The sequence below is a fragment of the Phascolarctos cinereus genome, unplaced genomic scaffold (genome assembly GCF_003287225.1).
Source record: "Phascolarctos cinereus isolate Bilbo 61053 unplaced genomic scaffold, phaCin_HiC Scaffold_4;HRSCAF=312, whole genome shotgun sequence".
Lineage (NCBI taxonomy): Eukaryota > Metazoa > Chordata > Mammalia > Diprotodontia > Phascolarctidae > Phascolarctos > Phascolarctos cinereus.
Window position 1 is genome coordinate 373,656,534 of NW_027555847.1, and position 979,942 is coordinate 374,636,475.

The following is a 979,942-nucleotide window of genomic DNA, read 5'->3' on the forward strand; positions in this document are numbered from 1 at the left end:
GATTACATTAATTTGAAAAGTTTTTGCACAAACAAAGTCAATGCAATCAAGATTAGGAAGGAAGTAGAAAACTGGGAAAGAATTTTTACAACCAGTATCTCTGATAAAGGCCTCATTTCTAAAATATATAGAGAATTAAGTCAAATTTATAAGAATACAAGTCATTCTCCAATTGGTAAATGGTCAAAGGATATGAACAGGCAGTTCTGAGATGAAGAAATTAAAGCCATCTATAGTCATATGAAAAAATGCTCTAGATCATTATCAATTAGAGAAATGCAAATTAAAACAACTCTGAGGTACCACATCACACCTATCAGATTGGCCAACATAACAAAACAGGAAAATGACAAATGTTGGAGAAGATGTGGGAAAATTGGAACACTAATGCATTATTGGTGGAGTTGTGAAATGATTCAACCATTTTGGAGAGCAATTTGGCTCAAAAGGCTATAAAAATGTGCATACCTTTTGAGCCAGCAATAACACTTCTAGGGCAGTATCCTAAAGAGATCATAAAAATGGCAAAGGGACCCACATGTACAAAAATATTTACAACAGCTCTTTTTGTGGTGGCAAAGAATTGGAAACCGAGGGGATACCCATCAATTGGGGAATGACTGAGCAAGTTGTTGTATGAACGTAATGGAATACTATTGTGCTATAAGAAATTGTGCTTATGCAGGTGGATTTCAGAAAAACCTGGAAAGATTTGTATGGACTGATGCTGAATGAAGTGAACAGAACCCGGAGAACATTGCACACAGTAATAGCCACATTGTGTGATGACTAAGGTTGATAGAATTAGCCCTTCTCAGTAACGCAAGGATCTAAGACATCTCCAAAGGTCTCATGATGGAAAATGCTATCCACATCCAAAGAAAGAACTATGGAGTTTGAATGCAGATTGAGGCATACTATTTATTATTTCTTTTCTTTTGTTGTGTTTTGTTTCCTCTTTTTGGTGGTTCCTCTTATTGGTTCTAATTCTTCCTTAAAACATCACTAATGTGAAAATATACTTAATAGGAATGTATATGTACAGCCTATATCAGATTGCATGCCATCTTGGGAGGAAGGCAAGGAGGGAGAGGGATAAAAATTTAAAGCTCAAAAGCTTATGGAAGCGATTGTTGATAAATAAAAATAAATTAATTTTAAAAAAAGAAAAAAAAAGAAAACCAAGAGAGAGAGATGGATGGGGAGGGCATTTCAAGTATGGGGGACAGCCAGTGAAATGGCACTGAGTCACCTTTCAGTTGAAGGAGATGCACTGCAATGTTCTACTCTGTATTTGCTGCTCTGCCTGGTTTCAACTTCATGGAACAAGATGCCCCTCCCAGGTTCAGCTCATCATTTCTAACTTCATCACCATACCTCTAATTCAAGACTTGATTGAAACCACATACCTCAGCCACTCTCCCCTCTGATTGAAGTTAATGTACCAAACTCTTTCCAATGCCTTCTTTTATAGAGGGCATAAACTGTACTTTCTGTCTCACTTCACTCTGCATCTGTTTCTCCGCCATGGAATAAGATATTCCCTGATATCCCCCAACCCTGCTTTCCTGCCTCCTTTATGTATTGTCTCCCTCCCCCCATTAGACTGTAAGTTCCTTGAAGGCAGGGACTTTCTTTCCTTTTATTAATTGAATCCTCTACACTTAGCACAGTGCTTGGCATGTGGTAGGTACTTAATAAATGTTTGTTGGATTGTATTGATCATGTTCAAGGCACAGAAAGACCAATCTAGCTAGATCAGTGTTGAGAGGAGCAAAGTGTAAGAATGCTATAAAGGTAGGAGGAGTCCCCATTTTAAAGGGCTTTAGACACTAAACAAAGCACCTTATATTTGATTTTGGAAATAATAAAGAGCCGCTGAAGTTTATTAAAGGGGGGGGTGACATAGTGAGACTTATGTTTTGGCAGATGAGAAGAGGATGGATTGGAATGGGGACATACTTGGAGCAGGAAGACCAACCAGCAGGCTATTACAATAGTCTAGGTTTGAGATGATGAGGGCCAGGGTGGAAGCTCCGTGAGTGGGGAAAAGGGAATTTAAATAAGATATTGTGAAGGTAGAAATAACAAGATATGACAATAGACTAGCTATGTGGGGCAAGTGCAAGTGAGATGTTTAGAATGAAAACAAGTGAACAGATAATGAACTGAGGAACAAAATATGAGCTCAGTACAAGAACCAGAAGAGGTAAAGGAAGCGCATCACCGCTGTCATTTTTGGCAGATAGGGTCAGCTAGTCTCTTCCCAGAGTCTAGGACCTGATGAGGATAGCAGGACTAGTAAAGGCACAAAGCACTCTCCCACTGTGGCTCTGTTCTCTTTTCATTCACTTTTTCTGGTTCCATGCATGTTCCCTGAGCCTCTTTCACCTCTCTCCTTATGGCACCATCTCCCAGAGGTACTAATAAACACCCCTCAGCATTGTTGAACACATTTCTCAACTCTCACAAGATTTCAGTTCTCCCCTCCACTGCAGGTCTCGGAAGAGGCCATGTGATCTATCAGGCTCATGAGTCCTAGAGCCCTGGGTGGGCAAGGTGCCAGAAGTCTCTGTCCTCCAGCACCTCCAGATAATGTCTCCAGAGTCCTGTCATAGCACATATAAGTTTACTTCACCATAGATTATCCAAGAAACCCCCCAAATTGTAATATTGAAACAGATGGTACAGCACTGTCTCTAAAGTGGTAATGTCCTCCCAGGGCTGCTGATTCTCATCTAAAGTTTATTTATTTATTTTGGTAGCAAAGAAACCCAATTAACCAAGTCAATAACAAAACAGAAATCAGAGGAAAAGTCTGTAGGAGAATAAATATCAGACAGTACAGAGTGAAGCACCTTTTCCACTGGGAATGAGGTATCAGCTCAACCAAGAGAGAGTTCCAGATCTCACAAAGAGAAAATTCCCTGAAGTCTCTAGTATAGCAAGCTGGGGATAGGGACATGTTTGAGACTGCCTGCTCCTCTTATGTGGCCTCTTCTCAGAGCCTTATTTTCCCTTCAGCAACTTGAAGTGGGGTTGGCCTCATCCATCTTCTTTCTCAAGCTGGAAGCCAGAAATTCTAGCAGGCTACTACAATGAACTGGGGCCCTATATCTGCCCCCTTTGACCATCCATCTAGACTGCGCATAGGCTTACAAAAAAGATGGAGGCAAGAGATTCCAATGAGTAAAACAGGAGCCCTAACTCTTCATCCCCTGAGTTGGATCCTGAGGTATTTGACTTTGGGGACTCTCCCATACCACAAAAGTAGGGGCATCTAAGTGGTACGGTGGATAGAATGCCAGATGTGAAGTCAGGAAGACCCTCAGATACTTACTAGCTGTGTGACCCTGGGCAAGTCACTTAATCCTATTTGTCTTAGTTTACTCACCAGTAAAACGAGCTAGAACAGGAAATGGCAAACCATTCCATTATCTTTGCCAAGAAAATCCCAAATGGGGTCACAAAGACTCAGACATGACTGAAAGGAATGAACAACAGTATCACAAGAATAGAAGAATAGGTCAAAACTGGAACTCAGCAAGAGAACAGGCTTGTTCTTACAGCATGCGTAAGATGGGGAATGTGCTAGAGGTGCTACCCACAGAGACTACCTCACCAATTCCTGATCATTCAAAGAAAGATCATGTGAAGTTTATATTTCTGCACAATGACTACTGGACAATGGTAAAAAATAGATTCAACAATCCATCGAGATCACTAATGATCTATCTCGTAGGAACAAGGAGAAATCTTACTCTGGCACATGTTCAGGCTCCCCAGATGTCGAGGATCAGAGTATGTTTTGTTCCGGTCTTTGGGTTGTGTTTGCTTCAAGACAGAAGGAAAGTCTCTCACCATGTGAATCCCAGTTAGCTAGCTGACTCTTTGATATATTCCCAAAGCAGCCTCTTTAGGGGCCATTTTGACTTCCGGAGGGATGGTGGAATCACTTCCTTCCCAGAATTCTTTTCCCTGTCCATTGCAGTAATTTGGAGTCTTAAAGGAGATTTCACAAAAGAATCACACTGGCCAATGAGGGCCATAAACACTCACACACCCACGAACAGGAAGTAGGAGGGACAAGGGCAAAAAAGAAAGAACCAGGGCAAACAGGGACACTATCAGCTTGCTCAGAGATAATCTGCCTTGTGTTGGGGGCCAAAGGTTTTATAGGGTTGGGGGCAGGTTCTTCCTCAGGCACAACTGATTGGTTTCCCATCTGCTGTCACAGGTAGGAAGGAGGGGAGAATTGACTGTCAAGGTCACAGGCATGAGTCAGAGAAGTTTGCAGGTATATGATTCCAGAAAAAGGCAAGGAAGGTGTAGAAAAGGGACATCCAGACTAGAAGTAGGCTTGCCACAAAAGAGGCTAAGCCCTCTGCTTAGCCCTATCATGGTCCTTGAAAGTAAAATTGTACACCTGGCCAGGATAATTTCGTTTCGTAGGGCTTTTTTTTTTTCTGTACTGGATATTAGTGAAAGCAGGCAAGCAAACAATGGGATTTCAACATGACTCCCCTCAGTTGTGAAATACTAATAGCTCATATTCAGATAGCACTTTACAAGGCACTTTCCACATAACAACCATTGGCTATGTTATGCAAGATTGATTATCCTCATTTCCTCCATGAAAAAATTACAGGGATTTGACCAAGTTTATACAGCTAGTAAGTAGAAGAGCCTGGTGGTTAGCCTGAGGTCTTCCACCTCCAAGTCCAATGCTCTCTCCACTGTGTTACACTGTAAAACTCCCCTGAAATCACTGAAGGATATGACCACAGGAACCCCTAAAGACTGTAAAACCTTACATTTCATGAGCATACTTCCCTAATATTGCAGCAGCTCCAGAGAAAATATGGAGATACATATTCATCAGAAATTGGCATTAGTTTAAAGTCTGGACTGATAGAAGCTAACATTTATAAGATAACCCTAAAATAGGCTACATAGTCAATTGCCTCCTCCATATGTGCCTAAGAATGACCATAACCTTGTATCACCTTTTAGTTTATGCAGGATAATCAGAGGGGTCTTTGACATAGTGTCATGATGTATTACTTCCTACCCTAGTCCCTACCCAGCTTCAACAATATGACTTTCTCTAGCACTTTTCAGTTGTCAAGAGCAAGAGTGGAGAACTTCCCACTTTAAAACATCTTTCAAATATATATTATTTAAACTTCATTAGGCCAAAAATGTTCCCCTTAGGACTGAGGGGTGGGGTGCCAAAATTGTCATCTTTACATAATACACAACAGTTATTTGTTGATTGAATCAATCAATCAATCAATGAGTATGGTTTACTCCAGAAAGGTGTATTTTCAGAATGAGAAAGGAAAGAGTGTTGCATATTTTCTATAACACTAAGTTCAAATACAGGGGGGTGGCCAATTTGTTTTTTTTTTTAAAAAGCAACTTATAATAGCCAAAAAAATGAAAACCACCTGTAGGTCTCTTGATGAGTGAATGACTGAATAAATTGATGACTTTTGTGCTCCTCCAGAGCATTCCCTTCCATCCCTTACTACCATCCCTCCTCCAGTAACTCCCTATTCATCTGCTGTGGGGGTAAGGTGGTTTGTAGAAGCTGTCTAGTCAGCCTACACTATTTGGCAAGCACATCTTGCTTCTGGGGACTAATCCAGTCACAACCATGAGCTTCCAAATTAGATTCTCATCAGTTTGTTTATGTCCAATGCTGCCTCTCTCCTGGTCTCCGTTAACCCTCTTTTGTCTAAACATCCATTGCAGCTGCCCAAGCCTGGTACCCAGCCACAGAGGAAGGCAGCCAGGATTCTCTCTGAGCCAAGTGTTGAACTGACAAATAAGAATCCTAGAAAAATTAGAGCAGCCACCTCCCAGAGCTACCAGACAGGTCTTGTGTTTACACAACACCAATGGGGTGTGTAATGAATTCTCTCCACCCCAGAAGCCTCCTTGTGGGAGATCTCTCCAGTGTGATTATGCAGCCTTCTGTGTATCTATGCTAAATGACTGTGGAATATGATAAAAGACAACAGCTAATTGGTGACAGTTATAAGGGAAAAAAGCAGAAATGGCTCCATCCCAGAGGGAGACAGATTTGATCTGGAGGTCAGAGAACAATGGATCAAAGCAGAACACAGACCCCACTGCAGAAGGCAGAGGACAATTGGAGAAGGGAAGAGTTCAACGGGAATTGGGGACCAGAAAAGATCAGTTGCCTGGGCTCCCTGAAGGAACTCAGGGGGAATTCAGTAGGAACTCAGCCTAGCTTTGTAGTTAGAATTAGGAACCAAGGAAGATTTCATTCGTTAACATTTTCATTCCCCTGCTATTTGAGCATCTACTCAGTGCCAGCCCTGTACTAGGCACTCAGGGAGGAATAAGTATGTACACAAGATGGTTGTCTGACCTTAAAGAAATAGAGAAGTCTAGAGGAGGAGAAGACTTTCCTGCTATTTAAATCAATCCAACAAATATTTTTGAGTTACTCTGCTAGACAGAAAGCGGGAAGGTGTAGCCATTCTGGGTGGCCTGTGGGTAGCCAGATTCTACATTAATAAGCCAGAATAGTTTTTGTCTAAACCAGGAGTGAGGAACCTGAAGCCTCAAGGCCACATATGGCCTTCTAGGTACTCAATGCAGACCTTTAACTGAATCCAAACTTGACAGAACAAATCCCCTTAATAAAAGGATTTGTTCTGTAAAACCTGGACTTAGTCAAAAGGCCGCACCCAAGGACCTAGAAGGTCACATGTGGCCTCAAGGCCACAGGTTCCCTGCTTTTCTCAAAAGAATTCTGAAGTAGGTAGTGAATGTATTATTACCTCATTCTACAAAAGATGAAACCAAGATTTAGAGTAGTAAAGCAACTTATTCGAAGTCACACAGTCAGATGAATGGAAGAAGCAAGCCTAGAATCTAGATCTCCTGAATCTTAGAACTGTGCTCTTTTCACTTCACCAAATTATTTTTCTAATGAAATTATAAATAAAACATAGGCCCCGTCCCCATGGAGCTTACAATGTAGTGAAGATGATGACTTTGGTCTTAAGTTATGACCCAAGCTCCAAAGCCCATTGGATGGGACGCTTTCCTCATTGGTGGAGATCAGTGGGCTGAGCCTACATGAGGGGCAGGACAGAGATGTCCAGAGCAAGAGAGAAGAGATATCCTGTCTCTTCAGTCTCTGTGGGCTCTCCAGTCTCTTTGCATGCTTTAGTCTTTTCTTGGCTCTTTTGGCTTCTGCCATGTAAATAGAAGATGTGTGAGATTCTAATTCGTTTCAGGGCCACAAAAGGAAAAACATTCTGGGAAGAAACCAACATGTACAATGCCGATCATGTCCTTATTGCCAGATTTTGGTTACACCCTACATTCTCCCTATCCCCCACCCCATTCATGATCTCCAACCCAATGATACTGCCCTTCTTGCTATTCTTTGAAGAAGGTACTCCCATCTCCCAACTCCAGGCATTTTCACTGGTTGTCCCTCAAGCCTGGAATGATTTCTTTTCTTATCTTTGCCTCCTGGCTTCCTTTAAGTCCCAGTTAAAATCTTACCTTCCAGTGAGCAGAACCAGGAGAACATTGTACACAGTAACAGTGACCAACTTTGATAGACTTAACTCTTCTCAACAATACAAGGATCTAAGACAATTCCAAAAGACTCATGCATGATGGAAAATGCTACCCACATCCAGAAAAAGAGCTATGGAGTCTGAATGCAGACAGAAGAATACCATTTTCTCTTTTTGTTGTTGTTGTTTTGTTCTTCTTTCTCATGGTTTTTCCCTTTGGTTCTAATTCTTCATTACAACATGACTAATGTGGAAATGTGTTTAATCCGATTGTGCATGTAAAGCCTATATCAGATTGCATGCTGTCTTGGGGAGAAGGGAGTAGAAGGAGAGGGAGAAAATTTAGAACTCAAAATCTTATAGAAGTGAATGTTGAAAACAAAATACAAATAAATAATTTTTTAAAAATCCTACCTTCCACATGAGCCTTTCCCTATCCCCCTTAATTCTATCTGCCTTCTACCGATTATTTCCAGTATCTCCTGTATATAGCCTGTTTGTACATAGTTGTTTGCCTGTTGTCTCCTCTGTTAGAGTGTGAGCTCCTTGAGGGTAGGGACTGCCTTTTGTTTTTCTCTGTATCCTCAGTTCTTAGCACAGTGCTGGGTACATAGTTAGCATTTAACAAATGCTTATTGACTCACTGACTGACTGACTGATTCTTACAACAACCTTGTGAGGTAGATGCTATTTTAAATCTCCATTTTAATGATATGGTTGTTGGTTGTCCTTAGTTCTCAAAGAGAGCCATGACATCAGGAAGGTGATGCCATGATTTGCAAGTGCATTGGATTGAAGTGAGAGAGAGCTGTACAAAGTCACCAGCCTCACTCTCTCCTCTGGAGCTATCTGGGCCCAATGGCAAGATATAGATCAGGAAGACTAGAGATAGACCCCAATGCAGTGAGAGAGCATGGCCTTTTTAAGCTAAATTGTTTCCCAGGTCTCAGTTTGACTGAGGCAACAGCCCATTCAGTGATTAAGGCTAGGTAAGAAATGAGGCAAAGAATGGCCTCTTTTGTCTAGTTAAAAAAAACTGTCTGGGAAGGAAAGACCCTCAGGGTTTGTGGACAAAACAGAAACAATTGCTATTTACACTCATTCGGAGCCATCATGATCCAAACAATGATCAAGTGAGGCTTGGGCTGGGACTTATTGTTGGCCAATCAATGAGAGCCAGAGTGATTTGAGTTTAAGGCATGGTCCTTAGGAAAGAAACCTAGCCTGCAAACCCCAGGATATCTTTTGAGGTTTCAGATATCAAAATTTACATTCCTTTGGGCAAAGCACCCACAAGTAAGGGTATGATACCCTATGTGGACAGAGGGGGAGGAAGGAGGAGAAAAGAAGAAGAGACAGGTGAGGAGGAAAGGAAAGTTACAAGCTCAGGTTTCTTGGCTCTATGTTGTACTTTTATCCACTCCACCACCTAGCTGCCATAGATTCATGATCCTATGAATTTGTAGATATCCTAAGAAATATGATTTTCTTTAAAAATAGTAATAAGTTGCAATGGTGCCTTTTGTTTTTACAGCAACCATTTCTGAATATACCTCCTACCCTCATCCCTACCCAGCTCCAATAACATGACTTTCTCTTTCAATGTTCAGTTACCAGGAGTAAGAGTGGAGGACTTGGGGGTGGGGGTGGGGCAGAACCAAGATGGCAGAGTAAAAGCAGGGATTGGCTTGAGCTCTTCTCCAAACCCCTACAAATACCTATAAAAAATGACTCTAAACAAATTCTAAAGCAACAGAACCTACAAAAAGAGATAGTGAAAAAAAGTTTCCGGCCCAAGACAACCTCAATGGTTGACAGGAAAGGGCTGTTGTAATGGCTAGAAGAGGAACATAGTCTAGTGCAGGCCATACAAGAACAGACTGGAACAGGCCTCAGGGGACAGAATCACTGGCAGCTGTGGTAGTTTCTAGACTTTTCAACCCACAAATGTCAAAGACAACTTAGAAGGTCAGTAGAATGTCAAACCTGGGTGAGAGAGGAGTGCAGGCCACACCCAGCCCCAGAGCAGCCCCAGGATGGCGGCCAAGGTAGTGGCAGTGGCTGTTTCCAGAGATCTCAGCCCGTAGACGGTAAAGGGATTGAACAATTGATCAAAAGGAGATTACAGGGACCTCTTTGCTGACACTGAGGCAGGATTCTGTTGCTTTGCCCATAATTGGATCAGGGTCACAGTCCTGGTTGGCAGTCTTGGGGTAAGGAGGAGCACTGGCATACCAGAGCTTGTGGCAGCAGTGGAGAGGGCAGTTCCAGGGCAAAAAAAGAGTGCTTGTGGTCACTCACAAACCAGAGCACAGGCCAAGAGAGGAGTAAACACCTCTCCTTAGATCATACCACCTTAGAAGAACTGAAAACTTACAGGTCCCTAGAAGTATCTCTGAAAACAACTACACAAAACGCCTGAAGCTTGGGACAGTACACCCTCTACACTGGAAATAGACCTCTGCCTTAGCAAAGAGTTAAAAAGTCAAGTAATTGGCTGGGAACATGAGGAAATATTGGGGGGGGGAGAAACCTCAGACTATAGAATCTTACTTTGTTGAAAAGGAAAATCAAAGCATACACTCAGAAGAAGACAACAAAGTCAAAGCTGCTACATCCAAAGTCTCCAAGAAAAATATGAATTGGTCTTAGGCCAGGGAAGAGCTCAAAATGGATTTTGAAAATCAAGTACGAGAAGTAGAGGAAAAATTGGGAAGAGAAATGAGAGCTATGCAAGAAAATCATGAAAAATGAGTCAACAGCTTGCTAAGGAGACCCCAAAAAAAATACTGAAGAAAATAACACCTTAAAAAGTAGCCTAACCCAAATGGCAAAAGAGGTCCAAAAAGCCAATGAGGAGAAGAATGCCTTAAAAAGCAGAATTGGCCAAATGGAAAAGGAAGCCCAAAAAATTACTGAAGAAAATAATTCCTTAAAAATTAGAATGGAGCAAATGGAAGCTAATGACTCTATGAGAAATCAAGAAATTATAAAACAAAACCAAAAGAATGAAAACCATAGAAGACAATGTGAAATATCTCATTAGAAAAAAACAACTGACCTGGAAAACAGATCCAGGAGGGATAGTTTTAAAAATATCAGACTACCTCAAAGCCATGATCAAAAAAAGAGCCTAGACATCATCTTTCAAGAAATTATGAAGGAAAATTGCCCTGATATTCTAGAACCAGAAGGTAAAATAGAAATTGAAAGAATCCACCAATCTCTTCCTGAAAGAGATCCCAGAAGGAAAACTCCAAGGAATATTATAGCCAAATTCCAGAGTTCCCAGGTCAAGAAGAAAATATTGCAAGCATCCAGAAAGAAACAATTCAAGTACTATGGAAACAATCAGGATAACAAAGATCTAGCACTTCTACATTAAGGGATCAGAGGGCTTGGAATATGATGTTCTGGAAGTCAAAGGAGCTAGGATTAAAACCAAGAATCACCTATCCAGCAAAACTGAGTGTAATCAATGTGGGGGGGGAGGGGAGAGGTTAATTGATGTTCAATGAGGTAGAGGAATTTAAAGCATACTTGAGAAGCCAGAGCTAAATAGAAACATTGAATTTCAAATACAAGATTCAAGAGAAGCATGAAAAGAGAAATGGGAAAGAGAAATCACAAGGGACTTATTAAAGTTCAACTGTTTACATTCTAACATGAAAAGATGATATTTATAACTCATGAGACCTTTCTAATTATTAGGTTAGTTGGAGGTATATATAGTTGATATATAGACAGAGAGCACAGGTGAGCTGGATATGAAGGGATGAGATCTAAAAAATAAAATTAAGTGAGAGAAGAATGTACTGGGAGAAAGAGGAATGGAGAGGTATAATGGAGTAAATTATCTCACATAAAAGAGGCAAGAAAAAGCTTTTACAGTGGAGAGGAAGAGGAGGGAGGTGAGAGGGAATGAATGAACCTTACTCTCATCAGATTTGGCTTATGGAGGGAATAACGTACACACTCAATTGGGTATGGAAATCTGTTTTACTCTATAGGAAAGTAGGGGGGAAGGGAATAAGAGGGGGATGACAGAAAGAAGGGCAGATTGGGGGAGGAGGTATTCGAAGCAAACACTTTTGAGGAGGGACAGGGTCAAAGGTGAGAAAAGAATAAAGGGGAGCAGGATAGAATGGGGGGAATATAGTTAGTCTTTCACACCATGACTATAATGGAAGTGTTTTGCATAACTATACATGTATAACCTATATCAATTTGATTTCCTTCTCAATGAGGGTGGGTAGGGAGGGATGAAGGGAGAGAATTTGTAACTCAAAGTTTTAAAAAATGAATATTAAAAATTGTTTTTACATGCAACTAAGAAATAAGATATACAGGCAATGGGGTATAGAAATTTATCTTACCCTATAGGGAAATAGAAGGGGAAGGGGTTAAGGGAATGCAGGGGAAGGTGATAGAAAAGAGGGAGGATTAAGGAAGGGGATAATCAGATTGCATGCTGTCATGGGGTGAGAGGAGGGGAGAGATGGGGAGAAAATTTGGAACTCAAAATCCCGTGGAAGTGAATGTTGAAAGCTAAAAATAAATAAATTTTAAAAAGAAAAAAAAGAGTGGAGGACTTCTTACTTAAAAACACCTTTCAAATATATTTTCTTAAAATTTCATAAGGTACTCTTTCAGATCAGCCATCAACACATGGACCCAGTGCCACGATGCAGATTTTTGTGAAGACTTTGACAGGGAAGACCATCACCCTTGAGGTCGAACCATCCAATACTATTGAAAATGTCAAGGCCAAGATACAAGATAAGAAAGGTATTCCCCCTGATCAACAAAGATTGATTTTTGCGGACAAGCAATTGAAAGATGGATGAACTTTGTCTGACTATAACATTCAGAAGGAGTCTACCCTTCACCTTGTTCTGAGGCTTAGTGGTGGTGCCAAGAAGAGAAAAAAGAAGTCTTACACCATTCCCAAAAAGAACAAGCATGAGAGAAAGAAGGTTAAGCTTGCCGTTCTGAAGTACTATAAGGTTGATGAGAATGGCAAGACTAGCGGCCTTTGACAAGAGTGCCCTTCTGATAAATGTGGTGGTGGGGTCTTTATGGCTAGCCATTTTGACAGACATTATTGTGGCAAGTGTTGTCTAACCTACTGCTTCAACAAGCCAGAAGACAAGTAAATGTGTATGTGTTAATAAAAAAAAAATCAACTATTAAAAAAAATTCATAAGGCAAAAATGTCCTCCTTAGGGCTGAGAGGTGGGGTACAAAAATTGTCATCTTTATATAACTTCATGAAGCATGTAATGCCTCCATTGTCATCACTATGACGAGTACACACTTTAATTAAACCAAATTTCATTTCTGGGTCATTGACACAGAATGAAAGAGACCAATGGAGCATCTATTCACATGCCAATATATAGGACATTGAATAGCAGCCACGAAGCCACAGAGCACCTCACTGCTACACTAAGTAGTGCCACCTATTGGCTTCCTAAGTCATGTCCACCATCCCACTACTATAACTTGTAGTCATATAATAGGATTAGAGCTGGAAGTCACCTTAAGAGTTGTCAAGTCCAAGTGACTTGGCCAAGGTCACACAGGTAGTAAATGACAGAAATATAATTCAAGCCCACATCTTCTGATTCCAAACCCTTTACTCCAATGTGCCAGCTTTGCCTCCAGTTTTTCCAGATAGACATTTCAAAAGAGTATTGGGGACATATGCACTATTAAACCTTGGAGGAAGAGGAAGAAGAGGAGGAGGAAGAAGAAGAGAATACTCAAAGGAGGCTTTTCCTTTCTTTTTTTCACATTTATTTAATTTTTAATTTATGAAATAAAACAATAAGTATAATAAGAAAGATGATTGCATGTGAAATGGCAAATCTATTATGATTATGTACAACTTGCTATTCTTTTTAAATATATAATAGACTTATCATGTGAATTTCTCTTTTTTTCTTTTTGTTTCCTTCCCTCCACCCTCCCCCCACTCTAGAGATGGCTACCAATAGAAACAAATTGGTATATAAGTAAAATTATACAGTACTCAAGGTGGGGAGGGAGAGAAGTAATCTAGGGAGGAATTAAGTAGTGATTACTATTCTTGAAATTAACCACAAATTGTATTTTAACAAATTATGATATTTTTCCTGTCCCTATAAATGTTACCTTGAATCATCTTGGTCTACAGATGTCCAAGAACAACGATTTGGACATTTCTCTCTCTCAAGCTAGAATGGCCTGGATTTAGGAGGGAAAAAAACCATTAAATTAAATGAAATTGTTTCTGGCAGACTTGTGCCTAAAATGCAGAGTACAGTATTGATATTTTTTTTTCTTCAACACAAAGAATTTGAGACCAAGGAATGCCTAACCAAATTTGAGGTGATAAAAGCCACTGGAGGGGCATACTGTTGTGGCTCTATGAATTGATTAAACCATTCTGGACAGTCATTTGGAACTATGCCCAAGAAGTCACTAAACCATGCATACTCTTTGACCCATTAATACCAGTATTAGGCCTTTACCCTAAAAAGATCAAAGAAAGAAAAAAGAAAGAGACTCATATGTAGAAAAATATTCATAGCAGCGCTTTCAGTGGTGGCAAAAAACTGGAACTAAAGGAAATGCCCATCAATTGAGGAATGGCCAAAAAAAATCATGGTTTAAAAATGTAATGGAATATTATTGCACCATAAAAAAATAATAAAAATGGATGGCTTCAGAGAAGCTTGAGAAGCCTTATAGGAACTGAATCAGTAAAGTGAGCAGAACCAGGAGAATAATTAATACAGTAACAATGACATAGCAAAGAAAAACAATTTGGAAATATTTCAGAATGCTTATCAATGCAATGATAACCACATCTCTAGAGGACTGATGATGACAGTAATACCCACAAATTGACAGAAAGATAATGGTCTCAAGATGCAAACTCAGACGTGGTAAATGTACAGATTTGTTTTCCTTGACTGAATTTATTTGTCATAAGGATTGTTTTGTTTTATTTTGTTTTAATTTAGGGGGCTTAGGAAGGAGAGGAGAGCTAATGATAAAGTTGCTAAAAAAAAAACTTGGAAAACCTGTATGAACTGATGCAAAATGAAGTGATTACAATCAGGAGAAAGATCATATAACAATGTTATAAAGAAAAATAACTTTGAAAGACTTATAAGCTCTAGTTGCAACAATAAACCATGATTTCACAGGACCAATGATGAAGCATGCTACCACTTCCTAAAAGGAAAGTGATGGACTTAAGACACAAAATAAGACATACATTTTTGGACATAACCAATAAAGGAATTTGCTTTGCTTCACTATGCGTATTTGTTACAAGGGTTTTCTTTCTCTTTTCTTTTCTTTTTTTTTTTTTTGATTGAGGAAGGGAGAGAGGAATGTTTTTAATGGAAAAATGGTAAAATTTAATTTTTTAAAAATAACATTGCCAAAGAAAAGAAGGTCATTAAAGTATTTTTTAGATGTATAGAAGAGAACAGAAAGACATTCAGAAGGAAAAACAGGCAAGTAGGATAGCTTTGAAAGTATTTTCAAAAATTTGTTGAATTTATATATATATATATATATATATTATATATATAATACATATATATATACATATATATAGCAAGCTGTATATAATAGTTTCATATGCTGTTCACTTTTTCTATTCTACTTTGTACATGGAAATGTTAATTCTTTTGTTGATGTTTGTAAAGTACATAAAAAAATTTTATTTTGTTTTAAAAGATGTAATGTTCTGAGGACAGGCACTATTTCACTATTGTTTTTGTATCCCCAAAACTTAGCACAGTTCCTGACACAGTGAACATCTAATAATTTGTTGACTAACCAAAAACAAAAAGGTCACAGGAGTGAGAATATTGGCTCCCTAGGTATGAAGGAAGGGGGAATGAGTTACTAAGGAATCTCTATCTACAATATGAAGGGAGGGAAGAAAGTTCCTGGACACGCTTGCTCAGACATTTAGCATAGGAAAGGATTAACCACTCAGCCTGTTTTGCTTTCCAGTGACACCCAATGGTTACCAATAGAAGAGGACAATGAGACCCAGGGAGGTTGTGACTTGCTCAGTCATTTTCAAGTCATGATCAACTCTTTGTGACCCCATTTGGGGTTTTCTTGACAAAGATACATCTTACATATGAGGAAACTAAGGCAAACTAAGGTTAAGTGACTTGCCCAGGGTCAGACAGCTAGTGAGTGTCTGAAGCGGAATCTGAACTCATGAAGATGAGTCTTCCTGATTCCAAATCCAGTGCTGTATCTATTACCTAGCTGCCCCTGTGACTTGCCCAAGGTCACACAGGTAGTATGCCTCAGATGTGTGGTTTGAATACATATCCTCTGACTACAGAGCCAGTGTTTTCTCTAGTGCATCACGTTACCTCCATTGTGCTTCCCAAATCCAAGCAAATCAAATCCAAGCAACTTCTTCTAAAGTTTTGCAAACCACCAAGTTCCACACCAATCATACTAATAAAACTCCCTAAATATAAGTTTACCCAATAGGGCACCCCACAAATTCTCACTAGAAAGCTTAAATCTCTGTCTTCCATACCAAAACCCAGGGGATAACTTCAAACATGCCTGCTCCTCCATGTAACAGACTTAGAAGAATATCCGAGGTAATCAATCTCCCATGGGTAGCTAGAAGCCTTTCTGCCTCAGTTCCCTTCAAGTTGAGCCTCCCCAGAGACTAACAGAATATTGCTTCCGTCTATCCGTGTACATAGAAAGGTCATATCATATGAAATTAGCTGAATAATGTGTCCCTTTTTTTGAGCAAATGAAGTGATAATATTATTACATTTCTGCCTCATGTCTAGAGAAGTCTGCAGATAAGTAACCCCCTGCACTGTCTTAGAAAGCTTGAGGTCATAATGGGTCATGGAGTTGGCATGTGTCATTTACTTTTTTTAATCCAGGTTTCCTTTTTATTATGAGCTTAACAAACAACAAACATAAACATCTCAATATACAAAGAACAGAAAAGAGAGTTGTATGTGAAATTATGAACTTTTACATGCAGTTTGGCATTTTAAGCATACAATAAATTTAACAGGATAATAATAAAACTGCCTTGCTTATCTATGTCCCCTTCAGTACTTCTTTCTCCTTTTTTCTCTCTATTTTCTTAATGTTTCATTTATGTTCTTTTCATTTCTTCTTTTTTTTGTATCATCACCACCCACCAACTTGTCCCCCCCTCCCCTAGAAACCCACCCTTGTAATCTATAAGGAAAAGCAACCAGAACAAATCAACACAAGTGGCCTGTATTTATAAGAGTATGCCTCTTTCTGTGCCTCTTTACCAAGAAGTAAGATGTATGCTGCCATCATCACTCTTCTGAATCCATGGTTGCTTACCATCCATCATTTTCAACTCCTGCAGAACATAAAATAAGTGTATCATCATACCAGTTTCTTCTAGTCTCTTGCTTCTTCTTGTGGCACCTCATATAACACTGTCCCCCAAAATGAGATGAGAACACTGCCAATATTTTCAATGACTCCCTCTTTTGGAGGACGAAAATATCTCCTTTGAGGGCAGCAATAGGCTGACTCGGTACGGGACATGTTTTGCCCAACAGTATCTTGCCTGTCACTACACATGTCTGATATTAGTATGACCCATAAAATGCATCAGGGCGTAGGAAGCTAGACTTCAGGACTGGCTATGCTGAATTGGGACTATAACTTCAAGTTTAGTGACAAAAGTTCTTTTATCTGTTTATTTCTACATAGACTTATATATCCTTCAATAAATATCTCTTGCTTTGGAACTACTCCCCCCAACTTTCACTAACATTCACAAGTTGGGTCCCCAGAGGTTGGCTGCTACCTTGAGGTTCTAGGATGATTACTTATGGATGATTACTCTTAAAACTACAGTGAGTGAGACCCCATTGGTGCTCTTCCCATTAAAAATCAGCCAACAGACACAATTAGCTTTTAGCAAAGGTCAAGATGTCAAAGAAAAAAAAAAAAGAAAACAAATAAAATAATATAAAATCAATAGCAGCAAACTATTCCCCTCATTGCTGGGACACACTGTCTTACAAGTATATCGCTATCCATGGAAAGAGTGGGCACAAGATACAGCGGCAGTGAGACACTCACATAGGAACATGGATGGACAAGGAAACTCACAACTTCAGTATTACAGGGCCCTGAAGACTTTTCTTCACAGAGTCCTGACAAAGTCCCCCTCTGGGTGAAGCTATTCAGCAAGGCAGCCTGGGCCAGCTTCTCTCCACAACATGACTCCCTATTGTCAAGCCTGGGGCTCTCATATCCACAGCAGTCTCCTTTCTTTGCAGCCAGAGATCTTCCTTCTGGAAGTTGCTTCCTCTTTTAACTGACTGCTTCTCTGTATCTGTGTCTTATCTACAGTGTATGTCTCTGCTTCCAACTGGATGCAGTGTCTACTACTGGTCAAGTAGTTCTTCAAAGCTGTATGGTCTTTATTGGTGGGGAAGGATAAAGAATCCAGCTCCCTTCCCCCAAGATTTGCTTTTAGAGGCTGGGGTCTCTCTCTCTACTGCTGGACTTGAACTGGCAAAATGAAAAATTAATTCAAGCCTCAGTTGGTTAAAGCCATGCAAAGGTATGTCCAATTTTTGCTCCTCCAATGAGCTTGCTCCCTTTAATTATGTTAGAGAAAGGTGTTCACACTTCGTAAAGGGATCATCAGATAGTAATACCTGGTTAACATATTGACATTTCATTATCTCTCCTCTACTCTTTGCTTTCTGTAACTATATCAACTATTGGGAAAGGAAGAATCCCCAATTCCCTTATACCTGTAATTCAAATCTAAGCCCTGATCAGCTGATCTGCCAGGCTAATTAATGCAGTTCCCTTCTCTACAAATAGGAAATCAGGAGCTTAGTCACATGTCAGTTCTATAGTGGATGTGACCACAACTTGTATCACTGTTCACTTTAGAACTATTCCCAAATGGGAAAAACAACTTCAACAGGTAGTAGATACTCTCTCACTGGAGTTCTTCCAGCAAAGTCTAGATGACTTTGTCACCCAGGTATGTTGCGGAGGGGATTATGGTTCAGATTGGTTAAGGTGGCCACTGGCCCCCTCCAACTCTGAGATTCTGTGATTCTGCTCATCACTATATGTCAGCCCATCTTGATATGAGGTATTCAGTCTCCATCCTATGGTAAAGCTCCCCTAAATGCTGTTGGAAGCAGCAAATCAATTGGCCATGCACTAACATACAATGCAAGTCGCTGGTACACTTCACCTACACCCTCTGTTTCAGCTTCTCCCATTTTAAAAGTATCTATATAGTACTTAACCAATACATATTTCCTCTAGAGGTTTTTTCACATGATCATTACTCTCCACCTTTGGCTACATATTATCTGGATGATATACACATTCTCTATCATTTTAATGTGGCTCTGGAGGCATATGTAATGGGTTTATTTTGTCAGTATATAGAATATAGAATGGAAGAGAAAGAGAACTATAAAAAGAGAAGGGTACCTATTGTTTTAACACAATGTTATTGAGAACCCAAGTTCAGATGTTTACTAAATAGTTTAGAAGAATGACCTCCTGAATTTTACAATCATTTAAAACACACTGAACCACAACATCAAATAATGCAGCAATGATATTAATAAGCCCTTGACTGTTTGGGACGAAGTAAAGGTGCCATAAGAATTTGCCAAAGAAAAAGATCACTCTGAGATGGAATACATTTAAGAAGGCTTCATGAAGATAGGTCTAAATCATACTGCTGGAAAGATTTGTGTTGGCAAAAGCAAAGGGCTGAGCATCTTGGGGATGGGGTACGCAAAAGAGATGAATTAAAGTGCAATAGAAGGAATGAAAATGACATACCAGGGAGTCAGTGAGTAGCCTGACCTGGTTAGAGCAGAGAACATATGCTAAAGAGTAGTGGAACTCAATTTGCTCCTTAAAAAAGGTCACATAGTGATTTTTGTTACATCTTATTTGTTTGGTGAACTCCAAATGATGAAAGCATTTAAATGAATGAGGATATAGGGGAAGGGCACCACAAATCTTTTGTTCTACATCATATCTTTAAACACTCTGCACAAAGTAAGACTTGCCATTCAAATAGTGTCTTGTATATCTGGAGGAGGAATTCAAAATTAACATGGTAGGTAATAGAAAGCCTTTGAAATATGATGAAAGTAGCATTTGAAGAATTGTCGATGGGATTACACAGAGATTGGGCTTTTACATGTTGTTTCAGATATTCTAAACTGAGTTCTAATTTCATGGCATACAGAGCAGGTTGGTTAAAAAGAGAAACTCTAACCTAGTAAATCAGGAGAAAAAGTCAGAGTGATAAGGACCTCACATGGAAAGAAAGGAGCCAATTTAAGGGGCCCATTCTGACCACCCCTATCCACAGTGATTCCATCTTTCTCTGAACTTCTAGAGCACTTATTATCCACTCAATTTGGCCTTACAGAGTTGCTTTTTTAAAAAAAAAAATTGTAGAAATCATATCCTCCTAATTATATTAAGCTTCTGGAGTTCAAAGATTTGAGTTTTGAATTTCTTTTTTATTTCCTTTACTACCTAGTAGAATGTCTTACACTTAACAAGGACCTCTTGAATGAACAAATGCATTAATGAATGAATCAATCAGTCTTTCAAAGGTTGCTTTGATGTTTCATATTCTTCTTAAGTTAATTTCATAGTGGCCCTGGATTTGGAAAACTGACCTAGTTTTCAGGGCTTGGGAAATTGATACCATTTGCTCATGTGATGTGACATATGATATGTTTAAAATCATATCAAGCACCTGATATGTTTGGAGCATTGTCCAGACACAAGAATAGAGCCCATCAAAAAAAAGTAGGAGATCCCATCCCAGGGGCCAGTCTGAAAGTTCATTGCTCAACCTCAGCCCGAATATGATTGGCACCACATTTTGCCCCTTGTTCTCCACCCCCAAGATCAGGTTAAAAATAAGCAGAAGTAAGTATTCTTTAGCATCATGTTTCAGTTTTTAACTTGGAAAATGTTGAGGCCTGCAAATTTGTCACGTACGAGTTTTTATTGCAGCTTATAACTGGAGTTACTGCCGAATGATTGTTCCATTTGGGCAGAGGGTACCTAGATACAGTTGAAGCCTATGTTATACATGGAGAATTAAATAGCTTACCATTGCCATGATAGGATAACCAATATAGAGACTCAGATTTCATGCACTGGTTCATATGCTCTAAACCTGGTTCCAGTTTCATGGCTATAAAATTGCCTCTGATCCTGAACTTTCCATAAGAGTTATTCCCAAAAGTCTCCCAAAGATGTCTAATGGTGAAGGAGTTGCTTTCTCTAAGCACTTGCTAACATCTTGAATCTATCCTTAGTCACTTACTAGCTCTGTGACCCTTTGCCTCTCTCAGCCTCAGATTCCTCATCTGTAAAATGGGGATAATTACAGTAACTAGCTCATAGGCTGGTTGTGAGGATCAAATGAGATAAAGCTTTGCAAAACAACAATCACTTACATAAATGTAACATATAGTTGTTGATGCTTTTATGTCTTTATATATGGAGACTCTATGCCCAGTTTAGAAATGAGGCACAGAGCTCTAGGAAATAATGAGCATGAAACATGAGAAGATTTAGCTGAATCGATATAGAGTGAAGTACAGTCAGGAAAACAATACACACAATGTAAACACAAAGAGTGAAAACAGATGATACAGTGCTCTGTAGTTATAATGGCCAAGCTTGACCTTAAAGAAGAGTTGGGAAATTTAACTTCCCTCTCCTTCATGCAGAGGTGGGGGAATCTGGGTGTGAAATATTGCCCATACAGTCAGACACCATTGATGTCTTGATTAGTTTTGCTAAATAGTCTTTTGGGGGATTTATATGTGCAAAATAAAATAAAATAAAAGGGCAGCTAGGTGGCACAATGGATAGAGTGCTGGGCCTAGAGTCAGGAAGACTCATCTTCTTGAATTCAAATCTCTCAGATACTTACTAGCTGTGTGACCCTGGGCAAGTCACTTTACCCCGTTTGCCTCAGTTTCCTCATCTATAAAATGAGCTGGAGAAGGAAATGGCAAACCATTCCAGTATCTTTGCCAAGAAACCCCAAATGGGGTCATGCCATGACTGAAAAACTCCTGACCAATTCCAACAAATGTGAAAAACATTCATAACACTTAGTAGTCAAAAATTGGAAACTAAGGTGGGACAACTAAACAAATTGTCATCTAGAAAGGTAATGGAATATTTTTGTTCCAGTTTCAGAGGAAAGTGGAAAGTAGATGGGGTGACACAGAGCACAGTGGACAGAATTAGTAGAACAATTTATACATGCATAACAATAACATAGAAAAAACAACTTTGAGAGACTTTAGAACTCTGATCAGTACAATGATAAGCCACAAGTCCAGAAGAATGAAGATGAAATATGCTTCCCACCTCGTAAAAGAGAGGTGAAGAACTTAAAAAGCAGAAAAAGAAATATATTCTCAGACATGACTAATGTGGGTGTGTGTCCCATGTATCTCTGAGGAGTGAGAACATCAGCACAGGCACTTTGAAGAATATTAAGGTCAAGATACACAGATCTCCAAGGTTGGCCCTGATCCATGTAAATCACACACACACACACACACACACACACACACACACAAAATTAGATGCCTGTGGAACATTAGAAAAACTACAATCAGGCCAATTCAGTGACTAGATATTTTAGAAATTTTGCAGACAAATCACAAAAACATCACCATAGATATTTACACGGGCTGGACCAATTAATGGTGTCAAGAACTGGGATGGCAAGAACTTTCTTTTCCGGGTCTTCAGTAAATGTGGTTCTAGCCCTACAGGAGCACTTGCCAGGTGCATCTCCATGGGCATGTTCCCTGGGGTGATGTCTGAGAGCACTGGACCAGATGCATTACTACTGGAAAAGATTTTGGGTTCAAGGTCCTGAGCCTTCTCTGTCAGGAACTGAGGGGAGATTGCGGCCAAAGAGGTGCTAGTGGTTTGACTTGTCTGGCAAAAGCTACCTGCCTTTTGTCCCCCAGGGAGACACTGCTTCAGTGAAGCTGGTTTGCCTGTCCTCTGTGTGGCATCTGGTTTGCAGTTGTGAGGAAGGCTGGCCCCTTCTCCACAAGAGTTACTATTTTGAGGGCATTGTACTTCATTATAACTGCATTTCAATATCATTGCATTGTATTATATTGTATTTCCATGTAATTGGTGTACTGTATAATCTTATGTATTTTGTTCTACGTATTTTTAAATATTATTTTGATAGGGCATCCACAGGCTTCATCAGATTGACAAAGGAGTCCAGGACATAAAAGAAGTTTAAGAACCCTTTACTTTGTAGTAAAAATGATAATCATCCTCAGGGTATTTGCAGAACTGCCATGTGAAAGAATGAGTCTCATTCTGCTTACCCCCCAGGAGGCAAAACTCAGAGCAATAAGTGAGAGCTATAAAGAGTCTGGTTAAAGCTTAAAAAATATCTTAACACTTAGAGTGTCCAAAAGTGGAGCAGTCTACGCCAGGCCTCCCACGAGAGGTCTTCTGGGAAAGACTGGATGGCCACTTGTTGGGAACATCATCAAGGATATTCTTCATTATGCATGGGTTGCAATAGATGGCTTCTGAGGTTCACAGTTAATCAGTCAATAAGTATTTATTAAGGGCCCACTATGGGTCAATCACTGTCCTAGGCACTGGGGATGCAAGTATTAAGAATGAAATAATCCCTACTCATAAGGAGCTTCCATTCTAATGAGGAAGACAATAAGAAAATGCATAAAGCATAAATACAAAGTTAATATATACAAATATATACAATATAGTTAAATAAAAGGTGGTTTGGGAGAGAGAACCATGGCATTTAGAAAGGCTTCATGCAAAAGATGATGCCTGAGATGCAGCTAAAAGGAAGAGAAAGATTCTATGAGGAACAATTGGTGGAGGGTTGGGGAGGTATTCAAGGCATAGATCAGAAGTTTTCAATCTGGAAGGGGCCCCACAGAGATGATCTAGTCTGACTCTCATTTTAGAAACAATAAAATGAAGACCTAGAAAGGTAATGGGTCAGCTAAGTGGTACAGTAAATAGAATACTGGGCCTGGAGTCAGGAAGACTCATCTTTCTGAGTTCAAATCCAGCCTCAGACACTTACTATCTGTGAGACATTTAACCCTGCTAGCCTCAGTTTCCTCATCTGTAAAATGAGCTGGAGAAGACAATGGCAAACTACTCCAATATCTTTGCCAAGAAAACCCCAAATGGTGTCACAAAGAGTTGGACACGACTGAAGACAACTAAACAACAAAACAGAAAGGTTATGATATTTGCCACAAGGCCATATAGGTATGTGAATGGCAGAACCAGAACCTGAGATGATTTTGAAGTCAAATTGGATGAGGTCATTGCTCACCTTGCACATAAGAAGACACTCTAGCAAAAGAAATTGGGTTTGGATAAGAAATGTTGGAACCAACTGAATTAGATAAAGGCTATCTTAGATGATATAAGGACAGAAAATAACAATGTGCATTTGTCTCTAGGAATGACTAATAACAAAGTAACAGGATTTCAGAGATTTCACAAGAAAATACAGAAAATGTAGTTTTAAGGCTGGAGGTTAAAAAAAATTTTTTTGACTCAGACTTCCCCTCCCCCTCAACATTATACATATATCTCTGTTAATCTAAAGATTTGAAAAAGATTATAGTATCTCAGGAAAAGAAAGAGAATGAATACCAACTGGAAGGGAAGAAGGGGAGACAGTCCCTAAAACTGTCCTATAAAAGTGGTGAAAGGGAAAAAGAGCAGACTAAAGAACTGATTAGGAGGAGGACATTCCAAGGTTTTAGATATCACAGGATCTGGAAAAGTAACCACTGCTGAAAGGTATTTGACAGAAAGGAGAAAAAATGAACGAAGAGCTATAAATCAACAAAAATAATCTCAGTCTGGATGTGGCTAATAAAATAACAGTTACAAACACACACACACACACACACACACACAGACACACACACTCAGGGAGCATATTGACTCTACAGGGAAACTATCAAAGATTAGAGAGAGAGAGAGAGAGAGAGAGAGAGAGAGAGAGAGAGAGAGACTTGAAGAAGAAAAGAACAAATGGAAAGTCAAGAGAGCAACCATAAAAGAAGAGGTAGAAAGAAGAAGCACCATCAATTCTGGTTTGAGGGGCCAGCTAAGAATATCCAGTCCTAACTGGAAATCTGTGGACAAGAAAATGAGGAGACAAAAAGGGGCAAGGCAGGCAAATTGGGGAAGAAGAAAGACACCTACATTCAGAATGAACATTTGGTTCTTTCTGGATAATTAAGGGTTTAGGTTTGGAGAGATGTCCTAGAGGAAACTCCAATTAGGGCAGTTTTTGAAGAGCCTTCTCTAAACACTCATGGCAAGAAGACTGGTATAAAAGCAGATGTAATACCTTCCATAAAGTTCCCAAGTATACTGGTCTCAAGAATCCCAAGAAAAGAACTCAGACAACGTAGCATACTGTTTTCAGCCTTGAAAAAAGGAAAAAGTAAACATAGTCATAGCCCAGAAATTAAGGGCTGGGACTGCTTGGGTATAAGGATAGGGACTGGCAAATCACTCTTACCAATGTGGAGCAGCAGGCTGATAAAAGAGACTAGAGGAGGTGGCTGTGGTCATAGTTTATCTAATCTAGGTTCAGAGCAAGACAGTGGGAGTCTGAAAACCAAGGGGGAAGGAATCTGGACGTATTGCAAGGACAGAATTAAAGGACTTGTTCAAAGACGTTCAGGATATGTGCTAGCAGTCATCCTCACCGATGACCTGGGGGTTTATTATTATTTGATTTTTGTTGTTGATGAGTCATTTTTCAGTCATGTCTAACTCTTCATGACCCCTTTTGGGATTTTCTTGGCAAGAGACTGGAATGGTTTGCCATTTCTTTCTAAGGCTCATTTTACAGATGAGGAAACGAGGCAAACAGTAACTTGCCCAGGATCACATGGCTAGTAAATGTTTGAGCCCAGATTTGAACTCAGGAAGAGGAGTCTTCTTGACTCCAGCCCCACCACTCTATCCACTGCACCACCTAGCTGCCCTATATACCTTGATTACAAGGTTCTAAATTTTGCTGGTAAACAAGAATGTTTTTTTAAATATATCTTTTCATTAAATATTTCCCAATTACGTGCAAAATTTTTTTTCAACAATCAGTTTTTAAAATTTTCAGTTCCAAATTCTCCACCTCCTATCCTACCTTCCTCCTTGAGAGGGCAAGCAATTTGATATTGATTATACATATAAAGTCATGCAAAACACATTTCCATATTAGCCATGTTGCAAAAGAAAACACAGACAAAAGTATAAAATAAGAAAAATAAAGTTTTTTTTTAAAGTATGTTTCAATCTGCATTCAAGGTTCTTCAGTTCTCTCTTTGGAAATAGCATTTTCCATCATGGATCCTTTGGAATTGTCTGGGATCATTGTCTTTCACAGTTGATCATCCTTACAATATTGCCATTACAGTGTATGATGTTCTAGTTCTGCTCATTACACTTTGTATGAGTGATAAGAATGTTTTAGCTGCCATTTTCCTAAAAAGAAGATGCTTTTTTGAGATGGTGGACTAACTTTCCCAGATGTGAGATCTCATATAATATTAATACAGAGATTTTCTCCAAATCTAAGTTTATATTCATAGGTGTTGCAACGGACTAGTGCATATCTGGAGTAAACATAAGATGTCTATTATTTCTCAATACATACGTGTATTTCATGCTCTGGATATGTTTTTAATAACTAAAAGGATTTGTTAATGGCTAGTTTGATTCCAAAATCATCCCATCTGGTAACAATTTTGACTAGAAGAGTGACCACTATACAGAGAAATAAGTATGCAACACTCAAAAATTCTGAGATAAGAATACCACAAGTCTCTGGAAAGTGACTCAGATAATAACAATTGCGGATGTCTGAAATATAGAAATATCAAATGTAAGACTGGTCTGTGTCTGGGAATGTGACTGGAATCAGCACTAAAACTAAGCTGTAGCTGTGGATTGTCCAACTTGGTGACCAGAAGAAAAGCTTGGTGTTCAGCAAACCTTCCATGCACTATGATCCAGGATCTGGAATGAGGGTGGTCTCTGCGATTTTTATTTCTCTGAAATCTAGACTCTGTGTGGAGGATACATTAGCCTCGGAAGTCTGTGATTGATCACAGCAAGTGCCAGAAGCAGGATTTGAAACCAAGTTTCAGTGATGCCAAGTTCATCATTCTTTCTCTTCTTCCTCCAACCCCATACTACCCTGTCTAGCTATTTTTCTATATATTTTTCTCTTTCTTCTAAGCTTCCAGAACAAGTTCTCCATAAATACTTGTTGCTTCATTAATTCATCATAAAAAGATATCCAAGAAAGAGAAAAAGGACCCATATATACAAAAATACTTGTAGCAACTCTTTTTTTTATTATAGCAAGAATTGAAAACTAAGAGGGTGCCCAACATTTGAAGAATCATTAAACGAATTGTGGTATATGAATGTAATGGAACATTACTGTATCATAACAGATGATGAAAGGGATGGTTTCAGAGCAACTTGGGAAGACATATATGAACTGACACAGAGTTCAGTTCTCTGAACCAGAACCAGAAGAACAATTTCTATAATAACAACAATACTGTAAAGAAAAAAGCAACTTTGAAAGACTCAAGGTGTAGAATGAGACATACATTTTCAGATACGGCCAGTGTGGACATTTATTTTGCTTGACTTCATATTTTTTACAAAGGTTTTGCTTTTTTTTCTCTCTTTTTTAATTGTGTGGGAGGTGGAAAGGAGAGGGGAACTATCAATAGGGTCGCCAAAAAGAAAAAGAAAAGAAAACAATTCATTGAGACATTTTAAAACAATAAAGAGAAGAGAACAAAAGGAATGCCAGAAGGAAACACAGACAAGCAGGGCAGCTTTGAAATGTTAAATTAATTATTTACTTGGAAGGAAAGGAAAGCTATGCATAATAGGGATTTGTGTTTTCATGTTCAATTATCTTGTTCTGTTCTACTTTTTATGTGGAAATGTTAAAAAAAAATTAATTAGTTGAATACTTTCAAGCTCTTGCCTAAAACAGATTTTAAAATGAAAGGGAGTTCAAAGGTCATCCCGTCCAACCTCCTGATTTTATGGATGAGAAAACTGAGGCTCAGAGAAGCTGCTCTCCATCAAAAAGTCTCCCAATTCTTGTAGCTTTAACTAGAACATTTATATTGATAACTTTCAAATCTAGACTATATCTGTAGTCTTTTCCCCAGTCCTGTATCTCCAAGTGCCTGCAAAGCCTTTCTATTTTACTGTCTGATTATCATCTCAAACTGAACATGGTGGGGCAGCTAGGTGGCACGGTGGATAGAGCACCAGGCCTGAAGTCAGGAGGACCTGAGTTCAAATCTGCCCTCAGACCCAATATTTGACACTTACTGGCTGTGTGACCCTGGTCAAGTCACTTAATCCCAATTGCCTAAAAAAATTTTTTTTAAAAACTTAACATCTTTAAGACCAAACTCATGACCTTCTTCCTCAAACTGTCCTGCTAATGGTACTTCAATGTTTTTAATTCATCTGAGCTTGAAACTCCGAAGCCTTTGGCTCATCCCTCTCTATCAACCTCCATTTCTAGTTACTCATAAAGTCTTATTCATTTTTCCCTTGAAATGTTGCTCATATCATGTGATTCTATCTTTCAGTCATTTCTCCACAACTATTTCCACCACTCTGAAAAAGCCCTCATTGCTTCATCACATTATTTCAACAACTTTACATCTTAAATCTGACTCTCTGCAACTCCCCTCACTTCTCAGTGTTTCTAGTTTTGTCTTCTAGAGCCAAACAGAAGATATCCCCATAACAGGAAATCCATAATCACTCAAAATTCAAACTAACTACCCACACAAGAGAAAAAAGTTAATGTTACCTAGATTACGACATTCAAGTAGCTCTATTAATAAGCATATCATTGGGGAGATCAATCAGTCAGAAAACATTTATTATGCACTTACTATGTATCAGACCCTATGCTAGTTGCTGGGGATACAAACACAATCAAACAGTCTTTGTCTTCAGGATGCTTACATTCTAACAGGAAATACAATACATACAACATATAAGTATGCATGAAGTGAACACAAGGTAGTTTTAGGAGGGAATGCACTAACAGCTGAGGAGTCAGAATAGGTTTCTTGTAGAAAGTGGTGCTCAAGCTGAGTCTTAAAGGGAACAAGGGATTCTAAGAGATGGAGGTGAGGAAGGAGTGCGTTCTAGGCATGGAGGACAGCATTAAAAAAAGAATGGATACAGGAAAAGGAGCAAGTATGTGTGGGACATTAAGCAGGCCAATATGGCTGGATCCAGGAATAGGTGGTGAAAGGAGGGAAGGCTTAGGTTGTGTAGAAATTTAAATGACAGACAGAGAAAAGTTTGTATTTGATCCAAGACTTAGAAAAATACAAATCTCCTAGAGATTGTTGAGTAGGTATATGACTTGTGCTTTTCTTTTTCCCAAAAAATTACTTTGGCATCTGTGTGGAGAATGAATTGGAGTGGGAAATGGCTTGAGGTAAAAAGTCCATTTAGTAGTCCAGGCATGAGGTGATGAGGGGCTGAATTAGGGTGATATTCATATGAATAGAAAGAAAGGGACAAAAACAAGAAAAGATATTGTGGAGAGAAAATTGTCAAGACTTTGCAACTGACTGGATATGTGAGGTAAACAGGAGTTAAGGACAAAACTAAGAATGTGGACCTACATATATGTTGACGTCCTCCATAGTAATAGGGAAGTTTGAATGGAATGGGTTTGTGGAAAAAATAATGAGTTCTGGTTTTATACATGTTGAGTTCAAGGTGCCTACAGGATATCCACTTCTAAATTTCTAATTAGCCTTTGATGACGTAGAATTACAGCTCAGAAGAGTTTGCGTCTCGAAGAGGACCAAAATGACATCACTATGCTAGAGTCAAGTTACACTGTGTCTGACTGTGACTGATCAGAACAATACAAGCTCAGAATGTTCTACCAGAGATCGAACACAAAATGTGAACATTTGGGGTGGATTCTCTACATTTGCTTTTTTTTTGTGTATGTTTCTACTGCAGGGTGAGATCCTGACCCAGTAATCAGGCCAGGGTTGGGTAAGCAGACAATTTTTAGGGCACCTTTTCTAGCCCCTTCCTCACATCAAGAGGCAAGAAGTGTGATCCTTATAAGGCTGCTCAGACACCCAGGGTGCTGCCAAATCCCACTGCTGCTTCCATTGTGAAGATGATCCTATGGCCTGGGCTACCTGTGTGCAGGATTGTGACTACAATTCTCATTGCATCCACACTTGCTAATTTGTCACTTGCCTGTCGCCACAGGACTTTGAGATAGGTAAAAACGGTAAAATGGTATGGGTGACATCACAGCTTAGAAGAGAGATGCTTACTGGATATACAGATGTTAACAGTCATATCCACAGAGATTATAACCAATGGGAAATGATGAGGTCACCAAGTGAGAGAATATGAAGAAATAAGAGGACTCAGGATAGAGCCTTGGGAGGCATACACGGTTAGTAAAGAAGCCATCTCTAGGGCTAGGGGTGAGGGGAGGGAAGAAAAAAAAAGAAAAAAAGATATTTGCATGATAAATGTATTATATACTTAAAAGGAATAGCAAGTTGTACATAACAGATTTGCAGCTTCGTGTTCAATCAGCTTTTTATTATTCTACTATGTTATGGAAATTCTTGTTTTATTTCATAAATTAAAAATAAAATGAATAAAAAAAATTTTAAAGGAGATTAAGAAGAAGCAATTGGAGAATGAGGAGATAACAGAATCATGGAAAGCCAAGAAGAAAGAATATTTAAGAAGAGATAGTAGTCAGTAGTGTCAAATGCTACAGAGAAGTCAAGAACGGTGAAGACTGGGAAGAGGTCATTGGATTTAGCAATTAAGAAATCACTGATAACTTTGGAGAGAACAGCTTCAACTGAGTGGTGATACTAGAAACCAAACTGGAGTGGATTAAGAAGAAAGCAAGAGAAAAGTAAATGGAGACACTTAATATAGACGGGGTTTGCTTTTCCTCTTTTTTTGGAGAGGCAATTGGGGTTAAGTGACTTGCCTAGGGTCACACAGCTAGTAAACATCAAGTATCTGAGGTCAGATTTGAACTCAGGTCCTCCTGACTCAAAGGCCAGAGCTCTACACACTTCGCCATCTAGCTGCCCCCTTTCAAGAAGGGTGGCTGAGAAAAAGAGACGAGATTAAGAATGACTGAAGCAATGATAAGGTGTGGTGAAGTTTCCTTAAGGATGGAGGGAGACAAAAAGCTATTAAACTGTGCATATTCTTTGACCCAACAATTCCACTACCAGGTTTATGCTCTCAAAGATATCAAAGAAAGAGAGAAAGGACCCACATGTGTAAAAATATTTATAGCAGCTCTTTTTCTTCTATTTTTTAGTGGCAAAGAAATAGAAACTGATAGGATATCCATCAACTGAGGAATGGCCGAAGAATTTATGGTATCTAAATGTGATGGAATAACCTTGTATCATAAGATATGATGAAGGAGATGGTTTCAGAAAAACCTGGAAAGACTTGTATGAACTGATGCAAAGTGAAATGAACAAAATGAGAACGAATTATACAATAACATTATTATAAAAACAAACTTTGAAAGAGTTAAGAACTGATCAGCACAATGACCAGCCATAATTCCAAAGGACTCATGAAGAAACTTGCTATTGACCTCTAGATAAAAAGCTGATGGACTCAAAGTAAAAACTAAAGAATATTTTCTTCTCTTTCTTTTTCATTTTTTTGGGGGGTGAACATAGCTAATGCAACAATTTATTTTGCATGACTATACATATTTGTAATAAGTTTTGTTTTTCTTGTCTCTCTGAAGGAGGGGTGAAAGAATTCAGAACTGAAAATAATATAAAATTAATTTTAAAAAAAGGATGAGGGAGACTTGGGAACATTTGTAGGCAGTAGAGGAGAAACCAGACGGGCAAAAAACTGGGTCCAAATCTGAATAGGAGGAAGAAAGTGGGCCAAATTGCAGCTGAGAAATTGTACAATGCTTTTCATGACTCCACTGCATAATTTCCTGAAACAGAGGCTTATCTTTTTTTAACACTATTATTCTTTAGTAAAAAGCAACATAATATGTTGGATAGAGAGCTAGCCGTAAGTAAGAAAGACCAGGGTTCAAATGCTACCTCTGATATATACTGGCTGTGAGACTCTGGGCCAATCATTTAAGTCTAGGCTGTCTCCAGACTCCTCCTTCAGGCCTCCTAGTAGGATTCCTTCCTCCTCACCCCCTTTTTCATTTTTTTTGTTATGTGTTGTCTTCCCCCTTTAGAATGTAAGCTCCTTGAGGGCAGGAATTGTCTTTCTTTTTGCTTGTATTTATATTCTAAAGCTATACTTTTTGAGTAACCATAGGACTGTTGCAGTCATTTTCAGATAATTTTCATATAATTTCTGAAGCAATCACATTAAATCGTGAAGAAGGCTTAATACTCTTATTCCCTTTATGGACACCCAGAGAGCAGCAAGTGGCGATGGAGCTAAAAAGCAGCCTAGGAAAGGTGGGCAGGGCCTGTTTAAAAATAGACTTGGACAAAGAGTACCATACCAAATAGGGATGGACAGACAGAGTTAGTTGTGAGATACTCAGAAAATCAAAAATAAATGTTGTGGTCTGGCAAATCACTGACTCCCACAAATACGGCTGGGGGCAGGGTGATGGGAAGGGAGTGAAGGAGAAAAAGAAAAGAAATGTAATCACTTTTTAAATTGGGTTATTTAGTTTGGATCTGAATAAGCCTGGGTAAGTTTCTCCCCATTTTAAGTCCTTACCCAGGACATAGCATAACCAATCATTCTTGTCCTTATCTAGAAGGACCAGGAATTTTAAAAGAAATTGCGTGTGAAGTTGGCTTCTGCACAGACCTTGGCACCTTCTGTTGAGAGTATGACTCCGAAAGTTATTACAGCCTATAATAGACTTTTGTAAAATGTTATGGTTTTGTTAAATATTTGACAAATATTTTTATGTGCTGTCTTACTTGTTGGACATCATTTGGAATTGTCCCCATTATGGTACATAGTAAAAGCTTAATAAATACTTGTTGATGATGATTCTCTTTGAAGCTCACTGATGTATAAGAATTTACCAATCTATGATCTCTAGGGTTGGGAGAACAGAGAGAGTTGGAGAGATCATTATCCCAGGAGTTTTCCAAGGCCGGTGAAAATTACATGATGACCTCATCTTGCTAATCCTTCCTCTCTCCCCCACCACACACAAATTTGTCACAGAATTTCAGAGCTGGAAGAAACCCCAGAGTCATCTAGTCCAGCAGTCTCCAAACTGGAGGCAAGCAGGGCCAGGGCTTCAAGTGGCATATGATTAAAGAACGTAGGAGGGTGGGAATATGGGTGTCATCTTACTCTTCCTACGATAGTCAGTTGTAGGGCTCCTCACCAACACAACCACCCTAAACTTTATTCCCATCCCACCCCCACCAACAACAACATTAGCCCACTCTTCCTCTCTGTCTGCTGTATAAGCTCCCAATCTATCCCTTTCTGAGTCAGGTGTTGGCCATAAGGCAATTATAATCTAATAGGATTATATATATATATAAATATATAATCCTGTATCTGCATATATGTGTGTGTCTGTGTATATATATATATATACATATATATACATACATATATATGTATGTATGTGTATATATACATACATACATATATATGTATGTATGTGTATGTGTATATATATATATATATATATATATATATATACATATATATACATACATATATATGTATGTATGTGTATATATACATACATACATACATATATATGTATGTATGTGTATGTGTATATATATATATATATATATATATATATATATACACATACACACACACACACACATAATCCTGTATCCTATATCTGCATTCAGACTCCAAAGTTCTTTCTGTGGATATGGATAGCATTTTCCCATCATGAGTCTTTTGAAGTTGTCTTAAATCCTTGCATTGCTGAGAAGAGCTAAATCTATCAAAGTCAGTCATCGTACAATATGGCTGCTACTGTGTACGTTGTTCTCCTGGTTCTGCTCATTTCACTCAGCATCAGTTCATGTAAGTCTTTCCAGGTTTTTCTGAAGTCCACGTAGCACATTTTCTTTAGTCACAGACAAAATAGCAAATCAGCCTCTCCCACTACTCTCAGACATCAATCCCAGAAAGAAGAGATTATGTTATCCATGTCATCATGAAAACTGAGGCTTTTTTTTTCCCTAAAAGGAAAAAAAAAACTAATGAAGGGAATTACTGTGATAAATATAAAAGGGTGCATGGATGAGACATACAGATTGTACAATGCCCCATGAAGAGCTAAATTCTCTATCAAGAGATTGTCTTTCCTGTGTAGGACAGGATGAAGGGAAATATATTTAGTTTTTCATGACATGACTACTATGGAAGTGTTTTGCATGACCGCACATCTATAACCTGTATCAAGGTGCTTGCCTTTTCAAAGAGGGTGGGTGGGGAGGGAGGAAGGGAGAAAATTCGTAAACTAAACTTTTAAAAACACATGTTAAAAAAATTTTTTTAATAAATAAAAATTAAAAAAAGAGATTGTCTTTATTGTCCTTATTCCTTGGATAACCAGAAGCTAGCCTCACTCACTGAAGAAAATGCTGGTTGCATAAAGGTTGGGGACAGAAAAATTGAGCAGGAGAAGAGATTAAGGAAAGGGACAGCTAAAACAAAATCTTATGGAAGTGAATATTGAAAACTAAAAATAACTAAATTATTTTTTAGAAAAAGAAAGCTAAGAGGAAAAACTATAATGAATATTCATCCAAAAATCTCAACAGAAATGTCATGTCTGGGGCAGTCAGACTAATCCACATATGTTAACTGATTTACACAGCATAATACCACTATGGCAGTTCAGGTAGACAAGTGCTTTCCTGAAAGGGATTTATAACCTCAACTGAAAACCTTTGTTTGGACAGAGTATTTAATTCCTGCAGAGGTTGTCCTCGACTTCTATGATTGTCTGGGAGAAACACTGAAGCTTTCAGAAAGGTAGAGCCTCACAATTTTTTTTAATTGTTCCCTGGAGATACACAAAGTGAGTGAAGCCTGAGTGGTCACCATTACAGAGTACAAAATAGTTGTGTGTAAATCATGTTTTTATAAATCAAATCTTATTTTAAATGCACCAGGGAGCTTTGCTATTTCATTTCTATTGCCATCACCCCCAGTCCAGACCATCCTTATCCAGGCCTGGATTATTGCAACAATCTCCTAGTTTATTTCTCTCTGCCTCTTGTCTCTTGTTCCTCCAACATATTCTGCCTGCCTGCCAGAAAATCCTTCTAAAATTTCACGTTTGTCATGTCTATTACAGTGGGCCCTACAAAGTAGTAGATCCAGGAGATGGGGTTAGAAACTAAGAAAAGCTTTTGACCCAGCAATAGCACTTCTAGGTCTGTATCCCAAAGGGATCATAAAAGAGGGGAAAGGACCCATATGTACAAAAATATTCATAGCAGCTCTTTTTGTGGTGGCACAGAACTGGAAATTGAGGGGATGCCCATCAGTTGGGGAATGGCTAAGCAAGTTGTGGTATATGAAGGTAATGGAATACTATTGTGCTATAAAAAATGATGAGCAGGCAGATTTCAGAAAAACCTGGAAAGAATTACATGAACTGATGAAGAGTGAAATGAGAAAAACCAGAACAGTGTACACAGTAACAGCCAGATTGTGCAATGACTGACTTTGACAGACTTAGCTCTTCTCAGCAATGCAAGGATTTAAGACAACTTCAAAAGACTCATGATGGAAAATGCTATCCATATCCACAGAGAGAACTGTGGAGTCTGAATGCAGATGGAAGCATGCTATTTGTGCTTCTTTTCTTTTGTTGTTTTGTTTTATTTCTTCTTTCTTGTGTTTCCTCCCATTAGTTCTCATTCCTGCTTAATATAAATGTATAAGTAGAGCCTATATCAGATTGCATGCTGTCTTGGGGAGGGGGAAGGACAGGGAAGAGGAGAAAATTTAAAACTCAAAATCTTATGGAAGTGAATGTTGAAAACTAAAAATAAATAAATTGTTTTTTTAAAAAAGAAACTAAGAACGGAGGTAGTCAAGAAAATTCTAGGGAATAAGGTGTGGGGGCAAAGCAAATCAAGGTTAGTGCTCAGGGAGTTTTTAGAAATCACAGATCAAGCTCGAGCTATAACTCAAAATTGAGTAAGCAGAAATCCAAGGTAAAAAGGGAACAAAGGACAGGAGCCTGGAATCATGTAGAAACCAGAGGTGGAAACAGAGCAGGGGGTCGGAGCCAAGCAAGCAGTCAGGAGAACAGAAGCAGATACCAAATTATAAAGAAGACAAAAACCACACTTGCAGGTAGAAGACAGAAAACATCCCAGCAGATATGGAGTAGTAGACTTGGCATCAGGGAATTTGAGTGTTAAGAGGGGCTTGTGGCTGAGAGGCCACACAGCATGAGAAAAGTAGGGCCAAGCCTGTAGAGATGGGTAATCAGGACAAAGACTGTTCAATGGGGTAAAAAGCGTACGGTCTGCTCTTTGAGGCAGCCCGTGTCCCTGTCCACAGTAGGCATAGGGGATGGCCACAACTAAGTAGGAGTGGACTTTTCTGCAGTCCCCCATCCCCAAATTAACATACTTGGCTGTGAAGGTCAGCAACTAAGAGTCATCTACTTTCCCCTCCCTCCATCTGTTCAGGGGGAACTTTAAAAAGGGACAAACAAAAACCAGCCTGTCCTATTCAGGGGTGTGCCGGAGCCAGCTTGAATTGCTTGGTGAGAACCATTGCTAAATTCTCAGTATAAGCATTTACACCTTGAAAACCGACAAACCTACAAATCAGGGCTTGCTTGATATTTTGTTGATTACAGACTTAGGAAAGTAATGGGGGAGATGTGAATAATGTAGATCAAACTTAAAAGAGGATCCTGCCATACATTTTTAGAAAGCTGGTTGTTAATTTACCAGCATACTCTTGCTAATCCCCCTCTACTGTTGATGGTAGTTAGTAAGATTGACTCATTTTTTTATAAATGAATTTGATCCCTTTGTCTGTGGGCATGCCATTACTTGAGATCAAAGTGTAGGCTGGGGAAGTTGCCCTGAGGGATCCTACACTAGGACTCTGCAATTCTTGCACAATATAAGGCCTCCTTATCAGTTATCAGCTACAGTTTCATTTTACAAATAATCCTAAACATTAAACTTGAGCCTCACTTAGATTTCCCCCAGAAAAATGAATCTAGTGGAAACGTGGGACAGCTAAATGGTGCACTGGATAGAGTGCTAGGCCTACAGTCAGGAAGCTGTCCTTGTGAGTTCAAATCCAGCCTCAGACAATTACTAGCTGTGGATCCTGAGTCATTTAGCCCTTTTTACCTCAGTTTCCTCATCTGGAGAAAGAAATGGAAAACCATTTCAGTATCTCTACCAAGAAAACCCTCAATGGGGTCACAAAGAGTCGGACACAACTGAAAAATAACTCAATAACAACAAAACTGGAGGCATGGCACCACTAAGGGTATGTGCACTACTTCTAAAAGCTAAAACATACTTCTTTTGGGTGGGGGAGTGAAGGAATTAGAGGAGAAAGTCCTGCTTCGAGGCAACTTAATAGATGTGGTCTGGGGTGATATTGTTATTACTCCACCCATTTCTAGTGATGGGGGAACTGGGAGCACAGATCCTGCCAGCTCCACAGAGGACATCTAGTGTTTACATGTACATATAACTATATGTATATATGTAACATATATACTACATATACATACATATATAGCATACATATGTTTTGTTGAATCCTTCGTCTTTATATCAGTCTTTCTCATTACAGATTAAACCCTGTCTTAGGACAAAACATCCAATTGGAATTGGAAAGTAAAACATTTAACACAGAGACATTTTCTGACAATGCATACAGTACTATGTTCCAGTAGTCCTCTACCTCTCTGCTTTGAGGGAAGAGATAAGATTCATCATCTTTTCTCCAAATTCTTCATTAGCTTTCCATTACTCCAAGTTCAAGTTCCTTTTACATTGACATTATTGTAGTCATTCTGTATTCTGTTCTCTTAGTTTTGTTTGTTTTACTCGGCAATAGTTTATATAAATCTTCCCATGGTTTTCTGAATTCCACATATTCATCATTTATTACTTCATGCCATCATATTATATATATATATGGGGGAGGGGCCATCCCGATGTGTGGCTCTAATCCATTCTCCACTCAGCCACTAAAGTGATTTTCCTAAAACACAGGTCCAATCATGCTACCCCTCTACTCAGTAAATTTCCGTGGCTCTCTCTTACCTCAAGAAGAAAATACAAAATGCTCTGTTTGGTATTCAAAGCCCTTTGTAACCTAGCCCCATCCTATTTTTCCAATCTTTTTACACCTTACTTCCCACCACGTATTCTTTGATACAGTGACACTGACCTCTTGGTTGTTCCATGATCAAGACACTCCATCTCTTGGCTCTGGACATTCTCTCTGGCTGTCCCTCGTGCCTAGAATGCTCTCCCTCCTCTGCTCCAACTACTGACCTCCCTGGCTTCTTTTAAGTCCCAACTAAAATCCAACCATCTACAGGAAACTTTCCTTAACTCTTCTTAATTCCAGTTCTTTGTTCAGTTGTTTTAGTCATATCTGACTCTTCATAACACCATTTGGAAGTTTTCTTGGCAAAGATACTGGAGTGGTTTGTTATTTCCTTCTCCAGTTCATTTTACAGATGAGTAAATTGAGGCAAATAGGGCTAAGTGACTTGCCCAGGGTCACACAGCCAGCAAATGTCTGCAGCTGGATTTGAATTCAGGTCTTCCTGACCAGGCCTAGCACTGTATCCACTGAGCCACCTACCTTAATTCCAGCGTTTCCCTCTTGTAATTAATTCTTATTAATCCTATTTATAGTATTTTCTCTATAGTTTTGCATATATTCGTTTCTATGTTGTCTCCCCCTTTAGATTGTAAGCTCCTTAATGGCAGGAGCTGTCTTTTGCTTCTTTTTGTATCCCCAGGGCTTAGCACAATGCCTGGCACTTGATAGACACTTAATAAATGCTTATTGATTGATTGAGTGATTGATTGAATAGCTAGCTACATCTCTAGTGGCTCCTCCCATCACCTTTCTCCAAGGGCTCCAAGGTACTACAAAAAGAGCAGAAGGCCACTCTGTTCTCCTTAAAGAAAGGGGCTACTGAGCTAGAATTATATTTATCTGCCCCCTTAAATATTATTAGTCAAGGGGATATAATTTTTAGGTTCAAGCTAAACTTTTTATGACTGTTTCTTGATGACAAAATTCTATATCCAAGTCTTGACTTCCCACAAAATACTAGTTACACAATGAACACATATAGCAAATAGCAAAAAATGTATTTATTCAAGTCAACAGCAAAACAGAAATCAGAGAAAAAAATATATATATATACATACACATATAATATATATGCACATAGCTATAAAGTATATATGTATATACATTTATAGATGTGAACATGTATATATAATATACATATATGACAGAACATATATCTGACAACACAGATTGCAGGAGCTCTCCTATTGGCAACCCAACTAGAACAGTAATGGTTTTATCCCAGATTCCAAACGACCCAGGGAGCCAGCGGTTATTACCAGAGTCAGCAGAGGGCAGCAGAGAGCTATTTGGAAACCCAAGGTGTTTTCCATTGAGTGTGGGCAAGACACCAAAACATAATTTCCCCAGATCAGAAGTCAGACATTCTGAGAGTGAGCAGGTTCAAAGAGAGAAGAATGCAGCAATGGCCAAAAAGGCCAGTCAAGGTCTAACGGGAGGAATGTGCAGAAGGGAGGTCCAGAAAAGCCCTGGATATTTTCAACTTTCAAGATCTGGGTTACATAATATAAAAGCAATTATAACTAAGAGGTACTCCCCAAGTGAAACAAATTTGAGTATTTTTTTATTTAAAATGGCATATCTAACCTTATTCTGTGTAAATACACTAATGGTGGAAGCATATTTTATTTTTTGGATAATAGCATCATTGATATTTAACATGATAAAAACATTCAAACACTCTTACCACATAGTCAAATGACCCTCCTCCCCACCTCCCACCGCCGTCACCAGTGACCCTCTTGCCTTTCCACTTATCCATTTGGCCCTAAACCAGAGAGCTGATGAGGTTTCAGCATAGAACTGCCAAAAGCCATGGTGATCAAGTTTCAAGAGGGCCATAAATACAGGTGGTTCTGTATTATATAACTATAAACCTTTCCCTGAATTTAGAAATATAAAATTAATGTGAACATAAAAATTGCCTCCATTTACTTATATCTTTATTTTTTATTCTCATTCAGATCCATGAAGCTAATAACTGAATCACTGAAAACATCACCTTGTAATTATTGCCTCAGCTTGCTGTCCAGCATGTTTTGCTTTACCTTCGATGTCTCTAATAATCTTATTTATCTATTTCTCCATCTCCTTTGACCTTTCTCTCACCAACATACACAGTTAAGCACACCTTTCAAAACCTTCCGTCTGTCCTCCAGTCTTCAGCAGTACTCTGATAATATTCTTTCACTTCACCCTGTTCCAGAAAAGTTTTCCTTAGCTTGTCCTCCTCATTATTACTCTTTCATTCTAATCCATTCTGAATTCTCCTTGCCAATTCATGACCTATATAAATATATATCCGTACTTGTTTCTTCTTTATTCTCTCTGTATCCCTCACAAAAGCAGATTCTAAAGAACCAAATGTGAATTCCCCCCTCTATCTCATGGGTACATTTTTATATCTGTGGACTTTACCTTCGTTCCCTCTAATTTCTGCTATCTCTAACATTTAGAAATATAAGTTCACCAGGCCTGAATCCTCAGATGTCCAAGGAAGATGACTGGTTGTGATAAACAGCACAGAAAACCAATTTAAAAAAAAAAAGGCAGCCTGGCTAACAATCTAGGGTTGTCCTAGGAGCCTGGCCTAGACCCACTGAGAACCCAGGTCAGGTCATTCTGAGAGTGAAGGCTTGAAGCCATGTACCTCCAGCTATATGACTGCACAAAGAAATAGTCAGCAAAAACATAAAGGGGAGTTGTGGGAAGATGGCAGCATATAGAGGATCACAGATCTGCAAAAACTCCATTGGGACTGAGAGATGAAACCCTTTAGTCAGAAATAGAATCACCTCTAGACTCCTCCATCCAACCCAAGAATCCACAAATGGATCCCCAGAGTACTTCAGAGATGCTGGGGTAGACAAACTAGAACAGGTTGAGGGTATAGCCCTGAGGGTAAAGTGCAGCCAACCCCTATATACTGCTTGTAGGAACCTTCTAGGCAGAGCCTTCCCTGAAGCTGAGTCACTGTGAGTGGAGGTCTCTGGCATGCTCTGAATTAAGCTAAACAGGGCCTGACCCTGGCCTGAATCCTCAGAAATCTGCAGAATCCTAAAATTGAAGGAAAGGTGTGAGGAGTCATCAATGCCCACTTCACAATTGTGTTATAGGCTGGTTCTGACTATAAAAAGGCTGCTATTTTGTTGGTAGTGGTGGGGTGGTGAGACAATCAGGATTAAGTGACTTGCCAGGGTCTCACAGCTAGTAAGTAAAGATTGCTATTGTTAGTAACAACAGTAATAATAGCTAAAGAAGCATCCTGGAATAATGGATAGAGAGCTGGAGTCAGGAAGACCTAGGTTCAAGTCCTTCCTCTGACTGTGGACAAGCCAGTTAATCTCTCTGTACTCCCAGTAATTCTCTAAGACCATAAATTGCAGACTAGGCACCAAATCCATTTTAAAGATGATGAAAGTGGGGCTCATAAAGATTACATACATGTAAGCCCAGGTCTCTCCTTATTTCAAGTGAGCATTAAAAGTAGCACTTTCTACTATACCACAATTTTTAAATTGATGTTTTCTGTTTGTACATTATGTTCATTTCTGAATATATTCCACCCCCTCCTCTATCCAGAAGGCCTTCCCTTGTATCAAAGATTTAAAAAGAAAAAAAGCAGCTCAGCAAAACGAAACTAATTCATCCATCACATTTGAAAGCAAATGCTATATTCAACACCCAGTGTCCCCCATCTCTGAAATGAAAGTGATGAGGTGCTTGAGTGCTTGTGCTTATACTTGGACCCCAATTTCTCCCTAGTGTCACAAACACTGTCTCTGACAACCACTCCCCAGCCCAAGGACACTGAGTCTAGCAGTTATTCATGTATGGACCTCAGCAGACCCTTATCTTTCTCCTAGTCCCGCTACACAAAGCTGGGTGAGAGAGTGCTGGGCTGCTCATGTCTTTGGAAGCCTCCCAATTCCTTAGTAAGTTCCTGTCTTGTGAGAAAGCTTTCCCTTGTTGCAGAGCATTCTCTCATCAAGACAGAGGGAAAGGGGTTTCTTGCCCAGCCCAAGGAGTTTTATCCTAGACCAGCCCAAGGGCTCTTCCTCCTGCTAGACTCCCAAGATCCATACCTCTGTCATCTCCCTCCCTGGCCAGTATACTCCCTGTACTTTCTCCCAAAGGCACCTGAACCTTTAGATTACCTCATCAGTGTCCCTGGCATTCCTTTCCCATGTCCTTTTCCATATAAACCCTAGCTCCATCCTCAGTCTCTCGCAGGTTCCTTAAGAATCCTTGCCCGCTGAAAATCATAACAATAAATCTTTGCCACCTTAACTTGAAGAATGCTTGAGTCTGTGAATTCATTCCAGAGGATCCAGCCTGTACTCTAGTCTTTGAGGGGTTTCAATCTCTCAGACCTCAACAAAAGGAGCCAAATGCACTTTCTCATCTCTTTCTCCAAGGCCAAACTCAACCATCATAATTACACAGCTTTCAGTTATCTTTTATTATACTTTCTTTTCACACAGTCACTCCGCATTTTGTTTTCCTGGTTTGGCTTACTTCATTCTGCATCAAATGATCTGTGTATTCACATGCTTCTCTGAAGTCTTCACATTTCCTTCTGGTGAAGAAGCAATATTCCATTACCTTCATGCAACACAGTTTTTTGTTTTGGGGGGGTTTTTTAGCCATTCAACCATCCAACTACACTATCCTTTAAAAAAAAACAAAATTTAACACTATTTAGTTGTAAAGATGTTATTTCATTTGCTCTAGTCCTCTCTTTTAGTCTGTGATGAATACTTGGGTGTGGCAACTCCCTCTACCCGTAGTTAGCGAAAATCAGGATTTAATAGTTTCAGAATGGGGTAGTAGTCAAGCCACAAGTATGTGCCAGTTGTAGAACCTGAACCCAGATCTTCCAGACTTCAATATCCCCTCTCAATGCCAAGCTGCCTCTTCAAAGCAAAGTCCCCCAGAATAGAGGTTCTTAATCTTTTTGTTTCATGGATACCTTTCTCGTTCTGGTAAAGCTTATGGACCCCTACTTGGAATAATTTAATTCAATAAACCTAATTTATTCAATGCCTACTGTGTGCCTGCACTGTGCTTAGCACTGGATGATGATGTTTTTAAATGCATAAAATAAAATGAAAAGGGTTACAAAGGAAGCCAAAGGTTATTGAAAATAAAAGGGTAGGTTTTTTAATTTTCTTATCTAAATTCATTGCTTCTTCCCCATCCCTCTCGAAATCTACCAGGTCATGAACCCATGGTGAAGAATCTCAGCCCTAGAAAAACATGCTTAATCGTTTTTTCAACTTCCTACTTATAAAAAATTTATATTTTTAAGGAAAGTTGGCCCTCTTTCCGACCAGAATTAAAAAAAAAAAGACATCAATACCAACCAACAACACACACCCCTCCCTTTAGCTTCTTGGTTTTATGTTGGGAGTTTTTTTTGTTTTTTGTCGCTTTTTTTTTTAAGGATAATTTTGAGATACTCCCTTCTGACTACTCTAGGTCCCAAGACTTTTAAAACATTCTCCACCTCCCTTTCCTTTCCCCCTCTTCTCCCCGCCTCCGCCCTCTCGTCCCGGGAACTAGAACTCTCGCGAGATAGCCGAGTTTTCATCAAGTCTCCCGAAAGCCTTTGCTCTTCCTCTTCCCTTGACCGGTCCTAGGTGAGTGAAACGCGGCTTTTGGGCCACGTCTCCAATCCGCCGGGCATCGCCCCCATCGGCCCCTCAGTTTGGCCGAACTGAAGGCCTCCGTGAGGGGCAAACCCGAGGCTTCCTTCGGGGCCGCGCATTTATCTCCCGATGGCTTTGGTTCCGGTGCGGGGAGTTGAGAGAAGCCTTGGCCTCCCGTTTGCCTCCGGCGGCGGACGGACGGACGGGGTGGGGGGGGAGGAGCTGAGCGCGCGCTCGGTCACCCCCTTCCCGTGCCCCGGCCTCCGTCCCTGTCCCCGCCTTCGGTGTCCCCGCGAACGCCGGAGCCTCCCGGAAGCGGCCGATGTCCCCGGCCGGGCACCGGGACCCCGCAGGTCTCCGCGTCCTTGCCGCGTGGAGAAGGCAAGGCTGCGTTCTCTGCTGTCGGGTGGGACGCGGAGGGAGATTAAGGAAGGAGGCGGGTAAAGGCGACCCTTGCTGGGTTTACTGTACCTTGCCAACGTTGTGGGGAGAACCTTTCAGAGCAGGGCAGGCTGGGATAATGAAATTGATGTTTCGGTGGGCCCCAGTTTTCCTTATAAAAGGAACGGGTTGGAGCAATGTGACTGACTGTAAAACCTTTGGATAGGTGGACCAAAATTATTCAATTTTTTCAGTCGTGTCTAACTTTTTGTGACCTCATTTTGGGGATTTTTTGGGCAAAGATACTGGAGTAGCTTGCCATTTCCTTCCCCAGCTTATTTTACAGATGAGAAAACTGAGACAAACAGGGTCAATTGACTTGCTGAGGGTCACACAGCTAGTAAGTGTCTGAGTCCAAGTTTGAATTCAGGAAGAGGAGTTTTTCTGACTCCAGGCCCAGGGCTCTATCCAGTATGCCTCTTAGCTGCCCTAATTACTCCGATTGTAAAATCTGAGAGCATGTCTAAATTTGTCATACAGGTGGTATTTATTGGGAGTGTGCCCAACACTGTTGAGTATTAGGGGAATTTTAGAACTTGAAGAAATGCATAGCTGAGTAAAGGAAAATTAAGACATTTATTGTGTTTTTTCTACTTTGGAATAAGTGGCTGCAATGATGACTATTCTTAGGACACCTTTGGATTAACCATGAAAACAATGACATTCTGAGCAGCTGCTTCATTTAGATTCATGTTGGGATTTTCAGTTTGTGTTTCCACAAATTGTTTTGACTATTTAGATGTCCGTGTAATTCTTCCCCCTACCCCCAGTATATCTACCAAGTGCTAATTTGTGAATCTTGTGAAATGTATGTATAAGAAAAAATAATGAATTGTTGCTTTTTTTCCTAGGTAATCATTTAAAATGGTGAGGTATTCTCTTGATCCGGAGAACCCCACAAAATGTAAGTGAACATGGGATACTTTAACTTAGTGTTTTGTTTTTATTGATTTATTTGGCTTTTACATTGCATTCAAACATTAAAAATCAATAATGCATCCTGCAGATAAAAATGCTTTTATAATTTATAAGGCACAGTAAAATGTCCCTCTCTACTAATCTGAACAATTTTTTAATCTTCCAGCATGCAAGTCAAGGGGTTCGAATCTCCGGGTCCACTTCAAGGTACGTGACAATAATTCATGATTAGGTTCTAAAGTGGTTTTTCATCTTGCATATATTTCTTGGAATCAGGACTGTGTATTTGAAGCTGCAATGATGATGTTTCTTAGGACACCTTTGGATTAGCTATGAAAATAAAACTCAATACTGAGCAGCCACTATTGTTTGTTTAGTGAGTTCTCCAGGGTTTTATACTAGTGCTACATCTTAACCAAAATATTGAAAGCCAGTGAGATAAGAAATAAGTGGGAAGTGTAAACTCTGGGTTAATTTGTGCTACATAAATGCAATTATTACAATAGTTTAATGAGAGGGAAATCTACAAAAATCGATAATGCATTACAACCAGATGTTAGATTAGCCACATTGATGTATCACTGTAGGAATGTATCATAAATATGATCTGAACAATCATGGGTAGAAAATTTTGGGTCACATGTATGCATTAAATATCAATTATTGTGGTTGACAGTATATCCAGTCAATCAGTAAACATTTATCAACTGCGTAGGTGCCAAACACTATTCTAAATGCCAGGGGTACAAAAAGAGACAAAAGACTGGTCTCTGCCCTCAAAGAATCTTGTATGCAAACAAATATATACAAAGCAAGCTACATACAGGATGAAACCACTGGAATTAAGGGGCTAGGAGAGGCTTCCTGTAGAAGGTGGGATTTTACTTGGGACATAAAAGGAAGCTAGGGAGGAATAGAATTGGAGCAGAGGAAGATCAGTTCTAGGCATGGGAAACAGCCAGAGAAAATGCCCAGAGCTGAGAGGTGGAATGTCTTGTTAATGACACAACCAGGAAGCCAGTGTTGTTGGATCAAAGAATGTTAGGGAGTAATAATCCTTTTTCAAAACTGCCTCTTTTGACTCACTTGTTAAATATGACTTTTTACAGAACACCCGTGAAACAGCCCAAGCTATCAAGGGCATGCATATCCGAAAAGCTACCAAGTATTTGAAGGATGTCACATTGAAGAAACAGTGTGTTCCCTTCAGGCGATATAATGGTGGAGTTGGCAGGTGTGCCCAGGTCAGAATTCTTTATTTATTTGTGGAAATATGTTAAATGTCTTTCTAAAAACACTTTTAAACAATCAGCTTGGTAGAATAAGTTTAAATGATAAGGTTTACTTCCTTAGGCATTCCTTTGTTGCTGTGATGACAATCTTAGGACACCTTTGGATTAATCATGAAAAGAAAAATGTTCTGAGCAACTTACAAACCAAATTTTCTGAGAAATGGGCAAATTTGAATTTCCAGGGAAATGTGCTAAATAGAATGGCAATGGTCTTTTTTCTTTTTCCCCAGGCTAAGCAGTGGGGTTGGACACAGGGTCGTTGGCCCAAAAAGAGTGCTGAATTCTTGCTGCATATGCTTAAAAATGCAGAGAGTAACGCAGAACTGAAGGTAGGCTAAAACCGTCACATGTCCATACCAAATGAACGTTATTTTGAAATAATGCCAGCTGTTAAGACTCAACTTAATATTGGTTACTCCAGTACCTAAGGCAGAAATGGATTTGATGGCAGTGATGACTCTCTTAGGACACCTTTGGATTAAACAATGAAAATAATCACTCTCTGAGCCATCAAGTGACATGGTAGCCTGAGTTTGTGGAAGTGATCGGTCTAGTCCAGGGCCCCTCGTTTTACAAATGGGGAAACCAAGTCCTTAAGGTTAAATAATGTCTTCTATAATACAAGTAGAAGCAACTTGGTCAGATGACCTGATTATGAATCACATCTCCTGTGGATAGTTTGATCTCAAGCATCTCTTTGTCCCTGGGGCTAATTTCATGTTTAATTCAATTTTAACTCAAGGTATTAACCTTATTTCTTAATTTTCTACACACACACACAGGGTTTGGATGTGGATTCTCTTGTCATTGAGCATATCCAGGTTAACAAGGCTCCCAAAATGCGACGGCGTACTTACAGAGCTCACGGTCGGATCAACCCATACATGAGTTCTCCTTGCCATATTGAGATGATACTTACTGAAAAGGAACAGATTGTTCCTAAACCAGAAGAGGAGGTTGCTCAAAAGAAAAAGGTGAAAAAAATTTGGATTTTTATATCACTGTGAGATTTCTGGTTGCCATGATGACAATCTTAGGACACCTTTGGAATAACCATGAAAAAAACTTGTATTCTGAGCAACCCTGTTTTCATTCTTGAACTTTCCAATGCATTGAAATGTCGATTAGTTTCTTTTTTATAGTGAAAAACAAGTGTTTTTGAGAGTTGCCTTTTTAAAAGTCTTTTTCTCCCCCCCCAGATATCCCAGAAGAAACTGAAGAAACAAAAGCTTATGGCACGGGAGTAAATATGACATTAGAAACCAAATAAAAGTGAAATGAAAACATTTGTTACAGTAAATATTTGTAAAGTATTTATTTTCTTTTAAAAGTTTATCCTTACCTCAATGTTGAGCATGTGTTCTGTTGCTTTTGTTGTTTGTTTGTTTGTTACTCAGTTTTAATGACTAGATGTTTGTGGTAGCAAGAGCTCAACCTGAGGTTGAGCCTTGGCCCTACTGTTTTTAACCATATGTAGGGTAGCATTGGCAAATCATTCATGTCCCTGAGTGTGCTCATTTGGTAACTGATATAGTAGAAAAAACATGACATTAGGGATTGATAGACATAGTTCTTGTCTTTTTTACTATAAATAGCTAGGGATAGTCTCTGGGTTTTGGATTAATTAAAAATTTAAATGAGTAGCCAATGTAGGTCATCAGTGTAGTCAGTATAAGAGTTCTGAAAAGGTACTGGCTGCTGTGTGTAGTCTTCCTTTGCTATGGATTATAGAAATAAGTGACATGGGAATGAGTGCTGGGCTTGGTATGAAGTGGGGATTATGTTTGCACAGGCAATGTCAAAATTGGGTAGACAAATTACCATGTGCATTTGCCACAAAGCACTATATAAACATTCGACTATTTCACCAGTAATATGAATTTTGTGAAATGCATTCCTTCATTGGAGATGAAAGTCTTGTTTTTAAGTCCTATAACAACTAGTCTATCTCCAGTCTCATTTCCTCTGTAAAACTGAAAACTGAAGTATGATTTTGTCATCTTTTCCTCCAACTTCTCTTAAACTTTCATAACCTGGAAATATTTTTTTATACTATTTTTCAGTTCTATCTGCCTTTAAAACCATATTTCACTCTGTGATTTGCACTGTGGTGCTTTTCAATTATTTTGTCCTTACAAGGGACTCAGTAGTGAGAAGCCTTTTCCCTTCAAATCTTTCTTCCTGTGGTAATTTCTTTTCTCCCTTTTGACTGGCTGCTAACTCCATATTGGGATGTATGGCCAGTTCAGGAGGGACTAGGAACTCTACTGTGAGGCATTGCAGAGCCATCTTTGGTGTCATTCTGGTACCTGTGGTTCCAAGAAGCTGTCACAGAAAGAGTGGCCACACACACCCCAGTAAAACTGCAGAAGGGCTAAATTAGGTTAAGGGTAACTGACAGACCTGAAACCCTTTGGGTTAGTGGAGTGTGTCTGCCCCAAGCATATGAAAACTCCAGTAGGATAGGCTGTTCAGAAGTCAAGACGACTAAGGGCATGTACTGCAACCCCAGGCCATCATCAGTTCTCTTGAATTGTCTTGCTTGGATTTCCATTACTGGAGGAGACAGTGACGCTGACAACTTTGCTCTATTCTATCTCACTTGCAATTCTTGCAGTCGGCAAGATATTCCCCCAGTGATGGATGTCATTGGTTCTCTTAGAAAACAACAACCCTCTATCTCCCAGAAATCCCCTGGAATGCTGTTCTCCATTGTGGTAGGCCAGGCCAAGGACCTTCAGACTCCTGCTGAGGAGGTCACTCACCGGATTTGAGCAGATTGCTAATGGAATTTTCTGTGGCCTAGTTGCCAATTTGTATAATTACCTGTTAGGAATTAGAAGAGATTGTTTCCTGGAGAAGCCTTAAATATCAGCCATCCATAAGTGCTGTTTGGCTAAGTGTTGAGATAACAGTTTCATAAACATTTGTGATTGTAAGGCTCTAACTTTATTGCTTTGTCCCATCTCTGATTCTGCGATACATATTTAATGGTGGGTTACAATATAGAAGTAATAGCACATAATTTGAGAAATTAATACCTTAAGCCAAAAACTAGGTGTTGCAGGTCACCAGAAACTTAAAAACATTGTTTTTAAAGACCCTTAAATACATGTCTTCAACAAACTAAACACTAATGTTTTATGTTTTTGTAAAATTTCTAATTATGTAGTCCCTTCCATCCTTCAGAGCTTAGTTCCAGCCTTTCCTTTCCACTCAAAGTGGAGGCGAACTGGCCTTACTCTTAGAATACATCTCCAATTTCCAGGCCTCTTGCCCTGAAATGCACCCCCTTCTCAAAAAATTTGCTGGGGCAGCCGGGTGGTGCGGTAGATAGAGTTCGGGCCTTGGAATCAGGAGGACTTGAGTTCAAACGTGTTTAGACACTTGACACTACCTGTGTGACCCTGGGCGAGTCACTTAACCTCGATTGCCTCACCAAAAAAGTTTACTTAACATGTTTGTCAGTAGAACAAATGCGTGAATGAAAAGGGGTGGGAGGGAGAGACACAAATGCAGGAAGCAGAGGAGGGGTCCTTAAGCTCTACCCTTAGGCACCATCCAGGAACTATCAATTGCAAAGGGGGAAAAGGGAGATGCATTCGTGGGTTCCGGTGCCAGCGAGGAGGCTGGCCTTCGCTGATGCGGAGGCCAGACAAAGGCAGTCACCGAACAGGGAAGCCAGGCGTGGCCGAGAAGTGCCAAACTAACTAATGTCCAATCTAAGAAGAGGGAAAGTATTGAGGTTCCGTTCAGCCCTAATCTACGATTCTCATAATTCCGTGAAAAGGAACGTAAAAGAAAGCACTAGTGCTAGAGTCCAAGAAAGAAAAAGGGAGTGAGGCAGAATTTTGGGGGGAACGAGGAAGCCCAACAGCGCGCAATCGTAGAAACCGTTCAGCTCTTCGGCCCGCCCATCTCACGTGTCCTAGACTGCCCCGCCCTTTGCACCCTGCTACGTCTCCCGAACTCAGGCAATGGACGTCCTGAGGGGCCGGAGCATTCTGGGCATTTGGGTTCCCGGAACGTCACCAAGACAACGGAGACTCGACGTTCTCAGCTCACGTGATAGGAGCGGGGCGGGCTCCACGGGCTGACAGAGTTCTTCCTCCCGGCCCCCCATTGGCCTCGCTGTGGTCCCGGAAGCGGGGACGCTTCCGTTCCGGTTTTGCTGTCGCTTGGGTGAACGGGCTGGGGCAGCGGTTCAGTCGGTCTGTCGGTGGGTCCGTGGGCTGGTGCGTGAGGGGCCGGGGTCGGGGGATGTTGTGGGTCCCGCAGGGTGGGAGAGGAGAGAAGTAGCGCCAGTCCTAGAGACTGACGGCGGCGCCTGGGAGCGGGCGGGCCTCGGCTTCAGCCGTTGTCAGGGCCCGGGCACCTTCCTCGGTGGGTTCGAAGGACCCCGGGGGATGGGGAGCAGCCATCTCCGCTTGCCTGATAGTCACCCCCCCCAGCCTGGCTGTCATCTTGGCCTTTTCACCCCACTTCTTCCCGTTCCCTCGCCCCCGATATCCATGTCATCCCTATCGTCCCTCTTGTCCCTGCCAAGCCGGGCACTTGTCTTCCTACCCTTGGGTTTTTGTCTCATCTTCCTCCGTTATCCACCCTTATCACCTTTTCCCACCCATTGCCTTGCTCTGCATCTTTTACCATTTCGTCTTCCCTCTTCATCTCTCATGGCCCCCCTAATTGTCTTCCTGAACCCTACTACTTCAGCTATCCACCCCAACACTTTCTGTGACTCTCTGCTTTTCACCATCTCCCTTCATCTTCATCAACTCTCCCCAGTCTACTCTCATTGTCTCTCACCAGCTCCTCATCTTTCATTCTGTCTCTAATAGTAATAACAGTTTACATTTTAATAGACTTTATGGTTTTTAAAGTGTTTTCCTCACAACAATCCTTTGGAGTGGGTAGTGCAAGTATTAGTTCCATTCTCTAGGTAAGGATATTACTGAAGATCAGAGAATAGCCTATAATCACTTGGCAAAGGCTGAACTCAAAGATCTTATGGACAGCCATCTTTTTTCTCCACCAGGACAGGGTGTCTATGAGAATAAATGTCAGTTTTTTAAAAAAGAATGTGTGCAAACCCGGTGTAAAACATCAGACTTTTATTTTTAAGTTTTACAGAATTATCACCAACACCTTTAACATATTCTTTAACAAAAATAAAAGGATCCTGCATATAAAGTTTCTGTAATTTTGAATGCAATTTAACTAATATTCGGGCTTTTTTTAAACAGCAAAATTAAAATCTTTCATGTCAGTTTTCGTATAGCCCTGTATTTCCTATTCCAATATATTACCTGTAAGATATAAAGATTTAAAGACTTAAGGTGCTAGAGAAAAGTAATTTTTAAATAATAAAAATGGCTGATTTTTTTCTAGCACTTTGTATTTAGTCCTGTGAAGACCCTTGAAAGGGTAGATGCTACAGTTCTTATTCCCACTTTACAGATGTGACTGAGGTACAATGAAATTAAATGACTTGCTCAAGGTCTAGTACATCTAGTAAGTGTCAGAAGTAGTATTCAGATCTATGTATTCTGACTCCGATTCAGGATTCTTTCCATTAGACCACACCTGTCTATACAGTTGAACCTTACACATAGTTTTTCATCTAGTATAACCACCTCATTTTACAGGTTTGGAAACTAAGACCAGAAAAATGTCTCTGAATCCAGCACTCTTTCCACTATGCCATGATGTCATTGTAGTATGTTTAAAACTTAGATTTAGAGTCCTGACCTTAGAAAAATTTTTTAACTCATTAAGATTTTATGAAATTATAGGTATAGACCAGAAGGAAAGATTTCATTCAGCCCCAGACCATTGTTGTCTTTCTTTCATCTCTTTTTTTTGAGTGATCTTTGGCCCTATACCAGGGAGATAAGCAGGATGTTTCCTTAGCTTTTTGACAAGAACATAGTTTTTCTCTTCTTATTTTGTCCTGTTGGAAAGATTGAGGTGTGAGGTTGGGGTGCTGAACAAAGTACTTTTTTCCAAAGTTTAGAAATATCCCATCTATTTAGGATTCTGTCTGTCTTGTCACATAAGAGAAATCTGTTTTAAGTATGATTTTGACCAAAGACACTTAGAAGTAAATTTCCTTTCTCTAACTGTGTCTCCTAAATAGTATTATTTGTATATTTTCTGGAAACATAAATTCAAATTCTAGAGATTGTGGTAGAAAACAAAATCATATAGTTTTTATCATCTATTATGCAAATTATAAAGTACTTTATTTAAAATCCTCCACTACTTCTCTCTACCCCTGCCCCTAGTCGAGGGTTTGAGGTTTAATATCCTTCCTTTCCAGCCCTGCTGCTCCCAGATAGAGCAAGAAGCCTCCTTATTTGACAAAACATAAAGCCAGATTTTTTTCAGTCCTCTTGCTCTGCCTAACTAAACAGTTTCAAAAATTTATACAAAAATATTACATACAACTACAATTTTACCTTGTTCATGAGCTTTTCCATCTTAAAAAAATACACTTCTGCTACCTTAAAAAAATTTATAGCTCTTTGTCTATGTGTGTATGTATATACATATATACAATATGTGTGTGTATATACATTTATACATATATGCGTATATATACATATTTGTGTATATATATATATATGTATGTATACACACACACACATGTATCACCTTTTTAAAATATATTCCTCTGCCCTCTGTCCAGAGAGGTATTCTTCGCGAAAAAGAAAAAGAGAACAGTTAAGCAAAGCCATCGAACATACCCGCTAAGTCTGGCAGCACATGGAGTATTCTGCACCCATAGTGAGAGCCCTGATTTTTCTGGGCCCCAGTTTCCTCGCTGTGAAATGAAAGGGTTGGACTTAATAGCCTCTAAGGTTCCTTTCAGACCTAGACTCTTGTCTTTGGTGAAGAGCTCTATGGACCCTTCCAAATAACCAGTAACTTGCTATTTCTACTTGATATTAATCTTTCTGAAGCAGCTCTTAGTAAGTTCCATTTACCATACCCAAATTCTCCTGTTGCATAGTCAGTTCTACTTTTTCATAAAAATTTTGGTTTTCATTCTTCACCTCTCTCTATTCTCACCTCTCCTCCCCCACTTCCCTAGCACAGGCCTGTAAACATACAGGACTGAAAGATTTGAGGCAGCCTGTGGAAAAATATAGGGTTGCCATTGTACACTCTTGTCACATGGCCCGAGGCCCGAAGGAAGTTTATTCTATTTTAATTTTGGTCCCTACCTACTGCAAAGTTGTACAGATCTGATCTAGCGTATTATGGGAACCCATATTAAGTTAAGTACTAGCCTAACTACAGCATAGGATTTTCAATTGAGTCATGGGTTTAGACTTGAAAAGAGACTTCGAGTCTATTTCCCCTATTTTACAGATGAGGAAACTGAGGCACCGAGAGGTTAAGACTACTTTGCCAAGGTCTCACAGGTAATAATTGTTGGAGTTGGGCCTCTGACTCTATATCCAGGACTCTTTCCACTAAACTTTGCTACCTATTTGAATTACCTGTATAGTTAAAGGACACATCCCTTCATTCTCTTAATCAATATGCTCATTTTTTAGGGAAAGAAAATAGTTAATTATATTTATTAAAGTATTATATTCCTGCTTCTTAATATTTTATGTCCACACAAAAACTAAATTAAGTTTTTAATTTTTTTATTTCCATGTGAAGTTCATTTTTTTTCATGTGGGTTCTTGGCACTCATAGATAAAAATGTTGCAGAACCCTTACTTATAGAAAGATGCTGTTTTTAGATTCTAAAAAATCTTTCTTATGTTTTAAGTAAATAAAAAATTGAAATGTAATCATATCTTTACATAATGCTTAGAGAAGAGCCACACTGTAGTGTTTTCTACTAACACTAATTTCCAACTACACATTTTGTTTTAAGAAACTTTGTTAAAAAGAGGCAGAAATAATTGCAGGCATTGCCAGACTAGGGTATTTCAGGCAAATCAAGGAACCTTAGAGATCATCTACTCTAACCCCCTCATTTTACAGATGAGGAAACTGAGAATTAGAGAGATTCAATGACTTTCTGAAGGTTACACAATTAATAAGTAGCAATCAAGTAGGATTTAATGAGGAAGATAAGTGTGCTGAAGAAAGAAATCATACACAGGTATATTCCTCTAAAATTATGTGTAAATTGAACTATCGGAAATTGCTAAGGGAATTTGCTATTTAAAAATAATTCTCTTGTGAATTCTTTTGTAAAGAGACCAGTACTTTTTATAGTTAGTAATCACTCCCTAATTTTTTTTTCCAGAAACCCAAATATTTATGTATTGGGTTTGGTTTAGATTTGACTGTAATATTTTTTTCCCAAAGCCTCAAGTCAGCTTGTATGTGCAATCAGTTGTTGATTATATAGTTATAGTATTATTGCATTTGCTGTTTGTGTTATGCAGTATTAAAAATGAAATAAATGTTTGATATTTAGCATTTAATGCTTTCTTTTTTTGTTTTGTTTTTTGTTTTGGGGCAATTGGGGTTAAGTGACTTGCCCAGGGTCACACAGCTAGTAAGTGTCAAGTGTTTGCTCTGAGGCCAGATTTGAACTCAGGTCCTCCTGACTTCAGGGCCGGTGCTCTATCCACTGTGCCACCTAGCTGCCCCCATTTAATGCTTTCTTAGCCAGTTTTGAAATTTAAAAAATCTTGGCAGGACTTCCCAACTCTTATCTAAGGGACTGAAATATCCCCAGGAAGCTAAAAATTTCTTAGTAAAAAAAGTCCTTTCAAATGCATTGATGATCCCTAGGCATTCTGAGATGATACAGTAGTTTCCCAATTCATTCCTCAGTCTCAGGTCTCTCTCCTTATCAATACATCCTCTTATAGCTGCCAAATTGATTTTCCTAAATCAGAAGTCTGATTATATCACTCTGCTTTTCAAGAAACTCCCTCTTGACTCAAAGATTAAATGCAAACTCCTCTGGTTTTTAAAACCCTTCAGAATCTGGCTCCAGCCTGCCTTTCCAGGCTTATTTTCCTTCATGCACTATTCATTCCAGACAAATTTTCCTTCTTACTGTTGTTCTCTCAACACATCCCATCTTCCATTTCTGTGTCTTTGCACAGCCCATCCCCCATTCCTTGAATGTCCTCCCTTCCCCTCTACCTTATAGAATCTGTAGCTTCTTGCAAAGCTCACCTCAAGTGCCACCTCCTCCAGGAAGCCTAGCTTGATCCCTCCCCTCCCAACCCTCAACCCCCCTACCTCCCAGACAGTGTTTGCTAATACCCTTCCCCTGGAGTTATTCTATACCAATTTTGGATTTAGTTTTCTTTGTATATGTGATCTTCAATAGAATAACTTCTCGAGGAGAGGAGATAGTTTTCATTTTTGTCTTTGTATTCACAGTACCAGGAATATAATATGCACTTAATAAATGCTTGTTGAACCAAGTGTTGCCATCTGAATCAGCAAAACATAAAATTTTGTTAATGATGTTTGATTTTATTCACATGTATAAAAAATGAATAATTCATCAATCTCTTTGGACTTCAGTTCCTCAGCTTGGCAAAGTAGGTAGTGTGTTAGATTTGGAGTCAGTAAGACACGGGTTTAAAGCTTAACTCTTTATTTTTTAAAAAAAATTTTAACATTTGTTTTTAAAACTTTGAGTTCCAATTTCTCCCTCCTCACCCTTCCCTTCCTTCCCCCCCCCATTGAGAAGGCAAGCAGTTCCATATACGTTATATGTGTGTAGTCATGCAAAACGATACATAAAGCTAAACTCTTGCTACCCATGTGACCATGGTCAGGTCTTTAACTTCTTTGAATCTTAGTTTCTTCATCTGTAAAATAGAGATTGCATTATGTAATCTCATAAGGTCTCTTCATAGCATTAATATTATCTGCTTCTATATATGGTGTATTTATGGTAATTGATTAACCAAAACTTAACCATTCCAAGTAACAGTGTACTATATTCAGTTGGCACCCTGAGTTCTTGGTTTTAGCCAAATTGATTTTTAGATTTATCTAGTTTCTTTCCTCCAAAAGTAATATTATACTCTAAAAAGTACAAATCTAGAAATTTAATCATGTCATTACTTCATTACAGACTATATCATCTGCACTTTTTTTTTATCTACAGTTCAGAACAGTCAAGCCTGAGGCAATGGTGTGCATTCCTTGTATCGTCATTCCTGTCCTTCTTTGGGTGTACAAAAAATTCCTGGAGCCATATGTATATCATCTAATCTCACCTTTTGTTAGTCGTCTGTGGCCTAAAAAAGCTCTAAAAGAAAGCTCTGTTGAGAAACAAAGCAAAGGAAACTATAAGGTAAAAATATAATAATATACAAATGACGGGTAGAGCAAATAGCTAAAAACAAATGGCTTTTGACCCTTGTTTTAGGGCCAGATTTGGAAATTTTCTCCAACAACCCAAAGCTTCAATAATGTTTTGAATTTAGTTCTTTTCCTTTGTAAAATATCTACCAGAAAGTGTAGATTGGGCATTAAAAATACTTAGCATTTCCTTATTCAAGAGTTGTTCTTTGAAAGATGGATAACTTTTGAATAAACTATGCATATTTTTGGTTTTTTTCATCAGTTTTCTGCTGATTTACATAGAAAAGCCATACACAGATGGAGAGTTAGTTACATTTATCCCTAGTTGGTTGGTGCAAAGTAAAAGAGGTGATACTAAAATTAGTCAAATTTTCTATGTGGTAATGTGCTGAGTGAGTTGAGGTATAGAAAGATAAAGATAAAAAAAATTTTTTTCTGAATTGAAATGATTAAATTATTTCTGGATCTTATATTTTATGTCTCATGAATGCATGTATGCTTACAATTAATAATCATACATTGGCATGTATGATTTTAAGTTGGTTGTGCTGTTCTAAATCATTTTTAGCTTTTCATGTAAGTGATTGGAAGTAAAACTTTGTTCAGATTTACTGCTCTAACTTATTTTAAGGGAACCTCCTGTACAAGTGTTGGTGCTATAATAAATTCATACCACTGTTTCTTACAGATTGCAGACACAAATGGAATCTCTACACCAGAACCAACAGAAAGCTGCAGCAAAAAGATAGATTAAAGCATTTTGTCCAAAGGATGTCTTTGCTTTAAAAATGGAACTGATAATATGCAGCAACTACTCTGATATTGTCTTTCACACTTTTCTCTGAGACCAGATATGGGGTAGATATTTTAGAGATCTCCCTAATATATATAGTATTTCTATTTAAAATGTTTAAATTATATTTAATTACCTCATTCCTGTTCTTTATCCTTACCGAAATAGTTTTCATCTCTATTATTGCAAATAACCTAAAGTTTCTATTTTAGGTTAACTTGTTTTAACAATACAAATAAATAGAAATTCACTTTAATAATACTTTGCATTTCTCTTTCAGTATTTATAAATCCTCAAACCCATTGCATTCATGTGAATTTAACCACAACCCTATCCTACTACTAATTTTAGCTTCAGTAGGATTCTCTTGAAATATAGTTTGAAGTAATTTAGATGATAAAAGGTTTTATTATGAAACTGCACCTGAGGCATATGCTGGTTTTTTCTATGAACTACAACAATGACATGAAAAAATTTGCTAATAAAAAATAAGAAAGGAATTATTGCCCAGCTTACGTGTGAAGAGAGTAGTGAGATGCATAGTACTTGATTGAGCATTTTCCTACTTTGAGAGGAAAGAGATGATGTGGGTGAATGAGAGACTGCTTTAAGAAGGGACACATTTCTTACATTCAGATGGATCTGTGATCTCACTGATGTGGCTGTTGCTTCCAGTGGTGCATATTGAACCCATCCATGCCTCCCTATCCTTTGTGACTCCTTTTCAGGTAAGTTCCCTGAGGGCAGTCTGTCTGGTGTGTTAGGGACCTTCCTCACTTTCACCTGACATCATGAGGGAACCAGCAGAGCACATGGGCAGTTTGCTTGTTATACCTCATTATCACCACACAACTAGCCCATCTCCTTTCTCGATCATAGCATTTCCTAATGACATGCTTTATACCAGTTCTTCCAAGTTACTTGTTAATGCGTTTGAGCCTCCTCCCTCCCAACGTGTATTTTTCTATTGCTGTCTGACTTATATTAATTTTTGATTCTGGGAGGAGTTTGAGGACATTAAAGAAGCTTTGCAATTTCCCAGAGGAAATGAAGCCATCTCTCCTCCTTCTCATTTTGGGCTTTACTTACCCGTGACACTTGTTCATTTATGCGTGTGTGTATTTGTGTTTGTTACACACATACAAAAGGACAGGTGCCACACGGTTTTCCATTTGACTAAATGTTATAGTCTGAACAAGAGATATTCTTCATCTACTTGGGTTTTCCCATGTGGATGGTTAAGGCTGAACACTTTTGAATGGTTATAAATCTCTTTAAGGAAATTCTAAAATGCAGAGACATCTCATGTATAAACATCCAGTATGAATTATAAAATTCTACTTCTGTTTCATAGTTGCATCTCCCAGAAATTTAATAGACATTCTCATTGTACCGTATAGCTTACACTTCTCTTTTCCGATGGAGTTTGTTTAGATACTTGTAAAATGAAAAATTTTCTCACATCATATAGCAGAGTTTGAATGAATATTTTTCTTTATTATCTAATGACAGTCACTAAATCCACTTGCAGCCTTCTAGATTACCTGCAAAGCAGCAACCTGTCAATTTGCCTTGACTAATTACAGAGAAGGAAATAATCCTTATGAGAATCTTTACTTAATATTCCTAAGGAAGAAAAGGGAAAGTAATAGAATAGCAATAAACTTCCTTTAGAAAAAAAACAAAGATTACCTACAGAGCATATATAAATAAAGAACAAGTTCTCTAGTTATAGAGTATCTGTTTATCTTTCAACTATTCCAAATTTATTGATGTATACAACTCTCAGAAGCAGAGAGCTACCAGTTTTGCAAATAAACTAATCAGTTCAACAAAATTCAACAAACATAATATAGACTACTATTTGCAATATAGACATTTAATGAAAATTTAAATTTTCAACTAAAATAGCAAACTTTGTTTAAGAATCCAGTTTTTGATGTCAAAGAAGAAATAGTTGCCAAGGAGGAAATGTTTGGAACCTTGGGAGAACGTGACTGACCACTCCATCTTAGAATTTGTGATAGAGGACAGGAAAGTCTAGAGCAGTCTGATGTGTATCCTAAATGGGAGAAAAGATTTTGAAGAGTTCAGAAAAAAGATAGGACCCCTTGGAGTAATATTCTTAGGAGGGGAGTCAGCCTAAGAGGGATAGGAAGCTTTCAAGAATGAAATTCCAAAGATATGAAGAGAACTAATTCTATTCATAAGGAAAAAGGAGTTGTATGAACAAAATGACAGTGCAAAGGGAAACTTACCAATTAACTTATATTTCTTAAAGTATGTACAGAAGAAGGCTTGCTCCCTGTACAGCATCTCTGTTGGACTAGGTTCTGTTGCTTGGTCATAGTCTCCACCATTTCTGTCTTTCGAGTTGGAATCCTTGGCAAGAGCATTGCTGGGCTGCATCAGGAAGAAAGAGAACACGTACGCTAGGACTAGGAAGAAACCCAGAATTCCGTTCTGTCCTTGACTTACCAGCACCCTTCTGTCATCTGTCCCCTTATTGTAAACTCTCACAGACTATCCACTACCCAAAGACAAGTCCGTTGTCCGTGTTGGCTGAGTCACGTCTTTTAGAAGCTGAAAATAGATTATTGTAAGTTCACACCCCTGTGATTGGTTTTTTTTTTAAATCGACTTACATTGAGGAGATGTGGCTAGGCAACAGTTTGAAAAAAATTGAGACTTTTAGTGGATTGCAAATTGAATATGAGTTAGCACAATCCTTGGCTGCATTAAGAAAAGCAAAACATAAAAACAATAGCTCCACTAGGTTTTGGCAATCACATCTGGACTCTGATGTCTAGTTCTGAGTACTACATTTTAGAAAGAGCAATGAAAAGCTAAAGAGCTTCTAGAGAAAATCAACTAGGATGATGGAGAGCCTCACATTTATACCATTGTAGGTTAAACAGATCACAGGTGCAGTTAGGAGCATTGTGGGTTAAAGAGATTATGGTTGTAATTAGGAGCAATAAATTCATAAATATTCTTGCTAGGTCACAAATGATGTGTGGCTAGCAGCCAACTCCATCTTGATTGAACATTTATGTGTCCTGCTGCTTCCATCACTGATAGACTTTGTATATCCTGCATGTTTCACTCAACTCTCTCTTTAGTCAGTTTAGTTAGGTAAAAACACCTAAATAGCTAGAAAAAAGTCCCTGCATGGACTTGTGCCCTGCTGTCCATGACAAGGTGGTACTGCTTTGGGTCTATAAGTAAATCCCCAAATAAAGTTTGGGCTGATCTCCCTGCATTTTTCCTGTCTTTCCTTGGAATTCCTGCATCGCAAGAGGGTACAATAGGGTATTCTCATGTCCTGGTCCGCAACAACCATAAGGAACTAAAGGTATTTAACCTGGAGAGAAGACTAAGTGGGTACTGTTGAATATTTCCAAGTGTTCTTGTGAACAAAAGAATAAATTTGTTCTGCTTAACCCCTGGTAGAAGAAGTACTAGCAATGAGCAGAAGTTGTGAAGATCCAAAATCAAGTTGGGCATAAGGAAAAATTTCCTAATAATTAAAGTGATCACAAAGTGGAATGGATTACCCTGAGGGAGGGTAGGTTTTTCCTCAATACTAAGGGCTAGATGTCTACTTGTCAGGAATGATTTAGAGGAGATTGTGGATGGGGTTTGGGTTAGACTACATGCCCTCTGAATTCCCTTCCGACTCTCAGATTCTGTGATGTACTCTTCATCAGAAACTTATCTATAAACCATTAATTCCAGATATCAAATTTTTACTCATTTTATCATAGTATACCTTTGATCCAGAATAAATCTCTTCCAAAGACTGCCATTAAAATAGCTCTGGCTGTCTCCAACTTAAGAACAGGTCGACAACATATGTATTTAGTGTCAGGATGACATTTTTCAGGGAACAAAATCATACATTATTCACTGTCTTTAGAACAGTAGTTCACTCTCTCCCCTCAAAAGCTAATGCAATTTGAGGCAGCCTAGCTGACCTAAATAACCAGAAAGAAGATTAGGGGCATCCTGCAACAATACTTTCAATGAACTGGAAGAAGATAGGAAGACAAGCTCTCATGGCCCTTAATAGTCCTGTCCTATGCCCTCTCGTAGTATGCCTTAGAGCAAAGGATTCCTACCGCCAAGCAGCTCTACTGCCAATCATTCTTCTCTTCAGAAATCTCTCTTAAATATAAACATTCATAGGAGTGGCCATACCAGCATTATTGTTACATTGCCTCTATCTTGGCAGAGACTGAACAACATCTCTTGTCTCTCCTTTTCTAGGTCTTAAAACTCCTTAATGAAAACTGGGACAGAATATATTGTTGGTGGAGTTGTGAGTGATCCAACTACTCTGGAGAGCAATTTGGAACTATGCCCAAAAGGCTATAAAACTGTGCATACCCTTTGATCCAGCAATGGCACTGCTAGATCTATATCACAAAGACATCCAAAAAAGGGGAAAGGACCTATCTGTACAAAAATATTTATAGCAGCTTTTTTTTTGTGGTGGCTAAGAATTGGAATGGCTAAAGAAGCTATGGTACATGATTGTAATGGAATATTTTTATGCTATAAGAAATGACAGGATAGGGGCAGCTAGATGGTGCAGTGGATAGAGCACTGGCCCTGGAATCAGGAGGACCTGAGTTCAAATCCTGCCTCAGATACATGATACTCACTAGCTGTGTGACCCTGGGCAAGTCATTTAACCCCAATTGCCTTACCAAAAAAAAAAAAAAGAAAGAAAGAAAGAAAAAGAAATGGCAGGATGATTTCAGAAAAGACTTACATGAACTGATACATAGTGAAGTGAACAGAACCAGGAGAACATATACACAGAAAAATTGTTCGATGAATTGTGAATGACTTAGCTATTCTCAGCAATATAATGATCCAAGACAATCCCAAAAGACTAATGATGAAGCATACTATCCACCTCCATAGAAAGAACTGATATTGTTTGAATACAGGCTGAAGCATGCTATTTTTCACTTTCATTTTTTTCTTTTGAGTCATCTTGTATAAAATTACTAATATGGAAATGTTCTACATAATTGCACATGTATAACCTATATCTGATTGCCTATCATCTCGGGGAGGGGGAAGGGGAGGGAAGGACTGAATTTGGAACTCAAAACTTTAAATAAAAATGTTTAAAAATTTTTTTAAAATATATTTTTAAAACCCTTCATAATTCCTCACTCCTCTTTTCCAACAGTTTTTGTTAATGAGGTGGCTCTTCTTGCTAACGTCAACCCTTTTCCATATGCCTTTGATCTCATACCCTCCCATCCTCTACAGATTACTCCCTTATGAATATGAAGTAGAGATGATGAGTAGGTTTAAGGGATGAGATTGGGTAGAGGACCTGAAGAACTATGAGCAGAGGTTCACAATATAGTACAGGAGGCAGCAACAAAAAACATTCCAAAGAAAAAGAAGAGCAAGGAAGAAAAATGGCTGTCTGGAAAGAAGGAAATTAAAAGGTTAAAGGAGAAAGGGAAAGACCTACCCAACTGAATGCAAAATTCCAGAGAATAGCAAGGAGAGAAAAGGAGGTTTTCTTAAATGAGCAATGCAAAGAAATAGAAGAAAACAATAGAATGGGAAAGACAAGAGACTAGGAAGTTCATAGCTAATGACCTCAATTTTCTCTGTAAAGCAAGAAGTTAGTGCTCAGAGGAAGAGGTTTGGGAGGCTTGTGGAGGGATGGAAAGATTTGTGATAGCTTCTGAGGGAAGTGGGAGAATTCTTCAACTGGGGAGAAAGAAAAGGATTACCCTATTAGAATCAGAGGGCAAATTGTTTGTTTTGGGTTTTTTGGGTTTTGGGGGTTTTTTGGCTAGGCAATGGGGTTAAGTGGCTTGCCCAGGGTCACACAGCTAGTAAGTGTTATGTGTCTGAGGCCGGATTTGAACTCAGGTCTTCCTGAATCCAGGGCCGGTGCTCTATCCACTGCCAGAGGGCAAATTGAAAATAGAAAAGATCTATTGTTCACCTTCTGATATCCCAAAATGAAAACTCTCAGGAATATTATAGTCAAAATTTAGAGCAGACAGACCAAAGAAAACAATAGAAGAAAAATAGGAATGAGGGGGGAATGGCACATCTAGACATCAAACTATATATCAGTTATCATCAAAACTATGTGATAATCATTAAAAAATAGAAAAGAAAAAAGATTGGTGGAACACAGTAGATAGGTAAGGACCAGAAAAATGTGAGCTCAGCAACCCACATTAATAAACCTAAAAATGTAAACAATTTGGAAATACTGTATCTGGGGGCAGCTAGGTGGCACTGTGGATAGAGAACCAGCCCTGGAGTCAGAAGGACCTGAGTTCAAATGCGGCCTCAGACCACACACTTGACACTTACTGGTTGTGTGATCCTGGGCAAGTCACTTAACCCCAACTGCCAAAAAAAAAAAAGTGATGAAAACAGCTAGGAAAACAATTTGACAAATTAAGTTTAGACCAATATTTTACACATGCAGCATAAATATAACAGATTAAGACCATAAAAATGGGGGTTAGGAGAAGAATTCTTAGACAAACAAGTTATGGAAGAGATTGATTACATGAAATTGAAATGTTTGTCCAAGGTCACAGAGGTCATGTAGGTAACACCAAGATTGAAATCAAAGTCCTCTGACCATAAATCAAATTATAAAATCATATGAAGTTATTCCTTCCACACCACGGGGGCTAGGAGTAGGGTACTGCCCCCTCCCTCCCTCCCTTCCCTTCCCCCCCCCATCTGGAAAATCCACATGAAATGTTTTGGTCCTCCTTTCATACCAGAGAAGAATTCTGAATTATTAGGGTATTAAAAGATAAAATATGTTGATATTTGGTAATACTATACACATAATTTATGCATTTCTGAGTTTCTAAACTTTTTTGTGTCATTTGCTGGCCTTTGTGTGTCATCTGCAGCTTCCACAAAACTCCCCCCCAAATCCCGTTTACTTTCTTTTTGCTGTTGTTGTGGTTGGGTTTTTTTGTTTGGTTGGTTGGTTTTGGTTTGCTTTTTGGCTAGGCAGTGGGGTTAAGTGACTTGCCCAGGGTCACACAGCTAGTAAGTGTCAAGTGTCTGAGGCCGCATTTGAACTCAGGTCCTCCTGACTCCAGGACCAGTGCTGTGTCCACTGAGCCACCTAGCTGCCCCTCCCCTTTACTTTCTTATGCAGACTGGCAATCTATCAAAACCATGATGGGGAAGTTGTAATGTGGAAGGGATAACTGTAGTCTCAAAGTTGTAAGGGACCAAAAATAATACCCAAACATACTTGACCAGTAGTCATCTGTCCTTTGCTTAAAGACCTCAGTGTTCTTGCCTCCAAAACACACTTCATCTCAATTTCACTGGTGCTACAGATGCATTTTTAGTAACTTTTTTTTTTTGGTGACACAATTGGGGTTAAATAACTTGACCAGAGTCACACAGCTAGTGAGTGTTATGTGTTGGAGGCCAGATTTGAACTCAGGTCCTCCTGACTCCAGGGCCTGTGCCCTATTCACTGTTCCACCTAGCTACCCCTACAGATGGATTTTTTTGTTTTTGTTTTATTTTGTTTTGTTTGTTTTTATTTTTTGGCAATTTGGGGTTAAGTGACTTGCCCAGGGTTATACGGCTAGTAAGTGTCAAGTGTTTGGTCTGAGGCCGCATTTGAGCTCAGGTCCTCCTGACTTCAGGGCCGGTGTTTTATCCACTGCATGCAGATAGATTTTTGAAAAGCAAACTGAATATTGTTCAAGTACAATGAGTAGATTGTAAAGTATTTGAAGCATCTTTGAGTAAGGTGATGTTAAAGCTCTCCACAATCAGTTTAAAGCGATTTTCTGTTTCTCAGGCAAGAGTTTTCTGGGTGTCATATATACATGGATCTTGCAGCTTTAAAAATTCATAGCTGGTTTGGCAAAATGTTTTTGTGAGAATGGAATGAACTTGTTCCCAGAGCACTTAATGCCTTAGAGAAGACTTCCAAGGTAGCAGTTAGTTGACTAAAAAATGTTATGGAAAAAGCAGTTTTCAAGTAGAAATTACATACAGATTAGGGGATTGGCAGGAGCTCCCCCTGGGACCTTCCCATCATGTTGGGTCAATGGTTTCATAGATGGTATATTTTTTTTCTTTCTTGAGAATTGTTTCCAGGATTTATCTGAGGTTTCTAATGAAATTGCCCATTCACCTATTTTTGAGTCTTAATTTTGCTGACCTCAGAAAACCACCAATGCTAACAAACTCTTATTTTGCTTTGCTCATATTTTCTGTAATGGAGTTCTGTCTTGGTGAATTGTAAGGACATTTTGGGTCCTTTTTGCTGATTAAGCTATGATGAGAGAGATCCATTTTCCCAGGTAATTAGTTGATGTTTGCATGATATATTCCCAGTGCTTCGTCAAGTCTCCTAGCTCATTAAGAAGTCCTTGGCCGGTTCCTCTCCTTCCTTTCCCCAAACCTAGATGAGTCAGCACCTTTGGAAAATTATTAGTCCCTTTGAGGGGAAGTTGCTCCGAGGCTAGATTGAAAAGAACTGGCTCCATTGATGTTAAGCCTTCCTGGATTCCCTGGAGCTAGAATTCCTGGGTTCTCAGACACAGACCATGCCAACCTGCATAAGCTACTGTATATGTAGGTGGCTGGAAGATTCTGTACCCTCCTACTCATTTCTTCTTTTCTTCTTTATATATGACCACTTTGTTATTTTTGGTTTTATATTGTTTATTTTATTTAGTTAGGGGCAGCTTGCACAGTAGATTGAGCACTGGATCCGGAGTAAGGAAACCAGTTCAGATTTGGCATCAGACATTTTGTGAGTTTCCCTGGGCAAGTCATTTAACCTCTTTCTGTTTCAGTTTCCTCATCTGTAAAATGAAAACAATAATAGCACCTAGGTCCTGGGGTTATTGTGAGGGGGAAATGAGGTATATTTGTAAAGTGCTACATAAATGTTAACTATTACTATTATTATTATTATTATCATTATTCTTTTATTATGAATTTAAATACAGACACAAAAGAATATTTACAAGCACATAATAGAAAAAAGAGAATTCTTTATGAAACTATGAGTCTTCATTTAATACACCTTGTCTTTTAAATATATATGTTAAATTCTACATATTATTTTCAAAACAGCCCTCGTCTGTACTTCCTTCTGAAATTATTTCTGTTCTCTTTCATATATTTTAAATATTGCAATGGCATCCTTTTTTTTGCATCATTATTGCTAACTGCCTGTACCTCATCCCTCCAAACAAAAACAGAAACCATTGTAACAAATAAACACAGTCAAGCAAAATGAATTCACACAGTGGCTATGTCCAAAGGAGTATGTCATCGAATCTCAGGAGGTAGGTAATGTGATTGATTCCTCAAAGGTCTTCTAGAGACATGGCCGGTTATTGTGTTAATCAAACTTCTTAAGTCTTTCAAAGTTGTTTTTCTTTACTAGGTTGCTGTCCTTATATAAATTGTTCTCCTGGTTCTGCTCACTTCTGTCTGCAACAGTTCATACTACCCAGGATTCTCTGAAATGGTCCCTTTTGCCATTTCTTTTTTTTTTCTATTTTTTTTTAAATTCTAAGCAAATTTATTAAAAATACATGGTATGTAGCAGTATGCTTCAAACCAGAAAGCTAACAAGTATTGTGTTTAGTAATATCTGCTCAGATTAAAACAGAGCAATGACTTAATAGGGTCCATATGGAGTAAGGAGATTTGCTTCACAAAAATTGTACAATGAAATATGGGTTTAGGGGAGAGCAGGGGAGCTCCTAAAGGTGATATCATGCACTTATTTACCATATTTAAGCAATAACTTGGAACTTATTTATATTTTTATTCTAAGATGTGGTTTTTAAAGAGATACATAAATGCTTAGTAAATTGCTAATTATTTTTCTTTTGCCATTTCTTTTTTTTTATCATTTGCATATCATATAATTTTATTAATCTCATTTGATTTTTAATGTTTGACAACAACCCTGGGAGGCTATTGCTATTATTGTTATTATTGCTATTATTATCATCCCTGTATTATAGATGAGGAAGCTGGAGCAAACAGGGTTAAGTGACTTGCCCAGGGTCCCAAAGCTGGTAAGTGTCTCAGGCCAGAGGCACAGAGACATAATATTCAGACACAAAGAAGGGAGGCTATTGCCATGAGTTAGTGGCAAAACATGGATGGATACTGATGGATACAGCCCTTGAGAGACAAGATTGAGTCCTAGAAATGACTTTGAAAGTCCCAAGTTATTCCTTCTCAGTTGTATTAAGTGAAGCTTTATTTTCCATGAATAAGACTTGACATATTCCTGGCTTTTGCCATTTCTTAAGGCACAATAATATTCCTGTAACAGGTTTGGAGCATGCCCAGACCACCTAAAATGATGCCATCCACATGAAAGGTATGAATTACCAGCTTCTGGGAGAAAAGAGAGCAGGTGCGTGTGCGGAAATGTTGTGTAAGCCAATTATGAGGTTGGGAGCATCCCCTTTTTCTGTGGCTAAGAATCTAGAATTGACTGTGTCTTTAAAACCACATGACTGACCAGTTTCTTTCTTCCCAGCATTTGCACTGGAGGGTCTAAGAAGAATACTTTATTATTTCTCTTTTATTGATATTGTTTGAACCTAGCTTTACATGGCTAGAAATTGTCTAACCCAAAGCTTACAGTAGAGGTCAGGCTTACCAACCTCAGAGACCCAGAAAGCTGGATGGCTGCAGAGAATACTTAGATCTCACCCAGGTCTTGTTTCAGGTTCACCCAAAGCCTGTGTTCTGGATTTCTCAAATTTGATTTTTTATGTTTATTTGCTAATATACATCTCAAATTGTACTTCTCTGGAAATTACCTAATGCCTACCTATGGCCAATGACATTACTTTTGTCCTTGTCTGAACTCCATATAATGTAACCCCACAAAGACTGAGAAGGGAACCACACCTTTTTCCAGCTCTCTCCTTTCCCAAATGACCTAATAAGGGGGCAGCTAGGTGGTGCAGTGGATAGAGCACTGGCCCTGGATTCAGGAGGACCTGAATTCAAATCCGGTCTCAGACACATAACACTTACTAGCTGTGTGACTCTGGGCAAGTCACTTAACCCTATTGCCTAGCCAAAAAAAAACCTAAAACCTATTGCCAAAAACAAAAACTAAATGACCTAAATAAAATTCTTTCTAAAGCTGTTTCAAATTTTAGGATTTGTTCTCAAGACTAACAATAATGGTGGCAGCAATGGGATTCCCTGGTGGTTGCCTTGAGTAAACCCAAAGGCTCCCCAATTCCTTGGAGGCTCAAGGCTCTGTGATTTTAGGATTGAGCATGGGCAGGACCTGACCAACACAGGATCCAACCAGACGTGATGGAAACTTAATGAATTCCCTGAGGTTCTTTCTCTTTCTCTCTTTCTCTCTCTCCTTGTATTTCTCCTCAGCGCTCCCATGATACCTGGTCTGTGATTGCCTCATCCTAGTGAACATGATGTTATGATTCAGGTCTGACACTTAAGGGACCAGAACCACTTCATCACATATCTGTGCCTTGTCTGCCCTGGTGAGTGGACTGAGTAACTCAGTTCTACCCTTATTCACTTAAGATGACCCTAAATTAGTGAGAGAAACTCAAATTTGGTAGACAGTGAGGTGGGATTGGACCAGGGCTTCCCCTTCCAAAGACGTTTCCTAGTTCAAATAAGGTCATGTTGACTTTGGAGAATTTTGAAGGGCAATGCCAGGCACCCATAAAGACTGCTGTAAAAGTACAGAAAAGTGGGGAAGATGAATGAAATCTCAGACCTAAAACAGTTCTCCCAACTATCTCTAACATTAAGCAGCAACTTACTTGCACGGACTCTTTGATTAGACTTTCAGTGGGAGAAAAGGGGGAAAAACTGCAAGATGCCTTCTTTTTCTCTGCCTTAACCACCTTGGCCAGGTTGGAGACTGCAGAGATAAAAAACAGAAAAGAAAAGAAAGGAAATCCTTTTCTTGATTTGTAGAAATTTATAGCATTAGAAACTAGAGACTGTAATTGTAACTGAAATGTAATACCTTTACTGTAAATTTCTGCATTATGATTTAAAAGTTGTTGTAACTACTAAAATATCTTAGTGGATTTTGGGGAGGTTTGAGATTACAAGAAATTAACATGGGTCTCTTTTACTCTCTCCCCTACCTGGAGGGTGATAGATGTATTGGTTTAGGAGGTAATTTCACTGGCTAGAAAATGAGCCAAACTGAAGCTAGTATGAAATACCTCAATGAAATTTAATTGTTTAGGTAAATTAGTAGTAAAGTTGATGAGGAATAACCCTTGCCTTTTTCCCAAATGAATTTGGGTGCCTATTTCCTGACGGGGAGATGAGATTCAAACAGAGTGGTCAATGAAAAGCCCATTATTTCAAGTACCATTTAAAGCCACTTTAAGAGATAATAAGATTCAAGTAGGCTGGTCAATGAAATATGGAAACTAACTGGGGCATCTGCCCCTCTGCTCTGTGCTGAACAATGGCATAATGATGTGCCTAGATATACTCTAAACTCTGAACCACCCACCCCTGCCCTTGCCTACTCGTCCCTGGTTACCTCATTTCCCTGCCCAGGCAGGTTTTCCTTTCTAGGAAACCCTGGCTTCTCCTGGCTAGTGGGAGTCTCCCTGAAGCACCCAACTCCCTCAGGGTGGGTGCCCTCTCCCTTGGGGGCAGGCTGTCTCCTGGAGGGGGGGGGCAGCTGTCTCCATTAAGGAGTGGCTTTCTCCCTTAAAGAGCTGGCCACCCAAGCTGCTGTCCCTTTTCCATATGAGATTTAGCATCACCATGAACAGGCAGTTTTCGGATGAAGAAATTAAAGCTCTCTATAGTCATTTGAAAAAATGCTCTAAATCACTATTGATTAGAGAAACGCAAATCAAAACAACACTGAGGTACCACATTACACCTATCAGATTGGCCAACATGACAAAACAGGAAAATGATAAATGTTGGAGAAGATGTGGGAAAATTGGAACACTAATGCATTGTTGGTGGAGTTGTGAAATGATCCAACAATTTTGGAGAACAATTTGGAACTATGCCCAAAGGACTATAAAAATGTGCATACCCTTTGAGCCAGCAATAGCACCTAGAAGTCTCTGTCCCAAAGAGATCACAAAAATGGGAAAAGGACCCACATGTACAAAAATATTTATAGCAGCTCTTTTTGTGGTGGCAAAGAATTGGAAATTGAGGGGATGCCCATCAATTGGGGAATGGCTGAACAAGTTGTGGTACATGAATGTAATGGAATACTATTGTGCTATAAGAAATGATGAGCAAGTAGACTTCAGAGAAACCTGGAAAGACTTGTATGAACTGATGTTGAGTGAAGTGAGCAGAACCAGGACAACATTGTACACAGTAACAGCCACATTGTTCAATGACTAACTTTGATAGACTTAGCTCTTCTCAACAATGCAAGGATCCAAGACATCTCCAAGAGTTTCATGATGGAAAATGCTATCCCCATATGTGGTCTTTTTTTTTCTCTTCTGTTTTGTTTCTTCTTTCTTGTGGTTCCTCCAATTGGTTCTAATTCTTCTTTACAACATGACTAACATGAACATGAAAACATGTTTAATAGGAATGTATATGTAGAGCCTATATCAGATTGTACGCCATCTTGGGGAAGGAGGAGGAGAAAATTTAAAACTCAAAAGCTTATGTAAGTAAATGTTGAAAACTAAAAATGAATTATTTTTCAAAAAAGATTTATCATCACCCCTTTAAGTCGCAAGTTCCCCAAGGAATTTTGTCCACTTTTTTGGCATTACAATAAACTTTTCCACTTGACTGGAAGACAGTTTGAGTTCCTGGCAACCCTAAACTGTGTCAGCACTCCTAAACCACATCAAAGTCACCTAAATTGAAACAGACTATGTAACTCAGTAAGTAAGAGTTTAGCAATGAATTGATAATTGTATAAGGAAATCTGTCTAGGAGAGATTCAGTGGAAAATTGTTGGAAAAAGATGAGACAGGCTTAAGAAAAGTAGCATGGATAAAGTGAAGTAAAAAAAAAAAGATGCAATTTTGAAGTCTGTAGGGCTTTAAAGTCCAAGGGAGGTTTACTCAAGTAGAGAAGAGGGGAATGGCAAACCTAAAAGAAAGGGGGAGTCCCTGTGCACTAGTGATATGAATGGAGGCTAACATGAAGTAAGGGTTTGGAGCTTTAGAAAAATAGGTTGGAAAGGTTTTGTATGTCATTGAGAAAAGGATATGAGAGATTTTTTACAGAAATTGTTATTTGGTTATTTCAGTTGTGTCCAAGACCAAGTTAATGTGTAGGGGGTTGATTATGCCCCAAGATGTTGGGGAAATGTGTATGTTTGTTTTTGCTATACTTTTGGAGTAAATATTCCTTTGTAAAGGGGAGTCTGATGTTAAGTGATTAAATGGAACTAGGGTACTAGTAAGTGGGCTCCCCAAAAGAGGGACAGGGCAACTAGGTGGCACCGTGGATAGAATGCTGGATCTGAAGTCAGGAAGACTCATCTTCCCTTGTTCAAATCTGGCCTCAGACACTTACTAGCTGTATGACCTTGAGCAAGTCACTTAACCCTGTTTGCCTCAGTTCCTCTTCTGTAAAATGGGCTGGAGAAGGAAAGCACTCTAGTATCTTTGCCAAGAAAACCCTAAATGGGGTTAGGAAGAATCAGACACAACTGAAAAAGGATTGAACAAAAAAAAGGGGGGGGAACAATTAATGAGGGCTTGAGCCAATGGAAGAGAAGAGAGACCACAAATCCCCTCAGGGTAACTTCTTTTGGGTGTGGGAGTTAGCTTGGGCTTGTACTGGGCTCCCTGGGTTCCTGTGCTGACCTCAGCCTCCCAGGGTTAAGTCTTCCTGGATCTTTAAAGTTCAAAGCCTTGGCTCTTAAGGGCCCTTTCTGCCATCTCAGGACAGAGGGTTAGCAGTCTTAGAACCCTGGTCTGAGTACCTCTGTGCCAAACTGGTGGCTGACCACTGTCACCACTTAGGAATACTTCCAAGGTCCCCACCCTGGAGCTTTCTGACTACTCTGAGACTTTCTCAGAGAAATCTGCTTTTGCTGCCTTCAGACAGTCTTGCAGGCATACATGCCTTCCAATTCCAGGATTTTTACTAGCTGTCCCTTGAGCCTGGAGTGCTCACCTTCCTCATCTCAGCCTCCTGGCTTCCTTCAAGTCCTAGTTAAAATTCCACCTTCTGGCTTATTGTAGAGCCCCTTCCTACTGCCCTTAAGATTCCAGTTAGCAGTTATGGTATGAAAGAAATTTCTTACTATATTTTCTCATTAGATTTCTTTTTTTTCCTCCAAAAAGGTTTATTTTAAAGGATCAAAAATAAATATAACATTATGCATATGAGGAAAACCCACCATTAGTTGTATTCTTCAACGCACAATTTTAGTAGATGACATATTTGTATTGTTTAGAAAATAAATTATTATTGCCCCATAACTGGTATGAGCAGTCTGTGATTCTGGCAAATAACCAAGAGCCCGATCTATATAATAAAATTGGATTCCTAATTACTCTGAGAGCTGTGAAGAACTGGTTCTGCCTGCCCAGATCCTACCAGGGGATCTTGGAGCAGTGGTACTTGATGAAGAGGAAGCAGCTAGTGTGGAAAACATGGTAGTTGGCTCCCTGCAAGGCTGAGCTGGTCAGACATGATATTGTAGAGGATGGGGAAGTATGTCTCAGTGGGGTAGGGCTGCTGCACCTCTAAACCAGCTGTTGTCTCAGGGTGGCCTCAGGAAACTGCCTCTGCAGTTGCATAGATGTCCCTTCCCCAGGAAAGAAACTCCCAGTGGGGAGGGAGCTACTCACAAGTGCCTCCAACTTGCCCTCTTCAGATTTCTTGATCATTATTTTCTCTGGTTTAAACTCCATAGTTTTGTGGGAGCACCTGCTGCCTCCTCAGGTGAGAAGACCTCAGCCCGTGGGTGTGCTAGCCACTCTCAGTCTTCCATCTACTGCTCAGCTCAGCTTGTCCCTTGGGGAAAGGTTGCTTGAGGCCAGGCTGGGCATTTCCCATCTACCTCCAAACAAATCACTTCCATTTGTACCAGCACAAGGCATCTTCCGCTTCCTTCTGCTACCTCAATGTCCCAACTAGGTTGTGGAAAAACACCAGTGCAAAGAAAGGCAACCCTCCCTTCAACCTCAGGCCTCCCATCTTTCTGCGCCCATTCTTTGAAGGTACAAATATGGTGCCTTATACTCAGTGATAAACGTTTTCAAACCCTTCACATCCCAGTGACTCTGAATTCCTATAGTTCATCATCCAAATCCCATTCTACATTCTCATCCTTCTCAACCTTCCCACCCCAAAGTCTCATCCTAACTCCATCCAACCCTTCCATTGTGCCCTCTGAAATGCCCATTCCATAGGCAACAAACTTCCTTACATTTTAAATCTATTCCTCTCCCACTCATTCCATCTATTAACTCTTACTGAAACCAGCTTCTCCCTGGTGACATAGCCTCCCTGGCCACTCTTTCCAATACTGGCTATACCTTCATTCATTTTCTTCAGCTCACTGGCTGAGGCAGAGGTGTTGGAATGACCTCCATTGACCTCCTTAATTTCCATTGCCACTTCCAGCTTCTCTCTCTTTCTTTGTCACTCAGTGACCCCTCTTGTTTTGAGGTTCATGCTATTCACATCTACCATTCAATCAAAATCCTGGTAGCTATTGTCTACAGACTCCCAGGTTACTCTCCTTCTTCCCTCAATGAGTTTGAGATACGGCTTACAGTTTTTCTCCCCTCCCCAACTCCTGCCCTCATATTAGGGAACTTTTATATATATATATATATATATATTGATTCTCCCTCAAATACCCTAACCACTCAGTTCCTCAACCTGTTCTTCCATGAGCTGCTCACCTCAGTCACACACAAATGTGATTATAACCTTGAGCTTGCTATTTATTACCCACACATTTAAAGTTGGAGAGGCTGAACACATTTGTCCTTTTTGGCTATGTCTCTTTTCCTCCATCTTTTCAGCTGTACTCTTTTGGGTGACTCCTATCTGCTAGTGTAGATACCATGAATTCAACTGATTACAGTTAGATACAGTTGGATTTCAGAATTCTTGAACATGAAGGTGGTAAATGTGTGGGCGTACTTAAAATATGCCCAGAGAAGCCTGGGCTATATTCATAATAATATTGGATAGAAACCCCATCACCATTGTGAACTTTTGTGAGAACATGACAAAAGAACTGCCCAGGCTGGGCAGGCATGGATGGTGTGCAATCACATCATTGGATGAAACTTAAGAATCTGTGAGATCACACATACATTTGAGTAAGAAATTCTTGCTTTATGTATATTTGCACTAAGCACATTCAACTTTACATTAGGAATTCTGAAAGAAATCTGCATTCCAAAAAAACACCTATGTTAATTTTACTGCATAGTACTGTGTTCTCTCTCTTTGCTCCTGTCCCTGGGCATCCCAGGTTTCCCCCCCCCAAAAAAAAAACCCTTCAAGTGAAAGCAGAAGAAAGGACACCTGAGGAAGTAGACTTTCGCCACACTCCATCCATCTCCTGACTACCCCGTGTCTCTATCCCACCATGTGTTCTTCCTCCAGATTCAGGCCAGGTTCCCATGAGTTGCTGGCCCAGCCCCACATGTTCCTCCTGCTCTCGATTCTCTGTCTCCAAATGGAGGGGGGATTCCCAATAATGAAACTCCCTCCACAAATTTAGGCTAATACCCACTCTTGAATTAAAATCTTAGAGAGTTGTGTGAGGCTCTCAGAGAAGTGACTTTCCAAGGCTCATAGGATGAATCAACAAACATTTGTTAAATGCCTACCATATGTCAGGCACAATGATACAGATACAGCTCCTAAGAAGCTTGCATTCTAAAGGAGATGATAATTTATACTATAGAGTGGGAGCAAGCCCTCTTTCTTAGCTCTCCTTACAAGCTTCCCCAAGGGAATGACTTTTCTCTTAGTGAACATCTCTCTCTGCTGCTCAGTAGAGAAAGGGTGGAACCTGCTGCAGGGTAGAAGACAATAAAGGGAAATTTGCCTGAGGCCACAGCCCTAGAACAGGCTTTTCCAGCTAGTTAACCTCTCTAACCAGAAAACTGCTGACTCATTTTGTGCTGGGGAATCTAGGATAGTCTGAAGTAGTTTAATATTTTCTTTGTGAATTCCAAACTAATCAATTAATTAATTAAGGGAATGGAACAACAAAGGGGTCCCTTTAGGTAGAGTGGGGGCAGGCATACCAGGTTCTTTGGATGCTTGCAAGGAAAGACCATGATAGCAGCAAATTTAGATTAATGCTTCAATCACACTTTAATGAGATACCAAAACAAACATTGCATGGGGGTGATACAGAGGCAGAAGATATAGGGACAGGCATGAGGTGGTAGTGGGAGTCAGGCAGTGAGGGGAGGAGAATTGGGAGAGGGGGAGGCACAGAGAGTCATTTATGTAATCATGGATTAGTTTGGGACCACTTGGGCAGCGTGGACCTGACGGGATGCTTGGGTGCTTGTGTTTGGGTGCTTGTGCTTGGACCCCAATTTCTCCCTAGCTTCAGAAACACTATTCCTGACAGTTTCTCCCCAGTCAAGGATACTGTGCTTAGCAATTACTCATGAGTGGGCCCCAGCAAGACCCTTATCTCTTTCCCTGGTGCAGTTACAAACAACACCTGAAGGAATTATTAGTTTGAACTGGTTTTGCACTGGGTCATAAAGACATTCTTACCCAGTACTATACTATACTACCACCCTACCTCATTATCTACATCCTGGGCTCCTCATTAACTGTATTCTAGACTTAAGACATATGTATACTCCCTACATCTATCTTGTCAAACAAGACATTGATTGGTGGCAGACTGCACAACTCTCAGTTACCCTGAACTCGTTAACTTAGTGACGTAGCAGGCCTAAAACCGCACCTCCATGTGGCCCCCGTTCCTAGTGAACTCTGGGTAAAACGCCTGCGCAGTAGGTACAAGAAGTGCATGTTCTTTTAAGAACTGACCGCTCCTTAACCACTCCTTAATCCCACCCTGAATTATCTAGTTAGTATATTTGGCTCATGTTTTATTGTATTTTATCATATATAAACTTTAACCGTACCCCTTTAAGATTGCAGGGGCCTTAAGAATCCTTGCCTGCTGAAAAGCGTTAACAATAAACTTTTTGCCACCTTGACTTAAAGAATGCTTGAGTATGTGAATTCATTCCAGACAACCCTGTCATATACTTCAGTCTTTGAGGGGTCACAACCTCTCAACCTCTTAGACGGAAACAGAATGGGTCATATAATTTTTGGATACGGCCAATGCAGGAATTAGTTTTATTTGACTATATGTATTTGTTATAAGGGCTTTATTTTTCTTTCTTTTTCAATGTAGAGAGAGAGAGACGGTCAGACCTAGGAAAGAGAGAAGGTAAATTTTTGTTAGTTAAATAAATTTAATTTGATTTAAAAAGAAAACACATGGTAAATATAGAAAGAAAGCAGACTCTTAATGAAGTGAATGAAAAACCATTTGTTAAGAACTACATGTCAAGCATTATGCTAGGAATTGGGGATATGAAGAGAGAAAGCAGTCTAGCTTACAAGGAGCTCATATTGTAATTGGAGAAGTCAATAAAAAAAAAAGAAAATTTATCTGTGGTACAGATCAAAAGTCCATGGGGCAGCTAGGTGGTACAGTGGACAGAGCTCTGGCCTTGGAATTAGGAAGACCTGAATTCAAATCCAGCCTCAGACACTTGACACTTACTAGCTGTGTGACCCTAGACAAGTCACTTAACTCCAACACTGCCTCACAAAAAAAGAAAAAGAAAAGGTAGAAGTCCTAAGGGTAAAATGATGGGTTAGATAGGAAAGATCCTTAGGTTAGATAAAATGGGTTTGGGAATGGTATGGTACCAGGGCTCAGGGAGAAGAGGAAGGTAAGTAGAGAAGTCTCCCTTGGTACTGGTGATTCTTTGTGATGTCCTGATCCTGAGGAAGATATGCAGTGTAGAAGTAGCAGTGTCTTAATTGTTATTTTCATGAAACAGAGAAAGTCTCTTTGCATCACTGCATTCCTGGTCAGGGTTTCAACAGCAGCAGCAACGATAACTCTCCTGTTTTCTCCACTCCTTCTCACTGCTTGTACTTCTGGAGTTTCTTCCTCAGTTCTATCATGGAGGACCTCATGATCAGCCATCCTACTTTTTTGCTTCTTGTGAGATTTTCACTCTTCCCTTCAGGACAAGGGAAGACTCCATCATTTCAGATGAAGTCACAACCATGATGGTCTCTGGATCGGATTACATTAATGACTTCAGTGCCATCCTTCAGGAAGCCATTTCAGTTATATTTGAACTCTTTGGGTAAAGGTATGTTACATTCCTTCTTGGGGTCAAGAATTTTTCAACCCCTTGAAAAATTAGCTGTTTACATTTGACACATGTGCATCACAACATCAAAATAATACACTCAACAGAACAAAAATGATTAAACTAGCTTTCCAGGTAATCATTTCAGGGTGCCATTCATAGCAAATATATGTCAGTTATACATACAACAGACACAACACATTGTAAAACATCACTTGACAAGTTTGCTTCAGTGGCTATTTGTTTAAATTAAATGCACATTACATATGTAGCTACTATTCTTTATACACTATCCCAGAGTCAGGTCACTACATTTCCCCCTCAAGGTTCTAGGGAGTACCCCTGAGGAGTTGTGGTTTCTCTTCTTTAATGCTCAACCTCCCATCTGAGGTATGTTTCCTGCAATGTTAAACACCAATGCCTCAGTGGCATCCTCTCCCCTATACCACCTTATTCTCTGGGTAGAGGAGGTTCAGACCTAACACAGTTTCTTGATAGTATTGTTCCAATCACATTAGGGGCAAAGGTGACATCATTGCTAAGCCTTAAAGCACTGCTAAAATGTTAGCAATTATCATTACTATTACTTAATTTGTCTGAGGCCTCATGAGGTAGCTGTGTGGTGCAGTTGATAGCGCACAGACCAGAGTTTAAATCTGACCTCAGACGTGTATTAGCTGTGTGACCCTGGGCAAGTCACTTCTGTTTGTCTTATTTTTCTTAACTGTAAAATGGGGATAATAGCAGCACCCACTCTGCCTACTATTGTCCAGGCCTGGGACATAGTAGGCACTATGTAAATGCTGTTCCCTTCTCTTGTTGGCAAAATGCAAGAAGTACTATTAGTAATGCCTACCTCAGACATATGGAAGAAAAACTCAGTTTTCTGCCGTTTAGGCTCAAGTTTGTCGAAGACAAATTTATAAATTACATTCTAGGTAGTTTCACTTTTAGAGAGAGCCAAAGTAGAGAGTTTCTTCTTCCTTGTTGGAATTCTAACTGACCCAACCCATTTCTCTTTACAATTTATAGTGTTCAGGAAACAAAAGGCAAATTCCATAGATGAATGAAAACAAGGGTACAAAGTTCCATTTCAGAGTTTGATTTACCAAATAGAACTATGTTGGCATTGGGAGGTGTATCCTTGGAAATGAAGTCTGGAAAAACCAGGTTCAGGTGTAACATAAAGGTCACCTCCCTCAAGTTAGTCTAGGACAAAACAAAGGACAATCTCCATTGCTTAACAAAAGGACTCCACCTTCTTAGGGACCCCCTTTCACTCTAGGCTGAGATATGTACACTCCTAGTTTGGCCACCATAAAGAAGACCAATGTTTCCTCAGTTTAAGGGAGAGCTCTTTCTGAATTTGAGTCTTCTATTAAAAGAACTGTTCAGGTCTTTGATGAGAGTTCTAGTCAGGGCTTTAGACTAGTGCATTATCTTCCTTGGAATTTGGCTAAATACATATAAGACTTGGGTTCAAAATTTTAGACAAAGATACCTTAATAAAATTATTTTAAAAATATTTTCCAAAGAGGAAAAGGGGCAGGGGATGAGGGGAATATGGCTCAGTTTACTTCCATGTGGGATTATTTTGGGGATCAAATAAGATAACCCACGAAAGTCTTTCTAATCATCAACATAATATATTAAACATGAGAGGTAACCTGATGTAGTACAAAAAAGAGAAGGCCTGAGACAAGAAGACAAGATTTCATGCCCTGTTTTTGTACTATCTGGGGGAAAATAGTTTATAAACCTCAAAGGACTGTATAAATGGGAGACTTCCCAACAAGTTCAGTTCTCAAGAGCAGGCACAAGATACTGCCAATACAATTCCCCATCTGGAATAGGCTAGGGAGCCTGCTTCCAAGAATCATGGGAGCTTAACAAAAACTTGTCATAGAAGGAATTTAATAAAAGCCTTTTGACTGATTGGTAAGGGAAGTCATGGAGAGATTTTGGAGCATGCATAGATGTTGTGTATAGCTGCTAGCCACGTGATGAACGGCAGCTTCTTTGCATGGTAACAGATGTGATACAGGGCCTGGAGGAGGTTTCAAAAGGCCTCACTCAGCCTTGATTTCTCATTGTTGGTTACACTTCTTTTCTTGGTTTGATTCTTCTCTGACAGCATACCAGGAGAGCCACTGCTTCAGGCCTTTTCTCCATCCAAGAACAAAAGGGGCTTCTGTTGTTTGCCTTGGTGTTTTGTTTTGTTTTTCAGAAGAAGGGGATTAATCCTGAACTCATGAATTTGAGAGCTTTAAAAAGGTGAGAAGAGTGCAAGAATGGGGCCACCAGCAGTTTGAGAGCTCTGGAGTCCGGTCCACGGGGCATTTTGCAGACAGTCCAGCATCAGTGTGTAGGGAACCAGGGATGACCTTTCAGCTCAAGCCCAAAGTACCCAAGGTGAGGATTCATCCTGCATCAATACCACATTTTGACACAAATGTGGTGAGACTAGTATGAGTCACCTTGGCCACATGTGGTCCCTGTGCATGTGCTTCTTTATAAGTAAAGTCTACTTGTATGCCTACCCTACCCACTGACAGTGAGTAGTTGTGGGAACACATGTCCCAAACTTGTGGGGAGCATATTTTTTCATTGCTGTTCATGCTATGATCTCTTATTAAATGCTTTTGCTTTTAGCTAATTGTATCTACTTACTCACACTTAAAATGAGGCACATTGGTGGGGGATGGTGAGCTATAGTTTTAGAAGTGTGGACCCTAGAGAAACTTGAACCTGAGGTAACTGCCCCTTGGGACCCAACCTTCAAGTGCTAATTGGGAGTTTGCATATAGAGTAGGCACTACATTAATGAACTAAAAACTCAGGGGGTACCAATATTAAAGATCAAGGCAAAGTTTGGAGTAGATTTGAACTGAATTTCCACCGTTCACTTTATTATTGAATACCTACTTTGTAATGGGCACTATTGAGGGGGCTGTAGAGATAAAGACAAAAAGATAAAGTATCTGTCCTCAAATACTTTGTAAATTTCTACTCCACATTGAAACTTAGGGGTGATGGTAGAGATACATATATATATGTATATATACGTGTGTGTGTATGTGTATGTGAGTGCATATATACATATATATGTGTGTGTATATACATATATATATATATGTATATATACTTACATACATATACACATATGCACAAGAAGGTTCCTCATCACTTCTATCCTAGACTACCGTAATAGTTTCCCTTCTTCAGTCTCTACCCTAAGAGGAAATAAGGCCTTTCTGTTTAGGTACAGAATGATTCTGTGAGAATTTTAAGGGTGAGAGGATAAAGAAAAAAGATAAGGTCAAGAATAGAGGCTTGGGGGATGATTATGCTTATATGAGACTAGGAAGTAGAGGGATCACAGGAGATACAGAAAGTAGAACAGGAACAGGTAGAAGGGAAGTTATAATACTAGGAGAGATCAGTGGCAAGGAAAGCAATGGATGAGAGTGTATCAAGAAGGTTGGGCTGCTTCACAGTGTTAAATGATGCAAAAATGGCACAGAAAATGAGGTCATTGGATTTGTCAATTTGGAGGTCACTTGTTACTTTGGAGAAAGTTTTAATATAGCAGTGAGGATGAAGGACAACTATATTTCAACAAAAATTAAGTATAAACTATGTGCACAGCACTTGAGCTAGGTGCTAGAGAAATAAGTTTGGATAAGATGGAGATTACAACTCATGGAGACTTCATGGAGATTACAATTGAATAAGATAATAGGATACCAACCCAGATAGTTATAGTACACAGTTTAGTACCAGGTTGCAAGAGACTGAAGAGTGGCTGGTGAAGAATTAGAGAAGGGAGGTGAGGAGCCAGCCCTCATGATTGATCTTTTTGACCTGGTCCATCTATGGAATGACTTGCCAAGATACCACACTTCAAAAGCAAGTGAATGATTCACCCATGGGCCACGGGTGAAGAACCTGTGCCCTTGAGGCCACATGTGGCCCTCTAGGTCCTCAAGTGTGGCCCTTTGACTGAATACAAACTTAACAGAACAAATTCCCTTAATAAAAGGATTTGTTCTGTAAAAGTTAGACTCAGTCAAAAGGCTGCACCCAAGGATGTGGAAGGTCACATGTAGCCTCAAGGCCACACCTGCTATGCTGAACCCAGAGAGGAACTTTGTAGTAGGAATGACCACTATAAGTTTGAGCTAACTCTCCCTAGGGACTGATGCACAGAAGAGAGATTGTGCCCTGATTCTGGCGGGTTTTCAACAAACATCCCTTTGTAAAAGTTAATTGATGGTAAATGATAATCAATGTTTTCAAGGAGATATCAATTGGTCAAATTTATGCCGGGGTATAAGTTACAGGTCAGATGACATTGAAGAGATAGTAACTGGTATTGGTCAATTGATTTTGGGGAAAAACACAAGATGGGAACTTGTGATTGATAGTAGAGTAAGACATCCCCTGCCCTCAGGGATACCCCTAGATGCCAGAGAGGAAGAAGTAGCCTTGCTTTTGGGATCAGACCTGCCAGTATGAGTGGAAGCTGGAAGAGTGAATTCAGAGCCTGTAAATGTTACATTTACGTATGTATGTATTGTCTCTCCTGTTAAAAGTAAGTTCTTTGAGGGTGGAGATTGTTTTACTATTGTTTTTGTATCCCAATCACTTAGACAGTATCTGGTATTGGAGGGGCTTAATAAATACTTGTCAATTGATTGGTAGGGGAGACCTGCCAATGTTTGTGGGTGGAGGGGCAGCAGCTAGGAGATGCAGAGATGATGAAGATGGGAAAGAGTGGAGATGATCAAGAAAGGGTTAGCGGAGGCAGCTAGGTGGTGCAGTGGATAGAACACTGGCCCTGAAGTCAGGAGGACCTGAGTTCAAATCCGGCCTCAGACCAAACACTTGACAGTAGCTGTGTGACCCTGGGCAAGTCACTTAACCCCAATTGCTTCACCAAAAAAAAAAAAAGACAAAAACAAATCAAGTATGAAAAATACTATCTGTAAAATGGGAGGTTTGTCACAAATTGGCCAAGATGACAAAACACAGAAATTGTTAGGGTTGGTTGGGCTGTAGGAAGAAAACACATTGGTGCACTGTTGGTGGATCTATGAATTGATTCAACCACTTGGAAAGCAAGTTGGAATTATGTGAGAAAAATCACCAAAACTGTTCACAGCCTCTGATCCTCTGGATCCCATTGATGACCATATACCCTAAGGAAGTCAAAGAGACCAAAAAAGGGCCTTATATATTTCAAGATATTCATAGCAGTACTTTTTGTGGTAATGTAAGGCCCCTTGATCTATAGCTACCTCTTCCCTTGCTTTGAGGAGCACTGGGGTCTCTGGGGCTGGTAGGAGGATAGAGTAGAAGAGTTGTGAAGCAGAACTGGAGAAGTTGTTGAAAGTTAGGAGAAGCAACAAAAGAGAAATGGAGGCCCTGCACCTTGCTCAGACTGGCTACTGATTTGACTAAATCCTTCTCCAAGATGACATAGCTGGGTCCAGATGAAACCAAAGGTTCTCATTTAATAGCTGAGTGACCTAATAACTGGGGAGGCTGAGTACTAGTGTCATTGCACCACTCCCAACAGAGTTAGAAATTCTTTGTGGCTCCCTGTTTAATTCCCCATTGCTAAATTTCCAGCTTGAGAGTCAGCCTCAGTTCTAGTCTTGCTTTTGATGTGGAACACTAGCAAACTTCCTTGGCCCACAAGCCTGGAAGGCCAGGTAGGCTGCATTTTTCCTCCCTCCAGGGTTCTCCAGCGGCCTTAAGGAGCTGAGGGGGCATTTAGGCTCTCTACCAATGACTCTTGCCCTGGTAGATAGCATTCCCTTAATTATAGGGGGTGAGTTTCCTGAACCCCAATTCCATTTAGCCATTAAACAGTTGGATTAACCTTTACAAAGAAAAATTTACTTCAAAGTTATAATCACAAATAGATAAATTTACTTCTGTAACATGTGGGAGCGGGGAGGGAGGCTGCTCTCTTCTTGCATTAACTCATATTCTGGGAATGTGAAGGGGATTAGGTTCATAGCTTAACTCAGTTCCTATACATCACAGTCCCGTCCAACAGCCCCCACCTCCACCCCACCGTTGGGCTAAATGCCAGGCACCCCAGAGTCTCAGGACTTCCCTGCTGGGCTAGATGGCTATACCATCTTGTCTGAAGCCCTGCCTCCAAAGTCAACATGGTTTGAATTCTTGGTCTAGTAGAGGTCTCTGGCATCTGAAACTTTAAAGAACAAATGAAACAAAACAGAAACAAACACCTCCAGACCCATTTCTCCAAGCCAGGGTAAAAGAGATGGAGCAGAGGAAGGAAGTCCAGTACATGGTGCCCATGCTGTTGGTGAATGTGAGCCAGAAACAGATGTGAGAAAAGGCTACAGTCTTAGTTTCTCCAGTTTTAAAGATGCAGCTTGTTCTGTTAGGCAGTCAAATAAAGGAGGGTACACACACACACACACGACAGGAGACAGAATTCCTGCATCTTAAGAGAGGACATGCTCAGTACAAGCCCCTTAGGATATCTCTATGTTAGGCAATCTGAGTATGTTCCAAAGGCACAGTCCCATTACAGACACATACTGTCAGCATGATCCCGGATAAATTATTTAACCTCCCCAGTTCCATATGGGACAGTTGTTGATCTTCATTAGTAGAGGGAGTTTTGGTCCAGAAAACAATAACACAAAAACTTTATCAGTCAGCATCACTTTGGACGCTGCCCTTCCAGTAAATTGTCCTGGATGCTCTGGTTTTGAGGGGCTCTCGGGTTTCTTAACCCCAACACTCTCTTGCAAATAAATGGCAGGAAAAGGAGACAGTGGAACATAATTAGGCTCAGACTGTTATTGTTTTCCTCCAGTATAATTGTATTATTGCCTTTATTATGTACTGTATGTGTACAACAAGCTGCCTCATATTTTGGAAATGAATATTATTTTTAATGCCAGAGAATACTACACAAATGGCACAAAATTCATTTTTTGATATTAGGTTATCACTATCACAATGAAGTCTCAAAGTTTTTGGTGGGTTATAAAACTGGGAAAGAGGAAAGTGTTTGTAATTTTCACCTGGAAAGATTTACATGAAGTGATTCAAAATGAAATGAGCAGAACCAGGAAAACATTGTATATAATAACTGCAATAATGTATGATAATCAACTGTGAAGGACTTAGCTATTCCCAGCAATGCAATGATCCCAGACAATTCTGAAGGACTTATGATGAAAAATGTTATCCATCTCTGAAGAAAGAACTGATGGAATATGAATTCAGATCGAAGCATATTTTTTCTTTATTTTTCTTGGGGTTTTTTTGCATGTGTTTTCTTTCATAACATGACTAACATGGAAATATGTTTTACATGACTGCACATGTATAACCTATGCAAAATTGATTGCTTTCTCAATGAGAGGGGAAGGAAGGGGAGTGAGGAAGGGAGAAAATCTGGAACTCAAAAAATTTTTAAAAGAATGTTAAAAAGTGCTTTTACATGTAATTGGGGGGGAAATGAAATATTAAATCAAAAATGTTTGTAATTTTCACACCTTGCCTAAGTAGTGCAGGCTCTTCACTCTAGCCTCTTAGAGATCAGATCATGGCTTATAGGGTTAGAGCTGAAACTGCACCTTAAGATCACCATCTAGCTATTTCTACTTTTCCCTTTTAAGCTCATATAGTCATCTCTTCACGTTCCCTCTCTCCTCTATAATGGCTGGGTGGAAATCATTTCACTTTTGATTTAGGGCAGGAGATCAGAGCTACAGAGCATGGGGCAAGTCAGAGAAGGAGTGCAGTAGTCTAGTGCCTGGTGCCCCTGCCTCAAGTCTCTCCCTACTCCAGTCTATTTTCCAATAAACTGTCAAATTGCTATTCCTAAAATGTAGGCCTGACCATGGCACAACTGTACCCAATAAACTCCAAAGGTTTCCTACTACCTCCAACCTCAAATGAAAAGCTTTTTGTTAGGAATTCAGAACTCTTCAAAACATGGCCCCTTCCTACTTTATTCTCCTTCTTCACGCACTCTACATTCTAGCTGTTTAGCTATTAGTTTTAATACTAGCTATACTCCACCTCCTGTCTTCATGTCTTTGAAATGGTGTCCCTTTCCAAGCCCCATTCATGCCTCCCAGCTCCCAATGCTCTCCCACTTTACCTATTACTCATAGCTTCTTTGTTTTCAGCACAAATCTCATCTTCTGCAGGAGAGTCCTCTGCTCTCCCCTCCAGCTTTTGGTGCTTTTCCTCTAAGATTACCTTCTATCTACTTTTTATGTATCAGGTATGTACTTCGTTATTTACATGTTATCTCCCCCATTAGAGTGGGAGCTCCTTGAGTGAAGAGGCAGAGAGATTGTCTGTCTTTGCATTCCTAGAATTTAATGCAGCACCCACTACACAGTTGTTATTCATCATTTGTTTTTTGAGGAGGACTAATGATATCACAAGGTGCTATCTTGATCTGCCTATGAATTGGATTTAAGTGAGGCCATCAGCCTCACTCTCTCTTCCAGAGGCATCAAAGACCAGTGGCAAGACAAAAGTTGAGATGAGTGGAGATGGCCCAGGATACAGGGGATGACCTTGGCGTCTTAGATGCCTGACCAAGCTAAGCGATCCCACAGTGCATTCTTCAGTGGCTTTCATTGGAATAAATTGTTCTTATATGCCTGTTCTGCTGGGGAGTCTTCACATGCTTGAGGTCAATGCTCAACTTAACTCACCACTGGATTTGAGGCCTGTTGGTTGTTCTCAACCTCGTTTAGCCCGTCTGCCAAGATGGTTTTACTGGGGTGTGGCAGCTGTGCATGCTACAGCTTCTTGGAGCCACAGATGAGAGTTGGGTGAAGGTGGACACCAAAGGTGGATGAGTAGCCCTGAAAAGGGCTTGGCAAGCCCTCATACCAGAGGTACCAGTCCTCCCTGAACACCCCATACACTCACATAGTAATCCCCTGACAAAAACTTTCTGATGCATTGATTTTTAATATTTCATAGGTACTGGTCTTGGGTGTTTTACAGTTTATAAAAGGCTTGCTTCACAGAGGTAAAATGACTAATTAGCAGAATTGTCAAACAATACTTGGATGAGAAATATCTAACTAGCCTTCTAATAGGTTGTAATAGTAGTTATAAAAAACCAAATTCTATTCTAATCAATCTATAATGCATAATTTTTATGCTAAGTATTTCTTTTTCTATCTTAGAATAAATGATCTGTTTCATATATTGTCCACGTTTGTATGTTGGACCTTTTCATCCTTCCCTTCTTAGAATCCCCTTAGATTTTGTGCCCTATTAATAGAGCAGAGTTAACTACTTTCCCTGGGTAGCAAGGTGGAGATGATAAGCCAAAGAATGAGAGAATGAGGAATCAGTTCCCCTATTGAGAAGTCAGGATTCCTCTAGCAAAGAGCATGATATATAACCACATTACTGGTTACAGAAACGAATGGTACAGGGAGCCAGTCACATGAGTCCCAGTCAACTGACTGCTTCTAGTCATTATGCTGGTCTTGATACAAATAAATTGTTGTTCAGTTGCTTTTCAGTTGTATCCAACTGTTCATAACCCCAGTTGGGGTTTTCTTGGCAAAGATACTGGAAGAGTTTTGCCATTTCCCCCTCTAGTTCATTTTACAGATGAGGAACTGAGGCAAATGAAGTTAAGTGACTTGCCCCGGGTCACATATCTAGTAAATAAATGTCTGAGGCTAGATTTGACCTCAGAAAGAGGAGTCTTCCTGACTTCAGGCCAAGCACTCTATCCACTGCACCACCAACTGACCTAACAAATAAGTATAATCAAGCAAAACAAACCAACACATTGTCCATGACTTAAATATGTGCCTTATTCCACACCTGCTTCTACTACTACTTTGTTGATAGATTGGAGGACTGATTTACCAAGAAGTCACTTCTCTGAAGGCAGCTTTCAGCTGGTTATAAGGACAAACTTCCTAACCACTAGAAAGCTACAAAAGTGGCATGGACGGCCTTGGAAGCACTACTATTGGAACTGTAATGCAGGAAAGAAGGTGTGAGCTGCCTTTGCCAGGATCTTTTATTTGCTTCTCAGGTCTGGTTCAACAACCAATCAAAAAGGCCCCTCTTTAGTACAAGGTGAGTGGACAGAATACCTACCTGCACATGCTTTGAATTGGGGAACTTGGATTTTCTATTACATATCATCACATCATTCTGGAAACATGCTTCCCTGCCTCTTCTTCCATGTGGATTGGCAGCATTAAGAGCTCACTGTGCAAGCTATGGGGATGGGGCTTCCACTGTCTGGTCTCCCTGTTACATATTTAAAAGTGCTTTTAAAATATAAAGTGCTATATAAATGTGAATTATTACTACTAAGTAGACTCTATTAGAATGATAAGTAATGGAATAGCCCCATTCTGTAACTTGCTGTGTGTTTTTTTTAATCCCTTCCAAGTTTGATAAATGTGTTGAGATTTATTGGCCAGTTGTTGGATCTTTCCAAAGGACAAAAAGTCAAAGTGACACTTAACCCAGCACGTGGACACTATAGGTGGCAACTCTGCCAATTCTTGGATGCCAGAAGAAATTTCAGTTTTATGAAATGCAGTCATATTATGTTAGATGCTGATACAAATTCTGATCAAGATAGTCTCCAGTAGGTTAATTCTCACCATTTATCATTGGAAATCTCCTCCCTTTGGGGCTTGATGCCAGGCTCCTTTGCTTAAGGAAGGTTTCAGGATGAGCCAAATGGATAGATTCAAGCAGAGCCAAAATCTAACTTTGCAATCTGATTCTCATTTGAGCTATTTCTGGGTCAATACCCCAAGGTAAAGAGAAGAGTGAAGTTCAGCAGGTTTAGGCACAATAAACCCTCAGTAATCTGTACTGGAGCACTGTGGGATAAAAGGCTTTAGAAGTGGAAGGGACTTTATAAGTTATATTGTTCAACCCCCTCGTTTTACAGATGAGAAAATGGAGTTCCTTTCTCTAGAGGTAAAGCAACTTACAATGGTCACAGAGTTAAAGCTGGAAGGGACCTCTTGTATTAAAGATAAGGAAACCGAGAGGTTAAATGATCTGTCAAGGTCACATCGGTATTAAATGGAAGGGCCAGGATTCTGAGTCAGGATTCTAGCCTATATCATCTGACACCAAATTGAGTCCTGATGCCATGGCTATACAAATAGTAAGTAGCAGAGCCTAGAACCTACTACCCCAAGCATGTGAATGCTATAGAATGGGTAGATGAGCCACGAAGGCAGCTTAGTGCTTAGTCAGGCATCAAGGACAACAAAGGCATCCACTGCATCCTGGACAACTGCCAGTCATCTTGATTTGTGTCTTGCCATTGGACGTTGATGACAGTGGAAGGGAGCATGAGGCTGATGACTTGGTGCAATTCTGCTTCAATTAAATCCATTTCACACGGAAGATATTACTCCTTGATGTCATTGGTCCTCTTTGAAAATGGAGGATGAGGCTCAGATTTTTGCAATCTAGCCAGCAGTTCATAGATGCTCAGATTCCTTAAGAGTCTAGCTAATATGGCGGATCTTCAATAAACTTTGACTGAAAAAAAAAAAGAAAATGAAGGATGAACAACAACAGCATCAGCAGCAGTGCCAAGATTTGAACCCATGTCCACTGACTCTAAATGCTTTGCTCTTTAAACCATACCATGCTGGTTGGTTTGATGAACAGCCAGGTTTTCATCTTTGGCTGGCTTCATATTATAATAGTAAGTTAAATGAGGAGGAGCTGATTCTGCTCCTGCAAAGCCTTTGGCTTCTTCCTATCCAAAGTACTGTCCGCTCCATGTTCCATTTCCCCAACCCAATTGCTCACTGTCCTTTCTTTTCTTTAAACATTTTTTATTTTATTTTTAATGTATGGAATAAAACGGGCATTTCCATAACATAGTATAATAGAAAAAGATGATTGCACATGAAACAGCAAATCTATCATGAGCTGTGCTGGAGGTGGCTCAAAATGGCTCAAGCCAGGAGTGTTCAGTGGAAGCATTTACACCTTGGAATTAAGCAAATGCTACAAAATCAATGCAAGATTTGCTGTTTTGTTGTTAGTCTGGACTTAGGAAAGTGATGGAGAAAATGTTAATAATGCAGATTAAATTTAAACGTGTTTCAAGAGCATATTTCCCCCATTTTCCCCCCACCCCCACCCCCAGCTGGTTGTTACACACTTATCTGCATGCTACTGCCTATGACCCAGCACTTTCTTGACTGCCTTCCACTATAATCAGTTATGTGTGTTCAGGGAATGTAAACTAATTTTAAAATTAGCCATCTAAAAGTATCACAGGGCTTTAAAATAAAATATAACTATTATTGGATTGCTTATGCCGATGTTCCTTTCCTCTTGAGTAGCATGTGTAACTATGTTAACTGTATTTTAAATGTTTAGGGGAAACAAGGAGCTATTTGAAAAACTCTTAATGGCTTGTCTGTTAGTGATCAAATATGTATCATTTTAATGGGGAGATCCCCCACATGCAACATTGAGCAGGGGGTTGCCCACTTCAGGACTATAAGGAACAAATAGATTTGTGTCTTATCCAAGTGTCATTGTAAGTCAGGGGTGAGGGGAAACTTAGGGATCCTTCCCAACAAAGGGTCACAATTCTGACCTTCTTCAGGTTACAGGACTGTGCTCTTACTGATGGGGAAGTAATAATATCCCCCTAGATAGGTGATTATCCCCTTCTTGGGCTTGGCATACTTTTGCCTCAAGAGCTTATTGTTATTAGGTCTAGAGATGTGTAAATGCATGTACATACATACACACATATGTACACACACATATTGTTGTGGGTATATGTATACACATGTGTATATATGTATATATATATACATATGTGTGAATACACACATGTATATTTATATTTTTCTCTGTTTATAGGCTATCCCGTTTATGGAAACATGTTCTTGCTTAGGTATGTGATTTTACTATGCCTCCCCCATATTTAAGACTTCCAAATGAAATCAGTGCCAGTTCTTCCTCCCTCCCCTTGTGCTTCTGCTATGCTAGAGGGGATGTTTCTGCTGTCCTTCTGTAGAGATTGCCTCATATCTACCCATGACAGCATTAATCACACCAAACAAGGATTTAGAGGTTACCGGATTTTTTTTTTCTATAAAGGGGAATAAAGCAAAGATTTGAAAGGACGATGAGTAAATAAGTCATTTTGACTATTATAAATACCCAAATTAACTACAAAGGACATATGAAAGAAGATATTATCTACATCTAGAGAAAGAACTGACAAATAGAAACATACATAGAATGATTTTATATATGTGTGTGTATGTGTGTATTATATATAGATATAGACATGTTTATAATGGTAGCCATCTCTGGGGGGCTGAAGGGGAGAAAAAAGGAAAAAAAGAAATTTACATGATAATTTTATTATATATTTAAAAGCAATAGTAAATTGTACATAATAGATTTGCAGTTTCACGTGCAATCATCCTTTTCTGTTATACTATGTTATGGAAATGCCTGTTTTATTCCATGCATTAAAAATAAAATAAATAATTTTTTTTAAAAAGAAAAGAACAGTGAACAATTGGGGTGGGGCAATGGAACATACGGTAGACAATACTTTGGATAGGAAGAAGCCAAAGGCTTTGCAGGAGCAGAATCAGCTTCTCCTTATTTAACTCCTTTCCCTAGTGGGAATGGAGGGGACAACTTGAATGAGTTTGGCAGCTAATGAGATGTTGCTCCCTCACCTGGAGTGGAGACAGGGCCATAGGGAGTTTACCATTTCCTGCTACTACCTCCTGGCTGGTTTCTCAGGTGAGAAGAGGGGCTAAGGATTCCTGTGACTGCATGCCTTCTGACTTCCATCTCCTGCTAGGCTCTTCCCATCCTCTGAGGCTGCAAGGGGCTAAACGAGGTGTTTTCCATCTTCCCCAAAGGACTTTCTTCTGTTCTACAGCAATGACTTCCATCTATGCCAGCACAAGGCAGCTTCTGCCACCTCCTGTTGCCAGCCAAATCTCCCATCTGGGCAATGGAGAGGCTCTGGTATAAAAAAAAGCAACCTGCTCTTTGACTTTAGGCCTTCCATCTCTCTCTCTCTCTCTCTCTCTCTCTCTCTCTCTCTCTCTCTCTCTTTCTCTCTCTCTCTTTCTCTTTTTGGCTAGGCAATGGAGTTAAGCGACTTGCCCAGGGTCACACAGCTAGTAAGTGTAATGTGTCTGAGGCTGGATTTGAACTCACGTCCTCTTGAATCCAAGGCTGGTACTCTATCCACTGCATCTTCCTTCCATCTCTTGCTGTTTCTGTCTTTTGAGGGAAGAGGAAACAGAAAGTTGGTGGGGAATGGGACTTCTTTCTCCTATTGTGCAGGTTAGACCCCCATCTTCTGCTGTACTTTTTTCCTGTCTTATCTTCACTATTTGTAGGGAAGAGGAGTAGTGCATCAGGGCCTTTTGTCTAACCATCTGGCCATGTCTCATGCTGCACTTGGCTCCAGCCTGATCTCCAGCCTTTGTTGGAAAGCGTGGTGACACGCCCTTAACAGCCCAGTGATTCTGAGCCCCTGTAGACCCTCTTCCATTCCTCAGTCTCCATCACTCAGTCCTTTGTTCCCATCCCTCTCAACCTTCTCACCTTAAAGTTTCCACCGAAAATCATCCAGCCTGTCCACTGTGTTTTCTGGATTAACTGCTCCATAGACAACACGTTTCCTGTTATCCTTAACCTTTTCCTCTGCTACTCTATCCATCTGCTAGCTATTAGTGAAACAGGGCTCCTCTCAGAGGACACAGCTTCCCTGACTGTCCTTTCTAGTACTGCCTGCGCCTTCACTCATTCTCCTCACTGGTTGAGGCAGGGGAGTTGAAATACTCTTTGCCCCCATTGACACTTCTAGTTTCTCCCCTACCTCCATCACTCAGTAACCTTTTTTCCTTTGAGATTCATTAGTCATAGCTATCCCCCAATTAAAACCTAGTAGCTCTTGTCTATGGACTCCCAGGTCACTCCCTTCCTTAACGAGTTCAATTAGAAAGCTCACAATTTTTCTCTCCTTTCTAAATCCTGCCCTTATACTAGGAGACTTCAACATACATACTGGCTCTCCCTTGAACTCCCTAGCTACTCAGCTCACTTCCCATGAGCGACTCCTCTATCTCACCTCAGACACACACAAAGATGATCACACCCTTGATCATAGCATTGCCCACAAATGTTTCACCTTCATGTTCAAGAATTCCAAAATTTCCTTATCTAATCATAATCTTGACTTTTCACCTCTCCCTATTCTTTCCCTTGCAAAATTCTACTCTTCATTCACACCATAACCTCTTATACCCTGACTCCCTCAATTCTCTCCCAGGCCACCTCCCCTAGTACTAGCCACTCTCTCTTTTTCTCATCTTGATCCCTTGGTGAACCAAGTTAACTCTGTCCTGTCCTCCTCTCTTGAATCACTAGCCACTTTATCACATCACTGATTACACTTAGTCAAGTCTCAGCCTTAGATTGCTTCCACCATTCACCACCTTTACTGAACAAAAGTAGAGGAAATCATGCAACTGTTATGACTGGGTTACCTACAAATTTATAATATACAACATCAGCTAGGCCCTTACTGCTGCTAGGCAATCCTACTATAACCCTCCATTATCAACTCACTATCCCACTCACCACAGCAGCTCTTCTTAACCTTTTCATTTCTCCTCAAACCTCCTAGGGCTCCCCCTCTCCCCACCCACTCAGCTGGGAACCTTTCCTTATGAGTTACAGAAAAAATTGAGGTCATCCAATGTAAACTCCTTCTTCTCCTCTTTCTCATCTCCTACCATGCAGGTGCCCTCTACCACTATCTCTTCCTTTACCCCAGTCTCACCTGTGGAAGTGATCTTATTCCTCACCAAGGCTAACCCCTCTATCACTTCCATCTCATATATATCACTTATTTTAAATCTCTCTCTGTCTACTGGCTCATTCCCTACTGCCCACTTGATTTTTTAATACCCACTAACTCCCATCCTATATCTCTTCTACTCTTTGTAGCTAAACTCCTTGAAAAGGCTGTCTAGGTGCAGGTAGTTGGTGCAGTGTATAGAGCCCCGGGTGTAGAGTCAGGAAGATCTGAGTTCAAATCTTGCTTCAGACACTTAGTATCTCTATGACCCTTGGCAAGTCACTTAATTGTGATTGCCTTAGTTTCCTTGCCTGTAAAGAGAATTGGGGTAGAAAATGGCAAACCACTCCAGTATCTTTGCCAAGAAAACCCCGAATGGGATCACAAAGAGTCAGACATGATTGAAAAATGACTAAGCATAATCATCACAATAGGTATCTCCACTTTTTCCTCTCGCTCTCTTCTTACCCCCTTACATTCTGGCTTCTGACCCTATCATTCCACTGAAATGGCTCTCTCTGAAGTTACCAATGAAAAGCTCGAGTGATGGAATTTCTGGGTAATTAACAATCATTGTATTAATTAGGCTAGCAAATAATAAATTGCTGATCAGTGGTTTCTCTCTGTAACCAAAGACAAAAGACCATGGAGATCATCAAATGCTTAAATACCTTTGCAAGAGTGGGCACGCTTGACAGATCAACCCTGATTGGTGAACAATCAAAGACGGGGTAGGCATGTTAATGAGGAACTGGGCCAATAAGTGTTCAGCTCCTCCTGCTGAGAACTTGACTAGATCATGAGACTTAGCCTCCAGCTTAAATATTTGTTGAAGTTGAAGCTGAGTGTAGAAAGGCTGTCTTCATTCTTGACTCTAGCATCCAGCAGAGTGCCTTGCTCATAGTTGGCACAAAGGTTGGGAGGGTGTGTGTGTGTGTGTGTGTGTGTGTGTGTGTGTGTGTGTGTGTGTGTGTGTGTGAGAGAGAGAGAGAGAGAGAGAGAGAGAGAGAGAGAGAGAGAGAGAGAGAGAGAGAGAGAGAGCTAGTACTAAATCCTATTGAAAGGATCTTTGTAAAGAGAGCAGTTGCCCCTTTGCCTCGGTAAGCTAATCCATAAAAGATGCTTAGCACTGATACTTTGTCAACTCAGTATGGGGCAAAATTATGAGGCAGAGTGACATTGTTTTGAGGACATACAATTCTTTAGCCTTTCCAGGAAGGCACTGTGCTTCCTGATTCTACATATTGCTAAACTATACCTTAAGGCCTTCCTTTCACGGGTCCTACTTCATCCCAATCCCACAGTCTTCAGTCCCAATTATTCAAGGCCCTACTGGATAACTTGCTAGATTATTTTATTAAATAATTAGAGCTAAGTTGTTATGGGTGATAACAGCTTCACATGTTATACTTCCTTAGCAGCCCCTGCCCCTGGCACCTCTCCCTCCCTCTGATTAACAAGGTGGAGAGTGGACATTGGAGAACTCCTCCTAGATCCTCTATTTAAGGTGAGGGCCCAGGGCAGCCAACTCTTTATTTCCTATCTGGCAGCAGGACTTTATCATGTTCCTATGTCAAATGCCTTCCCTCTCCCTACCTGCCCCAGCTTTTTACCTTCTTTTTATGTGTTTTCTTCCTCTCTGTTAGATTGGGAGCTCCTTGAGGGCAAGGACTGTCTTTTGTTTTTCTTTGGATCCCCAGCATTTAGCACAATGTCTGTCACACAGTAGGAGCTTAATAAATGCTTACTGATGGACCCATCTGTTACTCTTAGTCTTAGCAATACAGTTGCATATTGACTAGGGCTTTAAATGCTTTAAGCCAAAGGAATGGCTAATAGGAATTCTAACCATAGCATGTGGGGAGTGAAAGTTTGGGAATTGTGCTTGATACTTTGGTTCTCTTCAAATTGCTCCTAGCAGGACAGAACTACAACCAAGAATCTCCTACCCAGCAAAACTGAGTATAATCCTTCAGGGGGAAAAATGGTCATTCAGTGAAATAGAGGACTTTCAAGCATTCCTGATGAAAAGCCCAGAGCCAAAGAGAAAATTTGACTTTCAAATACAGGACTCCAGTGGAACATGAAGAGGTAAATAGGAAAGAGAAATCATAAGAGACTTATTAAGATTAAACTGTTTACATTCCTGCATGGAAAGATGATATTTGTAACTCATGAGACCTTTGTCAGTATTAGAGTAGTGGGAGGGGAAAAAATTATATGTATGTATGGATAGATAGATAGATAGATAGATAGATAGATAGATAGATGGCACAGGGTGAGTTGAAGATGAAGGGGTGATATCTGGAGAATAAAATTAAGGGGTGAGAGAGGATTATACTGGGAGAAGGAGAAAGGGAGAGGTAGAATGGGGCATATTATCTAGCACAAAACAGACAAGAAAAGGTTCTTACAGTGGAGGGGAAATGGGGGAAGGAGAGAGGAAATGAGGGAATCTTATTCTCATAGGATTTGGCTTAAGGAGGGAATAACATACACACTCAATTGGGTATGGAAATCTGTCTTACCCTACAGGAAAATAGGGGAGGAAGGGGACAAGAGAGCAGGGGGATGATAGAGAGAAGGGCAGATTGGGAAAGGGGTAATCAGAAGGAGGTACTTCTGAGGAGGGACAGGGTCAAAAGAAAGAATAGAATAAATCGGGGGGACAGGATAGGATTAAGGGAAATAGAGTTAGTTTTTCACAACATATCTGCTATGGAAGTTTTGCATAGCTGCACGTGTATGGCCTGTATTGAATTGCTTGCCTTTTCAGTGAGGGTGGGTGGGGTGGGAGGAAGGGAGAAAATTTGGAACCCAAAGTTTTAAAAACACATGTTTAAAAAAAATGTTTCCACATGCAACTGGGAAATAAGAAATACAGGAAATGAGGTACAGAAATCTATCCTGCCCTACAGGAAAACAGAAGGGGAAGGGGATAAGAGAAGGAAGGGAGAGACAGAAAAGAGGGCTGACTAGGGGAAGGGGTATTCAGAATGCATGCCATCTTGGGGGGGGGAGGGGCAAGATGGGGTGAAAATTTGGAATTCAAAATCTTGTGGAGGTAAATGTTGAAAACTAAAAATAAATAAATTTATACAAGTTGCTCCTAGCAAGTAACTCTATTCTAGTTCCAGCTCTGATAGGAACTTCCTGGATGAAGTATTTTGGGTACTCTGGCCTTCACTTGGACTAGATAATCTCTAAACTTCCTTCCAGTGCACAATAAGGCTTTGAGTCCATTAGAAGGAATGGAATCACAGGATAGAGAGTTGTTACAGACTTTATAGATCATCTATTCCAATCCCCTCATTTCACAGATGAGGAAACTAGGTGAATATGAGATGACTTCCCAATCATAATTCTTACTAGTAGAGCTTTGATCCCAAATCATGTTCTCCCAATCCAGTAGACTTTGTTTTGTTCCAGAGGGCATGACTAGAAACAATGTATAGAATTTAAAAGGAGGGGACAGGGGCAGCTAGGTGGCTCAGTGGATAGAGCACCAGCCCTGAAGTCAGGAGGACCTGAGTTCAAATCCAGCCTCAGACCAAACACTTGACACTTACTAGCTGTGTGACCGTGGGCAAGTCACTTAGCCCCAATCACCTAAAATAAAATAAAATAAAATAAAAGGAGGGGACAGATTCCAACCCAATATAAGCGAGAACTAAGACAAATAACACTGATCAACATCGGAATGGACCTGCTCTGCTTGTCAGGTAGAGAGCTACCTGTCATTGAAAGTATTCAGGCAGAGAATGCATGACCATCTCAGAAATCATGTATATAATCCTGTATATCCATGTATATAATCATGGATATACAGGAAAATAGGAGGGGAAGAGGATAAGAGAAGGGGGGGAGGGTGATAGAAGGGAGGGCAGATCAGGGGAAGGGATATTCAGAATGCTGGAAGTCTGGGGGGGAGGGGAGAGATGGGGAGAAATATTGGAACTCAAAATCTTGGGGAAATTAATGTTGAAAACTAAAAATAAATAAATTAACTAAAAAAAGAAATGATATATATATATTCTACAAAAGGTGGCAGGATGGATTTTCCAATTATATCTCAGATTTCCTGATTCGATGTCAGTGCAGAATCTCCAGACAGAACAGCAAGCAAACAAAGAGGAATCCCAGCCAAGGAGCAGTTGGGAAGAGTGCTGAATTTGGAGTCAAAGGCTGTGAGCTCAAAACTCTGACCTGCTTTTCTGGGAGTTTGGAGAATGATAATAATGGCTTATATTTGTATAGTACTCTAAGATTTGCAAGCACTTCACATTTTTGATCTTATTTGATTCTCACAATAATTCGATGAAGTAGACACTACTACCTTCATTTCATAGATGAGGAAACAGGCTAGGAGAGTGTGATCCTGTGCCAAACAACAATTAGGAATCTGAGTGGAATTTTTAGAAAGTATATTTTTTTACTACCAAGCATTTACTTTTTCTTCCACCTATTTCAGAGAGAAGACTTTCTTTCAAGTAAAGCAAAACAAATTCCCCTAAAATGTGTGATTCACTTGCGCATTATATCCACCACCTGTCTGTCACAAGGTGGCTAGCATTCCTCATTATTGTCTGAATCCAAATCTTCCTCCCTCCAGATCTAGCACCCTCTCCACCCTACCGAAGTCTCTTGGTGCCAGGAAAGTCACTTAGCCTTTCTGGAACCGGTCCCAGCTGGCTTCTAGGGGGCCTTGCACCCAGTGGTGCACCGGAGCCTGATCCTGCCAGCTCCAACCCATGGTAAAGTTTCCAGGATGAGCATTCACACCATGGAAATCGGCAAACGCTACAAATCAGGGCTTTATTTATTGCTTTGTTGACCGTCTAGACTTAAGAAAGGGATAGGGAAAATGTTAATAATGTAGATGAAACGGAAAAGTGTGTCGTGAGTACGTCCTCCGCCCAGAACCGGATGGTAAATATTTACCAGAGCGCAGCCGCTTGCCTGGGCCATCTGGGATCCTGGGATTCTATGACAGGCGCCACGCACACGTGGATGTCTTCTAAAGCGGACTCCATTTCCCAGCATCCTTCAGGGCGCAGAAAGCGGAGCTCGGCGCCTCGTCCACGTGACTCAACATGCCGCGTCTCCACAAGCCCCGCCTCCCCGCGCCTCCCCGGCAGTTTGTGCGCGTCGGCACCTCCCTCGGCCCACCCCCTTACCCCTCCGCACAGGCACGGAGACCTGGAGAGGGAGAGCGGACGGGTGGACGCAGGCTGGCGGGCTGCGAGAGGGAGCCGGGCGACGTGGAAAGATGGAGGACTGAGCAGGCGCGCGCCTCCTCGGGCCGGCGGCGGCGGCCTCTCTGCCCCAACTACCCTCCTCGGAGCCCGCGGTGCGGGAGTCGGGACTCACCCGAGTCAGGTGAGGAGGGAGGGCGGCGGCGCGGCGGAGCTGTCCCTTCCCGCGGAGCCCCTACCGGAACCGGGACCCAGGGAGCTGTCAGACCGCCGGGGGAGGGGGTCCGGGGAACCTCTGCCGAGCTGGGGCTGGGGGGGGGTTGTGAGCCAGTGTCCAGATGTGGGGGAGGGGCTGTCCCGAGGATGCAGAGGCGGAAGGGGGCTCTCAGGAGGCAGACGTGGAGGGCAGGGTCCTAAGGAGGTAGATGCGGGGGAAGGAGGGCCCCGAGTGGTTAAATGTGGATGGAGGAGGTCCCCAAGTAGGCAGATGTGGAGGGAAGGAGGGGTCCCGAGCAGGCAGATATAGAGAAGGGAGGGTTCCAGTGGGCCGGTGTGGAGGGAGGGAGGGGTCGAAGGTGATGGAGTGATACGAGTGAGACTGGATGGAGTGAAAAGACAGGAATTTGGCTTCAGGGGTCATGAGGTGAGGCGAGCTGTAAAGGAGTAGGGAAGTAGGGAGCTGAATTAGTGGTTTAGGGACAATGATAAGTGGGTGCATGAGGATGGTTTGGAGGACACCTCAGATGGGGCGTCAGATAGGGAAGTGGGAGAGGGAAGGAAGAAAGTTATGGGAGAAGAGTAGGTAGGGTGGTTGCTGGTACTGATGTGAGTAGGAAAGTGGTGATAGGAGTTTATAAGGCATTGTTGACAACGTGAGAGTGAGGAGCGGAGCATTGAAGGACTGATTGAAGGGTGATGAAAGGAGAGGTTGTGAGGTGCAAGAGAATTCAGTCAAGGAGAGGAGTGGGGTTCGTAAGGGGTAAGGAGGGACAGTCTTTAGGAATTGAAGTTGACTTTAGATGTAAATGGAGAAAATAATTGATGTGGTTTGAATTAAGGGGAAGGTGAAGTAGTTAACCAGAAGTATGGGAAATATATGTGCCAAATGGAATTGAGGGAAACTGTAAAACAGTAATCTAAGTGCAATGGGGAGATTGTGAGAATTGTTGAGGCTTGGAAGCTGATTTGGATGCAGAGAATTAATCTAGTTGGGCTGGGACGAGAACAGAAAATAAATTATGAGCTGTATTAAAAAATAGATGTATTTAAATTGTTGAGGAAAAGACGTCTTAGAATGTGTGATCCATTGAGTATTAGGCAAGTAGAGAATATAAATACTCTTGTTTAACAGAAGAAAAAAAAATTCATCTAATTATTTCCTGGTTTTTCTAGTTGGTCCTGCTAACTTCATTGTTTCATTTACTTTGTTTACGTAGGCTTATACTTCTGTAAGATGAGGGCAAGAACTTTGGATCACTTTTTTTTCTTAGGTATGAAGGAAAAGCACTGGAGTGAAAGCAAACTGGCACATATTGTGATGTAATATAGTACCTTAAATAGTTGGACACTTTGGTTGTTCCTTTCTATCTTAGATGGTAATGGTCAGCAGGCTAATGCATATGTTGTTTATGTCTGTTTCTCTACAGTTGTGTCTGGAGATAAATATTGTGGATGATTTCTTTCACCGCTGTTTTGTAATGAAAGTGTCTTCTTTTAATTTGAGTAATAGATAATGAGAATTGCCAAAGCTAGTAAAGACAATTTCATTTTTTGATACATTTTATAGAAAAGGAATGAGGAAAACTCTTGAATTTACAGATTTTGAATGTATACAGCATTGCTACATATTATACATTCTTGTAGTTATATATACTGAAATTCCTTGTAAACTGTTAGCTGGGTTGCCTTATGTCTTTGTGGCAGAATGTTTGACACATGTGGCCTGGCCCCTGTATAGAACATGACATTGCAAGATAGATGACCACTTGGGAAATAGTATAGCCCCTATACTAGAGATGAGATAGGAATGATAAGATAACTTGTATAGTTAAAGTAAGAATATACTTTCAAGTAGAGTAAATAAGAGACATCAGCCCCAAGTTATTCTTAACTTCTTCAAGTCTCCTTACCTGACCTGAGTTAGTATAGTTGAGAATTGCTTTGGTTCTGAAAAACCAAGTAGAAAGATAGGCATCAGCTTCTCTTTGCTTTTTTGGCAGGGAGAGGATTCACTGACTCCTAAAGGTGAAAAGATCCTTAAAAAATCATCCAGTTCAGTGCTTTGCTTCCTGATAGGACTGTACTTTCTTTTAGTGTCACCTGTCTATTTTACTCTTAAAAAACCCCCATAGTTTCAGTAGTCAATTTCAATGCTCCTCTTCTTATCGGGGAGTTTTTTTCATTGAGTTTTGTCTGAATGTTTGCTGCTTCTAATTCTTCCTTTAAAACATCTTTCACCTCTATGCCTTCCTCTTTATTCTTCTTGCAGGTAAGGTATCACCACAATCTCTTCCTCTCTCTAGCCCATCATAAGTAGAGCCATCAGGCTAACCTTCCTAAAACATCAGTTTCATCACATGGCTGTCTTGAAGCCAATGGAGACTTCTGAGTCAAGAAAAAGTGTCAAAATTCAAATGTGACTTTCAAGGATCTTTGTGCTCTGGACTCTCCCTACCTACCTTATCTTGTCTTTAACTGGTTCTCAATATAAATTTTCTATATAAACCAGATACTTTTCATAGACCTTCTAACCCATCATCCTCATGTGATAATCTAAGATTTTGCTCATGTTCTTTCTTTCTTTTAGGCAGAGCTGTAAGTATGAATTCTGGCCCCTTAGGTAGGCATAGGTTGGTTGGGGAAGAAGGCTTTAGGAAGAGACCTTGGAGAGGTGCCAGGAGGGCCCTCTTGGAGGAAAGAGCAGAGAGAATCTAGGGTGGGGAAGAAGTCTGAAAGAGTTCTGGAAGATGTTGGGATGCCATCTCTACTACATGGTAGCCTTTACTTTCATTGTGATATATATGAGTTTTTTTTGTGAGCCATTTACCTTCATTTTTGTGAACAATTTAGGTTAGAGTCACGTCAGGGGAATGGTGACCTGTCATTCAGTCTCGCACCCACCAGCCAATACCCCATCCATGTTCCCCTCATCTCCAGACTCCAGAGGGACATGGAAATGGGAGAGGCTGCAGGTAGGAGATAAAGTTGTGAGTAAAGTATTCATCCTAGGATGAATGGAGAACATAAGGCTATTGAGGCAGTGAGGTGTCATGGTCTTGGTTGTGGATAGTGTCCAAGATGATGTAGATGCCAGGAACTATGCCATGGGACTGGTAGAAGGCCACCAGGCATGGGGGCCACATAAAAATTGCCTGGAGAGGAGCGGTGTTCTTCTAAATTTTGGCACTCTGGGACAATGTCTGGACTGTCTTCCTTGCCTAGAGGCAGGGTAGCACAGTGGATAAAGTGCTGAGTTTGGAATCAAGAAGGCTGAATTCAAATCTAGCCTCAGACACTTCCTGTGTGACCTTGGGCAAGTCAGTTAACCAATGTTTGCTTTAGTTTTCTCAGCTGTAAAATGGAGGAAATAAAGCACCTACCTCCCAGGGTTGTTGTGAAGATCAAATGAGATAATGTTTGTAAAGTACTTAGCACAGTGTCTGGCACTTAGTAGGCACTTTATAAATACTTATTACCTTCTATTCCTTCTCTCTCTTAATAGTGTTCTTCTGTCTTCCAAAGCCGATCTATTATTTCAAAAGGCAACTTATGACCTAATTTTTTCCGTAAAGCCATTAGACTGCTCGTGCCATAGTGAACAACCCCACCCTCTGAACTTATTGTTGGTATCCTTTTTTTAACCTTTATTTGTATAGGATATTTTCATTTATTTATTTACTCATAAAGGATGTTCCAAAAACCTTAGTGAATTTTTGAGCATTACTTTTTTAAGCTTTATTTAGCTTATTTATATTTGTAAATAATATGTATTATTTATAAGTTTATTTAAGCTTTAATAAGTAAGTTTTAAAATTTCAGTAAGAATTTTGGAATGCTGTTTTTATACTGCTTTTCATGATTTCATAGTATATATATTTTATATTTCCTTTGTCTCTCCCCACCCCCCAAGTTAGTGCTGTGCAAATAGGAGGCACTAAATAATTTCTTGTTGTGAATAAATGAACTCTGTTGTACACAGCTAGTTTACTCGGCTACAGAGCCTATCTAGGATCTAGGATTTCCCAATCACCTGAAGAATCAAGACCAGCTTGATCTTTCACTCCGAGCATGCATTGATGAGGTGGGAGAAAAGATGGCAGCAACTCCGTTTATTTTTAGCAAAGCACTTACTTATATAGTAAAATAACAGGAACTCTTTCTCAAGTTACAATGATGTATATAACCCATGCTGTGCTCAAGGACAGTGCACATACAGTCCGTGCACATATCTACCACCAATCACAAATACACTGTTAATGACTAATGAGTAACTAGGGAAGTTAGAGATGCATAGAATGGAGCACTGAACTAGGCAATCTTGCTCATAGATCAGTCACCCGAGAGGGGCCTCCACCCATCAGTGAGACCTCATGAACAGCCTGTGGTCCTCTACATCCTTACAGATCCCCAACAACTCCCCCTTTTTGTTTTTGCTGGAGACGGAGCATATGAAGCTCAGTCCCAAGGTCCTTTATCTGATTCGCATTGCACCTGAGCAAACACAGTCCAGAACACAGCATGGCCAGCAATAGCAAACATAATAGCAGTAAAGAAGATAATAAAGACATAAGCCAATGTCCAAGGTTATCAGAAGGGTTACGGAGTTCATCTAGCCAATCAAGTATATGTTGGGCAGTGTTATCTGGCATCAGTAAAGACATTAATTCCGTCTACGGGTTCACCGGATGTATGTGTAGGTTGAATCCAAAGCCAGTTCTCAAAGACTGCATGATATTTAAGGGGTTTTCCATACACAAGCTTCAAATTGATATTCACTTGCCAGTTGGGCATTGTTTGTATTGCCATTCCAATTATTTGTTGAGAAAATGGAAGGTATATGACTTCCGGATGCATGCCACATAATTTTAAACATCTGTTATCAATTTTGTGTATTAAGTCCCCTATCAGGACCATATAATTACTTAAAGTGTTTTTTGACTGAGATGGTAAATATACCCATTCTAAAAGCCTTTGTTTCTGATGTATTACTGCTGTTGAAGAATTTGGGGTGTTAAATATAGAGGTTTCCATGCTTTCATGCCTATCAATCCTGTTTGTGTGTGCTCCAACTACTTGTTCCTGAATGTACAACAATATTTGCTTTGCCTCAGGGGTCAGTATCCAGGGTGAATCTAATTGAGGATCACCTTTAAGGCAATCATACAAGGGTATCAATTTATAATTTGGAATGCCAACCTGTGACTGAAGCCACTGTATATCTCCTATAATTTTCTGAAAATCATTAAGTATTTTCAATTTTTGTAGGTCTATTGTTGGTGGATGTAAAACTATTTTCTCTTGAAGTATTTGATGGCCTAAATATTGAAATGGTGGATGTTTTTTAATCTTTTCTGGGGCTATTTGAAGCCCATGACTTTGCAACAATTCTTGTGTTTTTTGTAAAATTTCTTCTAACACTTCAAGATTAGGATGAGCACATAAAACATCATCCATGTAATGTATCATTTTTAGTTTTTTGTAATGGAATAGTAAAAAAGCAATCTTTTAAATCAATAACTATCAAAGGCTGGAAAGTCATAAAGCATTGTTAATTTTCCTGACTACTTTGCAATAACAAAAACAGATGAATTTTAAGGAACCCAAACAAGTTCATTAGATTTCATTTTGTATTTTTTCAGTTTTATGGATAGAAAAAGCACAAACAGTGGGCTGGAGAAAATAACAGCTCTCAGTAAATGTAAAATATCGTGCCCACAAATTAAGGGGAAATGAATTGAGTTTTAGCTATCTGTTATCCTAGTAGTTTAATTCATCTTAAAATAATTGATTAGTGGTGATTTATTAGACAAGCTAAAAGTAATTAATATCCATAAAAACTGTATGAAACTTATTAAAAATTATCAAGGAATCTTGATTAATTTGTAACATTTTGGTGGTATGCTTGTAGACTGTAGAACAATATACCTAAAGTAAGCAAATGGTGATACCTTTTGTACCTTGTCGGGGTAATTATAAATCTATGAGACTGAAAGGCTTGTTAAAACTTGGGCATTAATAAGGAGAGTTTGGTAGTAGTAGGACAACTGCAAAGTTTATCATCCATATAATAAATTATTTTTGTCTGGGAATATTTCTGACTAACAAGTTTAATAGTGTTATGAACAAAATTTTTGCACATGGCAAGAAACATTTCTCCTTAAAGGATCATAATAGGGAAAATGGGAAATACTGATTTAATGAGACAACCATACCCAAATTCAAACTCAAAACAAAGTTAATTATAGTTCTAAGAGTCTTTTACCTCAAGCAGTAAGTTTCACTGATTATGGCTTAAAGCCAGATACAGTTAATTATTTTCATAGAAATGCAATAAGCAATAAATTTACTAGGTCTACAACATAAGAAATTTTACTTAACATCCTTTCTTTCCCACATTTAAACTTGTCTTGGTGAGAAAGCCAATTATTAGAAATTATTTATATAAAGTTACAATTTCTCAGTAAGCTAAATGAATTGTTTAGGAACTCAATAACATAAACAAATTCTTTTCTCAGAGCAGATGACCTTGGCACACAGCTGGTAGGAGCTTTTGTCAAGCTTACAAAGTTAAGGGAATTGCCTTGTGCCCCTCCTTTTCTCTCAGAAGTAATTAAAAATTCTAGGTCTTAACTTTAAAACAGTAACTTCAAATAACTTAGTTAACAATTTGGTAATTTTCATGAGTGATAGTTAAATTGTTTTAGCTCTAAGCTGTTCTTTAATCATAAAGACAGAAATACCTGATTTTCTAAATGACAGTTATAAAAAATCATAGAACAAGATTAACCGGACCTGATAAAATAATTTAGCTGAATTTACACAGTTATCTCACTACCTTTCAGTTTCTTTTAGTTCACATTTTAATAACATCTAAATTATTAAAAATTGCTTGACATAACACATAAAAGTGTACCAATTTGTAATGAGACTAGATTTTTAAAACTTGAAACATGCATATTACTAATATGAATGAATTAAATTATCTTTAGATTGTGTTCCAATACTTAAAAACTTTTCTTTTTGATCTGAAGAGGAAACTTCTTCTTATCTTTTCCCTCTTTCTCCCCAATCCCAACCTGGCCAGGGTTGGAATTCGAGAGAAAGGAAGAGAATATTTTTCAACGTAATCTTTCAATCTTATACCCAAAGCTTTGGCCAGAGCCCTAGAATGCAAAAAAGAAAGAGAATTTTTTCTCCAAAAGTTTCCAAATCTTTTACTCTCAAATCATCTATTCCTGCTATTCATGCAAACAGATTATATTATTCTTTCAGTCCATACTTTTCTTTATTCCTGTATGCTTAAACTTTCTTGTCTTTTGTCAAATTATATAACCTAAATAATGAAGTACTTTTTCTCCCATTCTCTCCCCCATCCACCCGCTCCCGGGAATGCGGCTGGTATTAGGGAGGAGGAAGGGGAGAAAGTCACTATCAGCATTTCAGAATCCAGTTGCAGCCCTTGGCTGCCTGGCAGTGAAAGATCAAATAAATTATAAACATTAATCACAGACCATCATTCACACAGACACAGACAAACAGAACAAAATGACAGGGAGAATCCAAAAGCGAGAAACTTGTCAGAAATTCCCTACACAAATGAAATAATACTATTCTTATTTTATTTTATCTTTTCTTTCCATGGTATTCTAAAACCAGGCAAAATCTTTTGTAAGGTTTTGGTTTTATAAAAGGCAAAACAATCCGTAGTTGTATAGGGACCTCTCATAATGCTGCTTGAGTCTATCTAACAGCTCAGGGTATGGAGAGTGTGGAGGGAGTTTTGAAGCTTCAGCTAAGTCAGGATGTAACCTATAAGTCTTAGGTCTGTTCTCTCTCTCAGGAGAGCTTGCTCTACTATTGTTAGTTGAGCACAACGAAGAAGTTTGAGTACAGGCAGGGAATTTTCTCTTCTCACCCTGTATGTCAGCTTGCGAGCCCATTTTTATAAGATTGTATATAGTGAAAGTGCCCAGGGGAACTGATTTTAGGCCTTTGGTATTATAAAATTCTGTCAATTGTTCCCCCACTATCTTCTATGGTTCTAAATCTAAACTCCCTTCCCTTGGAAGCCATGGAGATGTTATATCAATAATGTCTAGAAACTCTTATTTTCTTGGGAGTTACCGAGCACCCCTGTTCCATGATCACTTGATATATTACTCTAATATTCTGTTCCTTATCTGAGAGTTTACCTAAACTTTGCCCCATGGCAAGAAATTCTCTTACTACTCTGTATCTTGCAACGGGATGTGATTCGGAGACCTCTCACAAGGAGGCTGCCTGGCTCCAACATACCTTGGTGTCTTGATGTGGGTGGCGCGTCTTCTTGGTCCAGACGTTTCCTGACTGTTTCATGCAGCTGTCTTACTCTCCATATCTTCAGTGCAGCTTCATGGCAGCAGTGCAGCCCCACGTTGGGCGCCAGTTTGTTGTGCACAGCTAGTTCACTTGGTTACAGAGCCTACCTAGGAGCTAGGATTTCCCAATCACCTGAAGAATCAAGACCAGCTTGATCTTTCACTCCGAGCACGCATTGATGAGGCGGGAGAAAAGATGGCAGCAACTCCGTTTATTTTTAGCAAAGCACTTACTTATATAGTAAAATAACAGGAACTCTTTCTCAAGTTACAATGATGTATATAACCCATGCTGTGCTCAAGGACAGTGCACGCACAGTCCGTGCACATATCTACCACCAATCACAAATACACTGTTAATGACTAATGAGTAACTAGGGAAGTTAGAGATGCATAGAATGGAGCACTGAACTAGGCAATCTTGCTCATAGATCAATCACCCGAGAGGGGCCTCCACCCATCAGTGAGACCTCATGAACAGCCTGTGGTCCTCTACATCCTTACAGATCCCCAACAGAACCTTAATGTCATGGTTGGTCCACTAAATTATTCTCATTTCCTGCTCCCCCCCCATGCCCCAAAGACTTTTTCTGTTGATTCATGCCTATCCCTATCTCTAATACTAAAAAACAGTACAAACAAACAAAAAAAAACTACTCTTGCATGATCACTATAGAATGTCAGTCTACTTTTGTTAAGGTCATCTTGAATTCTGTTCCTGTCTCCTAAGATGTTAATAACTCTTCTCAATTTGGTGCCACTTATGTACTTGAAAGTATGGTCACTTCCATCTTCTAGGTAAAAGAAGAAAATATCTCCCTGGGTGTGTGTGGGGGGCACCTCTTGATATGTATACCCTGATTTGAAGCATTAGTCATGACTCTATGGATTACTTATTGTCTGGATTGTGAGATCCAGCTTATGTGTCACTCATTTGTGGATTGGAAGTGTCAAGTCAGACAAAAGAAAAAAAACTTACTCTACATGTTTACAAATTGGATTATTTTAGTACCTCTACAATTGGTTACACTCATGCCCCTTTAAAAAGATTAAAAAATTGACCTTCTTTTGGTCTCCAGCCACTCTTGATTCTTGAATTGTCATCAGTCAACTCTAGGATACAATGAATTGGGCTAATTGCCTTAAGTGCAGAACAGTGAAGGGTTTCCCTAAGCTGCTGGAAGTTGGTCCATGACTCAGGGAGGTAATGGGTGAGGAAAATAAGTCAGTGAACCCCCTAGTATCACACAGACAACTCCATGGAGATGGGACTTTTCTTCCCAACTTGTAAACATCTGGGACTGTTCTTTTGGGACTTCTTTTTTCTTTTATGGATGCCTTTGACCATTTTAATTTTATTTCACCTGGATAAAAATGTCAGCAAGAGGTATAGAGGAGAGAATAGTCCGTAGTGTGACTTGTGTAGGAAATAAGTTTGCTGCAGTGACGTTCTAGTTCAGCAACATATCTTTTACATCTTTTTCTTATGTGTATGTCTTTGATGGAATGGAATTCAATAATTATGTGCCTTTCAAATCCACGTAAATACTTCTGGTTTAGGGACTTTTAAAAAATCTTGGGATAAGTCATTAGATGCATGGTAGAAAGCAATAAGCTACTACTGTTACATGCACTTATTAAGTAATAATAAGAGCTAATATTTATATAGGGTTTTTAGGTTTGCAAAGAGCTTTACAAACATTTTAGTTATTTAGGTACTTCATCAATTCAATTAACAGATTTTAATGAGCATCTATTAAGTATATAACATTTAAGTTCTGTGGGAGATACAAAAGACTAATTTTTGTTCTCTATCTTATGGAGCTTATAACCTAATTGGAGAAGGAATACATAAGCATAAAATTATGTAAAAATAAGCCTTTAAAATACAATAATATAAGGACTATCCCGAGTATAAGCGTTAGGCAAAAAGTGCTATAGGAGTTGAGAGGAAAAGAGATCCTAGTGAACTAGAATGATCAGGAAAGGCTTTGTGGTGGTGGTAGGACTGGAATTGGTCCTTAAAGGAGAGGAAGAATATTTTTAAGTAAACATTTTTAAAATAAAAAAATAATCAATAAAAACAAATACTCAAAGAAAAATGAAACTCATACCTAGAAACAGAAATCTATAACCTCCAAAATACTATTTGTTAAAAAATAAGTATTAACAGAATAATAACAAAAATGGCCTTTTTGATTTTGACTCTTGACCACCTCCTTTTCCTGAATATTGTTTCTCTCTTCCCTTTGCTTTTTCCTAGTTTTTTATCTGTCCATTTGACTGCTTTTTTAACTTTTTCCTTAAAATATTTTTTGATATCTTTTTTCCTTGTGTCATTTCATTTCCTGCCCCCTCTATTGATTGATTCTTCCTGTTCGACTAAGCAAAAACATTTGTGAGAGACCATGTCTAGACAACATATAGATAGAGATGTAACTATAGTATTTGATCCTAATAGTCTTCTACTTTTCCAAATTGATCAGTTTGATTTCATTTTAGTGATCTTTTCTTGTACTGACTGCTTCTTTTTAGGCTCCTTTATTATAGCATCATCAGTCTTCTACCCCTAAACTATGGTTGTCCTCCAAAGTCTTTCTTCTGTGTTGATCTATCTCATATCTGTTCTGTCAGTCAGCCAAAGAGGCATGGGAGAGACAACATGCAGATAAACATGTACATCCAAGGTACACACATATACACACATATTGTAAATGGAAAGTGGGAAGGCTTTAGAAGTGGGAGGAAAGGGGAATAGGAAAGACTTATTCCAGAAGGTGACACTTGAGCTGAGTCCACAAAGAGAGCAGGGAGTGCATTCTGGGCTTGGGGAATAGCCCATGAAAAGGCCCAGAGTCTGAAGATGGAGTAGAAAGAGTGAGTAGGCCACTGTCACTGCATCTTTCAGTATGTGGAGGGACTTAAAGTCTAAGAAGATAGGAAACATAGGGAAGAACCAAAGTGTAGGGAAGAGCCAAATTGTGAAGGATTTCAGATGCCATACTGAAGATTTTATATTTGATCCTGGAAGTAATAAGGAGGCCTCTGGAGTTTTTTGAGTATGTGTGTAGGAATATGACCTTAGTTTTAGAAAATACACTTTTATCAATTGAGTGGAGAATGGACTGGAGTGGGGAGAGACTTGAGGCAGGGAGACCAAGCAGTAGGCTGTTGCAGTAATCTAGGCATGAGGTGATGAGGGCCTGCAGCAGGGTGGCAGCTATGTGAATGGAGAGAAGGGCATATATAAGAAATTTTGTGAAAGCTGAAACAATAAGGTTGGACAACAGATTGCACATGTAGAGTGAGTGGGACTGAGAAGTAAAGGATTTCACTGAAGTTAGTTATCTGTGGGACTGAGAGGATGGTGGTGACCTTAACAGTACTAGGAAAAATGGAAAGAGGAGAGGGTTTGGGGGAAAAGACAATTCTGCTTTTGGTATGTTGAGTTTGAGCTGCTTATGGGTCATGTAGTTCAAGATGTGCCAAAGGGTAGCTGATGGGTAATTCCAGTCTGGAGTTCAGGAGAAAATGAGAGCATCTCTATGCATGGGACCTCTATGTTCAGTTTTAGTTTCTATCCCAGAATTCAGTTCTACATCATCAACTGCCTGTTATATATATCTCTTTCTGGATATCCTAATCACATTTCTTCCTCCTTCCTTCTAAATCAACCCCTCCTGAAAACTTCCCTAATTCTTTTACTGGTACTGTTCTCTTTCTAGTCACTTAGATTTGAAACTTCCCTGTCATCACTGTACTTGAAGTCAGGAGAGGGACCTGGATTTGAATCTGTCATCCAATAGTGTTAGCTGTATGCCTCTAGGCAAATCACTTAAGATTTCTGAGCCCCAGTTTCCTTATCTCTAAAAAAGGAGTAATACCTGTAGCAGCATGCCCCACAGGATTAAGATCCAATAATTTGATAAAGTGCTTTTTAAAGCTTAAAACATTAGACATCAGCTTTATTATTGTTGTTTTAATTATGGCTGTCGTCTGGTCTTTCTCACCTTCCATGTATAATCATTGATCAATTCTTATTGGTTCTATCTCCACAATATGTCTCATATCCATCACTTTCTCTGCAGTCTTTGCCAGCATGTTTGTGCAGTTCCTCATTTCCACTCACCTGGGACTATTGCAATAGCCTCTTAATTGGTCCCTTGCCTCAAGGCTTTCTCCTCTTCAGTCTATTCTACATATAATTCATGCAGTGCAAATACTCTTAAGTCTGATTGTGTTACAGATCTGATTATATCATTTGTGTTAGTGTCCTGGATGCATCAGTGTACCAGTGCCTAGCATAATTCTGGTAGATAGTAGGTACTTAATAAGTACTACTGATTGAGTCATTCTCAGCTCTTCATTTTTCTTCCACTCTCCCTCTCTCCTTCAGTATCCAGTCATTTGCCAAGTCTTGTCAGTATTGACTCCAGAACATCTCTCATATCTATCTCCTTCTCCCTGTTGAGATTATCACCATCCCATATAGGCCCTTATCACCTCTTGCTTCTATTGTGATAGACCCCGATAGGTCTCTCTGCTATCAGTCTCTCTTAAATCCACCCTCCACACCAAAATTATCTTCTAAAGTGACCACATCACTCTCTAACTCAACAAGTGTTAGTGCCTCCCCATTGCCTGCAAGATAAAATATGAACTCCTTAGCTTGGCATTTAAAGCCTAACATAGTCTGGCTATAGCCTGCCTTTCTACATTTATTTCACTTTACTATTTATGCAATCTCTATGATATCCAAACTGGCCAAGTTGCTGTTTCCTGAACTTTGCTTTGCATTTGCCACATGAAGGCCTTTGCACAGGTTGTCTCTAAGGCCTGGAATTCATTTCCTCTGCATTAGAATCCTTAGCTTCTTTCATGGCTCAGCTCAGGTGACTCTTACTATAGAAACCTTTTCCTAATCACTTTAGTTGCAAAGGTGCTTTTCCTCTTCAAGTTATACACTGTGTTTTAAAATTTGTTTTAAACCATTGTATTCCTCAGTAGGACAGAATAATTCTTTATATCTTCACCGTTTAACACAGTGTCTTGGATGTAGTAGGCATATAATAAGGGCTGACTGAATTGAATGGCACTCCCTGTTTAAGCATCTTCAGTGGTTATTTACTATGTCTTGGATAAAATAAATTCCTTAGGTTGTCAATTAAGACCCTTCACAAATTCTTTTCTAATTTTTCATTAATCACTTTCGTGTACTCTGAGCCCTATCACACGGATCTGCTAGGTACCTCCTAGGGTCTACATTTCATTTCCTATCTCAGTGCCTCTGCACAGATTATCCCTCACATCCACATTGCAATTCCTCCTTCCTTATGCCTCAAAGAATGTTTCAGTCTGTTACTAGTTAGTGCAATCTTTCTCTTCAGATTATCTTCATTTTATTTATCTTATGTACAAGAGATGTGGTCAGCTAGGTGGCACAGTGGGTAGAGCGCTGGGCCTGACATCAGGAAGACTTTCTGAGTTCAAATCTGACTAGCATTGTGACCCTGGGCATGTCACTTAACCCTGTTTGCCTCAGTTTCCTCATCTGTAAAATGAGCTGGAGAAGTAAATGGGGTCAGGAAGAATAGGACACAGCTGAACAACAACACTGACAGCATGAGATACCAACCAATAGCATGCCAGCTCCTTGAGGGCAAGGACATTTTTAGTTTTTGTATTTGTATCCCCAATATCTAGCATAAGTCTATAGGTATTAGGAGGCATGGGATAGATGTTTGGAAAATTGCATTGAATTGCTTCCTTGGCATGGGAAGGATTAAGATAGGAGTAGAGAGAATATAAGAGATAAGAGGCACTGTATGAGCAAAGGTAAGAGGGGAAATAAATCTGATATATTTGGGGGATAATAAGTAGTTGTTGTTGAATTGTCTTGTCCAAGTCTTTGTGATCCCATTTAGGGTTTTCTTGGCAGAGATGTTGGAGTGGTTTGCTATTTTCTTCTCTAGCTCATTTTACAGATGAGGAAACTGAGGCAAACAGGATTAAGTGACTTGCCCAGGGTCACACAGCTAGTAAGTGTTTGAGGCCAGATTTGAACTCAGGTCCTCCTGACCCCAGGGCTGATGCTCTATCTACTGCAACACTTAGCTGCCCTGATAGTAAGTAGACCAGTTGTTTAAATTAAAATGGTTGAAGGATCATAGTGGGAGTTAGGTTGGAAAGTTAGGTGGTGGGTCTTGAATAAAGAATTTGGGTTTTATCTTATAAGGCAAAGAGCCATTGAAGGTTTTTTAGCAGAAGGGAGAAGTGTTAGAATGGGGAGTTTTAGGAAGGTCAACCACATAGTTGTGTCCAAGTATGAGAAATTAGAGGTCAAAAATGCTATTAGAAGACCATTGCAGGGGCAGCTAGGTGGCACAGTGGATAGAGCACTGGTCCTGGAGTCAGGAGGACCTGAGTTCAAACCCTGGGCTCAGACACTTGACACTTACTAGCTGTGTGACCCTGGGCAAGTCACTTAACCCCATTTCTTAGTCAAAAAAAAAAAAAGACGACCACCATTTCAGCAATCCAGGTATGAGACAAGGGAGTAGAGTAGTTTAGAGTAGGATAGTACTAGTGGGAATTAAAAGAACAGGTGGCTTCAAGAGACAGTTTGCAGGATGACTCAGTTCATTGGATTTGCTGATTGGCTGTGGGAGCCCCAGAGAGGGAAGGAATAATAATTCAGGATAATTCTAAAATTTAAGCCTAGATGACTGGGAGAATGATGGTACTATTGCCATAAATAGAGATATCTTGACAATGTTTTGTTTGTTGTTTGGGGCAGAGGATTATGGGTAGTGTTTTAGAGATGTTTGATTTTGAAGTGAAGTAACAGTTCCAGTAGCAAGTTGAAGTCATTTATGACTGGAGCTGGGGAGAGAGATCAGGACTGGAGATAAAGTTTTCTTCGAGTCATCAAGTAGAAGTGATTGTTGAAGCCATGAGAGCAGAGCTCCTTGGAAGACCAAACTTTTATTCAGTTCATCCTACCTTTTATTGCATTTTGACTCCTCAGCAGTATCATGTTGTAGAGAGGCTTCTGTATAATTCACTTGTGAGCTATAAAATAAAGGTCAGAAAAATGGAAATTAAAATGGATTTCAATCTTGGCTTTCAAGGTGAGTTCTGTAGTTATCTCTATTTGCAGTCTGCTAAGAGTGGTTGGAAATGCTTAGAAGATGCCACTATATAAAGTAAAATGCAAGTAGATAAGCCAAAATTTACAAATAAAGACAAGACTGAGATGTGCTTTTTGAGCGTACAGATAAGTCTCTTTCTGTGTTGGAGAAGATATTCAAGTTCAGTGCTTTGTGGAAAGTAGACTGCAGAAAATGGAATTAACATTTCCATTTCAGCGTTAAAAAGCCCCTAAATTTCCTTAAAGGATTCTCTTGAAAGTTGAGAGATCCTGTCAACCTGATACAGGCACATGATGAAGTCAAACTTCTTTTTACAAATTATTTTTGGACTAATTTTAATGCATTTTAAGTTGAACCTTACAGAAAAAGGAATGGATCAGTAAAAATCACTCTAACCTTGTTGTACTGTTTGACTTTAAGCTAAAGAATAATAATAATTTTTATAATATATCATGTAGAAATAAGTAGATACGTCTTTGGAGACTTCTGTCTTTAAATACATTTTATGTTCTTGATCTACTTTATGTTGCTGTTCAGTTGAAGTTTCAGAGTGGTGCTGAACTGAACAGTTATTTCCATTCCCTATTTCCTCTGTGTTTTTCTCTGGTAGTTAGGAAAGTGAAACTTAAAATGTTTGACTGGCAGGATCTGTTAAAGTTGTTTCTTAGTGCTGCTGTTCACTGAAGCATGAGTTATTCCAGAGGCGAAAAAAATCAGTGAACTGAAAGTCTGTATTCACTTGCCTACACTCTTGAGGCTATGCTGTATTTAGACTGATAGCTTTTTATGTTCACTGGGCTCATGGAAAAGGTAAAAGAGTGACCTACTTAACTCCTGAAGAACAAATTACTCAGATTCTCACATTTTGCTCTCTGGTATTAGTTGTATTTTTGAGGTACAGAGAGGGTGAATATAAGTCCATGGCAGAGGTAGGAATTAAACTTTGGTCTCCTGAGAGAGTCCTGCTGATCTAACAAAAATACTACTTTCAACTAATAAAATATAATAAGCATTTTTTTCATCTATGTGTTTAACAGATGAACTCTAGCTATTCTGGCCTTGATGTGTTTGTTTAGCAGGGCTAGTCATTTCTTTTTCTTTTTTTTTTCTTTGTTTTCAAGCAGTTGCGGTTAAGTGACTTGCCTAGGGTCACACAGCTAGTAAGTGTCAAATGTTTGGTCTGAGGTTGTATTTGAATTCAGATCCTCCTGACTTCAGGGCCGGTGCTCTATTCACTGGGCTACTCATTTCTTCATGAGATTGACAAGAGTTTTAGAAACCTCTTAATCATTTTTTTTAAATGTTTGACTGTAGGTATTTCAGTGACACTGAAATTCTGGGATCAATGAACTAGCCATTTGTAAGATTTTGTAAAAGTGAAATAGTGTACTCAAATATGTGAAGGGCAGAAGTTGCCATGTTCCTCAGATTTGGGGAAGGATGTAAAAAGGGACCCTTTTTTTTTTTTTTGAGTAAATAATGAAACATGTTACTCACCTTCTAATAGTGAGATGAGAGACTTATATTCCAGAATGAAATATATACATATACATACTTATGTGTATATGTATATGTAGGTTTTATGCTTAACTGTAGTTATTAGAGATGTATGTATATATGCACACATATATATGTATATGTATGTTTCATTATGGACTCTTGAGTTTCTCACCTTACTATCAGGAGATAGGTAGCATGTTTCATCATTAGTCCTCTGGAATTATGGTTGATCCTTACCAGAGTTCCTGAGTTTTTCAAAGCTATGTGTCTGCTGTCTTTGCTCTTTTACTTACACAAGTTTCACTAAATAAATTATAAATATTTTAATTATAAATTAAAATACATTTAATTATAAAGTTAATTAAAATTATAATTAATTGTAAGTTTAATTATGGATTATAAATAATTTTATTCATATAATTATTGTAAATAATGGTCCAACATTAAGCCTATACTTCTTTACCTTTCAGAAATAGAATATAATTGTTATATTTTTTGTTTTAGAAACAATCTTTTTCTCCAACATTTATCCCCCCCCAAAAAAAGATCCCTTTTTACATCCTTCCTCAAATCTGAGGAATACAGCAGCTTTTGTCCTTTATGTATTTTAGTCCACTGCTATTTTATTTTTACAAAAATACTTTGTTATGAACTTATGATAATGCATGAATACGAACAATAGTTGAACCAAACTCTTTAATATCTCTATGGAAGAATTGTAGTTTATATGAATTTCATTTCTTTTCTGACAAGACTTGATTATTGCCTTGTTAGTAACTTTATACAATGAGAAATACTTTGTAACTTGCATTTTAAAAATATGCCAATAACTTTGTTAAAGATTGAGGGTTGTCAAACTGTCTATTTAATTTACCGTGATTCACTTTCAAAATGTATTTTTTTTTAAAGGCAATTGGGATTAAGTGACTTGCTCGGGGTCACACAGCTAATAAGTGTCAGGTGTTTAGTCTGAGGCCACATTTAAAGTCAGGTCCTCCTGACCTCAGAGCCGGTGCTGTATCCACTGGGCCACCTAGCTGCCCCTCAAAATGTATTTTAAAGGTGATAAAAAGCAGACAATTCAGTCTTAAATTTCATTAATAGGATTACAACTATCTAGATGAAGGGAAGAGATAGTCTGATTCTGCTTTGCATTGCATTGTAACAACCACATCTGTAGGATATTTTATCTGACTGGTCAGTGTAACTTATGAGGGATGTTGACAGATTTGTAGACTACCAGGATAAGACTGATCAGAATGGTGAGTAGTATGGAAATTAGATTGCATGAGGAGTAGCTGAAGGAACTAGGCACCTAGCCTAGTGTAGACTCAGGAGAGACTCAGAATTTGAAAGGCTAGCATGTGGGATTTAGAGGCTAGGTGTTAGTATAAAGAAGAACTTGCTGATGGCGTCAGTTTAACATGTTGCCCTTCAAAGTGGGGATATCTTCCTGAAAATCTTGTTGCATGTTTCTTTTTTAAAAATTACATTTTATTTTTCAGTTAGCAAAAATCTGCTCTCTGTCCCTTCAGTCCAGTTGGGAAGGAAAAATAAAACAAAACAAAACTCCTGTTACAAATATATAGCCAAACAGATTTCCATGTTGGCCATGTCTAAAAAAAAATTTGCATTTACTTATATACACATACATATATATATGTGCACGCACACACACACACACACACACACACATATATATATATATATATATATATATATATATATATATATATATATATATATATATATAAATTATTTAAGACTAATGATGAACCATGTTACCTCCTAATAGTGAAGTGAGAGGCTTAGAGTCCAAATGACATATATATGTATTTCATTTTGGATTCTGAGTCTTGCCTCACTATCAGGAGATGGGTAGCATGTTTCATTAGAAATTACATATCATCTATAGAATTATGGTTGGTGCTGAGTTTCTGAGTTTTTCAAAGCTGTGTGTCTCTACTACATTGTTGTATAAATTGTTCAATCAAATATAACATTTTGTTGAGAGTTATACATTTAACTTTGGAAGGTCACCCACCTCTGGAAAGAATGAATGAAGGTGTTATTCTCACATCATGGCACTAAGTTTTGATTTTTTTTTTCTATTTACATTGTCGTAGTCATTATATGTATTGCATTCCTCTTTTTGCTCACTTAACTTTGTATTGGTTAACATGAGTCTTCTATAGCTTTTTTGTCTTCATCATATTCATTTATTTCTTACAATGCAGTAATATTCCATTACCTTCACGTACGAAGATTTGTTTAGCCATTCCACGGGTGATGAGCATCTACATTGTTTCTAGCTGTTTCCTACTTAAAAAAAAGTCTACTATACATATTTTGGTATATACAATTACTTTGGTTTTTGTCACTGACCTTCTTGGGTGTAATGGGATCTAATGGGATTTTTGTGTCAAAGGATTTGAACATTTTAGTCATGTCCTTGGCATAATTCCAAATTGCTTTTCAGAATGGTTGGATCAGTTCACAACTCCAGACAACTCAAAGGATAAATCAACAGGATTACTGAATGAATGTGAAGGCAGAGAGAAAAATAAAAGATTGGTTTGGAATTCTGAATCTGGGTGACTTGGAGAATAGTTGTCCCATTAACAGAAATAATAAACTAAGTATTAAATATGTGCCAGGGACTATGCTAGACTGGGGATAGAAAGACAAAAATGAAACATTCTCTTACCTCAAAATTCTGTCAGGGGCTTGAGGAGGAAGAATAGTATGTGTGATGTAATTAGTATTGTCCAGTTGGAAAAGAAGGTGGAGTGGCAGGCTATGCTGGTGCCCATCGAATTTTAAAAGGCATCCAATAAGGATGCCTTTTAGCAAGGCTTCCAGTGCTTTAGGTACAACTTCTTTGAAGGTTCAGGTTAATTGGTGGATGTGGACATGAATTACCTAGTTTGAGAAGGTTTGAATAGGAGGAAAGATCATGGATCCATAAAGTATTTATCTGGAAACTGCTTCAGTGCAAATATTTGATATTTGAAATTTCCAAAGTAGGTGTGGCTAGGGTGGTAAAATACATTTAACTATCTCAGGATAGAGCCTCCAAGTGAAGTAAGTCAATAGCTTTTACAGACAGGAGTAAGAGAAACTGAGAAGTAAGATTGTTATATGCCACTTAAGATAGGAGATTGAGTCTAGTGCTTCCAGTTTTTAGTTTATTTGAAAAAAATTATAATAAAGCCTTGTAATTGTATGGCACCTTATAGTTTGTACATTTCTCATTTGATTTTTAAAAACTTTTTTTTACTTAAAGTTGCTTTCCCTTCCACTCCACCCCACTGAAGAAAAAAAAAACCTCAAAGCTTTTGTGACAAAAACACACAGTCAAGCAAAACAAATTCACCCATTGTCCATGTCCAAAAAAGATTTTTCTCAGACAGCACTTTAAGTTTATCACCTCTGTCAGGAAGTGGGCTGGGTAGCTTGCTTTTTCATCAGTGCTTTCAAATCATGGTTGGTCATTGCTTTGATCAGAGTTCTTAAGTCTTTCATGGTAAACATTCCTTACTTATAATTGATAAACTGAAGCCCAGATAAGTTGTGACTTGTTTGTGGTCACACACACCCCTTGATTGTAGTGAGTGGCAGAGCTGGGCCCCCGAGTTCTGTCTTTTAAGTCTAATGTTTCTCTGTTGGCCACTAATGTTTTTCCTTCTCTGATGGTCACAAGTCAGATGAAGTTACTTATAAGTCACTGTATTTGGGAGGTGTCTTAAATGACTTGATGGTATCTCCTTGCTTCCCTTCCCCTTCCCCCTTTGAATCAGGGTATAGTTGGAAGGTTTAGTATAATGTGAGCATGCTTTTTAGGTTTAATCCTTCAGGTCAGAGTTATCACAACAAAGATGATCATGGATAAGTTTTCTCATGTGTAAAATAAGGAGGATTGGACTAGATATTTAAGGTTCTGTTCAGATCTGAGCTTCTGTGATTCTTGTATTTAGTGTAACAGAGTACACCTTGCTGTCATAGTCATTGGCACACAGAGGAAAAACTAATCTCTCTCATTCCTTTGCCATTTACTTCTATGTTTGATTACTTTAGGGTATTGAAATTGTTCATTTTGCCCTAACCTTGCTAAGGATGCTTTGCTGAACTACAACCTTTCTGTTTGCATGTCTTCAATTTTATATATAGGTAGTCTCTGCTTATAATAATAACTAACATTTATATGGGGCAGCTAGGTAGCACACTGGATAGAGTGCTAAGTGTCAAGTCAGGAATTTTGAGTTCAGATCTGGCCTCAAACACTTCCTAGCTGTGTGACCCTGGGCAGATCACTTCACCCTGTTTGTCTCAGTTCCTTATCTGTAAAATGAGCTGGAGAAGGAAATGGCAAACCACTGTACTATCTCTGCCAAGCAAACCCCAAATGGGGTCGCAAGGAGTTGGAAATGACTGAAATGACTAAACAGCAACACTTCTGTAGTGCTTACTATGTGCCCGAACTGTGCTGAACACTTAACAATTATTATCTCATTCTGATTATCTGATCTTCACAATAGCCCTGGGAAGTAGGAGCTATTACCTTCTACCAACAAGGAAACTGAGGTAGGCAGAGATTTAAGTGAATTGCCCAGGGTCACAGAGCTAGTAAGTGTCTGAGATTGGATTTGAGTTCAGATCTGCCTGACTTAAGTCCCTGACCACCTGGCACTGCTGAAACTTCATTGTAAAATGGGTCATATTTTCCCAAGAAACAGTGTTATAATTTAGGATTGTGTTCTTGATCAGTGATATAAATGAGGCTAGTAATATGTTATAAATGCTAAGGTATACAAGCTATAAATAATTTAAGTAGTAAAATTATCTTCCTATAGAAGGGATAGAAATGTACTGCCTTGCTTATTATAAGAGGCTTTGAGGCACTATGGAGTGTACATATAGCACACAAAACAATTCTTTTATTGTATTATATATTTGAGGTGATAGTTACCTGGAGTCTGAAGTGTAGCATAGTGTATAGAGGACTCAGCCTTAGAGTTAGAACGACTCAGGCTCAGGTCCTGCCTCTGACACATAAGCTTTGTGATTATGGACCTATTGCTTACTTTTTCAGTGCCTTAGGCCAGTGATCCCCATAGGGGCTGTGGCCTGATCATAATCGATGCGTGATCAGGACCCTTCCTTCAATAACCAAGCATGAGCTTGTCTCCAATAGAGTTACCACCCCCTTCACTAATCTTTACTCAACACTGCTCCATACCACCACAGACCTCTCTCCTGTGCTCAGCAGTCAGCCCTCCAAGGAAGTTATAATCTAACCATGACTCAGGCATTCTCTCAACAGCTGTGCCGACAAAATTACTCCTGCTCTCCTCTTTATAGTTTTTGGTGGGACAGTAAATCTGTAGCTCTTCCCCTAACTTTGCCTCTCTTCTCAATTTATGACTGTCCGGGGCACCACCATCCTTTCTTTGTCACTCAGGTATGCAACTTCATTGTCATCTTAGGCTCTCTGTCACTTTCCCAGCATGTCTAATCAGTTGCTAATTATTATTAATTTTTTCTCTATGGTATCTCTCACATCTGCTTTCTTCTTGCTACTCACAAGGAACTACTTTAGTTCAGGATCTTATTTCATAACTCTTTCCTACTGCAATATCTTATTAATTGGTCTCTCTACCTCAGGTTTCTCCTGTTTCCAATTCATCATCCACATTGCCAACAAGTAACTTTCCTAAAGTACACAGATCTGAGCCTGTGATTTCCTCCCTACCTCTTTCAGAAAACTCCAAGGGCTCCTTGTAACTACTCCAGCATCCTCTGGCATTTAAAGCTCTTCACAATCTGCCCCTTCCTGATTTTTCAGTTGTAAACATTACTCCCCTTCTCGCACTCCATGTTACCCTGACTGGCCTTCTTGCTTGATGCCATCCTCAACTCTTCTCTCACCCCACATATCCAATCAGTTACTGATTTTTTTCATTTCTCTCTGACCTTCTCTTATATACTTTCCCTTCTTTACACTTACACATATACCACCCTAGTGCAGTCCCCTATCTCTTTTTGCCTGGACTTTTACCATAGCCTTTTTTTAAAAAATGAGTTTTTATTGGTATCTTCTGTTTCTTGTATCATTACAATTACCACAAGTATCCCTCCCATGAATCATCCCTTAAAACCAATAGTATTTTTTTTAGAGAAGAAAAAAATCATCGAAACTGATTGATACATTGAAAAAGTCTGAAAACATGTGCAATGGATAACATATATGAACCTTAATGAAGGAGTGGGTTGGGGGTATCCTCTCATTTTTTCATTTGAGTCCGGCTTGATCTTTATTTTTTTATATTCACTTTTCTTTTTTGGTATAGTGGTTCCTTCGATTTACATTGTTGTAGTTACTGTGTATATTGTTTTCTTTGCTCTGCTTACTTCACTCAATATCAGTTTATATAGATCTTTCCATGCTTCTCTGTATTTATCACATTCATCATTGCTTACCCAATTTGTTTACCAATTCCCTAATTGATGGGCATTCTACTTTATTTCCATTTCTTTGCTATTACAAAAAAATGCTGCTATAAATAGTTTGGTGTATATGGGGACTTCTCATTCCTGGCTTAGTATAAGCTCAGTAATGGAGAATCTGGTTCAAAGGGTATAGCCATTTTAGTCACTTTATTTGCATAATTCCAAATTGCTTTCCAAAATGGTTATACTATTTCAGAGCTCCACTAACAATGTATTAATGTGCCTATCATTCCACAATCTCTCCAACATTGACTGTTGCCATTTTTTTTGTCATTTTGGCAGATTTACAGGGTGAAACTTTAGTGTTGTTTTGATTTGCATTTCTCTTATTAATGAATTAAAGCATTCTTTCATTTGATTGTGTCTCTAAAACCTTCTAATTAGTTTCCATGCCTCAAGTCTCTCCTCACTCTAATCATTCTTCATATAGCTGCCAGTGATTTTCTTTAATTTTTAGATGAGGTAATTGGGGTTAAGTGACTTGCCCAGGGTCACACAGCAAGTAACTTTAGTTAAGTGTCTGAGGCCGGATTTGAACTCAGGTACTCCTGACTCCAGGGCCGGTGCTCTATCCACTGTGCCACCTAGCTGCCCCAGCGATTATCTGAAAGTACAGGTTCTGATTATGTAATTTTTTCCTACTCAGTAAATTCTGATGGCTTCCTATTGACTCTAAGATCAAATATTATTTCATCTTTGTTTCAGTCTTTTAAAATTTATATTTTTGTATTCTGTAAAATCTATATAATTATTTGTACAGTAGTACATATATATAATTTATAAATATATAATTACTGGAGGTGCATGTTCAAAAGGGGCACAAGATTTAGACATTTCTGGTGATATTATAAGTCTACTAGGTGCGTATAGAAAAAATTACCTGTCAGATCTATTGAAAGGGGAAGTGTTCAGTGGAAGGGAAGTGATCAGTTTGTGGGAGGTAAAATAGATAATTTTATTACATAAAATTGTCCCACTGTTTGTTTTGCACAAAGTGAAGGCAGTCAGAATAAGAGGAAAAGCAGGAAATTGGAAAAAAATTTGCGAGTTTCTCAGATAAACATCTCATTTTAAAAATATTTAGAGGGATCTGAGACAAATTTATAAAAAATAAGAATCATTCCTCAATTAATAAAGGGTCAAGGAATATGAATAGGCAATTTTCAGAGGAAGAAATCAAAGCTATCAAGAGTTATATGAAAAAATGCTCAAAGTCATTAATAATTCATGAAATGCAAATTAAAACAACTCTGAGGTACCACCTCACACTATCAGATTGACCAAGATGACAGTAAAGGAAAATGACATGCTGTAGGTAATGTGGGAAAATAAATACCCTGATGCACTGTTGGTAGAGTTGTGAACTAGTTTGACTATTCTGGAGAATGGTTTGGAACTATGCCCCCAAAGCTAAAAAGCTGCATACCATTTGACCCAACAATACCACTAACTCGGTCTATATCCCAAAGAGATCAAAGAAAAAGGAAAAGGACCCATTAGTACCAAAATATTTATTTTTTTGTCAGTATTGTCCTTTATTTATATATATTTAAGTTTTTAAATTGCAAGTTCATCTTGCTCATCTTCTCATGTAAGGTCTATTAAGAGACTACTTGGGCACACCAGCAGTATTCATGTAGCTGTGATGGGAGGGGCCAGTGTACATCATGTTCCCATGAGGGGCTGCTGGGTATAGGCCTGGTTCCCCATCATTCCCATGTGCATCTGCACAGGATACCTTACCATCTGGTTCATGTAGGTACTAAAATATTTATAGTAGCTCTTTTTCTGGCGACAAAGAATTGGAAACTGAGGGGATGCCCTTCAGTTGGGGAATGGCTGAACAAGTTATGGGATATGAATGTGATAGAACAGTATTATGCTGTAAGATATGATGAAGGAGATGGTTTCAGATGAACGTGGGAAGACTCATATGAACTGAGGAAAAGTGAAATGGGCAGGACCAGGAGGACAATTTACACAGTTAACAGAAATATTATGATGTTAAATCAACTGTGAAAGACTTTGTAACTATGATCAACACAGTGGCCCACCATAGTTCCAAAGGACTCATGATGAGAAATGATGTCCACCTCCCAATAGAAAACCGATGGACTCAAGAGAACAGATTAAAGCATATTTTTTCTCTTTCTTTTTCTTTTTTGGAACATGGCTAATATGGAAATATGTTTTGCTGCCTTCATATGTACAATAAGTATTGTATTTCTTGTCTTTTGAATAGATGAGGGAGGGGATGGAGAAAGAGAATTTGAAAATTGAAACAAAATTGAATGAAGAAAATTACCAGATGGGTGAAATAATTTCTGGCATCATAAAAAGGTTAAAATATTTTTATTCATATTAGAAATTGAGAGGTACTTGAAAAATGTTTGAATACAAGATCAATGTGTCCTAAAATGAAATTGGAAAAAGAAGTGACAAAAAATGGAGACTGATTTATTACAGGAACTGATATTTACTTGAATCTGACAAGTTTGTCCAAAAACCTTCTGAGAGATTAACTTATTCTTGGTATGTATTACCTGGATTTGGAGTCAGAAAACCTTGGTTTGGATTCCCTATAATCCCTTTTTAGGAGATGTTTGGTGAATGGAGACATCTGATTATTTTAAGAGTAAAATACATCAGTTTGACTTAGTCAAATTTATGATGTCATTTATAATACGGACTGCAAGAAGCTTCATATAGATGTGAGGGAATAGAGATTCATTCATTGTTTTGGAGCAGGGAAGTGACATAAACCAGAATTCTGAGTCAAGATCAGTCTGTCAGTATTTTGTATCACAGCTTGGCAGAGTGCAGAGGTTGAAGACCAGGTAGGAATCTTATTATGGTAGAGCTAGGTAGGTGGTAATGAGTGCCTAAACAATGGTGGTAGCATTGAGACTACATAGAAAAGGAATGAAAAATGAATCAAGTGTGGTAGATTGGTTATGTGACACTATGGTTCCTTGAAGTTCAAACTTATGTGATCATATATTTATGGAAGGTGTGCTTCCAAATGTATATAGGACCTAGTGTTCTTTATCAGCTGAGAACACAGCTTTACTTAAACCAAGCAACTTATAAGCATTTATTAAGCACTTACCATATATCAAGTATCATTCTCGGTTCTGGGGGGTCAGTTACAAAGAATGAAATAGTCCCTTGTCTGAGGGAGCTTACATTCTATAGGAGGAAACAAGAAGTATTTATATGAGTGCGTAGAGAATAAATACAAGGTAGTTTGGAAGGGAGGGCACTAAGCAAGCAGTTGGGAGGATCATGAAAATATCACAATAAACACAGATAGTAGTTTGAGCTGTATCTTAAAGGAATAGAGTAAATTTGTGAAGAAGAGGTAATGAATGGGGATGGCCAGTAATAAAGCATAGAAAAGAGAAGATTGAGTGCTGTGTGTGGGAAAGGCCAGTTTGGCTGGACCTCAAGAATCTGGCAGGGGAATAATGTACAATGAAGTTGATTGATGATGATATTGGAATAATTTTATGTCATATTTCTCATAAATTTATTGTTATTATTAATGAGAAAATTTCTGATCAAGTCCATATAAAATATGATTTTTAACTTCTGTAAAAAGGATTTGTTGATCAGAATAATTCAGTGGCCACCTTAATTAAGTTTACTAGTTTGCCCTCTGCTGGCCAAGAATAGTAAACACTGAGGAGCCCAGCTAATTCTACTGTGTGAAAATAACCATTTATTGGTGTGAAAAGTGTTTTGTAATTGTGTTCATATAGTTCCTGTGTTTCTTTTGGCACGTAGATTTCCAAATATTTTCTAATGTGTACAGTAAATTTAAATGGAATTTCTCTTTTTATCTCTTGCTGTTGGGCTTTGTTAGTAATGTATAGAAATGCCGATGATTTATGTGGTTTATTTTATATCCTACAACTTTGCTAAAGTTGTTTATTATTTCAAGTAGTTTTTTATTTGGTTCTCTAAGATTCTCTTAAGTATATCATCGTATAATCTACAAAGAGCGATAGCTTTGTTTCTTCTTTGCCTGTTCTAATTCCTTCAATTTCTTTTTCTTCTCTTATTGCTAAAGCTAACATTTCTAGTACTATATTTTAAAAAAACATAATTGATTTATTTTTAGTTTTCTTTATTCACTTTCATAAAATTTTGAGTTTTAAATTTTCTCCCTCTCCCCTCTCCTTCCCACTCCATAAGACGGCATACAATCTGATATAGGCTCTACTTATACATTCATATTAAGCATATTTTCACATTAGTCATGGTGTAAGGAAGAATTAGAACTAATGGGAGGAACCGCGAGAAAGAAGAAACAAAACAGCAAAAGAAAAGGACAGCAAATAGTATGCTTCCATCTGCATTCAGACTCCATAATTCTTTCTCTGGATGTGGATAGCATTTTCCATTGTGAATCTTTTGAGTTATCTTAGATCGTTGCATTGCTGAGAAGGGCTAAGTCTATCAAAGTCAGTCATCCTACATTGTAGCTGTTACAGTGTACAGTGTTCTCCTGGTGCTGCTCACTTCACTCAGTGTCAGTTCATGTAAATCTTTCCAGGTTTTTAAATTAATTTAAGTAGAATTGTCATTTTTATTATATTAGCTTGCCTTATGAGCCAAGCCATTATCCCATGAACAAGGGATATTTTTCCAATTATTTAGATCTGACTTTATTTGTGTGAAAAGTGTTTTGTAATTATGTTCATATAGTTCCCGAGTTTGTTTTGGCGGGTAGACTCCCAAATATATTTTTTATTTTTTTCTAATTTTTCATTCTTTTGGATTTGTTTTACAGTGTCTTGATTTCTCATAAAGTCACTGTCTTCCAATTGCTCTATTCTAATTTTTAAGGAAGTATTTTTTTCAGTAATCTTTTGGACTTCCTTTTCCATTTGGCCAATTTTGCTTTTTAGGGCATTTTTCTCCTCATTGGCTTTTTGGATCTCTTTTGCCATTTGGGTTAGGCTGCTTTTTAAGGTGTTATTTTCTTCAGTATTTTTTTGGGTCTCCTTTAGCAAGCTTTTGACTTGTTTTTCATGATTTTCTTGCATCACTCTCATTTCTCTTCCCAGTTTTTCCTCTACTTCCCTTACTTGCTTCTCAAAACCCCTTTTGAGCTCTTCCAAGGCCTGGGACTGATTCATATTTTTCTTGGAGGCTTTGGATGTAGGAGCTTTGACTTTGTTGTCTTCTTCTGGTTGTATATTTTGATCTTCTTTGTCACCAAAGTAAGATAATATAGTCTGACTCTTTTTTAAAAAAAATTTTTATTAAAAAAAATTTTTTTCCATATGCTTTTGAGTTGAAAATTTTTCTCCCTTTCTCCCCCCCACCCTCCCCAAGACGGCACACAATCTGACATAGGCTTTACATTTACATACCCATTAAACATATTTTCACATTAGTGAAGTTGTAAGTAAAAATTAAAACCAATAGGAGGAACCATCAGAAAGATGAAACAAAACTCAACAGAAGGTAAAAATAAGTGACAGCGATTCGACTTCCATAGTTCTTTCTTTGGATGTGGACAGCATTTTCCATCCCGAGGTCTCTGGAGATGTCTTAGATCCTCGTAATGCTGAGAAGGGTTCAGTTTAACATTCTTAGTCATTGCATAACGTGGCTGCTATTGTGTACAAAGTCCTCTTGGTTCTGCTCACTTCACTCAGCATCAGACTATGTAAGTCTTCCCAGGTTTTTCTGAATTCAGCTCGCTCACCATTTCTTACAGCACAGTAGTATTCCATTACATTCATGTACCACAACTTGCTCAGCCATTCCCCAATTGATGGGCATCCTCTCAATTTCCAATTCTTTGCCACCACAAAAAGAGCTGCTATGAATATTTTTGTACATGTGGGTCCTTTTCCCATTTGTATGATCTCTTTGGAATATAGCCCTAGAAGTGCTATTGCTGGATCAAAGGGTATACACATTTTTGTAGCCCTTTGGGCATAGTTCCAAATAGTCTGACTCTTTTTGTGCTGCTTGCCCACGATCCCAGACAATTACTTGAGTTTTAAACTCTTCGTTAAGGTAAGAGTCTGCTTCCAATGTGGAGAGTGTACTGTGTCCCAAGCTTCGGGGGTTTGTACAGCTGTTTTCAGGGATACTTGTTGGGACCTGTAAATTTTCAGTTCTTCCAAGGAGGTATGATAAGGGGCGAGGTGTTTACTCCTTTCCTGGCCTGTGACCACAAGTATTCCTTTCTGTCCTGTAACTGTGAGGAGGGGTTCCTCTCCACAGCCACTCCAAGCTCCACCACGCCAGCGTTCCTCCTCACCCCAGCACCGCCACCCAGAACTGTGGCACAGATCCAACACGGGCAAAGCAAGATATTCCTGCCTCAGCACTGGCAAAGAGATCCCTGCAGTCCCTCTCTGATCAGCCACTGGATTCCCCCTCAGTCTGTGGGCCAGAAGCTCGGGAAGCAGCTCCCCCCCCCCTCCCCGGGCCACGCTCTTGGGGAATGGAGCTGAAACCCCGCCTTCCTCGCTGACCACCGACAGAAACAGACTTTTCCCACTGACCTTCTAATTTGTCTTTGGCATTGGTGGATTGAGGAGTCAGGAAACCTCCACAGCTGCCCGAGATTCAGTCCTCTGAGGCCTGCTGCAGGTTCGCTGAGGCCTGCGCGCCCACGCCGCGCTGCGCTGCGCTTCCAGCCCGGCGCGATACACCTTTCTGATCAATCATCCAGGTTGTCTTGGGCTGGAAATTTGTTTCACTCTGTCTTTTTGTGGGTTCTGCTGCTTCAGAATTTGTTTAGAGCCATTTTTTATGAGTATTTGGAGGCGTTTGGGGGAGAGCTCAAGCAAGTCACTGCTCTCACTCTGCCATCTTGGCTCCGCCCCCCGACTCCCAAATATTTTATAATGTCTACAGTAACTTTAAATGGATTTTTTTCTTTCTTCTCTTGCTGTTGGGTTTTATTAGTAATATATAGAAATGCTGATGATTTATTTGGATTTATTTTATATCCTGCAAGTTGGCTGAATTTGTTTATTATTTGCTAAAGCTAACATTTCTATTACAATATTAAATAACAATGGTGATAATGAACATCCTTGTTTCACTCCGGATCTTTTTAGAAATGCTTCTAGCTTATCCCTGTTACATATAATGCTTGCTGATGATTTTAGGTAGATGCTACTTATCATTTTAAGGAAGACTCCATTTATTCCTATGATTTCTAGTGTTTTTAATAGGAATGGGTGTTATATTTTGTCAAAACCTTTTTCTGCATCTGTTGAGATTATCATATGGTTTCTGTTAGTTTTATTGTCGATATGGTCAATTATGCTGATAGTTTTCCTAATATTGAACCAGCCCTGCATTCCTGGTATAAATCCTACTTGGTCATAGTGTATTATTCTTGTAATAAGCTGCTGTGATCTTTTTCCTAATATTTTATTTAAAATTTTGCATCTATATTCATTAGGGAGATTGGTCTATAATTTTTTTTCCCTGTTGTAACTCTTACCAGTTTAGGTATCAGTACCGTATTTGTATCATAAAAAAATTTGGTAGCACTTTTTCTTTGCCTATTTTCCCACATAGTCTATATAGTATTGGAATTAATTGTTCTTTAAATGTGTGATAGAATTCACTTGTAAATCCATCTGGCCCTGGAGATTTTTTTTCCTAGGGAGTTCATCGATGGCTTGTTCAGTTTCTTTTTCTGAAATGAGATTATTTAAGTATTTTATTTCCTCTTCTGTAAATCTGGGCAATTCATATTTTTGTAAATATTCGTCTATTTCACTAAGATTGTCAAATTTAGGGGCAGCTAGGTGGCGCAGTGGATTGAGCACTGGCCCTGAAGTCAGGAGGACCTGAGTTCAAATGCGGCCTCAGACCAAACACTTGACATTTACTAGCTGTGTGACCCTGGGCAAGTCACTTAACCCCAATTGCCTTAAAAAAAAAAAGATTGTCAAATTTATTGGCAGACAGTACAGTTGGGTCAAATAGCTCCTAATTATTGTTGTAATTTCTTTTTATTGGTGATGAATTCATCCTTCTCATTTTTGGTACTGGTAATTTGGTTTTCTTTCTTTTTTTTTGAAATCAAATTAACCAAAGGTTTATCTATTTTCTTGTTTTTTTCTCACAAAACCAGCTCAGTTTTATTTATTAGTTCAATGTTTTTCTAAATTTCAAGCTTATTAATCTCTCCTTTGGTTTTCATTATTTCTAATTTGGTATTTAATTAGGGATTTTTAATTTGTTCTTTTTCTAGCTTTTTTAGTTGCATGCCCAATTCATCTATTTCTTCTTTCTTCATTTTATTCATGTAAGCATTGAGAAATAAAACTTCCCCTAAGAACCACTTTTGCTGCATCCCATAAGTTTTGGTATGTTGTCTCATTATTGTCATTCTCTTGTATGAAGTTATTAATTGTTTCTACGCTTTGTTGTTTGACCCACTCGTTCTTTAGGATTACATTGTTTAGTTTCCAATTAATTTTTAGTCTGTCTTTCCATGGCCCTTTATTGCATGTAATTTTTATTGCATCATGATCTGAAAAGATGCATTTAATATTGCTGCTGTTCTGCATTGGATAGTGAGGTTTTTATGCGCTAGTACATGCAGCACTTTTGTGTAAGTGCTATGTACTGCTGAGAAGAAGGTATATTCTTTTCTATCCTCATTCAGTTTTCTCTAGAGGTCTACCGTATCTAACTGTTCTAAAATTCTATGTACTTCCTTAACTTCTTTCTTGTTTATTTTGTGGTTAGATTTATCTAGTTCAGAGAAGGGGAGGTTGAAGTCCCCCACTAGTATAGTTTTGCTGTGTATTTCTTCCTGTAACTCCCTTAACTTCTCCTCTAGGAATTTGGATGCTATACCACTTGGTGCATATATATTTGGTAATGATATTACTTCATTGTTTATGGTGCCTTTTAGCAGGTGGTTTCCTTCCTTATCTCTTTTAATTAGATTGAAAATAAGTATCATTTAGGGGCAGCTAGGTGGTGCAGTGGATAGAGCACTGACCCTGGAGTCAGGAGGACCTGAGTTGAAATCCAGCCTCAGACACATAACACTTAGTAGCTGTGTAATCCTAGACAAGTCACTTAACCCCATTGCCTAACCAAAAAAAAAAAAAAAGAAAGTAAGTATCATTTAAATGCCACTTGTGGAAAGTGTCTTCTGTATGCTTCTCCATGAACTGTGAATTTGGCTTGCAAGGAATAGAATCATGGATTTACTCTTGTTTTATATACATTTAAAAAAGCCAAGTTGGAAAATATGATGAACACATTTTAATGTGACAGTGTCTGAAAATACAAATTAATAAACTGACGTCCATGTAGACACAAAAGCAAGTAAGCATGAAAAGAATAACGGAAGGATTCTATATTCTCAAAAAGTATGAAACACTTTTTTATAATTCCGATATATAAAAAAACCACTTTGTCTCTAGTGACACTTGGACAACCGTGTAACTTTTGTTGGGCTCATTTATTTCAACTGTAAAAGAAGAGGGTCTGAATAGATGAATTCTAAAATCTTTCCTAGGTCTAATCTGCGATTTTATGATAATGTGATTAATTCCAATCGTCAACTTAGTTTTTATTAAGTTGATGTGGCTCCTCCACCAATCCAGTTTACAACACATCTGTAACTTAATAGTTTTGGAGAGTTGCTATGACCATAACATTTAGCACCATGTGGTTAATTTAGTGGTGAGCTGTCCTGAATTTAGTTGGGTTGCTCCTTAGATAATCGACATCCATTTTATCACCTGGAATACGCTGGAAACCTTTTCAGCTTGGTGTGAGACCTGCCCCAGTGTTTATACTTTGCTAACATAGCCTTTGAGAACCCCAGAATCACCTCCATATTATGAACAATTATACATTTATCTACAGTGTTACCTAGACATAGTAAGTTGGTTCATTAATCTAAGTAGATGAAAATTCCTTAGCAAGTTTGTTTGAAGGAAGATGACTCTTATCGCTTTGGGAAGATCACATTCCTTCTCTCTTATCTTGTCTCATGTGCCAACTTAATGTGGGTATCCAATAGCAGCCTGCAACTTCTATCTTGAAAGTCAGAATCAAAGAAATGATGGTGATTGCTAAGTTCCATCTTCTTATTTGGTAAATAACTAGAGTGCTCTGATTGTCTTTGATCTGTACCAAAAGGGGATCTTATTCTGAGGTCTGTGAACTTAGAACAATTTTATAAGTATTCCAATGTTAATTGATTTTTTTGGTAATCTTATATATTTTGTTTTATGCATTTAAAAGCTTATTCTGAGAAGGGGTCCATAGACAGCCAAATCTGGGTCTTTGACACAAAAAAAGAACTAGATCCTCAAACCTTGGATCATCTTTGGGAAGCCCTGTGGCTATGAAGCTAAAACAAGGGGCATCTGATTGTTGAAATATCTCCTTTTTTGGGAACAGAAGGGAGTTGGTGCATGGCATTTTTGATTAGGAGTACTTCCTCTATTTCTGTCCTGTGTAGAGCCTCATCAGTGGAATAATGGAATTAACTTTTTGCCTTTGGTCATATCTGTAAATAGATGGGGTAATGGTATAGTTTCAGTTATTCCTTTGGTATATACAATTACAGGGCTAGCCACAGAATCATCAGAATATTTCAGTGATGTGTGAAAAAATTCAGCATTACTTCTATTTTTTGTGGGTCATACTATATCTAAAGTATACATAGTTATTGCACGATATTACTTATTTATAATTAATAAGTGGATGCATTCTATTGACACTATACAACATTCTAGGAGGTAAGAGAAGGGGAATTATGGTGTGAATATGTAATTAAGTGGAAATTAAAATATAGATGTGACAAATAAAAAGACCAAGACCTCAACATTGATAACCTCTTCCACATTTGCTTCCTTTTATGGCTTCTTTTTATGTAGAATGTAGTAATAATTTCTGATTGAATAGCAAAGTTGAAGCATATCATTTATCCTTTAACTCAATCTTAGTTCTAGTCTCCTAACACTTTAGAATAGAGTGAAATCCCTGATCAGGTACCAATGGCCAGTTGTACAAACCCTATTATTTGATTTTCCAGTAACTATGTGGTCCACCAACGTCCTTTGATCTCCTTGAAAAGGAAAAATTCTGTCCAATTCAATTAGCATTTTTATGTGCCTTTAGGTGAGGCAAGCTCAACCTTCTTGAGAAAGAGAAGGAGAAAGGAGGTGCATATGAGGGAGGAGAGAAGGAAAAGAGAGTGAAAAGAATGACAATGAGTGTGAGAGGGGCAGCTATGTGGCATAGTAGATAGAGCTCTGGCCTTGGAGTCAGGAGGACCTGAGTTCAAATGTGGCCTCAGACACTTGACACTTACTAGCTGTGTGACCCTGGGCAAGTCACTTAACCCCAATTGCCTCACCAAAAAAAAAAAAAGAAAAGAAAATGAGTGAGAGGGAAGTGCCATCCACTTTCTTTATTGAAAGATGAAGGGAGCTGAGGCTTTAGGGAGTCATCTTACTCCTTGTTGGGCCAGGCCCTCATTCAGCCAGCTGGTGAATGGTTTCTCACAACAGATACTGTATGTTTTCTTCCTTTATTCTCTTTGTACTTAGATTTCCTACATTCTGTGTGTTATGAAGGTTTTTTTTTGTTTCAAAACATGGTTGACTTTATTACAAAGCATTTTTTTTCATAGAGGAGTCATTAGTTGGTATGCATGAATTTGTTTTCAAGAGGCTGCTGTATAGAAACTATTCTTTGGACAATGAAATTCTACCTGCAGTGCATGCAGCATCACTCTGATCACTGTTCCTGATTCCTCGTTGCTATTGGTTAGGAAAGGTTTTAAAATTTTAATATCTGATCTCTTATTTTATCTGTCTTATCAAAGAGATAGATTTTAATTTTACTTTTGAAATTTTAATGTATTTTCTGAGTAAGTTAATTATGATAGTTTTTTTGAATAGGTTTAAAATCTCTTTTCTAAATTTGTAGGTTTTCTTGAAGAAATGAAGGTTTAAGAGATATTTATCTATCAAATCAAAATATGGGAGCAAACAGCAGCAGCATTAGTGACCTTTCGGAAAATGAATATCTAAAAAGGTTGTCTGGAGCAGAATCTATCTCTGAGAATGACCCATTCTGGAATCAACTTCTTTCTTTTTCTTTTACTACACCAACTAACAGGTAAGATATTTCCTAATGTTTTGCAGACTTAGATCAATGGGCCACATTTTCTTTGGTTATCTATGGAATAGTGTCAATAGATCGTGAACATTACAATTTGAAATAATTTCATTTGGGCTTGTGAAGGTTTCTGTGAACATTAAAGTACATTGTTCATGTATAATTATTTTAACTTAAATTGTATTTTTGCTATTTGTTTTGTATGTGAAAATAAACAAAATAGGTAAAACTGGTTCTTGGATTTCTCACATTTTTTATGGTCATTTGTACTTTTCTGTGTGGGATCTACTTTGATAAGAAGAGACTTCATTATGGTGAGGAAAAAGGAGAGTTGCTTTAGTATTACTTCGACTTGATAGGGTTGAAAGAAAAGAAGTGATCAATCTGTTCTCTCCATGTTTGCTATGATTTAGTAGCAGATACTGCCTGAATTAGGGCTTTTGACTGCTGAATTAAGGCTGTCATGAGTTGTTAAATCAGAAAGAGACTTGATTAGTTTCTCCTCCCCATTTCCTACATTTGACAGCAATGGCTTCTCCAATTCACTGTACATGCTAGGAAAAGAAGGGAAAAACTCATGTGTAAGTGTTAAGTGTCCAAAAGAATTTTATTGAAACATATTCTCTGTGACCAGCAAAGACTTTAGGAAGACTGATGAGGGGAGGTTGAGGGTGACAGTGGTCATGCAAATTAGTGTCCAACTTGAGTATGGCAGCTCTAGAGAGAGCTTCCCAGCTTTCCTTTCTTATACATAAAAAAGTCTTGTCTGATATCTGTTAGGCGGGGTGTTCCCTTCTTTTCCAGGGTTCCAGCATGGTGATTGGAAGGGAGCAAAGTGTTATCAGTTACCTTCCATTCCACATTTACACTTTGAGGTTTTTGAATACTGAAATTGGTTGAGGGGATAAGAATCATAGGAGTGGAATACTCCTATCTCTCCCTTCTCCCATTCAAGTCAGGCTAATAAGGGGGATGTGGTGTGTCTATTCAATGAACCCAGTTACCGTGGGGCTGTTTGGGAGCAGTTGGACACTTATCTGTGAAGCTATAATTGGGAAGACAAAGGAGACCTTCCTTTCTGGTTTTAGATATCAAAGCAAAAGAAAGCAGGAAACACAACCACACAGATATACAGATTCGTAACTAATTAATATGGGCATGAGCCTTCCTATATTGGAGAGAGAACCTCTAAATTGCTTGGCCATTGCCAGGATGATGCTAGTTTGTTTTCTCAAATTAGGATCAAAAATATGGTGCAGTTGCTTATAGAATTTTCCTTTGGAATTTTACATATGAATGCTAATTCATATTCTATAGGGGAGCAGAGAATGAAATTCCAATATAGAAATGCAGCATAGGGAAAGTGACCTCATTTATAGTGGTATTTTTTTTGTATGTGAATATAAATTAATTCAAATTCCCCAAAGGGAAGGATGACACTTTCAGTTATAGAATTTGAAGAAGCAAACATATTCATATACATATCATAAGAAGGATCATAAGGACCATAAACCAAGCACTATGGAATAACTCATGTCTGTTATAGTTTAATGGTCTCTATAACCCTGCTAAAAGAATGATTTTGTTTTTTGCTTGTATGATAAATCAGTGTTCGAAGCTGGGAAGGGAAAAAAGAGCTCCCATATAAACCTTACCTATCCAAATGAGATGTATTGAAAGAGATTCTTTATTTATTGAGGCCTCAGGAGGACTGGATTTGGGGCATATTGCAGGTCTTCAGGCCTGTCAGTTGAGGTGGGCCTCTGGTAGATAGCTCATGGGCACTTGTGATGTCAGAAGAGCTTATGGGGAAGCTGCGACATAGATGGCTTATCAGTTTTCCCTTTTATGCAGAAAAGGGCTTGCTATGTATCAGTGATGATTTGCCAGATTTCTTCGAGTTCTAGGATTTATGAACATTGTAATTGGTTTAGGGAAGAAATAAATAGTTTAGCATCCATCATGGTTAACTTTATAAATACAGGGTGTCTCAAAAGTCTGTGCAGTTTTAAACTACTAAAGCTTAGAGGTTAAAAAAAAGTTTTGCTCATAAGTTATTAATGCTTAAAACTGTACAACAGTTTTGGGAACACTGTGTATATTAGACTGATTCTCATGGCCTTGTCTGGATTTGGCGAAACATTTATCTGGAATCTTTCTGGAGATCAGACTTACTGTCAGTCAAGCAGTTGAGTACTACAGTATATCTAGAAATCGTGGCCCCTAAATTTTTTTGGATGATGTCTACCAGAAAAGGACAGATTGTCAGAGTTGGGTAGCTAAGGGGTTCTGGAGAGGTCCTTCCCATGTAATAAAGAAAAATATTTAAGCAAAACTGCTCACACAATGACTGTGTCCAACAGAGTGTATACAGCATTCCATACTTTTAGTCCTGTTTCTGCTGAGAAGAAAGTTTATTTTTTATTTTTTGTTTTCTGTAATCTTACCCTAAGATTGATCATTTCATTTAGTCTGATTGACCTCAGATTTTTAAAAGACACGTATAGAGAAGTTTTGTAGATCCCTGAAGATAACACCCTTTCAAATATTTAAGCATTATTCATTTTAATGGAGATATTTCTAAAATGTATTATATATCTTCTTTATTATATACTTTCTTAAGTAGAAGATACTAAACCAGGGGTGGGGAACATGCAGCCTTAAGGAGCATGTGGCCCTCTAAGTCCTCGATCTTTGACTGAATCCAAACTTCAGAAAACAAAGATTCAGTCAAAAGGTCACACTTGAGGACCTAGAGGGCCACATGTTACCTCTAGGCCACAGGTTCCCCACCCTTGTACTAAACCATTTAAATATTTCTTAATTAAGTATTAAGAGGCAGCAGGGTTAGGACTGGCCCTGAAGTCAGGAGGACCTGAGTTCAAATTCGGCCTCAGACCAAACATTTGCCACTTACTAGCAATTGCCTAAAAATTAAAAAAAAAAAGAAAAGAAACCGAGAAGAGTTGGATTCTTGCTTCTGGCCTGTCCTAGCTGGATGATCCTGGTCAGTTTATTCAGTTTGCTTCTCAGTGTGTTCAGTACCTCTCTAAAGCTATAAATTGCTGAGTAGGTGCTGACTGACCCACACTGGTAGTTCGTATGCCAATGAAATCACAGGTCCAGGCCCAAATCCCAATTTTAGTTTACAAAACAAAGGCAATACTGATGATAAGTACAGAGTAATGACAGAGACTGAGAGAAGGTGGAACTATTTTATCTGTGGTTTCTCTACCAAGGAGAATGATTTTCAAACTGAAAAGTAAAGGACAAAAGTGGTTAACAGGAAATTGGAACTCAGGATGACCAAACATATGGTAAGAGAACTTCTAGAGACCCTCAACAAGTTCAGGTTGTCTGACCTGGACACAACACTACAGGATCGTGAAGGAAATTTTGGATGTGATTGCCGCTGAGCTGTGGGAAGATGGGTAAACATTATCCTGATTTTCCAAAAAAGGAAGAAGATAGATTCTTTAAACAGTATGATGTTGAGCTTGACTTTGATTCATGGTAAAGACCTATACCACATTTATTCAAAGAAAGATTTGTCAGCATTTGGAAAGAGAAGTGGGAATCACTGCAAGCCCACTTTGATTCATGAAGAACAAGCCAAGCTCATTTCCCTTTTAAGATAGGATTATTAGATTGAATATTGAAGAATTCTATAAGTCTAATATGCCTGAATTTTAGTTAAGTATTTGACAAAGTGGCTCTAATATGGATGAGGTAAAGAAATATGGAAGGGATGGTAGTAATAATAGCTAATAATAGGCCTTAAAGTTTGCAAAATGCTTTACAGATATCTCAAAGAGATCATAAAAAAGGGAAAAGGACCTGTATATGCAAAAATAATTATAGCAGCCCTGTTCATGGTGGTAAAATATTGGAAATTGAGGGGCTGCCCATCGATTGGGGAATGGCTGAACAAGCTGTGGTATATGAATGTATTTTTTGTTTTTGTTTTTGTTTTGTTTTGTTTTGTTTTTAAGGCAATTGGGGTTAAGTGACTTGCCCAGGGTCACACAGCTAGTAAGTGTTCAGTGTTTGGTCTGAGACCGGATTTGAACTCAGGTTCTCCTGACTTCAAGGCCGGTGCTCTATCCACTGTGCCACTTAGGTGCCCCTGTGGTATATGAATGTAATGGAATATTATTGTGCTGCAAGAAATGATAAACAGGCAAATTTAGAAAAACCTGAAAAGACTTGTATGAACTGATGGAAAGTGAAATGAGCAGAACTAAGAAATATTGTGTGCAGTATCAGCAATGTCATGTGATGATCAGCTATGAATGACTCAGCTCTAATCAGTGATACAATGATCAAGAAAAGTACAAAGGATTCTCCAAGGAAAATGCTGTCTATATCCACATAAAGAACTGATGGACTCTGAATGCAGATCGAAAGCACATTTTTTCACTTACTTTATTCATTCTCGTGTTTTTTTTTCCTTTTGATTTGTTTCTTCTTCCACAAATATGGAAATATGTTTTATACAATAACACATATATAAACTATATCAAACTGCCTAACATTTTCAGAAGAGGGGAGGGGAGGGAGGGAGAAAAATTTGGAACTTAAAAAATTTTTTAAATGAATGCTAAAATTTTCTTGATGTATAATTGGGGGAAAAACACTATAAAGAAAAAGACAATAATACTGAAAAAAGTGCTTTACAAATATTATCTCCTTTGGTAATAGTCAGACAGGTAGTAAGTGGCAAAAGCAGCTATATGGATACTGAGCTGGTTGAATGACGGGTCCAGATGAGTTGCCTAATATGAATGAATTGTTGTCCACCTAAAGGGAGATTAGAGATCGCTAGTAGAGAAGTTCAAGATAATGTCATTAACTCTGTTCTGTTCAGCATTTTTATCAGCAGCTTGAAGCAAGGCATAATATATATTACATTTTCAGTTGGAAGGTAACTGGAATCTAGGAGGGATGAACAGAATCAGAGTCCAAAGAGACCTCAGATTATAGAACAATGGGGATAAATATAAAGTGGAATTGAATAGGGATAGGAATGAAATTCTGCATGTAGGTTTTAAGTCTGCACAAGAGAAGTATGGGAGAATATGTGGCTAGATATCAGTGCATGTGAAAGGAATCTGAAGGTTTTAGTAAATTGTAAGTCCAGTATTAATGAATGCAGTTACCTGGCTGCTGCAATACTTAAGATGATCTTCAATCAAATGACTAGAAATGTAGTTCCCAGAATGGGGAAGATGATAACCCTGTCTGTGTATCATCCTATAGTTGAACTGTCTGGAATTTTGTCCCATCAATTCTAGGAACCTGAATTAAACATTTCAGAATGGAAATTGACAAGGTGGAATTTATCCCCTAAAGGTAACAATGATGGTGAATTAACTTGGAACCAAACCATGTAAAGATTACTTGAAAGAACTGGAGGTGTTTAATTGGTAAAAGAGAAAATTTAGAGTGAATATGATAGCTTGGCTTCAGATTTTGAAAGCCAATTGTGTAGGAGGTTTATTAGATTTATTTTGCTTGGCCCCAGGAGTTAGAATTAGTACCAATAGCTGGAAGTTAAAGAGAGGCAGATTTTTGGCTCAGGATAAGGAAAAACTCCATAATGTTTATTGCTGACGAAATGTAGATTGGGTTGCCTTAGTAATCAATCAGTAAATCAACAAGTATTTATTAAGTGCCTACTGTGTATCAGGCTCTGAGTTAGGCCAAAACTGAAAGCCCCCTAGCTCTTAAGGATTAGAGGAGACAATATTTACATATGTGAGTATGTTCAGAATAAATGTGTATTTACAGTAGAGATAGAAAAATCATATAAGGTAAATACAAAATAGTTGGGGAGGGAGGGCATTAGCAGTTGAGGAATCTGAAAGGACTTTCTGAGAAGGTGGTGCTTGATCTTAGGCTTGAAGAAATGTGGGATCTTGGGGCTGAGGTGAGGAGGGAATGTATTTCAGGTATGGAGGAGAGTCAGCAGAAGGGCACAGAGAAGAAAGGGAGTACTCTGTTAGGAATAGAGAGAAAGCCAGTTTGGCTGGCTTATGATCCAGGGTAAACATGTGAGAAGAGAAGTAATGTATAATGATTTTGTAAAGATTGGCTGAAACTGGATTCTGAAGGGCCTTTATAACCCAGTAGAGAAATTTATATTTTATCCTAGAGGCAATAGGGAGCCACTGGAGTTTATTAAGCGCATGTTCTTTTGTCATATCTTCATTTATTTCGTGAAGATCATATCATTCTCCTTGTTAGAGAAAACATATAGAATTTTTCTTTCTAACATAATTAGACTTTTGCCTAAGGAAACTCACTTTGGCAGCTATGTGGAAGATGGATTGGAGTGGAGGGAGGAGGCAAGTCAGGGAGACCAATTAGGAGGCCATTATGTTAGTCTGGTCAAGAGGAGATGAGGGCTTGAACTAATGTGGTGGCTGCATGAGTGGCAAGAAGGAGACAGATATGAAAGATAATGTTGCAGGAAGAATTGAGGAAATGGCTGGCTTTGTGAACCCAAGAGACTGGAAGAATGGTGGTGTCTTTTGTAAAAATAAGGAAGTTTGGTAGAGTAGGTTTCTGGGGAAAGATAAAAAAGTTCTTTTTAGGACATAATGAGTTTGAATTGTCCTTGGGTATGTAGTGAAGTCCCAGCTACTGGAAATCTTTAAATAGAAGCTGTATGATCTATTTTTCTTGACATTTTAGAAGTTATTAATATTAATATTTGAGTGTGGCTTGGGCTAGGTGACCTTGGAGACCCTTCCAGCTCATAGAATCTGCTTTTAAGTTCTTAGAATTGGGTAACTTTTCTTTATTCCCAGGAAACTGCATGATCATATACACTTAGAAGGCATTGTAGAAGGATCATCTAGCCAAAACCCCCTTAGTTTATGATCAGGAACCTGAGGGTTAGTGAGGTAAAAGGTTTGCCCAGTGTTCCACAGGTAGTAAAGGAAGGATTCAAAACCAGGTTCTCAGATTCAAAATCTAAGACTGTTTTCCATGAGAATAAATACTTAACACTACTGTTTGTTTTATAACTGTTCTTGATTTTGTTCAGGATTTTTTAGTTTTGTGAGTAGACTATAATGAGCTGAAAAGCTGCAGATATCCAAGGAAGTTATCTTCAGTGCTTATAGATACCATCTCTTTATTATTCTTCTACTTGTAGTAATGCTTTTTATTAGTCACATCATTGGCTTATTGCAGCTGCCTACAATTTTAGTTATCCTTCTGTATTGACACTTTGTTTATCCTATCTGTGATAAAATTGTTTTAGAGTCCCCAGACATGTAGATATCATGGATAAGGTAATAAAAATATAATTTAGATTCACTCTTATATTGTTGTACCTATTGCTTTTGAATGGAAATTCTTCAGCCACATTTTGAATATATTGTTCTAATAGCGTATTGACTAGAAAATAGTTTTGTTTTCTCTTATTGCATTTGTTCTTCATTGATTTCCATCACCGTTATATAATTCCATGTCTGGGTTGAGTTAGTCAACAGGCACATATTAAGGGATTACTATGTGCCAGCCTCTGTGCTAAGTCCTGGGGATACAAAAAGAGACAGAACCCTCAAGGACTCACATTTTTACGGTGAAATAATAGATAGATAACTGGTTGTATATACTATATTTATAGAGTAGATGAGGACAATGTGAAAGACATTAACAGCTGGGAGTATTACAGAGGATTCTAGTAGATTTAGGCTGAGTCTAGAAGGAAGCCAGGAAAACTAAGAGGTATGGGGGCAGAGCATTACAGGTGTGGGAAACAGTCAGTGTGATGGCTTAGAGATGGAGAGAAGAGTGTCATGTTTGATCATTTGCAGGTAGGCCAATGTAGCGAGAGTATGTGGGAGAGAGTAAAGTGTAAAACTAAAAAGGGGTCAGGTGATGAAGAGCTAAAGTGCTGAACAGAGGAATTTATATTTGATTCTGGTGGTAATAGGGAATTCCTGGAGCTCTTTGAGTGGGGGGGGGTTACTTGGTTAGACCTACACTTGAGAAAAATCACCTTGGTAGTTGAGTAGAGGATGGAATGGAGGCATAGGAAGAGTTTATCTAGAAAATAATTACCAGGGAGGAGCCAGGATGATTAATTGGGGGCAGCCATCCAGCTGAGCTCTCCCAACATTCCCCTCTAAACAACTTTAAAATAATGCCTCAAATGGAAGTTTGGAGTGGCAAAGTCAACAAAAGGTCAGGGTGAGACATTTTTCCAGTGTAAGAAAATTTAAGAAATTGGCAGGAGAAGTCTTTGGCATTGGAGTGGAGGCCTGTCTGGAGTGTACACATGTGATGGCAGCAACAGCAGTAGCAGCAGCTTTGGGAGCTCTCAGCCTAGACAGGAAAGAGCACCAGAAAATTGCTCAGAAAAAGATTACAGGGGACCCTTTGTTGGCACTGGGTACAGCTGGTGCTGATTGGCAACTCTGTTGCCCATACTCAATTCTGGGTCACAGTTCTAGGGTGGAGAGTAGTGCTAGTGGTCAGTCACAAAGGAGTAGGGGCCCTGGTTACAATTCCAAGGCAAAGTGTATCACTAGCATGTGCAGTTACAGGACATCAGGGGGTCCTTTCTGGACAAAGACCATGCAGTGCCTACATCTCTCTCCAGATCACACCACCCTGGAAGCACCAAAAACTTGCAGACCCTCAGAATGAGCTCTGAAAATGTCAGCAAGAAGAAACCTGAAGGTTGGGACAGTGCTTCCCCACCCCAAGGTGGGAAGAGCCCAACTTTAACATAAAGTTCAAAGTCAAGAAATATGCTAGAAAAATGAGCAAACAACAACAAAAGGAAGTTGGCCATAAAAAGTTACTAGGTGGCAGAGAAGACCAAGACATAAATTCAGAAGACAGCAGTTTGAAAACAGCTACCAAAAAAAGCTTCAAAGAAAAATGCTAATTGGACCTAAACCAAAAGAGAGTTCCTAGAAGAATTAAAGAAAGGCATAAGATTGGTAGAGGAAAAACTGGGGGAAAAAAATGAGAGTGATGCAAGAAAATTATGAAAAGAGAATTAACAGCTTGATAAAAGAGACACCAAAATATACGGAAGAAAATAGCACTTTAAAAAAGAGAATTGGCCAAAGGGTAAAAGAAGCACAAAAATCAAAGAGAAGAACTCTTTAAAAAAGCAGAATTGGCCAAATGGAAAAAGAGGGACAAAATCTCACTGGAGAAAAGAATTCCTTAAAAATTAGAATGAAGCAAGTGGAAGCTAATGACTCCATGAGACATCAAGAAACAAAAAACAAAATCAAAAGAATGAAAAAAATAGAAGAAAATATGAAACATCTCTTGAAAAAACAACTGACCTGGAAAATAGATTGAGGAGAGATAATTTAAGAATTATTTGACTACCTCAAAGTTATTATCAAAGAAAGAGCCTAGGCATAGTATTTCAAGAAATTATGAAGGAAAACTACTCTGATATTTTAGATACAGAGGGTGAGATTAAAAGAATATACCAATCACTTTCTGAAAGAGATCCCAAGCAATTCCAGAGCTTCCAGATGAAAGAGAAAATACTTCAAGCAGCCAGAAAGAAACAATTTTTAATACTGCAGAGTCACAGTCAGGAGGATTTAGTGGCTTCCTTGTTAAAGGAGTGTAGGGCTTAGAATATGGTATTCTGGAAAGCAAAGGAGCTAGGATTACAATCAAAAATCACCTACCCAGCAAAACTAAGTGTAAGCTTTTAGGAGAAAAAAATGGATATTTAATGAAATTAAAAACTTTTAAGCATTCCTGATGGAAAGACTGGAGCTGAATAGAAAATTTGACTTTCAAACATAAAATTCAAGAGAAGTTTAAAAAGATCAACATGAAAGAATAATCATAAGGGACTCAATAGAATTAAACTGTTTACAGTCCTATATGGGAAGATGATACATGTGACTTCAAAGAACTTTGTCATTATTAGGACAGTTAAAAAGTCTGCGTAGACAGAGGGCACAAGTGTGAGTTGATTATGTTGTAATGATCTCCAAAAAAAAAAAAATGGAGTGAGAAAGAGGGATGCAGATGGAGAAGGGGTAAGGAAGAAGTAGAATGAAGAAAATTTTCTCACATAAAAGAGGCACATAATGAAGAGCTTTAACAATGGAAAGGAAAATGGGAGCAGTGGTGGTACATGGTAGGCAATACTTGAACGTCACTCACTCTTGTCAGAATTTGTTCAAAGAGTGAAGAATATTTATTCACACTCAGCTGAGAATAGAAATATAATTTATCCAATAGAGAAATAAGAGAAGGGGATAAGAGAAAAGAGGAGGGTGGGAATGATAAAAGGGAGGGCGGATTAAGAGACACAGTGATTAGAAGCAAAATAGATTTTTGAAGAGGGACAGGATAAAAAGAGAGGGAGGATAAACAGAAGAAAATGGGATGGAGGGAAATACAAAGTGAGTAATCATAATTGAATGTGAATGGATGAGCTCACAAATAAAACAGAAGCAGTTAGCAGAGTGAATCTGAAACTAGAATCCAACAATATGTTGTTTACCAGGACACATTTGGAACAGACTTAAAAAGAGTTAAAATAAAGGACTGGAGCATAATCTAATATGCTTCAGCTGAAGTAAAAAAGGCAGAGGTAGCAGTCATGATCTCTCAGACAAAGCAGAAAGCAAAAGTAGACCTAATTAAAAGGGATAATCAGGGAAACTACATTGTGCTAAAAGGTACACCATAGACAATGAAGTAATATCAAAAAAATTTTACAGCAAATTTCTCTGATAAAAGCCTTATTTCTCAAATATATCCTGAGTATAGAACTGAGTCAAATTTATAAAAAATAAGAGCCATTCCTTAATTGTTAAGTGACCAGAGGATATAAACAGGCAGTTTCAAAGCTATCTGTAGTCATATGAAAAAGTGCTCTAAATCACAATTGATCAGAAAAATGCAAATTAAAACAATTCTGAGGTACCATCTCACACCTATCAGAATGGTAATATGACAAAAAAGTGAAATGATAGATGTTGGAGAAGATGTAGGAAAACTGGGACACTAATGCATTGTTGGTGGAGTTGTGAACTGATCCAACCATTCTGGAGAACAATTTAGAACTGTGCCCAAAGGGCTATAAAACAGTACATACCCTTTGATCAAACAATATCACTGCTAGGTCTATTTCCCAAAGACATCCCAAAAAAGGGGGAAAGGATCTATTTGTACAAAAATATTTATAGCAGCTAAGAATTGGAAATTGGAAGGAAGTGTATCAAATGGGAAATGACTATAAACAAGCTGTGGTATATGATTGTAATGGAATATTATTGTGCTGTAAGAAATGACAAGCAAGATAATTTTGGAAAAATCTGGAAAAAGTTACATAAACTGATGCAGTGAAATGAGCAGAACCAGAGCATTGTACACAGTTAACAGCAGTGTTGTTTGATGAAGAATTATGAATGACTTAGCTATTAGCAGAACAATGATACAAGACTATCTTGAAGGAGTAATGATGAAGCATACTGTCTACCTCTAAAGAAATAACTGATATTTTTTGAATACAGACTGAGTCAAGCTATTTTTCACTTTCATTTTTTCCTTTTTATTTGAGTCTTCTTGTGCAAAAATGACCAATATGGAAATGTTTTACATGATTGCACATGTATAACCTATATCTTAATCTGATTGCTGACCACCTTGGTGAGGGGGAGGGATAGAATTTGGAACTCAAAACTTTAAAGAAAAAATAAATGTTAAAAATTGTTTTAAAATGTAATTGGAGGAAAATAAAATACATATGTACATGTGTATGTGTGTGTGTATATATATGCATATATATGTAAATATATCAATGTAAAGGAATTACAGATGCTGGAAGGGATAAGGGAAAAATAGATACAATAATGAACTGCTTTACCATTGTGGAGAACAATTTGGAAGTATGGCCAAAGGGCTTTCAAACTGTGCATGCCTTTTGACCCAGCAGTACATATCATTACTAGGTCTGTATGCTAAAGAAATCAAAGAAAAAAAGGAAAAGGACCTATATGTCCATTTTCATTTATAGCAGCTCTTTTTGTAGTGGGGAAGAACTGGAAATTGAGGGGATGATCATCAACTGAGGAATGGCTGAACAAGTTGTAGCATATGATTGTGATGGAGTACTATTGTGCTATAAGAAATGATGACTGGAGTAATTTCAGAAAAACATAAGATATTTTTGAACTGATGCAAAATGAAGTGAAAACAACCAGGAACTCATTGTGCCCAGTAATGGCAATGTTGTAATGATAATTGATTGTGAAAGACCTGGTCACTTTTTTTTCTTTTTTGAAAAAAATTTCATTTATTTATTGTTTTCAACATTCACTTTTATAGGATTTTGAGTTGCAAATTTTTTCTCTCTCTCCCTTCTCCCCTCCCCAAGACAGCAAATAATATGATTGGCTATATATGTATACTTATATTAAACATTTTTCTACATTAGTCATGTTGTGAAAGAAAAATCAGAACAAAAGGGAGAAAGAAAAAACAAAACAAAAAAGTGAAATTAGTATGCTTTGATCCGGATTCAGACTCCATAGTTCTTTCTCTGGATATGGATAGCATTTTTCATCATGAATCTTTTTGAATTGTCTTAGATCACTATATTACTGCAAAGAGCCAAAGACTTGGCAACTCTGATTAATACAGTGATCCAAGACAGTCCCAAAGCACTCTTGATGAAAAAACACTGTCTACCTCTAGAGAGAGAACTGATGAACTTTCAATGCAAATTAGAGGATAATTTTCTCACTTCCTTTATTTTTTTTAGTTTTTTTAAAAAATATGGATAATGTGGAAATATTTCACATGATTTCACATGTATAATTAATGTCATATTGCTTGCCTTCTCATTGAGTGGGGAGGGGTGGGAAGGAGGGAGAGAATGTAGAACTCAGAATTTAAAAAGAATAGAATGCTAAAAATAAATAAGTAAAAAAAATTAATTGCCTCAGTAATACTATTTTTTATTTTTTGTTTTTGGAGGCAACTGGGGTCAAGTGATTTGCCCAGGGTCCCACAGCTAGGAAATATCTGAGGTTGGATTTGAATTCAAATCCTCCTGATTCCAGGGCCAGTGCTCTATCCATTGTGCCATCTAGCTGCCCTGTAATATTCTTTTAAGGGCAACTAGATGGCACAGTGAATTGAGTGCTGTTGCTGGAGTTAGGAGGACCTGAGTTCAAATCCACATTTACTAGCTGTGGGATCTTGGGCAAGTCACTTAACCCTGTTTGTCTCATTTCTTCTTCTGTAAAATGAGATGGAGAAGGAAATGGCAAACCACTGTAGTAACTTTGCCAAGAAAACCCCAGATAGGGTCACAGAGAGTTGAACAGGACTGAAACAACTCAACAACAGCAGTGTTCTTTTTGGTAGGTTTGAGAAACTGTTAAGAGCTATCAAAAATTGACTTGCTTGTTAATGAAGTTTGCTTTATTTGACCAATTGGAATCCTTTCAGATGTTCAAATAGGATTGTGTTTTAAGCATCTCTAGATTTACTAATAATTGGCCCAAGTTAATTTTAATCATCTATATTAACCTTTAAATTAATGCCTTCAGTTTTAAAAATTTTCTTACCCTTCATTCTTTGTTTCTATAAAATTTTCTAATATTTGATTAATCATTATTCCTACATAAATGCCAACCAATTGGTAGTATAGCACTAAGGGAAATCTTTTGTTAGAATTTTAAAAAATAATTTATCGTTGCTGTTTGCTTTACATCACAATCATTTCCTACCTATCCTCTAGATTGAACTCTGCCTTGTGTCGAGAAAAACAAACAGAAATCCCAAGACAGAGACCATATTTGACAGCGTATACATTATTTTTTTACCTTGTAGTTCTTCATCCTCTCTATCTTATCTGTTCTCTGTTACCTTCATTGGTTTTTTGGTTACTCAGAACTCAGTTTCCTTTTAGTGATATTTTATTTACATTGTTATAGTTATTTTGTTTGTTTCAAACAGAAATCCCAAGACAGAGACCATATTTGACAGCGTATACATTATTTTTTTTCCTTGTAGTTCTTCATCCTCTCTATCTTATCTGTTCTCTGTTACCTTCATTGGTTTTTTGGTTACTCAGAACTCAATTTCCTTTTAGTGATATTTTATTTACATTGTTATAGTTATTTTGTTTGTTTGTATATTGTTTTCTTGTTTGTTTCCCTTGGCAGCAGTTTGTACAAATCTTCCCATACTTCTTTGAGTTTTTCTACATTTTTTATTTATTATTATGCAGTAATAGTCCATAATATTCCATTACATTTATATGCCACTTTTCGTTAAATCGTTCCTCAATTGATGAGTTGATATTTCTAGTTTGTTGCTACCACAAAAAGTGTTATAGTGAACACTTGGCCATTGTAACATTGGACGCCCCCCCCCCCATTTTGACTTCCTTAAAGTATGTACCCAGTAGTGGGATCACTGAGTTGAAGGGTATGGATGGGTTAGTCAGTTTGTTGGTGTAATTCCAAGTTGTCGTAAGTGGAGATCTTCATAACTCTACCAACTCTACATCAATTTGCATACCTTTTCATAGCTCTTTCCAACATTGAGTCTTCCCCTCTTTTATTATTTGTTCCAATTCACAAAGTGTGGGGTAAGTCATTTTAATGTGTATTTCTTTTACTGTTAGTGATTTGCAACAAGTTTTCATGTGTGTTTTTGGGAAAATTTTGTTCGTGTTCTTTGACCATTTATCTTTTGCATTTATGTATTTGTGTTTCAAACATCTCTTTATTATTGAACATCCATCTTTGTCATTTATGATGAAGCTCAGATTTGTTTTTTTCCCCCCCGAATTTTTTTTTAATTTATCAACAATCACTTCCATATGCTTTTGAGTTGAAAATTTTTCTCCCTTTTTCCCCCCCCACCCTCCCCAAGATGGCGCACAATCTGACATAGGCTTTACATTTACATACCCATTAAACATATTTTCACATTAGTGAAGTTGTAAGTAAAAATTAAAACCAATAGGAGGAACCATCAGAAAGATGAAACAAAATTCAACAGAAGGTAAAAATAAGTGACAGCGATTCGACTTCCATAGTTCTTTCTTTGGATGTGGACAGCATTTTCCATCCCGAGGCCTCTGGAGATGTCTTAGATCCTCGTAATGCTGAGAAGGGTTCAGTTTAACAATCTTAATCATTGCATAACGTGGCTGTTATTGTGTACAAAGTCCTCTTGGTTCTGCTCACTTCACTCAGTTCAGACCATATAAGTCTTTCCAGGTTTTTCTGAAGTCAGCCTGTTCATCATTTCTTATAGCACAATAGTATTCCATTACATTCATATACCACAACTTGCTCAGCCATTCCCCAATTGATGGGCATCCTCTCAATTTCCAATTCTTTGCCACCACAAAAAGAGGTGCTATGAGTATTTTTGTACATGTAGGTCCTTTTCCCATTTGTTTGATCTCTTTGGGATATAGCCCTAGAAGTGCTATTGCCTGCACATTTTTGTATCCCTTTGGGCATAGTTCCAAATTGTTCTCCAAAATGGGTGGATCATTTCACAACTCCACCAACAATGTATTAGTGTTCCAATTTTCCCACATCTTCTCCAACATTTATCATTTTCCTGTTTTGTCATGTTGGCCAATCTGATAGATGTGATGTGGTACCTCAGAGTTGTTTTGATTTGCATTTCTCTATTCAATAATGATTTAGAGCATTTTTTCATATGACTATAGATGGCTTTAATTTCTTCATCTGAGAACTGGATGAAGCTCAGATTTGCAGGGTGCATAACCCTCGACTGCCTTCGGAGATGCATTGCTCTTCAGAACACATTATTTCATTTTGTCCCAAGTTTTCTAGTGGTTGTAGAATAGTCTTGTGTTATTCAAATTTCCTTTGCTTTGTATTTCCAGATCTTTCTCCTGATCTCTTGCAGAACTTGTTTCTGAATTGAATTGTTAAATTTAACCACTATGGTCTCAGAGCTTGCAGCTGTGGAGTTTTTTTCTGGAGGCAATCTATGAACTCTCTCAATTGGTATTTCATTCACTATGTTTAGAAGTTCTGGGTAATTCTCTTCTATTATTTATTGAATTATGTTAAGAATTTTTTTTGTCCTGTCATGTTCTTCTGGTGGACCTGTAATCTTTAGATTGTCTCTATACGTCCTGTCTTCAATATCAGTATGTTTTGCTTGTGTAGTGAGCATATTTTCTTTTAATATTAATGGTTTTTTTTCCCTCTTCTTTTAGATTGCCTCTGACTTTTATGTATTTGTATTCCTAATTATCATTTCTTCTTTTGTTTCTTTGGTGAGACTTGCCATGAGATTCTAGTTTTTTCTATTCTGCCCATAATTTTTGTGGTATAGGCCATAAATTCTGCTCTTAAAATTCTTATTTCTCCTTTGAACCACTCAGGAACAGTGTGTCATGGTTCCATATTCTCCTCAAATTCTACAAGGTCCTCTGTCTCATCAAGTTTTGCATCATTTTCCTTTGTTTTGTAGTATTTATAAATAGATGCCTGAAGTTGCTTACTAGATCTGGAGGTCATAGTTCTTTCTGCTGTTAATATTTTCCCTGTTGAGTTTTCTGCTTATCTTCAAGGTCTTTGAGTTATCTTGTTCCTGAGATCTGTGGTAATTTGTCTTATTCTGCCCCCCCCCCGGCCTTATTTTCCCCTCTTTCTCACTTTCTGACTCTGGCCCCTCTGATGGTGGTTTCCTTGGGTGCTGGATCTTGGAGCTTCTCAGCTTCCTCCCATGCTGGGCAATTCATGGTTCACCAGCCTAGGACTCTCCTCCATGTGACTTCTGAGGGGACAGAACTGGCTCCATCTGGATGCTGAGCCCTTTCTCATAGGCTTAGTGGCATGCTAGTCAATTGTTTCCCCATTCTCTCCCTGCCTCTGCCTCACCCCTGCCCCTGCCTCCTGCTACTGCTGTGACCTTTTCCAGGTCCTTCCCTGCTCCTTCTGTTTCTCAGTTCTCTGGCCTGTATTTCAGAGCTTTGCCATGCTGACGGTACAAGGTTGATTTGTGTAGTTTGGGTCTCTCAGGCGCTGGAAATAGTGGGTGGGAATGGGATGTGGTGTTGAGTTTTGCTTCCAGCCTAGACATGTTACTGCCCCTTTCTCTTTGTTGGCTCTTACAGAGATCTTTAGCAGCACAGACCATTGCCTGTTGTGGTGGTACTGGCTTTGTGGGTCTAGAGGCTTCTATAGTCTGGAGCGTTGCAGAAGTGGGCTGGCCATCTGTCCTGGCCTGCTCAGACTTCCACAGCCTGCAGCCTGGCTCTCCAAGGCACTGGAAAGAGGGAGGAGACATGGGAGTGTGGGATTGGGTTTCATTGTGAACTTGTGTTGGTCTTGGGTAGGGTGCTGAATGAGCTCAGTGTAGATGTCAGTTCATTTTTTTTTTAACCTTTTGGATTCTGGGTGTTGTAAATCATGGAGACCCCTGAAGGTTCTTTGTCTTTGATGCATGATTTCTGTTTTAGAGAAGTTTGAAAACTGGGGGGAATCAGAGAAACTATCTTGTTTATTATGTGGCCCAGAACTCTAATCTTCTTATTCCTCATTCCCACCCACATTCTTCGATCCAGTGGCATTGGTCTCCTGGTAGTTCCACAAACAAGACACTTTGTCTCCTGGCTCTGGGCATTTTCTCTGGCTATCCCCCATTTCTGAAATCCTCTTCCTCCTCATCTTTGCCTCCTGGTTTCCCTGGATTTCTTTAAGTCTGAACTAAAATCTGATATACTGGAGCCTTTCGCTAACCCTTCTGAATTCCAGTGCCTTCCCTCTTTTATTTCCTATTTTTCCTGTTTAGTTTGTTCATATTTCTTTATTTTGTCCCCTATTAGATTGTGAACTCAAAGGACTGTTTTTTTGCCTTTATTTATTTTTTGGTATTCTTCCCCCCCCCCCAGTATTTAATACAGTGCTTGGCATTTATGTATGTATGCATGTAAAATTGTAGAAGAGTAATACCAAAAAGGGAATAACAGCATGTGGAACAAACTTTCTGAACCTCAAGGAGGGTAGTCAAAGGGAGAAAGAAAGGACATTTACTACATCTTTTGGACAGTTGGGGAATAAATTGTAGTAAATGAATATAATGGAACATTATTTCATCTTGAGAAGTGAAAAAAGAGATGGTTTCCAATAAACCTGGGTAGTATGAACTGATGCAGAGTCAGGTGACCAGAGCCAGGGGACTGTTTTATACAAAAACAGCAATATTGTAAAAAAAAAAAAGTTTTGAAAGCCTTAAGCACTCTCATCAGCACAATGATCAGAATGAACATTTTTGTTAATTTTTTCCCACTTAATAGTATTTTATCTTTTTCTATTACATGTAAAGATAGTTTTCAACATTTGTGTTTATAAGATTTTGAGTTTCAAATTTTTTCTCCCTCCTTCCCTCCCCTTTCCCCTCACCAAGATGGTGAACAATCTAATATAGGTTATATATGTACAATCATATTAAACATATTTCCCTGTTAGTCATGTTGTGAAAGAAGAATCAGAACAAAAGGAAAAGACCACGTAAAGAAAGAACAACAAAAAAGTGACAATAACATGCTTTGATCTGCATTCACACTCCATAGTTCTTTCTCTGGATGTGGATAGTATTTTCTATCATGAGACTTTTGGAATTGTCTTGGATTGTTGTATTGCTGAGAAAAGCTAAGTCTGTCATAGTTTATCATCACAGAATGTTGCTGTTACTGTGTACAATGTTCTCCTGGTTCTGCTCACTTTATGTTCATGTAAGCATCAGTTCAGGTAAGTCTTTCCAAGTTTTTCTAAAATCTGCCTGCCCATCATTTCTTATAGCACAATAATATTCCAGAATGAACATTTTTGCCATTTTGTGGATTCGTTTTGATTGACTATGCTTATTTATAATGGGTTTTTTCTTCTTATTTCTTATTTCATTGAGGGGCAAAGGAGTTAGGAATAGTGTTGCTAAAAAAAAAAAAAGATGGCCATTGAAATATTTTTTAACATGTATAGAAGAAAACAAAAGGATGTTCAGAAAGAAGCATAGATGATTAGGTAGGACAATTTTGAAAGTAATGTGTAGTTTATTATATATTTAAAAAAAGATAAGTGTGAAATGGAGATTCATGGTTTCATCCTGTTGTTCTACTATGTATCATCCTTTTAAAAACATTTATTTACAATGAAAAAGAAAATAAAATCCCTAAATGTAGAATAGCATTCTTCCATGTGGAGTGTCTTATAGTGTTGTGGAGAGAACCATTTGGCAGAGTTATGAGACCAAGGTTCTAGTCCTGGCTCAGCTGAGCTAGTTGAATGACCTTGGCAAGCCACTTAATTTCTTCTTAGCCAAAGTATCCATAGCTACAAAATTAAGAGTTGTTATAGTGTCTGAAATTCCATTTAGCTTTAACATTTTATCATTTTTACAGTGGTTGAAATGTAAATGCATGGTCTGTGACAGGATTCAGAAAATAAAATGTCTCTTACAAACAGGTTGTAATATGATTTAATTTATTGAACACTAGGTGGTGCTGTTGTAAGGCAAGAAGGCACATTTTGAGTCATTTTAAAAAAAACAAAGCCAGAGTTGGATGGAAATGAATAACAATATATAATTTATCAGGTAAATTACATACTACAATGTTAAATATTCACTGTTTCCCCCAAATTACCATCCACTATTACTGAATAATTTTAGACTTTTAGGTTCCTTAAAATGTCTTCCATTTGTATCTGTCATTAGTACTTTCTAGTTGTTATAGTTAAATTTTTTTACCTAGTATTTTAAAAATTATCCCAATGTTTTCAAGCTGTTCTTATATATCACAAAGAGGGGAGGCTTTCATATGAGCCAACTCAGAGACAGAGTCTCAAGGTGCAAGTTATATCTTTTTAGGTGTTTGGAAAAGAATTGTGGATTACGCATTTATTATTTCATTCATGTAATGAACCACAGGTGATGACAGCATTCTTGGTAGCATCATCTTTGTGTGCCCGGGCTGATGATAAATATGTACAGACTGGGAAAAAATTGTTTAGTATTTTAATCTCTGCTTAATGAACACCTTATATGGCTTAATTTTTTTTTTTAAATCTAGTTTGCTTGTTATTAGAAATCCATTTCATGGCTTTATTTAACATAGAACTATGATGAAGATTTTTGTTGAATTATTTTACTCTTTAAAAATATTATTGAATAAATGTAAGACTATATTGTCTTTTGTTTGCATAGGAAAATGTTGATAGTACCTCACATTTATATAAATGCTTTATTTGCAGTTACAAAATGCTGTCCATATATTTTCCTATTTAATTCTTAGAATAATCCTATGAGGTAGGTAGTTTAAATGCTACAATCTTCACTTTATAGATAAGGAAACTCAGTTTCAGAGGGGTTGGTCACACAGCCTAGTCACACAGCTGGAAAGTGGTCGTCAGGACTTGAATGCAAGACTTTTGTCCAGTCATATTCTCTTGCTACTGTGGTCTGTAGGAAGTTACATTCATACAGTATTTTGCACTAGGGGAATCCACTTCCCTTTGAGGCAAATCATTGTACTTTTGGGTAGTTCTTATTATTAAGAAGTTTGTTCTTTGCATCAAATCTAAATTTGCTTCTTTGCAAGTCACAGCCAAGGCTCATATTTCTGTCCTCCCTGGGCCAAACGGAATACTTCCATTCTCTTTTTCCTGTGATAGGGATAGGGATTAGATCTGTGATGTCACTGGTATAGGGAACTCCTTCCTGCAATACAAGTGGTCACCTTCTCTGCCACTTAGAGGTGCAGTGAGTTCTTTGGAACATTGAATGGGTTAGAGCCTTCATGAAGATTGCACAGCCTGCACGTGTAGCAGGGTAACTAGGGCATCCTGGTTTGGAGTCTAGCTTTTTTTCTGTGCGTGTATCATACTGCCTCTTCCTTGTGATAATCTTGCAGATACTGAAGATCCTAAGAGCTGGGACCTCAGGAGCCAGCCAAGTGGTACAGTAGATAAGAGTGTTTGATTGGAAATTAGGAAGACCTGAGTTTGAATCCTCCCTTGTATGGTTTACTATAGGCCTGCATGACCTGTGGGCGGCTTATGGCCCTTGGGTTGCCTGCGTGGTGCCAGAGGATTTCCTCTACATACAAAGGATGTTGTCCTCTATCACTGCCCGAAATCCTTGTTGTACAACCTTGTTTACTAGCTCTGTGACCCCGAGCAGCCTCAGGGTTTCAGCCTCTGTTTCTTCATCTTTAGAATGAGAATCATAGCATCTGCTGTAAAGTGTGGTGAACATCAATGCGAGAACATATGTAAAGTGCTCTGCAAATCTACAGTGCTGTATGATTGTTATTGTTGTTGTTCTTGTCTTACTGTTATTTAACTGTCTAGACCAACCCTTTACCTTAAAACAACTATTACATTTTCTAGGTGACTTCTCTGAAGTAAACATCCCACTGAGCATCCTTGTACCGATGTTCATAGCACACAATGTCTAGGCTTTTCAGAATTTTACTTGCCTTTCCCTGGACACCCTCCAGCTTTTCGCTGTTTAGCTAAAATGTGGCCTGACCAGGGGCCCAATTCAGAGGGGCTATTAGCTCCATAGTCATAGATTCTGTGCAGCCCTAAAATCTCTTTAGCTTTTTTGGCTGTTGTATCATATTATGTTCTAGCTAATTCTCCCTTCAAGCCTCACTTGTTGATTTTTCGAACCTGTGTATGATATTACATTTATCTTGATTAAATATCAACTTATTAGATTTGGCCCCATGTTCCAGCCTGGCAAGAGCTTTTGGGATTCTGAACTTGTTATGTGTTAGTTCTTTTCCCTAGCTATATGTTATCTGTTACTTTGAATGAAAATAAATATTATCTAAGTAACTGGTAAAAATGTTAAGCAGCATAGGGCCAGGTACAGAGCCTTAGATACATCCTTCCTTAATGACTACTTTGTAGGTCTAACCATTCAGCCAATTCGAATTTTAACTAATTGATCCTATGATCTAGCCTACTTCTTTCCATCTTATCTGTCAGAGTACAAGAGACTCAGACAAATGCTTTGCTGCTATCTGGATAAACTATGTCTGCATCTTAGTAATCCTACTCAAAGGGAAGGGAAATTCTGTTTATGCTTATTTATTTTGTTCCTGTTGGCATAAATATATTTATATACAGATTTTATGTGTTGTAACTACATGTAAAATCCTCCCAAATGCTTTCCAGAACAGGGGTTAACCCTCTTTTAGTTCTTTTATTGTGGGCTTTTTTTGAATTAGTGACTAGTAAAAGTATGATGATTATTTCATTTGAGAAAGTAAATAGCCTGAGCCATTCTTTTGTTATAATCTTTTTTTCAAATTAAGTAGTAAAGTCTTTCTTTTGTCTCTTATGTTTTAATCTTATTTTTGAGGATTTCTGATGAAGTTGATTATTTATGTTACTTCATATAAAAATCTGGAGGACTGCTGTTGTAGATTAAATAATTTTTTTTCTACTATCATTAGTATTAGGTAGAAAGAATATTTACTAAGTGAATTTCATAGTTGTAACTGCCTTTTTCAACTTCTTTATTGTGTTGATTTGGGAAGTATCACTCCTGAAATAAGGTTATATTATCTATATTTCCTCAGATTTTAGTAGTTGCATGACAGCTCATGCAATTGTCTAACTTAAAGATACAAATAGGGATACTTTCTAGGTTCTGCTCTGGCATATTTACATTGCTACAATTAATTTTACGTGGCTTTTATCCTTTCCGTTTTTTCTTATGAATAGCCCTCTTTAAAAAAAAAAAAGCCAACATTCCGCAGCTTAACGACTGAATGGGCTGATTCTTCTCGCTTTTGTGAATGACTGTTATAATGCCTTCATTACTTAGTTAAGAAGTAAAAGTTGCTAGGAAAGCTATATTTTTCTGAGGTTATTTGATTTATACAAATTAGGTTTTATATGGGTAATATTTATCAGTTGAATTGCCAGAGTATATGTACAATATGAATGTGATTACTAAGGATGTCACCATATTGTTTTGTGAGCTGCTGTGCAAGTAATCACTTCTTGAATGCAAAGTGTTAATAGTATGTTTTCACTCATTGGCATCGTTTTGAAATCTTCATGTGTCCGAAAATTTTCTTAAAGAGGTGATATATTTGTTATGATTTAATATCAACCATTTGAGGTATGCTATATTTACTGATAGTCTCTAATGATAGTAGATATTTCCACTGTTTGGGAAATTTATGTGTTTTTTTAAAGTCTACTTACTTCAGTATTTAGAGTCTCTGGTTCTATTAGTGTGAGTGGGTACTTACTCCTACTGAAGCCCCTGACATCTTATTAGTCTTATTAGACTATTCTCATGAAATACTATGTTGAAAAAGTCTGTGTCACTTAGTGTTCCAGCTTTCAGTGACAAGCTCCTTCTAGCTCAACTGGGCTTATCTTTAGAGAGTAGATGTACGTACAGCTTAGTCACTAAGCCTTTTCAACTTTCTAAGGCCTACTGCAGCTTACTCTCTGCTGACAAAGCATTTGAGGACCCAGGGTCACTTCCATCTCACTATTGGGTATCAAAGGACAACTTTGGTCATTTGTCCATACTGTCTGTATATTGAATTGAACACTCCTAATGATAAAGAATTTTATTCTCAACACCTAATTTAAGCTGAAATCTACCTCTCTGTAGGTACTATGCATTAATCCAATTTCTTCCTTCTCTAACCATACAGAATAAATCTAATTGTTCTTTCAAATAGCAGCCTTTTAAATATTTAAGAATAGCTGTTATATCCTCATTAAGGCTTCTCTTTTCTAGAATAAGCTTCTCTAATTTTTTCAGCCATTTTTAATATGATTGAGCTTTGAGTCCCCACACCATTTTGATTGCCTTTTTTTTTTCTGGATGGATGCTAGTTCCTTAATGTTATACTTAAAATGTGTTGTTAACCTTTTCCCAAACCTATTTCTCAAGAACTTCTCTGTTACTATCTTTTAAAATTTTATTTTATTTTTCAGTTAGCAGGCTTTTGTTTTCTCTTCCTTCCACTTATACCCATTGATAAGGGAAAAAAAAAGAACAACAAAATCCTTATAAAAAGTATGCATAGCCAAGCAGAAAAAAATTCTCACATTGTACATATCCAAAGATATATATATCTCATTTTGTGTCATGAATCCATCACCTCTCTGTCAGGATCTGGGTCTAATACTTTATCATAGTTGCCATGGAATCTTTCCCTATTACTGCCATAGGCCTCATAATCTTTCTAGTCACCCAGATTTACAACCTTGATGTCATCCTTACTCATATTTAGCTAGTTGCCAAAGTCTTGTCCTTTCATTCTCTACATCATCTTTGGGATATATGCCCTTCTTTCCACTTATATAGAGCCTCATCACTTCTTTCTTGCCTGGCTTGAGTAACCACCTAATTGGTGGCTTCTTCTTGCCTCAAGTTTCTTTGCACTTGAATACAGCTTCCACACAGTTCACAAAGTGAGTGTAAATAGCAATTAGTATCTTTTGCCTCATTTCTTACCTAGTAATTACTGAATGGGTGTTGCCTCAGACAAACTGAGACCTGGGAAAGACCTAGCTTAAAAAGGCCAAGGTGTCCCACTGCCTCCTGGGCCATTGCCAGTTGTCCTGACCTGTGTTTTGCCAATGGACTTTAGTGACTGTAGAGGAGAGAGTGAGGCTGATGACTTTGCATGGCTCTGGGTCACTTAAATACGATTCACTTGCCAGTCAAGACATCGCCCTCCTAGTGTTGCTGGTCCTCTTCAAGATCGAAAAATGAGCAACAACAAACTGTAAAAGGGGAAAGTGACATATACCATCAGTTATAACTACTTTAAGTTGTTGTACTTAACTGTTTTTAGGGACTGTACTTTGTGAATGTTATTTGGGTGTTTCGAATAGATCTGCTGTGCCAAAAAAGGTATCAATTAAAAAAAAAAGATGAGAACAGTGCCCTGAATTTTGACATTAGAAAACATTGGCAATAGATTGACACTGTTCTTTTAATCTGTACTCATTGATGGTTCAGCCAGCATCTAATGCTACCATCTAGGTGACATTTCTTCATCTTTCTGCTGTTGAAAGAGTATTGTTTTTGGAGTTAAAGGGCCTGGGTTTGATTCCTAGATTTCCATTTGCCATCTGTTTGACCTTGGTCAAGTCATATCTCTTTTCTGGTCTTCATTTTCTTATTTGTATAATGATAGTATTGGAACAGATGAGTTCTTAGCTCTTTTTAAGACTTATGTCTATGCTTCTGTGATGTCATGAGAGATTTTGCCAAATGCTTTGTTCATGTTTAGGTACTAATTTTTTTTGGAGGGGAAGGAGCCAGTACAGATTAAAGTCTTTCATATCTTGAGAAAAGATTTTGGCATTAGAGTCAGCTTGAATTACTGAAAAGTTTGAATTAATAAAGTATTTACAGTGATTAAAATTTTATTAGGCTACTTCAATATTTCAATGAAATTTTAGTCTCATTTATTTGATTCCTCCTTCCATTGATGCAGGTCTTAACCTATCTATACTTTCTCATCCTATTTAGGCATTTTTAAAGTGTCTGCTATGTACGAGGGACTGAAGAAAGCCAAAAGACAGTCCCTCCCCTCAAGGACTTCACAATCTAATTCTGTGCAGTTCTTGTCCCTGTTTTCCTACCAGTCCTTCGCGGAGAGTCTATCCCACATAGAGGCCTTGTTCTAGGGTTTTTTTATGTTTCATGGGTACTAATGTAGCACTCATCAGATATCTTTCTCCATCACATATCTCACACTCAGTACTTGATTGACTTACATCTTTTGCCTCTGTTCACATATTTTATTGATAAGAAATTGGGAAAGTTTTGATACATTTGAGTATATGCAGTAACTGTACTCAATTTCTGTCTAAGAAGAGGTTTTGTATTTTTTTTCCTTGATTCAAATTTCATTGATTTTGAATAGTGGAAAGAGTACTCCTGGCCAATAAGTCAGAAAACTTTAGTTCTGTTTCTGACTGTCATTAGTTTCTGTATAACTATGGACAGATTATTTGGCTTCTTTGTCACAGTTTTGTCATTTGTAAAAAGTAGGTAATAACACCTTTTCTCTCAGCGCACAGGATTCTTGTTAACACCAAATGAAACAATAGAGATGAAAGACCCTTGAAAAATGAGGACTTGATTTGCATGCATAAAATTGCTATCTTGACTCCTTAAACATTGCTATCTTAAGTAAATTAATATATCTAGTTAAATAAAACTCCAAAATATTTTTATTCTAATTTTTATAGTAAGGCCTTCTTTTTATTAAAAGTAATTGTAAATTTCAGACTAAACCTAGCCACATTACCACAAATGCTCAGTGATACTTTGCTACATATATACTTTGAAGGTAGCATGGTTATTTTTCATTTTTCTGTGAGTCATTCAACTTAGTGGTTTAGCAAAAAAGAAAGCAAGCAAGCTATTTTGGCACCTTAAATCCTTCCAAATTCAGAGAAAACAAGACATTTTTTCCTAGTCTTCAGAATTGCTTCATAAGCATTTGGTAAGCTGTAACCCATTATAGCATGAGTAGAGTCCTTCTGTCTCAAAGTTGTAATTCAGATCCACAGTCACTTTGGCTCCAACAGTGGAACTAAGTGGTTTGTAAGGATGCCATTGTGTGTATCACTTTGAAAAATAAGGTAATAGCAAGCAGATCAGGGGGAAAGAGAGAGGATAAAGAAGGATAGAATGGATAGAGAGAAAAGGAAAGCAAGAATAAGGAAGAGATACATGTGATGGGAAATGGTTGAGTGCCCTAGCAATCACCTCCAGTGTCAGTGATTGGCATTAGTGACATAGATTGCCTACAACTGATTTTGGGTATTACTTTAGGGAATTACTTCTCTAAGTAAAAATAGTAGTTTTCTAACCAACAATATAGCCTTTTGTATGATTCTTCTACTAGTTGAGCTGCTGGAGAAGTTAATAAAGATGTAAAATAAATTCCTCACATTTCGTTTGTGGCAATAATCTGAAATAGTTTATTGGTTGATTTATTTTGGTTGTGGAAACTAGAATTCTTCAACTACAGTTCAGTTGATAAATTAATTAGCTTTTCTCCTTAGTAAATGTTCCTTTTTGTTTGTGAGTTTTGAATAACTGCTTGAAGTCTAACACTGGTACACTGTTAATTAATGAAAGGATACATGTTTAATATTAATACCAAGTTACAGTTTTTACATGCATGCATTCAAATGACTTTTCTCTGTAGGGTTGTGGTGCAAGGCAGATCTGATAGTGCCAGTGTTATTGCTGCTCTCCTGTCACCTCATGAATCTTGATCAGTGACATATAGCAGCATTCTCTGAATAAGTGTTTGATGTAGTCCATCCTCTGTCCTTATAACAGAAAAAACATTCAGGATTTTTTTTCTATATCATTTGCTTATTTTTTTTTTCTTTTCTACTTGGACTTAACTGATATTTTTGCCTACATGTCAGTTTCTTAGCATATACTGTATTTTATTGTTTATAGGTTGCTTTTCAAAGTTCCATCCCTGAGTAGTTTGATCAGAATTTTAAAATACAGAAATTAATTCTATTATCTATCAATTCAATCAACAAGCATTTATTAAGTGTTTACTATGTGCCAGACACTGTACTTAAACACAGGGGATACAAAGAAAGACAAAAATCACAGTGCCAGCCCTCAAAGAGCTTACATTCTAATGAGGGAGGTGACATATAAATAGGCACATAAAGGGTAAATACAGAAGAAATACATACAGGTAACCTTAGAGGGGTCTGCCCTAACAGTTGCATGGCTGGGAAAGGCTTCCTGCAAAAAGTGATGTTTGAATTCAGTCTGAAGAAAGCCAGAGATTTTAAGAGGCTGAGGTGAAGAGGAAGATGATTCTGGGGAAGGGAGACAGCCAGTGTGAAGGTATGAAGATAGAAGATGAAATGTTATGTGTAAAGAATAACAAAATAAGGTAAAATGGCTGATTTTATAAGTATATTATTTTATAAGTATAATGAAAAGGTAGGAAGGGAACAGATTATGGGGAAAAACCCCCGACTGTAACAAAAATCTCCTTACAAAAATTTTTGTTGTGCCTTTTTTCAAACAGTATTTGATTAAAAAAAAAAACCCAATTAGTACAACAAAATAATCAGCCCTTTGGATTTTAATGGGATTTCCAAATTGTGTTTTTCTTTGTTAATCTTTTGTCCAACATTCATAAATCACTCATTGGCCAGGTATTATGATAGGTGCTGGAGATGAGTTACAAATATTAAAAATGAAACTATCTCTATTTTCAGGGAGCTCACATTCTAATGAAGGGAATAGTGAATACAGGGAGTAGTATGTACAGGATACATTAAAAAGTGAATAAATAGAAGTAAATAAAAAGTATTGAAATGCAAGGGAATTTGGAGGCCTTCCAAAGGAGGAGATCAGGAAGAGCTTCACGCAGAAGAGGCTGTGTCTTACAGGAAAAGAAGGGACCATCTGAAAGAGTAGTAAGGAAGGAGTATCATCCAGGCATGGGGCAGGTAGAGTTAAGACCATAGTCTTTTCACTTCTCCTGAAGAGGTGAGAATTATGATCCACTTAAGTGCAGCACATTTGCCCCTTTTCCCGAAGGGATCAGAGGTAGGAAGTCCTTTTGATTAATTCAGCAAAGGTTTCAGGGTAGTAATGAGGGATCTTGGGGGAATGATTCTCTAGATGATTTCAAGAAAGATTAAATATTGTTCTGTTAGTTGGAACAGAATGTTAAACAAAACTGTGCTTTGTTATATTGTCATATTTTCCTTGTTCATAATTCCTTTAAATGTTATTTCAAAATGCCTTGCCTTAGAGAGATGTTCTAGGACTTAAGTGGACTTTGTCAGTTTGAATATTTCTCTGTCTCTGTCGGTCTGTCTGTTTCTTCTCTCTGCTTGGATTGGAATAGTGATAAATTAATAAAAATTGTTTTTGGCAGACTTAAACATAACATTCAGAGCACAGTATTTATATATTTTTCTTATATACATTTTCTAATATATCTAATTGGGAAAGCTTTCAGTGGCTGTCCAAAAGAAGTAATGCTAGTTCTTAGTTTTATTGTATTTAGGAAAAAGTTTTATTGATGTTTTTTGTTTTTATATCACAGTCTGACTCTTGGTTTTAGATAACTACTTTTGATCATATTCAGGAAAAGCTTTTCTGTCCTTCCATCTACCCCCCAACATAATACATCAACCAGCATTTATGAAGCATCTGCTATGTGACAGACACTGTGGCTGGGTACTTGAGATGGAAAAAAAAATCCCAAAGTGAAAGAATAGAAAAAAAGGAAACATGTGAGTTTTATTATTTAAATTATTAATTATGCTAATTTTTCTTGTTTGAACCATCCTCAAATTCCTGGCATAAATCCAATTGTTTATAATTAGTCCTTTAAAAAATACATTGCTTTTAGTCTTTTTGCAGAAATTATATTTAAAATTTTTGCAACAAGTCAATAAACATATATTAAATACTCACTATGTGGCAGGCACTGTGTTAAGTGCTGGGACCAGCAAGGAACAACTTTACTAATTTTTAAAAAAATTTTTTTTAACTTTAGTAATTTTAACTAGGTTAATTTCTGCTGAGAAATATTTCTTTCACAAGTTGTTTTGTAGTTAAATTGATAGAGTTACCAAACAATATACAAAATTCCACAATCATGATTCAGCAAGGGTTTAGAGTTCAGGTAACATATTAGTTAACAGCTTGCTTTAATAACTATTCATTCCATTTAAGGATTCTCCTTTATATCTGGTCCAAGGTGAACTTCTATTACCTGAATTAATAGGACTTCTTTGTTTTCTTAACTGATCACTATCATAGTCTGGTCTAAGCAATGTGAAAAGAGGGTGCTACTCTGATCTACAGCAGTCAAAGGCCTCTTAGCCTTGTCTTGTCACCTTTTTAATTCTGTGAAAAGGGAGACCAGAATTCTTCCCTGAACTTTTTACTGTTTCCTTAAGGAAAGTGGTTAGGCCTTTCTTTCATAAGGGGAAAAGATTTAGTCCAGTTCATTGTTTAGCTAAAAAGACCAGATTTCTCTTTATGATTATTCCAAAGGCTTCAGAAAAATGCTTACATAATATTCCTAGAAGAGAAAAAGAGAGGTAGGAATAATTTTAGTGTGTTTCTACTTTAACTAATGGTTTATTAATTTTGTTAGTTTTCAAAAAACGGATCTTTATTTTAATCAGTTCAATAGTCTTTGTTTCCAATTTTATTTTTCCTTTCATTTTTAAATTTTCTTTTATGCTTTCTGGATTTATGAAAAAATATGTCTTCAGAGATACAAATTTTCTTTTCAAACTGCTTTTGCTACTTCTTCAAAATTTTGATATGTTGTCTCACTGTAAACTTTCTGTTTAGCATAATTATTTATCATTGCACTTATTCAGAACATCATTACTAAGTTTCCATTTGTTTATATCTCATGTTCATATTTCCTTTACTGAATGCTTTTAAAAAATTGTGTTAGGGCCTGCAAAAGGAAGCTTAAAATTTCTGCCTTTCTACATTTATTTATGAGTTCTTTGTACTCAGTACGGATCACTTTTTGTAAAAAAAAAAAAAGTGAAAAATTGAAAAGAAATATTCTTGATATCCCCATTTAGTATTTACTGTCAAATCTAATTTGTCCAGTAGTCTTTTCAGAGCTATGATTTTCACCTTGTATATTTTTCTTTAAGAAATTTGTATTACAGCTAGAATTTTTAAAAAGTACTTAGGCTTTTTCCCCCCATTTGATGCACTTAAATTTATATTTTACATACATTTATAGTTTGTTGTTACTTCATTGAGTAGTAACCTGGGTCAGTAGTGAGCAGAGAGCTAGCCTTGGAGTCAAGAAAACCTGGATTCAATTTTTGCTTGCCTCTTTACCAACTACAGTTTCAATATCTGAAGCTTTAGTTAGATTCCAACTATTTAGTCATTTCAGTTGAAATGTTTGTTTCTTAAAATTCTTACTTGAGAGTTCTGATTTTCATCTTTTTAAAAAAAATTATGAACTTAATAAACTTTGACAAACATGAGCAATTTGATATATAAAGAAAAAAAGGATTGTTTGTGAAACTCTGCTTTTTCTATGTAGTTTTTTCCCCATTATGAGCATCTTGGAATTTTGTGTGTGTGTGTGTGTGTGTGTGTGTGTGTGTGTGTAATATAGATTTCACATGGTAGTTCCAGCATTGTCCTGATTGTTTCCCCTTGGGAAACTTCTTTCTGCCTTCTCCCCTTTTAATGATTAATTGTTGCTCTTTTCTTTTTTTTTTTAAAGTAACTTTGTTACTACTTCTTAATGTCCCCAATTTTCCCTCTCCTCAAAAGAAGAAAAATAAAGGCCTCTCTTACAACAAATAAATATATAGACATCCAAAACAATTTCACACATTGGTTGTGTCTGAAAATGTATGTCTCATTTGCACATTGAGTCACCTCTCTGCCAAGAGGTGGAAAGCATTATGTTGATTATGGTTATTAAGTCTTTTCATCGTTGCTCTTTTTTTTTAAAGCATATTTTACTTGTATTAATTGTTTTCCTGTTTCTATTCTCTTCATTCTGTGTCAGTTCATACAGATCTCCCCAAGGTTCTCTGAACCCTTCCTTTTTATTATTAATGCAAAAATAATATTTATATCCATAGTGGAGCAGCACCTATTTTGTTCCCGGTTCTGTGCTGTAATAAAAAATGCTGCTGTTGTTTTTTGCATGGAGGTACATGGGTCCTTAATATGTTTCTTTGATGTCTTTCAGGTACAGACTTAGCAGTTGTAGATACAGGCCAAAGTGGCTGTATCTACTATCTGATGGAAGAAAACAAGCACTTATTAAGTGCTTATTAAGTTTTGTACCAAGCACTCTGCTAAGTATTTTACAAATATTATCTCATGTGATCCAAAACAACAACGGGGGGGGGGGAGTAGGTGCTATTATTATCTCCTTTTTTTAGTTGAGGAAACTGAGGCAGATTGAGGATAAGTAACTTGGCCAGGGTCACACAGCTATGAAGTGACTGAGTTCACATTTGAACATAGGTCTTTCTGACTCCAGGCCTAGCACTGTGCCACCCAGTTGCCTGTAGTTCCAAATTGTTTTCAAGAATGGTTGAACAACCTCATCATTGGTGTATTAGTGTACCAGTCCCTCTCCACAACCCATCCAGCAATTATTATTTTCCTTCCTTTTTATCTTTGTCTATTTGATGGGTGTGAGGTAGAAAGTCAGAGCTGTTTTAATTTGCATTTCTCTAATATACCTGGGGTCCATGAAGGGTCTGTGAATATGTTTCATGGAGGGTCTGTGAATGAATTTCAGGGGGTCTGTGAACTTAGGGAAAAATAAATACATGCATACATACACACACACATATAATCTTTATTTTCACTGACCTCTGTGATAGGGCTTGGCAACTATGGTCTTTGAGCCAAATCTTGGTACCACATGTTTTCTTATGGCCCACAAGCCAAGAATTATTTTTACATTTTTTGCGTTTAAAAATATTTGTATTTCAAGGAAGGGTAGACTATTCACACAGGCTGGTCATACAAAAACAGTTGTTACGTGAGTTTGAGCTATAGCTTGCTGGCCCCTGCTTTCTGATATGATCTTTTGTAACTAGGTCTCATATCCATTTAGAGTCTCTTGTGATATATGATGTTTGAATACAAATATTATTCAGATTAAATAGTTGTACTGGAAAGCATGGTGATGATGGGAAGTGGGGTGGGAGGGTAGGAGAGACAAGAGGCAATAGTTTAAAAGCTATGTTCTTATCTAGATAGAAAGAAGGAAGGGTTAAAGGGGTCAAATGAATAATTAAAAATAAAGACAAACTAACAGTTTAAATAAATTCAAGTAACCTGGGATAGGGCAGGTAGAAGCAGATCCATATATATACTTCACAGAGGCTGTAGAAGAAGACTCGTATCAAATTAGTGTTAGCAAAATTAATCACAGGGATTAATCATCATAGTGCCTAGAACATGTAGCAGATCCTTTAAAAATACTTGTTGACTTGTCTTAAAGGAGCAATAGGAATAAATAATACAAAAGAAGTATACAGACAAATGCAAACTTAACAGTTATAATCCTACATGTGATTAATCTAAACTCCCCAGTGAAACAAAACCAAATATCAGAATGGATAAGAAGACAAAGCAAGCAATTTGGTGCATAAAGAACACTGAAAAAATAAAGATATGTGCAGTAGGAAAATGAGAGACTGGAATAACATTTTTTATATGTAAATTCCAAAATAGTAGAGTTGCAAACTTACTCTCAGACAAGGCAAATTTAAGATTTACATTGTTAAAGGAGAGAAACAAGACAACTATATTATCCTTAAAGAGAACAGTCAATGAAATTGTATCATTATTAGGTGTCTATTCACTAAATGGCATGTCATCTAACTTCATAAAGGCAAAACTAACAGAAATGCACAAGGACAGATAACAACACAATAATTGACTTTAATAGACTGACTCAATGCATCAATCTAAAAGGAAGATAAACAAAAAGGAAAACATAGAAAGAAACAAACTTAGATTTGAAAAGTTACATTTGAAAGACTATGTTTTGAATGGGCACATAAAAGAATATATACATATTTCTCCTCAGCATCATATAGACCTTTTACAAAAATTGGCTATGGGCTAGAGTAGACTACAGAAAAATGTCAAATTAGCTTTAAAGGACAAAAACAATAAACATGCTTTGTAGACCATATTCAAAATTCTCAAATGGACCTGTGGTCTCATCAGTTTGGAAGTTCCTTTCAGTGATATAGATCGCAACCCCATCTGTGCCTGACCATTCTCTGTGACTCTTGTCTATATGCTCAAAAATGTTTACCTCAGGGGGTTCACTCAACAAACTGAAAGCTTTTCTTTCTTTCTCCCTACATTGATGGCATCCTTTGCTTTTGTGTGACATACTCATCTTCTCTTCCTGTCATTTGATCTTTTTTGCTGTTATTCTATGGAGTTACTCATTGGTTTTACGGCCTATTCACTTTCATCACGTGCCTCTCCATTGTCCTGTATGTGATACTCATCTTTAGATTTTTGGACATAGTAGTGTTCAGTGATTCACTGCCATATAGCAACACTAGTAAAATGGTAATTTTGAGAAGATGGGTCTTTGTTTTCATGGAAAGCTTGAGAAAAGAGTTTCAGTTTACAGAAAGCAATCAGCTACATTTTCATAATTAACAAACATGAAACATAATGACATCTTAGATTCTCTGCTTCTTTCAGGTAACTAGTCAGTCAATTAATGTTTATTAAGGGCATACTGTGTGCTAAGCCTGATGCTAAGCATTGGAGATGGTGATGGGATGCTATTTGGAAGATAGTAATGATGTGGTCCATTGTCAAATATTGGTTGCAAAAACTTGCTTGTTCTTTACTGCTTGTGGTTGAGGATGCCTTCAATTCATGGAGAGATGTGTCTGATAAGGAGGAGGTAGTAGGCATATGGGTCAGTGATTTTTGATCGCTTGGTCCTCTTTTTCAGTGTTAAAAGAGTCTGAGATCTTTTTCTTTTTCAAATGCCTTGTATATTGGTCTTTTATGCCCTCACAGTTGTACTGTCTCCAGCATGAATCTCCTTTATACATTTTAGTCTAGTTTACCTGTTTTTCCTGTATTTATTTTCTCTAGTGCTATTTCTACCCCCTGTATAAGTTTCTCAGGGATTGTCATATCAGGGTCCAGTGTGATAGTTATCTTGTTCTTAATGGAGAAAAATTTTTGTTGAAATGCTTTCCACAGATTTCTTCCTTTTTTTTGGGTAGTCAGTCTTCTTTGCATTTCCATCCTTGAATGCCTGAGGGATGGCTTTGCTTAGATGAGTATTTTGCCAAGCTTTCTTTAAATTGATTTTAACTTTCACTGTTTGCTTTATGAGTTGTTCATAACCACCCATCATTCTTTGTAAGATTTTGCAGAAGTTTATATTCTAATCTAGGTAAGCAATTTCACCTTCCCTTCTCTTCCCTCCTTTTCCTTCCCTCTTCCCCACCCCAACCCCTTTTATCTCTCATCTTTGCTTATTCTCTTAGCTCTGATGGGTCAGTTATCTGACTGTACGCAAACAGGTAACTTAAGGATAACTCCTTATAATATAATCAATTTCATTCTTCATGGTGTTATTTGATGCTTTAGTGCTTACCAATTCTTTTTTCTGAAAAAAAAATTATACTCTAGAGGTATGAAGCTTCAGTATAATCTACAGGTCTTTGTTATCTCTCATTTCTTTCTCAGGAATTATACTTTCCAGTGTATTTCTCCCCACCCTCGCTTTTCCCCTCCTTTGCATTGAAGTCACCAGGTACCCGAGTACATGTTGATTTGATATGGAAGGACTTATGATATTTTTCATAGATTATTTCAACCATTTCATTCTCAGTAAATTATACTGATTCATAAATTACAATTATTTTTATAGTGGTCTTTTTGCAAATGCTTATATAGACTACGTACAATAAAATGCAGTAATTAATTCAGGAGTATAAGCCTTAATGGAGATATAAAAATGACATCTTGAACCAGTCATTCAGCAAGCATTTATTAAACACCTACTGTGTGTCAGGTACCATGATAATAAGTACTAGGGATACAAATGCAAAGAATGAAAAAATTATTATGTGAAGAGTTTACATTCCAATGGAAGAGACAGAAAGTACATATATGAGTATACATTGTATAGATATTAAGTGAGAAATAAATGCATAATAGTAAAGGGGAGCACTAGCAGTTAGTTGGAATGCTTCATGAAGATGTGTCTTAAAGGAAGAGAGGAACTCTGAATCAGAGGTAATAAGGGAACACATTGTAAACATGTGGGATGGCCAGTGAAAAGACATTGTGTGTAGGGAGCAGAGATAAGGCCAGTTTGACTGCGTTGCACCGGATTGACAGGAATGTTGAATAAGAATAAAAGATTAGAAATTAAAAGTTGAGAACCAGGTCGTGAAGCTAAACGCAGGAGTTTTTATTTTATCCTTGAGATGATAGATAGGAAGTCATTGGAGTTGATTGAGAGCAGGAAAGTGACATTCAGATCTGCATTTAAGGAGAATTACTTTGGCATCATTGTATAGTATGGAATGAAACGATGAGGAATTTGTCAGGGAGACCAGTTAGGAAGCTGTTGCAAATATCCATGCAAGAGGTGATGAGGGCCTGACTTAAAGTGATAACTGTCTGGATAGAGAGAAGGTATTGGATGTGTATTTTGGAAGTAGAATCAGCAAGATATGCAAATGATTGGATATGTGTGAGGGATTAAGGAGTTGGGAATAATGCCAAGGATATAAATCTTATCACCTAAAATAATGATGCCTTTGACAGAAAAAGTGAAGTTTGGAAAAGGAGAAGTAAAAATAATGAGTTTTGATTTGGACATTTTGAGTTGTAGATATCTCTGGGACATTCTGTTTGAAATTTCTGCCATTCACAATGTGGGACTGGAGATCAGGAAAGAATATGGGGCTTCATAAGTATATTTGAGAGTCATTTGTATAGAGATGATAGTTAAATCCACATGATCCTATCAGCAGATGCACAAAGTTTTGGGGAAAATTATAATAAAACTTTAAAAAGCATAGAGATAGAAGGGACTTTGTAAATTATGATAAAATAGAATGTATCTAAACCCCAAAGCTTGCTTTTTCCTAATAAATTTAGGGTAGAACAAGCTTGTCAAATAAAAGTGGGGAGAAGTGACAACCTTGCTTTACCTCAGATTTATTAGGAAAGCATGCAGCCTATTTCCATTACAAATATTGCTAGCTTTGGGGTTTAGGTACATAGCAATTCACATTCAAAGACTCATAGAAATATTATTTTAAAACATTTTTTTTCTAGAAGGAAGGCAAAACATTGGAGGAATAAAGTGTTTATGGATGGCCATAGCAATATAGAAGTGATTGGGACTAAACCATTTTTGATTCAGGAAATTCCCAGATAAGGAAACTCCCCCCCCTCTTTTTTTTTTGGGCAGTTGGGGTTAAGTGACTTGCCCAGGGTCACACAGCTAGTAAGTGTTAAGTATTTGGTCTGAGGATGGATTTGAACTCAGGTCTTCCTGACTTCAGGGTCGGTGCTTTATCCACTGTGCCACCTGGCTGCCCCCAGGAAACTCCTTCTGTCAGTGCAAGTTGGCACCTTCTCTGCAACTTATGATTTTAAGGAGTTACCAAGAGTACTGAAGGGACAAGTGACTTTTCTCAGGTCGCACAGCCAGCTTGTGTCAGAGGTAAGGCTTAAGCCTTGGTCTTAGAAAACAGCTCTCTAAACCATGCCACATTAATAAAACAAAGATGACCATACTACAAAATTTAATTTACAGATTTCCAGGCACATATAACTATATGGTAGGTTCACAGATTTAGAGCAGGAGGGGAGTTTGGTCATCAAATCCTACCTTACCATATTGCAGACAAGGAATTAAAGCCCAGGACATAAAGCAACTTTCTCCAAGGTTGGGTAGTAGTGACAGCTGAGATTTGAACCCAGGACTTCTGACTCCAAATCCAGTGTTCTTTTCACTATGCTTCTCTATACTTTTTATTTATGGATTAAATTTTTTTGAGTAGATGAATGAAACAGATCAATGGAGCAAGAAACAAAAATGCTGCAACTCTGTATCCCAGGGTTTGGTCAGCCCACTAACATAAACAATTGAGGGAAGGATTCCTTATCTCTCAGGAACCTATGGGTTATCTATAAAGTAGTTTGGTAGAAAATAAATTTAAATGACCGTGTTGCATTGTATGGTATAATAAGTTCCATATGGATACATGCCCTAACTATAAAAAAAATTAGAGGATAATAAAAGGAAGAACCTTTCATATTTATGGCTAGTGGGAGAATTTTTAGTGAAACAAGGAAGAGAAATGATAGTGTGGAGATGGTGATGATAATAACAATAATGATGTTATACTCCTGAGCACAGAATTTGAAGAACTTGGATTTAAATCTGCCTTCTACTTCTCTGATAAAATCTGATATCTGATGTCTGATTTTTAGGGGATTAATACAGATATATAAAACCAAGAGCCTTCCCCGATAGGTAAGATGTGAGTAGTTTTCAAAAGAATTGCGAACACTCAGCAACTATATGAAAGATTGTGCTTAATCTCTTATAATGAGAGAAATGTGAACTAAAACAGCTCTGACATTTCACCTCATGCAACAATTTGGGAAAAAATTGATAAAAAGTGGAACATAGTGTTCAAAGGATTGTGGGAAAACAGACACAGTAGTGGAACTATAAATTGGTCAGTCAGTAAGTCAGTGAACATTTATGAAGCACCTACTGTGTGCTAGGCATTGTATTAAGCTATGAGGACACAAAAAGAAGAAAAGACAGCTCCCAGCCTCAAGGAGATCTACTATTCTGGAAATAAATTTAGAATTATGTAAGCAGTATCACTAAATTGTTGACCCAGAAATCCAACTACTGTTTGGTAGGTTCACAGATTTAGAGCTGGAAGGGAGTTTGGTCATCAAGTCCAACCTTGTTATGTGGACTTGTTATACACACATAAGTATGTATATCCTAAAGATCTCAAAGAGAGAAGCAGTGCCATATATACTCAAATATTTATAGTAAAACATTTTATGGTAGCAAAAAACTGGCAACAAATTGGGTACCTGTTGATTGAGAGGATAGCTGAACAAGTTGTGGTATGTGAAATGTCTCAGAATATTGTTGTGGTATAATATTTGATGAACTGATAAAGACTGGAATGAGTGGAATCAGAACAACATTATATACATTGATTATAATAATGTAAATGAAAGAACTGTAAAATGAAGCTAATTGTTGAGTGATTGTAATGACCAGTTTGGACCTGAGAGAAGAGATAAGGAAATGTACCTCTCTTCTTTTAGTAGAGATCATAGTCTCTGGGAATAGAATGTTCAGAACAGGATCAGATAGTCTTTTTTTTCTTCTTACAAGTTGGAGCTTATTGGGATGGAATGGGTTATGATATGCAGAAAAGACTGATATAGACACAGAAGTCATCAGTAAAAAGAATAGGAGCTTTTACTCAGTGTCAGAGTATAAGAGGATATCATCCCTGAAATTATAATGTAAATCTCTGCAAAAATAAGATTTTATTTAATTTAAATTTTCTGGAATAACATATATTTAGGAACACTCCATTTCTTGCCCCTTGGACTTTATACTGATTTCTTCCCACTTTCACCTTTAGTTTCCCTGGCTTCCTTCAAGATTCAGATCAGTTCCTACCTTTTGCACGAATTCTTTCTTTCTCTCCCCTACTGTTTCTACTGTTTCCCCTCAAAGATTACCTTCTAGCTACTCTGTGTGTGTATCTAGTTATTTATATGTCCTCTCTCTCTGCCTTCCTCACCCCCATATGACCTTTTTTTCTTCCCTTCCTTCCTTCCCCTTCCCCTTCCTCCCCTTGTTTCCATCTTTCCCTTTCCTTCCTTTTTCTAGTAAAAGATGATTAACCCGTATGTGATTAGAAATACACAGACCAGTTAACAAAGTAGTGGTTTGCATTATGATCTTACTGATATTGGAGAACTTCCTGTTTATTGTAAGACCATCTGTTCATGATGTGAAAGTGGTGCTTATCATAGTGCTGTACACATAGTGATTATTTAATCAATATTTGTTATTGATGAATGGTGTCTTTAAGTTAAAATATTAAGCATGCTTTTGTCTGGGTATTATGTTTGTTCTAGTTCTAATTCCATATTGTGAAATAATTTTGAAATATTTATGTTCCAGTGAAATGATAAGCTTTTTAAAAAAATTGAGTATTGAAAAAAGTCCCTCAAATATTTTGTATACCTATTATGCTCCAACGAAGCACTTTCCTCTTCTTTCCTTCCCAGTGCTGAACTGAAGCTCTTAGAGGAAGCCACTGTCTCAGTCTGCAAGTCTTTAGGTAAGAGAATTAATATTGGCTGATGAACAGGTCTTCTTTTATGATAATCTATAGTTTTAGCATGCAGCATTCCTCAAATATGGATTAAACACTCATTTATAAGATAATCTTGTTTCTCAAGAAGTTAGTTCACTAGCCCATATTTTTGTAAACAACTTAACAGTTTTGATTTGGTTCTTTTAAGCAGTCAAGGTTTAAAGCTGAATTGGTTAACAAGGTGTTTAATGAATGTTCTTTTTTAAAAAAGCACTCCACTCTTCTAAAATCCTTTAGGAGGAAAGCACATTATAGAAAAATTGTATATTAATATGATTCAGCTGCTTCCTTGAACTATGGTGGCAATATTGACTGTGAGAATTCTGTGTATATTGGAATGTGCTTAAGAGGGACAACAGCATTTTGCAGCTAAGAGTTCATGGTGTAATGAGTATGATATGGGGGTAGTTAAAGTTAGCTTCTTGGAAAGAGGTGAACACAGGACTAGATTTGGATGGAAGGGATGGGCATGAATTGGTAGAAAAAGAGGATTGGGGACATTACAGGCGGGGCACATGGCATGAGGAAAGGCAGGGGAGCAGGAAAGAGTGTGTAGCAAGTAGCACCATGTTCTTTCTACTATGCCGTATTTTGTCATTAGAATGGAAGAACAGGAGCTATATATAGAAGGTTAGATTTGGACTTTAGTAGGCTTTAGATGAAGAAATTAATCAATCGATAAGCATTTATTAAGTGCCTAGTATGCTTCTTCAGTCAGTCAACAACAAGCATTTATTAAGTGCCTGCTGTGTGCCAGGTACAGTGCTAACCACTGGAGATGCAAAAAAAAAAATAGTCCTTGCTGTCAGGGAGCTCACAGTGATATGGAGGTGACAACATGAAAACAGCTATGTACAAACAAAATATATACAGGATGAATTGGAGGTAGTTTTAGAGGAGGCACTAGTATTAAGGGAGATGGTCAGGAAAGGTTTCTTGTAGAAAGTGGAATTTTTAGCTGAGCCTTGAAGAAATCCAGGGAAGCCAGAAGACCAGGCCAGAAGACAGATTAGGAAGAGGAGAATTTCAGGCATGGGGAGAGCCATTGAAAATGTCTGTAGTCTTGTGTTATCAGGAAGAATCCAGATTTTAGTGAGTTCAAAAAGATGCAGCGAGAGGGAAAGGAAAAGGCTTAAGATGAAAGCAAGTTTATTATCTATGGAGCAGGCATTTCAAGAGTGCTGGGGTTACAGATTCACTGGAATGATTTTTTTTTAAATTATAAAAACTTCCTCTTTATTCAAGGGATTTAAACAGAACAGACATTTCTTGAATAAAATGGAAAGTTTCCAACAAATCAAAATATAAATCCATTAAGCCACCTTGTACACAACCTGGTGGGAAAAGATACAAACAGCAACAATTATACATGCCCCACAACTAAAGCAGTGATGAGTCTTCAGTCACTCTTGGTGCTTTGTCCATCTACCCAATGTGTTGGTTTGTCTACACACCCAATGTGTAAGATTGGGTGAGAGTTTGTTAAATTGGTCAGATAGTCAGTCAGTAAGCATTTATTAAGTGCCTACTATGTGTCAGGTACTATGCTAAGTATTGGGGGTACAAAAAGAGCCAAAAGACAGTTCTTGGCCCTCAAGGAACTCACACTCTAATGAGTTCAGTAGGTTATCAACATCCCCAGGGAGAATTTGGCCTTAGACAAAAAGACAGGAAATAAGCATTTATTAATCACTTACTATATTCCAGGCACTGTACTAAGTGCTGGAGATAAAAATGCCAGCAAAAACAGAGTCCTTCCTCTCAGGGACCTTACATTCTCAAAGAGGGAATGGATAGGGGAGGGAAATGAAGGTACCTGGCCAGGGGCTGTGGTTTTGAAGTCTGGAAGTCAGAAATGGGACCAGGAAGGATGTGAATCCTCAGGGAGTTAGGCAGCAGGGTGTAACTGGAAAAGAAGGAGAGGGGGCATTTTGCTAGGTTTTTGGGATACAAAGAGAAATGTTTCCTGTTCTTGCATTCAAGGAGCTTACGTTCTGTGTAGGGAAGGCAGTGTGTACATTTACATATATATGTACATATGTGTGTGTGTGTGTGTGTGTGTGTGTGTGTATACACACATAAGATGATTTGGGAGAAGAGGGTTCTAGTAGCTGGGAAGATTGGGATTGCAGAGACCTTGGCATGTTTGTAGGCAATGGGAAGAAGACATGGAGGATTGTGATTAAGGTTACAGATAGAAAGGTTGGCCTTGGTAAGGAGAAGGACCGTCTCTTCATCAGAGACAGGAATAAAAGGAGAGAAGGGACCATGATGTCATGGGGTTGTGAGATATAGAGAAGAGGAGCCTCATGGCTTTTATTTTCTTAACTAAGTATGAGGCCAGGTCCTCTGTGGAGCCAGTAGGCGTAGGGGTTGTGTGGGAAACTGAGGGGGGAAATTGGTTTGGAATAGCCACTGTGGAAAGTATGATACAGAATCATTTTATGGAGGGGATAAAAGGATTGCCTTATTTCAGTGATGACCTAATTGAGATTAAATAAGAAAGGCTGTTAGGTGGTTCAGTGGATAGCGTGTTGGCTGTGGAGTCAGGAAAGCCCAAGTTCAAAGCCAGCCTCAGACACTTAACTAACTTTATGACCCCTGGGCAAGTCATTTAATATCTGTTTGCCTTAATCCATTGGAAAAGGAAATGGAAAACTACTCTAGTATCTTTGCCAAAAAACCCTGTAGATGGCGTTGATGTGCTTTGGTCCATGAGGTAACAAAGAGTTAGGATTGAAAAGCAACAACAACAACAACAATGAAATTTGTAGTGGACCTACTATGTATGATGGATTGCATGATTTCCTCTAGCACCATTCAGTATATATATATGTACATATTGTCTTCATTGATAAAATACATGCTTCTTGAGGGCAGGAATTGTTTTACTTTTCTTTGTGGCACTAATGCCTGGCATATAATAGGTACTTAATGAATGAAAAAGAACTTAAGCACTTATGTGCAAAGCACTGTGCTTTAATAAATTTAATGAATAATTGCTGATTTATTATATTTCACCTTGTTTTATAAATTACTTTCTTCACAATAATCCATGTAGGTAGTACAATTGTAAAGAGCCTTTGAGATCTTTTAATCTGACCTAGAGCAAGAATCTTTTCTATGCTATGGCTGCCGTATGGGCATTCAGCCTATGCTCAAATGCTTCCAGTGATTTTCCAGTGATAAAACACTTGAAAGTTTTTTGTTCTTCTTGTTGTTAGGTTGAGCTGAAATCTCCCACCTTGAAATTTCCACCCATTGATCCTAGTTTTACTTTCTACACAAAACAAGTCAATTCTTTAGCAGCCTGACAGCTTTCCAAATATTTTAGAACAGTTATATACCCCTTACTCATCATCATAATCAACATTGTCAGTTCCGGACCCCTTAATATTTCATATTCACTCCTTTAGTTGAAACCATTTTGTCAGCTTCCTCCTAAATTGTGGTACTAAGAATTGAATATTATTTCGGATATGGTCTGACCAGCATAGAGGCCAAAGGTACCATCATTTCCCTTTTTGTTATGATACTGTATTCATGAAAGGCAAGGTTCCATTGTGATTTTTGTTTGCCATATCACAGAGTTGACTTATGAACTTGAAGTGAAATGGAAACCTCAGTCACATGAATGGCTGTTAAATCACATCTCTTCCATCTTACATTTGTTCATTTGGCTTTCTGAAGCCATATGCAGAAGTTTATATTTATCTGTTAATCAGTATCCTTTGGGGACAGTCATTTAACTAGTTACGTGTAAGAAAAGCAGTGTGATTCAGTGGAAAGAGTGCTGAATTTTGAGTCAGAATTGATTTTGAATTCCAATTTTGTCACTTAATACTTTTGTAATCTTGGGTAAGTTACTTAACAACCTCTTTGGGCCTTAGTTCCCTGATCTCTAAAATGATAGGATTGAACTAGATGGCCTGTAAGGTCCCTTCCTCTTCTAAAAATTATGATCCAATGAAAACACAAGGCTCATTTCTCCATATTGTCTATAAGGATAGTATGAGGGACTTTGTCAAATTGTGTCTGTGATCTGCTTTTATAATAAATTCATTAAAAAAGGAAATTTGATTATTGTAATTTGTCACTTAAATTGTCATGATATCTAATCATCACAATTTCTGTTTTTTAACATACGTTATATCAAAGTACTTTGATGACTCCAAAGCACCAAATGCTTATAAACCTATACTATGATTAAGGACCAAGAAATCTCATGTTTAATAATATGTTCTAAATTTTGCTTCCTAGTCCATACTTTTCCAAATCCATGCTTTTCTCTGTTTTGAAATTGGGACAGTATTTGCCTGTTTTCAGTCTACTGGTACCTCTCTCATTCTTTAGGATTTGTCAAAGATGATTGACAGCTGTTCAGTCAGTGATCATATCTTTAGGTTTTTTCATTGTTCTACCATAGAGTTCATCAGAGCCAAGAAATGAGAAGTCATTTCTCAAATGCTTTCCTTTCCCATCTTAAGATTTGATTCACACTTATCTATGTTTATTCTATTCTTTCTAGCTTCAGGATAATTTCTTTTTTTCATATGTTGACAGTGTTTCATTTATCCTGAGCTTCTGCCTCTTTGTTGTTCTTGCTCCTTGCATACCTTTCTTTCCCCTCTGCCTTCTCAACCATCCTCCACTCTCAGCAAACAAACCAACAAACAAAGCCCCATTTATTGTCATAACATTTTTTAGAGCTTCTCCTTGGCTTTAGTCATTCTGACATTTATATGGGTTAGTGCCACGTTTTAAAATTTTTTTCTTTATTTATCTGCTTTCCTTTCATCTATTCTATTTATCCTTTTAATCTGTGGATTCACTTGGAGAAACAATCCAGTCATTCTGGTTTCTTTAAAAGTTCTCTCTTTTTTTCCCATCATTGAGACATTTATTATTGTGTTGCGGGATTCCATTTTTTAGAGCCCTTCTTCCCTCTTTATCCAGCTTTCATTTTTGGAGTCTGTTGTTTCATAGTTCTAATCAGTTTTTCCTTGTTGGCTAGAATTATGTCTAGACCAGCAGTTTCCTTTGTTGTTCCCTCCAACTTCTGGGTGTTGAAATTATTTATCAGTAAGGCACACCAAGAACATAGAGATTCTCAGATTTGAGGTGAACAAGGTTTCTAGCAGACAGCTTGACAGCTGAAGCTCTTTTTGCTATATCTAATTGGCTCTGTGCTAGTTTTGTAATTTAGCAGCATGCCATAGTGGATAGAGAACTGGCTTTGGAAAGATATGGGTTCAAGTTTCTCTGCTGTCACATAGTCACAGAGCAAGTCACTTAAACCTTTCAGAGTGCTTTTAGGCTCTAAGACTGTAAGTTGTAGAGAAGGTGCCAACCTGCATTAGGAGAGGGAGTTTCCACAGCTGAGAATTTTATACCAATGAAATCACATATCCAGTCCTTAATCTGAATTCTACACTAATGTGATTATAATAAATGGTTTTTGACTCTTAAAACTTCATTTTTTTCCCCTTGCAGTTGAAAATAATCCTCGAACAGGCAACCTTGGAGCACTTATAAAGGTCTTCCTTTCTAGAACCAAAGAATTAAAGATTTCAGCAGAATGTCAAAAGTAAGTTGCATGATGAAATTCTAATGCCTTTATATTTAATGTAATGCCATGAAGGTTTTGACTGTTCATTTACTGGTTGAAGTGGACTGCAGTTGTTTCTTTGTTAGCCCATCTGGTGGCATTATGCCATTTTTATGAGGATAATAAAGCACAAGAAGAAAGATTATAATCAATTGACATAAACAGCAAAATAAATGGAGTGGATGTAATTTTTGGAATATTTGAGCTTCCAAGCTCAAATGTGTGTATAGATGTGTATATAATGTGTATAGATGTACACACACACACACACACACACACACACACACACACACACACGTGCTATTTAGGTAGTAGATTTAATAGTAACATTTATGACATTTGGAGTTTTTTAATTTGCCATTGTCATAACTGGATTGATTTTCTTTCAATAATATTCAAAATTGGATAGTAACTCACAAATCTGCTTCCATGTTGTCTTTCACGTTGGATTATTTATGTTTTCTGTATTTACATTTTCTGTCGAATTTAAAAGGTTAAGGAAGGTGCTTCCTATATTTAAGAAGACAAACCAAATGGTCTTGCAGCAGCATCATTTTAAAATTATTAAGTAAACCCATTTGTATTCTGTCAGATACCACATAAAGACAACTGTGCCCTGGAAGGTTCAGAAACTGAGCATTTCCAGGGCATTGTCATTGATTGTTCTGTGTGAGCAAATTATAAGAAAATTACTGAAATTATGGATGGTCTTGCTAATTAAGGAACTCATAAAAATTAGGCTATCTTTTGGAGAGTGTTAAGGCCTCAGGTATACCTTGTTTTCATAAAATAAGCATTTTTGTCAGTGGTCTAATTTATTGATTTGTGTTTAGCATACTTATTTTAAAAATTATGTGGGAGTACTTCTTCTGTTTAATTTGATGTATACTCCCAAGTATATAAATCCTGTAAAATATAAAGTCTGACAGAACTTCTTAATGGACATAGAAGGAAATTCTTTAAAGTAGTAATACACTTTTCATACTAAATAATGAGACCTTATTCATGATAATCCCTCAGTTACCTTGTACTGTGAAGAAATGAAATAGTCCAGACAAGTGAATATTTAATATAACTGAAATTTAACCCTTTCCTTAGAAATTGATATTTTAACTATTTTTGAAGGAAATACTTTAAAAATAATATGATTCCCTTGTTTCTTATAGATGTTTTAATGACAGAGGGTTATCATAGTAAAAATCAGTTTGTTAGCTACTTTGTAGTTATAGTTATGCTAATTAAGGTGATGTGGGACCTTGGTTTTTAGGTTCTGATACCAAGAAGGTACTGGATAACCAGTTTTATTAAAAAAAAAATCCCTAATGTCTTGTCATATTTTTGGTTATTTGCCTTTTTCTTTAATTTTTTTTTCTTTTTTGGCAATTGGGGTTAAGTGATTTGCCCAGGGTCACACAGCTAGTAAGTGTCAAGTGGGTCTGAGGCCAGATTTGAATTCAGGTCCTTCTGACTTCAGGGCCAGTGCTCTATGCACTATCCATCTAGCTGCCCTGTATTTGCCTTTTTCTTGAAAAGCTGAAATGAAGCATACGTAGTTGCATGCTTTCTAACTAGTTTTCTCTAAAATTCATTGTTCACCTAAAGACCAATACAGCTTCTCCCAAGTGGTCATCTTGCCTTCCCAGAAAACCTTTTCCTTTCCTATTACTATCAATATTTTTGACTTATTGTTACTTAAAAGATGACCTATTATTTCTGACTCCCTAACAAATTGGAAACTGGCACCTCTTTTTCTGTTTGTATTCACTCCTCTGCCTCACACTATTTGTTGCTAGAATGAGAAAGTGGGGAGTATTAGTTACTGTTTCAAGAATTTGTGCTTGAGTGGTTTGGGGAACATTTACTCCAAAGCTTTCAAATTCACAGAATTCACAGAGCAGAAAATACTTCTGCCAGCTTGACTTCCAGGTACAGTTTTTTTCCTTATCTTTCCTGAATGTTTAGTTTTTGCCAGAATTCCAGGTAAAGTCAACATTAAAAATTATACGTTTAGTGTTATAGCAACCATGAAAGTCTTGCAAGATGCCACCATAATGGATCAGTTTTCTCATGAAATCTCTTCTGTGTTAACATTTCATGTTTTGAACGCCCACGTTAGATCAATGGTGTAACATTGGCAGGAAAGAAAATGGTAAAAATATTACCAGACACTAACCTTTCATCAGAATGAGATCTATAATTATTTAATATTAGAATTCTAGGATGATGAAAATTTCTCATCACTTCCATTTCATAGAAATATGCAGCATTAATTCATGTAGGAATAGTCTGTTATTCCCTTTAAATGTAGGAGGACTTGATTTACTGTTACCTGCAGAGTAGAAGTTGGCAGTTATTGCCATTGTAGACCAGTTTTGTCAGCATTATAAAACTCCTGTGTGGATAGACCATGTCCGGAAATGAGTCCTCTGAAAAAGATGCAGTATTCATTAGCACAACACTGCAATTTGCTGATTATTTTCAGCAGCTATAGTTAGAATTCTAATGCTCTGCCTCATTTTCAAAAATAAAAGCTAACTGAAAATATAGACTGCTTAGTCAGCTGCATTTTTTTCTTTTTAAATGTTTTATTGATTTTTTTCTTCTTTTATTTTTTTTATATATTGTCACTTTACAGTGACTGCCTCCCCCTCATTCCTTCCTCCCTCCCCTATCTTCCTTTGTAACAAATAAATAGTCAAGCAAAACAAATCAACATCTGCATTATCCTGCATCTGTAGTATACTGTCTCTTTGCTGAGGGGTGAGAGACATGTTTCACCAACAGTCTTCTGAAGTCATGATTAGACATTTTATTAATCATGGTTCAGAAGTCTTTCAGTGTTGTTTTCCTTTATGTTATTGTGGTCATTTTATAAATTGTTTTTTTGGTTCTGCTAATTTGCTTAATATCAATTCATACAAGTCTTCTTTAATCTCTTCATAGAGATTCACTCTTATAAAGCACTGTTCAGGAGTCCTGGTTGAACTGGGGACCTGATATGTGGTGATGTTCAATGTCTTTAGTTGATGCATAATCTGCAAAGAATTGGAGCATCCTGAAACTTGGTAACATATGAACATGTTGTAGCTATCATCATTTTCCTATGTTTAGCTTTTCAAGTTGTAGACAGAATTCTTTTTTTCTCAAGATTAAGACAATTTTTTTCTTCCTTTTTTCCTATTTTTTTTTCTTTTGCGTTTCATTTGAAATCTATCATGGAATGACTGCCACCTGCTTCTTTTTTGTTCACATATTCAGTGTTGTACATATAAGAGTCTTCTTCTGTATTGGAACTTCATTTATCATTAGACTGAGCCCCTCTGGAAGCTGTGCTGTCCTGGTTTCTGTGCGTTAAGTGTGCTGCTGCTTGAATGTATTGATGCTGTACAAGATTACAGAAATGAAAACCCTATCTTTTAAAAAAAATCAACCTTCCCACCCCAAAAGACTGCAAAGGGTTGGGTGGCTGATGACCATTTATAGCACAGTGATGTCTTCTGAAATTGCTGACATTTATATTTACTGAATATCTACCTACTGGGAGAAAGGCATATGCAAATGATTTCAATACCAGGCAGAAAGTGATACATCTATAAGAGCAGAAAAAAGCAGTGAGCTAAGGAATTCAAAGGAGGAAGAGAGAGTTTGCAACTAGAGGTAAACAGATTTTCATAAAGAATCTAAAAGTAGAATTTCAGTAAGTGGAGAGAGAAGAGCTGGGAAGAGAGATCTAAATGTGCTTGAGGAGGTGCCCTGTTTATAATTTTACATTCTTTATGGCTGTTGAGACCTAGATGGCTGTTTGTGTGTGTATGTGCTCACATGTGTGTGCACATGAATGTATATGTGCATACCTCCCACCTTCCAACCTGTTGTTTTTTCCCCCCACTGGTTTTTTAAAAAAATTATTATCTCTTTTTCTCTACTGACAAAGTTCTGCTGCTTGCCAGCCTTCTCTTAGTTTCTAATCTCTGCTGCTACAATTACTGCCTCTTCTGTGTATTGTTGCTTCTTCTGTTCTCTCTGTTGTTGGCTATGTTCTTCTCTTCACTTTTCCCTATTGTTCTCTCCTCTGCATTCTTTTTTTTATTTCTTGGCTTTTGTGCTAAGAACCTTCCTTTTTCTGATTGATTAATTGTCTGATCACAGCATCTCAGATGTAATCTTTAGGCCTTGGACTCTAATCAACTGTTTCTGCTGTTACTGACTGTTTAGGTACTTTTTCACTGACACTTAAAAACAAACAAACAAAACACCCAAACTTCTGAGTTTGCAGAAATATGACTTCAGTAACTGTATTAATATTCTTAGTCTAGAATTTTGTTTTGATGCAGGAGCTATCTTTATAATGTGATCATTTTTGAACGCTCTCGGGTTTTTATTATATGTGTTCACTTGTTAATTGCCTTTGCTGAAAAGTTGTACATTGTGGAACAATTAAAGAATCAAAAACAAAAGTGCAAGCTTTCTCCCAGGGGTCACCAAAGACTGATCTGACTTTGAATCATTTTTGAAAACTCATATCACTTCATGTCAGTTGCAAAATTATGATTCTACATAATAGGTATCTTTGGCCTTATAATTAATGCATATAATGTAATTAACAGGGGCATGTGTGTCCCAAAACATCAATAGAGCAGGCAAAGTGCTTGACAGGAGGAGAAGAATTTAGGGGATAGACGTAAGATGTTTTTGTTCATGAATTAAGCATTGATTCTTGTGGGTTTTTTCTCTTTTTCTTTGTAGCCACCTCTTTATTTGGCAGGCCCACAACGCTTTGTTTCTTATTTCTTGTTTGCTGAAAGTGTTCATCAGTCAGATGCCTGAGGAGGAAATGCAGCTTCATTTTACTTATGAAGAAAAATCTCCAGTCACTTATCGTAAGTATTCCCTTGTAAGGGATAGAAAGCACATGGATAAACAAGACATCTGTGAAAAAGGAAAGCATAAGATTAGAGGGGGTGGCAAGTTAAAGGTTTCCTCATATCCATTCAGTCCTGCATATACTCTGTATTCCTTTCCCCCATGACATCTGAATTTTATACTTTTCCCTCCTTTTACGATCTCAGCATTGCTAAACTTTCTTTAGGACTTACTAATAGTGATTGTATTTATTTTGCTTATTAGGGTGTACCTTATCACAGTAAGTCCTCATCTTTTTGTGAGTAGGATGTACAGTTTTGTTTTTCCTTCCTGAAACTTAAATATATTTGGTAGGGAGAGGAGGGAGAGATTGTAGGTGGATGATGTTTGTATAATGAAATCCTTGAATGGGGAGGGTGATTGATTGTTATCAAGCCAAGGGGAGCTTGAATTTCTGGTCAGTTGTGGATTGTAGGGTTTGCTATTAGTATCAAGCCATGCCCTCCTCTTTACTGGAAATCCCAGAAGGGCATTGGGCTTGGCAGCATCGTCTTCTCTAATGACCACCAGAACTAAGAGAGAGAGAGAGAGAGAGAGAGAGAGAGAGAGTGTGTGTGTGTGTGTGTGTGTGTGTGTGTGTGTACATATGTATATATTCATGTTTATAGATGCCTAGTTTTAATATTGAAATAGAAGCTTTCATGCCTATGTACAAAGCCCCAGCAACAAGAAAAAGAGAAGGAAATATTTTTTCTCTTTTGTTGAAATGAAAGCCAGTTGCCTGAGAGCAGATTAGGGACTTGCTTTCCCTCCTTTTCAATATTCTGTTGCTTTTCCTTCCATTTCCCATCTTTATCCCAAGGAGTAAGAGATACTGCTTGATATTGCAAGTAGGTTTTGCTGGGAAATAATTCTTTTATAGTCTGAAAATATGGAACTCAATATTTGACAGCAAAAGCTACAATTAAAAATCACTTTAGGAATCTGCCTAATGTTAGTTTAATTTTTAAGTTGTTAATAATAGACTACTACTATTGAGTAGTTACATCACTTTAAAGTGATATTAGATTTTTAAAGGTATTAGATTTTAAAACAAGGTAGAAATATGAGTCTAAAGTATAGAGGTTTGTATTTCTAGCACTTCTCCCAAACATTTATTTAAAAGGAATCCAAATGTTGGCAGATCTTACCGAGAGAGAGGCTTCAGTGAAGTATGAGTATGAGCCAGGTTTTTGCCTTCAGATGATCCTAGCTAAGTCCCGTGTGTCATCACTATCAAATTGGGGGTGAAGAACATATATACTAAGGCACAGAGAATTTTCAATCTGATGTTGAAGGGAATGTCTACAATAATGAAGTCATGGGTGTTTGAAGTGTTGAAATAAGTATAAGTAATGGGAAGTTTTAGATGCTCAGTAAATACTTTTTGGATTTATTTGACTTGAGAGTCAGTGTCATGTAGTGGCTAGAGTATTTGGGTTCAAAAACTACTCAGACAATAGTTATATGACCCTGTAGTTTAGATGCCTCAGTTTTGTCATTTAAAAAACAAAACAAAATGCTCTATCCCCATCCATCTGTCCACCACTGTAGTTCTGGTGCTCAGAGTCTCCTAATTTGTCTCCCTTCCTCCAGTCTCTCACTGTTTCTGTCACTCCTTGCTCAAGAAACCCCAGTGGCTCCTTCTTGCCTGAAGGGTAAAGACTTTAGTTTGGCCTCCAAAGCATTTTACAGTCAGCCTCCACCTTACGTTATGTCCTCTCCTTCATGTATCATGCATCGCAACTTGGCTTCCTGGCTTGCTGCTCTCCATACACAAACTTTCAAATCTGTCTCATTGCGTTTTTATAAGTTGTCATTCATGCCTAGAATGAAATTTTTCCTCACATCTACCTCTTTGAATCCCTAACTTCCTCTAAAGTGTAGCTCAAGTACAACTAATGCCATTAGTGCCCAGTTGATGGAAATTGCTTTTTATCTATTTTGCATTTTTTTTATATATTATCTAATGTAAATGTCTTGATGGCAGACTTTTTTTTTTAATAAATGCTTATGAAATGAGTGAATGAATTACATGGGCATAATAATTACACCTTTCTCAAAAGAATTGTTGTTAGGCTTAAATGAGATAATGTAAATAAAATGCTTTGCAAAACTTAAATTGCTATACAGATATAAACTATTATTAATTAACATTAGGAAATTTTTTAAATCATTTTTAGGGATAGTAAAATTCAGATTCTTCTTTCTGATGCTAAAATACTGACTCTAGAATTCTGTGATTACAAAATATGGAGAGAATTAGCATGACCATTGTAGTTAAATGAATAGTATGCTTAGAATGTAAGACATATTTTTATTAATATAATAATAACGACAACTATTTTTATTAATCTCATCACTAGATGGTCATCAACTCATTAAACCATCTTCTAAGGTATGAGGGACTGGTACTTGAAGATTTCTGACAAGGGGCAGGTCATTCCACTTTTGGAATGTCTTGATTGTTAGGAACCTTTTTTTTCCCCCAGTCAAGTTGAAATCTGACAGTCTTCAGCTTTTACCCATTGCTCCTAGTTCTGCTATATGGGGTCAGAAAGCACTTATGAAATATTATCTGTGAGACACTGTCCTAAGCTCTCAGGCAGGACAAACTTAATCTATTTTCACACGACATGTTGCCCTTCATGTACTTGAAAGCGACTATTGATGTTTCTTAAGACTTTTCATTTTCAGGCTAACATACCCAGTTCCTTCAGCGAGCTCTCATATGGCATGGTCTCCAGCCCTTTCATAATCTGGTCATTTTCTTCTGGATGCTTTCAAATGGATCAAAATCCATCTTCATATATCACATTCAGGAATGAAGACACTATTCCATATGTAGTCTGCTATGGTAGAGGTCAGCAGATCCAGTGCTTTTTTTTCCCCCCGTTATCCTACACTACAACAAAAATAGGTGTTACAAAGTCTATATACCTTAATCATAGGAGACACCATCATTTATTGTTTATTTACTCTTATTGTAGCCATAATTCAAACAATCTTGGTTTTTGGTTTCCTAGTCTGTAGCAGATTTGAAGTAGCAAATTAGAAGTAGGCTGGAAGACTACAAGAGGAAAACACGCTCCATAAACATTTATTAAGTGCCTACTGTGTGTCAAGTGCTGTATTAAGTGCTAGACACTGACATTCTCCACCAGTGCAGATCATAGCTCTTTATTGCCTAAATAAATGGTCTTCATGAATTGCAGTAGCCACACACACAAAAAAAAGGTCCTGGTGATCAACCTTTTGATTATAAACTTTTCTACACTGAGCTAAGGTGGTCCTCTGGGATGTATCCACAGCACTGAGTCTTTTGAGTTTAGTAGGATTTGTCAGTACTCATAGTCCTCTGACATAGCTTTAAGAAATGGTCATGTCGACACCAGTGTTAGAATAGGAGTGTTAGAATAGGATTTTAGTGGAGGAAGCATGTAAATAATGAAAAGCATGCAGTAACAGTAAAAGCACAATAGTTCCTGGCTATTTAGTGTAGATCTCAACTGTCCACCATTTTGCAGCAGCCCTTCAGGACATCTCTTTATATTCAGTAAAAGAAAAGAAAAATTATAATGATGACTCTATCATTGGAGAAAGGTTAAATTGGGCTCATCATACTCTTAAGAAGCCAAGGAAATTTTTTTTAAAGTGGAATTTTATTGTTTTCTTTTGTTTTACATCATCTATATTTCCTAGTGTATCATTTCCCCATACCTTCCCAGAGAACCATCTCTTATAACAAAGAACAAATAAGAGGAGAAGAAAAGTTAAGCAAAATTAAGAAATCAAGAATAAGTTGACATTATATGCAGTGTTATACACCTATACTCCCTAAACTCTATAAAGAGGGGGAAGGTATGTTCTATTTCTGATTGGTTGCTTTTGCAGGCAGTATGGTTAGCCTCTTCTTTGACTCACTTTCAGAGGGAAATTTTCTATAGATTTCTATCTCAAGTGTAAAAGCTAATAAAAAAGATGGATATGTGTAAAACTTTAATGATTGGGAAATTCACTTATGCTCAACTCCTCATTTTTTATTCTGGATAAATGAGGCATTTAATGTACATAGTTTACCATGTAAGTATTTTCTTTTTAAAAATTTGCTCTTGTTAAGACTGTTAACTATGTCTCAGTTTCTTTTTTTTCCATTTTTTTTTTTTTTGGCGAGGCAGTGAGGTGAAGTGACCAGGGTCACACAGCTAGTTAAGTGTCTGAGGCCAAATTTGGACTCAGGTTTCAGCCTTTTTTTAAAAAAAGTTATTTATTTTTAGTTTTCAACATTCATTTTCATAAGATTTTGAGTTCCAAATTTTCTCCCCATCTATCCCCTCCCCTCACTTCAAGATGGCATGCAGTTTGATATAAGTTCTATACATATACATTCATATTGAACCTATTTTCACATTAGTCATGTTGTAAAGAAGAATTAGAGCCAATGGGAGAAACCATGAGAAATAAAGGACAAACAACAAAAAAAGAAAAAAAAAGAGAGAGAGAGCAAATAATATGCTTCAATCTGCACTCAGATTCCATAGTTCTTTTTTTGGATGTGGACAGAATTTTTCATCATGAGTCCTTTGGAGTTGTCTTGGATCATTGCATTGCTGGAAGAGACAAGTCTATCAAAGTTAGTCATCACACATTGTGACTGTTGCTGTGTACAATGTTCTCCTGGTTCTGTTCAGTTCATATAAGTCTCTCCAGGTTTTTCTGAAGTCTGCTTGCTTATCATTTCTTATAGCACAGTAGTATTCCATTACATTCATGTACCACAACTTGTTCACCATTCCCTAAATGATGGGCATCCCCTCAATTTCCAATTCTTTGCCATCACAAAAAGAGCTGCTATAAATATTTTTGTACACGTGGGTCCTTTTCCTATTTGTTAATTATCTCTTTCAGATATAGATCTAGAAGTAGTATTGCTGAGGAAAGGGAAATGTGCTGGGAAAATAGCACATTTTTATAGCCCTTCGGGCATAGTTCCAAATTATTCTCCAGAATAGTTGGATAAGTTCACAACTCTACCAACAGTGCATTAGTGTTCCAATTTTTCCATATCTTCTCTAGCATTTATCATTTTCCTGTTTTGTCATGTTAGCCAATATGATAGGTGTGATGTAGTACTTCAGAGTTGTTTTGATTGGCATTTCTCTAGTTAGTAGTGACTTGGAGCATTTTTTCATATGAATATAGACAGCTTTAATTTCCTCATCTGAAAACTGCCTGTTCATATCCTTTGACCATTTATCAATTGGGAAATGACCTGTATTCTTATATTAAATTTGACTCAGTTTTCTATATATTTTATTTTATTTTATTTTAATATAAATTTGTTTATTTTTAGTTTTCAACATTCACTTCCAAAAGTTTTTGAGTTCCAAATTTTCACCCCATCTCCCCCTCCCCCACCCAAGATGTCATGCATTCTGAATATCCCTTCCCCTAGTCTGTCCTCTCTTCTATCTCTCCCCTTCTCTTATCCCCTTCCCCTTCTATTTTCCTGTAGGGCAGGATAGACTTCTGTACCCCATTTCCTGTATTTCTTATTTCCCAGTAGCATGTGAAAACATTTTTTTAAACATATGTTTTTAAAACTTTAGGTTTCAAATTTTCTGTCTTCCTCCCTCCCACCCACCCTCATTGAAAAGGCAAGCAACTCAGTATAGGTTGTACATGTGCAGTTATGCAAAACATGTGCATAGTAGACATGTTGTGAAAAACTAACTCTATTTCCCTTAATCCTATCCTGCCCTCCCATTTATTCTTTCTTTTGACCCTGTCCCTCCTCAGAAGTATTTGCTTCTGATTACCCCCTTTCCCAATCTGCCCTCCTCTCTATCATCCCCCTGCTCTCTTGTCCCCTTCTCCCCCTATTTTCCTGTATAAGACAGATTTCCATACCCAATTGAATGTGTATGTTATTCCCTCCTTAAGCCAAATCCTATGAGAATAAGATTCACTCATTCCCTCTCACCTTCCCCTGTTTCCCCTCCACTGTAAGAGACTTTTCTTTTCTGTTTTTTTTGTGAGATAATTTACCCCATTCTACCTCTCCCTTTCTTCTTCTCTGAGTATCATCCTCTCTCATCCCTTAATTTTATTTCCAGATATGACCCCTTAATCTTCAACTCACCCTGTGCCCTATCTATCTATCTATCTACATATACATACACATAATTTTTTTCCTCCAACTACCCTGATACTGACAAAGGTCTCCTGAGTTATAAATATCATCTTTCCATGCAGGAATGTAAACAGTTCAATCTTAATAAGTCTCTTATGATTTCTCTTTCCTGTTTACCTCTTCATGTTCCACTTGAGTCCTGTATTTGAAAGTCAAATTTTCTATTCAGCTCTGGTCTTTTCATCAGGAATGCTTGAAAGTCCTCTATTTCACTGAATGACCATTTTTCCCCCTGAAGGATTATACTCAGTTTTGCTGGGTAGGTGATTCTTGGTTGTAATCCTATCTCCTTTGCCCTCCGGAATATTATATTCCATGCCCTGTGGTCCTTTAGTGTAGAAGCTGCTAAATTTTGTGTTATCCTAATTGTGTTTCCACAGTACTTGAACTGTTTCCTTCTGGCAGCTTGTAATATTTTCTCCTTGACCTGGGAACTCTGGAATTTGGCTACAATATTCCTAGGAGTTTTCCTTTGGGGATCTCTTTCAGGAGGAAATTGATTGACTCCTTCAATTTCTATTTTGCCCTTTGGTTCTACTATATCAGGGCAGTTTTCCTTGATAATTTCTTGAAAGATGATGTCTAGGGTCTTTTATTGATCATGGCTTTCAGACAGTCCAATAATTTTTAAATGCTCTTTCCTGGATCTATTTTCCAGGTCAGTTGTTTTTCCAATGAGATATTTCACATTGTTTTCTAATTTTTCATTCTTTTGGATTTGTTCTACTGTGTCATGATTTCTCATAAAGTCACTAGCTTCCAATTGCTCTATTCTAATTTTTAAGGAAGTATTTTCTTCAGTTATCTTTTGGACTTCTTTTTCTATTTGGCCAATTTTTCTTTTTAGGGCATTTTTCTCCTCATTGGCTTTTTGGACCTCTTTTTCCATTTGGGTTAGGCTGTTTTTTAAGGTGTTATTTTCTTCAGTATTTTTTTGGGTCTCCTTTAGCAAGCTTTTGACTTGTTTTTCATGATTTTCTTGCATCACTCTCATTTCTCTTCCCAGTTTTTCCTCTACTTCCCTTACTTGCTTCTCAAAATCCCTTTTGAGCTCTTCCAAGGCCTGGGACTGATTCATATTTTTCTTAGAGGCTTTGGTTGTGGGAGCTTTGATTTTGTTGTCTTCTTCTGGTTGTATATTTTGATCTTCTTTTTCACCAAAGTAAGATAATATAGTCTGAGTCTTTTTGCACTGCTTGCTCATGAACCCGGCCAATTACTTGAGTTTTAAACTCTTTGTTAAGGTAAGAGTCTGCTTCCAATGTGGAGAATGTACTGTCCCAAGCATTGGGGGTTTGTATAGCTGTTTTCAGAGATACTTGTAGGGCCCTCTAAATTTTCAGTTCTTGCAAGGTGGTATGATAAGGGGCGAGGTGTTTACTCCTTTCCTGGCCTGCGATTACAAGTGTTCCTTTCTGTCCTGTAACTGTGAGGAGGGGTTCCTCTTCACAGCCACTACAAGCTCCTCCACACCAGTGCGCCTCCTCATCCCAGCACCGCCGCCCAGAACTGTGACCCAGATCCAAGCATGGGCAAAGCAAGAGATTCCTGCCTCAGCCCTGGCAAAGAGATCCCTGTGATCCCTCTCTGATCAGCCACTGGATTCCCCCTCAGTCTGTGGGCCGGAAGCTCGGGAAGCAGCTGCCCCCCCAGCACCACGCTCTTGGGGAATGGAGCTGAAACCCCACCTTCCTTTCTCAGCACCGACAGAAACAGACTTTTCCCACTGACCTTCTAAGTTGTCTTTGGCATTGGTGGATTGAGGAGTCTGGAAACCTCCACAGCTGCCTGCGATTCAGTCCTTTGAGGCCTGTTCCAGGTTCGCGGCAGCCTGCGCGCCCATGCCACGCTGCGTTGTGTTCCCAGCCCGGCGTGATACACCTTTCTGGTCAATCATCCAGGTTGTCTTGGGCTGGAAATTTGTTTCACTCTGTCTTTTGGTGGGTTCTGCTGCTTCAGAATTTGTTTAGAGCCATGTTTTATGAGTATTTGCAGGGGTTTGGAGGAGAGCTCAAGCAAGTCACTGCTTTCACTCTGCCATCTTGGCTCCGCCTCCCCCAGTTCTCTATATATTTTAGAAATGAGACACTGGTTGTAGAAATTCTTTCCCAGTTTTCTGCTTCCCTCCTAATCTTGGTTGCATTGGCCTTGTTTGTGCAAAATCTTTTCAATTTAATGTAATCAAAATTATCTATTTTGCATTTCATGATGTTCTCTATCTCTTGTTTGGTCATAAATTCTGCCATTCTCCATAAATCTGACAAGTAAACTATTCCTTGCTCTCTCAGTTTGCCTCTTTCAGTTTCCAAATTTCTCTGATGAAGATGGATATTTGCATAGGTAGCATATCATAATTTTAAAATAATCATTCAACAAACATTTATTAAAGGCCTACTTTTTGCTAAGAACTGTTTAGGCAGTGGGAATATAGAGACAGAAGCAAAACAGTCTTTTCCCTCAGGTCTTTTACATTTGTTGGATGAGATACACATGTACATACAGCCCCATATGCCCCAAATATCTCTAGAATAGATATAAGGTAATGGAGGAAGGCTTTAACATTTGGAAGCATTAGGAAAGGCTTTGAGTAGAAGATGGCACTTGAGTCTTGAGAGAGAACTGGGTATTCTTTTTTTTTTTTTGAGGTAATTGGGGATTGCCCTGGGTCACACAGCTAGTAAGTGTCAAGTGTTTGGTCTGAGGCTGGATTTGAATTCAGGTCCTCCTGACTTCAGGGCTGGTGCTGTATCCACTGTGCCACCTAGCTGCCCCTAGAGAACTGGCTATTCTAAGAGATGAAGATGAGGAGGAAATACATTCTGGGCATAGTGGACTACCAGGCCAAAGGGGCAGAGGAAGAAAATGAGTGCTATCTAGGAAGAGATTTCATCGTCAAACTGAGGAGTTTCTGTTTGGTCTTAGGGGTGATAGAGAGTCCCTAGAGGTTGTTGAGTAAGGGGGTGACATAGTCAGACCTCCACTTAAGGAAAATCACTTTGGCATCTGTGTGGAGTATGGATTGAAATGGGGACTTAGAGCAAGGGGACGAATTAGTAGGCTATTGCAGTATTGCCAAGGTGAGAGCTAATGGGTCTGGAATTAGAATGGTAGCTTATACAAGTGGAGAGAAAGGGAATGATGTTGTGGAGATAGGACTAACAACTGATTTAGTATGTGGGGTAAGAAGTTGAGGATGACACTGAAGTTGTGAACTTAGGTAACTAGAAGTATGGCTCTCTCTTAGTAGACACGGGGAAGTCCAGAAGGCAAGGGTGGAATGGAGGTGGGGTTGGGATTGGGAAAGATAATGAGTTCTGTATTACAGATATTGAATTTGAGATGTCTATGGGACATCCAGTTCCAAATGTTCAATAGGAAATTGGTGATGCAGTAATGGAGCTCAGAAAGAGATCTCCTTGAATATAGTTTAGGTTTCTGTTATTTAATGATATACTTCCTTAGGTAGCTACAGTAGCAGTTCAGGGAATAGCATCATAATTTGTATATCTTGTTCAGATATTTATCGAAGAGTGGCTATATAGATTTGGGGATCATTCGCAAGAAAATAATACTTAAACCCATGAGATCACCAAGTAAAAGAGTAAAAGAGACAAGGTAAACCTTGGTTAAAAGTGTGGTAGAAATTTAGCCAAGAAGGCTGAGAAGGAATGATCAGTTGCGTTCAAGAGGAGAGCCCAGAGGGAACAGTGTCACGCAAACAGGAAAAAACAAACAAACCGGAAAGTGTTCAATTGCCTTTTATCCATATTATGTCTGAGTAGTGGTGATTGTAACCTCATTAGTCCTAGTGAATAGGAATGTTAGAATTTGCAAGGTGCTGTACAGATAGATCAGCTAAACAGACTCCATTTTTACTGACGAAGAAACTGAGGCTCAGGGAGGTCGAGTGATTTGCCCTTGTTTGCCCAACTGCTTAGTAGTTTATTTAAAAAAAATTAACTTAGTAGTTTGAAAATGTAGAAAAGTATTGCGAGGAGTTATGAACAATTGTGAAGTTTCTTATCTCTTTGTCAGGATAAATGGAGCTAGTAAATGGTACTGTTTGTTAACTGGTTCTCCAAAAATGTGACATTAGGTGAAACAACATTAGAGAGGGTGGTTAGTTTGTAAGAATGTTATAAAGGGGATGGGAACAAAAAAGACTGACGTACAGGGAGGTTAATGCACTTGCAACTAGCTTGCATTGTTGCATTTGTTGTAAAGGAAATTATTCAAATACCGGTTGGAGTGAATGGCCATTGGGGTTCTTTTTTTTAATCTCAGATTCTTTGATTATCACTGTTTGTTAAAATATTAAGCCAAATTAGTATATTCATTCAAAAAAATTTTTTTTGATTGTCTTTGTTATTCTTTAGAAAATCCTTTTTTTCTTGTGGAATTTTGAGTGGTATAATACCAGATTTGGACTCCAGGGCCAAGAGTTTTAGTGGAGAAAAGAATGTTGTATGGATATTAAAAATTATTTACCTAATAAATTGTGGCAATGTCAGATGACTCTTTTAGTTTCAAAGCATATCATCTGAGAATTTATTGTCAATACATTTTTAGAGTTCTTCTACAAGTAGTTAAAAAAAACCCCCAACATAGGGTAGGTGTTAGTTAATAGATTGAAAAGGAACTTTAAGTATGATTGGGTGTGTATAGTGTTTTTCCCCTTCTCATTTACAATGGTGAGATCCCCAGGTATCTGGAGGGTGTTCTATGTGTATTTCCTGTGATGAAAATGTTTACAGGGGACTTTTGCTTCCCAAGGGAAGTGACTTTGCAGTTCCATTGTGGGCCAAGAATTCCTTCCTATTATTCCATCCTGTCTACTTTTGAGCGGCTCCTTTTGCATCGTGTAGATTCTGGCATTGAGAAGGTACCCAGCCAAATTCAATCAGGGTCAACTTAAAGCCACCCTGGAAGTGAAGAGGTCATATGAAGCAAAAATCAGGTGTCCTCCTCAAACGGTGAGAGCATTGGTTTGTCCATAGTCATAGTATAATAGTAGATATTATTTCTCTAATGGTTAACAATTCAAAAGCCTTTTCTTGGTCCCAGATACATTCATTGTTTTAACTGGAACCAAAAATATATTAGATTTGGGTCTCTCTCTCTCTCCCCCCCTAATCTGTCCTTAAGAAAAAAGGGAACTTTTTTCTTATCTTTTCTTTCTACCCACTTAAAAAAGGACCTACTCAGCCTTTTTCTCTTTTCCTCCTCTCAAAAAGAATCCAACAAAACCCCGAGGTAGGGGAGTTGAGATCCTCTAAAATATCCCCGAATATAGCTCAGTTTTCTGCTGTTAATAATATACTTCCTTAGGTAGCTACGGTAGCAATTCAGAGAATAGCATTTTGATTTGCACATTTTATTTATGTATGTATCCAAGGCATTTGGGTCCAATGACCAAGTTCGCCAAGAAATTCTTCAAAAAGTTCAGCTCTTCAAGGAGTTTTATAAGCCTTATCTCATTGCTAGTGATAATTATGGAGAGAGTTATGCAGTGTGCACTGAAATTGAAGTCAGGAGATGTGGTTTGAGTCATAGTTGTGATGTATAGAGACTGTGTGACTGTAGGCAAACTCCAGTTTCCCGATCTGTAAAATGGTGGTAACTATATTGCTTGCCTCATTGTGGAGAAAGTACTTTGTAAATCTTAACTATATAATTATTACATGGAAGAGATACATCAACTGTGTTGATATATTCAAACTAGACTGCATTCTTATGCCATCATTATTTATTAGCTTTTTTAAAGCGGTATTTTCCAATGATTGTGATGTAAGTACTAACTTTGAATTTAAGTTGGGAGAATGTATATAATTTTTGATGCTTTGATTACAAAAGGAGAGTGTAGTATATTGGCAAATGACATTTTTGTGACCTGGATAATGTTTGACAGTTGAACCCTCTGTGTTTGAAAATTATATCCCCTGGATATTTGTTCCACCACAACCTTCTTTGCAAAAACATATGACTCATCTCCAAATAACTCTCCTCCTGTCACGCAGATTAGAATTTTCTAGCATTCAAAATGTGTGATTTTTATATAAAAGCTAATATTAGAAAATGTTTCTTATTTATCCTCCTTGAATACCATCCCCATCCATGTTTCACTGTAGTTGACTTCAAATGACTATTTAACATATTCCAAATGCCAGTTTCATATGTTTAACTCATAATCAACTTGCTGCATTGCAATTTATATTGATTTATTAAAGCTACATTTTGCTTTGGTCTGATTATGAATGCCAAAGAAATAGTAGCTCTCCTGTTTTCCAAAATAGCATTATTATAAGGAACAGCACAAAGCAGATGACTGTGTGGTAACTCCAAGTGCTTTGTGGGTCCAGATTTACATTTTTGTTACGTTGTTAGAGACATCTATGAGAATTGCCTATGAGTGCATCAGTCCATTTGTGCAACTGAGCAAATTAATCTGCTCCAGGTATCAGGTAGGTTGGTAATACAGTATGCCTAGTAAATGCGTATGATGTACTTTATCCCTAATCAATCCAAAATCCATTATCCATAATTGTGTTATAATTGCCTTGGATATTAGTATTTGATGAAATATTGCTGGTATTTCTAGTGGAACAGATATTGATGTAAGAATGACATGACTTTCAAGGAACTATGAACATATAACCAAAACCCAGAATACAGTTGGTTGAAATTTGACCACTAGAATCTGTACAACAAAACCCTTTAAAATAATTTTTTAAAATACTACTCATGATTTCACGTACCATAAGGCTGATTAGAAAACAAACAAGCAAGTAACCAGACCAAAAAAATCCTTTAGTACTCCAGGTGTCTATTATTTCATCTTTATGAGTTCTTTTTGTATTCACTAGATCATCAAAACCTTCCATACCCTATCAGGTTTAATGAGGCCTTGTTCCCCTATAGGCCTTATTCTTCACTTCATGATCTTTGAACAGACAATTTGTTAACATTTCCATAATTCAAGTTTATTAGGATTTATCGAAGCTTGTACTCCACTGATAGAACCTTACAAAACCCAGGATTATCTGTCTCTATACCACAGTTTACCACTGGGCTTAAAAACAAAACTGTATTGAATGTTAGAGCACTTTTGACCTGCTTACAAAACAGAACAAGTCCCAGAAGAATGTACTTTTTTTATTTCCTCTAAACTTTTCTTTTTCTTTTCAAAGTCTTTGAATGGGACACAAGAAAGGGATTTTCTATGAATCATGCTTTTTTTTTCCTTTCTTTTTTTTTCCTTCCCAGCCATACTCTCCTGATACCAGTGGGAGAGAAGGATGGGGATTCATAGCTCATTGTGACAGTTGACCCCATTAGTGTCAAATTGAAGGGGAATAAATAGACCAATCCTGTCTCCTAGGGTCTACTGTAGTATACTGATGTCAACTGAAAATAGATCAGTTGGTAAACATATATGAAACATCTGTTTGCCTGGCACTGTATTAATTGCTAAAATACAAAAATGAAACAGCCCCTAGCCTCAAGGGGCTTACATTCTCTTTGGGTAAACATATACATATATACAATGTATACAAGCTAAATTCAATTTAATTTTGGAAGTGGTGTTAGGTTAAAAAGGCTGTGGGAATCAAGAAGTACCTTATGTAGAAATTGGCACTTGAACTGAGCGTTGAATGAAGCTAGGGGTTCTAAGAAGTGGAGGTGAGGGAGGGACTGCTTTCTAGGTATAAGGGAGAGCTAGTGTGGAGTCATGGAGATAGGAGATGGAGTGCTGTGTTGCAGGAACACACAGAAGACCAGTTTGGCTGAGCTGTAGGATGCAGGAAGGGGAGTAATTCGTAATAATTAGCCTGGAAAGATAAGGTGGAGCCAGATTGTGAAGGGCTTTAAATGCCAAATGGAAGAGTTTATGTTTTATCTTAGAGGAAATAGGGATCCAGTGGAGTATGTTGAGTATGGGAGGGATGTGTTTAGTCCTGTCATTAGGAAAATTACCTTGGCAGTTGTGTGGAGCTTGCATCGGAGTAGAAAGAGACCTGAGACAGGGGGACCAATTAGGATGCCAATGTAGTAGTCTAGGTGAAAGGTATTAAGGCCTGAACTAAATGGTAGCTATATGAATAGAGAGAAGAGATCAAATGTGAGACATGTGTTAGAAATAGAAGCCACAAAATCTGACAACAGCCCGAATCATGTAAAACATTCCTATATTAGTCATTTTGTACTAGAAGACTCAAATAAAAGAAAAAGAATGAAAGAAAAAAAGTGAAAAATATCATGCTTCAGTCTGTATTCAAACAATATCAATTCTTTCTCTGGAGGCAGATGGCATAATTCATCATTAGGAATTGCCTTGGATCATTATATGGCTAAGAATGGCTAAGTCCTTCCCTGTTCTTCATTGAACAATATTACTGTTACTGTGTACAACATTCTCCTGGTTCTGTTCAATTCACTTTGCATCAGTTCATGTAGGTTTTTCCAGATTTTTTTGAAATCATCCTGCTTGTCATTTCTTATAGCACAATAATATTCCATTACAATCATATACCATAGATTGTTTAGCCATTACCCACTTGATGGGCAGCCTCTTGTTTTCTGATTCTTAGCCACCACAAAAAGAACTGCTATAAATATTTTTGTCCAAATAGGTCCTTTCCCCTCCTTTTTTGGATATCTTTGGGATATAGACTTACCAGTGGTATTGCTGGATTAAAGGGTATGCACAGTTTTATAGCCCTTTGGGCATAGTTCCAAATTAGTCCTGAGTATCTTGAGGATTTTTCTTTACATTAACCATCTGTACATTTTGTGGTGAACAGTAAAGGTAGACTAAGGGAAAATTAGCGTGCCATTCTTCATATTTATTGGAAGCTATTTGAACTTTGTTGTGACTAATTCTAATAGATAATTGATGATTTGTTTTAATACTAATTAGATCCTGAGACTATGGTTTGGACTCCTAAGTATTTCTTAATCTTCCCTGAAGATCAATGTTGAGTCCCTGAGTAGTGGGAAATGGGATCTTAAATATAATCTGCAGGTAGATTAAGAAGAAGATAGCCCTAATTTCCTCCTCTTCTTTTTTCATATCCAATACCAGCACCCACACTGTTATTACTAATGTCTCTTATCTGTTATCATTATTATTAGTGTATTAATGCTAGGTTTGATTTTAATCACTTGGAAATTGTGTAGAAGGAGGTAGTGTTTCTCCTGATGTTTAATGTTGGCTGCAAGTACTCTAAACAGTTCAATTTAGCATCAGTACTCTAACTAGCAAAAGGGATCAAGACTCTCATCGTGGTTAAGTGACCATTCAATATGAAGGGTTGTCATGTGGCACAGTTACAAAAAAACAGTGCCTGGCAGGGACCTTCCTTACTTCTAATACCTTTCCCAGGCTGGTCTCTGACAGTAACGTTTGAGAAGACTTTGGGAAACAGTGTCACTTCATATGGGCCGGCAATATGCTTGGCCATTACTTTCCTGGTGTCATAGAAGCTTCAGGAAAGTTGATGATAGAATGAATTTTTTGAGTTCTGAATTTCAAGAATATGAAGATATAACAAACAGTTTCCTTTCATAGCTGACATTCAGAGCACTCACGATAGACTGTCATATCTCTTAAATTTTTCAAATGTTGCATATTTAGTCCAGTGGGATAGTTGAGGAATAGTTTTACCTTATGATTTATAAAGGAACTTTTATCTTATGATTTTAAAGGAGTTCCATTGACTTGATTCTCTAGAGCAAAAAAGTTTTTTTGGAGATACTTTTGCCTTCTTTTCCCCAGCTTCTCCTGCCCAGTGTAGTACTTACTTCAGGCTTTTCACACCTTAGAAAATACCAAACTTTAGTCATATGTGAGAAGCTAGAACTTGGTGAAAATGGACTCACACTCTGGCGTTTATAGTAGCAGTTACTATATTATTATGCTTTTGCTGAGCCTTTGTGATCCTGGTTAAATGTGTTTTAGTGAATTTATGCTGTTCATACAAAACTTAAAAGGGAACTGGTCCTTTTATTTTGACTTAGCCCAGAGAATAGAGTGTTAAATCCTAAGGGTCAGACACACTGCCCCTTTTTAGGAAGTTTGTTAAAAAAAAAATCAGTCTTATGAATATAGGACCATAGATTTAGAACTACAGGAAAGTTTAGAGGTTTTATATAAAATGAGATAATCTTTGTAGAAAGCACTTTGTACAGTGCCTGGCACATAGTAGGTGGTATATAAATGCTTATTCCCTTTCCTTCTATATGTAGTTCTACTTTTGCATTTTACGGAAGGGGGAACTGAGGCCAAGGGAGGGTGACTTAATTGACTTGGCCAAGGTCACACACGTAATAAACCTCAGAAGTAGGATTTGACTTGAGCTAGAGCTTTTTCCATTGTGTTGCATCTCCTTTGTTAAATACTTTGGGTATCATGGAATTTTGTGTAAGGTATGTCTTTGAAACCTTATCAAAGAAAAGTTAATACTGAAAGTAGTAGAAAGACCTTGGTATAGTATTCTCACCTATATAACTATCCTTTGGTATATATCCAAGGATAATATTTAAATCATGTTCTAGTATAACCTTCCTTTCAACACTAGTTTTTATTTCAGGTATTTAAAATTATTACGTGTATTGAAATATTAATCGTTGCTAGGTCAGCAGTGATGTGACATAGATCTTAAAATAACCAAAACCGAAAAACAATACCCCTACCACTACCTAGTGAAAATCTTAATTTGCTTGAGTCCTTAAATTTTTAAATAGGAATTTTAAGATGATTCTATATACTAGAATGGATGCTGGATGACACAATGGAGAGCATGTTGGACCCGGAATCAGGAAGACTCATCTTCCTGTGTTCAAATCCAATCTCATACACTTTCTAGTTGTGTGACCCTGAGCAAGTCACTTAACCCTGTTTGCCTTAGTTTCCTCATCTGTAAAATGAGCTGGAGAAGGAAATGGCAAACCACACTTCAGTATCTTTGCCAGCCCTCCCCCCCCAAAAAAAAACCCAAACAGTGTCATGAAGAGTCAGACGTGACTGAAAAATATATGAACAACAACAACACATACTAGGTGATCCTAGATTTTTAGTGTTGTGTCACCAACATCGCTATTTGGTAATGGAAGCAGCCGGAGATGAGGGGCTCAGGGACTTATGGGATAAGGGAAAAGGAACAGAGTGAGAGTTGTTGGAGGCAGAGAAGACAATAAATAGTATGGCCAATAAATAGTGTGTGTCCAAGAAGACTTGATTTTGAAGTCTAACATCCAGTCATCCTAGGTACTAAGCATTCCTGCTGTGACTGGTCAAGTTCCAAGGATACTATTTTTATTTTGAGCATAAGCTGGGAAGGTAAGTATGAAACAATATAGATATAGGATTAGTAGCACATTATTAGAAGCACTTTCATTTTTCTTTCACAAAGTTTATGAGAAATGGGATTACTTATATTCTTCTGTAAAATGACAGTAGACTCCGGTGCGTCTCTTATCACAGAGACTGTTAGTATTGTATTGGCTGCTTTTTCTTTGAGGGGCATTGGCCTTTTGTAATGTATGTGCACATGTTGATATAATAATGAATTTTTGGTTCATCTTGTAAAATGGCAGATAAGTGTGGAGGTCCTAGGGACTGAAAGCATTTATATAGCATCTTCCATGTGCTAGGCATTGTTAAGTACTTTTTACAAATATAATTTCATTTGATCCTCATAACAATCCAATGAGGTAGATGCTATTATTATCTCCATTTTGTAGTTGAGGAAAGAGATCAACAGAGGTTAACACAGTCACACAGCTGGTAAGTGTCTGAGGCTGTATTTGGACTCAGGTCTTCTTGATTCTAGGCCCAACTGTTTATCCACTGCACTACTAGCTGCCTCTATTTATGCTACTTTTACTTTGAGGCTGCAATGAGTGCCACTTTTTCTTTAGTTATGTTCCTGGTGACATTCCTGTGGGGAAGATAATGAGCTGAGTAGTACACTATAAAGAAAGAATAGAATTTTTAAAAAAAACTCTATAGATTTTATGTAGGAAAAGGCACCAAAGAAGAAAAAGTAACAAATTAGAGAAGTTGAATCCTTTATTATTAATGTTGATTTCCTGTTACTTATATTCTTTTTTCACCAAAAGAAAACCAGCAATCCAGGAATATTGCCAGCATCTGAGAAAATAAGTTGGCCTTTAGTGATGCTATGAATGAAACATTAGAGGAGTAGAGGGGGATATAGTTCCTGCTTCCTAAGGCCATTTTATGCTGTTACTTTCTGCCTGTTCTAGCTCTGTTCTCCAGTGAACCCCAGTAGCCTGATGTTGATTGTGGTAGTACTGCAGCTTGCTAGTCAGTTTCTGCTCTGTTGAGCACAAGATGAGGACTGTGAAAATGGCTAGTCAGGAAGCAGCAGTGAAAGATAGAAAGTTTGATAGATTTGTTACCATTCTTGAGATTTTAAAGAGCTGGAGAAAAGACAAAGATTAAATGAAACAGGGTCCCTCACCTCATGAAACTTATAGCTTAGTAGGAGAATATGACATACAAATATTAACAAAATAATTTCACAAGAGTGGTGCAAACTAAATGCTATGTATCACTTGTTTCCTTAAACTCATTACCGTCTAAGATAAAGGATCAAGGAAGTCTTCATGGAAATGGCATTTCAGTTGGACTTTAAAGGATCAACAGGAATTCAGCAGGTTGGAAGTAGAGTTGGGTAGGGTACTCTGGGTGCTGGGAACAATGTAAGCAAAGGCATGGAGGTAGGAAGAGATATTGATGGTAGAAGGAACGGATAGTTGTTTAGTTTGGCTGGAACGTAAATTATAGAGGGTGGAATAGTATGAGATGAGGCTGGACAGTCAGGGTGGCACAGTTATGAATCCTTGAATGCCAGGTGAAGGAGTTCAAAATTTAATTTATAGACAATAAGGGACCATTGGAGGGTTTTGTATGTAGAAGTAACATGAACATACCTATGTATAGGAATATTGATGTGACAGTTATATTCAGATTGAAGGGAAAGTGGTTGCTATACTTGCAAGATTAGTTTGGAAGCTGTGTGAAGAATGATTTGGAAGGGGAGAGAAAACCTTTTCAGAGGGTATTGTCTTAGCAGAGGTGGATAATATTAAGGGCCTTATATATAGTGGGAGAGAACTGGACAGAGAGATAACATGTAGGTAGAATCAGCAGGACCCACTAACTATTTGGATACAGGAGATTAGGGAGAGAATAGGGAACAGTAAGTAAATAGTGATGCCACTGACAAATGATGGAGTCAAAAGGAGGAGTGGGGTTAGGGAGAAATATAGTAGACTTGGTTTGAAAAGTTGAGTTTGAGGCATTTATGACATTTAGATGGAGATAATAGAGATTTGGTTCTGGAACTCAAGTCAGGGTTGGAGGTATATTTGGGGGAGTAATTTTCATGGAAGTGATAGTTCATGAAAGTGACAGATTCTTGAAGACAATCCATATTGGAAAGCAAATGAGGAATCAAGGAAGGTGCAATTCAAATAGTAGGAGGAGAACCAGGGGAGTGTGTGGCATCTTGGAAGTTAAGAGAGAGTGTATCCAGAATGAATGAAAGTCAAATACTTCAGAGAAGTCATGGAAGATGAAAAGGGAGAAAAAAAGACTTTTGAAATTCGCCATTAAGGGTCATTTGTTGACTTTGGGTGGAGCAATTTCCAAAGTTAAGTGGTGATGATAGAAACCAGATTGCAAGTGGTTGAGGGTAAATAGATGAGAGAAAGTGGAAACACTGGATGTGGACTGCTTTTTCAAGAAGTTTGACATTGAAGAGAAAGTGAAAAATGAGATGATAGCTTGAGAGTTTTTAATGGGCTTGGAGAAAGGCAATATTTTGCCTTTGTTTGGCTGCTTGTTTTAAATGTCTGTATTGAAAAAGTTCACAAAATAATTAATGAAGATATAAATTTAGAGTTATTGTGAGTGATATAATTCAATTCATTTCAACAATAATTTATTAATTGTTCATATAATCAGCACATAATTATTTCCCATTTCTCCCATTTCCTTTCTATTTTCCCCCTTTTTTCCTCTCACCTTTTTTGGTAATCTTTGCTTCCTTGCCCAATGAAAAGTCTTCGTAGAAATGTAGAATCATAGATTTAGAGCTGGAAGGGACCTTAGATACAATCTAGCTGAAAGCACTATTATTGCGCAGTGTAGGCAGGAAAGATACAAAAATATCACTTGAAAAATAACTGTAAGCTGTGAACTGGTCCAGCTATACCAAAGAAATCAATGAAAGAGGAAAAGGTCCCATATGTACAAAAAATATTTCTAGCTGCTTGTTTTGTAGTAGCAAAGTATTGGAAACCAAAGGAATGCCTATCAATTCAGGAAAGGCTGAACAATTTATGGTATATGAATATAATGGAATACTATTATACAGTAAGAAATGATGAAGGAGATGGTTTCAGAAAAACCTGGGAGGACTTGTATGAACTGATGCAAAGTGATGTGAGCAAAACCTGGAGAACAATTTCTAAGATAACAATAAACTTATAATAAACTGTAAAGATAAATTTTGAAATACTTAGTTTTTTGATCAATACAGTGGCCAACCACAGTTCAATGGCCTCTTGATGAAACATGCTATCTGATGGAGTTGGCGCATAGATTGAACCAACCAACCAGTCAACCAACTTTCCTTCCTTCCTTCCTTCCTTCCTTCCTTCCTTCCTTCCTTCCTTCCTTCCTTCCTTCCTTCCTTCCTTCCTTCCTTCCTTCCTTCCTTCCTTCCTTCCTTCCTTCTTTCCTTCCTTTTTCCCTCCCTCCCTTTGAATTTGCTTTGCATGAATACGTATTTTAAATTGATTTTGCATTCCTTACATTTACAATGAATGGGGGAGGGGAAAAAGGAGAGAATTTAGAACTGAAGATAAAATAAATTTGAATTAAAACAAATTTTTAAAACTTTATATATATATGTATTTTAAAGAAAATAGCTCCATAGTATAATCAGTCTGTCTTATGAAATCAGTTCCCCTATGTGAGACTAATGGGATTTTGGTTAAAATGTAGTCGACTGTAACATTTAAATCATGGATCACTTTTTCCAAAACAACAACAAAAGTAGTTAAACTTGGTTTTGCAGTTAGGGTAGTATTTTTTGTGTTGTCATAGAATGCAGGTCTTTAGATCAAATAAATTTTATTTCCAGAGGTAGTTTAAAATATGGTGTAACTTTCAAAGAATAATTTGTATATGTATTTTGGACAAAAATTAACTTAAAATTAAAAGTTTTAAAATAACTTAGATATTCTTAACTTTACTATTAAAATTGGCAATAACACAGTACATAGTAACATGATTTTCTGAATACAGGTTTATAGTGAACATCAGCCAGCTATCTGTTTGGTTTTAATTTCAAGAAAATTAAGTTATGCTCTGAGCTTGTCAGGCACTCTATTAACATTTTTTTGGAATATAGTTCTGTCATTTCTTGGTGTGTTTTTTAGTACTTACACTTGGCACTATATAGTAATGGGCAATAGTGAGTAACTGGCAGTTTGACTTTGTGAATGCAAATTTAAAGAAAATAACAATTAGCTCATTCTCTTTTAATGCCCTTTTTAATTACTGCATGTAGCCTGACTTAAATCATCACATACTTGTTTCCTCTGGCTGCTTTTCTCATTTTCTTTTTCTTCTTGACTTCTCACCTTTTTGGTGGTTCCTGCTTCTCTGCCCAAGGTTATCATAGGATTATATGTAGAATCGTTAAGTTTTGAACTAAAAGGGAGCTTAGAGACAGCCTAACTTGGGAGTCCTTCATCTTTTTCATTTCTTGGGCCCCTCTGGCAGTTTAGTGAGCCATAAAGACCCCTTCTCAGAATAGAGTATTTGAATAATTGAAGGATATGTTAAGTTTCAGTTAGAGATTAATGAAAATAAAGATAAAATTTTTTTTAGCATCTAGGTTCATGGAGCTCCTGAAATCTATCCCCACCTACTTGTTTTACAGATGAGAAAGCTGATGCCTAGAGAGGTGAAGTAATGCTCTATCTACTTCACTGTGCTGCTTCGCAGAGCTAGGGTTTGAACCCACCTCTTTTGATTCAAGAGCAGAAACTCTTGCCGTTGTATCATACTGATATTTTGCATGTTTGGCTACTTACCCAGTTAGAGTAGGAACTGGGAAGGTGCTTGTGGTGATGGACTTGTGAGGGAAGAGAAGGGGAGAGATGTTATTTTGTAGAGGCAGAAATGACAATGCTTGCAACTACTGATTGAATATGCTGGGTAAGAGAAAGCAAAAGATTGAGGATGATTATGAGGTTGTGAACATTGATGACTAGAAGCACAGTTGTGCCCTTGATGAAAATAGGGAAGTTTGGAAGAGGAGTGGGTTAATGGGGAAAGATTATGACTATGTTTAGGACACATTGAGCTTGAGTTCAGTTTGCACTGAACTTACAAGTAAGCATATCCAGTGAATGTGGATTGAATAGTTTCAGTAATTTAATCTTGCTTAAGTATTGCGAAACCATAACCATCTGTTCTTTGAGGAATTAGATCATAGGTTCAGCTCTTGATATTGGTTCGATTTTCCTTTGTGAAAGTAAAAATCGACTATCCTTCAGATGTAATGATAATGCTAAGTTGTGTCCTTTGGTTTCCTTTTTCTGATAGTGTCTATGAGTTTGCCCTGAGTCATCCATATCCTTTTAGCCAACAGCATGCCTTCTGAGACAGATGGGTTAGGTTGGGAGCATTTTGGCTTTAGAATCATTTTCTCTTGTGAAGCTAATTGTTCTGTTGTCTTATGAAAACCCAACCTTGGCCCCCCTAGAGCTGTGTACTGACCAGATGAACTGAGTGCTTACTTACCCTGCATATTCAGATGGATTGAGTCAAGTGTATGAAAAGTGAAAAAGTCCAAGAGGACCCTTCTGCCCCTCCTACCTGAACTATTGCGGGTCTGCCCAAATTAAGTGATTTTCTCAAGCATCTTTCAGCTAGTAACTGTTTGAGGCAAGACTTGAGCCTTGGTTTTCCCTACTCCAAGTCCAGTGCTCTATCCACTGTACCGTATTGTCTTCCTTAGAACTGAGGAAGATATATATTTGGCCTTGTGTGAAAGCTTTGAAAGTTCCTTTGAAAATAATAGTATTTTGCATGTCACTTGTGTTCCCTGTAAATCCAAGAAACATTCAAAATTGAAGATCTTTACATAGAAATTGGAACTCTACTACTTATCTGCCCCCAAATAAGAAAAACTTGGATGTGGCCTTTTGAAGGAATGTTCCTTTAGCACATGTAAGCCTTTAATAATTTCATTTGGAAAATGCTCATTCTTGACATGAACTGCTGTTATACTTTTGGCCTTGAAATGCCACATTTCATTTGCACTAAATCTATTTTTCATCATCATCATCATTTTTTTTTAAAGTGGCAATAAAGCTGTGGTTGCATTGCTTAATTGACTCAGCTGTAAACTTTGTTCATGAGGAGGTGAAGTCATGCTTTAGAGTGATGCTTGGAATACAGAGTAGGGAATCCTTGCCACCATTTTTATGTTTAAAATCAGGATTTTTTCCCTTTTGGGAGAAAAGACTTAATCAGGCAAAGTCTTTGGATTTCCAGAGTCTGTTCTTTCACCTTTGGTGATAAACAAGCTGTTCTGGCTGCTTTGCTGACTAGTGGGATGTTATTAAACTGGCTAAGTTATTTGGTTTGAAATCCTCTTTAGGGACTCAGTGAGTGATTTTTAAATGTTACTACTCAGATCTGGGTCACTGCATTTGGGAGGGTGAGCCAGAGGGTGACATTTATAACAAATCAACTTAGGAGTAGGTTGTTAACTCGTGGTTTAAATTGGGCAGCTTTGGTAAAGAGAGACTTTTCTGTCAAAAATCTGTTTATCAACAACTTTTCCTGTCATTGTAGGAGTAGATGTTACTTATCTTCTTTTTTGTCTGCTGAATTAAATTAGGTCTTCCTCTTTCTTTGACTCAGCTTTTGTACAGCATAATTCTTACCATGCACCCCTCTTAGTCATTTTCTTCTCAGAAGACTACTTTCCAAGTGCTATTCATGGTGAGGCAGAGTGCAATTAAAAACAAAATCTATGTATATTTAGATGTGTCCATCGAGAAAAAAAAAGTTGCTAAAAGTTTTAGAGAATCCAGGTGGTTTGATTTATGACACTGAATTCCGGTACCAGGGATTGATCACCACAGGTCTTAACTAGGTTCATAATTTGTGTTTCATTAAAGGATGAACACATTTCTGGCAATAATAGCTCTTATTTTGTATTTGAATGAAGAGTAATCTGACTTTGGGATGAGAGATGCCTGTATTCTGTTTTCTGATGAACCTTTGATGTATCTTACCAGAAGCTGACTCTGAAGATCTCATAGAAGAACTGCTCTGCTGCTTAATCAAGTTAATCATTGACATCCCACTCTTGTAAGTTCTGATCATCAGGATTTGTTTATGTTTTCTTTGTATTCTCAAAATGATGAGTTTGTTAGCATTTTATAGTTCATAAAACTAGATATAGTACTTTTATTTTGTCTCTTTCAAAGCCATATATCCACAGTATCTTCTTTTTTGTGTTGGCCCAATAGCATTCTAATTGTGTCTATACAATGTACAAACAGTTGGTCAACCCAGCCAAAAGATTAGACTGTTCAGTGGACTTAAAAAAAAAAGTTAAACTAATTTCTGGACCAAATTTGGCATATGATTTTCACTCAGTGTTTATTCATTTAAGTCATTACTTGTCCTGTTTACCCAGTGTCTATTGTCCTTTGTAGAGAAAGAGCTGTGGAGAGAATAGATTATTTGAAGATTAAAAATTAGATACTTTGCCATAATAATTCTGGTCCTAATCATTGCTAAATTGCCTTGCTTTTTTTTTTTTAAGTAATTTCCTTTTGGGTGAGGACAACTTAATCATCCGTGACTGAATATTATTGTTTGATGATAGTCCAGAAATATTTATACTACTGTGCATTCTGTCTCTGTCTTCTTTGAACACATTGAAGCAGCTAGGTTAGTTTATTGTCTAGGCTTCTCTGGATGCTCTTTTTAAAAATTTTAACTTTTTAATTTTTTTATTAATTTATTTTTATTTATCAACAATCACTTCCATAAGCTTTTGAGTTTTAAATTTTTCTCTCCCCTCCATCCCCCCTCTCTCCCCAAGACAGTGAGCAGTGTGATATAGGGTTACATATACATTCCTATTAAACATATTTTCACATTAGTCATGTTGTAAGGAAGAATTAGAACCAATAAGAAGAACCACCAGAAGAAGAAACAAAACAAAACAGAAGAAAAAAATAGAAATAGTATGCTTTAATCTGCATTCAAACTCTATCTTTGGATGTGGATAGCATTTTTCTGGATGCCCTTTTGATCGTATCAGAGGATAGTAGAGTTAGAGGTTTTGTGAATCATTTCTAGCCATGGAGATGCTGGGTAGCCTTGGGTAGACCTTAAAACTAAAGGAAATTTATCAATTAACAAGTATAAATTTTGAGTAATAACATTGTGTTATATTTATCTTTGTTGACAAAGGGAATTGTTCATTAATAAAACGTTTTCAGATAATACCATCAATAGATTTTAAAACTTTCTCAGTACATGAAATATTTTTTTTTCTTTCGTATCTCCCATAGTGTCTAAGAGTTTGCTTTTTATACTGTGAATGTCCAATTAAAATGGGTAAACTAATTGGCATTTCAATTCATTTCCAGAATAATTTTATTTTAGGTCTTTTAATTTATAAAAATCTCTTTTCTCTCCCTCCTAGAAAAAGCAAACAACAACAAACAAAAGCAAAAGTCTAAAACCCTTGTAACAAATATGCATAGGCAAGAAAAGCAAATTCCCCCAAAGACCATGTTCAAGAATATATGTGTCTCTTTCTCTCCCCTGTGTCATCACCTCTTTGTCAGGAGGTGGTTGGCGTGCTTCATCATGGGTACTCTGGAATTGTGGGTGGTCATTACATTGATCAGATTGATTGTTTTTCTTTTAAAGTTATTTGTCTTTACAACGTTCTTATAGAGATTTTTCTCCTGGTTTTGTGTATTTCGCACTGCATCAGTTCATACAAGCCTCCCCAGGTCTCTGAATTTGTCCTTTTCATCATTTCTTATAGTACAGTGTATTTTTACATGCATATACTATAATTTGTTTAGCCATTCCCCAACTGATGGACACCTTCTTAATTTCCAATTCTTTGCCAGAACAACATGAGCTGCTACAAATGGTTCTGTACGTAAGAGTCCTTTCCCCTTTTTTTTGATCTCTTTGGTGGTATCACTAGGTCAAAGGATATGTATAGCTTAGTACCTTTTGCAGAATGGGTGTATCACTTCCCAGCTCCACCAACAGTGCATTAATCTGCCTGTTTTCTCACAGGTCACTCAACATGTTATATTTTTGTCAACTTTGTTACTCTAATTGGTGCAAGGTGGAACCTCAGAGTTGCTTTAATGTGCATTTCTTAAATTATTAGTGTTTTGGAACAATTTTCATATGGATATTGATGGACTGGATTTCTTCCTTTGGAAACAGCTTGTTCATGTCCTTTGGCCATTTGGAGAATAGCTCTTATTGGTTGGAATCAGTTCCTTATAGATCTTGGAAATTAGATGTTTATCAGAGAAACTCATTACAAAGATTTTCCTCCCCATTCTTCACATTTATAATTTTGATTATTAATTGGGTATTTCCCTCCATCTTATTCTCCTAAACATTTTCTTTTTTGCTTATTGCCCTTCTTTACAAAGAACAGGATGGTAAACAAGAAAGAATGTGCTTAGCTTTTCCTCCTCTTCCTTCTCTCCTGTTTTCCTGTTGACTAAATTTATTTCTATCCCCGATTTTGTGTGTGCTTGTGCATCCACGCACATGTGTATGCATGTGCTCTACCCTCTTTTGACCAATTCAGATGCAAATGAGTTTGTTGTTGCCCAGTCGTTCACCTCTTCCTCCTTGTTTGAATAGCCTTTGACTTGAACATACCAGTTATGTGAGAAAATTTTTTATATGCTTTCTCTCCTGCCTTCTTCTCTGATTTGTTCCCTTCTTCCTCCCTTTCCATTCTTCTTTTAAGATCATCAAAACACAATGAAGCCACTTCTAGGCCCTCTGTCTTATTTAACTCCTTCCATGACCCTTGATGATATTTTAGGGTTCTGAGCAGATACTTGTGTTATCTTTCTTATTTGAATGTAATCATTTCGCCCTGGTTTGTTGTGTCCAACTCTTTGTGATCCCAGGAAGCATCCCATTCATGAGGTTTTCTTGGCAAAGATCCTGGAACCTTTTGCCATTTTCTCTTCCAGTAGATTAAGGCAAATAGAGGTTAAGTGACTTGCCCAGGTCACACAGCTTGTGAGTGTCTGAAGCTGGATTTAAACTTAGGTCTTCCTGGTTTCAGGCCCAGCTCTTTATCCCTGGGCGATCTAGTTGCCTTCTCACCCTTGTTTAATCTTTTCTTATAGCTTGCTAGTATTTACCTTTTTATATTTTTTGACTCCTGTGTTTGAATTTCAAAGTTTGTACTCAGCTCAGCTCTTTTCATCAGGAAAGCTTGGAAGTTCTTTATTTCATATAAAGTTTATTTCTCCCCTTGTAGAGATTATATTTAATTTTTTTGGGAGAAGTTATTGGTTTTAAACTGCTTTCTTTTGCATTTTTCTGACTATGCCTCCTTTGTTGTGCCTTTTTTTTTTCTGGCTTCATTCAGTACTTTTTCTTTGACCAGGAAGATCTTGATTTTTACAATGTCATTCTTAGGAATTTTCCTTTAGGAAAATTTCAGGAAGTGATTGGTAGATTTTTCTGTTTTCACTTTGTCCTTTATTTCTAAGAGATCTGGCCCATTTTCTTTTATTATTTCTTGAAGTGTGATTTTTGTTTTTGTTTGTCGTATGTTTTCAGGTAATACAGTGATTCTTAAATTTTCTCTTCTTGACTTTTCATTTCATTTGTTCCTGTCATGAGATAAGATGTTTTCTTCAGCTTTTTTCAGTCTTTTTGATTTGGTTTTAATGTTTTTCATTGTCGCATAGAGTCATTTACTTCTATTTGATCCATTTTAATTTTCATAGAGTCTTATTGCTTGTCTAAGGTTTTGTACCTCTTGTACTGTTATAGTTCTCTAAGTCTGTAGTGCATTGCCCTCATTTCTTTTCCAGTTCTTTCTAGCTCTTTCATTTTACTTACAAAATCATTTTTAACTTTTTCTTTTTAAATTCTTCATTTCTTCCAGGAATTCTGGGGGAATTGTGTCCAAGCCTTGCTTTTCTTTTAGGCATTACTTATAGATATTTTGGAGTCATTTTATTCTTTTGGATTTGTGTCTTGGGTATCTCGTGGCACCATAATCGCTTGTTATGGTGGGATTCTTTTTTTCTTTACTCATTCCTCCACATTTATTTAACAAATTGAAAATTTGTTGTAGGGCCAATCTCTGTGTCCTTCTGGAGAAGGAGCATCTGAGCCTTGCTTGTATCTTTGTTGCATTCTCTTGGGTCCTACTTTCCTGGGGATATTGAGTGCTGTGTTCTTCAGGAATTTTAGGGGTGGCCTAGGCTGTGGACCTGCAAATATTCAGCATACTCAGAGTTATCTGAGCCAAGGATGATTGTAGCCCTTCTGGTTTCAGTTTTATAAGCTCCTGACCCCAGTTTTGATCTTGACAAAACAACTGTGAGACTGCCTCTGGTTGGAGCTCTAGTAAACTATCACTGTCAACTAGCTGGGAAGTTCTGCAGGTCCAGAGGGATGGACTTCTTCCCTGATTATTCCAATGAAGGTATCAGACTGTGCTTAGGGCTGCATCTGAGACTCGACCTCTCCAGGATCAGAGCTATACAGTTGCTCCTCATTTTTGTTCTTGATCTTTGCCCAGTACACTGAAACCTCAGGTCCTGTGACTGCTCCATGCCCTGGACACCACCCACAACCCCTATCCCCCCCAACACCCATGCAGCCCTGGTACTCAGCCTTATTGCAATGACGGAGCTTCCTGTTGCTGCTTTTTCCTACTCCCTGAACAATGTTAGATTCAATGCTGAATTCTATACCTCTTCTTGCCTCAGTGCACATGTGCAGGTTCCAGTTCAGTCTTTGTGCCTCAGGCTTTGCATGGGAATCCCAGCTGGCCCTGTTTTCCTTGTCAGCAGGCCACTTTTGTGTGTGTGTGTGAGGCATTTGGGGTTAAATGACTTGCCCAGGGTCACACAGCTAGTAAGTTTCAAGTGTCTGAGGCTGGATTTGAACCCAGGTCCTCCTGACTCCAAGGCTGAGCTCTATCTACTGCACCACCTAGCTTCCCCCAGGCCACTTTCTTCTAGGCCTGTTTGGGATAGAAATGGCAGTAGATCATTTCCCCTTGTATTCCCAAGCAGAATTTGACCCAGTGTCCTTGTTAAGTCTTTGTGGAGTAGTTATGGGAGACAGTGGACTCTGTTGCAGAGCCATTTTGTCTGGTCACTTGATTGTAGTGGCTACATCATTGCCCTAGGGTGTGCCATTTATTGCCTACCTACTTTACTTCCCTAAATCAGTGGTAACTCCTCTAAGCATGGTATTTTGGAAACTGCCTTCAATTTGGAATTGGACAGATTTGAGTTCACCTTTATTTAGGATCTGTGTGGTCCTGGGCAACCCACTTAATATGTCTGGACTGTTTACTTTTCTGTAAATGGAGGAGGTTGGATTAGGTGGTCTCTAAGGTCCCTTCTGGTTCTAAATTCAGTGAAAATTATATCTTCTAGAAATACATCAAGCTTTTCTCTTTATATATATAGGAAAGAAAATAGATTTCATATCTTCACATTGTAGGAAGTGGTAGTATAAAGAAACAATAACACTTAGCATGTTTTCTTGCATGTATAAATGTCTTAAATTTCTTTTAATAAGATAACCCAATAGTGAATAGATAAAGAAATTATAATATCGTATTTATGCTCATGAGGAGATAGATATGACATTTTTTGGTTTGGGCCTGTGATTTCATTGATTTAAATAGTTCCCTCATGAGAAAACTCCTACTGTTGCTGATCAGTACTTTCTTGGCAACTATACGGTCTTAGAGAGTTGTTTGGGACATTGACATTTGCTCAGCATTGTATAGCCAGTGTTTATCAGAGATAATGTTTCATCCCAGGTCATCCTGAGTTCTAGGGTACATCTCTCTACACCACATATGATGTCTTATATGAATACATAATTTAGTTTAAAATGTACATATAATTAAAAATTAATTTACAATCACATACAATAGATTTGTGATATGTTTATATATAATTTATATAATATACAAATAATATGAGTATAAATATGTTCTATATAAATAGACATTTAATTATATGTATTATGTATATACATATATAATGAATTCGGTTCTAGGCATGCTGAGTTTAAGATGTCTATGAGACATACAGTTTGAATTGTCCAGTAAACAGTTGGAGATTCTAGACTGAGGTGGGAAGAGAGTTTAGGGCTTTGACAAATAAGTCTGAGAATCATCTGCATAGATGTAGCGGTTGAAACCATGGGATCTGATGAGATCACTGAGTAAAATAGTAGGGAGGGACAAGAGAAGAAGACCCAGCACACAGTCTTGGTGATTAGTGGGTGTGATCTCAGTGAAAATCTAGCCAAGGAGACTGATAAAGAATTGTCAGACAGATAAGAGGAGAACCAGGAGAGAGTAATATCATGAAAATCTAGAGAGAAGAGAGTGTTAAGGAGAAAAGAGTGATCAGCAGCATCAAAGGTTGCAGAGAGGTCAAAGATGAGGTCTGAGAAAAGGCCATTAGTTGGGACTTAAGAGATCATTGGTAACTTTGGAGTGAGCAATTTCACACTTGAATGATAAAGTTGGAACTCATACTCCAGAGAGTTAAGAAGAGAGTGAGAGGAAAGAAGTGGAAGCATCTATTTAGATATCTTCTCAAAGAGTTTAACTGAAAAAGGGAGAAGAAAAGTCAGGCAAGCAGCTTGCAGGAATGGAATAGATCAAGGGAGGGTTTTAAAGATAGGGGAGACGTAGGTATGTTTGTAGGCAGTAGGGAAGCATCTAGTAGATAGAGAGAGATTGAAGATAAGTCAGAGTGGGGATGAGTGATCTGCTGGAGCAGACAGAATGGAATGGAATTGCTTGTGCATGTGGAGGGGTTGGCCTTGGCAAGGAGAAGAGTCAACTTTTCACTTTAGTGATATATGATGAAGAAGAGAGAACTCTTAGTGAAAGGATGAGGGACAGGGAGCCATGGGCTTATTATTAGAATTGAATTGAGAAATTAGACCTTAATTACAGTATTGAAATAATTTTTTGAAAATCTTGATTAAAGTATAAGATTCTACTCCAAACAAAGACAACAAAAATGAGCTTCATTGCATCCTTAAGAATGAATTTGTTTCTTCTGTATTCTCATTATTTATCTATCATGTTGTGAACACTGGATAAATGTTTAGGCCTTTTAAAAAATGTCATGTCTTGAAGAGTAATTTATTTCTTTTACATATGCCTCTAGGCTTGTGTTCACTTTTCCTAAGCTTTTTAGTGAAAGCGAGTTCGTAACTTGTTCTCTGTGTATCACAAGCTAACAATGACGAAGAATGCCAGTATGCCATTTGAAAAGATGGAGCAATGGTTAAAAAAAAAAAAAAGGATATTTCAGACTCATTGAGCTTGTAGGCCATTAAAACTGACACATCTTTTTTCACATGAACTGTCATCTAGTGAAACCTTTTTCTTTCCTGTACTTATGAGATTGATTTTTTGAACATAAGTATAGAACTTTACATTTATCTTTGAAATTTAATTCTATTCGATTTGGTGCATAATTCTCACTGGTCAAGATTTTTTTTTTTTTGGTATCAGAACTGTCTTTTAGTGTGTTAGCTATCTCCCAGTTTCATGTCATCTGCACTTTTGATAAGCCACTTTTATGGATTCTGCCTTTACTTATTAAGTCATGTGTGGGATCAAACTTATAGAACTCAGTAAAGAAACCCCTTCGTTAGAAGAATAATGTTTAATCAGGAAAAAATGCAAAAGACTTAGAATTAGATGGTTATGGGGACACACAGGAAGAAATGTTGAAGAAATCATAGACTACAGCTGTGTCAGGGGAGTTGATGAGTACAAGTTCTTTTAAAGAACATGGAATATTAGCCTGACATATTGAACACATTAAATAATTTACAAGCCTAAAGTGCTGTTTGTAACTACTCTCTTATAATTTTGTAATGTGCCAGCATGATGTCTAAGGCCTTGCTGGCTGACTGGAAAAGTTTTAGAACTCAGTTACCAACTTGTGATCCTTACGATGTTAGGCTTTTTTTGTGGAGCTGAAGAATAAAATAGTAGTTCTCATATTGTTCTTTTTTGTCTAATATCCATGTGCCATGTTTGTGTGGTATTCCTTCATCTTTGCAACAGAAATTTAAATTCTTTGAAAATAATTTCCAATTAAAAAATTAGTGTTGAGTGGCATTGGTTTGACATTTTGTGGTTTGTTTCTGTGGATATTCTCTCCAATTAATGAAAGGTTCAATTTCTTTTCCCCACAATACTATATCTAGAGCTTTCATGGCAGGCAGAATGGGGCAGTGTTAGTAATAGTGGGGTAAAATCTTTGCTCTGCCACTTATTAGTGATGTGACCCCATGCAGGTCAGTTAATCTCTCTTGGACTCAATTTCCTAATCTGTTTTTGGACTGACCCTTCCTAACATATTTATGAAGTAAAAACTGAAGTGTGGGTTACATTAGCATTCTTGTTCTCCATTTGAGTTGTAATTCTTCACTTTCCTCTGCTACCTTTAATAAGGCAGGGAGCTGTCTTATTCCAAAAAAGGCATTGAAGTTTGATTTTCCTTTCCTTCCTTTCCCTGGGTAGGTGCAGTGCATCTCTAGTATCTGGGTCTGAAATTAAACATAATGAAGATACTGTTTGATGCCCATTTATCCTCATTTTAAGAGATGTAACTCATTTTGAGACTGATTGGTTTGTTTTTAAACATATGAAGATCTGTTTGTCTGAGACATTCATTGTATTGCTCAAAACCGTATCCACTAAAATTAAAAGCTAATGCTTTACCTCTTGAATAAGAAACATTTTTTGTTCTGTTTTAAAAGCTTAAATCATCTTTTAGTTACCTTGTGTGTGAAATTGTGTATTATAGTTTTAATTGCTTTTCTTTTGATTAGTGAATAGAGGAAAATCTAAGGGTGGTATTACATTCTATTTCAAAAATGACATTAACTTTACATTTTTATAGGATGAATAGATTTTGTAATAACTCAGGAAATAATTGCCAGCATTATTATCTAAGTTGTAAGGATCCGACTTAAATAGAATTAAATAACTAGACCAAATTTAAGGAAAACATCTGTTCTTAGACACTCAGTCTAAGATCCTAGTTCTTTGATTCAAAGTCCTTCGTTCAGACTGCTAAGTCTTTCTCTTTTTGTCTTTTAATGCCTTTGAATTGGTTCTGGTCATTTACACGTGATATCCATCATCAACCTGTTTTATCTTGTCAAGGTGGGATCTCTTTTGTTCCATTGAAAAGGGGAGGGGGTTCCAGAAGCTCATAGGATTTGGGCGAAGAGACCTTAGACCTTAGACAAGGACTGTATCTAACTTCCTTACTTACAGAGAGAGGCCTTGAGAGGTGAAGCCACTTATCCAGGTAAGTCACACAGATAGTAAGTCACAAAGACAGGATTTGAACACAGATCATCTGATTTTCAGTGTAATGTTTTTTCCACCACATCTTTATTATGTGGCTTTACCTATTTAGGGGTTTCTAAGTGATGAAATTGGAGGATTTATAGCAAGATATAATTCATTTTGGCCTTTTGGAATATTTATTTGATTTTTAAAAAATCCTTTGCTTCTAGATTTGTCTGTATTGTCTATGAGGGAAATTAAAGAAAAAGGCAGTCAGTTTTAGAAAGTTTTTCTTACATGTGATCCGCCAATTATTCTTTATGTCTGCTTAAAATGTGTATTGACCATAGTTATATGTTGGTGTATGTAACTGCATTGTAGAAGGAAGCATAATGCATGAAAAGCAACAGAAGAGTTAAATTTAATAAAACTTTAAAAAATAAAGCTGTATATAATAGAGATTCACAGTTCTATAAGTGTTCTTTTTCTGTTCTTTATATGTGAAAATGTTTATATTAAAATCATAATAAAGCATTTTAAAATGGAAAGAGATAGGAATTGATGCTATGTAGTTCTGTGTAAACAGTTTTTTTTTTTAATGGGGGGTAAGGGATAGGAGAAAGAGACGTTTGGAAAGCCCACTTTGCTTCCAGTTTTCTGCGTTGCTCACATTCCCACATTATGTTGGGTGAGGTAAATAGGATTGTGGGGTGATGGGGGAGGCAAAATGGATGAAGGCCTGAATCTCTTTTTCAAATAGGTTATTTGTGGAGGGATTAAGTGATTAGATAGAGGAAGGGGGCAAGACTTAAAAACTGTGTCAGTGAAGCTAGTATCTCTTATGTTCTAGTTCATGCTCAGTGAGAGTCCCTTTCATCTGGAGACCAGTTAATTTGCTAATAAACACAGGAGATGGGGCCACTTTCTGGAAATTTTTGCTCTTGAGACCTAGAATTTAAATTTATGCTCTTTGGTTACTGAAATGTGATTAGTTCTGAAAGACCATTGCAGTAGAATTGTTGTTGTTTTTTTAAAGTTAATTTAAAATTTTTTATTTCTTACGTTATGGCTGCTTGTATTTCATTTTCTAACTTACCGGGGTTTTCCTAGCACTGCAGACTGCCACATAAGTTAGAAAGTTGTCTAATGTGTTATATCATTAAGAAGCACCACTGTTTTTGAAATGATAATCATGTTAAAGGTAAAACCATTTACATAATAGTTTATAGTCATATAATTAATTACTAATACAATTTGACATTGTTGCAGTTTGCAAGCAAAGAAGCTTAAGTGGGATAATGGTTCCTTGAAAAACAGATGAGAGTGAAGGTAAAGGTGAAAGGCTGAAATATTTAAATATATTTATTTTCTTGGAAGGCATCATGGCACTTTAGTGGTCAGTACCATATGTTTAAGAAATTGGTTCACAAAATCTATGCATGTCCATTCTGTAAAAATAAGTGATTATCTTAACTATTTTTTTGGACTTTTGGAACCAATTTGTATTTTTCTTTTTTCAAGAGTGCTCTGGTTTTGAATGTGAACAGCTGTTCAAAGTCTCATCTACATAAACAGCAATAAAAAATTTTGGTTTTTAGATGAAGTGGTAGAAACTTACATACTTTCCAAAATATTTGACTCTCGTAAAAAAGTGCTCTCTTGCTTGCTCTCTCTTGCTGTCTCTCATTCTCTCTCTCTCTCTCTCTCTCTCTCTCTCTCTCTCTCTCTCTCTCTCTCTCTCTCTCCCTCTCTCTGTCTGTCTCATTCTCTCTCTGCATTAGCATTTATGTATTTATTTTAAAATGCTTCTTAAACACAAAGACATTACTGGCTTTAGTCTGTGGGTCAGAGATTGGCCAGGAGAGAAAGGATCCATGTCTTGTGACCCTTCTCCCTGAGAAATCTTTGGCATTACCCTTCTCCTATTCTTTACTGCCCCCAAAAGGGGAAAAACAGAAGTGAATTGACGTGAAAATATCTGATAACAAAAGGGAGTACTCCCATTTGAAAAATTATCTTTTTAAGAATTTATTTAGTTGGTCCACCTCGTGAATGTTTTTTCACTTTCATTAGTTGCAGATCATATGATTTCATCATCTGGATTTCTGAAACTATAAGGATATTTTGTGGGAAAATGGCATTTTGTGATACATAGAAAAATATGAATGCTAGTTTTAAAATTGATTTATCTAGAAGGACTTGCAATCCTTTGAAAAAGACAACAGGAACAACATTTGCCACACAACTAAGCATTTAATCTCTGTGTGTAGAGCACTGTACAAAAATACTGTATCACCTTAGCCTTTTGTCTTCTCAAGAATATTTTAAACTCCCTAAGGACAGAGAATATAGTCTAACATTTATTTCTTTTGTTTTTGTATTCTTCATGACCCCATTTGGGGTTTTCTTGGCAGAGATACTGGAGTGGTTTTCCATTTTCTTCTCCAGATCATTTTATAGATGAGGAAACTGAGGCGAAAGGGGTTAAGTGACTTGCCCAGGGTCACACAGTTAGTAAGTGTCTAAGGCCAGATTTGAACTTAGGGAGATGATTCTTTCTAGGCACAGCACTCTATCCACTGTGTCACCTAGTGCCCTCTGTTTCTTTTGCATCCTCTCTAACTTCTAGAATAGTAGTAGTCTCAATAGACTTAATGCCAGATCTGACTGGTAGATACTTGATAAATGATGAGGAAATGAATATGGTACGGATACCTGCCCCTCCTCCCAAGGTTCTTGGACTCCCACAGGCTTATGATCAAGTTGAGTGGAAGTCTGCTCCACTTTTCACTGCTGTTGTAGGAGGGCTTGCCATGATTGCTTTTTGATTATTATTTACTAATATAATAACCTCCTAACTAATATGCTCACCTTTGGTCCCTCATTTTTCCAGTCTGTCCTAAATATAACTGATAGAATAGTATACAGGTCTACAGAGTCATTTTGTTGACCTCATTGTTGTATGCCTGTGAAACCTGAACAGTCTGTCAGTATCATGCCAGAAAACTGAGCTGCTTCCACTTGAATTTTCTTAGGAAGCTTTTGAAGATTACCAGACATTATAAGGTACCAGACATAGAGGTCCTCTCTTGAGCTGAACTGCCAAGCATTCAAACTCTATTGCATGGAGCATAACTCTGATGGGTTGGCCACATAACCAAAATGGTAAACCCACGTTTACCCAAAAGACTTATTTTACTGAGAATACGCACAAGCTAAGCACTCACACAGTGGTCAAAAGAAGCGGTACAAGGACACTCTCAAGGTCTCTGTGAAGAACTTTAGTATCAGTTGTGAGATATGGGAGACTCAGCCTAGGGTACCAACATCAAAGAAGGCTCTGTACTCCTGAGTAAAGCAGAATCGCGGTAGCACAAATCCAGACACGTCTCCATTTCGATTCTAACAAACTACTTGTGCCTAGCCTGTTGTCGAGCTTTCTAAACTTATATTGGACTGATCAGCCATAGCCAAGTACACAGTACCCTGATCCCAATGTTGTGATATCATTGGTCCTCTTCAAAAACAAAAGACGAACAACAGTCCTAGAATCAGAGTTCTGAACACATTAGAATGTATTTCAGAGTCATTATCATGATATTTGTGACCTTCTATGACCTGGCCCTACCTTTTCCTTCTTTTTTTCACATTTCTTTAGCCAAAATAGAATACTTATTGTCCCTCTAGGGATTTTGTATTTTTATATAGTGTCTGAGTCTGAGCAAGTCATTTATCTTCTGCCTCAGTTTCTTCAACTATAAAAAGAGGGTCATGATAGTACTTACCTCCCAGGGTTGTTGTGAGGATCAAATGAAATAATTGAATGAAATGATATTGTAAGGCTCTTAGCACAGGCCTGACACATAGCAGGTGCTTAATAAATGTTTATTCCCTTCCCTTTCCCACCTGTATCCACATATTTTGCTTATTTTGTTCTATCCCACTTAGACGGCCCTTCCTCCTTATCTTTTCCTGTTAGTTTTACCTTCAAGACTTAGCTCAAATGCTTCCTTTTCCATGGAGCTTTCCTGACCCCTGCAACCTTTTTTTCCCCTTTTTGGTGAGGCAGTTGGGGTTAAGTGACTTGCCCAGGGTCACACAGCCAATAAGTGTCATGTGTCTGAGACTGTATTTGAACTCAGGTCCTCCTGACTCCAAGGCTGTAGCTCTATCCACTGTGCCACCTAGCTGCCCCCTCCCCCTTGCAATTTTTACCAGAAGTAATCTTTCCCTGTTCTTTACTTGCATAGCACTTTGTACATTCTTTTATGGCACTTGGCTCTTGGGTACATTATATATTATTTGTATAAATCTTCTCTTCCTTCTTAGATTGTAAATTCTATTAGGCAGACATGGGGTTTTATTCATCTTTGTAATTCACTACCATATCTAACACAGCACCATGTACTTCCCTCCTTCATTAGAGAGGTTGGGGAGGAGGGAAGAGTTCTCTTTGTTGACAGACACAGTTGCTTCTTTGATTTTGGTTGGCTGTTTTTCTTTGTTATGAGGGAGGGTTCAGTGAGGCAGTGATAATACCAAGAAATGACTGTAGAAAAGAAGGCATCAATTTTTTTTTATTTAAAGAGAAGCTAGCTACCAAAAACCTTTACTACAAAGTAGATATTCTTGTTCAGGTGGTTAGAAGTTGTTCTGGCTGAGCTGATGGACACCCCCTCAGGGCTGGGGCAACTGTGGCTTTGGGACGGTGAGGAGGCGCCCACCCATACCCCTTTACTCCCCCTTCCCTACACCTTGTGCCCCTTGATGCTGCCCTGGCTGGAACAATGGTGAAGTATTTCCTGGGGCAGAGTGTGCTCCTGGGCTCCTGCCAAGTGTTTGCTGCCTTCTGGCAAGCCTTCGTTAGCCCAACCCCTACAGCAGGCATGTGCTGAGGGGAGGATATTGTGCAGCAGGAGGTGACTCCTGATCCAGGCGGCTTCTAACAAAGACCACCAGGATGCCCTGCTGGGCGGAGCGCCTCTTTGCTGCTAATATAGCCCACTTGGTGCATATCCTCGAGGACTGTATTGTGGACCCACAGAACCAGACTGTGGACCACTTTCGCCTGGAATATCAGCCATGCCTGGCTGATGGTGGTGGAGGAAAGATGTGTTTACTGTGTGAACCATGAAAACAGTGTCTGGACTGAAATCCTAGGGGAGGCCTGGGTCTCTTCCAGTTTGTTTGGGGTCTCCAGAGCTGTACAGGAGTTTGGCCTAGCTAGATTCAAAAGTAATATGACCAAGACCATCAAAGGCTTTGAGTACATCTTAGCCAAAGACAGTTGTTGAAACAGTTAAGGAAGCAACTGAGAAAGAGAAGGAAACTGCTCTGGCAGCTACTGAGAAGGCCAGTGACCTGGCCAGCAAGGCAGCCACCAAGAAGCAGCAGCAACAACAGCAGCTCTATTTAAAGGAGTCACCCCACTGCTTCTCCTGCAACACAGAGGCCCTGCTGCCTTCCCAGATTGCCAGTCCCCAAGGCTGAGAAGAATTTCGGCCAAGACCTGCCATTGGGCCGGGTGCCCCAGCGCCTGAGCAGACCAACAGCACAGTGTAAGCCCACGGACAATCCAGCTCTTGTCCCATTACTTGCCCTGTGTCCGAGTTGTAATATAATCATTAAAAATCAATTTTCAGTGCTGTCAAAAAAAAAAAGTTGTTGTTCAGTCATTTGTTTAGTCATGTCTGACTCTTTGTGACCCCTTTTGGGGTTTTCCTGGCAAAGATAACTGGAGTGATTTGCCATTTCTTTCTCCAGCTCATTTTGTAAATAAGGAAACTGAGGCAAACAGGGCTAAGTGGCTTGCCCAGCATCACATAGCTGTTGTCTGAGGCCAGAACTAAGCCCTGGAAGATGAGTCTTCCCGACTCCAGGCCTGGCATTCTTTGCCACCTACCTGCTGGTTGGAAGTAGATATTGTAAAGTAATGTGAGACAGTAAAAAAAGCAACATGAAAACTGTCCAGAATAGCATAAGGAATAAGAAAGTTGCTAGAAGGACTTCTTGAAAGAATTAAAATTTAAACTATATCTTCTTTTTGAAATTTAATTTTTTCAATTGGCAAAAATCTGCCTTATTTTTTTGCCCCGTCCCTGCTTGAAAACAGTGCCCCTATTGCATGTTTAATCAAGCAAAATAAGTTTCCATATTGGCAATTTCTTTTACATATATATATATATATATATCTATATATATAGATATATATATATATGTATGTATGTATGTATGTATGTATGTATGTATGTATGTATGTATGTTTGTATACATTCCCCCCCCCCCACACCTACCTCATTTTGCACTGAAAGTCCTACACATCTTTTATCAGGACATGGGAAGCAAATTTTATCATTAGTCTTCTGGAATTAAAATTGATCATTATTCTGATCAAAGTTCCGAAGTCTTTCAAAGTTGTTGATCTTTACTATATTGTTGTCATTACGTAAATTATTTTCCTGGCTTTGCTTATTTTACTCTGCATCAGTTCATAAAAATCTTTCCAGGTTTCTCTGAAACCATTCCCTTTTATCTTACAGCACAATAATATGCCATCACGTTTCTATACCATAACTTGTTGAGCAATTCTTCATTGATGGACACCCCCTCAGATTCTCATTCATTGCTATAAAGAGCTATAAATATTTTTGTACATGCTTATTTAGTATTTCTTTTGTATGGGAAGATTCCCTCCTTTAATATCCCCATCTTCTCAGTCTCCTATCCCACTTATTCCCTTTTCTTCCTGTTTCCATGTTCAGTGAAATGTATTTCTGTACCCAATTGTATGCGTGTATATTCTTTGCTTCTTTGATGAGTTCAGGTAAGATTGAGATTTGTGTCACCCTTTTACCCCCTCATCACCCTAGAATTCTATCTCTTTGTAGAGCTCTCCTCCTCAGTCTTCCCTGGATCTATGATCTCAAACTGGGTAGTGAGCAGTAGAGTTGGTACTTGTTCTTGCACCCTGCATATGTTTAGTTCTGTCCACACTGGATATGGGACCTCTGCTTTCTCTGGTGCATAGCCATTTGCAGAAATACTCTGTCCTCTTAACCAGACCTCATAATTGTATCCACAGACCTCTCTTGTCTGTTTCTATATGCCAGCCTCAGTTGGAAGAATTACTTACAGTGATTCTTTCTCCTTGGATTTCCTGATTAGGAATCAGATTGGTGTATTTTTGAGATTGTTTGGAAGGGTTTTTTTGGAGGGAGCAATTCACTGTGCTTCTTTCTGCTACTCCATCATCTTGGCTCCTCCTAGAATTATTGTTTTGAAGGAGATTATGTATATTGTTTGGATGATTGCTATTTTATCATCATGGGAGACCTCAAAGACAATTGTTGTCATTATTATTTAAAAGTTATTTTATATTTGCAATGTTGGTAATTTAATGTTATTTTTGGATCTTGAAGTTGATATTGATAAAGAGTATCATTTAAATCTAGTATATAAATCACTAAATTAAATGTATGTTACTAATAACAATTTTGCTTTTATACGAATAGAATGAATTAACACAAAATCACAAGAAATGCTTTCTCTCACAGTTTGCTCTCACTGCCCATTAAGTGGGATATTTATATTTCAGAAACAATTGTTCGCACACATTTGTTAAATAGTGTGAATTTGTTTTGGGAAGCTGAGAATGGGAGAGTGAGGTGAGGAGGTTTACCTTTTGGTTGCTTCAGGTATCAGACCTTTTCTGTTTTTCCTTTTATATTGCATTTGCATTTAAGGTATGGATCGATCAGCATTACTTCATATGCTATTGTAATGGATGGGCCACATAAAGAGTAGCTATGTTTCATGCAGCAACAGTTACCAGGACAAATCTTATTATATAAAGGGGTTCCAAGAATGCTAAATCCCAAGAACCTTTTTTTCCAACAGCTGGTTAAAGCTGAGTATATGTAATAGAAGACATCTGGCTGTCTGAGAATTTTTAGCTCATTTTAAAAGTGTAAACACATTAGAAACTGAGTTATTTAATTTATTGTAACATTATCAAGTAATTCCTTGTTAGTATCTAAGTTGACTAACATTTCATCATTGTCAGGCCTCTTCAACTGATATACAGATTTGCTCTCAGTCCCACTCAATATCAGCAGGACTTTTAGGAGGTCATTTTGGAATGAAAAAAATGAAGAAAAAGTTATGTGTATGCTGTGTTCCTGGAATTTCTACAAAGTTCTACTCTGATGCCTAATTATGTTGTGGAAGAGTATCTTAAAAATTATATCAGTAGAGGGAATAAACTCTTGCATGCTGAAAATATGTCCATTTTATGGTCCTGGTGACAGATAGCTTGCTGTCCAGAGATCAGCTTAGTTAAATAAGGAGATCATCTTCACCAGTAGGCAAGAAGGAAAGGGTTGTGACAGTACTAGATATCAAAGAAATAATCATAAATACAAATCAGTAAGTAGTCCTTGCTCTCAAGCATAGTGTCTTCCCCCAGTAGATTATGGTCTCCTTGAGAGCAAGGACTATTTATTGCCTTTCTTAATCTCCAGTGTTTAGCACAATTCCTGATGCATAGTAGCCATTTAATAAATGCTAGTTGACTAATTTGACTAACTAAGAGATATAGAGGATCACAGCAATTAAAATGTATAATTTTGATTACAGCAAATTAATACATTTTTCTATAAACAAAATGAATGCCGTTAAAATTAGAAGGGAAACACTTAACTAGGAAAACATTTTTTTTTTGCAGTAAATTCTGATAAACATCTGATATCTAGGATGTATTTGGAGTTGATTCAAATGTTTAAAAATAAGAGCTATTCCTCAATAGATAAATGGTCAAAGGATACAAATAGGAGGTTTTAAAAAGATATTAATAACCATGAGAAAAAAATAGTTCAAATAGCAAATAACAAGGAAAATGCTAATTAAAACAACAGTAATTAAAATTGTACCTCACACTCATTAGATTGGCAGAGATGACAAAAAATAGAATTTTAATTGGTAGAGGAACTCTGGCAAGACTGAATCACTAATGCCCTGTTGATCGAGCCATGAAATAGCTAACCATCTAGAAAGGCAATTTTGGAACTGTATCTAAAAAGTCATTGAACTATGTATATTATGTCTGACCTAGCAATGCTAGTATTAGGTATATAGCCCCAAAGAGATCAAAGAAAGAAGCAAAGGATAATTTTTATAGCAGCACTTTTTATTAGAGCAAAGAACTGAAAAAAAAAGTGGGCTTCCATCAGTTGATAATGGATGAAAAAATTATGGCCTATGATTGTAATGGAATATTATTGTACCCTAAAAATGATGAAAAGGTTGGGTTCAGAGAAGAAAGACTTGTAGAACAATTATAGAGTGAACTGAGCAAAGCCGAGAGAGAAATTCATAGTGTGACAACTACATTCTGAGGAAAGTAGCTGAAAGACTTAAGGACTATCATCAATGCAATGTCCACTCGCAATTCCAGAAAGCATTCTTTCCCTGACTTGGCAGAGATTTGGGAACGGAGGCCACAGACAATACCTCGTCTCCTCACTAGTTAAAGAAATTAGCAAATCTGAGGCAAGATCAAGAAATAGGAAAAACTTTTGGAAATATCAGCCCATGTGAAAACCTGTGGCAACTGTGGCAGCAGTGATAGTAGGTGGTGATGATATAACTGCTGACGTTTATATAGCATTTTTAGATTGCAGGAATAATCTACGTGTATTACCTCATGTGCCCTTTATAATAAATATGTGACATTGGTCCCATTATCATCTCAATTTTATCTGTGAGAAAACTGAGATTCAGAGAATTAAGCGACTTGCCTAGGGTCACTTAACCCAAGACCCAATCCCCTATGCCATGTCACCTCTCCATGCTTCTTTACCTGTGGGAGCTCCAGGAGCTTCTCTTTTTTGGTTACTGCTTTCTTTCTTGGACTATGTTCAAGTTGTTGACATTTACACTAGTGGTATTAGCAGCGGGACTGAAACCAGAGATGCCTGCAGGTTTATTAAGTCATATCTCACATGATTTCAATCATTGAGTTGCTATATCTTGCGTTAAGACTAGGACTCTGCACTCCAAGTTTCATCTTAGGGAATTTGGTTTGAGATTTATTAGTTTTGTGCATAAGCTATTTTTTCTGGTGTTTTTGTCGACTTTTATCCCCTGTTGTACATTTAGGAAACATCTGTTGCTAAATTGTGGAGGAAATGGATGGGGAAAAGCACCTCACTTGACTCCCAATAAGCCCCACTGAAATCACTCAGTACATCCTATTGTCCTAAAGGTGGTGGCGTATGGTACAATCACTGTATTCTTGCTTCATAGGTGGAAAGTCTTAATTGTTACTTATTTTGCTATGCTTTTGATTAAATGTCTTTTACTTCGAACTCAGTCCTCTGGTTGCCTAGTAGTCATCCTTGAGGGGCTCATGAATCATGGTGTTGGGTGAATGCCAATTGACAGTGTGCCCTGTACCTGGAGTAGCATTCTCGAATCCATGTGTGAAAGGGCTGTAGACACTATATTCAGTTGAATGCAAAACCTACAAATCATTAGATTATTTTAGGTGAATACCACATACAGACAGTGAGCTGCACCCAATATGAATAGGAGGAGGAGAGTTGGCTAGATTGTATTAGCTGAAAAATTACACATTTCTTTTAATGACTCCAGCCTTCTCCATGAAACATGTTCCATCTTTTTAGTATCAGGCTTCTTTAAGTGATGTGGTATGACTGTCTATCAAGTACTACCACTGATTCTGAATAATTAAAATTGGGATTTATGCTAAGGGATATAGAGAAGTACATGAAAAGCCTGAGTAGGATTACTAATCATTGTGTATTTTAGATGACAGACTTTGTATCAGAGATACTTGATGCAAATATTTTTCCCCAATTGGTAACTTTTCTTTTTATTCTAATTGCATTGACTAAAAACAGTTTTGATGATTCCTTTTGTTTTTCCACTGTCAATTATGGATATATTCTCCTCCCTCTGAATTGAATATTACTTTTTAAAAAAGGAAAGCAGTGAAGCAAAAATAACTAGCACAAAAATCACATCTGAAAATGAAGCCGTATTCTGCTCTTGTCATTAATTTCCTGCTTCTCTGCCAAGAGAAGAGGGAGAAAGGTTTTATTATCAATTTTCTGGGAATATTATTGGATTTTCAGTTACTTAGAGTTAGGTGCCCTTTTAGGATCTTTTCATTTACATAAAATGAAAACTGTCCTCATTTGTTGCCTCCTGTTTTTCTCCTCACACATACTTCTCAGCTGCTTTTAAAACTGATTTCCTTCTCTACCACTGAACAGAGATTGCTGCCTCCAAGGTCGTCATTGCTGTCTTTATTGCTGAATCCAAAGACGTTTTCTCAGAATTTGTACTTCTTGACCTCCGTCTGTGTTTAATACTGTTGATCCCACTTCCCATGTCCTCTCTTCTCCCTTAGTATTTCTAACACTGCTCTGTCATGGTTCTCTTCCTGTTTGTTGGTCACATTGCTCCTTCTTGGTCTCCTTTGCCTAGGTGTCAGAGTCAATAGAGCACTGGTCCTGGAGTCAGGAAGATCTGAGTTCAGATTCAACCTCAGATACTAATTAGCTCTGTGAACCTGGGCAAGACTCTTAATCCCAATTTCCTCTGCTGTAAAATGGGGATGATAATAGCACTTACCTCCCAGGGTTGTTGTGAAGATCAATGAGATATTTGTAAAGCGCTTAGAATAGTGCCAGACACATGGTAAATACTTATATAAATGCTGTGATGATGATGATGATGATGATGATGATGATGATGTGTATTATCCAGGGTCTGCTTCCTAAGTATGAGTGTACCCCAGGTTTATGCCCTAGCCTTCCTTTCTTTTCTTTCTGGGATTTCTAGGTGATTTTATCAGTTTCCATGGATTCAACTTTCATCTTTTAAAAAATATGTATTTTATTTTTCCCCAATTACATATAAAAACAATTTTAACATTAATTTTTAAATTGTGAGTTCCAAATTTTCTTCCTTCTCTCCTCCCCCCTTCCTGAGACAGTAAGCAATTTGATATAGGTTATACATATACAATCATGCAAGACATTTCCATATTTCAACTATCATCTTTATGTTGTTTAGTTCAAAATCAATGTCTTCAGCTTTCATCTTTCTCCAGAGGTGTCTAGGTGGCTCAGTGGATAGAACCAAAGACCAATGGGCCTTTAGTCAGGAAGCCCTTAATTCAAACACGACCTCAGATACTTAATAGCTATAAGTGTCCTAATCAAGTCACTTAACTTTTGTCTGCCTCGGTTTCCTAAACTGTAAAATGAGGATCATAATAGCACCAACCTCATATGATTATTGTGAAGATCAAATGCCATTATATTTATAAAGCATTTAGCAGTGCCTTGCACTTAATAAATGCTTGTTCACTTCTCCTCTTTGGGCGCTCTAGTCTTGCATCTTCCCATAAGCATGTTAAGCCCTTCATATTCAAAACAGGTCTCATTATCTTTCCTCTTAAATACACTCTACCTTCTAAGTTTTCTATTTTCATCAAGGGCAACATCATTTTTCCATTTACGGTGGTTTACAAACTATATGTCATCTCTATGTCCAGTCATTACCAGGTTTTGTTGGTCCCACCTAGTGTTCTGATTCTGCTTGTTTTACTCCAAAAAGTTTATATGTTTATATGTTTCATGAAACTCCTGAAATTTATATTATTCACTTATTATTCACTAGGGCATCTAGGTGCTTCAGTGGATAGTGCTGGGCCTGGAGTCAAGAAGACTCATTTTCATGAGTTCAAATCTGACCTCATCAAGTCACTTAACCTTGTTGGCCTAGTTTACTAATCTGTAAAATAAGCTGAAGAAGGAAATGGCAAACCACTCCAGTATCTTTGCTAAGAAAACGCCAAATGAGGTCACAAAGAGTTAGACATGACTAAAAAATGACTAAACAAAACCGTTCATTAATATGCAGTTACATTATATGCTTAGTTTGTTGAGCCATTCCCCAATTGATGGATGTCCATTTTTTTTTACTGTCACAAAGAATACTGAATTAATTTTGTTCATGTTTAATTTCATATAATCAGAGTTAACTTTTTTTTGTTCTATCTTTTCTCAGATTTTGAATTCTTCACCAACCATTAAATCTCTTATGATTTGTTATGATGTGACTTTTTATGTTTAGAGTACTTTGCCATTGATCATTTTGCTATGTGGCATATGATTCTTGTTTAAACCTTTTTTCCAACAAAGTACTTTACATTTTCCCAATATTTATTATTGATTAAGTGGTCCTTCCATTATTTTTCCATTATAAAGAATACCAGATCTTTTTTTATATTTAAAAAAAATCATAGCAAGGTTCTTCCATGGTTAAGCTTATTTTAATCTTTTAAATGGATATTGTATTATATTAATTACTTTAAAAAACTTTAAACATTCATCAGTAATATTCTGTGGTCTTTGTCATTTATATGATTAATTATGATGATAGATTTTCTAATTTTGAACCATCTTTGTATTGTTACTGTTAATCCAGTTTGTTCATTATTAATATTTTTTGACATACATGTATTAGTTTAGTAGATTTAAAATTTATTAACATATTTCTACCAGTATTCATTAGTTAAATTGACTTTCTTCACTATAATTTGACAAATATCTCTCAGTTGCTTATTATGTGCAAGGCATTGTGCTAAACATTGAGAATAAAATGACAGAAATGTAATAGTTCCTGTCTGAAGGAGGTTATGTTTAGCAGTTCTTCATTCTTTGTTTTGCGTACCAAGACTGTTTGTCTCATAAAAAAGTTAGATACAGGCCTTTCTTTTATATTATTGAGAGCAGTTTTTGGAATATAGGTATTAATTATTCCCTTCCTGTGTGATAGAACTATCTGTAAATTCATCTGGATGTTTTTTTCTTTGGTAGTTCAAATTACTTTTGGATATTTGATTGTATATTATATTCAGTTCTTGTTTTAATAATTTGCACTTATAACTTTTGTAGTTTCTTTAATTTTATTTGAATTCTTTTTTTGCTGATGTATGGTATACCATTTCTTGTAATTCTCTATGTTGTGACTTTATCTTGTTCCTTTTTGATTTACACAATTTGACTTTCTTCTCTTTTTTGTTATTAACATTAACTAGAAGTTTATTGTTTTTGGTAAGTTTTTTGAAAAACTTTCATTTTTCACTTTTATTGTCCTTTTTGTTTTTAATTTTTTCTATCTTTTAACTTTCCAAATTTCTTTTTTAATGGTTATTTTGGATTAGTGCCAGGATCAAAAGTTTTCTATTTTATTCCTAGATTATTACTAAGCCATTGAAGCCACTGAAGAATTTTGGGTAGTAGAATGTTGGGATCATAGTAATTCATTAAGGAGATTTTTCTGGTACCAACATGAAAGATGGATTGGAGGGAGTAAGAGGAAGGAAGGAAGGAAGGAAGACTTATAATTTTAATTCCTTGTATATTATTCCATGATTCATAACAAGATAGCATTATTTGGATAAAATTGACATTAAAGGAATGAACTTTTGTGACATTGAGCAGTTTTGGATTATTGAAAGCAATGCACAGATTCCCAAAGGGAATCCAGGACAATTTCACCCCCCTCCTCAGTTTTGGGGCCATCTCGTTGTTTGGCTGTACTCTATGTCCTAGTCTGAACATTATATTTTGTATTCTTATTTTTCAAGTGTGTAGGGTTAGACCTAGCATTTCTATGGACATTTCTTAGGAGGCTTTTTATTATATTAAGATCGTTGCAGTTAGTGCCACTTTATCTGTGAATTTGGAGAAATTTGACTTCTAAGATACAGATTTTTTTTTTCTGTCCAGAATAGATTTGCAGAGCACCGAGTGGTCACTTCAGGTGTAAGTCTACCTCTTTTCTGTTTCTTTTTCTCTCGACATTTCATAATGTATTGACTGTCACAATTCATTTTCCCATCTGAATTCACTTTAAAATCTCCCATATTACTAATGTAGTAAATTCTGAATTGGACAAGTATGGCTGACTTGAGAGTTTCTGTAGGTTGGGTAATAGTGGAGGTAAGACTGGAGTGGTTATGAAAAGATTTAAAGATTCAGGCATCCTTTCTTGGATCCTCTCAGAGCCAGCACTGGTCACTTTGCCTTTGCCTCAGGGGCTCTTTTACGTTGTATTCCTTCCTAAACTTTACTGATTCTTGAATTTTAGCCATTTATACTTTCCTGGCCCCTTTACTTAGATCTCCCTTACTTATCTCCTGTTTCTTTTTCCTAATACAAATTTGCATCTTTTCCCCTTTCACCTGCAGCTTCCCATCCCATTCCATTAGAGTTCGTTGTATAGGGTTTGTTTACAAGGGCAAAGAGAAAATATAAATTCAAAAATCATTGGCAAAGTAATTAGAAAAAATTAATCTACCTCAGTCCAAACTAGGGTGACCTCTGCCACTTCTTTAAGCTTTCTTATGCTAATGTTTCCCCAGACCCAGCCTAACCATCCTCATTCCCTCTAAGTCAAGTGGCCTTCTGCTATTCTTCTCATGGTAACTTCAAATAAGAATGTCACCTTCTCAGAACACACACATAACAGATGAATTTGGGAACTGTCCAGCTAATTGACCATTTTTCCAATCTCTGGTTCATTCTCAGCTACTCAGCAAATCTCCTAATATCCTGTCTTTTGGCAGTCTCCCAAATTATAGTACAGTCACTTAGCTTTTTAGTCACCTCTCCTACCAAGTCACTACCGAGGTAAAATTTAACAGTTCTACTCACTTCACAATCAGAATTCAACCTGATATATGAGTTACTCCCACCATTCATAAATGGCAACTTTATTTCTAACAGACGTAGATTCTTGATTTTGGTTTTGAATGCTAGACTCTCATAGGCAGTAAGGAAATTCATTATATGCAAAGCGACCTTTTAGGAAGGTTAATTTGGCAGCAGTAAGTGGTAAATGGAGTTGAGGCACTGAGGTGATTTAGAAAGTTAAAAGTTGAATTTTGTTCAATATTTTCAAAGACAGAAAAGCATATTACATTTTGGGATGATTTTTACTGAGCATGATTAAAATAAATTTGATTTGGAAATGAAAGGAATCATTTACTTTTATCTGAACAATCCACTTAAAATTTCCACCTTGTTTTCTGACAGTGTAGGCTAAATATCATGTAACTGCATATGAATATGTGTATTTAAAAACACTTGCATTCTTTACTATTAGAAAAGATGCACTACAGTCTTCTTTAGGCAGTGAACTCTTCAGGCAGGGCCATCTCCGGTTGTCCAGATCTATAGCTGTTTGACTTTTTTTTTTTTTTTGGCTAGGCAGTGGGGTTAAGTGACTTGCCTAGGGTCTCACAGCTAGTAAATGTTATGTGTCTGAGGCCAGATTTGAACTCAGGTCCTTCTGAATCCAGGGCCAGTGCTCTATCCTCTGTGCCACCTAGCTGCCCCACCTGATCTATATCTGGCCACTGGCCCCAGCTGGCTCTGGAGGAAAAAGTGAGGCTGGTGACTTTGCACAGCCCTGCCTCACTTAAATCCAATTCACTTGTAAGTCATGGCATCACCTTCCTGATGTCATGGTCCTCTTTGAGAATAAGGGACAAACAACAATGAACTCCTCAGGCAGAGTTAAAATATTCTATCTATAGAGATTCGATTTATACATGTTTAATCATTTAAAAATGTGAAGTATGTACCTCTTCCTTAGTCTGTTAGTCAAGTGGTCTCAACTTACGTACTTTGCTTAAATGTTATAAGTGGAGTATTCTGAAAATATATTTGTTGCTGATTTGTAGTGCTTGCTAGCTCTGAGTTTGGAGGAGGATCAGGAACTGTAAGAGTCATAAACAATTTGTACATGAAGACCTCAAGCTGTTGGAAGAGACTGAAGATGTTGGCACAAACCCGTCATTAGCAATGAGTTTTACCACACTACTTATTGATACTTAATAAATCTCCAGTTGGATTTAGCCTCAAGAGAGATTTGTAGCTGAAGCAGGAGAGAATGTGGCCTGTATGTAGATGGATCATCTTTGTAATTGATAAACACCAAGTGCTAACCTTGTGCCTGTCACAATTTCCAGATAAATGTGATATTCTGGATACAGCATGGTATTGAAAATTGTAGCCCTTTCAAGTACACAGATGAGGCAAATTCATACATTGATTAGCAATAATCGCCTATGGCTTATTGACTTAAAAACTGAGGGATCTTAGAAGTCATTCAGCCTAAAATCCCCCTGCCCTACCTTACACATGAGAAAGTTGAGGCCCAGTGAGTCTGAGTGACCTGTCTAGTAGGACAAGACCAGTAAGGTTCTGAGCTAGGATTTGGACCAAAGTCTTCTTGATGCTAAGTCCTCTACCTGATCCACTTACCACAATGCTGCCTCTCTCTAGCGTAATTCTTTTGTTCTATTATAATTAAGTTTAATTCTGTTTTCAGATAATAGATGTTTATCTCATTTAATAATTTTTGTAGCCAGTAGTACTAATGGAGTGAAATGAAACTCTGAGATGTATCTTATCAGCCTATGTATATTACTATCCTCCACACTGAAAAATTATTTAAACATTCAAATCTTTATGGTAACAAAAATTGCTTTTGAACCCTACAGTTTTCAAGTACTTAATCTCAAGATTGTAACTGATTACAGCATTAATTTTTAATAATTATAACTGTCAAATTATTTTTTCTAAATGGAGAGTTCCGAGCAATTAAATGCAATTTTACTACAGTTTTAAACAGGTATATTGTTTCTACTTGAATTCTAATAAAATTAGATTCTTATGTTTTAATGTGGATTTATATATATAGCCCAGCATGTACATGGTCATTTATAAACAGAATGATAGCATATTTTTCCTTGTAAAAATAGGAAAGGTTAAAACTTCATATCTTTCTTAATCTATTCATGCTTGTATGTGCTATCATTATTAACTAAAATGTGATTTAGATCATGACTTTTAAAATGTTTTCTCTTCAATTTCATTCAAGAAGGTCTGTATTTTGTGATTTATATTTGTACAGATAATAGAGTTGAAATCATAGGACCATAACTTGTCAGACTGGAGAGATGCCTTAATGATTATTTTATAGACTCCCAGAATGTTGTGGCTGGAAAGGAAACTTGGAGGTCATCTAATACTTTCTTTGCATTTTACAGATGAGAAAAGTGAAGCCCAGAGAAATTGGGTCTCACACTTAAGCCTTATATATAGGTAGTTCGTTATAAAACCAGGTCTTCTGACTTCCAGTCCAAATCTTTTTTAGTGCCATGCAACTTCAAATTAAGGAATATTGTAAGGCATATACATTTACTCTTTGTCCCTTTCCATCTTATTCTTTTGTTTGACAATAGAGATTAGATGACTTGTCCTTTGTGGTACAATGTGGGCTTGATAATGACAGAATTGGGACTCCTGACTTCCACCATTGTTCTGTCTTACACTGTTTTGTCTCTTAGAAATAAGGAGCATCTTCTTGACTTGTCAGGTTTTCTTTGGGCACATAGTGAGACTATATGTATTTTGTAAAGGGTAGCTTAGAAAGATCATCTTTGTCAAATATTTGACTGTTTATTAAGTCTCCTCCACTAAATTCCCCTCTATCTCATCTTACATCACTCAGACATCTGCTCCCATTATCTTTCTTGACTTCTGTCTTAGCTCAAGAGGTATTCCTTCTTCTTGCTAAATCCAATCCCTCTACTGCAGCTTTGATCTCATTTCATTTTGTGTTTTTCAGTAGATTGCCCCACTATCATCTCGCTTTTTCTAGTGTTCAGTCCCTCCCTATTTGCTACCTTCTTTCCTGCTGCCTTCAAACATGCCCATGCCTCCTTAATCCTTAAAAAATCCTCACTTGATCTGACACTCCTGCTAATTCTTGTCTTATATCTCCCTTCCCCTTCTTGTCTAATCACTTTGAAAAAGTCTTCTACGCTAGCTGCCTCCACTTCTTTTAGTCCCAGTGGGGACTAAATCCTTTGTGAGCTGTCTTTTGACCACATCATTCAACTAAATCCAGTCACTCCAAAATTGCCAGTGATCTCTTAATTACCAAGTCTAATGACCTTTTCTCAGTCCTTACCCTTTTTTATGTTTCTGCAGCATTTGATGCGATGGATCATCTTATCTTCTTTGACACCTTTTACTTTTTTGTGTATTCATGACACTCTTCTCTGCTGGTACAGAGAATTGTACCCATCTGACTGTTTCTTTTTCTTGATATTAATCCAGCACTGACCTTGAGTATCCTCCAAGTCTCTGCTTTGGATCCTCAATACTGTCTTGCTTGGAGACCTCATCACCTCTCATGATTTCAATTATCATCTCTATGAGGATGGTTTTTTGCACATCTGCTTAGTCATTTTAGTCCTATATTCCTTTTCAGACATCTTGGAATAGATATTCCATAGACATCTCAAACTTAATATGTGTGAAAAAACTTATTATCTTTTCCTCAGAACCCTCTGTTCTTCTTAATTTTTCCATTGTTGTCAAAGCACCACTATCTATCTTCCGGGTCACCCAGGCGCAATCTTAATTTTGTGTTGTTTCTGCCATCATATCTATCGTATAGGACTCCTCTTATTCACACAGCTATTAACCTAGTTCAGCTCCTCATCACTTCTCACCTGGACTACTAAAGTACCTTTCTGATTGGTCTTCCTGTCCCTTATGACTCCATACTCTAATTCATCCTCCATGTTAACTGTCAAAGGGATTTTCCTCAAGTGTAGGCCTGACTGTAGGGGCAGCTAGGTGGCACAGTGGATATAGCTCTGGACTTGGAATCAGGAAGACTTATCTTCCTGAGTTCAAATCTGCCTTTAGAAGCGACCCTGGGCAAGTAAGTCACTTAACTCTGCTTGCCTCAGTTGCATCATCTGTAAAGTGAGCTGGAGAAGGAAATGGCAAAACATTCCAGTATCTTTGTCAAGAAAATCTCAACATGAAGTCATGGAGAGTCAGACACCACTGAAATGACTGAACAAAGTCCTGACTATGTTACCTTCTCTATTCAGTAAATTCTAGTAGGTTCCCTGTTACTTCCAAATAGAATATCCTGTTTGGCATTTAAAGATATTCATAACCTGATTCCTTCCTACCTTTCCAATCTTTCTACATTTTACTCTCTTCCATGCCCTCTATGACTCACCTATATTGGCCCATTTTTTGTTCCCTGAGTTTATATAACACTACCATCTTGAGTCTACAACCCCTTGTACTGGCTGTCCCCTATGCCCAGAACTCTCTTCCCTCACTTCTGCCTGTTATTTTCCCTGGCTTTCTTCAGGATTGAGTTCAGATACCACCTCCTTAAGAAGGCCTTTCCCAGTCCATCCAGCCTAATAGTTCCTTCCTCAAATTACCTTCTATTCACATTGTGTGTATATGTGTTTCAGTATTTATGTGTTTTTATTTTTGCCTCTACCATTAGAAAATGAGCTATATGTATAGTGCTGCTTATATTTCCTGGCACATAGTAGGTATTATGTAAATCCTTATTCCCTTCCCTTCCCTTTCCAATGGTGTATTGTTATCTGATTATCAACCTGAGTAAATTCAGTAAGATAGTCTTACAAGGCTGCCCCCTGGACTGTGATTTTTTTTTTTTGCCATAGCTGTTCATAAAGACTGCTAGGGTATGGAGAGGTTATGATTTGCCTCTGCCAGAGGAAGCATTCTTACCAATGAAATCACTGGTCTTTTGAAACTTTCAAGTACAGCTAATTTTATTTTGTATTTACTTAATACCTTTGTGTTGGCATAGCATTGTTGTCTCTAAAATTTGGTCATAATCTTTGAAATTAAACAGTCCTTTTATTTAATTTACATTCCATTTAGAATTGGGTTGCTAATGCAGTGGCATGTCAAAGGAGGATGTTTTCTCCTCCAAAGGAGTTGAATCCTTTCTTAGCCAACACTAACACCAGTTTCATGAAAGCTTTTGTCCTTGTCCAAGTGTTCCATTCTGCCTTAGCAGGCAGCAGTATAAGGTCACAATGACTGTCTTTTTTTCTTCACATGAGATTAATAACTTTGCTCCAGAGGTAGTAAGTATATCCTAGAGTATTTCCAGACCAGATGGTGGAAAGTTCCTTGGATAATATGGCAGCCAAGGTAAAATAGGCCTTTTTAAAGTTCACTTTATTTTGGGGCTTGTGGTGAAATGAAAATCTGAAGATTTTACATGATATAAAAAAGAAATTATTGACTTAAATTTTATATTTTAAACCCATCATACTTGTAATGATTGAAAGTTGGCATTTTTTAAAAGTAATGTTTGATCTTGGGCATTAGTTCTTTTATTAGTTAGCACATATGTAAGTCCAATTATTATATTTTGAATTAAAAAAAATTTTTTTATAGGGGTGCTAGGCAGTGGAGTTAAGTGACTTGCCCAGGGTCACATGGTTAGTGTTAGGTGTCTGAGGCCAGATTTGAACTCAGGTCCTCCTGACTTCAGGGCTGGTACTCTATCCACTGCACCACCTAGCTGCCCCATCATACTTTGAATTTGATCATCCTGAATCAACAGGAACCTAATGTGTGGGGCAACTGAAAGTTTCTCATATAAAATGAAAGCAATGCTCCAAAAATGTAGTAAGGCATGTAGTAGCATGAGCTGGGCCTAAGTTTCACTTTCCTGTAAATCTTATGTTTTTGGAGAAATAAAGTCCTACACCAGCTGCCTACCCCCTCCCTTGTTTTGTAACCACTACCCCAGCCTTATCTTCACCAAATGAGGCAATCTGCTAGCTTACAAGGTTGTTTTGTGTAAAATGTACCTCTTAGTTCCTGGGTAAAGTTGTTTGTCTCTTACATCAGCCAATGGGGATAAAGAGATTCAGGTAAACAAGTGTGTGTGGGGGGGTTTCTTAGAGTTGTTTGTCTAAGGGTGTATAACTGCTTGTTTGCTGCTTGGATCCTGCCTCCCTACTCCAGTCCACCCTGGGTAGGTGATGCCCAAGTCTCACGTGAGATTTGCTAGAATAAAACTTACGTTTTCTACTGAGAGAAACCTCTGAATTTTTATTTGGTCAGGTGGTCTCAATCCCACTCACTAACATTCAATGACGTATTTTACACATTTTCACTAAAAATAGAATTTTAGACCTATCAGGACCCTAAGTAACTTCACTTCTATTTCCTAGATAAGAAAACTAATGCCTAGATAGGTAAAATGGCCAATGTCATATGTCTAATTTAGTGAATGAGAATTGACTCCCATGCCTGGGTACATTATTTTACAGCACTCTAAATTTATTCGTGTGGTTTAAATTTTTCTTTATTTCCTTTAGGTTGATTTCTCATTTGTCCTTAATTGGCAGTCTTAGTTTTAACTTTGCTTGTGGTGCTATTAAGAAATCAGTATTTTGGTCCCAAAGATATCTAGGGAGGTTTTAAAGATGTTCAGTCAATCATGAGGCTTTTGTCCATAAGTTTCCCTAAAGAGCTATTTGAAGCAGCTATTTTGATGAAATGCTTTATGGAGCAAATGGCATAACCTATTGTTAACATCTATATATAGTAGTTAATTTTTGTCTAAATAATTTACTTGGAACCAATATAAAGCCAGGCTTAGACTTGTGTCCCTACCTGGTTCTTCCCTCTATGTCACGGATACGGCTTACTCTTAACACTCTGCTTGCGATAATAATGGTTTGACAGAAAAGTATGACTCCCTGCTTCATGGATATTGTAATGTAAGCTGCTTATGTAATTCAAGCTAGTTATTCCCTGTCTATCAATGTTAATGTTTCAGGGTACCAGATTTGATCTTTGGGTATATAAACATTTCATGCCTGTTTACCTTTTTTGGGGGCTGTATGTAAATGGCTTAAAAAAAGAAATAGAAGAAGGAGAAGAGTACAAGAATTTCAGTTGATCAGAGACCTTCAGTGGCTCCTTCAGAGTAAATTTTACTCCTTGGCCTGACATTCAAGGACTTACTACAATATATCTGCAACCAACCTTCCTAACCATAGCTCCCATCACATTCCAGTAAAAACTCTAGAGTCCAGTCTGTGTGGGGCTATTCTGTGTTCCCTTTTCCACACACTGTGCCTTATTGTATCCCTCTGCCCTTAAATCCTGCATATTCTTTGTTTTTTTGAAATAGGTTTTCTTGCTGCCTTTTATTTTTACATCATAGTTATTTCTGGATATAATTACTACCATCACCACCTCTTGCCCCCAACAAAGTGCAACAAAGAAAAACAGTTAAACAAAACCTATCAACATAATGATCCCTGACATTTGTAACATTGTCCACTTGTATTCCACCATTTGTACTGGTCAGCATGGAATACATTTGTGATTTGACCTGGGCAGAGAATAGCAGGATTATCACCTCCTTATTCCTGGAAGCTATATCTCTTACAATGTAGCCCAAGATCATCAGTTTTTTGGCTTCCCTGTCACTCTTGACTCACATCGAGCTTGAAGTACACTAGAATGATCAGGTCCTTTTCACTTGAATTGCTGTTATCATTGCCTTCCTCATCTTGTACTTGTGAAATTGATTTTTGGAACACAGTATAAGACTTTAAATTTTATTGTTAAATTTCTTTTTATTTGATTGAATCCGGTGTTTTTGTCTAATCGTTTTTGAATCCTGATCTGTTAGCTATTTCTATCAGCTTTGCATCTACAAATTTAACAAATGTACCGTCTGTGTCTTTATCAATTTCATTGATAAAAAATGTTAAAGAGCAAAAATCCATTAATTCTATATTACCATTAGTTAATGACTATCGATTTTTGTCAGTATTTGATGACCAATGGGATTTTCACGTGGGGTGTGTGTGTGTATACCTTCAGAATTCAGAACAGGTAACTTTTAGGCTATTATTTTAGAGACCTTTCAGTTTAAATAAATGTCATCCAGATGGGTAGAAACTGAGCTTAATTATTTGGTTATGTGGTTGATCCTGCTTATAAACTGAATTTAACTGGGTGTAATCGGCATTGTCTTAGTTTAAGTCTTGTAGATAATTGCTTTTTGCTGTGCTGCTAGGTCTGTAGATTTCAATGAGAAATTGAATTGCCCAGTCAGAATGAGAACTCAGAAAGACCTTACCTTAAAAAGGTCAAGTTCTTCCATTGCATCGGGGCCATCTCCAGTCATCATGATCTATCTCTTGCCACTGGACCCAGATGGCTCTGGAGGAGAACGTGAAGCTGGTGACTTTACACAGTCCTCCCTTACTTAAATCTAATTTACTTGCAAGTCATGGCATCATCTATCTGACGTCATGGTCCTCTTTGAGAAATGAAGGATGAACCATAACCACATGACTAATTACAAAATGATTGAGGCGAAGAGTGTCAGAGCTTTTGGCCTTATCAGAGCTGAGAATGGATGTGATATGAAGATCATCCTATATCTCATGTGATTATGGCTATTGATAGTTCTCCTTATTCAGTTCAACAGGGTGTGTAGATGTGATGGGAAAAATCCAGTATCTGATGAATGTTTCTTTAACTCCTGTGCAGGAAGAGAAAACTTCCTCTAGTTTACTCACCAGATTCGAGGTTTTCCTTATGTCTGCACAAAAAGGCATTATTTGTTGTTTATCAAGTTGTTCTTTATGTTGTTGCTTTTTTCTGAAGTTGGGCTTGAACGTATTCTCAAAGCACTTCTTCCATCCAATCTGAAGTTTAACTAGTCGTGCCACTTAATGTTAAATATAATTAATAACAGATAGTAGTCAAAGTGTTAAAGGTGTTGGGTATGATATCTTAAGTTTGAACTTCATAGACACCAAATAAAATGAGCCATTTCCAAATACGTAGTAGAACTGGGAAAAAAAAATTTTAGAATTATAGCTATAGCTTTCTTGGATGTTTCTAAAAATTTCACCATGGAATCCCTACCCTGGATCTTTGAGATTCAGAGTACTGGATCTTCAGGGCCCTCTATGGCATCTCAGGACAGTGTATTAGGGAACTCAGAGCTGTGAGGGGCCTGGAGCCATGACCTCTCCCCCAGGCTTCTAAGGCCCTCTCCATACCTCTCTGGAGGCTGGGCTTGTTTGCCTGGGCTGTCACTGGCTTTGCTGGTGGTTCCCTTTTCTACTGTCTGTGAACTGGGTGACTTTTTTTTGTGCAATATTGGAATTGTCAATAATTTCTCATTGTATTTCTTGATTATTATTAGGTATTAGATTTTCGGGATTTTGCTGGAGTAGTTAGGTAGAAAGAAAGAAAAGATATATATGCATATATATACATATGTGTGTTTACATATATATATATATATATATATATATATATATATATATATATATATATATATATGTGGAGAGGGAGAGGGAGAGAGTGAGAATGAGAATATGAATATGCATATTTGTTAAGTACTCCTTGGGTTCCAGGCACTTTACTGCAGTTTGGCCTCTTATTCAGGGTATCCCATCTTGGTTAAAAGTCCTTTCCTTTTCATCGTAACTGCATTGATTTAGTTTGTCTAGGAACTTTTCAGTTTTGCGTTATCAAAATTGTCCATTTTCTCGAACACAAGGCTACTGTGTTTGATTGCTTCTAGACCTTGTGTACCTTATCTGTTCTACTGATTGATGGATCTACTTTTTAACCAGTACCAAATAGTTTTAATGAATACTCTTTTGTGAAATAGTTTGAGATCTACTACTCCCTGCCTTTTTCCTTGCTACTTTTTTCCCCATCATTTTCCTTAAGATTTGTGACCTTTTGTTCCTCCAGATGAATTTTCCTCCCTAGTTCTATTAAATAATCTTCTGGTTGATTTGTCTGGCACTTATCTGCGAATTAATTTCAGTAGTAGTATCATTTTTATTATATTGGCATAGCCTAAACTTGAGCAATTAATATCTCCAATTACTTAAGTATTTTTTTTTGTAAAGAGTGCTTTTCAGTTGTATTTATATAATTTCTTTTTGTATTTTGCTAGCTAGACTCCCAGTTATGTTATACTTGTTATGCTTATTTTGAAAGGATTTTTTAAAAAAAAATCTCTATCTGCCACATCTTTTTGGTAATATACTGAAAGACTGATTGTTTTGTTGGTGTAATAATAAAAATAATAATTGTGTTTATTGTATATCCCGCTACTTCATTGAAGTAAGATTTCAGTGAATTTTAATTGAATATCTAGAGCTAAGTAAGACATTATATATCATCTTTAAAAAATAATGACCTTGTTTCCTATTTGCTTGTGTTCATTTCCTCAATTTATTTTTGTTTTGTTATAGATATAGCCAGCATTTCTAGAACTATATAAAAAATAGTGATGATAATGGACAGCCTTCTTCATTCCTCATCTTATGGAAAGGCCGTTTTCATTTCTCCATTACAAATAATGTTAGCTCTTGGTTTTAGATAGATACTGTCTAATGTATTAGAGAATGCTCCATTTGTTCATATGCTTTATATATTTTTTTAACATCAGTAGATATATCTTTGAACAGCTTTTTTTTTATGTGTGGATATAATTATATAATGCTTTGATCTTTGAGCTCAGTGATTTCATTACTGTGTCCTTCCTCCCCTGATGTAGATTTAAATCCTCCCATATCTTCTTCCTGTGTGATTCCTGTGTGTCTTCTAATTCTTCATAGAGGATCCATCCAGTGAACTGGAGGCTTTCATCTGGTTATTTTGATATTTTAGTAGTGCCAAAGACTTGTTGTTTGATAGTACTGTCTTTTTGTTGAGTTTCTTTCTTGTTACATCATTGGCACACCTCCTTTTCTAATCATACATGTCTTTAATGTTGGCTTTTATGACATTTCTGGTTCACAAGTCATTGCTGAATGTAGGCTCAGTCAACTTACACCCTCTGTATTTTTTTCTAGTGCACTTTGGGTACTTCATTTCATAGTTCAATTAACATTTATTTAAGCATCTGCTTTACGAAAGGCACCATTTTAGGCTTGGAATTAAAATTCTCTTATATTAAATACCTGATTGACTTTGATCAAGTCTTTTTATTTCTTTGAACCTCAGTTTCCATATCTGTAACATGAGGGAGTTAGACTAGATGACCCCTTAGATTTTTAGAGCATGAAATATGATTCTATTAGACTAAATATATATATAATTTGAAGAGAGAGAGCGCATTACCAGCTAATGGTTGGTGGCTAGGAAAGGCTTTCTCTAAGTGTTAGTGCAGGAACTGTACCTTGAAGGAAGCTAGGGATTCTAGGAGATGGATAATGGGAGAGAGTACCTTTCAGGTCAGCCTAAGGCACAGAGGTAGAGATGGGAGACGGAATGTTGAGTAGGCCAGTTTGTGTAGAAGGCAGAGAGTATAACATACAGTAATAACATATAGTAAGCCTAGAGAGGTTAGCCCAACTCAGTTGTTGAAGGGCTTTAAATGTCAAACTGAAGAATTTGGATTTTATTTTCAAGGTAATAGATAACCTGTGAAGGTTCTTGAGCAGAAGAAGAACATAGTCGTAGTTGTACTTTAGTACAGTTATTTTGGTCACTGTGCAGAGGATGTTTTAGAGAGGGGAGAGATTGGTAGCCTGGAGTCTAGTGAGGATTCTATGGCAATAGTCCAGGTGACAGGTGATGGACACCTGAACTAAGGTGGAGGCCACGTGAGTATTAAGAGAAGATTATAGTTGAGATAGGTTGTAGACGTAGAAATTTCAAGATTTGGCAACTGATTGGATATGGGGGGATGAGAGAAATTGTGGAATGACTCTGTGGTTGCAAGCCTGGTTGACTAGGAAGATAGTTTTGTGCTCAACAGAAACGGGGAAGTTTGCAATAGGGGCATTATAATAGTTCTCTTTTGTATATCTTGAGTTTGAGATTCTGGTGGCATATCCAACTAGAGTTGTCTAACAGGTGATACAGAAAGGGAGCTCAAAAGAGAAATAAAGGCTGGATAGGTAGATTTGGGGGTTATCTGTGTGAAGATAATTGAACCCATGGGAGATGACGTGATTTTTAAGATGGAGGATGTAGAGGGAGAGAAGAAGGCCTGGTACAGAGACTTTGAAACACCCATGGCTAACGATCAATAAGTTACACGAATGGTAATATAGCAAAGAAAACTGAGCAGAAACATTCAAAAAGGCAGGAGAATTGGAGATCAGTGTTAGGAAAGCTGAAGGAGGAGAAAATACATATAGCAGATGATGTCAAAAAATTGAGGTGAGTGAAATTGCCTTTACCATGTAATTTTAGGTTATATGGTCTCATCCTATAGATTTCCTCAAAAATTATTAAATTTATAGTTGTTGGCAATTATCTTTAAAACTCTCCCACTTTCACTACCAAAAAAGATCATTGGATGCACTTTAAAAAACAAAGTGTTTCAAGGATGATTTTAAAAAATAATATCATAATCACATAATAATTTAGTAAGACTCAATTGCCTAACATGTTCATATGCTTTTATCTTGGACGTAAAAAGTAATAGCTAAGATGACATTTGCTTTATATCATTCTTGATCTGAGCTTTGAAAGAAAAATGGGATTCTGAAAGACTGAGGGAGGAGGGGAGTGCATGGGGGCCAGCCTGGGCAAAGGCATGGAAGTATAGTGTCATGTCATGAACTACAATGTGATGATGAAAAGGGCAATTTGACTGGATCATAGACAGCATGAAGGAGAGTCATGTATCATAAGACTAAAAATAGGTTGGAGCCAAGTTGTGTCAATTATATCAGATCCTAGAGGTAATTAGTAGGGAGCCACTGATGCTGATTGAGCAGTGGGAGGCAGAGATAGATTTGCACTTAAAGAACGTTCTTTTGGTGGCTTTGTGGAGGACATATTGAAGAGGGGAACAGGCAAGACAGAAAAACCCAGTAAGAGACTATTGTAGTAGCCTAGAGAGTTAGTAGACTGTGAGTAGAGAGAGGGATGCAAGAGATGTTGTAAAGGAAGAAATGAAAAGGTTTGGTAACTGATTGGATATTTGGGGTAGTGGAAGTGAGGAGTCAAGGTTAATGGCAATTTGTGGACTTGAATGACTGAATGAATCCTGATGTCATTGAAAAAAGATAGGAATGTTTTTGGTGAAGGAGGGGTTTACACAAACAAAAATGTTAGCCAAACGCTAGCTTTACTGTTGGACAAACTGTAAAAATCAAGGGTGACGTGGTGTCTTCTCAGGTGTATCTGGCAACTTATCTGATGGTGTTGACTACAGAAGTTTTTTTAAATACCAGAAAACTTAAACTTGACAAAGACCAAAAGTTTTTTTTCTTTGATTTAATCAACAAATATTTATTAAGAACTTACTGTGGTGTGTAAGGCACTATGCTGTATTGTGGGGATATAAAGACAAAAATGAAGCAGTCCTTGCCCTCAAGGAGCTTATATTCTTTTGGTGAGCAAACATGTAGAGGTTATGTGTCACAGGTGGGTCTTGAACCTGGTTCTGACATTTCTGGATGCTGCCTCTCTACTTGCCATGCCCACACTGCACTAAGACTTTTGGGACACCCTGCATATAAAGTTTCAGCAAAGGAGCCTGAGGAACAGTATGAAGAGACATAGGAAAGATAATCAACAGAGTGATATCACAGAAATCCAGAGAGGAAGAAGCGTCCAAGGAGAGTGGGCAATCAGTAGTGTCAGAGGCTGCAGAAAAGTCAAGAAGGATGAGGATTGAGAAAAGGCCATTAAATTTGTCATTTAGAAGGTCATTGGTTTCAGTTGAGTCATGAAATTGGAAGCTAGATTATAGAGAGTTAAGGAGTGAGTAAGAGAAGAGGAAGTGGCAGCAAGGGGTTTAGGCAGCTTCCCCGCCCCTGCCCTAGGAATTTGGCAATAAAAGGGAGGAAAGATAGAATGTGATAGTTTTAGGATCTAGTGAGAGTTGTTGTTGTTGTTTTAGGATGGGGTAAATTGGGGAAAGTGGCATTTTTGTAGATTGCAATGAAGCCATTAGATAGTGAGAGTTGAATATTAGACAGAAGAAGGGATGGGATTACTGTTGGTGTAGTTTGCTAGAAATAAAAGTGTGGAATCAAGGGTTAAACGTTAGTAGGAGGCAGTCAATCCGAGGTGCTTTCTAGCCCTAAAATGCTGTTATACTAGTCTGAGATGTAGAAACCGAGGGGAAAAAGATTAGTAAAATTAAGCATTGTGATATTGATACCATGAATTGAAGGGCATCTAGGTGGTACAGTAGATAGAGTGCTGGGCCTGGAGTCAGGAAGACACATCCTCTTGAGTTCAAATCTGGCCTCAGACACTAGCTGTGTGATCTGGACAATTCACTTCACCCTGTTTGCCTCAGTTCCTCGTCTGTAAAATGAGCTGAAGAAGGAAATGGCAAACCACTCCAGTATCTTTGCCATGAAAACCCCAAATGGGGGGTCACAAAGAGTCAGACATTACTGAAAACCACTGAGCAACAAAATTATGCAGAATCCATGTCAAATTAGATATGCCTTATATACAGGGAATTCTATTTGTCTCAGTGCAGTTTTAAGCTGTTAAACCTAAGAATCACTTCTTGAGGACTCCACAATGAAAGAAGTAGTTAAAATTAAAATGAAAGTGGTTTCCTAACCTAAAGATTATCTGCTCTTATAGAATATTTGTATCAGATTGACATTATGTTTTATAGTAATATAAAGTATGAATTATGGATCTCTTTTCAAAAGCAGTAATACCTCTGAATATTTAGCATACAGAAACACACTAAAATTCTTCTACTTTTTCATAATAGAACCTCAAAATGGGGCCACAGGAAATAATAGATGTAAGAAATAACCACTAATCCAGAAATCCAGTAGTTTAAATCTAGTCAGCAATTCACTTTGAGTGCAATCAAAATTAAATAGGAATTTCTCATTAGCTCTGCATTTGAAGGCTGGAAAACTAAGAATGGGCTATAGGCAGGCCCTCATCAATGACTTTAAATCACATTTTCTCTCTTCACTTATCTATTTTAAGAAACTTTCTGAAAATTTAGTTTAAACATCAGAATACTGTTAGAGGTTAAATAACAATATGAATAGCTATAAATTAAAATTTCACTTCTTGAGGGAACATTTAATTTCTCAGAGTAGAAAACTTAGCACTTTCATTAAGATTACAATAATGGATAAAGATAAGATTTATGTCCATTGGAAGGACTAATTGAAAGAGCTTTTTGGGTAAAGGAATGTTGATAATAGGATATGTTGCTTGAACAGAGGTGTCCTGATTAAAATGTAATTGGGAAATATTTAACAAAGTAAATTAAAAACACAGTGCAACAGAGATAATGTTTATTTGTGGTTTTGTAAGTCCTCAGGTGGCCAGCAGGGTGCTGATTCCATTTGAGTTTGACGCCATTTAAACTAGAGGATGTATAGTGACATTTGTGTGGCTTCATGCTCCAGATTAAGTTGAAGGTCTTCAGCAGATTAGCCATGTCTGTTTCTTATATAAATCAGTCAGTCAGTAAACATTTTGTGACAGTACAAATTTGGTGTGAGCACAGGTACTGTGCTAAGTGCTAAGGATACAAGGAAAGGCAAAAGATAGTTCTTGCTCTCAAAAAGCTCACAATGTAATGGGGGAGACAACATGCAAGTAGATGTGTAAAATAGCAGAGTGCAAGATAGATTGGAAATAATCAATGGAGGGAAGACACTAGAATTAAGGGAGCTAGGGAAAGTCTTTCTGTAGCAGGAGAGATTTTAGTTGAGACTTGAACAATGCCAGGGAAGCCAGGAGGCAGAAATGAAGAGGAAGAGCATTCCATACATTCCATCTAGTGAAAATGCCTGGAATTGGGAGATGGAATGTCTTGTTCTAGGAAAAGGTAGACCAGTGTCAACAGATTGAAGTGTACTTGGGGGTGAGGGTTAGGGGTGGAGGACTGTAAGGGAAAAGGCAGGAATACCTCGGACCATGTGCATGCTTGCACCTTGAGCCTTTCATCTCCTTCTGGGCTCAGCATGTCCCTGAGGGAAGGACTGGACATTTTCCATCTGCCCCAAAGCAACCACTTCCATTTTCTAGTACAGGACATCTTCCTTCCCCTACTGCCAGCCAACCTCCCATCTGGGATGTGGAGAACCTCTAGTGCAGAGAAGAGCAACGCCACCTTTGCCTTTCGTCTTCCCATCTCTTGCTACACTTTTCCTTAGAGACTAGAGGAATGGTGTCCTCCACTCAGAGATGAACATTCTCACACCTGGTCATATTCTCCATAACCCAGTGACTGAGAACTCTTGTAGATCATCATCCAATCCCCATTCTTTAGCCCCTGTCACTTGATCCCACATTCCCATATGTCTCAACCATCTCACCTTAAAGTTTCATCCAAACTCCACCCAGCCTTTCCACTGTCCCCTCTGAATACCTGTTCTATGAGCAACGAATTTCCCTTCATCTTAAATCTTTTCTTCTCCCGTTACTTCCATCTACTAGCTATTACTGAAACACGGCTTCCCTCTGATCACCCTTTCCCGTGCTGGCTGTGACCTTTACTCCTCCTTGGCTCAATAATTGAGGCAGGGGAGTTGTATTACTACTTGTTTCTCATTGCCGCTTCCAGGTTCTCCCCCTTTCTCTGTCATTCAGTAGTCTCTCTTTTTTGGTGTTCATGCTATTCATATCTACCACCCTGCAAAATCTTGGTAGCTGTTGTCTTAGTGACCCTTAGGTCACTCTCCTTCTCTCCTCAATGAGTTTGATACCTGGCTTGCAATTTTTCTCTCCTCCCCAACTCATACCCTTATACCAGCGGACTCTCCTTCAAATACCCAAACCACTGACTTCCTCAACTTACTTTTCTCTCGTGACCCACTCTTCTACCTCAACCCAGCCCACATATAAAGTTATAACCCTGATCTTACTATTACCCACAAATGTACCACTTTTGTCTTCCAGAATTCTGAAATTCCCTTATCTGACCATAATCTTTGGCTTTTCACTTCTCCCTCTGCCTCCTCTTATGTAATAATCCTACTCTTCATCCATATTGTGACTTTCAATCCCTTGATCCCCCCATTCTCTCCCTGGATGTCTCTCCTGAACTAATCATTCTTTTCACTTCTCCCCATTTTGACTCCTTAGTAAACCAATTCAGGTGTACACTGTCCTCTCTTTTGAATCCCTATCCTTCTTTTCATATGAGCCTCAGCCCAGCATTTATCACCTACACAGGAGATGCTGAATGAAGATAGAGAAAATCACAGAAACGTTCTGAGTCCGCTATAAATTTATATCATATAGCCTCAATTGGATCCCAACTGTTGCTAGGCAATCTTACTATACCTTTCATTCTCCACAGTGGCTCTTCTAAAGCTTTTCATCTGTCCTCAGACCGCACCTAGCTCATTCTCCTCCATTCTTTGAACTGAGAACCACACCTAATATTTTACAGAAAAAATCAAAACCATTCAATATGAAATTCCTCTTCTCCCCACTTCCTCATCTCTTATCACTCAGATGCTTTCTGCCACTCTCTCCTCCTTCATCCCTGTTTTACATGGTGAAATGACCTTTCTCCTTATCAAGGCCAACCCCTCTACCTGTTCAGGAGATCCCATTCCATCCTATTTGTGCCTACAAACATGCCTATGTTTCTTTCATCTTAAAAATCTTTCACTTGATCTTTCCATCCCCACTAACTCTTATCCTATTTCTCCTCTGTTCTTTGTAGCTAAGCTTCTCCAAAAGGCTGTCTACAATAGGTGCCTCCACTTTCTGCTTAACCCTTTACAATCTGGCTTTTGACCTTATCATTCCACTGAAACTGCTCTCTCCAAAATTGCTAACAATCTTTTAGTTGCCAAACCCAATGGCATTTTCTCAGTTCTAATTCTCCGTGGTCTCTTTGCGTCCTTTGACATTGTTGATCACTGTCTCCTCCTTGACACCGTCTTCTCTCTAGGTTTTCAGAGCAGTACTCTCCCTGGTTCTCCTTCTACCTGTCTGACTGCTCCTTCTCTGTCTCCTTTGCTGGATCTTCCTCTAGATCATGCCTTCTAACATAGGTATACTGAAAGGTTCTTTCTGCCCCCTCTTTTCCCTCTGTACTACTTTACTCGGTGATCTCGTAAGCTCCTGTGGATTTAATTATCACCTCTATGCTGATGAATTTCAAATCTGCCTCTCCTGTCCCAATCCCTCTGCTGACCTCCAATCTCACAGCTCCAACTGCCTTTTAGATATTCCAAGCTGGATTCCAGTAGATCTTGAATTCAGTATGTCCAAAAATGAGCTAATTTTCCTTTCTAAATCCTCCTTCCTTCCCTCCTACCTTTCCTTTTATGATAGAGGGCAACACTATCTTCCAGTCTCTCAGACTCATAACCTAAGAGTCATCCTGGATTCCTCATTATCTCTCACTCCTTCTATCCAGGGTTTGCATTGTTGATCATCGTTCAGTTGTGTCCGACTCTTCTGGACCCTGTGCCATACCAGGCCCTTCTATCCTCCACTGTCTCTTGAAATTTGTCCAAGTTCATACTTGGACAACTGTTACTATAGCCTATTATTTTCACCTTTGCAACAGTTCTCCAGTATGCCCCTGTCTATCCTCTAACACTGCTACCTCTCTGGGGCAGACCCTTATTATTTCACCCCTGGATTATTGCAATATTCTGGTGGTGCCTCAAGTCTTTCCCCACTCTAATTCAACCATTAAAACATTTTTTCTAAAGCACAAATCTGACCATGTCACCCTTTCCTTCTCTACCCAATAAATTCATTGGCTTCCTATTGCCTCCAGGAGCAAATACAAGATGCTCTGTTTGGCATTCATAGCCCTTCATAAACTAGCTCCCTCTTAACCATTCCAGTCTTCTTATACTTTACTCCCCAACATATTCATTGATTCAGTGACACTGGCCTCCTGACTGTTCCGTGAACAAGACACTTCATCTCTTGGCTTTTCTCTGGGTGTCCCCCTTGCCTGGCATTGTCTCCCTCCTCTGCTCTGATCATTGACCTTCCTGGATTCCTTTAAGCTTCTACTAAAAGTCTGCCTTCTACAGGAAGTCCTCTGAACTACTCTTATTTCCAATGTGTTCCTTCCATTAATTATTTCCTATTTTATATATATATGTGTGTGTGTGTGTATGTATGTGTGTGTATATATACACACACACACATATATATCTGTATACATACTTGCTTTATATAGATTTGTTTCCTTGTCTCTCTCATTAGACTGTGAACTCCTGAGGGCAGGGATTGTCTTTTGCTGGCACATAGTAGGGTGTTTAATATATATATTTATTATTTGATTGAAAAGAAGTTCCTATTGGAAAGGTTGGGGAGGGGCAGGTTATGAAGGGTTTTGAATGCCAAAATAGATTTTTATTTGATTCTGGAGGTGAAACTTGGACAGAAAATACTGTAACTAATTTCTTGAACAGTTTCATCAAAGCCTTAATGATTGGGAGACACAGTAAAGTAGCTTCCAATCCAGGGTAGTTTTTGTAACATGTACCCAGGGAATGAGGACATTGAAGTATTTTGTCATTCAGAGTTGGTTGATAACGTGGATGTCAGAGGTGTTGAGAAGTGGATTTATTTAAGTAATTATCATGTTAAAAACATTGTTTTTTCTATAAAATTTTTTGACTTTTGAGTTCTATTTATTTTTGGGTTTAAAGTAGCAAAAGTAAAATAGAGGGCAGACTTTCTAGAAATACTAGAATGAATTCTCAAAGCAAAATATTACTAATAACTATAGATAAGGGAATTTTTAACCTGTGAAGTAATGAAATGATGAGATAATTGATACGCATGTAAAAGTTAAAATCTGGAAAAGATTTTTGCCTTTTTTCTTTGTTGATTTTCAGACATCCCCTAGGAAAACATTTTAAATTTGACATTGTTATTTCTTTCAGTTTTTGTTATGTACAGTTCATTTTAGAAATCTGAAATAGAGCTTAATCCTTCAAAATGATAAATATTCTTTTATCTCTTCTCTCCACAGAGATATAACGTATGGAATATCGCTAGAGGCTGTGTCAACACTGGTTGTTTTCCTTTCCTGTCAGCTCTTCCATAAGGAAATTTTGAGACAGAGCATAAGCCACAAGTACCTGATGCATGGACGATGGTGTGTTTCAGTATTGAAGAACTTGTCTTAGATTTTTTTAGCTTTCTGTTGTGTAAATCATTTTGTTTTGTATCTGCAGATCCCTGGTATACATTTTTGCTTGGGTCTCTCACTCTCACCTCAAACTTGTCAAACTCAAAGCCAAATTGATCTTCCTCTTTAAACGAGGTCTTCTTTCTACCTTTACTATCTTTGTCAGTGGTGCCACTGTATTCTCTAATCGTTCATACTCCAAATCTTTGAATATCTTTTGACTCATACACACACACACACACACACACACACACATTCTAGTTATCATTTCCCCTGCTTGAAGACACACCCTCTTCATCTCCCCTCATATAATCCCTTTATTACTTCAGTATTCAGCTTAAGTATCACCTTCTACGTGAAGCTTTTCTTGATCCTTCTACCCCTCAAACTCTTTGTATTTATCTATATATTTTAATTCTATAAACACTTATATATGTTCATGTTTTCTCCTCCAATAGACTGTAAAGGTCATATGAGCAAGGATTGTTTCATTTTTGTCTTTGTCTAGGATCATATTAGATAATATTTGTAAAACACTTTGCCTGACATATAATAGACACTTAAGTGTATATTTCTTCCATCCCCTTTTGTCTATGTATCTTCGGCTCATAGCAGAATGCTGCAGATTATAGCTGCTTAATAAATACACATTGAATGATTTACTGATTATTTAAATAGTTGAGAGAGGTTGTTGCTTGGAGCACCCTATCTTCTCTGGTGGTCCTCTGATTTTAGTTAATTGGCTACTTACTACACTGTTGGCCATGTCTGCCTCCTAGAATTTAGGCCTGATCTTAAATTTTGTGTTCTGATGCCATCCCCTTTGGATTTCTGGACTACAGATGTCAGACTAGAAGTCAGAATTAATTTACTAATTGGAGATTTGGAAAAGGTAAGGAGAGACTTTCTCTGTTTTTTTTTTGTTTGTTTTTTGTTTTTAAGCATTTTAATTCTTAAGAAGCCCTACGAAGTGATTTTGCACAGGACAATGTGCCATATACGTTTGTGATCCCCAAATGATCTTCATTGTTAGTGAATTTCATGTGAAGGAAGACTGGAAGCTGATTCTGAGAACCCATTCTGGGTCTGCTTGCTTTTGAACTGGCTCTTCTCTAAGTATAGATCCTGGGGCCTGGGGACTGCTTTCATCCTGGAATGCCATCCTCGGGCTCAGTTTCTGTCTTCCCTACATCTGTGACCTTGAACCTGCTTAGTAGGTGAAAAGCTGCCAGATAAAAGCAGTTCTTGTCATAGTGCCCCTTGTGGGTCTGTAACTTTCTCTTGCCCTTGTGCACAGCCTCTCTCTGGGAGCTGGAGTGCTCCACGCAGGGCTCCTGGGGATGGATCAACACCACCCCCTGCCCATCCTCAGTGTCTGCAGGCCTCTCTATCTCTTTCTCTCTGCTGACTTGGACTTGAAAAATGACTCATAGTAACTTTTGATTAGTTTTGTGTTCATTTGGCAAGTATATTTTTAGGAAAAAAGTTAATTTTAAAGAGCCAGATTGCTTGTTGGCTTTTAAGTCTTTAGGGCCAAAATAATTAATCTTTGAACTTCGTAGTACTCCTCTCCGCATACACTGTGTTATAGCCAAACTGAACTACACATTGTGTAGTGGTCATGTTCTGCCACCTTTTGTCTTGGCATCTTTTTTCATTCATGGACATGAATTATTTTCCCTTTGCTCCATGTATTCTCTTGAAGTTTTTTCTTTCAGTCAATGCCCAACTCAGAACCTTTTCCATCTATAAAATCTTCGCTGATCATTGGACTTTATCTCTTTTCCCTTGGCTTCAATAGACCTTTCTTTTGCCTTTATTTCCTGTTTTACATTCTAGTAGATATCTAGTAGATTTATGTAGATTATCTTTTACTCCCCAGATTGTAAACTACTTTAGGCCGTGTATTTTATCTGACTTCATCTTTTTGTCTCTGCCTTGTAACATAGTGTCTTATTTATATATAAGTCATTACTTCATAGGATCAAAGATTTAGAATATTACAATATTAACTAGCCTACCCATGAGAAACTGATATTTTTCCAGTTATTTAGATCTGACTTTATTTGTGTGAAAAGTGTTTTGTAATTGTGTTCATATAGTTCCTGGTTTTGTTTTGGCAAGTAGACTCCCAAATATTTTGTAATGCCTACAGTAACTTTAAATGGAATTTCTCTATCTCTTACTGTTGAGTTTTATTAGTAATATATAGAAATGCCAATGATTTGTATGGGTTTATTTTATATCCCGCAACTTTGCTAAATTTGTTTGTTATTTCAAGTAATTTTTTACTTGATTTTCTAGGATTCTCTAAATATACTATCACATCATCTGCAAAGAGTGATAGCTGTGTTTCTTCTTTGCCTATTCTAATTGATTCAATTTCTTTTTCTTCTCTAATTGCTTCAGCTAACATATCCAGCACAATATTGAACAACAGTGTTGTGATAATGGACATCCTTGTTTCACCCCCAGTCTTATTGGAAATGCTTCTAGCTTATCCTCATTACATGTAATATTTGCTTATGGATTTTGATAGATACTGTCTGTCATTTTAAGAAATAAGATATTCATATGCTCTCCAGTGTTTTTAATAGGAATGGGTATTGTATTTTGTCAAATGCTTTTTCTGCATCTGTTGAGATAATCGTATGATTTCTCTTAGTTTTGTTGTTGATATGGTCAATTATGCTAATAGTTTTCCTAATATTGAACCAGCTCTGCATTCCTGGTATAAATCCTATCTGGTCATAGTGTATTATCCTCGAGATAAGTTGTTGTAATCTCTTGCTAATATTTTATTTAAGATTTTTGCATCTGTGTTCATTAGGGAAATTGGTGTATAATTTTCTTTCTCTGTTTTGGCTCTTCTGGTTTATTTATATCATAAAAACAATTTGGTAGGAGATTTAGAGCATTACTTTAAAGATTATCTAGCCTAGTAGTTCTCAGAGTGTGGTCTGTGGATGTCTTGGGGTCCCCATGACTCTTTAAGGGAGTCTGCAAAGTCAAAACTATTTTCATCATAATAATTACACCTTATTTGTCTGTTAAAATATTCTTCCCATTTCCAACTACTTATCTGTGTGAGGTCAAATTTTCTTTATAGGTTTTTAACTGTAAAAACAGAATTCAATAGATTGAGTGCAGAAGCACATATAAGAATACAATGGACTTTTTTTAAGCCAGACATTGAAGATATATAAAAAATGCCACTCTTTTCACTAAATTTTTTTGTTTTGGAAAGTATAGTTATTTTCATAAAAACTTATTTATTTTCATATGTAATGAATTTATTATTTTTAAATGAATTAATGAATATTTTAAAATTTTATCAGTTTAAATTTCTAATATTGTAAATCTTTCTCTCCCCTTCCTCTTTCTTATCCCTCTCCCTCTGTTCCTCCCCCCCACATATGTGTGTGTATACAATACAAATGCATGCTTAAGTATGTATATATCCATTCCACATAAACAAAAGCTCTTTGGGTTCCTCATTAGTTTTTAATAGTATAAAGAAGTCTTGAGACTGAAAAGTTTGAGAGCCACCAATCTTCTCTAACCCTCTCATTTACTTAGGAGCAAACTGAGGCCCAGAGAGGTTAAGCAACTTGCCCTGCAGTGAGTGGCGTAGTTGGCTTTGAACATAGCTGTTCTGACTCCAGATCGATCATCCTTCCCACTGTATTTCATAGATTCCTGATCTCATCAGTGTGAATACTTTCTCAGCTAGTCCAGGTTGCAACCTGTACATGCCTTCTCATCCTACAGGATTCTCTTTTATGTTCTCCCATGTATATTCTATAGAGAACTTCCTGAACTCAGTGTAGGAGTTCCTTTAGATCTTTTAACATTCTTTGGAGTCTAGTGTAATATTATTGTTAGTAGCTCACCTCCTTTTCTGAGCATAAGTTTCTTGGTTGATATTTTTTGCATCATTTCTTAGTTGCAAGTCATCATTTGTAATGTGCTGCTACAGACTTCTGAAGCTTCTCTATGCATCTCTGTATTGATGTATTGATACAATTTTGATTGTCTTTCTCTGCATTGCAACTTGTATCAGCAGGGTATGCATGATATTTGGGGAAGCTAAAACAGACAAAATGCACATTGAAGAAATCCATGCTAGAGATGGTATAATCTTGAAAGCATTTTCAGATTAATTTGTAAGGTATTGATTTCAAGATTATGACAGGTAATCTTAAGAAAATAGATTAAAGTAATTGAAGGATAGTACTTTAACCCTATAGTGTTTGTAGCAGAGGGAGTGGGAATCTTAACTTAAAAAAAAATATTAGAAGCAGATGGAGGAAATATAAACCTAACTTTTATAACCTTAAATGTGAAGAGATTAAACAGTCCAATAAAACCAAAAAGAATGACAGACTGGAGAAGAAAACAAAACCCTACAATCTGTTGCTTATAAGAATAACATTTTAAAAACTAAGATATGCAAAATAAAACTGAGGGGATAGAAAAAAATTTATCATGCATCAAGTGAATTTTTAAAAAACGGGAATTGTAGTCATGCTATCTGACAAAGAAAAAACAAACAAAAAATTTGTTGAAGTGCTCACTATAAGGCAGGCTGTACGCTAAGCATTGGGGATACAAAGAAAGGCAGAGTATTAATGGGAACCAGGAAAGACTTCTTATTTATCTATTTATTTATTTATTTATTTAATTTTGATTTTCAACATTTACTTCCATAAAGTTTTGAATTCCAAATTTTCTCCCCATCTCTGCCCTCTCTCCACCCCAAGATGGCATGCAATTTGATGGAGGCTCTATATATTCATTCGTATTGAATCTATTTTTACATTAGTTATGTTGAAAAGAAGAATTAGAACCAATGGGAGAAACCACAAGAAAGAAAAAACAAAAAAGAGAAAAAAAGAGAGAGAGAGAGAGAGCGAATAATATGCTTCAATCTGCATTCAGACTCTATAGTTCTTTTTCTGGATGTGAACAGCATTTTCCATCATGAGCCTTTGGAGCTGTCTTGGATCCTTGCATTGCTAAGAGATAAGTCTATCGAAGTTAGTTATCACACATTGTGACTGTTACTGTGTACAATGTTTTCCTGGTTCTGCTCACTTCACTCAGCATTAGTTCATTCAAGTCTCCAGGAAAGACTTCTTAAAGAAGATGGGATTTTAGGTGGAACCTGAAGAAATCCAAGGAAACCAGGAGTTATTGAGGAAGGGGAAGAATTCAAGGCATGGTGGACAGCCAGTGACAATGTAGAGTCAGGAGACAGAGAATCGTGTTCAGCAAACAACAAGGAGACCAGTGTCACTGGATCAGCAAGTACATGGAAGGAAGTAAAGTAGAAGAAGACTAGGAAGGCAAGAAGGGTCCAGGTTATGAAAGGCTTTAAAAGCCGCAAAAGACGATTACATATTCTGGTCTTGAAGGTAATGGGGAGCCACTACAATGGATGAAAGGAGAAGTGACATGGTCAGATCTGTACTATAGGAAGATCACTTTGATAGGTGAGTAGAGGATAGATTGGAGTGGGAAGAGACTTCAGGCATCTCCTCCCTGGCTTCATGCCCTCCCAATCCCTCAGCTGCTAGTTGCCCCAGTGATTCCAGTTCCCCCTCTCCGACATAGGACAAGTAGATTCTTCAACCAACGAATTCCTCAGGCCACACACAGTGTAAAGTCTCCATCTTCTTTCACAGATCATCTCTCTTCACATATGTGAGCATTTATCAGTAGAACCCCCTCTCCCACTACCAAAGTAAGTCCTCCTTCCTCTCCATCCCTCATTTTAAATTTTCTCTCCTCCTTTTTACCTTGTCCTCATTGCTAGTCCTTAATTTGACCTGGGCACATCACAAATTCCTATCTCCCTTTTCTCCCTCCGCTTTCATGTACTCTCCAGGGCACAGTGCAGTCCCACAAAACAACACTGATTCACCTGTTTTCGGGGTGTCACCGGCTTCTGTCTACATTGACCTCTGTCCACCTCTTCACTGTTACCTCCACCTGATATCGGTCTTTACCCCTTCTCCTTGTGTACATTTAGAAAGAAGTCTCATTGGTCGCTCTGCTGCCACTCTCTTGCTTTTGCTGTCCTTGGCTGACGTCTTTTTTCATTCTTCCTGCATTTTTGTTGGAAGAGAAGTAAGCATGGATGCCTTGCATGGTTTATGAAATGGTGGTCCTGGGCAGGAGGTCACCACACAGAGCAGGGGGCCATAGGATAAGAGGCATCTCTAGGGTAAAAAGGCACTGACAAAGTGGTAGAAAGGTCTAGCAGGGGTGGGGAACCTGTGACCTCAAGGCCACATGTGACCCTCTAAGCCTTCAAGTGCAGCCCTTTGACTGAATCCAAACTTCATAAAAGAATTTGTTCTTTAAAACTTGGACTCAGTCAAAAGGCCACACCCAAGGACCTAGAAGGCTGCATGTGGCCTCTGCCTGCGATGTTAGGTGAATTCTACAAAATTTCCATAAAATTGGCATACAGTTATAAAAGTGACACATTCTAAAGAACTTAAGTAGAAAGGAATTGACATTCTTGGGTCTGGGAGAAGGCGAAGAATGTTGTATGGGTGATGTTTTGTAAATGTGAGGGTATTGTTTTTTCACTTCTTTAAAACTATGAAGGGCAGAGAAGGTACCAGTCCATACTGGCAGAGGAAGTCCTCACTAGGAACTCTGAGAAAATCCAGGTCTAGTTTAGAAAGAAAAATATTGTTTACCCCTGCAGCCTGTGGTCCAGCCAAACTGGCCTTCTTGGTGTTCCTTGTAAGTAATAATGATAATAATAATAACAATAATAACAATGATAGTAAGAGTTCCTTATCTCATAATAATTATTATAATCAGCTTTTTCTAGCACTTTGAGGCTTGCAAAGTACCTTACAAATATTGGCTTATTTTATCTTCACAGTAACTCTGTGAGGTAGGTGCTATTAATACTCCCTATTTTACAGGTGAGAAAACTGAGGTGACCATGGTTAACTGACTTTCTTGAAAGTGTCTCAAGCTGAATTAGAGCTCTGGTATTCCTGACTCCAGGTCCAAGGCTCTTTCTGCTGTTGTACCTAATTGCCTCATTCATTCCTCACTCACAACACTCCTTTTCCTGTCTCTACACCTTTGTAATGTCTAGACTGCACATCTCCTCCTGCCTCGTCTCTACCTCTTAAAATTCCTATTTCCCTCAAAATTCTTCTCAGGTAGTGCCTTTTACTTGAATCCTTTCCTGATTATTCCAGGTACATGTTTCTTCCCCTCAGTCCCATTATACTTGGAATTCACTTTTTGTATATTTTATTTATAGAGTACTGTATTTGTATATATGTCTTCCTTAGTAGAGGGTAAAGTCTTGGATGACAGGGACTCTTTAAATTTTTTCCCCATCACCTTGCACATTACCTGGCACATTGTTGTTGTTTAATCATTCAGTAATGTCAATTTATTCGGTCTTTATGATCCCTTGGATTATACTGTTCATGGAGTTTTCTTGGCAAAGATATTGGAGTGGTTTGCCATTTCTTTCTACAGTCGACTAAGGCATACAGTCGATTAAGTGACTTGCCCAGGGTCACACAGCTAGTAAGAGTCTGAGGCCAGATTTGAATTCAGTTCTTCCTGACTCCAGGCTCAGTGCTGTATCCACGGAGCCACCCAGCTGCTTCCTAGGCAAACAGAGGTTAAGTGACTTGTCCAAGGTCACACAGCTAGTGAGTGTCTGAGGCTGGATTTGAATTCAGGTCTTCCTGACTTCAGGCCCAGCACTCTATCTGCTGAGCCTAGTTGCCTGACCTGGAATATCAGGCATCTAATAAATAAATGTGAATTCATTAATTGATTAATATTAGCAGCTGATTCTTCATTTTCACCAAATATGAGACAGAAATACATAAATTTAAGTTGTAGTTTGGGGAATTTAGCTTAGATATTAATAAGATTTTCCATTATATAATAGATATAAACTCTAACATGTTATTAAAAAAATAGTAGCATCTCATTCCTTGTATACTTTTCACAAGTAGAGGATAGGAAGATATAGTTTCAGATTTGATAGAAGACACTTAGATGGACTTCATGTTTTTCATAATTGATTTTGAGCCTAGCTTTAAGGAGTTTTAAAATTCTATTATCATTGCCTTCTGAAATGTTGAGATTCACTTTATTATCTATTTCTTGTATTTAGTGAGTTTTCTTCCTTTGTCAACTCATTTTACAATCTCATTGTTTAAGGATATGTGAGCCATGCCTCTTTTTATAATTAACTAATTTGGGGGTCTATACTTTGATCCTATATTTGAAAAAATCCTTTTGGACTCCTAGAATTCCAGAAACTATGCCTGGCTTGCAGGAGTTAGTTGAATATCAGTTTGGGGGTATTTTTATTATACTTTTTTATTTTCACTCCCTAAAAGTGAATGTAACATCCCTCTAAGAGTTACATGACAACTGTCACTCATGGGTTGGGTCCCTTTGAGGGCAACTATTATATCAAGGTTTTACGGTACTTGGGTGTCCACTTAAAACTATTGCTCATAAGTCCCCACTGGTGAGCTTGCCTTTCAATAGATAGTAAACACAGTTCAGCTAATTCACTGATATGGCAGAGTAAAATGAGTGGTTACAAAATATCCTTCCTCCCCTCCCTGTAATCCTAGGGTATACTCTTTCACAAATACACACTAGGTCAATGGGAAAAGTTGGCAAACTTAAGAGTACAGTAGTAGCAAGGCATACACAAAAAATACATATGGCCAAGACAATTACCTGGTCCTCCATTCTTTTCTTGTGGACTCCTCACAGTGTTTGTTCTTGGGCTCAGCATTTCTGCTTAGGTGGGTCACTCAGGTGGGCTTTAAAACAATATGCACCAACCCTTTATATTGTGTGATTGTTAATGACATTAAGTTATTCATCTCTATTTCATTATCACAAACCGTCCGAATTGGATAAATGTTGAAATGTTCTTTTTTTACAGTCTTCCCTATACCAGCAGACTTGTAAAGACCTTATTGTATAACTTCATCAGACAAGAAAAGAGACCTCCCCCTGGGACCCACATCTTTGAGCAGCAATCAGATGGTGGAGGATTGCTTTATGGCCTTGCATCAGGAGTAGCAAGTAAGTCCTTGCTAAGACTTATTGAATACTGAGATAAATGTACATCCTCTTTTCTGGTGTTTTCTCTAGATATAAGAATATTCTTTTGGAAAGCTTTCTTTGTAGCTATATAATATATATTCAGTCTGAGGCTGACTGAATATAAAGTACTCAAAATAAGTATAATTTTTTTGTTCTAAATTATTTAGATTCTAGCTAAATCTGTCAAAGTAACAAATAGGTTATTTACCTATAGTTAATACAGTGTTTCAAGAAGACCATTCACAAATAAATTTGCCTCTTTTGTGCATTTAGATACCTAATAGGGGCTGGTAAGTGGTACAGTGGATAGAACGCCAGACCTGGAATCAGAAAGACTAGAACTCTAAACCTGCCTTAGACACTTCTAGCTGTGTGATCCTGGCTAACTCGCCTGTCCTCTCCCAGCCTCAGTTGTTTTCATTTGTAAAAGAGAGATAATAATAGCACCTACTTTCCAGTGTTATTGTGGAGATCAAATGTGTTAACAAATACAAAGCATTCTGTGAACTTTAATGTACTGTGTAAATGCTAGACATTACTATTATTGTAATAAAAATCAAATTTGTCTTTCAAAACAAAGTTTAGTGTTTATATTCAGATAACTGCATGGACAGCTACTCATTTCTGAAACCTGAATTGTTCACTAAAGAGTGGGTCTTATGTGACTTCCAGGTGAAAAGTCCCTTCTTATTTCTGAGTATTTAGGTTCCTCAGATAGATACCAGCTTAAACTGAGGGCGTTTTTACTGAACTCTGAATATCAGCAAACTTGGGCTTTACCAGTCAATCAGTTAGTCAGTAGAAAATGATTAAGCACCTGTTATGTACCACGTCCTGTGCTAAGTGCTGGGGATGTAAAGAATGGCAAAAGACAATCCCTGCACTCAGGGATTCAGAGTCTACTGGGTGAGACAACTTGCAAACAACTATATACAGACAAGATATGGAAAGTATAAATTGGAGGTACTCAATAGAGGAAGGTACTAGATTTAAGGGGGATCAGTAAAGACCTCCTTATAGAAGATGAGGCTTTAGCTGAGACTTGAAGTAGGCTAGGGAAGCCAAAAGGCAGTGATGAAGATGGGAATTCTAGTTATGGGAGACAGTAAAAATGCCGGGATTTGGGAGGTGGAGCATCTTGGTTGGGGAACAGCAAGAAGGCTAGTGTCAAGGAATTGAAGAATATGTTGGGGGTAGGGGGTGTACAGTTTGTTTTAACTGGAATTGTGGAGGAGAGGCTAGGTTATGAAAGTCTCTGAACATCAAACAGAAGATTTTATATTTGATCTTGGAGGTGATGGGAAGCCACTGGAGTTTATTGAGTAGGGGATTGTGATGTGATTAGAATTGCACTTTAGCAACTCTGAGGTACCACATCACACCTATCAGATTGGCTAACTTGACAAAACAGGAAAATGATAAATGCTAGAGAAGATGTGGGAAAATTAGAACACTAATGCACTGGTGGAATTGTGAACTGATCCAGCCATTCTGGAGAGCAGTTTGGAACTATGCACAAAAGGCTGTAAAACTGCATACTCTTTGACCCAGCAAAACCACTTCTAGGTCTGTATTCCAACGAGATCATGCAAACGGGAAAAGGACCCGCATGTACAAAAATATTTATAGTGGCTCTTTTTGTGGTGGCCAAGAATTGGAAATTGAGGGGATTCTGATCATTTGGGGAATGGCCAGATAAGTTGTGGTATATGAATGCAATGGAATACTATTGTGCTAAAAGAAATGATGAGCAGGCAGATTTCAGAAAAAACCTGGAAAGACTTATATGAACTGATACTAAGTGAAGTGAGCACAGCCAGAAGAACATTGTACACATTAACAGTCACGTTATGTGATGTGACTTTGATAGACTTTGATAGACTTATCTCTTCTTAGCAATGCAAGGATCTAAGACAGCTCCAAAAGACTCATGTTGGAAAATGCTATCCATGTCCAAAAAAAGAATTATGGAGTCTGAATGCAGATTGAAATATATTATTTGCTTGCGCTCTCTCTCTCTCTCTCTCTCTCTCTCTCTCTCTCTTCTCTCTCTCTCTCACTCTCTTTTTTGTTTCTTCTTTCTTGTGATTTCTCCAGTTGGTTCTAATTCTTCTTTACATGACTAACGTGAAAATAGGTTTAATATGAATGTATATGTTGAGCCTATATCAAATTGCATGCCATCTTGGGGTGGAGGAAGGGGAGAGGTGGGGAGAAAATTTGGAACTCAAAATCTTATGAAAGTGAATGTTGAAAACTAAAAATAAATACATTTATTTTTTAAAAAAGAGACGCACTTTAGGAATATCACTTTGACAGTTGAATGGACTGGAGTTGGAAAAGACTGGTGATAGAAGAGCAACCAACAGGCTTTAGTCCAGGTGTGAGATGATGAGGACTTGCATCAGGTGGTGCCAGGGTCAGAGGAGAGAAATGGGGCATATACAAGAGATATTATAAAGGTAAAATTGACCTGCTTTATCAACAGATTGGAAATGGAGTGAGAGAGAGTGAGGAGTCTGGGATAAACCGGGGTTGCAAACCTGGGAGACTGGAATGATGGTGGTGTCCTCTACAGTAATAGGAAAATTTGGAAGAAGGCCAAGTTTTGGGAAAAAGACATTGAGTTCAGTTTTGGACTTGTTGAGTTTGAGATGTCTACAGGACATCCACTTTGAGATGTCTAATAGGCAGTTAGAGATATGAAACTGGGGGTCAGCTGAGAGGTTAGAAATGGGTAATTAGTTTTGAGAGTTATCAACGTAGATATGAGAATTGAATCTGTAACAGCAGATGTGATCACCAGCTGAAGTAGTACGGAAGGAGAAGAGAAGAGTGCCTAGGACAGAGCCCCATTAGACTTCTAAAGTGAGTGGGCATATTAAGAGTGAATTTCACAACGAAATCCTTCTCAGGCAATGTTTTGTTTCTGTTTTTGAAACATTTGTCTCTAAAGATTCTTTCATTAGAAGTGCCTTCCATCTTATCAGCATGGTTCTTAAGGAAAGTGGCAAGAGTCAGTCATATGTGGTTTTGTAAACTGAAATTTCTACTTGTTGCTGTATCTGGAAGAAAAAAAAATGTCTGCTGAGGTGTTTGGATACTTATGATGTTGTGCCTTAAATCAGCTTTCACTAGTGAACTGTGTCTATTTAATGAAATAACTTTTATAGAAGTCTTTAGGAGTACCTTAACCTGGGGACATTTTTCTGTTGCCATACGTAGATTATGGGTTTAACATGTATAGCATCTAAAATGAAAGGAAGATCTTCTTCTCACATGTTCATAAATAGAAAAAGATTCTGTGAATTAATTTCATAAGTAGTGTTCCTGGAAGTAAATGTAAAATAAACCCTAAAGACATAGACTTTCAAAGTAAAATATAGATCCACTCAATACATTTTAGTAGTGATTGTATGGGCCCATGAGCCCCTCTGAATATTTTCGTTACTTGTTTTCATATCATCTAATATATATTTAATATTAATCATACCATTTTCATTAGTAGAGAATGGAGAATTATAAATGATAGAAGAACTGGAAGGGACCTCAAAGATCCCATTAGATTCCAGCGCTGTGAATTTTTATTTGGAAAAACCGAACCCCAGAAAAGTTGAGTGACATGGTATGTAGTAGCAGTTAGGACAAGAACTCAGGCCTGTTGACTTCCGGTTTTGACTACATTGTGTTTGCTTACATATTTCCTCTGGGTCATTCATGTGAAATACATAGTTTTGTTTCTCTACAACTTTTTATGTTCTAAATCATTGGATCTACTTTGTACAGCTGATTATGATACTTACTTTGAGAACTTCTTTTATCAGTTAGACATGTAGATTTCCTTCGGTATAATAACTGTAAATAGTTTGAAATCTAATCAGGCAGTATTTGAGTCAGATTATGACAAGTTGTTTTACAAAGCTTAAAATTGTACATCAGTCTTTACAATCGTACATCATGATGAAATAAGCATAGTTTTGTTATTTTGCAATTTTAATTAAACGATTTTGAAACAAAGCAAACCCATTCCCCCCAAGTACTACTGTTAGGGTGCTAAGTTAAGATGTTAGAAAGTAGCTATTGTGAATTTTTAACATTTTGCATACCAAGAGCAATCCACTTCCAAAAGAAAGTCTGATTTAATAATAGTGAGCTCTCAATCATGTTGGTGTGAAATTTTCAAGATCTATCAAGATAGATATTTAAGCCTAGAGTATCTCTGCCTCTTCCCGGGTAGTAAGCTTCTACATCATTTTCCACCTTCATCAGTTGCTTTGCATTTAATTATTATAAGATAACTTTTATGTTGGGCTAGGTAAAACATATTAGATGATCTGATGATTAAAATGATATAGTACAAAGCAAAATATAAATTTTAAAATTATTTTCTGCCTTAGGTTAATGGGATACGAACATCTGTCCCTCATGTTTTTTTTTTTTCTGGAAAGGCTTTTGTTTTTGAACTTGATTCCATTCCTTTAAACAGTATTATGCCTTGAGGTCAGCCTAGTTTAGTTACAAATTTCACGTAATCAATCAAGAGGCATTTTTTAAAATATCCATTACGTGTCAGGCTCTTTGTTTGGTGTTGGGGATACAAGTACAAAAGTGATATAGCCCCTGTTCTCAAGGAACAGATATTTTTTTAGGGGTAATAGGATATATTTATATATAAGTAAATAGAGGAGAGGTACGAAATGAATGCATAATTGCTGGGATAATTTCAAACAAAAAAATTACCCAATTTTCATTAATTTTTGTGGGAATCTTAATTTCCAGAATAGAATTTGGACCCCTTACTATAGTAGTCCTTAGTCATACTGATGGACGGGAGAGGATACCGATGTAATCTCTGTATTAGTTCTCTATATTGGTTTTGGAATATGTTTTGGTCTAGTATTTGTATATGAACATGGATAAGTCTGGTTTTTTTGGACCTTTAAGCCAAATATGGAGTCCAATATGACACAGGAAGAACTTGGAATCTATCTTCTTTTTCCCTTTCACCTTCCTGGTATCCTACTTGTAGGTTTCTCCCCAGTGGACAGAACAGGCTTTCTTTTGGATATATGTAAGACTTATTTTTCTCTCAGAGCTATTTTGGAACAGGGAAGGTTATATTCTATTTAAGGTAAATTCAGTCAGTAGTGAGATCAGCAAAGTTATCATTTGAAAGATTAAATTGTAACTTCCAATAGTAAGGTGTAACAAAAAAAGGCAAATGTAGGAACGTGTGAGTTATTTAGTGCTTAGTTTTCTAGCAGTCTCAATCCTTTCAAAACACATTGCCAGCTTTATATTAGAAGTAAGCAAAAAGTCCTCCGATTGTCTGAAAAAAGCCTGCACTAAACCAATGCACTTTACTTCTGAGCGTTATGAATTTATAACCAATTTAGTTATCTGGGTTCTCATCCTTGCAAGATTAATGACTATAGTATAGAAGAAGGGAGACTGTTAGAAGCAGGTAGAATGGTGGGAAAAGTAACAGCTAATAATCTTATATTCAAAATGGAAAGAAGAAAGCTATAGCACCTTATTATATTAATAATGTGCTCTATAACTTCTGTTTGTCCTATATAGGTTATATAGTTATAAAAGTTATAATTATAAAAAGATCCCTTTGAAAGGGATTAACTTCAATTATGTGGAAGATTTGCATATGTCCTTATGAAATACCTAATTCTTAAGATTATATATAAATGAGATAGATGAGATGCTACTATAATTAGAATAGTGTCATAGCCAATAAATTTCAATCAATCAATAAACATTTATTAAGTACCTACTATTTTTGAGGTACTGTGCTGAGTGCCCTCAAGGAGTTCACAATCTAATAGGGGAAGAAAACACACGAAAGGACACTGAGAAGGTGGGGGAGGGGAGGCTGAAGGAAGTGCCTAATGTGAGGACGTGGTACAAAAGTCAGAGAAGTCTCAAAGTAGGGTGGCAGGATGAGAAAGGAGTTGTTATGAGCTGAGCTCCCTCCTTAAGTGGAAGTTTGGGAGTTCATGGCTTCACCCTCCAATCAGAGATACAGTGGGTGGTGATGAGGTAGAGTACAAAGCTGACAGGATCATTCAGGATGATGAAGTTTTCCAAATAATGAGTTTCCTGGAGTACAGTGGAAAAGTTAGAGAGGTCTCAAAGCAGTACATCAAGGTAAAAAATGAGATGTTAAGATGTTCAGTTTTGAAAACAAACCGTGTTTGAAACTTACATGTTAACTATAATGTATTAAATATTAATCACATCTATTAATAATTAATAGTTAACTATTTGCAAACATAATGTGCCACAGAAATGCTTAATGATATTCAAAATTATCCTTAACAATATTTGAAATGATTAATGTTAAGCATGTTTGTAATTGTTAATCAAGGTATTAAACTCTACTTAAGATTATGTGTTAATTCTCTTTATATATTCCCTAGAGTCAGTCATAGTGCTTTGAGTACATAGGAGGTGCTTAATAAATGTTCTCTCTATGAATCAGTGTTGAATTAGTTTTATGTTCTAACTCTTTAGGAATTAAAAATGAGAATATCATTTTGTATCAATGTAATTGAGAAAGAAAGTTGCGTCTTAGAAGTACCTACTTTTTCTCAGTCTGTTTTTGGTGAAGAAGAATGTGGTGGGGATTGCATGTTTTTCGTGTAGAGCATTGTAATGTATTACAGTGGCATCTCTTCCTTTTAAATTCTAAAATTGAGTAGGCACTAATCTCTTTAGAATGATGAACTTAAAATTTCTTCTAGCTGTAATATTCTATAATATTAAATGTAGCTCTGCTTGGTTATTAGTTAGGGGTTGAGTTAGAAGGAAGGATGGAAATAAATGAACTAGATAATGTAAGGCTCCTTCCAGGCTCATTAATTTAATGATAAGGTACTTCATATTCATGGGAAACCAAGCAAAAAGATTCTGGAAGAAAGGAACAGTTGAAGCAGGTGATTTGTCCCTTTGATAAAACAAGAATACACACACACACACACACACACACACACACACACACACACACACACACACACACACACACACATGTTAGCCACTGTCCTTCAAAGGATGTCATACTTGGAGTCAAATGGAATTGGAATTCCGTATAAATCATGAAGTTCTTCAGATCCTCTTGTTTGAAGATGACATGCTGCTGATTTCAACAAGCCTCTCTGTGATAGCCACAATTACTCAAAGCAGACCCTACTAATTGTCCATATTGGAAAACCAAAATGAATGAAAAAACCTACTGTCCAGACCTGGCTATTGTCCAGATGGGGAGGGGGCAACAGCCCATTCAATCAGTTTATCAGTATACAAAATATTAGCACTACAGATGAACAATAAATTGGAACTAGAATTGAATACAAGGGGAAAACTAAACTGCTTTATTTTCTTTTTTTTTCTTTTTCGTAGGTTTTTTTTAACATTACCGTTTTCTCTTAGTATCCCTCCTTTTACCTCCCAGAAAGCTATCCCATATAAAAAATAGTGTATGAAAAAAATCAATGTAACTCACTGATTAACACATGGAAAATGTCTCAGAAATGTGTATGGGGTGTACAGCACTTTCAGTGAACCTTCCACTTCTGCAGAGAGGGAGGGAATCTTCTCATCTCCTTTCTACTTGTGCTGCTTCATTATAATTTTGCAGCATTTACTTAGATTTTTTTTCTTGTGTTTCTTTCGGTTTACATTTTCTTGTAATTGTCTATATTGTTTTCTTGGCTTTGCTTACTTTTACTCTGTATCAGTTCATGTTGCTCTTTCTGTTCTCTGTAGCTATCATATTTGCCTGTTATTATAGCACAGTAATATTCTGTTATGGTCATGTGCCAGAATTTGTTTATCCATTTCCCAACTGATGGGCATCTACTTGGTTTTTAATTCTTTGCTATCACTAAAAGTGTTACTATAAGTATTTTGGTGTGTATGGGGACTTTCTCATCATCAATGGCCTCCTTGGAGTATTAAGCTCAGTAATGAAATCTTTGGGTGAGAAGGTATGGAAATTTTGGTCACTTTATTTATAAAATAGTAAATTGCTTTCCAAAATGGTTATACTGATTCACACCTCCACCAGCAATGCACTAATATCCCCATCTTCCCACAACCCCCCAACATTAACTATTGCCATCTTCATCTTTGCCAATTTGCAGGGTATAAGGTGAAACATCAGTATTATTTTGAATTGCAGTTCTCTTAGTGATTTGGAGCATTCTTTTATATAAAAAAATAATTAATGTAATATAATGTAATATGTAATATATAACATAATATATAATATAATAGCTTGTAATCCTTCTTTTAAGAACTATTCATATCCTTCGACCACCTGTCTATTTGGGATTGGCTTTTGTTCTTATATGTATAGATATTGCCATATCTATCTATTTATATATGTTACTTATTTATAGATCTTAGACATAATCCCTCATGTGAGAAATTTAATTTAAATTTTTTTTCCCATTCAGCCACTTCCCTTTGTATTCTAAGCGCATTAATTTTATTTGTGCAGAAATTCTTCCACTCCATGTAATCATATTTATCTATTTTAACTTTTGTAATTATTTCTATCCCTTGTTGGGTTAGGAATATGTTTCCTGTCATCGCTTTGAGAAGTATATGATCCACTTCTCTTTTAATTTTTTATTGGTATGATCTTTAATTATAATTTTAATTCCTTCCCTCCCTTAATTATTTATTACTTATTATGAATATGGCTTATTTTGTATATATTTGTTTGCATGTTGTCTCCTCCATTAGATTGTAAGCTCCTTGAGGGCAGAAACTGTCTTTTGCCTATTTGTATCCTCAACCCTTAGCATAGTACTTCACACATAGTTATGCTTAATAAATGTTTATTGATTGATGCATGAGTATTCTCATGAATTTTTATGTGAACAAATACTTAAACATCTGATATATTATACTCAGATGCTCATGGATGAACTGATAAGACTAAGTACTGTAAGTCTCACACTAATAAAAATTGTTAGGCGAAGAGGTTGTTGGATGTTGGTAGAGAAGGGATGGGAAGGATGGCATTTACTAAAATTCTTGTTAAATCCTAGCCTCAGTGTTTTGGGCTTGCAGCTTCTTTGTGTATTCTCAAGGTCTTTAAAGTCCTCTAATACTTAAGAAGTTTTAATGGTAAAAGAAGGATATGATAAAAGGTTTAACTAATATTTCTTGTTTTTCTTAATTTAAGACAAAAGTGAAATGTGAGTAAACTCTGGATATTTTAATTTTTTAAGAGAGCCAAACTTAATGAAGTGTGTTCTGCCAAACTATGACTTCTATCACTAATACTAAGGTTTTACATAGTTGTAAGTCATACTATAGTTCTACTACTAGTACCCAGGAATAAGGTTGTACATAATAATCTCTGATATGGGATTCTCCTTCCCCAATTTAAACAGGCCATCCAAAACATTTTTCTCTGGTGCTGCTATGATGAGTATCCCAGCCCAATTATAAGGCCAAAATAGTGATTCTTTGTTTTAGACAAGTAACAGTATAAGAATTCTTAGCAATTAAAGATTAAGCTTCTCATTGACATAAGTTGAGGAAATTATTAAATTGTCACTGTGGTTATGATATATGGTAATAGTCACTTATCTTATACAATAGTTGTTTTGCTTGTCAGATTTAGTATATTCAAGGGTGACTACTTGGTAAAAGAAAAACTACAGTAAAAGAACAAGAATGTGGTATTCAGTAATTATACATACTCATGAAAAGAATAGGTTTGTGGTTCAAACCCTGAATTTTCAAATGAGTACTTTATTACCATTCATTTCAGTCTCACCATTTAATAGTTTTCTTAATATTAGCTCTTCTTTAGCAAAGGGTGACTTTCTACTCCTGAATATTTTTCATTTTGTATGGATTTAGACAGGATTTGCTGAGAAGATAAAATGAGAAAAAAAGATGTTTAACCTTTTCTTTCTTATGAGAAGTCCCCAATATCTAACTCATAGGGATATTTTGGGAATTCCTTAGCTGAAGTTCAAAGCAGTTGCTTGTCTTAGAATAAAGGGACAAAGTGATTGTTATTTTGAAGGTATTTTGTTATAAGAATAAGAACTAATTTCTAAAACTGTTGTATTTTATTTGATGCAGCTAGATGGCACAGTAGATAAAGTACTTGACTTGGAGATAAGACGATCAAAGTTCAAATCCTGCCTCTGACATTTACTGACTATATGACCCATGGCAAATCATTTTCCCTTTGTCAGCCTTAGTTTCCTTATCTGTATAATGGGGATAATAATAACAACATCTACCTAAAGGGTTATTGTGAAGATCAAATGGTATTATATACATTTACACACATATATAGTAGTTTGTAAACCATAGAGTGTAACATAAATGCTAGTTTTAGTAGTAGTAGTAGTAGCAGCAGCAGCGGCAATAGTAGTAAGAGAATGAGTTTTTTGTTTTTGGTTGCCCATTGACTAAAATATTAAGTTTTTTGGTAATTTTAAAATGGTGGTTATTAAATACATAGTCATTTAAATTAAGGGTTGGCAAACAAATCTAATAAAGTTTTATTGTATTTACATAAAAACCATTGTTACTTTGTGAGCTATACAAAAAATAAGCAGTGGTCTGATTTGGCCCAAGTTGCCAATGCTTGATTTAAAATACTTTATTCATAGAAGATGGTCTAGGATTGTTCTTTACCACAAAGAGATTTTCAGGAATGTCATTGAAAACTAAAACTCTCCCTGCTTCACTTCATCACAGTCAAAATTTTTGTTATACCTAGCTTTCAGGCAAAATAAAGAATTGCATAGGGCACATTTTTTTGTATTATGATCAACTTGCTTTTTCTTAAATAAGTGGTGAAGAGATTCATTAACATTGACTGCTAAAATAAATAATGAGCTAATCAGTTCATTCTCAAATTCTCAAATAAGGAATTGAAGGAAATATCTGTTTAGTCTTTTGAATAAAGTGCTATTCTTTGAATATCAGTATTGGCTTGCTTCTAAGGGTTTTGTCTAAAACCTCTTCAGTGAAATGGTTTATTTAAATAAGAGACTTTTATTATTTTTAAAAATAAGATAGAATCATGGGATCTTAGCGTTAAGAGGAAATTCACCTGCCATCTAGTGCAACATGTACCCAAAGAAGAATTTCTTCTTTTTGTGTTTCAAAAAGGGGTCATCTGGTTTATGCATGGAGATCTCAAGTATGCAGGAATCTGTTCCCTCCTGAGGGAGCCTGCCATACTTTGGTGTAGTTGCATTAGGAAACCTTTCCTTATGCTAAGCCTAAATGTGCTGTAACTTCCTAACCATTTCTTTTTGTTTTACTCTCTGAGGCCTAGGAAAAGTCAGTCATCAAGCCTTTATTAAGTGATTAATATGTTTGGGGCTGTGCAGAATACGAGGATGCAAAGAATGGCAGAGTCCCCCTCCCCTCAAGGAGCTCACATTCTATGCAAATAATTATGTCCGTACTAGATGTATAGGCTAGAGATGGAAGGTAGAGGGACAGACACTAGCAGACCAGGGGACTGGGAAAAGCTTGCTGCAGAAGGTGGACTTTAGAGGGAGAGGGAACAGGGAGTCTGGAAATGGAGTATCCTGTGAGAGAAACAGCAAGTAACATGATTGGATTGTATGGTGGGTAGGGGAGATTAAATTGTAGGAAGACTGGGAATGAAGGAAGGTGTTAACATTTTGAAATGCTTTAAATGCCAAATTGAATGTTTTATATTTGATCCTAGAGGGATCTATTGTCATTTACTAAGAAGGGGAGTGACATGGTCAGACCTATGCTTTAGGAAAATCACTTTGAAAGCTTATATTATAGGATGAACTGGAGTTGAGGACAGCAAAGAAAGTAATTAGGAAACTACTGCCATAGTCCAGGAGAGGAGTGATACAGTTAGCAAATTTACAGATAACACAACGCTAGGAGGAATAGTTAACATGTTAGATGACAGAAGCAGGATTCAAAAAGTATCCAGAAAAGGAGACTGAGGAGTAGTTGGATAGATGGAAGGAAAACCAGGAGAGAGCATATTATGGAAACTTAGAGGGAAGGAAATATCCAGCAGGAGAGTGTTTTCAGGGGTGTCAAAAGCTGAAGAGAGATCGAGAGGGATGAGGAAAGGCTATTGGATTTGGCAACTTAAAGTCATTGATAATTCTGAATGGCGTGGCTTTGATGTTCTTGTGACAGATTTTTAGATCAGAGATTCGTAAAACAATGGCCTGAGAGCCAAATCTAGTCTGACTGCATGTTTTTGTATAGCCTATGAGCTCAGAATGGGTTTTACATTTTTAAATGCAATAAAATTTTATTCTAAAATGTAAAACCCATTCTTAGCTCATAGGCTATTTAAAAAAAAAAAGGACCATGGTTTAAGGCATGTGGTCTATAGTTTGTCAGCCCCTGTTTTAGGTGCTTGAAGACTGTTTTTGTCTTCCCTTAATTCTTCTCTTCTCCAAGTTAAACATTTTCAGTCCTTCAGAAGATTCCCTTATGGCCTAGTCTTGAGATCCCTCACCATCTTGATTCCATTCCCTAGCTTGTCTATGCCCTTCTTAAAATGTGGAGCCCAGAATTCAACATAGTACCCTTTTCATATGTGCTTTGACCAGAAGTTAGTTCAGTGAAATGATCATTTCCTACATTCTGGACACCATTCTTCCTTTAGTGAAGCCTAAGATTATATTAGCTTTTTTGACTACCATGCCATACTCTTGACTTGATATACAGGACTTGGACACTTAGCTGTGTGGACCTGGGCAAGTCATTTAACCTCATTCAAGCATTTTTTTCCTCACCTGTAAAATGGGGATAATAATAGTACCTATTTCACAGAGTTGTGCTGAGAATCAAAAGAGATCAAATGGTATAAGCAAAGCATTTTGCAAACTTTCAGGCACTATATAAATACTAGTATTAAATTTATTGACTCATTTTGCTTACAATTCCGTAAAAGCCTTCTATTCTTTTACCATAGTTATTATGTAATCATGCCGTTCCCATTTTGTGCTTGTGAAGTTGATTTTTTAAAAAACTAATGTAGAACTTTACATTCATTTCTGTAAATTTAAATTTATCAAATTCTAGTTTATTAAGATCTTTTTGGATCCTGTCATCTCATCTTACCTATCCCTCCTTGCCTTGTGTTGTCCTAATATTTGTTATGCATATTGTTTATGCCTTCTATGTTATTAATATGTGTTGGAAAACATAGAATCAGACAAAGGCGTCTACTAGAGACCACCCTCTGAATTTATATTAAGCCATTAATACGACTTCTTGAATCTAGCCATTCAACAAGAACAAATAAAGAATATTGTCTATGAAATTATTAATCTCAGAGTTTTTATGTATATACTAAATTCAACACTTTAATTCCAAAAACTGTCTTTGTACCCTCTTTTTTAACACTTTAATTCCAAAAACTGTCTTTGTACCCTCTTTTTTTGGGGGGGGGTGAGGCAATTGGGGTTAAGTGACTTGCCCAGGGTCACACAGCTAATGAGTGTCAAGTGTCTGAGGCCAGAGTCGAACTCAGGTCCTCCTGACTCCAGGGCCAGTACTCTATCCACTGCACCACCCAGCTGCCCCCTGCCCCCTCTTTACTGCATTTTAAAGTCCTTCATTGATGTTCTTTTCTTTTTTTTTTTTTTTAACATTGTCGTTAATTCCTATCCCCTTTCCCACAAAAACCAAACCATCTTTTATCAATTTAGTATAATATACAAAACAGATCCACATATTGGAAATTTCTGAAAATATATGTCTCATTCTGTACTTTTAGTTCACCTTTCTCTTTAAGACATAGGGAATATACATACTCCTCAATCCTCTGGAGCCATGGCATGTCATTTTATTGATAATAATTCTTCTTTAGTTTTTTGAGGGTTTTTTTATAGTAATACTATAGCCATCATATAACTTTTTTCCTGGTACGGCTTATTTTATTCTATATACAAGTCTTTATAGGTTTCTTTGAATCTGTCCCTTTCTTCATTTCTTATGATGTAATAATATTCCTTTACACTCATATACCGTACTTTGTCCAGCCAGTCTCTAATTGATGAACACTTTTAATTTTTAGCTTTTTTGTAATGAAAATTTATTTATTTTTAGTTTTCAACATTTACTTCCACAAGATTTTGAATTCCAAAGTTTCACCCCATCTTGCCTCTCCCCCCAACCCCAAGATGGCATGCATTCTGAATACCCCTTCCCCTATTCTGCCCTCCCTTCTATCTCTCCCCCCATTCTCTTTATCCCCTTCCCCTTCTGTTTTCCTGTAGGGCAGGATAGATTTCTGTACCTCATTTCCTGTATTTCTTATTTCCCAGTTGCATGTGGAAACATTTTTTTTAAACATGTGTTTTTAAAACTTTGGGTTCCAAATTTTCTCCCTTCCTCCCACCCCACCCACCCTCATTGAAAAGGCAAGCAAATCAATACAGGCCATACATGTGCAGTTAAGCAAAATACTTCCGTAATAGACATGTTGTGAAAAACTAACTCTATTTCCCTTAATCCTGTCCTGCCCCCTCCCCCGTTTATTCTATTCTTTCTTTTGACCCTGTCCCTCCTGAGAAGTACTTCCCTCTGATTACCCCTTTGCCAGTCTGCCCTTCGCTCTATCATCCCCCTGCTCTCTTGTCCCCTTCCTCCCCTATTTTCCTGTAGGGTAAGACAGATTTCCATACCCATTTGAGAGTGTGTGTTATTCCCTCCTTAAGCCAAATCCTATGAGAATAAGATTCCCTCATTTCCTCTCACCTTCCCCTGTTTCCCCTCCACTGTAAGAACCTTTTCTTGTGTGTTTTGTGCAAGATAAATGTACCCCATTCTACCTCTCCCTTTCTCCTTCACCTAGTATAATCTTCTCTCACCCCTTAATTATATTCTCCAGATATCACCTGTTCATCTTCAACTCACCCTGTGCCATCTGTCTGTCTGTCTGTCTATCTATCTATCCATACATACATATAATTTTTCCCCTCCCACTACCCTAATACTGACAAAGGTCTCATGAGTTATAAATATCATCTTTCCATGCAGGAATGTAAACAGTTCAGTCTTAATAAGTCTCTTATGATTTCTCTTTCCTGTTTACCTCTTCATGTTCCACTTGAGTCTTGTATTTGAAAGTCAAATTTTCTATTCAGCTCTGGTCTTTTCATCAAGAATGCTTGAAAGTCCTCTATTTCACTGAATGACCATTTTTTCCCCTGAAGGATTATACTCAGTTTTGCTGGGTAGGTGATTCTTGGTTGTAATCCTATCTCCTTTGCCCTCCGGAATATTATATTCCATGCCCTGTGGTCCTTTAATGTAGAAGCTGCTAAATCTTGTGTTATCCTGATTGTGTTTCCACCATACTTGAATTTTTCTTTCTGGCTGCTTGCAATATTTTCTCCTTGACCTGGGAACTCTGGAATTTGGCTACAATATTCCTAGGAGTTTTCCTTTGGGGATCTCTTTCAGGGGAGATCTGTGGATTCTTTCAATTTCTATTTTGCCCTCTGGTTCTAAAATATCAGGGCAGTTTTCCTTGATAATTTCTTGAAAGATGATGTCTAGGCTCTTTTTTTGATCATGGCTTTCAGATAGTCCAATAATTTTTAAATGCTCTTTCCTGGATCTATTTTCCAGGTCAGTTGTTTTTCCAGTGAGATATTTCACATTGTTTTCTAATTTTTCATTCTTTTGGATTTGTTCTACTGTGCTGTGATTTCTCATAAAGTCACTAGCTTCCAGTTGCTCTATTCTAATTTTTAAGGAAGTGTTTTCTTCAGTCATCTTTTGGACTTCCTTTTCCATTTGGCCAGTTTTTCTTTTTAGGGCATTCTTCTCCTCATTGGCATTTTGGACCTCTTTTGCCATTTGGGTTAGGCTATTTTTTAAGGTGTTATTTTCTTCAGTATTTTTTTGGGTCTCCTTTAGCAAGCTTTTGACTTGTTTTTCATGATTTTCTTGCATCACTTTCATTTCTCTTCCCAGTTTTTCCTGTATTTCTCTTACTTGCTTCTCAAAATCCCTTTTGAGCTCTTCCAGGGCCTGGAATGGATTCATATTTTTCTTGGAGGCTTTGGATGTGGAAGCTTTGACTTTGTTGTCTTCTGGTTGTATATTTTGATCTTCTTTGTCACCAAAGTAAGATAATATAGTCTGACTCTTTTGTGAGGTTTGCTCATGATCCCAGCCAACTACTTGAGTTTTAAACTCTTTGTTAAGGTAAAAGTCTGCTTCCAATGTGAAGAATGTACTGTCCCAAGCATCAGGGGTTTGTATAGGTGTTTTCAGAGATACTTCTAGGGACCTGCAAATTTTCAGTTCTTGCAAGGTGGTATGATAAGGGTCGAGGTGTTTACTCATTTCCTGGCCTGAGCTCTGGTCTTTGAGTGACCGGCTGCAAGCAGTCCTTTCTCTCTTGGAACTGTGAGGAGGGTTTCCTCTCTACTGCCACTACAAACTCCACCTCACCAGCGCTCCTCCTCACCCCAGGACCGCCACCCAGAACTGTGACCCAGATCCAAGCACAGGCAAAGCAAGAGATTTCTGCCTCAGCACTGGCAAAGAGATCCCTGCAGTCCCCCTCTGATCAGCCACTTGATTCCCCCTCAGTCAGTGGGCCGGTAGCTCAGGACGCAGCTATCACCCCGGCACCCATGCTCTGCGCTCTGGAACTGGCTGTGACCTAGCTCCTCTCTCACTGCAAAAACAGACTTTTCCCACTGACCTAAGTTGTCTTTGGCTTTGTGGACTGAGGAGTCTGGAAACTGCCCCAGCTGCCTGTGATTCAGTCCTTTGAGGCCTGCTCCAGGTTCGCTGGGGCCTGCGCGCCCATGCCGAACTGAGCTCCTCTACCAGCCCAGAGTGATATACCTTTCTGATCAATCATCCAGGTTGTCTTGGGCTGGAAATTTGTTTTACTCTGTCTTTTTGTGGGTTCTGCTGCTTTAGAATTTGTTTAGAGCCATTTTTTACGGGTATTTGAAGGGGTTTGGGGGAAAGCTCAAACAAGTCACTGCTTTCACTTCGCCATCTTGGCTGCGCCCTTTAGGAATACCCAATTTTTAGCTCTTTGCTACAAGCTAAGAGACTACTACGAATATTTTCATACATATGACCTTGTTCCTCTTTATATCTTTGGGGTATATGCCTAGTAGTAATATCTCTAGGTGAAAGGGCATATACGATTTTAGTGATACTAAGGATATATTCCAAATTGCTTTCCAGAATGGTTGTGCAAATTCACATCTCCATTCACAGTGGATTGGTGTGTTTGTGCTTTACCCAGGCCTATCTTGACTTATTTCATAGGTACATGTGTAACTAGATGAGATGGATGCCTTTCTGGATTAAGGGAATACTAGTCACATGGTCTGGAAGGCTTGTAAAACCAAGGCGTACCTTGGTCCCCTCAGTAATATACCCTTTCCAATAATATACCCTTTCTTTTTCTTTCCTTTGCTTGTCCTTGTGTCTACCTTAATGTGCTTAGAAATACTCGAGTTGATTAAGAATGTATCCTGATATAACTAATACATGTTACAGTTTAATAATTATGATTAAATACTTTGGGGAATCTGCCATCGTTATCAATGTGGTAGCCCTTCCAATTAATTGTACAGATTGCAAACCCTCTGTCCTTTCGTATACTGTCGTTTCTTGTATGCCCTCCCAGTAAATTCTCCAAAGTGCATCTGCTAAGGAACTGGAGGTCTTTCTCTGGATACCAATGCAGCACTTGGGTTGTCCATTTATTATCTGTTGCTGTCACTGCATGACCAGTGTCTGTCTGTCTGTCTGTCTGTCTCTCTCTCTCTCTCTCTCTCTCTCTCTCTGTCTAATCATAAATTTCCTGGATGATGTCTTTTATGCCACTTCTTACATGCAAGTCATCATTGATAATTTAGTGTAACCTGCTTATGTTTATCAGACATTTCCTGTGTGCTTTGTGTCACCTCAGATTTTGATCCTCACAGAATATAGTTTTCCATGATTTGTAACTCTTGTTAAAAGGATGGTTTTTTGGATCAGGGAGCAACTTGGAATTGTTGAAAATACTGCATGATTTTGTGAATGAATGCAGTTCACTCTGTTCTCTTCTTCCTGTTGCTTCTAGACCCAGTTCATTGTTCATCTTCAATGCTTGTCTACTACAGATGTACTGATGGGCTAATTCAATGGACTGCCAATGCAACTGCATGTTATATTCTGGGCTATAAGCATACTTGATCCATTTTTTCCTCGTATAGGTTGTTAGAATAATCTCCTTTGAATGAATTTATTTGAAGAATTCATATAGTGTTCATCTTGATGGAAGTCATCACAGTAGCATCCACAAATAGGAAATTCAAAATCTGTAGGTAATCTTTCTTCCATGTAAACTTAATGAAGGACATCTTCTATGACACAGGTATAATCACCAAGGTTTATCACTCTTCTGATATTGTTAGAAGATTGCATCGTATGGGGTAGGAAGAGAGTGGAGAATCTTGTATCACATATACTTCACATATACTTGAGTGGCACCCTTTGTTGGAGGAGAGCTTTTAGGTTGCATTTTAGCATACATAGTCAAATTTTAAAAAATCAAATAGTAAATGTAGTGAAATCTGCTATTCTCTAATTGTCAATCAGTTATATGATTGTGAAAAGAAAGACTGTAAAACATTGTTTATAAAAATATCTTTATTTCTTATGTGCATTTTCATTAACTTATTGTCATGAAGATTTCAAAAGATAAAACAATAGGCATAAGAATGGGAAATTGTTGTTGTCCTCTCAGTTTCCTTTTTGGGGTACTACAATAGTCTGTGATTCTTCCCTCTTCTCCCTCCCCAGTTTTTTGGTATCTTTCTAGACTTAATAACTCAATGCTTCCAAACTTGTTTTGCTAAATTAAAACAACTCTAAGGTACCACTCCATATTTATCAGATTGGCTAACATGACACAAAAGGAAAATGATAAATGCTGGAGGGGATATAGAAAAATAGAGACGCTAATGCATTATTGGTGGAGTTTTGAACTAGTCCAGCCGTTCTGAAGAACACTTTGGAACTGTGCCCAAAGGCTTATAAAACTGTGCATGCCCTTTGACTCAGCAATATCATTATTAGGTCTGTATGCCAAAGAGAGGAAAGAAATAGGAAAAGGACCTATTTATACAAAAATATTTATAGCACTTCTTTTTGTGGTGACAAAGAATTGGAAATTGAAGGGACGCCCATCAATTAGGGAACAAGTTATGATATATGATTGTGATGGAATACTATTGTGCTACAAGGGGGTGGTTTCAGGAAAACCTGAGAATGCTTATATGAATTGATACGAAGTGAAATGAGCAGGACCAGGAAAACATGGTACTGGTAACAGCAATATTGTGATAATGATCAGCTGTGAAAGACTTAGTCCCTCTGATCAGTATAATGATCCAAGACAGTTCCAAAGGACCGAAGATGAAAAATGCTATCCACCTCCAGAGAGAGGACTGATGAACTCTCAGTACAGATTGAAGCATACTTTTTTCACTTTCTTTATGTTTCCTGCTTTTTATTGTTTTTTCTTCTTTTTTTGCTTCATGCTAATATGGAAATATGTTTTGCATGACTTCACATATATAATTGATATTCTGTTGCTTGTCTTCTCAATTGGTGGAGGAAGGGTGGAAGGGAGGACAAGAATTTGTAACTTAAAAATTTTTAAAATCTGAATGCTAAAAATAAATATTGAAAAATAAAATAATAAAATAAAATTGCTTGCAGCACAGAATTCTTCTTTGAGTACTTGGTCTGGTCTAGCTGTTTTTTTCTTATGTGCCATTTCCCATTTAACAAATATTGAATTAAATAATAAACATTTAAGTACCTACTATATGTGTGTAAAGCAGTGGATTTTTCCACTTTGTGAAATGAATACTGTCAAGAACTGCTGTAGGTGGTCAAAGGAATGACAGACCATTTTAGGTTGGGGTGGTCAGAGAAGCACAGAGTCCAAGCTCCTGTTACTAATTTGCACTGGTGCCCACTAATTTACGTTAGTCTTTCCTGTTATTGATTTTTTCTCATTCTTTTCTTTTCATACTTTGTATTTTGGATAATTTCCCAAAAATCTTGGTTTTTAGTTGTTCTCAGCTTTCTTCTTCTTCTTAAGCTTTCAGGCCAATATATTCAGTTTCTCCGCTCTTACTGGTTTCAGCATAATCTGTAAAATTAAGGTGATATTTATTCCCTTTTCCAGATCATTAAAAAAGATGTTAAAATAAGTTCAGATCCAACATTGGCCTCTGTAGAACCCTTCAGCATAACTTCAGCCAGTTGGATGTCTTGCCAGCTATCATTACTGTTTTCAGTTCATTTGACTGTTTTCTTATCCATGCCAAATTGAGCTAATTTTGCAGTTAAAAATTTCATAAGAAGCTGAATCACATGTTTTCTTACATTTGAACATGTACTGCATTCTCTGTAGTCCATTATTTTAATGTGCTTGATTTAAAAAAACACAAAACAAAACATTTGCTCATAATGCTTCCTATGTACTTTAGATGTTGTTTTTTTTTAACATTGGTTGCCTGTTTTAGTAGTCCTTCCAAAATTTACAGATGTTAGCTTTCATGACAGAGCTTATTTTAAATATTTTGTATTTTTAATATTTATACTATTGACTTTAAGAATTTAAATATTGTACAATGTGTTTGAAGACTTCATGTATTAAAATTGTTCAGAAGAAAATGTTATCTAGGTATTTCAAAATGTGGATAGTTTGAAAAATTCCCTGAATAACTAATTCTCCTTGTTCCTGTCCCCTCTCCCCACTTACCATTCTTGGCTTTTAGCAGTCAGAATCCCACACACCTGGTTGCTGGTGCTTCTGGCCCTAGTCAATGCTGCTCGCTTTAACAGCAGGCTAGGGCTGGTGCAGTAGTTCACCCTAGAGTTGGCACACACTGAGACTTTGAGTTTGGTGGTAAAGTTCTGGACCAGCCTGAAAACAATTAAGCATCTTTGCCTCAAGCTGGGTCAGGATCTGTGGTGGCATGTTGTGATTGGGAGCAATGAGTGGGGAAGGAATGGAGAATGGAAATTAGGATAAGAACAGGTTGAAGTGAAAATGGAGAACAAGCTGCTTTTTCACATTCAGCTGCCTCTCTTCTGGTCTGGGCCTTTTCCCCTTGCTCATGTTTTCAGAAAAAAAGTGATATACTTAAATTAGAGAACTAGATGAGTGAGATGTGAACAGGCAGGCTTTCGCTGCATGTTGTCTAAGAGTTGTTTAAAATGTGAATTTATAAGTTGTTTAAAGAAACTAATTTTATTATAAACACATCATGATTACTCATATTTCAACAACTTTGCACTACATTTTCTGATGGATTTGTCTGCTAGCTTGATGTGAGTCCAGTGAAATACTTTGTCTCCTTGTCTTGTGTGTATTTGCTGTTCTTTCTCATAATGTAGCATCATTACTGCTCTCTTCCTTCCTGAAACTCTGTACACTGCTTCATCTGAAAACATCCTCTCCCAAAATTTTAATGAGATGGCAATTAATTTTTGCAGTGGAAAGTTCCCCTCCACTTTTTTTTTTTTGGTTTAAAAATGAACTCAACCACATGATATTGCTTTGAAAGCCAGGCTCATAGGACCGTGGCGTTAGATTTGGAAGGAACTTAAGAAGTCCTCTAGTCTAACCTTCTCATTTTACCCATAGAAAGCTGAGACCTCAGAGAAATCAAGGACTTGCCTAGGGCTGCACAGCTAACGAATAGCAGAACTGGGATTTAAATCTTTGTCTTCTGACTCCAGTTCCTTTGATGTTTTGAGCATAAATTTTACTGAAGATACATAATGTTACAAAATTATAGCTGTACCACTTTACATGGTAGTCACAAATGTCTGTTTTTATTGCCCCATGTTGCCAGATTCCTTAGCTGGAATCAGACACATCCATAACTAGGTTGGGCCAACTAGACTTTATCAGGCTAGGGAATTAAGGCTGGGAAAGTCTGCCATAGGGTGGAGAATTGGAACCTCAGATTGTACTGGGTTCCATGTGAATCTGTGATAAAAGTCATAGACTGGAAGGAGACAGCACAGTTGAAACCAGGCTGCTGCTGGGATTTTTGGAATAGAAGTCTTAAGCTTTGGTTCTCCTTAGCGCTGAGGAAGGAGGGCTGGTTCTAGTCTTGAGAGCTAAACCCTCACCCAGGGAGTAAGTCCCTCTCATGGTCAACAAATGTGAGAGAAGGATGTTTGTGGACCAGAATTAGTCTGTGAAGGGCCCCTTCTCCATCCTTGATTGGATTGTATGAGGGGGGACTCTTTAGGGAAGATTGGGGAGTAAGGAAGGGAAATAGGACTTTGCCTCTGTTGGTAGTCTGTTCCTTTCTGGAAATACCTCTGTCTCTTCTATACTGGGAAACTTTTATTTCTCATCATGTTTTGTCCACCGTATTTTAAAAATTTCTGTAGTCTGAGGCCTAGAGCACAATGTCTGTGAAGGAAGACCAAGTTGAAGGTGTTGGTAGGTTGCATTAAGAAAGGTGAAAGGAGGAGTCTTTCTAGCATCTCAGTCTTGCAAGAGTTAGGTTGCCCTAAGTAGGTGAAAAATTCTTCCCCAGGGCTAAGAGTTCTCTGCCACCTTTAAGCAGGATATGCCCAGAGAGAGAGGCAGTTGTGAAGTGGGGACACTTTAGCCAGGGCAAGATAGAGGAAAGAGCCAGTTCCTCAGACCCAGCTGAAGGACCATGCCTTCTTAAGGAATAATTGCCTAAGCTTCTTCTGTCCCAGGGACTTTTCTTTTCCTGAAGGTTTTATCTTCCCCTTAATATTCCTTGTTTTAGTCCAGAACTGGGGATTGTAGAGGTAGGTAGGGTGAGTTTGGAGCCAGGATTCACCAAGGACTGAAAAGTTTCTCTCTCTACTCATCTTTGTTTTGGAAAATTTAGTCCCACCATTTTCCAGGTAGATGTTGCAGCCTATAATGTTGAGTTCAAATTCTGCCTCCGAAAATGACTTAGCTGTATGACCTTAGGCAAATCATTTAGCATTTCTTAGTCTCATTTTCCTTGTCTGTAAAATGGCTGTAATAATATCACCTACTTCACAGGGTGGTTTGTAAAGATAAAATTAATTAACATGTGTAAAGTCCTTTGCAAACTTAAAGTACTATATAAATACTATTATCACCTGGATTCATACTTGGAATCTTTTGGGAGTTTGTGAAGGACTCGACAGAACTTGAGTTGTGCCTTTATGAGTCATTGATGTTGGATTTTAGTGAAATACTTGTAATTAATATGATGGTTTCTAGAAAGATTGCTTTTATTTTATTGCTTCTATAAAATTGACATATTTGTAGTTCATACAAATATGTAGCCTTTCATAGCTTGATAAATTAAATTTTTGCTTATGTGAATTTACTAATGCTTTAATTATATGCCAACTTTCAAAAATTGTACACAACATGAAATATAATTGTTGCTTTAAATGAGTGATATGTTCTAGATTCTAGTAAATTTTACTTTTATGTAACTAAAAGAAAAATGTAATATAAAGTATATCAGATAATACAGAACCAAAGAAGAAAGTCCCAAAATTTTGATAATTTTTAGTATTTAATAGAAATGAAGTTAGAATATTCAATGAACATGACTTTTGAAAAAGATTTAATGTTAAAAAATCAATGTTGAAAATATGGAACAATGCTTTCAATAGAGTAGTTAGTTGGGTTTTCTTTAAACATATGGCACAGTGCCCAGTAATTACTTAATTTACATTTTTGGTTGAAAAATGTTTCAAAATGTTGTCTTCATGCTTGAAGATTTTTTCCCCTGTTGTTAAACTTTTCAGAATTTCTATTGTAAATTGAATTAGAGAAAACTTGCCTTGGCTTCCAAGGCCTTATCTCAGAAGCTGAGCTTTTCTTTCTTAAAGTAATTTAGAAAAAAAAATCTATTTAGTTGTGTTTACATAGTGGGACAGCAAAATAATTGGTTTCAGATGCTTCTAATGCTCTTTAAAATTCAAGAAATGCTTTTTATTCTATAAAATTGAATTTTGTATATTAATAGTAATGTACTTTGGAAAAATGCTTTAAATGACTGACTTTCTAACATTATTCATTTGTACATGACTGAATTTTGTTTTCTTTTAGCTCTGTCTTTATATTGTTATAATAATTGTATATATTATTATTTAGACTTTGTTATCTTTACTATGTCTTTATGTAAGTCTTCTCATCTTATTTTGAATTCTTCCTATTCATGTTTTTTATGGATCTGATAGTATTGCATTATATTCACATACCACAATTTCTTTAGCCATTCTCCAGTTATTGGGCACATATTTCATTTTTAATTTGTTGCTGTTACAAAAAGAGCTGCAATTAATTTATATGTGTGTTGTGTGTTTGTGTATATACATAAATCTACAAAGGACTACTTCATTGTGATATGAAGATTTCCCTATGTTCTTGAAGGGCGTGTCAGGGAACTATACACTTTTCTAGGTTCTACCATGATTAAAAACATCCTTTTTGAGGATCAGTCTAATTAAATATGATTCTTATCACTAGCACATTGGCCACTTGGTGATGAATTCTTGTCCACTATGGGACCTCATGAAACAAAAATACATAATTACCCTTTGTATTTGTACACTTTTTCAAGGATAATGGTACAATACATAAATAATAACTTAGCTCTTGGTACTCTACATGTGGGAATCTTTTCTTGTGATCAAGGAGTAAACATACTATTAGAGAAACTGACTTACATGAATTTTTAAGTCCTCACTAGGTCAAGGATTCTTAGCCTGGAGCTTTTGAATTTATATGTGTGTTTTAAGTATTTTGATAACTTTATATCAATATAATTGGTTTCCTTTGTAATAAATTTTATTTTATATATTTAAAAACACTGTTCTGAGAAAGGAGTCTTTAGACTTCATCAGACTGATACAGGAGTCTGTGACAGTTTAAGAAAGCCCTTCTGTAGATGAAAGCAGATTACAAAAGGAAGTTACAGTCAAATGGCTCATTTACTGCTGCAAAATGAATAAGAACACAAAAGATTTCCCATTAGAGTTTGATGTATGTTTCCCACCTCAGTTTTTCTAACAAAGAAACCAAAAGTAAAATTAAATAGTAATGTTAATCTATATATAAAAATCATACAATTAGAATAAGTTTTTTTAAGAATAAGTTTTAAAGAAACAAATATCCAGATAGAATTTGACACATTGCTTATAATTCTTAAATGCTATTAGTGACTTTTTAATGAAACCCTAGTTTCTCTTCCTCTAGCTTGAATAGACCTTATTTTTCAAAGCCAGATATAATCTAATTTTGAGATTTCAACTTAGTTCTTTGAACATTTATTAAGTACCTACTATGTGGAAGGTGGCCAGCTAGGTGGCACAGTGGGATAGAGTGGTGGACCTGGAGTCAGGAAGACTCATTTTCCTGAGGTCAAACCTGGCTTCAGACACTTACTAGCTGTGTGACCCTGGGCAAGTCATTTAATTCTGTTTGCCTCAGTTTCCTCATCTATAAAATAAACTGGAGAATGGAATGGCAAACCACTCCAGTATCTTTGCCATGAAAACCACTAATGGGGTCATAAAGAGTTAGATCTGATTGAAAAATGACTGAACAAGATAGTAGTCCTTCCTCCTAAGCATGAGTTAGGTTCATTGGAGTAAAAGAGAGAGACACAAATTGTGCAGAGATCAGTGAAAACAAAATAGCTTGAGGAAAGAGAGAACCAAAATGCTATCTGGAAAGAGACACATCAGGATAGGCTTTGTTCAGGACAACGTGGTGCCAAAAGCCTCCATACATTTTCCCCAGATGCCTCATCTTTTCTGTGTTACAGTTTCCCTTTGGTATATTTATCTAGTTAATTTGGTATATTATCTGGTATATTTAACTAGTTAATGGAATGCCTAACTTTTCTTTCTTTTGCAGCCACAGACAATCACTTTTCTCAGCCCGAAAGGTTTTCACATCTCATTCCACCTTCTCTGTTCATCATTCATTCAAAAAGCATTTACTGGGCACATAATACATAAAATACTATGATAACCCATTTTCCCCTCCCCATCTGTCCACTCTTTTAATCTATTCCTTTCATACATAAATCCCAAGTGTCCTACCCCACATCTAATCCGTCCCTTGTCCTTTTTAGTTTGCTTTCTGGGCAGGCTTACTTCCTTCTTAAACCTTTTCTTTTCTCACTTCTTCCATTTTCTGGTGCATATTAGCACCTGGCTTTCTCCTCATGACACTGCAGCCTAGGCTTCCCTTTCCAGTGTTGCTTGCACTTTCAATACTACCTTGCCAACCTTCCATTGGTCACCCTTACCATTTCAGGCTTTCTTTCTACTATTATTCTGCAACCTTTCCTCCTTTAATGCCTCTTATTCAAATTTATTACCTATGTAGATCCTAGTGGTCATTATCTGTTGATCTCTAGGGCATTTTGCTTTGTTCTTCCGTGACTTCAGTGCTTGACTCAGTCTTTCCACCACAAGTCCTGCCCTTATTCTAAGGAATTTAAACACACATGTTGATGGCCTCGAGGTAGCTTTATTTCCCAGTTCCTGTCTACTTAATTCTTATGAGCTATTCTTCCACTCTACCTCAGTTTCACACAGTTTTATGGTTATGCCCTTGATCTTGCTATCCCTCAGAAAGGTTCCACTTCTCTGAACTCTGAAATTCCTTTATCTGATCATAATCTTTTATCTCTCCATCTTTCCCTATGCCTTACTATCCACCACCTTGTTTTTATCTTCTCTGTGACCTCCAATCCTCCAATTCTTCCATTTTTTCATAGGCTATCACCCTGTCTAGGTGTGGGAAACCTGTGGCTTCCAGGCCACGTGTGGCCCTCTCAGTCCTCAAGTGCAGCCCTTTGACTGAATCCAAATTTCACAAAACACACCCCCTTAATAAAAGGATTTGTTCTGTAAAACTTGAATTCAGTCAAAAGGCTGGGTACCTAGAAGGCCACATATGGCCTTGAGGCTGCTGGTTCCCCACTCCTGCCTCTGTTCCCTTTCCCTTCGTGAGCCATTTCAATTCTACACTATTCTCTTCTCTCATGTCCCTTATCCTATTGCCATTCTTACCCTACCAAATCCCAGCCTTGAATTATGCCCACCATTTATTGCATCCTTCCATATTCATCAGCTTTAAACATAACTTGAGCATCACAAAATTGCTAACTGGTTCCATTACAAATTTTTATTATATAATCTCAGTCATAATAGCTGTTCAGAGCATTCTACCCTCTCCTTCAGTTCCCCAGACCCCATCCTACTCCCCTAAGCTTCTCCTCATCTCACATCACATCTTTCCCTACTATCTACTCCTTCAGCCATCTCGAACGAAGAGTTGGTTCTTCTTGCCAAGGCAGATATTTCAATCTATACCCTTAGTTCCATTCTCTCCCATTTTCTCCAGCACCTTCTCTCATCCCATCTGTAATATTCATTATCTCCTTATCAACTAACTCCTTTTCTTTTTTTCTATTTTTTTTTTTGGCTAGGCAATAGGATTAAGTGACTTGCCCAGGGTCACACAGCTATTAAGTGTTATGTGTCTGAGGCTGGATTTGAACTCAGGTCCTCCTGAATTCAGCGCCACCTAGCTGCCCCCACTAACTCCTTTTGTAATGCCAACAAATATGCCCCTTTCTTCCCCATCATTAAAAACCTTCACTTGATTCCACTGTATCTACTAGCAAATATCCTATATCTCTCCTCCCCTTCTTAGCTAAACATTTTGAGAAAGCTGTCTGTAATTAGTGCTTCCATTTTTCCTCCTGTCCCTTGTTCCACAATCCTCTGCAATTTGGCTTGCAACCTCATCATTCAACTGAAACTTCTCCCTTCGGAGTCACCAATGATCTCTTCATTGCTAAAGCTGATGGTTTTTTCCCAATCATCATCACTGAGGGCATCAGTTGCCTTTGATTGCCTTTTCCTGGTTACATTCTTCTTTCTATATTTTTGTGATAGTACTCACTCCTGGTTGTCTTCCTACCTGTTTCCTCCTTGGTTATCTTTACCAGATCTTCATCTCTGTCATTGTTACTAAGCATGGGTATCTCCAAAGGACCTGTCCTCAGCCCTTTTCTCTTCTCCCCTCTACTGTTTTACTAGGCGATCTCTTCAGCTCTTGTAGGTTGATTTGTCACCTCTATGCAGATGATTCCCAGATTTATATACTTAGATATAATCTCCCTTTTCAGCTTCAGTTTCAGATCACAAGTTGGCTTTTTGACCTCTTAAATTGAATGTCCATTAAGCATCTCAAATTCAACCTATCCAAAACAAAACTCGTCTCTTCATTCCAAATCATCTCCTTCTTAAAAACTTCTATATTACTGCTAAAGGTTCAAAACCAGTATTTAATCCTTGATTCCTCTATCACATTGACTCTACACATCTAGTGTTTTGCTCTATTCCTGTCAAAGGCTTGCAACCTCAATGTCATCCTTGATTTTTCACTTGCATTCACAATACAAATCCAGTCTGTTACCAAGTCTTTTCATTTCTACCTTCATAACAGCTGTACTGTGTATCCCCTTCTCTTCATGTACATAACCACTGCCCTGATACAGGCCCTCATCACCTGGTGCCTTCACTATTCAGTGACCTCTGCTTGATCTCCTTGTTTCAAATCTCTATCTTTTAGCCCCCTGCCAAAGTGATTTTCTTAAAGCACAGGTCTGTCCATGTTATCTCCTTACTCAAAAAACTCCAGTGACTCACTATTACCTCCAGGATCAAATTTGAAATGCTGTGTTTGGCATTTCAAGCCTTTCACCACTTGGCCCCTTCCTATGCCCTACCCAGGCCTAGCCTCTCAACCTTGAGACTGACATCTCCAACTGCCTATTGCACATATACACCTAGATGTCCTGTAGACATTTTAAGCTCAGCATTTCCAAAACTGAACTCATTATCTTTTCCTCTCGAACCCTCTTGTCTCCAACTTTCCTGTTAGTATTAAGGGTACCACGGTCTTTCCAGGCTTACAGCTGAGGTGTTGTTTTTGACTCTTCACTTTTTTCACTTCCCTTATTAAATCTGTTGTCAAGGCCTGTCAGTTTTACCTTTGTAATATCTCTGCTATGTGCCTCCTTCTCTCCTCTGACACTGCCGCCACCTTGCTACAATTCCCTATCATCTCACGCCTGGACTATTGCAATAGCCTGCTAGTGGGTCTGTCTGCCTCAAGTCTCTTTCTACTCCTGTTCATCTTTCACTGTATTGTTAAAGTGATTTTTCTAAAGTGTAGATCTGAGTGTATCAAAATGGAGAGAACAATATAGTGAACCCAAGGCTAAGTATAATGACCAGTCTTTATCCTCACGAAGAGTTAGAGAAATGCTCTCTTTTACCATTTACCAAAATAATCTCCAAATGCATGTAGGGATTCTTTTCACATATGGGCTGGAATCCCCATATAGGGTCGTAACCCACAGTTTAAGAAGTGCTGAAGGGGTTGCAAGTGGAAAAAGTTTAAGAAGCTCTGGACTAGATCACTGCTGAGGTATCTTCGAGTATGAAAACAATTCTAATGGGATATTATTGCATGGTGAGAGGCAAAACAAGAAAAAAAGATGAGGCATTTGGAGAAACTTGGGGAAGACTTATTTGAACTATTATAGAGCACAGTAAACAGAACCAAGAACACTGTATACACTGACTTCAATAGTATAAGTGAAAACAGCATTAAAATGTAGCTGAACTCTAGTTAATTGCAATGAATAACCTTTTTCATTTTATTTTATTTTCAGTTCCAAATTCTCATCCACCCCTTCACCCATTGAGAAGGCAAGAAATATGATACCCATTATGCATATGAAGTCATACAAAACATATTTCCACATCAGCCACACTGTGGAGGAAAAAAAAAGCAGGAAGTGAAAAAAATGCTTTAATTTGCACTCAGAGTCTTATCAATTCTCTCTCTAGTTAGTGGTGGATAGCTATTTTTATTGTGAGTCTTTTGGAATTGTTATGGATCATTGTATTGATCAGAGTAGCTAAGTCTTACGCAGTTGATTATCATTACAAAATTGCTGTTCCTGTGTACAGTATTCTTCTAGTTCTACTCATTTCACATTGTATTAGCTCATATGAGATGAATAATCTCTTGATGGGAGAGGTGTAGGCTATGGGTCTGCCATGAGGCATGTGTTATATCACACATGATTGTATGGCTGTTCATTTTGTTTAACTGTACTTTGTTACAAAGGAGGGTTCTACTGAGGTGTTGAGGAGTTATTTATTGAGAAATGACTGTGATGGGAAAAAGAAACCAGAAAATATTATAAAGAGAATGAAGGGTATTTTTTTATTGAGCTGATTGGTCAGGAGCATTGGAAGGGTGGAAAATAGAGAAATGTTCTAATGTGGAAAGGATGGAACTTGAAGGAACTGGCAACTAATAGCCTCAGTGTTCTTTGGAAAGCAGAAATTGAGATAATCTGCAGAGAATGAAGGGGCCCATGGTAGGGAATGAAAAAAGAAATATGTTGGAATAGTTGCTCTGGGTAATGGAATTGGGAGTGCATAAAACTGAATCTGTTTGGATAGCCAAAGCAGCACTGGTAGCTTAGTTTTTTGTTTTTTCTTTTTTTTTTCTCAATGTACAGGCTTCTGAAGCATAAATATTGACTAGTATTACTAATCAGTATATGAAAGCAATAGAGTTATATTAAGGCACAATGTTTTATGTATACTTGTCATTCATATAATATTTATTTAATGCCATATTGATATGTTTTTGTTGCATATGCTATTGTTTGTGGTTGTTTGTCCTATCTCCTTCAATAAGAGTCTAATTTATTTGATAAAATACCTCGATTATTTAAAAAAATTTTTTTTCACAGTGACAGGAGAATTACATATGAAATGTGATATGTGGCTAAAGGTATGCTGAGGTATTGCTGCCTGTCTCCTGTATGTGTGTATGCTTTTTGTTTTCAAGTATTTCCCCAGTTGTTCTTATGCGTTTTTTTTGAAGTTAATGGATACTTATTTGATTTTATAATTAACAAAATGTAGCATTTCAAGGAAGATTTGAAATTAATACCTTACAGACTGGACCAAATTGACAGAATGATGAACTAGATAAATTATACAATTGAATCTCATCATTCTGGTACTTGCAAGCATATTTTATTAGAAGATTTCTGAAGGAAAAAAAAACCAGACAAACAACAAAATGGTGGTAACAGTTAAAAATTACTTGAATTGTGTTTTTTCCATAGTATGTTTGTTGTACTTATGAATAGGAGTTGCAATAAATATGTCTTGAATTGAGAAGGAAATAATCTCATATGTTTGAAATCCCAGATGTTTCTGGCTGGAATTGAACATGGGCCACGATCCACAAATTATAACCATGGGTGTGTATGGGAATCTTTATTCCCAAACTGTCATCTCTCTGTTTCAGAAGTGTAGGTGACCAAAAAAAGCATAAGGTATGATAGTTAATATGCTAAAATTGTCTGGTCATAGTACCTCAGAAGGTGTAATCTTTCTCATTTACATCTGTGCAGTAGATTGAATGCTATTTTCCCTCAAAACTGACTAAACTGTTGTATGAAACTTTCAGGCATGTGAAAGAACATCTTATATTAAAGCATTTTGATTCATCATTAATTCATTGTCAGGATGAATTGCTATGCTTCTGGACTTCCTTTCACATTTAAAGTGATTTCGTTACGTATGATGACTGATTCTTTTTTTCCTTAAGTCCTAACTGTCTATTGGTTGGAAATCTGATGACCTAATAAATCAACTCCCAGAAACGCATCAAGTTATAGTGATTTTAAAGGGAAAATATTACCATCCCCTCTCTTCACCCCCACTGCTTGTGTGAATAGTATCATTTTATGAATTCAAGATCAGCAGAGGAATATTTGCTAGCACTTTGCATGTTAGAGTTTTACTCTATCTTAAAATTTTCTTTGGTAAATCTAATCAATTGATATCTTGGTCTCCAAGTTAAACTAACCGCAGTATAATTTAATTGAGTCTGTTGGAAGTGAGATTCTTTTGTTCAGTATATTAAATTGTCAGATTCATGGTAATTTTACTGAAACATAATGCCTGGTATGTCTGTCCATTGTGTGCCTTTCCTGAATAATTTTTAAGAGAAAGAAGCATACTTTGGTGTGCCAGAGGATCCCCCACCCCATAGTATTGGAAAACGTATACAATGGCTTTTCTTTTTGGAGTGAAAGAAGTCAACCAGCATATTTTACTGGCTTGTATATTTGAAACAAACAAACAAACAAATGCTGATTATACACGGAGAAAATAATGCTGGAAAAAGTTTGACGTTCTGGTTTAGGTGGGGCAGTAGATAAGAGCACTGAACCAGAAGTCAGGAACCTGAGTTCAAATTCAGCCTCAATCACTTACTAGCTGGGTGGCCCTTAGCCAGTCACTTAACCTGTTTGCCCTTCCTCATCTGCAAAAGAAAGTAAATGCTAGCACCTGCCTCCCAGGATTGCTGTGAAGATGAAATGAGATAATATTTATAGAGTATTTTGCAAACATTAGAGCACTATATAAATGCTAGCTGTTAATGATAATAATAATGATAATAATAAATGACATCTACAGAGTCAACATTAATTAAGCATCTTTGAGTGGAGGTGAACTTTCTGAAGCCCATGGGTGGTCCACGTGGAGGAAATGGTCTATAATGATGATAGCCCTGAGAACAGAAGATGGAGTGAGCAGTGTCAGGAATGTGGATTCTGCTTCTGTTCCTTAGCCTCTTGTAGTCTTGCTTTTGTCCCCACTGCTGTGATGAAATGATACGCATCAAGGTTATTAATAATTTTATTTCCAAAAGCTTAAGTGTTTTGTAGGGGGAAAAAACCTTCATCTTTTTTTGATCTCTTTGCAGCATTTATACTGCTTGAGAATCTCTTCTTTGTTGATTATCTCTTGGCTTCTGTAATAACTGAGCACTGAAATTCTCTTATCTCTCTGGCTGTTCTAACTGCTTTTTGGACATCTAGAATTGGTTGTCCTATAGACGTGTAAAACGAAAATCACTAACTTTCCCTTCAAACTCACCTCTCTTACTAACTTCTCTATTACTCCCTAGGGTTCAACCATCTTCCCAGTTGCTCGGGCTCATAACCTAAGTACCATCTCTACTTCTCAGGCTCTCTTTCCTTTCTCCCCTCATCCATAGTTTTTGATATAAATCACATGTAGATCACAGTTATAATGTAAAAATAGATATTTGTTAATTCACCCTGAGATTTTACCAAATAATTAATCTGTTGTTTGAATAATTATAGGAAGTGAAGCATGCTGATGAATTTCTTTTACTTTTTTTTACTTTCTTAAGAAATTACATTATATATACATAATGTGGTTAAAATTACTCCCCAAAGCTTTCAGAAGGCAAATATTATTTGCTTCACTTTTTCATTTTATCATATCGATACATCATTAAATGGTGTTATATCAAAACATGATTGAGATCAATGTCAATTCACAGGGAACTCCAACTAACTTGGTATTTTAAAAAGTGATGTAGGGGGCAGCTAGGTGGCACAGTGGATAGAGCACTGGCCCTGAAGTCAGGAGGAGCTGAGTTCACATGCGGCCTCAGACCAAACACTTGACATTTACTAGCTGTGTGACCCTGGGCGAGTCACTTAACCCCAATTGCCTTTAAAAAAAAAGCGATGTAGAGAAGATGGAAACAAGGTAACAGGATAAATACAAAAGTCTGCTATGGTGATGTAATGTCAGGTTTGCTAAAGCTTAGAATGACCTTAGCCTGGTGAAGGTAGCTAAGCATATCACCAACGTTTCTAAGGTGCCCTGGTCCTCTGTACTCCTAAAACTAGCTCATTAATTCCATCAGTTGACTTCTCATGGCAGTCTTTCTAGAGACACAGGTAAGTCAAGGCAAAGACGTTTATTAAGATGACATAGTGATAACAGTAGTTTCAAAACATTCCTTTCTAAACATGTATACTCCTCCACAAATGCAGACACCATTCCTGGGGTGATTTGGGATGGTCAGGCAAGTGCTTGGGGTATGTATGTGGCCAAGGCAACTCATAACTCTGGTGCTGCTGGACCTTTGAAGTTTTTCCTCTCCTTGTGGAGAAGCTCTCCACAGCTTAACTCTCAATTGTCAGGCCTCATTCTTCCTTCAAAATTCTTCCTCTCTTCTCTCATGCCAGGGGGCTCTTTGAGGCTGCCTCTGCATTTCAGTGACTGCGTCTTGCATCCATGTCTTTCTGGAGAGAGTGTCTTGATGCTGCTTGTGAGCATCTTTGTATTCATGTCTTTTTGGAGAGTGTATCTGCTCCCTCTGCTGTGCCTTGAACTCTCTCAGACTGACTTAACTCTTGAACTGCTGGTTGGCGTGTCTCTCATCTGCTACTGGGTTAATACCTCTGCTGGTAAATGGCATGGCTAATGGGGGAAGAGAGGAAAAAGAGAGAAGTCCCCCCCTTCCCCTTCCATTCACTAACCTCTCTCCTCTCCCCTTTCCATTTAGTGATTCAGGCTCAGGATTAGAAAGCAACAAGACAGTTGTGGACTGTTAAGTGCAGTGACAATTATTGATAAGAAGAGATTAAAATATACAATATCTAAGGTTAAAAAGAGTGATTTTGTTCAATGCACAGGGCATGCACAATTTCCCTTGTTGACCCAGGCAACACACAAGATGTTCCAAATAGAAGTCAGAGCTCATACCTCACTCCTTCATCTCCCCATTCCCCCTTACAAGGATTAGCAGGCCAACTTAAAAAAAAAAATCAAACTCATAAAAGTCCAAGAGTAGTGGTGTAGGACTCTCAAAAAGAAATTATGCATTTAGGGTTCATTGTTTGGGATTTTTAAGCCAACAGACAAACTATGTTCTATGGATTTGTAATCCATAAGGATCTCTGACAAGCTTCCTAATAGATGTCATTAGATGATATACAGTAACATGATAGATGTTCCTATTTAAACATTTAACCATGCAGAAGTTATCTCTTTTTTTTTTTATTGGCTAGGCAGTGGGGTTAAGTGACTTGCCCAGAGTCACACGGCTAGTAAGTGTTATGTGTCTGAAGCCGGATTTGAACTCAGATCCTCCTGAATCCAGGGCCGGTGCTCTATCCACTGCGCCCCCTAGCTGCCCCTTAGAAGTTATCTCAAAGTAAGTTATTTCTTATAAAGGAAACACACTGGAAAATTGATCAATTTTAGTTTAAGACAAAAAAGGAGTAAATCAGTAGTAACTCATGACAGAAAGAAGCCAGAGCTGTTTGGTTTTTATTTTACTACTCTTTTCTTTGAGGAAAGTGACTTTTGGACTGGAAAGAACAGAACAAAAATGGGTAATAGGGAGCTGATGCCCAAGACAAGTAGGGAGCACTAGCCATCTTAATGAATTCAGATTGTCTGACCCAGATACCTATTTCCTCAGTTACTTGAAGGTCTAGCAAGTGTGACTGCTGAGCCATTGTCAGTGACAGTTAAAAGGTTGAAGAGAATAGATGAGGTACTCCAGGCCTGAAGGATAATTTTCAAAAAGGACAAGGGTATGAAATTTGCAGTTTGTAGACCAGAGCTTGACTTTAGTTCCTGACAAGATTTTAGAATGTATTATATTATTTTTCTGTTTTTTGGTTTTTTTCCTTTGCTAATTTTTCTATTTATTTTTTCTTTTAAACATATCACATTATTAAAAGGAAGGTTAGTGAATATATGGAAAATCAAAGTGATCCCAAAAAGCTGTCATGGCTTCATCAATAATAGGTCATGCCAGATTAACATTATTTTCTGTTTTTGATAGAATTAATAACCTAGAATACCAAGAGATTCTGTAAATATAGTTTACCTAGATTCTAGCAAAGCTTTTGATAAAATTTCTCATGTTCTTGTTGTCAAAAAGAGGCATGTAGGTTGCTTAGGACTGCTTGAGTGGTAGACCAAAGATGCCCCTTAATACCAGTGCCTTCCTCTCATGATTATCTCCAGTTTATCCTGTCTGTGGCTCATTTGTACATAGTAGTTTTTGTTTTCTCCCCCACTGGTCTGTGAGCTCCTTGAGAGCAAGATTTTTCTTTTGCGTTTCTTTTTATCTGAAGTACTCAAAATGGTAGTGGCGCATAGAAGGTATTTAATTAATGCTTCTTGACTGACTCACTGGAAGGTTGCCTCTAGTGAAGTTCCTCAGGGATCTAGGCTTTGCCCAGTGCTACTTTTATCAATGATTTGGATTGAGGCAGAGGGGCTTGCTTATCAGAATTACAAATGACACAAAGTTAAGAACAATCACTAGCACACTGATTATTAGATCAGAATCCAAAAAAGTCTTGACAGCCTTGAGTACTGGAACAAACATAATGAGATGAAATTTGATAGGGGTAAATGTGAAGTCTTACACAGAAGTTATTTTAATTGCAAGGTGGGGAAAGAGTGGTTAGATAGCAGTTTCTCTGAAAAAGATCTAGGGGTTTTAGTGAACTCCGCATGAGTCAACTATGTAATATGGTAGAAGAGAAGATTAATGCAAATTCAGGCTATGTTAAGAGAGGCAGAACTTCTAGGAAATAAGGAGGTGGTACCTCCTCCGGCTGTATTCAGCTATGCTCAGTTCTGAGTAGGCATATTTAAGGAAGAACGTTGATGAACTTGATCATGGCCACAAAAAGGAGGCCAGGATGGTGATAGGCCTGGCATTCATGCTATAGAAGTATCACTTGAAGGAATTAGAGATATTTTGCTCAGAGAAAGAAGATTTACATGATACATGAATATTATAAAATATACAATCACTGTCTTCAAGTACTTGGAGGCCTGTCACAGAAGGGTGATTTGGCTTTTCTGCTTGACCCCAGAGGGCAAGGGTAGGAGCAAATATACTTGGTATGAGGTAGAATATACTTGATATGAGGAAAACCTTCTTAGCTATGAGAGTGAGTCTTCAAGCAAAGATTAAGTGAATACTTTTTAGGTGTATTTTAGAGGGATTTCCATGTCACATAGGAGTGGGTCTCAATGGCCTCTCTAATTCTGTGAATTGCATTAACAGTGTTAACATAATCTTACAGTCTTTAAAATTATATAGCTTTTCTTATTTTGCTTCCTGAGGGAAAGATGGAATTAAAAATAGAATGTGTCCCCCCCCCCGATCAATTGAAATCCATAAAATGTGCTTCTTTGAGGCATACTAGTGTAATGATAGGATAGAAACTGGGGTCAGATTCTTTCTTTCTTTTTTGGTGGGGAGGGGGCTAGGTAACAGGGTTAAGTGACTTGCCCAGGGTCACACAGTTAGTAAATGTTATGTGTCAGAGGCCAGATTTGAACTCAAGTCCTCCTGAATCCAGGGCCAGTGCTCTATCCACTGTGCCACCTAGCTACCCCTGGGGTCAGATTCTTGATGTCAAATCATGTAACCTGACTCTGACAGTGGCCCTTAGGAACATCTTATCAGAGACATAGTTCTTTTTTATGACACCAGTTTCAGAAGTTTGGAAGAGTCTATCCCAAACATCTTCAGCTTTTCTCAGTAACCTTTATGAATTTAATCTAAACTCTTTTGTAACCTATTTATATTTTCCCACTTATCTTGAATGTATTCATAAGGTAAAATAATTTTACATGCAAATATTTGAGATCAGTATTGCAATAAAGAAATATTTGGCTAACTTAGCTTTGAAAACTTTGGGAAAAGAAATAGACGCTTGGAACTTTATGTTCCTATCTATATCTCTTGAAGATTACTCACTAGTTACTGTACTCACTTAGTCTGGCTGAGAATTTTGGTGAAAGAAAGAAAGTAATTTATGTTTCCTAGAAAACAGCAGGATTTTAGAACTAAGCTATATCTGGCACCAAGGGAAGGAGTACCTTTATGTACTCAGCAGCAAGAAATCTGAAAGCATAAAAAGTCTCCCACAGATATATTGTCCTTTAGCAGACTTAGTGTGTTAGGCAAGGAAAAATGAACATTTAAGAACAAAGTGTAGTAAGTACAAGGCCTGAAACATTATCTCCAGTGACTTTTTTTTAAACTTAACTGACAACATTGCAAATTGCAATTTTGATATCTATAAACATTTGTGCCACAACCACAGATGATATTTTAAAGGAATTTGTCACAAAATTAATTGTCTCAGACTTTTGTGGAAGTACCTTAGAAAATATTTCTGAAGTGAACCATTAAAATAACAATTTGTTTTCTGGTACTTGTAATTCATCAGTTCAGTAACCATTAATTAAATACCTGCTGTGTGGAAAGCACTGTGTTGGTTCTAGAAAAGATTGGTAAGATATGGTCTCTGCTCTGGTAGAGTTTACAGTCTTATGGGGAGAACAGAATATATACCAAGCTATATAACATCACAGCAATTGTGTGATATGCAGGATATATTAAGAGTGCAAGAGAGGTACAAAGTGTTATATGAGGTCTAAGGAAGGAAAGAGTTCTGACTTTAGGGGACGGAGAGATTTGGAAAGGCTTGATGGAGGATATAGCATTTTACTTGAATGTTAAATAATTTTTTATTAATAGTATTTTATCTTTTCCAATTACACATAAAGACAGTGTTAATTTTTAAATTTACGAAAGTGAAGACACCAGGTGAGAAGATATTCTAGACATAGAGAAAGATGTTAGTAAAGGCACAGAGATCAGAAAGTGTTAAATATGTATAAGGACATCCAGTAGAGGTGTAGTGCTGAGATTTGGAAAGTAAGACTAGTATGGCCAAGAGACGCCAGGTTGAGAGGAACCTTGAAAATCAGGTTAAAGAGTTTGGGTCTTTATTCCGTAGGCAATAAAGGGCCTTTGAAAAGTTTTAAGTAGATTAGTGATGAGATCATATCTGTGTATACTGTAGAGTAACCTGGTGGTACTGTGACTAAATGTACCTCCTCTTAAAGATATTGGTCACTTGAAAAACATTTTGTCTTTGTCACAGAAATTTTTAATGACTTTACTCCTCTTCTATAGACACTTGCCTCCTTTCTCATTGAATTTCAGGCTTTTGGAATAGATATATTGCTCTTGAGTGTATGGTCCTATATTGGGGCAGATAGATGGCTCTGTGGATAGAGTGCTGGGTCTGGAGTCAGGAAGATGAGTGCAAAAAATCCATTTTCAGATACTTACTAGTCATGTGTGACCCTGGACAAGTCACTTAACCCTGTTTGCCTCAGTTTCCTCATCTGTAAAATAAGCTAGAGAAAGAAATGGTGAACCACTCCAGTATTTTTGTCAAGAAAGTCCCAGAAGGGGTCATGAAGAGATGGACATCCATGAAGACATGTAAACAACAACAAATATGGTCCTAATGTAAGAGGCATATTTATTTAAGTTTTATTTTTATTGATTTATTTTGTATTTGTAGCATTTCATTTCTAAATATATTATTCCCCTCTCTCCTACTCAGCAAAACATCCTTTGGAATAAAGATTGTAAAAGAAAGAGAAAAAATGTGTTTCAGCAAAATCAACCAACGCATGAAGTGTATCCGAAAGTATATGTGATATTTTACACCCATAGCACCCACCCTTGCAAATAAGGAGGGAAGGAGGTCCATTTTCTCAACTTTTCTCTAGACGAAGTTTGGTCGTTATGTGTGTATCTATATATACATATATATGCATATGTGTTTTTGGAATTATGTTGTGGTTTTCATGTATATTGTTTTCCTGGTTCTGGTTTACTCGGCAACAGTTTAAGCTCCATATTTATCATTTCTTGTGGGACAGTAATATTCTATTACATTTATTAACTACAGTTTGCTTAGCTATTTCTTAGCTAATGGACATTTAGTTTGTTGACAGCCTTTTACTACTAAAAATTATTGCTATGAATATTTTTGTTTTCTATGAAACCTTTCATGGTTTTTTAATTCCTTTGGGCATTTGCCAAGAAGTGGGATCCCTGGGTCAAAGGGTGTTAACATTTTAGTCAACTTTTTAACATAATTTCAAATTGATTTCCAGAATGGGTGGATTGATTCATAGCCCCACTAATTGGATATTAGTATGCCTGTCTTTCTCCAGCCCCCAGGAGGCAAATTTTTAAGGAGTAGTTTTAATTCTTTCTCACCCTCCCCCTTTTGTGTTTTTCCATTTTACAAATCTAGTTATCTCATTGGGTGGTCTTAATGAAGTATTTTTTATTTTAGTATGTTTACATACTTATTACTTTTTAATGTGCTTTTCCATTTGTTCTTAACAGCCACCAGCCATCACTAGGGAGAGAGAAGAGAAGGAAAACATTTATTAAGCACCTAATATGTGCCATGGACTATGCTAAGTTGTTTACAAATATTATTCCACATGATTCTTACAACCCTGGGAGTTAGATGTGTTACTGTTATCCTCATTTTGCTGTTGAGGAAACTGAGACAGACAGAGGTTAAGTGACTTGCCCAGGGTATAAAGCTGGTAAAGTGTCTGAGGTTGGATTTGAACTCAGGTCTTCCTGACTCTAGACCCAGTTCTTTATCCATTGTGCCACCTAGCTGCCTGTAAGGAACTAGTGACCCCGAGAACTGTGGGAATAATAGTCTGGCTCAAACCACCAAGCCTCCTACTATTATGTGTAGAGGGGCACATCTTGTGGAGATGCTGTCGTTTGCCTCTCCAGGTGTTTCCTTGCCGTGAAGATCTAGGAAAGAAAGTCCTTGGCACTATTAAATGGTCCACATCAGAAATTGAAGTGGTTTTACTCATGGAAATTACATTAGGAAGAGAAATTACCACGTATTTATTTTGCCACTGCATCCTAAGGACCATTGGCTCTTTCCATATGCCTTGACTGCTGAAACCCTCAGATTTTCAGTGGAATATTTTTCCCCTCATTAAAAAATATACTTTTCATTACTATGAACTTTATAAACATCAATACACATAAACATTTTCTTTTACAAAGAGGACTCTCCGCTATGTAGAACTTCGTAGTTTTTGTATATTTAAGTTTTAATATTGTAGTTCAAACATAGCCCTGCTTGCCTGAAAACCTTTCTCAAATTTCTTTTAATCTTTTCTATAGTGATATCACTATTATTGACCCTTTCCTCTATCTTCCCTTAATTTAAACAAAAACTATCTCTCTTAACAAATATGTGTAATCTAACAAAACAAATCCGCGCATTGGCTGTATCTGAAATAGATATTTTATTCTGGATCTCTGATCTGTCACTTCTTTGCCAAAAGTAGGAAACATGATTCATTATCAGTCTTTTAGACTCTTGACCAATCATTATATTGGTGATAGTTCTTAAGTCTTTTATAGTTGTTTTCTTTTATAATGCTGTAATCATTGTGTAATTTTCTTGATTTTGCTCACTTTGCATTACATCAGTTCAAAACTGGTGAAGATTCAGAAATAATATTTCATGTGGCCTTAACATTCCTCATTTGGTCATCCATTTCTGGACACTGCAGCTTGTTAATGTTCTTACTAAGATATGGCACCCAGAAATGGAAATAATATTCCAGATGTGGTCTGCACAGATAAGAGTGTAGCATAGTTATTAGCTCTTAAGTTCTAGGCATTCTGGCTCTTTTAATGTAGCTTAAAACATCTGTGTGAGAGAGCCTGCCTGCCTACTTCCTTCCTAAGCATTCATCAGGATGCCTCTGATATAGCTGCTGATTATTTCTGTAACAAATTTGTAGTGATATAATAGATGAATGAAAAATTATTGATATTTTCTTGGTTGCCTTTTTTTGGGAATGAGAATGATCTGTGCTTTTTTTTCCCCCTAAGTGTTTAGTATTCTTCCCACTTTGGAATATCTTTTGAATCTCTCTCAGTGTGCTCAAAATTGTGTCTTCTCCAGCACCTATGTCCTCTCTTTATACTTGGCCCAGTACAGCTGTTTTTCCCATCCTTCTTTCCTTTAGTGCTATTTTTGCTTCTTCATTCAGTGTATCCAGGACTCTGACGTTAAATCCAAATGTGGTTGCTCCAATCTTATTAATAGAGAAAACAATTTGTAATAGAAATCTTTACAATTCTCTTCCATTTTTATCTTGTTTGTTGTCCCCCTTGCAGTTTCAGCCTTAAATCCTCTTAAGATGATTTAGCTTTGTTTGGTCTCCTGCCAAGCTTTCTGTAAACTTGTTTTTCTCTACACTGCTTCTCACTGTGTTGTGAAGGTTCTTGAAAGCATTTCAAAGGATTTTACAAAGAATAATTGGGGTAGCAAATAAGTACATATCTGTCCATTTAGATGCTCTATGTGAGCATTTGATTGCTGTCATGATCATTAGATGGTAGATGAAATTGATAAACTTAACGAAAATGACTTACTCTTCTTGATTCAGTTATTAAAACACTTTATCAGTTGATTGTCATTATATTTTGGAAGCGTCAACATAAAATAGTCAAGTGTTCATATGATTGTTTTTTAGCTATAGATGTTTATGTATCAGTGTTTATCATGCGTAACATCAAATGGAGAAGTTTGAAGAGATGAGAAGTGTTAATAGTTAGAACTGACAGTAAAACAAGTCATAATTAAACTATTAATTCTCAATTACAGAAAGAATATAAATATCATTATCTACAGTCTCAGTTTGTTTCTATATTCCTGATTCAAAGTGAGAAAGATTTTACTAAATTAAAAAAAATACTTCTATTGATCTAGAAAATTTCTAAAAAAAAATTATTTTAACATTCTTTTCTTTTTAAATTTTGAGTTCCAGATTCTCTCCCTCCCTCTTACCCCCACCAAAAAGGAAGCAAAATAATATCAAGTAATATGTGTGAAATCATGTAAAACATATTTCCATCATAGCAATATCACAAAAAAAATAAAGTGAGAATATTATGCTCCAGTTTGCATTCAGAGTTCATTAGTTCTCTCTCTGGAGGTGGATAGCGTTTTTTCATCTTGTTGTTCAGTAGTTTCAATTGTGTTCTACTGTTTCTCACCCCATTTTGAGATTTTGTCAAAGATTGGCCAAAAGTGGTTTGCCATTTCATTTTCCAGCTTATTTTTTGCAGATTAGGAACTGAGGCAGACAAGGTTAAGTGACTTGCACAGAGTTACACAACTAGTAAATGTCTTGCTATTGGCAAAGTCAACCAAAGAGGAATGGCTGATGTTTATGAATGAAATTCTGGAGGCAGTCCTCTATAATTGATTCTCTATTTGTTCTCTCCTTGATTTGTTCCAGTCCTTGTTTTTTCTTAACCCTTCAACAGCCCCTTCCCCTGCCATGTTCTTTTTGTCATTCTTTATATCCCCCAGGATTAGCACATAGTAAATGCTATTGGCTGACTTACTACCTGAGACCTGTACCCTATACTGTATTTTGCTGAATAATTGAGACTACTTACCAGACCTCCCTCTTTTCTTCTCCTCCTCACCTGATAATGCTTCGTTTTCTTACAACCCCTTGAAATCATTCCCCACCATTTCCTCCTTTACTCTTCAGTCTCTAATGAAGATTTAGCCCTTCTCTTCACCAAGGATAACCTCTCTGCATGCAGCCTTGATCCCATCCCTTCCCATCCTCTGCAGCTTATCTTCCCCATTATTATGCCTATTCTATAATCTTCACTCCCTTTCTATCTTCTAGTTCCCTCCCTGTTTTCTACAAGTATACTTGAATCTCTCCTATCCTTAAAAATTCTCACTAGAGTCCAACAGTCCGACTATCATCTTCTAAATACTCTCATTTTTCTCAACCAAATGCCTTGAATATGCAATCTATATTTAGTACCTCTACTTGCTTCCATCTCACTATGTGTGTTGTTTGGATCTCAAGCTCATTACTCAACTGAAACATGTCTCTCCAAAGTTACTAGTTATCTCTTTATCTCCAAATATAATGAATGAAAGAGCTCTTCTTAATCTTCATCCTCCTTGACCTCCCTGCAGCATTTGACATTCTCTCCTCCCTTTTGTGACACTTACGTATCTTGGTTCTTCTCTTAATTGTCCAAGCCCCCTTTTCTGTCTCATTTGCTGATTCATCATCTATGTCATACCCACTAATTAGGTGGATTCTTTTCTCTCTCTGTAGTCTCTCTTGTTTGCCTCATCAGCTTCTCTGGTTTCAGTTACTATCTGTGAACACAAGACTCTCAGATCTATACATGAAGCTGTAGTCCCTTTCTTCTGGACTAGAGTACTGCATTATCACCTGCCTGTTCTACCTTTTCAACTATATCCTATACGCATCATAAATGAAACATGTCCAAAACAGAACCCATTATCTTTCCTCCAAAACCAATCATTTTTCAGACTTTCCTGTTAATTTTGGAAAATACCACCATACTATAAGTCACCCTAATTCACAACCTTGTTATCATCTTTGACTACTCACTATCCCTCACACCATTTCAATGAATTTATGTATTAAAATGTTAGTTGCCATAGAACTTCATTTGCCAAGTCTACCAGTTCCATTCTTATACTTTTATCAAGGAAAACTTTGTTGATTCAGTAGATCATTCCTATAAAGATTTTGGTAGAGGTGGCAAACTAGTTATAAAATGCTCTTAATCAGTTTTTTAAAAAATAACAAGACCCAAGCCAACCCCCCCTCCCCCCGGTCCAGTCCAGCTGTTCTTCAGTTTCCTCATGTTGCACACTGTCACATGAGAGTCCAAATGCTATAGCTTCATAACTCTGTAGTTCAGGTTAAATGTAGTATATGTATTTAAGAGTAACATTCAGGGGAGTGAATAGAATCATGGATTTTTTGGACAGCTTTCTTTTAGCTTTATGCTTAGTAGTTTTCCATTTGGCTGAAGATTTTACTGCTTCCATAGTTCTTAGCTGATTGAATTAGTTATTATTTAAATGAATCTAAATATGAATAAGTCATAAAGCTTCCCAGTTTCTCATAGTTTTAACTTCCTAATCACCTCACTTTTCCAATTTGTAGATATTTTTATTAGTTGCTACCTATGTATTTCATTGTTGTCAAATGAAATTTATAAAATATGAGGACTAAAACATAAATGTTAAGTAGGTTATCTTCATTGTGATAAAGCTGAATTTGTACCACAATTCTCTGCAGATGTTACCTAGATGTGGAGCAAAATTTCTTAAATATTACTGAATACTTGAATGGGTCTGTAATCTCACTAATGCATGACTATTCCCTTTAGTGCTGCAGAGAGAAACTCATCCACATCTACTTAGCCTATGTAACTCTTGTCCATGTCATCTCATTAATCTTTCACGTGGGATCTGACAATGTGCCTTGCACTAGCTTTTTTTTCAGTGACATACATTGAGACCTCTTCTAAGTTTATTTGCCTGGAGAAGGTTTCAGTTCATAGCTCTAGGAAACTTAGAATGGGTACTTTTTAACCTTTAACTTTAGTTTTAGGCTATATGAGGTCATGAAGGTCTCTTTAAATTCCTTTCAAAAAGTATAGTGAAATTATTTAAATATGGACTGTAATTATCCCAAAAGTTTTAAGGAACCACTTTTCTTCTCTATTATATACAGTGACTTTTTAGCTTCTCTTAGGCTTTGATTGGGAGGGGAGGATTGGTGTCATGTAGTAGAAAGAACCACAAATTGGTCTTTATAAGACACGGGTTCTAGTCCTCCTTCTGCCACTCCCCCCTCTCTGTGCCTCACTGTTTTCATCTGTAAAATGAGGGTTGGACTAGATCTATTGATTCAAGTCTGGAGGAGACTTAGAGGTTAGTCCCCTCATTTTGCAGTCAGAAAAACTGAGAGTCAGCAAAGTTAATTGATTTTTTTCTAAGATCATACAAGGTGATAGCATTCAGGTTAGCTGGAACTCAAACCAGAGATGATCTGTAAGTTTTCTTCTAACTCTAAAATTCTTTGATTTTATGACTCTATAGTTGAGTTAGGGCAGACTATCCTGCCCTAATTATGCCAATTGAAGGGTAGCATATCCTTTGAGAGAATACTGAGATACCAAAGAGGGGTACATACCAGCTTGGTTATTAATAGGTTTTGTTTAAGGGACGCTAGGTTGATTGGGTTAAGTGAGTTTCCTCACAAGAGGCCAATTGTCTTGGGGGTGGGGCGCAGCAGGGCAAAGTAACACTGTGCATCCCTGCTTCAATTCCAGGTTAGCTTGGGTATAATATAGATTGTCGTTTGTCCTTCATCCTCAAAGACGACCATGATATTGGGAAGGTGATGTCATATATGGAAACGGAACAAAGAAGGAGAGCACCAGCATGGTGAAGGGCTTTGAGTTTATGGCTTGGGAATTACTTGAAGGGACTGGGGATGTTTAGTCTGGAGAAGAAAAGACTTCATGAGGGACATGGTCACTGGTTTTATTTAAAGACTGTTTTGTAGATGAGGGGTTAGAATGTTCTGTTTGGCCTCATAGGACAGAACTAGAAACAATGGATAGATGCTAAAAGGAAGCAAATTTTGACTTCGTGTATGGGAAAAACTTAATAGCAGGAGCTATCTAGAATAGAATGGGCTTCCTTGGGAAGCAGTGAGCTTCATCTCATTGGGAGTCCTCAAGCAAAGGCCAAAGAACCACTTGCTATGTACATGGTGGTAGTGATTATTTGGGGGTTGTGGGTTGAACTAGATTATCCTTTCCCTTCTGAAATTATGTGATTTTGTTATTACTTTTGGCTTTACTATATCTGGCAGTGGCAGTCAAATCTGGATGACCATTTATTGACAGTCTTATAGAATTGCTCCTTTTCCTTTTATAGGTTTGACTGAGTGATCTCAGGTAGGGCCTTTCTAACTACTGTGACTAATTTTTTACTTCATACTCAATTTTCTCGTAGTGCTTCATAATTTAATAACTGTTCAAAAACTTTACGAATCACCCAGTCTTTGAAGTAAAAATTTGATAGTCTTTTTTATTGATTCTTTCTTCTCTTTCTTCTTATGTTTACCTCTCATTCCTAGACCCTCCTAATTCACTTTTTTACTCTCTTTATTCTCCAACTTCTTTCCTGTATTTCTTCAAATTCTTCACCCATCTGTTGGCTCTGGTATGGATTCTTAAACTAAACTGAAAGACAATTCCCCATGACTTTTCCTTCTGTATCACCAAAAACAAAAAACGAAACCAAAGCCCAGCCTTTTCTGTTTCCCCATCTGTCATCCTCTGGGTCTTTGCTGTTAACTCTGTCAGCATTAGCGTTTGTTTATCTTGCTTGGTGGAGGGTGTTTCCATACTGGGAGTGTCCTATACCATTGAACTCACAGATCTGGTCCAAAACAGAAAATACCACATTAACTCTTACCAAGTTTAGTGCTGGCTGAAACCTGATATAGGCAATGGTGGTCACTTCAAGGTGTATAGGTGCTTTTCTTTTAGCCTGCTGATGATTTCCACTGGAGCAATAAAGTGAGTATATTCTTGTTCCCTCAGTTTGGACAAACAGGAACTTGTATTTGCTCCATGGCAGAATTTCTAGAACATTAAACCAGTTCCCAGCTTGGCTGGCTTCCCCAAGAGGGAGGCTGTGCTTGGGTTCAGAAAGAGCAACTGCTGATTGGCCTGCCGCCAGAGGCCTGTGCCAAGGAGGCCATCCTCTCTTCATTTCTCCCTAGCAGATTTCATCAAGGCACTTTGATTGAGAAGTTCTTAGTCTTTTCCCCTCAGTCCTTCAGGCTGGTAGTGTGAAGTTCTTTTGCCCATTATCAAAGACTTAAAGAAACCATAAAAAAGTTTCCATTTGCTGTCTAATTCTTTCAAAGACTAACTGATGTAATAAGCCTAGAAGGCTCAGCAGAATTACTCACAAATAGAAAATTGATGTTAAAAATTATCTTCCTTTGTATCAAGGCCTTTTAGTTTAGCCAAATCACTTAGTTTAAGGATTGAGGTGTAAAGTTTGTTAGTTTACAGTTATCTTCAGTGTCCTGTGAAAAGGTCTTTACTATCATTATGTCTTTGGACAATTAAAAAAAAAAAGAAACATGGACCATTTATACTGAATTTTAAGACAACAGTAATTTTTAGTTTTTTTATGCCCTTTTCAAACCTCATATATTAACTAATCAAACTATTAAGATTTGCTGATTTTAACATTTGGCTAGCTATTTCAGAATTGGACTTTGAGACAAATATAATTAATCTGTATACTATACCTACATTAATTTATTTTTCTGTACTATTCACTGAACATGCTATTTGGATAATATTCTTTAAGAGAAGCAGTAGTGTAACTACGAGGATTACCTACACTAAAGTAGACATTACTTTGTTTTTTGACAACATAGGAGGCTCTGTCTTTCACATCTCTACTTTTGTCATAGCCTTGTAACTCATGTTCTTGTCTTGAAATCTTTTCTGTGCCCTCCCACCAAATTAATCTTAAAAGGAAACATGGTGTAATAGATCATGTGATTGACTTGGAGTCAGACAGACCTAGATTCAAATTCTGCCTTTACCATTTACCAGCTGTTGTGCTCTTGAGCTTGTCTCATAACCTCTGAGCCTATTCCTCATCTGTAAAATGGGGATTGCTAAGTTCAAGAGAAGTAATTATGTAAAGTCACACTGAGCTCCACTTCTCACTTCTTGGACTTTTCCACCTGCTCACCTATTACCTGGAGATGCCTCTACTCTGTACTCTGTCTTCTGATTGGTGAGTTTTTAACATAGACCACTATTCCATGAAGTCCCCAAACCATATTCACTTTAATCTTGGCTCCACTCCCTACTTTCCAGACTTCCTCATCTCTTCCCCAGCAGCCTTGCCTCTGTCCTGCCCTCCAGCTTCCTTTTATGTGTTTTCTCCCATTAGAATATAAACTCCTTTGTGGAGGATTATCTTATTTTTTCCTTTATATTTGTATCTTCAGCACTTAGTATTGAGGCAGCCAGGTCCTCAATGGATAGATACTAGAGTCAGGAAGACCTGAGCTCATCTCTGGTCCCAGATACTTCCTAGTTATGTGACCTTGAACAAGTCACTTACTCTTTGTTTATCTCACTCTCCTCAACTATAAAATGGGATAATAACAGCACCTGCCTTACAGGTTTGTCATGAAATCAAATGAAATAATATTTGTAAAGCACTTAGAATAGTGCCTGACACCTATTAAGCACTTAACAAGTCATTATTTACCCATCTCATCTCTTTCTGGCTTCTCTCTGTCTCTCTCTTCTCTCTCTGCAAATTTTAAATGCAATTTGATATATAACTTTACCTGTCATCAGATCATCATTATTGTTGCTATTCTTATCATCATCTCAGAGTACAGCTTTCCCTTCATTCTGCTCTGGAACCTTAAAGAACTTTCTATTATCTCCCTAATAAATTTTCAACTACTTAGCCTAGAATTTGAGGCTTTTTTGATCTGATTCCGACTTTTCTTTCTAGTCTTATCTAATAACAATAACATTAATAAGAACAATAATAGCTAATGTGTATATAGAACCTACTATGGGCCAAGCATTTTACAAATACTATATCATTTGATGCTTACAATAACCTTGGGAGGTAGGTGCTGCCATTATCCCTATTTTACAGATGAGGAAACTGAGGAGGAAAAAACAAAACTAACTTGCCTAAAACAATGCAGACAATAAGTGGCAGAGTTGGACTGGGAAGTCAAGCCAGTGAATCCAGTCCTCCTCCTGTACCACTCTCAGCCATATTGGGGAGTAGCACAGGCTCTACAAAGACAATCGTAGAGCACAGGAGTCATATTTAATGACATTTCCAGAAAGGCTTGTCACGTTTGCACACCCCAAACTCTGAGCCTTATGAACAGAATTACCACTTGAAGTACTGCTTGTTCCCTTATTATCCTTCCCTCTCCTTTCCCTGTACACAACCACTCTCCCTTTAGTATCCATCTTCCCTTCTGCCTTCTCTCTCCTTTCTCCACCCCCCCATGAGTGACTTGCCAACACAATAGGCAGTGTAGGCAAACGTCTCCCAATGTGTCAAGACCTTCTTGTCACTTGGCAACTAGAGGAAATTTTGTTCTTTCCTCCAAGCAATCCTGTGAACTGTAACCTTGCTTTCACTTAGCTAGAAAAAATCTTTAAGTAAACCATCAGCTTCCCAGTTCCTAACCTGTTTATGGTGGGAGATAACCTTGTTTGTCTTGAGTACCCTGTAGCTGCCAACACCCCAGAATCTTCTGTCATTGAACAATTCCGTGGCCAGAAGGCTCTTCTTTCTTTCTAAACTTTATACCTCCTTTAACATATCTTTTCTCCTTATACATTCTTATAGTTCTTTTTATTTGTCTGAAATTTAAGGCCTTCCCCAGTCTGGCTCTGGTCTGCTTTTTCAGCCTTATTTCATATACTTTCCTTGACACACTTGCTATTTTCAGCTGGACTGGAATATCTGCTCTTCCCTGAAGTCAGTAGGCCATTTCCTTCCTCCTTGCACTTGCCAAGATGCCTCCTGCCTGAATGCACTGCCGTACCATCCGGTGTCACCTCTTCTGGCAGCCTTCCCCCAATCCCTGCCAGGAATACTGTTCTTTCCCTCTTCAAAAGTTCTTAGAGGACTTTGGTCTTTGTTTAGTGTCATCACATTGTAACTTGTTCTTCTGGTTCTCCTCACTTGTCTTTGCTTTGATTCATATGTCCAGGATTCTGTGTTTTGTCATCTCTTATGGCACGATAATATTCCATTACATTCATGTATCACAATTTGTTTAGCCATTCACCAGTTGTCTTAGAAACAATCTAAGACATCCCGTTAGATTCTAATGCTTTTCTTTTTTCCTTTTTACCTTTCAGGATCAGGAAATTTATTTTGCTTGCAACTATTTCCTTCTCTTTTTTTCCTCCCTCTTAATATCCACTCCCTTTCTCCCTGTTTTTCCTAGTGAAGTTTGATGTATTTTAAAGAATGAGGTTCATCTGATACCCTATCCCCCATTGCTTCCTTCCCCAATGCCCATTTTACTACTGCTCCTTTCTACACTTATTCTTCCTTTTGCCTTCCATTCTCTTTCCCTTTTAAATGCTCAGAACAGAGACATATGGTACTAAGCACTGGAACAGAACCAATCTCCTCGCAGGACCTCGATTTATCTTATTTAACTCCCTCAACATCCTTTGAAGTCATTATGGTCCTGAAGGGGCACTTGTTTCCACTTCTCCTGTTAGTTTGTTTTCATATAACTCCTTTCAATTTGCTCAAATAAATCTTTCTAGATTTCTCATCTCCTGTGTTTGTATTTTCAAGTTTCTATTCAGCTCTGGTCTTCTCATAAGAAATACTTAAAATTCTTTATTCCATCAAAGATCCACTCCCCCCCGCCATAGGACGATACATTGTTATTCTAGGTTCTAAACCCATCTTTTTGTCTTTTGGAATATTGTGTTCTAAATTTTCTTGTCTGTAGTAGACTGTAGAGTAGGTCTTATGTGATTATGATTGAGATACTTTGCTACCCGAACTGCATCTTTCTGTATATTTGCAGTATATTTTTCTTTGATATGGGAGCTTTGAATTTTGTCTATGATACCTATCCCTAGAACTTTTCCTTTTGGAATTTTTTTCAAGAGATGATGGATGGATTTTTTCCCCCCTATTTTTACTCTTCCTTCTGGTTCTAATAGAGTGGAGTAGTTTTTTTTTATGATTTCTTGAGATATATTAATTTAGATCTTTTTTCCATCATGACTTATAGAGAGTCAAATGATTCTTAAATTATTTATCCTTACCTTGCTTTCTAGATCAGTTGTTTTTGAAATCACATATCTTGTATATTCTCTTTTTCAGTCTTTTTATTTTTTTCTAGTATTTCTTGCTTCTCATGGAGTCATTGATTTCAGTTGGGCCTGTTCTAGTTTTTAGGGAGTTTATTACTTGGGTAAGGTTACCACTTTCTTTTCTAAACTATTGATTCTCATTCCATTTTTCTTTCCTAGTACTTCCAAGGTCCCCACCATGTGTATTTCTAACCATGCTGGGGCTTTCTCAGGTCTTGCTCAGGTTTCTCTGCTCTTGGTTTCTTCAGACAGAGCCTTTCAGGCTACACTTGTTCCTAGACTACCTCTATTGGCACTGGGAGGCTACCCTGCGCTGATGTTGTCTTTGCTGGTGGCACACCTTCATGTTTTTCTTGGATTTCTGGATGACCTCTTATGCAAGTCTAGGATAGAAGAAATCAGTGTACTTTCTCATTAGATTTCTTGGTCATTATTCATTCTGATGTGAACTTCAGGGTTTGCTGGAATAGATTCATGGTAGCTTAATGGGTTGTCTCTAGTTTAGATAGCCTTCTTAGCCAGAAGGGACACTTTGAACTTTGTAGAGGAATCTTAAAGTAGTTTAAGCTATAAAGTTTAGCGAGGAACAGTCACGATACATAAACATTTTCCTTTTTGGTCACAGAGAACTAGAAACAAAGCAGATGCCAATTGATTGAGAAATGGTCAAAGAAACTATGGTATATGAATGTATTAATAAATATGTACTACTTTGTGCCAAATACTGTTCTAGGCACTGGGAGTACAAGTTCAAAGAAAGAAACAATTTCAGCTCACAGTGAGCTTATAATAGCAGAGACAAATACATATAAAATATATAAAAATAAATACAAAGAGAATAAATAAAATATATACAAAGTACTTCAGTACAAGGTGCTTTGGGAAGGCATGTCTTAGCAGTTGGGGGAAGAAAGATTTCATGCAGAAAATGATACCTGAACTCTTTTTTAAAGGAAGAGAAATATATCTATGAGGTGGCAGTAAAGGGAGAATGCATTTCAGGCACAGGATATGGCTTAAACAAAGCATGGGGATGGGAGATATAGTGTCAAGTGTGAAGTACAGAGAGAAGGCCATTTTAGTTGGATCTGAGATTGTGGGATGGTAAATAATGTGTGATGAGATTAAAAAGACAGGTTGGCCTATGGTTGTGTATGGTTTTAAAAACTGTCAACCTGAAGTAAAGAATATTGCCAAAGTAGCAAAAACTAGGATCTTTAAAGGAAGCCAGGGACTGCAATCCTGGGCCAACACATAGCACCAAAGTACTGGAGTGCCCAAGAGGGCAGAAGGGAACAGGATTAATACACTTCACCAGGGAGGGAATCCCATTGGAAACACCCTTGGGAAGCTGCCATTCAAGTTGTTTTGCATAACAACAGAAAGTCCATAGTGAAGCCTAGGGGAGGTTGGGGAGTGGTAACATCTGGTCAGAAGTGGGGGGAAGGAGAGACTTCTTTCTATCTTTTTTTTTACCTGGTTTGGACAGTTCTCCTTTCTACTGGTTTTGATTGCCCTCAGTCATTTGCAGCTATGGGATCAGGAAAGGTCAGTACATAGTTAGCTGCATTCAACAAAAAAACTAAAGAGAGCTTATATTTGATCTTAGGTCAGTAGGAAGCCATTGAATTTGCTTGAGCAGCAGAAGCACATGGTCAGACTTGTGTTTAGGAGAAATTATTTTTTTTTTATTTTTAGGCAATTGGGAGGAGAAATTATTTTGATAGAGTATAGGATAGACTCTAATGTGGAAGACTTGAGGCAGAGAGACCAATTAGGAAGCTATTGAAATAATCTAGTTGAGAGGTGATAAGGTAAAAGAAAGTGAGAAGTCTGAGATAATGCTAAGGTTGTAAACTTGAGATACTGGAAAGATTATGATGTCTTTGACAAAAATAGGGACATTTAGAAAGGAGAGTTTTAGGGGAAAAGATAATGAGTTCAGTTTTGGAAGTAATATTAACAGCAGAAATAATAATAGCTAGCATTTATATAGCACTTAGTATGTGCCACGCACTGTGCTAAGCAGTTTAGAAATATTATCTCATTTGATCTTTGCAGTAGCACTGTGAGGTAAATGTGAGGTAAATCCCTATATTACAGCTGAGGAAACTGAAGAAAACTGATTAAATGGCTTGCCAAAGTCACACAGCTAGTAAGTGTTTGAAGCTGGATTTGAACTCAGGTCTTTTTGAATCCAAGCCCAGTAGTCCTATCTACTGTACTACCTAACTGCCTTAAAGGCTTCTTGACATCCAGTTTGAAATGTCCAATAGGCAATTGGTGATGGGTAACTGAAGTTCAGGGGAGAGACTGGAGCTGGATCTATAGATCTGACGGTCATCTGCATAGAGAAGATAGTTAAACCCAGGGGAGTTCATGAGGTGATTTAGACAGACTATAGAGGGAAAACAGAGGTGGGCCCAGGACGGAACCTTGAGGAACAACCACACTTACGTGATGAAGATGGTGAGTAAGGAAAGAAGACAAAGGAACAGTGGTCAGACAGGTACGAGACAGAGCAGAAGAATAGTTTCAAGTAAACCCAGAAGGGAGAGAGTATCCAGAAGAGAGGAGAATAGTCAAGAGTGATACAGGTTGACAGGGATTAGAATAGAGAAAAGACCATCAATTTGGACTGCTAAGAGATCATCAGTAACTTTGGAGAGATCAGTTTCAGATGATAGATCAAATTGGAAGCCAGATTTCAAAGGGCCAGTGACTAAATGAGAAGAGAGGAAGTAGAGACATTGAGTATAAGTAACTTTTTCAAAGAATGTGACTGAGAAGGGGACAGTGAACACATTGAATACAAAGAGGCATGTAAAGACTTACTTTAATGATTCAGCAGTTAGTTAGTCAACATAAGAAAACTTTGCACGAAGACTATAACAACATAAATGTAAAAAACCACAAGCACAAAACCATCTAAATGGAAAATTGTGAAATAATAAAGAGCAAGTTTGCCCCCAAAGACAATATCTCCCCCACCTCCTTCACAGAGCTGTGTGTAACATCAGATTTTTTTTGATGTGTTCAGCAGTTCTATTTTTTTTCTTCCTGTTTTAAGTTTTTTTTTTTTAAATAATTTTATAAGGGATGGGGTAGAGGGAAATCATAGTGGGAATTTAGATAATGTAAAAATGAAACATACCAATATATAAATATTTTAAAAACACAACTAAAAGTACATAACTATATTGTTGTCAAGACATGTTTTTGTATCCCCAGCCTTATCACAGTGGCTTGTTCCTACTTGCTACTTAATAAATGTCTGTTGAACTGGGTGGCATATGTGACTGATTTTCCTTCCTTTTAAAAATTTATAAAGGAATAGAAAATTAAGTGGTGAAATACATGATTAAATATTAAGATTTTTTTTCTTGCCTAACTTAAGCGATGATGATGATGATAATAATTATTGATCTACTGTCACTAGGGAATAGGTTTTGTTTTTTTCCTATGGACTGATGGGTTTATTATAAACTATCCATATTTTTTTTACATAGTTCCACCTCTGCCTGTGGAAATCTTACTCTTATTTGAATTTTTATCACTTCTTGTGTATTTTGTTAACTTGAAAATTAGTTATTTTCTGATTTGTGAATGTAAGATTCACAATTTGAAATACTGTATGCTGTGACAACTTGTTGTAAGTTCAGTTAGACTCTGTCATCCCACTCACAGACTGGCAATCTCCTTTTGCTTCCTAATGACCATCAGACTAGACCACAGGAGAGGGGAGCTAGTAGCCTCAAAGCCACATGTGGCCTTCTAGGTCCTCGGATGCTGCCTTTTGACTGAATCCATGTTTTACAGAGCAAATCACTTCATTAAGGGCAGTTGTTCTGTGAAGTTTGGATTCAGTCAAAGGGCTGCACTTGAGGACCTAGAAGACCACATGTGGCCTCAAGGCCACAGTTTCCCTACCCCAGCTTTACTAGAACATATCCTTCTCAGTGAAAGAAAGACTAGAAGCTCTCTTTTGTTGAAGACAATCAGAAACTACAAATGCAATGTATTCAAAGACATGTTAAAAGTAGAGTAGTATCTAATTAAAACTTCATCAGTGATATAACCTGCAGAATTGGAAGAACATTGAACTTGAGAAAATAGCCCCACTTAGTTACCCTGGAGTTTCTTTTGACCTTGACCAGACAGATAGAGTACTGTTGATCCTACAAGAGACACACTCTTAACCCTCAGAGAAGTGATGATTGAGCCCCATATCCAGATTTGAATATTAAAAAGTCCCCAGTACAGTACAGGGGCTTTTGAGACCCTCCAAAATGTGACTGTTACCTAGTTTTCCATCCTTACTACTTAATACTTCTATATATACACTTTACTTTTCTACTCAGTTCAATACAATAAACATTTATTAAGCATCTAATAAGTTCAAAACATTGTGCTGGGGGTTAAAATACAAAAGTAAAACAACCCCTGCCCTTTTGGAACATATGTTCTTTTGGTAGGGGGTGAGAGGAAAGTGGGGGACAACAAGTATCTAGAAAATTCAATATAAAATATACATAAAGTAATTTCAAGAGGAAAGGTTATTATCAACTGTCCCTTCCAAGTTGCACTCTGAAGGCAGCAAGGGATTATAGAGGTGTGGTGAGTGAAAGATGAAATTACTGAGGAAACAAAGGTTCAAGCTTCCAGGCACATTGATTTATTAAGCAATGCATACCAATCGTTCAACAAACTGAGATCAGGCCCCCTCAGCTTTGGCACTAGGAGAGACAGATTTTTATGCATTAAATACAATCAAATGAGACCAATTAATTAAAAAGAAACCATTAATCAGGTTACAACATTAGGTAATCAGATTTGTAACTGGAGGAAAGATGAGGTACTTTCCAAGTTGGGAGAAGAGCAAATAGGTACAGTTTCCTGAAATCAGAAAAAGAGATGTTCCACTCCCCCCAAGTAAGGATCAATAATCAAAAGAATGTGGAAATAATAACTGATTGATTAGTACAGGGCCAGTTTTCATATGAGACAAATGGGTTGCTTGAAATGTATAATTGTGAGAAAATTCCTTGCATTTATCTGTCTTTGGCTCTTACCTGGTTTCTGGTCAGCATAACCTAGGTCCTTAGTTAAAAGTCCTTAAGTAGCAGCTAGTGGATAGGCTGCTGGGCTTGGAATCAGGAAGACCTGAGTTCAAATCCAGCCTCAGACATTTACTATCTCTGTGACCTGTTTGCCTCAGTTTCCTCATCTTTAAAATGACCTGGAGAAGGAAATGGCAAACCAATCACTTCAATATCTTTGCCAAGAAAACCCCAAATGTGGGTTGCAAAGAGTCAGACATGATTGAAAAATGACTGAACAAAAAGCAGCAGGTACCTTCCCAGCCACACGGGGCTAGGTTCAAATAATGCATTAAATATTTTTTTCACAATTCCCATAATTGAATAAAATTTTCTCACAAGACAGAAATTGAACTAGATCCATAATTGAATAGAAAGGGAACTGAGCTATATCAAGAACTGCACCACAAGATGGAGTCTCTGTGTTTTCTCAGTTCCCACTACCAGTTAGTGTTCAAATCCCCTCAATTCCCTCAGAGGTAGAGGTAAGGAAGTGCATTCTAGGCATAGCTGATAGCCTAGGCAAAGGCACAGACTTGGCGGACAAAATATCACTGAGACAGAGCTGCCAGTAGGCCAATGTGGCTGACATGTAGAGGGTGCAGAGGAGAGGAATAGACTGGGACCTGGAGAAGCTTCAGATGCTAGGCTGATGAGTCTGAATTTTATCTGAAGGTAAGAGGTATTTCTTGGGCAAGGGAATATCATGGTTAGACCTAAAGAAAAGAAAGACTAGAGACAGGGAGAGCAATTAGGAGGCTATCACAGTAGCCCAGGAAAAAAGGTCATAAAGCCCTGAACTAAGGTCTTCCATAGCATTTGTCTTCTACTAGTAAAAAAAAGTAGATTGTGAAGCTCCCAATTTCCTTTTATCTGTGTGATAACTTACATGATGAAATGGATAGTAAAAAGCACATGATTTATTGAAATTACTTGTTTGCATATTCAGTTCATGGCATGTTCCAAATGCAAAAAGAATGTAGCAGGTAGGAGTTGGAGCTGGTTGGGATAAAGAAATATGTAGACACACATGAAGATGGCAAACTGTGTTGTTATGACTGCCCTTCTCTTGTAGGATCACAATAACCTCAGGAGATTAAGGGTATAAAGAAGTAGAAAATATCCACATACTGACAACACTCATTCTCCGTATAGTTTTGCTTTTTTTCAGATTTATTTTATCTGTTTATTTTAAACTGTTTTGGTTTTTTTGTATGAATGTGCTTACTGAGTACATTAAAATAAGCTCATGTTACATACATGAAATCTAGAATCTCAGGGTGACCTGTAGCTTGCTTTTTGAGTAAATATTAAGAGGGAAAAATCTTCTTTTTGAAATGCCTGTCAGGACTATCAACACTTTTTAGATGAATAAAAATTTATTAAAATGTGAGGAAGCATTTTAATTAATTTAATTAAATCAATACATTTAATTAACTCAATATGTCCTTTAACACCTGGTGGACTGAGTGCAGAGCTAAGAAATAGGGGAAGGTGGTAAAAAATATGTTGGGAAATGAGGTTCAAGAATGAAAAATCCAAGAGACCAAAGGCTTCTTGACTAAACAAAGTCAGTGAGTAATTGAATATTTATTATTTATTGTTAATGGTACAGTTGTTATTAGTGGCGCATCTACATATGCCAGGAACTATGCTAAGCACTGCAGATGCAAAGAAAGACAAAAACCAATCTTTGTCCTCAAGGAGCTCCCAATCTAATAGGGGAGACAACATGCAGACAACCAAGTAACAAACAAGGCATATAGAAGATAAATTGGAGATAATCTACAGATAATCCACTAGAATTAAAGGGGATTGAGAAGATCTTCCTGCAGAATTTGGGCTTTTAGCTGTGATTTGAAGGAAGCTAGGAGGTGGAGATGAGGAGGGAGAGCATTCCAGGCCTGGGGGACTAATAGTGAAAATGCCCAGACCTGGGTGATGGAGTTTCTTGTTCAAGGAACAGAAAGACCAGTATCACTGGATCATAGACTACATGGGCGTATAGGATAAGGAGTAAATTCTAAGAAAACTAGAAAGGTGGCATCATGACATCTTATGGAGGACTTGGAACGTAGAGGATTTCATATTTGATCCTGGACATGATAGGGAACCACTGGAGTTTATTCATGAAGTTATGGGGAGGGTCGTGCGGTCAGATGTATTCATTGGGATGATCACTCTTACAGCTGAGTGGAGGATGGATTCCTATGAGGAGAGATTTGTGGTGGGGAGACTAACCAATAAACTCTTGCAGTTGTCCAGGTGTGAGGTGATGAGGATCACTATCAAAAGAGAGAAGAGGATGTATGCTGGAGACAAAATTGACAGGCCTTGGCAAGAGATAGAGTACAAAGAACTCATGCCTCTATATCATTAATATTTTCCACAAGTAGAAAGTTGGGAGGCACTGGTCCTAGATAGCACCAAATAACATTAAAAATAAAATTGATTATATTTTGACAGACTGGAAATCACTTCTTGCCATTGTGGAAGCCATTTCCAAAATAGCTGTCATCCCATCAACTTATTAGAGCAATGATCAAGATTAAAAGAAAGCATAAAAGTGAGAAGGTAAAGTATTGAGGCAACTCCAGCCTGATGTACTTAAAGAAGCTGAGAAATTAGGAAATGGATAAATGAATAGGCATTAATGCAGATTGTGATCATTTTCTAAATTTAACCAATATAAATCAGTTGCCACGATGAGAAGACTAAAAGAGCCACCTCAGCCAGGAAAAACTTGATATTCTTGCTAACGAAGCTAATATGGCTTCCAAAGGCAACAGTGCTTGAGCCTATAAACTTGTTTATAATATATTATTGAAGAGAATAGTGGAATATTATGAGCAGTATCATGTCATAAAACAGCAAGAAAGCAGTGGAGGAAAAATACAAGTTTAGAGAAAATTTGGCAAGAGACTTAAGCCAGATCATCCTGTACATGCCTAAAGCTGAAGCTTAGAAGCCATCAGAAAGTTCCATAATAAAATCTCTTCTTGTAGACTCACAGTTGTAGAGTTACAAGGATCCCCCTTATTTTATAGATGAGGAGACCCAGGCCTGGAGAGCTTAATTAAGTGACTTACCCTGGGCCACACAGATAGAAGTGACAGAGAATCCAGGTCCTCTGATTCTAAATCCTTGTCCTTTTTTTTTTTTTTTACTGTTCCTTGCTGTCTCTTGATGATAGCAGAACCACCGTTTTTGTAGTTTAACCTAAAACTTCCTAGTGTCCTTCATAAGAAAGTAGATGTGGCAGGAGAGAAAATATGGAAAGAACAGCTGAACTAAATCAAGGGTACACAAATGAGGTTCGTGCTGGATGCAGTGCAATTTTTGAGGCTGGTGATGGTGAGTGGATTCATTTTTAAGGTATTTGAAAGAGGGAAAGATATCATAAACCCTGAAGAAAAATGGATTTTATTCTCACCAAAACAAGGTGACTAGGAAAATATCATTAACTACAAACTCATAAATCTGCTTTCCTATCTTTAAAAATTCTTGATACAACTCAACAAACTCAGTTCAATAATGTTTAAGTTCTGAAGATGGTAAGTTAGGTGTTTTTTTTTTTTTTAGTAAGGTGAGGAGAAGGGGGAAGAATGCTGTGGTCCGATCTGTATTTTAAAAATATCACATTGCAAGCTATGTAAAAAATGAATTGCAAAGGGGAAAGACTAGAGGCAGCTAAATCACTTAGGAAGCGATTGCAATAGCTAAGATAAGAGATGATGGGGATCTCAGGATAGAGACTGAGTGGGCGTGTTTGACAGGTAGGAGTAAGAGGACTTGACAGCAGATTTCCTATGGGGAGTTAAAGGAGAAAGAAGCATGATGGTGCAGTCAAGAGGAAGAGAAAAGTACTAAGAAGAGAGAGGTTTGGGAAGGAAACATTAATTCTGTTTTGTAGATAATGAAAGTGAGATATCCCAGAGACATCAAGATGGAGATATCCAGCAGCCAGTTAGTGATAGGAGACTAGAGTTCAGGGTAAAGATAAGTTCTTGATATATAGATTCTGGTGTCATCTGGTGTTATCAGGAGTCATAACTGAAGCCACTTATGAAATTAATCTATATGTGTGTTGAGTACATCCTTGAACTTTGAACCTTGATAGATGTAACATCAAAGGTTACTTTGTTTTTCATCCTTCTGATTTATTACTATCAAGAGAAGAATTGATCCAGGGAGAGTATTGCTTTCCAAAAAGTCAGTCATTCAGTAAACATTTATTAAACACCTGCTATGTGCCAAGCACTTTGCTAAGGTCTTGAGGTGTTTGCAGCTAGGATATCTAGTGTAGAATCCAAAAGGAAATGTTTGTCTATACATACATACTTTAGTCTTCCAGGTATTCCCACTTGTATGTAGATTACATTGGCCTGATTGCCTCAAACCCTGGAAACTTGTACCATCACCTAAATGAGAATCATAATAAATCAGTAAGCCTTTATTAAGTACCTGTTTTGTGCCAGATACTATGCCTATGCCTGAGGATACAAATATGAAAAAAGAAAGACAGCCTCTGCCCTCTCTGAGCTTACAATCTAACAGGGGAAGACAAAACACAGAAGAAAGCTAAAAACAACACACTGGGGCAGCTAGCTGGAGCAGTGGATGTAGCACCGGCCTTGGAGTCAGGAGGACCTGAGTTCAAATCTGGCCTCAGACCAAACGCTTGACACTTACTAGCTGTGTGACCCTGGGCAAGTCAGTTAACCCCAGTTGCCTAAAAATAAAAAAATAAAAACCACACACCAAAGAAAACTGAAAAGCTGGGGGTTGGGGAAGGTGAGGGAAGAAGTAGGAGAAGGAACCTGACATGAGAGCATAGTGAAAAATCATTGAAATCTCAAGGTAGTGTATCCAGGTAAGAAATGAGATAGTCTTCCTCCTTACATGGAGATTTTGAAGTTCTTGACTCCACACTCCAATCAAAAGGATAAAGTGTGGTGATGAGTAGAATACCAAGGCTGATGATAATCTTTCAGGATGATGAAGTTTTCCCAGTAATGAGCTTCGTAGGACACAGTAGAGAAGTCAGTCAAAGAAGTCCCAAAGTAGCATAGTGAAGTGAGAAATGATTAAGTAAAATATCCATGCTATCTGTATCTGTAGGAAAAACTAAGTGAGTTATTTTTTGAATATTGTCACATTCCATTATTTACAGCCATACGGGGAGGTAACAGCTATTGGTGTTTAAAAAAAAGAAAGAGAAAAGATTGATTTGAATATACATGAGCAATTTGGAATTGCTGATATATGCAGTTTCCCAGATAGACTGTAGTCATTTGTAAATATTTTATGTTAAAAACAATTTTAACCAATCTAGGAAGTTTCCTTTTTTTATGACATGGCTTTCTTTTATGATTGTTGGAAGTCTGGGCAAGCGTGCTTTTAGTTCATTTTCATTTATGATATTTACTAGGTGATCAATCCACCAAACAAACAAAACTAGACATAAAACATCATTGCAAGAGATAAAACAGGGAGTGATAAAAACAGAACTGCTGAGTTTTTACTCTTGAAGAACTTCAAACATTTTATAATGCTCAGACTTTTGGGACACCCTGTGTAGTATCTCTTTAATTCCATCACTTCTTCCATTCTCCATGTCCTTACTTCATAAATTGTTTCTTCTTTCATTTTTATTATCACTCTATTTCTCAGTTCCTTCCTTTCTATCTATAAATATGAAACCTCTCTGAACCCTACTACCCACCTAAGCTGTTACTTCTTTTCTCTGCCAAATTTAAGGAAGTATCCTGTATTTTTTTTTATTATTCTTTAGCTCCTTTAAGTTGTACATGCTGGAGGCAATTGGTGGCTTAAGGGATAGAGCAGTGGGCCTGGAGTCAGGAAGATCTGAGTTCCAATCTAGCCTCAGACACTTCCTAGCTGTGTGACCCTGGGCAAGTCACTTAACCTTTGATTGCCTGATAAAATCAATCCATTGGATTCACTGGAGAAGGCAATGGCAAACCACTCCAGTATCTTTGACAAGAAAACCTAGATAGGCTCATGAAGGGTTTTATACGACTGAAACAACTGAACAAGTCTTACTTCCACCTCTACCACAACCAAAACTTACCCTTTCAAAGGTCACCATTGACTCTCTGAATCATCAGATCATTTTCTCATTTTTCATTCCCCTTGATCTCTTTCCTGCAGGGGAAGTGACTTACCTAGCATTACATTGCTAGTAAGTTACAGGGCCAGAATGAGAGATACCTTCAAGTATTTGAAGGACTGCCCTGGAAGAGGGATTATGGTTGTTCTGCTTGGCTCCCCATGGCAGAACCAGCAGCAATGGGTGGAAGTTTCAGAGAGGCATACTTAGGTTGGGGAAGAGAAAACCTTCATAAAATTAATGTTATCCCAAAATGGAACAGGGTATTTTTAGAGGCACTAGGTTTACCCTCATTGAAGGTCTTCAAATAAAGGTCAGATATTGGGGGATGTTGCAGTTGTTCTAGAGAGGATTCTTATTTAGGTACTGATTGGACTAAATGACCTCTGCGATTCTGTGTTAACTACCACAGTGTGGTGGGCTTGAATGGAGAAACATGACAGGTACTTTCAAAGGGGAAAAGAGAAATGAGCTTAGTTACATAAGCTCCACCTGGGTGACAGAGTTGGTAGTAAGATGACAGAGAGCAAACAAGGATAGACCACAGGTACAGTAGTAGATTTAGGAAAAAGAAGGGTCTGACCCTCACCCCACTCTCCCAGGAAGTTTTGTGGGAGCAGAATCCACAAGAGGAGTGCCATGCTTATGGAAACATGGGATGTTGTGTCCTAATAATGGGGGTAAGACGGACACTTATATACAGTGGTCAGGGAGTGGTCGATAGCTTGGGTGACTGGGAGGTAACAGAAGAGGGCCCAGAGCCGCAATGCAAGGAATTGGGAAAAGCCAGTGCTCCAGGGAAATGCCAGGGACCTAGGCCACGTGGGACAGTCCAGGGCCATTTAGGGGTACATCATTAGCACCCCATCATTAAGGAAAGCAGTTTTGCCACATGATGGTGTGGAGTCAAAATGGACCACTAGATGAAGTGCAAGGGTGACATTTGCCACAGTTACTGTCAGTCAGCTACTCCAAAAAAGGAAGGCGTCCCCAACATGCGTCTTAGCTTCATGCTAGTTACTTTTTTGCCTGCTTCCTATTCCAAGAATTCCTTTCCTGTAGAGCCTTGTTTAAATGCCACTCCTTCTATAAAACCTTTTTGTGATTTCCCACAACTTGAAGAGATTTCTGTACTCTAATTCCAATAGCATTTTGTATTCTGATTACTGACATTTCACATTCTATTTTATATTATACTATTTATATATGTTTTTGGTTTTTTGCTTTTTGCTAGGCAATTGGGGTTAAGTGACTGCCAGGGTCACACAGCTAGTATATGTTGTGTGTCTGAGACCGGATTTGAACTTAGGTCCTCCTGACTTCAAGGCCAGAGCTCTATCCACTGCGCTACCTAGCTACTCCTATTTATATATGTTTTATCTTCCTTGCTATATGACAAGCTCCATGTTGATAGGACTGTCTTGTCCATCTTCATGTCTTTCAGAATACATAGCATGATTTCCTATAAAATCAAAGTTGCTGAATGTTATATGAGTGCATGAACAAAATCTGTCTTGGTTTGACTGTTGGCATACTTAATAATGCTTTAATAGGGTAATCATTTGATTAATTATGTATATACAGTTAAAATATTCTTATAAGTCTTGCTAATGTGCTCTTGATAACTTTGTTTTTGTGTTTTCAGAATGCGTTTTTGATGATAGATTTCCATTTGCATTCAGTAATCATTGTCTCATTAGATTTGTATTTTGTCATTCTTACAAATTATCCTTCCATTTTCTTTCCCAAGGTTAAATGTCTTTAAATTATTTTATTTTTTAGCCCTTAGTCAACATTGGATTAACCTTTTTCATTCTTTCACTTCTGAAATTCCAAATTTACTTTAATTTGAAGGATTATTTTTATTCCAAGAACATAAGAGATACTACTTTAAATTTTCTTGGCTGAAAACTAAAAATCCTTGGAATAGAAGGAAATACTGTAACTTTTCCTCAGGAAAATGTAGTTCTAGTAGAATTCTTGGGTAAGAGATCAGAGACTTGGATCACATGAAGACATGAACTTTTTTTTTTTTTGAAGAATTCTAGCTGCATGTATAGGCTGGCTTATGCTGTGACATGGACAGTAAATGGCAGGTTGCCAAGTTTTCCCCTACAGTGAAAGGAGATGGCTCAGTTACATTTGCCAGAAAAAGCAAGAAGGGGAATTTCAAATAAAATGCACAGAAAACAGGCTGATTCAATGCACTGTAGAAAAACTAATAAACATACCAAGATTCAAATGAATTTTTAAAAAAAGAAAAAAACCTAATAAGTCAAAATTAATTTAAATTAAGTTCTTTCAGCCAAATTTTTCCAGCAATATATAGTCAGTTCTTACTTAGTCACACTAATAAAGGTGAGCAGTGTTGGCAAATTTTTCAAAAAAAATTTATATTTGCTTTGGGAAGCAAAATTTAATTCCCTGATTGTTTAGTGGGAGGGGAAAAGAGCATATAGCCAAGGAACTTGCTGGATAAACCAACCTTCCTTCCTTCCTTCCTTCCTTCCTTCCTTCCTTCCTTCCTTCCTTCCTTCCTTCCTTCCTTCCTTCTTTCCTTCCTTCTTCCCTCCCTCCCTCCCCTCCTCTTCTCTCCTTACCTCTCCTTCTTCTCATATTTATTAGCATCCTTTTGTGCCCAAGATACTATGCTGTTCTCTTAAAATGCAAATATCAAAAATATAGTTCATGCTTGCAAGGAAATTGTAATGTAGGATCTAGATCTAAGAAAATGGGCCTAGTACTTACATATTATAAAATAAGTATAATATAAGTTAGAAAATTATTAACTGTATGGAGGACTGAGAATTTTAAGGTTGCAGGAATCACTTCTATATAGAGGGTTCAGAATTTTTCAGTTAGTAAATAAACAGTGGCCTTGAAGAATATGGTTCCAGTTCTTTCTACCTTTACTTCATATTAATCCTATTTGTTCAATTTATACTCTAGCCAAACCAGACTTCTCCATCTTTCATCATATCTTACCTTGCCCTCTCTTATCTCCACGTTTTTGTGTATACCTCCTACCATGACTGGGAACGACTCTATACCTCTCCCCATTTCTGACTATTGATAGTTTTATCTTTCTCATTCTTCAAGGCCACTGTTTAGTTGCCAACTGTGAGAAATTTTATATTGACAAAATAAATGCAGAAGTCATCTCACTAGAGGTATTAATTGATATAAGAGTAGATGGTATTGTGAATGAAAAAAGTATACAGAGGGAAGAGGACCAAGGACAGAACTTTGAATGATGCCAAAAAGGAAGAAAAGAAATCTTTGAAAGGGCTCAGAAGGAGTGGTCAGAGAAGTAGGAAGTCATCCTGGGAGAAGCAGTGTTAGAAGAGCCAAGAGAAGAGAGACTATCAAGAAGTTGGATGTAGTCAGATGTGCCTAATGCTGCCTCAAATTCAAAGGGTATAAAGAGTAAAACTAATAGAGTTAATAATTGGTCATCAATAACCTAGCAGAGAGCAGTTATGGTAGAGGGACAAGGAACAGAGACCAAATTGCAGGGTACTTATGGAACTGATGAGTGATGAGGAAGAATAACTTTCGAGAGTTATACTTCTAAAAAAAATGCTCTTTCTTCAAGTTTTAACAGTGAATGGGAGGAAAAATCAGATGATATTACAGTGAGTTGTGGTGCAAAAAGAAGATTTGGGGTGGTGGCAGGATTTGAAGGAGAAAAATATTTGGCTCATACTAAGCATTTAAGAAATGCTTGTTGATAGAGTATCTGTAGTTAAAGAGGAGAAGACTGAAGATCAGAGACTGAATGATCTATGGAACAAGGTGCTAGATGAGATAATAGATTATGGGATGTGGGAGACAGATAAGAAAGGTTTAGCCTTGGCAAGGGGGATAGCAATATAGTCTTAGGACAGAGAAGAGCGTAGTTGAATACAGTGAAGTTTTGAGATGTAGAGAAAATAAAGGAGCTTAAATCTAATTGGCTTCAGTTTTCCCAGCAATAGTGGGTTTGGAGTCAGAGTCCTGGTTCTGATCCACTCTGGTTGAGTTACCATGAGAGGATCATTTAACTACTCTGAGTTTTGTTTTTCTTATGTGGGAAAAAAGGAATATCATTACAATATTACATACTTCATAGGGTTATGAAGAACTCTTCTTAAATCTCACAGAGATATATCAATGTGAGATATTATAATAATAGCATAGGAGATGAGGTTATCTTTTTAATTTTTAAATTTTTGTTTTCAGTTTCAAATTCTCTCCCTCCTTTCCACCAAACCTCATCGAGAAGGCAAGAAATATGATGCCCATTATACATATGAAGTCATGCAAAACATTTCCACATTAGCCATGATGGGTGTGGGGGAGAGGCAAGAAAAATAACGTGAAAAAAGATATCCTTCGATCAGTACTCAAGATCAGTTCTCTCTTTGGAAGTGGTTAGCATTTTTTCATCATGAGTCCTTTGGAATCAGCAAGGATTATTGTATTGTAGCTAAATCTTTCACAGTTGATCATTGTACAATATTGCTGTTATTGTGTACAGCAATCTCTTAGTTCTGCTCACTTTACTTTGTATCAGTTCATGTAAGTTTTACCAGGTTTTTTCAGAAAGCATCCCCTTTGTCATTCCTTATGTCATAATAGTATTCCATCACAATCACAAATGTTTTTGTACGTATAGGTCCTTTTCCTTTTTCTTTGAACTCTTTGGGATACAGGCCTAGCAGTGGTATTGCTGGGTCGGAGTCACAGTTTTATGGCCCTTTGGGCATAGTTCCAAATTGTTCTCTAGAATAATTGGACTAGTTCACAGCCCCACCAACAATGTCCCTATTTTCCTGCATTCCCTCCACCATTTATCATTTTCTTTTTCTGTGGTATTAGCCAGTCTGGTGGATGTGAAGTGATACCGCAGAGCTGTTTTAATTTGCATTCCCTTAATTATTAGTGAAGAGCATATCTTTGAAAGAGATGGCAGACTTCTAGTCAAGCATCTTGAAGACAGAACAAAAAGCTTTTAACAGGCACTACACAGTGTAATTAGTAGTCAGTAAGAAGTAAATTAAAGGGTTATAGTATAGCCATGAGAGTCCTGTTAGCTAACCTGTTGCTTTGTATTATTAACAAATATTCCATATGTTTAAGAAGTCCCAAACGTACACATAGCCACAAAAATTGTGAATAGAAATTCGTCTGCAAATCTATCATATAGAACTTGTAACATTTCTCTATAGAAACAGTTATAAATGGCAGTTAAGTGCCTAATGCAACAATTACTGTTGTATTAATTCCACTCCTTATATAATCGAAACATTATTAATTTGTAAAGAAAATCATCAAGCACTTCCTATGTACAAAGCACCATGAATACAAATGGGCAAGCAAGTTTCTTTCTGCTCTCAAAAACTCACATTCCAATAGGAATCAAACATATAGAAGGAGGTTTCAACTGCAAGATGGATAGAGAAGCCCAGTGGTCCTTTGAGTTAGTGCAGAGAAGATGATAAGGCCCAGTAATATACATTCCTCTTAGCTGGAATATAGAAATGAGAAAAGTCTGTGGTAAATCTTCTTTGGTTGGTTGGCTGTTTTACTTCATTCTTGGCTAGGACCAAAATGACATCACTATGTTGGAGTCAACTATGGCTGAACAAACCAATATGAGCTCTGAAGACTCTACCACAGTTCAGGCACAAATAGTCCATCTGGACATTTGGAGTAGAGATGTCTCTAAATTTGTGCATGGCACATTTCTTTTGAGCTGCTGCAATTTTACTTTCACTCTTAGAGCACAGTGCCTTCTTTGATACAGGCACAGCATGCTAGGCAGTCTTTTGCCTCCTGTGTCACACAATCAGTTCCAAAATCCTTCAGAGAAACCTTGAAAGTGTCCTTGCATCATTTCTTCTAACCACCATGTGAACACTTGCTTTGTGTGAGTTCTTCGTAAGATGGTCTATTAGGCAAATACGTTTGGCATTTGAACAGCGTAGCCAGCCCATTGGAGTTGGATTCTCTGCAGTAAGGTTTGAATGCTTGACAATTTATCTCAAGAAAGGACCTAAGTGTCCAGTACCTTATTTTGCCAGATGATGTTCAGAATCTTCCTAAGACAATTCAAATGGAAGCGATTTGGTTTCCTTGCTTAGCACTGGTATACTGTCCAGGTTTCACAGGCATGCGACAATGAGGTTAGCACAACAGCTCTGTAGACCTTCAGTTTGGTAGTCAGTCTAATACCTCTTCTCTTCCACACTTTCTTTTGGAGCCTCTCAAAACACTGAACTAGCTCTGGCAATGCGTGCCAACCTTATCATCTATGCTGGAACGTATACTGCCAATGTAAGTGAACTTATCCACAGTATTCAGAACTTCTCTATTTGCTGTAACCAGTGATTCCATGTATGGATTGTGTGGTTCTGGCTGCTAGAGAACCTGTGTTTTCTTGATTTTAATAGGCCAAAATTACACAAGCAGCAGAGAATCAATCCATACTTTGTTGCATCTCAACTTCAGAGGCTGCACTGAGTGCATAATCATCTGCGAACAAAATTCTTACTCCACTTTAGTTTTGGCTTGTAGCCTTTTCAGGGTGAAGAGTTTACCATCAGTACAGCAGCTGATGCTGATGCCATTTTTGTCCTAGTTGAAGGCATGTGACAACATTGCTAAAAACATCATGCTAAAAAGTGTGGGAATAAGCACACAGCTTTGTTTCGTTCCGTTGGTGACTGGAAAAGTATAAGAGCGTTGTCCCTTATCTAGAACCAGAACAAGCATGCCATCGTGAAATTGATGTACAATACTGATGAACTTCTCTGGGTAACCAAATTTTGACATAATTTTCCACAAGCCCTCATGACTGACAGTATCAAAGGCCTTGGTCAGATTGACAAGTGTTATGTGCAGATCTCTGTTCTGCTCTTGACATTTCTCCTGGAGTTGTTGGGCAGCAAACACCATACCAGCCATCCGTCAGCCCTTTTTGAAGCCACACTGGCTCTCAGATAGATGACCAGCTCCCAGGTGAAGGATCAGCCTATTAAGGAGGACTGTGGCAAGAATCTTGCTAGCAAATAACTAAGAGAGAGACCCCCTTGTGATTGTCACTGGAAATCTATTTCCTTTACTGTTACAGTGATGGACAGTGGAGGCATACTTGAACTCCTAGGGGATAACCTCCTCTTGCCATATAACCTAGTAAATTTTGGCCAGGTTTTGTGTGAGCAGTGGACCTCCCACCTGGAATAGAGTCAGCACCAGGCACTTTGTCACGTGAGAGGAGCCTGATGGCTTTCTCAGTCTCTTCTTCAGTTGGAAATTTAGCTAGAAAGCGATTGACTTCAACCTGAGGTATATGGTTAATGGCTTCAGCATTGCTTGATGACAGTCTGTTGAGAATACCGTGGAAGTGTTCTGTGCATCTCTCTAGGTTAATGTCCTTATCACTAATCAATGTGGCTCCATCAGCACTGAGTAGTTGAGATGCACCATAGGTCTTTGGCCTATAAATAGCTTTCAGGGCATCATAAAAGCACTTTGGATTGTTACTATCAGCATAAAACTGAATTTCTTCTGCCTTCTTACTGAGCCAAGAATCCTGCATCTCTCTAAACTTTGCTTGCACTTTACTGCAATGGAATTAAATGCTGCCTTCTTAGAAATGGATGAACTACTCTACTGATAAAACTTGTGGAACTCTTGTTTTTCATTTAGCAGCTTCTGAATTTCCCCATTATTTTCATCAAACCAATCTTGCTATTTGTGAGTGTTCTGACCCAGATGAGTAAATGTAGTGCACCAGATCTCTGAAAGCTGCTCACTCCTTTTCTGCTCCACTGTTGTCACCTGTGTGTTGGCTTAGCTTTCCCTCCAAGTGAGCAACTAACTGTTCTTGCTCATAGAAGAGCTCTCATCTGTTGCATTAAGTCTTCTGGCAGTTCGTCTTGCCTTGGGGACACTGCTTTTGTTAAATGTGAATATTTAGCTTGGAGGATAAGCATATGATCAGTCCAGCGCCCTGTGCCGTATGTTGCCTTTGTCACTCTCACATCCTGTCTGTCTCTTCTCCTGATAATCACGTGGTCTGTTAAATACCAAGGTTTGCTCCAAGAGTGCATCCACAAAGTTTTATTACATTTAGTTAAATAAAATACAGTATTGGTGATGAGAAGGTCATAAGACACACAAATCTTCAGTAGTAATTGACTGTTGCTTTTGCTGTTTCTGACTCCATTCCTCCCAAACCCTCCCTGCCATGTCTGGTAGTCTGTGCCTACTTTTGCATTGAAGTCACTTAAGATTATAACTTTGTCCTCTTTTGGCACATTGATGATGAGGGTCTCCAGGTCTTCATAAAGTTTTTCTTTGGACCTCATCAGGGTTTGTCATGGGGGGGAGCATGATAATGGTGTCATGGTGTTTTCCTGCAAATGGCATTCTCATTGTCATGAGTCTCTTGTTCACTCCTTTAGTAGGCATACACGCTTATTGACTAGATTAGTTTTTTTGAAAAATCTATACCAGCTTCATAGCACTCCCATTCACTGAGACGACTCCAGAAAAATGTGTATCCAGTTTTGGCTTCAGTAAGCTGGCTTTCATTTGCCAGCCTTATTTCACTTAGGACAGCTATTTGGATGTGATACCTGCTGAGTTCTCGTACAAGAGCTGCTTGTCTTTCAGGTCTGCTGGATTTCATGTTGTCCATATATGTGCACACATTCCATGAACCTATGATGAGTGGAATCATCCTTACAATAGTTTTTGTACATTTTTTTTGTGTTTTGACTGCAGGTTGGGATCCCTGCCTGTTACAGTAAGCAGGCCAGGGTTGAGTGAAGCTGAAAATTTTTAGGGCACTTTTTCTAGCCCCTTCCTTACGCCAGGAGGTCGGCAGTGCAGTCCTTCAAAAAGGCTGCTCAGACACACAGGAGGCTGCCAAATCTCACTTCTGCCTCCAGTGATGTGGTCTGGGCCGTCTGTGTTCCTGGTTGTCACTACAGCTCCCAGTGTATCTGCTCCTGCTGTTTCATCACTTGCTTCCCATCACAGAACTTTGAGATAGGTAAAAATGGTAAAATGGTATGGGTGATATCTTTTGATTTGCACATAAATTGGATGTAAATGAGGCAGAGTTGTATGAAGTCATTGGCCTCACTCTCTCTTCCAGAGTTATCAAAGTCCAGTGGCGAGACAAAGTCAAGATGACTGGTGATAGTTCAGAATGCAGTGGATGATCTTGGTGTCTTTGAGGTCTAACCAAGCTCTAAGGCTCCACAGTGCATGCTTTAACTGCCTTCATAGTCTTTTGAACAAATTGTTCTCATCTACTCACTCTGCCAGGGGAAGTCTTCACATGCTCAGGCTAGACAACCTTCTAACTCACTGAAGGGTTTGAGACCCCTCATTTACCCTCAGCCTGGTATGGCCCATCTGCCAAAATGGTTTACCAGGTTGTGGCTCCTATGCGTACTACAGTTTCTTGAAGACACAGGTGAGAGTTGGGTGATAGGTGGACACCAGAGGTGGATGAGCAGCCTTGAAAAGGGTTTGACAGCTCTCATGCCAGAGGTACTATTCTTCCCTGAACACACTCTACTTCTCATCTTCTTCAGTATCGTTTCTATTGATACACCATATCTATTTCTGATCTTGAAGTGTTTATCATGATGAAGGAGTTTGGTGATAAGAACTTTCTTTTCTAGGTCTTTAATAGCTGTGTCTCTTGAGAAGGTAGTGGCTGTAGCACCAGCAGAGGAGGTGCCTGGCTGAATTTCTACAGGGCTTGCTGGCAGTGTGGCTCCTTTTTAAATATGATAATGTGCTATGACAGTTTTTTATTGTGCTCCTAAATTTTTGAATAAGGTAATAGATTTTTAAATTTTGTGCATAAACCAGAAGCTGTTGGATGTGGTGTTCTTTTTTTTTTTAAGTCCAAACATTAAATAGAAGAGGGAAGTTATAAATCTTAATGTAGTAAAGTAGATCAGTATCTACTTTAGATAGAATCACTTGTGCCTAATTTCTAAAACTGGAACTTGAAGTAATTTAAAACGGAATGCTTATGGTGTCCCAAAATTATCTCTGCATTTTAAGAGAAACTTTCATTATTAGCTTACTTGGTTTAAAAAGAGAAACTGATGAAAAGTGAATATAAAAAGCTCATAACCTGTACCCCTTTACTGGAATTTACAGTAAATTCTAGACAAAGGCGATGCATAAAATGCCAGGCAATGTATTCTTATCAGGAATAATGAGAGAGAAGTCATTAAACTATGCTTCCATTTAATTATTCAGTTTGGGCCGTATTTTTTTATTTAGATGACCGTAGAAGGATTATCATTATCATAATAAGAAATTACTGAGAAGAATTCTTAAAACCATTTTATCCAAGAAATTTGACTTTTGTTTGTGTTCAGAACATAGTTGTATGGTCTTAACTTGTCAGAACTTTCAGACCTTTTGAAATTTTATTATAGTTTTCAGACTTAATACAAGTAACAACCTCAATAAAACTAAAAGTCAGATAACAATACAGATTTTAAGGTAACAGAAGACATAGGTTGTGCAATTAACATTTTAGTGTTGGTTGGTGGGGGGTGCATTATAGCTGTTTAGTTTTAGTGATCAAAATAGGAAAAAAGAGATAAAAATAAAAATTTTCTAATACAGTTAAAAATATTCATTGCTTTGTCTCATCAACTTAATTTTATTTAATTCAGTGTTAACAAGTTATACTCCGAGAAAATGCGTGTCAAGAACATTATCTATTTTTATTTCCAAATATCTTTGGATTATAGTGTGCTTTCATATGAAAGTTTTTCCTATTAAAAATTGATCTAGCTTTTAAAAATCAATATTTTTTGATGTTAGTGATCCTTATTAAAGTTAGTATCTCTAACAACTGCCTTTTAAAAATTGATTTCATTTGGAAGGAACCAATTTCTTAGGAGAAATTTAAGTGAGATATAGGGAAGGACTTTTTCATCTCTAGGAGCTTGTTTAATCTCAAGGTGTCAAACATGCACTTTGTGGACCACATTGCTTGCAACACTCATGAGTGTGGCTGAAACAGATGAAAATGTAGTTGGGAAATATTTAACAAAATAAATAAAGATACAGTAGAACATAGACAATGTTAATATGTGGGGTTCTAAGTCAATTTGTGCCCCACAGGGATCCTTACGTACAGTTTAGTGGCCTTTATATTGGAGTTTGACACCCCTGCTTCTAGTACTTTGGTTTAAAATTTGTTCAGTTGTATTCCTGAGGCTCTGGGTCTCTTTTTTTTTTGGGGAGGGATCTCTTTTTCTTTTTGACCACTTCAGCACTGCAATTTAGGATCCTGTCTTCCCCTGTTGATTTAAGCATTGTACTTCATCAAAGAGACAGAACTACTAAATCTAGATCTTCAGATATCCTAACTAAATTGAATTGTTTATTGGTTGTCTTTTCATTGTTCAGAAAAAGCGGAGTGGAATGATACAAAAATATTGTGAAGTCAAATTCCCTAAATTAAAAAAAAAATTCTGATTATAAAATTGTTGCATGGCATAATGTTTGTGTTCTTCAATAAGGTATGACTTAAAACACCACCTTTTCCTTTTTAGCTGGGCTTTGGACAGTCTTCACACTGGGTGGAGTAGGAAGTAAACCAGCACCTCATCAGGAACAGTCTTCACCTCTCGCCAGTCAGAGCCTTCTGCTGCTGCTTGTGCTGGCCAATCTCACCGATGCCCCTGATACACCAAACCCCTACCGACAAGCCATTATGTCTTTTAAGAACACACAAGGTTTGTAATGCTTTTCTATTAATTTTGTTTTGTTCTCCATCATCTTTACTTCTGGTACTGGTGATTTAACTCTGCAATTCAATCATAATAATGAGAAATCTTAAAAACTACTAAATTAAATCTCCTCTATTGATGTAGTAACATGAACCTGATTTGAGGACTGTCGTTCTTTCAATTCACTTTAAATATTTTGAATTACTCTTGTACCTTGTTGAGTAATAGTAAAATTGAAGACAACATTCTGTGTAATAGTAAAATTAAGTCAGCTTTGGATATATCCACTAGTAAAGTAGATCTGTGAATAGTACAGAATAGCAGTAACATTCACACTTTAGGTTATGTCATTTTATTGTTGTATTTAATATTTGATTAATATGTGATCTGGACCCATAAGTTTCTCATTTCAATATGAAATTTAGGGTCTTAACAGTTTTCCCTTCAAACATAGAACAAACAGTGGCACTTCAAATGTATTAGAATTTTCTTGCTAAGCTGTTTTATCCCATACTGCCTTCTTATCTTGTGGGAAAAGATACATACCCATATTGACTTCATCTGGTCTAGTGTATTCATAAGAATGATTGTGAACCTAAGCAAAAGGGTTCCATGCTGTAGTAGTAAGCTGTGCTTTGTTAGGATGAACCCTTTAAAAAATATTACTATAAGAAAGACTGGCTTAAATTGCTGTTTTTATTGCAGTGCATTAAAAATATGTATTCTAAAACCTACAGGAATTCTTTGTTGATGTGTTGCTTTCAAATAATTTCTAATATATGGTTGCTTCATGTTTCCTGCTTAATTTTTGCTCTGTGTGGTTTTTCACCACACAGTTTCTCTTTTTCTGAGGGCAGCTGGGTACCATGGTGGTTTAGTGGAGAGAGCTTCAGATGAGCTGTCCGTATACAGAGGTTCTGACTCTGGCTTTCCACAAACTAGTTGTGTGACCTTTGGCAGGTCACTTCTTGTCTTGCAGCCTCTTGGTTTCCTTATTCATAAAATGAAGTGGTTTCAAATACATGACTGGGGTTCCTTTCTTCTGGTTGTAATACAAAGTGTATGATTTGGGCTTTCATATTTATCTTGTATGAAAATTTGGTTTTTATATTGTGTAGTGAAATGCCTAAAGTTCCTAGAGTAACAGAAACACATAATATGCTAATAGAGGTATTAGCTTTTCCCTCTAAACATTGTAAAAATAGCTTTTACCTGGCATCTATAAATATAAGCATAGTTTTCTAGCTTTCTTGAAAAAAGTTCAAGAGTACTACTGAATATTTTTTCACCTTGACTCATTTTTGTGCAGTTGGCTTATAAAGTTACAACTAATTAATCTAAATTTCCAGGACAGATTATGGTCTGGTTCTTGCTAGGATTTTAGATTTTAAACAGTGCTTTTCTCAGTTTTTCATGATTTTTGATGACAGCTAGTTTTTATTATGCCAGTTAATATTGAAGCAATTATGAACCAACATGGAACTTTGCAACATTAGAAAATATTGTCTAAGTAAGATTTAAGGAATAATCAATCCATATTTACAATGAAATTAATTCAAGTTCTGTTTCTGCCAGAATGATTTTTCTGTAGTCCCATAACCAGAAAAATGCTAGCTTGAATCAGTCTTCATACGATAAAGGTTTTTCTTACCCTTTGAGCTTTCAGTTCCATCCAAGTAAATTAAGTTCATTTCTCCACCAGTAATCCTAATTTATAAATAGAATGCTAAACAGGATGGGGACCTTACAGACTATGTACTCCCTTTCTCCTATTTTAGACATAAGAAAACTGAGACCCGAGAGGTCAAGTACCTTCCCATTTGTAACCAGATGTGTGTATGCAGGGTGGGAGAATTGAAGGAGTAGAGGAGGTGCAGTAGAGAGATGATAGAGATGTTCAGATCCTCATCTCTATTACCTGTGTCTACCACAAGATAATGAAGTGTGCCAACAGATGGAATCATGGTAATTGGCCTATGTGGATGAGAACTTTCATCCCACCCCACACCTTTTCAAGGAATCATGAAGTAGCCTGTAGTAGCCTCCTTTGAGTACTCATAAAATGTAATCCACCTACGTCTTCATCTCTTAAGGTTTAAAGCCAGATAGTCACACGAAGTAGTGATTGTAAGTGGTAAAAATTCTGTATGAAGATTGGGGAAGATGTCCCTTGTTTTAAGTTGTAAAGGAAAAGGTAGGGGAAATGAATAAAGAATGGAATAAGGGAAGTTTTCAGTATGCTTTCCACATACATCTAAAAGTTAGAAGGAAGAACTTGAGAGGCATAGGACTGCTCTGTGGAAGATTAAATTTGTTTTGGCTCACATATCTTTATCAGAAGACATAGTGAAAATGTTAAAGCATTCTTTCTATTCTTTGTAGTGGTCCCATATTTTATGTCCTTTAAAAATATCTCTTGGTGTTTTGAAAAGTAACAGAAATTATGATCAAAATAAGTAGATAGCAATAAATAAATGGTAAATAGTAATAAGTAATACATAAAGTAATGTTATTGTCAGGCAAGATCATGACTTTTTGTCAATCAAGTGCATCCAGCCATCCATTCTGACTCCTTAATTAACCAACTTGGATTTCTAAGATAAATCAATTAATTATTAAGTAGAGAGTCATTTATCACTGTTGGAATTATAGGAATCATCTTAAATGGGCTGTGATATATGTTTAAGCATCTTTATGTATAGAATGTTTAGGTAGTTTTCTCAGAAAACATGAGGAGTAGCTCTTTGAAGTTAATGAAATTTTCTTGCATAAAACAATGAGGAATTTTCTAAGCTTCTAGGCTTAGGACAAATTGTTACTGTCATACGACCCAAAGATAGACGTATCCATTTCAATCTAATTTTTAATGCCAGCTATACTGTTTTTAAAAAACTTAATATTCTAGCCATTATCTTCATGAATGGCTTAAAGAGAATAATGAAAACCAGAAAGGTAATTTCAGGCATTTTAAAAATCAGGTTTTCCTTCCCATGTATTCTTTCCTATATTTCAAGAATAAATACTTTTTAGATTAACTAACCCTCAGAGTCATTGGCTACATGAAAACCTTTACATTCTGTACTTGTTTATGTTTATGTTTGGTTCTGATGGTGACTTTTTAGAATAACTTCAAAATCTAATTTAACAGTTAAGTTAGGATAATTAGCTCACATTTTAAAAGAGTTTTGCCATTTATAAAGCATTTTCCTTACAAAAAGAAATGCCTGCTTGAAGTAGGCAGTACAGGAGTGTTTCCTAAAGTTGTGTAGATAAGAAAACTGAAAGTTAGAATGGGTAAACTCAAGAAATGTGGCCAGAGTCACATATCTAATAAATGGCATAATCTAGATCCAAGCCCAGGGCTTTCCTTTTTTGCTTTGAGAGGATTGCCAAGATGATATTTTTTTCCCCATAGCATATGCATTTGGGCCGATCTATATAGAAAGAACAAAATCACTATGTGCCAATGTAATGAATTTTTTTCTCAGACCAAAATATACTTAAACATTATTATAAACATTCCACAGAAAGCTGTTGCATTATTACTTTATACAATGTGGTTTTTTCTCTATTTCAGATAACACTGCTTTTCCCTCTTCAAATCCACATGCTTTCCAGATTAACTTTAATAGTTTGTATACAGCCCTGTGTGAGCAGCAGAAGTCTGATCAAGCAACTCTTCTTTTGTATATGTTACTGCATCAAAATAGTAATGTGAGGACATACATGTTGGCTCGCACAGATATGGAAAATCTTGTAAGTATCATACTTCATGTTTCAACTTTATATTTTTAAAGTATTTTGAATTATAATTTTTCAATAAAAGAGGAGTATTATTATTTTAAAGCACTATTATTGAACATAGCTTAAATATAACAAAGATATTTCATAATGGTAAACAGGTGCTTTTATTACCATTTTTGACTCTTAGGTATGGTAAGAGACTATATGGTCTCAAATATATTATGCTTGGGATCAAATAAGTTCCATGACATGATATAGATAAATTTTTTTTTTGCCAAAATATTTCAACTTTTAAAATAATAAAATAGATACAACTAGGATAAGAAAGAAAACAGTAGATTGGGGGAAAATCTTGGTATCCTATATCTTTGGTGAGGTGTATTGAAAATTAATAAGGAACTGATACAAATGTGGAAGATCAAAAGCCATTCTCTAATGGATAAGTTGTCAAAGTACATAAAACAACAGTTCTCAGAAGAATTGAAAATTATTATCAATCACATGAACAGTTGCTCGAAATTATTAGTAATAAGAAAAACAACTCAGAATAACTGTGAAGTATCATTTTGCATCCAGAAATTAGTAATAATGACAAAAGATTGAAATATTCAAAATTGGAGGAGTTTTGGAAAAACAGGCACCTTCATATACTCTGGTGTAGCTGTGGTTCGTGTAGCAATTCTGGAAAGCAATTTGGAATTATGGTAAAAAAGAAAAATGAATAAAATGTCCTTTCCCTTTGACCCAGAGTTTCTGCTGCTAGCCATATGTCCCAACAAGATAAAGGATAGAAAAAAAGTTACAGTATGCACCAGAGTACTTGTCAAACTATTTTTATTTATAATAATTTTTTTGTTTCCTCTTTATCTTATGCTTTTCTAGTTTTAAGAGAAATAGATTTTTATTGACCTATTTTATTTTTCTTTCTCTTGGATTTTCCCTTGTATCTTGCCCTCTTCCCTATTACCAAGAACCATTCCTTATAACAAAGACTTCTTTGAAAAGGAAAAAGGAGAAAATTCAAATCAAAACAAATAAATACATTTTTTAAAAGTCTGATTCTATATTCACTATTAGCACGTTAATGGAATCCTTGCTAACTCCCTCCAGCTTTACAAGAGTGTAGGAGTAAGTGTCTTCTCATAGCTGTCTCTTCTTTGGGGCCAAGCTTGTTCTTTATAATTTTGCGACATTCTTTTTGAACTGTTTTGTGATGGTTATTCTTTTCATATGTATTGTTGTAGTTATTGAATATATTGTTTTCCTGTCTGCTTACTTCACTTGGCATTGGTTAAATGTAAATGTTATCATGCTTCTCTGTATTCATCATATTAATAATTTCCTACAGTATAGTAATATTCCATTCCATTCAGGTACCACAATTTGTTGTGCAAATCTGCCTTGTTTCCAGTTTTTTGCTGCCACAAGAAGTATATCATCACTTTTAGTAGTAGAAAAAATTGCAAGCATATTGATGTCCACTGGTTAAGGAATAGTTAGACAAACAATGCTTCATATGAATATAATGGAATATCACTACAATATTAGAACAAATGTCACAACCAGGAAGACCTTATATTATGTTATAATGACCAAGCTTGGTCCTAAATAAGAATAAAATGAGTTTAGCATATATTATTGGAGTTGATTGATTTATTGGTTAGTCTTTCTCACCTACTATTTTTCTTTTTTCTCTTTCAGTTTAATTCTCTGTTCTAGGGATGGCCCTCTGGGTTGGAGAGGGGAAATAAATATATTGAGAAATAAAGGTGATCTGAAAACAAAAGTTGGGTTGTTTCAGTAGAAAGAAACTTATACACATAATAGATTGCATTAATAAGAAAAATCACACAATTATGTGAATAGATGTTGGAAAAGCTTTTGACAAAATCTAACAGCCATCGTTGTTAAAAACACTAGAAAGCATTGGAATAAATAGACCTTTTCTCAGTAGGATAATATTGATAATATGATAATACATGTATTATATAATTATAATATAATATGTATCATATAATTATAATATGATAATATCAATATGACAGTATAATAGAGATAGACTATAGAAGGATTTCCATTAAGATCAGGGGTAAAGCAGTGATGCTCATTGTTGTCATTATTTAATAAAGTAGGTCTAAAAAAGCTAGCTATAGCAATAGAACAAGAATAGCAAATTGAAAAAATAAGCATAGGAAAAGAAGAAACAAAATTTTAGTAGATGATAGGATAATCTGTGTAGAGCAATGGTGTCAAATACGCAGTCTAACACCTAGTGGGGAACTGGATTAAAAAGTGATGGGGAAATATTTAACAAAATAAAATCTAAAAAAACAATATAATGGTAATTTGTGGTTTTCTAAGTCAATATGCATCTCTAGAGAGTATCTGTTTGAGTTTGGCACCACTAATGCACAAAGGAGACACATAAAACGCAATTGAAACAATAACTTGAACAGCATTGTAGAGCATAAGAGAAATTCACATAAATCATCAGTATTTTTGTATATTATCACTAAAATCCATATTTCTGATTTTTAGATTTTTCTGGATTTTTGGAGAAGTAGAAAAATTCTCAAAATAACTGGAAGTATACAAAATATTTCAGAGTCTTTTTCCTTGGATACCACAGGGACAATGTCAATATAACCATAAAACATTCTTTTCAGAAATAAAGTCAGATCTAAATAATCAGGTAAATAAATAATAAAATGTAATAAAAATGACAATAGAGCCTGAATTAATTTACGTATTCAGTACTGTAACAATCAAACTACCAAAGGATTACTTTATAGAAGTAGTGTCAAATTCAAATAGAATTATATAATCCACCTTCTACATATTGACTTAGAAAACTACAAATTAGTATTATTTTTGTTTTATTTTTTAATTTATTTTGCTAAACACTTGTTAATTACATTTTGATCTAGGTTCCCCCTTGTCTTCCCTAGGCTTCCAGGAATTTAACCCATATGCTTCATGGCAGTACAAAAACAATAATGATAATGATAACAACAAAAACATAAAAACAACAACAACAATAATCTTGGGGATGGGGAGGAACGAGCATCTTAAGAGAGAAAAAATTTTTTAAATGTAGGAAGGAGCTACAAGTACCAGGTCTCAAACTATAAGGCTGAAGAACAAGAGCCTTTCCCCAAAAGATAAGTGGCCAAATGATATGAATGAACTGTTTTCAATGTTATTAACAACTTCAGGAGAAAATGATCAGAATAACTAATAAAGAAACACACATTAAAGAAGTTCTAACTCACTCTCACCAGACTAGCAAAAATAACAAAAAGAACACTGACTAATAATGTTGGAGGGAATGTGGGGAAATAGGCAGATTGATGCCTTGGTAAGGCTGTGAATTAGTCCAGCCATTCTGGAAACCATTTTCGAACTATACCCCAAAATCATGAAACTATTCATACCCTTTGGCCCCAGAACACTATTAGTAGACCTTTACTAGAAGAAAAAGACCCATATGTGCAAATATATTTCTCGTTGCACTTTTTGTAATAGAAAAGAACTGGAAAATGAGGGCATACCTATAAGATGAGGAATAACTAAATAAATTGTGGTATATGACTATATCGGAACATTGTTGTGTGGTAAGATAAGGCTAAAGAGAAGCTTTAGAGAAACCTGGGAAGACTTGTTTGAACTGATAAAGAGTGAATTGAACAGAACCAAGAGAATTACTTGTGAAATAACAACATTGCAAAAACAAACACCTTTGAAAGACCAGGAATCCTGATCAGTGCAATCACCAACCATGATCCCAGAGAACTGATGATAAAACATTTGATCTACCTCCTGAAGATGAACTCAAGATGCGGAATTAGATGTATATTTTCAGATATGGCCAGTGTGAGAATTTGTTTTGTTTGACCATGCATCCCAGTAGGATGGGAGAATTATAGAGATAGGAGGGAGAGAAAAACGAGGGTTTCCATTCCCCCACCCTCAGTAGAAGGAAAATCACTGACTAATGTGTTCAATATTTTGTTGGTATTTATTTCATTGTTCTTTCTTTATACTACGAAGGGAATGATTGACATTTTATTTAAAATAATTGCTTATTTAAAAATAATAATTTTATGTTCTTTAAACTTCCATTAGCTTAAACAGTCCTCTGTGTCTTAGTTCACACTATTGTTTGGCATGAATTTGATATATTTAATCCCATCTGATTTACAAAGAATTGCTTTATTTTATGTTTGGTGATCTAAGGCTATCTCATATCTGTAATTGATATCTGTTGGAATAAGAACAAAACTAATACGACTACTCAGATTCATTTTGGTCCTCATTAATTAAATGCTAGTTATTTCACCTTGAATATTGTGTAGCCAAGTCATAGTTTTCTGTTTACTTCCATTAGTTTCCTGGGGGGCAAGTAGGATAGAACATAATGTAGGATGCTAGGTCTGGAATCAGAAAGACTTGAGTTCATTCAGACACTTACTAGCTGTGTGTCCCTGGGCAAATCACTTAATTGTCTATCATAGTTTCCTCATGATCAAAAGAGATACTATTTTTAAAGGGTTTAACACAGTACATGGCACATAGTAAGTACTTAATAAATGCTTCTTCCCTTCCTCTTCCCATTCCTTGTTTTATAATTTCAGAATTCACAGAAGTAAACTTTGGCTCCAAGATATCATTTTACAAATAATACATACATTTATTTTTAAACCATAAAAAGAATTATATTTTTGTCATTGTGCCACTTTAGACCATTTCTCTTCCATAAAATTCTTTTGATAAAATGGCAACCAAATTGAATGGCCGTCCATGTTATTCTTGTACAGTTTTAAAAATTAAATTGTTTAAATCAGCAAAATTCTGCTTTCTCTCCTACCCTCCCCCTCAGAAAAATTGAGAAAGAAAAACAAAACCCTGGTTACAAACATGTATAATCAAGCAAAACAAGTTTCCTCATTCACCATGTCCATAAAAACAATGTATCTTACACTGTAGTTGGAGTCTTTATCAAGAGGTGGGTAGCATATTTCACTATTAGTCCTCTAGAATCATGGTTGGTCATTATGTTCATCAGAGTTCGTATGTCTTTCAGAGTAGTTTGTCTTTTCATTAATGTTGTCATTGAATAAATGGTTCTCCTGATTCTGTTTACTACACTCTGCATCAGTTCATGTAAGAGCACCCAAGTTTCTCTGAAATTATCTTCTTCATCATTTTCTTTAACAACAGAATTGTATTCCGTCACATATTCCATCACATAACTTGTTCATTTATTCCCCAGCTCGTGGGCACTCCCTCAGTTTTCAATTCTTTGCCACTTCAAAAGGCTCTATAAATATTTTTGTACAACTTTAGTTACAATTGGTTTTACTTAGGACTGCTATCTCCCTGAATCTGCTGTCCCTTTAATTCCCCCATCTCCCTTCTCTTTCCCCCGTTTCTCTGTTCAATGAAATATATTTTTGTATTAAAATCTGTATGTGTATATATATATATATATATATATATGTATGTGTGTGTGTGTGTATATATATATAATAATATATGTATATGTGTGTGTGTGTATATATATATAATAATATATGTGTGTGTGTGTGTAGTCTTCCCTCATTTGTCCAGTTCATATAGCATGAAGTTCAAGTGTCAGCTGCTTCTGCTACACTTTCATTCTTGTTTGTATAGACTTCTACTTGTCTACTCAAATTATGTGAGATAATTTCCCCTAACTTTCCTCTCTGTTCCCATACTAGTGTATTTCTTTTCCCCTCTCTATTATTCTTTTAAAATCATCAAATCAAAATAGAACCACTCCCAGGCCTTGTTAAATTAGACTTTCTCTCTGACCTCTGAAGACGATATGGTTCAGAGGGGGCATGTGTATCATCTCCCCATATCTAGAATGTAGACAGTTTATCCTTATTCAGTCCTTTGTTGTTGTTCATTCATGTTTATATTTTATATTTCTCTTAACTCTTTTGTCTGAACTTCAACGTTTTTATGCAGCTCTAGTCATTTCAATCAGGAAGCTTGGAAGTTTTCTATTTCATCAAAGGTCCATATTTCCCCTGTAGGATAATATGTACTCAGTTTTTCTGAGGAAGTAATTCTTGGTTATAAGCCTATATATTTTGCTTTGTGGACTATAGTATTCAAGCCCTATGCTCCTTTGTTGTCATGGTTACTAATTCATGTGTGGTCCTTATCATGACTCCTCAGTAATTGAATTCTTTCTTTTTCACTGCTTGCAGTATTTTTTTTTCTTTGACCTAGAAGCTCTGGCTTTTGACTGTAATGTTCCTAGGAGTTTTTGTTTTTGCTGTTTCTTTTCGGGAAGTGACTGGTGGATTTTTTCTATTTCTGCTTTGCCCCAAGACATCTGGAGTTTTCTTTTATGATTTCTTGAAGTCTCACGTGTAGGCTTTGTTTTTGGTCTAGCTTTCAGGTGCTTCTTAAATTTTCTCTCCTTTATTTTTTAGGTCAGATTTTGTTGTTGTTGTTTTTACTTGAGATTCCTTGTTTTTTTTCTTTTTTTCAATCTTTTGACTGTATTTTAATATTTTGACTTTGTTTTAATATTTTTTGTTGTCATGGAGTCAATAACCTGTGTTTGATCCATTCTAATTTTCATTCTGCTACTTGAATTAGGTTTTGCAGTTTTTGTCCCAAGCTGTTTTCAGTCTTTCTTTCATATCTCTCTTTTCTTTTCCAGTTTTTCCCCTTGCTCTCTAATTTGTTTCCTATAATCTATTCATTTTAATTTATAAAATCATTTTGAGCTCTCCTTAAAATGTTGTACTTCATCTCTTCCAGAATTTTTTGTTGTTGTTGAACTTGTGCCCAAAACATGTTTTTTCTTTGAGGCTTTGCTTGTAGTTGTTTTGGTGTTGTCCTTTTCATTTGGGTTTGTGTTTTGTGTGTCCCTGTTACCATAACAGCTGTTTGTGGTGGAATTATTTTTTTTTTAATGTTTCCTCATTCTTCCATCTATTTCCTGATTTCATGCTTTCTGTTAAGTCTGCGTTTTGCACGCTTCTGAGTGAGTATCTGGAATGGTTCTGCTGCTTTCTTGGAGTATTGAGTATTGTGTTATTTGAAGATCTCTGGGACAGCTCAAGCTGGATTCCTCCAGAAGATTTCCATTTTCGTAAAATGATCCTGGGCAAAATCTAGTGGCTCCCCATATCTGAGCTCTGCTAGTTCCTGACCTGTGTTTGTATCTGAGCAACAGGCCTGTGGGTGGGTTTTCTCTGTTGGAGTTTTGATAGACAGCTTTTGGACTCAACCACCATCAGTCAGCTCAGAAGTCCTGCTGGTTCAGAATAACAGAACTGTAGGAGGCCCTTTGTTCTGGAGTATCAGCCCTTATTCTCCTGTAGTTTTTAGACTGAGCTGGAGGCTGGAACAAAGACCCTGTTTGTATGTTGGGTTTTGAGCCATACAGCTTCTGCTTGCTTCAGATCTTGCTCTTTGCTCAGTGCACAACCTAGGGCAAGTTATTTATGTTCATCCTCAATAGCCACCCGTAAGTGCTGGTCCCCTCTTCCATCTTCCTTGTACCAGTGACCCAGAACTTGGTAATGAGCAACAAAGCTGCCCATTGGCACCTGTTCCTGAACCCCATATAAGTTTAGTTCCCTTTGTGCTGAATCAGGATCTTCTTTTACCATGGTATATTACCTCTCCCTGAGCTAGAATCTTCTTCACAGCTTGCTCCTAGGTAGACCTCATCCCCAGGTTTGCAGACCTTTCTGTTTATTCCCCCATGCTGCCCTGGCCTTGAAAAATGACTTATGATTATTTCTTGGATTTCATGATCAAGATTTGCTCTGGTGCATTTTAAAGATCTTTTTACAGGAGATTTTTGTTTTGCTTTGTTTTGTTTTTTGATGGGGGAAAGAGTTGGGAGGGAGTTCAATGTATTTCTTTCTACTCTGCCAATCTTGTCTCCCATTGTTGTACACTATTAAAAGTATGTATGTGTGTACACAAATATCATATAGTCAGTTGCCACTCTCTTAATTAATCCTCACTCAGTCAACCTCTATGTTTAACTACTCTGGTTATGCCTTTACTTCAGGTTGCCGTATCAGTGTTCATTCATCAAACATTTGCTTAAACACCTGTTATTTGCAGAACAAGATAAACTATCCATTGGCCTTTTTCAGAAAGAACTGGAACAATACAAGCCAACTATTTTGCACTGATATTTATGAATGCTCTTTTATATTTTACAAGGTACTAATTAATATCATAGGATCATAGATTCAGAAATGGAAAGGTCTTTAGAAGTCATCTTGTCCAATCCTCTCATTTTACAGGTGAAGAAACTGAGAGTCAGAGAGGTTGAGTTTTCCCAAAATCGCCAAGATGCTAAGTAGAGCTGGGATTCATATTCAGGTTTTGTGTCTCCAGTTAGTGTTGTTTCCACTGGACAAAGCTTACTCTGTCAGTTAAATTTCTTTTTAACCCTTTCACTGTTTGTTATAGTAATGACTAACATTTATGTAACTCTTATTATGTGCCAGGTACTATGCTAAACAATTTACATTGATTATCTGATTTAATCCTCACAACAACCTTGAGAGACAGGTGCTATTATTATCTCCATTTTACAGATGAAGAAGCTGAGGCAAACAGAGATTAAGTGAATTTCCAGGGTCACATAGCTAGTAAGGTTTTGAGGCTATATTTGAACTCAGGTCTTCCTGATTCCAGGCCTGGCATTCTATTTAAGTACTTTTAAATTTATATAAGAGTTTTGGGCAGTTATCTCTCATTCTGGCACCTGTCTTTTTGTTCCATCCTTTGCCTATGCAATTACTTTCAGATACTTGAATTACAAAATGCTTAAAATCCAGATTGTATTTAATGACCATGAGAAAAATATGATTTTATTATATAATGCTCTGCATCCAACATACTTTGAATAGTATCAATTAAATTGGATAATGATTTTTAGATCTTCTTCCCAATTTCATTAGAGACCTACATTCCTTGATTGTTTGGTTTCGGTTTTGAATTAACAAGGAAAAAAATATATTTGAATCTTGTAATCATTAAAATAACTGAAGTATCTGATCATTCTAATTTATGAGCTATAGTACCAGAATATGGTACATTTTATCATGCAAACTAAAAAAACTATGTGGATCTCAATATGACCTTGTCTTTGGATGGGCAGACCCAAATCAGTCATCTGTATTGGACATTTCAATTCAGATTCTGAAGGACACAATAGTTAGTTTACAGATATGTGTGTGTGTGCACACATGCACTATATATACACATATATATGTGTATATATATATGTATATACACATATAAAATGATATATATAACCTAACAATAGTTAGGTTATAGATGAGGAAAATAAATTGTTTATCATGCTAACTGAGAAGTCAAAGAATAATTTTTTTTCTGGTCTACTATACTGAGAAGTTAGTGACCTTGACTGATCCTCTATCTGCTAGTTTTACATTTTTAGAAAGCTAGAATTTTAGGTGGGCAGGTCAATCAAAGTCAGTTCAATATGTCAACAGACACTTTATAAGCACCTACCATGTATCAGGCACTAGCAATAAAAAGAAAGGGCAAGAGCAGCCCTTGGCTTTGAGGACCCCCATATTCTAATGGGGGAACCAACACATATAAATCATTACATATGAGATAAATACAGAAGAGATGGAAAGTAGCCTTAGAGGAGAAGGCAGTAGCAGCTGTGAGGACTGGAAAAGGACTCCTAGAGAAGATGCTATTTGAGCTGAATCTAAAAGGAAGCTCACCAGTGTTTTCCTTCAGGGAGTTTACATTCTTTTAGGGAAGACAGCAATAATGCATACACACACACACACACACACACACACACACACACACACACAGAGTGGTAATTTTTGTGAAGGTCTTTAAAAGCCACAGAAGAGTTTTTATTTGCTCCTCAAGGCAACTGTGAGCCATTGGATTTTATTGGGTTGGAAAGTGATATAGGCAGGTCTATACTTTGGGAAAATCTCTTTGCAATCTCTGTGACTGATGCATTGAATTGGGAAGAGATGACGTGGGAATACTAATTAGGAGGCTATTACAATAGACCTAGTAAGAAATAATGTGGATTTGAACAAAGATGTTTGTACGAGTAGAGAGAAGGGGACATACCTGAAATAAGGTAGAAACACTAAGATTTGGCAACTGACTTTGGATACATGGAGTATGGATGAGTGTGGAGTTGAAGATGGCTAAAGTTGTAAACCTGGGTCACTGAAAGGATCTTGGTGCCTTTGACAAAAATTGAGAAATTTGAAACAGGACTAAGTTTTGGGTGAAAGATAAGGAGTACTGTTTTGGACATGTTGAATTTGAGATGCCTCTGAGACATCTGGTTTGTGATTCCCAGTAGGCATAGTTTGTGGCTTGGAGTTAAAATCAAATTGCAGATACTGATAGAAAGGAAAGTTATTTGACTCCATTTTAGGGTTCTTGTAAGGAATTGTCATCGTTTCAAAACCAGTTATCTGGAACTTGATATGGGAGAGGCAATACTGTATTTTAAATTAGTATGAGTCTCACACTAAATTATAATTTATTTTCATTAGCACCTCCACCAAAAAATGTTCCACTTGAAATCCTTGACGAATAAACAAACTAGAAAACTACAGAAAAGGAAAAAATTATAAAATGGAGTTTTAGGTCCATGTATACTTTATGAAAATCGTAATTCCTAGTGCAGAGAAGTGGGTGATTCTTCTTTACTTGTGTTTTGGGGGTACCTTATTTTAACTTTTTTGTGAATGCTTTCCCCCAACTTCAAAAGTTTCACCTAGTTTATTTATTACATCATGGATTGCATATTTCCACCCTCTTTTTCTCACCCCTTCTTTGCCTGGGAATCATAATTGGCAGCTTTTATATGTGATTTCCTTGCTTTTAAGAATGATTTTTTTTTTGGCCTAAGCCTTCATGTACTCATAGCTGTTTTTTAGTTGAAATTTTTAAATTATTTCAGTATGTTTTAAACTGGAGTGTAGCCTAACTCTTTTTCAAATGGAAGTGTATGTAAGTACCTATACCACAATATAGCCTGTCTCAAGTAACAGTGTTTCTATATTAGAAACAAGTGAATTATACTTGTATTACATTAAAGCTGTCAGCTGTTACTGATTTTTTTGCATAGTACTTTAGTTTAAAACCACAGTGCATCATTTTTTTTCAATTGATTACTAAGTGGAACTGATCAGTCAAAAATAATCGTAACACTCTCTAGAATTTGTTTGTGTAGACACACAAGCCTCTCTTGATATGATCTCCTCAGATATTCTGAATTTTAGAGACTCATAGCTCGATGGCAGTAGCATTGGAGACTTCCACAAATTCCTGAAGAAAACAGTCACATTGATTATAGTAAATGCCAGTTGATCCAGAAATGAGTTAGTGCACCAGGGTGAAGATAGGGCATCTTGAACAAATAATTTAACACCTGCACACCTGTTTTAATCTCTGTATCCTAAAATACCTAAGATACCTAAAAAACATTTGTCAAGGAGATGCCTTGTTTACGAAAGTGTTTTTCCCAGAATGAAGTTTATTCGTGTACTCCAGCTATACTGGTCCCATTGATTTATCCAAATACAATGAGAAGCAGTGAGGTAGAAGGCCCAGAGAGCTGACCTGGGTTTCAAGGCTTGCCTGTGACACACTGACCACATAGCCCTGTGAAAGTTACTTAACTTCTCAGGTTTTAGGCAGTTCTACTGCATTGACAATAAGATGTTGATCTGAATTGGTTTCAGAGGGGAAATTTCCTCACAAGAAGATTCTCACATTCATGAAATCGTAGGGATGAAGCTCCCCAGTCCACACAAATACCCTCAGATGAGCATTTGTGAAATGGGGATTCCTCCTCTCTCTCTCCACCCCTCCCCACCCACCACCCCCAACACACACACACATATGCCTCATTGGAATATTATGAGCCTCATTTAGCTAATGTCTGGAAAATAGAATTTTTCTTCTTTTGGGAAAATGCTGTGGATAAAGACCTTTTATTGATGCCATATCTGTTAAATTCAAATTGGCTAATTACAATATTCCTATTTAGATTTCCCCCTGCCATCTGAATTGAATACTGTATTCTTTACTTTGGACATGAGATCTTTCCCAATGACACTGCCTAACTTGGAACACACTCACACAGTTGCCTCCTTAGGAGACTTGGATCTAACTAAATCCTGAGATGTCTGGATCTGAATTGGGCCAGAATGTTAGCCTTCATTTAGGGTGACCCTGAGGTCACTCTATATCACATATATCCTGGATTCAGTTCTTTGTAATCTGCAAAAAGCTGATTGAATACTCCATCCAGTCCAGGGGTTTGGTTGCGTCTTTGTAGGTCCTGATTACCTTGAGATCACTATGACCCTTAACTTGAATCTAAACTCTCTGATCATCCTGGAATCAACTTAAAATCAATTCACTTTCACAAATATTGTTGAACCCCCTGCTCTGTGTGGAGCTGAGCAGGAAATGTTAGGGGAGATAAAAGGGCATGGTATTTATCATCATAGAGCTTGCAGTTTAGTGGGGAAGATATGATATTTATGAGAAAACTGTAATATCTTCGTGTACTTTGAATTAGAGACCATGATTCCTTCATTTGTGGTCTTGTTATCTGAGTGACTATACTTGATATTCTGTTTGTTTAATCAAAAGTATGTAAACTTGATAGAGGCCAGTTGTACATAGAGTATAATTATCAGATTAAACCATGGTATTTAACCTAACAAAACTACATGTTTAATTCATGTATAAGTGAATTAAAATTATCTGTATGTATAATCATAAATATATGTGCATATATATTTGTGATATTTAAAAATTACCACCAGTAACTTGCTTTGTGGAATCAATGAATTATAATGGAATATGCAAACTAGTATTATTTATTGGCTTGTGATTGAGTGATTTTTTTATCTTATTTTAATAAAACAGAATAGTATTCATGTGTATGGGTGATACCGACATAATTTGGAGCTGGTGCTGGTCTGCTCCTTACCCCAACTTAAGGGTATGAGTCATTGGATGTTTATAGGAAGCAACAGGATGGGATTTTATGTTATGGAACTGCCTTGGATACATGAGACAATCCCTTGCTGCAAGGTTGATTCATATTTTAGTTCAACTTTATGTCATGTTCTCTATTCATCTATATGTCGTATATATATATATATATATATATATATATATATATATATATATATATATATATATATAATATATATATATAATATATATATATATATATATATATATAATATATATATTATATGAAGATATTAAGAACATTATAATATATTCAAAAATAAACTTATACTCAACTTTTAAGGACACACATTCCTGGTATGAAAATTAGCAAGATTGTAGCACTAGAGAAGAGACCTCAGAGGCCATCTAGCCAATTTGTTCCCGACCAAGAATCCTCTCTAAAGCACGCTCAGCAAGTGGTCATCTACCTTTGCATCAAGATGTCCCTTGAGGGAAAAGCCCATTCATCCTCTTGTGCAGCCCCAGCTGTTAGGATGCTTTCCCTTACATCAGGACTAGCTCTGCTTCACTTCATTTTTGCTCCTTGTTTCTAGTTCTTCACTCAGGGATCAAGCAGAATAATTCTCATTCTCTTCTGCATGACAGCCTTTCACATATTTGCAGACAGCTGTCATGTTGTTCCCCCTCCCCCCTATTCTCTCCTCCAATATGAATACTGATTTTTCCTTCAACTGATACTCATATGGCACAGTCCCTTTATCCATCCAGCCGCATTCCTCTGGAAGGAGCTCATTTTTGAGCTTATCGACGTCCTTTTTAAACTGCAGTGCCCAGAATGGAATCCAGTTTTCCAGATGTGGTCTGAGCTCCCTCATCCTTCTCCACAGGGCTTGAACAGTCCTTGACAGTTGACCTCCTTTCCCACATGATAGTTTGTCACCCCTTTGTTTTGAAACCGTTGTTCAGAAATCCAGATTCTCCCGAATCTGCAGCCACATGTAGGCATTCTGTAGAAATGTGCTGTTAGATGTATTTTTGGTATATTTTTCACCTGAGCTGTCAACATTTTATAGATATAAATTAATTGAAAATATTTCTTTTTTTAGATTGAGCTCTTGAGGTAACAAGACCTCTTGGTCTGCATTACAGATAGGGCCATTGGCAACACAGAGTACAGAACCCAAGCTGCCAGTGTTCCATCACAGTTTTCATGTTTTCTCTCATAGGATATACTGATATAATACTGGCCTCTTAAGTGAAGTCTTCAAGACTTCAAGTCTTCAAGAATTCTTACTGTAGTTAGTAAGTATACTATAGTAAGAATTGCCAAGAGTATTATTATAATGCCATGTTGCTGAGAATTTGATCCCTTCACGAAACTAATAGTCAGTTTGGTGCTTAATTATTAAAAATTCTACAAAATTGAAAAAAAAATTCCAACACTTTATACTTTAATAATTCAGTACACTCAGTGGATTTATGGAAATTTTCCTCATTGCCTGGTATCATTTTGAAACCAAGAAGCAAATGAAACATTTTTAAACTGCTTTAAGTTGTATAAAGAGTTTGCCATCTCTTATAGTTCATGGCAGTTTGAGTATTAGGAAATGACTTGGGCTCTGAGGATGTTTAGCATAAAGCAGTTTCAAATAAGGTTGTTTTAGTTGGATGTAATTGGAGCAGTTCTGGGCTGATGTAGTATGGTTCACACTTTATAGGGAGCTTCAGCTAGAACTTGTAAAAGAAAAAAACCCCCTAGGGCCACATTTTTAAAGGCTCATGCAATAGGGTGCCACAAAAAACTCACATGCACCCGTTGTACAGGCAGCAGCCTGTTTATATGGCTAAGCATGGGATTTGGCCTGTGTTAGAAGACTGTGCGCTCTGAAGTTCATTCAGAATTGAAGGAGAAGCTTAACCTATAAAATTCTTTCATTTAGAGTATGACTGTGCTTTTCTGCATGTTATAATTTAACACGTTCATTTAGTTGTTTATAGGTGGAGGTGGCTGTATAGACCAAATGATTCATGTCAATGACATTTTTTGACTTTTGGCAAAGGTGTTTACCAGACTAAAATTTTTAGGAAAAATACTTAGTTCCTAAAATGAACATCTATATATGAAATACTTCTAAAACTTTAAAAATTAATATATAATATATATATACACATATTTCTAGTAATTTTTGATTGTAGATTTCTCTCAATATCACCATTGAAATATACTTGAAATTGAAAATTGTATTTTATTTTATCTGCCCATGACAAACTGAGTTAACAAATTAGTTTTAAGGTGCATCTTTATTCCCTAACAGTGTGAAATTTCATCACTATTCATTTATTACAGAAGATAATCATATTAGAAAACTTATTCACTATCTTGTATGAGTGGCAAGGTAAACTGCAAGTCGTGTTTTATGCATACCTTGCTGCAAACTTTGTCTAAATCAATCAACTTTAGAAATTGTAAGAGTGAACAAATAGAATCTCTGCAGTAGGGTAGAGTTGAAATGGATAATTCTTTATTCCACTAACTAATAACCTTTGTGCTTTAGAACAGGATATTATTCCCATTTAAGAGATGTAGAAATTGACCCAAAATAAGCTTAATGTTTTGCCCAAGACAATACAGAAAGTAGATAAAACAGTAGGAGTGAGACTTGAAAACCTCAATGACCTGTGACTTACTTAACCATACTACCTCTGTTAAGAAATTCATTGCACACCTTCTGTCTGTGGGAGTACAGACCCTGACTTGGGGAGTTCTCATTGATTCTGAGCCAGAAAAATAGGGTCTTGGACTTGTGGTTGGTGCAAAATGGAGGTGTATATTGTGTCATTTTCATTGGTTAGGGCTAATGTTCTTTTTCCAGGCCCCCAATCCTCAGGGTAAAGACATTTTAAGTATTTTCAAAACCGCAGTGACCAGATGTGGGAAACAATTTGCATTTCTAATAGCAGCACCAAAGAGTCTTTTGTTGTTTTGTATCCCTGTATATCTGCATTTGTCAAATGATATTTTGTTATAAAATGCTTCCTAAAATGTGGATGTTGTGGTCCTGTTACTTCTATGGTGTTAATAAAACCATAAATTTTATTTGAAAACTTGTGAAAATGGTCTTCTATACATTCAGCCAAAACAAGCCCTCTTAGAACTAAGTGAGTTCAGTGGAACGTTTCTGGCTATTTAAAAAAAAAGTCAAACATGTGATCCTTTTGAACTCCTGGCATTGTTTCAGAAGACTGTCCTGGCTTTCATCTTCCATATTCAGTTATGTTTTCAAAAAATAGAAACAGATTTTTAGTACTATTGAAAACTTTATATGAAATTTATGCTTTTTCTATATTTTCTAAGCCAAAAACCAAACACACATAAACTCATGCCTTGGCATTTGATTTTGGTTGCTTGGTGATTATGTAAAAGGTTGAGAGCTGTTATAATTGAGTAAGCTAGGATACCTTGTAGTAGAATCTAAAATTCTGCCATAAAAAGGCAGTTTCTTAGATTTTGATACCTCTTTGGTAGACTAAGGTTATCCAGCAATACTGTAATTGACTGAGAAAGAAAATAGAATTAAATAGGTCGGCTTGCCCTTAGGAAAAGTGGCAGACAGTTTGAGGCTAATGTTGTTTCTGTCAGAGCCTGGACATACCCGAATGTCTACAGAATGGTGCCCATCCAGTCATCAGTATAGCTAAGTCATCTTATCTATACCTATTATCACAGTTGATATAGACTGTTTTAATCAGTTTCACTAGTCGTACAGAGGGGCCACATCTTTATAACATTACTGAGATTCTAAACTTTAGCCACCAGTCTACCAAGACAGGGTGGAAGACAAAGTTCTCCCATAGGTAGAATGTGTAGAGTTACCTCACTAACGCAGTTGTGAATTGAACTGAGGTAGGATGACTACTGGAAATTGTTGTTCAGTCTTTGCCATTTTTTATGATCCCATTTGGGGTTTTCTTGGCAAACATATTGGAATGGTTTGCCATTTCCTTCTTCACCTCATTTTATAGATGAGGAAACTGAGGCAAACGGGCTTAAATGACTTGCCCAGAGTCATACAGCTGGTAAGTGTCTGAGGCCAAATTTCAACTCAGGGAGTTGAGTCTTCTTAACTCCAGGAGACCGTCTTTAGGATCCAGGATCCTAACTCCAGGATCCACTGGGCCCTCTAGCTGCCCCGGCTACAGGAGGGGCTTGGGGTTGGGGGAGTGAAACACTTAAAGTACGTAATGCAATACTGCTTGTTGACATAGCCATAGACTTCTAGGACACAATGTTGGCAGGCAAACCAGCCTTGGCTTACCACCAGTGAGAGTAGGATAAACTCTCCTTAAGCAGAAGCTTGAACCAAATGCATGATCCTAAGGGACACAGTTGCAAATAGCACCAAGTTGTACATAGTGACTACAAGCAAAGAATCCAATCTGTGTACATGGTGTATATGGGAAACTCTTCAGACATGCTTGAATGGAGATAGTCCATAAATTATATCTGAGTACAAAGGAAAATAATTTATAGACAGATGGAAAATGGTTCCGGGTTCTTGAGTATTTTGGTTTGTTTTTGTGGCTTTTCTCCAAGAAAAAATGATTTTGTGATGTTAAAGGAGAAAGTAAAGAAAGAAGGCTTATTCTAATAGGCTTATGTCATTGAAATAATAATATGATCATTTTTCTTCCCCACAGGTTGTACCAATTCTTGAGATTCTATATCATGTTGAAGAAAGGAATTCACACCATGTGTACATGGCTCTTATTATCTTGTTGATCCTGACAGAAGATGATGGCTTCAATCGATCCATTCATGAAGTGGTGAGGCATGGTAGCTTTGGGTACATTTACAGAATCTGACGGTTTTTATTTTCTATACCAATCACATAGCCCTTTACTTATATTCCCTTTCGTTGCCAGTTATCTTCCTATTCATACTTGTTTCTCTGGCTAGACTGGAAGTTACTAGAGGGCAGAATTCTTATTGTATTAATCTTTTATTCTTGATGGCATGATATTTTGCATATATTAGGCATTCAGTAAATATTTATTGAATTAATGAATGTAAAAATGTGTCACTATAAAATTAACTGCCACAGTAGCTTTTGTTCTGTTTTCCCTCCTTCTTGGTAGATGTTTTTTAGGGGACCTGGCTTGGAAATGCAGTATGTTTCTCTAGATTTATGAGGTGCTATTCTCCTTAGGCATAGTTATTAACCACTGGTATAAATTTTTTCAAAAGTGTTTCTTTAGTGATATGTGCAAATGTTTTCCCTGCCACTAGGTTCACTTTTCTTCTGAAGTTCATTTCCTCTTTCCAGTTGAAGTTGGAAATAGTCAGGCAGGTTGACTCACGTATGCTAGGTGAGCCAGGAAAAGGAGATTGAGGAGGAGAGAGGAAGATCAACAGTTACCTGTTTTATACCATTGTAGTATCCTTAAATGATTTCCATAGGGTCACACATATTTCAATTTAACGTTCTTTATGAGCATTCCTGTTCGTCAACTAAATACTGCTTCATCCTTGGCATAACCTTTATTCTTCTCTACTAGATTAATTTAAACCTCTTTTATGCCAGCTATACAAGGAGACCCACATTTCAACTAGGTAGAATGGATCTTAGCCCTCTGTGTTAGAGGACAACAAGCACAAACATCTATGGCTCTCCTTTTTGGTAAAGTTATCACAAGGTAGAAATTATTTCCATTAATTTGTTCTTCTTTGCTTAGAGTTTATGTTGTTTTATATGAAAAGCAGAAAACATGTCATTTTGAAAAAAGATGTAAAATTGTTTTGGGATTAGTAAATGAAATAGTTATTTCCTGACTGGTCAATTCCCAAGAGCCAAGCTATTGTGTATATATTCACTATTAACTGCTTTTTAATATTCAGAACCTTAGGTCATAAAACACTGTGACCTAGTTAAGATATTCAAGAAGAATTTAACCCCAAATTTATGGGAGTGAAAACTAGTTTTAGGACTGAAAATTTAAACTTTACAAATCAACATTTAATGCTACATATGTTTTATCTCTCTATAAATTTTATTTATCAATAAGTAACAATATAACAAGTATAACTGTTTAACTTAGAAAACTGGGTTATCTGTGTCCAATTTCTTAAATCTGTAAGAGAAATTCACTTTGTACAAAGAAATCACTTTCTTGAATGTTAGGCCTGGAATGGACCTTAGAGGTCATCTGTTCCCAATCATATCATTTTACAGATTAGGAAATTGAGGCCATTTTGACTTGCCGAAGGACACAAGTCATTTAGTGATATAACCAAGATCAAAATCCAGATCAAAATGACTTCTGTCAACAAACAGTAAGCCCATATTATGTGCCAAATTATGATTAGTTCCGGGGATACAAATAAAATATAAAAAAGCAATCCCTATACTCTAGGAGCTTATGTTCTACAGGGAGAAACAACATAAAAAGTTCTATACAAGATAGATACAAAGTAGTTGAAAGGTAGTTTTAGATGAGAAGGCCCTTATATGAGGAGAGCTGAGGAAAAGCCTCCTGTGGAAAATGGAATTTGAGCTGAGGCCTGAAAGAAGCCAGAGATTCTAAGGGGTGAGGTGAGGAAGAACATCGTTCCAAGTATAGAGAATAACCCTTCCAAAGGCATAGAGATTATAGACGGTGTTGTCTCTGCAAGGAGCATCAAGTGGGGGACAGCATGACGAGTCAGTGGAATGGGTGGAAGGGAGTAAAGTATAAGGAGAGTGGAAAGGGAAGCATGGGGAACTATCAGTGCCAAATTTATTTGGTCCTATAAGAAATAGGAAGCTACTGGAATTTATTGGGACAAGACGGCAGTGTTTGCCTGCTTCCTTAAAGATGAACTAGAGTGGGGTGAGACTTGAGTCAGGAAGCTCTATTAGAAGGGTATTACATAAGACCAAGAAAGAGGCAATGGGAGCCTGAAATAGAGTAGTGGGCTATGTTAATAGTAGTGAAAGAGACAAATGGGGATGGGTTGAAGAAACAATTATTTGAAGAAATAATTGTCATGCAAAGTAACTGACTGCCTAATCTTCTTGAACTGCTAATCCCTAGTAGTACCTCATTTTACCTAAAGAATAATTACAATTTGGATAAAACTGAATAACCTTTGACCCAGTGATACTACTACCAGGCTTATACACCATAGAGATCAAAGAAAGAGGAAAAGAATGATATACACAAAAATATTCTAACAGCTCTTTTTGTAATGTCAGAAGAACTACATACTAAGGGAAGATGCTCATCCATTTTGAAATGGCTGAACAAATTATGGTATGCTAATATAATGGGGTACTATTGTGCCATAAGAAATGATTGAATACATAGTTTCATAGAAACCTGGGAAGATTTATTTCAACTGATGTGGAGTGATGGGAACAAAAGTACAATATATACAAGAACGACAGTACTATAAGGGCCAATAACTTTGAAAGACTAAAGAATTTTGATCAACACAATGATCAGCCATGGTTCCTGAAGACCGATAATGAATGCATGCTTACCAACTTCCTGACAGGTGAAGGATTCAGAATGTGACATGTATCTTTTGGATGTGATCAAAGCAGGAATTTGTTTTGCGTAACTCTGCATATTTGTTAAAAATTTATTTTGTTTTTAGTTAATTGAAAAAATTTAATTTTTAAAAATATTTCCAACCCCTGATCAGTTGAAACACCCACAGTTCATAAAATAAAATTTCACAGTGTAAGGGGCAGGCAATAGAAACAATAATATGGTAAGGTATTTATCCCATTTCTACATCAAAAGGGTAAAGCTCTTGCACATTTTGAGTGGATCATTTTGTACCTTGTAAAGTATGAGAACTTAAAGGGTTCAGACACTCAGTGACCTATTTGTAGATTGTAAAGGGTGAGAAATTGCGAGTAATCTAATCACAGCTTATAAAGGAAGTATAAAGATGTGTTTATACTTTTTTAGGAGGTATGAAAAAGTTCCTCCATCAGTTTGATGACATTTTAGGGCATGTAACCATTGACTAGTTAAACAATCAACCACACACCTGGTAACCTTTAAAAAACCATTTGGTTGTAGACATGGCAAGCACTATCTAAGATAGGGGTTCTTACTCTTGGGTGTGTCATAGATTCCTTTGGCAGTCTGGTAAAGCCTATGGATTTCTTAAATTAAGGTTTTTAAATTCATAAAATAAAAGATAAAGGATTACAAAGAAAGGAAATTATATTGAAATACAGTTCTCACAATATTTAAAAAAAAAAGTTCACCCGACGCTAAAGAACCCTCACTCTAAGAAATCGGTTGAGTTAGAAGGACCTCAGTTAATTGAGTTAATCAATCAATCAACAAACATTTATTATGAGCAAAGAGGGAAAAGATATCTCCCTGCCCTGAAAGAGCTCACAGTCTAATAGAGGAGATTAATTACCAAATATATGTACACACACACACACACACACACACACACACACACACACACACACACAAGCTTTTGATTGGGACTTAAAAGAAGCCAAGGGATCAAGTAGACAAATGATGAAGGAGTGCATTCCAGACATGAGGGACAATCAGATAAAATGTCCAGAGCCGAGAGATAGAGCATTTTGCTTGTGTGATCACAAGCAGGACAAGAGTGGAGTGGTGGAGAGGAACCCAGTGGAGCAGCCTACCCAGTAGTAATATTGTGCCCAGGGGGAGCATCATGGGGACACTATGAAAAGAAAAAGGATGTTGGGTGTGAGTTACCTTGGCAATCTTTCTTCCCATACATGTGTAATTTTCTATTACAGTATTGTTTGTTCTTTCCACTGATCCTTTGATGCTTCCCAGATTTGAGGTGGGGGTGTGTGTGGTAGTTGTTTGTTTTGTAATTGTTCTTGCCTTTTGGTGTTTGGGTTTTTTTACTTATTGTGTCCTTATGATTCAGTTGTCTCTCTGCATATTGTCTTCAAGACTGATATGTTTTACTTGTATAGATATCATGTTTTCTTTAAATGATATTGCTTTTTGCTTCTCTACTGAAGATTGTCCTTTGTGTGCACACACACACACGTGCACATATTCCCAGTTATTCTCTCTTTTGTCTCTTTGGTGACAGTATCACCTGTAGGATCAAATACAAAATCCATTTGGCATTCAAAGCCCTTATAACCTACCTTCCTATCCACTATACTTCATTCACCACCTTTCCAGTTTTCTTATGCTTTAATCTTCACCACATACTCATCCAGTGACATTGGCCTCCTTGTTGTTTCACAAATAAGACATTCTCTAAGCTCCAGGCATTTTCTCTGGCTTTCTCCCATACTTAGAATGCTCTCCTTCTTCATCTCTACCTACTGGCTGCCCTGCCTTCCTTGAAATTCTAACTAAAATCTCATCTTCTACAGGAAGCCTTTTACAACCCCTCTTAATTCTAGTGCCTTCACTCTCTTAATTATTTCCTGTTTATACTCCATATAGGTTATTTGTATGTATTTGATTTCTTGCTGTCTCCCCCATTAGATTGTGACCTTGAAGGCCAGGGCTGTCTTTTACTTCTTTTTGTTTCCCCAGCACTTAGCACAGTGCCTGGTACTTAGTAGGAGTTTAATAAATGTTTATTTTTGACTAGATTGTGAGCTCCTTGAGGGCAGAGACTCTCTTTTGCTTCTTTTTGTATCCCTAGCACTTAGCATAATGCCTGACACATAGTTGATGCTTGTTGAATGCTTATTAACTGACTGACTGACTGATGAGACTTGCCACCATGGATTCACATTTTTCAATTCTGCCATTTCTTTCTTTTTTTAAAAAAAACATATCTTTTAAAACAATTCTTCTCCCTTCCTCCTTCCCCAACCACCCTCATTGAAAAGGCAAGCAACTCAATATAGGTTATACATGTGCACTTATGCAAAACACTTCCGTAGTAGACATGTTGTGAAAAACTAACTCTATTTCCCTTAATCCTATCCTGCCCTCCCATTTATTCTCTTCTTTCTTTTGACCCTGTCCCTCCTCAGAAGTATTTGCTTCTGATTACCCTCTTTCCCAGTCTGCCCTCCTCTCTATCATCCCCCTGCTCTCTTGTCTCCTTCTCCACCTATTTTCCCATAGGGTAAGACAGATTTCTTTACCCAATTGAATGTGTATGTTATTCCCTTCTTAAGCCAAATCCTATGACAATAAGATTCACTCATTCCCTCTCACCTTCCCCCATTTCCACTCCACTGTAAGAGCATTTTCTTTTCTGTTTGTTTTTTCGTGAGATAATTTACCCCATTCTACCTCTTCCCTTTCTTCTTCTCTAAATATAATCCTCTCTCATCCCTTAATTTTATTCTCCAGATATGACCCCTTAATCTTCAACTCACCCTGTACCCTCTATCTATCTATCTATCTATCTATCTATCTATCTATCTATCTATCTATCTATCTATCTACCTACCTGTCTGTCTGTCTGTCTGTCTATCTATCTATCTATCTATCTACCTACCTACCTACCTACCTACCTATGCATATATATAATTTTTTTCCTCCAACTACCCTAATACTGACAAAGGTCTCATGAGTTATAAATATCATCTTTCCATGCAGGAATGTAAACAGTTCAACCTTAATAAGTCTCTTTTGATTTCTCTTTCTTATTTACCTCTTCATGTTCCACTTGAGTCCTGTATTTGAAAGTCAGATTTTCTATTCAGCTCTGGTCTTTTCATCAAGAATGCTTGAAAGTCCTCTATTTCACTGAATGACCATTTTCCCCCCTGAAGAATTATACTCAGTTTTGCTGGGTAGGAGATTCTTGGTTGCAGTCCTATCTCCTTTGTCCTCTGGAATATTATATTCCATGCCCTGCGGTCCTTTAATGTAGAAGCTGCTAAATCTTGTGTTATCCTGATTGTGTTTCCACAGTATTTGAATTGTTTCTTACTGGCAGCTTGTAATATATTCTCCTTGACCTGGGAACTCTGGAATTTGTCTGCCAATTTTTTCTGCTGTGTAAGCCATAAATTCTGCTTTCTCAGTTCTTATTTGTCTTTTAAGCCATTCAGGAATATCCTGCTACGGTTCCATGCTCATCCACAGGGTCCTTAGCTTCCTCAGATGTTAATTTATTTTCCTTTGTTTTACATGGTTTGTTCATAGATATTGGGGCTTATTCATCTGATCTAGAAGCCTTATTCTTTTTTTGTCATTAACATTTTTCCTGTTAAACTTATATTTGAGCTCTTTAACTGAATTTTCTTCCTCTTGAGATCTGTGGTAATTTCAGTCTCTTTTTTTCCTTATATTCTCTTATTGTTTACTTTCTGACTCCTTCCCCTTTTGTTAAGGTTTCCTCAGAGACAGGACCTCAAAGCCATCCCAGCTTCCTCTCATGCTGGGCATTTTATGCTTCACAGGCCTTATTCTTTGCCTTTAGTAAATTCTAGGGGGACAAAACTGTCACCTGCTAGATGGTAGGCCCTTTATTTTATACAGCCTGGTGGATCCACATACATTCTGGAATCCCTCCTCTGTTCCTCAGTTCTCTACTTGAGTACTGTTGTGGCACAGAGTACTGCAGTCCAAGCCAGAGAAAGTCTTTTGGTTTTCCATAGCACTGGGAGGAGGAAAGGAATAGAGGTGAGTTCTGTTGAAAACTGATTATGTAGCCTTGAAGCTAGAGCCTGGTGGGTGGTGGTGGAAGGGTAGCTGAGTAAGCATTGTAAGAATTAGAGATTAACTTTCTCTGCATTTATTTAATTGAGTTTTTACCTCACTTGGCTACTTGGTGTCTTAGAATGTGCTGAAATTGCTTTATATCTTGAATATACTTCCTTTTTTGGATGTCACTTGAACCTGAGAAAATGTCTAGTCTTCCATCTTCTTGACTGCGTCTAGTATTAAATTACATTGCTTCAGAGAGCACCTCTTTTCTCTATCTCTTTCAGTTCAATAAGACATTTTGACATATTTCAGGATATTCAAATTATTTGTTAGCATTTTCTCAGATCAGCCTAATTTGATTTATTTTGTCTCACCTCTTCTGTTGTGTTTCATCTATTACAGATTGTTCCTATAGCTCAGCAAATAAAAGAGAATAATATTTTAGGACTTTTTTTTATAGCCTTTTATTAGATTTCATCTGCATTTGGCAGGTTACTGATGTCTGAACGTGTATATTAGTCCCACCTAATAGTGAGTTTCTGTTTAGAAAGTTTTTAAAAAAACCTTCTTTTAAAGACATATTAGATCTCTTCAGGGCTGTCAAAGTCTAGACTTTAATGTGTAGTGAAATTCAATGAGCACTGGACTAACTTAGAATCTTGGAAACTTGAGGTCAACTCCAAGTTCTGTCACTAACTGTGTGACCTTGATAAAGTCATTTTCCCGCTCTGGACCACAATTTCCTTATCAGTTTCAGGATGGAGTTGGGTTTGGATTAGATGATGTCTAAGATGCCTTCTAGATCTATTGATTTAGTCTAGGTAAACAGAGTATTGACATCAATGTTGTTTTGTTTGTTTTTTGGTTTTGGTTTTGGTTTTTTTAAGGCAATTGGGATTTGGTGACTTGCCCAGGGTCACACAGCTAGTAAGTGTCAAGAGTTTGGTCTGAGGCTAGATTTGAACTCAGGTCCTCCTGACTTCAGGGCCAGTGCTCTATCCACTGTACCACCTAGCTGCCCCAACATCAGTGTTGTTGAAAAGCACCATAACATAGTAGAAAGAGCACTGGCTTCCAGTCAGAAGACAACTGAGTCCCAAAGCCACCTTTGCCATTGTAATCCACATTGTATGTGGATTAAACTTTGATCATAATAGAAGGTAGAAGGAACTATGGTAGGGAAGTACTAGGAACATTATAACATTATGTTAAATGGAGAATGAGACTCATTTCCTTAACTAATTCAGACATGGCATAGTAGAAAAGGAGGTGGTGGTCAAACATTAGTTTGACTATAGTTAATGCAATATTGCTGTAGATTGACTTTTTCCATGTTTCCCATTAAATTATTCTTAATTTAGAAGTACTCATATACATGTGACTCACCTCATCACTTCATCTCTCTTACCTTTTCTTTGTTGTCATCCTTCTTAACAACATTTGACACACTGCTCTACTGGGTACTCTGTCCTTTCTAGGTTTTCTGGATGCTGCTCAATCCTGGTTACCCTTTTACCTATATAACCTTTCCCCAGTCTCTTTTGTAGGCTCCAAGTGATATTTATTCCCCAGGGTTTTTCCTGAGCCCTCTTTTATTCTGTCACTTTACTATCTTATTTGATAATTTCATCAGTTTTTATGGGTTCAGTTATCATGTCTATGCAAATGGTTCCTATCTGCACATATATATAATAGATATGTTCTTATGTTACCATCCTACCTGTTAAACTCTAGTGGTTCCCTGTTACTGCCAGGATCAAATATAAAGTCATCTGTTTGGCATTTAAAGAATTTCACAACCTGACCCCTTCCTTTAATTTAGAAATATTTTCTGGCTTTCTGAGACTTTATTCCCTTCCATACATTCTGTGACTCAGCTCCGCTTTCTTCCTTGTTCTGCCCATAACAATTCTCCATCTCCATTCTCCATGACTTTGCATTAGCTGTCCATGGGGCTTAGAATGCTCTCTTTTTTTATCTCTACCTTCTGGCTTCCTTGGTTTTCTTTAAGAACTCAATTCCAGCCTTCTATAGAAAGACTTTTACTTTCCTCAGAACTGCTGATACCTTCCTTCTGATACTGCTTTCTATTTACAATAGTATATATCTTTTGTGTACCTAGTTACTTGCATGTTGTCTCTTCCAATAGAAGATGGAGGGCAGGGACCATATTTTTACCTTTCTTTACATCCCTATGAACTTAGCATAGTGCCTTGTATATAGTTAGCCATTAATTTTTGTTAACTAACTTATTTTATTTCTCTTATCTGTGAATTGAGGAGATTGGAGCAGATGATCTATATTCCTTCCAGTTCTTACATTCTATGATCTTGCGGTATTTTTCCCCTAAAGAGCCAGACTTTCTTGTTGAGTATCTTGTCTGCCTTCCTGATTCCTTCTTCAAGTTTGCAGAGGAAGTAGGAAAAGGAAGAAAAATCTGTACATGACACACATACATATGATAGTTCAGTCGGTAGGGGGCCAGCATGTCCTGGGTTAATGTGTAAATAGGAAGAAGAACTAGGATCAAGAGATTCTGTGACCTCACAAGCCTCTGTTTTCTCAGAAATCAAATGGTACAACTCTCTCAGGTGTTTATCAGCTCTAAACTTTTATAATTTAATTTTGATTATTCTAAAACATAAAATTGTTCCATTAACATTCTTCAATATGTCTAGCTCTTAAAACTTCAAAATGTAGCAGACAACATGAGGATAGAGAAGAAAGACTGGGAATGGAAGAATCATGTGGACTAGGTTATTACATGTGATACTGTTCAAGATGAATTCCCAAGGTTTACTAATGTAAGGCACCCAGAAAAAGTTTTAAGTAGAGACTATTTCCAGAAAATTTGTGAATCATCTGATATATACAATTTGGTTTATTACTAACATGCTATAGTTTAAAGAAAAATGTTTCAGATTTTAATAATTATTTTTAACATCTTGATAAATTAAATATCAATTGTTTAAAAATAGTTCCCCAAAGGCTGTGTATAAACAGAATTTTGGTACCTCAAATTATGTTTTATATCATTAATATTATAATTAATCTAATGTAATTCAGTCTTTAAAGAACTTATTAAACCTTTGTAAATATTGCAAATCTTTGCAAACAATCCTTAATCTTTCCTGCATTTTGAGATGCCGTGGAGTACACAATGAATAATGTACATTCCAACTCCAAGATTATAGGATTCTGTTTTGTAATTTGAATTTGTATACTGAGAAAACAGAGACTTGGAGAGGTCACAGAATCACAGAAATGAAATCACAGAAATGAATGAATCTGAGAGTTAGGGAGAATCACAGAGGCCATCTGGTTCAATCTGTATCTGGGCAAGAATTCCCTTTACAATACCTATGACAAATAGTAATCTAGATTTTTCTTAAAGTCTTCTTGTGAGGAAGAAACAACTGTCTGGGAAAGTTAATTCTCCTTTAAAATAATTCCACATTTTAGGATGCTTTTCCTTACAGCGAGCCTAAATTCCTCCATTTCTGACTTCCCTCTTTTGATCCTAATTGTGCCCTCTGGGCCAAAGAGACCCAGTCTAAGCCCTCTTCATTCCGATCATGCCTGCTTCCAATTGGTTCCCTCTGTCCTTGGTCGTCCTCTTCTCTTTTCCCTCTGTACTATTTCACTTGGTGATCTCCTCAGTTTGAATGGTTTCAGTTAGTTATCTTTGTAGATGACTCTCAGATCTACTTGCCTGGTCCTAACCTGTCTTCTGACCTCCATTCTCAAATCTCCAACCACATCAAACTTGATATCCCGTAGACATCTTAAATTCAGATGTCCATTATCTGCCCTCCTCTCCCCGCATCCCCCCCCCAAAAAAAATCATCTCCTCTGCCTATCTTTCCTGTTATTGGCAAGGTAACCACTGTCCCTCTAATTACCCCAAGTTCCCAACATAAGTGTCATCCACTTTCTCTCACCTCTCCTCCTTCAAGCCCTTAAGTCCTGTTGTTTCTGCCTTAGTAACATCTCTTGTATATGCCCCCTTCTCTTCTCTGACACTGCCACAATCCTAGTGTAGGCTCACATTACCTTCTGCTTGGATTATTGCAATAACTTTTTGGTTGGTCTGTGCTTCAGATCTTCCTTCCCACTCCTTTCCATCTTCCTCTCAGCTGGCAAATCATTACATATAAGTATGACCTTGTGGTCACCCCTCTTTTTTGATCAACTCCAGTGGCTCTCTATCACCTACAAAATCACATATAAAATCATCTTTTTATCTTTTTAAAGCCCTCCATAACCTGAGTCCCTCCTGCCTTTCAAGTGTTCTTTACATCTTAATCTCCTGAGCTTACTCTGTAATCTAGTGACACTGGTCTCCTGTCTTTCAGTCTAATAAAACAGACCATCTCCCAGCTCTGGACATTTTCACTGGTTGACTTACCTGGATTTCTCTCCTTCGTCATCCCTTCTGCCTGGATTTCTTGGCTTTCTTCAATTCTCAGCTAACGTCTCTCCTTATTTCTCTTGCTATTGGTTACTCCGACACTTAGACTTCAGTGTTCACAGATAAAATATCTGAGTGCTCACAATTATTTGCAGCCAGTAATATAAATCCTTTCTAGCATGTCGTTTTTTGAGAAAGACTAAAAAGGCACTAAGTTAAATTTATAGCTACTTTTATTTATGAGAGTTCTTTATAGAGAGGCATAAATGTTTAAATTTGTGATCTGATGAGAATATTATATTGATACTATTTTTCTTCATTGTAGTTCCTTGGTAAGGAAGTCTTGGCAGGGGCTCAACCTAAGTTCTTTATTAATTCCAGCTATTAGAAAATTCATTGCATTGGTATGCATGGTCTCTCTTCTCTTTTTCTCTCTTTTTCCTTCTTCTCCCTCCCTCCTCCCCCACTCCTCTCTAGCTCTGTCTCTTTCTCCCTACCACCACAATGATGTAGGCATGTTTTCACAAGTTAAGATGTCAGAAATATTTAATTAATGAAACTTTTTGTTCATGGCCAGGTACAAATATTTAGATTTTACTTGCTTGCATTATACTTAAGTATGGGTATTGTATATTCTCTGTTTTTATGAGAGATGGAGCACCTCTAGTCTTTTCCATGATTTTATCAAGCTCAAAGACTAAAAGAGATAGTAGCTTAATGAGAAGGAATCTGGAAGGACCTTAGAGAAGATCTAGTTTAACCTGGTTAATTTACAAAGAAGAGAACTGAGGTTAAATGAGAGCTCTATAGGCTGCATAGCATTTTGAGCATTCATATAAATTATCTGTAAAAATGGATTATTCCATAGGGGATAGAGGAATTAGTAGTCTATGAAAAACAACAGCAAAAAATATTTAGTAGATATCAGTTTCATGAACCATAATTAATAATTGTCCAGGGAACTGAGAATGCCAAAATCTGATGCTTCTATTTTATGCCTCTGCTTGAGAAATTGTAACATGGCTTTAAATATTTTGGCAGTCATATTACAGCTCTCTTGGTATAGAAGAAGTATCGGCATTAGTGAATCTCTGACTGACTCTGCATGAGTAGTATGTCTATAATTGTCTCTATTTACCCCATCACCTTTTCTTTCTTTGTTTTAACTCTATATCTGTTTCCCCTACCCCTTAATCCTATTCTTTTACTCATGTCCCCACGCTTTTACCATTTACCTAGTCATATTATAAACCTAAAGTATATCAAGCATTTTCTTCCAATTATTGAATGTCTAGTTGTTTTTCAGTTGTGTCTCACTCTGTGATCCTTTTTAGTGTTTTCTTGGCAAGATACTGGATTGGTTTACTATTTTCTTCCAGCTCATTTTACAGATGAGAAAATGGAGGCAAACAGTGCTAAGTGACTTGTCTAGGGTCACATGGCTAGAAAGTGTCTGAAGCTGGATTTGAACTCAGGAAGATAAGTATTCCTGACTCCAGACCTGGTACTCTATCCTCTGCCCCACCTAGCTGCCTTAATTATTAAAAAGGGTCTTATATTCTTTTTTATTGCTTTTAAAAGGGTATGGAAGGCATGGGGTCCCTACTGAGTTCATGATTTCATTAACCCAGGGAGCTCCTCATGAGTAACTTCATCTACTAATACAAATTAAGAATTTCTTCATCCCTTAGAGAGCTGCCTGGAGTGCCGAGAGCTGAGGTGACTTGTCCAGAGTCCCACAGCCAAGATGTGTCAGAGGTAGGACCAGAACCTAAGTCTTCTTGGCCTCAATGTCAGCTAGCTATCTACTCTGCTGCCTATTTTTTAAGTTCTTATAATGATTCCAATCTTTTGCTTGAAACAAAGGATTCTTTTCCACAGTGGTATTCTTTTGCCAGTGGTCTTGTATGGTTGCAAAGATTGAAATTATGTTTTAGACCAACATTGGAGACCATATATATGTCCATAAGTTCAAAATGAGCTAAATGTGAAAGGTCTCATCATTAAAAAAAAAAAATTAGAGGAAAATGGGAAGAACTCTTTCAACTGGGCTTTGTGAGACAATTTTCAACCAACCAAAAAAAAAAAGAGAGAGAGGAAATCATAAGCTTAAAAATAAATAAATAATAAATATACTGGCATATAATTATAACAAATGCCCAAATAAAATCAGTAAGGGTTGATTTAAGAAAACTGTGAAGTAGGAAAAATGTTTTTATCATGTATCAATGATAAAAGCCTGACATCCCACATACATAGATCATTTACATAAATATATAATGCTAAAAACCGTAACCCAAGTGTCTAATTATCTATTAGGAAAATAAAATACACAGAACATTTTTCAAAAGAAAAATCACAAAATATAAACAGTTCAGGTCATTAATAGTAAGAGAAATTCAAAAGAGAACAACTCAAGTTTCATATCAGAGCCTGCAAATTGGCAAAGTGATTCTCCCTCCTCCCTTAAAATGGTCAAAAGACAGGCTCACAAACACATTGTTGGTGAAGTTCTAAATTGGGCCAGCCGATGTGAAATCAATTTGAGATTATGCAAGAAAAGTGACTAAACTATCCTAATCCTTTAACCCAGTTTCCCCATCTGCCCCTAAAAGGTCAAAAACAGAAGTCAGATATACCAAAATGTTCATAGCACCTTTTCTGGCAGCAAAAAATTGGAAACAAAATGGATGCCTATTGATTGAGGAATGATGTAAAAATATTTGCCATGTGAATATGACAATATTGTTGTGCAGTAAGAGATGATGAATATGAGGAATTCAGAGAAACATAGGGAGATTTGTATGAATCTATGCAGAGTAAAATTGATAGTCCCCAAACAGCAGTAAGCATGAAGATTACCACAGTATCCCAGAAATATGCCTCCTTCTTCATGACTAAGAGGCAGAGATATTGTAGGGCAAGACATTGTGTACTTTGTCAGATGCAGTCACTGTATTTGATAGTTTTCTTTGTTACAAAGGAAGGTTCAGTCTGCCTTGAGTAGTTTTGTTTTGTTTTGTTTCTTTTTTCTTTGAAGGACTGTGATGGAAAGGCATCAATAAAGTATATTTTTAAAGATAAAAGAAAGTTACTTCCTTGAGGGTAGGATTTCCTTTTTTTTATCTTTGTTCCCTTAGTTCCTAGTATAGTACCTTATCCATCAGGTATTTAATAAATGTTTGGGAGGATTGAAATTGGAGATGGTGAGAAGGGCAATAGAGAAGCAAATGGTAGATTTGAACAGGCTATAACAAATTGTAAATTAGTTGTTCCAAGGGAGAAGTGATGTGACAGATGTCATCAAAGAAATACATGAGTGAAAAAGAAGAGGGGGATAAGGATAACTAGCAGATAGCCTGAGTGTTCTATTGTTAACCTCATACTGTTAAATGAACTTGAGTAAGGGCAAAAATCACATGGGCAGTTATGGGTGGATTGCAGTCTACATTGCTAGAGGGAATGCCACATTAATGAGAGCACTGATCCCTTGGAATTTTTGAGTACTGTATGTTAAAGGATTCTTGTTTCTCACAGAACCAAGTATATATACACACACACATACATATACATATACATATGCATTAAAATATAAAATTAGGAAATTTGAACTTGACACTGTATGGGAAGCCACATAAGATACTTTAGGAGGGGAATGAAGTATGCATTTATAGTCTTAAATATCTGCCTCTCTTAAACCTACCTTCAATTCATATTGTATGATTTTTTTTCACTTCTCGATTAATCATCTTAAAATATGTTTTCATCATATCATTCCTATCTAAAATATGGCTTCCCATACAGTATCAGATCCAAATTTCCTGTTTTGCATTCTAATTCCTCTCTAATCTGGACTTAACCTGGTTTTCCATTTTCATTTTCTTTAAATCAATTTACACTGTTGTAAATGAAACCTTTGGTTTCAGCCAAAGTAATTTTCTCTCCATCCTTTTAATATGCCTTATAGTTCCCTTTACACTTTTACTTATCTACTTCTCCCAGGAAAGTCTCTAACTACCATGCCTTCTACTCCTGTAAGACTCTACTAACAACCATAAATAAAAGTGTATACACATGTGCTCTCTTCTTTCTGTCCCAGTGTCTGTCTGACTGGCTGGCTGGCTCTCCCTCCCCCCTCCCATTCTCTTCTTTTCCTCTCTGTCTTTCACCAATCTCCTTCCTGAATTCCTTGGTAGTATTTGTTCTCTTCCCTACTCATATGAGGCTAACACATACCACTTTCTTTCATATATTTTTGTATGTGCATCTTATTTTCCCAACTAGATTCCAAGTCCCTGGAGTGTATTGGCTCTTGCCTTGTATGAATATTTGTCATGTATTCCAATTACATGGTTGGCTTTAAGTTTCACTTCTGAGAAGCTAAGATCTAGACCAGAAATTCCTTCATATCTGTAGTTGCAAAATGTTTTTTGACTCACAAATATCTTTTTGTTTGGAGTCCATAGGTGAATTAAGATTGATTCCTTTCCAAAGAAGAGAAATTACATGAAAACAGCATAGTCAGCCTTCCCTTCTTGGTGACCCCACAAACACCAGAGGGCAGGCCAGGCTTGTGAAAAGCATCTTCTACCTCCATTATACATTATGGTCTCTTTCAGACTTCCGTGTTGTTTAAAGGTCTGGTTCTTATTAAAAATACTTGAAATTTGTTATGTATTCTTTCTTGAATTGTTTTCAAGGTGTTTTTGTTTCCCCTGTGCAGTATACAAACATGTGCACATGCCTGAGTTCACCTGTATTGTTTTCTGCAATAAAATTTTCAAGTGATAATGGGTCACTATCTCATATTTTGAAAATGTTTCTAAGTATCTAATTCTTATGACTAGACCTTTTGTGTTTGGAAAAATATCTTACATTTGAAAATATGTTAATGTGGACAACAACAGTAATGCTCTAGAGGTTTATGTAATGACTCTTCCTACAAGACTTGAAAACACTTTTACATGTACTATCATACTCCTCTACCCAGCATCTGTGTTTGGTGGGCAGGGGAAGATATTTTACAGACTTGGACTATAAACATACACCACGTTCTTGACCACAGTCATGTAGCATCATAATTGAATTGTTTTTCAAGCTTTCTGATTCTGTATTTATTGATTCTTCTAATACTTAAACACTTCTTCAGTATTTCAAAGATCTGTCATTTAATCAATGTTTACCCCCTCCATGGATAATAATTGAAGTCCTCCATCTACTTAGTTAATTATCTTTGAAGTCTGCTACAGCCAAGAAATTCACTGCTCAATAGCCAAGTTTGAGGTGAACATTTTCAAAATTAGCTAAGTTGATCCCCAAGAAGCAGACATAGCATAGCGGTTTCAGTGAATGTTCTTATCCAGGGTCTTTTGCTGTATGTTTCTAACTAATAAGAGGAAAGTCGGAAGGTTTATGTACCAGACACTTGATGTATAATGTGGAAAACTAAGAATCCTAACATCTTAGGAACTTTAGAAATAGTCTTGTCTGATGCTTGCATCTTGCAAATGAGGAAAATAAGGTATAGTGAAGATAAGTCATTTTCCTAAGGTCACATGGTAACAAATGCTGGATGAGAATGCAGATCTCTTGGCTCTTACTATGGCATTCTTTCTACTACTACCTGCTTCCTTTTACATTCTTCCAAGAAAATAGTATTTGGCCATATTTTTCATGGCTTTTGAAAATGTTTGTTTTTCCCAAGAAAAACAAATTCTTTGAAGCCTTGCAAATATATTCTCAGTTAAAGAAATAAACAGTTTGTGCAGGATAAGTACACTAGAATGAGGATTTTTCTAGTTTTTCTTCTCATTGTTACTTTGATTAGTAAATGATGGCTACATATAGGGGAGGATTGTTTTCAGAAAAGACTATACAGGTATATGCATGTATTTATGTGTCTATTTATGTAGATAGAGTGATTGATATCTGTGTCACTAAAATACCCTGCATATTACTTTGTAAGGTTACTTTATTGAGTTAAGGTCTCATAACTTTAAAATGAAGAACCTCTTTGGATATAAGCAATGATACTTTTCCAAAAAGGAAAACTTTCTTCTCTTTTCCTTTCTTTTTTTTCCTTTAAAATTTTTCATAATTTCTCACTTATAAAACTTGTGAATTTGATTAATAATTCTTTAGTGGGTAATGCAATGTCACTGTGTCATCCTGAAACATTTCTAAGTCTTTATGAAATACAGTGAGACTGTACTTTACTATGGGTGAAACATTATGGCTTAGTAGATAGAATGGGTCAGGAGGTATATCAGGAACATCTGGGTTTAAATCCTGTCTCAGACACTCAGGTATGTGAAATTCTCCTTTCTATGCTCCAGACAACACTTTGAGACTATAAATTTCTGAGGATTTTGTATTCTGCATTGGTGAAGGGAATTTCCACACCTAGAATTCTCCACACTAATGAAATCTCAGGTCTGTCAGTCTGTCAGCAAGAATTTATTAAACACTTACTATGTACCAGGTATTATGCTACGTGCTAAAGACAGAAAGAATGGCAAAAATAATCCCTGCTCTAAAGGAGCTTACATTCTAATAGGGGATACAGCCTGCAAATAATTCTGTACTGTGGAGATGGAAGGTCAAGAGAAAGGGAAAGTGCTAAGCAGGGAGAGGAAGGCTGGGAAAGGCTTCTGCAGAAGGTGGGAATAGAGCAATTTTCTTACACCTTTACAAATAAAGGAATTCCACTAATTTCAGGACCTTAGAGCCCATACAGAAACCCTTTAATTAAAGGCACGTCAACTCTCTTAGAACTGCTGTGGTCAGGTACTTGATTTTTCACTACTAGTTATAAGAAGGATTTGATAACAATTGAAATTAGAATGCTGAGTCAAATACAATTAATTATGCTATTTTTAAACTACATAAAGAACTAGCATCTCCTCCATTTTCATGTTTATGAAAATCTAACTTCTTAGTTAATTCCTCTCCACCAACCTCCCCACCAAAAATACAGGTATTGTATCATCAAATCCTATCATTGTTATCTTATTACTGTTCTACTATTTTCCCTTTTCCTCTCTAGGTAAATAAACCCTTCTGAGAAGTCAAGACTTGAGGGCCACATTTATGCCGGCAAGTTCTCTATAATAAGTCTGCTGGTCTCATTGGGTTCTTTAGCCATACACACATGCCATATGTATAATATACACACATTCGTATACATTTATTATTTTTGCCTATAATGCCATTCATTCTACTTTACTGTCTATTCTAGTCTCCAAATGGTAGTGATTTGAAGATGTTAAACTTATATCTTTCCTTTGGACTTATTTTGCTCAGCCCCAGTACTGGTCTTCTAGGCTGTACAGCTTTTCGATGGCTCCTTCCTACCACTTTCTTAGCCTTGGCTAGACTTCTAACAACATTCTAATTTCCTCTGGTCTCTTGCCTTTTTCTTTTCCAGCACTTTTAGTGCGAATTATTGCCAGAAAAGTTCATACTTCACTGCCTCCCGAGTGACAACACCCTTTTGCTAGGGCTGCACCTCTGTGAAACATATTGTGATGTAAAATGGTTGTCCACAACGTAGTCAGCAACAATCTGAGCCTCAAAGGGTGTTGACAGAAAACTGACTGCTTTAGAGGGTTGTTTTATTCTCCTTGTTTTTCTTATTCTAATGTACTGATCTTAAATGTTTTTCTCTGAATTCAACTCCCACCCTAACTTGCTGATGTCTGTATCATGCTGATATTTAAACTTTAAGAATTTCTTTCATTTTCCTATTTACAAACCATTTTTTTCCATAATCAGTTTCCAGTTGAGAAAGTAAAGACAGCGTACCCTGTTGTACTTTCCAATTTGGTTTTATAAATCTTTTCTCTAAATTTAATTATGCCTCTAACAGTTTAGGCATTGGAAGACCTATATCTAAAATATTATGGGTAGGGACAGAAGATGTCCATAAAGCTTCAAACTTTAAAATATCTGTACCATGATCATAAAGATTCAAACTTGTAAATTGGGGGTTGGGTTGAGAGGAAGGGCTAGGATAGATTGGATGTACAAGGTACATATCAAGATTAAATTTTCATATATAGAGCCAGTCTTGTTATTTAGCCATGCTTCATACACTGTTAATAACTTACTGTACCATTTTTGCTAACCATATATTCTTACCCTTTTTAAGCTTGCCCAAATCCACTATTTGAAAGTAAATAGACACAGTATTGATTTTTTCATGCAATTGGTTTTGAAAATATATCACACCAGGTTTACTTCTTACTTTTTCTTGAAGATGGAATTCTGTTTTTGATTAATGTTTCTATCAAAAGTGTGGTTTATAAATTTTGATTTTCATATATTTTAAAACATTTGTCTCCTTGCTGAATATTATAAGACATTTGAAATCTTATAATTTTTAATAAAGATTAAGGCTGTACATTATTAACCATCTAAAAATCTTTACTTGTAAAAATCAGGTACTCAGCTAATACATTGACTTAAATCTAAAGCAATAGTAAACAAGATCATTTTTATATTCTCTGTTATCTGAAGTTCATTTTTAATGCAAATTATTTGCCTCAGATTAGTTTAGTGTTAGCAGGGAGTCTGATCTCATGGTCCCCACAAATTATGTCATTTCTGTTCTCCACTCTGTGATTAAATCTTAAACTCTGTAGATATCCAAGGCCACATCAGCAGGGCACAGACTCCCTAGCTAGGCCTGCTGTCAGACAAGCTGTTCCTTGGCTTTGAGCTATGATTCAGGCTCCTTTCTTTGTCCTGCACTGGGCTAACTCATGACCCTCTTAAAACTGCTTGAAATCAGATGACTCAGTTTCCAAATCTTCATTCAGTCCCCAACATCCCCAAAGCTATTAAATTTTACTTTTTCATTGCCAGGATGGTAAACAGTTTTATTTTATATAGGAAAAAGAGTGCCAAAGAAATAAAAATGCATGAAGAGACAGGTGCGATCATGGCTTACCTATTTGCACCTTCCTTCAGCTATTTGAGAATAGGCTTTATTATCTCCATTTTACAGATGAAGAAGCTAGAATCCAGAGTACAGAACTTAAATCATAAGTCTATTATGGTCAGGGGTCCTCCAGACCTTAGCTATGTACCCTACCTCTAGTCCCTCTAGATCGCTGGCACTGTCCTTTGACTTACTGATATAACCTGTGGGAACTTGTGTAAACTACTTAACTACGGACCTCAGTGTCTTCATTTATAAAATGACCAGATGGTCTTTACAATCACAACTCTTAATCTATGATCCTATGGCCTTAAAAATGGGAATAATAACATTGCAGTATATTTCATAAGTAGCATTTTATAAACCTTAAAATCCTTATAAATGTGAACTATTATCCTATAAGTCTGTAGTTATTAAGAAAACTAATAGACCATTTTTCTTGGGTAGTATTGACGACAGATATTACCAAATCCAAGGATAGAAAAGCAAAGACAGAGACCTATAGTCCAATATCACTAATGAACTTTAAAGTTTTAAATATAAAATTCTAAATAAAAAAAAGAGTACAACAATATATTCAAAACTGTATTCATTATGACCAACTTAGATTTAGACCAGTGATTCAAGGATGGTTCATCATTAGGAATATTGTTTGTCATGTTAAAAACAAAAGCACTCCAAACCACATGATTATAGATGTTAATAGATGAGGGAAAAGCCTTTGGTAAAATACAATCATTATTTATGTTTAAAGTACTGCATAGCATAGGTGGATCATTTTTATATTATTAAAAATATATCTAAGCTCAAATTATTTGAAATGGGTAAATATCAGAAGCTTTCCATAAATATAGGATGAAAGGAAAGATATCCCCTTTCCCACTATTATTTGATACAGTTATAGGAATGTAAGCAATAGCAGGAAGAAGAGGAAAAAATTGAAGCATGAACACTGAGAAAATAAAGAAAAAGTGTTCCTATTTGCTGGTGACATGATAGTTAAAAATTTCAGAAATAAGCAAAGAAACTAATTGAGACATTTAATAATAATAATCAGTAAAGTAGCAGAATATAAAATAATTCACAACATTACTAACATTTCTATACAGCAGTAACAGAATACAGGAAAAGTATAATGGCAAAGAAAGTCCCATTCAAAATGACATCTATGAATCTGTCTACTGAGGCACACTCAAAACTTACATAAATACATTCACCAAACATTCTTTAAAGAAATAAAGAACAATTTAAACAATGCATGAGCTATTATTCATTGGCCCATGATTGGGTTCTGCTAATATAATAAAAGTGATGATACTACCTTGATTAATTTATAGATTTAATATTACACCTATCAAACTACCAAAAGCTAATTTCACAAAGCTAGATGTAACAAATTTCAGAATTCACTTGGAGGAACAGAAAATGTAGAAATATCAAGAGAAATAATGAGTAAAATAGAAATGAAGGCAAAATAGCAGTTTCCCCTTTCATCATTTCCCCTCAGTATGTTCTCCTGAACTTATCCATGGTTTCCAGAAAATTGCCATCTTACAAGATCACATCAGCTCTGAAACTCCTAGAACTTCCTAGTACCCTCTGCCAATGGGGCCCCTCACCCTCTGACTAGAGAGGGTGATTGCTGGACGTTGGACGTTGGACGGGTTCTTCCAGATGCTCTTTTTAAGGAGAGTGCTTAGGTCAGCCAATTCATCATTTCCCACCTGGCTACAGGACTTCATCATGCCCCTGAACAAAGTACCTTCCCATCCTCTGCACTCTTCCCACTTCCTTCAGCTTCTTTTTATGTGTTGTCTCCTCCCATTAGGTGGTGAGCTTCTTGAAAGCAGGGACTTCCTTTTGCTTTTCCTTGTATTTCCAGTGCTTAGCATAGTGCCTGACACATAATAGATACTTAATACATGTTTATTGACTGACGAATTGCAGACTTCAGATTATGCTATAAATCAATAATCATAAAAGTTGGTACTGGTTAAAAAATGGAAAAGTTAGTGTAATAATTTAGAATAGCAAGTGTAAGAATCATCTGAACTCAGTAAGCCATTATTCAGTCAGCATGAGAACATAAATTACTTAGGGAAGAAATCTCCGTCCAGAACTAATGGGAAAATTAGCAAGCAGTTTGGCAGAAGTTAGGTTTAAGCCAATACCATAATCATATGAAATGGATATGCAAACTGCATATTAAAGATCACACTATGAAGGATATTAGAAGAGATCCTGATTAATATCTTTCATAGCTGTGGCTAAGGGAAAAATTCTTAAACAAGATTGAGAAGATCACAAAAAATAAATGACAATTTTCTTTCCATGAATTTGAACAGTTTTTGTAGAAACAAAATCAGTATAGTGGGTTTAAGAAGAGAAACTTTCAACAAGGGGAAAATAACTTGCATCACTTATTTCTAATAAGAGTCTGATATTTAATATATAAGAAACTAACACAAATACACAATACTATTCCCCAGTGGTCAAAACATGTGAACAAACATATGTAAAGAAGAACTCTAAACTACTTACAGCCTTATGAAAAATTACTCAAAATCATTAATTAAAGAAATACAAATAAAATAACAGATTTTACCTCACACCCCAGAAAATGCACAGATGATGTGAAAGGGAAATAGTCAGATAGAAGGGCCACGAGAAAACAGAGACTCTACTATACTATTCGTGGAATCCTGAATTGGTCCAACCATGCTAGAAATCAATTTGGAATTATGCTCAGAAAGTGAATAAAATATTCATATGCTTTGGCTCAGAGATCTCACTGATAGGCATATATTCCAGGGCCCTTACATCCTGCAAATATTTGTAGTATCCTTTTTTTGTAGTAAAAAGAGCTGGAAACAATTTTGATGCTCGTTGAATAGAGAATGACAAAACAAATTGTCACACGTGAGTATCGTGCTGCCACAAGAAATTATGATTATGAAAAATTCAGAGAACTGTGGGAAGACGTATAAACTGCTGCAGTGTGAAGTAAGACGAGATGTCCACTGACTGCAAGAATGTAAATGGAAAGAAGATAGAAAAATGAAACTGATTGCTCTGAAATTACAATTATCAAGGTTGGCCCTGGGAAAGAGAAAAGAAAATGTACCTCCTTGCCTTCTTTGTAGAGGTGGCTTACTATGGGTATAGAACATTGCATGTACTATCAGATTCTTTTGATGGCGTTGCTTAGTTTTACTGAACTCTGGTTTCTTTTTTCCTTTTCGTGAAGATAAAGTTCATGCACTACCTTTTCCGGTATGATCCCTTTCCTTATCTCTCCAACTGCTAGTGCTCTCCTGTCCAAGCTACTTTATATTTAATGACTTTGTATGTTTTGCATGGGCTATAGATGTGCCTATTGTCTCCGCCTTTATAATATATGATCCTTGTGAGTAGAAGATTACTTAGTTCTTTCTATTTGTGTTCCTAGCAACTAGCACATTTCTTGGCACATAGTAAGTACTTAATAAATGCTATTGATTGACCAATTTGATTTTAGAATTAAATATCAGAAACTTGCAGTCTTTCTTGGACTGACATCCAAATCCTTGCACTATAAATACAGTCTTCAAAATGTCCTGGAGAATTCAAACTATTCTGGAACTCTGCTATCATCACAGACCAAAGTGTGACCCACAATTGCCTGGATAGATCCCTGATTTAGAAAATTTTTAAAAAACAATGGGTTTATTAGATATCACCCCATCCCTAATACTCATAATCTTCAAGGTACGAGAAACTATCAGATTATAGAGACTGGCCAATGAAATGCATATCATGTGAGAAGAGAATGAAGTGTCCTGTCTGTGACTGGAACTGTGCCAAGGATGGTCTCAGTGAGCATACAAAGGATCAACTTCCATCCTAACACTTTGATTTGGTTCAAAAAAGTAGTTATTTTATCCTCCTGTGTACAATACTCTACAGAATGCTGATGAATATAAAGGAATAAACAACAGTATAGCATCCTTCCTTTTCTCAATCGAAAAAGTTGATAATAGTAGTATTGCTGGATAAAAAAATAGTAATAATCAGAGCTACCGTCCATGTAGTACTTTTAATATTTCAAAACCTCTATATATTCTATTTGAAATCTTTATTCCAGAAGTCTAGATAGAGTCATTGTTGCTATCTCTTAATAATACTTTATACTAAAAGATTATGGTTTTACAACTTTAAGAAACTATTTCTTACTCTCACTTTATATTACCTGATCCCAGTTTGAGCCTGAATTTGGAACAAAACTTTACTTTTCTTCTTTGAATTAGCAAAGTAATGAGAACAAAGGGGTGAGAGAAGAAGGTAGTTGAGTATGTAATTTTAATTTTCTTAATGTAGAGATTTTGAGTCACACAGAATCCCCAAGATGCTGTAGATTTCTCCTAGGGATATAATTTCTGAGCCCTAGAATTCCTGTTCGCTTGCCTTCAATCTGTGGTGTTTGTGATTTAAAAGGATCATTGCTCCAAGACATGGTCCTTGTTTTCCATACAATATTGCAAATTGTAACTACATTGAAAATACATTGATCATTTCAATCCCTCCAGTGAGTTCAACGGAAAAGTTTAAAGGGAATGAATGACAACCAGGATGAAGGGTACCACAATTGGGGGAAAAAAATATTCACCACCACCAAAACAAATAAAACTCATATGAGAACAAGGCTTTTGTAGTAAGTCCTATTTTCTCTGTGATCTGTGCTATGACGAACACTGTGGGTTCCCACTCAGTGCTCTGGTCCAGCACAATGAGCTAAAAGAAGAGATGACTCCGCCTTCATAGCTCTTTCAGAGCACAGGATTTCTTTTGAGTTGGAAAACAAAGATTTTTTTTTTTTTGGTGAGGTAGTCAGGGTCGTGACTTGCCCAGGGTCACACAGCTAGTAAGTGTCAAGTGTCTGAGGCCAGATTTGAATGCAGGTCCTCCTGACTCCAAGCCTGCAGCTATATCCACTGCACCTAGCTGCCCCCCAAAACAAAGATTTTTATGATCCTTGATGCTAGTTCTTAATCCCAGCAAAAGTAGATGTAGCTATAGAGTGTTCTGGGAAGCTTAGAAATGAAATCCTGATAGAAAATTTCAAAAATCTAAGAACAGACTTATTGTGATACTGTTAGCCTGAGAGAGAGTAAAAATAAGCTAACTAGGATATTAAGGGCATCTAAACTTGGTCTGCCCAAATAGAAAAAGACAAAAACAAAGCTCAAATCCTTTAGGGGAAAAAAAATCACAATAGCATTAATGCAGTTTACTTAACAAAAATCCTTAGCTCTTATTGAATTTGATAGACTCTATTCTTGGCATTTGGGCCATACTTACTAATGAATATGCATGCAAATTATCTTGAGTGATTGATAAATAATTTCTTTAGGTCAGTCATTACATCAGGAAATAGATCTTTTCATTCAACCATCAGCAGACTTGTACACACACACATGTGTATATATGTACACATACATATATGTGTGTATATACATGCATGCATGCATACATTTTTTTTTTGAGGGGGAGGATGAGGCAATTGGTATTAAGTGACTTGCCCAGAGTCACACAGCTAGTGTTATGTGTCTGAGGCTGGATTTGAACTCAGGTCCTGACTCCAAAGCCAGTGAACTATCCACTGAATCACCTGGCTGCCCCTAGTTTTATATTATTACAAGTGGATTTTAGTTTGAACACACATAGGAAAATGTATAGGTGTTATTGGAGTTTCCCAAGAAAAAATTGAAAACATTGCCACTACTTAAAACTTTTGAAGAATAAGAAGATACAAAAGAAAGTGTTACATAGTTGGCACTCCGTAACTATTAAATGACTGCCTGAAGAAGGAGTATTTTCTACAAAAATGTTCATTTTTCTCTTAAAGAGGCTGAATAGGCACAATTAGGAAGCCAAGAAAAGAGAAGTCCACACTCCTATTAGTAAAATGCTAAGAACACTTGAAATAAAAAATGTAATTAACTTTCACTGTTTGGGTTGTCCACAGTTATTTTTTGATTCCTCTTGACTTCCGAATACTGGTCTTGGAGTCAGATGACCTGGATTCTAGCTCTTTCTCTGCCATTAATTATTAATTTAGCCACTTCTCTTCTCTAGGTTTGCTTCCAAATCTGAAAAATAAGGGTTTTAGACTAAGTGATACCTAAGATCCCCGCTAAACTCTATAACAATCTGCTACCCAACTGGTAGTTGTTTGTTGGTATTAACTTAGGGAATGTAAATTAATTTTTAATATTAGACTAAGTAAATCATAATTTAGAAAGTAAATTCATTACAAAATATATCATACAGTATGTTCCAAAGGTAAATTTAAATTCCTGTTCCATCATCTGCCTTTTTAGATAAAAAGTGATATATACTAAGGTAATAGTTATTATAAGAAATAAAGTAACCTAGTAGTTTTCAGAAGAACTAATTGATTTAAGACCTGGAATACCTCTGAAGTACTAGTTGATATGAAAGAAAATGACATGTATTTAATCTATATTGAGTGTACATATACCAGTTTAAATCTTAGACACATCTCATTAGATATATCTTTTTTGTTTATATCCCCATCTAGGGTCTCTCCTAGGAATAAAATAAATCAATTCAGTTCATGTCTAGGTCTCCACTAAAAAAAGGGGGGGGGGAAGGGGGAGGGTTGAGGTACCTCAACTCTCAGCCAAACACTTAACTAACAAAACATTAAATATAGAATAAGCTTTATTTAACTTAATTCCCCAAAATGCAGGTAGGTCACTCTTAAGACCATAAATAGTCAAAACAATATAATTTCGTCTCTAGTAAACCCAGACACCTATAGAATTTTTCAGCCTTATAGTATTTCCTTTGGTGAGTTCCCTTCCTCCCCTTCCTAGTAAGAGGAAAGCACTTAGGATTTCTAGGGTCAACCAACCTTCCCATCTGGTAAGCCTCACTTCCTAGGGACATATTTGATATTCAGGTTTCAAAGAAATACCCTGTATCCTGAACCCCACCCCCCAAAAAAGGGCAGGGGGGGACAGATTGATAATTAACTTTCTCACTTGCCCTTGATTTGTTAGTCTCCATAAATCTCAGAACCATAGAAGGCCAAGGTCAAGGTTTGCTCATTGCCGACCTGGTTCTCTCACTGTTTCTCAGGCTTTGGTATAGTTTAAGAACTCATTGTGGACTAAGCATTCCCCAGCTGGACTTGGGAGAGTTGATACCAGAACTCCAACCTCACTCAGCAGTTCTCCTCACTCTGTTAACTCAAATTCTTGCGCAACACTTAGCTCATCCCAGGAATTTCTCACTGCTCCTCTGTTGATGACACCAGATTGCCTTGCTGCTGGAATTCATGGTTCTCTTGAGGATCTACATGGCTACATCGGATTGGTTTCTGTCCAAATCTTCAGTGTTTTGATTTCTTTTTAAGAGACAGGCCCTAAGCGTATAGCTCAAGTATGTGAACTAGCAAAAACTCCTCAATTATCAGGAAATTTTGTAATGAAAAGATTGCTTTCCAGTTTTGTGTGGCTGTGGGAAAGTCACTTAACTTTTCAAAGCCTCACTTTTTTCATCTGCACAATGTGAAAATAATGATTTTCACTTGATAAGATCATAGCTTTAGAGCTGGAAGGAGCTGTCTCATATTACAAATCACAGTGTTCCTGTAAGGATTAAACAAGGATTTTTGTGAAGTACTTTGCAAACCCTAAAAGCCTCACATAAATATCAGTTGTGATGATAATGATGGTGGTGATGATGATGAATCAAAACGTAAAGCATACCCAAGGCCTTATCTTGCCAGTTTCCACACCATGCTGCCACAAGTTGACCCTCCATCATCTGCTAGCTACCCTTTATGTCTTGTCCTCCCTCCTTCAAATGTAAGTTATTGAAGGGAAAGACTGTCTTGCTTTGTGGTGTTAGCCTTCTAGTGCTTATCACTGTACCTGGACACATATAAATGCTTTATCATTGACTCATTCATCATTTATATGAATTAACACCTTATCAAGAATTTAACCTTTTGAAGAGAATTTCACACCAAATTCACATCAACGTCAGAAGAGAGGTTCATAGAAATAGGTAAACAAGGTTCGAGGACAATGCTTAGTCATATTATATACATATATATACATATACACACACACATACACACATACACACATGTGTGTGTGTGTATATATATATATATATATATATATATATATATATATATATATATATATATATATATATATATATCTCAACATAATATGTAGCAATATATTGTGCACTCCCCTCCCCACCCCTTTTTCTCTCTCTCATCTTTAGTCTCTCCTATCTTCTGGTTCCTTACCTGTCCCCTACAGATAAATTCACATTTCTTATTCTTAGAAAACCCTCACCGATTCTACCATGTCCACTTGCCATCCTCCTATGTGTCTCTGCCCCTTCTTAAATAAACTCCTTCAAAAAGCTTCTTCTGTTTGGTGTTTCTACTTTCTTCATTCTCACTTTTAACTAAACCCTCTATAATCTTATATCTGACCTTACTACTCAATTGAAACTATTTATTCCAAATTGCCAATGATAGCTCAATTCCTGAATCTAATGGCCTTTTCTCAGTTATCATATTACTTTACTTCTCTACAGCATTTGACACCAGTGACCTCTCTCACTTTAGATTCTCCATCGTTTCTGGATTTTTGTGACACTGCGCTCTTGGTTACTCTACTACCTGTTCAACCATTCCTTCTCTGTCTGCTTTGCAGAATCTTCATCCTTATTTTGCCTCCTAGCTATTGAAATACCTCAAGCCTCTGTTTTGGACTCTCTTATTTCCTTTTTTCTCTATGCTTTCTTACATGGTGATCACATCAGCTCCCATGGGTTCAAATATCCCTCCACAGATTATTTCCCTTATCTATAAATCTAGCCTTAGTTTCTCTCCTGTGCCACTTTACCAACTACCTACTGTATATTTTGAACTAAATATCTCATAGTTATCTCAGACTCCACATGTCTAAAACAGTATTCATTATCTTTGCCCCAAAATCCATACTTTTTAAAATATTCCCTAATACACTAAGATGCTTCCAGGCAACAGGTTTTCAACATTGACATCATCTTCAAATCTTCACTTTCACCCCACTTATCCAAATAGTTGCAAATCTTGTTTGCTTCTTCACACAATTTCTCATTTATGTACTTCCCATTCAGTTACATAGCTCTTACCCCATGTTCAGGTCCTCATTGCCTCTCTCTTTTCCTGATTGATTTCCCTCCTTCAGGAGTCTTCATACTCCAATCTGCCCACTGCACAGATTCTGGAATGGATTTCCTAAAGCATATATTCAACCATGTCACTCTTTACTCAGTAAACTCCAAGGGCTTCCTATTACCTTCAGGATCAAAGACAAATTCCCTTTTTGGCATTTAAAAGCCTTCACAACGTGCCCCTCCTTTTTTTTTGGACAATTGGGGTTAAGTGACTTGCCCAGGGTCACACAGCTAGTAAGTGTCAAGTGTTTGATCTGAGGTCAGATTTGAACTCAGGTCCTCCTGACTTCAGGGCCAGTGCTCAATCCACTGCGCCACCTAGCTGCCCCCTCAATGTGGCCCTTTTCTACCTTTTCAGTCATTTTACACATTATTTTCCTTCCTCACTAGCCTTCCTCAGACATAATACTCCCCTTATCTCCTTGTCTTTCACTTGCTATCTCCCAGACCTTGAGTGCCCACTTTCTTCATCTCCTGAGCTCTCTGGATCTTTTAAGATTCAGCTCAGGCTTCTCCTTTCTGTGTTCTCCCATATGCCTATGCCTTCTCTCCTCAGGTTACCTTGTATTTACTTTGTATGTAACTTGTGCTTACATGTATCCATACACGTCTCACTACTAGAATGGATGAATGAAAAGTCATTTATTATGTGTTTGAGCAAAGCACGAGCTATGTCCTGGGGATACAAATAAAAAAGCAGAGACAGCCCGTGCTCACAAGTATTTCATTTTCTAAAGAGAAAGACAGCTCATATAGATGTTTTTAGCTGCTTGAATGTAAGGTCCCTGAAAGAGCTTTTTTTCTTTTGTACCCCCAAAGCTTAGCACTGTGCCTGATGTATAGTAGGTATTTAATAAACATTATTTATTTAATGAACATGATCGATTTACTATGGAACAGTACCCCATTGGAAATAATGTGGCCCTATTACTTGTTAGCTAAAATTGAACTGAATAAAGTAGATCAAAATACTCTGAAAAAGTACTTCTGTATTTGTAGTGGAATAAGGTTTTTCTAAAATTCAAATTATACTGATTCATAATTTCCATAGTAAGACTATAAGAACAAGTTGATTTAAAACGTTTGCTCCTTTCCTGTTACATATTCAGAGGGCACAAAAGTAGAAAGCGGTGATGAATGTGCTGAAATATAAATGAGGATCAATCCCATTATTTTGTTATTCATAACACATTTAATAATGTCCCCTTTTACCCACATTACTGAGCATGATTGTGCTTGTTTCTATTTCTTGTAGAATACTTCCAAAGTATTAATACAAAATAAATTAATCCAAGATGGCTTGATTAGGTTGTGAGATGAAGAAAATGTATAAGAATGGGACCAATCAAATTGATAAATTGACTCTGAATGCCAACTTGAATTGTTGGAGCTTGATTTCATCAGCAGGAATATAGTAAGCTGTTGTGGGGGAATGCTAAAAACCACGGCTTTTTCCTGCTTGTAATTGACTGCCCTTTCCTAAAAGTGTCAACATGGAAAAAAAAATTAGTTGAGGAATCAGGAACCCTGGGTTCTGGCCCCAGTTCTAAAACATGGAGCAGGTTACTTAATTTGTCTGGGACTCACTTCAGGTTCCCCAAATACAAAATTAACAGGTTGGAATTCATGCAATATAAGATTCTTTTGAGTTCTAAACTCTAATATTCTTAAATATCATCCAGTCTTGAATCAGTGAATAGTAGACTGATAAATTTCAATTACTTTTGCACTAAATTCAGTATATTCTTATTTCTTTATGCAAAATATTCTACTGAATGAAAATTTGTTAATTTTTTTTGCTTTTTACATTTCCCAAGGGCTATGCAAATTCATATATGCAAAATCACATAGAATTTTAGAATTGGAAAGAACCTCAGAGATCCAAATCTCATTTTTTATAGATGACGAAATAGAGGTTCATAGAATTTATATGGCTTCCTTAATATCACATAATTAGCTAGTGGCAGAGATGAGACTAAATCTAGATTTCACACCTACAGTGTTCTTTTCTTCCTTGGGCAGGGCTGCCTACACTAAGCTGACTCCCAAAGATTGAAAAGGCTGGAAAGTGGTAGCTTAGAATGAAGATCATAGAGATCCTAGAGTTTTGGGACTAGCAGGCAGTCATTGAAGGTTTTTGAATTGGCAATTGAATGCATGACATCAGTGTTTTGGGAAAATTAATCTTGTTTTCAATGAATATAAGGTTAAAGCAAGTATGTTCTCTCTGTTATATAACATAGTTTTGGAAATGTTAGTGGTAGCAATAATACGAGAAATAAACTAAAAGCATAATAAGATTATTAGTGAGGAGATAAAGTTATCTCTATCATATTACATGATGATTTACCAAAAAAACCCCTCAAATCAGCACAGAAACTAAATAGATGCCATTAATAGCTTCATTTAAGCAATGAGATATAAAATGAATTTACAAAAAAAAAACAGAAATTATCGACATTTTATGTAGCCATAACAAAAACTAGAAGGGTATTATAGAAATCTCATTCAAAATAATTTTAAAATATCTGGAAATTACTCAACCTTTAAATATAGAAGCCAACAATTAGATAGTGCCTATTATGTGCCAGGCACTGTGCTAAGTGCTTTACAATTATTATTTCATTTAATCCTCTCAAACACCATGTGAGATAGGTACTATTATTATCCCCATTTTGTAGATGAGAAAACTGAGGCAAACAGAGGTGAATGACTTGCCCAGGGATACACAGCTAGGAAGTATCTGAGGTAGCATTTGAACTCAAGTCCAAGTAGCTCCAGGCCCAGTGCTCTGGGCTCTATGGTGCCATCTAGCTGTCTGGTTAGTCTCCCAAGCTAGTCTGCCAGTCCACGCTCAAGAATTAAATAGTGTAGGTTGCAAGATGGTGATACATTAGGACCCAGATGAGCCTATGTCCCCCACAAACACCCTAATAAGAATATAAAAAGATCCCCAAAGGGGCAGTGATATGGAAAATCAAAGTGAAACACTTGGAAATTTTGTCTGGTCCAGGACTACAGAAAAAAAGACTTTTAGAATCTAATGGAAGCTCTGAAGGGTAGAAGACAAAGCACACTTAGATCCAAAGTAAGAGGTAGGTGTAGGCTATACCCAGGCAATTCTCAGACAGAACTGTTTGAGCCCCATCAGGAGGCAGATGCTGAGCAGCAGAGGCAGAGAACATTCCCACACACAGAGATGAAAAACAAGCTGAGACAGAGCACCAGGACAGGAAGCACCAGAACGGAAAGAAATCTCAAGGAATCCCTGAAGTAGCACTGAATGCAGGAACGAGTGCCACCTAATGGCTCTCTTGCTACCCATTTTCAGGTCACAGATCCAGGGCATAAAGGAGGGGTCATGAGCCAACCAAGTGTGGACCTTAGCCCTAACTGTGTACTAAGCAAGGAACAAATTCTGAAAACCTAGCTGTGTGGCTCTGAGTGCAGAAGCAGAGCAGTGACTCTGCTTTAACCCAGCACATAAGCCTGCAGTGGAACGACCAGGCCAAGAGTGCCAGATCAAAGGGGATCCAGCAGTTCAGTAGCTAACTGCAGTGCAGCAGGGTAGAGTGACTTGAGTCCAGCAGGGGTCTATTGAAATTCAACCGCGCACAAGCAAAGAGACCCAAACCTGGGTCAGGAACTTGCAGAGCTCAGTGAAAGAGGGCAGTGAGTAGACTTTTCCCCAGGTCACACCATTTTGGAAACACTGAAAGCTTTCAGTCCACCAGACTGAGCTGTGAAAGCAGCAGAAGGGTCTAAAAGGACAGAAGCTCAAGTCAGACATCCCTTCCATTAGAGTGCAGAGCCTAACACTAACATAAACTGCAAAGTCAAGAAGTAAGTGGAAAGAATGAACAAACAACAAAATGAACCAGACATAAACAACTACTATGGAGACAGGGAAGCTGAAGATGCAAATACAGAAAGAGAGAATGACTTTAAAATATCTACAAGGAAAGCCTTAAAGAAAAATTGCAGATTGGCCACAAGCCCAACAAAATTCCTGAAAGAGTTGAAGGTTAAAAAAAAAGAGCAAAAAAATTATTTTAAAGCCATGTAAGAGCTATGGAAGAAAGATGTGAAAAGAGAATTAATAGCTTGGTTGGAAATAAAAAAGGTCCATGGAGAAGGAAATGGCAAACCACTCTAGTATCTTTGCCAAGAAAACCCAAATGGGGTCACGAAGAGTTGGAAACCACTGAACAACAAAAAAGAGGTGCAGAACATTAGTGAAAAAAATAACTCCATGAAAATTAGAATTGACTAAATGGAAGATGATGACTTCATGAGACATCAAGAAATAAAACAAAATCAACAGACAAAAAAAAAAAAGAAGAAAATGTGAAATATCTCGTAGGAAAAATAGTTAACCTGGAAAACAGATCAAGGAGAGATAATTTAAGAATCACGATACTGAATGAAAGTCATGAGCCAAAGTATTATATTTCAAGAAATCATGAAGTGGCCCAGATATCTTAGAATCAAAGGGCAAAATGGAAATTGAAAAATTCCCTGGTTACCTCCTTAAAAAACAAAACAAACAAACAAAAAACCCTTCAAATTGAAAATTCCCAGGAATATAGAGGCAAAATACAGAGAATTTTGTATTTGATCCCAAAGGTGATAGGGAGCCATTGGAGTTTATTGAGTATGAGGGTGCCATGATTGGAGCTGTGCTTTAAGAAAATCACTTTGGCAGCTGAATGGAAGATAGATTGGAGTCGGGGAAAGACTTGTATCAGTCAGACCCACCAGCAGACTATGCAATAATCCAAACATGAGTTGATGAGGGCCTGTACTTCATGAGGGGAGTGGTAGGAGAGAAGGTATATAGGAGAGATGAAACCAATATGCCTCGGCATTTGTAACATTGAATATGAGGATGAGAGCGAGAAGTTGAGGGTGATACTTAGGTTTTAAGGCTGGGGAACTAGGAGAGAGGTTTTCTCCTTGACAATAATAGGGAAATTTGGAAAGGGGGAGAATTTAGGGGGAAAGATAATGAAAAAGTTGAAGATTTTATAGAAAAGGGGGATAATTGCAAATGAAATCCACTAGAGAAGATGGGAGAGGATTTCATTACATGTATATGTAGAAGAACTGACCTTAGCAAAAAGAGCCACCTCTTTGTTAGAGCCTGAGAGAAAGGATGAAAAGGTGGAAAATTATGTCAAGGGGGTTTTGAGATAAAGAACGTGGAAGAGAGCTCGAGTCAGATGGCCTCAGATTTCTCCGAAAAGTATGAGCTGAAGTCCTCAGCTGAGGTGGAAGTATGGGAAGTTTGATGAAGGGAGAGAAAATTTGGAATATCCTCCAAGGAAAGTGAGATAGGGAATTAATTAGGGAGTTATAAAAGACTGGACTACCTTGCTCCATTTGAGGTTGGATAACATGATTTTGTAGTGTTCCCCATGAACACTGTTGTGAGACTTCAGTTGTATTCATCAGCTTGTAAGTTCAATTGGAGGTTGTGGATGTTAGGAGTAGACCAGGACTGAGGTTTGGCAAGAGAATAACAGCAATAGGACGAAGAGAAAGAGAGACAAAAGCAAATGACCCTGTAGATCTGAAGTGGATTTCTGTTGGTTTGAGGTTGGAAAAGGAGGAAAGGGATGGTGTCAGGACAGAGGAAGTAGAGTTTCATTGAGGACCAAGAACAGGTTTGGGGAGTGGTGAAGCATAAGGAGAGATGGAATGTTAGGAGGTTCTAATTAGGAAAGTGAAACACATGTGGCTAATAAAGTATTGGCAAGATCAAATGTGTGAACATGCATATAAGTGAATGAGGTGGAGTGAAGGTCATGGGATTTAAGGAGGCTTAGGAATTAGAGGTTGAGGAGTTTCAGGGAAGAAGCCCTCTAGTATAAGGGGAGGTGTTGGGAAGAATGGGAAAATGGTGAGCCAGATACTGAACTCTTTAAGAAAGGAGAGAGGATGACCTGGGGGGTCAATCTGCTGTAGCTACTATAATTTGAATTGAGTGGAAAATTTTGTTTGAGTGGCCTTCACTGCAAAGGCAGAGGGATATTCCTACATTTCCTGAAAGAACATTTTGTCCACTGCTATGAGAGAAGATATAGCCCAGTGAAAGCCAGTGATGCAGTGTCATTAGATGGGAGCTAGGTCTCAGCAAAGACTAAATAGATTGAAGGAATATGAGAGAAAAGAGGTCGAAGATAAAGAGAAATGAGAATTTCAGAGAGTATAGAGAAAGAGATGGTCAGTGTTGCATTGGGATAAGTGTGAAATAGGGCAGAGACTGTGCAGATTAGAAATCTGAAGGAGGAAGACAGTTTTCTACCACTGATAGGGCAGTTATTGGTAAGTTCCAGGATAGGGGAGAAGTCAAAGGAGTATTAATGATAGATGAGTAGAGAAGCTCATACTCTTTAAGGAACATTACAGACGAAAATGGATCTGCATCTTCCCCTAGGGGGTGGGGGTCAGGTTAGTGCTTTTGCTAGTATCATTGTGAGCATGATGGACAAAGACCATGTTTTTTTCATTTCCATTCAAATAAAAGTCATGTATACAAGTTAATTCCTTATATTGCGAATGGAGGAATGTATAATGATGATCAAAGGATTTTGCCAGTGTATTTTATTCCTCTATATATCCGTGCTAATTTTAAAGTGTTTTTGTCTAGAGAAAATATTTTGAAGCAATATTTTAAGAAAAACACTTTGTTAATATGTCATAAACCTGTTCCTACAACTGAGAACCTATTTTAATGTGACTTAACTATCATTCTTTTCCCCATTTTCTTCCCAGAACTTTTCTATTAAAGGAGTCTTCATAATTAAGAAGAGTGTCCAGGCATGCTCTGCCTGACATTGTTAATTGGTTCCATGAAAGCACAATACCTTTAGGTGAAATGATGTTGCATGGGACTGTCAGTTCTGTAGAAATGTCATAAATGAGTGATTGACTGCATGACTTTATGATGGGGCTTGGGTTTAATGCGTCAGTTATAACATAGATTGGGGCAGTGTTATCTTTGATGTGCCTGTATACGATTGTGGAGCAGAAAAACAACTTAAGAAATCATATTAAGCTATATAGCGCCAGTCGATGGGAAAGACAACATATTTAATTTTAAATTCAGTCCAAACTAGGCTATCTTAATATGTTCATTTGCAATGTCCTCTTATTTTCAGCTTTTTATTTCACTTATTTGAGTAGGAGCAAGAAAGAAAAACTGTCAAAAATCTTAAATTGTGCAATACCACCCTAATTCTCTTTAATCCTGGAATACAAACTTACTTTTAAACACAAATATTGTTCATATATTTATTAACCTCTTGAGTAAAGCCATAGCCAGTGGAAAGTTAGGCATTAAAAATCCTCCCTTTCTTAATCTCATTTTATTTAACTCTTTTTTTTCCCCTCCTTTTCAGATACTCAAAAATATTACCTGGTATTCAGAACGGGTTTTAACAGAGATTTCACTGGGTAGTCTTCTGATATTGGTGGTAATAAGAACCATTCAGTACAACATGACAAGAACAAGGGTATGCATTTTACAATGTTTTCCTTTGAAATAATTTGTTTATCCTTTTGCATCTCCAAGTAAAGCTGGATTTTCAAAAATGGGAATACTTTCATGAAATAGAATATGAAAAAGTAAGATTGTCTCATGACCATTGTATTTCATGATTCTTTGCTTTCCTGGGGGTAATGGCTGTAAATAGTGCCTTTATTCAACAGCTGTCTTCAGTATCTTTAATCAATAATACTTGATCAAAAGGATCTAACACAAGAGTTGGGGTGAAGCATTAATTTTAATCTTAGAGAAAAGAATGTAGCTTGTCATTTAAATGTTTGTAAAGAATGGTGAGAGACTATCCCCCTTTCTACTTGGTGTAGGATATCACTGGTGAACTGAGAAAAGAAATTTACCTTTATCAAGTGTCAGCAGTAAAATTCCCCAAGAAAAAAATACTAATGGGTGAAAGTGGAGTGGGAGGAGGATAGGAAATTTCTAGAAGAAAAGGAAAATTTGTACCTTAAACTAGCTATGTATACAGTAGTCCTCAAGATAGCTTTAAGTGCTCAGCAGAAATGCTCTTGTGAACAAGATGCCCAGCAATGAGAAAATGAGCACAGCTGATGAATTCAGAGTTATTTCCCTAATGTAGACAGGTGTAAAATGTGATCATGGTTGGACTCACCTCTCCCATAATTCACTTTTTATAAAATATAACTAAGTACATCTTTCGTTTCTGTTTTCTGACAGGACAAATACCTTCACACAAATTGTTTAGCAGCTTTAGCAAATATGTCAGCACAATTTCGTTCACTCCATCAATATGCTGCCCAGAGAATTATCAGGTAAATAAGCTTTTGTTAAAGTGTAGAATTTCATCTTAAAACTGAGGCTTCTTTTAAACTAATGTCATCTGTAACTTTACATTTTCTCAGTCTTGTTTGTTTGGATTTTTGGTTTAGTTTGAAACTTCATCTTTATGTTCACCTCTGGTTTTCCCCCCAAAAATAAGAGAATTAAATTTCAGCCCCGGTATAAAATCTTTTGATAATTTCCCCCCCTTTTTATCTATGTAATGGTTTTTATTAATTTTGCATTTCTCAATGGCAATCTGAGTTAAACTTGTCATTATCTGTGTTGTACATTAACTTTATACAGCACTTGAAGTGTTTACCTGTGTTTATTTCAAAGAAGATAATCTGTTTAAGGGTTTTTTCTCCCCTCAAACCTACATTGACAAGTTAACAGGTTATCAAGTAAATTATAAATCTCAGTTTCAGGGATTTTCAAGCATTGCATTGAGATAATTCATAACTACTGCCTTTCCCTTTCTCCCAGGAAATACTCAGTATAATTTTAACATTTTTCAAGTTAAACACATTTTATAATTCAGTTAAGTAAGATTAGACGTATGTGCATAGGATATATATCTTGCTTTGAGAGAATTGTGATTTCCCCCCCAAAAAAAACCCCACCAACTAAACATTTGTTAAACCCCTATTATGTGCCAGGAACTATGCTAAGTGCTGGGGATACAAAAAGAGGCAAAAGATGGTCCCTGCCCTCAAGGGGCTTACAGTCTAATGGAGGAGCTTACAATCTCATGGTCCTTAACCCCTCACCTCTGTGTTTCTGGCTATTGTAGGTGATCAGCAGGACACTGTCCTTTACCCAATACAAATCTCACCTTTAGCCCTTTGATTAGGAACTTACATTAATTTGGAGTTATTTTGGCAATTGCTCTAATTCATTCTAAATCTTAAACATTTATGAATCTATCTGCCATACCTCCTGGGTAAATTTAGACACATGAAAAATATAAAATATGATATAATTTTTTACTGTAATTCTCTTACCTAACTTTGTGTCTTCAGTCCATAAAACACACCAATTAATGATTACATGCTAGTTTATTCATTATAATGTAGATAGATTTCTTGTTTTTATGACTTGAGAGCATCCTTCTTTATTTCATTTCTTTCTATTCCATACTGTCCTCATCTCCTCCTTTTCCCTTAAAAAAATTAACAATGAATTTTCATCATTTATCAACCATCTAGAACCCTATTTAGAAGGCAAATTTATTTCTTGATTTTCTTTGAACTCTGTTATTACCTAGTCTTAGATTTGGAAATTCTTGTGAGTTTCAAACTAGTTTGAGGGATAGTATAGTTGAATGATTTTATTTTAACCCACATTTAGAGATTTTAAAAATACCTAACAGTCCATTTATGTATTTAGAGACTTGTAGTTAATTGGGTAGCTAGGTGGTGCAGTGGATAGAGTGCTGAGTGTGGAGGCAGGAAGACCTGAGTTCAAATCCAGTGTCAGATGCTTTCTAACTGTGTGACCCTGGGCAAGTCACTTAACCTCTCTATGCCTCAGTTTCCTGAATTGCAAAAAGGGATAATAATAGCATTTACCTCCCAGGGTTGTTGTATGGATCAAATGAGATAATTTGTTTAAAAAAAAAGACTTAGTACATTGCCTTTCACATAGTAGGTGCTATATTAATGTTTCCTTCCTTTCCTAGGGGTTCTTAGCCTTTCTGTGTCATAGAACTTCATTGATCTAGTGGATCCTATCGATCCCTTCTCAAAGTAATGTTTTTAAATGCCTAAAATAAAATATATAGGATTGTACAGAAAGCCAGTTGTATTGAAATACAGTCAGTAGATGAGAAGGTTGCAACCATATATGACTTAGGAGGTCTAATAACTATAGTAATTTTTAAGTAGTGATGAGCATAAATAGTATCTTGAGATATATCTAGCAACTGTGATATGTTATGAAAATATCTGTGATTTCTCTTGCTGGCAGAGTCACTGTGGTTTATTGCCTCCACTCATAACAAAAGGAAATACTACATTTCATTTAGAGTTTGGTGAAAATAAAGATGCAATTTTTTTCCATCCAAGTTCGTGGACTCCTTAAATCCCTGGACCCTAGGACTCTTATCTTAGTGAAAGAATGATGTTGCTTACAAAACTTAGTCATTTGAGGGCCTAAAGAATCACAATTTGGGCAGGTATGTGGCACAGTGGAGTCAGGAAGACCTGAGTTCAAATCTGGCCTCAGTCACATAATACTTTTCTAGCTGTGTGACTCTGGGCAAGTCACTTAACCCCAATTGCCTCGTAAAAAAAACCAAACAATCAAAATTACCTTGTTTTCCAGTAGTTCAGTTGTGTCTGACTCTTTGTTGACCCCATATGGGGTTTTCTTGGAAAGGGTACTATAGTAGTTTGACATTTCCTTCTCTAGTAAATTGGGGCAGCTAGGTGGTGCAGTGACTAGAGTGCCTGACCTGGAGTCATAAAGACTCATCTTCCTGAATTCAAATCTGGCCTCAGACATTTACTAGCTGTGTGATCCTGGACAAGTCACTTAACACTTTGCTTCAGTTTCCTCATCTGTAAGATGAGCTGGAGAAGAAATGGCAAGCTACTCCGGTCTCTGCCAAGAAAACCCCAAATGAAATCATAAAAAGCTGGATGAGACCGAACAACAGCAGCATCTCCAGTGGATTAATGCAAACAGAGGTAAAGTGACTTGCACAAGATGATACATTTAGTGGGTCTGAGGATGAATTTGAACTGAGGTCTTCCCTACTCCTTTCTTCCTTACTCCAGGCCCAGGTTTAAAATCATTGCTTAGTGATTGAAGAATTTAAAATTAAAATGATCCTAAGTTAATCGTAAGGGATATGGTTATCCTGAACAAAAGGTACATCCTAAACAAAAAAGAAAATATTAAAGTAGTAAGTGTCATTGATTTACTTTGCATGGTTCATAAGTAGCTAGATAGCACAACAGATAGAGCACTACTCCTTGAGTCAGGGAGACCAGGGGACAAATCCATCCTCACATATTTACTAGCTGTGTGACCTAAGCAAGTCACTTAACCTGTTTGCCTCAGTTTCTTCATCTGTAGGATGGAGATAATAACAGCACTTATTATCCAGCATTGCTGTGAGAATCAAATGAGATCATATTTACAAAATGCTTAGCACCATGCCTGGCACATACTAGATGCCATATAAATACTTATTCCCTTCCCCATATTTGCCAAAAAAACCCCTCCAAAAACTGCAAATGGGAAGTTCTTCTTTATAGTATAGAAGAAAGAATACTGATGACATACTGGCTTCATCGATTACCATGTGACCTTGGGCAGTCAGTTTGCTTTAGTTTCGCCATTCACAAAAATGAATTCAGTAATCCTGGCACTACTGATTACACCAGGTTGTTGTGAGAAAAAAAATTGTAAATTGCCAAGCACTCCATAAATATGAGCTGCCATTTTCATTTTCCATATTAAATTCTTCCTTCCTGCTCATTTGTTGGAGCTAGCTCTGTAAGTCTGTGGGCTACTTAGTTCTCCCTGGGCCTCCGCTTCCTCTTATATAAAATGAGAGGGTTGGACCAGAGAATTTCTAAGTCCTTTTAAATTTTAAAAAGCTGTAAATTGGAACAGCTAGGTGGCACAATAGATAGTGAACACCTTGGAAAGGTGCTGTAGTAGTTTGCCATTTCCTGAAGTCAGGAGGACCTGAGTTCAAATCCAGGCTCAGACACTTAACTAGCTGGGTGACCCTGGGCAAGTCACTTAATCCCAATTGCCACTAAAAAATGCTATGAGTCCTTCATGAGTCTCTGGTTTGTTCATTTAAAAAGGAAGACAGATAAACCCTGGGTAGTAGTTTCTACTTGCATTTCTGCTTGACAACTTATTTATTGCTCTTTATCTTCTTTATCCTGCTTCACTCTCTTGTTCTTCTGTCATCTCACCTAGATTATGAATGCAGTATATGTGTGTGGGGGTGGGGGTTAAGTCCTAGAAGGAGATTTTTTTAAACCACACAAGAACTCTAAACAGTGAACAAGCACTTATTAAGCACTTGCTGTATGCCAGGCACTACAGATATGAAGACAAAAATAAAATATTATCTGTCCCCACAGAGCTCATGTTCCCTCAGGGAAGGCAGTGTGTGTGTGTGTGTGTGTGTGTGTGTGTGTGTGTGTGTGTGTGTGTGTGTGTGAGTGTGTGTGTGTGTGTGTGTGTTTATTAATGGAAGGTAATTTTTTTTCTTTGCTGATGGGGAGGACACTAGTTTTCTGTTCATCTCAGGAAACTTCCCTTCTGGATGTAAGCCTGGCCTGATGCTAGCTAATTAGCCAGTTCTAGGCTCCCCTTCTCTCTCCTTCCACCCCATGGTAGATTCCGCTAATCTCTCGGGCCCCAGGCTGTTATGATCTTTGAGCCGTGGTGAAATGCCTCAGACGGTACTTTGCCCACAATCATCACATGTGCAAACATCTTATGTGCTTTATCTCATTGGATCCTCACCAATACTGTAAAGTAATTGCTTTGAGGATTTTTTACATCTAAGGAAACTAAGACTGCTCATTTAGGTGATTCCATGAATCAGCTCAAGAATTTGTTCAGCTCTCTTAACACATGCCAGACCAAGGTCAATACAAACATAAAAATGAACAATGTCTTGCCCTCAAGAAGCTTACATTGTAGTAGGAAAGACAGTCTGTTCCTAAATAAGAATATATGAAATATGTGCAAAAACAATTTGGCAGGGAGGGCACCAGCTCCTGGAGAGTGGCTCTGTATAGGAAAAGGTGTGCAGACTGACTTTTAAAGGAAGCAAGGGTTGATTTTGTTTTTCTTTTTGTTTTGGTTTGGTTTTGTTTCTCTTGCTGTTGTTGTTGTTGGTTTTGTGGGGGGGGTTGAGGGGTTTTTTTGCATTTTACTAGGCAAGTGAAGTTAAGTGACTTGCCCAGGATAACACAGCTAGTGTTGTGTGTTGTGTGTCTGAGACTGGATTTGAACTCAGGTCCTCTTGGCTTCAAGGCCAGAGCTCTATCCACTGCACTACCTAGCTACCGCAAGGGTTGATTTTAGGAGGAGAGATGAGGAGAGAGTGCATTCTAGATAAGAGGAGCAGGGGTGAGGAGGGGGTCATAGCTGTGCAAAGGCACAAGGAGAGGAGACATGAGGTATTATTTGTAGGCAGAAGTATAAAGGCCAATTTGCCTTGGACTATAAATAATATAATAAGGCTGGAAAAAGGTAGGTTGGGTCCAAGGTATAAAATGTTTTAAATGACAAGAAGTTTATGTTTCATCCTAAAGACAATAAAGAGCTAACAGAGCTCACTGAGCAGAGAAATGACACGATTAGACTTATACTTCACTTTGGTAGCTATGTGCAGGTTGGATTGGATAGGGGAGATTTAAGACAGGGAAACCAATCCAGGTGAGAGAAGATAAGGCTGGTGGCCCTGGGGTAGAGAAAAAGCGATTCACGTGAGAAAATTGTGGATGTAGGAACAACACAACTTATGAGGTGAGTTAGCATTATGAGTCACAGATAACCTGGGCTTCATGGCAAAATTCAAATCTAACTCTTCCTGACTCTCTAAGTCCAATGCTCTTGCCATTAAGCCACACTGCTTCTGATAATCATAGCCAGCATTGATCAATTAATGAAGAGGAGATGAAAGTGGCATCCTGGATTTTTATGTAGAATATATAACCATATTTTCTGTATGATTAGAGCAAGTAGCTTAAATTCTTTTCTGTACTTGCCCCTCAATAAGAGAATATTGTAAAAGTTCATCTCTCATACCCTTACGCTTCTTTGAACCTCTTGAAATAAGATACATAATGTGAGATATTCGTTTTATGTATCTAGACATAGGGGGAGCTTAGAAGGCCTAGACTAGACTAGAAGACATCTAGTCCAACTACTCATTTTATAGATGAAGAGACTAAAGCCTAGAGAAATGGTATAATTTCTCTGTGGTCACATAGGTAGTAAATGGCAAAGGCAGGATTTGGGCCTAGTCCTGACTCCAGCACTGCACTGCACTGCACTGTCTTTATTAGGCTGATCATCACATGTCTTCATATAGACACATATAATTCATGGTATGTTTTTAATCAAATTTTAACAAAAGGAATATCTCAGTCCTTTGTAAAATTAGTTCAGTAAGAAATTTAACTTTAAATTTTGATGCCATGATTTGTACTTGTTATCTTTCCCAGTACTTGATGATAATCAGTAATAAACTGGTAATCTTCAGACTTTATCAAGATTCACCATTATTTTCTCTGTATACATTCTCAAGCTGATGGTGTATAAGCATTGATTTTTATCATTATATTCATATATAATATGTCTTATTCAGTCAGCATATTTTTTGGTAGAAAGGGGAAATATGTCAAGAAATTACTCAGGGTGATGAATTTTTCAATTCTGATTGTATAAAATCATTTGAGAATAGAAAAGCAGCATGATATAGTAGGTAGACTTTGAAATTAAGATGACCTTTGACTTTAGGAATCTAGATGACTCTGTGCTTAACCTTACAGTCCCCCAAACACCTACACCTACAAATTACAGAGAAGTTGCTATGCTTTGCTGTGAAGGGAGTTCTCACATCATGCATTCCCTCTATTAATGAAATCCTAGTTCATTTTAGATTCAGAACTTGATAGAATTTTAGAAGCCATCATTTTACAGATGAAGAAGCTGAGGCTCAGAATGGTTGAGTGATTTGCCCAATGACACATGTAGTAAATGGCGTAGCCAGATTCAAACCCACATATTCTGACCCTACATACAGTCTCCTTTTTTGCTACTGTACCACGCTACTGGACAGCCTCCTCCTGCCCTCAATTCAGAATGACCTATAGAAAATAAAAGTTTGTATTACATCATGCCTTCTAGAATTTATTTTACTTCTCATATTAATTTTTCAGGATTTCCTTTCCCTACCTTCCCCACTCCCCCAATTAGTATAGTTTGAAGCTAGAAAAAAAATAAAAGGAGTTGGGTTTGCTTTTTTTTTTTTTAGGCAGCCAAATTTACGTGAGCATCTAACTGTAATTATCAGATTCTTTTTACCTACTTATAGTATTTTGGCAGTCTTGGCATTGTTTTTTTTTTTTAAACTAGCTTTGTGATGATTTTGCAAGAAATATCTGAGATGATATGGGGTCTCTTTAATACCTTCATACTAATTCTTTTGATCAGTTTCTCATCAAGGCTTATTACAGAGTGAATACGACTAAATAACAAGACAGTCGGCATCATGAGCTGTTGGAACTGTCCCTTTATTGCCTTGCCTCTCCTCTTCCCTCTCACCAGGGAAAGGAAAGATTTATGGTACCTAATGACACAGATGTGCCGGCAGCATACAGAAGACAATACAACCACAGCATGGGTGGTAAAAATTACTTCTGGAAGTAGTTCACCAAGCATATTGCTGTGAATCTCAATTCTAGAGGTTTGCTCTGAGGTAGGCTGTATCTCTGGGGTCCTGGCCAGGGTCAACAATTCCTATTAACTCATTTCTACCTTTCTTCTCACTGCTCTCATCTGCCACTTAATGTGAGTACATCACCTAAAGCTATGGTGGCAGAAATAGCAAGCTGATTTTATTGACATTTCTTAGAAGTAGACGAGTGAAATAAAGTGGAGCTCTCAGATCACACTTGTCAATCAGTCATTCAACTAGCATTTATTGAGTGCCTATTTTGTGCAAGTATGAGTACTAGCCAGGGATACAAAGAAAGGCAAAAAAAAAAGTTTTGTTCTCAAGTTGCGCACAGTCCAATGGGGAAGACATTGTGCAGACAGCTATGTACAAACATGACATTTATATGATAAATTACAAATAGTAATTTCAGAAAGAAGGCCTTAAGATTAAGGAGGCTGGGGAAATGTTTCTTGCAGAAAGAACTTGAAGAAAGCCAGGGAACCTTGGAGGGAGAGCATTTCAAGTATGAAGGAGAACCAGTGAAAGTGCTTGGAATCTGGAGATGGAATGTCAGATGGAAAGAAGAGCAAGGAGGCTAATGTCACTGTATTGCAGTACATATGGGATCGGGGGCGGGGGGGAGGGAAAGGAGGGTATAGGGTGTAAGACGCCTAGAAAAGTAGAGGGAGGAAGAATATTTATGTTCAAGGCCCCTACTATGAAGGCAGGATTTTGAGAGGAAAGAAAGACTGTGAGCAAGGCAATGAACTTAATGAGGAAGGAAGAAGAGTGTTCTGGAGGTCTGTAGACAATAAGCAACCAGAATCTTAATTAGGTGATAAATAGGGATTGGATGTGGCAATAGAAACAAAGAGTAATCCAACTCCCCCACCACAACTAGTGAATAAGGGGTAATGCGTGAAAATGCTGGAAAAGGCAGCCACAGCAGCTGTGTAATCAGGAGGGAACCAGGTCTCAGTGAGTGTAAGAAGATGGAGGGAGCAAGAAAGGAAAGGATAAAATAGAAGTATACTTTCTATTTAAATATATTAAAATCAAATTGTAAAATAAAAAATGAAATCTAGATTCTTACCTTTGGGGCAGACATTCCAGAAAGCAGTTATACAGTATATAGTTTTTGTTTTAACAGTGTTAATTGTATTTCTGAAAATACAGCATTAGGTATAGCAGTACTACAGGGGACTACCATATCATCATCCATCATCTAATATGGGTCTTGGTTATCAACTAAGTTTTATTAAATTATAATAAGATTTGGCTACTGATATATAAATGAAATAGTTCAATATTGTTGGTTGGGGGCATTATTATACAGGGGATTCCTTTAGCTTAACAATCTTATATCTTCTTCTCTATAATCTCCATAATAACAAATTTTAAGGGAAATTCAATATGCCAGTTATATGCTTATCACTATTGTAGTCTGTCTTTAAGTTGATACCCATAGTATTTTCATTTTAAAGTAAGTTAATGCCACTGGTCATATCCGGAGTTGAATTGTTAATTATAAATCTTGTTATTTTCTTAAATTGCAAATTTGAATTGTCCTCAGAATTAACCTTAAGAGTTAAGGAGTGAAGTGGTTTTTCATTTAGAGAAAATAAGAATCTGATTATATAAGGTCTAGGAAATTGATTCATGAACGTTGTTTCCCTATTGTTCTGAACATTTAAATTCTTTTCTCCATCTCTACACTAAAAGATAATACTTGCTTCGTGAACTTTGTGAGAGTTAATGAGTCTTGTGAAAGAATGTTTACATTCATTAATGAATTATTCTAGTATTTCTCTAGTGTTTTATGATTTTTTAAATAAAATTTTATTGATATATTTAGTTTTTACATCATCTGTATTTCCCACTCCATTACTTCCCTCATCCTAGAAGCTATCCCTTAAATAAAGTGTGACAGAAGACAGAAAGAAAAAGAAAGTTCAGCAAAATTAAACTCTGTTAAAAATGTCTGATGTTCTATCCAGTATCCCACACTCCCAGACCTCCATTTCTTCAAAGGATCAGGGGAAAGGATCTTCTTATCTTTTCTTTGGGACAAAACTTAGTCTTTACATTTCCATGACATTCAGTTTCAATTGTTTTGTTGCTGTTGCTGTAAATGGGAACATTTATATTGTTGTAGTCATGGTGTATGTTATTTTCCTGGCTCTGTTGATTGCACTTTGCATCAGTTGCTACAAATCTATCCATGCTTCTCTGTAATCCTTATGTTTATCATTTCTTATAGTAGAGAAATATTCCATCATATTCATGTCCCATTTCATTTTGTAACTTTTAAATTGTCTATATAATGTACCTGTAAAAGGAATCAGTGCCATAAGAGATGCAGAAAGCAGATGAGGAGATGAAAGTTTAGATGAGCTAGTACCTACAGTTCTTCATTGCTTATCTTGGGGTTATCTGACCACCTCTGTTTCTAGCTATTTCAGTAAGGACACCTGAGAGGACTTCGTATGATGTAGAAGGCAAGATTTAATAATAGTACGTTTTATCTTAGATTGGTGAGGAGGTATTCTGAGCAATGGCTTTGCAATGTAACTACTTCTTTTGAACTTGTGACTCATTTTTTTAAAGTCAGAATTAACTTACTGTTGCTCAATGCCCAGGCAATAAAGGGGTTCCAGCTTCTCTGCTTTTTTTGGTCTTTGATGATCCCTGTTTGATGTTGGCATAGCAGTGGGCTGGCCAGCCAGGGAAGTAGTAGTGTTTTGCCTTCAAAAATTTGGCTTCCTGTGCTTCCTGAAGCCAGTGGTACTTTAAAGGCAGCTAAATTTTGAAGTTTCAGCTCTACCGTCATTTAAAGGTGTCTAACTTGCTTTCCATATTAGCCACATTTACACAGCTGTTGAATTATGATCAATTTAAAACTTTCTCAATTTTCAGAAATGCATAGTACTGCAGAGCAGGCCTCCGTAGCCGAAATGATAGGGAACTTAACAACTAGAAAAATCAGTTTAATTTCAGGTGTTTTTCACTGCTAACTTTTTATTCAAAAACTTTTTAGGATAATGTATTTTAGAGGCATTGTTCTTTAACTGAATTTTTATTTCATATTTTAGAGTAAAAAATATTTTACATGGTTGTTTCAGTAGTTGTAGTTAAAATATTTGCATAGAGCTTTTTAGAATATCAGTGACTAGTAATGTGGTGTGAGTTGGAGAGAGATAATACACACTTTGTGCTTCAAACCATGAATTATTAATCCTCTACCTCAGCTCTGTTAGGCTACACATATGGTAACTATATCCAGTTGTAAACATGTCAAACTGCTACTTCTTAAGGTAGCTAGTTGCTAATGCACTAAATTTTTATAATATGAAGTAGTAAATTAGATGGTTTCATCAGTGTCAACACTATGTATCTAGTGCATAAGAATCAATGACAAGAACACTTGAAACCTTATAAATGCTATTGCAACATACTCATTAAGTTTGAAATTTCAAAAATAGGTAATAGGATCCTGTGCTTTTAAGGAACCTTAGGGATCATCATGTCTAACTTCTTTATTTCACAGATGAAAAAATGGAGGCCCAAAGAAGTGAAATAATTTACCAAATATAAAATACAGCTGTTTGATAGCAAAGCTAGGACTGTAGCCTATCTTCTGACTTCTGCTACAGTGTTCTTTCTATTACACCACACTGCCTCCCTACGTATTTGACATATATCTGGATGGTTATATGAGCAAGTATCTGATTCATATCTTTAATATTTTTTCAGTACTTCAAAGATCTGTTATTTTATCAATATAAATATCAACAAGCCAGGTCACAGCTCCATAGAAATTTGGAGAGAGGCTTTAAGAGTCATTATGACTGAAAAATTCATCCTCTTGGTGACCAACATGGGGGTGAAGTAAGCTAAGCCAGGCCAGTGCTTTGATGATAGGTATATATAATATAGTCCATCATGGAACCCATGCTTCAATGGCTTCTATTGTCATTGACTTGAGAATACTAAGTCATCTCCCTGCCACACTGAGAAACCTGATTTAGGACCATCAGGACAGATATAATACTGAGAAATACTAGTCTTAATAAAACACTCGTGGAATATTCAGTATTATTTTCAGACATTTATTTTATCTATATGTCTATGAATGAGGGAGACATTTATCTCAATACTTGTCAAGGGAAAATAGTAGTCAGATTTTCTTAACATCAGTATTTTAAGGAGCTTTAACTAAAATAATGTCTTGTACATCCTGGGTACCAAGTAAATAATTGTTGAAGGATTTAAAGGAAGAAAGGAACTGAGGAAGGAATCTCCTGCCTTTTTGCTGTGGATCATCTGTAAATCATTTGCCTCTCTGGAGTGTTCCTTCAGGGATATACCCATTTCAGAGGCGCTAAATATGGGATTTATTTAGTATAGCAAGCAGTTGCAAGGCCTGAGCAAACCTAAGGGAAAAAATGAATCATAGGATCTCAGAGCTGTAAGGAATTTATTCATCTAGTCAGGCCTATACCTGGAGGATGCATCCCATCAAAGTATCCCTGAGAAGGATCTATCCTTATCTGCTTCCTCACCTCTAGCTCATGAGGAACTTACTCCCTCTTGAGGTAGCCTATTTTATTGTTGTATAGTTCTAACTGCCAAGAAATTCTTCCTAATGTGCAACTGAAGCCTCCCTGGAACTTCCACCAATTAGTCTTTTCTCCATCTGCTGTAGCAAAAAAGAAAAATCTGCTCCCTCTTTCACAAGACAGTCCTTGTAAATATTTGTCCTTTCAAAGTCTTGTTTTCTTCCTTAGTATCTTCATCTTATTTTCCAGTATCAGTATCAGTAATTGAGTTTTCCAAAGACAGTTGCACAGAAAAGTTGGTTTTGCTATACTTTATTTATTTCTAAGATTACCCATATCTCAATTTACTAAATTCAGTTGATCCATTTGGCACTGATTAACTGAAGACAGTTGATTGAAGTTTGAAATCCTCTGTGTTGTTCCGGTAAGAAATGCTCACCAAAATTAACAGACATTCAGCACAGTTGTAGTTTTAATGATCTTTTCTTCTACCTCCTACTTCAGCTTTTTGGCTGTCCAGTCTAATACTGAAGAAACTAGCTGATAATTCTTTTCAAAAAATGTATCTTTTCCCTAGAAAATTTTCAAGTCAGAATTATCATCATCTTCCAATTAGGGAGGCGGCACTATATAATCAGTTAATCAGTAAGCATTTTAAAAACACTATGCTATGCTATGGGTACTATGCTAAGTCCTGAGGATACCAAAAAGTCAAAAACACAGTCTTTGCCCTCAGGGTTTTGACATTCTGATAGGGGAAATAACGTTTAAAATTTTTTCATAAAGGCTTTTATTATTTGATGGAGTGAGCCCTTAATTTGAAAGACCTCCTTTCAAGTCCCAATCTTATCCATTATTAGCTGTTCAGTGCTTGGCAAATCGTAGAAGTGTTCTGAGACATACTTTTATTACCTGTAAAATGAAGATGATAACACTTATACTAATGGTTGTCTTGAGGAAGGCACTTTATAAACTGGAAAGTATTATAAATATTCATTATTATTGTTACTGTTGCTCCTTGAACAAAACATTTTTCAACACTAAATTTGTTTTAAACACTAGATTTGTAGGTTTGAAAATGTCATGTATTTGTCATAACTTAAGTATAGATCTTTCTGTGAAAGAGCAAACTTTCTTTGAAAATTTGATCTATTTTGGAATGGATCCTTTAAAATGACCACCTCTGAACTCTGGTAAACTTTTTTATAATTATGTGGTGACATGATGGAATTCTTATTCTCTTTCCTCACCTAGAAAATGAGGAAGTCTCTAAGACTCATTTTAGTTCTGTGATCCAATGAGTTAATATATATTGCTCAGAGAAATCCTTTCTTTAAATCAAATATAGCAGAAATATAGAAACTGAAATACAGACGTTTTGATTATCTCACCTATGATACACACCTATGCTTGAACACCACAAATCAGGCTCTGATCTATTTTTTGGTTTCTGTGGTATTTGTATTGCTTCTTTTCTGTGTTATTCCAGAAATTTCCAGAGGACTATCTCATAGAATCATAGATCTGGAGCCAGAAGGGATTTTCTAAGTCATCTCGTCCCATCCCCTCATTTTATAGATAAGGAAACCAAGGCACAGAGATATAAAAGTAATTAGTCTAAGGTAACACAGTTAATAAATCACTGAGCTAGGAATCAAACTTAGGTCCTTTGATTCCAGATCTTTCTGCTGTACCTTATTGGCCATCATCATAAAAATAGCTGACCAGGTGGTGACAATGAAAAAAGACCTAGCCTTTGAGATAGGGCTATACACTACATAGTTGTGGCTCGTTGCCTATTTATTAAACACCTATTTTAAACAATTGGTCTAGGCTCTGACAGTGCAGAAATAATCCTGGCCCTCTGGGAGCTTTGTTGGTGGTGCGATAGAAAGGCAGGAGTGCACAGGGGGCCTACAATATCCATAAGTAAGTCCAAAAAAAGAAGAGTGAAGAGCACAAAACAGAAATAGTGTGCTCCAGATTTACTTAAAGAGAAGTGCTTTCAAGAGGCAGGAACAGAGAACATTTCTTGATCAGGAAGGAGATTGCACCCGAGCTGAGCTTTTGAAGGTAAGGAATCCCACAGATGAGAAAGCAGTGTTATCAGAGGCATGGGGGACAGTTTACACAAAGTAACAGAGACAAGAATGGCTGGTCCAGTTCTGAGGACGTCTAGTGGTCCAGCTTGGCTCAAATGTATGTTGCATGAAGGGAAAATAATATGAAATAAGCCTGGAAATATAGACTGTAACAAAATGTGGAAGTCTCGAATGCCAGGCTGAGGAGTTTGTATTTAATTATAGAGGCAATAGAGAATCACAGGAAGTTTTTGATCAGAGATGTGGCATTATGGGGATATAGGTCTTTAGTTCTGGATGGAAATTAGGTTGGGATTAATAGATTTAGCAGTCACCATCCCTGGGAATATCCATGTCATAGTGACTATTTCTAGGTGCTCTGGACTTGGAGTCAGAAAGCTGACATGTGAGTCTTGCCTCCACCATATGCTATAGGATCCTGGATTAATCACCAAGCCTCCTTATAACCTAGATGTCCTCATCTGTAAAATGACAATAATAATGCTTGTACTCCCTAGCTCACTGAATTAGTGTGATGTGAGGGGATAGGACTCAAGACTGAGATAACTATGCTTTCTTTGGTTTAAGGAGATCTCAAATGAAGGAACACTCTGAGAAGGCAGTTTGACCTCTTCTCAGCATTTGAGGTCTTATACAGTCGCCTTGAGCACTGAGGAGTTAAGTGGATTTGCCTCAAACTAGTGTTTGTTTGAGGCTAAGCTTGAACTTACTCTGAGGACAATGCTTACTCTATTATACTGCCTCCCCTTGTGAGGAAATTGCTTTGTAAAAATTACAAAACACTGTGTAAATGTGAATTATTATTTTTTGCCTCCTTTCCATATCTACAAAAGAAAAATCATGATTTTCCTATCAGTATTTGCACCAGTATATCCCCAAGTCTTGGTTATTGAAACCAGTAGCTATTGCAAAAATAGATTTGAGGAGGAGATTCTACATAAAGAAGGTGGGGGAGGAAGGATACCTTTTACCTTCCTTATACTTGTGAGAGGCATAGGGTTAAATTCTAGAACTTTGGGGGCATTTTTCTGTGAAGAACAAAACATGCTTTTGTGTTGTGTTTTATATTAGGCAGTTGCATTAATTAGTTTGCAGATGTCAGTTAACCTTTCTTTGCAACTAAAATCTTGGATTTAACTTGTTCTTTTGGAGAGGAGAGAGGGGAAAACCTGTGCAAGTTCAAGGTTCCCACCCGCCCACGGATGCACCCTAATTGTCTCATCATTCCTTTATTTATTCTTAACTAGGGAAGAGTTGGTGTGATGGTAGGAGGCCATCTTCTGGATCAGTGTAGGTGGCCGATTCAAATGAAAGGAAATGTCTTTAAATCAAATGAATTTGTCAGACCCAGCAGCCTCTTTTCTTTTTCCTTCTTTGGTTTTAAACTACTCATCATCAAATCTTTCTTATGTGGTCAGTGATGATTTTTTTTTTTTGGCTTAAAATATAAGTTCTTGTGGGAAAGGGGTTGTCTTGTGTGTATTTTAACACATTGTAGAGGTTCAATCAATATTATAACGAACTGATAATCTTTTGTTTTCCTTTTCTTGGGAAGACTTTGATATGAAGGCCAAGGAAGATGCTGCTAAAAGTATTCTTGAGTCTTCCCTTTGAGCGATCAAGCTCAAATCAGTTTTCAATTATTTATTAATTTACAAACTGCCTCTGGTTAAAATATTATCATCCCAATTGTTCAAATGAAAATAGAGGTATAGATTGCTGTAGATCTGGTATCCATCCAGTGACAAAGCTGGAATTGCAACTCAGAATTCATTTACCATGACCTCGGGTAACTGGGATGTGATTTCCAGGTATAGTCAGTTTTAATCTATATAGAACATTGTGTGGAAAGAGCAGTGAGGATAACTGAGTTCTGGCCCTGGCTCACTGTGTGTGACCTTGGATAATAATAGTAGAAAAACTAACATTTGTATAGCATTTTAAATTTGGCAGAATACTTGTGAAATCACCTCTTTTTTCCCTCACTTTCTCCATATGTAAAATGGGAGGATTTATATTAGATGGTCTTTAAGGTCCTTCCTAGTCCTAAAATCCCCTGGTACTATAGAAATTAGTGATGAAATCAAGTTTGAGATTTTACATTTTCCAGAAAAAGTAAGATTCTTCCATCTACTTTGTTGCTGACTCTGTCCCAATTTCCTGATTGTAATAATGGAAACAATGGTGGCATGTCTTACTATATACAATAGTAGTATAAATTGTGCAGTAGTTGAATTCATAAAATATTTGTACATTGAATTTTTGAAAAACAAATAATATTTGAAATGTACCAAGAAATCTTGATTTAAAAAAAATCCTTTATTCTCATAGGATTTGGCTTAAGGACAGAATAACATACACATTCAATTGGGTATGGAAATCTGTCTTACCCTACAGGAAAATAAGGGAGGAAGGGGACAAGAGACCAGGGGGATGATAGAGAGGAGGGCAGATTGGGAAAGAGGTTAATCAGAAGCAAATACTTCTGAGGAGGGACAGGGTCAAAAGAAAGAATAGAATAAATGGGGGGGCAGGATAGGATTAAGGGAAATAGAGTTAGTTTTTCACAACATGTCTTCTAAGGAAGTGTTTTGCATAACTGCACATGTACAACCTATATTGAGTTGCTTGCCTTTTCAATGAGGGTGGGTGGGGAGGGAGGAAGGGAGAAAATTTGGAACTCAAAGTTTTAAAAACACGTATTAAAAAAAATGTTTTCACATGCAACTGGGAAATAAGAAGTATAGGAAATGGGGGTACAGAAGTCTATCCTGCTCTACAGGAAAATAGAAGGGGAAGGGGATAAGAGAAGGGAGGGGGGAGAGATAGAAGAGAAGGCAGACCAGGGGAAGGGGTATTCAGAATGCATGCCATCTTGGGGTGGGGGGAGGGGTGAGAAATTTGGAACTCAAAAACTTGTGGAAGTGAATATTGAAAACTAAAAATAAATAAATTTATATTAAAAAAACAAAAAAATAAATTAAAAAAATAAAAAAGAGAAAAAAATAAACAAAAAACGTTTTAATTAAAAAAAATAAAAATTAAAAAAATCCTGTTGTGAATAGTTTTATAAGGAAAAAATTAACTCTGTTTTATGAATCTAGCCTTTTCACATTGGGTTTACATAAATTACAGGATAACTAAAGAAAAGCACTATCAGCCAGGTCCCAGCTAATACAAGTAATAAATCCTATGAAGTGGCCCCGTGTTTTTGAATTCTCACTATTTGAAGTTATAATTATGATCGTTCGTTCTATTCTGAAAATGCTTTTGGGGTTTCCTACTAAGCAATCATTCTCAAACCTTGTTTGACCCAATGGACCGGTGGGATGGAAAAAGAGGAGGATTAACAAATCAGATTTTTTTTCCATTTCCTTATATAGAACTAAAATATGTCTGAAATAAATGGTCATCTTCATGTCTTATCATTCTCTAATAGGTAAGCACTTTAACAATTTAGCCTCTGTTTCCCTCTTTTCCCCCTTCCTTTCTCCCTCTCTTTCCAACTCTCCTCCTTTTCTTCTTCCTTCAGTTATGTTTTTTGAAAGTTCGGATTATTCATATTTTGATTTACATTAAGTGGGACATACCATTACTGAACTGCCTTTAATATTGTTCTAAGAAAGAAATTAATGAAAGTGAGATTAGGTTTATATTCACTTACATATGTGTAAATATTCAACAATGAACACAGAGACATGACCTCTCCAGACAAAAGGAAATCTAGAACTTTTTTGGAGCAAGTTTTAGTAAACTTTAACCTTTTTTTTCCTTATTATTAGGAGATTGACAAGTTGAGATATATAAAAAAGGAAGCCCTTCCACATGGTTCATCAAAATACTGTATCAAAATGGCAGTTACTATATTTGTGCAAGTTACATTACTTGCACAAGTAGAAATTCTGTTTTCTTGTGTGTAAAAGTTCCTTTTGTAAATAGACTTCTATCAAAATAGTTTTAATGAAGTTTTATCTACAGTGTACCCCTTGGAGGTTAAGTAGCAAGTATGAACCAAAATCGTCATTGTAGCACTTTTTGTGATAGCAAGAAGGAAATAAAGTTGATATCCGTGGGGACCAAACATAGTATATGAATATAATGGAATATTAATGTACTCTTATAAATAACAAATATGAGGAATTCAGAGAAGCACAGAAACACTTGTATAAACTGATACAAAGTAAAGAAAACAGAAGCGAAGAAATAATAGGAAAACTGAAGCAATATAAATTAGAACATCGCTAAGTGGTAGCCAAAATCAGTTTAACTACAATGAACATTAGTAGTTTTAAAGAATAGATGACGAAACATTTTCCCCTTCTTTTACAAGAAGCACAGCAAGCTGCAGATTTTGAATATTGTCATCATAGTATTATGTGGTTCTACTTAACTGTCTTATAAAAGAGGGTTCTTGTGGGTGACAGTAGGAGTATATTGGAAATGACTATGATGTAAAAAAACCAACAACAAAGGTAATTAGTAAAAAAAACATTTTAAAAGCTTATGTCTGTAAAAGTCTGGTCTTCAGATGAATAATTATTAACTATTACACATAAATGATCATTTTTTCCAATGAAAAATCCAAGAGGAATTATTGAAAAGAAAAACATTAGCACCCAGACATGGTGTCCCAAATCATTCTGAATAAAGAAAATTCATTTAAACTTCTATTCATACATCTTCAGAAAGAATTTTTGAGAGAAAAATCAATAGTACACAATTAACATTCCTATGCCTTTATTATTTGCCTAAGAGAATAAATGGCTTGAGCAAGTAATGTTTTTATGATTTTGCACTTTCTTCACCTCCTTTTAGATGGGTCCTGCAGGGTGTTTATCTGCCTGGGGCCCCTTGCAATGCTGCCTCCCTTGTTTCTGGTAATGCACTAGGAGATTCCTTTGTGGTAGAGGGCCGAGGTACTTGGTGGTTTTCTGAGCTGGTTTCCACCGGTTCCCCCACCCTCACTGATGCACTCAGAGGTCCAGGTGTTGGTGTTTGCCTGCTCTACCACCTGGCCTTCAGGATCTCCTCCTGGTTGACAGTTTGAGGCTGTAGAGTTCTGACAGCTTACCTGGTGTTGGGTTGGAATCAGCAAGGCTGGGACTTTAGGAAGACTCTAGGTTGCTTTCTTCAGCTCCTTTCAGATGAATGCTGCAGGGTGCTTATCCTTCTGGGGCCCTTTGTAGTGCTGCTTCCCTCATTTTTTCTGAGGCACTGGGAGACCTGTTTGCTGGGCTGCTGCACTGCTGTTCCCCGTCTTTCTTCTAGTTCAGCCGTTCCAGGCTTTTTTTTTTTCCTGGGGTGATATTTTCTGGGTTTTCAGAGGTTGATAGGAGAGGATGAGAGTGACTACCTTCCGCCATCGTGGCTCCTGGAAGCAGAAGTCATTATTAAATAATTTTTAAATGAGTAAGTTCACACACCTGAGGTTAAGAATCTCTACTATAGACAGTAAGCTTTTCAAGGTGCTCCTGTTTCTAGATCACATCACAATCATATTGTGAACTTCTTGAGGACAGGAACTATTTGGGCCTCTCTTTGTACCTTTCACTTACCATAGTGACTGGCACATAATAAGTGCTTCTTGACTTGATTTGACATTTTGTAGACTGCGTCAAGCCTTAAAGCATTATAAAGCCTCTAAGTTGTCATTTGAATGGGCAACCTATAAAATTGGTCCATCAATATGTACATTTTGGACAGACATTAAAAATGAGCCCAGAATTGTATCACAGTTAAAAAGCACTTTAGGCTGTAAAATGGGGAGTGGGCTGGGCTGTTAAATAAACCCAAGTTTCTCCATGAAACAAATGATTATCTTTTTTTTTAAATATTGCTGTTTTTTTTTTCAGTGTTTCTGTATGACCATGAGTCATAGAACACTACAGATTCTAAAGAACTAAGCTGAGGATTGTCTAAAGGGCAGTGGAGAGAAGCATGGTGGGACGAAGGCCTTTAGGGGGTGAAATAGATAGAAACGCAGGGATTGAAGTCAAGGAGACCTAAGCTCAAGTCCTGCCTCTGATGTGTACTAATTAAGTGTGTGATCCTCAGCAAGTCATTTTCATTTCTGTCAGTATCAAGTTCCTCATTTGTAAAATGAAGGGGAGGCTCAATAATTTCCAAATTCCCTTCCCACTTTAAACATATGATCCCTTGTATACAAGGAATTATTCAGAGGTGAAGAACATCAGGGATATGTGTGATCTAAAGAGAAGTTGGGCTTGCAGTAGGAAGCGATAACCCATGGATAACCCATGAATAGTTTGTATGCTCCATCAGTTTCCTGATTATGTCAGCAGAAGTGGAAGGAGATCTCTACTATTTTGACCCTTGTGACAAACTGATGAGATAATAGGGACAAGATTCACATAAGATAGGGAGGCATTGATGGCTTTCATGCTGCATTCTTTGAGGAAATATCTATATCAAAATCCGAGAGCCATTTTGATATTGAAGTCCTCTGTATAATCTTAAATTATTTCCATCGATAATATTTAATAATGTCTTCTGTTCAGATCTTGCCTTACTACTTGTGTGACCCTGAGCCACTGTTTGCCTCAGTATCCTCATCTGTAAAATGGGGATCATAATAGCAACTACCTCCTATCATTGTGATTCTTGTGTGGATAAAATGAGGTAGTATTTCTAAAGTGTTTTGTGACACCTTAAAGTTTATGTAAATACTAGTTGTTGTTATTATTATTTATAAGACGAGAAAGGCAAATAGGCAGGATATGTAGGGCTTTGAATACCAAACAAAAGATTTTTTTATTTTCTCCTGGAGGAGATAGGTGATAGGTATTTATTGAGGTGGTGTCATAGTTAGACCTACAATTTAAGAAGATCCTTTTGGCAACTGAGTGAAAATTGGAAGGGAGTTGAGATAGACTTGTGGCAGGAAGACCATATTGCAGTACTCCAGGTGTGACGTAATGAAGGAGTACATCAAGATGATTGCAGTGTCAGAGGATAGAAGGGAGTTGTAATTGTAATATATGTACAATCAACAGGTCTTCACAACAAATTGTATATGGAAGGTGAGAGAGATTGAAGAATTGAGAATGAAGCTTAGGTTGCAAGCCTAGATGACTAGGAGGATTGTGGTACCCTTCACAGTAAAAGGGACATTAGAAAGAAAGGGAGGGTTTGGGAAGAAATATAATGTGTTCAGGTTTTGGACATATTGATTTTGAGATGTCTAAAGATACACATTTTGAGTTGTTCAGTAGGACATGTGGGTCTCGTCAGCAGAAAGGATACTGGATAAGTTGATTTGAGAATCATAAGTGTAGATATGATAATTAAATCCATGGGAGCTGTTGAGATCAGTAAATAAAGTAGAGGAAGGAAAAATGGGGCCCAGGACAGAGTCCTGTGGGACGCCCACTTTTAGTGAGAGTTATGTGAATGAAGGTCTACCAAAGGAGACTGAGGAGCAGTCAGGAAGAGAACCAGGAGAGGTTGGTGTCCCAAAAACCTAGAGAGAAGAGAATATCAAGGGAAAGAGAATGATACAGGCTGCAGTGAAGTCAAGAGGGCTGAGGGCTAAGATAAGGCCATTTATTTGACAATATGGAGATGGTTAGTAACTTTGAAGAAAGCAATTTTAGTTGAATGGTAAAGACTGTAGATCCCAGATGTGGTTGTAGGCAGTAGGAAAGGAGCCAGTGGACAGGAAGAGATTGAAGATAAGTGAGAGAGTGGAGATGACAAAGGAGCCAATCTCTTTGAGAAGATGAGATGAAATGAGATCCCTTGGGCATGGAAAAGGCTTTGCTTTGGCAAAGAGAGGGACTATTTCATTATGTGAAATGGGTAAAAGCAAAGATTAGCAGAAGACATCTTGAGAGATATGAGTTGAAGTGTGACATCTGAATTATATTTATGACAGATAGGGTATAGATGAAGATCTAATTTAACTTCATGAACTTTTTTAAAGACTGTCCAAGTATCCAGTTAAATATATACATAAAGAATGTGTTCTTAGCTGTTTGAAATCATATTTATCTGTTATTCTTCACCTGTGAACACAGGTAATGTGGTGATGTTGAAAGGTTTGTGCTATTGCCAAAATTGTCATCAGGAGAGAAGAGACTAGAGGGAGAATCCATAGCACAGCTGGTAGATGAAAGAGAGAGGGAAGTAATTATCTACAGGAGAAAATAATGCATAGGTAATAAGGAGCAAAATTAAGAGAAATCCTTGAATGAGCACTGTGCCCTGGACCCTGGGAGTAGCAGCTTCTTCTCTGAGGGCTTTACTTCACCTCTAGTGCTCTCTGACTCCAATGTGCTAGTGACACTTGTCTCAAAAAAATAAAAACAGTGATACTGCATAGAAGTTGCTTTTGCACTTGTAGATTTTCAGAGATGAAAAAGAACTCAGAGGTCATATAGTCCAACCAATACCTGAACAGAAATCCCTTATATTACATCCAAGGCAAGAGTTCATTAAGCCTTTACCAAAGACATCCAGTCTCCCTGCCTCCTGAGGCAGCCCAGTCCACTTTGGGAGAGCTGGAGTCATCAGGAAGTTGTTTTTTTTTTTCCCCCTGGTTACAGAAACCTTCATTGGCCTCTTCAGCATCTTCCCACTGTTGCAATTTTTGCCCTCTTAAACCAAGCAAAACAAGCCTGATCCCTCTTCCACATAACAGCCTTTTGACTACTTGAAGATAGCTATCATGTCTTCCCTGGAACCTGCAAAGATAATCTCAAATTGGGGGGGACACATTCTATACTAGCTGCCTGTAACAGAGATTTGTACTACGCTTTTATTGTACAAGTACATGCTGAACTATACCCTCTCATTCTGTAAGAAGCATTTTAAATGTGTAGAGTCTGTGAGATAGCAGTTTAGTTGATAAAGTCTGGCCAGCTTTTCTGTTGCTGAATTACTGTGCGGTGCTTGTACAAGGTATTTAACCTTGTTACGTCTCCAGTTCTCAGCTTGTGAAATGGAAACAGTTATACAGATTAAAAAAATAAAAATCATGATGACTGCTTTCAGATATTTGAAGGTCTGCCATGTATAAACTGAAATTCTTCCATAGGACAGAACTAGAACCAAGAGGTGAAAATTATAAGGAGGTAGAAATTTTAGTTTATTACAGAATAGCACTAGAACAACTAGCCCCTCCAAAACAGGAGTGGGCTTCTTTGCTAAAGAGTGAGGTCACTGTCAGCAGAGAATGTGTGATCTGTCACCCATCTGGAATGGTGCATAGGAGATCAGAGATCCTTATATATTGTATGAGAGAGTTAAACTGAAGGACTAAAATTCCTCTTAAATTTTGACAGTCTGTGATTCTAATACTTGTGCCTCTTTGCTGCAGTAATTCAACAATAGACATTTATTAAGTAACTGCTCTATGTCAGGTATCATGCAGGGTACTAGAAGGGCTAAAAATATTCTTAAAAATCACAAAACCTTACCCTAAAAAGACTGCAGTTTAGATGAGAGGAAGAAGTAGCAAAGATGTGAGTCATATACTCTTTGATACTTTAATGGACCTGTCATCTCATTGTGTATTCTTCAAGTATTACCAGTCATAACTATTCTACTCGTCCTTTGTGACTCTTGTCCATGACTTCCCATAAACACTGCCCAAAGGTTTCACAGCATGTACTGGGGGCCTTCCCTAACTCTCTTTCCATGGTATTTTCACACAGGCTTCCCAGTGCTAGTGCCTCACTCTGAATGCATGACTGGCCTACCTCCTCTTCCAATCACACGTTTCTCTGATAAAGCGCACTGCTTCTCCTGTACAATTACTTTTTGTTAATAGTACTGCAGCCTACTGGTCCCAATCATGTAGCTCTCCATTGCTCTTTAGGTAACTTGTCATCTAAATTCTTTGTAAATTGTTCTGCTAGCCATATAACAATCTAAAAAAGATTGGTATTCAAAATGTAGGCCTTCATTTCAGGGAGAATCCTGGGGTCATTAAAAGTATCATATAATTTACCAGATGTAATTCATCCTGCTTTACTTTTCCTATTCAATTTTGGGCCCTGGTCATTGTCCAGCTGCACTGTTTGCCAGTCTGTGTAGGGAAATAAATAATGTATGCACAGACATGCACTCACACACACAAACATGTACAGATAGATGAAGTCTGTGGTCTATCCATCTAAATGTATATCATCATCTTTATTTGGGTTTTCCAGAGTAGACAGACTGCATTCTTTTGAGTGTTTATGGATCTCACTTTAAAAGTGTCATTGTTCTGACACTTGGCACAATTAGTTCAATGTAATTTGTCCAGGGAGCAGCTAAGTGGTACAGTGTATAGAGCGCTGGGCCTAGAGTCAGAAAGACTGATCTTCATGAGTTCAAATCTGGCCTCGGACACTTACTAGCTGGGTGACCCAGGGGAAGTCACTTAACCTTATTTTCCTCAGTTCCTCATCTGTAAAATGTTGGAGAAGGCAATGGCAAACTACCGTAGTGTCTTTGCCAAGAAAACCTAAATGGGGTCCCGAAGAGTGAGACGTGACTGAAGAGATGCAGCAACAAAAACTTTGTCCAAAGCAGAGGAGCCTCTGCAGGACCTCCCATCCATAGGGAATATCACTTTCATTTGGATCTTGCATTAGACACATCTTTCATGATGATGACAAGTGGCTTCGGCAAGTATAGGTCTCCCTTTTTATGCTTTACTTGGTATTTATAATCAATGAGTCATCAAACAAAGTTAAATATTTTGTGTATTTCAAGGAATACACTATCATTTTAATATATACATGGGAAACAGCTTGTTGAGCAGGGTCTTTAAGGATTTATTCTACGAGATAAAATGTTTTTTGAGTCAATAACTAATGAGTCTCTGCATATTTCAGTCAACTGTGTGACTATAATAAATATGTCTCCAGTAAAATATTGGTTTCAAAAGTCTGCCTGTTCCCGTCTCATACTTTCCTCAAGGATACTCTCAACATATAAATAAGTTATTCTCATAAAGATTTTTTTTTAGAGATGGAAAAGTAGGCATGTGGGTCAGTAGTTAATATTAGTTTCTTGATAATTTTTTCAGTAGTAATAATGCTTATGAAAGGGGGCATGATATAGTGGTCTCAGACTCAGGAAGATCCAACTTCAAGTCTCTCCTCTGACATCTCCTGGCTAGACTATATAATCCTGGAAAAGTCTTTTCCCCTGTCAGTGCCCCAGGCTATTCTCTAAGATTGTAATTTGCAGGGAAAGTATCCATTTGTTTTAGGAAAGGAAGCTTTTCTCTAGGAAAAGCCGATGAAATCATATATGAAATAATAATGGAATCACCAATCCAGTCCAAAAAATAATTGTGATATTTTCCAACTATTTAATATCTTTCTTTCAACTATTGATATCTCAATTCCCTCAAAATTGTGGCCCTTACCACATGGGCTTCCTGTGTGTGTACTCCACATACCTAGTCCATGTATTCTTGTTTTCTTAATGCTATTTCTACTTCCTTAAGAATCACTTTAGAAGGGGCAGCAAAATGGCGCAGTGGATAGAGCACCAGGCCTGAAGTCAGGAGGACCTGAGTTCAAATCCAGCTTCAGACCAAACACTTGACACTTACTAGCTGTGTGACCCTGGCAGGTCACTTAACCCCAATTGCCTTAAAAAAAAATGTAAAAAAAAAAAGAATAACATTAGGAACTGTCCTATTGAACTCTAAACGTGGTGACACCAGAAAAGATTTTCTCATAGTAATTTATATTTATTTATATTATATTATATTATATCATATTATATTATATTATATTATATTATATTATATTATATTATATTATATTATATTATATTATATTATATTATATTATATTATATTATATTATATTTATTGTATTGCATTGTATTGCATTGTATTGCATTGTATTGCATTATATTATATTATATTATATTATATTATATTATATTATATTATATTATATTTAATATATATTATATTACATATATTTATATATTATATTTATTTACATTTATAAATCTCATATTTATTTACATTTGTCTTCTGTTTCTTGTCCTCCTTTCATTTTCTTTAAGTATTTTCAGGATTATTTGGTTCAACTAGGTCTCTTGGTAAGCTTTCTGTAAACTTATTTTTTCTTCTGTTAATTTCTCTAAGCCAATATGATTCATAGTCTCCAGCCTCTTTCATAAGGTTTTACCAATGAGTTTATATTCTAAATCAGTATTGCCCCTCAAGTGCTATTTTTCTCTATTTAGCAGAGACAGGTATTTGTGGCCGAGGTAGTGATAGACTCTTTTGCTCTAATTATGGTGATTGATTTATATGGCTTAAACTTCCTTAGGATATAGCTTCTGTTTAGTATGTAAACCTTTGGCTTCTTTCATCTCTTACTTTCCTTACTCTTTTTTTTGAAGATGCAGAGAAGAGACTGAGTCTCCCTCTTTTGCCCAGGCTGAAAAAGCAGGGGCTACTCATGGGCTCGCCCCACTGTTGGTTGATGCAGAAGCTTTGTTTTCCATTTCCAACCTAGGCTGGTTTGCTCCTCAGGGTAGCCTATCTACAAGGGCTCATGAATTTGTTGGCAGACTTAGTATGGACGAGACTTAGTGTGGACGCCTGATTGGCTTTAGCCTCAATGAAATAATGAATAAAGCATTTTTAAAGCACTTTACTACATACAAAACAGGGCAACCAGGCAGCATGGTGGATAGAGCACTGGGCTTAGATTTAGGAAGATTCATCTTCATGAGTTCAAATTCAGCCTCAGACACTTACTAGCTGGGTGACAAGTCAGGCAGTCGAGAAGCTCACATTCTAAAGGGAAGACAATACACATGGAAAGTTCCAGCTACAAGTCAGATAGAAATGACTTATGGTCCTTGGGGTATAGCTGCAAAGCCAGTAATGTCTCCTCTTTTTAATGTCATTTCCACTGATAAAGTCATATTAGTTTCTGTTATCGAACTCCTTGGCAGTGCCAAGGAGTTTGATAACAAGAACTTTCTTTTCTGTGTGTTAAGTATATGTGGTCATAGTTCCTTCAGGGAAAGTCTCCAGGCTGCAGCTCCACAGAGGTTGCTTCCCCAGATGATGACTGTAGGGTTTGGGCTTTGGAAACATTGCTATTTCAGAAGCTCTAGGAATCAGAGTCCTGGGCTTTCTCCATCAGTTTGAGAGGACATGGTGGTCAAGGTGGTGGTGGTGGTTTAACTTATCTAGCATATAAAGAAAGAAGAAAATATGGATGAGAACAAAGGTTTAGGAATACCCATTCTTAAGAGATAGAAAGCTGAGGAAAAACCAGAGAACAGATTATTAATAAGGGAAAGGGGTCAGATATGTAATAAGGAGAGAACAATGTCATGAAAGCCGAGAAAGAAGAGAATATTAAGGAGTTGGGAAAATGATTAACAGATTGAGTTGTTGAAGAAAAATTTAAGGAAAATGAAGTCTGAGAAAAAATTGTTGGAGCATTTAGGAGATCAGTGGTGACTTTGGAGAATTTCAGTAGAATACTGAAGAAAGAAATCAGATTTCAGGCACTTCAGGACAGTAGGTATATAATGCTGTGTGTGTGTGTGAGAGAGAGAGAGAGATTGTTTAAACATCTTTGGCTCTATTAATAAGACATCATTTTGTTCTTATTCTAATATTGAAAACATTAAAAACTCCCTTCTATAGAATTTCACCTCTTGGCAGATATGTCATGAATTCTTACAGAGAAATTATTTTATTAATTATGAAGCATGTGTTTCAAGGTACCAAAGAGAATACATTGAGTGTTTTGATTAAATATTTAGTACTTCATTGACCATTTCCTCTCTGACTTCCAGTAAGAACCTCTAGAAGTAATTCTTCTCTGATAAGTCTTTTGTTTGCTTTGGGCCAATCTACAGACCAATGTAGAATGAGCCACTGGCATAGTATTTAGGGTGTGGTAATCTTTTCTCAGTAACTTGTCTGACTGCAGTACAAGTAATTTCTTTTTGAGACGTTAACAGTTTCTGTCATGGCAGGAAACGCTGTGGAAATATTTGGTTTTGTTCCCAGATCTCTGACATAAGTTCTGTTTTGAAGTAACAAATTATAAGAGTTTTCTGAACGCTCAGATGAAAAATGAGAGAATTTCTGGTGAAAATTAAGAGGTTTGATGCTGTGAATCTTAGGCAAAATTTCCTTGCTTGAGCAGGGAACTAAGCAGAGCAGAACTAAATCCATGTGTTGTGACACCAAGTCAAGGCTTAGCATGTGTAAGGATGTGAGCTTATCATCCACACCACCTCTGTCAGTTACCTTTAAAGATGCCACAGGTGTATACAGGAGAAAACATGGTGAATTAGAAAAGAATTCATGTGGGTGAGAGCTTTTCTTTTCTTTTTTAAGTTGTGGTGGGGTGATGTGCATTGGTTTTTTGATTGCCATTTAAAAAAAAATCCTTATCCTCATAGTGTGAGACTGAATCATGAAACAAGTGAAATCAAATTAGAAATAGTAGAGCCATCTTCATTATTCTCCATGCCAATGAAATTACAAGTCTGGACCAAAAATAAACAGAAAGAAAAAGCACTGAAAACACTTAGAATCAATAGAAGGTGTGGGGTGTGTGTGTGTGTGTGGTGGCACCATATTTTATGTTCTATGCAGTGTTGATACATGCTCCATGCTGGTATAAATACTAAATCAATTGAGCAAAAGAAATGAATTCTGGAAGTTTGTAGTTTAATCCTGAAAATGCTTGTAGAGAGTCATATTTGGGGTAGATATTTCCGATTCCCTGAGGTTATTTTTTTTTTTTGCACTGAACAATCTGTGAAGATGGGGACCATAGATACATGGTGCTATTTAATGGGTTCTGTATCTTGTGTATCAGAGCCCTATAGGTACACATGAACATACATTTGTCCTTTTTTTTTTTTAATTAGGCAATTGGGGTTAAGTGACTTGCCCAAGGCCACACAGCTAATAAGTGTTTGGTCTGACGTTGGATTTGAACTCGGGTCCTCCTGACTTCAAGGCCAGTGCTCTATCCACTGTGCCACCTAGCTGCCCCCATGAACATATATTTGGAGATGCAGAAGAGGAACCTGCTTTGATTTCTTGACTTGTGATGTTTGATTTCTGCCAAGATTGTGAGGTTCATATTTATCATACATTCCTACACCTGGAGCATGTCATGCTAAGAAGTCTGTCCAGTGTCCCCTAACCTGCAGCCACCGGAGAACAAGCAACCTAAAGTCAAAGAGTCAACCGGATTTGCTGCTGACCAGCTCAATATCTTTAAACAGGCACTTTAATCTCTCTGTCCTTCCATTCAGTTTCCTCATCTATAAAACAAGAGGTTGGGCTAGATTCCTTAATTCACAATGGTCACAGAAATTGAAATGAACAAGAGAAAAAGCCCAGAATGTTCATTCCAGCATCTCCCTATTATTGTTTCACTCCAGTTGCCAGTCAACCCCTTTCCCACCCCATTGGGGCGCCCCCTCCCCTCCCACCGGTTCTTTTACTGTAATCAGTCCTGAGGCAGAAGCATGCTGGTTTAGAAGATACTATAATTATTGACTTTTTCCACCTCCATCACTACTTTTTTTCCTAATCATGAAGTCTGGCAGCTTGATACTCCTTTCTTCTCTCTACTCCCACTCCCATTTCTTTCTAGTCCTTTCTTTTAGGCAGCTAGGTGGTACAACGCATAGAAGACTGGGCCTGGAGTCAGGAAGACTTGAATTCAAATCCAGCCTCATACACTTACTAGCTTTATGACCCTGGCCAAGTCACTTAACTTTTGTTTACCTCAGTTTCCACAATTGTAAAACAGAGATAATAATAGTACCTACCTCCCTGTTAGAATCAAATTAGATAATATTTGTTAAGCCCTTAACATACCTTTTCCCTGTCCCTCTCTTCTTCTGCCTCTTTCCAGCCCATCCTCTCCTCTGAATTCATAACTCTTTTTACCTATATCACTTACTCTTATTCATTAATTCAACTAGTATTTATTAAGCATTTACTCTCTGACGGGCAGGCAGTGTGCTAGGCACTGGAGAGACAAAGATGAAGCACTTATTGGACAAGCAGTCATATATTGCCCTGTGACATCTCTGGTATTGTTATTAAATTTTCAAGTGTTTTTTATTTCTCTCCAGTTTTAGATTTTTAAAGCCCTTGGAGGGCAGCTAGGTGACACAGTAGAGACAGGAAGACTCATCTTCCTGAGTTCCAATCTGGTGTCAGACACTTACTAGCTGTGTGACCCTGGGCAAGTCACTTAACTCTGTTTGCCTCAGTTTCCTCATCTGTAAAATGAGCTGGAGAGGGAAATGGCAAATCATTCCAGTATTTTTGCCAAGAAAACCCCAAATGGGGTCACAAAGAGTTGGATATGACTGAAAAACAACTGAATAACAAAGTCCTTGGAAACAGCAATTTGTTGCCCAAAACCCTAGCACTGTAATATATCCATAAGAGGCATTCAGTAATTACAATCAAATCTTTCATAACTAGCAGAAGCAAAGAATTGGTCAGTTAAGGAAATGCTCTGATTATCATAGCATTTCCTTAACCAACTAGTTCTTTGCTCTTTATGTTTCAAAAGAACTTGGAATTGAAACAAAAAATAAATTTTTTTAAAAATTGCTAAATTTTATTCAAATTGATGCAAATTAACATAGCTACTTGTGAGGTGTAGGGGTCTCTGTACAGCAATGAAAGGATAAGAAATTTTGAGTAATTCTTTATTGGAAAACTAAAGCAGCTGTATCTTTATAGGTATTGAAGGAAGTCAAGATCATTGTTTAAGGAAAGAATTTGAAGAGAACTTAGAATTAGACTTTAAATGATATCAATGAAGAAGAAGTAACAAATTGCAAAAATGGTTATTAAAAATGAGGAAGTGAAGGGGGCAGCGAGGTGGCACAGTGGATAGAGCACTGTCCCTGAAGTCGAATCCAGACTCAGACCAAACACTTGACACTTACTAGCTGTGTGACCCTGGGCAAGTCTCTTAACCCCAATTGCCTTAAAAAAAAAATGAGGAAGTGAGACAGTGACCCTTATTGATACTTCCTTCCACAGAGCTGTTTAAGTGACTTCTTTTTTTTGTATCCAGGATTGTTGAAGTCATCTTTAGGTGATGAACTATGAATCTAAAGCCTCCCTAAATTTGATTATCTGCATGTAATGATAAGGTAATAGATGTTAACATGGAATCCTAGAAACATGATAACATACAAGCCCTTCAGGCCTTAGCACATACAACACTATTGTGATACCCTTTTCCAGGGAATATGAATTTATATGACAATTTCCATGGTGGTTGTATGGCATTCCAACTAGGTTGGGTGGAGCATTCTGATGTTAATGAGGCCAAAATCACAAGTCCCATTCCTGTACATGCTAATTAACAGCTAAGAAAATCTCCAGCCATGATTACATGCTACAGTGGGGCTATTTTGGTAAACTTAGCCAGCTCTTACCACTGTGGATTACTCTTCTTAAATTCATAATCACTATAAAAGCAGAAACAAACAAACAAACAAAAACCAGCCCAAAGTAGATGTTTTGCTAAGGATAGGTTGGTAACATCAACTAGTCTTCATTGATGGAGAGCAGTTATTTTTTAATGACCCTAAAAGTGTTCTAACTCTGCAAGCCATTTTATCTAGTATGTGGTTTTCTAACTCTGTTACAGATGTAATATGAAGTAAATATTTAAATCATACTTAGTAGCATTGGCCTTTTTTTTTAATGGCTCTACCTGATTTACCTTCTCTAACTTAATATGTATGGAATATATATCTTCAAGAATTGAAGCTCAGAACTTAACTTTTCCTGAATAATTTTATTACTGCTCTAAATCTGCATGCATTTTTGTTAAAGAGGAATTTCCAAAATATAACTTTACAATTTAGTTTTTTTGGTGAACATTTGTTTATGGCTATTCGTTGATGAATGTAAACTTTTAGAATCCCTCATGTTTTGCTATTTCTATTTCAGTTTTTTCTATGCAAGCTAAGTTATATCACTTGAAATAATATAGTATTAAAATCATTTTAACTTTTTTCAGAAGATTAGATTTAAGTAAAGTATATTTTATTTTTTTAAATCATGTTTTAGAATAAGTGAAGTTAAAAGTTAGACTGAGTTTTCTTGCCTTCCAAAGCTGGTTATTTTAGAAATGAGAATGTATTCAATTCTTTTAATTATTTAAAAAAATTAACTCCACCCTATACCCTAGAAATAATTGTTTTTGTTTTTGTTTTTGTTTGTTTTTTGGTGAGGCAGTTGAGGTTAAGTGATTTGCCTAGGGTCACGCAGCTAGTATCATTTTTCTGAGGCTGGATTTGAACTCAGTTCCTCCTGATTCCAGGGCCTGTGCTCTATCCACTTTGCCACCTAGCTGCCCTGAAACAATTTTGTATTAGGAGTTACTTAATGCAAGGTTTGTCATATACTCCATCACTCTCCAAAGGATATTCTTTATGTGCATTCAATGAAAAAAGGGCTCTTTACTATTAGTTTAACTTCTCAGCCAATACTGTATGCATAGAAGACAGGACTATTAGGATCATTGTATTTAAACTAAAAGACAGCGTTAGAGAAAGGAGATGCAGTTCTTATCTGCATACCACCATTATTTATCAACCTAGTTAAATATATTTATCCATTTTTTTCATCTAGATTCATGACAACTTACAAAATTAATTTGCGGTAGTATATTTCTGAGTATTTTGTCCTAGTTATTCTGGAAATGTTGAACACATAAGATTTTTCCCAACCTACTTTGATATATACTGATGATTCACAAAAGGCAGCAGTTACATAGACATATGTGTACTTGAGCCTAGCAAAGGGAGATATTCTGCTTCAGGAATTTATTAAACAACCTGAAAGACAAATACTACATCTATAATAATATACATTTTTACACTATCTAGTCAGGTTTATCTGGATTTCATTGAATATTGCAAAATTGGGTTTTGTATAAGCCAAAAATAATTTGATAAGATAGCATTAGGTTCATAGCTTAGCTAAAATATTTGTTCTCATTTAAAAATTGTATGAAACAGTTACCTTCTTTGTCTTTTGTGATTTGATGCAGAATATTCCAAAATTTAATGACTGGGTTAGGATGATATTGCTATGTAATCTTATGCCACAGGTTTGATTGAGGTTCAAATTGGTGTGATACCCTGTATTTTAGTTGATTTTTTTTCACAGTTATGGTCAAAATGAATTCATATTGAACTGCTTTTTGAAATTGAGATGATTAAGATCATGAAGATATATGATCACATATGTTACATTATTCATGATGAGTTCTTATTGGGATTTTGTTTGTTTGCTTGTTTGCTTGAATTGCGGTTTCTTTTTTGTTGGGGTTTTTTTTGTTGTTGTTCCACAATGTCCATAGATTTTTTTTTTAAAGACCTGGCAGTGATGTATTAGGTCATCTCATCACCATTGGACCAATGATGGATAAGTTTTCCAGTGCCTGGACCAGTCCAATAGTAATCCTTGTATGCTGGTGATTCCCAGGGTGTTCATTGTTGGCAATGAATTTTGCTCCAGGAAAATGACTTCTGCTGCCAAGGAGTTAAATGACTCAAATGATGGAGGTTCCACCACTGTTAGGACAACTTTCCTGATATTCATCCCAGATTTGCTTTGCTTAATTTTATCATAGCATTCTAGTTTTACTGGCATGTTATTGAAAGCCCATATGATAAGAAATTTTATATCTGAGAAGACTTCTTACAAATTTTCAGTTTTCCAAGAATCTTCCCTTGTAACTTTGAACTTAATTAGAATGAAATACTTAGAGAAATTATAGAAAAAAACATATAAGAGCTTCTTTATTTGCATTTATAATGATCATGGCTATTTAAATATATTACTTTTTAGTGTTTAGATTTTAAGTATTTAGATATTTTAGTATCTCATTACTTTTTAGTGTTTTATGATAATGACACTAATAATAATGACAGAAACTCTGTTTGTCATGATTATGTTAGAAGGACTTTGAAGTGGAAAGTTATACTTTAAAACCTGAAGTTTAGATATATAAGTAACTAGGCAATGTCATGCTTCGAGGACATTGAATTGGATTAGAAAGCATGTTTTAAGATTAGTGGACTAGGCTTTAGAGGGTAACTATAGGGACAATCAGATTTTGTTTTTGTTGCCCATAAAAGTAACCATCTAGCATTCTTCCTAGTAGAAACTACCAGTCTGAACATAATTATGACCAGTGGAAAAAAAATTGGTCAGATATGTGGAAATACTGAGAAAAAATGGCAATCAATCAGAAAGCATTTCTCAAGGGCCTACTGTGTTCTAGGCGTGATGCTGTGTGCTCTGGATACAAATACAAAGAATTCAATAATCACTACTATCAAGGTACTTATTCCAGTGGTGGAGACAAGAAGTCTCAAGACAAGACACATTAGAGTGTGGAGCTTGGAGCCAAAAAGACCTAAATTCAAATCCTGTTCCAAATACTAGCTCTGTAACCCTTGGCAAGTTACTTCTCCTCTCTCTCAGTCACAGATTCCTCAGTTATAATAATAAGAGAGGTTGGGTGTTCCCCAAGGCTTTTGTTCTGTGCCCTCTTCTGTGCTCCTTCTATATAATTTCTCTTGATAATATTGCTCACATCCATGAAATCCATTGTCATCTCTTTGCAGATGATTCACAGATCATTTTAACCAGCCATCTCTCTGCAAATGATTCTTAGATCTATTTATCTAGCTCTAACCTTTCTGCTCACCTCTGGACTCTTATCTCCAACTGCCAGTGGTACATCTCAGACTGTGTGTTCTGTAGACGCCTCAAAATCAACATACCCAAAACTGAACTAGTTACCTTTCCTCATCCAGTATTGAGGGGCAGAGCCAAGAAGGTGGAGTAAAGCTAGGGACTGTCCTCCACTCTCCCAAATTTCCCTTCAAACAACTTTAAAATAATGCCTCAAAATAAATTCTAGAGCATCACAATCCACCAAGGGACAAGATGAAACAATTTCCCAGGCCAAGACAACTTAGAAGATCAGTAGGAAAGATCTGTTTCACTGGGGTGAGAGTGGAGCACATTGCAGACAAGCTGTGCCCTGGCAGCCAGCAGTAGGCCTTGAGAGTGTGTCCATCTAAGATAACAGAGGTAGCAGCTTGTGGAAATGTCAGCCCTCAGATGATAAGGGAGTCAAACAATTGATCAGAAGAAGATTTTAGGAAAACCTTTGCTGCCACTGGGTGCAGGAATCTGTTGTATTGCCCAGAAAATATAACCTGGATCATAGTCCCAGGACAAAGAGGAGCCCTGGTGCACTAGTGCTTATGGCCCCAGGGTATCAGGGACCTTCATCACAGTTCCAAAGTTTGAAAAAGAGCACTTGTAGTCATTCACTGACCAGAGCAACAGTAACCACACCTTTCCTTAAATCATACTGCCATGGAAGATTTGAAAACTTACACAGCAATCCCCCTATTTCTCCCCCCCCAAAAAAAACTAGCTCAGAAAACACTAGCACAAGAACCTGAAACTTGAAACACTGCTTCCTCCATCCCAGTAGCAGGGCCCAACTGTAACAGAAAGTTAAAAGTCAAGAAATAAACTGAGAAAATGAGCAAACAACAGGAAAAAAGAACCTGACCATAGAAAGTTACTACAGTAACCACAAAAATCAAACCACAAACCCAGAATAGGCCAACAAAATCAAAGCAGCTGCTTGCAGAGCCCCACGGAAAAATATGATTTGGTCACAGGCTGAAAAAGAATTCCCAGAAGAGCTCAAAAAAGGATTTAAAAAATCAAATTAGAGAGGTAGAGGGAAAATTGGGAAAAGAAATGAAAGTGGTGCAAAGAAATCATGAAAAAAGAGTGAACAGCTTGGTAAAAGAGGAAAAGAACTCTCTAAAAAATAACACTGACTGAATAGAAAAGGGATCAAAACCCTGCTGAAGAAAATAATTCCTGGGGAAGCTATGTGGTGCAGTGGATAGAGCTCTGGCTTTGGAATCAGGAGAGCCTAAGTTCAAATCAGGCCTCAGAAACTTGACACTTACTAGGTGTGTGACCTTGAGCAAGTCACTTAACCCTGATTGCCTCACCAAAAAGCAAAAAAAAAAAATCCTTAAAAATTAGAATTGGGCAAGTAGAAACTAGTGGCTCCAGAAGACATTAAAAAAAAAATCAAAAGAATGAAAAAACAGAAGAAAATATGAAATATCTCATTGCAACTGACCTGGAAAATAGATCAAGGAGAGATAATCTAAGAATTATTAGACTATCTGAAAGTTATGATCCAAAAAAGAGCGTAAGCATAATCTTTCAGTAAATTATCAAGGAAAACTGTTGTGATATCCTAGAACCAGAGGGTAAAATAGAAATTGAAAAAATCCACTGGTCACCTCCTGAAAGAGATCCCCAAATAAACACTCCCAAGAATATTATAGCCGAATTCCAGAGTTCCCAGGTCAAGGAGAAAATATTGCAAGCAGCCAGAAAGAAACAATTCAAATATCATGAAGCCAAAGTCAGGATAACCCAAGATTTAGCAACTTCTACATTGAAGAATCAAATGACTTGGAATATGATATTCTGGAGGGCAAAGAAGTGAGGATTACAACCAAGAATCACCTGCCCAGCAAAACTGAGTATAGTCCTTCAGGAAGGAAAAGGATATTTAATGAAATGGAAGATTTTCATGCATTCCTGATGAAAAGACCAGAGCTGAAGAGAAAATTTGACTTTCAAATACAAGATTCAAGAGAAGCATAAAAAGGTTAACAGGAAAGAGAAATCATAAGGGATTCAATAAGATTAAACTCTTTACATTCCTAAATGGAAAGATGATACTTGTAATTCCTAAGAACTTTATAATGATTAGGGCAGTTAAAAGTGGGTATGCATAAACAGAAGACATGGGTGTGGGTTGACAATGATGGGATGATTTAAAAAAAAAGTAGGAGATGCATTTGGAGAAGGGGAAAGGAAGAGGTAGAATGGGAGTAAATTATCTCACATAAAGGAAGCACGAAAGGAGGAGTATTACAGTGGCGGGAAAGATGCGGGGCGGAGGATATGGTGAGCAACATTTGAACCTTGTTCTGATTCAAATTGGCTCAAAGAGGGAATAACATACACACTCAGTTGGATGTAGAAATCTATCTTGCCCTATAGGGAAGTAGGAGGGGAAGGGGATAACAGAAGTGGTCAGCTGATAGAAGGGAGGGCAGGTTGGGGGAGGCAGTAGACAGAAGCAAAACATTTTTCAGGAGGGATAAAGTGAAAGGAGAGAGAGAAGGATAAAAGGAGAATAGGATGGAGGGAAATAAACAGTAATCAACTGTGAATGGGCTGAACTCCCCCATGAAAGAAGCAAATGGTACAGTAGATTAAAAACTGTAATCTGGCGATATAGTGTTTACAAGAAACACACTTGAAGCAGAGACATACACAGAGTAGAAGAGGCTAGAGTAGAATCTATTATGTCCAAGCTGAAGTAAAAAAAAAAGCAGGAATAGTAATCATGATCTCAGACACAGCAAAAGCAAAACTAGATTTAATTAAAAGAGGTAAGCATGGAAACTATATTTTGCTAAAAGATACCATAGATGATAAAGTAACATATAGATTTTTATACACACATACATACTTAATGTACATACACTAAATGGTATAGCATCCAAATACTTAAAGGAAAGTTAAATGAGTTATAGGAAGAAATAGTGAAACTATACTACTGGGGACCTCAACTTTCCCCTCTGAGAACTAGAGAAATCTAAACACAAAATAAACAACAAATAAGTTAAGGAGGAAAATAGAATTTTTTAAAAGTTAGATATGATAAACCTCTGCAGAAAATTGAATTGGATAAAAAGAAATATAACTTTTTCTCAGTTTTATCTGGCACCTACACAAAAATTGACCATGTTTTAGGGCACAGAAACCTCACAATCAAATGCAAAAAGGCAGAAATATTAAATGCATCCTTTTCGTGCAATAAAAAATATATTTAATTAAGGGCCATGGGGAAGATAAATAAAAATTAATTGGAAACTAAACAGTCTAATCCTAAAGAATGAGTGTGTCAAAGAACAAATCATAGAAACAATCAGTAATTTCATCAAAGAGAATGAGACCACATACCAAAATTTATAGGATGAAGCCAAAGTAGAACTTAGGAGAAAATTTATCTCTCTAAATGCTTGCATCAGTAAAATAAAGAACAGATCAATGAATTTGACATGCAACTAAAAAAACTTTTATAAGCACAAATTGCAAATCCTCAATTAAATATCAAATTGGAAAACCTGCAAATCAAAGGAGAGATTAATAAAATTGAAAGTAGGAAAACCGTTTAACAAATAAAAGTAGGAACTGGTTTTATGAAAAATCCAATAAAATGGATAAGCCATTGGTTAATTTGATTTAAAAAAATAAAGAAGAAAACCAAATTACCAGTATCAAAAGTGAAAAGAGTGAATTCACCGCCAACTAAGATGAAATTAAAGAAGTTATTAGGAGTTATTTTTGCCCATTTATTTGCCAACAATTTGACAATCTCAGTGAAATGAATGAAGTTACAAAAATATAAATTGACCAGATTAATAGAAGAGGAAATAGAATACTTAAATAACCCCCATTTAGGAAAAGAAATTTAGCAAGCCATAAATGAGCTCCTTAAGAAAAAAATCATCAGGACCAGATGGATTCACAAGTTAATTCTACCAAATATTTAAAGAAAAATTAGTTCCAATACCATATAAACTATTTGGAAAAATATGCAAAGAAGAAGTGCTGTGAAATGCCTTTTATGACACAAGTATGCTGCTATATCTAAACCAGGAACAGCAAAAACAAGAGAAATAAAGCTATGGACTAATTTCCCTGATCAATATTGATGCAAAATTTTTAAATAAAAATCTTACAAGGAGATTACAGCAACATATCACAAAGATCATACACCATGACCAGATGGTATTAATACCAGGAATATAATATCAGTATTAGGAAAACGATCAACATAATTGACTCTATTAACAAAAATCATATTATTACCTCAATAGATGAAGAAAAAAAGCTTTTTTCAAAATCCAGCACTCATTCCTACAAATAACACTAAACATCAGAGGAATAAATGGAGCTTTCCTTAAAATGATAAGTGGTATCTATCTAAAACCATCAACAGGCATTATATGTAACAGAGATAAGCTAGAAGCCTTCCTGTTAGGATGAGTGGTAAAGCAAGGATACCTATTCTCAACACTGTTATTCAGTATTGTACTAGAGTTGCTAGCTATAGTAATAAGAGAAGAAAAAGAAATTGAAGGAATTAGAATAGGCAATGAGAAAACAAAAACTATCCCTCTTTTCAGATGATACGATGGTATACTTAGAGAATCCTAAGGATCATTAAAAAAAAAAACTAGTTGAAATAATTAACAACCACATAACCACATAACAAGACAAATATGGGGCAGTAATGTAAGGAAGGCTAAAGTTCACATTTATTAAATTACCTGTTATTTGAAGAGCACTGTGCCAAGCTTTGAAGAAGATATAAAAATAAACACAGCACAATCCTCTTTTTGAGGGGATGTAACATATACACAAGTAACATACAAAATAGACTATGATAAGTGAACAAGGAGAATACAAAGTGTTATGTGAGTTGTTGGAAAAAAGATCATTTCTGCTTGGCAGAATTATGGAAGCTTTCTTGAAGAAGATTTTTATTTGAGTTTTGACGGTTGGGTTGTATTTCAGCAGGTAAAGGTGTAGGGTTTAAAGAATGTTTGAGCAAAAGCATAAGATGTATATAGAACTGGAAAATCATGAATAGATAGTTGGTTTAAAGGAAGCATTAGAGTACCTGGAAGGCAGTAATATGTATGAGGTGATTATGGAAATGTTGGCAGACACCATTTCATGGAAGGCCTTAATTGCTAGACTAAGAACTTTGAATGTTATTTTGTAGACAATGTAACAGTTGACAGAAGGAAGGCAGAATCACTCAGCTCTTATTTTGCTTTCTTCTCTTAAAGGAGAAGTCTTCAAGTTGAAAGGGATTTTCAACAGGCTTAAGAGGATTGAAGCCCACAATAGGTGAGGATATAGAAAAAGAGCACCTAGGTGCTTTAAATCAGTTCAAGTATCCAAGCCCAGTTGAATGACATCCTAGAATATTGAAAGAACTTGAAGATGTGATCACAGAACCACTGTTAATAATCTTTATGAAAGAAAGGAAATGATGTTAGAACTTTAGAAATAGGTTGTCCCAATTTCCAAAAAGGAAACCGTCTAGGTCTTGAGAGCTGCCAATCATAAGCTTGTCACCAGTTCAAAAATTATTAAACTGATACATGTGTATACTTTTTCAAAAAGAGAGAAAGCATAAGTACACATGAGTTTACTAATAACAAACCCACAAAACGGAATTTTTCTTTTGGACAGCATTACTTGAGAGGTAGATTAGGGGAAGACCATTGGCATTGTGTGTATGTGTGTGTGTACATACACATACATATATATGTATGTGTATGTATGCACACAGAAAAAGACAGAGAGGAGATGGAAGGAAGGATGGAGAGGAATGGGGGGAGACCACATTGAATATTGGTCAGAGTTAGTGACTTGCAATTGATACAACTGGATTGGAAGCCTTCCACAGATACTTTTAGCTGTGGAATCACGGGCATGTCATTTAATCTCTCAGCACCTCAATTTCCTCATCTAAGCTTGAGACAGTAAATAAGAGTTGGCATCGTTCTATCGTCTTAAAGGTCACAAAGCACTTTACATACATTTTATTTTTTCATATTGGCCTCCAAAAAGCCTGTGAGGAAGGTAATTCTCTGATATTTTGTTGGACCCAGGGATCTTGGCATTTTGGGTAATCCCAGTAATGATGCAAATGGCAAACAATCAGTTTGTCAATTTAACCATCAATGGCTGTCCTCTCTGTGTTTATCCTCATAGTGTGCCAAGAGCAGTGGCTTTTGAGCACAGCGCATATTAGGTGAATTTGGCAAGTGATCAATTTCTGTGCCAGAGGGTGCCCAACCCTAGCTATTTTATTCTGTTCTCTCTGTTTTACTATTTGTAAGAGTTCTAGAAAAGGAAAATAAGTAGTCTGAATTCCATTTCCTTTTTACCCTCTACTGTGTCTCATGTTTATCAGAGGTGTCAATTAGCAGTGATTTGCCAGAATGTGAACTTCAAAAAAGAGATTGAAGAAGAAAATAATGAAGTCAAGGGAAAACTATTCACTGGAAAATAAGAAATAGTTTTCAACTACAAAATGTGCCAATCCAGAATGGATATATATTCATGGAACTACCGTCTATCTCACTCAGATGTGTAGAATAAATGTGGCAACTCTTTATGTCTACTACCCACCAATGAAATGAAAAAAAAAAGGAAGCCAGCTGAAGGGAAATGTAAGAAGAAATAAAGAGGTCTTTGCATAATTCTTAACCTGAATATGATCTTGAGTTTAGATACTTTCTAATCCAGACCCTTCATTTTACAAATGAGGGAGTGAAGCAAGCATAAGTACTTGAAGTGGCTTGCCCAAAGTCACACACAAATAAGTAGCAGGCCCAAGGTTGAAACCTAAACTGGACTGACATCAAGTCCTGTGCCCTTTCTACTATATACTATAGTAGTACTATCCTGTTGTTTGTCCTTGCTTTTTGAAGAGGACCAGTTACATCACAGATGATGACTTATCCATGAATTGGATTAAAGTGAGACAAATAAGTAGCAGGCCCAAGGTTGAAACCTAAACTGGACTGACATCAAGTCCTGTGCCCTTTCTACTATATACTATAGTAGTACTATCCTGTTGTTTGTCCTTGCTTTTTGAAGAGGACCAGTTACATCACAGATGATGACTTATCCATGAATTGGATTAAAGTGAGACAGAGTTGCCAAAGTCATCACCTCACTCTCTTTTTCTGTCATCGAAATCCAGTGGCAGGACAAAAGTCAGATGACTGATGTTGGTCTGGGATGCAGAGGATGACCTTGGTGTCTTCAGTGACTGCCAAGGTCTAAGTGCTGCACAGCACCTGCTTCAGCCATCTTTATGACCATTGAAACACATTGTTCTCATCCACACATTCCACTGGGGAAAGTCTTCATTGACACATTTAAGGTAGACATCTCTGGAACTCCCCAGCAAGATTGAGGCCTGTTGGTTACCCGCAACCTGGTTTAGCCCATCTGCCAAGACAGTTTTAACAGGGTGTGGCCACTGTGCATGTTCTTGGAGCCACAGGGAAGATATCAGAGGTGGACGAGCAGCCCTGAAAAGGGCTCAGTAAGCCCTCACACCAGAGATGCTAGTCCTCCTGAACACCCCATACATCTCATATGGTAGTATACTACTGTGCATACATATTACATATAAATCCACACCTTCTGAGTAACTGATCCTTAATTGTGGTTTTGAGGTTTTTAGAGAGAAAAAAAAAATTATTTAGATGCATATTACTTTTATTGCTCTAATAACTTTTTAAAGTCTGCTTGTGATTTCTTCAGTATGAAGACCTCCTTCTCCCTGTGTTAATTCTGTAACTTACACTGATAAGAGCATAACAGTATAATGGCTAGAGTGAGGAAGCTTGTAATTCAAATCCTGCCACAGACATTTCTTAGTTGTTTGAGCCTCAGCAAGAAATCTTACCTCTCCTAGCCTTTGTTTCCTCATCTTTAAAAAAGGGGTAATCATAGCTCTAACCTCACAGGGGTGGTATGAGAATAAACTGAGAAAATATATGTAAAACATTTTGCAAACCTTGAAGTGCTATCACATGCTAATGGTTGCTATTATTGATATTATTTTAAAGCTTTGCCTTAAGCAGTGGTGTCAAACTCAAATAGAAATGGGGGCCACTAAACTGTATGTGAAGATCCCTGTGGGCTGAATATTGGATTTAGTTTTCAAATGTAATGTCATCAATGTTTTACTGTATTTTAATTTATTTTGTTAAATATTTCCCAATTACATTTTAATCTGGTTTGGGCCACAGGCTGCATGTTTTGACACCTCTGGCCTAGGGTACTGGGTGGTTAAGTGACTTGCTGGTGTTCGCACAGCTGGTATGAATTAGAACCAGTAGAAATTAGATCTTCCTGATTGTATCCACTACACCACACATCCACTGCATTTTAGTATAAAATAAAAATTACAAAATGTTTTATTTAAATAACTTATACTAGGATCCTTCTTAGGCAATGCTTTCAAGTTGTTTGTGGTATTTTTTCTAATGTTCTTGAGCATTGTTTTAAGAGGATATGTTTTCATAACTTGATTTAGTTAGGAATGACAAGATTTAAAAACATTTCAGATCTATACATTACATAATCTTGAAAATTTTGTTCAGGAAAAAGACATGAAGGAGATTTAGTTTTTTTCTTTTAAAGACAATCTCATTCTTAAGAAATAGCAAATGTTTTTAATGGGATAACTCCAGACCACATTTACTGATTTCCCAGGCTCTAATTTTCCTGATTTTCCAGACATTAACTGTAAAGGTCACATTGACATCTTAGAGCTTTAGTATTGCATCTCACTATATTAAGATTCATGTTGTTTTGTTTATCAGAAGGAAACTTTGACTAGTATCTGCTTTCTCTATTTTTAATAAAGAATGAAATTTAGGCCATAACTTTTTTTCTTTAAAGCATTGATTCACTTTTTAAAGTACAGTTTCTATTGTTTAAGTATCCTTGCTTTCCTTTGGTAGGCTTAGTGCCCAACACGTTATTAGTGCCAAAAAAAAAGGAACTGCTTTAAAAGAGAACAGGGGAGGTATGGGGGAAGGGGTTGCTAAGTTTATTTTCACCAGCCTTTTCTGCTTCCTAAGCATTTTCCTGATGAAATTGAACCTGAAGTTTCCTTCAGATAACAAAAGAATTGCCACAGAAAATTGGACCGTTGTTTAGTTCTTACCTATGAGTTCAATTTTTCCTTTTCCTAAGCATGGCAAGGTATCTTTAATAAATATAATAGCATTAATCTGAAAGTCTGTTATCACTGATTAACAGGTTTCTTTGAGCAAGAAACATAATCTCTTTTCACAGTTCTCCATCTATAAAATGGGAATGATTATTCTCAATAGTATCTAATTCATGGAAATTTTGTGAGGACAAAGTAAGATAAAAGGGTACTTGATATAAAAGCATTCAACAGTCTTCCATGATTTGCTTGTGGATAAGGGGGTAAAATGTGAACTGAGTTGTAGTGCTGTTATGTGGATTTGTAGCTCATTAAATAACTGTATTCAAAAGCATTTGTTGACAGCTTTGACAGTCTACAGGGCAACTAGGTGGCACAGTGGACAGAATGCTGGTCCTGGAGTCAGGAAGACTCATCTTCCTGAGTTCCAATCTGGTGTCAGACACTTACTAGCTGTGTGACCCTTGGCAAATCACTTAACCCTGTTTGCCTTAGTTTCCCCATCTGTAAATTGAGCTGTAGAAGAAAACGGCAAAATGCTCTAGTATCCTTGTCAAGAAAACCTCAAATGAGGTCACAAAGAGTTAGACACAGCTGAACAAACAAAGATGACAACCTACAGAGCACCATTCACATAGGAGGCCTCAAGGTTTGTTAAATTTAATCCAAAGTGAGATTTCCAGTATGTGCTAAATAGTATTCAATCCTTGGCCCTGCCTAGTTTAACATTTGCATTAAAGACTTAGATATATTTGTCAAAACTTTTATAAAGACATACTTAAAGTATTTGAAGATCTTCATAAAGCTAGAAGAGATAATTTATTATGAAAATGACAGAATACTTAAGTGAATCTGAGGTCTCATTATGAAAAGCTACTCCTTCTAAGGATGTAAATCACAACTTGTATGTGTAACTGTATCATCTCATCCTAATCATCTTTTGTCGTGTGCTGTCATAATCTCTCCACATGGAGTTCACAAACTAAGGATTAGAAAAGGATTGAAAGGACTGGAATGCTGGAGCCAACCCAACAAGATGAAATGTAATGCTTAATGGCTTATATTGGTCTAGAATTCAACAGTTTTCTTACTGATTTCTCATACTATACTATACTCTACTCAATATTCACAAAACTCTCAAAAGGACAACCAGGTAGGCAGTGTTATTCCCTTTTTATAGAAGTGGAAATTGAGGATGAAAGAAAGTAACAAACTTGACTCTTAATTTACTCATATGACTAGTTAATTAGTCGTTTGACTAACAAGTAGCACAGCCTACATATTAGTGCTTAGAGCTTCTGACAACTAATTTGATGTGCTTTATACTTATAGCATGCTACCAAGTCCTGGATTTGAGTTAAAGAAGATAAATCATACAATACAGCATTGGCAGAATTTCATGATAAAAAGATCTTAGGGTTTTAGGTGACCAATGCACAATATAATCAAAGTGTGGAATGCAGTTACTAAGCAGCTAACGTAGTCTTAGGCTGCATTAAGAGAAGCATAATGTCTAAATAATGGGAGGTAATAATGCCATTGGCTCAGCATACCCATTAGACTTGAGGTATTATGTTCATTTCCAAGTGCCACATTTTAAGAGAAATATTAACTAACTAGAAAAAATTCTTAACAAGTATGATGAGAGGTCTAGAAACTACCTTATAAGACAAATGATTGAATGAGCCCAAATATGTTTCTTTAAGCTAGAGAAAAGAAGACTAAAGGAAAACCTGGCAGATTAACTGGTGAATTGTCAAATAGAGAATGAAGTAGGCTTGTTTTGTGTTGTCCTGGAGAGTGGACCTGAGACCAGTAGTATGAGAAAGCAAGAAGAGTCAGTTCTACATGGATAGAGGGGAGGGGGTAACAGAAGACTGGCCAAAGAGTTATGAAGTCAAGTCAGCAAGCATTTATTAAGTGCTTAATATATGACAGGCATGGTGATAAGTTCTGGGAATGCAGATACCACAGAAAACAAAACAGTCTCTACTTTCAGTGAACTTATATTTTGATCGAGGAAAACAACATTTTCAAGGAAGCTGAAAAGTGGGGAAGAGAGAGAGAAGGTAGTTGGGAGTTTGGGGGTAGAGGATGGGAAGAGACACGGTAGAGAATATCTGCAGAGTCAGAAGTGGATCCTAGAGAGAAATGAAGACATGTTGGCCTGGGAGCATTTTCCTTAAAATGGAGATTCTGGGAAGAACTAACCAAGAAAGAGAAAGGGGCTGCAGGCATAATCAACTTCCAGGAAGATCTGGCTTCAAGTCCTGACCCTAGTAATTATTAGTAATGTGACCCTAGACCAGCACTGGGGAACCTGCTGCCTCAATGCTACATGTTGCCCTCTTGGTCCTCAAGTGCAGCCTTTTGAATGAGTCCAAGTTTTACAGAACAAATCCTTTTATTAAGGGGATTTGTTCTGTGAAGTTTGGATTCAGTCAAAAGGCTGCACCCAGGGACTTAGAAGGCCACATGTCACCTAAAGGCTGCAGGTTCTCCACCTCTGCCAAATCATTTAATTTTGAGGCTCCAGACAACTTGCTAAGATCCTAAATTTCAGATAAATTGACAATCTACATTGGCAGAGGGAGCTGCAGCAACCAAAGTTCCTCATACAAAATAGAAAACCACAGGAGATAGGAATATATGAACTTTTAAACAACTAGAGGTATCCAGAATGGAACAGACTGCTTTCCTTTCAGTGGATATATTCAGGTTGATTCTGGATGACTGTCTTTTAGGAATGTTACACAAAGGGCTTTTTTGTACTTGATATTTTGGGATATTATCTGGCATCACCACTTTCCAGTTTTGTTGAGATGCTAGAGTTTCAGGCACTTCCCTTGATGTAGATGTTCTTTTGCTCATTATATTCATGGTAATTCAACTTGCTGTTGCATATTGATCCGGTTTCCTTTTTTTTTTTTTTCTTTGACCACATAGACAACCAAAAATATTTCAAGTCCTCACCATCCAGGGATTCTTTCTATCCTCTAATTCCTTTGCTTTACAAGTCTCTGTAGTGTAGTTTTTGATTGATGCTGACTTTTTTACTGTTGAAGTTAGACTAAACTTTAGCAATTCCTTCCAGTCCTAAAATTCTATAATTCAACTGTGTTTAGTGAGAACAAAGGCAGTATGACACTGCTATCTCTAATTTTATAATTATACCTTAAATATATTTGAAAATATGGATAATTTTGCCCAACTACTTTTTTTCTCATTTTTTAAAAATTCTTTTTCTTGAGGAATAGCTCTGTGGAGATGGGAGGGAGGTAGAGGGGTATTTTTGAAAATGAAGATAATAGATAAAGAAAAGATTAATTTAAAAAACTTTAAAGGAAAAAAGAAAATATTATATTGATTTAAAGTGGGTCCTTTAAAAAAATTCTTAATTAAAGCCTTACTGAAAACATGTATTAGCTGAGAATGTTCTGTGAGCCTAGTAGACGCTTATAAGTATCATTTGGTAATGAAAATATTGTATCAAAAGCTAATTTTCAATGCCATAGACTATTATATTAAGGAATTCCAATTGATTTATGAGATGAATTCAGAATGGCCATTTCAGAATGGCCATTTCAGTTTCTATTTGCCTGACTTAGTGATTGAGCCAACTTCACCAGTGTTGCAATAAATATGTAAAGATCAAAAGAAATCTTCATAATGAATTACATACCATTTTCGTCAACGATATTAGTTCCATAGTATCATAAAAACATAGATTTGGAGCTGAAAGGAACCTTGGAGGTCATCTTGTTCAATATCCTCATTTCTTGAAATAATAAAAAGTGCAATTAATATTAAATTAAAATGAATCAGCCTTTAAGCATATTATTTTATATTTTTTATTTAAGAAAAACACTTGGGAGTGTTTAGAAGTTTAATAGATACTTGCTTAAATATAGTTGAAATGTGCCAGATTGAGCCATTAAAAAAAATGCAATGTATTTAAACTTTTTTATTTGAGAAATAATTATCGACTAGTTAAGTTGGCCTATTGGGCATCTAGGTGGCATAGTGGATAGAGTGCTGGTCCTCGGGTAAGGAAGATCTGAGTTCAGAATTGGCCTCAAACCCTTAACTAGCTGGGTAATCCTGGGCAAATCACTTCACCCTGTGTGCCTCAGTTTCCTCATCTGTAAAATGAGGTGGAAAAGGAAATGACAAACCACTCCAGTATCTCTGCCAAGAAAACCCCAAATGGGTCCACAAAGAGTTAGATATAATTGAAGTGATCGAACAACAGCAACAAGTTGGTCTAGAGATGAAAAAAAAACCAAACCTATTGCACCTATTTCAGGGCACTTTTTTTCTTTTATATGAGGAAGTAGATATTGTAGTGGAAAGAACACTGGGTTTGAGATCAGATGACCTAGATTCAAAACTCAGGACTGCCATTTACCTCAGTGACTGTGACCTTGAGCAAATCACTTAATCTGTGAGCCTCAGTTTCTTCTTCTACAAAATGAAGTCCAATAAGATCTCAAGTTCTTTTGATAGCTTATTCCTATGACATATAATACTGGTTTTATGGTGTGCAAAAATATAAAATACTTTCCTAATGTGAAGTTCTTTTTACCGTATCTTAAGAAAGGTAGAAAAACATGTAATACATTTTCTGAAGATCTCTGTCATCTTTATGATTCTGTTTTTCCAGGTTATTATTTTCATAAGGGAAAGAATTATGGGGCAGTAAGTATTTAAAGTATCCTAGAAAGATTCTCTAGAGAAATCCTGGGGTAGACAGTTCATATGATTAAAAAGCTGCTCAAGCTGAACTATAGACATATTTCAAATAAAAATGCTGTTCAACAATTTATTAGGGATGAGTATATCTCAATAACTAGAGAGATATGCTAAAATTTGTTTCTAATACCAGAACTGTACAGGGTTAAGCACAGAGAAATATGTACAAATAATTAAATTAGATTGAAAAGTAGTTTAAAAAAAGCAAATTATAATATTTCTTCAAGTTTTGTAATGCAAGTTGGAACCAAACTGATTTTTAATGAATCAGGAGAAGCCATTCTGTCTCTCCTCTGCCTGTTAACTGCCTGGGCCATTTAGAATCTTAATCCCAGTCCAAAGGAACAATTCAGGAAGCACTTTATTTACGTAGCCCTGAGAATATTAAACCAGGAAGGAGGCAAGACAAATGAGTTGAACTGTAGCTCAATGTTAAAGAGGTAATTAATGCTGCATAATCTCATCTTGTTTTAAAGGATTTTTAATTGACCAGTCAGCATTTAAAAATTTTTTTATCTAATATTTCCCTTTATACTTGTTTAAATGATTGATACATACAATCAAATTAATTTAAATGCATAAATATTGTCCATATATGGGAACTTGCCTATTTGCAGATTCCAGAACTGTTTGGACAGTTATCTCCTTTGAGATAAACAGATTTTAAAAATTATGCCCATGTAGAAATGAGTTCTACTGCCTTTCATAATTATCAAAGCAAGGTTCTCAAAGATTGAATGTCTCAAGAGGATCATCTAATATGTTCGTTGTTTGTTTGTTCTGCTTGTCAGCCAGACAGCACATTTGAATTGCTAACATAGACCTATTTCAAAATGTAGTTGGTTTTGAATGCCCTGAAATGGTTCTTGTACCAGGAGTTGATCTGAATAAAATAGTATTTCTAATATCTCATGTGTATTTATGTATTACGTATGTATGCAGAGAGAGAAAGAAAGAGACAGACAGCACTAAAAACTTTGACAAACATTTCATTTGATCCTTACAGTGGCCCCATGTAGCAGTCTGGATGATGTGTATAATCCCCATTTTATAGACTATGAAACTGAAGCTGAAAGTATTTAAATGCCTTGCTTCCAAAGCCTGAACCAGAACCCAGATTTTCAGATTTGTTCACATCCAGTGTTATTTCCTGTCCCAGTGGGCCAGTTTCCCCACATGGAAAACTTATCTTCAGAGAGAGATAGTGGCTTCAGTAATTTTGTTCAGAAGTTCACGTGTTTAACAACAGCACCAACATATCCTTTTTTTCTTTGCCATTTTAACTGTTTCATTTTTTTAAACTACTCATTTGTTCTTTTTCCCTTCATCCACTGGTGACAGAAAAACTTTCTAGATGTAAAACATTAATTAGTTTCTGAAAGGCAATATCCTCTCTTTCTGTTTTTCTCCCTTCACCCTTGTCTTTCAGTTATACCTGCCGCCACTTGCGGAGATATGTTTCTGTCCTGGACAAACTGTATTTCCCCCACTCTCACTGCTCTACGCTGCAGCATTGCTTCTCGACCCTCAGTGACAATGGAGAGGAACTCCTGTCTTTAACTTGCTCTCACATTCTCAGATCCTATGCTTCCAGGTTATTAACCTCTGCTGTCCATTGACTGCATGCTGCATGTTCTGTGGGAAGGATCTTTGCATGCTTTTTAAGGGAACAGAGGGGGAGATTTGTAAATTAATTCTAGCTGATAACTTCTTTAATAGTTATGAATAATGACCGGATTTTGCATCCTTAGAAATGTAGCACTGAGTACTTCATACTGTGCTTCACATTACAGAGAAAAACATTTAATCTCGGCATATTATACATATATATGACATATATATGTATAATATGGTGGCATTTATACGTATATATGTATGCACAGATATGTTTCCCAGAATTTAATTGCCATGATACCATTTGGAAAGTCCTTTGATTATGCTTCTGAGAACAGAAATGCCCCTACCTATCTGCATTTTAAATGGACTTTACAACTAATAGCAATTACAGTCTAATTTTGAATTATGTACCTGGCCTAGAGAGCATGCCTGTTAACTAATAGCAAGGCTCCATTCCCTGATGGAAGCTAATAAGGTTGAACAGATTTGAATGGAATGAAGAAATGGTCATTTTGGTTTCTTGCATTTCATTTTCATTTTATTTTCAAACAGATCACTTATAAAGGGCAATGGCTTGGCTATGTCATGGAAGAATTTAGATCAGGAGTAATGATGGTAGGAAACGAACAAATATGAGACAAGCCACCAAACTCAAATACCAGAGAAAATCAGCACCTACAGTGTAGTGTTTTATGTGCCAGAAGAGAACAGCACCATGGCATTAATGCATTGTCCTTTGTAGATAACATTTTAATGAGCATTTGTTATAAATCAAAAGAGAAATTATACCCACCCTATACTATTAACTGGATAGATGATTTAATATAATATCCACCTTGCCAATGTTTTAGAGACTGGAGGAAAAAATTGCATGATACACTTAACTAGAGCATGGAAGACCTCCAAAATAAAAAGACAGCTTTCCAGCAAAAAAAAAAGAAAAGAAAAGAAAAAAAAGAAGCATACAATAGCAACAGACCACAGAATAAATCTAAGTAAAAACAGCTTAGTGGTCAGGAAGAGACAACTGAGTGACATACAGAAGGACAGAATTTTCGATTTATAAGAAAGAAGAGTTATGGTACTCCACAGTAATGTTAATCAGTTTTCTGAAGAGACAAATGATTATAAGCTGATGAAAAACTAATTAGTGAGAAAAAACTGGCTAATAAGAAATCTAGAAACATACCAAACTCTGAAATATGTATTTTTTTAAAAACCACGTTGAGTTAAGCAAACAACACATTTTCTTCTAGTTGACCTTTTGTGCAGTCACCAAATTTTCAGAGAAGCCAGTAAAGGAGTGCGGAGTTGAGGTAGAACTGGTGGCTGTATATATAGGAGGAGGGATGAAGAGAAAAACACGGCTTTAAAGGCACTAAACTGGGTACAGTAATTAGCCTGAGTATACAGCCTCTTCCAGATTGTGCTAACAATTTCAGATTTCTTTGTTAGCCAAGTGTGACAGTGTAGCAGAGGAGCGAACAGAGGTGCATAAAATTTGAAAGAATCCAAGGAAAATGAGAAGAGGAAAACAAGGCAGAGACAAGAGTAGAGGAAAGAAGGAAGGAGAAGCCCACACCAACGACAGCGTAGCTGGCCTCTGTTTCTTGCCCAGGGTGCTAGGTAGTGCTCTCTTTGTCCTGCCTCAACCTTGACTTCTTTCCTTCTCTGCTGAACCCTGTTCACTGAGTCCTGGCAGCCAGGGCTAACCTAGGGGAAAAATAAATGGCATTTATATAGCTCTGTAAGGTTTGCAAAGCACTTTGCATATATTATTTCATTTGATCTTCAGATTTTAAGGTGAATGTAGTTTGTGTTTCCTACCCTGTCACTTTCCCTTTTAGCACTGCTTTTCCCACTCTTGGCATCCCTTCATCTTCCTGTGCCCCTTCCCCAAATAGAGACCTATTTTACCCTTAAGTAATTGTCAACCAACTCGTTAAGTTATTCTATGAAAATGCGTGTAAGAATTACTTCCCTCAATAATATTTACAATCCAGTAGAAAACTCTTTACAAAGTAAAAATCATGAGGCAGCTAGGTAGCACAGTTGATAGAGCACCGACCCTGAAACCAGGAGGACCTGAGTTCAAATCCAGCCTCAGACCAAACACTTGACACTAGCTGTGTGACCCTGGGCAAGTCACTTAACCCCAATTGCCTTAAAAAAAGAAGAAGAAGAAGAAGTAAAAATCAGGCCCTGACACATATATGGGGAACCTTTTTTATTAGTCAGCCCTCAAGGATAGTCCTGCCAGCTTCCCATTCCTCTCCCACTTCATTCTAACAACTCCATGTTGGTGTTCCAGTTCCTGGCCTCTTCCCTGCCGCCCTGCTAAGCTTCTCTCACAATCGTTTTGTCTTTTGCTCATGCTGAGCCCTATTCTGACCCCAGTCAAACCTGTCCCTTGTCATCTGTTCCCAAGTTCCCCATCCCTCTACTTCTCCCTGCTCACTTATCTTCTAGAGTCAGGGACTTCTAAACTTTTTCCACTTGTGACCCCTTCAGCACTTCTTAAACTATGGGTTTGGTCACAACTGCAAAGGGCTGCTCATAGAATTCGGAATTGAGGGAGATGTGACCTTACATTCCTTGAGATTCCCTGTCTTCTGCACTTAGACTATATTAGTTACCTCTCTTTAGTCTACTTTGTCTTTTGTTAGTCTTCATGTCCTCTTGGATATGGAGGAGGTTTGGGAATGGAGCTGTAGTGGAGTAGAAAATAGGGTAATATAGTAAAACTGGACCAGAAATTGAGAGACCTGTATTTTCATATCAGCCCTGCCAATAACTAGATGTGTGAGTTTAGACAAGTCACTTAATCGCTCTGAGGGACCTCAATTTTCTTATCTAATAAAATATGAAGGGGCAAACTAAATGTTGTCAGTTTCCATCTAAGAAATTATGATTCTCTAAAGAATTACACCCCTTGCCATGCTTGTATTAAAGACAATTTATTGGACACCCAGCTGGAATGTGGGTGTGCTCTGACTAAAACAAGACATTAGTATTCATTTGCAAGTGACTAACATCCTGTATGCACAGTGATGCTTAGGTGTAACATGGTCTCTGAAATTGAGAAATATTCTAATAATGGCTATAAAAAAGAACAAAACCAGTCCAATATCTGAATGAAGCAATCACGTGCTCACTTTATTGACTCTAAAATCAAAATGTAAAAGCCTTTTGGTTATTATTAAGAGTATTCTGAAAGAAAAAAAAAACAAAAGATATCAATGTAATTTATTTTTTAAAGAGTATTATGAAAGACCAACAGTCACTATTCCTGAAAGTAGGACTCATAGATTTCATACATTTGGAATGGTTAGAACTTAGAACGGTCATCTCATCCTAGTTTTCCAATCAATGTAGTCACTTCTACAACATCCCTGAAAGGTGCTCACCCAGCAACTTCTTAAACATCTCCATTGGCAGAGTAAGCCCACTCCATTGCACAATAGCGCTCATGTGATATTTTCAACTGCAGTTTACCTATTGCTCATAATCTTGTTCCCTAGAGCAATACAAAACAAATTTGTTCCTTATATATGACAACCCTTCAGATATTTGAAGATGGCTATCATCTCTCACCTTAAATTTTCTTTTCTAGGCTAAATGTTTCCAGCTGGTTCATATGAGATGGCTTCCAAACCCCCCCACTATGAGGGCCACTATCCTCTGAACATTGTGTAGTTTGTCAGTCTTTATTTTAAAATACGGTATCCAGAATTAAATGTTGTCCCCCAGATGTGTTCTGGAGACCTGTGAACAGTAGAATTATTGCTTGTGATAAACATATTATGCTTCTTTTTAAATGGCCTTAGATTATGTTTTGTTTTTAAACAGCTGAATGAATACTCTTTGTTCATATTCAGATACATTGACCAAACTCTCCTATTCCCTATCTCTTTTGGATGAACTGGTACCAGGCCAGGCAACTTGTAGTAAAAGTGTGCTTATGTTTGGACTTTTTAAAAACTTAAATGCAGTACTTTACATTCATTTCTGTTAAGCTTTTTGAATGTCTGTTTGGGCCCAGCATTTCTGTATTCTGATTGTTATACATTAAAAGCAGTATGCTTTTCAGACCCACATAATCATGTTCAGCCTCTAGTTTCTTGCTTTAGATTTGGTTGAGAGTAGGACTGAGCAGGCGCATGCCGAAGCCAGCTCCTACCAGCTAGAAAGAGCTGCTTGTTAAATTTTCTGTGTAAGCATTAGCACCTTGGAAATTGGCAGATGTTACAAATCGGGGTTTGATTTATTGATTTGTTGATTGTCTAGACTTAATATAGTGATAGAGAAAATTTTAATAATCCAAGTTAAACTTAAAAGTGTGCTGTGCTCTCCAGCCAGCTCCCCCAAAAGCTATGGATTTTAGAGAGCTCATTTTAAAATATTTACTAGCACACCGCTGGGACTAAGAATCTGAATTAATAGATTTAATTTGTTGTAAATAGAATTAAAGCCTTGGGCACGTGGTTAATAAGAATGAGATGTGCTTCAAGGGTACAGCACAAAGTTTGTAACTTCACTGATTAGAAATCAGTTTGGAGTTCGTAGTTATTATAGAGATCAATTAGCTTATGTTTCATTTGGTTCATTGTTGCTGACTCTTTCTAGCTCAGTATGAAAAGGGTTTTCTATCCAAAACTTATTCATTTGGTTTGGTCAGTAATAATTATTCCTTCAACTTTCTTTTTTAAAATTTCATTCTCCTTTTTATTCTACCCTAACTTCATCACCATTTTTCATCCAATCCACAAAGTTGTCCTCTGACTCCACTGCTTTTGGAGTATTTCAATAGAGTTATGTAGGTACTGACCAAAAATTCAACATAACTCTTTGGCAAACCTTGAAGGTAACTAACTATGCTCCAAGTTGGGAAGCCTTAGCATAAATGATCCAGTCATCACATATTTATTGAGTGCCTGTTATACACAAGGTGAAAGCTTGGTAGAGTTGAAAAAGCTTTGTATTTAAAGACAGATAACTTGAGGTTGAGTCCTGGTCTTACCACTTACTTGCCATGTGCCTCTGTGCAATTAATGTCACTACCTTTACCCTCAGTGATAATTCCATTGCCTCCTTCACAGGACTGTTATAAGGAAAGTGCATCGTAAGAGTTTTAGTACTATGTGACTATGAGTTTTTAGACTACATCATTTAAAAAAAAATCTTTGTGTCTCCAGTTTCTTGCATGTGCCTGCTACATGCTTAATAAGTATTTGCTATTAAAAAATGACTAGCACTGTTCTAGATACTAATGGAGGTACTAAAAAGCATAATGAGTGAAATATGCCCTTAAAAACTAATAACGTGGACATAGAGATAAGATAAATAGACTTGAAAAGCTAATGTGCTGTACAGACAATGGGTGTTTTAGGAGCTAGAGAAAGTCACTTCATGTTAGGATGTCAGGGAAGGCCTCATAGAGGTGAGATTTGAGCTTAATCTTAAAGACTTTTGTAGGAAATCTAAGGCATAAGGGCCTTCTAGGTGAAGGTCTTAGACATCAGGTGAATAGAGATAGGAAAGAACAAATTTTGGTCTTGGGACTATAAGAAAGTTGTTTTGGCCAAGTAGAGAGAATCCATGGGTAAGGCTATTGAAAAATCTGTTAAGGTCAGATTGTAGATTGCCTGCATTGCTAAACCAGAGAGTTTGAACTTCATTCCTTTGTCAGTTTTGAATTATTTAATATTTTTTAAAGAGGATAGTGACATGATCAAAATACTTTCTAGAAAAAAAAGAGGGGGCAGTGGATAGAGCACCAGCCCTGAAGTCAGGAGGACCTGAGTTCAAATGTGACCTCAGATCAAACACATGGCACTTAGTAGCTGTGTGACCCTGGGCAAGTCACTTCACTCCAATTGCCTAAAAAAAGAAAAAAAAAGAAATAGATGCATATGATATATTAAGAGAATAGACACTAATTGGGAACTTGGGTATGAAGGCCAAAGGAGAGTGAGCAGTCAAAGGTGACTGAAGTGAGGAAGCATCATAGTACCATTTACAGAAATTAGGAAATGTGAAACTAATTGCACTAGATGTCTATAAAGAGCCCTTACAGAGACAGCTAGATGGCTCAGTGAATAGAGCTCCTGCCTTGGAGTCAGAAGGACCTAATTTCAAATCCAGCCTCAGACACTTGACACTTACTAGCTATGTGACCATGAGCAAGTCATTTAATCCTGATTGCCTCACCAAAATTTAAAAAAAAAAAAGAGCCCTTACAGTTCTAAGAGCCTGTGGGACACTGTTTTGAGGGATAAAATAAGTTTGTTTTTGATATGTTCAGATTTTAGTGACAGTGGAATATACATGAACATTTATGAAAATGCAAAATGGGAATTCAGAAGGGCAATTTGATTGGTGGAATCAAAGATCTGAAATTGGAAAGCATATTAGAGATCGTCTAGTCCTACTTCCTTGTTTTACAGAGAAGACAGTGGAGATTTGCACCCTATCTAGTTGAACCCTCGTTGTTCTTTTGATTTCAGATCGTCATCAGACTAATCATGTAATCTCTCTGAGATGACCTCAATAGTCCCTTTCCAGCCCCAAATCTATGATCTGTTGACTTGGTATCTGATTTAAAAGAGTTTATTCTGTATTGAGGAAACAAGTCCAACATGCTGTATACTGTTAGAATAATTGCTTATAGAAATGTGCTTGTATATTATCATTAAGGTTGTGTATATTCTTATCCATCAATAAGCAAGTATTTATGAAGTGACTGCACATATCTAGACCTCTGTTAGGTTCTGTAGCATAACTGGAGGTTTGCATTCTTGTCAATAAATAATGTAAAATGCTTTGCAATGTGTTTGGATAAAAGATTAAATTTGCTCCTAGGATAATTTTTTAAATTTAAATTAAATAATTATTGAATCATTGAAAGAAATTATTCTAAAATAACATGATTTTCTAATAACTGGGTTGTATGTGTTCAAAAAGGGAAAGTAGAAAAGAATGTAATTTTGATGACTTATAGTAAAATAGAATATATCAAACTACCTTTTAGATAATATTTTGAAGAAAAAGGTCATCCTTGTTACCAAGAAACTACCCTTTAGGTAAACTGTAACTATCTCAAAACAAAATATTCTCACTGATCTTTAAAAAAAAATAAAAATGCCACATTTGTTCATGTTTGCCCAATGGGTAACTGAATGCTTTGGGATAAAAAAGCTTTGAAATGTGTTCTTTGCTCCTCATCCCAGGAAGGCTCTATTAAAATGAAAGGAAAGAGAACAGAAAAGGTTTAATATTCTGTTTTTGCTTCTGAACATTTTGTTTTTCTTTCTTTCATTTCTTAAGAGTCAGCTAAGTGAAAAACACTGTCCCTTGGCAACAAGAGGCAGAGAGAGGGCCTGGGCCTGTGATCCTTGATGTAGGGCACTCCTGGGTGAGGAAACTCCCTCTGCCCAGGCACTGCATCTTAGACTGCAATTTACCTAGAGCTCTGAGAGGTTAAATGCACAAGGTGTCAACAGCCATTTATGTGTCAGAGGCAGGACTTGAATATAGGGTTCCATGGTAATGCAGGTAGCTCACTAGCCACTGCACAATGAAGATATAAGTAAGGTAGAGTGCCTGCTATCAACAAATGTTATTTTCACATTTTGAAATTACAGTAATTCAAAACTATAAAAATTTAAGGGGTTTTTTGTGTGTTTTTTTTAAATAACACAGTGCTATCCTTAAGGATCCTTACATTTTACTAAGTTTGGAGAGTAGGAATGTGGGGATATATACATATAGATATACATATCACATTCACCATTAAATATAATCCTAGGTAAGGGGAAATGTGGAACACAGGAGGAATCCAAACAAAATTATCTGGGAGACATTTGAGAAAGAAGAGCATACTTTCATCTGGAGGGTCATCAAAAAAAAGTCTTCACTGAGGAGGTGGCATCTGAATTAAATAAGCCTCAAATGAAGTGAAGGATTCTGAAAAAAAGGGATGAGGAAGGATGGGCATTCCAGGCATGGAGAAGAGTTTTTATGAAGTCTTGAGGAGAGGAGATAGCACATCACATTTGGGGAACAGCTAATAATTTGTTTTGACAAGAATGTTAATGTTTGTAGAAATAAGGCTGGCAAAGGGAAATAGGAGCCAAAACATGGAAGTCCTTAAATGCCAGACCTTAAAACAGGTGTTCTTAAAATTTTTTGTGAAATTAACTACTTTGGCAGCCTGTTGAAGCCTGTAGACCCTTCTCAAAATAATACAAAATAAAATAAAATACATAGGATTACAGAGGAAACTAATTGTATTGAAACACAGTTAGGGCAAGCCAGGTGGTGCAGTGGATAAGGAAGTAAGGAAGACCTGAAGTAAGAAAGATCTGAGTTCAAATGTGACCTCAGACACTAGCTATGTGACCCTGGGCAAGTCATTAAACCCTATTGGCCTCAGTTTCTTTATCTGTAAAATGAGCTGGAGAAGGAAATGGCAAACCACTCCAGTATCCTTGCCAATAAAACCTCAAATAAGGTCACAAAGAGTCAGACACAACTGAACAAGTTATCAAAAAAAAAAATAAGTGAATAGACCCCGGGTTAAGAACCCTGCCATATAAGTAGATTATAATATGTTAGAAACAACAGGGAGCCAGTGACAGAGGGTATCTGTACAGAGAAGTAACAGTCCTTGCCACAAAAATTATTCAGTCAGGCATATAAAATGATGGCTTGACAAGGGAAAGGGCTGAGTAAAAGCCTACCAGTTAGGGGTGGTGAAGGTCTAGGGTGGTAGCAGTCTAAATGGAGAGGAGATATTAATGAGAGATGAAATGAGGAAGTTGGGATTGATGACCTCTAAAGTCCCTTCCATCTGGAAATGTGTAAACCTATGAAGACTTAGCAAATAATTAGAGGAAAGGAACAGGAAGAGTCAAAGATAATTCTGAGGTTCCAAACCAGTTAGGAAGTTGGGAGAAGGAATACATTTAGGGAGGAAGATTAGGACTTTAGTTTTGTGTGTGTTGAATTTGAGGTTCCTGATATATAACAGGTAGTTCTAAATCCAAGACAGGGATTTAGAGGAGAGATGGGGGAAGGGGAGGCCAGGGAGGGTGTGCATACCACTTGTGCCTATTCACAACCTAATATGTCTAAAGAAAGTAGCTTACATTTCCATTTAAGTGTATAATGAGCTCTTTTAATGTCTCAATTGCTGTGTTGTGCAATAAGCACCAAATTGTATAATGTGGATGTTATAAAAATGTATAGAAGCATTCATTTGTAGCATGCATTCCTATAATTGCAGTGTCACATTACCATTAGTCTTCCCATTCTTCTCCAATTACTGTTCTCAAAAATTCTTTGGCCTATATAAGGGGCTACACTATGTGTGCCAGTACTGCATAATATGTCATCTTCCCCCACTACTTTGCTATTGAAATAACATAGTAAGTCTTTGGATTTACATTTTATTTCAGTCATATGATACCCTCTTTTAATTAAGAAACACAGAGTGGTGCATTATTAAGAAAAAGAACTGAAAAACTGAATGATAATGAGTGTGCTAATAGCAAACCACTACAAAAATCTCCTCTCAGAATATTTTATATACGTTATGTAATGTTATCCTGTCAATAATGTCTTACTGTATTCTCATTATTATAACCAAACCCTCTACTTTCCAAAACCAAACACTGTTCTTCATTCATACCAATCCCTTGATCGCTCAGTTCTCTTCCAGGACATGGCCCCTTCACTGGTCACACACTAATTTTTTCCCTATCTTGACCCTTTGTTAAACACTTCAGTTCTGCATTGTTCTCTTTTCTTGTGTCCTTTCTTTTTTATCATTTCACCAGCTGTGCCCTGCCAAGTTACTGATCACTCCCACCATCCACTGCTTTTTGCTTCTACGTGTGTCCTGCTGCATGAAAATGGAGAAAATCACGAAACCCTGCTGATACAGTCCATTATGAATTTATGTTACAGTAACCTTAACTTGGCCCTCAGTGCTAGAAGGAACTCCTTTTACACCTCCCTAATTAATTCATCGCACCATTCACTGTAGTGGCTCTTTTAAATCTTTTCATCCCTCCTCAGACCTTCTATGGCTCCCTCTTCCCCCACTCCCCTCAGCTAATAACTTTGCCCCATAGTTTACTGAAAAAAATTGAGGGCATTCACCGAGAGCTTCCTTTTCTCCCTTCCTCCTTCTCACCTTATATCACCCAGATACCTTCTGCCACTATCTCCTCCTTTATTCCATCTCACATGATGAAATGGTCCTTCTCCTTGCTATGGCAAACCCTGATAGCTGCACGAGCAGTCCTTTTGTATCCCATTTCTTTCAACAGATTGCCTCCTCTGTCATCCCTGTTGTCATTTATCTTCCATCTTTCTCTGTCTCCTGGTTCCTTCCCTACTTCCTACAAACATGCCTGTATGTCCCCCATTCTCAAAAAAATCCTCATTTGATCCTGCCATCCCTGTCTTCTGCCGTTTGTGGCCACACTCCTTGAGAAGTCCATCTACCATAAACACTTCTGCTTTCTCTTCTCTCACTCTCTTCTTAACTCTCTACAGTCTGGTTTCTGACCTCCTATCAGGAGTCCCTTTTTCATCTGGAAGATTGGGAAAGTAATACTTTTAATATTTTCCTCACAGGATTGTTATGAGGAAAGTACTTTGTAAACTTTTAAGTATCATGTAAATGTTAATTGTTATGACTGAGGGTAGTGACTATAATATTGAGTGTCCAAGGCCTTTCTTTGTTAGGCTCCTTGTAAAAGGATTAATGCATAACTATAAAAAGTAGGAAAAGAAATAGCAACCATGGGCAATTTTGATTCTCATTCCAAAGTTGACTATATAAGTAAAGCCATAAATGTACTTATTGTTTAAAATTAAGACTTTAAGTAGTCCATTTTCAGCTTACAAAAGGCTGAGATTTTGAGAGGTCCCTTTTGCATATTGGCAGATACAGTTGACTTATTCCTGGGCATAAGTATCCTTAAAACTGGGAATATAACCATACGTTTCTTTTTGGCAGAGAAAGAACTCAGTTCCATGAATGTTGGGCAGTGTAGAAACAATCAGCACTCAATCCCAGCAAAGTTGTCTGTTGTCTGTTCTCTTTTGCCTCTTTATTTGTGCTTCCTTCTTAACCTCCACTGTGCTGGGGTTGTAGGACTTTTGGACTCTCATATACTTTTACTTATTATTTAGTTGCCAGGAATGTACTAAGGTTGTAACAGTTACCTTCTCCCTGGAACAAAGAAAGTTGAATCAAAGGTGTGAAACTTGAAAGGAAAACATCTTAAATATTATTTCTACTTTTCGGTTATTTATAGATTGCCTTCTTCTCATGCAAAGAAACCTAGCTTAAAGCTGAATTGCTGAAGGAAGAAAAAAATATTTGGAGCTCTAGATTTCAGTTAGCTTTGCTACTTATTGTTGGGAGAGTTACTTTTCTGAAAAAGTAAACGGAAGTGAAAATTTCTGAGTTTAATGTAGTCTGCCCAGAGTAGCGAGTGACCCAGTACTGAGGTGTTGGCTTCATTACATTTCTTCTTCACCAAGCCCGCTCCATTCTAGTTAAAACAAAATCATGGGATGAAGAGGGAGGTTGGAAGAGAAGAAATTGAACAACTATAAGATTTAAAATAGTAAAGAATCTTAGAGATCTTTTTATCCAGCTCCTTCATTTGACAGATGATGAAAAGAAGACCAAGACAGATTAAATGACTTAGCCAAGTTTACATAGGTAGTAAAAAGCAAAACGAGGATTTGAGGCTAGGTCTTCTGACTCCAGACCCTCAGCTTTTTCATTGTATCACTTTTTCACTTAATCACAGTGAAAATGAATATAATTCTTGCTTTGGAAATTATATCAAGCTATCTTAAGGAAGAGGGGCTATGGAGGTTTTAAATGAAGTCCAACAAATGAAAAAGTTGGGCATGATGAAAAGAAAGTTGCTTGAAAAATGAGTTAAAATGTTCATATATCTCTTAGCAAATTTTTCCTCGGTTCATTTAGAACGTCTAATACATATCTGTTGATCTTCCTCTCCATAGAACCTGAGTTAATGTGTTAGATTAATATATAAATTTAACATTAGGATATGAAAATGTTTTTATTCCTTATTGCAGTAGGTTTGCTCATTTTATACAACATATGGATACACACACGTGAAAACATGTTTAGTGCTTTCAAGAGAATGATGTTTCAACCTAATTCTAAAAAAAGAATGTTCGGATAAATTTTCTTGAATGATTGTTTTTAAAATTGGTGATAAGCCCTTTATTCCTAAATCAGTAATGCATACATATTTGAAACCATAGTAATAATTTTCCACTCATTTGATGCTGTCTTAATAATTCTGTTGTGGCTATGAGACTTATTGATTTCAGGGTCACTTCTAAGGCATAAAATGAAATGTATCATCCCACTTAAACCATTATGGTTTCCCTTTGAATTACATATTCCCTGGGTGATGTAGCTATCAAGTTTCTTTTTTTTCCCAAAAAAATTCCCACTGCTTTGCTTAACCTTAATAATTTGCTTCTTGTTGGTCGTAGTATAAGGTAAAATAGAATAGTCAGAGTTATTTAGAAGGTAGATTCGTGTAGAAATAAAGTAAAGGATAGAAATAAAGTCATTCTGAATTGATATGAAAACATTTTTCATAGATCTTATAAAGTCACTAGTTCACAAAAATTGTAGGCATAAATTGGTGTTGTGTTCTTTTAGAAGAGCAATAAAATTTTATTTGATAGTTCCTTGGTTGTTTTTTGGTATTTTCAATTCAGTAAGGATTAATGGGAGTAATAATAGCTAATAGATAACATTTATTTATTGTTTACTATCTACCAGGCACTGTGTTAAGCATTATTAACTCATTTTTATTTTATTATTTATTATCTATTTATCATCGTCACTTATTATCTCATTTGATCTTCACAACAATCTAGGGAGATAGATGCTGTTATTATCGCTATATTACAGTTGAGGAAACTGAGGCATACAGAGATTAAGTGATTTGCCAAGGTCACACAGCTAGAGTGTCTGAGGGTGTATTTGAAGTCAGGTCTTCCTGACTCCAGGCCCTGTGCTTTATCCACTGTACCACCTGGCTGCCCCAAACTAAGCTCTAAGTAGACCTTTATTTGGTAAATCCTTCTTCCATGCTATCCTGGACCAGCAATGGATAGATGATTTAATCCTGTCATATTGTCTGTCTTTTTTTTTATCTTCTTATACTTTTAAAATAATGGTCAAATACTTGCAGAACTAATTTCTTGACCAGTAACACTTTATTTAGTTAACTAGTATAATTAACCTAGATTTTCCTCACTTCCATAATTACTATCTCTGGCCAGGATAAGGGCACCCTTAGAGAGAACTTAGCTCCCACAGTCTTATTGATTACAATCTTAAATAGTTATTTTTAGAAATGTAGCACTTTATATAGTGACCTCAGATTCAGCATGCTTTCATGTAGAAAACTCAGGAAATCTCTGAGAAATTACAGGTATTTCTTTCCAAAATGAGGTTTGATTAGAATATAAGATAGTAGTTTTGAAGAGTAATGTAAAGAAGTAACCTCAAACTAATACTGTATGTTTTAGCTAATAGAATATCTAAACCAAAATTCCAACTGTTCTACATTGCATTCTACATTGTTCTCCCCTCCTCCTTTTCAGATCATAGCTACAAAGCCAAATCTTTATAAATTCTGAAGAAATCTGTCTAACTGATGTATTACCCTACTTGCTATGGATATGACCAAGATTGAAAAGTTTCCTATCTTGGCTTTTGGTCTTGATGAATCTTCTAAAGCCTTTCTCTTTATTTTGAAGCCTTCTCACAGTACTTATGAATGTAGGTCTTTTGAAAGGTGACTATATTTCCCAACTCAGAATATGCTAGTGAAATATCCACCTTAGGAGCCCCCAAGTGCTCCAGCAGAATTCAATATCAGAAGTATAGGTGAAAAGTAGCAAAACAAATATGAATCAACCCTGTTATTAAAAATTCAGATTTTATACTAACCCTTTTGCAAAAAAAGTCATATTACCTAATAATGGGCCATTCTGGTTTATTGTATCATGTACTATTTGAAAGTTTCAGAAGTATTTGTGTAAAGTAACTCATTTATTTATCAGAAAATCAGGAAATTCTGCAGTTACTGTAGACAACCAGAAAAAACCAAAAACAAAACAAAAACACCAAAAAGTAAACAGTATCATGCTTTTAGCCTGCTGTGGAAATCTACACAGAGAGCACACAAAATCATGTTATTCTATTTATCTTTGAAAAGGAAACAGTAAAAATAAAATCTATAAACAAAATGAAAAGATATTACCAAACAAATTGTTATTTTAATCTATGAGCAGAGTTTCACCAGATTGTTGGCACATAGATGTGAAGACCAAAGAACTGATACAATCTAATGAAAGAAGAACATGAAATCTGAGTCTGAGCAATAAGCATATATTCCAGGTTGGCCATAGGTTGTGTTAGTAAGAAAAGGCCCCAGATTATTTTAATGTCTGCACGTCAGGGTTCCCAGAGGTGAGCAGTGTAAATAACAAAAATAAAAATTTCCCATGAAATTCAGACTGCCATTATAGGGAATTTTTGGTGGGCAGAGAAGAATTCTCTAAGTTGGATTTAGCCATTCCCCTGAGGCTGCCATTTGCAAGGAATTCTGTACACATATATCAGACGTGCAGACTTGCATAACTACTTATTATAGAAATATTCTTGGTTTCCAAATGTCTAGCAGGCTTATACATGCAAGGATTTCCTGTATATGGGAAAATGTCTTCCCACCCACTCTCCATGCCTTGCCATGTAAGTTTGCAGGCCCTTACACAATGATTTGATTTCTATAACTTAAAGATTGAATGCTGTAAACTAAATCAGAAGCCAGTATTCCATTTTCTAATGTTGAGCAACCAAATTACCATTCAGGTAAATCTGATGTATGATGCCATTCACCTTTGACTACAGAATCAAAGTTGTTCTTATGCTATAAGCCAAAGTGATTGAAAAATCATTTATGTTCACTTGACCAAAAAATGGGATGTTGGGCTAGAGAGAAATTAAATGGCTGACTAGCGTCACATGTCAAATAAGAAATAGAGTCCTTGTATGTGAAGTGTAGACTGATCAGGGTGTCGGATTTTTTAATGTTATCTTATGAAATAAGATAAATATCTCTTGAAATAGACTGTTCAGGACTTTATTCTTTAAAGTAGTCTTTCTGTTCTGCTAAAAAGCTAAAACTTCATAATGACAGACTATTCTTCCTGAAATTTGAACCTGACTGATAAATTTACAGACCCTATGGGTATACTTGCAAAAGTGCTGGACTTGGAATCTGAATTCTGGTTTCAGATCTACCTCCTGCCACTTCCTGTGTGACATTGAACAGTTCTATACTCTCTCTCTTTTCTTTTGCTTGGCAGTGGGGTTAAGTGACTTGGCCAGGGTCAGTCAGCTAGTGAGTGTTTTGTGTCTGAGGCTGGATTTGAACTTAGGTCCTCCTGAGTCCAGGGCTGGTGCTCTACCCACTGTGCCACCTAGCTGCCACCTAGCTTCCCCAGTTCTATACTCTTTTCACCTCAGTTTCCTCAACCATGAAGTAGATATAAATCATACCTGTAGTAATCATAGGTATTGTAAGTATTAAATCAAATAATGTATGTAAAGTTCTTCCTAAACTTAAAGGTGCTATGTAAATGTCAACTGGTATTATTTTTAAGTTAAAAAATAATTCTCCCCTTTAGTGATTCATATTTTCTGGATGGGTAAAAGTAGATTCGCCGAAGGGTTGGTTTGGTTGTGCTTTTTTTGTTTGTTTGTTTAAATCCAGTCACAAATCCTCAGTCATGCAATTTTAAAATCTCTGTATTGCAAATCTGAGCTGAGATTATCATTTAAGAGTTACTGGCTTTCAGTCTTAATATTGATCTTAAACTATCAACTATCCACCAAGAGGTCCCATGCCAGTTTGCATGACTGAACTAATCAAATTAGATACCTATAAAAGTCAGTTGATTAAAAATTAATTTTAAAGATGCACTGTGAACTTTAAAGATATTTTATGGAAGTTATTTTTAAAGGCTTCTTATTAAAGGGTACAAATATGAAAGAGTTTTCTTTGCAAAATCTTTTGATGATAAGATTTCATTTATCTTTGCATTTATATCACATCTTTGAGCTCTATAGAAGACTGATATTATTGACTGGTAGTCATTAATTTCTCATTGTCTTAGTATTAGTCTACTTAAATGAGCACCATTCAATATTGGTGACATTAGAAGAAACTTAAAAGATGAACAGTTGGAAGAGACCTCTACACCTCTCCCCTGCACAGGAATTACTCTAGTCTAAATTTGATACTTTTCCATTCAGTTGATCTTCCACTATAAATGCCTATAGTTTCTGCAACCTCCCCATGGACATTGCTAGTCCTTAGAAAACTGCTTATTGATGTTACAGCTGAAATCTTTGAATAGGTTTGAATTTTGGGTGGAGGGTCTGGCCGCCTTATGTTGTTGTAGTCACATTTCTTTTCTTGAAGTCGTTAGTGAGTATAGGTTATTTCCACCTATGCCCATTTGTATCCAGATTTCTCATGAAACCCTAAGGAAACCAATGGGCTGCTCTTTTACTTATCATTGTGTAGAAAGAAGAAGTGGGAGAGACAAAGAAGATTAACTACCCATAATATGTAATGGTGACTAACAATGTCATAGGTTCCTTGTCTTTCCTTAATTCTAGTGATTAGCGATTATGCCTTCCTTCTGAAATTTAAAAAAAAATGCCTTCTGAGGTATCATTTTAGCTAGAAATATTGTTCTTTTTCAAGATATTTAGTTTTATGTAAATAAAATAATTTGGATTTGAGCTTTTAAAAAATGCCCTGCTTTTCATGCCCTACATATGACTTTTCCTGTTGAATTCTTTTTCAAGTAGCTTACACTATAAGCCAATAGATAGTTGGCAGTGTCTGTTTTTACCTAAAGGAGATTTTTATATATAATTCATATTTTCTTCCTCCTAAGCTATTGTGTACAGCCTGGTACTTTGAATCTGTATAGAAGGATTGATTGGTTTGTGTTTGGTGGAGGCAGGCTCACTTTTTAGTTAAGAAAAAGACATTGCAGAAGTCTCAGGACTTCCCTAGTTCTAAATTTCCAGATTAACTTATAAATGGGCAATGATAATCACATAAAATATCGGCAGTTGAAAATCTTTCTGGTCATATACAAACTACAAAAGAAAAAGTGATTAAACCATAAAGCAATGAGCAAAAACTTTACATCATCTTATATATACTCATTTAATAAGTTTGCCATTTTATGTTGAACAGAATATAATTTTGTAATTTTTAAAGATGTGGTCAGTTATATTAATAGCATTAAAGTTCTACTGTGAAGTCTCAAAGTACTAGATTGTGATCTCCTCAAGGGCAGGGACTTCCTGTTGCTTTTCATTTTATCCTCAGCTCTTAAAACACAGTTCCTTGAACATAGTTGGTACTTAATAAATGCTTATTAACTGAACAACTGAAAGCATAGTCCATATGGGTAAGATATATCTTGGTGGATAATACTGTAAAAATTATCTGAGACAGGAATATCTGTACTTCCCTTATAACCTTCTAGTCTTTCACAGACAATACTAGAATCAACAAACTTTTGATCTAATGGGTTCTGGGACAAGAAGTCATGCCACTTCCCATTATTTCCTAAGTAACCCTTTCCAAGAGCACGGATAGCACCTTGGCATTTTGAGTCAACTACAAATGATATCTGGACTACCAGACTTCGCATAATAGATGGCCTGACAATTGCACAAGTTTTTGGTGTTTGCCCTTATCAAGGATGTTTCCCATCTGTCTTTCTCCAACCTTCCTTTTGCCAGTATATCAGTCAAAATAATACTTCGAAAATACATTGTGCCTTTCTATGCTAACAATTTGTGGTTCCACTAAAAATGGCCAGCTTATCTCACATTTGACGTAGATAAATGAAGAGGCATTGTCTTTTGTGTGAAGTTTTTGGTCAGCAGATAAGTAAATGAGATCAGTAAATATAAAATATATAGAAAGTAATTTCCTGGATATGTGGAAGGGTACTAACAACTCGGTGGGAGGCAAGGGGGTGGGGAGAAGGGGGAAATAGGGGAGTGAATTTAAAAAGATGCTTGAGCTGAGCCTCAAAAGGAAGTAGGGATTCCAAAGGATGGAGGTCAGGAAAGAATGTGTTCCAGATATGGGAGACACCATGGGCCAAAAACCCCAACAAAAACAAAAACAGAGATGGGCTATGGAATGTCAAGAGTCTGTAGAACAGCAAGGAGACCAGTATTGCATAGTTTGGAACCAGATTTCAACAGGTTTTATATGTCAAATGGAGGAGTTTGTATTTTATCCAAAAGGCAACAGGAGGCCACTAAAGATGTTTCGGAACAGGAGTAACATGGTTAAGACCTGTGCTTTTGTAAGTGGTGTGCTCCAGTGCCACTGGCCTCCTGGCTGTTCCACAAACAAAACACTCCATCTCTCAGGTCTGGACATTTTCACTGGCTACCCCTCCCTTCTCCCCCTCAGGGCTCAAATGCTCTCCCTCTTCATCGCTACCTCCTGGCTTCCCTAGCTTCAAGTCCCAGCTAAAATCTCACCTTCTTCCCCAATCCCTGTTCATTCTAGTGCTTTCCATCTGCTAATTATTTCCTATGTATCCTGTATATCATTTATTTGTACATATTTGTTTGCTTGTCATCACCCCCACTAGATTGTGAGCTCCTTGAGAGCGAAGACTATTTTTTGTATCCCCAATGCTAGCCCAGTTTCTAGAACATAGTTAGCACTTAATAAATACTTATTTACTATTTGACTGGTGTGGCAGACGGAAGAAAGAAGCAGTGAGGTTTTTAGGGATAGGTCTGATGCCAGCATTGTGTTCGCTCAGGTTCAACTTTGGGGGAAAATGAGGCACTTGTAAATCACTAAACAGTTAACAAAAGGAGATTTACTCAACCCTAATATAACAAGGATATGTAACAAGGGAATAGTAGTACTTCCCTTCTATAGGTTACTCCCTCCCAACCCCACTTCACCTTTCCACCCCTCCCACCCCTATTTCAGTATGAAAATACATCTGGTCAGGTGCAGCAGGGTGTGATGACTGTAGTGTCTTCAGATACCCACCAAGTCGGGGGGAACCTAACATCATGTGGGTGGGACTTTTTGTGCTTTTAGGTGACCAGGAAACTGTGTCAAGGGAGGCGGGGTCCAATCAGGTCCCAAGAACAATTTTGTTGCCTGTTAGGGAAAAACTGATCCTACTGGCTGAGGAGGGAAGGGAACCCTGATAGATGGTGGTTCTATAACAGAGACCTATTACAAGACTATTACAATTTGACTTCAGCTTCCAGAAGCCAAGATGGCAGAGTAAAAAAAGGTAGTCACTCTCACCCTCCCCTATCAACTTCTGAAAACCAAGAAAATATCACTCCAGAAAAAAAATAAAACCTGCAACAGCTGAACTAGAAGAAAGACTGGGAACAGCAGTGCAGCAGCCCAGCAAACGGGTCTCCTGGTGCCTCAGCAAAAATAAGGGAAGTGGCACTACAAAGGGCCCAGAAGGATAAGCACCCTGCAGCATTCATCTGAAAGGAGCTGAAGAAAGCAACCTAGAGTCTTCCTAAAGTCCCAGCCTTGCTGATTCCAACCCAACACCAGGTAAGCTGTCAGAACCTTACAGCCTCAAACTGTTAACCAGGAGGAGATCCTGAAGGCCAGGTGGTAGAGCAGGCAAACACCAATACCTGGACGTCTGAGTGCCTCAGTAAGGGTGGGGGAACTGGTGGAAACCAGCTCAGAAAACCACCAGGTTCCTCGGCACTCTACCACAAAGGAATCTCCCAGTGCATTAGCAGAAACAAGGGAGGCAGCATTGCAAGGGGCCCCAGGCAGGTAAACACCCTGCAGGACCCATCTAAAAGAAGCTGAAGAAAGCTAAAGGAAAGGAAAAGCAGGCAACCTAGAATTGCCTGAAAGTTCCAGCCTTGCTGATTCCAGCCCAACACGAGGTAAGCTGCCAAAACCCTACAGCTATAATTGCCAACATAAGACGCCCCAGCACACAAAGCCAGTGACCAAGACCTAGGCTCCCCACACAAGAAGCTTGGGTCAGTGCCCTCTGTTCCCCATCAGGAGAGCTCAATCTCTTTAAAGGCCAGGGAATAAAGAAACCATGAATAAAAAGAAATGCACCATAGATTCATATTATGAGAAGAGTGAAGATCAAGACAGAAATTCTGAAGAGGACAGCATTGTCAACAAACCCACATCTGCAACATCAAAAGGGAATATGAACTGGTCTGAAGCCCAAAAAGCCTTTCTAGAAGAGCTCAAGAAGGATTTTAAAAGTGTAACGAGAGAGGTAGAAGAGTCCTTAAAAAATGCAATTGGCCAATTGGGAAAAAAAATACACTGAAGAAAACAAGTCCCTAAAAAACACAAATTGGCAAACTGGAAAAAAGTACACTGAAGAGAACAAATCCCTTAAAAATACAATTGGCCAATTGGAGAAGGAAGTACAAAAACTAACAGAAGAAAACAATCTGTTAAAAACTAGCTTTGGACAAATGGAAACTAATGACTCTATGAGAGAGCAAGAATCAGTCAAACAGAAACAAAAAATTAAAAAATAGATGAAAATGTAAAATACCTCATCGGTAAAACAACTGACCTGGAAAATCGATCCAGAAGAGACAGTTTAAAAATCACTAGACTACCTGAAAAACATGATGGAAAAAAGAGCCTGAACAGTATCTTTCAGGAAGTCATAAAGGAAAACTGCCCGGAAGTCCTAGAACCAGAAGGTAAAATAACCATAGAATGAATACACTGCTCACCACCTGAAAGAGATCTCAAATTGACAACGCCAAGGAATATAATAGCAAAATTCCAAAATTACCAGATGAAAGAGAAGGTGCTGCAAGCAGCCAGAAAGAAACAATTTAAATATCATGGAACCACAGTAAGGATTACATGGGACCTTGCAGCTTCTACATTAAAAGATCGCAGGGCATGGAACATGATATTCCCTAAGGCAAAGGAGCTTGCATTGCAGCCAAGGATCAACTACCTTGCAAAAATGAGCATGATTTTTCAAGGGAAGAGATGGATATTCAAGGAAATAGGGGACTTCCAAACCTTCCTGGTAAAAAGACCAGAGCTCAACAAAAAATTTGATCTTCAAGTACAAGATTCAAGAAAGACATAAAAAGGTAAATGGGACAGAAAGATGCAAAATGTTGTTAATAAGAATGGACTCTTTACATCCCTACAAGGGAAGATGACACTTGCAACTCTTGAGAACTGTATTGTTATTACATCATGTTAAAGGAGTATACATAAATGGGGTGGACATTAGTTGACTGATGTAGTGATAAAAAAAAAATCTAATCAAGTGGGTTAGTCAGTCAACAAGTATTTTTGACACACCTGTTTTGTGCCAGGTACTGTGCTAAGCTCTGTAGATACAAAAAAAAAACCCAAATGAATGAATGAATAAACAAACAAACAAACAAACAAAAAAAATAAAAATGAATGAATAAATAAATAAATAAATAAAAGAGAGGGAGCAAAATAAATCAGTCTCTGCTTCCAAGAAGTTGACAGTCTAATGAGGCAGATCTTCCCTAGAAATAGGGAAACTTGGAAGAGGGTAAAGTTTGGTGGGGAAGATAATGAGTTCAGACTGAGACATGTTGAGTTTTCAGATTCTCTATTGTATGGTTCTTTTGTTTAATCTTTGAACTCAAGATATTAATTTCAAACAAGCAGTGATCCTCAACAATTATCTTGATATCTAGGACTGGCTAACTTCTGCTTTACCTGATTAATGCAGTTTTAAAGTATTATTTCAATGGATGTTCTCACTCAGAACAACCACCACCATGTAGTAATTTTATATTTAGTAATTTTTCTGAAAAGATAGCTTCACATCAACTGCTTTATTTATTCTATTGGAATTATTATGTGGCAGATAGCTGGCAGGATAGTGTTATCTGGAAAGGTGTAATAGTAGAAATCCATTTGGACTCAAAGAACCTAGGTTCTAGCTCTATAATTTAACATTGTGACCTTAGACAAGTCATTAACCTCTATACTTCTGTGTCCTAATTGGTAGAATGAGAGAATTGGACTATATGATCTTAAAAAATATGATCTTATCCCAGTTCCAAACCTTCTAATCCTTATTTTACATATGAAGAAACTGAGGCATAGAGAAATAAGCAGTTTTGAAAGGGTTGTGGAATTAGTTTGGGAATGACTGAATTAGATGAGGCACCTAATCCAGTGGTTTCTAGCGTTACTATCTCACCTTTCCCCTCCATTTTTCTTGCCTTTTCCATCCTAATAGAGTGATAGACCGCACCCTGCCAACAAATCTCATCCTTTATATGACAGTGAGGAACATATTTCTCAACTCCTTTTCTTTACATCCTTTTAAACATGCCGTAGCTAACATTCTCTGGGAGATCATGCCTAATTTCAGCCTTGCTTTATCAACATACTTTTTTTCAATAGACCTAGAAGTTTTGTTATTTTAAAGTTATCTGTAGTAATATCTCTGCTGTGAATTAAAATATGTCAAAGTTCATAACACTCTTCTTGGGCTCCCAATTTTTTAAATTATTAAATCTGAAAAATTCAGTCCATAAATAAATAAAAAGGCTAGAGTGTCAGATGGAAGGTAAGTCAGGTAGGCTGCACTGGGGGAAAAAAAAAGTGACTTTTAAAAGTGATTTGAGGATAATTTGGTGGATTTGGTAGGCTGTTCCAAGCATGGGGGTGGCTTGAAAGAAGACTTAGGCAAGAGTGGGCGAGAGACAAAGACTGCATTTAGAAGAAAAGAATGGGGAGCAGGACAGGGTGTAGGAGGAACTGAGATCAGACACATAAATTAGAGTACAATTGTGCAGCCATTTAAAGAAGAGAAAGAAGTTTGAACTTTCTGCCATGAAAGAGCCAGTACTCTAATTAGAGAGAAAATATGGCAAACACATGAAAACAAAGAAAGAATGCTGGTAGGCATCTTTATGAGGGAACAGGTGAAGGGCAGAAGTGGTGATCCAGAGGGGTGGCACAAAAATGCTAATAATCTATTATGGAGTATTATCTACAGCATACTGGTAAAGTAAGAGGAAGGAATGACAGACGATTCTTCTAGGAGAAAAAAATCCCTTAAAAAAACTTCAAATAATTAAATATGTTTCTGGGTCATACTGGGTCATACATTTCCTAAAGGTAATGTAGAGATGTTGGTATTCTCATTGCACTAACTCATGTTGTTTTGTGCCTTTGAGAATTAATTCCATTTAAGCTTCTTACAGATGCTGAGGGTAACCATCTGCCCTAGATTTCAAGGGGAAATTCTGAAAATGAGAAAATATTCCCATAGTATGAAATATTTTTTTTCTCATCCCATTTTGATATTTCATTTTTCCCAGTATAGGTTCTCTTCCTCTAGATTTGTTCTCACATTCCAGAGGTAGATACTTTCCCTTCTACATTTGGGAGCCATTTATCATCCTTACTTCACAGACTGGAAAAAAGAAGTATTTGAGCTGGAATTTCCAGTTTGAGATTTCTTGAATCCCATCCCTGTCCTCTTTCCAGTAGAGCCTTCCTTCTACATGTTAACATCATGGTAGACAAAATGTTAGAGTATGTTCAAACTGAAGAACAATCCTTTCATTTCTGTTTGATATAGAGAAAATGAAGATCTGAGTGAAGTTTTTGCAGAAGAAAAAAACTTAAAGCAATGTAGCAAAAATAGGATGTACTATTAAGTATTAAATGATCATTTCAAAAGAATTATAAGATCATCATTGGTAATTCAGTTTATAGTAGCCTGCCTAAGTTTTGTTCTAATTTACTTTTGGAGGCTTGTAAAAATTTACAAACTGATTTTAATAAAGTGTGTTAATATGGATATAAATACTCCCGCTGTGGAATATTTTTTCATTGTTAATATTAAAAGTATATTTGCAATAGCATCACCTTTTTCTCTGCAGTTCTGAGACTGCATTTCCTACATTGTAAATACCTTGTGTATCAAATCCTTTCTGAATGAAAAAAAGAAAACATCTTTTTTTTTTTCCAGAACAAAGTGAGCCTCCATTTGGATGGTATCAGTAGTTAAGGAGGAGAGAGCAATGGTCATGGCTGAGAATAGGCCTCTCCAGAACAGAGCAGCTTTATCCAAGCTAAGAAGGCCTCATTCTTGGGGCCTCATGACTTGACAGTGTAGAAGGCAAATAGGACACTGCTTCATGCAGTTAGTTACCTCAGCATTAGACTAAGAAAGACCTGAATTCACATCTGGCCTCAGGTACTTACTAGCTGTGTGACCCTGGGCAAGTCACTTAACCTCTCTTGTCTCTCAGTTTTCTAGTATTTAAAATGAAGATGATAATAGCACATACATCACAGAGTTATTGTGAGGATTAAATGAGTTAACATAGAAAAAGCACTTTGAAAACCTTAAAGCCATATATAAATACTAGCTAAAATAATGATGATGGCCAAAACAAGCACCACTGAAATGTTCATGGATTTAATTTGTGAAAAGTTGTATTAAAAGATGTACCTAATCCTGTGGTTTCTAGAAGACTTCATTACTTTCTTACTTTTTCCCTCTACCCTACCAATAAATTTTAGTTCTTATATGACAGTGAGGAATCTATTTTTCCACATCCTCATAAATATGCCGTATCTAAGATTCTTTAGGAGATCATGCCTAATTTCAGCCTTTCTTTAAGTCAGCATGCTTTTTTCAAGAGACCTGAAAGTTTTGTTATTGTAAAGTTATTGGTATTAATATTCTCTGATGTGAATTAATTTGAAATTGTTAACTCCAAAGTTTTCAAACCTTAAAGGGACTGAGGAATGTCAGGTAGGAGACAATTAGGTGTGGCAGTGGATAGATCTCTGGGACTGGAATCAAGAAGACGAATTCAGATCTGGCCTCAGACACTAGATGTGCAACTTCAGCAAGTTTCTGCCTCAAATGTAAAATGGGAATAACAAAAGCATCAACCTCCAAGTGTTGTTGTGAGGCTCAGATGAGATACTATTTGTAAAGGGCTTAGCACAGTGCCTGGCATATACTAGGTGCTTAATAAATGCTTGTTTTCCTCCTTCCAATACAGAAATAATTTTCTTTGCCCTGAAATCCTCTTCTTTTCCAAAGTTCCAATACTATACTTCCATTCACTAGATTTATGATCTTAATGTCATCCTCCACTCCTCAACAGCACTAACAGCACTTATCCAAACTAATGCTGTGTTGTCATTTCTGCCTTAGCAACATCTCTCACATGAATCCCCTTCTCTCTGCTTATGCAGCTGCCATCCTGCTGCTGGCCCTCATCTCCTCCTGCCTGGACTATGGCATTTGCCATCCTAATTGCTCTCCATGCCTCAAGCCTTTGCCCACACAAATCCCATTTTCCATTCAGCCAGCAAAGTGATCTTTTTCTAAAGCATGACTCACGGGCATGCGCACGCGCGTGCCCCCCCCCCATCATCCCCCAGCTTAATTAGTTCCAGCTGCTACCTATTATCTCCAGAGTCAAAGCTCTTCAAAACCTGGCACCTTCCTACTTCTCCCCATCTTATACTTGACCCCCTCCACACCCTCTGGGATTGATCTACCTTGGCATACTTGCTCTTTCTCAAACACTGTACGCCATATTCCAGTACTCCTCCTCACCTCTACCTCTTAGGTTCCTTGGCTTCCATCAAGACTCTGCTTACCAGCTTACCTTCTGTAGGAGACCTGCTCTACTACAGTGTCTTTCCAGATACCGCTCCACATGTACCTCTCTCACACCTAGTCGTTTACATGTTGTCTCCATGAGAAGACTGGCTCCTTCACAGCAGGAACTTCTGCACCCTTGTGTGTGTCTCCAGCATTTAATACAGTGTCTGGCCCACAGTAAGCACTTACTGAATGCTCGTTCACTGTCTGACTGAAACACACCTGCTTTTCTGAATTTCTTGCCCAGATTTGCATTTCAAAATTTCTATTCAGCTTTTGGCTTTTCAGTAGGAATCCTTGAAAGACCTCTAGTTCAGTAAAAGTCAACCCCCTCCCCATCCCATAATATTACACTAGTTTTTTGTAGGGGAAATTGTTCTTGTTGTATAACCTTTTATCCCTTTTGGAATGCTATATTCTGAGATTTTCTCTGCTTTATAGCTGTGCCAAGTTTTGTGTTAACCTGTTTCCTTGGTGCTTGATCTCTTTCTTTCTGGCTGCTTATGATAGTTTTTCTCTCACATAGAATCTCTGGGCTTGGTCTGTGGCATTCCTAGAAGTTTTCATTTTGAGGTTTTAGGATGTGAAAGTGAATTATTTTTATTTCACCTTGCCCTCTAGTTCTAACAGATCTGGATGGTTTTCATTTATGATTTTTTTGAAATATGATAGTCAGGTTTTTGGTTTGGTTACAGTTTTCAGGGAAACTAATGATTCTTAGTTGATCTCTCATTAAACTATTTTAAAGTTCAGTTGTTTTTTATAGCAACTATTTTAAATTTTCTGTTATCCTCTTAATATTTTGATTTTGTTCTAATTTTTTTGTTGTCTCAGGAAGTCCACAAGTTCTTTTGGCATCATTCTTATTCTCAAGGATTTCGTTGCTTTAGATGAGGTTTTCTGTTAGGCTCTGTTAAGATAAGCTCTGTTCAGAACTCTTTTTCCTCCTTCCAGTTTTTCCCTTTGGAGCTCTTTATTTTACTTATAATTTAACATTTTATCTTTTGCTTTTTTCTTCAGATATTCATGTATCAAGCCATTTATTTTTCTCTGTGACTCTGTTTTGGGGTTTCACTTGATTGGAACCATAATATTTCTTTAATATGTTTGTTTTCTTCTGTTTATTCATATCGGTAGCCTCATTTTCTGGTTTGGGATTTTTTGCCATAGCCAGGCTCTACCTCTTCCAGCACTCTTGGAGAGAGTGATCAGGCCTTCTTTGCTCCTGACCACTGTTTCCTGAGCTCCTTTCTCTGGTTTCCATCTCATCTCAGAGCACTGGAAAGGTTCAAGTTCCCCTGGATCACTTGGAGTCTTTTTTATCTCCTGGGAACATAGCACTACGAGCCTCAGGTACCTCTGAAGCATCTCTGATCAGAATTTTGACAGTCTTTTGAAATCCTTTTCTCAATACCCTCAGGCTTCTGGCTGTCTTTTTGTTCAGTCTGTCCTGGGCTAGATAAAGTTGTTTACTATTTTTTCTCTGTGGATTTCTTGATTGTTGCTCAAACTGGTACCCTTTATAGAGCTTTGCTATAATATATTTGGGAAAGCCTAGTCCTTTACAACCCTTCAGTTCACCATCTTAACTAGAACTCAGTAGCTACAAATCCTTGCTGTCTTCTGCTTTCATTAATAACATATCAGCATATATGTAGTTTACTTTGCCCTGCGCTGTATCAGTTCATTGTTCTCATTATCCAATACCAGAGACCTCACTTTTATAGTACCAGTAGTTAATATTTGTAGATGGCCTAAAAGAGTGATTCATAGCTCAGTCTTGCCCCTTTTCCACTACTTTTCCACTATCACTACAGATTGTGTTCTTCACATGTCTGCTAAATTATTTTCCTAAGGCACAGATCTAACCTTGTCACAACTTGTCTAACAATATCCTTCAGTGGTTCCCTACTACCTATACAGTAAAATATGGATCCCTCAGCCTGACGTTGAAGGCCCTCCATCTGATGAAGATTTTCCAGCCTTACTTCACCTTGCTTTCTTTCCTTCACACTCCTACATTCAGTTCATACTGTACTACCTGATATATTCCTGTCCTCTTTTGCTTCTGTGTATTCACACAGACCACCTCTCATGCCTGGAACATCCCCTCTTCACCTCTCCACCTGTTTAAATTGTTTTCCTTCAAGGTCAAACAAAGGTGTATCTCCATTAAGCCTTCTTTAGAATCTCCTGATTGAAAATTATCTATCCCTCCTCATCTTTCTTATTGTACTTTGTCTTGACCTCTAAAGCATTTTCTCTCTTATATCCTGAGTATTTCAGGCAGCTAGGTGGCACAGTGGATAGAGTGCCAGGCCTGGAGTCAGGAAGACTTATCTTCCTGTGTTCCAGCCTGTCCCTAGGTACTTTCTAACTGTGTGACCCTGGACAAGTCACTTAACCCTGTTGGCCTCAGTTCCTCATGTGTAAAATGAGCTGGAGGAGAAATAGCAAACCACTGCAGTATGTTTGCCAAGAAAACACAAAATGGATTCATGAAGAGTCAGACGTGACTGATAAAGGACTGAACGACAACAGTCCTGAGTATGATGACCTATTCCTGTCATCCCTGCTACTGAAGAGGCTGAGGCTAGTGAATTGATTAAGTTTGAGAGTTCTGAGTTTAGAGTTAAAGCTGATTGATTGGTGCCTGCACGAAGTCTGGAGTCAATATAGTGAGCCCATGGCAGTAGAGGACCACCAAGCTATGTAAGGAAGGGTGAACTTGCTAGGTCCAAAAAGGGGGAAAAAAAAAGAGCATTAATGCTTTTGTGCCAGTCCATATTGGCATCAGGCCTGTGAGTGGCTGTGTGAGAGAGATCCCAGTCTCACCTCCCCCCAGAAATTCCCTCTTGTGTCATAGTAATTTGCATACATACTGTAGACTCTCCCCCTCATTAGGGTATAACTTTCTCAAGGGCAGCATCAGTGCTTTATTTCAACTTTGTACTCCTAGTATCTAACAGATAGTCTTGCACATTACAGATGTTTAATACATATTCATTCGACTGAATTTAATTTAATTAAATAAGCTATAGTGATAAATGTGTTAAATGTGGAATCTAAGGCTGTAAGGTAGAAGACACTTAATGTTTGCAGATTGTGACTGAAGACAAATAGGTTGATCTTTTTGACCACGGTAGATTTCATTAGTATTGCTGAACCGCCCTTCTCCCTTTTTCTAAGGTTAACTAATAGTTGATGGGTTTTGTACGCTTTTCAGGGTTAAACTAAGACTGTATTCCATTTGTTTTTATTAGTTTGGAAGGTGGCAACAGAGACATATGATGACGAAAGTATAATAGATCTGTCTGGCTACAGTTTCAGTAAAGTATTCATTCTGTGTTAAACAACATGTAATTGTTTAAAAGTGGGCTGATCCAAGCGTGCTGTGCATTCTTTCCAGGGAAAATGAAATGATTTAAATATAACTTCCATGTAATCAGATATATAATTTCTGGCAAATACTAGAATATTTTCCTTTGAGAATAATATTTCAAGTGAAGATGTTGTTAAAGCTTTTTTTATCTTGTTTGTTCTGACTCTTATTAGGTCTAGTTTTACAGAAATCAGAGGAGAGAGGAAAAGAAAAGTCTGAGACAATGTTTAATAATTTGTGGGAAAATGAAAGATAGTATTAATTTATAGACTAGAAGCAAATCTAATGATATCAGTCCTCTACCCAAAACTTTCAGACTAAGCAACAAAATTTAAAGCTTGGCTCTATCCTATTTGTCCAAACTTTTCTCACAGTTTTTTCCTTTTACATTCTCTATATTCCAGCAGAACTGGACTACTCATCATCCTCCGTTCTCATCCCACCTTCTCCTGTCCCTTGGTCTTTCTCTAGAACAGTAGGATCAAAGTCATAGAGCAGTGGGGTCAAATGGAGGCCACTAAACCCTACCAAAGGATCCCTGCAGCCTGGTGTTTACTTAGAAGACCACAAATTAACATTATCTATGTTCTATTTTATTTTTATTTCTTTTGTTAAATATTTCCCAATTACATTTTTAACTGGTTCAGGTTGTGAGAGTGTTTGACACTTCTGGTCTAGAGCAGGCCTTCTTAAACTTAACTCATGACCCCTTCAGCACTTGTTAAACTGTGGGTCATCACCCAATATGGGTCCAGGGGTGAGAAATCTCCAGCCTCAAGGTCGCGTGCGGCCCTGTATGTCCTCAGGTATAGCCCTTTGAATCCAAACTTCACAGAACAAATCTCCTCGATAAAAGGATTTGTTCTGTAAAACTTGGACTCAGGCAACAGGCTGCACTCAAGGACCTAGAAGGCCACATGTGGCCTCAAGGCCGCAGATTCCCCACCCCTGGTATAGACTCTAGAGAGCAAGCAAACCTCTCTTTGTTGAAGTCCCTCCCTGAAAATCCATATTTGAATGTCATTACTACCTTGACAAAGTCTTCCGCGATGCCCCTCTTAGGAGTTCTGCATCTTTTTTGTATATCTGGGACCCTTTGGCAGTCTGGTGAAGCCTGTGGACCCCATCCTAGAATTTTTTTGTTCTTTTGTTTTTGTTTTTGAAAGGCAATTGGGGTTAAGTGACTTTCCCAGAGTCACACAACTAGTAAGTGTTATGTGTCTAAGGCCAGATTTGAACTCAGGTCCTCCTGACTCCAATGTCAGTGCTCTATCCACTGCACCACCTAGCTGCCCCCCAGAATAATGTTTTTAAAAGAATAAAATGAAATGCATAGGATAGCAAAGGAAATCAGCTGCATTGATATAGTAATCAAAATTTTAAAAAATCGCAGACGCCTTGAAATCTGTCTTTGGAGCCCAGATTAAGAATCCCTCTGCCTTCCAAAAATAATCCCTTCTGCCTCAAAATTCTTAGAGCACCTTGTCTGGATCTCTGCTTTACACTCATGAAGTTCTATTTTGTATCAACTATTTCTATGAATAGTTTTTTAACTCCATTTTGTTATAAATTTATTTTTAAGAATTTGTGTTTTATTTTAATTTTCTAAGGCCGGTACCTTGCACATAATTGGGATGTTTGCTGGCTTTAAGTAAAATGCTTTGGAATTTGAACCTTCTATGTTATCAGAATGATAATAGCTAGCATTTATATAGCACTTTAATGCTGTTGGACCTCAGTGATCTGCCTTAGGAGCCTCAGATGTGCTATCTCATGCTGAATAAGAGTGATAAAGACCTTCAGTTTGGAATTGGAGTTCCAATTTATATTTTATTTTAGTGCTGTTTTGTTAAATGTTTGATCATTTAAGTGTCAATAAAAATTACAAATTTCTTCTTCTCTGAATCTCAATGTTACAGTATTGTTAGGTTGGAATTCCTTAATACCAGTAATGTGTTATTTATAAGTCACTTCTAGAATAACCTATAATATAAGTTACTTGCAGTATAGAAAATTGCCTAAAAGTGTTCAGGAAAAAAATGTAAAATTACAAAAGTTTAGAGTTAAATGTCATTGTCTAGTCCAGGCCCTTCATTTTATAGGGGGAAAAAAAACCCTGAAATCTAGAGATTAAATGACTTTCATGGTTTTACATACCTAATTAACATAGCCAAAATTAGGCCCAAGATCTCTAGATTTCCTGCCTGACAATCTTTCCATTCCAGTATACTAAAGCTCTGACAGAAGAGCTAAAGAAAATATGGAAACTGAGTAACATTGGTTTATAATTGTCATCAATTCAAATCAGATTCCTTCAGCCTACCTGTAACCTTAAGACATAATCTCATTTCTGAGCTGTTGAAGTCATTTGTTTGGTCATGTTGTCTCTGGAGCTAAAATGAGTTTTCTTTCCTAATTAATAGAGGAAAACATTTTAAACACTGATATTTTTCCTATTGAACATTTTTTTGACATCCTTCTTATTTATGATGTAGCTTCTTAGAGAAATAGCTTAATGCAAAAAGAGAACTGCTCTTAGAGGAAGAAGACCAGGTCTGGTTTAAGTCCTAGATTCATCATTAACTAGCAATATGACCTTGAGCAAGTCACTTAACTTCCCTAACTTCATCAGGAGTTGTAGGAGTAATAATACTTGCATTATCTACTTCTGTGGTTACTGGGAGGATCAGATGTGCTTATGTGAAGCAATTTATAAGCATTAAAGTGCTATATGCATAGTATTAACTGTTAAGCTGTAAGGGAGATATTGTTAGTGGGTGAGTCTCACTGAAATGAGCAGTGAATGCCTTTCGAGCCTTCGGAGTCTGTGTTTTCAGAAGGATAAAAGAGTCTAAACAATCATACTTTGTTTGGAAATTGCTCGTGATCCAGATAACTGTCTACATCTTTTACTGAAAAATAAATGCCTCTTCCCTTGAAAATGGGACCTGTATATTCTAGCTTAATAAATATTTACTTGTTATTTAATCAGATCAGATTCTTGGGTTCCATGTTCTGTCCAGATTGCTGGTTTCCATTTAAATAATACTGTTGTCACTCCATAGCTATAACGTTTTCAGTTTCTTTCTCATCAGACTAATTAAAGACATATTTGAAACTGAAATAATTAGGATAGGATCATTCCATCTTCATTATTGCTGTCATGTTGTGGAACTATTACTATGATGATATGTTTATTCATATTTATGAAGTAGCTAGTGTCAGACACTATACAGACAAAAGAAAAACATCCCTACCCACAATGAGCTTAAATATGAGAGGAAGAGATGACTACAGAATCAGACATAAAGGCATTTAGTGCAACGCTTTTCAAGAAGAATGGGAGAAAATTATTTATTGACTAGATGGCATGCTAACGTCTCATTGGATCTCTATTCCAGTATAATTAAACTTAATGTGGGGGGAAAAAACTTTAATTTTAAACTGAAAGTGTTTATCCTTGTACAATAATAATAAGTCACATTTCTATAATATATTATACTCTAGAAATCCTTTTTCTCAAAATATCTTTCTAAGTGCTATATGTATTATTAAGGAAGCTGAGGCCCAGAGAGAATAATGACTTGCTTGCATCACATGATTAGCAAGTATTAGAGATGCAGTTCACATGCTGACTCCAGATCAGAACGTTAGCCATAACGTGACCCTGCCACTCAGAGATGTCAAGACGTGGTTCTTGACTCAGCTAGTTCAAACCAGGTACATCACTGTGATAGTCTTTTTTTTTAATTTACTATTTTATTTTTCCCAATTAAATGTAAAAATAATTTTTAATTGGTCTAATTTTGAGTTCCAGATTCTTTCTCTTCCTTTCCTCCCTGTTTCCTAACACAGAAAGCAATTTACTAGCGTTTATATGTGTGCAGTCAGGCAAAACATTTTCCGTATTAGTCATGTTATGAAAGAAAACACAGACAAAAAAACAAAGAAGCAAGAAAAATGAAGTTTTAAAAAATATGCTTTGAAGACTTCATTAGTTTTTTCTCTGGATGTGGATAGCATTTTTCCTTATGAGTCCTTCAGAATTGTCTTAGATCATTGTATTGCTGAGATTAAGTCATTCACAATTGAACATTTTACAGTATTGGTGTTACTGTGTACAGTGTTCTCCTGGTTCTGCTCATTTCATTTTGTATCAATTCATGTAAGTCCAGGTTTTCTGAGAGCATCTTGCTTGTCATTTCTTATAGCACAATAGCATTTCATCACAATCACATACAACAACTTGTTCAGCCGTTCCCCAATTGATAGGCATCCCCTCGATTTCCAATTTTTTGCCACCACAAACAGAGCTGCTATAAATATTTTTTGTACATGTAGGTCCTTTTCCCTTTTTTATGATCTCTTTGGCATACAGACCTAGTAGTGGTATTGCTGGGACAAAGGGTGTGCATGGTTTTATTGTCCTTTGGGCACAGTTCCAAAATGCTCTCCAGAATTGTTGCATCAGTTCACAACTCCATCAACAATGCATTAATGTCTCAATTTTCCCATATCCCCTCCAGCATTTATAATTTTCCTGTTCTGTCATATTAGCCAATCTGATGGGTATGACGTAGTACCTCAAGAGTTGTTTTAATTTTCATTTCTCTAATCAGTAGTGATTTAGAGCATCTTTACATATGACTATAGATAGCTTTGATTACTTCTTCTGAAAACTACCTGTTCATATTCTTTGACCATTTATCAGTTGGGGAATGACTTGTACTCTTATAAATTTGGCTTAGTTCTCTATATATTTGAGAAATGAGGCCTTTATTGGAGAAGCTTGCTGTAAAAATTTTCGCCATTATAACTACTGTATATTTTCCTCCATCCTATTTTTCCCTTTGTTTATGCTACTCTCTTTCTCTCTCCTTCCTCAAAAGTGTTTTGCTTCTAACCACCATCTCCACCAATCTGCCTTCCCTTCTCTTATCCTCTTGTCTTCCTAATTCCCTGTAGGGTAAAATTTCTGTACCCAATCAAGCATGTTTGTTATTCCCCGTTTGAGCTAGTTCTGATGAGAGTAAGCTTCAAGCACTGCCTTCCACCTCCGTCATCTTCCCCTCCACTGTAAAAGCTCTTTCATACCCCTTTTATGTGAGATAATTTATGCTGTTCTACCTCTTCCTTCTCCCATTCTACCTCTTCCTTTTCCCGTTCTGCCTCTTCCTTCTCCTAATACATTCCTCTTTCTCACCCCTTAATTTAATTTTTTAGATATCATTTTATCATATTCAATTCACACCCATGTTCTTTGTCTATATATACTCCTTCTAACTGCCCTAATAATAATAAAGTTCTTAGGAGTTACAAGTATCATCTTCTCATGTAGGAATGTAAACAGTTTAACCTTATTAAATCCCTTATGATTTCTTTTTCTTGTTTACCTTTTTATGCTTCTCTTGAATCTTGTATTTGAAAGTCATATTTTCTCTTCAGCTCTGGTCTTTTCATCAAGAATCCTTGAAAATCCTCTTTTTCATTAAATGGCCATTTTTCCCCCTGAAGGAAAATACTCAGTTTTGCTGGATAAGGTGATTCTTGGTTGTAATCTTAGCTCCTTTGCCTTCTGGAATATCATTTTCCAAGCCTTCTGATCCTTTAATGTAGAAGTTGCTAAATCTTGGGTTATCCTGACTGTGGCTCCGTGATATATGAATTGTTTCTTTCTGGCTGCTTGCAGTATTTTCTGCTTGACCTGGGAGTTCTGGAAATTGGCTATAATGTTCCTGGTAGTTATCCTTTTGGGATTTCTTTCAGAAGATGATCAATAGATTCTTTCCATTTCTATTTTAACCTCTGATTCTAGAATATCAGGGGAGTTTTCCTGGATAATTTCTTGAAAGATGATGTCTAGGCTCTTTTTTTGATTGTGGCTTTCAGCTAGTCCAATAACTCTTAGATTATCTCTCCTTGATCTGTTTTCTAGGTGAGTTTTTTTTTCCAGTGAGGTCTTTCACATTTTCTTCTATTTTTTCATTCTTTTGGTTTTGTTTTTTTGTTTGTTTGTTTGTTTGTTTCTTGATATCTTGTGGAGTCATTAGCTTCCCACTTGCCCAATTCTAATTTTTAAGGAATTATTTTTAAAAATAAAAATTAAATTAAAAAAAGGAACTATTTTCTTTAGTGAGCTTTTGTATCTCCTTTTCCATCTGACAGATTTCAATTTTTAAGGAGTTCTTTTCATCAGTAAAGTTTTGTACCTCTTTTTCTATGTAACCAACACTGATTTTTAACAAATTCTTCTCTTCAGTGGATTTTTGTGCCTCTTTTATTGTTTGACCTATTTCGTTTTTTAAGGTGTTATTTTCTTCGGTATTTTTGTGCTTCTTTTCCCAAGCTATTGACTCTTTTTTCATGATTTTCTTACATCACTCTCTTTTCCCAAGTTTTCCTCTACCTCTCTTATTTGATTATTAAAATCCTTTTTGAGCTCTTCCAAGAGTCCTTTTAGGGTCTGAGACCAATTCAGATTTTTCTTTGAGGCTTTGGATGTAGCATTTTTGACTTTGTTGACTTCTTCTGAATTTGTTTGATCTTTCATGTCACCATAGTAAATTTCTGTGATCAAGTTGTGTGTGTGTGTGTGTGTGTGTGTGTGTGTATGTGTATGTGTGTGTTCGTGTGTGTATGTTTTGCTCATTTTTTCATCAGCCTATTTCTTGACTTTTAACTTTATGTTAAAGTTGGGCTGTGCTCTCAAGGCTGAGGAGGCACTGTCCTAAGCTTCAGGTTTTTTGTACAGTTGTTTTCAGGGCTAGTTCTGAGGGTCTGTAAGTTTTCAGTTCTTCCAAGGTGGTATAATCTAAGGAGAGGTTTGTTTACTACCCTTCTGGCCTGTGCTCTGATCTGTGAGTGACCACAAGCACTCTTTTCTGCCCTGGAACTGGGACCAGGGTTCCTTCTCCACCCCAGCCACAAGCTCTTTGTTCCACTCTCACCCGGTTTGGCAGACCTTTTCTACCAAGCTTTTAAGTAGTCTTGGGCTGGAAAATTGTTTCACCCTGTGGTTTTGTGGGTTATGCTGCTCTAGAATTCATTTGGTGCATTATTTGAAAGTTGTTTGGAGAGGAATTTGGGAGATCTCAAGCTAATCCCTGCCTTTTCTCTGCCATCTTGGCTCTGTTTCATCACATCAGTATTCTAATTAAAGAGGATATTTAGAATAGGAAGCAGTGTGAGATTGAAATCAAGAGTCCTGGGTTCTACTCCTACTCCTCTTGAAACTACTTTGGCAAGTTATTTAACTTCTCTGACCTTCAGTCAATCCCTAAGTTTGTTGTAATGGAGTTTTGCAGGTACAATAGACTTCTGTGATGAGAATGAGATTTAATTTAACTATGAAGACAGTAGAGGGAGCACAAAGAATAGATTTTTTTTATGAAGGTGCTTTGTACAATTGGGCATTTTATATAGTCATAGTTAAGAAATAACCAAAGTTATTAAATATTTACACAGAGGATATTCCCCACACATTATACTAATCTTAAATTGACTTATAATTTAGGCTTGAAATAATTGACATTGTGCAACTAAAGTCAGGGTGCTAAACGTATTTGGTAGTTATAATGCCTAGCTATGTCCCTGATAGCCATTTAATCCTCATTAATAAGGAATATCATAATTTATGTTCTGACATATTTGTATTTTGTTCACTGAAACATTTAATTTTTTTGGAAATATTTCATTTCAAAAAAATACCAAAACTATTAGGTTTAGTTTTAGAATAATTTCAGTATTTAGAATTTGTTGAAAACAGTAAAAAGAGTTTAGTAGCTTTATGGAATCATTTTGGTACAGTCAAAGAATCCTGGAGCTAGAAGAGACCTTGAGGGATCAACTTGCTGAACTTTGTTCTTTTATAGATGAGAGAGTTAAGAAACAAACAAATTTAAGTGATTTACTCAAGTCCTGCCATTTGGATCTTGTACTTCAAGATTGGGTGCAGCCTGAAACAAATATATTCTTCCCTCCCATCCTAAAGGTTTGAATTAAAAGAGAAACCACATGTCACTCAAACTCATCCAGATGCTATGGATTTAAAAGAGTTTCAGTCTTTGCACAGTATCTACATAGTTTATGAAAGGTAGGTTTTCTGTATCCTCACTTTTAATTTTGACATTTTGGGAAAAAATATAACTGTACTGAAGGTGCACCTTTTTAAAAGCACCTGTCTCCTTGGGTAAGAAACAGAGTATTTAAAACCATGATTGAATCCCTTATGTGTCCTCAACTACTATCGAACTTAGAATAGATTTAGATGCCTTCTTTATCCAAAATCAATGTGAAAAGAGATAATTTCACATAAGCTAATTTTCAAGATAATTGAAACTTACCCCTTCCAGTACCAAAACTATTATTTTGTTCATTTTTTCCTGCATATCTCTCAAAAATACATTACCTTATTCCATGCTTTCTTAAGTAGTCTGCTAAACATAATTTAATCTTCTCTTGATGATTTGAAACCAAAATTACAAACATCTGCTTCTCTTTCATTTTCAGTCTTATCAGTTTTATCTCTTGCCTCACACTCATAGAACCTACCCCTAAAAGTCTTACTACTCCATCCACTGCTCCTTTTTCCCTAACTCATTGTATAGTCCACTGCTTTTAATTTTCTGTGTACTGAGAAGTCAAAAATTCAAGCTTTTATATATCCTCACTACTTGATTGAAACTCCGTCCACCATGTTTATTAACGATATCTTAACTGCCAAATCGGATGACCTTTTCTTCTCTTCTTTTCCTTTTATATAAATCCAGTTTTTGATAATGTTGATTAATACCTCCCCACTCTCTGGCCTAGATACTGTTTCCTCCCTTGGTTCTGGTGACACTGGCTTTACCTAGTTTTCCCCTATGTTAGAAGCAATGTCCTATGGTCCTGTCCCACCCATAAGTGGCTATTTCAGAAAAAGAAAATCATTATAAAAAATATACATTGTCAAGCAAAACAAATCCAAATTGGCCATGTGAAAGTGTACATTTCATTCTGCACTTTGAGACTTTGCACTTTGTGGATTTTTATGTGGATGCTTTGTAAAATTCTGGAATTGAGGGTGGTCCATTGCATTGATCTGAGTTCATTTGTCTTTGGAGTGTCTTTATTGTGTAAATTTTCCTCCTGGTTCTGTTTGCTTCACTTTACATTGGTTCATATGAGGTTTTCCAGATTTTCCCTGGAACCATCTCTTTCTTCATTTTTTCTGGTACAGTGATAATCCATTAGTTTCATACAGGATGTCCAAAAAGTCTCCGTCCAATTTTAGGCTTTAATGACTTCAGAAGTACAAATGTTACAGATATACAAAAATGTATCATTTTATTAATATTGAATAATAAACTTTTAATTTTAACAATATAAGATTATGTCATTATTCATCAAATGTGCAGCAATTTCTAGATAACACCTTCTCAGATCTCAGACAAGATTCTCTTACTTGGCCATTTTGGTTACCTGATGTCCATTAGAAATTTCTTTATGAGGTCATGTCAAAACTGTTACATATGTATTGGATGATCTGAAGCTAGGATTACAAATGCATTCCTTTCAATCACTGGATAGCAAGTTGAAAGTTTTTACAAAGTTTAAAAATTGGCTAGAGCAATAAAAGCACAAGATGGTGGTCATGTTAAATTTGAGTAAAAAATATCAATATTTTAGATTTTCAAATAATCTTTCAAACATTTTTATGTTTGTCACATTTATACATCTGAAGTTATTAAAGCTTAAAACTGTACTAAGACTTTTGGAACACCCTTTATACCATAGTTTAACCCTTCCTCAATTCATGAACACCTCCATTTCAAATGCTTTGACTCTACAAAAAATACTGGTATAAATATTTTTGTACATATCAGTTCTTTTCTTTTTCTTTGATGTGTTCTAATATAGGCATAGTAGCTTTATCATTTGACCTAAGGGTATATGCATAGTTTATTACCACTGGGAGCATAATTCCAAATTGCTTTCCAGAATGGCCGGACCAATTCATATCATTATCAGTAATGCATTATTGTGCCTATTCTACTATAGACTCTCAAACTGCATTTTTTCTTTATTAAGTTTGTCATTCTGAGAGGTGCAAGGTGAAATCTCATAGTTGATTTATTGTATTTCTCTAATTATTAGTGATTTGGAGCATTTTTACATGGCTATTGATAGCTGGGATTTCTTCCTTTGAAAACTGCCTGTTCATATTCTTTGATCATTTATGAATTGAGCAATGGCTTTTATTCTTATAAATTTTAATCTGTTCCTTATATACCTTAGAAATGAGACTTTTATCAGATAAACATGCTGCAAAGATTTTTTTTCTCTCTGTTTCCCTTCTAATCTTACCTACATTCAATTTATACATTTAAAAATAACTTAATTTGGGGGCAACTAGGTAGTTCAGTGGATAGAGTACCAGCCCTGGAGTCAGGAGGACCTGAGTTCAAATTTGACCTCAGACACATAACACTTAACTACCTGTGTGACCCTGGGCAAGTCACTTAACCCCAATTGCCTCACCAAAAAAAAAAAACCAAACCCTTAACTTTTTCCAGTTGATGAAAATCTACTTTAGAATTATTGTTCACTGACTTCTTCCCCTTTAAATGGTGATTTCTCTGGAGGCTGGATCTCAAAGCCATTTCAGCCTCCTCCCACACTGAGCAATTCAAGTTTCACAGACCTTAATCTTTGCTTGAAGTGACTTTTAGGAAGACAGAACTGGCCCTCACTGGATGCTGGGCTCTTTCCCTCACATTTAGTGAGGTGCTTCCCATGAGATACATGGGAAGAAGGGATAGAGAAAGTTCTGCTATAAGCTTGTGGATTCATTTATATAAACCTGCTGCCAGATCATGGTGTATGGGGAGGAGTGAATGCCAAGTGAACATCTTAAAAATGGTGGATCAACCTTCTTTACCATCAGTTCACTGAATTGTTTCATTAGGGTTTTTTATGTTCTAGACTGTGAAGACAGCTGAAATTACTTTATCTCGTGCACATAATTCCTACTGTGGAGAGCTCTCCATTGTCTCTAGAATATTACAAAGTCATCAGCTTGCCATTTAAAGCCCTGCACAGTCTTTCCAGGCTTTATTTTCCTTCACATACTCTGAATTCAAACAAAATGGTGTATGTGTACTTCCCTAAATATTGTCTTTCATCTCCTACCTTCTTCCCTCTTTACAGACTGACCCCATGTGCTGTAACTTCCCATCCCCAACCTCCACTTCATTTAAGTTTAGTTTATATGCCACCTTCCATAGGAAAGCTTTCTTGATCCACCCTGTTAGTCCTCTCTTTCTCCACAAATTATTATGCATACTTACCTGTTTACGTGCTATAAACAATCAGACAGAAGTTCCTTAAGGTCAGGTACTGTTTTTAATTTTCTGTCTGTATCGCAAATGCCTTGCACATAGACATTTAATATGTGCTTATTGGATTGGGTTGGAAAATGCTTTTCAGCTGTCTAATCACAGTAAAATCCTGTAGTCTTTACACCTTTCCATTAATTGTGTTGCTGTGAAGATGTTGTCTGTTGTAGAAAATCATTTGTGAAAATCCACCTGTTCCCTTTTCATATTTTCATCAAAGAATGGCTTTGATACCGTTCTAGATTATTCTCATAAAAATTTTTTGGTTATTAAAAGATAATGTCTTTTATAATTGATGTCCTCATTTGCCTTTTTTAGTAACTAAACCAGCTGTGATTTTTCAGTCTTTTGGTATTTATTTCTCCCTCCCCCCCTAGATATCTTAAAAATTTATCCCTCAATATTTTCAAAAGTGTTGCTTTTCCCCTATAGCTCTTCTCTGTGTACTTGGTTTGGCTAGCTGTTTTTCCAGACTTTATTTTCTTACATGCCATTTCCACTTCCTCCCATAGCACATCAGGGATTGAGGTCCAGGTGTGAACATTCCATATCATCAGTGGCAAAATTAGATATCTGCAAATATGTTGGCAGTTTTATTCCATTTTTCATTCATTTGTTGTTCCTCCGTTTTCACCTATAAGTGCTCTTGGTATGAGCTAGCTTAGTTGTGCCTCACACCAGTTTCTACAGGTTCATTTTCCCTTCTGTAGCTCTTTACTATTTTTATGAGGCATCATTCTCCATAATGTTTTCCAAATGAGTTTCTATTCTAAGCCAATGTTGCTACTTGGCAAAGAGATTAAGTATTTGCTGCCTGAGGCAGTTTTTTGGCTCTTTTGAGTTCCCCCTTTTGGCAATTGCTTCTCATCAATTAAACTTCTGGAGGAAATGGTGATAATCAGAGTCAATGTTTTCTTCTTTATCCATTTGCCATTAAGAACTTATTTGAATAGGTCAGATTAGAGCTATTATAATTGCATATAACATCATTTTAATCCTTATTTCAAGCTGGATAGTGATTTTGACCTTTATTCTAACTACTAATTGATCTGACTATGTACATATATATGTTAAAGAAATGATTCCCACATTGGTATCTAAGTGTTTCCTGATTCCAATTTTTAAAAATAATTTCAGTTCGTCCTTCAATAATGTAGCACCTTCTTGTATCAGGAAAGTACTCGTAATTTAGAGACATAAAAGTTCAGGCTTTGGCCTCTTTCACTTCTTAATCCAGAGCCATGTTTTCCAACATATTTTTCACCATCTTCCTCTATTAACCACCTTTTCATTGATATCGCTAGCATCATGGTACATATTGACTTATTTTGAAGGATCTTGTTAAAAGTCCTGAAAAGGTAGAGAAATTCATTTGTCTGTAATAGGTATTATTACGTAAACTGCTGTTTTCTTCATGATGTCTTTTTTTTATATGCTCTTCATATGCACCACAAGTTTAGAAGACAGTGTCCTGTGGAGTGAGGTTCTTTGTTGCCTGTGTGCACATAATGAAACCAACTATGTCTACTCCTTTGTTTCAATCAATCAGTAAACATTTAAGTGCCAGGCACTGTGCTAAACCTCAACAATGAAATGAGGATCTCAGAGCCATCCTATCCTGTAAGAAAATGCAGTGGGACAGAGTGGGTAGAGTTATGGGTTTAGAATCAGGAAGACCTAGATTTGTTGCCAATTACAACTGTAGCTAATGGAAGCCAAGTATAGTTAACCAACTTTATGACCATGAACAATAATTTAATTTCTCTGTTTTTTATTTTCCTCATCTTTAAAAAAGGGATAATATTTTTAGTGCCTGTCTCACAGGATTGTTCTGAGGCAAATAAGATAATATATGTGAAGTGTTTTGGAAATCTTAAAGCATTGTTATTCTATATGACTGTTCTTATTGTTTCCTGCAACTTATATCTTATAGTTTCACATATAGCAAGAATGTCAATAATGTTATGGTCAATCCATTCACAAAGGTCACATTCTGATGATTGACCATCATGTGGAAATGACTCTGGGTACTACAGATCTTTGCCAGCAGCACAAACTCAAGCAGGTTCTGCCAAGCTCTGCATACGGTCTGGATTACGTTTTCTGATGGTTCATCACCAGTAGACTGCTCACTAGGGAATAAATTCTTGGGACATAGCAACCTATGAAAAAAAGAAAAATACTAAATGGACTAGGTCATATATGATCTGCTTCCGCTTTTGCAGTGACTGTGGTGAAGTAATGGAAAAGGGATACAGTAAACATTAGTTTTATACTTTGTACTATCAATGTGAGATCCTTGCCTAGTACCCAGAAAGTTGGCATATTGCTCAAGCAATCTTAATAGTTACTTTGCTATAATTTACTTTGTAGATTAGCTGGCCATTTTGTTTCTGCTTTGGAAAAGTAATTTATTAAAAATAATAATTTATTGCCCAAAAGTAAGGAGAAGAATAGGAGATGAAGCTCAAATCAAGGCAATTTTACCTTATTCTTACTGCTGTAGTTGCAGAGGTTTTAGGGAAGAATATTGAAACAGTTTACTAAAATCATTTTTAAAAAATATGAATTTCAAGGCAGCTAGGTGGCTCAGTGGATAGAGCACTGGCCCTGAAGTCAGGAGGACCTGAGTTCAAATGTGGCCTCAGACACTTGACACTTACTAGCTGTGTGACCCTGGGCAAGTCACTTAACCCCAATTGCCTCACCAAAAAATAAATAAATAAACAAATTAAAAATATGAATTTCAATTATCCCTGTGAAAGTTGGGCTATAATTAGTAAGGTTGTTTGACCGTATTTAACACCATTTTAGATTTGCTTATCCAGTCATGGCACAAACAGCCTGTTAAATTACTACTTCACACAATTAGACTTAGTGTCTAAATGTAAGAGGAAGTTTAGCAAGCATCCAATATTTCCTGTCTTTAGGCTGTCACTTATACCTAGAATGAACACCTCCTTCACCTCTCCCTCTTAGGTGCCAGCTTCCTTCAGAGCTTGACTCTAGAGCAACTTTCTACACAAGGCCTTTCCTGATCCGTCAGGCTGGTGCCTTCTCTGCAAATTATGTTACACTTACTTTACATATATTTTATATCGACTTTAAATATGTTTATTATTTCCTTTGTAAAATGTCAGTTCCTCAAGGACAAGAATTGTTTCTTTTCTGTTTTTGCCTTGTGTCCCCAACACCTAGCACAGCGCATACATTGTAGAAGTTATCTACAGACAGGTAGAACTGTATTCGTTTGTTGTTGTTGCCCAGATCTAAAAAGAGCTCTGTCCTCCTGGCTCTATAATTCTAAAAATTGTCAGTAAAGTTACTAATGTTCTAATTAAAAAGACCATTGCTTCTTTATTTTGCAGCTTGCGAAATTCTTTAAGTAAAACTGTGTATTCAGGAGTTTAGCTTTGTTGTGTGTTTGAAACCTCTTTTTAAAGAAAGAGGGTGATTCCAGTTGTGCCACAGAAACCACAAAAGATATATTGAACTATCCTGTGTGGCAAAAATTTGTTTCTCTTACCTATGATTGTGTACTTTTCTGATATCAAAGCACATATACACAGAAAATAAAAGCAACTAACAGTTTTTTTCCACTCATATCTTGTATATGTCAAACTTTATTTTTCAGTTTATATACTGGAAATTTTATTGCAGATGTTATTTTAATATTTGACATAGGAAAATTATCACACAAGGGCTACTAAATATAAATATACTGACATATGAAAGATAAATGGAGAGGAATAGTTCAAATCTGTAGCCCCTCCTTCTGTGAGGGAAGTTGACCTTTATTTGACATCTCAGAAGACATGGAAGATAATTCACCTACGATGTCAGATGACAGTTGTGGTGTAGTAGAAAAAATTCTGGATTTGGAGTTAAGATTTACCAGCTTACTGGCTCTGTGACCTTGGGCAAGTCGCTTAGTCCTTCAAAGCCTTAGTTTTTGTGTCTATAGGAAATAATCAGAAGTTAAAATTAGCTCTTCTGACTCCAAATTTTTTTTCTTTTTTAATAGTATTTTATTTTTTCCAATTAAAAAGACAATTTAGCATTCTTTTTTTAATATTATGAGTTCCAAAATTTTCTCCCTCCCTTTCTTCCCCCCTCCATGAAAGAGTATGAAATTCGAAATAGGTTATATATATACAGTCATGTAAAGCATATTTCCATATCCATCATGTTGTTAAAGAACAAACAGACCAAAAGGAAAAAAAAACACAAAAAATAAAGTAAAAATAGTATGCTTCTTTATGCATTCAGACTCTATCAGTTCTTTCTCTGAATGTGGATAGCATTTTTCATCATGAGTCCTTCAGAATTGTCTTAGATCATTGTATTGCTGAGATTAACTAAGTCATTCACAATTGAACATTTTACAATATTGGTGTTACTGTGTACAGTGTTCTCCTGGTTCTGCTCATTTCATTTTGTATCAGTTCATGTAAGTCCAGGTTTTCTGAGAGCATCTTACTTGTCATTTCTTATAGCATAGTAGTATTCCATCGCAATCATATACAACAACTTGTTCAGCCATTCCACAATTGATGGACATCCCCTCAATTTCCAGTTCTTTGTCACTACAAACAGAGCTTCTATAAATATTTTTGTACATGTAGGTCCTTTTCCCTTTTTTATAATTTTTTTTGGCATACAGACCTAGTAGTGGTACTGCTGGATCAAAGGATATACACAGTTTGATTGCCCTTTGGGCATAGTTCCAAATTGCTCTCCAAAATAGTTGGATCAGTTCACAACTCCACCAACAATGCATTAGGGTCTCAATTTTCCTACATCTTCTCCAGCATTTATAATTTTCCTTTTCTGTCATATTAGCAATCTGCTAGGTATGAAGTGAGTTGTTTTAATTTGCATTTCTGTAATCAATAGTGATTTAGAGCATCTTTTCATATGACTGTAGATAGCTTTGACTTATTACCTGAAAACTGTTTTTTAATATCCTTTGACCATGGGGAATGACTTGTATTCTTATAAATTTGCCTCAGTTTTCTATATATTTGGGAAATGAGGCCTTTACCAGAGATACCTGCTATAAAAATTATTTCCCCCAAATTTCTTTCTTGTTTGTTGTAGTGTAGTAAGGAAGCTATATTTATGACCATGGATTCTGTGCCTTTCCCACAATTGTCCCAGAATCATAGCATCATAAAACCAAAGAATGTTGGAACTAGAAGGCAGTTTAAAGATTTTCTAAATCAACTCTTTTGTTTTACGTGTGAGAGGGAAAGTAACCAGTATACAAGTTAACGAGGAGTTAGTGGCAGATTTTAACTTGAACCCAGCCTGACTCACAGTACAATGTTTTGTCTACTATGCAGTTTGAGAATGTTCTGTTCCCAAATTGGATCAGCCTAGGGAAAGATACTAATAATATAGTAAAATGGAAAAAAAAAACACTAGACGTGGAGCAAAAATACCTAAATAAATCATTCAGACTCTTACTTGCTATGTGACACTGAACAAATCAATCTCAATTTACTCATCTTTAAAATGAAATTCCTGAAAATATTTGCGTTACCTACTTTGAAGTTTTATTTATGGTAAAGTGCTTTATAAATGTCACACAGATACGCATATGTATATTCATTCATTCAACAAATTTATTTTAAGCACTTATTGAATACCTGATAGTCAAAGTATGTTTTAGAAAAACTAGAAGTAGTTTCTTTCCTTTCTGAGGAAGAGCATAGATAATCATGGATTTAAAGATCATTTATGTTAGCAAAGGCTTTAAAAGCAGAGAAAGTAGGAGAGGGGCCTTTGTGGGGCCCAAGACAGGACCTTGGGAAACCTCAATTACATGTAGTGGGAAGACAATTACCAGTATCATTTGAAACCACTGTTTGCTATTAAGGGTCTAAGGGGGGAGCTAGATGAGTATAAGATACTGTTCTATCCCTCAAGGATGACAAGGTGATACATAACACATTTTTAAAAAAATAACTAACAACTCAAGGCAGTAAATAAATGCCAGATGAACACTTGGATTTTTAAGGAGCCTTTATTAATTATTAATAATGCTAACCACAGTTGACATTTTATGTAACATTTAAAGATTTACAAAGTGCTTTACATATCAATAAATTAAAAAAATTTATTAAATACCTACAGTGTTCTAATCACTGTATTGAAGCGCTGGGAGTAAAGTAAAAAATGAAAATAGCCTCTGCCCTCAAGAAGCTTGCATTTTAACTGGGAGAGTATTTGTGTATATATGTAAATACAAAATAAATATAAAGTGATTTTTGTGGATGAGGCACTAGCAGCTGGAGGGATAAGGAAAGGTCTCATGAAGAAGCTAGTATTTGAACTAAGTTTTAAAGGAAATTGGATTCTGAGAGATGGAGTTGAAGAAAGAGTATGTTCCAGGCTTGTTGGGACAAACAAAACAAAAGGCATGGAAGTGGTAGATGGAGGAAGACTAGCAAGAAGGCCAGTGTAGCTGTGCCACAGTGTGGGTTCAGAGAAGTAACATTATCACATTGCATCCTCAAAACAATATATAGAGACTCTCACAGGTAGATTTATCCCCATTTTACAGATGAGGAAAATAAGGTTCAAAGAGCTAGTTTACAAAACTAGTAAATATTGGAGTGAAAATTCAAACTCAGATCTTTTCTGAGTCAAGTCTAGAGAAAAACTGGCTTCATCATTAATTGGTCAATTGCAATTGACCAGTTAGTGACTCTTATAGTATACAACGTCCAAGGTCTTTTCTAGCTCTTAAGTTTTTTTGTTGATTTGACTTATTGACTTATATAACTTAATTAATCTGTTAGAACGTTTCCAGACCATTCTTCTTGGTAGAAAAAACAGAAGCAAAATGGGAGAATAGTTCTGCCTTCTTTCTGTCTGTTATCGTAATCCCATCTGTCCTCCCCCCCCCCAAAAAAAGAGGCTCTTTTAGCAATGTTAGAAAAAGAAGTAGCTCTAAGAAGAGACTGCTACTTGGGGTAGAAGGCTAATTATAAAGGGTGATAGAGAGCATGAAGAACTACCTAATTCCTACCTTGTTCATTTTGTCTACCAAAGATAACGATCTTCAAACTGGGGAAGATGGAAAAAAAAATATTAATAGAGAATTGAAAACCAAAAATAAGTGAAGCAATGGTAAAATAGTTCCTATGACGTCTCACTGAGTTCGGGTAGTAAGAATCAGAGAACCTTGTCACAGCATACTAAAAATTACCAGATGTATTTGCTGAGCACTGTCAGTTATCTTTGAAAATTTGTAGAGAGCTAGAGAGGTACAAGAACAGAGATGACAGCATGTGGTCCCATCTTTCAAAAAGGAGAATGGTGGAGTCCTGCAATTATAATCCCATGGCCTTTACACTGATTCTTGATAAAATTCTAGAGTATATAATTGAAGGGATGATTTATATGCATTTAGAATTGTAGATAAGTAAAGATTATATAATAGCATATTCATATATATTAAGAACTGGTGAGGGAACTGAAGCTCAGAGAGATTAGGCAAGTTTGTACATGGTTACATAGCTAATAAGTTTTGGAGATGGGATTTGAATAGGTTCACTGAATCTTCCAGTGTTCTTTCCTCCATAACAGGCTGTCTCCAGGGAACTGATAACTTCAGTGTGGAAGGAAAAGCAAACTATGAATATTGACTGATGGGTCATTTGTCAGTCTGGAGCATAGTCTTTATTGGTTTGCCACAGGGCTCTGTTCTTGACTCTATTTTGTTTAATATTTTATCATTGTCCTTAAACAAAGATATAAATGATAGTGTACTTATCAAAATTACAAATTACAAGAAGCCAGATTAATACAATAATGATAGAATCAGGATTTTTAAAAAAACATCAAATGTTTAGAGTGATGGGCTGCATTTGGATAAAATGAAATTTCATAATAATAAATCCAAAGCCATAGAGGTTGTTTCAAATAGTTATCTGCTTAAAGAGTGAAAGTTGTGTGACTAGACAACAGTCAATTTGAAAGACAGTAACTTAATAAAATGTCAGTTCAGTGAGTTGGTAGCAGAACAGGCAAAAGCACTGAAGTATATTAACAAAAAATTGTAGTGTCCAAAAAAGGGGAGGTTATAGTCCCACTGTACCTCACCATGGTATTCTGTTCACTTCAGAAATTCACATTTTACAAAGGACATTGAAGCTGGAACATGTTCAGAAAAGAGTGGGTAGTTTGATGAAAAGATCAGAAATATGCCCTATGAGTACCCACTAAAAAAAAAAAAGACTAAGAATGTTTAGTCTGGATAATGGAAGACTTAGGAACATGGGATCTGTTTTCAGGTATTTGAAGGGCTGTCATGTGGAAGAGTTCAAATTTATTTTACCTGGCTCCAGATGGCAGAATTGCGATAAATGGATAGATGTCCTAGTAAGGGAATATTTGGCATGATGCGGTGGAAATTTCGTAAGTAGAGTAATACAAAAGTACAATAGTCTGTTTGGTGAGGTGGTAAAATGTCCCTCTTTTTGAAAGTCTTTGAGAAAATATTGGATGGCCACTTGCCAGAGATGTGGTAGAAGAAATTCCTGCTCATGTGTGTGATCACCTTATATGATCTCTGAAGTTCTTACTCAGATTCTGTGATTCTATATAATTGGAAATGTTCAGCCTCAGAGTTGGAGCCAAGGTGGTCCAGCGCGCTACCCCTCTACAGACACAAACCTGCCCCTCATCCAAAGAGCACACCAGACCAAATCTTGACAGTGAAATCCAAGAAAAGTGACAGTGAATTATTTTTTTCTTGTCCAGGTCAGTGAAGGGAGATAGAAAGACCTGTGGACACTGAAGATGGGGTCTAGCCAGGAATATGGGGCCACAGAGCACTCCAACACCTAGGGAGAGTCAAAAAAGGGTCCCATATCCATGGAATGATGAGAATAGGGACCATATGGCAACTTTGTCAACCATTACCCAGTTTCAGATCACAGATCCAGGCCTGACTGAAGAGGAGTCCTATATCCTGGAGTGGCCTTCTGGGATAGGGAGCACTGCAGTCCGTAGGCAAGTGAAGTAGCAGTGTTTCTCTGACCCTAGAAGCAAAGCAGGCAGTCAGTTTCAGCTTCTAGCCCAATGAGAAGCCTTCAGGAGAATAACCAGGACAGGAATCCTTGTAGTTCAGTCACTCTAAACCAGCAGAGCTTTCTAGCTGGTTGGCAGGGGCTAAGTCTAGTGGCATCTTCTATTGCTCAGACCCCAACCCAAGTCAGGAACTTGCAGGGCAGAAATCAGATTTTGGCACTGAACCAGACCTTTTTGAGAGCACTAAAATCTTACAGGTTCCTAGGTCGAGCTGTCCCTAAGATCCTGAATAGCACATTTGGTGTGTGTAGGCCAGTCTTAACATCAAGTTCAAAGTCAAGAAGTAGACTGGAAAAATGAGCAAACAAAAATCCCACCATGAAGAGCTATCTTGAATGACACTCAAAACGCAAATCCAGAAGAAAATAACTAAAACATCTACAAGCAAAGCCTCAAAGTAAAACACAGCTTGAGCACAATTTCAACTAGAATTCCTGAAAGAGAATAAGTAAAGAGGGATTTTTTAAAAAGAGCTTAAAATATTTTGATAAATGAAGTAAGAGTGCTTGAGGAGAAAAAAAATGGATAAGAAATGAAAGTTTATAAAAGAATGAATTGGAAAGGAAATAAAAAACTTGGCATAAGACTTACAAAACTTTGCCCAAAGAAGGAACTCCTTGAAAATTAGAATTTACCAAATAGAAACCAATGCCTCTGTGAGACAATAAGAACCTTTAAAACAAAGTCAAAAGACTTAAAAAGAAAATATGTTTCATAGCAAAAACAACTGACCTGGAAAACAAATAGAAAACAAAAAAATTTAAGAATCATCACATCACCTGAAAACCATGAACAAAAAAAATCCTAGATATCATATTTTAAGAATCTTTAAAGAAAACTGCCCTGATCTCTTTGAACTAAAGGGCAGGGTAGAAATAGAAGGAATATACTTATCACTTCCTTAAAAGAAACTCTGAATGAAAACTCTGAGGAACATTATAGCCAAAATCAGGGCTTCGAAAGGAAAAATACTGCGAGCAGCCTGAAAGAATTCCAAGTAACAAAGAACCACAGTCAGGATCATATATAATCTAACAGCCAACACTGCAAAGGAGTAGAGATCTTAGAATATAGATTGGATATTCCAGAAGGCAAAGGATACAGGCTTACAACCAAGAATAACTTACCCAGCAAAACTGAGTACAATCCTGCTGGAGCAAAATTGGACCTGAATGAAAAAGAGGATTTCTGAGCATTCCTGCTGAAAAGACCAGAACTGAGTAGACATACATACAAATACAGGAGTCGAGAGAAGCATTAAAAAAAGTAAACATGAGCAAGCAGTCATGAGGGATTAACCAAAGTTAAATTTTTTAATATCTTATATGGGGAGATAATACACATTTCCACTCAGAACTATGTTACCATCAGGGGTCATAGAAAGAAAATCTATTTAGATGCGGCTGAGGAATTAGTGAACCCAAGTTCAAATCCCATCTCCAAAACTTGTTAACTGTATAATCATATAAAATAAAATGCTGTTTAAAATGTTTAAATAAAATATCAATAATAGCTGACATTTATCTGGTGCTTTCAGGTTTGCAAAACACTTTACATAATACAACACAGTTGGGTAGGTAGTAGTAATACAGGAATTATTATTCTCATTTTACAGGTGAGGAAACTAAGGCTTAGGGAGGTTAAGTAACTTGTCCTATAACCACTGGGAGCATGGGAGTTGGAATTTGACTTCTTTACTTCAACTTCAATAATCCATCCACTTATGCAATGCCATTTCCAATAAGAACGTAGTTGGTACACAATGTATATTTTCTTTGTTTCTCTAGTGCTTAGCACAGTGACTGGCAGATGGCAAGTAATTAATAGATGCTTGTTGACTTGGCTTATTAGTCCATTAACAGAAAGAGATAAATCTGAACAAATAAGTCCTGTGATCTTGCTTTCCATTAAATCAATTAAATATGCTCAAGACCTACTACTTCACTTTATTTTTTCCTACTTTCACCTCAGCCACATCTACTTTTTTATTTATTTTATTTAGCCCCCTTTTTCGCTTGTGTCATTACTGATTCTAAATCTTCTCCCAAGCTATGCTTCATGCCTGTGAGGCCCTCAAAAACTCATCCCCATTAGTCAAGATACTCCTGAAATTCCATCCATTCCAGGATACATTGCAGTTAGGACAGTGCCTTCACATAGCAAGCTCAAATGTTTGTTGAGTTATATTGCACTGATAAATTGAAAAAGTGATAGTCATTTCCCTTGTTAAGTAGTTATAGTTGCTCTTCTTCATTCAGCAAACTTGCCCTTTTGCTTTTATTTCATGTAAATAAAATATGTTGGCTACATTTCTGTATATGAAGTGTATAAACTTCATATCCATCCTTTTTCCCCTCTTAGCTCCTGATTTATGACATCCTCCCCAGTCTGCTCATTTTCTTTTGCACAGAGCATGCCTATTCTTAACTTATTTTCATGCTACTCCTTCTTGCAATGCCTTTCTTGGTCCCCTTATCTAAACCTTGCTTAATAGCAATAGATAGCATTGTAAGGTTTTTCAAAGTGCTTTACATTGTCTCACCTCTTCACAACCACCCAGGAAGGTAGGTATTATAGTTATTTCCAGTTTTATAGATGAGAAAACTGAGGCTGACCAGAAGTTAGCTGACTTGCCCAGGGTCTCACACAGCTAGTAAGTGTCTGAGAACAGGTTTGAGCTCAGGTCTGATAAACAGGTAAAGTGCTCTGTGCACTATTGTGCCACCTACCTGCACCTTCTCTTTCAAGGTCCAGCTCAAGTCTAAACTTCATAAAAATTTTCCTACCTATTCCAGCTCACACTGATCTCTACCATAGTGAAAAGAGTACTGATTGTAGAATCAGAAGACGTAGATTTGGTGGTGTCTCTGCCATCTACTAGTGACCTTGGGCAAATAGGTGTACTTTTCTGGGCCTCCATTTTCTTACCTGTAAAATGAGAGCATAGGACTAGATCAGAGGTGTCAAACTTGGAGTGCACCCCAACCAGATTAAAATATAATTGGAAATATTTAACAAAATAAAAATACAATACAACATAGGTGATGTTAATTTGTGGTTTTCTAAGTCAATATGAGGTCTACTTGGGATTATTTCTATTTGAATTTGACCCTACTGTATTAGTTGACCTTTAAGGTCCCTTCCAATTCTGTATCTGAGATCTTGTGAGTCTATATTTTCCTGCTTTTATAATCTGGCCTCTTCCTTTTTTCATGTGTGTTATTTCTGTCTCTTTAGTTAATTATAAGTTCTTTCAGGGCAGAAAGCATGTCTTATACTTATTCTCAGTGCTCCAGAGTTCCTGGATACATAATTGGTATCCAGTATGTATTTGTTGGTATACTTACTATATGACTTAAAATCTGTGGTTCATACTTATTTGTTTTTAAGTTTTCAATTTTTAGAGCAATGTGTTTGTTTTGCTTTTGTTTATGTAGCATCTCACATAACATCACATATGAAGGCTATTTCTGAGGATAGTCATAAGCCTAGAAAGGATCATTCATTGCTAGCTCTGTGCTACCTGTAATTATTCCAATTAGCTGGGAATTTATACTAAATTCAGATTTAAAATGAAGCCCCAGTAGCATTTTGAAGGAAGATGTCAAGAAGTAATAAATATTTTTTAATTAAAGGAAAAATATGTGCTTAAATGAAAACATGAGAATAATTAAATGGATTTTTTAACTTATTTTTTAAGATTCTGTAGGTGAGCATACCTACACCTGTCTTCAGTTTAGACCCTACACATTTACTAGAAAAGTAATCATATGGAATCAGGGCTATTCTGGCTATTAAACTACCATCATATTTAAGCCAAAAGGAAAGTTGTTTTTATTAACTAAATTATTGTAGCTTTTAAAATATCATTATAGAGTTTTGATGCATATTTTAAGTAGGTAGATTTTGAAACACAAACATAAAACAATAACCTTTTAACCCTCTGGTGATAAAGTATTTTCCCAAATGTGCAGCAGAATTTGTAACCTCTCAAACTTTTCCCCCATTGTCATTGTGCCCTTATAATTTAAACATATGTCTAGTTTCTAATTACATAAGAAAATATTAACATGCAGCTAACAGAAACCTGAAGAATACACAAAAACATTTTAAAAGCTTACCATATGAAGAAGTGATATAATTTTGTCTCAAAGCTAGATGATTTGAACTTTCGTTTTCTTAATATAATCTTTTTTTTTTTGCTTTGTTTCTTTAGTTTGTTTTCTTTGCTATCTAAAAAGCACAACAAAGTTCTGGAACAAGCCACACAGTCCCTAAGAGGTTCCCTGAGTTCTGATGATGTTCCTCTGCCAGATTATGTAAGTATTTACCTTACTGTGTTAAATTATTTTCATTTAAACATCAAACTAACAAATGGCAACATCTCCTTTCCTCTAAAAAAATGTTTGAAATTGTGATGACCCAGCAACCACCAATAGCCAAATAAAGGAACTTCTAAGGAGTGATATCATGTCTGAAACTGGAGGAAAAAAAGTGAAAAATGCATGTACAAGTGGGGGGGGACCCAACACCACCCAACAACCCTAAACCAACAACGCTTCATAACTAGAAACCTTCTGGGGCTTCATTCAGTAACTTCATAGTTTTCAAATGACATTGTTAGAAAAATATGTGACTTTCATAGGTTTCACAGGGTTATGAGCTTAGAGAATGTTTTCTGTCCAACCCCTTCATTTGAAAGTTGACAGTACTGAGGCTTTGGTGTGTTACTAGGTAGCACATAGTGATGTATTTATTAGTTGGATTATCATATGACCTTAATATCTCTGGCTCATATTTCTTTGCTTCTAAGTTATCAGTTTCTGGAGCAATATGTCTGTTTTGCTTTTTTTTTTAATATAGCATCTAGCTTAGCATTACATATAAAGGCTTTTTATGAGGATAGTGAAAGGCCTAAAAAGGATCATTCATTGCCAGCTCTGTGCCACCTGTAATTATTGCAACCCATCTATTAAACATACTCTTTTTTATATCATGCCACAGAAATTAAAACATACAGCAGGCCAAAATTCATGTTTCCAGTGTACCTTTGAACCTTTTTTGTCATTGTTATTGTTTTTATAGATTTTTAAGATAAGAAAAATCAAAATAACAAGTGGCTTATCCGTGTTTTTAGATTGGATCATAGCATAGAATCTAAGTTTTCTGACTTGCTGAGCATTATGCTAGGTGTCTCACCTTCCTTCCCTATATCTCTTTTAGCATACAGGCATCAGAATTGATCTTGACCATGCACAAATCATTGTCCAAATGACTTATTTGGTAACAGAAATATTGGTGACCTGAATAGCATAGTATCTTATCTATAGTTTATTCAACCAGTTTTTTCTTCAGTTCACTAAAGGAGGCCATAGTACACTGACAGAATATTCAAATTTAGACCAAATTCTTGACATGTTAATAGTTTATAATTTAAACCAAAAAGTTAAGCCACTTACCATTATAAATTCGAAAACCAGTACCTATAAAATCATCTCAAAAATCATATGCAGATTAATAGAAAGCATTAATCACCACAAAGTAGAAACATTACCTAGAGAGAGAAAGGATTTTCTTTACTGCTTTAATTGTATGGTCCTCATTTTTTTTTTCTACTACATCATACAAACAGTCTTCTTGGCCTCCATCAAAAAAGGAAGGAAAGGAACTTACGACCTTGTGCTTTTGAAAAGGTGAAAGCAATGCTAACATATTGCATTTTCCTCATTTTGGGAAATAAAGAAATTAAACAGCTCTTAGAGCTAGAGTGAACTGACCCTAGGCAGTGCACACTCCAAGCAATGCCAAGCAGTGTCTTAGTGCTTCATTGTGTCATCTTTATGGGTCCTGGACATGAAATCAGCATCTGAAATGGATGAATTTTAGTCATTGCTTTTTCCTCTTCTCTGTCCTGCTCTTTAATGGAGGTGTTAATAAGCTAAGAAGTAACAAGTAGGCAAAGCAGGAGTCATGGTCACCCATTCACAGATGGATTTATCCATTCCTTACCATCTAAATCAGAGATTCTTCATGAATTTTTAAATATATATGTATGTATATATTTACAACTGTATTTCTGTATAACTGATTTCCTTGATAATACTGTATATTTCATTTAATGTTTTTAAAAGCATCATTCTGATTCATAGGCTTCCTCAGCCTGCCAGATTGATTCTTGGAACAGAAAAAGTTAAGAACCCCTAGTTTAAGTTGATCGTATTTTCTCGTAATAATAAAACTGCTACTTGTGTCCTATCTTACTTATTTTAGGTCCAGCTTAATTTCTTTTGGACTGTGAAATATATATTTATTTGCAAGGTTGAAATGCTAATCTTATATACCAGATGCCTTAAACTTGGTATAACAGTCAATCAACAACCACTTAAGTGCCTCTCAGCACTGTGCTGAGCACTGGGGACACAGGAAAAGGCAAAAGCAGCCCCTGCTCTCAAGGAGCCATGTGGATGCAAGATGGCGGGAGGGGATAGGGGCAAAGGCCCCTTAGAGAGGAGGGGATTTGCACTGAGCCTTGAAGGAAGCCAGGTGTCTAAGGAGAGGAGGGAGAACCTTCTAGGCATGGGGGACAAACAGTGAGCAGGCAGAGTCAGGAGTTGGAATGTCCTCAGTAAGAACAGGAAGGCCAGAGTATGTAGAGGGGAGTAACACATCAGAACACTGGGAAGGTTGGAAGGGGCCTTAAAAAACCAAACAGAGGATTTTATATTTGATCCTGAAGGTAATCAGGAGCTGCTAAAGGCTATTGGGGGGGGGGGAAGTGGTTAGACTTGTATTTTGGGAAGATCATATTGACAAGCCAACTGGAAAATGGATCAGAGTGGGGAGAGACTGATAAGGTACCACTGGAGTTTATTAAGTAGGGAGGTATGGAAAGTATGACAGAGTGGGAGTATGCTAAGCATTGAGGATTCAGTTCAGGCACATTATCAGTGATCTAGTGAGGGAGACAGGCAATTAAACCATTGCCCTCCCTCATTGTCCATCCTTATGACAGTCAGTCACAACAGTCAGGAGCTAGTAAAGGATCACCTTGGAAAAGTTCAGATGAGGCAGGAATAGACTATTGAAATTGGGTCTGATCTGGGGACATGCTCTGGGGAAAGCCCCTGGGACAAAGACAGAGGCCAAGAGGCCTTATGCTTGCATCCAGGAATAATACAGGGATTTCTTGGAAGTCTCAAGAGCAAGAAGACCACAAGTAGGTGGGCTATGTCTGTGGCTGATACAAGGGTCCCTGGAAATTTCTCTAGAAACTTCAAATATAATTATCTTTTATTTGAGAAGGTGTATATTTCCATTTAAAATAATTTAGTTGATAATAGAAAATATAATCATTAAACCCTTTTTTCTTGAGCAAAATACACGTATGAATGCTCCTTTTATTGTTTTTCATAGCTATCTAAGCAAAGACATTCTGACTATTTTTGTTGACCAAAAGTTGACATGGCAAGGGGCCCTTGGTGAAAAGAAAAGGAGATTATGCATCCAAAGGATGATGGATTAAAGGGATGGGTGAAGGCAAGACAACCCAATGTCTCAGAGATTCACTTAAGGATAAGAAAGATAATACCTGTAAAATAGTCAAAAGATCTTATTGGTTGGAGAAGGAAATGGCAAACCACTCCAGTATCTTTGCTAAGAAAACCTGAAATGGAGTCACAAAGAGTCAGACATAACTTGAAACTACTGAACAACAAAAACCTATTGGTTGAAGACAGCAAAATTGTTTAGAGGGCATTAAAGGAGCTTAAAACAAAATTAAGTTAAAGATGAAGAAGAATTAAACATAAACAGAACTTTAGGGATGATAGTAGGAGACCTACAGTAGGCAAAAGTTGAGGTCCTATACCCAAGATCTAATTGCCTCCTTAGAGCCTTGTTTATATGAGGGAATTTAGGTTTAGCCTGGAACTCATGAAAGATTCTCACAAAAAGGGGGTAAATCTTTTTCTGTCCTTGGTTCTAACTCTGATAAGGGAGGATTTTTAAAATCCAGCATCCAGGAATGTCCTGCAGACAAAGCCCGTCATATTCTGTTGGAAACTAACGATCAGAAAACGCTAAAAAGACAACTCAAAACTGGCTGCTTGTTAGTAACTTTGTAAGACAGATGTGTAGAGTCTTCATTTGAAAGGCTTATGCATACTAGGCAATGTGATGGTTATTTTGCCCATTTCCTGTGGTTTATATTGTATTTCTGGGTCTTAGGGCAGTCCTGATATGAGACTGTGGGAACAACGCTCAGTCCGGATACTGGCTGCTGATAAACAAAGTTTGCTATGTACATCTATGACCTGACTAGATCCAGTTTTCCTTTGTTTTTTATTTTGGTAATAGTGTGTCACCCCATTGAGATGTTATGTTTATGGTTCCAATGTGTCTCCTTTCTCCTATGAATCATGGAAACTTTTTTTGAGGTTTTCTGTAGGAATTTAGCAATTGCATCACATATACTAAGCTGTTCTTTCAGACCAATGTAATCTCTCAGTTCATTCTGTACCTGCATTGACTTGGTTATAAGACAGATCTTCATAACCCTATTCTGGCTAGCTACAGACTCTTGGTGCAGATAAGGGAGTGGGGCTGGAAAAAAAGTATCGAGTTGGAATTCGTCATTTATTTGCCTGATAGTGTTGTGTTTGCTGTCTTTTCACTTAGAGTTATTTGGATCATCCTAGAGTTCCTGTGTTTCACAGATAAATACCAGACGTTATCCATTTCTGCCTTTAATGCTTTTGTTTAATTCTTGAGTAAACTAAAATCCTGACGGTTCATCATCAGCATTCATTATCCTTTCCGGGAGCCATGAAACCCCTTGGTTTCTCTAAGTCAACCAAGAACTGGGTGCTTGTAAGACTGAGAACTCCAAAGGTAATTATTAATAGAAGGACAGAAGGTTAAGTTGAATTTCTGGCAGATGCTTGAATTAAATAACATAATTTTACCATATTTTGAGTTACTTTAAACTGATTGCTTTCTCTGGGTCAAAAACAAAAGAACAAAATTTTCGTGATGTGTGAATGGGAGTCTTAGAGTATCTGCTTTCTGGAGATAATATTTAAAATTCCATTCTGAATCAGCCATTAAAATTCCGCCTTTTGATAGTAGTGGACAGAAGACACATTGTAAATGGGAGATGCTTCAGACTGTGAACTTGAATTCTGCACATCTCTTTAAAGAGGGAAGTCATCAACGTTAGCTCAGGACTAGCAACAGTCTCTAGGAAGCATCACTAAGAATCACTTCCATGTTTCTCTGATCCAAAAGATGACAAAGGGAAACATTAACCATCTCAGAGGAAACCCGGCACTTAAAAAGCACTGAAATTTTGGCTTTTTCAGTGATAATGAAGTGTTTTATTGATAAATCCCAGTACTCAAAGACTGCATAAGGGGATTTCATTTTTGAACCCACATTCTCATCATTCTCTTTTTAAAAACTGGATGAGATAAGCTATTTTTCCCTCAGAGTTCTTACGAGAAAGTATCCAATTTACTCTTTTCTTAGTATTAATCCTCTAACTCATTTTTTTGTGTTGTCTTGTTTTTCTTTATATGGAAAAGAAAATGAAAGGGTCTTCAATTAAGGTTTAGGTTCTTGAGTGCATACTTTTTGCACCAGGAGTGAATGAAGTATATTAGGAAAGAGTTTAAATAAGTGCTTAAAAATAAGTATATGTTTTCATTCTCACTGTAGTATGTAAAGTACTTTCACACTACTTAAAGATTTTTTAATTTTTTTTTAAGGAAATGTTTGTCCCCATTACACTGTCCCCATTCACAAGTTGGTTGAATAACAATCCGGAAAGCAGGTAGCAAGTTGCAAAACCATTAGTATTAGCACTTTAGCACAGCTATGTTTGTCTGAGTATCTCAGGGGACATCAGAAACTGTCATCTCAACTGGGCCTTGGATAATGAGAAAACTAGCTTAGTGAGGGCAAAAATTAGAATTCCACACTAGACCCCTCTCCACATGGAGCAAGGAAGAGAGGTTAGGAAAGCAATTTCTTTTAGTATATCCCCTGGGAACATAACCAAATTTTGGTTAACTTGAATATACTTGGTTGCTTGTGAGATTGCTTTCAATTCAGGAATGGTTGAAAGAGGTGTTTTCTGTGGTATTAATAGTAATACGCAGAGGCCTCATCCTAGAATGTGAGCAACCCCGAGTTCTCACAGGCATGCCAGCAAAGTATAGGCTCTGGTAGGCTTTACCCACCTAGGAAAGCTTCCAGTAGAGACCTAATGACAGTTTTGTTTGTTGGTCTTCTGAAGACCAGCCTGACTAAAGTTGGAAGTAGTGACATATTTGGGGACTACAGCAACTCCCAAAGATTCTTCACCAAGTTGTAGAAGAGTCACCACATACATCAGTCAAAGGAGTGTCCACACAGACTCAATCATAGCCCCTTGAAGTCAGATCACCTTACACTTAGAATTGCTTTAGAGTTTACAAATCATTTTCACATGTATTATCTTAGTCTCCTTACCTCACAGCAGTTCTGTGAGGAAAATGCATCGTAAATCTTGAAAAAAAAAAACTCTGAAGGAGAGGAATAGCACAGGACATGGAGTCAAAAGCCTGGGGTTGGAATCTGAACTGTGACATTTGTTAGCTCTGCAGTCGGGAGCAAGTCACAAGACCATAGATTGAGAGCTGAAAGGGACCTCAGAGACCATCGAGTCTGACCCATTCATTTTGGAGGTGAACTGAAACCTAGAGAGGCTAACTGACTTGCCCGAGGGAGTAAGGAAGAGAGCCAGGATTCAAATCTAGAACTTCTAACTTCAGAGCCAGGACTCTCTACCATATGTCACCAAGTACGTGCTCTTCTCTCTCTCTCTCTCTCCCTCCCTCTCTCTCTCTCTCTCTCTCTCTCTCTCTCTCTCTCTCTCTCTCTCTCACTGTTTTCTCATTTTTAAAAATGGCTACAATGATATTAGCTCTAACTCCCTCCTAAGTTTATTGCAAGTACTATCTAAACCTTTAAAGTACTGAATAATGTGTCCAAAAGTCTTAGTGCATTACAGATATGAGTTATTATCCTGTATAAATGTGTTATCACTAACCTTAGAGAAATGTGAACTATTTGGTCATGTAATATATAGAATTTTTACTTTGAATATTACATAATTATGACACATATACCTCACACCTTAGGATCTCAGTTCTTGTGATTTTATTAATAATTTATTTTATTATAAATCAGTAATATACCTTTCCTCAACCAGTTCCAACAGGTCTCATAACAAATATGTGAAGTAAGAAGATGAGCATTATCACCCTATATCATGTGAAAACATAAAGAGCCAAACAAATACTGCTCTTTGTATTACTCCAGAGACCCTTGGTGCTTTCTATTCCAGTAAGGAAAAAAAGTAAATCAATCTGGCCCAAATAGGTTCAGTAACTAGATCTGAGTCACCTAACATTAATAGAAGAAATGAAAATAGTATGCAAGAATCCCCAAACTACTACTGACTCTCAGTCTACTACTGACTTAAATACTGGCTCCTGACCTTTTCAAGTAAATATGATGCTACTAACCCATCACTAGTCCTGGGACTTTGAGTTATTTTCTTAGTAATGATAATGTATTTATCTTAAACCTCCAAGCTAACTTGGTAGGTTCTCTTTGTGATTAATGCCAAGAGTTTGTCAGAGGCTGGCTAAGATTAGTAGTACAGTCTGTCATCTTAGAGGAAACTTTTTCTGAAAGTAAAACTCAGCTACAATGAGCTTCATTTGTACTGTGCTCTACTTCTAACTTTTAAAAAACTTACACAAGATGATTTTGCAAGTTACAAATTATTCCTTCCCCAGTTATAATAAGAAATTCCCACAGTTAATGATCCTCATCCCAGTAAATACTTTACCTTCCTGTCTGTATCTAATGAATTTACTTTTGACCAGGTTCTTGACCCAGTTTGTCACCAGTCCCATATTTTGAGGCACATGACCACCTTGGGCATGACTCAGCAGAGCCTGTGTTTCATGGCTGACATAGCCACCTCCATACCCTGATGAGATATCGAAAGGGCCTTCAGTGGAGGAACAACATAGTGGTGATAGAAGACATGTTCACATGACCCAGGTCTGGGAAAGGATCTTATGAAGAGTGTGTATATTAGGTGCCCAGGTTTATTTGCCTAAGCAATTCTTCCTTATTGACCAAAGGTCAGTTTCAGTAATTAGTAATCAGGAAAGGTCTAAGACAAAGTAATAAGGTGCTTCTTAAAACAATCTATGTGTGGTTATAAGTCAGCAAACATTTATTAAGTACCTACTATGCGCCAGGCACTGTGCTAAGTGCTGGGGATACAAAGAAAGGACAAAATCAGTCCCTGCTGTCAAGGAGCTCACAGTCTAACGGGGAAAACAGCATGTAAACAACCATATAAAAACAAGATACATACAGGGTAAACTGGAGATAATCACATAAAGGCAGGAGCATTAGAAATTATTGAGAAAAGCTTCTTGAAAGAGGTAAGATTTTGGTAAGTTATAGAAATCGTGCCAAACTGCATTGGTATATGGTATTTCCCTCTACCAATGAAAATCACAAGTCTAGTTTCTAATGTTGCCTTAAGGATCTTTTACAGAAAGGTGTATCCCCTTTCATATGTCAAGGTCATTCAGGATCCCTTGGAAGATATAACAACAGAAGATGTAATAATAGAAATAACACTGAGAATAAAACATTACATGAGGCATAAAAGAAGATGTATGTTCACCAAAGGCATTCGCCACCATAATGGAGGTCATCCTCTTCAATAAATACAGAAATGAGGGTCATTTCTCAGTTTAATAAAAAGAAATCAATGCGATCTGCATATTGAAGAGGAAATATGTACCTTACAAGGTAATCTAGTTCACCCAGCTATGCAGCTCCAGCTCTAGAGAGGAGCAAAGAAAGGAAAATCGAGTCCCCAAAAGAACAATCCCTGAGTCCAGAGCTATTGTAGTTTCTGGCCATGGAAAGTTACTTATGTTGTGACCTCCAATAGATTCTTATGGAATGTACCTCTGTCACACCTTAATTTTTCTAAATTCCTTCCCCAGTAGAATTTAGACTAAATTAAGAACAACACTACTTCTTCTATATTCAGTATCAGTGTGAAAAATTTTTTGGTCCAGTACATGGAGAAACTGCTCAGTTTGTGGTTGAAAAGTTTAAAAGTGTTACTTTTGACTGTAAAGTTCCAAAAGAGCAGGAACCAAACCTTTAAAACTCTATATGGTACAAAATATGATTCCATATGAAAAGATAATTATGAACTAAGTTAATGCTAATTCCAGAGAATATCCTTTAAAACCCAGTATTCAAAGGTATTTGCTATCTTACTGATTTGAGTATTTCTTCAAGAGACGCCCATCACAACCTATCTATGTGTGCCCTTCATGTGATAGCCATGACTTCCTGGCATTTTAGAAGCCTCCCTTGAATCCTCTGAGCATGGCTTGGATACCAGTGGAGCATTCTCCTGCACACCTGTCATCCTTTGCTCTTTCCACATGACCGTCACATTTTCTCTTCCTGTTACACATTTCCTTCGTGATATCTTTGACTCCTGTTCTTGAGAATTCTTCGTTGGCTGTATGTTGTAATGTACTCACATTTATTGTGTTTCCCTCCATTGTACTCTGTGGGATGCTTATCTTTAGTTCTTTGGGGGAAGTAATATTCCACAATAATGCTGCCATAAAGCAGTAAAAGGTTAATAGTAAAAAGATAGACCTTTGTTATTATGGGAATCTTGGGATCAGTAAAAGAGCTTTGCACTTCCCTGAAGGCAATCCAATCTGCTCTTCTCCTCCTCTTCTTCTGTTCTGGGCAGAACTTACTGTCAATATCTACTATCCCTAAAGTAGATACTATAGGATGGGTTCTACCCAAATGCATATTGAAATGTGCATAATAGATCATTCTTCATCCACTTGGTGTTTCCTGTGTGGACTAACAGACTAAATTCCTTTGTGGCATTACACATTTCTTTCAGGGAACTCATCCACAAAAAGGAGCATTAAATAGGCCTCACCATCCATGGAGAATCCCTCTTCCCTGAATTCTGTACTGGATCATCTCCATTATGGTCGCAAATGCTTTTGGGGCACATACGTGTTCCTGTTTTATGCCTCACCTACTGTTTATTCTCAGCATTGAACAGGGGCTATTTCTATTGTTACATCTTTCAAGGGATCCTAAATGACCTTGAGGTATGAATGGGGATACATTTTGCTTTAAAAGATTCTATATCGCAGCATTTTTTCCTACCCAGTTAAATGCTTTTTCTTAATCAATAAACAATAAGCGTGATGGGATCTTACACTGTCTGCATCTTTTAGGGAATTATAAAATGTTAAAGATGTGGTCCTTTCTTAATTTGTTGTTGCTTTTGTTCAGTCATTTCAGTCATGTCCAATTCTTTGTGACCTCATTTGGGGTTTTCATGGCAAAGATACTGGAGTGGTTTGCCATTCTCTTCTCCAGCTCATTTTCCAGATGGGAAAACCAAGGCAAACAGGGTTAAATGGCTTGCCCAGGTCACATAACTTGATAAGTGTCTGAGACCAGATTTGAACTCAGTAAGATTAGTCTGCCTGACTCCAGGCTCTGTCATTTATATAATACATTAAGGTTTTTAAAAAATGGGTTTTTTAAAAATTCATTTATTTTTAACATTCATTTTTTTCAGTTTTGAGTTCTGAATTCTCTCCCTCTCTCTAGTCTGTCCTCCACCCTTGAGAAGGCAAATGATATGCTATCAATTATATGTGTGAAATCATACAAAACATAAAGAAAGCAAAAAAAATTATACTTTAATGTGCACTTAATTTATCAGTTCTCTCTCTGGAGGTGGCTAACATTTTTCATCATGAGCCCTTTGGAATGATCTTGGATCATTATATTGATTAGAGTAGCTAAGTTGTTTACACAGTTGATTATCATTATAATACTACTGTTACTGTGTATAGTGTTCTCCTGCTTCTACTCACTTTACTTTGCATCAGTTCATATAAATCTACCCAGGTTTTTCTGAGAGCATCATGCTCATCATCTCGTATAGCACAAGAATATCCATATACCACAACTTGTTCAACCATTTCCCAGTTGGTGGGTATCCCCATAATATCCTATGCTTTGTCACCACAAACAGAGCTGCTATAAGTATTTTTGTACAAATAGGCCCTTTTCCTTTTTCTTTGATCTTTTTGGGATACAGACCTAGTAGTGGTACTGCTGGAACAAAGGGTACACACAGTTTGGTTGCCCTTTGGGCATAGTTCCAAATTAATATCCAGAATGACTGAACCAGTTCATAACTCCACCACTAACCAGTGTATTAGTGTCCCAATTTTTCCATATCCCTTCTAACATTTGTCTGTAATGGTGTCTGAAACCTAATTCAGATTTTTCCTACTACAAGTCTAGCACTTTCTATCCATTACACTATCCAAATGCCTATCTAATGTGCTTATTTTATTTTTTTGATCTCATGACAATTAATTTACATTGATTAAACTTCTGGATGGAATAATTATAGTTAGTATTGATAAAATTTCTAGTATTCATTTCCTATTTTTTAAATTTTCAATAATTTGTATAAATAATTCACAGTTAAATCAATTTAATTTAACATCATATCTTTATCTCATTATTATCCTTTTTTTTTTACAATCTTAGCTTTCGTGACTGTACACAGACAGCTGACTCAGAAATAACACATCAATAACAAGTCTTTTCCTGTCAAAATGAAGTCAGTTTTGTTTTCTTTTGTTTTCTGTATCCAGCAGCTATTAATTCCTTTTTTTGAAGAAAGTGTTCATGGATATAGAGGTGGGGAGTTCCTGTTTAATCTACAGGTGTTTGATGTCTTTCTTCTGAACCATACTTTCCCATATATCTTTTTTCCATGTTCATTTTTTCCTACCTTTACATTGAAGTCACTAAGTATCAAAGTATATGTTGATTTGATCTGGAGGGTCTTATCAAGTTCTACATAGAATTTCTCTGTCACTTTATTCTCAGCAACCACTGTTGGTAAATAAGCTCCAATTCTTTTCATGATAATCTTTTTGCCAATATTTATTCTTAATACAGTGGTCCAGCACCTCTTACAAATATGTCTACTAGTCCACTGAACTAGCATCTCAGTTTTAGAGTACCTGTAGTCAAATAGAAACTTATCGATCGACTAAAAGTGGTATTGATTCTTAATATCCTTTGGCCCCTTTCCCATCATTCTGTCACCATCCCTGTAGAAGCTAAAGAGGGCCGTACAAGACTGACATCCATTTTTAGATTTTTCTTTGTTTTATGGGTTACAATAGCCAAAAATATTTCATCACTGGTAGGCCAGTCCCCTAGCAATGTGTCTCTCCATAATTAGCTTGTTAGTACTCAGAAAACAGACTCATTCTTTCACCTGGGCCACAGCAGAATCTGCCAGAACTGGTGTTCCACTGCCATCACTCACCATGGAGAACCCAAGGTTATGTCCACGCCATAATGAAGCATTGCAGTAGGACTTTGAATATTCTTTTTTTCCTACTAGGTTTTTCCTGTTAGTAGCCTCTTAATTCCCCATTATTATTATAACACTTTTGCCTTCTTCAGCCTAATCCTATCAAAAAAAAGGTGTTTAACTTCCTTCACCTTTTATTCATTGACTCCCACTTTTTTCCCCTCCTTGATGAAATTGATGAACTTTCTTAATCCTTGAGGCTCATCCATGAAAGTCTCTTGTAAATACTCTATAATTTAAATTTATTTTTGTTTTTTCTCAGGGTGAACAGAGGTCTTCAGAAAATTCCTCTGGTTATTTGTTTCTTATAATCACTTCCTTTTTAGTTAGCATTAAAATAAATAACTAGACCTCCACACACATCATTACTTTTTTATCTTTCTCAGTTTAATTCTTTAATGGGACTGCCATTTGAAGGTTGATCTAAACATCTTTAAAGTCTTAACAGTGAATTAGCAGAAGTCTAATTCATCTTTTGAAATATATAAAACAAAAATATAATAATCACATATGTGTTTTTAGACATGTTTACTTAACTATATAGTATACATTGAACTTAATGTTGTCTCCATCAAAGCAATTACCGTCAGGTAACGTATTTATTCCAGAGGGGCTATCTTGACTTAAAATTTTATTTTAAATAATTTATCTTTTGGAATTATTGGCAGAGCTTGTTCCTTTTTTAATACTTTTAAGATACCCTCAGTTAAATCAGCAAATGTATTGTGCATTTAAGGAGGAGTAATGAATAAGACATAATCCCTGCCCTCAAGGAGTATACAATCTAATAGGAGGAGGTAAAACAAATGGGTAAATATGGTACGGTGTTGAATGTGATGAATACAAAGAATCTGGTCTGAGCCTTTTATTTCATTGGGATAGGGAATTCCTGCTGAGGAAACTTCCTCTAACAATTAAGATCAGCAGCTTCTTTGCAATGAGTCACACAGCCAGTATATGTTCAGAAGTAGATCTTGCATACAGGTCTTCCTGATCCCAAGGATGACTGTCTACCCAATATGCCATGCTGCTTCTACATACAGGCAAGATAAATGGTAGTTTAAAGGAAAGAGTCTGAAAGTATTGAGTCTTCATGGAGAAAACAGCTCTTCACCTGGACCTTGAAGAGTTTTGACACCTGGACATTATGGGGAGGGCATTCTGGATAAAGGGATCAGCAGCAGTAAAGGTACAAAAGTGGGAAAACAGAAAGTACACTAGGGGAAAAATGGTTAACCTAATTCAACTGAAGCACAAGACACAACATGAAAAAGAAGTAATGAGAGACATTACTACAGATTCAGGGCCTAATTACAAATTTTAAAGATTGTATATCTTCAGTGGTGGCAAAGTTTTGTCCTTTGAGTGAATTTTATTTTTTTTTTAAAGCTAGAAGCAACATGGATCCAAATCTAAGATGGATAAGTTGGGATAGGTGCCAAAAATAAAATGTATCTGTGAAACTAATTTTATTGGTTTACTTGTAAACTGACATTGAAGACTAAGTATATAAAGTACTAATTTGGAGACAAACACATGTGTTAGTACATTTGTTTAAAACATTTATCTTATTACTTAAACATTTTATACAATGTAAGGTCAGGAAAAATAATTTCCTTCTCTTTCCTACCTCGGCTGAAAGTTGGCCAGTCCTACCAACTACAGAGATGACTTAGACCCCTCTCTTCAAGATTTTTCTTTTTAATTATCTTTAAAAATGCTGAAAGAACTTTTATGTTCTTTCCTCCAGCTTATAAAAGGAAATAGGATGTTTCTGCATTGAAGTCTGGCAATGATTAATTAACTTTCCAAGTCAAGTTTAAAGAATACAGACAAAATAAGCCATGCATATTAAATTCAGTAGCAATGTGTGATGGATTTGTGAGAAACACTGATCAGAAGCTTATTTTTCTTGGCTTCTTACTCTTACAGTGAAAAATGTCTTACCTGCTGTGCAGAGCTAATGTCGTTTGAAAACTTCATGTCCTACAGTGTCACCAAATTGCCTTCCCTTTAATGAAATGCTATTTTTGCTAGTACCTTGATGAAGTTTTTCTCCCCTTTTTTTCCCTTTCTGCTTCAGTTTGTATTCCATCATAGGAGCAAATCAAGTCCACAATTTAGAGTTTTCTTTGATATGTCCTTGATTTATATGGTAAATAGAAAGCAGCTGTCTATGTAAGCATCTAATTCTTGAAACCATAGCCCCTCGAGCATCATCTGGAAATAATGTAACTTGTAAAACAAAGCTAAGAAGAAAAAGCAATGTTTGTTTTATGTGGGATGAATGATTTCAGTTGGGGTCCTTTAATTCGGCCATTATGAGGGTTATTAAAAAGCAGTATTACAAAAGTGGTTTAAACAAAAAGAGGTTTTTTTTGTAGCTAGTATCTTATTATTATAGTTGATTATAGTCAATGCTGCAAATACTTTATAAATGGTCCTTCATTTTAGTTCCCCCAACTGAGATACAAAGGACTAGTAATCTTTCCCTTTACTATATGATTAGAAATTTTACTTTTTTAATTAATTTCTATAAACAAATTGTATTTGAGAATTCAATTCTGCATTTTTAAAATGAAAATTCCATGGAGCACTGAATAATGTCTGAAAGAAAATTCAGAACAAGCATACTTGTGGGTCAGCTTATGAACACAAAGAAACAACCTAAAGAATTTCAAGACCTCTAACATGTACATATGTATGTGTGTGTGTGTGTGCGTGTGTGTGTATATACACACACACGCACACACACTTATACATGCATATACTTATACATGCATATACTTATACACATGTATGTGTGCTATATGCATGTAATCACTGACAGAATAGCTGGTGATTCATTAAAGTTAAATGAAGGGGTGTTTTATGGCAATAAATGAAATTGACATACAGAAGTATAGGGAATTGTATATAGTATAGAATTCTAAATTTAACATCTTGGTATTATTTTTGACTCTACCTTCTCTCACTTCTCACAACACATTTGACCACCAAGTGGTATGGATTCAACTTATGTAGTTTCCCTTCGTTGGAGTCACTTCCTCTCTAGTCCTCTGGACTATTTGTTGCAAATTTCCTACTGGATAGTCCATTCTCCTCACCTTCCCTGTTCTAATCCATATTCTATACCATTGTCAGATTAATCACAAAAATGCTGTCTCCCTACTTCCTAGCAACTGAACTTCAGACTCCTTTTTCTATATTCAATACCTTCCTCAATTTCACAGCACCCTACCTTTCTTTCCAGCCTTATAACCATATACACACACAACACGTATCCAGTCACTTGCCAAATATTATTAATTCTACCTTTGCAGCACTTCTCTGTCTGACTCTTTCTTTCTCCTCACACACCCGTCACTCTAGTGCTGACCCTCATCTCCTCTCACTGGACCATTGCAGCAGCTTTCTAACAGGTCTCCTTACCTCAAGTGCCTCCCTTTTCTAATCTGTCCTTCACAAGGCTGCCAATGATATTCCTAAAACATAGGCCCAACCCTGTCACTCCCTTGCTCAAAGAATTCCAGATACTCCCTTTGTTATATATCTAAAGCCCTCTGCAACTTGGCTCCAAGCCCATCTCTCTTGCCTTAGTAACATTATTCCCGTCAACATCCTGGGACTAACAAAATGGTACCGTTCTATACCCCATGCAACATTGCATCTCCTCTCTCCATGCCTTTGCACAGGCTGTTCCCCCAAGCCTGGCACACATGCCCTCTTCACTTCTGCCTCTTAGAAATTCTAGTTTCCTTTAAAGCTCAACCAGATCATCTATAGGGGTCCTCTTCTCATTCTCCCAGAGGCAAATCCCTTACCCAAAAAATTACCTTGTATTTATTTTACATTTTTACACATATTTATGTGCATTTTATTTTCCTCTAATAGAATTTAAACTCCTTGAGAACAAGAAACTATTTAATTTTTTTTTTCTTTGTATTTATCTCCATTGCCTAGCTCATAGTGGGCATTTATTACAATCTTCATGGATTACTCAAACCAAGCTGGACAACTCATTGTCCCCCAAATATTGCCTGTGTTTTCTCATTTCCGTAGATTTATTCTTAACATCCATCATGCCCAATACTCTCTCTCCCCCACTTCACCTCTTAATTTTCCACTCATTCTTTAAAATTCAACTCAAATGCTCTCTTATCCAAGTTCACGTTCCCTGATCCCACCAGTGGGTTATGACCTTTTCCCTCCTCTGGCCTCACAAAACAATATATTTGCACCCCTCTTACATATTTGTGATAAATTATTTTAGCCTGACATCATTTTATTTTTCTGTTCAATTTTATTTTACTTTCTTTTCCAAATTCTCTCCTTCATCCTCTGCTATCCATTGAGAAGTTAAGAAAAACAAAACCCATTACAGATATGTATAGTCATGCTTCACATGTATAATGGGCATCATATTGCTTGCCTTTTCAGTGGGCAGGGGAGGGGAGAGAATTTGGAGCTGAAAATTAACAAATGAATGTTAAAACATAAATAAATATAATAATTTTTAAAAAGAAAGAAAAAAGGAAAGAAATGATTTACCCAGTGTTTCACTTATATGGTCTTGTGATGAAAAATTAAAGAGTATATGTCAAAATCTTGTGAATTCAATATCAAATTTTGTAAAATAAGTGATTGTACCAGAAACAGCACATTGCATATTAATAGCTTTTTAAGATATAAACAGATAAAAACAATAACCAAAAAACAACCCCATATAATCATGCAAAACAAATTCCCCTGCAAGCCTATAATTATTTTATTTGGTGGTTATTTGAATGTGTATCATATCCCCCCCCTTCCTTGAGGTCAGGAATGGTATCTTATCTGAATTTTTTATTTCCTGTAGAGCTTGGCACAGTAACTATGGATTGAATTCTTTTTTTTTTTTTAGAGAAGTACAGTCTAGAAAAGGATCGTAAGAAGAGCTCTCGTGCTTTGACAATACTCAGGGAATACCCCAGAGATTGAGTCATTGTGTTGTTTTCCCAACCTCTTTGTCAAGGAGTTGCATTTTGGACATTTGGCCTTTAAGAACTAAGTATGCAGTTCATGGTTTTCAACTATACCCTCACTAAAACAAGACAATCCTTTTTTACCTAAATTGTTTTTTTAATTCCCCTGACCATAATAGCTATTCCAAATCTTTTCATCCTTCCAGAAGTTTCCCTTGCCGCTCCCTCTCCCCACTCTCTCAACTGAGGACCTCATTATCACATTAAAATTTAGATCATTTACTGAAAGCTCCCATCTCCTCTCCTTCTCACATCACTCACGTGTTTTCCCCTGATATCTTCACTTTGATCACTGTCACATATAAGAGATGGCCTTTCACAAAGGCAACACCATCAACACACACCCTTGATCTCATCCATCCTATCTTCTTTAGCAGATTGCCTTCTTTCTGATGCTCTCTTTCCCTCTCTTTCTCCCTCTCCCTTTCTTTCTCCCTCTCCCTTTCTCTCATCTTCAAACTCCCTATCTACTTTCTTTTTTTCTACAACCTATAAAAATTCCCATTTTCCCCTCCCTTGATCTGATCATCCTCAATAACTATATCATCGGGTATTTCTCCTTTCCTTTTTTGCTAACTTTCTTTAAAAAGTCACCTACACTAGGTGTGCTTCCCCTCCTCTCTCACTGTCTTCTAAACCATCTGCAGTCTGGGTTCTGACTTCATCATTCAAATTAAACTACTTTCTCCAAAGTTACCGATGATCATTTAATTGTCCTTTTTTTCAGTCTTTATCCTTCTTGACTTCTGTGTGCTGCCTAAGATGATGTTAATCACCTTCTTCTTCTGGGTATGACCTCCCCTAGGTGTTTGTGATATTGATTTCTCCCGGTTCTCATCCTACCTGTATAACTGCTCCTTGTCAGTCTCTTTTGCTTGATTTTCATCAGGACCAAGCCCACGAAGAGTAGGTACCTCCCAAGACTCTGTCATGGGTCCTCTTCTCTTCTTTTCTCTCTCCCATCTAATTAGTGATCTCATTATCTCCTGTGAGTTCACTCATCACCTCTACATAGATGACTCACAGATCTATACATGTAGCCCTCATCTTTCTCCTGTTTTACACTCTTGTACCATCAGCTGCCTTCTGGACATATTAAGTGAGTATCCCATAGACATCTCAAACTGAATTCATTATATTTCCCAAAACCTTCTCCTCTTCCCAGCTTTCCTTTTTGTTATTTTTTGTTTAGTCATTTTAATCATGTCTGACTCTTCCTGACTCCATTTAGGGTTTCCAGTGATTTGCCATTTCCTTTTCTAGTTCCTTTTATAGATGAGGAAACTGAGGCAAACAGGGTTAAGTGACTTGCCTAGGGTCACACAGCTAGTAAGTGTATGAGGCCAGATTTGAACTCAGCAAAATGAGTCTTCCTGACTTCAAGCCCAGCATTTTCCTTTTACTTTTGAGGAAATCACCATCCAGTCACCAAAGCTCACAGTCTTGATCCTAATGCTCAACTTCTAACTCATATTTAGACCCCACAGCCAGTCTGCTGTCAAATCTTGTCATTTCTAACTTCATATCTCCCATACACATCCTCTCCCCCCCGCCCCCCCACCACACACGTGCGAGGCTACCACCCCCGTGCAGCCCTCCACTCTCTAGTCAGGTGCCACAGTGGTTTTTCTAAAGTGTTGGTCTGATCTTGTCACCTCCTCTACTCACTAAGCTCCAGTGGCTCCCTGTCACTTCTGGGGCCAAATGTAAAATGCTCTTTGGCTTTTAAAGCCCTTCACAACCTGACCCCTTCCTATCTTTCCATTTTTCTTATACTTTTTATCCCTCCACATACTCTGTAATCCAAAGACAATGCTGTTCTTGCTGTTCTTCACCCACAGCTTTCCATCTCTCTGCCCCTGAAACTCGCTGGCTATCCCACATGCCTGGAACATTCTCCCTCCTCACCTTAACTTCCAGGCTTTTCTGGCTCCTTTCAAGGCTTAGCAACAATCTGGTCCTCTGCAGGAGGCCCCCTCACCACCCCGCATGTGCCTCCCCTGTGATATTAGCTCCCATTTATATTATATGTCTTGTACAGAACTAGTCGTTCACATGTTGATTCTCCCATTAACATTTCAGCTTCATGAAGGCAGGGACTATGTTTTTGCTTTTCTTTGTATCCCTAGCACTTAGCACAGTATCTAGAACATAGGAAGGACTTAATAAATGCTTACTGACCGTCTGAATGGAAGTTCATGCCCTCAGGGACCTTGCATTTACCTGGAGGATACAACTCATAAAATCAGACCTATTTTGAGGATGGAAAAGAACATTAATAAGTCAGTACTTGCTGACTAATAACAAATGAGAACAGGAAAGGCTTGTCACCTGTCAGAGATGATGCCTCAGTTGAGCTTTGAAAGATATTAATGATTCTAGAAAACAAAGGTAAAGAAGTGTCCTAGATTTAGAACGGCAAGGGACCTGACAGGCTCAGTAAAAGCTCCTTGTTTTATAGAAAAGGTGACTGAAGCCCAGATAGGTTAAGTGAGTTGCACAGGGTCATACAGCTAGAATGTCTTTGAAGTGAGATTCAAACCTAGGCTTTCCTGGCCTATGCAGTGACCCAGAGGCAGGATTTGAGGAAATAACAAGTAGGCTAGTTTGACTGTAATCTAGAATATCCTTGAAGAGAAATAATGTGAAATAAATCTAAAAATGTAGGCTTGGACCAGATTGTACAGGGCTTTAAAAGCCAAGCTGAGAAGTTCATGGGGAGCCACTGAAGATGCTTGAGCAGAAAGATGGGCAGCATCATGTAGTGGAAAGAATTCCGGATTTGAAGTGAAAGGATCTGCTCCGAATCCTCGCTCTGCCATTTACTACTTGTGCAACCTTGGACAAATTTCCTAACCCCTCTAGACCTTGGCTTGCAATAAGTAGATTGGATTGGATGACCCCTAAGGTCCCTTCCAGCTATAAATCTACGATCTCATGATATGACCTCTGCTTTAGGAAGACTGCCTTGGCAGCTGGGTGAAGAATGGTTTGGAAAAGGGAGAGACTGGAAGTTGGGAGGCCGTGTAGGTAGGTAATGTCATAATCTAGAAAGAGAAGATGAGGGCATGAGCTAGGGTGTTGGTTGCATGAGTGCAAAAACAAAAAGTAGATTGAGAAATATTGTTGAGGTAAAATTGGCCACACCTTACAACTTATTGGATATCATGAGTGAGAGACAAAAACATATTTGAGAATGACTCTGAGGTTATGAACCTGGGTGATTAAAAGAATAGTGATGTTCTCCATTCAAAATTGGGAGTGGTGAAGAGAGAATGATGCCAAGTACCATTTTGAATGTATTGCTTTTGAGATGCCAGCATAACATCCAGATGGAGATGTACAGGAGGCAAATTATTGCTAATATAGAGTTTGAGGTCAAGATTAGGGCCTAATATAGAGTTGTGGTACTCATCAGCATTGCACTGAATTTTGAAACCAGGGGAGCTGATGACATAATCGAGAGAAGGTGTAAAAACTCAAAAGCTTATAGAAGTGAATATTGAAAACTAAAAATTAATTAATTAATTAAAAAATTTTAAAAAGAGAGAGAGGAGGTAGAAACAGAAGAGGGCCCAGGATAGATCTAGGGTATCCAGGATATCCTGTCCAGGACAGGGTAGATAGACACCTATCATTAGGGGAGTGGGACAGGGATGATGATGCAGCAAAGGAGACTGAGATCAGGTGATCAAAGGTAAGAGAATAAAAAGGAGATGATAAAGCCGAAGAAGTCATGGGAAGAGAGAATATACAGATGACAGAAGTGGGTGACTATGACAGAGGCTAAAGAGAGGTCAAGAAAGAAGGATTGGGAAAAGTCCAATTAAGATATAGTAACCTTAAAAAGAGCATTTTCATAGGATCATAGACACTGAATTGGAAAGTCTTCATCTCCTCAGGTTCCTTCATTTTAGAGGAAAAGCAACTGAGACCCAAAGAACTTAACTCGCTTAAGGTCACATAAGAAATAGGTGACAAAACAGGTCATAGGACTCCAAATTCAGCATGCTTTCCACTACACCACAGTGCCTCTTTTTCCAGTCAAGGGGTGGGGTCAAAAGCTGGATGGCAAGAAGTCGAGTAGTAAAGAAATAGAAGCAACAAGTATAGACAGCTTCTTATAAGAATTTGGTTACATAATGGAAGAGAAACCTTGACTCTGTTTTAGGCTAGCTTCTGCTGCATGGACTTTTAGGAGTCTGTTGTTTTGTTTTGTTTTGTTTTTTTCAATCAGCCTGTTTTATATTGGTCAATAAACATATATTGAAATGAGTGTTTGTTTTGCTACCTACCAGTTAAAAAACCTGTGGGAAAACTCATAAACTAGTTCTGAATTGCTCCCTAGTTATCAAAATATCATGCAGTTATTAATGCTTTCTAGAACCATAGGGAGTAACTGTTTTTGGAGAGGGAAATGGAACTGTGATTTCATTAGCGTGAAGAACTCCTTCTGTGAAAATGCCTTTCACTGGTGACTCTGCAACTTACAACGTTTGCTTGTTGCCGCCTCACTGAGAGGTCAGTTGACTTGCCTATGATAACACAGCTAGTATGTGTCAGAGGCATGAATATTAGATGTTATTATAAATATATAAATATATATATATATATATATATATATATATATATATATATATATATATCCATTTCCAAAGATATTGTGGAGCTGTTAGTTTTCAACCAAATCTTTCAAAGTAAAAGGACCTCCACCTAAAAGACAAGGAGAAAAGTCCTTTTTTTCTCTCATAAATATAAACTATGATTTGTTGAAAATTACTAAAAGCACATCAATTAATATCTGTACCAACTATATTCAGAAAGGGTAGGAAAGAGTAATAATAAAGCCTTCAAGGTCAAAATAGATAAAAACACTTAGCTTTTCAGTGCAGTTGAACTTTTCAAACATTTTTCTGCTCCTTAATTATGAATCTCAATTATGAAACTTTGTACTTTCTATATCCTTATTACAGTAAATTTATTTGAATGATGATACTCAGTGCATTTTGATTTGTTAACTAGCTTTAGGGAATATACTATACTCCTAAACAGCGAAGATTTTTTGTTAATGTGTAAAGTTGTATTGATTTAGGTTTTTGTTTTTCAACTTCTTCTGGTTTTGATTTAACAAAATAATTTTTATTTCAATTTTTAAAGGATAAAAATAATATACCCTGTGTCATTAGTGCCCCACCCTTCCTATCCCCATCCTTTTTCAGATGGCATACATAAATCAGACAACAGAAAAGGAGACCGCTATATAGTAGGTACAAAGACATAAAGTAACCCTTCCCCCCATGTCCCATCACTTTGTTCTGAACAATGGAAGGATTCAGCATATCTCACCCATAGTTGTTAGTAAAATTTTCATCATCATTATTTATTGAGTATGCACAAGTTTCCTGGTACTTGATGGGTGTTATAAAGTTTATATAATTTTGGTAGGCATGGTCCTTATCCTCAAAGAACATACAGTCCAATGGTAGCAAAATATGACAACACTGATTTGATTAAAAGAAATATGTAGATTAAGAAAAGTCTGTACAGAATTAATCAGTAATATAGACACATTGACTAGCATAGAGTTTCTTTACTTGGGGTCTGTAGACTCTTTTGTTTCCATAACTATATCTCAATGTAATTGATTTCGTTTATAATCCCATGTCTTTTATTTAACTACTTTCTTGTGAAAAGGGCTTCCCAGATGCCCACAAAAGGTGGAGAAAGAGCTGTTGTTCTCATGGGATAAGTACTTTATTAGGACCTTGGCTCTAGTTTGAATTCTAGAAGCTTTAATCAAGTCAGTTAACCTCTCTTCCTTTCACTTCCTCCATCTACAATATGTAGATATTTTATTCACATCACCTTGGCAACTGTAAGAAAAAGATGAGATAATAGATGTGAAAACACTTTGGAAGTAAAATCACTTATGTGAATTTTGTCCTTTGTGCTCAAAGAGGAACAAAATGACATCATGATGTCGGGGTCAGTGTACAGTGTGTCTGGCCATGACTGATCCTACCAATATGAGCTCAAAGGCTCTACCACAAGTTGGGCACAAATAGTCCATATGATCATTTGGGAGAGAAATGTCTCTAAATTTGCACATCTCACATTTCTTTTGTTCTACCGCAATTCTGCTTTATTCATAGAGCACCTTCTTTGTTCCATACGTGGATACTGGTTACAGCACATGGAGAAATTTTGAATGCTCTGGATAAGTTCTCTTACTTTGGCAGTATTGTTTTCTGGGAATGTACACATAGATGATGAGGTTGATGCACAAATTGCCGAAGATAGCTCAGCATTTGGGAGACTCTGAAAGAATGTGTGGGAAAGAAGTATTAGGCTGCCTACCAGACTGAAGGTCTACAGAGCCATTGTGCTGACCTCATTGCTGTATGGCTATGAAACCTGGACAGTCTACCAGTACCATGATTCAAAATTGAGCCGCTTCCATTTGAATTATCACAGAAGATTTTGAAGATCACCTGGCAAGATAAGGTACCAGACATAGAGGTCCTATCGTGAGCTGAACTGCCAAGCGTTCAGGTTTTGCTGCAGCAAGCACAACTCTGATGGGCTGGCCACATTGTTCAAGTGCCAAACATACATTTGCCTAAAAGACTGTTTTATGTAGAACTCACTCAAGGGAAGTGCTGACATGGAGATCAGGAGAAGTGATACAGGGACATTCTCAAAGAACCTTGGAGATGCTGGCAGAGGACTGTCCAGCATGGTGTGCCTGCAGTCATGTATATACATTTGGGTAGTCAGTCAACAAGCATTTGTTAAGTGCTTACTCTATCCGGGACGCATTGCTAAGTGCCAGAGAGACCAAAAACAAAGAAACAGGGCTTTTGCAATCAAGGAGCTCATATTCTCACGGGGGAGACAACATGTAAATTACTTGGTACCTGCAAGATATATACAGTGTAAATGGAAGGTAATCACAGTGAAAAGGCAGGGAGAATGTGGGGATACCAGTGAGGCCTCCTACAGAAAGTGGTATTTGAGCTAGGAATTAAAGGAAGCCAAGGGGTAGAGGCGAGAGGGTGAACATTCCAGGCATGGGAGCTCAGCCATTGAAAAGGCAGTCAGGAGATGGAATGTCATGTGTGAGGAACAGCAGGTTGGTCAGTATGTGGATCACAGAGTAAAATGTTCAAACTGGAAAGGTAGGAAACAACTATGTTGTGAAGGACTTTAAATGGCAGGCATATCATTTTCTATCTGGTCTTATAGGTAATAAGGATCTGCTGTCATTTACTGAGAAGGAGAATGACATGGTCAGACATGTGCTTTGAGGGGGAAAAAAACCATTTTGACAGTTCAGTGGAAAATGGATTGGACTGGGGGAGAACAACCAGAAGGCTGATTCAGTATTCCAGGCATGTAGTGGTGAAGGCCTGCGTCAGGGTGGCACTTAGGTAAATGGAGAGAAGTCAGGGTATTGGAAAGGTGCAATGAAGGTAGAAACAACAAGAATTTGCAACAGATTGAATATGTGGAAGGAGAGCAAGTGTGGAGGAGTCAGGGATGACACTGAAGTTATGAGCCTAAAGTGGAAATATTTTGGAAGGTTTGAGGCAGCTGGTAGCAGTAAATTAAACCAGATGTTGAATTTTGAGTTGGTTTCTTGTCTGAGAGAAACATGGAGTAAATTTTGTTTTTCACTTTACATGGTACTTTTCTTTACTGCATAACATCTCTTTGGCTCTGTTTCTTCATAACCAACTTCACGGAATCCCTATGAGAAATGATGATGGATAAACTCTTTGAAAATGCAAATGCTTGTTATTGCTAATCATAATAGATTTCTTAACTGAACACTTCAATTCATTTAAGCCTATATAAGCAGTTCAAATTTTAAATGAGAGTATGCTGACAAAGCCAAGTGAAAACGACCAAGATAAAAGTATGCTGCAACTGTTCATGTTGTAGGAAGCCTCAATCTGTCTCATCGTTCTTGGTATTTGTAGCAATGGTGGGGGAAAAAAAACAACCTGACAGCACATGACAGTTTGTCCTGTTCCATGTGTCTTGAGACATGGAGATTGCATTGTATATTTTAGAATCTCTGTCACATTATGTATTAAACTGGAGCTAAGCAGTCATAATGCCATGCATGGTTCAAAGGAAATTCTCCTTGAAAGCATCCATAAATATGTTTTCACTTTACAAATGTTTGTTATTTTTCCCCCTCAAAATACATTGAGGAGGAGGTTTTGAGAACTGAACACAAATGAGGGAAATGAGTACTGTGCAACAAAGGGTGACTGCTACTCTGTGTGTGTGTGTGTGTGTGTGTGTGTGTGTTTTCAGGCTTTAGAAAAAGCTTTAAATGTGTTTTTTTTTCTTTTTAATCTTTTATCTCAGTATCGTTAGTGTTATTATTACTTATGTAGAACTTTCTGACTCTTGAGTTCAAAGTTCTTACAAACATCAGGTCATTTCTTTCTTAGAGTTATTGAATGTATGCCCATTGTCCAAAAGCCTCTGGGCATAAGTACAATGTTATAAAAGCACACAAATTAAATGTAATAGCACAGGAGCAAGATAGAAAGCCAGCAGGATGGCTGTGTCTATTGGGGAATGCCAGACAAAAAAAAATGGGCCTTGCACCATACTCTGAAGGATAAAAAAATGAGGACTGTGGTTAAAGGGAAAAATAACTGGGTAAAGGCAAAGGAGGGATATTTAAATTTAAAGACCAAAAACATTCCCTAGGAAATTTCCTGCTTCTGGTTCATTCAAATTCTAATCTAGAAACTTTAATCCAGAGAGTGTAGTGATAATGAACTCAAAATTCAGTTTCTGTAAAGTGATACTGTTCCCTTTTTGCAAATGAGAATCAGTACAAAGAAGTTCATTGACTTTCCAAGGTTACCAAATACCTTGGTGAAATCAAGAATATAATCTTTATTCCCAATCTCCCTGTCCAATATTTTAAGTAATTGTATCGTCTTGCTGCAATAATTTCATAAGAGAGATCATCCATACCTTATTTTTCAGTTGTCTGCTTTAAGCAATGATTTGCCAATCAATAAAGGGTAGAATGAATACAAATTCTTAACATTAAGAAATCACTATAACAAACCTAACATGTGTTAAATAATTTGGAATGCCAGAAAAAGAAAGAAGACTTATAGAAAATTTCTTTAGAAATTCATGCCTTGTAGAGTTATGTTGGTGATGGTGTGAAATTTGACAAGTTATTTGTATGGATGTGTTCATTTGAATACCCATAAGAGTAGAAAATGGAAAGCATGCAATCTCTTCTTGGAAGTTTGTCATTCAGAATGATCAAACAAAAGATATCCTAGTATATAATTTTAGAGGTTTTTTTCCCAATATTTACTCTTATTATTTCTGGACTACTGAAAAAAGGTCATGCATTGTTTTTTAACTTGGAGACCAGAGAATTCTTAATCTTTCTAAGTCAACTTCAGTATGCTTTCTGGAATAAATGGGATTTCAGTTAGATTTTATGTGGAGGAACAAATAGGGACATCAGTTGGAAGGTGTAAAATAAAGACATGTTTGGAGAATAAAAAAACTTAAGTGTAAACGAAAGGAGGGAATTAAAGTTTTCATGTGCAATAAAGATATTTGGAGGGATTTTTAAAATTTAGTTTAAAGCTATGGTCTCTCAATTTTAAAAATGTTTTAGACAATTGTTACAGAGTTCTCTGTCACAAAGTTACTATTTATAACCAGGTCATGAAATTATCAGATCAGTTATTTCCCATGTTTCCTTTTGCATTTGAAATTGGCCAATCAGCATTAATCAGTTATTAAACTCCTGAAAGTATTATAAGCTGTCAGTATGAACAAGCCACTTGTCCCCATGGCTAGGATTCGCTTTGAATAAAGGTTATCTCTAGGGACATTGTGTTAGACAATTTATATATATTGAGTGGATAAATAAAATTACCTCATGTACCATATTAGTCTGAAAAAAATAGAATATTACAGTTGGGAAGGCTTTAGAAGTAATCTAGTTCAGCACCACCTCCTAACTTGATATAAGCTCTACACCATTCCAGGTGTTATCCAGTCACTCTCTGTTTGAATATCTATAATAATGGAAAGCTCTGCACCTCATAAGGCAGCTCATTCAATTTTTTTTAAATAGCTTCAATTGTTAGCAAGATTTTCCTTACACTGTATTGAACCACAATCTGCCTCCCTGTGACTTCCACCCTTCTTTGTTCGTACTTCTACCCTCTGAAACCATATGATAAACCTAATCCCTCTATCATATGGCAACAACCCTTCAGCAATTTGAAGAGAACTTCTGCAGTTGTCTCAGCTACTTTTTTTTTTCAGTCACATAGTTTTCAGACTCTTCACTATCCTAGTTGCTGTTCTTTGTACTCTCTGTGTTGTCTCACCTCATTAGAACTTGAGCTTCTTGAGGGCAGGGACTTTCTTACTCTTCTCTTTGTATCCCTGTGCTCAGCACAGAATGCTCTTCCATTCAGTGGCATTTATCAATGTCTTCCTAAAGTGTGGGCTGTCCGGATCTGGACACAGTACTCTTGAGGTGGGCAGGCCAACACAGAGATAACAGTGAAAATGGTAGAAATATTGTCTCGTGTGTTTGGATACCACATTTCCATTAATTACAGCTCAAGATCATATCATGTTTTTTGGCAACCACCTTATACTTTTGACTCATACTGAGCTTCGGTTAACTAAAGCGTCAGCCCCTTTTCACATCAAAGGCTCTATCATCTCCTGTTTTCCATAATTCTTAAAAATCAATTGTATCTGCAAATTATTTCAGCTACTCTTCTAAAACATCAAAGAGGCTCAGAAGTGATCAGACAATACTTAGAGATCCATTTCTGGATACCACCTTTTAAAACGGACAGTGACAAGCTGGAGCATTTCCAGAAGAGGAGACAACCAACATATTGAAAAAACTTGAAACTCTATTACACAAGGAATTGTTGAGGGGCAGCTAGGTAGCACAGTGGATAGAGCACCGGCCTTGTATTCAGGAGGACCTGAGTTCAAATCCGGCCTCAGACATATAACACTTACTAGCTGTGTGACCCTGGGCAAGTCACTTAACCCCATTGCCTAGCCAAAAAAAAAAAAACCACAGGGAATTGTTGAGAGAACTGGCACATTTACCCTATAAAGGAGAGGTAGCATAATAACAAAATTCAAGTATTTGAAGGATTTTTATGTGAGAGGCACATTATTTGTGCTCTGGTTGGCACAGTGGACAAGACTAATACAACGGATAGATATTTTGGGGAGACAGATTTCAGCTCAGCATAAGGAAAACTTCCTAACAATCAGTCTTGGGAGATGTTTAAGCAAAAGCTGGATGACCATTTCTTGAGTGTTGTAGATGGGGTGCATGATGTATGTAGGGACTGAAATAGATTATTTTTAAAGTCCTTTCTACCTCAGACTTTCTATGATTCTGTTATTATAATCATTCCTTTATTTGAATTATTGACATAACTCTAGAAATATAGGTTAGCCAGAATATTGGGTAATAAGCTAAACTAAATATATAGACAGAGAAAAGTTGCTTTTTAAAAAGTCTGTTCTTTTTCATGCTACCATTTTCATATACTTTGGAGAACAGTTGATTCTTTGCAAAAAATCAAACAATAAGCAATCATTTATTAAAGACCTATTATATGTTATGCTGTAATAGGCTCTGGGGATACAGAAACAAAAGTGAACAATTCCCTGCATTCTATCAGAGGAAAGAGTATGTATATAAGTAGCTATATATAAGACACATACAAAGCAGGTAGAAGTTCCTTAGGTGAGAAGCTCTATCAGCTGAGGGACCTAGGAAAGGTGAGGAAGGAGAGCATTCCAGCCATGGGAGAAGTCAAGAGAAGCTAAGTTATGAAGGGTTTTAAATGACAAACAGGAATTTATATTTAATCCTAGAAGTACTTGGGAGCCACCAGAATTTAGAGAGTGGGGTATATACGGTGGGGGGTTGGTGGAAGGTGTGATATGGATGGACTTGTGCCATAGAAAAATCACATCAGTGGCTCTGAGGAGGATGGATCAGAGGGAGGAAAATCTTGAAGCAGGGAAACCATTAAAAGACTGTTGCAATAGTTCAGGCAAGAGGTGACAAGGGCCTGCATTAGGGTGGTGGCAGTATGAGTAGAGCTGAATCAAGATTAGAAAGGCTTTCCCTAAATTTAGGGTTTAGTATAGTTTTTTCCAGAAGTGATTTTGCCATAAAAGTCAAGCTGAAGTTATATGAGCTATGTAGGCTGCTTATGAAACAAATGACCCCCGCGATAAAAAAAAAAAAGCCCCTTGCTCTTCTGTAATGTAGTACATACAGTCTATTCCATGTAAGCCTGTCCATGTATATTTATAGTGTCAAACACCCAATCTTAGAGAGAGCTTGTTTTCTCTATTAAGAAAAACTAAAGTTCCCTGCTTCTTCTTTTAAAAATTAAAAAACAAAACGAAAAAAGTTATACCACTAACATTTCATCTTCAAATCAATATATTTTTTACGTTCATGAAAATGTAGTTGCTTTAGAACAAATCCTTAAGTGTGAATAATAAAGAATCATGGAATATCAAAACTAGAATTGACTTTGGGGATCAGCTAGTGCAGCCCCCTTATTTTACAGACAAAGGAACTGGAGCCTGGAGAAGAGATCAAGGCAGTTTCTAACCAAGATTCTAACCCAGATACTCTGATTTTTTTGGCGGGGAGGGGAGGATGCTCTGCTTTCTACTACTTTCTCCTAGGTTTATTCCTTCTTTGTCACTCCCTTAACACTCTTTGACGGCGGGTCCTAGTTTCTGTTTTAACTTTGTCTCCTTAAACTATGAGCTTCCTGAAAACAGACTCTGTGGGACTGGTGAGCCTGTTGCCTACAAGGCTCTTCATTTTTAGTGTAAATTTTCCTAAGAGTTAAAATCAGTGAAGTTAAATAGCTAAACGGTTTAGAAAGTATGCCTTTTGAATTAATGTACATAATCTAAATGGTTCTCCAGACAATTCATACCAATACTGACTTGATAAGAGTGGATTGAATTTTCTAGAAAAATTTGGGAGGATTTGAAATAGGAATGACAACTTCAGTATCAAGGACCACAATAATGAATAGAACTGCTGCTTGTGGGAGAGTAGTACAAACAAAAAAGTAAAAATATAATCATCTTAAATATTGTTTGTGTAACAAGTATGGTCATCCATTCTTAGGATGTCATATGGCGAGGGAAGTAGCAAGATCATCATGGAGCTGAGCCAGATTAGTTGGATTCTAAATGGTTTGGGTACAGGGAGGTAGAATAGATAGATGAACTTTGGTGATTCTTCTCAGGACTGTATCAAACTGACCTAGAACACTAGTTCTCTGACTCTTCAGCCAGCCTCAGAACCTATCTACAACCTTCCTTTTATTCTTCAACTAGCTATAACCACTGAACTTATCACATCTTCAGGGCCAGGTCAGCCCATATCTTCATGACACAAAACTCTTCCTATGTAAAAAGTGAACATGGAACTCCAAGATCGGACATCCTTCACCTTCCATTTCCATATCAGTTTCACATTCTTGTGTTCTTTGATGCCTTAATTTAAATGACTCACAGTCTAGACTTTTGACATCTTAATGCCCCACTGCCCCTCCCAACTTTGCCTGAATAAATAAACTCCTGATCTCGTATCTCTTCCTCAGTTCTAGTAACTGCAAACTACTTATCCCTCAGCTTTTGCCTGCAAGTCTGGACTCCTGATTGGTTCTCCTAGTCCTGACTCCCAGCTTTTTTTAAATCCCTACCCAACTGTTTACCCTGGCATGACAACATGATCTTTTGGAAAGAATCCCAGTTGACCTTCTATCTACAATTTTAAAAACTTCAAAGCACTTGAATGTGTCCCCTACATGGAATCCCACACAAACACAAGTATATGCCACCGATGAAGAAGAGGCAGAATTGCACCAACTGTCATCACCAGTTACTCAGCTTGGAAACACTATAAACATAACCTATTGACCAAACCCAAAGCCTTGACTTTCCCAAAGTCCCATAGTGCTTTCATCTTTCTATATTCTTGAATGACAGGCAAACTCATGTAACACTGCCCAGAGAAAAAGCCTCATTGGGATTTGTATCTTTTAAAACCCAAAGTTTGAACATGGTACAATATGTCATCCTCTACTCCCCACGCAATGTCATCCACTCAGCTGTTCTAAGTGATCTGCTTAAAGGACAGGTCTGACCATGGCACCCACATCCTCCTAGACTCCTTATCACCTCCTCAATCAAATTTAAAATCCGCTGTTCAGTGTTCAGAGCCCTTGCTAGCCTTCCACACACCCATACCACCTTTCCAGTCTTCTTATACCTTATTCCACAAAGCCATGACATTGGCCTCCTTGCCGTTCCTTGAACAAGCCACTCAATTTCTTGGTGCTGGGTATTGTCTCTAGCTATCCTCCATGCCTGGAATGTCCCCCTCCTGCCTCATATCTGCCTCTTGACTTTCCTGACTTCCTTCAAATTCTAACTAAAATCTCATCTTCTACAGGAAGCCTTTCCCAATCCCACTTAGTTCTGGTGCCTTCTCTCTGTTGGTTATTTCCAATTTATGCTGTATGTATCGTGTTTGCATGTAGCTTTTTTTTCCCCATGTTTTCTCCCCAGTTAGCCTGTAAGCTGCTTGAGAGCAGAGACTGCCTTTCTTTGAATCTCCAGCATTTAGTACAGTGCCTGGCACAAAGTAGGCTCTTAATAAATGTTTATTGACAGGGCAGCTAGGTGGTGCAGTGGATAGAGTACCGGCCCTGGAGTCAGGAGAACCTGAGTTCAAATCTGGCCTTAGACACATAACACTTAACTAGCTGTGTGACTCTGGTCAAGTCCTCCACCCACATTACCTCACTGAAAAAAAAATGTTTATTCACTGACTTTTTCTGTTTTCTAAATCAATTTTTGCTGTGAGATACCTTACATTTTCTTCTCTTTTTTTTTCAGTCGTTTGATCTTATTTTAATATTTCTTGTTGACTCATGGAGTCATCTTCTATTTGGTCTATTATAATTTTCAGGAAGTTGTTACTTAGGTTAGGTTTTGTATCTCTTGTGTTAATTTTCTTTCCAATTCTTTCTTCTATAGCTCTCATTAATTTTCTATTTATTTCCTCTAGCACTTTCACTTATCAAAACATTTTAACTCTTTTTTAAAAAAATTTCTTCATTTTTTCCAAGATTCTAGTTAAACTTGTTCCTAAGCTATGTTTTTCTTTTCTTTGAGGCTTTTCTTACACATTTTTTTTTGAGTCATTTTCTTCTGGGTTTGTGTCTTGATTGTCCCTATCATCATAATAGCTTTGTATGGTGACATTCTTTTTGTTTGTTTGTTTGCTCATTCTTCCAGCCTACTTCCTGATTTGAGATTTTATGTTAAGTCCAAAGTCTATGCATTTCTAGGCTGAACTTGTATCCTTTAGGGTCCTGCTACTGCTTTCTTACGTTCTTGAGTATTATGTTAGTCCAGTCTCATAGGTTCAGTTCAAGATGGGGACCTACCAGCTTTGAGTGCTTACAAAATGGTCTTATCTAAGGCAGGGTCTGATTGCTACCCTCCTAGTCTGGACTCCGCTAATTCTTGACCTGGGTTTTGGTTTGAATGACATACCTATAGGCTTGCCTCTGGCTCAAATTCCAGTAGACTACTGCTGGTCTCAGCCACTCAGCCAGCTGGAAAGCTCTGCCGTTTCAAAGTAAACCGAACTACTTATTCTCTTTTTATTCAGGATTCTTTCCCTAGTTATTCCTATACAGACTTCAAATTGGTCTTGAGGCTAGAACTTAGTCCCTGTTCTGCTTCTAGGATCCAAGACATATAGCTGCTCCTTGCTTGTGAACTTGTTCCTTGCTCAGTACACAGCCTAGAACTGTGTACTGCTCCTCACTTTGACCTACTGTCCCTAAATGCAGGTCCCCTGCTTGGCCCACTCTGGATCTGTGACCTGGAACTGGCTAATAAGCAACAGAACTGCCAGTTGGCCCCTCTTACTATATCCTATACAAGAACATGTATCTCTGTGGGGGATCTGGCAACTCTTCTTGCCCTCATCCACATCAGTGCCCTGAGCTGGCTTTGGAATGTTCCATGTGGCATTTCCCCATCCCCAGTGTCCACAGACCCCTCTATCTGTTTCCCTATTCTGAAGTAGGCTAGGAAAATGACTCCTGTAATTCTTTTCTTGGATTTCCCAATCAGGGCTTGATCTGGTGCATTTTATTTGTCTTTGTTGAGGAGTTGTGGGGGAGATGTTAGTTGTACCTCTTTCTTTTATCCTGCCTTCTTGGGTCTACCTCCAAGACTTTATTAGAAAAAAAAACAAACTTGTGAATTATGGTCTTTACTAGATTGCTGTAAGAAAATGCTAAAAATAAATTCTTTGTAATTAAGATTAAATTTGAAACATCTCTTGCAAAATGGGATAGCAGTTTGACAGAAATTAGACTAATACCTCATGCCATATGCCAAGATAAACTCCAAGTGGTTACATGTCCTAGATATAAAAGGTTACATCATAAACAAATTAGAGGAATAAGAAAGAAATTATCTTTCAGATCCACGGATAGGAAAGAGTTCATGACTAAATAAGCAATAGAAAAGATCACACAAGACAAAAAGGACAATTTTGATTACATAAATTTAAGGTTTTTTTTAAACAGACAAATCTAATATAGTTAAAATTAGAAGAAAAATAGGCAAATGGGGAAAATATTTGCAGCAAGTTTCTCTGATAAAGGTCTCATATCCAAGATGTTTAAGAAATAGCCATTCTCCAATAGATAAATGGTCAAAGGCTATAAACAGGCAGTTTTTGAAGGAAGGAATCTAAACTGTCAATAACTATATTGAAAGTTATCTAAATTGCTAATGATTGGAATGTAAATTAAAGCAACTTTGAGGTTCTTGACTAGCAAAGAGGGCAAAAGAGGAAAATGAAAAATGTTGAAAGGTCTTTGGGAAGGCAGCCACACTAGTGCACTGGTAGAGCTCTGAATTGTTTCAGGCATTCTGGAAAGCAAGTTGGAACTGTTCCCAAAAAGTCACAAAAATATGCATGCCCTTTGACCTAGCTATGCCACTAGTAAGCTTATATCCCCAAGAGATCAAAGAAAAAGAAAAAGGATCCATATTTCCAAATATATATGTATATACACACACATATGCATACACACACACATCAACTCTTTTCAAAGTAACCAAAAATTGGAAACTAAGGAGCTATTCTCTACTTGGGAATGACTAAATAAATTACAATATATGAATTTAATAAAATTATTACTATACCATAAGAAATGATGAGATGGATAGTTTCAGAGGAAACAGACTAAATAAAGTAATGCAAAGTGAAGTTAGTAAAACTAAGAATATAGTATGACAGTATTACAGAGGAAAACAAATTTGAAGGAATTTAGACTCTGACCAATGCAATGATAAACCATGAATCTAGAAGACTGAAGATAAAGCCTGCATATAGAGGTGATGAACTTAAAACACAGAAAGGTACATACATTTTGGGGCATGGCCAATGTGGGAATTTATTTTGCTGGACTCTGCATGTTTATGCTGAGGGTTTTAATTTCCCTTTTTTTTTTCAATAGAGAAGAGCAGTGGGAGGGACAAGTTATAAATACATGTAAAAATAAATTTTGAAAGAAAAAAATAAACATATCCAGTATCCTCAGTTATCTGTTGGACATTTCAAACTGCATATTCCATAAACATCTTAAACTCAAAAAATCCAAAAGAGAACTCTCTATCTTTTCCCCCAAACTTCCCATTCTTCCAAATTTCCCCATTACAGCTGATCTCACCATCCTTCCAGGCTCCCAAGTTCACAACCTGTGCCCTCTTCCATGTTTCAGTCTCATCCCACGTACCCAGTCTGTTGCCAGATTTGTCACTTCTCCCTTCACAACATCTCTCATGTACATATCTTTCTTTCAATTCACAGGCACCACCTCAATGCAGCCCCTCACCACCTCTCACCCAGACTATTGCAGTGGTAGAAGGGAAACTTCTATTTGGTCTCCCTGCCTCCACTCTCTCCACTCTAATCCATCCATCACCCAGCTGCCAAAGTTATTTTTCTAAGGTGTAGGTCTGACCCTTCTCCCACTCACCCCTCCCCACATATACTCCAGTGACTCCCTGTTATCGCCAGGATTAAATATAAAGTCCTCCATTTGGCATTTAAAGCTCTTCAAAACCAGGCCTATTCCTGCCTTTCCAGTCTTCTCACATTTTACTCTCCTTCATGTATTTTATGGTCTGTTGATTGACACTGGCCTACTTGCCATTCCTCACACAGCACTCCTCTTATCTCTGTGCCTTTGCATCGTCTGTCCTCCATGCCTGGAATGTTCTCCCTTCTCACCTCTGCCTCTTGACATCCCTGGCTTCTTTCAAGACTCAGCTCAGATGCCCCACTCTGCAGGAGGCCTTTCCTGACACCCCCACCTGCTTCATAAGGCTTCTTTTCTTCTAATCTGTGTGTATCTTGTATGTACCTATTCATTCCATGTTGTTTCCTCCATTAGCTTATAAGGTCCTTCAAGGTAAGGATTGTTTTTTATTTATTTATTTATTTATTTTTATTAATTTATTTTGATTTATCAACAGTCACTTCCATATGTTTTTCAGTTTAAAATTTTTCTCCCCCTTCCTCCCCACCACCTCCCGAGACAGCACACAATCTGATATAGGCTATATATACTTATATATATATAATGTGTGTGTGTGTGTGTGTGTATGTGTGTGTGTGTGTGTGTGTATACATTCTTATTAAACATATTTTCAGATTAGTGATGTTGTAAGTAAGAATTAGAACCAATAGGAGGAACCACCAGAAAGAGGAAACAAAACTCAACAGAAGAGGAAAAAAAACAGCAAATAGTATGCTTCAATCTGCATTCAAATTCCATAGCTCTTTCTTTGGATATGGATAGCATTTTCCATCATGAGGCCTTTGAAGATGTCTTAGATCCTTGTATTGCTGGGAAGAGTTAAGTTTATCAATATTAGTCATCGCACAACGTGGCTGTTATTGTGTGCAATGTTCTCTTGGTTCTGCTCACTTCGTTCAGCATCAGGCTGTAGAAGTCTTTCCAGGTTTTTCTGGAGTCAGCCTGTTCATCATTTCTTATAGCACAAGTCAATAGTATTCCATTACATTCATATACCACAACTTGTTCGGCCACTCCCCAATTGATAGGCGTTCCCTTAATTTCCAGTTCTTTGCCACCACAAAAAGAGCTGCTATGAATATTTTTGTACATGTGGGGCAAGAATTGTTTTTATGGCTTTTTTCCCCTTCATTGTATCCCCAGTACTTACTATACTTCCTGGCACAAAGTAAATGCTTCATAAGTCTTACTGATTTATTGATATTAATCATTTTAGTTGGATGTGGGGGAAAGTTATCTGTCTTTTGCTCTTTGGCTTTTGATTGATATGTGTTATTAACCCATTCAAAAGTAACAAACATTCATTCCTCTTCATATTATGGTTATCTTGTGCTTGAGAGAGGATGGTAAAATGTCAGATTAGCAATATTTAATTAAAAATGTGCCCCCTTCATTCACTTTATTGTCAGTTATTCTCAGAAAGCTGTTTCTAGTATCTTTCCTGTTTTTGCTTTGTGATCTACAGTGAGAGATTGGAATTTGTCCATCTTTTGTTGTTGTTTTTCAAACCAGTCTCAGGCTGGGATGATTTAAAAAAAAAAAAGAGAGAGAGTAATTAAGCCAAGGCTGTGCTTGAAGAGGTGAAAAGGTTTTAGTAAAGAAATAAAACCACATCAGCAGCCCTTTACAAGGATATACCTGTAGGCATTTTGCATTTGTAGCCACTTCAAAAGACTTCAGTTTGACTTCTTAATAAGGTACATTGCTAATGTTCAAGTCTAGTCCAACAATTTTCTAAATTGCTAATAACACTTGAGAAGAAGGGTTAGTTTGGGTAGAATGCGTGGGCCAACTTCTCTCTGAAAATACACAATTCTGAATTCACTTTGGAAGATTCGGTTTACTGGCCACACTGGAATAAAACCACTTGTAATGTAAAGTAACTGGAAAACAACTGACTTCTGATTCAGCAAATCTAATATGTGGGTAGGTGTCAGTAGAGAAGCTCTAGGCACCTCCCTGAGTCACAGAGAGGCCAAGTGACATGTCCAGAGTGTGGAGGCAAGAGTCAAGTTTTATTGACTCCAAAGCTAGCATTAATACACTGTGCTGTAGTGTTACTTTGTGGCTATGGTTATTCCCTTGGAGTAGCCTGCATTCATCCTCTTTCTACATTTGTCAAGGGTAGTTTCTAAATAGAGAAGAGCTGTATGTTGCCCTCCTAGCTTCAGGTCACCCTTCCACATTTTATGGCCAACTACTGCCGTCTGCCCTATGTCCCCATCCAACTTCTGGGCCCCCAAAGAAGCAATATTTTACATCAAAATCAGCATTTAGGTCTACTTTAATCAATTGGTCAACCAAGAATAATTTATTAAGCACCTCTATGTTCCAAGCACTGAAGATGCAAATACAAATAATGAAATAGTCTGTACTCTGGCTATTATCTGAGACCTGAGACTATCAGCTTCTTAAGGAGCAGGGCAATTTAACTCTCATCTTACAACAGGTAGCAGAGCCCAGCATGAACTAGTCACTTAGTGAATTTCTTCTTAGCATGATAGGTTTAAGGGAGGAAAAGATTTTAGACATCATCAAGTCTAACCCTCTCATTTCGTGACTTGCCCAGAATCATATAGCTAATAAGTGTTTGGGACAGGATTTGAACACAAGTCTTTCCAACTCCAAGTCCAGCATTCTGTCCCTTAAAAGGATGTTGCAGCCTACTAGGGAATAGTTAGGGAACGTCTGTCAATATTATTCAGGTTGGATTGAGAGAGTGAAAGCCTAGAGTCAGAGAAGGTAGTTAATCAATAAACATTTATTGTGCCTACTATGTGCTAGGCACTGCACTAAGCACTGGGAATACATAAAGAGGCAAAAGCCAATCCTTGGTCTCCAGGAGCTCAGTGTCTAATGGGGGAGCCTACAGGCCAGTAAGTGTCCCAGCAAGCTATAGACAGGATAAATGGAAGAAAATCAGCAGTGAAGCACTAACATGAAGAAGAATCAAGAAAAAATGTTTGTAGAAGGTGGAACTTGAAGGGAGCCAGGAAGCTTTCCAGTCAGGAAACATTATACCTCTACAGGTATAGGGTGATAAAGCCTGGAACGTAATGAGAGCAGCAGAAGTGGTGCTGGATGTTTGTATGTGGGGGTGAAGGAAAAGAATGAGAAAAACATAACTCTGTGTCTCAAGTTGGAGTGACATGGGGAGCAGTGACAGCAGTAATCATTGGAATTTTCAGAGGAGGAACCAAATGTGGGAGGAAAGTCAAGTTTGTTTTTAAACAGCTGATTTTGGAGTGATTATTATCTATCATCCCTCATTCTTTCTTCTTTTGCTCCAGTCTCAGGGGAAATGGTGATACTTCTTGAAAACCCTATCCCCTCTACTTGAGCCCTCGATTCTATCCCCTCCAGTCTTCTAAGAATGCCTCTTCAATCATTCCTTCACTGTTTCTAGTGTTCAGTTCCCCCTTATTCTATGATTCATGCTGTGCTGCTGCATCCACACATCTCCCACCTACCAAAAAAACTTCACTTAATCCTACCATCCTATCTAGTTATCATCTTCCTCCCTTTCTCAGTCAAACTCTCAGAAAAAAAAATTGTTTATATTTATTGTCTCTGTTCTCTCACCTCCCGCTCATTTTTCACCCCTCTGCAACTTGGTGTCGGACCTCATCATTCAGCTGAAAATCCTCTCTAAGGTTATCAGTGATCTTTAAATTGGCAAGTCCTATAACCTTTCCTCAGTCATGATACTTCTTGACCTCTCTGCAGTGTGTGAGACTTTTGGCTGTGCCCTCTGCCTAAATAGTACCTTGTCCCTTTTTCATGACATTACTTTTCCCTCATTCTGCTCCTACCTGTCTGGCTTCCCCTTGCTATATTTTGTTGGGTCACTGTCCGTGCCACACTCCTTAGCCCAGCTGTAACTTCTAACTGTTCTCTCTCTGTAGTCTAGGTGATCACGTCACCTTCCAGGGTTTTAGCTATCATCTCTTTGCAAAGTACTCTCAGATCTGTGTATCCAGCCCTGATGTCCCTGGAGCTCTAATCCTACATCATCAAAAAGGGACATATTGACAGATTGAATTAAATGCTGCACAGGTATCTCAGTCTCAACATATCTAGCTCCATCCCCTACAAGAGGCATTTCTTTTACCATCCCAATTACTAGTACATTCCTTCCAGAAATTATTTTGTATTCACTTTGTATGTGTTGTTTCAACTTCAATAAAATGTAATCTCCTTGAAGGCAAGAACTATTTTATTTTTGTCTTTGTACCCCCAAAACTTGGAACAGTGAATAGCATATGATAGGTACTTAATAAGTTATTAATGAATTCAATTAAGATCAGGGACTTAGGTAAAAGGACCAAAATAGAGGAATAAATTTGAAAGTTATGAGACTAAAAATGGAAGTTGGAATCATGAGAGTCACAACAATTGATGAGTACCACTAATTGAGTCTTGGAAAATGGTTACTAGTGGAAGTTAAGGGAGGTACATCTATGTGCTTCTCAAGTCTGTGCAGGAGATTTTTTCACCCTATTTGGCAGTTTTTTTGAAGTGTGAGAGATGGAGGACAAAACTGGAAAACCCTTGGAAAAACCCAAGAATTATCAAGTTACTTGATTCAGATGCTGTTGTTGTTTAACCTTATATGTGTGCATAGACTAAAACCATGGAAGTGCTTTCTTGTCACTGGTTTCCTTACTAATGATTGTGGTTTGTCAAGTAAAATAGCCATTTAGATGAAAATTAATTATAAATTTGCTAGTGCTTTGAACAGTTCTTGGGTCTCTGAGGTTGATTGGTCATGATCTTTGGATCACATCCATGTTCAACTACAACAGATTATCTTCACATCAAGATTGTTCCTGGGCACTTTTCTGCAGAAAAAAGTGTCAAGAAAATAAAAAATTGGGCCTCTGCTGTTAGCTAAGAAATTGGCAGGAAAATATATAGTGAATGAAGTATAAACAGAGGGATAAGTGAGAGATTGATTGTTTAGGGGAGCAAGGAGATAAAAGAAGACAACTACCAAGTCTTTTCTATTATGCTTCCATGTCAGCTTTGACAAATGATAAACAAAATTAAAATAAAATAGTTAATAAAATAAAAATAAATGTGAGACAAAATTAGTCATCTGGAACTCTGTATTCCAAACTAGACTACTAATTCATTGTCTTGAGTCAGGAAGATCTGAGTTCAAATCCATCCTCAAACACTTACTAGTTGTGTGATACTGGGTAGGTCTTAACCCTTGTTTGCCTTAGTTCCCACTTCTGTGAAATGAAGATAATAATAGCACCTACCTTTCAAGGTTCTTGTGAGAATCAATTGAGATAATAGTTGTAAAGCCCAGAGCCTAGCACATAGTAAGCACTACAAAGTGTTCGTTATTGTTGTTGTTGTTGTTGTTGTTAAAGTAATCCATGCTTCCATTAATTTGCACAAGTCATTCCCCATCCCTGGAATGCTCTTCCACCTTATTTCTGCCTCTCAGAATCCTTATCTTTCTTCAAGGCTGAACTCCCCTGCTACATTCTCTATGAGGCCTTCTCTCCTGCTCCAAGTTGGTAGTGGTCTCTCCTCAATTTTTCTTTCCCTCTACTTATTCATGTGCGTGTTATTATTACCATAATGGAATACAGCTAAAAAAGACAACAACTTAAATGTTCACTGCCTTCAAAAAGCTTGCATTCTACTGGGGATATAACATGTACACAGATTAATCAAAGTAATTTCAGGTGAGGGAAAGAATTTGGTTCAAGTTAACAAGATGGCTGAGGAAGGAAGATAATCTCACCACATCAGTTCACCTCTGAAAAGCAGAGGTAAGAAAGGATTATGTTACAGGCATGAGGCAAAGACCCAAAGGTAGGCCATGGCTTTTCAGATTCAGAGAATTGTTAGTAAGCATTAGCTGGAACATAGAGTGCATGGAAAGGAATCATATAGAATGAGACTGGAAAAGTAATGCCTGATCGTGGAATACTTCAAATGCCAAATGGAGAAGTTTGCATTTTGTCCTAGAGTAGGAAGCCTGTGGAGGCATGGCATAAAGATGGTCAGAGTACATTGTGGTGGATCTGGGGATAAACTTTCACCAGTGAAGAGTGTATAGGGCCCCAGGGTCAGAGGTAGGAGGCAGAGGGCAGAGTGCCCAGCATGGCAGGAAGATGGTCAGCATGCTGATATTCATGAACAAAAAAGCATAGTTGAAAAACTAAATCCTAACCAATATTAAGCCAATTATATGTAAGTAAATGATTGTAAGTATCTCCAATATCTACTAATTTTTGTCATATGAAATAAAAATGTAAGGCTATAGTGTCTTAATCTTTTTAAACTTTCCATCATTATTTTTGTAGAGCCCCCTGAGCAACTTCGAAGGAAGCATGGAGTTTCAGAGAGCTATTAAAAGACATCTCACTAGACATTTCTCTTATTGTGGAGAGGAGACAGCAAATGCAGAAAGGCTGTTAGACACTGCAGAGCATGATATTGTTTCCTTCATCCAGAGTTTTGGAAAAGAAAAAAAACAGTAGAAAGAAATAGGATAAATAGCATGATTCAGTAGAAAAGGTGTTGGATTTGGAATTGTGCCAACCACTAAAGGTGTGGTTCTATCCTGAGCCTGCAAAGTCATAAACTGTCAGTCCTAACCAGGACATTAGGAACCAGTGAGGCTAGCCTCCTTATTTGACAGAAACAGAAACTGCAGATCAGAGAAGTTAAATAACCTACCACAGGTAACCCAGTTCAGTTGTGGCAGAACTGAGAACAGAACCCAGTTCTCTCAGAACTACACTGCCCTACACTGCACATTAAATATTTTTACTTGCCTTTGCAATTTTTAAATTCTGTACATAATTCCAAGTACCATGTCAGTCCTCTTTTCTCTAAGAGGTTCAACACTCATTCATTCATTTAATAAACTATTTTTAAACACCCACTATGTGCCAAGCATTATGTTAGGAATAGCATAGTATACCTAGCTATAAATGTGTAGCTTTTGTATACTTCTGTAGGTTAAAAAAAGTTGGGTTTTTAGGAGAAAACAAAACATATACCAACAATTAACTTCAATTTGTCTACCATCTGTCTCTCTATCAAATCTATGTATACAGCGTGTTGCAAAAGTTTTAGCACAGTCTTAAGCTATTAAAGCTTAACTAAACTAAAGCCAACACTATTAAATACAAAGTAACTTTTTTTGGGAGAAGGTACTTGGGGAGGGGGGGTGGCTAGAGGTGAGGGTAAAGATAGGCCTCTTGAGGAAGTTAGTTCCTGAGCTCACCCTTGAAGGAGTCTGGGTGTTACACCCAAGCCTTATTCGGGCTGGTCATCTGGTGCTTCAGTTTGGAACTGGAACAAAATGAAACATCCGAAAGTTCACAAAAAGATAGGCTACTTAGGAAGAACACAGCATCGATTCACTTGGGCCCTTCCACTGTGCTGTCCACACTGAGCCATCACTCAAAAGCCTGAGGGAGCTCCTTTCATTCTTCTGCTCCTTTGCCTTTTGTAGTTAGGCTACTAGGAAGCTTGGCTGGTGGTTTAAGCCTTATTCTCCTAGGTTAGTTGAGTCTTTAAAATGGTTTTCATCTTTTAAGGAAAAACTAACCTGTACTGTTTTTCTTAGGAAAAAACTAGAGGAAGGACAGAATTCCACAAGGTGGAGGTGAGGAGGGCATTGTTACAAGAAAGCTTGTGTGAAGGTACAGGGCTATAGGCCATGGGACCTTGCTCACATCTCATGTCCAGTCAGCTGCCAGATCATTTCAGGTGCAGCTCATCAATGTTAACATCTGTTCCTTTCTCTCCATTCACATAGCTACTTCCCCAGTTCAGACCTTCATCACCCATTGCCTAGACCATGCCAATAGCTTCCTAATTCATCTTGTAACCAGTCTCTACTTTCTCAAATGAATCCTCTACACAGCTACCAAAGTGATATCCCTAAAGCACAGATCTGAGGTCTGACCATGTCACTTTCTTGCTCAAGAAGCTCCAGGGCTCTATTGCCTCACAGTCAAACAAAGAAAACAGTTTGAAGTCTGGCTCCAGCTACATTTCCAAGATTCCTGAACATTCTTCTCCTTTACTCACTGTGTTCCACCCAAAGTGGTGTTGTTCTCTGTCATGAAGGGGAAGGAAGAGTTATAGTATAGTGAAGAAGGCAATATGGTGCAATGGATTTGAAGTTCAGAAGGGGCCTGAGTTCAAATCCTAGGTCTGCCACTTCCTACCCATGTGACCAAGAGCAAGTCATTTAACCTTCCTTGGGCTCTGTTTCCTCATCTATAAAATTGGGGTGGGGAGGGCAAAAATTCACTATTCAACAAAAAGTTCTGGTAAAAAGAAAGAAGAAACTAAGTATAATTCAACATCTCACACCATATACCAAGCTCTAAATGGGTATATGATTTAGCCATAAAGCATATAATAAACAAATGGGCAACTGGGTGGCACAGTAGATAGAATGCCAGGCCTAGAGTCAGGAAGATTCATCTTCCTGACTTCAAATCTGGCTTCAGACACTGTTTGCCTCAGTTTCCTCATCTGTAAAATGAACTGGAGAAGGAAATGGCAAACCACTTCAGTATCTTTGCCCAGAAAGCCCCAAATAGGGTTACAAGAGTCAGACCCAAATGAGAACAAGTGAACAAAAACGGAAGAAATTATCTGTCAGATAGGGGAAGAGCTCATGACCTGACAAGAGATTAAAAAGGCTAATAGGAGGTAAAGTGAACAATTTTTATTATATAAAAATTAGAGATATTTGACAAAAAATGCTCTAAAATTAAATAAGCAGAAAGTTGAGAAAAATCTTTGCAGCAAGTTTCTCTGATAAAGTTCTCACTTCCAAGTGTTTAGGGAACTGATTCAAATTTATAAGAATAAGAAGCATTCCCCAGTTGATAAGTGGTCAAAAGGACATGAATGGGAAGTTTTCAGAGGAAAAAAATCCAAACTATCAATAGCTATGAGGAAAAAAATGCACACTGGCCTTGGAGTCAGGAGAACCCAAGTTCAAATGTGGCCTCAGATACTTACTAGCTGTGTGACCCTGGGCAAGTCACTTAAGGCCAATTGTCTCAAAAAAAAAAGCTCTAAATCATTACTAATTAAATACAAATTAAAACAACTCAGAGGCACTACTTCATACCCATCAAATTGGCAAAGTTGACAAAATAAAACTGGTAAATGAAAGCTGGAGGGGCTGTGAGAAAGCACGTACATTAATACACTGTTGGTGGGACTGTGAACCAATCCAGCCATTCTGAAAAGCAATTTGAAACTATGCTCCAAAAGCTATTACACTGTACATATATTTTCACCCAGCAATATAGCTATTCAGTCTATACCTCAACAAGATTAAAGAAAAGGACCCATATATACAAAAATATTTGTAGCTGGTCTTTTCATGGTGGCAAAGAGTTGGAAACTGAGGGGATGCTCTTCAATTGGGTGATGACTAAACAAGTTGTGGTATATTAACATGATGGAATACTATTATGCTGTAAGAAGTTATGAAGGAGATGGTTTCAGGGAAACCTGGGAAGACTTGTACGAACTGATACAAAGTGAAATGTTATACTATAACAACAATGCCATATATATACTATATACTATAACAACAATGTTATAAAGACAACAACTTTGAAAGGCTGAAGAGCTCAGATCAACATAAAGACTAACCACCATTCCAGAGGACTCCTGATGAAACATACTACACACCTTCAGACAGAGAGGGGTGGACTCAGAATGCAAATTGAAATTTTTTTACATGAATAACACAAGAATATGCTTTACTTGACTATACATGCTTTTAATGGATTTTGCTTTTCATCCTTTCTCACTGGGAAGAGGGGAAGGAGGTAAGAGGGAAAGAATTTGGAACTGAAAATAAAACTGGATTTTTTTTAAAAAGAGGTTAGGCTAAATGATCTCTAAGTTCCTTTCTGGATCTGCATCTATGGTCCTGTATTTCTGAGGTAAATCTGAGTGACTGGAAAAATCATGGTACCCTCTACAGAAATAGGAATGTTATGATAATGATAATAATTAGTATTTATAGTTTGCAAAGTACTTTGTTAAAATTATTTCATTTGATCTTCACAACCACCCTGGTTGGTGGGTGCTATTATTATCCCCAATTTACAGACGGGAAAACTGAGACAGATAGTGATTAAGTGACTTGTCCAGGTCACATTTGTTTAAAGTGTCTGAGTCCAGATTTGGACTTAAGGTCTTCCTGACTCCAGATCTGCTACTGTAATACCAAAAGAGGAGAGGTGGTGCTGAAGGAAAGGGGGAACAATGAGTTCTGTTTGGAGCATGCCCACTTGAGATGACTGTTAGAGCCCATTTGAGATCTAAATACAGTAGGCATTTTTTGATTTAGTGCTAAGCTTCAGAAGATAGATTGGGGTTATCATAGTTGAACCTGTGGTAACTAATAAACTCACCAGGAGAGAAAAGAGAGAACAAGGTCTAGTACAGAACCCTAGTGTACTCTTGAGGTGAAATGTGGACAGTGATTCAGTTTAAAAAACAAAACAAAACTGAGAAGGAGCAACCAGATGGGTGGGAGGACAGTCAGAACAGAAAAGCGTCATGAAAGCCCAAAGAGGAGAGCATCTAGTAGGAGAGTGTGAGCAACAATGCAAAGATGGCAAGTTGAAGAACTGACTAATGGTTTGAAGATAGATTGCAAGGGTTTGAAAACTGAAAATTGGAAGTGAAAAAGAAGGAATGAGTGTAAGACACCTTTTTCAATGCAACTTTAATTTCTCCTCAATTTTACTCTTGAATTTCTTTACAAGTCTTTAGTTATTTAATAAATTAATTTATTATTTATTTGTTTTGTTTATTTTTCTCAATTTTATTATTTGTTTAATTGTTTGATTAAATTAAGTGATTTGATCGTTGTTTATCTAGTATTAGTGATACATATACATGGAGGGAGCATGGTATAATGCAGAGAGAACTTGATTTGGAGGTAAGGGTCATAGCCTAGAACTGTAGCACTTAATAGCCTCATGGTTTGGAGTAATTTATGTATTCTCTGAGCCTTAGTTTGCTTAAGTGTAAAAAGGTGGATAATTCCTGTAATATCTATCTCACAGAGTTGTGAGGGTCAGACAATAATATATGGGAAGCACTTTGAAAATCTTAATGTATTATAGAAATATATACAATTATTTTGCCTTATATGTTGATTAGATTCATGATGTAATATGAATTTACAATTATTTAACTTCACAACTCAAATCTTCACAGCAAGTAAAAGATGGTTTGGAAGTAGGAGTTCCCAGTAACATCTTCCTTGGACCAAAGTGTCTAAAAAAGACAAGCAAAAATTCAGTCTCTTCACTATGTCCTATAAATTCATGATCTATATCTTGCCACTGGACCCACATGTCCCTAGAGAACAGAGTGAGGCTGGTGACTTTGCACAGCCCTTCCTCACCTAAATCCAATTCACTTGCAAGTTATGGCCTCACCTTCCTGATGTCATGGTCCTCTTAGAGAATGAAGGACAAACAACTAAAACCTTTTGCATACGTGACACTCAGGCATTCTCTAATTTTCAAGCTTATTTCTCACTTTGCATGAATTTAAACAACTTTTATTATTGGCTTTGGAGTTCCATTGCTAATGTTCCATTAATTTAATGTGGATGTGTTCAAATTGCAGTTTACGTGTGATGCTTCTCCTAGATGGTGAGGGATATTTTCACCATTTCTCCTATAGGAAGATTCTGTTACACTTTTATTTTCATCCTTCATTATTCGCCCTTTTATCAATCTTCCAGACCATTTCCTTATTATTTTTTTTATTCTGAACTAAAATACCGAAAAAAAGAGTAGTATTTCCATGTACACAGCAGAACACAAAAGAGCTTTCTGTAGGAAACAATGAATCTCTATTTTGCACTGCTTGCGTTTTTTTTTTTAAAGAATGAATTATACATGTTACTTGGTTAATGAGTTCTCTCTGCATTTGCACTGGTCTCTTAAAACAACTTACCTTTTTACATTCTTGTGAACTTCCCATCCCTCCTGGGCAGACTTCTCCTATAGAATGTTAGTGTGTGGCATCTACCTGAGTTGAAGAATGGTTCTTTTTATCTTCTTTTCTAAAAGATTCATCCTTTCAAAATACACATCTATATCTTTTGTGAACATGAGCAATAAGAGGATTTGTTCATACATGTCTGTAAATGCGGTTTGGTTTTTCCTTGTTTCTCATTGGGAGAATGGGAGATAGGAGGAAAAGAAGGTAGATTTTTCATTGATTATAAAATAAAATTTCAATTTAAACATGCATTCAGGAGGTGCCTTCTGTGTGAATTCTCTGAGGTTTTCTGAAGATTGAGAAGAAACTGCAGTTTTCCCACATTAATTGCAGTAATACTTTCTGTTGCGAATTATTTGATACTTTATAACATTTGAGTGCTAAGAGAATACTTTATCATATGTTTTACATTTATGGGATCTGTCTCTTATAAATTCTTTCTTGTTTTGTTAATTTAGTTTTTTTATTCTTAACCAACACCAAATAAGATGAGCATTTCTGTATACAAAGCAGAACAGAAAAAGAGGATTGCACAGGTAGCTGCAAATACTATAATTTCTTCAATGTCAAAATCTGAACTATTTTAGAAAGACTATCCCATGGTCTTCAGGATCTTTTCTCAAACATGAATTATCTAACTTAGCTCCTTGGATAAAAAATGTTTGTACATTTCTTTACAGAATCAAGATTTGGAACTGGAAGGAACCTTAGACTCATCTTCCTGAGTTCAAATATGACCTCACATACTTATTAGCTGTGTGACCCTGGGCAAATCACTTACCCCTGTTTTCCTCAAATGGGAAACCACTCCAGTATCTTTGCCAAGAAAACCTCAAATGGGGTCATGGAGAGTCAGATGTGACTGAAAACAACTGAACCACCACAAATCTCCTCACCAACTTTCTTGAGAGGAATATGAGATATTTAAAACTTAAAATAAGTTAGCCAGGCCGTGAGTAGTTTGCCTCCTTGTAATGAAATAGCATCTCCTATGACAGACTTTCTTTCTCAGGGTTCTCATTTAGTCTGGTGAGCCACAAACAGAATGATACAAAGGGAGGGAGAAACAGAAAAGATTTTCGATTCTTTCCACAAGTGGATATTTTATGGCACAAGAAATATGGTAGCAGAGGGAGAGATTAATAAAATCAGAAGACTATCTGTCTGATGTAGTTCCCTTTCCTATACACATTTTTCAGGCAACCTTCATTATCTCAATTAGGTGATGAGGTTCATTCTTCAAATGTGACATTGCATGAAATATAAAGCAACCTCTTCCTAACAGAAGCTCAGTCTCATGGCTGACATCTAGGCCTGTGTTGGAGTAAGACGGCCACAGACCAGTGTAGCTTACGTGACAGCAAATTAGTAACCCACAGATAACAGAGCTCTAGCACCAAATGCTTGGCTTTGGTGGCCATTTGTGCATTAACTTTAAAAGGGGCTTTCTTGTGCATTTCCTCCTCCTTTTTTCCCCCTTCTTGGCAAAGTCCCATTAATTTTGTTGAAGATTTTATTTTCTGCTGAAAATGCAGGAAATTTAGACAACTCTCTTGGAATTCTCCCAAAACTAATACAAACAAGATACATATGCTTCTCTTAAAGTACCTAAAAATAAATGATTTGAAGCCATTTAACTATATCAATTCCCTCTAAAGAGGAAAAGGAAGTTTAGATAATGAGAAGAGCAATTGTGAATGCTGTTAACAAGGTAAAGTATTCCTGCAAGTGCCAACTTGTCTATTTGAAATTAAATTACAGGTTAGTATAGAACGTGTGGGGTTTGCATTGCCAACATGTAAAGAAGGGCCATCAGTAACATCTGAAAATGTGATCATTTTGTCCTGGGTCTTTATTTTTTTGGCTAGTAAAAGCAGCTGAAAGGAAAAAGGGAAGTGAATTCGTTGAGAAGGCTGTTTGATCTGAGATTCATACATACTGTGGAAGTCCTAAGTACTGAAAAGGGAATATTCTGAAGGATACAATGAAGGCACAATACCTTATGCAGTTTGGCAAATCTAAATATTAATGAGTTGCTGTATTTTATTTGTCTAAGTATCTCTGGCAAGAACCAACTTTTATATGGGTTTTCCTACTGAACCAAAATCTTCTAGCACTTAAATTACTCCTCAGGAAGTTAATTTTTTTGTGTACATTTACTGACACTGAAGTGACAATTGACCAAGGTCACTAAGTCTTATTAATGTTGCTACACAAGTACCCAACTTACAGGAAGTAACTTATGCAGCAAGAGTTCTGACTACCCATTAAATGAATGATAACTTAACATTTAGCATTTAATTAATAACTGCTGGCTCTTTGAATAATAGCACTGAATTAGTTGTGGTGATTTTTAAATATAGAAATGTACCTTCATTCATCTTAGCCAGCCAAGTAATAAGGATTTATTAAGGGTCTACTATATGCCAGTTACTGTACTAGGCACTGAGGATACAAATATAAAGAATGAAGTAATCCCTACTTACATTGAGCTTATATTCTAATGAGAGACAAGTACATATAAAAATACATACAGCATAAATATAAAATTAGTAAATACAAAATAGTTAAGCGCAAGGTAGTTTGGTAGAGAGAGCTACATCAGAGAAAGAGAGGGACTCTAGAAGGTGGCAGTAAGGAGGAAATGCATCCCAGTCATGAGGAATATTTAATACAAAGACATGGAGATGGGAAATGAGAGTTGAGGAGTCTTATATTCAGTGGAAGGAAGCCCATTTTGGCTGGAGCATAGAGTTCAAAAGGGAGAATAATGTTCCACGTGCCCGTAAAGATAGGTTAGGGGAAATGGTCTAGAGCTTTCAAAATTAAACAGAAGAGTTTATATTTGATCCTAAAGGCAATAAAAATATCACTAGAATTGATTGAATAGGGGAGTCACATGATCAGATCTGCCCATAAGGAAAATTACTTTGGCAACTGTGTATAAGATGGACTGATAGCAGGGAGACCAATTAGGAGGCTGTTGCAATCATCTAGGCAAGAAATAATGAAGGGTGAACTAAGGTGGAATGAGTGTGAATGGAAAGAAGAGATTGCATGCAGTAGATGTTGTGAAGATAGAAACAGCAAGATCTTAATAGAAATGGATTCTATTCAGCAGTTAGTAATTAAGCACTTACTGTATGCTGATTACCTACTTGGGGTGCTAAGAAGGATAAATGTTTCTCACTTCCAAGGATCTTACAAACGGTTGAGAATTTGTACCTGAAATAATGATTGAGATTGAATTCTGGACGAAGATGCTGAGTTCCAACTAAGTAGATGGGGACTGAATTCTTCAGTATTCTAGATTTAGATACTTATTAAGCGTATAAATATAGAATTATTTCTCTCAGCTTGGATAAAACTGTATGCTTCATTCTGTGAAATCCATATCTTTCATAGCAGATAGATATAGGTAATAACCAGAAAACATTAAAATCTTGTAGAAGAAGGACTGTTGTGTTGTAACTTCAGGGTGTACACCTGGTGATCTAAATTTGCATATCAAGTACTCACCAATTAAAAGTGTCATGGACAGAGTACTAAATTCTGCTACTGTCCAATTTTAAATTTTTATAAGTTCTGTTTTTTTTTCTAAATAACTTTTCAAGAATAACATAAGGGAGTTGCTATCCAACATTCGGTACAAAACTGGTATCTTATAAAATGTCTTTAGTTTGGATTCTAACCACATCATTTTCAGTAATGAGCAACACCACAGACCTGGTATTGCTTCTATACTGTTTTTAAAAAAAAACACATCTAAAAAGTGACTAGGAAAAACATCCAGAATAGAGTTTAATTGTCACAAGAGCGATTTGTGGGTCTAACTGTAAGAGTATTTAGATCAAAATCCTACATTCCCTAAAAATGTAGGCTAAATGATATAATTTTTTTTTTAATTTATGGGCAGTTGGGGTTAAGTGACTTGCCCAGAGTCACACAGCTAGTAAATGTCAAGTGTTTGGTCTGAGGCCAAATTTGAACTCAGGTTCTCCTGACTTCAGGACGGGTGCTCTATCCACTGTGCCACCTAGTTGCCTCTAGATGATATAATTCTTAAAGATGCATCAGTTATAGTAATGAGTGCTAAGACAAAGTAGAATTATGTCTATGAGATTTCATATTTATGCCAGAGAAATGAGGAATCAATATTTTGATTTCAAAAGATTATCTTTCATGTGCTTGTAGGAGGAAAGATCCTGTTGATGTAAACAAATTTATTAAAAAGATTAAATATGTATGTGTTCCTTAATTGGTGTTGCATCAGTTAAGATATCTCACAAAATTTTCTTAAATGCCTACCAGGAGAATTATAAAGCCCATCATCTTGGCCATAATTGAATGTATAATTTCCTTTACTAACAAGTACTACAAATGATAACATGGGGCAGAAATGTAGTTAAACATTGGCTTTCACTGAAATTTACTGATTTGAGGTTTCATTTCTTATATACAAAATCCTCACCTGCAAGTTGGACCTTTTTTTTTTCATCACTATTTCAACCAAAGAATTAATTTCATTCATTGGCTGACAGCTTTTAACAGTAATTTTACTCTCATACATGACTAAAAACAACTTTCATCTCTGGTGACCGAAAATGATCTAGTATAAAATTAAATTAACTTAGTAAGATGGGAACTGAAAAACAGTGACATTTCTCAATTCCTATCAGTCCTATTTGTCCATAAAATCAGGTCAGTAAGTATTCTAGCAAATAACATATAGCTATTTTTAAGGAATAAGATGTGGAAACCAGTGCATTTGTGGCAGTAACGGTATATGCCATTAGATGTATCAAAACTGAGGGACAAATTATATTTATAATGTCATTTTATTACTTCAGTAATATAAACAGAAAAGAAAGCTGTGGTATTTTAGGTAAAAAGGTCTCATTTCCCATATAAGAGTGTGCTTGTACACACATATATATGCACACATACATACATACATACATACATACACACACACACTCACATGCATACATACATACATACACTCATACACATACGTTGATGTCAACAGAATGTCATAAATATGTATATATGCATTATATATACATATATATGCTACCAAATATGGTAACATATTTTCCTGTGAGAGGTTATCTAGCCAACTTTCTCCTCATCTTTCAACTTCCTCCCAACCTTCTGCCATGTAAGTTCTGACAATTTGTATTTTCTTAGACTATAGTCCCATCAGATCTCCTAAGCTACCATGATGGCTTAGGGGAGCCCGTTTGTGGCTTCTGCTCTACCAGTTCAGCAGTGAACCTAATACAGTAGATACTGGGCAGTCAGCCTGCCATTTCTGAGACTTGCAGGTGCTCATTTTGCATTTCTGTAGGTATTAGAATGAACATAGCTAAGGTGGCATACTTATCTTTTCCATTATTACTTGTAGTTCTTTGCCCAAGTATACAATAGAATGACACAGAGATGTATTATATGACTTTAATATCTCTCTTCCATGAATGAGAGGGAATGCAAAAAAGAAGAGATGGTCAAATATATAGGTCTTCCAGCTGATCTAAAGCTATGGCTTTCCTTCTTATTTAGTTTTAATAGCCTAAATAGGGAGAATAAAGTTGATGTAGCTCTGAGATGGGAAAACAACCTGAAAAGCATTTTACCTGCCAAACTGGGCTAAAGTCCCAGAGCCATCCTGGGAAGAGGCCAACTCCAATTTAAGAATTCATAATGAGTTAAAGGAGAGTTCCATCCATGGCTTAAACCAGGAATAAATCAAGCACAAATTAATAACAGCTAAGGATTATCAAGAAAGCTATTAACATGTTCCTTATCAGTCTGAATATGGGTCACACTTTTCCCACAAATTTCCACCTACTAATATAGTATATATTTAATTCTTATGCTCTTTATATATCATCTTTAAATACAGTATACTTATTATTATCGACTATTAGCATCTCTACCACCACCACCATCACTCCAAACCTCCAATGAAACATAAGTTTCTTGAAGGAAAGGAATGTCATGTGTGTGTCTGTGTCTGTCTGTCTGTCTCCAGTAAGTACTTAATAGTGCTAATGTTAGGTACTTAATAATACTAAGTAGTTAATAAACACTTCTTGAATAATATTCTTTAAGGTTCCTATGTTTAATTTAGAGTTATTGAAAATTAACTTCAAAAAGTAGACTAACAAATAGAAAAAAAGTATGACTATCTATTCATTATGCTTTTAGCTGAAGCCTGTTGATTCCCTCCCCCAACTCATACGCCCGTAATGAAGAGACTGTTCCTCACTTGGTGACACTGCAGACAAATTTTACAGATTGTATCTACATAATTACAAAGAGTAACCAATAGGACATAAAAGCTTCTTGAATGTTGACTAGGGTTGCTACCTTGTAGAAAGAGAAATGGACTGGAATTCAGGAGAGGCATCATGTATAGGAGCTGTCACATGTAAAAGGGGTTGGATGGACTGGTTCTGTTTGACCTCCAGAGGGCAAAATAAGGAGCAGTGGGTAGAAGGTAGAAAGAGGTAAAGTAAGGTTTGATTTCAAGAAATGATCCCTAACAACTGTTGTCCAAAAGTAGAATAGATTGCGTTAAGAGATGGTGAATTTCCCTGCCCACACGCCTTGGAAGTCTTCAAAGAGAGACTGGATGACAAGTTGTCCCATATGTCATAATGAATATTCCTTTGGGGGAGTAGTTGAATTATGTGATTCTTTCCCAATACAGTTTCATTGGCACTTGCATAGAGATTTAAACAACCTTAAATACTCAAATGAATCTGTGATCTCACTGATTCAAGAGTTCTTCCCAGTGATGTAGTTCACAACTTATCTATGCTTGCTCAGACCGAGGGGTGCTGATGAACAATTCTCCCCCAAACTCATTTAAGCTTGTTCTGCAGTATGAGTTCATGGGTGCAACACAAAAGCATGAAGTTCTTAACATAATATGACAGTTCTTTGATTTAATTTTTATTGATAGTTGTCAATTAGCTGGATGTGCTATATTCTTACAACCTGCCAATATTTGTGTTGTTCCCCCCCATACTTTAATCTTTTAGAACTATTTAAGGAAGTGTTTATAAGGGGGGGGCAGTTCTTTATCATTGTGTGACATTTGTATGTTCTAATTTAAAATTGAGAAATTTGACATTATCTTCACTTTTGGGGGGGAGGGCAACTGAAGTTAAGTGACTTGCCCAGGGTCACACAGCTAGTAAGTGTCAGGTGTTTGGTCTGAGGTCAGATTTGAACTCAGGCCCTCCTGACTTCAGGGCCAGTACTCTATCCACTGTGTCATCTAGCTGCCCCAGTCTTCACTCTTACTATAAAACACTCTGGGTAATAATTCTTAGGGGGACAAAACAATTGAAGAAGTCCAAAATACCATTTTTACAGATTGGTGGTTGTTAGTATGTTTTAAAAGAAGGATAACAAAATTCATACTTTCAGTCCTTGATTTTACCAAAAGCATTGTGCTTTTTTAAATGTGTCAGTTCGATGGTAATATAAATTTGTATTGCAAATTATGCACCTACATAAATGTATGTCCTTAATACCATATTAAAATATAAAATTGCCTAGACTAGATAGAAATGAATCAAAGTAATAAAATTAATAAAGTAGCAGTTCCAACAATGTCTTTCTTCTCCTTAACTTTAGGCCTTGTTTTATTTATATCTTAGCTGCTATTTGCAGGGAAATATGATTATTGCACTAATTTTGTCTTTATAAAAACAGTGTAAATAATTTCACCTGGGTTTAGAAAGAGCAGGTCAAATTTGAAAAGCTATGTCTGACTCTGTTTTTACCAACTTTAATAAAAATACACCCAAGTTATAATAAAAAGGGTCACTGTTTAGTGTACTTTTCTAAAAAGTTATGTCAGATGTTTCTTTTTTTCCTCCCTTCTTCTTTCCCTTTCTCCTCCATCTCCCAGGTATTATTTTAACCAAGAGATTTGTTGGCGTTTTCTGTGAGTAAATAGATAGATAGATAGATAATATGTATGTGTATGGAAGTACCAACAGTTTTTCACTGAAACTGGGAATTTTTTTTTTAAAGATAGGTTTTGGTTTTTTGTTTGTTTGTTTGTTTGTTTTAAATAAGACTGAATTAGATGTATTTGGTGGGAAATGCCTCCCTACTGTAGATCTGTATATCAGGCAGGAGTGCATAGGCACCATTCTTCTGCTTAGGGTGGGTTATATCAGGGTAGAGATTTTAAGCCCTGTCATTCATGTCTCTGTAAATCTGATATGAACTGAAGGTGTAAGAACAAGTTTTAGAGTGTTCATCCTTTTCCCCCTATTCAATAAAAACTTTTTTTTTACCATTCATGCACTTCTCAGTTTTATACCGCTTGCAATCTAAAACTTTTCATAGTTCGCCTATAATTTAGGAAATAGTTATTCCACAAGTTGATGAAAACCCTTTCCCTTAGGGTCACTTGGTAGACCTTAATATATGTCAGAGATTGAATAAGATCTAGTGGCCAAATTAAAAACATTGGTCGCCACAACTATTAGTAAAGAATTTCAATTTACTTTTAAATAGTTTTAAACATATTTAAAAGGTTTTTCCTCAATAAGTCAGCAATGCCTTTTTTTATTACAGTGAAACTTCCTAAGAAATTCTTCTACACAAACATCCCAGTGTGTGTGACAGCAAAACAAAATCAAAGAGTTAAAGCCAGATTAAAAATAAAGATGTTTAAGGAATCTGCCTGTTGAGCCAGAAGCCGGATTAATAGTAGTAGTTGTAGTAGTAATAGTAGCTGTAGTTTTTTAAAAAGACTAATTGTTGTGACTTATTCCCGTATGATAATTAACAGTTCTATTTAGCATCATAAATTGTTATACTCTTCTCAACTCAATATATCCAAAGTACAATTAATTCTCTTTCCCCAAAAATCTATCCTTCCCCACTTCCTAATTGCTTTATTTCTATTGAAACCACCAGTGTCCTCCCCAGCACCCACATTCACCTCCTTGTCTCTGCAGACCCCTTTAAATCCTCTGTGCAGACAGCTGTTGTTGATTTTGTCTCCACATATCTCTCTCTATTTACACCCTTGTTCAGGCCCCCTCACCTCTTACTAGGAGTCTTGTAATACTGTCCTAATTGGTCTCCTTGCCTCAAGTCTTTTCCCTTTCCAATCCATCCTTCACACAGCTACCTAAGTAATATTTATAAAACACAGATCTGAACATGTCATCTTTCTGCTCAAAAAGCTCCAGTGGCTCCTTAGTTTTAAAAGTGGATCCATATTTGGTCTACACAGAACAGTGATTCTGAACCCCTATAGGTCATCATCTTCTGTTTGACAACTACAGCCCTTTACAATCTGATTCCATCCCTACCTTTCTAGGTCTCTTAGACATTATTCCCCTTCATGCTGTCCTAGCAGTCTCATAGCTCAACTGACCTGCTTCCTGTTGCTCATACAGAAAAACACAGATCCTGTCTCCTTCACTTTGCACAAACCGTCCCCTGCCTGAAATGTATTACCTCCCCCCCTCTGTGTTGTAGAACAAGCACTACCTGTCTTTGAGGCTTTTCCTCTTTTCTCCAGCTACTTGTGTTTCTGCCCCCAATGTAAAAAGTATTACCATTCATTTATTTTGCATATATGTTGTATTTATTTCTGTTGCTACACATTGTTTCCCTATTGTAATGTTAGCTTCTCAAGGGCAAAGGACAGGATGGTGTATACTATAGTATAGCTTAGGGAATATTTGTTGATTGACTCATTGAATTGTAGAATTTTTAAGCTAAAAGAGATTTTAGAAATAATGTAACTGAATCCCTTTATTTTACAGATGAGAAAAGTGAGGCCTAGAGGTTCAGTGATCTAATTAAGGTCATGCAACTAGAAAATGGCAGAAGCAGGACTAAACCTCAGTTCTTCTGACTTCTCATTGAATGTTCCTGCCTCTGACTCTGTGCCTTGTGCCTTCTTGCTGGACACAACGTGCCCCCTAAGGGAAGGGTCTTGGCGTTTCAGTCTGCCCCAAAGCAACAGCTTCCATCTGTGCCAGCACAAGGCAATTTCCACCTTTTGTTACTTTCCCAATCTCTTGATCGGTATATGGAAAACCTTCTGGGCAAAGAGGAGCATCCTTCCCTTTGACCTCAGATCTTCTATCTCTTGCCTTACCTGTCCCTTGAGGGAAGAAGAAGATGAAAGTTGGTGGAGAATGGGACTTCTTTCTCTTGTGGTGTGGATTTGATTTTCATCTTCTGCTACACCCTATCCTGCCTAATCTCCACTTTGGAGGGAAGAGGAGTAGTGAAATGGGACGTCCCAACTGATCACCTGACTGTGTGTCTCCCCTCTCATACTGTACTTGCCTTCAGCCCAATCTTTTGGGAAGTGGAGTGGTACTCCTCACTCAATGGTTTTCACATCTGATCATACCCTTTATATCCCAGTGATTCTGAACTCCTATGAGTCATCATCCAAACCTCATTCCCCACCTCACCTCCCAATTCCTTATTCCCATTCCTTTAAACCTTTCCAACCCAAAGTTTCAACCAAACACCATGCAGCCCCTCCAGTGTTACCTATGGAATGCCTGTTCCATAAGCAACCAACTTCCCTCCTTCCTTAAAGTTTTTCTTTCTTATTTCTTCTGTTATAGCTATTACTGAACCCTGGCTTCCTTCCAATGACGCAGCCTCACTAGCTACCCTTTCCAGTGTTAACTACACCTTCACTCATTCCCCTTGGCTCAGTGGTCGAGAAGGGGTAATTGAAATATTTCTGGCTACCTGTTGCTACTTTCAGGTTCTCCCCCTAAGCTCCATCACTCAGGAACTTTTCCTCTTTTCAGGCTCATGCTATTCATATCTATGACCCAAACAATCCCAGTAGCAGGAATTTAGGGTTAGGGTTACAAAACTCCAGGTCACTCTCCTTTCTTCCTCAATAAGTCCGGTACATGACTTACAATTTTTCTGTCCTCCCCAACTCTTGTCCACATGCTAGGGGACATCAACATATATATTGACTCTCCTTCAAACACTCTGACCATTCAGTTCCTTAACTTACTTCCTGTGACCTACCACTCCTCTACTCCATTTCAGCCACATGCAAAAATGGTCATACCCTTATCCTTGCCATCACCTTCACACTTGCACCACCTCCATGTTCAAGAATTCTAAAACTCCTTTATCTGACCATAATCTATTGGCTTTTTACCTCTTTCTCTGCCTTCGCTTACAAAATTTTACTCTGTCCACACCATGATCTCTAATCCCATGACCCTTTAGGTCTCTCCCAAGCTATCTCTCCTCTTGACCCCTTGGTGAATCAATTTAACTGAACGCTGTCCTCCTCTCTTGAATCTCTAGTTCCCTTATCACTTGTCTGATTATGCCCTGCCAAACCTCAGCCTTGGACCACTCCTACTATTTTCCATCTTTGCTTCAACACAGATGCTGCTAAATGAAGGTGGAGAAAAATCACACAACCATTCTGACTGGATCCACTACAAATTTATGTTACACAACCTCAACTGAGCCCTCACTGCTGCTAGACAGTCTTACCTTGTCAACTCACTGCCCTGTTCTCCACAGAGGCCATTTTTTCATCCTTCCTCACACCTTTTCATCCCTCCTCTTGTAACTCCCCCCTGTGAGCTGAGTACCTTGCTTCATATTTTACAAAAAAAAAAAATTGAAGCCATTTACCATGAGCTTCCTCTTCTCCCTTCTTCTTTATTTCTTGTCATTCATATGCCTTCTGCCCTGATCACCTTCCCTTCTGTCTTGATGAGGTGGCCTTACTGGCCTCACTTTTTACCAAGGCTAACCTTTCTACCTATTCAAGCGATCCCATTCCTTCCCATCTTCTCCAACAGATTGCCCCCTCTGTCATTCCCAGTTTTATCACTTATTTTCAATCGGTCCCTGTCTACTTCCTCATTCCTACTGCCTACAAATATGTCCATGTCTCCCTCATCCTGAAAAAACCCTCACTAGATCCTTCCATCCCCACTATCCATTGTCTATATCTCTTCTGCCATTTGTGGCTAAGCTATAGCCACAGTGCAATGGGTGCCTCCACTTTCTGTCCTCTCATTCTCTTCTTAAGCCCTTACAATCCAGCTTCCAGCTTTATTGTACCACCAAAGATTTGGAAATTTGCTGTCTCCAAAGTTACCAGTGATCTCTTAGTTGCCAAATCCAATGGCCTTTTCTCAGTCTTCATTCTCCCCAACATTTCTGTAGCCTTTGACACTCTTGATCACCCTCTTAACCTTGATACTCTTTTCTCTCTAAGTTTTTTGTACTGTACTCTCTCCTTTTCTCCTGCTACTATGTGATCTCCTTTGTTGGATCCTCTGCCAGGTCATGCCAGATCATTCCCTCCAACCATAGGTATCCCTCAGGGTTCTGTCCTCAGCCCTCTTCCTTACCCCCTCTATACTGCTGTATTTGTTACTCTCATGGATTTAATTACCATCTCTGTGTATGATGGTGATTCTCAAATCTACGTATTCTGTTACATCCTTTCTGCTGACCTATGATCTTACATCTCTAACTACCTTTTAGACATCTGGAACTGGATATCCAGTAGACATCTTAAACTTAACTTGTCCAGAATGGAACTTGTTATCTTTCCCTTAACAACGCGCCGCCCCAACCCCTTCTATATTAATGTAGTAGGCAACACCATCTTTTCAGTCCCTCAGGCTCACAGTCTAGAAGTCATCCTTAACTCATAACTATCTCTAACCACTAACCCCCTTCCCCCCACTCCTAAGCTGTTGCCAAGGCTTGTTGATTCCATCTGTGCAATATCTATTTAACATACCCCCTTTTCTCTTCTGACACTGCTACCACTCTAATGCAGACTCTTATCACCTCATGCCTGGATAATTGCAATAGCCTGCTAGTGGATCTGACTGCCTCAAGGCTCTCACCACTCCAATCTGTCCTCCATTCAGCCACCAAAGTGATTTTCCAGTCCCAACTATCCCTCCCTAATCATTAAACTCCACTGGCTCCCTGTTACCTTTGGGATCAAATACAAAATCCTCTGCTTACCATTCAAAGCCCTTCATAACCTAGCCCCCTCCTATTTTTTCAGTCTGCTTACATTTTACTCCCTACCACATACTGTTTGATTCAGTGACGTTAACCTTCAGGCTGTTCCACAAACAAGACTCCATCTCTCATCTCTGGCCATTTTCTCTGATTGTCCCCCATGCCTAAATTGCTCCCCCTCTACATCTCCATCTCCTGGCTTTCTTTAAGTCCCAACTAAAATCCCATGTTCTACAGGAAGTCTTTCCCAAACCCTCTTCATTCTAGTGCAGGCCTGTACAACCTGCAGCTTACGGCCCAGGTTGCTTGCAGCATGCCAAAGGATTTCCTCTACATACAAAGGATGTTTTCCTCTATATTTTGTGCCAGCTGGGGAAATCCTTTGGCATGCCGTAAGTGACCTAGGGGCCACAGATTGTACAGGCCTGTTCTAGTGCCTTCCTTCTTTTAAGTGTTTCTTACTTATCCTCTACATAGCTTGTTTGTACATATTTGTTTTCTTCTTGTCTCCCCCATTAGATTGTAAGCTCCTTGAAGTCAAGGAATGTCTTGTCTCTTTATATCCCCAGTGCTTAGCACAGTACCTGGAACATAGTAGGTGCTTAATAAATATTTATTGATTGGGTGCTTGATGTTCTTTCTACTATAGTAAGGTATTTATCCTTACATGAGTAGAGACTTAAGTTTACTTGGGGGGGGGAAGGGAGTGAGTTTATAATTGTTTCATGTGAAAATGTCTTTCTCTATTTTACCCATCGATGAATATTAATTCCTTCTACATGTAAGGGACTTAACTCTTTCAGAGTAATGCAGAGCATTTCTCTAGGAGGCAGAAGATCTGGGTCTTAGTCTAATGACTCCACCGCTACCTAGTAGTATGACTTTAAACAAGTCACTTAACCTCTCTGGAACTCAGTTTCCCAAAACAAGGGAAAACTAGATGATCTGTATGTTTCCTCACAACTCTGTGATTCTTTTTATTATTTCTGTGATATCCCTAGTTATTTCTACTCTGAGTTCGAGTGAAACAAGTCTATTTTTTTCAGCCAAAACTGACAACCCTAATTACTGAGTTTATTGAAAAAATTACTTGAAATCACTAAGCTCTTCTCCTAAATGATCTTTCTAGTGCTGTTACATATAAAAACGTTGTTCTCATTCTTTCTAATTCTTTTTTATTTTAAAGACTACTTCACTTAATCTGTAATATTTTCCTTTTGTTTTCAAAGGCACAGGACCTGAATGTGATTGAGGAAGTAATTCGAATGATGTTAGAGATCATCAATTCCTGCCTGACAAATTCTCTCCACCACAATCCAAACCTGGTATATGCATTGCTTTACAAACGGGACCTCTTTGAACAGTTTCGAACTCACCCTTCATTTCAGGATATAATGCAAAACATAGACCTGGTAAGTATGAACAGAGTTCGCAGTCATTTACAAGACATTATTTTTAAAAGTGGAGACATATTCAGACTACAGAGAAAGTTTGGGTTAGCAAGCCTTGATCAGAACTACAGCAATGACATTCCATCCACTCTTTTCAATCCTAGAAAAACAAGAATGATTTAAATTTCGCCACAGTAGTATTTTACCCTTTATTTGTGAGAAATGTCTTTTCTTATACCACTTTAGCCCAATAAGTAGAATCAAGTAGAATCATGGTTTCCAGACTTTTTTTTCTTCTGGCTAAGAGTCTTGGCATCTATCCCATCTGCCTTGGACAAATTCACCCCTCTGTTTTTTTCCTTTTTCCTGTATGTGAATTTCTTATTCTTCTACCCTACCCAACCCTTCCACAACATGCAAATTACTGTGTTTACGTTACTCTGCTCCATTGGTCCTCTTCCTTGTAGCATGTTCTGATGTTGTTTATCGCCATATGAGCCACAGAAGAATCCCCAGCTCCCACTTGGAAAGTGCTGAGTTAGATAATACAGAACTTTAATAAAGGCTATAGAAAGAACATATTCTCCACCAAGGGCTTCTGTTAGATTTGCCATTGTACCAAGGGACTTGTGAACCAAATATGTTTTATACTCTATGGTAGTAAGTGAATCTTTTTTCCCTTTTAGTCCATTAGGTATTAAACTAGGCCCTTGACCTGTAATAATGAGAAAATTGTGCGGTTACCAAACAGCAGATTTAATAAAAGTAAATAACAAATGAAATGAACCATAAAGGAAGAAGTGCATTAAACATGTAACAGCTTTACAACAAAGACAGTTGTTGTTTACCAAAATCCTTGAAATATAAATTAATATGTTTACCTAAAAACATGCTATCCCAAGAAGTGTTCTTTGGATTTGAAAGTAATTTGATGCCCAGTTAAAATTTTCCCAGTTTTTAGAGACTCATTTTTTATGGTATTTCTCTCACCTGATGTTTAGGTGGGCATCTGATTTATTTTGAATTGCTACTTTTCCTCACAGAAATGATCCTAAGACTGTTAAGGTACTTGCTACCTTCATGGATTGAAGAAATTAGCAGTATTCAGGACTTTGAAGTGGGGCTCTAGTGCATTTGGATAAGTGCTAAATAGTGTATTCTAGCCAAGGTCGCCTATTCTTCCTCTGCACCATAAAGTACTGTTATTTACCTTGACTTGCCAAGAATCTTAAATACTCTGTCTTTTGGATGATGTCTTGTGCTAAGAGTCAACACAGGAACCATGCTGATGATCTTTCACTTTCATGAGTCCCATTTTCTGTCTCTAAAATATGGATAATCACATTTCCATATTAAAGGATTTCAAGATCCTGATATGAAACACAATAAGGAAGCCCAAATGAAAGGTCCAGCTTTCCATGAGAAGCTTTTCACTCCAAGCTACATTAACATAAAAGAGGGAAATGTATGCATCATTTTAAGAAATGGCATGGTTTGGACAATTCAAGAATAGATTTTTCTCTCTCAGCATGCCGATGGGAAAGAAAAAGTGTGTTATTTCCCCTTCCATAAATACTATACTCAGATTTCCCATCAGTATTTCTTAAAAACCAGAAACTAAGTTATATTTGTTTACTTTCCTTTCGTAATTCATTTGCACATAACTGTTACTTATGCCAACTCCTTGGACTTTATCTTATGCTTTCAAAATATGTTATCATTCCTCTGTTAATAGTGAATTCTTTTATCTATACTAAAATTTGTTTAAGGTCCTGGATACACTAAATGTGTATTATGTTTTCCCCATTTAATTATATAGGATTAACTACTGGCAAAATACCAGCCTGTCTTATGTAGTTTATGACATTTAATGTAACAAAAGAATTATCTTTTAAGTGAAGTATTCTGATTCTAGATCATAAATTTAATTCTGTCATGAATATGTTTATCAGATGAATGATCTCTTAATTCCACCCACACTTTACTTTATTGACGTTAAGAAGTAAATTCTACTGCTCATATTAACTAACCCTCTTATTTTAAAATTAGTCATTAACTATTCATACTGTTTCTAAAGCTCACATAAATCTAAATAAATACATTATCTTGAATACTTTTATCATTTGAATGATCTCTTAATTTCACCCACATTTTGTTCTTTATTAAAGTAGAAAGTGAATCATATAGGAAACAAGCATTTGTTAAGCACACCTACTATGTGTCAGGTACTGTGCCAAGTTCTTTATAAATATTATATCGTTTGAACCTTACAATACCCCTGTGAGATAGGAGCTATTATTATCCCCATTTTACAGTCAAGGGAACGGAGGCAGAAAGAGATTAAATGATTTTTCCAGGATCATAGAGCTGGTAAGTATCTGAGGCTAGATTTTAATTTAGGCTTTCCTAACTTTGGGCCCAGCACTCTATCCACTGTGCCACCTAGCTTCTGCTCATTAAGGACTAACCTTTGATTTTATTGGCTTTCTGTTGAGAAACTTGTCCATCACTGAAGATCAGCACTCTCTCTGGAACTTATAGACTTATCTATAATTAATTGAAAAATTAAGTGACTTGCCTAGGGGTTACACAGCTGGTATGTGTCAGAGGCCAGGTAGGAACCCAGGTCTCCTGGCTCTGAGGTCAGCTCTCTGTCCACTGCACCAGGCTGCTGTTCTTCATTTCTCAATTAATCATTAAGCATTCATTCTATTTCAGCTGTTTTGAAATGTGTATATATATATATATATATGTATTTATGTGTGTGTGTGTGTGTGTGTGTGTGTGTGTGTGTGTGTGTACCAAATTGTGGATATGTATATTGGCTATAAACAGTCAGAAAGATTAACATTATAACAAATTAATATTTTGCTCAAGGAAGCTAAATCCAATGTAATAGTGCAGGTACTGTTTGCTTTTTTATGCCCTTGCACTAGTTCAAATCAGTCTTGGGTTATAAACTAGCCTCTTATTCTAGACTTTAACATTAATGATGTATTTGCTGCAGAAAATTATTTCCTACGTAGTGCATAAAACTAGCTGTAGTTTTTACAATGTTATATGCAATTTTCCTGTATCAAAACTGTTTCATAATTAATGCTATCTTTCTTTGGAAAAGTAAACTAAAATTAAAACTCCAAATCTTTGCTATCAACCAAACTTGTATTTTCTGAAGCAGCTGGTGATACAGTGAATAGAGAGAACTGAGCCTAGAGTCAAGAAAACCTGAGTTCAAATTGAACTTGCTAGCTATATAACTGCCTCAGTTTCCTCATCCTTAAAATGGAGGTAATAATGGTAGCTACCTCCCAGGATTGTTGTAAGAATAAAGTGTTATAATACTTATAAGGCACTTTGTGAACCTTGAAGTGCTATATAAATGCTTGTTGTTGTTGATTCATTTTCATGCGTAAAGAACCACCAGAACCAAAAAAGTGTTATATAACCCCCTCTTTGTTCTCCCAGTCTCTCTGTCCTATGCATGTATTGTTAACTGATTTGAGATAAGCTGGCCACCTTAATAATAAGGCAAAAATAAAGCAGAACTAAGTATACAAAAACATTTAAATATTTCATAGGAGGATTAGAATGGACATAGAGTTTTTCAGTATGCTTATAATTCTGTCTTGACCTTTATGAACAAAAAAATGCCATACAGTTGATAAATGGTATTTGAGCAATATGACTGTAAAAGGGTAAATGTTTAGATTTTCAAAATGCAAAAGAGAATAGAATCTACATGACTCGTGAGCTGAACTTGATTGAAATTCCTGGGAATATTATAGAATGATCATTAAAGAGATGGTTAGTAAAAGTCTAGAAAGGAAAGCATTGATTACAAAGAGTCAGAATGGTTTCATGAAGAACAGATCATGGAAGAATAACCTTATTTCAGTTTTTGGAGTGCTGTTAAACTAGTAGATCATAAGAATACTGTAAATGGAATCTACCTAGATTTTAGTAAAGCAGCTGCTACAGTAATTCCATTCCATTCTTATATAAAAGATAGAGATATTTTGGCCAGAAGGTAATACAGTTAGATGCATTCACAAATGGTTGAATGGCCTGATTCAAAGAATAGTCATAAATAGTTCAATGTCACCATAGCAGGAGGTCTCCATTAGAGTTCTTCAGGGATCTGTTCCTGGCCTCATTCATGATAAGCGGAGATAGATAGATAGATAGATAGATAGATAGATAGATAGATAGATAGATAGATAGATAGATAGATAGATAGATAGATAGTAGATAGAACTTATTAAGTGCTTACTGTGTTTATCTAAATTATAGGTTACACAATGCTAAAAAGGATGGCCAACACACTATATGATACAGTCAGGATCCAAAAAGATCTTGATAGACCAAAACAGAGGGTTGGATAAGATCAAATTTAACAGAGTAAAATGTAAGGTCCCATAGTTAGATTGCAATGTATCAACTTTACAAGCATAAGATGGGAAAGTGTGGTTGGACAACAGCTTGTCTGAAAAAAAATTGAGGGTTTTTAGAGGACTTCACGTTTAATAGGAATTAGACATATGATGTGGGAGCCAAAAGCTCTAATGAAGCCTTGGGCTATGTCAAGAGACGGAGCTTTGAAGAACAAGATGATGGTCCCAGTGAACTTTGCCCTGGTTGACCACATCTAGAATTTTTGTTCAGTTCTGAGAGCCACAGTTTAGGAAGGACATTGATAAGCTAGAGAGTCATTAGGGGGAGGCATCTGGGATAGTGAAGGGCCTTAAGACTGTGTCATAAAAGGATCAGGTGAAGGAACTGAGAATGTTTAGAGTGAAGAGAACACTCGGGGAGGGGGGAGGACAACACAAAACACGATAGTTATCTCCACATACATGAAGGGCTAACATGTGCAAGAGAAATATTTGGCCCCAGAGGATAAAATTGATGGATGAAAGTTGCAAATAGGCAAATTTAGTCTTGAAGGCAGGAACCTTCCTTACAGTTAGAGCTGTTCAGAAATGGAATGAGCTGCCTCAGGGCCTTCTCACTGGAGGTCATTAAGCAGAGCTGGATGAATACGTGTCAGTTCTGTTATAAAGAGGATGCCCTTGAGGTGTGATTCGGACTAGATGGTCACTGAGGTTCCTTCCAGTTCTATGAGGCTGTGTATGGAAAACCATTGAGGCTTCTTTTCAAATGTCTAATCATCTCCACCCCTCTGCTCTTATTTTTTTTTTATCACTATGTGAATTTGTCTTTCTTAGAGTTTAATTGTTATTATTTTTTAAGTGACATCAAGAAATCACATCCAAGGATTGTGAAATGTAAATAAATGGCATACATCATGGTCGTACATCTTTAGGTAGATGACATCCTTTGATGACTCCATAGATCCCACTTTCATGGGAGTGTGGTGTTAATTCCATGCTTTTGTAGAAAAAAGGAACACCTCAAGACAAAAATATGAGGAATCCTTACTCCCTTCTATGCAGAGAAGTCTCAAATATTCCCTCATGGTAGCAGAGAATCATGGTTTCCTCTTTCGTTCCTAGACAAGTGATCATTAGCATTAGCATTGCTAGTAATTGTATTAAACTCATGGTTGATGCAGCCCATTTCCTTTTGCCAGCCATAACCATAAGTAAGAGGAAGTATCAGCCTTAAAAGTTAAACATAGTCCACAATAGTTTCAAGTACAGATGTGTCATCATTTTATATGATGTTTTCTGATACTTGTTTTGTTCTCAACATTTTGTTGCCTGTTTTAGCCCTCGTAGCATATTAGGCCAACAAATAACGATGCCTGTATACTTTCCCTGTGCCCTGAGCTCCTTATTCATTCAATCCAGTTATTCAGTAAACACTTGAAGCACTATGCAAAGCAGTTTCTTAGATACAAGAGAGACACAAATTTGAGATAAGATGGGCTTTCTGTCCTTATGGAGATGTCTAAATGTTGCTGTTTTGTGAATGACATCGTGATAGTTGCATCAAACTGCACAATAATACAGAAGAGATTCATAACCAGTTTGGTCTGACCATCCACATAGATAAAAACAAGTGGATGAAGAATGTCCAATGCCTAGATCATGAAATGCACTTAGATGGACAGCCTCCAGAACTTGCCCATCAAATATGTATATCTGAGGTAGTTTAAATGGGCAAAGTCTAGAATTAAAAAGGAGGAAAGAAAGCAGGTCAGATTGCCTTCAGGAAATTGACCCCAAATGTTTCCCACAAATATAGCCTTATCTTCTCAGTATTAGTATTCAGCCTATACTATTATATGTCTGTGAGATGACAACTCAACAATATTTGAAGAATTGAAAATAGGTGTGACAGAAGGCAGTGAAGAAACACATTGTTGGTATGAGCTGGCAGCAACATAAAATAAATGAGAAATTTCAAAGTAAAAGAGGAATTAAAAATGTCATCAGGGAAATATATGATTAAAAAAAACACACAACTGGTTACACGTTGAATACAAGAAATAATAGATGACCACCTAAGTGATTTCCTTAAATGTCCAAAGGAACAAGACCTCTAGCATGTTTAAGTGGAATATGGGGGGAGCAAAATAGACAGGCATGACCTGCATTGTAGGAGGAAAGAACCAGATCCATGGGCTAGAAAGAGCTGAGAAATAAACACTGTAAAATACATGATTTGGCAGTTCATTAGGCTGTTAACAAAACAAAGTACTATGTGAATTCCAAGAAGAAAAGTTGTTATTGACCTGGAAGGGGGAAGTGGAAGGCAGGAATCATGGAAGGTGGTACTAGGAGAGAAAGCTGGAAAGGTAAGGTAGTACCAGATTGTGGAGGGTGTTAAACACCAAGGATCTGTGCTGGTTTACATTCTTATCCATGATTTCTATAAAGGGACCAAATGTATAATGCTCATTGGATTTGTAGATGACGCGCGCGCCGCCCCCCCCCCCGGGAGAGATGGCCAACACAGACGGCACTAGCCTGGAAAAGGCAGACTGTTGGCCGATTGTGAAGGATTTTCAGTACCAAACAGTTTTTATTTTATCATAGAGGCAATAGAGAGCCACTGGAGCTTTTCGAGCAGAGGACTGACATAGTCATGAAGTCAAGGATGACTTTGAGTTGTGAACTTAGATAACCAGAAGGAATAATTATCAGTCAACTAGCATTTATTGAGGACCTGTTCTGTGCCAGGCACTGTGTTAGGCACTGGATATACAAAGTATGAAGCAATCCCTGATCATAAAGAGTTTTATATTCTAACAGAGGAGACAAGTACGTATGTTAGCGTATAGAGAATAAATATAAATTAGTTAAATTAAGGTAGTTTGAGAGGGAGGGCTCAAGCAGCTGAAGAAATCAAGAAAGGTCTCACATAGAAGGTGGTGTTGAGGTAGTGGTGCCTTTGACAGAAATTGGGAAGTTAGGAAGAGGAGTGAGTTTGGGAGAAGAAATCTGAATTCTGTTTTGGACATGCTGAGTTCGAGATTCCTGAAGGACGGCCATTTGAAAATATGCAATAGCTAGTTACTGATATTGGCCTGGAGTTCTTAGGAACTCCAAAAATCTTAAGAAGGGAGGGAGAGGATTTTGAACTCAAAATTTGAAGAAGAAAAAAAGGATGTTGTTTTTACATATAATTGGGAGAAAAATAAAATAGAATAGAAAAAAAGAGGGAGAGAATATGGAACTAAAGGTAAATAAAATGAATGCTAAAAAAAAGAAACAGTCTTCAATTCAGAATAACGTATAGAGGACTGAAACTATAATTCACTTTTTTACTGAGCTCCATATGTAACTAGATGCTTAATTACATTTTTAATGCTATGTGGAAGAAACCTGGCTTAAGTTAAGAGTGTGCAGTCTAGTGCAGCAGGGTTGGGTTTGTTTTGTTTGTTTATCTCAAGTTCAGCATGAGCCAACAACCAATATGGCTGCCCAGAAGACTAATGCAGTCTTATGCTGTTTGTAGTAATATGCTGTTCCAAATTACATAGATACTAGTTCCAATGTGCTCTGCATTGCACAGTACACATTTCAACAAACATTTATTAAATACCATTCCACTGTCTTCAATGGCTGCTCACTCCTCAAGGCCTCCTCACACACACATTGCTTCCAAGTAAACGTCTTCACCTACTGGTTGCCGATGTGGGGATATCAGTCCTGGAGAAGAGAAGAGTTAGGGGGCACATGATGACTGTCTTTGAGTATCTAAATGGTTGTAATATGTAAAAGAATTAGACTTGTGCATCTTGGCTCCACAGGGCAAAACACGACCCAATGAACGAAAGTTGCAGAGGCAGCTCTAGGCTTGATGTCAGGAAATTCTTGTAACAATTAGCAAGCCAACGTGGAATGAGCTGCCTCAGGAGGGAGTAGGTTCCCCTGCAGTGGAGACCTTTTGTCAAAAGCTGGATTACTACTTGTTGCTTATTTCTCTAATAGTAGATTGTTGATGTACAGTTTAAACTAGATGGTTCGTGAGGTACCCTCCAACTATTGAGATGCTGTGATTCTGAGAAAAATAGAAGCTGTCCACTAGGAGTCCTCCTACTTTATACCTTCAGATCCTGTCTTCTCCCTTTTCTTCTGTCTCTGAGGAAGAGTGGCCCTTCTTGCCAAGGTCAGCACTTCTCCTTTTGTCCTCAATCCTATCCTCATCTGGTATATTCCAGACTCTGTCCTCAATAATCTGAATTCTTATCCCATCATTCAGTTGAAACTGCTCACTCAAAAGTTAACAGCAGTCTACAGACTGAAAAATCTAAAGGCTTTTCTTGGTCCTTATTTTCCTTGATCTCTCTGAAATCCTTAATGTTGTTGAGCATCCCTTCCTCCTAGACATTCTCCTCTCTTGTCTTCTGTCGCATTTCTCTTGGTTCTCTCCCTGCCTTTTCTCGCCACTCCTCAGTCACCTTTCCTGGGACCCTCTTCTCCTTTCTCTTCTTGGGGATCTCATTAGCTTCTATGGGTTTAAGCATCATCTCTATGCAAGTAATTCCAAAATTTCTGTGTTTAGATATGACTTCTCCTAAACTCAAGTTCCATGTGGTTAACTCCCTGCTGGATTTCGCTTTCTGGATACTCCATTAGTACCTTAAACACAAGAAAAGAACACTTGTTCTCCTCTTTCCACTCCAAAACCTGCCCCTTCTCCAGATTCCTGTTTCTGTTGAGAGTAGCACTGTCTTCTCATTTACTCAAATTTATAAACCCAGAATCATTTTTTACCCTTTCCCACCCTTCCTTTTCCTTATCTAATCTGGTTTTGTTTTATTTTGTTTTGTTTTGTTTTTTGGGGAGGCAGTTGGGGTAAGTGACTTGCCCAGAATCAACACAGCTAGTAAATGTTATGTGTCTGAGGCGGGATTTCAACTCAGGTCCTCCTGACTCCAGACCCCGGTGCTCTATCCACCGTGCCACCTAGCTGCCCCTTAACTAATCTATTGTCAGGATTTGTAAAGTCTACCTCTAACCTCAGTTCCCTTCTCTTTACTCAAGCAATATCACCCTAACTTCTCACCTCCTCAGTTTAAACCTGAAATTATAATAGCCTCTTATTTAGATTGCCTGCCTCTAGAACTTACCGCCTCCAGTTCATCCTGCCAAAACAGTCTCCCCAAGGCATAGGTTTGACCATGCCACAGTTCTTTTCAAAAACCCTTGCTGTTTGATTTTCCACTGCCTAAAAGATAAAATTCAAAGGCCTCTATAATCTGACTCTTCTCCAACTTTCCAGTCTTTTTTCATACTACTCCACATCACAAATTTTACCTTCCAGCCAAATTGGCCTACTGATTGTTTCTCAAACATGATCCTCCATTTCCCAGCTCCACACATTCATCCAAACCATTCTCTCTGCTCCTGGAATGAATTCCTGCTTCATCTCCACTTCTCAAGAATGCTTACCTTCTTTTAAAGCTCAACTCAGATGCCGTTTCCTACCCAAAGCCTTCCATGATCCCTGACATCTTTTTCTTACCCCCCTCAGTCCATAAGTACTCATTGACTGACTGACCTGTTATATCCCCTCAGTAGAATGGAAGCCCCAAGGTACAAGAAGGGATTCTGGGGAACCTAGCAAAGACTAACTTGTGCCTGCTGCCGGTACTTTTGTCAGGTCCCAAACTACAGTGTGCTAGAGAGGGAGTGATCTATAGCCGTTCTTGGCTTTGAGGGGGGAGAGGTCTGCAGAGGAGTCACAGATACTAAAGATGATACTGAGCAGAATTGCCACCTCACCAGAGCTTGTGGGAGGTCACCACCTCTTACTGTCTCACAGAGCAAAATCATGATTGTACACATGTCCCTGTCAGTCCAGAGAGGAAATGGGAAGGCCTCATTCATCAAAGGGGGCAGGGGGTAGAAGGCTAGCCTCTAGCTCCTCCCCAAAGACCTACCAACATAAATTGAATTCTCTAGTTCCAATGTGAGGGAAAGGAATCATGAGCATTATTGCTGAGGTACCACTGGGCCCACCATTTAAAAGGTCAAGGCTCAACTTATATGTCACTTCTTACATAAAACCATCTCTGATCCAGGACTCTTCCTCCTCAGTTTTCTTTAGCTTATACTCACTTGTATATATGATACTTCTTTATATTACATTATAACAAGCATAAATGCTTGTTAACTGACAGACATATGTCCCCTCAGTGGAATGAACACTCCTTAAGGATTCAGACCATCTTTTCTGTCTTTGTATCACCAACCCCTAACAGTACTTTATACAAAATAGACACTTTATGTAGCATTGTTGAATTAAGAGTTTGGGCAAGTAAGATATATAAGACTTGACAAATAATTGGTGATAGAGGTCAGGGGAAAGGGGAAAAAAATCAAAGATGACACTAAGGTTTCAAGTCTGGTTGACTAGGAAATGACAATACCATCATCAGACATAGAAATGGTAGGGAGAGGGACAGATTTTGGGGAAATCTTGATTAATTCAGTTTTGAACATATTGGGTTCAGGATATCATAAATATGTAAAAGTAGAGATATCTAACAGACCTTTGGAACTATTGGAATGACCGACAAGAGGGAGAAGGGAAGGGAACAAGCACTGATTATAAGTACCTGCTGTGTGCCAAGCACTATATTAAGCACTTTACAAATATCTCATTTGATCCTCAGAGCAACTCCGTGAGGTCGGGGCTACTGTGATCCCCATTTTACAGCTGAGGAAACTGAAGGGCAGACAGAGGTTAAGCGACTTGCCCACCCCACAGTCATACAGCTAATGTCTGAGGCAGGGTTTGAATTCAGGTCTTTCTGATTCCAGGCCCAATTCACTATCCACTGTGCCACCTAGCAGCCAAGAGAATAGTGTTCCATCAGTAGAACTGGAAGGATTAGGGGCAGGACAGGTTTAGACAGGAGGAAAGACTGAAGATAGAAATATTGATTTGTTATTCCACCACACACAAGTGATCGTTGAAGCCATAGTTTTCCCAGGATGAGGATGAAGAAGTGTCATATAAAAGAAGGACTGGGATGTAGCTTCTGTGAGCAAAACTAGGACCAATGCCTGGATAGAGACCTTTTCTCAATATAAACAAGAACTTTCTGACTCTCAGAGCTATCCAAAAAATGTAACGCACTGCCTTATCTAACTAACCCCATCACTCATAGTGGAGAAGATGGCCACTGCTCAGGGAAATCTGCAATTGCATGGGAAGCTGAACTAGCTAACCTGCATTCTTCCCAAGCTGACAAGTCCATGGGTCTTTGATTAACTCCATTACCGTGTCTCTGTGAAGTTGTAAGACCTTTGAAATGGGTCTTTAAACATGGGTAGAACTTCAACAGGAATAAGTAACGGGCATGAGCAAAGCAGAAGAGTATAGCAAATGATCATAGAATGATCAAGTTTTGCTAATAAAAAGTAAGGCTCCTACTTTTATCAGTCAGCCTCCTTCTTTTCCAAACTTCATGTTGTATTCTGTGCTCCAGCCCCAGTGAGACTCTTTACCATTCCCCACCACATCTCTCTTTTGGCTGCTTCTCTTCTGTCAAGGTTCAGCTCATCTGGTGCCTCCCAAACTTTGTGCTGGCCAGAAATCCTCTCTCCCTCTTATAGACATTTGATGCTTCATGCCTGTCTTATGTGTGTATTATATTTTAATAGTATAATCATTACAGTTTGTGGGCATTATAGTCTCCTTACTAAAATGAAAACTTGTTGAAGTCAGGAACATCTTATTTCTCTCCAAGAGGAGGTAAGAGCTGGAAATGGAGCTCTGAGTATTATCTCCATGGAGATAGTTGAAGCCTTTGGAGTAGATGAGATCCTCAACAAAGAGACTTTAAAGGAGCCAGAGATCAGAAGATTGAACCTTGAAGATAATGATATTGAAGAGACAGGAAAAAGTAGATCCAATTAAAGAAACAGAAGAAATAACGGAACTAGAACCATGTAGAGTCACAGAAACCCCAGAAGATGAGTCTCAAGCAGGGAAGGAGAGTTCACTCTGTGAAGTACTGCAGAGAATAGAAAATAGAGAATCATAAGATTTAGGGTTGGAAGGGACCTCAGGGGTTGTCTGTTCCAACCTCTTTATTTTAAAAGTAAGTATGCAGAGCTACAGAAGTGAAGTGGTTTGCCTAACATCAAGCAGTTAATAAGAAAACTAGGATTTGATCCCAGTTATTTTGACTCCAAATCCAAGACTTTAATGGGAACTAAATAGATATGTGTAATAATGTATAATTAGTGTATAATAATGTGTATTATGATAGTAATGTGTATAATACACATGTAGAATAATCCAGTCCAAAATTTTAGCAGTGAACAACACTGAGCTTACTAATCTGTAGTGTGCAAAGTACTTTTTCTCTTTTGTGAAAATCGGAAGAAAAAAAAGAGAGAGAAAAAAAAAATACCGGGGGCAACCAGGTGGTGCAGTGGATAGAGACCGACCCTGCATTCAGGAGGATCTGAGTTCAAATGCGGCCTCAGACACATCACACTTATTAGCTGTGTGACCTTGGGCAAGTCACTTAACCTCCATTCCCCCCCAAAAAAGAAAAAAAGAAAATCAAGACCTTTGCCTGTCTTCCACCTCTCCCATTCTCCATGAATTCTCAAAGATTTCCAGTGATAGTCCTGAGATAACAGCTCACACTTCTGTAGCATTTTATGGTTTATACAGTGTGTTTTTTCCCAAAAAAATAAACCAGAGAAATAGGCAATACAGTATTATCTCCATTTTACAAATAGGAAGTAGTCCTAAGGAAGCAAAATGATTTGCCCTGCTAGTAAGAGGCAGCTTAAGCCCAGTTCTTCTTACTCCAAGTCCTGCATTCTTTCTACTACATCATGGCTCAGATCACATCCACAAATTCCTTTAACAACTGGGATATATAATTCATTTGAAGCAGGTAAGTGCACTCGGTGTCTTCTCACCTATCTTGAGCCACAATGTTGGTTGTATTCTCTCAGATCTGAGTGTCATTCTTCTTAATGGAGAAGACTGAAAGAAAATGGAAGTTGAGCAGTTTTGCCTACTCTGTCATTTCTAAACATTATTCTGTCTTCTCCAAACACTTGTGATCCTTTCCTTGATCTTGGCTTGAACATAACTAAAGAAAAAAAAAGAAAGAAAACCCTTTTTATTGCCTCTAGCATTTTGTGAGCCTCAGATTTAGGGCTTCTGCCTTCCTGGCAGTTCTTCCAGATTCATGCTTCTCTTTTCTATTCATCTTGATTTGGGGGCCCCTCCTTCTGCCTTTTGTACATGTGCTTAAAGAGTCTGAGCTCATCAGAGAGCTCTCTGCAACAATACAGACATGAAATGACTGGAGAACAGTTGCAATATAGAAAAACGTTGCAGTTTACAGATAAATGTTAGGAGGATGCCAAGTGTGGGAAAGATCTGTGCAGTATGGGCCTAGTCAGGCAAAGGCTCTCTGAGGGCAGTGCATCTCTGGTTCCATATTTTTATTCCCACATTCCCTCTCATTCTTCTTGATGTGCTCAGTAGCAAGTTGGTGATGTAAAACTTAACTTTTCAGCTCCAGTTTTTTAGGGTAGATAACTCTCAAGCAGATATCCTCTCATTCATATTAACAAAGCATGAACAACCTCATTTGTTGTTTGTTTGAGATGATCAGAAAATTTCCTTACTGAGACATTAAGGTTGTGTTTCAAGCCAGTACAGTTGTGGTCTGTAGTAAAAACAAGTTAACCTCTACCTTTTTGGCCTCCCTCCAGATGAAAAACCACTGTTTTTGTAATTTGCCAAGTCTCTCAGAAACAGTTTTTTTTGCTTTACCAATCAAAACCATTCTCTTACTTCCATATTACCATGCCAAATTCTCTTCTCATAGCTCCTGACTGAGAAAGGTCAAGGTAAAACGATAAGCCATGACCTTTAACCTTCTTCTTCAGATTGTTTTAAGCTGCAAAAAGTTCAGGTCTTTTGAATTTCCATAGTTTGGTTAGCTTGCATTTTCCACATTTTCTTTTGACTACAAATAGTTGACTGTTCTTATGTATGTTGGAGATTTTTCCATTTTCACAAAATATTCTTTAGATTTAATGATCATTTTAACAATGCTCAACCTTTTCATAAATTAATGCACATTAGCAACTATTTGGTCATTGAGTCAAATGAATTTTATTAAATTGAAAATGGTTTCACACTGGGCTGTCATGCTAATAATAAAGCTAACAAAGCAGATCAATAATTTGTTTAATTTTTTGCCATTTTAAAACTCACTTCCAATAAACTAATAACTATTCTCAGTTTGTATATTGTGCCTTGTCTCTAAGGATTTCAAAACAATTTTTGTCCTTTTTAAAATAAAGTAGGACAAATGGGTGAAAAAAATTGCAGCTTCTTTTAGAATTAAGAACTCTGACATTTTTTATAATAGGACTTAAGCATTACTTACAACACGTCAACTTCAAGGAAGGTTAGTGTATTTTAAATTAATAGGCTAAGTCACAAAGTGTTATCCTAGTAATGAGTCTGATCCTTTTCCATTTGGCCCTTTGAAGTGTTAGACAATAGCAGGCACATTATTTATTATTGTTATGTTGGAAAGAGCAATGATCTTGGACTCAGGGTGGCCTAGGTTGGAATCCCAGCTCCGCCACTTACTAACTGCGTTTAATCCTGAGAAGTCCTTGCTGTGCCTAGACAAGGAGTTAGGAGAGCTGGGTTCTAATTCTGACTTTACCAGCTAATCAGTTATAGAGTGGCTTTGGACAAGTTGCTTCACTTCTTCATTGGAAATATGAGTGAATTGATCATCTCTGAAGTCACTTGGGCTAAATAACTTCAATGATTCTTGTACCTGCTGATACGTAAGAAGAGTTATCTAAACTTGAGCTGGTCTGCAGAGGGAAGTTGTCTCTGACAGTCTTTAAAAATAGACTTGATAGGGGCAGCTAGGTTGCACAGTGGATAGAGCACCAGCCCTGAAGTTAGGAGGACTGAGTTCAAATCCGGCCTCAGACCAAACAGTTGACACTTACTAGCTGTGTGACCCTGGGCAAGTCACTTAATCCCAGTTGCCTCACCAAAAAAAAAAAAAAAGTAGACTTGATAAATTTGTCCCTAAGAAAGATATGAGAAAACACAATTTCCTGCCTTCTGTGGAAGATTATGGGTGTGGAATATTGCATATAGTATTGTTGAATTGCCTGATATGTTGGTTAGTTTTTCTGAACTGCTTTTTTTCCATTCTTTTTAAAAATTCTTTGTTACAAGGGATAATTCACAGGGGAAGGAAGGAAGAGGGCTCTATTTGGAAATAAAGGTGATATAAAAACAAAAGATAACAAAATTTTTTAATTTAAAAAAGTAATCTGGCGTCTCCTTTTCCTCATCAATTTATTATGATAAAATAAAAACTCTGGTTTTTAAAATATGCTCTCATGGGTATAATGATGCTCGCACTACTTAGGTATCAGGGTTATTGTGAAGAAAGTACACTGTAAACCTTACTCAAATGGATCTGTGATCTCATTGATGTGGATATTAATGATGATGATGATGGTGGTGGTGGTGGTGGTGGTGGTGTTGGTGTCAGTGTCCAAACCAAGCAGAACAGCTGGTGGCAGAGGAAGAGATGGCTGAGATTCTAAGCCCTCTGTAAAGAGAGGCTCTGCGAGGAGTTTTTTGCTCTGCCCTCCGATCAGAAGGGAAGAATTGAGGGTACTGATGAGATGTGAATACCAAGGATGACTCAATCTCCATGATGAGTTTATCTTGGGATGATGATGGTGATGGAGTTGAAAGCAAGCAGAGTAGCTGGTGGCAAGTGCCCATCCTATATCACTTGTTGTCACATGTGAACAACTTATTTTATATATACATACACACACACACACACACACACACACACACACATACATACATATATATATTTCTTTGATGGCATCCTTTAGACCACTTCTCCACATAATTCCTCATTCATTATGTGTTATAGCCTGATCATACCCCCCAGGCACCTCTTCATTGCCCTTTGGGTGCTCCTCAACTTCCACTCATAGTGGTCTTTTTGCAGATATTCAGAATGAGGCCTGCAATATGCAATTACCATACATTCCACAAAATGTGGTGTTTCCTATTACTTTTGGTCGTGCAATAAAATCAATTTTGCCAATGCCTTTATTTGCTTCTCTGAGAAGAACTTGTGAGCATCCTTCCCCTTAGCTGCAACTTCCTTTAGTTTTCTGATTTATTGAAATTGAGAATGTCAGAATTGATGCAGTTCAATTACTTCGTTTGTATGCTAAGAGTTGTGGAGGTGTATACAGGTATAGAGGGCAGCTAGGTGACGCAGTGGACAGAGCACCGGCCTTGGAATCAGGAGGACCTGAGTGCAAATCCAGCCTCAGACATTTGACACTTACTAGCTGTGTGATCCTGGGCAAGTAACTTAACCCTGATTGCCTCACCAAAAAAAAAAAAGAAGAAGAAGAAGAAGACCTGAATTCAAATCCGGCCTCAGACACTTACTAGCTGTGTAACCCTGAGCAAATAACTTAACCTCTGTTTTCCTTGGTTTCTTCATCTGTAAAATGGACATAATAGTACCTATTCATAGGGTTGTTGTGAAGATCAGATAACATAACATTTGTAAAGCACTTTACAAACCTTAAAGCGCCATATAAATTATTATTATTATTACTATCATGTCCAGTCACTGGTCATTGGACCAGGATCTCACATTTATGGTACCAATAGCTAAGTTACTGCTAAAAGCAAATCTAAAAACTATGCTCCTTAGCACCCTCTGCCACAAATTCTGCATAAGGAGAGAGGGATAAAGAAGAACGAAGGCCATTCTGTACTTTTCCTTGTTTTGTGAGTTGACAGGGCCAAATAGTTCATCACCAAATGACCAGCCTCCTTCTCATGAGCCTCTCCATACTGAGCTAGACTGGTCTTTAGAAAGCAGATGGGGTCTGTGGTGGGACATACTGTACACCTGGAAAGAAGCTCCCGGAGCTTCTTGGTCTTCAAAAAGCCAGAATCATATCCGCACTACAATGAAACCTCAGAAAGAACTATAAAAATTCTGTGCTTGTAAGATAAAGATAGTGAGTTGAGAGGTCAGAGTTGAAATAAAGGAAAAGAAAGTAGAAAGCATTTATTAAGCACCTACTATGTGCCAGGCATTTTACAGATATCTCATTTGATCCTCACAATAACCGTGGGAGGTAGGTACTATTGAGATCTCCATTTTATAGTTGAGGAAATTGAGGTGGACAGAGGGTAAGTGACTTGCCCAAGGTCACACAACTAGTAAGTGTCTGAGGCAGTATTTTAACTGAAGTCTTTCTGACTTCAGGCCCAGGATTTCATCCCCTAGAGATGTACACAGTTGGTGTACTTCTGATCATAAACATACTGTTCTGTTTTTCTGTCTATCATTTTCATCCATGCATCTCTATGCTTATTGTATATGATGATTAGTTCTTCCAAATCTCTCATGGAATAGGTTCATAATAACAACAGATAAGATCTATAGAGTGTTGTAAAGTTTGCAAAGTACTTTATTTGTATTATTTCATGTTAGACCATAATGCCAGCTTAACGGTATAGGGAGAATCCTGTCATTTTCCAAGTCTCTGTGAAGCTTTCACATTCTTGATATTTGCAGATGTCTTACGTAGTCATATAAAAAGCTTCTTTACTTGGTCTGCCCTGAAGACTACCATTTTAAAACTATATATATATATATATATATATATATATATATATATATGGGTTTTTTCCTGTGCTCTTAGCAATCAGAAATTAAAAATTATTCACTGTACTCCCTCTGTGACAGCCAAAGCTTTTGAAGTATCACCTTCTTTCTTTATACTTCAGGTTATATTCTTTTCTTCATTTCTGTCAGTTCTACCTGTATCTCCCACTTATATCCTAACACCATTTGTTCTCCACATATCCAACTTTTTCTTGCTTAAGATAATTCAGAAGAATTCGTCCTTGTCTTCATCCATTCTGCCTAATTTTTGGTTAAGTTGTTATAACCCTGGCCAATAAGTTCTTGTATATTTTATTAGGTATTGCTAACAAAAAGTGATAATTTTGGGGAAAGTCAATAAACCAACTGCCTTAGGTTCTTTTAAAATTCAGCAATCACTTCTAGATGCCTAAGACAGATAAGCAAGTGTGTGTGGCATCCAGTACACTAAAATTCCTGGTTTTCCAGTCACTTTTTTTCTTTCTCATCCTTCATCTTCCTTATTTTCTTCTACCTTAAAATGACCCTGAAATGTTTGCTTATGTTCCCCCTGGCTATTTTCTTCCTCCACAGACCTAACCTTGAAAAGTGTGGGTAGAGGAGGAGGCCATAAGTCTTCCGTTATTTTTAGCTGACTGCAAGTTGGGAGTTGATGTTGCTAGTTAAGACATTCAGTAATGCTGAGCTAACCTTAGAGTCCTTTTAATTCCTCTTGAAGGAGTCAGACATGAAAAATCTGCATTTATTTTCTAACTAACCTTGACTCCAACTTTCTCTTTTGCCATTCTTGGTGTCCAGCCTTTAACAGTGCCGTTCCACAGAATGATTAGGAGTTGCGAGTTATCACCAATAAAGGCTATGGGATAAGAACCAGGTCTTACCCTGTTCAGTACACTGCACACAATGGCTGTTCAATAAATGTTTGATGGTGGCCAGTATGTTGCTAATAGACAGTTTTTATCTCTTTCCTGTCTGTCTGAGGATGGGAAATTTGAGAGATTATCTCAATACCTAACTGAATTCTGAAGCAAGATTGAAGGGAAATTGAGGCAGAACATACTACGTGATATCTTATTAACTGAAGATAATGGGCAGATCGTGCAATATGAATTATAAGAAATCCCACGTGCATAATATTTTTAAAGATAAGGGGTTTACTACTTTTAAACATTGCATATATCATAAACTATTAAGAAAGTTAATTTTCCAAGTTGTTTTATTAAAAGTCTACCTTACAAAGTAATATTTAATAAATATTAAAGTCCTACAACAGATGGTACATTAATTAATTGTTCAGCCTATGAGTTAGAGTGTCCCCATCCACATAAGGCCTTTTCTGATTCTTTCAGCAGCTAGTGCTTTCCCCTATAAAATTATTTTGTATTTATGTATGTACTTGGTATAAACTTACATGTGTACATATATCTCTTGCCAAATAGAATGTAAGAAACAAGGACAGTTTTTTTTGTCTTTTGCCCTCCTAGTACCTAGCTTAGGACCTACCACACAATAGTCATTTAATAAATATTTGTTGATTGCTTGAGTGATAAATGATTTTTGGATGGATGAGTGGTGGCAGTAGTATTAGTGCTCACATTGCACGTTTTCCTTGGTACTTGCACTAGTTAGTTGGTTCTAGGTGAAATTAGTATTGTTAGATTACAGCTCCAGAGCTAGAAGGGATCTTAGAGACCATCTACTCTCTAATTCTCTAATCTTTCAGATGAGAAAAGTAGAGCCCAGAGAAGTGAGGTAATTTAACCCAGGCTCACATGGGTTTCGAACCCAGGCCCTCTGACTCCAAATCCATCACTCAATCCATTGCGCCAATTCTGGGTTTTGTGTTTAATCCATGAAACATGGAGTGATTTTCCATTTCTGCTACCAAAAAAAAAATGAATTTCCATTTTAACCCTGTTGAAATCTTGTCCTCTCCCAAATTGGTTCTTAAGGGAACCTTATGTAGAATAATTTCTTTAAAGTACTCTTAATTTACAAACCTGTAGGGGACAGGGACTATTTCTTTTCTACTCTACATGAAGTTCCCATTTGTGCCATGATAAAAATAGACATTCCATAAGTTCTAGCCTCAGGTAAAGAAAATAAGTAGAATATAAAATAACCTATTAGCTTAATTTAGGCTAGTGGACAAAAATTTAGGGAGGGAGATTAAACTAAAGTTTAAAGCATGTTCAGTATGGTGACATTGAAATTCATTGCCATTTTGAACAATATAAATAACAGAAATTTTGTGCAAACTTTAGTGTTTTTTAAAAATAAGGAATTTGTGCCTGGCATTCATTAGTATATTGAGCCAATAAATACCATTAGCATATTGAGCCAGTAAATATTCAGTTTTTATCTGCCATCTTTTCATGAGTTTCCTCTGAATAGAATCCCAATTGTAATGTGTGTAAAATTAAATCACCCTTATTACCAAACTCATTTCTTTCAACTCTAGCTCTTAGTGCTTCAGTTTGTAAAGGTGTGTATCAGCGTGTTCAGCTGTTATCTGTTATGCATGTTACTTTGTGTTTCATCATTTTCGTTTTTGTGCAGAGTTCTGTGTCCCATCCCTCTCCCCAACACCACCACCACCCTGTGCTCCCACCCCCATACCATAGATGGTAGTAGTTTCCTTGAGCACAGGAACTGTCTTTTACCACCTTTGGAATTCCACATACCAGTCCAGTGGCTACAACTGAGTTGGTGCTCAATGTTTCTGTTGAGTGAAATTTGAGAACTTCAGAAGAAAAAAAATAGTGATACAACTCATAAGTGTTGCATTTTTTGTTAACCCCACTACCATTGTTTAAAATAAATACCCAACCCTCTCTTGGGAGAATAACCTTTTACCAGCCAGGAGGGAAGGCTTACCTGGCATGTACTAACTCCCTTATATACTCATTCCCCAGAAAAGCACAAAGCGTCACATTTCTGTAAATCTGTGATCTGGTGAACGTCATCCACAGGTTTCACGACAGGGGGTTAAACGTGACTTTGACATTACTCGAAAGGTCCAACTAACTAATCAGAACATGACATTGGACAATTACTGTTCAAAGCCAAGAGGATAATTGAAGGTAATGTACTGTACTTAGGTTTCATGAGTTGCAGCCAAGGTCTGCTCTGAAATATGGTAGGCAGAGGAAGGTTGTAAAACACCCACTGTGGAAAAGTATGTTCCTTTGAAATGTTGGCTTTGACTTAGACTAACAAAGCATTCATTTTTATTTTAGCCATAGATTTTGCTTTAAATTTTTTCTTATTTTGGCTAAAGCTTTTGCAAATATTGGAGGGGGTGGGGATTAGGGGTAAGGGGTGTTGATCTCCTTTAACAGTTTTGATGATTGCTATGGCAAATGATAATAGCTGGAGCACTGTTATCATCACTAAAATTACTGTTGTCTACAATATCTAGTTTGGTTGGGGAAAATAGGCTGAAGACCTTGAATGAATGGGATTGCAAGATACATATAACCTGATCTTATAGTTTTACTCCATCTGAAATGGTTTGGCTAAGCTAAAAAAGCTAAAACACTTTAAACCTTGTTCAGTAAGAAAATGTTTATTATAATCTATTTTGCTGCATATTTCATGTCAGTTAAATCAATCAGAATTTGACCTTTTGAAAAATACACGTAAAAGATGTTTAAAAAGAGGAATGTTTATAGTATCTTATTTAAGACTATCACTACATTTGAGTAAATTGATCTACCCTGCAATAGCTCTAATAGGAATGAGATTTCCTTGTGGTGTAGAGCCAATAATCTTTTAACCCAATAAAATCAAAATTGTCAAAAATGTAATTTAATGTTCTTCCATTTGATTTTAGTCATTGCTGTCTACATATGCATTCCACAATAAACCTATCTTGAGTTATTCCAATTTTATTGCCTAAATATTTTAAAAAGTCCAAGAACATTCTGTAAAAAGTTGAAGTGATTAAAAATCAAATTAGTCATACTTGTTTGCTGCAACTGAAATGAAAATATCGAATTCTTACAAAGCAGATACTAAAAAAGTAGAGATTAAATGTGTGAGCCTCGAATGTAAAGAAACATTTAAAATATAGAAGTTAACTTTTAAGATGTGTATTTGACAAGCATATTGCTCACGTTTCAATCTCTGTATTCAAATAGAATAGTTTTGGAGCAGCTAGGTGGCACAGTGGATAGAGCACCAGCTCTGAAGTGAGGAGGACCTGAGTTCAAATCCAGCCTCAGATCGGTTTTGTCAAGACATTTGACACTTAGTAGCTGTGTGACCCTGGGCAAGTCATTTAACCCCAATTGCCTAAAAAAAAAAAAAAGGAATAGTTTTGAGCAGAGGTGTGGTTTTTTTTTCCTCCATAGAGAAACTAATCTGTTCATTTACCCTCATCCTACACTCTTCTCTCCTATAATCCATCTGGGCCCACAAGCTCCTCTCAGGTTCTTTTATTTTTTATTTATTTATTCATTTATTTTTGGTGAGGCAGTTGGGATTAAGTGACTTGCCCAGAGCCACACAGCTAGTGTCAAATGTCTAAGGCCATATTTGAACTCAGGTGCTCCTGACTCCAAGGCCAGAGCTCTATGCCTGCACCACCTAGCCGCCCCATATCCATTCATTTAAAAGCAATGATTAATTCCATGTTAAGTGTATTCTCCTTTAAAATATCAAAAATTAAATGCGAAATAAACTTATAACACTAATTATTAAAATCTTGCTTTTAAGAGGATTAAGAAATCCTAGATATTTAAAAGACACCATTTTGAAAGTGTTTTTATTGTTACATTGTCTTCCATTTATATTATGCTTCTGTTTTCAATTATAATCATAAACAATTTGCCAACCACCTCTTATTTCAAGACATAGCCCTAGAAACCGTGGACGTGAATCCTAGACCCAGATCATACTCAAAGGATCTTATTGTAAATGGAGGAAAACAGTAATGACTGGCACACATTGAAAGACCAGCACTGTGTGGACAAAACAAACAACTCTCCCACGTTACAGAGGAGCTGGTGCTAGCAAATTGCTTCAGATAAAAGAATGACTTATTGGAATCAAAAGTAATCAAGCCATCGGCTGCCTTTGTTTTCACTAACTGCAGAGGAGTTGTGAGGCATAATTATGTTAATGGTCCCTGGCTCCAGCTGGGTCTCTTGGCTTTCCAGAACAAAAGCAGTTCAGCAGAGTTTATGGAATGCAGTTCACTTGTTCCATTAGAATGGCATTGGGGAAAAATTATTGGTGAACCATTAATATTCAGAACAGAATAACTTTTTTAACTTTTAAAAAGAAAACATATGCAAGAAATTATGTATATCCTTTGGCATGTGTTTATATGAAAAACTAAAATATTGCTGCTACTTTTTTAAAATAAACTTTCAACTTGAAACAGCACAAATAAATTTGTTTACGCATAAACACACACGTTGGAATCTAGTGTTTCCTAATAGAGCAGTACTTCTAAGTCTTTGATTTCCCCCTGAACAAAAGTTGATGTCCAAGATGTAATTATGACATTGAAATTGTTGTTTTCAAAGACTTTTGTTTAAAAATTATTTCATTGTCTTAGGTTACATATTGGAAAACGTCAGAGAGAGTTATTGTTGCCTAGAGGATGCTACTGTGTTAGTATCTTCTGGCAAGGTTTTGCTTCATGCTGGAAGTAGACTGCCAGAATTCTGAATTAACTCTAGTAGTCATGTAAGTGGATGATGGAGATAAATAAAATTAAATTCAGAGCCAGTTCTGAAAACACGATTGTAGCCATTAGGTCCCTTTGCTTCTTTTCTTGGCATTACTGTTAAACCACTAAACTGACTCATTTGTTTGTTAGCTTCTCTTTCTACCTTCTGGGGAAAATGACATGGAGAAAACCAAACAAATGAGGACAGAAAGAAGAGCAGAAACCAGAGTTATAGGCACTTAATAGATGTTGATTGATTGATCAATTGTTGGAATAATCTGGAGGCCTAGGGTGCAGTCATTAGCCCTGTAGGCAAAGAGGTGTACTTTTAGGGTTATGAGCCAAAGATCACTTTCCTTTAAACATGTAGCTGTGTTTGCTGAAGTGATGTTTCCTACATCAGCTTGTTTAAACAATATTGCTTTCTGTTCCAGGTGATCACCTTCTTTAGTTCACGACTTCAACAGGCTGGAGCCGAGCTGTCAGTGGAACGAGTCCTGGAAATCATCAAGCAAGGAGCTGTTGCATTGCCCAAAGACAGGCTGAGGGTAAGGGCTTTCAAAGAAAAAAGTCAATTAGAACATGGTCCAGATCCATTTATGCAAATATTTGTGTTTGAGCAGTTAGTCTGTCAATCAGCAGGCATTTATTAAGATCTTACTGTGGGCCAGGCACTGTGATCAGTGCTGGGGATACAAAGAAAGGCAAAAACAGTCCCTGCCCTCAGGGAGCTCACAGTTTAATAGGGGAGACAGCAGGCACACAACTGTGTACATACAACAAAGTACAAATAGGAGGTTATCTCAGAGGGAAGGCATTGGGAAAGGGAGGAGAGGGAAGGGCCTTTTCCAGAAGGTGGGATTTGATCTAAGTCTTGCAAGAAGGCAGGAGTTAGAGTCAAGAAGGGAGAGAATTCCAGGTATAGGAGATAGTCAGTGAAAATGCATAATCCAGAGTTGGAATATTGCAACTGCAAGGAACAACAGGAAAGCAGTATACAAATATAAAGATATAGAGGCAAGGGATAGAGAACCATATGTGAAGAACAGAGTGAGTTCAGTTCAGTTGGACATAGAGGACAAAAAAAGGAGTAATATATAAAGAGGCTGGAAAAATAGGTTAGGACCAGGTTATGAAGAGTTCTAAAAGCCAAACAAAGGCATTTCTATTTTATCTTAGAAGGAATAGGTAGCCACAGGCTTTTGTTAAGTAAGGCAGAGACCTGGTCAGATCTTTGCCTGAGGAAAATCGTTTGGGCAGCTGTGTGGATGGTGGATTGGAGCAAGGAAAGATTTGAAGGTAGCAGGACAATCAGGAGACCATTGCAGTATTGTAGGCCAGAGATGGTAAGGCCTGATTCAAGATGGCATCTGTGATAGTAGAAAGAAGTGGTTGGATGCAAGAGATATGTGAAGGTAGAAATGACTGCATTTGGCAAATGATTGGATTCTTGTGGTGATGGAGTCAGAAAGGGGGAATAACATCATAGTTACGAACCTGAGAGAGTGAAAGAATGGGTGGCATCTTTGATAGAAATAGGGAAGTTTGGAAACTGGTGTGGATTTGGAAGGAAAGGTGAGTTCAGTTTTGCACACTTTGAGTTTGAGCTCTCTCCCACATACAATTTAAAATGTCTGTTAGACAGTCAGTGATGCCAGACTGAAGCTTAGGGGAGAGACTGAGGCTAATTGTATAGATATGGGAGTTACCTGCATAGAACAGATACAGGAGAGAGAGGAGAGAAGAGGACCCAGGACAAAGCCTTGGGAAACACCTATGGTTAGGTGACAAGATATTGACGAGCCAGCAAAAGAGACTGGAAATATCAGTATAGTACGTGTTCATATGCCCTGAATCATCCTCCCCTCCAAGTTTATCAAACACCTCCACTTCCATGACCTTTCATTCCACCTCAGCAAAGATGATCATACCTTTAATCTCACCATTGCCCATAAATGTATTACTTCCAAGTTCAGTAACTTTGAAATTCTTCCATATAACCATAACTTCCTATCCTTCCATCTCCCTGGGCTTCACTCTTCTTCAGCTTATTCTTTGACATTATGATGGTTTCCAGTTTCTCCATCCCTCAGTGTTCCCCCAGTCATCACCCACATTCTGCCTTCACTTCACTTCTTCCCTGTTCTTGAACCAGTTCAATGTTATGTTGTCCTCTACCGTCAGTTGCCTTGCACCCCTGTCCTGTCACTACTCATATCTTGCCAAGCTGCTACCATAGATGACTTTCATCATTTCAATTCTTGCAAGCTGCTGCATGCCATTGGAAGAAGTCAGACAGCCACGCTGACTGGATCCATTACAAATGTATCTCACTTAATACTTTTACACTTTTCACACTCCTTCCTAGCTACTATTTCAAACTCTCCTCTGTCCCAGGCTCCCATGCCACAGTTTTCTGTCTTTTGCCCTATTCTTTACTGAGAAAACAGAACAATTTGCTATAGACACCTTTTCCCCATTATTTATCTCAGAACCTCTTGACATCGTCCCCTATTCTTTTCTCCTATTCCCCTCTATTTATGCCCTTTAATCTCATTCCCTGCTTGTCTTCTCCTTCAGCTTGTTCTCACATTCATCCTTTGTCTCTTGCTATCTACTGGCTTCTTTCCTGCCATCTTCAGTCATGGCCAAATCTTCCTCATCCTTTAAAAAGAACTTACTTTACCCCAACAGTCCCTTGAGATATCATCCTGTATTCTCTCTTCTCTTTTCAGAACGTTACCAGAAAAAGCAATATTCTTTGCCTCCAATCCTTTCCTTTCTCTCCCTTCTTAGTCCCTTGCAGTCTGGTTTCTGATCTTACCATTAACCAAAACAAAAAAAAAATTATTCTCCCCAAGATGCCCTATGATCTTTCATTTGCCAAATCTAGTGACCTTTCTCATTCCTCATTTTTATTGACCTCACTTTAACATTTGACACTATTAACCATGCGCCTCCTCCTAGATAGATAGAGTGCATTTATTAGGCATTCACTATTTGCCAGGCATTATATTAAGAGCTGAGAATACAAATGCAAACAAAAATAATAGTCTCCACCCACAAGGAGTTCACATTCTGTTGGGAGAAAACAACACATAAAGGGGTAGAGGGAAAGGACATGAGGTTGCTAAGCAGGAGATAGAAACACAGAGGATCAGGAATTAAGAGCAGATCTGAGAGAGAAGTGAGTTCCTGTGGCCTGGGCATTTCATGAAATGGCAGTCCTCGCCAGGGACTCAAAAATCAGAGAGGGCCAGAGGATCCAAGAAAGCATCTCCAGGCTAACAGGGCTGTGGGTGTGGGTGGATGTTGCAAAGACCCAAGAGTCAGATGTGGAACTGGAAGAGAAGCTCTCCTTCCTGCATTCTCATTTTACCTCCCTCTCTGGGCTCTTCTGCCTGTCTATTCTTTCTTCAGTCTCCTCTGTTAACACAGTGCCTAGCACATAGTATATGAATAAAAGTGTACTGTAACTGAAAATGCCCCTGCCTACAACTCAGAAAACCTGAGCTCTGCTACTAGCCATATCAGCTACTAACTGTGTGCTGTGGGCGTCATTTTGAGTAAGACATTTCACTTGTCTGGGCCTATAAAAATGAAGAGTGTGGACCTCTGAGGTCCTTTCTAGTTCTAATATTGGCTGTGAGATTTAAATCCAAGTCTCTGCTGTATCCAAACCAGTACTCTTCCCACTGTTCCATGTTGCTGTTAATAGTATTCCCATATATTAACAACTTAATCTTTTTGATAAATAACTAAAACATATCAGTAAAAAGAGATTATAGAGTATATTGTAGCAACTTTATATGTAAGATCAACATAAAAGAGAGGTAACTTCAAAATGGAAATGCTTGTTTAATGGCTACATTTGAAAGTTTGGAATACGGTATGGCTTGTTGATTTATTCTTTCTTAGATTATAAATTAAACATGGAAAATTTCAAAGTTATTTCCAACCACAATTTGGGTTTCTGGGACGATTATACTTGCCCCTTACACATGAGAAATGGGTATACTGGTGGGAACTGGTATTTGATTTGCCAAAACTTTTAAAATGCCATTTGGATTGGAGAATTGGAAGCCACATTTGTGGAAGAATCATTCTTCCAACTTGAGACAGATAAACCAAAAGATTTGGAGGACCCTGTCATAGTAATTGACTTTCAACCAAATAAAATATTTTTCAATCAAATGTTATTTGACATAGTCCTGTAAAATATTTATATAATTTCCTGTGTAGTAACATATACTCTTTGGATAAGTCCATCTATACAGTTAAACAACTTGGCTGTTCAGAATAAATAGAATTAACATCATTTTAAACATTTTCCTCTTACTGCTATATTGTAAAGGCCAGGACGGGCAAATCTAGGTAGTTTTTTCAGACTCTTCTGCATAAACAGAGACATAAAGAGCAGGCACTGAAATCATAAGTTGCTTATTTCTCCTTTAGTCTGTGGAAGGAAATAGATGAAGCTAATGGGCTTTCCTGGTACTGATGTAGAAGCTGCAGCTCAAAGATATCATTGTTTTTATTATAGACAAGCAGTGTATAATCCAGGCTCCTGTTATGCTTGTTAACAGCAATTTAAAGATTACTATGATATGTGAAAATTGGTCCCTAGTATTCACTGATTCTTCTTTACCACCATCCTCACCTCCCTTTTTAGTCAACTTCTTTAGTCAGTGGTCTTTCACTTTCTTCCTTTTAGTGAATTATCTATTTAGTTTGAGGATTAGGAATGTGAGAAAGGTGCTCTGGTGTCTGGGAATTAACTTCTGATTTTCAATGACACGTAGCTAGGAGAATAATCCCTTTTGCATTAAGTAGGAAAACTTGGTAGGAACATAACTGATTATCAGAAATGAATTATTTCAGTTCAGAGACCAAATGAACTCATCATTTTCAGAAAAATTGGGTAGCCAATTTCATACGAAATCATTTTTATGCTTCAGAGGACTTTAAGTTTTAATTCTACAAAGCAAACACAAAAGTTAGCTAAGGAGAAATTTCAAGCATTTTTAAAACTCGTATTTTTTATTGGTTCTCAGAATTTCTTTATTGCCCTTTTTTTGAAGGAGTGGGAAGTCTCTCTTCTTATGCTTCATGATATTGTCCATCTAATCTTGGTTCCCAGTGCCATCCTCAGCTGTTCATCTAGTGTCTTTTATTCCCCTTCATCTGAAACATTAATATCTCTTCTATTCTCCAGCCTTCAATATCTGCCACTCAAAGTTGTGCTGCATCAGAATGCAATGGGAAAATTTTCAACCTATTTCATAATTTCAGTGATCTAAGCAGAGTTCATCTCTATATAAAATTGACAATTCTTTTAGCATCAGTTACTCATTTGTAGCCCAAGTAACTGAATGAATGATGGCAGGATGGGGCTCTACCACCTCTTCCCTTTTCTCTACATGCTGCAGTTCATTTCCCTTGAATCCCAACTAGTTCCACTATTCCTTGCTTCCCCAAATCCTTCACATCAAAGACCATCCACTCATCCTTCATTCTGGATTAATTTCTTTCTCATATGTAATAAAATATGGTATAATGGAAACAGCACTGTATCTGGTCCTAGAAGAACTAGATTTGAATCCCAGCTCTATTGCTTTCTACCTTTGTGATTTGGGCAAGACATTTCTTATCTTTTAATATTAGCTTCCTTAGCCACAAAATGAAAGAGTTGAACTAGAAGTGGCATCCAGGGAATCCCAAAGACCCTTTCAGGGAGTCCTCAAGGTCAAAAGTGTTTTCATAATCATACTAAGATGTTTTACTTTCTAATATGGTAAATACTGAAAGATAGAAGCCACATAAACAAAAGTCTTTGAGGGGATCCCCCCAATCATTTTTAAGAGTGTAAAGGGATCCTAAGATCAAAACATTGAAAACTACTGGACTAGCTTCTAAGTTCTGTGAACTTATACAATCAGCTGTTAAATGTTGTTAAATGCTATTTTCCTGAAGGAAAAAAAAATGAACAGATATTATTGAGTGTCTGTTCTTTTCACAGTACTATGTCAGGCATATGCCAGAAATGCCAAGTATAAGATATAGTCACTACCATCAAAAAGCTTCTGGTCTAATTGGGGAGACAAATCACATACTCATTAAAAATGAACCAACAATGCGAGATAACTTGAGATGAGTGCCAAATGAGTGATACAGGTGAGATAGAAGTACAGTATAAGAGTTCAGAGGGGAAAATGAGGTCCCCAAGGGTTCAGGAGAATGGATAGAATTTAGATGAGTGGAAAAGAAAAAGAGTGATGAAGTATGGGAGCTAAGGTGAGTTAGTGAGTAGTGATGAAGATGCAAAAGAAGAAGAAAAAATAATATCAATAAAACATTAAAAATACACAAAAGAAAACCAGAAAGTTCAAAGGGAAATTTGGGGGGGGGGTTTAGGCAGTAGGATTAAGTGACTTGCACAGGGTTACACAGCTAGTAAGTGTTACATGTTTGAGGTCGGATTTGAACTCAGGTCCACCTGACTCCAGGGCCAGTGCTGTATCCACTGTGCCACCTAGCTGCCCCCAGAGGGAAATTTTTGATACTACTTTGTTAAATTTGACATACATTTTAAAAAATACCTACATAACACGACTTCACATATAGCTCTCCTTTTCTTCTTTTTCTGTCAAAATGTTTGTGTTTTTGTTGATGATTAAGTCCACAGTAGCAAAATTAACTTTTTTTAAAAGAAAGTAAAAAAAAAATTCAGAGAAGCAAAGAAAGACATGTAAACTGATGCAGCAGAAAGGAAGCAGAACCTAGACAACAATGTACATAGTGACCCCAGCATTGTAAAGGGAAAGAATAATAAAACAAAACAGCCATGTGGCTAGGAAAAGAGCTGAGAGAATCCACCTCCCTCCCTTCTTTTCAAAGGAGCAGGACTCTGGGAGTGTGATTTAGCATACGCTATCCAATGCCATCATATGTTGGTTAGTTCTGTGGAAGTGGCTTTTCCCCTTTTCTTTTCAAATCTTTCTTACTGGGAGAGACTTATCGGCTATGAAAGGGAGATGGATATATCCATTTTTTTAAAACTATGAACAAAAGAGAGAGGAATCTGGATGAAGGTAACATCATGTGCAAAAGTACAGGAGTGGAAGTAGCAAAATATCTTCAGTTCTCTGTTAAATTTACACTCACATACAGCTTCCCTTTGCCCAAGATTAAGGCCTTTTTTCAGCTCTTCATGGGTTTAACTGTCACACCTGTACAGATGACTACAAGATCAACATATCCAGCCTCAGAATGTGAGTCACCCATCACAGTTATCTACTGGACATTTCACACTGGATATCCAGAAGGCATCTTGAAGTCACCATGTCCAAAACTGAACTCTGACTCTCCTCTCTTCTTCCAAACATCCTCTCAGTCTCTGAGTTTTGTAACCTCAGCATTAAACTTGACTATTCATTCCCCCTCACCCCACATATCCAATCATTTGCTGGATTTTGCCATTTCTACCTTCATAACATCTCTCCCACATAGACCCGTTCTTTCCACTACCATAGCTGCCCCCTGAGTTCAGACCCTTATCACCTCCTCCCTAGATTATTGCAATAGCCTCCTAATCTCTCTCTCTCTCTCTCTCTCTCTCTCTCTCTCTCTCTCTCTCTCTCTCTCTCTCTCTCAAGTCTCTCACCACACCAGTCTGTCCTGTGCACTGCAGCTAAAGTAATTTTCCTTAAGCAGAGCTCAGACCATGTGACTTTACTACTAAACCAAATCTAGTGGCTTCTTATTTCCCATAAGATAAAAGAAACTCCCTTTTGGCTTTTAAAGTCCTATGCAATAACTTGGCCCCAACCGATGTTTCCAGCTTCATTAAACATTACTCCCCCTCCTATACTTGCATTCCAGCCAATGGCCTGTGTTCCTCACACACAATACTCCATCTCCTATCCCTGTGCCTTTGTCCTGGCCATCCCACACACCTCTAGTGCCGTCCCTCCTTATCTCCACCTCATAGAGTCTCTCCCTTCCTTCAAGATGCAATGTACCATTTTTTGTGTGAAGCCTTTCCTGATCCCCCAAACTGTTATTGACCTTCCTCCCCAAACATTGCATATTTAACCACTTTGCATAAAATCACTTCATATTACATTACCACATGAGAATTGACAGTGCTAATTTGTTACCGTTTCCCTGGGGTTTACTCTTTTTCTAGCATGCCTTCAAGCATTCCATCATCATTAAGGAAAAGTAAAATATGATTTGCTCTCCTGTAAATAAAAATTTTCTAATTATATTTCTGTTACTAGACCACCAACTTTCAAGTAGAAAAAGTCTGTCACGTGCAAACTAAGTATAAGATATACAAGAGAATGTCAAAGCTTGTGGGGGAGGGGGTTTCTTTTAATAAAGTAGGCAGATTTATGGCATAAATAAATAAATTCTGTAACATATAAAGATGTTACAGGTGCATTTGATGCACTTCTTAGCTTGCCTTTAAAGTCTATGTCATAGACCTCCAGAAAAGGAGTACTTGTACAGAGAAGTACAAGTGCAAATTGTTACTGATTGTATGGCCTACAACATTCACCCTCAATAAGTGTTTGCAAAAACAAAGAGAGGGTGAGGGAAACAGAGAAAGAGAAAGAGTACAAGGATCAAAGTCCTTTTGTACAGATTAATTCAGTACATCCCATTTGTGAGAAGAGTCTATCAACTTTTCTTTCACATCTGGAATTTAATATTGGTTTTTCTATTTTGTCTGTCCTAAAAAAAAACAAACAAACATTAATTAGGTAAATTTTTTTAAAGCTAAAGAACTTTTACTATTTCTGATCACATCTATACTGATATTTCCTCCAGTGATACAGATGCTCAACCATTGCATGTTATTTTCATCCATTTTTTTCTGTCCCTAAGTTTGACTTGAAGGGTACACCAGTCATACTTAGTGCCTTTCACTCGTTGTCTTACCGTTAGACAAACAACGAGACATCTTATTTGTTATCCCTTGCTTTTGCTATGTGATGGCCTCATCTTTTTTCTAGTCCTACGTTTATTCAGTGAAATTCCTTGTACCACTTCTTCTGCATAATTTGTTATTTCATATGTGTTGCAGCCTGCTCATATTCACTATATGTCTCTCTATTCTCCTTTGGGTGTCCCTTAATTACAATTCTCCATAGACCCTACAAGACTTGCACCAGAAGATTATTATTTCTTTTTTAAAAATAGATGAGCCTTTGCTTCATGGAGAATCATATCGTTAAAGAACTTAACATTTTTCTAAAATTAATCCAGCCCACTTTCTCCTATTCAATTCTAGACCTAACTCACTAACCATCCAACTGCATGCCATAATCAGGATTGGCATTTTTCATCTACTTAGTTTTTCCTGTGTGTATAGTTCAAATTCTTTTGAGCAATCATGGGTCTCATTTTGAGATGCCACATTCTAGCAATTGATTGTCAACACAGTATCTTATACAGAGGAAGACCTGGAGCAACTCACCATCTATACAGAATGCTTTGGGGCTAGTACTCTGTGCTAGACTTCCTTCATGACAGTGACAAGCATATTTTATACCCTATTGGGTATTAATAATCAGAGGATCATTTAACAAAGTTACCTCTTTCAAAGAATCTTCTATAATTTTTATATATGCATAGGAGGAATCTTGTTGGAGGAGAGCCCTTAGAGCTATCTTTTGCACTACTAAATAAATTCTTTTTTACAATTAAAAAAAAAGTACAGTCAATTCTTTGATGGTGAATCTGTGCTCTCTTATGGAATATTGGCCTCCAAAAGCCTACCTATTCCCTTCTGATGTCCTCAGCAAGGATACTCTTAATGAACTGTAGATTATTCTCACAAAAATTTTGCATACAATAGAAAATAAACATTTGGATCTATAGTTAATGCTATTTTCTTGGATACCTTATTTTCATAATAATAAGATCTTACATTTTTCTATACTTTTGGTATTTCTGTCTCTTTTAGATATTTTGAGAATTGGCCCCTCAACCACTTCACAGTATATCACCAACAGGAATTTGCTGTGTGTAGATTTGGTCTAATCAAGATGCTTTTTGAGATAACCAGATAGCCCATAAAATTATGTTTCTTCATGAAATAAAAAAAAAAATCTCCACCAACTGTTTTATTTGCCTCACCAAGAAAAGCTGATAACTGCCTTACAACTTCCTTTTATCTTTTGGCTTACTTTAGAGCAAGTGTCAATATTGCTAAGATTCACTTCCTTTAATAGTATGTCCACTAACTGATCATTAAATAGCTGACCTCACACTTAGAATACCAACGGCCACATTTTTTGCAAACTGTATGAAGATAGTGATTTTTAGCACTCTCTGCATACTTTTCCATAACTTTGCTACCATCATTATAAAGTTAGAAGGAGACCACATAGAAATAAAGATCAATTTTGCATTTTCCTTTGTTTCATGTGTTCCCATGACCAAAGAACTAAGTGCTCCCTACTAATGGTAAGTCTCTTCATGCTTAGTACCTAAGTAGGCTGGTCCTTGGAAAGAAGACTCAATATGTTACTGGAACAATGCTCCAAACCCTTCCAGCATGGTGGAACCTGCCAGAGTATAAGTATATGCTCCACTGGTATACCTTTTGAAAACTCAGTCTTACCTCCATGCTACAAGGAAGCGCTGAAATAAGTCCTTGTGAAGAAATTCAAATGAAGGTGACTGAAGTTTCTGAAATTTAGATCAACTACATCTGCTACAACATGTTTTAAATTGATATTTGAAGTATTAAACAACCAAATCTAATTCAATACTGTGCATGGTTTGTTTCTTTTGAGAGAAGAATTTGAGCCTTCCTTTGTGCATACCCTTTGAAGTTGTGCTAAATAATACAGTAGCATTATGTCGTATTCACTTTAACAAGCATTGATAAAAAATATATTTGTAATATCCACCCTAGTACATTCATTTTCAATGTCTTATATTCATTCTGTGTGTCAGTATTAGTCATTTTTCTAAAATAGCCTATATACAGATTTTCTTTCATCTGGAGAAAATAAAGGAAAAACTAATCCAACTCCTTAGTTTTTGTTTATGACAGGTGCAAATAAAAATCTTTTTCTAAATTTTAGTGTATTTGTAAAAAGAGAAAATACTCATTATATTTTAAAAGTTTTGATATAATGTAATGATTTGTGTATTTATCTAAGTAACAAAGTAATTCTCAGCCCAAGTTTTTAGCCCATGGGCACAAATTAGAGAAAAAAGTCCTTTATGAATATATATTTTGAAAGAAATCTACCCTTTAACCCTAGCTCCCCATAGAAACAGAGGTCAGAATTTTCCCTTCTGGAAGTTGGTGACAGTTTCTTCAGATCTAAAAGGTGGTAGTTCCTTCAGATTTGGAAGAAGATGGTTCCTTCAGATCTAGAAGTATAACATGTTATATTAATCTGTAATTTTTTTGGTTGATATCCAGTGTCTCAGTGTTTTGTTGCACTTTTTCGTTCAGGGTAAGCAATGTTCTTAGCATCCATAGGGTAAAAGATTTAGAACTAGACAGGCCTTCGAGGCCACCTAACCCCACAAAGTTCCCGCCTCCTGCAGGTTTTGATGGGGGTGTTCTTAACCAAACACACTTCCCCAAAGCTTCCAGAAACTTACCAGAGCATGTCAAACTTTGAAGGAAACTCAAGTCTGGTACCTAAAATACAGATGTGCTCTTTACACACAGCAAAACTGGTCTTTGGGGGGAATATATAAAAATGAGCTCACAGAGGGAAAATGTGTACATGACTGCTTTCTTTGTACCAGGTTTCATTTCTGGGGCAGCTGGGAAAATGTGGAATGAATAATCATACCAAAGATGCCCTTAAGCATCCGGCTCTGTCAGTTACAAGTTTCTTGGCACCAAATTTGTTAGTTTTTTAAGATCTGAAGCCCTGAAAGCATAGGCTGGCTCTACAGACACAGTATAAATGCTGTTGATGCCTGGAAGTGAGTTTTAGATAATTAATTAACATAATTTCCTTTTTCCTGGCAGTGGGGACTGTGCAGGTACTATACAGCATTTCTAAAGACTGAACGCTTTTAAGGAAAATGAAAGGTATCAATGGCCACTATATAATCTATTATGCTAAAATTCACAGAAACCTAATCTATTTTGAAAAGTTAGTGACAAATTCTTTAGCCTAAATCTAACTTAAAATAGTAATTTGAACATATGTTTTAGGGGATTTTCTAATTCTTGGATGACATCGTATGTTATTTTTAAAAAATCATTGTGAGTGTGTCACTTTTAAATATGTACAAAGATTTGAGCTTATGAAGCAAATTAGGCAGTAATTATTTATGTCACAAATCAGCTTGCCAAAACTATTTGCCACAGATTCCATTAAATAGTAAACTCCCCTGCTATGTTAAAAAATTAAATTTAAAAAAAAAACACAAAACACTATCACACTTATCTTTTCTAAACCAGTCCTTTTATATTGTGGTTCTGATTGCCTCATGTTGCAAGTATGCAAGTACCTCTTATCCAGAAATTCTAGGGTTCTGTTTTTATAGAAAAGGAAGGGAACAGAGTTTAGCTCTTTTATCTAGAGAGGTAAATCAAGTTACTGGTGACCTAAGTCCAGGGCACAGTAATGACTTGAAATTTGTCTCTAGATTCTTAACCCAGAACATATTATATTTTCCTCAACATTTTTGAATAACACTGACCTCTGCTTTCTCTTCCACTCTTTGCTTATTCATGCCCTGTGCTGCAGCCAAACTGGGAGGCTCCGACATTGCTCACCATTCTCTCTATGTTGCCTCACTTCCATGCTTTTGCTAATACTTTTGCCTCCTCCTAGAATATTGGCCCCATCCCTGCCTGGTCCGAAACTCTGCTGAAAATCTACCCTTCCTTTGAGACCTCACTCACATATCCAATGTCACTTCCTCCTTGAAGCATCCTCTCATCCCCTGGGCAAAAGTAAGCCCAACTTAACTCCCAAAGCCCTTCGCTCATATCTCTTATGACACTTGTCACATGCTTCCCTACTTAATTTTTAACTTCTTGAGGGATCTTGCTCACCTGGAAAGGACCTCAGAGATTATCTATTCCAACCTCTTCCTTTTACCAGAGAGAAAAGTAAGGTCCAGAGAGAAGTTATGTGACTTGCTTAAGGTCACATGAATGTCACATAGCACTGGGAACCCAAATCCTCCAACTCCAAATCCCATGACCTTTTGCTATTCTTTAGCTCTTTGTAGAATAAAGAGAGGGATGGAGGGAGGGAGGAAATAGATAGGATTTGGTTTTTTTTTAAGTCACTTTGGCTATCTGCACCTAACAAGTGTCCTCAACTTCAATTTGGAAATTGAAGTGGTAATGAGAGAGACTACAGAGGAGGAAGCTTACATTTGTAGGGCTTCCCAAATGGGCAGAAAGAGGTTGTTTTCACTACTTAAAAAGCCAGTTTGCATGATCAGATTTTGAGAAGCTGAGATTTTTTTTGAAAAGGGAATTATACAAGCCAAGTTTGTGGAAAGGATTTAAGAGTATTCTTCTTTGTCTCTTCTCAGACACTCTAATAATATGTCATGAACCAGAAATTAAGAGTCACATCATACCCAATCAACTCACTTCCTTCTCTCTTCCCCAATAATTGAGCTTCTTTAGGTGGTGGTACCAAAACATGTCCTTTTCATTCTAGCATATTATCTTTTCTCAAAAGCCAGCCCAGTCTAAAAGTGGTATATCCTGTGGCATCTACCACCTCTCTGTACAGCTCCCAAAGAGAATTCATGTTGTAACTGATACCATATTTATGAATTGCCCAAGAAGCTTTTAAAAGTGGGATGTACAATCCAGTTCTCCTCAGGTATTTTTTAGGATATGAGTATCATACAGTTGATATTGTTATTACATTCCATTTTCAGAAGGCAGTTCTTCCCATGACAAATTAAGATGGCTTCCCAAAACTCCTAAGCTGTAGTCTCAATAATCTGAACAGCATTGGGTTTGCTTTTGGTACTATAGCCACCATTTGCTTGTGGAATCAAAATAGGATTTTCAATGAAACATGTTTTAAGAGTTTCCTTCTGGCATATTTTTCATAGCAGGGGGAAGGGGGAAGGAGACATAAAGAGAATCAGGGAGGAATTTACAGTGATATCTAACAGTGAAAGGAAAAAGCACTTTTCATTTTATGTGTCTTCCTGGCACGAAGTTAAAAACATACTAATGCTTTTCTGACACCTCCCTATCAAAACAGAGTCTAAACATTACTACAGCACTAACAGAGGAAAATATTCGTTAGCAAGCTCTAGAGTGTCTGAAGTTTAAACTCTTCCCATGTAATATCATATTCTTACTGTAAACTAGCCAGAATGTTTCTCAAAATAATAATTATGTCTTCAACTGGAAAGAGCACTTCATCAAAGTTTTTCTTTACAGAAGAAAGTAAACAGTCTCTCAACCCTTTCCTCCACCCCCACCTCAAAACTTAGACTGCTCTTCCTTGTTTCCCAGATTCACAGTAGTACAGGGTTTGCATTTACTACATTGTAGAAATTCCTACATTTCATAGCACTGTTTCCCTCAGAATGAGGATGAAATTGCATGCAAATTATTTAGCTCATCATAACCATTGCTATGAGGGCCAGTTTCCAGTGGTTAGGCCCAGGAAATCTTTTCTCTTTTGGCTCTCCTGTTAACTCACTGTTTAACGTTAAGAAAATCACTTAATCTTTCTATGCCTCCACTTTTTCATAAGGAAAATTGAGATAATATGTTTTTGTTTGTTTTTGGTAGTGTGTTTGCCTTCTCCGATGAAAGTTTCTAGAAAGGTATAAATTGGGATTGAGGTGAGAAGGTGAGGGGAAAAAGCAGTATTTGGACCTAATATACCTTATGCCAAGCCAGCAATACTCTTGTCCTGTAAAAGCAATGTGATTCACCCTTGCCAGGGGAACTGTTGTGACTCACATTGATCAACAAGAATTTGGCTGAATGATTAAAGAGCCTCTGTGGAGCCAAGGAAAGGCATACTTCAAGAGGGAATTTCCCTAGGTCCTCCCCTCTGTAACTATCTCCAATGTCTAATGGTCCAGCCCCTTAAGATCATAGGTCCTGATCCATTGTCCATTTATAATTTGTTTAAACCCTCTGTTCTCCTGCCACCTCTAGAAGGGAGACTAATGTTCAAGCCTGGCCTGCAGTTGCCTGGAATTTTAGTTGATGTGCATCAAAGGGAAATTCTGTCTCGTTTACCTTGGCCTCCTCCCCTCACAGACAAAAATGGCATCTCTTATCAGAGCTCTGAGTCCAGTAACGTCAGTCCTTTTCATAAGCACCTTAAGTAATCACTCTTTAAAGCAACCCTCTCTACCTCTTCGCTACAGCACTCCTCTTTCCCCTACCCTCACTCTAGTACAGAGTCCCTAGAGAGTCACTAAAAAGGACCAGTGCTAAAGAGAAAGCAGGGAAAATTTTATTTGTGTTGAAGGTAATCATATATGAAATCCTTGTACTTTGCAGGATATTTACATAACTCTTGAGATTAGTAAAAGGCCTCAGATTTTCTTTTGGCTATTTATATGGGTTGTCATTTGTAGCCATGTGTGTTACAAAGCAATGAAGATGATCTTTTAAATACACCAGTTTTTACTGAATGAATAAGACTGATTTACATTAGCAGCATATTATTCTCCTATCATGGGTAATGATCCTTGGTTTTTCAATTAAATCTTACAATTTTTCCATCACTTGAAAATTTTCTGAATTTAAAGAGACTACATGTATGTATTTATATATTATGAATGATTAAAATACATTATAGTTCACAATCATGATATCCATAAACCTATTTTTCACTCCTTTCTTATGAGATGGGGACAGAAGACAAGCCCTTGTTGCCAAAGCGGTTACCTCTTTTTTTTTTATTCATGTGCCTAGCTACAATCATAGTTAAGATGATTTTAACATAATCTAGGAAATTCCCTCTCCCTTCTATATGTTTTCTTTGTGTTTGTCAAATTATTTAGTTTAATGAAGCAAGCTTCATTTTAATCACCTTCTCCCCTACCTCTAACACACACACTCTCACACTCATCTTCCCCAGTCTAGGCCTGGAAACAAAACATTCATTTACCATCAGCAAAGAATTCAAAAATTGAAGCAAAGAAAAATTTATCTTATAGTCACAGAACCATAGAAGGAAAAAAAATGGATTCAGATTCTTAGTTAAATAGGAAACATAAGAGTTCACTGGTTTGCCTCCCTTCTTTCTTTTAAACATTATTTTTGGAGGATGAAATTCGTGTTCTCCTTCCCTGTAAATCCTAGAACCTGCAGCATTTTTCTCACTGTTGCTGTGACATCTGTTTGTAAGAGTGTAGCTAATCAACTGCAGATTCCTTCCTTGCTAATCTAAGCCTGCAAACCACTTGAAAAGCTCACTGGTTTAGGGTTGTTTTTTTTTTTTTAAATAATGAAGAGCCTGGAGCTATTATTCAAGATTATTTTTTTCCCTTTTTCCTTCCCTTGAGGGGTCATATGACTTTCTGTGTTTTGACCTGTTTTCTTTTTTAACAAATTGAAATCTTGAATTTTAAATCTTAAACTTTTATTGATTTTTATCTCAAAAAAAGATTTGAAATCTGAACCAAGTAGGAGTGATAGCCTATAAAAGAGATTTAATTTTAAAAGAAAACTACAAAAGAAACTATACATAAGGTTCTTTATGGAAGAAGAAATGAGGACTGTTGTGAGAACCTGATGTGTTAACCTCCCATAAAGATGAAAGTCCTAAACATTTTCTTGAGCCAGTAGATGTATAGTTCATAACTTATCTTAGAGTGGTAAAATTATCTCACCAATTAATTAGTCTATTAAAGTTTCAAGTAGACATTTTCACTACTTTTCAATTTTGAATTACTAAATAAAAATCCTCTTGGAAATAATATGTTGACTTTCCGTGAACAGTACTGGCCACTCAAGTTGACGTTCTCCCTTTGGTTCTCTTTTATCTAGGTATCTCATTTATTTTTGTTCAGCACATTTTCCAACCTGAAAAAAAAATGCCTAAATCAAGGCAGAGTTTTTATAGTTTTAAGTTTAAATGATGAAGACTGTTATATATTTTTTTCTAAATATAGCTTTAACAGCCATGTGTTTCTGGCTCTACTAGTTGAAGTATATAATAGAAGGGGTATACTAGAGAAGTTTCCTTTTTTAAAGAGATACCACATGTTTGTGAAGTACTGTCACGTTGTGCTTCAGGAAAAGCTGTAAATGGAATCTGGCAGTTCCACTGTTTGCATGGTGCTATTTGGCTCAGCAGTGATAAGCAAGAGACAGGCTGGCTCCTTCAAGGAGTCTTTCAGTAATGTCTAAGCACTCGACAGTTCCGAAACCCGCTGGCTGACTTTCCCCTGTGGACCATTCATTTATCAGGAAATGAAATTGGTTACAGGATTTCTCACGTTGCCAAACCTCACTGACGAAATATGGTTTGTTCTAAATTCAGGAGTAGCAAGGACACGTTAACCCTTTACTGCTGCTCATCTCATCATGTCTTTGACAATGGACTCCTGTGTTTTTTATAGGGTCCTAGGCAGTAGGAGAATAGAGGAAGGGTTACTTCCAAAGAACAACTTTGGGGATTTTTTTTTATCTCGGTCTCATATAATTTTATCTCTTAAAAGTTTCAATTGATTTTACTTGTATAAAAACTAAAACCTTTGGTACAAAGTAAGCCAACCTATTGTCAGAATAACCTTGAAATTTATACCATTGATCATTGTTTAAGTTATGCTGAAAGTAAAAGGAACAGAAATGAAGAGCAGAAGCATGTAGTTGAATAACACAGAAAATGTTTGGGTATGGGAAGGTTAAATTATTACAAAGTATATAATCTAGTTCATATGTTTAAGGAACAGAACTGGGCTAAATTATCTAAAATATTCTGACATACTGAATCATTTCATTTTGTAAAACAGAATATGACAGGAGAGTATTTCTGTTCTAGATCTCCGTGTTCAGTACAATCTGTAGCTGCAAGCTCCTATGTTTGGAATTAACAAGCCCAGAGGTAACCCAGGCTGCATGTGGCAGCTATTAGAAGTGTGGAAGTGGTGGCCACATTAATTGATAACAGTAGCAACTAGAAACAGCCTTATTTAATTTTCATTAGTTTTCATGACAAGATGCTGTAAAAAGGATCCTTTGTAATCTTACAATTATTGTTCTTTCTCTCCTTTTCATTAATTATGAGGTATCTGATGAGCAGGATTAAAAATGCTTAGGAGTAGATTTCTTGGACTATTGTTTGCAAGAAATTCTCCTTTTTCTGTAACTTTTTAGACCTTACATTTGGGGCTCCTTAGTTCTTAAGGACTAATTCCATTTGAATGTCATGTTTCCTATTTGCTTTAAAAAAAAAAAAAAGAGAGAGATCTTTATAATCACAAAACCAACCTTTAGCCTGTGACAGCCACTGGCCTTGCTCCCAGTCTGGGCCCTGAAGAGACAAACTGGTCTCATAAAGGATAGACGAATGAATCATTCCCACCATTCATCACTGGGAGATAAGCTTTTATGATTTTCAGTTGCAGTTGGAGAATTGGGTCTGTGATTTCCATTGTATCCCAGAATGTTACACCGATTGAAGTGGGTAACTGTTTTCTGTTGAGGTGCTCTCATTTTCTTCCATTCACCTTTAGTGTATTTGTAGCAAAAGAACACATTCCTGGAAATGAAATCAGGGTCTTTAAAAAATGGTCAGGAGAGATATTTCACTAATGAAAGTATTCAGACAGACTGCTTTATCCTTTCTTTTCATTTGTTTGCAACAAATATTTCCATTAAGTAAATATAGGTCTTATCAACACTGTGCATTCAACATTCTTCCTGTTATTAGACATGAGAAATAATAGTACAGAGGTCCTCTAAAAGATATGCCTTCATCTCCACTGGCCTGCTTCCCAACCCTGACCCTACATGACACATGAAAATGAAGTCTGCAGACTTCAACGCCAGCCTTCTACATTTATTTCCCCGTATTCCACCATACGCTGTGGCATGATTAACAGCCACATTGAAGAAAATCCAACAAATACAATACTGAGAGTGCTGCTTCTCAGGACACAATGGGTTATGTTAGGAAAGAGTGTGGGCTTATAATCCACTTTATTTATTTACAGCGTTCCCGTTGCCCTTGGACATCTGAACATTGTGAATAAATTATTTCAATATTTTAACCAAATCCAGGCACTAACACTCCTCATTTAAAAAAAAAACCACGTATTTGCAAGCTAGATTTCTTTGCCATTCGTTCAGCAGGTGTTTAGTAATATTTGCTAGGTGCTAAATGGTGAGATTTAAAGATCCTTTCTGTTTTGTAGGGGACACCTTATGAAATACCTTCCCAAAAACATCCTTCCTCTATTTCCCTTCAAATTTTGCTTATGGGTAACTTTAAGAGAGCTGTGACTGATTCTAACTGGCATCACGATACACAGTGAGAATTGGGATTGAGCCGATGATAGAGAGGGCTTTGAAGCACCTTGGGGAAATAGCAAATGATTACGTAGAAAATATGCTTCACACAACCAGCATCCTAAAGCCCACAAATTGCGGCATTTCATACCAGTCTTTAAGATAGCCTCTGGCAGAACTGATGACAATAGTCTAATTTTAGCATATTAGATTATTTCCCAAAGGTTTAAAGCATTGTGGATAGTTCCATATTAGATTAAAGAATTTCTTTCCTTAGTAAATAACAAGTGTAATAATGTACTATATATTAATACCTGTTTGGAATTCACCTTTTCCAGAACACAACCAAAAGTGAGAAAGAAAGTGAAAAACATCCAGAACAGGTGTCACAAAATCAATTCAGTAAAATTCATGTACTGTAGAACATCCCTCAGTTCATACTGAGTCTTGTTTTATGCACAATCCTAATAACTTCTAATAAGCTTGATCTTCTAACATCTTCAGATTAAAAGAAGTAAAGAAGTTGCTACCTACAGCAAAACACACTAACATCAGGAAGAAATGATAGTTGATTATCTGATAGTGATGAAAGAGACTAAAATCTATAAAAGATGAACCCCCACAGTAAAAAAATCTCAACAGTCTGGGACCATTTGGAACAGAGAAAAACAAAACTCTGCTCACTTAAATAGACTCTGAGGACATCACCAGATCATGTAAAAATAGATGCTTATAAATGTTGACCCTATACCATGAAGAAAATATTATGTATGGTCTGTTGAAGAAAGGAAGAAAGTGTATAATGCATTTGAAAAGATCCCACCTAAAATTATTAAAATAAAATAAAATTGTTTAAAATGAAAAGTTTCTGGCTTAATTAGCCAAAAAAAAAAATCAACTATCTAGAGCAATTCATTTCTCTGTGGTTCTGGATAGTTGAGGTTTAATTGGAATAGTAATGTTATTTATCACACATCCATGCAATAGGCACTGTTATGTATACGTGCCTGTTGGAACCCCTGATCTCCCCAGCCTTTGTGAAGCTTATAGTTCAGAGGAGTCAAAAGTACCAAAACAAATAAATACACACATACTCAGTATGGAAGTTAGCAGGCATGTTTGGAGTTACTGGCAAACCCCACTCTCCTGGATGTGTAATTCCATTTTGATATTTATCATATATGCTAATTAGATGCTAATTTGACTACTCTTTCCCCCCTCAACCGTCTAGCAGTGTTTATAGAGAATTTTTCCCCTTAGCTATGTGTTTTGAACATTTGATTTTCTAATGTGAGTGTGTAATCATCTTGAAACAAACACTAAGTAGAAGCTCATTTTCACATACAGACACAAAATTCATTTTCTAGCTAAGCCTCCAACCACATAGGTGAATACTCAGATACCAAAATGGATCTGTCATCTAACTACTTGGGATAGTCCCTTCAACGATGCACATCCCAACCTGTGCAAATGCACTAGTTCCCCCCTTAAGTTCACTTCAAGGAGTCTACCCAATGGGATAGAGGCCTTCTTCACTTTCTCTTGACGTGAGGATACCAATGTTAATGTCATTTTTCTAATATCTGTGAACACATGCTCACAGTTGGAATTAGTGAACAGTCTTGATTTAGTCCAATTCTCTGATCCTCAGTTTGGATAATGGTATGACATCATTTATGTGGATGAAGACTTAGGTTGGGGGAAGAGTATTCAAGTGGCTCATGTATGTAGGGGCTTTTATTTTTCACAGGATATATCATTTTATCCTATCTTTTTAATTAGCTTTAATTCAATTCCACAAACTCACTAAGCACCTGCTATCTGTAGTATGCTAGGTGCTTAACATACAAAGATGAAAGATGAGATAGTCCCTCAAAGAACTTACAGACAAATAAGGGGATAAAGCTTGAACATAGATAACCAGAACACAAGGCAGAATGTGATAAATGCCTAGGAAAGCTTGTGAAACAGATGAGATAGTGAGTGGGCAGGGAAGAATCCCTTCTGACTGGGGAAATTAAGTAAGGCATTGTCAAGGAGGTGGCACCTGAACTCTCCCTGGAAAGAGAAGGATTTCAGTAGGTGATGTGGAAGGAGGCCGTTCTGGACAAAACAGACTATACAAATTCACAAAGGTACCAGAGGATGTGATAAAATCAAAGAACAACTAAGCAGCCCAATTTGGCTGAAACACTAAATGAATAAAAATTACTTAAAATAAAATAACCTTAAAAAAGTAGTTTGGAGGCAAGTCATGGGGCCCAGGGATACTGCTGAAGGGATTTTTGTTTAGAAACAGGTGGGACTAGATGAACTCTGAAGTCCCTTCCTATTTGGAGGGTCTGTGATTCTATAAATGCCTGCATAAGAAGTTTGGGTTTCATTGGGTAGGCAGGGAGGAGTCACTAAAAGATTTCTAAAAGGGGAGCAAAACAAATAAATCTACACAGTAAGAGATTATTTTTTAGTTGTGTGAAGGATGGTTTAGAGAAGGTAGAGACTGAAAGCAATAAGGAGACTGCTATGATTGTCTAGATGAGAAATAATGAGGGGCTTGAATTCAAAGGGGGCTGGGGAGAGGAGGGAGTCCTTGGAAGGACTCTGGGAATAGAAAGGAGGAAGGAGAAAGATAAAAGATACTAAGGAGATAAACCTTAGCAACTGGAGGTAAGGAAGAGGGATAAGTTGAAGATGGCTCCAAGATCTTGAGTCAAGGTTAGTGAAGCCATGATTGTATTCATCAACCAAGTCAGGAAAATTAGGAAGAGGAGCAGACAGAAAGAAAAATGAGGCCTGCTGTGTTTGAGCAGGGTTTAGAGGGAAAGGACCTTAAAGATCATCCAAGCCAGCCTGTTCATTTCATTGCTAAGGAAGTTGAGGCCCAGAGAGGCTAAATCATTTGCTCAAGATAACACAGGCAATAAGGAATAGGTGGCTTCCAACTCCAAATTCATTGTTTTTTATGAAAGTGATATCCCCATTTTAGGAAAGACCAATTAATTTATATTTTTATTACCAACTTTAATTATTTGAATTAAAGTCTTCTATCTACAACACAATGTAATTAGTGTCTGTTAGTAATTGATAATGCTGAATTCTCACGAGTATTTTGGAATTTCACCTCTTGCATTTAAAGAGAAAATAAGGTTCAGTAAATGTTTGTTCATTCTAATTCCTATATTTGGTTGTACTGTAGCTTAAATTATATTCTTCTTCCTTCAAGCACCCTATATGCCATACTTCTCATCATACTAAGGAAAACTGATAACATGCATATTTCATTTTGTTATCCAATATCCAGTGTAATAATGAAATTCTGTAGTATTTGTAGTACTGAGAAGTCTTGGAAATCTCAATACATATTTAGTTAAATTGCCATTTAAGTCAATCCATGACATTTTTTTCTTTTCTTTTTTTGTTAGTTTCTTCAATGACAAAATGAAGTGGGATGAAAATTAAGTCCTCCCTCCCTCAAATCCCCAATGTGTTTTCCATGTTTCCATTAGGGTTAAAACAGTAATAATAGCAATTTATAGTTACATGGTGCTTTCTTAACAACCCTAGTGAAACTGAGCAGTCATTATTCTCATTTTTCTAGTTGGGGAATAGAGGCCCAGAGAGACAAAGTGTGAGTGACATTAGTTGTTGTGGCTTTGGTTTTTCCGCTGTACCACATTTCTCTTCATTCACAGTGGGTACAATAACTTTTTAATCATAAGATCATCACTTTTGAGCTCAGAGGGACCTCGTAGGTCATCTAAGACAAATTACAAATGAGGAAAATGGGAACCAGGAAAGTGAAGTAACTTGCCCAAGGTTACATAGGGAGGGAGTGAGTGGCAGAGCTAGAATTCCAACTTGGGTCCTCGGCCTTCAAATCCAGTGTTCTTACCATAACATCACGTGGTATCATGTCAATTATGCGTCTGTTTGTAGAGTTAGATTCTTTTCTGAAGAATTTTTTTGGCATTTGAAGTTATACAAATTAAAATAAGCTATCAATCATTAAATATTATTATTAAGGTATTTATTTCAAATGGGTTATAGCTTGAGCTTTTCTACAGAAAAGAAAACAAGAATTGTAGTATTGACACCCACAAAAATTCACATACATTGCAACATTCAGAAAACGCTGTCCACTTTCTATGTGCTGCCTGTGTCCTTGGTAGCAATCCTTCCTTATTTCCCACAGGATCAAATTCAAATTCATATCTGACATTCAAGGCCCTTTGCTATCTAAATCATACCTTCCTCTCCACCTGTATTCTCCTAGTGTTTCCTTACACAAACCTCCAAAAAAAACTAGTCTCCTTATTATTCCTTTTTAAATTTTTTTAAAAAATAACAAGAATTTATTTTCTCTCCCATCCCCTAACCACCTCCCCCCACCCCCATCACCACCACTGGGAAAAAGAAAAAAAAAACAACAACCAAAATCCTTATAACAGATATGTATAGTCTAGCAAAATAAATTCCCTCATTGTCTATGTCCAAAAATTTGTGTCTCATTCTATGTATTGAGTCCACCACCTCTCTGTTATGAGGTATGTAACATTATTCATTATCAGTACTCTGTAATCATGACTAGTCATTGCATTGATCAGAGTTGTCAGGCTTTACAGCATTGTTACTGTACAAATTGTTCTGGTTCCTGCTCCTGCTCATTGTTTCACACACACGTCATGTGCTTTTGACCTTCCTGGAATGTCTTCACTACCTTTTTTTTTTTTCAAAATCTAAACCTTACCTTTCAAGACTCAGTTTGAGTTCCAGCTCTTCCTTGTGGCCTTCCTCAATCACCCATTCATCTTGTTGATGTTAGTGATCACTTCTAAACTTCTGTAGTAATTGCTATCTCTACCACTGATTGGGCATTTAACATATGCTACTTGTATTCATATTGTAGCATATGTGTGTTTGTACATCTATATTCGAACATGTACCTACTCTGTCTTCCCAACTAGATTGTAAGCCCCTTAAAGACAGCAACTGTATGCCTTTTGCTTGTATCCCTAATGCCTGCCACAATATTAGACACTCAATAAATCTTTGATGATAGTGAAGACTGACTAGAATTCAAGGGGCTGTAGTGACTTAAGCCACAAGATACTCTGACTAGTGACTTAAGTTTTTCATAGAAGTTATAGGATCATAAACTTAGGGATGAAAGGGACTTCAGAGGACATCATGTCCAATCCTCTCATTTTACATCAGCTCATAGAGGCAAAATGCCTTATTCAGATTCGTACAAGTTATGAAGAGCAGCTCCAAGACATGAACGTAGATTCTCTGACTTTTTTCCTCTTCACATTTGCTTCAAGTACCACACGTGACATACTGGAGAGTTGCAGGTGATCCCAGGGTCTCCAGAAGTCTACCTGTGATCTCTTAAAGATTATTTCCTCCTCTTCCATAAAGCCTTTCTTCATTCTTCCATACAAAAGTGGTCTCTCCTTTTTCTGTGCCCCCTTTGCATGGATAAACATTGAAAGAACAGCAGAAAAACAGATGATTAAGTACTATCAAAATAAAACTCCATAAGAAAGCATTCCTAGAGAAAATTGAAAAAGAGAGTAAAACTTAGGTCTAGAGTCTGGACCATCATCTTCTACCCCAATAAGGACCAAATGGGTACTCAACATAAAAAGCTACATTCTTTTTTTAATGGGAGGGAAATGGTTAGAAGTATCTTTTACAGCTGTTGCTAGGAAGAGAATTCTTAACCAAACCAGAGACAAGGGAAAGCACTTAAGACAAAATAGGTCATTTAAATTTCATGAAATTGGAAGACTTTTGCAAGAACAGAATTAACACAGCTAGATTAAAAAAGGGAAATTCAGTTGTGTAAAAATCTTTACATCCGCTATCTCCAATAAGAGGTCAATATCCAGGATATATAAAGAATAAATATATAAGGCCAAAAGCCATGATTAAGTGGGCAAAGGAGATGAATAAATACTCCTCAAAAGAATTTTCGGGGGCAGCTAGGTAGCGCAGTGGATAGAGCTCCAGCCTTGAAGTCAGGAGGTCCTGAGTTCAAATCCAGCCCCTGACACTTAACTAGCTATGTGACCTTGGGCAAGTCACTTAACCCTAATTGCCTCACTGAAAAGCAAAAAAAAAAAAAAAGATTTAGCAGCCGTATGAAAGAATGCTCTAAATCACTAATGATAAGAGAAATACAAACCTAATCAACCCTGACATTTCACCTTACACCCAGCAAATTGGCAAGATGACAAAAAGTAGAAATAGTCATTGTTGGGGGAGTTTTGGAAGACAGGCACTAATGCACTATTGAAGTTGTGAATTGGCCCAACTGTTCTGGGAAACAATTTGGAATTATGCTTTTTTAAAAAGTGACTAAAATGTCTGATGTTAGAAGTGATAGAAATTTGAATGAATGGAATTTCTGTGTGAAGAATCACTCCTCCATAAAACAGAAATGTGAATTCTTATTGTCTGAGATTCTCCTTGCCTCCTCCCCTTCCACATCCTACATAAAAAGCACCTTATTTTGTCTCTTTAAATTTTTTCAATGTAATTACAAATGTTAACCATAATGCTAAGGGAGAGAACATCACAATGAATGAAAAGTTAGCAAATGATGCTTTGAAATGGAGTGTATGGGAAAGAAAAGATAAAGCAGCCTTCTGTTTTTAGTAAACTGTATAAATATTGTAGACTAGTCTTTGGATTATATTTCAGTGATGTGCTGAAAAAGAATTATCAAGTTTTGAGTTCCAGTTTCTATCCCTTTCTCTCTCTCATCCCTCCTCCCTGAAACATTAAGCAATCCGATATGTTATACATGTGCAATCATGTAAAACACATGAAAAAGCATCATCTTAAAATGACCAAGATGGAAGAAAAAATTTTATGCAAAATTTGTTTTTTTTTAACCCCATCAATCTACCTCATCTGGCATTGATTTGTCTAACTTGCACACTATTTTCAGTGTACCTTAAACTATTCAGTACTTTCAAACAGGAACATAGCCAGTCTTGTACTATACAGGTACAATAAAAACACAGCAAGATTAAGAAAACTCTCATTTTCTACAGATAATACAGACATGCATCACAACCCCTAATGATACCTGTTTTTGTTGTGTTTCAATCTTTGGTCATAAGTTGACTTAAGGAAAAATTAATAGCTGCCAGAAGACATTGTGAGAACTACGTAGAGAATATGAGTAGTAAAAATGTGTTTATAGGTAAAGAGACCAGAGAAACAGTTTTGGTCATTTCAGAAAGGCTGCCTAAAAACATTAAAGTAATTTCATTTCAAAAGTGAACTTTGCACATCTGAAAATTTCATCCAAATTTTGGCCCACTATCCAGATTTCTTAATGGACTTTAACTTTACTTTTTACTTAGAATTTTAAATATTTGTTTGGGCTCTTCATAATATAATGGCACAATAGAGGCTAAAAATCCATTTGCATCTGTTGTCAGAGTTTTTTCTTTTTTTTTTCTTTTTCTTTTTTTAGGCAATTGGGGTTAAGTGACTTGCCCAGGGTCACACAGCTAGTAAGTATCAAGTGTTTGGTCTAAGGCCACATTTGAACTCAGATCCTCCTGACTTCAGGGCCAGTGCTCTATCCACTGCACCACCTAGCTGCCCCTATTATTTTTAAATTTTAAAATTTTAAGTAGGATTTGAAGTACTGGAAAGTAAACTGGCCCTAATTCCTACATTGATCCTCAGAATGAAGATTATGAAAAAATTTTCTGATTTTTCCTCCTCTATGGTGTCCTTACCCTTAGGAATATAAAATCACAATAAACAGTTTAACAAAGAGAAAATTGGCTTTAAAAATTATTTGAGTCACACATTTATTTTCATAAGCATTTTGGTGTTGTGCAACAAATAACTGATCCAAGGCTAGTTTTTCTGTAATTTTCATCTCATTCCTCAAAGTAAAAATGCCTCGTGAAGGGTTCCAGTTACTCAAGGTAACATGGTGCAAGGTAAGGAGTGATAGGTTTGGAGTCACAGGACCTAAGTTTAAATTCCAACTCTGTCTATTTTTACCCTTGAGACCTTGAGAAATTCGTGTCACCATTCTGAGTCTCAGCTTCCTCATCTGTGAAATGAGAGGGTTAGAGTATATAACCTCTGATATCCCTAGCGGTTCTAAATCTGTGCCCCAGGGATCTTAGCATTTTCCCTCTGCTTGGTAGAGCAATCAGAACTAAATAATCATCCATTACAGATCAGAAGAATGTAGGCAAAGACTGTTTTGATTTTGGTTTTGTAGGCCCAGGATCTAGCTGGTGTAGCATGCAAGCTGTCTAAGTATTTGTTGTTTACTGAAGTATACTTCAGGCTTGGGGCAACCCTCCTCGTCTCTGTAACCTGAAGGGGCAAGCTGACTGAGTTCATATTTTCTAATAAATAGTAATTATTAGCCCCAGAACACTCTTTTCCTTTCCAAAAAGTTAACACCTGGTACAGATGACAACAAAGTGCACACCCCTTGGTGTGTGTTTTTATGTACAGGATTCATGGGCAGTTGAGACTTTGTTTTTGACACCAATCATCTGCAGTACAATACCAGTTAATTTTTGCATCTTGCATTTTAATGAGCAGCTAGTCATCCCTGACCACAAGGTTCATCATTTATTGAGATTATATCATCATTTCAGGGGGACTGAAAAAAAGTACGTCAGTCACTGTGTGCATTTCCCAGTTCTCAAAGATTACCGAGCCAAAAGTCCAGAGACTGAATAGGGGCATTATTTGGCATGTCCTGAACTGAACAGAGATAAGAGTTCATTTCCTAGGCTTTCTGATCAAAAAGTTAACAATTGGTGACAGTAAGTCTGTCTCTTTTTCTAGGTCATTGTTGTTATTTTCTAATACTTACCAGATTGGCAATCCAAGACTGAAATGTTCACATTGAAGTAATACATCTTACTTTGCAATTATGCAAACTTTCTCTTAGGCTCTTTTTCTAATTCTTTTGCATTTTGGGAGGTGGGGGCAAGAGAAATGTGAATTTGGTAAGCCACTTAGGCAATATGCTTAATCTGGAGATGGGAGGATATCAGAACAGGCAGCTGCTCTCAGCAGCAACTACTACTAAAATGAACATAAAGGTCATATGAAGTCAGCTAAACAGAGCCCCTTTCCCAGAGGCCAACCAGCTGGAGGAAAACCTATCAGAAAGATGGAGACCCATTAGAATGGAGTCAATAGGAGGAAGAGAGAATAGAGCAAGACCTTTAGTACTCAGTTACTGGTGGAAAAGGAAAAATTAAATAAATGACAGGTGGACGCTTGGATACTCATCTTTCTAAGCATGACAGTCAATAGCTGAGACTTCCACCTTGATGATACACTTCAAAAATTAACATGTCATTTCAATGCTATAATTTCCCTATGCAGCCTTCTTTCTGTTAAGTATGCCCTATGCATACACATATATATTTCCTTGACCTCTTCCTTCACTCTCTATCATAATGAAAATACAATTACCATAGAAATTTCACAGCCTTGGTCATTTTGTCCATTGGTAAAAGAAGAAATAGGTCAAGGTCCTCTGTCCTGGACTAGTTTCCTTTTAATAACTTGAATCTTTTGATTTTAAAAATATTCATGGGGGCAGCTAGGTGGCGCAGTGGATAGAGCTCTGGCCTTGGAGTCAGGAGTACATGAGTTCAAATCCAGTCTCAGACACATGTCACTTACTAGCTGTGTGACCCTGGGCAAGTCACTTAACCCCGATTGCCTCACCAAAAAAAAAAATAAGCACTTGCTGTGTGTGAAGGGCTGTGTAGAAATACAAAAACAGAATCAAAACAATCTTACAGCCTGCCTGGGGCAGGTAACACATATACAAAATAGATACGGGATCATTTTGAGAGGAAGGCACTAGCAGCTAGGGGAATAAGGAATGGCTTCATGTAGAAGGTGGCCCTTGAAATTGGTCTTTCCCTAGAAACTCTGGAGGTAGGAAAGATCTCAAGAGATCAGGGAGCTTAGTCTCTATTCTAGAATGAAGGGCAATCCAAAAGAGAATCATTTTCATTAAGAATTACTCTCAATATGTGTGTAAACCAGTGTCATAAGGTTTTGTGAAGGTGAAAAAGTGGATATTCCAGTCAATGATTGCTGATATTTTCTCAGGCACCTTAGTTTGGGGGACCATGATCAGTGATTTTTTTTTCTATTCTTGTCTTTGAGATATCTTGAAAACTGATCTCTCATTATCCTCAAAATTCACTTACTTCCAGCATAAATTTGTTCTGTGCATATTTGGTCAGATATATCTTTTCTCCCCAGCCTCATCCCTTATAAGTATAATTTCTACTTTCTCCTATCACTAGGTGCTGAGATATTAACATTCAAATGTGGTAGTTCCCCTGTGATAAATTTTGAGATTAGGGTGCTGTAGAAATGGAGGCAAGCCTGTTTCATTGTTGCTTCAATTCAGCCAACCTTTATTAAGCATTACTATGTGCAAGACACTGCATTAGGCACTGTATGCAGATAAGTAATTCAAGTAGTGAGGTAGCACTAATAATCAGAAGAGTCAACTTCGTGTAGAAAGTGGTGTTCTCTGTTGGACACTGATTTCTACTGATCTCACATAACATTTCTTCTCTTAAGTGTCATGACTATGCTGCTCCCCCACTGACTGTAGAACCTCTTCCACATGTCACTCTACTGGTCTCCTGATTCACACTGGATATTATTTTCTGCTACCAGCTTACGTACTTCATTTCCTTAGGAGGACCTTTGGCTCTCTTCTGCTAGGGTGCTATGACTATAAAGCCTCCCCTCGGTAAGCCCAAGCTTAAGCTCTTGAGTCACAACCAGAGACTATAAGTCACCAAACCTAGCTAAGAAGGAGCTGGAACAAAAGCCAGGCAGAGTACTTCCTGTCTTTATATGCATATCTCTCAGCAACTCTAACTTTAAGCTGTAGTTTAGCCATTTAAAAGCCTTGCTATTTCCCTATATTCTTCCTCCAGTAAAGAATGTATGGCCCCAACAAATTTACATAGGGTCAGTCAGTCAACAAGCATTTATGAAGCCCTTACCATGTGCTAAGTACTGTTTGTATCCTCAAAGAGCTTATATTCTAATAAGGAAAGACAACACACAAAATAGAACTTGAAATGAAGGTGTTGAAGGGAGTAGGGACTGAAACATGGTTGCAGGATAGAGCAAATCCATAGTTCAGCCTTGCCATAAATAGACAAGGCTGGCCTAGGTACCCTACTTAAATGGAGAGAGGTGCTGTCCAATCAGAGAGGGGCTGTAGGGGCAGAAGGTACTTCCAATGTGTGAAATCCAGGTTTGGAGTAAGCTTCCAGGGGGACAGGTTTCTGAGGGCACGGCAGAGAAAATCCAGATTGCAGCCTGGAATAGAATGAGGGGTACACTTGAACATTTATGAACATAGAACCTGAACCACATAAATTGACAAATTACATGCTGCTACATAGTACAATGTATATACTTAATATACAAAAACTACATGAAATTAGCTTTAGCGTGTGTGACAATTTATAGCACAAAATAGTATGTGTAACAACATGAAATATATTGAAGGACCCAAATTTCAGTATGTTGCTAAAATACATAGCATCATATAACAGAGTTGTGTACAGTAACCAAATACATATCTCCCACGTACAAGCATATTATCCAGATCTGACCATCTTTCTTCAAAAGCTCTGATAAATCAGCTCTTCTTTTTAGACTCTACATAGCTAACTCTCCAGTATTCCTCCCCTCCTCACCATGGAGTCCAACTGACTCACCAATAAGTTGCAGTTTGTTTACTTTTCAGGGCCCCAGCTGTTTTCTAGGGCTCTCATAAGCCTGGCAAGTTGCTAAGTCTTTCAACTACATGATACTACCTGATACGGAATGTCTTTACATTAATATCTACTATCTTGTCTTGTGTATTCAATAACACCTTATTAAAAATCTTGACAGTGAATTTGAGCATCATAACATTGTTTGTTTCTGTCAGAGCTTTTTTGAGCTGATGTCAAAACTAACCAGTAAGCCTCTTTCAGCTGAAAGACATACTGGTTGTGAGTCTGTGTCCTCTGTCTTTTGAGAATCCAAAGTACAATCTGTGGGTAAAGGTGGCTCTCACCCAAACTTGAGCAGTTACAAAGTGAAGTCTGTAGCATCGTTCTTGGTACCATTGTAGGTCAGCACTAGAAATGACATGTTGAGACCTCAAGAGCCTATTGTTCAGACTTCATTTCCTTGATCCCTTCTTGAACAGTGTACAATTGAAACACTCATACTGTGGTTTGGGTCTTTCTGAGAGTGGTAAGATGAAGTTCTAGACTTCTTAGTTCCTACCAAAACCTACACCTCCTTAAGTAGTCCGCTTCCAAAGTCTATCCATGGTCCACATCGATCCTGGTAAGGAAATCATATACAAAGAAATACTTGTCCTATAATGCCTTAGAAAGCATCCTGAGTAGGTATATTCATATATACTAGATGAAATGATGAGTCACCACAAGTAAATTGCTTACATTTTCCCTTTGTCCTTTTATTTTTTTATTTTTTAATATAAATTTATTTATTTTTAGTTTTCAACATTTACTTCCATAAGATTTTGAGTTCCAAATTTTCACCCCATCTCATCCCTCCCCCCACCCCAAGATGGCATGCATTCTGAATACTCCTTCCCCGAGTCAGCCCTCTCTTCTGTCTCTCCCTTCCTTCTCTTATCCCCTTCCCCTTCTATTTTCCTGTAGGGCAGGATAGATTTCTGCACCCCATTTCCTATATTTCTTATTTCCCAGTTGCATGTGAAAACATTTTTTTAAACATTTGTTTTTAAAACTTTGGGTTCCAAATTTTCTCCCTTTCTCCCTCCCCACCAACTCTCATTGAAAAGGCAAGCAACTCAATATAGATTATACATGTGCAGTTATGCAAAACACTTCCATAGTAGACATGTTGTGAAAAACTAACTCTTATTTCCCTTAATCCTATCCTGCCCCCCCCATTTATTTGATTCTTTCTTTTGACCCTGTCTCTCCTCAGAAGTATTTCCTTCTGATTACCTTTCCCAATCTGCCCTCCTCTCTATCGTCCCCCTGCTCTCTTGTCCCCTTCTCCCTCTATTTTCCTGTAGAGTAAGAGATATTTCCATACCCAATTGAGTGTGTATGTTATTCCCTCCTTAAGCCAAATCCTATGAGAATAAGATTCACTCATTCCCTCTCACCTTCCCTCATTTCCCCTCCACTGTAAGAGCCTTTTCTTTTCTGTTTTTTTGTGAGATAATTTACCCCGTTCTACCTCTCCCTTTCTTTTCCTAGTATAATCCTCTCTATCCCTTAATTTTATTCTCCAGATATGACCCCTTAATCTTCAACTCACCCTGTGCCCTCTATCTATCTATCTATCTATCTATCTATCTCTGTGTCTATTATCTATCTGTCTATCTATCACACACACACATACATATAATTTTTTCCCTCCAACTACCCTAATACTGACAAAGGTCTCATGAGTTATAAATATCATCTTTCCATGCAGGAATGTAAACAGTTCAACCTTAATAAGTCTCTTATGATTTCTCTTTCCTGTTTACCTCTTCATGTTCCACTTGAGTCTATTTGAAAGTCAAATTTTCTATTCAGCTCTGGTCTTTTCATCAAGAATGCTTGAAAGTCCTCTATTTCACTGAATGACCATTTTTTCCCCTGAAGGATTATACTCAGTTTTGCTGGGTGATTCTTGGTTGTAATCCTATCTCCTTTGCCCTCCAGAATATTATATTCCATGCCCTGCTTCCTTTAATGTAGAAGCTGCTACTTCTTGTGTTATCCTGATTGTGTTTCCACAATACTAGAATTGTTTCTTTCTGGCTGCTTGTAATATTTTCTCTTTGTCCTGGGAACTCTGGAATTTGGCTACAATATTCCTAGTTTTCCTTTGGGATCTCTTTCAGGAGGAGATTGTGGATTCTTTCAATTTTTTTGCCCTCTGGTTCTAAATATCAGGGCAGTTTTCCTTGATAATTTCTTGAAAGATGATGTCTAGGCTTTTTTTTAATCATGGCTTTCAGATAGTCCAATAATTTTTAAACTCTCTCTCCTGGATCTGTTTTCCAGGTCAGTTGTTTTTCCAGTGATATGTTTCACATTGTTTTCTAATTTTTCATTCTTTTGGATTTGTTTTACAGTGTCTTGATTTCTCATAAAGTCACTAGCTTCCAATTTTTCTATTCTAATTTTTAAGGAAGTATTTTCTTCAGTCATCTTTTGGACTTCCTTTTCCATTTGGCCAGTTTTGCTTTTTAGGGCATTCTTCTTCTCATTGGCTTTTTGGACCTCTTTTGCCATTTGGGTTAGGCAATTTCTTAAGATGTTATTTTCTTCAGCATTTTTTGGGTTTCCCTTAGCAAACTGTTGATTTGTTTTTCACGATTTTCTTGCATCACTCTCATTTCTCTTCCCAGTTTTTCCTCTATTTCTTTTACTTGCTTCTCAAAACTCCTTTTGAGCTCTTCCAAGACCTGGGACTGATTCATATTTTTCTTGGAGGCTTTGGATGTAGGAGCTTTGACTTTGTTGTCTTCTTCTGGTTGTATGTTTTGATCTTCTTTGTCACCAAAGTAAGATAATATAGTCTGGCTCTTTTTGTGAGGTTTGCTCACGATCTCAGCCAATTACTTGAGTTTTAAACTTTTTGTTGAGGTAGGAGTCTGCTTCCATTGTGGAGAATGTACTGTCCCAAACTTCAGGGGTTTGTACAGCCGTTTTCAGAGATACTTCTAGGGACCTGTAAATTTTCATTTCTTCCAAGGTGGTATGATGAGGGGCAAGGTGTTTACTCCTTTCCTGGCCTGTGCTCTGCTCTATGAGTGACCGCAAGCAGTCTTTTCTGTCTTGGAACTGTGAGGAGATTTCCTCTCCCCAGGCACTACAAGCTCCACCATGCCAGTGCTTCTCACCCCAGGATTGCCACCCAGAACTGTGACTGAGATCCAAGCACGGGCAAAGCAAAAGATTCCTGCTTCAGCACTGGCAAAGAGATCCCTGCAGTCCCTCTCTGATCAGCCACTGAATTCCCCTTCAGGAGGCAGCAGCCGACCTGGGGGCCACGCTCAGAAAGGGAGGTGGGGGGTGCTGAAACCTAGCTTCTCTCTCACCACAGAGACAGACTTTTCCCACTGACCTTCTAAGTTGTCTTTGGCATTCCTGCCTTGAGAAGTCTGGAAACCGCCACAGCTGCCCGCGATTCAGTCCTTTGAGGCCCACGCCGCGTTGTGCTGCACTCCCAGCCCGGCGCGATACACCTTTCTGATCAATCTTGGGCTGGAAATTTGTCTCACTCTGTCTTTTTGTGGGTTCTGCTGCTTCAGAATTTGTTTAGAGCTATTTTTTATGAGTGTTTGGAGGGGTTTGGGGGAGAGCTCAAGCAAGTCACTACTTACATTCCACCATCTTGGCTCTGCCCCCTCTCAAATACTCAGTTCTTGATCCAGTAAAGTTCCCTAGATACTAGACAACTGTATTCATTTACTTCTGTATATCTATATATTGTGTAACACCATCTTGGCTCTGCCTCCCTATGTCCTTTTAAAGAGAAAAAGTCCATACCCACAAGCATCAATAGCTTACAAATACTTATATTCAAATATATAGCATGAGCTGTAGCCCTTTCCTTCAAACAAATCTACATAAATAAATCTTGTACTTGTTGTGAATATATGTTGTCATTTGGAACCAGCAAAAATCTTTTCCTTACTAGCTCTAATATTTTCTGCCCTGAATGTCCAGAATCACCATGTAGCGTTTCTCATGGTCATAGAACAAAATGTTTTGAATAGAACCAATACCTAGCTTCCTGAAACTATGTACAAGATGAATTAGAGTCCAGCATAGCACTCCGTTGCCTGGCCCCAACTTCTACTATTGCTTTAACAGTAAGGCACCCTTTAAGGAACAAAGCTTGAGTTCCTAAAAGTCAGAAGTTTCTTGGCATACATCATTTCTCATACCCCTTTATGACATGCACTCTTGGCCAATATTCCAAAGATGACTGAGGCAAAAAGATTGGTTCAGTGCCATAAAGTTCACAAACCTGATGGCACATTCTTTGGTAGAAATCCCAGACTTTCAGATTGCACTTCCTTGTGACAAAGGTCACAAATCACTCTTTCCATGAATATCACCCACCTTTAGATCCACATAGCCTATGGGACAGGACCTCTGTATGTGCTTTTGTCTTCCCAGGGTGATTTTGCACACTAGACTTGTCAATTACTGCTGCTATCTCTGTCTGGCAGACAGCATCCGACTTAGTGCAGGTAAAAATTCCAGTGGATTATTGTCTATTAAAATTGAATTCTACACATAGAACTTATCAGTGATAGCCAGTTTCTAAGCCAAGAACTCAAATTTATGTGTGGGATAATCCGTCTCACCATCAATAAGTCCTCAAATGGGAAGTGCAATAGATTTCTGGTAACCGTCTTTCTCATTCTCTTGATCAGTCTACAGTAGCTTCTCCAGCCTTAACACAAAATTGTAGACCTTCTCTGCCTCCTGTGAGGCAATCAGAAACTTTGTATTGGTGATGTCAGTTGTACTTTTTGTACTACATGTAATTGGCTGTCCAGCATCTGGACAAACATCCAACTGTCACATCCTCAGAATGTTTCTCTTTCAACGTGTGTACATCATAAGCAAATCCACTGAAACTCTCCAATAATCTCACCTCTTCCTCTATCTCAGTCTGATACCACTCCTGTATCACATCTGCAACATGTCTGATAGGACTAAAAGGATTCCACATTGGTTAAATGAGGTTGTCTCACTGAAAAAGGACAATGGTGTACTTTCTGTATTGAGTGTCCAAAAATAAATAGCCTGAACTCCGTCCTTAACCATCACTTTACATCTGGAATTATTGTACCATGGTTTGATAAAATTAAACATCTATGGTTTAATGAAATTAAACATGAGGTGTTCCAGGTGATGCTCTGTCTGCTGATACACTTCTCATTTAGTCTTCATTCTCTCCCTTACTCATCAAGAAGGCTTCAAAGTCCTAGCCATCATCATCATAAGGGGTTTTTTTTCTAAATTATTCCAAAATGGTTGCATTATCAGTTATCTTTGGGCATGCCAGAAATGATCATTTCGAGCAGTATGTGTAATATCATTACATTAATCCCCTTCACATACTCTAGAATACACTCAAGCCAGCCTTCTTATTGTTTCTCAGACACAAGACTCCCATTTCCCATTTTCATATCTTTGCATTTGCTGTGGCCATACCTGGAGTTCTCTCCCTCCTCATCTCTCTTAAAATCCTTAGTTTCTTTCAAGATTCAGTAAGGTCCCCTTTCTGCATGAAGTCTTTATCTCTCTCCCCAAGCTGCTACTGCTCTAGCTCCCAAAATCACCTTGTGTCTCTTCTGTTTTTTTAATTTTTAGGCAATTGGGGTTAAGTGACTTGCCCAGTGTCACACAGCTAGTAAGTGTTAACCTTGTATCTCTTTTGAAAATATGTACACATTATCTTCCTTGGTGACATATTAGCTCTTGGAGGATAGGAACTCTTTCACTTTTACCTCTGTATCCTAATTGTCTAGCAAAGTGCTTTGTGCATAGCAGACGTTTAATGAATGTTTGTTGATTGCTTGATGGTTTTCTGTCCTTGTATTCCTTGGCCCACACTTCATACTTCCCCAGTTTGTTTTTAGTACAGTGTTAGAGCCCACACAGTGTCGTCACCAACACAGTTAACAGTTACTCTTACAATCACTAGTCCTTGGAGCAGGTCAGTTCCGGTCAAAGAACACCAAGCTTGTCATGCCTGAATACCCATGGCAAAACTAAAACTGATGCTCAGTCACAGTGTTCCCAACAATTCAGTAATGTTGATAAACAAAACACTTTAGTGCATTTTTTATGACGTTTTATCTCTTCTCAATTCTGCCTCTTTTCCTCTCTCTTCTGCCATTTTATCAGATACTTAATTGGTGAATATCTCAATTTCATAGTAAATTGGTGGCTTTTCCATCTGTAATTGTCTGGTCTCTTCACCTAGACTCTAAATTTCTCAAAGGTAAGAATTATGTTTACCTGCTCACTTCAGTACTCTGCTCATTGTAGGATTTAAATGGATTTTTTGTTTTATTTTAAATCGCCACTATCCTCAACAGAGGGACAGCTAGGTGGCACAGTGGATAGAGTACCAGGCTTGGAATCAGGAAGACTCATGTGTATTATCTTTCATTATAGAGACTGATTGTTCCTAACCTTGAACTAAAGTTTGAGGGTATATCTTAATTTGGAGGTTTGTTTCCCCTATACCTTTTTAGCATGTGACCTTCATATGGGTTTTTCCCCTTCCCCCTACCTTTTTTTTATTTTATTTTTTTTACTTTAATAGTATTTTATTTTTTTCCCAATTACACATCAAGACAATTTTTAGCATTCATTTTTACAAGATTTTGAATTCCAAATTTTTCTCCGTTCCTCCCCTCCCCTCTTCCTAAAATGGTATGCAATTTGATATAGGTTATGCATGTGCTATCATGTAAAACATATTTCTATATTAGTCACAGTTGTGAAAGAAAAAAACAGATCAAAAGGGGAAAAAAACATGAAAAAGAAAAAAGTAAGTGAAAAAAGTATGTTTCAATCTGCATTCAGAGTCCATCAGTTCTTTATCTGGATGCAAAAAGTGTTTTCCTTCATGAGGCCTTGTTCTTTTCTTGAGTCATTGTGTTGCTGAGAAGAGCTGAGTCATTCATAGTAGATCATTTACACAGTGTTGATAATACTGTGTACAATGGTTTCCTAGTTCTGCTCATTTCACTTTGCATCAGTTTGTACAAGTCTTTCCAAGTTTTTCTGAAATCTGCCTTTTCATCATTTCTTATTGCACAGTAGTATTCCATTACATTCATATACCACAGCTTGTTCAGTCATTCCCCAATTGATGGGCATCCCCTCAATTTCCAATATTTTGCCAGCATGAAAAGAGCTGTAATAAATATTTTTGCATACGTAGGTCCTTTTCCCTTTTTTATGACCTCTTTGGCATACAGACCTAGTAATGGTATTGCTGGATCAAAGAGTATGTATGCACAGTTTGGTTGCCCTTTGGGCATAGTTCCAAATTGCTCTCCAGAATGATTGAATCAGTTCACAACTCTACCAACAGTACATTAGTATTCCAATTTTCCCACGTCCTCTCCAAGATTCTCATTTTCCTTTTTTTGTCATATTAGCCAATCTGCTAGGTGTGAGATGGTACCTCAGAGTTGTTTTTATTTACATTTCTCTAATCAGAAGTGATTTAGAGCAGTTCTTCATGTGCCTATTGATAGCTTTGATTTCTTTATCTGAAAACTGCGAGTTCATATTCTTTGACCCTTTATCAACTGGGGAATGGCTTGTATTCTTATAAATTTGACTGAGTTCTCTATATATTTGAGAAATGAATCCTTTATCAGAGACACTTGTTTCCCAGCTTTCTGCTTTCTTTCTAATCTTGCATTGGTTTTGTTTATTCAAAAGCTTTTCAAATTTAATATAATCAAAATTATCTATTTTACATTTCATAATGCTCTTTATCTCGTTTGGTGATGAATCTGTAGCTCACTTAACTTCTTTAAGAATTTGGATGCTATGCCACTTTGTGCATGTATGTTTAGTATTGATATTATTTCATTGTCTATTGTACCTTTTAGCAAGATGTAGTTATCCTGTTATCTCTTTTAATTAGGCCTATTTTTGCTTTTGCTTTGTCTGAGATCAATATTGCTACCCCTGCTTTTTTTTTTTACTTCAGCTAGAGCATAATAGATTCTGTTCCAGCCCCTTAATTTTATTCTGTGTGTCTTTCTGCTTCAAGTATGTTTCTCATAAACGTCATGTTGTAGGATTCTGGTTTTTGATCCACTCTGCTATCCATTTCTTTTTTATGGAAGATTTCATCCCATTCACATTCACAGTTATGCTTACTAACTGTGTATTTCCCCTCCATCCTATTTTTCCTCTTGTTTCTCTTCTTTCACCCTTTCCCTCCTCAACAGTGTTTTGCTTCTCTCTACCACCTTTCCTGGTCTGCCCTCTCATCTGTCAGTTCCCCTTCCACCTCCCCACCTTTACTTGATCTCCTCCTTTCCTACTTTCCTGTCCAGTTAGATAGATTTCTGTATTCAACTTACTGTATATATCATTCCCTCTTTGAGCCAATACTGATGAGAGTAAGGTTCGAACGATGCCTATTATCCACCTTCCCATCTTTCCCTCCACTGTAATAGGTCTTTCATGCCTCTTCATGTGAAATAATTCACCTCATTCTGCCTCTCCCTTCCTTCTACACCCAGTGTACTCCTCTTTCTTATCCTTTAATTATTTTTGTCACTCCCTCAAATTCAACTTATACCCATACCCTCTGTGTATGTATATTCCTTCTAGCTATATTATTAGTGGTACGATTTTTAAGAATTACAAGTATCATCTTCCCATGTCATGATTTAAACCGTTCAGCTCCATTGAATCACTTATTATTTACTTTTCTCTTTTTACCTTTTTAGGCTTCTCGTGGGTCTCGATATTGGAGGTCAAATTTTTTTGCTCAATTCTAGTCTTCTCTTTATGAAAGCTTGAAATCCTTCTATTTCATTAAATGACCTTTTTTTCCCCTGGAGTATTATGTTTAATATTGCTGGGTAGGTGATTCTTGGTTGTAGTCCTAGCTCCTTTGCCTTCTGAAATATGCTCCGTGACTTCTGCTCCTTTAATATTATAGCTGCTAAGTCCTGTGTAATCCTGATTGTGGCTTCCCAATATTTGAATTGTTTCTTTCTGGTCACGTGCAGTATTTTTTCCTTGACCTGACAGTTCCGTAATTTGACTATAATGTTCCTCAGGGTTTTTCTTTGGGGATCTCTTTTCTGAGGTGATCAGTAGATTCTTTCAGTGCCTATTTTGCCCTCTGGTTCCAGGATATCAGGGCAGTTTTCCTTGATAATTTCTTCAGAGATGCTGTTCAGGTCCTCCTTTTGATTGTGTCTTTCAGGTAGTCCAGCGATTCTGACATTGTCTCTCCTGAATCTGTTTTCTAGGTTAGTTGTTTTTCCAGTGAGGGATTTTACGTTTTCTTCCGTTTTTTCATTCTTTTGAATTTGTTTGATTGATTTTTGATGTCTCTCAGAGTCATTAGCTTCCACTTCCCCAATTCTAACTTTTAAAGAGTTGTTTTTCCCAGTTAGTTTTTGAACTTCCTTTTCCATTTGGTCAATTGTACTTTTTAGGGAGCATGTCAGTGCATTTTATATAAAATAGCACAATGCTGATTTTACAATAGCTAGTCTGATTTGCAAATACATCTGTGCACATGCCCATGAGCACACACATCAGGAAGCCCTGCTGTCTAATCACAGCCCAAAGAAAAAGGAAAAAAATTCCCCAAATAATTCCTTCAGTAAGTATTAGAACATCCAAAATGGATATCCAAAATGTAGTCCATATGATGTTCTGTTCTCAAACATAGGACCCCAGAAAAGCTATCATAGTTTCAAAAATTTTCACCCAACCTTATAGTTCCCTAGCCTCTATGAGGCTATTGATTTTTACTAGTCAGTATGAGGCTACCATTACTTCAAAGCAAAAGCATTTCATGAAATAATATAGTAAGAAAAGCAGTAATCAAACATTCCTTCCCCTCCTACCCACCCACACCATACTCCCCCCCAAAAATCTGGAACACATTCTTCCAAAAATATACACACAGTTCATTGGGAAGATTGGGCATGTACAAATCATACAGGAGCATAATTGTGAAGAGTATATGCAAAGGGGCACAGATATAGGAAATATATGGCCAGGGCACATGCATGAAAGGGTAACTCATGGCTCTAGTGCTGCAGGGCCACTGTTGTGTCTTCTGGTAATTTCATCACACTGTTCTCACTAGTCTTTCCCCTGGACATCACAGTATCTCTGCTGATTCCTATTGGGTGTCACTATTGCTTCCTGTGTGGATACATCACTCTGTTGGTCTTTGCTCACTGCTATTAACTTCTAGGCTTATCTCTTCAGGGGTACATACTAGCTAGCTGGCTCTATTTCCCTAGGGTACAATGACTAGAAAGGTAGTTTCTGATAAGGTGAGACTGAGAGTGCTTTAGTCATATCTAGAAGCCATAAGATTGCTACAAAAAAAATCTTATAAAATGCTTCCAGACTATGAATAGATTTTTTTTTAATCTCCTGTGTCTAGGGCACCCAGTACTTTATCCCAGACAAGCATCTGACACAGGCTTAGAAATTCCTAAGACCCTCACAGGATACAAAGGAATTTGCAGCAGAGCAAAATATGGTGAAGAGAGGCCAGTTCATTGTTCTCTACTACCTAGCCTACATTGCTGCCCTTATTAAGTGTGCATATGTATCTGTTTGTGTATGCACATGCAGTTAGATTGGCTTGTATTATTAGGTTTAAGTAAAAAAAAAAATACCTTCTTTCTGTATTTCATGATTTCTTTTCTCTCTAGTGAGATTTGAAGCCTGTTGAGGTCAGGGACCATGTCTTATGCTTCTTTGTAAACTCCATGAGTTGCCTAGCATAGTACGTTGTGCATCATAAATGCTCGAGAAATATTTGTTGACATTTAGTTGATTCTTTGGAAAAGTAAGAATCAGTCCTGTATGATGGATAAGTCATTTATCTTTTTAAAGAAAGGAATGTTTTGAGGGGAGGAGGTTTGGCCAACCTAACAGGAATATTATGAAGATAAATCAGTTGATATGTGGAAATCACTGCCATACCAAATTTTTCTTTCTTATAGGTGAAACTCACTTTTATATAACTGTTCTGGGGAAGTTGTCTACAAACTAGAGGTTTTTTAAATGAATTGTGTTTTAAATGTCAAATGGCAACTTACTACTTAAAGAGATTTTGTCTATTACCCCTGATTTCATTGCTTTTCAAATATCTCAAGTTACCTCCAACATGAAACACACCAGGCATACCAGATAGGTGTATAGTTTATAATTATCAGAAATTTAGTTCCTTGACTCCGTATCACCATATCAAATCCACATTCCCAGGGGCAGCTAAGTGGTACAGTGGATAGAGCATCAGCCCTGTATTCAGGAGGACCTGAGTTCAAATGCAGCCTCAGACCAAACATGCTTGACACTTACTAGCTGTGTGACCCTGGGCAAATCACTTAACCCCAATTGCCTAAAAAAGAAGAAGAAGGGAGGACACATGAATAAGCAGCTCAGCTTACAATAGAGATGTTCGAGAGTTTGCTCTTTTATTCCTTCATTTTGTCAATGAAATACATTTATTTTAAAAACCTATTCTATGTATAGATATATATGACATGAGGTGAGGTTCTGAAGGAGATTACAAATATAAATAAAACGCAATATAAAGCCCCTACCCTAAGTTTACAGATAATAGGGAAGATACAAAAATACAAATAGAATATATGGTGTGTGTGTATGTGTATAACAAAGTAGAATATAATTATAAATAGAGAAGAGACAGAAGCTATCAGAATTCAGAGGATGGAGTAATCGCTACTGACTTGGGGAGTGAGAATCAGGAAAAGAGCTTCCTACAGCAGGATCTGAACAAAAGGATATGAAAGCAAGAGCACTAAACATTATGCACAGTGATTTGGTTTATTTACTTCAGCACCAGGCCTGGGTAAAGACATAAGAAGATATCTGCTTAAGAGGACACAGTTTTCATCATAAATTACATGAAGGGGAGTAGTTTAAAACAAAACTGAAGAAAGAAGGTTGCAACCAGACTGTGGAGGACTTCCAATATAAAACTAAGTAGTTTGGACCTTGTAATTTTAATTTTTTCATCTGTGAGTGTTTTGTATTTTCCCCAGAATGGAATAACCATCGAAAATGGTTACGTAAAGTATTTCTGCAGCAAGCAACCTTCCCTACCTTCTCTACCTTTCTCTTCTAAAAGCGTTATCTGTCTAAAAGTAATCTTAATTCTAAAAGTTGTATTTAAAATGACTTAGAGCTCAGATATTATCCTTCCTTTCATGTTGATCATATAAATTAACTCTTTAGGTATAAAAGGCCTATTTTTAAATTTTCTTTATTTTTTAATAATTAATGTATTTATTTTTAGTTTTCAATATTCACTTCCATAAGATTTTGAGTTTTAAATTTTCTTCCCCTCCCTCTCTTCCTGTCTCCCCAAGATAGCATGCAGTCTGATATAGGCTCTACTTATACATTCATATTAAGCATATTTTCACATTAGTCATGATGTAAAGAAGAATTAGAACTAATGGGAGGAACCACTAGAAAGAAGAAACAAAACAACAAAAGAAAAGGAGAACATCTGCATTCAGACGCTATAGTTCTTTCTCTGGATGTGGATAGCGTTTTCCATTGTTAGTCTTTAAAAGCCTTTAGATGAGGCTTGTAATATTCTATTTGTTTTCTTCTTTACACCAACTTGTGGGTGATTTGTTTTTTGGTTTGGTTTTCTTTTTTAAGAAAAGGCATGTATACCATATCCTCTAATTCTGAATAAATACCTATGTATGGAATGCATTCATTATTCAAATATTTCCTATACCCAGATCCTAGACTATAGTGAGGTATTTATATTTCCATTTGAAAAGCCTTTTTAACATGCTTCGTAAAATTTTCAGGGTAAATTTAGATTTTGTTTAATTTTCATGCTTATGGTGTGTGATAAATTGAGTTATCTTTTATGACTGGATGAGTCTTCTGAAAAATTGAACAGATTATTAAATATAAATGTATATGCCCTTTGTTATTTTTTCATTTTAAATCCATATAAAGAAATTTATAGTATAGTGTATGAGGCATGTACTTCTGGAGCACTCAAGTTTTTTTGCAGGTGACCCTAGGTCTTCAAATGATGTCAACTAGCAGATGTTTTGTTCCGGTTCTGATGCTTAGAATTGAAAAAACAGCAACATATCTTTTGGGGGAAGAAGAAGGGAGTAGGATTTATCCTACTTATTATTTCTTGCTAATGATAGCCTTCTGTCAGTTGTGAGGCACAAAATGGGCTCTTTTTCATGACCTACCGGTGATACAGCTTAGATAAGGCACTGACAACATACTGACCGTGGATTGCTAATGGCCTACCAGTCTCTTTGCCATACCTACTATCCATCCTCCCCTTTGTGTGAGTCAGTTAAATATTGTCAGGTTTCCAACACAATGGTTTTATACCCACAGAAGTCACCTCATCATTACCAACAAATGGTTTTTGAATATCTCTATTACGTGCCCTCTATGTATAGGACACAGACCCTATCCTCAAGGACCTAAAAATTCAGTTGTGAGACAAACTACGTGTCTAAGTAATAATACGGATTTTGCCACATCAGTGCTAAATGAGTAGAATAGCCAAAAAGTACTGTAAGTTCATATGCCTGCCTTCTCTAGTCCTAAATCCAAAGGGGAAAATTTTATCCAGGTTCCCAAAATGGTAATTATATTACATGTTCTCCCCCTTGCTCCCTTAGCAAGCAGAGCCCCTGCTTGTCTGAGGGAACAGCAAGTATGACCCCAGATCTTCTTACCTGGCCTCTTCTGAACCCTGGACCTCTGTGTTCTTTGGTTTCCCAGGCCACGTTCAGATTTGTATCTATTGTTTTGCCTGACCCATTATATAGAGAGTGCTAGAGGGAAGTGATGGATGGGTGGGTGGGTGGATGGGTGGAACAGGAATAACTAGGAGAGCCTTCACAACATTTAATTTTGCTTCTTTTCTGTGGCATCCTGGTCTTAAAACAGTACAGTACAGCTCCTCATCTTTTAACTGATTTTATTTTGACCTGGTTCTAATGTTCCAATTTATTTGTAAAATTGCCAGACTTGTTAAAGTATCATTTACCAAAAAGAAAAAAAAAATTAAACCAACTGAATTTAAATCAGTATAGTTAAATTTCTCCTGTTTCTATTTAGTTCAGGAAACATTTATTAGGCACCCACCATGCTGAGGATACAAAAACCAAAACAAAATAGTCCCTGACCTCAGCAAGGAGCTTCCATTTTACTAGGTGGGAACAGCATATCCAGAGACAAGTCAATACGAATACATACAATATGATTTCAGGAGGAAGGAGGAGCAACTAAGGAGATGAGGAAACATCTCCCAGAGGGCATTGCACTTGAGTTGAGTGAGTCTTAGAGGGAGCCGAGGATTCTGAGAGGTTGAAGTTAGAAGGGAGGATATTCCAGGCATAGAAGATGGATTCTCCAAATCAGCAGCATTAATGGGCACATCAGAGTGCAAAAACCTGATGTGATGCTACAGATAACAAAAGTTGGTTTGAGGCACTTGTTGTTAAGATGAGCCAATATAAATGAAAACATACTTACACTCATAGGTAGGTCTTCCAGCCCTACATAATCTGCAATAAGGGAATGAATCTTTCCTGGAGAGCCCTTATTAAGGATTTACCTAAGGCTTGGACTTCTAAATTGAGTTTTAGAAGAGACTGATTCTGAATCTCTAAAATATAATAAATAATGAAATGTAAAAGTTCTGTCTTTCTGTACATGGAGGCATTGAGAAGAGAAATAATCTTGCCTATGGAAATCTGAGATACTGAAATGTATATTCATAAACTTGAGCAGTGTGATGTCCTCAAAATCAGGAAAACCTGGGACAAGTCTTCCTGGGACGCCCACTGACTGTGTGACTCTGAGCATGTTGTCTAACCTCTCAGTGCTCTAGGCAATTCTCCAAGGCAAAAAGGTTCAGAGAAGTTGCCTAGCTACACTGGTAAAGGGAGTTTCTTCACATGGGACAGCCGTGTAGCGGTGAAATCACCAGTCCGTTCCTTATCCCATTTTCATAAACTTAGCATTGTTAAAGCTGGAAGAGAATGTTAAGGTTATCCAGTTAAACCTTCTCATTTTACAGAAGAAACTGAGGCTCAAAAAGATGGTGATTTATCCAGTGTCGCAGACAGTGACAGCACTTTAAAACCTAATCCAGTATCATCTCCACTATGCCACACTGCTTTGTCACCATTCAGTCCATTTGAACTTGTATGTAGCATCTACTCTGCAGCAGGCACTGGGCTAGGTTCTGGAGATGCCAAAATGAAAATGAAAATCTTTACCCTCAAGGAGCTTATGTTATATTGCCTTGTCATAGATGCTGACATCTTCTTCATGAGCTTCATTATTCATCTCCCAACCTTCTCACCTTGCCTGTTCTGACCTGGCCCTAAGTATTGATTTTCCAACCATTGAGTATGTGTCTGCTTTTATAGGGGGAAAGAGGAAGGGAATCAGGATTTATATAGTGCCTACCACATGCCTGCAAGGTGTGTACTACTGTTATCCCCATTTTACAGTTAAGGAAACTGAGGCAAACAGAAGTTAAATTATTTGCCCAGGGCCACACAGCTAGTAAGTATCTGAGGCCTGACCTGAAGTCAGATCTTTCTGACTCCAGGCCCAGCACTCTATCCACTGCACCATGTAGCTACCTCATAATAATAGCTAGAATTTATGTAGCACTCCCTATGTGCCAGGCACTGTGCTGAGTACCTTACAAATTTTATCTCATTTGATCATCACAACAACCCTGGAAGGATGCTGTTATTAATCCCTATTTTACAGTTGAGGAAATTGAAGCAAACAGTGGTTAAATAACTTGTCCAAGGTCACACAGCTATTAAGTGTCTGAGACGGGATTTGAATTCAGGTCTTTCTGACTCTGGGCCCACTTCTATCCATGGGGCCACCTAGCTACCTATTCTACTGATTCGGCATTGTGAAAAGGAGATAGATAAATGAGGTTGGAGCAGCTACTGCTTTTGGAACATACGGTTTTGTCTCTGTCCAGTCTCTTCACAGCCATACTTGAGTTAAGGACTCACCCTGTTTCATAGGAGCTTGGGTTTTGTCTTGCTTGCTTTTGTAGCCCCACCTCAGCTTCTGGAAAGTGGGAGCAGTAAATCACCAGTTAAGGGTTATTGTTTTAAAGCCAGCAGAATGATTTTGTCATTCTCTGTTCTTCCTCCCAACCTCCAAACCCCTACACAAACACCCCATAATTTTCCTAACTCACATTAGGCATTGAGTCAGTTTCAGCTTCTGGAAGGCGCAGCAACCGGCAAGGTCAGTGATTAGTACCAACTGAGCCATTTTTAATCATTTAGTCAGCTGCTTTGCTGCTTGTTTATTCGTTGTGTATAAAACCCTTCCAGGAGCTGTTTCTCAGGACTCCAGAGGGAAACCCTTCTTCCACCAGCTTGCAGTCCACTCCATCAGAAGCATCACAATTGTAATACCTTCCCACTGTCTTTAGTAGATGGACGTTTTATCTAAGGGTGAGAATGGAAATTATTTCCCTTGAGATCCTCAAATATGCTACTCCAATGGATTACATCAATGTAAAATAATTTGCTTTTTTTCTGCCACATTGTGGCACAGATGTGTACTGCTGGGAAAACAATGGCAGCAGATAAACCATCCTGACATTCAGCTATAATAAATGGCAAAATGGGGGAAAGCTGTCTTTGAGCAAAGTAAAAAACAATTGCAGGCTTTTCTAAAACCAGTTGGAGCCCGAAACCAAAGAGCATTCTGAATGCAGGCACAGTATAGAAAGGAGTCTTAATTGCATACATTAAGGTTGTGGTCACCAACATCATCTTTGAAAATGTATGGTAATTTTCATTCTGGTGAATCAGGAAAGGTTCTCCTCACCCCCTTTAACCCATCAGAACTAGGCTTAGATGGTTTCTTCTCTATGATAGGCCACAGTACATGTTACAGTCATCACCACTAAACATTATTTCCATTTCTAGTTGTCACTTATGCGGTTATGAACAAGTCAATTCACCAAGTGTTTATTGTGCACTCTTATTTGCCAACATTCCGCTGCGTATTCTGGGAAGCACAAAAAAAGAAAAAATCATGTTATCCTAAATGTTCAGTAGTTTTTGCCAAGTTCATTAGTAGTAAAAAGAGATCAGTGTGTGCTAAAGCACTATAGGCAGCCTTGGTGAAGAAAGGGGAACTTGATCTGGGCCTTCTTTTAGGTGGTCAGAGAGGACATTTCAATTGAGGAGAATAAAATGGACCAAAAAATTGTGGCAGAAGAATGAGCTTAGTGTGTAGAGGAGACAGTCTCACAAGCAGACATTTCATGCTGGGCAGTAATGGGAGATAAAGTTGACAGGACATAGTAAAGACATTATAAAGAGCCCAGAATACCAGAATGAGGAGTTCAGAATGGTCCTGATTAGCGATAGGAAGCTTTTTGAGTAGGGGATGTGATATGATGAAAATTGTATTTTAGAAAGATTGGTCTGGTATTTTGTGGTATGAAAATCATATATTCATGCTATCCAATTCTGTGCTCTTGCCACTGATCACAAATCCTTCTATTCTTTATTCTTTGATTTCCTAGTATATTCCCCATAGCAGCTGTTATACACATTTTCCTCTCTCCTCAAATCCCATTCCTTCATCTTAACTCTCATACTTATTCTCAGCAAATGACCTTGCCTTCTCCATTACAGGAGGAAAAAAAAGACATTCAGGATGAGCTCTTTTATCTACCTGTCTCTTAACCCTCAGCATATCCAATTCATTGCAGCTCTGCAAACCTTTAAGTGCCTACTTTGTGCAGGGTGTATCATTTAATCTCTGTACCTATCCTCTCCTTCTTCACAGTCCAAAAGAAAAAGATACCCCACTACTCAAATGGTTGGGGACTTGCATCTTGTGCCCTAAATTTTTTGTGTTAGGGTGGGAAAAAAAACAATGAGATTCAAGTCCTGTGTTTATTTCAAACAAGTCAAGTGACCTTGAGCAAGTCATTTTATTTTTCTTGACCTCAGTCTCCTTGGTTAAAAGAAAAAATGAGCTAGAGCTAGACTAGCTGCCCTTTAGGGTACTTTCTAGCTCTTTTTTTTTTGTTAAAGTATTCCTATGAAATTCCTATAAAATTCTAAGATTTCATTACTTCCGTATTCCTGAGGATACAGACTTTTTTATTTAATCAGTCAATCTATAAATATTTATTAAGTGCCTACTGTGTACCAGGCATTGTGCTAAGTGCTGGGGATACAAAAAGAGGCAAAAGACAGTCTCTACCCTCAAGGAGCTTATAGTAATGGGAGAGACAACATGCAGACAAATATATACAAAACAAGCATACAGGTTAAATAGGAAATAATTAACAGAGGAAAGGCACTGGAATCAGGAGTGGTTGAGAAAAGAGAAAAGGACTTATTTTTACAAACGTATTTATAGCAGCTCTTTCTGTGGTGGTTAAGAATTGGAAATTGAGAGGATGCCCATCAATTGGGGAATGGCTAAACAAGCTGTGGTATATAATTATGATGGAATATTATTGTGCTATAAGAAATGACGAGCAGGATCATTTCAGAAAATCCTGGAAAGACTAATATGAACTGATGCAAAATGAAGTGAGCAGAACCAGGAGAATGCTGTACATAGTAACAGCAGTACTGTACAATGAAGAACTGTGAATGACTTAGCTATTCTCAGCAATACAATGATCCAGGGGAATCCAAGGAGGGAAGAAGGGGTAGAATTTAGAACTCAAAACTTTAAAAAAAAAAAAGTTTAAAAATTGTTTTAACATTTAAATGGGGGGGGAATAAAATATATTAAAAAATAAAGAGATAGTGGTTGGGGAAGGCTTCCTGTAGAAGATCTGATTTTAGTTGGGATTTAAAAGAAGCCAGAGGAGTCACTAGTCAGAGCAGAGGAGGGATAGCATTCCAGGCATGGGGGACAGCCAGAGAGAATGCCCAGAGCCAAGAGATGGAGTGTCTTGTTCTTGTAAAAACCAGAAAGCCAATATCACTGGATCTAAGAGTATGTTTTGAAAAGTAAGTGTAAGAAGACCAGAAAGGTAGGAGGGGGCTAAGTTATGAAGGGCTTTGAATGCCAAACAGAGATTTTGTATTTGCTCCTGGAGGCACTAGAGAGCCACTGGAGTTTATTGAGTTGGTGGGAGGAAAGTGTGTGAGTGAGAGATAGTGAGGAATCCAGAATGACTCCTAGATTGCAAACCTGAGGGACTGGGAAGATGGCGTTGCCCTCCCACAGTAGTAGGGAAAGTCGGTAGGGGAGAGGGTTCCAGGGGAAAGATAAAGAGTTCTGTTTTGGACATGTTTAGTTTAAGATGTCTTCTGGACATCCAGTTTAAGTTGCCTGAAAGGCAGAAATGTGAGATTAGAGGTCAGCTGAGAGAGTTGGGGCAGGAAAGGTAGATCTGAGAACCATAAGTATAAGGTGGTAATTAAATCAATGGGAGCTGATGAGCGCACCAAGTAAAGTAGTATAGAGAGAGAAGAGAAGAGGCTCGGACAGAACCATGAGGGACACCTATGCTTAGAGGGTGTGATGCGGAGGAGGATCCAGCAAAGGAGACAGAGAAGGAGCAATCAGATGGGAGGAAAACCAGGAGAGAGTGGGATTTGGAAAACCTAGAGAGAAGAAAGTTATCAAGGAAGAAACCCTTCAATCATACCCACATCTTCTTTCTTTGAAAAAACCTTCTTTTGTCTCTGATCCGTCCTTTAGCCACCATCCTATTTCTCTCAGCCATTTTATTTTGAAACTTCTCAAGCTGATCCATACCCAAGACTAAACTAGAAGTACTTGGAGTTGCTCCCCAGACTCTGTACCCCTCCACCACTGTCCACAGTGATAGTGAGCAAGAAACCCTCCTCCTAGTTGCCCCTCTCCCCACTATACTCTCCCTCTACCTGCCAGGCACTCTTCTTTTGAATCAGAAACCTAGAAGCAAGCTGAGCTGCCCATGATTCAGATTAAGTTATACTAGGCAATCAATCAACAAATATTTCTTGAGTATCTATTATGTTTCAGGCACTGTGCTAAGCACTGGAAATACAAAGACAAAAATCTGATCTTTCAGTTTTATCATTGCACACTTCATGCTGGTATGCCTTGCGTTGAGACTGAATAGTAACCAGGCCATACACCCACATCACAGTATCACACAAGGCAAAGAGCCCCATGGCAAGGTCTGAGGTACTGAGAGTTTCCATTCTCTGTACTTTTCACCTTCACCTGTCAGGACACCACCCAACTGTGTGCTCATGACCCTACCAAGTCTCCTGCTCACCCTCAGCTATAATACCATCCATACATCCAAGACACCTATACATTAGGCACTACCTCTCCTTCTATGCTATCCTGTTCACAGCTCCCAGTGCAGCCTCCAACCATCAGAAAGTCCTATACTCCAGTTCTCTGCCTACTTTATCATCAGATGCCTTCCAACCACCCCCTTTGGAGCTACCTCTGCCTTAGGGAGAGTTAAGCAGGACATCTTCCTGCCTAGTGGGGAATACCTTCAGCCATCCTTCCCCTCTCAGATGCTTAGCATCCCAAGCTCTTATCACTTAGGTTCGTTGTCCTCCCACCTCAAGATTCAGTCCTCCATGCTCTCTTTTTTTCTCTTTCTCTTCTTACTTTTTGAAATATTCCGTCTTCAGATATTGCATATTTTCATTACTTCAGATAACACCAAAATTTATACTCCAGTCCTGGATCTCAGACCTGTCTACTGTTCATTTCTACTTAAATGTTTTCTTCACTGTCCCCTCATCACACTGTATTCTTTCTTGCTTCCATACTTCTACTTAAAAAGACCTACCCTTTCCTCTCTGATTCTAAACTTGACTCAATCTTCACAGCTCAGCTTAAAAAAGCTCCATGAAGCTTTCCAGTCTACAATCATCTGTCCTATCATCAACCTCTCATATTGTCCTTAGTGTCTTTACAGCTCATCTTGTTTATAAATTTAGCTCTGATTAATGAAATATTGCTGTACTATTTAAATGTTTCATGTTTGTATTTCTTGTCTCTTCAACTAAATTATCATCTCCCTTGAAAACTATGCTACACGTAACTTTGTATCCCCTGCTTCGATATTGATCCCCATATAAAATTGGAGGGAAAGCAGTATGGTGTAAAAGAAAGAGCTCTGAAATCTAGAGTTGAGAATACCAGGGCTCCGATCCTGGCTCTCTTTCACTTGCTAGTCGTATGGCCTTCAGAGGCAGCTAGATAGTGCAGTGGATAGAGCATAGGCCTGGAGTCTCAGTGCAGATCCAGCCTTAGACTTTTATTATCTATGTGAGTCTGGCCAAGTCGCTTAACCTCTGCTTCAGTTTCCTGAACTATGGGAAGATAACAACACCTACTTCACAGGGTTGTTGTGAAGATCAAATGAGATAGTACTTGTAAAGCACTTATCATAGTACTTTATCATGTAATAAGTGCTGTACAAATTTTATTCCCTTCCCTTCCCCTTTAGCTTTAATTAACTTACTAACATAACTCTTCTGAGTACCTCAGTTTTGTCATCTATAAAATGGGGATGATACTGTGAGAAAAGCACTTTGCAAATTTGAAAACACATAAGAGGTTCCAATAAATTATTTTTAAATGAATGAATGAGTGAATGACTGGATGGGGGGAGAAGTGAGAGGCAAGAAGACCAGTTAGAAGATCATTTCAGTCGGCCAGGTGTCAAGTGATAAAAGCTTAGACTCATTTGAGAGCATAGAGAAGCAAAAAAATTAAAGATGACTCCAAGGTATGGTGACTATGCCAGAAATTAAAAAAAAAAGTTGTGAGGTTGGCTAGTTGGGGGTGGGGACGAATATGATTAAGTTCACTTAAGTTTTGAGGTACCTCAGTGAGTGGAACATTCCAATGGAAAGTATCCTGGAAGCAACTGGACATATATGACCAAAGCTAAAAGGAGTTAAAAATCATCTTATCATAAATGTGACTGATGAGAATTTTTTTGACCTGATACAGAACTTCAGATTATGTTCCCCAGGGTATTAATTTCATACTCCATTCCTAAATATAAAAATCAAGGCTTCTTCAGTCATATATCTCTTAGATGATGATTTAGGGAGGATTTGACAATTACACCTTGAGTATTTCATAATTAGTAGAAGTATTGTGTAGGACACAAATATGTGTACCCCATTATGTGAATGTTATATTGCCTGTTTAGCCTTAAACCAAGTCCCTACTTGGTGATGCAGTAGGTTGAATGCTCCTTGAAAGCTGGAACTGTGCTTTACTATCTATGTGTATCTTAATAGCATCAGACACTGTAAGTTGAACAGGATAAATGTTCCTTGAATCAATAAGAAAGATTTGTACTAAAAAAATAAATAAATAAATGAAATGTAAGTTAAAGCATTTCCCCAAACCAAGTCTAACACAGCTGCATTCCAGCCATGTTTTGTTTTGTTTTGTTTCATTTATTCCTGTCTCTTTTCTCTGTTATACTCTACCATTTTCCTCTTCCTTCTTTGATTTTCCATTTCTTTCTCTGCTATCCTCTGAGATGGACAAATTGCCTTTTGCTCAGTCCTAACTGAACCATACTGTATGTTGCCCCGTACTGAGCCCTTCAAGCAGTTGAACCTTTCACAATTGATATCTATTTTGTAAGCCTGAAGAGCCCATCACGGTAATAGCAAACAGATGTTATACATACCATAAAAGCACCTCCAGGATCAGTTTAACAAAATAGACTTGCTGGAATCAAAAAGAAAACAATGTAACAGCTTATTTATTGCCGACAAAACCTTCTTGGAAAGAGTATTATCTGCCCTTCCCAAAGAGAGCTGACTGATCTGTGATTTAACGAAATATTTGGCTGAGGTCATTTAAGTTCCATTTACTAATACAGTTTCTGTACCAGGAAGGTTTGAAAAGAAAACCATAGAAGCTTGGTAATCTTATGTGTATTCCAACAAATTGGTAGACCTGTTAGCTTTTGCTTTTGTTTTACTTTTTAAATTAAATGAATCCTGATTACTACCGAAAAGATAGCTTGGGGCCAGATGCCCCCCAAAAAGCAATGTGGAATTATCTAGTTCCATACTGGAGCATCACTGTCTCTGAGATCTGCTGTGATAACACCTCACAGGTAAAATTGCCATGCAGTAGTTGTTTTGGTACTTCAGGAATCAGTGCTCTTGATTAGGTTCAAGTTGGACCCTACTCCATATCAAATTTCCATTCTTTAACAAATAGTACCAAAGCAAAAAAGAAAAGTGCCTTGTAAACCTGTAAGTTCTGTAAATATGAATAGTTATTTGGGGTGTGGTTCAGGTTCCTTGCCTCCAAATTTCTTAGCTATGTTTCTGAACCCAGAAAGGGACATTCAAATACTCAAAATGGTTCTGAGATTGCACAGATTTTGATATTCCCTAAAATGATGCAGATGATATAGCATCCGTGCCTACCCATCTTGCGTACCCTGGTCCACATCTGCCCACAGGTTTGCTACAGAAGGTATACTCAGTGTGCTAAGGACTTCTTTCCTTTCTCTTGATACCACAAGAATATCAGAGATGCACTGGGACTGTCTACCTGTTATCTCTGTCAGGTGGCTGTCCCATCTTCCATTTTGCTATACATGTCCCTGACAGCCCTGAGTCCTGTTCTTCTTAGCTCCTTATTTGTCATATTTTGCAGCCTACTCATGCCCATGCTGTGCCTTTCCATTACTCTCTGTATGATACTGACTTCAATTCTTCACAGACTAAGGTGTTTCATGTCTCACAGCCCTTTAGCTCTGTAAAATCTTGGTATTAAAAAGTTGTACCTTTGTTTTTAGGAGAAGTTTCAGACCATTAAAGGACCTTTGCAATTTCTTAAAGCAATCCAACCTGCTCTGCTCCTCCTATGTAATTCTGTTTCCAATTCACTATACAGTTGTACTGTCTGTGAAAGATTTCTATAGTGAGCTTTATAAGTTATCTATCCAACTGCAAGTCAGTCTCAGCAACATTTTGAGTTCCAAATTTTTTTGTATCCCTCTCTCCCCTCCCCCCTTTCCAAGACAGCAAGCAATCTTATATAAGCTATACATGTATAATCATATTAAACATTTCCACATTAGTCACATTGTGAAAGAAGAATCAAAACAAAAGGGGAAAACCATAAGAAGAAAAAACAACAAAAAAAGTGAATTAGTAGGCTTTGATCTGCATTCAGACTCCATAGTTCTTTCTCTGGATATGAATAGCATTTTCTGTCATGAGCCTTGGAATTGTCTTAGATCATTGTATCACTCAGAAGAGCTAAGTCTATCAAAGTTGATCATCACACTAGAGCCAGGGATTTTTATCCTGAGGTCCATGAACTTGGATAGGGGAAAAAGTATCTTTTTCATTAACCCCTGACTGAAATTTATCATTTCTTTCAGTTTAAAAAAAAACAAACATTATTTGGAGAAGTGGTCCATAGTTTCATCAGGCTGTCAGAGGGACACACCTTCCCCTTTCTCTCTCTTCCTTTTTCCCTCCCTCCCTCTGCCCCCCTGTCTCTCTCCCTCTTTCTCTCTTTCACACACACACACACACACACACACACACACACACACACAAAGAACCTCTGATCTAGAGCATCTCACCATCCACGGGAATCCTCCTTCAACTTGGTCTTTGCATTAGATCTGTCTTTGTACCCCCAGTACTTAGTATAGTACAGAGTAAGCACTTAATAAATGTATGTCGATTGATTAATCCCTTCTACCACAGTGGCAAAAGCCCTTGGTGATCATATGTCTCTCTTTTATGCCTCACTTGATGTTTTTGATCAGAAAGTCATTAAGCAAGGTTACCTCTGTTGTATCTCTAAGGAGTCAGTGATTTTGATGAAAAATGAGAGCATCTTGGTGGAAATAAGTCTTCAAGGGAGCATTTTATTCTACCTCATCAACCAATACAGTGGATCCAATATTCTCTACTTTCAGTCAGTTGCAGGATTGTAAAATGTGATCTACTAGAGAAGTTCTCTTGCAAAAGTCTGCCTGTTCTCTACTAATACCTTCACTGATGATGCCTTCAATGTATGTGAAATAGTTCATATAAAAACTTTATGTAGATGGGGAAAGTAGGCATATATGCTGGTAGTGGTTATTCTCTTAGCCACATTTTTTTTCAGTATTAATAACATGAGATTTTTTCCACAATTTTGGTATCTTCCTCTTCTCCAGATATGTTGCAAATCAATACTTGAGTGTCCTCATAATCATATCACCTCCAACATAGATCTCCTCTTTGTATGCTTGACCTGCTCCAGCTATTGAGGAGATGATCTTCATCTTTGTTCTCTTTAGTGTCATTTCTACCTTTCCAGGATGGTGATGTTAGATTTCCAGTTGTGGCTCAACTGTCCTTGATGGTTCAAGGAAAACATTTCATTATTAAAATTCTCGTAGATCGTTTCTATTTTTCTCCTTTTTGCTATCATTCCTTTTTCTTCTTTAAATGTCATTGGGCTGCTGGCTAACTTTCTTTCAACTAGTTTTACCCTCCACTGCTTTTCTCTGTGCTTTTTGAAGCAATACTACTCAAAATCTTCCAGCATCCTTTTCCATAAGATTTTGCAAATGAGTTTATGTCGTAAAGTGGTCTCTCCACTTGACAAATAAGTCAAGTATTTGCTGACTAACACCCTTTTAGTTTCTTTTTATTTCTGTTATTGCTATTAACTTAAATTGGTTAAACTTCAATGCGAAATTATTGTAATCAGTGTCAATATCTTTTCTACCATCTGTTACTCATTTTTCATCTTCAGTACCTCATTTGAATAGGTCAGGATTGAATTGTTTCAATTGCATGACATCTGTTTCTCATTTTTATTCTTCTTTGTGATCATATTTATCCTTAACACAAATAATCTGATTGCCAAATTAATAACAAGTTGTTTCTTTGCTGTTAAAATTTAATGAGTTCTTTTGTGTATGATATTATTTAGAGCTAACTATGTTAACACTCTCAATTCTCTTCTCTTTAGCTCAGAACCTCTGGATTTTGACTGTAATGTTAATAGGAGTTTTCTTTTGGGGTTTCTTTCGGGAGATGATTGGTGGATTCTTTCTATTTCCATTTTGACCTCTGGTTCTAAAAAAAAAATGTGTGTAGTTTTCTTTTAAAATTTAAATTTAAAAAGTATAATGTCTATGTTCTTTTTTTTTTGTCATGATGTTCAAATAGTTCAATGATTCTTAAATTTTTTCTCTCTTCGATCTGTCTTCCAGGTCAGTTGTTTTTGCTACAAGATACCTCATTTTTTTTTCAATTTTTTTCAATCTTCTCACTTTGTTTTACCTTTTTGGTTGTCTCCTGGAGCCATTGATTTCTATTTGGTCCATTAAAATTGTCAGGGAATTTGTTGCTTGAGCAAGGATTTGTACCTGTTATGCCAAGCTGTTAATTCCTTTTCTAATTCTTTCTTCTGTAATTCTCATTTCTTTTCCAATTTTTCCCTCTAGTGTTGTAATTTCATTGACAAAAAAAAATTTTTAACTGTTTTTTTAATGCTTCATCTCTTCTAAGAATTATAGTTGAATTTGTTCCTAAGCTGTATTTTTTCTTTGAGACTTTGCTTGTAGATGTTTTGGAGTCATTCTCTTCTTCCTGGCTTTGTGTTCAAGCATCCCTGTCACCATAATAGCTTTTTATGGTGGGATTCTGTTTTTGTTTGCTCCGTCTTCCAGTGTACTTTTTGACTTTAGGCTTGATGTTCAGGGCCAGGCTTTGCCCAGTTCTAGACAGAAGCTCTAGACTTGTTCTATTCTGCTTTCTTGGTGATATTGAGTGTTTGGTTTTTTCCAGGATCTCAGATACACCAGAGGCTTATGAGGAGACCTAAAAGCTTTCAGTGCTCCCAAGACGGTCTGATCCAGAGCAGAGTCTGATTGCTGCCCCCTTGTCTGAGCCTTGCAGGTTCCTGGCCTGGGATTGTATCTGAGCAACAGGAGATGCTACTGGACTCAGCCAATTCCCTGTAAAACTCTGCTGATTTTGAGCAGCAGAACTACAGGCTCCTGTTTGGTCTGAGATTCCTGTCCTTGTAATTTCTCTTCAGGCTGCAGACTGGGCTAGAAGCTGGATCCAGAGCAGCTAGATGGTGCTCTGCTTCTGGTGTCTGAGCAACACAGCTGCTGCTTACTTCTGAACATCTTCCTTGCTGACGCACAACCCAGCACCCAGGACCTGATCCTTATTCCAGAACACTACCCCTACATGTAGCTTCCCTCCTGGATCTGTGACCTGGAACTGGGTAGTGGGTAACGAATCTGCCAGATGGCACCCATCCTATCATGGTGTCTGGTGAGGAGCCTGAGACCTCCTCTTACCCTGGTACACAACATCTTTCTCAGCTCTGGAGTGCTCAGGCAGCCAGACCCCATCCCCGGTGTCCACAGACCTTTCTGTGTGTCTCCCTGTGCTGACCTGGGCTTGAAAAATGATTCCCTGTGACTTTTTCTTGGCTGTCCCCATCACAATTTGGTCTAGTGCATGTTCTAGATCTGTTTGGAAGAATTGGGGGAAACAGAGGGAAGAGCTCACTGTCCTGTTTTCTGTTCTTCTACTATCTATCTTGGCTCCACTCTCTCAATTCTCTTCTGAAGAAAAGTATTCATGATATAAAGGTAAGAGGCTTCTGTGTGGTCTAAAATTCTTTGGCCTATCTGATTCCTTTTTTTTTTTAATTCTTTTTTACTGCTAGACTCCTATTCGTGTGAATAATGAATCCCCTGAAGTGGTCACATGTATTTGAATTTGCAGTATTCAAATTATAATTATATAAAATATGATAGTTGATTCCATTACAATGGAAATATACAGTGGGAATTCAAATAATGGGGCCACTTCAGGGGGAATTCATTATTCATACAAATCATAGTGTGTACTTAATAACCAGCTACAAACACAAACATTCCAAATACAAAGAACAATAAAAAAAACTTGTTTAAAAAACTGTGAGCTTCTGTTATATATAGTTTGTTTTTAAGTGTATATGTGTGTGCATGTACATATGTATATACATAGATATTTAAGTTAAATTTAACAGAGTAGTGACGAAATTACTTTATTTTTGTCCCCTTCTGTATTTTCATTTTCTTCTGTACATTTAAAAAAAAATCGATATTCTATTTTTGGTGTATGCATCACTACCATTAACCTGTCACCCCATCTCCCTAAGAAGTACTCATTTGTCACAAGTATGTATAGTTCTATAAAACAAATTAGCATATCACTCCTTATTCATGACATCTATCTCCCGATATATTTCTTTCTGTTCATAACTGTTCAACCTTTTCATTGAAGTCACCAGGTATCAATGCATATGTTGATTTAATTTTGAAGGTTTTAATAGCATTCTGCATAGTTCTTCATAGAATTTCTCTACCTCTTTATCCTCTGTAACCAATTGCATTGAGTACTCTGTAGTTATTTTGCAAATGGTAGCACTGAAGTACAAGATGACAAAATTTCCCTTGAAATAACGTTTCTTGTTGCCTTTCGGCATGTGATAAAAATCAACCCTGCAAAATCCTTTATTTGCTTCTCCAAAGAGTACCTATGAACCAGTTAGCTGGAACTTTCTACTGATTTCAAGATGAATCTGATTAAGCTTCTTCTGTAGCATATCCAATTATTGATCATTGGACAAAAGCCTCTCATTTCAAGTGAGACAGCAGCAGAGTAAATGTATGTAAATAGTCTAAAAACCGAAATTTTTATCACTCTCTGCCCCCTTTTCTATGACTCTGCCACTATTAGAGGCAACTAAATTGTGCAATGGATAGGATGTTGGGCTTGGAATCATAAGGACTTGAGTTCAAATATGGCCTCAGACTTCTATCTGTATGACCCTGGGCAAGTTAGTTAACGTCTGTTTGTCTTAATTTCCTCAACTATGAAATGGAAATAATAATAGCACCTACCTTAATAGGTTGTTGTGGGGGTCGAATAAGATAACATGCCTGGCACATAGTAGGTGCTTAATAATTGCTTCTTCCCTCCCTCCCCCCTTCTCATCACTGCAAAGTAGATGGAGGCTAGATAGACTGATGGTCATATGTACTTTTATTTGTTTTATGAGGTGCAATAGCCCTTAGAGGTTAAGTGACTCGCACAAGTTCTCACAACTACTAAGTGGCAAAGTCAGGACTAAACCCCAGGATTTCTGACGCTACGTTCATTGCTCATTTCATTACATCACCCTGCTTTCCTCTGTGCCTTCTCTAATCAGAAAAGAAGGCCAAACATAATGGCTCTACTGGAATGTTCATGTAAGAGGTTAGTTATTATTATTCAACAAGGAATAACCAAGCTCTGACATTTGCCAAGATTGGTTGCTGCTCCCTGCATACTTGAATCACTATCAAGCCGAATTAAGAAAAATGCTAGAAGATGAGGGCTTTCAGGAAAGCAAAGACTTCCTTATCATCAGAACTGCCTCAGTTGGAGTTCTCTCCCCATACATTCCTTGACATTCTATTAGTACAGACAGAGGTTCCCACCTGATAAAGTCGTCCAGGACTCTCCTTGCACTCAGTGGAATGCCAGCCCTTAGAAAAAGATGAAGAGTCTCAGTGGAGACGCTGGGACAGCTCTCCTCTTCCATATGTACTTCTAGATTTCGTTCCATACATAATTCCCATTACAACATGACTGATATGATTAAAACACATAGTTTCCATAATTAGTCTGAATGCAAACCAGAATATCTGCCACCACAATGTCTCCCACTCTTGAACTTTGTAAAAATTAAACCAAAGAAGAGAATATCCTAGATGCTCGCACTCACTAGTTAAGGTTTAACTGTTATTGTAAAGTGTTCTGGTCATAAGCCATTTTCTCTTCTATACAGTAGCCATGGCAAAACTTAAAAGTAAAGAACTAAAGATAAATACTAAAAAATAACTTATTTTACAATCTGTACATCAGTCTGATCCATAAAGTGATGGTCCAAAACTGCCCATTATTCATATTCATTATATGAATTTCTCCCAGCATTATTTGGTTCATCAATCAAAATTAGTGAAATTCAGAATATCATTGGCACTATCTACATCTAGTACCAACATAAAAGGAAAACATTTTAAGCAAATGAACTAGCTCTTCCCCACGCCTTTTATAATTGTATATTAGTGTAAATCTGGCCCGCACAATATATGGCCTGCAGGTGGCTTGTAGCCCACCAAAGCAGCCCAGGGCAGTATGTTGTGTAGGCCTGCCCTAAGGGCACTTCGCATAGTCAGTTTTGCTGATGGATTTGTAGAAAGCAGGCCTGCACAACATACTACCCATGAGCCACTTTGGTGGGCTGCAAGTGGCTTGCAGGCCATATGTTGTGCAGGCCTAGTATAAATCTTGCTGTAGCGTTCTAAAAGAATAAGTTTGTCCACCTCCTAATATCTTATTTTATAAATATCTTTGGAGCTTTTTTTTAATATCTTTGTCACTTACTAATAACCTCAGAGCCTAGTTTTAGTACAAAGTCATTCTACCATGGCTCAGAACCCAAGGCATTCATCCATTCTAATCTTTCATTTCATATTTCTGGATTTTGCCACAGGCTACGAATTTATCTCTTTACCACTACCTGGACTTCTGGTATGTTACACACACACACACACACACACACACACACACACCTGATCAGTTATTTAGATCGTTGTTTTCCCATCCACAATGTGTGCCATGTGAAAATCCTAGTTTTTCACAGTCTTCCAGCTCTGGCTCTTCTTCTACACAAATTGCTAGTAGAGAAAGGTCTCACCTTTAATTTATACTCTTTCTCACTTTCCCATTTCTGGGAATGAAAATGTTCCTCACACCAGTATCTTAAATTGGACCTAGGTTTGCCTTACATATAGATAATATGAATCTTCTCATCTCAGACTCTTCTATCTACATTTGGCCTAGTAACAATCAAGAATCCATTGCCCTTTTTAGAATAATAGAATTTCAGAATTATAAGGGACCTCAGAGATTATCTAATCTAGGAGTTCTTAACCTAGGATTCATAAACTTGTTTTTTAAAATATTTTTATAATAGTATTTCTATATGATTGACTTCCTTTGTAATCTTATGTATTTTTTATGCATTTAAGAAACATTATTCTGAGCTGAGCATGGTAGTACACATCTGAAATCTCTGCTACTGGGGAGGCTGAGGCTGGTTGATTGCTTGAGCTTGGGAGTTCTGTGCTACAGTATGGCCAAAGTACTAAGTCTGTACTAAGCCTGGCACCAACATGGTGAGCCCCTGGAGCAGGGAGTCAGAAACAGAGTGGCTCAGAGCCCCCATTCCAATCAGAAGTAGGACTGGGCCTATAAATGGCCACTGTACTTCCAGCCTGGATAAGATAGGAAGATCTAGTCTAAAAATAAAGTAAAATATTATATTAAAATATTATTCTGAGCAGTCCATTGACTTCACCAGACTGCCAAAGGCTTGCATGACACAAAAAAGGTTAAGAACCCCTAATCTATTCCAACCTCCACCCAAATCTTAAATTCTAATCTAAAATTTCCATCATCTTTCTTCCTTTTTTTCCTTTTTATTAACTGCAGTGGCAGAGAATTCATTGTCTCCTCAATACAACCTGTTCCATTTTTAGATGGGTTTAATTGTTTTTTTAAGATTTTTCCTTATGTTGAACAAAAATCTGCCTTCCTGAATCTTCCACATATGGATCCTAGTTCTGCCTTCCAGAACTATGCAGATTGTGTAATCCTGCTTCTATTTAACAATCCTTCAAACAACTGAAGACAGCTGTCCTGTCCCCCTGATTTATGTAAAGCATTCTGCAGACTTTAAAGTGCTATAAAAATAACTTTATTATCATCATTATTATTATTATCACTGCTATAGTATTCATTTTTATAAGCTAGAAACAGGTCATTTTGTTACTCTTATATTTAATACTGCATACTATTGCCAGATGAACAAAATGACTACAAAATTGTTTAATTGTAGGAAGCTAAATGGCTCAGTGAATAGAGTGCCAGACCTAGAGTCAGGCGTACCTGAATTCAAATTTGGCCATAGACACTTACTAGCTGTGTGACCCTGAGCAAGTCACTTCACTGCTGTCTGCCTCAGTTTCCTTATGTGTAAAATGGGGATGAGAATAGAACCTACTTCCCAGAGTTGTTGTGAGGATCAAATGAAATGATATATGTAAAGCACTTTGCAAAATTTAGAATACTATATAAATACTAGCTATTATTATTTATGTGTCACGTCACTTTTGTCCATTGGTTCAATTTGACTTCTAAATTCAAGCTCGAAAGCCTTTAGTTTCTTCATTCCTTGGCCTATATTAAGAATTTTACACTTTTTTAGTTCAAGTGACATTTTGGTATTGTTGGAGAAAGATTCCATAAGATGAAGAAGCTATTTAAGGGCTTTTCCAATGGACCCATTTTTAGCTTGATGTCATTTATGTATATCATGGTTTATAAGATGTTTTGGTTCAACTACCTCTTTAACTTGCAGACCATATTTAGCTACATTTAAGAGAGGTAGTAATGAATTTAATGCTTGACATAACCATAATGGGGTAGCTAGGTGGCACAGTGGATAGAGTGCCAGGCCTGGAGTCAGGAAGACTCTTCCTGAGTTCAAATCTGGCCTCAGACACTTACTAGCTGTGTGACCCTGGGCAAATCACTTAACCCTCTCTGCCTCAGTTCCTCATCTGTAAAATGAGCTGAAGAAGGAAATAGCAAACCACTCTAATATCTTTGCCAAGAAATCTCCAAAAGGGGTCACAAAGTCAGACACTGAAACAACTGAACAACAACAGTAATCATAATGGATTTAAATAGAGAACAGTTTTCTATATGGACATCAAATTTTGTAGCATTCCCAGTATCTACACATCTGTTTTGCATATTTGCGGTGCTTGAACAAGCCATGTTTGTGGAACTGAGTCAGAGGCTTAGATTAGGGCAGTATAAATGTTATGACACTTTCTTGTTCAATAATTCCCAAGCTGGTTGCTCTTTATACCTATCAGAATTTTTAACATACCGTTTTTGCTTCTCAGCTAGTCATATTATTTTATTTTAAAAGTTTATATTTCTTATGATCCAAGTTGTGACTGCCTTGTGATAAAGTACACATATTATTGTCCCATAATTGTTTTTTCTTTTTGTTTTTTAAATTAAAGTTTATTTTTCTAAATAAAAAATCTACCTTTTCTCCCTCCTACAGCACCCCCCCCACACTGAAAAGGAAAGAAAAATAAAACCTCTGCTATAAATATGTATAGTCAAGCAAAACAGCAAAAGGATGTGAAATTCTCAAGGATGAAATTCTGCAGGCACAAAAGGAAATAATTTCAACAAAGATGAATAAAAAAGAGTAAGCTGCAGAAACTAATGTGGAGGCACAACTCACCAGCTAACTTAAATTTTTTAAATGTTTATTGGGAAGGTGGAAACAAAGACAGGTGTCAGAGGGTGAACATAAGAGTATGGCATGGCCCTGTAAGAATGGTGTTCAGCATGCTAACGCCCAGAATGAGCTCAGCTGGGAGAGGAAAGCTGAGACAGCAAAGAGTGGGGGTTTGATTATCTGAAGGGAATGAGAAGGATTAAAGAAGGGAAAAGACCATTGCTCAGAGTGGAAGGGACAGTGATAATTGACAGCTGAGAGAGGATAGAACTGTTCAGTTCAGAGTCATAGAACCATTGACACTAAGAACTTAGACATCACCTAGTCCTCACACCTTCATTGTGCAAGTGAAGAACTGAGGCCCAGAGCAGTTAAGTGACTTGCTTATAGCTTTCAGTGGCAAAGCCAGGCTTTAAGTCTCTAACTCTAAATCCTTAGCAATTTTTTTTTTGCTTCTCTGCCAAGGAAAATGAACTTTAGGCTGGAAATGATGAAATAAAAATGACTAACAGACAGTTGATACCCAAGATAATTAAGGAGGTTATAAGAGAGCAGCGCTTAGTTGCTGTTGTTTCCATCAGAACCTGGCCCAAATAAACAACGTCCTCAAATACTGAAAGAATTGACAGAGATAACGGCTAAGCTCCTGCAAGAGGCCTTTTGCAGCCCCTTCCTCTCCTCCCAACTCCTCATCCTCCCACTCCTCTGCCAGAGCCTTTCTTCTGAAATAACTTTCCATCTGCATTATATTACATGTTGTGTCTTCCATTACAGCGTGAGTTCCTTGAAGTCATTAACTGTGTTTTTGCCTTTCTTTGTATCTCCAGCACTTAGCACAGTGCCTAGCCATTAATAAATGTTTATTGACTGACTGACTGACTAAGCTACTGTCAGTGATATCTGAAAGATTACAGAGAGCAGAAGAAGTAGCACAGGATTGGAAAAAGTCAGATAACCAATTTTCAAAAAGGGGTAGGGGGTAGGGGAGGAGAAGAAAATAGAATCTGCAAACTATAATCAGTAAGCTTGAATTCAGTTCCTTGGGGAATTTTCAGTAGCCTTATTAAAAAATAGTAAAGATGTCAAGAAAGAAGCTCTCATGGTAAAGTGCCAGCATAGCTTCATCAAGAACAGGTCATGTTACACTAACCCTTTTTCCTTTTTTGACCATTTTACTAAAGTAGTAGGTCAGGGAAATACTGTCAATGTAGTTTACCTAGATTTTAGCAAAGTATTTGATGAAGTATTTCATACTATCCTTGTGGAAAAGTTAGAGAAATGTAGAACAGACAATAGTGCTATTAGATGAATTCAGAACCATTTGGATTGTTGTTGTTCAGTCATTTCAGTCTTGTCTGACTCTTCATGACCTCATTTGGAGTTTTCTTGGCAAAGATATTGGAATGGTTTACCATTTCCTTCTTTAGCTCGTTTGATATATGAGAAAACTGAGACAAGCAGACATTATGTAACTTCCCAGGGTCACATAGCTAGTAAATATCCAAGGCTGGATTTGAACTCAGGTCTTCCTGACTTCAGGCCCTGACTCTATCCACTGAGCCACCTAACTGCTGCTATTTGGATAACTAGATTCAAAGAAATCTTTTAGTTAATTCAGTGTCAGTTTGCCAGGAGGTCTACAGTGGATGGAGTCAAGTCCCCTTGGGATCTGTAGATAATTTCACATATAACATACTTATCAAATTTGCAGATGACACAAGCTAAGAAGAATACAACTAATACACTAAGTGACTGAGTCAGAATCCAAAAAACTCTTGAGACAGTAGAGTATTGGGCTAACTGTAATAAGATAAAATTCAATAGGAATGAATGTAAAGTCTTACACATGGGCTCAAAAAGTCTACTTCCCATGTACAAAATGAGGCAGTTAGAGAGCAGTTTATCTAGGGGAAGGGGGAAGATCTGTGGTCTTAGTGGTCTGCAAGTTCACAATGAGTCAGCGCCATGATGTGGCAACCAAAAAAGCTGCTCTGTTCTTGGGCAACACCAAGAGAGGCAGAGGTTACAAGAATAAGGAGGAGAGTAGTCCCTCTCTACACTTCCCTGATTATAACAGATCTTGAGTACTGTGTTCTATTATGGCTACCATGACTGAAGAAAGAGCAATAATCTGGATGTTCAGAAGAAGGAAAAGAAGCTACTCATGGAACTTGAATCTGTCACCAGGAGCATCAGTTGAAAGAACTTTTACCCTAGACAATAACAGATTTAGGGGGATAGATAACTCTTTTCAGGTATCTGAAAGTCTGTCATGTGGAAGAGGGGTTCACTTCCCCAGAAGACAGCGAATAGAAGTGGCAAAGACTCAAATGATTTGATATCGGGAAAAAATTTTCTAATAATTTGAATCTAGTGGTAAAATGGGTTGCCTGGAAAACTGCTGGGTTCTTTATCACTATAAGTCTTCAAGCAGAAGTTGAAATATCATTCATGGGGCAGCTAGATGGTGCAGCAGATAGAGCACTGGCCCTGGAGTCAAGAGAACTTGAGTTCAAATCTGGCCTCAAGCACTTGATACTTACTAGCTGTGTGACCCTGGACAAGTCACTTAACCCCGATTGCCTCGCCAAAAAAAAAAAAAGAGAGAGAGAGAGAGAGAAAGAAATATCATTTGCCAAGAATTTTATGGAAGGAATGCTAACTTTGGAATCGGGGGCTAGAATTTGATTCTTGGGTCTATAGAACATAGAGCAAGTCATTTAACTTCTCTTGGCCTCTATTTTTTCATCTATATGATAAGGAATTTGGACTACATGATCTCAGATTTCCCTTCCCAGCTCTGAATTTGTGATCCAGTGATCCTAGTAGGGAGTCTGTTTCAGTTACAGTATGAACTAGATGGTTGCTGAGGTCTCACAGAATTTGAAAGTTGGAAGGAACTTAGTGGTAATCTAACCCAACTGATACCCAAAAGAAATCCCCTTCATAACCTACCCAACAGGTAGGCATCCAGCCTTTTCTTGAAGACATCCAAAGCAGAGGAGCCAGACACCTTTATAGGTAGTCGATTCTACTTTCTAGCGACTCTAACGTTCTCCAGTGGATGTCCAAATAACTGAAATCTTCCTCCCTCCGTGTCAACTTTGTGGTTTGTGTCAGGATTTCATCATCTATTTCCTCCAGCTGGCCTGAAGGCCTATAGTATATACCCACAGCAGTGTATAACCCCTGTATCTTCCTCCTTTGATACTCGCCCCCAGTGCTTTGATCTTCACCTCTGTGTGTCCCCAACTGAAGTCCATGGATTTCTACACAAGAAAATAATTGTGATGCAGTCTGTTCCTTTTCAACAATGTGTACCTTTTCCCGGTATGTTCTTGTCATGTCCCATCAAGCCTCAGCAATACTTGTGAGATTACCTTTATCTCCTTGAGTATCTAGCTCTATTACCCATGCTCTAGGTATTGGGGGAGTGTATACACACACTGTGTGTGAGTAGCTATAAATATGATTCCTTTCCCCTCTTTTCTATCATTGTCTCATCTTTGCTATGCTTTCTGTGTCATACCTACGAGTTTTGTTTCTTTAGGTATTTTTCTCCCTTCCTTTTCAGTTTATAGCCTTTTTAACAAAATTGGCCAATCTTCTCAGCTTTGTTTAAATGTACCCCATCCCTGACCCAGAGTCCATCATTGCTTATTCTACAGTGTGGTCCAGAATCCCAATTCCCATTCTCTAATACTGTCTTCCTAGCCAGCCACTCACAGACCATAGACTACATTCCCTTTGAGGTCCTTGCCTTTCATTGGCATCAGTGATGAAAACAGTACCTTTACTCCTTCAGTTGCTTGCCCAGGTCTTCATAATCCCAACAGATTCTTTCCAAATTCCTTCTGACAGTGTCATTGGTCAGGACATGAATCCCAGTGGATCATGGTACTAAGATTTAATAAGTCTCAAAACGCTCTCTGCCACATCCTAAATTTACGTACTTAAGACAACAAGCACACTTTCCAGTTGTTCATATGAACAACATGGTCCTCTACCACCACAATCTGTCTTTTGTTCCCGAAGTTGGTAAAAGACAACCTTACTTTCTAGGTTGTACCTATGCCCACGATATATGAGAAGCTGTGTCTTTCTCAGAAGTAAATACCCCAAATTATCTTCTCTGGGAAGAAACATATACTGTGTGCCCAGGCCTATATTCTGTGCTTCCTCCTCTGTGGCACATTCATCTAACTGGTAACCTCTTGATCCTCCTGATCCTGATTTGGATTCTTCTTTCTTGTTAGAACCTTTTTTCTTCTCTATTTCCTCCTTGAGTCTTCTCTTCTCTCCAATCTGGGAACACTTCATCTTCCTTGATAAGCTTCAGAGTATAGATGTTCTCCTTTACTACTTAATACCCACATACTTATTGAAGACTCCTCTCCTCATTCCCACTTTCATTTTCTTAGCCAAATCTTTTCAAAAACCTATCAACCCTTCAGGCAGGCCAGAGTAAATTTAGAAATATATTGGTCTATGTGATCAAACATGCCACCCACTATGTATCTCCTGACAGAGAGACAATGAACTCAGGGTGCAGAATAAGACCTTTTTTTCTGGACATAACCAATGACAGAATTTCTTTTTCTTGTTACAAGCATTTTGTTTTTTTTTCCCCAATGGGGGAAAGAGAGGTGAGAGGGAGAGAAAATAAACTTTGAAATTGAAAAAAATTATTTAAAATAAATAGCTAAGAATTTTTTGATGTATTGGGAATAAAAAAAAAATTGACAAGTACCACTCACATAACTACTCCTCTCACCATCACCACTGAGATTCCAGTTGCCCTGCCTTTTTGACTAGTATTATGTGTCCCCCAAAAGATGTTCACCAATATATTTTATTTCCAGATGTCACTGGTGATTGAACTGGTCCAGAGGTTAGAGAAATTCTCCCATTTTGTAAACAGAAGTTCGTCATTTGTAACTAAGTCTCGGCATTTGGGTAGTACTAACGTGGATAGAATTTGATAGTCCAAAAACCTTCCTTTTCAGCAGTTTGTTTTGACCTTCATGACCTCCTCCCTCCAGAGGCCCAGCCTTCTCCATTAGGCATCCTAGCAATCATCTGAGGAACCCAAAGGGAGTGTTTGACAGAACAGGTCTCTGAATAACCAGGAATTAGCTGTATCTTAATACTTGCCTTGTCATCTTTCTGACAGTACCTTTCGACTGTTAAACTTTTCATCTAAGCAAGTACCTACATACATATTGTAAGACTCCCCTCATGCAAGTTACAGTAATTTACTTAGTCAATCCTAAACAGTACCATCTGCCATTAGTTATGTGGATTGGCTAACCACAGAGGATCACCCATCAACATGTCAATAAGAGGTCTTAATCTGGTCTTTAATTTTTTTTTAAATGTGCGACATAGCTGTATGATTTTAAATTGCATTAAACTTTCTGGAGGTATGCCAGGTGCTTGCTAGAATTTCCAGTGCTATCTGTATAATCTTTAGATGGAAGGAGAAAAAACTCCATTGAACTTTTGTGGTAATAAAGTTATTGCAGTTTAGCTCCCCATCTGTTCATTGAACTTCCTGTGGGTTTTCATCAGATCACATGATTGACAGCACAGACAGCTTTTAAAGCCTTTGGTCTGTCTCGTAATACCCGAGTCCCAACCACTAAATCAGACCTTTGCTTTGTCTATGAGACAGGAGTCAGGATGTCCCACTGTGGTAGGTTGATTCACTGAGGCTAATAAAATGTTCTGGCCTAAGCTTGAGATTCTAGCATTACCTCTGGCTCCAAAAATCAGAATAACAAGATTGCTGTAAATAGCTTTGGTTTGAGACCAAATACAGGGAATGGGTTATCTCTCCTCATTGAGATGAGTGATGGAGCGACTGCCCCCCACTGAAGAGAGGCAGAGGCTGGCTGGGGAGGGCTGGGGCAAGCTTCCTCAGCGTAGAAGGGAACCACACACGCATGCGCACGCTGGGTTTCCCACATTGGTTACAGAAAGGATTCTTTAGAAGTGGCAACTCAGAAGTCCCCAGTCCCCCCAACCCCCACCCCAGGCTGCCTTCCTTCCCATCTCCCGACACCCCAGCCCTCTAACACTCATGTAAAACCAGTAGTCAAGAGGTAAGAAGGTTAAATGATACAGTCTTCCCTGGATGTGTTTCATTATTCTTAACTGAGCTAAAGGACAGAATAAGGAAAGAATGGCTTTTCTCAAGTGTTGATTTGGTCAGTGTAGTATAGTATAAAATGCTGGACTTGGAATCAGAAGACCTGGTTCAAATCCTGGCTCTGCTACTTAGATGTGTGACCTTAGCAAGTAATCTTTCTGAACTTCAGTTTCTTCATCTTTAAAACGAGAGGAGGCAGAATATGGAACTAGAGGATCTCTAAAGCCATGATTTTATGATCAGATAAAGGGATTTCTTGGGAAACACAATGATAAGACATGTCTAAGTGCTTTTGTTTTTTATTTTCCCCCGAGCATTTCAGCCCCCTGGGACACATGAAAAACCTTGACATATTTTCCCCAATTCTTATTTAATCCTGTAATTTTATGAAGGATGCTTTTATTTATCAGTGTAAATATCATCTCCCTAGCTCCCTTCAAAGCTCAGCTCAAGTGTCACCTCCCATAAGGGGCTTTTTTCTGGTTCCCCTGAATTGTTAGTGCTTTTGCCACAGCCACACCAACCCTCCCCCCCAATTACTTTGTGTTTATTTGTACATAATTTGCATTTATTTATTTCCGTGTATGTGTGTGTGTGTGTGTCTGAGAGAGAGAGAGAGAGAGAGAGAGAGAGGGAGGGAGGGAGAGAGAGAGAGAGGGAGGGAGGGAGGGAGGGAGGGAGGGAGAGAGAGAGAGAGAGAGATTATCCAGTGGAATGTAAGGTCCTGGTAGGCAGATTCTATTTCATTTTGTCTTTGTATTCCCAACACCAAGCACATACAAAACACTTAGTAAATGCTGGTTGAATTGAATTAAATTCGCATTTGCATTTAATCAGATTGGCTAAAGAGTATTTTTTTCAATCACAAATAGTTTACATCTACTTTTTAAAAGCATACAGCACACTGTTTTGAGAAATCCTTTGTTGCAAGAGGGAAAAAAAATGGGCAAACTCATCACCTAGTGCCTTCAGATGTTGGGTGACCGACCCCAAGAGCATGTTGGGGTCTTTTTTTTTTCCTTGCTATTTTGGCTTTTTCCTAACGGTTTGAAGTGTTCATGAAAAGTACCTGACAAAAAGCCCAGGAAAGAGCAGCTTTTCCTGGCACACTAGGACACCTCCAGGGCAGCAGGTATAGCCTGGTGGCCTAAACAATACCCAAGGCACAGACTCCAAGTTGCTTTTCTGGATGGAGGATGAATCTTTGCTACTCCAGTCTCATAACTGTCATTCAAGTCAGTCGTGATACCTACTTGGAAGACATGCTTAAAAGTAGCAGAGAACAATCCAAAGCTGATTAGTATACGCAGGGATTAAACTTGTGATTTTGGCCTTGTTAGTTCTCTAAACAATTAAGCTTAACAAGCTACAGTCCATCTAAACCAAAGCTATAGAATTGTAGAATTTTGAGCTAGAAGAGACCTTGAAGGTCACCTATGCCGTCTCCCCCTCATTTCATAGATAAGGAAGCTTTATCTTTTTTTCAAGTTTTGAAAAACAGATTTTTTTTTTTAAAGTTTGTGAGGGCAGTGAGATGGTGAAGTGGATAGAGCTCCGGCCTTGGAATCAGAAAGACCTGAGTTCAAATCCAACCTCAGACACTGACACTTACTAGCTATATGACCCTGGGCAAGTCACTTAACCTCAATTGCCTCACCAAAAAAGGCCAAAAAAAAAAAGTTTGTGGCCAATTAATTCATACAACAACTGTGTATACATAGAACAACTATGTAATTGTAACAACTATGTAATCTGTGCAACTTGCCCACCTGATTGACATTGCCACTTTAAGGTTGAACAAATATAAATATAAGTAATTAATTTTTCAAAAAAATTTTTTTAATTTAAAAAAAGCAAAAGAAAACAAGCATGGGGCAGCTAGGTGGCACAGTGGATAGAACACCAGCCCTGGAGTCAGGAGGACCTGAGTTCAAATCTGACCTCAGGCACATAATACTTACTAGCTGTGTGACTCTGGGCAAGTCACTTAACCCCAATTGCCTCGCCAAAAAAAAAAAATACATAAATAATAAATTAAAACATAAATTAAATAATAAATAAATTTTAAAATGAGTTATCCTGAGACCAGAGTTGTAAAGGAGAGTGGGTTTAAGTGAAAGCTAGTGAACTAGTGGGGTTTTTTTCTTTTTAAATGTTTTATTCATACCCTTTCTTCGGTGGTATTTCCCAGTGCTCACTTTCATTGACAATAGAACCCTCCCTTGTAATATTTTTTTGTAAGTTTAGTAAAGCAGAACAAATCATTGCATTAGCCATATCTGAAAATGTAGATATTCCATTCCCTACCTATAGTCTACCACCTCTCTGCCAGGAGGCCAGAAGGATGCTCCAGGGTTTTTCAGTCTGTCTTCTAAAGTCACAGTTAGTTACTGATCAACATTATGGAGTCTTTCATTGTTTTCCTTTACATTATTATGGTCATCATGTAAATTATTCTGACTTTGCGTATTTCACTGTGCATCTGTTCATATACATCTTCTTAAGTTTCTCTGAATTCCTCATATTCATATTTTCTTAGGGCACAGCAAAATTTCATCACGTTCATATATTACAGTTTGTTCAACCATTTTCTAACAGATGGCCATCCGTTTTCTGTTCAGTTTTGTTTTTGATACCACAATAAGTGTTCCATTGTTTCTGACTTGAGCTCTTCATTCTGCAGATAAAGAGGTTGATGCCCAGAAAAGTCAAGTTATTTGGCCCAGGGACTTGAAGAAAGCTTCAGGGAATGTTGACAGTAAATGGGAAATAGGCAAATCATATTGAAATCCTAAACAAACATATCATGTCTTTGCTTTTTTAAATAATACCATTTAGAGAGAATCATAAAAGATAAAATGAGAAAGTCTTATTGTATAAAACAAAGAGCTTTGCATGAACAAAACCAATATAGTTAAAATTAGAAGGGAAAACATATAACTGGGGGGGGGGAAATCTTTTCAACAAGTTTATCAAAAGTCTCTTATCCAGGGTTTCTAAGGAACTCATTCAGATATATAAGAATAAGAACCATGATGTGAATATGCAGTTTTCAAAGGAAAAAATCCAAGCAATCAACAATCATATGAGGAAAATGCTCCAATTTACTAATAATTAGAAAAATGCAAATTGAAGCAACTCTGTCTGGGTCCATCTCACACTCATTAGATTGGCAAATATGGCACAAGAGGAAAATGACAGATGTTTAAAGGGTTTCAGAAAACAGGCACACTAACGCACTGTTGGTGAAGCTGTAAATTGGTCCAGCCATTCTGGAAAATAATTTGTTGCTGAGCCCCAAAAGCCACTATATTCTTTGACCCAGCAATACCAATACTGAGCCTAGACCCCAAAGAGATCAAAGAAAGAGGGACAAGACCCAAATTTCACTTATCTTTTCTATTGAAATTTGTAATACCTGGAAGAGGGGAGGGCAGTAACCTTTTGGAAAATGTTACCTGTCTGAAATAGTCTTATCCTTTCTAAGGTGTTTGTATAAATGACTCTATTCTTTTAAACTTCCTCAGTACAATTTGAAACTATGCCCAAAGGGCTATAAAACTGTTTATACCCTTTGACCCAGCAATACCACTACTAGGTCTATATCCCAAAAGATCAAAGAAAAGGGAAAAAGGACCTACGTGTACAAAAATATTTACAGCAGCTCTTTTTTGTGGCGGCAAAGAATTGGAAACTGAGGAGATGCCTGTTAATTAGGGAATGGCTGAACGAGTTGTATATGATTGTAATGGAATACTGTTGTGCTATAAGAAATGACAAGCAGGATGGTTTCAGAAAAACCTGGAAAGACTTAAATGAACTGATGCAAAGTAAACAGAGCCAGGAGAACATTGCACATAGCAACAGCAATTTTGTAACAATGATCAAAGACTTAGCTACTCTGATCAATACAATGATCTAAGACAATTTGCAAGGACCAATGATGAAAAATACTCTTCACCTCCGGAGAGAGAACCAGTAAATTCTGAGTGTAAATTGAAGCATACTTTTTTCACTTACTTTATGTTTCTTGATTTTTTTTTTTCAAAACATGGCTAATATGGAAATAGGTTTTGCATGACTTCACACATATAATTAATATCATATTGCTTGCCTTCCCAATGCATGGGGGATGGTAGGAAGTAGAGAATTTGGAAATCAAATTTTTTTAAATGAATGTAAAAAAGGAAGGAAGCAAATGAACAAAACAGATAAACTTCTTAAATACTTATTTCTGAGTTTTCAGTCAGGAAGTTTCTAGATTCATGGCCATCATTTTTTCTTTTATTCATGGGTACACAAATGAGGCTGCCAAATGGAATAATGCACCTTTGACTGCCATGAAAAGTATTAGGAAACTTAATACCTTATGTTTTAGACTACTCTGGTACAATTTTTTGGCAACCCAATACAACCATTAAATTTGACTACTTCTCATAGGATCATAAAGTTAAAGAGGACCTTGGAGATTATAGTTTTGTAATAAGATTTAGAACTTAGAGATCATCTAGTTTAACTGCTTCATTTTACAGATGAGGAAACTGAGACTTACTAATGATTGTGACTTACCAAAGATTGTATTCAAACCCAGATCTGCTCACCTCAAACCCAGCACTTTTTTCACTGTACTAGCCCTTCATATGTAAATAATATTTTACAGTTTTCCAACTATGTTCACGTATGTGATCTCACTTGATCCTCACAAAAACTGTCAATTAGACAGATAGATGTTATCCTTTTTTTTACAGAAGAGGAAAATCATGATTCTTTAAGGTTCAGAGTGACTTCACCTAAGTGATATAGCTAGTAAGAGTTGAGACTTGACCCCACATTTTCTGATTCTGCTTCACTATTCTTTCCACAGTCACTAAATTGATTATTAAATTACCACTGAAAAGCTTCAGTAGACATCATCACTGATCAGTGTCAACACTTAGTAATAAAATCAACATAAGATGGTTATTGGCGGATAAACTGAATGAACACTAGGATATCCTTGTCTTTTTAAAGTAATGTGGAGAATGACTAATATGAAGGAAAGTCAGCGAACCCTGCCACTTTGGCTACTGCCCAACACAAAAGATTTTTGAGAAAACTAAACTATTGAAAAAACTATAGTAGTTATTTACAAGTCAATGTGAAGTGTGTAATATACTTTTCAGATTAGTGTAACAACAGTCATTAAGTCGTTCTTGCTGCTGCTAAGAAGCGTCCTGTGCCTTTGTGGACACATTTCACCTGTGGATGGTAAAATGATTATTATTTCAAATATAACCAAAGCCAAAGTAAAGCATGAGGCAGTCTTACCCCCTTGTTCACCATATTACTGGGGAAATCAACTATTTGGAAGGTGAAGTTATTTTCAGAGGTGCTCCATCTTTAGTGATCCAGAAAGTGTTTCACTCATACCCACTTTTATTTAACATTTTCTGATTAGCTAGTCATCAGGGTTTCCCCCAATGTCATAAAGCAGTGTGAACAGTTTTCCATGTCAAACCATTGAATATTTCCTGCCCAGCTAGCATACTTTCATTGAAAGTTATTTCTGTGTAAGCAGTTTCAATTTGTTTGTTTTGGGTTCCCCACTTTACACCTCTTGGAGACTATTGCAGCAGTCTTAGATGTATTTTCCCACATCCTTGAATAAGACCTTGAGAGGAAACCACCTCCCCCCAAATATGTTGCTGGATAGAAAAGATCTTTCATTTTCTTGAGCCATTTCATTTCAAAAAACACCTTTGCTTCCACAGTCACTATCATAGGAACAGTGAAAGTGTGATGTAGAGAAAAATTCTTGGGCCATTATTTATGAATTTTAGAATGCTGATATTCTAAGTGAAAAAGGAAAACGATTTAATAGAATTTAGTAGAAGTCTTTTTCTTACACATGTTACCTGTCAAAATCACTGGCTGTTCCCCCGAAGAACTAAGGTACAGGGGAAAAAGTGAAGAATTTATTAACCTTTCTTCTTATAACAGGAAAATAACTTTCCCTCTCCATATACAGGATCCCCCAAGATTTTTTATTGGTTTCACTATTGTGGTTATATCAGCTATTATTTTATTCAGAATTTGGTAATAACTGGTAATAGTTCAGCATTTGGTAATAATTTTTTTTGACCCTAAAGAAGTTATCCTCACTTGAAAAGTCTAGGGAACCAGTGAACATCTAAGGGTTTCTTCCTCTGTAACTTGTTAATCCAGGGTGTGAATGGGGACTTCAATAAAGAGGCCATGCTGCTACCACAATTGGTGAGAGGCACCAGATCTCTATCACTCAGTAAGCAAACTGGAAACAAGGCAGAATCCCTGAACAAATCCAGTTTTATTGGATAGGTGGCCCAGTTAAAGAAACAGTATAGACTGTGATCCTTAACTTAGAATTTTGAATGTTGGCTTAACTTTCATAATAAAGAAATAAGCTATAACCTTGTTTGATTGAGGTAAAGAAAGCCCAGAATCTTGCAAATATTGATGTTAAAAAAGGGGAATGGAGGTGGCGGCAGAGAGAATGCTTGGCTGAGGGCCACCTTTAAAATCTTAACAGAATACTCTCCAAGCTCATACCCCAGATCGTCTAGGTTTGGTTTTAATTGTAGTTGTATAGGTAGGTGCTATTTGTGTTAAGCTAATGTGTTAAATTAACATGGATGACTGCACAAAGGAAGTGTCTGAATACTTCCATGTTTTTGTTGCTCCCTCAGGCCCAAACAAGCACTAGGAATCAATGTAAAAATGAACCTGAATACCAGGTGGCCAACCAGTCAAGCACAGGAGCGTGCGCTGTTGGCCCAGCAGAGAGCTACCTGAATACTGAGCTAGAGGGGAGCCGGGAGGAGCTGCTTTTGTCGTTCACAGTCAGAGCCAGTCCTCAGCTTTTCCTCGGCTAACCCCATGTCACAAATGGTAGTTTATTCCTCGTCTTGGCCATAGCCTTATAGATAATGAAATGGCTCCGGTTTTATTGTGGCTTTGAGTTCTTTCTCTGCCAAACAGTTGGAACAGGTTGGAACTTCTCGATAGCAGTAGACTTTATAAGGTAGGGGCAGTAGGTAGGATAGCAGAGAGTCCTGACTGTTTGTTTTTGCATCTGTTTTTTCTCACCTCCCAGTCCTGATTTTCCTAGAAGTACAGCCAGTGACCACTCGCTTCCTACTATGTAGCTGATCCACTTACACTATTGATAATATGGTTTGAGAACTGGCCTAGAGTACCCCTGAGCCCATGGCACAGACAAGGGCTGGGCAGAGCATCCTGTGGCTGGGCAGAGCAGCCCGCTTCTATCTGTTACTCTTAGCAGAGGATGCTCTTGCAGGACGTACGGGACTTAACAATCTGAAGGGTCCCCTACATACATGTGTCTTGCTACTTGGTAGGATCAAGTCACAATGCATCCAACTAGGTAATCCTCTTTACCCAGGCCTTTTCTCTCACTTGGAATACCCCCTTCTCTGGCAACCTGTGGCCACTTCCTTTAAGATCTTACTCAAAACTCAGCTTCCTGTAAAAGCCTTCCCTGACCAACTGTTCTGCACGCTAATGGCAGCTACGTGCTATGGTAGATAGAGCTCCTGAAGTCAGGAAGATCTAAGTTCAAGTACGGCCTCAGACAATAACTAGCTGTGTGACCCTGGACAAGTCACTTAACCTCTATTTGTTTCAGTTTCCTCATCTATAATATAAGGATAATATAATATAATAATAGTACCCTACTTTCTAGGATTATTGTGAGGATCAGGTGAGATAATCATTGTAAAAGTGCTAAGCAAATGCCTGACACATAGCCCTGTATAAATGTTAGCTATTGTTTTTCTTGTTATTCTGCATAGTGTAGTCTGGGTGCCCACTATGCTTAGGTAGATGATTGATATCATTTTATCTTATATTAATTACTCTGAATGGTTCTGAATTAGTTTTGTATTCATTTATCTTCCCTCACAAGACTGTAAACACCTCCAAGGAAGAGACCATATTCCTGTCATTTATGTCATCCCTGACCCATCCAAAGGGCCTATATGGTCCTTTGTACTCTTGAGGCACACAACAAACATTTCTTGAATGGAGGATTAAAATTGATTAGGAGCGCGAAGAAGCAGGAAGGTCTCTGTATCACATAGGCAGCTGATGGCACAGTGGATAGTGCTGGGCCTGGAGTCAAGTAGAGGTGAGTTCAAATCCAGCCTCCAACATTTACTAGCTATGTGACCCTGGGCATATAGCTCTTTGCCTCAGTTTCCTCAACCATCAAATGAGAATAAGAGCAGAACCTACCTCCTAAGGGTGTTGTGAGGATCAAATGAAATAATATTTGTGAAGGCATTTAGTGGCACAGTGCCTGGCACATAGTAGGCACTATATAAATGCTTATATCCTCCACACACACACACACTTCCCCCTTTCTGTATCTAGGGCAGTATTAAAAAATCAGGTATTCTCCACAGAGTTAAATGGAGTAAGATCTGGCCCACACCTTGGACTGAGTTATCCAATAGCTACCTACGCAAACACCCACAACAGTCTGAGCTGCACCACCTTTCGGGGCCTGGAACAGGATTAAGTGACCTGGGCTATTTCTCCCCTCATCTGGAACTCCTCCACGGCCCTCCTCCCTCAACTTGGTCCTCCAGATACTTAGGCAAAGGCCAGGGTGCTTGGGTGGACGGCAGCCTCCACACGAGACAATTGAGAAAAGCCCCACGTTCTCCAGGCCTGGGAAGCCAGCTGCTCTAGTTTGCACTCAGCAGAAGTAGGTTAGCAGTAAAAATAGAAAATCAAAAGCCCCAAATCATGATCAGGTGCTAAAATCTAAGGGCCACCTTGGGACTGCTGTACCTCGCACATTCTCACTTGTCAGACAATTGGAACTGAAGGATGCAGATTTTTTCACATGGAAATTGCCTGGCAGAAAAATGAGGACATCAGTTATCTTTGAGCTCTACTGCCAGCTCCAGCCCTTCCAGCCATCTAGCTGGCCAGCAGTGTCATCGCCACCTCCCCACCTGAAAAAGCAGAGGTCACTGCAGTCCTCCTGCACAGCCACCCAGAACTGTAGCAGCAAGTGCGCCTCTGACCCACATGGGTGCTAGGTGATACAGTGAGACCCTGTCAGCCTTCCAGCCTACTGCCACATTTACACTAACTTTATCTTGAGCATTTTAGTTCCTGTTTCGTCTCAGCTTCATTCAAGTCTAAGAAAGCCTGCCAACTCCAGGCCAACTGCACCCTGAATAACATGTCTACCAGGTAGAGCCAGATCTAAATTGTGGAGTCGATGATGTTTACTTGAGCTTTCACCTGCTTCCCCTTCTTGGCCTTTCCCTGCCTCCTCCTGATGCCCCCATCCTCGTAGGTACCTGTCCTGTGCCTCGCTTGTTCCCATGGGCTCTTGCTTTCAGCTAGCTAATCCCTTTTGTTGTTGTTGTTCAGTCATTTCACTCGTGTCTGACTCTTCGTGATCCCATTTGGGGTTTTCTTCGCAAAGATACTGGAGTAACCAGTTTCCTTGCCATTTCCTTCTCCGGCTCATTTGACAGATGATGAAACTGAGGCAAACAGGGTTAAGTGACTTGCCTAGGGTCACATACAGCTAGTAAGTGTCTGAAGCCAGATTTGAACTCGGGACTTCATGATTTCAGGCCCTTTTACCATGTACAAACTAGTAAAGTATGATTGAACCCCTCCAGAGGTATTTACATTTTCACTAGGAATGCTTGAAAACCAAAATGCCTACAGGATCCTAAGGAACAATTCTCTAATGGTAGAGGAGACATTTTTAGGTAGAGAATCCTGCCCACAAATCACACCACGCAGGCAACAGCCTCCTCTGCCTACATACAATGATATTTCTTATCACTTTTGTCCTTGTGCAGTGGAAGAGTGGGAGAGGGCACATTGGCTGATGGTGAGAACGTGTTACAGATTTGGCATTTACTCCATTTAAGTTGTTTAGGGGTTGGGGGTGGGGGCAACAGAAAGTTTTCAAGTGTAACAGGGAATTACATTTATCTCATTCCATTTTCAGAAATTTCCAGAGCTGAAGTTCAAGTATGTGGAAGAGGAGCAGCCTGAGGAATTCTTCATCCCCTATGTCTGGTCTCTTGTGTACAACTCAGCAGTCGCCCTATACTGGAACCCACAGGACATCCAGTTATTCACAATGGATTCAGGCTGAGGGCCCGCACCTGCCTTCTCCACTCCCTGCCCCACCCCACCCCATGCAAAGCAACTCTTCTAGTTACCTATTCCTGGAAGAGACAGACCTATGTGTACTCTAGAGCTGAGGCTTACAGAGAATGGAGCTTTCTAACCTTGTATAGTTTTTGACTTTAAAATTTCATACCAGACAGCAGGAGAGCGCCAAGTATAGAATGTGGCACAAAAAAGAAAAGGACAAAAAAAAATAAGAATAAAAGTCTGATATGTGACCTTTAATTTGATTTCTCAACAGAAAACCTAGAGCTTATCCAGAGAATTGATGCTTTATGAACTTGGCATAATACTGCTTACTCCTTGTTCAAGTGTTCAGAGGGACTTTTTTGAGGAGCGGGGAGAAGAGATTGTTTGGGGTTTTCTGTTTGGGTTTGTTGTTTTGTTTTGTTTTTGCTAAGAATGGGTAAATGAGAAAAAGCCAAGTGAACAAGCTGACTGAACAGGTATTCAGGGAAATGAAACTTAAAAGCATATAAATCTGGTTACCTTTTAAGGAGGCCTCCTTTTATTTAACCAGCTTTGTGTATTTATTTTCCTTTGCTTCTACGCAAATCATCCTCCCCAAGAAGGAAGAGGATTCCTTGCTCTAAAACTGCCCCTGCTTTCTGAGCTGGAAGTAAAATAGAGGCCAGGGGGTGCCCGTGAATTGATTGACTGTGTAATGGTCATTGGGGAAGAGGTTAATTTTGAAAGCAACTTATTTTGTTGCTTTCAGGGAGTCAGGAGGAAGGGGGGAAAGATCAATTCAATCCATTCAGTGAACATTGATTAAACTCTAGGTTAGGTACTCTGCTAAGGCAAGGGTTACAGCAATCCCTACCACCACAACCCCCTCCTCCTAGGGATCAAGCCTAATGGGGGAAACAGCCGTACACACAACTGAATCAGGGTGGGATAAGGTCAAAGCAGAGAGCTGAACAAAGGCCTGTGAGAAGTTTAAGGAAGACTGTTGTAGCTGGGGTGGGATTAGAGAGGCCTTCGAGTTGGAGGTGGCCCTAATAGCCAAATCCCTGTGAAGACAAAAAGCACGTGTTTCTCTTCCCATTGGATGAGAAAGCCTTCCTGTTTGCATCTCTGCACTGAGCCACTGATTCAGCCAGAGAGGGGATGTTCAGGAAGGAGCTTCCTTGAAGGAAGCACTGGGGACAGCAGGGGCATCTCGGCCACCATCTGACTTCAGCCTCCACCATCTGCAGCTTGTTCATCTCAGAAGCTGCAGAAATGAATGTGGCTCCATCGTAACTTGGGAGAACAGGGGGGAGATATCCAAACCAGTGCCACTTTTTTAAGATGCTTAAGCTTGCTGTGTTCTTTTCAACCAAGAAATCCAAGTGCCAGGCAGGCAATGTTAGATATGAGTCTCTTTTTTCAGACCTAATATCATTTGGTGTCTTTCTGGGAGCAACATCTCCTTGCTCCAGTATGAGAGGTCCAGAGTGACTTTGGGCTGACTGGCTTTTTCAGATGACCCTCTGACCAGCTTTTCTCACTCAGTCCTTCCCCACTCTAAAAAAAGGTCAGATTATGAGAATTGACATTCATATAGAGCTTTATGCTGTCAAAGCCCCTTTTCTCTCTTACCCAATTTGAGCCTCCCAGCAGCCACAGGATTAGAGCAGATGGTATCTTCTTTTGAGCCCGTCATCCAGAGGCCATGACCTAGTTAGTGGCATCGCCAGGACCTGGGCTCAGTGCTCCCTAGTCAGTCAGTATCCCTCCCCCAGGGCATACGGCTCCTTTCCTGCTCCTACCGAAACTGTCTTTTAGGTAAGCATGCATAGTAATGGTGTATGTAAGACATAAAAACACTCAATATAGCATACCCAGAATAATATTCTTAGCTACTTTCCCCTTAGATCTCTGGCTTTGGGAAGGAAGCCATCTGAAAACTGAAACAGCAGACCTCTCATTGTAAAAAGAGGAAATCATTTGATTGTCAACTAAATGTAAAAGTTGCATTTAGGTTGGGCTTAGAAAACAGTTCACAGCTTTGAAAGCGATGAGCAGAACCACTATGTGTGGCGGTTTGATCCTTGTCCTTTCCCCATGAGGCACCAAGAAGTGAAGTTTGGCAAGGCCGCCATACCTTTCCCCCACCCCCCAAGACTCAGAGCCTGGGTGGGACTGTTGGACCCTTAGTAAAGTATAGGAAAAGAGTTACTTAAGGGCTTCAGCAGGAAGAAAGCACAGCTCTGGAGTTCAGCAGCCTAAGGAGTCAAGGGAGGCAGCAGACACAGCCAGGCTGCCAAGCTTTCTTCCTCCCCCTACCATCGGGCCTTGCTGAGCTGATGTTCTCCTGAGCCGAAGAGGAGCAAGTTGGTGCCCCAACAAATCATTTTCTTTCTGTCTCTCTTTTTTAATTAACCACACAGTGGAGGGATTCAGCGGGCCAGCCACACAGCTGGGGGGCCAAAGCCTCCAACTATTGCTGGAGAGAGGGACAATTACCAGAACTACATTGCCAGCCTGAGGGGTGGTGGAGGCTGGGAGCCAAGATGCATGAGTCGGCCTGGCTCCTCACCCAGGCTCACCCCTGCACCACTGTCTCTCACTCGGCTCTGGAAAACCGGCCGCCTAGACTCCCTTCCTCCCATACTCTGTGTGACAGACTTACTGTCTCGTAATAATAATCAAAAAAAAAAAAAAAGGAGGCAAATAACTCAGATTAGTCCTGTATTCATTTTGCATGCCAATTTACTTTCAGGGGATGATGGGGAGGAGAGAAGCAGTCAAAATCTAGTTATTTTACGTGTAGTAGGAGATAATAAAATCGTGCTGTTTTTGCTGGGCAGGGCTCTTGTGCTCAGGTGGAAATTATTTACCTCTTACTTTGGCCAAGAGAATGAAGTGGTGATGGAGCATGGTTTTTGTTCCCACGCAGCACTCTGGCACAATATTTATTTTTATGCCTTTTCTTCCCCTTTCAGCAGCTCATTCCCTATCAAGAGTTCAAGGCATTTTTGTTTGCTTTTTAAGAGAAGATCAAAATTTCTCTCTGACCAACTCACCTCCCCAGCCTGATGTGATTAATAATATTTTGCTTATTAAATGGAATTCGCTTCACAGGTCAGAAGTTTGCTGGGATGTATGTAGTCCCCTCTTCTTCCTCTGAACCCATAGTACATGTTGCTGAGGAAGGATGATGAAGCCAGCCAGCACTGAGGATTCCTAAGGAGCCTGGACTGGCAGGAGAGTCAGAGGCAGGAGGCTAGGGACTCAAAGGTAAGGATGGAGAACTAGGAAGAAGATCCCAAAAGGTGAAATGAGGGAGGAAGCTCAGGGCAAAGAGGGAATTGCACCACCCCCTTCCCTCACCCCCTTCAGAAGCTTTGGGAAAGAAGGAACACAAAGTGCAGGATTTAAGCTAGATCTGTCATTTTTCAAGGCTCATGTCAATAACCCAGGCAGTTTAGGGGAGGTTTGTGATTCATTATGTCCCTTTGAGACTGGGTGACTTCTGTACCTAATTACCAAGTTGTAAAACTTGCTCTCTAACAGTGGATAGAGTGCTGGGCCTGGAGGCAGGACACGGAGTTCAAATCCTGCATCAGACACTTCCTAGCTGTGTCACCCTGGGCAAGTCACTTAACTGAAAATAATAATAGCACCCACCTGCCAGGGTTGTTGTGAGGATCAAATGAGATAGTTGTGAAGGGCTTAGCACAGGCTGGACACAGGTAAGTGCTATATAAATGTTAGCTGTTTTTATTATCTACTCTGACCCCCAGCTGAAAAGGCATCCCACTCTACAACTTTACTAACAGGCAGGCGTCCTCAGATCTGTAACTAGCCGTCTGAGCACCCAGCGCAAGAGGTGTGAGACACGCTCAATGCTGAGAGGAGAGAACTGGGCATTTACAGGCCCAAGAAGGACTCATTTGGGCTTTGGCCACCTGTCCACTAGCCAGCAGTTGCCTGTTTTAATTATCCTTATTAAGTAGATGTTAGGTCAGTCAGTGAATATTTATTAAGGCTATGCCCCAGGCCCTGTGCTAAGTGCTGGGTATACAGAGTCAAGTGACCTTATTTTAACCTACTAAAGGACTTCTAATGTCAGCCTTTCCAGATTTCAGCACGCTGGGACTGTCCTGCCCTAGTTACTGTTCTGATCTAGACTCTCTTTGAGGGCCAGGTAGGTGGCATAGTAAAAGGGCCTGCAATCAGGAAGACCTGAGTTCAGATGCAGCATCAAACATGTACTAGGTATGTGACCCTGGGCAAGTCACTTCACCCTGTTTGCCTCAATTTCCTCATGTGTCAAATGATCTGGAGAAGGAAATGCAAACCACTCCAGTATCTTTGCCAAGAAAACCCCAAATTGGGTCACAAGGAGTCGGACATGACTGAACGACAAAAGACTTCCTTGAAGATGGCAAATGAAGGGAAATCCATTACCTCCCTAGACAGCTGGTTTTACCTCCTCCCTAATATCTCTGTTTTTTTCTTTCTGAGTTTTTCTTTACACTGAGCTTAAATCTGCTTCTTTGCAACTTCTGCTCACTGCCCCTTATTCTAACTTCTTGGGGTCAGGCTAAGGAAGTTTTAATTCCTTTTCCATATGAGAGCCCTTCAAGCATTGAAGAGACCTGAGCCTTTTCTAGATGAAACATCCTTAATTCCTTTGATGTTCCCATCTTCTTACCAAATTCATTATTTCCTCAGAATGGGCTTCCAAATATTAGTGACTTGACTGCAATGCTCCATTTGTGGGTTCCGTCAAAGTAGAGGACATTGGGACTGTCGCCTCTCTTGGGTATTTGATGCTATCCATGCCTCTGTGCTTCGGTAATCGAGGCAACCTGAGGCTCCCTTTTTGATTGCCATGTCACCCCCCCCCCAACTCATTCAGTTGCAATCGACTAAATCCTTCCCCCCAGGTTTGTTTTGTTTTTATGTTATCTACCCTTTTCTTCCCCATTCTGTATTTGCACAGTTGATTTTGTTTAATGCCAGAGTAGGACTTTAGCTTTATCTATGTTTAATTTTATCTTCCAATCAACCCCTGATTACCACTTGTTGGACTTTTGGGAGGGATCCTGACTGTCATCAAGTGTGTTCCCTGCCTCTACCAGTTTTGGTATCATTTGCAGAATCAGTAAGCATGCCATCTAAGCTTCATCCAAATCATTGCTAAAAGTGGCAATAGAACAGGTCTAAGAACAAATTCCTGGGACACTCAACTCCCTATCCCCCGCCGGGGTTCTGTGGCCACCCTTTGAAGGCTCTTTCCTCCTAGACACCACCCACAGCCTAGGAGGAGCCAACTAGTGGAGCCTATATTATGATTCATGCTCATGACAATCAAGGTGGACAACTGAGAGCGTGAATAGAGAACTTGATCTGCTTAGCTATGCTTTCTTATATGAAAATCTATTAAAAACCAAAATCCCAACAAACAGCAGGTATACTTAGAAGTCTATTGCATTTGGAATCTTCGAGCCTTTGAGGTAAATACAAGGTATATTTTGTCAGCTCTTGTTTAGGCCTCTGGGAACCTGCTGGCCCTTCCAGGAAGGGCAAATAAATGATGGCGGTGTCCCAGTTGTAGGCACTACCAGTTGTTTTTCCCTCATACAGATGTGATTCCCTGACATCACAATCAGAACCTACCCTATTTCATCCCTCATTACTGCACACCAAGAGCCCTCTACTCCATCCTGAATAGTCCATGGGAATTGTTCCTGAATCTGTGACTTTTGTTACTTAACCAATCAATAAACATGTAGGTGAAACCAGTCAATAAACATGTAGGTGACTGCTATGTGCCAGGCATTGTACTAAGCACCGAGAATACAAAAAGAAGCAAAAGACAGTCCTTGCTCTTAAAGAGACAACATGCAAATAAATGTATGCAAAGTGAACTACGTACAGGATAAACGGGAAATAGTAAGAGAGAGAAGGCACTAGAATTGAGAGGTTGGGGAAGGTTTCTGTAAAAGGTGGAATTTGGGTTGGGACATGGAAGCCAAGGAGGTCAGTAGTCAAAGGGAAGAAAAGAGTGTTCCAGTCATGGTGGGACAGCCAGAAAAAAAAATGCCCTGAGTAAAGAGATGGAGTGTCTTCTCTGTGAAACATCCAGGAGGCCAGTGTCACTGGATTCAAGAGGATATCTCAGAGAGTAAGACAGAAATGTAGGAGGGGGCTGGGTTATGAAGGGCTTAAAATGCCAAGCAGGACATTTTGTATTTGATCCTGGAGGCAATAGGGAGTCCTGGAATACCCTCTCCATCACTCCATTTCCTACCCATTTCTTGCCTTCTCTACAAAGCCTTCTCTGGAGACTTCAGAGAACAGAGCCAAGATGGCAAAGTTGAGGAAGTAGCTGAGCTTTCCCAACATTCCACTCCAAATCGCTTTAAAATAATGCCTCAAATCAAATATTGAAGCATCTGAACCAAGAAAAGTTCAAGGTGAGACATTTTTCCAACCCAACACAACCTGGGAAGTCAAAAGGAGAGGTCTGTGATGCTGAATTGGGATCTGGCACAGAGCCCACCCAGCAGCCGCAGCAGCTGTGGGCCTTGGAGGCAGCAGCAATAGCAGCTTTGGGAGCTCTCGAGCCAGGGACAGTAAGTGGATCTGGCAACTGGTGAGAAAAAGCTTACAGGGGATGCCCATGCTAGCACTAAATGTAGGACAAGGCCCTGTTTGGCAACTCCATTGACCATACCCACTTCCAGGTCACAGTTCTAGGGAAACAAAAGTAATATTTTCAGTCCCAAAGGAGCAGGGACCCTAAGGAGTAGTGGGAGCAGGAGCTTGTGACTGCAAGGGATCAGGGTCCCTTCCTAGGTAAAGACCAGGGCACAGATCAAGAGAGCAGTGACCACACCTTTCCCAGGATAACACCACCTTGGAAGCACTGAAAATATCCAACCATCCAGAACTAGCTCTAAAAACAGCAGTGCAAAAAAGCCTGAAGCATGGGACAGTGTGCTCCCACCCCTCCCTCTGCCACCTCAACCCCAGGAACAGAGCCCAACTTTAGCTTAAAGTTCAAAGTCAAGAAATAGACTGGAATAGAATGAGAAAAAAAAACCTGAAAAAAATAAAATTTTAAAAATTAAAAAAAAAAAGAACCTGGCTATAGAAAGCTACTGTGGTGACAGGGAAAATCAAAACACAAACTCAGAAGGAGACAATGACACCAAAAGAGCCATGAACAAAACCTCACAGAAAAAATGTTAATTATATACAAGCCCAACAAGAATTCCTAGAAAAGCTTTAAAAATTAATTTTCAAAATCAAATTTTAAAATCTGGTCGAAGAAATTAAAGCAGTACAAGAAAATGATGGGAAGTCAATTCACAGCTTGGTGAAAGAGGCACAAAAAAAATTGGAAAAAATAACACCTTAAAAAAGAGAATTGGCCAAATGGCAAAAGAGATACAAAATTTCACCGATGAAAACAACTCCTTCAAAAGTAGAATTGGAGGGGCAGCTAGGTGGTGCAGTGGAAAGAGCACTGGCCCTGAAGTCAGGAGGACCTGAGTTCAAATCCAGCCTCAGACCAAACACTTGACACTAGCTGTGTGTGACCCTGGGCAAGTGACTTAGCCCCAATTGCCTAAAAAAAAAAAAAAGTAGAATTGGCCAGATAGGAAAAAAGATACAAAAGCTCACTGAAGAAAATTCCTTAAAAATTAAAATTGGGCAACTGGAAGCCAATGTCTTCATGTGACATCAAGAAACAATAAAACAAAGTCAAAAGCATGAAAAAATAAAAGAAAATGTGAAATATCTCCTTAGAAAAACAATTGACGTGGGTAATAGACCAGAGAGATAATTTTAGGATTATTGGGCTGCCTGAAAACCATAGTCAAAGAAAGAGCCTGGACATTATATTTCAAGAAATTATCAAACTGTCCTGATATCCTAAAACCACAAGGTAAAATGGAAATTGAAAAAAATCCACCAATCACCTCCTGAAAGGGATCCCAAAATGAAAACTTCCAGGAATATGATGGCCAAATTCCAGAGCTCCCAGGTCAAGGAGGAAATATTACAAACAGCCAGAAAGAAATAATTCAGATATTATGGAATCACAGGATCACACAAGATTTAGCAGCTTCCATGTTAAAGGAGTGGAGGGCTTGGAATATGATATTCTGAAAGGCAAAGGAACTAGGATTACAACCAAAAATAACCTACACAGCAAAATTGAGTATAATCCTTTGGGGGGGAGGGGGGCAGAATAGACATTTAATGAAATAGCTTTCATGCATTCTTGATGAAAAAAACAAAATAGAAAATTTGGCTTTCAAATCCAAGACTCAAGAGAAACATAAAAAGGTAAACATGAAAGAGAAATCATTAGGAACTTCATAAGGTCAAACTGTTAACATTCTTATATGGGAAGATGATCTATGTAATTCCTAAGAACTTTATCATTGTTAGGGCAATTAGAGGGACTCTACATAGACACAAGGCATGGAAGTGAGTCAATTATGTTAGGATGATCTAAAAAAAATGGATGAGTGAGAAAGAAAAATGCCCTGAAAGAGGGGTAAAGGGAAAGAGAAAAACTGGGAGAAATTATCTTGCATGAGGAAAATGGTCAGGGCACAGACAACATTTGAACCTCACTGTCATCTGAAATGGTTCAAAGAGGAAAGAGTGTATGTGTGCATGAATGTGTGCCTGCATGTGTGTGTGTGTGTGTGTGTGTGTATCTATACACACATAGAAATCTATTTTACCCAACAGAGAAATAGGAGGGGAGGGAATAATAGAAAGGAGGGGTTGATAAAAGGGAGGGAAGATTAAGGGAAGCAATGGTCAGAAGCAAAACAGACTTTAGAGGAAGGACAGGGTAAAAAGAGAGAAGGATAAATCAAAGAAAATAGGACAGAGGGATGGGATGAATTAACCCACAAAATGTAAGTGTATAGTAGAATGAATTAGAAACTGGAATCCAGCAATATGTTTTTTACATTAAAGGGGTGGGGAACCTGTGGTCTTGAGGCTACCTGTGGCCCCCTAAGTCCTCAAGTGTGACCTTTTGACTAAATCCAAACTTCACAGGACAAATGCCCTTAAAAAAAGGATTTATTCTGTAAAACTTGGACTCAGTCAAAAAGCCACACCTGAGGACCTAGAAGGCCATATGTGGCCTTGAAGCCCCAGATTCCCCACCCCTGGTTTAGAAGAAAGGAACTTGAAACAGAGAGATACGCAGAGTTAAAATAAGATGCTGAAGCAGAATTTATTATGCTTCAGCTGAAGTTTAAAAAAAAAAGGCAGGGGCAATAATCATGATCTCAGACAAAACAAAAACAAAAATAGACAGAATTAAAAAAGATAAGTAGAAAAACTGTATCTTCCTAAAAGGCACCATAGACAATGAAGTAATATCCATATTAAACATAGATGCACCAAATGGCGCAGCATCCAGATTCTTAAAGGAAAAGCTGAATGAGTTACAGGGGGAAATAGTAAAACTATACTAGAGGGGACCTCAACTTTTGCCTCTTAGAACTAGAAAAATCTAACCATAAAATAAATAAGAAGTCAAGGAAATGAATAGAAATTTAGAAAAATTAGATATGATACACCTCTGGAGAAAATTGAATGGGCATAGAAAATAGTATATATTTTTCTCAGCTACTTGTGGCATCTTCACAAAAATTGATCATGTATTAAGGCATAAAAACCTCACAAACAAATGCAGAAAATTGCCATAATGCAATAAAAGCAATATTTAATAAAGAGCCATGGAAGCACAGCTTAAAAATTAATTAGAACCTAAATAATCTAATCCTAAAAACTAAGTGGATCAAAGAACAAATCATAGAAACAATAATTTCAATAAAGAGAATGACAACAATGAAACAACATACCAAAATCTGTGGGATGCAACCAAAGCATTGCTCGGGGAGCAAGTTCTATCTCTAAAATCAACTCATTAAAAAATATATCAATACACCAATAAAATAGAGAAAGATCAGATCAATGAAATGGAAATGCAACTTTAAAAAAAAAACTAGAAAAAGAACAAATTAAAAACCCTTAATTAAATGCCTAAATGGAAATACTGAAAATCAAACGACAGATTAATAACTTGAAAATTTTTTTAAATCATTGAACTGAGGAAAAGGCTGAATGCAACATCAATGAAGTTGAAATGAAAGCAATTGTTAGGATTTATTTTGCCCAATTATATGCTAGTAAAACTGACAATCTAAGTGAGATGGATGAATATTTAGGAAAATAAATACAAATATATTTACAAAAATACAAACTGCCTAGATTAACAGAAGAGGAAATAGAATAGTTAAATAACCCTTAGAAAAAGAAATTGAGCAAGCCATCAATGAGCTTCCTAAGAAAAGATCCCCAGGATCAGATGGATTTACAAATGAATTCTACCAAACATTTAAGGAACAAGTGAATCCCAATTCTATATAAACTATTTGAAAATATAGGTAGAGAAGGAGTCCGACCAAATTCCATTTATGACACAAATATGGTTTTGATACCTAAACCAGGGAGAGCAAAAAAGAGAAAGAAAACTATAGGCCAATTTCCCTAATGAACATTGTTGCAAAAATTTTTAAATAAAATACTAGCAAAGAGATTGCAGCAATATGTAACAAAGGTCCTACACTATGACCAGGTGGGATTTATACCAGGAATTCAGGACTGGTTCAATATTATAGACATAATCGACCACATCAATTTTTAAAAAACAACAAAAATCTTGAGATTATATACAAAGCCTTCTCTGACCACTTCAGCCTGGTCACCTTCCCCTTCTCAGAACCCAGAGCACTACTGTCGCTGCCCACTTTTGACCCAATTTCATAAATCACATAGGGACATTTACATTTTTTTAAATTGCCATTCAACTCTTCTGTTGCTTTATAACTTTTCACAGGTACGTATCATCTCCCCAACTAGAGAATAAACTCCTTTTTTTTCAATTACTAAGCATTTTTCCCTCTCACCTCCCCAAGGGGAAGGAAATACAAAATTTTGTAACATATTGACATAATGAAGCAAAACAAATTCCCACATTGGCCACACCCAAAAATGTTTGTCTCATTTTCCATGTTTAGTCCATCACCTAATCTGTAAGGAAGTAAGTAGCCTTCCTCATCAGTGGTCCTTTGGAATCATGGTTGATCAGAATTCTTAAGTCTTCCAGAATTGCTTTTACAATATTATTATAGTATAAATTGTTCTGGATCATTTCTCTCTCCATCAATTCATATAAGTCTTCCAAGGTTTCTCTGAGACCAGCTCTTCACTTCTGATAGCATTTGGGGGAAGGGACCAGATCTCGTGCTTCTTTATTTACACCAGTTGCTTATACATAGTACATCCTCAGTAAACATGTATTGATTGAATGAAAAATACAATGAATGAATCGTCTCATGCAGAATATGTCGAAATCTCATTACAACAGATAAACAGGTATTTCCCTCAAGATGAGGGAAAAAATGGATCTACCTGTAAACCATATAACTGGTTAACAAGGAGCCACATCTCCCTTGAATCTCATTTCTTCCTCTGCTCCCTTGCATTTGTCATCGGGTGCTATTTAGGAAGAAACAGCAGGTTCTGGATCCACAAGCCGCGTCTAAGGGCAGCAGCGCCTGGGTTGGGAGCTCACATTGTGAACTGGCAGTTCCTTCTTTGGAAGTGTACCACCAATGTTCCTCTGCACTGTCAGAGCTCCTCCAAGGCTCTGTGCACTGTCTGCTTAATGAGAAAGTTGTTCTGGAAATCCAGCTGTTTCCCTGGGATGAAAACGAACTTGTAAACTCTCAAATAGGAAATTTTATAAAGCATCTGGCAGCCACTGGCCTAGTTTATGACTGGAAATGAAAAGGGATTTACATGCACTGCTGGTCCTGCAAGCCATGCCTGACCCTGATGGATAGATATGGGTCCCTAGCTAAAGGTCAGGACCATGGGCAGACAAACCACTGAACATTTGAACCAGGAATTCCATGCTTTTGCTGATGTCTTTTGCCATGGCCTAAGGGGAGGCAAACCCCACCACTGCCAGGTTTAGACGGTGAATTGCATAGCTTGTCTCTGATGCTGTCTATGTGACAACCAAATTAGTCTTTGGACTAAAGTAGTCTCTTCTGGACAGATGAGATGTCATCTGTAAAATGGAGACACCTACCTGCTCCCTCTACCTTATGGAGAGTGTTGGGTAGATCAAATGGATGGTGGATAAAAGTATACTTTCAGAAGAAGAAAGCTAAAATAAATGAGTAAAGTATCAAGCTGTCTATAAATACAAGAAAATGCAAGGATTTCTCCCTTGGTTTAAAGCCCATTTCCCATGGCACAGAGACCTCTGTCAGGAAGAACTGGCTTTGACCCTTCCCCACCTCAACTCAGACAGCTTTGAGAAATAGCTGGAGATGATTCACATGATCCAGTAGTCCTCCTAGAGTAGAAAAGAGGAATTAGAGCGTCCCTGTGAACCGTATGTCTCAGGCAGAGCCATAACTAGGAAGTTTGTGCCCAGGGGAACAGTTTATATATATATATATATGTGTGTGTGTGTGTGTGTGTGTGTGTGTGTGTGTATACACATGTATATATGTGTGTGTGTGTGTGTGTGTGTGTATATACATATATATACTATATACTCTATGTATACTCTTAGTGTGTGGGTAGGAGAGGACATCATCCAATGGTGGAAGAGAGACAAAGAGACCTCAGGACATAGCCACTGGTGCTGGGGAGGTTGGGATGGGGTTGTCAAAGCTTTCCTGGGGCGAGAGAGGAGTTGACCCCAGCCTGCCACCCAATGTCTTATTTTAGCTGCTCTTGCTAACTAGCTGTTATTTCTTCTGAGAAACAGCAAGCTCCATCAGGACCCTTTAAATTCTGTGCCCTCTGAATTCAGCACCTTGGGGCAACACCCTGATCACCCTGCCCTAGCTCTGGATCTGGTTAGGAGGTGCTAACGCAAGCATGGAACAGACCAGAACACTGGGACAGGGAGGTGAGGAACCACCATGGATTCACCACTGTAAGTCATTCTGGAGTGGTGTCTGAGAGCCACTGTATGATCCGCAAGAGAGAAGGTCATAGACCCTTTGTGTGGAGGGTGGGGTTGGGAAACTCAGGTGTGAAAAATGAAAGGCAGAAGGAGCCAGGAGACATTGAACAGGCCTGGCAGAGGAGATGGACCAAAGAACAAAGTGGTTCAGAGCTATCAGAAGAGAGTAATGCTGGCCCCCTGCCTTTTCTAGGGCCCAGCCCGGGTTAACTCTGTAAGTCACTGAAACAATATACATCATTGGGTGTGGGAAGTGGTCCAGTACACTGCTCTGTACTACCTGGCTGCCATTAGAATTAGGTCAAGAGAGAGCGAGGAGTCAAGGATAACTCCTAGATTGGCAAGGAAAAGGGCCATCTCATTATGTGAGACAGGCAAAGGTGGATGTGGGGGCAGAAAGCATATGGGAAACATGAGGCAAAGAGGAAGGAAGAAGAGGGAGCTCTCGGGCAGAACAATGGTGCCCTCAGCAGTTGCAGGGAAGTTTGGAAGGGGAAGATAATGAGGTTGGGGTTGGACAAACTGAGTTTGAAATATCTATGTTACATCCATTTGGAGATTCGAGACTAGAGGTCAGCAGAGACCTCCAGAGTTAGGGCCGGATAAATAAATTTCAGAGAAATCAGAATAGTCATCGGGTAATTAAATCCAGGGAGCAGATGAAATCACCAAGAGAAACAGTTTAGAGGGAAAAGAGAAGAGGGCTCAGGTTAGAGCCCTGTGGGATGCCCGTGGTTGGCAGTCATGACCTGGAGAAAAATCCAGCAAAGAAGACTGAGGAGTGGTCAGATAGGTAGGAAAAGAACAAGGAGAGAGCAGCATCACAAAAACCTAGGGCAGGAGAGAGTATTACTACCACCCACTATAGGCATAAGCCACTTCCCTCAACAGAAACAAGCCCAAAGAACATGAGCTCACTTCATTATTGACCCCGGGAAAATGTAATTCTTCTCCAGGGAGAGGCACTCTAATGCACTTGACCTGGCAATGCAACGTTAATGTATTTGGGGAAAGCTTCCTGATATCACTGTGGATCATAGGATTTAGAGTGGAAAGGGACCTTCGAGATCATCCGGTCCAGTACCTACAACTCTTAGATGAGGAAACTGAGGCCTAGAGAAGTGGCATCACCTGCCCAAAGGCGCAAGGCTTAAGAGTCAGGACTGAGAGTGTCTGAGACTGAGACAGCATTTAGAAACAAATTAATATTCCCATAGTATGGGCCGGGGGACACTACTCCAGCATATATTGACATGAGTTGCTGATATGGAATTGATTAGGGATGAACTCTGAACTGTTCCTGCCACTGGAGATCACTTCCCCCTGAGATGCTGATGTAGTAAATGAGTATATGTGAGATCATCATCATCATCATCACCACCATCACCACCATCATCTGCCCCAACCTCAGGCCCAGATGGGATAGCACAGAACTCGGGAGCACAACTGATGTACTCCCTAACTTTGACACTCTTGTTCTCTACTAGGTAGAAAAGACAGATGTGTAAGGAATAGAAATAATTAAGCGGGAAGAATGAAGTACGCTTAAGAGCTGAGGACTGGTCAGATATTCTACTGGACAGAAAACCAGGAAACCTGGGTTCCAATCCCCATTTGGCTACTACTAAACCATGTGACCTTGGACAAGTCATTGAAATTCAGTTTTCTCGTTTGTAAAATGAAGGCAACCCCCACCCTGCCGTGTCTCATGGAGGCATTGCAAAGATGTGAAAGTGTTTTCAAAAGAAAGGGGGGGAGGGGAGGGGAAAGGTTATGTACACATGGCAAGAGATTATTAATTATTAGTATTATTGCTTTGACTTTCCCTGGGGTGGCTGCTGAGGTAAGTGTCTGTAGGCAGCTGCCTCTTTGGTGAAGAGCCCCAGCTCTCCCTTGGGTCTGGCCATGGTCTTTGCTTCCAGAGCCATGGGCAAGGGGCCTCTGCGGGTGATGGGAGCCCCCATACTGTTCTGGGACCCAGGCCCATGATGCATAACTCTGGGAGCAGTTCCTTGGAACCAGCGAGACAGTCAGAGCCTGCGATCCAAGGAAGAGCAGGCCAACTGACTGGCTGATCCGTTCCCCCTCAAGTCATCAAAATGGGGCTTTTTTTTTTAATTAATCACCAAAAAGAAAAGAAAACAACACACACACACACACAACACCCAGCCTTGGCAGGGACCTTTAGATTCCATGTCTGTGAGCAGCCCTGACAATTCCTCCTGGCTCAGAAATGACTAGCTTAGCTCAGCATGTTTCCACCAAGGGGACCCACCCAGCACCCCACCAGGCCCACGCCTTGCTGTGGACACCCTCTGTCCAGGTCACTGGCCGGTCAGCCTCCTTGCCAGATGAGGAGGGCTCAGCCATGTCCCAGAGAGCCTTTCTCTGCTGATTGCTTCCCTAACCTCTCCATTCTCTTTCTTCTTCCCCTTTGCCTCCCCTCTCTCTCTCTCTCTCTCCCCCAGGTGGTTCTCTTATCATCCCCTTCATCATCCCCCATCATCTCCCTCATTGCCATTATTGCTTCTCCTTCATTACTCTTTTTCACTGAAGTTTTCTCTCTCTCTCTCTCCCCTCTCTCTCTCTCTCCTCTCCCTTTCCTTCTCCTTCCCTCTTCTCTCTCTCTCTCTCTCTCCCTCCCCTTTCCTTCTCCTTCCCCATCTTTCCTTCTTTCTGCCCTTGTTCATATCCTCACTCCTTCACTCCTCTGTCTCTACTCTCATCTCCTCCCAAGTTCTTTCTTCTCCTTTCATAAGACATACAGCTGGGAAGGACCTCAGAAGCCCCCTAATTCAACCCCCACAACCCACAAAGAAGGTAAGTGAACGGTCTCAGGTCACATAGGTAATAAGAAGTAGAACCAGGATTAAAACAAATACAGTTCTCCTTCCACAACACCACATTGCCTCTCCATCTCTCTTTCATTCTCCATTTTCCTCTCCAATTATCTCTTTTCATTTCACCCTCCCTCTTCATTCTTTCTTCATCTTCTCTCTTGTTTATGTTTCCCTCTTTCATTTTACTTTTTCATCCTCTCCTCTCCTCTTCCTCTCATATGCTTTTCCCTACTTTCTTTTTCTTCTCTTAACTCCTGTCTCTCATACATACCCCTCTCTCACAACTTTCTCCCCTACTCTCATTTCTCCCCCTCTCTCCTTCACCAACTCAGTCTCTTCCCTCCACTCTTTACCTAGGCAGTCAAGTGGTACAGTGGCTAGGGTACCAGATCTGGAGAAAGGAAGACCTGACTTCAAATCCTGCCTCAGACACTAAGTAGTGATGTGACCTTGTACAAGGCACTTAGTGCTTCAACTTCCTCCTCATTAAAATGGAAAGAATAATTGTGCCTACCACAATTAAGAATCAAAAGAAATAATGTATGGAAAGTGCTTAGTGAACCTTAAAGCTCTATATGGAAGCTAATTGTTATTATTACTAATATTACTATTCTATCATATCCCAATTCTTTCCCTCTGATTTATGCCTTGATTTTGCTATTTTTGGCTTCCATCTTTCTAGACAGGTGACTTGTATATAGAAACCTGAAGATGGTCTATGTCCAGGAAAGCAACAGGAGTGGAGACTCTAGGGGAGCAGTAAAAGGATAAGAAAGGAGAGGCAGCCAGGTAGTAGCACCAGATAGAGCACCAGCCCTGGAATCAGGAGGACCTGAGTTCAAATTCGGCCTCAGACACTTGACACTTACTAGCTGTGTGACCCTGGGCAAGTCAGTTCACCCCGATTGCCTCACCAAAAAGCAAAAAAGAAAAAAAAATTATTCAGGTAGGGCATAAGTAGGACAATGCTAATAAATGTTTAGCACCCAGATCTCCCGAGGGTTAAAAAATGTACACAGGACATACTCTTAAGTTTAATCTGCATTATTAACTTTCTCTCCATCACTTTCTTAAGTCTAAACAATCAGTAAAACAAATCAACACCTGATTTGTAGTGTTTGCCAGTTTCCAAGGTGTGAATGCTCACAGTGAAATACAAAGATCAGTTCCCACTCTGGCTGGCTGGTTCAAGCCGGCTCCAGCACACCACTGGGATAAGCTGCACAAGGAAAAGAACCATGTAACCTTGTGTCCTCCCCAGAAGCTAGCACAGTGATAGGCTCAGAGGAGGTGCTTAGTAAATGCTTGTGGAATGATAGGTTCAGTTCTGTCTTCCAAAGTTTAATCTTCAGACCTCTAAATTAGAGGGTTTTGTTTTTCTTTTAAAAAAAAAACACACTAGGAAAAGGCGGTATAGAATAGCGGATACTGAGCTGGCTCCTGAGTCAAGGAAACCTGGGTTCAAATCCTACCTCTGCCTTATAAGGGTTATGTGATCCTGGGCAAATGACTTCATTTCTCTATTCCTTAGGAAAGTCTTTAAGTTTCAAATTTTTCTGATCTGCAGTGGTAGACAGATACCTCACTGGGAGTTCCCTAGACCAATGAAATCTCAGATACACACACACACACACACACACACACACACACACACACACACACACACACATCCCACCACCAACAACAACTAGGAAGTGGGGGCAGGTATTGGTTGGCTGAAAAAACTTTGGCATAAGAATTCATTGGAAAATTATTGTGCCATCAGATGACAAAGTCAGAGAATTCAGAAAAGCACTGGACATTTTGTAAAAACTGATGCAAAGCAATATAAAAACCCAGAGAACGAACATGTAGACTTTGTACTGTTCAGTCATGTCTGACTCTTCATGGCCCCATTTGGGGTTTTCTTGGCAGAGATAGTGGAGTGGTTTGTCGTTTCCTTCTCCACCTCATTTTACAGATAGGGAAACTGAGGCAAACAGGGTTAAGAGATTGCCCAGGGTCACACAGCTAGTGAGTGTCTAAGGCCAGATTTGAACTCGGGAAGATGAGTCTTCCTGACTCCAGGACAGGTGTTCTATCAGCTGCTGCCCCCAAAACTACAGCAATGTAAATGGATTACTGAAAGGAATTCAAACTCTGAATAACTGAAAAACCAATGGTCAGTGACACCCCTATTAGACATATACCCCAAGAAGACAGAAGGAAAGGTCCCAGTTATGCAAAAATATTTATAATCACACTTTTTATAGTAACAAAGAACTAATGAACAGAAGGATCCCCCTCAGTTATGGAAGGTCTGAACAAACTATGGTGTGTGAATGGAATGGAATGTAACAATATTATAAGAAAGGAGAGGCAGCACAGCAGATAGAGTGTCAGACCTGAACTCAGGAGGACTCACCTTCCTGAATTCAAATCCAGCCTCAGACACTTACTAGCTATGTGACCCTGGACAAGTCCCTTAACCCTGTTTGCCTCAGTTTCGTCATCTGTAAAAAGAGCTAGAGAAGGAAATGGCAAACCATTCTAGGATCTCTGCCAAGAAAAACCCAAATGGGGGTCATGAAGAGTCAGACACTACCGAAAACAACTGAACAAGAGGCATCCATATACCAATTTTCCTACGTATACAAAATATTAGAATAATCTACACATATGCAAAAGGCATCACTGATGAAGAGAAATAGTAAGCAAATGATCTCCTCGAGTAGAGGTTCTTTACCTTTTGTGTGTCATGGACCCATACACTTTGACAGGCTAGTGAAGCTGATGGACTCTTCAGAATAGTGCTTTTGAATGCATAAAATAAAATATGTAGAATTGCAAAGAAAACCAATTGCATTGAAATACAATTTCAAAAAGAAAATCTTTTTTGAAGTTCATGAAACCCAGATTAAGAACACTTGTTCCAGAGTCAGTGTGGTATAGTGGATAGACAGGCCCAGAATTCCTGGGTTCAAGTACTTCCTGGGATGTATACTGGTTTTGTGACCTTAGACAGTCACTTCACCACTCAGTGCTCAACACCAATTGTTCTCAGACTTTTTTGCAGTGGTAGAACCCTTCAGTTTAAACAAATTCTGGCAGAATTTTTGTAGTAATATCCTCTAAAATTATGATTTCAATGCCTATTAAGAAACAACATATAGTTCATTTTAGTTTTTTTAATGAGATGTTTCTGTGGTGGCAAAGAATTGGAAATTGAGGGGATGCGCATCAAGTGGGGAATGGCTGAACAAGTTGTGGTATGTGAATGTCACGGAATACTATTGTGCTATAAGAAATGATGAGCAGGCAGACTTCAGAAAAACCTGAAAAATGTAATGGAATACTATTGTTCTATAAGAAATAATGAACAGGCTGACTTCAGAAAAACCTGGAAAGACTTATATGGTCTGATGCTGAGTGAAGTGAGCAGAACCAAGAGGACTTTGTATACAATAGCAGCCACGTTATGCAATGACTAAGAATGTTAAACTGAACCCTTCTCAGCATTACGAGGACCTAAGACATCCCCGGAGGCCTCGTGATGGAAAATGCTATCCACATCCAAAGAAAGAACTATGGAAGTCGAATCGCTCTCACTTATTTTTACCTTAAGTTGAATTTTGTTTCATCTTTCTGATGGTTCCTCCTATTGGTTTTAATTTTTACTTACAACTTCACTAATGTGAAAATATGTTTAATGGGTATGTAAATGTAAAGCCTATGTCAGATTGTGCGCTGTCTTGGGGAGGGTGGGGGGGGGAGAAAAAGGGAGAAAAAATTTTCAACTCAAAAGCATATGGAAAAAAAAATTTTTTAAAAAGAAAATTAAATTTAAAAAAAAGAAAAAGAAAAAAAGAAAGAAAAACCTGAAAAGACTTGTATGTTCTGATGCTGAGTGAAGTGAGCAGGACCAGGAGAAAGTTGTATGCAGTAACAGCCACGTTGTGTGATGACTAATTTTGATAGACTTAGCTCTTCTCAGCAATGTGAGGATCTAAGACACCTCTAAAAGTCTCATGATGGAAAATGCTATCCACATCCAGGGAAAGAATTATGGAGTCTGAATGCAGATCAAAGCATATTATTTACTCTTTTTTTTCTTCTGTTTTGTTTTGTTTTCTTTTTCTTGTGGTTCCTCCTATTGGTTCTAATTCTTCTTTACAACATGACTAACATGAAAATGTGTTTAATAGGAATATATATGTAGAGCACACCATCTTGGAGAGGGAGGAGGAGAAAATTTAAAACTCGAAAGCTTATGGAAGTGAATGTTGAAAACTAAAATAAATTAATTTTAAAAATTAAATTTAATAAAAAATAAAAAAACAAAAGGGGGTATTTCAGGGTTCCTAGCTGCACAAGTTAGGGAAGTCTGCCCTACACCAGTGATGTCAAACTCAAATAAAAACGGGGCCCACTAAATCCTACATGAGGATCCCTGTGGGCTTTATATTGACTTAGAAAAGCACATGTGTTTCTATATTTCTTTTTTCGCTAATAGATAAACACATTAAAATCAGAGAGAAATGACATTATATTCTGGTTCAGGCCACAGGCAGGAGAGTTGTGGGCCACAAGCAGCCTATGGATTTGCTCCATCTGCTCTAAGACCAGCCAACTATCGGGCAGAGAAGGTGCTAACCTGTTTTGGTAAACTAGAGGGAGCTACCTCATCTGGGAGTTCCCTAAGCCAGTGAAATCACGGATCTAGTTAGTTCCTTTCCCATTTTATAGTAGAGCAAGTCTTTACAATTAAATAATTTCTTTAAAAGGCAGAGAATAAAAGATCTCACTCTGCTTATTATTTGTTGACATGTGCTATCCCTCACCCATCATCTCCAAGATGTTGCCAGGACCTGTTGATTTCACCTTTGCCACATCTCTCCATTGCACCCCCTTCTCTGCAGTGACATTGCCACGACCCTGGTGCAGACCCTCATCACCTCAAGCCTGGGCTATTGCAATGAGCAGCCTGCTGGTGGGTCTGCTTGCCTCAAGCCTCTCCCCACTCCAATCCATCCTCCATTTAGCCCCCAAAATGACTCTCCTAAAACTTAAGTGTGATCATGCCACACCCACACCCACACTCAGTAAATTCTAGTGTCTCACTGTTGCCTGCAGGATCAAATACAAAATGCCCTGTTTGGCACCAAAGCCCTTCATAACCTGGCCCCCTCCTACCTTTCCAGTCACCTTACGCCTTATTTCCCCACCACACACTCTTTGATCCAGTGACACAGGCCTCCTGGCTGCTGCACGAACAAGACACTCCATCTCTTGGCTCTGGGCATTCTCTCTAGGCGTCCCCCACGCCTGGAATCTCTCCCTCCTCTGACTACTGACCTCACTGGCTTCTTTTTAAGTCCCAGCTAAAATCCCACTTTCTAACAGGAAGCCTTCTCCAACCCCTCTTAATTCTAGGGTCTTCCCTCTGTTAATTATTTCCTATTTCTCATGTACAATGCTAATTTTGTAAATATTTGTTTGCATGCTGTCTCCTCCATTAGATCATAAACTGCTTGAGGGCAGAGACTATCTTTTGCCTCTTTTTGTATCCCCAGAGCTTAGCACAGTGCCGGGTACATAGAAAGCACTTAAAAATGTTTATTGATTTATTTTTTTTAAATTTGATTCAGTAAAACAAAACACCATTTTAAAGGCTCTCCAAGGTATCCCCCATGAACATGTTCAGTTAAATTCAATAAACCTTTATTAAGCACCTTGCGAGGGGTAGGTAGGTGGCACAGTGGATAGAAAACCGGCCCTATAGTCAGGAGGACCTGAGTTCAAATACGGCCTCAGACCAAACACTTGACACTTCCTAGCTGTGTGACCCTGGGCAAGTCACTCAACCCCAATTGCCTTAAAAAAAAAAAAAAGAAATAAGAGAGAGGAAGCAACTTGCCCTAGGGTATACAAGTAGTAGTTGTTGTAGTAGTATCAAGAAGGTCTGGGATTTGAACTCAGGTGTTCAGACTTTCCAATGCTGGTTTTTCTCTACCAATCTACCTCACTAATCATATTGTCTTCCAGCACCTTCTGCCGCATTAGTTTCTTGTTTTGTTTTGTTTTGTCATCACTTAGGTGGAGAGAGATCACTGGGGGTGTTAGATAAGGCAGGCTGGCTGGTAGAGGAGGAAAAGGCTACTCAGAAGTGGTTTCCGTTCATGTGCCATCTTCTGTTAGAATCATAGGATATCATAGACTCACAGTTGACAGGGACTTCAGAAGTCAGTTAGCCAGCCTCATTTTACAGATGAGAGAACTGAGGTCCAGAACTGTGCAAAGCAACAGAACTGTGACTCGATCCCAGGTTGACTCCAAAGTTGCACACTCTTTCTACTGTACCAAGATTGTTTCATGGGTATGTATGCTGTCTTCCCAAATAGACTCTGAATCCAGTGAGAGCAAAAGCCATCCTTGCATTCTGGCCAGGAGCCCAGAGCCGCTGAAGATGGGAGGAGGGACCCAAATGGCACCAGTCTCAACTCCCTAGTGGCCTAAATTGTAATCTCCTACAGAAACAGGTGCTCTCTCCTCTCATCTTCTCCCCAGCCCTAAGCTGGGCACACGGTAAGTGTGCTATAAATGCTTAATGATGATAGATAATGCTGAGGACTAGGTAGTCCCAGCTGCACTTGAAGTCAAGGGGGCTGGGGACTGTCCCCCTGCTCTATACGATCCGCTGCGGGGACCTCCAAGTCCTGAGCCCTGGGCTCCAAGTCGGGAAAGAGAAAACTGAAATCTTATTTCTCATCATTTATTCTAAAGACCCCCGTCTCTTGCAAGTGCAACTGGGAATGGGTAGGCCTCAACTTTAGTTAGCATCATTAAGCATTTATAGTACATTTACTGTGTGCCCAGCTCAGGACTGGGGAGAAGAGGAGAGGAGGGAGAGAAGTCTCCTCCAGCTTTGGCCAAAGGCTAGTGATGGAAGAGCGTTGTTCTCTAGTGTTGTAGCTAGAGAAGCAGAAGAGACTAATGTTCCAGGAAGAGGTGGGCCCAGACTAGTCACTTCAGGTTTTTTCCCCCAAGCCGGAAGTCCTGCCCCACAGCATCTGCTCTTACTTGAGCTCAGGACTTCTTTCTGCCCTGCAGCAATCTGCCAGTGGTGGGGTTAGATGTGTTTCAAGAAAAAAAGAGCATGGGATGGCCAGCGTGGACATGCGGGAGCCTAAATCGGGGTGGGGATGGAAGTCTGGGGGATGTCTCGGTGCCCCACTCCCTTCCCCCACCACTGACAGAAAACAATTAGGGACCCCAAAGCACAGCCTTAACCACACAGCAGGGAAACTAGGAAACCAGATGTGGGCCATGGTCATTCCTGAATTGTACACATCTTCAAAGGCAGATTATATTCCATGTTCCTTTGGGCAATTTTAGAACAAGTTTGTAAAACTGGAATTTTAATGGATGACATGTTGGGAGTGTGTGTGTGTGTGTGTGTGTGTGTGTGTGTGTGTGTGTGTGTGTGTGTGTGTTGCTGGGGATTTCTTGTTTGCTGGGGCTTTGGTTGCTGTGGCCTCAGCTGGAGGTAGGGGGCCTGGAGGGAGGAGAGGGGGAGAAAAGGGTTGGAATGTGACTCAAGACTTTGAAGTCAGTTGTTTTTTTTCTGGAACTGAAAAGAAATGGCTAAAGGGTGGAAGGGCTAAAGGAAAACACACCCGAATAGCCAGGAGGCCACAGTCTGGGGTGGGGTGGGGCGGGGAGGACCTGAGGATGCCTCCTGCGAGGCTGGTGGGAGTACGAGTGTGGGACACGACGACATGGGGGGTGCACTGCCTGAGCCAGCCTCTGCCCATTTAACTCCCACGCACCCTTTCATCTCTCCCAGATCCAGGGTCCCTTTCAGCTCTTTCTAAAATTGTGAAATCTGTCTTCGGTGCCCTCCAAGCAGCCATCGGAATGCCTTACTCCCTGACCCCTCCCCCCATCTCCTGCCCCAAAGGCACTCCAAGCTGTTGGCCGATCCATCGGTCCCCAGGCAGCCATCCTCCCAGCATCCCGCCAAAACGAAATTCTCCCTTCCTCTCATCTCACCATAAACACTCCCCAGGCGAGACTGTAGGTCTGAAGCCCTGGGATGTTGTTAAAAGACCTGAGTTGGAGCAGCCTCTCTGGATGGTTTTGGGACCTCCTCCAAGAATGTTTGGTAACTGAGGAATGGGGAAAAGAGCAGGGGAGAGGCAGGCTTAAGGCCAGACAGGGCCAAAAGAGCACAAGGTGAGTGAAGGTGGCAGAGGACCCTAGAGGGGCAGCAGGCTGAACCTATTAGCTCCTCTGGGCCTCCTCTCACATCTCAAGGAATTATTCATCATTTTCCACTAACTCTATTCCTTGCCCCCTCCTTAAGGGTGGATCTCTTTAATATGGACCAGTAAAAGCTGAGACTGGGGAGTGTAAGTGAAGTCATTTCCAGTTCAACTACCCTCCAGACCCTCTCTATCTCCTGGATAGCAGCAGCCTTCACCCCTTTCAGATGCCTCCACCCCAGGGCCTGCTGTTCTTCTGATTGGGGAGTCCCTATCCAGGGCAGCTCCATCCATTCCCTCTCCACACTTCACCTCCTCACCAGCAACCTTTCCCCACCATCCAGCGCCTCTTCTGGTGTTTATAAGTCTTCCTGTATTTGAACATAAGATCTGAGGGTAGGAGCAGTCTCCTTTACTGGTATATGTATCCCCAATGCTTGACATAGTGTCTGATACATCTACTTAATATATACTCGTTCAATCCAGCTAGCCAGCTATCCTTAGGGATTCTGTCATTAGCTATCATAGAATAATGAAGGAATAAATTGAATAATTATCATCATCCTATCACTTAAAGCCACTTCCTCACAAGCCTGTGAATTAAGTGCTTACAAGTGTCATGCAGCCTAGACGATTTCTTCTCATTTCTCTCATAAGCCTACCTCTTAAGACTGTCTTTTAAACTACACACCCTCGAAAACACGCCTGCCCAGAGTCCATGATGATGACCCCACCATACTACAAAGCCTATACCAAGCATCCTAGCTATGTAGTCCAAAGAGGATTGACTCCAATGACTAAGCCTTTCTTGGTCCCAAGCATTTTGGGAACACGAGGTCCATACATGGTCACCCTTCTTCCCTGACAATTACTATATCAATTTTAGAGATGAGAAAACCAGTTCAGAGAAATTAAATGACTCTGATAAAGTTCTGATATCCAAAATATAGAAAGAATTGACATAAATATTTAAGAGGGAAAGCCACTCTACAATGAATAAGTAGTCAAAGGATATGATTGAGTAGTTCTCAAAAACATGAATGTTCCAAATTGCTGGTAATTATAGAAATTTGCATTAAAGCAATGCTTTTGCCTCAAATCTATCAATTTGGTATGTTGTTGTTCAGTCACGTCTGACTCTTCATGACCTCATTTGGGGTTTTCTTAACAATGATACTGGACTGGTTTGCCATTTCCTTCTCCAGCTTGTTTTATAGATGAGGAAACTGAGGCAAACAGGGTTAAGTGACTTGCTCAGGGTGCATCTGAAGCTGAATTTGAACTCAGGAAGATGAGTCTTCCTGACTTCAGACCTGGCACTCTGTGCACTATGGCACCACCTAACCGCCCCATCAAATTGGCATGACGAAATGTCAAATGCTGGGAAGATTGTCACACAGTAATGAGTTACTGGTAGAGCTGCTAATTAGTCAAACAATTTTAAATTATACTTTAAGAGTCACTCAACTATACATACCCTTTGCTTTTATTTCATTTTTATTGTGAACTTAATTACCAAAGAAAGAGCATTTCTGTATACGCTGAACACAAAAGGAGGCTCTTACATGAAACTGTGAATCTTCATTTGCTTTTTAAAAACATATGATAAAAAAATTAAAAAGTGTAAAAATATATAATAAATCCCACATGTTATTTGCAAAACTGTCTTACTTGTCTGTACTTTCTTCTGTTCTGTGCATTGTTTAAAATGTTTCACTGGTCCTGTTTTTTGGCATCACTAATGCTAACCCCTCTCCTTTCTAACACCCCTAATTAAAAACTGAAAGTAAATAACAAAACAAAACAAAAATACCTTTGTAACAAATAAGTGATAGTCAGACAAACAAACACCCACAATGGCTAGGTCAAAAAATGTATATCCTGTTCTATACCTTGAATGTATCAGGAGGTAGGTAACATGTTTCATCATAGGTCCTCTGGAGATACGGTTATTGTACTGATCAGATGACTTAAATCTCAGTCATTTTGCTTTACAAAATTGATGTCCTCAGTAACAGCCACGTTGTGCGATGACTAATGGTGACAGACCTAGCCCTTCTCAGCAATGCAAGGATCTAAGACATCTCCAAAAGTCTCATGATAGAAAATGCTATCCAAATCCAGAGAAAGAACTATGAGTCTGAATGCAGATCGAAGCATACTATTTGCTCTTTTTTTCTTCAGTTTTGTTTTGTTTCTTCTTTCTCGTGGTTCCTCCTATTGGTTCTAATTCTTCCTTACAACATGACTAATGTGAAAATATGTTTAATGGGAATGTATATGTAGAGCCTATATCAGATTGCACACCATCTTGGGAATGGAAGGGGGGAGGGAGGGGGAGAAAAATTTTAAACTCAAAAGCTTATGGAAGTGATTGATGAAAACTAAAAATAAGTTAATTTAAAAAATTGATGTCCTTATATAAATATTCTCCTGATTCTGCTCACTTTACTCTGCATCAGGTTGTGCTACCCAAGATTGTCTAAAGATATCTCTTTCCAAGTTTTTTTCAGACTGGATCTCCATATCTTGCCCAGACTGGAAGTGGTGGCCATTCCCAGTCTTTTCTCACCACTGATTTACTACACAGGAGCTCTTGCTCCGTTTCCCATCTGGGACAATTTCCTCCTCCCTAGCAGCCTGGTGGCTTTGCAGTATTGGTGAGTTTACCATATTGGCACTAGCCCTACTTTAGCTCAAAACTCCTGAGCCCAAAGCAATCCACTAGCCTCACCCTCCCCAGTGACAGGAATGACAGGGGTATGCCACCACACTCAGCTCTTTTGTAACTTCTTACAACAGGAAAATATTACATTACATTCATATACCATAATATGTTCAGTCATTCCCCAGTAGATGGGCACCACCCTTCTGCCTTAGATTCTAGTTCTTTTCTCCATTTTATACCTCTCCATGTCCTCCTTCAAGATCAGAAAGTTCATTTTCCTTGCAACTATTCCTTCCCTAGTTTCAGCTGCCTTTTTTTTAATCAATTTTTAAACTAACAAGTATTTATTTTCTCTCCCTCCCACCTTCCCCCTCTCCCATTGAAAAATAAAAGAAATAAAGACATTTTAACAAATATACATTGTCAAGCAAAACAAATTCCTAAATTGCCCATAAGTGGTCTTGTTCTGCACGTTTTAGTCCATCAGCTTTTTTGCAGGAGGAGTTGAGGTGTCTCGATCACAGCTCCTCTAGACTTGTGCTGCCTCGTTACACTGATCAGATTTCTTCAGTCTCTCAAAGTTCTTCTTTTTACTATGTTGTTGTCATAGTATACATTGTCCTCCTGCTTCTGTTCACTCTTCCACAGTCCTTCTGTCTTCGTAAGCTTCTCTAAAACCATCCCCTTCATCAGTGCTTATAGCACAATAGTATTTCATTGCATGAATATACCATAATTCGTTCAGCCACTCCCCAACCAAAGGCATTCCCTTAGTTTCTAGTTTTTTGCCACAGCAAAAAAAAAAAAAGACTGCTCTAAATAGTTTATACCTACGAGTCTTTTTCTCTCTTTGCTTGATATCTTTGGGGGTATAGGTCTAGTTGTGGTCATGAATTCTTCTCCTGTCCATATAGCTAAAGGTAATTTCTTCCTTGTTCTTTAAATCTGTAAATGATGTCACCCTTTATGTCTAAGTCAAGTATCCACTTGGAGTTTATCTTAGCATATATTATAAGATTTTGGCCCCTACCTAATTTCTGCTCAACTACTTTCCTGTTTTCCAGTTTTTGTCAAATAGTGAGTTCTCTCCCCAGTAGCTTGAGTCTTTGGGTTTATCAAACCCTAAACTACTGTGTTTATTTGTTTCTGGATTTTGTGTGCTTAATCTGTTCCAGTGATTGATTTCTATGGTTTTTTTTAATCAGCACCAAATCATTTTGATGATTACCACTTTGGAATATCATTTGAGCTCTAGTCCTCCTAAGCCCCTTCTTTCCTACTCTTTTTCATTACCTGAAGAGTCTTAATCTGGAAATTAAAGGGATGACTATTAATTTGGGAGTAACTGAACAAATTAGGGTGTATTCATGCAATGAAATACCATGGGACCAGAAGAAATGATGAAGGGATGGTTTCCGAGAAGCCCGGGAAGACTTGGATAAATTGGTGCAGAGTGAAGGGATCAGAACCAGGAGAACAATGTACATAATAGTAGTATTTCAAACTTTAAACAACTTTAAGAAACTTCTTAAGAACTACAATGAATGCAATGGTCAGCTACGACTCTAGACCTACCTCCTGACATAGGTAATAACTTAATAGGGTACTGATTGAGAAAATTCTTTTGGACATGCCCAATATGGGAATTTGTTTTGTTTGACTATGTATATTTCTGAAAAGGGTTTGGTTTTCCCCTTTTTTTCTTATTGGAGAGGGAGAGCTAGGAGAGAGAAAATATTTTTTCATTGAAAAAATAAATTAAAATTTCAAAATAAATGAATAAACTGAATGAATGAATGCATAGATAGGCAGATAGATAGAATGAATAGAAGAGAACACAAAAAAAGCCAGACGGAATTATAGACAAGGACAGCTTTGAAAATGACATGTTGAAATGTATTATATATTTTTAAAGAAAAGCAGGCTGTATGTAATAGAGATTTATAGGTTCATGAACAACTTTCTTTTTCTGTCCTACTAATCAATTAGTCAGTACTTATTAAACACCTGTACTATAATAACCAAAAAAAGCATCAATAAAACTTTAAAATATATATTTTTAAAAATCAGCTATAATATATCCAGCACTGTACTAAGTGCTGGGAATACAAAGAAAGGCAAAAGACAGTCCCTGCCCTAAGAAGTCCACAATCTACTACTGTAAACTACATGCAAATGATCATTACATTTTGGTGTTTCTTAAGTTTAGAATTTCTAAAATGTAGAATTTTTTTTTTTAAAAAAAGCATGATGTGCGGGGCAGCGAGGTGGTGCAGTGGATAGAGCACCAGCCCTGAAGTCAGGAGGACTTGAGTTCAAATCCAGCCTCAGACACATAACACTCACTAGCTGTGTGACCCTGGGCAAGTCACTTAACCCCAATTGCCTCACTAAAAAAAAAAAAGCATGATGTAGAAGAAAAGTGACCAGGCTCTAAGAATGACTTGATGTGACCTTGGACAAGGGACTTGGCTTCTCGGGGTCTCAGTTTCCTTGTCTGTAAAATGAAGGAGCTAGCTTATGGATCACAGGAATTTAGAGATGAAATTTAGAATGCTTGCAATCTCATATTTGAAACCTTGGCTTTATCCCTACCTCCTCACTTTCGCTCATTCCATCCAACCAATGCAATGCCAGATCTTGTCCCTTCCATCTTTTCATTTCTAATATCTGTATGTCTCCTATTCAGGGCAGCAAGGTTGCTCATTGGATAGAGCAGGAAGATTCATCATCCTGAGTTCAAATCTGGCCTCAGATACTTACTAGCTGTGGGACTTCAGCCAAGTCGTTTAACTCTGTTTGACTCAGTTTCCTCATCTATCAAATGAGCTGGAGACGGAAATGCCAAAGCAGAAAACCCCAATGGGGTCATGAAGAGCTGGCCACAACCGAAACAACAGAAAGACAACAAAAACATGGTTGTTTATGAGTTGTCTCCTCTATTAGACCTTGAGCTCCTTAAGAACAGGGACTTTTTTTTTTGCCACTGAGTAAGTACTAGTTGACTGACTGAATGGACTATTACAATAACAATCTCCCCGCCTTGAGTCTCTCTCCATTCAGCTGTCAAAGTTGTTTTCCTATCACTGAGCTAGATAGACTCAAGATGGAGGAGACACTTTTTTTGGACGTGGCCATTCAGAAATTTGCTTTGCTTAACTGTGTATATTTATTATAAGCAGCTATTGAAATGTGGTTGGTTTTTTTCCCCCAGTGGGATGGGGAGATTGGAAGAGGAGAGAAAATAAAAATTTTTGTTCAATAAAAAAAAAATGGAAAGCATTTTTTAAAAATACAAGTCATTTTGATAGCTGTGAGGAAAACGAATCGAAGTGAGGAGATCCTTGAGAAAGAAACACCAGAAAGGAGGCTTCCACAATTCTCCAGTAAGAAGTGATGAGATCCTAAGCTAGGGTTGTAGCTGTGAGAATAAGGGAAGGGATGGAGCCAGCTAGGTGGCCCAGTGGATAGAGCACCAGCCCTGGATTCAGGAGGCACGGAGTTCAAATCCTGCCTCAGACACATAAGAAGACTTACTTAACTGTGTGACCCTGGGCAAGACATTTAACCCCATTACCTAGCCAAATAAATAAAAAAGGGGAGGGGAGATGCAGATGTAAGAGATGTTGTGAAGACACAATTGATGGGATTTGGTAAATGACATAAAAAAAAACATACTCTGCCTTTTATTATTAGATATGTGCCAAAAGAGTTGAGACATTAGGTGTCTAGGCTGGGTGTTGAAGGCATACTGCACTGGGATCATACTCAAATAGAAACTGGGTCACTAAATCACACATATTAACTTAGAAAATCACACGTTAACATTATCTATTTTCATTGTGTTTTACTTTATTTCATTAAATATTTCCCAATTGTGTTTCAATCTGGTTTAGGCAGCACCCAGGAGCCAGAGGCCTGCTTGATACCTCTGGTTCAGTGGTTAGAACACTACAATCTAGGGGCAGTTAGGTAGGTGATGCAGTAGAGAGAATGCTGAACCTAAAGTCAGGAAGACTTGAGTTCAGATCCTACCCTAGATACTACGTGTATGACCCTGAGCAAATCATTTAACACCTCTCAGCAATAATTTCCTCCTCTGTTAAAAAAAAAAGAAAAGAAAAGAAAAAAAGTGATAATAGCACCTTCCTTATGGGATTGTTGTAAGGATTAAATAAAATATATTATACACTTCAAAAACCTTAAAGTGCTTTATTTCTATTATTTACAGTTCTGAGACGAGAGATCTTTGCTGGCCTGGAGTGGTCAAAAAACCTTTCGATGAAGTAATAGCACACCAGGCTCCTAGACTGACCCAGAGAATACTAGTGTCACTGAGGCTGCCCCGCCACAGATAGGACTCTGCTCTGGGTGGGTGGGCCTTCAACGCAGGGGCTTGGCCAGGGGGGCGGGGGATGGGAGAGCTGACTTGGCAGGGGTGTGGCAAAGGGAAGCCCACAGCCCTGAGCTAGGGACCTGGGAAAGGTTCTTACCCTGTTCAGGGAACTGGGAGGGAGAGGCCTGGTCTGCCCAGCCCCACGGGTCCATGCACCCCATTCTTGCTCCAGGAAAGACAGTCACAAAGGGGCGAGGGGGTGTTTTCCCTTTCCCTTTCTTCCCTAGCAGCCCAGCCCAAGGCGTTGAGCTCCTAGGAAGCTGGTATTTATAGCTAGGGAATGCAGACAAGTTGGACCAGCTCAGGGCCAGGCAGGGGAGGGGCTCTGCTGAGTCGCTCCTCCACCCCTGCCCCCAGCTTGCGGGGTCCAGGAGGGCACCTTGGCTGCCATTGTCTGCCTGCCTGGCTCCCACCAGCCAGGGCCCCAGGCCTGTCTCTAGCCCATGCAGCCTGCTCAGGCCTGGTTCTCCCCTGCTCTGCTCTGCAATCCCAGGGCAGGTCTGCACACACACGTGGGGAAAGGGTGGGTGTGGGCTTAGGAGGAGGGAGCAGGGGAGCCGGTCCAGCTTTCCTTCGAGTCCCACCCCTTCTCTGAAGGCTTCATGTGCAAGGCCAACCCACAGGGATCTCTCCCTGCCTGACTCATCCTAATTCTTTATTCTCCTTGCCCTGGATCTTGGCCCTGATCCAGAGCTCCCAGAAGGGGAGAACTGGAAGGGACCTTGGAGCTCATCTGCTCCAATCCCCTGACTTTATGGGAGGCCCAGAATGGGGACACAATGGTCTGGTGGCAGCGTAGGGTCTAGAGCCCAGCTCTCTTCCCCTCATGGTTTCAATTGGGCAGGTCTTGTCTTACTACCATCTAGACTGTGGGTCCCTGAAGGACAGGATCCATGCTTTTGCCCTGTCTTATAATGTCCTTGAGCACCTCAGCCACGGTGTGGTCAGTGCTCAGAGAACTTGTCCTTATTCCCGAGGCAGGCACCCATCCATAGGACTTAACCTAGTGTCTGAGCTGGAAAGCTCAAAGGCTCCCAAAGGACCTCGGTGGCAGAACTAGCCACTGTGCTCTATGTCTCTCCCTTTCCCTAGCTCAGCCAAGCCAGGCCTTTCACCATCCTACTGGCAGGACTGGATTCCCAAGGGCTTAAATAACTCATTGGTAGAACATCATTTTTCTTTTTAATTTAAGGGTCTAGGATCTAATTCCCTGTGCAAGCACTTCTCTTTTTAGAGGCAGCTAGATGGCAGAGTAGATAGAGCAATGGGCCTATGGTCAATAAAATCTGAGTTCAAATCCAGCCTCAAACTGTGTGACCCTGGGCAGGTCACTTAATCTCTGCCTCAGTTTCCTTTACCATAAAATGGAGAGAGGGGAGGAGAAAAACAGTACTTACCTCCTGCGGTTGTTGTGAGGATCAAATAAGATAATATTTGTAAAGTGCTTAGAGCCCTCCTCAGTCTCAAGTACTCAGCCTTCTCATTACCATTTTCTTCACCCTTACCTTGGCAGCTAGGAGTAAAGTTCTGATGGAGAGTACTAAAGAAATCTTGGCTGACTTTAAAGAAACTTTCCAGCCCCAGAGCTGCCCACTCTGTCCTCTTATACATAGCATACAGCCAGGCTAGCATGTTGGGAGAACAGGAGAGAGACAACATGGAACGTTGTGTGGGGTAGTAAGTAGGGGACCATTCCATCATCTTTTGTCAGATAGCTCATTGTATAATACTCTGGAAAAGAGAACCCTATACCCATGCAAGAATGTGATGAGGCCTAAGACAGTTTTGTGTGAGTCTGTGGGCTTCACCCCACACCTCCCACCATGTATACTAACACTTGGGTCCCTAGAACTGCGAGGTCAGACAATTAACAAGCATTTATTAAAGGCAGCCAGGTGACTCAGTGGCTAGAGTGCTGGGTCTAAAGTCCAGAAGACTCTTCTTCCTGAGTTCAAATCTGGCTCAGACACTCACTAGTTATGTGACCCTGGGTAAGTCATTTAACCCTATTTGCCTCAGTTTCCTTGTCTGAAAAGTGAGCTGGAGAAAGAAATGCCAAACCACTCTAGTATCTTTGCCAAGAAAACCCTAAGATGATATGTAAATAAGGAGGTATGTGTAACATACATACATACACACATGAGGATAGATAGAAAGTAGTCTCAGAGAGGCTCCAGCTCGGCCACATGGCCAAAATGTCTCAGCAGAGATAATGAGTGTGCCTAAAGCTGCTGTCCAAAAGGTGTGGTAACCAGGTGCTCTTTGTTGGAGAGACCTTTTCAATGCTCAATTCTTTTCCCTCCTCACTACCGCACCCCACCCTCTCCCTACTCCTCTGCTTACCATTCCCCTTTACTGTGGTCATAACATTCTTCCCCCTTTCCTTGGCATCATGATCAAGGACCAGACCTCTTCCTGAATTCCTCCAAGGCTGGGACCAGTACTTTTATTTCTCTTGACCCCCCCCTTCTAACTCTACCCCTTCCCAATGCCTAGAACAGGATTAGGCACACCATTGGTGTTCAGTCCTGATGTTAATTCGGGTTTCTTTATTTTGGCTCGACGAAATTAAGGGGTGAGGAGGCACTCAGGCATCAGGGGAAGAAGAGATTATGCTTGTCAGTAGGAGGAAGAGGCCTTTAGGATAGGACTCAGCAACTCTGAACTTTCAATGGACAAGGGCCTTCTTGTGGCTTTTTCTCCCTACCTGATCTTTCCTGAATACAAGGGATGAGAAGAGGAGGACCTCAGACTATCTACTCTGCTCCCAACCCCCTTTTACCTACAGAGACTTTAATCCAGTTTGACCCAGATATATTAGTGTCTATTGGACAAACCCTTTCCCCCTCTCTGGACCTCAGTTTCCTCCTCTAGAAAATTGGGCTGCTCCACCCCTTTTGCCTCAGGGGCCAGTGCGAAGAGCAGTGAGGTCATGTCTGGGGATGACTGGGAACTGCTCACCAGGAAGACGCTCTATAAATACATCATCATCCTCATTATTATCATTAGGGCCCAGGGAGAGCCCAGGCTTGACTGAGGGATTCAGAGACTTCAGCATGAGTCGCTCTAAAAGAATGAATGGGAGGCTGGACTTCCAAGGACCAGAGAAAACCTAAGGATGGAGCCTGAAGTGTAAAAAGCATGGGAACTGGAAAGGACTGGCTGAACTAGGCACCCTATCTCCCCAGTCTCCATTCCTCTTAGTCCCCACCACGGTTCCTCTGCTCCAGCCCCACAAGCATGCTCACTCCTCTGCCCCCACCACCATCACCCCTCTCCCACCCAGGACCACTCACTATTTCTGACCTCCAGATCTCTATCTGGAATGCCTCTCCTCTTCCCTACCTCCTCACCCCCTAATCATACCATCCATCTCTCTTGCCTCTTTCTAAATCTGGCTCAAAACTCACCACTCTATTCCACTCAGAATTTTACTAGGGGCTCAATAAATGTTGGTTTATGGGGCTAACAAGGGAGACCTAGAGATGGACCAGTGCAAACCTATCCCCACTCCTGGATCTTAAGACAATAGATTTATAGTTGGAAGGGACCTCAGAGACCATCTAATATGATTCCCTTGTCTTACAGATAGGGGACCATGACCCTTCAGGGTTGTTACTTGCCTAATGTCACAGCAGGAGTAAGTGACAAAGGCAAGATTCTAAATCCAGTCTTCTGATTCCAGAGCCAGCGTGCTTTGGCCACCATGCTACCCCCTCGATTCTCTGGAGAACTCAACCAAACCAGCAAACACATCTTAAAAACATCTATTATATCCAAGGTACGACGCTGGGCGTTGGGTATTCAAAGATAGGTACAACACAGACCCTGTCCTCAAGGAGTGTACAATCTAATAGGAGGGGAAAGGCAAGCACCCAAATGCTGTGATCCAGAGGAGAAAGAGATCAGTGCTAAGGAGAGATCTCAGCAGAGTGCTAAGAGAAATAAATGTAAGGAATGCTAATCAATTCAATTCATCAAACATAAATATCCATTCTGTACAGGGCTCTGAAGTCCTACTCCTCACTGGTGTCAATGTGACTCTGGGGTCCTCGAAGGCTAAACAGGTAGAGTAGCTCAAAACAATCGACTCATCAATCAATGGCCAAGCATTTCTTATATACCTACTACAGTGACAAACGTTGCACAAGCGAAAGTGAAACAGAACCTGCCTTCTAGGAGCTTACATTCCAATAGAGGAGATTCAGATTATGAGATGGAGAGGGCACTGGACTTGGAGGAAAACCCAAGTTCAAACTTTGTCTCCAACACTTAACTAGCTATAGAATCTTGGGCTCTCTCAGCCTCGGTTTCCTTATTTGTAAAATGGAGGGGTTGGAATCAGTGGTTCTTTCCAGATCTAAATCTATCCTCTGTACATAAATATATATATGTATATGAGATATATACAAGGAAAGAAAGGGAAAGATATAAATCTGGGGGGACCAAGAAAGCTTTCTTTGGGATGGAGTGGTTGAGCTGAATCTGGAAGGAAACCATGGATTTCATGAGGCAGAAGTGAGGGGAGGGAGAGCATGCCAAGAGTGAGACAGTCAATACAAAGGCACAAAGGTGAGAGATGGAGCCTTGTGTCTAAGGAAGAGCAGTGAGGCCAGGGTGACTGGATCATAGAGCGTATGGAGGGTACTAATATCCAAGAAGAGTAGAAAGGAAGAAAGGGGCCAGGATGTACAGTTATCCCTTCCACACCACAACTTTCCCCATCGCAGTTTTGATGTATCACCCGTAGGCATAAAAAATTAAATGGGAATTTTTTGGAGAGTTTTGCAGAAGCCACAGACATGTCAATATGGGAAAGCCAGCAGTAAACACAGAAAAAGTTTAGAAACTCAGAAATGTATAATATAGATACAGTATTGTATAATATCAACACATTTTATCTTTTATACTGTAAATACCCCATAAAAGAAAAAGAAAAAATTCAGACTTCTTCTCTGGTACAGAGGTAGGGCCAAAAAATTCTATATGGATTTTCCAAATCATGAGGGGAGTTGCATCCCTAACCTTGGCAGTGTGGAAGAGATAGTTTTGAATGCCAAACAGAGGACTTCATATTTGATCCTGGGAGCAATTGGTAGCCATTACAGCTTACTGAGTAGGGGAGAGACATGGTCAGACCTGATTGAGAAAAATAGACCTGTGGCTGTGTGGAAAAGGATGGATTGGAGTAGAAGAGGCTAGAGGCAAGGAGGCTATTATGACATTACAGTGAAGAGGTAACAGGGCCTGAACTAAGAGGCTGGCTGTGTGAGTAGAGACAAGGGGACGCGTGTGAGAAAAGTTGTGGAGGTAGGGGGAAAGGAAAGAAATAAGCATTTATGTAGCACCTACAACATGCCAGGCACTATACTTAGACAGCCTGGAACAAATATGCCCAAAAAGTATACCAAATGTGACATTACAGATATTATTAATTTTATAATTAATAATAATTAATAATTATTATAATTAATAATAATTAATCCTCACAAAAACCCCTGCAAGGTAGGTGCTGTTATTATATGCATCCTACGTTGGAGGAAAATGAGGTTAAATGACTTGTCCAGGATCACATAGCTAGTAAGTGTCTGAGTCTAGATTCTAATTCAGGTTTTCCAGACCCATGTTCTATCCACTGGGCCACCAGCTGCTTAGCATTTAACAATAGATTAGAAATGTGAAGTGAGTAAGAGGAAGGGGTCAGGGATAACAGAAGTTTGGGATCTGGGTGAATAGAAAGATGGTGGTAACAGTAACAGGGAAATCTGGAGGAAGGGAAGGTTTGAAGAAAACAGTAATGGATTCTATTTGGGGCATATTGAATTTGAGGTAGCTATAGGACATCCGGTTGAAAATATCCCAAAGACAGGTGATGATTCAGAAGTGGAGCTGAGGAGAGAGACTAGGGCTGGACACATACATCTGGAAATCACTTAGAAAGATTTCCAGGGGCCCTAGAGGCAGACTTTCTATTGTCCAATGACAATATAATAATAAATTATAAATAATTTATAAATAAATGAATAATAGCTACTCTCCAAAAGGTAAATGACTAGGTTGACTGCAGAATAACAAATTTTGGACCACAGTAACTCTCAAAGGACTTCAGTTGCCTTTTTAAAAAATTATTTATTTATTTTTAGTTTTCAACATTCACTTCCACAAGATTTTGAGCTCCAAGTTTTCTCCCCATTCCTCCTCTCTCCCCACCCAAAGACAGCAGGCAATTTGATATAGGCTCTGCATACACATTCATATCAAACCTATTTTCACATTAGTCATATTGTAAAGAAGAATTAGAACCAATGGGAGAAACCACAAGAAAGAGGGGTCAAAAAGGAGAAGAGCAAATTGTATGCTTTGATCTGCATTCAGACTCCACAGTTCTTCTTCTGGATGCACACAGTATTTTCCATCATGAGTCCTTTGGAGTTATCTCAGATAAAGGACTCCAGTCTTAAAAACCTCCCTGTTGAGTGTAAGCTCCTCGAGGACGAAGACTATATTTCCCTTTCTCTTTATATTCCCTGCAGCCCAATGCTTGGCACCAATAGATGCTTAATAAATACTCGCTGCATTAGATCCTACCACATCGTAGAAGAGTTACCATCTGTATCTGCAAAGAGAGCGCCCACAGCAATGAATGTGAAGATCTTTGAAGATTATGTCCGGGGCACTGTGCTAGTTTCTGGGCATACAAAGATAGATAGGACAGGGGCCCTGCCTTCAAGGAGCTTACAAACAAGGGGTGTTTCCTATATGCAAAGAGGCCAGATGGTGGAAATGTAAAGGATAGGTGCAAAGGTCTATGAAAAATGTGAAAGAGGAGTGGTCACTTTTAGCTGGGATGAACCTAGTGAAGGTTGAGGTGAAGAGAGGCAAGAAATGGAAGGAGAGTTCCACAGTGAGGAAAACCCATTCACTCATTCCCATGAATCAAAAGTGATCATTTACATTAAAGTGCTTGGAAAGCCTTAAAGTACCTTAGAAATGTTAGCTATTCTTCATATTCCCATTATATTATTACTCCTACCTCAACAATTAGTCCTTCTGTCTATCAGCTAGTGATGTTTCTTCTTTCCATTCCCAAAATGTTGTTGTTTTTCAAGATCCATCTGCTCTTTTTTTAACTTCCCTCACTTTCAGCTTCAAGAGCTAAATCTTTACTCGGGACTCAACTCTCCCAACTTCTTTTCCTTCCCCTCCTTTTCCTCCTCACCAACCTGGATGTGCCACTATGGAGAATGCTCTACCCTAATGACCCAATGGGTGACTGTGTGCTCAGAACACTAGGTCCAGAGGGGCCTGTCTCAGGCTTCACTTCACTCAGGGTTCAATTCTCTGGCCTTCTTTTCCTCTTTCTCATCCTCCCTGACTACTACCTTCTCTCCTCTTCTCCCCTACCTCTGCTTTTCATCTTTGCTTTGTGAATTCTCCCCTGTTAGAAAACTCCTCTGGGGCAGGGACTATATTACTAGCTTGAATTTGCATCTTAAGCTTTTAGCACTGAGCCAGATACTTAATAAATGCTCTATCTATCTATCTATCCATCTAGCTCTCTATCCATTTATCTATCATCTATTTCTGCCTATCTATCCATCTATCTCTCTATCCAGCTATATCTCTATCCATCTATCTGTCTATTTATCTATCTCTATCATCTATCTACCTATCCAACTCTGTCTATCCATCTCTCTCTCTCTCTCTCTCTCTCTCTCTCTCTCTCTCTCTCTCTCTATCTATCTATCTGTCTGATGTGACATTAAGCAACATTAAGAGAGGCATAGTGGCCAGGGCTAAGAAGATCTTATGACATTTGGCTGTGGGCAGACCATGTCTGGGGCACAATCAGTTCTGGGCACCACATTTTTAGGCCTCCCCATTGCCTGTAGAAGAAGCCTAAACTCCTCAACCTGAATTCAATGCCTTCCACAATCAGACACCCCATCCTACCTTTGCAATCTAATGTTTACAAATCTATCCCCACAGTATTCAGTATTTCAATCTCCCCATGCTTCTGTAATTATCTTTTTTTTTAAGCCTGTAATATTTAATCTGACTCCAAACTGTTCCTCATACTGTGGCCCTCCTCTCCTTTCGCCTCTTCCTTCAGCCAATTCAAACCTTACTTAGATTTCAGGCTTCTCCAGCTTTCAAGATACAGCTTAAGCTCTGCTTCCTCCAGGTGGCTTTCCCAATCCCCTCCCCTAGCTCTCAGTGACCTCTCCCTCCAGTGACCCTGCCCCTATTCCACTTGTCATACATGCCAAGCACTGTTATCTTTTCTGTGCCTGGCTATCTTCTTTCCCCAACTAAACTTTAAATTCCCCTAAGGCCAAGGGCCATGGGAAGGTATTTCTTTGTGTACTCCGCTTACAACCTAGCATCCTACTTGGTAGGTACTCAAGGAATATATGTTACACAGACACCATCCTCGTTCTGAACTCCTCACCTCTGGCCTGGACTACTTGGAAACAACTTCCTAATTGACCTCCCTGCTTAGTCTCATCCTACTTCAATCCTCCTCGACACGGTTGCCAAAGTGATATTTCGAAGCACAGATGTGATTGTGCCACTGCCCTGCTAAAGTAGCTTCAATGGCTCCCCATTGCCTTTTCATCCTGGCCCCTCCGCTCAACTTGGAATCTGTAGCTCTTCTGATGGCTCAAATTCAAATTCAGTGTCCCTTCCCATAAAAGGCTTCACTGATGCTCCCAAAGTAGCCAATACTTTCTCCCCCCTGAAATTATTTATATGTAAAGATGGAATTTATCTATCCCCCCGTATATGAACTACTTGAGAGCACAGTCTTGAGTACATAGTAGTCATTTGATACTCTATCCAGATTCATTCCTCAAAAGTTCACACACTCCCACCCCCTTATACTCTCCCCATTTCACTAGTTCTGAACCCCTACAGAGGCCAAGGTACAAACTCCATTCCCCAGGCCCAACTACCCACTCTTTACTCCCATTCGTCTCAATCCTATCCTCTTAATGTCCCACTTCATACCTTCCCATCCCTTCCAGTGTGCTCTCTGGAATGCTTTTTTCCATAAGGGGTAAACTTCCTTTCATCTTAAATCTTAAATCTCTTGCTTTCTCACTCCTATCTCTGGCACTCATGGAGACCTGGCTCTCTCCTGATAAGATTGCTTACCTCAACATCATTTCTTTCATGCTTTTCCTTCTCTTACCCCCTCCCTACCTCACTGGAGAGAGGGAGATGTCAGAATACTCCTGGCTTTCCATCACCACTTCCAGACTCGACTTTTTCTGCCATCCTCTGCTCCTTTGAGGTTCACACCATCCAAATTCATTGAATGAAACCTTGTATCAGAATTTGTCATATAGCCCTTTGTCACAGAGATTCAGATGCTTTCCCCAAGATTCAGTTGGCTACTGAGGTCATGACTGTGTGAACATTTCTGGGATGGTTCATGGAAGAAACACTAGAATAAGAAGGAAGAGAAAGCAGAGACGTTGGAGTGGAAGATGAGGTCGCCTCCATCCTGAGGCCATCTGAACTTGACAGGGTCAGGCACTTAGCATCAGATTTATATTTCTCTGCTATCTTCTTCAAAGACTCTGAAAACTCTGAAAGACTGAGGAGCTCTGATCATGCAATGATTAACTCCAAATCCAAAGGGCTGATGATAACATGAGCTACCCACTTCTTAACAGAGAGATGATTGACTAAGGGCATAAAATGAGACACACTCTTTTTTTTGGACATGGTTTTCGTGAGAATTTGTTTTGCTCAACTATGCATGTTATGTTTTCTTTTTTTTTTCCAGTGGGGAGGGAGACATCGGGAAAGAGAAAAAATAAGTTCCTGTTAATAAAATAATTCCTTTTTAAAATGCAAAGACTCTGAAAGAAGAGTGTGTACCCTCAGCCACCCCATTTAACAATGCAGTTGAGGCAGGGTAAGAAGGGCTGTGACCAGTGAGGGCTGAGGCTACTGACTAGATTAGGCGAGATGACCCCACTGAAGACAAATGGCTCTGAGCTTGGGAAAAGGCAGCTGCTGTTAATTACAACTCTCCTCTGGGGTTTGTGCTTCACTTCTCTGTGAGAAGAAGGATTTAATGCAGGAAAATCCAGGTTCCTGGAGCAGCAGGCTGTACCCAGTCAGTCTAAACCCAGAGCAATTCTTCCTTTTCCGCAGGCTTTGGTTTGATCTTCTGTAGAGATTGGGCAGTTATGCTGCCTGGAGAAAGCAGAAGACCCATCCATCCATCACCCACTGTGAGGACGGAAGATGGGCAGGCAATTGAGCAATGGAGACTCCCAGGAGATCAGTCCTGCTTGGCAGCATGCAACAGCCTTCTAAGCCAGACCAAGGTGGCTTAGCGATAAGCCGCTTGAGAGGACAAGGTGATAAGCAGGAGAAATAAAAGCAGAGAGAGATTTTTATCTGAAGCTTCATTGCTCTAGACCACACACACACACACACACACACACACACACACACACACACTCACACACTCTATATATACAATATTTTAGCAAATCCAAATGCCAAGGAAGGCAGTGAAGAGGGTTGCCCCACATGGGCCTTTCCTGAGTTCCTCTGTCTCTAGCACCAGAGCCTATTTTACTAATGGTGACTTCACCCATCAAAAGGCTGCACACCCAATACAGATGTTGGTGGGTATCTGTAGACCTCCAGGACTTCTTTCCTCAGGGACCTTGGATTTTTGAGTCATAATGTCAATTGAGCACAAGGCTCAGAAAGTCCTAAGTTAGAAGGGCTTTAAATGTGAGGCACTGGAGGTTAGACATCATTTCATATTTGCTCGTGTCCCCCATATCAATCTGTCCAAAGCAGAACTCATTGATTTTCCCCTTAAATCCTCCCGTCTTCCAAACTTTCCTTTTACTGTCGAGGACGTTTGCCATTTTCCTTCTCACCCAGGTTCCGAACCTCAGTGTCGTCCTCCACTCTTCCCTCTCTCCCCACATTGCCAAGTCTTGCTGTTTCTACCTTCCCAGTATTTCTCATCTACAACCTCTCCCCTCCCCTTACATGGTCCCTCCCCTCACACGGTCCCTCCCCTCACACGGTCCCTCCCCTAATGCAGGTCTTCATCACCTGTTGCCTAGGCTCCTGCACTAAAGTTCTAACTGGAATCCCTGCCAAGTCTTTTCCCAGTCCAATCCATCCTCCACTCATTTACTACAGTGATTTTCCTTTAGGAAGGATAAGTGGGACCATAAACTCCAGTAACTCCACCAGGATCAATTATATAGTCTTCTATTTATCATTTAGGGGGCAGCTAGGCAGCAAGGTACACAGAGTGCTAGGCCTAAAGTCAGGAAGACTCATCTTCCTGGGTTCAAATCGGGTCTCAGACACTTACTAACTGTGTGACTCTGGGCAAGTCACTTAACCTTCTTTGCCTCAGTTTCCTCATCTGTCAAATGAGCTGGAGAAGGAAATGGCAAACCACTCCAGCATCTCTGTCAAGAAAACCCCAAATAGGGTCACGAAGAGTCAAACATGACTAAAATGACTGAACAACATTTATCATTGATAGCTCTTCCAGTCTTCCTACGTGTTATGCCCCTACATGAATTCTACGATGTAGCTATGCTGGCTTGCTACCCACTCCTTGCACATGACACTCCATCTCCTGTCTTACCCCACGCCTGGAACAACTTCTCTCCTTAGCCCCTGAATCTCATCTTTCCTGTCCTCTTTCAAGACTTGAGGCACGTAGACCCACCATCAGGCTATTGCAATAGTCCAGAAGTGAGATGATGAGGGCTATCAGTGGTCTTTGTCTCCTCAAATACTCCTAATTCACTTTATTCATCTCTGCTCTCTACCTTTCTCTACCTAATATTATATGTACCCATACACCCTCAGTAGAATGTAAGCTTCTTGGCTCAGATTCTTGTAATCTAGCCAGTAGTTTATTAATGTTCAGACTCCTTAAGAGTCTGCCCAATATGAGGGATGTTCTAATACACCTTGTCTTTGGCTGAAAAAACAAAACAAAACAAAACAAAAAAAGTCTTCTTTAGCACCACAATTTAAAAAAAAAAGATTCTGGAGTACTCAGCTTTCCTTATAATCCAACTTTCACAGCTACTGGGAAAAATAAAAACAAAAACAAAAAGAATGTAAGCTTCTTGAGGGCAGGACTAATGAGGGCAATGACATAAATGTAGGCTCCTTGAAGACATTTTAGTCTTTGTAACCCTAGGGCCTAATACCTAGTAGGCATTTAATAAATGTTGGTTAAAATTGAACTTTACAATACCACTTCTAGGTCTGTACCCCAAAGACATCATAAAAATGGGAAAAGGACCCATGTACAAAAGGACACATGTACAAAAATATTTATAGCAGCTCTTTTTGTGGTGGCAAAGAATTGTAAATGAGGGGATGCCCATCAATTTGGGAATGGCTGAACAAGGTGTGGTATATGAATGTAATAGAATACTATCGTGCTATAAGAAATTGATGAACAGACGAACTTCAGGAAAACCTGGAAACACTTATATGAACTGATACACAGTGAAATGAGCTGAACCAGGAGAACATTGTACCAGTAACAGCCAGATTGTACGATGACTGACTTTGATAGACTTAGCTCTTCTCAGCAATGCAAGGATCTAAGATATCTCCAAAAGACTCAGGATAGAAAATGCCATCCACATCCAGAGAAAGAACTATGGAGTCTGAATGCAGATGGAAGCATACTATTTTCTCTCCTCTCCTTTTCTTTTGTTGTTTTGTTTTGTTTCTTCTTTCTCATGGTTCCTCCCATTAGTTCTAATTTTTCTTTACACCATGACTAATATGAAAATATATTTAACATGAATGTGTAAGTACAGCCTATATCAGATTTCATGCCATCTTGGGGGAGGGCCAAGGGGAGAGAAGGGGAGAAAATGAAAAACTCAAAAGCTTATGGAAGTGAATGTTGAAAACTGAAAATAAATAAATTTAAATAAAAATAAAATTGAGCTTTAGTATAGGAACATTGTATGTTATTGTTGGAAAATGCTAGATCTGGAATAGGAGAATCTAGATTCTACATGTCACCTTCAATGCCAACAATCTATGTAATTTAGGGCAAGTTGCTTAACTATTTTGAGCCTCAGTTTCCTTAGCTGTAAAATGGGAATAATATTTGCCCTAACAACCTGGTGAGATCCTCATGAGTAAAATGTTTTGTAAGCCTTTTGACTATGAATCATAATTATTATTATTATTATCTCATTCTTCTCATCTTTTTCAATGAGGTTCAGATAGAAATAGACCAAGAAAGTCAGGTAGGTGGGCCAGTGGATAGAGTTCCTGCCTTGGAGTTAGGAGGACCTGAGTTCAAATGCAGTCTCAGACACTTGACACTTACTAGTTGTGTGACCCTGGGCAAATCACTTAACCCCAACTGCCTCCCCCCAAAAATGAAAAAAGAAATAGACCAAGAACAAGTCTCTATCCTGCTGTCACTCTTTCGTATTTAATATCCTGTCAACTGTTGAGCAGATGGATAAAGTTATGGCTTTCTGTAATTGGATGAAAGTATTGGCAGAAAGGCTTATTCTCTGGAGATTCACTGCAAGCCTCCTTGGGATACCATGAGGAGCAGGGAGCATGTACCTGGTTGGGTCCCTAGCTAGTTTTGATTTCTTCTGCTAGGTTTTATATTTTGAGGGTTTTTTAATTCTTTGTAGTTTGGAGATTGTAAGTGTTTGATCTGTGACTGTTAGAAAATGTTCTTAAAGATTTATAATTAATAGTATGTGTGACTTTAGGCAACAGATTTTTTGTTTTTTGTTTTTTTCTGTGATGATACCACCCAGTTCCAAGCCTAGTGTATCTGTTGAATTCTGAAGTATATTTTGGGGTCTGTATTTGTAATACAAGGCAGCTAGGTGGCGCCACAGTGCACAGAGCACCAGACTTGGAGTCAGGAAGACTCATTTTCCTGAGTTCAAATCTAGCCTCAGACATTCACTAGCTGTGTGACCCTGGGCAAGTCACTTTACCCTGTTTACCTCGGTTTCCTCATCTGTCAAATGAGCTGGAGAAGGAAACGGTAATCCACCGCAGTATCGTTGGCAAGAAAGCTCCAAAGAGAGTCACAAAGAGTCAGACAGGACTGAATAACAACAAATTTGTAATATAAGATTTGATGTCTGTAAGCTTTTGAAAGAGAACAAGATTCTGGTTGTGTTTTTAGCTATTTGGTAGGTGCTAAATTTTTACAGCCTGCAGTCATAGATTGCTCATTTTCTATTGTTTCCTTGAAGAATCTGCATTGATCAAATCTATCATTATTTTTCTTATTATTATACAAGAAATAAAACTGAAGGTGATGAAGGCTGTTTGAGAGTTCTCAGCATAGAAATTATTGTCACCAAGTCAGTAAGAAGCTACTGGTGTAGATTTCTCTTGAATGTGACTTTAAGCTCCCTGAGGGCAGGCTCTGGGGTTAGTCTTCCCTTCAAGTCTCACCTTAACATAGGGTCTTACACATAGTAAGCTCTTGGTACAAGTCTGATGGGTGAATGAATGAATGAATGAATGAATGAATAAATGAATGAATGCATTTGATAAGGAGAAATCTCTAATAACGACAAAGTAATAACATCCATTTCTTGCTCAGGCAGAGTGATGGACAATTTACAAAGCACTTTCACAGATGTTAGCATATTTGGTCTTTAAAACTGCCCGGGGAATGACACCTGAGAGGAAAGCAGACCTCAGTGACCAGAGGGGGCAGTGTTGTATAGGGGAAATGATGCTGAACTTGGAGTCAGACCCAAGATCTGGGTCTAGCTTTACTTCTGCTACTGACTTGCTGTGTGACTTTAAAGAAGTGGATTCAGCTCTCTGGGCTTCTGTTTCCTCATATGTAAAACAGTGATGCATCCCTTTGCCTTTTTCACTAGTTTGTTTGAGGTTCAAAAAGGATAATTAGTGAGGACATATTTTTAAAGATTAAATAAAATTTTTTTAACCTAATTGCATTACTAACAGAGGCAGCATAATAGATGGAGAACTAGTCTTAGACTCAGGAAGATCTGGGTTCAAATCCTACCTCTGACACTAGCTTTTGTAACGTTGAGCAACTCAAAGGGCCCCACTTAACTCTTGAAGACTTATCTACTGTGTAGATCCTTCACCCTTCCTATATTGCTACTTAATGTCTCAGCCAGAGACATTCAAGGCCCCCCATACTCTGGCACCAACTGACGTTTGGAGGCTGTGCTGTAACTGATCCTTTGTACAATCTCTGCAGCCTCTGACAGTGGTTTACTCATGTTCTCCAAACACGTCTTATTCCCTGCCTTTTCCCACTTGCAAGTCTTTGTGCTGCTCTCTCTGCCTTTGCCCAAAGGCCGCCTCAGGGTCCTACCTCTCCTATGAAGTCTTCTCAGATGGTTCCAGAGTACCACTTAGGGAGGTCTTCAAATATATTTTTGTTGTTGTTCAGTCACGTCTGACTGTTTGTGACCCCATTTGGGTTTTCTTAGCAAAGATACTGCAGTGGTTTGCCATTTCCTTCTCCTGCTCATTTCAAAAATAGGGAAACTGAGGCAAACAGTGTTAAGTGACTTGCCCAAGGTCACACAGCTAGTGAGGGTCTGAGGCTGGATTTGAACTCAGGAAGATGAGTCTTCCTGACTTTAGGCCCTGCAACCCTAACCACTGTGCCCTAGTTGTTATTCATTATTATTTGTGTAATGTCTAGACGCCCCATCCCCACCTCATTGCCAAACCAGACTATAAACTCCCTGTGGGCAAGGAGAGTATCTCAGAGTGATTGTGTGTCTTTCAACCACCAGACCCAGTAGCAGACTGGTTGTCTCCAAGCTGATTGAAATGGATTGCAAGTGAGCTCCAGTTTGTATTAAGGAAGAAACTTCATTCTTCTACCAGGAAGCTGCACAGAAATGCTGATGTGGATTCAGACCCCAGACAAGTTCCCAGGTTGGAATGACAATAATCCTTCCCTTGTGAATAGCTGGGGAGCAACTCATTTTATCTTGTCTGAGCCTCATAACTCTTCTGTTAGTCAAGTTAGAAATTATCATTCCCATTTTGCAGATGAGACCACTGAGGTCTGGAGGGAGTGAAGTGGTTTACATGCCTTAGGGTATCCTAGCTTCTATTCCCCTATGCTGATCATTACACCACATGGCCTCTCTGTGTGGTCTTTAGCACCATACTCACCCAGAGCAAAAAATGCTTATAAATTCTCTGATCCGCCTCTTGGTTCAATGGAAAGACCACTAAACAGGACATCGGAAGAGCTACAACTGTCCATGTGACTTGGGCAAGTCATTTCCCCTTTAAGGGCCTTAGTTTCCTCCCCTATGCATAGGTAGGCTAGATTTAATGTCTAAGGCCCCCTTCTGCTCCAGGATTCACTCCATCTCTTTCATTCTTGTCTCTCTCTGTCCATCTCCCTCTATCTTTCTCTGTTTCTCTGTCTCTGTCTCTGTCTGTCTCTCTTTCTCCCTCCCAGCTTCCTTAACTCTCCCTCCTTTTTACTCTCTAAGATTTGCAGCCCTTCTTTTTCTCCCCATAGGTTTGTTTCCCTTTGTCCACCTGTCTTTCTCCCTTTCCCCTACGCCCACCTCCCAGGATCTGGCCAGCTTAGCAGTAGGTATGGAATGTGCAGGCCCCTACCCCTCCCAGGCCTGCTAATTGTAACTTGTCTAGCCTTTCCCCTCCCTTCTCTTACCCACTTGTAAAACAACAAAATGGGGGGGGTGGAGATGGAGGGCAGGGCAGGGCAGGGCAGGTCGGAAGCCTCCCTCCTGCAACACTGACCCAAGACACTTTCGTTCTAGACATTTGGGCAAGGATTATCCCCTGGGGCTAGGGTGGCTTTGGGGGATGATGGAAAGGGCTCAGCTGCGAGGGAACTCTAGTGAAACCAGGCAAAGCCAGTCAGACTAAACTAAACAGGGACACCAGCTCTCAGGTATTAACTCCTTAACAGAACCAACATCCTGCTCTATCAGGTTGGGGGTTCATGCTGCAGTTGAGCAAAGAGGAGGTGCCTGGTGAATATGCATTAATAATTTGACTTCAGGACTTCTGAAGCATGTTTAAAATCTGGAGCAGCAACGTTTGTAGATGTTCCCTTTCCTCCAGTCCATACCCCAAAATCTGGCCTCATCATGCCCCATAGGGGAGTTGGGGGAGGTTGTTTATTTAGTGGTTTTCAACTCTTCAGTGACCCCATTTGGGGTTTTCTTGGCAAAGTGATTTACCATTTCCTTCTCCATTTTACAGATGAGGAAACTGAGGCAAACAGGGTTACGTGACTTGCCCAGGATCACACAGCTAGTAAGTGTCTGAGGCCACATTTGAACTCAAGTCTTCCTGACTTCAGGGCCAGCGCTCTATCCACTGCACTACCTAGCTGCACTATAGGGAGTTAGAGGGAAGGTATAACCATAAGTCCCCATACCATCAAAGGCCACTTTTTTGGTGGCCACAGATATACTTCTACAAAGCCTCTCTACCTAGAATCAACCTTGGGATGGGCACATACAGAGTTATACTCCTTAGACTTCTCTTTTCCACTTTCCCTTCCTTCCTGCCCTCCCCTCCCCCCTCCATCTAGCTCTTCTTTGGGTCCAAAGATCATAGATTTAGAGCTGAAAGACCTTAAAGGTCATTGAATCCAACCCCTTATTTTTCAATTGGAGAAACTGAAGCACAGAGAAATTATTTGTCTTGTCTCGGCTTACACACGTGTCTGAGGCAGGATTTGAACCCAAGTCTTCCTGACTCTTCCCCATCACTCTACCACTCATAGGCACTAGATGCTCAACAAAACCTGGCTGGGTGGTTGGCTGATAAATCGTGATCCCAATATAATCATTACTCACATTAGCCCAGAAGGGCAGGCTAGGTTAGAGGACCTCCTTTTGTTCTAGGACTTTGAGCGTCATTTCCTAGAAGTAAAGACTGCCAGAGGTCAGTACACACACACCCTCATCCCCCAAAGCATCTGAGATCTCATTATGCTGATATTCCTTCCAACTTTGAGGTCACAGTCCAACCAGTGCCCCAGTTTACAAATATCATAAAATAGTATTTATAATGTGCTTTGTACAGTGCCTGGGTTCGAGTGTCAGACCTGGAGTTAGGAAAATCCTTCTTCCTGAGTTTAAATCTGGCCTCACACACTTACTAACTGTGTGACCCTGGGCAAGTCACTTAACCTTGTTTGCCTCAGTTTCCTCATCTAGAAATGGCAAACCACTCCAATGTCTCTGTCTGCCAAGAAAAACTCCTAATAGGGTCACAGAGAGTCAGACAACTGAAAAATGCCTGCATAACAATGAAATAGCACAGTGCCTGGCGTGTAGTAGGTGCTTAATAAAAAACTTGTTCCCTTTTCTTTCTTCCCTTTTCCCTTTTCCTCCAGAGAATTCATTAGATGGGCTGAAGGTCTTCCTTGAGTTCTCTTTGGTAACCAAGACTCTGGGGGAGCCCCCCCAGGCTCTCTAGGGATTATCCCCTGCTTCTAGCACAGGGACGCCCTTATTCTTCTCTCATAACTTTCATTGGTGGTATCCTTTACACCACTTAGCCCTTGTAATTCCTTCTTTGGAATGTGTTTTAGCCTATTCACCGTCCTACACCCACCATGGACCTGTCCATTGAGTGATCTTCAACTTTAATAGTTCAGAGACTGTAGTATTCAATGACTCAGCCATCCATCATCACTGCAAGAATCCTGGCGTTAAAAAGGTGGGCCGTTTTCTCAAGCACAAGCTTCGTAATGATGGCTTTACTCTCATACTGCTAAAAGGTAATACTAACTGCTACAGGATCTTAACATGCTTTCCTCACCACATCCCATGAAATAGGGCAAGTACTATTAGCCTAATTTACAGATAAGGAAACTGATGCTGCAGCTGCCTCAGGGGGCAAAGCTAGTTACATTTTCAGGGTGAGCATTTACACCTCAGAAATCAGCAAAAGCCCTAAACCAGGAGTTGATTTATTGTTTTCTTGACAATCTACCATAGGTTCCCAAAATGGGCAATATGGTCCCCTGGGGGATGCTGGAACAATCCAGGGAGGTGATTCTAGCCTCGGGAACAATTGGGGAGAATTGAATAAAAGATAAGGGTTAAGCTAACCTAACCCCAGGGGGCACTGAGTAATTTTTTTTAAGGGGGTGGTAAGCCAGATAAGTTTGGGAACCTCTAGTAGACTTAAGAAAGTGCTGGAGAAAAATGCTAATAATGCAAATTAAATTGAAAAGTGTATGTTGGGCACATTTTCACCCCAGGGGACTGGTTGTTGCTAAACTTTTACGCACACCCCTGGTTGCACCTTTGCCCAGTAGCTCTCCTATTTTGAATCACTCCTTTGGACACTATGCCCCATTTGAGCCTCCTCTCACTCCATACTTCCTTCTTACAAACGTAGGAACTCAGCTCCTTCTTTGCCCATCACCCCCTTGTTTGTCTCTTAAGGTTATACATACTTTACACCTCCCTTCTTCTCTTCTCTTACTGCCTCTCTCTTTCCAGACTCCCCAATTGCCTGTCTTCCACTTTTGCCCTGAGTCTCCCCACCCCAACACTTGCTCATCCCATCTCTCATCCTCAACTCTCCGTCATCCTCAATCCATGATTCGGGAGGTAGGAGAGGGAGAGCTACCCACAAGTGGAATGAAGTGCCTCCTGAAGCAGTGAATGCCCCATCAGTGGAGGCCTCCAAGTGAACAACAGCTGGCCGTGGATGCTATAGAAAAGAGCCTTCTCTCTCTTGTGTAAGTGGTCTTAGAGATTCCTTCCAAGGCTGAGATTCCATGATTCAGTTCGCTGCCCTCATCACGCACCCCCAGGAAGAAAGGGAAGGCCTAGTAAATTGGTAGGCCAAACCGACACAAGAACCACTGCGTGGGAAAAGTGACCTCAAGTCCCAAGTGACCTTGGGTGTCTAAGGTCCCAAAGAAGTAGTGGAGGGAACTCAAGGCACTTGTCCATCTAGCCTTCTGGGCCAAGCAGTCTCCCTCTCCCCAAGAAGAGGCTTCCAGAATAAGAGTGGAAGAAAACATTTTTAATAAACTTTGTACCTCCCTCTCCATATCCCACCCCCAGCTCCAAATTCTTAATTAATCAGTCAATCAACAAACATTTACTACAGGTGATAAAGACAAAAGTGAAACAGTCCCTTGCCTTCAAGGAGCTCACATTCTAAAGTAATTCTAAAGTTTGTGGAATTGAGCAAATCCCCTCACAAAAGCTGTCTGGAGTCTGGCCCCTCAGGAGACCCTACCCCAGGCTAGCCTTCTAAGAAAGACTATTAGCATGTCTCCTCTATTCATAGTCTAAGGACCCAGCCCAAAGGGAGATGGAGGAGAGACAATCTTAGAAGCCACCCTAGACCTTTTAACTCCAGACAGATCTCTTCCCTTCTATTCTATATCTAATGTGTAAATGGAAGATCTTTATCCCCAACCCCCCCCCCCACGGCCCCCCCTGCCCCCGGGGAAGAACAATTCTCCCCAAAAGGAGATGCTGAAATGTCACTCTTCAATCTCTAAATTGGGAGTTTGGTTGTGGGGCTATATGTCAGGGCTCTGTCCTAGGCCCACTTCTCTCTCTATGCCCTACTGTGGTGATTTCCTTAACTTCCATGGCCTTAAGTTACCTCTCTCCAGTGACCTTTTCTTCATCCTCATCCTTCTTGGCTTCTCTGAAGCATTGGATGCTGTCTGAGCGCCCTCCTCTTCCTGAATAGTCTTCATTCTAGGTATTCATGACAGACATTGTCTCCTTCCAATCTTCTTCCAATCAGAGCACTCTTCAGTCTTCTTAGCTAGATCATCTTCCATATCCCACAACCATGGCTGTAGCCCAAGGCTTTGGCTTCTCTCTGTGCCTCTTTCTCATGGTGGTTCCATCAGACTCCATGGATTTGGTTACCCATACACAGGTACCTCACAAATCTATGTATCCAGACCTCAACAGCCTGCTAACTTCTCCAGCTGTGTCCCATAGGTATCTAAAATACGTCTTGAACAGAACTCATTATCCTAAAAAAACAACAACCCAACTTCTCCCCTTCTCCCTAATTTCACTGTCTTTTAAGGGGACCATCATCCTTCCAGGGACTAAGGTTTATTATAATCTAAATGTCATCCTTATCTCTTCTTTCTACCTCACTTCCATATCCATTTGGTTTCCAAGTCCTACGAATTCTACCTTCACATCTCTTGCATCTTATTGTTGTTCAGCTGTGTCCAATTCTTTGTGACCCCAAGGACCATACTGTCCATGAGATTTTCTTGGCAAAGATACCGGAGTGGTTTGTCATTTCCTTCTACAGTGGATTAAGGCAAAGAGGGTTAATTGATTTGCCCAAGAAGAGGCTTCCAGGATAAGATTGGAAGAAAGCATTCTTAATAAACTTTGTACCTCCCTCTCCATCCCACCCCCAGCTCCAAGTTCTGAATCAAGCAGTCAATCAACAGACATTTACTATTAGATATGGAAATACTAATTTTTTTTTTTTGGCTAGGCAATGGGGTTAAGTGACTTGCTCAGGGTCACACAGCTAGTAAGTGTTATATGTCTGAGTTCGGATTTGAACTCAGGTCCTCCTGAATCTAGAGCCGGTGCTGTATCCATTGTGCCACCTAGCTGCCCCTGGAAACACTTTTCTAGTTCAGGTAATAGGTCACGCGGGGTCACACAGCTTAAGTGAGGGTCTGAGGCTGGATTTGAACTCAGGTCTTCCTGACTGCAGGCCCAGCGCTCTATGCACTGAGCCATCTAGCAGTCCCCCTTGCATCTGTACCCTTCTCTTTACTGGAACAGTCATCACTCTAGTTCAGACCTTCCTCACTTCTTGCCTGGAGGACTAGAATAGCCTCCTAATTGATCTCCCTGTCTCTAGTCTCTCTCCTCTCCAATTCATTCTCCACATTGCTGCCAAAATGATTTTCCTAAAACATAGGTCCACCCATGTCACTCCCTTGCTCAAGAAGCTCCTGTGGCTCCCGATTACTGGCTTCCTTTAAATCCCAACTACAATCCCCCCTTCTGCAGGAAGCCTTCCATCACCCTTCTTCATTCTAGAGCTTTCTGTCTTTTAATCATTTCCTACTTGTCCTCTTTAAAGCTTGCTTTTTTGCGTATTTGTTTATATGTTGTCTTCCATCTTAGATTGAGTTTGACAATACTGGACTCCCTCCCAATTCTAGTGCTATACTCCTACATCTAGAAGGATCTGGTGCTATAAGGAATGGAATGAGGAATGGTTTCCAGTGAGGAAATTCCCTCCACCATTGTTAATTTACAATCTTAAAGAGTTGCCTAAGGCACTAAGAGATTAAATACCTGGCCAATAGTCATACAGCCACTACTCATCAGATTTTGTTGTTCAGTCATTTTGAACTTTTCTTGACCCCATTTTGGGGTTTCCATGGCAAAGATACTGGAGTAGTGTGCCATTTCCTTCTCCAGATCATTTTACAAATGAGGAAACTAAGGTAAACAGGGTTAAGGGACCTGCCTAGAATCACACAGCTAGTAAGTATCTGAGGCTGAATTTGAACTCAGGAAAATGGGTCTTCCTGACTCCAAGCCCTGCACTCTATCCATTATGCCACCTAAAATCCCTGGCTTTCTTTGAATTACAACTCAGGTCCTACTTCCTACACACAGCTTTCTGTATCTTCCCCATTGTTTATACTTTCATCGCCTCCCTTTACACCCTTCCCCAAAACATTACTTTGTATTTACTCTGTATTATGCATTTAATTACTATGGTTGTTCCCCCTTCCTCAATAGAAAGTAAACCCCGATGCTTTGTATCCCTAGTGCCTAGAATTGAGTGGGAAGGCAGCTTGTTCAGGGCACTGAGGCAAGAGATTGAGTATGGAGTTTGGGAAACATCTCCTAAGATCGCCTGGCTTCTACTGGGTGCTTAGGAAACCAGATAACAAAAGGCTTTACATGCCAGGCCAAGGACTTTTAATTTTCTTTTTTTTTCTTTTTTTTTCCATTGGAGCATTTTTATTTGTATGTATGTTTTACACCCTTAGAAAAAGAATCCCAGGATTTTTCCTCCTGTGTGTTTTTGTCTTGCTTCCTCATGGTCCATGATGCCCGCTGAGGTCGTAAGCACAATGAACCCAAACTGAAGGGATGGTAGCGGATTATTCTGCCACTTTTCCAGATCTTTCAATTGAACATCAAATCTGGGGCTGATTACACCACACTTGTTTAATCTGCCTGTGAGGTTCACAACAATTTTTCCTGCTCTGTGATCATCAGTGATCTCAAATTCACCAATGTAACCATGCTTCATCAACACAGTTAAGAACCAGACAATTACTTTAGAGCGTGACCTAATGAGAACCTGGTGTTTTCCTTGCTTCTCTGCATTGTTGGTGCTTTTGAGAGCATCTGTCAGGATGTTCATACGCACCATGGTGGCAGCGCTGCAAGATGGCAGAAAGAGCTAATTTTCTCCTATAGGTAGCAAGCAGTCACTGAAGTTTTTTGATCAGGGATAGGCGGACCTGTGATATAGAAAGGTTATCTATCAGCTATGTGGTGGATGGGAAGGCAAAGATTGGAAGCAGAGAGATCCCTGATCCCAGGTTCTCTCCCTTCCCCAACTCTCTCTTGCTATTATCCTTCCCTCCTTCTCTCTCCCTCAATCATTGAATAAAACAAAAAGTCTCTGGCCTAGATTTTAAGATTTCCCCCTTCTTTAATCAGGACCACCACCTCTGCCCCCCTACCAAACCATCATCAACTACTTAACTTGGTGTTGCAGTACTGGACCTTAAGTCAGGAAGACTTGAGTTCTAATCTAGCCTCAAACACTTATGAGTGGTATGATCCTGGGCAAGTCACTTAACCTCTGTTTGCTTCAGTTTCCTCATCTATAAAATAGGAATAAGTATATCTCCTTATAACTATCTCCCAGGAATGTTGTAAGGATCAAATGAGATAAGATTTGTAAAGTGCTTAACCCAGGTCCTGTCATATAGTAGGAGCTTAATAAATGCTTTATTCCATTCTAACATCATTACTACAGGTTTCTCTCTATACTTGAATTTTCACAATACTCACAGAATCTTCACTCAATGCTGTACAAACACCTTCCTTATTCCTGCCTCTCAGTATTAAGTCTTGTTTCTCCCTTGGAATTCCTCCCCTTTCCCCTGTGTCTATACATTATTTAAGGCCTAACTTAAAGCCCCATCTCCTTCCTCCATGAAGTCCTTCCTGATTACTCCTACCCTCTTCATTCTCCTGTTTCTCCAAACAAATGAAATGGCTATGTTCTGTTCTGTTATTTTGTGTCTATATCCAAATTCCCTAATTAAATTGTATCAATGATAAAAAACTGACATCTTCTTTTAATTAAATTTTTTTATGAACAAAAATCAATTTCCTTTCCCTTCCAACAACTCTCCATAGAAAAAAAAAAGAGAGAGAAACCAAAGCCTTGTAACAAATATGCAAAATGACGCAAATTAAATTTCTGCTTTGTCCATGTCCAAAAACTAGAGGCCTCGACGTGCACCCTGAGTCCATCATGTTTCTGTCCGAAGGTGAGCAGTGTGCCTGCTCCATCATTGCTTGTCTGGAACCGTGGCTGGCTACACACTGATTAATGTTCTTAAGAGTTTCAAAGGTTTTTGTTTTTTCAATGTTGTTAAGTGACTGACATTTCCATAGTGCTTTATTTAAAGTTTATAAAGCATTTTACATATATGATCTCATTCTGAGCCTTGGAAAAACCTTGTGAAGTCAGTAACACACATATTTTCATCTGGCTAGGCAGCATAGTACATAGAGCACCTGACCCAGGGTCAAGGAGACCTAAATTCAAATCTGTCATCAGATACTTCTATCAGTGTGAACACTGAATAAGTCACTTAACCACTCTCTGCCTCAGTTTCCTCATCTGTAAAATGGGGATAATAATAGTTCCTACCACCCAAGTTTGTTGTGAGAATAACAATGTTTGTAAAGCAGTTTGCAATTATCCCAATTTTATAGATGGGGAAATTGAGACTTGGTGAGATGAAGAATCTTGCTAGGGTCATGCAGCTATAATTGTCTAAGATAAGATTTGAATCTAGATCTACCAGTCCATGTCTAACACTCTGTCCCTATTAAATTTCTTGAGGGCAGAGTCTGGGTCTTGATACCTCCAGGTATCATTCAATGAGTTCCTAGGATGGGCTGGGCCAGGTGAGTCCTCAACAAATACTTGATTGATTTGGGTAGATTTCAAGTGTGGGGCCTCAATTTGGAGGGTCAGGAAAAAGAAATGGGGAAGAAGGGAGGGAGGTTCAGTGGAGTACAGAAAAGTAAAGAGGTGAATGATGAAGGTATCAGGCTCATTGGTTCCAGTTTCCCCCTGTGCCACTGAGAGTCATCTGCTTGGCCTGAGCTGGTCAACGGTTTGAATGTGTTATGACAGGTCGCACTCAGAAGATAGTGTCATTATTTTCAGTAAAGATTTTCTTAATGTATCGTTACTATATCATTTCTCCCCTTCCCTCCTGCTTTCCCCCTCACTGATGGATGATGCTGTTGCTTAGAGACTGAGTGAGAGGGTAACATCACATAAAGAGCTGGGAGCACCTTTGTCTAATATAGAGTCAGATATGGTTCTCAGCACCCACCCCTACCCACACAAACATACATACACACTAGAGATGACTTGGCTTGTGTTGAGTTTTATCCCTGCTAGGTTCTCTCTCATTTATGCAGGCCAGTAATTTTGTCCATTATCATCTCCACCATCATGCTGATAAGAAAGTATGTTCCACTAGCATTTCTTAAGTGCTTACTCTGGGCTCGGCACTGACTACACACAAACACAATTAAGATACAGACCCTGCCCTCAAGGAACATACATTCTTCTGGGAGGAGGGGCAGGTGATGGGGAATGTCAGAGGAGTAAGAGATCATAATCTTGGAAGGGACTTATGTCACCTTCCCTTCACAGAGCGCTCCAGTGTGCTGCTAGGTGCTGGTGGTTTTCAGATGTTTTGTGGCTTTTTTGAAGGATTATTAGATTTGTGGTGGTTTGGAGTTCTGGGGGGGGAGGAGTGCAGGGAAGTATTTTTTCTTGCTGTTTTAAAATCTATAAGAGGCATTTAATTGCCAAAATTTCTCTCTACAAGTCCTGAAATAATAGAAAGAGCCCTGGGCTAGTCTAGGAATTCAAAGATCTTTTTTCTAGTCTTTAGCTCTTCAGTTGTGTCCAATTCTTCTTGACCGCATTTGGGGTTTTCTTGGCAAAGATACTGGAGTGGTTTGCCATTTCCTTCTCCAGCTCATTTTACAGATAAGGAACGGAGGTTAAATGAGTGACTTGCCCAGAGTCACACAACTAATAAGTGTCTAAGGCTAGATTTGAACTCAGAAAGATGGGTCTTCCTGACTCCAGGCCATGCACTCTATCTATTCACTGTACTGATGAGGATGGGATCTAGACCTCAAAAAGGAAAACCCTGGACTTTCCCACAAGGCCAAATCTCTGCCGTTCTCCTGAGGCTATAATTCCATACCTCCCTGTGGCCCCAGGTCATTTCCTAGCCTTAATCCTATCTAGGCTACCCCTAGAGTTCTATTACCTCATAGACTACTTGGCCACTCCTAGATCCCTTCCATAGTCTTTCTGTATATAAGGTCCATCTTGTCTCCATTAAAATGCTCAGATTCTTATAATCTAGCCAGTAGCTTACTAACGTTCAGACTCCTTAAGAGTCTGCCCAATATGATGGATGCTCTAATAAATCTTGTCTTTGGCTGAAAGAAGGCTTGGGTCAAATTCTTTTGGGCAGGACCCACATGTTGTGATTTTGTGGTCCTATCACCCCTAAATCGCATCAGTACCCTCTAGCTTCCCAGTCTCTGGCTCTAACACTAATTACATATATGCTCTTGAGCAAATCACTTTTCCTTGCTGTGCCTCAATTTTATTATTATCTGTAAAATTTGGAAAGGAGAGGTAAGTTGGACTAGGTCAGTGGTTTCAAACTTTTTTCTTTTTTAAAAAATAGATGTTCACTATTGAATAAAGAAATGCAAATCAAAACAGCTCTGAGGTACTGCATCACACCTATCAGATTGGCTAACGTGACAAAACAGGAAAATGATAAATGTTGGAGAAGATGTGGGAAAATTGGAACGTTAATGCATTGTTGATGGAGTTGTGAAATGATCCAACCATTTTAGAGAGCAATTTGAAACTATGCCCAAAGGGCTATAAAAATGTGCATACCCTTTGACCCAGCAATAGCATTTCTAGGGCTATATCCCAAAGAGATCATACAAATGGGAAAAGGACCCACATGTACAAAAATATTTATAGAAGCTCTGTTTGTGGTGGCCAAGAATTGGAAATTATGGGGATGTCCATCAATTGGGGAATGGCTGAACAAGTTGTGGTATATCAATATAATGGAATACTATTGTGCTATAAGAAATGATGGGGGCAGCTAGGTGGCGCAGTGGATACAGCATCGGCCCTGAAGTCAGGAGCACCTGAGTTCAAATCCGGCCTCAGACCAAACACTTGACATTTACTAGTTGTGTGACCCTGGGCAAGTCACTTAACCCCAATTGCCAAAAAAAAAAAAAAAGAAAAGAAATGATCAGCAGGCTGACTTCAGAAAAACCTGAAAAGACTTGTATGGACTGATGCTGAGTGAAGTGAGCGGAACCAGGAGAACGTTGTACACGGTAACAGCCACTTGGTGTGATAACTAACTTTGATAGACTTAGCTCTTCTCAGCAATGCAAGGATCTAAGACAACTCCAAAAACCTCCAAACTCATGATGGAAAATGCTATCCATATCCAGAGAAAGAATTTTGGAGTCTGAATGCAGATGGAAGCGTACTATTTCCTCTCTGTTTTTGTTGTTTTGTTTTGTTTTGTTTCTTTCTTGTGGTTCTTCCTATTGGTTATAAGTCTTCTTTACAACATGATTAATATGAAAATGCTTAATATGAATTTATATGTAGAGTCTATATCAGATTTCACAGTCTCAGGGAGGAGGGAGGAGAGGGAAGAAGAGAAAATTTAAAACTCAAAATCTTATGGAAGTGGATGTTGAAAACTAAAACTAAATTAATTTAAAAATTTAAAAATAGATTTTTCTTAATATCTTTTGGTGTTTTGCCACCTACATTTCCCCAGTATGTTTTCTCTCCTTCTTCCAGAGAGCCATCTTTAAAAATAAGAAGAAAAAAAAATGAACAAACTGTATTATATGTAATGTTCCACATATGAGCACCCCAACCTCTACAAAAGGAATAGGGAGGGGAAGAGGAGAAAGGTATCTTCTCATAACTTTTCTTGGGTGCCAAGCCAGTTCTTCATAATTCTGCAACATTGTTTTCAGTTGGTTTGTAGTTATTGTTTTTTCTTTTTACATTTTGTAGACATTGTATATATTGTTTTCCTGGCTTCATTGTATCAGTTAATGGAAGTCTTCCCATCCTTCTCTGTATTCAGCATGTTCCCAAATTTTTCAATTATCTGGAACCCATTTTTAACATAAAATCATTTTATGGCCCCTCCATATGATAGGAATTGTACTATTAGTATACATAAAGAAAACACAGAATCACTCATTCAGCAAGTATTTATTTAGGAATTACTAAATATTAAACACTGTGCTAATCTCTGAGAATACAGAGATAAAAATGATGCAATCTCTGCCCTCAAGAGCTTACATTCTAGCTTGAAGCAACACTTGTACATATAAATAAATACAAAGTATACACAAAGTAAATACAAAGTCATCTCCACGAGCAGCTGGGGAGAACAGGAAAGGCCTCACGCAAGAACCTGTAGGAATAGCTGCCTCTCTATGTCATGAATTCAGTAATACTTTTAATAAAATTGGCACTACATTCAACCCAACAGCATCTACATAAATTTGAAAAATAGTAGTACACATTTCATACACAATCCTCTTTTTTTCTGGTTTTCTTTTTATGTTAAAATGCGTGTGGATTGTTTTTGAATGCCCTATTTACAAGAAACAAGAAAATGGAAATGGAAAAAAAATCAGAATAGTTGCATAAATACATGTGAGACATTGTTATTTAATCAATCAATACAAAGTATGTTCACTCATCATGCTGCACATTGCATTGGGACCAAATGAAGACCAACATAACAATGCCTGAAGAGCAGATGGATTCATCTCTCCCAATAACTCTACAGCCTGCCAGGGGTCACTGTCCATAGCCTGGGAATCACGGGACTCCATGGTGTCCAAGGCCCCTTTCAACTCTGATATTCTATAACTCCATCAGCATGGAGCCTCCTTTTGAACAACACACTGATGAAAATTAAGTCAGAATACCTGTTCAGGGACGCTGGCCTGAACTCTATACTGAGCTATCAGGAGCTCTTGCCCTCTGGGAAGTTACATTTTAAGAGAGCAGGCTTTGATATAATCCACTGACTTGTTAACTCACTTCAGAGTCCCTGTTAAACCTCAGACAAATTATTTACTCTGTACCAGATCAATTCATTCATTTATAGGCTCATGGGATTCATTAATGGAAAAAAAATCATTTAGCTCAACTCCTTATCTTGCAGGTGAGGAAACTGAGGCCCAGAGAGGTGAAGGCCAGCAATTTTGTCCAGATCTTCTGACCACCTGGTGAGATCTAAGGTCATAAGGTGGCACGGATTTGAGCTGGAATTAAAGTCAGAGGCCCCATATTCAAATTCGAACTGAACCATTTACCAGCTGTGTGACTTGGGGCAAATCATCTATTGTTCAGGCATTTCGGTCCTGTCTGACTCTGTGATTCCATTTGAGGTTTTCTTGGCAAAGATAGTGGAGTGGTTTGCCATTTCCTTCTCAGCTCATTTTTTAAGTGAGGAAATTGAGGCAAACTGGGATTAAGTGACTTGCCCAGAGTAAGTGTCTGAGGTCAGACTGTAACTCAAGTCTTCTTGACTCCAGGCCCAGCACTCTAACCACAGAGCCACCTAACCGCTCCCCAATCATTTAACCTCTCTGGAAAATGTGAGAATTAAAATTGATGACCACCAAGCTTCCTTCCAGCTCTAAACCTATAACCTTTGCCCAAACAAAATTTGAACCCAGGTCCTTGACTCTAAATCCAGTCACTATTCTTTCCATTACCATATTAACTCAACAAGTATTTATTAAGGACCTACTATAATTAAATGAATGAATAGAACATTTATTGAGCATTTCCAATAAGCACTTAATGTGCTAAGCCCTGGTGACAGAAATGGTTAGTCTTGGCTCTCAAGAAACTCACATTTTCATCAAGAAGACAACACATAAGGAAGGTTTCAGCTGCAAGTCTAGCAGATGTAATTAATCTTCAATGTCATTTCTACTGATAACATCATATCTGTTTTTTTCTTCTGATTATTTTTTGACATATCTGACATTTCTACTGATAACATCATAGTTTCTCATGATGAGCTATTTGACAGTGACAAAGACTTTGGTGACAAGGACTCTCTTTTCTAGAGCTTTAATAGATGTTACCATAGCACCTGTAGGAGAAGCAGTTGCCAGGCTGCATCTCCGCAGGATATGGCCCATATTCCTAAGATGATGCCTGAGGGCACTGGGCTAGAAGCATAGCTATTCCCAAAACTGTTGGGTTCAGCCCTGGGGGAGAAAATGGTGATCAAAGAACACCCCCAATGGTTTAGCCAGGCTGGCTTGCCTGCCCTGTGAGTGGCAGCTGGTTTGTAGTTGATGGCCATCTCTACAGGAGCCATCTTCTTGGCTGGATGATGGCTGAAGGAGGGCCTGGGCTGGAGGCAGGACCACTGGTCTGGGGTGGGGGGGAGGATTCTGCCAATCGCAGGGCTTTTGGGCTTATCTGCCTGGCAATGGCAATTGGTCAGCAGCTATTGCTAATGGTGATAAAGTAGGTAGGCCCCTTCCCCACAACGATTTCTCCTCTCACATTATTTAGATGGTGCTTTTATACTATACAAAGAACTTTCTTTTTTGAAAAATAAGTTTTTATTGATGTCTTTTTTTATATATCACCAAAATTTCTCCCAATATCTCCCCCTCCCCTCTCAGAGAGCCATCCCATATAAATAAATAACATTTTTTAAAGAGAAAAAAATCAGCAAAATTGATCAATACATGAAAAATATCTGAAAACATGTGCGCCCCTCACCTCTGCCAAAGAAGAGCATGGGGATGTCCTCTCATTTCTCTTCTGTGGAGCTTGGCTGGTTCTTGCAAAGCATTTTCAGTTTTTTTTTTAATTTTATTAATTTATTTTGATTTATCAACAATCACTTCCATAAGCTTTTGAGTTTAAAATTTTTCTCCCCCTTCCTCCCCTCCACCCTCCCTAAGATGGCATACAATCTCATATAGGCGTTACGTTTACATTCTTATTAAACATATTTTCATATTAGTGAAGTTGTAAGTAAAAATTAAAACCAACAGGAGGAACCACCAGAAAGAGGAAACAAAACACAACAGAAGAGAAAAAAAAGATGATAGCAACTCAACTTCCATAGTTCTTTCTTTGGATGTGAATAGCATTTTCCATCACAAAGCCTCTGGAGATGTCTTAGATCCCTGTATTGCTGGGAAGAGTTAAGTTTATCAATATTAGTCATCTCACAACGCAGCTGTTACTGTGTACAACGTTCTCTTGGTTCTGCTCACTTCACTCCATATCAGACCATACAAGTCTTTCCAGGTTTTTCTAAAGTCAGCCTGTTCATCATTTCTTATAACATAATAGTATTCCATTACATTCATATACCACAACTTGCTCAGCCATTCCCCAATTGATGGGTATCCTCTCAATTTCCAATTCTTTGCCACCACAAAAAGAGCTGCTATGAATATTTTTGTACATGTGGGTCCTTTTCCCATTTGTTTGATCTCTTTGGGATATAGCCCTAGAAGTGCTATTGCTGGGTCAAAGGGTATGCACATTTTTATAGCCCTTTGGCTTGCAAAGCATTTTCAACAGCATTATGTCACTTCACACTCAGAATGATTTGGTGAGATGGGCTGGGTAGTGAGAGTATCTGCTACCTCCCTGTGTTCAGGCTGCAGTGCAGACAATACATTTCCCAGATAAATACTTGAATTGTGCTCCCTTTAGACTCTTCCCTCAGTGTAGAGATAGGGATATATGCAAAAACCTGACATCTGTGCATTTCCATTTGAATCTGTCTGGGTAGAGACAGACCAGAGACAAAGAAATTCCAAAAAGGGATTTGGGTGTGGGAATGGGAGTGGACCAGGAATATGAAAATTCTCATTCTTGTTACCCTTGGAAAGGTAGGAATGAGTAAGAAAGAGGAAATGTCAACACATTATGGTCCCTGGGCCAGGAGAGGTCCAGAGGGACCAAGTAGACTGAACTGGAGACTATTGTCCATGGCCAAAAGCCTCTTGTTGTCTTTCCTCAGTCATGTATAAGAATAATAACATTTCTATAGTCCTCTAAGATTTACATAGAACTTCCCTGACAGTTGAGTACATAGTGCTATTACATTATGTACTATTTTACAGATAAGGCAACTGAGGCTCTGGGCAGTATATCTATGTGATATCAGACATTTACCTCTCTGAGCCTCAATTGCTTCATCTGTAAAATGAAGGTGTTGGACTAGAAGACATCTCAGGTTCTTTCTAGCTCTATGTCTACAATCCTAAGAAGAGATTGACTCAGCTGCCTGAGTGCAGTGAATAGAGTTCTGGCCTTGGAGTCAGGAGGACCTGAGTTCAAATCCAGCCTCAGATACTTACTAGCTGTGTGACCCTGGGCACGTCACTTATCAAAAAGCAAAAAAAAAAAAAGAAAGAAAGAAAAGAAGAGATTGACTCACCGAAGGTCACACAGTATGGGCGGCAGGACTCAAAACCCAGGGCTTCAGACTCTTTTTACTACATGTTATTACCCTTCCCTCTTCTTTCCTAGCCCATGAAAGATTTCCTGAATTCATGTTGAATGAATACCCCACAATATATTATTAATGAGGATTAGTGTACAAAAAGCCAATTTAAACTTGATATCAGGAAAGCTTCTTAATGATTAGAGCTGTCAAAAAGGGGAATGGGCTGCCTCCCAAGGTGGGGAGCCCCCCACCATTAGACATCTTCAAGCAGAGACTGGATGATGACCAATTGTTAGGTACATTCCTTAGGTAAGGATTAAATAGGTTAAGGATTCCTTTGGGGGTCTGGTTGGTCTAGCTAACTGCTTAGATCCCTTCTGGATTTCAAATTCTATGCTTCTGTTGAATTCTGTAATAATATGTCATATTCATATATTTCTTTAAGGTTTGAAAAATGCTTTGCATATATTATCTCATTTAGTCCATGAAACAAGCCTGTGAGGTAGGTGCCATTATTATCAACACCACTTTTTTTTTTCCCAAACAAATTAGTAAATTGAGAGTCAAGAAGTGTTGTGATTTGCCCATGTTGGCAAGGCAATCCCATCAGAGGTGGGAGTCGAACCAAGTCTTCCTAACTCCAAGTTCATTGCTCAATCCACTATGCCACCCTGCTTCTCCTAGAGCAGCATTGTAATATGGTACCAAGGACATTAGTGGCTGTTGGTATGCCTGATTCTATGACTGGCAAATGGCACCTTGGAAAGAAAGCTGGATTTGGAATCTCAGAGGATCAAAATTTGAGTGCTGGCTCAGTTATTCACTACCAATGTGACCCCTTGGACAGGCCCCTTCACTTCACTGAGCATCAGATTCTTCATCAGTAAAATTCAATAAAATGAGAGAGTGGATTAGTTGACCTCTAAGGAAAGAGGAAGAAGAAGCACTTATTAAGTGCCTACTGTATACCAGGTTCTATGTTACGTGCTTTACAATATTATCTCATTTGATTCTCATAACAACCCTGTGGGGTAGGTGCTATTATGATCCCTATTTTACAGTTGGGTAAACTGAGGCAGATGGGAGGTTAAGTGACTTGCACAGGGTCACACAGCTAGTAAGTATCTGAGGTCAGATTTGAACTCAGGGCTTCCTGACTCCGAGCCCCAGACTCTATCCACTTCACCACCTAGCTGGCTCTAAGGTCCCTCCTAGTTTTAAATATATGATCCTTCTAAGTGAAAAGTACAAAGGATAACAGATATCCTGCCTTCATGCTGCGCTAGTATCCAGAAATGGTAAAGGATGGAATGGAACCTCAGCAGAGATTCACAGAAAGACTCCATTTAACAAAGATGCTAAAAGCAGGGATGTGACTTAATCAAGGCCATGCAGCTGCTCAGTGGCTTCACTCAGACCCTTCCCTCCCACCATCTCCATTCAGTTGCCAAACTCTGTTCATTCTACTAGAAGACATCTCTTGCATCAGGCTCCTTTTCTCCATTCACACAGCCACTATCTATTTCAGGCCCTTGCCTGAGCTACAGTAATAGCCTCCTAATTGGGTCTCCCCTTCTTCCAGTCTCTCCTTCGCCAAACCATCCTCTGAACAGCTGCAAGTCTCTGTAAGACACAGGTCTGACCTTGTTGCTCCTGTCTCAGCTTCAAAGCCTTCACTGGTTTGGTGGAACTGTGAACTGGTCCATCCCTTATAATAATAATAACAAATGGTAATAATGATATGAATAATTAGCATTAACATGCATTAAAAACACTTTCCAAAGTGAAGTAGGAAGAGCCAGGATGACTATAATAAAGCAAACAAGCCAAACTCCCAAATTACTCATCAGTCAGTCAATAAGCATCTATTAAATACTTACTATGTGCTAGGAACTGTGTTAAGTACCAGGGATACAAAGAAAGGCCAAAACAGAAATCACTGGGCCCGCCTTCAGAGAGCTCTCATTCTAATGGACCATTCTTGGTCCTAGGAGGATGGTGGATGTCACTCATTTGGGAAATAACAAGGTTAGTGGAGACGAAGGTCTAGAGATAAAAAAGTCAAGGGGCAAAGAATTGGAAATTGAAGGAATGCTCATCAACTGGGGAATGGCTGAACAAGTTGTGGTATATGAATACAATGGAACACTATTGTTCCATAAAAAATGATGAGCAGGCAGACTTCAGAAAAACCTGGAAAGACTTATGTGAACTGATGCTGAGTGAAATCAGCAGAACCAGAAGAACATTGTACACAGTAACATTGTGTGATGATCAACTTTGATAGACTTAACTCTTCTAAATACAATGATCTAAGACAATTCCAAAAGACTAATGATGGAAAATGCTATCCACATCCAGAGGAAGAACTTCGGGGTCTCAAGGCATATGGAAGCATACTGTTATCTCCCTTTTTGTTTTGTTTTTTCTTTCTCATAGTTTTTCTCTTTTGCTCTGATTCTTCTTTCACAACAAGACTAATGTGGAAATATGTTTAATATAATTATACATAAACAGCTTTTTTGCCATCTTGGGGAAGGGGGAGGGAAGGGAGGGAGAAAACAATTTGGAACTCAAAATCTTATAAAAGTGAATGTTGAAAACTAACTAACTAAATAAAAGTACACAACAGAGAATAAACGAAAACTTAGAAGGAAGCACAGAAAATCTGGATAGCTTTGAAAACAATGTGTAGTGTTTATTACATAGGTTTTTTTAAAAAGTAAACCATTTAAAATGGGGGGGGGAAAGAATCAAGGTTGGGGCTAATGACTGTAAGGAAGCCAAGGCTGGGGGGTAGTGCTGCAATGGGCTAAAAAACCAGGGATGGATCAAAGGAGTCAAGGCCAAGGTGTAGGCCAACAATAGTGACAGGGAGTGAGATTATGGGGGAGGTGGGAGGACAGGAGATCAGTGGAGAACATTTAGTAATTTAGAAGTGAAACATTTTCAAGTCATGATGAAGTATAAGGGATGACCAATCTTGTATCTGAGATTGAGAAGAGATGGAGACAATAGGAATTTAGAAAGGCCAGAGTTGGCCAACATGACAAAACAGGAAAATGATAAATGTTGGAGAAGATGTGGGAAAATTGGAACACTCATGCATTGTTGGTGGAGTTGTGAAATGATCCCAACAATTTGGAACTATGCACAAAGGGCTATAAAGCTGTGCATACCCTTTGACCTAGCAATACCGCTTCTAGGTCTATATCCCAAAGAGATCATACAAATGGGGAAAGGGCCCACATGTACAAAAATATTCATAGCATCTCTTTTTGTGGTGGCAAAGAATTAGAAATTGAGAGGATGCCCATCAATTGGGGAATGGCTGAGCAAGTTGTGGTATATGAATGTCATGGAATACTATTGTGCCACAAGAAATGATGAACAGGCTGACTTCAGAAAAACCTGGAAAGACTTGTATGGTCTGATGCGGAGTGAAATGAGCAGAACCAGGAGAACTTGTACACAGTAACAGCCGCATTGTGTAATGACTGATTTTGATAGACTTACTCTTCTCAGCAATGCAAGGATCTAAGACAGCTCCAAAAGACTCACAATAGAAAATGCTATCCATATCCAGAGAAAAGAACTGTGGAGTCTGAATGTAGATCAAAGCATGCTATTTGCTCTGTCTCTCAATTTTTTTTTGTTTCTTCTTTCTCATGGTCCCTCCCATTGGTCCTAATTCTTCTTTACAACATGACTAGCATGAAAATATGTTTAGTAAGAATGTCTATGTGGAGCCTATATCAGATTGCACCCCATTTTGGGGAGGGGAGAGAGGAGAGTGGCAGAGAAAATTTGAAACTCTAAAGTCTATGGAAGTGAATGTTGAAAACTAAAACTAACTAACTAAATAAATTTAAAAATTAAAAAGAAAAGAAGCAGAGGCCCCTAATGAATATATAAGGATCCTGGTAGGTACCTACTGACTTCATTTTTAAAATGTAGTGTTATCTTTGTTTTATTGTATTTTATTAAAGATTTCCCAATTCCATTTTAATCAGGTTCAGGCTGAAGTTGGGAGGTTTGCAGGCCCTGTGTGGACACTCAGAGTCATACAGCAAATATCCAAACTGGGATTTTAATCTTTTTTTTCCAAATGTTTTATTAATTTATTTTGAATTATCAGCAATCACTTCCATAAGCTTTTGAGTTTTAAATTTTTCTCCCCCTCCCTCCTTACCTCCCTCTCCAAGAGGCAATCTAATATTGGCTATACATATACATTCCTATTAAACATATTTTCACATTAGTGATGTTGTAAGTAAGAATTAGAACTAATTGGAGGAACCACCAGAAAGAAGAAACAAAACACAACAGAAGGAAAAAAAATAGCAAATAGTATGCTTCAGTCTGCATTCAAACGCCATAGTTCTTTCTTTGGATGTGGATAGCATTTTCCATCACGAGGCTTTTTCCTGGTTCTGCTCTCTTCACTCAAACGAAGCATCAAACCATACCAGTCTTTCCAGGTTTATCTGAAGTCTGCCTGTTCATCATTTCTTATAGCACAATAGTATTCTATTACATTCATATATCACATTCACAATTATGATTACTATCTGTGTCTTTCTTTCTATCCTTCCCCCTCTCCTGTTTATGCTTTTCTTTCTCTTTTCTCCTTTCCCCTCCTCACTAATGTTTTACTTTTGACTACCACCTCCCTCAGTCTCACCTTCCTTCTATTAGCCCCCTCCCTTTTCTTTCCCCTTTTCCCTCCTACTGCCTATAAGGCATGTTAGATTTCTATACCTAACTGATTATGTTATTCCCTTCTTGAGCCAAATCTGATGAGAGTAAGGTTCAAACAACACTCATCTCCCTCCCTTCTTTCCCTCTGCTGTAATAGGTTTTTGTGCCTTTTCCTGCAATGTAATTTACCCTTGTCTGCCTCCTCCTTTCCTTTTCTCCCAGTACATTTTCTTAGATCAGATTAATTCACTTACTTGGATCCATTTAACCCACTTGATTAGATTTTTTTCATCATTACATCAAAGTCAATTTATACCCACCCCCTTTATGTATACCTGTTTAACATGGTGTAATAACAATACAACTCTCAAGAGTTACAGGGTGTCATCTTCCCATGTAGGGATGTAAACAGTTTGCCCTTATTAATAACATGTTGTTTCTTTCTGTCCCATTTACCTTTTTATGTCTCTCTTGAGTCTTGTATTTGAAGATCAAATTTTCTGTTGAGCTCTGGTCTTTTTATCAGGAAGGTATGGAAGTCCTCTATTTCATTGAATATCCATCTCCTCCCCTGAAAGATCATGCTCGTTTTCACTGGGTAATTGATCCTTGGTTGTAATCCAAGCTCCTTTGCCTTATGGAATATCATATTCCCCTCCCTACGGTCTTTTAATGTAGAAGCTGCAAGGTCCTGTGTAATCCTGACTGTGATTCCACAATATTTAAATTGTTTCTTTCTGGCTGCTTCCAGTATTTTCTCTTTGACCTAGTAATTTTGGAATTTGGCTACTATATTCCTTGGTGTTTTCAATTTGGGATCTCTTTCAGGAGGTGATTGGTGGATCCTTTCTACGGCTATTTTACTCTCTGGTTCTAGGACCTCAGGGCAGTTTTCCTTTATGATTTTTCTGAAAGATACTGTCTAGGTTCTTTTTTTCATCATGATTTTCAGGTAGACCAGTAATTTTAAAATTGTCTCTCCTCGATCGATTTTCCAGGTCAGTTGTTTTACCAGTGAGATATTTTACATTTTCATCTATTTTTTCATTCTTTTGTTTTTGTTTGACTGATTCTTGCTCTCTCATAGAGTCATTAGTTTCCATTTGCTCAATTCTAATTTTTAACAAATTGTTTTCTTCTATTAGATTTTGTACCTCCTTCCCCATTTGGCCAATTGTATTTTTTAGGGACTTGTTTTCTTCAGCGTACTTTTTTCCCAGTTGGCCAATTGTATTTTTTAGAGACTTGTTTAATTCGGCCTACTTTTTTTTTTCTAGTTGGCCAATTGTATTTTTTAAGGACTTGTTTTCTACAGTTAATTTTTGTCCTTCATTTTCCAAACAATTGACTTTTCTCTTGCATACCTCTCATTTCTTTTCCCATACTTTTTCTTCTACCTCTCTCATTTGACTTTTAAAATCTTTCTTGAGCTCTTCTAAGAAGGCTTTTTGGGCTTCAGAACAGTTCATATTCCTTTTTGAGATTCCAGATGTGGGTTTGTTGACAATGTTGTCCTCTTTAGAATTTCTGCTTGATCTTCACTCTTCCCATAATAAGAATCTATCATACATTTCTTTTTGCTCATGGTGCTTGCTTATTTCCTGGCCTTTAAGGAAATTGGGCTCTCCTGCTGGGGAGCAGAAGGCACTGACCCAAGCTTCTTGTGTTGGGAGCTGAGGGCCTGGTCGATGGCTTTGTGTGCTGGGGCCTCCAAAATTGGCAGTTGGAGGTTGTAGGATTCTGGCAGCTTACCTGGTATTGGGCTGGAATCAGCAACACTGGAACTCTTGGGGTAGGATTGGGTAGTGTGGCTCCTGGAGATTTCCTGCTCACCCAGGACTTTCCTTCCTTTTACTTTCTTCAGCTCCTTTCAGATGGATGCTGTGGGGTGATTACATGGCTAGAGCCCCTTGGAGGGCTGCTTTCCTTAGTTTTGCTGAGGCACTGGGAGAGCCGGCTGATGTAGAATGCCGAGGTTTTCTGAGTTGTTTCTACCAGTTCCCCCACCCTCAATGAGGCACTTGGGGGTCCAAGTTTTGGTGTTTGCCTGCTCCACCATCTGGGCTTTATGATCTCCTCCTGGTATGCTGAGATGGGGCTTTCTGCTAGCTTGCTGGGATGCCTCCCATTCTGTACTGCTCCCCTTCCCCCAGGGTAACAGGGGCCTTTCCAGTTAATCCTTCAAGCTACCTAGGCTACTGGACTGCTGTGCCCCATCTTTCTTCTGGTTCAGCTGTTCCAAGGTTTTTCCTGGGGTGATATTTTCTGGGCTTTCAGGGGTTAATAAGGGAGGGTAAGAGAGACTTACCTCTTACTTTGCCTTGGGATTTGAATCTTAAGTCTCCTATCTTTCAGTCCCTTGCTTTTCCCACTGTGCCTCAGGTATCTTCTAATCTAGACAATATTAAATATATATATATATATATATATATATATATATATATATATATATATACATACATAATCTAGATGATATTAAATGAACAGGCAATCAATTTGAGGCAATCAGTGCAGCACAGGAGCCTTCTCACTGACTTCCTGCACTCCACTGGGCACCAGTAGACTTGGCTGCCTCAGGGTGGCCCCTGAGACCTCGTGGTCTGTCTGTACAGAGGGAGGGAGGGCCAGAGGTGCTCAAGGAGGGAGGAGCACATGGGAGGTAACCCTAGCTCAATTCCTCTCCACGGCAGCCTGAAGCCACTGGGGTATTGGACAAAATCTTTTTTGGCATGGCTTCGAGTGCTGGGCTCTTTACTATCTTTTGCCATTGTTCAGATGAGGGAGGATAGAGGGACAGAGATAGAAAGAGAAGGGAAGAGGGCTGATTCTGTATGTATGTATGGAGCTGTCTGCATCTCTGTGTATAGCATGTGGTATGTATGTAGATTTTGTAGGTGCTGTGGGACTGTGATGGAATGGGGTTGATGTGTGGGGAATGTGTGCGTGTATGTGGTATGTGTATTTCTGTGTCTTGTGTTTACGCATATGGTGATGGGAGTGGGTTACAGAAAGAGCAACAGACAGATAGCCACATCATGGCAGGAAGAACAGATTTGTTCCCTCTTTCCCACTCTATGTCTCTAAGTTCCCAGGTGTATCGTGCACTGCAGCTGCTTGAAGGACTGGGTTAAGGCCCCATCCTCTGCCTGGGGAGAAGAGGAAAGGGAGAGGTTATCCTGGGTTAAGCTGGAGGAGCCTCAGCATCTGTGTAAAGGGTCAAATAAACTTTGGTCTGGTTATTGGGAGCAGAAGATCCCAAGGGCTGCCGGAGGTCACTCACCATGGACCTTACACAGTTTGGCTGATCAGTGAGCCCCTGAAGGAACTGACCCATAAGCTCCACTGAGACTGTAGCTGCACAGCCTGCCCCTAAGCCCACCCCCCTGCACCTCTTGGGGTGGAATCTGTACAATGGAGATTTAATTACTTGCCATAACACTTTATGGCTCAGGAATAACTGAATTATCTGGAGAGTTCAAGTTCAGGAAGTCCAGGCAACTCCCTCTCTCCTTCCATCCTCCTCTTTCCCTATTCTTCTTTTTCCCGAATGGCAATCCTTGTCATTTATCTACTTCATCTACTTTGTTTTTGCTAATCAGAATCTAACTCTGATGTCTCCTTGTGACACAGAGGCAACCCTGGGGGCTCAGAGGCTATGCCAGTGGAACCAAGCTCTAACAAGTTCTACCAAGTGAGACAGACTTCCAGAGGGGATGCAGTGATAGAGGCTTCTGTTTGCTCTCTAGAAACTAGCTTAGTACTGGAAGCGTCTCACCAACAGGTCAGTCATTTGGGAATGAACCCATTGGCCATGGCATCCCACCAAATGGGCAAAAAATTGGAAATGGTGCTCAGTTCTATGTAGTCCCTTTCCACTAGGATGGTGGTCATGGAGTGGTAAAACAAACAAAACAAAACAAAACAAAACAAAAAAACCAGGAAGGCAGCTGGTTATCTTCCCCATACTGGAGACCTGAACAGCTAGGTAGCAGTTTCTACAGCAGAAGCAGACAGAGATAAAGAGAGGAAGGAAGGAAGGTGGGGGAAGAGAGAGAGAGAGAGAGAAGGGAGAGAGTGAAGGAGGAAGAGAGAAGGAAAGGGAAAAAGAGGGGGAAAAGAAAAGGAGGAGGGAGGAGAGGGAAAGAGAAAGAGAGGAGGGAGAGAAAGAGAAGCAAAGGGAAATAGAGAAAAATAGGAGAGGAAGAAAAGAAAGAGAAAGGGAGACAGAAAAAGAGGAGAAGGAAAAAGAAAAAAGGAGACAGAAATAAGGAGAGAGAAGAAGGGAGTGAGAGATAAAGAGAAAGAAAGAAAAAGAGAGGAGAGATAGGGAGGGAGAAAGAGAGGGAAAGAAGAGATAAAGAGGAAAAAGAGGGAGGGGAGAGAGAAAAAGAGAGAAGAAAAGAGAAAAAGAGGGAGAAAGGGAAAGAAGGGATAAAAAAAGAAAAAGGGAGAGGGAAAGAGGGAGAGATAGAGAGAAAAAGGAGAGGAGGAGGGAGAGAGAGACAAAGAGAGACCACCCAAAAGAAAGAGATCGCTTGGTACCGTTCCCATTGTGGTCAAGGAAAATGAAATGTGAACTGGATAATTAGCAGCCTTACAAAGAAATCAGGTCCCAACGAGGCTTGAATAGGAGCCTCTCTATGGATTGTACTTGTAGTGCTAAGTTACTGGATTCTGTTGTTGCTTGACATTCCCCTTTCAAAGTAGAATTAAACTACTGGTTCCATGCCTGGGGGGGAAGAGGGGAATCCAAAATTTATTTTTTGAAGTGGCTTAATGGCTTTTTAAACGCAGAGTCAAATGATGGCAAGCCAGGACTTAGCAATGGGCTTTGCAACAGATATAAAAATCCACTTAGCCAGGGCTTCATTTCCCAAGGGCTGCTTCTTGGGTATAGGAAATATTTCATCATCCGAAGAGAGGGAAATCCTAGGGAAGAGGAAAGGAAGTGGAGTGAACCTAAAGGGAGCTACATGGAGATGACTAGATATGACTCCTGGAGAGTGCTGACCTGCTGAGGGCAAAGAGGGCAAGCAGAGGACAGGCACGGGTGGATTTCCGGACAGGATGCCTGCTTGCTGACGTCAGGCAGCAGGTAAAAGACAGACCATGGTGGGGGGGAACCTGAGGCCTGCAGGCCATGTGTGGCCCTCTAGGTCCTCGAGTGTGGCTCTTTGACTGACTCCAAACTTCCCCACCGCTGCTAGACTCTCTAGTACCACTAAGAGAGCTGCAGCCGGAGGGCAGAATGATGACCAAAGAGCGGAGCTCACAGCTCCCAAGGTAGCACACTGCTTCCTTCAGTTTGCAGGTGGAGACCTGGATGGGAATGGAGGAAGAGGGCAGAACATCCTCGCCAGACTCTTCTCAGGAAGAGGAGAATGGGAATGAGTGCGCTCACTTAGAAAATGGAAGCTGAGAAGGTTTCTAGTTTTTTTTTTTTAAGAGAAGGATAGCAGGCCTTCACAGGTGGCTTTCTTGAACAGACCATATCTTAACCAATACACTGTACAGAGCAATGTAGGAACCACGAACCACAGAGCCAGAGGCCACCAACTCTGACTTTCACCTGAGTAAGAATCTGCTCAGCAACATCCCTAATGAGGCCATCCAGCTTTCAAGTGGGGCTCAAGGAAGGGGGGAACCCACTTTCTCCTTAAGCAACCCATACCGTTTTTGAATGGCTCTAGTTATTGGGAAGCTTTTTCTTTATGTGAAGCTAAAATCTGATTTCCTGTAATTCCCACCCATTGCATCTGCCCTCTGTGGCCAAGCAGAAAACTTCTAATTCCTCTTCCGTGTCATATAGCCCTTTGGATATTTGAGTTCCCCAAAGCTTCTCTTTCCCAGGCTAAGCATCCCTCATTCTTTCAAACACTCCTTTTAAGGCATCGTCTTAAACTCCCTCACCACATTTGTAAAGGCTTTGATTTGATTTGATTTCAGTTAACAAGTATTTGTTTTCTCTCCCTCCTTTCTTCCTTTCCCTATCCACGAGAAAAAGAAAAGTAAAATGCTTTAAATAAATAAGTATAAACAAGTCAATGAAGTCAACAAGCATTTATCTATGTGCCAGTAACTGTGCAAAAACAGATTCCCCATATTTGTCATATTTCAAAAATGCATGTCTCCTCCTATACCCAGAACCTATCCTTTTTCTTTCAGGAGGTGAAATGCACGTCTCAGCCTCAGTCCTCCAGAATAGGGTTGGTCATTGCACAGATCAAAGTTCTTAAATTTTCCAAAGTTCATTGTCTTGCTGTCATATATATTGTTCTCCTGGTTTTCTACTTACTTCCCTCTGCATCAGCTCATATTTCTTCCCAAGTTTCTCTGAAACTATTTCTTTATATCTTATGGCGCAACAGTACGCCACATTCATATACCACAATTTGTTTAGCCATTCCCCAATTGATGGGCAGTTTCCAATTTCTTGCTACCATGAAAATAACCACTATAAATATTTTTTACATATAGAACATTTTCCTACTTCTTAGATCTCTTTGGGGGTACAGACCTAGTAGTGGTATTGCTGGGTCAGGGGGCATGCACTACATAGTACTTTTTTGTGTATAATTCACCAACTATTCTTTGAGTCCTGCCATTTGACCAATTCTGAATCCAGCGGAGTGTAGGATTGCCTAATCTATATCTTTCCACTTTCTTCACAATAACAGTATGAGATACTTGGTCAAAAGCTTTGCTAAAATCTAAGTAAACTATATCCACAGTATCCTCTTCATCTACTAGTTTAGTAATCCTGTCAAGAAAGAAAATGAGATTGCTCTAGCATGACCTGCCCTTGATGAAGTCACACTGGCTCTTGGTTTTGACCCCTTTCCTATCTAAATGTTTGCTAACCATCTCTTTAATGTCCTGTTGTAGAATTTTCCCAGTTGAAATCATTTGTGCTACACTCAAAAGGGGCTTTTGGAATTCTACTCAAAAACAGTCATCTCCTTTTCAAGGTTATTTGAGAATATTGGTGCTATTTTGTCATCTATTTTGTTATTAGGTATAATTTCTGGAGTTTGCATGACATAAAGATTGTCAGGAATCTCAGGTCTTCAACCTTTTCCTCTTCAGATTTCCTCAGTTTCATCTCTGATTTTGTCTAATCCTGTTTTGGGGATGAAGTTTTTGTTTTGTTTTGTTGTTTCTAAATCATTGCCCTGTACTGAGTGCTGGGAGTATATATTGGTATATGACTTGGAGCTAAGGGTGCTACCGCCAAAAAGCAGTATGGAGCCCTTGCTCGTTAGTGACAAGAAATGGTGCTTATTTTGTTATGATACAATAATGGTTCACAATGAAAGTGGTCATGCCTTCGGTCCATTTCATGCACACTTGTTGTCTGCTCACCTTAGTAGTCGGTCTTAATTGCGCTAAAACACTTTCAGCAAATATGGCATTAGCATTTATGATCTGTCCTAAAGTGTTTTGACTTCTTGTGGTACCACAATACAAAGAAGTGCCATTCACTCCACTCTCCTCAAGGCCAAGCTGCTGGTCACTGTAATGGTTTCAGAGTAGCCTGTAACCTGATCAATCCTCTCTGTATTTTAGCTACAGAGAAGCAGTTTCACCCTATTGGATAGGGATGCTAACCCAATGAGCAGAATTGCCACAGCCACCCGGTCACTTTCCCAGGGTTTTTGCCAAGCCTTTACAACTACCATAGTTGTCTCAGGGCACTCACAGTCCCTGCTATACAGCACCTTGGATGAAATTATCTCACTCAGTTTTTGTCCAACCCTACCTCCTCACAACTTGGATTGGCCTTCAAGGAGAGGAAGATGATGATGATGTTGATGATCTTTTTTTCTGGGAATTCCTGTAACATGTATGCTTGGTGCCCTACAATTTCATCCTCAATCAGACACCGTCTCCTATTGTCTTCTGGTTATTTCATTTTTATACCTCTTCAAGCAGAATCTCTGCTCCTTATGGAAGGGAATTATTTTTTCTATCTCTTGTGCCACAGGAGTTGGGCACATGTCAGATGTTTAAAAAGAAAAAGCTAGGGCTAATTGTGAAGAGGACTTAAGACCCAAAAGGAAGGTAGGGACCAAAAACCAGATACAAAGTGAACCCAGCTGGTAGGAGGGGTTGCCTCTTATCAGAATCTCCATAAAGCAAAAGAACAACCAAGTGGGGAATTAGGAAGTTTAGATGGACAGTGATACCCAGAGAGGGTGAATTCATCAGAGAAGGCTACAGGGGAGAGGCAAGTCTATTGATGATTGAGTGTGGGGAACATTTTCTCTGCTTTGTATTTCTCATGATGCTTAGGACGCTGATTTGAACACAGTAGGTGCTTATGAATGATGACTGATTGACTGAGCAGGGAGGGAAAGGGCCTTCATTAGCAATGGTATCTGGTAAAAATGTGTGTGGGTTGGAATATCTGAGTCACTTGTTTCCAAGGTCCCCTAGTCTAGCCAGACTCTCTGATCCCAGAGATTCTGAATCCAAATCCAACTCTCCAAGGCACCTGAACTTGGCCTTGCACTTCCTGGCACCAGGAACCCCTCCTGCCTAAAATTCCAAGACTATGACAAGTTCTCCCCCCTCACCCCCCCCAGGCAGTGGGTATTACATCATTCTGATGTCACCATCACCAAGAATGTCTCAGGTGATGGGCAGAGAAGGGAAGTACCATTCTGGGAAGCAGAGAGATGTGAGCACTTGGCCTCCATCCTTACTCTCTCCGAGCAACCCTGTAAACAGGGGTGGGCGCTATTTTAGGGAAATAAGATCAAATGTGGATATCAATTCCCTTAGCTACTTTTGACTGTGTACTTCTATCTATTTTGGTGAATGCCGATGATGGTAACACTACACATTACTAAGCACTCTGGGTCTGAAATTCAATCATGAGTCTGGCACTAGAAGAATGATTGTGAATTCCTATAGGATAGATGGTTGCCTAGCAACCAGAGTTTGAAGGCAAACACAGTATCAGACAGGGCACTATATACAAGGAAATAAATCACAGTTTGGTTAAGTTTGAAAAGTGTCAACTCCAGAATCCTGTGAAGGTTTCAAGGGTCCCTCACTCTCCGAATATTTATAAGTGTCAAGGAACATGGCAGGTACAAAGTATGGCTTTTAATTACAGAAAAAAATGCTCCCCGATAGGGATAGTTGTGTTACTCAAATTCCACAATGATAAATACCTTTATAAAGGAAATTCTGTGTAATAAAAAGATTTCCAAACCTCTGCTAACAATAGGTATGCCCACTGAAAGCAGTATCTTAATGGGGGAGTGGGGGAGTAGGGGGTAGGAAACATTCAAATAGGGCCCTAGAGCTGGTGGGAGTAGAAATCGTTCTCAACTTAATCTGGATATTGTGTTGTGGGAGAAACATGGAGCTTGAGGTATGGAGGGGTTTTTTTAATTGTTGTGATGTCATAATTTTGCTGTGCTTATCTGTATACACATCTCCCCACCCAAAACAACAGAGACAACTTAAAAGAGGAAAGCCCTGGAATGAACTGTTTGTTTCAATGGTTGCTTAGCAAGGAAAGGTCTGATCTCCAGATTCTAAAATTATTGGCCAGCAAAGACCTTCAAAAAGTACCTAGGTCAGAGCCCAGGCACCTGGTTAGTCCCAAGGGTCCCCCAACAGTGCTAAGTTGGGTGCCTAAGGACCGTTGGCAAGAATGAGGTGGAGAAACAAATGTGACAGGAGAAAGAAGGGAGCGGGGAATCTCTGGAGCAATAGAGAGGAGCTCTTCCCAGGAAGAGCTCGGTTTAGGTTAGCATCTTATTTACAAGATGAGGTAAAAAAAGATTAAAGAATGGCTTAATAGTCTGGAGTCTAGGTTATAGCCTGGAAGATACATTCCTCTACTAGGGAGTAAATATTCTCAAGGACCCCACACTTTGTGGGGCTCTGGGGATACTCCCTTGAGAGTCTCTGAACTATCCTCGACCTGGGTATTGGTTAGTCCATGATCCCATAGGATGAAGGATTTATTCAAAGCCATTTCAGACCTCCTGGGCTATATTTGGACTAGGCTTTTAAAAGGCAAGAGGAGACAGCCAGAGAGAAACAGGTTGGATATACACAGATCCAGGTGGGAACCATGTGGCCTCAGCAGAGGAGAGAACATCATGGCCCTAGAACCAGCTAGGAATAGAGGCAGCTGTGAAGTGAGGAGGAGCTGATGTAAGATAATAAATAGATTTAGAGCTGGAAGGGACTTAGAAGGCCATCAAGTCTACTTCCCTCCTTTTACAGACAAAAAGAGGTCAAGTGACTCACACAATAGGATTCTGAGCCAGGATTTGAACCCAGATCTTGCTGATTGCAGGTCTAGTGCCCTATCAATGACACAGACAAAATGGGACCAGTAGCAGTTGGTCTGCTCTGAAATTATAAGAGCCAGGAGTAGTGTATGCAGTCATTGTTGGGTGGAGGTGGAGGAGGGAGACACACCTATGTAGAACAGACCACCTTCTCACCAGCTTCCCTTAATTCAATGAGTAACTATTGGAAAGCCCAGCATGGATTGAGTTTGTGTCTCCTAGATGCCTCCATCTTACCTACCAGCTACCAGTCAAAGATGCAATGCTACCTCAGGGCATCAAGCTGACATGTGGCACGGAGTATGATGCCCAGGCAGCTTCTCTGTTCTTAAGAGGAGGAGGGGAAGAAAGGGAGTATCTACAGTCAGTCTAGAGGTGATCTAAAGGTCTAGGGCAAGAGATCCTCTTAAGAAATGATGGTAGCAGGAAAAACCTAGCAGACTGGGCAAAAGGGATCCCAGCCAAGGGTAACTTCAGGGTTTGTCTCTCCTTCCTGGGTTCCCTCTCCAGCTTCCAGATTGCGCCTCCAGTCACCCTTCAAAGAATCCTCCACTCTCAGACCTAAAAGGGACTTTAGAGAACTAGGCCAACTCCTTTGTTTTGCAGGAGAGGAAACTGAGATGAAGAAGATAAAGAGACTTGCTCATGGTCACACAGCCAATTAGTTAGTGGCTAATCTAAGGTTGGAACCAGGGTTTCCTGACTTCTATTCCAATGCCTAGCTGTGCCACCTCTGAGGCTTCCATTCCCCGAGGTCACTCTCTTCCCCTAGCCCGTCCCGTGTTCCAGAACCTTCCCGACTCCTTTATGTCCCCATCAAAATTTATCTTTTAAGAAAGAATGAAACATTATTTAAACATTGAAACTTAAAAATAACAACAACAATGAAACATTTTAAAAATAGAAGAAAGTTCAGAAGAGGAAGCAGGCAAGCAAGGCAATCTTGGTACTATAGTGTTCATATGTGTGTGCGTATACACAGTGCCCACATATGTAAACTATACACATACATATGTACATATATGTGTGCATATACACAAACATACTAATACATAAATATATAAATTATATAGATATGAATATAGAAACAATATAGATTATACAGACATAAATATATAATTAGTGTCTATTTTTAAAGCTGTAATAGATTCATGCTTTCATATATAATCCCTATTTCAGATCTTTGTACATGGACAAGTTCACATTTGTTGATGTTCTAGTTCATAATAATTTTTTTTTAAAACTTCAATATGACCAAATAAAATGATCTGACCTATGTCCCAGTCCTTTAGGCATGTTGAGGTTGGGGGTGGGAAGTAAGGCAAGATTTGTGATTTCATTTGTGAAGGGAATTCCTGGTGCCGAAATTCCTTCTACTAAGAGATATTTTGCCATCATGTCACAACAGCTGCTATCTACTCCTCCTATGGTAAAATCAGCCCTGGAGGAATGTCTTTTTCTTCCATTCTGTCAAATGCCATTGTATAAAACATGTTGCTTTTCAGGTAGAGCAAGTCCAGAGTCTTTTTTCCATACAATTCAATATAACATGGAAAGACTTTGGCCTCTGCTCAAGGCAATGGTCAGTGATGGTTTCAGAAGACCACTGCCTCCTACCATTCATTAGAAAAGTGCAGAATGAGGTATACGTTGTCAGACGTGGTTAACATATAGGTTTGTTTGACTTAACTGTGTTTCTTTGTCACAAGGGAAGGTTCTTTTTGAGGGAGGAGGTAGGAATTATTGGGAAGTGACAACAATGTGAAAATAAAAGTATCAAAAATGTTTCAAGTGATTCAATTAAGCAAAATGCTTATTCAGCACCTGCCATTTGCAAGGCATAAAGTTGGACTCCGTATATAAAGATGAAATTAGATACAGTACCTGCCCTCTAAAGTTTACAATCTAATAGGCCAAGTATATAAATAGCTATAATACACAGCAGAGGTTTGATAAGTGCAAAGGAGAAATCCAGGGTGAGGAGGGGAAATGCTATTAAATTTTTGAGAAGGGGGGGCAGCTAGGTGGAGCAGTGGATAGAGCACCAGCCCTGAAGTCAGGAGGACCTGAGTTCAAATCTGTCCTCAGACCAAACACTTGACACTCACTAGCTGTGTGACCCCGGGTAAGTCATTTAACCCCAACTGCCTAAAAACAAAAAAAAATTTGAGGAGGGAGAGATAACACCTAGCTATTGGGATCAGAGAATAAAGACTCCAACCAATGTAATAGGGGAACCCAATTCCAGCACAGAGAGACAATATGAGCAAAGAGACAGAGATGGAAGGAGACGGGGTGAGAACAGAAGACAGAATTAGAAAATCAGAACATCACAGAAGATGAGAGCTTAAAGGGATCTCAGAGGTCATCTAGTTCAACACCTTCATTTTACAGATGAGGAAACTGAGGCCTAAAGATGAGAAGTAACTTGACCAAGGTCATATAGTTAATGGCACAATTGGGATTTGATTCCTTCTGAATCCTTGTCTACTGCTCTCTGATCTGGGTTGTTTAAAAGGTTAAATATGTGAAGTGGTATGAAAATAGGCTATAGAGATACACTGAAGCCAGATTGTGGAAGCCCTTGAATGTCACATGCCTAATTTATTTGGCAATATGGAGCCACCAAATACTTCCGAGCAGTGATATGATACATTCAGAGCAGTGCACTGGGAAGATTCCGTAAGGTGTGATATGAAGGATGGGTTGGTGAGAGTAGAACCTGGAAGCAGGCTATACCAATGATGCAAAGGAGAGGTGATGGGAACCTAAACAAGGGTGGGAGGAATGGAAATGAAAAGGAGAGGTAGGATGCAAGAACCATCAAGGAAGTAAAATGGGTAGTACTTGACAAGTGATTGAATAGGGGGTGGGCTGAGGGACAGGGAAGAGCCAAAGGCAGCTGAGGTTTCCAGCCTTGGTGACTGAGAGGTTGGCGATACCATCCACAGAAATAGAGAAACTAGGGAGAGAGTCAGAAGGTATTGCTAGAGGTTCTAGGTGGAACTCAGGAGGTGGAGATATAATGTTGAGGGCCACATGCATTGAAGTGATCATGGAAGCCCCAAGAATGGATGAGGTCTCCGACAAAGAATTTGGGGAGAGAGGAAAATAGAGGGAAGGATGGAGCCTTGGCAGAACTTGTACAGTTCCACATTTAAATGACCATTGCTTTTATCTGTGCGAGTACTGCATTTATGAAGGCAGATTGAGAACTCTCTGTAATTTCAACAGATAGTCTTTGAGGGTTGCTAAGGCTGAAGAATTCATCAATCCCCAGGCCAATCTGGTGAGGCGCTTCTCCAGGTTTCACTTGGCGGACTGGATCCAGGTGACACTGGCCAAGACACAAAACCTTTGCAGACAGAATCCGTCAGAGCTCGCACTCTTTAAGAAGGCCAGGTCACCTCCACACTACAATGAGGCATCCATGGTGGTAGGACTCGCTGGAGTGGACACACTGGTTTGAAGAAAGGCAAGAGAATGAGAACAGAGAAGGCACACAAAGGTATACTTCTGATCATGCAAGGTCTCAGGAGTTAAAGGAGTAGAGTGTGGAGAAAGAAAGGACATTTAATGGCATAAAATGAGCAAAAAGGTCAAGGAGGTTGAGGTTTGAAGGACAGGCTATTATTGGGTAATGGGAAAATCACTAGAGTCAGTCAGCTAGCATTTAGCAAGCACCCACTAAGTGAGAGGCACTGTGAAGACAGCTAGGGATACAAAGGAAGGCAAAAGAAAGTCTATTTTCAAGGAGTTTCCACTCTAATGGATGAAGCAACATGCCAACAATTGTACATAAACAAGATATAAATATAGGATAAATTAGGGGAAATAGAGGGAAGGCATTAAGATGGAAGATGACCGGGAAAACCTTCTAGAAGAAGATGGGGACTTTAGCTGAGAACTGAAGGATGCCAGGGAAGCTAGGAGGCAGAGAAAAGGAAGGACAGAGTTCCAAGTCTAGAGGACAGACAGGGAAAATGTTGGCATCAAAGATGGAGAGTCTTTTGCAAGAAACATTAAAGCAAGCCAGTGCTGATGGAGCATAGAGTATGTGGGGGAAGGTAGGAAAGGAACAGGTTATGAAAGGGTTTAAAAGCCAAAAAGAGAATTTTATATTTGATCCTGAAGGTAATAGGGAGCCACTGGAGTTTACCGAGTAGAGGAGGGTGTGTGTGTGTGTGTGTGTGTGTGTGTGTGTGTGTGTGTGTGTGTGTGTGTGTGTGTGTGTGTGTGTGTAAGAGAGATGACAGCTTCAGGGAAGAGTAAAATCCTGGGGAAATTCTTTTAAGATAAAGGAAACCAGAACCAGACTCTGGGCCAAAGAGGCAGGTGAGAGGGAGAGATTAAAGATGAATGGGACAGAACTGAGGGCAATGGTGCAGGTTTGCAAAGCACCTTGCATAAGTGATGGGCAGCTAAATGGCCCAGTTGAGTGCTGGGCCTGGAGTCAGAAAGACTCATCTTCCTGAGCTCAAATTTGACTTCGGACACTTCCTAGCTGGGTGACCCTGGGCAAATTACTTAACTCTGTTTGCCTCAGTTTCCTCATCTGTAAAATGAACTGGAGAAGGAAAAGTCAAACCACTCCTGTAGCTTTGCCTGAAAAATCCCAAATAGGGTCATGAAGAGTCCAACATGACTGAAAAACAACAATAAATTACATTTCTTAACTCATTTGATAGAGCCCACAAATGAGGAGGTTGTGGTTGAAAGTGAGGGGCAGGGATTAGAGTTGAGGGTCTGAGGATAGAGGATAGGACTTGGAAAAGAAAATCCTTGCCCCTTCCCCTGTGACCCTAAGCCCCTCAGTAACCCAGGGAAGAAGGGGTGCAAATGGAGAGTGAACAAATAGGAAAACAGTAAGGGTAGAAAGAGCTCTGGATTCAGAGCCAGAACACTTGGCTTTGAATTCTAGCTCTACTATTCATGACTTGCATGGCCTTGGGCAAGTCATTTAATCACAAGGAAACTTGTAAAATAAAGGGATTAGACTAGGATCTTCTGCGTTCCTCCTTCCTATGTTATAAATTCTACAATGAATTACTTTGACAACAAGGTCTCTCTTCTTAAGGAACCTTCAAAGTAGTTAAAATGATAACCATGTTTCTACATAGCCGTGATCCCATCCATCACCATGAAAATCTCTATCACAAAAAATTTTAGAACCCACTTTTTTTTAAATAGCCATTGCTGACCACTAAACTCCAGTCCAACAGAAGAATTCAGTCAATCCCACAGGGTTTGGTCAAAACTGGACTTGCCCTATAAGAACTGTAGTTTTGTGGGGTGGAGAAAGAGAAGCTCCTGGGATGGTATTTTTATTCAAGTTAAGTTACTATTTTAGTTTTATTGTTGGGTAGGAAGCTAAGTGCCAATTAAAATTTTTCACTGAAGAGAAAACACTTTTGTTAGATTTCTTAATCCCTATACTCAGCCCATTGGTAGCAATCTATCTGCCCTTTGCTGTCTATTGCAGGGTGTGCTGTGAACATGTGTGCTCACAATGAAATGTTATAGAAGCACATTCATGTACACACATGTATCTGAACATGTTACATGTTACATGTATACATACACATGCTTCCAAATGTGAAAAAAAACTTGCTTTTTTAAACTATCTCAGTTTGAAACTACTGGATTTGGTATTTTTATCATGAAATGGTAGAAGGCGATGGTGATGCATGTCCCCTTGACATGCCATTTCCCACGAGGACTAAAAAGCTCATCACATTTTATTTTATGATCAACAAGTCATTCATCTCGATCTGCTTTTTAAAGCCCCCTTGGACATTTTGCCAATCACTAATAGAAACTAAATAAACACAGCCAAACAGTGTCATCTATCTGTGGCTGAGTAATTATGAGGAATTCCTCCTTAAATAGATGTTTAAGTAAATATAGAAATATCATTTTACAGAGGGCGGCTCAGGAAGAAGGGGTATGTAGACTGTGGGGGGAGGACAGTGAAGGCAATTAAGGGACCCCTCACATGCAAGTGTGGATGTAAAAGCTAAGGCTGGGTAAGCAGTGAACAGGCAGGGGGATTTGGTCTTTAAAAGACCACTTCTTTGTGGAAGCATCAATCAGGAGCTTGTCTCATGGCTGTCCTCTTCTTATTGGCCGTTTCAAATTTCAGCAGCTTCATTCATAAAAGTGATTTCTTTAGACTCCCATTCCAGGCTAAGTCCTGGAGTCCAAGTAATAGAAGAATCACAGGGTTGGGAAGGGAGATCTGAGAGGAAGAACCAACCAATCACAAATCACATTTTATAGTTTATATAACATAGCTCCTTCCCACCTGTTTCCCTCACAGCAGTCCTGGGTGTGAGTATTATTATCTCTATTTTACAGATGAGGAAAATGGGACTCAGAAATAAAGGGATTTACCCACGATCAAAGTGCTGGTAAAGGTCAGAATCAGAATTCAAATCCATAGTAGGGTACTTAATAAATACTTTTTGATTGATAAATTGATTCTGACTCCAAGACCAGTTTTTTCCATCATGCTTTGGTTGACTCTTAAATCAATTGCCAAATATTAATTTTTTTGTACGTGTGTGAGGCAACTGGGGTTAAGTGACTGGCTCAGAGTCACACAGCTGGTGAGTGTTTATGTGTCTGAGGCTGGATTTAAACTCAGGCTCTCCTGACTCCAGGGCCAACGCTCTATCCATTTTGCAGCCTAACTGACCCTCTCTCCCCTCTTTTTTTTGTGTGTGGCAAATATTAATTGAGCACCTATTATGTGCAGGGCACTCACCATGTTAAAAGTTGGGAGGAGGAGATGGATAGACACAAAAAGACATAAGACATGGCTCCTACCCATATAAAGCTTGTTGTCATTTTCAGTCATGTCCAATTCTTCATGACCCCATTTGGGGTTTTCTTGGCAGTGGTTTGCCATTTCCTTCCCCAGCTCATTTTATAGATGAGCAAACTGAAGCAAAGAGGATAAAGTGACTTGCCCAGGGTCACACAGCTAGTAAGTTTCTGAGGCTGGATTTGAACTCAGGCTTTCCACCTAGCTTACTGGGGAGTCAAAAGACCTAGGTTCTAGTCAGCTTTGCCTATGACTGTGTAACCTTAAACAAATCATTGACCTTTTCTGGGCATCAGTCTCCTTATCTAAGAAGGGAAGGAGTACAGCTGATTTTTCCAGTTGTTCTTCCCAGAAGCTTGGGGTTAGAGGGAGGCTATACTTCTTTACTTTCTTAGATTTTATCCCCATTGGGCCAGGCCTATAGGCCCATGATCCTAGCTCTGGGGCATCCAGCCCTTCAAGCTGAAATCAGATAAAATCTGTTTTGCTGTTAAGCAAAAGCCAATTCTCCAGTCCCTGGTGCTGAGTACCCCCACCCAGAGATCTGTAATCCGGCTGAATTGGCCCTCCTGAGCACTCAATTGAGCAATTTGTATGCAAAAGAACTACTCCTAGTCAAATCTGTAATCTAACAGACAATAATAAAGCTGATAATGATAACAATAACCAACATTTATATAGTGTTTTAAGGTTTGCAAATGCACTTAACAAGTATTACTTCATTTTTTACTCATAACAACCCTGGGACAACTATTATTATCCCCATTTTACAGATGAGGAAACTGATGAAGATAGAGGTTAAAAGATTTGCCCAGAGTCACAACAACTAGTAAGTATCTGATATCAGAATTGAATTCAGGTCTTTCTACCTCCAAGTCCAGAGCTCAATATGCACAGTGTCATTTAGCTAACACCTTTAAACACTGCCTTTATCAGAATGAAATTTCTGGCAGAATCCCAGAGGGTTGAAGCCCCCAACCACTACTCTATTTTACTTCCGTGTAACTTTGGCCAAGATGCTTCTCAACTCTGGACCTCGTTTTCCTCATTTATAAAATAAGGGGGAATGACGTCTCCCTTGTTCTGCAGCTCTTTCTTCGTTGAGATTTCAAGTTAGAAAGTGACACTCCTTTATGTTTTTTTGATTGTTGGTGTTCAGTCATGTCTGGCTCATCATGACCCTATTGGAGTATTCTAGGCAAAGATACTAGAGTGGTTTGCTATATCCTTCTGCAGCTCATTTGACAGATGAGGAAACTGAGGCAAACAGGGTTAAGTAACTTGCCCAGGATCACCCAGCTAGAAGTGTCTGAAGCCAAATTTAAGCTTAGGAAGATGAGTGTTGCTGAATCCAGTCCCAGCACTCTATCCACTGCACCACCTAGCTGCCCCATATAGGGGAATAGAGGGGAATAATGCTGAAGAGCTAGTGCCTTGAACATCAACCTAGTTTTCAGCCTAAGAATTCATCACAAAGCCCAGTTTGTCTAACCAGTCCAAAAGATTTTCATCAGCCCTACCTTTGCTAGCAGCAATTATTTTAAATCTCCCACCCTCAACAAATGTCTCTATCTTACTTAGGGGCAGGATTTACTTATTGACCTCTGCCCTCCCTCTGGCTACAACTTTCAATAGTCACAGTACTCTAAAACAGGCTAAATTTGCTTAGGATCCTAGCCTGCCTAGTGGTCCATCAGCTGATTTTCCTGAACTTTACTGCTTGCCTGCCTGAAACAATTCCACCAACCCAGACACCCGGCTTGACTATTCGTCTTGGCCAGCCCCGGTACTGTGACCATCCTCCTGTGGCCACCCATTCAATTTATGTCACAGAGCACATTTTGAACAAAAGTCCAAGTTCCTAACCCTAACTCTGAGCCATCACCATCCCTAGAAGTCCAGCAGCTAGAATCTCCCCCAACTTATGCCACCCCCTCTCTTCTATAGATTAACAAAATCCCCCAAAACACGATGACTAGATGGTTTAAAAGGATTCACCCGCAGAAAATCATAGCCCAGCTGAGAACTCTTAGACCAAGACCAGTGAGCCAGATGACTCTTAGAAGTGCCCTGTCTTCTGTATTTGTCTCAGATTTTGAGCCCATGATGAATGAAAAGGTGTGAAAAGCACTTGTGGGGACCAGGATAGATAAATCATCTAAAACTTGTATTCTCCACTCCTACCTTCAGAGCCTAGCACAGGGTTCTACACCCAGTGCACACTTAATGCATGTTTACTGAAAACAACAGAATGATATTGGCTATGGGATTGATTGAAAGATTCTGACTCCTTTAGAAGGTCATGGTCAGCCCATGGGGACCGGGAGATGTGAATTGGTCCAGCCACTCTGGAAAGCAATTTGGAACTATGCCCCAAAAGTTACTAAACCGTACATAACCTTTGACCCAGCAATATACCACTTTTAAGCCCATATCCCAAAGAGATCAAAGAAAGAGGAAAAGAACTCATGTGTACAAAAATATTTATAGCAGATCTCTTTGTGGTAGCAAAGAACTGGGAACTAAGGGGAGGCCTATCAATTTGGGAACAGCTGACTAGCTTATATGATGGAATAATATTATGCTGCGAGAATTGATGAAGGGGACAGTTTCTGAGAAACCTGGGCAGACTTGTATGAACTGATGAAGAGTGATATGAATAGAACCAGGAGAGCAATCTCTATAATAAATATATAATACATGATAAACATGTTACATAATATAATTAATAAAATAATAAATCTATATAATACAACATTACAATGGCAAACAACTTTGAAAGACTTAAGAATTCTGATCACCCAATGACCAAAAACAAGCCTGGAGAATTCATGATAAAATATTCTACTCATATCCTAGTTGAGAGGAGATGGATTTGGGATGAAGAATAAATATTTATTGAACAATGCCAATGTGAGAATTTGCTTTACCTGACTAGGCATATTTGTTACAAGGATTTTGTTTTTCTTTTTTTTAACAGGGGAAAGAGGATGACAGGAGGATGATAAAGTGGATTGTGAATTGAATTTCAATTAAATTGAAAAAAATCAATTCAATTAATTGAATTTCAATTAAATTATTCTATTCAATTAATTGAATTTCATTAAATTATTCAAATAATTGAATTGCAATTAAAATGAAAAAAATTCATTTTTTTAAAAAAGTTAAGGAAAGATTCTAGCAGTAGGATCATCTACAGCTAGGCCAGACCTATCCTAGGGGTAATCTAGTTAATTAATCAGTCAATGAGCAAACAGACTGAACATCTAGTATGTACAAAAAAAGGCCCTCCAGTATTGGCCAGTGAACCAGATGGACTGTACCCTTACATACTTGTCTCAGAGAGAACATAAACATGAAAAGATAACTCAAAACATAAGGCAATGAGGGCTACAGGAAATTAGAAGAGGCAGAGATCAGTGTGATCCGCAATAGTCATAAAGGAAGGGCTACAGCTAAATCTTGAATGATAGGATTTGAATAGGTGAAGGGGGCTCTACAGGTAGGGGGCACAGTAGGAAACTATAAGACTTTAGGGACTGGTTTCACAGCATGGTTTTTGGCTCCCTTTCCCTAAATATATAGGGATATTATAAAGAATAAGAATAAGAATAAATAATAAGAGGAGTTAGGGACTCTTCCTGAGTCTATCTCTTGCCCAACTGAGGCTGAGCTTGTAAAGAACTTTGGCTGACAAAAGCTCTTCTGGGCTGGATAAGTGTCTCTTTGATCACCTCTAAGTAAAGTTTGGGCAGCTAGGTAGTGCAGTGGACAGAGCCCTAGGTCTGGAGTCAGGAAGACTCATCTTCAAATCCAGCCTCAGATACCTACTAGCTGTATGACCTGGGGCAAATCAATTTACCCTGTTTGCCTCAGTTTCTTCATCTACAAAATGAGCTGAAGAAGAAAATGGCAAACTGTTCTAGTATCTTTGCCAAGAAAACCCCAAATGGGTCACGAAGAGTCAGACACAACTATAATAATGAAAGTAAAGTCTGCTTGCTGCTCCTGTTCCAACTCTCTTTGCTTTCCAACTCTTAATTAAAGTTATAAAGACAGAGAAAAACAGAGCAGAGAAGGAAAGTTTGTGATAGGGAAATGAAAGGCACCACGGAGTGGAGGCTGAGTGTTGGGGTGTCAAGATTTTGGAGAGAAACTAAGCCTCACTGATTCTCAACTCTTCCTCAGGCCTGGAGTCTATGGAAGGAATTTGAGACATAATCTTATCCATTCTGCTCTGAGGAATTTATCCCTGTGGGCAAAAGAGGAAACAAGCCACATACAGGGACACACAGTCTATCTCAAACACCCATGACCAAGAGGCCCTCCCTCTGTGATATAAACAGTAACAACGTGAAACTCCCTGATAAGCCGAGTCCCCTAGAAACGGGAGAGCTCTTCAAGGAACCTGAAAACCCAGAGTTCAGGCAAGTGGACACCCATTTTTCACCCTATTAATAAGTCACTAGATTTAGACAGTATGCCTGAATACCACATACATTTCATATTGCTTTGGTTCTCCCAGCAAAGCCTCCTTCTGGGATTTGTCTCCTCACTATCCCCCGGAGATGGATGGTTTATTTCCTGCCTCCACATTTCTGCTTAAACTGTTCTTCCCACCTGAGATTCTCTCTCCTTTCCTCCTGGTTCAGAGGAATAGGAAGATTTGTAGGAACTGATAAGAGAGTAGAAAAGCAGAAACAGCAGGACAATGTACCTAGTGACTCTAACAAAAAGCAACTAAAAGGAAGTTGAACTTTGAGTCTTGGAAAAAAGATGAGGAAACTTCCCTGCCTCCTCTTGGCAGAGGTGGAAGACTCAGAGGCCGAATGCTGCATACATTGGCACAGCAGATCACTGAATTAAATGCTCACTGCTTTGCTGTTTTTTCTGTGTTACGATGTAGCATTCAATTTGGAATGGGGTGGGAGCTGGAGCCCGACTAGTAAATACAGAAATAAACAAATGGCCTGTGAGAAGCAGCACAACACATTTCAAAGAACAATGCCTTTGGAGGCCAAGGGCCTGGATTCAAACCCTCATTCTGCTACTTTCTACATGTGTGTGACCTCATGCAATTTATCTGAAGGTCCTCATGATATTAATAGTAGGTAATTTTTAATATAGCTCTTCAAGGTTCGCAAAGCACTTTACAAGTATTATCTCATTTTTATCCTCACAACACCCCTAAGTGCTGTGGAAACTCTGAGGAAGAAGAAATCACTGTGGACTTCAGTGATCAAGGAAGGCTGCACTGAGTAGGTGTCAGACTGATTCTTGAAAGACAGGTAGAAGTGATTTATTTTTAAAATGTTATGGTGTAGCGAGGTGGAGCAGTGGATAGAGCACCAGCCCTGGATTCAGGAGGACTTGAGTTCAAATCTGGCCTCAGATACATAACACTTACCAGCTGTGTGACCCTGGGCAAGTCACTTAATCCCATTGCCTAACCAAAACCCCAAAAATGTTATCTTCAATTATTGATTTATAGCTAGAAGGAAGCTAAAAGGCTGTCTAGTCCAATCTCCTATTTTTACAGCTGAGGCAAGTGGCACAATAGTTAGAGCTTTGGGCCTCATATCAGGAAGATCTGAGTTCAAATTCGACCTCACACAGTTAAAGCTATGTGATATTGGGCAAGTCACTAAACTTTTGCCTGCCTCTATTTCCTCATCTGTAAAATGGGGATCATAACAGCACTTAGTATTGCTATTAGCACTTAATTAGTATGTGCTATTAGTTATTACAAATTCTTGCCAGTGTGGCATGGTCTTGGACTCAGGAAACTTGAATTTGAATCATGGCATTGCCACTTAGTAATTGTTGGATCTTGGGCAAACCTTTGAATCACTCTATGCCTCAGTCTCCTCATTTGTAAAATGGTCACAAAGCTACCCGAACTCTCCACTTCACACAGTCTTTGCAAAGAAATCACTTTGTGAACCTTAAAGCACTGCATAAAGGAGTTCTTATCTTTGGTTCTATCTCCCTCTAGTAGATTGTAAACCACTCGAAGGCAGGAACTATGTCTTACATATTTATGTATCTTCTTTGCCCCACTCAAATATTTGAATCAAAAGCTCTCAGGACTTGAAAAATAGAAGATTGGAAGAAACCCCTCATTTTCAGGGAAGAAACGGAAACCCAGAAACGAGCAGCGAGTGGGTGTGAGGTCATTCACCTTGCTAATTAGAGCCTTAGTTAGAAACAGAACCCAAGTTTCTAGACTTTCGGTCCATCTAGCAGTCTTTCTTGTGTGCTCTCCATTAATTGACTGCTTAATTGATTGACTGAGAGACCACCTTACTAGGCCAGATCCACTCCACCCCTGATTAAAAGTCACCTTAAAAGGTAGGGGTGGGGGGGGTGCTATGAGAACAATGAAGCGCTCAAGTGGGCACTCCTAGTCAGGGCCCTGTGCTTTGGACAGTGATGAGGTAGGGCTGGTAATTAAGGATCTGAGCCTGACTAAGATTACTCAATATAAAAGTACACCCTGACTTAAATGCCTCTGGCTCCAGACAGACTTCCTGGATGCCTCCTAGTTTTCCCCCACTTACCTGCCTTCAGACAGCTAGGTGGTACAGAGCTCTGGACCTGGAGTCAGGATGACTTGAGTTCAAATTAGATGTCAGACACTTATCGGCTGTGTGACTTTGGGTGAGTAATTTAACCTGTCTACTTCAGTTTGTTCAACTCTAAAATAGGGATCACGATAGCACCTCCCTCCAAGGGTTGTTGTGAGATCAAATGAGATAACATTTGTATTGAGCGCAGTACCTGGCACATGGAAGGGACTTAATAATGCTTGTTCCCTCCCCTTTCACATAGCACTTGATTTACATTTTCCTTACGTGCTTATCATATTAGAGTTATCTAATCTAATCTAATACCTAATATCTAATCTAATCTGATATCATACATATGAGAGTTATCTGTGTATACCATCTTCCCCACTAAACAGGCTATAGGCTCCTCAAGGGCAGAAATCATCAGATTAACAGTTTATGGTTAACACCACGACTTAGCAGAGTGCTAAGCACGTAGAAAGTCACTTCCTACTTCTGTAATGAGAAGAATTAGCTTCTTATGGGGCAGCTAGGTAGAGCGCTGGCCCTGGAGTCAGGAGGACCTGAGTTCAAATCTGGCCTCAGACACATAACACTCATTAGCTGTGTGACTCTGGACAAGTCACTTAATCCCAAATGCCTCATATTAAAAAAAAAAAGAATATAATTTTAAAAAATATATAATTAAGAATTAAATGAGACATTACTTTTCTCTTCCCTCTGAACTTCAGCTTCCTCCTGAGTTGATCCCTGTTCAAGGACAGGGTCCAGGACTTTCTTATTCACAGCTCTAATCCATAAACTTTCAGAAAGTAGGCAATCAATTCATCTTCGCTGAAAGAAGATCCTTGTGTTACCATGTGCTCTCTGGCTGGACAACTCCTTTTATTCTCTAAGGTCCTTTCCCAGTTCTGAGGTTCTGGGAGTATGTGAGAGCTAGAAGGAGGCAAGGTTGCCTCATTACCTCAAAGCGATCTTCCTGGAAGGCTGGGACCACATCTTCTGCAAAGGGCATCCCAGGGCCCCAGCCTGGATTTGTTGGGGAGAGCGTGGCGGCACCCTATCCATAGTTCATTACATCACATTTGCCAGAGAGAATTTTTGGACTCTGGTTCCATGGTAGAGCTGGCCTGGGTAGACATGTGGGGCTTTTTTCAGAAAAAAATACACGACTCTCTTCCTCAGTACAAGCAAAATTCTGGAAAACTTTAAAACACGGAAACCACCATGGGGAGGGACAGAGAAGGGGGAAGAGGGTGAGGCCAGGAGACCTGGGAGATTGCAGCTTTTTTTTTTCTGAGAACTTATTTCTCCCTGAGTAGCAAGTCCTAATCCCACAGTTTTAGGGCCAGATTCAATAAAAACTCTGTCTGCAGAGGGCTGCTCAAAGCCACAGAAAATAAATATTTCATGACTCGTCCAGCCTGCTGCAACATGAAGCCCAGTGAGAGGTTCTATTGCCTTTTGGCCTGAGTGGGATATGGACACAGTTTGGAATTCACTGCCCAGCCAATCAACTTCCTACCACCAGTTAAAACCATTTAAAATCCTTAAGTAGAGGTTCCGGTTTGGAGGGGGAAAAGCAGAGGGAGAGAGGAAGAGAAAAAGAACCTCAGAAAGGCCAATTTATTTTAGGTCAAGGCCAGAAGCTGTTGGGTCGTCTTGTTTGTTTAAAATACCATTTGGGGTTAGGTCCTTACCCTTGCTTTCACAGTTTTACCTCATCTCTCCTCTGAAAAGTGCCACTCACTTCAGTGGAAATATTCTAGTCATTGGAGAATACAGCAGGCTTAGTAAACTCTATTATCTATGTCTTCCGATCTCTTAGCTCTTCTGGGGAAGAAGAACCATGGTTTTGTACTTCAACGTGGTGAGGAAAAAAATATCAGTTCCTCACAGTTTCACAGATTTAATAACAGTTGCAATATCTATCATTTCTATAGGGCTTTAGGACTGGCAAATCACTTTGCATAGGTGATTTCTTTTGATTTAGATCTAAAGGACACTTCAAGAGTCATTTAATCCCATCCTCACATTTTCCAACTGAGGATTCTGAGGCTTGATGGTTTAAATGACTTATCTAAAGAAGCAGGTAGATGGCACAATGGATAGCATGCTGGGCCTATAGTCAGGATAGACCTGAGTTTAAATCCAACCTCAGACACTTCATAACTCTGGCCAATTTACTTCACTTTTGTCTCATTTTCCCAAATTGTAAAATGAGCTAATAATAATATCTACCTTATAGGGTTACTTTGAAGATCAAATGAGATAATATTTGTAAAGTACTTAGCACAGTGCCTGGCACAGAGTAGGTGCTTAATAAATGCTTGTTTTATTCCTCCCTTTTCCCTAAAGACACATAGGTAGTAAATAGTAGAGCTGAGACTTGAACCAAAGTCTGCTGGCTCCAAACCCAAGACTTTTATACAGTGTACCATACTGCCCTGTTTCAGGGTCTTACAAACTGGTTGCTGAGGTAATTAAATATATATTATATTTACACATATACAGATACACACACGTGTATGTATGTGGAAATAAAATTTTAAAAATATTTTTCAAATGTGAGGGATTAGGAAACTTCACATTAGAAAAACATCCAAAGTCACATAGATTCAATTTCATACCTAGAGTGGGAAGTGAGGGATATATAGACACTAGCAATGAAAAGTATAGGTAGATTAGAAAGGCATGGCTGAAAAACTGTGGAATTAGGATAATGTAGTGAAATATTAAAATACAGTAAGAAATAATAAACATGAGGAACTCCGAAACATGGAAAGATTTATATGAATCAAAGCAGAGAGCAAACAGGCAAAATCAAAAGAATACCATGACAGTAGTAATAATGGTAATAGTAGCTTTTGGGGGCATCAGACAGTGGGAGTGATCAAAGGTAGGAGTTTGTCAAGGCAAGGTCTTTGATAGGAAAAAGGGGAAAGAGGCTTGAGAGATGAGGACAGTGTACAACTGAACTGGTTCACCAAGGTGCCAAGCTGGGGAAAGGAAGAGAATGTAGCCATCACAGGGGTGATAGCCTAGGAAAAAACTAAGGGGTGATGAGATTATATGTCTTAATGAGCACAAAGACTATAGTTTGGAGTTGCAAGGCAGAGAGTGAGACGGAATGACAACAGCTTATGGTCAGACATAAATGAGTTTCAGAGTTTGTGAACATGGATTTGGAATACTTGTGAGTAGAGCAAAGATATGACCATCTCATGGCTGTGGGGGACTAGAAGGTCATGGGAAATGACCCTTGCTTTCCTATCTTTTACCTACACAAGATTATCATTTTGTTTTATTATTATTTGTGTATGTGCACTAAATCGCATGCTCCATGGGGGCATGGACCCTCTGTATAACCTTTATATATTCCCTAATACCTAGAATAGTTCTCTTTGCACAGCAGACAACTAAGAAATGTCTGTTGAAATTGTTGAAATTCCCAGAAATTAAAACTGCTTCAATTTTCAGTTTTTTGTAGACACTTACTGTGGACCTCACCTATTTGGGACACAGCCAAGAAGCTACAATAAAGCAGGAGAGGCCTCTGAATAGCCCAAAATGAGACATAAATTCCCATGCATTTTACTCACAGGAAACTTTGCAAGGCCCTCAGCCAGACCCTGTATAATGCTACTCTTATTCTAGTTATTTTTTAAAATTATATTTTATTTTTTCAATCAGCAAAAATTCTCCTTCTTTCCCACCCACCCCAAGCACCATTCCCTCCCCACATTGAGAATGAAAGAAAAACAAAATCTTTGCCACAAGTATATATAGTCAAGCAAAACTAATTTTTGTATTGGCTACGTCCAAAAAAAAAATGTATGTCTCATTCTGCATTTTGAGTCCTTCACCTCCGTATCAGGAGGTAGGAGTAGGTTTTGTCACGTGTCCTCTGAAACTGCGGGTCAGTCATTACACAGATCAGAGTTCCTCACTTTTTCAGAGTTGTTTGTTATGACCATATTGTTGTTTTCCTATAAATTGTTCTCCTGGTTCTGTTCATGCACTCTGTAACATTTCATATAAGTGTTCCCAGGTTTTTCTGAAACCATTCCTTTCATCATTTCTTATAGCACAATAATAGTATTCCATCATATTTATATACCATAGCTTGTTCATCTATTCTTTAATTTGTGGGTACCCCCTCAGATTCTTGTTCTTTGCTACCTCAAAAAGGCCTACAAGTATTTTTGTACATGCTTATGTTTTTATTTTACTTAGAACTAATCCTTCTCTTAATCTACCCTCCCTCTAATTTCCCTTTCTCCCTTCTCCCCTTTGCCTCAGATTTCCCAGTTGAGTGGAAGGGATGGATTTCTGTACCCAATTGCTTGTATATATTCTCTTTGACCAATTCAGATGCAAAATGAGATTTAAGTGCCTGCCACTCCCCCTCCCCCCTCCTTCCTCTCTGTATAAACTTCTGTTTGTTTATGTGTGATATGCTCCTACTGTATATGAACCATAACTTTCCCTTTCTTTTTCCTTTTGCCTCTGGTGTATTCCTCTTCTCTTCCTTTTCCATTTTTCTCTTCAGATCCTCAAGACATAACAAAACCCTTTCCAGGTCTCTTCTAATTAGACTTCCTCTATGACTCTTGATGATGCTAGGGGTCAGAGGGAACACATGTATCATCTCCTCACATTAGCATGTAATAGTTTTTCCTTGTTTGGTCCTTTATCATTGTTCATATTTACCTTTTTATGTTTCCCTTAACTCCTGTGTTAGAACTTCAAAGTTTCTGCACATCTCTGATCCTTTCAACAGGAATGCTTAGAAGTTCTCTACTTTGTTAGAGGTCCTGGGCTAGGGGAGAAAAAGAAGGCTTGCTATAGATTTGCCCATCAAGATTTGTTCAGACTCATTTTCTAGATCTGTTTGGAGGAGCTGAGGGTTAGGGGCCAGGCTTGCTGCACTCTCTCCTGCTGCTCCACCATCTCTGCTCTGGTCTCCACCATCTGGTCTCCAAGGCAACCAAACAGGAGCAGAAGAAGATGGCAAAAGACAATCAGGACGGAACATCTGGAAGTAATGAGAGAGCTGGAGATCTCATAGACAGCAGCAGAAGAGTTTGTGAGAACACAGGGGCCTTTTGTAGACTGTCTTATTACCCTTAGCAACTGACTCTTGATTCCAAGGGCATACCTGGAAGGGTTTACTTATTGGAATAAAGTTTTTATTTCTCCTCAAAATTAAAAAATCACATAAATATTTATAAAATATGAAATTTAGAAATAAATTATATAATATGTAATAGTTTATAAAATTATTAAATATTTTATAAGTATTTTTAAAATATAGAATGTTAGGGTGCAAAGGAACTGGAGATATCACCTAGTACAAATCTCTTCCTTTTTTTCCCCCTTTTTCTTTTTTTGTTTTTGCTAGGCAATTGGGATTAAGTGACTTGCCCAAGGTCACACAGCTAGTAAGTGTCAAGTGTCTGAGGCCGTATTCGAACTCAGGTCCTCCTGACTCCAAGGCTGGACCTTTATCTACTGCGCCACCTAGCGGCCCAAATCTCTTCCTTTTACAGATAAGGAAACTGAGGCTCATTAGTGCAGGGGACTCTACATATCTTAAAATGCCTAGAAGTCATCACTATATTATGTCATATGTTACATGTTCATGATGATTAGTCTGAGTCATCAAAGAAGGGTTAAAGTATGCCCAGTGGTACATTCTGTTCAAGAAGTCAAGGAAATATATAATATATTTTAAAAGAGTTTCAGTGAAAATTAAAAATTAAATGGTATATAGCAGTACAAACCCTTGGTAATCCAGCACAATTAGTCATGGAGAAGAAACAGCTCAATATAGCAGAAAGCAAGCTAGATTTGGAATCAGAAGACAGGTTAGAATTCCAGCTCTGTTACTCCCAATCAGTGTGACCTGGAGCTATTCACCTCTCCCATCTGGTCCTTAGTTTCTTATTTATAAAAGGAAGGCACTGGACTAGGAGATCTCTGAAGCCTTTTGAGTTTGAAAAAAGCCTACACATTTTTCAGTCTAAGTCCTGAATTTATACTTTTCTCTGTGCCCTGACTAGTTGTTCTGCCCAGTTTGACATTTAGACAGTAATTAGAATAATAACAAATGATAATGATAACAATAATAACAACATAACTAGCATTTATATAGTGCTTTAAGGTTTGCAAAGAACATTTACAAATATTATCTCTCCTCACAATATGTAGGTACAATTTACAGATTCTTATTACAGGTTCGCAATTTAAAATATCGCAGGCTTGGGGTGATGAAAGCCTGCCTCAGGGTGGCAGCTGTGTGAATGGAGAGAAAGGGCCATATGGAAAGATGTCGTGAAGGTAGAAATGACAAGTCTTGGCAACAGATTGGACTTACGTGGATGTAAGGAGTGGAGGGTGGTAGAGATTTTGAAAATGAATGATGAGGAGGATAGCGGTTCCCTTGATAGTAGTAAGCAAGTTTAGAAGAGGGGAGGATTTGGGGGGAAAAATGAGTTCTTCTTCAGACATACTGAGTTGGACATGATTTAGATATGTTAATGAATTAACCGCAAGGCAGCACAGATGAGTTAGTCTGTTCCCCTATAAAAATGAGACCTCAAACTACTGCCCCTTCCCCAGCATTCTTCCATCTCCATTGGGTGTGTGAGGCTTAGTGCTCTCAACTCTAATCCATAGCTAGGAAGTGATTATCTGTGCACCACACCATCCCTGACCCGACACTGTCTGCCTATGTACCCTCCTTTTCCTACTTATCTCTGTATTTTCTTTGACTGTTTGTCCCTACACCCTCCGGATCTTATTAAAGTGTGATTGCAGCCTTATCCTCTGCTGCCATCATGGTCTTTCCCGGTGAGTACTGGAGAAGTCATTTTATAATTCTTGAGGTTGTTCAGAACCAAATAGGGATTTCTTATCCCCACTGTTTCCTGAAGTGATGGGGTGCCATTCTCTAGTCCAATGTGCCCCTCAACAATACCCTTGAATGCTAAGCAGGCAGCAGCTTGTGTTTTGGGATATGCCAGAGGGAGATGACAAGGTGAGATCAAAAAATACTTCCTACCTTCCCTTAGTTTAAGCAATAACAATAAATCCACAGAAACTCATTGGGTACCTAATCCATGCCTAGCAATGTCCTTTATCATGTGGGCAATGAATCAGTAATGCCAGAACCATAATCCATGTCTTTTTTCCCAAGTAGGAGCCTTGAGAACATGGACCACTGCCCTTTGGTCCAAGAGAAAAGATCTTCCTTTTGGGGACAACAATAAGTGGTAGACTTCTTCATACACTTGATATACTCTGTTTTCTGTGGTTATGCTCATCTCTTTTAAAGTCTCTCAGTTTCATCTATTAGACAATGGGGTAGCTAGATGGCACAGTGAATAGAGTGCTGGGCCTGGAGTCAGGAAGACCTCTTTATGAGTTCAAATCTGATCTCAGACACTTACTAGCTGTGTGACCCTGGACAACAAGTCACTTAACCCTGTTGGCCTCAGTTTCCTCATCTGTAAAATGATCTAGAAAAGGAAATGATAAACCACTCCAGTCTCTGCCAAGAAAACCCAAAATGGGGTCACAAGGAGTCAGACACAACTGAAAACAACTAAATGACAACAATAACATTAGACAATGCAGTACTGTGAGGCTTGGTTGGGTTTCTTTTTCTTTATGTGGTACCTCAGGTACTGAGATGTGTGAGTCCAAATGTTGTATGTCACTGTCATTGATAGGGCATGCTTCTCTGTCTTTCTGTGTGATTTCTCTCTTCAGAGAAATTTTGTTTGTTTGCAAAAGACATTTTCCAACAAAACAGGAGGGAGGCTCATGATAGTGATGCCAAAAACAAAATAGGGGAGGAAGGTCATCAAGCATTTTTTTTAGGCAATTGGGGTTAAATGACTTACCCAGGGTCCCACAGCTAGTGAGTGTCAAATGTTTGGTCTGAGGTCACATTTGAACTCAGGTCCTCCTGACTTCAGGGCCAGTGCTGTGCCCCATCAAGCATTTTTTAATGAAGAAAATAACAGATAGATGGACAATTAGAATAGATCTAAAAGTTATATAATAAAGTTATTATACTGTTGGAAGTAAAAAGCAAGCTATAGGTAGTAGGTATTTGCAGTTTGGTGTGATTGATCTATGCAAGGAAATATTTGTTTTAAATATTTGTCAATGTCATGATTTTTTTTTAAGTTTAAGTTCTTTGAAAAGAGTTTAAAAAAATAATGAGCTACAGAGGCCGAGGTACAATAGTGAACCAAGGATGAGTGTGTTCAGCATCAACCTTTTAATTTATCAGAGCAGGCAGTGACCTATATGATGATTGAGTAGATACTGAAAAAGTCAGTAAAAAAAAAAGAAAAGGCATTTATTAGGCCTACTGTGTGCCAGCCAGTGTTCTAAGCTTGGGGAATACAAAGGAAGGCAAAAGACGGTCTCTACTCCAAAGAAGCCACGACGTAATGGAGGAGACAACTTGCAGACAACTAAATGCAAACAAGATATGTACAAGATAAATTGGAGATTACCAGAGCACCAGCATTAAGGAGGAAAGGGAAAGCCTTCTTGCAGAGGATGGGATTTTAGCTGGGGCTTGAAGGAAGCCAGGGAAGCCTGGAGGCAGAGATGAGGAGTGGGAGCATTCCAGGTGTGGGGGGACAGCTGATGGATGTGCACCTGATCAGGAAGGCCTCCTTGGGCCTCAATTATCTCTCCACTACCAATTGAGCCTCCACACCAGCTCCAGCACCCTAACCTGGGAGGATTTAACCCTTTTATGCCTGGAACCTCAGCCCTGAGGGCCCTCACTGAGCTGATTGGGGATTGCCTCAGTTGCCCACCACATTTAGCTACATTTCACCTCCACTCCTAGGAACTCTCTTCACTAGCCTTCCTTGTCATTCTCTCCCTTTTTCCCTCCCCTCCCCTCCCCCACCTTCAGTTATGGGACCAAAATCAAATCAATAGTCCTTGCTCCAGAAAAGGTATGTCAATTCCATTCCCCTGAGATTCTACTATCCATTGCCTTATTTTTCCAAACCAAAATATCCCTCCCTAGACACCACTCCAGTCACTGTTTGGTACTCCCCAGTTAGAATGTAATTACCTTGAGGGCAGGGGCTATCTTCCTTCCTTCCTTCCTTCCTTCCTTCCTTCCTTCCTTCCTTCCTTCCTTCCTTCCTTCCTTCCTTCCTTCCTTCCTTCCTTCCTTCCTATGTTTAGGTCTATTAGGCTTAAAAGTCTCCTCTTAAATACACAGAGGTCAGGAAGTCAAAGGCCCGAATGCGTTTATCTTTTAATTCTTAAGGGCCTTAGTTGATCAAATTACTTCCATTCTTGGACAACTGGAAGTGAGAGTGAAATCTTGGCCCTCAGTCTAGGCACTTTAGAGGGCCAAGGGAAAAGCCATGGAACCTGAAAGCGAGAGAAGGGCTTTGAAAAGTGTATTTTTGTATATGTCACAGTTTCATGGCCCATACAGTTGAAAGTAAGCCACTTGAGGGGAGGGATCTTTTCATTTTTGTTTCTGTATATTCCACTTAGTAAAAGCTTATCGAATTGAATCAAATTAAATGTTGTTGAATGTGGTAGGGTAACTTCAGATTAGTTCAGTTTAACTGAGCTGGTCTTCAGCCAGGACTAAAAAAAGAGAATTTATGCAAGTTCAATTTGTTTTAGGAAACACATAGGTTTGCAACGTTTTACATCTACCACAAAAGGTCAGAGTTGATACATAGCCCGGATAGGAAAGGTTGGACCACAAAGATTTAGAAGGACAAGATCAGATACCTTCCTAGGGTTCCGTATAGAGTTCTTTCTTAACCAAACAAGGGACAGAGGTAATTACAAAAGAATAAAGTAATCAGAGCTAGGAAAGCAAGCATGAAAATTTAGAGAACAAACAAACAGAAAAAGAGAACCTGGGTTCAAGGTGCCTCTGATACATACTGGCTATGTGATTTTGTGCAAGCAGCAACCTCTCCATGCCTCAGGACGTTCTCTAAAACTGTAAATTACAGAGCAGGTGCTAATCCGCGTCAGTAGAATTTTCTCACTGGAAATTCTTTATACTAGTTAATACGAATTTGCTAATCACCTACAACGTGCTAGGCACTGCACTAAGCACTGGAGATATAAAAAGAGGCCAAACAGCCCCTGCCCTCAATGAGCTTACAATCAAACAGAGGATCTTAAAATCTAATAAAACAATAAATAAAAATATATTAATACCATCCTTCCCCCTTCCCTTTTAAAAGGAAAATACATATGATGATCCCAGAAAACAGATAATGCACTACTTTCTTTGGGAGAAGAAGGGTAGAATGCTGCTGCATTTGTTATCAGATACGTTCATTGCCTCAGTTATTTTTACTTACCACTTTTTTTTTATTAGAAGGGAGGACATTTCTTTTTTCTTTTTCTTTTCTTTTAAATTTTTTATTTATTTTCAACTTAAATATGTAAAGACAAAAAAAGAATATTTCCATGTATGCAAGAAAAAGAGGATTAACTATAAAACTGTGAACTTACATTTCACGCTATTTACTTTAAAAAACTATTTAAGTATTATTTGTCATTTTCAAAGCTATTGTTTTCTATGCTTCCTTCTTCATTTTTTTTATTCTCTGCTGTGCATTTTTTATATTCCCCTCTCCCATGGCTACCATTGGACACAAATATATGTGTATACAAACACACAAATATACATATATAATATATAAATACATATGTCATGCCATACTATACATACTTCTGTTTATCAGTTCTTTCTCTGGCAGAAGATGTTGTCTTTCTTCATAAGTCCTTTGTAGTTAATTTGGGTACGAAGGGCACAGTTCTAAAGTAGAAGAAAGGGAGGAGTACATTGAGAAAAAAACTAATAAAAAACCAAAAAGAACCAAGAAAGATCATTTTATTTCTAAAATAGAAATAATACAGAGATATATAGACTTTTAAGGCTTCATCCTGCTTCACATCATCTCATTTCATCCTCATGATAACCTGGCAAGATAGGTGCTATTATTGTCTCCTTTTACAGATAAGGAGACTGAGGCTCAGAGAGGTTAAAAGACTTGCCCAGGGTCACACAGTTAGCAAGTTTCTGAGGTGGAATTTGAACCTAGACAGCCCAAGTCTTCCTGGGTTCAAAAATTTTAGATTCAATTCTGGTTTACATGACTTCATTGGGTGCTTTTGAGAAAACTCTTTGACTCAGTTCATGAGTCAGAAAAAATAATAATATTTGGATGTGGGCTTCAGCGCATTAGTAAGACTGGTTTAAGTTTTTGGTTCACTAATTCAGTTCAAGTCCCTGGCTCAGACATGTTCCCTATGTACCCTTGGAGAATCTGTAATCTAGCTTGGAACAAGGAGACAACTTTGGGGGAGAGAAGAGATAGTGAGACAGGAGTCAGCTGCTATGAAGCATTTGGGTGGGGAAGCAATCAGGATCAGGGAAATCCAGGTCAATGGTGGATCCTTCAGAGATGGAAGAGAAAGGCCAATAGAGATGACCTGTGTTCTCAGAGACTCGGGTAGGACATCTCACATATTCTCACCCCAGAGAGACAGCTGCCACCGCCACCTGTAACTTGTTACAATAAATCCTCCGGATTTAGGAGGTTTGTTTTGCTTTTTTTCCCCCTGAAACCAAGTACCATATAAGAAGACACAAATAAATAGTCTAAATTTGCTGATGTCATGAATGCGGGCAAGCTGAAGGAATTGGAATCTATACTCTTTAGTGGTACAATCCAAACATATACCACTTCAGGAGAGATCAGTATCATTCTTATCCTACCATGAGTAGTGTCAGATAAACAGAGATAGGCACTGAGCCACCACCCTGGGATGCGTGCCTATCACCCCATCAGGCCAAAGTTCCTTCAGATGGCACCACCAGGGCCTCTCTGATAGCCAAGGGAAGGCCTTGGGGTTAAAAAGAAAAGACTTGAGATTGAATACAGAGAATACTTCACTGACTCCTTTGATGCCACTCAGGATTTCAGAAGTCAGAAGGTGGCTGGAATAGTCCAGAAAGGCTTTATGACAAAAGTAGGAAAGGTATAATAACAATGATCACTGACATTTATGTACAGACAGGATGTCCCAAAAGTCTTAGTGAAGTTTTTTTTTTTGGCTGGGCAATGGGGTTAAGTGACTTGCCCAGGGTCACACATCTAGCAAGTGTCAAGTGTCTGAGGTCAGATTTGAACTCAGGTCCTCTCAACTCCAGAGTCAGTGCTCTATCCACTGCACCACCTAGCTACCCCACGAAGTTTTAATCTCTTGGAACTTAGAACTGCACTAAGATTTTTGGGACACCTTGTAGCTTGCTGGGAGGTTTACAGAGCACTCTACAAACATTATTTCACTGGATCCTCACAACAACGACAGTGTGAAATGTGTGCTACTGGTATTATTTTTCCCAATTTATAGTTGAAGAAACTGTTTCAAAGTAGTTAAGTGACTTGCCCACAGCCATGTAGCCAAGAGGCATTGTAAAAGACTTTAGGTCTCTTCTAAGCAAGTTTATCACTTCCCTCTCACCATCCCTGGCTTCTGGACCTTGGGCTGGACATATAACCTTAGGTAAGTTGTTTAACCTTTCAGTCTCCATGTGAGAAGGTAAGAGTAGATAACCACTAACATCTAAAATTATAATCCTATGATATATCAATACCAAATGGGATCCTGAAAGGATGAGGAGTAAAGTCACAAACATTTGTCAAGTGCCTACTATGTGCCGGCACACAGTGCTAAATGCTGCAGATACAAAGACAAAAGACAGTCCTTGTTCTCAAGGAGCTCACAGTCTAATGGGTGAGTTAAGTAACTATGTAAAAACAAGACATATAGAGGAAAAAGTGGAGATAATCTCACAGGAAAAGCACTAGCTGAAGGGGTTTGGAGAACCAGGAAAGGCTTCTCATAGAAGGCAGGATTTTAGCTGAGAGTTGAAGGTAGCCATGATTAGCTAGGTAGCACAGTGGGCAGAGTGCCAGGCCTAGAGTCAGGAAGACCTGAGTTCAAATCCAGCCTCAGACACTTACTAGCTGTGTGACCCTGAGCAAGTCACTTAACAACCTTAATGGCCTCAGTTTCCTCTTCTGCAAAATGAGCTGGTATCTTTGCCAAGAAAACCCCAAATGGGGTCATGAAGAATGTGACTGAAAACGACTGACCAACAACAAAAATGAAGCCAGGAGGCAGAGAGAGATGAGGTAGGGAATTCCAAGAGTGAGGGACAGCCAGCAAAAAGAAGAAACAGATAAAAACATTATTACTTGTTACTTATTATTGTATGAATTGGGTGCCCGAGAGGTGGAGGTTCTATTGGTTGCTTTGTGGCTGAATTAAATTGGAATGTAGGAAAGTGTGGAGTTAAGGAAGTTTAAAATTAACACTGCCCAGGACCAGAGTGATAACAGATACAATCAATCCCTAAGTATTTATTAAGTGTCTACTATATGCCAGACACTGTGCTAGGCACTAAGAGACAGAAACAATTAGGGGCCATGGCAGTTTAATAAGAATTCTTTTAGAAAGAAGCCTTGGAGGATGGGCAAGTCACTTAACCACTCTGAAACTGTTTCCTCATCTGTACACTGGGGATAATAATACCTGTAGCACATACTTCACAGTGTTGTTAGGCTCAAGCGAAATAATGTTTGGAACGTGCTTTGTAAATCTTCCAGCAAGCCACAGAGTGTCCTAAAAATCTTAGACTAGTTCTAAGTTTCTGTCCCTAAGGATATTCATCTTGATACCCAGGAAGTATGAACATCAAGGGCTTTTTTCCAAAGACCTAGAGGGATATATGTTATATTTGTCTTCCTCCGTGAGTTGGTCACACATTATATGGGCAACAGGTGCCAGCTGATCTCTCATCTAGAGAGGAAGGCCTTAAGGAATGTCTCTTCCTTCCGCTTTTAGAGAAAATGAAGAATTCTTAGATTCAGTGAAGGAAATAATTCAGGAAGGAAGTCAGGAAGAAAAACTCTCTGAGGAGTTGGAGGCAAACCCAAGCTACCGTCAAAGGAGTTGTTAGAGTGGAAGAATGGGACACAGAGAACAAATATGATAGTCTGCCCCAGAGAGGAAATTCACGTATCCAGAAGAAGTTAAGGCAACCAAATTCAGTAAAGATACCAAGGATACAAAGGCACTAGCAAGCTAAAATAATCCTATTAACACAATGACAGAAAAAAGCCTGGGCAAGAGGGTCGATGACCTTTCCCCTCCCTCTGTCCCTAAGGATACAGAGGTATCCATATGAGGCCGTGAAATGGGTAATTAAGAGTAGATTCCTTTTTCTAAAGCCTTTATCAGAGTCATGGTAGAAAAATCCTGAACTAGGTGGAAAGTGAGGGCCCCAATCTAGTCTACCTCATCCTCCATTTTTTTTTTAATCTTTCTTCTCTTCTCCCACTCAATTCCCATGATTACTTTGTCTTTCACTTCCCTTTTTTGGTCTAGACCTGTGCATTCACAGGCAGAGGGAGTTCCCAGATGAGGAAGCTTTCCTTACCAATGCAGATGGTAACTAGTACAATTCATCATCTTAAGGAGTTTCCTGGAGAGCAGCTTGGGATCATGTGACTAGTATGTATCAGAGGCCAAATGAGGCAGAATCTCTTAATTAACAAGGCTGATGATGGGATTTTCTTTAGTTGTCCTTCATGCCTAGAATACCCTCCTTCATTTTCGTCTACTAGATTTCCTGGCTTCTTTCAAGTTCCAATTTAAATCCCACCTTTCCCAAAGCCTCTTAATTCTAGTGCCTTTCCTCAGTTGATTATTTTTATATATTCTGTACATAATTTGTACATAATTGTTTTCAAGTTGGCTCCCCCATTAGACTGTGAACTCCTCGAAGGCAGGTCCTATCTTTTGACTTTATTTGTGTCCTTAGCTCTTAGCACAGTGCCTGAAACATAGTGCTTATTGACTGACTGATGATGGTAATAATGATAACTATAATAATATCTTACTTATTTAACTTATATGTAGAGTATATCATGTGAAATAACAGGTTGGGATGAATCAAAAGCCAGAATTAAGATTGTTGGGAGAAATATCAATAATTTCAGATATGCAGATGATACCACTCTTAAGGCAGATGGTGAAGGAGAATCAAGGAGCCTCTTGGTGAGGGTGAAAGAGGAAAGTATAAAAGCTGGCTCGAAGCTTAACATTAAAAAAACCAAAAAAAACCAAAATGCAACTAAAATTATGGTACTGGTATCATGACTTTTTGGCAAATAGAGGGAGAAGAAATGGAAGCAATGTCAGATTTTACATTCCTGGGCTCAAAGATCACTGCAGACGGCAACTGCAGCCTTTGAAAGAAAAGACAGTTAGTTCCTTTGAAGGAAAGCTATGGCAAATCTGGACAGCATACTAAAAAGCAGAGATATCACCTTGCCAATAAAGGTCTATATAGTCAGAGCTATGGTTTTTCCAGTAGTAATGTATGCCTATGAGAGTTGGATTATAAGGCAAGTTGAGTACTGCAGAATTGATGCTTTCAAAATGTGGTGCTAGAGAAGATTTTGGAGAGTCCTTTAGACAGGAGGGAAATCAAATCAGTTAATCTTTAGAGCAATTAATTCAGAATGTTCATTGAAAGGACAAATACTGAAGCTAAAGCTTAAATACGTTAGCCATAAAATGAGAATACAGGACTCATTGGAAAATACTTTGGTGTTGGGAAAGATTGATTGAAGGCAAGAGGAAAAGAGGATGAGATGGATAGACAGTGTCATGGAAGCAACCAACACGAACTTGGAACAGACTTTGGGAGATAATGGAGGATAGAAGTGCCTGGCATGCTATGGTCTATGGGCTTATGAAGAATGGACATGACTGAACAACTCAACAACAACAAAAATTTCCCGATTTGATTTTTCAAATGAAAGGATTAATCACTAAGTGGGTTGAATGAACAAATAAATGAGTTAAAAGTCTGTATTAAACTTTTACTGTGCTCAAAACACTGCGGATACAAATGGAGGAGTGGAGACAGTTTCCTGCTTTCAGGGAGTTCATATTTTAATGAGTGAGATAAACTGTATAGGAGGTTTCAGGAAAGTGACAGGAAAAGTCCCATAGTTCAAAAAAGTCCCAAAGTTCCCAAAGGTGCAGCAGTAAAAGAAAGGGTAATACATCTTTTTAAAAATTTTTTCTTTAGTAATACATCTTTAATTTCATTTCCACTGATAAAACCATATCCCTTTCTGATGTTTGGAATTCTGAGTGGAGATAGAAGCATACTCTTTTCACTTTATTTTTCTTGTCTTTTTTTTTTTTTTTTGCTATGTGACTAGTACAGGAAAAATGTTTTGAAGGACTTCACATGTATAATTGATATTATATAGCTTCTCAAGAGAGAATAGGGGTTGGAGGGAGGAAGAGAGAATTTGAAACTTAAAATTGTTAAATGAATGTTTATGTATAAATATATATATATATATACATACATACATACATAAAAAATTGTTTTAAAAAATAATAAACCATCCCAAAGTAACCTAATTTTCTTTTTTCCCCCCTTAGGCTAAGTAGACAGATAGATTAGATGAATGCCTTTCACATAAGGTACTTTGATTTCAGTAATTTGTAAGTAATTCGACCAAGTCATTCACCATTGCCTTCTGCACCAGATGAAGAAATGCTAACTGGCTGTTGGTACTATTAATCGTAGTCCCAGCTAGCTGAACAACTGCAACCAATGAGTTTTGTTTAATCCTTCAATATCAACTTGAAGGGGGATCTCTAATAGCTTGCCCCAAGCCTCTGTCCTTGACCTGACCTAATCAATTTAACAAGGACTTGAAGACAGAAAGGGCTCGCTCATTGAGCCTCTATGTAAGACATGAAACCTGGGTGGATATCTAATATATTGGATGATAAAATCACAATCTTTAAAGATCTCAAAATGTAGAAGGGATTTAATTATCAGTGAGACGAAAATTCATAAGGATAAATACAAATTTCTGCACTTAAGTTCAGAAAATCACTTGCAGGTGACAGGGCTGAAAAGTTTGTGTGTGTGTGTGTGTGTGTGTGTGTGTGTGTGTGTGTGCGCGCGCGCGCGCGTGCATGTGGGAAACCAAACCTCTAGGGACATTGGTTGTCTACAAGCCTAATACGGATTGAACAGGTGTTTGATAGTAGCCAAAATAGATGATTTCATCTCAGGTCGAATATTTAGTAAGGCAGCTAGCACTGGGCCTGGAGTCAGGAAGATTCATCTACAGGAACTCAAATCTAGCCTTAGGCACTTACTAGCTGTGTGACCTAACCCTGTTGGCCTCAGTTTCCTCCTCTGTAAAATGACTTGGAGAAAGAAATGCCAAACCACTCCAGTATCTTTGGCAAGAAAACTTCAAATGGGGTCAAGGAAAGTCAGATACAATTAAACAACTTAACAACAACAAAGCATTCATAATAGCAAAGTTAATAATAAATTAGTTATTTAGGGTTTGTAACAAGAAGTTTATAGTTCCATGAAACTCTTTTCAATTCAATTTAATTCTTAAGCATCCACTATGTGGAAGGCATTGTGCTAGGTCCTCATAATACAAGGATAAAATAGAAATAACCCCATCTTTGAGGAACTTACGCTCTCCTGAGGAATATGTCATGTACAGTATCACATAGATACAGATGAATATGAAGTATATGCAAAGTAATAGGAATAAATATAAATCTCAAGAAAGGGAGAGTTAATGACTATGAGGTTTCTGGGAAAGGCTAGCAGGCCATTTTTACTTTAACAGGGAATATGTAAAGGGGTATTTTTTTTTGATCAATTAGTTGTGTCTGTTTGTGACCCCATTTGGAGTTTTCTTGCCAGAAATACTGAATAGTTTGCCGTTTCCTTCTCATTTTACAGATGAAGAAACTGAGGCAAAGAGTTAAGCAGCTTGCCTGGGATCACATAGCTGGGGCCAGATTTAACTCATGAAGAGGAGTCTTTCTGACTCCAGGCCCTGCGCTCAATCCACTGCACCATCTAGCTGCCCTATAAAGCAGTATAATAAGAAATAAAGCTCTTGAGATGGCTGGATTATGAAGGCCAATAAATGTTGAGATGAGAATTTTATATCTTGCCCCAATGGCCATAAGGAGCCACTAAGGATTTTTGAGTAGAAGAGTAACACAGCAATATCTGTTTTAAGGATATCAATTTAGCATCAGTGCAGAGGATGGATTGAAGAAAGGAAGGACCAGAATGAAAGAGATCCAATAGGTTCTTGTAATAGTTCAAACAAGAAGGCCTGAACCATGGTGGTAACTGTGTGAGTGGACAGGAAGTCACAAATGTCAAAAATGTGGAGATAGAATCAACAAGACTCAGCAACTCCTCAGTAAGCCAGTTAATTTGCACTTATTAAGCAGCTACTATGTGCCAAGCACTCTACATAGCTCTGGGGAAAGAAGCAAAAAATAATCCCTAATCTCAAGGAGCCCACAGTCTAATGGGAGGAGACAACACTGGAAAACCTATTACAAAGACAATATATACACAATAAATTGGAGATAATCAACAGAGATTGGATATGGAGGGGTGAGGACAAAGAGTTGAGGGTGACTGTATTGGTTGGGAACCTGGGTGATTGGCAGGAGGGTGGTGCTCTCCACAAAACTGGGAAGTTTGGAGGAGATAGGTTAGGGAGGAAATATAGAGTGGCTTTTGTAGACATGGAGTTTGAGATTCCTAGGATAGCCAGGATGAGATGCCTAGCAAAGATTTGGTAACAGAGGGCTGGAATTCAGGAAACAATCTTAGCGATAAGTTATATAGGTTTGGAAGTAGTCTGCATAGAAATGATAAGCAAGCCCTTGGCACCTTACTGTCAGACCATATCTGGAAATATTTTGCTCCCTGGCAAGCTGGAGCAAGTGGGGGGAGGGAGGGGTGACCAGAGCAGAGGTGATTTGACATTCGGCATAGAAGGTAAGTCACACTTGAACTCGACTCCACTGTTCTTTCCATTACAACACTCTGTCTTTCCTAAGGTCACAGTCTTCTATTAGAAAAAATGAAAAATAACCTACAGCCAATGCTCCATGCTTAGGGGCCGTGGAGGCCTCAATTGCCTGATTTCGCTTTCTTCTCCCTAGAGACTGAAGGTTTTGGGATCATTTGGTAAATATAATAGGAGAAGCTGTAAATTAGTCAAAACCTCCTTGAATCTCAGTTTCTTTATCCACAAAATGAAGACAGTAATATCTGTCCTGGTTACTTCCCAAGTTTGTTGTAAGGATTAAATGAAATAATAACGTATGTGAATCTTTGGAAATTGTAAAGCACTTTAATATAACATGATTTTAGTACATTACATATGCATTTACATGATATATAAATATTACATAAAAATAAAACATACCATGAGCTACTCCATCGCTCTTTGAAACGTTCTGCCAGATTTAAGTGAAAGGGGTAAAACTCAAATCTGGTTAGGTGAGATTAGAGGTTTAAACCGACCTCCCCTTCAAAAACAAACAAAACAAATCAAACTCCAAGATTTGAGGATTATCTCCCTGGATAAGAGATCCAAGGTGGATCTCTCTCCCTATGTTTAATTGAAAAGATTCCCTCCAGTGCCCCAAGAAAGGGATCGGGGATGTAGTGTGAATGCACTCTGGGTGAAGAAAGTGGTTACAGCTGTCCTCTTTGTTCATCAGCTGGGGAAACTGAGGCCTGAGGGCGGTAGGGAGGGAGCGGAGGTGACTCGAGGCTGGGTCACCGGGTGAGTCAGTGGTGGAGCCAGGCAAGATTGCAGTCATTAACATTTACTGGCCCGCCGCCGCCGCCACCGCCGCCGCCGCCGCGACTCGGGGGCCCCCGCCCAGGCACTGACACTCCGAACCCAGAAGTGTCCTGGAGTCCCAGTCCGACTCATTCTCCTTCCTAAGTCCTTAGGTCACCAGGCGAAGGGTGTCACCGGGTGCAGTTCACTGGGGCCCGCACTGCACGGCCGCGGACGGGTGGGGACCCTTGCTCTCGGTCTCCAGTTTGCTCCACCTCCATCCTCCTTGTCCCCTCCGTCGCGCCCGGGGAGGCTTGGCCCCTGGCCAGGCTCGCCCGCAGCTGGCGCGGGATGCTTGCACCACCGCCCGCAGCGCCCGGAGCCCGGCTAGGGCGCGCGGGAGGGCGCGGACACCGGCTCCGCAGGGAGCCCGGCCCGGCCCCGCCCCTCCTGACTGCCACCTCCCTCCTCCCTCCCTTCCCCCTGCAGCCCCAGCCTCCCCTGCCCCGCAGCTACGCTTCCCCGGCTGCCGCGAGCGCGAGCGCGAGCTCGCGCATTGAGAAAGCTCTGCGGCAGCTGACTAATTGCAGCCAAGCCGCCGCCGCCGCCGAGACCCGGGGCCCGCGAAGCTGCTGCCGCCACGGAGCTGAGTCACAGACAGACTGCCGCCGGGGATGTGGCATTTGGGACTGCGCGCGCACACAGGCACACGCGCGCGCGTCCCCTCACACACAAACACACACACACACACACACACACACACACACACACTCTCTCACACGCATGCACGTGATCCTCGGTGCAGGGCGAAGGAGAAACCCTTGCACACACAGGAACATGCACATAGACCCCGAGCCAACTGAAGGGTTAAGGCCTATGCTCTCTTCCTTCCCCCACCTTCTCCCGGCAGTGTGGCTGCCAGAGTCTGCTTTTCTGGATACTTTATAGAGTTGAGAGTGGAGAAGGAAAGTCAGCTCCTGCAGAGACTCATGCATCTCTATCCCTCCTCTCCCGTGCCCGTTACCCTCCTTCTTTCCACCCCGACCCTTTCTTCCCACCCTGACCCTGCGGGAGCCCGGTAAATAGCACAGTCCAGCCATCCCCCCCTCCACCCACCTGCAACTCACCGCCAGCTTCTCCAACATCTCCCTCCCCTCCCCTCGGGAACTAACTTTAGTGTTTTGGTTTATGTCTGAATTCTGAAATCAATGCATTCCCATCCCAAATGTCCTCCTCCAATACCCCTTGGGTTATGGGGGTGGGGGGAAGGGCGGAGGGTAGAGTGGTTCTGAAGAGCCACTGGGAGATGGCAAAGGATATCCCATCCCTAGGGCTTAAGTCTACCCCTGTAATCAGACTGGCTGGTGCCGCCTGGTGTGTTGGGAGCCAGGGTCACCCAGAGGAGACTGGAGTAGAAGAAAGGGAAGGCTCTTTGAGCACCCCCTCGGGAAGGGAAGTGAGCTGTCAAGACTTCACACTGGTGTAGACAGAAGGCTGGGTCCCTGTGGCCAAGGGTGCCTGGGGGTGGCCGGCAGTGGTGTTGTCAGCAGTCTTTGGAGGATGGTAGAAGTAGTACTTAAAAACTTAAAAATAGTCCTGCCGTATGGAGAACACTGGGACCTTTAACTCAGATCTTCATAGCACCAGGGGAACTTAGTCTGAGCTGGTCTAGACCAAGTCCAAAGTAATGTCAAACATACTTATTAAGAAATTATTACTTTTCTTGAACTAATTTACTGAAAATTTCCCGTTTCTTTTCTTGGATAGTGGCAATGGTGGTCCAATGGAAATCCTGAAAATAATCTTTAATAAAGAAAAGCCTTCTCTTTTGGAAGGTATCCGAGTTTGTCTGGGGGTTGAGTACTGGATTCTAGTGCTGACTGGTCTATTAAGCAGCTGTTCGATCCTAGGCCAGCTGCTTAACCTCGTTGGGCTAGCTGCATGATTCATGAAAAACCAGACACTCGTACAGAAAATAAACAGGTACTCCAAAGCTACGCCTGGAGACAGGGACACTTTAAGAGCTCATAGGTACGTTTATGTCTCTGTCCTCCCTCCCACTCCCCTTGAAGTTCCGGTGGATACAAAAGGGAAATACAGTGCAGATGACAGAAAATTAAAAGCTGTTTGCTTTTCTGAATTGTATGGTATACTCTGTAAGAAGGCACAGACGCTGTATTTATAACTCGTATGAGGTCATGATAACCTTCTCATTCTGTTTAGTTCCATCAATTATTTCTGTTAACACCTATGAACATTGGGAAAAGACCGTTCTGCTGATAAGCCTTCTTGTTTCCCAAATCGCCTTAAACTCTTCAGATCTTCCTACTAAGTAAGTCTCATCGAAATGAACCATGACAATCCCAAAATGGAAGAGGAACTGTGAGAAAGACTTTTTTTTTTAAATGGAGAGAGAGAGAAGAATGAAGACCAAGAGGTGATGTCAACTAAGTATGTCATAGTTGTGGAGTGCCATAAAGGTTTTATTGCCCTCTCTCAGGGAGGGCCTGCCTGCCTAACTCACCTGCATGGCTCCACTGTGGGTGAGTAATGTGGACATCCCAAGTGAGTGCCAGGAAATAAACTTTTTACTGCATCCTCAGGAACTCTTCTCCTCCTGTTCTCCCTCTCCCTAAGCACCTCCCTCCCCCATGAGGCAGGAGAGAACAGCCTCAATGTATTGCCCCAGACCTGGCCTGTGGTGGTTTCTCAGAAGAGGTAATAGGAATGAGCATTTCTGTCATGGGTGGTGAAGGAATAAGTTTAACTTGAGTAAGGAAGGGGAGAGGGAGAGATAGTTGAGGCAAATGAAAGAGGCTATTAGAGCTAAACTTTCAAAGAAGTCAAAGGAATAATTTATTTAAAAGGTTTTAATTGGTCCTGTTCTGGAGAACTCACTCCTCCTTTGCTAAAATCCCTGTGCTTTCCAGGCTAGCTCAGACCTGCATTACAGGATTACTTGAACCTACCTCCCTTTTTTTTAAAACTTCTCTTTGAACACTGTAAGAGTGAGTATATGTCTTTCTCACTCCCTCCGCCTTGTTCTCACTCTTAGCATGTGAGTTTTGTATGTGTGTGTGCAGTTTTGTACATCTACCTATTGATCTAACTCTATCTTTCTTTATCTGTGTTCTCTACCCGATAGATCAGACGACCGACCTTAGGCCTCGCCTGTTGGTTTTCCCAGCCCCACTGACTGATTCACTGACTCATTTGGGGCGGGTCTGCAGTACAACCAAAGCACCAAATGGAATAGGCACAAATTCAGAATCATTTGGGGGAGGAGAGGGTGTGAGGACATAGCTTTTCCCAACTGAAAAACAAAAGAGAAGCTGCAGCGTACATTTATTTCCAAGCTCTGCTCCCTTCCACGAGGTCTGTGGATCGGTTAACCTGGCCTGTATGTTGTTTCTCATATACAATATTCATACACAATCCCTTCTCAACCCTGTTTCCTTTGACAGCTCAGCTCATACACCTGCAAAAGATTTTTTCTGATCTCCTCAGCTATTAGTATTCCTCAACCCCCAAATGGTTTTTTATTTACTTTGTATATGTTTTATGTGTGCATGTTAGCTCTGCTAATAAAAGTGTAAACTCTTTGAGGGTAGGGACTGTTCCATTTTTTGGGTTTTTTTGTCTGTATTGCCAATGCCTGGCACGTAGTAGGTAATTAATAAATGCTTGCTGTCAACTGGGTTATTTGATGACAAGTCCTTTACGAATGTCTCCTAAGCATCAGATGAGACCTGGGGTGGTTCCCCAGATTGTTTCTTGGTGGAAAGGAAGTCAAATTCTGGATCATCCCTTCATCAGTCTTAGCTCCGTGAACCTGCAGAAATTTAGAGCTGCAAAGACTCTAAGAGACAGGAAAAAAGGAATGAGGAGCAAGGGGTAGACACAAGGAGATAGACCAAGTTGATTGGAACTTCTTATGGATTGTAATTATGCGGTTTTCTATCACTTTGTTATCCTTCTCAAAGTGAATTGAAGCACTACAACTTGAGATGAGTTTATATTTTAAAAAAATTTTTTTTATAGCAAATGTTATAGACAGAGAAGACCTTAAAAACAAATCCAACTCCATCACTTGCAGGTTGGGAAAAAGACAAAAAGATATGAAATAAATGGCCCAACATCACATAGTTAAAAGAAAAGGCTAAGACTGAATGTCCAATTCTCCTGCCTCTCAGTTTAATGTTTCTTCTACTATGCCAGGTTGCTTTTCAATTTCTTTTGGGTTCAGAACTGTTACAATTCCAAGAAAGGAAATGCTTCTACCAGGGCAGATCCATAGTCTAGGAGAGTTACCTGTACCACTTAAAAGTGAAATGACCTGCCCGACATCACGAAACCAGTAGTTCTCAGAGACAGGACTATTGCAATAGCCTACTGTTTGGTCTCCCTGCCTCAAGTCTCCCCCTTCTCTAATTCATCCTCCACTCAGGGGCCAAAGCACAGGTCTTAACATATCACTCCTTTATTTGGTAAACTCCAATGGTTTGAGAATGAAGGATGAACAACAATTACTTCAGCATCAAGTGTAAAATGCTTTCTTTGGAATTTAAAGCCTTCACAGCCTGGCCCTTTGCCTTTCCAGTCTTTATTCTGCTTCATTCTCTCCAGTGACACTGGCCTCCTTGTTCCTTGCACAAGACAGTCTGTCACCTGACTCTGGCTTTTTACTGACTGTAAACTATGCCTGGAACACTCTCCCTCCTCACCTGTGCGTCCTGGATGCCCTGGCCTCCCTTCAGATTTAGCTCACATCCCACCTTCTGGAGGATGCCTTTCCTGGTCCTTGATTCCTTCACCCCAGCTTGTCTTTTCTCCAAGATTACCTTCTATTTACACTGTACATATCTTGTATGTAGGTAAAAGTATTGGCAGTTTGTTTCTCCTGTTACAATGTGAGCTCCTTGAGATCAGGGGCCATTTTTTGCCTTTCTTTGTATCCCTGTGCTTATCATAGTGCCTGTCAGAAATTAAGTTCTTAATATATGTTTGTTGACTGACATGTTAACTAAACCCAGGTTGTTCTGACTCTGAGGCTGGTACTCTTTTGACTAGGTCATGCTGCCTTTTAATATACCAGGAAAAATCATTTTACCTGCCAAGAGACTTAAATGATGAGACTTTTTGGTTCATTCATCCTATATGACCCTTAGACAATCCATTGAGCAGACAGTACCTCAGTTTATCCCATTGAAAGAGACTTAGACGGTTATTGGCTGGTAAAATTAGTGTCTGTAAAGAAGCTATAAAAAACACAGCCCCATCATTACTGCAGAGATCCAGTCTGTCAGAGTCCAGGTGGCATTGCTTTCTGTGTGCACTCAAGCTCATACTTCAAAAATGCATGATTTCATCAGTGTAGGTACATCTCATACTGCAACCTCTTCATGAGTGGTTGTGGCTGAAAAAATTTTGTCACCTGGTGGGCCAATGCACTGATGACAAACTACTTTGAATTTAGCTAGCCTGGCCTTCAGGACACAGATACAGAGAATATCACTGGCCTCACTGGAAGCTTTTCCAGCTTGGTAGAACCATGCTTGGGCTCAGTTAGCAAACCTCTCTGAGCCTCAGTTTCATCATTTGTAAAACAAAAGGGTTGTTGGAGATGGTGTCTGACCTCATTTCCAGCTTCAAATCTATGATCCCATGATGCCTATGATCTCCATGGCCCTGATGAGTCATTGAAAAAGAACTTTTGTCTTTGTAGCTCAAGGACTTAGCCCAGTGCTTGGCACATTGTAGGTGCTACCAAATGCTTATTAACTGACATATAGATGTATGTGTATATGTGTGTGTGTGTGCATATATGTATATAAATGGTATATATGTATATATACATATATGTGTGTGTGTGTGTATGTGTGTCTACCTATCCACACCTATCTCTCTATTAGCATGGGATGGTAGGTAGAAAGCTAACCTCAGAGTCAGGAAGACCTAGTTCAGGTCCCGAGTCTGACACATACTGGCTGTGTAACCGTGAACAAATTTCCTGGCTTCTCCACGCTCCCCTGGCAACTGTCTAAAACCATAAGTTGCAGAATTGTAGTTATTTGCTGATCTGCATAAGAGGGACTTCCCTTCAGAGATGAAATCACAGATCTGGACTATTGTATATGTTACACATGCGTGTGTAAATAATATATGTATGTGCATGTACATAAGCATGTATTCATGTGTATGCATCATGAAAACCATCCACAAAGATGGAGAGGAGTAAGATGTACCACTGGACACCAGAGCACCCACATTGATGAAACCACAAATCTTGTAAAGTGTTCAGTAGGTGTGCCCATGCAGATATCTAATTGTGGGGTGTAGTGAAAATAGAACTGGACTAAAGGGGCCAGTCAAGGGCAAAAGGCAAGGCTCCTTCAAGGTCTAGAATTTTATGATTCTATGAATCATACCTATCCTTAAAACCCCAGCTCAAATGCCGAGCCCTCTGTCACTCTTCACTGGTAACAACCATTTCCCTCACACCTCACACAACACTCTGTTTTGAATCTCTCTATTCATGTAATATTGTGTGTTATGTCATGTATGAGAGGCATTTCTATGTATTACCAACAAAGCCCCAACAGCAAGAGATAGAAAGAGAAACTTACTGTAGACATTAGAAAATATTTAGGAGTCTACCTCCCAAAACAAACCCAGGAACTATATGAACACAATTACAAAACACTTTTCACACAAATAAAGTCAGATCTAAATAATTGGAAAAACATCAGTTGCTCATGGGTAGGCCAAGCTAATATAATAAAAATGACAATTCTACCTAAGCTAATTTACTTATTCAGTGCCATACCAATCAAACTACCAAAAAATTATTTTATAGAGTTAGAAAAAATAATAACAAGATTCATTTGGAAGAACAAAAGGTCCAGAATATCAAGGGAACTAATGAAAAGAAATGCAGGGGAAGGTGGCCTAGCAATTCCAGATCTTAAATTGTATTATAAAGCAGCAATCATCAAAACTGCTTGGTACTGGCTAAGAAATAGAGTGGTGGATCAGTGGAATAGGTTAAGTATGCAAGACACAGTAGTCAATGACTATAGTAATCTATTATTTGATAAACCCAAAGACCCCAGCTTCTGGGATAAGAACCCACTCTTTGAAAAAAGCTGGAAAAGAGTATGGCAGAAACTAGGCATTGACCAAAAATCTCACACCATATACCAAAATAAAGTCAAAATGGGTTCATGATTTAGATATAAAGGCTGATACTATAAGCAAACTGGAGAGCAAGGAATAGTTTACCTATCAGATCTATGGAGAACAGAAGAATTCATGACCAAAACAGGAGATAGAGAACATTATGAAAAGCAAAATGGTAACTCTGATTACATTAATTGAAAAGTTTTTGCACAAACAAAGCCAATGCAACTAAGATTAGAAGGAAGGTAGAAAATTGGGAAAGAATTTTTACAACCAGTGTCTCTGATAAGGGCCTCATTTCTAAAATATATAGAGAATTAAGTCAAATTTATAAGAATACAACTCATTCCCCAATTGATAAATGGTCAAAGGATATGAACAGGCAGTTCTCAGATGAAGAAATTAAAGCCATCTATAGTCATATGAAAAAATGCTCTAAATCACTATTGATTAGAGAAATGCAAATCAAAACAACTCTGAGGTACCATATCACACCTATCAGATTGGCCAAGATGACAAAACAAGAAAATGATAAATGTTGGAGAAGATGTGGGAAAATTGGAACACTAATGCATTGTTGGTGGAGTTGTGAAATGATCCAACCATTTTGGAGAGCAATTTGGAACTATGCCCAAAGGGCTATAAAATGTGCATACCCTTTGACCCAGCAATAGCACTTCTAGGGCTATATCCCAAAGAGATCATACAAATGGGAAAAGGACCCACATGTACAAAAATATTTATAGCAGCTCTTTTTGTGGTGGCAAAGAATTGGAAATTGAGAGGATGCCCATCAATTGGGGAATGGCTGAACAAGTTGTGGTATATGAATGTAATGGAATACTATTGTGCTATAAGAAATGATGAACAGGCTGACTTCAGAAAAACCTGGAAAGACCCGTATGGACTGATGCTGAGTGAAGTAAGCAGAACCAAGAGAATGTTGTACACAATAACAGCCACATTGTACAATGACTAATATTGATAAACTTAGCCCTTCCCAGCAATACAAGGATCTAAGACATCTCCAAAGGCCTCGTGATGGAAAATGCTATCCACATCCAAAGAAAGAACTATGGAATTTGAATGCAGATCAAAGCATACTATTTGCTATTTTTTTCTCTTCTGTTGAGTTTTGTTTCCTCTTTCTGGTGGTTCCTCCTATTATTTCTAATTCTTACCTACAACATCACTAATGTGAAAATGTTTAATAGGAATGTATATGTATAGCCTATATCAGATTTCATGCTGTCTTGGGGAGGGTGCTGGGGAGGAAGGGGGAGAAAAAATTTAAACTCAAAAGCATTTGGAAGTGATTGTTGATAAATCAAAATAAATTAATAAAAAAAGAGGAAAAAAAGATTATAAGCTGCAGAGAAGATGCCAGCCTTCTTAGCACAATGCTGCCATATTGAACTTAATAAGTTCATAATCAGTACTAGTTGAATGATACCCAGAATTGGTAGATTACCTAAGAGTTCTCTATTACAATGAAATGACAGGTCCAGTCCCCTGTTCCTACACCTATAACTATGTACCTGTGTCTCATTCCCACTCCTGGACACTGCCCTTCCATCATCAAATGAGCTAATGGATGTAAAGCATTTTTTTTTAAGCTTCATAGTACAGTGCTTTACACATAGTTGGAGTGCTTAATGTATATTTTTAATCAAATTAAAGCATTATATAAATGTCAACAGTCATTATTTTCATCTTATTTCCACCTTTTCCAGTGGGGTTCAGAGCAGATGGCTAGCTCCATGGTAAATGACCTAGTTCAGAAAATCAGAGACTTTCCCTGATAATTCTTACAAAAAGATAAAGGGAATCTTGAATCTTTCTGAAATTTGGACTGTCTGGTATCTAAACTTATACCATTGGACACAAGTGGAGACATATACACTTCTGAGGTTTCTATGATCCACACTTCCTTGACCTGATTATAATTTGCACCAAATATTATAAAGTCTGATCCAAGTGTGGCCCTTTGATGGAATCCAACTCAAGGACTTCCTCAAGGAATCCAACTTGAGGACCTAGAGGGCTACATGTGGCCTGGAGGCCTCAGGTTCCCCACCCCTAGTCTGATCCCTTTCTGAGATGGAATAGCTTCTTTGTGGGTCAGAGAAAAGGACAATTTCATCGGGTTTCTGTATTTGGGGAAAACACTTAGGATGTGTATAAATAACACTTTGTATTTTTCAAAAGGCTCTAATATCTTTCTCCTCTTCCCATTTTACAAAGAAACTTAGACCTAGAGAGATGCTCTGAAATCACACAATTACTTCATGAAAGAGTCAGTTCTGGAAACCAGGTCTTCTGATTCCTAGACTTGTGCCCTTTATAGAAAAGACCTACTTCCCATATGGGAAATCTTGTTTTTTTTTTTAATCTTGTGTCTCATAGTCAAAGTATGCCAGTGAAGTCAACAATTCAGCAAGCATTTCTTCAGGGTTTACTACATGCTGGGCACTGTGCTAAACATTGAGGTTACAAAGAAAGGCAGAACTAATAATAACTTTTATATTCTAAGCTCACATTCTAACAGGGGACACAATAAAATAACTAGATACATAGAAAATATAAACAGAGTAGTGAGAAGGCACCAATGGCAGGGATGGTGGAGGAGGGGAGGCCTCTTGCAGAAGTTGGGATACAAACAGAGTTTTGAAGCGGCCAGGAAAGGAGGTAGAGGGAGAGTATTTCAAACATGGGGGATAGCCAATGCAAAGTCATGGATTTGGAATATAGCGAGTGAGAAAATGAGGAAACAGAAAGTGGACTAGAATTAAGGATGCAGGCTAGAGAGCAGAGGATATGCCTAGTTTGAGAGATGAATGGACTTCTTTGTGATATCCTTTCCCATGCATTTTACACACTGATTCCTGGGCAGGCAGCAGGGACACCAAATTAACAGTTGCAGGCTGGCCAAAAAGTTCCCTTTGGTTGTTGTACAATCATTTCAGTCGTGTCAGATTCTTTGTTGACCCCATTTAGGGTTTTCTTGGCAGAGATACTGGAGTGGTTTGCCATTTCCTTCTGCAGCTCATTTTACAGATGAGGAAACTGAGGCAAATAGGGTTAAGTAACTTGCTCAGGATCACACGGCTAGTAAGTGAACTTAGGTCTTCTTACTACAGGCCAAACACTCTATCCACCCCACCACTTAGCTGCCTATGTCAATTTTAATTCAATTCAATTCCACAAACATTGTCTAAGCTTATAACATGCAAGAAATTGTGTCAGGTGCTAAAGATATAAAAATGAAACAGTTCTAACCTGAAGGAGCTTATGTCTACTGGGGTGAGATAACCCAACACTGTGCCAGGCACTGTGCTAAGCATTGAGGTTACAAAGAAAGGTAGAACTAATAATAACCTTTACATACATACATACATGATAGAGGATGGGGAGTAAAAGAAAGCAAAGAGAAATTAGACAAATTAATTTGAGGAGGGAGGGGACACTAACAGCTTGGATAAGGCTTCACTTGGGTGGTACCAGAGCTGGGCTATGAAGGAAGATCAAGATTCTGAAAGGCACAAGTGAGAAGAGGATGCCAGGCATGGGGAGTGGTGGGAGGGGTGGCCAAGCTTGTGTGAATGTCCCCGAGGTCACTGGTGGGTTTTTGTTGTTGTTCAGGGAAGTGCTAGTAGCTTCTTTTGGCTGGAATGTAGAGTCCATGAAAGGAAGAAGTAGATTTGGAGTCAGAAGAAATCTAGCTTTGCAATTTACTACCTGTGTGACCTTGGTTCCTGTGGCCCGAGAGGTTACTTAAACCTCTCAGAGCTTCTGTATCCTCACCTGTCATCACTCCCCTCTGTGAACTCTTCAGTCCAATTACATTTGTCTCCTTTCTGGTCCTCCCACAGGATACTCCATGCCACTTACTAGCTTGTTTAACCTGGAGTCATAGAATGTGAGAGGAGAACCTTAAAGACCATCTCTAGTCCAACCCTCTCATCTTGCAAATAAGGAAACTGAGACCCAAAGAGGTTTTGGGATTTGTCCAAGATCAAACCCCAAGTTAGTGGGAGAGTCAAGGACTAGAACCCACAGTTCCAGATTCTCCCTAGAACCCTGGCTTCTGGATTGGCAAGGCTAGGGCCCATTCTTTTCAAAGTGCTTTCCCAAACATTTTCTTCAAAGCCTTCCAACAGTTTAAGGATGTAAACATGCAGATACTATTATTCAAATTTGAACTAAAGGAAATTGAGGGAGAAAATGAGGAGCTTGGACCAGGAGGACTCCAAGGTCCCTTCCTCAAGCCTGTGATCCTTTGATATCATGAGCAATGTGAAATAAAGATGAAAAGGTAGATTGGGGCCAGCCTGTGAATGGAACCAAGAGGACTTAGTGTCGGCTGGCACTTGCAGTTGCAGAAAAGGGCTAATTAAACAGAGAGCAAAGAGAATGGACAGGGTGTTTCCCCTTAACAGAGCCCAGAGTGTTTAGTTTGCATCTTTGCATCCCTAGCCCTGGAACGCAGGTCCTGATACATCATAGACAAGTCAGAGTCTAATCAACAAACATTTATGAAGGACCTACTCTATGCCAGATGCCGTGCATAGGACCTGGGGAGGTGTAGAGAGGCAAAAAATAGTCCTTGCCCTCAAAGGAATCCACAGTCTAAGGGGAGAGGCAACATATAAACAGCTACATACAAAAAAGATATATACAGGATGAACTGGAGGTAGTCTCAGTGGGAAGGCACTAGCCTTAAGGGGAACTGGGAAAAACTTCATGTAGATGGTGCAATTGTAGCTGAGACTTGAAGGAAGCCAGGAGTTAGAGAGAGGAGAGAGAACATTTCAGGGAAAATATTCAGAGTTGGGAGACAGTGTCTCGTCGGAAGAACAGTAAGGATGCCAGTGTCCCTGTATCTAGTAGAGGAAAGTAATGTGTAAGAAGATTGGACAAGTAGGAAGGGGCCAGGTTATAAAGGTGTGAATGTGTGGAGGTAGAGGATGAACCAATCAACAAGCCAAATGAAGATTTTATATTTACTCCCTAACATAATATTGAATAGAGGGGTGGTGTGGTGAGATGTGCACTTTATAGGAAAATGACTTTGATGGCTGAGTTGAAGACAGATTGGAGTGGGAAGACTCACCAGCAGGCTACTGCAATGGTCCAGGCATGAGGTGATGAGAGCCTGCCCCGGAGGGCTGACAGTTTCAGAGAAGAGAAGAGGGCATATACAGGAGGTGTTGTGTTGGGAAGGTAGGGTCAACAGGCAGTGGGCACAGATTGGATATGGGGGGAGGGAAGGAAGGTGTGAGAGAGTAAAGACCTGAGGCTAACAAGTAAATTGTGAGCTTGGCTGACTGGGAGGATGGTGGTGCCCTCAATAGTGACAGGGAATTTAGGAAGAAGGGAATGTTTGGTTTCGGGGCTGGGAGAGATGAGTTCAGTCTGGGACATGTTGAGTTTAAAATGCTTACAGGATATCCAGCTCAAGATGTCCAATGGGCATTTAGAGATGTGAGACTAGGGGTGGGGAGAGAGATTAGAGTTGGGTAAGTAGATCGGAGAATCTTCTGCATAAATATTCAGTGAATCCTTGTTGATTGAATGACTCTTGACTCTAAAGATGAGAAAATGAGACTCCTGACCCACCATCTCTCTGTAGGACATGGGCTGGCCAGGATCTGTCTGTGACTGTGGGATAGAACAAGTCTCACTGGGAAGCTGTGTGGATAGGACAAAGAGAATGGGCCTTGTAGACAGGTGACCTGGATTCAAATTCCAGCTCTGCCATTTACTAGTCATGTGCCCTTGGGCTAGAAATGACTTCATCTCACCTCCATTCACTTATATGTAAAATGAAACTATCAGACCTTTCGACTGTTGATTCCATGGAATTTGTGGATCTCAAATTCCCGACTTTGCCCTCTAGGCCATGGTGCCAGCAGAAATGACCTGGAAAAAGAGGGATCCTCTCGCCTACTTCTTTATTTTTTCAGGCCTCTACTGGCACCACACACTGGCACCATTAGAGGTCTCGTGAGCCAGGAGAAGACTGCCCAGGTGGACTATAGTAATTACTGGTGTCCAGCATACTGCTTCTGAGCACAAAGTAGCTTCCATCTAAATGACTCTTAAAGTCCCATATTTATATTGTCTCATGACAACCCTGCAAGGGAGTGCAACTGTTATTATCCCCACTTTACAGGTGAGGAAACAGGCTGAAAGAAGTTAGGTGACTAGCCCAGGGCTACATACATAGCTAGTCAATACTGGAACTGGGACTCCTAGTCTTCCAGCTCCAAATCTGATGCTCTTTTCAGGTAGGGCCTACAGGCATGGAATTAGGAAGAGGCAAGGCGGAGAGCTCGGTAACAGTAACAGTCAAAGTGGGGGAAGATAAAGGCTTGGGTGGGGAAGGGTTTCAGCCAGGCGGAGCCAAGGTAGTGGCAGACTGGGGCAAAGCTACAAAGGTAAAGATAGGCAAATTTGCAGACAAGTGGAGATAAGGGAGGAGGAGTGATGTACCAAGCCTGCAGTCTGTCGGGGCCTCAGACAGCTAAAGAAAGTCAGAGTCTCGGCGGAGGGGAGGAAGAGAGGAGAGGAGATTGGTATCAAGCCCAGCCTCAAGGCTCCAAGTCTCTTTTTTGAATAAGGACCTTTTAGATGCAAAAGTAAATATGTGCATTCTAACTGATGGCTCTGTCCATTACCTCCTGTTTTCTGTGGAAGGCCCAAACGAAGGAAGTTATTTAAATTTGTTCTATATCCTTGCACAGACTGTACTTGGTACTGAGTAGTTTTTCTTTATTTTTATAATAAGGCCCTGAGGTTCTTTTTGGGTGGAATTTCGAACCTTTTCAATCTTCATAAAAAAGAGAAAGGGAAACAATAGGAGTGTAAATCATTAAATGATTAAATCATTAAATTAAAGGTGGAAGGCAGTTTAGAGAAACCCCAAGTGCTTTAGCTTAATGCATGGGGAAACTGAAGCCCAGAGAGGGGAAGAGAATTGACTGAAGGGAAACAGCCAGGAAGGAGCAGAGTCAGGATTTAAACCTAACCCTTCTGACTCCATGACACACATATGAGCATCCTGCAGCACTCTCCCATTTATACCATAAAATAGCCAAATACCAGGGTAGGAGAGCAGAGACCACTTCATTTATTTTCCTGTTGAGAATTTGGAATTGTGCGTTCTAGTCCTTGACTCACTCACAAACTTGGGGTTTGACCTCGTACAAAAAACCTAAAACCAATTTGAATCTCAGTTTCCTCATTTGCAAGATGAGATGGTTGTACCAGGTGGTCTTTAAGGTCCAAGTGTCACATTCTATGACTCCAGGTTCAACAGCTTGTAGGTGACCTACCTTAGACCAGAACCCTGGCCTCTGGATTTGCAAGGCTATGGCCAATTCTTTTCAAAGTGCTTTCCCCAACATTCTATTCGGAGCCTCCCTACAGTTTAGGGAAGTAAACATGCAGATATTATTATTCACATTAGACCTAAAGGAAATTGATGCTCAAAGAGATGGTGGATAAGGTAGGGAGGAGGAGGAATGGAAGGTTGAGGATTGGGGGATGGGAATAGAAGAATTAAGAGTATTCATAGTCTGTGAACTCTTTAGTCTTCCACTGGGCTGCTAGCTTCAACACTTCCTTAGCTATGTGACCACGGGCACAAGACTTTCATCACAGACCCTCACAGGGTTGTTGTGAAAAGAACATTCTGTAACTCTTAAAAACTCTTAAAAAAAGGGTCAGGCTATTAAGGAGGTTCAGAAATGACTGAGAATTTTTGTGAGTTACCTGGAATCATCATGGAGACTTTATCTCAAAAATTTTGGCCAGGCCTCTCTGGAATTTGGTGGCCTTCCTGGACTCAACCCACTGAACACTGATCATTTCTTCAGAGGCAGCTTTGTAGACACAATAATCATCTGCTTCCCTGAGAATGACTTATTAACTGGACTCTAGTCGGTCAATAAATCTTTATTAAGTGTTTAATCAATTCCAGAACTATGTTAAGCACAGAGGGTTCCTGCCCTCAAGAAGCTCACCTTGTAAGGGAGACAACAACCCAAAATTTGTGGATATGTAAATAACTAGGTCAGGGGTGGTGAACCTTCGGCCTTGAGGCCACAGGTTTTCCACCCCTGAACTAGGTAAATATAAGATACCTACTGAATAGATGGAAGACAATCTCAAAGGGGAAGGCACTGGTAGCTGGGGATCAGGTAAGCCCTCTTACAGGTGAGATTTGAACTTAGTTTTGAAGGAAGCCAGGGAAACTAAAAGCCATAGGTGAAAAGCGACAACATTCTAGGTTGGGGTGCAGTCAGTGCAAAAACACCAACATAGAATGTGGAGTATCCAGTGGGAGAATCAGAAAGTAGGTAGTGTAATTGGACCATGAAGTTCATGGAGGGAAGTAAAATAAAATGAGACTGGAAAAGTAGGAAAGGCCAGGTTGTGAAGAGCTTTGAAATGGCAAACAGAGGACTGCCTAATTGGTTCTAGAGGTAGTAGGGAGCCACAGAGTTCATTAGTGGGAAGGAAGGGAACAAGCATTTATTGAGCCCTTGCTATGTTTCAGACATTGTGCTAAGTGCTAGAGACACAAACACAAGCAAAAAGACATTCCCTGCCCTAGAGGAGTTTATTATCTCGTGAGGGAAAGCAATATGTAAAAGGAAAGGGGAGGGGGTGAAGACCAGACCTGGGGACCTGGTTTGAAGTCCAAAAGCCAGGAACAGAGCCCTGAGGGGAATGAAGGCTGACTCAGCCTAAGTCCCTTGACAAAATGGAGGCCAGAGGAGGATGGGAGAATCTGGCAGGTCTTCCAGGAGAAAATTCCAAGATGAGAGGGTCTTGGGAATATTCAGACACATGTCTTAGGAAAATCACTTTGGCCCTTTAGTGGAACATAAATGGTAGCGGGTAGAAACTTTGGGGATGGGGTGGCAATTAGAAGGCTGTTACAGCTTTCTAGGCAAGAAAGTCTGAACTAAGGTTCTGTCTATGTAAGTAGAAAGAAGTAGACTTACATAAGAGCTGTTGGGAAGACAGAAACAACAAAATTGGCGACAAATTGGATAGATGAGGTGAGTGAGAGTGAGGAGTCCAGGATCTCTGTTTTCATTCTGTGGATTGTTCCCTCTCTCTTTGTCTTTACTTATCTATTTTCTCTTCTACATCTATCCATTTTTTCAATGCCCCAATTCAACTCCTGTTGCTGTTCACTCATTTCAGTAGTGTCTGACTCTTCATGACCTCTTTTGAAATTTTCTCAGCAAAGATACTGGAGTGGTTCCCCATTTGCTTTTCCAGCTCATTTTATAGATGAGAAGTGACTTGCCCAGAGTCCCACAGCTAGTAAGTGTCTGTTTCCCAAACTAGATTATAAACCCTTGAGAATAGGGATCTGTGTTCTATGATTTTCTCCCACCCCTAATCCTATTCCTATGGAAATGGAGATGTTTCATGGGTAATTGTGTGTGGGGGAGGCGCTGATAGAGAGAGAGAAGAGAGACAAATTGCAACATATCTAAAGGAGGACTACCGGATGGTGAGAGGGCTAAAGACCACAGCATTCAGGAAATAGTTGAAAGAACTAGGATAGGATTTTCAACTCAGAGAAGAGAAATTTAGGCCAGTGTAATTGTCTTCAAGTATTTGAATAGCTATAATTTAGAATGATGGAAGCTGCAGAAAGGAAGATTGGGGCTTGATGCGAGGAAAAACTTCCTAGTAATCAGAGCCAACCAAAAATGGAATGGCTTGCTTTGGGAAATAGTAGGTTCCCCCTCACCTGAAGGTCTTCGGGCAAAACCTAAATGATCACATGTCAGTTATGCAATAGAGAGAATTCTTGTTCAGGTACAGGTTGGACTAGGTGGTTTCTGAGGTCCCTTCCAACTCTGAGATTCTGTGAGTCTGTGAGGAGGCAAAAAGGGAAAAATAACTGTGAGCCCACACTGCTAAAACTATAGCTCATGAGGCTCCAGTGGTAAGCCAGTCAGTCAGTTAATAAACATTTATTAAGTGCCTACTATGATGCTAGGCACTGTGGTAAGCACTGGAGATACGAAAGAAAGAAAAGAAAAAGACAGAGACAGACAGGCAGACAGAGATGGGGGGAGAGACAGAGAGAGACAGAGACAGAGAGACAGAGAGAGAGAGAGAAGACAGATACATAGATAAACACAGGAACACAACATACAAAAAGAAGCTGAAAAGTCAGAGGTAACTTATCTAGTCACCCTGGGGTGGGGTGGGGGGGAAGAGGGAGAGGATGGTGGCAAAGTCCAGAGAGAAATGAAGCAGTGACTGGCCTGACTGCCTGCTTAAATGAAAGTTCTTGGAAGAGCTCTCCATTTCCACCTTCTCCAATCAGAAGGAGGGACACTGTTGAGTGTTAGTTCCAGGTTTGAAGCTTACCTTTAATAGTGACAATGAGCTCAATGCAAAGGCAACAAAACATTCTCTCCCTTAAATGTGGGATGTACTCTTCACACATAGTACCCATGGGAAGAGTGAGCACAAACTTAGAGTACCATGGTGTGAGAGACACATATAAAGAACACATGCACGTGGCCAAGGGAGGAAACCACATCTCCCACTATATAGGGGATTGAATGCCTTTCTCCTGTTACGTAATCTTCATGTTGCTCTCCATAGGCACAGAATCTTTTACTCAGCTAGGATCCCTGGATCTATTCCTCTCCACAGCTCTCCTCTTAATTGCCAGAGCCAGTTCTCCCTTGAATCCATAATTGACTCTTTTTGCTGCAAGGGATCATGCTTCTTGAAGGTGTTTCCTGCCCCTGACTCTGTGTCTTTGTGTTTCCCTCTGCTCCCTGCTGTTTCCTACTGAGCAAATGGCTGAGCTGCAAGACTCCATAGCCTCTGGGCTTGGGATAGGGGCATTGAGGTGGAGAAGAGAAGAGAAAAAATCCCCTTCCCTCTCCTCCCCTACTGCTTTCTAGTAGAGAAACAAGGGACACACTCCACACTGTTGTTCTTTGCCTCAGTCCCGGAGACGTGTGACTCCCATGATGACATATACCCCTGGCCATCCTTTCATTGGAAATACTGATTGTATTTTCTCTTATACCTCATGACTCCACGGTTAGTCTCAGTAGGGGAGTCAGAATACTCCTTGCTCCCCACAAGCACTTGCAGGCTTTTCTTCTATCATCATCATTTCTCCTTTGAGGCTCTCTCCATCTAAATTTATTACCTAATCCAGATCTTGGTGTCCATTATCTACTGATCTCCAGGATATTCTTTCTCATTTTCAATGAGTTTAGTGCCTCTTCATCACATCACTTGCCCTCATACTAATGGACTTCTATGTATATGTTGATGTTCTCTATCAAATACCCTAATTTCCCAGTTCCTCAATCTACTGAACTCCTATTACCTACTCTACTCTACCTCAATTACATATAGATGGTCATATCTTGCCATCACCCATAAATATTCCATTTCAATGTTCAAGATATTCGAAACTCCTTTTCCTTTTCTCCCTATTCCTTAACTGTTCCGAAACTTAGATTTTATCCTCACCATGACTTTCCAATCCCTCTACATTTAAGTTTATTTTTTCCCAGGTCATTAATCTTTCTTTGGATATACTCTTCTCCTTTACCAGTTTAACTGATTGGTGAACCATTTCGACTCCATACTATCCTCTACTCTCAAACCCCTTGCTCTGTGTGGTTTTATTGCTGATCACACCTTGGCAACCTCCCACCTTGGATTACTCCTACTATCTATCTCTTTTTCTCCTACTCATGTATTGCTGAACAGAGTTGGAAGTAGACACAAAATTATGCTGACTGGTTCCATTACAAATTTATGCTATTTAGTCTCAATGGTGCCTGCGCTGCACTAAGCCAATCCTTCTACTCCTCCCTAATTGATTTTCTATCCTACTCACCACATTAGCTTTTCTAAACTTTCTCTTTTCTCCTTAAGCCTGGCATAGCACTTCTTCCCTAACCCTCTCAGCTTCCCTGAAAAAGTCCTCTAATCTCAAGATCCTTCTCTTCTCCTTTTCTTCACCTCACATCCCTTTGACATCCTCAATTACTGTCATGTTTAGTCATTTTTCAGTCGTGTCCAACTCTTCATGACTCCTTTTGGTGTTTTCTTGGCAAATAATACTGTAGTGGTTTGCCATTTCCTTCTCTGGCCCATTTTACAGATGAGGAAACTGAAACAAACAGGGTTAATTGACTTGCCAAGGATCATACAACTAGTAAGAATCTGAGGCCATCATGATGGAAAATGCTATCCACATCCAAAGAAAGAGCTATGGAGTTTGAATGCAGATGGAAGCATACTATTTGCTATTTTTTTCTCTTCTGTTGAGTTTTGTTTCCTCTTTCTGGTGGTTCCTCCTATTGCTTCTAATTCTTACCTACAACATCACTAATGTGAAAATATGTTTAATAGGAATGTATATGTAGAGCCTATATTGGATTGCAAGCCATCTTGGGGAGGGTGGTGGGGAAGAGGAGGGAGAAAAATTTTAAATTCAAAAGCATGTGGAAGTGATTGTTGATAAATCAAAATAAATTAATAAAAAAAAAAAGAATCTGAGGCTAGATTTGAATTCAGGAAGATGATCTTCCTGACTCCAGGCCCAGTGCTCTTATCCACTTCACCGCCTAGTGGTCCTCTGTCATCCACTCCAGTCTCGGATGGAAAGGGAGCCCTTCTCGCCAAGACCAAGCTCTTATCTTCTCTACCTCTCTCTAATATACACACACTCTTATCTTCCCTGATGCCTACAAACATACCTTTGTCTCCCCCACATTTTAAAAACCCTCATGAAATCTTCCCCTCTAGCCATTGTCCATTCTCTCTCTTTTCAGCAAAATTCCTTTAAGAAGCTATCTACACACCATGCTTTCTCTTAATTTCTTCTCATTCTCTTTTAAACCCTAGGCAATCTGTCTTCTAATCTCATCATTCAACTGAAATGAAAGTTATCAATGATCTCTTAATTGCTAAATTTAATAATCTTTTCTCAACCCTCACTTTCTTTGAGCTCTCCTCATCATTTGGCACGTTGATTCCCCCTTTCTAATATTCTTTCCTCCCAAGGTTTTTCATAGCTTTCAACCTATTTGATGGCTCCTCTTCCTACTTATTTGATTAATCCTCCATCTCTCTAAAACGTTCAAATTGGACCTCAAAGCTGCCATGTCCTAAAGACAGTGAAAATAAATAAATAAATAAATAAATAAGCAAGCAAATAAATAAATAAATAAATGAAAATTAAAAAAAAACTTAGAAAAAGAAAGCTCTTTAGGCCTCCTCTATAGCCTCAATTTTTTCTCTGCACAGAAAATACCATACAAGCAGATTTGATTTTCAAATCAAGAGCTGAAGAGATATTTATTTGTAACTGAAAGGGTAAGAGGCCTCTTTCTGGAAGGTTTTCTTTCTGTGCTAATTACTCCTCTCTTCAAAAGCACCAAGAAGATCTTTAAGCTGAGGAAACCAACAGCATCAGACAGATTGATTAGAAAGTGCTGTTCTAAGACCTTTATCTGGGTTCATCCAATCATTTATTAAACATCTACTTACGGCTCAACTAAGTGTACACTTCAATTCCTCTTGGTAAAGTGCAAATAGATCATTATTTGCAAAGAACATTGGCCTTGGAATCAGAGGACTTGAGTTCGAATTCTGACTTTGCCATCTTACTAACCTCTGTGAGCCTGGGCAAGCCATTTAAACTCTAACTTGTCTCCTTAGACTAGAGACCCTCTGAAGTCTCTTCCGGCTCTAAATCTATAATACTATGATTCAGTCCTTCCATGTCCCCTCTACTCCCCCCCCATCCCCCACTTTAACCCCTGCTTTTTTTTTTTAAGGCAATTGAGGTTAAGTGACTTGCCCAGGGGTCACACAACTAGTAAGTGTCAGGTGTTCGGTCTGATGCTGCATTTGAACTCAGGTCCTGACTTCAAGGCCAGTGCTCTATCCACTGTGCCAGCTAACTGCCCCTATGCCCTGCTCTTAAAGCCTCTCACGATGTCATTCCTTCCTAGATTTTCAGTTTCTTTACACTTTCCTCCCCTCCATGTACTTTCCTATCCAGCAACACTGGCTTTCTCGATGTTCCTCTTACATGACCATGTACCTCCTGACCCCTTGTCTTTTCACTAATTGTCCCTCGTTCCCAGAACGCTCTCCATCTTGACATCTTGACTTCGGTCTGATGACTTCCCTGGCTTTCTCCAAGACTCAGCTCAAGACCCCACCTTCTAAAGAAAGCCTTTCTTGGTCCTTCTCCACTCTCCCCCCTCCAACTCCCCCCCCCATCTCCAATGCTTGGAGATTTAGGAAGCACTTAATAAATGCTTGTTGATTGAGAAAAAATAAGGAGGGTAACAGTACCAACCTCATAGTATTGTAGTAACACTTAAATGAAATAATGAAAGCATTTATGAAGCAATTTTTATGTATCAAGCACTGTACTAACTGCTGTACAAAAACAGTCACTATCCTTATTGAGCTTACATTCTAATACAGAAAGACAACACACATAGCAGTATGGTGGCCAGGAAGGGGCACTTTGGCCTAGGAAATTTCAGGGATGGTGAATAGGGCAATAGAGAAGATGTCTTTCCAGGAGTCAAAGCAGAGTTAGTTTGATCAGGATTTCAGAAATGGAGGGAAAGTAAAGGGCAGCTGGTGAGAAGACAAGGTTAGACAGGATTAGTGAAGTCTGTCAATAAACATTTATTAAGTGCCTACTATGTGCCAGGCATTCACTGTGCTACAAGCTGGAGACTAAACCAGAGACAAAAGACAGTACCTGCTCTCAAGGAGTTCACAATCTAACAGGAGAGACAACAAGCAAACAAAGAAATATAAACAAGCTATATACAGGATAAACAGGAAGTAATTAACAGAGGGAAGGCACTAGAAGTAAGAGAAGTTGGGAATGTAGAAGGTAAAATTTTAGAGACTTGGAGGAAGCCAGGGAAACCAGTAGATAGAGATGAGGGAGAGCATTCCAGCATGGGGGACAACCAGAGAAAATGCCTGGAGCCCAGAGATGAAGTATCTTCTTTGTGGAACAGCTGAGAGGTCAGTATCACTGGATCATCAAATACATGGAAAAGAGTAAGGTATAAGAAGATTGGAAACCAGGTGGTAGGGAAATTGACAGGTCTTGGCAATAGCTTGGATATGAGGGATGAGAGATAGTGAGGAATCCAGGATGACTCCTAAGTTGGGAGTCCCCCTAAGAGGGAGGGGGAAGATGGTGATGCTCTCTATAGTAATAGGGAAGGTAGGGGAAGAGGAGGGTTTAGAGTGAATGAGAAATGAGCTCTGTTTTGGTCAAATTGAGTTTAAGATATCTACTGGGAATCCAATGTGAGATATCTGAAAAGTGGCTGAAGATGCAACACAGGAGGTCAGTGGAGAGGTTAGGGGAGGATAGGTAGATTTGAGAATTATTAGCATAGAGAGGATAATTAAACCTATGGGAGATGATGAGGTCACCAAAAGAAGTAGTATAAAGGGAGAAGAGTGGACAGGACAGAGTCCTGTGGGACACCTACAGTTAAAGGCAAGATCTGAATGAGGATATAGCAAAGGAGACAGAGGAGTGGCCAGATAGGGGAAGAACCAGGAGAGAATGATATATCAAAAACTAAAGAGAAGTGAAGAGAAAGTGATCAACAGTGTCAAAGGCTGCAGAGAGGTCAAGAAGAATGAGAACTGAAAAGGGCCATTGGATTTTGCAATAAAAGAACACTGGTAACTTTGGAGAGAGCAGTTTCAGTGGAATGATAAGATCAGAAGTCATATTGAAAATGGTGGAGAAAAGAGTGAGAGGAGAGAAAATGGAGGCACCTACTGTAGATAGCCTTCTCAAGGAGTTTAGTCACAAAAGGTAGAAGAGATATATGGAAGGGTCAAGTGAGGGTTTTTTGAAGATGAAGAAGACATGGGTATGTTTGTAAGCAATAGGGAAGAAGTCAGTAGACAAGGAGAGATTGAAAAGAAATGTTAGAGTAGGGATGACAGAGGGGACAATTTGCTGGAGTAGGCAGGATGGAATGGGTTCACTTGTGCAGTTAGCATGGTTAGCCTTCATCATGTGAGACAGGAGTAAAGGAGATCGTGACAGATGGCATCTGTGTGATGGGAAGAGGAGAGAAGATGGAGTTCATGGTGAATTACCTCAATTTTTTTCTCTAAAATATGAAGCAAGGTTCTCAGTTGAGAAAGTGGGGGAAGGTGAGCCATGGGAGGTTTGAGGAGGGATGAAAAAGTTTGAAAACTGCTGTGGAGAGTGGAATAGTGAGTTGATAAGGGAGGTATAGTAGGATTGCCTAGCAGCAGTGAGAGCCCAGTTGAAGTTGTATAACTAATTTGTAGTGGACCTAGTCAGAACAATCAAATAGTTTTCTCCACCTTTGTTCAGCAGCACATGTGTAGGATCAAAGGCAGCAAATGGTGAGAGTGATCCAAGGCTGAGGTTTTGCAATTAATCTAATGTATCTATTAATTAATAGTTAGACAGAAAGATAGATCTCAAATACAAAATCGTCTGGTATTTAGTGTCCTTTACAACCAACTCCCCCATCACTCCCTACTTCTCTAGTCTTATACTTTATTTCCCTCCACATATGGTGTGATCCAGGGACACTGACCTCCTTACTGTTCCACAAACAAAATGCTTTATCTCTCAGCTCTGGGCATTTTCTCTGGCTGTTCCTCATTCCTGGAGTACTCTTCTTTCTCATCTCCACCTACTGGCTTCCCTCAAGTCCCAATCAAAATCCCATCTTTTATAGGAAGCTTTTCCCAACCCCTCTTAATTCTATTGCCTTCCCTTTGTTTCCTACTTATCCTGTATATAGTTTGTTTCTACATATTTGTTTGCTTGTCTCTTCCATTAGATCATGAGCTTCTTTTTTTAAAAATAATATTTTACTTTTTCTCAATTATATATAAAGACAATTTTTAACATTCAATTTTAAAAAAATATTGAGTTCCAAATTTCCTCCCTCCCTCCCTAAGATGGTAAGCAATTTGATCTGTTATGTATGTGCAATCATGTAAAACATATTTCCATATTAGTCATGTGAAAGAAGAAACAGACCAAAAGAAAAAAAACCATGAAAAAATAAAGAAAGTGCAAAGTAGCATGCTTCAATCTGTATTCAGACTCTATCATTTTTCATCATGAATCCCTTGGGATTGTCTTGGATCATTGTATTGCTGAGAATAGCTAAGTCATGCCACAGTTGGTCATCATACAGTATTGCTGTTGCTATGTACAATGTTCTCCTGGTTCTGCTCACTTCACTTTGTATCAGTTCATGTAAGTCTTTCCAGGTTTTTCTGAAATCAGCTTGCTTGTCATTTCTTATAACACAATAGTATTCCATGAGTATCATATACCACAACTTGGTTAGCCATTCCCCAATTGATTGGCATCTCAATTTTCAATTCTTTGCCACCACAAAAAGAGCTGCTATAAATATTTTTGTACAAAAAGGTCCTTCCTTCTTCTTCTTCTTCTTCTTCTTCTTCTTCTTCTTCTTCTTCTTCTTCTCTTCTTCTTCTTCTCTTCTTCTTCTTCTTCTTCTTCTTCTCCTTCTACTTCTTCTTCTTCTTCTCTCTCTTTCTCTCTCAGAAACAGACCTAGTAGTGTTTTTGCTGGATGAAAGGTATGCAGTTTGATTGCCCCTTTGGGCATAGCTCCAAATTCTTCTCCAGAATGGTTGGATCAGTTCACAATTCCACCAACAGTGAGGTTTTCCCTTTTCTGTCATATTAGCCAATCTGATAGGTGTGAGGTTGTAACTCAGAGTTGTTTTAATTTGCATTTCAATATGGATTAATATTGATTTAGAGCATTTTTATATGACTATGGATAGCTTTGATTTCTTCATCTGAAAATTGCTTATTCATATCCTTTGACAGATTGTGAGTTTCTTAAAGACAGACACTATCTTTTGCCTCTTTTTGTAACCCCAGCACTTAGCACAGCACCCGGCACACAGTAGGCACTTAATAAATATTTATTGACTATTTACTATAATAGAAATTAAAATATCTTAGTAGTATTATGAGAATGGTTTTGATCTCAATGACCCGTTGAAAATGTCTCAGCAATCATCAGGGATCACTGGACCACACTTTGAGAACCACTGGAAAAAACAATTTCTAAGATCTCCTTCAGGTTAAGTCTATGATTTTATGCTCTCTGAGGTTGTTTCCCATTCTGTCAAAAGACATCTTTGGACTCGATGATCTTTAAGGTCCCTGACAGCTCTAGGTCCTAGATACTGGAAGTCTTGAAAATAAATATTTCTAAGAGGAGGAGGGTTTTAAGCACAGATCTAGGTCAGCCTTCCAGTCAGCTTGAAGCTTTAGCTTCTCCTCCTTGGTGTGTAAAGAAGTAACTCGTGATATTTATGAGACACAGCAAAATATTTATTATTGATACTGCCTAGAAAAGAACTTGAAATAGACAGAATAATCATTTATCACACACATACAACCCTCCCTTTTACTCTCCATTCTCTCAGGAATTTAGGTAAAAGCTTAGCTTCTCTTATTTATGAGACTCATCTCTGGTGTGCCTGACTTATTTGCTAGCAAAACACTTTACTTAGTGCCAGGGCTCCAACTGCCTGTCCAGCTTTGAATTGCAGTGCAAATCACCCAGCTTTTATCATTTAACTTTCCAATTCATGGGATCTTCAGATCATAGATTTGGAGCTAGAAATGACTTTCAAAGTCATCTAGTCCAATCAACCAATCATACATACATACATACATACATGTGTACACACACACACACACACACACACACACACACACACACAGAGTTGAGGCAACTGAAATTCAGGGAAGTTAAATGAAGCACCTACTAACATAAGTAGAAAGTGTCAGAGCCAGGTTCCGAGCCTACTTCCACTGACTCCAGATCCAATACTCTTTCCATAGTATCATAATTCCTCCAAAAAGAGATTCAAGGGGTTCTTTGCTCTGTTAAAAATTCAAGGACAATTTTTTTCTTATGCAGATGGCTATTATTATTATTATGGTAAAGGCAGATGCATTATTCTAACTGCTTATACTTATCATGAGGCAGCTGGTGACTCAGTGAATAGAACACTGGGCCTGGAGTCAGGAAAACCTGAGTTCAAATCCAGTCTCAGACACTTCCTAGCTGTGTGACTCTGGACAAGTCACCTAACCCCTGATTGCCTAACAAAATGGATCCACTGGAGCCAATGGAGAAGGAAATAGCAAACTACTCCAGTATCTTTGGCAAGATAACCCCAAATGGGGTCATGAAGGGTGGTAGGATGGGACTGAACAACAACAATAACAACACCATTGTAAACAATTATGGTATAGGCAGATAGATTATTCTGTCTCTGCCTATATTATTAAAAAAAGGAATTTTCTTCCTTTTTTGTTTGGAGGCAATAGGAGTTAAGTGACTTGCCCAGGGCCACATAGCTAGTAAGTGTTTGAGGCAAGATTTGAACTCAAGTCCTCTGTACTCCAGAGCCAGTACTCTACCTACTGCATGGCCTAGCCAACCTTCCCAAAGGAATTTTCATTATTTTTATTTACTTATGATTTACTTATGATTCATATTCAAATTCCAAAAATAAATTTGAAGGGCAACATTTTTTTCATTCAATTTTATTTCATTTTCAGTTCCAAATTCTCATCCTCCCTCCACCCTTCCCTTACCCATTGAGAAAGCAAGAAATATAAAACCCATTACAAATATGAAGTCATGAAAAAAAATTTCCACATTATTCATGTTCTTAAAAAAAAAGGAAAAATAAAAGAAAGAAAGAAAGAGGGAAAAAAAATTCAGTCTGTACTCTGAGCCCATCAGTTGTCTATCTGGAGGTGGAGAGCATTTTTCATCATGAATCCTTTGGAACTGTGTGGATTATTGTGTTGATCAGTTACTAGTTGATTATCTTTATAATATTGCTGTTACTGTGTACATGATCCTCCTGGTTCTGCTCACTGCACTTTGCATCAGTTCACATGAGTCATCCCAGGTTTTACTGAGACCATGCCCTTCATCATAGGACAAATAATCCAAATAACCTCACCACCAAAGTATCAAAGCTAATCTCACAACTTCAAATTTTGATTCATTTTTCTCTACTAGTATTCAAACTCTCATTACTTTCATAATAGCTGTGTGATCATGGGGAAATAATTTAAACTCTTTGAGTCTCAGTTTCTTCATTGGTATGATGGGGATAATAATACTGGTAACATCTACTGCTTGAAATTATGATGATTAAATGAGATAAAGTAAGTCAAATGTGTTATAAGTATCCGCCTCACTGTGGTCCAGTCACACAAAATTCCATCTTTTCTTTCCATGTCTTTCTTTGCAAAGGTTTTCCTCTGTGCCTAGGATGCAGTCTCTCCTCACCTCAGCTTTTTAGAATTCTTAGCTTCTTCAAAGCTTGATCTGAGAATGCTACTTCTTACATGATCCTTCTAGCTGCTAATAACTCCCTCAGCCAAATAAGCTCCTGGCTATTTTGTATATAGTTTGACCTCACACATATGTTGTTTCTCCAAAGAATAGAATGTAAGCTCTTTGAGAGTAGGGATTGCTTTGGTTTTGTCTCTGTATCCCCAGAATCTAGTAGAGTGCTGGGCTAGCATATATTTAATAAATGTCAATTCAGTAGTCAACAAAATACTCAATAAACATTTATTAAGTGTCCACTGTGTGCCAGACCTTGCCTTAAGTGCTGGGGATAAAACTATGGAAAAATCAGGGCAGCTACATGGCACAATGGATAGAGCACTGTCCCTGAAGTCAGGAGGACCTGAGTTCAAATCCGGCCTCAGACCAAACACTTGACACTAGCTGTGTGACTCTGGGCAAGTCACTTAACCCCAACTGCCTTTAAAAAAACCCCCAAACTATGGAAAATCAGTCTTTGCCCTCAAGAAGCTTACAATCTAATAGAGAAAAAGAATATACAAAGCTGAAAAGTATGTGGGGGTAAGGGGGGGGCCAGGTCAAGGTATGGTGGAGAACTCAGAGAAGTCCCAAAGTAGTGTAGCCAGGTGAGAAATGAGAAAATGATTCACTTTATTACAATTATTGATAATATTTATAACAATAATACTAATTATATGTGTGTATGTATATGTATAGATACACACACACACACACACACACACACACACACACATATATAATTACAAACTTTGTTTTGGTGGTGATGGCGGTAGCTCTTCCAATAGAATGTAAATTCTATGAGGGCAATTTGTTTCAACTTCATATTTATTCTCCAGGGCCTGGCATAGTGCCTGTCACGTAGTAGGCATTGAAAAAATGGTTGTTGAATAGAATATAATGGAGTTTGGGGGAAGCAATGGGCTTTTTTTTTTTTAGTAATGGGCTTTTAAACAATTATTGATTAAAAGCAAATTTAGCCTCATTTTTTTGTGAACAGAAAATAGTCTCATGGTGGCTACTATCAGGGCAACCCCTCCCCACCAAGAAAAACTTGCTTTCACTGAATTGACAGTCATGGATTTATAACTTCAGGGGTCTAGAGGCCTGACCTACAGAAACCTATTGCTCATAAGCTCCCTGCTTTAGTTAGGGGATCACACACCTTTCCAGAGTCCAGTATGTTTTCTATTCCTGGTTGGCAGGAAGATCAAAGGTTTGTGTTTTTCCCCCCTTTTTAAGTCATTTGCTACCGTAGACATCACAGAACACTATTTTGTTTCAAAAGCCAAGCCAAACTATCTGCTTGATGAAGGGGGCAGGCTCCTTCTTGACGGGGCCATCTTTAAGATCTGAATCTTATTAAACTGTATTTCTAGGGCTGCTTGACCCATCTCTTTGGTGAACTTTGATTATTAAACAAGATTGTTGGGTCTTGGAACTACGAAGACAAGGCTACCTCACGTCCTTGTTGTCCTTCTGGAGACGGTGGCCTATGATGTAATCAGTTTTCCCATATTAACTGGCCCAGAAAAACAGAAGAGGCCTCTGTGTGATGGGAGCCTGCAGCCTAGCCTTCCTCCAACCAGCAGTTTGCTTGTATTTCTCCCGGGACACCTGATGACTCCAGTGAGAAAAGCAAGGATGACTTTTTTTTTTAATTAGGATAGCGATTTTCCCACTTTTGCATTAAAAACCAAGCCAAACAAAAATTTCAGCTAAAAGAATTAAAAATCACAAGGAGGTACTGAATTTACCAGAGAACTAAAAGAGATCTTAGAGATGGATGGGTCATTCTAGCTCAAGTGCCTCATTTTATAGGTGAACAAATTTCAATGAAATGAGATTATCTGCCCAAGTCACTCCCATTCCAGACTTCTCCCTCACTTTTCTTCTTCTGTTGAGGGCATCATCATCCTTCTAGTCACCCAAGTTAGCCAACTTGAAGAATGTTCCCCTCTTTATTCTTCCATACCCCTTGGCACAGTATATCCACTGGGCCTGGAATCAGGAAGATCTGAGTTCAATTCTGGCCTCAGACACTTACTGGTTGTGTGACCCTGGGCAAGTCACTTAACCCTGCTTGTCTCAGTTTCCTCATTAGTAAAATGAGATGGAGAAGGAAATGGTAAACCATTATAGTGTCTTTGCCAGAAAAACTCCAAATGGGGTCATGAAGAGTCAGACATGACTGAAAAACAACTAAACAACAACCACCACCCCTCATATCCAATTATTTTCAAGTCTTGTAAACGCTACTTCCATATTTCCCTCATCTTCCCCATTCTCTGCATTCACAAAATCATTATCCTCTACTCTAGAGATGTCAAACATGCTTTCTATGCCATGCAGTAGCCAACAACACTCCCCAATTCAGCCGGAACCATATGAAAATGTAACTGAGCAATATTTAATAAAATAAAAAAAATACAATAGGACACAGATAATGTTAACATGTGGTTTTCAAAGTAAAAATGCAATTGGTAGGCATCCTTATTATGGTTTCATGCCCATCCCCTTCCCCCTTTCTATTTGAGTTTGACAGCACTATGCTACCCCATTAACTGTTTCCTGAACTACTGAAATTGCCTCTTAATTGGGCCCCCTGTTTCAGGGCTTTTTCTTCTTCAGTCTATCCTCCACACAGTTACCAAAGGGAGAGTTCCATTGCACAAAGCTCTTACTATGTCATTCTCTCTCTGGCTTTCTCCCTTTTGACAGGAATCCTGTGTTTAGTATTTAAAGCCTTTCACAACCTGGTTCCAACTGACCTTTTCAGGCTTATTAAACATTATTCCCCTCTGTGTACTCTGTGGCCCAGTCAGACTTGGCTTCTTACTGTTCTTCATATACAACATTACATTTCATACATCTGTGTGTCTTTGTCTAGGCCCCTTGGTTGAAGTACATTCTCTCCTCACCTTCTGCCTTTTAGAATCTAGAATTCTTTTCAAAACTCAGCTCAAGAGCCATCCTATATTCCTACTTGCCCTTGCATCTCCCTCTAACCTCACCTCTAGAGTTGCCGTACATTTACTTTTGTATTTATATGTGTATGAGTTGTTTCCTTGATAGGACCTAAGCTCTTTGAGGTCATTTTGTTTTCTTTGAAGACCCTGAGTCAAGCTTAGAGTTTGAGTTAAATAACTGCTTGTTGATTGATTGAAAGTGCATAGTCACACAAATAATAAGTAGGAGAGCCTCCAGCAAACTCAGGTCTCCTAACTCTCAGTCCAATGTTCTTTCCCCAACATCAATCAATCTATCAAAATAACAAGCATTTATTGAATGCCTACTATTTGCTAGGTGCTAAATACAAAAGCAGAAATAATCTTTGTTCTCTAGGAACTTATATTCTATCATGGTTGCTTCCCTAGGACTCGTATCAACTATTCAATCAATTAATCCACAAGTATATACCAAGACCTTACTATGTCAGGTACTGGGCTTATCTCTGGGGCATGAAGAAAAAGAGCAAAACCAGTCCCTGCCCTCAAGGAGTTTATATTCTAATGGGGGCAACAACATGTATATAATTATATCTCTACAAGACATATACGGAGTATAGGTGAAAGCTTACCTTGGAGAAGACACTATCAGCTGGGGTCATCCTGCAGCAACCAGAAAAGACCCCACGAAGAAAGTGGCATTTAAGCTGAGTATTGAGAGCACTTAAGGCATAAGGGGTGAGGGTGGGCAGCAAGTACACAGGATAGAGATGTTATATGTCAGGAACAAGCTGGTTTGGAGGACAAGCTAGGTAGAGGGAAGTTACAAATAAAGGCAGGAAGACAGGAAAGATGGAAAGGAGCCAGGATGTCAACAACTTTAAATGCCAAACAGACGAGTTTATACTTGATCTTAGACATGAGTTCAAATTGGAGTTTGTTGAGTATGGGGGGATGACATGTTCAAAGCTATGGCTGAAAAGAATTTGCTTTGGCAGTTATGTGCAAGATGGACTTGAGTGAGAAGAAACTTAAGGCAGGGAGACCAATTGGAAGGCGATTGCAGTGGTGAAGCAAGAGGTGATAAAGGCCTAAAGGAGGTCCAGGATTCTGTGACTAGAGAGAAAGGAGATTTAATGAAGATAAAATAAAATAATGTTTGTAAAGTGCTTAGCACACCCAACACAGAGTAAGAGCTATAAAAATTATAGTTATCATTATTATTTTTATTATTATAATTCATGGAAGAGATGCTATGGAGAAAGAAATAACAAGCTTTGATGACTGATTAGATATATAGGATGAGTGAGAAGGAGGAATTGAAGATGCCACTGAAATTCCTAACTTGGGTCACTAGAAACATTTCTATGTTTTTGACAGTAACATGGAAGTTTGGAAGAGAAGTAGGTTTTGGGGAAAATATAATGAGTTCTGTTTTGGATATATCTAGTTTGGGTGACTATAGAACATCCAGTTTGAGATGATGCATTGATGTTGGACTGGTGTTCCAGAGAGAGATTAGGATTAGATATACGGACCTGTGAATCATTTGTCTAAAGATGATAATTGAACCCATGGGAGCTGATAAGGTCAACTTTCTCCCCAGAAAAAAGGATTTCTTGATACCAAAATCCATGCCACTTTCAAATGGTTCGTCATCATAAACAAACATGGCATTATCAATGGAAATGACATTAAACAAAACTAACTCCCCAATCAAAGGCTACTCCCTCCCTTTCTGGTTCTAAGATGACTGTCAACTGAGTTTTGCTCAGTCTGAGCAAACTGTGGAATATGAAGGTAATGGAATAATATTGTGACCTAAGAAATTACAAAAGAGACAATTTCAGAAAATCTTGGATAATAATGAACAAGAACAGTTTATAAGGGACAACAACTTTACAAAGAAAAACAAGTTTGAAAGATTTAAAAACTCTAATCAAAATAATGACAAAACAGGACTCCAGAGGACTGATAGTAAAGTATGCTATTCTTCTCTAGACAGGAAGAAGATGGATTCAGGGTATATGCTGTGACATACGTGTGTGTGTGTGTGTGTGTATGTGTGTGTGTGTGTGTACACATGACCACAGAGGGGATTTGTTTTGCTTAATTGTGCATATTTGTCACAAGTGTTTTGTTTTTCTTCATTTTTTTTCCTGAATGGAGGTAGAAAGGATAGAAAAAATATATTTTTTGTTAATTGACAAAATTAAGTTACCAAAAAAAAAAAAGACTTAAGAACTCTGATCAATGTAATGACTAACCAGTGTCTCTAGAGAAGCTGTTATGAAGCATATTATCTACCTCCTGACAGAGAACTGATGGACTCAACATGCAGAGACATTCATTTTTGGACATGGACGTTGTATGGATCCATTTTGCTTGACTCTGCTTATTTTTTTAAATGAGTTTCTTTTTCTTTCTCTCTGTTTTTTTAGAGGGGGAAGGTGTTTGAGGAGTATGGGCATTAGTAACATAATGACCAAGGGAAAAAAGGCTTTTGAAACATTTTTAAAAAAATGTACAGGGGAGAACAGAAGCAAATTCAGAAGGAAGTACAGACAAGCAGGACAGTTTTGAAAATAATTAGAATGCATTACATACTTCAAAAATAAATCCAAGTGGCATAAAAAGTAGATTTATGGTTTCCCATATAACCCTCTTTTTTGTGTTCTGCTGTATATATAGGAAGGTGCTTAAGTTCAAAATTTAAAAAAAAATTTAAATAAAGAAAATGTATTATTACCATCTGTTTTGCCACTCCACCTTAAGAATTATGGGACCTTTCCATTTGATTTGTAATACCTGTTGTCACCCCACCCCAATTAGAGTTTGAGCTACTTGAGAGTAGAGAGTGTTTCCAACTTTCTATTATGTATCCAGTGCTTAGCATAGTTCCTAATAAATGCTTTCCCCCCCATTCATTCATTCAGCCATTTGTTCATTCAGTTATAGATCTCAATGACTTTGCACTAGCTATCCCCGCATCTGAAGATGGTTCTCCTTTACCTCTGATGGCTAGAATCTCTGGCTTCCTCCCCCAAGACTTAGCTTGCCTCCTTCATATGGCCTGTAACAATTTATTTTCTTTCTCCCAATTGCTAGAGCCTTCTCCTCTAAGGTGATGCAGTGGACAGAGTGCTGGGCCTGAAGTTAGGAAGACTGATCTTCCTGAGTTCAAATCTAGCCCCAGATACTTACTAGCTGTGTGACCTTGGACAAGTCACTTAACCCTGTTGCCTCAGTTTCCTCATCTATAAAATGAGCTGGAGAAGGAAATGGCAAACCACTCCAGCATCATTGCCAAAAAAGCCCTAAAAGAAGTCACCAAGAGTTGGACATGACTGAAAAACGAGTCAAAAACAAGAACAATACCGTATAAGCATCTTGTATATAATAGAATATAAGCTCTTGGTAGTGGGACCGCAGGGACTGTTTTTGACTTTTCAGTACGTGGCATATATTAAGTACTTAATAAATGCTTGTGAATAGATGGATAGATTGTGTTGAATTTTCTCTTTTTCGAGTATATTTTTCTGGTTCCCTCCATTAGGAGAGGAGCTGCTAGCTGACTAATTCACAAAGCAAATTTTGTTACCGCTTTGTCACCCTCATATCCTTGGCACATTCCCAAGTGCCTAGGACAGTGCTCTGGTCAACAGGGCTCAACTGTGGTTATTGACTTACTCTATGCCTGCAGTACAAAAGTATTTGATGACTCTGGGTTCCAAATGTTTTTCTTTGATTGTGAATTAGATATATTTTTCATTCACTTTCAGTTCTTATTTAGCAGACAGCCAAATGAGTGCTGAGAGACATACTGGTCTCAGTAATGCTGTCTTCCTTTCTGAAATAATTTCTTTCATCTGTATTATTGCCAGATTCAAATGGCTTAGTGTTCACTCACACATTTTCAATGAATGATTGTGCAAGAAATGTTGATTTTTTTTTAATAACACTTTTTTTGGCCCATTTAAACTTTAAAAAAATTTAACCTCCTTAAACCTTTAAGTGAAGAATTTTTTTTCTCCCCCTTTTCTTTGTTGCTGATACCACCCCTAAACCTGACCTTTCACTCTCAGTTATTTATTGCAAAGCAAGCAGAACAGAAATTCTAATGCCTAGTCTTTGTTATTAAAATTTTATTTTCAGCTTCTGTTTAGGATTTTTCTATTTTTTTTTTTGTAAAAGGTTCTTTTCCATCTATCCAGACCCTGAAGTCTCAATTCCTTCTTATTTGTCCCATCTCTGTACCCTCCTTACTCTTTCTTTGTGAGTGTTAGAGTTAGGAAAGACTGATTAAAATTCTGCCTCTGACATTCAGTAGTTCTGTGACCATGACATGGTAAGAGCATTGGACTTGGAGTCAAGGAAGAACTGCCTTCAAATTATATTTGACCCTCACTAGCTATGTGATCTTGGGTAAATATCAGCCTCTCTGATCCTCAGTTTCCTCATCTGCAAAATGGTGATAATTCCAATAGCATCTACCTCAAAGAGATCAAGTGAGATAATATATGTAAAATGTTTTGCCACATAACACATCACTTGTCATTATATTTCCTCCACTGTTTTTCAGGGTCCCATTTTCTCCCCCTTTTTGCTTCCGGGGCACTCTCTTGAAATCTCCAGGTAGGGTTGGGGGCAGGATTTTAAGGGTCAGAGGCCTGCTGCTGTTAAAGGGGAGGATTTGGGGGAGACTCCGTTGCCAGACATAGCTGCTCCCTTTTCCCTCTCAAAAACCAGGAGCTTGCTAGCCCACGAATGCTGGGATGGGACATTTGCCCAAATTCTTCCTAGGTTAGTCCGAGACTCTTCAACTATAGGAAATTAAATAGCCAGTTTCTTTAGATGACTCCATCCTTGTTTGTCATAACTCTGCTGCTAGTTATTTTGGTCTCCGTGACTTGTGGCTGTACCATGATTAGTGTTTGATTACTATCACCAAAGTGACTAAAAGATGAAAATAGAAGCCGCAACAGGAAATAAACAACTGCAAATGAGATATTTTATTCCATATTCCCTGCCAGCAACTGATTAGAATCAAATTCATTCATAATAGTTGGGGGGGATTTCTAAACTTTTTTTTAAGGCCCAGAGGAAGCAGGAAAGGTACAGATGTCCCTCACATTTATATTTGTGAAACAGAATGGAAAGGAAATTTTCCATGGACTAGCCATGGACCCTTCTCTGCAGTAGGGACCCATCCTACCCAGTAGTTGAAGACTCAAATTGCTTGTTTGTTTAAAGTTTAATACCACTAATCTATTCACAGGACTATCTAAATCTTTGTTTGCCTTTACAAAGATTTGTTAATCCAGTTATTTAGTCTCTTATTCAAAGGGCTACAGAATATGGGGGGAGGGGGAGACCATAAGTAGCCCAAAGTTCTGGTTTGAGATTCTTGTCTCATCTTGGCAATTTCTTCAAAAGGAACCATGAAGGAGAGGGAAGAAAGGGAGAATTAGAAAAGGTTTGCTATTAATACCAAAATGAGGGGTCATTGATGTAAAAAGAGTGGATAATTCATAACGATGGATGCTTGCCCCTATAATTCAACTCCTTTGGAAAGTTTTGGTTCAGTGAGTTCAATGGAAAGGGAGAAGCAATGACCAGGATGAAATACCCATCTAAAGTCTGGATTCAAACACAGTATAAATGAGAAAGAAAGGTGGTGTGACATAGGTGACCAAAAAATGACCTCTTAGGAAGAACTGCCTTCAAGTTCCACCTCTGATGTGTGATGATGCATACTGACTATGTGACCCCAGGGAAGCTACTTATCCTCTTGGTCCCCCAGACAACTCTCTAAAACAAGACATTTTAGGGCAGGTGCCCATTTGCTTTGGTTGTGGAAATTTCTTCATCAGGAGTTTCTTACGGCAGGGAAATAAAATTCCCTTCCTCGCCCCCCCCCCCCCCCCCCCCAGAACAACAACTACAAACCCCATGAGAATAGGACATAAATGGCACATATGCCTGTGTGCTATCTAGCCATGCCCTTGACATAATAATACAGCATTTGATCCTCACTACAACCCTAAGAAATAGGTGCTATTATCATACCCATTTTGTAGATGAGTAAATTGAGGCTGAGAGAGATTAAATGACTAGCCCAGGGTCACACCGCTGGTAAATATTCAGGATAAAATTTGAACCCAGGTGTTTCTGAATCCAATGCTAGCACTCTCCACTCTGCCACTTCGATGATGAATAGGAGAAAAGTTAACACTATTTTCCAAAATTTTTGAAATGAGGAAACATTTTTTGTTAAGATTCTCAAGTTAGCTAAGAAATAAATATGTTAGAGCTAGGGCATTTGTTTTCTATTTATTAGATTCCATCCTAACATCTGATGGCCAGTCTCACAAAATGTTAGAACTGGGAAAAGACCTCAGAAATAAGTTAGTCCAATGTCTTAATTTTATAGATGAGAAAACCAAGGACCAAATAGGTGAACTGATTTGCCCAAGTTATAGCTAATTAGTAACGAATGTAGACTCCAAATGTAGTGTTCTTTCCCATAGTGGGCTTCCTTTGGAAGGTGAACTGGCCTTATTTTTTTTTTCTGAACCCTCAAGAATTGTATTCCAGTCTTCTTGACAAATCTGAATTGTCAAGGGCCAGATTCTTCCTTCCCATCTCCATTTCCTGTGTGTGTAACTTAGCTAGCTTTCTGATTAAAACTCATACATACTTTGTTGTTGTTTAATGACTTTTTGTGGCCCCATTTGGGGTGGCAAAGACACTGGAGTACCATTTCCTTTCCTAGCTTGTTTTATAGATGAGGAAACTGAGGCAAACAGGGTTAAGTGACTTGCCCAGGGTCACACAGCTTCTAAGTGTCTGAGGTCAGATTTGAACTCAGGAAGATGAGTCTTCCTGACTGCAGGTCCAGTACTCTTAATTAACTGCACCACCTAGCTGCCCCAGACATGCCAATGTATTTCATTAGACCTTACAGTTGGAAGGAACCTTAGGGATTTACAGATAGGGAAAATATGACTCAAAGAAGAAATGACTTGTGCAAAGTGACACAAACCTGAGATTCAAATTCAGGTCTTTTGACTCCAAATCCAGGGTTATTTCCACAATGAGAGGGTCCCTTTCCTATTTTCAATAAAAAGTTTAATCAAAGTACATAGTTTAGAGAAACATGTTCTCTATCAGCATCTAGGCATTCTATAGCTATTCAGTTTCCCAGTTTTTGAACCCATCCTTCAGAAATGTGTTTAATGATATCTGTTAGAAGTTGATCACACAACCTAAAAGGATAATGTGCTTTGGCTTATTTAGTTTTTTCACTCACACCTTATTCAGTCACCCACCCTTCTACGTTGCAGGTAATTTGAAGTTACTAAAATATCTGAGAGAATCTCTTAATCTCAAGTAGTTAACAGTCTAGCAAGGGAGATATAAAATTCCTGCTTTCTAATAACAGCTTAAAGTTCACATTTCTTGTCCAGTTAGATGAAATTCTCTCACTTTGAATGTTCACTTTTTAAAAACTCATATTGCTATTTGCTGCCTGTCCATGTCTAGAGGGCAGCTAGGTGGCGCAGTGGATAAAGCACTGGGTTTAGATTCAGGAAGGCTCATCTTTATGAGTTCAAATCTGGTACTTACCAGTTGGGTGACCCTGGACAAGTCACTTAACCCTGTTGGCCTCAGTTCCTCATCTGTAAAATGGGCTGGAAAAGGAAATGGCAAACCACTCTAGCATCTCTGCCAGGAAAACCCCAAACAGGGTCACAAAGTCAGACACATATGTCAAGCATGCTAGTTTTTTTAAATCAATAAATACTAGGCATTAATATGTTTGTATATGAATTTGAAAATATCAACTTAACTGTCACCTCCCCAAAAGGATCTTTTCTGATCCCCTTCCCCAAGCTTTCTGCAGACCTTCACACCCTGACATTCCTTTGTATCTAATATATATTTATTATTTACTTATCTGTGTTATTATTTTTCCCCTCTAGAATATATGTCCATTGAGGGTAGAAAATATTGTAATGTTTGTCTTTGTATCCTAAAGAGCCCCTCCAAACTGCACTCGGAGCAAACGTTTGTGGGCATGAATAGAACATTTGTCTTGTATAAACATTTTATTAAGATTCTCTGAATTCCGTGTGACCCAGGGCAAGTCGCTTAACCTTCACTGCCCCAGGCAACTTTCTAAATTGCACAGAAGGTGCTGATCTGTGTTGGAAGCAGGAGCTCCTTCCAGGAAGCTCTCTACCCAGATACGATCAAAGGTCCAGTTCAAAAAGGGGGGAAAAAATCATCTGAATGTTCAGTTCCTCACTCTTATCGCCAATTTACATTTATTAGGGCTGGCTGCCTAGATAGTCGAGGAGTAAATAGCACTTCATGTTTTCGGTGTCTGCAACACTTGGCATCGTGTCTGGCATATCGTAGGCGCTTAATAAATGCTGCGAGTTGACTTACTGAAGAAATATGGGCAAGATAAAATTCCTGATCCTCAACATTATAATATCTAAGAGAAGCCATCATCATCCATGTCACTAAGGGCATATGTTGCTATATCCATTTCTTCTACAAGAGCCATACATTTCAAGGCAACCGATTCAACCTTTGGTTAAGTTGTGTTCGTGAGAGTTGAATGTTGCGTCTACATATTTACTTACGAAATAAGAAATCTGCAGGTCACTACCTCCAGCACTGCCTCCCTCCTTCCCTCCATTCACCCACCTCTTCGTGTTGGGAGTTGCCAAGATCCGGTACGAGCCCCACTCTACACATCACAACCCTAAACACATTCCAGAGCTGTTCACAATACAGACTTCCCATGTAATCACCGAAACGAGAGCGTGGAGGGGAGCGAGAAAGGACTGAGGTCACATTCTCGCCCGGCTCCCCACCCCTTGGCCAGAGCTCTGCCCGTTCCCCTCCAGTATAGACTTCCTGGGGCTCCAGTCCAGTCTAGTTTTAAATGTCTTCTTAAAAGAGGACAGAGCTCCCCCCTCCTCCCTCGGGAGGCTGCTTCGCAACAAGCCCAATAGATCTCACGGTCAGGACTCTCGATCTCTTTAAATGAATGAACTGGGGTGAGGGGAAGCGGAGAGGAAAGATTGTGGGGGGGATGCGCAAATCCTGTATTGCACAGGGGCAATCAACACCCAGAGTAGTCTGCTGATACAACCCCCATTCTTGACTTTTTGTTTTTGGTTTTGCTTTTAAGATTTTCTCTTTGCTGTAACTCTTCCAGCCGACCTCATTTTATATATAGTATATAGATGATAGATAGATAGATAGATAGATAGATAGATAGATAGATAGATAGATAGATACCTATACGCACGCACACAAGCACACACATATATAGGGAATCTGGCTTTTTTCTCTCCACCTTCTCTTTTCTTCCTTTCTTTCTCTTCCTTCTCCTCAGTTTCTCTTTCTCTCTCTCTCTCTCCCCAGAATTCAGGAGGAGGGAGTAGGAAAGGAAAGCGGGGAGGAGGGGGTTTGGTAAGGAGAAGAAAAAGAAATAGCTTTTAGAAACCCGATCTGTTGTTTGCGAAACACAATCGCTTTTTTTTTTAAAGCGACAGGGTGTCTAGACGGTCACGTGTCCAGGCCGGAGCCGGGCGCGCCACTGCGCAGTGGAACCAGCGAAGCAGAGAGAGCCAGGGAGAAGTGGGAGGGGGGTGTGGGGGAAGGAGGAGGAGGAGGAGGGCGGGGAGGAGGAGGAGGAAGAGAAGAAGGGGGGGTGAGAGGGAGGGAGAGAGAGTGTGTGCAGGAGGCGGCGAGCTTCAGACACACATACATACACACATACGCGCATACACGGGAGCTAGGTCCGCGACTAGAGCGAGGTGAGAGCCAATACAGGCTGGAGGCAGGAGCTGTTCGGATCCTTCACTGCCCCCCTCGACCTCCCGGAGTCTTTACCCTGCCCTCGGGATTGCAAAGCACCGGAGCCCGGCTCCAGAAGCCAAAGGCAAAGACTAAGAAGAAGGACACCCCACATTAAAAAAAAAAATTCCCCTCTGCCTCCTCCGCAAGGCAAAGCCTGCTGGTCCCCTCCCTCCCCAGAAGAAGGAGGAAAAAAAAGAAAAGGGAGGAGAAAATAGGAGAGAAGAAGGGAACCCAAGCTTTTTTTTCTTGCTGCTTGCTGCCCGGCGCATTGGGAGGAAAATAAAAGTCGGAGAGGCCAAAGGAGAAGAGAAGGAGGCGGAAAGTAAGCAGCCACCCTCGAGGGAGCCCCGAGCCCAGACAAGCGACTGCCTGCCGTGCTTTTTTTTTTTGATCTTTCCTCCTCCTCCTCCTCCTCCTTCTCCTTCTCCTCCTCCTCCTCCTGCTTGCTTGCGTGTCTGCAGCCGAGGCGAGGAGCCTGGGCGAGGAGCAACCCCGAGAGGAGGAAGACACCGCTGCAGTAGCGTTTGCTAGAGAGAGCCAGCCAGCCTGCGAGCTAGAGAGCGAAGCCGACGCCAGTCTCACCTCTTGTCAGCCTCGGCATCACCCCCTCTCAGATCTGTTTTTTCTCTCGTCTCCCTCCTGCCAGCCGTGGGGCCTGGAGGAAGTGGGGACGGGGTCACGGAGGGGGAAGCAGGGCTATCTCTCGGAGATCCACCTCGGAAAAACCAGGAGAGCCAGTGAAGGCTGGTGTATTTTTTTTTGGAGGGGGGAGTGGGTGGCTCTTTGTTTTTTTTTTTTCTTCTTTCGCTGGGGTGGTGTAGGAGGGAAGAAAGACGAGAGACTCACTTAAAATAATAATCAGATGAGCATGGTGGGAGAAGCCGATTCAAAGCTTTCTTTGGATTAAAAAAAGATACATATACACATATGTGTATATCTTTGGCAGAAGAAAAGGAGAGGAAGACGAACAGAGCTCCTAGAAGAAAAAAAAAGGATGTTAACTCGTGGATACATTTTTTTCCACCAAATTTTTTTTTGTGATACTTTGTAAACCTTTTTTTCGCCCTTCCTTTTTTTTAAACTCCAATACAACCAGACGTCCCCAGGGCTGCGCCTTGCAGTGGTGATTGTTTTAAATTTTTATTTAGAATATTTGGGCTTCCCCTCTTTTAATTGAAAAATAATTCTTTAGCCAGGCACCTCATGCGGGGTGAAATTCACTTTCTTCCCCTCCCCCTAACCTTCGTGTGGATGGAATTCGTGGAGATCCGGTTACTAAGGATATAGTGCAAAAAAAAAAATTAAATCGCGTGCCTGCCTTTTTTTCTAATTGCCAGCTTCTCACCCCCAAATTAAGTTGCTTAGAGAAGGAGAAAAGAACGTTTTCTCCTGATTCAATCAACGAAACAAAACCTTAAATTTTCCTTTTCCTGAGGTTCTTAGCCTCAGTAAGGAGCTGAGGCTGGAGGTGTTGACATTCAATAGCTACTTCTCTTCGTTCTGCATTTGGGGGGCAGTGAGGAGAGAAGGGAGAACTAGCCCTCCTGAATCCCCGTTTTTTCTCCCTTTTCCTTTGTATCTTCCCTTGGTCAGCCCGGTCTGTTTCCTTTGCGGGGCTGGGAGAGACGACCTGAATCGGGTGCCAGTGGAGCGGGGTGGGGAAGCCGGAGAGGAGCGGTCCCTCCCCTGCCAGGCCCCCCCAAACCCCCCCACTCCCTCCGGGCTCCGAGAGACTGGCGCATGTTACGGAGCGTCCCTCCTGCCGCTGCCGCTCCTGCCCGGGCTCCTGCTGCTGCTGCTGCTGCTGCTGCTGCTGCTGCCGCTGCCGCCTGCGACTGCTGCCCCAACTCGGCGCCCAAATTCTTCATGGTGTGCGGAGGTCATGTTCGCTCCTTAGCCGGGAAACGACTTTTCTCCTCGCCTCCTCGTCCCGCATGTTCAGGACCAAACGATCGGTGCTCGTCCGGCGTCTCTGGAGGAGCCGTGCGCCCGGCGGGGAGGACGAGGAGGAGGGCGCAAGAGGAGGCGGAGGCGGAGGAGGAGGAGGGGAGCCGAGGGGGGAAGGGGCGACGGACAGCCGGGCGCATGGGGCTGGAGGCGGAGGCGCTGGTAGGGGTGGCTGTTGCCTGGGCAAGTCGGTCAAAGGTGCCAAAGGTCACCACCACCACCATCACCACCACCCCTCCTTGGGCGCCGGCGCTGCCGGGGGCTCGGAGGCGGAATTGAAGGCGCTAACCCACTCGGTATTGAAGAAACTGAAGGAGCGGCAGCTGGAGTTGTTGCTGCAGGCGGTGGAGTCCCGCGGGGGCACCCGCACCGCTTGCCTCCTCCTGCCAGGCAGAGTGGACTCCAGGCTGGCGCTGGGGCAGGGGCCGCCCGCGTCCCCTCTCCAGACTCAGCCTACCCAGCCTCAGCCGCCGCCGTCGTCCTACTCGCTTCCCTTGTTGTTGTGCAAAGTGTTCAGGTGGCCAGATCTCAGGCATTCCTCGGAAGTCAAGAGGTTGTGTTGCTGTGAATCTTACGGGAAGAACAACCCGGAGCTGGTCTGCTGCAACCCTCACCACCTTAGTAGACTCTGCGAACTAGGTAAGGAGTTTCCACTTACTTCAAGTATAGCTTCTCTCCTCCCCCGTGATGGAGCAAACAGTATTGGGGTATGAACTTTTTATAGCTGTGTGATTGCATTCTTTTCACCCTGCATAGTTAGTGGGGAAAACTGCTTATAGTGAGGATGCGTTGTGAGGGGGGAACCCCGGGGGAGGTCTTGGACTGAGGTGTACTGTGCCTTCTTCCTTTTCTCCACTCTTCAAGCCCCTGAGTATGATTTGGCGAGAATATTATTCATGCAAACCGTACATGTTGTTCAAAATTAGAGACCGAAAAAGGGGGAGGTGCAAAAAAAGTGTCTTTGCTCCCTCTTGCCCCCACTCAGAGAAAGGAGTAGGAGATGTCTTAGGATGCAGACTAATTGATTCCAAGAGAAGTGGAAGTGCTCCGAGTGACGTGAATCCCCTATCCTTTGGTAAATAGGGAAAGTCAAGTATGATCTGTGGGACTGGGCTACTGAGATTGCAAAGGCAGTTTGAAAAAAGCTGTCTACATAGAAAGCCTGCTATAGATTTCCACCTGGATTGAAGAACAAGAAGTCACTGGGACATTGGGATTCCAATTTTTTCCCCTCCTCCGGAAGAAAGGGAGAGTCCATACGATTACAGGGTCTGGTATTTATCAATGACATGTTGTTGCCCCTTTACAGAGCTCTAGTCCAAAAGGTTTCTCCTTAAAGCGCTATATAATAAACGTAAGCTGTCATTCACTCCCACCCCCCCCCCGCGCCAGTAACACACACACACACACACACACACACACACACACTCTCTCTCTCTCTCTCTCTCTCTCTCTCTCTCTCTCTCTCTCTCTCTCTCTCTCTCTCTCTCCCCCTTGTTTTTGGTGAACCGGGGGCATATTGATTTTGGAGTATTTTTTAATTTAGAACTCCGTTCCCATTGAAGCAGCCCCAGAGTTTCGCGCAGCTCCTAGAAACTTAGAAACTTTCTTGAGTTCTTGGGTGGTTGGGTTATGAAATGGAAATCAGCTGATGGCAGGCAGGTCGATAGGACTTTTCCTCTTTTTTCTTTATATTTGGGTGTGTGGATAGGGGACGAGATGAGTGTGGAGTTATGGGGAGGGTTGGGAGTGAAGGGGGGAATTTTCTTTCTTTCCCTCTTTTCTGTGAAATGTTCTACGTGCTGCTCGGGAGGATTATCCAGCAGCCTGAATCCGTGGTGATTTCCAGAGCTGGAGTGTTTCAGCTCAGCCAGGGAGGCCGGTTCAGACAGTCAGAGTAGCAGATAGCAGTGAGTCTGGCGCCAGGCGGCCTCTTTTGTTTATCTGACAGCAAAATATCAAGGCAATCACCGCCTCCCGGCCCTGCCTCCAACCCCCAGAGCTAAGACAAACAGTTTTGCTAAAAGAATGCCACTGTTATCATAAGTTTCTATCTCTCTTTCTCATGGCTCTGCCTTATTTTCTCTTTACTTTTTTAATTCCAGAGTCTCCCCCTCCTCCCTACTCCAGATACCCAATGGATTTTCTCAAACCAACTGGTAAGTAGATGATTTTAAAGTACATCTAGTGTCTTTAGAAATGGAATGGTTAAGCCGGGTGTGTAGTAAGGGCAGCGGGGAGTCGTTATGCTATTGAATATAGAATGTGCTCCTCATTTTTGGAGGTTTGGGTTTTTCCCAGCAACTTTGTTAGGGCTAAGGGACTTTTTTTTCCCTCCAGGCTTATATTAGAAATGCTTTAAAATATTTTGTTCCTTTGAAGTGTTTTTGTACTCCATGACCTACAGTTTTAAGATGCATAGGCTGTGATATGCATTAGAAAGTGTCAAGGGAGTCAAGAGATAACAGGTTTTTAGAAGAATTCAAAAATTTCTAAAGTGCCAGTGCCCAAAGAGCAAGGGGGGGGAAAATTTCACAAACTCTAACAATTTTCATTTTGATGGATATAGGTTGGTAACCAGGTGGGCAGAGAGAATGTTATTTTCTAAGGCTGCAAAAGGTGATTTGCAGTACAGTTGAGGATAACAGCAACAGCAACAAAATCCTTGCCCTTTTCCCTATGTTACTTCCTATCCCTAGTCACCTGTAAGTCAGCCTTTTCCCATGTTACCTTAAGAATTTTTGGTGGGGGCCACAAAAGTTTCTCAGCCTTGCTCTGCATGCCTGTTGCTTTATAATTGAGTGGCAGGATGCCAGGGCAGAAGCCCATTTGAGGCTGGCACCGGCTCTGTTGCGGTTGTCTGCATAAACTTCTGGTTGGCAGCAGGCTTGGCCTTGTGTTGATAAGTAGGACTGGCATTGTAGAAGGAGAGAAGTGCAGGGGAAATAAGAATGGTGGATAACATCAGGGAGGAGTCCCAGTTTCATGGAGCCACTTCGTATCTCTCTGAAGATTAATTGGCTAAAAGTATTGATTGTAGCACAATTGTCTTTGTGCCTGTGTCCCAGTGTTGGAATTTTTCAAGCTTTTACTTACTAAACGTGTGTGTGTGTGTGTGTGTGTGTGTGTGTGTGTGTGTGTGTGTGTGTGTGTGAGAGAGAGAGAGAGAGAGAGAGGAATGTTAGTCCTGAAGAGGGGCAGAGGCAGCGGAGGTGGGTAAGCAAGCCCCCCCACCCCCCCAGTTCTCCCAAGTGTCCTCTGAGCATCGTTTAACCTTCTGGAATTAAAACAGCTCCAGCACATCATGCCTTTTGTCTGATGGAACTTCTCCTAATTAAAAGTTTTGCTGAGGTGGAGTCATGAATGAAAATACTTTAATGAACAGTGTTCCTGAAGCCCAGATTCCACAGCATGGGCCTCCTCCTCCCCATCTCCCTCAAGTTAGAGAGGCAGTTCCTCCCCTCTAATAAATGGCCTACAAAGCATGTGATATTTTGCTTTCGATTTGCAAAATACCAGATAAATGGTCATTAATGAGGAGATAACTTAGAGCACTGTATTCTTAGAGTGTTAACTGGAATTTACCAGTCTCTGGCTTTCCAAAGAAAGTTACCTGACTGCTGTATAAGTGCTCAAGAAAAAGGGGCAGTGTGATATAATGGGGAAAGTTTTGAATTTCTGTTAACAAACTAAGCTTCTCCCAGGCCCTGTACTTGATATGTGACCTTGCGCTAGTGACTTCACCCTCTGAGCCTCAGTCTCCTCATCTGTCAAAAGAGGACTAGATCATTAGATCAGTGATTCTTTATCTGGAGGCCAATGAACTTTTTAAAAAAAATAATTCTAAGTGTACTTCAATGGAATTGGAGTTGACTTCCATTGTTAGCTTATGTATTTTATGTCTTTAAAAGCATTTTTAAAAGGAATTTCTGAGCTTCCAAAGACTGCCGAAGGGGTCCTTGAAACAAAAACATAAAGAATCCTCCTGATAGGTGCTGTCTCTAAGGTTCCTTCTAGCTCAGATTATTATTTCCTTCTTAGTATTGGGTTTATGGATACTTTGCTAATTTATCCCACTCCTACTTTTTTGGGGGGTTATGAGGTCTGCTGTTTTTTAATTAATAAAATTTAGCATCACCCCTTGACCCTACTGTGTCTCCCTCCCATTTTGTAAAAGGGCAGACTAACATCTTGAAGCTTCTAAGGAAGGCAGGCCAGCTGCCAGCATAAACTTTTAGGAAAGGGGAGCTATTGCCTGCCTGTATGTGGACGTTCTGCAAAGAGACTAGGATAAATCTATTAAGAGGATTTAAGCGTCCAATTTGTTATGCCAGTACCTCATTTTCAGTTAGTGGAGTGATACATTTATTCATTAGCAAGTGTTGACATTAGGTAGCAAAATGTGTGTAAACAGACAAGCCACAAGAGCATGAATGGGCTACTTCGAAAGGGGGAAAAGCTTCTCTACATCAGCCAATAGGAAATAATCAACCCTGCCAATCAGAAACTCAAGAACAACTGGTTACTCACCCAAAAAGTTTTGTTCAGAAAAAGGGAAAACGTGTGTGTGTGTGTGTTGTGTGTGTGTGTGTGTGTGTGTGTGTGTGTGTGTGAGAGAGAGAGAGAGAGAGAGAGAGAGAGAGAGAGAGAGAGAGAGAGAGAGGAGAGAGAGAGCGAGAGAGAAGCGTGCTCGCGCGAGAGCACGAGAGCTAGAGAGGGCACTTGTTCCTTAAGAACTTGGGGGCAGTGACAATGAGGAGAGGAAGCCCCAGATGAAAGGGTCTGTCATTATGAATGGCCATTAGAGAGGCATACAGGTCTGGGACTGCACTGACCTTTTTCTGACAGCTCTTGGGGAGTGAGTGAAGGGACACAGAGACAGAAGGGAAGGGGAATTGGCCTGTTCTGTGCTGTCCCCGAATTTCATCAACACCTTGTATATTTCTGAGTCTCTTTGACCTGGGAATTTCATTCTCCCACATTCTTAAGTTTCTAAGCCCTAGGTTGAATTTGTTTGTCTTAGGTTACTAGGTGAGAATGAGGAACATGGTTTTACAATGGAAAACTGTTAAAAATCATAACCAGTTTAACAACTAAGAGAGTCCCTACCCTGGAGACTCAGGCTTGGGAAGAGGATGTTGGAGGTGGGGGGAGGGTTGGGGCCCTGGGTAAGGCAGGCAGACAGGCATTTCTTTGGAAGAACTATAGGCATTAAAGCTGGGGAAAGCCATTTTATTGCTATAGTTAAAAAATAATCAACTGCAGTTCACAAATGCTAGAGCACAGGGCAGCTTCTGTCGGTGCCTAGTTTTCTGGTCTGTGTTAGGGCATCATCACTGGCCCGTGATCACCACTAGCTTTTATATAGCACTTTAAAGTTTATACCATGTCTGATCCTTACCATAACCCTGTGAGGCAAGGTGCAATGAAGAAACTGAGTCTGAGAGAGAGGTTAAGTAATTTACCTAAGGTCACACAGCTAGTTAAGCATCTGAAGCAGGATTTGAACATAGGTGGCTGCCAGTCTGTCGTGTAAGGAGTGTTGGCCATGTTCATCTACAGAGAACTGAGTTAATAGGCTGCTTCAGCTGCTAAGCATGACTAAGTTTATGAGATGGGACTAAGGGTCACAGGTGTGTGTCCTGTATCTAGAAAAGTCAAGTTGTCTCTTGCCTTTTGCTTCACCTCTCACAGAATTCTGAAGGACTGAAAGGATGGGATTGGGGGTGGAGGTAGAGGCATGTCAGGTAAGTATTGATGGGGTGAGGTTTTTGTTTCAGTGGAGACATTAGCACGCTTTCCTTTGCCCTCGTTGCTAATCCCTGGTTTGTAGGGAAATGAGCTTCAAATTTGTGGCAGAGGATGGAAAGAATAAGTCTCATGGATAGAGATCCTGGCTTAGATAGGGGGTTTGGGTCCTCCTTCTGATACTTAGTGGCTGTGTAACTGTGTAAGCAAGTAATCACTTAACCTCTCTGTTTTAGCAAAGTCTCTCAGAATAAGTTTGGGAAGAGTTGTTCATCTGCCCTGGTAGAATATGTTGTCAGGGTTCTCCCCAGGCACGGCCCCTCCCCCTCAAAGTGGAACTGATGATTGCTTAGGCTACCTTCAATTCTGATGCTGTGGGGTATCCTCTCTGATGAGAAGAATGCTATCACGGAGGAGGCAGGGAAGAGCTCACAGGATACATCGCTTCCCTCTCTGGATCGTCCTGCTTAGCTAGGTTGGGTCCATGCTGCATAGATCTGTAGGCAGCTTGAGGATTTCTGTTCCCAGCGGTGCTTTAGACTTTCCCTTCAGGCCTTCCAGAAAATTTTGTGAGAGAAACTCTCCTGACCTCTGCTTCTGTCATTAGTATTTTGAAAGTCTATTGAAAAGACATCATTGTCTACCTTGATATCCGTTGGGGGGAGGGGGCCTAGTTAGTGGACTCCTTCAACTCAAATCTGTTTTCCTTTGTGACCTGTTAGCTTCCAGAGAAAGACCTCTGGCCTGAGAGGTCAGGGCATTTCCAAAGATCTATTGAGGCACATGGAAGGAAATGACTTCTGTTTTCCTCACAGCCTCTTGTACACATTAGTTGCTTGATAAATATTGATTGTTTTGAAGGTAGGAGTGACATAGACCTTCACTGTGCTTTGGAGGCCATGGTCCTCAGCTGAGTAATAGGTCAAGTCGGTGCTTTCCTTTGAAGACTTGCCTTTGAGGACCCCAAGGTATGAGTTCCATTTTGAATGGATTTTAGAGGCAGCTCCTCCAGACACCTTCTAACATACAGCTCTGTGGTAGAATGACTGATCCGGGGTCAGAATCCTGCAAGGTGGGCAAATGACTTAACTTCCCTGGGGCTTATTTTACTTATCTGTAAAATGGAGAGAGGTAGGGGAAGACTTTAGATGGCTCCGTAGATGGAATGCTGGGCCTGGAGTTGGGAAGACTAGGTTCAAATCCAGCTCAAACACTCACTAGCAGTGTGACCCTGGGCAAGTCACTTAACTTCTGTTTGCCTTAATCCACTGGAGAAGGAAATGGCAAAGCACCCCAGTATCTTTACCAAGAAAACTCATACTGGGTCAGAAAGCGATGGATGTGACTGAACAATTGAACAAGGAGAAGGCTAGATATAGATAGCCCCTGAGGTCTGTGATCCTTTCATATATAAGGAAGGAGTTTGGTTTGATTAGCCAGAGGAAGAGAGCCATGGGGTGGGAAGTCTGGATAGCTGAGATGTAGCCCTGACTCACTGGGTGGCCCTTTGGACTAGTCGCTGCGGCCTCAGTTTACTTCAGGGTGTGTGTCAAACCTGGTATACTTGGCTATTTCACAGGGTGGTAGGGAGAACTAATTAACGTTTGTAAATCTCTTCCTGAGATCAAAGGTGCTGCCTAAGTGCAAATACTATTTCATAAAAACCCTTGTGGTTTGCCAGTGCAGGGCCAAGTTACCTTTGATCTGAGACATGGTTGACACCCTAGAGGGTACCACTTCTTCCCTGAAGTGCTTGGGGGTCCAGGTTTGTCTGTAGTACACATGGTACCAGTTGTAAGAAAAAACTATATGAATGGGGAATTTGCTCAGTTTCTGGGCATGATTTTGGGGACAGTCTGCAGTGGAGGGGTGGGTCTGTAGAGGAAAGGGTTAAAGAGCCTGTGTCTTTGGAACATAGTAAACTCTCCACCAAAGGCATTTAGAAAGTGTAGGGTATACAGTATTTCATAAGTAACTTCATTTCCTGTCTCCTCTATTGTTTTCCATTTGATTAAGTGTATCCTGTTAAACTGTATATTCCTGTTACGAGTTATACTTTACCCTGATAAAATGAGAGTACACACACATTCCCCCCACTCCCCCTGCTTTTTAGGAGAGAACTCTTGAAAAGGAACTTTGTCATGGGCTAAGGAGGAGACTGCTACAGTCCTGTGATAGCCCTGGATAGTAGAGGGGAGGGAGGGGGGAGAGAGAGGAAGGAGGGTGTAGCCTTCCTAGTCTGGAGGTGGTTTAAACTCAAGACACTATACTTAACAAAAATGCCAGCCTTAGGAAAGCCCAGTTCCTAGTATGGAGGAGCCTCTGTTAGCCTTGCTAAGGAAGCAAGGCACTCCCAGCCCTAGGGCAGAGCTTGGAGGTTGGCTTTTGCTTGTTCTTAACCATAGTTGTTAGCCAGAGGTCTGTACTACAAGTTGGGAATGTCATCGTGCCTTAAACAGGAGTGGGTGAATTTTTTGGAGGCCAGGCCTGTTTTATCCAGCAGGCACCTAATACCCCTGTGAACTTGTAGCATTTCTCTGGAGTCAGTGTTGCTATTGAGATTGGCCCCATTTTAGGGAGCAAGAAATGAATTATGAGTTGGCTGGGGCTGGGTACTGTCATTGACTTGCACTTTGTTACATGTGGTTACCTTTTTTTTTGTTTTCTGGGGGTAGGGTGGGGTGGGGTGGAGGGGACAGTTGCTTGAGGTCTGTGATTGTCTAGTTTTTGCATTTGTGTCTCCAGTCTCTAACTTTGTGTTTTTAGCTCATATGGTAGGCATTTACTAATGAATGTTTGCTGCTTTGAAGGTAGGGGAATCTTTGCCTGAGATCCCCTGAAGCTTTGGCATCATCAATAACACAGAAGGTTTATTGAATGTGTTAGTGTTGGGCACTTGGGATCCAAAGAAGCACGGAAGGTTTACAATCTAGCTGGGAAGATGGCTATTTAGCCAAGACACAATCTGATAAAAGTTATGAGGCTGAAAAGGAAAGGGAGAGGACTGGTGTCACCAAGGAAGCCTTCACCAAGAAGATTAGATGGATGTGAGTTGGGTTTTGCAGTATGCCTAGTATGGAGCCTTTTGGAAATAAGCCTTTTTTCTCTATTTCTTTATTTGTCAATAAGGCATTGAGAAAAGTTGAGTCCATCTACTTGGCCAGCCTACTGAATTTTTTTCTCCCAGGTTATCCAAAGCTACTTTCTTATCTAAAGCTCTGATGGGATATATATGCCCATTCAATAGATATTGTAAACTGAGGCCCCAGGTAGGTAGAAGGAAGATGGATTAAACAGCAAAGCTGGTCAGCAAGAAGCTCCAACCTAGCAAGCTTTGAGTTCTGTGAAAAACTTTGGGCAAAGGAGTAGTGACCAACTCTGTACAGTAGCCTAGTGTTTTCCCTTGGAAAATTCTTAATATTTGGACATAGTTTGGAAATGGTTTGGGTAGCAGTATACACTCAGAGTTTAAGTAGTGGGGAAGCAGTCTAAACTGCCTTTGACCTTGGCCCCGAAAGGAAAGATGGCCGACTTGATTTCTTCAATGGAGAACTTGTAATAAAAGAGATTCCAGCCAGTCTGTAATTTTGCATGACTCGACTAATGATTAACTGGGTAGCACGGAGCCCAGACAGGGCTGACAAACTAATGTGGTCCGTCTCATCGTGTACAGCAATCCTGGAGCGGACAATTAGTGATAAGCATCATTTCCTGGAGTAAACAGCTTGGAATGTATGGTCTCTCTTTAATACTGCTTGAGAATGTACTAAAAAAAATAACAATCTCTCTCTTTTTTTCTTTTTACAACTCTTCTACTACTCGTGATGCAGCAGAGTGTCCAGATGCTGTGCCTTCCTCCACTGAAACAGGGGGAACTAATTATCTGGCCCCTGGGGGGCTTTCAGGTAAGACCTGTTACCTTATTTACCCAGCTATTTCCTGACCCACTTGAAAAAAATTAGACAAATGGACTAGTCTTTCGGTTCCTACTCTGACTTGTGGTTATTTTATATTTAAGTGTGTTAATTGGATGGATGGATACCCAGGAGCAGTTTATGCCCTCTGTTGCTAGAGCAGTGATGAGCATTTTTATCATTAAGGCATTGGGCCAATTCTATAGATAGTGTAAACTGAGGCCTCAACTTTGGGTTCTTCAGTGATTCTCATTAAGTGTTGGTTTGTTTGGAAGCTAGCTATTAGAGATTTGTATCTCCCCCTCCCCCACCACCACCATAGGTGTTCCCTACCCTACCAAATTGAGGGTCAGTGATTATTACTGTGGTACTTCAGAGGTCTGGTGAAGCCAAAATTCGTGGTTTTCTGTAGGCTACTCCCATTGCTGTGCTGAGTGAAAGGAACAAGAGGAGAAAAATTCTGAAATTCAGGTCCAGAAAAGATGGCTGGGCAAGGGACTTGCCCAGTATTCTTGGCAAATAGGCTAGAGAGGCTGGTGGTCCCTTTGAAATATTTTGCCTGGTGATCTGGAATTTGGAGTGTTTAACCCAATAGGGTAATGGGGGGGGGTGTTGGACTAGTGCCCTCTTGAAGGCTACTGGAATGGAAATAGCTGCTGTGTTGCCTGGCCCCAAGTAAATGAGTGACAGTGGGAGAGATAGAGAGAGATCTCTAGCTCCATATTTCTATATATATTGATGAAGAGAATCTCAATAGCAGGCCCTGGATGTGTAGTACCAATTTCTTTAGCTATTTCTATAGGTCATTTTTAGGTATATCTCTCTCTCTGAGATTCTTTTAAAAAAATAACATTAAATGAAGAGGACAATAATAGGTCATTAGCTGGTTATCTTAAGAGCTACCAAGTGCCAAGTAACCAGCCTTTCTATTCTGAGAGCCCTTTCTCCTTCTTAAGTGAATTGCAGCTACTCAAAATCCAAGTGTGGAAAGTTAAAATCCACTTAGTGTATCCTGAAGGCCCCTTTCCCTTTAAAGTCAGCCTGTCTTTCTGACCAGGATTTGTTGCATGATTATCCTCCATTTATTGCCCTAGGGCAGGATTGTGGGATGAGGGTGTCTACTTAGCTCACTCCCCCAACACCTCTTCCACTCTGCCAAAGTCCCCTTTTCAGGAATTGCTGTTGGTGTGGCTGTCTTTCAGGAGACCCTTGTTTGTTTTTATTTCCCTGTAATATATATCCTGACTGATTTGAGAGGGGAGTGTATTGTTTACTCAACGGCCCTAATGAGAATTGAGATTTAAAAAGGGGGGAAAAGGGGATCAGAGAGTGCAGGTTATTTAGGGATTGAGAGAATGAAGGAAAATCCAACTTGTGGATCTTCTCTGCTTTTTAAGGCAGGAGGGGGACCCCAGAGACAAAAACGAGGCTAACAAGGGAGAAAGAACCAAGATTAAAAAGAAAAAAGGCAGCATAGTAAGGATGTTGTTAGATAATTTTGTTTTCTAAATCATGAAAAATGCAGGGAGGAGGCCCTGTTCCTTAGGACCACATGAAATAAGCAAAGGAAATAAGTAGTAGCTTTTGAAAGGGGGCTCTTGGAGAGGTTTGTGTTATTGATAACATCTTGTCTGTCTAGTCTGCTGAAGGAAAGGGTGGGGGTAGGGGGAGGAGGGGGCCCCTGGCTACAGGAAATGACACAACTGGCTGGTTGAGTGCCTTCTTAATAAGGGGGCTCTCTAGGGTTGCTTAACCTTAAAAAAGTGGCAGCAAATATTTTCCATCTCTTCTCCCCTCTCCCCCACCCTTCCCTATGGCAATCCCAGTTCTCTGAGGGTTTGGTGCTCTTTTTGTTCCCAAAGGATTTCTCCAACCCCGAAAAGAAACTTTTTTTTTTAAACAATCATTAACCACTTTTTTTCCCTTCTCAGAGTAGGTAATTGCAGCCATTTAGTTTAATGAGGAGCTGATACCAGAGTTGTGGGTTTCAGAAGGGGGATGGGCCAGGGGCTTGGGGGATTCTAAAGCAAAGGCAAAAGCTGAGGGCTTCCACATGAAAGAGCACTTGTTTTGAATTTTAGGTCTTGATTGACTAATTCCCAAGGCTTCAAAGTCCCAACTCAGATCCACCTTTCTTCTTTACTTAGGGAGATAGAGCAGTAATTAGGTGCATTGTCAGGACAACTGCAAGTGTAACCTCTCAGCTTTGGAGGGAGGAAAATTACCCTGGTAGTGGGGATGCAGAAACTGCTTTCTGGATGGGTCTTATTGGGTTAAAAGGGGGGAGGGGGAGGTGAGGAAAGCTCAGCTTCCCAAACTGTAGTAGTCAGAACTCATCAAAAAAATTGTTTGAATGGCCCATCTCCAGGGCTTTGAGTGCTTTCAAATAGAAAAACCCCAAACCTCTCCTCCTTTTAAGAAGTTTGTCTTTCCATTCCAACTGGGCTGGGTGTGGCTTCTCAGCAGATGATGAGGAAAGTAGCCTGGTTATAATGTCTCTTAGGATCTTAAGGATTCGGGGTGGGGGTAGAAAGGGGTGTTTTAATGGAGAAGTTGACTGCTTTGTAGGGAGGGGAGGGCAGTAAAAAGTTGTCTGTAAGTGTTCTTCTCCACCTCTCTCACCCTTGAAATAACCAATCTGACTGTCTCTTTCACATGCCTTGTGCTCTGTTTTCCTTCCTGGCCTAGGCGTGAGCAGGCTTAATGAATGGGGCTCAGTTCAGGGTGGGAGGAAGGTCGGCGAGGCCGGAGCCAGGGCCTTGATTCTTTTGGCAAGGGAAGAAGGAGAAGAAGAGGGTGGGTGGGAGGGGTGTGGAGAGCTGAATGTGAAAATGAAATGCCTTTGGGAGGTCTTCACAAAGGAACAGCCCCATGCCCACGTTGACCTGCCAGTCAATGCTTTTGCCATCTCATTCTGTATGAATGTGATTCTTTAAAAAGGTAATGCTCCCAGGAGAAGGTCTTCTGTCTGTTGTATTTCAGCTATCCAGATAACTTTAAAGAACCATAACATTTATTACTAAGGTCCTTCCTACACATAGAGCCTCATTCAGTTCAGCCCTCATGATGGTTCTCTTAGAAAATAATGATTATCTTGAGATTCCTCAAAAGAAAATCCTCTTCTTTTTTCTTACCTTGAGTTTTTTTTTCTTTCATTTCCCAAATTACAGTCATCAGCAAACCCATTATTGCAAAAAGGGAAGAGCAAATTACCAGTAGGGGAAAAGGGGACCTTTTCTTTTTTTTTTTTTAATGCATTAGTCCATTCTGGAAATTGGTTTTAATTTTTCACAGATTTTTTAGGTAGATTGTTTGGCTTATGCAGGTACATATCAGGGATGCAAACACATGACACTTGCTACCCCCCCCAAAAAAAAAATAATAGGTTCATCAGAGTAGTCTGGGTTATCCCTCCTCTTCGAATGAGATGAGTGATGAGTAGATTGTTATAGAAGGGTCAGTTTCTGTTCTAAGATTCTTAAACTTTAAAGGGATTTTTTAAAAGGGGGGAGGTGTGGGATTTTAGTCCTAAAATTTGCTGTATTGGTGTGAGCTAATCTGTGTAGGTAGGTTTCATCTCTCAGTGGGGATGGGTCATCTTTCAAAAAGTCAGGAAACTTCAGAGAACATTCTCCTTATTCACTGGGAAAGTTAGGAGTTTGGCTCAGCTATAGAAGCCTCATCTTATGAGGGAGGGCCTTGGAGTCCACGGGAAGCTGCTTCGTTAAATTCGGTGGTCAGGGAATGAAAAGACTCTTCTCTGGGAGCCCTCACTTGTATCACTGTTTAATTAAGGCACAATGTTCAAAATAGACTTGTCTTTATCCACCTGTGTCAGAAGGGACTTAAGTTCCCATGCTAACATTAGGTTAGCCTATGTCCATAGGGATGTTAGGAAGAAAGGACTTTTTGTAACCCCTTAAAATGATATATAAATACAAACAATTAATTTACTGTCCTTTGATCTGGGGATGGTAAAATGGGGACCTCTTACTTGAAGAATTCTGAGTATCTTCCTCAATTCAGCTTTGGAAGGTGGTATGACCCCTATTCAAATCTTCAAGATTCTGAGGCTAGCCAGTAATCAGTAACCTTTGTTTCTACTTGGGTATCACTTTACTGTTAAATTTATAAAAATTGTAGATCTCGGTTAGCTGGATGACAACTTCCTGATGGATTTTTAAAGGAGGATATAAAAGGGATAGATAGCAAGGACCTCTCAAATTTTGAATATTGACATATTATTGGTGGGTTGTGTTGAGGACTTCAGCAATCAGTTTTCATCACACTCTAGGCAAAATATTCTGACTTCTTAATGGAACATATACATTTCCCCTTGATTCATCTTTTGGAACAAAAGTTCCAAAGTCTGGCTGACTTGGCATTTCATTAATAGTATAAGTGATGGGAAATGTATCATTAGGCCTTTGAAGCCTACTCTTTTCTGTGTCAACCCATGAGGAGCACCTTTAAGATAGATGTGTGTATACACATATACGTGTGGTTTGTGTGTGCATATATATGTGAAAATACACATTTTTTTTCCATATGTATGGAAAATATACACACATAGAGCTGAAAATGGTTCACAAGGAAGGTACTCTCTGTCCTGGCTCCATTAACCCTAGGAACCTGTGGCTTAAACAGAAATACTTAGGGAGCTTAGGGAGAAGGATTGTTTGAAAATCCTGTTTTATATCTCAGGCCCCTTTCTGCTTTCTTACATCCTATCCCCTCTAATCACGGGAAATTTTAAACTATGTGAAAATACAATTTGATATGGAGTTGACCTAGACAACTGAGATGCAGCCAGTTCTTCATCATTGTACATATTTTTTTGGGGGGAGGGTTAGAGACAACACCAACCAGTGGGTTGTAATTTCACAGAGGATAAATTGTACACAGACAGACTTTTGGGGTGAGAGTAGCTGAGTTAGTGCATTTCAGGGTTCTAATTATAAATTTAGAACTGGAAGGGACCTGAGAGGTCTACTTGGCTAGACCCCCCTCCTTTGAACAGATAAAGAAAATCAGGCAAGAGGGGACATCCTTTGGCCTTTTCTTTATTAACTTATTGAAGCATAGATTATGTTTGGCTCTTTCTCCTGGTATGGGCTTGCCTATTAGACTATCCCCTAGTTGTACCTTCAGAAGGGTAGGACTTTCAGGGGTTAACAGCCATATGACAGCATCTGAAGAGTTGAGAGCAAACCCAGCTGCCAGGCCAGACTAGAGGCATCACAGTTCTCCTCACAGATCATCTGACTGAGGCAGAATGTAGCCAGGCCAGTGAAGTGGGGGAGATACTGGGCCGGAGCCAGGTTTCTGTGTAGCTTTTGGCCTCTGACACTTCATTCTAACTCCTCCTCCTCCTCCTCACAGGCCTTTTTCTTGGCAGAGTTCTTTCGGAGGCAGGGTGGGCTTCTTAAAGAGCAGTCTCTGAAAACAGCCAGAATCCCAGAATTCACCAGCACCGTTGAGGAAGGGGGAAAGAAGGAAAATGGAAATGCTGGAATGGGTGGGGTTTTTGGTAGTGTTTCTGTGCTGGGATAATTCTTTTAAAAATCATTAAGTATGATCATTTAACCCCAGTGGAGAGAACGTGAACAGCAAAAGTCTTTCAAAGGAGATTCGTTAACCTGCCCTTTTGGGGGAGGGGTGAGGTGAGGAAGACATAAAATGATTTCTTTGTTAGATTTCCTTAGAGTGGCTTCTTAATGCAGGAGCAGGATGGTTATGTGTTCTTAGGGGATTTCAGATATATGCGTAGCAGACATTGGAAGTAGGAAAGTTCTCTTGGATTTATTTTTCTAACCTAACTTTTTTGCCAGGGGAAGTTCACCAGATTTTGTTCTGTTCTCTGTTATTTCCCTCCCCCCGGCTCTGTCCAGTCTGGTTTTTAAGGTCACTGCTGTCCCAGCCCATGCTGCAGTGACGATGGCCCTCCATTGACCATTAACTAAGGTTAATAGAAGGGTTATCTTCAAAAGTCCCAGAGTCAGGGTGACTCCCAAATTGTGTGATATCACCTCCTCCTTCTTTTTGGACAGAGCAGGGGGCCAGGGGTCAATGCTAACATCTCTTGGGGGCTGAAGGGCTTCAAAAGATGAACCTCTGGTCCCCGCCTTCACCTCCTTACCTTGTGACCTGTGTTGGCTGGGTGAATACTATTAATGTAACAGGCTGCTAGGAGGTCATCTCTGGCAGGACCATCTTTCCCTTTCTCCTTTCTTTCTGGATTGAATGACCAACACAGTAGTCTGGCTGCCTGCCTACTGTCACAAAGTAGCTTCCTTTCTAGCTTATTTTCAGCTTGAAGATATTATTAACAACTGAGGCACAGCTCTCAATTTAGTTAACACACCGAAGAAGTTAAAAAAAAGTGTTTTTGGCTATTTCATTTCTACCTAAATCTTGGGTTATTTTTTCTCCCACTTCTAACCTATTCTGTTTTCCCATTGGGAGTATGTGAGCCAGTAGCAGAACATTCCTGGGACAGTGATTAGTAGTTAGTAGTAAAGGCTTTTTTTTTTTTTGCCTGCTGCATAGTTGTCTGGTATAAACAGGAATAGGTGTTTTTAACCACCCTCTTGTTAGAAATCTAACAAATGGTCTCAGACCTCATTGGGGGTGGGATGGGGGAGGAGTTATGGGGGGGTGTCTGTGCTGGGCACATAGGTGGGGAAAGGGACTTTCTATTGCATTTAGGACAGTGGTTTAATATAGGGTGATAACTTTCACCTTGTAAGTTAACAGGAAACATTGGGACAAGACAGGAAATTGCATCATTCCTTTTATGAGAAAAGACCTTAAAAAAAAGGCAGCTATTTGAGAAAGGTAGTCTCAGAGAGAAAGCAAGGCTTTCTGTTTCCCTCTCCCCCTCCCCTTCACTCCCACGAGAACTTTCAGGTCATTTTCTTTAAGAAAGAGGCTGTTTGAGGACTTTATGTTATTTTTATTATTTTAAAAAATATTTTCCTAGAAGGGTCACCTTCAGTTGAAACGTTCCTGCAGCCTTATTTCTTAGTTTACTAAAGAATCTTTCATGACTTTTCCAGCTTCCTTCCCCGAATGGTGAGGCCAAGCCAGCTCTTGGCTGGGAGCTAATTTTGGTTTGGCTGCTCAGCCCTCAAAATTGGTCCCCCACCCAGTGTCATTATCTTGGTTTTAACTTGCAGAAATGATTTGGGGGGTGGGGGAGAGTGGAAGGCAAGAGTTTGCACTCATGCCCTTACCTTTTTCACCTCCAAGCTGTCCTTCAATGCTGGCTCCTCATTGTTTTCCATGTTTGCATTTGTATTTTTTTTTAAGCATTGCTTCTTTCCTGCTAACTTCCATCTGTTTCTTCCAGTAGTTCCTTGATATTCCCTGAGACTCTTTCCAGGGCACCAAGCAGAGCTGGAGTACAGCTGAAAAGGAAACTTGAGTGTTTTTAGAGTTCCCCTGGAAGTGTTGTGTTCTAGCTTGGGCTCCTAGGGGAGTGAATGACCAGGGTGCACCAAGGGTTTGGGGAGCCATTCCGAGTGGCAGTGTCCACCTAATGGCCTGGAAAGTAGGAATTGTAGCATCAGGCTATTTGCAGTTAACTGAGTCCTCATCATTAGATGTGATGCAGGGAGAAAGAATTTACACATCACTGGGTATGAGATTCCAGTTGTTTTCTGCTTTGGTGTAGGAGCTTAGTTTCCATAAGTCTTCTTTCTGGTGGCACCTTTGCTCTTTATTCTCATGCACAGAGCAGTCACTAAACTTATGATCAGCTTTGGGGTCCCCCACCTTTCGCTTTTCATTTACACAGCCCAAATTGAGCCTTAAGATATCTGTACGTAAAAGCATTGTTGAACATCTGATAAGGGTGAGAGAATAGAAGGTGGGTCTAAGCAAAAAGAAGACTTTTGGGAAAGTCGAACAGTGGAGAAGATGACAAAATAGAACTCAGAAATACTTTGCATCCATCATCATTCCCACTCCCCACACCGAGTGGTGTGAGCACCAACTGGGGTAGTTGGACTTCATTATCTCTCTGGGAAGTTGCCCCAATCAGGTATAGTCTTTGCTTTCTATGATAATAGCTAACATTTCTATTAGGGCTTTAAAGTTTGCAAAATGTTTACATTGCATGTATTGTTTGATCCTCGTAACAGTCCTGTGAGGTGGGTGCTCTTATTAACCCTGTTGTACAGATGAAGAAACTGTGGTTGGGAGAGATTGAGTGACTTGTTGAGGGTCACATGGCGAGTAAGTCCACTCTGGCATGAGGACCATTTGTCTAGTGCCTGTGGTACGGTCAAAAGAGCATGGGATTTGGGTTCAAATCCTGGCTCCTTGTTACTTCCTGTGAGTTTGAGCAAGCCACTTCCTGTCTCTTGTCTCTCAGTTTCTTTCTTTGTTAAATAAGAGGGTTGGACTGGATTAGCTCTGAGGTCCCATCCTGCTCTAGTTCCTAGGGGGATGGCAGAAGAAGTCAGTAGGTCCTCAGCTGTTCTTGTATCCTGATGGAATTAAGAGTCACAAGGAAACATGGCACTTGGGACTCCAAGGAGGTCTTAGAGGTTAATTTGTCCAACCTCATCATTCAAGGTTGTGAGAATTAATGTGAAGAAATAGGCCTGTAGGGCCAACTTTTTTGTCAGCTTTGGTCTATGCCATGGCTCGGTCTGAAAGCTGGTATTGGGTGGCCCCAATGAAGTAGAGGCTGGCAATAAAAGGGACAGTTGGACAAATGGCATTTTTGCCATTAAGGCTTGGGCTGTGCTTTTGCGCAGCATTTGGAGGAGGGTCATGAGAATGACAATGGTTCAGCATCCCAAACCTTGAGCTGAAAGTAGTAAATCTGGGAGGGCACATAGGTAATAGGATTTTAGGGCAAGAAAGGACGCATGCAGGAGGGGAATGTTGGGCCCCTCTGCACTTCCAGGGCAGAGCAGGTCTCTTAATCTGCTTGGTGTGGTACTCATGGTGATGGAGTTGTTTAACCCTAGGATTCCTGCCTTGAATTGAGAGGTTCACTAACAGATCCTATTGGTTTTCAGTATTTAAGGCAAAGTAAAGGGATGAGTAGATAGAGGTCTGCCCTTAGTTTTGCCTCTTGATTCTTTCCTTTCTTTTCTCTCAATTTTTGATTATCAGGTGACTGCAGATAGGTACAATTATTTTTAAAAGAACTAGTCCCAAATGCTGAGTAGTGAGTATTTGTGTACATCTGCGGAACTCTGATGAACTAAGCCCCACCCTAGTAAATGTACAGCCCGGTGGCAGTCATGGGGCACAGTTGGATATTCATTAACATCTGGAACAATATTATTTAATGCCTCGATAGTGCAGACATGAGAGGAGGGAAAGGAACTGGGAAGCCCATATGTGTTCAACTCTGGTTCAAGTCCCTTTGGGTGATGAAATTTGTGCTTTAAAATTTATGGGTCTCCATGGCAAGAACCTTTTTTTTCTGAAAGTTACTATTAAACCTGTAAGCCCCTCCCCAACCTGTTCCAAGTTGGATATTACAAAAAATCATCCAATAACCACAGCTAGGTATTTCATTTTTGTGCCCACTCCATACTGTCCCTTTGCAAATGTCCCAGCAGATTCCTAAGTTCTCTTATTTCGTGGCACCCAGTGAATACTCAGCCAGTAACCCTCTGAAATCCTCATGGGGAGTCAAGGACAGGAAGTTGGAGTTAGAGGGAGGATTCCAGCCCAGTTCTGTGTGGTAGTTGCTAGCTGAGAATTTCTTTCTCAAGACAACTCGGGCATCAAGACCTGTGGATTGCTGGTGGCTTCATAGGATCATAGAGTTAGAGTTGGAAGGTCCCATGGAGCTGATCTAACAAAACCTCATTTTAGAAATGAGGAAACTGGCTCAGAAAGATAATACATACAGGTGATTCGAGTGGATATTTGAACCCAGACCCCCAACTTCAAATCATATCATTCTTTTACATTGCTTAGTCCTGCCTTTTCATATTTTTATGATAAAGATTAAGAGTACTTTGTGTTCATGTGAGTGCTAAAAACTTAACCCCTTCCAGTGATTTCAACCTAGCTCCCGCTCCGCTCCTCCCCCCCAAAGTCTTTCCATCGTTAGATCATTGAAATCATTCAGAAGAACTCCTTGAAATGGGAATTGGTCAAGAAAATTTGTTTAAAGTAAAGACTCCACTCCCCATGGAACCCTCTGAAAATACCAATAACAGAGATGCTGCTTAGTTCGAGTTACTCTACAGCATCACGAGGGAGGTGAAAGTCAAAGTTTCCATCATATTCTGTAAGTAACTTGAGTCTTCTGTCTATCAAGGAGGATTATGGAAGTCAGAGGGCCATATTTGGGAGGAGTCTTTGCAGCTGGGACAGATCTATAAGGCTACCTTGCTACTCTTGGATTTTGCAGGAAGGGGCAGTTCTGGGCAAAGCATTGCAGCTGGAGCCACTAAACAGGCTACAATCTATAACTAAGGCACCCAGGGAGCTTGTCCCATGGTAGAAATGGGTATTATGCCTTCATTTTTGTTCAGATCACAGAGACTGCTCAGTTCCTTCTGATTATGAGTTTGTTTTTTGTTTGAGTGGGTGGGCCACAAACCAGTGGAACCATGTGTGTGACCCTTGAAGTAATTTCTGCCTCTTGTGGGCCTCAGTTTCCTCATTTGTAAAACTTGGTTCTAGGACTAGCTCTCTGAGTCTATATACATTGGGGAAGAGGACTACTCAGTTGTTGGGTGAGTTTCGGAGGATAAGTTGAACTGACATTAAATTTTGTTCAAAATTCATTAGGAATTGAGGTCCTTAGACAGAGGCAATCTATACCATAGCCTTCTGGGGACAGGCCAGCATGCCATCAGAGAGCATGTAATACAGTGTGTGTGACTTAATTTCCAAAGTTATTGTATGTGTCCGTGTATACATAGGAATAGAGATCAGTAAATGGATTTTGAATCCCAGATAAAGCTTAATTTTGGACTGAACTGAATTTGAGAGGGTTTGAAGATACACTGAAGTGAAGCTCTTATTTGTGTCAGGATAAGAGAAACAACTGACATAGAGCAAATAGTGGCTTAGAACAAAATAGTGACATAGAGCAAAAAGTATGTTAGAAAAGGGAACAGAAGCAAGAAATCCACATGTACAGTTAGCCCCAGCCCCTAGATCTTTTTTTTTCCCTCATTGGGACATGGTAGCACAAGGGACCAGGGCAGGTGGACTCTGGTGCGCGCGCTCACGGAGTGTGTGTGTGTGTGTGTGTGTGTGTGTGTGTGAGAGAGAGAGAGAGAGAGAGAGAGAGAGAGAGAGAGAGAGAGAGAGAGAGAGAGAGAGAGAGACCTTAATCCCCAACAGTGGTATTAGTTCATTAGTCATTCATTTGGGGTCATGGGCGTTTTGGGCTAGGGGAGTGGGAGTGGGTAGAGGGAGTCTGGTCCTAGGAGGTCATGGGTACTTTTAGGGGTGGAGGGGTGGAGGGGTGAGAGGGCCCAACTGGCTGGACAGCTTGGGTTTAGGAATAGAAGTGATTAGATTATGAAGGCAGACAGAAGTAATGATTAACTTTCTCAGTCTGCATACTGTCTCCAGTCTGGCGTTCTGTTGTTTTTCCCTGTAAGTACAGCCCTGGCCTCCAGTCGACAGGGTATTAGGTTGTAAAGAAAGACAGAAGGAATGAAAGCAGGGAGTGAGCAGAGGGAGGAGGGAAAGAGAGAGGAGAGAGAGAGAGAAGAAAGGAGGAAAGGAAGAGAGGGAGGGAAGGAGGGAAGAAAAAGAGGAGGGGGGACCGCCTTTTCCATCAGATTCAGGAATGGAATTTATTGGCTGGAATGCAGTAAATGTTCAAAATGCCATCCCATCCAAACAGTTTTCATAATTGTTAGGGAACAAGGGGAGCCGGGGGAGGGGAGAGATGAAAAGGACTTTTGTTTCTCACTGTATTTTTCCACATCTTCGAATGGTTTCCCTATCCTCTAGAAAAAATAGTATTGAATTGGAGCTGTGCTCTCTTTTCAGGAATGTAGGGGGGATAGGAGTGGGGGTAGGGCACTGTCTATTTTTTGGACTTGCAATAACTTTCAGAGAACTGTAGGTCAATGCAGTGCAGGGCTTTATTAAAAAGACCCACAGCGAAAGAACAGCTATATGGAAAGCATTTAGGTATATAGGAAAAAATTGTCCTGTGCACTTGGACTTCTGTCTACTTGGAATACTGGCTTATGATACATCAGTTTTTATTGAGATTTTTTACAAGGCTTAATATGTAGCCAGCATACCTGTAAGTTGTCTGTTTTTTTCAAAAGAGAAGAGAAAGACTTACATATAGAAGGGTTGGGATTTTTTTTGTCTGGAATGCATTTGAAAATTTATTTTTAAAACAGTTATAGAATTTAGCAGTCCTTTTCTTTAGCAGGGACGGTGAGGTGGGAACTAAGAAGACAGTGGGTGAGTGGATAGGTGGGGGGAAGGAGAATGTCTGGCTTGGAAGACAGAATCAAGAAGACATTGGCTTTCCATGAGCTTGTCTCTACAGCATGGGGATGTTATTTTCTTGGGAGGAGAGGAAGAGATAGGGAGCCAAGACTATGTCCACTTCAGAAAGCCAGATAAATAAATTCAGTGCACATCCAGGGAGGGAAGGCAGAGAGGAGGGTGTGTGTGTAAAGGTGGAGCCCTTTTTCTGAAGAGGTCTGAGGCGTTTCTCTTTGGGAGGACTCAGGTAGGAAAGTTGAGGGAGAGAGAGGGTGGGCTTGGCCTTGGTAGGACCCGGAAGATTCTTGAAATTCAGACTTCAAAAAATAATTAAGCTGGATGCATATAAAGCAACAGCCAGAGAGGCCCATTTACTGTAAATATTATGAATGGATTTGGCTGACTTGGGAGTCCCCACCCTTCCTTTAAGGCTTTCTCTGAGCTAAGTCAGAATTCGGCCTTCAGACAGCAGCCAGTACACTCTATAATTTGCATGGCTGATGAGGGCTGAATGCTGGGACAGAGGAAGCAGGAGTCAGCTCAACCACTGGAGACAGACAGGCGGTTTTGATTTGTACCCCTCCCCCCTTTTTTCCCCTCTAAATTGTATTCTTTGACTCCAAAGCACTATTTTGTATTGTATTTTTAAAGGGGGAGGGGAAGCAAGGGTTTGGTTGGTGGTTATGGGACATTACCTCTTGAGCTGAACATTTAAGAAGTTTTGAGGGGTGGGGGAGGACATGGCAAGAGTTGTTAGCCCTTATAATTGATTATTCACCACTTTTTAGTTGTGATGTCACATTTATGGATTAATCTTGCTGTCAGGATCATAGATTTCATTGCTAGCTACTTGGGCTGTACTTAAGAAAGTTTAGGGGTGAAAGATCTGGCAGATGAAAAGGATGATCTGATGGGGGGAAATGTTGAGGGGGATAGGGTAATGACTTGGGAGAAAGGAATTCTTCATAGCACCCTCTCTTGGGGAATGATGAATGACAAGGAAGAGAAACATGTTTGTAGCTGTTTGTTGTTTTTTTTTTTAAAGTTAAGACACAGTAAAGCCACATGTCTGACTTGCCTGGGGGATGGCTATCCATTTCCAGTCCCTTCTTCCCCCTCTCCCCCACTTTGGTAAGTGATTGTAAGAACTCTACTAGCTCTAATAACTTTTTTTTTAATAGCTAGTTAACTAACCTTCCTTTCCTTCCCTCTCCTTCACCAAGGTAGTAAAATAAATGAAATCAGCCTTCTTTATTACAAATCTAGCACAAATCAGAATCATGTAATGTTAATGCAGGAAGAAGGGGGAAGTCTTCGAGATCATCTAGACAAGTTCCTTTATTTTATAGACCAGAAAACCTGAGTCCCAGAGATAGAAAGTGACTTCCCTCAAGTCACAAGCTATTATAGTATCACATCTTGGCCAAGTTAATTAATTTCTATTACCTGTCCTGAGCTAGTGACTTCCTGAAAGGTTAACAGGGGCCTAGGAAGAGAAGCCAGAAGCATTTCTACTGATTCTGTTCTTGGCAAAGAAAACAAGTAAATGAAGGCTAGTCCAAGGTTTGATTATTGCATTGGGCCGTCACCTTTAAAGGCCTCAAATATTAAGTATTGTCTGTTCACCCAGTACTGTGGTTGGCATTATAGGGGCATACAAAAAGGCATAGGAAGGAAACATTTTTCTGATTTTTTTGGAACCATCTAAAACATGGATCTACTTTCCAGCCTTGGTAAGTAGAGTGTACTAATAAACATCGTAGAATCTGGTGATTGAGGACCTTGGAGACATCCCTTGCAAGTACCAGTCATTGGTACATTGATCATTGACAACTACAGAGTGTGTGGAGATTGGGCTGATTTCAGGTTAGCCCAGGATAGACCCCAAGTAGTTTTATTTTGTTATAGTTACATTTTTGCAGAGTGGAAAGGGGAAAAGATTGATTTTGGCAGTAGACAGTGGAGGGTCATTTCCTTCTTTGATTCCAAAAATCGTACTTACTTGGGTTGAACTTTTACAGTATAAACTGACATTCTTATAAACATAACCTGCTCTGGTCCTCAGATTCTGCCCCTGTAAAAGAAAAGGGGGTTGAGTTATATGATCTCTCTTCTAAGATTCCATATAAGAAAACAAACCTCACAACATGCCTTCCCACTTAGGGGCTTTCCCTGGACTCGTATACAATTCAACCCTGCCTGGGTTCTCCCCTCACACAGTAGTACTGAAGTATAGTGATAATTGGTGGTGATGACTCTTAATAGGGTCACAGCAAGATCAAAAGTGACATCTGAGTCCTTAAAGATTTCTGCCACATTTGGGCTAATTTTTGCATTGAGTTTATTTTATGGTAATATGGTGTAATGGAAAGAACCTATCTTCAGGAGAGGACCTGGATTTGAATCCTTGTTCTGATAGTTACCAGTTGGGTGATCTGATGACAAGTCACTTCACTTCAGGGCCTCACTTAATTTCTCCATTGTGGAATATGGACATCTATCGTAAAGGATTATTGGGGGGGGTGCATTTTGCAAGCTTTTAAAGTGCTATGAAAATAGGAATTATTATTATTCCTCTTTGGAAGTTGGTAGTTCTAATACAGGATAATAGGACTGTTTACATTTCATCTTGTCCAAATGTTCATTTTATAGATGTGCAGACTGAGATCAGAAGTGACATCTCAGAACTAGAATTTAGATCCCCTGAATCCAAATCCTATGCTCTTTACACTCTAATAAGCTTCCAACACCTTCTAATCCCCTCCCTGGTAAACATCATTCTTCCTTGGTGTAGTGTAATCCATAGGCACTGTCCTACCTGACTGGAAGCTTCTTGAGGGAAGGAGCCTTGTTGAATTCATTTTTGTGTTTTCCACCTTGAACTTAGTCACGTAGTGCTTTTCAGTGAAAGTTTAAAAGTAAAACATTCTAAATGTTTTTGGTTGGTTGGATGGCTGAGTGAATTTTTTTTTTTGGATGAAACAGAACAGCTCATTCCTAGACCATGTTAGATAACTCTTTGGAGGGAGCGGGGAGATACTAATCTTTGAGGTTTTATATGTGGTGCGGGTATTAAAGTAAGGGCAGAATAGTCACTAACTTAAGTGATTCCTGTGCATGTATGGTTAGGGAAACCCTGGAGCTGCTGTATTTCAGCATCAACTTGCAGGGTTGCATACAGCCTTGAAACTTTTTTTCATGCTTTTATACACTAATTGCCAAATTGGGGTGAGGGGTTGGAGTCTAATCTGACCCTTACAGTTACTCTTCCTGACTAAATGTTTCCTCTTTAACCTTCTATACCCTTTGGGGGGAATAGGACTTCTAAAGAAATATGGTGGTGATCATTATAATAAGGAAGGATTGCTGACTTGACTTTAGAGTTTTACATACACTGTCTCATAAGCAATTTAGTGGTCCTCTCACTCTCACACACTGCTCCATCCATTCTTGTTTCTCCTCTAGCCTGTCTCAGGTATTATCTTATATTCCTCCTCTCCCCTGATTTTGCATAATTTAACTCTTTCTAAAGCAGGAGTTCTTAACCTGGGGTCCATAGACACCAGCAAATACCATGGATAGATTGGGGGAGGCAGTTAAAAAAAACAACAACATTAATTTAAATTTATTTAAGCATCCATTTCAATTCCTCGTCTTACCTCCTACCACATAGAGAAAAAATACAGAGCCCCTGTATCACGTAAGTTCAGTCAAGCAAAATGTGTATTTTAATATAATTGGTTTCATTTGTAATCTTATATATTTTATTTTATGTATTTTAAAATCAATATTGTGAGGAAGAGTCCACCTACTTCATCAGAGTAACAAAGGAGACAGTGACACATTAAAGGGTTAAGAAACCCTGGTCTTTCAGTAGGCTGCATCTACTGCCCTTGAGGAGCAAAAGTATATACAGAGTGGACGATGAGGGGTAACAGAGGCCTGTGAACCCACACTTCCCCCCCCCATAGCCCTTTCCCATGCCCCCATGCCTTGGCATGAGGAGAGAGAACTCTGCCTGGACAACTTGGAGGATTTCCCTGCCTGACATCCCAGCTTCCATCTCACTGGCCCCTCTAGAGGAAGTTTGGTGGTGGGAGGGGCTGCTTTGCTAGCCTCATCCTCCTCCCCATCTTCCCCTCCTTACACCATCAAATAGAAAGGAAAAATTCCTCCCTTGCCTAAAATGTGGCCTTGAGGTCTGGTCACCCCATGTCATTGAACAGCCCCCAAGTGAGATTCATTCATGAACTTTTGGTCTTCTATAAAGGTCTGTTCATTCATGACCAGGGCAATTAAATAACTCTTTGTAAGTGGCAGCAAGAGACTTGCTACTTGTTAAGTGGTTGTTACTAATGCTAGTGCAAACACAGGTAAAATAGCCTTCCCCCTTCCCCCCTTCTTCCTTTCCTTGTAAAGGGGGATTTTATGTTTTAAGGGGGAGGGGGGAGGAGAGGAAAAACACCTTAAAGGAATTTCAGTCAGATTCAGCATTTTCCTGGGGTTGTTCCAAAAATTCCCTAAACCATAGTAAAATGAAAAATTGTTAGCAGGCATCTGATTGCTTTTTACAGCCCAGCTATTCTTTCCTGGTTTTAAAACAAACAAGTACAGTTTTAAAAACACCGCCACCACCACTTCTTTTATGGTAGGGAAAGGCCTAAGTTGAAAGAAATAATCAAATTGATCAGTTTGCCCTACTCTAAGTATCTAAAAGAGTAATAAAGGTAGTTTGTTGAATGGGGGTGAAGTGGTTGGCATTCCAGGTTACCAACCTGGTGCATTCTCCAGGGATGGATTACTGAAGCCCCCTCAGCAGATGCCCAGGGTGCATCTCATGACTTATGTATGAATCCTTAATTTGGGGGCACTCTCTGAAAGACAGTGCCAAGCATTTTATTTACACCTTCTCTGGGATCCTGCTTTTCAGGGCTGTTCGAACACTATGTTAATTCAACTATCAAGCGTGACTGAGAATCAAGCAAATTGTGGGAAATGCCATTCTAGCTAGAGGATTCACTACATGGGATCTGTATTGCATTTCCCCAAAGTTGTAAATTGTGGGAGAAATGTCAGTGCTGATACAAATAAGGGATTTTAGTGCCTAGAGTTCTTCACAGAGAAGCACATTTGGGCAGCACTGGGGAACATAGGAGTATAGGGCTGTATGGGATAGTCAAGTCACATTTGCTTCATTTGGATTTTTCCTGGGGGTGGGGAGAGGTTAGAGAAGAGAACCTTCTTTATCAAAATCCTGCTTTAATAGGTGAGAAGGAAGCACACTGCAGACAAAACCCCACTCCCCATTTTTTTTGCATGAAGGAGTAAGCTTTAAAGGCCTTTTGACTCAGCACACAGATAACCCACACTCTGCAGTTTATTTGGGCTAGGCTATTAACATAATCGGGAAACTTCCCTTTCCTGGGGTATGTCTGGCTGAAAATTGCAGGGTGGACCGGCTGGTCTACAAAGAAAATTCAGACTAAGATTGCAAGACTTCTCTCTGTCTCTGTCTCTTACTCATACACACACTCTTAAGTGGGAGGCAGAAAGTGTAATAGGCCATATAGAACTTTAGATAAAGGGTACCTGACAGACTGTTGGTGGAATGTAGTTGTTGGTCCCCTTCCCCTTTTAAAAATGGAAGCTGGTTTTCCTTTTTGGTGCACATCTTTCCCTCCCACCCCCCAACTCCCTAAACTTCCCTTGAGGTGGTTTCGGAGGACTAGGTTGGAGGTAATTTGATCCCTGGCTCTCCGTTCAGCCTGCCCCTCCACCTTCCTTGCCTTTCCCCCTTCTCCCTCCCTAGGCTTTTTACTTCCCTGCTGTTTATTTGGTGCCAGGTTTCAGTGGGACAGAAGTGTATGAAACAAAGTATTGTGGGGCTCAGAAAAGGGGAGGTTTCAAAGCGAACAACCTAAAAGGAGGCAGAATTCACCCTTCAAAAGGGGAAAACCGTTTTCTTCTGCATGCTGGCTATGTATTCTCTCCTAGTCACTTCTTCTCCACTCCTTTTCTAGTCTTCTCTCAATTTCCAGGCCTACGATTTAGGATTCCATCATTTTCACCCTCCAACTTTCTCTCTCTCTCTCACATCCTTTCTACTTCTCTCCAGAACTACCATGGATGGGCCCCAGTTCCCAGTCAGTGTCAGAGCTGGTTTTCTGAGGTGAAGTTCTTACATTTCAGAAGGCACCCCGCCCCACCCCAACCAGGGCTTCCAAGGGAAAACTAGTGTATGAATGTACAAGCTAGCAATATTTTTACTTATAACAGTTATTATCTGCTGCACAAGTGAATTCTGAGAATTCAGTAGTGGTTGATGTTTACTATCCTATTTGCCAGCCAGTGGATGCTCTTCAGGAATAAGTTAGTGTCCTGAGAATTCAGATACTGTGCTTATCCTTTTGTTGGGGGTGACTTGAGAGAGAGAGAGAGATACAGACAGACAGACCGACCATCCATATTTCCCTTTTGAGGTCTAGTGGAGTATATAAGCTAGCCTACCAACTTATTCATAAGGGACTGAAATCTAAGGCTAAATGTTGGTGCCTTTTTTTTTTTAAGTTCATAGACCTGAATAGTTCCCAGGTCTTAACATGTCTGTAAAAGTTGGAAGGAGGTGACTGGGCTGAACTGTGCTCCGATCTTTACCCTGCCGACAGCCGTCCTTTTCAAGGGGGGGAGTGGGCACCAGAACCCGCTCCCTTCTTTCCTTTCCCCCTGTCTGGTCTGGCTGATGATCAGTTGATCTCTCCCCCAGTTGCTTGAAAAGGCTGTAGGGAGGAGGGAGGGTTAAAGGAACAACCATTTCCCCCCTACTCTACACTTCTCCCCCCTCTTTCCCAATTTTTGTTAACAAATACAAAACTTCCGGTCCCCACCCTGCCTCCAAAAACCACAGCTATTCCTGCAGCTCAGGCAGATTTATAGTTTTCTGTCTGAACCTTACATTTATTACTTCAGCTCCAGGCATGAGGAGGAGAGGTAAATTACAGCTGTAGCCACCCCGGACGATTCCCCCCTTTTAATGTGCACAAACATCTATTTAAAGAAACATACACCCCAAACACCAAAAACCCTCCTGGACGGTTTGCTTTCTTAAAGAGGTCCAGGAAACTTTCTTCATGTCAGACCATGGGGCGGGACTTAGAGGAGGTGGAGGAAAGGAGCAAGGCATGGAGGGAGAGCAACCTATCACACTGTAATGTGGAAATGCTCCTCTTCTGGACCTTCCCATCATTCTCCCTACATAGGGGGATTTGTAGGACTTGAAGGCTAGTTTCTATGGCACATTCTTTCTTTGTGAGATGTAGGCTGGGCCTCGTGGACCGCAGGATACTATATTTCAGTCTCAATTAGTCCAGATTTAATTTAAAAAAAAATTTCCAGGATAGTTCTAGTGCCGTCTTTTGTGAACAACCACTGGTTTTCCACTTAGCATAGGATGTATATCTTAAGTTGTTTCTTTACTTGTGGGGCTAGATTTGTACTGGGCTGGCCACATACCATCATCTAACTCTTATGACTAAAGCATGCTCCTTGGTGAAACAGACATAGATGGCCAGTGCAGGGATACTGAAGAGTCAGTCAGTATGCTGTAGTGAATTAAGCACTAGATTGACTTACAAGACCTAGGTTCTAGTCTCGCATCTGACATTAACTTATTATCTATGTGTGATTCTGGAATAGGTGATTTCTTCTCTCTGAGTCTTAGCTCCCTTATTGGTAAGTCGAGGAGATTGTACTAGATGAATTCTAATATCCTAGCTCTTCTACTTCTTAGCTATGTGACCTTGAGCAAATTACTTAGCTTCTCTATACTTTGCCTCAGTTTCCTTATTTGTAAAGTGGACTAGATAACCTCTGTGGTTCTATCTGTGCCTGAGATTCAGTTAGATTAAAACAAAAAGTCCCTTGTGGCTGAATTTTGCAAACGATACCTCTTGGTCTCATTAGCACTGTGTCCTGACCAGCCATATAGTTATATGATTAGGCTGCTGGGCAATCTCCTGGCTTATATTTGGGTTTAGACCCAGATATTACTATATCTCTTGAAGGAATTAGAATGTACCCAAGGTTGTATGCCTGTCCAGGGCTCAAGTGATGCCCCTTTATTGGCTGGGGTGGGGGGAGGCTGTGTGAATTGATGCCTCAGCAAGACCCTACGTGTAAAGGGTAGGGACATTCAAAGGTTGGATTGCATTCTGCTCATCAGTCCTAAGAGTCTGAGATCAGTTGGGGGGGGGACTTGTCTCCCACCCATCTGGAGGTTTCTACTGGGGATGTTTGTGTCTAGCTTTCTCCCCAGGGATCTGGAGTCAACTTTTGGAGGTCTTCATCAGGAAAAGGATGGAGACTGACTTAGATGAGCTGCTGTTGCTTCCTTTTCCATGACTGAGTATAGTCTCACAAGGAACTAGGGAGAAATGAGGTAGATAGCAAGGAGTGAATGAGTTACTTTTGTGTACATGTATCTCAAAGTCCTTGAGGGTTTCCCTATTAAAGAAGGTCATCCCATGAAGAATATAAGCTTCCTGAAGGCAGGGACCATTTTTTTCTTTCGTGTTTACAGTGTCAGTCATGATGAGTAACACTGCTCAGCAATAGAGATATAAAGGCAAAAACACTGGCCCTAGCCCCTCAAGGAGCTCACATCCTAATGGGGGAAATACCCTGCCCACTCAAAAAAAAAAGTACATATAGCTCACATACAGCGTGAGCATCAGGCACTTAATTCAGTAATTGCTTATCGAATCCAAGTCAGCTGAGTCGGATCATGAAAAAGTGTCAGAGCTAAATGCTCAGTCAAGAATGATTTGGAGAAACTGTTGCCCATGGATTATCCTGAGATATAAAGTCACAGTTAAATGTTTGTGCTTTTGATTTGAAAAGGCCCAAAGCTAGCCACTTCTGACAGTTCTGATTCTTTTTTCCTTATCTAGATTCCCAACTTCTTCAGGAGCCTGGGGATCAGTCACACTGGTGCGTGGTAGCATATTGGGAGGAGAAAACAAGAGTGGGTCGGCTCTACTCTGTCCAAGAGCCCTCCTTGGACATCTTCTACGATCTACCTCAGGGGAATGGCTTTTGCCTCGGACAGCTCAATTCGGACAACAAGAGTCAGCTGGTACAGAAAGTCCGTAGCAAAATTGGCTGCGGCATCCAGTTGACTAGAGAAGTAGACGGCGTATGGGTGTATAACCGTAGTAGTTACCCCATCTTTATCAAGTCGGCCACACTGGATAACCCCGACTCCAGGACGTTGTTGGTGCACAAGGTGTTCCCGGGTTTTTCCATCAAGGCATTTGACTATGAGAAAGCATACAGTTTGCAGCGGCCCAACGACCATGAGTTCATGCAGCAGCCATGGACGGGCTTCACCGTGCAGATCAGCTTCGTGAAAGGCTGGGGCCAGTGTTACACAAGGCAGTTTATCAGCAGCTGCCCATGCTGGTTGGAGGTCATATTCAACAACCGATAACGCAACAGGAACCGGAGGGGACTAGATGATGTTTAAAACTACTTTGCTGCTAATATTTTCCTTCTGAGTGCTTGCTTTTCATGTAAACTCTTTGGTTGTTTTATTTTTTAATTGTTGTTTATGGTTTTCTGTTTGTTTTGTTCTCGAGAAATAGCTTATGGAAAGAATTATTTGGTTTTGGCGGGGAGGGAAATAGGATGGGGAGGGCTACCTGGTAAGTTGAGAATTTAAAAGCGGAGTAAAAACCAACAGCACCAAATGAAATGACCAATGAGTCAGAAGAGAAGAGGGGAGTCACTTTCCCTGTCCCAAGTCACCATTTCACTTGTCCAGTCTATATGGCCAAGAGGGGGACAATTATGCCAGGGGAGAACATGGACACTTTGTGATACAGATGGAGGGTATTTCTCTTAAGAATGAGCTTCAGTAAGAAGCCTATAGCCACAATAGCTCTTTAGCCCTTTGGAAATGCTTGAGGGGTCGGGATGTTAGTGCCCTATTAGGTTCTATTGGTTGGTTAGGTGTTCCCATATAATAAGGCCACCTCCATGATAGAGCCCCCTTGACCTGGCCCCTCCCCAGGTACTTTTCCCCCCTTTATTATTAAGCTTGGAATAGAAGGCCAAGGGCCCACGCACACACAGGTCTCTTGGAAACAAACAGCAAGATTCTGAACGAGAACCAAGACTCTCACCCTGGTCATCCCAACCTTTTGCCACCCTCACTGCTGCCATAATTGTTTTTTTTCTTTTTTTTCCCCTCTTTTTTGGACATCTTGGTTTTTCGGTGAGTTTGACTTCCCTGAAATATTGCTTATAAAGTGCCCGCTTTCCCAAGGCTGCTGTTCCTACCACAGGAAAAAACTGACTTGGCCTCTCTCCTCCTCAAAACCACACTGTTTAGACCAGTGAGTTGGGGAGGAGAGGGAAAGAGAAGCTTCCTAAGTGGGAAGGAATGGAATGGAAGCTATACCCCCTGCTTCACCACACCCTCTCCCCTTCCACTATCTCCTTGATGGTCCATCTTAACCCAAAGCCGGTTATCAAGGTACCACTTGTGTCCCAGAATACTGTGTTTTCATTTCTTCTACAACTCATACACTTGTATGATACTTTTACACTGTTCTTAGCTCAATGAGCATGTTTAGACCTTAACATAAGCTATTTTTCTAACTACAAAGGTTTAAATGAACAAGAGAAGCATTCTCATTGGAACTTTAGCATTGTAGTGCTTGGTGAGAGAGAAAGGACTCCTGAAAAAAACTGAGATTTATTAAAGAAAAAATGTATTTTATGTTATATATAAATATATTATTACTTGTAAATACAAAGACGTTTTATAAGCATCATTATTTATGTATTGTGCAATGTGTATAAACAAGAAAAATAAAGAAAGATGCACTTTGCTTTAATATAAATGCAAATAACAAATGCCAAATTAAAAAAAGATAAACACGAGATTGGTGTTTTTTCTATGGGTGTTATCACCTAGCTGAATGTTTTTCTAAAGGAGTTTATGTTCCATTAAACAATTTTTAAAATGTACACTTGACTTGCTGTTGTGCACCAGCTTCTCTTTCGTTGATTAGGGTTAAGGTGGATCAGAGGCTCCAAACTGGGTAGCATGGAGGACCAGAGAGGGGTGGGGCATTAAAACCGCTTGGAGCAGGGCACGGTGGGGTGGGGTGGCTCATCCTCCAAAGGCTGAGGAATACAGTTCTTGACCTTCTCAGGTAAAGTAGAAAGCTATGCGCAACAGACCTATTTAAAGCACCAAGCCCATCAGATATCTAGGCATAGAAATAAGCAGCTTGAAATTCTAACCTGGGCCAAATTTGTGGAAATCCCCTGTTATGTGACAAACTGAGGTGATTTGTGGAATAATTAATGAGCTGGAGGGAAAAGATATTTAAATCTACCCTATGAATTAATGGGGGAGGATGATGTGTGATTTCATTTGATTTGGGTTAAATCCCTGAAGCTGATATAGCTGTTTCGTTGTTGCTACCCTAGCTTTTCTGACCCCTAACTAGATGTCCCCATGAGACTGTCCTTGGCACTCTTCTCCATCCACTCATTGCATAATTTAATTGGCTTTGATGATCTCTTCAGATGACTCTCAGATTCATCATTTCCAACCCTAGTACTCTTTCTCAGACCTGAGATCCCTAGCTGCCTGCTGGGTATGTCTGCCAGTCTGTCTTACTGGCAAGTCCAACTCACATGCCTAAAACCAGACTCATCTCCCACTATAGTTCTCTCCCCTAGTGTGCTTTGCTATTGGTAGGTATCATCCTATTCAGTCACTTCAGCTTGAAAAAATCACAGTTGCCTCCTTTCACCTTCAGGTGTAATCACTTGCAAATCCTGTCATTTCAAGTACTGCTATGTCTCTCCCATTCTTCCTTCTACTCAAACAGCCTCCTGAAAGTTTCTTGTCTGGTCTTCCCAAGTCTGAGCAAAACATTTGATGATTTCCTATTGCCTTTAGGATAAAGTACTGTCATTTAAGGTTCTCCACCATCTGGCTCTCCCCGGCTTTATTTCCCATTACTCTCCTTCACACAGTTAAATCCCCAGCCAAACTGGAACACTGACCATAACCTTTATGTCAGGTACAGCTATCCGAAGACTGTAGGAAGAGTGGGAAGGGACTCATACCCGAACAAGAATTCTCTCGATATGCCTGACAAGTTGTCTAATTGTTACTTGATGACTGGGAAGATCTTGGAGCACAATGTGGGGATGTAAAAAGCATTCTATATTTGGAGTCCTGGATCCTGAGTTCCTGTTTCCACTTCTCGTCTTTCTAATGGGCAGATCATTTGAGTTCTCTTGGCCTCAGTTTCACCATTCAGAGTGAAGAGGATAGACTGGATGGCCTCTCAGGATCTTTTCTACTCTAGAACTATCAACCTATGAACTCCTGAAAGGGGTAGCTTGCTTCTTTACCAGTCAACCCTTTCTACTTTTGGATAGCCAATTGTTGGAAAAGGTCTCCTTGTATCAAACCATCCACATATTTTGTTCCTAATCTGGCTAACTGGGACCCAACAGAACAATTTAAACCTTCCACTTGACAGACCTTCAAGTACTAGAAGATGGCCATCATTTCTCACCCTCACCCCCAAATAAGTCTTCTTTTCTAGGCTAAAAATCCTCAGTTCCTTTAACTGACATGAACTCAAATCCCTTCACCATCCTAACTTGTCAATGTCCTTAAAACGTAGGGAGTTCTTTGAACTTAACATAATACTCCAGATGTGGAATCACCAGGGCAAAGGTCAGGGGCAATATCACCTCCCAGGCCTGGTTACCATGCTTCTCTTCAGTAGTATAGGCCAAGGTCTCCCACTGCATCTGGGGCCATCTCCAGTCATCCTGATCTATGTCTTGCTGCTGGACCCAGATGGCTCTGGAGAAAAGAGTGAGGCTGGTGACTTTGCATAGCCCCCCTACCTCACTTAAATCCAGTTCACTTCCAAGTCAAGACATCACCTTCCTGATGTTAGTGGTCCTCTTTGATTCAGAATGGAGGACAAACAATAATACTGGTATTGAAGATTGCATTAGCTTTCTACCTATTCCACTGTTGACTCAAATTGAGTTTGTAATCCACTAAAACCCCAGGGTTTTTTTTTGTCAAGACAAAGTGTACCAATGTCTTCTCTTATGGCACATGTGTAGTTTACTTTTTGAGCCTAACCCCCGTGTCTAGCTTTTAGGTGAGATCTTTCTGAATCCTGCCCTCTGGAGTGCTCCTCCCCCCCTCCCCCAGCTGCAAATTTGATAAGCAGGCCACCTTATACCTTTATCTAAGGGATTACAAATAAAGGGAAGAGAGGTTATTAGGTAGAGGAAAAGAGAAACAAAAAGGAGGAAGGAAAAAGAGAGAAAAGTTTGCTGAGTGAGGTCAAATAGAAGTATATATTTAAGGCACAGAATCGGATTGTTGCTTGGAAAAAAGCTGATTTGGATTTAACCTGCTGTTTCCTTTGATACCCATGATGATTAGGTCTAAGATGCCTAATTTTTTTCTATTGATACTTATATAGTGCTACAGGAAAGATCAGAGAGAGCAGATAGGATTTTACATCCTGAAAGGGCTGCCTTTAGAGAAGCAGTATGATGTGGCAGGTAGAGTGTTGGATTTGGAGTTAGGAATACCAGATTTCAAATCCTGTCTTAAACACTAGCTGTGTGACCTTGGGTAAATCACTTAAACTTTCTGAACCTCAGTTTCTTCATCTGTAAAAAGAGGCTAATGACATCACCTACCTTCATTCCACATTCAATAAACATTTGTTAAGCACCTATGATGTTCTAGGTGCTACATCGTGTCAGGAACTAGAGATACAAAATTTAAAAATGAAACAACCTTCAAAGAGCTTAATTTCCGTGGACAGGGAAGAATGTGTAACACAAAGTAACCACACAATAGATCCAGAACCAGTCATTCTTGAGAGACAGGGCACTAGCAACCAGGGAAAAGAATAGACTTCCTGTAGGTGGTGGAACTTGAGGGTTAAAAGGAGTCAGAGATTCTGACACTATGGCAGGATCAGGAACGTATATACCTCAGAGGGATGCTGCAAAGAGCAAATGAAATTTTATAAGTATGAATACAAAGGGCTTTTTATATGTGTGTATTTTGTATATAGATAATGTGTATGTGTGCATATGCACGTGTATGTGTACGAATAGATGTATGTGTATATGTATATGTGTATATATGCAGATGTTAATATATATGCACATATGGGTATGTGTGTGTGTGTGTGTGTGTGTGTGTGTGTATAGCTTTGCAAAGCTTAAAGGATTCTATGAATGTCAATTGTTATTAGGGAATAAAGGGATACTTAAAGCTTTCTATTAGGGGAGAAGGTTGGAACATCAGCCTAAAAGGTATTCTGGTTGTAGGGCATAAGGAGACAAGGAGAAGCACATGTAAAAGCAGAATCAGAAGAACCATGAAATGCAGAAGGTGCAAGGAATCTGTGGTCCACAGCTAGAAACCAGTTTTCTGATCTGTTAACTGCAAAAGGCATACAGCACAGTCACACAGTATCTTAGCCTATGTTGAAAAGAAAAGAAGTTTTACTGAAGAATCTCAGTTCCCTGATCCTTAGAAACAGGCTCATTTTAGGGTATGATGCTGATCCAGGCTAGACTTACTGAGAACTCTCAAGGTTGGAGGGAGGGACACTTTGGGGCACTCTATCTACAGGGCTGGAGCTGGAATTAGAGGACCTGCATTCAAGTCCTGGCTCTGTTATTTACGCCTGTGTGACTTTAGACAATTCACTTAACATCTATGGACTTTGATTTCTTATTTTTCAAATGGGGGTCAATTTGTATAATCTGTCTCTATTTTATGCTGTTGCTTAGTCATTTCAGTCGTATCCAACTCTTCATTACCCCATTTGGGGTTTTCTTGGCAAAGATACTGAAGTGGTTTCCATTTCCTTTTACAGATGAGGAAACTGAGGCAAACAGATGTAAGTGATTTGCCCAGGGTCACACAGCTAGTGAGTGTCTGAGTCCAGATTTGAACTTACAAAGATGAGTCTTCCTGACTCTTGGCCAGGCATTCAATTCACTATGCCCATCTAGCTGCTCCAAAATTAAAAGTAGGAATCCACCTAGCTGCCCCCTGTATTTTATAGTCTTAGAAATTTGCCTGGAGACACTGAGAATGTTAAGGGAGTCAGGATCTGAACCCAGGGCTCTCTGACTGTCCACTCAATTCCACTTCTTCTCTGTGCCTATTTTCATTATCTGCAAATTGGGAGTAATTATATTTTTATTACCTATCTCAATGATGAGGAGAAAATGCTTAAAAGACGTTAAAGCACCATGTGAATGTGAATATTTGTGCCTTCAAGTCTCAGCCCAGGTTGTCAACACTTTATAAAACTTGGTTTGGTCCCCAAAGCTGCTAATCTCTCCTTCCTCAAAAGTTCTTAGAGGAAGAGCGCTCCTATCACATTCTAACTTTAATCACCTTTGATTTGTATAGACATCGTATTCCCTGTTCCCCCCCCCCCAGTAAATTGTAAGCTTTTCCAGGGCAGCCGCAGCAACATTCCTTTTTTTTTTTTCATTTTTGTATATTTAGCACTCAGCAGGGTGCTTTGCATATAGTAATAACTCATATTTCTATAACACTTTTATCATTACAAAGCATTTTCCTCACAACAACCTTGTGAAATTGGTAGTTTAGCTATTATTATCCCCATTTTGCAATCAAGGAGCCTGACTTGAAAGACTAAGTGATTTGTTGAAGATCGTGAAACCAATAATTGCCAGAGCTTGGCTTTGAACCCAACCCTTGGATCTCTTCTGGATCCAAGCCAATAGACTTTCTTATTTCTCAAAATTTTATTCCTTAATTATAAAGCATCATCATTATTTTAACCAATAAGTAATAATCAGAGTAAAAGTACTTTTCTTTTTTTTTACTTTATCTTTTTGTTTTTTTAAAAAATTTTAATTTTTTTAGTTTTTTTCCATATGCTTTTGAGTTGAAAATTTTTCTCCCTTTTTCTCCCCCCACCCTCCCCAAGATGGCGCACAATCTGACATAGGCTTTACATTTACATACCCATTAAACATATTTACACATTAGTGAAGTTGTCAGTAAAAATTAAAACCAATAGGAGGAACCATCAGGAAGATGAAACAAAACTCAACAGAAGGTAAAAATAAGTGATAGCGATTCGACTTCCATAGCTCTTTCTTTGGATGTGGACAGCATTTTCCATCCCGAGGCCTCTGGACATGTCTTAGATCCTCCTAAAGCTGAGAAGGGTTCAGTTTAACAGTCTTAGTCATTGCATAATGTGGCTGCTATTGTGTACAAAGTCCTCTTGGTTCTGCTCACTTCACTCAGCATCAGACCATATAAGTCTTTCCAGGTTTTTCTGAAGTCAGCCTGTTCATCATTTCTTATAGCACAATAGTATTCCATTACATTCATATACCACAACTTGCTCAGCCATTCCCCAATTGATGGGCATCCTCTCAATTTCCAATTCTTTGCCACCACAAAAAGAGCTGCTATGTATATTTTTGTACATGTGGGTCCTTTTCCCATTTGTTTGATCTCTTTGGGATATAGCCCTAGAAGTGCTATTGCTGGATCAAGGGGTATGCACATTTTTGTAGCCCTTTGGGCATAGTTCCAAATTGTTCTCCAAAATGGTTGGATCATTTCACAACTCCACCAACAATGTATTAGCGTTCCAATTTTCCCACATCTTCTCCAACATTTATCATTTTCCTGTTTTGTCATGTTGGCCAATCTGATAGGTGTGATGTGGTCCCTCAGAGTTGTTTTGATTTGCATTTCTCTAATCAATAACGATTTAGAGCACTTTTTCATATGAAAAGTCATTTTCTTTTTAAAAAAATCAATCAACAAACATTTATTATTAAGTACCTGTGATACTCCAGGAACTGGCTAAGAGACTTTTAATAAATCCTTTTTGATTCCTTCCAATTTAAATGGAATACTAAAGGACTGAAGGCCATTAGTCAATGTTTATTGATTAATTGTTTATTGACTGATTGATCAGGGAAGAAAAACTTCAGGTTTGGAGACAAGGGTATCAGAAAGCATGAATAATATGACTTAGACTGATTGCTAAGGAGTTCACAGTGGGATGGATGATGAGAGACCTGAATCTAAATCTAAATGTTCTAGTAATGGCAAAGAATCTTCTAAAGGGTCGGAAGGGACCCAAGAGGCCATTTTGTTTAGCCCTTCTAATGCAAGAATCCTCTCTACAATACTAGAACAGTCCTCTACTTGAACATTTCTAGTGATAGAGAGCTTCTGACCTTGTGAGGCAGCTGATACCATTGTTGGGCAGCTCCAATTGTTATCAAATTTACCAAACCAAAATCTACCTGCCATTAGCCTTGGTTACTCCTTAGTCGAATCCTATTTTGGCTCTTTGGACATTTTGCAAACATAATAAAAAATTCTGTGTCTCAATTTGCCTCAAGCAGTAAGGTCTCAGGGAAGGTGTCCCCAACTCTGATTTGGAAAATATCTTTAATAATCCATCTCCTTTTATAGAGTGGACTCTGGTGGACGGGGGGGGGCTTGAGCGTGTGTGTGTGTGTGTGTGTGTGTGTGTGTGTGTGTAAAAAGAGAGAAAGATAGACCTATGATTTCACTAGCTACATGATATAGTGGACAATGGACAGGCCATAGAGTCAGGGAGACCTGAATTCTGGTCTTCCTTCTGACCCAAAGTAGCTATGTAGACAAATGACTTAACTTCTTGGAACCTTAGGCAATTCTCTAACACAAGTCACAGAAAATTTGCTGATCTGAATCGGTAGAAGGAGTTTCCATACCAAGAGATCCCCACACCTATGAAATCACAGCAATATCAATAAGACAAGAAAAAGAAATTAGTAAGCATTGGTAAAGAGGAACAAACATGACCTATTTACAGATGCAATGGTTTATTTAGAAAATGCTAGATAATGACCAAAAAAATAACTTATACAATTAATGACTTTGGTAAAGTAGTAAGATACAAAACAAATATACCAAAATAATTAGGAGGGATAGAAAGCAATTTACCATTTTAAAAAGCAAGAAAATATATTAATTATATTGGAGTTAATTTAGTAAGATACACAGAGGTCTTACTAGAATAGAATAGAATAGAAGCTCTTTGAAAGCAGATACTGTTTTGTTTCTTTCTATAATCATTCAGAACATAAATAAATGAACAGAAGCAATCACAATATCAATTGATTAGAGAAATGAAAGATGATTTTAAAAAGTCTACTGATATTCAATGTTTGTGATACCATTCCAATATAATAATAATAATTTCATCCAGATTTATCAGTTTTACAAATTTAACACTATACTAAACAATTTTTTTTCAAGGGAGTTGTTTGTATATCAAACAGACATGAGATCTCATCAATATGGAATTTTTCTCTGATGGTGTAGATTAAAGCCCACCCATGCATGACCATTCTGTGGAACTCTGGCTTGTATCCTTTGGTATGCTCACTGGAAGGCCTCTAGTACTTCCTCCATTTCACCTGACGTCATTTGAGTACCAGTGCAACAGATAATAATAAAATTAATTTAGAGGAATTTAAAGATATCAGGAATCAACGATATCTAGGGGAATTGAAAAAATAGGAATAAGTACATTGTGGTGTCATCAGATCTCAAATTATAGTAGAAATCTATAATTATAAAATAATATAAAATAGATTAGGTAAAAAAACAAACTTAAAGACAAATGACTACATGCAGCCTAGATCTCACTTAGCTCGAGGACCTGAAGAACTAGTGGAAAATTCTTTCTTCAGCAATAATTATTGATTAGAGAGATGCAAATTGAAACAACCTTGAGATATCATTTTACACCTATCAGATTGGCTAAAATGATTGAAAGGGGCAGTGATGAATTATGAAGGGGATGTGGAAAAATTGGGATACGAATTCATTGTTGGTGGAATTGGTAGAATTGATCAAGCCATTTTGGAGAGCAATACGGAATTATGTCCAAAGAGTTATCAAGCTGCCTATCTTTGATTCAGCAATGCTACTACTAGGTCTATTTCCAAAGATGATTAGGGAAAAAGGAAAAGGGCCTATATGTTCTAAAATGTTTGTAGCAGCTCTCTTTGTGGTGGCAAAGAACTGGAAATTGCAGGGATGCCCATCAGTTGAGGAATGAACCAAGTGGTATAAGATTGTGATGAATACTACTGGGCTATAAGAAATGATGAGTTTGATGATCTTAGTAAAATACGGATAGACTTGCACAAAATAATGAAGAGCAAAATGAGCAGGACCAAGTGAACAGTGTATACAGTAACAGCAATATTCTTTTAAGAAGAACTTTGAGCAAATAAGCCATTTTGACTATTATAACTATCCAAATTAACTACAAAGGACTTATGAAGGAAAATGTTATCTGTATCCAGAGGAAGAACTGACAAATGGAAGTATGTATAGAATGATTTTACATATATATATATATATATATATATATATATATATATAGTTTAATGGTAGCCATCTCTGGGGTGAAGGTGAGGGAATGGAAGAAAAAAAGAAATTTATATGATAATTTTAATATATATTTAAGAGGAATAGCAAGCTATACACAATAGATTTGCAGTTTTATGTGCAATCATCTTTTTATTACAATATGCTGTGGAAATACTGGCTTTATTCCATAAATTAAAAATAAAATAAACAAAAATTTTTTAAAATTGCTGGGGAATCTGCATTACAGTTTGACAGAAAAGAAATTTAAATCAGCAGCTTAACTATATCATGTGCCGTAATAATAAACTCCAAATATTTAAACAAGCGCTTACACATGAAAAGTTCTACCCTGAAAAACTTAGAAGAGAATGGAATGCTATAATTCTCATAACTTTGAATAGAGGATGAATTTGTAACCAGTCATGACATAAAGAATATTATAAAAGACAACACTGATTGCTATTATTAAAAGCAAAAACAAAAACCTTTTGGACAAATACAGCTAGAATATGAAGAAAAGATACAGACTAGGAGAAAAAGACTTTGTATAAAATATCCCTATTAATGTGTGACGTGCAAAATCTATAGGGAAATGACATTCATTTGTAAGATTAAGAGCCATTACCCAACAGATAAGTAGTCAAATGATATGAACTAACATTTATCAAAAGAAAAAACACAGATTTTAAAAATGTCCTTATTAATTTATTTTGATTTATCAACAATCACTTTCATAAGCTTTTGAGTTTAAAATTTTCCTCCCCTTTCCTTCCCTCCTCTTTCCCCAAGATGGTGCGCAATCTGACATAGGCTTTACATATAGATTCCTGTTAAACATATTTTCATATTAGTCATGTTGTAAAAAGAATTAGAACCAATAGGAGGAACCACAAGAAAGAGAAAACAAAACAAAACAGAAGGAAAAAAAAGAGCAAATAGTACTTCCTCTGGATGTGGACAGCATTTTCCATCGAGACTTTTGGAGATGTCTTGGATCCTTGCCTTGCTGAGAAGGGCTAAGTCTATCAAAGTTAGTCATCACACAATGTGGCCATTACTGAAAAACACAGATTTTTAACAGCTATCTTAAAAAGTACTCCAAATTGCTAATTATCAGAGAAATGCAAATGAAAATAACTCTAAAGTATCTTTTCATAGTCATCAAATTGCTGAAGGTGTAAAAACTCTAATATGGCAAAATAGATACAAGATTGCATGGGTGACAAAGATTGTTTGTGCTCTTTTACCTAGTAATTCCGGTACTGGCTTTCTTTATTAAGGAGATAAATAACAACAAGAAACCTATTCTGTGAAAATACTGATAGCAGCATTATTTGTAACAGCTAGGAATTTGAAGGAAAACATGTATCAAAGGATTGGGAAATGGCTGACCAAATTGTGGTATAGGAAAAAAATGTTATATTATTGTGCAATGACAAATGCTGAATATAAAGAATTCAAAGAAATATGAGAATATGCAAATGAATACACATCTGAATAGATGTAGAGTAAACAAAGTAGAACTAAAAGAACAATTTATATAATTACTATAACTATATAAATGAAAATAACTTTAAATGGCAACCAAATAGATAAAAAACATTGGTATTAATGTTTAAGGCACACATCCACTCTTTCTTTTCTTTTCTTTTTCCTCCTGGGAATGTTTTTAAAAATACATCTTATTGAAGTCTTTTATCTTTATATCATAATTTTTGCCCACTCTCTCCAAACCTGATTGAATCCTCCCTTTAAACTAAGGGAATCAATTCAGCAAAAAACATCACAAGTAGAAACCTTGCCTCACAATACATGTAATATTCTGTTCTAGTAGTCCCTTCATTTCTCTGCTATGAAGAAGGAAATATGTTTCATTTTGCCTTCTCTGGAACTTCCAGAGTTCAACTTCTTTTCAGTGATTTTTTTTCTGATTATGTTTATGATCATTGTGTATGCTGATTGTTTTGTTTCTGCATACTTTGTTTTGTATCAGTTCATATAAATCTCCCTATGTTTCTCTGAATTCCTTAGTCATCATTTCTTACTATATAATAAAACTCCATTACATTCATATTGCATATTTTTTCAGCCATTTCCTAATCAATGAACTACTTTGTTTCTTTTTGTTTTTTTTTTACTACCTTCAGAGTGCTGCTATGAATATTTTGATATAGATTAGAGCTTCCTTTCTGTCTTTGATTTCTTTAAGATAAGTATGTAGTAGTGGTATGACTGGGTCAAATGTGATGTACTATTTGAGTCACTTCTCTCTTCCCTTTCTTTTAGTAAATGGAAAACCACTAAAGTGTAAGGTTCTTAGGATCACAGATTTAAAGCTGGTTTCGCTCTGTGGAAGGGATCTCAAATGTCCAAACCCTTAATTTGATGTCTGAGCAGTCTGAGAATCAGGGAAGTTAAATGAATAAAGTAAACAAACATTTATTAAATGCTTACTATGTGCCAGGCACTGTGGTAAGCAAGTACAAAGGTAGTGATTGGTAGTCAGTTTCCAAATCTAGGTCCCCAACCCAAAATATAACACTCTTCCCACCCTGCCATGAATGTACTGTCACTACAAATCACTCTTTTATGTTGTTAAAGATAACTGGGGGATTTCATATTGTGGGAATTTAATCATGAGTATTTGGACGCTTTGTATGATATGTTTGAACAAAATTTATCAACCTAAAAAAATTAGATAGAAAAGATTTGGGGGTAACTTAGGTGCTATGGATGGCTGAAGGAAAATTTTCTTCAAGGAAAGCTATCTTTCAAACTATGGTTTGGCTATACCCATCTCTTTGCTCTCATTGTATATGGGAAAGAATGCTAGATTTGGAGGCAAAAAGACCTGGGTTAAAAGCGTTGTCATTAGGGTCACAGATAATTAATGTTGAGCGTCAGGAAGAGGAGAAAAGAGGCAAGTAATTAGAGTAACTGGCTAAATCCTCCTATGCCATTATGTTTCTGCTCAAGACCACCTCAAAGAGGACAGAAAGCAGAGGCCAATTTCTGTTTGCATTAGGGCTTTATAGGAATCTATTAATTGCCTATCAAAGGCAGCTGAGCAAACTAGCATTCATATGAGAACAGGCAATTCAGCCAAGGGAACTATCCATACAAATCAAAGAGCTCTAAGGTTCTTGGTTACTACAAGTATGGAGGGCAAGGAGAATTTTGTAGTGACCTGCAGGGAAGTGTAATGTGTTTGTGTTTCTGTCAGTATCAAGTACCAAGGAGTGCTTGCACATGGAGTAGGTTGGTCTTCCTCCTAGAGAAGAAGCTGAAAGGGCCAAATAGATGTGTATCTCCTTTGTAGGTTATCAGGCAGAATGAAGTGTTCCTTGAAAGAGTGAAGGAAATGCTTTAAGAGGAAAAGAAAAGAAAAAGGATCTGAAAAGGCAGATAAACCTAATCTATATGAGGAGGTTGGAGGGTGGAAGAAGGTGACACAAAGAATATGATCACAGATGGAAGTAGAGCTGGGAGAGACCTTAAATTTAAAGGCCATTGAGCCCAACTCCCTTAGTTTACAGATGAGAAAACTGAGACCCGGATAAGGTTACATGACTTGCCCAGGGTCACACAGATAGTTATCTAAAGGAAGAGAAAAATAAAGAGTCATTGAACATTTAGAGGCAATGGATATGAGAGTCTTCCTCAGGAGGGAGCAGGAGTGTTGTTTCCAGGAGTGATGATGTGGCTGTAGAGATGCCATCTAGAAAGACATCATGCTGGAGATGACGAAGAGCATATGGAGAAGAGCGAAGTAGCGATGGCTGATGACTTTTTTCTCAGGCTGATGTTTGTCTTCCTAACATAAACAAAGACAGAAGTCTTCGGTCTTCTCAGGGCACACACACACACACACACACACACACAGAGGGTGAGGGAAAGCCTCCCAACAATTATTGAACCTGCTGACCACTACCCACTGCTGGTGATTGTTGCAGGGACAAAGAATACTTCCTGAAGGGCTTAGAAAGACTTGAGAATGCTAGGGGTATAGGTATTATTTTTATCTTTGTTGCTGATTGGATGGAGGGATTTTAGAAGAAAAAGACAAACTTGGGAAGTGAATAGCTAATTCAGAAGTTGTTTGAGAATGAAATTTGAATTTTTGAACCATAGCAAGCTTAAACTATAGAAATTATAGACTCTTGACCAGGGATAGTGTGTGCTTAATTAGGGACAGTTTAAAACACACACATATACACTCACTCACTCACTCACATTTACATATCTATTTGTCTGGATACTTGAGAAAATGATTGAGAGGGATTAAAATTGTAAAGTGGCAGTGAACACAAGAAGAATCATATGCACATATTTCATGGGTGTGATGCCTACCCAGATGCCATAGAGAGTAGTAGATATAACAAAGGAAGAAGAATAGTGGTAATGAGAAGCCATAATACATAGGAGATGATATCCAAGAAGAGAGTAAATGATACAACCCCAAGCATCAATATCTGTATACAAATGTATTGTTCGGTCTTTCAGTTGTGTCTGACTCTTCCTGACCCCAAGTGGGATTTTCTTGGCAAACTTCCTGGAATGGTTTGCCATTTTCCTCTCCTGTGGATTGAGGCAAACAGAGGTTAAGTGACTTGCCCAGGGTCACACAGCTAGTAAGTGAAGCCAGATTTGAACTCAGGTCTTCCTGACTCCACGCCCAGTGCTCTATCTGCTGCGCCACCTAGCTGCCTCCTTCAAATGTATTAGGATTTCAATTTCATCTTGTTTTCTTACTAATTTTTGCATTTATGGACAAGATAGAAAGATATGGCTTAGATGGTAGTACAGTGGGGTGAATAAAAAATAGGTTGCATGAGTCAACCAAAAAATCATCATTAATGGGCCCATGTAGGGAAGTGGAATGTCCTAGGATTTTGACCTTGGCCTTGGACTGTTCAAAAAAAAATTTTTTTTTTTAACCAGTGACGGATGATGAAGGAACAGATAGCATGCTAGTCACATTCGCAGATAGCATGAAGCTGGGAGGGATGGCTTGTCGTCAGAATCCAAAGACCTTGACAACCTAGAACATAGTTCTAATAAGTTGACATTTAATAGAGATAAATGTCAAATCCTACTCTTTGATTTTTAAAAAGTCAGTTTCACACAAAAGACAGGAGATGTGTCACTAGACAAAGAAAGTTTTAAAAAAAATTTATCAAAGCATTTTATTTGTCAATTTTCTTTCTTTTACTTTGAACTTAATAAATGCATACATTTCTACAAAGAGGATTGATTGTATATGAGACCACGAATCTTTATTGCAAGAAGCTCAACTTTTTAATAAATGTTTCAAAATTAACATATTATGGGGCAGCTAGGTGGCACAGTGGATAGAGCACCGGCCCTGAAGTCAGGAGGACCTGAGTTCAAATGTGACCTCAGACCAAACGTTTGACGCTTACTAGCTGTGTGACCCTGGGCAAGTCACTTAACCCCAATTGCCTAAAAACAAAAAACAAAAACAAATTAACATGTTAGTATCAACACTACCCTGTCTGACATTAGTTTGTGTGGGAGAAGATCTAAGTATCTTGCTGGACGGGAAGTTTAATGTGAAACAACAGCCCCACATGACAGACAGCATGTTTGATGTAATTTTGGGCTGCATGAAAAGAAGGCATGGTATCCAGGACTATGGAGATAATAATAACAATAACATTGATGTAGTGCCTACTACCTGCCAAGTTCTATGCTCAGCACTTTACAAATATTATCTCATTTGATCTTCACAACAACCCTATGAAGAAGGTGCTATTATTATCTCTGTTTTACAGTTGAGAAAACTGAGGCAGACAGAAGTTAAGTGACTTGCTCAAAGTCACACAGCTAGCAAGTGTCTGAGGCCAGATTTGAACTGAGGTTTTCCTAACTCCAGGCCCAGCACTCCATCCACTATATCACCTAGCTGCCTGTGACAGTGATTCTGTACTCTGCCCTTGATAACCTCCTTTGTGAATATGGTTTTAAGTTCTGGGCACCATATTTTAGGAAAAGCTTTCACAAATTGAATGCATTCAGTGGAGGGCAATGAGAATGCTGAGGCTGTTGGAAATGATGCCATATGAGGACTGAGTGAAGGAACCAGGAATATGTAGTTACGGGAAAAGAAGACTTAGGGGAACACAATAGCTGCGCTCAGGTATTTGAAGTATCTGAGGGACCATCATGTGAAAAGGGGATGACACTTGTTCTGATTGGGTCCAAAGAGCGGAACAAAGTAACGGGTGGAAGTTGAAGAAAGACAGATTTCTTCTTTAGAAAAAACGTCCTCACTGTTAGAGCTACCCCAAAGTGGAATGGCCTGAAGAAATGAGGGATATGAGGAATTCAGAGAAATATGGGAAGATTTGTATGAATTCATGCAGAGCAAAATAAGAAAGAGCAATGACTACAATCACATAGAAGAAAAGATTCCTGAAAAGAGGTTGAACTCTGACATGGAAAAGCCAATGAAGGTCCGAGAGAAGGAGTAACAAAACATACTTTCCCCTTCCCTAAAGAGACATGAGGGAACATGAGGACAGAATGTTGTGTGCAGCATCAGACAAACTTCCTATAGTTGATATTTTGCTTAATTTTTTTAAACTTTGTCACAGGGGAAGATCTAGTCTGGAGGGGGGTTGGAAGTGCCTGTGATAAAATAGATATACAAACCCAAAGCAGAGTGGGGTATATCAGGTTTCCCTTCATAGCTGATCAATCAACAGGTATTTATTAAGTAATAATTATGTATCAGTGATGGAGCTAAGAGGAGTTTTGGAAGGGGGCATACAGCCAAATGAAAATTAGGCAGTACTGGATTCAGACCTGGGTTTGAAACTGTTCTGTTCCTTATTACTCATGTAACTTTGGGCAACCATTCTCTCCTGTTATCTCTCTAGGCTTCTATCGTCATACCTATAAAATGAAGGACTTAGACTGACTCAAGTAGAAATGGGGACACTAAACCATACATAAGGATCCTTGTGACTGCTAGTGACTAAGAAAACCACATATTAACATTACCCATGTTCAATTGTATTTTTATTTATTTTGCTCAGTATTTTCCAGTTACATTTTAATTTGGTTCTGCTGTGTTGGGGAGTGCTGATGCCATGTTTGACACCTCTGGATTAGATGATCTTCAAGGTTACTTCTAGCTCCAGATGGATAATCCAGTTATCCCCAAATCTATATACAGACAATCCTTGCTTTTTTAAATTCACATTATGCAAATTCAGCTTTATGGTGAAGAAAATTAAATTAATACTACTTTGATTCCTAAAGTTACCTTTCCGTGTCCTTGAGTTGAGCTCAGGAATTTATTTTTCCCTCTGAGTTAAAGTTATAATTAAAAGAAAAGTTGTTATCTCTCATACTGGTAGCCCCTGTAATACTTCCAGGATATGTTTGCTGTCTTTAAGCCTCACAAGTTAACTTGGTACCATCCCCAAAACATATAACGTCTGTTCTTGTAAAATTATGGAAATTTTTGTTTCTTCCAAGGAGAGAGCACCTCTGATAGTTTTGATCTCTTAGCAAAGATGACAAGATGTGATTTGTTCCATAAAACAACGAATATTCCTTAATTCATAGAGGGGCAGTGATCAGCTTCATGTGAATGACAGACCACCTTTCTTAGTATAGCCACTGATAATGTTCCTGCCCCAACCCTACAATCTATCTCTTTTTCTCCATGTCTACAAAGACCCTTCCTTGTTGTGTGTCAATAAGGAGGGTCTTCTGCTGGCTTTGCTGAGGTTGCCAGTCTGACCTACTTTGTTAAGTTATATGCATCACTGCTAATAAACTGATTTTTCTTGGAGCTCTGTACCTCAGTTTGCCTTTATTAGTTTCCTTTGCCACAACCTGAAGACATTTTTTCTTATATTGAAAAAAATGGATCCAAATCCTTCAATATTTTTAAAAGTTCAAAGACTAGTTGAGAATAATATTGCCTGCTGTCATCATACATACAAGGAAAAAAAAGAGAGCCATTATCCAAACATCTCTCAGTAGCTTCGTAGAAAAAAAAAGTTGCACAGCCTAACCCCAGTGATAAAGCCTAGGTGCAGTAGGTAGGGAAGGGCCAACGTACCACACACTTCTGTTAACCTTATTGTACAGTACTGTGCATACGTTACCATTCACTTTATCTTTCATTTCATAATTCTGTTTATCATCATAGTACAGTATTTAATATGTCTGCATTTTAGTATATTTTATGACTTTATGCATAAAGATATTATTTTGTGTATGCCTTTGTTACATAAGCTAAGTGACGTGAGTCGGTAGGGACAAATTGCCATTACATAAAAATCACTTTACATGGAGGTCTGGGGAATGATCTGCTTAGGTAAATTAAGAAGTGTCTGTAGTCCCTTCCAGTTCTAAATTTTTGGTCTTCAAATACTTTGCCATCATCTCAGGTCTGTCCATGGCCTCAGGGTCATAGATCGAGGTCTCTCTAGGTTCCCAGATAAAAAGGGGCTTCAGAATTAGAATATCCAGATCCTCATCTCACAGGAATAAAGATAAAAGTTTTGTATGGAAGGGAGTGGATGATAGCAAAATATCTGTATAATGGGTTTAAGAATAGCATCTCCCTCCCGGGGTTGTTGTGACGATCAAATAAGATAATAATTGTAAAGCGCTTAGCACAGTGCCTGACACATAGTAGCTGCTTAATAAATGTTAGCTATATGATTGTACGTGTATAACCTATATTAAATTGCTCGCTGTCTCAGGGATGAGGGAGGGAGGGAGTTTGGAACTCAATATTTTAAAAAATGAATATTAAAGATTATTTTATGTATAACTATAACAAAATAAAATATTTTAAAATGTTAACTATTAAATACATATACATGCTAGAAGAGAGAGGGGGCCATCTCCAGTCATTTTGATCTGTCTTGCCATTGGACACAGATGACTCCAGAGGAGAGAGTGAGGCTGGTGACTTTGCACAGCCCTCCCTCACTTAAATCCAATTCACTTGCATGTCGTGGCATCACCTTCCTGATGTCATGGTCCTCTTTGAGAGCAAAGGACAAACAACAACAGAAGCAGTATAATGCAGAAGATGAAGAGCTGGCTTCAGAGTCAGGAAGTCTAGGCTCGAGTCCTGGCTATGACACATGCTGGTTGTGTGACCCTGATAGAGTCACTTAATCTATTAGTGCCCCTGGGAATGCTCATAGAATAAAAGTTACAGAACATCGGTCCATCACCAACATAGGAAAGAGTTCCACCAATTAAATCATAGGTCTGGTTAAAACTTATATGTACATGCATGTATTTACTAATTTGTGCACATGATGCTTCCGTTTAAGAGAACGTAAGCTCCTTTTTTCTCTTTTGTGTGTATCATCTGCCCTTAGAATAATTTGGGGTGCATAAAACCCCTGTTGTAATACTATATTAGAAAGGCTTTATTGAGTTCACATAGAACAAAAGTCTCAGTGATATGACCTTTGCCCTCATGGAACTTCTAATTAGTAAGAGAAAAGGAAACAAACATAGGCAAGTGTCATATGCCACATCACCTGCTGAATGTATTAAAGAGATTTTAGTGAGGACGGGACTCCTATCTGGACCTTGTTTAAGGACATCAGTTCCACACAAGGGAGGAGAGTTCCTAGCAAGAGAGGCAACCAATTCCTTCTCTCCTGGAGACCTGCTTATGTTTGAGGTAAGTCAGCAAGCATTATTCAGCACTGGGAATGCCAACACAAGCAGAAAGAGACAGTCCCTGCCCTCAGGGAGCTCACATTCAATCTAAGCTTACATGGTAAGGAGAAAACAACACATTAAAAGAAAGCAGAAGAGGGGGAGGGAGGTAAGGAAGAGAAGAGGCTGCAAAGGCCCAGGATTAAGCTCAGTGCCAATTTTGTTACTACCTTGTTAAATTTAATATGTACTTAACCCCTTTCCCCCATCAAACCATACCTAAGAGAATTTCATGGGTTTGTGGATTTTTCTTTGCGTATTGAAAGGTTTGTGTTTGTTGGGGACCATTAAGTTCATAATAAAAAAGAACATACACATATATGCATATATGTGTGTATATATTCACATATATACATACAGAATACACACATACACATATATGCATACGCATAAATATATTCAGGAGATATGCCATAGGCTGGCACGTAATGAGTTCCCAGTGGGGCAGAGAGAGGGCAAGCTATGTTTAGGAAGGTGTCAAACCAGCTTTCTTGACACAGGCAAGCTGTCTGACACTCCCCTGCCTCTTATTCACCTCCCATCTGTAGGGGTTAATAATAGAGCATATGGTATGTGCTCAAAAAAATATTTGATGATTGACTGATCAAGCAACCGTTCTGGAATATAGCAGCTCCCCATATCACATAAATATAGATATAGCATGGGCATGCTCAGCCTTACACATAGATGGAGTAGGCAGCTGCCTACACAGTATGATTTAACAGACATAGGAAGGTCCTCCTGCCTTCATGAATCATTCCTTTGGGTTCAGCGTTGCCTTCTGTGTAGTCTAGGGTTTTTTTTTTGTTTGAGAATACAAATCTCCCAGCAGGAGTATATAAGTTTCTAACACTTTGGTGTGGTGTAAATGAATTTATCAGTCACTTTCACTCTGGAGGGACCCAGGCCAAGGAAGAGAATCCTGAGAGCCTAAAGGGTGTGTGTGTGTGTGTGTGTGTGTGTGTGTGTGTGTGTGTGTGTGTGTGTGCGCGCGCGCGCACGCGTGCTGTGAAATAATGCTCCTGTCAGCCCTGCCCCCTAGTCCTAGCAGAGGGAGGGGAACCTGTTGTCCAAGATGAGAAAGACTAATTTACTGCAGAGCTTCCTCACTGGGTTAGAGACAGCCAGAGATGCCAGCTCAGCAATTTACCCCCAAGCCAAAGAGCCCCCTCTTCAAAGTAATGATTTTCTAAAAATTGATTTTTCCCCCTGCCCAATGCTGTAATTAATTCACCTAGAACAAATTGGTCACTGGAGAAAGCCCCAGACCAGTTAGGACTAGAGCAGACACTCTGATTAATTCCATGAAAATCTGCTGACAACCAGCAGCAGGGGTTAGGGGTGACCCTTGGATTGGGTGAGTCGGACTCCAGAGCAAGAGGGGAATGGGGCTCTGCTGGGCAGAAAATTGCAGTCTAATTAGAGGCAGTTAGATCAGACTAAGGCTTGTACTCACAGACAGTGCATTCACACAGCCAACTGTGTCTCTCTTTAAGCAAATGCAGCACAGGAACATACCCAGACTCATAGCCTTTACATCTGGAAGTACCCTTAGAGATCATCCAGTCCAGCTCCCTCTTTTTACAGCTGAGGAGACCAAGGGCCAGAGAGGCAAGTGGCTTGTCTAATATCGCATAGCTAATTGTTGGTTGAGCTGGGAGTTGACTTAGGTCTCCTGACATTGAATATGGATTTTCACTATATGATGATCCTTCCCCAACCAAAACAGTTAAATTAAGAAGTGCTGATTTACTCTGTAAACATTTCTTTAAGAGAGGTTTCACTTCAAGTTTCCCTTAAATAATTAGTTTCTCTATTGCATTTACAATAGGAATATATTATAGCAATATATTATTTTAGACCTTTATAGGGATAAGGACTGGATCTGTGATTTCATTGTTAGAGAGAATTCCTGGATAAACAAACTTCCATATACCCATGCAGGTAGATACCTTCTCTGCAACCTTCAGGCTTAGAGAGTTGCCTAAGCAGAGGTGTCAAACATATCAGCTGCTGGCCACATGTGGCCCATAACACTCCTGAGTGCTGCTAGAACCAGATTACAATGTGATTGAGAACTTTTTAACAAAATAAATCAAAATATAACAAAACATAGATAATATCACATCTTAAAACTAAGTCAATATGCAGCTCTCATGAGTACGGCTTGGTGGCCCTCAGTTTCTGTTTGAGTTGGATATCACTGGCCTAGAGCCCTGAGAAGTTAAGTGACTTTCTTAGGGTCACGCAACCAGCATGTGTCAGAAGTGGTACTTGAACCCAGATCTTTTTGGTTCTACTGTAGGTTCTCTATTCTACTACCTCATATTGCCTCTCATTACTTTCACAGAATCAAAAAATATTAGAAGTTATGGAGACTGATTCCATACCTCCCCCCATTTTCACAGAAGAAACATTCCAAAATGTTTTCCAGAATGGTGGGACCAGTTTATAGCACCACCAGCGATTGATGCACCAATGTGCCTCTTGTCCTGCCCATTCCAACGTTTCTTTTCTTTTTTCTTTTTTTTCTTTTGTTCAACTTTCTCAGTCTGATGGTATGGAGTGTAATCTCAAAATTGCTTTAATTTGTGATTCTTTTATTAGTGATTTGGAGCATTTTAACACGGCAATTGATAGCTTGGATTCTTTCCTTTGAGAACTACCTGTTTATATCCTTTGACCACTTAGCAATTGGGGAGTGGCTCTTATTCCTATAAATTTGAATTGGTTCTTTAGATATTTGGGAAATGAAAACCTTATCAGAGGAACTTGCTGCAAAGATTCCCCACCCCCACCCCAGTTATCTTTTTCTCTTCTGATCCTACCTACATTGGATTTGTTTGTGCAAAACCTTTTTAAATTTATGCAATCAAAATTATCAATTTGCTCTTCTCTATCCCTTGTTTGGTCATGAACTTTTCCCTTATGCAAAGATCTGATGGGCAATTTCTTCCTCGCTCCTCTAATTTGCTTATGATGTCACCCTTTATATTTAGGTCATGTATCCATTTGGAGTTTATCTTTGGATGTGGTGTGAAGTGCTGATCTATACCTATTTCTGCCAGTTTTCCTTGAAGTATTTGTTAAAAAGTGAGTCTATCCCAGTACCTGAGGACTTTGGAACCTAGATTTTTTTGACTCTCAGCACAGTTCTATTTGAAGTTTAAGTGAGCACCTCACTAGTATCTATTTTTTTTTCAGCCAAAAGCTTTGACCATTTATTTTTGTCTTTTTTTTACAAAATGTGTGTGTGTGTGTGTGTGTGTGAGCAATGAAGTAGGTGTGTTGACTAACCTGCCAGCTCTTTTATCCAAAGTACTCTGTCACCTAATGTACTCTAATGTGAAGAGCACTTTTCCCATATAAAACCTTTTGCCTATATCCAGACCCATCTCAATTCCTGACTCCTCACAGAATCATAGAATCTTAAAATTGGAAAGGATCTCAGGTTATCCATTCTAATTGCTACCTTAATTGGAATCCATTCTATGACATTCCAGAAAGTGGTCATTCAGTCTGCTTGAAGGCCTTCAGCAATTAAGAGCACAATGCTTGAATAAGGCCATTCATTCCCATTTCTGGATAGCTCTGATTATTAGGAAATTTTTCCTTAATCACAGATATCTGCCCTCCTATAGCCTCCACCCATTTCTCCTAACTCTGCCCTCTGGCTCAAGTCCTCCTTCCCATGAAGAGAGTTCCAGCCCACGTTGATGGCTCCCATCCTGACCCTCCCACAGCCATTATTATCTGTCCTGCACATTTTGTCACTTGGTTACATCCTGTCTTGTATTGTTCTTTGTTCCATGAGTTTAAGTCTTGTTAACCCCTATCTTGTTGTCTGTAATACCCTTAATGGAGGATTGTGCAGACTTCGAGTAGATGGCCCACAAGAATCTGACAGCTGGAAAGGACTTCAGAAGTAGGATGACATGTCACTTATGACATTTAGACCTGGAAGGACCTTTAGACACCATCTAATCTGATCCCCTGCTTTTACAGATGGAGAAACTGAAGCCAGGAGAGCTGAAAGGAAAGATGTAGATCAAACAGTGAGTTAGTGAATGGCTGGGTGTCAAGTACAGAAAATTTGAAGTTAGAGGACCAGGGTACAAATCTTGCTTGTGACCCAGTTTGTTCAGTCATTTTCTCAGTTGTGTCCAACTCTTCATGACCTCGTTTGGGGTTTTCTTGGCAAAGATACTGAAAAGGTTTGACATTTCCTTCTCCAGCTCATTTTGCAGATGAGCAAACAGTGTTAAGTGACTTGTCCAGGGTCACATAGCTAGTAAGTGTCTGAGGCTGGTTTTGAACTTAGGAAGATGAATCTTTCTGACTCCAGGCCTAGCACTCAATCTACTGTGCCACCTAGCTACCCTTTGGGCTCAGTCTCCCCACCTACAAAATGAGGGGTATTATTCTAGATGATCTCAAAGATCCATTCTAGATCTATGATCCTATGGATTTAAGTTCCATCCCTGCTCTTCATCAGTGATCCTGAAGTTCAGTGGTGGGAGTTTTATTCCAGTCAGTGTTCTTTCCCAATACTTGCATTAAATTGAGTGGAAGTGAGTTGACATTAATTAAATGGAATTGGATTGAATTGCAATAAAAAAGATAGCTATAAAGATGTCTCTAGATGTCAGAGCCAAAGAACGAAGAACAAGAGTGACACCCTGACAAGCCTTTCTTTGGGAATCCTCAGAGCCAGAGTGGTCCCTTGGGAAAGCCCCATCGGTATTCCAAGTAGGGCCAGGGTGGGAGCCCCCTGGGCTTGGCTAGAATCCTACTGGGGTAATTGCCATGTGCCCTGCCTAGATTCCTCCAGCGACTGCTGACTGAATGTGGCATTGTTCACTTCCTGTCTCGACCTGCCAGCCGGTGGTGCCGAGCAGGCCTTCCCCAGCCCCGACGTGGGCGTGCCTTCCTCCAGGAGGCTGCCCCAGGGGAGAGAGGACAGCTTCCAGAATGTGCTGGAGCCTGACTGTGCCTGGGGACAGAGGGCTCCACTGGGCACGGGACAGAACAGGGGGGTGGGGCCAGGCAGGGAAGCTCTGAGCCCTTTATAACTCAAAGCTCTTTTGTTGGCTTTGCCTCCCCCCCCCCTTCTGTCCCCTGGATGTGTATGTACCCTTTTGTGCTTCTGGGAAAGGAAAGTTTCACTGCTGAGAACCAGACCAAGAAGATGCCTCAGTTATTTGACCACTCAAGTCTTAGTTTTCTCCTCTGTAAAATGGGGTTAGTAAGATGCCCCAAACTCCCTTCGATATAGAATTTAGAGATCGAAGAGGCTTAGGAGATCATATCAGCCAATCTTTCCATTATACAGATTAGTAAACTGAAACCCACAGAAGGGAAGTGATTTACCCAAACCCAAGATTCAAACCCTGGTCTTCTGACTCCAAATCCATTGTTCTTTCCATCATTTCACTGCTCTACAAGCCCTAAAATGCTCTCTCTAAATGAATCATCATGATCATCATTGCCATCACAAAGCAGTTAGCAACAGTTGTATAGCCTGCCTCAAAGGGTTGTTGGAATGTTTGGAAACCTTGAAGGGTTATGGAAGTGTGTGCATTATTATCATTTCGTAACAAAATCATTCTGGGGATTGCCTACTCTGGAGCAGCTTGTGACCCATAGGAGGACCAATATTCATTCATCAAACATTTACTAAATGCCCACCATGAGAGAGGCCACATGCTGGCATTGAGGTTACAAAGACAAAATGAAAAATAGCCTTTTACTCAAGGAGCTCAAATTCTGTGGAAATCCCCTCTCCTAAGTAGTCCTGGGTAGCTTCTCTTCAATGTCTTTCCTTCTGCCTCTCCTCTTTTTTCTCTTTCTCTACTTCTCTTTCTCTCTCTCCTGTCTCTCTCTCCCTTCTTTCTTTTTCTTTATTTCTTTCCTTTCTTTCTCTTTCTCCTTCCCTCCATCCCTCTCTTCTTTCTTTCTCTCCTTCCTTTCTCTCTCCTTCACTTTCTTCCTCCTTTCCTTTCTCTCTTTTCTCTCTTTCTATCTCCTGTTCCTCTATTTCTTTTCTTTCTTTCCTTTTTTTTTTTTTACAGTTTCTGTCTTTCTTGGATACTGATGGTTTTTTATTATTTTGAAGACAGGTGGGAAAGGAGGAGAAGTTATACTATTTCAATATCCAGTGTCCCCAAAGACACTCCGTGGAGGGCCTTCAGACTGATTTCTCTAGGCTTCTTAAACCTAGACATAGCATCTTTCTGCCTAGCCCTTAGTGAATTCCTTGGGATAATATCGCATAATAATTGTGATTGCTTCTTATTACCTCATTGCTTTTGTTCCCATCTATGGTGGAAAGTTGGGAGGTTAAGCCCTACAGCTACAATAAATAAAAGTTGTGACAAGTCACTTCTCTTGTCTAAGTCCCAGTTTCCCCATCTGTACAATGAATACATTGAAATTCAAGGGTCTTTTCCAACTCTATGCTTCCATGATTATTTCTTCCACTCTATTTAATCAGCTATCAGCTAAGAAATCTGGAACTCCCATTACAAATATTTAAAACAGCAATAGTCCTGCAGATGGGTATTGGTTGCACTCTGGTCTTCTGGGAATGAAGGGAATGGACCAGCAGAGGACTAGAGGAGGTAAGGTCAGAGCCCCTGGGAGTCCCAACATTCCTGAGTCAAAGAACTGTCTCATGGCTCTCCTAGAAAACAGCATCACATCACCCTTTTCCTGTTGCGACCTATAATCTTTGTTTTGTTGGGGACTCCCATGTTCTCTAAACGTTCTACACCCTGCTGTGCAGGATGTAATAAAATAAGGGCCAACGCAGAATTTTTTTTGCTTCAGAGTCACAAGTAGGAAATGCTCAAACCAATGGCCTTAGAGCAGGGAGAATGCAGGCTGCATTAAAGTGGTTTTTATTTACAACTGTGGATACTCAGAAGGAAAGGGACTTTTTCCCTGACCCCTGAAAGGGACAGAATGAATATTGCCTCCTCCAATCTTTCAGGCTACTCTGCTTGGCTTCTCTTGGCTTCTCCTCAAGGGTCATAGGATTTAGAGTAAGTAGTAAGGGACCTTAGAGACCATCTATTCTAACCCTCTCACTTAAATTAAAAAAAAATAACCAATGATTTTTGTTTTTCTATCACCCTCCTTTCTTTCTTTTTTTAAATATTAAAATATAAATGGTATTTTTTTCAATTACATGTAAAGACAGTTTTCAGCATTCATTTTTTATAAAATTTTGAGTTCCAAATTTTTCTCCTTCCTCTTCCCTCTCCCCAAGATGGCAAGCAATCTGATATAGATTATACATGTATCATTTCTGAACACATTTTCCCCCTGCTATGGAGTAACAAAGATTTAAAGAAAAGAAAAAGAAACCAGTTCAGCAAAACCAACCCAAGCATCATCAATGTGTCTCACAGTATATGTAACATTCCACACCCATAGCCCCCATCTATGAAAGGAGGGAGGTGTATTTTCTCAACTCTTCCGCGGAGACAAGCTTCAACCTGCTCATTTAAATTTTAAAAAAAGTTTTTATTGATGCTTTTTGTTTTTACAACACAGTCATTTCTAGATATCCCACTCCTTCCCTCCCTTGAACCCTCCCTGGTAACAAAGAAAAGCAGTTAAAGGAAAAGAACACGGCGGTCATGTGTGGTCTGACAATGCATGGCATGCATCATTCTACCATAATAGAACTCCAGTAGAATCCCATATAGAACTACCTCTCCCAGGAAGGGGGAAATGTCTATCTTATTTTCTCTTTTCTAGAATCATTATTGGTTTTTCATGTACTCAGATTCATTTTCCATCATCTTTTCATGTACGTGGTTAGAGTGACTGTCTATAATAGTGTTCTCAAACCCTTCATTTTACATCCGAAAGAACTGAGGCCCTGGAGAGGAATTCACATGCCAAAGGCAGTAGAACCAGGATTTGAACCTGTCTTTTTTTTTTAATTTGTAAATACTATTTTATTTTTTTCAATTACATATAAAGATAGCTTTCAAAATTCATTTTTATAAGATATTGAGTTCCAAATTCTTTCTCCCTCCCATCCCCCCTCCCCAAGATGGCAAGCAATCTGATATAGGTTACACATGTGCAATCATGTAAATGTATTTGCACATTAGTTAAAGAAAAAAAAACAGAACAAAACAGAAAAGCCACAAAAAAAGAAAATAATATTCTTTGATCTGCATTCAGATTCCTTAGTTCTTTCTTTGGATGTGGATAGCATTTTCCATCATGAGACCTTTGGAGATGTCTTAGATCCTTGCATTGCTGAGAAGGGCTAAGTCTATCAAAGTCAGTCATCACAGAATGTGGCTGTTACTGTGTACAATGTTCTCCTGGTTCTGCTCACTTCACTCAGCATCAGTCCATACAAGTCCTTCCAGGTTTTTCTGAAGTCTGCCTGCTCATCATTTCTTATAGCATTTGTTCCCATCTGTGGCGGAAAGTTGGGAGTTTAAGTAATCCATTACATTCATATACCGTAACTTGGAACCCAAGTCTTTTAATCACACCTAAACTTGTGTCACAGTTATCTGTGCACCTGTCTCATCCTTCCTACTAGATTGTAAACTCAACAAAGGCAGACACTATCTTGTGTCATCTTTATATCACCAGCATCTAACTAACTAGAACAGAATTCAATGAAAGATCGAAGAAACTTATCTTGGTTAGTTTATGTGTCTCTAGGGTATGATTTCAGGGGCACTGGGAAGATTCTGAACTCCAGTCCATACAACAGAAAGAAGATGGGCTCAGCTGCCTCTTTCACTTACTACCTACATGAGCTTGGGTCAATGGATTAACCTCTCTGGGCCTCAGTTTCCTCATCTATAAAGTGAAGGGGTTTAGCCAGATGGCTTCTCAGGTCCCTTCTAGCTCTAAGATCCATCTCCTGTCTATTTTATCTCTACGCTAAAGCCAGAAATGTCATTATTTTATCCTTTTAGTTTTAGGCTGTAATGGTTTTTGTTTGTTTGTTTTGTTTGTTTTTATGCAAATATCCTGGAAGAGTCCTAAGTGGTTGTCTGTCCTGGTGCTCCTGACCCCTCAGTCTTTGGAGAAGGAGGAATCTAGTATTTTCTTGTGTTTGGTAGCTGGGCTATGACTCAAGAGGTGGGAGAGGGGCTGGGAAGAAGGGGATGGTTGCTCCTATTGGGTAGATTAGCATCCCCTCATGTAGTAGCACCCAGTCCCTTGACTTAGGATACAGAGCAACTTATTTCTATCATACTACACAACTTATTTCATGAATTGATATGTCTAAAAATGAACCTTACAGAATAAGATCACTTAAGAATAGAACAAAACAAAACAAAAGATGAGGAAAGAAGGGGTAGATGAGATCTGTAATTGCTAATATTCGATAGAGGAAGGAGCAAATCTTTTGTCTTCTGGAAGCCCTCCCTTATATGAAGGACTTAGAATGAGAAAGAACACATAAGAAGTTATCCTATGAATGGAAGAAAGGTTTCAGAATAGTCTACATGGGAAAAAATAAGGAGGAATATTAGGTAAATGAGCACTTCTTAAAAATGAGACCATAAACAAATGTTACCTAAGTTAAGAGGATGGATGGATGTGGGATTCTGAACCATGCTTTTTTTTGGGGGGGGGCAGGGAGAGGGAAAGGTTAAAAGAAAAATAAATTAAAAGAAAGGAGATTAATAATTTAATTGAAATCAAGAACCTGGAATAAGACAGAGAAAAGAGAAGTAGGGAGGGGGAGGATTCATGGGAGAAGAGAAGGCTGGGATCAAATTAATGTAAGCACAATTGATCACAAGGATAAAGGGCTGACTTTAAAAAAAGGAGGGAATGAATTAAAATAATTAAATGGAAGAAAACACAAACTGAACAATTATAACACCAGATATGCCTGGATTAAAAACCTAAATAAAAGAAAAGAGAAAGACAAAATCAACAAGAAAACAAATACTAGCATTTGCTGCCTACAAGAAATACATTTTATCAATAAAGATGCATAAAAAATTAAAATGAAGAAACGGAACAAAAATGTGCCATACAGCAGACAATTCCAGGACTTTCAGTCATGATTTCAAACAAAGCAACAATAATACCAAAATAATGTTAAGAGAGTTAAACAGGGTGCATTAGGCTTAAAAGCACTAGATGATGAAGCAATATTATAATAAAAAAATATACCTACCAAATGACACAGCATCTAATTTACAAAGTAATTCCCTCCTCACCCCTCATCAATTAAATCAGTCAGGTAAAAGGGTGGAACTGCTTTTTCCAATCTTCATGTTACCCTTGACATTAATTTTTATTTGATTTCACCTGGGTAAGATTGTTGGACAGTGTGGCTTTTGGGGCTTGTACCCTCTAAGGATGGTCTTGCTCTCCTTTCATGTCTCCAAACCCTGGGAGTAGTACCTTTTAAAACAGTTGTCAATCATTTATACCTCAGTGTGAATAGAACTGAGAAATGGAGAAAAAAGAGAAGAGAGAGAGGGAGAAAGAGAGAGAGAGAGAGAGGGAAGGAGGGAGAAAGGCAGAGAGGGAGGGAGGGAGAGAGAGACAGAGAGAAGAAGGGAGGGAGAAAGGGAGAGAGTGGGAGGGAGGGTGAGAGAGAGAGAAAGACGGGGGGGAGAGAGAGAGAGAGAGAGAGAGAGAGAGAGAGAGAGAGAGAGAGAGAGAGAGAGAGAGAGAGAGAGAGAGAGAGAGAGAGAAACTCACCAGACAATGATTTCTGGGGAGCATGGAAAATGGGCCCAGAGCTAGGAGACTGGAACTGAAAGAAAAAGTCCAGCTACTTCAAAAATTTGTCTAAAGCCTGGACCTGGGACAGAGGAATGAGTGTTATAATTAAGTATGTGGGTTGGGGTTGGTAGTAGAGTGGGAAGAGTAGTGGGGAGAATTGGCTGAGTCACTCCAATGAACATTTCAGGACTGGTTGGATTAAGATTAGCTTTGTTGACCAAACCCAGGGAACAACCCAGGGACAGACTTCATCTTTACACTGTGACCTGAGGCCACACACGAAACTCCCTTCATTCTCTGTCTTGGTTTCCCCACACTTCCCTGGAGTGTTGTATGAACCAATTCACCAGTTCTGCAAAAATGAAGTAGATTATCTGCTTGTCTGTTGTTAGAGGAGTCCTTAAGATGTTATCAGAATGGCATTTTACAGGCCCTTCTTGTACCCAAAGGTGGAATGTAGAGGACACAAGCCAGACCAGACTTGGTGGTCTTGGTGGTGAGAATACCTGCAGTGGTGAAGATGCACCGTGTTAATGATCTGTTTTCCAGTTTCTGGTTGTAAGGGAAGACCGGAATGGTTTTAATCGCAAATGGGAGTTTGTAATTACTAGACTAGCTGTTTAATAGCTTGCTTCAGGCAAAATTGTTGTTGGACAATTTGCTCACAGTGTCTCCTCCTGGATGCCTCTCCTTCAGCCTCCTCTTTCTCTCCAGTGCCTCTTGGCCTCTCAGGAGTGAGCTAAAATGCTAATTCACACTAAGGTGTTAATGACTTAATACTTTATCTCCTCTAAACTCTCTCTTGCCTCTGGGACACTATACTAAATCCTGGTTCTCTTCATTCTCTGCTACTCTCTCTCTCTCTCTTTTTGGTAAGGCAATTGGGGTAAAGTGACTTACCCAGAGTCACACAGCTAGTAAGTGTTATATTGCTACTCTCTCTTTCACTGGCTCTCCTTCTACCTCTTCTTTCCTGGTTTAAATCCTGATTCTTTACTTTAGGCAACTAAATTCTCCTCTGGAGGCTTTCATCATGAAGGGGTTGTATTAAAAAAAATAGTGGAAAAAATCCACAGAGGGCCTCCAGTTGGAAGACAATTGAATATACTGTGGTATAATGACATAAGGGAATATTATTGTGCCATAAGTAACAAATACAAAACCTGGGAAATGGGAGTGGGGGGAGTGATTTCAGAATTGCTTGCTGCTATTTGTCTTTTGTTCTCAAAAAGGACCATGACATCAGGGAGGTGATGCCATGACATGCAAGTGAACTGGATTTAAGTGAGGGAGGGCTGTGCAAAATCTCCAGCCTCACTTTCTCATCTGGGTCCAGTGGCCAGATGTGGTCAGTAGGACTGCAGATAGCCCTGGATGCAGTGGGACACTTTGGTCTTTTCAAGCTAAAGTCTTTAACAGATCTCAGTTTGACTGAGGTAGCGCCCATTCAGTGATTAAGGTTTAATTAAAAAAAAAATGAGGCAAAGATTGGCCTCTTAAAAATAATTGATCTGGGAGAGGAAGACCCTTAGGGTTTCTGGCCAAAACAGAAATAGTTGTTACTTATGTTCATTCTTAGCCAATCAGGGCCCAAGCAGTAATCAAATTGCATGACTATATATATACACCAACTCTGACAGTAGGAAAAAAAAATTAAAACAGCAACAAATTTTTCCCCAAAATATAGGAATAAAAGATTAAATGTGGACACAGAAGGAAGGAACTTGGGTTATTATTTTGTTAGAGTTGCTGTACTCTAAGGAGCTTTGATTTTTTTTCAGTGTGGGGAACTCCTTCCTCCAGTGCAGATGGACAACCTATCTATGACTTAGCCTCAAGTACATCGAGGTCAAGTGACACGGCCAGGGTTAGACCCCTGGTTAAAAGCAAGAGATTTAGTTAGTATGGGGAAGACTTGAGTTCAAATCCCTCCTGAGACACTTAGTAGCTATGACACTGGCAAGGCAGTTAACTCTCTGTCTGCCTTGTCCATAAGATGAAAATAACAATAGCTTCTGCCATAGAGGATTGTTGTTGTGAGGAGCAAATGAAATAACATAGGCAAAGAGCTTTGTAAATGCTAGCTATTATTATTTTAGCCCTGAAGATGACTCCCAAATCTCCACATCTTTTGCCCTGAACTCTTTCCTACATAGTGGTATCCTTATTTCCAACTGCACACAAGACATCTCCACTAATACGCACCTTAAATTTAACATGCAAGGCAAGGCAGAAAGCATTTATTAACTTCTAGGTACAATTTCTGCCCTCAAGGAGCTTACATTACATTCTGGGGGACGACAAATTAAAAGGGAGTGTAAAAGGGAGTAGGGGAAGTAACTGCAAAAGGAAATGGTGATAAAGTCCAGGAGGTTACTAGTAGACTCAGGAGGAGAATAAAGGTTAGACAATCCTCCCTGAAATAGAGGCCCCACCTCATTTCTAAAATATATAGAGATTTAAGTCAAATTTATAAGAATATAAGTCATTCCCCAGTTGATCAGTGGTCAAAGGATATGAACAGGCAGTTCTCAATGAAGAAATTAAAGCCATCTATAGTCATATGAAAAAATGCTCTAAATCACTACTGATTAGAGAAATGCAAATCAAAACAACTCTGAGGTGCCAAATCACACCTATCAGATTGGCCAATATGGCAAATCAGGAAAATGATAAATGTTGGAGAAGACGTGGGAAAATTGGAACACTAATACATTGTTGGTGGAGTTGTGAACTGATCCAACCATTTTGGAGAGCAATTCGGAACTATGCCCAAAGGGCTAAAAAAATGTACATCCCCTTTGACCCAGCAATAGCACTTCTAGGGCTGTATCCCAAAGAGAGCATAAAAATATTAATATGTACAAAAATATGTACAAAATATTACAAAAATGTTAATAGCAGCTCTTTCTGTGGTGGCAAAGAATTGGAAATTGAGGGGATGCCCATCAATTGGGGAATGGCTGAGCAAGTTGTGGTATATGAATGTAATAGAATACTATTGTGCTATAAGAAATGGTGAGCTAGCAGACTTCAGAAAAATCTGGAAAGACTTGTATGGACTGATGCTGAGTGAAGTGAGCAGATCCAGGAGAATGCTGTACACAGTAATAGTCATGTTCTGTGATGACTAATATTGATAAACTTAACCCTTCCCAGCAATGCAAGGATCTAAGATATCTCCAAAATGTCTTGTGATGGAAAATGCTATCCACATCCAGAGAAAGAACTGTGGAGTTTGAATGCAGATTGAAGCATATTGTTTGCTACTTTTTTTTCCCTTCTGTTGTGTTTTGTTTCCTCTTTCTTGTGGTTCCTTCTGTTGGTTCTAATTCTTCCTTACAATAAGTGTGAAAATATGTTTAATAGGAATGTATATGTATATCAGATTGCGCTCAGTCTTGGGGGGGGGAGGTGAAGAGGGAGGGGGAGAAAAATTTAAAACTGAAAAGCTTATGGAAATGATTGTTGATAAATCAAAATAAATTAATAATAATAATAATAAAAAAGAAATAGAGGCACCAGATGGAACTCAACAATGGAAGAAAGGGTACAACACAGAGGAGGAATGTTTCATAAAGAGGAGGCCCCAGAAATTTAGGAAAGCTCCAACATCAAGTGACAGCTAAGGCTTTGTGGCAAAGTCCAAAAAGTCAGAAGCAGAGCTGGGAGGGGAATATCTAAAACATGTCCAAAACTTTTGTTTTCCCAGAAAAAAAAAAGAAAAAGCTCTTCCTCACTTTTTCCTGTGTCAATTGATAATCACACACTCTCTCATCTCCCAGATTGGAAACCATAGAGCTATCTTTCAATTCAATGCACTGCAACAAACATTAAATCCTTGTTATAAATAGAAAAGGCACTGAGGCACCATGGGGCCATAGATCTGAAGTTGGAAAGGATCTTAGGGGCCATCTAGTCCAACCCTTCCATTTTACAGATGAAGAAACTGAGGCCCCCAGAGATTAAGGGACTCCTTCAATATTATACAAGTAGTAAGTAGCAGATCTAGAATTTGAATTCAGGCTCTCTGACTCTAAATACAATGCTCTTTTATCATACTACAAGGCATGGGCCCTGCCCTCATAGAATTTATAATCTAGCTTAAAAATATATATATATATATATATAATATCTTATATCATATATGTATATATGTATGTTCATATATGTGTATATGTACACACATACACACATACACGTATATCAGATCACTGCATGCAACAAGCATTATGGTATGGTGGAAATTAGAATATAGGAATTCTTCCACTAGATGCGTGATCTTTAGCAAGTCTCCTGTCTTCTCTAAACCTGAGATTCCTCATCTGTAAAATGGAGATAATAAAACCTGTACTCCTTTTTTCACAGTGAGGTTGAGAGAACGGTATTTTATAAAACATAAAGCAACATATAAATTTAACAAATTTAAAATTAAACATTTTGATTGCATAAGAAAGGCACAAAGTGCCATATGAGAAGAAAATATCTAAGATCTTATATTTATATAACACTTTATTGTTTGTGAAGCACTCTTTTTCACAAGTCAGTGAGGTAGGTGATATATATAGTATCTCTCCCCATTTTAGGGATGTGAAAACTGAGGCCCTGAATGACTTGATCAAGATCACTCAGTTAATGTGACAAAGCCAGGGTTTTAATTCTTTGAATTAAAAATACAATTTTGGGTACGTGTGGTCTCTCCCCCATTAAAAGCAAGGTCTGTCTTACTTTTTTTCACTTGTATCCCTAATGCTTATCACAGTGCCTAGCATATAGTAGGTTCTTAAAAGATTTTTTTTATTCATTCATAAAACATAATGTACCATGATTTGAAGCTATATTATATATAATATAATAGAAGAATATTGGTATTAACAACAATGAAGAAGCACATTGTGAGCATGAACAGGTTATAATATTTTATGAACAAGAAATTATAAATGAATGAATCAATCAATAAGCATTTATTGAGCACCTACTATATGCCGGGCACTGTGCTATAGTATGAGGAAGTATTTTAATGAATGGCATCCAAGAAAATATAAGCAAAAGAATAATAATAATAAGATGGTATTAGGGCTAGGGTCAGAGTTGGTGGTCTCTCCCACCCTCTACTTTACACAGGTGAAATTTTATCTTTAATTATTTATTTAATAATTTTACTTTCCCCAATTACATGTAAAAACAACTTTTAATATTTGTTTTTTTTTTAATTTTGAGTTCCAAAATCTCTCTCTCCATCCCCTCTCCCCTCATTGAGAAGGAAAGCAATTTGATATAGGTTTACATGTGCAGTTGTGCAAAACATATTTCCATGTTGGAGTTGGTGGTCTTTAAGGTCTTTTAAGGCAGGATTTGAACACATATCTTCCTGATCACAAGTCTAGTGCTTTATCCATTATATTACAATGCTAGATGACCAGCCTTAACCCTAGGACATTGAAGCTTCTTCTTTGAATTCCCATGGTGAACAAGGAAGGGATCTTGGCACATTGGACCATGGCTTAGAATTGGAGGATGAATTCTTGTCTGGTTTTTCAGACTACATCTTCTCTTTTCTTGTTTTTTTTTTGTGTTTGTTTTTTCCAATCTGGATCTGTGATTTCGTTGATATAATTAATATGTAATTAATTGATAAAAGCAGATCAGCAATGTTCTGTCAGTCAGTCAAACAGGCTTTTAAATTTTTAAAAATTTTTTTAATTAATTAATTAATTTTTAGTTTTCAACAGTCACTTCCATAAGCTTTTGAATTTTTAATTTTCTCCCCTTCCCTCTCCGCTTCCCTCCCCAAGAGGAAGTGCAATCTGATATAGGCTCCACATATACATTCCCACTAAACATATTTTCACATTAGTCATGTTGTAAAGAAGAATTAGAACCAATAGGAGGAACTACAAGAAAGAAGAAACAGAACACAACGGAAGAAAAAAAAGAGCAAATAGTATGCTTCAGTTTGCATTCGAACTCCATAATTCTTTTTCTGGACGTGGATAGCATTTTCCATCATGAGATTTTTGGAGATGTCTTAGATCCTTGCATTGCTGGGAAGAGCTAAGTCCATCAAAGTTAGACATCACACAATGTAACAACGTTCTCCTAGTCCTGTTCACTTCACTTAGCATCAGTCCATACAAATCTTTCCAGGTTTTTCTGAAGTCCACTTGCTCATCATTTAAAAAAATTTCTTTTTAAAAAAAACTTACTTATTTATTTATTTTGATTTATCAACAATCACTTCCATAAGCTTTTGAGTTTTAAATTTTTCTCCCCCTCCCTCCCCAAGACAGCACACAATCTGATACAGGCTATACATATGCATTCCTATTAAACATATTTTCACATTAGTGATGTTATAAGGAAGAATTAGAACCAATATGAGGAACCACCAGAAATAGGAAACAAAACAAAACAGAAGAAAAATAGTATGCTTCAATTTGCATTCAAACTCCATAGTTCTTTCTTTGGATGTGGATAGCATTTTCCATTATGAGACTTTTGGAGGTGTCTTAGATCCTTGCATTGCTAAGAAGGGCTAAGTCTATCAAAGTTAGTCATCACACAACATGGCTGTTACTGTGTACAGCATTCTCCTGGTTTTGCTCACTTCACTCAGCATCAGTCCATACAAGTCTTTCCAGGTTTTTCTGAAGTCAGCCTGTTCATCATTTCTTATAGCACAATAGTATTCCATTACATTTGTTCAGCCATTCCCCAATTGATGGGCATCCTCTCAATTTCCAATTCTTTGCCACCACAAAAAGAGCTGCTATAAATATTTTTGTACATGTGGGTCCTTTTCCCAAAAAATGAAATCATACTTTTGCTACCTATCTTATGGAGTCGTCGTGAAGAAAATGCTTTGTAAACCTTCAAAGATTATAAATGTGAATTGTATTTCTATGATGTAAGTCACTTGTGTATTAAGCAGAAAATGCTATAGTACCTCAGGAATAATGTAGCCCTCTCTGGTAAACCCTGAAACAAGACAGCATATAAATGGGAGTTATGATTGCTTTTGTATTAACAGAAACACACCCAGAGAGTCTATAACAAAATTAGCATTCACATTTCTGTAGTGTTTTAAGTTTTCCAAAGTGTTTTCTTCATAACCACCCTATGAAGTAGTTAATATATTATTATCCCCATTTTACAGATAAGAAATAGTCCCATAGAAGTCTAGTGACTTTTCTGCAATCACACAGCTAGTAAGTAACAATATATGTACCTACACACACTCACAGATACTAAAGTATACACAGAGAGATGCACACACATAAATATACAGAAACCCATAGACTGGAAAACCCACAGACCCAAACATACTACCCCATACTCACATAAATGTACATAGAGACACAAATAGATCCCTACTCATTCCCTGGTATATCCAAACCCAGACATCTTTTCCAAAGGCAAGTTCCATTATCATTATCCCACGGGAGGGCCAGTGTGTCAAAAAGGGATATATATTATTTATCATCATCATCATTATTATCATTGTTAGAAAAGGCAAGACTTTGCACAAAAAACATCAAACATCAGGTAGTAGTACCCTTTGATAGCAGGTGATGGGGCATTGTGGTACCCTTCCAGTGTGGACCTGCCTTCCTTTTTGCTAAAATGACTTATTAATCCGAGATTGAAACTGTAAGAGCCTTGTCAACAAGCTGGAACATGGAGAGGGCTTTCAGGGATGTTTGAAAATGTAAGCTGACTCTTCCCTATGACCACAAGACATCTCCCCCATTTCATCAGGGTAGGGGGGCTGTGGCTTCCTTTTCTCATATAGGTTCTGTGTCTTCTCTTTGTCTCTGTCTCGATTTCTCTCCCCTCTCTTTTTCTTCCTTTGTCTCTCTCTGTCTTTCCCCCCTTTTTAAGAGAGAGATATCTTTGAAGCAGGATACAGAGCTCCCACCATGCAGGCCCCATGAATAAGGGGCCCAATTCCTAACAAAGAGTATTCATCAGACAAACTACATCCATCATGAAGCAGTCACATGAACCCCCCCCCAAGGCATCACTCCAGAAGTCAAGGGCAGCAGGGTAGCCTTTATAGCCAAGAAAATGGCTAGCTTGGGTAGAAGAAATCTTCCCTGTGCTCCCTCTCCATCTTTCCTTATAGGCTGCTTGTTCCCAGCTCGCAAATGACACAGATACAACCATCAGCAACTCCGTCATGCTATAAAAAGCAACAGATCTGAAGACTTCAAAGAACTTGGGAAACCCTGGGAGAAGTAACAAGAGGTGAACAAAACTCATGCAGAGGATCATTGTACACAATGGCGGTGACTACAAAATAAAAGAAGACCGATTTAGGCAGGAAGCAAACACAGGACAAAAACATTGGACAATTCTGGGACTAACTTATAAAGCCCACACCCATCTTTTATATGGATAACTACTAATGTGCTCCTACTATCAGTCACAACCCCAGTTGCTTTACTCTTTTTAGGGACTGTATAACGTATGGGATTTATGTGGGAATCTGTGGGATCTTGTATGATGTTGAAGCAAAAATTTACCAATAAAAACAAAGATTTGCCTTTGAAAGAAGCCTCTCTAGAGTGGGAATGGTGGAGAGAGGAGTGTCGCCAGGATCAGTTTGTGGAAAGTGGTTGCTTTCCCTGACCAGGCTTTCTCTCTTGCTGTCGCTCCCTTAATGTTCCCCACACTGCAGCCAAACTGGACCCCAGACTATTTCCTGAAAACACCCTTCTTCCTGTTCTCATCTTTGAGGCTTTGCTCCCGTCATTCATTCTTCTCTGGATGCCCCAGACTTCTTTTCTCCATTTATCATAATTCTGCCCACCCAAGTCTCACTTCCACTTCCTTGACCATCTATTCTACAACAATTACTCCTTCCTCTGAACCAAAGCCCTTAAGTGCCTGGGGCTCTTCCGTGTCTGTCAGCTTATACTGTGTGGTTAGATATTTGTGAGCATTCCTTCCTCTTTTCCAAGTAGGAAAAAAGTTCCTTGCGTGCAAAGACCCTGCCTTAACCTTCTTGTATTTCACAGACAGCTTACTTAATATAAACATCTTACATAGAATATCAATATTACATATATAATAATCAGTATTACATGTAAGCTACTTAAGATAAGTAACTTACATACCATATCAGTATTATACACATATCAATATTACATGTAAGCTACTTAATATTAGTAACTTACATACAATATCAGTATTATATACATAATATCAATATTGTATGTAAGCTACTTAATGTAAGTAGCTTATATACAATATCAATACTATATATAATATCAATATTACATGTAAGCTACTTAATGTAAGTAGCTTACATACAACATCAATAGCTATTGAATAAATGAATGAATAAAAAAAAGAATGAATTCTATTCATAGGATCATAGAGAGCTAAAATGGGCTTTAGAGGTCTTCTGGTACAGTGCTCTTATTTTGCAGATGAGGAAACTGAGACTTTACCAACCCAACTACTCCTTTCCTCAATAACTAGTTACAGAACCATCAGCCACGAAATTGTTAATTAGTGTCTCTGAGTGGACAGCGAAGGTGGTAGGAGTAAAATGGTGACTGCAGATTACACTAGGAAATCTTCCACACTTTCCTAGCCAAACTCTCTTCTCTCCCTTCCTTGAGGTAAGAGAAAGAACCCTGCTACTACCTAAGTGTGACCTTGAGCAAAAATCTCCAGGTGAAATGATTTGCCTAAAGTCACACAAGTAGTAAACATCAGAGCTGGGATTTGAACCCAGGTCCTCTGACTCTAGAATAAGCATTTTTTCCACTCTTAGGGTAGACAGCCTTCTAGATTCCATCTATGTCAATGATCCTATGATTTCCTCTTCCCCCAGGTCCACCTAGCTGTTCAAAAGACATGCCTGGGACTTGGGAATCATTGTCTAAAGGGATATGTCTTGATCACATCATAGATTTAAAGCTGGAAGTGACCTCAAAGGCCATCTAGAGCAACCCTCACATTGATAGATGAGGAAACCAAAACCAAACTCATTGGAAAAGCTACAATTTAAACTTAGTTCCTCGGATTCCAGATCCCCCTGCCTCCTTCCACTGAACCACCATTTAGCTGGGCTCCAAATCAAGCAAATCTGATAAGCAGTTGTGGCTGCTGGTGGCATAGATAACAGATTCTAATCCTGTTTGGTGTGGAAGAGGGAGAATGTGGAGGAGGAAGAGAGAATGAGGGATGACAAGGACAGTGCTGACTTACTAGATTTAAAAGGCAGATAACAGAACCCCAACTCCAGGACACTTCAATCTCTCCCATGAATCCTGAGAACAAATAAGGTGAGGTCAACAAAAGGATGTTCTGTTGTAGACAGGGGTTTATTTCAACACCCAGATTCCCTACTTTGTTTCAACTAGGATTCAACCTACTAGTGAGACAAAGGGGAGTGAAGGAATATAGTGGAAAGGGTATTGGCTAAAATAAATAAGTAAATAAATAATTTAAAAAATAAAAAAGAAAGAGAATTGGCCTCAGAGTCACAAAGGCCTGGGGTCAAATCTTGATTCTGAAATTTATGAGTTATTTGACCTTGGGCAATACTTCCTTTGTGGTCTACCAGGGGTCTTTTTTTAGGGCAGGTAGGTGGTACAGTGCATAGAGAACAGGCCTGGAATCAGAAAGATTCACCTTCCTGTGTTCAAATCCAGCCTCAGATACTTACTAGTTGTGTGACCTGGGCAAGTCACTTAACCCTGTTGGTCTCAGTTTTCTCATCTGTAAAAGGAGCTGGAGAAGGAAATGACAAACCACTCTAGTATCTATGCCAAGAAAACCCAAATGGGGTTACAAAAAGTCACACAGGACTGAAAAAATGACTGAACGACAACCCCTCCCTAGTCCTTTATTTCCCCATCCTTAGAATGAAGATTCTGGACTAAATAACCTCTCAGGTTTCCTCCAGCTCTAACATTCTATGGTCCTATGAGAAAGAAGGTGAAAGAGAGGAAGAATTATACCACATAGTGGATAGAGAGATGGCCTCAAAGTCAGAAAGATACTGATTGTGGGTTCAAGTCTAGTCTCTGACATACATTGACTGAGTCTGTGTAACTCTGGGCAAATCACTCGTCCTTTCAGTACCCCAGGCTACTCTCCTAGGCTATAAATTATAGAGCTTAAGAAGTCTCATAGATAAAATTCATTATTCTTCCTCTTTATACCCTCAATGTTTCCAAATTTCCCTATTCCTATGGAAGGCACTGCCATCCCCTCCATCCTCATGCTCACTTACACCACATATCTAGCCCACTGCCAAATCTTGTCATTTCTTTTTTTTCCCTTTTTTAAAAATTAATTTATTTTTAGTTTTCAACATTCACTTCCACAAGATTTTGAGTTCCAAATTCTCCCCCCATCTCATCCCTCCCCCCACCCAAGATGGCATGCATTCTGAATATCCCTTTCCCTAATCTGCCCTCCCTTCTATCTCTCCCCCCCTTCTCTTATTCCCTTTCCCTTTAGTTTTCCTGTAGGGCAGGATAGACCAAATCTTGTCATTTCTACCTTCCCCATATCTCTTACATATATATCTCCTCTCCATTCACAAGGCCATCACTCCTGGTTTCCAAAAAACCTGGGAAGACTTAAACAAATTGATCAAAGTGAAGTGAGTAGAAGCAGAACATTGTACATAGTAACAACAATATTATAATGATGATCAACTGTGAAAGACTTAGCTACTGTGATCGATATAGTGATCCAAGACAATTCCAAAAGACCTGTGATGAAAAATGCTACCCACCATCTTCAGAGAGAGACCTGATGAACTCTGAGTACAAATTGAAGTGTATTATTTTTCACTTTATTTTTCTTGCTTTTTTTGGGGGGGGGAGGCAATATAGCTAAAGTGGAAATGTTTTGCATAACTTCACATGTATAATGAGTATCATATTGCTTGTCTTCTCAATGGGTAGAGGAGGGGCTGGAAGGAGGGAGGGAATTTAGAATTTAAAACTTTTTAAAAATTAATATTAAAAATAAATAGCTTGCAGAAGGAAAAAAAAACCAAAGCCATTTCCCCATCACCCTAGTTCAGTCTCTATCTATTTCTCTTCAGGACTATTGCAATAGCCTTTTAAAAAGTCCCTTTGCTTCAAGTTTCTCCCCACTCCAAGCCACCCTCCATACAGGTGCCAAGGTAATTTTTTTTATTAATTTATTTTGATTTATCAACAATCACTTCCATATGCTTTTGAGTTGAAAATTTTTCTCCCCCTTCTTCCCCCCCACCCTTCCCAAGACGGCACACAATCTGATGTAGGCTTTACATTTACATACCCGTTAAACATATTTTCACATTAGCGAAGTTGTAAGTAAAAATTAAAACCAATAGGAGGAACCATCAGGAAGATGAAACAAAACTCAACAGAAGGTAAAAATAAGTGATAGCGATTCGACTTCCATAGCTCTTTCTTTGGATGTGGACAGCATTTTCCATCCCGAGGCCTCTGGCATGTCTTAGATCCTCGTAAAGCTGAGAAGGGTTCAGTTTAACAGTCTTAGTCATTGCATAATGTGGCTATTATTGTGTACAAAGTCCTCTTGGTTCTGCTCACTTCACTCAGCATCAGACCATATAAGTCTTCCCGGGTTTTTCTGAAGTCAGCCTGTTCATCATTTCTTGTAGCACAATAGTATTCCATTACATTCATATACCACAACTTGCTCAGCCATTCCCCAATTGATGGGCATCCTCTCAATTTCCAATTCTTTGCCACCACAAAAAGAGCTGCTATGAATATTTTTGTACATGTGGGTCCTTTTCCCATTTGTTTGATCTCTTTGGGATATAGCCCTAGAAGTGCTATTGCTGGATCAAAGGGTATGCACATTTTTGTAGCCCTTTGGGCATAGTTCCAAATTGTTCTCCAAAATGGTTGGATCATTTCACAACTCCACCAACAATATTAGTGTTCCAATTTTCCCACATCTTCTCCAACATTTATCATTTTCCTGTTTTGTCATGTTGGCCAATCTGATAGGTGTGATGTGGTACCTCAGAGTTGTTTTGATTTGCATTTCTCTAATCAATAGTGATTTAGAGCATTTTTTCATATGACTATAGATGGCTTTAATTTCTTCATCTGAGAACTGTCTGTTCATATCCTTTGACCATTTATCAATTGGGGAATGGCTTGTGTTCTTATAAATTTGTCTTAATTCTCTATATATTCTAGAAATGAGGCCTTTGTCAGAGAGACTGGTTGTAAAAATTCTTTCCCAATTTTCTACCTTCCTTCTAATCTTAGTTGCATTGGCTTGATTTGTGCAAAAACCTTTCAATTTAATGTAATCAAAATGTTCCATTTTGCTTTTCATAATGTTCTCTATCTCCTGTTTGGTCATGAATTCTTCTGTTCTCCATAGATCTGATAGGTAAACTATTCCTTGTTCTCTCAGTTTACGTATGGTATCAGCCTTTATATCTAAGTCATGAACCCATTTTGACTTTATTTTGGTATATGGTGTGAGATTTGGGTCTATGCCTAGTTTCTGCCATATTCTTTTCCATTTTTCCCAGCAGTTTTTTTCAAAGTGTGGGTTCTTATCCCAGAAGCTGGGGTCTTTGGGTTTATCAAATAATAGATTACTATAGTCATTGCCTACTGTGTCTTGCATATTTAATCTATTCCACTGATCCACCTCCCTATTTCTAAGCCAGTACCAAGCAGTTTTGATGATTGCTGCTTTATAATACAATTTAAGATCTGGAATTGCTAGGCCACCTTCCCCTGCATTTCTTTTCATTAGTTCAAGGTAATTTTTCTAACGTGTGAGTCTGACCATGTCAGCCTCAGTTCAATGTGTTCTAGTGGCTCCCTATTACCTCCAAGATTAAACGTAAGTCCCTGCTTGACATTTAAAGCCCTTCATAACCTGGGCTCTTCCTACCTTTCCCATCTTTTTGTACCTTTCTTCCCTCCACACACCTTTCAATCCATTGACACTGCCCTACTCTCAGTTACTTAGACACAATATTCCATCTTTCATCTCTGGGCCTTTATACAAGCTGTACCCCATGCCTGGAATGCTTTCCCCTGTCACCTGTACCTCTTAGCTTCCTTAGCTTCCTTCAGGAGTCAGCTTAAATCCCACCTTCTACATGAAGCTTTTCCTGGCTCTCCCCCACCATTCCAGCCCCTGACTTCTTGCTCTTTCAGATTACCTTCAGTCTAAGTTGATTACATATTAAATAACTCCCCCATTAGACTCTGAGCTCCTTAAAGGCAAACACTAGATTTTTTTGCCTTCTTTTATATCCCCAGCGCTTAGCATAGTGACTGGTACATAGTAAACCCTTAACAAATTCCTGTTTGCAGTTTTCAGATGAAGAAATTAAAGCTATCTATAGTCATGTGAAAAATGCTGTAAGTCACTATTGATTAGAGAAATGCAAATCAAAACAACTCTGAGGTACCACATCACACCTATCAGATTGGCCAACGTGACAAAACAGGAAAATGATAAATGTTGGAGAAGATGTGGGAAAATTGGACCATTAATACATTGTTGGTGGAGTTGTGAAATGATCCAACCATTTTGGAGAGCAATTTGGAACTCTGCCCAAAGGGCTATAAAACTGTACATACCCTTTGACCCAGCAATAGCACTTCTAGGGCTGTATCCAAAGAGATCACAAAAATGGGAAAAGGACCCACATGTGCAAGAATATACATAGCAGCTCTTTTTGTGGTGGCAAAGAATTGGAAATTGAGAGGATGCCCATCAATTGGGGAATGGCTGAGCAAGTTGTGGTATATGAATGTAATGGAATAGTATTGTGCTATAAGAAATGATGAGCAAGCAGACTTCAGAAAAACCTGGAAAGACTTGTATGGACTGATGCTGAGTGAAGTGAGCAGAACCAGGAGAACACTGTATACAGTAACAGCCATGTTCTGTGATGACTAGCATTGATAGACTTAGCCCTTTTCAGCAATGCAAGAATCTAAGACATCTCCAATGGTCTCGTGATGGAAAATGCTATCCACATTCAAAAAAAGAACTATGGAGTTTGAATACAGATTGAAGCATACTATTTGCTATTTTTTTCTTCTGTTTTGTTTTGTTTCCTCTTTCTAACGTGAAAATATGTTTAATAGGAATGTATATGTGTAGCCTATATCAGATTTTGAACCATCTTGGGGAGGGAGGGGGAGAAAAATTTAAAACTCAAAAGCTTATGGAAGTGATTGTTGATAAATCAAAATAAATTAATAAAAAATTAAAAAATTATTTTTAATTAACAAAAATCTATTTTTTATCTCTCACCTCCCATTGACTTTTTTAAAAATTAAATTAATTTTTAAATTAAATTTTTTTGAATTAACAAAAAGAAAAATTGTAATAATATGCATAGTCAAGCAAAACTAATTTCCACATTGGTCATATCTCAAAAATATATATCTTGTTTTGCACCCTGAGTCCATTGTTTCTCTGACTGAAGGTGGGGAACATGTTTTATGGGTCCTTTGGAGACACTGCTTTGTCATTGCACACTTTTCAATTTTTTTTCAATTTTTTCTTTGATTCTCTCAGCAATCCTAGGAGGGAAAGAGGGCAGATATTATTATCTCCATCTTTTAAACATTTATTTTTATTTACATATGTTATAATTAACCTGGGAAACACTGATTCAACATAAGCATTTCCATAGAGAAAGAACAGAAAGAAGATTGCATATGGAAACCTGCATCTCCATTGTATTATACCTAATCGAAAACTGAAGAAACTGAGGCCAGAGAGCCAACTTACTACACACACAAATAAATCATAGTGGACTTATTTGTGCTAGAACTCAGCCCTTTGGACTCCATGTGGGCTTTCTTTCTTTTTTTTTTTTTCATATGGGCTTTCTAAAACTGATAGAGGGAAAGGGGCAGGAGTTTTTCATTCTAGACTCTCAATATTTGCCATTGTTTGGCCCCTGGGGAACAGGCTTTTCTGGTTTTCTGAATTCCATTTGGCATTAGAAAAGCATTATGAACTGGGAGGCTGATTCTCCAAATGGAAAGAGTATTGGAATTGAAGGGATGCCCTCAATTGGCGAATGGCTGAACAAGTTGTGGCACATGATTGTGATGGAATATGATGAGAGGATAGTTTCAGAAAAACCTGGCAAGACTTATATGAACTGATGCAGAGTGAAGTGAACAGAGCCAGGAGAACATTGCATGTAGTAACAGCAATATTTTAATAACTGTGAAAGACTTAGTTACTCTGATCAAGAGAATTCCAAAGGACCCACAGTGAAAAGAGCTATCCACCTCCAGAGAGGGAACTGATAAATTCTGAGGGCAGATCGAGAGATTCTTCTTTTTTTTTCATTTTATATTGTGTGTGTGTGTGTGTGTGTGTGTGTGTTCTTCTGCAACATGGCTAATATGGAAATGTGTTTTGTATGACTTCACATGTATAATTAATATCATATTACTTGCTTTCTCAAGGGATGGGGCTGGACTATTTCCAGTCATCCTGATCTATACCTGGCCACTGGACCCAGATGGCTCTGGAGGAGAAAGTGAGGCTGGTGACTTTGCATAGCCCTCCCTCACTTAAATCCAACTCACTGGCATGTCATGGCATCATCTTCCTGATGTCGCGGGCCTCTTCAAGAACAAAGAACAAACCACATTCCACAAGGGGTGGTGGAGGGGCAGGGGAATTTGAAACTCAAAATTTTAAAAAATGAATGTTAAAAGGCAGCTAGGTGGCAGAGTGGATAGAGTACCAGCCCTGGAGTCAGAAAGACCTGAGTTCAAATCCAAACTCTGATACTGCTTATTACCTGTGTGACCCTGGGCAAATCATTTAACCCTGATTGCCTCAAAAACAAAAAGAATGTTAAGAATTTTTTGAACATAATTGGAAAATATTTAATGAAATTTTTTTTTAATTTAAAAGAAAGAGTACTGGACCTAGAGTCAAGACATCTGGGTTTTGGTACAAGTTTTACTATTAGCCTGCCAACTGGCCTTGTGACCTTGGGCAACCCATTAGCATCTTTCTATGTCTTGTTTGTAAGATAAGTCACTGGGGGGCAGCTAGGTGGCTGAGTGGATAGAGCACTGGCCCTGGAATCAGGAGGACCCCTCAGACACATAATACTTCCAAGCTGTGTGACTCTGGGCAAGTCACTTAACCTCAATTGCCTCACTGAAAAAAACCAAAAGATGATCTCTAAGGTCCTTCCTGACTGACATTTTATGATACCATATTTTCAGGCCATCCTCTGGTACTCAGGCTCCAGCTTTAAGTAATTGCTTACCCCTTGTTAGGGGCAGTTAGATCAATAGGGAGTTGGCAAAATGCTATGTTCTCAGGACCCAACACGGGACGTCCTGGGGGTTCTGGAGGCTCTGAGACCCACCCTGCCATGGGAGAGCTCCTCAGGTGTGCTTGTTGCCCAGCATGCCAACCTCTGGCTTCCCCTTTGTGGGTACCCTACAGGCAACTTCGGGCACTCTGCTCTTTGACAACACCATGGGTGTGGTGCCTGATCCCTTGGACAGCTGCCAAGCCCTGGCTCACACAGGGAAAACCATGGAGACCCAAGATCAGGGAAAGAGGTGGGTAGAGAATAAGGGGTGTTTGCGTGGAACAAGGTCTTCCTGGCTGACATCACTCAGATCTGATGTTGGTTTAATGTTTCATTTTGGTGGCTTTTTTTTTTTTGGCCAAGAGAGATACTGGAGACTCTTAGCCCAGTGTTATTGTTTGTGGGGTTGTCATACTGGGTGTTAACTTTATTACAAGATGGGGTGTCATGCTGTTGTTCTTTCTACCCACTAAGTGGCCCGTCTTCCATGAAGTTCAAAGTGAACAGCATATAACATCTAATTACACCTGGGAAGGGTCCTCTTGTGGTCAGGTGGGATTAGGGACTGTCCCCATTTCCCAGCTGGGAAGACTGAGGTGGAGCAATTTGCCCAAGGCCAGAGGATGAATCAGGAGAAATGCTGTGAGTGGGATGGTGTTATTGGCTCCTCAAGATTCTGCTAAATCGTGCAGTCATTCATTTGTTCAGCCATTCATTCACCAACCATCTACTCAGTGTCTTCTCTGTATCCAGCCCTATGTCTTGGTGGGGATATAAAAAGGTAAAACACATGGTCCCTACCTCCCCCAACCCCCACCAGGGGCTTCCCATATCCTTGGACGGCAGGTATACTGTAGATTATAGGTTTAGAAATGGAAGGGACCTTAGAGCTCATCTGGCCTGACCCACTTATTTCATAGAGGAGGAACTTGAGTCCAAGGAAGGTTTAGTGACCTTCTTCATTGGATCACACTGTGATCAACATTAGAGTCAGAATCTGAACCCAGGTTCTGAGACTCCAGTTCGATCATTCTTTCTGCTGTCACAGACAGCTTTTGAGGGAGGGCTCCATTTAGTAAAGCTGTCCCACAGAATTGCAACAGGGCCAAATACTCATTTATTCCCAGGCCAAAAGTTCATTAATGGCTCTCCCATCAATTATCTATGTGACCTTGTACTAGAATAAATCACCTTTCTCTAGACTTCAGAGTTACAAAGAACTCTCATGTCCATTACTGAGTTTGACTTCATCATTCCCATTTTACAGATAAGGAATCTAAGACTCAGAGATTAACCTGAGTATCCAAGGTGACCATAAATGACAGAATAAGAACCCCAAGTCTCCTGACTCCTAGGCCAGTGCAATTTCCTTTTAGCTCACAGCCTCCTGTCGTGGTTGTCACAATCTCTAGAATGGAATTATCTTCTTTAGAGAAATATGCAAAAAAGTGGAGACTAATAGGGGAAGGGAAAGGAATACACATTTATATAGTGCCTACTACGAGCAGGGACTGTGCTAAGTGCTTGTACAACATTTGATTCTCACAACCACCCTGAGAGTTAGGTACTGTTATTATCCCCATTTGACAATTGAGGAAATTGAGGCAAACAGAGGTTATACAACTTGCCCAGGATCACACAGCCAAGAAGCGTCTGAGGACAGTTTGGAACTCAGGGCTCCCTGACTCCAGGCCCAGTGCTCCATTCACTATGCCACCAGCTGCCTCATCTTCCCTGAGCAGAAGTTGGACAGTTAATGGACAGGACCGAAATGCAGGAGACCTTGAGGAGAGTCTGGGAAGGATATGAGACTGTCTTGGTAGAAAGTAATCAAATGCAATAGTAAACAGACTAGGAAGGGTATAAGTCACAAAGAAGTAGATGGTGTAGTAGGGAGAGTACTGGGCTTGAAGTCAGGAAGATCTGGGTTCAAATCCTGCCTCAGACACCTCCTAGCTGTGATTCTAGGCAAGTCACTTAATCTCTCTCTGCCTTGGATTTCTCATCTGTGAAATGAGGATTTTACATAGCACCCACCTCACAAAGTTGTAATGATCCAATGCGACAACATATGTAAAACACCTGGTAAACCTGAACGTGCTATGTAAATGCTAGCCCTTATGAGGGAGGCCACCCATTTGCCTTTCCTGACCTTTTCCAGATCCACTTCTCTTCCTCAGCCGTTTATTTTTTTTTTTGAGGGGAAAGTAGACATTGTACAATCTAATCAAGGACCCATCTGGACCTAAACATGGCCACCAATATATAAGAAAGCAAGGGGGAGTGAAAAAGGGAAGAGTCATCCATCCAGGACTAACAAGGCAGAACCCTTGAGACTTGCCTACCAGAGGATCAGACTGGTATGTGGGAGTGTCCAGTATGCAAATGGAAGCCAAGACAGAATGCAGCATCCGAGGCTGCTCATTACGGGACTCCTGGTGGTGTCTGAGAAGGTCACTGTAGGGGGATGAACCTGGAGGAAGGCAAGGCCACCAGGGCCATGCTTACCAATGCAGGCTAGTGGAGTGAGTGGGTGACAATAGAAACAGATGGGGTGGGAACCAGACTGCTGAAGGGGCAGGAAGGACAAAGATACTCGATGATGAGCAGCAGCCACGGAGACCTCTCCAAGGGGCATGCATTGTGCTGATGGAGTCACTGGGAAACCCGGGACCTGGGAAAGGCAATGTCTTTCAGTAACTGTTCTTCAGGCCTGTTCTTTCCTGGAGTCAAACTCCTCTTTTCAGAAATTATAGGGGCAGCTAGGTGGCACGGTGGATAGAGCACCGGCCCTGAAGTAAGGAGAACCTGAGTTCAAATCTGGCCTCAGACCAAACACTTGACACTTAATAGCTGTGTGATCCTGGGCAAGTCACTTAACCCCAACTGCCTAAAAAAAAAAAAGAAAGAAAAGCAAAAATTATGAAAAAAAATTTTCCCTATTTAAAAAATTCTGAACTGGGTAACTATCAACAAAAACAAACCTTTCCATATCCACGGTACAACAGAGAGGATCGTACGTGCACATATGTCATAAATTCAATGCATTGCTTTCAAAACTGTCCTGCCTGCCTGATTCCCTTTGGCCTTTCTTCTGTTCTCTTCTGTGCATTTCAAAAACATCTTTTTCAATGAGCTTCTCTTCTTCCTTTTCTTTCTCTTCCTTGGTCTGGGCTCCTCAGAAGTCAGAGCTTCACTAACACAAGGCTTTCATTTTCTTTGCTAAAGACTCTTTTGATTCTGAAGGTAAAGGCTCCAGAGCCAGGTCAGATGAATTCTGGCCTTTGTGGGCCCTATAGAAGATATTCTAGCCCTAGTGACTCCTCAGGGCCCAACCCTTTTGGGGCAAGACCCGGGGACCTTTGGTGGAGGCACTGGGCCAAGACTGGGGCACGTGGAGAAGGCGCAAAGGAAGCTGTGAGCAAGGCAGATGATCACCTGAATCCAGAGCCCCTACATGTGAACAAGGTGGGGATAAACATGGTTAAGTAAGGGGAGATAAAAGAGCCATAGATTCTTAGAGTACAGTAAACCGTCTAATCTGAACTCCTACCAAAAGCAGGAATGTTCCTTTTTTTTGTCTTTGTATCCTTAATGCCTAGCACAGTGATTGGTTGATATTGGGCACTTCATATTTTATTTTAAATAAAAAAAATTTTTATTCTTGATTAACAGATAAATGACCCATACAATGGAACTCTGATACATGCTTACCACTTAATATTTTAAAAAATTAATTATTGGTCCTTGCTCTCACCTGCCCACCTGATGATCACCTGGCCTCTGGTGAGCGTTTCCAGTAACCCAGAACTGCCGCTGTCCCCAGCTCCTGGGGGGAGCATTTGGGTGGAGGCTGGATGACAGTTCTCTCCAGAAGGGATGCTAGAGAGGAGATCCCCACATTGCAGGGCAGGTTGGATTTGGTAAAGTCTAGTCCTACCAGAATGGGATGTTCCTCCCACCCCAAGAGGCTATCACTACATAATACCAAGAATGGGCACCCAGTAGGCTCTTAATAAAGACACTTCAAAATGGATGGAACTGAGCTTTAAAAGGTCCCGGGCAGGAAACATTGCTTTTTGTCTGGCAGGGAGCCCATGAGGGGAATTACCAATGTTGGCTTTGCCCTAGCAACTCACATTCCAGGTCTGTAAGTATATTCCTATGGGAGGGGCAGTGGAAGGATGAAGACATTTGGGGCTTTGGCAGCTCATGCCAGCTGCCCCCTCTTAGACCTGGAGTTAGGCCCCAGTTGTCTGGATGGGACATTATCCCCGAACTTGGATGTTGCTTTTGGCTAGGAGGGGAGCGTGGCCCGGATAAGGGTGGATGGACTGGGGAGGTGTGTCGTAGAGACCCAGAGATGTCTTCTTCACCTGCATTCAGTCAGTGACCAGCTTGAATGGCAGGCTGGAGGGTATATTTGCCTTGGCCTCCAGCCAGGGCCGCCTCGCCAGTGAGTAATGCACAAGGACTGCTTGGCTTCAGTTCAAGGGAAATGGGCTGGAGACGGGGCCTCCTCGGCCTGCTGGGGCTCAGTTCCGGGGGGGGGGGAGGGAGGGGGAAGGGTGGCTTCCCAGAAAGTTGTTTCTGTTGCTGCTGCTGCTGACAAGGCCACCTCCACCTCCTCTCCTTTCAGAAGGGCAGAGGAGGTCAGCCTGGGTCCCAGGGAGGAGGCCCTGAGCACAGCCCAGAATGGAAGGTGGGAGGCCCCAAGGAGACTGTGGAAGCACAGTTAAAGAGCTTTCTTAGAAACCAAGAATATGAACCTTGGAAGAGGCCTTGACATTCACCGAAGTCCAATCCTCTCCTCTTAGAGAGGAAAAGACTGAGGCCCAGAGTGGGGCAGCCACTTACTCAAGGTTGAACAGGGAGGGAAGGACAAAGCCAGGAGCAAGGACTAGGCCTTCTGACTTCCCAGGTCTCTTTCCAGCTCACCATTCTGCCTTCAATTCTCTATGTTACGGGTTTCAGGGCTTTATTAGTTTCTTTTTCTTGGTTATTGACCCTGGCAAAATTTAAGTCCTACCTGCACCTACTGCTATCTCCTCCCTCTTCCCTGCACTATTCCCCCATCAGAATAAACAAAGAGAATGAAAACTTATACTAATATTCAACTAGATTAGAGTCAGAAAAGTGAATGTTTCCCTTTTCCTCTTCCCCAACCCCCAAACTAATTAGAAATAATTTAGATTAACTGCTGCTAAAAGGGGGCAGCTAAGTGTTGAAGTGGATAGAGTGCTGGATGTAGAAGGAGCAGGACCTGAGTTCGAAATCTGCCTTGGACACCTACTTAGCTCTTTGGGCAAGTGACTTAACCTCCTTCAGCCTCGGTTTCCCCATCTGTAAAATGGAGAGAATATAACATCTACCTCTTAGTTTTGTAGTAAAGATCAAAGGAGATAACATGAAAACAGCTTTGTACAACTTAGAGCATGATTATAAATGTGGCTGTTGTCCTCCTCCTCCTCTTCATCCTCTCAAATTTTTTTAGAGCACTTTGTCTGAATGTCTGCTTTATATTACGCTGATTTCTGTACTAGTATGTCCTCTGTTGAGGCTCCTTGAGGTTGTCCTGTCTTGAGTTTCCCTCAGCTCCTAGCACAACGTCTGACTCACTGCTGCGTGGGGACATTTTGGTATATAGCTACAGCATTGACCCTGGAGTCAGGAAAACCTGAATTCAAATCCTGCCTCACACAGTTACAAGCTATGTGCTCCTGTGCCAGTCATTTAATCTCTGTTTGCCTTAGTTTCCTCATCTGCTAAATAGTACCTAATGGCTGTAAGGCTCAAATAAAGTAATATATGTCAAATATCAGATAAATATTAGCTATAATAATAATAATTAATTATTATTCTCCAGCACCCACTATTTTCCATGTCCTGTGCTAGGCAATGGGGGTAAAAAGACAAAGAGGGGACAGTGTGGTACAAGACAAAGAGGATTTTAATCAGAGGACCTGGGTTCATATCCTACCTATGTGACCTTTCACATGTCACAGCCTCTCTGGGCCTTAATTTTCTCACCTCTAAACTAAAGATATTGAACTGGATGACCTCTGGGGTCCTTTCTACCTCCAATATTCTGTAATTTCTCTCTAGGCCTCAGTTTCCACATCTGTAAAATGGCCTTTGAAATAATTTTCAGCTCTATGTCTATGATCTGGGATGGAAACTCTGAATCAAATAACACTTGCCTGCAATTGCATATGAATTGTACTGTATTCTACCTTTCACTCTGGGGGAGCCAAAAATACTTTTCTTTTTAAATATGAAAGTTAAACTCATACCTACCCATAATTCTTTCCACTGCTGAGGAGGCCAATAAGGAACAACAATATTAATACTGAAAATCCCATCATTTGTATGTCCTAATAGCATCACTGACCCACCTCAGTAAGGCATGAGCTTTGATTTGTCTCCCTGGGGTGAGGATGGGTTTCCACTGGGTAGCAAGGCCCCAGGAATGCTTCCCTTGCCTGTGATCAGAGCTCACTCTGCACAGTGGGTGTATTTGTCTTCTCTACCTAGCAACTGGCAGTATGTGAGGGCCCCATCTGTCTCCACCCTCTTGCCCTTGGACTAAGAGGAAGGCCAAGTAGCCATTCTATCATCACCAAGAGCATACATTAAAAAAAAAATTAATTATTTTTTCAATGAACAAAAATTGTTTTTCTTTCCCTCCACTTGGGACCATTTTGGAGGGGGGGGAGAGGAAAGAAAGGAGAAAGAATGCCTTTGAAACAAATATGCACAGTCAGACAAAATAAATTCCCGCCTTGGCAAGGGCATGTACGTGTGAGATGATTGACTAGAGGTAGGGGCACAGTCTGAGGCTTTGTGACAGAGTATAGCTAACTAGTCTGCCTGGGCTTATGAGCCTGAGTTATCACAGGATTTAGGGCATTCCAGATTATGGATTCTACATCTGGATCTAGAAGAGGCCCTAGTCCAAGACCTTCACTTTATATAGGAATCAACTAAGGCCCAGAAAAATGCAATAATTTCTCTAATTCATACAGGTAGCAAAGAGCAGATTCAGGATTTGAACCCAGATGTTTGTGATCCAAGATCCAATGTCCTTCCTATGACACCACCTGGTTCCACTTAATCACCTTCTATGCTCTTGTGACTACTTGTTTGAGTATGTGGTGGGGATGATGGCACCTGGGAACAAGAAGGTGATATGGACAGCTGTAGTGGGGGCAGAAATGTGTTCTCAATTTTAGAAAGGTACTGAAGAAAGCACTAGAATTGTCCCCTAGAGATGACAGAGGATACCTTATCCACGGTCTACTTATTCCTCAAAGGCTCTGCTCATGGCAAAATTGGGAAACCAGCAAAGTTTGTCTTGGAATAGAAGCGGCAAAGGGGAAGAGATAACGAGTTTCCTCTTCCTGTACTTTCTCTTTATCTGACACCCTCTCTCCCTCTCCAAAGTGGTTTCCTAGTGCCTTTTTTTTTTTTGGCTAGGCAATGGGGTTAAGTGACTTGCTTAGGATCACACAGCTAGTAAGTGTTATGTGTCTGAGGTCGGATTTGAACTCAGGTCCTCCTGAAACCAGGGCCTATACTCTATCCACTGCACCACATAGCTGCCCCCCTAGTGCCTTCTTGTCTTTTGTCTGTGCGACACTAGCAAACTCTATCTGGACAAAAATGTCAATAATTGTCATTTATACTTCGAATTGCTCTATACTAATTTTTTAAGGAAGTATTTTCTTCAGTAAGCTTTTGGACTTCCTTTTCCATCTGGCCAATTTTGCTTTTTAGGGCATTTTTCTCCTCATTGGCTTTTTGGACCTCTTTTGCCATTTGGGTTAGGCTATTTTTTAAGGTGTTATTTTCTTCAGTATTTTTTGGGTCTCCTTTAGCAAGCTGTTGATTTGTTTTTCATGATTTTCTTGTATCACTCTCATTTTTCTTCCCAGTTTTTCCTCTGCTTCTCTAACTTGCTTCTCAAAATCGTTTTTTGAGCTCTTCCATGGCCTGGGACCAATTCATATTTTTCTTGGAGGCTTTGGATGTAGGGGCTTTGACTTTGTTGTCTTCTTCTGGTTGTATATTTTGGTCTTCTTTTTCACCAAAGTAAGATAATATAGTCTGACTCTTTTTGCCCTGCTTGATCATTATCCCGGCCAATTACTTGAGTTTTAAACTCTTTGTTAAGGTACGAATCTGCTTCCAATGTGGAGAATGTACTGTCCCAAGCTTCGGGGGTTTGTACAGCTGTTTTCAGAGATACTTGTAGGGACCTGTAAATTTTCAGTTCTTCCAAGGTGGTATGATAAGGGGCAAGGTGTTTACTCCTTTCCTGGCCTGCGACTACAAGTACTCCTTTCTGTCCTGTAACTGTGAGGAGGGGCTTCTCTCCGCAATCACTACAAGCTCCACCAAGCCAGCACTCCTCCTCACCCCAGCACCGCTGCCCAGAACTGTGGCCCAGATCCAAACATGGGCAAAGGAAGAGATCCCTGCCTCAGCCCTGGCAAAGAGATCCCTGCAATCCCTCTCTGATCAGCCACTGGATTCCCCCTCAGTCTATGGGCTGGAAGCTCGGGAAGCAGCTGCCCCCCCACAGGGCCACACTCTTGGGGAATGGAGCTGAAACCCTATACTTCGAAATAAATGTAAGTCATTATGAAAAAGAAAAAGAAAGAGGTGGGAGTTAGGCCAGACAACCTCTCAGTTCCTTGCCTGTGATTGTACTGTAACTGGAGAAACTTGAGGCAAACTAGTTCCCAAAATACCACCTTTCACCTGGTAGTAGCTGGAGGAGGCATGGTAGGTAAGAAGAATCAATCAATAAGTCATTATCTGAACTCCAGCTAGGAGTTGTTCCTAGAAGAAGTCATTCTGGGTGCCGACAGAGATATAATAAGATATAGGATGAAATCACTACCCTCAAGGAGCTTAATGTCTGTCATCCATGCACTTACAGATATATCTATGTATGACCTAGTCTTAATCACTGAATGGGTGTTACCTCAATCAAACTGAGACCTGAGAAAGACCTTAGCTTAAAGAAGCCAAGGTCTCCCACTGTGTCTGGTGGCATCTCCAGTCATTGTGATCTATATCTTGTCACTGGATACAGATGGCTCCAGAGGAGAAAGTGATGCACAACCTCACTTTGCACAGCCCTCTGACACTTAAATCCAATTCATTTGCAAGTTATGGCATTACCTTCCTGATGTTATAGTCCTTTTTGAGAATGAAGGACAAATAACAACAACAACAACAACAACAACAGATGTATAGAATTTTGGAACTGGACCTTGAAGATCATCTCCAATCCAATTCAACTCAACCTAATTCCATTAATATTTATCAAGCACCTACTTTGTGCCAGCTACCTGGGCTTAAGTGCTGAGGATACAAAAAAAGGCAAAAGATAGCCCCTGCCCTCAAGGAGTTTACAATCTGATGAAGGACCATGTAGACCCATATATAGAAAACTAGCTATGTATAGGATCAATAGAAAATAACAGAGGGAAGGCACTGGAATTAAGAGGGGTCAGGGAAGGCTTCCTGTAGAAGGTAGGATTTTAGTTAGGATTTAAAGGAAGCCAGAGAGATCCAGAGTCAAGGAGGAGGTGGTGGCAGAGTTTCCTCGGCATGAGGGACAGAAAATGAGTGTATCTATCCATTTATCAATCTTATAGTTATGCTTTTATATGTACTTTTTGTTTCCTCCTTTAAAATGTAAGTTTCTTACAAATAGAGACTATTGCATTCTTTCTCCCTGTGTCCTCACAGCCTAGCAGTGCTTGGTACGTAGTAGAAGCTTAATAAATACTTATTGATTGATTGCTTCATAGGCTTCTACTTAAATCAAAAAAAGAGGAGAAGGACCCAGGTATTTACCAAAGTATTTGTAGTAGCTCTTTTTTTGTATTGACAAAGAACTGAAAATGAAAGTGGTGCCCATAAATTCAGGAATGATTAAGCAAATTATTGTGCATAAATATAATGGAATATTATTGTCCTATAAGAAATGAAGGAAGGGATGGTTTCTGAGAAACCTTTAAAGACTGATGAACAAAGAACAAAATGAGCAGAATCATAAGCACAATTCATACAATCACAACATTGTAAAGAAAAATGTCTTCAAAAGACTTAAGAACTCTGATCAATGAAATGTTCCATCATAAATCTGTAGGATAGGAGGAAGCATGTCACTCACTTCCTGACAGAAAGGTCATGATGGGCTCAAAGTGCAGGAGACATATGTTTTGGACATATCCCCAACTTGGGGATATGTATTCATAGACTATGCATATTTACAAATCTGTTATGAGGGTTTTGTTCTAATTTTTTCAAATGAGGAGGTGAGGTGAGAGGAAGACAGGGTATTTTTAACTCCCTAAAACAAGAAGAAAAAAAAAGAAATGGGGAGAGGCATTGAAGTATTTTTTTTAAATGCACAGCAGAGAACGGAAGGAAGACTAGAAAGAAACTCAAACTGAACAGCTTTTGAAAGTTACATGCTGAATTTATTATAAACTTAAAAGGAAAAGTGAGTTATATGTAATAGAGATTCACAGTTTCAAGGACAATTGTATTTTTCTACTTTGTACTTTGTATTTGGAAATGTTCATTTTATTTGATGCTTGTTAAGCTCAGAATTTAAAAAAAACACATTTTTTCAAAAGAAAAAAAGTCTCACAGCTTGAAAGTTGATTATATTTTTTAATTAATGTTTTACTGATGCTCTTTTTTTTATATATTTCTGTCAGAGATGACTTCTCTGAAACCCCCAAATTGAATCCTTTCATAAAAAGTGTGTAGTGAAGCAAAATAAATCACCACAATGGCCATGCCTGAGAATATGGACCTCTACTAGTATTTCTAAGCTCTATGGATTGGCTCTGCAGCATTGGAGTCTCTACTGCTTAGTTTCTAGGCAGGAAACGTATTGCTTCTAACTCCAGCCCTTCCTCTTTACCTGAATCAGCATACCCTTCAGTCCCGGGCAAGTTTGTTGGGTTTCAATAACATGTGTCTTTTTTTTTTTTCATGGGAAGATCATCATCTGAGTTCTTATGTGGCTCCATCTTTCTGCAGTTGGTGGGCATTCTCTCATCCTCAGAGACTGCTTAGCTAAATGCCCATCTTTTCTTTTTCCTGCTCATCAGAGAGTCCTGGTAATTCCTGTGAGCAAAAAAATGGTCCCGTTGGATTACATTCCTGGAACACCGAGGTTTCTCAGTAAAACTCTGTCATCTTGCTGCAATTATAAATGATAAACTCAAGTATCACACTGTCATTTGTTTCTGTCCAGGCTCTTCTGAGCTGAAATCATAGCAAACTGTTAGGCCTTCTTCAGTCTCCCTCTCAGTCCAGAGATGTTCTAGTTTATCACTTCCCTCCTAAGGCAATGCTCCATCCTTAGCCCTCTAAGTCCTGTCCGAGCTCTGCATTGGTCAGAGATCTGAAGTTGTTTTCCTTTGCATTACTATGTAAATTGTTCTCCTGGGTCTAATTTCATTTCTTTTTTTCTTTTTCTTTTTGGAAGGCAATTGGGGTTAAGTGACTTGCCCAAGGTCACATAGTTAATTTAATTTCTTTCTTTTAAAAAAAAATTTTTGGAGGCAATCAGGGTTAAATGACTTGCACAAGGTCACACAACTAATTTAATTTCTAATAGTGGAAATCACACACTGGTCTTGGTTGGGGGTCTTTATACCAAAGAGGCAACAAAAGCCCTCTTCTGGGATGGCCCCATCTTCTTTGGACAAAAACGCCTGATAAATGAATTCAGATGATCAGTAAAAATAGGAATAACTGGTAACATCTCCAAGTGGGCAATTGCAATTTAAAAGAACAACCTGAGGGTGATTAATCTCCAACCTGGAAGGACAGACCTTAAAGCTGGAGCAAATTGCAGTGGTTTGATATCAACTGAGAAGGAAGTCTCCAGTGAAGGGCCACAGGGATCTGTGTTTGGCCCTGGTTGTTTAATTTTTTATTAATTAACTGGATAAAAAGTAGATTATGCTTATCCAATTTGTAGACAATACAAAGCTGAGAGGGAGAGCTAACACATTGAATGACAAATCATAGGATTATTGATTTAGAGCAGGAAAGGCTTCTATATACCATCTGGTCCAACACTCTTATTATTCAGATGAGAATGGAGGCCTAGAATGATTAAATAACTTGCCCAAGATCACAAAGATAGCAAGTAGCAGAGCCCTCTGACTCTAAATGAATCTTTCCAAAGCATCTCACTGCCTGTCTTCAGTACAGCTTTAATAAAAGGAACTTAACAGACTAGATTGTTGTTTGTTGTTCAGTCATGTCTGACCCCATTTCATATTTTCTTGGCAAAGATACTGGAGTGGTTTGCCATTTCCTTCTCTAGCTCATTTTACAGATGAGGAAACTGAGGTAAACAAAGTTAAGTGACTTGCCCAGGGTCACACAGCTAGCGTCTGAGGTGGGATTTGAACTCATGAAAATGGCTCTAGCTTAGCTGCGGACAGGCCAGAACAATGGGCTAAATGATGGAATTTAGGATAGGGACTAGGCTAAATATAAAGACTTACATGTGAGTTTCTTTTTTAAAAGTCAGTTTCAAAAGTATAACATGAAAGAGGTATGACCAGGCAGAAGTGCGTCTAAAAAAAAGATTGAGAGTCTACTTAGTGAACTGTAAGTTCGATCTAAACTAATTAATCAATCCACAAGCATTTAGTAAGCATTTAACTATGTACCAGCCACTGTGGTAGGCAATGGGCACAAAAACCCCAAAACGAACAAGTTCTTGCCCTCAAGAAGCTTACATCCTGTTGAAGGAAACAAGACATATACATGTAAATAAATTAGAAATTAGAAAATAAATTAGCTAGAAAGGACCTTGGAGATTGTTTCTAAGCCAAACCCCTACGTTTCTGTTTATTTTGCAGGAAAAAAAAGTGGTCTTTTCAGACATTTTTACTCTAGGACGGGGCTGGGTCTGATTTAGGTGAATGCCACGATTCTAATTCAGTATTTCCTTGGAGGACAGAAGCGGGGGGGGGGGGGGGGGGGAACACACGATAAAGATCACTGCGCCGCGTATTCTGGTAAATACGGTAGCCAGCATCCCTTTCCTCTACACACACATCTCCCTCCCAACCCCAACTAGGCATCAGGCCTAATCCTCCCCCTCCCCTTCCCCCCAGGGGAAAGAGAGAGGGAAAAAAAATTGTACATTTTGTTCCACTCTGGCCTCTTTCTGGACGGGTCTGGCGTCGCGTTCCTGGGGTGATCTATGTGACAGGCTGAGCCGGGCTTCCCTGCGGCGGGAGGAAAGATAGCGCGTCTGGGCCGATCCAGTCCCAGCCCCGGCATCGTGTTCGAGCTCCTGGGGGAGGGGAGAGGGGAGAGGGGAGAGATGAAGGAGGGGGCAAGGAAGGGGGGGATGCAGAGAGGGGCGCGCGTCCCCGCGCGCTCAGCCAGCGTCTGGCGGTGATGGATGGATGACTGCAGCCTGCCAGGAGCCCGGAGGCTTGTCTGGGAACCGACGTCCCGACAGGACGCGCCAACCAGGAGCCGAAGGTGGCAGGTCAGATGGCTGGCGGCCTCGCCAAGGCCCCTGCCCATCCGCAGCCCTAGGTTGGTCGGCATTCAAAGCACTGACCAGGCACTTAGAGAGTGCCTGAAGCCCTGGGATGAGGACCAAGGAAGGATAGGGTCAGTAACAGAAAAGGGCAGGGCTCCTCGCCCCCCTACCCAAGAAAATCCTAGGCCACCTCCACATTCATCCCACCCCGGGCAAAGCCTTCCCTAACCTGAGGGATGGCCCGTGGGGGAAATGACTTGCTCAGGATCACCAAGCTTTGTAAAGTCATCGTTTCATAGTGATAAAACAGGGTTTGATCATTCTTTAGTGTAGTAACTCTCAGGTGAAGAGATTCCTAACTCCTAACTTTCCGGCAATTTATAGTCTTCAAAAGTTGCCCCGGCCACTGATAGATGAAGTAATTTGCCCAGGGTCACACAGACAGTGTGTGTTGGGTCAGGATTTGCACCCAGGTCTTCCTGGCGATGTAGCCAACTACCCACTGAGTTTATCTATCTATCTATCTATCTATCTATCTATCTATCTATCTATCTATATGTATATATGTATATATATGCATATATGTATATATGTGTGTGTGTGTGTGTGTGTGTGTGTGTGTGTGTGTGTGTGTGTGTGTGTATACTGCTTCTCGCCATCTATACGCAGAGACCTTAAAGATCGTTTAATGTCCAACCTCGTCATTTTAAAGATGAAGAAATCCACGCTCAAAGAGTGGAACGCCCAAGTTCATACAGGTTTTAATAGCGTAAAATCTCAGCGCTGGAAGGGACCTCGTGCCGTAGTGAGCCCTGTGCGGTTCGGAGTGCCCGCTACAACATCCCTGAGAAGTGGTCATTCAAAGTCTTCTTGAAAACCGGGAGAGCCTCCTGAGGCTGCCCCATTCCACTTTTAGACTACTCCAGTTCTTAGGAATTTTCCCCCCTCGTATTTGGCTAGCCACCTCTCAGTTGATTCTAAGGTGTAAATTGTTAGAAGTAACTTCCGATGGCATCATTCACTTTTCCTCTTGACTTCAGAGTAGTTATTAATCAGTCTTATCACTGCTCTCTGAAATGCAAATTGGCTTATTAGCCTCCGTTCTCAGCTCTTCTTTCTTCTTATCCTTAAACATTTTGAGCAGATTACCCCTGAATCATATGGTCACAGCAGTACTAGATAATGCCTTAAAACGCAAACAATACCAGAATGTTTATTAAACACCCCCTGCTAGGTTGAGGGATGAGGGAAGCTACCAGCTAATAGGCTTCCACATACAAATCAGATGCCGAGTCTCGTCAATTCAAACTCCAAGACATCTGTCAGCCTGTCCTTTTCTCTGTAATTACACAGCTACCCACGGGGTTCAAGACTTTATCACCTTTCTCATGGACTACAGACTACACTTTTCTAGCTGTACTCTTCTCTTGATATTCCCCTCTCCAAACCATCCCCCAAAGAGCTATTAAAATCATCTTCCTAAAGCACATCTGACCATGTCACTACACTCCTCAAGAACTTTCAGTGACTCCCCATTGCCTCTGAAATAACACACCCCTCACTTGGGCTTTGAAAGCCCTTCACGAATCTATGTACAACCTATTTTTGAGGCTTACTTCCCTTTATAAAATCTACATTATATCTAAACTGGCCTCTTTGCTGTTCCCATTCAGCATTCCATCTCCTGCCTCTCTCAGCCTTAATGTAGGCTGCCTCCAGTCTCTAGAATTTATTTCCTTTTTACCTCAGATTCTTAGATTCTGTAACTTCATTCAAGGCTCCGTTCATGGGCAACTTTGTTTGGGAAGCCTTTCCTGCTTCCCCAAATTGTTAGTATTCTCTCTTCAAATTATGCTGTATTTACATTTTATCTGTTTACATTTTATATCCCCCCTCCAGTGGAATGTAAGCCCTTTGAAGGCAGGGACTGTTTTTCATTTTGCCATTTCATCCCAAGCACCTAGAACAATGACTTGTATGTATTGGCACTTAATAAATGCTTGTTGGATTGATTTGGTTTATTGGGCCATAAACAATAGGATTGGTTCCTTAACCAATTGTAGCTTTGCATCATGCTTAGATCAAGGGTTGTTACCCTTTTTTGTGTCATGGACTCTTTTGACAATCTGATGAAGTCTATGGACCTCTTCTCAGAATAATATTTTTAAATGCAAAAAAAACCATGTAGGATTATAAAGTGAACCAAAGGCTAGTGAAAATAAAGATGTAATGTTTCCCCATTCAAGTTTCATGAACCTCCTGAGATCTCTGCATGGAGCCCATAGGGGCCTGTGGACCCCAGATTTAGAACCCCTGTATTAGAGTGAGTCTAGTCTTTGGCGGCAGAATATCTGGGTTCAGGTCCTTGTTCTAACACATAACATCACCAAATATTAAGCAACTATTCACCTATGCCTCCAGTTAAATGCAAGGTAACAAGATGGGTCCCTGCCATGTAGGGAATTTAGGATCTGAGACAGTCCTGTCTAAAATGAAAGAAATATAAACACAACAAAAAAGACAAAAAACCTATATATGATAGGTTAAAAAACCCAACCATATATGTATATTTATTGCACAACCACCCTGTCACTTAGGTAATACAAGTATTTTACAGATTTTACAGATGAAGAAATTGAGGCAGTTGAGAGGCAGAAATTGGGGAGTTAAGTGATGATCCCTCCACCTTCCCCCTCCCAGAAAGCTATTTGATATAAAAATAATTTTTTTTTAAGAAAAAGAGGAGAAAAATCAGTAAGATAGGTCAATGTATGGACAAAAATCTGACAACATGCATCCCTCTCTATCACCCCTTCAAAGTAGGGGAGGGGTCGTTTCATATTTCCTTTTTGGGGCCAACCTTGTTCTTCTTAACTTCGCAACATTTATTTTTTATTGTTTTGTGGATATCGTTTTGTCTAATTACATTGTGTAGCCTCTTAAATTATTTTCTTGGTTCCGGTTACTTCATTTTGCATTTGTTCATTAAGTATGTCTACTCTTCTCTGTGGTCATGACTTCTTACAGTATTCATGTACTGAAATTTGCTTAGTTATTCTCTGTGTGTGTGTGTGTGTGTGTGTGTGTGTGTGTGTGTGTGTGTGTCTGTGTTGTATAGGGGGCACCTGCTTTGTTTCCAATTCTTCGTTTCCACGAAAAGTGTTGCTATCAATATTTTGGTATATATGGGGTCTTTATAAATAAGATATGTAAATACATAATAAAATAAAACATATATTTACATATAAAATATAATGTATAATAAAATTATATAGTATACAATACATTTTACAATGATAGAATGTAATGTATCATGATATAATGTGTTTTATATATTATAATTTGATTTATGTAATATCATTTATATTATTGTAATATATGATATATAATAAATTTGTATATACTTAGCAATGCTCTCTTTGCAACCCATTCATGTTCCTAGTAGATAGAGACTGGATTTGTAGTCAGGAAGATGTGAGCTCAAATGTTACCTCAGACAATTAGTAGCTGTGTGACTCTTGGGAAGTCACTTAACCTGTCTGAGGCTCGGTTTCCTTATCTGTAAAATGGGGCAATAATAGTCCCTACCTCTCAGGGTTATTGTGAAGATCAGATTAAATTGGGTAATTTATATAAAATGCTTTGTAAACTGTTTTTTGTTTTGTTTTGTTTTGCTAGGCAATGGGGTTAAGTGACTTGCCTAGGATCACACAGCTAGTAAGTGTTATGTGTCTGAGGCTGGATTTGAACTCAGGTCCTCCTGAATCTAGGGCCGGTGCTCTATCCACTACTCCACTTAGCTGCCCCCTTTGTAAATTCTTAAAGCACTATGTGAACATGAGCTATTATGCTCTCTTTCTTTTTTCCCCTCATTTTCTTCCTCTATATGATTATTATTATTATGTCATGCTTCTTTTTTAAAAGTCTTTATTGAAGATAAAAAAGGTCATGGGACAAGTCTTTATCTTGCTGTTATTCTTTTATATTCATTGTGAACAAGGAGATAAAATAACTTTTCAAAAATTTTATTAACTTATTTTCAGTTTTCAATATTCACTTCCACAAGCTTTTGAGTTTTCAATTTTTTCCCCTTCTATCCCCTTACCCCTCCCCCAAGATGGCATGCAATCTGATATAGGCTCTACATATACATTCATACTAAACATATTTTCACATTAGTCATGTTGTAAAGAAGAATTAGAACCAATAGGAGGAACCACAAGAAAGAAGAAACAAAGCAAAACAGAAGAGAAAAAAGAGCAAATAGTATGCTTCAATCAAACTCCATAGTTCTTCCTCTGGATACAGCTAGCATTTTTTTATCATGAGATTTTTGGAGGTGTCTTAGATCCTTGCATTGCTGAGAAGAGCTGTCTATCAAAAGTTAGTCATCACGTAATGTGGCTGTTACTGTGTACAATTTTCTCCTGGTTCTGCTTACTTCACTCATTATCAGTCCATATAAGTCTTTCCAGGTTTTTCTGAAGTCTGCTTGCTCATCATTTCTTATAGCATGATAGTATTCCATTATATTCATATACCACAACTTGTTCAGCCATTCCCCAATTGATGGGCATCCCCTCAATTTCCAATTCTTTGCCACCATAGAAAGAGCTGCTATAAATATTTTTGTACATGTGGGTCCTTTTCTCAATTCTTTTTTCTTTTCCCATTTTTAAGATCTCTTTGGGATACAACCCTAGAAGTGCTATTGCTGGGTCAAAGGGCATGCACAGTTTTATAGCACTTTGGGCATAGTTCCAAATTGCTCTGCAAAATGGTTGGTTGATTTTGTGACTCCACCAACAATGCATTAACGTTCCAATTTTCCCACGTCTCCAACATTTATCATTTTCCTGTTTTGTCATGTTAGCCAATCTGATAGGTACCTCAGAGTTGTTTTGATTCGCATTTCTCTAATGAATAGTGATTTAGAGCATTTTTTTATATGACTACAGATAGCTTTAGTTTTTTCATTTGAAAATTTCCTGTTCATACCCTTTGACGATTTGTCAATTGGGGAATGACTTGTATTCCTATAAAGATAAAATAACTTTTTATAATGATTACTTTTATTGATGCATGACCTGAGACCCAGTTGGAAGGTGAAGTGAGTTGGCCAGAACCACTTTTGGAGCTGGAACTAGAACCCAGGTCTAATTTTGACACCCTCACTCCCCTATCCCTTCCCAAAGCTTTTTCCTGACATAGAATTTCTGATGGATCCTGCTTACACCTGTCTCTAGAACGATGCTGTCAAATCCAATTAGAAATGGGGGCCGAGAACATAAGAATCCCTGTGGACCACATATTGACTTAGTTTTAAAATGTAATGTTAACCATTTTTATTGTATTTTCATTTATTTTATTAATATTTCTCAATTACATTTTAATCTGTTTCCTGCTGCCATGAGACCTACTGAGATGTGTGTGTGGGATACTTCTGCTCTGAAATAAGAAGCTGTTACAGCTGAAAAGGACCTTAGCCATCATCTAGCCAACCCCCTCATCTTTCAGATGGCCCTGCCAAAATCCTTCTTCAAGGCCATCTCTCACACAATGGGAAGGTGGGAGGGAGCTCTTCTCCCTCCCTCTGTCCCACCTTAAACATCTGATGCTGGCCAAATCTAGTTCAGATGAACACTGATGGGCAGCTACTGTCTCTATGGCTCAGTGGGAGGTGATTAAGGAAGAGGGTGTCTGGACTTGATGTCTGTTGTAAGGGAGGAAGGTGAGGGTTTATATGTTAGGCTAATTATTTTTGTTCATTGTGTTCTATTATATTTTATTAAGCAGTAGGAGGGAAGAAAAGAAGGGAGTTGGTATGGGTTGGATTACCCTGAAAAGGTGTCATAGAGGACTGAGGAAGTCAGCTGGGGCTGGGAAGACTAGGGGAGGATTTGGAGAGACAGAAAGGGCAGGGAGAAAAGAGAACTAAGAGGCCCTGACTACAAAAAAGACTGGTGGCTGGATATAAAATTCAGTGGATTGATGGTAACATTAGTGCTAGATCCCCAGTCGCCCATTATATAGATAGAACCATCCCCTTTTTAGTCTTTCCCAGGATAAAATATGGGCTTGGGTCTTGATCAAAGTAGACAGTTGGCCTTCAAGGGGAACAACCACAGGGATTTTTAGGTCTTCCCCAATTTAGTCTTCTCAGCAGCCCTCTCTCTAGGTTGACCATTGCCTAGAGAAGCCAATACTCAAGACTTTCAGAGTGAAAACAGCCAATTAGCAAGGATAGACATCCCTCCCAGAATGGGCCAGGCTAGTTTTCAGGATGCCTCTGGGCAGAATTTCCAAGCCATCGGGGCTACTTAGCTTCTTCCTCTGCCTCAGAAAGATGGAAAAAGGGCACAGTTCTCACTTCTCCCTCTCTGCTCTCTCGCTTCTCCCTCACCCCTCTCCGGGCCACTGGAAAGAAATATGAATGTGATTTAGAGGAACCGTTCCTGCCAGTCCAAAAGGTCTGCTCAAGGGGAAGAAGGCATCAGTTCCTTGACCAAATGGGAGCAGGTGCTGGAACAGATGTTCCAAGGAAACTCTTTAACTTCTCTTCAGGGGCATTTGGGCAAAAGCTCTAAGCACTTATCTCAATGTCCTCCTATCTCAGGTAGCAGCCTTTGATGATGATCCACGAAAAAGCCAATTAATGACTTTTGTCCAGTGAATGAAAGTATACATGGTTTTATGTTAGGGAAAGATCAGAATCTAATAGCTGCAAGGAACTAGGCAGATGGTCAGGGGAAATAGAAGACCACCTGTGGAGAGAGTTGGCATTGAATCCCTTAGCTTGAGGTAGTAGGAAAGATCACAGGTCTTCTAGTTTGAAGACATATTTTACGATTCCAGCTGTGCTTCTGCTTACCTGTGGGAATTTGGACAGGTAACTTCCCCACCCTGAGCATCAGTTTCCCTATCTATAAAATGGAAATAAATATTAGCTTTTCTTTTTGCCTCACTAAGTTGTGGAGGTAACCTAATTAGTAGAAAGACAAACTTAGCACCAGACAGCTGAGGCTTTGACCTAAATGTGGAAATCCCAAGGTGGGGAGGGGGAATTCCTCCTCTGGGGACCACTTTTTGCTCTTCCTTCTCCCAGAACACCTCCTCCCAACTGCTGCTGACCACTTGACTAGCCCTACTCCCTTGAAAGGCTTTTAAGCTGCTACTTCTCAGGGTCCCCACTCACTCAGAATGGGCACAATGATTCCCTCATATAGCCTCCAGCCTGGAGATCTGAGCCATCTGGAACTGCCGCCCTGATGCTAAGTTCGATTCTAGCCCTTCTTCCAGTAACGTTCCCTTCCCACTGGCTCTTCTGGAATCCTTCTCTATTGTGGTGCAGTGAAAATCGTGAGAAGTCCTGAGTGTGAATATTGGCTCTTCTGTTTACTAGCTGTATGACCTTGGTGTCAAGGTTCCTCATCTGCAATATTGGAAGTTGGATTAGATGGCCCACATCTAAAATGGTCTCTTTGCAGCTCTCCATCTAGGAGTATATAATCCTAGATCTCTGCCTCTCACACTCATTTCATCTTTTGGTGCTCATTAAAACCTAGTTTTCTCTTGAAGATACCATCTCTCTCTCTCTCTCTCTCTTTCTCTCTCTCTCTCTCTCTCTCTCTCTCTCTCTCTCTCTCTCTCTCTCTCTCTCTCTTACTCTCTCTCACTCTCTCTCTTTTTCATTTTAGGCAGTTGGGGTTAAGTGACTTGCCCAGGGTCACATAGCTAGTAAGTGTCAAGTGTTTGGTCTGAGGCTGGATTTGAACTCAGATTCTCCTGACTCCAGGGCCGGTGCTCTATCCACTGTACCACCTAGCTGCCCTTTTGTCCTTCATTTTTGAAGAGGATCAATGACATCATAGTGTGATGTCTTGACTCTCAGTGAAGTGGATTTAAGTGAGACAGAGTTGCACAAAGTCATCAGCCTCGCTGTCTCTTCCAGAGTCATTAGAGTCCAGTGGCAAGACAAAAGTCAGGACCATGGCAATGGCCCAGGCTGTAGTAAATTACCTTGTCATCTTTGATGTCTAACCAAGCTCTAAGTCCTCTCAGCACCTGCTTCAGCTGCCTTCGGGGTTGTTGGAACAAACTGACCTGCCTCTTCTATCAGGGAAAGGCTTCATGTGCTTGGGGAAGTCATCCCCCTAAGTCACCAACAGGTTTGAGGCCTGTAACTTAGCCTCAGCTTGGTTCATCCCATCTGCCAAGATGGTTTACAGGGGTGTGGCTGCTGTGCATGCTACAGCTTCTTGGAGCCACAGGTGACAATTAATTTTGGTGTCAGGTAGGCACCAAAGGCAGATGAGCAGCCCTGGAAAGGATTCTGCAGCCCTCTTGGCAGAGGCGCTAGTCCTCCTTGAACACCACACACCCCAGTGGGTCACTCACAGACCCATTCTCTGCCACCCTCTGTCAGCAACTACTTTTCTACCTTTGAAGTTCCTTCTGTCCTGTCCAGATTCTTCTTACTGTCTTATGGACTTCTGGGTCACTGCCCCTTCTTCCCAATAACTTCAGGACCTGGCTCATAGATCTAGCATTGGAAGGGACTTGGAGGCCATCTAGTCCAACCTCTTAATTTTATAGTTAAGGAATCTCAGGTCAAAGTCACATAGGTAAGAGGTAGGATTTGAATCCAGGTTGTCTGACTCCAGATCCAGTGCTCTTTCCACTGTGCCACCCAGTCTTCTTCATTGCTGTCCCCTCACCCCCTTTTTGAACTCCCTGGCTTCCTAGTTCCTCAACCTCCTCGCCTCCTATCAACTCAACCGTGCATAGGAATGACCCTGATTTAGTTACTCTTACCACCAGTCAGTAAACATTTTTAGGCACCTACTATGTGCCAGGCACATCCCCACCCCACCCCCAGCTGTATTTGTCCTAGGTCCTGGAATTCCTAGTTACAGCCTCCCCAAAGATGTCCTGAATGGCAAGTTCAATTCAATGACCATGAGATCTTAGAGTTAAAGCTCATGCTCTCTCTTCCCTAGCTGCCTCCCCATCTCTTCCTCCCTCCAGCTGGCTCTTTTTCTGTTCCCCCAGACCCCACATCCAGGATCCCAGGATCTTTCTATAAAGGCAGCCATTCTGGCAGATACATGTCCTCTTTTCTGTCTCCAGTCCCGGGTGGGGCCTGACCTCTTGGAGCTGCTGCCTATGGTGCATGGCACCCTGGCTGGAGGTGGGGCTTTCCAAACAATCCCATCTGCTCTGAGTTAGCTATCTGAAGAACAACCAGACTATAATGCTTACACAGATTTACAGGCAGAGGAAAACCAACAACAACAAAAAAGGCTTAATTATTAGTGTTAGGGAAATCATTCCTTCCTTTCCCCAAAACTAGGCAGCTTGGTAGAAATAATTTTTCCATTGGAAACAGCAATGATCCTGGACTCAAAAGACCTGAATCCCAGCCTGGCATGTTCGTCCTTTGCTTTGTGATCACCTACTTAATCTCTCTGAGCCTCAGTTTCCCCATCTGTAAATGAATGTAATAAAAATTGTATTCCTTCCCTCAGGGATTTGTTGTGAGAAAAGCACTTTGCAAACTCAAGATGTGAACTTTTTTTTTTTTAAATTCAACCTATTTGCTATGAGCATCTGCTAAAATCAGGGTCTCATGGCTGGGAACTGCTTATAAGTAATCAGTCAATCAATTAAGAGATATATAAGAAAACAGGCATCGTAGTGTAGCAGATAGAATGCTGTCCTTGGAGTTAGGAAGACCAGGGTTTGAATATTGTCTCAGATGCTTCCCAGCTATGTGACACTGAGCAAGTCATTTATCTTATACCTCAAGCCATGCCATCTTTACCTGGGCCATCATCTCCAGTTCCTCCCCATTGGAAAACTGGCCTATGCCCTTGGAACCACTCTGAGCTTTCCTAGGCCAGCTTTGGCCTTATCATGCTGGGGTCCAGGTCTCCACAGCACTTCCTGGACAACTGCAGGAAATGAGGAAGTGGCTGTCAATGACCTTTAAGGTCCCTTCCATCTCCAAATCTATAGCCTACAGGATGAAAACCAGTATAGTTCCTGCCCTCAAGGATCTTGTAGTTTGAGGAGATCCCAGAAGAGTTATTCTTTGAGACTGGATCACTTTTGGTACCCACACCTCGCCAGTACAGTTACTACCCTCTGCCCTTCTGATTAGAGAACTGGAGAGTAGAGCCAAGAACTCCTCCCAAAACCTCCATCTAAAGTGGGCTCCCTGGCTGGCCATGTCTTCATTTCCCACCAGCTTCCTTCTCCTTCCCTGTTCCCTGCCTTTCAGCTTCCCCCATCAGATTGTAAGCTGCTTGAGGGAAGAGACTTCCTTTTTCATATCTGTATCCCAGTGCTTAGCACATAGTAGATGCTTGACAAATGTTTATTGGCTAACTGACTGAGGAAGGTGGAGTGGGTAACATGTCCACCAGTGGTTCTCAAACTTTTTTGATTCAGGGTGTAATGCCTTTCTTTGTGGTGAAGAATCAGAGCACATATAGGAGCACTGAGAGACTACAGTATGCCTATGATTGGTTGCAAGGGCAAGCACCATATAATTGTCAACAATTCCCTGCTGTTACTTCCTTTGAAAACCATTGCTGTATGCATATAAATATGCTATGAGGTAGAATGGGATAAAAGCAGAGGAGAGATCTGAGCAAAGTTTTTAAAGAAGGAGACATCACAGTCACATGGGGGTGGGGCAGGCAGATGAGGGAAGGCTTCAGATGGGAGATGACAGGTAGTTTGGAGCATGAAGGGAGAAGATTCCAACTGGAAGAAATGAAGAAGGTGTGAATTCCTTCCTCCCTGAAAGAGGGAGATTCAGTGAGGGGCAAAGAATCTAGAAGCCTAATTCATTAGAAAGCTGGGGATGGCAGAGTGAAACAAGACTGGAAAGGGATAGCTGGTTTGGAGAGGACCTTAAATGCCAAGCTAAGGTGTTCGTGTTTGATCTGTAGGGAACTACTTGAAGGTTTCTGTGCAGGGGAATGGCATGATGGGATGGACCTATAAGGCAAGAGGATTGCTTTTCAAAGTGGTGTGAAGTGTGGACTGGAGAAAGGAGAGATTAGAGCCGAGGAGACTGGCTGTGACAGCAGTCCGGGCTAATGGGGCTGAGGGACCAAACTAGGGTAGTAACAGGGTAAGTGAAGAGGAATAGAGAAAAGTAGACTTGACAATTTGATTGGATGTGGGAGATAAGGGAGAGGAGAGAATCAAAAGGCTGCTGAGCATTAAAGAGGATTCCCTCTCAATCAATTGATAAATTATGTTTGATAGATCTTTGTAAACCCCACAGTGCCTAACACACAGTGGCATCAGCACCCCAGAAGGGGTTTGCTTCCTGCCTGAAGCAACAAGACATTTTGGGGAAAGTTGTAAAGTAATTACCATCCTTCCTTCTGAGAATCTAGGGGTGCTGGCAAATCTTACTTTTTTCTCTTACTCAGTGTTGACCCAGCCCTTCCCCTCTTTGCATTTATAGTCTAAGCCAGAAACATTTATGCTAACATCAGGGCTTTTGGACATTTCTCAACAAAACTACAAGAGCAAATTATGCCTTCCTTCCCCACCAGCCTTTTAGCTCCTCCTGTTTCCCTTTCCTCATCTCACCACCAGCCCAACGCAATGCTCTTTAGCTGCTATGTCTTGAATGTCTGCACTTGCCAGGCAGTTTCCATGGTTTGTACCTACCTCTCCAGTCCTCCCTTAAAAAACAACAAAAAAACCCAACTTGCTCTCAAAGCATTGGAAAAGCTCTAATAAATTAATTTATGTTAAGATGTTAATGATTGGTGGAAGCCAAGTATGTTATTTCCTGTGGGGAATATTTATACTTTAACAGAGTGTAAAACCTTAGCCCAAAGGAATAAATTCCAGACATCCATGACAAGCTAATGGGGGCAGTCATTATTGGAGGGTAGAGGTGAGAATATTCCTGCTGCCCCTCTAATCATACTATAAAAACACAGAATGGAAAGAGCTAATGAAGGGAAGGAGATCTAGATTCTAGTACAGACCTTGCCATTTGTTTGCTGTGTGGCCTTGGATAAGTCAACTAACTTCCCAGAGCTCTAGAGGATCAAAACTTTAGAGCTGGGAGGGACCTTGGAGACCATCTAGTCTAACGCCTTCATTTTGCAGGTGAAGTAACTGAAGCCTAGAGAAGAAGTAAAGCAATTAGCCCAAGGTTGTGAAGGTTGTAAGAATCAAAGGTGGTAGCAGATAACCACAGCAAATAAAAAGTCAAGCTCAACAATCAGTAGTTTATAGACTTCCCTCATTCCTTTTTTGGAAATCAAATCAATATTCGTCCTCCAGTACTGAAACACCTCTCCCAATATCCATAGTCTTTCAAAGGTCATCAACCCTGGCTATGCAATTATATCTTCCAGTTTTTGTTATGTCCTTTCCAGTCCATGGATCATGTTCCCAGGCAGGAAAAAAAATAAAAAAGACATGCAAGCAAAATAAGAGTGGAATCATTCTGTCTCTTCTCCATGATCGGCTATAACATCTCCAGGTGTGGGTAGTGCCACCACAGAGACAGCATGGCAGAGTGGAAAGAATGCTGGATTTGATGGGTCTGAATCCCAGCTCTGTGACATCGGTTACTTTCCTCTCTGGGCCTCAGTTTCCCACCTACAAAGGGAGGTGGCTAGACGGATAGCCCCTCACATACTTTCCAGCTCAAAATCTATCGCCTCCATCCTGTTCACCCAACCACAATCCTATGCTTTCTTTGGTCTTCTCCGCTTCCCCACCCCAGAAATAAAAAGCCATTTGTGTTATCAGCATTCTGCTCTAGCCTTCGCTCGCTTTGAGTTTTAGCACTCCTGACTCTCTTCTTCCATGCTCTTATTTATCATTTTGCCCTTTACGGTGTCATTGTGAAATGGAGGCATGGGAAGGGAAGGAGTGCTCTGGAGCAAAAGAGTTAGGTGAGGAGGACATACTGAAAAAGTTATCAGTATCTAGGTCCCCAAGGATTTCCTGGAGTTCTCTGCATGGACAAGGGTTGCTACGGTATTGCTGGCTTCAAGTCAGCTTCTCTGGCTGATCAGTGGCTTCTCCCTATAAACGCTAATTTTACTTCTTTAACAAGGACAGTCATACATTAAAGGGAGCTGGTGTTCTTGGGAAGGAGGGGTGTCATCTAGGAGGCTGGTGAGTCAGAAAGCATAGTCATCCTCAGCTTTGCCTGATCCTAACATCTCCCAGAGAGAGCCCAAAGAAGCTAAAAGCTTCTGGAACAGGATAGTGACAGAGAAGACTGGGTAGTAAGTGAAGAGCCCAGGTCAGGGAGTTAGAAGATGTGGGTTCTAATCTCAGCCCTACTACTGTGGGATCCTAGGCAGGCCACTCTTCTCCTCTGGGGTTCTTCATTGGACTAGGTGAAAGCCCCTTCATCTTCAGTTCTACCATTCTTAGATTCTATGATATTGGCCTTTGTAACAAATATTTGAAGATCACCAAAAGGTTCTCCAAACAATTCTTAGTTCCTTTTTCAGAAGAGCAGCTCCCAGATAGATAGTTGGTGTAAGAAGTATAATCCCAAAATATTACTGTGCTATAAGAAATAATGAGTAGGTAGATTTCAGAAAAACCTGGAAAGACCTATATGAATTGATGCAAAGTGAAGTGAGCAGACCATTGTGCACAGTTAGAGCAACATTGTACAATGCTCAACTGTGAATGGCTTAGCTAGTCTTAGCAATACAATGATCAAAACAATTCCAAAGGACTCATGAAGAAAAATGGTATCCACCTCCAGAGAAAGAACTGATGGAGTCTGAATGCAGGTCGAAGCACATTATTTTTCATTTTCTGCGTGTGTGTATTTCTCCTTTGGGTCTGTGTCTTTTTTCACAACATGACTAATATGGAAATATGTTTTGCATGATTGAACATGTATAACCTATATCAAATTGCTTACTGTCTCAGGGAGGGGGAAGGTGAGGGAGGGAGAGGGAAAATTTGAAACTCAAAAAATTGCTTAAATCCATGTTTAAAAATTTTCTTTACATGTAACCAGGGAAAATAAAATATTATTTTTTTAAAAAGAAAAAATATAGTCCCAATTAACTATGATAGGTGCTTACAATGCATACAATGGATATTTTAAAGGCAATTTTTTCTTTATAAACATATCAATGTTGAGTACAAGCAAGGGAACATGGCATAAAATAAGAGAGGACCCTAGTTTCCTAAATCTAGATCCAGAAGGGACCTGAGGTGTCCTGGCTATTCTTACTGTTGTCATCAGGTACAAAATAACTGTTGGGCTCCCTAAGCTATTTCCTTTTGAGGTAGTGAGTTCCTTGACAAGTTTTATGGTGCTGAGCAAAATGGTGGTCAGTGGCTGGTCTATGGAAGTTGAGAAAGGGAAAGAAAGATAGTAATCACATAGGAAAGGTAGTGTGATATAATGGAAGGGTGGTTGGGTTTGGATTCTGGGGTTTGATTTCTGTTTTGTGACATTACATAAACTTCAACAAACCACGTAACTTCCTCATCTGTAGGGGAACTGGAGATAATAATATAAGCACTCCTACCTCTCAGGATCTATAAGAAGAAAATTCTCTTTTTGTTTTGTTTTGTTTTGGTTTTGGGTGGGCAATGGGGGTTAAGTGACTTGCCCAGGGTCACACAGCTAGTAAGTGTTATGTGTCTGAGGCCGGATTTGAACTCAGGTCCTCCTGAATCCAGGGCCAGTGCTCTATCCACTGCCACCTAGCTGCCCCCAAGAAAAATCCTGTTAATCAATCAATCAAATGATCAATGATCAATATCTATTAAGTACCTACTATGTGTCAGACACTGTGCTAGGCTGTGGGAATTAGAATACAAAGAGTGAGTAGCTTCTGCTCTCAAGGTGCTTTTATTCTACCTTTAAATCTTTAAGCATCATAGAAATGAGTTATTATTAATCTAGGAAGGATTCTCAGAAGAAAAGAGGATTGTAAAATTAGGACCTCAAGGTCCTACTTAGGATGGGTGGTAGGTGAGAACGGTATTTGTCCCTCTGAGAGACGGAAGGGAGCCATGGGATGAGGGACAGTGATATAGAAAGCAGTTGTTTCTTGTTTAGTGTCTGGGATCTCACTCCCCACAACTATCACAACAGCCCTTGGATTGTGACTCTTGGAAACACCTACCTTTTACTCTCACCCCTCAACCAGAGATGTTCCCAACACAGAACTAAATAGATTACACAGTTACCCTTTAAATATGGGCCTTCTGCTTAATCATGATGTTGACAGAGTTTGGCAACCCTGTTTCCTCTTCCTTTGCCCTTTCCTTCTTCGGGTTTGGGGATAGTGCTTTCATGCTCATGAGGACCTTCTCAAAGTAGGAATCTGATAAACTCATACACACAGAGGAGGGATACTTTGGAGGGCCCTTGAGCTGATTCTAAAGGGCAAAGGTGAGGAGGGAATGTATTTCAGGCATGGAAACAGGAGATGGAATGTTATGTGTGGAATAACAGTAAGTTGGTCTGGCTCTACCATGTGCTCTATGAAAGGGAATAAAACGTAGTAAGTCTGCGACGAGCTTGTGAAGGGCTTCATGGAAGAATGGAGATAGGGAATAGGGTGTCACTGGAGCTTTATGGGCTAAGGAGTGATAGGGTCAGGACAGGAATGGGCATTTGTCCAGGTCACGCAGCTTCCAAGTGGTGATGGATGGATTGGAGAGGAAGAAACTTGAGGCAAGATGATTAATAAGGAGCTTAGTGGGGTGGTCCAGGTGGGAGATGTTGCCCCTGCACAGCATCTTGAGCCGAAGGTTCACTGCTTCATGCTGGAGTAGGTATGAGGGCTTCCTGTTCCCTGGCAGTCCCAGATAAATGTTTCCTTTGACCCTGAAGCACTGGCATCTTACCAACAAGCAATCTAGCACCTGAAGAGACTTCAGGGATCCTCTAGTTCAACACCCTTGTTTTACAAATGAAGAAACGGAGGTCCAGAAGGGTAAGAGACTTGCCAAATATCTTCCAAGTTCTTACGGAGACTTTCCTTTCCCAGGTTACGCAGGTACCTTTTTCTTCAGGGGAGGTAGCTGCATTTGCAGTCTTCTTGCAGACTCCTCTCCTTAGAGAGTCTTAAATCAAAGACCAGACAAAACATTTGTGTGCTCTGGTCAGGGTTTGAAAACTTCCCTCCTCCTCCCGTTTTCTTGCCCTCCTTCACCATTTGCTCTGTAGACTACCTATCTTGTGCAGTGGATAATGATGCCCCTGGAGTCAGAAGAACTTGAGTTCAAATGTGGCCTCAGACACTTACTAGCTGTGTGACCCTGGACAAGTCACTTAACCCTATTTGCCTCAGTTTCCTCATCTGTAAAATGAGCTGGAGAAGGAAATGGCAAACCACTTCAGTATCTTTGCCAAGAAAATTCCAATACAGTCATGAAGAGTTGGACGCAACTGAAAGACTCAACAACAAAAGTACTCCTGAATCTTCCTGGATCCAGACGCTTCTTGAGCAGATAGTGATAAGAGGAAGGTAGTGGGCAGGAGGCCCTTGGAAGCTCTAGAACTTTCCTCAGAGGGGCCTGAACTTCCATTCAAAAGATGAGGTGCAGGGGCAGCGAGGTGGCGCAGTGGATAGAGCACTGGCCCTGAAGTCAGGAGGACCTGAGTTCAAATCTGGCCTCAGACCAAACACTTGACACTTATTAGCTGTGTGACCCTGGGCAAGTCACTTAATCCCAATTGCCTAAAAAAAAGCCAAAAAAAAAAAGAATACAAAAGATGAGGTGCAGTGATGGCCTGAACGATGGCGATGGTAATCATTTTATTTTACGCTTGTATCCTGCTTATGGTTTACGAAGTATTTTCAAGCACATCATCTCATTTCATTTCATCTTCACAGCCATCTTCCCCTGTCAAGTTGACAGAGGAGGTGCTCTTGTCTCCATTTTGCAAGTTAGGAAGCTGAGGCTAGAGGGGGGTTAAATGACTTACCCTCACATGTGGCAGAGATGGTGCTCAATAAGATCTTCTGACTCCGAAGCTGTGTATTCTCTCTGCTATACTACGGGTCCCCTTCCAGATGTGTGCAGCTAGCTCCAAACTCCCCCCCACAGGGTGAGATGCTGCTGCTGCTGTGCCAGGGGTGTCAGTCCAGCCTCTGCGCGATCTCTGTACTTCACTCTTCTCACATCAGCCGAACATCTGTATACACTGAATGTAGCCATGGATGAAGGGAAGAAGAATCCTTTGCCCCAGGGCCCAGCTGGTCTGCTCCATGCCTGAAACAAACACTCTTCCTGGGGAAAGAACACAGAGGGTCAGAGGACCCAGGTTAAGTACGAGGTCTTACTAGTACTTACTTACTACTACACAAAGGATCAATACGTACAAAAATATCGATAATGGCTCTCTTTGTAGCAGCGAAGAACTGAAAACCAAGGGGATGCCCATTATTTGGGAAATTACTGAACAAATTGTGGTATATGAATGTAATGGAATACTCTTGTGCCATAAGAAATGATGAAAGGAACAATTCCAGAAACACTAGGAAGATTTGTATGAATTGATGCACGGTGAAATGAGCAGAACAATTTGTACAGTAACAACAACATTGCAAAGGCAAATAACTTTGAAAGACTTAAGACCTCCGATCAATGCAACAACCAGCCACGACTCCGGAGGATAATAATAATAGCTACATTTATATAGTCCTCACTGCACTGTGCTAAGGACTTTGCAATTATGATCTCCTTTGATCCTCAATAACAACCTTGAGAGGGAAGTCATATTATTATCCCCCATATACAGATGAGAAAACTGAAGCAAAGGTTAAATGACTTGTCCAGGATCATACATCTAGTTAAGTGTGAGGCACGACTCTAACTAGTCTTCCTAAGTCCAGGCTGGTCACTCTATCCACAGTCTCACCTAACTGCCTCAGGCAAATGAGACATGCTACCCCCCTCCCAACAGAAAGAAGACAGATTCGATGCAGAATGAGATATACGTTTTTGGACTTGGGTGATGTGGGAGTTAGATTTACTTGACTGCATATTTGTTAACAAGGGTTTTGTTTTTGTTTTTTAATGGAGAGGAACATGGGAATGAGAGAAAATATTTTTTATAGAAAAAGTTAAATTTAAACCAAACCAAACCAAAAACCCAGACCAGAAGGTGCTGCTGCTTGTGGCTTGGCCGTGTTGGGACCCTGCCTGACATCACCCTTCCCTCTCAGTCAAAACCAAAATGAGCCCCTCCCCTTCTCAATTGCTCCCAGTTGGCTCCAGCCTTTCCTCTTGGGGGTGATTCTCCAGAGTGGAGAGGCCCAGGGCCCTCCTTCCCCAGCTTCTGAGAGGCCAACCCACCTTTGTCCATCACAGATCTTGGATCTAAGCTCCTCCTCCCCTGTGCTGCTGCTGCTCGCTTCTGCATGGGGCCTGTAATTATCCCAGGAGGGAACTGGCAGCCTAATTAGTGTTTTCAGAGGGCTTCAAGAACCTTTGATGAAAGCAAAGAGAGCAGAGCTTACAACGCAGAGTGGAGACCTCTGGCCCTGTGCTGTTGGGGCTGGGTACCACCCAGGGTGGGGAGTTTCAGAAGCCTCTAGGGTTGGGCTGGGGGACAAGGGGCCTGATGCTAGGTTTTTGAGAACTCCCTGTGACTTCACTGGGATTGAGCTAGCCCATTCTCTGGTTGTCACTTCCCCCTTCCTAATCCCTCATTCTCCTCTCCTCCACCCCACTCCCCAAAAGGTCTCCTCACTGTGTCCTCACAAAAACTCTACTTTACCAGGCTGGCTATTCACTGTACCATAGACATGACACGCACATTTCCTCCTGAACACATTGACTCAGCCATTCTTCTTGTCTGCTATTTCCTTCCCTGCTTATTCCATCCCACCTACCCATTATTAAGAGAACATTTTAGGACCTGCCTCCTCTATGGCTCCAGCCTACAGTGATCTTTCATAGGCTCATAGCATTTAAAGTTGGAAGACACTTGGAGATTGTTTAAATCAGTCTTTTCACACAGGGGAAATTTAAGGTTCTCTAATTCCTATGCTATGCTGCCTCCTAATCACGTGAAGCCAATTTGGTGGTGACACTTAACACCCCACTGCTCACTAACCGTGATCAGCCAATCAGACTTCCTCTCTCACCAAGCCATGTGTGCCTCTCCCAAAGAACTCCAGGTGAAAGAATGCATTTCTTCCATCAGAGCTATGAAAAGTTGTATTTCCTTATTAGAACAAGCTCCAAAGCTCAACAAATTTGTAGTGATTAATTATTTAAGAAAGATGGGCACAACTGGGTAAAGATACAGCTAAGTTCAGCTTGAATAGTGGTGGAGAGAAGAAAGGGGGATTGGAGGAAGATGGGTTTTAGAATACTGCAGGAGCGGGCTGGGACTAGTGGCCCAGCTCCCGCATAGGGCCTTCTAGCTACAGAGGGGCTCCTTGGCCCTGTAACACAGCTTCATGGTAGCCTTTACACCTTTTACATTTTAAAACAATGACCATCTCCCTCCCTTGGAAAAGTGACCCCACTGGACAAGCTACATATTTGTCTCAAGGTACCTGTAGTCAGTCCTGCCCCTCTGTTCCCCTCAGGGAATTCCCAGGCCCACTTGCGTGGGAGGAGGAAGGAGTGGAGGTCAGAATAATATCTGGTGGAGGAGATGGGAAACAAAAAATGAATCAGAGGTCATTTTGTCTAGCTCCGCGTCTCCAGGCAAGCTTGTGCTACTACCATCTCCTGAGACCAGAGGAAGATCTCCACTGGTCTTAAAACTATTTCCTTCAGTCACCCAGTAATTAACAACTCCACCCTGATGCAAGTTCTCCTTTAGAAGCTTGGGATGTTAGAGCTGGAAGGGACCATAGAGATAATCTCATTTAACTACCTTTTTTTCTTTTTAAAAATTGTATTGATTCCTATTGTGTTATATTCCAGACTTTTAGCCATAGTCCATCCCCATCCACAGTAACATTGTGTGAGGGGGAGTGGCTGGAACCAGGCCAATGGCGGTGGAACCCTCAACTGTTGCAAAAAAGAACAATCAGGCAAAAGCGCGACACAGTGACTGTGTTTGTCATAGTACCTACTTACATATGCACCTTCAGGTACCTGTCCTGCCCAACCTGTCTCCGAGAGGGAGGGAGGTTTTGTCATCTGCCCTCTGGAACTAACATTGGCTATTACCCTTACTGGGTATTTTACTTCCTTTTGGTGTTGATTTGCATGGTTGCAATCATTGTGTGTATTGTTTTACTTCACTATCAAGTCTTCCTATTACTTGGGTGGGGAGAATCTATCTAAGTGGAGAGGGATCAGTAGGTTGTAGGGTGTGGTCAACAGGACTTGGCAAGTGATTGGATGAAGGGGATGAGGGAGAAGGAAGAAATGAGGATGACCCTGAGGTCTCCCTGTGGAACTGGTCCAACCTAAGTTTTCTCAGGCGGCAAGTGAAATGGGGAGGGCCTCATAGAAGATGCTTAGGGGAAGCCATCGTCTGCCTGCTAGGCTGCTTTGGTCAAGGCCAAGGTTATTGAACACGAACCAGAATCACACATCTCTGTCTGATACAGGCGGCAAGTGAAATGGGGAGGGCCTCATAGAAGATGCTTAGGGGAAGCCATCGTCTGCCTGTTAGGCTGCTTTGGTCAAGGCCAAGGTTATTGAACACGAACCAGAATCACACATCTCTGTCTGATACAGGCATCTGCTGTATTGCTGTAACCCCTGTTGTTTCACAACATCATCTTTAATACATTCTAACCAACCCCCACTGAAACACTGAGAAACCCCTTTGTAACATCCTTTGGCCAATTACCGCAGAGGACACTAGCCTGGCTTTCTTCATCAGCTTTGTTCAACCATGTATTTCTATTAAGGTCTCTGTAGGGAATTATCTTTTATAGTCCAAATTTTGGTCACCAAGAAATGTATCTCCCATTTAAATAAATATTTTTTTTAAACGGAAAATCTTTTTTTGTATCATTTTCATTTCCTAATTTCCCCTTTCCAAATTATTCCTTGCAACAAAGAATTAAAAAGTAAGAGGAGAAAAAAAGGCAATTCAGCAAAACTAACCATCATACCAAACCATATAGTTTTCCATACCCACCTGTGCAAAGAAAAGAGACAGAGCACATTTTATTTTCTTTGGGGCCAAACTTGGTCATTATAGCTTCACAATATTTGGTTTCATTTCTTTTTTCATCCTTTCCATTTCCATGACATTTAGACATTTTTTCTGGTCCTGCTTACTTCATGTTGTACCCATTAGTATAAATCTTCCCATGCTTCTCTGAATTCTTGATATTTATTGCTTCTTACTGCGTGGTAATATTCCACTAATATGCATTTTTCATAGTATGTTTAGCTATTCCCCAACTGATGGGTAGATATCTACTTTGTTTCCTTTTTTTTCTATTACAAAAAATACTATTATAAAATTTTGGTGTAAAGGGTACTTTTCTTTATTACCTCCTTAGGACTATGTCTAGATCTGTGGATCAAGCATCTCATATTTTTGTTCTTATAGAACTAGCTGCCCCCTTGAAATATTGCTTACATAATAGCATCGTTTTGTGTAACTGATGCATGTTGGGCAAGTTAAGGGAAGGCAAACCAGGCTGTTAAAATAAGCAGGGTTCCTTTGTCCCTTATGTATTTGAGTTTCCTCCCTTTCTTCACTTTTTTCCCCTCCTCTTTTGATTGGTTCCTGATTGTACTTGTGTGCAAGTGAGGAGATTTTGACTGCTTCCCATTTTGGAGGAGGAAGTCCCTGGTGGGACCTGGGTCTGATTGAGTTCCAGAAGTGCTCAGAATCCCTAGAGATGCAGAATCTCCCTCCTTCCAGCTGCAGAAATGAGCTGGGCTGCTAGAGGCTATAGAGAAACTCAGCATGGTTAGAAGTAGCTGCACTTGGTCCCGTTGCTGGTATTTAAAACTACACTTATTGGTTACTGGAGAATGGTTTACAGAGCACTGCATTGCTAATTAATTTACATATATGGTTTCAAAATATAACTAACTTGCATAAGATGGGTTTTTCTGGTTGGTTCATGCCCATACTCCCATTAGATTGTACACTCCTTGAGGGCAGGGACTGTCTTTTGTCTCTTTTTGTATCCCCAGCATTTTGCACAGCGCCTGGCACATGGTGGGCTGTTCATAAGTGTTTATTTACTGGTTGATTGATCTAAATAGCCCCTTGAGAGAACTGAGAAACACTGCTGTGTATTTGGTGCCAGACAGAAGCCTGTGGCGAGCCTGGGAGGAAGGAAGGGGATGGGTTTGAAGGGGGTGGGGTTAATGATACAGAGGAAAGAGGAGAGAGTCCTTGCCTTCCAGGGTACTTCTAGTTTTGCTGGGAAGATGGGACATATATATAGGGGAGAAAATGAAAAACAAATTTATTTATTTTGTAAAAACATTTATCGAGCAACAATTTAGCATATATAGATTAATATGAGGCAAACTTAATCTGCATGCAAATGATGAGCATATAGAGTCTCATGTAAACAAGAGTCCTCTAGGGCAAGGGGGCATGACCTTGTTTACAAAAATATTTCTTATAATTGTATTTCAATATAATTGGTTTCCTTTGTAATCTATGTGTTTTATAATATTCATTTGAAACTTCCTAAGAAGAGGTGCCTAGGCTTCACCAGATTACCAAAGGGATCAATGATCAGACGGGTTAAGAATGCCTGCTTTAGAGTCAATCCTGAAAGGTTTCCAGGCAGAAGTTAATCATCCTCTCTGCTCTCCTCTCCATTCCTTATCTTGATTAGCAGACTCAGAAAAAAACTGACCCCCAAATTTTGATTATTTAGAAGTGCATTATTCAAGCCTTTTGCTTTTCTTCCACATTAGGGGCTTAAATTCTATTTTCTGGCTCTTTGATGGGGGGAAGGGAGTGTAGAGTGTAAATCAGAGCCTTTTGTTTTGTTTTGTTTTGTTTGTTTTTGGAGAGGCAGTTGGGGTTAAGTGACTTATCCAGAGTCACACAGCTAGTGAGTGTTATGTGTCTGAGGCCACATTTGAACTCAGGTCCTCCTGACTCCAGGGCCGGTGCCCTATCCACTGCACCACCTAGCTGCCCCTAGAACCTTTCTCTACCACATCCAGAATAAATTAGCTGAAGAGGGTATCAAGTAATTGGATAAAATGTGGAATTTCTCCAGTGTCTGCAGTAGTTTTCAAACAGACAGACATCAGTTTGCAACTGCCAACAATCAGTTGTCCTGCTGACTCATAAATGCAGGAAAGGAAGTGGGTCTTTATGCAGACTCACCTCCACTCAGGAAAGTTTCTTCTGTGTTCCACAAATTGGGTATCCTTAATCTCTTTGTACCTTTGTTTACACTGTGTCCCCTGCCTGCAATGATCTCGCTAATCTTCATTGCTTTGCTCATCCTTTTGGACTTTCAGATTTCCCCTCTAGCCTGATCTCATTCATGAAGCCTTCCACAGATATTGTATGTAGCACGCTCTGCAGAACCGCTTCTCCAGCACCTACTTGCATAGTGGGTCTGGTGCCCAAAGGGCAACTAGTGCTTCTCTTTCTCAGGATCCTAGAAGTAACTCTGAGGGTCACTGAGGTTTCTAGTGTTGTCATTCATGAGCCCACACTGGTGTGTTTCCCTTTGATTATTAACCAGACTTAATTAGCTGTTAAAAAGATATTTTTAAGTAGGCGCCAGGAGGACAGTTGTTACTGAAATACCCTGTCCCCAATGAGGACAAACTTTCCCCTAATACAGGCAATATCCCTAGAGAGACTGGACTCAAACTTATAGTAAAAAAAAAATGACAGTGAGGCACAGGTATAAGGAATCCATGTGCCAAGAAATAAGTTACAACTCCTGGTTCCTGGAAGTCCCTTTATGGAGTCCTCACAAAGTTCCCCTAGACTTTTCAGCTAATTCTCCACTTTCCATCCACTACTGTACTTGATTTGAATTCTACCAAACCAGATAGCCCCTGGTGTACCCTTCCTCCACTTCTTCCCCCATTAGAGTGTAAGGTCCTTACCGGACTTTTTTTCTTGTTCTTATTTGTATTGCCAGAGCTTAGCACAGTGCTTGGAACATAGTAGGTGCTTAATAAATGTTAATTGAATTGAATTGTTGAACTTTGTGGGTTAGAGCCCCTTGCAGAGTTCTTAAACTGCCTTTAGTTACAGTGTTTAGCCGGTCAGCCATTGATGAGTGATGATGATGTAACTGCTGTCATTGGATGGTCATTATTGCTCTAGGAACACTGCTACGAGCTCTGGAGGACATTGCTACTGAAGGCACCTCCAGGTGTTCTGATCTTCCAAAGTACACAAGGTCATAACTTGGTCATTCTATCTCTAGATACTCAGTCTCCTTTTCTTGAGAGACCTGTTTGCCTTCAACTTGTTTCTTTTTCCTCCCAGGTGGATGTGTTGTTTGCTACTGGTCCAATTCTCTGGTTGTTGTTCATCCATTTTCAAAGAAGACCAATGACATCATGTCTAGACTCTTGAGGGAACTGGATTTAAGTGAGGCAGGGACACGAAGTCATCAGCCTCCCTCTTTCTTTCAGAGTCACGGAGGTCCAGTGCCAAGACAAAAGTTAGGATGAACGGCGCTGGCCCAGGACGCAGTGGGTGACCTTGGTGCCTTCGATGCCTGACTAAGCTCTAAGTGCTCCACAGCACCTGCTTCAGCCACCTTCATAACTGTTGGAAGTCTTCACATACTTGGGCTAGGAATCCCCCTCACTCACCAATGGGTTTGAAGCCTGTTGGTTACTCTCAACCTGGTTTAGCTGTCTGCTGAGATGGTTTTACTTGAGTGTGGCTGCTGTGCATGCTACAGTTTCTTGGAGCCACAGGTGAGAGTTGAGTGCCAGGTAGACACCAAAGGTGGATGAGCAGCTCTAAAAAGGGCTTGACAAGTCCTCACCCAGAGGTGTTAGTCCTCCTTGAACACCCTAGACACCCCAGTAACATAGTCAATGAGGAGGGGAGACAAGAGAGAAGGAAGCATAGTCTCCTCCCCACAAAGGAAATTCCTTGGGGGGGAGGCACCCTGGAATGCTCATCTCCCAAAATTGGAAGTCTTTTCTCAACTGACTAACTGGCTCAAAATTAGCTTGCTGTTAACTAGCTTTCCCAAGAAGTGTGACTTGATCTTCTTTAAACAATCACAAGGTATTTCCTGTATGGTACCATCTCTCCTTTTTTTTTAAGACCCAAATCCCCTAGATCCTTTCAAACTGTTTAAGAATTTATTCACATCTAGTTTACTTTTGATTGATTGATTTAATCTAGGTAACAGGATTTTGGTGATTAATTGGGATGGGAATGGACTCCTGCCTTTACATGTCCATCCTGCTTTTTCTCCCTCTGTGAATTCCTGTCAGTCACTCAACAAATATTTCCTAAGCACATGTTATGTAGGTGGCACTCTGTGTGTATGTGCATGTGTGTGTGTGTGTGTGTGTGTTGTGTGTGTGTGTGTGTATCTGTGTATGATGGAATGAAGAAGTAGAAGCCTCCATCTATGTCCCCAAGGAGTTTGTGACCCAGTATGGTAAAAAAAAATACATTTATCCATTTTAGTGGATTTGTTATTTATACTTGTGTGGGTGCTTTCTTCATGAGTCTAGTTCTCACAATCCATCCGTATCTTCTCATTTAGTGTTATTCTTGTCCATAGCTTTCTGTGGACCCAGTGTACTAGAGGCTTTTCTTTCTCTCTCTTAGGATTCCATGGGTACCTGAACAACACTGGGCTATCTGCTATCTTCATTCTTGCCCAACCTCATACATGTTTTTGATGTCTTACATTCACACATATAAAAAGCTGAATAATATCATTCAATTATGTAATAAGCATCAAATGAGGAAAACACACTATCAGGAAAGGAGAGATACTTGTAGACTGGGAAAAAAAGGAGAGACAGCCTGGAAATTCTTTATGGAGGAGTAAGCAGTGAAAGATGAATAATTATTGGGTAGCTAGAAATCTCTCTCTTTCACACCCCCCCCCACTCCTTAATAGGTCAAGAACCTGTGATTTTAATATGCGTGGAAAGCCCCAGTGTCAAACCTTCACCACTGACTTAGATTGTTAGAGTCTTAGAGAGTTGCCTAAGGCTCAGAGAAGAAGATTTACCCATGGTTACCCAGTAAATAAATGTCAGAGGCAGGCCTTGAACCCATTTCTTCTTAAAGTTCAAGGCTGGCCCTTAATGCACCATGCCACACTGCCTACATAGATATATTTCTTTATATCAATGAACAAAAATATATCATGGTTATTTGTGTACTTGTCATATTCCCCCTTAGATTGTAAATGCCTTGTAAAGAAGGCCCATCGTGTCTTTGTAGCAGCAGCCCTGAGCACAGTGCCTTGAACATATATGTGATGATAATTATTACTAATTAACAATGACAGCTAGCATTTATGTAGCACTTTACAGTTTGCACTGTACTTGCCTCACAACATAGTAGTGAGGTCACTTGTGCAGATATCATTATCCCCATCTTATAGGTTAGGTATTCTCCCCTATCCTTTGAAGCATGCACAGAAGAAGAAACATAAGGGGCAGCTAGATAGTACCATAGATAGAGCACCTGCCCTGGAGTCAGGAGGACCTGGGTTCAAGTCTGGCCTCAGATACTTGCTAGTTGTGTGACCTGGGCAAGTCTCTTAACCCTGATTGCTTCCCAAAAAGGGAGGAAACCTAGGGTGAATTGAATGGAATAGAATTGAATTGGATGATTCCTGAATCCTGTCTTATGAATAATGAAATGATAAGTATTTCTCAGTAGCCTTTGGTCTTACAAGGTCTTACAGAGTCTTTGTGGGACCTCCAGCTCAGCCAGTTGGTTCAAAGCCAAATTGTCTCCCATGGGAAGGTGCCAGAGCTCCCTCTGGAGTGAGTCTCCTACCCAGTTCCCCCTCACCACACTGCAATATAAGGCTCTGCACCCCCTCCTTTGAGGTGTGCCATGGGTAGAGGTAGAAAAAGCACTGGATTGGGAGTCAAGTGACCAGGGTTATGGTCTGGTTCTGCCACCTGTGTGACTGAGAGAGGTTACTTTATTTCCTATACCTCTGTAACATGAAAGGGTGGAATTCAATGATATCTAAGAAATCTTTGATTCTGTGACCTCTTGACATATTTGTCAGTCAGCTTATTCCTGTGCTTGGGCTCAACAGTTTTGGACTTGCACCTGCTTCTATAAAACTTCTCACCCCCTACCCCAACTGAAAGCCCTTGGCTCACTCTGTGGCCACCCCAGGTACTATTTTCTCTCTGGTTTTCTTAGTTTCTTGAGCATTTCCTCTTTCTCACCCAAGTTAGGCACAAGCCAACTGCCCCTTCCCACAGCCCCTCCCCCAGTTCCTCTGGTCTCAGACTGTGCACAGCAGGGCTGGGTGATGGGTGGGGTAAGAATGCAAAGAGGAAAAAGTTTCCACTATAGAATCAGCCCAAAGGCAGCTGCAGCTCAGTCCGTTCAGATGTATAAGCATTAGGGGAGGCTCCATGAGCCTAACATTTGAGCAGCATTGCTATCTGCTTTAAAACATGTCCCTATGGACTTAGAATTCTCCTTCTTAGGTGAACTCTTCAAAGCCCTGGCCATATGCATTTTCCCTATGTTTATAGTGACTTACATGGTAAGAAGCAATATGACATATTAGGTAAAGAGCCTGTTCAGAGTCAGGAAGAACTGGGTTTAAATCCTGCTTCTGACACATAAGGGGCAACTAGGTGGTGCACTGGATAGCTAACTGGGAGTGGAATCAGAAAGACCCATCTTCCTGAGTTCAAATCTAGCCTCAGAATTTACTGGCCACGTGACTTTAGGCAAGTCCCTTAACCCTGTTTGCCTCAATTTCCTCATCTGTAAAATGAGCTGGAAAAGGAAATGGCAAACCACTCCAGTATCTTTGCCAAGAAAATTCCAAATGGGATCATAAAGAGTCAGACATGACAGAACAAGAAAATCTGATACATAATGGCTATGTGACTACTGGCAAGGTATTGAATCTCTTAAAGCCTTAGGTAACTCTTTAAGATTGTAAACTGATGTTGGTAGAGGGAGTTTCCTCACTAGGAATTCCTTATAGCACCAGATTGGAGCAGATGGCCTCTGAGTCTCCCTCTAGCTCTGAGATTCTAGGATTTGTTATCTGATTCACATCTTACCACTTATTGTCATTTAGGACATAGCAGAGTTCTCAAGAAATGGTAGATAGAAGGACTAGTTTTGAATAGAGGCAGGAAGGGAGTGTGACGTTAGGAAGCATGGGGCAGTATCAACCCAGTAATGGGTGGTGGATTTGTTTAAGGAACTGAGGAATTTTAGACTGGAGAGGATGGGGAAAGGTTTGAAGTGAAGGGGACATGTGGGCAAACAGTGGAGGATGTCAGGGCATTAGAGCCAAAAAGAGTGGAAGAATGCCGGATAATTTGCCCAGAAGGGACAGAAATTACTCTTCCTCCTCTTTCCCCCACAGATGGATTATGAACTTGTCTGTCTCTCACTTTTTCTTCTGCTTGGCACACCCCCTCCTTCGCTCTCTTCCTGCTGTCCTTGTCTCCGTGAATCTCTGCTGTCTGTCTGTCTCTCTTTTTGTCTTTCTCTTCTCACTTCTGTTTTTTGTTAGCGAGCTCTCCCCATCTCAGCACAGAGCCATATATTGAATCTGTCTGTCGCCTTCACACCCTCCACTCTCCTGGGGAACACTCCCTTCTAGCTTTGTGCTCAGCTTGCCCACGCACACCCTCACTCTGTGGGTGGCACTTACACTCCTTCCTAGGTTCAGTCCAGGACCCTGATGCCAAAAATCAGCATTTCCATTTTGGCCACTTGGGCTCTTTCTGCCTTCCAACAGATATAGAAGGAAAGGATGTGGTACGGTAACACCTTCCACCCTGACTCTCAGCCTCATCTAACACCCCACTCCCCGTTACAGAAACTTAACCCAAATATATCTCTTTTGTTAGAGTAAAGTATTCACACTGTGTCTTCTTGTACAGAACCGTGCACATAGTGGCAAGTATTGGATGATTGATGGATTCTAGCAATGTCTCCAGCATTTTATAAAGAAAATGTCATTCCCAGGGTTGATGAGAAAGGGGAACAATATTGAAAAAACACAAGTTAGGAAACTGAGCATCATTCAAGATCCTGAAATATACCACTTATTATTATTCTATCTACTGGAAACCTATGTGTTTCATTCATTCCTTCCTTCGTTCATTCAAATGGAGGCAGCTATAGCACAGTGGGAAGAGCATACCAGTCTCTCCAGGCAGCCCTGTTTATGTTGGAGAAAAAACAAAATATGTGCAAAATCTTTATAAACCTTAAAGTACTATATAAATTTTAGGTTTGAAAAATCTAACTATTAGGGGATTTGTCCTCATATTGAGCTAAGGTCTGTCCTCTGGTAACTTTGAGTATTGCTCCTACTTCTGCCTTCCAGGGCCAAGCAATTCTTCAAATACTTAAAGAAGCTATCACATCCTCCCTGAGTCTGATCTGGTCTGTCTGGTCTTTTCTCTTTTCTGGGTTAAAGATCTTTAGTTCCTTCAAAAAAAAATCTTCTTAAAGTGTAATTTTGAGTCCTTTCGCCATCTTGTGCACCTTACTTTGGATTAGAAGTTCTTTATGTGGTGTCTGTAAACTTCTTTTGTTGTTTTTTTAATATTTTGGTGACTATATTACAATATGATTGATTTCCTTCGTAGTCCTAAATAGTGTATGTTATTCATTTAAAAACATTATTCTGAGAAGAGGTCTATAGGTTTCACCAGACTTCCAAAGGGATCCATTACATAAAAAAATTTAAAAATGCTTGTTTTAGTACCTTTTCTAGGTTAACAGCATCTCTCTACTCAATGACTACTGAAAACAGTATAACTAGAGAAATTCATACTAAACTGTGAATGACTTTTGGGAGGAACATTTTTATTTTAAAAGCAGAATCTATTTGTCCAAAAGCATTTTCTATTAGTGAAATTTGGTGGCGGTGGTGGTGGGCGTACATTATTGCACGCATGATCAGAAACTTCAAGGGTCTTTTGTTTACTCTGTAGTTCTCATCACAAAATCAAAAGTCAGTAATTTGGCTCCCTGCTTTTGACAAAAACACATGAGACAGTTAGATATAACCAGTCAGGAACCTTGCCTAAAATTGTTCATTGGCTCTACATATTAGGAGATAAAAGATTTCAGGAAATTAGTTTTATAGACATGATGTTGTAAATGGGGGACTTGCCTAATGACTTTACACTGAAGCATTGGAGGGCTTCTCAAGGTTGGAGGAGAGCTTGGGGGACAACGTGTTAATGTTCTTCTTGCCAAATGACATTCATCCTGGTCAGTTAGGGGCTATGCCCATGAGTAATGAGATGGGAGACCTTGTAAGTCATGGGGCAGGGTGGTACAATGGGAAGAACACTGGACCTGGGGTCAGGAGGAACTGAGCTCATCTCCAGGCCCTGCCTCTTACAAACAGGATGACCAGGTAAGTCAGAAGGTTTATAGCTATAAGGACTCAAGAGATCATCTATTCCAGTCCCATCATTTTACATATGAGAAAACTGAGGTCCAGAAAAGTGAAATCACATGTCAAAGTCACAAAAGAAATAATTAGCAGAGCCAGGAATGTAAGTATTGAAGTGAAATATACTTAATATCTCTGAGCTTTCTTCCTTTACTGAAAAGTGGGGCTAGTGAGGCTTGCATTAGGATTGTTGTGAGATAGATATAGATAGATGCATAGGTAGCTAGATAAATAGGTAGCTAGATAGATGATAGATTAATAAGTAGGTAGATAGATAGATAGGTAGATGTTAGGTAATTGATAGATGATAGGTAGGCTAATGGGGAGGCACACAGACAGGTAAGTAGATAGATAGAGACATACATACATACATAGACATACATAAAGAATTTATTAAGTACTTACTATTCATCAGGCACTGGGCTGAAGATAACCTCTGCCCTCAAAAAGCTTATATTCTAACAGAGGAAACAACAAACCTAAGGGAACTAGAAACAACTATTAACTTTAAAATACTATCCAAATGGGAGCTATTGTTCTCGTGAGTGTTTGTAGGAAGAAGAGAAGGTGAATTGGTTTGCTTCTTAGAATTATTAGAAGAATTAGGGGAAAACGACATGTTTTCATTCCTAAGACATTCCCCTCTTCCCCCATGACTTTGCCATTTCAACACACATCTTTCCTTTGGCCCCTAAAGGATCTTGTAGGATGGAGGAAACCCTGGGGCTATCCTGAGCCCACAAGGTCTTCACACCACTTGCCCTCCAGTGATTTGCTCCATTGGCATCTGGACTAGCTGAGGGAGAAAAGATTGAGAAAGAAGATTAAATATCCTACCCTACAATTTCCTCTCCTCCCCCAAAACACAATATAGGCTGGGGGTGGGGTCTGCTGGGGGATAGAGGGTTAAAATGCTCAATAACTTGCTGCCACACCTGGAAAACGTTTTGTTACTGTTGCAGAACCACGAATTAGTTTGGCAAGGAAAAACAATTAATTGTTTTTGTGATTTTGACATTGATTGAACCTTCTCATTGACCCCCATGTTGTTAGTTTAGAACATCAATATCATATCCAGTGGTTCAACCTAAATTCTTGAGGCTGTGAGGAAGCAGGAACCAGTCTTTTTTTTTTTCCAGATGGAGAAATAAAAACACAGAGATGTCTGTTCCCAAGTATCTCAGTAGCCCTGAGACTAAACTGGGACCAGATGGAAATCCTTTGGAGAAAACAGCCAATATGGGCAATCACTCTCACTTTTGGGAGACAGTCAGTTGTTGTTGTTTGTCCTTTGTTTTTGAAGAAGACCAGTGACATCATGGGGTGATGTCTTGAATTGTGCATGAATTGGAACTAAGTGAGGCAAAGTTGTGCAAAGTTGTAAGCCTCACACTGTCTTCCAGAGTCATTAAAGTCCAGTGGCGAGACAAAAGTCAGGATGACTGAGTTGACTCAGGCTGCAGTGGGTGACCTTGGTAACTTTTCATGCCTGACCAAGCTCTAAGTGCTCCACAGTGCCTGCTTCACCATCCTTCATGGCCATTGGAACAAGTTCTACTGGGGAAGTCTTCACATGCTTAGGGTAGACACTACCCTAACTCATGGAGGGGTTTTCAGGCTTGTCAGTTACCCTCAACCTGGATTAGCCTGTCTGCCAAGATGGTTTTGCTGGGGTGTAGCCATTGCACATACTACAGCTTCTTAGAACACAGGTGAGAATTGAGGTGTATGGGGTGTTCAAGGAGAGCTCTGGTGTGAAGTGTGAGCCCTTTCCAGGGCTGCTCATCCCTTTTGGTGTCGATCTGGCAATCGGTCAGTAAGCACTTATTAGACACTATTCACCAGGCATTGTGGTAAGTATTGGGGCTACAAAGAAAGGCAAAGGACATTTCCTGTTCTTAAAGGACTCACAATCTATTTTGGAGAGAAACTATGTAAACACCTATACAGAAATAAGCTACATACAGGAGAAATAGGAAATAATTGACACAGGGGAAGGGACTAGAATTACAAGAGATTGGGAGCTTTCTGTAGAAGGTGAGAACTTGAAGGAATCTAGGGACAGTGGAATGGGCTCTGCTATTTACTGCCTGTGTGACTTAGGACAAGTCACTTAACCTCTCTGAGATTCAGTTACCTCATTTGTAAAAGGAGGGTGTTGTACTCAATGACCTCTAAAATTCCTTCTAGTTCTAAATTTGTGATCCTATGAATCCTTCCCATTGACTTACCATGCAACCGTTGGCAAGTCTCAACTTTTCTTAGCCCCGTTTTCCCCACCTGTAAGTTGTAAAAAAAAAAAAAAGCCTTGTTTAGGATTGCTCTTCAGAATATATGAAAGTCTTTGAAAATGGCAATTCAATATTACTATAAGGTATTAATAACACTAGCAACAATAATTTTTGTTCTAGAACTGATTGCCTGCAGAGACTGGAGCTGGGACTTAGCTCTGTTGGCTGGCTGACAAGTCCCTTCACCTCTGGACCACAGTTGTCTCCCCTGTAATGTGAAGACAGTGGGCACTTCTGATGGTCTCTGAGGTCTGTTCCAGCTCTGATGTCCTAATTAGGGAGCCATTCACATTAGCCTCATTCTCATCAATCAAGGGCCTCAAGAGGCTCAGCTGTGTTGGGCAGAAATTAATGTCAGTATTATTTCTCTCGAATACTTCCTACAAAAAAATTGTAGCCACTTCAGGAAGATATTGTGAGGAATGAGATTTTCTTCCATGAACTTTGGAGGTGACCTCTGTGTTGGGTTAATTCAAGGAAATGGTAACCCTGTAAGTACTTATAACATTTCCTTGTGTTCCCTTGATTGAGGGTGGGAGCAAGGGAAGACCATGAATGAGTCTCCATTCTCTTCTTTGCTTTGGTCTCTGAAGAAGACTTCTTGTTAGGACCAAGCCTCTCCATGCATTTTTTTCCTCTCTCTCCAGGTGTTCTTGATCCCCTCCCCTCCCATCTTCTCTAAGATCTTGCCCTCTGGAGGAAGATTTCTCTTTCTTTCACATTCAGTCTTGCCTCTGTGATAACTATGTTATAAACATTCCTAAGTCTCTTCCATCTTAGAAAAACCTTCACCTGTCCTCAAGTTCTCATTATCTCTTCTTCATTTCACAGCCAAACTCTTAAAAAAGGATGTTCTCTGTCAAATATCTCTATTTTCTCATCTCCTGCCTACATCTCAGCCACTTCGTCTGACTCTAGAATCCAACACTTAGCTGAAACTTCTTTTTCCAAGGTTACAATTGACCTCTTAACTCCTAAATCTTTTTTTGGTCCTTAGACTTCTTGACCTCTCAGCAGCTTTTGCAAGTGCTGGCCCCTACTCCTTCCTGGACACTCTCTCCTCCCTTGGCTCCTGGTACACTGCTGTTTTAGTTCTCCTACATGTCTGAATGTTCCTTCTGGGTCTCCTTGGCTGGCTCACTATCCATCTTTTGCCCATTAAGTTTGTGTTTTCCCATTGGCTGTTTCCCATGCTGGGAATGCTCTCCCTCCTCATCTCTGCCTCTTAGCTTCTCTGGTTTCCTTTCAGTCACAGCTTAAATCCCATCTTCTTTCTTTCCAAAGCTTTCCCCAAACTCTTTTAATTCTAGTGCCTTCCCTTTCTTGCTTAGTTTCTATTCATTCTGCTTGGTTGTGTGCGTTGATTGCATGTTGCTCCTCCATTAGATGGTGAGTTCCTCACAGGCAGGCACCGTGCTTTGCCTTTCTTTGTACCACAGTGCCTGGCACATAATATATGCTTAATAAATGTTTATTAATTGACCACTCTACTTTCTTCTTTTGAAGCCTTTTCTAAGTGCCCCAATCCTTCTGAGATTATCTTCTATTTACTCTTTCTTGTATATCTTGAATATATCTACATATATATGTATGTGTGTATACAATTATATGTACCACTTGTATATACTAGTAATATTATTTTATATTTATATATAATTATACATTAGAAAATAAATATAAATTGTAATATAAATATAATATAGAAACAATATGGATGTATCATAATAAATGGCAATCATATATAGTAAATTATATTATTATAGTAATTTATATAACAATTTAAAATTATATAACATGTTAATATATTCATTCTTATATAATAATATATTATAATAATATAATAACATAAGATATAATTACATATTGCATATAATACATAGATATATAATATAAATTATAATATAAACACAATATATAAATAATATAAATTATATTATAAATATAAACAATAAATTATAATTGTAATATAAAATATAAATATATATATACAATTTATGTATGTATTCTCTGTCCATATATATATGTATATATATATATATATACACACACATACATACATACATACATACAATTTTTATACACATACAGTTACTTACTGTTGTGTAGAACTCCTTGAGGACAGGGACAGTTTAGGCCTGTTTTTGTATCCCTAGTAACCACTTAATAGATTCTTACTGATTAAATAGTTGGCATTCTCTTATTAGTTTAATCAACTGCTTTGTGTTTAATGATCATTTCCATATAGATGGCCTTTGGCTCTTTATATCCATCCTTAATCTCTCTTCTGAACTCCAAAACCCCATTGCCAATTACCTGTTGAGCATCTCCGCCTGACTATCCCATCCAGATCTGAAACTTGTGGGATGCAGAATGGTATTGTAGAAAGACCACTGTCTCTGGAGACAGCAAATCTGGGCTCAAAAGAATTCGACTTCTGATCTTTCCCCGTATGTGACCTTGGGAAAGCTACTAACTTCCCTTTATTTTCTTCTCTGTGAAATGAGGGGATTAGACTAAGATGGGCTGAGGTTTGGGCAAGCTCTGTGATTTCATCTCTAATCTAAGTCCTTCAGACTATAGTTAACTATAAGGCTTTGTTTAGAGATTGCTGCTAGGTGGATTTTTAAAAGTATTTTATTTTTTCCAATTACACGTAAAGACGATTTTTAACATTCATTTAAAAAATGTTTGGAGTTCTAAATTTTTTCCCCTCCCTTTCCTCCCTCTTTTCTAAAATGATAAGCAATTTTGATATAGGTTATATATATGCAATCACCTAAAACATATTTCCATATTAGTCATGTTGTGAAAGAAAAAGCAGACCAAAAAGGGAAAAAAAACAAGAAAAAAAAATAAAGAAAGTGAAAATAGTGCGCTTTGATTTACATTTAAATTTCACCAGTTCTTTCTCTGGATGCAGATAGCATTTTCCATCATGACTTCTCTGGAATTATCTTGGATCATTGTATTGTTGAGAAGAGCTGAGCCATTCATAGTTGATCATCGCACCACGTTGCTGTTGCTATGTACAATGTTCTCCTAGTTCTGCTCATTTCACTTTGCACCGGTTTATTTAAATCTTTCCAGGTTTTTATGAAATTTGTCTGCTTATCATTTCTTACGCTATGTGAATTTTAAAAGTTACTCTTTCTTGTATATCTTGAATACACACACACACACACACACACACACACACACACACACACACACACATATGTATCTACTTATAGAGGGTGTGCCTAGGAAGAGAAGTTTGCTCAAGGCTGAGAATGTTAAAAGATAAGCCACCATTGAAGGTGGCTCTCTATATAAAGTGTATATATTCTCTTTGAGGGAGTCCCCCAGAGGAGTGCAACTAGGATGGTGAAAGTCTTTGAGTCCATAGCATGTGAGAACAGATTAATTGAACTGGGAATGTTTAGCCCAGAGAAGAGAAGACTTAGGGAGGACATGATAATTGTCTTCAAGTATTTGAAGGGCTGCCTATTTTGCACACAGAGGAAAATGGGTAGAAGTGGTAGACAGACCAATTTAACCTTGATGTCAGGGAAAACTTCTAAATGAGGTATCTAAAAATATCTAAAAGTACAAAGGGCTTCCCTGAGAGGTGATGAGATCCTCCTCCTTGGAGGTCTTTGAGCAGAGGCTGGCTGGTTACTTGTGAGATGTATTGTAATGGGGATTCCTTTCGTGTGTGGGTTTATCAAGATGGCCATGGAGATCCCTTCCAACTCTGGGATTCTGTGAGAGTTTGTTCTGGTTTTGTTAATGTCTCTTAGATCAGGTATGAACTTTGCTCAGAAGCTCACTGTTCCACTGGCACCACATAAAGGATGAGTGAATGACTCATTGGCAGTTTCAGAGGGCCACATGCTTGGACTAGCTAGGTCTTTAAAAATGGAAGTTGGATCTTCTCAGCAATACAATGATCCAGGATAATTCCAAAAGACTTATGATGGAAAATGCTATCCACATCCTGGGAAAGAACTAATGGAGTCTGAATGCAAATCAAAGCATACTATTTTCACTTTATTTTTTTAATACGTTTTTTCATTTTGTTCTATTTCTTCTTTTACAACATGACTAATATGGAAAGATGTTTTACATGATTGTACATATATAACATATATCAAATTGCTTACTGTCTTAGAGAGGGAAGAGAGGAGGAAGGGAGAAAGGGGGAAAATTTGGAACTCAAACTTCTATAAAAAATGAATGTTAAAAATTGCCTTTACATATAATCAGAAAAAATAAAATACTATTTAAAAAAAGGAGCTAGAAAGTAGAAAGAAAAAGAAACATGAAGATAGGAGAGGGGCTACACACAGAGACTCAGTTGTGTATCTGTGGATCTTCACTGGGGAACCACATGACCCCAGAGGAACTGAGAACTCTTTGGTCCCAGAAGAGGAAGAAACTACGTGAATCAAGAAAATTACAGGACCAGGTAGGAGAGCTCCAGGACTAAACAGTGTGTGTGTGTTATAGTAAAAGTTGAGGTACTGATTTGCCAGTAGATCATTGGTTATGGAGTCAGAAGATGCAGGTTCAAATCCTGTTTTTTGTGTAATTTACTTCCTAGTGATTTTGGATGTCACAAATTTTCTGTGCCTCAGTTTCCTTATCTATGAAATTAGATTAGACATCTTATTAAAATTGGATTAGATATCCTATGAGGTTACTTCCAGATCTAAATCTTTGAATCTCTGACTCTCTCAAGATCCCCTAGTTCCAAACCCATTGACTTGGAGTGCAATGACCGAATTGAAGCTGTCCCCACCCTCAGGTAGGGGAAAGAACTAGGGTTTTCTAGGGTCAATCCTATTTCCACAATTCCTGGACATTCTGTATAATTCATAATTGGGGTGAGGAGCAAGGTTGAGTTTTCTTTGCTCCTGGCTAAACTTTCCCTTGTCACTCACTTGTTCCAGCTCATGTTTGGTCTGAGCACTCCTTCTCTATGAAGGGTGCTTGGTTCCAAGTTCTTCATGACTCCTCCAGCTGCTGTCATTTGTGGGGCCACATGGTTTCCTCCTTTCCTGGGGTCATGTGCTTCCTCTTTCTGGGTGTATGTATGTGGGAGGCACTTGGTTCCATGGAGGGGTCTCAATTCATCGTCTTTAATGTGGTAGCAATGGGCCAATGAGTAGCCCACCCAAGAGGAGACTGCTTCCTGTCTAGGATCTATCACCAATGTCAGAAGAAAGTCTCAAATGCGGCATCAGTTAATACCCCAAATTACATTCTATTTATTTTGTATCTGCTTATCTGAATTCATGTCTTTCCCCAGTAAAGTTTAAGTGCAAGCTCCTGTAAGATAGGACCTCTTTAGTTTTCACCTTTGTCTCTGTAGACTTAGTTCAGTGCTTGGCACATAATAAGTATTAAATTAACATTGAATTGAAGTTTATATCTTGTGGAGTGAGACATCTTCAGTGCCAGAATAAAGGTCTCTAACCTGATAACCCTTGCCTTGGCTTCTCCTGGGCATACCCCCTACACACATATCCAGGCAAACCTTGTTTTATTGTGCTTCACTTAATTGTGCTTCACAAATATTGCATTTTTTTAATAAATTGAAGGTTTGTGGCAACCTTCCCTTGAGCAAGTCTATGGGCACCATTTTTCCAATAGCAGGTGCTCATATCATGTCTCTGGGTTACATTTTGGTAATTCTCGCAATATTTCCAACTTTTTCATTATTATTATATCTTTTATGGTAATCTGTGATCAGCGATCTTTGGTGTTACTATTGTAATTGCTGTGGGCACTGTGAACTGCATATAAGATGGTGAACTTAATCGACAAATGTTGTGTGGGTTCTGACTGCTCTGTCTGTCTGTCTGTCTCTGTTACTCTCTCTTGCTCCCTCTTCTCAGGCTTCCCTTATTCCCTGGGACACAACAATATTGAAATTAGGCCAATTAGTAACTTTACAAATGGCCTCTAAGTGTTCAAGTAAAAGGAAGAATTAATTGATGAGGCAGACTTCATTATTGTCTTATTTTTGGAAACTGCTGCAGCCACCCCAACCTTCAACAACCACCCCCCTGCTCAGAGAGCAGCCATCCACATCCAGGCAAGACCCTCCACCAGCAAAAAAGATTACGACTCGCTGAAGACTCAGATAATGGTTAGCATTTTTTAGCAATAAACCATTTTTTATATTAAGGCATGTGCATTTTTTTTTAGACATAAAACTATTGCACACTCAATAGACTACAGCATAGCATAAATATAACTTTTATATGCTCTGGGAAACCAAAAAATTCATGTGACTCACTTTATTGTGATATTCACTTTATTGTAGAAGTCTGGAACTGAACCTATAATATCTCCAAGGTATGCCTGTATGTAATTTTTTTTTTTGATAAGAACCTGTGATTTTATTGGCATAGGGAGCCCTTAGTCTAGAAACTGCAGCACCTGCTTTGCATCTTACAGCTTTATAGAGTTCCTAGAGGCACTGAGGAATTAAATCACTTTCCCAGGGTCACTTAGCCAGTTTATGTCTGAGGTAAGACTTGAACCTTTCTTGCCTCCTTTGAGGGATGGTTCTCTATCCACGCCCCTAGGCTGCCTTTCCCACCCTCTATTAATATAAATACTTTGCACCATCCTTTACTGATGTCTCATCAAAGTGTGGGAGAACCAGTGAAGTCAAGCTCTAGCAAGTCCTACTGAGCTGGAAGGATTTCACCTAAAGGACAATGGGGAACTGTAGGCCCCCTCCTCTGGGGACCTGTCTGGTTAAGGGTAGAGAATCCCCTCTCCAGAGAGTATGATGCCATGAGGTGAATTTCTTTTTTGGTATCAGGAACTAATGGAGGCCAATCAAAGCATGGTAGGGGCTGCCATCTATCCTGGTAGAGAGAGTGCCCACATCATGGAATCCTGATGCTTGAGAAATATTACGTGAAGCTGCTTGCAGGGTTTACTTGTTTTGTTTCTATTTGCATTTCACAGATGCAGAAATCCATAGGATTTCTTTAGTCTTTGTCTAGAGGCCAAGTCCCACTGTATAGGCACTTCTGTGGCCAATTCTCAGAGGGAGAACATCTACATAACAGTCAGACGTAACTGTGAGCCTCCAGTGGTAAGTTAGAGCCTTCTGTGCTCCAGCTTGCATGACTTTCAATCAAACACCAACCAACAAGTATTTATGGAATGCCTACTATGTGCCCAGGTATTATTAGCAAGACTAGAGAAGGCTAGACTGGGCTGGGTTGACTTTGGCTTCCAGTGACCAGAATGGAGATACTGATGTCCCAGGGTTCTGAATGACACAGAAATCACCCAGCACTCTCAATTCAATTCAATTTCAGAGATGTTTATTAAGTGCCTACTATGTTCCAGGCACTGTACTAGATACTAGGGCTACAATGTCAAGAATGAAGCAATGTTTGCCCTCAAGGAGATCATTCTACTAATTTCCTCCTATTTAGGGTAAATTCTTATCTAGCAATTAGGGGAATCCCAGAAAGCAAAGATGATATTTGGAGGGAGGATAGCATGGTAATAGCCTGGTAGAGGCAGGAGCTTCCTACCCACCAGGCATAGCTGGAGCTGGTACTTCCCAGGGAAGAGAAGAAGCACAGGTAGTGATAAAGTGCTAGACTTGGATTCAAATCTTACTTCTGATGCTTCCTGACTATGTGACCACGATTCAGTAATTTAACCTCTTAGTCTTTTCAGTTCCCTCATCTATAAAAGGGAGATGAGGATAGTACCCACCTCCCAGAGTCCTTGGGAGGATCAAATGAGATAATGTATGTAAAGCAAACGTGAGCTAAAGCCACCTCCTTCATGAGACATTTCCTGACGCCCTTCCCTAGCTGCTAGTGCCCTGCCCAGTACTTTACCTATTTGTATACACGCTTTGTCCTCTGGTAAATGTAAACTGTCCAAGGGCAGAGACTACTTCATTGTATCTCTGGGCCTAGTCCAGTGCCTGGCACACAGTAGGTACTTCATAAATGTTTGTTGATCAATTGATTAAGAGGTGAATTGTATAGTTAAAGGAAGAAAGGGAACAAAAAAACAGAGGAAAGACAGTGATGGATTTTCATATCTTCCACAGATCAACTTACATTTCTTCTGTTAGGTATCCTTTTTGTCTGCAGAGAGTTCCAGATACAGCTCCAAGAAAGCCTTGCTTACCTACTCACTGCTGAGCCAGGCCTAACTACACCTAGCTGCTGAAAGAATAGGATTTTTACAAATTAAATGTTTTTTTTTCAATTAAACAAATTCTGACTTATCTCTCTCTCCTCCTCCCACCCCCATGAGAAAGAAAGAAAAACAAACCCCAATTACAAACCTGTATAATGAAGCAATAAAGTCAGAGGTCATGTATGTTTTTGTACACATACATACAAAACACATGGTATGCATACATGCATATAATGTATATGTACATGTGTATACACATGCATATATGTACACACATATATGTGTGTTTGTGTATATATATATATGCATGTTTATGTATATATGTATATGTGTATACACACACACACACACACACACACACATCTTACCTACCTCCTGACAGAGAGATGATAGAATCAGGAGATATATGGGTGTATGTGTGTGTTTATATAGATATATGTGTGTGTGTATATGTGTATATATACACACATATACACATATATATCTCCTGGTTCTATCACCTCTCTGTCAGGAGGTGGATAGGATGTTTCTTCATGAGTCTTCTGGAGTATTTATGTTAGTGATTGTGTTGCTGAAAGTTCTTAAATTTTTCAAAGTTGTTTGTCTTTACAAAGTTGTTGTTATAGAAATTGTTCTACTGCTTCTGCCCACTTCACTTTTATCAGTTCATACAAGTTGTCCCAGTTTTCTCTGAAACCATCTCCTTTGTTGTCTTTTCTTTTCTTTTCTTTTTTTAGGCAATTGGGGTTAAGTGACTTGCCCAGGGTCACACAGCTAGTAAGTGTCATGTGTTTGGTCTGAGGCCATATTTGAACTCAGTTCCTGCTGACCCCAGGCCTGGTACTCTATCCACTGTGCCACCTAGTTGCCTCTCCCTTCATTGTTTCTTACAGTGTAATAGTATTCCACCACATTCATATACCATACTTGTTCAGCTATTCCCAAATTGATGGACTCTTTTTAATTTTCAGTTTTTCACCATTACAAAAAGAGCTGCTATAAATATCTTGTACCTATAGGTCCTTTTCCTCTTTCTCTGATTTTTTTTTTCTTTTTTTGCTGTCTGGTGAGGCAATTGGGTTTAAATAACTTGCCCAGAGTCATACAGCTAGTAAGTATCCAGTGTCTGAGGCCAGATGTGAACTCAGGTCCTCCTGACTCCAGGGCTGGCACTGTATCCACTACACCACCTAGTTGCCCCCTCTGATTTCTTTGGGGATATAAACTGAGTAGTATCACTGGGTCAAAGGAAAGAAATAGTTCAATAACTTTTGGGTTAGGTTCCAAATTGCTTGCTAGAATAAATGGACCAATTCACAGCTTCACAAAGAGCAGCATGACCCCCCAATGCCCCATGATGTTTTCCCCTCCTCTAAGGAGTTTGTATTATGTCCCCTACCCTCAAAATACTTAAAACAATGGCATAGTGACCTAGTGGAAAGAATACTAAATACTCTCTTCAAAAGAGTGTACCAAGCTTCAAATTCTGCCAAATGTAGCTCCTCCAGCATTTGTCATTTTCTTTTTTGTCAACTTTGCCAATCTGATTGGTGTGAGGTGGAACTTCAGAGTTATTTTAATTTGCATTTTTCTAATTATTAGTGATTTAGAGCATTTAAAAAAATATGGCTTTTGATAGCTTAGAGTTCTTCCTCTGAAAACTAACAGTTCCTATCCTTTAAAGAATGGCTCTTATTCTTACAAATTTTAATGAGTTCTCTATATATCTTAGAAATTGAACCTTTATCAGAAAAACTTTCTGCAAATATTTTTTCCCTATATACTTGTTTTTCTTTTCATTTTAGCTGCATTGGTTTTGTTTGTACAAAAAAGTCTACATTTTATGTAACTAGAACTGTCCATCCTACCTTCTGTGAAAGGCTTGTAGGATTTACAGCTGGGAAGGACTTTAGAGACCACAGAGTCTAAACATTTCATTTACAGAGGAGAAAACCAAGGCCCAGAAAAGTTAAGCTGCTTACTCAATGTCACATAAGCAATGAGTGGCAGAGCTAGACTATGACCTCAGATTCTGTGACTCCAAATTCAGTGTTCTTTCTCCAGGACCAGCTACATAAACTACTAGAGCTAAAAGGGACCTCAGAGATCATTTAGTCTGACTCCATCAAGAGCAATGACAGAAAGAACTTTAGAGTCAGAGTCATAAAGCTTGGATTAAGGCCTGATTCTGTCATTTTACAGTTGTGTAAAACTAGGGGAAGCTAGGTGGCACCACAGTGCATAGAGAGTGCCAGGACTGAAGCTGGGAAACCTGAGTTCAAATCTAGCATCGGACACCTGGGCAAGTCACTTAACCCTGTTTGCCTCAGTTTCCTCATCTGTAAAATGATCTGGAGAAGGAAATGGCAAACTACTCCAGTATCTTTGCCAAGAAAATGAGGTCACAAAAAGTCAGACATGATGGCAACAACTGAATGACAATGACAAAGAGTATCTCTTTCTATATCTCTTATCCCCCACTGTATTGTAAATACCTGGAAGGCAAATGCTGAATTGTTTTATCTTTATCCTCTGTGCCTAGCAGAATACATTGTGCATAGTAGATTGTTAATAAAGACTGAATTCACTCAAATGGCAGAAAATGTAGTATAGTGGAAAGAATTCTGGCTTTGGGGTCTGGAGAACAGTTTTGCCAGTAATTAGCTTTACGGCACTGGATAAATCAGACTGACAGTCCAATCCCATCATTTTACAGATGAAGAAACTGAGGCCCAGGGAAGTTGCAACTTGTCCAAGTCCATGGTAGAGCTGGGACTGGAACCCAGGTAACTTGATTGCAAATCCAGTCCTCTTTCTGCTGTACCACACTTAGAAATCTTCTAGTCCAACCTTAACTCTCTGGGTCTCAGTTTCCTTGTCTGCAAAGTGGAAGGGCTGGACTCCTTCCACTTCTAACATTCTACCAGCACTTTCACCTACATCCCTCCCCTGGAGATTCCCAGGACTCCCAGATCCTCTCAGCTTGCCCATCCTCCCCCAGGTCCAGGAGCATCTTGCCTTCTGCAGCATAACTCTTCCCTGTGTTAGGGGCCAGGCAGGGCAGACCTATATTGAGGGCCATGTAGGTGCCCCTGCCCTGGGCAATGACAGGAATGCAGGGGATCTCAGTGCATGGAGAGATTTTACTGGAAAGCCGAGAGGAAATTGCCTCTTTAATAATTCACTCAGCCGGGTTTGGTGGGAGGCAGGTTGGCGGTGCTGGAGCCGCCAGGCGATCCCACCATCTGTTCCTGGAAATCTGGCCGGCTCCAGGGGACCACAAGGGGCTCCATCTTTTCCTTTCAAAGGGACAGCGGAAACTGAAGTGCGTCTAGACTAGGGTGAGAGGTTAAAATGCAGTAATCCCAGGAACACACCAGACTGATATCCCTAGCAAAAAAGAGACTGAAAGAATCGATATTGCAGCAACCAAGGAAAGCGTCCAAGATCAATCCCCCTGGCCTCACTGAATCACTTCAGAAATGCAATGGCTGAAGTTCTGGGCAAACTACTGAAGGGCCTTTGGCTGAGTGAGATCGGGGGTTTCTTAGAGAAACTAAAAACAAACAAACACCTGTTTCTGCTCCTGGGAAATCTGGATGCATTGGATGTTACTGCAAGACTGGCTTGCAGGGGCAAAATCAGTGGTCACTTCTATATTGCCTGACTTGAAGGGATTTGAAAAAGTCCCTTTACTCAAAAGAAAAGGGGGAAAATCTCTCCAAACGGCCTGAAATCCCACAATTACAGCTTTAGTCTTTCAAATTAAACATTATAGAAATTCAGTATTGGAAGGAACCCAGAGGGTATCTAGTCCAATCGATTCATACCTGAACAGGAGTGTCTGTACAACATCCTTAACGAGGGGTCATCTGCTGCCTCCTCTTAAGGCCCTCTAATCACTGGAGAATCATTATCTTAGGAGGCAGCCCATTCCATTTTGGGGGCAGCTATAATTGTTAGGAAAGTTTTCCATATGTTGAGCCAGAATCTGCCTCCTCCTCTACACTCCACTTGTAAAATGCAAATATCCCTAGAGGGGACTCACACTGAACTAATACATACTAAAGAGTTGGTGACTGGTCAGATGCTTTGTTTTCTAACAGGACAGGCTTCCTATCAGCCCGTTCTTCATCACAGCTAGCTGCCCACCTGCCATTCTATTGGCTCCAGGACCATTTCCAGAAGCAAGACATTATCCAGGGATAAAACTGGTTCTTTCTTCTCTCCTCCCACCCCCAGGTCCTCTTTACGATATGCAGGGCACTCTGGTATCCTGACCACATTGTCCTACCTTTGTCTCCTCCTGCCTGCTCTGATTCAGCCCTTCTGAAGCCTGCATGGGACAAAGTATCACGACCTGCCACCATATTGAACCTCAAGGGAGGATCTATACTGTTTCATTTTCTGCCTTACTCAACTGACTTCTTTCCATCCAATCACTGATACTCTGCTTAGACTTACTCCTTAATGGCTATCATAGCACCATCTCTTTATACATTTCCCATGCCCATGATTCTGAATCCCTGGCTTCTGATGTACAAACCCTGTTCCTTATCACCAGTTTGCTGCTCCCTCAGACCTATCCATCTCCCAACATTGCACTCCAGATCTGCCCACTCCTTCTACTGTGCCCTTTAGAATACCTATTCCATTATTGAACAAACTTCTTGTCATTACTTCTTCCATCTTCTGGGTCTCACTGAGACTTGACTCCCGCCACTTCCCTTGCCACCCCTCCCTCCCCTACAGATACACATAAATAACTATCATACATATCAACAATAAGTTAAGTGTTGGAAACTTTTATTTGGACAAAGATTTGCAATATTTGGCTTAGACAAATGTAGTCTTAAATCTGGTTCAGCTTTGAGTTTATTTTTGTATTTTGATCTAAAACAAGGATAAAATGAAAATGCTTGCTCATATGAATATGTGGTAGAAAATGGTAGGAGAATTTTACAGGCTCTCTTACTGAGAGATAGAAATTCAGTTTTTTAAATTTTTAGTGACCTAACCAAATTGAAAAGAATGAATGGATAGTTATAACATAAAATACTTACTTTTCTACTGTCTAATGGTATTAAATGATAAATGTACTTAATGGTCAATTGCATATATTGCTTTATTTTGGTTTTTTTTTTTAGTCATGTTTATATACTAACTAAACTATGTAAGGAAAGAATCTGTTCAGACATGACTTTCATCTCTTCTACCACTATATTCTGGCTATATTCTCATAGAAACTCTCCTGAATAACTGACCAATGTTGCCAACCAGTTCATTCGAAAATTAGCCAAATAGGAGAATAGTAACAATTAAGTGGAGGATAAGTTTACGTCAGAAAACAGCCTTAAAACTGCAATGAGAGCCAATATCAGGTTTGTCTCTGCAGAATGGTTGTTATGGTCTTGATGGTTTCAAAATGGCATATAATACATGTGCACAGTGATCATGGTTTTCAAACAGCCTGACATTTGTGCTGTAAGAATATAAATGTTTGAAACGTATTGATGAGGTCCAATTACAGAGCAGCAGAAGGGAATGAAGGAGCTACTCTGATACAATGTATAGAATGAAATTGAAAGTCTACCCATGCATCTGACCATCCACAGAGAATCAGTTTACACTTGAGTGTCAGACCCATGTAGCGTTTTGGAAACAATTTGATTACAGGTTGAGAAACTGCATGAAAACATGTACTTAGAAGCAGTCACAGTTTGATGTAATCACTGAACAAACACTAAATCATTGCACACATGATCGTGACAGTTTTGAATTGCTGTAGAAACAAACCTATAATTCTTCCAACATGTACATGCTTATTGTCATAGAGGGAAAACATATATTTGTAACATAATAGGGCAATTATTTACTGCTTTAGGCATTCTTAAATAATTTTTAGCACAAACCCTTGGACTATTGTCTCAAACCTGCAAGGGATTCTTGAACCACTAAATGGGAACCTCTGTTGTAAGCTATTCTTCTTAGTTTTGTATCATATGCAAATTTTTCTTATCTACTACTCTAGGGACTCTCTTTTAAAAAAGGAAAGAAGAAAGGAAGAAGGGAAGAGAGGGAGGAAGGAAAGAAGAAAAGCTGATAGGAAAGAAATAAGAGAGGAAGGAAGAAAGCAAAAAGTTGGTCATGCTTATAAAAGGGATTCTTGTTCAGGAATGGGTTCTGAAATCTCTTGCTACTCTGAGTTTCTACATTTGTTGTTCAGTCATTTCAGTTCATGGCTGATTCTTCAGGACCTCATTTGAGATTTTCTTGGCAAAGACACTGAAGTGATTTGGCATTTCCTTCTCTAGTTCATTTTACAGATGAGGAAACTGAGGCAAACAGGGTTAGTGACTTGTCCAGGGTCACACAGCTAGTAAGTGTCTGAGGCTGGATTTGAACTCCAGGCTCAGCACTCTTATCCATTGCACCACCTAGCTAAATAGGTTTCAGTTAGAAAGTAGCACCTGATTTTGAAGAAAGGGAAAACTTCAGCAGGTAGAGATTGGTAGGCAGGGGTGTGTATATGGTGTGACATTTTAGACCATGTGATCCAAGTCCATAATTGAAAAGAGCCAGAACAGGAGATAGAGAGCAATTTAGCTTATCTAGATGTAGAATACAAAAAGGGGAATGTTGTGATATAAAGCTAGAAATGTCAGAGCCAGATTGTGAAGGGTTTTGAACTTCAGGACCAAGAGTTTATATTCTATTTGATAGGAAATGGGGTGCCACAAAAGATTTTTGGGTGGTTAACTGATGTGATTAGGTGTTCTGACTTGCAGGCTAGTTCCATTTCCTCCTTCCTTCCTTCCTCCCAAATCCTTCTTCCTTTCTTTTTTCTTTCCTCCCAACCCCGCCTTCCTTCTTTCCTTCCTCCCTCCCTCCCTCCTTCCCTCCCTCCCTCCTTCCCCTCCCCTCTCTCCCTCCTTCCTTTCCTCCCTCCTTCCTTCCTTTCCTTCCTTCCTTCCTTCCTTCCTTTCCTTCTGTTCCAACATGAGTCCTTTGAGATAGCTTCAGAGGCAGTTAGGTGAAGGCAGAGTGCACAGAGTGCTGGTTCTGGCATCAGAGAGACCTGAATTCAAATCTAGTCTCAGACACCTTACTAGCTGTATGACCCTGGACAAATTTAACTTCTATCACAGTTTCCTTGAATGTAAAATGGGGCTAATAACAGCAACTACCTCTCAGGTATGTTGGGAGGATCAAATGAAGTAATATTTGTAAAGTGCTTGGCACAATGTCTGGCACATAGTAAATACTATATAAATGCTAATTCCCTTCCCTGTTTGGAGTTATGGTTGGTCATTGCTTTGATTAGAGTTCCTAAATTAGTCAAAGTTGTTTGTCTTTAAAATATTGCTGTTAAATTGTAGTATATGAATGCAATGGAATACTATTGTGCTATAAGAAATGGTGAGCAGGCAGATTTCAGAAAAACTTGGAAAGACTTGTATGGACTGATGCTAAGGGAAGTGAACAGAACCAGGAGAACATTGTACACAGTAACAGCAACATTGTGCAATGATCAACTATGATATACTTAGCTCTGGTCAGCAATACAATGATCTAAGAAAATTCCAAAAGACTCATGATGGAAAATGCTATCCACATCCAGAGAAAGAACTTTGGAGTCTGAATGCAGAACAAAGCGTACTATTTTCATGTTTTTTCTTTCTTTCTCGTGGTTTTCCCCTTTTGTTCTGATTCATCTTTCACAACAGGACCAATGTGGAAGTTTGCTTGCCATCTTGGGGAGGGTAGGCAGGAGGGAGGGAGAAAAAATTCAGAACTCAAAATCTTATAAAAGTGAATGTTGAAAAAAAAAGAAAAAAGAAAAAAATATTGCTGTTATATAAGTTATTTTCCTGGTTCAGTTCACCTTAACCTTGCAGCAGTTCAAATAAACCTTCCTAGATTTCTCTGAAATTGTCTTCATTTTTTTTACAGCACAATAATATTCATCTATATTCATATACCATAATTTGTTCAGCTATCTCACAATTGATGGGGATCTCCTCAGCTCCTAGTTCTTTTCTACCACAAAAAAATCTGCTATAAATATGTTTGTACATATGTGTCTTTTTCCTCTTTGATCCCTTTGGTGTATAGACCTAATACTGGTTTTGCTGAGACAAAGAGTATGTATGCACAGAGTAGTAACTGCGTATAGTTTCAAATTCCAGAATGGCTAGACCAGTTGACAGTTCTACCAATGGTACATTAATGTACTTGTTTTCTGACAGACACTCCAATATTTGTAATTTTTATTAACTATGCTAACCTGATGGGTGTGTGGTAAAATCTCAGAGTTGCTTTGATTGATATTCTCTAATTATTAATAATTTGGAGCATTTTAAAATATGGCTATTGATAGATTGTATTTCTTCTTCTGAAAACTTCCTGTTCATATCCTTTGATCATTTATTAATTGGGGAATGGTTCTTATAAATTTCAGTCAGTTCCCTATGTAGCTTGGAAATGAGACCTTTATATCAAGGTAACTGATGTGGTTTAGAGGTTCGGGGTGCTGGGGCCTCAAAATCACATCACGCAGGTCCTTTCTGAAAGAATTCAACCCAAGCCTGCTCTCAGCCAAAGACAAGATTTATTAGAACATCCATCATATTGTACAGACTCTTAAGGAGTCTGAACACTAGTAAGCTATTGGCTTATTGGCTAGATTATAAGAATCTGAGCCTGTGGCTACTTTATAAGAATCCCAGCATTTTAATGGAGACAAGATGGACCTTATATACAGAAAGCCTGTGGGTGGGGGGAATCTAGGAGTGGCCAAGTAGTCTATGAGGTAATGGAATTCCAGGGAAATGGAGACCAAGGGTGGGAAGTGGCCTGGGGCCATAAGGAAGCAAGACAATGGAGGGGAGATTGGGTGTAGCCACAATGAAAGGCCAGTTGATGGGATTATAGTCTCAGGTAAGCACCAGAGATTCATCCATGAGGGAAAGTCCAGGGTTTCCTTTTTGGGATCTGTAATTTATGTAAAGATTCCCCCTACTCTCATTTATCTACTTCCTTTTTAATTTTAGCTGCATTGGCTTTGTTTGTGCAAATGCTTTAAAATTTTATATGATTGAAATTATCTATTTTATCTTCTGTGATCTTTTGTTTAGTGCTCCATCCAAATATCTGGAAAAAAAATCCTTCCTTTCTCCTCCGATTTTTTTTAAACTGGGTCAATTTTTATGTCTAAGTAATCTACTAGTTTAAAGTTTATTTTGGCATTTCATGGAAGATGTTGGTCTACATATTGTTTCTGGCACATTTCTTTCCAGTTTTCTTAGAGGTTTTGGTTGAATTGTGAATTCTTACCTCACTGGGATCTGTGGGTTTATCACCTTTTATTTTTCTATCACATTCATTTTCAAAGATACCTTTGCCTTCCTCCCTATTCAGTAAGACTTCATTTGCAACAAAGGTTTTTTTTTAAATTAAAAAAACCAGATGATGTCGTCAGTACATCTTAGGGTACATGCAATATTCCACATATGTAGTTCCCTACTTTTCAACAAAAGAGGGTGTTAGTTTTCTTATGTCTTCTTGATATGGACCTTGATCATTATAATAATACACAACTGTTTCACTTTCCCCCCATTTACGTTGTTATAGACATTTTATATATATAATATGTGTGTGTATCTATATATCTCTATATAAAATTTTACTGGATCTGTTTATGCCAGTATGACTCAGTATTTTTTATATTGCTGTTTTTGCAAAGAATGAGTTTTGCCCTGGCAATGAAAAACAAAAAAGGCTATCGGACTTGACAACTAAGATAAATAAGAAGATAGTAAGAGTGCACCTTGTTGCCTTTGATAAATTAAAGTCACCTGAGCCAAATGAATTACATCCTTGGGTCCTTAAAGAACTGGCAGCTGTGATAGCTGAACTAGTGTCTTGATTTGAAAGATTATGGAAAGTAATAAAGGTACTGAAGGATTGGAGAAGGGCAAATGTGCTGATATTAAAAAAAAAGATAAGAAAAGAAAAAGGAAAGAACAAACTGCAAACTCTAGACCAGTGAGCTTGATTTCACTTGTTGGGGAACACTCTAAAATGGATTTTAAAAATTTGGTTAATGGCCATCTAGCAAAAGAATGCAATGAGTACAGAGAGCCAACATGGCTTCATCTAGGACAGGTCATGTTCTATTCTTATTTTACCAGTTTTTATCTAGATTTTAGCAAAGCATCTGATAAAGTGGCCCATTCTGTTCTTATGGAAATGGTGGAGAGATACGGATGAGATAGTAATTCAATTAGATACATTCAGAATTGGCTGAATGGCTGCACTCAAAGGTCATTTGTTAATGGTTCAATGTCAGCTTGGCCTGGAGTCTCTAGTGAAGTGCCCAGGGATCTGTGCTTGGCCCTGTGCTATTTAACATTTTTATCAATGACTTGGATAAAGGCTTGGAAGGCAAACTCTTTACATATGCAGATGACACAAACTTGGGAGGAATAACTGGAATATTGAATGTCAGAGTTGGTATCTGAAAAGATTTTGAGAGGCTAGAGCATTGGGTTGAATCTAATAACATAAAACTCAGTAATTTTACATGTAAAGTCTTATGATTAGGTTAAAAAAAAATCAACTTTACAAATACATGCACAGGCATGGCTAGACAGCAGTTGTTCTGAAAAAGATATTGGGGTTTTAGTAGATTACAAGTTTGACAAAAATTAGCAGTGTAATGTGGCAGCCAAAAAACTATTTTGATCTTGGACTACATTGAGAGGCATTGTTTCCAGGAATAAGGAGGTGATAGTCCCTTCGTTCTCTACTCTGGTCAGACTACTGTGTTAAGTTCTGGGCACCATAGTTGGAGAAAGACATAAATAAACTGGAAAGTGTCTAGAGGAGGACAACTTTGTTGTCATTGTTCAGTCAAGTCTGACTCCCTGTGACCCTACTTGGGGTTTTCTTGGCAAAGATCCTGGAGTAGTTTGCCATTTCCATCTCCAGCTCATTTTACAGATGAGGAAACTGAGGCCAACAGGTTAAGTGATTTGACCAAGGTCACACAGCTAGTAAATGGCTGAGGTCAGAATTGAACTCAAGTCTTCCTGAATCCAGACTAGGCCCTATCCACTGAGCCATCAAGGATATTGATAAGCCTTGAGATAAGGCTTGAGACTATATGAGGATAGGTTGAAGGAATTGGGGATGGTTAGCTCGGAGAGGAGAAGGCCGGTCATGAGGAGGGATTAGGCTTGTTCTATTTGTGCACAAAGGGTGGAACAAAGAGAACTGGGGGGAAGAAACTAATTTAGGCTAGATGTTAGGGAAAACTTCCTAATCATCAGAGCAGTCCAAAAGAAGGATGGGCTTCTTTGAGAGGAGTGGAATCCCTTTCATTGGAAGTCTTCCAGGAGGGGCTGGATGACTCTTCTTGGGTATGTTTTGATGATGTTGCATTTCTTGTTTGGATTGGACTTGATGGTTGTTGAGGCCCCTTCCAGTTCTACAGTTCTGCCATTCTGTGACTCAGTGCATGAAAATCTTTCCATGCTTCTCTGAATTCTTCATATTCATTATCCCATATGATATAATAACATTCATGTACCATGATATGTTTTGCCATTCTCCAATTGATGGGCATCTACTTTGTTTCTCTTTCTTCGCTACAATGATGAATATTTTATGGGCTGTTCTTTCTATAGTTGTGGGATATCTGGGTCAAAGGGTATGAACATTTTAACTCCTTTTTTTTTCATATCATCTGATTTCTTTTTAAATATGTAACCCAAAGCATGTTTTCATGACTCCTTTTGTTGTTGTTTGTCCTTCATTCTCAAAGAGGACCAAAGACATTGCAGGGTCATGTCTTGATTTTTGTGTGAATTGGATTTAAGTGAGGCAGAGTTGCAAAAAGTCACCATCCTTACTCTCTCTTCACTGAAGTCCAGTAGCAAGACAAAAATCAGGACAACCAGCAATGGCCTTGAATGCAATTGATGCCCTTGGCACCTTCAATGCCTGACCAACCTCAAAGCACTCCACAACACGTGCTTCAGCTGCCTTCAAAGCTGTTGGAACAAATTGTTCTTATCCATTCATTCCTCTGGGGAACATCTTCACAAGTTTGGGGTAGACACCCCCCTACTCACCTGTGATTTTTGAGGTCTTTCAGTTACTGTCAGCCTGGTTCCCACCATTGGTTAAGATGATTTACTGTGGTATAACTGCCATGCATGCATGGTATTTGAAAACCATCCTGATGAGTCTAAATTTCATCTGGATGGTGGAGCTGGGGATGTATGTGCATCTCACAGGATTTCAGATAGAGTAGATAGGGAAAAACAGACTGGGCAGTGGATTCTTGGGTGGCATAGAGATGATGAGGACCTAATAAAGTTTTCCTTTGCCTTTTTAAAATTCCCTGAAGACTTCACTGTAGAACTGATGGGGTATGGGCCCAAAGTGAGGCCTTTGTCCCAGTTTAGGCTCCATTTGTCTATGGGCTCTAGAAAACCTTTGGACTGTCCTTGAATTCTCCCACTTGATCAAGGAGATCTCTGGCATTCCCCTGAGTCCATGATTCTGCTGTTTTGGCTACACCCAATCCCCCCAATTCCGTTATCCTTTACCTTAGCCTGGCCCTCTGTTGTCTTGCCTCCCTATGGCCCCAGGCCACTTCCCACCCTTGGTCCCACCTAGGCTCCATTTCCCTGGAATTCTATTACCTCATAGACTACTTGGCCACTCCTAGATATTACCTCATAGACTACTTGGCCACTCCTGGATCCCTCCCACAGTCTTTCTGTATATAAGGTCCATCTTGTCGCCATTAAGATGCCCAGATTTTTATAATCTAGTCAATAGCTCATAGGTGCTCAGATTCCTTAAGAGTCTAGCTAATATGGCGAATCTTCAATAAACCTTGGTTTTGGCTGAAAGAAGGCTTGGGTTGAATTCTTGTGGACAGGACCCACCTGTCATGATCTTGGAGTTCCAGGACCCCTAACCTCTAGACCTTATCAGAACCATAGAATATTAGTGTTGGGAAGGAACTTTAGAGACTTGGAGAGAGAATGTGATTTGCTCAAAGCCATACCAGAAGTTAGTGGCAGAGCTGAGAACCCAGTTCAGTGATCTTTCCACTACCCTTTGCTTCACTGGTTTTTCCCCCAAATGGACTTCAGAGGGAAGAGTCAAGTATGAGCATAGAATCACAGATGGAGAGCCTGGACACCTAGGAGACTTATCTGGTCCCCCTCTCCTCATTTGTATAGATAAGGAAATTGAAACCCAGGGAAATGTGAAGGTCACATAGCAATTCTAATCCCCTCCCTCTAAACTCAGGGCCAATGGGCTTTTCTTTGCACCATGCTTCTGGATCTATAGATATGGAGTTATTTGAATAGAAATGATAATTGAATAAATGGGGACAGGTGAGTTTTCTATTTGATAGAGAGTCTAGAGAAAAGAGGGCAGAGGAAAAAGCCTTGGGAAACATCCATACTTGGGAGGAGAAAGAGGAGCCAGTAAAGGAAATCCTGAGGGAGTGGTGAGACTAGGAGGTAGAACCAGGAAGGGTGACTTTCATTGTCATTCTCTTGCTCTAATGTCTCTGAAGGCTAGTACTTCCCCATTGAACCTAAATTTTCCAGTACTTGCCTCTGAACTCTTGTCTCCACTTTATCTTTTTTGGTCAGACACACCTAGGATTCATTAGTGTAAGGAACTCCCTGTATGGAAACTGCCTGATGCCTGAGATAAGGTGCCTATGTAGATAGACAAATCATCCAAGAGAGCTGCCTGGGACATTCAGAGGTTAAGTGACTTATCCATGGTCACACAGCATATGTCATAGGCAGGACCTGAATGCAGGTCTTTCTGACTCTAAGATTGGCCCTTTATCCACTTTACTATCTTGCCTTTTATCTATCCATTTTATTGCCCACCACTCCCCTGTATAAACATGTACAGAAGTTATGCTGCTTTCTTCACTTTCCTCCACATATACTAAGCTTACTTCCATTTCCATGCCTTTGTTTACCTCTCCCAGCCCTCTTTAAATCCTATTCCTGTTCCTGAGACCATTTTCTCCAACAAAGCATTCTACATCCTTATTTGCTAGTGGCATGGAAAGGGGGATCTCCAAGAGTGTTTTCACTAGGTCCTATTTCCTCCATGAAGCCTTCTTGGGTTGTTCCAGCTTTATTGATCTCTCCTTTCTCTAATCTCTTAGGTCCTGAGTCTTTCCCATAGCCACTGAATTATGCGTGTATTACTCCATGTGTGTTTAGATTATGTCTCTTCTCTTTTTTTGAATAATTTTATTTTTCCCTAGTTACATGTAAAAATAATTTTTAAAAATTTGAGCTTCAAATTCTCTCCCTCCCCTCTACCCTTCCTGAGACGGTAAGCAGTTTGATATAGCTTCTGCATGTTAGGCTATGTCTCTTCAAGGAGGTTGTAAGCCACAAAAGGGGCTGGAATTTTGTCTTCTCCTTGGCCCCATATGGTAGCAAGAACATTTTATTTGGAGTCAAGAGGAAAGTGAGACCTGAATCCCAGCTCTGTCACTCAATAGCTGTATAATCTTATAGGATGTGTGAGCTGGGCCACAACTTTGTGGATTCCCTCAGAAGAAGAACTAGGCCTGTGAGGCTTCAGAAAGTGGTCTCTGATGAGGTCTAGAGGTTTAGGGGTGCTGGGAGCCCAAGACAATGACATTCGGGTCCTACCTGAAAGAATTTGACCCAAGCCTTCTTTCAGCCAAAGAGAAGGTATATTAAAGATCTACCATATTAGCCAGACTCTTAAGGAATCTGAGCACCTGTGGGCTATTGGCTAGATTATAAGAATCTGAGCACCTTAATGGAGACAAGATGGATTTTATATACAGAAAGACTATGGGAGGGATCTAGGAGTGGCCAAGTAGTCTGTGGGAACTGTGAGGTAATAGAAAGCCAGGGACCTGGACCACTAGGACAAGGGAGAATGGAGCCTAGATAAGATTAAGGGTGGGAAGTGGCCCCAGGGGTTATAGGGAGGTAAGAGGTGGAGGGCTAGGGCTAGGTTAAGGGTAACAGAATTGGGAGATTGAGTATAGCCACATTGAAAGGCCAGTTGATGGGATTATAGCCTCAGGCAAAATCCAGAGATTTGACCAGGTGGAAAAGTCCAGGGTTTTTCCTTTCTGGGGTCTAGATCCCATCCTCATCAGTCTCCATGGCCAACTGGCCTGGTTCAAAGCTGGGAAGGGGCAGTGTAGCTTGGCAGAAGGAGCCCTGGATTTGGAGTCAGAGGGCTTGAATCCAAATCAGGGCTTTGCACTTGTGATCAAGACCTCATTTTTCTCATCTGTAAAATGAAGGGGTTTGGATAGATGGCTTCTGAGGTCCCTATCAACTTGAGATTGATGATGCTGTGACCTCAAGCAAGTCATGTAACTTTTCTGAGCCTCAGTTTCCTCATCCACAGAGGAATAATACCTGTTTCATGGGGTTATTTTGAGGATGAAGTGAGACCATGTATGTCAAGTGCTTTGCAAACCCTACAAGTGTCAGTTATGATTCCTGTTATCAGAGGAGATACTTGAAGGCTAAACACTGCTGCTCCATAGAGATCTACCTGTGTCCAAGAAAAAGCTTGAAAAAGAAATGAAATTCTTCAAATGAAAGTGCTTAGACTTTTCATTTAATCATTTAATAAGATTCAGAGCTGGAAGAGACTTGTGAAATCATGTAGTCTAACCCCCTCTCCCCCACCCCCATGTTACATAAGAAGAAACTTAAGCTTCAATGAAAGGGAAGTGATTTTCCCAAGGTCTCAAGTGGCTGAGCTGAGATTTGGACCTAGGTCCTCCTTTGACAGCTAAATGGGCTTGGAGTCAGGAAGATCTGAGTTCAAATGTGACCTCAGACACTTACTAGTGTCTGACCTGTGCAAGTCGCTTAACCCTGTTTGCCTCAGTTTCCTCATCTGTAAAATGAGCTGCAGAAGGAAATGGCAAAACCACTCCAGTATCTTTGCCAAGAAAACCTCAAATGGGGTCATGAAGAGTCAAACATGACTGAAAAAAATTAGCTACAAAAACTTCCTCTAAATCCCACTCCAGTACCCTTTCCCTCATACCACCCTGTCTTCTCAAAGCTTTGAACCAGGAAGCCTGGCAATGCAGATCACATTTCATAAACCCCCCTTAGGCCTGGCCCTACATCTGGGAAATCCAGGAATATGTGGCCCATCTCCAGGTCACCTTAAAGCCTACTGTCTACACTGCCCTGCTGTTCATTCCTTGGCTATTATTGTTCATTGTCTCCACATCTGGAGATAAATACTTGCTGTTCTGCCTTCTTCTTTAGGAGAACCTGTTCTTTTTTCAGGCCTTCATTTGATCTGAGCAGCAGAAGGACAGACATAGGTCAGAAGGTTGCCAGGCTTCAACCACTGTGAAAGTGAGATAGTTGGCATTTTCACTGGGCCCAGGGTTGCTGGATGTGAGCCTCATTCAGAGGGCACTAGTTAGGGATGATGGAAAAGGGTCCTGGACTAGTAGAGAGAAGATCTTGGTCCTTGTCCTGATCCTGTCATTAAACAAGCTTTGTGATGGTAGGCAGAACAACCACAAGGAAACAGGAGAGAATCTCACTGTATTTGGCCCAGATCAGACCACATCTGAGTACCACATTTTAGGAAGGACATTGATTAATTGGAGTGCATCCAGGATGGCAGGATGACCATATCATAAGAGGCTTTCATAAGAGGAAGCAGGGACATTTATTCTGGAAAAAAGAAGACTTGAGGCAAAGGCTGGAGAGGGGATGGGGCATGGAAACTGTTTTCACATATTTGAAGGGCTGTCACATGCAACTGGAATTATAGGATCTGATGATCAGAGGACTGAGAATTGGAAGGGACTTCAAATTGGAAGGGTCATCTAGTCCAGCACTTCTTAAACTGTGGGTCATGACCCCATATGAGTCATGAAAAATTTGGCAACAGTAAAAGTTGAGTGCTCAACTACCAAAATTTAATTAAAAGTCAAACGCATAATGAATCCAAGGTGTTTCTGGCAGCGCTTGCCCGTGTTGCATCCTGCAACTTCACTGCAGCCTTGGTTCTGAACACAAAGCATATGCACAGTAAATGCCCTCAGGCCATGCAACATCAAGGAACGCTGCATAGCTAGTGGAAAAAGTTTAAGAAGCCCTGATGCAGTCCAGCCATCTCATTTTACCAATAGATTGTAAGCTCCTTGAGGGCAGGGACTGTCTTTTGCCTCTTTTTGTATCCCCAGTGCTTAGTAGATACTAAATAAATGTTTATGAATTGATTTATTTTACAGATGAGGAAACTGAGACTTCTCCAGTTAAGGGGGTGGCCTAAGTTCATACAATTAGTAAGCGCGTTGTTCTGCTTTGTAGAAGTAGGAATGACACATTGATGGGAAAATAGGTTTGGGTTCAAATAATGGAAAAAACCCTAAACTTCCTCTCAATTATCATCTAAAAAACAAAGTGCCACCTTGGTGGGTAGTGAGTTTCTCCTTACAGAAGGTATTTTAATTAAGGCTGGGTAATCATTTGCTGGGTCTGGGTTATAGTTTAGAGAGACATTGATTGTAAGTTCTTTGAGGGAAATGATTTTTTAAAAAATCATTATATCCATAGCACTTATAACAGTGAGCCCTTGATGAATATTTGTTGATTGGTTGAAATGGATGGTTTCAGAAGTTGGGGAGACCAGTTGGCTGAGAACGCAAGATGCGTGGTGGGGAGTAATATCAGATGTCTGCAGTAGTTTCATTGGAGCCAGATTGTGAAGGATTTTGAATGCCAAATAGAAAAATTTGTATTAGAATCCTAGTGGAAATAGGAGACATTGAAGTGTTTTGGGCAGGGGAGTTAGAACAGTGTTTTGGGAGTATATATCAGTCCATCAACTAATCTATGAGTCAAACATTTATTAATAATTTACTGTGTGCAGGCACTGAGCTAAGCATTGGGGGTACAAAGACAAAGCAAAGAAACATGCATTCGAATGGGGGAGACAACATGTATATAAATAGATGTATAAAAACTCAGGTATATACAGACAGAAGAGATGGAAACATTAGCAGCTGGCCTGGGCTAGGGGTGGGGGTGGAGAGAACCAGGAAAAGCGTCTGTTAAGAAGTATGATTTTTGCTATAATGTCTATCACAGAATTAAAACACTCAAGCACTTTACTATAGCAGGGGATGGTAATTTGGGGATCTTCCTTGATTTGTTGAACTGAGGCATCTCCTGTGGTCCTGGACGTGTGCTCTGGTCTTCTGGAGATGGACATGTTCTTTAGCTCAGAGCCTTGCAGTGACTACAGGTTTCATCAAAGATGATTTGCCAAGCAGTCATAAGCAAACTCCTTATCAGTAGGTTATAAATGCTAGGAAGAGTCTCAGTACCCTCTCTTGTGATAACTTGGCTCAGGACTCTGCCCATTCTCCCTTGTGCTTCCAGCAAGGGGGAAGGGCAGGGAAATCCCTTTTCTTTCTCAGCCCTTAGCTTGAGGGCAGGACAACACTGCTCGGCTCTTGGCTATGAGAATATGTGCTCTTGAGGGGCAGCTAGGTGGTGCAGTGGATAGAGCACTGGCCCTGGATTCAGGAAGACCTGAGTTCAAGTCTGACCTCAGACACATAACACTTACTAGCTGTGTGACCCTGGGCGAGTCACTTAACCCCCATTGCCCAACCAAAAAGAAAAAAAAATGAAGAGAATATGTGCTCTCTAGGACTGCGTTTCTCATCCCTCACTCCCTCTTTTGTTGTGTGCTTCCTCAGTCCAGGTTCATGAATGATGTCCCAAGATGTGGACATTTTCAGTTCTCAGGATAAGCTCATGATTTTGAGAGGTTGGGAGTTCCTAATTGATGCTGGCTGCCTACTGGGCAGCAACTCTGGTCCTCTTCTTTCTTACACGAGGAGAAGAGGGCCACTGACAGGATCATCCAGAACCCAAAGAGACCATGCATTGACTGGCCAGAATATCTGGCCTGCATGAGTTGCTCAGACTCAGTATAAAGCTGAGATTAACATGACATGTCTGTGTATTACTCTCATAGAGTTGTCTTTACCTCCTGGTAGACTATAATGGGTGTGATGGTTTATTATTTTATGTTTTAAGTATTTATTAATGTTCACGTAGAGTCTTTTGAGTTTCCAGAATTTCTCTTGTGGTGGAAGAATTAACTAGTTGTCCTATAGCTGGTTTTGGCTTTGAGTTCCTTGCCTAGAAATGTTCTTTTAATTTCTCTTAGGGAGGTCATACCTAAGTTCTGTTGTACAGATTTCCCCTAGAACTCTGGAGTAAGGACATAAGGAACAAGAGTGTGGGATCAGGCCACCCTCAGGATGGATCTGGGTCCACTTGATCCCAGAGCCACGAGTCCCTTGTGGGAGACTTCCCTCCCTTGGATGTATTAATAAGGTCAGTTTGAAGTTTTTTTATGGCACACATGCCATGTTATTTTATAAACAGGCATCCATTGTTACCAGGATTCCTCCATCTTGTCAACCAGAACCAGACTGCTCCTCTATGAATGCATTCTGGGTACACACTGTTGCAGGAGTCTCGTGAAGGCCTTTGACCTTGGCATGATTGCGTCAGGACAGATCGTGCCCAACATGCAAAGAATTTTCCAATGCACAGGCATTTCTCCTTAAAATACACTTATTGAATGCGTATTATTAAAATAGACACTGATTAATTTGGGGAAAACTTTTAAGCTTAAAGTTAAGCCTTGAGCTAATTCCAACTTCTATGCAACATCTTTACATGGGAGATTTAGTTCCAGTGAAATGCCAGCAATCTCCTGAACAGCACATCCAAACAATACATGCAGAAAAGAAATGAATTCAATTATACCTTTCCAAAGGTCCTAGAATCTGGGGCTTATTGCCTATGGGCATAGAAAAGTCCAAGGCAGCTCTGAGGACCACGGTATTAGGACCTGAAGTGGCTCAGGAGGTGGAAAGTCCAGGAAAGAGAGAGCTAAAAGGTCCCATGCAGCCCTACAGTCTTAGGAACCTTAAAAAAAGAAGGAGAAGAAGAAGAAGAAGAAGAAGAAGAAGAAGAAGAAGAAGAAGAAGAAGAAGAAGAAGAAGAAGAAGAAGAAGAAGAAGAAGAAGAAGAAAGAAATGGTACACTTTCTAGTCTTTTCATTTTTTGCCCCCCATGAGATAGAAACTCTGAGTTTTGTGAAGTCACCTTGGGAGGATGTGGGAAAGGAGAGAACCAGAGGGAGAAGGGTCAGGAATCTCTTTAATTACTTCACTGAAGGAGAAGGGGTTGGAAGATTTCCCCTTGTCCCATGCCCCACCTCCTTCCTGGGGTGAAAATTACTTCCTTTTCACTTCTTGTGTGTGACCTAACAAAGTCTAACCTTTCTCTACAAAGAATTCTTTTTTGGGGGGGTTTGGGGGTGGTGATAGGGTGGGAAAGAAAGGCATATGGAGAGGTATATTAATGGAAAAAGCAATGGATTTGGAATCAAGACCTGGGCTCAGATCTGGGCTCGTCTACTTACTATCTGCATTTCACTTTTTGTGGCCTCAGCTACTTCATCTCTAAACTGAGAGCACTAGACTCTCTTAATTACTAAGGGCCGTTCCTGCACTATCCTATAGCTTGTATTTTGTGTGTCTTTCTGCTAAATCCCATATGCTTACTAACCAGTCTTGTGGTCAGTCAAGTGGACTGTGGTTCCCTTGATTAATCAGTCGGGCAACACACATTTGATATACCAGGCGCTATTCTAGGTACTGTGGGCATGAAGTAAGAATGGAACAGTTCCTGCCCTCAAGGAGCTTATGTTATTGGGAGAGGGGTAATATGATAATGAGGAAGGACCAGAAATTGAAGGCGGGAAGAGAAGAATGAAGGAAGAAGGAGGAATCAGGTTTTTTTTTAAGTTTGTAGGTTTTAAGAAATAAGGACTTTTGGTAGGAAGAGTTTTTAAGACTGATAAAAAGTCACTATGGATGAGTACAATGAAAAATATTTCTGTTTGCAGATGGCCATCAAGGAGGAAAACATCTGATAAACTGACTTATGTTAAATGGGATGGGGGAGGAGGAAGATAATGGAGACAGGTTTTTCCAATGGGGAAAATGCTTTCACCCAAAGGAATCAAGTTGTAATGGTGGTATCTTAGGCACTGTGACAGAGTTATTCTTCAGTGGGTGGGAGCTCCCCAAGGCGTCTCAGATCACTTCATACAGGTCCCCTGCCTACACCAGCCACTCCTAATGCTGCTTTTTGCCTGGCATGGAGACTCCTTCCCGGCATACTATGAATGATCATCATAATTCACCAAGGCTCCAGCCTGGCCTTTCCAAATTGCCTTTCCAATGGCGCCTCATTGTTCCTGGGCTAGAGCTGCTTCTGGAGGGGTGAGCCACCCCTGAAGTCTGATGGAAGTCCCAGAGGGCAACCAGAGATGGCTGGATTTATCCTGAGTAAACGTCAGACTG

The 979,942-nt window shown here is 38.7% G+C and overlaps 4 protein-coding genes, 5 non-coding genes and 3 pseudogenes across 14 annotated transcripts; 11 read left to right on the forward strand and 1 right to left on the reverse strand.

The window, feature by feature from the left end:
* Positions 1-12,253: 12,253 nt before the first annotated feature.
* Positions 12,254-12,740, forward strand: LOC110208025 (ubiquitin-ribosomal protein eS31 fusion protein pseudogene; annotated as a pseudogene).
* Positions 12,741-43,731: 30,991 nt separating this feature from the next.
* Positions 43,732-47,725, forward strand: RPL17 (ribosomal protein L17). Its single transcript, XM_020985820.2, has 7 exons — positions 43,732-43,765; positions 45,067-45,119; positions 45,300-45,340; positions 46,243-46,377; positions 46,656-46,754; positions 47,208-47,399; positions 47,625-47,725. Exons 2-7 carry the CDS (start codon positions 45,080-45,082, stop codon positions 47,670-47,672), a joined length of 555 nt encoding a protein of 184 aa, XP_020841479.1. The 5' UTR covers positions 43,732-43,765; positions 45,067-45,079; the 3' UTR covers positions 47,673-47,725.
* On the forward strand, positions 44,824-44,889 carry LOC144457305 (small nucleolar RNA SNORD58). The gene has a single exon (XR_013486618.1). It is a non-coding gene; the product is annotated as a small nucleolar RNA SNORD58 (small nucleolar RNA).
* Positions 45,426-45,493, forward strand: LOC144457308 (small nucleolar RNA SNORD58). Its single transcript, XR_013486621.1, has one exon. It is a non-coding gene; the product is annotated as a small nucleolar RNA SNORD58 (small nucleolar RNA).
* On the forward strand, positions 46,498-46,562 carry LOC144457304 (small nucleolar RNA SNORD58). Its single transcript, XR_013486617.1, has one exon. It is a non-coding gene; the product is annotated as a small nucleolar RNA SNORD58 (small nucleolar RNA).
* LOC144457307 (small nucleolar RNA SNORD58) lies at positions 46,871-46,936 on the forward strand. The gene has a single exon (XR_013486620.1). It is a non-coding gene; the product is annotated as a small nucleolar RNA SNORD58 (small nucleolar RNA).
* On the forward strand, positions 47,442-47,507 carry LOC144457306 (small nucleolar RNA SNORD58). The gene has a single exon (XR_013486619.1). It is a non-coding gene; the product is annotated as a small nucleolar RNA SNORD58 (small nucleolar RNA).
* A 2,810-nt stretch (positions 47,726-50,535) lies between the features above and the next one.
* CUNH18orf32 (chromosome unknown C18orf32 homolog) lies at positions 50,536-58,036 on the forward strand. 3 transcript variants are annotated; one of them, XM_020985823.2, is made up of 3 exons: positions 50,536-50,636; positions 56,534-56,722; positions 57,422-58,036. In XM_020985823.2, the coding sequence occupies exons 2-3, from the start codon at positions 56,558-56,560 to the stop codon at positions 57,485-57,487; spliced, it is 231 nt and encodes a 76-aa protein (XP_020841482.1). In that variant the 5' UTR covers positions 50,536-50,636; positions 56,534-56,557; the 3' UTR covers positions 57,488-58,036. The 3 variants fall into 3 exon arrangements, with proteins under 3 accessions (XP_020841482.1, XP_020841480.1, XP_020841481.1); XM_020985821.2 differs by having other exon boundaries at positions 50,536-50,644; positions 57,422-57,787; XM_020985822.2 differs by having other exon boundaries at positions 50,546-50,660.
* A 40,931-nt stretch (positions 58,037-98,967) lies between these two features.
* DYM (dymeclin) lies at positions 98,968-670,302 on the forward strand. Of its 3 annotated transcripts, XM_078153263.1 has the most exons (18): positions 98,968-99,199; positions 134,708-134,899; positions 174,806-174,858; positions 180,388-180,481; positions 185,249-185,382; positions 209,952-210,024; positions 255,164-255,289; positions 264,288-264,430; positions 338,978-339,160; positions 342,732-342,910; positions 360,623-360,748; positions 397,560-397,673; positions 398,399-398,493; positions 448,702-448,866; positions 502,804-502,906; positions 564,700-564,882; positions 589,139-589,252; positions 669,602-670,302. In XM_078153263.1, exons 2-18 carry the CDS (start codon positions 134,760-134,762, stop codon positions 669,749-669,751), a joined length of 2,175 nt encoding a protein of 724 aa, XP_078009389.1. In that variant the 5' UTR covers positions 98,968-99,199; positions 134,708-134,759; the 3' UTR covers positions 669,752-670,302. The 3 variants fall into 3 exon arrangements, with proteins under 3 accessions (XP_078009389.1, XP_020841473.1, XP_020841475.1); XM_020985814.2 differs by lacking the exon at positions 448,702-448,866 and having other exon boundaries at positions 98,970-99,199; XM_020985816.2 differs by lacking the exons at positions 98,968-99,199; positions 174,806-174,858; positions 448,702-448,866 and having other exon boundaries at positions 134,726-134,899.
* LOC110207997 (PRELI domain-containing protein 1, mitochondrial pseudogene) lies at positions 224,056-224,790 on the forward strand (annotated as a pseudogene).
* A 53,661-nt stretch (positions 670,303-723,963) lies between the features above and the next one.
* LOC110208024 (small ribosomal subunit protein uS8 pseudogene) lies at positions 723,964-724,408 on the reverse strand (annotated as a pseudogene).
* A 97,965-nt stretch (positions 724,409-822,373) lies between these two features.
* SMAD7 (SMAD family member 7) lies at positions 822,374-857,594 on the forward strand. 2 transcript variants are annotated; one of them, XM_020985813.2, is made up of 4 exons: positions 822,374-825,096; positions 826,563-826,616; positions 834,036-834,110; positions 855,512-857,594. In XM_020985813.2, the coding sequence occupies exons 1-4, from the start codon at positions 824,445-824,447 to the stop codon at positions 856,048-856,050; spliced, it is 1,320 nt and encodes a 439-aa protein (XP_020841472.1). In that variant the 5' UTR covers positions 822,374-824,444; the 3' UTR covers positions 856,051-857,594. The 2 variants fall into 2 exon arrangements, with proteins under 2 accessions (XP_020841472.1, XP_078009390.1); XM_078153264.1 differs by having other exon boundaries at positions 834,039-834,110.
* Positions 857,595-979,942: the final 122,348 nt, after the last annotated feature.

Excerpts from the sequence above, each read along its gene's own strand:
- RPL17 (XM_020985820.2), top strand. The coding sequence starts at position 45,080 with ATGGTGAGGTATTCTCTTGATCCGGAGAACCCCACAAAAT. Across the intron at positions 46,755-47,207 it reads AGAGTAACGCAGAACTGAAG|GGTTTGGATGTGGATTCTCT; the intron begins GTAGGCTAAAAC and ends ACACACACACAG. Across the intron at positions 47,400-47,624 it reads AGGTTGCTCAAAAGAAAAAG|ATATCCCAGAAGAAACTGAA; the intron begins GTGAAAAAAATT and ends CTCCCCCCCCAG.
- DYM (XM_078153263.1), top strand. The coding sequence starts at position 134,760 with ATGGGAGCAAACAGCAGCAGCATTAGTGACCTTTCGGAAAATGAATAT. Across the intron at positions 180,482-185,248 it reads ATTTCAGCAGAATGTCAAAA|CCACCTCTTTATTTGGCAGG; the intron begins GTAAGTTGCATG and ends TTTTCTTTGTAG. Across the intron at positions 448,867-502,803 it reads CTCAGATCCTATGCTTCCAG|TTTGTTTTCTTTGCTATCTA; the intron begins GTTATTAACCTC and ends TTGTTTCTTTAG.
- CUNH18orf32 (XM_020985823.2), top strand. The coding sequence starts at position 56,558 with ATGGTGTGCATTCCTTGTATCGTCATTCCTGTCCTTCTTTGGGTGTAC. Across the intron at positions 56,723-57,421 it reads AAAGCAAAGGAAACTATAAG|ATTGCAGACACAAATGGAAT; the intron begins GTAAAAATATAA and ends TGTTTCTTACAG.
- SMAD7 (XM_020985813.2), top strand. The coding sequence starts at position 824,445 with ATGTTCAGGACCAAACGATCGGTGCTCGTCCGGCGTCTCTGGAGGAGC. Across the intron at positions 825,097-826,562 it reads TAGTAGACTCTGCGAACTAG|AGTCTCCCCCTCCTCCCTAC; the intron begins GTAAGGAGTTTC and ends TTTTAATTCCAG. Across the intron at positions 826,617-834,035 it reads GGATTTTCTCAAACCAACTG|CAGAGTGTCCAGATGCTGTG; the intron begins GTAAGTAGATGA and ends CTCGTGATGCAG.